This window comes from Erinaceus europaeus, chromosome 20 (assembly GCF_950295315.1).
Source record: "Erinaceus europaeus chromosome 20, mEriEur2.1, whole genome shotgun sequence".
Taxonomy (NCBI): Eukaryota; Metazoa; Chordata; class Mammalia; order Eulipotyphla; family Erinaceidae; genus Erinaceus; species Erinaceus europaeus.
Window position 1 is genome coordinate 24,781,086 of NC_080181.1, and position 1,153,433 is coordinate 25,934,518.

A 1,153,433-nucleotide genomic window follows, 5' to 3' on the forward strand; every position below is an offset into this window, starting at 1 on the left:
GACAGCAACAACAACAATAAAAACAACAAGGGCAACAAAAGGGAAAAAGAAATATTAAAAAAAAATTTTAAAACTAAATAAAAATATTTTTTAAAAGAAAACATGTGCAGGAGTTGGGCGGTTGTTGTGCGGGCCGCGGAGAAGAGAGAGAGGTGGTCTGGAGCGAAGAGGGAACACAAATCTTTATTCGCGCTGGCACCTCAGAGTTGGGTGCTAGAGAAGCAGGTTGGGCCACATGGAGGTAGCGAAAATGGCCGTTTCACGCAGTAACCTTTCCTGCCTCTGAACACCAAAGTGAAGCGCTGGCAAGAGAGCGAGGTGCGGAAGAAGAAGGGCTTTTATAGGAGTAGCTTTCCCGGGAAGGGGGAGGAGTAACCATAGCACTCCAGGATAGGATAATAACTCTCGTGAGAACGGGAGGGGGGAGGAGTAACCAAAGCACTCCAAATATTGCGGGGAAATAGACAATGCCCTGAGGGCACAACATGGCGGAACAGGCACTCCGAGTCTCGTGGGAACTAGCAGTAGCCTGAGGGGACAACATGGCAAATGTGACTGCATCTGCACAATTTCCCAGCAGGCAGTAGCACAGCGGGTTAAGCACACATGGTACAAAGCGCAAGGACCGGCTTAAGGATCTGGGTTCGAGCCCAGGCTTCACCCACCTGCAGGGAAATCACCTTCACAGGCCTGTCTCTCTTCCTCTGTATCTCCCCCGTCTCTCTCAATTTCTCTGTTTCTATCCAATAACAAACAAATAAGATTAAAAAAAAGTAAAAAAAAAAATCTTAAAAAAAACAAACATGTGCATGAGGACTTTAGTCAAAGGAATTAGAAATCTTCAACTAATTTTATGGCCTGATAAGAACTCATCTTTCCAATGGCCCTAACCAGGGCAGACATACCTTGTTTTATTGCACTTTGCTTTGCTGTCCTTGGTATATTACAACTTGTTGAAAGACCAGATGAGGGCTGACAAAATAGCTCACTTGGATAGTATTGAAGCCTAGCACGACCACATTGAAGGATGCTTTGGTGCTGGAAGGAAGGGAGGGAGGGAGGGAGGGAGGGAGGGGAGCTGGGGCTCATACCAGGATCCTTACGCCCATCCTTCCATTTTTTTTTTTTTTTGCCTCCAGGGTTATTGCTGGGGCTCCGTGCCTGCACCATGAATCCACTGCTCCTGGAAGCGACTCCCCTGAAGGTGGGGAGCCTGGGGCTCGAACGGAGATCCTTACTCCAGTTCCTGCACTTTGCACCACATGCGCTTAACCCGACTCCCCTGGAGACTATTTTTTTGCCCTTGTTGTTTTATCATTGTTGTGGTAATTATTATTGATGTCATTGTTGTTGGATAGGACAGAGAGAAATGGAGAGAGGAGGGGAAGACAGAGAGAGGGAGAGAAAGATAGACACCTGTAGACCTGCTTCACGCTCATGAAGCAACCCCCCTGCAGGTAGGGAGCCAGGAGCTCAAACCCGGATCTTTATGCAGGTCCTTGCGTTAACCCGCTGTGCTACTGCCTGACCCCTTAGATTATTTCCATTGGTTAACGATGGCTGCTCCACCTAGGACCAGGACACAGAAAGGAAGATAGAATGCCACTATCCCTCCCCCTGCACCCTGCCCAACCCTAGCAGCTCTGCATTAATGCAGCAGGCTTAGCCTCTTCCAACTCACTGCAATGTCAAGCAGCTGCTGGTCTTTGGGGTGGCTCCCTAGTTCTCTGGGGTTTCTCCAAACACAAGCCCAGGGCTCTTGTTCATTTGTCTCCCTAAAGTTATTTGTCACATGCTTATGCTTTTATCTTGAGAAGCTTAGCTCATGACAAATAGAAGCCGCTGTAAATATTGGGGTCTCTTTAGGTCTCACACAAGCAAATAAGAGTTCTCTCTTTTTTGCTTCTGAAGTGAAATCCATTAAGCTTGGTAGGAGGGAGGGAAAAAGGAAAGAGCGAAGTTGTGCCCTGGATGCAGAGAGCACACAAGGTGGTGTGTGGGGCTCCTCCCCACCTGTGGCATCACTCAGCCCAGCCCAGAACTCTATTTGCATGATTTTACTGTTTACAAGAAACAACAGGGGGCTGGGAAGAAGGCCAAGATAATCTCCATCCCTCCTGGTGTTTCAGCATGGCCACCTCCTTCCTGAGACCCAAAGCAGCTTGCTTCCAGTACAAAGGTTGAAGGAGCAGAGCCCCTTCCCAGACACACTCTGACACATTAACCCCAGGCAACCCCTCATCTGGAAAGGAGACACTGTGTGGTGCTACTACACCAACTAACAATCCAGAACTTTCAGGATAGTACCTGCCCTCATTCCATACCATCCCCTCAACACAGATGTGAACAGGTAGCCTGCAGACCCAGCCAACCTGCAAACGTGATATACTTGGCTGCCCAAGTGGTATTTTAAAAAAGTGATTTAATTGGCAATATATTAGGAGACTCTGTATAGATATCAGTTTCTTAATTCTGAAGGAAACAAACAAAGCATCGCCAGTAGCCCTCTGTAGGCGGCAGGTGTGCTTGCACCCTTCTGCTCACCCCTTTGCCATTCGCCTGCCTGGCTTCTCAAAGGTCCCCAAAGGGTCCAGTCACCTGTGCAGAAGGCACCCATGTGGTCTGGGGTGAGACGGTCTGAGTTCCGTGCTGTGTCTAACTGCTATGCTCTCTCCAATCACAAGAACCTTCCTGGGCAATCGGGAGCTTTGCTGTTAGATGCAAACAAGCGTGTGATCCAGAAACCAGTGCTTCAGTTCTCCTTTTCCAATGACTGGCCCCACCTGCCTAGGCTGGGCTCTCCTCCTTGGCATTTAAACCTTGAGACAAGGAGACTCCCCAGGGACTGTTCCAGAGACTGGCCCAGTATCGGTTAAGTCTCCAGTAAAAGCCCTAAAATGGCTGGGTCTTTGCATCTTATCACAGCTGGTACTTCTAGAGTTTCTCTCTGGAGAGAAGTGAGCAGTCTGTGAAAGAAAAACAAGAATCCAGGGGTCCAGCTGCCCAACAGTCTTCAGTGGGTTCCCGGAGGTCCATCTTCATCAGCCCCATTTTGGTCCCGGCTTGGCACCTTTAAGCCAAGGCGCTTCAGGGACTGTACAAAGAAGCGAGGAAGTTTGCAAGTCAGGAGGAGTTCCTCCTTGCGGTCCCCCAGGGCAGGCAGGGTCAGCTTGCAGGCGTGCAGGTGAAGGGGGATGTGGCGGGCCTTCGACTGTTGCAGTCCCAGCTTCTTCAGGGTACCCACAGGCAGCTTCTACACAAAGAAAGATACCAAGGCAATAGACCCTCCCCGAGCAGCATGCAGGGTCAGAAGACCTCTTCTTACAGGGGACCACACAGTCCGAGCACAGCTCATCTTATTGTAACTCCACTACTGCACTTCACAGATGGAAGGTTTGCAGCAACCCTGCGACAAGCTAATCTATTGGCCCCATTTTTCCAACAGCATGTGCTCGTTTTCTACCTTACTTTAGTAATTCTTGCACTGTTTCAAATGTCTTCATTATTTTGATTTCTAGCATGAGGATCTGACTTTGAGGTTACCATTGTCATTGTTTTGTGACACCATGAACCAAGCCCATGTATGATGACAGACTTAATGTGTGTTGGGGCTGGGTGGTGGCACGCCTGGTTGAGCGTACATGTTGCAATGTGCAAGGACCCGGGTTCGAGCTTCCAGTCCCCACCTGCAGAAGGAAAGTTTCACGTGTGTTGAAGCAGTGCTGCAGGTGTCCCTGTCTCTCTATAATGTCCCTCTTCTGTCTCTTTCTGTCTCTATCAAATGAATAAATATAATAATAAAAGCAGACTTCTTTAAAAAAAATAATAAGTTTGTTCTGATTGCTCCCCTTGCTAGCCTTTCTACTGTTATCCTTTTTATTTTTATGTTTTATTTATTTACATTGTATATAGACTGAGAAATTGAGAAGGGGAGGGGAGATAGACAGACAGATGGACAGACCTGAAGCACTATTTTACCATTTGTGAGGTTTCCCTTGTGCAAACAGGAGTCAGGGGGCTTGAACCCAAATCTTTGTGCGTGGTAATGTGTATGCTCAACTGGTGCACTGCCTCCCAGCCTCCTTCTCCCTTTATTTATACCTTCCTATTCTGACAATATTGAAATTAGATCAGTTAATAGTCCTGTGAGTACTCAAGTGACAAGAAGAATTAAACGGCTAGCACTGTGAATCACTAAAAACGATTTAAGTTTACTGAGGAAAACACGTGGGAGGGTTAGACAGGCTAAAAGCTAGGCCTTGTGGACCAAGTAGTTAAGCGATGAATGCAAAGGAAAAAGCTCATGAAGGAAAACAGAAGTGCAGCTCCAGTGAACACACAAATGACAAGAAAGCAAAATAGCCTTATGTTCATATGGAGAACATTTTAGCAGTCTAAGAATGTTTTAGCAGAATTCAGAGCAGCAACAACATTCCATGAAGCCAAAGCCTAATTCAGAGCAAGGACCTAAGTCGGTACAATCTTACAAAGGCTTAGAGGTGAGGAATCTATCAAAGAAAAATATAAAGTCAACAACAAAATATTAAAGCAAGTGAACAAAAAAGTATAAAACTAACAAAAGTTGGTTTGTGAGGTTGAAAGAAACAAGTTGGGGCCAGGTGGTGGTACACCTGGTTAAGTGCTCACACTACAGTGTACAAGGACCCGGGTTCAAACCCCTGGCTCCCACTTGCAGGGGGGAAGCTTCACAAGTGGTAGATTGCGGCTGCAGGTGTCTCTCTCCCTATCTCCTCTGCCCTTCTCATGTCTCTGTCTCTATACAATAATAAATAAAAATATATATATTAAAAAAAAAATCAGAAGTGGCCAGCCAGTGACACATCCAGTTGAGTCACACATCACCAAGTACCAAGGACCTAGGTTTAAGCTCCTGGTCCCCACCTACAGGGCAAGAAGTTTCACAAGCAGTGAAACAATGCTGCAGGTGTATGTGCTTCTCCCTCTCTCAGCCTCCCTCTCTACCTCTGCCTACCCTCTCACCCTCTCAATTTCTCTCTATCCTATCAAGTTAAAAAAAGAAAAAAAGGCCACTGGAAGTGGTGGATTCATCATATAGGCACTGAGCCACAAGGATAACCCAGGTGATAATAAAACAAACAAAATACAGCATCAAGTGCTGATGTACAAGCTGCAGCAGTTTTCCAGAAAACTAGGATCATGAATGAAGGTGGCTCCACTAAACAGAATGTCAAGGTAGATAAAACAGCCTTAGGTTGGAAGATGCTGCCTGGGGCTCCCAGAATGTAGCCATTGTTCTTCAGAAATCGCCACAACCACCAGCCTGCATTAGCCACCACCCTGGTCACTTCAGAAGACAGCAAAATCTATGCAAGAGCCTCCACCAACGAAATGATTCCTGAAGGCTGAGGTGAGGGGCAGCATTTTTAATCAGTAAAAAGAGAAAGACAAAAACCTGCAGACTTTCTTCCACTGTTCATGAAGCTTAAACCCTGCAGGTGGGGTACTAGGGCCTGAACCCGGGTCCTTGCATGTGTGCTTAAACAGATGTGCCACTGCCTGCCCCTCCCTTCTTTTCTTTTTTTTTTTTCCTTTCTTTTTTGGGTAGAGACAGAAAAACTGAGGAGGAAGGGGAAGAGAGTAAAAGAGTGAAATAGAAACACCTGCAGCACCACTTCACAGCTCAGTTTCCCCCGTGCTGGGCAGGGGAGACAGCATAATAGTTATGCAAACACTCTCATGCCTGAGGCTCTAAAGTCCCAGGTTCAATTTCCCGCCCTGCCAAAAACCAGAGCTGCAAAGTGCTCTGGTGTTTCTCTCTCTCTGCATCTCTCAAAAATAAAATAATAATAATAATAATAAAGTTTCTGGGCGCTGGTGTGAAGCGCAAGGACCAGTGTAAGGATCCCAGTTCGAGCCCCTGGCTCCTCACCTATAGGGGAGTCCCTTCACAGTTGGTGAAGCAGGTCTGCAGGTGTCTATCTTTCTCTCCCCCCTATCATCCCCATCTCTCTTGATTTCTCTTTGTCCTATCCAACAACAATAACAATACTACTAACAATAATGATAACAGCAACAAGGGCAACAAAAGGGAAAAAAATAGCCTCCAGGAGCAGTGAATTCGTGGTGCAGGCACCAAGCCACAGCAATAACCCTGGAGGCAAATAAAAATAAATAAATAAATTTAAAAGAAGTTTCCCCCCTGCAAATGGGGATGGAAGGCTTGAACCCAAATCTTTGCACAGGGTGTGTACTCTACCAAGTGTGTCACTGACAGGCTCCAACAATAAAGTTTTTTGTTTTTTTTAATTGGATAGAAACAGCCAGAAATCAAGAGGGAAGGAGGAGATAGACAGAGAGACACCTGCAGCCCTGCTTCACCATTCGAAAAGCTTTTCCCCTGCAGGTGGGGGCCAGGGGCTCGAACCCGGGTCCTTTCCCACTGTAACATGTTGCTCAACCAGGTGCACCACCACTTGGCCCCCAAAAATAAAGTTTTCTTAAATTATAGTATGTATGTGGTTTCTTGAGACATACTGTCACTGACACTTAACCAAATCTAGTGTGGGCATAGGTAGTATGCACTGGGAAAGCAGAAACTTCATCTGACTCCCTTACCAAAGTACTTGTTTTATAGCATAAAATCAAACTTGTAGAATCTTTGAAGTATGTTTAGTACAGCCTGCTTCAGGAAGGGTTCAAAACCCAGGTAAGAGAAAGACCACACCTTGGTTACACTTACTGGCTGTGTCTCTGGTCTTGCAAGAGAACGAGCTTTTGTCACATCAAAAGACAGAATAGTTTTCACTGTGGCTTATTAGCAGTAGTATGAAAGGCTGCTTTGAGCTTTTAGAAATGCCCCAGATACCTGTAAAACCTGAGACTATACAAATGAAGCAGAAAGTATTTGCTGATAGATTCTGTATCTCTATGAACTCAGCAACTATTTTCTCATTTGTATGCAGAGCCAGGACCTTGCACATGCACAAGTTCATTGTCCCAGGCACTTTACTTGTAGAGATTACATAGAGAGGCTGAGATAGGGAAAGGTACCACAGCATCTTCCATGTGATGCTAGAGCTTGAACCTGGGTTGCGTGCATGGCAAGTGATATAACCTACCCAGTGAGGTATCTCTCCAGCCCCTAACTTCTTAATATTTCTAGATGCTAAATAACTAGGATGGTACTGTCTCTGAAGGCAACCCAGGGCATCTTTGCTGTGGCTCACTTCAGGGCTTTTATGAAGGGAAAGCTTAAGTTTTCCGCCTTATTCTGGCTCAAGCCAGTATTACCTGGGGGGCCAGCTTATTCCAGTCTGAGTACTTATGATCACCGAGGATTGGGCAATCCAGTCCAAATGACAGGTGAACTCGAAGTTGATGTTTTATTCCTTTTGAGAAAGAGAGAATTTCTGAGTAGATACAGAGACAGTGTCACAGAAGGCACCTGTTTCTAATCACATATCAAAGCACAGTGAAACTGGAAGAGTCCCAACTACAGTAATGCAGGAACAATAACATAACAAACTCTAAGCTATGCCACAGTCAGTTTAGGATACAAACACAATAAATACTGCTAAGCCTCCAATTCCCCATTTTCCTCTTTCTACCATACTTAGCCATGAGCAAGAACATGGCACTTATGACTGGCACACTTAAAAAAAATAAATCTACTAAGCTGCAAAATAACTAACTCAGTGCTTTGGCTTGTGCACAACCCAGGTTCCAGTCTGGTCATTATCATGCTGGCTGAAGGAAGCTTCAGTGCTGTGGTCTCTTTCACTCTGTCTCTATCTAAAATCAATAAAGAAAGAAATGAATTCACTGAAGTCAGGAGATAGCTCAGCCAGTAGGGCATACATGCTATCATGTATGCAGCCTTGAGTTCAAGCCCTGGAAGAGTTCCACAGATGGTGAAGCAGTACTGTGGTGTCTCTCCCTCTCTTTTTACCTCTGTCTCCCTGTCTCCATCTCTCTAAAATTGGCCTGGGAGTGAAATTGTGTAAGTGCAAAGCCCTGGCACTGCAAATAAATAAGTAAAAGTAATCTTACTGTATAGCACTAAACAGTATTGCTTTGCATATTTTTCATTTACTATTTTAACCACTTTTCATGTGTGCAGTTCAGTGGCACTAAATACACTCAGGTTGTGCAGCCATCATCATTATCCACGTCCATGTATTTTTCATCTTCCCAAACTAAAATTCTGTACCCATTAAACACTAACTGTCTACTCCCTCCAGTCCCTGGCAGCCACTATTCTATTTTCAGTCTTTATGAATGTGACTGCTCTAATTATATCTCCTATAAATGCAACCGGGCAATATCAGCCTTTTGTGTTTGGCTTATTGCACTCAATGTAATGTCTTTAGGGTTCATTCTTATTACAGCACGTGCCAGAAATTCTTTCCAAGGCTGAATAGTACTCAGCTGTATGAGTAGAACACATTTTGTTTTTCCATCCATCTATCAATGAACATCTTAGGTTGCTTTTTCACCTGTTTTTGGCTGCTGTAAACATTGCTGTTCTAAACACTGGTGTATAAATGTCTTTTCGAATCCCTGTTCTCAACACCCAAAAGAACTTTCTGGGTTGCACAGTAATTCTATTTTTATTTATTTATTTAAACCAGATCACCACTCAGCTCTGATTTATGGTGGTGCGGGGGATTTAACCTGGTATTTTGGAGCCTCAGGCATGAAGTCTCTTTGCATAACCAATATGCTATCTACCCCTGCCCTCTATTTTGATTTTTTGAGAAACCACTTTGCAGATTTTAAAATAAATGTGATGAAACTACTTACATGCTTCTGTGACTTGCTGTTTCTCACAATTGTCCTGGCCCCACATTAGCACCTGAAGCAAACACAGCTGCAACCCCAGCCTCTCACCCCAACACTAGCTAAGCATAAGAGCAGAGCCCAGTCTGACACCCTGTGACTCAGTGGCACTGGGGTTTTACTATCCCACCGAGGAATGGGGGCACCCTCACCAGTTATGGGCTGGAGCTCCAGGAAGGCAGAAGACGCAGTGCTGCTGAGCACCTGGTACTGAGTTACGGCCAGGTGTGCACTCCTGTTGGTCCGCACTTTCACCATTTTCCCATTGTCCATGCGGTAGCTTGGGGACAGCGTCATCTGAAGCCAAGGAAATCCAGATATGATTCACAGGAAGAGCCAGAAGCCAATCCTGCAGAGAGGCAGCTCACCCACCTTGTGGTGTTGTTGGCCTTGCACCTCCTTCTCGATGATGGGGATATCCACAACTCCAGCGTGGGGCACCGGGACATGCACAGTGATGGCCCTGGGGGTGACACAGGCCTTGGCTTAAACCACAGAACTGAGTGATCTTGTTTTTTGTCCACTTGGAAGGTTTCACTTCTGAACTAGTGTGATTAGGCATTAAGATCAAGATATTCCAAATGATGTCTAGGTACTTAGCCAGGAGCTTGATACAATTTAAAGTGTTTTTTGTTACCAACATAATGCCTGCTACTTGTGGGATATCAGGGGTGGGGGTGGGGGGAGATGACCAGAAAATAATTATATTAAAGGCAGGGGAAATAGCATAATGGTTATACAAAAAGACTTTCATGTCTGAGGCTCTATCGTCCCAGGTTCAATGGCCTGCACCACCGTAAGCCAGAGTTGAGCAGTGCTCTGGTGTCTTTCTCTCATTAAAATAAAACAAGTGAAATATATTTTTAAAAAAATAATATGAATGCTAGACGATGGTGCATCTGGTTGAGCACACAGAGTATAAGCAAAGAAATGGGTTCAAGATCCTGGTCCCTAACTGTAGGGGGAAGCTTCACAAGCAGTGAAGCAGTGCCGCAGGTGTGTGTCTCTATCTCCCCTCCCCTCTCAATTTCTCTCTATCCTATAAAACAAATAAAAATTAAAAAAAAAAATGGGGGGTCGGGTGGTAGCACAGCAGGTTAAGCGCAGGTAGAGCAAAGCGCAAGGATCAGCTTAAGGATCACAGTTCAAGCCTCTGGCTCCCTACCTGCAGGGGGGTCACTTTATAAGCGATGAAGCAGGTCTGCAGGTGTCTGCAGATACTATCCTCCTCTCCCCCTCTCTGTCTCCCCATCTCTCTCGATTTCTCTCTGTCCTATACAACAGCATCACCATCAATGCCAACAATAAGAAGGGCAAGAAGGGCAACAAAATGGGGAAAAATGGCCTCCAGGAGCAGTGGATTCGTAGAGCAGACACTGAGTCCCAGCGATAACCCTGGAGACAAGGACAAAAAAGGTGCATTCTACCAGCACATTTAATCACTGAGTAAGTAAATGAATTGAATGAAAAGCTCAGACTGAAAGTACACTGGACAGACCTTCCCTTTTCCCGTCTGCTCCCTTCACTGCACCCCCCCATGGAGTTTGCTGCTGCCCCCCAGAGTCGCTCTCCATCTCCCCAAGTTTTTGTTGTATAAATGGAAGAATAAGTAGGATGCCATTATTTAGACCACTGCTGTAAGGATAGTGAACTTCATACCAGTACTTCTTTACCACTTGGCGGGTTTTAAACAACTCCTGGACTTGATGTGCCATTTCCTTTTCCCACGCCAACACCATTACACCAGTGGTGTCTTTGTCCAATCGGTGGCACAGGTGCAGGGGCTCTGCTTTGTGACCACGAAGCATCTTTGCCAGGATAGGTAGTACATCACTGATGCAGAGCTGGACTCCAGGGCCACCTAAGAAGGGAAAAGTCAGAGGTTTAAGTGCCAGGAAGAGATTCCACCAAGGAGTTCTCTTGAGGAAAAACCTCTTACTGAATTAGCTACCAACACTTTTTATGTCCAGGGAACTTGCTTGAAAAGAACCTCAAGGCCCAATCCTGAGTATTAAACCAAAATCTGCACTTTAACATGTTAAAGTGAACTGTACACATATTAAAGTTTGAGAAGCGCTCTCTTAGACCATGTGGCTTCTCAGACATTTTTAAAGCATATATTGGGGCTCTGGCAACAAGATGGCTAACCTGGAAGGGTGATTGCTTTGTCATATAAGCAAGTTTTAGGCCCCACTATACCACCTGGGGATGCTACAGCATATAGCACACAACACTCAGGGGGAAGCTTTGTGCTTTAATAGCTCTATTTGAAAAAGCTGGGGGGAGGGGAGGGTAGCACAGTGGGTTAAGCACACATGGCGCAAAGCATGAGGACTGGAATAAGGATCTTGGTTCAAGCCCCCGTCTCCACACCTGCAGGGGGTTTGCTTCACAAGCAGTGAAGCAGGTCTGCAGGTGTCTATCTTTCTCTCTCCCTCTCCTCTCAATTTCTCTCTGTCCTATCCAACAACAGCAATAATAACAATAACAAGGGCAAAAAAAAAAAAAAGGAAAAATGGCCTTCAGAAGCAGTAGATTCGTAGTGCAGACACTGAGCCCCAGCAATAACCCTGGAGAGAAAAAAAAAAATCTGACCCCCCCAGCAATGGGAAAAATGTATTTACACTAAAACTAGTAATAAAAATGAAAGAGATCTGATATTTCACTGTATAAGCAAAGACATGAAAATTTTCCAAACAAACACTATCCAGAAGTTGATCATGAGAACCTCCTGAGGCATTAAGGAAGAGTCAAGAGGATGCCAGAGCACTGATCAGCTCTAGTTTAGGATTGTGCAGGGGATTGAACCTGTGACTTTGGAGCTTCAGGCATAAAGTCTTTTGCATAACCATTAGACTATCTCTCCCACCTACTCCAAATATTTTTCAAAAAGTTATTTCACCTCAGGCAGTATTTACAGTATTTATTCTTTCTAACTTTCAATTTTTTTTCCACCCACTAAATGCAAATGCCTAAGTAACAATTATCTCATGTAAGATAGGAAGGCAAGAAATGACTGTGAAAGTCAAGAGAGAAAAGCCATGTGAAATATTTGGCAACACCTAATTTAAATTTTTTGTTGTTTGTATGCACAACTCCTCAGAACACTCTAGCTAAAATATGCCTCATCCCAGCAAAAACCCTTTTCATAAATTTTTTTTCTATCTTTCCTGAATCACTCCAGCTATTTCTGATAATTACTTTCAACATTTAAGAACATTTGCCCACTAAGTTCTAGGGATTCTGGGGGCTTTGTTAGGTATACTCCAAAACACACACACTCTACACACCCCTTATGTGTCGTGTTTTTTCTTTCCCAGTTTTGATGGCATATAACTTGGTAACAATAACCAAATATCCTTGTATTTCTCTATGACAATTCCGGTGGAAGTTTGCACACAGCTTCTTCCATGCACCACTATATAGTCAGATGTTTGGAAGGTGGAGACTATAATTAATATCTGCATTCGCACTGTCCTGAGTTGCAGCAGCAGGCCCCCTTCCTTTCCCACCTGGCCCTTACCGTGCACAGGGAGACCATAGGGCTTATCAATGACCACAAGGCTCTTGTCCTGGTAGACAATTCCTCGGCACAGTGCCTTCGCAAGCACGTTGGGGTGGACTCTTTGCAGCTGCTGTGTGCATCGCACTAGTTCGTGCACTCTTCGCTGAACGGGGCTCCTGGGCACCTAAGGGAGAGATGATCCTCGTTAAGTCTGGATGAGAATTTCGGCAAGGAATGACTGTCTTCGTATTAGACTGGCGCCTTCTCGGACTAACTTGAGAGCAGGTTTCTGCCACACCTATGTCTGTGAGGCACCTATGTCTTCAGACGGAGCTCGCAGGAACTAAACACCCAGCCTATGGGAAGAGAGGTTAACTTACTGAGCTCCCCCTCTCCTTTCCGAGTTCTCCGAGCTTAAGTTTAACACATTTACTTCATACCTGTCAGAGAAGCCTTCTACCTCACCCCCCACCCCCCAAATAGGAAAATCATAGAGCATATAGCTTTCTTGTGAGTCACCCAACTCACTGATTCCTTCTGTTTTTGCTCCTGTTTCTTAGCTCGGAGTTTCTCCACTAATCGCTGAGCATCCAGACGCCTGGAGGCTGTGGCGGCGGAACAAAATGGCTTTGAGGAATGTGTGAACAAACTCCCCAAACGCTGCTCTATACTCCAGACCCAGGTGCCCAGGGAACAACAGCAGGGCGCCGCCATATTGTTGAGAGGGGTGGGAGGAGCCAAGACCATGTGCAGATGAATGACCACAGGGAGGAGGGCGGGGCGGGACCTAGGTCACGTGGGCTAAGGGGTGGGACCATGGCCGGGTCACGTGGGGGCGGTGCGCGTTATGTGCGGCTGCGCCGGCCGGTACCTGCAGCTGGAGCGGTGGCGTTTGGAGGAGTCGCGGTGAGTGCGTTGGAAAGCCGGGTTGGGACTGGGAGTCGCGGCTTCCTCAAGGCGTTGACGTTTTCTCGTCCCCATGACTCCGTTCTCGGAGAGCACTGTACTGGGAAGCTGTTTCTCCCTTCAGGAGACCATCCTACTTCAAAACACCTCCCCGCCCCCGCGCCCCCTGAGGAGCGATGCCCGGGAACGTTCCCCCCACAGCCGCCTGTCCGTCCCGCCTGACAGCCTCCTCCAGGTGGGAGGCCCGAGTTCCGAGGGGCGCTCCGCCGCCGCTCTCATTCCTGTCCGCTCGACCTTTGGCGAATCCCGGATCTCTGTCGCCTTTCCACCCCTTACCTCCCGACTCCCAGCCTCTTTGTTTCCCATCGCAACCTGTCCGCCTCTCCCAGGGATGGTAATGGGGCGCCTTTCCGTTACCCGGGGGCGCCAGCCTGTGTCTCTTACTTAACCTGAGGGACACCTGCCTTGGCTTCTGTCCTTTCTCGAGAGTATTTCTTGGACTCTCCTCCCTCCCCCACCCCCGCCACCCCCCGTCCTTCGAGACTGAAAGTGCACTGGACTTCCCTTTTCCCGTCTGCTCCCTTCACCGTCCCCGCTCCGTGGAGTTTGCCGCCGCCCCCCAGAGTCGCTCTCCATCCCCCCCAAGAGGTGGGGGAGTCCCGGGACACCCTGCACAAACTGCAAGCGACTCCTTCTGCTTCCGCCAGGGCGTGGCTGGAAGATAAACATCTGGTAGAGACAGTCGAGTTACACACACCTTGCGGCATATCTGTCACCTGTTCAGTCAGACAGGTGTTAACGAAAATTAGCGGATCTGTACCGATGAGATAGATATATACATTATATATATATATGGCTGCTTAGAATGAAGACGTCCCGAGTTGGAGTAGGCACTAGAATTAGGTTTGCCTCCTGCCCCCTCCTGCCCCCCCAAAGGGACTAGCAGGAGGAAATCATATTGAGCGTGAAATAAAGTTGACAGGTAGCTAAGTGGAGCTAGCCTATGGAAAACTAAGTTAAAGGGGGAGTGTGGCATAATGGTTATGCAGAAAGACATGTCTCGGGCATCAAAGTCTCAGGTTCAGTCTCTAGCACCACCAGAAGCTGGAGTTTAACAGAACTCTGGTTAAAAGAAAGAGAGAGAGAGAAAGAACGGAAGGAAGGAAAAGTTAAAGAAGAGTTTGAACTAAACATGATAAAGTCATAAAGAGTTTTTGAAACTTCCCTAGCAGGAGAGAGATTTCCTTGAAAGTGGAGTTCTAGCCACTTAGGAGGTAGCACAGTGGCTCAACATTGGACTTGTAAGGGGGGGGTCCCAAGTTCAATCCCCAGAATCATGTGTGACAGAATGGTGCTGTGGTGCTAACTTGCACTTGCCCACTCTCGCGCACGCTGTCTCTCCTCTCTCTCTCTCTCTCTCTCTCTCTCTCTCGCCCCCCCCCTCTCTCTCAAATGAGTAAGTAAGACATTTTTTAAAGAAGAAAGCAACATTCTAGAAATGAGCCTGGCAAGTGAACACAGGGCAAATTGTAGAGAAGAGAGCTTGGAAGTTAGCTAGGTAGTTGTAGTAAGATGTACTCTTCTCCCTTGTCTTTTTCCTTAGACTGTGCTGTCATTTGAGTTTGGATTGATTTTGAGTTGTATAGATCAAGATGTACCATTGGTAGCAGCTCTTGAACTATGATCCCTTTAAAGACATCTTCCCCCTCCTCCCCCTCCCCCTCCCCCTCCTCCTCCTCCTCCTCCTCCTCTTCCTCCAGGGTTACTGCTGGGGCTCTGTGCCTGCACTACGAATCTACTACTCCTGGAGGCCATTCCACCCCCCATTTTGTTGCCCTTGTTATTGTTGTTGTTATTGCTGCTGCTGTTGTTGGGTAGGACAGAGAAATAGAGAGAGGAGGGAAAGAAAGATAGACACCTGCAGACCTGCTTCACTGCTTATGAAGCGACTCCCCTGCAGGTGGGGAACCCGGGGCTGAACTGGGATCCTTACACCGGTCCTTGCGTTTCACGCCATGTATGCTGCTACCTCACCCCCTATTCTTTTTATTAATTTTTTAAATTTTTTTAAATTTCTACATCTGGCACAGAGTGAGTGATCTTAGAAATAATCATTAGGGCATGTACAAACTATTGTACTTACTGTTGACTGTAAAACATTAATTCCCCAATTAAAAAAAATCAGAAAAGGAAAAAAAAATAATCATTAGGCACTTGAGGGGCATCATAGATGAGGTGTTCAGACAAAGTGTGTCTGAACATTTTGAACCATCTTTGTTAATTTTTTACCTTCAGACTGGAGGTGGGAATAGGTTTATTTATAAAGAGTGGGAAAGATGACTGGGAAAGATGACTGCAAAGAATTCCAAGGGAGAATGAAAAACAGCATCCTTTTATTCTTCTGTAACGCCCCCATCTGCAAATTCACAGGTAAGACATAGATCTATAGAAGTTAAAAGTTGTAGAAGTCGGGCAGCGGCGCAAAGCACAAGGACCGCCTTAAGGATTCCATTGGAGCCCCCGGCTCCCTACCTGCAGGTGAAGCAGGTCTGCAGGTGTCTGTCTTTCTCTCCCCCTCTCTGTTTTCCCTCCTCTCTCCATTTCTCTCTGTCCTATCAAACAACAACGACATCAATAACAACAACAATAACTACAACAATAAAAAGACAAGGGCAACAAAATGGAAAATAAATAAATAAAATTAAAAAAAAAAAAGAAGTTAAAAGTTCTGTCCAGACAAATAGCTTGATCAGTGGGACATTAGACTTGTATGACTGAGATTTCTGGTTTTAGTCTCTGTACCACACATACCACCATGGTGCTCTGGCAAGTCTGTGTCTCTCATATGATAAATAAAATAATGTTAAAAAAAATTCTACAGGATCTTGCAGTGGCACACCTGGTTGAGCGCACATGTTATAATGTGCAAGGTTCCTGGTTTAAGCTCCTAGTTCCCTACCTGCAGGATAGAATCTTCCTGAATGGTGAAGCAGTGCTGCAGATGTCTGTCAGTCTCTCTATCTCTCCCTTCCCTCTTACTTTCTCTATCCAATAAATAATATATATATTAAATATATTTAATTCTACCTTAAAAGAAGTATTATAGTGGCCCCAGGATAGAGTCATGAGGTCCTGAATTTGAACCCTGACATCAAGTGTTAGGCAATGCTCTGGGTTTAGTTCTCTTCTATTTTCTCATTAATAAGTAAATAAATCCTGGAAAACAGGACTTAAATTATTGTTGCTACATGAAACAATATAGCTCTGTTTTGGATATAGGGCTTTTATGCTTTGGTGTAAATGCTGAGAGAACCTGTTCTTTCTTACCATGGCCCTTAATCACAACCAAGAAATGATGCCTTTTCTTACCAGAATTCGCTTTCTATGGCAGGAAACAAAATGAAGAACCAACTCAGATGTTACTGCTAGTGCCGCCACGCTTGGGTTTCAGGTTAAGCTAAGGCACGCAAAAAAAAAAAAGTGGGTCTTTTTTTTTCTCCTGGAGAAGGAACTTTGGAGTTTTCTTCTTGCAGCTATGTAAGAAAAATCTGAAGAATTCAACATTTTGTTTGCTTAGTAGCACCATAAAGCCCAATGTAGGTACCAAAGTTATCACTTCCTTAATGTTTTTCCTATGAGTGTAGACACTTGATGAAGTAGAGTTGTTCTGAGTGTATAAGAGATTATGCAAATAGGGTGATGTTTTCATTGCAGATTTTTGTTTTTATGAGAGAGAGACCAGAGTATTGCTATTGACTCTAGCATGTGGTAGTACTGAAGATTGAACTTGGGGCGTTTGGGACCTCAGATATTTAAGTCCTGTGCTGCAATCCTGAGGTTAATGCCCTAACTCCCATTTATCAGTCAATTGGTCTCCTGTAGGTGGTTCATCTTTTTTTTTCCCCACAGTCCTTTCCTCTGGGCTGTTTTCTCAGTACAGGGAAGAGAAAATTCTGTTTAGGGAAAAAATATTTATTTATATATGTGTGTGTGTGTGTGTGTGTGTGTTGCTGGTGCTTCACTGCTCTGGGCTGACTTTTTAAAAATTTCTTTATTGGGAGATTAATGTTTTACAGATGATAGTAAATACAATAGTTTGTACGTGCATAACATTTCTCAGTTTTCCACATAATAATACAACCCCCACTAGGTCCTCTGTCATCCTTTTCTAGGACCTGTACTCTCCCCCCCACACACACACACCCCAGAGTCTTTTACTTTGGTGCAATACACCAACTCCAGTTCAGGTTCTACTTGTGTTTTCTCTTCTGATCTTGTTTTTCAACTTCTGCCTATCAGTGAGATCATACCATATTCATCCTTCTGTTTCTGACTTATTTCACTTAACATGATTTCTTTTTTTAAAATTTTTTAAAATATTTATTAATTTTCCCTTTTTGTTGCCCTTGTTTTTCATTGTTGTTGTAGTAGTTGTTGTTTATGTCATCATTGTTAGATAGGACAGAGAGAAATGGAGAGAGAAGGAAAAGACAAAGGGGGAGAGAAAGACACCTGCAGACCTGCTTCACTGCAGGTCGGGAGCCTGGGGCTTGAACCGGGATCCTTACACCGTCCTTGCGCTTTGCACCACGTGCACTTAACCCGCTGCGATACCACCCGACTCCCTTAACATTCAAGCTCCATCCAAGATGGGCTGAAAACGCTGAAGTCACCATTTTTAATAGTTGAGTAGTATTCCATTGTGTGTATATACCACAACTTGTTCGGGCCGACTTTTTTTTTTTTTTTTAGATGGTAGAAGAAGAGAAAACACCAAAGCTTCCCAGGTTAACTATCTCACTGTCCCTGTGTCTACATCCTTAAAGAGGATAAACATGGCTTATTGATGCATTTTGATATAAATGCCTCAAAAATGGCCTTACAAAAAAGGTGGGGGAGATAGCACAATAGTTATAAAAACAACTTTCATACCTGAGGCTCTGAAGTCCCAGATTCAATCCCTGTACTGCCATAAACCAGAGTTGTGCAGTGGTCTGGTAAAGAAATAGAAAAAGAAGAACAAGACAACTTTTTTATTTCACAAAGAAAGGTAAGAACTAACTAGTAAAGAGACTTGTGTTTAATGGCACAGAGTGGTGGTGCCTCTGATAGAGTGCACAAGCCCCTGGTCCTCTCCTGTAGAGGGCAAGCTTCCAGAGTGGTGAAGCAGTGCTACTGGTGTCTCACTCTCTTCTTTTTTCTCTCCCTCTTAAAAAGTAAGACACCTGCAGCACTGCTTCCTCTCTCATTAAAATAAATAAAACTGGGAGTCAGGCGGTAGCTTAGCCGGTTAAGTGCACATGGTGCCAAGCGCAAGGACCAGCGTGAGGACCCCCGGCTCCGCACCTGCAGGGGAATGCTTCACAGGTGGTGAAGCAGGTCTGCAGGTGTCTTATGTTCCCCTCCTCTCTCCATTTCTCTCTGACGACATCAATAACAACAATAACTACAACAACAATAAAAACAAGGGCAACTCCAAAAAAGGAAATAAATAAAACTAACAAAAAAATCTTAAGTAGCCATCTAATAAAGAGATGGAAAATGCTTTTATCATGTTTTGACATCATAAGATTTTGGGTAGTCTTGCGATTCCTACCTAGAGATGGTAATTTCTTTAGATAGTTCATTGTTCTTAAGACTTTAAAAAAAATACTTTTCTTGGGGGTCGGGCGGTGGCGCAGTGGGTTAAGCGCATGTGGCACAAAGCGCAGGGACCGGCGTAAGGATCCCAGTTCGAGCCCCCGGCTCCAAACCTGCAGGGGAGTCGCTTCACAGGCGGTGAAGCAGGTCTGCAGGTGTCTATGTTTCTCTCTCCCCTGTCTTCCCTTCCTCTCTCCATTTCTCTCTGCCCTATCTAACAACGAACAACATCAACAATGGCAATAATAACCACAACGAGGCTACAACAACAAGGGCAACAAAAAGGGGGGAAAAAATGGCCTCCAGGAGCGGTGGATTCATAGTGCAGGCCCCGAGCCCAGCAATAACCCTGGAGGGAAAAAAAATTTTTTTTTTCTTTTTCTTTTATTTTATTGGGGGAGGGTTAATGGTTAATATTTAGGAAATATTCAAATACTCCTTGGTCCCACTAGCCAGTATTTACAACCAAGCAGCACAGGGCCTATCTTTGCCTATAGCTCACCCTTACCTCGAATAAAGTTGTGTAGGCATCAGGAGAGACCTGTGGCCTTGGGGGTGCTTAGAGCACTCTGACTGTGTGCCTGCACTTTGGAATTAGACAGACTGGCTCTGCCTTTTGCTAGTTGTGTAAACGTATGCATATTACTCAGTGTCTCCATTACTCAGTTCCTTTATCCTGGAAGATGTGGGTAATACCTAGCTTGGGACTGCTGGGAGGATCCGATGAGTTATATAAGGTTGAAACATTCTATAGAGCCACACAAAAAGAAGCAGGTTTGTGCCCTCAGTGTGCAAAAGGAAGCTTCGGTGCTGTGGTGTCTTTCCTCCCCCCTCCTTTCCTCTTCTCTTCTCTCTCATTGCCACCAGGATTATTGCTGGAGCTCAGTGCCTGCATGAGGAATCCACCACTCCCTGTAGCCATTTTTATTTTCTCTCTTTATTTGATACAATAGAGAAAAATTGAGAGGGGAAGAGCAAGATAGGGAGAGAGAGAAAAAAAAAAAACTGCAGTACTTGCTTCACTACTTGTAAAACTTCCCCCTTTAAGGTGGAAAGTGGGTTATCTCTCTATCTCTGTCTCTGCCTTTCTAGCTAGAAATATCAAAGTTGTCCCGGGGCAGTGAAATCAGTGATGACCAAAAAAAGGGCACTCCTGGAGAGCCTAACACACAGTTATTTTTCAGTAGATATTAGCTATAGCCAGCAATTAGTACAAAACCAGGTGCATATATTTATTTAACAAATCTTCAGTGGAAAATTAACCAGGAGATATATAGGGTGGGGGCTGGGGATATAGCTCAGTAGTAGAGTGCATGCTTTAATGCATGTAACTTTGCTTTCAGTCCCAAACACCAAACCAGAGAAAGGGAGAGATGAAATGTATTCTAATGATGACACTTAAATGATCCACTTAATTTTGGAACTTAAATTTCTCATCCAAAAAAAGTGTTGGGGTGAACAACTATTATTTCTAAAATGCCAGTGTGTGCTAGAAGTGAGGCAGCTTGGAGTTTTAGAAAAGATAATGAGAGGGTCTGGGTGGTAGTGCACTAAATTAAGCACATACAGTACGAAGCACAAGAACCCGGATCACTTCATAAGTGGTGAAGCAGGTCTGCAGGTGTCTGTCTTTCCCTCTCCCTCTCTATCTTCCCCTCCCCTCTCAATTGCTCTCTGTCCTCTCCAAAAAAATCAGGGGAAAAAAAAAGGCTGCCAGGAGCAGTGGACTCTTAGTGCAGGCACCTCTGAGTCCCAGCAATAACTGTGAAGGCAAAGAAAGGAAGGAAGGATGGATGGATAAGATATGAGAAGCCTGGAGCTGTTGTAGTGGCCAGAGCATTAGACTTACGAGGTCCCAAGTTTGATCCTCAGTATTGTGTTTACTGAAATGAGACTTTGAGGTTGTCTGCACAGCCCTCCCACTCCCTACATCCACTCTTTCTCCTGTTAAAAAAAAAGAAAGGAAAATCATGAACTTTGAAAACAGGCTGGTGTTTACAACTGGCTTTATTTTACAGGCATTTATTCTCCTTGGCTTTGGTTTTTTTATATATGCAGCAGAAATACTGCCTTCCTAATAAGATTGTTCTGATGAACAATGAGTTAAATATGTGATGTGGAGCCCAAATGTAGTAAGCACTGAAGTTATTATCAGTAGCATTTCATGATTTTAAACTAAAATAGAGCATTCTCAAAAACTAAAGTTAAACTTTGCATTTTCTGGTATATATATATATATATATTAAGGGTCATCTTATGAGGAAAGGAATATATACTAGATGGGTGACCATGGAAACCATGTTTCCAGAACATGAACAATGAAAAATGAAGGGATGAACTATTCAACCACATGTTTGGATAAAAGCCAGGAGGGTATCAGGATCCCAAGGGAAATTCAAGAAGTTATTTGTAACAGAAGCTGTTTATATTTTTAAAAATCTACTTTCTGCCTTCTTCTGGAAATCTGAACAACAGTGAGTTAATAAATATAGATTGTTGTGTGTGCTGTGAATATTTCTTCTAATGATAGTTTAATGAAAATAATCTCTAAACCTCTTACTGGGAACACTAGACTATTGTCAGTTGATTTCACAAACCACATCCACACTGAGTTTTCCTATCACAGTGTATTAGTCATCCCTTCATCTGCCTAATGATGAGAATTACCTGAGGTACATTAAAACCTATAGATCACTTCTCTAGAAATTTTGATTCAGTAAATTCTGATGTAGAGTCCAGGAATCAGTTTTCCTCACTACTTCCTACCCAAAAAGCTTAAAAGGGGACCTGTGCTAAAAATCCTAGTTAGCAACAGCTAAACTTAAGGTTTATCTATACAGTTAAAAGGAATACCAAAGAGAGGGCCAGGCGGTAGTGCAGTGGGTTAAGCGCACATGATGCAAAGCGCAAGGGCTGGCATAAGCATCGGGGTTCGAGCCCCCCACTCCCCACCTGAAGCGGGGTCACTTCACAGGCGGTGAAGCAGGTCTTCAGGTGTCTGTCTTTCTTCCCGCCCCCTCAATTTCTCTCTGTCCTATTCAACAATAATGACAGCAGTGACAACAACAACAATAATAACAACGATAAACAACAAGGGGGAAAAAAAGGAATAAATAGCCTCCAGGAGCAGTGGATTTGTAGTGCAGGCACTGAGCCCCAGCAATAACCCTGGAGGCAAAAAAAAAAAAAAGAAAGAAAAGAATTACCAAAACATGTCCTGTGGAAATGGGCGGAGATAGCATAGTGGCTATGCAGAAATACCTTTATGACTGAGGCTCCAGAGTCCCAGGTTCAATTCCTCAAACTTCCATAAGCCAGAGCTGAGCAATGCTCTGTTCTCTGTATCTCTCACTTATTTTATCTTTAAAACAGGTGACATTTTAATGTTGCTACCTCCCTGTTTTATTTATTTTTGTCAAATCGATCCATATGTGTGGTTTTAAGTTAGTATTCAAAGACATGGGGAAAAAAAGAAGAAAAAAACAAAAACAATGCATTCTACTTTCTCTACCTTACAGTCTCATTCTCTTTTTTTTTTTTTTTTACCAGAGCACTACTCAACTCTGGCTTGTGGTGGGGGATTGAACCTGAGACTTTAGAGCCTCAGGCATGAGTGTTTCTTTGCATAACCATTATGCTATCTACCCCCACTACAGTCTCATTCTTTAGAGGCAACCACTTAATTGTCTTTCTTTGTTCTCAGGCATTATTTCTAAATCATTTGCTATGTTGTTACCTCTTCCCCCACCCTTGGTATTTGTTTGTTTCTTGTTGTCACAGACCTTAGTTCTCCACCCCTCAACTTCTCTGCTTTCTACATCCTTTAAACTCCCCCCCCCCATAAATCTGTAATACAGTGGGAGGGTAGAAAAGGCACCTTTCCTGTATTTATATCTGCATAGATATTGTTCACTATTGAGCCAGATAATCCATCAAAGCTCTTCTCTTCCTTAGGTTTACTTTCACATTTGCCTGTTTTTTCTTGTTATTCACTTTTTTAAAATATTTATTCATTCCCTTTTGTTGCCCTTGTTTTATTGTTGTAGTTATTGTTGTTATTGATGTCCTCGTTGTTGGATAGAACAGAGAGAAATGGAGAGAGGAGGAGAAGAGAAAGATACACCTGCAGACCTGCTTCACCACTTGTGAAGCGACTTCCCTGCAGGTGGGAAGCCGGAGGCTCGAACCGGGATCCTTATGCCGGTCCTTGCACTTTGCACCACTTGCGCTTAACCTGTTGAGTTACCACCTGACTCCCTGTTGTTCACTTTTTTACTCAGCATTCATTCTCTCTTTGAGCTCAGATTCTTCTGGGATCCTTACATCTTCTCTTCCCTTCCTTCCTTCCTTCCTTCCTTTCTCTTTCTCTTTCTCTTTTTTTAAATTTTTAAAAATTATCTTTATTTACTGGACAGAGACAGCCAGAAATTGAGAGGGCGGTGAGGGGGGGGAGAGCAAGACAGAGAGACACCTGCAGCCCTGCTTCACCGCCCACAAAGCTTTCCCCCTGCAGGTGGAGACTGGGGAGCTCAAACCCGGGTCCTTGCACATTGTAACATGTGTGCTCAACCAGGTGTACCACCACCCGGCCCCATCTTCCTCTTTCTGCCTCCATCAAAAACTACTGCAAAACAGGGCAGAGGAGCCAGCATAATAGTGCTGCAGAAGACTTTCAAACCTCAGACCCTGAGGTCCCAGATTCAGTCCCCAGCATCATCATAAACTGGAGCTGGGCTTTGCTCTGGCAGGTGTCTATCTCTTTCACTAATAACAATTAAAAAAAAAAAAAAAAAGAACTGCTATCCACACTTCATTCAAGAATTGCCCTGTCCTTTTCACAAGAAGTGAAGCAGGTCTGCAGGTGTCTTTCTCTCTCCCTATCTATCTTCCTCTCTTCTCTCAATTTCTCTCTGAGCTCTCCAATAAAATGGGCGGGGGGCGGGAATTGCCTCCAGGAGCAGTGGATTTGTAGTGCTGGCACCGAACCCCAGCAATAACTCTGGAGGCAAAAAAGAAAAGAAAAAAAAATTTTTTTCTGTCTGTCCTGGACTGGCCTCCATTCTACTCTTGCCTTATATCCTGTTTTCCAGAAATATGCACTCCAGTAGTTTCCCAAAAATTAAATGACCTAGTTTTGCCCACAACTTGCTTGGTAGTTTAGAAATGTTACAGAATTCCAGATTGGAAATAAATCTCCCTCAAAATTTTGAGTGTTACTTGATGTTAATTTGCTGTCTAGAATCCATAATTATTTTAGAGGCATAGTGATTAAGATTTTATTTATTTATTTTGCTGCATCCAGAGTTATCACTGGAGCTCAGATCAACTGCTTCTAGAGGCTATTTTTTCCCTTCTGTTGCCCTTGTTTATTGTTGTTGTTATTATTGATGTTGCTACTGTCATTGTTGGATAGGACAGAGAGAAATTGAGAGAGGAGAGGAAGACAGAGAGAGGGAAAGATAGACATCTGCAGACCTTCACCACCTGTGAAGTGATCCTGCTGCAGATGGGGAGCCCGGGAGCTGGAAACAGGATCTTTGCACCAGTCCTTGCACTTTGAGCCATGTGCACTTAACCCACTGCACTACCACCCGGCCCCCCAGATGCTTTTTTTTATATTTATTTATTTTCCCTTTTGTTGCCCTTGTTTTTTTATTGTTGTAGTTGTTGTTGTTGCTGTCGTTGTTGGATAGGACAGAGAGAAATGGAGAGAGGAGGGGAAGACAGAGAGGGGAAGAGAAAGACACCTGCAGACCTGCTTCACCGCCTGTGAAGCGACTCCCCTGCAGGTGGGGAGCTGGGGGCTGGAACCCAGATCCTTACGCAGGTCCTTGCGCTTCACACCATGTGCGCTTAACCCACTGCGCCACTGCCCAGCTCCCCCAGATGTTTTTTATATGACCTTGTTCTGTCTTGTTTTCTTCCTGTCTCACTGGAGACTTTGAGCATATTCTCTCTTCTGGCTGTTCTGTGATTTCTGTCTGGGTCTTTGTCTCTCTCCTCCTATCTTTCTCAATAAATAAGTAAAAAAAAGAAGAAAAAAAAAGTAGGGGCAATAAAGCTTTTTTTAATTGACAAGAACCTGAAGCCATAATGTACTCCCAAAAGTTCCTTTTCAAAACAGCTTTTCTCCAAAGATTCCCAACTAAGTAGTCATCTCCAGATGAGCTTATAGAGTAGTTTTAATTTGCCCTTAAAAAAAAAGAATTTCTTTTGTGAGGGACAGAATGAGAACACTTCTCTAACATTTTTGGTGCTGGGGATGGATCTCTGGACCTCATACTTAGAAGTCCAGTACTCTACTCTATATGACCAAATCCAGTGCTATACTCCTATACGACCAAGTCTAGTACTCTACCCCGTACTACCTCCCAGCCCTTCTGTTTGTCCTTTCTAAGTATTGTACTTTTCAATGTCCTGCACTACCTACTTGTAACCTATTCCTTCTCATCGCCCTGATGAAGTGTCTGCCTCCCTTGGGCAGGCTGCCCTGCCTTTGCAAGCTCCCTGTGATTCCTCCCCCAGCCTGGCACTGACCTCCTTTACTCTTTAAGAAAGTACATTTTTACCACAACAAGGCTACAACAAGGGCAACAAAAGGGGGGGGGATGGCCTCCAGGAGCAGTGGATTCATGGTGCAGGCACTGAGCCCCAGCAATAACCCTGGAGGTAATAATAATAATAATAAGAAGAAGAAAGTATATTTTTAGGTCTCTATAATCTGTCCTCCTCTCACCTATTTTTTTTCTCCTCAGTTATTTTCACTGCCCATTTCTGAAGACTGATAACTACCTGCTCAGCAAAGCAGTGCTTTTAAAGCTTTCTACTAAGTTGGCTTAGTCTTTCTGGCTAGTCTGTGCCTCCGTGGCAGATACAACTTTTTTTTTTTGGCAGAGGAAACGGGAAGGCTTACAGATTTTTACCTCAGCTCTAAAGAATGCTTTCATCTCTCATATCATTGACAGATCAAAGAGAATATTTTCACTTAATTTTTATTAGAACAAAATGAAATTTGGGAGAGGGGAAGTATTAGGCTAGTTTAAGGCTACAAATTATACGCTTATCCTAAATTCTTTTTTGTCTATCATACTCTTGTTCATAAAGATTATTGAAACAGATCCAATCACTGTACTTAAAAAAAAAGAAAGATTTATTGGGGCCGGGTGGTAGCAAATCAGGTGAAGCACAAACAGTGTGAAGCAGAAGAACTGGCCCAAGAATCTGGTTGAGCCCCGGGCTCCCCATATGCAGGGGAGGTCCAAGCAGTGAAGCAGGTCTGCAGGTGTCTTTCTCTTCCCTCCCCCTCAATTTCTCTGTCCTACCCAACATCAACAACAAGATGGGAGAAATGGCCTCTAGAAATAGAGGATTCATAGTGCAGGCACTGAGCCCCAGCAATAACCCAGGAGGAAAAAAAAAAAAAAGATTTGTTTATTAATGAGAGAGTCAGAGTGCAGGAGTTGGACTTGGAACTTCATGCTTCAGAATCTAATACCTTATCTACTGCATCACCTCTTACACCAAGTACATTCTCTTTTTTAAATTATTTATTTTAATGAAAGAGATAGAAAGAGAAAAATAGAGCAGAGCACTGATTGGTTCTGGTTTATGGTGTGGGTTAAACTTGGGACCTCAGGCATGAAAGACTTTTTCATAACCTTGTGCTATCTCCCCAACCCCAGCCAAGTACATTCTTAAAGTATATGCATTTTTAAAAAGCAGCAAATACTTAAGTTGATGCTTGAAACAGAAAGAAGGAAGTAATTAAGTATAACCCCATCACCTCATGATTATTTCCACCACTCAGAGACCAGGAACACACGATAAGGAACAGGTTATTGAACTGCTTTTTGACCTTATAAGTTTGAAATACTGTCTTAAAAGTACCATTGAGTGTTGAGGGACTGTGAAACTGATGTTTTTGAGTAAGTATCTCATGAGTCTGAAGCAAACAAGTTGTGAGCTGAAGATGTAAACTTGGGGGTTATCAACATTTACTTGGTTTTAAATCATTGATGGGGGAAGAGATTGGTAAATAGTAAATACACTGAGGGCCCAATACAGCAGCTTGAGGATCTTTTATCATTAGGTAATTGTCAAAGGAAAAAGAGTTTCCACAAGAGGAATAGGAGAAAAAGAAGACATCAAAATGGAATTATTACTAGAGTTCTAGGACAACTCATACTAACAATGTCATTGAATTTTGCTATAAAGGTGTCTTTTTTTCTTATGTTTCCTTGATCTTCCTCAAGCATGATTATCTGTTTCAGTAATTCGTACATGCATATTAGATTTAGTAGAGTTGTGCTACAAATATTTGTTTATGACATTCTATTTCCCCTAAAAGGTAGAACTTTTTAGGGTCTGGCTCCTAAGGGATTTGGGAGCTCTTGGGTGAGACAGTGTAACTTTGTGTCTTTACTACATGAACTCTGGAGTCAGCATCCTGTGACTTTCTGTGAGATATCCATGTGACCTTTAGCAGGTCATTTAATTTCTCTGTGCCTCAATTCCATTATCTTTGTATGTGTATGATATATGCTGATAGCGGTATCTACTCTGTAGCAGACTGAGTATTTATGAAGTGTAATGACTGACTTGTAAATGCCATATGTTGTTGGGTGGGAGTGGGGCAGAGCCAGATGCAGCAATAGTTCTTAACACCGTATCTGGCATTGTACATATATTAAATATGAAATCTCAATAATTTGTGTCTAATACAGGTCCTGTTAAATCTCCACAAGTAAGTGGTGGAGCTTTGTTTTATAGAACTGGTTTTTTTTGTTTGTTTTACACAGAAGTACTGTGATATTAGCAACTTCTCATGTTGTTGGGGAGGAGAGAAGAAGTAGAGAAGGCTTCCCCAAGGCATGTGAGGATATTTATATATTTTTATCTTATTTATTTATAAGTGGGATAGGAGGAGAGAGAAAGATAGAAAGAACAAGATATCACTTGGTATATTTGTTGCTGGGGATCAAACTCAGAATTTCATGCTTGAGAGTCCAAGGCTTTATCCATTGTGCCACCTCCCAGACCATCTGAGGATTATTATATGTAAGGAGAAACATTACTCTTAAAAAGAGTCACAACTGTGTTTACCATAAAAGGAACAGTATGATAACTTGAACCTTTCAACCTCCTTTTTAATACAACTTGTAAAAGTACCTGTTGATCTCTTAGACTTTATTTTATTTTAATATTTATTTATTCCCTTTTGTTGCCCTGGTTGTTTTTTTTATTGTTATAGTTATTACTGTTGTTGTTATTGATGTCATTGTTGTTGGATAAGACAGAGAAATGGAGAGAGATGGGAAAGACGGGGGGGGGGGGGGAGAAAGATAGACACCTGCAGACCTGCTTCACCGCCTGTGAAGCGACTCCCCTGCAGGTGGGGAGCCGGGGGCTTGAACCAAGATTCTTCCTCTGGTCCTTGCGCTTTGCGCCACGTGCGCTTAACCTGCTGTGCTACCGCCCGACTCCCTATTTTATTTTTTAAAACGTATTTATTTTATTAATGAGGGCAGGGCGTGGTGGTGGACAGACCAGAATACCACTCTGATGCTGGTGCATACTTGAGAGACCAATGCTTTATCTACTGTGCCACCTTCTGGGCTGCAAACTTAAATTAACTCATTGTAGGTACACACTTACTCAGTTAACAAATATGGAACATTACTATCTTGAAATACTATCTATAAATGCTTATGTAGTAGAAATTATGAGTTGGGAATAAGAAAATATATGACAGGTACTGTACTTGTCTTAAAAGGACCTTTAGTCTATGGTAAACTCTAAGAATTGCAAGTGTGAAGCATACAAATGAACTGGGGGCACTGGGTGGTGTAACACCCACGTAAGTGCACACATTATCCTGCACAAGGACCTAAATTCAAGCCCCGTCTCACTTGCTGGGCCAAAGTTTCATAAGTGGTAAAGTAGGTGTCTTTCTCTGTCCTTCTCTTTTCCCTCCCTGCCATTCAGTTTCTCTCTGTTCTATCAAAGAAAATAAATGCAAATAAGATGTCCCAAGAGCTGGCTTAGTGGGTGGAGCACAGGACTTGCAAACATGGAATGGACCCTGGGTTCATTCCCTGATACTACACATGCCTGCGTGATGGTCTGTTTTTTCTCTCTTTCATCTGTAAACCCTGAAGAAGAAGGAGAAAGCAAAGCAGAAGGGGAAGGGAGGAGGAGGAGGGAAGAGGAAGAAGGAGAAATGCAAATAAAGAACTGAGGGCTGAAGGGGACAGATATAAGCAGCCTGCATAAGGTAATATTTAAGCTGCGGGCAGTGGCAAAAGTGCATCACTGTAAGCAGAGTTTTTGTGTGAACCAGGAAAGTGTGTCTTTCTGTCTATCTGGAGTCCGTGAATGAGGGAGAAGGGTGGCTGGGATCTTGTAAACAGGACTTCCAAATGCCAGATCATGCCAGGTCTTGCTGCTATAGGGAGTTGTTTTATTAAATACAGTGAGGAACATTGATTTAACATTAAGCCATGACTTAATCCATTTGTTTCTTGAAATTCCTTTTGCTGTATAGGTTTTTCTTCTTCTTACGTAGTTTAGATACATTTAATATATAAAGTAGGAGAAACTGATTTCTTAGCCCTAAATATGCATATACTAAAGTCATTAGTCAAAATGAGTTCTTGTCCAAAGAATACATACTTAACATAATCAACTACTCAGAACTACTCAGCGACTAAAAAAAGATGATATTGTGCCCTTTGAGACAAAATAGGTGGAATATGTTTAGCAAAGTAAGGAAATGAAGGACAACTACAAGATGGGTTCACTCTTGGAATATAGAGAGCTGAAATGCATGAAGTTGAAGAAAGAAGAAGGGGGGGGGAGGGAGTCGGGCGGTAGCGCAGTGGGTTAAGTGCAGGTGGCGCAAAGTGCAAGGACCGGCCCGGGTTCCAGTCCCCGGCCCCCCACCTGCAGGGGAGTCGCTTCACAGGCAGTGAAGCAGGTCTGCAGGTGTCTATCTTTCTCTCCCCCCTCTGTCTTCCCCTCCTCTCTCCATTTCTCTCTGTTCTATCCAATAACAACCACATCAATAACAACAACAATAATAACTACAACAACAGTAAAAAAAGACAACAAGGGCAACAAAAGGGAAAATAAAAAAAAAGAAGAAGAAGGGGGGGAGGAGAAGGAAGAAGAAGAAAGCAGAAATCAACCAATCTCTAAAACCATGGAAGAAGTTTGATGGTGAGAGTGGTGTGGAACTATGCCCCTATTATCTTACAGTTCTGTAATTCACTATTAAATCACTAAGAATAGTAAGAAAAAAAAATGGGGAGTTTGGCAGTAGCGCAGCGGGTTAAGCGCAGATGGCGAAAAGGCAGGGGCCTGGCTTACGGATCCGCGCTCCCCACCTGCAAGGGAGTCGCTTCACAGAAGGTGAAGCAGGTCTGCAGGTATCTTTCTCTCCCCCTCTCTGTCTTCCCCTCCTCTTTCCATTTCTCTCTGTTCTATACAACAACAACAACATCAATAACAATAATAATAACTACATCAATAAAACAAGAGCAACCAAAGGGAATAAATAAATAAATATTTTTTAAAAGAAATAAAATTATCTGGGGAGTGGGAGATATCTTACTGGTAGAATACAGATGTTCAGTAAGTTGGGCAGTAGCGCAGCGGGTTAAGCTCGGTTGGCCCAAAGCAAGGACAGGCGTAAGGATCCTGGTTCGAGCCCCTGGTTCCCCACCTGCAGGGGAGTCACTTCACAGGAGGTGAAGCAGGTCTGCAGGTGTCTGTCTTGTCTCTCCCCCCTCAGTCTTCCCCGCCTCTCTCCATTTCTCTCTGTCCTATCCAACAAAACAACAACATCAATAATAACTACAACAATTTTTAAAAAAGGGCAACAAAAGGGAATAAATCAATATTTTTTTAAAAATGCAGATGTGTAAGAACCCAAGTTTAAGCCCTGGCCTCACACAGGAACACTATGCAAAAGGGAAGCATGAGTGGTGGAGTACTGTTGTAGTATCTGTCTTCTCTTTGTCTCTTCTTCTCTCTAACCCTTTATCAAACAAAGAATCTGCCAAGAACAGTGGAATTGTGAAGATGTGAAGCAAAGCTCCAAGGAAAACCATAATGGGAAAAATATAATTTTCTTTAAAAAATAAAATTATTTTGTACATGAAACCTTAAGTCTGAAATCCATGTGGTTTTCCCAGGAGTTTGTCTCTTCCTCTTAGATGTTCAATTTAAAAATTAAATGGCTGTTTCTATTTTTCACAACATTAAATACAGTAATGGGTGTTTCATTTTCATTGAAAGTACGTTCTCTGTTGGACAAAAATTTCTTCCCTTCTTTTCTCTTTTTCTTTGTTCTTTCTTCCTCCCTTTCTTTCATCACCATTCAGCTTCACTGATCCAGAATGAGTTTCTAGATAGAAAGGCAGAGGGAGTGAAAAGGATCACAGCACCAAAGCTTCCTCCAATGCATTGTGGGATAAGCTTGAACTTGGGTTGTACACATGGCAAAGCAACACATTATTCTAGTGGCCTATTTTGCCGATCCAAATTTCTTATAATTCTAATCCTGGGCAACATCTTGCATTTGACTTTATTCAGTAAATAACTCAGATGCCCACTGTGTGCTTCAAACACAAGTCTAGAGTCTAGGGATACATTGTGAATTAAAGATCCCTGCCTGGGAGTCATTTATTTATTTATTTGACCAGAGCAGTGCTCAGCTCTGGTTTATGGAGGTGCTGGGGATTGAGTTTGAGACTTCTGGTGTCTGAATCATGAAAGCTCATTTATGTAACTATTATACTATCTCCCCAAGCCCCAAACATTGCTAGTAAATAGAATTGGTGTGTGAGAAGATGATATGAGTTCCGAAATAAAAAGCAGAGCAGTCAGTGCTGTGAGATGAAGAGGTTACAGTTTTAAACAAGGTGGTCAAAGTGGAAGTTAGAGTTGGTACATGGCTTCAGAGACAGGCCTTTGAAGGTGCACAGGAAAGAACATGCCAGGCCAAAGGAACAGCTAGTGTGAAGAAAGAACCCAAGGCCAGAGTGTACCAGGCCTGTCTGAAGACCATTAAAGAGGCCAGTGTGTCTAGAGTGAGGCCTAGAGCTCCTCAGCTTTCTAGGAAAGGGTTTCTCCTCAAGTCAGTTGAAAAGGTTCATAAGCCAAGAGAAATGAATAATTAGGGAATTTCCAGCCAGTGGAATGTTCTGCAGAAACACCCAGACTTTGGTCTTAAATTGAATTAGGTAATTCCCAAGTAAAGCAGCTAAATGCACAAAAAGAGCGTGTGTGTGTGTGTGTGTGTGTGTGTGTGTGTGTGTGTGTGTGACTAAGAAACTGATGTTGGAGCTTATGCTTATAAGACTTAGCATTTAGTAAAAAGGGAAGTTTGCCATCTCAATTTCTAGGTTTCTTAAAGAACAAAAGGCTTGTATTTAATAGCAAAGGATGGCATAGGGGCTGGGCACTCCTGTCTCTGGGGGCTGTGAAGAACACTTTTTAGTTTCTTTCAAGCTTAGTAGCTCCTGATTTTTTTTTTCCTCCTGATTCTTTTTAACATTTTTGTTTGGTGATCTATATATTTCTTAATTCAGTGGACTTTTTCATATATTAAGTTTCTTTTTTTATTTTTATTTTTGAGAGAGATGCAGAGAGAGAAAGACACAGAGAGAAACACCAGAGCACTGCACAGCTCTTGCTTATTGTTGTGGGGGGGATTGAACCTGGGACTTGGAGTCCCAGGAATGACACTCTCTTTGCATAACCATTATGTTGTCTACCCACGCATGTGTTAAGTTTCTGATCTTAAATTAGGAATATTACTTATATATGTTCTAATCAGTGACTGAGGACCTGTCTTGAGGTTGCATTGTACACTTAATATATACTGGTAACATACATTGATACTGATATATTCAGTATCATCTTTATTTCAGATGCATGCTCTGTTTATAAGAAGCAGGTTCAATGTATCATAAAGTTGTTTCTCACTCTGGCTGTTGTTCTTTTAATTGCTATCAGGGACTCAGTGCCTTAACAGTGAAGCTACAATCTACTGCTCATTGTGCCCCTCCCCCTTTTTTATATAGACAGAAACTGAGGGAAGAGGGAGATAGAAATGGGGTGGGGGGAGTCGGGTGGTTGCGCAACAGGTTAAGCACATGTGGGGCAAAGCACAAGGACCTGAGTAAGGATCCCCACCTGCAGGGAGGGCACTTCACAACATCAATAACAACAACAAAGCTGCAAATTGGAAGGACCCATGAGAACCTGGTCAGGCCTTTTCTGTCATCCTTTTAGATAGGACTGCATATGAATCACCCCAAATTTAATGATCAACCCTTTAGAAAATGTCACCATTTTTCTGGGCCTCCAATTGCTTTCTAAGTGAGAATTGCAAGTCTGCATTTAGTAAACATTTTAACTGCTGTTGAATGCTGCTGCTGTTATTTTATCACTCTTTTTTTAAAAAAATTTATATTTATTTTCCCTTTTGTTGCCCTTGTTTTTTTATTATTGTTATAGTAGTTGTTGTTGTTGTTATTGAAGTTGTTGTTGTTAGATAGGACAGAGAGAAATGGAGAGAGGAGGGAAAGACAGAGATGGGGAGAGAAAGATAGATACCTTCAGACTTGCTTCACTACCTGTGAAGCGACTCCCCTGCAGGTGGGGATGGGGGCTCAAACTGGGATTCTTACTCGTTCCTTGCGCTTTGCGCCACGTGCACTTAACCTGCTGTGCTAGTGCCTGACTCCCTGGACATTCTTATAAATGAGTTGTTTTCCTTTTTTTTAATGTTTTGTTTACTTATTTACTGTATAGAGAAATAAAGAGGAAAGAGAAAAACAGAAAGACACCTGCAGCATTGCTTCATGGCTTGTGAAGCTTCCCCCTGCTGGTGAGAACTGGGGGCTTGAACCCTAGTGCATGTGTATCGTAATGTGTGCGCAAGTAGGTGTGCTACCACCCAACCCCTTATTTGTTTCTTCCAGAAAAAGATATATTTTTTTATGTAACTGCAAATAGAGAACCCGGGGCAAATAATGTTTACCTTCTCCCCAACAGAACAAGGGGAGAAAGTGACCCCTACACCATGATCAAGCAGGTACCCCCCTCCTCACTCTGCTGTAGTATCCTAGGGGCAGAACCCCACCTTCCCTGGAACTGGGGTGGTCAGTGACCCAACCCACTTTGCCTTTGCCCCTTCTGCCAAGAGGGTTTTGGAGGAGAGGGGTATGCTGCCCCCTCTTTTTTATGTTAATGTTGTAGAACATTGTATTTGCTTTCTTTTTTAGTTAACTCCAAGAAAGTTTGGGAGGCCAGGTGGTGAAGCAGTGATGCAGGTGTCTCTCTGTCTCTGTATAGCTGTCTCTGTAGCTATCTCCCTTTTACTTATTGATTTTTCTCTTTCTCTATCAAATAAGTAAACAAAATAGTTTTAAAAAGAAATATTATAAAGCTCCTCCTCCTTTGTATCTTATTTTTGCTGTTAATGTGGATGCATGGCCAATTGTGGGGTTCTTTGAGATGTTTCACCTGGTATTGATAGCAAATTTACTTAATCCTATTAACATCCAACTACACTTGGGTTTTTAATTGTAATGTTTGTCTGGTTTCATGTTTTCAAAGTAAAAGTTTAATTATATACCAAAACTCAACCTAAGGCCTCATACCTGCAGAGCATGTACTCTACCACTGACATTTTTTTTGTCAAGCTTAGTAGTGTTTAAATTAGAAATTCTCAAAAAAGTAAAAAAGAGTAGAAAATATAATATTCTTACTAAACATTAAAATACATTTATAAGGGGCTGGATGGTTGAGTGCATATGTCACAATGTGCAAGGACCTGCAGGGGGAAAGCTTTGTGAGTGGTGAAGCAGTGTGGCAGGTGTCTGTCTGTCTCCCTTCTCTGCCATCCTGTTCCCTCTTGATTTTTGACTGTCTCTATCCAATAAATAAATAAATATTATATACATATATATATATCAGAAAAGTCTTCTTTAAGACCAGATTTCAACTCATAGTGAAATACTCTATAATGATGTTATCTTCTCCACTCGTTCAGACTTGAATGGATTTTCACTTGTACACAGCATATTGTGGGTACTTAATTGGCATAAAAAGTAAGTAATTGAGGGCAGGGGTAGATAGCATAATGGTTATGTAAAAAGACTCTCATGCCTGAGGCTCCATAGTCCCAGGTTCATTCCCCTGTACCACCATAAGCCAGAGCTGAACAGTGCTCTAGTAAAAAAAAAAAAAAAATGAAGTAGTTGAGGGTATAGCCATATGTAACTCACTATAATAGGAATTTAGTTAGTGGTGGGAACTGTATGGAATGGTACCCCTGTTATCTTATAATCTTGTTAATCATTATTAAATCACTGATAAAACTTTTTTAAAAAAGAATTTGGTAAGGACTTGCTAAAACAAAAATTCTTGCTCTTGAAGGTTGATTTAATTGCTTGATAGTCTGTGTCATTTGTGATGAAACTGATGTGTGATCATACTACTTAAAACATGGAAAATATTTTCACTAAATATTTTTAAAGTCTCTTTCCTTAGCAACATATATCCCTGTTTTCAGGCAGTGCCTTCTCAGAAGACTGGCAAGAGGGGAAGCAGTGACAACGAAGTTACCATAGTTTGCACGGTAAAATCATCAACTTCCATCATCACCTGCTAGTTCAAATCAAATTTTAATGTGGATATTCCATTATACCTTCCTGAAACACATATGCAATGTGTTACTGTGGTTTTGTAATTGAAAATAACAGATATAAATAACATCTTTGCTCTTAATCCTCGGATACCAATGTGGTTTATTTCGGAGCTTGAGTTAAAAGACATTCTGGACTTGGGCTTGCACCTCTCAGTCCTTAAATTGTTTCAGAAAGTCTATCTCTGATGAAATCCTCACATTTTTCAGTTATATGTCATTTGTTACTGGTAAAATGCCAAGACTGAGTGGTATTGATCTGGTATTTTATCAGTGATTACATTAAAGCAGATTTTCAGGAAAAGAGTGTGATGCAGATTTTACCTGACAGAAGGTAGAGGGTATCAGGTGCATGAATTTAGAGGCTAAAGTATGAGTACACTAAGTTAACCAGTGTGCAGGGGTAGATAGCATAATTGTTATGCAAAGAGACTCTCATGTCTGAGGCTCCAAGATCCCAGGCTCAATCTTATGCACCACCATAAACCAGAGCTGAACAGTACTCTGCTAAAAAATAATAATAAATGGGAGTCGGGCTGTAGCGCAGCGGGTTAAGCGCAGGTGGCGCAAAGTACAAGGACCGGCATAAGGATCCCGGTTCGAACCCCGACTCCCCTGGTGGGGAGTCGCTTCACAGGCGGTGAAGCAGGTCTGCAAGTGTCTATCTTTCTCTCCCCCTCTCTGTCTTCCCCTCCTCTCTCCATTTCTCTCTGTCCTATCCAACAACAATGACAACAACAATAATAACTACAACAATAAAACAACAAGGGCAACAAAAGGGAATAAATAAATAAAATAAAATATTTTTTAAAAATTAAAAAAATAATAATAATAAATAAAAATAACATTACAAACAAAAACACGCTGAATTAATCAGTGATAGAGATAATCCTTTAATAATTGTGCATAAAGGAATCAGGCCCTGGCACATCTAGATATAATTCCTGCATACCACTTCCATTTCCATTTCTGAGTATGTTAGGAGAAAGAAAATATGGGGCCAGGCAGTGCCACACCTGGTTAAACACTCACATTACAGAATGCAAGGATCCAGATTCAAGTCCCTGGTCCCCACCTGTAGAGGGGAAAAGAAGAAAGAAAATGGAAAAGTGTTTTCTCACACTGGTAGAAAAGGCTGCATCCTACATGATGGAACTGAGTTTATCAACTACCTGAGCAAAGTACTTAATGTGTTTATCAGCAAGCTTTTTTAGTTCTTTTATGGTACCTTGTATATGATTTCTTTTCTCTCCCACTCTTCCCACCCCTCCTCACTAGTAGCCAGATGTGTTGGAATTAATCCAAAAACCACAATTAGAGGTATTTAGTTTCTTCCAAAGTGGAGAATGACTATTTTTTCCTTAAAAAATGAAGTTAACTTTTTCTGTTTATTTTAGAGAAACAAACGAGTCTTTTCTTCTAGTCACTTTTTTAAATGGGATGGGGGAGTTTGCTTTAAGTACAACTGCTCTTTTGGAACAAGAAATGTACCACTTTCTCAAACTAGTCATTTGTAGATCTTTTTGTTTCTAGGCAAAAAATGTCACTGAAAATTTTCTCCCCTGACTTATTTTACCCATCCATAAACCACATTGTGTTATTCTGAGTGTCTTCTGGTATGTCAGTTGTTCAAGCTGCAAACAACACACTGGAAGCTCAGGGAGAACCACATGTAACAGTGAGGAAAGCAGACTGGGAGACCTCACCCTGCACTTCAATGGAAAGAACCAGATTTTGCTCTCTTTGATAGCACCAAGATGCAAGATTTTTGGAGTTGGGGGGCGGAGGTGTGTGTGTCAAATTCGCAAGTCCTTCACTCAGATAAACATAAGTTTATCCAAATAGCATGCTGATTTTCTTTTGTTCATGTCCATGTTTCTTAATGGATTTTTCCTTATATCACTTGCCTTGATTTTTCCCTTCTTTCATTCACCAAATACCTGCATTTTATTTCCTACATAGATGGGTTTCAAAGTATAAGAGTTCTGTCTTACGTGAAAACTTAGGCCTTTAAACATTTTGTTAATGAGGTTGCTGTTATTGTTCTCAGCTTTTACCAAGTATCTGACTTTCATTTTGCTGAACTCTCTTGGCCTTGAAGGATTTCTCAGTGGCTTACAGTAATTGGAGTAATGAAGATACTGCCAAGGTAATAATAGCCTTTGTTTTCTTGTGGCAGAGAAGCACTTTCAACTTCTATTATACATAGCAAGCCTCACTGAAATGGAAACTCTAATACTAATCACATAAAGAAATTGGGTGAACTAGTTGATGCATGTTAGGAATTCTGTATCAGATTTTTCACATTTAACTTGAAAGAGCTATAACACTAACTATATTGTTTAGGATAAATGTTAATGCTGAATTTTTTTGCAAATAGTACTTTAAAAATATTAAATATGGTTTATGTTTAGATGTCATTGTGGTGTAGATGTGACATTATATCATATCAGCATTCTTTGGACTGGAGAAAAGATGTTACTCAGTTAGAAAACAGGATGAATATATGCTTAAATACAATATGTGCATATTGAATTACTTCTCATTTGTTTCCTAAATAAGAGGACCTGAAACATTCCGATTAGAACATGTCAAGGGCTGTTGGCCCATATTTAATTCTCTTAAGTTATGGTAGATAGAGTTGACCTTCAGAGCAGTTAATTCTCAGGAAATGTATCAGAAAGCTTACAATAGAAGTAGGCATCAAACATTGACAAGCTGGCAGAAGTAGAATCCAGAAAAAAATATCTTGCAAATTTTCCAGTAGAAAATGATTGCAGACTGGGGAGATGGCATAATGGTTATACAATGGTTATAAAAGCTTTAGGCTCTGAGGCTCAATCCCCAGCACCACCATAAGACATATCTGAGCAGTGGTGGGTAGAGGTGTGTGTGTGTGTGTGTGTGTGTGTGTGTGTGTGTGTGTGTGTGTGTGTGTGTTTTCCTGTATCTCTCTCATGAAAATAAAATATTTTTAAAAAGTGGTCAGATAGATGTAGGGTTCTGGTACTCTAGTGGGAATGAGAGGTATGCATCAAATAGTTCTTTTTACTAGAAGAGGTTTCGTTCAATTTACCAACTTGTTTCAAGTAAATCTTTGTAGGTTCTTCCTTTTTCTTTATTTCTTCCTTTCTTTCTTTCTTTTTTAATAGTTTTAGACTGAAAGTTAAAACAAACAAACAAAAAAAGGCTATGAAACTGATACTTGAATGTTTTTAGGTAGTGATTGTGTGGGTAAGAGGCTTAGCAGGCAGGCAGGCTGTCTTGGTTTGAACTCTAATGCCAGACCTTTCTGTACCTCAGTTTTCTCATCACACATAAAGTAACAATAGTGCTTCATAAAATAATGGGAATTACTGGAGTTAATATTTACAAATAATGCCTGATATGTGATAAGCATAATGCAAGTGTGTTAAATAAGATCTTAGTAGTTGAACTCTAAAGATATCTGCCATCAGAACCTACTTAATATTAAATTGCTTCCGTGTATACTTTTTTCATCATCCTTGATATACAAATATTTTCCTTCATGGGTGTAATATGTTTAGGTGATGTATTTATAGAACCATATTTCAGGAAAAAGAAATAACAAGTAGACCTTTCATTGTGTCCTTTTAAAACCAATACTTAGTTCTCTCGTGTGGTGGAAATAACCACTTTCTACCAATGCTTCTGCAGTCTAGAGCATAAAATTTTAAAGTTAGAAGTGACTTGACAAACTGAAACTTCTTGAAAATATTTGAGTGGTTTGCTGATATCTGACAACTGGTATCAGCAAAATGGGAAGTAGTTAAGGCTGCAATCAGTGTATGTAACTTGATGGGGCAGGCAGTGGTACATCTGGTTAATTGCCCCCACTATAGTGCACAAGGACCCAGGTTCAAGCTCCTGGTCCTCACCTGCAGGCGGAAAGCTTCACGAGTGGTGAAGCAGGGCTGCAGGTGTCTCTCTGTCTCTCTCCCTATCTTCCCTCCCTCTCAGTTTCTCTCTGTCTCTATTCAATAATAAATAAATAAACAAACAAAAACTACAGTGTATGTAAACTTAAGAGAGGATGGTATCTGGCATTCCTAACATCATTTCCTGCTTAGTAAAATAGTTGGGCTATAAAGGAATAATTTGTATTTTATTTAGGTGTTTCCTTTTTGATTTATCAAAACAATCTGCTAGAGATTAACTCTTTTCAGTTCAAACTTTACTTTTTAACATAATGTATATTATTAACATGGTGGGGTGGGGAGAGAAGGAAACGGAAGGGGAAGAGGAAGAAGAGACTAGAGCACCACTCTGGTTCATATATGATGTCAGGGATCAAACTCAAGACCTCATGCTCCATAGTCTAATACTGTTTATCCACTGTGCCATGTCCTGGTCTACCACTAGAATATATACTTTTACTTTGAACAAGTCTTTTTGCTAAGTATTTTACCTTTTTCTGAGTTTCAGCTTTTTCACAAAAAAAAATAATAAATATTTGACTAGAAAGGTCATATACCTTCTAGCTAGTACTTCTAAAAATTTATGAGCCTTTTATTTACCAGGAAAATTAAGCAAACTTTCTAGGGGCCACAACACCAAAGCTTCCTTCAATGTAGTGGGGGCTGGGCTTGAATCTGCATTGCCCAGATGGCAAAGCTATGCCTTATCCAAGTGAGCTGTTTGGCTATCCCAGAGCAATATTTAAAAAATGTTTTAATAAGGAAAAAAAATTTATTTACGACATTAAGCTGAAATCATTAGTAATTCAGTTTTTTTTCTAAAAATACTGTTGACATTTTAAAACTAACAGTCTTTAAGATTTAGCAGGTTCACTAAAAGTTTGGGCAATTAAAGCTTATTTTTTATCCTAGGAAGTGACTCAGTGGATAGATTGTTAGACTCTTAAGCATGGGGTCCTGAGTTCCGGTCCCTGGCATTGCATGTATTGGAACAGTGCTCCGATTCTCCCCCTCCCCCATTAATAAATGAATGGATAAATCTTTTTAAAAAAAAGTATTCATTTTTATTCTAACCCATGGTCATTCTCTTACTATTGCTAATTATCTTGTCACCTAGAAATACTTGTTTATTTTTCATACATCCTTGCTTGGTAATATCTTTCCCATTTTTCACAGTGTATCAAATTCTACTGTTTAGCTAGAGAGCCATACCTCTCTTGTCTGTGAGGACACATCAGGGGTGTGAAACAATCAGCAAATTAGTATTGACATATTGATCCCTTTAGTTGATAGTGAATGAATAATTGGGTGCTATTAGTATATTTATATACTTTCTTTTTCCTTTTATCCATCACTAGGGCTTCACCACTCTGGGCTAACTTTCTCAGATAGAGGGAGAAAGAGAGAGAATAAGAATGAGAGAGACTACAACACCAAAACTTCCTTCCGTGCAGTGGGGGGCTTGAACCTGAGTTGTACGCATGAAAAAGCAATGCACTATCCAAGTGAACCGTTTTGATGGTCCCAAGTATTGTTTTTATCTGCTAAGTGTTCCGTAAGTCTTTTCTGTGGTTAACAGATATTTTTTAGGTTCTATGTGATGGCCAATAACTGATGCCAGTTAACATTGGTTTTTATGGTTTTGGGTAGTGGGTTTGGTGGGAGTGGGAAGCCTTAGGAACAGAATCAAGATAGCAGTATGTAACCCATGATCTTGAAATAATTTTAGATGAATTTAAATTTTGAGGTTTGAAACATTCATTAATTAATGGGTTTCCCTCTCTCTTCTCTTTTTTAAAAATATTTTATTTGTTTATTTATGAGAGAGGAATAAGAGGAGAGAAAGAACCAGACATCACTCTGGCACATGTGCTGCCAGGGATTGAACTGCTTGATCTCATGCTTGAAAGTCCAACACTTTATCAACTGCACCACCTCCCAGACCACCTTAATGGATTTCCATTAAACAAGGGATGCTTTTAAAATACCTTGAGGGTTGGGCAGGGGTAGATAGCATAATGGTTATGCAAAGAGACTCTTAAGCCTGAGACTCCAAAGTCCCAGGTTCAATCCCCCATCCCACCATAAGCCAGAACTGAAGTGTCTGGTGAAAATAAATAAATAAAACATATAAAATACCTTGAGGGTATACTGCTTGTTCAGACTGTTTAATGCATGTGCTGTTTTTAATGGTATGCTTTACAGATCTAATCATAGTCAATGGTGTTTAATTTATTTTAGAAACTGAATGGCTTCTACAGGGAGCCAGGCCTCTGATATAGACTCGATATTTGGATTCATCAATGATGATGGTGCACCTCCCACCAAAAAACCCAGGTAAAGAAGGAAGGAAATCTAAGGATCATGGTAAATTTCTACTAATGGTAGATAATGAAAATACACTTACCAACTATCCCAGTTGTTTCCACTAAGTTTGATTATTAAGTTTCATTTTGGATTTCAACTTTTTTCCTCAAGGACATATATAAATTCAAGGTTCTTAATGCTTCACTCCTTTGATCTGAATAATCATTTCATTTCTTTTTTTGTTGCCTCCAGGGTTATTGCTGGGGCTCAGTGCCTGCACCATGAATCCACTGCTCCTGGAGGCCATTTTTTCCCTCTTTTGTTGCCCATGTTGTTGTAGCCTTGTTGTGGTTATTATTATTGCCATTGTTGATGTTGTTCATTGTTGGGTAGGACAGAGAGAAATGGAGAGAGGAGGGGAAGACAGGGAGAAAGATAGACACCTGCAGACCTGCTTCACCGCCTGTGAAGCGACTCCCCTGCAGGTGGGGAGCTGGGGGCTCGAACTGGGATCCTTACTCCGGTCCCTGCGCTTTGTGCCACATGCGCTTAACCCGCTGCGCTGCCACCCGACCCCCATCATTTCAATTTTCTATCTGTTTAATATTTTACATTTGCACTTTTAAGTACTGTATGTATATTGCTGTTTCCTTTTCTTTCTTTCTTTCTTTCTTTTTTAATATTGCTATTTCTTAGTGAGCAGGGGAGATAGCATAATGGTTTTGCAAAGAGACTGTCATGCCTGAGGCTCTGAGGTCCCAAATTCAATCCCCTGCACCACCATAAGCCAGAGTTGAGCAGTCCTCTGGGATAAAAAAAAAAAAAAATTAGGGGAATCAGGCAATAGCGCAGTGGTTTAAGCGCAGGTGGCACAAAGTGAAAGGACAGGCATAAGGATCCTGGTTTGAGCCCCCGGCTCCCCACCTGCAGGGGAGTTGCTTCACAAGTACTGAAGCAGGTCTGCAGGTGTCTATCTTTCTCTCCCCCTCTCTGTCTTCCCCTCCTCTCTCCATTTCTTTCTGTCCTATCCAACAATGATGACATCAGTAACAACAAAAATAATAACCACAACAATAAAACAACAAGGGCAACAAAAGGGAAGAAATAAATAAATATTTTTTAAATAATAAATATTTTTAAAAATCTTATTTTCTTGGTTGTATTATTATCATTTTTTAATGTGACACCAGGACCTTGCATGTACATCATATCTCCACTTCTAGACTAATTTTTTTTTTATTTAATAGAGACAGAGAGAAGTTGAGAATAGGGGGAAAAGAGAGAGGGAGAAAGACAAAGAGATACCTACAGCCCTGCTTTACCACTTGTGAAGCTTTTGCCCTGCAGGTGGGAACCAAGGGCTTGAACCCAGGTCCCTGAGCACTGTAATGTATGTGCTTAACCAGGTGCGCCACCACCTGGCCTCCTGGACCAGTGTTTTCATTTGCTTTTTTTTGATACGAGATGAGAGACAGAGACAACACAGCACTGCTTCATCATCCATGGGAACTTCCCTCAGTTTTCCCGTGAGGTACCTGGGGCTCCAACCCAAGAACTTGCCTGTCCTATGGCACACATTCTTTCAAGTGAGCTCCCCCCTGGCCCTTAGTTTCTTTGTTTTATTTATTTATTTATTTATTTATTTATTTATTTATTTATTTATTTATTTATTTCTGCCTCTGGGGCTTCATGCTGTCACAATTCTACTGATTTCAATGGAAGCTTTAGGGAGGAAGAGAGTGAGGAGAGGATCAGCGTCACCCTGGCAGATGTGATTCTGGGGATTCCAATTCTTTGGGCAGGGGTAAATAGCATAATGGTTATACAAAGAGACTCTCATGCCTGAGGTGCCATAGTCTCAGGTTCAATCTTTTGCTACTATGCCAGCTCTTAGACCATATATTTCATGTAGAGACTTTGACTTAGTCTCCTCCCTAGCATGTTTTCCTTCTTTCCTTCTCATTATTTTATTTATTTATTTATTTATTTATTTATTTATTTATTTTTACCAGAGTACTGGTCAGCTATCTCTGGCTTATGGTGGTGCAGTGGATTGAACCTGGAACTTCGAAGCCTCAGACATCAGAGTCTGCATAGCCATTATGCTTTCTACCCCAACTCTCTGTTTCTGAATATAGAACACTATGGCTCAGGGGCTGGGTGCTGTCACACTTTGTAGAGAACACATTGCTATGTGCAAGGACATGGGTTCAAGCCCCTGTCACCGCCTGCAGGGCGTTGGGGGTGGGTAGCTGCAGGAGCAGTGCTGTAGGTGTCTTTGACTTCCTTCCTTTTCCCCCCTCTTTATTTCTCTGTCTCAGCAGATAAACCAAAAGGGGAAATGGGAGTGGTGAAATCCTTGCGCAGACACTGAGCCCCAAGCAATGACCCTTGTGGCAAAAAAAAAAAAAAAAAAAAACTGCCTTTAGTCCAGCTACATAACAAAGTTGCCTGTTGGGCTCTACTTCTCTGGGTTATGACAAATGCTGATTCTGTTTCTACTCTTTTTTAAAAAATTATTTATTTAATAATGAGAGGAGAGAGAGAGAACCAGAAATCACTCATACATGTCCTGCTGGGGCTTGAACTCAGGACTCCCAGGACCACACTGTACTCTCTTTTTTTTTTTTTAAGGGTAATTTGCAGAAAAAAGGCATACTGGTAGCAGAAATTAAAATGAGTAACCAGGGCCAGCAAAAAAAGCTTACTTGAATAGTGTGTTACTTTGCCATGTATATGACCCAGTTTTGAGCCCAAAGAAGCTTCAGTGCTGTGGTTCCTCTTCCTTCTCTTCTGCTTCCTCCTCCTCCTCTCTGCCTCTTAAAAAAGAATAATAAGATGATTAAACATATTTCAAAGAGTCTTCAGAATGAAAAAAGGTAGTCTTTTTTTATAAACACTTATACCCATGCTATTTCACATAGAAACTTCTGGATAGAACTTTGTCTTTTCTTATCTTGGTATGGAAAGAATGTTTTGTACTCTCTGTTATCCCTTGAATAGTTTATTTAGGTATGTGAGGCTTCTGTGTTTTAATAATTCTAGTAGCTACTTTTTTATTTCTTTTTTTCTGAGACTATTTAGAACAAAACTGAAGGCGAATTGTTCCTTTATTTGACTCTGTTCAATTTTAGTCATACTTAATTTTGTCTTATGACTTTGTTGACAAAGTTGGGCTTAAATTTCTCATAGACTTTCAATGCTTTACATTTCTCAGCAACAAGGAATTTATTTTGTCTGAATTATTTCCTCTCTCACATTTAAATCAAATATGTTCTTTTAAAATTTAATGTTAGCTTAACGTGTAGTTTAGTTAGCAGAACTCAGCAGAATTATAATATAATTGGACCTTTTCCTGATATTAGAGGGTTTCTTAGGTTGAGAGGCCTATGAAGGAAAAATTGATTTTTTTTTTTTTTTGCCTCTAGGTTATCTCTGGGGTTCGGTACATGCACTACGAATCCACTGCTCCTGGAGGCCATTTTTTCCCATTTTGTTGCTCTTATTGTTATTATTGTTATTGTTGCCATTGCTGTTGTTGTTGGATAGGACAGAGAGAAATTGAGAGAGGAGGGGAAGACAGAGAGGGGGAGAAAGACACCTGAAGAACTGCTTAACCGCTTGTGAAGTGACCCTCTGCAGGTGAGGAGCCAAGGGTTCGAACCAGGATTCTTAAGCCAGTCCATTGCTCTTGCACCATGTGCGCTTAACCCGCTGCACTACCACCCGGCTCCTGGAAAAACTGATTTTAAAATTGCTTTTTAGGATTACAAGAACACATTTATTACATAGTTTTTCAGCAAGCACTGGCACAGCATTCTTTAAAAAAAAAGAAGACGCGGGGAGTCGGGCTGTAGCACAGCAGGTTAAGCGCAGGTGGGCACAAGGACCGGCATAAGGATCCCGGTTCGAACCCTGGCTCCCCACCTGCAGGGGAGTCGCTTCACAGGCGGTGAAGCAGGTCTGTAGGTGTCTATCTTTCTCTCCTCCTCTCTGTCTTCTCCTCCTCTATCCATTTCTCTCTGTCCTATCCAACAACAACAACAATAATAACTACAACAATAAAACAACAAGGGCAACAAAAGGGAATAAATAAATAAAATAAATAATAAAAAAAAAAGAAGACGAAGAAGAAAAAGAAGAACGGGGCTGGGTGGTGGTGCACCAGGTTAAGCACACACAACACGAAGCATAAGGACCCGTGGCAAGGATCCTTTTTTTGGGCCCCCAGCTCCCCACCTGCAGGGGGGTCGCTTCACAAGTAGTGAAGCGGGTCTCTCTGTCTTTATCTGTCTTCCTCTCCCCTCTTAATTTCTCTGTTCTATCCAATAGAAAAAATAAGAGAAGAAAAATGGCTGCCAAGAGCGGTGGATTCATAGTGCTGTCACCAAGCCCCAATGATAACCCTGAAGGAGAAAAAATAAATAAAGAAAAGAAAGGCTTTTTTTTTTTTTTCTTAAATTACTTTTGAAGAGGTACCTGTCACTTTTGCAGTGTGAAAGTCATAGCTGAAAAAAACATTCGTTTCAGAGAGTCTATCCTGGAGCCTCATACCTGTCGGATGTTTCACTTTTTCAGAAAGCTGCTTCCAAGTTTAAAAACAAAGAAGCCCCGGGAACTCGTGCTGGTGATTGGAACAGGCATCAGTGCTGCAGTTGCACCTCAGGTTCCAGCCCTAAAATCTTGGAAGGGCTTAATTCAGGCCTTACTGGATGCTGCCATTGACTTTGATCTTCTAGAAGATGAGGAGAGCAAGAAGTTTCAGAAATGTCTTCATGAAGACAAGAACCTTGTCCATGTTGCCCATGACCTCATCCAGAAACTCTCTCCTGTGAGTGTCCTTCTGTGTGCTTTGACACTGGTAGCCTAATAAAAAGCATGTATGTCATGAGCATATGCATTTCTCTTATGTAGATTATTCATGTGCCATTTATATATTTGCCTAAGATTTGATTCTTCTGCTGAATGCCTATTTATAGAACCTATTCATGCAGTTAATCTTGACTCATGTCAGTGTGTGTGGATGATGATGATGAATCCTCAGTGTATCCACTCCCCTATCCACTGTGCCACCTCCTGGGCCACTCAATTTAATATTTTCTTATTATTTATTTTACTTGCTTTTAGTAGAGCACTGCTCGGCTCTGACTTACGGTGGTATACGGGATTTAAACTGGGATTTTGGAGATTTGAGCATGAAAGTTTTTTTGCATAATCATTATGATATCTACCCGGCACTGTCTTAATATTATAAGAAGATAATTTTGGTAGCCGAGGAGGTACAGTGGATAAAAGCATTGGGCTCTCAAGCATGAGGTCCTGGGTTCAATCCCCAGCATCACATGTGCCAGAATATGATGCTGTTCTTATCTCTCTCTTAAACTTTTTTACTATTTATTCATTTATTATTGGATAGAGACAGAGAAACTGAAAGGGAAGGGGGAGATAGAAAGAGATAGAGAGACACCTGCAACCCTGCTTCACCATTTGTGAAGCTCTAACCCTGCAGGTATGGACCAGGGGCTTAAATCTGGATCCTTGAACACTGTAATGTGTGTTCTTTTTTTTTTTTTGAAATATTTACTTTCCCTTTTGTTGCTCTTATTTTTCATGGTTGTTGTAGTCATTGTTGTTATTGGTGGCGTCGTCGTCGTTGTTGGAAGGACAGAGAGAAATGGAGAGAGAAGGGAAAGACGGGGAGAGAAAAAGAGACACCTGCAGACCTGCTTCACCTTCTGTGATGCGACTCCCCTGCAGGTGGGGAACTGGGGGCTCGAACTGGGATCCTTATGGGGCTCCTTGCGCTTCGCACCATGTGCCCTTAACCCACTGCGCTAATGCCTGACTCCCGTAATGTGTATTCTTAACCAGGTGTGCCACTGTCTCTCCCACTAGAAAAGATTTTTAAAAAATAATTTTGAGGGGGCTGGGCGATAGCACAGTGGGTTAAGTTCATATGGTGCAAAGCACAAGCACCAGCATAAGGATCCCGGTTCAAGCCCCCCAGATCCCCACCTGCAGGGGGGTCGCTTCACAAGCAGTGAAGCAGGTCTGCAGGTGCCTTTCTCTCTCCTCTCTTCCCCATCTCTCTCTCCTATCCATCAAGAACGACAGCAATAACAATAATAACCACAACAATGATAAAACAATAAGGGCAGGGAGTCAGGCGGTAGCACAGTGGGTTAAGCTCACGTGGCGCGAAGCGCGAGGACCCGTGGAAAAAACCCGGTTGGATCCCCCAGCTCCCCACCTGCAGGGGAGTTGCTTCACAGGCGGTGAAGCAGGTCTGTAGGTGTTTGTCTTTCTATCCCCCTCTCTGTCTTCCCCTCCTCTCTCGATTTCTCTCTGTCCTATCCAGTGACAGCAACACCAACAGCAATAATAATAACCACAACAATGATGGAACAACAAGAGCAACAAAAGGGAAAAAATGGTCTCCAGGAGCAGTGGATTCGTGGTGCAGGCACCGAGCCCTGGCAATAACCCTGGGGGCAAAAAGAAAACAAAACCCAAGAATAAGGGCAACTAAAGAGAAAAGAAATAGCCTCCAGTAGCAGTGGATTCGTGGTGCTGGCACTGAGCCCCAGCAACAATCCTGGAGACAGAAAAAAAAAAATTATAATTTTGAAAATGTTCTTTAAAAAATGACAAGAGAGGGAGTCAGGCATTACCACAGTGGGTTAAGCGCACTTGGAGCAAAGCGCAAGGATCCGTGTAAGGATCTGGGTTCAAGCCCCTGACTCCCCACCTGCATTGGAGTCGCTTCACAGGTGGTGAAGCAGGTGTGCAGGTATCTATCTTTCTCTCCTCTCTGCCTTCCCCTCCTCTCTCCATTTTTCTCTGTCCTATCCAACAATGACATCAATAACAATAAGAATAACTACAACAGTAAAACAGCAAGGGCAACAAAAGAGAACAAATATTTTTTTAAATGACAAGAACAGGGCTGGGTGGTGGTGCACCTGGTTGAGCACACGTTACAGTGCACATAGGACCCAGGTTCGAGCCCTGGGTCCCCACTTGCAGGGGGGAATGCTTTGCAAGTGGAGAAGCAGTGTTGCAGGTGTCTATCTCTCCTTCTCTAGCAGCCCCTTCCCTCTCAATTTCTGGCTATCTCTATCCAGTAAATAAAATAAAAATAATAATAAAAATATAAAGACCAAGGGAAAAAAAGGACAAGAACCAGTGATATGGCAGGATTAATAGGCCTCTCTACTGAGCCAATTTTAGGGAAATGAAAATGTACATTAGAGTTCAGATTTCAGAATGAACACAAATCTGCCATTTAAATACATTGGGATCCTGGGAAAATTATTTTTTACTTCTCAGAATCTATGCTTGTTTTTTGCTCCTGCAAAATTGGAATAATGCTAATTACCTCAGTTTTTAGTGAAGATGAAATGAGAATACACACATCAGTGTGATGACTGGCTCAAAGTAAATGTGGCATAAATGTGAAGAGCCTTGGTGAAAAGGAGGCAGGACTTTTGTTCTTTTCTCTGTGTGTGGGATCAGACTGATGAGAGCTACAGGGTAGAAAAAAATGAAGTTGCAATTGATTCAGTTCATGCTTTAAATGAATGAGAGAATGTCCAAAAAATTGTGGGGGAGTTTGGCATTTCCTTTTGACTATGAAACCTCCTTGTTTATTTTCATTCCTTTGTGTTTACTTCAGGAGGCCTTTGGTGGGATATTTAGTTTTAGGGTCATCCATTTCAAGAGAGAAAAATGTTCATTTCATGTCTGAGAATATGAGTGCAGCTAAAAAGCTTCTTTCCTTCCTTTCTCTATTAATATGCAAGATGTAGTAACTTTAATAGATAGTTAGCAACTCATGATATTTATTTTCAGACTTTAACCTTTTGTTTTTCTTTTCTTTTCTTTTTTAACTCCATGGTTAGGGGCTCAGTGCCTGCACTACAGTCCACTGCTCCTGGAGGCCATTTTCCCCATTTTTGTTGCCCTTGTTGTTGTTGTTGTCGTTTTTATTGTTGTTACTGCTGTTGCTGTTGCCGGATAGGACAGAGAGAAATCAACAGAGACGAGGGAAGACAGAGGGGAGGAGAGAAAGATAAACATCTGTAGACCTGCTTCACCGCCTATGAAGCCTATGAAGCGATCCACCTGCAGGTGGGGAGCACGGGGCTCCAACCCGGATCCTTAAGCTGATTCGCTCCATGGGCATTTAACCCTCTACACTACCACCAGGCTCTGTGTTTTTTTTTTTTTTTTCTTTCTTTCTTTCTTTCTTTTTTTTTTTTTTTTTGCCTCCAGGGTTGTTTCTGGGGCTTGGTGCCTGCACCACAAATCCACTGCTCCTGGAGGCCATTTTCTTCCCCTTTTGTTTTATCGTTGTGGTTATTATTATTGTTGTTATTGATGTCATCGTTGTTGGATAGGACAGAGAGAAATGGAGAGAGGAGGGGAAGACAGAGGGGGGAGGGGACCTGCTTCATCACTTGTGGACCCCCTGCAGGAGGGGAGCCGGGGGCTCCAACCGGGATCCTTAGGTGGGTACTTGCGCTTAGCGCCATGTGCGCTTACCCCACTGCGCTACTGCCTGACCGCCCTAGTTTTCTTTTTTTAAGAAGCAAGAAAATGTATTTTTATCCATGATTACCTGTTTATATAGTCACGCATTATCTGTGTACATAATGATTAAACTAATTCTAGACTATTTACTAAAAATAAAATAAATAAGCAAGTTCTAAAAATTACCATATTCTTTCAAATGTGTGTGTGTGTATATATATATACATATATACACACATATATATACATATATATAATTATTTTATTGGGAGTTGGGCGGTAGCGCAGCGGGTTAAGTGCACATAGCTCAAAGCGCAAGGATCCCAGTTCGAGCCCCGGCTCCTCACCTGCAGGGGAGTCGCTTCACAGGTGGTAAGGCAGGTCTGCAGATGTCTTTCTCTCCCCCTCTCTGTCTTCCCCTCCTCTCTCCATTTTTCTCTGTCCTATCTAACAACAACAATAATACCTACAACAACAATAAAAAACAAGGGTAGGTGGGGGTAGATAGCATAATGGTTATGCAAACAGACTCTCAAGCCTGAGGCTCCATCAAGTCCCAGGTTCAGTTACCCGCACCACCATAAGCCAGAGCTGAGCAGTGCCCTGGTTAAAAAAAAAAAAAAGGGCAACAAAAGGGAAAATAAATAAATAAATACAAAAATTATTTTATTATTATTATTTTACTTTGCTGGGTTGAGACAGATAAAAATAGAGAAAGAAGGGGGCAAACAGTAGCTCAGCGGGTTAAGTACATATAGAGCAAAGAGCAAGGACCAGCATTAGGGTCCTGGTTTCAGCCTCCAGCTCCCCCCAACCTGCAGGAGGGTCACTTCACAAGCAGTGAAGCAGGTCTGCAGGTGTCTATCTTTCTCTTCCCTTCTCTGTCTTCACCTCTCTCGATTTCTCTCTTTCCTATCCAACAACAGCAATAGTAACAATCACAAGAAGGGCATCAAAAGGGAAAAAATGGCCTCCAGGAGCAGTGGATTCGTAGTGCAGGCACTGAGCCCCTCAAAAAAAAGGCAGGGGGAGAAAGAGAGAAACCAGTAGCACTGCTTCACTACTCTGAAAGCTTTCCCCTAGCAGATATGGACTTAGGGCTTGAATGCAGGGCCATGTACATGCAAATGTGTGCACTTAAGCAGGTGCACCACGGCCTGGCCTCTACCATATTACATATTACTTAATTTTACCTTTTTTTGTGAGTGTTTATATACAATATAGAAATCAAAGTGATACAATTTTACATACATGTAATACATCCCTTTCCCCCATGTCTTTGCCTCTTCTTTTTGAATTTATCTCCATACGATACCAATTTTTAAAACATTTTTATTATTATTTTTATTTTTGATTGAGACAGAGTAAAATTGAGAGGGAGGGGAGAGGAGGAGATAGGGAGAAAGAAATATCTGAAGCAATGACCTACTACAGGTGGGGGCCAGAAGCTTAAACCTGGGCTCTTAACACATTATAACACACACTCAACCAACTGCCCTACCACCTGTCCTCAAATCATCATTCTTACTAGGGTTTCTGTTGTTATTGGTTTCAGTAACTTCCAGAAGTATATTTCACAAGGTTCAACATTCAAATGTGAGATATACATATATATATATATTTTGTGTGTGTGTGTATTTGTAGATAAATTTATTTTTATTAATCTCAAGGTAATAGTTACCAGCTTTCACAGGTAGTTTTTTTTTTCCCCCTCCCTCTTGGTTCTGTTGGAATTGGAGTTCAGAGCCATCTGGTCATTTTCCTCTTAACAGTTATGGAGCATGGAACAAGATTCTTTATGGGGTCTGCTAGACATGGACATTGACAGGTCAATCCATACCCCCAGCCTGATTCTATCTTTCCCTAGTTTTACTAAGTTGTTTTTGTTTGTTTTTGTTTTTGTTTTTTTAGAGTTAGACAGTAAAAGAGACCATAGTACTGAAGCTTCCTTCAGTGCAGTGAGAGCCAGACTTGAACCAGTGTCTCATGCATGGCAAAGCAGCACACCATTCCAAGTGAGCTATTTTGCCAGCTGTTTATTTATTTGTTTATATTTATTGCCATCAGGATTATCAATAGGGCTCACAGCCAGCTCTACGAATCCACTTCTCCCAGGGGCCATTTTTTTCCTTTTTTTTTTCTCTTTTTTTTTAATTAGATAGGACAGTCAGAAATTCAGAGGGATGGAGAGAGAGGGAGAGACAGAGACAGCTGCAGACTCACTTCACTTGTGAAACATCCCCCTTGCAGGCTGGGAGTGGGGGACTTAAACTCAAATTCTTGCACATGGGAATGTGTGCACTTAACCAGGTGTACCACGGCCCAAACCCCCCCCCCCCTTTTTTAAAGAAATATTTATTGGGCCAGAAAATAGTGCTTCTTTGTCCAGTGCACAACCCAGGTTTGAGCCAGGCACCCACTGCATTCACTGCATTGAAGGAAGCCTCGTTGCTGTGGTCGTTTCACTGTCTAACTTTCTGCCACTCTGTCTCTAGCTCTTTCTGGAAAAATCATTATGGAGTGATGAAGCTCCAGTGATGACACAGATTTTTTAATTTTTTTATATTTATTTATTTTCCTTTTTTTTTTTTTTCCTCCAGGGTTATTGCTGGGCTCGGTGCCTGCACCATGAATCCACCGCTCCTGGAGGCCATTTTTCCCCCCTTTTTGTTGCCCTTGTTGTAGCCTCGTTGTGGTTATTATTATTGCCATTGTTGATGTTGTTCGTTGTTGGATAGGACAGTGAGAAATGGAGAGAGGAGGGGAAGACAGAGAGGGGGAGAGAAAGGTAAGATACCTGCAGACCTGCTTCAACGCCTGTGAAGCGACTCCCCTGCAGGTGGGGAGCCGGGGGCTCGAACTGGGATCCTTACGCCGGTCCCTGCGCTTTGCGCCACATGCGCTTATCCCACTGCGCCACTGCCCGACCCCCTATTTTCCCTTTTTTTAAAAAAATTTTTTATATTTACTTATTTTCCCTTTTGTTGCCCTTGTTTTATTGTTGTCGTCGTTGAATAGGACAGAGAGAAATAGAGGAAGGGAAGACAGTGAGAGAGAAAGACACCTGCAGACCTGCTTCACCGCTTGTGAAGCCTCCCCTGCAGGTGGGGAGCGGTTTCTTGCGCTTTGCACCACGTGCGCTTAACCTGCTGCGCTACTGCCTGACTCCCTTATTTTCCCTTTTGTTGCTCTTGTTTTTTATTGTTGTTGTAGTTATTATTATTAGTGATGTCATCATTGTTAGATAGGACAGAGAGAAATGGAGAGAGGAGGGGAAGACAGAGAAGGGGAGAGAAAGATAAGACACCCGCAGACCTGCTTCACCACCTGTGAACATAATGATTAAACTAATGCCCTGAGGTGGGGAGCTGGGGCTCAAACTGGGATCCTTGCACCATTCATTGTGCTTTGCACCACCTGCACTTAACCCAACTGTGCTACTGCCCGACTCCTTTCTTGTTTGTTTTCTTAAGGTGTGTCCTGGAGACCCTTCTGTGCCATTTTTTTTTTGTGGGTACTTGACTTGTGTTGTCTTCTTTTATTATTATATATAATAGAACACCTATAACACTGTATTATGTCATTTTATTTGTTCTTGGTTTTATCTGTGAGATAGGTTTCCAGAAATGGGACTGAACGATTGTAGAGTAAATGGTCATAATTTTAATAGACACTAAAGGAGCACCGTATTTCATATAACAAATACAGAAAAGTGCCTGGCATTCCAGTAGGAGTTAACTCTGGCATATAGTGAAATTCAGTTAAGTAGTGTTACAGATTCTTTGTTGTTCCTGATCATTTTTTTTTTCTGAGTAAATTTTTAATAGAGTCCTGGGAACAGTCAGTGGTGCACCTGGTTAAACATATTTATTACAGTGTGGGAGGATCTGGGTTCAAACTCCTAGTCCCCACCTTCGGGGGAAGCTTTGTAGGTGGTGAAACAGTGCTGCAGATCCCCTTCTTCCTCTCCCCCCCTCTATTTCTCCATCTCTTTTCAAAATAAAGAAATAAATATAATATTAATGAAATAAAATATATTAGAGTCCCAAGTTGGTTGTCTACAGCCTACTAATATATAATGGAATTATTTATTCTCTTATATTAAGAGAATGGACAATGGCTAAGGAGATAGCATAATGGCTATGCAAAGATTCATGTCTGAGGCTCATAAGCCCCAGGTTCAATCCCCCATACCACCATAACCCAGAGCTGAGCAGAGCTCTGGTAAAAGAAAATGAGACGGGAGTTGGGGAATGGACGGAAAGTACTAAACTTAATCCACTGATCTGGTGAAATATCTCACTTGAATAGTGCCCTGTTTGGCCATATGCCCAATGTAGGTTCAAGCTTAGTCTTCATCACATTGAAGGAAGCTGTGGCCTCAGTGTCTCTCTCTTTAATAAGTTATTGTTGTTTTTGTTACTATTATTTTGTTAGAGGCAGAGAGTAAAGTAAAGCCTCCTTTAGTGTAGTGGGGACTGAGCTCAAACATGGGTCATGCACATGGCCAAACAGCATACTATCTATCTAAGTGAGATACTACACTGGTCAGATTCACATTCTTAGCCACAGAAACTATATGAACTGTGCCAAATATTTGGCATTAAAAATAAAAAGTTGGGGGGTGTTGGGTGGTAGCGCAGCAGGTTAAGCACAGGTGGCGCAAAGCGCAAGGACTGGCATGAGGATCCCGGTTCAAACCCCCGGCTCCCCACCTGCAGGGGAGTTGCTTCTCAGGCAGTGAAGCAGGTCTGCAGGTTTCTATCTTTCTCTCCCCCTCTCTGTCTTTCCCTCCTCTCCCCATTTCTGTCTGTCCTATCCAACAACGACAGCATTAATAACAATAACAATAATAATAACAATAAGGGCAACAAAAATGGGGGGAAATAGCCTCCAGGAGCAGTGGATTTGCAGTGCCCACACTGAGTCCTAGCAATAACCCTGGAGCCAAAAAAAAAAAAAAATTTTTTTTTTAAATAAAAAGTTGGAACCACAGCCCAGTAGTGGCCTTAGTCATGAACTTAAGTGACTAGCAGAATCAGATAAACATCTGGGTGTGTCACCACTGTTTTACAGTATGGATATTTTTACTATTTATTTGGTAGGTGTAATTTAAGAATTGATTATATAAAATACCTTAAAAATTAAGAATGGTCAGCCTGAGAAATGGTTCTGTGGTAGCAACTTATGACTTGCATGTGTATGGCAGGCTCCCCCACCCCCAATTAATCACTAAATGAACCTTCTTAAAATTAGGAACAGACTGAGGAAAGTGGCTCAATGGTAGAGCACATGCCCCAAAACCACATGAAAACCAGAAAGACAAAAACAAGTAGGACATCATAAATGGTGGAATGGTGCTCTGGATTCCCATTCTTTCTCTCCCTCTCCCTCTGGTCTTCCCTTCACTCTCTTTCATACACACACTCACAAGAAACACTAAGTAAAAAACAAGAATTTGGTTTTGGAACCTGGTGGTGGTGCAACCAGTAAGGCACACACATTACCATGGGCAAAGACAGATTTCAACCCCTGGTTCCTACCTGTAGGAGGAAAGCTTCCAGGACTGTAGGGCAGTGCTGCAGGTGTCTGTTATTCTGTCTTTATGCCTCTCTTTCTCCTTGCCTCTCTATCACCCTCTATCAAAAAATAATAATTATTATAAAAGAATAATTTGGCAAATCAAAATGTTTTGTGAATACACTTATGGGATTCCTTGGAAAATAGATCTTTATCTTGCACTGTTTACAGGATACACAACAGAGAACAGAAAGTGAGAAAGTAGAGGAACTGCTTTGAGTGAAAACAGTAGGAGCTAAATAATTACTCTCAAGCACCCAAATGTAATTCCTTGAAGTTTAAATGGGAAATAATGGAGCCTTTAGTAACTAATTCTTACTCTGCTACTATCTGATGTAGTAGTATTGCAGCAATAGGACAGCAGCCACATAGTTATTATAGGGCATGACATAATTTCCTGTTCCCGATTCTTTTTCACCCAGGAGTAACGTTATCTTTTAAGTTATGAAGTCAGTTTTCCACCTGAGGTTGGTTTTAAGCTTCTCATTCATTTTCAGTATTTTTACACATGTTCAAGTGTATCTGGAAGAGCAGGTTAGCCACTTAGCCATATGTTAGGACATAGGGCATCTGTTTGCAATAGACTGGTGTTTTTTACTATTGACACTTGCAATGTACAAAAACATTTTTAAATTTATTTATATATTTTATAAATATTTTTCTTTTAATTTATTTTCCCTTTTGTTGCCCTTATTTTATTGTTGTTATTGTTGTTGTTGATGATGTCATCATTGTTGGATAGGACAGAGAGAAATGAAGAGAGGAGGGGAAGACAGATTGGGGGAGAGAAAGATAAACACCTACAGACCTGCTTCACCACTTGTGAAGTGACTCCCTTGCAGGTGAGGGGGCCGGAGGCTCGAACCAGGATCCTTACACTGGTCCTTGTGCTTCACGCCATATGCGCTTAACCCACTGCGCTACTGCCCGATCTCTACTTATTTATACTTATTGGATAATATAACCTGCCAATATACGCGGATATCTTCGCCCACCCTGTCCAACGCTTGATGTCTCGTCACCCAATCTGGTCCCCTACGCCTACACTGAACTTCTCTGTTCCAGTCTCTTGGAAACAGAGTTGGCAGTCAGCTGAGGTAAAGAACAAACACCTCATCGCAGACCCCTGCAAGCGTCAACCCAGCTTTGACCTAGCACGTTATGATTGGGCCCTCCTCAATCGCTATCGAACAGGCCATGGCCGGTGCGCCGCTATGTTCCATCGCTGGGGAGCCAGAGACGACCCGAACTGCCCCTGCGGCTCCAGACAGACTATGACCCACATAGTCAACGACTGCCACCTCTCCAGATTCAAAGGAGGTCTCGAAACTTTACATCAGGCTCAACCTGATGCTGTTGACTGGCTACGGAAGAAGGGCAAACGCTAGAAGAAGAATTGGATAGAGACAGAGAGAAATTAAGAGGGAAGAGAGAGATAGAGACACCTGCAGCACTATTTCACCACCTGTGAAGTTTTCTCCATGCAGGTGGGGACCAGAGGCTTGAACTCAGGTCCTTGTGCTCTGTAATGTGTGCATTCAACCAGGTGCACCACCACCTGGCCCCCAAAATTTTACAACCTTTATTATATACTAAGTATACTTCTTAGCAATCCTGTAGACATATTGCTGAATTATACCAGGGAAAAAACAGGCAAGGACTATACACAGCTCTTTATAGATCCATAAGCATTTGTTAAGAAGAAATACCTGACTTCCCAGGAGGCGGTTCATTGGTTAAAATGTTAGCATTTAAGCCTAAGGTCCAGAGTTCAAACTTTCATAATGCATATGTGAGAGTGGTGATGGTCTGGTTCTCTCTTTATTACTTACTATTAAAGGAAGAAAAAGCACCTGAGATTAGAAACAGCTGCTAAACTACATTTAATGGTTAGTTTGGATAAGGAAAGCTTATGTACCCAGAGGCCTAACTAGAGGGTAGTTGGTGTGTGCTTTCTGTCCATACATTATTTTAGCTCTGGTATTAGTTCACATGCCTTAGCCATTTTCTTCATTCTATGCAAATATTTAAGGCATTAGCTCTAGAGCTATGGCAGAGGAGCATGATGTTTTGGTAGAAGGTGTATTGACACCTAATTAGGAGAAATGTGGGAATGTACTCCCTTGCAACAGTCTGTAAATCAATGTCTCAGTAAAGTGACAGTGAAGTTGAAAAGAAAATTCTATTTAGCAGCCTGGGAGGTTCAATGGTGGCTAAAGACTGGACTTTGAAGCAGAAGGCTCTGAGTTTGATCACTGGCATTGGAGGTGCCAGAGTGATGCTCTGGTGATATACATAATCTGCCCTCCTTTCTCTCCTTTCCATTCTGTCTCCTTTATTTAAATTATAATTTTTTAAAAATATTTATTTATTCCCTTTGTTTCCCTTGTTGTTTTAGTGTTGTAGTTGTTGTTGATGTCATCATTATTGGATAGGACAGTGAGAAATGGAGTGAGGAGGGAAAGACCAGGGTGGGGGAGAGAAAGACACCTGCAGACCTGCTTCACAGCCTGTGAAGCGACTTCCCTGCAGGTGGGGAGCTGGGGGCTCGAACCGGGAATCTTACTCTGGTCTTTGCACTTTGCTGCCACCTGCGCTTAACCCGCTGTGCTACTGCCCAACTCCCAATAATTTTTAGAAAGATACCTTTTTAGAGAGCATATTCTTTGACTGGCAAGATAGCTTACCTGAACTGTGAGCCTGCTTTGTCATGTACACTGCTGAAGTTCAAGCCTAGCTTCCACAAAACTGGAGGAAGATTTGGTGTTGTGTTGTCCTTTGATTGCTTCTTCTGGCTCTGTTTCTGGCTCTTTTTATATGAAAAAGTTGGCCTGGTGCTCTGAAACCCTGGTGATGAATATTGGTGGATTGATTATGCTTGTTTGCATGTGATGTTGTAGTACTGACCCTTTACTACATGCTAGATAGGCATTGTGCTTAAGCACTTAGCATGCCTTTAACATACTGTTTCCCTTGTTATAATTGCAGGAGGCAGACAGTGTTTTAAAGTACAAGCTATTCATCAAAAAATTTGCAATCACTGTATCAATAGTTAAAACAAAAAGCTTGCCTAAACACCTACAATTAATTTTTCTCTTTAAATTCCTCCCCAGCGTACCAGTAATGTTCGATCCACATTTTTCAAGGACTGTTTGTATGAAGTATTTGATGATTTGGAGTCAAAGATGGAAGATTCTGGAAAACAGTTACTTCAGTCAGTTCTCCACCTAATGGAAAATGGAGCCCTGGTATTAACTACAAATTTTGACAATCTTCTAGAACTGTATGCAGCAGATCAGGGAAAACAGCTTGAATCCCTTGACCTTACTGATGAGAAAAAGGTAAAGAGTAAAAGATTAATCCTTTTCATCAGACTTGTAGATTATAGCTTTATCAGAAAAAACTTTAAATGTTTATTTTAATGAGAGAGAGACAGATACAGAGAGAAACCAGAGCACTGCTCAGCTCTGGGGATTGACTGTGGGACCTCAGAGCCTCAGGCATGAAAGTCATTTTGCATAACCATTATGCTCTCTTCTCAGCCTAGAACAAAATTTTAATTAGTATATTACATAGTGTTGATATATATGTAGAAGTAGAAAGCAAGATTCTTCTCTGTTTATACATATATTTTTATTTGTAAAGATAGAGACAGAAAGGCAGAGAACTAGTGAAAGAGCCCACAGCACTGAAGCTTTCTTCAGGACAGAGGGGTCCAGGTTTGAACCTCAGTACCTGACATGACAGAATGGTGTACTATCCAGGTGAGCTATTTTGCTAGGCCAAAAGGAAGATTCTTTTATCATTTGGATTTGGGGGGGGGGGGTTAAATTAATACGGTAAATTGCATGGTATTTCTGAGAATTTTGACAACTTCATGTTTATGATAATGAAAACACTTTCCCTTTTATAACTCTCCCCATCCCTTCAGGATTATAGCTGGAACTTTCACTTAAATATATATATATATTTATATAATTATATTTATATATAATTTATATATAATATATATTATCTATATATAAATGTATATATAAATTTGAATTTTAAATAATATATATTTCTATATGTATTTGTATAGTTATATATAAATATGTATAATTTTAAATATTGACAGAGAAATTTGGGCACAGGAGAGACCTGCAGTGCTGTTTCACTCCTTGTTAGGCTTCTTCTCTGCAGGTGGGGGGACCAGGAGCACTTGAACCTGGGTCCTTGTATACTGTGAAGTGTGTGCTCAACCAGGTGAGCCACCACCTGGTCCCCATCACCCATTTTCTCTCTCATTATTATTATCATCATCTTTATTTATTTATTGAATAAAGATAGCCAGAAATCGAGAGGGAGAGAGACATCTGCAGCCCTGCTTTACCACTTGCAAAACTTTCCCCCTGCAGGTGGGGACCAGGGGCTTGAACCTCGGTCCTTGCGCATTGTAACATGTGTGCTCAACCAGGTGTGCTGCCACATGACCCCCAACCCCAGTGGCTCTCTGTCTCTCTCCCTCTGTATCTCCCCTTCTCTCTCCATTTCTGGTTGTCTCTATCCAATAAATAAGTAAATAAAGATAATTTAAAAAAAATCAAGCAGTAATATTTTCTTTTTTTTATATTTATTTATTTTTCCCTTTTGTTGCCTTTGTTGTTTTTTATTGTTGTATAGTTATTGTTGTTGTTATTGATGTCATCGTTGTTGGACAGGACAGAGAGAAATGTAAAGAGGAAGGGAAGACAGAGGGGGGAGAGAAAGATAGACACCTGCAGACCTGCTTCACCACCCGTGAAGTGACTCCCCTGCAGGTGGGGAGGCGGGGGCTCGAACCAGGATCCTTTCGCAGGTCCTTGCGTTTTGGTGCTTAACCTGCTGCACTACCGCCCGACTCCCAAATAAAGATAATTTTAAAAAACAGAAAGTTGGGAGTCGGGTGGTAGCGCAGTGGGTTAAGTGCAGGTGGCGCAAAGTGCAAAGACTGGTGTAAGGATCCCGGTTCAAGCAGGGGAGTCACTTCACAGGCGGTGAAGCAGGTCTGCAGGTGTCTGTCTTTCTCTCCCCCTCTTTGTCTTCCCCTCCTCTCTCTACTTCTCTCTGTCCTATCCAACAACGATAGCATTAATAATAACTACAACAATAAAACAACAAGGGCAACAAAAAGGAAAAGTTCTTTGAGGGCCAGGGAGATAGCATTATGGTTATACAAAAAACTTTCATGCCTGAGACTTGATGTTCCAGGTTTAATTCCTGGGGCCATCATAAGCCAAAGCTGAGCAGTGCTAGAGAAAGAAAGAGGGAAGGTAAGTAAGTAAATAGCAAGCCATTCAAGGTATAAGAGCTCTTTCACACTTGACAAGTATAATATTGAAAGTTTTCTCATAGGATATATTCTTGGAGGTATTGAAAATGTATGAAAACTACTTTGTGATATCTAAGAGAACAGCATTCAGGTGATAACTGGGTTGAGACTAATATTAAATGGAAACCTCAGCAGACTTTTTTTTTAATGCGACCTGTATTTTCCTAAGCTCTCTACCTTACTAATGGATCATAGACGTTGATCTATATCAACTAATGAGAGAGACTTTTTTTTTTTTTTTTTTATCAGAGCACTGCTCAGCTCTGGTTTATGGTGGTGCAGGGGATTGAACCTGGGACTCTGGAGCCTCAGGCATGAGAATCTCTTTGCATAACTATTATGCTATCTACCCCCTGCCTATGAGAGAAACTTTATAATTTTTTTGAACAAGGACTTAAATTTTCTTTTTGCTTTATATTTGATAGGATAGGAAGAAATTGACAAAGGAGGGAGGGATAAAGAGAGAAAGAGAGACACCTACAGCACCGCTTCACTGCTCATAAAGCTTCCCTTCTGCAGGTGGAGACGGGGCTTGAAACAAGGTCCTTGTGCATGGTAATGTCTGCACTCAGCCAGGTTGCACCACCATCCAGCCCCGAGAGACTTGATGGGAATGGCACTTAAGTTTATAATTTGCAGTCTGGCACCAGTCAGAGATGCTATATACAACACCAACATGTATTTAGTTAATGAAATACAATGAAGTTATAAAAGGGGAAGTATTTTCATTGTCATAAAACATGTCAGAGGGGGCGAGTGGTAGCACGGTAGGTTAAGTGCACATGGTGCAAAGCGCAAGGGCCGGTATAAGGATATAATGATCCTTGTTCAAGCTCCTAGTTCCCCACGTGCAGGGGGTCACTTCACAGGTGGTGAAACACTTCTGCAGATACCGTCTTTCTCTCCCCCCCCCATCTTCCCTTCCTCTCTCAATTTTTTTCCTGTCCTATCCAGCAACAACAATAGCAATAACAACAACAAGGGCAACAAAATGGGGGAAATGGCCTTCTGGAGCAGTGGATTCCATAGTGCAGGCACTGAGCATCAGAGATAACTCTGGAGGCAAAAATAAATTAATTAAATAATAAATTTAAAAAACATGTCAAAGACATAATAAGAGGGAGTCTGGCAGGTAGCACAGCGAGCTAAGTGCAAGTGGTGCAAAGCGCAAGGACCGGAGTAAGGGTCCCGGTTTGAGCCCCCAGCTCCCCACCTACAGGGGAGTCGCTTCACAGGCGGTGAAGCAGGTCTGCAGGTGTCTATCTTTCTCTCCCCCTCTGTCTTCACCTCCTCTCTCCATTTCTCTCTGTCCTATCCAACAACGAGGACACCAATAACAACAACAATGAAAAGACAAGGGCAACAAAAGGGAAAATAAATAAATAAAATAAAGACATAAAAGAAGAAAGCAAAACAAGTTGTAAAATACCACCCAGTCTCATTTATGTTGCCCTGTAGTTTTTGTAATTTCCTTTAACACTTCATTTCCCTAGGAACCTGCCTTTGTGTCCAACTAAATAGAGTTTGAATAGACAAGTGATTCACCCACAGGCATCTGTTGTCATGGAGTACTTTTGCTGTAATGTAGTAGCTATGACACCACTCTTGTGATTTTGCTGACTTTGTAGCCAGGGTTTCAGCAGAAATCAAATTCAGATAATGCCAGAAAACAGGGCTGTTTGTTCTCTTGTTGGAATGTTTTCCACCTACTGTCCCCATGCTTTGTAAGACCAGCTTCTTTTTTTCTTTTTAATTTTTTTTTCCTTCAGGGTTATTGCTGGGGCTCAGTGTCTGCACCACGAATCCACTGCTCCTGGAGGCTATTTTTTTCCCTTTTGTTGCCTTTGTTGTTTTTTTTATGGGTGTTGTAGCGGTTGTTGTTATTAACGTCATTGTTGTTGGATAGGACAGAGAGAAATGGAGAGAGGAGAGGAAGACAAAGGGGGAGAGGAAGATAGACACCTGCAGACTTGGCTCACCACTTATGTAGCGACCCCTACAGGTGGGGGAGCTGGCGGCTTGAACCAGGATCCTTATGCAGGTCCTTGTGCTTCGTGCCATGTGCACTTAGCCCGCTGCGCTACTGCCCAACCCCCAGCTCCTTCTTTACCCGACATCCTTGCCTTCAGTTTACCTCCTTTGTAACATGTGCGCTTAACCACATGTGCCACCACTGGGCTAGTTTACCTCCTTTGAAAGGCCTTCTATATCCATCCTATTGAAGATAGTGTGATTAGTAAAAGTAGAAAGGAAGGGACCTACCCTTATTCTTGTTTATTATTATTTTATTAGTAATTTAATAATGATTCACACCAAAGTTCTATGCCCCCACCTCTCTAGTGCTCCATAGTTCTCCCGAGGTCATAAGAAGTTGTCTGTCTGTCTCTCTCTCTCTCTCTCTCTCTCTCTCTATATATATATATATATATATATATATATATTCTTTTTTCAAGTTCATGTTTCTTTCTTTCTTTTTTTTTTTGTTTTACCAGAGCACTGTTCAGCTCTGGCTTGTGGTGGTACAGGGGATTGAACCTGGGACTTTGGAAACTCAGGCTTGAGAGTCTGTTTGCATAACCATAATGCTATCTAGCCTCCGCCCTCAAGTTCATATGTTTCAAGTCTATAGATGAAGTCATCCTGTAGTTGTCCTTTATTTCCTTCCTTCCTTTACTTATTACAATCACTGTCACTCGCATCCAGTTAGTCCCAAAGGACACATTAAATTCTTTTTTTAACTGCAGAGTAGTACTCTACTGAATATAAGTCCCATGCCTTTTTTATTATTATGAGTTATTTATGAGACTTAAACTAAAAAAAAAAAAAAAAAGACTCAAAGTAGTGATTTTGTTCTATTGTTAAAGGCTCCCCACATCCCCATATACTCTATCTAAATAGTCCTCATAGGGTCCCCCCCCTCAATATTTTCAACCTGTAGTCAAGATAATAAGAAGGCATGTCCAGAGAAGTACACAGGCCATTTGGACAAAGATAGTTGACTCCATGTGGAAGATGATGCCCTTTTTTTTTTAAATTGGGGAATTAATGTTTGATGCCCATTTTTTTTCCAGTTTTTTTTAACTGGGAAAATATTTAGTTTTGTTTGTTTGTTTTACCAGAGCACTGCTCAGCTCTAGCTTATAGTAGTGTGAGGATTGAATCTGGGACCTCTGGTATCTCAGGCATGGAAATCTTTTTTATTAGTGATTTAATGTTAATTTACAAAATTATCAGATAATGGGTATAATTCTACACCATTCCAACCACCAGAGTTCTGTGTCCCCATTCCCTCCATTAGAAACTGCATTAAAGGGTTGGGCGGTAGTGCAGTGGGTTAAGTGCACATGGTGTGATGCGCAAGGACTGGCTTTGGGATCCCTGTTCAAGCCCCCAGCTCCTCACCTGCAGGGGGGTCACTTCACGGGTGGTGAAGCAGGTCTGCAGGTGTCTTTCTCTCCCTCTGTCTTCCCCGCCTCTCTCGATTTCTCTCTCCTATCAGACGGCAACAGTGACAACAATAAAAATGACAACAACAAGGGCAACAAAATGGGAAAAAAGTGCCCTCCAGGATCAGTGGATTCGTAATACAGGCACTGAGCCCCAGTGATAACCCTGGAGGCAAAAAAAAAAAAAAAAAAGAAAGGAACTGCATTAGTTCTCCCAAGATCACAGATATGGATTGACAATTATTTATATAACTACGTGTGTGTGTGTGTGTGATTTTTCCTGTGGTCCTGCCTTCTCTTACTTTATTATTCTTTTATTTATTGTTACTTTCTTCTTCCTTTCTAACTCATAGCTACCACTTCTGACTGTTTCCCCTCCCCACCCCCCTTTTTTTTTTCCTCTTATCTCTCTGGGTTTTGATGGAATTGGAGTACAGAGCCCTCTGGTCATTTACCTCTCTAGGAGTATGGACCAAAATTCTTCATTGGGGGGGCCAAGTGGTGGTGCACCTGGTTAAGCACACACATTACGGTGCACAAGGACCTGGGTTCAAGTCCCTGGTCCCCAACTGCAGGGTAAAGCTTCATAAGTGGAAAAGCACAATTGCAGATGTCTGTCTCCCTGTCTCCTCCTCCCCTCTCAATTTGTCTTTATCCAATAGTAAATAATAGTATTTAAAAAAAAATTGAGATGCAGAAGATGGAAGGTCTGGCTTCTATAATTTCTTCTCCACTAGACATGGGTGTTGGCAGGTTGATCTGTACCCCTAGCCTGTTTCTGTCTTTCCCTAATGGGGAAATCTTTTGTATAACCATTATGCTGTGGCCCCTGCCCATTTTTATTCAATTCTAAGGTTCTACCTTCACTTCCTTTATAAGCCATATATACACTTGTTAAATCTTCTCAGTGTCCTTTTTCCTCTTCCCTCTCAAATAAGAGAAACAGTGGCTGCCTTTCTCAAGTGTTCTCCAGATTCTCTTCCCTCTCAGTGATGGTATACAAACAAAAGTTTGTAAGGGCTAAAACTTCTTTTTGGGCTGCAGAAGGAAGAAGTTCTGGGTTCTATAATTGCTTCTTTGCTGGACATGGATGCTGACTGGTAAATCTATACCCCCAGCCTGTCTATCTTTCCCTTGTAGGGTAGGGCTCTGGAGAGGTCAGGTTCTGGGACATGTTGACAAGGTCATCTGCTCAGGGATGTCAGGATGGAATCATAATAGCATCTGCAGTTTGGTGGCTGAAAGGCAGTAAGATATAAATTAGGACAAAATGTTTAATAAACAGGGACCAAAGAATAGGAATAGAATGAATGAGAATTGGGATTCTAGGGTAGAAAAAGCTAGGACATCTATTTTAGGTATGTTCCTCAGAACCCATGACTTTAGTAGTCTTTGCTTGAGTTTGGTAGCTAACATGGAGGTGGACTAGAGATAATGTCTGGGAGGTGTCACAGTGGAGAATAGAAGTTGATAGCCAGCTTAGGGCAGAGAGTGGCTCCCAAACTTGAAAAAATATATAAATACAATTAAAATTATGAAGTGGAACTGATCGGGGATGTATTCATATTTAAAACAGGAGCTTGTATAACCTCTCTGTTAGTCTGAGCTCTAAGTCCATGGTCATAACTGGAAACGGAAACATTCTAGGCTACACACATTACAGGGCCAGTGGCTTAGAACATTTTACTTGCCAGTGATTATGTGAAATCCTGATTAAAACTGGGTCAGCAACTAAGTGGTGTAGTTCTGCTGGTTTTACGGGCTGCTTACATGGGTGCAATCATTTGGTAGCCCCACTAAGGCTGACTGGTGTGAGATGATGTCACTTCCATGTCTGTTGTTGCTGGTAGCTAGCTGGTTCATGGGTCTCTTAACAGGTTAGCCCTGGCTTCTTCACATGATATCTAGATTCCAAAAATGGTAAAAGAGCTAAGATAAGTACTAACATTTTCAAGCTTCAACTTGTGTCAGATTTGCTGATGCCCCATTGGCTAAAAGCAAACTATATGACAGATCCTGGAGTAAGTGTGAAAAGGGACTAAACAAAGCCATGACTACAAAGAGACCTGCTATTTGGGTGTCATCACTGAAACAGTCACCCACTAGCTGTCATATATGTCGCTAGTAGAACATGCCTGTTTTTTTTTTTTTTTAATTTTATTTTCCCTTTTGTTGCCCTTGTTGTCTTTTTATTGTAGTTGTAGTTATTATTGTTGTTGTTGATGATGTCGTTGTTGGATAGGACAGAGAGAAATGGAGATGGGGAAGACAGAGAGGGGGAGAGAAAGATAGACCTGCAGACCTGCTTCACCACCTGTGAAGGAACTCCCCTGCAAGTGGGAAGCCTGGGGCCCGAACCAGGATCCTTACACCTGTCCATGCACTTAACCCACTGCACTACGGTCTGACCTCCCCCCTGTTGTTTTTGAGAGTGTTAATAAGTGAATTCTAACTTTTTGATTGTTACTACCAAAGAGAAATCACCAGACTTGTTGCCATCCTAACAGCCTAACAGATGGTCCTAACAGCCATCCCTGAAATGGAAACATAATTTTTTTCTTTTTAATTCTAATTTGAGAGAGAGAGAGAGACATCAAGACCAAAGCACTGTTCAGCTCTGGCTTATGCTGGTGCTGAGGATTAAGTATGAGACCTCTGAGCGTGAGGTAATGAACCTGTTTTTCCATAACCACTATGCTGCCTCCCCAACCCAGATTTTCCATTTTTGCCCTCTGATATGGTGAAGCTGGAGCGTTCTATCAATAGCCTTATCCTTAAAACAGCCTCTTTCTGTTGGGACATGTAAGCAGTGCTTAGCCCTTCCCATTGGGTTGAGCTGTCTTTCTTTTGTGTAGGTCCTGGAGTGGGCTCAGGAGAAGCGGAAGCTGAGTGTGTTGCATATCCATGGGGTCTACACTAATCCAAGTGGCATTGTCCTTCATCCTGCTGGGTATCAGAATGTGCTCAGGAACACTGAAGTTATGGTGAGTTGTGCTGATCTTGCTGAACTTGGGAAAACCTTCATGGGAATCTAAATATACCACTAGCCTTCAAGGGATAACATTCCTTTTCCATTAATTTGAAATTGGAAGTAAATGCTTTCCGCTGATGCTTAGCTTGTAGGTAGGTATGCCATCTTAGCAAATGTAGAACATCTCTTCAGGTACCAAGCCAGAAGGCTTTCTTCATACTTGATTGACAATCCACAGATGGCACTCTGTTGTGGGCATCCCCTTCAAACGTAGAGAAAACATTATTATCTTTCATTTTGGCTTATTGTTGTGCTAATTAACTTTTATGCTTCCTTTATGTTACTGATCTATCATTACTAGAATGTATTTTCTTTTTTAAAAAATATTTTATTATTATCTTTATTTATTGGATAGACACAGCCAGAAATTGAGATGGTAGGGGAGATAGAGAGACACCTGCAGTACTGCTTCACCACTTGCAAAGCTTTCTCCCTGCAGGTAGGGACCGGGGGCTCAAACCTAGGTCCTTGAGCTCTGTAACATATTTGCTCAACCAGGTGCACCACCACCCAGTTCCGAGAATGTATTTTCTAAGGAAGTGTACTGTGAATGGTGATGGACTTAAACTGAATTGCCATTTATTCACATGTACTTCTCAGTGGAAAAAATTTTAATGAAGGTACTAATGTCTAGGTTTTCTTCATTTTGAAGAAAAGTATTGGTCTTTTAGGATACAAAAGTCTAAGGCTTTTTCACACATGCATGTTCAAACCAAGATCATTCCCTGGTTCAGTGGTACGTGAGGAACACATCTGATCCCCAACTCTGACGAGTATATTGGCTGTTTTCAGATCTGGAAACCTAGAATGGTAGTATGTGGCAAAGGAAGATAAGGGAATGGCTTATTTTCTTTCTTTTTTAAAATTTTTTTGTCACAATTTTAATTTTATTTATTTTCTCTTTTGTTGCCCTTTTTTATTGTTGTTGTGGGAATGTCTTAGTTTCTAATATGAGACTTTTTTCACTTCAATTCCTGACCGTTGCTATAACTACATTCATCACTGACATGGAGTAATCCTTCAGGGTGGGGATAGATAGCATAATAGTTTTACAGAGACTGTTATGCCTGAGTCTCCAAAGTCCCAGATTTAGTCCCCCACACCACTCACTATAAGCCAGAGCTGAGCAGTATTCTGGTGAAGGAGAAAAAAAACGTGATCCTTCATTCGAAATAAGTTCTAGTGTTTTTATATTATGCATATCTGTTTATATATGTACATACACAATACATATGATGTCAAACTTGGAACAAACATGGGGATGGAATGATTTTTCTCTGGAATGGATGGTTCAGTTTGTAAGGCAAAAAAGGCAAATGTGATTGAGAAAATAGAAAAAGTAAGGTATATTGAAGGCTTATTCACTGGTCCTCAAACACATAGGTTTAAAACAAACATCAAAAGAAAAAAAAAAAAAAAAGAAAGAAGAAACTACTAGACCAGTATGACAGTGCCAGCCCAGTGAAAGACTGGATAAAGAACCTACCAGAGTATTCTAAGTAGAGATTAAAATGCCAGACCAATCATCAATTTACAGTAAAATAGAGATCACACAGCTTCGTGGGACTTACCTGTTCACTTAAGTCTTGACTAATCAGTAGTCTGCTAAATACAGCACTTATGACCCCATTGACTTTTTTTTTAATTTTAGAAATGCTTTGTTTGTGTTCATGGTGTCATTAACATGCTGTTTCTTTTCCTGCAAGAGAGAGATTCAGAAACTCTATGAAAACAAGTCATTTCTGTTCCTGGGTTGTGGCTGGACAGTGGATGATACTACTTTCCAAGCCCTTTTTTTGGAGGCTGTCAAGCATAAATCTGACTTAGAACATTTCATGCTGGTTCGGAGAGGAGATGTGGATGAGTTCAAGAAACTTCGAGAAAATATGTTGGACAAAGGGATTAAGGTCATCTCTTATGGAAATGAATATGCTGATCTCCCCGAATATTTTAAGCGACTGACTTGTGAGATCTCTACAAGAGGTAGATCAGGTAAGATGCATTTTGTGTATATATGATGGCCCATCACAACCAAATGCTGTGGGAAGTCCCCATTAACCTTCATGTTTGTGTAGTGGAAAAATGAAGTTACATTCAGAATGAATTTTTTTTTTTTTTTTTTACCAGAGCACTGCTCAACTCTGGTTTATGGTAGTGTGGGGCATTGAATCTGGGACTTTGGAGCATAAGGCATGAGAGACTCTTTGCGTAACCATTATGCTCTCTACCCTCCGCCCTTGTCTTACCTTCTTATCAGTGAAATGCAAATAAAATTTAGATTTCAGGGTAGAAAAAGAAAATGACTCAGTTTTGGCAAAGACTGAAGGAAATATATTCATGTAGTGTTGATGGTAACGTTAGTAGGTTTTCTGAAGGAGAAATTTCTAGTATGCTCAGAATTTTCTTTTTCTTCCTAAACTTGGCTTTCTAGTTAGACAGCAGACACATTGTAAAATGTTTTGCTTATGGGTGGGGGATAAATAGCATAATGGTTATGCAAAGAGACTCTCATGCCTGAGGCTCTTTAGTCCCTGTTTCAACAACCCCCACCACCACCACAAGCAGCTTTGTTAAAAAAAATAAAATGTTTTGCTTATCAGAACTGCACTTAACTGCTTCCCCATTATTTAGTAGTCCACAGGTTGATCAAGTTAATTTCCTCCACAATCATATCTTCTCTATAATGTATTCATTACTGCTAAATAGTCCCATCCTTCTTAGAACATGGACTTTTACCTTTTATTGGTTTTCTTTTTTGCTATTTTATTAGTTGTTTTAGCTTTCCAGTCTAATATTTGACACTGATGTATTTTCTTTTTAGCAGGGGTAGTCAGAGATGGTCAGCTGAATGGCTCATCTACAACACACAGTGAAAGGAGAGGTATGCTATTTCTCATCCCATCTTTTGGGGGCAACAGATGCTTTCTTAGGACCTTGGAGATTAATGATTTACTTTTTCTGTCTCTTAAGGCTTCTACATGTTTCAACTGTAAGACTTAAATAAATGTATAAACCTGTTTTCTTTTTTCCTCTCCACAGACTGCAGTATATGAGAGCTAGAGAAATCACCACCATCAGGCCAAGCTGTGCGGCCCTACCAAAACCCAATACAGCTCCTAGGAAGTACCAAACCCCAGAGGTTGAAGGCTGGAGGTAGTGTGGGGAAGGGGCGGGAGACTTCCAGCGTTACCTTCATGCCATCTGGTTCTTGATATTCTTCGGCCTGTTCCAGTGCAAGAATACCCAAGAGACTCTGGGGACCACATGCTATCCCCCACTCTACCACCAGGGTGGACACACGTGTCCACACTGATCGATGTGGTACCTCCATTGACTCTGGCTGCAGCTCTGCATGAAGGACTGGAGATCTAGATGCCATGGAATCACCACAGCCCTGGTTGCAGTTTTGTACTCTACACTTGGTTTTTTTTTCAACTAAGCTTTATGGCTTTTTCTAAAACATGACTTGAAGCTCTAGTTTTCTAGATCTTTTACAGTGTACAGTATTTTACATAATTGAGTTGTATTAAAAGCTTGTCCATTTACTTCCCAGGACCCTGGTTCTACTATTTGAGTCACTAGTACAAAACTCAACCAACAAAAGCACTAACAGGTCTTATTTTGGAAATTCAACTTAAAATTGAACAGTTCTGTCCTTTTCATCTTGAGGGATCTTATTTTTAAAAAATATTTACTTATTGGAGCCAGGTGGCAGCGCACCTAGTTAAGCGCACACATTACAGTGCGCAAGGACCTGGGTTCAAAACCCTAGTCCCCACCTGCAAGGGGAAAGCTTCATGGGTGGTGAAGCAGGTCTGCAGGTGTCTCTCTCCCTCTCTATCTTCCCCTCCCAATTTCTCTGTCTGTCCAACAGTAAATAATAAATGAAAACTTACTTATTAATGAGAAACAGAGAACTAGAGCCTTGCTCTGGCTGGAGATGAAACTTGGACCTCATGCTTGAGTCGTAACACTTTATCCACTGTGCCGCCTCCTGGGCTGTGATGTCATTCTTGGGATAACCACTTATCTCAAATTATAGTCAACCAATTTCGCTCTGTTTCCATTCTTGACAAGTCTTAGAACTGTAGCATTAGGTGAGATTTCAGTTTTGAACCCTATATAAAATAACTCCAAGACCTAAAGGCAATTTACTTATGAAATTTATTTTCTTATATAAATTATGTATTTCTCTGGGCAGACAGCCTTCACCTTATTGCACTAATAGCACATCTGTAATAACAAGCTACAGGACAAGTCTTGACAAGAGGTTTGTATTCTTCAACGTAGCACATGTCTACCAGGCACTGTAGAGGATGAGGAAAAGCCAGGGTCCATTAAGGAAGTGAGGCTGGGCTGGGGCAACATGTGTACCCTTCTGACAGTTGGTTTTCTCCCAGCAAGGGGAACATGCAAAGCTCACTAGAATCTGGAAGTGGGGAAGAGATAGAAGGCTGAATAGCCCAATGCAACACTGCAGCTTGGCTCCCTTTATTTCAGAGGGAAGTGGGAACTTATCTTTTGCTCATCTGTAACAAATCACTCTGGCCTAGATGATGCTTTGGGGAAACAGGGATGGGGTCTTTAGAATTAGCAGCAATTAAGAACAGGCCACACACCAACATGTGTGATGAATGTTGTCCTGGCCCCAGGGACCTAAAAGCTATGCATCCTAGGGAATGGTGCCATTCAAGATCCAGAGTCTCTTTACCTAATGGAGTTGGGCCTTCAAACTGGTAACTATGCTCAGATGTCCACTGTGACCACACTAACAAAGCTCTAATGTTGGTTCTTCCTTGACCATTGGTCAAGACCGTAATGAGACCAAGTTTGTAGGCAGAGTGAAGGGAATGCCCAAGAAGGAAGGGAGAGGTCATGGGGAAAAGGGGCCAGTGGGCAGTGACTGTAACATGATTAGGCCCTCCTTACAGATGGAGGCTGGGGTGAGCAGGACATGGTGTTAGAGGAACCTCCCTCACTCTGCCTTTGCACTACACTGAAGACAAGTTGCTCACAGAACTCTAAAGCACATTATTGATAACAGGAATTGGGACTTTGGGGGGAAGCAGTGATTTGGTATCGGGCAAGAACCACATTAAGCCTTCATAAGGGCAGCCACCACAGCCTTGGCATTCAGACTGCGCAGGTCACAGTAGGTCTGTCCAGTGCCCACAAAGACAATGGGCTTGCTTGTGATGTAGGTCATAGAAATAGCAGCTCCCACCTAGAGTGAAGAAAGGGGATATCCAATCACCTCAAGGCCACTTTTTTTAAAAACTTTATTAGTTTAAATTTTTGTTGTTGTTTTTAAAAAATATTTATCTATTTCTGAGAAAGGAGAAGAGAGAGAAAGAACTAGACATCACTCTGGCACATGTGCTGCCAGGGATTGAACTCAGGACCTCATGCTTGAGAGTCCAATGCTTTAGCCACTGCACCACCTCCCGGACCACAACTTTATTATTTTTTAAAATTTAATAGAGACAGTGAGAAATCAAGACAGAAGGAGGTAAGGGAGAAGGGGAGACACCTGCAGCACTGCTTCACCACTTGTAAAGCTTTCTCCCTACAGGTGGGAACTAGGGGCTTGAACCTGGGTCCTTGTGCACTGTAATATGTGCACTGAACCACGTGTGCCACCACCCAGCCCCCTCAAGGCTACTTTTTATTTTTCCTCAGTAATATGAAGCTTTGGCATCAAAATATCTTTAAAGCATCAGACCTGTTGTTGCTTTTGTTTTGTTTAGTTAACCAGAGCACTGCTCAGCTCTGTTTTATAGTGGTGCAGGAGACTGAACCTGTGACTTTGGAGCCTCAGGCTTGATATTCTCTTTGCATACCAATTATGCTGTCTCCGCTGCCCTAGCCAATGCTCCTTTGTAAGGCTAGCCATCCCCCTCCCAGTTGCACTATATCCTGTGTCATCCATTTTTACCTTGTCATCAATGGTATCAAATTTGGTAAGGACAATTCCATCAATGAGCCGAGGTGTTTGGGCCAAAGAATGGTCAGCCAAGGCTCTGTTGAATTTGACCTAGAAAGGACAAACATAACGTAAGTTTTTAAGAAGCACCCAACTGGCCAAAACTGAGGCTGGAAGGGAAACCAGGTTCTAGCCTCACCAACTGATCCACGGCCTCATTGCCTACTAAGGCCTCCCCCACAAACAGCACCAAGTCGGGTGTGTTGACAGTAATGAGCTTGGCCAGGGCAGTCATCAGCGGGGCATTGTCTTGCATGCGGCCAGCCGTGTCCACCAACACCACGTCAAAGCCCTGGTTACGTGCTAGAGAGAAAAAAAGTGTCAACTCAAACCTCTCCAACACACAGGCTCATTTCCAGCTTCCTCTCTGGAGGTTTGTTTAGTTCCCTGGGCTTTAGACCTAGTTACAAGCTAGTGTAAGGAAAAAGGAGAAAAAAAAAAAGACACCATACTATATTAAACATATTCAGGGAAAAGGGAAAAAAAAAAGTAGGTTTTTTTGGTTAGGATGAATGTAGCATTTGGCTTGGCTGCAACTATGCCCATTAATTACTCTAGAGCAGTGCTTGCTAAACTACTAATCCTGATTTACCACTGAGCATAAGTTGACAGGAAGGTAACCATGAGCCTTTGCAAATCCTAGGGGATGCAAGAAGGGGACCAAGACAAACTCCCATACTTGTTATGCACTTTACCAAAGGCAATAGCTTCCATGGCAATGCCAGCAGCATCCTTGCCATAGCCCTTCTCAAACAACTGCACCATGGTGCGGCCACCATAATTTTCAGGGGGGTGGAGGGCAGTCAAACGCCGGGTATGTGTGCGAAGCTGCTCCACAGCCCCAGCACGAAAGGTATCACACGCTGCAATGAGGACCCGGAAGCCATTCTCTAACAGCCAGAAGGAAATCTACAACAGGCAAAGAAAACTCACTTAGCACCAGACCTGATAAGACATGCAGAATGAGGACATATCTGAGACACACTGGAGGACTATACTGACCTTGGCAAGATTAGTAGACTTCCCCACTCCATTAACACCACAAAAAGTGACCACATATGGACGCTGATGACGCTGGGCATCCATGATGTCCCGGAGCATGTCAACACGACGCTGAGGCTGCAAAATCTGCACCAGGGACTCCTGTAGAGCTTGCTTTACTGTAGAAGTCACCGCTGAAAGGGGAGGGAGTCAGTCATGAAGCACAAGGTATTCACTCCAAGAAATCCTAATACCTTTCTGAGTTGAGAGAACCAGCCAGGATCCAGATGATTCTAAGACCTTGCCTCAGGAAGTCACGCTGTGTCTACTACTGTTTTCTAAGCACTTTAAAGTATTAACTAACTTAATCTTCTTAGTTCTTTTTTCATTTTAAGACTTAAGTTTTATTTTTTTGTAGTTGCTGGAACTTCACCACTCTGGGATGAATTTCTCAAATAGAGAAACAGAGGAAAAGAGACCACAGCATCAAAGCTTCCCACAATACAGTGGGGGAACAGGCTTGAACCTGGGTCACATGCATGGCAAAGCAAGTGCACTATCCAAGTGTGCTATTTTTGTCAGCCCAAGATTTATTTTTCTTTGTCACTGGGCACAGTATCTGCACTATACCACTACCACCCCAAGCAGTCATTCTCTCCCCTTTTCTTTAACAGAGTGAGGGGGTGGGGGAGAGAAGGGAACACACCTGCAGCACTCCTCCACTCTCCTGAAGTTTCTCACCCCCTGCAGGTGGAGCCCTCCAAAAGTAGAAGTCTACGCACTTAACCTCTTGGTCACTACAACCCTAAGCACTGTCTGGCCTGGGGGGGTGGGAGGGGTGGGAGAGATACTTACTGCTGAATGTTCCCATCACCTTCCCTTCCAGTTTATTGGCCACAGATTCACAGAGCTGAACTGCAATGTCTGCTGCCACATTCTTTGCTGAGGACAGAAAGGGAGAAGTATGTGAGTGCTGTAACAAATGTATGGTACAGATAAGAAACTCTAGGCTCTTCTCATTGCCTTCCCTCCCCAGCACAGGAGTTCATGACCCTCAGGACTCACCAATGAGATGATCACGCATCTTGTCCAGCACAGATTCCATGTCTTCACGACTCAAGCTTTTGGAACCCACAAGGCCCTTAAGCATACCAAACATGCCACCTAGAGTCCCCTTGGTAGCACTGCAGTCAAAGGAGATCAGATACACAGCTGGCAGAAAGTCTCATCCACTCTGGTGCCACATACGGTACCCACCATAGGAAATCTCCCTACCTAGGTTTGGCAGAGCTTTGAGTGGCCCCTTCGTCATCATCTGAGCTGCTGCAATCCAGATCCTGAAGCTTCCTGCCAGGCCCTGTGCCCCGAATCTAGAGGGAAAAGAGAATGGGTAAGGAAAAATAAGGGCTTTTAGGGGCAAAGGGACCCCAGGATTCACCCTACCTTGTTCATCTCTGATTTGGGAAGCTACAAATGTAACTTGGCATTTCACTCAAAACAAAGGTTACTACCTTAAAAGAGATCTTTCATCTGATTAGATGACTCCTCACTTGGCACATGGTAGCATCTGGACTTGAACTTGGGGCCTCAGGCATTCATGTCCTGCGTTTGAACACTGAACCAACCTTTTTTTTTTTTTCCTCTTTGTTATCTGGGCTTTGCTGGGACCCTGTGCCTGTAAAGTTCTGCTATTCCCATAAGACTCCTCCCCACAGCTTTTCTTCCAGAGAATGAGAGAGAAGAAAAGACTACACCACTCAACTGCTCATGAAGCTTCCCCTTTGCGTGGTACTCCCATGTGGTGGCCAGGGGGCTCAAACGTTGGTCTTTGTGTGTGGTAGTCTGCACTATGCTGGTGAGCATTCCCAACCCCCCCCCCAAAAAAAAAAAAAAAAACAAAAGCACACACACACTTCCAGTTTCTCATAACAGTCTTCACTCTGTTCCCTGGCATCTCTTACCAAGTTGATATCCTCAGGCGGGGAAGCCTCCGGGGCTCCATTGGTGGTGGGAGCACTGTAATCCAGCACTTCATTATGACTGCCACCCAGTGACCATACCCGGGGTGCTTTTTTGCCCTTCTCCTTTGGAGCATCTGACTTTCCAGACTTGCTGCAAAGTTATCAAACAATGGGTTATGGTAGAGAAGTAGGAAAGGAAACAATCACTGGGCAAGGGATTCCTTGTGCCTCTCCCCACCCCCAATTAACTAGAAAAACAGTATGATAAGCATTAGAACGTTCACCTAGACTTATCCATGCCCCTCCCATGCTTCTGAATGAACTCTTCTCGCTTTTTGCGAATCAGCTCCTCTTTGGAAAGTTCTAGCCCATTCTCAGGCTCCACTGACTTTTCTGCAGGGACTGCTTTGCCAGTAGCCAAAGCACCATCAGAACCTGTTAGGAGAAAGACCAATGGAGAGAAAAAACCAAATTACAACAAAACTGACTAAGTTTCTCCTTAAAAGGGAACTGGAAGCAAACATCTTGGGAACTGCCGGGACAGGAAGCACTGACAAGGAAGGCCAGGGAGTCACTCAATCCTTAGACTATATACTTTCTATGTTCAGTATGTTCAAGGAGTCTAGACTTACCATCTTTCTTAGCCCCCTTGTTTTTTTTGCTGTTCTTTGTTTTTTCCTTGGGTTTTTCACCCCGTGTCTCAAGCATGGACCTTGCAGGTTTCTTGGCCTTTTCAGAGTCTTCAAATTTCTTCATGGTAGTGGGAGCACGGATCTTACTGCTCTCCTCTGCCTCACTAAAGAGAGAAGACGATCAAGAACTGGGCAACAGATCTAGGAGTGTCTTTCATTTATAGTAAAGATTTTATCTTATTTCATTTATATGGGTGGGGGAAAGAATGAGAACGAAAGCATTATTCTGGCATTAAAGCACCAGGGACCAAATCCTGTGCTCTACCACTGAACCACAGTGCTGGCCACAGGAGTCTTTCAATACACAATTTCCTGAGGTGCCGTCAGTGATGAAGGGCACTAATTGTCACAGAAATTGATTTTAGACATGGGGGAGAGCCTCTCACCGAAGAAGCCGCTGGAAGTCATTTTGGAAATCAAAAGTGCCATTCAGTAGACTTAAAGCACTTTGCTGCTGGATCTCAGTGCGGTACTTATCCCGAAACAGCCGGTGAACATCATCTATCAATTTATCTACGTATGTCAGTGTTAGGATCTTCTGAAAACCAACCTGTTTAAGAAGGGCAGAAATAAAGCCAAGAGATCTGTTTACAGGCAGGTCCACAGAGGGATGTCAACTTGAGCCAGGCCACCAGAGACTGGCTCAGCAGCTGGCAGGTCTCCCTGACTTGAGGGGCAGCCAAGCTTGTGACTGAGCCCAGAAGCTTCTTCCCTCCCTGCACCCCCCACCTTTCTTGTCTTCTCAGTTACATCATTATACACATGAGGGTTGATCAGGGCTTGCTTACTATTACTATTTTACCAGAACACTAATCTGGCTTATGGTGATACCAGGGATTGAGCCTGGGACCTTGGAATATGACAGTGCTACATAAACCCCCTGCTGTATCAGGGCTTTCTTAATAATCTGGACTACACTGAAGACTAACAAATGTCCCCCTAAGACACCTACTTACCACAAACACCAGTTCAAACTGGTTGTCCAGTTTATATTTGAGTGTGAGGGCCTCATGGGTGAAGGAGTTGTTACCGCCTCTTTCCTGAAAACAGAATGTCTCAGTTCAGACTACTGCCAGAAAACCTGGACTTGGGTCCCTCTAGGTGCTGCTAGAATGAATAGGAAATACTCTCAATTTTACCCAAGGCAGAGCCTTTTTGGGAATCCGCCCGACTCTGTTGGGGTGGGGGGATAAATCAGATATTCCTAGAAAGTCAAACCTATCCCCAGAACAAGATGATGTTGGGATGCTGCTCTCTAGAACTCCACCAGGGGGGAAAGGCGAGAACAAATTAGGTGGAAGGGTAAAAAGAGGGAAGGGAAGGGTTGCGGGGGAGACATATGGGACCAGATGGGAAGTAGTCGTCATGTAAACAACAGATCTACTACCAGCTGTATGCTAGTTAGTGTTTTTTTTTTTGTTTTTTTTTTAAGCATTTCTACATTCATTATCTCACTCAGCCTTCAAAACACCAGAAAAACCAAGCTGCAGGGAGGTGAATGGAGGAAACGAAGGAAGTCTCAACAGGTGCCAGAATCAGGTTAAAGTCCATACAGCCAAGGGGGAGGGGAACCTGAGGGTCCAATGGGGGCGAGAGTAAGAAGTGTATGGAGGTCAGTTACAGAGGGAAGAAAGGGTGTGAAGGAGGACCAGGATAAATCGACTGAGGACCGGGTCAGGGGATGAGCCCCGAGTCCCGATGCCGCGGGGACAGTACCTGCAGCAGCACGGAGCGAATCAAAGCATTAACGGGCCCGGTGCATGAGTCGCTCACGCCCTGGAAGCACCAGAGCACAAGCCCGCCCTTGGAGAAGATGGTGAAGAAGTCGAGCATGGCGGCAACGGGAAAGGATCCGGGGCCGGCGCCGGGAACTCAGGCCTCGATCGCCACCGTTTCCTGCTGCGCCAAGCTCCAGACACGTCACACCAGCGGCCCCGGAAACCGGCTCAGATGCACTTCCGCTCGGAGCCCCCAGGTTCCCTACCCCACCCCCTCCAGCGGGGGAGCGCACAAAACTGATGTAATGCCAAGTTGGCCAATGGTGGGTGGGGGTGGGCCTAGGCGGGGTTCGCTGGGAAGTTTGGGGGCGACAGTGACCAATAGCGCGAGGAGGCGGGGCCCAGAGGGCTTTCTGACCAATGAACGCCTTCCTTTGGACTGCTGGCGGCGCGGACCAGTGACGGCCGGATGGCGATGGCATGGGGCTAGTGTGCTGTTTTCCCAAAACCCGCAGTTGGAAAGGTCATGCTTCGGAGGGCGTTGCAGCTGGGCTTGGGCCGGGGGTTCTGGAGCCGAGGGCTAGGCACACGCAGAGGAGGCTCTACCTTAGGTAAGTTGAGGGCAGCGGAGGGTAACTTAGTCCTGGGGTGCACCCAGCCTCCAGCTACGTTGGGAAGACCTGGAGTCTGGGAGAAGGGACGTAAGCTTGCTCGTGGAGCTTGAAGAGCCTGGGAAGATGTACATATGCCTAGGCTGCCCACCTCAGGTGACAAATCCCAGATCTTTCTATGCCTCAGTTTACTATCAGAATAAGAGTCAGGCTGATTCACTGTTGCAGATGTGCATAAAGATTTGCTCGTGTTGGGGCCGGGTGGTGAAACACCTGGTTAAGTGCAAGCCCCCAGTCCCCACCTAAAGGGGAGAAGTTCCACAAGTGGTGAAGCAGGGCTGCAGATGTCTGTCTGTGTCTATTTCCCTTCCCTCTCAGTCTCTTTCTTTTTTTTTTTTTAATTTCTTTATTGGGGAATTAATGTTTTACATTCAACAGTAAATACAGTAGTTTCTTTTTTAAATTTTATTTATTTATTCATGAGAAAGATAGGAGGAGAGAAAGGAGAAAGAACCAGACATCACTCTGGTACATGTGCTGCCGGGGATTGAACTCGGGACCTCATGCTTGAGAGTCCGATGCTTTATCCACTGTGCCACCTCTCGGACCACAATACAATAGTTTCTGCATGCATAATATTCCCCAGTTTCCCATATAACAGTACAACCCTCAGTAGGTCCTAGAAGTAGGTCATCCTTCTTGGACCTGTATTTTCCACACCCACCCACCCCAGAGTCTTTTACTTTGTTGCGATACGCCAATTCCATTTCAGGTTCTACGTGTGTGTGTGTGTGTGTGTGTGTGTGTGTATGTGTTTTTTCAGCCTCTCTCTTTCTTATCAAATTAAGTAAATATAGTTAAAAAAAATTTTTTTGCTCGTGTTCAGGAAAAATGACCCCTGGGCTGGGGTGTAAAGGAAGCACAATTTTACTAGGCAAAGAAGCAGACATAGTTTCGAGTAGAGAGAACAGCTGTGTATATTCCTGTTACTGGAGCAAAGAGGGCAGTACCAAGCGAGAGGAGATGCTATACTAAGGAGGAAGAACAAGAGAAGCAGGAGCCAGACGGTGCAGTACCTCATGATCCCAGTTAAGATTTTGGACTTTGAGCCTTAAACTAATAGAAAGCCACTGTAGGAGATTGAAATAAGAGGCCAACAGATTGCCTGAATCTTATAAAAGTTCATTCTAGAGAGGACACAGAAAAGAAATTGAGGGCTAAGGGGGAATGAATAGGAACTTTTAGGAGAGTTTTGCATTGGTCTAGGCAAGTGGTTATAGTGGTTTTGGTGTGTGTGTGTGGGATTAACAGTAGAGATGTATATGAAGGGGACAGATGAAGATACTGTTTAGGAGGCAAAGTCATCAGAGCTTGATAATAGATAGGACATAAATGTGTAAGTTTGCTGGCGATGACAGATATCCAGGATAAGATGCCACTCAGCGGTACCATGTTTCAGAGAGTGTTATGGGTTCTTTTTGTCTAGAATCATCGAGGGACATCTAAGTAGACATGACAGTGGGCAGATGAACCTGAGGTTCTTGGGAGAGAGAGGTATATGCAGGTGATAAATTACAGGTGGGGGGGCCAGGTGGTGGCACACCTAGTTAAGTGCACAAGGACCCAGGTTCAAGTCCCTGGTCCCCACCTGCAGGGGGAAAGCTTCACAAGTGGTGAAGCAAGTCTGCAGGTGTCTGACTCTTTCACTCTTTATTTCCCCCACCCTTCTCAATTTCTTTCTGTCTCTATCCAGTAATAAATAAATAAATATTAAAAATATATAAATTGTGGTCCAGGAGGTGGCACAGTGGTAAAGCTTTGGACTCTTAAGCATGAGGTCCTGAGTTTGATCCCTGGCAGCACATGTGCCAGAGTGATGTCTGCTTCTTTCTCCTCCTATCTTTCTCATAAATAAATAAAATCTTTAAAATAAATAAATAAATTGAAGGTGGAAGTTACAGCTCAGGAGGTGGCACAATAGGTAAAAAGTTGGACTCTCAACTTTAGGTCTCAAGTTTGATTCCTGGCATCACATGTGCTTATGTGATGCTCTGGTTCTCATTGATAAAATATATGTAAGTCTTAGCATAGCTAGAGAGTATAGGGTGTTAATTTTAAGAAATTGCCTCTTGTGGTGCTGGGCATTATGTACAAAAAGGAAGATAAAAGAGATACTAGTGGCATATAGACTACACCGAAAAGCTCTGTTTGGGTCCCAGCCAACCCTGTGAAATGACAGTATGGTCTGCCAAGTCAATGTCAGTTTAGCCCACCTTTCCCTAGGCCACACCACAGTAACTGAGCTAGAAAGGAAGTAAATGACCACCTTTGACCATAACTGCATCTGTCCCACAGACTGGGATGGAAAGATGTTGGAGATTAAGAAGAAGATCCAGTCAGTCCTTCCTGGAAGTGCCTGGGAACCTCTGTATGACACCAGCCACCTGCCCCCAGAACACTCAGATGTGGTGATTGTTGGGGGCGGGGTGCTTGGCCTGTCAGTGGCCTTTTGGCTGAAGAAACTGGAGCAGCGTCAAGGTGCCATACGAGTGCTGGTGGTGGAGCGAGACCACACGGTGAGGTCTGGGTGAAGCTGGAACCCCAAGTGAGCTCATGTTCATGTTTTTGTTTGTTTTGTCTTGTTTTTGCCTACAGGGTTATTGCTGGAGCTTGGTGCCTGCACTATGAATCCACTGCTCCTGGAGGCCATTTTCCCAATTTTTGTTGCCCTTGTTGTTACTGCTGTTGTTGCCATTGCTGCTGTTGTTGGATGGGACAGAGAGAAATTGAGAGAGGAGGGGAAGACAGGGGTGAGGAGAGAAAGATACCTGCAAACCTGCTTCACTGCTTGCAAAGCGACCCTCCTGCAAGTGGGGAGTTAGGGGCTCGAACTCAGATCTTTATGCTCATCCTTGTGCATCATGCCATGTGAGCTTAACCCGCTGCTGCACTACCACCCAGCCCCCTCGTTCATGTTTTATTAAAGGCATCTGAACAAAAGAGAGGAGAGACCTGAAGCTTTGGAGGGCCTATGGGCAGAGCTGTGTATTGGACCTTGTTGAGAAATAGTCCAAGGATCTTTCTTAAACTTAGGCACTTGGCACAAGGTTTATGCTTTTGACAGCAAAGTTCATATATGCCACAGATCCAGCTAAGAGAACCAGCTCGAACTCATATAAACAGCTACCTCAAACCTTTTATAACTACTGTTCCTTATGAGTTTTTTGCACTTTAATTTTTTTTAATATTTATTTATTTTTATTGGATAGAGACATAAATTGAGAGGGCAAGGGGAGATATAGAGGGAGAAAGAGACAGAGAGAAACCTGCACCTCTGCTTCACCACTCATGAAGCTTTCCCCCTGAAGGTGGGGACCAGGGGCTTGAATCTGGGTCCTTGTGCACTGTAATGTGAACATTTAACCAGGAGTGCCACTGCCTGTCCCCACACTTTAATTTTTTAAATAAAGAAATATATAGCTTGAGTCTAGGAGGAGGTACATCCAGTTAAGCACACATAAACAGTGAAGCAGTTACAGGTGTCTATCTTTCTCTCTTCCTATCTTCCCCTCCCCTCTCAATTTCTCTCTGCCGTAGGGACCAGGTGGTGGCACACCTGGTTAAGCACACATTACAGAATCTGGTGTGCAAGAACCAGATTCGAGTCACCAGTCCCCACCTGCAGGGGAAAGCTTTGTGAGTGGTGAAGCAGTGCTGCAGGTGTCTCTCCATCTCTCTCTTGCTCTCTGTCCTATCGAATAAAAAGAAAAAAAAAAGTGCATGTCACCTGTTTTATTTTTTTATTGACATGTGATTATAATAAGCATGCCGGGAGTCGGGCTGTAGCGCAGTGGGTTAAGCACAGGTGGCGCAAAGCACAAGGACGGTAGAAGGATCCCGGTTCGAGCCCCGGCTCCCCACCTGCAGGGGAGTCACTTCACAGGCGGTGAAGCAGGTCTGCAGGTGTCTTTCTCTCCTCCTCTCTGTCTTCCCCTCCTCTCTCCATTTCTCTCTGTCCTATCCAACAATGACGACAACAACAATAATAATAACTACAACAATAAAACAACAAGGGCAACAAAAGGGAATAAATAAAATAAATAAAATTAAATTAAATTAAAAAAATAATAATAATAAGCATGCCTATATTTATAGTTCTAACTTTCTAGTCTTTTTAAAGTTAATTTTACTTTTATTTGATAGGACAGAGATAAATTGAAAGGGAAGGAGAATAGAGAGGGAGGACGAAAGAGATACCTGAAACACTGCTTCACCACTTGTGAAGCTTCCCCCGCTGCATGTGGGGGTTAAGGACTTGAACTTTGTACATGGGAATGTGTACACTCAGCCAGGTGTGTCACTGCCTAACCTCTGCACTTATTTATTTTTGAGGAACCAGGGCATTGTGCGTGTGTAATTTCACCACTCCCGGGTCATTGTTTTCATTAGATTATAGATAGAGGAAGAAACAGGATAGTACTGGAGCTTCCCCCAGTGCCATGGCATCTCCCATGTGGTGCCAGAGCTCAAACCCAGAGCACGAACATGGTAAAGCAGGTGCCCTACCCAGTGAACTCTCTCTCTGGCCCTGCTTTTTGTATGTTAGTTGTTTTGTTTGCCACTGCCTGATAACCCTGAATCTTGCCGTTTTTTCCACATCCCTTCTGTTGCACAGTGCACAGATGAAATGTCACCTCCTGCCCTGTGCTTTTTCTGCCTTTTTTGTCTGACTAGGCCCAGCTCTTTTTCCACACCTGGTCCTCTCTGCACATCTGAGAATGCGTATTTTTATATCTCTCTTCTTGTTTGAGCTGCTGGCTGAACATAAAGGTTTATCAGTCTCAGCTTCTCCTAGATTTGAAACGTACAAGTAGAGCATCCTGGTGTCTTGCACCAAAGTAAAAGACTCTGGGGTGGGTGGGAGGGGGGAGTTTAGGTCCTCGAACAGGATGGCAGAGGAGGACCTAGTGAGGGTTGTATTGTGTGGAAAAATGAGAAATGTTATGCACGTACAAACCATTGTATTTATCGTCGACTATGCAGCATTAATCCCCCAATAAAGGAAAAAATAAAACAAAAAACAAGTAGAGCCCCCCTTAATCTTGGCATGTGTCCCACGTACCTCACAATATATAGTGCCGCATGTGACGGAGCTGGCCTCGCCCCCTTCTCCTGTCTCCACAGTACTCCTGCGCCTCCACTGGGCTATCCTTGGGCGGAATCCGGCAGCAGTACTCATTGCCTGAGAACATCCAGCTCTCACTCTTTTCAGCTGACTTTCTCCGAAACATCAATGTATGTGCAGGGAGCTCTGGGGGTGGGGCGATCCCTCCTTTAACCCTGGGTGGTGAGAGGAAGTAAGGAGCAGGAGCAGTTTGGGCAACTAAAGGTTGGCACCGACAGCTACCTATTCCCCCAGTGCTGGTGCCTCCAGAGGAGTCCTCCCACCCTTAGAAGGCTCTGCTTTCAGTCATTGTTCTTTCCACACAGGAGTATTTGGCTGTGCTCGATGGCCCCCCTCTGGACCTCCAGTTCAACCCTTTAGGGTACCTCTTGCTGGCTTCAGAAAAGGGAGCTTCAATTATGGAGAAGAACGTGAAACTACAAAGGTGGGTGTGCTCAGGTCCTATACCCAGTGTAGAAGGCGGTGGGGCCATACATAAGGCAGGAGCTTAGTCTGTCGGGAAGGATGGATAAACACACAGCTTTTGTGGGCCTCATGTGAAGTGCAAATACAGAGAAAACCTTGCTGCAGAGCTTCCAACGTTTGCTAGATTCTAAGAACCACCTCAGGGCGTGGAGCTCCTGGAAGAGTATCAGGATCATAGGTTCAATCCTGCCACCACTTTATGATAGAACTGATCAGTCTCTCTCCTTGTGTCTGTCTTTCTCTCTCTCTCTCCCTCACCCTCTCCCTCCCTCTCTCTCTCTCCATATATATGGCTTTTGTTGTTTTTTACCAGAGTACTGCTCAGGTCTGGCTCATGGTGGTGTAGGGGATTAAACCTGGGACTTTGGGAGCTTCAGGCATGAGATTTTTTTTTTGCATGACCATTATGTTATCTACTCTAAAAGCATGAGGTTCTGAGTTTGACCTCTGGCATCACATGAGCCAGGGTGAGGCTCTGGTGTTTGTTTGTTTTTTTTCTCTCCCCTACTTTCTCATAAATAAGTAAATCTAACAACAGAGAAAGAATAAATGAACCACCTACTAGTACTCCCAGAACTAGTAAACCAGAGTCTGGGTCCTTGCACTTGGTGATATGTGTGTGCTCTATGGGATGTATGTGGCTCCTTAAAAAAAAAGTTTAGGGAGTTGGGTGGTAGCGCAGCGGGTTAAGCGCATGTGGCACAAAGCACAAGGACCCACATAAGGATCCCGGTTCCAGTCCCCCCTGGCTCCCCACCTGCAGGGGAGTCGCTTCACAGGCGGTGAAGCAGGTCTGTAGGTGTCTGTCTTTCTCTCCCCCTCTCTGTCTTCCCCTCCTCTATTTCTGTCTGTCCTAGCCAACAGCGACAACATCGATAACAACAACAATAATAAACAACAATAAAACAAGGGCAACAAATGTGAATAAATAATTTTTTAAAGTTTATTGTATTGGGTACTGAATCAGGCAGTTTGACATGTGAATTTGTGTGTTTAAATATTTACTCATACTTTATTTACTTACTTATTGCCACCAAGGTCATCTCTGGAACTCAGTCTCTGTGCAACTCTATCACTCTTGGAAGCCTTTTTTTCCCCTCCTTTTTCTTTCTTTCCTTTAGATAGAGGATGGAAGATAAGAAGATAAGGAGTGAGATGGAGAGAGGAGAAGGGCCAGGTGGTGATACACCTGGTTAAGCATACATACTATAGTACACAAGGACCCAGGTTCAAACCCCAGTTCCCACCTACAGGGGGAAAGCTTCAGGAGTGGTGAAGTGGTGCTGCAGGTGTCTATCTCTCTCTCTCTCTCTCCCTTTCTTCTCTCTCTCTTTTTAAAATATTTTATTTATTTATTCATGAGCAATGATAGAAGAGAAAGAAAGAACCAGATATCACTCTGGTACATATGCTACCAGGGATTGAACTCGGGACCTCAATGCAGAGAGTCTAAAGCCTTATCCACTGCGCCACCTCCAGACCACTTTTATTCTTTTTTTAAAGAATTTATTTATTGATTCATGAGAAAGATAAGAGGAGAGAAAGAGCCAGACATCACTCATTATTCTGGTTCATGTTCTGCAGGGGATTGAACTAGGGATCCAATGCTTTATCCACTGTGCCACCTCCTGGACCACTCTATCTCTCTCCCTTTCTATTTCCCCCCTTCTCTCCCAATTTCTCTTTGTCTCTATCCAATAAATAAACTGTTTTAAAAAAGAAAGAGATAGAAATAATGGCACCATTCATCAGTCATGCAGCTTCCCCCTTGTAAGCGCTCCCAGGTGGTGGCCCAGGGCTCAAGCCCAGGTCCTGGCTTATGGTAATGTGTGCTTGAACAAGTTAGCCCCCTGCCAACCCCCACAGCTCCCACTTACTTACTGTGATGAAAAGGAAAAAGATGGGAGCACTGCTTAGGTCTAGCCTTTGATAATGTTAGAAATGGAACCTGGGGCTTCAGTTACCAAGTCCTGTGTTCAAATGCTGAGCTATCTCTCAAGCTCATAGTGTTTTCTTTTTTTTTTTTTTTTAATATAAATGGAATTTATTTTTTATTTATTTATTTTTTTAACTATTACATTTTTTTTTTATTAAAGAAAGGATTAATTAACAAAACCATAGGGTAGGAGGGGTACAACTCCACACAATTCCCACCGCCCAATCTCCATATCCCACACCCTCCCCCGATAGCTTTCCCATTCTCTATCCCTCTGGGAGCATGGACCCAGGGTCATTGTGGGTTGCAGAAGGTAGAAGGTCTGGCTTCTGTAATTGCTTCCTCGCTGAACATGGGCGTTGACTGGTCGGTCCATACTCCCAGTCTGCCTCTCTCTTTCCCTAGTAGGATGGGTCTCTGGGGAAGCTGAGCTCCAGGACACATTGGTGGTGTCTTCAATCCAGGGAAGTCTGGCCGGCATCCTGATGACACCTGGAACCTGGTGACTGAAAAGAGAGTTAACATACAAAGCCAAACAAATTGTTGAGCAATCATGGACCCAAAGCTTGGAAAAGTGGAGAGGAAGTATTAGGGAGGTACTCACTGCAAACTCTAGTATACTTCTGCTTTCTTACTTTGGTGCCATACTCCAAACTCAGGCAATTTCTGCTTTGCGTTTCTACTTCTTTTTTTTTTTTTTTTACATGCATAACATTCCCCAGATTCCCATTTAGCAATACAATCCCCACTATTTCATTCATCATTTTTCATGGACCTGTATTCTCCCCACCCACCCACCCACCCCAGAGTCTTTTACTTTGGTGTAATACTCCAATTCCATTTCAGGTTCGACTTGTGTTTTCTTTTCTAATCTTGTTTTTCAACTTCGGCCTGAGAGTGAGATCATCCCATATTCATCCTTCTGTTTCTGACTTATTTCACTCATCATGATTTTTTCAAGGTCCATCCAAGATGGGCTGAAAACGGTGAAGTCACCATTTTTTACAGCTGAGTAGTATTCCATTGTGTATATATACCACAACTTGCTCAGCCACTCATCTGTTGTTGGACACCTGGGTTGTTTCCAGGTTTTGGCTATTACAAATTGTGCTGCCAAGAACATATGTGTACACAGATCTTTTTGGATGGATGTGTTGGGTTCCTTAGGATATATCCCCAGGAGGGGAATTGCAGGGTCATAGGGTAGGTCCATTTCTAGCCTTCTGAGAGTTCTCCAGACTGTTCTCCACAGAGGTTGGACCAATTGACATTCCCACCAGCAGTGCAGGAGGGTTCCTTTGACCCCACACCCTCTCCAGCATTTGCTGCTGTTACCTTTTCTGATGTGTGACATTCTCACAGGAGTGAAGTGATATCTCATTGTTGTCTTGATTTGCATTTCTCTGACAATCAGAGACTTGGAGCATTTTTTCATGTGTTTCTCGGCCTTTTGGATCTCTTCTGTGGTGAATATTCTGTCCAATTCCTCCCCCCACTTTTGGATGGGGTTATTTGTTGTCTTGTTGTTGAGTCTGGTAAGCTCTTTATATATGTTGGTTATTAAACTCTTATCTGATGTATGGCATGTAAAGATCTTCTCCCATTCTGTGAGGGGTCTCTTGATTTGGGTAGTGGTTTCTTTTGCTGTGAAGAAGCTTTTTAATTTGATGTAGTCCCATAGGTTTATACTTGCCTTAGTCTTCCTTGTAATTGGATTCGTTTCATTGAAAATGTCTTTAAAATTTATGCGGAAAAAAGTTCTTCCAATATTTTCCTCTAAGTATCTGATAGTTTCTGGTCTAACATCCAAATCCTTGATCCACTTGGAATTTACTTTTGTATTTGGTGAAATACAGTGATTCAGCTTCATTCTTCTGCATGTTTCAACCCATTGTTTCCAACACCATTTGTTGAAGAGACTCTGCTTCCCCCATATAATAGTCTGGGCCCCTTTGTCAAAGATTAGATGTCCATAGGTGTGGGGCCTCATTTCTGGGCTCTCAATTCTATTCCACTGGTCAGTGTGTCTGTTCATGTTCCAGTACCAAGCAGTTTTGATGACAATGGCCCTATAATATAGTTTGAGATCTGGCAGTGTGATGCCTCCGGTTCTGTTCTTTTTTCTCAAGATTGTTTTGGCAATTCTAGGTCTTTTCTGGTTCCAGATAAACATTTGTAGCATTTGTTCTATTCTCATAGTGTTTTCTTTTTGCATCTCCATACTGCTTCCAGCAGAAAGTGTGCCAGAAGAGACAGATGTACAGGTCAGGAGCATTGTACTAGTGGGCAGAAAGGCCATTCCAGGCAGGAAGCAAGAGGACAAAGTGACCTGGCCTTTTATAAAAGGACATTGGTTAGTTTAGGAGATGTAGCTTCAGGGATCTTGGGGTGGGTGCAGGAAAGCAAAGAGGGAAGAAGAAAGGGAAGGAAAAGAAAGGAAAAGGGGTCAGAAGCTGAAGGAGTTTCACTGGAGTTTTGGTCTGCACCCATTCAGGAAGGAGAGATTGGGGAGCTTGGGGCATAGAAGTGATCTGAATGGGGAGTCAGGCAGCGCAGCAGGTTAAGTGCAGATGGTGCAAAGTGCAAGGACCTGCATTAAGGATCCCAGTTCCAGCCCCTGGCTCCCCACCTGCAGGGGAGTCACTTCACAGGCAGTGAAGCAGGTATGAAGGTGTATCTTTCTCTCCCTCTCTCTGTCTTCCCATCCTCTCTCCATTTCTCTCTGTCCTATCCAACAACGATGACATCAATAACAACAATAACTACAACAACAATGAAAAACAAGGACAACAAAAAGAAAATAAATATTAAAAAAAAAAAAAAAAGAAGAAGTGATCTGAATGAAGTGAAATCACCACTTGTGGGAAGTCATGCTCCTTCCTCTGTCACACACAAACTCAGACCCAATCATTTCTCTCAGGCAGGAAGGAGCCAAAATTTGTCTGATGTCCCCTGAGCAGCTTCGGAACAAATTTCCCTGGATAAACACAGAAGGCGTGGCTTTGGCATCTTATGGTGAGGCTTCCTTGCAGTGGACATTGGATTGAGGGAATCAATACCTCACAACCACATCAAGAAGGAACTCTTCACTCCCGGCCTACAAGCTACCACCACCCCACCCCCCAACACACACGCACGCATGCCAGCTCTGTCAGCCCTCAGGACTTAACTCTGCTCAGATAACTTTGTCTGACTTACTGAGGAAAAGTTGGGCAGGGGTACAGGAAATATAGCATCAGAGGAGTATCCTGGTCTTTGTTCATGTGTCCTTTTTCTGTTCATAGGACTGGAGGGTGAGGGGTGGTTTGATCCCTGGTGCCTGCTCCAAGGACTTCGACGAAAGGTCCAATCCATGGGGGTCATTATCTGCCAAGGAGAGGTGACACGTGAGTCTGAATATATATATATATATATATATATATTCCCCCCACCCACCTCAGAGCGCTGCTTAGCTGGTGCTGGGCATTGAACCTAGAGCCTTTGGTGCCTTAGGCATGAGAGTCTCTTTGCATAACCATTATGCTATCTGCCCCTGCCCTTGCTTTCTTTTTGTTATGAGAGCACTGCTCTGGTTTTCTCTCTTTATTAGTTAATAAAATCTTTTATATTATTTATTGAATTTTTAATATTTATTATTTTTTAATTTGATAGGACAGAGAAATTGAGAGGGGACTGGGAGTTAGGGTGAGAAAGAGCTACCTGCAGCACCACTTTACTTTTTTTTTTTTTTTTAACCAGAGCACTGCTCAGCTCTGGCTTATGGTGATGCAGGGGATTGAACCTGGGTCTTTGGAACCTGAGGCACGAGAATCTCTGCATAACCATTATGCTTTTTTAAAAAATGTTTTTTATTATCATTATTTATTGGATAGAGGTAGCCAGAGATCGAGAGGGGTGGGGGAGATAGAAAGGGAGAGAGATACCTGCAGACCTGCTTTACGGCTTGTGAAGCTGTCCCCCTGCACATGGGGACCAGGGGCTCAAATCTGGGTCATTGCGCACTGTAATGTGTGCGCTCAACCAGGTGCGCCACCGCCTGGCCCCACCATTATGCTTTCTACCCCTGCTCTACTTTACCTTTCCTGAAGTTCCCCCACCCCCTTGCTGGTGGGAACGGGCAGCTTGAACCCTGGTCCTTGCACATGGCAATGTGTGTGCTCATCCAGGTGCATCACTGCCCAGTCCCATAAATCTTTTGAAAAATAAAAGAAGGGCCACATGCTTTGCCGTGTGCCACCCAGGTTCAGGCCTGGCCCCCAGCACACTGGAGGAAGCTCTGGTGCTTCGGTCACTTTCATATCTTACTCTCCTCTCTTCCTTTTTTCTCTCTGTCTTTCTTTATCTAAGAAAGTCATACTGGATAGTGAAGCCTTGGTTATGAAAGAAAGAAAGAAAGAAAGAGAGAGAGAGAGAGAGAGAGAGAGAAAAGACAGGCACTGGCGCAGCAGGTTAAGCACACGTGGTGCAAAGTGAAAGGACCGGCGTAAGGATCCTGGCTCCCCATCTTCAGGGGAGTCACTTAACAGGTGGTGAAGCAGGTCTGCAGGTGTCTTTCTCTCCCCCTCTCTGTCTTCCCCTCCTCTCTCCATTTCTCTCTGTCCTATCCAACAACAATGACATCAATAGCAACAACAATAATAACTACAACACTAAAACAGCAAGGGCAAGTAAAGGGAAAATAATAAAAAGGAGTCGGGCGGTAGCTCAGTGGGTTAAGCGCACATGGCACAAAGTGCAAGGACTGGCGTAAGGATCCTGGTTCGAGCCCCCGGCTCCACACCTGCAGGGGAGTTGCTTCACAAGTGGTAAAGCAGGTCTGCAGGTGTCGATATCTTTCTCTCCCCTTCTCTCTTCCCCTCCTAGCTCCATTTCTCTCTGTCCTATCCAACAATGACGACATCAACAACTACAACAATAAAAAAGGGCAACAAAAGGGAATAAATAAATAAATAAGAAAGAAAGAAAGAGGTGGGGGTAGGTAGCATAATGGTTATGCAAAGAGACTGGAGACTCTCATGCCTGAAGTTCCTAAGTCCCAGGTGCAATCCCCTGCACCACCATCAGTCAGAACTGAGCAGTGCTGTGGTAGAAAGAAAGGAAGGCAGGAAGGGAGTGGGAGTCGGGCAGTAGCACAGCAGGTTAATCTCAGGTGGTGCAAAGCGCAAGGACCGGCATAAGGATCCCGTTTCGAGCCCCCAGCTCCCCACCTGCAGGGGTGTCACTTCACAGGTAGTGAAGCAGGTCTACAGGTGTCTATCTTTTTCTCCCCCTCTGTCTTCCCCTCCTCTCTCTCTTTCTCCCTGTCCTATCCAACAATGACAACAATAATAATAACTACAACAATAAAGGAAGGAAGGAAGAAAAGGAAAGTGTTGGTGTGGGTTTGGGGAGATAGTGTAATACTTATCCAAAGAGAGTCTCATGCCTGAGGCACCAAAGGTCTCAGATTCAGTTCCCAGCACCACTGTAAGCCAGTACTCTGGCTTTAAAAAAAGGGGGGGGGGGGTAGGGGCTAGGCAGTAGCACACTGGGTTGAGTGCACATGTTAAAACGTGCAAGGACCCAGGTTTGAACCTCCAGTCTCCACCTGCAGGGTGAAAACTTCAGGAGTGGTGAAGCAGTGCTGCAGGTTTCTCTTTCTTTCCCTCCCTCCCTATTTCCCCCTTCCCTCTCCATTTGCATCAATCTCAGTTGGTGTGACAAGGGGTGCCAAGCATCCTGATGTCACCTTCTACTTACACTTCTTTGTGACATGTGGTCTGCTTGAGAGTTCAGCACTCTAGCTCCCGTCACCCCACTTCTGTTTGCTTCAGTGTCTGGGAAAGCCCCTTGCCTTCCCCCTTTCCTTCCCTTATGGAGCCAGCAGACTCCCCCATCACCTTCCTCAAGGCCTCATGGTCTTCTTCTTCTCTTTTTCTCACAGGTTTTGTCTCTTCATTAGACTGCATGAAGGATGTAGATGGGGAAGAGGTGACTTTGAAAAGAATCTATGAGGTCCATGTAAGTCCGTCGTTGAAATGTCTCTCGTACCAAAGTAGAGGAAGGGGTGAGGAAGGTAATGACTGTCACTTGATCTTCTTCTGCCCACTGCCAGCCTGGGTAAACTAAGGTTCAAGAAGAACAGTGCCTGTCGAGGTGCCCAGTGTGTGGACCAGGCCCTGCCTCCCCTCCCCCTCTGGTGCCTACAGGTAAAGATGAACCAGAGCCTGGAGTACCAGCCTGTGGAGTGTGCCGTTGTCATCAATGCAGCTGGGGCTTGGTCTGGGCAAGTTGCTGCACTGGCTGGTATTGGGCAGGGCCCACCTGGCACCCTGAAGGGCACCAAGCTACCTGTAGAGCCCAGGAAGAGGTACTGTCTTTTGGGGAGCTGGAGGGTAGTAAGAGAAGGAAGGAGTTGGTTACATTGTTGGGAGGGGTCATTACCATTCCCAACACCCCTAAGCCCAGTGATTGTGGCAGGTATGTGTACTCCTGGCACTGCCCGCAGGGACCAGGCCTGGAGGCTCCATTACTTGTAGACACCAGCGGGGCCTATTTCCGCCGAGATGGCCTAGGTCACAACTACCTGGGAGGCTGTAGCCCCAGTGAGGTAAGCTAAAGTGGGGTCGGCTGCTGGCTATGAGATAGAGACCCACTGAAGAATCATGGTTTGAGGGGCCAGAGCATAGCTCATCGGGTACAGCACACACCCTGCCTTGTGTGAGAGCCTGGATTTGAGCTCTGGCACCACATGGGGGACTGCAGGGCTGTTGGAGTGGTGCCATGATGTCTGTCTTCTTTCTCTGTTTCTTCCTCTCTGTCTTGGTAAGATAAAAGTGAAAAAAATGGGCCAGGCGAGGGCACTCAGTTGTGGGATCACAGATTCACTCCTTGATGCTGCATTAAAAATAAGAGTCATAAAAAAATAATAAGGGGAGTCGGACGGTAGCACAGTGGGTCAGTCATAAGCACACTTGGTGCCAAGCGCGAGGACCTGCATAAAGATCCCGGTTGGAGCCCCCAGCTCCACACCTGCAGGGGAGTCGCTTCACAAGTGGTGAAGCAGGTCTGCAGGAGTCTATCTTTCTCTCCCCCTGTCTGTCTTCCCCTCCTATCTCCATTTCTCTCTGTCCTATTCAACAATGACGACATCAGTAACAACAATAACTGCAACAATAAAACAACAAGGGCTACAAAAGGGAATAAATAAATATTAAAAAATAATAACAGTAAGAGTCATGTCTTTTTCTTTTTGTCATTACTGGGGCATTAGTGCTTCAGGTTGACTTTTTCAAATAGATGGGATGGAGGGTGGGAGGGAAGGAGAAAGAAACAGGAAGAAAAGGAAAAAAACCAGCACTGAAACTTCCTCCAGAGTGGTAGGGACTGAGCTTGAACTTGGGTCACACAAATGGCAAAGCAGTGCACTATCCAGGTGAGCTATTCTTCTGGCCCCAAACTCAAGACTTTTTTCATCTTTATTTAGATTTACTTACTTACTGATGAGCGAGAACCAGAACATCATTTTGTCAGCACGTGTCATGCTTGGAGTCCAATTCAGGACCTCATGCTTAACAGTCCAGTGTCCTGTTCACTGTCCCAACTCCTGGGTCACCAGGCTTTTACTTGGAGTAGGGAAGCAGCACTGTTGTTGGTTTAATATTGGAATTTTCTCTCTCTGTCCCCCCACTTACAAATTAGACCGAGTAAGGGGGGGGGGGTCACTTGATTTGGGTCTATGTGTGTCCCAGCTATTGGAAGCCATGCTTCCACTTGTTACCTAGGAAGAAGAACCTGACCCAGGAGACCTGGAAGTGGACCATGATTTTTTCCACCACAAAGTGTGGCCCCCTTTGGCCCAGAGGATCCCAGTATTTGAGGCTTTGAAGGTAATTTGGAGGAGACGTGATACTGAAGCTTTGTGTTCCCTTGGAAAGTCTGCCCTGTGCTATATACCCTCTACCTCACAACTGCTAAGGACTCTCTTGATCTGTGGACGTATCTCATTGTCCCCTGGGTAATGCCATGTGTGGGCCCTGACCAGGAGTGTGGGGTGAGTATCTTTACCCTCCCCCAGAACCCATCATCTTGTGTACTGGCAGGTTCAGCGCGCCTGGGCTGGCTATTACGACTACAACACCTTTGACCAGAATGGCGTGGTGGGCCCGCACCCATTGGTCACCAACATGTACTTTGCCACGGGCTTCAGTGGCCATGGGCTGCAGCAGGCCCCTGCCGTGGGGCGAGCTGTGGCCGAGTTGGTGCTGAACGGCCAGTTCCAGACCATCAACCTGAATGCCTTCACCTTTGACCGATTCTTCTTGGGAGTGAAGACTGAGGAGTTTAACATTATCTGAGCTGGTAAGGTCTTCTCCACCCCACTGGTCTGTCCCTGACCCTGCCGCTGGGTAGGCTCATGTCCTCCCTACTGTTCCACCCTCCTCCCATCTCATCCAGGTCACGCTATGCCATGACCCTGTGAACTTTCAGCTCTCACATTTGGTGCCTGAGGTCAATAGAGAATGGTGGGGCAGGACCCCCAATACTGATCCTCGGCCTGGACTGCTGTCAGCCCCCAGGGAGTCTTGAGGACAGTGTCCAAGACTAGTCGCTTCCTGGAAGGAGCCAGAAAGATTACCTCTGTCCTCCTGGCAGAGGCTGGGCAGGGAGCATCAAAGGGCAGCCTGGCCCAGATTTATTGACTTGTCTGTTTACCCTGCATATCAATCAATAAATGTGATTAACTCCCTCCATTTTCCTGCCTCGTAGACATTGCTTATTTAAAACACCCCACTAGTCTCGTAACCAGGTTAAGAGAAGCATAGCCTCTTCCTCCCATGGGGGAGGATGGAGAGAAGGGTCTGGCCCTTGCTTTGCAGAGTCCATCCAGCCTTCCTTGAATCTCCTCTGGGAGACAGTATGATGGTTATGTCTGATGTTATACACCTCATAAATATGTTGATGGGCAGATGGATGGACATATGGACAAAGCCTCACTAATTCTGGGCCATCAGTTGGGGGCACTGAACAAGTACTTTTGGGAGAAATAGCAACAAGGGCAACAAAATGGGGAAAATGGCCTCCACGAGTAGTGGATTCGCAGTGCAGGCACCAAGTCCCAGTGATAACTCTGGAGGCAAAAAAAAAAAAAAAAAAAAAGCTGCAAAAGTGAGTCTTGCTAGGAGAGTGCCTGTTCTGAAAAGCAGATCTGAGTGGCCCAGAAGATGACATAGTGGATAAAGTGCTGAATGCTCAACCATGAGGTCCTGAGTTTGATCCTCAGCGTCTTGTGTGCCAGAGTGATAGCCTGATTTCCACTCGCCCACCCCCCATAACAAATATATTAAAAGAAACAGAGAGGAGCCATGTGGTGATGCACAGGTTAAGCGCACGTTACAATGTGCAAGGACCCAGGTTCAAAACCCTGGTCCCCATCTGCAAGGGGAATACTTTGTGAGTGTTGAAGTAGTGCTGCAGGTGTCTCTGTGTCACCCCCTTCCCTCTCCGTTTCTGGCTGTCTATCCAGTAAATAAATAAAGATAACTTAAGGGTGGGGTATAGCATAATGGTTATGCAAAGAGACTTTCATGCCTGAGGCTCTTAAGACCCACACTGCTATAAGCCAGAGCTGAGCAGTGCTCTGGTTAAAAAAAAAAAAAAAAAAAAAAGGGCAGGCAGAGATAGCATAGTGGTTATGCAAAGAGACACTTGTACCTGAGGCTCCAAAGTCCCAAGTTCAATCCCCTGCACCACCGTAAGCCAGAGCTGAGCAGTGCTCTGGTAAGAAAAAAAAAAAAATTTTAAAAATGAATAGGAAAAGAAACAAGCAGAACTTCAAGGATGGTGGGGGTGATGGTCTCTCCTCTCACTTCTCTTTTTTCTCTCTTTGAAAATAAAATTAAAAACTGGGCCCAGGCAGTGGCTTATTGGTAGAACACATGTGTAAAGCCCCAGGTTTGACCCTTCGCACTGCATTAAAAATAAGAAACACTTTCTGCACTTCCCATATATCCTATCTCATCTACTCCTAACAAGATAGTAGGGAGCAGATAGAATTATATTGATGAAGAAAGTGAGCTCAGACAGGCCAAGTACTTCCCTGAAGTCACACAGCTAGCAAGAGATAAACTATGAATAGCTTATAGAAGCTGCCGTAAATACCTGTTCTACCTGCTCTGTATGGCTTAGTGGTGAGAGAGGGAGATGAGCCATGGGTCTGGATGGGCCTGCATTCCATGGGCAAAGCTTTAGCAGTTCTTCCCAAACTGACATGCCATGGAACACTGCTCAGGAAGATAGCAACCTGTCTTTATACAGAGAAACAAGTTTGGGGAGCACTTCCTGTTCACCGATGGTAAGAACCTGGGCACCACATGGGAGGTACTATAGTAGTAGGGGAAGCTCTGGTGTTGCCATGTCTCTGCCTCTCACTGCATCTGAATGAAAAAGCAGTCTGGCAGCCTGGAAGGTAGCATCGTGGATAAAACAATGGATTCTTGAATATGAAGTCTTGAGTTCAACCTCTGTTACCAGAGTGATGCTCTTGAGTCTTTCCTCAATAAATACATCAAGTTTAAGAGAAAGAAGAAAGAGAGAGAAAGCAGCCTGAGAGTGGTAAACTTGTATGGGAAGTAAGGTCCCAGCTCTGTAAAATGATGATGATGATGATGATAAGGCAGGGAAAATAGCTCTATTGGATAGTGTGCTGCTTTGCGATGTGTGTGCATAGCCCACATTCAAGCTGTACCTTCACAAAAGGAATCTGAGGTTGTGATAGCCTCTATCTATGGAAAGAGAAGAAAATAAATAAATAAAGCAAAATAGCCCAGCCCAGGACACAGCACAGTAAATAAAGCCTTTGGACTCTCAGACATGCCAAGTCCAGTCCTTGACATTACATGTGCCATAGTGATGTACTTTTTCTCTCTTCTCTCATTAAAAAAAAAAAAAAATTAAATTAAATAGTGGCCTGGGAGGTGGCGCAATGAATAAAGCGTTTCTCTCATCGTGTATTAATGACTATGTTTATGTGTATGTTTAAAGTTTGGTAAACAGTAGCTTTAAGGCTAAATTCTTACTAGTCAAAGATAAATGAAAAAGGTTTTCAACGTAATTCTCATAAAGATAAAAATTAACTTACATTTAAAGTCTGAGGTAAAAATTAGTTAACAATCAATATATTTCAACTAAGTTGGTCTAAACAAAAGGTTAAATAGACTTGTTGATATGTAAAACACTACCTTCTCTATTAGAAATGGTAGATCGCACAATGGCTATGCTAATTATTCTCATGCCTGAGGTTTCCTCTCCGGCCCACACCTAGGGTGTGTCTCCATCTTGAATGGGTGTAACAAAAGGTTAAAAGACGTTGTTGATATGTAAAAGTCTCAAATTCCTTCTCTATTAGAAATGTTAGATCGTGCAGTAGATATGCTAATAACAAGTTTTGTTTCATAGTAAGTAAGTTGCAGCCAGCTGCCTTTGGGACCCTAGGCCGTTCCCCGCCTCTCAAGCATGAGGTCCTGAGTTCGATTCCCAGCAGCACACGTACCAGTGATGTCTGATTCTTTCTCTCTTCCACCTTTCTAATAAATAAATAATCTTAAAAATTAAATAGATGACTGGAAAAAATGGTTTGTGGCTCGGGTAGTGGTACTGTGGATAAAGCACTGCACTCTCAAGCATGAGGTCCCAAGTTCAATCCCCAGCAGCACTTGTACCTGAGTGATGTTGACATTTGGTTCTTTCTCTTTCTCCTATCTTTCTCATTAATTAATAAATAAATGAAATATTAAAAGTAAGAAATAGCTTAACTAGTAGAGCATTGAACTCGGATGTCTGAGGTTCCCAGTTGAATCCCCAGCATTGCATGTTCCAGAGTATTCTCTTTCTGTCTCATGTGAAATTCTCTCATATGTAATCAATAAAGTAAATCTTTAAAGATAGTAAATCTGGGTGGTGGCTCACCTAATACAGTGCACGTTACCATGTGCAAGAACCTGGGTTCAAGCCCTGGCTCCCCACCTGGAGGAGGGAAGCTTCAGGAACAGGGAAGCAATGCTGCATTTATTCCTCTCTCCCTACCACCGCTTCCCGTCTCAATTTCTCTGTATCCAAAACGAAATATATACATAATAGATCTTCTAAAAAATAATACAGAAAATTAAATGACTGAAAAGTGAATAAAAAAGGATCAGGTGGAGGGGCCCGGCGGTAGCGAACACATTACAGTGTGCAAGGACGCGGTTTCAAGCACCTGGTCCTCACCTGCAGGGAAAGAAAGAGAGCTTCATGAGTGAAGCAGGGCTGCAGGTGTCTCTCCGCCTCTCTCTCTATCCAGTAATAAAACAAGCAAACAAGGATCAGGTGGATGCCCCACGTAGAGCACAGCGTCCACGTTCCCGGTGGGTCGCGAGGCCGCCAGCGTGAGGCTTAGTGCCCGGAGCTTCCCTCTCCCGGGCCGGGAGACTCCACCGACCGGCTGCCCACGGGGGAGCGTTCGGAGGAGGGGCCGCGGGCTTGGCGCCTCGCCGCTTCCGGGCGCCCGTCGGGCCGGGCCTGCGCGCAGCACTTCCGTCGGCCGGGCGGCTGGCAGCGCGTCGGAGCCCGCGCCTCAGACCAGCGCCCCCAGAAGGCGCCCAGGACGTACCGCGCGCGCCCACCAGGCGCAGGTGAGCGCTCGGGGTCGACCGACGGAAGGAGGGGCGGGGCGGGGCGGGGCTGGGCGGCTGCGGCCGGGGCGCCGCCACGTCTCTCCGCTCCCGTCCTGTCACCTGGCCGCCTCGGCCCCCGGGACGCGGAAGCGGGCAGAGCAGGCCGCCTCCCGGCAAGGCTGCCGCCTGGGCGTCTCCTTGACTTTGGGTGCAAGGCGCTTCCGTCTCGCACTGTAGAGACCGGCTGTTGCTCCAGCCCCTCGCTGTCACTCTCCCTCTCCGCCCTCCGACCGTGTTTCAGAGCGAGCGCGACTGTGTGCGGGGTCGCTGGCCCGTCGAGGCGCCCTGTGTCTCCGCGGCGCGTCTGGGCGGCGCGCGGCTGCCGAGTGCGGGGGCCGCCGGAGAGGCGGCGGCGCGGGGCGGGCGCGGCGGAGGGAAAAGGGGAGCGAGCGGAAGGCCGCTCATCCAGGCTCGGCTTGGACACAACACCCAGCCATCTAAAACGGGTTGATTTTGTTTGTTTGTTTAAGAAATTAAGCTTTCACTAAGACTTTTAAATTTTTATTTTACTTGCTTTAACGAGAGACCAGAGGTCTTCAAGCATGAGTCTTTGTGAATAACCATTATGCTCTCCTCCAGCCCTAAAAAGAGATTTTTAACTGAGATACAATTTGAACTTAGCAAGGTGCAAGAACTCTAGGTATACCTTCCCCAATACTGTCTGTCTCACCCACACACCCTTCCTTCCTGCCTTCCTTCCTCTATTGTAAATGTGGGTTCGAGTGAGTCCCTGATCCCAGAGGGGAAACTTTGTGAATGGTGAAGTAGGCCTGCAGGTGTCTCTGTCTCTCTTCCTCGCTATCTACCCCTGCCTTCCCGATATCTGTCTTAGCCAATAAAAATGAAAATGACCTCAAGAGCAGTGGATTCATAGTGTTGGCAACGAGCCCCAGCGATAACCCTGCAGGCAAAAAAAAAAAAAAAAGAGAGAGAGAGAGAGACTCTCATGCCTGAGGCTCCAAAATAACTAGGTTCACCCCCCACACACATACACACACATTAAACAGATAGAAACAGAAACAAAAAAGGAGAGAAAGAGACATCTGCAGCATTGCTACAATGCTTCCCCCCTTACAGGTGGGGACAGGGAGCTTGAATCCAGGTCCTGGTACCTGGTAATGTGTATGCTCTTCAGGTGCACCACCACTTGGTCCCTGCACGTGTGTGTGTGTGTGTGTGTGTGTGTGTGTGTGTGTGTCCCTCTCCTTTTTTTTTTTTTCTCCTACCAGAGCACTGTTCAGCTTTGTTTTATGGTGGTTCCTGGGACTTTGGAGACTCAGGCATGAAAGTCTCTTCCAATAACCATTATGCTATCTATCCCTACCCTCTTTTTTTCTGTTTTCATATATCTTATTTATTTACTTATTAGAGACATAGATAAGTCAAGAGGGAAGAGAGAGAGGAAAAGAGACAACTGCAGCACTACTGCTTCCCTTTTTAAAAAAATATTTTCCCTTTTGTTGCTCTTGTTTTATTGTTGTAGTTATTGTTGTTATTGATGTCGTTGTAGTTGGATAGGACAGAGAGAAATGGAGAGAGGAGGGGAAGACAGGGAGAGAGAAAGATAGACACCTGCAGACCTGCTTCACCACTTGTGAAGCGACTCTGCTGCAGGTGGGGAGCCGAGGGCTCACACTGGGATCCTTTCAGTGGTCCTTGTGCTTTGTGCCCTGCTGCGCTACTGCCCGGCTCCCCCCCTCTTTTTTTTTTTTTTTTATCAGAGTACTGCTCAGCTGTTTCTATCAAAATAAAAGAAAGAAAAAAGAGGGGGGGAGAAATGAAAGAAAAAGGAAATAGCTGAGCTGAGGACTGAGAGGGGAAAAGGGAGTCAGAGGGAGAGTGTGAGAGAGTGTGTGTGAGTGGATGGAGCTGTTCAGGGGAGGCAGAACTAGAGGAAAAGTCTCCCTGGCTTTCTGACATGTCTTCTCTCTTCACAGCATCTGGATATATGACCATTGGTCCAAACACCAACTGTCTTTCTCTCAGCACCAACACAGCAAGTTCCTCCGAGGAGCTGCCCATTGTCCACCCAGCTCCTAGATGCGCTCCCTGCCTGGTGCTGCTGAGAGCAGCCCCTCTGCTGGTCATGCTGAGCTCATCCTCTGTAAGTCCTGCCACCTGCACAGATCTGGGTTGACCCAGGAGTCAGTGTTCAGCACAGTGTGGGGTGTCCTGGACCCCAGAAGGGAGGGGTGCCCTACAGAAAGACCAGGCATCTGTCAGGCACTGGGAGAGAAAGGTCACCCAGGGCCCCCTCAGTTGTTGTCTTTCTGTCCCCTTCCCTGCAGGATGGCTGTTCCATGGCGTGGAGACTAGGTCCCCTCCCTTCTCCTGCATTTCCAATGCCTGGTTTCATGGGGTTAGTTTTGAGTCCAACACTATGGCATCATCAACCTCCTCTGGAGCTTGTGGCTCTGGGTCCAAGAAGCCTCTGGGCAAGGTGGCTGGTGAGTGGAAGCTAACTCTTGATCCCCTTGTTCCTGGGACCATGGTCCTCAGCATTGCTATTGGAGAGACAGGAGACCTGTGTGGCCCAGACAAGAGAGGAGAGCAAACAGGCTGACATGGTGGTGGTGGGGGGTACCTACCTTAACCTCAGTGCTCACATGCTTTGTGGTGAGTGAGTGAGGAGATAGGCATCAGTGGAACCTGTGTTTCTTACACTCACAGACTTGCCAGGTGTGCAAGCTCATTTTCCTGCCTGGATACCACCGTGCTGGATGCTTACCCTGTGTCTTGTCAGCTAAATTTCTCAGAACCATTCAGGGCAAAGAGTTGCAGAGAGAAAACAAACCAATTGGCTGGGGAGCTAGCACAGCTGTTCATTCAACAGACTTTGAAGCCTGAGACTCAGAGGTCTCAGCTTCAGTCACTGGCACCACCACAGACAGAGCTGAGCACTGTTCTGATTATAACAGCAGCAGCAACAGCAGGTGGAGCAGTGAATAAATTGGAGACTCTCAAGTATGAGGTCTTAAGTTTGATCCCTAGCATTGCACGTGCCAGAGTGATGTTTTGATTCGCTTTCTCTCACTACTTTCATAACAAAAATAAAGTGGTGGTGCACTTGGTTGAGCACACATGCTACCATGTGCAAGGACCCTAGTTCAAGCCCCTGCTCTCTACCTGCAGGAAGGAAGCTTCACAAGTGGTGGAACATTGCTGCAAGTGTCACTTCCCCGTAGTATCTTCTCTTAAAACAAAAAAGAAAGAATTTGCAAAAGAATTGTAAAAACTGGCTTAAAAAATCATTCTCCGTATGTCAGCTTCTACAGTCCTAGATTCAGTCTCTGTACTACCACAAGCCAGAGATGAGCAATGCTCCAGCAACAATAAGTAAATAAATAAATAAAATATTCCAAGAATGTGGTTGGGGGAGGGGTGTGTACCCTCAAGCATGAGATCCTGAGTTTAATCACAGAATGAATGAGGTTCTCCCTCTCTCATAAATCAGAGGACCACTCAACTCTGACGTAACAGCGCTGGGCCCTCAGGCATGACCGTCCTAAACTCTAAGACTATGCTATCTTCTTGGCCCCAAGTCTCCACTTCCTTGCCTGTATGACTTAATTTCACTTTTTGAAGATAAGAGTGTGCAGTATCTGACTCCAGACAGGTTTCCTCCTCCCCCCCCCCCCTTTTTTTAACCAAGGCACTGATCAACTCTGGCTTATGGTGCTGGTGATTGAACCTGGGACCTTGGAGCCTTAGGTATGAGAGTCTTTTGCATAACCATTATGCTATCTACTCCCACCCTTCAAGGCTGGTTTCAACTCAGCTTGTCCAGTTTTTTTTTCTTTTTTCTGCTTTTATTTATTTATTAATGAGAAAAGGAAGGAGAACCAGAACAGAGCATCACTTAGGTACATGTGCTGCCAGGGATTGAACTCAGGATTTCATGCCTGAGAGCTTCACATTAAAAAAAGAAAATGAGAGAGAGACAGGGTGGGAGGGATTGCTTAGTTCTGGTTTATGGTAGTGGCTGAGGACTGAACCTAGTAGGACTTCGACTTCGGAGCATAAAAGGCTTTTTTCATAATCATCATGCTTCTATCCTCCGCCCCCCGCACCCCCAATGGTAGTACAGGGGACTAAATCTAGGGCTGCAGAAGCTCAGACATGTGGAGAATGATTTTTAAAAGGTAATTTTTACAATTTTTAAAATTATTTTAAAGAGAAAATATTCTTTTTTATGTAATTATTATAAGGTGGTGCTGGGGATTGAACCTGAGACCTTGGAGCCTTGGGTATGAGTCTTTTGGGGGGTGGGGGTGGGCATCACTGGGGCTTCATTACTCTGGGATGACTTTTTCAGACAGAGGCAGAGAGACAGAGTGAAGGAGAGCACTGATGCTTCCTCCAATGCAGTGGAAACCAGGCTCTAAACTGGGTCTCACTCATGGCAAAGCAGCGCACTATCCAAGCAAGCTGTATTGCCACCCCTGAAAGTCTTTTTGCATAGCCTTTATGATATCTCCCCAGCCCTTCCTGAATCTTTTAAAGATAGTGGAGACTTAGGCCCTGAAGGATACACCTAAACAGCAGAGTGGTGGGTCTATAGACTAAGCAACAAGGGGTGCTTGCTGGTCAGGGGTCCTGGAAACAGGGCTGTAGCAGGCCCACCATTGGCCCCCTTGCAGGCAGAACTCTGGAGCTGAGCTGAGACTTCTTCCCTTACAGAGTGGTTCAGGCAAGCCCTGTCCAAGAAGCCCAAGATGCCCATCTCCTCTGACAGCCCCCCCAGTGCTGCACCCCAGCCCAGCTCCCAGGACAGCACCTCGTCCGCGGGGCTTAGCTCTGCCTCCATGTCCTCCACCTCACCACCTACCCCAGAAACCCCCAGCACCAGCAGTGGCCGCTGGAGCAAGGACTACGACGTGTGCGTGTGCCACAGTGAGGAGGACCTGGTGGCCGCACAGGAGCTGGTGGCCTACTTGGAGGGCAGCACTGCCAGCCTGCGCTGCTTCTTGCAGCTCCGTGATGCCACGCCAGGCGGTGCCATCGTGTCTGAGCTGTGCCAGGCACTGAGCAGCAGCCACTGCCGTGTGCTGCTCATCACCCCTGGCTTCTTGCGGGACCCCTGGTGCAAGTACCAGATGCTGCAGGCGCTGACCGAGGCCCCGGGTGCTGAGGGCTGCACCATCCCACTTCTGTCCGGGCTACCCAGAGCTGCCTGCCCTGCCGAGCTCCGGTTCATGTACTTCGTGGATGCCAGCCGGGGCCCCGACAGAGGCTTTCACCAAGTCAAGGAGGCCATCCTGCGCTGTAAGCTGGGGGGGTGGGGGGGGGAGATGGGACTCTGCCACTGCATCTGAGCTACTCTGGCTTTTAAAGTGCATTTTAAACATTTTATTTGTTTTTATTTATTTACTTAATTATTTTGAGCAGCAAACTGTATGTAGATATTCTTTTTTTTTTTAACCAGAGCTCTACTCAGCTCTGGTTTATAGTAGGGCGGGGGATTGAACCTGGGGCTTGGAGCCTCAGGCATGAGAGTCTCCTGGCATAACCATTATGCTATCTCCTCCTGAATTATTGCTTTCTTTTTTTTAACATATATTTTTTATTTTATTTGTTTTGGATAGAGATTTAAAAAAATGAGAAGGGAGAGATGAGAGGCAGAGAAAATGAGAGACACCTATAGCACTGCTTCACCACTTGTAGAGGTTCCCCCCTGCAAGTGGGGGCCAGAGGCTTGAACCAAGTTCCTTGTGCAGTGCTTTTTTTTTCCATTAATTTATTTACTTATGGGATAGAGACAGAGATAAATCAAGAGTAAAGGGGGAGATACAGAGGGAGAGAGACCTACAGCATTGCTTTACCTCTTATAAAGCTTCCCCCCTGCATGTGGGGACTGGGAGCTTGGACCGAAGTCCTTGCACATTGTAACATGCCTGGGTTTTCTTCTCTGTCTGGGTGAACTGAGGACAACAATGTACCCCTAAGTAAGTGCATGCACTCAAGTTTCCCAAACAAGGCCTGCTGTATGTAATGGCTTCCTGGCAGCAGAACCTAGTACAGAGTCAGCCTCTAACAGTTATCATTACTATCACTATCAGTATTAATAATATTAGGGTTCCTTCCATGCAGGCAAGGTGAGATGCTCATCCAAGTGTGGGACAATAGCAGGAGGGACACTTGGGTCATCAAGGCAAAATGGTGCACAGTCAAAGGAAAGAAATGTCTAGAAATTTATAGGGAGGGCATTTTATTACAGTGGATTTGGAAGTAGTAAAATAGGTAAAAAGAAGTGGGGGAGGGGAGTCAGGCGGTAGCGTAGCGGATTAAGCGCACGTGGTGCGAAGCACAAGAACCAGCACTAAGTATCCTGGTTTGAGCCCCCGGCTCCCCACCTGAGGGGAGGCGCTTCACAATCGTTGAAGCAGGTCTGCAGGTGTCTTGTCTTTCTCTCCCCTCTCTGTCTTCCCCTCCTCTCTCCATTTCTCTCTTTCCTATCTAACAATAAGGACATCAATAACTACAACAGTAAAACAAGGGCAACAAAAGGGAATAATGAAAAAAAAAATTGGGGGAGATAGCATAATTGTTATGCAAAAAGACTCTCATGCCTGAGGTTTGGAGATCCCAGGTTTAATTCCTATCATCATAATAAGCCAGAGCTGAGCAGTGGTTAAAAAAGTAAACCAAGAGGCCAGGCGGTGGTGCACCTGGTTAGCTCTCACATTACAGTGCACAAGGACTCAGGTTCAAGCCCCTGGTCCCCATCTGTGGGTGGGAAAGCTTTACAAGTGGTGAAGCAGGGCTGTAGGTGTCTCTCTGTCTCTTTCCCTCTTTATCTCTCTCTCCGCTCTCAATTTATTTGTCTTTATCCAATAATAAATAAATAATTAAAATGTTAAGAAAATATTAAAACAAATAAATAGGGGGCAGGCAGTGGTGCACCTGGTTGAGCACATGTTATAATACACAAAGACTCAGGTTTGAGCCTATGGTCCTGGCTTTTAGGAAGGAAGTTTCACAAGCGGTAGTGCTTCAGATGTCTCTGGGTCTCTCCCCCCACTTCTTTCTGTCTCTCTCTCTTTTAAATTTTAATTATTTATTATTGGATAGAGACAGAGAGAAATTGAGAGATTGAGAGGGGAAGGGGAGATAGAGAAGGAGAGACAGACACCTGCAACCCTGTTTCACCATTTGTGAATCTTTCCCCCTGCAGGTGGGGACTAGGGACTTGAACCTGGGTCCTTGCTCACTATAGTGTGTGCACTTAACCAGATGCACCACCACCTGGCTCCTCTCTGTCTCTGTCCAATAAATAAAGAAAGAAAAGAAAAAATCTCCTTAAAAAAAAAAAAGAGGGAGTCGGGCTGTAGCGCAGCGGGTTAAGCGCAGGTGGCGCAAAGCACAAGGACCGGCATAAGGATCCCGGTTCGAACCCTGGCTCCCCACCTGCAGGTGAGTTGCTTCACAGGTGGTGAAGCAGGTCTGCAGGTGTCTATCTTTCTCTCCTCTTCTCTGTCTTCCCCTCCTCTCTCCATTTCTCTCTGTCCTATCTAACAACGACGACATCAATAACTACAACAATAAAAACAAGGTCAACAAAAGGGAAAATAAATAAATAAATGTTAAAAAACAAACAAACAAAAAAAAGAGTAGGAGGTTGTTGGGGAAAACAGATGCCAGGATCTGGGGACGGTGACAAGCTTGTGACTCTTTGGTTTCTTTCAGATCTGCAGACACTCAGTTGACACCTCCTATACCACAAGAGGCAGAGATTTGGAGCTACTCTGGGGATGAAATCAGAGGGCCTGGGATCCCAGCACATGCGACAGGACCAGAGTTTGCAGCACTACGGATGTGACCTAGGGGTCAGATGGCCCATTGGGCTTCCACCACTTGGCTCTCCAGGAAAATGATGGGAAGTCAGGGACTACCCCCAGAAGGCCATGGGGAGTAAGGGAACTCCCCCAGGAAGGCATTGAGGAAGCTGGGGATGCCCCCAGAATGGCGGGGGTAGGGGAGTCAGAAATTTGGATGGGCTGGCACCAATAAGATCACCACTGCTGGGCGAAGGGTAGATATGCAAACAGATTCTCATGCCTGAGGCTCCAAAGTCCCAGGTTCAGTCCCCCGCACCACCATAAGCCAGAGTTGAACAGTGCTCTGGTTAAAAAAAAGAAGAAGAAAAGAAGATCACCACTGTTTTCCCTCCTGCGTAAGTGAAGATGCAGTTGGAGTGGCCACTGGTGAAGACATTTTCCCCCTGAAGTAGGGACTAACTGGATGAATGAACTAGAATTGTAGGCTGCCTGGAGAAAACCCTGGAACTAGAGGACAGGACAAAGCAACAGGTACTTCACACTCACACTACTGCCACTCACTTTCCGGTGACATGACTCCCTGCTAGCAGCTATATAAAAGACGTGTTCAGCACTATTTGATGTTTACTGCATGCAAGCCACAAATCACTAACGGCTCAAGCCTGGAAACCATTTGAACAGAGAGGAGCGAGTAGGAGCAGGTGTGGATGATGAGCTGCTCTGTTCAGCTCCTTTACTCAGGACCACAGGTGAGGACCTCAGGGGGGTTCTGACTGGAACTCATTTCTCCTACAGAAGTTTGAGAAAGTTCAGCATCTTTTTTCCTGTCAAATGACTGCCTGTGGGACAGGTAACGTTTCATTCATTTGTTCTCAAGTGTGAACCAAAATGAATTTCTTACTCTCCCCAACAAGTCCTTTTGTGCCTCTTTTCTTCTCTCACTTCCCCCTACTAAGTTGCCTCCTTTATTATAAAGACGAATTATTCCACTCATTTGCATCATCACCTAAACATATTGAAGCAAATTCCAGGCACAATTATTACTATGGTTCAGTTTTTATTTGGAGAAAGAGCAAGTTCCACTTAAACAAGGCTCCACCATCCATGCAGTTCATTTGGTGCTACCCACAGTGCTCCCATGTGGTATCAAGAATGAGTAGACTGCTTTTCTGTGGTCTTATTAAGGAAATCCTTCCCTACTATTATATTTTCCTCAAGAAGTATTTTTTAATATTTAGGTATTTAATCCACCTGGGTGTTTCATTTTGAATCTGTTGTTGCTCTTTATTTGTAAGTCAAAGATTCATTCCTCACCTCATCTTAACTATTTCATCCTTCCCAGCTACAGACTGTCAACACTAGTGATACCACCAGTTTTCTGGTGGTATTTAGGCTCTCCAGTTTTCTCATCTCTGTGTTTGTGTACCCCTGTCAGTGGTACACTGGCTTTATTACTTTAGTTTGTGATAAACCTTGAATTTATAGGTCAGTCCTCCCAACTCATCCTCTTTGTAAAATTATTTTAGATACAGAGAGAAATTTAGAGGGAAGAGGGCAGATAGAGAATGAGAGAGACCCACAGCAAACTTTCACCACTCATGAAGCTTCCCTTCCCTCTGCAGGTGGGGACTGGGGGCTTGAGCCTGGGTCCTTCACACTAAAATGTTTGCACTCAACCTTCTGTGCCACTACCCAGCCCTGTCTCCCCAAACCCTTTTTCTTTTTTTTTTCAAACCCCTTTCTTATTCATCAAAATAATTTTTTAAAAATATTTTATTTATTTATTAGCAAGAAAGATAGGAGAGAGAAAGAACCAGACATCACTCTGGTACATGTGCTGCCAGGGACTGAACTCAGGACTTCATGCTTGAGAGTCTAGTGCCTTAGCCACTGCACCACCTCCCAAACCACAATAATTATTGTTATTTTTTTATTTTTTACCAGAGCACTGTCCAGGTCTGGTTTATGGTGTTACAGAGGATTGAACCTGAGACTCTGGAGCCTCAGGCATGAGAGTTTCTTTGCATAACCATTATGCTATCTACCACCACCCATCAAAATCATTTTAACTTCTCTTGTTTCTTTACTTTTGTTTTCATTTCTTTTTCTTTTGTGTTGGGAACCAAACCTAGGACTTCATGCATGTGAAGCATGCATCTTACACTGAGCTACATCCTTTTCCCCTTTGTTCCTGCCCACTTTCACCTAAATTCTTTTCTCAGTTTGTCAAGTTTCAGGGAAATGCCTGATAAGTATTTTTTTTTTATTAAAGTATTGTTGGACTGGCATTGAGTGGAGGGGCCAAGCAGTAGTGCACCTTGTTGAGAGTTGAAAAATTAATTTAAGAAGAAAGTTATATTTCATATATTTGTCTTTAATTGTAATCCAATAAAACTTTATAAATCTCTCCATTGGACAGTCACAACTTTTTTTAATCTATGAAAGGAGAGGTGGAGAGAGAAAGAACCATATTAACAGAAAGAACCATATTATTACTATGGCACATGCAGTATTAGGTATCAAATTTGGGATGCTATGCTTGAAAATCCAACACTTAATTTGCTCACCATATCCTGGGCCTCACCAGTCACATCATTTATTAATTTATTCCTTAACACTTCATATTTTATGTTTGCTGTAAAAGGTATTTAAAAATCTCATTTTGTATCTACTGCTGATAGAAAGGATTGCAGTTTATTTTGCATATTGCTCTAATATAGGCACCCTACAGAATTTATTCTATAAGACTACATTTTGCTGGGTTCCCATAAAGACAGACATACTGCGCAGGTGGCGCAAAGCACAAGGACCGGCCTAAGGATCCCGGTTCGAACCCCGGCTCCCCATATGCAGGGGAGTCGCTTCACAAGTTGTGAAGCAGGTCTGCAGGTGTCTTTCTCTCCCCCTGTTTTCCCCTCCTTTCTCCATTTCTCTTTGTCCTACCCAACAACGACATCAATTACAACAACAAGAACAATAACCAACAGCAAGGGCAACAAAAGGGAAATTTAAAAAAAGAAAAGAGAGAGACTATCATGCCTGAGGCTATGAGCTGGTCCTTCAGCTTTGAGTCACATGCACGTAATTCACTGCGCTACCTCCCGACTCCCCAGAAACATTTCTTACAAACTGGCTGAGCAACATCTGTATAACTGATTTAAACGTCTGTTCTAGGGCCAGGGAGACAAGAGTAATGGTTATGCAAACAACTTCCATGCTTTAGGCTCTGAGGTTCCAAGCTCAATCCCCATCACTACCATAAAGTCTATTTTAAAAGTGCCAAATACTCAGACTTCACCTCTCCACTGCAGCATCTCTACCCTGCTTAGGGAAACGCTACCTTCCCTACATTCGGCACCAGCCTCTCCCAAGGACCCACAGTGTTACAGCAGAAAACTTGACTGAAGTTTCTTATTCTGGAATTTCCCAGGGGACATAGCATGTGCCGGCTTCCACGAGGGGCACGTTGGGAGTTGTAGTCCCCATCCCACAGCAGACAGCGGGTGGGGGCGGGGCCAGCGTTTGCGCATGCGCAGATATCCGGTCGAACAGCATGGCGGACGTCGTGCCTCAACCCAGCAAGAGAAAGCGCGAATTGGACGCTGAGGAGGCAGAAACCCTCAGAAAAGAGGAACAGGAAGCCAGCGTGGGGAACGGGACTTCTATCCCAGTCCGGTTACCCTTCTCCGGCTTTAGAGTGAAAAAAGTGCTGAGGGAATCCGCGCGGGACAAGACCATTTTCCTACACGGAAAGGTACCTTTAGCACCTCTGGGGCGGCTATGCGGCCGGGAGCGAGCCAATCAGCTCCTCGGGCGGGCGCTCCGCCGGGAGATACCAACCTGCTGTCCCGGGGCGGGGGGAAGAGCAAAGGAGGCCGGATTCCTCAGAGAATTATGGAAGTTTACACACACAGGGCTAATTTTCCTATCCTCTCCCCCGCCCTGACTAAGAATAGCTAACATTGTAGGATGCCTTGCAGATTAAAAGCAGCGTGTTAAACCCTCCCAGGCATTCTTTTACTCATTCAACCTCTAAAGGTGCTGGAAACCCATAAATGAACTGTCTTGCTCATTCGTGCCTCCAGGCTGTGACTTACAGACCAGAGGAGGCGTCACCCCCTAATCGAACTGGACTTAAACCCTAACAGAGTTTATGTAATAAATTGTAATTAAAGGGCTGGGGGGGCAGCATAATGATTATTCAAACAACTTTTATGCCTGAGGCTCCAAGGTCCCTGGTTCTGTCCCTAACATCAACATAAACCAGAGCTGTGCATTAAAAATGTTGATTCACTTTGCAGTTTATTAAATTGTAATTCAGTTCCACTGATAGGCCAACACTGAGCTCGGCACCCATCTTCAGGCATATCTTCTGGTATATTCAGTTAAAACTGTTTTAACTGCAACTTGCAACACCACACTCCCTAGCAGGGACCGAGAGACTGGAGACCATCCTAGGAGCTAGTGAGGAGGCCTAGCCTCTCGCAGGCATTAGGATTCCCTAGAACACCCCCCCAAAAAAAAAAAAAACTTGGGGAGAGTGGCCTGGAAAGTGACAAAGTGGATTAAGCAGTTGACCATTCAGTCTGAGGTTCTGAGTTCAGTATCTGGCATCACATGTGTCAGAGTGATGCTCGCTGGTTCTCCTTCCTCCTCTGTCTCTCATCAGTCAGTCAGTCAGTCAGTCAGTCTTCGAGAATCTGGGTGACTTAGACCTAAATGGCCATACCTGCATCTCTTCTTCTTTTTTTATTGCTAATAGGGTAATTGCCACTGACACAACAAATTCACAGCTCTCGGTGGCCACCATTTTCCTTTTTTTTTTTTTTTTTTCTGAGAGGGGAGAGAGACAGACAGACAGACAGACAGACCTGTTTCTGTTTGTGAAGTGTTGTCCCTGTAGGTGGGATGTAGGAGCTCAAGCCTGGGTCCTAGCACTCAGCCAGGTGCACCTATGCCTAGTGTGCCGCCCCCCCCATCCCTTGTTCTTTACAAGATTGTGTGTCTGGTTCTCCCAAGCTCTCCCTCCCCCCAGTCTTCAGTCTGCAGCACCTGCTAGAGATTGGTTATAGGAACTTCCAGACTAGGAGTTAGCTGGGATAACTAGATTCTTGTTCAGTTCTATTTCACCCTGTGACTTTGGGTAAGTCAGTTAAACTCTTTACAACTCAGTTTCTTGTATTTGCCTTTTTTTTTTTTTTTTTTTTAATCAGCACTGCTCAGCTCTGGCTTATGGTGGTGTGGGGGATTGAACCTGGGGCTTTGGAGGCTCAGGCATGAGAGTCTCTTTGCATACCCACTATGCTATCAATGCTGCCCCCCTCTTTTTTTTGTTTTTTTAAGACCAGAGCAGTGCTCAATTCTGGTTTATGATGGTGTAGGAGATTAAACCTGGAACTTTGGAGCCTCAGGCTTGAGAGCCTTTTTGCATAACCATTATATTGTTTTCACTGCACATCTGTAGAATGGGGAGAAATTGACAGGCTTTGTGAGCTTGAAACAAGATAGTTGAGAAGTTGAGAAGCTTTATATCTTTTAGGAGAAAATGTGAAGGGACTTGGACTAATGAGATACCATCTCTGGGAGAAAAAACCCAAGTCCTATTGGATAGATCTCCCCAGAGGAAGACTACAGAGGCCACAGGAGCTTCTGTCTTTGTTCTGCAGGTGTCTCCTGCTTTTCTGCCTCTAGACCCATTCATGGTGTCTCTCCCCACAGGTAAATGAGGCTTCTGGGGATGGGGATGGAGAGGATGCCATTGTGATCCTGGAGAAGACGCCATTTCAGGTGGAACAGGTGGCCCAGCTCCTGACAGGCAGCCCGGAACTCCAGTTGCAGTTCTCCAATGACATCTACAGCACCTATCACCTCTTCCCACCAAGGCAACTGAGTGGTGAGCAAGTAATGGCAGAGGTGGAAAGACAGGGATTATGGTGATCTTTCTCTGATTTGCATGCTCTGATGCAGTAATTTTCAGTGGGGTACGAAGGAGACTTTGCTACTCCAGAAGACATTTGGTAATCTCTGATGACATTCTTGCTTGCTAAATTGGGGAGGTAGGGCTACTGCTGGTAGTTAAAGAATAGAGGCTAAGGGTGCTAAGCATTGTGCAAAATATACTGTATCTCCCCACTCCCCAACAAAAAAATGCCAGGGATGCCAAGACTGATAAATCTTTTCCCCTTCCTTCCTTCCTTCCTTCCTTCCCTCCTTCCTTCCCTCCTTCCTTCCCTCCTTCCTTCCCTCCTTCTTTCCATTAAAGCACTGGTCACTGGGACTTTGGAGCCTAAGGAACGAGAGTCTTTTTGCATAACTATTATGCTACCTACCCTCTATCCCATTTCTTTTTTCTTTTCTTTTCTTTTCTTTTCTTCTTTTTTGTTTTTGTTTTTGTTTATTGCCACCAGGATTATCACTGGGGCTTGGTGCTTGCATGACAAATATACTTCTCCTGATGGACAGTTTTTCTTTTTTATTCTTAATTTTTTATTTTATTTCACAAGACAAAAATTGAGTGTGTTGAGTGAGAAGTGAAGATAGAGAGGGAAAGAGGTCGCGCGGTAGTGCAGTGGGTTAAGCACACGTGCCATGAAGCGCATAGGACTGGTGTAAGGATCCTGGTTTGAACCCCCTGCTCCCCACCTGCAATGGGGTCATTTCACAGGCAGTGAAGCAGGTCTGCAGGTGTCTTTCTCTCCCCCTCTCTACCTTCCCCATCTCTCTCCATTTCTCTGTCCTACCCAGCAATAACAACAACTATAACAACAATAACAACAACAAGGGCAACAAAAATGGAAAAAATTGGCCTGTAGGAGCAGTGGATTCATAGTACAGGCACTGAGCCCCAGTGATAACCCTGGAGGCAAAAAAGAAAAAAAAAAAAGGGAGGGGAAGAGAAAGAGAGACACCCACAGCACTGCTTCACTGCTCATGAAGCTTCTTCCCATACAAGTGGGGGTTGGGGGTCTTGACCCTAAGTCCTTGCATATGATAGATAACCTGTGCGCTCAACTAGGTGTGCCACTACCTGGCCCCAATACAGTGCTTTTTTTTTTTTTTTTAAATTTATTTATTTATTCCTTTTTGTTGTCCTTGTTGTTTTATTGTTGTATTTATTATTGTTGTTGTTATTGATGTCATCATTGTTGGATAGGACAGAGAGAAAGGGAGAGAGGACAGGAAGACAGAGAGGGGGAGAGAAAGACAGACACCTGCAGACTTGCTTCACTGCTTGTGAAGCGACTCCCCTGCAGGTGGGGAGCCGGGGGCTCGAACCGGGATTCTTACACTGGTCCTTGCGCTTTGTGCCACCTGCGCCTGACTCGCTGCGCTACTGCCCGTCTCCCAATACAGTGCTTTTCAAAGGAATATGATTCACAATCTAGAACAGTTTAATTTAACTAATTGAATAATAATAATTATCATACTTACTAATTCCATACTATTGTGCTGACCACCATACTAAATATCCTACATGTATGATCATAATTGATTTTCAGAATGGTCCAGTGGTGTTTGGAACTCGCTTATGAGGAAACTGAAGTTGCTGAGTGCCACAAACATCAATGACTTCCTGAGAGAACTCACATTCTAGTTGGGCTTCTTCTAGATGTGATTGATGGGGAGGAATTTAAGAAGGAGAGATGTGAGGGGGAATTTAAAGACAGAGCTTAATATATATATTAATTTATATATATATAAATTATATATTAATTTATATATATATATATTAATGAGAGCAAGGGAGAGAAGCAGAGAACTAGAGCATCATTTTGGAACTTGCAGTGTCTGGGATTGAACTCAGGACCTCATGCTTCCAAGTTGGGTGCTCTATCTACTATACTGCCTTCTGGGTCACTCAAGATTTGTTTTTTTTAATTTATTTTTTTTCCCTTTTGTTGCCCTTGTTTTATTGTTGTAGTTATTATTGTTATTGTTGTTGTTGGATAGGACAGAGAGAAATGGAGAGAGGAGGGGAAGACAGAGAGGGGGAGAGAAAGATAGACACCTGCAGACCTGCTTCACTGCCTGTGAAGTGACTCCCCTGCAGGTGGGGAGCCGGGGTTCGAATCGGGATCCTTATGCCGGTCTTTGTGCTTTGCGCCACCTGTGCTTAGCCCGCTGTACTCAAGATTTGTTTTTGATTGCAAGTATTTATGTTATGTTGAAAACTATGTCTAATGTGAATTTATTAGTAGGCGGTGTTGTTGGAAATATAAAGGAAACTGGTTCACCTTGAAGATTCCTCTTAGCCAGGAAACTCTGGGATTTGTTTTATAACCTATGACTCTTGTAATATCTTCCTGTCTTTTAACTTCTTTTCTGATGCTTAACAAGTTAGGCTCTATGGGTATCCTGGCATAATCCTTTGGATAGATTTAGTGTTTTCTGTACCGGAAGAAAGGGCACTATTGTTGTCATGAGCATTCGATGTGAGACAAAGAAACCTTTTGCAACCAAAAGCAACAGAGCCTGGTCTTCCATGGAAGGAAGACCAGATTGGCTGGTACAAGTTGATGCCAATGGATACTTGCATACTTTTTTAGGCATTGACTTTTTTTTTTTTTTTTTTTCCTCCAGGGTTATTGCTGGGCTCGGTGCCTGCACCATGAATCCACCGCTCCTGGAGGCCATTTTTCCCCCTTTTTTGTTGCCCTAGTTGTTGCAGCCTCATAGTGGTTATTATTGCCATTGTTGACGTTGCTTTGTTGTTGGATAGGACAGAGAGAAATGGAGAGAGGAGGGGAAGACAGAGAGGGGGAGAGAAAGATAGACACCTGCAGACCTGCTTCACCGCCTGTGAAGCGACTCCCCTGCAGGTGGGGAGCCGGGGGCTCGAACCGGGATCCTTACGCCGGTCCCTGCGCTTTGCGCCACGTGCGCTTAACCCACTGCGCCACCGCCCGACTCCCAGGCATTGACTTTTAAGCTAATACATCCCTCAACTTATAATGGCAGAAGCATGACAGGAGGCTCTGTAGCCAAGCACCACTTGATTCACCTCCAAACCACAAGCTTGGGGTCATTGTTCTGCTGCCATCTCTTACCCTCACCTTTCTCAGTCCTTCTATTTACCCTACCTACCTTCAGCAAAACTTCACAAGGTCCTAACTTGTAGCAGTGCATGCCTTTCCTTGCTGTTTGGGTTTTTTTTTTTTTTTTTTTTTAAATGAAATCCTGTACCTTTTCTAAAATTTAATTGAATTTTTAGAGAGAGAAAGAAAGACAAAGAGCAGAGCACTGCTCAGCTCTGGCTTATGGTCATGTTGGGGACTGAACCTGGAACCTTGGAGCCTCAGGCATGAAAGTCTTTTTTTTTTTTTTTAATTTTTTTTATCTTTATTTGCTGGATAGAGACAGTCAGAAATTGAGAGGGAAGGTGGTGATAGAGAGGGAGAGAGAGGCAGACACCTGCAGCACTGCTTCACCACTTGTGAAGCTTTCCCCCCTGCAGGTGGGGGCCAGGGGCTCAAACCTGGGTCCTTGCGCACTGTAACATGTGCGCTCAAACAGGTGCGCCACCCTGGCTCCTGAAAGTCTTTTGTATAATCATTATGCTATCTCCCCAGCCTGTCATTTGATTTTTTTCCCCTCCAATATTTCTGATACTGCACATAAGAGATAGTCATCATTCTCCTATTTTGATAAATTTTATTTTTATTTATTATTTATTATTTTATAGTACAGAGAGAAATTGAGAGGGAACGTGGGGGTAGAGAGGGAGAGAGAAAGAGAGACACCTGCAGCTTTGCTTCACCACTAGAGGCTCAAACCTTGGTCCTTGAGCATGGTAATGAGTGGTTAATTGAGTATGACACCACCTAGCCTGATTTAATTAATTAATTAATTAATTTATTTGTAGTCTTTTTATTACTAGATATTGACTGTGTGTGAATGGAGCATGATGTATGTGCTCCTGGAGCATTATGGTGGAGGAGGATCTTGGTGTGTGTGTGTGGGGGGGTGAGTGTCATGTAGAAAACTGAGAAATGTTACACATGTACCAATCATTTTATTTACTGTTTACTGTAAACCATTATTTCCCCCACTAAATTAAAAAAAAAAAGAGGGAGTCAGGTGGTAGCGCAGCGGGTTAAGTGCCGGTGGTGCAAAGTGCAAGGACTGTCAGAAGGATCCTGGTTCGAGCCCCTGGCTTCCCACCTGCAGGGGAGTCACTTAACAATCTGTGAAGCAGGTCTGTAGGTATCTATCTTTCTCTCCCCCTCTCTGTCTTTCCCTCCTCTCTCCATTTCTGTCTGTCCTATCCAACAGCGAAGACATCAGTAACAACAAGAATATTAACTACAACAATAAAACAACAAGGGCAACAAAAGGGAATAAATAAATATTAAAAAAAAAAAGCCACATTTTCTTTTCCCAGCAACCTTGACCCACATTGGGTTTATTTTTTTCCTGCGCCAAGAATTTCACTGCCACAAGGGGGTGCTATTGCCGAAGTATTCCTGCAGCAACTCCCTTTTGGCTCTTGGCCAGACTTTGATGCCCTGCCTCTCCAGACTCTACCACTTGAAGTCACCAACTCCTGTTTTGTTTTGTTTTGTTTTTTCTCCATCCAGCCAGCCATCCATCTATCCATCCTTTCTCCCTTCTTTCCTCCCTCCCTTCCTTCCTCTTTCTTTCTTACTTTTTGTATTTTAAGATTTATTTTCTTATTTATTGATTATTTCCTTTTTTGTTACCCTTGTTTATTGTTATAGTTATTATCATTGTTTTTATTGATGTCATTGTTGTTGGATAGGACAGAGAGAAATGGAGAGAGGAGGGGAAGACAGAGAGGGAGAGAAAGACACCTTCAGACTTACTTCACCGCTTTTGAAGCGACTCCCCTGCAGGTAGGGAACTGGGGCTCAAACCGGGATCCTTCTGACAGTTCTTGCACTTTGCACCACCTGCACTTAGCCCACTGTGCTACCACCTGACTCCAAGATTTCTTTTCTTTCTTTTTTTAAAAAAAGAATTTATTTATTTATTTATTTATTCATTCATGAGAAAAATAGGCAGAGAGAAAGAACCAGACATTACTCTGGTACATGTGCTGTCAGGGATTGAACTTGGAACCTGATGGTTGAGAATCCAGTACTTTATCCACTGCACCACCTCCCGGACCACAAGATTTATTATTATTATTTTTTAATATTTATTTATTCTTTTTTGTTGTCCTTGTTGTTTTATTGTTGTAGATATTATTGTTGTTGTTATTGTTGTCGTCATTGTTGGGTAGGACAGAGAAATGGAAAGAAGAGGGGAGGATAGAGAGGGGGAGAGAAAGAAAGACACCTGCAGACCTGCTTCACCACCTGTGAAGTGACTCCTCTGCAGGTGGGGAGCCGGGGGCTCGAACCGGGATCTTTACGCTGGTCTTTGCACTTTGTGCCACCTGTGCTTAACCTACTGTGCTACTGCCGGACTCCCCAAGATTTATTTTCTCATGACAGAGATGGAGAGAGAGAACCAGAGCATCACTCTGGTACATTGATGTCAGTGATCTAACTCAGGACCTAGTGCTTGAGCTCCCAACATTTGTTCACTGCACTTCCTGAGGGCCTTTGAGGTTTCCTGCTGCCTCTGTCTCACAGATCTCCTTACCCTGGACACTGTCTGCCTAGGGGAGGCCACTCTCCCCTTTTCTGAGTTGCTTGGCTACTCTTCTGATTTCTTTTTGCCATTTCTCCAGTCTTTGGCACATTTCTTCTTCCTTTTGAAAAAGATCATTGCTCATCTCTGGTTGCATTATTGCTGGGGATTGATCCTCTCACATGCAAGTCCTATGAGGTATCTCTCTCTCTCTCTTTTAGATTTACTTACTTGTTTGTTTATTTTAATGAAAGAAAAAGACCAGAGCACTTCTCAGTTCTGGCACGTGACAGTGCTGGGGATTGAACCTGGCACCTCTGAGGCCTCAGGCATGCCTGCTGTAGTGCTGAGCTCTCTCCCAGGCCCCTGCCTGAGTTTCTGTGTGGGGTGCCAGGGGCTAGCAGTAAGCCTGGCCCAGTCAGACATAACTAGAATGAAGTCCTGGCTTTACCATTTACCAATTGTGACAATGTGGGAAGTGCATGTGGCACTTAACAAAGAGGAAGTGTGTGCCAGCTGCAGGCCTCCATGCTAGATATGTAGCGATGGGCATATGAGATCTGGTCCCTGTCTCTGGGCTTGCAGTGAAGGAGGCTGACAGTAAATACCTGAACAGATAGCTAAGTGGCTGTGAATAAGGCAGGGGCTAACCATGCTGAGATCCTAGGATTCTCTGACCCCCAAGCTGCAACCGCAGCCTTCAGATGTGAAGGAATCACCTGTGCAAAGAGCTGGAGAAGGGGTGGGGAGAAATAGCATGTGTTGTAGGGGAGGAAAGAAGAACAGAGAGGAGGCTGTTGCATCGTGCTAGGAGCCAGGGAGAGCAGCTGGTGATCAAAGCGTGTGATGGAAATGGAGCTGGGGATGGAGCTTCAGATAGTTTTTGTTAGATTAGTAACGAAACACACACCTTTTTTTTTTTTTAATATATATATTTTTTCCTCCAGGGTTATTGCTGGGCTCGGTGCCTGCACCATGAATCCACCGCTCCTCGAGGCCATTTTTCCCCCTTTTGTTGCCCTTGTTGTAGCTTTGTTGTAGTTATTATTATTGCCCTTGTTGACGCAATTCGTTGTTGGATAGGACAGAGAGAAATGGAGAGAGGAGGGGAAGACAAAGAGGGGGAGAGAAAGATAGACACCTGTAGACCTGCTTCACCGCCTGTGAAGCGACTCCCCTGCAGGTGGGGAGCCGGGGGCTCGAACCGGGATCCTTACACCGGTCCCTGCGCTTTGCGCCACATGCACTTAACCCACTGCGCCACCACCCGACCCCCCCTTTTTAAAAAAAAATTGCCTATGACAGAGAGAAATTGAGAGAGGAGAGGAAGATAGGGGGAGAGAAAGATAGACACCTGCAGAGTGCTTCATTACTTATGAAGCAGTACCTCCACACACACACACACACAGGTAGGGAGCTGGGGTCTTGAGTTGGGATCCTTGTGTGGGTCCTTGTGCTTTGTACTATGTGCATTTAACCCAGTACGCTTCTGCCTGGCCCCCCTCTGTCCATCTCTATTGCCCTTGCTCCACTTTTTTTTTTTTTTTTTTTGCCATCAGGGTTATTGCTGGGGATCAATGCCAGCATAGTTAATTCACCACTCTCCCCACTCCCCCCTTTTTTCTTCTTTCCCTTTTATTTGATAGAACAAATAAAATTTATTTTTTGCATCTAGGGTTATCACTGGGGCTCAGTACTGGTACTACAAATCCACTGCTCCTGGAAGCTATTTTTTCCATTTTTACTGGATAGGACAGAGAGAAATTGAGAGAGGAGGGGTAGATAGAGAGGGAGAGAGAAAGAGAGACACCTGCAGACCTGCTTTACCAATTGTAAAGTATTCCCCATGAAGGTGGGGAGCCAGGGCCTTGATCCCAGATCCTTGCACTTATATATATTTTATTTACTTATTAATGAGAGGGATAAGAGGAGAGAGAGAAAAAAAAAACCAGACATCACTCTGGTACATGTGCTGTCAGGGATCAAACTCAGGACCTCACGCCTGACAGAGTTCAATACTTTGTGCTCTTTGTGCTACCTCTCAGACCATCAGAGAGAAACTGAGATTGGAAGGGGAGACAGAGGAGGGGGGAGGGAGGGAGAGAGAGAAGCCTGCAGCACTGTTTAACTGCTTGTGAAGCTTCTCCTTGCAGGTGGCGTCTGGGACTGGGGGCTTGAATCTGGGTCCTTGTGCCTGGTAATGTGTGTTCTCTACTGGATGTGCCACTGGCCGGGCCCTTCTGTCCCCCCCCCCTTCCTTCTCGGTTTCTCTCCATCAATAAGAGAAAGAAAAAACAAATAAATAAAAAGACTACCTGGAGTGGATGATTCATCACGAAGGCACCAAGTCCCAGCAATAACTCTGGTGACAATAAAAAAAGAACATGAGAGGGAGTTGGGCCGTAGCGCAGCAGGTTAAGTGCACGTGGCACAAAGCTCAAGGACCAGCGTAAGGATCCCGGTTCGAGCCCCCGGCTCCCCACTTGCAGGAGATTCGCTTCACACGTGGTGAAGCGGGTCTGCAGGTGTCTGTCTTTCTCTCCCTCTCTCTGTCTTCCCCTCCTCTCTCCATTCCTCTCTGTCCTATCCAACAACAACAACAACAATGAAACAACAAGGGCAACAAAAGGGAATAAATAAAGTAAATAAAATATTAAAAAAAAGAACATTGAGAGAGCAGAGCTGCAGGTGTCTCTCTGTCTCTCCCTCTCTCTATCTCCCCCTTCCTCTTAATTTTTTACTGTCTCTATCCAATGAATAAATAAACATAATAATATAATAATAATAATAAAAAGAAAGAATATGAGCCTTACTTGAGCAATATATGTACCATGTGGGGAAAATTCTTGACATGACTGGTCAGGTTCCCTATTTTTGCCAGTAGCCTGTGGTTACTGTGGAGGTAAGCAGGTCAGACTGCTGGCATTTTCACCCTGCTTCTCACTGTTCAGGATGCAAACTGGAACCCTGTCCCTCTGCCTGTCACTGGAGTCCTTTAGCTGAGTCCTCTGTTCTCTTGCCTGGGGGAAGGGAGAAGAAAGGAAGGAGGGGCTGTGACTCAGATCTAGACTGCCTCTAAAAAGGCCAATTGTTTCCTCTGGTGTGGAACCCGGGGGTGTGGAGTACAGAGGAGGAAAAGGTGTCCCTGTGTGAGCCAGGTCAGCCTAGGGAGCAGAATGACCCTGAATATCACTTCAGTTGGCTGCAGAGACCTCCCACAGCTCTAGAGCTTTGGCCAGGGCTTCCCCCTGGCCCCCCTTTTTTTGCCTCCACAGTTGTCGCTGGCGCTCGGTGCCTGCACTATAAATTTACTGTTCCTAGAGGCTATCTTTTTTCCATTGTTGTTGGATAGGACAGAGAGAAATGGAGAGAGGAGGGGAAGGCACAGCGGGGGGAGAGAGAGATAGACACCTGCAGACCTGCTTCACTGCTCGAGAATCGACCCTCCTTGCAGGTGGAGAGCTGAGGGCTCGAACCGGGATCCTTGTGCCGGTCCTTGCACTTTGTACTATGTGTGCTTAAACTGGTGCACTACCTCCTCCCCTCCTGGCTCTTTACAGAGTCCAAACCTAGGCCTCAGGAGTCCCCAGTGAGGACTTGTTTGGGAGTCATTTTATTTAACTTAAATCTTTATTGATTGGAGAGAGAACTGAAGCATCACTCCAGTATCTGTGGTGCCAGGAATTGAACTCAGGACCTCATGCTTTCAAGTTTGACATTTTACCCACTGTACCACCTCCCAGGCCACAGGGAGGAACATTTTAAAAGACAAGACATTCTCATAGCATTGCTTTGGCAGTTTTATTCATAATAGATGAATGTAGAAATCAGATACCAGCTAACTGTAGAATAGGTAAATCAGGGCATTTCCTTACACTGCATGACTTCTCTGTGGCAGTGGAAATACTGATTACAGCTATGCATGTCCAGAAGATTGAATCTCACTTTCATGCTGGAAGCATCAAAGGTCTCAGGTTCAGTTCCCAGCACCTCCATAAGCTAGAGCTGAGTGAAAAAGAAAAAAATCTCACTAGGTAGGCAGACAAACATAACACAGAATAACGTGTGATTCTGATTAGATAAAAGTTGAAGTAAGTAGAGCAATATACTGCTTATGAGAACTAGGAAGACCAAACAGAAACGGTTAACTTTAAAATTATCAGTGAATTTTCCTTAATAAGAGAGCCAGGGGGGATGTCAGAAGTTTTGGTAGGGACTGAAATGATAACACCAGGTAGGTGTGTCAGTATGAATAATAAAAAAAAAAAAAGCAGCTCAGGAGTGGTGGTCAAAGTGAGGGCCCAACTCCACAAAAATAAAAAATAAAAAAAGTTCTGTTCCATAGATTTAGTGCTACCATACATGATTTTATTTATTTTGCTGCCAGGGTGTTTGCTGGGGCTTTTTGTGCCTGCAACATTCCTCTGCTCTAGCAAACCGCCATCACCCTTCTCCTCCTGCTCCTCTTTTCCCCTAAGATAGGAAGAGACAAGGTTGGAAAGAGAGGAGAGACACCACAGCAGCGAATCTTCCCCTTTGCATGGTGCTCCTATTGTAGTGACTGTGTGGATGTTGTTTTGACTTTGGTCTTTATATATATTATGTATCTAATTTATATAGGAATAATATATAATGCTACACACACACCTATATATACATACATACATGTATTTGTAAAATTCGCACATAGATTTTGTTTCCCAGTTAAAAATCAACCAACCTTTAGAAGAGCTAAGTCTCGGGGAGTCGGGCAGTAGCGCAGTGGGATAAGCACAAGTGGCGCAAAGTACAAGGACTGGTGTAAGGATCCCGGTTCGAGCCCCCAGCTCCCCACCTGCAGGGGGGTTGCTTCACAGGTGGTGAAGCAGGTCTGCAGGTGTCTATCTTTCTCTCCCCCTCTCTGTCTTCCCCTCCTCTCTCCATTTCTCTCTGTCCTATCCAACAACGATGACATCAATAACAACAACAATAATAACCACAACAAGGCTACAACAACAAGGGCAAGAAAAGGGGGGAAAATGGCCTCCAGGAGCAGTGGATTCATGGTGCAGGCACTGAGCCCCAGCAATAACCCTGGAGGCAAAAATAAATAAATAAAGTTAAAAAAAAAAAAGAGCTAAGTCTGTTCCCCCGAACTGTTACAGGGCCCCATCCTCATTCTCATGTTTAGTTTCTAGTCACTGTTGCTAAAAGTGAAAGTGGTTGAGCCTCCTCCCTCTGGGTTTGATTGAGACTTTGGGTGACTTCCTTTTTCTATGTGCTGCCTCTTCTCTGGATATGCCTGGTTCTCCTCTTCAGTGGACAGTGAGCCCGTGAAGAGCTGGGTACACTCCAGGATGGTGCCAGGCCTGGCAGAGCCGGGAGGTAAGAGGGGATCCTCCAACAACTGCAAGAGAAGGCCTGGTACCACTCCAGGTCAGACTGGCAGGACCTCTCCCTATCCCAGGAGTGTCCCTGGCAGCCCTCCCAGTGCGGCTGAGCCACGGGACGAGAGCTCTGAACAGTGACCAGCAGGGAGGGCCTTCCCACATGGGTCTCAGCCAGGGCACCTCCGGAGTGAGGTGCTGAAGAGCTCTGGCATCATCTCACAGGGTGCTTCCCCCATCCCAGGTGTCCAGCCCAAACCACAGTTCAGTTGAATAGTAATACTTCTGTTTTTGTTTTGTTTTTGCCACGGGGTTTATCGCTGGGATTCACTCACTGCCTGCATGATGAATCCATTGCTTCCAGTGACTACATTTTTTTCTTTTTCTTTTCCTCTCTTTCTCTCTGCCTCTTTTGATAAAGATAGAGAAAAATTGGGGGCTGGGCAGTCGCACAGTGGGCTAAGTGCACATGGTGCGAAGCACAAGGATCAGGTAAGGATCCTGGTTTGAGCTCCTGGCTCCCCACCTGCAGGTGTCTGTCTTTCTCTCCCCGTCTTTCCCTCTTCTCCTGATTTCTCTCTGTCCTATTCAACAGCAGCAACAACAATAACAACAATGAAAAACAACAAGGGCAACAAAAGGGAAAAAATAGCCTCCAGGAGCAGTAGATTCTCGTAGTGCAGGCACCAAGCCAGTGATGATCCTGGAGGCAAAAAGAAAAAAAGAGAGAGAAAAATTGAGAGAGGAGGGGAATAGAGGAGGGAAGGCAGGGGTAGCTAGCATAATAATTATGCAGAAAGGCTGTAATGTCTGAGACTACAAAGTCCCAGGTTCAACCCCCCCCCCACAAGAGCAGTGCTCTTGTAAAAAAAAGGTGGGGGTAGATAGCATAATGGTTATGCAAAAAGATTCTCATTCCTGAGGCTCTGAAGTCCCAGGTTCAATCCTCCACATCACCATAATTAATTAGCAGATTATAATTAGCTGATTAGTGCTCTGGTTAAAAAAAAAGCATGAGAGAGAAAGGGAGAGCGAAATGGAGGGATAGGGATCAGGTGATGGTGCACCTGGTTGAGTACACATGTTACCATGTGCTGGGTCTAGGTTCAAGGCCCTGGTCCCCACCTGCAGGGGTAAAGTGTCACAAGTGGTGAAGCAGGCTTGGAAGTATCTCTCTTTCCCCCTGGGTATGTCCCCTTTTCATCTCAGTTTCTATCTCTGTCCAATAAATAAAATATTTAAATAATTAAATATTCAAAAGAGAGAGAGAGGGAGAGACACATGCAGCACTGTCTCGCCTCTCATAAAGCTTCTCCCTCTGCAGGTGGGGGCTGGGGGCTTGAACCCAGGTCTTTGTGCATGGTAACATGCACTCTACCAAGTGCACCACCACACAGCCCCCTACAATTTTTAAAAAATTGCTTTATTTTATTTCAGATAGAGACAGAGAAATTGAGGAGGAAGAGGAAATAGAGAGTGAGAAAGGCACCTGCGGCACCATCACCACTCATGAAGCTCCTCCCTCAGGTGGGGGTCAGGGGCTTGAACCTGGGTCCTTGTGATATGCGGGCTCTAGCAGATGTGTCACTGCCCAGCCCTGATTCTTTCTTGATTTATCAGAGCTTGACGTTATCTATTTCCTACCATGAAAGAAGAAAAGTTTAACTTCTCTATATTTCCCCTACTCTCTCCCCTCCCAATTCTGATGTTTCTGTTATTTTTCTAGTTATTTAATTAATTTGTTTTATTATCTTTATGTACTGGATAGTGACAGCCAGAAATTGAGAGGGGAGGGAGAGATAGAGAGGGAGAGAAACAGGGAGAGACATCTGCAGCCCTACTTCATCACTCAAAGCTTTTCCCCTGCAGGTGAGGGCTGGAGGCTTGGACCCAGGTCCTTGAACATTGTGACATGTGTGCTCAACCAGGTGTGCCACCACCCGGCCCCTTTTTATTTATTTATTTATTTATTTATTTTTAAATATTTATTTTATTTATTCCCTTTTGTTGCCCTTGTTGTTTTATTGTTGTAGTTATTATTGTTGTTGTCGTTGTTGTATACGACAGAGAGAAATGGAGAGAGGAGGGGAAGACAGAGAAGGGGAGAGAAAGATAGACACCTGCAGACCTGCTTCACCGCCTGTGAAGAGACTCCCCTGCAGGTGGGGAGCCGGGGTTCGAACCGGGATCCTTATATTTATTTATTTTTTAATTGCCATTGGAATCCTAAACATAGAGAAATCTTTAGCCCTTATCCCATCTGCTTGAGGTTTTATCTGTCTGGTGAGATTATCAGAGTCTCCAGCCTGGCCTTCCTACTACTGTGCCTGACCTTGTCCTGGGATGTTCTGCTGTTTGAGGGCTTGTGTGTTTTATAAGTTACTTATAAGTTGACAACCAGTAAACTGTGTTTACATTATTGTGGTCACACTAATATGTGCTCCTTACTCAAGTGGAGAGCTGGGATTAGCATTCCTCTGCCATCTGCCCACTATCTAATCCCCAGACCATTGAAGGAGAAGGCAGGCCAGGGTCAGGTGGATTCTCTTTGCTTCTGATTCCTCTTATTTGAACCATTATTCCACCAGCTTTTGCTTCCTCACAAAGTTTCTATTGCATGTGTGTATGTGTACATGTGTACGCATGTATGTGTATTTAATATTTATTTTCCCTTTTGTTGCCCTTGTTGTTTTATTGTTGTAGTTATTATTGTTGTTATTGATGTCGTCATTGTTGGATAGGACAGAGAGAAATGGAGAGAGGAGGGGAAGACAGAGAAGGGGAGAGAAAGATAGATACCTGCAGACCTGATTCACTGCTTGTGAAGCGACTCCCCTGCAGGTGGGGGGCTGGGGGCTCGAACCTGGGTCCTTGTGCGTTGTAGCATGTGCGTTCAACCAGGTTGCATCACCACCTGGTCCCCTGGTTATTTTGTTCTTTTTAAATTTTTTTTTATTACCTTTATTTATTGGAGAGAGACAGAAATCAAGAGGGAAGGGGGTGGGAGAGAGACACCACTCAAAAAGCTTTCCTCCTGCAAATGGGGACTGGGTACTTGAACCTGGGTCCTTGTGCGTTATAACATATGCCCTCAACCAGATACACCACCACCTGGTCCCCTGGTCAGTTTGTTCTTTAGGCCATGATAGCTCTACACAAATTTCTAGTTAGATCCACTATCTGCTGAATATTTTGTCTCACTTGTTTAGCATAAGGACCTTCTTAAGTGCTTCCTCAGAATACATGAGATTGAAGGTAAACCTGGAATCCATTATTGTGCCCTGACTTGATTAGTAGTTTTATTGAATAGAGAATTAAAATCTCTCTTCCCATCAAATGTTCAAGGCATCACTCTATTTTTTTAATTAATTTACTTATTTTCCCTTTTGTTGCCCTTGTTTTTTTATTGTTGTAGTTATTATTGTTGTTATTGATGTCCTCGTTGTTGAATAGGACAGAGTAATGGAGAGAGGAGAAGAGAGAGGTGGAGGGAAATATAGACACCTGCAGACCTGCTTCATCACTTGTGAAGTGACTCCCCTGTAGGTGGGGAGCCGGGGGCTCGAACCGGGATCCTTATGCTGGTCCTCGCGCATCGCGCCATGTGCGTTTAACTCACTGCGCTACTGCCCAACTCCTGCCATCACTCTGTTGATAATTCATACCTGTTTGATTCTTCTCTCTCTCTCTCTTTAAGATTTTATGTATTTATTTATATTTATTTATTTATTTATTTTTATTTAAGAAAGGAGACATTAACAAAACCGTAGGATAGGAGGGGTACAACTCCACACAATTCCTGCTGCTCAGTCTCCATATCCCATCTCCTTCCTAATAGCTTTCCCATTCTCTGTCCCTCTGGGAGCATGGACCCAGGGTTGTTGTGGGTTGCAGAAGGTAGAAGGTCTGGCTTCTGTAATTGCTTCCCCGCTGAAAATGGACGTTGACTGGTCGGCCCATACTCCCAGTCTGCCTCTCTCTTTCCCTAGTAGGGTGGGTCTCTGGGGAAGCGGAGCTCCAGGACACATTGGTGGGGTCTTCAGTCTAGGGAAGCCTGGCCGGCATCCTGATGACATCTGGAACCTGGTGGCTGAAAAGAGAGAGTTAACAAAGCCAAACAAATTGTTGAGCAATCATGGACCCAAAGGTTGGAATAGTGGAGAGGAAGTGTTAGGGGGTCACTCACTGCAAACTCTAGTGTACTTCTGCTTTCAGGTATATATTTTGCCCTAGTTTATGGATACATGTTAACATATGCTCTATCTCACGGAACCTGGTCTATATCTAGGTTTTGGGAGTTTTTTAGGAAGTGAACCACCTGGGATGGAATTAGAGAATACTATGAAAAGAAAGGTCTCACCCGAGTAATGAAGCTGAAGGGTGTCATTCCACACCTGAAGTCTCTGTACACAGTCTGAGCTGAAGCATGTTGAGGTGGCAATCATTGCGTTGATTAGGTTGCGATCGGCAGATGCACTATTATTTGATGTGAATTAGGAGAGGCATGCGGGAAAGTGGGCCCTACCCTAAGGTTCCAGGACTGGGGGAAATATAGGCTCTATAGTGGAAATGTGAAGTTCCTGCTGTCTTAGGGTTCAAAAAGACAATGGATAGTTATTGTTATCATCACATTATTTGGTTATTAGGTTAACTTTGAAAAGTCCCTTTGTTAGGGTTTGCTGTATAAATAACCCAGTATCTTGTATATAGTTGTGCCACCGGTTACTTCTGATCTACTTGGTCTAGGCTTTTTTTTTTTTTTAATTTATTTCTTTATTGGGGAATTAATGTTTTACATTCAACAGTAAATACAATAGTTTGTACATGCATAACATTCCCCAGATTCCCATTTAAGGTCTAGGCTTTTGAGAGAGTCTGCATATCAAAGACACAGCCTATATATTAAAAAGACTCAGTCTGTGTTTTAAAAACTTCGAGACATACAATCAATTTTCCCCCTCTCATATTAATTAACTAGTGATTTATATGACTACACTTTAATAGGAGTGTACATAAACACCATTCCCACCACCAAAGGACTGTGCCCCATCCCACCCACCCTCCCCACCCCCACCCCCTGGCCCAGGAAGCCGCATGTCCACCCTCCCCCTCACCACAGGGTTTTTACTTTGGTGCTCTACTTTCAATTTAGTCAGATCCTGCTTTTAGTTTCCCTTTCTGATCTTCTTTCTCAACTTCTGTTGATGAGTGGGATCATCCCATACTCATCTTTATCTTTCTGACTTAGCTCACTTAACATAATTCCTTCTAGCTCTGTCCAAGATGGGTCAGAGAAGGTGGGTTCATTGTTCTTAATAGCTGCATAGTTTTTATTTTATTTTATTTTATTTTATTTTATTTTATTTTATTTTATTTTATTTTATTTTATTTTATTTTTACCAGAGCACTGCTCAGCTCTGGTTTATGGTGGTGTGGGAGATTGAACCTGGGACATTGGAGCCTCAGGCATGAGTCTCTTTGCATAACCACTATGCTATCTACCCCTGCCTGATTCTTATTTCTTTGTAGCTAACTTTTTGTTGTTAGTTTCCTTCTCTGGAAGTGTATAATTTATTCTCTCTTTTTTCTGGCAACAAGTTTATTCAACACACACACACACACTCTCTCTCTCTCCTCCAACTTTTTTTTAAAAATTTTTTATTTAAGAAAGGATTAGTGAACAAAAACATAAGGTAGGAGGGGTACAACTCCACACAATTCCCACCACCCAATCCCCATAACCCACCCCCTCCCATGGTAACTTTCCCATTCTCTAGCCCTCTGGGAGCATGGACCCAGGGTCGTTGAGGGTTGCAGAAGGTAGAAGGTCTGGCTTCTGTAATTGCTTCCCCGCTGAACATGGGCGTTGACTGGTCGGTCCATACTCCCAGTCTGCATCTCTCTTTCCCTAGTAAGGTGTGTCTCTGGGGAAGCTGAGCTCCAGGACACATTGGTGGGGTCTTCAATCCAGGGAAGCCTAGCCAGCATCCTGGTGGCATCTGGAACCTGGTGATTGAAAAGAGAGTTAACATATGAAGCCAAACAATTTGTTGAGCAATCATGGATCCCAAGCTTGGAATAGTGGAGAGGAAGTGTTAGGGAGGTACTCACTGCAAACTCTAGTGTACTTCTGCTTTCAGGTATATATTTTGCAGTAGTTTATGGATACGTGTGCACATAAGCTCTCTCTCACAGAAACTGGTGTATATCTAGGTTATGGGACTTTGTTAGAAAGTGAACGACCTGAGATGAAATTAGAGTGTACTATAAAAGGAAAGGTCTCACCCGAGTAATGAAGCTGAAGGGTTGTCATTCCACACGTGAAGTCTCTGGATACAGTCTGAGGTGAAGCATGTTGAGGTGGCAATCGTTGTTTTTGGTCTCCTCCAACTTTATTGAGGTGGTTGAAAACATCCAGGACCAAATCCATGTCGGTTGCTGACCTAGCCCTGGCCTTCGCTTTCTTGTCAGCACCAGGGGCACAGCACTTCTTCTATAAGTATCTCTGTCAGCTTCCCCTCTTGTGAATCTTGCAGGTCGTTCACCCTCCAGATCTTTGGGCCACGGCCTGCCAGTCTCAGGTTGGCTGTGATGCAGGGTGACAGGCATAATCTCAGGGGGCAAGTAGAGGTAATCTCGGGGATACTGGATACCCTCATTGGTAAGATACCAGTAAAAGTGCCTCCAGGCAAATTGTTCCTTCACATAGCCTTGTGACTGCATGGCCTTCATGACGTGAAGGTCGGGGACATTCTTGTCTGCGACGGGGTGTCTGGGCATGTGGACGTCCTTCTTAGCCACCATCACTCCCTCCTTAAAAAGTTCGTAAATGGCAATCTGGTTCTTGGGCATCAACATCCTGGTGGCCGCTGAGTCTGGAACCAAGGCTGGAAAGCTATAATTTATTCTCTTTCTCTTCTATGTTCTGAAATTTTGTAAGGCTCTATTTACGTTGGAATTTTTTTCCCCACACATGGCTCTGGGGATTTTAGGACACTTTTGTTTTAAAGTTTTACATCAATCTTCCACTCTGCAGATCCTCTATTATTTTTGTGTAATTTCCTCCCCTCCACTTCCCTCGTTTCCTCTTAATTGAAATTGTATTGGTTGTTAGACTTCCTAGATTGATCCTGAGCTCCGCTTATATTTTCTCACTTTCCCCATCCAGTTTGTAGATTTGTCTTAACTTTTCCTTCCAGACCTTCTAAAGAAGGTTTCAAATTGGCAATCATATTTACATTTTCTTCCTTCCAATTCTCAGATTATTTTATTTTCATAGCATCTTGTTCTTGCTTTATTTACAGAGGCCAAATTGAGTTGACTCTCTTTGACATGCTAATTAGTACGGTTTTAAAAATTATCTCCTGACCATTAAATGATCTCATTTTCCCAGGGATCTGTGTCTGGTTGTTTATTTTGGTCATTCTTCTTCAGGCTGTTGGCTTTCCCTGACTGTCTGGTGAATGTTAGCTAAACGTTTGTATCTGCAAATGAAGAACCAGGCTGGTAATCTATTGAGTTTGCTATGGGTTTCACCTGCTGGCTTTTGGAGGCCTGTTTCTACCAGGAGCCCCTCCTGAATGGGTGGCCCTAGTACTGAGTGTGAGTGGAGTTGATATAGGCTGCTTCTTCCTTCCAAACTTTGCCTCAAAGGGATTCTTTGGTGCTTCTCTACCCTGAGTGGGCTGCACATTAGATACAGGGTTACACAGCTGGTAGTTACCATCACAAAGACTTAGGTTCAAATCCCCAGTCTCCAACTGCAGGGAGGGAAGCTTCATAAGTGGTGAAACAATGCTGCAGGTGTCTCTCCTTGTATCTCCTTTAAAAAATTTTTTATTTATTATTGTCCCTTTTGTTGCCCTTGCTTTTTTAAATTGTTGTTGTAGTTATTGTTGTTGTTATTGATACCATTGTTGATAGGACAGAGAGAAATGGAGAGAGGAGGAGAAGACAGAGGGGGAGAGAAAGACAGACATCTACAGACCTGCTTCACTGCTTGTGAAGTGACTCCCCTGTAGGTGGAGAGCTGGTGGCTCGAACCGGGATCCTTACTCCAGTCCTTGTGCTTTGCGCCACCTGTGCTTAACCCGCTGTGCTACCGCCCGACTCCCTCTTTTGTTTTTTTTCCTGCAGGGTTATTGCTGGGGCTCAGTGCCTGCACTACCAATCTACTGCTCATGGAGGCCATTCCCCCCCTTTTTTTTTTGCCCTTGTTATTGTTATTATTGCTGTTGTTGAATAGGACAGAGAGAAATCAAGAGATATGGGGAAGATAGAGGGAGAGAGAAAGGTAGACACCTGCAGACCTGTTTTACCACTTGTTAAGTGATTCCTCCCTGCATGTGGGGAGCCTGTGGCTCGAACGGGATCCTTGCGCTGGTCCTTGCACTGGTCCATGTGTGCTTAACCCGCTGTGCAGGGACCCAGGTTCAAGCCTCTGGTCTCAGCCTTCAGGGGAAAGCTTCATCATTGGTGAAGTAGGGATTCAGGGGTCTCTCTTTCCCTCCCTATATCCCTCTCTCTGTCTCTATCCAGTAATAAATAAACAATGTATTAATTTATAAAAGTAAATTTTAAAAAAAGCACAAACATACTTGGGAAAAAAAAAAAAAGGCAGAGACAGTTGAATGAACCCACAGGGCTCTCTCCTCAATTTTGAGGCCGCCCATAGATGGCACTTTTCTGTTTCTTTTTCTCTCATTCCTTTCAAGCTCCCAAGACTACTGAGCCAGATCCCCCTGGCTTGGAAGGAAAGTGGAGTCATATCCAGAAATTTCAGGAAGGAGAAGTCTGTACCACCTGAGTGAAAATCTGGACCCAGAATTTGAGCTCTCTCTTTCTTTTGACCATCTGATGCCTGTATTAACCCTTAAGCACCAGCCCCTACATGCCCTCCATCTCCCCATCCAGGGACAGGGACCTTTGACCCAGAGACACATGCATTTGGCAAATTAAAGCTTTTTTTTTTTTTTTTTTTTAAAGACTGAAAGAGACAATAGCACCAAAACTTTCTTCAAGGCAGTGGGGGCTGGACTTGAACCTTGGACATACACATGGAAAAACAGTGCACTATCCAAGTGAACTATCTTGTTGGCCCACCACTCCCTTCTGAACCCGTTTAGAAATGAGTAGATTATTGTACCAAAGCAAAGGAGGAGGAGGGAGGAAGAGGAGGAGGGAGTGGAAGGAACCTTGGGGTGGGTCCTATTGCATGCTGCACAGGGAGATGAAAAATTGTACCCCTGTGTCAACAACCATTGTAAACCATTAGCCCCATTAACCCCCTTGATAAAAACAATTAAAAGAAGAAAAATAAAAGAAATGAGTAGTTCCTGAGCTACTGAGATGTAGCCACCCCCTCAAGACTGGCACTGTCTCTCTTTCCCTGTAAGATCTCAAGACTGTGGTAGATCTTAAGGCTGGAGTCAGCAGAAAAGTGAGCTTACTCAGGACCAATGGCCAAGGGTGGGTAACCTACTGGGTAGATGGTTCCACATTGTCACTTGACTCCCATTTTGGTGCCTACCAGCCCACAGCAGCCTGGTTCTGCTGTCCTCCCAGCCCATGCTTCCCAGTGAGCGATGCTGCTTCTCTGCCTGCAGGGGTGTACCCTGTGCTTTCCCCTGCCTTCCCACCATGCACAGCATGACAGCGCCCATTGCTACTGCACTGGGACTTGGTACTTCTGCTCCTTGCAGAGGGAAACAGGAAAATACCTTTAGAATTATTTACTTACTTATAATGAGTGAGAGAATGAGAGGTGAGAGGGAGAGAGGACCAGACCACAGCTCAGCTCTGGCATAAAGTGATGCTGGGGATTGAAACTGAAGCCTTGGAAAGCTTAGGCATGCGAGTTGCTCTCGCAGTCGGAGCTATTTCCTAGGGCCAGGAAGAGCCTTTAGACAGGACTTTGAGTGAGAGGCCTTATTTTGGAACTCTCCGGGGTTCAGCCTCACTGTGTCTGTTGTATTCTGGTCTGTTCAACCCCCAAGGAGTTTCTTCCTGTGTGGGGAAGTGGTGGGCTTACAGTTCTCAGGCCAGGGTGCAGCTTCATTTTTCTCTCTAGATTTCAGCCCTTAGCCTCAGGTTGGATGAACTTTGTGGAGTGCCGTAGCCCCCACAGCCATCCAGCGGTCCTATTTCGGCTCCTTAAAAGGCTGCCTGTCACACTTTGTAACCGAGGACCAACCCAGCCACGTCTGGGGCTGCATTTGGAGTTACTGAGTTTCTTGTGGGCTGTCAGCCTGCGCAGCCCCTCCTCTCTCTCTCAGAACCTCAGATACTGAGAGGAGAGAGGGAAGGCGCCCTTCAGATCCAGGGTCCCACTCATGTCAGCATCTGCCTCCTCTGTCTCCAACTGCAGTTCTGTGCTTTTGTGGAGACAGGTAATTAGCGGTCTGGAGGTTTGCTGCGGAGTGGTTGAAGTTTCCGGTAGGGTCCCAGCCCCACCCTCAGCCCTGCTTGTGCTTCCTTTTGAGGAGGTCACCCCAGCCTCCACCACAGAGCACTTCCAGACCCCTCGCAGAGCAGGCCAGTGAATCCCACTCTTCTCGGACCCGGGGCCAGAGCAGAGAAGCCTCTGACCTGAGCTTTTTTCCCCTGTCGGTCCTTCTCGGAGAATGTCTAGATGGTGGGCCTTCTGGCCCGGCAGCCTGTCCCATCCTTCTGCTTGGCTCTGGGGGAGGGAAGGTGGGCTTCACCCCCAGATCGTGCTGGTCCCCAGGGCCTGCACATCTGGGTCACATAAGTTGAAACTGACTCCTCATAATGAAGGGAGAGCAAAAGCCACAGACCGAGCCATCGGAATGATCTCATCCTGTGGAAGTCATCAGCCATGGCTGGAAAGCAGTCTTGTTTGAACATGTGTATGGGAAGGAGAGCAGACTGTCTGTGGTTTGCATTTTCATGTTTCATGTGCAACAGCATTTTCCTGGGGATTTGGCTAAGCTAGCTTTGGCAGAGAGCAAGTGAGGCAGCTGCAGCTCTTTCCTCTCCATGGCCCTGCCTCCCACCTCCGAAAGTACTCACGCCTGTGTGTCTGGGTCGGGGGGCAGGGAACGGCTTTTTATATATTGGGGAAGGCCTTCCAGGAGACCCTGAGGGTCTTGAGAGACAGGACAGAGCTGTCCGGGTCCAGCACACACCATCTGCTGAGAGAGTGCAGAGAGAAGGAAGGAACCTAGACAGTGTGATGTTCAGCTGGGACACATCAGTGTGACCATTCCTGCTGCCAGACATCCTAGTGGATGAAGAGCTGCTGCCCCTAGTCCTCACGGGGCCTCGCTCCCCTTCTTGCCCTCACCAGATCCAGCTCTGGGCCCCTGGCCCCAGACCTCTCTGCCCATGATCCAGCACAGGCTGGGGGTGGGGGGAGGCTGGCACCGTCCATTAGGTCCCCTGTTGTGTGATTTGGTCTGCAGTTTGTCTATGGCCCCCGCTGGAGCCTGTTCTAGCCCAACACCCCAGTGATGCTGTTCTGACAGCCCTCCAGAGATGGGGGAGACTGGGGTGGGGAGGGTGGCGTGCAGGATTGTTGACTTCCAGCATTTCCAAGAGACCTTGCAGCAGCAACTTCACTGGTGTTAGTCTCTGTGCCTTCCTGTGTCCCCCGCCACCCCACCCCCGTCTGTAGCCCCAATTGCCCTGACACCTCATTACACTCTGGTTTTGCTGACAGCTGTTTATGTGTCTTTCAGGAGGGTTGGCACCGATCACATTTCTCCTGATTTCTGGAGAGAGTGGCTATAACCTTGGCTCTTAAGACTTGAGTGGGGAAGGCAACATCACATAGAAAACCAAGCTGGTACACAGCCCCACCACTAGCTGTGTGACCTTGGGAAATTACTTAACTTCTCTGGGCTTCATTTATTCCATTTTACTTCCCCCCCCTTTCCTTCAGGTAGTTATTGAGCTTCAGGGGCTCAGTGCCTGCACTACGAATCCACTGCTCCTGGAGGCCATTTTTTCCATTTGTTGCCCTTGTTATTGTTATTGGATAGGACAGAGGGAAATTGAGAGAGAGAGAGAGAGGACAGAAAGATAGAGAGAGAAAGATAGACAACCTGCAGACATGCTTCTCCACTTGTGAAGTGACTCCCCTGCAAGTGGGGATACTTATGCTGCTCCTTGCGGTTGGCACTATGTGCACTTAACCTGCTGCACTACCTCCTAGCCTCCTCTATTTTACTTTTTTTTTTTAAATATTTATTCATTTATTCCCTTTTGTTGCCCTTGTTGTAGTTATTGTTGTTGTTCTTATTGATGTCTTTGTTGTTGGATAGGACAGAGAGAAATGGAGAGAGATGGAGAAGACAGAAATGGGAAGAGAAAGATAGACACCTGCAGACCTGCTTCGCAACTTGTGAAGTGACTCCCCCTGCAGGTGGGGAGCCGGGGGCTCGAACCCGTATACATACACTGGTCCTTGTGCTTTGCGCCACCTGCGCTTAGTCCGCTGTGGTACCGCCCGACTCCCTGTTTTACTTTTTTTAAACATTTTCTTTTTTAAAAAAAAATAAATTTATTTATTTATTTTCCCTTTTGTTGCCCTTGTCTTTTTTTTTTACTGTTGTTTTTACTGTTGATGTCGTCGTTGTGAGGACAGAGAGAAATGGAGAGAGGAGGGGAAAACAGAAAGGGGGAGAGAAAGACACCTGCAGACCTGCTTCATCACCTGTGAATCGACCCCGCTGCAGGTGGGGAGCCGGGGGCTTGAACCGGGATCCTTACACCTGTCCTTGCGCTCCGCGGTGCTTAACTCACTGCCCTATTGCCCGACTCCCTCCCCCCCATTTTACTTTTTAATAGAGAGTCAGAGAGAGAATGAAAGTACCAAAAGCTCCTATTCAATAAGGTGGGGGCTGAGCTAGAACGTAGGTCATGCACATGACAAAGCAGTGCACTATCCAAGTGATATTTTGCCAGCCCTGGGCTCAGTTTTTTTGTTTTTTAATATTTTAAAAAATATTTATTTTCCTTTTTGTTGCCCATGTTTTTTTTTTTTTCCATTTGTTATTGTAGTTATTACTGATGTTGTCGTTGTTAAATAGTACGGAGAGAAATGGAGAGAGGAGGGGAAGACAGGAGGAGAGAAAGATAGACACCTGTAGACCTGCTTCACCACCTGTGAAGCGACTCCCCTGCAGGTGGGGAGCTGGGGGCTCGAACCAGGAAAGAAAGAGAGACACCTGCAGGCATGTTTCACCATTTGTGAAGAGACTCCCCTACAGGTGGGGAGTCGGGGACACAAACTGGGATGCTTGCGCTTAGTACCATGGGCACTTAATCTGTGCACTACCTCTCGGCTCCCAAACTGAGGGAATCTTCATGAATGCTGGAGCAGTATTGTGTCTTTCCCCTTTCTCTCTCTTCCTCTTTAACTAAAATTGAAAAGAAAAATCCACTGGGAGCAGTGCAGTCATGGTGGCCCCAGTTGGCCAAGAACAACAACAAAAAACATGGGTTGCTGGTTCCTTTTTTTTAGCCTCCAGGGTTGTTGCTGGGGTTCAGTGCCAGCACTGTGAATTCACTGCTCTGGGAGGTCTTTTTTTTTTTTTTTTTTTTTAATTCCCTTCATTTTACTGGATAGGACAGAGAAATTGATGGGTAGAGGGCAAGACAGAGAGGAAGAGAAACAGAGAGACACCTGCACATCTGCTTCACGACTTCTGAAGCGACTCCTCTGCAGGTGAGGAACCAGGGGCTCAAACTGGGATCCTTGAGCGGGTCCTTGTGCTTTGCGCTATGTGCGCTTAACCAATGTGCCACCACCAGCAACCTTTCCTATGTTCTTCTTTTCTATTTTTTTATAGTCTTTTTAAAAAATTTTTAACATCTTTATTATTATTATTTTTTTATTGGATAGAGACAGCCAGAAATTGAGAGGAGGAGGGGAGACAAAGAGGGAGACAGATACCTGCAGACTTGCTTCATCATTCACAAAGCTTTCCCCCTGCAGATGGGGACCAGGGGCTGGAACCTGGGTCCTTGTGCACTGTAACATGTGCGCTCAACTAGGTGCACCACCACCCAGCCCCCCTTTCCTATGTTTTTCTATGCAAAAATGTGTTATGACTTTTTTTACCCCTTCTTTATCAGAACACTTAATCAGTTCTGGCTTAACGATGGTGCTTGGGACTGAACTTGGGACTTTGGAACATCAGGCAAGAGAGTCTCTCTGCATAACTATTATGCTGTCTACCCCCTCCCTCATGACTTTTCTTGATAACCATATATATATAACTTCATGTGTCTATTGATCATGTGGTATCTTTGATGAATATTTTGTCCATGTCCTCCCCCCTCCTTTTTTTTTTTTTTTGCTTCCAGTGTTATTGCTGAGGTAGGTGCCAGGTACAGCTCACCCAGGGCAGGTGACCTCAGAAGTCAACCTGCTTTATCGGAGGCAGGCAGGAGGCAGCTTCCACTGCATGCCGGCGTGCTGTGTCCACTGTCCGGCTCAGAACCAGACAGAGCTGTAGGACCGTGGGGCCCCCAGTTTCTTGGAGACAAACATGGAGATAATCCTCCCACAGTGGCTATGAAATGTGATTAAGGGGTGAATGAGTGCGTATACATATGAGGTCAGAGCTCTGCCTCCTGTAACTGTTAGCTGAGGGCCGGGCACATCATGCCTTCCTTTTTTTTTTTTTTTAAAGGAAATTCAATCCTACAGAAACATCATGAGAATAATACAAATGATTATTTTATAAAAACCCTTCACACCTGGTTGGGCCACATGTTACAGTGTGAAAGGACCCAGGTTTGAGACCCTGGCCCCCACCTGCAGGGGGAAAGCTTTGCGAGTGGTGAAGCAGGGCTGCAGGTGTCTCTGTCTATCTCCTCCTTCCCTCTCTATTTCTGGCTGTTTCTATCCAGTAAATAAAGATAATTAAAAAAAAAAAAAGAAGAAGAAAAAAAAACCCTTCACAAACATGAGGTCTTGAGTTTGGTCCTCAGCATTGCATATACCAGAGTGATGCTCTGCTTCTCTCTCTCCCCCCCTGCCCTCCTCTCTCATAAATAAATCTTTTAAAGCTCTTCATCTATTGTTAACATCTTGCCACATTTGCTTAATCGATCTACATGCATATGCTAGTAGCATTTTAAAAAATATTTATTCCCTTTTGTTGCCCTTGTTGTTTTATTGTTGTTGTTAATTGATGTTGTTGTTGTTGTTGGATAGTACCGAGAGAAATGGAGAGAGGAGGGGAAGACAGAGGGGGAGAGAAAGATAGATACATACAGACATGTTTCACCACCTGTGAAGCAGCCCTCCTGCAGGTGGGGAGCTGGGGGCTCGAACTGGGATCCTTAGGCCGGTCCTTGAGCTTTGCGCCACTTGCACTTTACCTGCTGTGCTACCACCTGCTCCCTACTAGTAGCATTTTGTTACAGTTACTACTATACATCAGAAAGTAAGTTTTTGATGTCCTAACTTTGCACCAAGGTGAAATAATCAATTTTAGGGAATTTTGCACTCATACAAAACCCTCATGTAACATAGAGCCCATTATTCAAGTTCACTGACTGTTTTGATACCTTTTATAAACAGGACTCTGGTACCTTGTTCTGGATCCAATCCATCCTAGCCTTTTCTGTCCTTGGCCTCCTTACGTCTGTCCTAACTTTAACATTTTTGAAGCACTAGAAAGTTGCTTGTTGGGAGTCAGGCGGTAGCACAGCAGGTTAAGCACAGGTGGCACTAAGCACAAGGACCAGCATAAGGATCCCAGTTCAAGCCCCCCAGCTCCCCACCTGCAGGGGAGTCGCTTCACAGATGGTGAAGCAGGTCTGCAGGTGTCTGTCTTTCTCTCTCCCTCTCTGTCTCCCCTCCTCTCTCCATTTCTCTCTGTCCTATTTAACAAAGATGACATCAATAACAACAATAATAACTACAACAATTTAAAAAAAGGCAAGAAAAGGGGAAAAAAAGATATATATATATATATATATATATATGAAAGTTGTTTTGTAGAATGGATTGGGCTTGCTTGTTACTATATCTTTACTGTTAGGTTCAGGCTGTGTATTTTTGCCAGAATACCACAGCACCTCCCTGACGATCATGTCAGTTTGTTCTCTTTGGGGTGATACTAGTTCCCGTCACTTAGTGTTTTCTCTTTGTGTTAATAAGTAAACTGTGAGGGAGATATTGGGGGCGGGGACCACAGAGAATCCTGTTTTACAACATATTTTCACTTGATGGGCTGAGCATTTATCAGAATTATCTGACTAGACTCCTCATGAAGTTCGAATACAAGTTAGCAGCTTAATTGGTACTTAGCTAGACACTAGAATTTACTTTTAGCTGCCTGTGAAAAAAGTAGCATAGAGAAATATATTGATTTGGGGCCAGGCAGTGGCACACCTGGTTAAGCTCACACACTACAGTGAACAAGGACCCAGTTTTTATCCCCTGGACCCCACCTATAAGGGCAAAGCATCGTGAGTGTTGAAGCAGGGTTGCAGGTGTCTCTCTGTCTTTTTTCCTCTGTCATCTCCCCTCCCCCTCTCAATTTCTCTCTATCTCTATCCCATAATAAATAAATAAAAATATAAAAAAGAAAAGTAAAAAAACAAATTAAAAAAGAGAAATATATTGATTTTTACCAGGGAAATTTGTTGTTGTTGTTCTTTTAGTGGGACAAAAATGTTCTTCCAGGATTTAAAGTCTGAAAAGGCTAGATTCATGTATTCAGTTGTTTTGAAAGCATTCGTTGAATGCTCACTATATGCCAGGTGCTGAGGGTAAAATTATTATTATTTTAAAAATATTTTATTTCTTTTAATGAGAGAGATACAGAGGGAAAAATACACATACACACAAACACCAGAGGACTACTCAGCTCTGGCTAGTGGTGGTGCTGAGGATTGAACCTGGACTTCAGAGCTTCAGGCATGAAAGCCTTTTGTATAACCACTGTGCTGCCTCTCCAACCCTATTATTATTACTATTATTTTAATTATTGGGCCTGGAAGATAGCATAATGGCTGTGAAAAAAAGCCTTTTTTATGTCTGAGATGACAAGGTCCCAGGCTCAATCTCAGATACCATAAGCCAGAGCTGAGCAGTATTCTGGTTAAAATAAATAATTAACATATATTTATTTTCATGAGAGAGAGAAAGAGAGACCAGAACACTGCTCATCTGTGGCACATGGTGGTACCTTGGATTGAACCTGGGGCCTCTGGAACCTCAAGCGTGAAATTCTTGTGCACTGTCTCCCCAGTCCTAATAGGTTTTTTAACAATAGTAGAAAAAAAAATAAACCCTGTGCTCTGAAAGACATATTATTCTTTGTTTTATGTATATAATTTATTGTTAAAAATTGATTTAAAGGCTAGCAAATGTGGTCCAGGAGTTGGTACAGTGGATAAGGCATTGGACTCTCAAGCATAAGGTCCCGAGTTCAATCCCCAGCTGCACATGTACCACCGGAGTGATGTCTGGTTCTTTCTCTCTCTTCTCCTATCTCTCTCATAATAAATAAATAAAATCTTAAAAAAAAAAAAAAAAAAGAAGAAAAGGCTAGCAAAGTAACTCACTTGGAGAGTGTATTGCTTTGCCTTGTGCCTGACCCAGGTTCAAGCCCAGCCCCCACTGTATTAGAAGAAGCTGCAGTGCTGTGCTCTCTTGTACTCTGTTTTTCTCTCTCTGCCTCTGTGTATCTTTTTCTCTGTCTAGAAGAAAATCATCCCAGATTGGTGAAGCCCTGGTGATGATTAAAAGAAATTGGTTTAACATTGGTTCACCATGCTCCAAGGTTTTAGGAGTATAGTTTCACACCTGTAGGGGTGTGTGTGTTTGTGTGTTTGTGTGTGTGTGTACACACACACTGTACCCACTGTTTGTTTTTAAAGCATTTTGTTTTATTTTTTGTTTGTTTTTAATTGCCATCAGGCTTATCATTGGAGCTCACTGCCAGTACCACAAAACCACTACTCCCAGCAACTGTTTTTTCCTTTTTGTTGATAGAGACACAGATAAATTGAGAAGGAAGGAGAAAGAAAGACACCTGCAGCACTGCTTCACCACACTTCAGGTGGGGACCATGGACTTGAACCCAGGTCCTTGTGCATAGTAATGGGTGTACTCTAGCCAGCCCCTATTTTTATATATGTTTGAAAATATTTTTATTTATTAGGAGAGAGAGAGAGATCACCAGAGCATCACTCTGATGCAAATAATGCTGGGAATCAAATTCAGGACCTCATGCTTTTAAGTCCAGTGCTCTAGGCCCTGCACTACCGCCTGGGCCACATTTGTTTTATTTTCTGTGAGTGAGAAAGAAATCAGAGCCTCATCATATATGGTGTTGGGGCTGGACTCCTACATGCCAGCCATGGATTCTGCTGCAGAACCACCTCCCTAGTCCTTGCAAGCTACCTCCTAAGGGGGTGAGGGCTGATAAGCATGTTTGTACTGTCTGATAGTGACTAGCGAAGCGAAAAGCAGGGCCAGTCAGTGAAGGAGACAGACATGGGAGTGAGTGAAGGGTTAGGGGTGCTATTCTCACCAGGGCTGAGCGCTGGGCCAGGAAGGAGGCCTGGAGACAGGCACAGGCTTTGAGGGGAGGTAGGGTGTGTGTGTGTGTGTGTGTTTGCGTGTGTTTGCTTTGAGGGGAGGTAGGGTGTGTGTGTGTGTGTGTGTGTGTGTGTGTGTGTGTGTGTGTGTGTGTGTGTGTGTGAAGGCCATGCAGCACAGGGTGGGGTGCCGGTGTGGCAATGCAGGTTTGAGTGTCAGACGCTCTGGAGACACAGAAACCAGCACTGATGACAGCCTTGAGGGCTGACTCGCCCCTGACCAGGACTTCTGGTGTTGGCCCCTGCAGAGTGACTGGTCCTGACTGCCTCTGAGTGTAGCAGTGGGGTTCCTGCAACCAGACAGGAGTTTCTCAGGAAGAGAGGAAGGACGGCAGGATGTGAGCAGTTGGAAATGACTTTTCATTTTCTCCCTCTGCTGAGCGGAAGGCCTGAGGGGGCTGATCCCACGAGGTACCTGTTTCCCAGGCACCCTTGGTGGCTGGGGCAGCCAGGGAGCCCTAGGCAGTGAGCCCAGGGCAGTGTGTCTGTGCCAGCAGGGCGGGCTGCTCTCCAGCACCAGCTCTGACTTTGTCCCCAGCCATCTCCCCTGTGCCCAGCGAGCTGCCACACTCACCACCTCTCTCCCCACCGCCCAGCCCAGCAGCAAAGTGATGGGCCACCAGAATGTGTGCCTGCTTGTGAGGAACTCGGCCCTCTCGCTCTGCTCTGTTCTCTCACGCTTTCTACACACTCCCCATCTACTACTCATGCCCTTGTCCTGACAGCCTGGTGATGTGGTCACTTGCCCACGTTACACAGCTACTAAGTACGGAGCCAGGATTCAAACCCAGGCTGTTTGATGCCAGAACCTGTTGTAGAGATTTCCAGGAAGTGGGATGACATTTATTTGCACCTCCAGTGGCCCAGCCAATGTCAGCAACTCTGCAGAGCAGGCTTTATGATGCCCTTTAACAGTGAGAAAGCCCTAAGAGGTGGCACAGGGGCAGGGTGCATGCCTTGTATGCACGCAGCCCTGGGTTTGACCCCTAGTACCTCATGGAAGCACCATGGGCAATACTGAGCATAAGGACAGGTAGAATTTCATGGATAGTGGGTCAGTGCTTTGGTCTCTCTCTTCCCCCCGCCCTCTTAAAAATATTTATTAATGAGAGAGATAAGAGAAGAGAGAGAACCAGACAGCACTCTGGTACATGTGCTCCTGGGGACTGAACTCAGGACCATAGGTTTGAGAGTGTAACACTTTATCCACTGTGCCACTTCCTAGTGCTATTATATCTATCCCTCTTTTGTTCTCTCTTTCTTTGTATCTATCTCTCTCTCTCTGAAAATATAAAATAAAAACTGGTCTAGGGATGCCACTCAAGCAATACCATGCATTTGCAAAGCCCTGGGTTTATTTCCTGGTGCCATGTTTAGAAAAAAAAGAAAAAAAAAATACAAAGCTAAGCAGATGAGGAGACAAGACTGAGAGATTGACCCTTACACACCCAGGCAGGGGCGTGTCTCAAGTCTGACTCCAGTGCTGATGGACCGGACTTGTCATCCTCCCCAGAAATCATGTGGTACCTTTGTACCAATCCTCTCATTCCCTCCTCACCCTTTTTTGAGACAGTATGAGACTTTTAGGCAGGTGTCAAAATAGCTTTAGGTAACACCACCATTCCTGCCCAAGTCTTAAGTCCTTAGGAGTTTTGTTTTTGTTTTGGATAGAAACGAAAATTGGGAGGGAAGGGAGAGATAGAGAGGGAGGGGGAAACACCTGCAGCACTGCTTCCCTACTTGGAAAGCTCCCCCAACAGGTGGGGACCAGGGATGTGAACCCAGGTCTTTGCACATAGTAATGTGTGCATGCACTCTACCCGATGCACCACCACCCAACCTCTTCTTCTTTTTAAAAATATTTATTTATTTATTCCCTTTTGTTGCTCTTGTTTTATTGTTGTAGATATTATTGTTGCTGTTATTGATGTCGTCATTGTTAGATAGGACAGAGAGAAATGGAGAGGGGGAGAGAAAGATAGACACCTGCAGACCTGCTTCACCGCTTGTGAAGTGACTCCCCTGCGGATGGGGAGTCGGGGGCTGAAACCGGGATCCTTACTCTGGTCCTTGTGCTTTGTGCCATCTGTGCTTAACGCCTGACTCCCCACCCAACCTCTTCTAAGAACTCTTTTCACTTACCTGTAAAATAAAGGTTAAAGTCTATTTTAAATAGAAAATGTGCTTCTGAGACAACATCAATTTTGTCACACATTTCCTAAAGAAAGATCAATTTAAAAAATTAATATGAGACCTTCCACCTTCTGCATCTCACAGTGACCTTGGGTCCATACTCCCAGAAGATTAAAGAATAGGAAAACTATCAGGGGAGGGGATGGGATACGGAGTTCTGGTGGTCGGAATTGTGTGGAGTTGCACCCCTCTTATCCTATGGTTTTGTCAATGTTTCCTTTTTATAAAATAATAATAATAGTAGTAATAATAATAATAATAATGTGGCTCCAGCCCAGCCCCGACTGCAGTAGAGAAAGTGGCGCTCTCCTTTCTTTCTCTGCTTGTCTCTATCTGGAAAATAAATAAATAAATAAATTGTCCCAGAGCGGGGAAGGCTTGGTAACAACAAAAATAAACAAATAAGTGGGACCAAATAAACAAATAAGTGGGACTCACTGAGTAGAGCACACACCTTATCATGCACAAGGGCCTGGATTTGAGTCTCTTGTCACTTCTTAGCAGCACCTGTAGGAGGGAAGCTTCACAAGCCTGTGCTGTGGCATATTCTTCTCTCTTTCCTGCTCTCTATCTCCCTTTTTGTTTTTCACCCTCTAAAACAGAGAAGAAGGAGAAATAGGTGGGGGGTAGATAGCATAATGGTAGATAGCATAAGAGAATCTTGCCTCGGGCTTCAAAGCTCCAGATCCAACCCCACCACCACCACCACAAGCCAGAGCTGATCAGTGTTCTGGTAAAAAAAATTAAAAAGATCCATCCAGGAATGAAGGATTCCTGTAGGCATAGAACCCCAGCAACAACTCTGGTGGCAAAATAACAAATTTAAACAAACAAACAAAAAAAAAAGGTCAACTATGTGACCCAAGGCATGACTTAGTGGCCGGAGTGTTGAATTTAAGAGCATAAGGTTCCTAGTTTAACCCGCAGCACCACGTGTACCAGAGTGATACTCTGGTACACTCTTGCTCATGTTTATAAATGACTCTTCGAAATAATAAATAAAGTTACCAATGTTCTCAGTTGTTAGCTGGGTCTTGAGGAATATGAGCCAATAGGATAATTTCTTGGAGTGTGCCTCTGAGGGGCTGGGGAGGATGGGGGTCTCTGACTTGAAAATATCCTTTTCTTCTCCTCCCTTGTACATCCACATTGAAGTGCTCTATATGAATGTTAGGGTAGTATTAACCAAAACCAGGTGGTGTTGGATCAGCTTTCTAGCCAAAGTCACTTTAGGAAAAGTACAAGATTGTCTAGTGGTGGTGTTAAAGGGACAGCTTTACCCCTCAAGAGTCCTTTGGCAATGTCTGGAGACAGTCTGGGGTATCACACTTAGAGAGCTTATTTCTGGCATCCCGATAAAAGCCTGCAAAGACAGCCCCCACCAAGATCAAACACTGATCTGGGCCACAGTGTTGATGATGCCAAATTTTAGAAGCTCTGCATTAAAAATTACCAGTGCTGGGCCTGCGAAATAGCTCACCTGGGAAGGTGTTTACTGTGTCATGTGTGCAGCTCACATTCTAACCCCCAGCCCCTACAGCACTGGGGGAATCTTCACTACGGTGATCTCTCTCTGCATCTCTCTCTTCCTTTCTTTCTGCAAAAAAGTCATCCTAGAATGGAGAAGTCCCAGCTTCAAGCTACCTCCAACTGGGGAGGTAGCTCAGTGGGTAGAACATGCATCTGTGAGGTCTTGGGTTTGATGTTTGCTATTCTGTCCTCTCTCTCCCCCCCCATTCTGTCTCTTTCTCCACCCTTTCTCCCCCTCCCTCCTCTTTTTCACTCCTCCCTTATAAAAATAAATCTTGAAATAAGTAACTAATATTTACATAATATTTATGTGTGTCAGACATTATTCTGCCTCACAAGTATGAATTTGATTCATTTCCCATGTCATAATGGCCTCGGAGCTATTATTAACCACAGTTGACAGCTGGGGAAGTATGGTCACGGGGAGGTTAAATAACTGGGCTGCGGTCAACGTCCCACCTGGAGTGAAGAGGAAGCAGACAGAGCCAGGACTTGAACTTGGGCGATCCAGGCTCCAGCAACTGTGCCTTCACCCCATGCTGTTCTTTGTCATTTTGCATTAAGGGAGGCTTCTTGACTTTACATCAGGTTTTTCAGCTTCAAGTCCAGAAAGCCACAGACCTCGACATTTGGTATGTGAGGAGTCAGAAACCTTTCCTTTCTGAGCTGAAAAAGCAGAAAGGGCAGAACCAGGGTTAAGGTGGTGAGGCAAACTGTGAAAGCCTCGTACTTTCCAGAATCTGGGTGTGGCTGCACACATGAATTTAATGACCAGAGGTGCCTGGGGGAGCAGTTCATGGGTGCAAATGTAACCTCTTAGCCTCTGGCTCCTTTTATTAGTGAAGTAAAAAGCGGAAGGGATGGGGCGGTGTCTCTTTTGGGTGCCTGTGGAGACCAGGATGTGTGAAGTGGGTCCAACTTTGCCATTGAGGCCATCCTGTGTCATTACAGATGTCAAGACCACTGTGGTTTACCCTGCCACTGAGAAGCACCTGCAGAAGTACATGCGGCAGGACCTCCACCTGGTCCGGGAGACGGGAAGTGATTACAAGAATGTCACCTTGCCACACCTGGAGTCCCAGAGCCTCAGCATCCAGGTGACTGGCTGCCTCGGGTAGCTTTCAGGGCTTAGACCTGGAGTGCTGTCCCTGTGGCCAGCATGTCTGCCTCAAGCTCTTACCGGGGTTGGCTCTGTTCCCCAGGCCCTGGAGACAGAACAACTGGGAGCCCGTGGTCTTCCTGCCTTGACATTGCTTATTTCCTTCCTGGTGCAGGACTCAGGAAGCACATAGATAAGGAAGTGAGACAGTGAGTGCGTGGAGGAAGGAAGTCTTGGGGTGAGCAGGCCACTGATGCAGAGCATGGTCAGGGAAGGCGTTACTGATATAGGAGTTGACCCTAGCCTTGGCCATGCCATGGAGGCTTCTTGGGGAATCTCAGGGGGGCCAGCCCATTGGGAGACTTTGTATCCATTCTCCAGGAGTGCTGAAGCACTGTGGGAATTGTGTGAAGACTTGCGGGGCTAGGATCACCCCAGGCCAGACTCCTATGTCTCTTTCCAATCTGCCTCTGGGAGCTCCAGAGTGAAACCTCCCTTTCACTCTCTTGCTTTTGCTCATTCCACAGAGGTCAGAACCCCTTTCTTCCCAGGGGCGTGTGCAGACCTCTTGTCCCAGGGCCACTACTTATGGGTTGGCAGCCTTTTCTGAGTATCTGCAACCACTGGACCAGATGCAAAGCCATGTAGCTGAGAGATCCTGACTTCTTGGGCCTAGGCCCAGCGCCAAGCAGAGCCTCTGCCTGGAATTGGTCCCATGTGAATGCTCAGGGCTTAAGTATGATAGATGAGTTATTTCCTTGCTAGCTCAGTGACTCTCATTGTCTTTGTCTCTTCATCACTCAGTCTTGTTCTCTGAAAGCATTTCTTCCTCAAGATTCAGGCAGATGTAGTGAGGGGTGTTCAGCTATGGGAGACTCATAGCCATTTCTGCCAGATCCAGGAGGAGAATGTCCTGATTTGTGAGGCACTGCAGGGTAAACTGCCCTGGAAAGAAATAAGGAAAAGGAGGGTGTATGTTGCCGAGGGGGTGGGGGGAGGCAGTGAGGGCACACCCTGTTCTCCATAGAAATGATCCAACCCAGCTGTTAAGCATGGTTGACCTATATAGTATTTGTACAAGATGGCTCCCTGGCTTAAACTAGTTTGGTCCCCCGCCCCTTCTTCTTTTCTCGCTCCTAAGTTCCAGCACTTACTGTCCTCTGAGTACAGAGGAAATAGTCTCCATCTTCCTTTCTGGCTTCTGCTCTTCTGGGTCTGAGAAGAATCTCTTGGTTTACCTGTTCTACTGTGGTAGTTGCACATAGGTGGGATTCAAGAGCAGAAGCCCTTACTGTGGGTGGTGTGAGCTACATCTACCTTCTTGCACTTCATTTTATAGTTACCCTTGGAAAGTAATGTGACAGGAGCTCCATGGGCTGGCAAAATAGCTTATTTGCATAATGGCCTGCTTTGCTATGCAGGTAGTCCAGGATTAAGTCACACTGAAGGAAGCTTTGGTGCTATAGTCTCATTCACTCTCTATCTCTTCCTCTTTGTCTCTTGCTCTCTCTCGCTCTCTCTCTCTGCCTCCCTGTATCTACACACACACACACACACACACACACACACACACACACCCTCTGGTACACTATCGATAAGTATTCATGTGCTCTTTTTTGGCCATTTTAATGAGATCTCAGCTTAACTGGAAACAGTAGTTGTATTTCCTAAGCATCTGCAATGCACTGGGCCCTGTGCTAGTCCTGATAAGTTACTAATATGTATACTAACACCACCCAACTAGTCTTGTCGGGAAGCTAGATGTACAGTCTGACAACTGTAGTATATAATAAGATTAGTGATCATCTGACAGGGAGGGGACTTCACAGAGGAGGGGAACCTTCCTTTGGGTCATAAAGGACATGACATATTGCTGTTTAGCAAGTGGATGAGCAGAATAGAGAAGAGTACCGAGATCCAGAGGGTGGAATTCTAAAGAGTTTGAGGTTCAGAAGCCTAAAAGGAGTGAGCAGAGCCCCAAGGGAGTCACTGGTATCACCAGGTGCTGAGACACCCTGCCAGGAGTGTTGTAGAAGCTGGCAGTGCCACCCACATTGTTCTTGGGTCCTGTCTAGGCTCCTGGGCTTGCTTTCAGGTGTCCCTTCCCACTTCCCCATAACAAGCCCCCCCACCTGCCATGTGTGGAATGAGCTCCCGCTCTTCCCTACCTTCCTCATCTAGGTTTCTGACCTGAGCCTTCCTGGGTATTGCCACCCCTCCACTCTCTCAGAGGTCTTCTGGGGTTTAAGACCAAAGACCAGACTTGGCTCAAAACAGAGTAAACTTGAGAGAGCTTCTTTTAAAAAAATATTTATTGGGAGTCGGGCGGTAGCACAGCAGGTTAAGTGCACATGGCGTGAAACGCAAGCACTGGCGTAAGGACCCCGGTTCAAGCCCCTGGCTCCCCACCTGTAGGGGAGTCGCTTCACAGACAGTAAAGCAGGTCTGTAGGTGTCTATCTTTCTCTCCCCCTCTCTGTCTTCTCCTCCTCTCTCCATTTCTCTCTGTCCTATCTAACAATGACGACATAAATAACAACAACAATAATAACTACAACAAATGAAAAACAACAAGGGCAACAAAAGGGAATAAGTAAATAAATAAATATTTTTTAAAAAAATTTAAAGAAATTTTTTATTTACCAGAGCACCTCTCAGCTCTGGCTTATGGTGGTAAGAGGGATTAAACCTGGGAGCTTGGAGCTTCAGGCATAGAAGTCTTTCGTCTTCTCTCTCATATGAAATCAAACAAATTAAAAAAAATAATAAGATTGATGTGGGCCGGAGAGATAGCTCACTGGGTAGGGTGCCTGTATGGTCATGAACATAGACCAGGTTAAAAACCCTGTCACCACAGACAAGTGCTATATAACAGTGGAGGAAACTCTGGTTCGGTGACATTATGCTGTCTCCCCAGCTAGAAAGAACTTCTTTAACTTCTGCAAAGTGGGAATCCTGAGGGCTTAGTGGTGGTGTGTGTATGTATGTGGGGGAAAAGGGCTAATCCCTGGAAGTTACTCAGAGCTGTACCTGCTGTGGGAAGACTGGGAGTCAGGGCCCCCACCGTCACCTCTCCTCTCCCCAGTAGCTCTTCTTTGTCTTTTCATCAAAGCCTCACAATTCTTTTCCCGTCAATCTCTCGCAGATGTTCTTGAGACCCAGCCCTGCCTTGCGAGGGTACTTTCCACGTGTCCCCTCTGTGTTTTCGGTACCTTCTCCTTACTGGACTATCACCTTATTTTTAAAGTTTTAAAAAACTGTATTTATTTATTTATTTGATAAAACTCGAGAAGGGAGATAAAAGAGATGAAGGGGAAAAAAAAATGAGCAAAGAGACTCTCTTGACTGAGGCTCCAAAGTTCCAGGTTCAATTCCCCATACCACCATAAGCCAGAGCTGAGCAGTGCTCTGGTTAAAAAAAAAAAGAAAGAAAAAAGTGAGTTATCTTTTTTTTTTTTTAAGGTTTTATTTATTTCTGAGAAAAGTAGGAGGAGAGAGAAAGAACTAGACATCACTCTGACACATGTGCTGCCGGGGATCGAACTCAGGACAACATGCTTTAAAATCCAAACCTTTATCACTGCTTCACCACCTGTGAAGCTTTCCCCCTGTGGATGGGGACTGTGGCTTGAACCCGGGTACTTGAACGTTTTAACACTTATGCTTTACCAGTGCACCACTGCCCAGCCCGTGTATAGATCCCTTGAGTCCCAATCTATAAACGTGGGAACTGAGGCTGACCTAAGGACTTCGACTTCCTAGACTTTGCAGGTGGGAAGTGGCTATTTCTGGCCTGTGGGCAAGGTCAGGACCTCAGGGAGTGGCTGCTCCCCTCCCTCCTTTAGTTAGGGTGCTTTGGCTCAGGTTCTGGCTGATTTTTGTCTCCAGTAGTATATCCTCAAAGAACTCTGGAATTCTTAAAGAAAAAATGCCTCTGAAAATGGGCTGTGTGAGGAAACCACCACAAGGTGTGCCCAGAGCCCTCCCAGGAAGTGCCCAGACCAAGCTCTTCTGGAAATGCTCTTTTGTAGTAGGTGGAGCTCATTGTGAGACCTTGTAGGCCTTAGGGGGACCTGGGAAGAGGCCCAGAGATTCCCAGCAGAGGCTCTCTCTTTTTTCTTCCTAGAAGATAGTTTGCACTTGACCTTAACTGTGTTGGCTGGAAGCTGAGCAGTCAGTTGCCCTAAGTCTGCAGCCAGATTCTCAAATTTGGAGCTGCGAGTTCACTGACCTGAAAGGAAGTTGCCTTTGCAAAGGTCACTCTGAGCTGGAGAAGAGCCAGCAGTCTGTGGTTGGGAGAACAGGGCCTTCTTATCAAAACCTCCCTTCAGGCAGGTTTCTTCAGAAAGGCCACCAAGACCTTTATTGAAAGCGGTATCTTTGGGATCTTCATAGGCTTTGAGGGAACATCTTGTGAAGACTTCAGATGGCAGCTGATCGATCACATGGTGGGGAAGAGGGCAGAAGTCCAGAGTAGCAGAAAAAGTCTCTCTGTCATGCGACCTCCAGGGGCATTTCTGGTTTATCTTGTCATCCCAGACTTGTATCAGCTGAGACTGCTGTGGCTTCAGCCGGCCAAAAGTTCCTTTTTTTTTTTTTAATATTTATTTATTCCCTTTTGTTACCTTTGTTGGTTTTTTTATCATTGTAGTTATTGTTGTTGTTATTGATGTCGTCATTGTTGGCTAGGACAGAGAGAAATGGAGAGAGGAGAGGAAGACAGAGGGGGAGAGAAAGACAAACACCTGCAGACCTGCTTCACCGCTTATGAAGCAACTCCCCTGCAGGTGGGGAGCCGGGGCCTCCTACCGGGATCCTTACACCGGTGGACACAGGTTCTAATCTCACTACTCACAGGGACCCCCAGCAGGGTGGGAACCCTACATATTAACTTCTAGAACCTGAGCCTTCCCCTACCCTCTGTGGAGCTGGCTTCCTCTGCAGAAGGAGCTCCCCACCTGACTGTCTAATATCCCAAATAAAAGGGCTTCTCCCTGGCCCTGTGAGGCCATGCCAGAGTGTGCACACGGTGCTGCCCAGGAGGGATGCAGATTGCTGACCCCATCCCAGCTGCAGTGACCCCTATGGGAGTGGGGGTAGTGCCAGCTGTGAGGGAGACCCCAAGAAGCACATTCTTGGGGAGGGGACAGCCTGCATGTAGATCTGCTGAACTTAGTGGCTTTTTATGAAAGCCTTTATGTCTGCTTTTCCTCAAGGGGTCATCATCTGGGGCCATGAGTGGATGTGTGAACCTCTCTCTCCCTCTTTACAGTGGGTGTATAACATTCTGGACAAGAAAGCAGAAGCTGACCGGATTGTTTTTGAGAACCCCGATCCCTCGGATGGCTTTGTCCTCATCCCTGACCTCAAGTGGAACCAACAACAGGTACAAAATTTCTGGCTAGGGTGCTCCCTGCTCCTTGCTCCCTGTGGGCCTGCTGCTCTCTGCCCGTCATGCCAGTTTGCCTCTTTAAGCAGATTGAAATCAGCGAGCTGGGGAGCCTGGGACTGTCTGCAGTGAGCATGCTTCTCTGTCACACACAGATGTGTATGCTTAGCCCTCATTGGTTCTCCTCCCACCCAAGGGTGACAGGTGGGCTAATGCTTGTGTCCACAACCACATGTCTGTTCCTTATTATTATATGTTTTTAAATGTTTTAAAAGATATTTTTTAATTTTTATGTTTCTCATAAAAATAAAGCTTGGGAGAGTTGGGCGGTAGCACAACGGGTTAAGCACACATGGTGCAAAGCACAAGGACCGGCGTAAGGATCCCAGTTCCAGTCCCCGGCTCCCCACCCGCAGGGGGGAATCACTTCACAGGCGGTGAAGCAGGTCTGCAGGTGTCTATCTTTCTCTCCCCCTCCTGTCTCCATTTCTCTCTGTCCTATCCAAGAATGCTGACATCAATAACAACAATAATAACTACAACAATAAAACAAGGGCAACAAAAGGGAATATAAATAAATAAATATTTTTAAAAATAAATAAATAAATAAATAAAGCTCAGGCATGTACCTGTAGGAGTGTCAAGGGTCAAGCCTGTGGCCTGTCGGGCCGTGGGCATGCAGGTTTTGTGCTGTAACAGGTTGAGCTATCTCCCTGACCCTAGTTTTAAAATATTTATTTATTTACTTATTGTTACCAAGGTTATTGCTGGGGCTCAGTGCTGGCACTATGAATCCACTGCTCCTGGGGGCCTTCCTTTTCTTTTTTAAAAATTATCTTTGTTTATTGGATAGTGACAACCAGAAATAAAGAGGGAAGGGCGAGATACGGGGGAGGGGGGAGGCTAGAGAGAGAGGAGAGGCGCGCCTGCAGCCCTGCTTCACCACTCATGAAGCTTTCTCCCTGCAGTGGGGACTGGGGGCTTGAACTCTGGTCCTTACACACTGTAATGTGTGTAGTCAACCATGTGCACCACCACCCAGTCCCCAGGCCTTTCTTTCTTTTTTTTTCTTTCTGTTTTATTTGACATGACCGAGAGAAATTGAGAGGTGAGGGAGATAGAGAGGAAGAGAGACAAAGGGACACTGCAGTACTTGCTTCAAGGCTCATGAAGCATCCCCTCTGCAGATAGGGAGTAGGAGCTCAAACTCGGGTCCTTGAGCATGGTGATGTGCCAAGTGTGCCGCTGCCTGACCCCCCAAGTTTATTTTTAATTAATTATTGTTATTTTCTTTTTTTTGCTTCCAGAGTTATCACTGAGACTTAAGGCCTGCATCCATTGGTCCTGGTGGACTTTTTTTTTTTCTTCTTTATTTCTTTCTTTCTCTGTTTTTTTTTTAATATGGACTAAAGTATAGAGGGAGGAAGAGGGAAAGAGAGAGACAAAGACTCCTGCAGCACTGCCTTACTGCTTGTGAAGCTTCCCCTTACCTCCCTTTGCAGGTGAGGACCCAGGGGTTGAACTTGGGTCCATGAGCATGGTAATATGTGCATTCTCAACTGGGTATACCACCTCTTGACCCTTTACCACCACCACCACCACTACCACCACCACCACCATCATCATCATCACTATTATTATTGTTATTACTATTATTATTTTTAAAGAGCTCATTTATTAATGAGAAAGATAGGAGGAGAGAGAGAAAAAGAAGATATCACTCTGGTACATGTTCTGCCGGGGATTGAACTTGGGACCTCATGCTTGAGAATCCAATGCTTTATCCATTGCACCACCTCCTGGACCACTTATTATTTTTTTTATTTTTTAATTATCTTTATTTATTTATTGGATTGAGACAGCCAGAAATCAAGAGGGAAAAGAGTGATAAGGGAGAGAGACAGATAGCACTGCTCACCACTCACAGTTTTCCCCCCCTGCAGGTAGGGGCCGGGGGCTTGAACTCAGGTACTTGCACATTGTAACATGTGCACTCAACCAGGTTCGCCACCACCCAGTCCCTAATCATCACTATTATTTATCATCATCAGGACTTCATAGCTCTGCACTGCCTTTTTCAGGTAGATAGAGGCAGAGGGAGATACAGCATTGAAACTTCCCCCAGAAAGGTGGAGGCCTGGCTTGAACCTGGGTTGAGTACATGGCAAAGCCAGAACTCTCCAGGAAAGCTATTGTCCTGGCCCTCAGTATTTTTTTTTTCTTTCTTCCAACCAGAGCACTGCTTAGTTCTAGATAATGGTATAATCAGGTACCAACCTGATGTGGGATCTCTCACATGTAAGTCTTGTGTGTGTCCTACTGCTGAGCTATCTCCCTGCTCCCCATGTCCATTTCTTAGCCCATCATGTCAAGTCTGGAATGCTTGGAGCCTTGGGGTGGGCTGTTGACATTCTCTTCATCCCCTGGATTCCTGCAGGTCCAGGCAGGCCCAGGCTCTGGAGCACTGACTGGCAGCTACCAGGGGTGCAAACTGAGGAGTTCTCGGACCCATCTGAATTACTCAGGAAGTCCTCAGCAGCCTGGGTAGGGTGCTGGGTTTGATCAAGTGGAACCCCATGGATGATAGAGTGGTATTCCTGTCTTTTCATAAATTTAATAATAAAGAAAAAAAAAACTGGTCTAGGGAAGTGTCTCAGTGGCCGAAGGTGTGGCACACATAGTGATGCCCTGGGCTTTGGGCAGCTGCTTGAGGGTGGGCTCTCTAAGTTTCTTTGTCCTCACATGTTCACACAGTTCTCATGGATGGTTGTTCTGGAGCCTGGTGTCCCTGTGGTCTCGCCGCAGATACCTTCCCTCTTGCCTTCTCAGTTGTGACCTGCCCTTTAGGTCATTGGGGTCCTAAGCTGAGCTTACCTGAAGTCTGCTGGGTTTGGGTTCATTTCTAGGCCTGTCATTACCATTCCAGCATCCCCCCCCCCCCAAAAAAAAAAGGAGTTGCTGAGTGGCTGTGTGGTTGGGGTAGAAGGAGAGCATTTCTGTGCAGACTAGTGAACTGCCCCTAGTAAACTGCCCCTTCAAGAGGCTCCTGGGAGATAAACATGACACAGGGGTGAAAGGGTCTTAAAGGGATCTTCTAGAAGTTGCAGCCCTGGGTCATGTGACTGAGCCAGGTAAGATCAAAGATAGCAGTGCTCTCTCTCTCTTAATTTATTACCTTTATTTATTTTTTTGAATAGCCAGAAATCAGAAGGAAGGGGGTTGATAGGGGCTTGAACCCAGGTCCTTGCACATTGTAACGTGTGCTCAACCAGGTGCACCACCACTCAGCCACCAAGATAGCAGCTCTCTCTTTTTTATTTTATTTATTTATTTATTTTATTTTAAGAGAGAGAGAGAGATGCAGAGAGAGAAAGACACAAAGAGAAATACCAGAGCACTGCTCCACTCTGGTTTATGGTGGTACGGGAGATTGAACCTGGGACTTCAGAGCCTCAAGCATAAGAATCTCTTTGCATAACCATTATGCTATCTACCCTCACCCGATAGTAGCTCTCTTGGTGTGGGGGTGCTATAGTGGAGAGAAGCTAATGGCAACCTGCTTTCACTCTCCCCTCCTTGCCCTCCTACCACTGGCTCTGGAGCTGTTTGGGGAGCAGAGAGGAGATCATTGCAATAGGAATGCTGGTGACAGTGTCATCACCCAGCTCTGTGCCAGACTCCAGCTCCTCCCCTTTCTATCCCCTTGGGCTGTCCTGGGCCTAAGGTACTGGGTCACAGGAGGTGGGGTGCAGGGAGAAGGAACTTCTGACTCACGAGGCTCTTGAAGACTGAGGAGCTTGTGATCTGCAGGGGGTGGTGGTAAGGGGACTGGGCAGGGAGGACAAAAGAGTGACTTGTACCTTGCCCTCCAAGAAGCCCTTGAGAGCACTGAAGCCCCCAGTACTGAGGATGGAAATCAGCCATTGCTTCTGACCTGGTGCTGGCAGGCATCCCATTTGGCTGCCAGAGGAGCTGCCCTTTCTGTTCCTGGTCAGCTGCACTGGGCACCCAGCCACAGGACAAGCGACTCACCCACAGGGGGTATGTGAATGGGCCATCCGAAATGTTTGACTTTCCATCATAGCATAAAGATGTGATTGTTCTCACCCTTGGCCGAACTTGCACCTCCCTCAAGCATTCCATATTTCAGTGTCTCAGATCCTGGACTTGTCACTGCACAATGATGCTCACAGTTCCCTTTGGATTAGGTGGATTAGCTGTGTTTCCAGCTGGAGATAGTCCATACTACCTGCTGCGCCCCTCAAACTTGCGTGGGGGAGGATAGAGGAGAGAAGGGTCTGGCCCTTGCTTTACAGAGTCCCTCTAGCCTTCCTTGAATCTCCTCTGCTTGCTATTTCTCCCAAAAGTACTTCTTCAGTGTCCCCAACTGATGGCCCAGAATTAGTGAGGCTTTGTCCATATGTCTATCCCTCCTTCCATCTGCCCATCAACATATTTATGAGGTGTATAACTTCAGACGTGAACGTCTTTTTGCATAACCATCATACTGTCCCCAGCCCAGCATTGAAGCTTCCTTCATCTTTGCATAGGGAGTTGGGCTCCATTTGTTTTATTTCTATATAGTTTTACTTGGTACATGGTAAAAATGCAAATCGTACAAAGACTGCAATGTTCATCCTAAATTCCTCCACTTCATTTCCCCTGAAGAGACTATCTCTTCTTCCTGAGATATGCTTTGAATATATAACCACATTTATATTTATAGGGACACATCTGCACTTCTGGGTTCTTTGATGTAAAGTTCTCACACCAGGAAACTTCCTTTATGTCACTCTGCAGGTGGAATTGGCTTTCCGAAGCTCCAGCATTCATATCCCTCCATATCTCTCTCTCTCTCTCTCTCTCTATTTAACGTTTATTTATTTACATATATATATATATTTGCCTCCAGGGTTATCACTGGGGCTTGGTGCCTGCATCATGAATCTACTGCTTCTGGAGGCCATTTTTTCCATCTTACTGCCCTCATTGTCATTATTGTTATTGTTGCCATTGATGCTGTTGTTGGATAGGACAGAGAGAAATTAAGAGAGGAGGAGAAAAAGATAGACACTGCAGACCTGCTTTACTGCTTGTGAAGCGACCCCCCTGCAGGGGGGGGAGCTGAGGGCTTGAACCAGGATCCTTACGCCTGTCCTTACGCTTGGCACCACGTCCTCTTAACCCGCTGCACTACTGCCCTACCCCCTGATTTATATTTAAGGTGGGGAGATAGCATAATGGTTATGCACACAACTTTCATGCCTATAGTTCCAAGATCCCAGGTTCAGTCCTCAGCTTCACTATAATCCAAAACTTAGTGTCTCTCATTAAAATAAATAAATTATTTATTTGATAGAGAGAGGGAGAGAGACTGAAATAGAGAAAACCAGAGCATCACTCTTGGCACATGTGATGCTGGGGATTGAAGTTGAGACCTCATGCTCTAGACTGACGTTCACTGTGCCACCTCCTGGACTGCAAGTCATTTATCTCTATCCCAGGAAGCTATTTCATTTCATTTCTCTTCTTTTCCTTTCTTTTTTAATTTTATGAATGAGACTAGAGTACAGCTTATTCATAGGAAGTGCCAGGGATTGAACTCAGTGCCTCATGCACACAGAAATGTTCTCTATCTACCAGGCCACCTTCCACAAAGCTTTTAGCTTGGTTTCTCTGTCCTGCCTGGTAAAAGGAAAGATTGATCAGCCACCTTCTGGGCTACCTGCCCATGACTCTCACTTGTCCCTTACTTGACTCTTTTCAGATCACTTTTCTGGGCCAGGGCCCCTTTGGCTGCCTGCAGAAAACCTGGGGTCATACCTGCAACCAAAGAATGAGTCGCCTCCTTACCCAGTCTCACACTTGCCATCTGGCTTCATGCCTCATTCCACGCCAGTGATGCGGAGAGGTGTGATTTAATGGCATGCTTGGGATTCATCAGCAGACATCACCTAAAACAAATGCTACTGTTAGCTGGGAGTCTTGTGACACTGACACAGAGAACAGCTGGAGACACACACAGACACATCCTACCCCTCAAATTCAAGCGATGATGCTTCCTGGTTTTGCCTACCTAGTCATGAAAAGGGAGAGTTCAGAAGTGACTTGTGGGCAGAACCGAGACTGAGTGTCTGCAGCTCAGCTGTTTGCTGGGAGCTTCATGTCCCGTCCCCGTTCCCCCCCCCACCCCCTGCCGCCCCCCAGCTCATCTGAAGCAGGTCTGGGGCAGTGAGCCCATATCCTAGAACTTTTGGCAGAGAAGAGTGCCCATGGCATGAAGAGACTGGTGCTGCCAGACATCCTGTGACCATATGGGAGATTTGCTGGGGTTTTAAAACAGGGCTCTTGGAGATTTGTTTGCGTGACTCATGGTTCCCAAATGATCTGGAGGAATGCAGAAGCTGGGAGTGCGGGCAAGAGCTTCTGGATTCTCTGAGCCTTGATGTCTGTGGCTTCCCTTGCATGTAGGTGGAACCAGCTGGGCCAGGGTTGGAGTGAGGTTTCTGCTCTTTGACACAGGCCTTGTTGACTCTGCTTCTTTGTGGTCAGGTGCAGGTTTGGGCCAGGGCTATTTTCAGGAAAGATAGTAGGAAGGGCCGCCAGGCTCCCCGTGCTGAGTCAACTCCCCTCCTCCCTTACTCTGCCTTTGCCTCCAAGCAAATTGAGTTGCTTACTTTCCTCCTATGTGCCCAGTAATTTCTTGCTCAGAACCTTGGCCTTTACTGATCTCTTTCCCTAAGTGCCCTTTCTCTAAACTCTCATTTCTTTTTCAAGACATGGAGCCCTGTCTTGTCTTCTAGGAGGCCCTCCTGGATCACCCTGGCTAGGTAGTCTTTTCTTTTCCTTGCTTTATGTCTTCTTTAAAACAATTAAAACTTCTTATTCATCTATTATTTTGAGAAATTGAGAGGAAAGAAAAGATTGAGAGGGACAGAGAGAGACACCTGCCACATTGCCTCACCACTTGTGAAGCTTTCCCCTTGCAGATGGGGCCAGGGGCTCGAACCTCAATCCTTGAGCATAGTAATGTGCATTCTACTGAGTGTGTCACCTCCCCATGGCCCACCTTTCTTTATGTCTTGTTATAAAGTTGACTTTTGAACAACATGAGGGCTGGGGTACCAGTTCAACTTTTTAAAAATATATATATAGTGGTACGGGAGATGGCGCAGTGGATAAAGCACTGGACTCTCAAGCATGAGGTCCTGAGTTCAGTCCCCGGCAGCGCATGTACCAGAGTGATGTCTGGTTCTTTCTCTCTCTCTTATTATCTTTCTCATTAATAAATAAATAAAATATTTAATATATATATTTTAATATTTATCCCCTTTTGTTGCCCTTGTTTTTTTATTGTTGTAGTTATTATTGTTGTTATTGATGTTGTTGTCGTTGGATAGGACAGAGAGAAATGGAGACAGGACGGGAAAACAGAGAGGGGAAGAGAAAGATAGACACCTGCATACCTGCTTCACCGCTTGTGAAGCGACTCCCCTGCAGGTGGGGAGCTGGGGGTTCAAACCGGGATCCTTATGCCAGTCCTTGTGCTTTGCGCCACCTGCGCTTAACCTGCTGCGCTACCACCCGACTCCCCAACAGTTCAACTTTTTTTTTTTTTACTAATTTTAATTTTTTTTTTTTTTTTTTTTTTTTTTTTTTTTTTTTTTTTTTTTACCAGAGCACTGCTCAGCTCTGGTTTATGGAGGGTTGAGGATTGAATCTGGGACTTTGGAGCCTAAGGCACAATAGTCTCTTTGCATAACCTTTATGCTACTCACCCTCTTCCCAGGGCACCAGATCTTCATCAAAGTGCATATATTACTTTTGACTCACCCCAAACTTAATACTAATAGCCTATTGCTGGCATTACTGATAACACCAACAGTTGATTAACACTTAAAAAAAAAAAAAAAGCAGCCCTGCTCAGCTCTGGCTTATGGTGGTGTTAGGAATTGAATTTGGGACCTCAAGAGCCTCAGGCATTTTTTAATTATTTTTTTTAATATTTTATTTTTTATCAACGAGAGGGACAGGAAGAGAGAAGGAAAGAACCAGACATCACTCATATGCTGCCAGGGATTGAACTCAGGACCTCTTGCTTGAGATGCCAGTGCTTTATCCACTGCGCCACCTCCCGGACCACACATTTAAAAATTTTTTTAAGTCTTTTGTAATAACCATTACACTGCTGCTTGGCAAGACTGACACATACTTTGTATGCTATGTATTGTATACTATATTATAATAATCTGGAGAAAAGAAAATAAGAAATCATAAGTGATGGTCTAAGAGGTGGCATATGAATAACACATTGGACTTTCAAGCTTGAGGTTGGCCCTTGTCATATGTGCCAGAGATGTTTTGGTTCTCTTCCTCTCATGAATAAATAAATCTTTTAATAAAAAAGAAATCATGGGGTCCAGTGGTGGTGCACCCAGTTGAGCACACACATTATCATATGCAAGGACCTGGTTTCAAATCCTCGCTCCTCTCTCTTTCTCTTTCCCTCCCTCTTTATTTCCCTTCCCTCTATCAATTTCTCTCTGTCCTATCAAATAAAAAATAAGGAAAAAAATGGCCACTGGAAGCTGTGGATTTTTTGCAATACAAAATAAATATATAGGGGGTCGGGCAGTAGCACAGCAGGTTAAGCTCACACGGTGTGAAGTGCAAGGACCAGCGTAAGGATCCGTGTACAAGCCCCCAACTCCTCACCAGCAGGGGGGTTGCTTCACAGGTGGTGAAGCAGGTCTGCAGGTGTCTATCTTTCTCCCCCCCCCACTCCCCCTCCTCTCTCCATTTCTGTCTTATTCAAGAACAATGACATCAATGACAATAATAATAATAACCACAACGATAAAACAACAAGGGCAACAAAAAGGGGGAAAAAAATAGCCTCCAGGAGCAGTTGATTCATGCACCAAGCCCCAGCAGTAACCCTGGAGACAAAAGAAAAAAAAGAAAAGAAAAATCATAAGACAAAATGCATTTGCAGGATTGTATTGATTGAGACTAGAAATGTACATCATTTTCCACATGTAAGTTCATATGGAAGTGATCTGGAGGGTCACCTGTACTTTTATTTTAATGGGGGGCTAATAGATGACAGTACATTTGCTGACACGTGGGAACGATTTCTCATCTCCCTGTGATAAGTGTCTGCAAAATACTCTCATTTCCCACAAGTCAAACCTGAAATGGAATTGGAGTATTACACCAAAGTAAAAGACTCTGGGGTGAGTGGGTGGGTGGGTGGGGAGAATACAGGTCCATGAAAAATGATGAATGAAATAGTGGGGGTTGTATTGTTAAATGGGAATCTGGGGAATGTTATGCATGTTCAAACTATTGTATTTACTGTTGAATGTAAAGCATTAATTCCCCCCCCCAAAAAAAAAAAAAAAAGAAGTGCTCAGTATAAGGGCAAAAAAAAAAAAAAAAGAATGTTCAAGGACCCAGGTTCAAGCCCCCAGTCCCCATCTTTATGGGGAAAAGCTTCACTAGTGGTGAAGCAGGGCTGCAAGTGTCTCAATCTCTCACCCTTTCTGTCTCCCAGTTCCCTAACGATTTCTGACTGTCTCTATCCAATAAATAAATAAAGATAATAATAAAATTTTAAAAGAAAAAAAAATACTCTCATTTCCAAACATAGTAGTGAGAATGCATCTCATTATCATCAAGCACCAGGGCTCCAGAGCACCCTCAGCTGCTCAACTGTACTTTCCTCCCCTCCTTTATATTTTATTTGTTAGGACAGAGAGAAATTGAGGGGTGGGGGGTGATAGGGAGAGAGAAAAATAGACACCTGTGGGCCTGCTTCACCACTCGTGAAGCTGCCGGCTGCAGGCGAGGAACACAGGCTTGAACCCAGGTCCTTATGCATGGCTGAACCACACTGCCTGGCTCCCTCAGCTGTACTTTTGTTGTTGTTGTTTGTTTTTGTTTTCAACATTTTCTTTATTTTAATGAGAGAGAGAAAGATACACACAGAGACACCAGAGCACTACTTAGCTTTGGTTTATGGTGGTGCTGGAGATTGAAGCTGGGATCTCAGAGCCTTAGGCATGAGTCTTTTTCAGCTGTACTTCTTATTTATTTATTTATTTATTTAATTTTTTCCCTCCAGGGTTATTGCTGGGCTCGGTGCCTGCACCATGAATCCACCGCTCCTGGAGGCCATTTTTCCCCCTTTTTGTTGCCCTTGTTGTTATAGCCTCGTTGTGGTTATTATTATTGCCATTGTTGATGTCATTCGTTGTTGGATAGGACAGAGAGAAATGGATAGAGGAGGGGAAGAGAGAGAAGGGGAGAGAAAGATAGACACCTGCAGACCTGCTTCACTGCCTGTGAAGCGACTCCCCTGCAGGTGGGGAGCTGGGGGCTCGAACCGGGATCCTTACGCCAGTCCCTATGCTTTGTGCCACATGCGCTTAACCCGCTGTGCCACCGCCTGACCCCCTTCAGCTGTACTTCTTATCTGCATTAGATATGAACTCTTGGAAGGAAAGGATTGTCCTTGACAACACCTCTTGAATAACTCCACAGCTACTCCATCTGCTCTGAGCGTGTAGATTCTCCCACATAACTTTTTTTTAAAAATTTTTTTGTGTGTTTTTAATATTTATTTATTCCCTTTTATCGCCCTTGTTTAATTGTTGTAGTTATCATTGTTATTATTGATGTAGTTGTTGTTGGATAGGACAGAGAGAAATGGAGAGAGGGGGAGAGAAAGATAGACACCTGCAGACCTGCTTCACCGCTTGTGAAGCGACTCCCTTGCAGGTGGAGAGCCAGGGGCTCCAACTGGGGTCTTTACGCCGGTCCTTGTGCTTTGCACCACGTGCACTTAACTATTTTTTTTAAAAGAATTTCTTTCTTTTTTTTGTAAGTAATTTTTAAAAAATATTACATTTATTTTATTAATGAGAAAGATAGGAGGAGAAAGAGCCAGACATCACTCTGGCACATGTGCTGCTGGGGATTAAACTCAGGACCTCCTGCTTGAGAGTCTAGTTCCTTAACCACTGTGCCACCTCCCGGACCACCCACATGACTTTTTTTGTTTGTTTGTTTTGAGAGAGGGCATGAGAGAGAAGGAGACCACAGCACTGAAGTTTCCTTCAGTACAGTGGGGGCCAGGCTTGAACCTGGCTTCTCACACATGGCAAAGCAGTGCACTACCCAAGTGAGCCATTTCGCCGGTCCTCTTCACAGGATGTTTTTCAGCAGAAATAGTTCACAGAAGCCTTGCTTCTCATCTGCTTCGCTCCCTGGCACACAGACGCCTGCCATCCCTGAGGAAGGTCCTGCCTGGGATCTCTGGGGCTGGCAGGGGGTGTGACAGGGGGATCACTTCCTTGGGATTCCAGCTTTGGTGGCCTCCCTGGCTCTGGCCTCTGCTGAGTCCACAATTTACCTCTGGGTCTCCACACAGCTTGATGACCTGTACCTGATTGCCATTTGCCATCGCCGGGCCATCAAGTCGTTGCGGGACCTCACTCCAGAACACCTGCCACTGCTCAGGAACATTTTGCAAGAGGGGCAGGTGAGTTACCATGGCCAAACCCCCAGGCATCCAGAAAGACTTCGCTCCCTGTCCAGTGTTTTCTACCTGCATCACCCTTCCCCAAAGTCTGTCTGTGACTCAGCTTCTTTGGATGTTGACTCTGCTCACACTCATCTCTTCATCCACATGGTCCTCCCAGGGCCAAGGGTACAAAGACAGGGCACCTGCATCCTGGAAGACTTAGTACCTGGGAATGAAGGGAAATGGGGAGAGTCTGGAACCTCAGGTTGCAATTCTAGTTGTGACATTATGACCTGAACTGGCTGAGTAGCCTTGGACATATCACTGCACCACACTGCTCTCTGGAGGGGATCCTTCTAGACCCCCTCGAATCAACATATTGTAGATTCTTTCAGTAGATCACTCAGTGATCTAGGGGTCGTTCTGTGGGTGGGCTTTTTGCCCTACTCAGAAACAGTCAAAGGTACCACAACAAGGGCAACAAAATGGGAAAAATAGCCTCCAGGAGCAGTGGATTCATAGTGCTGGCACCGAGCCCCAGCAATACCCCTGGAGGCAAAAAAAAAAAAAAAAGTCAAAGGCAGGTGGGGAAATTGCTCTGTTGGTAGAGCACAGACTTTGCATACTTGAAGCTCCTGGTTCAATCCATGGCGCTCTGAGCTTTGCTCTTTCTTTCTCATGTGAAACTATATATCTCATATGACATAAATCTCTTAAGAAAAAACTAACACAGGCCACAGTGTAGAATTGTACTTCTGTTGACATGTAGTTTTGTGAATTAATATTTAATCAATAATAATAATAACAATAAAAGAAAAAACTAAAACATTCAAAGGTGCCACAAAACTTCCTAGGGACCAGCAGGAGAAAGGCTCACCCCCATTGGATGAGAGCTGCTGTGGGCTCTGAGGCAGACGTGGAGGCTGGACTGGCTGGGTCCCCTCTCTGCTAACCTGGATGCAAGTCCCTATCACTGAGCTTGTCTTCTCCTGGTGGCCTGCCCCTGTTATAATCTGCTGTTGCTTGTTTCTGTCCATCTAGCCCCTGGTGGTCAGAGAGGTGTTTTTTTTCTCAAGGAAATGCTCACCTGACCATCTGTTCCAGCAGCCTCACCCTGTGGCCAGCCCTGCTTAGTCCAAGCTGCCCAACTTGGATCTCACCTTAATGCAGAGATCTCTGAGATTGGCTCCAAATGCAGAATACAGTCCAGGGTGTGCTCTGAGCCCATTAAGTCCTGGTTCACTCCAGCTTTCTCAGGGGTCAGCTACTTCAGTGAAAATCAGAGGCCCTTCTTAATTCTAAGCCTTAGACCTGGGTTGGGGAACATTTGGCCCAAGAAAGCATTTGGTCTGGCCCTGCCAAGGCAACCATGAGTAGGATTCAAAATACAATAAATCTAGGAGTTTTTGGTTTTTTTTTTATAGCAACAGTAGGTGCTATTTTTAAAAAATATTTACTCTCTTTTGTTGCCCTTGTTGTAGTTGTTATTGTTGTCGTTGTTGTTGGATAGGACAGAGAAATGGAGAGAGGAGGGGAGGACAGAGAGGGGGAGAGAAAGATAGACTTCTGCAGACCTGCTTCACCGCCTGTGAAGTGACTCCCCTGCAGTTGGGGTGCTGGGGGCTTGAACTGGGATCCTTACACCTTGCGCTTTGTGCCACGTGTGCTAACCCTTGTGCTACTGCCCGACTCCCATAGGTGCTAATTTTTAAGATGATTTTTCTCTCTGCTTCCTTTTTCTTCTTTTCCTTTTTTCCCCCTCCTCCCCCACCAAGGTTATGGCTGGGACTTGCTGCTTGCATAGTGAGTTCATAGTTCCTGGTGGTCATTTTTTCCTTTTTTTTTTTTTTTTTTTCTTTTTTTGAGAGGGTAGAGAAAAGTTGAGAGGGGAAGGGAAGCTAGAGACAGAGAGACACCTGCAACACTGCTTTCCCATTTGTGAAGTTTTCCCCCTCTAGGTGGGGACCAGAGGCTTGAACTTGGGTCCTTGCACGTGTGTGCCTTCAACTGGGTGCACCACTACCTGGTTCTTAAGTTGATATTTCTATATCAAATGATGTTATGTATCTAAATGGCCCATTGCCAGGAAAAAAAAAAAGTTTCCTACTCCTGCCTGCCTTAAAGGCTCCTGAAACAGGTGGGGGACAAGGGATTGGTAGAAAAATGTCCATCCTGGGGCCAGGTGGTGTCACGCTTGATAAAGTGCACATATTACAATGCTCAAGGACTTGGGTTCAAACCCATGGTCCCCACCTGCAGGAGAAAAGCTTCATGAATGGTGAAGCAGGTATCTCTGTCTTTTTGCCTCTCTACCTACCTCTCCTCTCTCAGTTTGTCTGTATCCAATAATAAATATATATATATATATTCTTTAATTTTTAATTATCTTTATTTATTTATTGGATAGAGATAGAAATCAAGAGGGAAAGAGGGTATAGAGAGGAAGAGAGATAAAGAGAGACACCTGCAGCACTGCTTCACCACTCATGAAGCTTTCCCCTGCAGGTGGGGACCGGCGACTCGAACCTGTGTCCTTACACATTATAACATGTGTACTCAACCAGGTGCGCCACCACCTGGCCCCCTATAAATAAGTATATATTTTATTTTTTTAAAAAATATTTATTTTATTTATTTATTCCCTTTTGTTGCCCTTGTTTTATTGTTGTAGTTCTTGATGTCGTCATTGTTGGATAGGACAGAGAGAAATGGAGAGAGGAGGGGAAGACAGAGGGGGAGAGAAAGATACCTGCAGACCTGCTTCGCTGCTTGTTAAGCGACTCCCCTGCAGGTGGGGAGCTGGGGACTGGAACCGGGATCCTTATACCAGTCCTTGTGCCGGTCCTTGCTCTTTGGACCACATGCACTTAATCTGATGCGCTACTGCCCGACTCCCAAATAAATATATTTTTTAAAAAGAAGAAAATAAGATAAATACCTATCCCTTCCATCCCTTGAGCAAGGTGAGGTGGGCAAAGAGAGTTGGGGCCAAGCATACCCTTTCCTCTTGACCAGAAAGCCAGGGGAGACTTCACAGTCTGTCTAGGGAATGGCCCTCCCCAGCCTCCACACCCTCTTAGCTTTTCTTGGTCACCTGTTGCATAGCTCTGCCCTGGCTCCACCACTTCCTATTGATCCAGTGCTTACTGAAGTCTTTGGGAGGGGGTTGGTGGTCCCCATAGTCTTAGAACTCTCATGCCTGTCCCTTGGAGTCTCAGCAAGGACTGCTTGAAGAAACAGACATCTTCAGCCAGGTCAGAGTAGGGAAGCTGGATCCCCTCTCTTTGGGAGAAAGTACCTGGGCTTTGTTGCATGTGCTGATTCCAAGCCAGCAGAGCTGTGTGGAGATGGTGGGTAGGGTGTGTTAGGGTCCATGGTGGGGGTAGGGGGACCAGGACAGGTGGGGACTTTGGCTGGCAGGCATCTGGTGACCCTTGTCTCACCCTTCCCCTTCCTTATCAGGAAGCCATCATGAAGCGCTACCAGGTGCCTGCAGACCGGCTGCGCGTGTACTTGCACTATCTGCCCTCCTACTACCACCTGCACGTGCACTTCACCGCCCTGGGCTTCGAGGCCCCTGGCACTGGGGTGGAGCGGGCACACCTGCTGGCTGAGGTGATCGAGAACCTGGAGTGCCAGCCCGACTACTACCAGCAGCGCACCCTCACCTTTGCCCTCAGGGCTGATGACCCCCTGCTCAGGCTCCTGCAGGAGGCCCAGAGAAGTTGAGGCTCCCTGGGGCAGTGTGGCTCAAGAACAGAGATGTGTATGGTAGGGGATAAGAGGTGGGCAGGATTTTTGGCCTCAACTGGAGGCTTTTTTTTTTTTTTTTAACGTATTTTTGTATTGGCTTGTTCTTAGTATGTGAATAAAATGCTGGTCTCTTCTACTTTGGACTGACAGGTGACATGGAGAGGCAGGTGGGAGATATTAAAGAGGAGAGAAGTCTGGAGGTGGCTTCAGCTCCCTTGGAGGGTGCCAGGGGTTTCCTCTAGAACCTTGTGTATACTACACCATCCTCAAGATATCTGAGTCAACTGTCACTGGCACCCCTTCTGGTTTTCTCTTCCTACTTCATTCCCAGGACACTCTTCCTTTTTTTTTTTTTCCCTATCTCTTTCCAGTGATAGTCAAAATCTGCATGCCTAGGAACCTACCACCCCCCCCACACACACACCCAAATAGGAAATAATCTGTAGAGGTTTTTGAGGGCACTTCCTCTTTCCCTCCCCCACTCTGCAAGGAGGTCACACCCCCCCCTTGTGAGTGACCCCCGCTGATAAACTGAGGAGGGAAGGCTGCCACTTCCAAATAGGAGGGCTCTTCACAAGAATCAGATGACTCAAGTCAAATAGTTGGGCCTCCGCCTCCTCAGTCATGGTCAGTGTGTCTCAGGCCTTGAGTTTATTATCTAGGCAGGAAGACAAAACATACTCCCATGGAGCAGCCAGAAGATCAAATATACAGCAGTATGTGAACAAAGGCACCAGGGCATTAGGTGGAGTTCCAAAGCTGGGAGCAGCTCTGGTTCAAGGTATGACACTGTCACAGGTCTCTATTCTGGAAAAGACAGAAGAGTGGCCTGCATGAAGTCATCAGGCACTTAATCAGCGAAGGCTGACACTGGCCAGAGCTCTGGCAAACTGGGACACACTTCGAGGGCATGAAAAGTAGCCAGGCCTCCCTTTCCAGCAGAGGACAGTGAGTCACGCTGGAAAGGCTATCCCTTGCTAGTCAAGGTGGGGCTGGGCTAGGGGCCACGGGGTCCACCAAGAAGCTTTTGGGAGGCTGGTTAGGTTCTACTAAGTGACAAGAGGAAGCACAAGGCAGAGGACAGGTGGTTTGGATTCTGCATCTTCTGGATCAAGAACCACGAGACAAGCTCCACTCATGCAGCAGATGTTTATCGAGCCTTTGCAGGTGAGGCACTGTTTGGCTGGCTTTGAAGAGGAGCCCTGGCTTGGGGGTTTTTCCACATGAAAAAAATCAAATAGTGGCCAGAGAGATAGCTCACAAAGTAGGGTATGTCTTGCCATACAGGTGGCCCAGGTTCAAGCTCTGGCATCACATGGACTAGAAGAAGCTCTCCTCAGTCTCTCCTCTCTGTCTCTCTATCTGAATTAAAGAGCTGCCCTAGAGCAGTGAAATTGCATTGTTTGAGGCCCAGCTTTGCAAAACAAAGCTTTAGGGCTCAGGAGATGGCCAGGGAGGTGCCTCAGAGGTACAGAAAATGCACAAGACCCTGTATTAAGCAAGGGAGAGGGACAGAGTAGACATGTTACAATGCACAAGAACTCAAGTTCAAGCCCCTTGTTCCCAACTGCAGGAAGAAAACTATTGAGTGCTGCAGGTGTCTCCCTCCCTTCCCTATTTATTTCTCTCTGTCTCTATCTAATAAATACAGTGTTTCTTTAAAAAAAAGTCTTTTTTAGTACTAGGGAAATAGCCCTATTAGTAGTGCAGACTTATGCCTAAGACCCCAAAGTCTCAAGTTCAATTCCTGACACCACCATAAACCAGAATGGAGCAGTGCTCTGATAAAAATAAAACAAGTATTTATTTATTGCCACCAGGGTTACCACTGGCATTCTTTGCCTGCACTATGAAGCCACCACTTCTGGTGGTCATCTTTTCAATTTTTTCTTTTTTATTGGCTAGGACAGAGAAATTGAGAGGGGACCCTTATGCACGGTAATGTGTGCGCTTATCTGGATGTGCCACTGCCAGGCCCCCCTCACAATTTTATTTTATTTTATCTTATTTTTAAGAAAAAGGAGTGGGGTGGCTTGATGAGCAGACCCCTTCCACAGGCAGCCTCCTCCACTGTGGGCAGCATGGACCTGGAACATGTGGCAGCCACTGGGCCACCACCTGATTTTCAGCGACAGGTAAGATGCTCAGTTCCAAAGCTTGATTCCTGGTTCTCAGTCCAAGGTATGCAAGACCCACACTGCCAATCTCCCCTGCCTTCTGTATCCTGTTAATTAATTAGCTTCCCATTAGTTAATTAATTATCCAGAGTTCCTCTCACCTCTAATATACAGTGACACCAGAGATTGAACCTAGGACCTTGGAGCCTCAAGCATGAAAGTTTTATGCTTAACCACTATGCTACCTCTTTGACCCTGTGCTTCTCTTGTAACTAGGCAGAACCTGTCTTCCCTGAGAGCTTTCTGGTGGGTCCCACAGCCCCAGCTCCACTGTGACTAGTCAGTGGCAGTGACTCACCTGTCCTCTGTGTAGGAAAGGGAGGCCTGTGTGTTTTAACTGTGCCATTGATGTGCATCCCTGTGTCCCAGCTGTCAGAGCAGTGGTTGGTGTCACCCTCCCCAGATAAACCCCACATGGTGCCACTGCTGGTCACCAGCCCCCATCTTGACCTACTTTCTTCCTCACTTGCTTGCATAAAGAAAGAAGCAGTTGGAGGCATGACTGTTATCCCTTGACTCCTTTTGGTCTGCCCAAAAGTTTCCTCATAGATCAAAATTGCCAAGTGCTCTAAAATTGTCGACATTCCTTTTTGAAACTGAGAAAAATAACATGAGAATGAGTTGGACACGAGCTTCATTTTGCAACTCCCTGCTGAATACAGTTCCCCAAACTGAGAATCTTATACAAAGTATTTCTTCAGAATGTTTCTCTTGTAATACTTCCCCATCCAAAATATTTTAATGTATCTATTTTATTTCTGAATAGATGTGTGCTGATGTATGTCTGCTAACTCTCAGAAAGGATTAAGTCTTTTTGAAACATACACACAGGGTTAAAATACCCCCTTTTTAAGAAGGTGATGATAACTAATAGTAATATAATATCCTCACTTAGTGACCAGGAAATTGGCTCAGTGGTAGAGTGTAGAACTTGTACACAAGAGGTTCTGAGTTCAATCTCTGGCACATGCAAGCTGGGGGTCGAATCTCATGCATTTTAGCCTTGGCCATGAGACTCCACCGGTGATGTCCTCTGCTACTGAGAACCCTGGGAACAGCTCCATTCCATGGTCCAGCCTTATAAATCTGATAAAAATAGGAGCTGAAATACCATCCTGCTATTTTTAAAAGCGTCTGAGATGCTGGCTTGGGTTTATTTCTTCCTCAACCGACATCTTGCTGTTCCCTCCTCCCGGTGGGTAGGATGCTAATGCGGCACATGCAAGAAGCCAGAAGCCTGTGAGGCACATTTGTCAAGTTGCTCCAGGGCTTCCCAGCTCCAGATACACCTGCCCTCTTTCATCCCCCAGATGCCCCAGCAGAGAAATGTCCACTCTTCCTCTTCAGTAGAGCCAAAGCCACATAGGAACCTAAACCTTCAAGAGAAACAGCACCCAGGAGCCCAAGTCCTACTTAACCATGACATTGCTTCTTGCTGGGCAACTTACAGTGCCCTGTGCATTGACCCAAGGGGTATAATGAAGCCTACAGGGCCTCCAGCATGGTTCCAGAAGCCAGTGCTGGGGATCAAGAACCACTAGAAAGGCTTCCTTCCTGCCCACCAGATGATAGGACTTCTAATCAGCTAGTAAGCAGCTGGCTGTGCCGTTAAGCAGCTGCACTGGAAAGACCGCAAGTAAGTACACCGGCCTCAGGGAGGAGTCAGAATTACAGTCACCTCCTGGTAACCAAGTCCCAGGGTAAACCGGGGACAGGGGAAAGGAAGCTCTGAATACAGCTTAGAGGTTAGAGAGTCCACCTGCATAATAACAGCACGTACTTCTATTGCACAGTATATTTACAGAGCAAGCTCATACTCATGGCCCAATTTAAAGTTATTTCCCATTTTTCCCCTAGTAAGAAAACTGGAATAACTTAATGACAGAGGCAGAGTGGGAACTCAGGTCTCAGGGTGCAAAAAGCAGACTGACCCTTCAGCTTCCATTTTCTGACAAAGTGAAGTTTACACTGTTCACAGCAAGAATGGCAAACTTTTAGTTTTCTACACACACACACACACACACACACACACACACACAGTGAGAAACAAAAATACAGCAACAAAACTACCTTCAATGTGGTGTGGGCCAGGATTGGATCTGATATGTGTGAGTGTGTCTGTTATGTTTGTCTGGTGTGTGTGTGTGTGTGTGTGTGTGTGTGTGTGTCTGCACGCACGTGCACACTATTTTTTAATTTATGGTGATACTGGGGGCTGAGCCTGAGACCTTTGTTGCCTCAGGCATGAAAGTCTTTTTGCATAACCATTATGCTATCTCCCCTGCCTGAACCTGCTGAATTTATGTATTTACCAGAGCACTGAATTTGCTGGGGATAAAAGAAAAAAGGTGGGTGGCCGGGGTAGCATAGTGGTTATGCAAGGAGATTCTCATGCTTGAGGCTTCGAAGTCCCAGGTTCAGTCCCTTGCACCACTATAAGCCAGGGCTGATGAATACTCTGGTAAAAAAAAAAGTGTGAAGGGGACTTCCATGCAATTCCTGTGTACTTGCAAAACTGGGGAGGATATCCCCTCTTCCTCTTGCTCTTCCCAGTGCAGAGACTTTAGTCACCATAATCCTTTCTACCCAGTTCAGTGCCAGGACAGAGATTATGTGCGATTACTATTTGTTGAATGGATGCTTAACTGACAAAGTCAAAGTCCCCATTCAAGCCCAAGCCAGATGCCGTTGATGTACGATGTACGAAAAGGTGTGATGAAGGCTGAAAAGCCTCCATGGAAGAACTTGGAGGTCAGTTCTCGTGACCTGTGACTTCACTTTGCTCTTGAAGAGTGGAGCTTCCTGAGTTAAGTGCTGTCAGCAGATAAGCCCTCCCCCATTTCAGCTGCAGTGAACTCAAGCTGACACCTCTCTGAACCTCCTTTGTACTTACTGTCAGTTATTCACACCTTAAGTCAGTCACATCCTGTCCTGCCTCAGTTCTTGAACAGGAGGCCATTGTTAATCTTCCTCCTGAAATTAGAAGGTGAAGTTCCTGGAGATCAAGACAGGGTCTGACATTTCCCTTAGAACCTCTGGGGCCTTGGTACTGGCGCCTCAGCACTGCACCACAGTGTCTGTCAGGGCTGTGGATTGTCCTGTGGGGGTGTCTTCTGCCTGGGGAAGCTCCTGGGATTATTGGGATGACTGAACCCAAGGAACTGGTTCAGGGGCCTGATGGTGAAACTGTGTTCCTAAAGGTCAGAGCTCTGTGTCTTCAGAGCAGCTGGGCTCTTATTCTCTTTTATAGGGTGTCTTAGTCGTCACCCCTCCCCCCCCCCCCCAAGCAGGATGCTTGGCGCCATTAGTAAGGAACCGAAACAGAACTTTCCTTGGAGGTCAAGTGTGCAAAAGAGGGGTGCAGAGGACCAGTGGGGGTGGGGGGATGGCAGGTCCGGGCTAACATTCAGGAAATGCCCAGGTCCCTATCCATGCACTTGCACTGCATTGGAGGGTGGGTTCCCTGAACAAGTCTCGCTTCTTCCGTGCCTCAGTTTACCAAGTCAGGTTACGGCCCAGTTCAGCGTGCAGGAGCACGAAGAACCCTTTGTTGGTGCATTGTTCCCAGACAGGCTCCCCGCATGCTCCTCCAGTGCTGCGCCCCTACCCCGTCCGGCAGGGCCTCCCAGGCGCCCCCAGCCCCCAGCGCCCCTCGCCCCTCGTCCGGGCCGCGCTCCGCACACCCCGCGGGGTCTGCCCCGCCCGTGGCCTCGCCCAGCCCTTCCTCCTCCGCCTCCGCCCTTCCTCCGCGCCCTCCCGCCGGCTCCCCGGAGCGGGCGCCCGGCCGTGTGCGCAAGCGTGCCCGGCCCCTTCCCCGCCCCGCGCCGGCGGGCCCCCGCCTCCCGCAGGCGGACTCGCCCGCTCGCAGGCCGGCCCGCACCCGGACAGGGCCCGGCCGAGCGCACCGACCCGGCGCCGCCCGCCCAGCGCCTAGCGGATCGGAGCCGCGCACATCGGCCGCCCTGCCCCGCCCCACCCGCCCGGGTGAGTACGCGGCGCCGGTCCGCGGGACTGGAGGGCGGGAAGCGGGCCCTGCGCCCCCGGGTGGTCGGGCCGGGCACGTGGGCGCCGCGCGGGTCCGGGTCCGGGTCTGGGTGCGGGTGGGGCGGCCGCAACCCGGGCTGCGCTGCGCTGCGCTGCGCTGGCCCTGCTTTTTCGCGGGAAGTCGGTGCTCTGGGCGCCGGGGAGTGAGCAGACGGGACGGTGCTCTTGGCAGGAAAGTTTCTAGCCTCCATCCCTGCGCCCCCGCCGGCAGCATCCTCGGAGCCCCAAGACCCCACCACCGCCCCATCCCGTCCAGAGGACCCGCCGCTGTTCTTGGAGCCGCCGGGTTTCTCGGGCTGCACTTGGGTGCTGGGGTGGCAAGGTCGCCAAGCAAGAGCCCCAGGGTGGGGGCGTCTGTCTGCAGGCTGGTCACGCCCTGGGCACCAGCTCCACGTCGCATGCAAGGGGTTTTGGGGCCTAGCCCACCGCGCCTCAGAGCTGCCTGGCTGGTGGGTGGTAGGAAGGGCTGGGGTAGGGGTGAACACGGGGTACCTACGGCGGCGGGGCGGCAGACCCCGCACCCAGCTGTCTGCTCGGGGAACTGGCCTCCCAGCAGGGACCTCCCAGCCCGCTGGAGTTGCCGGCATGTCTGCCAGCACTGTCCCCCTGCACTCCCGGGCTGGGGTCCCACTCTCTGAAGCCTGATCTGTGTGGCTACTGCTTTCTCTTCTCCATAGACTGGGTCTCCTAGGGACCAGCTGAGGGGGCTCCTGGTGGGGCAAGACAGCGGGGACGGGGGGGGGGGGGGCTCAGCTGGGCCTGTCTGACCTCATGGCCACCCACAGGCTGGCACCCCCAACAGGCTTCTCGGGGGGCTGCCTCTGCTTTCCGCCGCTGGAGGGAGGCACAGGGTGCCTGCCAAGTTCAGGAGAACTTGTTCTTCAGTGAGCCCTGGGAACCAGCTCAGTGTGGGCTGAGCTGTCACAAGCCATAGCCACCCCTCCGGAGCTGCCCAATTTACCCCCAGCCTTCAGGCCCTTCCTCCCGCCTCCCTTGATCTTCAGTGAGCTGATAAGCAGGCAGTAAGTGCTAAGTTAGGAAAGCGGCCACTCAGAGGACCAGGTATATGAGTGTTTGCTGTTCCTGCTGCGTCCATGTCACAGGCTCTCTGGAGCTACCCCCAGGTATCAGGGGAGTCTGGGCAGTGCTAGCCAGCCACTGGGGGTCTTTTTACTAAGAGTTGGCCTGTGGACACCTGTCCCGCCAAGTGTTCTCTGTGTCTAACCCAGCATTAGGGTGCAGGGTTCCAGGCTGTCCCGGTGGTCCCGGCTTCATGGGCTAGTTGAGGGCCAGCTGGAATTGGAACCCCAGGCCCCAGCCCAAGCAGACAGAGCTTAAGAGGGTATAGCTGGACAAAGGAGCTAGATGGGGAAGGGAAAGTTGCCTTCTTGGATTTGGGGAGGCCAAAGCATCTGGAGCTTGGGAGTGAATTTCTGCTCCCCCCCACCACCACCACTACCCTGGAGAGGCCTGGGTTGAGAAAGCCCAGACCCTGAGCTGTTGTTTTTCTCTTCCTTTGCCTGTCCAGACTCAAGGCCATGACTTAACTCCCTGTTCCTCAGAAATGTAGTTCCCTGCCTCCTGCACCACATGTCTGGGATCCAGATTTCTGGGGCTAATCAAGAGTTGCTCCTTTCCAGAATTGTAACAAATCCTGCAAGTTTCTGTGTGTGCAAGTTTCTGTGTGCACCCTAATGCTGGGTTAGACACAGAGAACACTTGGCGGGACAGGTGTCCACAGGCCAACTCTTAGTAAAAAGACCCCCAGTGGCTGGCTAGCACTGCCCAGACTCCCCTGATACCTGGGGGTAGCTCCATCTTCTCTCTCTCTCTTCACCAGCCGAAGTAGCCAGACTAGACCCTCTTTTTGTCCCCCTCTGCCTGGGTCTGTTCTGTAGTTAACCCACACTGAGTTGGCACTTGCCCTGAATTGGGTGCCCAGCCAGGCCCTATCTGGGCACATTCACTAGGTCTTTGCTCAATGAGGCTACTCCCCAGGAGCTGAGAATTTCTTTTCTCTGAGGTTTGCACCCTCAACCATACAGCATCGAACTTGGGTGCTTAAAATTCTTGGTTAGATCCCCAATACCTCATGCACAAGAGTGTGCTCTGGAATCTATCTCTGTCTCATGAAATCCTTTAACATGTAATATATAAATACTTTAAAAATTATTATTACTATTATTAGAGCACTGCCCAGCTCTGGTGTATGGTGGTGCAGGGAACTGAACCTGGGATTTGGGAGCCTCAGGCATGTGAATCTCTTTGCATAACCTTTATGCTATCCCCCTGCCCTACTTTTTGTTTAAAAAATTTTTTTTGCCTCCAGGGTTATTGCTGGGGCTCAGTGCCTGCACTGTAAATCCATTGCTCCTGGAGGCTATTTCTTTTGTTGCCCTTGTTGTTTATTGTTGTTGTTATTGCTGTCATTTTTGTTGGATAGGACAGAGAGAAATCAAGAGGAGGGAAGACAGAGAGGAGGAGAGACACCTGAGGACCTGCTTCATCGCTTGTGAGGCGACTCCCCCTCCCTCCCACAGGTGGGGAGCTAGGGCCTCAAACTGGGAACCTTAGGCTGGTAAGATCCTTGTACTTCACACCTTGTGCACTTGACCCGATGCACTACTGCCTGCCCCCCTCCCTTTAAAAAAAAAAAAAAAAAAGAATGCAGAACAATTCAGCCTTCTGAAGGGGACCCTCCAGATCCTTGTCCCTGGTTTTCCCCAGAGCCCTAGGACAATGTGTGCATGTTGTGCTCCCAGCAGCCAGCACCCAGTGAGTCCCTGGCCCAGACGACTGACTGGGTGGTGGATGTGGGGCCCCCTGCAGGCTGGACCTACCTGCTGCTCCTCCTGCTCCTCAGCAGCCTGTGATTGGAGGTTTCCTGCTGCCTTAGCTGTTGGTCCTCCTTCCCCCTGCCCTGCAGGTCTTGACCTGCCGGCCTGGTAGCCAGGAGGAAATGGCCAGGCCAGCAGCTGCAGTCATGGCATCCCTGCTTTCCTTCTTCAGCCCCTCTCTCCTGTGAGTGTTCTGGACTTCTGTGGAAGGGACACCTGTATTTGTGTGTGTATGTGTCCATCTGAGTTCTACAGAACAAGTGTCAAGTGGGAGCGGAATCTGTTATGTGTCCACTGGGTGCTGTTGGCTTCAGTTGAGGGCTGGAAATGGGAGCTGCACCCTTCCTGGGGAGGGAACAGCTGTCTGTCCTTTTAGCCTTGACCCCTTGTGTGGGCCCAGGGACCCTCCAGCCAGGTCACTCACTACCCTGCACCTGCCACACCACTACCCTGCAGAGAGATAATGAGATACCTCTAGAATCTGAAGCCCTGGCTGCTGCTCCCAGCCCTTGCTGTCACTGAGCGTTGGGTGCTTCTCTTGGTGGTGAGGGGGACACAGGAAAGGTTGGCTGGGCTAGGCTGGGCCAGCCCCCCTCCTGTTTCTCCCTCCAGTGCAAGACCTCCTCCAGAGTGTGACTTCAGAGGTTGCTGGAAACTCCTCCTGCCCCATTTTCTTCTTCTTTTTTTAAAATTAATTTTATTTATTTATTTATTTATTTATTGGATAGAGATAGCCAGAAATCGAGAAGCAAGGAGGAAATAGGGAGAGAGACAGACACTTTCAGCACTGCTTTGCTTCTTGCAAAGCTTTCCCCCTACAGGTGGATACCGGGTCTCTATCCCGGCTCCTTGCACATTGCAACATGTGCACTCAACCAGGTACGCCACTGCCTGGCCCCTTAGTTTTTACTTTTCTTAAAAGACTTATTTATTTATGAGATGGAGAGGGAACCAGAGTGGGGGGGGGCGGTAAACAGCATAATGGTTATGCAGAGGGACTCTTACATCTGAGGCTCTGGAGTCCCTGGTTCATCCCCCCAACACCACCATAAGCCACAGCTAAGCAGTGCTCTAGTTACAAAAAAAAAAAAAAAGAAGAAGTAAAGAAAAGAAAGGAACCAGAGCATCACTCTGGCACATGTAAGGAGCATATGCTTGAGAATCCAATACTTTATCCTCTGTGCCACCTCCTAGGCTCTGCGGGGTGCCCTTGTACCCATTATCTATGTTCCCTGCCCCTGCAGCCTCAGTAAGAATGGATCATGATAATAAAAAGAACTTAGATGGGGGAGGGGAAGATACTTTAGCTAGTAGAGCACAGGACTTGCATACCTGAGGATCCTGGGTCCTGGTTTGTTCCCTGGTACTACATGTGCTTGAGTGGTGCTCTGACTTCTCTCATATGAAATAATTAAATAGATCTTGAAAAAAATTAAAAGGGAGGCTGAGTGGTGGCACACCTGTTTGACCACAGACATTACCATACACAAGCCCCTGGTCCCCACCAGAAGGGAGGAAGCTTCATCAGTGTTGAAGCAGAGCTGTAGGTGTCTCTCCCTCTAATACTCCCTGCCCCTCAAATTCTCTCTGCTGCTATGCAAAGTCAATATATAAAATTAAAATAAGTAAAGAAATCTAAAAAAAAAAAATGCAGAGCACTAAGCAAGGAGCAAAAGTGTTGCCATTTATTAAGCAAGCACTTATTAAAAGCCTGGCCCAGTATGTTTAGGGAGAAAATAAAAGCAACCAGGAGTGTGAGCTGTGATTATTCTTGCTGCCCTTCATCAAGCCCATTTGCACATAAATCAGTGGAGGCTCAGAGAGATTAAACTGCCTGGCTGAGCCTTGACAGAGCCTAAGCTGCTAAGGGGGTCCCTCCCCACTGCTTCCCAGCTCCCTGTCCTGTGCCTCCTTCAGAGAAGGGGAGAAGGGCTGTACTCCACTACACCGTGTATGGGGACAAAAATGTAGACATGCCTCCCTGCTACCTGCTTGGGCTCCAGGTGCTGCCCTGTGGTTCCTGGCACCTGTCTCTGTCCCCTGGACCTGGGTCCAGGCAGTGGGCTCACCAGCCCAGCCCCAGGCAGCTCCCTCCTCCCTGCCCCCATCTCTGGACTCTTCTGATTCCCGCCTGTAATTGCTTCCATCTGGTCCCGCCGCCAGGCTCCTATTCCTTTGGAAAAGCGGCTTCCCGCTGCCGCCCACAGGACTGCGAGGCCTTGCTACAGCCAAGGCCCACACATGAGGAAGGGGAAGGGGAGGGGGCCCGAGCTCAGGAACCAGCAAAGGGGGTGGCACTAGAGTCTGGCATCTTGGGTCCGAGAGCATCCTGCTTGTTGCCTGGCAGGGTCTCCCCAGTGTGCTTCCCTCTGTCTAACCCAGGCACTGCACCTCTGCCTGGCTACTCAGGGCTGAAGGGGGTAGGCAAGAGAAGTGGGGACCCTGGGGAGACCCTGGGGCCTTCTGCTTGTGGGTCACTGCTGGGAAGCAAAACTGGACACTGATGGTGGCAGAGGCGGATGGACCCTGGACAGAAAACATTTGATCTGTGCCCTCCGGGGGCCACTTGGGAGTCCACTTGTGCCTGTGGATCCCCCCCCCCCCCCAGAGTACTGCTTAGCTCTGGCTTATTATGGTGGTGCTGAGGACTGAACCTGGGAGGTCAGAGCCTTGGCATAACTATTATGCTGTCCTCCCAGCCCTATTTGTTCATTTTCCCCCCCATATTTTCAAGGCTGAAAAGACAGCTCATGGGTGAGGTAGTATTATGGTTATGCAAAGAGACTCATGCCTAAGGCTCCCAAGTCCCAGGTTCAGTCCCCCACACCACTGTAAGCTGGAGCTGATCAGTGTTCCTGTTAAAAAAGAGAGCGGCCTGGTGGTGGTGCATCTGGTTGAGTGCACGTGTTACAGAGCTCAAGGACTCAGGTTTGAGCCCCCAGTCCCCACCTGTAGGGGGAAAGTTTATGATTAGTGAAGCAGTGCTGCAGGTGTCTCTCTGTCTCCCTCCTTCCCTATCACCCCCTTTCCTCTCAATTTCTGGCTATCTCTATCCAATAAATTAATAAAGATAATTAAAGAGAGAGAGAATGGGAGTCGCTTCATAGGTGGTGAAGCAGGTCTACAGGTGTCTATCTTTCTCTGTCTTCCCCTCCTCTCTACATTTCTCTCTGTCTTATCCAACAACGATGGCAACAATAATAACCACAATAAAACAACAAGGGCAACAAAAGATAATAAGTAAATATTTAAAAAAGAGAGAGAGAGGGACAGCTCACTGGTTTGGGAGTGAGATGGCTAGTTGAAGGTGCCCAAACATAGACCAGTGACCTTGGGAGATGCTGTTCTCAGACAAGTGTTGGTAGCATGTTGTGACATGGAATGGGTTTGAGAACTTTTCCTGGGGCTGGCAAAATAGCTCACTTGGATATCGCTCTGCTCTACCATGTGCATGACCCAGGTTTGAGTCTGGTCACCACCGAGTTAAAGGAAGTTTCAGGGCTGTGCTATCTTCCACTCTCTCTAAAAACAAACCAATAAAATAAACTTTTTTTTTTAGAGTGAGAGAGGCTGTAGCACTACAGCTTCCTCTAGTGTGGTGTACTTCCATGTGGTACTAGGCTGGAACCTGGGCCATGCACATAGCAAACCACAAGTCTCACCAGCTTTGAAAATATAAAAGAAAAAAACAGGCAGGGGTGGGGGACAGTATAATAGTTGTGCAAAAGAACCTTTCACACCTGAGGCAGCGAAGGTCCTAGGTTCAGTCTCCAGCACCATAAGCCAAAGCTGAGTAGTGCTTTAGTAAATAAGTAAACAAATAAACAAATAATTATTTTATGGGGACTGTCAGAATAGCTCACCTGCTTTGCCGTTTGCTTGAGACCCAGGTTTGGGTCTGGCTCCTACCACACTGGAGGAAGCTATGATCTCTTTCCCTCTTTGCCTTTATCTCTGTTTCTGTCTAAAAAATTCCATCCAGAGCTGTGAAGCCTTGGTGATGACCCAGAAAAAAGAAATCATCTACTTATTATTTTTTTAATTTCATGAGAGAGGCCAGAATACCTCTCTGGCATATGTAGTGCCAGAGTTTGAACCAGGGGCCTCACATGTGCAAGTCCTGTGCTTTACCACTGAGCCATCTTGCAGTCTACTTAAGGTGTTTTTCTCTCTGAGAATGTGGGATTTTCTCTCTAGCTCCAAGAACCTGTCTGACTTGTTCGCGGTCAGGTCTTTAATTCCGGAAACGATGTCTAAAAAATACTAAGTGCTCAGCTTGTAGCTCTGTGAGAACAGGGCAGGCTCACTACCCACGTGCTGGCTGGGTCCCTGCTTGCCTTCCCACCTCTTAGGGGAAAGGGAGGGGAAGTGTCTTTTGGGCAGGTGCCCTACTTGTCAGAGAAGGGCCTGGCCTAGAAACGCACACTTAGCATGGATGGAGGCACTCCAGAGGGGCAGGTGGGAGTGATCTTGCTAGTAACCCCTCCACAGCCTGTTCCAGCCCCCAGCTGCCACATAGGAGCATCATGCGAAGGCGGTGTGTCAATAGCACTGGAGCGGTGCTGTGATGTCTCTTTCTCCGTCATCCCCTCTACCTGGGACAAAAAAGGGGAGGGGTTAAATTGACCAGGCATGAATAAACTTCATTAGGTTCCAGTGAGTTTGTTTTTTTTTAATTTATTTGAAAGACAGAGAAATTGAGAGGAGAGGGGGAGATAGAGAGGGAGAGAGACAGAGAGACACCTGCAGCCCTGCTTCACCACTCGTGAAGCTTTCCCCCTGGAAGTGGGGACCAGGGGCTTGAACCTGGGACCTTGCACACTGTATTGTGTGCGATTAACCAGGTGCGCCACTGCCTGGCCCCCATGAGATTTTTTTCAATTCTTTTTTATTTACCTTTTCTTTAATAAAGAAATTGAGGTGAAAGGGGAAAATAGAGATGGAGAGATAAAGTGAAACACCTGCAGCACTGTCTCATTGCTCCTGAAACTTCCTGCCTGCAGGGCTTGAACCTGGGACCTTATGCATGGTAACATGTGTGCTCAACTAGGTGTGCCACCACCTGGCCCCTCAGTGAGACTGGTACATTGTCCCAAAGGCCTGCCCCCTCTGAACCCATCCCATTCCCTTCTGAAATTTCAAGTGTCTTCCCTGTCAGCCCTGTCACTTCCTCTTTGGCTCCCCACAGGTCCTACTGTGACATGGGGGACACAGGGCCTGATGAGCCCTGAGTGGATGCAGATGGGGTACAAGCTGAAGCACCGCAGGTGTGTGGCCAGGCCTATCAGGCATGAGATCTGTGCCATTAGGTGGGCCAGGGACAGAAGCCCCTTCTTCTGGCTACCTTCAGCCCAGCACAGGAGCTGGTATCCTCCTCTTGAGAAGCCAGCACTTTTTTTAAAAAAGTTTTTTTAAAATATTTATTTATTCCCTTTTGTTGCCCTTGTTTTATTGTTGTGGTTATTATTATTGTTGTTATTGATGTCATCATTGTTGGATAGGACAGAGAGAAATGGAGAGAGGAGGGGAAGACAGAGAGGGGGAGAGAAAGACAGACACCTGCAGACCTGCTTCACCGCTTGTGAAGTGACTCCCCTGCAGCTGGGGAGCCAGGGGCTCAAACCAGGATCCTTATGCCAGTCCTTGCACTTTGTACCACCTGCGCTTAACCCACTGCACTACCACCCGACTCTCAGCACTTTTTTTTTTATGGTTTTATTTACTTATTTATTTATGAGGAAGATAAGGGGAGGGAGAGAGAGAGATAGAGAACACAAGACATCCCTCTGGTACTTGTGCTACCAGGGACTGAACTCAGGACCTTATGCTTGAGAGTCCAATGCTTTATCCACTGCACCACCTACCAGACCACAAAGCGAGCACTTCTGAACAAGAGCATTTCAGATCCTGTCCCAGGCCCATAGCCCAGTGCTCTCCAGGTGCTGGCTGGGGCCTTTGCTCTTGGTGCAAGCCCTATGCACTACTGCTGCACTCCCTCTCTCTCTCTCTCTCTTTTAATATTTATTTATTCTCTTTTGTTGCCCTTGTTATTTTATTGTTGTTGTCATTGTTGGATAGGACACAGAGAAATGGAGAGAGGAGGGGAAGACAGAGAAGGGAAGAAAAAGATAGACACCTGCAGACCTGCTTCACTGCCTGTGAAGCGACTTCCCTGCAGGTGGGGAGCCAGGGGCTCAAGCCGGGATCCTTACGTCAATCCTTGCACTTTGCACCACCTGCGCTTAACCCGCTGCACTACTGCCTGACTCCCACTCCCACTCCCACTTTTAATTAAAAAAAATATATATATTTTTTTCCCAGAGCACTGCACAGCTTTGGCTTATGGTGGTGCAGGGGATTGATTCTGGGACTTCAGAGCCTCAGGCATGAGTGTCCTGCAGAACCATTAAACTGTCTTTCCAGTCCTTCCTGCTCTCCTTTAGAATTTTATTTATTGATTTTTAGATAGATAGAAAAAGACCACATCACTTACATAGTGGATATTGGGCTAGAACCTGGGTCACTACCCAAGTGAGCTATTTAGTCTCCCCATTCCTCCGCCCCCCCCCCCCCCCCAGTTTGGTTCCAGGGTTATTGCTGGGGCTTGGTGCCTGCACTACGAATCCACTGCTCCTGGTGGCCACTCTTTCCTTTTTATTGGATAGGACAGAAATTAAGAGAGGAGTGGGGAGATGGAGAGGGAGAGAGAAAGAGAGACACCTGCAGACCTGCTTGACTGCTTGTGAAGCGACTCCTCTACAGGTGGGGAGCCAGGGGCTTGAACCTGGATCCTTGCAATGGTCCTTGTATTTTTATACTATGTGCACTTAACCTAGTGTGCTACTGTCTGGTACTCCCCCCCCCCCTTTTTTTAAAGATTGATTTATACGACCAGAGTACTCAGCTATGGCACATGGCAGTCCTGGGGATGGAACCTAGGTCCTCATGCATTAAGACCTGACTTGCTTATCTGATGTCCTGTCCTGGCTGAACAGGACCTAGGGTCCCCCCCATTCCCCAATGCAGTGTTTATTTCTGGCACAGCTACAAGAAGTAGGTGAGCAGGCTGGAGTTACTCCTGGTGACATCCTTTGTCTGCTCTGTTTGCTTCCAGCAGTGTGACCTTAGGCAGGTCAGGTGGGGCCCCTCTCCTCACACCATCAGTTGGGAGCATAGCTTCTCCCAGGTCAGCAAACATTTGCCAGCTGGGAGAGGTAGCACCACAGCCTCACACCTGGTTCCACCTTAGCACACAATAGCAGATCAATAAATACTTCCTTTTACAAAGGAAGCTGAAAGACAGAAAAGGAGCCTGCTGGTCAAGGTCAAAGTGTCTGTGCCACTGGGGAACTTCCTACCCCAACTCATTCCATTTATTTATTTATTTATTTGCAGGATTATCACTGAGGCTCAGTACCAGCTTGTATCTGCTGTTCTGGTGGCTTTTTGTTTGTTTGTGTTAGAGATAGAAATTGAGGGAGTCGGGCAGTAGAGCAGTGGGTTAAGCACAGGTGGTGCAAAGTGCAAGGAGTGGCATAAGGATCCTGGTTTGAGCCCCCGGCTCCCCACCTGCAGGGGAGTCGCTTCACAAGCGGTGAAGCAGGTCTGCAGGTGTCTATCTTTCTCTCCCCCTTTCTGTCTTCCCCTCCAATCTCCATTTATCTCTGTCCTATCCAACAACGATGACATCAATAACAACAACAATAATAATAACTACAACAATTAAAAAAAACAAGGGCAACAAAAGGAAATAAATATTTTTAAAAATTAAAAAAAGAGAAATTGAGAGGGAGAAACTTTTTTTAATTTATAAAATGGAAGTATTGACAAGACCATAGGATAAGAAGGGTACAGTTCCACACAATTCTCACCACCAGAACTCTGTATCCCATCCCCTCCCTTAAAGGTCCTATAGGGGCCCACAAAGGGGTCCATTATGTTATTCCTGATAGAGGTGACCAGTGACAGTTCTGAGAAGGATCCGCTAGAGGTCTAGTCCCACCATGTCTGTGTGGGAATCCCAGGACTCCCTGACCAGGGCCCCAGGTGATGGGTTGGCCTGGTAGTGACTAAAGAGTCACCATTAAAGCATGCCAGTCTCTTGCCCTTATTCAGCTTTTGTAGTCCTTACTTTGTCTGACAAGGTTAGCTTTGGAGTGATTGAGGCAGGTGCAATAGGTGAGGAGGGTATTTAGATCTAAGTAGATACTTTATGGTGTCTTTTTAGGTCTTTCTGCTTGTTTGCTACATTCATTGGCACTGCAAGCTGTTGTGCACTTTTGCTTAAAGGTCTATGTTTTCCCCTAACTTATGGATACATGTGCATATGCCCTATCTTATGGGCCTTGGTCTATATCTAGGTTTTGAGGTTGGTTAAGAAGTGCACCACCCGAAATGGAATTGAGCTAGGAAAGATCTCACCAGAGTAATGAAGCTAAAGAGGTGACATTCCCTGTCTGATGTCTCTGGATGCAGTCCGAAGTGAACATGCCAAGGTGGTACTGGTTGCATTATTGGGTTGGGATCGGCAGGTATCAGTTGGTATGCATTGGGAGAAGCATGCAGGAAGAGAGACATTTTTGGCAGTGCTTCACTGTTCATGAAGCTTCCCCTTGCAGGTGGAGAGGGCCGGTCTAGGCCAGGAAGCCCTCTCCACAGGTTGTGCCGGCATCTCTGCTCTCTTCTCTTTCCTCCAGATCTTTCCACATGCCTTCCTTTCCCCTCTTGGCTTATCTTACCTTTTTCTCATTCCTTCTCTTCTGTCCCTACAGGGGGTGTGGGTGGGGCACCCTATGAGACCTCAGGTCCTTCTTTTCTGTCCCTGCAGGTTCTGTTGGTCAGGCCAGTGCAGGTGTTTTTTGTTGTTTTTGTTCAATTCTGATTTATGGTGGTGCTGGAGATTACTAAACCTTTGGTGCCTCAGGCATTAGAGTGTATGTAACCATTGTGCTATCTCCCCCACCCTTCTGGTTGGTGTCTTTTTTTAAAAAAAAAATTCTGTTTACTTAGTAGATACAAGTATGAGAGTTTTTCACATGAGACAGAGAGTAAGAGACAAGTTAGAGAGCTGGGAACTGAATCAGGATCCTCAGGCAAGTCTTGGGCTCTGGCACCGGAGCTACCTCCCCGGCTGTAGTGCCCGTGTTTCAGAGCAGAATGGCTTCCTGGCAGTTGGGCTTGGTGAAGAGGCAGTGCCCACCCGAGTATAAACCACCTCCCCAGTCCCCACCCTGCTCTGTGGGAGGGACCTGGCCCTGGAGCCTGAGGGTGTCCAGGGAGGAGCTGGGGCAGGACTGTTTCTGCTCTCCTCTCCCCAGAGCCTGCTCTTTCCCTGGGGTCCCCTGCTGGCATGGAGGAGCCCGCCCAGGGGGGACCAGGTTTCTGCTCAAATGCCTACCAGGTGAGCACACGCGTGTGTTGTTTGTGTGTGTGCGCATGCTGCAGCTATGCACATGCTTGTGCACGCACAGATCATGAGCACACATCTGTGTGTCGACAAGAACAGGGAGCATACTCGTGCAGCCCTGTGCCCCCTTTCAGCTGCTGGCTGCAGCCCTGCTCCTGGCCCAGAGCTTTCCTTCTCTGTGACCCTGGCTTTGTTCTGGCCTCTGAGCCAGCTGGTCCCCTGCTGCGGTCCCACACAGTGGTGACTGATCCCTGGCCACCCATTCAGCTGCCCCAGGGCCCTGGAGCCAGTGTGTGCCCCCCATCTCCAAGAGTGGAGACCTGGGGGCGGGCTTCCTGCCTGGTGCTTTGGCCCTGTCCTGTCAAGGCCCAGGGAATGGGGAACAGCTGTGCTGGCCGGTTCCAGCTCCGTATGGATTTGGTTTGACAACAAAGCTCCCTCTGTGTGTTACATAATGGGGGGGGGGGCAATGAACAAGGGGTGGGTCTAAACAGACACCATGATGGAATGGCTAGAAAGGGATGGGGCAGGGAGAGAGAAAGTGATCTTGACTCCAGGGTCCTACTTTCTGGACCGGGTTGGAAAGGTGGTAGGCTCCCAGATCTTCTGCCCTCTGCCTTACTGAAGTTGTCCACTCTTGTGCCCTTGCTGCTAGCCTAGACATGCTGGCCAGGGGCTGCAGACCCTGTGAGAGAGGCAAGATGATGTCCACTGGACAGAGGCTGTGCTGAGCCCCAGTCAGAACCTGACTCCTTCCATCTGAAGTGCTCCTGGGCTCCTTGCCCTGGGCCTTCTGTCTCCTCCCCTCAGGCCCTAGGCTGGCCTGGAAGCCCCTTCATCTTGTCCCCACCCACTGGGCTGACCCTAGACCCCTTCCCTTTGAGAGGCCCTGTTCCCTATACACACACCCTCCTTCTAACGATCAACATTCTCTCCTCACCTTCACTGTCCCCACAGCTGTCCAAATAGAGGGAGCAGAAAAATGTTCTCTTTCTGGAACAGCTAGATGGACAGGCCAGGAAGGCCAGGTGAGCTGTCCGGGTTGGTGTGTGCTCTCCTAGGAACCCAGTTCTGTCAGCGCTCAGCCCAGAGAAAGCAGTCACTCAGGAGAGGCTGTGAGTGTGATTGGCTGGGGGTGGGGGGGTGGTTTCTGGTGGGCCCTAATTTAAGGTGGGGGCTGGGTGTACTTGGTATTGTGAGTCTCCCCTTGCTTAAAAAAAAAAAAGGAGGGGAGGGCTGGGTGGTTATACAGTATGGTGGTTATACAAAAGCCTTTCAAACCTGAGGCTCTGAAGTCTCAGGTTCAATCCCCAGCACCACCATATACCAGAACTAAGCAGTTCTGGTCTCAGAAAAAAAAGGGGGGGCCATGGGGGGAGATTTGTGATTATTTAAATCACCCGAGAGAGTAGAGTGCAGGGGCGAGGTCCTGGCTGTGCAGCACTGCCGCTGGAGATGAAACTTGGAGCCTCTAGCAGGCATTTTCCCAGCCGAAAGATCTCCCCAGCACCTGCCTCCATGCTCTGTGAGTCTCTGGGGCACCAGGAAGGAGCCCCCAGATCTGACTGGTCCATGTGGGTTCTGGGTTAACAGGGCCGTGTTCTTCCAGTGGTAGAGCTGGACTGGCTCTGGGAGCTGCTGGCAAGGCCTGGGCAGACTTCTGGGGACACGAATGGCTGAGAGCCCTGGCTTCTGGCACTGATCTTGACCCCTGGCACTGCCCTTGCCTGGTTTTCAGGTGTGTGACCCTGGACCTACAGCCTGATGGAGAGGTGGGTAAGGCCCAGACCTGCTGAGCAGGTGCTGCCTTGCCCTTTTATCTTTATCCCCAGGTTGGGGTACTGGGGTAACTCTAAAGCTTCAGGACTTGGGCTCAGAGAGTCTGAGCTGGCAAGTGGGCCTCGGGGACAGTCCAGGCCAATTGGCTGGGGGGTGGGGTGGGGCTCTGGCCTAGTGAGGAAGGGACAGCTGTCTTTTTAAAGAAATTTCTTTCATTGTTGTTATTATCATTATTATGTTTCTTTTGGTTTATGGTAGTGTTGGGGATTGAATTTGCCTTAGAAGCTCAGGCATTAAAGTTTTTGCCTAACTACTCTATCTCCTCAGCCCACCCAAGTGTTGATGCCCTTCTGAGTGTGACCAGAGCAGTCTGTCTTCCTAGAGGAGCTGGGTTTAGCCAGGGGAGGGCTGGAGCCCAGGATTTCCCTTCCCCTAACTTCAGCGACACAGGTCCCCAGAGGCTGGCTCAGTCACTCCCTGAGCCTCAAGAAGCTCCTGGCTCTCTGGCTGATAACTCCAGGGACCTGTGAGCTGACAAACAAACTCTGACTGTAGCCAGAGCTGAAGTTAGAAGCCTGGAGGTGGTGATTGGGCAGGGAGCAGCAGAGAGCATCAGGGAGCAGCCCTGCACCCCCAGACATGGAGGAGGAGAGCCCCCTGACTGAGGGCACCCTGCAGGCCCCAGAAACTGTATGTTGGTATGGGGTAGGGTAGGGTGGTCAGGGAAGGGGAGAGGAGGCACAGGCACAGTGCGGAAGGGGCACTATAGATTTTGGGTCTCCTCCATCTGGTGTTTGAGGCTGCCCCTATGTTTGAGCTGGGATCACTGTGTTTGGTCTCTGCTGCTCCTTCGTGGGGCTGGTATTTGATGTGGTGGGATCTGTGTAGAGCAGCGTCTGAACTGGGGCTTTGGGGACAGATGTGCTGCACCCCCCATAGGGCTGGCACTCACTTCTCTGCCTAAGCAGCCTGTACCCAGGACCCAGCTCAGTTAGCAGCTCCTAGAGGAGGGGACCCCCCTGCCCTCCCTGCTCGAGAGCCTGTTGGTGTGAAAGTCTCAGATCGGCCTCTCCTATGGCTGCTCCTTTCTCGGGACCAGAAGAGATAGAAAGTGGGAGTCTTTGTTTTTTTGCCTCCAGGGTTATTGCTGGAGCTCAGTGCCAGCACTAGAATCCACTGCTTCTGGAGGCTATTTTTCCCATTTTGTTGCCCTTGTTGTTACTGTTGTTATAGCTGTTGTTGTTGGATTGGACAGAGAGAACTTGAGAGAAGAGGAAAGATAGATACGTGCAGACCTGCTTCACCGCTTGTGAAGCGACCCCCCTGCAAGTAGGGAGCTGGGGGTTCGAACCGGGATCCTATGACACCAATCCTTGCGCTTTGTGCCATGTGTGCTTAACCCGCTGCACCACTGCCCAGCCCCCCGAAAGTGGGAGTCTCCACTGTCTTTCTTCCGTAGAGACCCATCCCTGGCCATCCCCCCAAGCCCTCCCCAGCCTACATAGCACCCCTGGCCCCCCCAGTCCTACTTCAGCTCTTCTGAGTCTCCCTGTGGATGCCCTGTGGTCCACCTCTGTGCTCACAGATGTTTGGGGAGGTGAGTGGACCTAAGTCCTTCCCAAGTGGGAGTGCCTGCTGGAGCCAGGGGTCAAGGGAAAGGGGGATTGCCTGAACCCCTTGCTACTCAGAGGGTCTTCCATGCCTAGCCATGCTGACGGGTACCTTTGCTCAGCTGAACTGGGGCACCACCCACATGTGTCAATCTTAGGACATTACTCTGAGCTGGGAGGGGCATCACCTGGCAGAGGACTTTCAGCAAAGGACTTCCTGCTAGACCTGCCGGGAGGGGGTGTTGCCTCTCAGAGGGGGCTCAGGTCTGTCCTGAAGGGGCTCCAGCCAATCGCCAATCTTATTGGCCTGGATGGCAGGTGGGACAGATGGGATGCTGGGCGCCCAGCAAGGGTGACAGTGACTTCTCTGTGGAGGCCTCTCCCTCTCCCCAACCCCAGGCTCCTCCCCACCCCAGCTGTGCATCCTGAGTCTGGCCAGTATGTAGATCCACGTTGGTACAGGGTGGGGCGTCTGCACTGGGCACTGCCCGTCCCGGTGTCTGTGTACATGGCTCGGCTGGCGGCAGGAGAGGTGAGTGCAGCTTCCAGGGGCTGCAGTCTCCTCCCTTTGTGGGGGTGGGGTGGGGACTGGAACCGGAGTCCCCTTCCTTCCAGGCCTGTGCGCTTTCTGTGGACTAAGACTATGGACTTCCATTCCTACAGGTTTGTTTCCAGGCTCGCACCTTCCAGCACTTGCTCTCACCACCCCCACTTCACAGATGAGGCATCTGAGACTCTGAGAGCTGAGGGACCTTGTCAGGGTCACCTTGTCTGTGACCAGACTGCAGAGCGACCCCTATAGCTAACCCCAAACCCAGGGTGCTCAGAGGCTGGTGCCCACTGCTTGGGTTCATCCTTCCTGCCTGCAGCACTTGTAGCTTCATCACCTTGGAGCCCTTAACTCTGCCATAGTTTCCTTACCTGTCACTTTGCAAACAGTCCTGGGGGTCTTTCAAAATTGATCCATCTGGGTGAGTGAAATAGCTTAACTTGGATAGTTGCCTTGCTATGTGTGTAATTCAGTTTTGGTTTGGCCTGTCCCCCCCCCGTATTGAAGAAAGCTTTGGTGCATTGTGTGTGTATGTCTCTCTCTCTCCCCCATCTCTTCCCGCCACTCAAGTTTAAGCCAGGCATCTACTACACTGAAGGAAACAAACATTGGCACTGTGATCTCTCTGCCCCCCTCCCTTTTTTTAACCAGAGCACTGCTCAGCTCTGGCATATGGTACTGCAGGGGATTGAACCTGGGAGTTTGGAGCCTCAGGCATGAGAGTCTCTTTGCATAACCATTATGCTATCTACCCCTGCCCCCCTCTTTAAAAAAAAAAAAACCACACACACAAATTATATATATATATCCAGCTGGCTCCTCTCCAGTTGGTCCTCATGTGCCATCCTAGCAACTTGATAAAGCCCCATCCTCCAGTGGCCTGTGACTCTCACCAGCTCTTGCTTATGTGGTCAGGTGGCCTTTTAGCACGTCTGTCAGCCTTGCCTTGCTCTGTCTCCAACTAGGAGGGACTTATTCTTGTTCCTTACACTCTTCAGACCTCAGGTGCTGCTCTCTGTTCAGTCTGGAACCATCCACATGTTCCCTTTCCCCCCATCTTTGCTGCCTTTCCCTTGGGTCTGAGATGGTAGCCCTCAGCTCTCTGAAGGGAGCAGGCTGCTCTTCTGGGGGAACAGACAGGGAACAGAAGAGGTGTCCCCAGGCCTCCCTGGACCCACATAGGGGTATCTCTGGGGCAGTGTTACAAGTGAGTTGAAAGAATCAGGGAGCAGTTTCTTCTTTTTACCAGAACACTGTTCAGCTCTGCCTTGTGGTGGTGGTGGTGGTGGGGGGCTTGAACCTGGGACTTTGGAGCCTCAAGTATAAGATTCTGTTTGCATAACCATTATGCTCTATCCTCTGCTGGAGGCAGTTTCACAGAAGCCACACCTGCTTGTAAAAAAGGTGATTTTTGTGTGTCCAGGGGGCAAGATACACAGAACATATTTAACTGACAGGCTGGCTGTGCCAATTTCCCCAATGCTGCTTCCTGGGAGCTAGGCTGGGCACACCCCTCCCAGCATCTGTACACACCTAGATCTTTGCTCTGGACAATGGAGAGGTGCCTGGAGGTGAGGAGAGGATCAAGTGGCTTTGTTGTGAAAGACAGCTTTATTCTGCGGTCAGCGAATTGGCTCAGAAGGTAGAACACAGGACTTGTCTATGTGAGGTCCTTGGTTGGGTTTGATCCCTGGCACTGCATATGCCAGAGTGGTGCTCTTGGTCTCTCACTCATAAAGCAGACAGTTAGAACTTTGGTTCTGGGGAGACAGTGTAATGGCTTTGTAAAAGACTTGCGTGTCTGGGGTACTGAGGTCCCAGGTTCAATCCATAAGCCAGAGTAGAGCAGTGCTCTGACAGCTTCTTTCATCTGTTGGGTCCGGTTATCCAAGGAAGACACCAAGAGACGAGAATGATGCAAAAGCACAGTCTTTATTGCTAGTCAGGCTAGGGCCGAGACACTGAGACACTGACAAAGCAGCCCTCAAGTGTTCAACCTCGAACCCCAGCACAGAAGGAAATATATAGGGTATGGGTTACATAGCATACATGACAAGCTTAGCCTTATAGTTATCTTCTTTACACATCTTGGGGGGAAATGTGGGAAAATGTTTAACGGTCTCTATCTCTCCGGAGATGCCTTGGAAATGCTTAATGGTCTCTATCTCTCCGGAGATGCCTTTCTTAATGCTCAGCTTATCTTTGCTCCTGTTGACTCAGGGCCATGGGTTCAATCTCCAGTAACCGTCCTGAATTCCAGGACCTGTTTTTCTCAAAACTGGGGCCTATCTTATTTCTGCAGTTTTTGGAGCCTGTCTTGGAGTCACTGCAGTCTGCATCCTTCACATCCACTCTTTAAAAACAAAGAAAAAAGAAAAAAAAATCCCAGATCTTTGAAATTAAAGGAAGCTATTTCCTTGAGGAGTGAGCATTCATCTACAGCAAGAAGAAGGAAAAAAAAAACAAAAACAAAAACCCTGTAAATTTGGCACAGCCTTGCACCAGTGTGAATGGCTGGATGCACAGAGGGTAGATGTCTGCAGCCCCCACTTAGCTGTGCACCTGCTATGGCTGGTGGTCCATCCCTGTCCATGAAGGACACAGGGGCGACAAGCAGGGCCCTGGTCTGTGGGAGGCAGGTGATGTGTATCTGGGGAGCTTGAGACCAGCTGTGTCCACTTCTCTGGCTGACGCCCCACACAGCTCCTCTTCCTGGCATGGGTGACCCGGGTCTCATTGCTGTGACCCAACAGGAAGCACACGACCTGGAGATGTGACTCGTGCCAACACACGCACAGCCGCTGAGCTTCAGGGTTCAGAGATCAGGTCCAGGGGTGTGGTGAAGCTCCACAATTCATGTTCCTCTTTTGTTTGTTTGTTTGTTTTGCTTCCTCTGAGCAAGATCTTATTGGAATGTGTGTTCAACCCAGAATTTTTTTTTAAGATTTAAAAAAACTTTTAAAATATTTATTTATTCCCTTTTGTTGCCCTTGTTTTGTTGTTGTAGTTATTATTATTGTTGTTATTGATGTCGTTGTTGGATAGGATAGAGAGAAATGGAGAGATGAGGGGAAGACAGAAACGGGGAGAGAAAGATAGACACCTGCAGACCTGCTTCACTGCTTGTGACGTGACTCCCCTACAGGTGGGGAGCCGGGGGCTTGAACCGAGATCCTTACGCTGGTCCTTGTGCTTTGTGCCACCTGTGCTTAACCCGCTGTGCTACCACTTGAGGTTTTTTTTAAATATTTATTTATTCCCTTTTGTTGCCTTTGTTGTTTTATTGCTGTTATTGCTGTCGTTATTGTTGGATAGGAGAGAGAGAAATGAAGAGAGGAGGGGAAGACACAGAGGGGGAGAGAAAGATAGACACCTGCAGACCTGCTTCACCGCCTGTGAATCAACTCCCCTGCAGGTGGGGAACCAGGGGCTTGAACTGGGATCCTTAGGATGGTCCTTACACTTTGCGCTAATTTTTCATTCTTACTGTTGTTGTTTGTTTCCTAAAAATTGAGGTAATGTTGACTTATAAGATTTTGTATACTATGTGTGTGTGTTTTGGACTAAAGCACTACTCGGCCTTGGCTGTTGGTGATGCCAGAGATCCAACCTGGGGCCTCTTGCATGCAAGTCCTGTGCCTCAGTGCTGCACTGCCTCCCTGCCCCCAAGATTAGTGTGGCTGGGACTGCAGGGGCTGGGTGACACCCTACCTCTTTTCCTCTGCCTCCAGGAGGACTGGGGCTGTGTTGTCCTCTGGGGCCTGGGGTTTTAGCTTTGATGTCAGGTTGAAGGAAGATGTTCTAGGGGTAAAAGGTGTCTTTAGGCCAGTAGTTCCCCCAGGTCCTCGGGGTCATTAACTGATGTCAGCTGAGGTGGTAAAAGTGAGTCAACAGATGTATGGAAACCACAGCTGCCTGTGATAAGAACATCTTTATGAGCACAGTGATAAGCTGGCCAGCAGTGCCCCAGCTGCCTTTGTAGGGCTGAGTCCTGTCCTCCCCTCCCCTCCCCTCCCGTTTCCCACACTCAGCTCTGACTTATGGTGGTGTTGGGGATTAAACCTGAGGCCTCAGAGGCTCAGGCATGCAAGTCTTTTTGCATATTCATATGCTATCTCTCCCTAGCTCCTGCTTTCTAATGGGGCACACGATCTCATGAGCACAGACAGAACAGTACATGTGTTAACTACAAAGGAAATGCAATGAGGCAACAGGCCAGACTAAGTGTGAGGGTGCAGAAATTTCCATATTGAGCAACTTGGACACGGAGTAGGTCCAGGGGGATGGAGCCCACCCTCCAGTGCAGGCAGCTCTGACCTGACCAGGACTCTCTGGGAAACTGGGTGCTAACTCTTGCCTCTGGCGGCCTCCTTCCTCAGGTGAAGTCTGGGTGCAGGATGGAATAATGCAAGCTAAAATTCTCACCTTTGCAGAGTGAAGGATCTGCTTAGGATGCTCTAGTGAGGGCTGGGGTGGGGGTTTTCCAGAGCCTTTTCTCTGTTCATCTATGCATAGTGAAAGTTTTAATCTTTACTCTGTGCTTTCAGTTTCAGGATAGACTGACTGATTTTTAAAAAATTTTATTTATTTATTTGTGTATATATAGAGAGATATTGAAAGGGGAGGGGGTGATAGAGAGAGATTGAGAGATACCTGCAGCCCTGCTTCACCACTCCTTAAGCTTCCCCCCTGCAAGTGGGGACCAGGGGCTTGAACCTATGTCCTTGTGCACTGTAATGTATGCGATTAACCAAGGACTGACTTATTTTTGATAAGAGACCATCACAGAGAAAGATAAAGACCAGAACTCAACTTAGCTCAGGTTTCTGGTGGTGCTGGGGATTGAATTTGGAGTCTCTGGAGCCTCAGGCATGAAATACTATTCTCTAACATGTTGAACTATCTCCCTGACCCCCAAATCGGGCTTTTTAATAGTTTTCTATTGTTATTAATTTATTTATAAAATAAAAATATTGACAAGACCATAGGATAAGAGGGGTACAACTCCATACAGTTTCCACCACCAGAGTTTCATATCCTATCCCTTCCCTTGAAAGCTTTCCTATTCTTTATCTCTCTGGGAGCACGGACCCAGGATCATTATGCGGTACAGAAGGTGGGGGGTCTGGCTTCTGTATTTGCTTCTTTGCTAGCCCTGGGCATTGGCAGGTCGATCCATACTCTCTGCCTGTTTCTGTCTTTCCCTAGTGGGGCAGGGCTCTGGAGAGGTGTGGGTCTAGGGTACATTGGTGAGGTCCTCTGTCCAGGGAAGTCAGGATGGTGTTATGGTAGCATCTGAAACTTGGTGGCTAAAAAAGCATTAAGATATAAAGCAGAACAAATTGTTTTATAGTCAGGAACCTAAAGGCAAGAATATAGCAGAAGAGTTTTGGGGTCTCCATTTTAGAAAAAACTAGTAGATCTATTTTAAGTATATTCCAAGGGTCTCGTGACTGTACTAATTTTTGCCTGAGCACAACAGCTAACATGCAGGTGGACCAAAGGTATTGAGTTGGAAATAGGACTAGAAAGCTGGATCAGGGCAGAGAGTAGTTCCCAAATATGGGAATGGTATATAAATATCATTTTATGGTGTCTTGCTGTTTTGGATCACTGCAAACTATTGCGCTCTTTGGCTTTAAGGTGTATATTCCGCCCTAACATATGGGTACGTGTGTTCTGTCTCATGTGCCCTGATCTTCATCTAGGTTTTGTGGCTTTGTTAGGAGGTGTACCACCCAGGATGGAATTGAGGAGTCCTGTGAGCTAGGAACTGTCTCACCAGAGTCTTGGACTGAAGGGTTGACATTCCACACCTGGTGTTTCTGGACACAATACTGGTTGCATTGATTTGGTTGAGCTCAACTCCACATCCCACAGTTGCAGCTATTGGATTCTATGTTGTCCACGAAGATAGCTGCTGAGAGTTAATATTCACAGAGCATTTGTCAGAAGGGGCGAGAGGAGAACAAGAGTTATGGGCACTGAAGAGTTTCCCCAAAGATAAGTAGCAGTGACAGTAGTCCCAGTGTCTGGCCATGGGACACAGCTCTTGGCTCAAAGAGAAGGGTCTCTGGGAGGCATTTTACTATGATCTGCTTGCCAATCAGACTTGGTCACGTATGTGGATGCTGGGCTGGTGTGGTGTGAGAGGTGGAAGAAGTAGGGTGGGTGGTAGCGCAGCGGGTTAAGCACACATGACACAAAACACAAGGACTGGTGTAAGGATCCCGGTTGGAGCCCCTGGCTCCCCACCTGTAGGGGAGTCGCTTCACAAGCGGTGAAGCAAGTCTGCAGGTGTCTTTCTCTCCCCCTCTTTGTCTTCCCCTCCTCTCTCCATTTCTCTCTGTCCTATCCAACAATGACGACAATAACAACAACAACAACAAAAAAAGGGCAACAAAAGGGAATAAATAAATATTAAAAAAAAAAAAAGAGGTGATGCCTTGGGAATAGTACAGACTCTTGGGGAAGAAGCTGACTGCGAATAGATTGACAGATGGGCGAGTAGCAATGTTATCTTGAACTCAGTCTTTCTCCTTGCCTTAAAGGGCCTCAGAGCAGGGCACAGGGAGGGGAAAGACAGTACTTTCTGGGCTTACAGTGAACCTCAGTGACCAGGGTCCTGCTCATGCCTCTCAGACCTCCTTCCTCGGCCTTCCTGAAGCAGAGCCCAGTCACTCTACAGCTGCTTCTAGTGGGTAGAGACAGGGATACTGAGAAGGGAGGAGGAGATAGAAAAGGAGAGAGAGAAGGGGCCAGGTGGTGTCGCACCCAGTTGAGCACATGTTACAGTGTGCAAGGACCCCGGTTCAAGCCTCTGGTCTCCACCTGCAGGGGAAAGCTTTGCAAGTGGTAAAGCAGGTCTGCAGATCTCTCTCTCTCTCTCCCCTTCTCTCCCTCTCCCTCTCCCTTCCCCTCTCCCTCTCCCTCTCCCCCCTCTCTCCTCCATGCCTCTCAATTTCTGACTGTCTCTATCCAATAAGTAAAGGTAGTAAAAAAATTTTTAAAAAGAAAAGGAGAGAGAGGGAGAGTTGCAGCACTGTTTCACCATTTGTCACCCTGCAGGTGGGGGTAGGGGGTTTGAACCCAGGCCTCTGAGCATGCTCTCTACCAGGTGCACCACTGCCTGGTTCACATAAATATATATTTTTTAAATTTTCCCTATTTATTAATGAGAGGGATAGGAGAGAGAGAAAGAACCAGACATCACTCTGGTACATGTGCTGCCAGGGATCAAACTCAGGACCTCATGCTTGAGAGTTCAGTGTTTTATCCACTGCATTACCTCCTGGGCCACCCATAAATAATTTTTAAGGTGACAGCTTGCATTCTCTCTTTTTTAATTGCCACCAGGGTTATCGCTAGGGCTTGGTGCCAGCAGTATGAATCCACTGCTCTGAGTGGCCATTTTTTCCTTTTTATTTCTATTTTATTTGCTAGGACAGAGAGAAATTGAGAGGGGAGGAGAAAAGGAGAGAGAAATATACCTTCAGCACTGCTACACATGAAGCATTCCCCCTGCAGATGGGGAGCTGGAGCTTGAACTCCTGCTTATGGTAATGACGTTTAACCAGGTGTGCCACCACCTGCCCCACCCCCACCCCGATTCATTATATTGTCTTTGATGTTCAGTATATGGCTCCCATTTACCACACACCTGTGTGGACCTGCCATATTGCAGGTCCTCCACAGTCAAACCTGTATGGCACAGGACAGGGTTGGTGTCACCACCATTTCCTTCCTTCCTTCCTTTTGTTCTTTCTCTTTCTTTTAAAATATTTTTATTTACTTATTATTGGATGGAGACAGAGAAATTGAGATGGGAGGGGGTGATAGAGAGGGAGAGAGACACCTGCAGCCTTGATTCACCACTCATGAAGCTTTCCCCTTGCAGGTGGGGGGACTAGGGGCTTGAACCTGGGTCCTTGCATACTATAATGTGTGTGCTTAACCAGGTGCACCACTGCCTGGCACCTAGTCACCGACATTTTCAGAGGCTTTGTCTGGAGGCCCAAGAAAGGAGGGCAGCTCCCTGGTGGTGTCTTCAGTTTTGCCTCTGAGCTCATGGCAGGAGTAAAGATGGAACCCGGGGCAGGTCCTTGGCCCACAAGGGATTTCTCCTGTTTGTCCCTGGCACAATTGATTCCTCACCCTGCCTCTGTTCCACTCAGAATGGAATTCCAAGCCTCTGCCTCTCCCAGGCAGACTAGTTTTCAAGTGATTCTCTGAGGTCTTGTGACTGGCAGCCAGTAAAATGGGTGATGTTTCTGGGATGAGAGTGGGGGAAGAAGCCTGCCTACTTTCAGGGGGAGCTAGCCAGCCCCTCTGTTCTCAGCTTTCACAGGTAGATAGACAGCCGGACAGCCCTATGCCTGGAGTCGTGCCTTGGTCATGCTGTGCTGTTCAGTGAAGGGGCAGGTCACAGTCTGCAGGCTGTGTTCAGCTTGGGTTGGGCCCTGAGGCTCAGGACAGTATCTGTCCTTGCCTCACTGCCTCGCTCTTCTTTTCTCCTCCACCTGCACTGTGGCAGCAGTGACCCCAGCAGACCCATCTGTGTGTTGGTGCAGCCCAGTGAGGTCATTGGGCTCCAGGATGGTTCTAGACACTGGTGTTACCGTAGCTGACAGAATAGCAGAAACCTCTGTGAGCAGGGGAGGGAGGCTGAAATGTTGGGTGTGTGTGGATTTTTGACTGGGGGTGTGTGTATGCATAAGCTGGGTAAAGAGAGAGTTGTGAGGGGCTGGGCGGTAGCACAGTGGGTTAAGCGCTGGTGGCGCAAAGCTTAAGGACCAGCGTAAGGATCCCGGTTCGAGCCCCTGGCTCCCCACCTGCGGGGGGGGGGGGGGGCTTCACAAGCGATGAAGCAAGTCTGCAGGTGTCTTATCTTTTTCTCCCTCTCTCTGCCTTCCCCTCTTCTCTCAATTTCTCTCTGTCCTCTCCAATAACAACAGCAGCAATGGCAACAATAATAACAACAACAAGGGTAACAAAATGGGAAAAAATGGTCCAGGTGGTGGATTTGTAGCGCAGGCACTGAACCCAGTGATAACCCTAGAGGAAGAGAGAGAGAGAGAGAGGGAGAGAGAGTTGTGGTCTGGTGAAATAGCTTACTTGGGTAGTGCTCTGCTTTGCCATGTGCATGGCCCAGCTTCAAGCCTGACCCCCACTGAATTGAAGAAAGTTTTGGTGCTGTTTTTCCTCTCTGCCTTTCTCTCTTTTTATATTTTATTTATTGGATAGAGACAGAGAGAAATTGAGAGAGGATGGTGAGAAGCTTGCCCCTTGTAGCTGGGAGTCAGGGGCTTGCACCTAGGTCTTTGCATATTGTAACAGGTGCTCTTAATTAGGTGTGCCACTCCCCAGATGCTTCTCTCTCTCTTTTAATATCTTTTTATTTATTTTCCTTTTTTTTCCCCAGAGCACTGATCAGCTCTGGTTTAAGGTGGTGCTGGGGATTGAGCCTGGGACCTTTGGTCCCTTAGGTATAAAAGTAATTTACATGTCTGTTATGCTATCTTCCCAGCCCTGTCCTTCTTCTCTTTTTTTTTTTTAAAGTTTTTATTTATAAAAAGGAAACATTGGGGGTCGGGCAGTAGCGCAGCAAGTTAGGCGCATATGGCGCAAAGTGCAAGGACCAGTGTAAGGATCCCGGTTCGAGCCCCTGGCTCCCCATCTGCAGGGGAGTAACTTCACCTGTGGTGAAGCAGGTCTGCAGGTATCTGTCTTTCTCTCCCCCTTTCTGTCTTCCCCATCTCTTTCCATTTCTCTCTGTCCTATCCAACAACGAACGACATCAATAATAACAATAATAACCACAACAAGGCTGCAACAACAAGGGCAACAATGGGGGGGGAATGGCCTCCAGGAGCAGTGGATTCATGGTGCAGGCACTGAGCCCAGCAATAACCCTGGAGGCAAGGGAAAAAAAAAAAAAAGGCAACATTGACTAAACCATAGGATAAGAAGGGTACTACTCCACACAATTCCCACCACCAGAACTCTGTATCCCATCCCCTCCCCTGATAGCTTTCCTATTCTTTAGGAAAGAATGTTCTTTTTCCTATTCATTAACCCTCTTGGAATATGGACCCAGGATCATTGTGGGATGCAGAAAGTTGAAGGTCTGGCTTCTGTAATTGCTTCCCCGCTGAACATGGGCATTGACAGGTTGATCCATACTCCCAGCCTGTCTCTCTCTTTCCCTAGTGGAATCTGGTAGTTGAAAAGAGAGTTAACATACAAAGCCAAACAAGCTGTTGACCAATCATGGACCTAAGGGCTGGAATAGTGCAGATAAAGAGTTTGGGGGGGGGTCCTCCATTTTGTAGATAGCTAGTAGACATATTTTAGTTATGTTCCTAAGGGCCTGTGGCTATACTAGTTTTTTTTTTCTTTATTTCCTTTTGTTGCCCTTGTTGTTTTATTGTTGTATTGATGTTATTGTTGTTGTTGGATAGGACAGAGAGAAATGGAGAGAGGAAGGGAAGACAGAGAGGAGGAGAGAAAGACAGACACCTGCAGACCTGCTTCACTGCCTGTGAAGCAACTCCCCTGCAGATGGGGAGCCGGGGGCTCGAACTGGGATCCTTATGCCGGTCCTTGTGCTTTGCGTCTCGTGCGCTCACCACTGCCACCGCAGAAGAGGACTGAGGGCTTAAACCTGGGTCTTTGTGCCACATGATACATGTGCCCTCATCCAGGTGTGCCACTGCCCAACCCCTCTCTTTATCTAAAAATAACAACAACAAGAACAACAAAAACCAATCTAGTTGAACAAATAGAGGAAACACATTCAAGCCAAGTGAACAGTAAATGCAGGCGCCCAGAGGAAGCAGGCCTCATTAATCAAGAAGTGTGTGAATGGAGCGGAATCCAGCGGGAGGTGGTACAGGGTGGGGCTGTCTGGTAAGTGACCTGCACTCTGTGGGACCGACTGAGGTGAGGGCTTTCTCTGAGTCAATGAGGGGCTTCGTAGAGTGTTAGTGAGCTGAGAAGCGATCCCAGCTTCTTTCTGGAGAACTGCAGTCAGTTGAGCATCTGCATCTGGAGTGCCTGGTTAACTTGGGTTGCCAGCCCCCTGAGAACCCCCACAGCTATGGGCTCCTTTATGCTTGCCGGGTAGTTAGCTCTGGGTCCAGTCTGCTTCCCCTCTGGAGGACAGGCAGAGGGCTTTGAGCTGAGAGGTGCCCTGAGGGTGAGCTGATACTTCCAGGAATCACATGTCTCTAGGGACAGGAAGTGCTGCCCTAGATTCTTGGGTACAGGGCACACAGCAGAGGTGAGAGTCTGGGAAAAGAGGGTCTGGGAAAGCAGGTGGTCACACAGGGTCACGGCTTGGGGGACCTGGCTCCCCACAGAGAGATCTGAGTCCTGAGTCTGAGGACACCACCTGTGTGCACAGGGCCACCCCGTCTCCCAAGGAGGCGTTTTATAGTGGGTCCGTGGCTGTGGTGGCATTGCTTGGGCTTTGGTGGGCTTGGGGCTGCTTCCTCTAGTTGCCCCAAAGCACAGAGAGTCCAGAGGGCTGTTCCTTCGGCAGGTGGTGTGGGAGGCCTGCTTTGCTTCCAGCTGCCCCCTTCCCCCTGCCAAGTTGCTGACCCTTCTTGCATGCCAGTACCCTATCACCACAGCAGAGGTAATAACAGTGTCTAACCCCAGGGGTGAGGTCATCCTTGGGCCGCCCTTAGAACGTCTAGCAGAGTCGACACAAGGTAGCTCACAACACTTGGTAATGTCTGGGGACATTTTGGGTATCACAGCCAGTTTTGGGGGGGAAGGGGATGTTGGTTTTGCTGGCATCTAGAGGTCAGAGATGCTGGTAAAGAACCTTAGGTGCAGGGCAGACAGTCCCCCAAATGTGACATCTCTGGCCCCCAAAGCAAGCAGTGAGCCTGGAAATTCTCGATATATGTGTAGGTTGTTCTTCAGCTGTTAACAAGGACTGAAGACACTGCAAAGCTGACCTTTTAAAAATATATATTTTCCCCCCTCGCTTCAGTTTCCTTTCCTTCCTTATCCTTCCCCTTCCCTCCTCTTCCTTTTCTCTTTCTTTCTTTTTAAAAATATTTTTATTAATGTATTAATGAGAGAGATAGGAGGAGAGAGAGAAAGAAGCAGACATCACACAGGAGCTGCCTGGGGTCAAACTAGGGAACTCATGCTTGAGAGTCTGACACTTTATCCACTGTGCCGTTTCCTGGACTGAGTTTCATAATTTCATATGAGATGGAGTGAGAAGCCAGAGCATCACTCTAATACATTCGGTGCTGGGGATTGAACTGGAATCCTCTGGTGTGCAGGTCTTGGATTCTGTCAGTTTAGCTATCTTCCCAGCTGCTTGATCTCATCTCATTATTGTATGCCAATCATTTATAAAGCATCTGCTACCCCTGAGACTCTCTAATCATAGGGTCTGGAGGTAGAAGTCCCAGAGCACAGAGGTCAGGTCATTTGTTGTCTCATGGGCAAAACACCAAAGCACGTAATTATATATCATAGGGCTAAATTCTGTGATGGAGCATCCTCTGTATTCAGGTACTCTGATAAGACTCTATATGAACAAACAAGTCTCTGATTTCCAAGGTCAAAGGCTACTGGGCAAGACTGAGAGCCAACAATTATATATCAGGAATAGGATTGTTATGATTGTTAATAATTACCTGTATTGTTATGATTGTTAATAATTACCTGTAATGCACATGTTATAATGAGCAAGGACCTGGGTTCAAGCTCTTAACTTTCCACCTGTGTGTGTGTGTGTGGGGGGCTTCATGAGTGGTGAAGCAGGTCTGCTGGTGCCTCTCTTTAGAAACCCTCTTCTGGGAGTCGGGCTGTAGCGCAGCAGGTTAAGCGCAGGTGGCGCAAAGCACAAGGACCGGCATAAGGATCCCGGTTCGAACCCCGGCTCCCCACCTGCCGGGGAGTTGCTTCACAGGCGGTGAAGTAGGTCTGCAGGTGTCTATCGCTCCTCCTCTCTGTCTTCCCCTCCTCTCTCCATTTCTCTCTGTCCTATCCAACAACGACAACAATAATAATAACTACAACAATAAAACAACAAGGGCAACAAAAGGGAATAAATAAATAAATAAAAGAAACCCTCTTCTGGGAGTCGGGCGGTAGCACAGCAGGTTAAGCGCAGGCGGCGCAAAGTGCAAGGACCGCTGGAAGGATCCCAGTTAGAGCCCTTGGCTCCCCACCTGCAGGGGAGTTGCTTCACAAGCGGTGAAGCAGGTCTGCAGGTGTCTATCTTTCTCTCTCCCTCTGTGTCTTCTCTTTCCATTTCTCTCTGTTCTATCCAACAATGACATCAATAACAACAATAATAACTACAACAATAAAACAACAAAATGGAATAAATAAATATAAAAAATTTAAAAAAGAAACCCGCTTCTAGTCCTCCCCTCACAATTTCTGTCTGTCTTATTGAATAAAAAGAATAATAAATAGGGGTCTGAGCAGTAGCACAGTAGGTTAAGCGCACATGGCGCAAAGTGCAAGGACTGGTGTCGTAAGGATCCTGGTTGGAGCCCCTGGCTCCCCACCTGCAGGAGTGTCACTTTGCAAGCAGTGAAGCAGGTCTGCAGGTGTCTGTCTTTCTCTCCCCTTCTCTGTCTTCCCTTCCTCTCTCGATTTCTCTCTGTCCTATCCAACAACAATAATAATAATAATAAAAAAGCAACAACAAGGGCAACAAAAATGGGAAAAATGGCCTCCAGGAGCAAAGGATTCATGGTGCAGGCATCAAGCCGCAGCAGTAACCCTGTAGGCAAAAAAAAAAAAAAAAAAGAAGAAGAAGAAATAAATGGCCACTAGGAGCTGAGGATTCATTGTGCAGGCACTGAGCCCCAGAAATAACCCTGGTGGCAATAATGATATTTAAAAAATTGCCTATTAAGTGCTAAACTCAAAACTATAAACATTATATTGTAGAAACCAACACTAGCTGTTTAAAAAAAAGTTGGGGGGGGGGCGGGGGAAAGCCGGGTAGAGAGCATAGTAGTCCTGCAAAAGGTTCTGCAAAAGAGGTGCTGAGATCCCAGGTTCAAACCCTGGTAGTAATTATCATGAGCCAGAGCTGAGCAATGCTCTGATTTGTAATATATATATATATTGGTCTGGGAGGTAGTGCAGTGGATAAAGCATTGGACTTTCAAGCATGAGGTCTGGAGTTTGATCCCCAGCAGCACATGTACCAGGCTAATATCTGGTTCTTTCTCCCTCTCTCCTAAATAAATGAATGAATAAATAAATATTTTTTTAAAAAGTTGAAAAAGACTTCACAGAGGAGGTATTTGGAGTGAATAGGGTGGATACATTTCCTGATGAAAATGAAACTGCTTAGGGGTGGAGTACAGAGGAGGGGGTGCAGAAATGAGGCGTGTAAGGACAAAGCGGCTCTTGCCATGTGCTTGGAGGGGTAGATGCCACCAGGAGAGGCAGATTCATCATGCTGGCACTGAGCCCCAGCAGTAACCAATAAAGAAGTAAAATAGAATAAATGCTGGCATCCTCCAGGGATCTGTCCTTGACTTCCTGCTCTTCTATGCCACATACTTTCACAGGACAAGTTCATTTATTTCCAGAGGCTCCACTACAAATCATATGTGGATCATTCAAACTGCTGATTCTCTATTTCAGTCTCTCTCCCAGATCCAGTCCTAATGTTTCTTTGGTTTGCTTAAGATGTGTTTGTTTTTTTGTTTTTCTACCAGAGCACTTTTCGGTTCTGGTTTATGGTGGTGAGCGGACTTTGGAGTCTAAGGCATGAGCGTCTCTTTGTATAACAACCATTATACTATCTACCCCCTCCATTCTTAATATTTCTTTCTTTATTTTTTTCTTTTTTTTGTCTCCAGGGTTATCACTGGGGCTCGGTGCCTATACTATCATCTATCATTCCTAATATTTCTAGTCCATCGCCTTAACCACTTGGCCACGACTACATAGCTCATTCCTAATATTTCTAATCCCCTGCTGCACATTCTACCTGGATCAGCATATCCAAAACTGATCTGTCCCACTCCCCATATCATCATCATCTTTGTCAGCCAGCTTCTTCCTCTCCACACCATCTCTACTGAACAGGCACTACACACATGGCATTGATTCTACTAGGCCAGAGAGATGGCTCAGCAGTAGAGTACAGGCCTTGCATGCACGAGGCCCTAATTTCCTTCCCTAGCACTATGTAACAGCAAAGAAAGACAAAAAGAAAGTAGAGCATTATATCTGGTTAGACAGTGCACTGTTCTTTATCTCTCATTTAAAAAAAGTCAACAACTGTACTATGAACCATTAACCCCAAATAAAATGATAATTAAAATATGTATTTTAGTGGCTAGGAGGTAGCTTAGTGTTAGAGCTTTGGACATCCAAGCATGAGGTCCCAGGCACTGCACATGCCAGGGTGCTGCTCTGGCCTCTCTCTTTCTATATCTTTACCTCAGGAAATTAAATAAATCTTAAAACAAAAAGACCCTAATTTTTCTCTTTACTATAAGCCTCTCTTCAGTCAAGCTCCCTTTCTTCAGAACTGCCAACAGCATATTTAAGAGACACTTCTAGGGGGTCGGGCGGTGGCGCAGTGGGTTAAGCGCATGTGGCGCAAAGCGCAGGGACCGGCGTAGGGATCCCGGTTCGAGCCCCCGGCTCCCCACCTGCAGGGGAGTCGCTTCACAGGCGGTGAAGCAGATCTGCAGGTGTCTATCTTTCTCTCCCCTTCTCTGTTTTCCCCTCCTCTCTCCATTTCTCTCTGTCCTATCAAACAACGAATTGCATCAACAAGGGCAATAATAATAACCACAACGAAGCTACAACAAGGGCAACAAAAAGGGGGGGGAAATGGCCTCCAGGAGCAGTGGATTCATGGTGCAGGTACCGAGCCCAGCAACAACCCTGAAGGAGGAAAAAAAAAAGAGAGAGACACTTCTAAAGTTTTTATTTGTTATTTTGGACAGAGAAATTGAGAGGGAAGAGGGAGATACAGAGAGGAGGAGAGTGAGAACTGTAGCACTGCTTCACCACTCATGAACCTTCCCCCTACAGGTGGGGGCCTGGGGCTTGAACCCACATCTTTCCACACTGTAACATGTACACTCTACTGTATGTGCTACTGCCTGGCCCTTGAGACCATCTATATTCAGATAAAACCACATTATTGCTAATTAGCCTCCTTCCAGCCTCCCATTCCTTAAGAAGAAACCAAAGCTCCTAAGAGGCAACAGGGACCCCTCAAACTCTGACAGCAAGGCCCGTAATGTGTGTAATGCATGCTCTCTTATGGGTGCACCACTGCCCTGTCTCAAGGCTGCCAGCACTTTACAGAAGTGGAGCCAGCAGCAGACTGTCATGAGGAAGAAGGGTATCCTGCAGATTCTTACCCAAGGCTTCCCAAGGTGAGGAAGCTTTGACAGTTAGGAGGCCACTAAAGGGCTCAGCAGGAGTGCCTGCGCATGAAAATAGGGGCCTGGGAGATGGCTCCCTGGGTAAAGCTCCTCACTGAGTGAGCCCCTGGGCTTGGTCCCCACCTCACATGGAAGTACCATGGACAGCACTGGGGTATGTGTGTCCTGAACTCCATAGATGGTGAAGTGGAACTTTGGTGTCTCTTCCTCTCTTTCTTCCTTTCTATTTCTTGCCCCAATCTCTCCCTCTTTTAAGATTTTATTTATTAATGAGAAAGATAGGAGGAGAGAGACAAAGAACCAGCCATCAGGGTGGTACATGTGCTGCCGGGGACAGAACTTGGGATATCTGTCAGGCTTGAGAATCCCGCGCTTAATCCATTACACCACCTCCTGGACTACCCTTTCTCTCACTCTAAAAAAAAAAAAAAATGCTGAGTAAAAAATTGGACTGGAGTAGTCTGAGAGGTAGTACAGTGATAAAACTTTGGATTCTTAAGCATGAGGTCCTGAGTTCAATCCCCGGCAGCACATGTGCCAGAGTGATGTCTGGTTCTTTCTGTCCTCCTACTTTTCTCATAAATAAATAAACAATATCGTTTAAAAAATTGGACTGGATAGGTGATATCACACACGTATGAAGCTCTGGGTTCATTCCTCAATGTTGGCACTGCATAAAAAGCAAAAACGGCAACCCTAGGAGGTGGTACAGTGACTAGAGGCAGGAATCGCAAGCATGAGGTCCCACATCGGATCTTAGCTTCACATGTGTCAGGGGATGCTCTGGCTCTCTTTCCCTTTTTCTAACTAATAAATCAGTCTTTATTGTATTTACTGTTGAATGTGAAACATTAATTCACCAATAAAGAAATAAATTTAAAAAAAAAGAAAAGAAAAGAAAAGAAATCAGTCTTTAGGACTGGGGAGACAGCATAGTGGTTCTGCAAAAGACTTTCCTGCTCGAGGCTCCAAGGTCCCACATTCAATCCCTGGCACTACCGTATGTGCTGTGCTGTGGTAAAGTAACTGTAAATAAATAAATAAATCTTTGATAAAAATTAAAATACAAGGGGAGAGCCAGGAGGCATGAGGGGTGGAGGATGGGGTAGGGAAAGGGAAGCAGCACAGATAGGAACCCTGAACCTCAGAGAGGCAGGGGAAGGTGCAAGCAGAGAGTGAGGGAAGGTCAGACTTGAGTCCAAGTCCAAGGTGTGGGGAAGGAGGAAGGGACAGAAGAAACCAAACAAAGGGAATCACTGGAAGGGAACATTCCTGAAAGGTGAGCAGGCTGGTGTCTGGGTGGAAAGGTTAGAAGCAGCCAGAGCCATAGGTGAGGCTGGAGGCGGCAGGTCTGAGTGCTAGTCTTTGCCTGCAGACCTGTGGGAGGTGACGGGCCTGGACCGGGCTCAGGATCCTTGGACCAGGAGGAGCACAGCCTGGGCTCCTGTCCCCTCTCCTTCCCGAGACTGGTAAGCCACGACCCTTTGATGGCCAGGGCTGTGTGGGGCCTGGCATCTTGCCTTGCCCTCTTGGCACAGTGGCTTCTGCCTAGAACTTCACTTGTTGTGTTTGGCTGTGAGTGCAGTGCGCCCACAGCCTTAGTGCTCTGCATAAACCCGGGTGAGTCTTCCCTGGCCTTCCCTCAGCCAGGGTCACTGTGGTTCTTAGCAGAGTACCCAGAGAGCACACAGGCTTTCTGCCCCAGGAGCAGCCTTTCCCAGCTGGTCATGGGGAGCTGGTCTCCCTGCCTTGGAGGCCAGTGGAGGCTGGGAGTGAGGGCTGCCTGCTCTACCACCTGCTGCGACTTCTCTCCTGTCCATTCTTGGGTGGCTGGTACATTAGCACAGGAACTACTGGAGAAGTCTGCTAGGCATTCAGACTGGGCATCTGGAGGCTGTGGCCAGCCCTGGAACAACACCCCCCCTACCCCCGCAGTCCTCTTGCCTTGCCCCGCACAGTGTGCTATTGGTGGGACTAAGCAAGCTGAGACTCTCGGGTCTGCTTAGCACAGTACCAGACAATGCAAACTTTGGCTGGGGAAGAGGTCAGAGGACAACAAGCTGTCCTGGCTTCCACTTTGGCTGTGAGCAGGAGCCACCAGAGAGTAGCTTTGTGGTTTGCATGTGCCTTACCTATGCCTTGTTCCACTGCCAGCTCTCTAGACTTATAGGGCTTGGACTCAGGCAGTGGTCTTTGCAGCCAAGGCTGTGACCTGCTGGCAGAAAAGGGCAGGGGGTGAGTCCTGGTCAGGAAGGGGGATTGATCAATTGATAGAGCAGGTGGTAGTAGGTGGATGTATGGCTTATTAAGCAATGAGATGTTGGAGGTGAGAGGATCCTGGTGTCAAGCTTTGTCACCCTTTTTTTTTTTTTTTTTTTTTTTTTGGTCACTGGGGTTATTGCTTGGACTCCAACACTTCTGGTGGTTTGTTTGCTTGTTTATTTGTTTATGACAGAGAAAAACAAAGAAAAAGAAACACCTGTCATCCTGCCTAACCACTCTTGAAGCTTTCCCTCTACAAGTAGGGACCAGGCTTTTGAACTTGGGTCCTCAAGCATGGTTGTGTACATGCTTTACCAAGTGCACCACTGCCTAGCCTACATTAAAAAATATATTTATTGGGAGTCGGGCGGTGGCGCACTTGGACCGGGCAAAGCGCAAGGACCAGTGGAGGATCCCGGTTCGAGTCCCCGGCTCCCCACCTGCAGGGGAGTCGCTTCACAGGCGGTGAAGCAGGTCTGCAGGTGTCTGTCTTTCTCTCCCCCTCTCCGTCTTCCCCTCCTCTCTCCATTTCTCTCTGTCCTATCCAACAGCAATAACATCAATAACTATAACAATGTTAAACAACAAGGGCAGCAGAAGGGAAAATAAATAAATACAAAATAAAAATAAATAAAAAATTAAAATATATATATATTTATTAATAAGAGAGGGAGGGGAGGAGAGACAGAGAGAAATGAGAACCAGAGCATCACTCTGGCACATGTAATGCTGAGGATTGAACTTGGGGATTCATACTTGATAGCCCCAGCATTATCTACTGCACCACCTCTGAGGCCTCGAGCTTTGCCATTCAAAAATGGTCCCAGCCCAGCAGTCAGGCCAGCCTGAAGCTGGTTCGTATGTGGATCCATGAATACCCATGAGTCAGAGTGTTCGCCCCCAAGCCTACTATTTGCCATCATCTGCTCCAGTGGTCTACCTGGGATCTGAGAACAAAATCTACTGGTGGGCTGGGCTGGTCAGATCAGAAAGCCCAGGTACAGGACCTCGATGCCATCTCTTAAAATATTTTCATTACACAAGAGAGGGAAGAGAGCATGACCCCAGGACATGTGGCACCAGGGCTGGAACTGGGAAACTCAGACCCTCAAGCTCAATGCTTGACCACTTGAGCTATTTCCCCAGCACATCAGTCACTGCCTTAAAAAAAAAAATTATTGGGAGTTGGGTGGTAGCACAGTGGGTTAAGCGCAGATGGCGCAAAGCGCAAGGACCGGCATAAGAATCCTGGTTTGAGTCCCTGGCTCCCCACCTGCAGGGAAGTTGCTTCATAGGCGGTGAAGTGGGTCTGCAGGTGTCTATCTCTCTCTCCCCTTCTCTGTCTTCCCCTCCTCTCTCTATTTCTCTCTGTCCTATCTGACAACAGCATCATCAGTGACAACAATAACAGTAATGACAACAACAAGGGCAACAAAATGGGAAAAAATAGCCTCCAGGAGCAGTGGATTCGTGATGCAGGCACTGAGCCCCAGCGATGACCCTAGAGACAAACAAACAAACAAACAAATAAATAAAATATTGTTAGCTGTAAACCCCATCGATTTGTTCTGGGTGGGGCCCATATTCATTGCAGGAGCCTGTATAACCTCTGCATCCCTGTAGGTCTGAACTTACATTCTGTAATCATGGCTAGGAACATTCTAATTTCAGGACCCATCTTCCTCCAGTGGTAGAATATGTTGGTCCAACCTCCATTCAAAGAACGGGGTTCTCCCTACCATTGCTGATCCACTTTGAGACACAGTCTTTTTAACGTGAGCATCCCAGGCAACTCTTCTACTGGGTATTTGAGCTTAATGGGCATGCAGTTCATCATGGTCAGATGATTTGCTTATTAACACAAGAGAGAGAGCGAACCAGAACATGGCCCTGGCGCATGTGGTACTGGGGATCACACTTGGGACTTCGTGTGTGTGTGTGTGTGTGTGTGTGTGTGTGTGTGTGTGTGTGTGTGTGTGTGTGTGTGGTGTGTCAGGGCATCAGTGAATTTACTGGAGCTTTCACAGACAATCTGCTAGGTTGCTTATAAAAATGCTGGGTCTCTGTCCCACCGCACACTGGCTAAAGTATTTCCAGGAAAAAGTCCTGGAATCTGTACTTGTAGTAAGTGACCCCACTAATTTTATTTTCTTTTTATTGCCACCAAGGTTGTCACTGGGGCTCAGTGCTTGCACAACAAATCCATGGATTCCAGTGACAAAATTTCCCCATTTCTTCTTTTTGATAGGAGAGGGGAGGGGAAGGTATAGGAGAGAGAATCACACACCTGCAGCACTACTTCACTGCTTATGAAGTTTCCCACCCTGCAGGTGGGGACTTCAGCCTTGATCCTGGATCCTTGCATATGGTAACATGTTCACTTAACTGGGTGCACCACTGCCACCCCCTGCCTTTTTAAAAATTTTATTTTAACTGGAGCACTGGGTTATGATGGTGTTAGGGATTGAACTGGGGACCTTGGAACCTCATGCATGAAAGTCATTTTGCATAACCATTATGCTATCTCTCTGACTCTCCCTGGAGATTCTTACGACCCAGATCACTGGGGAGCACAGTGTGGATGGCGCTGTGTCTCAGAAATGTTTCCGTGGCTGAGTCTGTGATGACCAGGGCTGCATCTACTTGTGTGTTTGCAGCAGCTCTCCCGTCTACCTGGCCATTCCCCCAGTGTCTTCGCTCTGACCTTCAGACCCCGCACTCCTCAGTCCAGCCTCTTGCCTTCTCCCCCACAAGCTTGGGTGGGGAGGGCTTGGCCACTGTTTGCATTAGTCGGGGTCAAAGAGAGGGAGGCTTCACTGAGCAGACCTGTTTGGCTGGAACCATGGGAGATCGGTGATCCAAGAGGTAAGCAGGGGCCAGCGCCTCAGGGTGCCTTCCCGGGTGTGTGTGTGTGTGTGTGTGTGTGTGTGTGTGTGTGTGTGTATAGGTGTATAGAGATCCACATCAGCTGCCTGAAGTCGGAATCACCCTGTTGTGCAGTGAGCTTGATTTTGGTGTCAAAAGTGGAACTCTTCTGCTTCCCGGAGCTGACCCTTCCTTGTGCAAAACAAGGACTGGGTTGGCGAGAAGAACTGGAGCAGCCAGTGCTTGGTGTCTCCTTTCTGGGGCCTGGACAGGGCTCACTGTGGGGGTGTCCCTTCTGCTCAGTCTGGGTGTGAGTGAATGACACCTGGACCCTTGTCTTCTAGGTGGCCCGAGGCAGCCGGGATGACAGCTCTCCCCAGGAGCCCTGCTACCTGCTGAGAAACATGATCAGCAAGTCCCGTGAGTGTGGTCCAGGAGCCCCCCACTGTGAGGCATGGGCCCCCAAGTCCATCCTCAGCAGCGGCCAGGGACCCTTTGTGGGCTGTAGAGGGACAGACTGGGAGCCAGGGCCCCTCTCTTCATCCCGAAGGACAGCTGAAACGCTCGGGGCCCAGCCCAGGGCTGGAAAGCTCTCGGGCCAGGTGAGGGCCAGGCCCTGGGAGGTGGCACTCTCAGTGGGGTGGGCAGGGGAGAAGAAGGTGGACAGGGCCAGACCCGCCTGTTTCTGCCTCCAGCTCCTCTGTGCATGTATCCTGCAGGCTGGAAGCTCCTGGCCATGCTGGCGCTGGTGCTGGTTGTCATGGTGTGGTACTCCATCTCTCGAGAAGACAGGTACATTGAGCTGTGAGTCCACCTTCCATGACCTCCCATTGTGTTTCTTAGAACAGGGCTCAGGGATGCAGCATCATGGTGGGGGTGGGGGTGGAAAGACCTGAAGAGCTGAGTCCTCGGTGATTTAGTTCCAAAGAGGAAGTTGGATGGAAGGGTGGGTAGCATCGTGGTTATGTGAACAGGCTCTCAGACATGAGGCTTCAAAGACCCAGGTTTAATCCCCACATCTCCATAAGCCAGAGCTGAGCAGTGCTCTGGAAACAGGCAGTTGAGTTGGGGTGTGTGTACCCTGCAAAGCCTCAGGACTTGGGTGTTGTGGGAGAGGGTTGGTCTGCCCAGGGTGCAGGACGGGCTCTAAGGGGAACTTCTGCCCTCTCCCTTCTATCTGCAGTTTGTATTTTTCCATCCCTGAGAAGAAGGAGCCGTGCTACCAGGGGGAAGCCGAGAGGAAGGCCTCCAAGCTCTTTGGCAAGTAAGAACGTAGCTGGGGAGCTCAGGCAGGGCGTGGGCAGGGTGAGGGGTGAGCTGGAGCCTGGAGGCTCACAGCCAACAGGGGTGGATGTCAGGAGGTGAAGCTAGAGGTAGGAGAGGTGCTTGGGCATCATTTTTATTAGTCAGGACCCTGACTCAGAGTCTGGCACTGGATTCACCCGTCTCACCCCCACCTGCCATTCACCCCTGCAGCTCCTCCCGTGATCAGCCCATCTTCCTGCAGCTGAAGGATTATTTCTGGGTGAAGACGCCCTCAGCCTATGAGTTGCCCTTTGGGACCAAGGGGAGTGGTATGTACCCACCACCCAGTGCCCAAGGTGGTCCTGGTGCAGTGCCCAGGTTCTGGACCAGGCACAGGTCCCGGGAGGAAGGGAGAGGCCAGCAGGTGCTCGGAAGCAGATGGAAGGTGGAGGCTGGCAGCCTGTGGAATTTGGCCTGTGGCCTTCAGCCCCTTTAACTCAATTCTTTCCATAGAGGACCTTCTCCTCCGAGTGTTGGCCCTCACCAGCTACTCCATCCCTGAGAGCATCCAGAGGTAAGGCCTCCAGTGCCAGCTGCCCTGCACTGGCATCTCCCAGGGGGTCTTCATGTCTCTGGTCCCCTGTGGCCAACTTGACCCTCTTCCAACCCTGCCAGTCTCTGGGGGACTCAAGGATGCCAGTGCCCACAGCAACTGAGCCTGGGCATCTGGATGTGGAAGCAGGGTGTTGCTGTGGCAACGGGCAGGGGGCTCTGAGATGGGGCTTTTTTAAAAAAAGGATCTACCTAGGTCCATACTCCTAAAGGGATAAAGAATAGGGAAGCTATCAAGGGAGGGGATTGGATATGGAGTTCTGGGGGTGGGCATTGTGTAGAAATGTACCCTTCTTATTTTATAGACTTGTCAATATTCCTACTTTATAAGTAAAAATTAAGAAAGGAAGAGAAGGTGGGACCATTAAAAATGGGCAAATATATACAAATATAGACAGTTATAGAAATAATAGTCAACCCATATCTGAAACCTTGGGAGAACTATTATAGCTTCCAGTGGAGGGAACAGGGGTATAGAACTTTGGTGGTGGGAGTTGGGAGGTAGCGCAGTGGGTTAAGCGCAGGTGGCACAAAGTGCAAGGACCGGCGTAAGGATCCCTGTTCAAGCCCCCGGCTCCCCACCTGCAGGGGAGTCGCTTCACAAGCGGTGAAGCAGGTCTGCAGGTGTCTATCTTTCTCTCCCCCTCTGTCTTCCCCCTCCTCTCTCCATTTCTCTTGGTCCTAGCCAACAACAATAATAACTACAACAATAAAAACAACAAGGGCAACAAAAGGGAATAAATAAATAAATAAGAACTTTGGTTGTGGGAATAGTGCAGAATTATACCCCAGTTATCTTATAATTTTATGAATCTATATTGCCACTAATAAAATTTAATAAATTTAAAAAAAAGAATCTAAAGGACTTGAGATAGCATAGTGGTTATGCAAAGAAAGCTTCCTGCCTGAGGCATCAAAGATCCCAGCTTCTTTCCCCCCCTGCAGGTGGGGAGCAGGGGCTTGAACCTGGGTCCTTGCACAGTGTAACATGTGTGCTCTATTGGGTGCACCACTGCCAGACCCCAAGAGTTTATTTATTAAAGAGAGCTTGAGGAGAGAGAGAGAAAGAGAGAGCCTGAGCATCACTGTGGAACATGCAGTGCCAGGGATCAAGTTCAGGACCTCATGCTTGAAAGGTCAGTGCCACTGTATACCTCTCAGGCTGCTGTAATAAAGTAATTAATTAATTTTACCAGAGCACTGCTCAGCTCTGGTGTATGGTGGTGCTGGGGGTTGAACCTAGGGTATTAGAGCCTTAGGCACTAAAGTCTTTGCATAATCATTATGCTATCTACCTAGCCCAAGAAGGGATTATTATTTTTATTAGTGATTCATAAAATTTACAAAATAACAGAAGTATTATTTCACAACGTTCCCACCACCAGAGTTCTGTGCTCCCATTCCCATCCATTGGCAACTGTAGTGATTCTCCCAATATCATAGATATGGATTGATTACTATTTTTATAACTACATTTATTTTCCCCCCATTTATTTCTTTTTAGAGATTTTATTTATTTATTAATGAGAAAGATAGGAGAGAGAGAGAGAAAGAACCAGACATCACTCTGGTACATGTGCTGCCGGGGATCGAACTCAGGACCTCATGCTTGAGACTCCAACGCTTCATCCACTGAGCCACCTCCCGGACCACCCTCATTTTTTTCTATGGTCCTACCTTCTCTTCCATTTTAAGTCACAGCTATACCTATTACTATTTCCAAATGTCCTTCCTTTTCTCCTCTTCTCTCTCTAGGTTCTGATAGAATTGGTTTCAGAGCCCTCTAGTCGTCTTCCCCTAACATTTCTTCCCTCTCTGGGAGTATGGACCTGTTGTTAAAGTTCGGAAGGCTCCAGCCGGCCGGGCTAGCATCATGGCGGTAGGCAGAGACAGACTCGGGGACACACGGCTGGGCTGAGAAGCTGCAGTTTAATCTTTATTCACGAACAGGCAAATCACCACACCATGTGCTTCCCCCATCATTCTCCCTCTCCTGCTGCTGCTGGGACTCTGGACATCCTTAGCATACAGGGCGGGGAGAAAGAGGGGGGCGAAACTAGCAAGGTCCAAACCATTTCTCTCAGAGGTAGGGGGAAGGGGGCCAAACCAACACGAAGAATGCCAACATATTCCCCCTTTTTAACTAAATGACCACAGACAGTATCAGGGGTGTGGGGTGAACAGAAACCTGTATCGTACAGGCATTTTCAAAAAAGAAACTGGCACAAACATGGAGAAACATGTAAGCAAGTAACAAGAACCAGTGTGCTGCCAAGGGAAGGCCTGAGGGGGCCATTTTTTGCCTCTGGGCAAAACTTTATCAGCTTAAAAAAAAACATTTCCTGCCTCTGGGGGGCGTACTTGCCTCGACGGGCATTTGCTAGCATGGGGGAAGGATGAGGCCTAGAGTCCCAAGGCATGGCTGCAGTCAGTCTTTGAGAAACCCAGCAGCATAAAGGGAAGCCACTAGTTTTGTGTAAAGTGTCCGAGGTGTACCAGTGAGCCCGATAGAAGTCCAAAGCAGATGTCCACCGAAGAATCGCCAGGGGGTGAATTGTTGTACGTCTGTCTCGATGGGGAATGTCAGCCATCAGAATTCTGCTTTTCTGATTTTCCTGGGCGGAAACCAGCTTGGGCAGGTGATAGGAAATTCTCTGTAAGAGGAGAAATACGTGACAGAAGCAGCCTCTCAAGGAGTTTGTAACACACGGAGAGGAGAGAAATTGGTCTATAGCTGGCGGCCAGTGTTGGGTCTTTCTTTGGTTTCAAAACTGATATTATCTTCGCGCCACGCCAAATTTTGGGCATAGATTCAGATTCCAAGATGTGGGACAGGAATGAAGTGAGCCACTTCAGTAAAGAAAAAAAAATAAAAATAAAAATAAAAATAAAAAAAAGAATTCTGCTTTTCTGTAGAGAACTTGACAGCTGTAATTCACTTACTATGAAACAAACTTGTAGCAGGTTAGAAGTTTATCACAATTGATAACTCTATTACAATTATAAGTCTTTTTTAGAATGATTTTAAGGTTGTTTAAAGTTTAAACAGTAGAATGTGAAAAGGTAGACATAAGAATCAAGGAAAGAAAACCTCAGGCATGAGAATCATTAGCATAGCCATTGTGTAATCTACCATTTCTAATAGAGAAGGTAATCGAGAGTTTTACATATCAACAAGTCTATTTAACCTTTTCAAGATGGAGACACACCCTAGGTGTGCGCAGGTTTTGTTTAGACCAACTTGGTTAAAATATATTGATATTTAAACTAATTTTTACCTCAGACTTTAAATGTAAGTTAATTTTATCCACTTGGCCACCTCCCAGACCACTCTTTGTAAGTTAATTTTATCTTTATGAGAATTACGTTGAAAACCTTTTTCCTTTAACTCTGTCTGGTAAGAATATAGCCTTAAAGTTATATTTTTAACCTTAACGTTAATGTTACCAAACTTTAAACACACACGTAAACATGGTCTTTAATACACAAGGAGAGAAACCTTTGTTGCAAAGACATGTCATTTTAAACATGAATTTAGATCTGTACTGTCTTAGTTGTTGGGGGGGGTCACCATCCAGAGGTGGCTTCCCACGCAGCTCCATTCCCTCGCAGCTCCACTTCTAGGAATTGTAGGTTGCGATCTCTGGATGAATCTCTGCATGTTCTAGCTTGTCTGCCTTCAGACCCAAGCTGGAGATCTCGGCCAGGGGGCCCAGTTTCGGTAGGGAGTCCACGGTCTCCGGGTGGTCTTGGATCTGTCCAGACTTCATAGCAGGAGGGCGGGCGGGCCAGCAGTGCAGAAGGCGCGGGCTGAGGTGCCCTGGGTTGGTGGCCAGGATAGGCTGCCGCAGCCCTGCCCCATGGCCCTGCTCCCAGCAGCCGAGCAGTGTGGAGGGAGCCGGCGCCCAATGCCCCGCACCACATGGCGGAAAGCCGGCTCATGCGGGCTAGCGTTGGGTGGAAACCACAGAGTAGTCCAGAGATAAATGTTCCAGAAACAGCGAAACAGTCTCGTGAAGATAGGGCAGAGGCCTTTGGAGATCTCTTCACAAGCAGAAGAGAAGGCCATAGTACATAAGTAGCCAAATTGTCTTCACTTATCTGAGAGATGCGCAGGTCAGGTCCACGTGGGCGCCATTTGTTGTTTAAGTTTTGGGGGTGCCAGCAGGCCAGGCTAGCTAGCTTCGCGGTGGTAGACAGAGACAGACTCGGGGACACACGGCTGGGCTGAGAAGCTGCAGTTTAATCTTTATTCACGAACAGGCAAATCACCACACCATGTGCTTCCCCCATCATTCTCCCTCTCCTGCTGCTGCTGGGACTCTGGACGTCCTTAGCATACAGGGCGGGGAGAAAGAGGGGGGCGAAACTAGCAAGGGCCAAACCATTTCTCTCAGAGGTAGGGGGAAGGGGGCCAAACCAACACGAAGAATACCAACATGGACCAAAATTCTTTATGGGGTGCAGAAGGTAGTTCTGGCTTCTGTAATTGCTTCTCTGCTGGACATAGACGTTCACATGTCAATTCATACCCTCATCCTGATTCTATCTTTCCCTAGTGTAAGAAGGAATTTCTTTTTCTTTTTCTTTTTTTAAATTTTTTTTTTTTTTTTTTTTGCTGTAGTTATTATTGTTGTTATTTATGTGGTTGTTGGATAGGACAGAGAGAAATGGAGAGAGGAGGGGAAGACGAGGAGAGAAAGATACCTACAGACCTGCTTCATTGCTTGTGAACGACTCCCCTGCAGGTGGGGAGCCAGGGGCCCGAACTGGGATCCTTTAGCCAGTCCTTGCACTTCACGTCATGTGCGCTTAACCCGTCACGCTACTGCCCGACTCCCAAGGAATTTCTTATGTGAACCTGCCTGCCTGTCTCCTCCTGTCTCTTATGTACTTTACTCAGTTTTCTCTGGCTTGAAAAGCCAGGGCTGCGAGTTAGCACACCCACGTGCAGGTCATTTTATGGAGACCAGGTTCATTCAGACTTGGGGACTCACAGGCATTGGCTAGACCCCAGGCCCGAGCATTAAATGCAGAGAGGCTGCAGCTGGGAGGTAGCTCACCTGGTAAAGCACTCACCTTCCTGTGTGGAAGGCCTTGGATTTGAGCCCTGGGACCCCATGGGAGCTTCACAGCATTGGAGGAAGCTCTGTAGATAGTGGAGCAGTGCTACCTTGTCTCTGACTACCCATCTCTATCTGAATTGAATAAATGAAACAGTGAACCTGGGACTGATGGACCTTGCCCCATGAAATAAAGGAGCGAGGGGATGACTTCTGGGCCTGACCAATCTCTTCCCATCGCAGCCTCAAGTGCCGCCGCTGTGTGGTGGTGGGGAATGGACACCGGCTGCGAAACAGTTCGCTGGGAGAGGCCATCAACAAGTACGACGTGGTTATCAGGTCTGTCTGGCTGTCCCTGCTCTCTTCTCTTGGGGGGCAACTGCCAATGGCCCCTTGGGGCTCTGGGTGATGGGCATCCCTCTCCTCTGCTCCCGTAGACTGAACAATGCTCCGGTGTCCGGCTATGAGGGCGACGTAGGCACCAAGACCACCATGCGGCTCTTCTACCCCGAGTCGGCCCATTTCAACCCCAAAGTGGAAAACAACCCAGACACGCTTCTCGTCTTGGTCGCTTTCAAGGCCATGGACTTCCACTGGATCGAGACCATCCTGAGCGACAAGAAGCGGGTAAGGAGCATGCCTGCCCTGCTGTGTGTGAGGCCTAGGGTCTGAGCCTGAGTGCAGGATGGAAGCACTGTGGGAGCTGCCTGGATGGTGCGGGGCTGTGCTTGGTGTCTCTTCTCTTTCTAAGGATCGTAAAATAAAATAAGTGGACTGGGGAGCCTACTCAGAGGTATTGCATGAGGCCTTTGGTCATTCCATGGCACCACAAAAAAATGATGTGTAGAAGCTAGTTCAGGGTGGGGGTAGAAAGCATAATGGTTATGTAAAGAAATTCTCATGCTTGAGGCTCCAGAGTCCCAGGTTCAATCTCCCGCACTCCCATAAGCCAGAGCTGACCAGTGCTCTGGTAAATTAAAAAGAAAAAAGAAAAAAAAAAAAAGAAAGAAAGAAAAGCTAGTTCACCCAGTGAAGTGCTTGTTTTAACAGATGCAGCACCCTGGGTTTGAGCCCCAGCGTCACATGGGAATACCAAGAGTGGTGTCAGGGGAGCTCGATGGGATGGTAGAGCAGTGCAGTTGTGTCTCTCCCTCTTCAAAATTAAGTGAGAAAAGATCATCTTGCCAGGCTGCTCAGTGATATGGAGACCCTGGGTTTGATCCCACAGTGGGTAACTGGGAATATTGTCAAGAGGTGTGGAGGCCTGGGGGTAGGGACAGTACCCTACAGAGCTGAAGGGCAGGTGGGAGGAGGCCTGGACTTGGGGCTCGGGGAGGGTCCGGCAGCCTTGTAGGAGTCTGGTGGTTGCAGCCAGGGCCACTCTGAGCTCGAGGGTTGTACACACAGGGATCAGGGGAGTCGGTTGATAGTTGTTTCCAGGAAGAGTATCAGTGAGAGGAGCCACAGCCTGTGTCCTTCCAGGCTGTCCCTAGAACCTCCACTCTGACCCTTTGTCACCACAGAATGCTGGGCTGACATATCCAGTCTGCAGCTTTCCCCAGTGTTTGGTCAACCCCAGCTCAAGCCCCTTCTGCCTGCCTGGAAGCCCCTTAAAGTGGGCAGTGGGGGGCTCCCCTGGCCCTCTGCCCCCTGTTCTTCTCCCTTCCTGCTACACTGTAGGCCTATCTGAAAAAGTTAGTATGGAGCAGTGAAGCCCCAGCAATGACAGAAAAGTTAAAACTAAAAATCAGTCAATGAAAGAATAGAAAATTGGTCCAGGGAAGCTACTCAGCCCATAGTGTCTCAAATATGGAAGGTCCTGAGTTATTCATTCCCTGGTATCAGATAAAAAAGTTTTTTTGTTGTTGTTGTTTTGTTTTCTCCTGAGCACTGAGCATCTCTAGTTCATGGTGGTGCAGGGGATTGACTGGGACTTCATAGCCTCAAGCATGAAAATCTCTTTGCATAACCATTATTCCATCTACCCCAGCCCATGAAAGTGGTCTTCAAACATTTCCCTCTCTCTCTTTTACTCCTACCCCCTAGGTGCGAAAGGGCTTCTGGAAACAACCACCTCTCATCTGGGACGCCAACCCCAAACAGATTCGGATTCTCAACCCCTTCTTCATGGAGATTGCAGCTGACAAACTGCTAAGCCTGCCCATGCAGCAGTCACGCAAGGTTAAGCAGGTGATGGGCTATGGACAGGAAGGCCAGAGGGCAGGTGTCCTGTGTGGACAGCAAGGGGACATTTTTGGGCTGTAGGAAGCTTTGGAGGACATGAAGGAGACAAGTATAGGAGATGGCAGCTGGCATTAACAACAGCAACAAAAAAGATGAACTTTCTTACTTTGTTCATTTTATATGGGATAGTTTCACATAAGAGAGATAAAGAGAAAGAAGCAGGAGTACCATTCTGGTACATTTGGTTCTAGGAACCAAACTGAGAGCCTCAGGTATGGGATGCTCAGGCTTTACCAGCTGAGCTATTTGCCTGGCTGTGCCACGTGCATTTGAATCACAGCTGCAGGAGCTGGTCAGAAATCAGACACAGACTACAGGGTTGTTTGGGCAATCTTAGCTTTGGAACCACTCCAAGTCTGAAGATTTATGCCAGCTCACTTTAACCTGTGATGTCGGCCGCCTTGGAATGTGCTGGTGTGGCTGAGTTAAGTTGCTGGAGCTGACGGCTTGTTGGCTTGTCACACATGCCACAGTTTGGCACTGTGATTGGAGCTGGACCCTTGGTGCAGGTCTGCAGGCTAGTAGACTTAGCCTGTGTTCTAGCTTCCAACCCCGGTCTCTAGGGTCCCCATTGAACTGGGAAACATAATAGAGAAAGAACAGACTTTTATAAATCTTAAGTGGTGGTAATATTAGTTCCAACACCCAGGGTGTTGCATATGTTAAAACAAGCACTCCTGGGGGCCAGGCAGTAGCACAGTAGGTTAAGTGCACATGGTGTAAAGCTCAAGGACTGGTGCAAGGATCTGGGTTCAAGCCTCAGCTCCCCACCTGCAGGCGGGTTGCTTCACAGGCGGTGAAGCAGGTCTGCAGGTGTCTGTCTTTCTCTCCCCCTCTGTCTTCCCCTCCTCTCTCCATTTTTCTCTGTCCTATTCAACAACAACAGCAATGGCAACAATGATAATAACAGCAACAACAATGATAAACAACAAGGGCAGCAAAAGGGAAAAAATAGTCTCTGAGAGCAGTGGATTCATAGTGCAGGCACAGAACCCCAGTGATAACCCTGGAGGGGAAAAAAAAAACAAAAAAACAAGCACTTCATTGGGTGAACTAGTTTGAAAAGATAATTGTGCAACATCAGCTTATTGTGGAGATCAGTCCACATGGGCTGCTTAGTAAACACTTGCCATAAAAAAAAGTCTTATTCTGAATGAAGCTTCTTCACTGCATAGCTGCTGTGACTCGAAAGGTTGAAAGGCTGCTTCAGGCTGTGCTCAGCACGGGTCTCCGCTTTGCACTCTTGGGCCCAGGAGGAAGCCTGGCCTGGTGGGATAACATCCAGTTTGCACAGGGGGTGGCAGGTCTTCCCTGAAGACATACAGGCCTGTGTTTGAGGCTGTCTGTTCCCTAACCCACCCCACCCCTGGTGACACCAGATCTGGGGACTCACTGAGCAGGCTGAGAACTGGGGATAGGTACTTCATTCTGCAGCTACCAGCAGCTCCCCCTGGGCACTGAGTTTTAGTGCAAGGGGCACTGAGGGGGATGCAAGGAGATAATTAGTACCCCTGGTGTGGTGGGGCACCAGGTATAGGGCGGGGCACGGGAAGTAGGGCCAGACCCCATGGCATGAAAGGACAGACATGCTGTCTGTGTTGGTTTCCTATGGAGAGAGACAGCTCATCATCGGTTAGGGTACGTTCCTTGTGGTTAGGGAGGTCCATGTGTGACCCAGGTTCGAGCCCCAGTTCCATGTGCTGGGATGTTTCTTCCTTTTTTCCCCCTCTCTCGCTCTCTTTCTATTTGAATGAAAAAGTTGACCTAGGATAGATGAAATTATACATATGGGAGCTGCAGGCCTCACACAAAAAATAAACCAAACATTTCTGGGGTCTTCAAGAGGGGAATCAGATGGCCGCCCGACTGTTTTCCTCTGGGGGCTTAGGGGAACTCGTCCAGTTGTTTCTTTCTTTCCTTTGTTTTTTCTTTTTTTAATTTGTTTTCCCTTTTGTTGCCCTTATTATTATTGTTGTTGTAGTTATTATTGTTGTCGTTAGATAGGACAGAGAGAAATGGAGAGAGGAGGAGAAGACAGAAGGGGAGAGAAAGACAGACACCTGGGAGTCGGGCTGTAGCGTAGCGGGTTAAGCGCAGGTGGCGCAAAGCACAAGGACCGGCATAAGGATCCCGGTTCGAACCCCGGCTCCCCACCTGCCGGGGAGTCGCTTCACAGGTGGTGAAGCAGGTCTGCAGGTGTCTATCTTTCTCTCCCCCTCTCTGTCTTCTCCTCCTCTCTCCATTTCTCTCTGTCCTATCCAACAACAACAACAACAATAATAACTACAACAATAAAAAAAAAAACAACAAGGACAACAAAAGGGAATAAATAAATAAAATAAATATTAAAAAAAAAAAAGACAGACACCTGAAGACCTGCTTCACTGCCTGTGAAGCGACTCCCCTGCAGGTGGGGAGCTGGGGGCTCGAACCGGGATCCTTATGCCGGTCCTTGCACTTTGCGCCACGTGTGCTTAACCCGTTGCGCTACCACCCAACTCTCTGTCCAATTGTTTCATGATGGATGTATTCCATTCTTGGTGATTGCAGGACTGAGGTCCTGGGTCCTTGCTGGCTGCAGCCTGGGGGACCCTCGGTTGCCCACATCCCTTGCCATCCATAGGCCCCTCCAGCTTCAGGCTGATACAGGGCACAGCTGATCCCCATGGGACACACCTGACTTCCTCCTGGCTGCTCTCTGGGCCCACGTGTGAAATTCCTGTAATCAAATCCAGCTTGAGTGACAGGTTCATTCTGTTCCCAGGCTCCACACACTGATGGGGTGAGGTGGGGGGGACTTGGGGGAGGAGGCTTCCTGGACTTTTGCTGTAACATTTATTTTATTTTTATTTATTTTTTAAAATTTCTTTATTGGGGAATTAATGTTTCACATTTGACAGTAAATACAATAGCTTGTACATGATAACATTTCTCAGTTTTCCATATAACAATACAACCCCCTTTAGGTCCTCTGTCATCTTTCTTGGACGTGTATTCTCCCCTCCTCCCACCCACCCAGAGTCTTTTACTTTGGTGCAGTACACCAATTCCAGTTCTGGTTCTACTTGTGTTTTGTCTTCTGATCTTGTTTTTTAACTTTGTAGCATTGATTTTATGAGTGCAATAGAGAGATCTCTGACAACTCTGGGTTTCCAGCTATCCACCTGGCTGATTGATAAGAGAAATGCAGGGCCGGTGAAATCGCTCACTTAGATAGTGTGCTGCTTTGCCGTGTGCCTGACACAGGTTCAAGACTGGCCTTCACTACACTGGAGGAAGCTTCAGAGTACTTGGTCCATGTTCAAGGACCCAGGTTCAAGCCTTTAGTACCCACCTGCAGGGGAGAAGCTTCACTAGCAATGAAGTAGTGCTGCAGGTCTCCCCCTCTCCTTCTCTTTCTTCATTTCTGTCTCCCCTTTCTCTCTTGATTTCTTCTTGTCTCTATCCAATAAAAAAAAAAAAAAGAAGAAGAAGAAGAAGAAAAGAAATGCAGGACTGAGAGTTCTTGAGATGGAGAGTCAGGCAGGCCTGGCCAGAGGTGAGGGAATGGGGCCAGTGAGTCAGGGCTGGGTGAGGTAACCCCTTGAAGGTGAGAGCAGCAGGGGTACAGTGTGGGCCCTGACAGGAAGTGGCAGGTGACATGGCAGGAGGGCTCCAGATGGCTGCTGGGAAAAGCCGGACGGTGGCTCCTGAATGGGGTGGCTACAGGGTGGACTGGGTGGCTGAAGGGGTCTGGAAGGCCAGAGTGTGAGGGTGCTCACCCTGGGGGTGAATCAGGGCTGGAACCAGCTCACAGGGTGATCAGTGGGAAAAATACAGACCTGCCTCACCACCTGTGAAGTGACCACCCTCCCCTGCAGGTGGGGAGCTGGGGTTTTTGAACCGGGATCCTTACTCTGGTCCTTGCACTTTGCACCATGTGTGCTTAACCTACTGTGCTACCGCTCAACCCCCCTTTTTTTCTTTTACCAGAGCACTGCTCAATTCTGGCTTATGGTGGTGCTGGGGATTAAACCTGGAACTTTGGAACCTGGACATGAAAGTCTTTTTGCATAACCACTATGTTGTCTCCTTTCCACCTCACATGTAGCTCTTTAAATTTAATTTTGGGAAGGTTAGGTGATAGCATCTTTCCCCACTGTGCTTCATCCTTTAACCTGTCCCCCCTTGTCCCCCAGAAGCCCACCACAGGCCTACTGGCCATCACTCTGGCCCTCCACCTCTGTGACTTGGTACACATTGCTGGATTTGGCTACCCGGATGCCTTCAATAAGAAGCAGACCATTCACTACTATGAGCAGATCACGCTCAAGTCCATGGCGGTAAGTGGCCCCTGTGTGGGGCAGGCCTGGGCACACTGGGTGCTGAGGTGCGAAGGGGTGTTGAGCTCCTGGCAGAAGTCCTCACATACCTGCATCATCCACACAGATTCTGTCTTTATTTTGTTTTTATTCATTTATTTGATATATATATATATATATATGGAGAGAGAGAGAGGCCTGCTTCACTGCTAATTAAGCTTCTCCCTTGCAAGTGGGGGTTGGAGGCTTGAACCCGGGTCCTTCCTTGCATGTTGCAGCATGTGTACTTAACCACGTGTCCACCGCCTGTGCAGTCTTCCTTCTGAGAACCAGTGGAGGGGCTGAGTGGAGGGTCCCCCAGAGGTGGTGAAGGCAGCTCCTTGGATTTGTGACCTGCCTGTCTCCACAGGGCTCAGGCCACAATGTCTCCCAGGAGGCCCTGGCCATCAAGCGGATGCTGGAGATAGGAGCCGTGAAGAACCTCACGTACTTCTGATATGGGCAGGAGCTGTGCTAGCGGTCTGCCCACTGTGGCCGTGTGTTGCCTGATGCCAGCCTGACCCGCTTGGACCCCCCTCCCTGTCCCCACTGTGGGGAGGGTGTACCAGGACTGGCCAGATCTACAAGGAGAGCAGACCTAGTCAGGGAGGAGGCTCTGGGGCCGAGAGAGACTGTGGCCACAGCACTGGGCTTGTGGCCAAGGAGCTGCTTTCTGCCAGTGTGGGAGACTATTTAACAGGCTATTTAATTCAGGGGCGGGCAAGTGCCCGGGCTGGTCCCGGGACATCTAGGAAGGGGCATACGACGGTTTTCTGCCCACTTTTTATAAAAAAAAAAAAAAACAAAAAAAACAGGCGTACTGAGCCCATGGGGGCCCATACCCAGCGGGCTTCCCTGGAGGGTGGGGGTACCTGGACTGGCGGGTGCCCCCAGAGGGGCTGCTCCTTCCCAGCGGGCATGGGGAGAGCACTGGTTGCAGGTTCCACGTGGAGGAGGAGGAGCTCATCTAGAAGAGATGGCAAACATAACATTAAACTATTTTTTCCTAAAATGGAAGCATCTGTGATCCCCCCCCCAGGTTCTTGAAGTTTGGGGGGAGGGGGTGCTGTGGGACCCCACAGTGGGTCCCCTCTGCCTTTACTGGGCAGGCTAGTTATGGACCATCGGTGGGCTGTGGTCACTAGATTCATCGTTGGTGTTTGGTGCCAAGTCACACCAAGTGGTGCCCTGATCGGCTGTGTCTGCTGGACACCCAAGTTGGCATCCTGCATCCTGCCTTCCAGCTCAGAGTGAGGAGGGACAGACAGATGCCAGAAACCCCACCCAGCCTTCCCGGTCCAAAACCTCACACTGGGAGGTGCGTGAGGATGGGTGGAGTCAAACAAAGGAAGCCAAGTTTCCCTTCTCAGAGTAAGTGGGAATCATAAAATGGAGTTTATCCAGAGTCTTGCCAGTGGCCTGGGCTGCCAGGATTGGGCTGGGCAGGGCTCAGGTAGCGGCTGAGACACTTGGCAGGCGCTGTCTGTCTGTCCACAGGCCAGGGGATGGATGCTTTCCCCCACCCCTAGACTTGTGGTAGTCCTGCCGCTTGCCTGTCTCTCCCCTCTTTATTCTTCATTTTCCTGGGCCCCTGCTCAGCTGCCAACTGGGCTTCCTGCCACCCCCACAGCTGTTTCTTTGCATCTGGGGCCAGGAGGGAGAGCTGGAACTTCCCATAGGGGACAGACACGCAGCTGTGTTCCTGGCTTTCTGGGAAAGAGCTGCAGCTTTGAACTTCTGAGATGACCAGGCTGGACAGAACAGATAAAAAGGAACCAGACTTTGGGTGGGACATGCTAGACCACAGCGGCCTTGAGGACACACACACACACACACACACACACACACACCTTATCTGGTTGAATATGGAAATTGCCTTCCCTCAGAATGAATGTTGCTAGTTGCTCCCAGAGTGGAGAGGCTCTAAAAGCAAATAGGACCCCATCATCTGCAGCATGAAGCCCCTTCCCTCCACCAGGCCGAGCTGTCTCCTAGGATTCATGGAGGTTGGAGGTTGGGGTGGCCTCTTGTAGACTCTGGCCGGAGGGGGGGGGGGGAGGGATCTTGGCGCCACTTATCCTGGATGTTGTCCTTGCTGCTTCTTCTGAGGGTGTGCAAGGGAGTGGCCATTTCCCATCCAGGGCCATCAAAAGTGGCTGTCAGCACCTAGGCTCCAGCTGTCCTGGACGGGGGCCACTGCCTGTTACTGAATGTGCCTGATCTGGAGCCAGAATCCAACGACACACACCCCAACACACACGCACACACACACGCCCAACGAAGCAACTGTATTCTCCTTGGAGCCTATCTGGACCAGGAGCGCCCATGGAAAGGGGTGTGCATCGTGTGCCTCCAGTGCTTGCACAGCGCGAGCCCCTTCGTCCAGAGCAGCCCCCTCACCCCCATGCAGATGGCAGCTGTGCGACCAAGGGTCAGAGCTGGCAGTGGAGCCCTGACACGGAGTCACTGGCAGCAGCAGGCCAGGTGTTGAACTCTCAAGGATAAGGATCCCAGCATCGTGTGTCAGAGTGATGCTCGTGTCCTCGCTCTCAGATTAATAAATAAGATCGCAGTGGAGTCGCCTGCTGGCGTTTGTGCTGAGAAGGGGCGCTGCGCTTGGATCAGCCCAGCCCAGGACGAGGCGCGGCGGGAGGGGCAGCGGAGCCCTGGCCGGCGAGTCAGCTGCCGGGTGCAGCCCCGGACGCCAATCATTTCTCCACGACCCCGCCCCGGCTCCCACCATCCAGCCAGCTCGGGCCCCCACAGCCTGCAGTCGGGCCGGCCCGCGAGCACTGGGAGGCGAGTCCCGGCTGTGGGGGGCGGGGGCGGGAACGCCCACGAGCCCGGAGCCGCAGCGCGGGTCTGGACTCCGCAATGACCTCACGGGCTATGCGCGCGCCGCTGGCGCTGATCGCCGCGCTCATTGGGCGCGGCCGCGGCTCACGGGCCGCACGTGGGCCCCGCCCCCGGCGGCGTCGCGCATGCGTGTTTCTCGCGGCGGCGGTGGCGGTCTCGCGGCTCCCCCCCTCCTCTCACGCCCCGCAAGCCGGCGGGGCGGCTTTTCGGGGCGCTCACACCCGCGTCCCGCCTCGTGGCAGCGGGCCGGAGCCTCCCAGGCAACCGGCTGCGGCGTCCGCGCCCTTCAGCCTGGGTTGACCCGCCGGGCCGCCGCCTCCGGACCAACGTGACGCCTCCGCACCAACGTGACGCCTCCGCGACGGGGCTGAACCAGGTCTGCTCCCTCAGCGCCACGCGCGGGGCCTCGGCGACGCCGCCACGCTCGGGCGGCAGGCGCGGGTGGCGCCGGGGACCTGCGGGTCCGGGGTTCCGGAGGGGGTCTGCGGGGCCCGCGGCTGAGTGTTGGGGGGCGGCCGGGGTCGAGTGAAGACAGACGCGGGTGTCTCGTCGGGAAAGTGGCTCGTTGCGGGGGGGTGTCCCGTCTCGATGGCGGACGTGGCACCGCAGCGCCTCCACGAAGTTAAGAAGCAGCCTCAGAGCTGATGGACTTCCCTCCACCCTCCGACTTTTGGTGGTTTTCTTGTTTGTTTTCTTTCCACCAAGGTTATTGTTGGGGCTTGGCGCCAGCAGGACGCCACCAGGGACACACATATGATTTTACTTATTTTTTTTGATAGGAGGGACACCGGCTGCCCTCCCTGCTCCACCACTCAGGAAGCGTCTCCCCTGCACGTGGGGACCGGGGGCTTGAACCCGGGTCCTGCCCCAGGGTCGTGTGCGCGCTCCACCAAGCCCGCCTCCCCCTGGACCCTGTGTGTGGTTTTTTGTTTTGTTTTAGTTTTTTCTCTTCACTAGACCACTGCTCAACTCCGGCTTATGGTGGTGCTGGGGATTGAACCTGGGACCACTGCTGTTTCAAGGATAAAAGGTTTTTTGCATAACCATTATGTTATCTCCCCAGCCCCAATTTTAATTTACTATTTTTAATCAAGATTTTTTTTTTAATTTTCTGCATTTATTACATAGAGACAGCTAGAAATTGAGAGGGAGGGAGAGACAGACACCTGGAGATCTGCTTCTCCACTGTTGAGTTTCCCCCCGCAGGTGGGGATGGGGGCTTGAACCTGGGTCCTTGTCACAGTAACATGTGCAGTCAACCAGGTGCCCCCCCCCCCAGCCCCGTTTTATTTATTTGTCACCAGAATTGTTGCTGGTGTTTGGTGCTGCAAGAAGAATCCATACATACCTCCTAGTGGCTTTTTTTTTTTTCTTCAGACAAATGGAGAGGGAAGGGGCATTGAGCTTCCCCCCTGCAGGTGGGACTGGGGTGAGCCCTCATCCTCAAGCACTACCACCTGGCCCCAGAGGTTTATTAACACGCTGGGGAAGGAAGGAGCGAACTGGGGCATCACCGGCGCATAGACGCCTGGGCTTGAACTCAGTTCGTGATGCTTCAAATCCAGTGTCTCACTCACTGCGCCACCTGCTGCCCTGCAGAGCATCTCAACTGGTTTCAGAAAAGTGTTTTTCAGTCCTGAGCATTCGCACGTGTACCAGAATGGTCCCCATGTCAAAGTTTGTGAGAGATGTGTGTGTGTGGAGCTAAAGGCAGTTTTCACCCCAGTTCCGTTTCAGCGGGATTTCCTCCTGTTAGAGATCTGAGACCCCAAGCCAAGAAATAGGCGGGGAACTGGGTTTTGTGCCTTCCGGGATGTCAGGTGTGGGCGGGGGCGGTGCTTTCAGGGGCCACTTGAAAAGAGGCTGCAGGGGCCGGGTGGTGGCACACCTGGTTGAGTGCACACGTTACAATGCGCAAGGACCCAGGTTCAAGCCCCCAGTCCCTATCTGCAGGGTGGAAGCTTTGCAAGTGGTGAAGCAGTGTTGTAAGTATCTCTCTGTCTCTTTCCTTCTCTATCCCCTCTCCCTTCTTGATTTCTAGCTGTCTCTATCCAATAAATAAAGATAATAAAAATTTTTTAAAAAAGAGGTTGCAGAGAGCTGGGGGCAGGTACGAAGGAGGGTGAGCACAGAGGATTTGAGCATTCGTTTTGTTTTTAAAAGATGTATTTAGGGGGCCAGGTGGTGGCGCACCTGGTTAAGCGCACACATTACAGTGAGCAAGGACGCAGGTTCAAGCCCCTGGTCCCCACCTGCAGGGGAAAAGCTTCATGAGTGGTGAAGCAGGGCTGCAGGTCTCTCTCTTTCTCTTTCTCTTTCTCTTTCTCTTTCTCTCTTCCTGTCTTCCCACCTCCATACCCCCTGCCCTCTCAATTTCTCTATCAAAAAAAAAAAAAATTTATTAGAGAGAGAGAACCACAGTATTGCTCAAGCCCCTGTGATGGGATCTCACTTGAGACCTCATGTCTGAAGGTCCAAGGCCTTATCCGCTGTGCTACTTTCTGGGCTGCCAAAGAGAGAGTGTGTGTCTTCCCCCCCCCCCCCATATATATTTGTCAGCATGGTTTTTGCTGGGTCTCAGTACCTGCACGACACATCCACCATTTCTGGTGGCCATTAAAATTTTTTTCTTTGACGGAAGCCGAGAGGGACTCAGTGCTGCCACACTGCTCGTGAGGTCTGCACCCTGCAGGTGGGGACCAAGAACTTGAACCTGGGTCGGTCTATTTTATATATATATATATATATATTTTTTTTTTTTTGCTTCCAGGGTTATTGCTAAGGCTAGTTGCGGGTTATTGCTGAGGCTAGGTGCCTGCACCATGGATCTACTGCTCCTGGAGGCCATTTTTTCCATTTTGTTGCCCTTGTTGTGATTGATATTGCTGTCATTGCTGTCACTTATGTTGGTTAGGACAGAGAGATATTGAGAGAGGAGGGGAGACGGGGAGAGGATAGACACCTGCAGACCTGCTTCACCACCTGTGAAGAGACTCCCCTGCAGGCGGGGGGGGGGGGGGGTCAATGCGCTTCATGCCACATGCACTTAACCCGCTGTGCTACTGCCGGCCCCCTATAGTACTTTTTTTTCTTTTTTTGCCTCCAGGGTTATTGCTGGGGCTCGGTGCCTGTACTACAAATCCACTGCACCTGGAGGCCATTCTTTCCCTTTTGTTGCCCTTCCTTACTGTTTATCGGTGTTGTTGTTACTATTATTGTTGTCATTGTTGGATAGGACAGAGAGAAATGGAGAGAGATGGGGAAGACGGGGAGAGAAAGACAGACACCTGCAGACCTGCTTCACTGCCGGTGAAACGACTCCCCTGCAGGTGGGGACCCGGGGGCTTGAACAGGGATCCATACGCTGGTCCTTGCCCTTTGCGCCATGTGCGCTTAACCCGCTGGGCTACCGCCTGACCCCCAATGTAATACGTTTTTTTACTGGTGAGCCACCACTCAGCTATCACTGTATCTCCACCCCTGTAAGATCCTTGTTTTCGATACTTTCCCCCCTTTCTTAGTAGAGCACCACTCTTGTGAAGCTTCCCCTGTATTGGCCCTCCCATCTGGTAGCAAAGGGCTTGAACCCAGGTTCTCAAGGCATGGCAGTGTGTACTCTACCAGGATGAGCTATCTCCTGGCCCCCTGATGAATTTTTTTTTTTTTTGAGACAGAAGGCAAAGAGGCAAAAAGGGGGGGGTCGGGCGGTGGCGCAGTGGGTTGAGCACATGTGGTGCAAAGCGCAAGGACCCGTGTAAGGATCCCGGTTCGAGCCCCCGGTTCCCCACCTGCAGGGGAGTTGCTTCACGGGCGGTGAAGCAGGTCTGCAGGTGTGTGTCTTTCTCTCCCCCTCTCTGTCTTCCCCTCCTCTCTCCATTTCTCTCTGTCCTGTCCAACAACGAACAACATCAACAATGGCAATAATAATAACCACAACGAGGCTACAACAACAAGGGTAACAAAAGGGGGAAAAATGGCCTCCAGGAGCGGTGGATTCATGGTGCAGGCAATAACCCTGGAGGAAAAAAAAAGGCAAAAAGAATGAAAGAGACCACAGTACCAAAGCTTCCTCCACTGTGAAATGATGGCAAAGCAGCACACTGTTCAGGTGAGCTGACTTGCTGGCCCTCCCCATAGGTATTCTTGCTGTGTCTCTTTCTCTTGAGGGGGGTTAATGCATATAGCACTGATGGAAGTTTTTAAGGCAAGGTTAGCACTGGAAGGCAGAGTTGAGTTTCCCAGAGAGAAGACCAGAAATCTCAAGTACCTCACCCACTGAGTTGAGGCAGATTCTTGCCAGAATCTTGGGAGACTGGGAGGGTGGAGTTGGGTGGAGGGAGTGAGAGAGCACTTCAGATGTTGAAATCACCCAAGGGGTGGGGCTGGAATTTTCTGAACTAAGCCATCCCAGAATCCTCTATTATTCTGAGACTTCCTAAGGCGCTATTTACATACATCACCAAATGCCACACTTAAATGTGAGAGTGCCTACCCTTGCTTTAAAAGGTTTTTTTGTCCCCCCCCCCCCTCCTGGAGCACTGCTCAGCTGTGGCTTCTGGTGGTGCTGAGGATTAAACCTGAGATCATTGGAGCCTCAGGCATGGAAGTCTTTTTGCATGCCATTATGCTGTCTCCTCAGCCTTAAAAAAATGTTTCGCCCTTGTTCAGGGAGGTGGTACAATAGATAAAGCATTGGACTCTCAAGTGTAAGTTCGATCCCTGGCAGCACATGTACTAAATACCTGGTTCTTTCTTCTCTTATCTTTCTCATGAGTAAATAAATCTTTAAGAAAAAAAGAAAAATCTCCTTGGCAAAATAGCTCCCCTGGATAGTGAAACTTCTTTGCCATTCACACAACCAGGGTTTGAGGCTTTGGTGTTTTGATGTCTTTCCCACTAACTCCCACCCTAATCTCCTGCCCCATCTGGGGAGGAAAAAAAAAAAAAAAGTCAGCCCTGGGTGGTGAAAACTCATAGTCACGAGAAAAATTTTTCTCTCCCAAGAGGGGAAAAAGAAATCATGACTGAGAGTCTTTCCAACTCTTTTCTTTTCCTCTGTTATTTTCTGTTCCACTGATGAAGCCCCCTGCAAGAGAGAGCTAGAGGAGGAAAATCTTTAAGACTTATTTATTTACTAATTAAAGAAAGGAGAAAACCAGAGCATTCTTCTAGCACGTGCTAGCACGTGTGATGCTGGAGATTAAAACCAGGGCCTCAAGCTTAAGAATCAAACACTATCTGTTACACCAACACCTGGGTCACTAGATTGGGTTTTAAATTGAAGGATAGGTGTTTTTTTTTTTTTTCCTCCAGGGTCATCACTGGGGCTCAAATCCACTGCTCCTGGAGGCTATTTTTCCCTTTTTTCTTACCCTTATCGTTATTATTGCTGGACAGGACAGAGAGAAATGGAGAGAGGAGGGGAAGACAGAGGGGGAGAGAAAGATAGACACCTGCAGACCTGCTTCACCGCCTGTGAAGTGACTCCTCTGCAGGTGGTTTTTTTTTTTTTTAAGCTTTTTAAAAAGAGTGTATGGGTATGTGTCTGTCTTTTGGATAGAGACAAATTTAAAAGGGAAGGTAGAGCAAGGGAAAGGAAGAAACCCCTGTAAGCCCTGCTTTACTGCTTGTGAAGCTTCCAGGTGTGTGCACCCAACAGAGCCACCTGTTGGTATTTTTAACCTGATTTATGGTAGTTTGGGGGATGGAACCTGGGACTTCAGAGCCTCAGACATGAGTCTTGTATAACCATTTTGCTGTCTCCCACATCCGGATAGGAGATTCTTATCTGTAAGTTTCTGCTTTGGAATTCTTGAATCCAAATTTGTTATCTTCTCTTTTTTTAGTATCTGACAGATGGAGAGAGAGGAGAGACACCAGAGTACCACTCTACCCATGAAAATTCCCTTGTGTGTGGTGTTTCCATGTGGTGCCGGGGCTTGAACCAGGATCCTCAAGTGTGATGAAATGTGCTTTCCACCAGGTGAGCTATCTGCTTCGTTGTTATTGTTACTGTCATCATCGTCGTCTTTCAGTATTTCTTCCAAGTGCCCCGTTGCTATCACAAATATACTTGCTAGGTCTTGAACTGTTATTTTCTTTACAAAGATAGTGGATTCCCAAAGAATGGTATCTGTCTATTTTTTCTCCTCACTGGATCTTCACTGCTCCGGAATGACTTTTCCAGATAGTGATAGAGAGAGGCAGAGACAGAATAGAAGAGACGATAGCACCAACACCCCTTCCAGTGTGGGGTAGGCTGAGCTGGAGGGAAGTACTATCTTTAATTTAGTCCATCGGAACTTACTCTTGTCTAATTGGGAGTTGACTTTTAAGTGAAGGAATCCCTGTACCCAACTTCATTCTGTGTAATACTTCTTTCATAATTGGGGATAGATTTCAGACTGTGTATAGTACTTCCATTCTTCCAAAAGCTTATTTCCTGAGACTTTTCATTTAAATTCTGTTTTAACACTGATAGTGTAAATTCACCACAAATGAAAAGAGCATGAATTGAATGTGACAGCCTCCTACAGTTTTTCCAAGGGCCACAGGTTAAACATCAAAGGAGAGAGAGGTCTTTGCAGGTGACAGGGCTCCAGGGAAGCTTTCAGCTGGGAGTTGAGGAGCCTTAGTTGTGGGTGGGTTGAGTGGGCTGGCTCAGAGCATCTGGTACATAGTCACAGGCAGGTAGGATTTGTTTTGTTTTTCTCCAGAGCACTATTCAACTCTGGCATAATTATGGTGTTTTTTGTTTTTTTTAATTTATTTTCCCTTTTGTTGCCCTTGTTTTTATTTTTTATTGTTGTTATAGTTGTTGTTGATGTTGTTGTTGATGTTGTTGTTGTTAGATAGGACAGAGAGAAATGGAGAGAGGAGGGGAGAGAAAGATACCTGCAGACTGGCTTCACCACCTGGAAGCGACTCCCTGCAGGTGGGGAGCCAATGGCTCGAACTAGGATCCTTATGCTGATCCTTGTGCTACACTCCACGTGTGCTTAACCCGCAACACTACCGCTCGATTCCCCCAGTGGTTGAGGGTTTGAACCTGGGACTTCAGAGCCTCAGGCAAGAGAGTCTCCTATTATGCTGTTTCCCCTGACCCCAAAAGCTTTTTTTTTAATATTTATTTTATTTATTCCCTTTTGTTGCCTTTGTTTTATTGTTGTAGTTATTGTTGTTATTGATGTCATCGTTGTTGGGTTGTTGGATAGTTGGATCGGACAGAGAAATGGAGAGAGGAGGGGAAGACGGGGAGAGAAAGACAGACACCTGCAGACCTGCTTCATTTGTGAAGTGACTCCCTTGCAGGTGGGGAGCCAGGGGCTCGAACCGGGATCCTTACGCTGGTCCATTAACGCTTTGCGCCATATACACTTAACCTGCTGCGCTACCGCCCGACTCCCCTTTTTTTTTTTAAGTTTCCTTTTTAATATTTATTTATTCCCTTTTGTTATCCTTGTTGTTTTTATTGATATCATCGTTGTTGGATAGGACAGGGAGAAATAGAGAGAGGAGGGGAGACAAAGACAGACACCTGCAGACCTGCTTCACTGCTTGTGAAGCTACTCCCCTGCAGGTGGGGAGCTCGGTGCTGGAACCGGGATCCTTATGCCGGTTCTTGCACTTTGCGCCACATATGCTTAACCCACTGCACTACCACCCGACTCCCCCAAAAGGCTTTAAAGATGAAGATTTTGACTCGAGGTGGCACAGAGGCTAAAGCTTTGGACTTAAAAGCCTGAGTTTGATCCCTGACATCTCCTGTGATGCCAGAGTAATCCTCTGATTCTTTATCTCTGTCTCATGTTAGTAAATTGTAATGAGTCAAGATTAGGGCTGTGGTAGGAATGACATTTCAGGACCTGCGCTAAGGACCCAGTTAGGGAGGGAGCCAGACCTGGGAGGAACACCAGTCAGGGAAAGGGTAGATGGTCCTCCTCTCCCTACAACAAGTGTTTTCATCCAGGAAAACAGCTTCTTACTTTTAGAAAGAAGAATAGTTTGACATTTTCTCATTTTCCCCCCAGTTTATGGCTTGGTTAGGGAGATCAAAGCGGGGCACTGGGGAAAAGCTGACGAGCTTTACTGGAAATGAGAATTCTTTATCAGTGATCCTCCAAGGTTGTGGTTGCTTGAGCCCGAGCTACAAATGACTGGCATATGGTTACATCTCTGATAAAACAACCCAGATAAGAGGCTTTTTTTTGGCCACCTGCTTTACCTTTCCTGCTGGCCTTTTCCAGAAAGAGACAGCAATGGAGAGGCTGAGGGAAGTAAGATAGCATAGCAGGGGAGCTTACAGGAGACCAGGTTTGAACATAGGTCATGCATGTGACAAACTTACTATCATACTTTTTTTTTTTTTAAGGGAAATAAAATTCAGGATTGGGTTATGCTTCTTTCAGTAGGCACACCAAGTAGTAGTTTAAATAAATATTTATATGCAAGTGAAGACTTTATTTAAATATTTTCACTTTTATTTTAATAAAGAGTTGGCTTTATAGGGGGACTTCCTAAAGAAGAAACATGTTGCCGGCTGCCCCCCCCTTTTTTTGGAGCCATGATAAGCTGCACATGATGCCTGGGAAGGGCTAAGAGAGCTTGTCCCCACACTCGCTGTGCCCCAGACAGAGCGCACATGCCTTCCATCCAGGAAGTGGGATTCAGGGAATTCTTCTGGTACTGCTGCTGCTTCTAGTTCTGAGAAACCTCCCCAGGACAGGGAGGGGGTGAGTGGGGGTGGGGGGGTCTCGAAGGCAGTTCCCCACCTCTTACTTCACAGCACTTGTTACAATAGGCTCCTGCTTTTCCCGTGAGCGTACTTCTCAGTCTGTGAAAGTTGAAGAGGTGGTGGAAATAGCCGATACTGAGCCTGAGAATTAGCAACTGGGCTCTCATCCAGTGACTAGTAATGAATGGTAAAGCGCTCAGAAAACTGGGTCCTGGCCTGGGTGGGGGTGGGGGTGTGTGATTTGATACACAGAACAGCTTTGTTTCCCAGGGAGCTGTGGTCTTTCCAGGTCTTCCAGGGCCTGGCCATGCCTACCTAATGGGGCTTGTCCTTGTGCAGCCTGCCTGGGCGGGTGCCAGCAGACAGCCTTGATGGTGGCAGCTGTCATCTGAGTCTAGGATGAAAGCAGCCTTGAGTTTGCACTTTGAGACTGAAAACATTTCATAGTGGGAATTGCCTGTCTCATGTTTACTGTTAGCTGTGACCTTGGGCAGCTCTTGTGGCTTCTGTAGACCTTCCCCAGGCCTGTAAAATGGTGAGACTGTATAAAAGTGACAAGAAGGAAGTAAGGTCAGCCACGTAAAGCACACACTTCAGTTCATTTGGAATCACCAAAGGGAGTCGGGGCTTCCCACTGCCTTGCGCTTTCATACCTTCCTTTGCCAGGTCTTCTGTACCTTCGCTCTTTCCGGACAAGTATTTATTCTGGAGAAATATTTAAATAGGGCTGAAGGTGACTGAGCGATGATACAACACAGCTGGGCTCCTTCCTAAAATACCTCCATGAGGTTCCAGAAGCCTCAGTGTTACGAATCTCCCGTGTTCCTCTCAGTAAGGTCTTACCTGTGACTTTCCCTTTGACAAGCTTTTGCTTTTTGTGCAGTGAGAGCACCCAGGGTTGGGCTGTGTGGCTCCCTAGGAGTTCTGGGAGGGGGGAGCAGCTTTGCTCCTATTCTGCTGCTTATTCTGTCATAGCCCTAGTTCCCGGGAAAGAAAGGGTACCTGGGGCTTAACTCCAAGCAGTGCGTTCGCCAGGTTGGGCTGCGATGAGGAATGGGGGCAGCCTGCCCGCCGTCACTTTCTGTATTCTGGTACATGACGACATTTTCCATCTGGTCTTGATTCTTGCTTCCCGTTGACCAAGGGGAAGCATATATGGGCAAGGCAGTTTGTCAAGAGCAACAGAGAGAGCGAGAGACTGATACCCTAGTACCTGTGTATGGCTAGAACAGTACTGGGGTTGTGATTGTGGCCTCTTGCATGGTATTTCTTACCATTTTTGATTTGCTTGTCCCGGAAGCTGCAAAGGAAGGTAAGGAATGTGGGGAAACTGAGAGCTGATGTGGGTGCTGTGGGCACAGGTCCCCATGCTGCACGGTCACTAGCAGGAAAGGTTAGAAAAGGGTCTAATGCTTAGAAAGTCCTGGGCTTGGGGGCAGTTGGGATTCTTCAAAGTTCCATCTGAACCATCTCCCCTGCTTGGCCCAGTTTATCCACCCCACCCAAACCGGGTCCCGCTCAGCACATTACCTGAGTCTCACATTCAAGTGTTAGGGGGACAGGGAGAAGGCCCTTTTCGGGATGCCTATGCCAGCCACCCCAACAGAGGGACCGTCCCTTCAAAGTATGGGTGACCTGTCCAGTGAGACCTCTTAGCCTCAAGCTACAGCAGGCAAGGCTGGGCATGAGTCGCAGGGCGTGAGTTCTCTGGGACCTAGTGCCACCACGCCCAGAGCCCCGGGGCCCCTAGCATACTCTAACTCTCAGGTTCTTCTTGTAGCCCTGCTGGAGCAAAAGAACAGAATGGAGTTGTGGGAGGAGTAAGCACCCCGGCGTTTATTCTCCACGGTGAGGAGGAGGGTGGGCCTCCTGGTGCCCATGACCTCCTAAAGACAGGCCCCTGGAGCTGCCCGAGGTGAGTCCCCTCAACCCCTCCACCTCCCAGGAGACACTTTCTCCAGCAGACTGTTAAGAGATCCCCGGACAGAAGCCTCACACTCCTCTGAGCTGCTGTGTGCTGGAGGGGCCAGTCCGGTGGCATCCAGTCAGGGGCAGAGCAAGAGCTCAACACACAACACTAAAAGGGGAGCGGGTAGGGCCCTCGACCAGGGTCCTCAGCTCCTCAGCCTCTGGGGGACAAATGGTCACCTCCTCTCCAGGGTGACATAGGAACACAGGGAAAAGGCAGCAGAAGGAGACAGTACCATTAAAGCAAAGTCCTGGCTGCTGCTGGGGGTGGGGGGTTGTGTCCAGGGAAGGGCTGGGGACCCGAATGTCCAGCACAGTCACTTGAACTTGGCTGCCTCCTCTGACCCCTTCCCCACACACCCAGATTTGTGCTTGATGGGGCTTCGGAAGAGGGGCTGGCAGAGGCACTGTCTTGGAGCAGTTGTTTCCAGGGGGGCTCTGCCAAGAAGCCCGAGTCCCCAGAGAGCTGGGAGTCCCGGCCTCTCCCCTTTACGGGCTCCTCAGACGTGAGTCTGCATCCGCCGCTGCAGGGGCCGGCTGGGGTCGGAGTTCTGGGAGGAGGACTGGGAGTGGTGAGAGGAGGAGGCCGAGGCCTTGCTGGCCTTGTCGAACTGCACGTAGCCATCCTGCTTGCCGCTGCTGCTGACGCTGCTGTCGCACTGTGTGTCCAGGAAGGAGCTGCTATCGCTGAGCGAGCCTCGCTGGAACTCGCGCTCACACAGCTCGATGGACGAGCTGCCCATGCCCAGCACGAACCTCTGCCCGTAGTCGTAGAGGCGGCCCTGGCCGCTCAGAGTGCTGTAGATGTTGGTGAAGGACATGCCTGTGGGTACCCGCTGCTTGCCTGACGGGCGCAGGTCCGGCTGGCAGCTGGAGAGTGAGATGGTGGGGGTGGAGTGGTGCTCCTTGAAGGTGTTGACGCTGTAGTAGCCGTTGGTGGGGTCCTGGGGGCCAGGGAGAGCGAGAGCAGCGTCACCGGGCGGGGGAGCCTGCGCTGGCCCCAGTGGCTGCAGGCTCTCCAGGCTGGGCCCGTCCTGCCTTACACAGGAGGGGGGCAGCTGGGGAGAGAGGGGGACTGCTGGAAGGATTAGCCTGCTGGGGACGGGAGGGGGATAGCAGGGGCCACACTACTGCCTCATCTGAGAGCTTGAACCTGGGACTTGGGAGGCTCAGGCATGAATCTCTTTACACAACTATTATGCTATCTCCTCTGCTTCCCAGGCCTTTTAATGGCTAGCAGAGCGTGACTCTAAGACTGAACTTGGGGCCTCATGCAGTGCACCTAAGTCTAGTGTTCTACTCACGTGCCACTTTCTGGCTGATCTGATTTTGTAATTTAAAAAAATATATATTAGAACAGGGCCAGGGGGCACTTGGGGAAAGAACTCAACTGCAAAGCACCAGATGCTCCCAGTTTGATCCTCACTGCCTCATGTGTATCTGTAATAAATCTTAGGGGGCCAGGCGGTGATGCCCCTAGCCCCCACCTGTAGGGGGGAAGCTTCACAAATGGTGAAGCAGTGCTGCAGGTCTCTCTCCTGCTCTGTCCCAAAATATGTGTCTTGGGCAGGGAGGCAGCAGAGTCTTCATGCACATGAGCAGTCCCAGGTTGGGGCCCTGTGTTCTCAATAGCCAGAGCTGACAGGTGCTCTTCTCAAAGGTTATTTGGAAGGGAGCTTGGGGGGAGCACATGCACCTATCTCAGGTCTCTCTCTCTCTGGGGCTTAGGCCTTGACCCCCCACTTTGCTCACCTTTAGGTTCTGAAACTCCTTCTCCTCCTCTTTAAGGACCTCTAGCTGCTTCAGAACCGAGTCTTGTTGGAATTCACCCCGGTCCATCTGCAAGCCCCAAAATGACATCTCAGTGGATAGGAGGTGAGCCACACCCCACTCCACCCCCACAGATAAGACGTCCAGAGCAACTCAAAGCAGTTTGTCCTCCCTGTCTGTCACATCCGGGTCTCTTTAAGAAGGCACTGTCAGGAGTCCCCTCTAAAGCTCTCAGCTGATTTTCATTCATTGAACACTTACTGAATTTTGGACCAGGCACTGTATCAGGACAGGCTGTCACAGATCAAGATAATCCATCTACTTCCCAGCTAGCAGTCTGCTGAGTAAGGGCCATAAGAAGCAAGCACAGGTGGGGACACAACATAATGGTTACGCAATAAGACACTTATGCCTGAGGCTCATACGCCCCAGGTTCAGTCCCCTGCATCACAAGCCAGAGCTGAGCAGTGCTCTGGTAAAAAATAATAAACACTAATAATTATAAAGGAACAGTCATGGTGGATAATACCTGTGAGGTGCTGAGTGGGGGGACACTATTATTCATAGCAGAGACTCAGACCGGCTTATGAGGGGGTGGAGGGAGAACCTGGGCCTTTGGAGCCTCAATTATGGTAGTCCTTTGGCCAATATGCCGTCTCCCCACCAGGAGCACCTCATCCGGTAGAGCACTTTGCATACACAAGGCCATGGACCACATTGGTCACATTAGTTCTTGGGTTTGCTGGTGCTACAATGTACAGGAGAGTTGTCATGTTTATGTGGGTGAATGAAGTAGTTTAGCTCTAAATTGCTGACAATTAGAGTTTAAGGAGGAAAATGAAGCCTGCTGGGCACACAGTGTGTGCTAATGAGCAACCAACTCCAGTTTCCCTTATTATGTGGCACGCTGGGTGTTCCCGGGTCTTCCCCCCCCACCCCACCCCCCCCCGCTCTTTTTGAAGAGTCCCACTGAACTAGCCAAAGTGTTCCTTCCTGTTGCTGCCTCTCTCTCTTCCAGTGAATACTCTGGTCTCATATGTATCGGAGTTCCTTTTCCACAAGATCAAACCTAAGCCTTCTCCACTGATGTTGAGGGTCATTTAGGGGAGTGGAAGCCTCCCCAAGGGGGGGTGGTTTAGCTATGAAACCCTCAGGTTAACTCCTGCTCTGAATAGAGTGATCCCACTCTTTCCTAACTTTTTTTTTTTTGGTGGTGGCTGTAGACAGTGACTTGAGTAAAATCAAGGTCCCATTTGGGATGAAGGACTGGCCTGGGTATGTCACACCAGCCTTGACAAAACTCATCTTTCTACAGAGAGCTGTTTCTCCTGAGGTAAGCTTTAATTCTGTACCGGGACCCCTATATTCAGGTCACAGAACATGGACTTGGCTCCTTGGGGAGGAGCGAACCACTATGCAGATTCACAGGAGAACATGGAACTCAGCACAGAGTCGGCAGGCATAGGGTGCAGCCCAGACCAGAAGCTGTAATTGCACAGTATTTGGGGGGCTGGCAGCTGCTGTGCTGCGAAGGACCCTGACCCAGCAGACGGGGAGCTACTGAGGGATCTGAAGTGATAGGATCAGAAAAGGCACCGGTGTAGGTACTGCATCATGCCTGCATGCTGAAGCCCGGGTACCAACACCACCATATGGTAGAGCTGGTTTCTTTCTCATGAAAATAAACCTTTCGTTAAAAAAAAAGAAAGACTCCTTCTATAGGACTGTGGAGGGTGGAGTGAATGAAATGCTGACGGGGCAAAGGCCGTGGCATTTAGGGGAGACGGAGCTGCCACTGCTGTGATGTCTGGAGGCCTTTTGGCACAAGAGGGGTAGGTGTGGAGTTGCTGGGAAGTCAGGGTGCTTCTGGGAAGCATGCCAGTTCCTAAAAAGAACCTATGCTTCTGTCAGATATTTTCTGGGAGGAGTCTAGGTAGGACAAGGGCTTAGCTGTAACAGGGATTGAGTGTGTAGGTGACAGTTTACACATGCTTTCTCTAGTGTACAGACAGATATAGACACGTATCTAAGATGCAGCCTGAGCTTTCAAAAACCTACCTGTTGGTGTGGTGGACTGAACCTGGGCTGTGGGAGTCTTGGGCAATTTTATTTATTTTCCCTTTTGTTGCCCTTTTTCTATCATTGTAGATTACTGCTGTTGTTATTGATGTCGTCTGCAGGTGTCTTTCTCTCCCCCTGTCCTATCCAACAATTTTATTTTTACGAGAGCACTGCTCAGCTCCAGCTCATGATGATGTGGGGGACTGAACTTGGGACTGGAACCTCAGGCATAAGTCCCTCTCTCTCTATATATATATATATATATATATTTATATTTATATACAGAACATGGGATGGGCACAACAGAGTAATACTAGACTTGTGTATGAGAGGCTCAGGTTCGATCCCCAGCACCAACAGTAACCAAAGCTGAGTGATTCTCGTCCTGGGGCTGGAGGGCAGGGTAGGAGGAGGGAGACTGCTCCTACCATGAGCTGCTTGATACTGGGGTGCTCCTCAGCCTCACGTGCTGAGGCAGGGTCCTTGTGGACGATCTCCACGCGGATGTCATTCTTGGCTGACACAACCCCTTTGAGGTCTGGACATGAAATAGGAAAGAAAGTACAGACCACTGGTTCAGTTCTTGGCCTCAGGGCCCGAGCTGTCAAGCTCCCACAGCCCCAAGAACTGCCCCCTTCCCCCCCCACCCCACTGTAGACCATCTGGGTGCTGTGGGCTGCTGGGGTGCAGAGCTCTCTCCACTGTGCTTATACCGGGCACCCCAGCCTGAGAGGGCCTGTCCATCCTGCTCCGTCTCATTTCCTCCTAAAAGTCAGCTGGCTGCTCCCACAGACTCATCTCTCCACTGAGAGAATCACTTATCTCTGTTAAAACCCTGGATCACTGGGTGGGGCTCAAAGGCATTGAGTAGAGTGCATGTGTTACCATCCTCAAGACAAGCAGTGAAGCAGTACTGCAAGTGTCCCCTTTCTCAATTTGTTTATTAAAAAAAAAAGCAGCAGCCCGGAGTTGTGAAATCACAAAGAATGAACCCACAGTGAACTGCGGTGGCCAACCTCCCTTTCCACAGCAGACACATCTAGAGGTGGTGCCTAATCTGGAGCCGGAGAGTTCTGGGTGACTTGCTGCTAGAGTGCACTCCCCAATTCCCACCCTGAGGGCCGAGCAGAAACCTGTCTCCCATCCCCATCGTCTCCCGGTCTCCCATCCCTGAAGGCTGCCAGGTGGTGGGAGGAGGGGCTGACCCTGGTCCTCCACTTGTGCCTTACCCTCTAGAATGTTCCAGTGGGCGGAGTCAGAGATCCTACCCCTCCAGCTCCTCATTGAGGAAACTAAGGCCCCGGCCCCGGGTCAGCAGGCCCCATGCCCCCACCTCCTGCCCCTCTCTCACATGTGGGTGTGTCTGAGCCTCATCCCCACGTGGCAGGGGAGCCGGCTCACAGTGGCCACCGGGACTTCTGAAAGTCCACAGAGCAATTCCTTGAGCCTGCCCTGTCCCCCGCCCCCAGTGTGTGGTGACCTGCTTTTCCCTAGAGGCCACCCCCTCCCCTGCCCAGCAGCCTGCAGTACCAGGCCCCTGCTCAGTGAGCTCCTGCTTACTTGCTCGCCGGGGCAGCCTAAGCCTGGCCTTTTTCTCTGTCCCCCTCCCTGAGATCCCGGGTCTCCCTCCCGTACTTCTCTGGGAGCGGGCACAGCAGAAGGCCACGATGGTTGCCATGAGGACGAGGAAGGCCACGCCGGCTCCCACGGCCACCCCGATGATGACGGCCATCGGCACAGACTCTGGGGGAGAGAAGCAGGCATAGCGGGTGACCTCTCTGGAACCTTCTATGAACCCCTATGCCCCCCTCCTTCCTCAGGTGCTGTTGGGGGCTGGGTCTAATGGGGGTCAGCAGACAGAGGCTGTGGTGCTGGGTGGAGGAAGTGGGGGAGCCTTAGAGCAGTGATGGAGGCTGGGCCCAGCCGAGCCCCCTGCCCTGTCGGCACAAGGCTCAGTTCAGACTTTGTTCTGCAGAGTGACCGAGGCCACTCCCTGGCTCCTGTGCGCTCTCCTCCCGCCCTGCCTCCCACAGCTGCAAGTGTCTCCAGACATTTCACACTGGAGGCAGCAGTGGGCTGGAGCCCTGGGTCCCAGGGCCTCAGAGCTGCACCGTACTAGGCAGGCCCTGATCTCTGGGCACCCCGCCCTGCCAAGTCCGGTCTGTCCCCTCCCTCAGTGGAGCAGAAATAGGAACAAGGAGGGTGGCACTTGGGGAGGGGGTGCTCTTCCAGGTACCCCCGAGTCCTGTGTCTGCTTCTGAGGGTTCCTTGGGGGCCAGAAGTGGAGAATGCAGGAGTGGGGAGATCACAGGGCCCTGAGGCCCAGAGAAGGCAAGTGACTTGGTCAGAATACAGGCCGGCAGATCTACTTGTCCACCCACACGCATCCTGCCCGCCAGATACTGGGGTACTAACTGGGGGGGGTTAGCTTCTCATTGCATCTTTTGTTAAAAAGAAGCCAGGAGGAAAATCTCAAGCACTGCCCCCTGGAGGTACAGCTGGGGGAGAGCCAAGTGTCCCCTCCTAGAAGGAGCAGGTGGCCTAAGGAGATAGGTGGCAGTGGCCTGCAGAGGGGAGTCAGGAGTGAGAGGAGCGGCTGTAACTATGAGGCGAGGATGGAGATGACGTGGCTGACGGGTGCGGGTGGTTGGCAGGTGGGCAGGCCACAGCTTCCGGGGAGAGATGCCAGACTGGTGGTGATGTGCGGGGATGGGAGAGAGGGAGGGGGAGCTAGACAGAGACCAGAGGCGCTGACCCCAGGGTGGGGAGAAGGGGAGTTGGGCAAGAGCAGGGTGTTGGGTGCAAGGAGCCTGGCGCTCTGGCGGCAGTCACACAGGAGACAGGCCTCTGGGGTCCTGGACCCGCTGTCTGGGAGCCCCTCCCACTGCTCTGACTGCACTAACCCTCCAGGAGAGGGATAGTGGGGGCTAGTGGCCTGCACAGGCCTCCCCTTCCCCTGGGGTCCCCTTCTGAACCAGGTGTTCTCCCAACCACTGGACCCCAGGGAAGTGCTCTTGTCTCCTTCGTACCTGCTTCCAGCCCGGCTCCCGACTTCATTTCCGAACCTGTGTGGAAATAAAGCAAGCGTCCAGGGCCTGCCGGCCAGGGTGAAGAAATGGGGGACACCCAGAGGGCCTGGTGGAAGGAGCCCCCAGCACGTCCAGGCTGTCAGAGCTGAACGAGGAGTTGGCTCAGGCTTAGAGACGCCAGAGGGGGGAGGGGCCAGAGAGAAGTTAGGGTGAGGGCAGCTGGAGGTTGGGGTGAGGACACTCAGGAGAAGGGGTGGGGGGATACCAAGCAGACCGGGAGGGTTTAGCATGAAGGGTGGATGACATTGTGCAAATTGTGCCATGTGCAAAGTGTTATGCAAAGCAGTGCCTACTGAGGAGGGGGTGTTGCAGCCAGTGTGATCCCAGGTGCCCCGCCTGGCTCATTCTCTTGCTGGGGCTGACGGTTTGTGGTTGGGCCTTGCTCTAGGAGGGGAGAGACCACCGGGACCCCAGCTCCCTGGACCACCTGGGATCACCCCATGGCCACAGGTAGGCAGGGGCTCAACTCGCCCCCAAAGGGCCCCAGACAGCACAGCCTTCAGACACCATGGGTGACCCCTGTGGCCACCTGTGCTTGACCCATGACCCTTGGGGGCATGCCCAAGCCATTTCTAGTTTGATTCCAGGGGCAGGCTAGTGTCCAGGAGTGGGGTACAGAGGTCACTTCTGCTGACTCCTCCCCACCAAGGTGCCTGCAAGTGAGCCAGAGGCCTGTCCCCTCTCCTCCCAGACCCAGAGGGTAGATTCTGCAACCCCCAGGCCCCACCTTGCTCCTTGAGCCGGATGATCTCGGTGTCAGAGCCGAAGCTGTTCCAGGCGGTACAATTGTAGATGGTCTGGAAGTCGGCGCGCACGATGTTGCTGATGGTTAGCGTGGAGATGACACCCTCCTCTGTGCTGACTGTCTCCACAGTATAGCGCCCCGACGTGCCCGACTCCAGCACATTCTCCTTCCAGGACCAGGCCTACCAGGGTGCAGAGTCAGGAGGATCCCCTGGCACGCCCCAAATGCACGCGCACACACAGCTGCACACACACCATGGCCTAAATGTGTGCACGAATTGTCCCCAGAGAGCAGACTCCCCCCTCTCCCCAACACGCACACGCCCACTGGGGTGTGAGCTGGAGTTCTGTGCGGGGGCTTCTTGCTGGTTCCCTGTGACTCGGTGAATGTGCATGCAGCATAAAGCCCCGGCTTAGAGAGAGCCCAGCACGTCCTCAGCAGGACTGCTCATACCTAGGCTGCCACCTACCCCAAATGGATTTGGGGGGACCCCGGTTTTTATAAGTGCACAGCCCAGGACACCTCTGCTGCCTTTGGGGGAGAAGGGCTTTGTAGGGAGCAGGGAGATGGGATGATACTTTGTCCTGCCACAACCCTCACCCTTCTGAACCGCCTTCCTGCCCTGCCCCCCCACTACACAGCCATGGCAGCAGCAAAATGGCTTCCTCCAGCATGCTGGGGGCTCTTGAACCTGGGTCAAGCACAAAGTCAATGCAGTATTCAGGGGAGCTATTTTGCAGCCTCCCTTCAAAAAAGAAAAACTTTCAAGTTTTCAAGGCTGGAAAGAGCCCACTGGGTAAGGGGCCTGGCTTGACATGTGCACAGCCCCTGCAGGATGAGCCCGGCAGTACACAGGCAGGCTCCTGGAGAGCTAACCCTAACCCCAGTGGGCACAGTGCAGGGTTTACATGCCATACTTGGCACAGGACCCGCTGGAGACCAACCGTGAGCCCAGGACGGGAGAAACCCAGTGTCCTTCAGTGACCCTGACCAGCCTGCAGACAGTGGATGAATCTAGGTGTACTTTTATACATTTCACTTAGTGTATTTCGGTGCATTAAAGCGTGTTTAAAAACTGATGTAAAAAAAAATAGTATGATGTGGTAGGGGAGACACACAGAAAGAGAATCAGCATCACTCAGCCATTTGCAATGCCAGGGATTTAACTTGGAACCTGATGCTTGCAAGCTGAGCATTCTAGTCACTGCACCACAACCTGGGCTGCAGGAAAGGGTGTGTGTGTGTGTGTGTGTGTGTGTGTGTGTGTGTCAGCTTTTTCACAGAGACAGACTGCAGCACCAGGGCCAGGTGGTGATGCAGCTGGTTGAGTGCACATGTCACAGTGCCCAAGGACCTGGATTCATGTCCCTGATCCTCACCTGCAGGGGGAAAGCTTTGCAAGTGGTGAGGCAGTGTTGTGTCTCGCTGTCTCTCGATTACTGGCTGTCTCGTGCTCGCTTCGGCAGCACATATACTAAAATTGATTACTGGCTGTCTCTAGCCAATAATAAAGATAATAAAAAAAATTTTAAGACACTACAGCACCTACACTACTTCGAGTGTGGTGAGGGCTTGGCTCGAATCTGGGCCACATGTAGGACAAGGCAAGTGCACTGTCCAAGTGAGCTCTCTTGCTAGTCATTATTTTTATGTATTTTTTAATGAGGGAGAGGCCAGAGAACCACCGGCTCTGGACTTTGGGTATTGAACCTGAACACCCCCCCCCAAGCATAGCAGGAGGCGGCCACCTGGGTGTGTCTTAACATACTGAGCTGGGGAGGTCCCCTAGGGCCAGTGATCTCGGATGTGGACAGAGGTGACCCTCTTGGTCACTGGCCTCCTGGCCCTGCTGGCCCTGCCCGGCACACTCACGATTCGGTCTGGTGGCGGTGTGCTCCTGATGAAACACTTGATCTGGCCCTTCTCCCCATGGAGGGCATGTTGGGTCTGGGTGCTGGAGATGATGGGGGGCCCTGTGGGGGAGACAGCATCACAGCAGGGGTCAGGAAGAGGCAGGTCTATTTGATCGTTGAAGGTAGGGGAGGGAGACGGTGTGGGGGTCCTGTGCGAATGCTAAGTCTCAGTGCCCGGGACACATAATGAACCATAACAAGTGGTGGTGTTGCTGTCACAGCTCTGAGCTGATGGACTGCTGACCCACCTCACAAGAGAATGTGATTCTACCTGGCCAGTAGGGGAGGCTGTGTGAAGGGACTGCCTGGAGGTGGTGTCTGCCACCTGCCTTAACCAGCTGTTCCATTTCAAGCCATTTCCCCAAATTGCCAGCAGAGGGTGCACTTGCCCAACAAATTTGGCACCACTGCACAGTGAAGCGGAAAGGGAGAGGGAGGACTAGGGGAGTCAAAACCCTGCCCCCCCACTGGTAGGAGGGACACAGTCCTCATCTTGATTATATGGTGGGAAGGGCCACCTTCTTCACTCACACACCCAGCTGGCCCAGGAGGCCTGGGACTCTGAGGCTGATCCCAAAAACCCCATCCAGTTTCTGTGTGTGGGCAGGTGTGTGAGCATGTGGCACTTTGTGGCAGTTGGGCCCACAGGCACGTGTGTGGACACTTGTGCAGCACCTGTCTCCCTCCCTGCACCTAAACCCCATCTGGCCAGCCCGCTGTCACCCAGCCCGGACCTTTCTGTTTGAAGACCCCTGGCAGTGAGGGGTGCGGGGTACACGCCTCTGTCCCCCTTCCTGTCCCGGGAAGCAGAACACAGGATCGGGAGGACAGGCAAAGTTGGGCTGGGAACAAGGCAAAAATTGCCGCCGACATCACCGCTGTTTATGAGCCACCTCCATTAAAACAGATTTGCATTTCCACGAGTTGCTCTCAGCCCAGGGGCCAGAGGTGTTGGAAGACACTGGTGACTTGTGGCTGGAGCTGTGTGAGGCGGTCACAGGGACCCTCAGGTGCAGGGCACCCACTCTCAGGAGACTGGGTATGGACAGCACCCAGTCTGAACACCTACCAGGCTCTAGTGTCCCTCCAGGCCTTCCCCCAGAAACTACTGGATTTTTGTTTTTCTTTTATTGCTGGGGGTGCACCACTCCAGGTGGATTTTTTCAGATAGAGATAGAAAGCAGCAGGAGGAAGGAAAGACACTACAGCACAGGCTTCCCTGAGGGCTTGAACCTGGGTTGCACCTGTGACAAAGGCACGCTATCAAGGTGAGCTATCATGCTGGCTCAACACTTTTTTTTTTTTTTTTCATTTTTACAAACTTTACTTCACATGAGAGAGAAAGAGAAGGAGACCACAGCACCACTGTGGGACATGTGGTCACAGGCATGCACGCCCTCTACCAACAGAGCTCCAAGCGCCTTAAGTTCCAGTTGGGGGGCACTTAATGTCTCCAGTGACAAAGAAATGGCAGCCCCCCCCCCCCATCCACCCGACTTCCCCAGAAATGAAGAAGCACCTTTAATGGTTCAGGGGCTGCCTGGAGGCAGCTCTGTGGCTCCGTGCCCCGCCCCTCAGCAGGCAGCCTGGTGGAGGCGGCCAATTTCAGCAGGGCCAGTGCTGAAAACTCCTGGAGACTAGAGGCAGGAAAAGGCTGCAGCCCTGTTGCCATGGATATTCGGAGGCGCTATTGGATGCTGTTATTTTTAGCCCTGCGGTGCCAGTTTATTGGTGGCATCCTGGGGACACACAGGCAAGGCAGGAAGGCTCCCCAGTCTTGGTTCTGCCCAGGACACGGGGCTTGGGGGTATAAGTAGAGTCCCCCCTCTGCAGAAGGGGATAGCTGGTGGGGTCGGCAGAGAGCCTGGCTTTGTTGTTCTGGGGGGGGGGTGTCAGCTGGCAGGGCCACAGGAAGCCCCCACCCCCCAGCTTTGCTTGGGCCTGGCTTTGATCTCTGGGATCCTGGGGAAATAAAGGGGGGTTATGGGGGGTGTATGAAGACAACAGAGGGTACAGCAGGTGAGGCTCCTAGCACTTAGAGAGAGAGAGAGAGAATGCCACACAGAGAAGCAGGGAGAGGCGCCATAGCAGCAAAGCTTCCCGGTGCCTTAGTAATAGCCCCACATGTGCTGGGGCTCCAGCCTGAGCTGCAAGGATGCAGAGGGGCTACACTGCCTGCTCTGGCCTAAGTTTGACGCAGTGGGAAGAGACCCATCAGGGGCTGCCTGGAGCTCCTTTCAGTTCCCACCAGGGTCCAAATCACAAGGGGAGGAGGGGGAGAAAGGAAAATGGGGATCTTTGTGGTGGCCTTGTGCCCTCTCACCTTTTCTTCCTGGCCAGGATTAAATGTGTCCATTGCTACTCTTACAATACCACGAGGGGACTGGGGAGACAGCATCACAATGATGCAAAAAGACTTTTCTGCCTGAAGCTTTGAGGTCCCAGGTTCAATCCCCAGCACCACCAGAAGCCAGAGCTGAGCAGTGTTGTGGGGAGGAAAAAAGAAAAAAAAGACAAGGAAGAAGAGGAAGAATGTGACGATGATGATAGCAACAAGGAAGGAAGTGGTTAGAAAACTCTCCAGCGGCCCAGAAGGTGGAGCAGTGGATAAAGCATTGGACTCTCAAGCATGAGGTCCTGAGTTCAATCCCCGGCATCATATGTACTCGAGTGATGCTCTGGTTTTCTGTCTCTCCTCCATTAATCAAATGAAATCTTTGTGACTAAGGAACTAGCTCAATTTGTGGAGTGTCAGATTTTCATGCTTGAGGTTCCTTGTTTGATCCTCAGAACCTCATGTACCAGAAAACTACCCAGAACCAGTGGCCAGAGATGGTAGAAAGGCCCAGGACCAGTGACAGTCCTTTTGGGTGTCCCCAGCTCCCCCTGGCCCAGGATGAGGGGTCCTTACCATTGACGGTCAGTGTCACCTCTCGCTCCCCAGCACCCACCCGGGGCACCACTGCTCGACACACATACTTCCCGGCATCCTCCTGGCGGACAGTTTTGAGAGTCAGGGTCTTCTTGTTGCTTAAGACCTGGGAAGGCAGAAGGGGGCATGGGAGGGTGGGCGGGGCAAGGGCTCCCCAGCTGGGCCTGGGGCTTCCTCGGACAGGGTAGTCTTCTCAGTCTCCCTTGGGGATACACTTGGGGTGCAGAAATGAAAACAAACATTGGCCTTAGCAGGCTCTGACCTCAGACCCTGGCTTCAGTGGCAGCTGTGTGGCTTGGGGCAGCTACCTAGCCTGTCTGATGCAGCCTCCCTCCCCACCTTGCACAAGGCGGGTGAGCTCAGAGCACAGAGCTCCTCCCACTTCCCCCTGCCCTGCCCGGCTGAAGGTTGAGAGGAACAACACCTGACAAATGTCCTCTAGCTGTTGATATTTGCAGCACCAGGGTATGATTCCACTGTACATTTTTTCTCTTTTATGTTTAACAAGTTTTAGATGGGGGTGAGGGAGAGGGAGAGGGACCCCAGCACTGCTCCTCCGTCTGTGGAGCTTCCCCAGGTGCTGCCCACAGTGCTCCTGTGTGGAGCCAGGACTCTGGCCACGGTCTCCAGCACAGGACTGCATACACGCTCACGCATGAGCTGTCTTCCAGCGCTGCAAAAACCTTTCAAAGGGGAAACAGGGAAAAGAAGGGAAGCTTGACCCCAAAGCCAGAGGGTGACATTGTTTGGGGCAAGTGACAGCCTTCCTGTGACACTGTGCTTGTCAGTGACCAGGCAAGTGACAGGCACAACCTCAGAGCCCAGGGTCCCTCTCCTTCCTTCAGCTCACACTGCAGGCTGGCGGAAAGAAAGAAAATATCCCTGATCTAAGGGTGAGGGGACCCCAGGAGGCAGCCCCTGCCCTTGGGACTCACCACGCCAGATCCCCGCTTCATCCAGACGATGGTTAGGGATGGGTTGCCGGTCCAGGCGCAGCTGAAGACGGCATCAGAGCCCAGGTCCACCAGCAGGGACTGGGGTTCCGAGATCATCCTGGGCCCAACTGGGGTGGGGAGGAGGAGAAGGGCCTGGTGAGTGGAGAGGTCCGCAGCGCCCACTGGGGTGCCAGCCTTTGGGGGGACTGCTCTGTCTCCTCTAGCCTGTTCCCTTGCATTCCGTCCTCTGCCAGGACTGGGCCTGGATTCTAGAGGGGGAGAATCCTAGCACCCCATATCTGCTGAGCTCAGCCCAGCTTCTACCCAGATCTGCTCCAGGGCTCAATCTTCCCCTCCCCTCCACCTGGTCCCAGGAAGCCCCCCTGGGGTCTTGGGGTACTGTCTCCTGCCCTGAGACACTGAAGCTTGGGGTCTGTCTTCCAATCACCTACCCCCATCTCTGGGCAGTCCCTGGAGCCCTCAGACTCAAGGTAAGGAGTGGAGGCCAATGTTCTCCCTAGCTCTCAGGTCCTCCTGCACCCCAGCCCTGCACAGCCTCTCACCCCTCAGTCCTCACCCTTCTCCCCTCCCCAATGCTGCTGAGCACCACAGATACCCCCAAAGCCACTCTGCTCCCCATGTTCCCAACACTGCCTGCAACAGAGCATCCTGCACACGCAGCCTGGGACCCCAGAGGGGAGGATAGAGTATGTGTGGAGCTGCCTGTGGGGTGTGAGTCCCATCATCTGCACAGGGAGATGGCGCCACTGGCAACAACAGACTCTCATACTGAGGCTCTGAGGTCACAGGTTCAATCCCCATGCTGAGCAGTGCTCTGGCATCTCCCTTTCTCTTTCTGTCTCTCTCATTAAAATAAACTAAAATAAAAATTATATTTAAAAAAATAGAGTGACAGCACTGTCTGTAGTGGCAGCTGAGGTGAGGGGAGGGGTCGACTGTAAAGACGTCTTGTCCAAGTGCTTTTAAGACCACCCAGGCAGCAGCGTTGAAGGTGCTGACATGCTGTGGACAGGAACACATCTGTCTAGGGGTGCGGGACTCACAGTAGACGTCCACCGTGCGGCTGATGTTGGTGCTGCCCAGGGCGTTGGTCACCTCGCAGGACACAGGCTCTGAGAAGTAGGTGTAGTCCACGGTGGTGCGGTACACTTCTCCCGAAGCTTCTTTGATGATCTGGCCCCGCTTGGCCCACCTGCCACAGAGGCCCCGAGGGCTGATTGGACCCTGAACTGCTAGGGGCTCCCCCCTTCCTTGGGGGAGCCCCACCCACAGGCGGAGGTTTCAGTGGTGCAGGGCTACCTGGGGCAGGGAAATCCACAGAGGGGTTATGTCCTGGGTTTTGTTGTGGGCTTTTCTTTCTCATTTTTTGAGTGAGAGAGCAGAGGAGAGACGTGATAGCATCACTCCACCATCCACGGTGCTCCCATGTGGCACTGGGGTTCAGACAGGCAGCAAGGAGTGTGTTCTCCCTGGTGAGCTATCTCCCTGCCCAGCAGGGCTTTGGGCTGTTGGTCACCAGGTAGTCAGCAGCCCAGGACAAGCTGGTAACTTTGAAGGGGGGCTGGCTGGGGGCTGTCCCCTCAGTCAGCGCATCTGACCAGGCAGGCAGGTGAACGCTCACCCCATGGGGAGCCCTGTGCTAGGTTGTGCTGGAAAAGAAGAAGGGCTTGGGGCACAGCAGCAGAGCACAGGACTTGCACCCGTGTCAGTGCTGAGGGTGGTTCTGGTCTCATCAAAAGGAAAAAGTAGCTGAAGGGGAAGTAGCTCAGCTGGTAGAGCACAGGACTTGCAGGCTCCTTCCAGCAGCACATGTACCAGAGTGTTGCTCTGGCTTCTCTCTTGTGTGAAATCTTTATTTTTTTCTTTAAATTTATATTTTTACTTTAAACTGAAATTTTTATTCAGTTTCTATCCTGTCAAATAAAATTATAGGAAAAAATACATCAAAAAATAAAAACAAAACAAAAAGAGACCGTGTCTGTGACTTCAAATGCCAAGGTCTAATAAGTGGCACGTGCCCGCATGTGTGTCCCGCACACCCACACACACTTGCACTTGTGTTCAGCCACACACACGAGGCGTCTGGCTTGTGACTTCCCCAGGCCAGAGGTGTGGGCAGTGTCCAGACTGCAGCCCCTGCTCTCTGTTCCCCTCCCAGGCTCAAGGCGGGGCCCCTCAAGACCCCCCTCTTCTGGGGTGGGGGGCAGGAGCTGACTGCCCCATCCATGGCATAGGGCCTGTCTAGCCCCAGCCCCTCAGTTCCCCACGTTGCATGGAGCACCAGGCCACTGCCGTGTGTCATCACCTCGAATTAACATGGGGTCATTATTAAGAACATGATTAATAATAACAATCATAGTCTAACAGCAGAACAGACCAGGACTCCCTGAGAGCTGAAGGTGTTTCCCTATGAGCCATGAGTTATTCATGAAGCACTCTAGAGTCTGGTTTTAACTGCATGACCTACTTCCCCGTCAGGCATGGGCCCTGCTCGAGTCAGACAGACCAAGTTCGAGCCACTTCTGCCCTGTAGTAGGGGGCAGGGGAGAGGGTGGCTGGGTGGGAGGAGGGTGGAGGACCTCCCACTGGCACAGGTGAGCCCGTTTTGATGGGCAGGTGCCCTCTGCCATTGAAGGGGTTCCTGGAGAAGGGGCTGCCCCCCACTCCAGCCTAAGACTCAGAAGGCCCCACCTCTTGGCCCAGGATGGAGCTCAGGAACCACAGGCTTCAGCAGGCCAGGCACCCAGAACACTGGCTGTGGGGCCACTTTCTGTCCCCAGCAGAGCAGTGCTGTCCTTTGAGTCCTGCTCCTCAGGGCTTGGGCCTCCCTCAGACAGGGAGGGGGGAGCAGGAGCCGGGGTGGGTCTGGGCACTCAGATGCCAAGGCCTTTGGGGACCGACCCCCTGATCTCCATCACTCAGTCTTCCCCTCCATACAATCCAGAAATCTCCTGTGGGGGCACTTGCAGGACCTGAACCCACTTATTCAAAAGCAGCTAGCTGTAGGGTGGGGGGGAGGGGTCAGTCAGAGAGCAAGGCCTGCCTCTTCCTGCCATCCTCCCCCCATCCTCCCTCTCCCTCCCTGCTCCCTGCTTCCTGTCATTTGGCTTGGCTTCCTCCTCCTCCTCTTTCCTCTAGTTCCCTCCACCCTCATGAACTTCACCTCTCTGTTGCTGGTGCCCCCTCTCCCAGCCCCTCAGAAAGGGTGCCCCATTAAGCCTTCCCCCAATTGCTGTCTAGTGTGGCCCAGGCAAACGCAAAAGGGCAAGTTATTTGTATCACAGAGCCAGGAGGCTGAGTGTCACAGGCTGTCCCCAAGAAGCTCTGCACTGTCCCCTCCCCATTCACCTGCAGGCACTGAGACTCTTGGAAGAAGCGGGTGGGAGACTGGCCTGTTGCCCTTGCCCCCTGCAGCTGAAAGGAGGGCTGAAGTCTGCAGATCTGCCTCCCTAGCCCCCTATAACCCCTTGTGGGTGCTGGTGTGGGGGGAGAATGCTGGCTTTTGCCCAGGAACAAGGCTGAGAAGCCGTCACGATGGGCGAAACAGAGAAAGAGATCCAGGAAGGCCAGCGAGCCAGCAGCAGTCATGTGAGGAGGGCAGCTCAAGGCTTTAGCCCCTGGACTCAGCACCAAGCCCAGAACCACCTGCCCAGGTGAGACCTCACCCCGGTCTCCTGTAGGCCTCTGGAGACCAGCAGAAGCTCGGGAGCCCTGGGGTGACCTCAGGGCCTTTGGCAACCCTGGAAACCTTAAGGGAAAGTGATCAGAAAACTCAGCAGAACTTGGGCTCCTAAGATGTCTCACCTAGTAGGGTACATGCCTTGCTCTGTGTGTGGCCTATGTTTGAGCCCTGGCACTGTATGGGAATGCCACAGCACTGGGGGAAACTCATTCTGTGGGGTCTGTTTCTCTCTGACAAAAAAAAAAAGTCAGAGCTGGCAAGACAGCTCAACTGGAAGGGTGCCTGCTTTACCACTTGACCTGGGTTCAAACCTAGGTCCCACCACCTGTGGGGAAGCTTCGGTACAGTGGTATCTTCCTCTCTCTATTTGAAAAAGACATCCCAGAAGACTAGGGACAGCATAATGGTTCTGCCAAAGACTTTCATGCCTGAAGCTTTGAGGTCTCAGGTTCAATCCCCAGCACTACCATAAGCCAGTGGTGAGCAGTGACCTGGATTTCTATCAGTCTTTCTTTCTCTCCAGAGCTCTCTCATTAAATCAAACCACTAAATAAAATAAAATAAAGGTAGTCCAGAGCAGCAAAGCCCCTACTCAACAACACCCCCTGCCTCAAGAAAAAAACATACTAAGAACAGTGACATCATGCTTGTGAGAGGCCCTGAGGTTGCCAAGCAACATTAGACATTGGGGACCATCACTGGGTCCTGCCTTCCAGGCCTCCAGGCCTCCAGGCTGCTCCTCCTCCTCCTCCTCTCTGAGGGGCTGGCCCAGGAGGCTGCGCTGCAGGGCTGGGTGGAGACAAAGGGGCAGTCACAAGAAGCCCCGCCCACTTGTTCACTAGTCTGATCAACTTTATAGTCTGCAGAAAGAATCACATTTGCAGAGATGCTCACGTTCTCCAGTCTGTGTTCCCTTCTCAGGGCCCAGGTGGTGGTGCAGTGGCCAGCGCACTGGACTCTCAGGCCTGAGCTTCTGAGCATCCTATGTGGCGAGGTTCTGGATACCTCCCTCACTGTTCCCCCATGAAAAGATACCACTCCCTCTCCAGCTCCTTGCCATGTTTGCTGTAGGGAGGCCACAATTTACAGTCTCCTTCCTCCTTCCCTTCCTTTTACAGAGACAGAGAAAAAAAGACCACAGCACCAATGTTTCCTTCAGTGCGCTTCACCTGCCCTAGTGCTATGTTTTTACTGTTGTCACCCTGTGTGGGGTACGATGGTGACCCCGGGATTCAGGCCTGGCCGTGTGTACATGGCCCTTACTAGGATCTCCAGGAACCTGGGGGGAGTCCACATGGCATGTGTGGTCCCCGGAGGTGCAGAGATACTCCCTGGATGCCCGTGAGGGTGACTGGTGCCAGTCCTAGGAGGCTGTGTCTGGTGGCTGGTGGCTGGTAGGGAAGGTGGGGGCACAGCCGGGGAGGTGACAGGGAGCTGGCCTAGGGAGAGGGGCCTGGCCTCTGGGATGTGCAGGAACTCAGAGAAAGGGAGACTCTGGGGACTTCTTCCTGCCTCTTTCCTCATGTTATAGCCAGAGCCCAGCACCCAGAGCCCAGAAACTAGCACCCAGAGCCTAGCTAGCACCCAGCACCCAATGCCCAGCACCCACTGCATAGGCAGCGAGTGGTCAGCTGGGACGGGACAGCTGGGCTGTCATCCTGTTTAAAACCACCCTGTAGGACACAGGCTCCCGCTGCCCTGGGCTCCGGCTCTACCGTTTAATCATCCACACTGCAGGCAGCCTTCTTGGCGTCCACTCGAATCCCAGTCCATTTCCTGCCCTTTCACCCACCGGCTGCCTGCTTGCTGGCCTGGGTCCATTAGAGTCCCCGGCACCTGCAGCTGGGGCTTAATAACCCATCTCCACACAGTGGCTGTGCTGGCTCTACCTCCCCCTTGGGGCCAATGGGGAAGCTCCAGGTAGGGCTGGGGTCATGGGGAGCCCCAGCTGGCATCTCAAGGGCTGGATGCCCTGATTATGCCCTCCAGCACCTGTGAGGTCACTGTGACTCCTGAAACCATGTGTGGGGACAGTGCCCAGCAGATCCTGCATCATAGCGGAGAGCTGCACAGGACTGAGGGCAGCTTGAGGGAAAGAGCAGCCAACAAAGCTGGCAATAGTCACTGGATCAAAGAAGACTGTAAACACCAGAGAAATGCTCACTTGATAGTGCACTGCTCTGCTATGTATGTGACGCAGGTTCAAGACAGGCCCCTAGTGCACTGAAGGGCGCTTTGGTGCTGTGGTCTCATTCTGTGTCTCTGAAAATAATAGTAATAATAATACATCAAAACCTGGGCTGGGGAGGTGGTATAATGGTTACACAGAGACTTTCATGCCTGAGGCTCTGAAGCTCCAGGTTCAATACCCAGCACTGCTGTAAGCCAGAGCTGAGCAGTGCTCTGGTCTCCGTTTCTATATATCTTTCTCTCTGTATCTGTTTCACAAAAAATCAGTCAGTAATATATATATTCATATAAATATAAAGAAAACCTACTGGGGGGACATCTAACAGTTTCCAGTTTGCAGAGCTGGGGAGAATGACAGCCCAGAGAGGAGGCGGAAGCTCCTTACCTGTACTGGGTGACGGCTGGGTTGGCCTTCGCGGAGCAGAAGAAGGTGACCACGTTGTCCTCCAGCACCGGTTGGGGCTCCACTGACAGGTTGACGAGCGGGGCATCTGCGGGGAGAAGGGACCCTGTAGATCTGGGAGCTGTGCCTGTGGGCCAGAGTGCGCCCGGGCAGGAAGACCCGGGGGGTGACATGGAGGGTAAAGACTCAGGGGCCCTCAGAGCAGCCACTGCCCTGGGGCAACCTCATCAGGGGCCTGCACTGGCAGTCCTCACTGGGGCTCCTCAAGAGGCTTCAGGCCCAAGTTTATTTATTAAGTGACATTATATTATTATTATCGTCACCGGGGTTATTGCTGGGGCTTGGTGCCCACACAAGGAATCCACCTTTCTTTTCTTCTCTTTTCTTCTCTTTTCTTTTCTCTTTTTTATTGGATAAGACAGAGAAATTGAGAGGGGAGGGGGAGGTAGAGAGGGAGAGAAATAAGACACCTGCAGACCTGCTTCATTGCTGAAACATCCCCCCTGAAGGTGGGGAGTGAGGATTTGAACTCGGGTCCTTGGTCATGGTAATATGTGTGCTCAACCAGCTGTGCCACTGCCCAGCCCCCTACATTATTTTCTATTTTCTTTTAAATAATCTTTGTATTTATTTATTTGGATAGAGACAGAAGTCAAGAGGGAAAGAGGTGATAGAGAAAGAGAGAGACAGAGAGACACCTGCAGCCCTACTTTACTTGTGAAGCTTTCCCCTGCAGGTGGGGGCTGGGGGCTCGAACCCAGGTTCTTGTGCATTGTAACACGTGTGCTCAACCAGGTGTTCCACCACCCAGCCCCCCCACACACATTATTTTCTTTTTTTTTTTTCCTCCTCCAGGGTTATTGCTGGGCTTGGTGCCTGCACCATGAATCCACCGCTCCTGGAGGCCATTTTTTCCCCCCTTTTGTTGCCCTTGTTGTAGCTTCGTTGTGGTTATTATTATTGCCCTTGTTGATGCAATTCGTTGTTGAATAGGACAGAGAGAAATGGAGAGAGGAGGGGAAGACAGAGAAGGGGAGAGAAAGATAGACACCTGCAGACCTGCTTCACCGCCTGTGAAGCGACTCCCCTGCAGGTGGGGAGCCGGGGGCTCGAACCGGGATCCTTACGCTGGTCCCTGCGCTTTGCGCCACATGCGCTTAACCCACCGTGCCACCGCCCGACCCCCACATTATTTTCTTAATGTGACACTTTGGGGAACATACCTAAGGCCTCACAATTGCATAACACCTCTGAGTCCTGGCCCAGATTCATTCATTCATATTCTCTCCCTCTCCCTCTCCTCTCTCTCGCCACCAGGTCTTCACCAGGGGCTTCATGGTTCCACTGCTTCTGCCAGACTTTTTTTCCCTTTTCAGATGGGGTAAAACAGAGGGAGGGATGAGAGCCCCCCAACTTCATCACTGCTTGTGAAGCTCCCTCTGTGCTGGCTGGGAGCTGGGAGCCAGGTCCTTGGACAGGTAAAATGTGTGGTCTACCAGCAGGGCTATTTCCCAGCCCCTTTCTAGCCTTTTTATTTTTGAGATTTATTTTTATTAATTGGATAGAGGCAGACAGAAACTGATGAGGGGGGAGATAGAGAGGGGGAGAGAAAGTAATCCCAAACGCTGCTTCACCACTCTCAAAAGTTTTCCTCCTACAAGTGGGGACCAGGGGCTTGAACCCTGGTCCTTGCACATTGTAACATGTGCACATTGTAATATGTGCACTCTACCTGGCCCCCCTTTTTATCTGAGAGAGATATACAGAGAGATGAGAGCTATCACAGCACTGCTCCACCATCCATGGGGCACCCCCTGTGCTGTCCATGGGGCTCCCATGTGGTACTGAGGCTCAAATCCAGGACCTCGTGTCCAGCAAGGCATGCACCTTTGTGGGGAGCTATCTCAGGGACCTGGGGTTGAAATGCACAGCCAGCTGGGAGAATGCTGCCTGTCTTCCAGCTTTTTTAAAAAAATATTTTTTATTTTCCCTTTTGTTGCCCTGGTTTTTTATTGTTATTTATGTCGTCGTTTTTGGACAGGACAGAGAGAAATGGAGAGAGGAGGGGAAGACAGAGATGGGGAGACAAAGATAGACACCTGCAGACCTGCTTCACCACCTATGAAGTGACTCCCTTGCAGGTGGGGAGCCGGGGGCTTGAACCAGGATCCTTACGCTGGTCCTTGCGCTTCACATCACGTATGCGTAACCCACTGTACTATCGTCCAACTCCCGGTCTTCCAGCTTTTAGGGCAAACAAAACACTCCAGAAAGACGAAGTGGCACTGAGGTATGGGGTAGGGTGGGGGCACTGAGGTGTGGGGTAGGGTGGGGGTGGAGTGTGGCCAGGAAGCTCCAGGTAACCTATGAACTCTGTCTCTGAAATGTCTGCTTACTCTCGCCTTATTCTGGCTCTGGTGTATCTGATCCCTGAAAGTGGTGTTTACACCCTTTCATCGGCCCAGTCATCTCTGTATCTGGCTGGTGTCACCAACCCCCTACCCCCCAGGTCCCAGGCAGGTTGGGCTCAACTCCGCATTCCTGTGGGGAGTGACTCTGGGGGACGAGACCGGAAGCCAGGGAGAGGAGGAGACAGAGACACTGAGACTCACAGAGACTGCATGGAGGGCTGGGGGCAGTCAGAGGAAGAGATGTGGAGATGAGAGGCAGAGGCAGAGACACAGAGATGAAGTTATAAAAAGACAGATATAGAGAGACAAAGTGGAAGAGACAGAGATAGACTAAGATGGAGAAGAAAACTGACACTCAAGGAGAGAGAGAGATTAAGAGTGGGGGGGGGGCTGGGCACACTGGGTTAAACACACTTAGTATGAAGCAGAAGCATCTGGGTTCAAGCCCCCACTCCCCACCTGCTGGGGTTATGCTTCAGGAGTGGTGAAACAGGTCTGCAGTTGTCTATCTTTCTCTCTTCCTATCTATCTTCCCTCTTCTATCAATTTCTCTCTGTCCCATCCAATAAAAAAAAAAAAAAAAGAAAAAAATGGCCGCCAGGAGCAGTGGATTTAGTGTTAGCACTGAGCCCAGTGATAACTCTAAAGAAAAAAAGGAACCTCAGAGGAAGCATTAAGAAAAAAGATAAACAGAAGGAGAGAGAGAGAGAGAGAGAGAGGTCTAAAAAAGAGAAAGGCAGGTAGACACATAGAAAGAAGAAACAGAAATAAAGACACACAGAGATATAGAGACAGAGAATCAAAGAAAATCAGAGAGGGGGAGATGAAGGGAGAAAACAGAGAGGCAAGGTACACCTGGCTGAGGGCATGTATCACCATGCGCAAGGACCCAGGTTCAAGCCCCTCTTCCCCACCTGCAGGAAGGAGCTTCACGAGTGGTGAAGGAGGGCTGCAGGTGTCTCTGTCTCTCTATCTCCCCTCCCCTCTCAATTTCTCTCTGTCCTATCCAAAAGAAATATTTTTGAGGGGTCTGGGCAGTAGTGCAGCAGATTAAGCGCAGATGGTACAAAGCACAAGGACCAGGTGTAAGGATCCCAGTTTGAGCCCCCAGCTCCCCATCTGCAGGGCGGTCACCTCACAAGTGGAGAAGCAGGTCTGCAGGTGTCTGTCTTTCTCTCCCCCTCTCTGTCTTCCCCTCCTCTATTTTTCTCTGTCCTATCCAACAACAACAGCTACAATAACTACAAGGGCAACAAAATGGGAAAAATGGCCTCCAGGAGCAGTGGAGTCGTGGTACAGGCACTGAGCCACAGCGATAACCCTGTAGGCAAAAAAAAAAAAAAAAAAAATTGAAAAAGAGACAATGAATAAAAAGGAGCCAGGAATTAAGCTAAAGACTTAGGGAGCTGGGAGGTATCCCTCACACCTGTTTTGGGGGGGCTTCTTGCTGACCTCCTTACTTCCTCTCCATCACACACCCAGGGGGCCTCTCCTGCAGCCTCCCTGCCTGAACAACCCTGGGGTCCCAAGGGGCCTGCAGTCATGTGCTCTACCTTTACCAGAGAGCACCTGGCCCAGCCTTCCCTGGAGTCTCTGGAAGTCTCCGCACTTGCTGGCCCCATCTGCACCTCCTCCTAGGCTCAGAGGTACCTGCTTCTTTCCAACCCTCTCCGCTGGGCGCCCAGGACATGAATTTTCTGGAGTTCACCAGGCTCCAAAGGTATAAATAGTTGATGTCACATTCAGCTATTAAACACGGTTTTAGTCCCACTTGTGATGTTGGCTGCACAGTGCGCAAGAGGGCAGCTTTGATGTAGCTAGTGGAACCGAGATCATTTTGAGCAGATGCTACGATGCTACAACTGAGTCTGTTAGTGTTTCCATCAACAACCTGGTTGTGTGTGCATGCAAGTGGGTGGGGGGAGAAGGAGAGAGTGTGTGCATTAAGGGGAAGTATCACACCAAGGAGTGGCTGGGCACAGAGTGAAACTCCATGACTCAGTGGTTTTACAGAACATTCATTTGCAACTTGGCAGCTGGATGCAGTGTCCAGATGTAGTGAGAGTTTGGGGGTGTTCAGCTTTCTCTCCCATTACTCAATCTGGGGGCTTTGTCTTCCGTTGGGTAACATAGAACGACCACAGGAAACAAACAACAAATGTGCTTTTGCTGAGTTGGGATGCTTGTGGTTGATGCAGAAGCCGGGCAGGGTGGCCTGGCTCTGCCTGGGGCCATGTCCACAGCCTACAGTTGGACGATTAGTGAATGGGTACACGGGATGGGAAGGCGGGAGAAGTGGGGGCGGGTGGAGGCAGGCACAGAGACAGGGACAGAGAGACCTGCCTGCTTAGGGTTTTGGGGGCCAGGGAGACCCCAGCCAGGACTAAGTGGTGATGCCAGGCATCCTGGCAGAAACATCACAAGGACTGAATGTAATTGTCACAGCCACTGGGTGACATAAACCTGTCTCCCCCTCATCTCACTCTGAGCGCAGAGAAGGAAACTGAGGCACAGGGAGGTTGACAGATGGACTGAGCAGCAGCCCCAAGAGCTGACATCTAGTGCCTCCCTCGTCTAATGAGAGGTGAGGCAGCTCACACCTGGCTGAGGGGCCTTTGTTTTCTGGGGTGCCAAGCACCTTGGGGGGACTCTTAGAAAGCCTCTTGGTGACTTCTGGAGCTTTAAGGAGTCATTGCTTGTTGTGACAAGTGGCCCACACTAGGGGCTGGCTCTGTGGAAAAGGGGCCAGGTGGTGGCACATCTGGTTAAGTACACACATTACAGGGCACAAGGACCCAGTTCAAGCCTCTGATCCCCACCTGCAGGGGTAAAGCTTTACAAGTGGTGAAGCAGGGATACAGGTCTTTCTGTCTCTTCCTCTTTCTCCTTCTTCCCTCTCAATTTCTGGCTGTCTCTATCCAATAAATATAGTAAAAAAATTAAAAAAGAAAGAAAAAAGAAAAGAGGTTACCAGAGCTAGGCCACCCACACAGGAAATATGTAGCTTTGGGACTAGACAGAGAGACTGTGGTGGTGGCGGTGGTGTGTGTGTGGGGGTAAATAGCATAATGGTTATGCAAAGAGATTCTCGGGCCTAAGGCTCCAAAGTCTTAGATTCAACCCCCCTGCCCCCACACACACACACCACCATAAGCCAGAGCTGAGCAGTGCTCTGGTAAAAAAAAAAAAAAAGAGAGAGAGAGACACTGGGTGCCTCAGTTTCCCCAGATAGGGACCAGTCATGTCTCATCCACACTGTTATAAGGATTGAGGGAGGTGGCACAGTGACAGAGCGCAGGACTTGCAAACCCAAGCTCCCCAGCACTGCGTGTATCTGAGTGACGCTCTCTCTGCTCAGTCATTCTCATTAGAGGCCCGGCGGTGGGTCTCCAGTAGAGTACAAGAATTACCATGAGCAAGAACCTGGGTTCAAACCCCTAGTTCTCATTTGCAGGGAGGGTGGGGAGGGAGCTCACAACTGGAGAAGCTATGCTTTCTCTTTCCCTCTCTCCCTCTCAAGTTTTGTCTCTATCAAAAATACGGGGTTATTGGAAAAGTCACGACCTATTTTTGTATGCTTTCTCTGCAAAAACGTGCTGTTACTTTTCTGATAATCCGATAAACAAAAGCTTAAGAAAAAAAAATTTCAGTGAGGCAATATGTGCAAAGCATGAGTCAACTGAAACTAAGTCAATCTTAACCTTTTGCTGCCCCCTTCCCCCAAGGTCGCTCCGCATCCTTCCATTCTGGAGCCCAGGTGGCCTGCCAGCCTCTAGCCACCTGCTGGACTGCTCAGCAGGTGCAGAATGGGACCCTCACATGCCTGCAAAGCCCCTTCATCTGTGGTGCTTGTCCTCCACATGGCAGGAAGGGTGAGGTGGTCCTCTGGGCACCCACAGATGCAGACCCAGACAGGCTGGGGTGCCTGTGCTTCTAGCTCCAGTGCAGCCAGGTCTGCACTTAGGAAGGGGTGTGGAGCGTGCGAGTTCCCGCCAGCCCCTGGGCTCTGTACTCACGCTGGATGTCAATGGTGACTGAGGTCTCCTTGCCCCCGGGGATGGCTTTGTTGGTGGCCCGGCACACGATCCTCTGTCCGTTCTCCACGTCGCCCGGGGAGATGAAGAGGGTGCTGATGATGCTCTCCCGCTTGCCGTCACGCAGCAGGGTCTAGGTGGGGAGAGAGGACCGTCACTCTGATGAGCCAACCTGGGGTGTGGGTATGGGGGGGAAATAGGCTCTGGCCTCAGAGAACAGGAGGGGGGTAGTGGGAGGATGCCAGGCAGCTGAGGGCACCCAAGGGTGCCAGAGTCCATGTAGAGCAAGGGGCTGCCCTGGGCTGCTTGGCTGGTTTGAGAGCTGAGCTGCAGGAGGAGGAAGCAGGAGAAAGTTTTCCAGCCTGCGGTGTATGAAAATCTGGGTGACCTGTGCGTGCAGGGAACAGGCACCGGAACTGGAGGGCTGGCGGAACAGCTCACCGGGCTAGTGTGCTGCTTTGCCGTGTGTGTGGCCTGAAGGAAGCTTTGGTGTTGTGGTCTCTTTCACACATGTTCTCTCTGCCTATCTCTCTGTATTTGAAGAAGTCAGGGGGCAGTGAAGTCCTGGATACACACACACACACACACACACACACACACACGTAGAAAGAGAGAGGGAGGGGGGCACAGGGACGGGGGCACAGGGAAGGAGGAAGCAGAGGTGGAGTGAGGTAGCCACAAGCCAAGGACTGCCAGGAGCTACTAAGAGCTGGAACAGACAGGGAGGAGCCTCCCAAGAGTATGTGGAGGGAGCTTGGCCCTGCTGAGCCCCGGTCTCAGAGTTACGGCCTCCGTAACCAGGAGATACTATTTTTGTGCCTTAGGCTGGTGGCATTTTGTGATAACAACCCTGAGAAACTGACACAAGTCCTAAAGCCTTTGGTCGCCTTTTCACAAGGACCATGAAGTCACTCTGCAGCTTGTCCCCATCTGGGCAGTCACCCCTACGCTTCCCTGCACCTCCTTCCTGCATGTCACTTTGGGGCTCTGCATGTGAGCTCACAGGAGAAACAGGGACTGGGGAGGTGTACTGTGCAGAAAGGCCATTTCCAGAGGGATCAGACCTGTCTAGTACTCAGGACTGAACTGAGTACTTGTTGCTCAGATTTCTGATCGCAAGAATGAAGCTGACCCCCTTTCACATGAGGGGTACTGGGCTCAGTTTTTCTTTGCCCTGGAAGGGAATAGGGACTAGGTGGGCATGCTGTCCCTCCTGCAAAGGCTCTCTGAAGGACTGGAGCCCTGAGCTGACCTCCCTCCTGCCATGGCTCCCGGAGAGCCCAGGGGTGATTGGTATGGCCTCCATGCAAAGGTGGAAATAGTTAAGAGTTAGTTAGTAGCTCCCCAGGGCTCTGAGCTTGCTGGCAGAAGGCAAGTGCTGGAACCTTTTCTGTGGGCTTCTCCATTCAGTGTGGCCTTTCTCTACTTGGGCAGCCCTTGCATTCTCCAGCTCTAGGAGAGCAGGACTCAGGGGAGCCTCTGTCTAGAACAACACACCCAGAGCCGGGAGATAGCTCAGCTGGTAGGGTGCAGGTCTTGCTATGCCCGAGGCCCTTGGTTTGAGTGCCAGCACCACATGGAGGCACCATGATGCCACTCTAGATGGTGGTGGTGCTGTGTTGGTGCTATGGTGTCTCTTCTATGTCTGTCTCTCCCCCTCTCAAAAATAAATGCATAGATGAATGAGAAAAAAATGCATAGATGAATGAGAATTTGGGCTGGAGGGGGGGTTGGGTGTTAGAAGGAGCTTGCAGTGGTCCGGGAGGTGGCACAGTGGATAAAGCATTGGATTCTCAAGCATGAGGTCCAGAGTTCAATCCCTGGCAGCACATGTATCAGAGTGAATCAGAGTGATGTCTGGTTCTTTCTCTCTCTCTCCTTCTACCTTCATGAATAAATAAATAAAATCTTAAAAAAAAAAAAGGAGATTGCAGCCCAGGTTCATTCCCCAGAGCAGCCCTGAAAGACAGGGCATCCTGCTGGAGGCAGGACCTCCTGGAAGTCAAAGAGCCACAGGGCAGAGCCCACACCCCTGCTCTTCTCCTGGGTACTCCCACCTACCAGGGCCTAGCAGGCTCCCTGAGGGAAGGGCTTGAGGCCCCCTTCCTGGGAAGTGTGGTGCCACTTGGGCCAGTCCCTGGAGCCAGTGGGCTGAGGTCTCAGAGCAGCCTCAGAGCAAGGTGCTCAGTCAGAGGCCTGGGGAGGGGTGAGGAGAGTGTGGCTACCACCACCCCGTCAGCCTGGGCTCCCCCCCCCCTCAGCCTGCCTCCCCCCCCCACGCAGCAGGGGCACTACAGCAGCAGCCACTTGCAGGCTCCTCTTGGGAGACCTCAGGCAGCTATAAATAGCCCAGTGATAATCAGAACAATTTCCAGCATGAAAATAAGCCATTGGGGTAGGGTGGAAGCCCTGGGATTTTTTTTTTTTCCTTTCTTCCTTTTCCTCCAGCAAACAAGGGGCATTTATATAAATTTGAGTTAGCCTAGAGCCCCTAGACTGATCTGCATTGGGATGGAGGGGAGCTGAGCTGGACTGGGGGTGTCCTGGGAGGGGTGCCAGCAGGCTTGGGATCTAATTAGGCTTTCTGGCTGCACCCCCCTCCTCCCAGCACCCAGGGTGCTCCTCGGCCTCACAATGATGATTAATGACATATTTACTGTGTCTAGGCGTGTGCTTTTCTGGGAAATAAAAATTGTGGCTCAAGTTGTTTGTTCCACCTAATTAGAGCAAAGGGAGATGTATTCATTAACCAAGGGGAGACAGGAGGGAAGGCTGACACTCTGCTGGCTCCATATGGGGGCCACTCTCCCTGGCCCCCAGGTCCTAGGTGGACTCTCCAGGTCCTCAGGGTAGTCATGGGAAGGAAACTGAGTCAGTGAGGCCAGGTGGAATCTGTTGGGCCTGGGCTGGTCTGTCATTTCCTTTGCCTGCCTCCTTCCTTCCTTCCTTCCTTCCTTCCTTCCTTCCTTCCTTCCTTCATTCTTTCTTCCCTCAACTCCACCTCTCCATCCAGCTCTTTCCCTCTTCCATAAGACACTTCTTTCCCTCTTTCCACAAGATACTTCATTTGCAAATGAAACCATAGCACTTCCTGGCCCTCGAGGTCCCAGCAGACCAAACTTTGCATCCTTTATCTGTTCCCCTCAACCACCACTCCTCATTCTGCCCTGACCTGAATTTGGCTCTAAGGGTGCACCCATGGATCCTGAGGCTGCACCCCCCAAAACAAACAACCCCATTAGCATGCAAACTGGCTCAGGGAGTTAAGTGCCTTATTAATGAGGAGCCACTTGGCTTGGGCACCACCAGTTTCAAGCTCCCCTGAATCCTAAGAGCAGGACCCCAGGTGAGGGAGGATGGAAGCTGAGTTTGGGTGGCTCATTGATATGCACATAGCCTGCAGCCTGAGAGCCTGATTGCCTGGCAACAGCCTCATCTCTCCACCCTCACTCACCTCCCCACCTGCTGTGTCCCTTTTTATTTTTTTAAAACCTTCTCTCTGCTTCCCCTCTTTCACACCTATCTGGGGGACCCACTAATGCTTATTGTCACCAGGATGGAGTGCAGGCATAAGGAGTGGGGAAATCACACCGGTCTTGCCCCTGCAGGGAGCCCTAATACTGGTGGGGGGGCCACCCTCCAATTCTGAAGGGATGCCTGCCACCAAGACTGTGTTTGACAGCTGACACTGGGCCAATTCCAGATCCTAAAGGTGGACAGATGGGGGCTACCGGGGGTGCTGGGCTGACTGGGGGAGAGGGGCCTTTGGCAGGAGCTGGGCCCTGGGGGTTGCTGTTCAGACCTCTTTACAGGAAGGGCCTGCAGGAAGCTAGGGTGGCTGTGGGGGTGGGCACCCTCATAACAGGTAGCCTTCAAAGTGGAAGGGAGAGGGAAGTGGGGCTGGAGGTGGTGAGTCCTTGCACTTGGGATGAAGCAGCAGGAAGCAGCCGGTGGAGCAGGAAGCTGTTCTCTCACTCCCCAGGATTCCTCTCTGGGTTCAGCTCACACCATCCTCCCTGGTCTTCAGAAGCCGCACTGCCCACCCAGCCTGTGCATTTGCTGGCTTTCCACACGACTGCACATGGCTCCATGCCCCTCACCCACTGAAGGTGGGTAAGGGGCTGGGTGTCCAGGAAGCAGGACTTGGAGGGGGCCACCTGCCACCTGCTCTGTGCTTCTTCAGCCAGGCACCCGCTGGGAGCTTGGGGCACCCACTTAAGCACCCACATCATGAGGGCTTTGGCAGCACTGTGTTTCAGAGAAGCACTACCAGCCTGTGCTGGGTGAGGGCCAGGCTCAACATCATCCTCCCCTGCTGACCAAAGGATGGAACAGCAGAAAGACGGTTTTCAGAAAGCCCAGGCTGTGAGACCCCTAAGAAGGAGAGTTGGGATGGGGGATGCTGAACTCTGGGGGGAACCCCATAGGACCAGCTGACATTTCTGGGACCCTACCTCCTGGCCAGGCTCTTTACAGAGTGTTAGAAATGAGAGCTTCCTTCTATGTCTCAAAATGGTCATACTCCCCTTTGGCAACCAGGAAAATTGAGGCAGAGTGAATTATTAAGGAAGTAGTTAAGGTTATATGACAGCATAAGAGTGGGTTCTAGAGTCCAGTACTACTGGTGTCCTTATGTGAAGAGAACGGGACAAGGAGAACCTCTTTCTCAATATTTAGTTACTCACTTTTGAGGGAGAGAAAGAGAAACCAGATCACTGCTTGACTCTGGCTACCTGAGACCTCATTGTGCAAGTCCACTGTGCTACTGCCTCACTATCTCCCTGACCCCAAAAGCTCTCTTTTCACACATGTGGACATGGAAGAAGTGACTTACAACTGAAAGTCAGAAAGAGAATACTTCTTTGTCTCCATGTATCTTTTTTCTTTTAAGATTTATGGAGGGGGGGTTAGATAGCATAGTGGTTATGCAAAGAGACTCTCTGGACCTTAGGCTCCAAAGTCCCAGGTTCAATCCCCCACACCACCATAAGCCAGAGCAGAGGAGTGCGCTGGTGTTTCTCTCTGTGTCTTTCTCTACATCTCTCTCAAAAATAAAATAAATAAAACACTTAAAAAAATTTTTTTTTGGGGGGGAAGAACCAGAACATTATTCTGGCACATGTGATGCTGGAGAATGAATCAGGACCTCATGATTGAGAGCCTAAGACTTTGACCCCCTCCTGGGTCACCCCCTTCTCTCTCTCTCTCTGAATCTGCACTATTCCTGTGTCTTTGCTCTATTTGATCCACTGTTGGCACCCGGATCTTGCACTTCTAGCTCCCAGAAGTGCTCAGAGTAGGTCACAGTTTGCTGTGGAAGCTGCACACTTAGGGAGGGCAGCTGGAGCTAACCAGTGCAGAACATCTAGCCCAGACCCTCTGCCCTACAAACAGGAAATGGAGGCCCAGGGTGTGACTTTATTAAGGTTCCATGCAGAGTCCAGGCCCACTGGAATGCATGCTGTGACTTTGGCCCCTCTCTTCACCAGATGGGGCAAGTGTCTGGTGGGACACAGATCCTGGCTGGGGCCAGCTGGCTCAGCCTCAGGGAGGGCCTGGATCGATGCCCAGCCTCGAATGAACACTCCCTTCCTTTCATCCTCTGATGATACATTCTCTGGGCAGTATTTCTGTGTTTCATAACAGTGAGTGGCCTCAGCCCAGGACGTGTGTGAGGGGTTATCTCTCTAGGCAGCTTGCCCTGGGATGGGCCCGGGCCACAGAAGGCGTCTGTCCTGCACTCTGGCGCCAGGCTTTGGTTGGGGTCAGGCCTGGCTCCAAAGCCCTGGGAATGGTTCCTCTATGGGGAAGGCACACCCTCCCAGAAGTGACTGTCCTCATATCCCCCACTGGTGACAAAGACCTCACTCAGCTTCCCAGGAACCAGGAAGAGGAGCCAGTAGTGGGGTTGGAGGGGGCATAAGGAGGGAGGTCTGGACCTCCAGCTTCCTGGGGCACTGGCCCATGTGTTGGAGGCTGTCTTGTGCATGTTGTGGGACTGTGGCTCCTACCTCTATCAGCTGAGAAGGGGCCTCTCCTCCCCTGCCTTTCCTGTTCCTTTGTTTTGTGGTGTTGGGGATGCAGCCCAGGGCCTCAGACATGCAAAGTGTATGCCCCACCACTGGGCCTTGTACCACCTTCTGTGCTTCCTTTCTGCACATTCAACTCCAAGGCTCTGTGTGCAAAACAACTCTATTCAGTTTTATTTTGCGTGGACTCTGGTGGGGGCTGACTGGTTCATTCCTTTGTTTCTTTATTATTTGATAGGACAGAGAGACATAGAGAGGGAAGTGGAACAGAGAGGTAGAGAGAGAGACAGACAGACTAGAAGCTTGAACCCACCCAGGTCCTTGTGCCCAGACCTGTTTCTTGTTTTTAATTTGGCCAACTAGTCTTACTGCTGATACAGAGGCCAATTCACCACATGCTGTGACCTTGTGACTTTCCAGCTCATGGTGCTTCTGTGAATAAGAGAATAGTGCCCCTGCTAGTAGGCACAGTAGAATGCAGGCCTTGGTGGGAAATTCTGGACTATATTTCATCTCCCTGGCTCCTGAGCCAGGCAGCTTGGACAGGGCAGAACCTATCTGAGAGCGGTGGCTGTGTGGCCAGATTATCAAATGAAAGTGAAATATAGGACACTCAGTTAAATTTGAATTTCAGATCATCAAATTTTGGGGGACTGGGAGGATGGCTCAGTAGATAAAACACATGCCTTAGCATGTACTAGGCCCGCGTTTGATCCTTGGCACCACATAAGAACACCAAAGAAACCCCACAAATGGTAGAGTACTCTCTCCTTCCCTTCTTTTTTTTTTTTTCTCTCTCTCTCTCAAAAATATGAAATGAAAATTGGGCTGGGGAGGTGGTTCAGCTATATAGCTGGAGATGAGTGAAACATTAGATTAATTTACTGGAACAGCATAGTCAAAAAAATGTAAGCCCGGGGGCTGGGTGATAGTGCAGTGGGTTAAGCGCACATGGCACTAAGCTCAAGGATTGGCTTAAGGATCCCGGTTTGAGCCCCCAGCTCCCCACCTGCAGGAGGGGGTCGCTTCACAGGCGGGGAAGCAGGTCTGCAGGTGTCTGTCTGTCTCTCCTCCTCTGTCTTCTCCTCCTCTCTCGATTTCTCTCTGTCATATCCAACAACAATGAAAGCAAGAATAACAATAATTATGACAACAACGATAAACAACAACGGCAACAAAAGGGGAAAAATAGCCTCCAGGAGCAGTGGACTCATAGCGTGGGCACCGAGCCCTAGCGATAACCCCGGAGGCAACAACAACAACAAAAAAGTAAGCCCATAGTGCATGGCATACAATACTTAAGACATATTTAATACTAAAAAGTTGTTTAAGACTTATCCTGTGTTGTATCTGGCAAGCCAAGACTCTGGCTATTTCTATCCCCAAGGCCCCTTTTGCGGCCATTCTGTATATTTTGGGTCTTGACCAAGTTCAGCGATCACTTCAGGAAGAGAAAGAGAAGAAGAGAGACAAGAAAAGTCACATGAAAGAGACAGAGTTCAGAGGACCTAGTGGGGGTTGTATTGTTATATGGGAAACCGGGGAATGTTATGCATGTACAAACTATTGTACTTACTGTTGAATGTAAAACATTAATTCCCCAATAAAAAAAAGAAAAAAAAAAAAGAAAGAGACAGAGTACTGTGACCCGGGAGGTGTTACAGCAGGTAGGGAGCTGGGTTTATAAGCCTAAGGCCCTGAGGTCATTCCCTAGCATCGAATATGCCAGACTGATCTGGCTCTCTCTTTAAATTAAAAAAAAAAAACTTTTTAAAAGAGAGCATACAAAGAGGAGATGCATATAGAGTGAGGGAGAGAGTTACAGAGATAGTGAAAAAACCCACAGAAGAACATAGAGAAAGCAAAGGTGACCAGAGGTGGGTGTGTGGGGTAGGGGCAGCACAGCTGTCGAGCACAGGACTTGCAAGTACTATGTTCCTAGCATCACTACGGCAGAGTGATACCCTCTCTGTCTGAATCTCTTTCATACAAATAAAGACCATTGGGGGAAAAAAAAGAAGGAAAAAAGAAGAAAAAATTGCAAAGAGAAGATAAGAAAAAAGGGAGCAGGGAGCCAGCACAGCATGAGCAAAAAGGACTTGTATGTCTGAGGTCCCAGTGGTCTCAGGCTCAATCCCTGGTCCTGCTGTGTGTGGAGATGAGCACTGCTCTGGTTTCTTGTGAAGATCAATAGGAAAAATAGGGCCTCTTGGAATACACCTCAGAGAGACCTACTAGCCTTTCCCCAAATGGAGACCCCAAATCTCATCTGCTATAGTCTTACCTTTAGATTCCTGATTCTTAAACAATTTGTTCTGCTTTTTTTCTTTTTTAAAGACTTATTTATTTATTCATGAGAGAGATAGGAGAGGAGAAAGAACCAGACATCACTCTGGTACATGTGCTGCTGGGGATCAAACTCAGGACCTCATGGTTGAGAATCCACTGCTTTATCCACTGCGACATCTCATGGACCACAATTTATTCTGCTTTCTATCTTAATGCTTTTTTAGCCACCAAGTTGCAGGTGCTACCATGATGCCATCTTGACTTCACTGGACAGATGACTTCAATGTACTCTGGAACTTCACCTCTCCAGAAAGATAGAAACAGGCTGGGAGTATGGATTGACCTTCCAACGCCTGTGTCCAGTAGAGAAGCAATTACAGAAGCCAGACCTCCCACCTTCTGCACCTCATAATGATCCTGGGTCCATACTACCAGAGGGATAAAGAACAGGAAACCTTCCAGTGGAGGGGATGGGATATGGAACTCTGGTGGTGGGAATTGTGGGGAAATTGTACCCCTCTTATCCTATAGTCTTGTTGATCATTATTAAGTCAACAACAACAACAACAAAATACACACGGGAGTCAGGTGGTAGTGCAGTGGGTTAAGTGCAGGTGGCACAAAGCCAAGGACCGGTGTAAGGATCCTGGTTGGAGCCCCCGGCTTCCCACCTGCAGGGAAGTCACTTCACAAGTGGTGAAGCAGGTCTGCAGGTGTCTATCTTTCTTTCCCCCTGTCTTCCCCATCTCTCTCCATTTCTCTCTGTTCTATACAACAACAATGACATCAATAACAATTATAATAATAACTACAACAACAACAAAAAAACAAGGGCAACAAAAGAGAAAATAAATAAAAAATATTTTAAAATGTTAAAAAATACACAAATAGGATCACAAAACGTAAAACAGCTTTTAACTTTAAACTATGCTAAATATCATGTACTGTATTCTGAATTTATCCTTCCATTAAAGTTTAGATTGCCTAAGTAAAAAATAAAATAGCAAAAGCTGCTGAGAATGGGGTGCACCCCCCCACCCCCAAACCTCACCTTAGAGTAGGTGGCCCCATTGATGACCTCTCCCTTCCTCAGCCAGATGATGGAGGCGGCGGGCTTGGCGTTGTCTGCATGGCAGGTGAGGTTGAGAGGGTCTCCGGCCCGCAGGCTGATCACAGGCCCCCCAAGGATGACAGGGTCGTCGGGTGGCACTATGGGGAGAGGAGGAGTGAGGTCAGGCATCTGGCTCTAAACTGACTGGGCAGAGGGAGCTCTAAAGGATGATGGCAGGGACCATCACACTTGAACACACACCTGAGCCTGGGCATGACTGTGGGGAGACCCTGGCAGCAGTGCCTCAGACAAGTGCCTCACATGTTTATTTAAGAGGCTGCACAGCCGAGATGGCCAGGGCTGCCCTCATCAGCCTGCCACCCAGACCTGATTGCTGTCTTATCTTCCTCTCTCTCTCTCCTCCAGGGTTATTGCTGGGGCTTGGTGCCTGCACTATGAATCCACTGTTCCTGGTGGCCATTTTTTCCCATTTTGTTGTTGTTAGATAGGACAAAGAGAAATTGAGAGAAGAGGGGAAGAAAGAGAAGGGGACAGAAAGACAGACACCTGCAGACCTGCTTCACTGCTTGTGAAGCGACCTCTCTGCAGGTGGGGAGCCAGGGATTTGAACAGGAATCCTTGCACTGGTCCTTGCGCTTCACCGCACTATGTGCGCTTAAGCTAGTAGTTACCACCAGACTGACTCCCTTCTCTCTCTCTCTCTCTCTCCTTTCCTTCCTTGATATTTAAATAAGTATAAATTTAATAGGAGAGAATTTAAGTGGGAAATGGAGATAGAAATATGCAGCCCTGCTTCACCACTTGTGATGCTTCCCCCCTGCAGCTGGGGACCTGGAGCTTGAATCTGGGCTCTTGAGCACTGTATTGTGTGCTCTCAATCAGGTGCACCACTCCCAGCCCCTTATTTCCTTTCTTTTGAAACAAATCACTATGATATCTATTGTCTGATTTAATCCACACACTGTTCTCATCCCCACTACAAGACTGGACACTCAGCCTCTACAGCATTATGACTTGCCCAAGGTGACACAGTGAGTGGGGAGCCTGGTGTCCTGACACTGGGGCAAGAGGCAGGTCCCTTCCCTGAGGGTGTGGGTGACAGGTACTGCCAAGGCTGGCAGCCTGCTGAAGGCTGCCCCTCTTGATGAAATGTTTCTCTCCTTGCAGAGCAGCTCTGGCCTCTCATTCCTTGAGTCAGATTGACTCTCCCACTAATTTCTGTTTCCCGGGAGCAGGTCTGAGACACGGAGAGGGACGCACATGAACCCATGAATCTGAGCTAGGCCTGATGAGCATGCTGCCAACATTTGCTGGCTCCAATGGAGTCCCTTCTGACCCCCAGGGGACACAGCATGGTCAGTTATGATAGATGGCAGAAGAAGCACAGAGAAGTCAAGGCCTGGTCCAAGGTCACACAGCCTCTTCGCCCTCCCCCAGATCTTCATCCCAGGCAGGGGCTGGGTCAGTCTCACTGGAGGCCTGGGAGGGGCTGAACAGCCCATTTGCTCAGGGCAGGCAAGAGGGGAAAACAATAAATATGGCAATGCAATAGCACAAAGAGCCTCTGCCCATCTGGGCTTGGGAAGCCCAGCAAATATTTCTGCTCCTAGCCCTGGCCCAGTGGAAAGAGGGCGAGACTGAGACCCAAGCACTGCTCTGCTCTGACAAATGATAATTGCATCCAGGGCCTCAAACAAGCAAGCTGGTGCTCAGACAGGCTGGGCTCTCTCTTTGGCCTTGGCTCCCCTCCTTGCCTAGGACCTTCTCCTCCCATGGCTCTCATGTCTACTCAGGCCCCAGGAAATGCCAGGAGCTGGGGTGGGGTGGGGTGGAAACCTTGGGGTCTAGGGAAGCACCCCAAAGCAGCATCCTCTTGCTAGTTTCTCTGCCTCCTTCCTTCCTGGTTCCAGGAAAAGATGATTTCACCTTCCAGCCTGGCCAGGAGCTCTCAGGCCTCCTCCAACCCCCCAACCCTGCCCAATCTCCACTCTGGAACCAAGGCAGGGTGGGGGGCAGTACAGATGGTGGGTGAGAGCTGGACGTTGGGGACGCCCCCTCATACACCCTCATCAGAGCTCCAGGGTGAGGGTGTGGCCAGAGAACCCTGGGAAGCTAATGAGGGTTTTCTGCAGATGGTGTGGGTGTGACAGCTGCCAGGGAGGGAGCATTCCCTCCAGGCAGGGTGGTGAGTGGGGAGGGGTGGGCACGGTAGGGGTGCCAGCCTTCTTTATGGGGTGTCTGCTTTCTGCCCACTGGGTGTCCTGGATGGAGGCGTTTCCCAGAGCTTGGTGAGGGCCAGGAGTAATGGACTTAACCTTGTAACAGACGCTCCATGGCTGGCTCTGTGGAAAGTGCCCTGAATCAAGAGTCACAGGCCCCTCTCCGGGCTTTATTTCCTCAGACAGGACCAGGAGAGGCCAGCAGTGCCTCTGCTAAGCTCTCTCCTACATTAGTTCATGTTTGCCTGCTGTGTGCTAGAAGCTTCTGGGGGAGACAGAATAATGGTGATGCAAAAAGACTTTCATGCCTGAATCTCTGAGGCCCCAGGTTCAATCCCTAGCACCACCATAAGCCAGAGCTGAACAGTGCTCTGGTCTCTTTTACTCTCATGAAAATAAAATATTTATATATATTTTAAGAAGGTCCTTTTGTCAGGCCATGGAGTGAATCCCAACCTCTGGAGGTTGGAACCCCAAGAGCCCTTCACTGTTTCCAGAGTTTCAGAGGGCCACTAAGTTTGAGAATCACTTATCTCTGAGGCAGTGCTTTGGGCTGTGGTAGAGAGGTGGAGCACAGAAAGGGGCGGAGCACAGAGAGGGGCGGGGGCTGTTCCCAAAACAGATTCAGTGAGGGGCCCTCCTGGGTGCCTCCTGAAAGGCCTGAGGGTTCATCTTTTTTTCCCCTCAGGAAGTAGAAAGTTGAGGGGTTGTCAGTCCTGAACCGGACTGGGAAGTGAAGTGCCAGAGCAGCTAGCTGGGGTGCTTCTTTGGCCCCAACAGGAGATGCCTCACCCTGTGAACGCCTGGGGTTTCTGGAGTGGACTGGAGAGGGGCAGGTGGGGGATCCTCTCTAGGGCTTCAGCTTGGAATGTGGGACCTAGAGCCTCGAGGGAGTGGGTAGTATTCCGTGAGCACCCAGCTTTCCTACTCTCTCTCAGAATGGGTCCTGATTACATCTTCCCAAATAAGTGGTTATCATGCCGGCTATTCATGTAGCTATGCATTATTGATTGGCCTTCGCCTGGCTGCACACCAGATGGGGTAGGAGGGGGTACAGATGGGCTGGGGGGTGGGGCTGGGTGGGTGAGGAGAGAGGATGTTTGGGGGGTCATTGGGCTGAGTAAAAATCAACAGTCACTCTTGGCAGCTGGGCCCCTGATGGAAGGGGAGATGCTCATTATCTCCCTATTCAGATGGGGGTGGCTGGGGCCAGGAGGGGGGAGTCTGGCATTATTCATGCCCCCCCCAACTATTATCCTGAACCACTATAGAGCTTGGTCTCCTAATTTTTAATCACAGGGAAGGTGGAAGCTTTCGCCTTTTGTGATTAATCCAGCGATAAAAATAGTTGAGTGTTTTGGTGTTGTGCTTGTTGTCAGTCAGGAGGAAGAACACATTAACTGTTGGGTGACTGAGGCCCGGGAGACACCTATGGGAGATTCTGAGGGGAGAGAGCCTGAGTAGGTCCCGGTTGGAGTTGGGGGGTCTCTGGTGCCAGGAGCCGGTCTGGGGGAGACCACGGCCTGACCTTGGACAGGGGCTGGATGTGTGAGAACATAGTCCCTCTTGAGAAACTGGCTTCTCAAAAACTGCTTCTGAAAGTGGGCAGACCCTGTCAGTTAAGGAGTGGTTGGCTCCGGGCTGCTTTTTCTCCTGTCGTTCATAATTTAGAGAGGCAACTCCTTGCTCTCAAAAAGGTGCTCCCAGGACCTGAAGGCTCTGAATGTCTGGACTGGAGCCTCTGCTAGGGGTGACTGTCATCACACTGGATGTCACTGGGTGTAGTCAAAGGGGTCTTGCCCAGGCCAGGACTGATGGTCACTGTGCCGAGACTGGGGGACCCCCGGCTCACTTGACTCACTACTTTTGGCTTGCCAGGTGGGCCCACCATTCCTGGCCCTTCGAGGAAGCTTCTCTTGGCATCAGGCCCTGGGATAGCCCTGTGGGAGCTTCCTCCATGGTCCATTTGCTTGTGAGGAGTTCTCTGGCTGGGCTGCCAGGATTCCTTAGCTGCTCTGTCAGCCCAGACGGCTGGTCAATGCACATGTGCTGACAGAGGTCAATAGTGCAGGGGCTGGGAAGTGGACTGGGCCAGCCTCTGCCCTGGGTCAACATGGTGGGGAGCCTCGCAGACCCTGTGCTCTTTAGGGGGCAGGGCTCAGTTTACACAGTGTATGTATCACACAGGATTGGAGTGGGCCTAAAACAAAAAACAAAACAAAACGGGATGTGTGGGGCCGGATGGTGGCACGAACAGTTGAGAGCACACATTACCATGCACAAAGACCTGGATACAAGCCTTCCGGCCCCACCTGCAGGGGAGGAGCTTCATGAGTGGTGAAACAGTGCTACATGTATCTCTCTCTCTCTCTCCCCCCAACTCCCTCCTCATAACAAAATATAAGTAAATAAAACAAAAACTAAAGATGAAATCTGTATTGGGAAGATAGCACAAAGGCAGCACACTAGACTCACAGGCCTGAGGCTCTGAGGTCCCAGGTTTAGTCCCCAGCACTGCCATAAGGAACAGTGCTCTGCCTCTGTCTGGTCTCTGCCTCCAATTAAAGTAAATCTTGGGCCAGGTGGACATTATAGTGCATAAGGACCCAACTTCAAGCCCCTGGTTCCAACCTGCAGGGGGGAAGCTTCAGGAGGTGTGAAGCAGTGCTGTAGATCTCTCTCTCTCTCTCTCTCTCCTCTCACACTATCTCCTCATTCCCTCTCAGTTTCTATTGCCATCAAAAATAAATAAACAGATAAGTAAATAAAATATAAAAAAAAATGAACAAATCTTAAAAAACCCAAAACAAGGAGGGACAGACAATGTAACAGTTATGCAAAAGACTTCTATGTCTGAGGCTTCATAGTCCCAGGTTCAATCCCCAGCACCATTATAAACCAAAGCTGTGTAATACTCTGGTAAAAAACAAACAAAACAAAACACCTAACCTAACTTGGTTTTGTGTGCTTGATTTCAAACTTTCTGATTTCCCATACAGAGCAGAGTCTGTACTCTCTCCACAGTCCAGACCTGCCCTGGGGACGACGCTTCTCCCACCGGCTCACACCCCCTGTGGCCTGGAGGCCCTTACAGCCGCCACCAGAGCCAAGTTCCCTTTTTTTTTTTTTTTTCCCTCTGGAATGTTATTTTCTGTGTTTTTGCCCTGCTGAAGTCTTCCCATCACTGAGATGAAGCCTAAATGTCACATCTTCAGTGAGCCTGATCCCCCTAGTGTTCTAGCCTCTCAATTCCTTGCTATTTTTCCAGCCTGTCTATTTTTTTCCCTTCAGTTTCCCTAGAGACTGTCAAAAATTGCCAGTGTGGACTATATTTCTTTTTTATTTTCCTTTCTTTTTTTCCTTTTTCCTTTTTTTTTTTTACCAGAGCACTGCTCAACTCTGGCTGATGGTGGTGCAGGGGATTGAGCCTGGGACTTTGGAGCCTCAGGCATGAGAGTCTCTTTGCATAACCATTATGCTATCTACCCCTCCCCTGGACTGTATTTCAAGTCATCATGGTGCAGTATTGGGAAAAGTTTTCAATGAGCAATAATCACACCTTGGATAAAGCTCATTGGCTATGGTACTGCCTCTGTGCAAAGCTACCCCAGCCTGTCTTATTCTTCCTCACTGGACTCATTCACTGTCTCCCCTCATGGAAAAGAGGTTCCCTGACATCAAAGATAGATTTTCAGTTGTCTCTATTCTGTCTGTCACTATTGCTGCATCCAGATCAGTGCTTGACACGTAGCAGGCGCTTGGTAAGTACATAGTGAGTAAATAAGTTAAAGGAGGGGATTTATGGCCATTTGCTTCTGAGGTCAACACTTTCTAGGTTTTCTTTTCTTATCTTTTTAAAGATTTTATTTATGTGCTGCTAGGGATCGAACTCATGCTTGAGAGTCCAAAGCTTTATCATTATGCCTCCTCCCGGACCACATTTTTTTTTTAAAAAGATTTTATTTATTAATGAGAAAGAGAAAGAACCAGACATCACTCTGGTACATGTGCTGCCGAGGATTGAACTCAGGACCTCATGCTGGAGAGTCTAGTGCCTTAGCCACTGCACCACCTCCTGGACCACTCTAGGTTTTCTACGAATCCACTGCTCCCGGAGGCCATTTTATCTCTTTTGTTGCCCTTGTTTACCGGTGTTGTTGATACTACTATTGTTGTTGTTGGATAGGACAAAGAGAAATGGAGAGAGGAGAGGAGGGGAAGGCAGAGGGGGAGAGAAAGATAGACACCTACAGACCTGCTTCACCGCCTGTGAAGCGACTCCCCTGCAGGTGGGGAGGCGGAGGCTCGAACCGGGATCCTTCCGCCGGTCCTTGAGCTTTGAGCCACCTGTGCTTAACTTGCTGCGTTATCACCCGGCCCCCTCTAGGTTTTCTTAAACTGTCCTTGACTGGTGCCCTGCTCCACTGTGACTTCTGGGTTAAGTTAGAGAAATGAGTAAGCTCACTCCATGCTGGGCTGGAAGCAAGCAGTTCTGTTTCATAACAGGTTCTTTGTCATTGCCATTTCCCCCTTTCCTTAAAAACAAACAAACAAACAAACAAAAAAACATGGTGCTGTGGAATCAGCTTAAGGTCTCATGAGGCTCAATGCTTTCCAGCCTAGTATTTACTTTCTATATTTTTGGAGAGAGAGAAAGAGACGAGAGGAGAGATGCCAAAGCCCCACTCCAGCACCCATGGAGTCCCCTTGGTGTTGTCCACAGTGCTCCCCTGGATTGGACAGGGCCTGTGCTTGACAAGGCTTGTACCTGACCTGTTGCACCATCCTCTGGCTCTGGCACTTACTTAATTTGGGATTCAGGAGCTCTGTTGTCCTACTCTTGTCCCTGCTGGGTCCTCTTAACCAGCCTTCAAGGCTTAGCTAAGAGGGTGTCCTCTCTGGCTCTTTCAGTTGGCTCCAGTGACTCTTGCCTTTGACCCCACAGAATCCCAAGTGCCTTTCCATATCATGTCTAACTGGTTCCATGGAGGTGTGCTGCACATTCTCTCCACCCTCCACCCGTCATGTGATTCAGCCATGGCCGCTTAGGGCATCTCCTATGTGCTGGCTGAGCCTAATCTGGCTCCAGTCCACTGCTTCATGGACTGTGATAACAGGCAGGTGAGTTATATAACCTGACCACCTTAGCCCTCTTATCTGGGAAGCAGGATAATAAAGATAGCGCCAGGCTTAGGGTTATTGCCTTTATGATATGAAGACTGTGAAGAGAGCTTTGTAAAGGACTGTATATAATATTGATCAGTAGGACTGACTGACTTTAAGAATATTATTTAATTCTGTTGTTGTGCAAGAGGCTCTGAGCCAAGGGTCTTTAGTTTTTCCCTCAATATCCTAGAAGCAGGGATATCAGGATCTCCATTTTATAGATTAGGAAGTGGAGGCTCAGGGAAGGCATGTTATTGTTAAGGTAACACAGCTGCTGAGTGGTAGAGCTGGAATTCAGCTTCAGGTTTGTTTGATCCTCTGTTTTGCAGCTGAGTCACAGTTCTTACAAACCTGGGAGAGAATATGAATATTATTCATTCATATGAATGAAGGGAAGAAAGAATCTAAGCACGACTCTGGTATATGCAGCACTGGAGATTGAACTGGGAGTCGCAGGCATGCAAGTCCCATTCTGTACCAGCTGAGATATCTCCCCCACAACAGAGGCTCTTCTAGTGGGCATCAAACCCCAAACTTCCCATCCCCAACCTGAATTTCACACAGTTCAAGGAAGCATGGGGCTGGTTCAAATGGCAGCTTGAGAGATGTCTTCTTAGGGGCTGGATGAAGGATTCTGCTGTTCAGACTCACATCTACTTGTTAGCACTACCCTGCTCTCAGGTTCAGGGCCACTTGTTTTGCCAGTTTCCAGGGATCTCACGCATGCCGACATGCCACCTACTGGCCAAAGTATAGAACTGCAGCACACAAAACCAATCAGGCTTGCAAATAATGTAGGTTTTTAAGAATCTGCTTTTTAATTTTTTAAATTTTAACTTTATTATTTTATTTGACAGGAATGATAAATCAAGAGTGGAAGTGGAAATAGAGAGAGAGAGAAAAAAAGAGAGATGCCTGCAGCACTGCTTCACCACTTATGAAATTTCCCCCTGCAGATGAAGACTGAGTGTTTGGACCCCAGTCCCTGTGCATAGTAATGTGGGCTCTCAACCAAGTGTGCCACCACCCAGCCCAAAGGATCTGCTTCTTAGTGTATCTATTAAAAACCTGAAGCCATAAAAACTCCTAGAAGAAAATATAGGCACTTGAGCTCCTGGACATCAGTCTTAGGGATGATTTTTTTGATTCTTACACTACAAGCAAAGACAGCAAAACAAAAAAATAAACAAGTGGGCCAACATCTAACTAAAGTACTTAATTTCCAACTGTTCAGCAAAGGAAACGACCAGTAAAACGAAAACTCAACCCACACTATGGGAGAAAATATTTGCAAATCAAATATTGTGTCTGGTAAAGGGTTACTATCCAAAGGATATAAAGAAATCATAGGGCTGCATAGAAAAAACAATGTGATTTTTAAAAGGAACAGTTTTTTTTTTTTTGAGCAGATATTTTTCTATACACGAGACCAAAAGGTACATGGAGGCTCGACATCATTAGTCATCAGGGAAATACAAATCAAAACTACAAAACTACATTTTCCATCCCTTTTCAACTCAAATTCTACTTGTGGGTAACAATCAAAGAGGACTCTCATACTGCTGGTCGAGATGCAAGTCGGCACAGCCACTAAGGACAACAGCCTGGAGGCTCCTCAAAGAATTAGTGGAACTACCTTTCAAATACCGAATGAGAAACTTGTGAGTCTTTCTGGAATCTTCTCTCCTTCATCCTGCATTGCTACCCACATCTTGGCTGATTCTCTGAAACCTCTCTCAAAGTCCTCTTTCTTTCCATTGCCAGTAGCATCCCTGGCTCAGGCCCTCATCATTTCTTGCTTGGATTCTAAAACTAACAGCTATTGTCCCCTATCTTCCTTACAACAGTTTGATCTTTCCTCCATCCATTCAATTGTTCACTTAGTGTTGACTGAGTACCTAGTACTCTTTTGTTTACAATCTTCCTGAGGTCCTTGTTGCCACCTGGACAATGTTTTGAACTTCTTGGTTCCTGTCAACCTCTCTAGCCTCATTTTCCATCACCTTTTTTTTTTTTTCTTTCAGTGATGGGGCCTTGTTTATGCTTGATTTCATTTCTCATTGGATGACCTTTTAATTCATACACACACAAACACATATGATCACAGATAGACACCACAGCACTACTCCACCATTCACAAAGATTCCCTGCTGCTGCGGTGCCTCCATGGGGTGACAGGGCTCAAACATGGGGCTTTGTGCACAGCAAGGTGTGCCTTCTACCAGGAGAACTACCTCTCAGGTCTTTCATCACTTATTTTTTGCTGTTGGCAAAACCCATTAATTTAATTTTTTAAATATTTTCCCCTTTTGTTGCCTTAGTTGTTTTATTGTTATAGTTATTGTTGTCGTCATTGTTGGAAAAACCCATTTTAGGGGGCGAGAAGGAGGGAGGGAGAGAGGGAGAGAGAGAGGAGAGAGAGAGAAAACACAAACTAGATCATCACTCTGTCATGTTTGGTGCCAGGAATCGAACCTGGGGTCTCATGCTCAAGTTTTCCTCTCTACCTGCTGACCCCTGTCCCTCCCTGTCACATACACCTCCAGGCTCCCATATTTTTTCAGTTAAAATTCTTCATATGGATAAGAATCACCTGTAGCCCCTGGAATACGTCCCTCTGGGTCAGCAAGTGCCCCCACCTTTTTGCCAGGCCAACTTGAAAGCTGGTTGGTTTGAGCTGAAATCTTGGATTCTCCCTTCACTAGCTTGTGGCCATGGGCACGTTGCTTTGCCTCTCTGTGCCTCATTTTCCTCATATGGAAACAGGAAATCTAACAGAAACCCAGCCTCACTGCGCAGATGCCAGGGTCAGTGTGATGCACTGTGGGACCACATTCTGTATGCTGTCTGTGCTGCCAAGAGAACTCTGTCCCCTCACGGGTGGGGAGAGGAGAACACCTGAGGCTTGGGGTGTGAGGCTCTGTCTCCTTGGGGAGGTGGAGACCTCCCTTCCTTCCCTGCCCTGTGCTCACTAGGCACAGGGCAAAAGCCCTGGTGCTCCCTAAGGGTGATTCCATGCTATGGCCTGGCTTGGCACCCCTCACTCGAGTCTCCCCACATTCTCACACCTCAGGGTGAGGCCCTCGCTGATGAGAGGATGCACGGGTCCAAGTGAGCCAGCGGAACCAGTGAACCCTCTCATAAGCACTCAGCTGAACTGCCGACTGCAGACCTGAGTCTGAGACGGCTTATTCAGCTTGAGAGCCAATGGGCCCCCAGCTCAGGAGTAACAACTGTCTTCTTTGCTTCTGAGCCACTGCCCACATCTCGGCCCAGTTAACCTTGAATTTCAACATCAACAGCACATAATTTTTAGCTTCAGTGGCTTGATCCGAAACCTAAATGTAACTAGGCAGCCTGTCTTTTGTCCATCCTATATGTAACTTAGTCAATAGAGGGGTCTCTCTCATTTTTGGAAGCTCTGTACCTGCCCCTTTGGGTCTGTGTAAGGATGATGTGAGTGGGTGGGGGTGGGTACAGACATCGTTAATGGGCTAGGGCTCGTGTCTTACACTGTATGGGAGGTGCTACGGCGCCAATGTTGGGCTGGGTATCTCTCCCTTTCTCTCTTTTTCTTTTTTAATATTTTGCTTTTTATTTTTTATACTTATTTATTTGATAAGACAAATAGAGAGGGAAGGGGGAGATAGATAAAGAGAGACACCTGTAGCCCTACTCCACCATTTGTGAAGCTCCCTTTCTGCAGGTGGGGAGTGTAGGCTTGAACCCAGGTCCTTGTGCATGGTGACAGGTGCACTCAATCAGGTGCTCCACCACCCAGCTTCTCTCTCCTCTTCTCTATCTGAATGAAAAAGTAGTAATAAAATGGCACATGTATGAGTCCCTAACTTGAAAGAGAAAAAGAAGAAAGGAAAACAGAGAAAGGAGAGAGATTGTGGGCAAGATGCAAAGGGGGTCATTTAAGGCCAGGGCATTCCACTATTCTTCCCAGGACACTGCAGGCAGGGGAGGAGGGCAGAACTTGAGCAAGTTCCAGGCTCAGGGTGGTGAGTCCAGCCAGTCTCAAAGGCCCCTGACTCAGGTGACTTCCAAAGGCTAAGGTCCTGGACAGCTGCTTCTCACCTGGAGCCCTGGATGTGAGGATCAGAGGTGGGAGGGTGCCTGGCTCAGCTCAGGACTGGGTGACGTGGGCAGGTCACTTTGTGCAAGAGTCCATCTCTGCCACGATACCTTGGTCCTTACTTCACAGGGCTCCTGTGCGGATTAAGTGAATTAATATGTGCCTGGTCTCAGCCTGGCACCAGAGTAAGATTCAGCTCACATTCTCTGGATATTATTATCACTGTTCAAACCAGAACTCTGGCAGCTGGCAAGGTGGTTCAGTGGGCAGTGTGCATGCTGGGGGCCAAGGGGTGCAGGCTGGGGGCTGTGAAGCAGAGGCCAGGGCAGCAGTGAAGAGGGGGTGTTGGCTGGGGCAGGTACAGGAGAGATGCTGGCCAGAGGAGTGGCACAGTCATTTGCCTTCCCCTTGTATCTGCAAGAGTGAATGTCTATTTCTGATTAGCCCCTGTAAGAGGCTGGGAGCCAGCTCATCAGTGAGAAGATGGATGTTTCATTAATCCTGAGCAGATAAATCACAGGAGGCATGCAGAGCGGGAAGGAGGGGGCACGGGGCGTGTAGGTGTGTGCACATGGGGGGTGCTTGAGTGAGTGTATGCACACGTGTGCATGTCTGCGTGGTGAGTGTGTGAGCATGTGTGCATGCCCATGTGGTATCTCTCTGCATCCACATGGTCCCAGTCATGGCTGATGGTGTACAAGGTGTGGTCTGTGCACTGTGTGGAGGTCTAGAGGAAGCCCTCTTGGTGGCTTTGTTGTGACGAAAGGATTTTGGGAACAAAGGTGTGGGGGAGCAGGTGGGAGGAAGGGAGAAGCTAAGACTCCGGGGGCCTTCTTGGGTGCCCCTGAGGATGGGACTTGCTCCTCTCTCTGTTCCTGTGTGGATGGCTGTGGGACAGTGGCTGCCTTTCTTCGGTGGCTGTGCTTAGGGGAACTGAGGACTTGTCCATCTCACAAGATTCTCCAGCTCCTTCTCACCTTGACCTGATCTGGGGGTTCTCCTGCTCAGTGTGGCGAGTCTGAGGGAAGAGCCTGCCAAGGTGGCACGAGCTGACATTTATTTGTATTATTATTATGTGGCAGAGCACAGCTCAGCTCTGGCTTATGGTGGTGCAGGGGATTGAACCCTGGACTTTGGAGCCTCAGGCATGATAGTCTTTTGCATGACCATCATGCGGACTCTCCAGCCCCAATGACTTATTTAAATCCCACTAGAACAATAAAACAATAAAAAAATTCACTTAATCAGCACAGGAGCCCTGTGAAGTAAGGACCAAGGTATCGTGGCAGAGATGGACTCTTGCACAAAGTGACCTGCCCACGTCACCCATCCCTGAGCTGAGTCAGGCACCCTCCCACCTCTGATCCTCACATCCAGAATGGGGAAGACTCAAACACAGAACTTGCATGCCTGAGGACTCGGTTTTTCTTTTGTTTTGTTAAAGATTTGATTTTATTAAAAATTTTAAAATATTTATTTATTCCCTTTTGTTGTCCTTGTTGTTTTATTGTTGTAGTTATTATTGATGTCATTGTTTTTGGATAGGACAGAGAGAAATGGAGATAGGAGGGAAGACAGAGAAGGGGAGAGAAAGACAGACACCTGCAGACCTGCTTTACTGCCTGTGAAGCGACTCCCCTACAGGTGGGGAGCCGGGGGCTCAAACTGGGATCCTTATGCTGGTCCTTGTGTTTTGCGCCACGTGTGCTTAACCCGCTGCTCTACCACGCAACCCCGTTAAAGATTTTATGTGTTAGTGGGAGATATAGGAGGAGAGTGGGAAAGAGAACCAGACCATCATTCTGGTACATGTGCTGCCTAAGGCTGCATTTGGGACCTCACACTTCCACAGGATCTAGGCTTGATGTGTGGCGCCATCATATGGCAGAGCTGAGCAGAGCCCTGGTCTCTTTTGTCTCAGGTAAATAAACAAATTTTGAATAAATCCACAGTTGGGGAAATCATTCAGTGATAAAGTTCAGGACTTGCATGACTTAGGGTCCTGGTCCAATCCACCAGCACTGCAAAAAAAAAGTAAATCTCCACTGGGGAGATAGCATAGTGGTTTTATGCAGTAGACTTTCATGTCTGAGGCTTGGAGGTTCCATGTTCAATCCCTGGTACCACCATAAGCCAGAGCTGAACAGTGCTCTGGCAGTAAGAATTTAAAACAATAACAAAAACCTTCACCCCCCCACCTCACTCTTTCTCTCTCTCTCTCTTTCCCTCTCTCTCTCTCTCACTGTAATCTCATGCTGTGGATAATATTTTTTAAAAAGTATTTTATTTTATTTTAGTTTTGAGAGAGATGCAGAGAGAGAAAGACAGAGAGAAATACCAGAGCACTGCTCAGCTCTGGCATATGGTGGTGTGGGGGATTGAACCTGGGACTTCGAAGCCTCAGGCATGAAAGTCTCTTTGCATAACCATTGTGCTATCTACCCCTGCCCATAATATTCTAACTTTACAGACATGGAAACCCAAGTATGAAATGGCAAATTCCCTTGGGACAGGTCACACTAATTAGGACAATCTGGGAACCTGATATAGATGTCACGGGCCAGCAGCTCCCCCCAATCAGCTAATGGGGCTGCTGGGAAGGAGAATCCAGGCCTGAGCTGAGCTGTGGAGGTGGGAATGAGTGTGTGCAGGTGTGCCAGAAATAGAAAGCAGAACTGATAGGGTTGGTTTTGCTCCAGGCTCCCATCTGGCCAGCCAACTTCCTGGAGGAGTTCTGTGGCTTTTGCTCAGGAGGGAAATGGAAATGGGGTGAGGGTGGGTGTAGAGAGCCTCAGGAGTAGGCACAGAAATTGAGGGGCTCAGGCAAAAGGGTCACCTATTAGGAGGCTTAAACAATAAACATGAGAAATGCTGATAATTGGTTGTGGAAGGGAGAGACTAGGGAGGTTGCTCTTTGCATCATGAAAACGTGCATGTGTTCCATTTCTCCCTTGGTTGAAGCAGGGACAGGAGATGGGTGAGGAGGGAGAAGTGACAGAGAGGGGGATAAATTGGGACAGACAGGTGAAGCGGAGGAGAGACAGGGCCAATTGATCAAGGTGTGTCTCTCTGCTCAGGAGAAAGGCAAAGAGAGAGCGTCGTCCCTTGTCCCTGGGAACCCAGAATCCAAGACCAGCTGGTAGCACAGAGCGAGGAGGGCAGGACAGCTTCTCTAGGCTCCAGTCACAAAGATTCATTCTAGGGAGTCCCAGGCAGCATCGATGTACCTTTCTGTGGTATGCAAATGGACCAAACCAGCCACATACAGGTCTGCTCCAGAATCATAAGAGGACAAGGTCAAAGCTAGTTTGTGATCTGAGCCTGCTTTTGAAAAAGCACTTTCCTCTAAATTTGAAAAAGGGCAGCATTTAGAATCCATTACCGACAGGGAGTTGAATATTCATCTTGAGTTTAGTAAGATGGAGAGTTCTGAGGTCTCCTCCCATCCTCATCCTTCATGGGCACAGAACACTGCTCTCTGCCATGGAAAAGCCCTGCTCAGCATTTCTGGGGTGTGTGTGGTGATGCATATTTTCTGGTGGCTATGAGAGATGTGAAAGGCCCCTTGCAACTGTCAGTATCGCTGGGGGGACATCAAGTCAGGTCTGACCCATGAAGGGCTCAGGTAGGGTTGCAGCAGGTTGGGGGCCCTGGCTCTGAGGCAGAGAGGAGGAAGTGTGACGGTGGTGGTGGGGGCCACTCTTAGACTATTCCCTAATGGAAGCAGGCTGGGAGAGAATGGGGCCTCAGTAGGTTCCTTCCCTGGCAGGAGCCTGGCATTCATCCCTCCTCCTTTCACATCTGTAGGATTCACCCCTGCTAGCTGCTTCCTCCCTTTGGCTAGAGGGAGCTGACTGCCTGTGGAAGGGTGTGGAGACCCCCATGGGGCACTCCTAGGAAGTGAGAGGGCAGGACTGCTCCAGGGATGGGCATTCAAAGGTGTTCAAGGCTTGGAGCTTTCCAGTAGAAGAATGGCGGTTTTCATCTTACTTTTAAAAAAATTGCAACTAAAGAGAATTGTTTAATAGACATTTTCACTAGGGTTATGTGCCAGATAGTATTCTAAGCAACAATAACAGTTGCCACGTTTAGCTCGTGCCATGACCTTGTGAAAAAGTTCTTATTATTGCTCCCATTAAAAAATATCTTATTAAAAAATTTTGTTTTTATTGGATGAACACAGCCAGAAATTGAGAGGGGAGGAGGAGGGAGGGAGGGAGAGGGAGAGGCCTGCAGTACTATTTCACCACTTGTAAACATTCCCCCCTGTAGGTGGGGACCTGTTTCAAATTGTAGCTTGTGCGCTCAACCAGGTACACCACCACCCAGACCCATAAATTTTTTAGAAAATATTTATTTGGGGTAGATAGAAGGTGAGAAGGTAGGGGAGATAGAGAGGAAGAGGAAGAGGGAGAGAGACACCTGCAGCACAGCTCCACCACTTGTTAAGTTCCCCCCACTATAGGTGGGGACCAGGGACTAGAACCCCATGTGTACGCTTAACCAGGAGTGTCACCACTCAGCCCCTGTTGCTTCCACTTGAGACGGATCTGTACTGTGGTCAGCAGAGCACGGAACCCAGAATGCAGAACGGCGCTGGATGCTGTGGCTGAGCAGCAAGGGCTGCCCCATTGTTGACTCTGAGCATCACAATGACCCCACAGGCCAGACAGATTGTGGCTGGACTTGGGGGGAGGTGGGGTCAGGATGGGAGAAGCCCATCACTCAGTGAGAATGTGAGCTGGATCTGATCCCAGGTCCTCGCTTAAGCCATCCTGCACTGTCCCAGCTGGAACTGCTTGGGCAAACATGTGGTGACTAGTCACTGACCCAGAATGGGCTTATTCCTAGAGCACCCCCTTTCTCCAGCCTGACAACCATTCCTGGGCCACAACTTAGGGCTGGCACCAAATTCAAGGGCCCTCTTGAACCTCAGTAATGGAAATAAATAATATTTTAATGAGAACAGCAACATGAAGGGGCTGGATGTGGTGCTGAACCTGGAAAAGTGCATACACATTACCATGCAGAAGGACCCAGATTCAAGCCACCAGTCTCCACCTGAAGGGGGAAGTTTATGATTGGTGAAGCAGTGCTGCAGGTCGGTCTCTCTCTGTCTCTCTCTCTCTCTCTCTCCATTCACTCAGTTTTTGTCTCTATCAAGCAAACAAACCCTACTCCTTTTCTTGCCCACAAGTCTCTCAGAGTATGGGTGCTTTCGTTTTTCCTGGGTAAAAGCTCAAATGCCTGAAATCATGCTCTTCTCCCCAATTCTTTGTTGAGTTTAGTACAACGAACAGATTCCATAGGGGAGGGACTCCTCAGCCTCTTTCCCCTCCACACTATGCCCACTGCTTCCAGCAGCTGAATCCAACCCTAACTCTGCTGGGTGCAGCAGGGGTCAGCCTCCAAAGCACTAAGACCGGTGCGAAAACTGGACATATGGTGACTGATAATCAGAAAGCAGCACATATTCACCATGACAATCTAGCTCAATGGAACTGGCAAAGCAAGTCCAAGCGTGTACAGGTTCACCTTCAACTGGGAAAACTCAACAGAAGCATCTCACACCAGTAAGAAAAGCGGTTTTCCAGAAGCGCCCTTGGCTGTCCAGAGCCCTCCTCTGCTTATAGCTCCTTAGGCGCCCTAATCTTCCAGGAGCTGAAATATTAGACTCTTCACTTGAGTGAATGACCACTTCAGTCCCAGGCCTGCACCGTGACCCCTGACCTCTGCCCTGTCACCATGGATGGCCTACTGGTCCTCCCTCAGCCCCCCAGCTCTGCTCTCTCCCTCCCTTCCCTCACATCTCTGCTAACATGCCATCTTTCCATGAGGTTCCCCCACTTTACTGTGCAAAGGGAGAACCCACCTCTTGGGGGAAGCACCCTTCTGACTGGGAAAGTCTTTAAATCAGCATGTTCTCAAATAAGGTGATACTGGAATTTTTTTCTTGATTTTTGTTTCTCTTTAAATTTTAATTTATTATTGGACAGAGGCAGAGAGAAATTGAGGGGGAGGGGGTGATAGAGAGGAAGAGAGACAGAGACTTGCATGCCTGTTTCACCACCTGTAGGTGGATACCAGGGGCTTGAACCTGTGTTCTTGCACACTGTAGTGCATGTACTTAACCAGGTGCACCACCACCTGGTGCACCACCACTTTCTTTTTTCTTTTTTTTTTTTTTAAAGGAGTTCTTTTTTTAAAAAATATTTTATTTTATTTATTTATTCCCTTTTGTTGCCCTTGTTGTTTTATTGTTGTAGTTATTATTGTCGTTGTCGTCGTTGTTAGATAGGACAGAGAGAAATGGAGAGAGGAGGGGAAGACAGAGAGGGGGAGAGAAAGACACCCGCAGACCTGCTTCACCGCCTGTGAAGCGACTCCCCTGCAGGTGGGGAGCCGGGGTTCGAACCGGGATCCTTATGCCAGTCCTTGTGCTTTGCGCCACCTGCGCTTAACCCTCTGCGCTACAGCCTGACTCCGTTGTTTTTTCTTAACGTTTTATTTTTAAAAAAATTGTTTTTACCAGAGCACTGCTCAGCTCTGACTTATGGTGGTGTGGAGGATTGAACCTGAGACTTCAGAGTCTTAGGCATGAGAGTCTGTTTGCATAACCATTATGCTATTTACCCCCACCCTTTCTCAATTTCTCTCTGTCCTATCCAGAAAAATGTCCTCCAGGAGCAGTGGATTCATAGTGCCGACAATGAGCCACAGTGATAACCCTGGACACAAGAGGAAAAAAAAAAAAAAGGAAAAGTAAAGTGGCTATTTTTGTTTTGCTCATTGTCATAATTTTTAAAGATTTATTTTATTGCAGATGAGAGAGAAAGAGAGAGAGAGAGAGAGAGAGAGAGAGAGAGAGAGAGAAGCAAGAGCACCACTCCAGTACATTCAGTGCTGGGTATCAAACCAGGAACCTAGGGATGTAAGTTCAATTCTCTAGTAGTTGAGTTATTCCCCCAGCCACCTCACTGCTCTGCTTCTAATGCCTAAAATACCAATGGCACAGAGTGAGACTTTCTTCCCCTTGGAGGAATACACTAAAATTATTTTTTAAAAATATTTTTACTTATTATTGGATAGAAACAGAGAAATTGAAAGGGGAGGGGGAGACGGGGAGAAAGAGAGACAACTGCAGCCCTGCTTCACTACTCATAAATCTTTCCCCCTGCGGGAGGGGACCAGGGGCTTGAACCTGGGTCCTTGAACACTGTAATATAAGCATTTAACCAGGTGTGCCACTGCCTGGCCCCCACTAAAAATTATTTACTGAATAGAGAAAGAAAGGAATTGAGAGGGAAGGGGGAGATAGGAAGATAGAGAAAAGGATACCTATAGCCCTGCTTCACCACCACCACTCACGAAGCTTCCCCCTGAAGGTGGGGACTAGGGGTTTGAACCCAGGTTCATGCACATGGTATGTGTGGTTTACCAGCTGCCCCACCACATGGCCCCTGAAGTGGGTCTTATGAATGGCTCATCCTACTACCTGCATGACGGGGGACAGGTCCCTTCCCCTAATTTGGCCTAGACTCTGTTCTCTGCCAGTGGTCCTGCATCCCCTCTGGCAGGCCTACTTCTCGTGCCCGAGCCCCTCTGTGCCCAAATCCACACACCAGCTCACACCTTAGTCTTGTTCTCAGCACTCACACAATATGCTGGCAAACCCTGAGCTTCACAGAGGCACACGGGATGCCTGAGTCACCGGTGAGTCAGGGGCTGAGCCTGGGCAAAAACTCAGGGCCCCATGGGCCCAGCCTCATGGTTCCAGCTCTCCAGGGTGGCCCCGCAGCTCGATGCGTCTGTGCTTTGGGGGGCTGTGCCCAGGCCAGCCCTCAGGGAGGCTATTCAGCACATCCCCAGCTTCCCCAGTCTGGGCTGGGTTCCAGCCGTGAGTCACTGCTCAGTCACTGCGCTTGCTTATTTTATGATGACGGGTGGTTATAATACAGGCTATTGCTCATGGGAATGATGGCCCACACTTGGAGGCTCTCCATCCTGGTTGTGCTAAAGAGTCCAGGTACCTCCATTCATCCCACACAGCCCCTGAATAGGCGGGAACAAACAGAAGACTTGCTGTTGTTTTACACTGGGATGAGCTTACTAACCTCAGTAACGGAGTGAGCTAATGAATGATGGCTCTTGCTTTAAGCTCTTGAGTTTGGGGGTGATTTGTTACACAGCAATAGATAACCAAGGCAGGTTCTACAGAAATGGTCCATGTGAAAGGACACAGTAAGGCATGGTGCTGTGTGTGACACATTTCACTCAGCACACGTTTTTCCATAATGATGAAGACATTGCAGTGTGTGTGTGGGGGTGTCTAAGATCTCATTCTACACATGAAGAAACTGAGGGTCTGAGAGGCTAAGGGATTTGAACAAAGGTTCATGGTGCTGGAGCCTAGGAATCTGAGTCTATGCCTTTTCCATCAGGCCAGGCCTCCTTCCCACTCACTGTGCAAAAACACAAGAGCCAAGTCCTTGCCAAGTGCAGGGGTAGGGTGGGCGTGGAGGCCATAGGAAGAAGTGCTTGGGAGGCAAAGTGTATCAGGGATTTCTGGAAAAGGTTAAGGTCAGCGTGAATTTATCAGGGGACAGAGAGTTGTTCAAAACACTGAACTGAAGCCCTCAGAGGGGTTGGGAAGATAGCATAGTGGTTGTTGTTAAAGTTGTTGTTAAAGTTCCAGCAGGCCGGGCTAGCGTCGAGGTGGTAGACAGAGACAGAGACTTGAGGACACACGGCTGGGCTGAGAAGCTGCAGTTTAATCTTTATTCATGAGCGGGCAAATCACCACACCATGTGCTTCCCTATCATTCTCCCTCAGCTGCTGCTGCTGGGACTCTGCACGTCCTTAGCATACGGGGCGGGGATAATGAGGGGCGCGAAACTAGCAAGGGCCAAACCAATTCTCTCAGAGTTGGGGGGAAGGGGGCCAAACCAATATGAAACATAGCAACAATAGTGGTTATGCAAAAGACTCATCCTTGGGCTGGGGTATGGCTCACCTTCTTGAACACACTTGGCACCATATGCAATGACCCAGGTTTAAGCCCCCACCTGCAGGGGGAATGCTTCATGAGTGGCGAAACAGTGCTGCAGACATTTATTTTTCTCATTCTAGTTCTCCCTCTCTCAATTTTTCTTGGTCCTGTCAAATTAAAATCTAAAAAGCTGGAGAAAAAACAAAACAAAACAACAACTCATGCCTGATGCTCTGAGGTTCTAGGTCTAACTCCAGAACCACCATAAACCAGGGTTGAGCAGTGAGTGCCCCGGTAAAAACCAAAAATCCAACCATATAAGCAAACAAAAAATGAACACAAGAACCCTCAGAAAAGGTGGGGGGGGAGAGACTGGGGTCCAAGGTTAGGTGCAGCAGGCAGGGAGTCAGAGCTGGAAGTGAGCTGACTGCCCAGGCTCTCCCATGTCTGTGGACCAGACAGCTACCAGAGTTGGGGTGACTAGGAGACCTCAAGAGTCCCAGGTAGGGTAGGAGGGGAGAGTATCAGCTTCTTCCCTCCCCAGTGGTGTCATCCACTGAGAGACAAAAAAAAAAAAGTGCTGAGGGAGGAAAAGTGCATTTCTGTACCCCAAGTCTCCCCCTCATTAATTCTCATCTAATTTGATCACAACATTCCTGAATAAACAGCAGCCTCCCTTTAATAAGCCGAGCTCTTCCCCCGACCCCGCAATTGTGTTCCTAATCAGCCCGTATCAGGGAAGACTCTGCTAATTGTTGCGAGGCCCGTGCTAGTCAGTGTCAGGTGAGGGATGGCTGCGAGAGATAATTATAATCAGGTCTAATTAGTAATTAGAACCGATCCCAACTACAAATTGTTTTCAGTTAAATATTCCCGGAGAGGTGCTAATAATCTCCGGGGCATGCCAAGAACCACAGACCTGGGGAAGGGGTATTTGGGGAGAGGAGACTTCTCACCTCACGATGTTCAGTTTGGGACTTTGCTTAGAGAGGAGGGGGAGGAAACTGGGCTGACCATCAGGAAGAGGTGGGCCTATGGGGATAGAGCTAGACTGGAGCCTGGAGTGCTTGGATGCCCTGGGCTGGTTTTGGCCACACACATGGAAGGCCAAGGCCTCTTCACCCGCAGTGGCACTTCAACAAGTTAAATAACTCATGAGCTCGAGCCTGGAAACTTCTGAACTGGCATCAGAATTGTTGAACATTCAGGCACCATGGGGGCATTTTCTGCTAGATTTATTGTTGAACTGAATGAGGCTAAAGGCATTACACAGGGCCAGGAGTGTAGCTCAGTGTTCAGCACAGGACTTCCATGCCTGAGGTTTTAGAGGTCCCAGGTTTGATCCCCAGCTCCACCTTATGCCCGAGCTGACCAGTGCTCTGGTCTCTCTCTCTCTCTCTCTATATATATATATATTTATTTGTAATTAAAATATTTTATTTATTGGATAGAGGCAGGGAGAAATTGAGGGAGGAGGGGGGAGATAAGAGGGAGAGAAACAGAGCTATCTGCAGCACAGCTCCACTGCTTATAATCTTCCCTTCTACAAGGGATCGGGTCCCCTTCACATGGTAACATGTGCACCACTGCTTGCTCCCCTGGCCTCTCTCACACATAAAAAATAAACAAGTTGGGGAATGTTATGCATGTACAAACTATTGTATTTACTGTTGAATGTAAAACATTAATTCCCCAATAAAGAAATAAATTAAAAAAAAACAAAAACAAGTTATTTATTTATTTATTTATTTATTTATTTATTACCAGAGCACTGCTCAGCTCTGGCTTATGGTGGTATTGGGGACTGAACCTGGGACTGCACAGCTTAAGGTAGGAAAGCTGTTTTGCATAACCATTAGGCTGTCTCCCCACCCCCAAAATAAATCTCAAAAACAAGTAAGTACATACACACATACATAAAGACATTACATAATAGTCCACTGGCTCAGACCTCCCACCTTCTGCACCTCATATGACCCTGGGTCTATGCTCCTAGAGATAAAGAATATAAAGCTTTCAAAGGATGGGATGGAATACGGAACTCTGGTGGTGGGAACTGTGTGGAATTGCACCCCTCTTATCCTATGGTCTTGTCAATATTTTTTATTTTATAAATAAAATTTAAAAAACTAGTCCACTGGCTCATGAAAACTGGGGGCTCTAGGGCTACCTACTCTTGCTCAACCACATCCTCTCTCCTTCTCTCTAGCAAGTGCTTCCATGACAAAGTCTCCATTGTCCTACTTTCTGCGGACCACAGGGTGCTCCTGCTGGGGCCATCAGACCAGGGGAGGGACTGCTGCAGACACCTGTAACAGTTCACCTCTGCTCACAACTAAGTTCAGGGTCCCCAGGCCCTTCCCACTGAGCCCCCTCAGTGCTGGTCCCCTCCCACCCCACTCTGCATGCACCCTAAACACCAGAGCACTTTCTCTGCCCTTTCTCCTCTCTGGGCCTTTGCTCTTGCTAGTATGACCATGGTTTTACTTCTCCCTACCCAACTCCCATGCAGAGAGCCTTACAAGCCCCCTCCCCAGGTGTGCCATCTCCCCAGGTTTTCTCTGCTAGGATGAACATATTTTGTTTGCCTGTTTAAACATCGTTCTCACCCTACCTCCTGTGATGGTTACCTAGTACATCAGTCTTCTCTTTCTAGTGGCTAGAAATTCTTGGAGGGTGCAGGCAATGTATTACCATCTCTACCTCTCTCCTTTGTGACAGACAGTGCTCTAGCACACAGTAAGTGCTTAACAAAGATCCAGTAAATAAAAGAGTGAAGTTTCTAGTCAGTTGTCCTGTTTGCCTCCAGGTGTGAGCACTGGGCTGCCCGGCTGCTGGGCCCAGAATTCCTGAATCTGCTCCCCAGGCCTTCCCCTCATGGGCGGCTATTGAGCTCAAGGCTAGCTCACCCTGGGAACTGGGTATTCAGCTGCATTTGATTGTAATCATTTTTAAATCAGAACGAAATCGCCACATGTGATTAGTGGGGACCACACCAGACAGCGTGGCTCTAGCAGCTTTGCTGAGGAGCCCTCAAGGTCCCCAACACCGCAGGCAGCACAGACAGTTGCCTGTCTGGTGTCAGATGGAGCAGCTCCCAGGCAACTCTCAGGAGAACAGAGAGAGGCCTCAGCGCCTTCTGCTTAGGTGCAGTGCCTGCTGTTGGCTGTCAGTCAGACTCACCAGTAGAGTGCTTCTTCCCATCCCCGTCACTGCACCAAGCTTGACCTAGGTCCTGGTTAAGGCCCAGGCCCATGTGGGGCTTGCACACCAGGCCCTGCAAGGCAGGGAGAGCTGGGCTCTAAATTCTGGGTGGCTGTCAGGGTGAGCATGCTGCCTGTCACCTGTGACAGACTCCGGTGCTTGTCCACACCCTTCTCATGCTTCCTGCATCAACTTAACCCTCTCCAGCCTCGCTGGAGACATCCTGGCACGACAGGGTACTGCCTGTCTGCCCTGCCCACCTGCTTTGCCCGTTTATACTTTTTTTTCCAGAAGTAGAGCAGGGGCTCAGCCAGGGCAGGAGCTTCAAGCTTCAGCTGGGCTGTGAGGAGTGGGCAGGGGTGCTTCTCATGTAGGCAAATAGGCTGCTTCATCTGAGAAGCTCAAACTGAATTTTAAATGCAAAGATCTTTAGAATCTCACATATTGGCAGTGGATTATAAACAACACAGGGTGGGAGAGGGAGATAGCATAATTAATGCCTGAGGCTTCAAAGTCCAAGGTCCAATATCCTGCCCCAACAAAAGCCAGGGCTGAGCAATGCTCTGGGTAAAAACAAACAACCTCTAAAAAACAACACAAAACCAGCCAAACAACAACAGTAAAGAGATTCTGGGGTCCGACCAGGCATGACTGTGTGTCCAATCTGGCTTGCTGCTTCTAGTTGCCACTTGGGGTCTTGGGTTTAGTGACCTTCAGCTGAGTCTGCTGTCTGCCCAGTCTGGCAGAAGTGGGACCCCAATCCCCAAGCCTGTGAGCTCCCGGCTGCACTAGCTCACCTGTCAGGGAAGGGCTGAGACCTTCTTGGGAGAGCAGCCCTCAGCCCCTTTTCAGCCCCTTTCCTGCCTTCAGCCCCTTTCCTAAGGGTTGGGGCACTCTGACAACCCCTGTGGGTGGGCACACCTTGGAGGGAGCGAAGGGGATCCAATCAAGGACAACACTGAACCCTCCATCCAGGAACTATTTTCTGCTCTTTTTTTAGGATCAGCAGAGGGAGACCCCCCCCCCCCGCCCTTTTTACCTCCTTCTTGGTGCTGTGTCTCTAGTCAATAAATAAGTAGGAAATAAAGGACTTGTGAGAACACAGAACACAGTCAAAAGGTAAATTCTGAGCTTAAAAGGCCCTGGGAGACAGCACAGCCCCCCATCCCTGCTCTTAACCCGGCTTTTTGGCTCTTCCACCGCGCAGCCAAAGGTAATCTTCAGGACTGATTTCCCTGGACAAGTCTTAAAGGCTTGGAGCAGCTACACAGGTGCTTGCACGGCGGTAATAACACCAACATTTCACCTACCTTTGCCTGCATTATATCTTCTGTCTTGTCAGTGGGACTTGCTGGCTAAGATTTGTAGGTGATGGGACAGTGGGACAGGCTGATGCCGGCACTACCACCCCACCACCCTGGAGCCGCTTTTGACTGGTGTAAAAGCATGAAATCCACCTTTGCAGCACTTAAGTAGTAATGATTCCACCTGCCTCTACCCTTTAATTGGTTTCCTGCCTACTCTCACCACCTGAACCTGTTTAGATAAGATCCCGTGCAGATAAATACCAAGGGCTTGCATTCGTGTGTGTGTGTGTGTGCGTGTGCGTGCGCGTGCGCGTGTATGTCCCTGTCCATGACTACTGTCTCACTGCTGCCTGCCTGGTCTGAGTGCCCTCTCTTTTCACCTGTGTATTTACCCAGGAGCCTCCCTGTAGGTCTCATTCTCTTGCCCTTTCATAGTCTGTTCTCAATCCAGATGCCACGTGATCCATTTCCAATGGAAGCTGGATCATGTAGCTCCTCTGTTTGGAACCTTTCAGTGACTCTGCTTTTCTGTTCCAAAGAGGGATTTTGCTTCAACACCCTAACTCATTCACCTTTTCAAGTCTTTGTTTCAAAGTTACACTCTACAGAGACAGTCTGAATAGAGATATATCCAGTACAGAAATTGAATTACTACTGACATCTTCTTTTTTTTTTTTTTTTTTTTTTTAAACCCGCCAACTACTGACATCTTCTGAATAAAGACAATCCAAGACTCACGAGATGACTTCACTGATGAACTTTACTTTTTCTTTTCTCTTATTAAATTTAATTTTAACCAGAGCATGGCTCAGCTCTGGCTTATGGTAGTGCTGGGGACTGAACTTGGAACATTCAGGGAGCCTCAGGCACCAAAGTCTTTTTGCATAATCATGATGCTATCTCCCCAGTTCTGAATCCTATCAACTTTTAAAAGAAGGAATAGTATTCACTCTTCAAAAAATCTTTAAGAAAGTAGAATGGAGCACTTCACAATGCATTCTACAAGACCACTGTAATACTCATACTAAAGTCAGACAAAGAATCCATAAGATAAAAGAACTACAGACCATTATTCATTACATAGACTATATAAAGTAAATGAAAAGCTCTCAACAAAAAATTAGCAAGCTGAATCCAGCAACAAATTAAAAAGATTATACCCCATGACTAATTGGGATTTATCCTAAAAATTCAAGGTTGGTTTGACATTTGAAATTAATTAATGCAATATATCAAACTAATAGAATAAAGAACAAAAACTCACATGATCATCTCAATAGATGCAGTAAAAGCATTTCATAAAATCCAGTGCCATTCATGATAAAAGCTCTCAACAAAGAAGGAACAGATGGAAACTTCTCAACCTGATATAGCATGTCTATGAAAAAGTTACATCTAATGTCATACTTTATGGTGAAAGACTGAGTGCTTTCCCCCAAGACTGGGAATAAACCCAAGATGTACTCTTACTGCTTTTATTCAACTTTGTACTGTAAGCTATCGATCAGTACATTAAGGGGACAAAGGCATCAGACTGGAAAAGAAGGAGATCTGTCTGTACTCTCAGACAAAACGATCCTGTGTACAGAAGATACTATGGCATACACAAAACATTGATTACAGTGTAAAAAAAAAAAGAGTTCAGCAAGATCTAAAATCAATAGATAAAAACAATTGTATTGTGATAGCAGTGAACAATCTGAAAATGAAAGTCAGAAAATAGCTCTACTCATAGTAGAATAGAGTATTTTTATTCATCAAAAAGAATAAAGCACTTGGAATAAATTTAACAACAACAGAATAGCACAGCACAGAGAGACCAGGGATTGGCTAACTCAGTGGAAAAGTGCATGTGTCATATAGTAAGACCCTGAGTTCAATTCTAACATCAGACAACATACTCCAAAAACAACTACAAGATGCTGCTGGGGAAAATTAACTATCTAAATAAATCGGAGCATTCAGTGTTCATGGAGTAGAGGATTCAATAGCGTTTAGATGACAACTCTTGTCAAATTGGCCTAGTGCTTTAAAACACCTTTTAAAAAAGGGCTTATTTGTTAACATGAGAGAGATTAATGGAGAGACCAGAACATCATTCAAGAATGTGAGGCACTTAATAGGAATAAACATAGGTCAATATCATAATAGAGTAATCCAGAAATAAATCTTTATACTTTTGGTCAGTTGATTTTTTACAAAAACTTGAAGGTGATCAGTATGGAATGGGATGGGGTATCTATTCTGAACAAACTATGCTACAACAGCTGTATGCAAAAAATGGTGACTATAGGGAGTTGGGTGGTAGCACATGTGACACAAAGCGTAAGGACCAGCACAAGGATCCCAGTTCAAGCCCCTGGCTCCCCACCTGCAGGGGAGTCGCTTCACAAGCAGTGAAGCATCAACAACAATAACAACAACAATAATAACTACAACAACAATAAAAAAATTGACTAGATGTAAGAGCTCAAACTGTAAAATTTATAGAAGTTAAAGAATTTCATCTGCATGACCTTGAGTTAGACCGCTTAGTTACACTTTAACAAACACCCTCTCTAAAAGAAAAATGCCCCTAAATTGAATATGATAAAATAAAAGGTATTTATGTCAAAAAAAGAAAGAAAAAAACATGAAGAAAATGAAGAGGCCAGTCACAAACTGAGAGAGGTTCTTTGTAGATCACAGATCTGATAAAAGACAGGCCACAATTATATATAGAAACCTCACAGCAAAATGAAATAAAACAAATGATATGATGCAGAAATGGGCAAAAGACTTTTTTTAAAGGGAAAAATTATCAATAGGTTCAAAACCATTTGGCCTCGTCAGTGTCTAAGATATGGTGATTAAAGGGCACAAAAAACATAATGAAGTCAAGTATATTACGGTAGATCCTAAACATTGGATCTAAAAAAATTGGGGGGCCAGGTGGTGGCCTGGTTGAGCGCACGTTACAATGTGCAAGGACCTGGGACTGAACCCCTGTCCCCACCTGCAGGTGTATTGATTTGCAAGTGTTGAAGCAATGCTGCAGGTGTCTCTCTCTCTCTCTCCCTCTCTACCTCCCTCTTCCCTCTTGATTTCAAGCTTTCTCTTTCCAATAAATAAAGATAATAAAAAAAATTTTTAAATTAATTATCTTTACTTATTTATTGGATAGAGACAGAGAGAAACTGAGAGGGGAAGGGGGAGATAAAGAGGAAGAGAGACAGAGAGACACCTACAGCCCTGCTTCACCACTTGTGAAGCTTTTTAAAAAAATTCATTTATTTATTTATTCCCTTTTGTTGCTTTTATTGTTTTATTGTGTTGTTGTTATTGATATTGTTGTTGTTGTTGGATAGGACAGAGAGAAATGGAGGAGGGGAAGACAGAGAGGAAGAGAGAAAGACACCTGCAGACCAGCTTCACTGCTTATGAAGTGATTCCCCCCGCAAGTGGGGAGCTGGGGGCTCAAACCGGATCCTACGCCAGTCCTTGTGCTTTGCGCCATGTACGCTTAACCCGCTGCACTACTGCCCAACTCCCACTTGTGAAGCTTTTTCCCTGCAGGTGGGGACAGGGGGCTTGAACCAGGGTCCTTGTGCACTGTAGTATGTGCGCTCAACCACTGTCAGGCCCCATCATTGGATTTTCATAAAAAAACAACTCCCAGGTAACTTGGTTATAATAATTAACTATTGCTATTTTAAACTCTAAGACTACAAGGAACCCTCCCTTCCGCATTCTCTTTAAGATCTTTATTTCTCCTAGTTCTGGAAACTCTAGGACTAGGCCTATATTTCTTAATGTTTCTTCTCTCTGATCCCTTACTGGCATACTACCTCTGTTGACCTCAACTAAATCAGCGCTACCAGTGCTGCCATCCCACCTTATGCTGCTACAGACTTTTTACTGTGGATTGTTGCCAGAGACACCAAGTCTGAGATGTCAACCTCCCGACTTCTCTAATCTGATAATATCTTTCCTAACACATGGGACTAATTCCATTTCAGATGGCACATTATCTAACAAAGTTACAAATATGGGGCCAGGTGGTGGTATACCTGGTTGAGCACACATGTTACAATGAGCAAGGACCTGGGTTTGAGCCCCTGGTCCCCTCCTAGAAGAGGAAATCGTGAGTGGTGAAGCAGTGTTGCAGGTCTCTCCCATTCTCTCTCTCTCTCTCTCAACCCCCTTCCCTCTCTATTTCTGGCTGTCTTTATCCAATAAATAAAAATAATTTAAAAAACCAAAGTTATAGACACTAGACACAGGCTAGGGTACTGGGTACAGGTGTACATGTATCCATAAGCAAGGGGGCAACTATAGAACTCAAAGTGAAAGTGCCTAATAGCCCTCCATGATTAGATTTAGACCTAATAAGCCTGGGATCCTAGTAGAATGGCCTGAAGAAGGCATCATAAATTCTCTAACTGATTAGACTTAGACCTAATAAGCTTGGCAATCTATTAGAAAGGAACAAGAAGGGAGACCTAATAAACCTAATACCGGTTTCAGTACAACAAATGACACTCAACACTTTAACAACTGGAGAAAGTCTAAACTGGACTACAAAAGATAAGGGCAAAAGACTGGTTCACTTAATGATAGTTATTTTGGTCAATACTAGACCACCCCATTATATGGGGCCCTAGTTAGAGAACCCTTGCATTCTCACACAGATGTGATGGACCTAGACCTCTAATAGATCCCTCCACCATCACTGGTCACTTCCATCAGGAACATCATCATCGTAAACCCTCTGTGGGCCACTCCAGGAACTAGTCCTCCCTATAAAGTAGTAATGATTGTGACTGCCCAACTCTCTGAAGGGAGGCTGGGTCATCCTACTCTGCTACTCCTGCAATAAGTGCAGCCTAGAACGTTCCCAGTTGTGACAATAAACTGTGAGCTCAGATTGGCGGGGACTCAAAGGTTATATAGATGGGCCCTGGGTCAGGTGGATGGGGTAAACAGTTAATTTTATTCATAGATTTTCTTTAAGTTTGGAAACTCCTCTCTGCCCTAATCCAACTTTCTAGCCCTATTCTCAACTCTGACACCATCTTTCCAGATAATATGTTTGTCGATGTCCATATCAGATATTAAACTCTAGCAAAACTACGAAAGTCATGGGTTCCTAGGAACATACCTAAAATAGATTTCTTTGCTTCTTTCCACCCTAAGATCCCCATTCTTATCTTCTCTACTCTTGCTTTTTGGTTCTTGTTCATTAATCATTATCTCCTGCTTTAAATATTACTGGCTTTCAGCCACCAAGTTGCAGATGCTATCATAATTCCATTCTGACTTCCCTGGGCAGATGACCTCACCAATGTGTCCCAGAACCTCACCTGTCCAGAGCCTTGCCCTACTAGGGAAAGATAGAAACAGTCTGGGAGTATGGATTGGCCTGTCAATGCCCATGTCCAACAGAGAAACAATTACAGAAGCCAGAACTCCCATGTTTTGCACCCCAAAAAGAATTTTGGTCCATATGCCCAGAGATGGAGAAAAGATAGGGGAAGATGACCAGAGGGCTCTGAATTCCAACTCCATCAGGTCCCAGAGAGAGAAGAAGAAAAAAACAAAGAACATTCAAAAGTAATAATAGGTGTGACACAGAAAGGCAGAGAAGGCAGGACCACAGTGGGGAAAAAAAAAAGGGAATATATATATACAAATAGTTATAGAAATAATAGTTAACCCATATCTGCAACCTTGGGAGAACTACTGTAGCTCCCAATGGAGGGAATGGGGATACAGAACTCTGGAGGTAGGAATGATTCAGATTATACCTGTTATCTTATAAATTTGCAAATCAATATTAAGTCACTAATAAAATTTAAAAGATAATAAACATAAACATAAAATTTGTCAATAGATGGCACAACTGCTAGAACTTTGGACTTAAAGGTGTAAGGTCTTGAGTTCTATCAGAAATGAACAAAAGATCTGAGTAGACATTTTTCCAAAGAAGGTGAAAATTGGACAACTATCTCTCCAAAACATGCTTAGCACCATTAGTTTCTAGGGGAATGCAAATTAAACCAGGAAGGATACTGCTTCAAACCCATTACAATGGCTATTCTAGAAAAGCCAAACACTAGCTAGCATGGTGAAGACACAGTGAAAGCGAAGCATTCCTAGTCTACCTCCAGACTTTACTTGGGGGTGGGGGTGGGGTGGGGGGTGGGGAGAGGGATTTCAGTTTTTCTCCATTGAGTATGATATTGGACATGGGTTTGTCACATCTGACCTTTATTATGTTGAGGAATAATCTTTTCTAATTTCTTAATTAGGGACTTTTATTATGTTTATTATGTTGAGGAATAATCTTTTCTAATTTCTTAATTAGGGAGTTGGGCAGTAGTGCAGCGGGTTAAAGCGCAGGTGGCGCAAAGTACAAGGACTGGCATAAGGATCCCGGTTTGAACCCCCCGCTCCCCACCTGCAGGGGAATCACTTCACAGGCGGTGAAGCAGGTCTGTAGGTGTCTATCTTTCTCTCCCCCCTCTGTCTTCCCCTCCTCTCTCCATTTCTCTCTGTACTATCCAACAACAACGATATCAACAATAACTACAACAAGGGCAAAAAAGGGAATAAATATTAAAAAGTTGTTTAAAAAAAGAGTATCATAAATGGGTGTAGGACCTTGCTGCATTATTCACAATAGCCAAAGTACAGAAGTAACCTTAAATACCCAACAGCAGATGACTGGATAAAGAGGTTGTGGGATACAGATACACAATGGAACATTACTGTGCAATCAAAAAGAAGAAAATGGAGGGGTGCAGAAAGTAGCACAGCGGGTTAAGTGCACCTGGTGTGAAGTGCAAGGACTGGCATAAGGATCCCAGTACGAGCCCCTGGCTCCCCACCTGCAGGGGGTCACTTCACAAGTAGTGAAGCAGGTCTGCAGGTGTCTTTCTCTCCCCTTCTCTGTCTTCCCCTCCTCTCTCCATTTCTCTGTCCTATTCAACAACAATGACAGCAACAACAATAATAATAATGATAAACAACAAGGTCAACAAAAGGTAAAAATAGCCTCCAGTAGCAGTGGATTCGTGGTGCAGGCACTGAGCCCCAGCAATAACTCTGGAGGCAAAAAAGGGGGGGGGGTGTCAGGCAGTAGCACAGCAGGTTAAGTGCACAGAGCTCGAAGCACAAGGACTGGAATAAGGATCCCGGTTTGAGCCCTGGTTCTCCACCTGCAGGGGAGTCACTTCACAGGCAGGTCTTTCTCTCTCCCTCTCTGTCTTCCCCTCCTCTCTCCATTTTTCTCTGTCTTATTCAACGACAACATCATCATCAACAATAATAATTACAACAATAAAAAAAACAAGGGCAACAAAAGGGAAAATAAAAAAATGGATGGTTATTGAGGTGACTATGCTAAGTGAAATAAGTAAAGAGGTCAAAGACAACCATTAGATGGTTTTGTTCATATACAGAGTACAGATGACTATAGTGAAAGAACTTGGAAAAAAAAAGAGGATAACCAGACTGTCTTGTAAAATATGAGAATGAAGTTAATTATGGAGGGTTGGTTAGGGGGACACAGGTGGGGGCGGTAGTGACTTGCATTCACGGTGTGTGGGTATGAAAATACTCCTGAAATGGGGTATTTCTGTAAAATAATGTCAAACCACTGGTGCTACCACTACCGCAACCATTACCATTACCACTACCACTACCACCACTACCACTACCACTACTACTATTAATGGAATCTGAAGCACTCATACATTGTCAGTGGGGATAGAATACAATGATCCAGCCACCTTGGGAAAAAAATCATTTTTTAAAAGTACATATGAATGTTCTATATGACCCAGCTATTTCACTTCTAGGAATCCTCCCATGAGAAGTGAAAACATTTATCCACACAGAATGTCTGCTCCTCGCAGCTTCATTCACAACAGCCCCACACTGCACACAATCTCCATATCCATTTAGCGGAACATGCGGTCTGTCAGTGAAGGAATCCCACTCAGCACACACAAAAACGAGCTACTGATACCTAGTACGCAGAGGAAGCGTGAAAGCATTGTGAAAGGAGTCAGGCACAGAAAGCCACCTACTGTGGAATTCTATTTTTATGACACATCCAGAATAGACAAAGAGACAGAAAGCATATCAGTGGTTGCTTGAGACTGGGGGATGGGGGGTAGGTGGGAGCCGAGATACAAAAGGGCTCTTTATAGGGTGACAAAATGATCTGCTCTGTTGGAATGCAGTGGTGGTGGAATAATAATAAATGTTACTAACATCATTAAGTCATGCACTTAAAACGGGTGAAGTTGTTTATCTCAATAAAGCTGCTAAAAATGTAAAGGAGGCTAGGAAGATAGCATAATGGCTATGCAAAAGAGTCTCATGCCTGAGGCACCAAAGTTTCCATGTTTGATCCCCAGCACCACCATATGCTAGAGTTGAGCAGTTGTGCTGATAAAAAAAAAAAAAAAAAAGTAAAGGGGAGGAAAGAGGCCATTAAGTTACTTGGTGAGTCAGCTGCCCTTTCCCCAGGAAACCCAACCCCTTTGTGTTTTGACAGCACTTATCAAATTTTAACAAATAATGTTTGCTTCTGTTTATTGTACACCCTGCTCTGCTAGAATGTAAGGTCCACAAAAGTAGGAGATGTTAGCTTTGTGTAACCTGTGTTTAGGTCAGTGCCTGGCACATGGAGAGAGAGAGATAAAATGAGGACCCTTGGTTGGAAAATTCCTGGTTAGACTATGGCCGTTGTTCAAGGACATTCAATGAGTGGTTACTCAGGCAAAGCTGGGTCTCGAACTAGAGGGAGGCAGAGCAGAGCTGACGACCTTTTTCTCAGATCCTAACTTCTCACATCTTGAAAAGTGAGAGGCCACACTCTCTCCTTTTCCCATCTAGTTTGGGCTCCTAATAGTCCCTTCCCTTTTTTTTTGGTTGGTCTGGGCTTCATGCATATGTGATTTCACTGCTCCTGGGCCAACTTTCTCTTTCAGATATATACAGAGAGAGAAGCAGAGACAGCATAACACCAGAGCTTCCTTTGCAGCCATGGCACTTGCATGTGGTGTCAGGACTTGAACCTGGGCAGTACCTGGTGAGATCTCTCTGGCCCCAGTTCCCTTCCTTTGTGGCCTCAATTGTCTTCTCTTTGAAGTGAGTTCTCTCTAGCATCCTACTGGATGTGAGCTGACAGAGTAGAAGAGTGAAGGCCGGAGGTAGTGGGGGTTAGGTGTAGAGGCAGTACTAGCTCCTCTGAGGTGGGGGAATGGCTGTGAGGTCATCCTGTCAGTCTGCTCCCCACTTTCTTGCCTTCTAAGGCGAGTCCAATGGTGTTCCTGAGGCTCTGGGTGATTTCTCAGGGGCTCACACCCCTTCTGACATATTTACATATGGAAAGTTCTTTCTTGCTATAAACATTTACAAACACCTTGATGGGCTTGTGAAAATGTGACACTCTTTTGGAAGTCAGCCTTCTTAGGTATGGGGTTCTTTTCATGTTTGTGAGATAGAGGAGCTGTGTGGGCATCTGGGTGCCTGGAGCCCCCCTCTGTGTGGACAGAACAGTTTTGAGGTGTGGCTCTCTGGGTGCTGGAAGAAGTGGGTCCCAACAGTGAGATGTGATGAGAGGAAAAGTGGGTGCTATGGGTCTAGGGACTCTGGTTTTCAAGGTGCAGCTGGGGACAGGGGCTGCCAGGAGGCCAGGCCACCTCTCTTACCTGCAGGAAACCCTGGGACAGCATGGGCTCAGGCAGGGCTCCTGGAGACAGATCCCTGCGAGTATAGAGAGACCTGTATCATCTGAGCAGACTTGCAGGAAAAGGGAGAGGTCTGACTTAACAGGAAGGGGCGGGATTACAGGAGTTCAGAGTCAAGTGACCTTGGTCAAATTGATGTTGTGTGGCTTGCTTTTACCACTGTTTTTTTTCCTTCTTCAGGGCAGAGGTCTTTTTCAGGTGCAATGTCACTGCTTCATTTTTTTTTTGTTTGTTTGTAAATATCTAGGTTCTTTTTAAAATTATTTGATTTGATTTAACTTGATAGGACAGAGAGAAAGTGAGAGGGAAGAGGAGACAGAGTGAGTGAAAGAAGAGACCTCTGCAGACCTACTGTATTGTTCTTGAAGCTTCCTCACTGCTGGTGGGCACTGGGGGCTTGAACCTGAGTCCTTGCACATGGTAATGTGAGGGCTCAATCACGGTGTGCCACTGCCCAGCCCCACTCCTAGGCCTCTTTTTTGTTCAGACACAGAGAAGGAAAGATACCACAGCACCAAAGTTTATCCTCCCGCTCTCCCAGCTATGTCAGGGTACCTATGTGGGGCAGGGGCTTGAGCCCAGGTCACAGTCATGGTCAATGTAAGGAGCAAGGCCTCCCCACAGGTGGGCTGTCTCTACAGCATAGTTTGCTCATCTGTGAAAGGAGACATCAGGCATGCCTGGCATGACTACCCCTGAAATGCCTCCCTGGAGCTGGACCTGACAAAGCCCCCTTCCAACCCAGCCCTGAAGTGGCAAAGCTCAGGTGTTCCCTTCTGGAAGCCACTGAGCATTTCCCCTCTGCAACGAGCTGCCCTTTGCTAAGATACTCAGTCTCTCTTCCTGTGGTGACTTCCATGTCCTCCCGTGTCTGAAGCGTATGCTATGCTGGCCTGGTGGTCCCCCTGGGGCTGCCCCTGGAATCCAGCCCTGCATGCCTTCCCAAGACGTGACTGTGACTTCGGTCCTGCCTGCTGGCCTTGGGACAGCTCCTGTCAGCACATTTCCCTCCTCATTTCATGCCGTGACGGAGACTCACTGCTGCTTCTAAATCCATAACTGCTGTGAAATTCTCCTCTTGGCCTGGCTGAGGTTAGAGTGGAAGTGCTGGGCTATTTTTAACTCAGAGAGTTATCCCTGCCCAACTCAGGGTACCCCTCCCATCTCCACTGGCCGTGCCCCAGACTGGTGGCAGGAAAGGGGCAGCTGGTTCCTAAGCAGCTACCCTGCTGCTCCCTCCCTCTCCTTCTGTGACTCTGCCCCCCCCCTTCCCATTTCATTAGGTGGTTCAACACAGAAGCCTCTAGGCAGGCCTATGTTCCAGCCCCTCCTTGTTTGTGGCCTTATGGGTAGGGAGGAGTAGCCCATTTGTGGCATCACCAAAGATCTGACCAGTCCCTACAGTGGTTGGCCCTTTTCACTGAGTGTTCTTATGTCTTTCTACCATGGGGGCACTGAGGTTTCGGCTGTTCTCTGAAGTGTGTGTGTGTTCACTAGTGCACTGGTCTGGTTCTGGAGCAAAGGTGTCCTGTGTATTAATAAAAAGAATGTATGAGGGTGCAGGAGACAGCTCACCTGGTAGGAAGTACATGGTAGCCTGGGTTCAAACCCTGATACCACGTGGGGGCACCATGGCACTGGAGGAAGCTCCATGGATGGTGGAGCTATTTTGTGGTTGCTCTATATCTGAAAAGAAAAATATTTTTCTATTTTCTTTCTTTTTTCTTCCTTTTCCATAGAGAGGGGGAGAGAGATGTAGATAGAGAAGGAGAGAAAGCATGTTGTTTTCGAAGGGTTATGTTGTTTTCGCCGGGCTGGCTTCACGGGCGGGTAACAGACAACCAGGGACTCATGGTTGAGCTGTAGGCAGTATCTCTTTATTCATGCAGGACGCAGCCGAGCTAAGCTAAACTCTAGGTACTCTACCCTAAAACTCACAATGCTGTCTTTATATATACTTGCCAAGTAGGGTGGAAACAGGATGTGACATAGAGAGGGTAGAGAGAAAAGTGACTGGTGAAAATCAGAGTGTGACAAGGAGGGGGCAGAGCAGGCGAGAATCCTATCACTGAACCACCAATGCCCTGGAGGGAGGGTGGAACTTCTTGACAGTGGTTATGTAAATAGAATGAAGAGGTTATATAAATAGAATAGTGTTAAGCAGGGGGGATTTAAACCAAATGAAACAGAAGGGGTCTCATGCATACCAACAAGAGCACAGCACCATTCCTGGCACTTGTGAAGCTTCCCCTTTGCGTGGTGCTCCATGTGGTGAATGGAGGCTCTACCAGGTGAGTTATTTCCTTGTCCCCTTTATTTGAAGTCTAAAAACAAATGGAAAAATGATTGATGCAGAAATGGTAAGCCTAGTCAGTGGCCAGTGGTAAGTGGCCAGTGAAGCTTCCTGAGGCCTTCTGCAACCAGGACACAGGTGGCTTTAGAGTAGGCAGGTGGGCAGCCACAGCAGGGAGGGGGTGAGGTCCTGGGATGGGGTGCTGAGGGCCTCCAAGGAGCCCTGCACCCAGTAGGTTACAGTAGGCTTCTCTGGGGTCTTCGGGCTTGAGCTCAGTGTCCTGTCCTGGGTCACGCCTGTTACAGCAGAGCAGGACACATTCTCAGTGCTCTCTGGAGCAAGGGAAGGAGGCCCCCTAGACCATGACCAAAGAGGGCGACTCACAAGCCCTGAAATAGATCTTCCTCCTAATTAGATCTGCCAGGGAGGAAGCAGAGCACACCCCACTCAGGCCTGCTCCAGGATGGACAAGTCGGGCCTCCCCACTTGTAGGTCTGAGTGCTGGGCCTTGGGTACGGTGGGATTGGGGTCAACAGATTCAAGAAGGGGGCTGGGGGGGGGCAGAGCATATGCAGAAAGCTCTGCATTAAGTATGCACCCCCTTCCTGGAGAGGACACTGCCTGCCCTCTGCTGCTAACATCCAGGCCAGAAGAGGAGACTCTGAGTTTGCTTCTATCCCTAGAACGCCACCCCACCCCCCAAGCTTTGGAAGTCCTTTAGCATCTGGGAGTCTCCTTTCCCACCTCATTTCCCACATGATGGATGGGCCCTAGGCTAGGAGGGAGCTGGAGAGAGAAAGAGCAGGAAGGTGGTGGCAGGGGGGGGGAGGGGGAGGAAGAGAGGCCACTGTTATGGGAGGGGGTTGGGCTCTGTATGTGCCTGTGCTTGTGCCTGTGCCTCTGCCTCTGCCTTTGTCTGTGCCTGTTCCTGTGCCTGTGCCTCTGTGCCTGTGCCTGTGCCTGTGCCTCTGGCTCTGTCTGTGCCTGTGCCTGTGTCTCTGCCTGTGCCTCTGCCTGTGCCTGTGCCTCTGCCTCTGTCTGTGCCTGTGCCTCTGCCTGTACCTGTGCCTGTGCCTCTGCCTGTACCTGTGCCTCTGCCTATACCTGTGCCTCTACCTTTGCCTCTGCCTGTGCCTGTGCCTCTGCCTGTACCTGTGCCTCTGCCTGTGCCTCTGCCTGTACCTGTGCCTCTGCCTGTACCTGTGCCTCTGCCTGTGCCTGTACCTCTGCCTGTACCTGTGCCTGTACCTGTGCCTCTGCCTGTGCCTCTGCCTGTACCTGTGCCTATGCCTCTGCCTCTGTCTCTGTCTGTGCCTGTGCCTCTGCCTGTACCTGTGCCTGTGCCTGTGCCTCTGCCTGTACCTGTGCCTCTGCCTCTGCCTGTGCCTCTGCCTGTGCCTCTGCCTGTGACTGTACCTGTGCCTGTGCCTGTGCCTCTGTCTGTGCCTGTGCCTCTGTCTGTACCTGGGGTATGTGTGCCTGTACATGGGGTGTGTACTGTGTGTGTGAGGAGTGGCAACTGCAGAGAGCAGCTCAGGGTGGCTCATAGGGTCAACATACTTTAATCCATTGTCTACAGAGCCCTCCAGGGAGACACCCAGTCCACCCCCACCCCCACCCCCAACCCCCTACCCCAAGGGTGGCTACTCAGGGACTTCTGACATGGAGCCCAGGCCCTGAACCTGGGAGGCCAGGTCCAGGGAGCCAAGAGTGGAATCCAGGAGACAGAGACCATTAGTCACTGGAAGCAGCTCTGTCACCCTTCTACCTGCTCATTCTAATGACCTGTCCCCAGGCAGCACAGCTCAACAGGGATGTGAGGACAGGAATTCAGTGGGTATGGAAGGGGAGGAGGAACGCTGCTTCTGAAGGGGGGCTCTGGGGTGGCCCCAGAGGACAACAGAAGGGTGGGGCCAAGGGGAGTGAAGCTCAGACACTGGCTCCCTCTGCAGCAGCAGATGAGGGTACCTGCTGGTTCCCTTCTCCCACCTTCAGCTTGTTTGCACCCTATCTGGGGTGACTGCAGGGTAATGAATGTGGCACAAATGAGATGTGTCACCTCAGACTAGACTGGGGCTCAGGCAAAACACACTTAATAAGGAGATAAGGAAATCAATTCCGCTTGTCACTCTGGGACCTGAGACACCAGCCTTCCATCCAGTCTGTGGGATGGGCTGGAGGAGCTTCTCCAGGACAGGAGCCTGACCCCCCTGAGGGAGGGGCTGCTTAATGGGGTCTCTTAGCACAGCAGGGACCACAGCAACAACAGTAACAGCACAATAATAAAACACCCATGCTTGACTGTCTGACCACAACCAGGCTTCACCTAAGAGCCACTGTATACCTGCAGACCCTTTACATTCTCTCTTTGACCCAGGAGGAGAACATGCTTAGTCCCCCAACGTTATACGCGAGGAAACTGAGGTGCAGATTAAGACACAAATGCTTTGCCCAGGGTCAAAGTGACATGGTCAGGTTTCAGATGTAGACAGTCTGGTTTCCAGAGTATGTCCTTAATTATACACAACACAACACAACACAACTCTCACAAGCATTTAGGGCTTACACCTTAATGGGTCCTGCCCTCCCACTTGTCACTATGGCTATGTGGCATTTACTGAGCACCTAGTGCCAGGCAAGAGAGATGCTAGATGCTCTCGGGAGACCCCATGAGGAGACACTGCAGTTACTTCCAATTGGGGTGCGGGATGCCAGAGGTGTGTGTGGAAAGCCAAGTGAGCACAGAGGGGGACAGTCATGCTGTGTGGAGTGCAGGGAAGGCTTCCTGAAGGAGGTGATGTCTAAGGGAAATTCTGACAGGCGAGCAAAAGTCATCTAAGGGGAGGCACATGGGGAGGATGTTCCAGGCAGAAACATTCCTGAGCAAAGAACAGCAGTGTGGTGAGTGGAGGGAGTTACAAGCTGGCTGTCAGTTGGAGCAAGGGGTGGTGGTGGTGGTGGGGTGGTGGTGGTGACAGACTTGGATAGAAGAAAAAGGCTTCACATGCATGCAGGGAGCCTGGGCTCTGGTCTCTGAAGCTGCTTTCTCATCTCTGAAGGACACTCCTGATGAGCCCCACAGTACTGGGGCAGTGTGCAGTGCTCTTGTCACCAGCTTCTGGAAGGATGGGCTTAGCATCCAGCACTCTTGGGCTCTCTGCCTTCTCTTGGTATAAGACCTGAGTTATTCGCTGGCTCTCTGGGGACCCACCAACCCTGAAGATTAAGGGATGGGGAATGGGGAGGGTGTTGTTGCCTAAGCCATGGACTTGGGAAGCCCCTACTCTGTGGCTTCCTGCTTCAAAAAATGCATAAGCTCAAAATGCCTTTGGGCTTTCTGTGCTTGCCCCTTCTCAAGTATTTGGGGCTTGACATAATTTAAAAAGGCACCCAAGACTATATTTTCAGGGATCATTTCTATAGTATGTTACTAAAAAGACGCCCTCTTTATCAGAATTGAATTAGCCTCCACATTAAATAATTCATGTTGATTTAGGAAGCTTTCTTTCTTTTTTTAAAGAATATATTTATTTATGAGAAAGACAGGTACAGAGAGAAAGAACCAGACATCACTCTGGCACATGTGCTGCCGGGGATTGAACTCAGGACCTCATGCTTGAGAATCCAGTGCTTTATCCACTGCGCCACCTCCCGGACCACAGAAGCTTTGTTTCTAACGGGAGCCACAGACAGCAGAGTTAATATTAGAAGAAGAGAGAGGTGGGGAGGAAGACTAGGAAAATACCCTTTTTAATAATTAATGTGACATCTACCACCCTCCCCACCTACTTTCAATCCCCTTTACCCTGCTATGTTTTCTCCTTTCCATAGCATCTGTTACCACCTGACATCTGACACAACTACACGATGTACTTGTTTAATCTGTTTATTACTTATCGACTGTCTCTCCTCCTGGCTAAAACACCGGGCCAGAGGGGGAGCTTTTGCTCTGGTTATAGAAGGAGTCCCAAGTGCCTAGACAAGTGCTTAACCCATAACAGGTGCTCAGTGAATAGTTGCTTATTGAATCCTTGGCACTCCTTTCATCCCTGCTGTGGGTTCCCCACCTCCTTGCTTCCCAAGTTTCCAAGCAGTGAGAATCAAATAAAGTGCAATAGCACCTTCACAGCTGTGGCCCTGTGGGTAGTTTAGGTGTTTTTCAATCCTGGGGTTCCTGCAGATGGCAGACATGCAGTCTGTATACATGTATGTGTGTGTGTTAGCTGGATGGATGTGTGTAACAATTCCAGATTAGTGCTTTTCTTGTCCCTATTTAATAGACAAAGAACTCCATTCATTCACCAATCCAAAAAACAAAACCACACACACCATACATGTTACTGAGTGCTATACTACCCTGTACTAAGGACAGACTATAGATCTGAGCCAGAGACCCTGTGCCAACCTGGGGGACCTTGCTCAAGGTCACGGGGGTGTCAGCCACTCATAGTAATTTATATTTCCCGGCCCAGGCTCTTCCTTCTGCTTCTGTGCCCAAGGAGCCCCCCCTGCTCCCCCCAGGCTTCAAAGTCGTTTAGCATCTGTGAGTCTCCAAGTCTTCTTTCCCCACCTCATTTCCCACCATGATGGATGGGCCCCAGGCGAGGGAGAACCCTGACTTCCCTCTGAGGCTGAGAAGAAGAGTACGGAGATGGGGGTAGAGCTCAGCACGTGTGCTGGGGGTGGGGAAGGTAGGTAAGGTTTCCAAATTAGTTTTCTTTGCAGAGACAGCTTGATATAGATGGAAGCTGGATTCCAAAAGACTAGAGCTGAACAGAATTGTGAGAGGTCCCCTATCTCTCTCTTCCGAGTGGGATGCGACCTATAGCACCCTGGTTAGTTATCTCCTTGGTCTCAGACATCACCTCAGTCCTGTTTCTGGGGAGGGATGGGTCATTTTTGTGAATTTGAGGCCTTCAGGGAGCTGGACACCTATTTATTTATTTATTCCCTTTTGTTGTCCTTGCTTTTTATTCTTGTAGTTATCTATTGTTGTTATTGATGTCGTCATTGTTGGATAGGACAGAGAGAAATGGAGAGAGGAGGGGAAGACGGGGGAAGAGAAAGATACCTGCAGACCTGCTTCACTGCTTGTGAAGCGACTCCCCTGCAGGTGGGGAGCCGGGGGCTTGAACCGGGATCCTAACGCCAGTCCTTGTGCTTTGTGCTATGTGTGCTTAACCCGCTGTGCTACTGCCCGACTCCTTGGACACCTACTTAGAGGACATTTTATGTTTCACCTTTATTTGACATCTGGGGAGCTAAGACCCAGAGAGGTAGAGCAGAAGAGCTAGGCTGACAACACTGGTGAGGCCAGGCTTGCAGCCTCCAAGTCTGCTGTGGAGCAGGATCCCTGGGACATTCCGGGGCATGGAAAGACACCAGTCTTGGCCTGGCCTGAGTCGAGTCCTCATTCTCCACAGCCGGCTGACTCACACAGAGAATCCAGCCTCACCTTAGCCTGACATGGGGACCCTAATCTTCACCTGGCTCAGTATCACAAGTTCAGCCCTTCTCCTACTCCTCTGGATCCCCTTCCTGTACCCCAGGGGTTGCAACCACTCAGCTGCTCCTGCCCTGTTTGTGTCTGGGCCTAGAAACACAATGCTAATGAACATGTCTGGACTGCTGGCATGGCTGCTGGGCCTTCCTGTGCCCTCCCCAACACAGGGAGTGGGTATTGGGGTTCCTCTGAGCCAGCAACATGTGGCACATGTGTACTTCCACACTGCACATCTGCTGGCTGTGTAAGTGCCCACTTTCACCCTCCTTGCTTGGCACTTTGCTGGAAGACCCTCAGGAGTCTCCCTCAGTTCCAACTGAAGTGTTTGCTTTGCACTTTTTGCCGGAATACCATCCGATTTTGCTCTTGCCTTTTCTGCAGGTTCTAATCAGGCTCTCACTTTATTTAATTAAAAAATCTATCTCAGGCAAATACAGCTTAAATTAGGAAGCTCTCTCAATTCCTGGAACACAGGGCAGGCGGCCTTCCCTCAGGGAACTGGCTGGGACATCTTCCCAGGCTGAGATGTCACAGCAGATGGGGCCTTGACTGGGCTGGCTGGGGTACAGACACCCTTCTCTCCTCGGCTGGAACAGCCCTTCTGTTCTCTGTCTGCCTGCTGCCATTCCAGCTGGCTGGCCTGGCATCTGGAGCAGGGCTTTCCTTCAGGGCAGCAGGGGGGGCTGTACACCCAGAGAAACCCAGGTAGGCTGCTGCCCATGGATTGACCAACCCTGCGACCAACCTGGCTGGACCAGGCAAGGAGCTGGGGAGTCTGGGGATTTAGACACCGAGGAGGGGGTAGTGTTCTAGGAGTTTGCATGGAAGCTGATCTGCTCTGGGGCCTTCCTGGGACCTGGCACAACCCCAGCTCTGTGCCTGCAGTTAGTGCCAGGCCAGGCCCCTGAGAGCCTGAAAGGGGAGTAAATGCCTTCAGAGCTGACCCCAGACAAGATCCAGTCTGTTCTGACCAGGCCCTGGGGCCCTGCCCTCAGAAGCCTGGCTTTGAACCAGACAGACAAAGGACATCCTGCTGACATCCTCGCATTTGGAGAGCAGATGAAGGCTTTGGCTTGGAGCTGGAAAAATCTGCCCGCTACTTTGAGTATTCATTAAGCTTTGTGACCCCCTGAGAGTACATCTGCCTCTCTGGGCCTCTGTTTCCTTCTCTGTAAAACATGTGGGACCACCTGGACTTTGCCATCTGACTGAAGTGGCTGAGAGGAAAAAGGCTGTAAGTGGTTCCTTTCCTGTGACTGGGTGGGCTCTGGGCTGAGGACAAGGACTCAGGGGTGTCTGTGCCTTCACTTGCCTCATGTGAAGTCAGGCGTGGGCACCCTTGCTCCCTCTAGCCAGGTGTAAGGAGATGAAGGGAGATCTTTCAAGGGTGGGAGGCTCAATCACCTCTCATGATATGAGCCACAACTTCCAGCAACTCTGTCCTGGAAGCTGGCAATCCCTCAGATCAAAAGATTTACTTTATTTTACCTGTCGTTGTTGGATAGGACAGAGAGAAATTGAGAGAGGAGGTGAAGACAAAGAAGGAGGAGAAAGATAGACAGCTGCATAACTGCTTCACCGCTTATGAAGCGACCCCTGCAGGTGGGGAGCTGGGGGCCTGAATCGGGATCCTTACACCAATCCACGCACTTTGTGCCATGTGCGCTTAACCTGCTGCGCTACTACCCGGCTCCCTTATTTATTTATTTATTTATTTATTAGTATTTTATTCAATTTGATATAACAGAGAGAGATTTAGAGAAGAGGGGGAAACAGAGAGGGAGAAAGACACCTGTAGCACTGCTTCACTGTGAAGCTTTCCCCTGAAGATAGGCTGTAATTATTATTATTATTATTATTATTACTGCCACCAGAGCACTGCTCAGCTCAGGCTTATGGTGGTGCAGGGGACTGAACCTGGGACCTCAGAGTCTCAGGCATGAGTGTCTGTTTGCATAACCATTATGTTATCTTCCCCAACCCCCTGCAGATAGGTATTGGGGGATTTGAACCCAGGTCTTTATGCACAGTAATGTGTGCATTCAACCAAGTGTGCCATCACTTGGCCCCATTTCATTATTTTTTATACTTTGTTTTTATCTTATTGGATAGAAACAGAGAAGTTGAGAGGAGAGGGGCAGATAGATAGGGAAAGAAAAAGACACACTGCAGCACTGCTTCACTGCACATGAAGCTTTCCCACTGGGGATGGGGAGCAGGGGCTTGAACCTAAGTCCTTGAGTATGGTAACTTGTACACTCAACTGGGTGTGCCACCACCTGATCCCCTGCATGTCCTTTTAATGTCTTCCAATTACTTTTCTGAAAGCCACTTCCTGATTAGATGATCCCCAAGTTTGTACCCTGCTGGGTCTGGTATATTTTCTCACCCCCTTGAGGAAGCTCAAGGGCTGGGAAGGTTCCTGGGGTTGGCCCTGAGTGCCCCCTCCTGGCCTGTAGCAGCCAGCACGAAGCCTGGTAAGTGACCCTCAGGGGCCTTGCTTGAGTGGTTTGCCCTGTGTGTTTGGCCATGTAGATCTCAAGCTGACCTGACATGTCGTGAATATTTCATTTTTAAGCAGCTTGTCTCCACACCCCAGCTGCTGTCCTTCATGCCAGCTGCTATGAGGCGAGCTTCCCTCACTTCCCTGCCTGTCCCATCCCACATGTACACATCTGGCATGGAAGGAAGTGGTGGGAGGAGCTGAACAAACCAAGATAGAAGACCCCACCAGAACTGTGACCTCAAACTGAAACTGAAGTTGTTTTCTAGGATGTGAAGCCTGACGTGTGGGTATGGCTAGGAGCTGAGCCTCAGATGCCCTTGGGCAGCAGGGGAACCTGACATCACTGGTCTGCAGAGCCTGGGATGAGAAAGCCTGGAGATGATTCTGAAGGGAAGAGTCACACAGCAAGGACAACCCTGCACTCACAGTGCATACACCAGCTCACCCGCACCACCCTCCCCAGCCCCATACCACCCTCCATTCCCACAGTGGGCAAGGGAGGGTGATTTGAGCTCTGCCTCCTGTCTCCTCGTCTGACTGCCAGCCTTGCAATAAAGTCTTTGCTTTTTCCCTGAAGCTGATGCCACAGTATTGGTTTTTCTGTATGTCAGGCCATGAAACCCTGTTTTTTAGTAGCAGGAGGGATGGAAGGACCTCCTTATGGAGATGCTAGACCTGGCCCTTGGCTTCTTGGAGCTTCAGTTTCTCATCTAGGGCCACAATCCCTGTCTCCTAGACTTTCATCAGAACAGCTGAGGTGGCAGGAGTGAGACTGGATGGCCAGATGGTGGTGTAAGTGCTCCCCCCAGGTGAACCCTCACTGCTCAGGTGCATAGCTCAGCTCCTAGGGCTGCTGCATTAAGTCACAGGAGGAGGGGGCTGAGCAGGGCTGGCCTCTTGCCCAGAAGAAGGTGCTAAAGGGCCAGCCCAGACATTCATCTGGGTGCCCCAGGGACAGCCCAATTTTCACCCACGATCTTCCACTCTCAAGGGTGGAGGAAGAACAGGGTCTCCTTGGGCGCCAGAATCACCAAGAATCAAATGCCAGGCTTGCATCACAGAGGGGAGTCCAACATATGTGAGTGCCTGCGGAGGTGAGTTCAGAGAGCTAGGACTCCAGGAGGTACTGCAGCCTCCCCTGCCTGGGATAGGGCTGACAGGCTGGCTGATGGAGTCAGAAGTACCCACTAGCTCCCCAAGCTGGAGCTAAACACACCGGGGTGGGATGGGCTACAGCTCAGTAAGTGACAGCAGTGAGTGGGCCCTCAGGACAGGTGACAGCAGTGAGTGGGCCCTCAGTACAATACCTGGGGGCTGGGCCCAGACATGCTAGAAGTTCTTACCCAGGACTGTGAGGCGTGCTGGGCGGGAGCGGATGGCGGCCTGGATGGCCTGGCACTCATACACTGCGTCGTCCTGCAGCTCCGCCCGCAGAATCTTCAGGTGGTGCTCCCCTGACAGGTGGTTCCCCACCACCAGGTACTGTGGGTAACCTGTGGGGACAGAGACTTGTCAAGGGGACTGGGTGGGGGGTCTGGGCAGATCAGATGCCCATGACAAACAGGCATGGGGTGGGGGGGCAGTGGTCACCAGGCAGGGCTCAGTGCTCACTCAGAGCCCCATGTCAGTGTCAGGAGCACAGAAAAAAGTGTCTTCCTAGGGGCTGGGAAGTGTTTGTGGCTTTTAGGTAAGGAGCCACACAAAGACAGAGAGACCTGAGTTGGATACACATGCAAGAAGGAAGAGAGAGAGAGAGAGAGAGAGAGATTAAGATTGAAAGGGAGAAGGAGAGGGAGACAGTAATAGAGAGAAAGCATGAAGGAAACAGGAATATTTGGCTAAACTGCTCAAGAATTGAGCTGGGCAGTGCTGCACCTGGCTGAGTACATGCTTTACCATGTGCAAGGATCTGGGTTCAAGTCCCTGTTCCCCACCTGCAGGGGGAAAACTTCATGAGTGGTGAAGGAGTGCTGAGGGTGTCTCTATCTCTCTTTATCTACCCCTCCCCTGTCAAATTCTCTCCGTTCTACCAAATGAAATAAATGAATATTTTAAAAATTGATCAAGAATGACTTTCGGGCACAAGTTTTATTTCAGGATAGACAAGAAGTAGAATTTTATTTTATTCTATCTATTTATTTTTTTGCTACCTAGGTTATTGTTGGGGCTCAGAGCCAACACGACTCCAGTGTTCCTAATAGCTGTTTTTTGACTGAGGGTGTTAGACACCGGGAAAGAGACAGAGAGAAGGGGAAACACCTGCAGCACTGTTCCACTGCTTATAAACCTTCTCCCCCTGCAGGTGGGGACCAGGGACTTGAACCCAGGTCTCTTTGTATGGTAGTGTGTGCTCTGCATGGTCCGCCAGCACCCAGTCCCAAAAGTAGGAATCTAGACCTGTCCCAGCATTACCCAGTTTCAACTGTGACTCTTTTCTAGTCATTCTGCCTACCCACTCCCAAGCCCCAGGGCCTAATTAAGCACTTAGGAGGTGGTCAGGACACTTAGGAATTTGGGGCTCCTTATACTAGGGGTTTTGAATAATAGATAAATAAGAGCTTGAGAATGATAAATTATTCACCAGCTTCCACACTGCTGTAGCAGGCTGAATCTGAACACGACCAGAGCCTTGGCTGGCCGGATGGGCACACCCTCTTTCTTGGGTCTTGGCTCCTAAAGCTCCAGGTTGCTCTCATGAGGATCCAATTTCCATCCATCACCTGATCTAAACTCTGTGCCTACCCCAGTCCCTGTCCTGGGCCCCTTCTCTTCTGGGAGGTTACACCACTTTCTGGCAGTCCCAGACTGCTCCTCTGTCCAGAAGATCTTACCCAGGACACTGAACCACCCAAACTGTGTCACATGAGAGGGGAATGGACCTTTCAAGGAGAAGACCAAGGCTTACAGCAAGTGAGTGAGAGAGAGAGACAGACAGAAAACAGACGAGGAACATAAATGATATTCTTTTTTAAAAAATATTTTTACTATTTTATTTTAATGAGAGACATAGAGAAAAATAGATAGATAGATAGATAGATAGATAGATAGATAGATAGATAGATAGACAGATACGGAAGCACTGCTCAACTCTGGTTTATGGTGGTGCTGGGAGGCATAAAAGTCTTGCATAATCATCATGCTGTCTCCCAGCCTCTAAATAGCATTTACAGCTCTTAGTGTGACTTAGATGTGTTTACGGGGCTCCCAAAGACTGCACTGCCACAGAAGGGCAGAATTAACCTGTGGAAGTACTTTGGAATGTTCTTATAGATTGGCAGCTCTAGAGAGGTAGTTCTGGGCAGGTTAGACAGCATAATGGTTATGCAAACAGATTTTCATGAGTTCAATACCCAGCACCACCATAAGCCAAAGTTGAACAGTGCTGTGGTAAAAATAATAAATAAAGAAAAGAAAAAGGAGGAGAGGTGGTATTAGGGCCCCCATCACTGTTGGTATTCAAGTAGAGTTTAAATGGTTGCCTGTCAGAACTCTGCAGAGATTTCTACCCTGGACAAAATACTGCAGGCGTCTCCCACTTCCCTAAGCTAAGGGTCTCCCAGAAGTAGAACAGAGATCTTGGGAGGGAAGGGGGTAGTCATTGCAGATGGGGGTAACCCCCGCCCCAGGGTGCTTTTCTAGGCCCTTCCAGTTGTAGCTAAGCCTTTTAGGTTCATATCTTTCTGGCTGGCACTGTCCCCACCAAGCAAGCAGCACATCTGAGCCACAGGGCCAGAGATGCCCTAAGGCAATCAGACACACCCTGGACTCTGCCTCCCTTCCTGCCCTCTGCTGGTCTTTGGGCAGGAGCCCAGGTGAGTTAAGCTGGCTTAGTCCAGGCCTGAGGCGAGGTACCTAAATGGAGACTCTGTGCAGCTGGCTCCTATCCTCTCTCCTCCAGCCTAGCCTCTGGATCCCGCTGGCCTATGATTAGTCCCTGGTCTCCTGCAGGCATCTTGGCTGGGGCTTGTGTTTTGTTGTCTTGCAAGCTACCAGCAGCAGGATCTTGCTCTCATGAGCTGCTGAAAACATCAGTGATGGGTTTGTTTGTATTTGCCTAATTAGGCGGCAGGCTGTGATGATCTTATCCGGAGGTCTGGCAGCATCTTTGGAAAAGACAGTCCCGGGAGCACAGATTCAGAGGAAGTCCTAGATCCTTCCACTAGTCTCTCTTGCCGCTTTCAGGGGAGGCAAAAATTACTGGGAGGGTACCTGCTTTGCCATGTGCCAGGTTCCAGCCTGGCCCCCACCTCACTGGGGGAAGCTTTGGTGCTGTGATATACCTTCCTCTGTCCTCTGTTCATCTGTCTCTCTGTATATGAAAAATTTGACCCAGAGTGGTGAAGTCCTGGTGATGACAAAAGAGGAATTGCTGGAAGCCTGGGTTCTGTGGTCAGATTGTCTGGATTCAGGGGCTGGGTGATGGGGTGCAAGAAGTTGAGTGCACATTGTAGTGCACAAGGCCCTGGGTTCAAGCTCCTGGTCCCCACTTGTGGGGGGGGGAGGGGAGAGAGCTTCACAAGGCCTGAAGCAGTGATGCATGTGTCTTTTCCCCTTCTCTCTCCCTCCCCTCTAAATTTCTCTCTATCTAAAATCAGCAAATAAATAAAAAAATTATCTGGGTTCAAATGCCACCCCTCTTGCGTCTTTATTTTGCTTTTCCCAGTACTCTATTAAAGTAAGTTACTTTAATGTCTTCAGGCTTCTGTTTCCTTATCAGTAAACAGGGACACAACTAGCAGCCCGGAGAGCTATGGCAAAGATTAGATAGGACAGTCTTTATAAAATGCCCGGCACGTAATATGCACTCTAGATATACGATTTAGATAAAAATGGCAGCAAGGGTAGAGAACATTTATAAGGCAGGGCAGACAGGGGATCTGATCTGCTCTATTGGGGTTTAATAACCAGGGTCTTATGTATTGAGACCGAATATATGGTTCTGTTTTATTTTTAGTGCTGTACCGAGGAATGAACTCAGAGCCTTATATATGTGCAATATTGCTGAATGGCTGCTTCAGCCCAATCTTTAAAAATTTTAAATACTTGAAAGAGAGAGGAGAGAAGAAGAGGCAGACAAAGAGAAGAGAGACATCACAGCACCATTCCACCAGCCATAGAGCTCTCCCTGGTGCTGTCCAAGATGCTCCCCTGTGGCACCTGACCTCAAACCTTGGTCTCACTCACAGGAAGGTGTACGCTCCCCCTCCTGAGCCATCTCTGGTCCCTGGGTAGGACTGAATCAATGTCTTTTTTAACTGTGACTTTGTTTACCTATTAAAGGGGGGGATCCTTTCCTCCCTCTGGATCACTATCAATTTATGAGATACTGTCGGAGTACTTGAATTTCGCAGGAGAAAAATGTTCTATCAATACAAGGAGTGTGTTTATAAATCATCTCCTCTGACTGTGTTTGCCTGCCTTGGTGACCAGACAGCATCATTCCTGGCAGCCTGAAAGGAGCCACATAGCTAAAACAAAAGGGGCCTAAGCTGCAGCAAACTAGAGTCCTGCACACCTGGACTCAGTTTCCCCCAAAGGAAGGCTTATACAGTATTGATTGTTCTCCAAGCAGAGATATAGATTGACAGAGATCTTTCTCTACCTTAATACAGTCAAGAGAACAATACAGATTGAGCAGGTAAGTATTTGTCAATATTGTCATGCTGCTATTTGGTGGGGGGAGGGAGGTACGTCCTTTACCAGGCATTTGAGTTTATTGGTCCTGCCAGGAGAAAGCCTGGTTTCTTTTTATAAATTGAGTCAAGCAGATCCCAGATTGCCAGAGCCTGCTGTCTTTCAGTTTGTAGCAAGACCCCATATTGAATGCCAAGAAACCTATCATAATGACTTTTCTCGGTGTGGGCAGAGATTGAACCCAGAGCCTCACACACACATAGCATGCACACTAGTACCAGGCTGCAGCTAGATGCCAGCTGGTCAGAGCATGGTGACCTGGGTTCTCCTCTTTGACCACCTGCCCAATAAGACCCCATCCCTGACCGAGGCTGAAAACTGATGAGCAGGAGCCCAGAGAATCTCCTTGCATGGCACCAGCATCAGGCCAAGTTCAGTGCTGTGGGGAGGATGATCTGGTCTAGAATGGAAAGGTTGGATCAAGGGAACAGGCAGTGGTGCACCTAGCTGAGTGCATATGCCACCATGTACAAGGGCCTGAGTTCAAGCCCTCAGACCCCAAATGGGGAGGGGGGAGCTTCACAAAAAGTGAAGCAGTGCCACAGGTGTCTCTTTTCCCTCTCGATTTCTCTCTGTCCTATATAATAAATTAGTAAGTGAAATATTAAAAGATAGAAATCATTAAAGAAAGTAAGGTTGGATTGCTCCTCTATCCCTCTAGGGTACAGGAGTTCAGAGTCACTGAGACAAGCTGGTTCTTATAATACTTAACTTTTACAGCAGAGCAGCACATTTTAGAGATATTATTGTGTGCTTTATCCATTCTTGGCTGGGCGACAGCACTCAAACCTTGTGCAACTGTTGACCATTGCTCTAATGTCTCAATATACATTTTTAGGAGTCGGGCGGTAGCGTAGAGGGTTAAGCGCAGGTGGCGTAAAGTGCAAGGACCGTCCTAAGGATCCTGATTTGAGCCTGGCTCCCCATCTGCAGGGGAGTCGCTTCACAGGCGGTGAAGCAGGTCTGCAGGTGTCTATCTTTCTCTCCTCCTCTCTGTTTTCCTCTCTCCTCTCTCCATTTCTCTCTGTCCTATCCAACAATGATGAAAACCATAATAACTACAACAATAAAACAAGGGTAACAAAAGGGAATAAATATTTTAAAAAATTCACATTTTTGGAAAGACATAACTCACATTTTGAAATATTAATCCCCCCACCATCATGTTCCTGAGTACACTTCCACTTTTATTCTCCTGCAGCTGTATACCAGGAGAGAGGCAAAACTACTTTTCTGTTGAAAACTATTTTTTCCTATTTTTCTTACCTCCTTACCCTCAGCCATATCTCAACCACAGGGATATTCCCTCCTTTGGAATTTTATTTTTTTATAATTAAAATGCTTACTGTTTGATAAAAGAGAGAAACACACACACACACACACACACACACACACACACACACACACACACACACACACACACGAGAGCACTGCTCAGCTCTGGCATATGGTGATGCTGGGGATTGAACCTGGGACCTCAGAGCCTTAGGCATGAAAGCCTTTTACAGAACCATTTTTCTGTCTCCCTGGTCGTCCTTTGGAATTTTAGTTTGTGCAGAGTTAAACAAATATTACAGGGTTATCCTCCCAGGGGAGAATGACAATGACTGATGGGTGAGTGACCAGGAGCAAGATTCTGTTCTTTTTCCTCCTGGGGGTGAGCATAGATGGGAAAGACTCCTATAAGTCTAAAGGCCTGGTAATAGTCAGTAGATGACAAGAGGGGATAGCCCCATCAGTGAGCTCATCTGTGTGCTCACCAGCCACCAGCAGCCACAGGAACCCATCAATTCATCCTTGCTCAGAACCAGCTTGGGTGTCCTGAATAAGGTTTGGACTTTTTTTTCTTTTTAAGAAACAGCATGTTTGTTTCTTTTGCATTGTTTTTCTTTTCTTTTTTTTTCTTTAGCACATGGTGATTCCCTAAAACCAATCAGTTGAAAAAAAAAAGTTCCAAAGGTAATTTCAACTTACTTGGTTCTCTTTAATGGGTAAGAGTCAAGAAGAATCAGGTTGTGGTCTTTTATTTATTCTTATTGCCACCAGGGTTTTCCCTGGGCCTCAGTGACTACAAGATGAACCTACCAATCTCAGTGGTTTCCTCCCTCCCTCCCTTCCTTCCTTCCTTCCTTCCTTCCTTCCTTCCTTCTTCCCTCCCTCCCCTCCTTTCCTTTTATTTTCAACACTTTGATTAATTCATTTATTTTCGTTAGAGACAGAGAAATTGATAGGGAAGGAGGATATTGAGAGGGAGAAAGACAGAGAGACACTTGCAGCATTGTTTCACCACCTGTGAAGCTTCCTAGTTGCAAGTTGTGACCTGGGGCTTGAACTGGAGTCCGTGCACACTGTAATATGTCAGCTCATCTTTCTTTCTCCCTCCCTTCCTCTTCCTTTCTTTCCTTTTTCTTTTTTCTTTTTCATAGGGACAGAGAAAAATGGATAAGGGAGAGGGAGACAGAGAGGGAGAGAAGGAGAGAGAGAGAGAAAAAAAAATATCTGCAGCACTGCTTCACCACTTGTGAGTTTTCTGCCCTGCAGGTGGGAACCAAGGGCTTGAACCTGGGGTCTTGTGCATAGTAATATGTGTCCTCTACCAAGTGCACTGCTACCTGACCTTTGAACCAGGCTATGACTTTAGGAGAGGATTGCAACTTGCACCAAGAAATAAGGACCTTTCTTCCACTCAGGGAAATCTCACTTTTCTATACTGCGTCTGACATTAGAATAAATGCTCCAGGACAACACTGGGGGTGGTGGTGGTGGGGATGGGGCATGTTCCTGGGGGGTGAGTGGGTGTGTTTCAGCCTTCCCAGGGAGGAGAGGTACTCACTTGATAGGTCTCTGCCCACACCCAGGGCCAAGCCGTCCTTGATCCAGAGCACAAAGCCATCGTATTCGGGAATGGCACACAGCAGCGTCGCTGGCTGCCCCGACACCACAGCCTGGTCCTGTGGCTGCTGGCTGAAGGAGTACACTTGGCCTGAGGAGAAAGCAGACACACAGGTCAGTCACGTGCAGGGGTCAGAGTCTGGGGGGCTTCCCCAAGTTATGGAAGCAGACCTGAAATCCCACATCTCTCAGAGCCCCTCACTTCCTGCCTGGGCTTCCTGCCTACCACCAGAAAAATCTGAGCTGTTGCTCAGGCCAGCTTCCCTACTCATGGAATCCTGACACATTCTAGCTATCCTCCAGCCCACATAGTCTACACCTGCCACCCTTCCCAGCAGGCTCAGTCCTGCTCAATACCACTCCTTACCACTCAATACCACCTGGGGGAAACATTCTGAATCTGGGAATAATACTGTCTTTAAATTTATTTTTATCTATTCATTTATTTTAATTAGAGAAGTAAAGAGAGACGGATACTAGAGCACTGCTCAGCTCTGGCTTATGGTGGTGCTGGGGATTGAATCTGGGATCCCTACACTTCAGGCATGAAAGCCTTTTGTAGAACCATTATACCGTCTCCCCAGCCTGGGACAATACTGTCTATGTGGCCCTAAGGATGGAGTGCAGGTGGAGGGAGAGAGAAGAGGGCGTGGCTGAGGGAGCAGGGGTTCTCTCAGTCCCTCCTGCCTGTGCCCTTCTTTTCTGCAGCATGTCCTGCTCCAGCCTCACTGTCACTGGGAGAAGATTACTCAGTGTGGCCTCAGGCCCTCTCCAAATGTGCCCGAAAGCAAGACACACTGAGCCACCTCGGCTACTCAGTGAAACACAGGCACCCTGTGTACAGGATGCCAGGTGTTGTTCTAAACCTCTAAGATCTTAGCTCATCAGTGTTTTCATTCTCCTTACAACCCAGGAGGTGGGGACTATTTTCATCCATTCCTGTGTTCCAGATGGAGCAATAAGGTACAGGGAGGTGCTGTGGGGTAGCAGGTGCTGTGGCTGTCAGTTGCCTATGAAATTAGCTGAGCACCATGTGTGTTTCACATGGCGAGTTGTTGCAGCACCCACAAACTCACTTATGGGGCCTTCTCAATCCCAGCCCACCCCACCCCACCCCACCCCACCTCTCGGGGGTGGGGGCCTAGGCTGTCCAAGGAGGTCTTACAAGGGCTATGAACCCAAGATGTCCTAGTTCTTTTTCTTTTCCTCCCTCCCTTTTTTCCTCTCTATCACTGTTTCTCTCTCTCTCTCTCTCTCTTTTTATTGCCACCATGGTTATCACTGGGGCATAGCACCTGCATGAAGAAACCACCATTCCCGTGCAGCCATTATTATTATTTTTTTGTAATTATTATTTGATAGGACAGAGAGAAATTGAGAAGGGAAGGAAAATAGAGGAAAGAGAAAGAGAGACACCTGTAGCACTACTTCACCACTCATGAAGCTTGTGAAGTTTGAACCCAGGTCCTCAAGCGTGTTAACACATGTGCTCAACCACATACACCACTATTCGGTCCCTTGATCTAACCTTTCCATTCTAGACCACCTGGCCACCAACTTCCTGGTTCTAAAGCCTGTGTTCTCAGGGATGGAGCTGTGCTGTGATCCCTCAGGCTGGTCTTGGAGGGGGTGCTGAGACAGGGGTATATGTGACATGGTCCACATTCTAGAGAGGCAGAGAATGAATGGATAAAAGTGTCTGCCTGCTTACTTGCCTTCTGTAATCTGTTCAATTACATTTAAGGGCAGAGAGAGCCTGACTTTGCAGCAAAGACACCAATAGCAGAGAAGCGGATGGAGCTGCCCCAGGAGGCATGGCTCATACGTGAGTGTGTGTGTGTGTGTGTGTTCAAGGCTGTGCCCTACTATTTCCCACACCCTGCTCTGTAGACAGAGACACAGCTCATACGTGAGTGTGTGTGTGTGTGTGTGGTCAAGGCTGTGCCCTACTATTTCCCACACCCTGCTCTGTAGAGACACAGCTCATACGTGAGAGTGTGTGTGTGTGTGTGTGTGTGTGTGGTCAAGGCTGTGCCCTACTATTTCCCACACCCTGCTCTGTAGACAGAGACACACAGCGGGAATAAAGTGGACCTGGTGCTCTCTCCCCTCACCTGGGAGAGGCAAGGGTGGCCACAGAAAGCCTGTGACTCCCCATCTTGGAGACACAAAACCCCAGGCTCTGCTCACGGGGCCTAACTCTTAGCTTGGAAAACTTTTATTCTCTAAACAGGGAGGTGCAGGGGTGAAAAGAAGGAAACCTGGGGGTGAAGGGCTGAGGGTAGTGGTGACCAGGGTGGAGCCCCAGCCCATCTCACCAAGAGGAGCTAGGGAGGTCCCCTACAGAGGTCTGGCAGGTGTGAAGGTAGTCAAATTACAACCTGATGAGATCTTGGCTAGGTCTCTAAGGAGTCTCATTAAAAATCAAGTTGGCCTTCAATTGTGGGAGTAACACTTTTTATCCTGATTTGAGCTCTACAAATTGGATTTCACAAGACATTTTAATCAGCCGTGTGTGGCCCCTCCCCCACCAGTCACTTCAAGTTCTGTGTTGTAATTAGACTGGTTTTAGTACCACCACAAGAGAGAGGAGAGAAGGCATGAGAGAAGAGAAAGGGAAGTGGGGAGATCGGGGAACAGAGAGAGCAAGAGGAAAAGGAGAAAGGAGAAAGGAGGGGGGACAGGAGCAGATGAGGATCTGGGAGAAGAGGGAGCACAGAGAGCAGGTGGGGAGCAAACATTCTCTTCTGGGTCCCTTCTCCTGCCTCTAATGATGATTTCATGGCTCTCCCTTTTATCTCACAATCTTGCTTGCAAGAAGGACAGTGTCAAGACAGTGCGATAGCTGCCAAAGTGGGTGTTATCAGAATTATCAGGTTGTCAGCTGAATGCCAAGGGGTTATAATGAGGAGGACCTGCCTCACCACCAACCTGGCTGGGAGGAGAGTCCCACAGAGCCAAGAGCTGGGATAAGCATAAGGTCCTCAAAATCAGACTTGGGGTTTAATGTAAGGAACCCCAATGTAAGGGGCAGGGTTGGGATGTGAGGGTGATCTGGCTGTGACATGTCACCCCACTGATCGCCAGGGTTGATTCGGCTGATCTGGCTGGCTAGGTGGGTGTCCCCTTCCTCTCTCACTGCTCCATGTGCATCCCTCCCAAAGCTGCGTGCTCGGTCGAAGAGCGAGGCCTTCCCCTTATAGAGACAGACTGGTCTTCAGTAGAGGGTATTACGAGTAGCTGCATTCCCCTGCTAGAACCTCTAAACAAGCTCTCAAGGTCCAAGGGGCAGGGTTGAGTGGAACAGGGTTTTTGTGGCGGACTTTTGAGCTGGGATCTGAGCAAGCTTCCTAGGCGGATTCAGCTCGCACCTTTTCCCTGTCTGAACTCCCTTCCTTTTCTCTCTCTCTCTCTCTAGGTATATTTATTAGCAAGCATTAATCTGGCATGTGCAGTGCTGGGGATTGAACTCAGGGTCTAGTACAGGCAAGTCCCGTGCTCTACTACTGCATCCCTCCAGGTGTCTCTATGGAGTGAACACATCTGGAGGGAGACAGATACATGGGATAGTCACAGAAACCACCCAAAGAACAGCATTTACAGGGAGTACAGCGGGTTAAGCGCAGATGGTGCAAAGCGCAAAGGCCGGTATAAGGATCCCGGTTCAAGCCCCCAGATCCCCACCTGCAGGGAAATTGCTTCACAAGCAGTGAGGCAGGTCTGCAGGTGTCTGTCTTTCTCTCCCCCTCTGTTTTCCCCTCCTCTTTCCATTTCTCTCTGTCCTATGCAACAACGACAACATCAATCATAACTACAACAATAAAAAAAAAACAAGGGCAACAAAAGGGAATAAATAATAGACAAATATTTTTAAAAAAAGAACAGCATTTAAAAATTATTTTGGTCCAGAGAAGTGAAATGAACATGAGCCTAGAATGGTTTTTTAGAACCTTCTGACTCTGACACTAAATAGAATGGAAGCCCCTTGGGAATATTCTCTTACTCCTCACACACTGATGGTGACCTGTTCTGAGGTAAGAATTGTACTGTGTTGTGAGAAACACGTGAGTGTGACCAGGCTACTTCCTGCTACACTGTATAGCTCAGACCCGAGCACAGATTAGGAGCTATACCCACTGCTGGTCTGTTGTTTGATGATGCAGTTTGCAGCACACACTCCAGGTTTTCTGCCTCAGTTTCCCTTTAACCCAATGACATTCTCCTGACATGAAGCCCAGCAGTCAGTATGTGTTGGGCTAGCTTTGTGGGAGAGAGAAACAGCCAGGAATTTGTGGTGGAGTGGGAACACAATGCAGTGCCTTTACTGATCAGAGACAATGCCTTTATATCTTTTGAAATGGAAGTGGCAGATTGGAAAAGGAAATGGCTAGGAGAGGGGGTGGAGAAAAAAAAGAGTGTGAAGGTATAAAGCTTCCATAGCAGCTGTTGTGAAGGTTCTAACCAATGGGATTAAACCAATACCCTGCAGGCAGGGCGGGTCTCAGGCAAAACAGTGATTATGTAAATAGACCACAGCATCAAGCAATGCAGGGGACCTGGCATAATGACCAACAAGTATGTCCTCATTTTTGTGCTTTAAATATATTTATTTATTTACCACCAGGATTATCACTGGGGCTCAGTGCTTGTGTGATTCCATCATTCTTTGTGGCTGTTATCTGGGTAGAAGAGAGAGAGACAGAACAAGAGAGCACTATTCTACTGCTCATGAAGTTTCCCCCTGAGGCTGAACCTGCACAGCAAACACCACACAAGGGAGGGATGAAGGGGAATGACTGGAGTTTCAATGAGTCAGAGCAGCAGAACCCAGTGGCTCACAGAAGCCCAGGTCTTTGATTGAAGGGTGCTCTCATTTGCCTCAGCACCCACCAATCTTTCCTGTACCCAGGACTGTTAATACTGGGCCCACCACAGCACCTCTCAAGAGGGTCCTAGGTGAAAGGCAGCTTTGCAAATCGGAAGTGGGACCTATGGGGATTTGTTTCTTCAGGTGATGGGAGTGACTAAGCTTGAAGGTGGCTCTGTAGCCATTACTTGGGACCCCCAGAGTTGTCTGGTTAGTCATGTGGAAAAGGCTCAAATGTCACCATCTGCTGTTATTACTGACCAGTGGGGGAGGGCTTAACAAGAAAACTTGCTCCTTGCTTGCAGAATGCAAATTGCCATTCAGGAGATTAAGGGAAACTGTCCTGGTAGGGGGCAGGAGCAGTTTAGTGCCCCCCCCCCCCAGCTGATCTCATGGTGGGGGTGATGAGGGACAGGATGGACAAGATGACTCAGCTTTGTGAAGCATCCAGAAAGGGGCAGAATTAGGGGTAGTGGGGCTATATCCTGACTAACTAGACTGAATGCTACATGTGTGAGTGGGGCTGTAATGGTGTTCAGGGAGCAGATTCTGCCCCATACTTCTAAGACCCCTGGGTAGGTTGGTGAAGCAGAGGAGGGAAAGATGCATTCTTGTGACAAGGAACTATGGGTCTGAAAGAGACATTTGTGTACAAGGAACTGGGCTAAAAGATACCACACAGTCAGTGAAGAAGAAACTCCCAGAAAAGAGGGTAGTTGGGGGGGGGGGGGGGGAGGACACATAAAGGGGGTGGATCTCTTCTGAAATGACCTAGGGGAGTTAAGAGGAGGGAAAGAGGAAATGCTGCCTGGAATGGGAATTGCAAGTATAGGACTTGTACAGGTGCCATGTTGGGTCAGGGAGGCAGTGATAGTACACAGGACTTATATAGGACAGGGCCCAGGTTTGCTCTGATCAAAACAAAACAAAAAACAAAACAAAACAAAGCCAATCAGAAGGCCTGACATGGTGTAGGTTTGATCTCTGTCACTGAGCACATGTCTTTGTCCCTGAGAGCCCATCTCTCTGAAGGGTTTAGTCATTGGCCTTTGTTGGGTCATTCATGCAAGTGACATAGGACAGTTATGTGAAGTGCATACGGGCCTGCATGCTCCTCTAAAATGCAGCATGGCTGTCACATGGGGCTGTGTGTGTGTGTGCAAGCATGTGTGCATGTGTGCGCAGGCATGTGTGTTCCTCAGGAGGCAAGCTCGGAGGACAGCAATGGACCTGACTGGGGAGGCCTCCAGCACACTACGAAGCCTGCACTGAACAAGATGCCAGCAAGTGTTCCCTACACACTCAGATCTGGGTTTAGAAGGACCACAGTGACAACAGTAAGGAGTGTGGGTGCGGCAGGATAATCTGGAGATGGGGAGATCAAGCAGGAGATTTTGCCGTCACCAGGGCTTGGGCTAAAGTGGTATCAGCAGAAAAAGAAAAATGGATTTAGGAGCCATTTAAGGTGGGATTGATAGCACTTGATGGAGGACGAGGGAGATGAATGCACCCCTGACCTGCAGGGCTGGACAGATGGGGGTTGGGGAAACCACCGCTGTCCCAAGAGGAGAAGCATGCATAGTGGGCAGTGGTGCATTTGTCAACTGCAAATATGCCGATGAGATCCCTGAACTGCACAGGAGAAGACAGCCTGGTGGGAGCTGGAGAGAAGCTGTGAGTGGATCAGGCTCAGTGTGCTCATCAGTCAGGAAGAAGCAAATCCAGTGCTTATCAGAGAGCCAGACTCTCCCTATGGGAGTTTAGGGCATAGATATGCTGTTCTAAAAGGAAAACAGGGGCTGGGTGGTGGTTCACATGGCTGAACACACATGTTATAAAGTGCAAGGACCCAGGTTTGAGCCCCTGGTTCCCACCTGCAGGCAGGGGTAAAGCAGTGTTGCAGGTGTCTCTCTCTCCCCCTATTCCACCCCATTCTTCTTAATTTCTGGCTGTCTCTATCAAATAAATAAAGATAATAAAATATAAAAATGAACCTACCCTGCACATAAGGTTAGGGTGCAGCTAGCCTGGTCTGGGGTGTTCTAACTCTTGCCTGAGGCCCCTGGGGATGGCAGGAAGTCATCTAACCAGCCTTCTTCCTCTGAACAGAACTGGAAATACAGAAAAGCCAGAGGAGAGAGAAAGAGGCGGGGGAGAGATAGTCCCTCTATTGTCAGTTTCAAGACCTCTGCTGGGAGAGAGGTTTGGAAACACTCTGTACCCCGACATTGCCGTGTGCAGTTACTGGTAATCTGATTTGGTCGCAGAGGTAAGAAGAAAGTCACCCAACTCATGAAATCTTCAGAAGCGGCACTGGCTTTTGTTTGGGGTAATGCTAAAGAGCCTGGCTGCTCTTCCCTGAGTGAAAATTCTTTTTAAGATTTATTTATTAATGAAAGGGACAGAGAAGGAACCAGAGCATCACTCTGGCGTATGTGGTGCCAGGGGTCCAACACAGGGCCTCATGCCTGCAAGCCTAGTGCTCTACCTGCTGTGATACCTCCTGTCATTCTGAGGACATGTTCTTTTAAAAATATTTTAATTTATTTTTTGGATACTGACAGAAACTGAGAGGGAAGGGGGACACAGGGAGAAAGAAGAGACACCTGCAGCAATGCTTCACTGCCTATAAAGCTTTCCTCTTACAGCTGGGGACTGGGGGATTGAACCCAGTCTTACACCTGGTAACATATGCAGTATATACTTAGTGTGCCACTGCTGGCTCTCTGAGGACACATTCTCCCACCCTCACTCTGTCCTGTGCTGGGGCGGCTTGGGTAGCCATGGTTCTCCAGCATCTCTCTCCAGGACATGCACTCAAGGTTGTCCTGGACAAGCTGGGCCTTTAATGAAGAACAATCAGGCTGGCTGGGGCAGGGTGACTCCAAAGTCACTATAAATCCTTTTCCTCATGACTATCAGCCTGTGGTCCTGGCCAGAGCCAGCACTGTGCTCATTAGTGGCAGCGAGAGGGAGGCCTCCATCCATTCAGCCCAGGCCTGGATGCCACTGCAACACTGATAAATGCTGCTGGAAATACTGACACCTCGGTGTTTGTGAAGGGCCCATCCATCCCCAGTGGGGTCATCCCTGAGTTTGACCAAAAAGGGAAGGACAGACCATGTGGGCTCTGCTGGTGACAGTGGGACACACTCAGATGGGCCTGTGAAGGCAAGGAACTGGGAGGGTGTTGCAGGGCTGCTGCTGGCTGGTTGGGACCCAGGCTCTGTCCCTCTCCTGACTCTCAGGCTCTGTGCCTGCAGGTTGGGAAGGAGTTCAGGGTGTTGAGAGGAGAAAAGAAGCAGTGCTAAAGATCAGTGATGTGGTCCAGGAGGTGGCTCAAGGGGTAGAGAGTATGCCTGTATGCAGGAGAGCCCAGCTTCAACCCCTGGCACTGCATAAGAACAAGAGATAGAGTCTGGGGAGACAGCATAATGGTTCTGCAAAAGACTTTCATTCTTGAGGCTGAGGTCCCAGGTTCAATCTCCAACACCATAAGCCATAGCTGAGCAGTGCTTTGGTCTGTCTCTCTTATTTCTCATTAAATATAAATAAATGCCAGAGATCCAGACAGAACACGACATATCACCAGTCTGAGAAGGAGCTGTAGCCTTCGGCTGTGGGGTGGACAGTTCCACAGTGCCCTCTGAGGACAGCCCTTGGGACCATGGTACAAGCTGGTCCTGTACCTGAACCCATGATGCCCAGCATGACCTGCTCTCTTTTCACAAGTGAGGCTGTTGTAGGGAAATGGAAGGCCGATGCTTGCTTCCCCCCATTCTCAAAGTTTGTCACAAATTTTTCTTAACAAAGAACTGAAAAGAAGAGCATGATTATTTAGGTAAATTAAACTTTATTGGACACAAAAACATGTTAGGAAAGAGGGAGAGAGAGATAAAAGGAGAGAGACAGAAGGGGGCCTGACCCACTTATAGACTTGATGGTCACATGGTGATCCCAAGAGAGAGAGCACGAGAAGAGGGAGACTTACATAGCTGCTGTCTGGGCCAGAGACGGTCTGTCTCTGAGTTATAAACTTAAAACTCTGCCTATACTTTCTAAGCTACACCTGTAACCACGCCCATCTCTGGGTAGTACTTCCCCTTTCAGTATTCAGCCACACCTGTAACCATTCCTATCTCTGGGTGGTCTTTCCTCCCTCAGCATTCTAGCCACACCTATAACTGCTCCCACTTCTGGGTGGTAACTTCTCCCTCAACAAGGCTGCACACAGACTGGAGGCTGTGTTCTCTTTGTGATCACCAGGCCCTAGAGGTACCGCCTGGAGCTGCCTCTGTCACCTCATAGCCGGGTGCCCTTGGACCTGACCCTTTCCTTCTCTGAGACTCTGATCCCCATGGGAAAGGTGTGAGTGGTTCACTAGGAGTCAGTCTGTCAGCCCTAGTGTCTCAAGTTTTAATGTGTGGAGTTAGTGTGTATGTTAGCTATAACGCACGCACATTATCTAAGGCTTAGAACAGTAAAACAAGTCAAAGTAAATCCCCCAAAGCTACTTGGGGGGAAGATCAAGGTCCTAAACATATTTATGAAACAAACTTCTTAAAGTAATCATTTTGTGCTGGTGTAGGCCTTGCCCATTGGAAATTATCGTAAGCTTTGCCTGTGCATAAATGAATCACCTGAGAAACTTTCTAAGACTACAGCTTCCTGGGTTCCTATCAAATTCTGACATAGCAAGTCTGAGCTGGGCCAGGGAAACTTTTTTTAAAAATTAATTATGGGGGAGGGGAAACCAGGACCTCATGCTTGTGCAACTTCACCACTCCTGTCCAACTTTTGCATTCAGATAGATAGATAGATAGATAGATAGACAGACAGACAGACACCACAGCATTGTAGCTTTTTCTGGTGCTGTTGTGCCTCCCATGTGATGCTGGGGTTTGAATCTCCCTCTTGGGCATGACAAAGCACTCACCCCACTAGGTGAGCAGTCTCTCTAGCCCAGAAGCTGCATTTTATTACTTATTTTTACTAAACACTGACTGCTCTGCCTTAAGGTGGTGCTGCAGATTGAATTTGGGACATCATAGCCTTGGGCATGATGTTTTTTTTTTTTTTTGCATAACCATTATGCTAAGTCCCCAACCCTCAGAAACTGCATTTTAAACAGCTCCCCAGGCACTCCTGCTGCAGGCAGTTTTGGTGTTCTTCTGAAAAGCACTGTGGTATTCAAACAGAATTTGCTCCTAAGGATGGGATCTTTCTAGTTCAGGCTGTCACTGTGGTCTTGGTCAGTGTCCTATCTTTCTTTGGGTTGACGTGGGTTTTCGAAATAGCCCAGTGAAGGCATTGGATGAGGCCTGTAGTTGTCACACATTTTAAAATAGTGTCTGTGAATCCTGCCAATGAAACCTCAAGAGAAGCCCCATTATATAACATGAGGGCAGAACTGGGGTGGAGCTAGTCCATAAAGGACTTAGTCCAGTCCCCCTGGCCTCCCTCTGCAATGAGATACTCAAGGAACTCCAAGAGCTGGTGTAATATCGATGGGCTCTAGGTACCTGGGGTACCTAGAGCCCATTAGGGTAGTAATGTTAAGGTAGTAATGTTGGAATAATGGGAGAGGTGACATGAACCTAAGGTGACACTTGAAGACAGAAGCAGAGATAGCCTGCATCTGGCTGACTTTAGATCACCTGGAAGGTTGTGACAAGACACCAGAGAGCTAAGACCCAACCCACTTAGAGGTCCCTGAAGGTCAGCCAATTACAAGCACCGAGACAACCCACACAGGCATGAAATGGCCAATTACAAACAGTGGGTAGGTGGCTAAGGAGAAACCAGGAAGCCCCTGACCTAGAGGCCACTTCCTGCCTCCTCTCCTGCCCCCCCTGCTTTTCTTGAGTGTGTGCTGTCCTTTTCTAATGACCTTTCTCTTAAAGACTGATGGGGGGGGGGCGTGGGGGGGGGCTGGGTGGTGGCAACACCCTGTTGAGTGCACGTTACAATGCGCAAGGCTGCAGGTTCGAGCCCTGGTCCCCAACTGCAGGGGAAAAGCTTCACAAGTGGTGAAGTTGGGCTGCAGGTGTCTCTCTGTCTCTCAACCTTTCTATCACCCCTCCCCTCAATTTCTGGCTGTCTCTATCCAATTAATAAATAAAGATAATAATAAAAAACTTAAAAAGATAACAAGATTATTTAAAAAAAAGACTGATAGGGAGTCAGGCCGTAGCACAGTGGGTTAAGTGCATGTGGTGTGAAGCACAAGGACCTGCATAAGGATCCCGGTTTGAGCCCCCGGTTCCCCACCTGCAGGGGAGTTGCTTCACAGGTGGTGAAGCAGGTCTGCAGGTGTCTATCATTCTCTCCCCCTCTCCGTCTCCCCTCTCTCAATTTCTCTCTGTCCTATCTAGTGACAGCAGCAACAACAACAATAATAATAACCACAACAATGATAAAAAAAATAAGGGCAACAAAAGGGGAAAAAATGGTCTCCAGGAACAGTGGATTCGTGGTACAGGCACTGAGCTCCGGCAATAACCCTGGAGGCAAAAAAAAAAAAAAAAAAAGACGATGGTGCTGGTGCTTAGTATTTCTTTCCATAGCATGGATGTCCAGAGGGGCTGCTATGGCCCCCAAAACACCATAATATCAAGAGTAGCCAGTGTGTGGCCAAGACAGGCTGTCCTCTTAGCACGAGGTCCTTTTATGCCACCCATCACTACACCAGGAACCACATTCCCCCCCCCCCCTTAATGTGATAAGACAGAGAAATTGAGAGGGGCAGGAGAGATAGGGAATGAGAAAGACACCTGCAATACTGCTTCATGGCTACTGAAGCTTTCCCCCTGCAGGTGTGAACTGGGGACTTGAACCTGGATCCTTTCACACTGTAATGTGTGCACTCAACTTGGTGTGCCACTTCTGGCCCCCACTGGGAACCATATTCCACTTGCTGTTCACACAGGGATCTTTTCTTGGATGCTGGAATCTTTTTAGTTGGAAATACTTCATCCCACTATAACATCCTGAAATCCTTCCCTCTTGGAGTCCAAATACAATCAGCTCTTAATTATCTTTGTTAATGGAGAGGAGCTAGGGTGTGAATAATCCAAGATGATGGACATTCCACAAGAATGAATAATCCTAAGTAGCATTTATTTTCCACTCTGGAATGCATTTTCTGTGTTCATGTTTGAATATGGATGTGTCTGATGCTCTGGGAATTTTAATACTTAGTAATAATAATGATAAAACCTCATGGCAGTGTCTCTCGCTGAGCTCAGTGGGTGGCGAATGTCCCCTCTGGTACTGTCCTGAAGTTACAGAGCTGGGTTCCTCTCTACCCTCCCAGCTCCCTGTCTTTGTGGCTCACACCTTCCCTGGGAGGGGATGGAGATACTGATTCTGCCTCTAAAGGACTTTCATTCCCGTTGGGCCTCATGCAAATAAGAACAAAATAAGAAGCTGTGAAATGTTAACAGAGGACTTCATTAAGCAATGTTGGTGAAAGCACTTGCCAGGAGTGGGGACAATTTGCCAACAGATAATTGAGAGCTGACTATATAGGTGTTCTAATTAAAAAGAAATGATGCTGCTTCTCACTGCCCTGGGACTCTGGGGCCTGCCTTCTGGTTGTTTGGGGGATATGAACCACAACTAACTCTTGTCTATACTTTATATTTTCACAAAACAGTGCACATTCTATTTTCCTCATTCCACTCTTACAGCACCCTGAGGAGAAGGTTCTAGTATCAGTCCCAAAGTTCTAGTATCAGGCCAAAGTTCACAGCCGTGCTTGGCCCAAAGCCAGTATCCCACTGAAGTGTGGCCACTAAGTCCTTGGTTCTCATGCCTCATTCTGCTTCTCCTCTCACCAGACAGTTGCATCTTCAAGGGCTCAGATTGTGCAGCAGCTCTGGCAATGCAGCGGCAGAGAACACTGGACAGCACTCACTTGAAATCACAGACCTGCCTTTTGTTCTGATTATTTGAAGTGGAAGAATTAGTAGAGGAGAGATTTTGTGCTGGAGGCACCTGAGGGGAAGGACAGTACTGTGTCTGCATGGACTGAGGGCTTCCTACTTTCTAGGACGCTTAGGTTGGGTCACTGAGCCCAGATACCAGATATCAGAGGGTAAGCTTAAGTTGGGAAGGAAGGAAAGATAGAACGAATTGACAGGAGGAATAGAACACCTTGGAAGAGTGGTAGCCTAAGTCAAGACTAGCATCTTCTTTTCTTCTTTCTTTCTTTAGATGGAGAGATGGAAAGAGAGAGAGAGAGAGAGAGAGAGAGAGAGACAATAGTACCAATGCTTTCTTCAATGTGATGGGGGCCAGGCTCAAACCTGGGTCATACACATCACAAAGCAGCACACTATTTTTTTAAAATCTTTATTTATTGGATAGACACAGCTAGAAGTTGAGAGGGTAGGGTGAGATAGAGAGGGAGAAAGACAGAGAGACAACTGCAGCATTGCTTCACCACTTGAGCAGCACACTATTCAAGGGAGCTATATTGTTGGTCCAAGACTAGCCTTTTGTACCTCCCCTATTCTGAGAGATCAAGAGAATCCCTCTCATTACCTGGATTAGGAAATGCAAGCTCAGAGAGGTCAGGTAACTAGTTCTATCACAGCATGGCACCAGACACATCTGACTGCAGCTCTGGGTCTTTGTTTCCTTGAGAGTGTTTGGTGACACTTTGGGTATCTGAACTATAGAGGTCCCCTTTCTAAAAGCAGAGACTGATGACTATATCTTCCAGCTGCTCCTAGTTGTGCCCCACAAATAGTTAGGAAGCGGCTTGGGTACCTGTAACTTGCCCTGCCCTTCCCCACCTGCAGACCACAGCTAGCCAGAGGGTAGGGTGAGAGAGAGAGGTCAGCCTCAGGAACAGCTCAGGGCAAAAGCCATCCACACTCAAGTAGAGGCATGGTCACTAAATTAAAAACGTATCACAAGGAAATGAGACCCCAGAGCACTATCAGTTCTGGCACATGGTAGTGTCAAGAACTGAACCTAGAACCTCTGGAACCTCAAGCATGCAAGGTGACATATAAATGCTATGCTCTCTCCCTATGGCACTGGGGGACAAATTCAGAGGCTCACAGCCTCACATGCTTGGCCTGCCACTGATCACACTCTCTTCCTCCTCCCCCCCCCCCACCCCATCACCAGGGTTTTGCTAGGGTTTGTGCTTAGATAACAAATCCACGGCTCCTGTTGGCCATTTCCCAACCCCCCACCTTTATTTTTTATTTTCCCTTTTGTTGCCTTTCTTGTTTTTCATTGTTGTTGTAGTTATTATTGTTGTTGTTATTGATGCCGTCGTTGTTACATAGGACAGAGAGAAATGGAGAGAGGAGGGGAAGACAGAAAGGGGGAGAGAAAGACAGATACTTGCAGACCTGCTTTACCGCCTGTGAAGCGACTCCCCTGCAGGTGGGGAGGTGGGGGCTCGAACTGGGATCCTGATGCCGGTCCTTGTGCTTTGCGCCACCTGCGCTTAACCTGCTGCGCTACTGCCTAACTCCTTTTTTTTTTTTTTTTTTTTAAATTACTTGATAGGACAGAGAGAAATTGCGAAGGAGAGGGAAACAGAGAGGGAGAAAAAAGATAGACACTTGCAGACCTGCTTCACCATTCAAGAAGCTTCCCTGCTCAAACCCAGGTCCTTGTGCATGGTAAGGTAGGCTATGTCCCAGTACTGTTCCTTCTTCTCTTTCTCTTTTTACTTACCCTCCCTCCCCTTTTTTCTTTCTTTCTCTCTTTTTCTCTCTCTCTCTCTTTCTTTCTTTCTTTCTTTGTCAGACAACTTCTAAGCTCCAGTTTATGGTGGTGCTAGGAATTGAACCTGAGACTTCGGTGCTTCAGGCATGAAAGACATTTTATTTCATTATTATTTTTTATTTTTTTATTATTTTATTTTTTGAGCAGAGCACTGCTCAGCTCTGGCTTATAGTGGTGCGGGGATTGAACCTGGGAATTTGGATCCTCAGGCATGAGAGCCTCTTTGCATAACCATTATGCTATCTACCCCCGCACCTGAAAGCATTTTACATAAACATTATACTTTTTCTCCCCAGTCTCAATCTTCTCATTCTTTGAAAAAGTGCGAGAGAGAAAGACAGCACACAATAAAGAGAGAAGAGACACCACAGCATTGCTCCACCATCCAGGAGGCCCCCTCAATGGCATCCATAGTGCCCCCTTGGGTGCTGGGATTTGAACCCAGGACCTCATCCAAGGTGAGGCTCCCACTCTGCCAGGTGAGCTACCTCCAGGCTGGCAGCAGGGGCATTCTGAAACCCACCTTTTTACATTTCTGTTCAGGAGTTCTTGGAAAAGGCTAACCTGGTAATAGTTTGCCTGCTCCATCTGGGTGAATAAGGGCCTGAAGTTTCTAGGGGCTGAGACCCTGCTCCTCCCCGTTCCCTCCGAAGACAGCTCTATTTTCCAGCTTAGGTGTCTCTGGATGTGCCTGTGGCAACTGCCCGAACAGGAGAGTTACTCATGGCTCCACTGGAGGGAACAGAGCTTTCATGCCTCCTCCCCTAAACGCAACAATATTTGGTAACGCTTGGCGTCTTGGGGAGAGAATTCATGTCCGTAATTAGTTACTGTATATCACCGTTAGTACTCTGCTCAGGATTTACTGGGCAAATAGCATTTAACTGCACAATAACTACAGGTCCTTGCTGCTTATTGGGTAATTTACTAAGGCTGGGAGAATGGGGCAGGAGGGACTCTGAATAGGAGGCATTGTAACCCCTTGAATCAAACTTTATGAGTTTGAGTTTGGCAGGGAGGTGGCTGCTGGTAGCCAGATCTCATCCTTTGTGTTGTGGAGTTGGCTGGCTGACTACTTCCTTCCCTTTATTTATTGTGGGAGAGGGCTGGGACCCGGGTCTGTGGCTTCCTGGGGCTACCTGGGCCTGCTGCAGAGGGCCTTGTGGTCCAAGAGGGTGTTTGGCAGAGCAGCTCAGGCAGGAACGAGGGTGGGCATCCTGGGACTCCATCCAGCGCTTCCATTCACTCTCTGAGGGAGGCCTCATCTTGCTTCAGGCTGGGAACTGGGGAGGACGGGAACTGTGCTAGGCATCTTGGCTGGAAGCATTGGATAGTATGAAACCCTTTCTTACCTCTCGAGTACCATGGTGACTGGGACATAGCCATTCCTGGACACTTGGCAGACATTCCCAGCCTTAATGTGCCTGAGCAAAGTCTGTCTTTGTTTGGCCATGCACTGTCTAAACTCCTTTAACCTATTTAGACCACGGCAAGGGGAAGAGACAGAATAATGAAAAACTCAACGTGCAACATTGCCTTACGCAATCTAATAAATTACTCGGCGCCTGGCTGCCAGCTCAGACTAAGCCCAATATTGCCTGCAGTAATTATTTGGATCAAATGCAGTTTATCTGCTTCATATTTGTGCTTCTGTGCTCCGTGGTAACTTATAAATGTCATTGTGGTGTTTATTTGTTATAATGAAACTTAATGGCATTGGAAGCCAGGAGCAGGGCTGGTGGGGCGGCAGGTTTAAAACAATCTCTTCATCTCTGGAGAAGAAATGAGCCAAGAGGACATGAAACTGCCCTGTAGGAAAGAGATTTACGGACATGGCTGCATCCACGAGCCATGTGGTGGCCGGAGAGGCAGGAGTGTCCCCCAGGCATTCATCAGCAAGTGGGTCTTGGCGGTCTCTCTCCTGCACTGCCCCATCTGTCCTTGCACCATCTTTGAAGGGCATTGAGGGCTGGTGAGATTTCAGTCTTCCCAATGGCTGGCTAGACAAGAGATACAGGCTGCCCAGAGTCTTATGAGGCCAAGCCCCTGATGGATGGGGACAGAAATTAGAACCGGGGGTCGGGCGGTGGCGCAGTGGGTTAAGCGCACGTGGCGCAAAGCGCAGGGACTGGCGTAAGGATCCCGGTTCGAGCCCCCGGCTCCCCACCTGCAGGGGAGTTGCTTCACAGGCAGTGAAGCAGGTCTGCAGGTGTCTATCTTTCTCTCCCCCCCTCTCTCTGTCTTCCCCTCCTCTCTCCATTTCTCTCTGTCCTATCCAACAACAAAGCAACGTCAACAATGGCAATAATAACCGCAACGAGGCTGCAACAACTAGGGCAACAAAAAGGGGGAAAAATGGCCTCCAGGAGCAGTGGATTCATGGTGCAGGCACCGAGCCCAGCAATAACCCTGGAGGAAAAAAAAAAAAAAGAAATCAGAACCTCAGGGTTGCTGTGCTGTGGATGACAGAGCATGAGAGAGAAAGAGAGAGGGAGGGACCCGAGAGAAGACTGAGGGAGAATAACTTGAAAGGCCAAGAGTGGAGGGCATGGCTTTCTCCTAGTGAGAAATGGGCACTGGTGCTACGAGGCGTGGGCAGAGCAGAAAAGGTATCCCACTGGCTCTGCAGAAGTACCTCAGACAGGGGTGGGTCACTGAGTATAGAATGAAGGATTCTGGTTTCATACAGCCCAGAATCCTGACATTCACTACCTGTAGGGCTTTGGGCAAGTGGTTCTTTCCTCTTTTCCGAGTTTCATTTCCTTAGGTGGGAAGTAGGAGGAATAACAGATAACTCTCAGGACTGTAGTGATGGCTCAATGAGGCAACGGCCATGAAGTGATGAACTGGAGTTTGGCACAGGGTAAGTGATAAGTAATTGTCTGTGGCAGTGATTGGCACACAGTAGATGCTCAGTAAATGTCTGGTAAATGAATAAATGAGTAGAAACACTGCCTATCTGTGCGTATTATAAAGCCCTCTTCCAAACAGCTGAATCTAAAGCAAGACCTTATAATCATGCAGCGCTGATCTTACTGTCCCTGCTTTACAGGGTGGAAATGGAGGCCAGAGGGATTCTAGAAACTCAACCAACGCTACCCAGCTGGCATGTGGAATGGGCACTAGCTTTCTTGACACCCAGGGAGAAAAACCACGTTGGACAGGGGCCCCATCTGAGCCAGGAGGTGGAGGTCCTCCCTGCCCTGCTCCCTGGGGCTCAGTCACTGAAACTGTTCTGGCTTTGCGGGCTGAACCTGGAGGCGAGGCAGTCTGGGGTCTTTCTGTCCATTTCATCTTAATACTACCTTTCGTGTTCACTCATGAAATATTCATTTTCTCCCCCTCAGCGACAGGCTTATACAAGGCAACTCACATCATAAATATGGATGGAAATTACTAGTCATTGTTAGTTCTTCCTCTGGCTGGGCCCTTCCCCCAACATGTCTCCTGTTTTAATCACAGCACAAACGGGAGTGGATTGCGGGTGTTCACCTGGAGCCCCTACCGAGGGCTTTGCGTTTTGTGGCACTTTATCTGTCCATGAAGCACCTGTGCAGCCATTATGCATATTTTTTCTCAGTACCATATGCTGCAGGTAAGACAGTCTGCACCATGTACTTGAATGTACTTTTTTTCACAGATGAGAAAACAGGTTAAGTGAGAGCAAGGTCAAGGTCACAGACCGAGTCAGGAACTGAATGGGTTATTTTTATATTATTATTATCATTATTTTATTATTATTATTTGTGATTCTGACTCTACATGAAATGCTCTGGAAAGCTTCGTGTGTTGGTTTCACATGAATCAACAATAGCACCATCTTCTGTGCACAGCAGTTCTCATTTTACAGAGTTGTTGTTTGTCTATTTTATTTATTGTTTAGAGGTTTTTTTTTTTTAAATATTTCATTTATTTATTCATGAGAAATGATAGGAGAGAAAGAACCAGACATCACTCTGTTACATGTGCTGCCGGGAATTGAACTTGGGACCTCATGCTTGAGAGTCTGAAGCCCTATCCACTGCGCCACCTCCTGTACCACTGTTTAGAGGGTTTTTATCTATGCTATTTTACTGGTCCTTACAAATCAGGCTTGATTTTCTTTTTCCTTTCTTTTCTTCCTTCCTTCCTTTCTTTCTTTCTTTCTTTCTTTCTTTCTTTCTTTCTTTCTTTCTTTCTTTCTTTCTTTCTTTCTTTCGTCATGTGATACAAGGCCCACAGTGAATTAGTGGCAGATCTGAGATCTGGGCCTCCCAGTTATTTCTCAAAATTAAATCCAAGGAACACTGTGCCAGTACATACTCTATGAAACATATCATGTGGTCAAAGAAGTTTGCCTAATTGTGATAGCTTAGGCCTCCTTTTGGTGGCTCACCATGCCCACGGCATATTCAAGTCTACGAGAAGCCATGCCAGAGAGACCTGTTTAATTAGGGTTAACCCGGCTTCTCCGCACCTTATTTAACCACGGAGCCAGTATTTCACAGAAAACCTATTAACATGCTACAGAAATGCCGCTCCAGGGAAATGTGTATAAGCGATTCCCCCTCCTCCCAGATTTTCAGAGGCAATGGGCATGCATGGGAGGGTTGGAGACAAGAGCTTGGAGGGTGGGGATAAGGTAGCAAGCCTGCTTGTGGGGCTCAATAGAGCAGTACTCCCTCCCATTCTCCTTCCTGAGCCCGTGGGACAGTGAATGCTGGAGACATGACTCAGTATTTAGCACAGTCCATCCAGCCCATCTCTAGGGCAGGATGGGGTGGGGGCTGTTTGACTGGCTGAGTTGGGGGTCTATGTGGGGAGATAAAAGAGAAAGTACCTTTAGACCCAGGGAGACATCTCCATGGGAACATGACAGACATGGATGATTATGGGGGTGGGGGTAGGGGTGAGGGGTTTGTTGAGCCCACCCTCATCTCTCTCTCATCAGACAAAGCCCGTTCAAGCAGAGTGAATGGATGGAGCTGGGGCTGAATCTCAGTGCTGCTAGGTGATGCCTGCAAGCAGTTAGGGAGAGGGCTGGATCTCTCTGAGCCTGTTTCTTCAGTCTCAGAAAAGAGGTACTTTGAGCCTCTCCCTGAGCAGGCTGGAGCCCCCTTCTCCTGCCTTCCCCAGCTTCCTCAGTGCTACACCAGCCAGGGCTATGGTTCTCTTGGCTCTCTGCTCCAGCAGCGGCAAAACACCTGCTCCCTCTCTCAGCTCTCTTCTCCTTGTGCCTCTGCTCCTCTAGTGTGTGCCTGTCTCCCTGCTAGACTCAACACTCTCTGAGGACTATACCCTCTCTTGTCAGTGCCCACCTCCACCTCTCAGGCCTGACCACTCCAGTGGCCAATGACCAGCTCCTAATACCAGTAATACCCTCTCTTTAAGTCTCTCTGCCTTTACATTGAACTGGATCTGAGGGAGGGAGTTGGGCAGTAGCACAGCGGGTTAAGCACAGGTGGTACAAAGCACAAGGAATGGCATAAGGATCCTGGTTCCAGCCCCCGGCTCCCCACCTGCAGGGGAGTTGCTTCACAAGCGGTGAAGCAGGTCTGCAGGTGTCTATCTTTCTCTCCCCCTCTCTGTCTTCCCCTCCTCTCTCCATTTCTCTCTATCTTATCCAACAACTACGATATCAGTAACAACAACAATAATAACTACAACAATAAAAAACAAGGGCAACAAAAGGGAATAAATAAATAAATATTTTAAAAATGAACTGGATCTGAGGGGCGGAGCTTGATGACCAAGGGGTGGGCTTATGCAAATATGAGCTGTGACCAGGCAGGGTTGAGGCAGGGCCAGGCGGAGAGGAACAAGTCTGAGGAATCCCAGAGCCAATAGCAGCTCTTTTCCAGGCACTCTCTCTTCTTCTGTTACCCCCACCCACTGCCTCCCAGGTCCAACCTTGTTGGATGTAATGGCGCTGTGGTCCAGGCAATGTCCTGCCTCAATGAGAGGACAGTGGCTTGGTGCAGTGTCTTGTAATCCTTTCATGAATAGTGGTTGAGAAGTGCAGCTCTTTACTACTAAGAATAGTGGTTATTCCTGGCACATTTGACTTGGAGGTGGGGAGTATTACATTGCTCTATTTATCCCACACTCTGTACGCAGTTACTGAAACTGTCACTGTGTCCTATATTCCATAGGCCATTATGTGTATTTCAAACCATTATATAAATGGACTTGATTTGGTACTTCTGAATGTCATTAAACTCCTCCCATACCCGTAACAACTCAGTTTCCATAGAAACTAGTATATTCGAGCAGGGAAAGCAGAGGGAAGAAAGAGCAGAGGGGAACCATGTCCTCCTGGACTGCTTCCAGCATGTGGGGTCCAGTAGTGTGATATGGCTCCATGGAGATGAGGTGACATCCTTCCGGTTTTTATTGACTCTCCTTTGATAAGAGGTCTGGGTGGTTCATGGGGCCTGAAAGTGCTCTTTCACCAGGCCATCAAATGTCCTGATTTATTCAGATCCTTTTCCCCCATGGGAGGGAGGCTGGTGGGAAGGACAGAGAACTCAGTGATGAAGCCTTTGAGGCTCTTCGAGAATGGAGGGAAAGGGACAGAGAGCAGAAAGAAGGCCTCTTTAGGATACAGTTGGGGTAGAGTGAGACTCCCAGATTTTGCCCATGGTTGCTATCTAAGTCACTTAATCCCACTGTCATCAGTGCAAGCAGAAGGATGAAACGGCTCTCTTGGGACTGAAGAGGTGCTGTGCCTGAGACCCCCCGTTTAACAAAGGCCTGACTGAGGAGCTGTGCATGGCCTTGGTGAATGGTGAGTTGCCTCTCTTTGGAAGAAATTGAGTGCAGGAAACAGTGGCCTCATACTACAATTTGTCTCTAATGGTCAGTTCAGTAATCACTTTCTCCAGGAAGCTGTCCTGGACACTGTTCACCTATACAAACTGAATTTCCCTTCTCTGTTTCCACACCTGGTGACAGCAAGTAGGGCTTTTGTTATAATAGCAGTGATATCCTTGGGGACAGGGAGTGTGCCCTTATATACAAAGGCACTGTGCTAGGCACAGGGTTGATGAATGAATGAGCATGTGATCCGTCAGTATTCAGAAGTCTTGGGGGCCAGGTGGTGGTGCACTTGGTAGAGTGCACATGTTACAATGCCAAGGACCTTAGTTCAAGCCCCTAGTCTCCATCTGCAATGGAAAGCTTCAAGTGAAGCAGTGCTGCAAGTGTCTCTCTTTCTCTGTCCCACTGTATCTCCCCTTCCTTCTTGATTTTCGTCTCTACCCAATAAACACACAAACAAAAGTCTTGATGTACACTGGTACTTGGCAGGGATACTGAGCCATCAAAAGACGGTGTGGCCTCTTCTGAGTCCCTTTTGGTGACTGAACTCTTTGGTGACATAGTTTTAACTCTGCTCTAACTATGCCTGAGATTTGAATCTGGATCCCTCTGCTCTATGGCCATGGTACTCCACCATTCAGCATACTAGTAATAGTGCTAAGGTCGGGGACATAGTGACCCACTAGCTATACTGCCCTATCCTCAGGCATGAGGTCCTGAGTGAGATCCCTTGCAACACATATACCAAAGTGGTTCTCTTTCCTAAACAAACAAACCTAACTACAGTGCTAAAAAGAAAAGCCAAGATCCAGCCAGCCATGAAATCAACTTGGTGGGGCCAGGCGGTGGCGCATTTGGTTAAGTGCACACACTACAGTGCACAAGGACCTGTGTTCAAGCCCCTGGTCCCCACCTGCAGGGGGAAAGCTTCACAAGTGGTGGGCAGGGTTGCAGGTATCTCTCTGTCTCTCTTCATCTCTATCTCCTCTTCCCCTCAATTTCTCTCTGTCTCTATCCAATAATAAATAAATAAGTAAAGTTTAGAAAAAAAAATCAACTTGGTGTGACACTGCCTCAGGGCTCCCTGCCTTGGTGGTGGTGGTGGGAGAGCAGAGTGTCCAGCCTCCAGATGTACCTGTCCCCCGCATGGAGCTAGACTCTTTGGGTTTCATGTCTATAATCCAAGAACTCATTTTCCAGGGTTGTGGAGATAACATAATGGTGATGAAAACAACTTTCATGCCTGAAGCTCTGAAGTCCCAGGGCCAAGCCCCTGTACCACCATAAGCCAGAGCTAAGCAGTGCTCTGGTAAAAAACAAAAAATATATGGACAAAGTAGTCCAGGAAGTGGTGCAGTAGATAAAGTGCTGGGCTCTCAAGCATGAAGTCTTGAGTGGGATCCTCAGTTATTGCATGTGCCAGAGTGAGTGATGCTCAAATATTCTCTCTCTCTCATAAATAAATAACTTATTTTTATTTTTTTATAAGAGCAACGGGCTAGGTAAGCATAGTAAAAAAATGAAAAAAATAAGATAGGCTGATTTGCCCTTGAGTATATATAAGTATATATAAATTAAAAAGTCTTTAAAAATATATGAGGCCAAACCCACTTTTAGCTGACAGACTTCCCTCGCTGTTGCCAAGGACTTAGCACAGTGAAAGAGAAAGAAAGAAAACAAGGTCAGAGGCCTAAGTTCAAGCCTTGTTTCTTTCTTTTTTTTTAAATTAAAAAAATTTAAAAATATTTATTTTATTTATTCCCTTTTGTTGCCCGTGTTATTTTATTGTTGTAGTTATTATTGTTGTTGTCATTGTTGGATAGGACAGAGAGAAATGGAGAGAGGAGGGGAAGACAGAGAGGAGGAGAGAAAGATAGACACCTGCAGACCTGCTTCACCGCCTGTGAAGCGACTCCCCTGCAGGTGGGGAGCCGGGGTTCGAACCGGGATCCTTATGCCGGTCCTTGTGCTTTGCGCCACCTGCGCTTAACCCGCTGTGCTACAGCCCGACTCCCCAAGCCTTGTTTCTATCTCTCACCAGTGTGTTACTCAGGCAAGTTGCCACTGCCTTCCTGATTCTTATTTCTTCTCCTGCAGGTGATATTTTAACACTCCTTTCAGGTATCTTGAATCAACTAGTCCCAACAGCATCGTTTGAGCTGTGACCAGGCTCAGAGAAGGTCACTGTGCTTGCTCGTCTTTCAATGTCTGCTCAGTGTAATCACTATAGTAGGCTCTGGGGATCTAGTAGTGATCAAACGGAACATACTGATTTGCATTTGGAAATACTACTGGACTGAAGTGTGGAAAGTGGGGAAGGCAGGGGGGAGGGGTGAAGAGGATGGAAGGAAGGAACCAGGCAGGAGAGCAGGTAGAAGAGGGTAGAGGGTAGAGTGAGGAGGTGGCCAGGAGAGGGACAGCAGGGGCTGGAGGAGCAGGCCTGGGCATGAGCTCTGGGATCCTCCATCAGACTGCAGCTAGAGAATGGTAGGACCCTTGTTCTGAGATGCCGAGTGAATTAAATAACAATCATACAGTGCCCTGGAAGTCAGAGTCTTGGCATAAATAATAAACAGGGACATTATACAAATAACCAGCTTTGGCACCCCAGTGGAAGGAAACACATCAGTAAGAAAAATGAAATATGGAGAAAAAAATGCACCCTAAAGCCCCAACTAACAAAATGACGATATTAGCCAACATCCTGGGGGCTCTCACAGGCAGGGGAAAAACGGTCTTAGGAATATAACGGCAGGTCCTTAGCTTGAGCCAGACTGTGGGGGAGTAGTCCCCTGTCATGAGGTTGGGTGTCCCTGGGCTCAGTCCTGGGGCTTAGTCCAGATCCCTGCAAATGTTTCCCCTTTGCTCTGTGGAGGTGATTCAGCTGCAGCTTTGAACACAAGAGCCCCAGATTTGATCCCTGGGATCATATATGCTTTCATCTCTCTCTCATAAAAAAGATCAAAAGCATTTTAAAAAAGATTTTATTTATTAATTATAAAGATAGGAGGAGAGAGAGAAAGAACCAGACATTAGTCTGGTACATCTGCTGCCAGAGACTGAACTTAGGATCTCATGCTGGAGAGTTTACTGCTTTATTCACTGTGCCACCTCTCAGACCAGTCTTTTTTTTTTTTTAAAGTATAGCTCTTAAACGAGGGAGACAGCACAGTGGTTATGCAAATGATGGGCCCTTATGCTTTGTACTGTGTGCATTTAACCTGGTGCCCCTCCGCCCGGCCTCCCTTTATTTCTTTACTTATTATTATTATTAATATATATTTTTTATTACCACAAGGGTTGTTACTGGCTGTGCCTGAACAAAGAAACCACTGCTTCCCATTGCTGGCCTCCCTTCCATCCCCTTCCCTTTTCTTACTTTTCTTCCTTTTCTTTTCTCCCCTATTTGATAGGATAGAGAGAAAATGAGAGGAAAGGGGGAGATAGAGAAGGAGAGGGAAAGAGACACCAGCAGCACTGCTTTTTCATGAATCTTTCCCTCTGCAGGTAGGAATCAGGGACTTGAACCTAGGTCCTTGCTCATGGTAATGTGTGAGCTCAACTGTGTGTACCAGCATCCAGCTCCACTGTGGTTGGTCTCTCTCTCTCTGCCTCTGTATATAACAAAACAAAATAAAACAACACAAAACACAAAACAAAACAAAAGTCTTGCAGATGCTACCAGACATGAGAAGGTTGAAATCTTGGGGCTTAGGGGTCGACTCCTAACTTGTAGGAGCTCCAGCTGCTACATGTAAAAGGGTGTCACCTCCAGGAAAGGCAGGGAATTCCTTTTTATGGCACAGGGGTTGGGGGGGGTGTACAGAAAGGAAAGCGAGGCTTCTGGGCCATCACAGGTCTCTCAGTTGCTGAGGACCCTCAACTTCCACCCTGGACTCTGCCTCCTCCAACCCCCATGATGGGGAGGAAAGTGCAGGTGCAGGGGCGCAGATGACAGATGGTGTAGCTCAGGGCCAGTGAGGACCCCTCCCCCAACCTGTGGAGCCAGTCTCTCTTTCCTGGGTGCCTCTGCCCCCCCCCCCCCCCAAGAGCTACAGGCTTCCAATGAGCAGAAGGTTGCTGCTGCTAATCATTTACATTTGTTTCCTGCTGGGAAGATGAGAGTGACAGCACTGTGAGGCAGCACTGCTCTCCCTTTGCAGAGGGGCATCTGGTCACTGGGATTCCTAGGGCCACCCACTGCTGCGTAAAGCAGGGTGCAGGCCACCACCGTGTCGTGTCCCAGGGCTGCTGGAGGTCGGGCCTGGTGGCTGTCCCTACCTCCCTCCCCTTGGGCCTGGTGGAAATTTCTGATTCCTTAAGAGACTGTCTTCCCTGCCCCATGGCCCTGGCTCCAGGTCTTTCTCCCATGTCCGTCCTGTGTGCTGCCCTCATCTTCCTGCCTTTCTCACTATCCTGAGAAACACAAAACAAGCTGAAGTGTTAGGGCCTCCTATTTGGGAATGTCCAAGAGCGCTGGATGGCTGTCAGGGTCCTCAGATCACGGCCCTGGGGCTTCTAGCAATTTCCCACGGACCGCAGGCAAACTGGGGACTCTTTGCCATGGGGTGGGCTGCATCATGACAGTCACTAGAGTTTGTCCCCAGCTCTAATACAGAGGAACACTGAGCTTTGTGAGGGGTACATTGGGCCCCTCACCCCAGACTACATGGGGTTTCTATTCTGCTTATGGGCAGGGTAAGCCCTGGCAGTATGTGACCGAGAAAGCCATGTCTGGGGTCTCCAGGAGAAATGGGGTATCAGTTCAGAGACAGGAAAGGGAAGGGAATGGGACGTGTGTGCGTGTACCTGAGCTGGGGTGTGGCGTGAAAAAATAGTGAGAGCAATTCCCCTTGCAGATTTGGAATATCAACCCATAGATGCCCCAAGATTATGGCCTCAAAGTGCATGAGGGAAGAGAGGGAACCTCCGGAGGCTCCCCTCCCAGTTACCTACTCTGCTTATGTGCCCAGGTTCTTCCCCACCCATAAAGGGGCACTGGAATTGGAGATAAGACTGACAGGAAAGGTAGGAGATGGGAAGACCCTCATTTCATGGAATGCTCTACAGAAGTTTGCTCTTTCCCATGAGCTCAAGATTCAGTTAATCTCAGGACACGAATTAAGTGCATTGCACTCTGCAGATACTGGGTTTTTACAACTCCCTTCACCAGCAAAAAGAGTGTAGCTGAAAAAAGAATCAGAAGATGGCTAGAATTTTTTAAGAAATAATTTTTAAAAAAGATTTTATTTATTTATTAGTGAGAAACATAGGAGGAGAGAGAAAGAGCCAGACATGTGCATGTGCTGCTAGGGATTGAACTCAGGACCTCATGCTTGTGAGTCCGATGCTTTATCCACTGCGCCACCTCCTGGACCACAAGAAATAAAATGTGTTAAAAAACGAACATATAAGGGGCCGGGTGGTAGCACACCTGGTTGAGCGCACATATTACAATGCATAAGGACCCAGGTTCGAGCCCACCTGCACGGGGAAAGCTTTTCGAGTGGTGAAACAATGCTGCAGGTGTCTCTCTGTCTCTCTCCTCTATCACCCCTGTCTCTCTTGATTTCTAGCTGTCTCTATCCAATAAATAAAGATTAAAAAATAAATAAAAGGGAGTCAGGTGGTAGCACAGTGGGTTAAGCGCATGTGGCACAAAGCGCAAGAACCGGTGGAAGGATTCCGGTTCGAGCCCCCAGCTCCCCACCTGCAGGGGTGACGCTTCACAGGCAGTGAAGTAGGTCTGCAGCTTTCTCTCCCCTTCTCTGTCTTCCCCTCCCCTCTCCATTTCTCTCTGTCCTATACAACAACAATGACATCAGTAACAACAACAATAATAACTACAACAATAAAACAACAAAGGCAACAAAAGGAAATAAATACAAAAAATTTAAAAAACTAAAAAACAGACATATATATATATATTAGATTTTTAAAAACATAATGTTGCATACTTACTAAGTATAATGTAAACATAACTTTTATATGCACTGGGGAAGCAGAGCATTCATGTGACTTGCTTGATTGCAATGCTTGCTTGATTGCAATGGTCTAGAACCAAACTCACAACACCCAGGTGTATCTGCATCTAAATTAAAGGGAATGGATACCTCCCTGTGTGTGAGATGCTGGATGAAGGCCCAGGAACAGACAGACAGACAGATAGGAGAGGAGCAAGCATGGTCTTTGCCTTTCTAAAATTGACAATTCTCTAACCTGAATTGGAATTGGTGTATTGCACCAAGTAAAAGACTCTGGGGTGGGTGGGTGGGGGCAGAGTACAGGTCCAAAAAAGGATGACAGAGGACCTAGTGGGGGTTGTATTGTTATATGGAAAACTGGGAAATGTACAAACTATTGTATTTACTGTCAAATGTAAAACATTACTTTCCCAATAAAGAAAAAAAAACTGACAATTCTCTAGGTAGGGCAGACACCAATTCAGTAAGTGCCACAACATAAATGGGCTTGTTGCCTCCATGGAGCACAATGATAGAGGAGGAGAGGAGTCTAATTTAGGTAAGGTGGTCAGACAGGATCTCTCTATGGAGTGTCTTAACAGCTCTGGTACATTTCCTGTGTGTTAATTGGGAGTTATTTGAGGATAGGGAATTCTTTAGTTTAGAAAATACCTGACACAAGAAAATGCTACTATTATTTTTGTAGTAGGTTTATATGGCTGTTTGCAGAGTGAATAAATGATCTCCTTCTAGCAGCTCCTATTTAAAGCACCCTGTATTCAATCACAGGAAGACAGTCATGTCAAGCAAATGTGATATTCTCATGCCTGTCCTGTCTTTATTCCTCCTTTGCTGTCTGCTCTTTATGATTTCTGTTCATCTCTCTAGTTGATGTCTCCAGTGTGTGGATGGATGGAGACAGACAGACAGACAGACAGACACACACACACACACACACACACACACACCCTACCTCTGTTTCTGCAAATATAGCAGATTCTATCCGAGAAACCATTAAGTGCTCCCAAATGGAGCAAACTTCTCATTGACTATCACAGACTTCTTTAAACGATCTTTGAATAGTGTTTTCTTTTTATTGCTTTGTGTAGTTTAACTGCACCGATTGCCATTACTCTGGCTTAATATAAACCCCAGATCTATAAGACTTCAGTTCATTCATTATTTTTCTCTTGCTCCTTCTCAAGCTGTTTTAGTTATGATTATTTCTGGCATGTAGTGAGGAGGGGGGAAATAAGAGGAGGGGAAAAATAAAAACACACTAAATTAACAAAGAGACAAATGAAACAGGGGACCACCTCTCCCCGGGTGACAGGCACCTTATTAGATACCACTGAACAGAACAAATATGCTTTAATACAGCACAAGCAGGTCTTTCATATTTATTCTGAATTAGTAGTTTAGAGATCACTATCTTCTTTTTAGTGGAAGAAGTAGATAATTGTTCCAATAGCTCACTCATTCCAACTGAGAGAAAAATAACTTTTAAAAAAATACATAGTTTTTATTTATTTTTTAAAAAGATTTCTTTATTTATTTGTTTATGAGAAAAATAGGAGGAGAGAGAGAAAGAACCAGACATCACTCTGGTACATGCGCTGCTGGGGACTGAACTCAGGACCTCCTGCTTGTGAGTCCAATGCTTTACCCACTGTGCCATCTCCCAGACCTCAATATACATTTTTTACATTGTTCGATTTATACCAAGGTGTAGGGTGCACTGTGGACAAAGATGTCTGTTCTTTGATCTCTGTCCTGACTGCCATTCCAGTTCAATTATTAATGTGTGGAAGTTATAACTACTTTGAGTATTGGTACAAGATTATTATAAATAGTAAAGCAGCCCCCCCATACTTGTTGATGCCTTTTCTTATCTGCAGACATGCTGAAGTTGGGGCATGTGGGCTTTAGAAGGAGAAATATATAGACTTGGCATTTGGGGGTCAAACTTGGGAGCAGAGGCATCCCCATCCCTTCCTCTTCTGCCTGCCTCCCTTCCAGAAACAAAGCTGACCCACCTCCTGTAGCTCTCCTGCCCTGCTGTCTCACCTGCCTCCTCATTAGCTGAGGTTTGTGATTCATCACACATGGTGGCTGAGCTTCCTTCTACTCCCTCGTCTCCTTGGTGCTGGTCACCCAGCAGCAGCTACTGTGTGTGAGTGTGCATGCTGGACATCTGGGAAGGGTGAGAATAGAGAGGTGGAGTGGGGAGGCAGCAGCTCTGATATCCCTCAAACTCTGCTGATGCCTTCGCTGTCTCCTCTTTGCTGACTGTCCTTTTTTGATAGATAGATAGATAGATAGATAGATAGATAAATACATAAATAAATATTTATTGGGAAGATAAAGAGAGACACTGAGAGGGGAGGGGGAGATAAAGAAAGTCAGAGAAAGAGAGACACTTGCAGAACTGCTTTATCACTTGTGAAGTTTCCCCCCGTAGGCTGGGACCAGAAGCTTGAACCAGGTCACTGCATATGAAAATATGCACTCAACTAGGTGTGTCACCACCCAGCCTCCTATTTCTGACTTTCTTGACTGTTTTTCCACTAGTTTCCCTAGGGAGGAGGGTTTAGGTTGGGGTGAAGCACCTGGGATCTCCTATTCTCAACTACATCAGTCATAATTGAAAAGAACGTTTTTGTGTGTATGTGTGTTACATGTGTTTGCAGAGGGGACTAAGAGAAAATAGGTATTATTTTGACATCTTCCCATTGTAGTAAGAAAAAAAAAACCTTTAAAATGCTGTCTTAAGTAAACAGGCTGTCTCTAAGACTGTGAGAATGATGATGGTTATTACTGGGAGGGTGGGGATTCAGAACTTTGGTGGTGGGTGTGTTGAGATTACTCTATAATCTCACAGTTTTGTGAACCACTATAAATCACAAATAAAAATGGCTTGATTAAAAAATGTTTTCTTAGTTCAGTTAATATACAAAATAAGGCTAACTATCCTCAGAGGTTCTGGTCTTGTTCCCCAAGTTGTCTCTGAAATCTTTCCTGCCTCTTTACTTAAACAACAGGCTTCTATTCCTGAGACCCCAGAGTTCCCAGGTTTAGTCCCTGGAATCACCATATGCTAAAAGTGTTTTGCTATGGTCAGTCTCTCTCCACCTCTCTGAAATAAACCTTTTAAAATTATATAATTCTTCTTTTTTAAAATTATCTTTATTTGTTTATTGGATAGAGACAACCAGAAATTGAGAGGAAGGGGGAGACAGAGAGACAGAGAGGCACCTGAAGCCCTACTTCACCACACACAAAGCTTTCCCCCTGCACATAGGGGCCAGGGGCTTGAACCTAGGTCCTTGCACACTGTAATGTGTGCACCACCACCTGGCCCCTTAAAGAGTGCCTTCTATAATGCTATGACAAAATAAATAAATAAGTAAATAAATCAATAAATAAATCAGCGATTTCACTACAAATTGAACTGTCCCCTTTATTTTTTAAAAAATTACTTATTTATATTTATGGAGATCCAAAAGGCCAACAAACACATGGAAAAATGCTCCGAGTCACTGACTGTCAGAGAACTGCAAATAAAGACAACAATGAGATACCACTTCACTCCAGTGAGAATGTCATACATGAGAAAAAATATCAGCAACAAATGCTGGAGAGGTTGTGGGGACAAAGGAACCCTCCTGCACTGCTGGTGGGAATGTAAATTGGTCCCACCCTGTGGAGTGCAGTCTAGAGAATCTCAGAAGGCTAGAAATGGACCTACCTTATGACCCTGCAATTCCTCTCCTGGGGGTATATCCTAAGAAACCAAACATACCCATCCAAAAAGAGTTGTGTATATCTATGTTCACAGCAGCACAATTTGTAATAGCCAAAATCTGGAAGCAACCCAGGTGTCCAACAACAGATGAGTGGCTGAGTAAGCTGTGGTATATATACATAGTGAAATACTACTCAGCTATTAAAAATGGTGAATTCACCTTTTTCACCCCATCCTGGATAGAACTTGAAGGAATCATGTTAAGTGAGATTAGTCAGAAACAAAAGGATGAATATAGGATGATCTCACTAACAGACAGAAGTTGAAAGACAAGCTCAGAAGGGAAAACACTAAGCAGGACTTGGATTGGAGTTACTTTATTGCACCAAAGTAAAAGATTCTGGGATGGGAGGGAGGGTTTGGGTCCTGAATCATGATGGCAGAGGAGGACCTAGTGGGGTTTGTATTGTTATGTGGAAAACTGGGAAATGTTACGCATGTACAAACTATTGTATTTTACTGTCAACTATAAGCCATTAATCCTGCAATAAAGAAATTTAAAAAATTTGCTTAATTATATTTATGAAAGAGAGTATGAGAGAGAAACCAAAGCAACACTCAGCTGGGTATATGGTGGTCCTGGAGATTGAGCTTGGTGCTTCTAGGCTCTCAGGCCTGCAAATCCTTTCTAGTACTGAGCTACCTCCTCCCCCCATTTATATTAAAGACCTAAACACCTAATATGATTGTATTTGGAATAGGTTATTATTATTATTATTTTAGATAGACAGATACAGAGAGACCCCAGCATAAAAGTTTCCTTTAATGCAGTGGTGACCAGACTTGAACCTGAGTCATGTGCATGGTATAGCAGCACATTATTCAAGTGAGCTATTTTTCTGACTCAGGAATAGTGTCTTTACATAAGTAATTATCAACAATATTAAATAAAGTCATACGCATAGGGCCCCAATTCAATAGGACTCGTGTCTATATAAAAAGAGATACAAAGAAGAAGGAGAAGATGAGGAGGAGGAGAACGAGGAGGAGGAGATACCAGAGATCTTGCCTCTCTTTCCCATCAGAACTAGATCATTTTGGTATCCTGAATTAGAACCTACAGCTTCCAGAACTGTGAGTCAATAAATTTCTGTTAAATCACTCAGCCTGTGGTATTTTGTTATGATAGGCCAAGCTGACTAGCAGAACTCTCTTAGCTACTTGTGAAAGTTGGGAGTGGGGGGAGTCAAATCATGCTCATTGGCCCCATCACAGGTTCTTAAGACCCCAGAATACTGGGGTCAGTCATCTGGAATCTGAGGTTTCACATTCATCTAGCCCTTGACTTTTCAGCTTCCCGAAACCCCATGAACCTTGTTTCAACCTCTCTAATGAGCAATGCCAGCAAGAGAACATGTCTATTCAGCACCATGGACAGAGGGGCCCTGTCAGTTCCCACAAATTAGAAGTTACTGCCTAGCATGCTCATGAAGGTGGTGCTGGAAGGGAGAGGGTGGGTGGGAAAAGAAAGAAGCCAGGGAGGGCGATTGACTGGTAGGGTGCAGAAGATGCAGTACAGTCAGGGGCTTCTGCAAACGGGGAGCCGCTTCTCTGTGCTGCTGCATTCTTCCAAAGACAGGCTGCAGACTGGGCGACGTGATCACTCCTTGTGTATAATCACGCTGATCTGGCTCTTGTCAGATTGTCACTGTGATGGGTTCTGGTGACATGCCTATAGCTGTGTGATACTAGTTCTAGGGAGCACAGAGGGGTATGGGTGCCAGCACCCACTCTGGGTTGGGGGAAGTGCCGAGAGAGAGCCCTGGAACAATGGTGGGGTCTAACTCTAGGGATGAACATGATGCAGGTGAGCTGCCTCATTCATGCCTGGAATGGGGATAAGGCTACAGGGGCCCTGGGTCTGGGGAGAAGAGGGACCCAGCTCATGGCAAGCTGCACTGGTGGGAAGCCAGGCTTCATTTGTCTGACTTTAATGAATAAATGACATCCCTAGCCATTGTTTGCCTACTTTTGAATCCTGACAAACAGTTGTGGCATCTGATGGAGAGGGTTATTAGTTGCATGGAGACAGATGGCTGGGGATGAGGGGATTGGCTCTTTATTATAGCAGGCCTATAAGTGACAGCACTCTTTTCATACCCCAGCCTCTGTGTCAATGCCAATACTTTCCCAAGCCTTCTGTGGTGCAGTTAGGCCTCAGAGGGAAGGAAGACCCAGTGCACAGGAAAGCAGGATGACCCTTGAGTAAGGGGGAGAGGTAGGGACAATGGAATTGGAAAAGAAGGTGGGTTTTCAAGTACAAGATTTTAGAGAATCAAAGCTGTCTCGTTCTTCTTTTGTATTCTCTTAAGCACCCTGCAAGGTGCTGTTTATTCAATACACATTCAAGAAATGTGAATGATGAAAGAGAAAGGTGGGTCTGGATTAGAAATCTAATTGAAAGAATTTAATTGCACTGGATGGGCGGGGAACAAAAGGTAGGAAGGAAAAAGGAAGAGAAGTAGGGGCTACCAAGAGAGGAAGGAAGGGAGCATAAGGGGGATGCTTGTGAGCCAGCATAGTATGTATCAGGCATGAGCCACTCTCCCCACATTGCTACATAAATGGCTTCATGGAAGTCAAACTGATCTCTCACTGTCCTATTGGACACGTTCCAGGTTCTTTTCCTGGTTGTAGAACAGAGCTCCTTCTCCCCACTCCCCTGCTATCCCAGAGAGGGTGGGAAGGTTCTCACTGACCTTCATTCATCCTCCGAAACTTGTCCTTGGCCATGTAGCCCAGCACCAGACAGCATCCTCTCTTCTGGAGTCCCAGCTCTGGAAGAAAGACACAAATGGGTGAGCTGGGAATAGGTGCATGACAGTGAAAACCCCTCTGCAGGGGACACACAGCTTGTTGTGCTCACAAACAAGGCTAATTCCTTCTTTAACCAACATTTACATGGAGCTTACTATATCTAGATATTACTTTTTTTTTTTTTTGTCATCACTGGGGTTTTGCTCACTCCAGGCCAACTTTCTCAGACAGAGGCAGAGACCAAGATGGAGAGACAGAGAGAAAGACACCACAGAACAAAAGCTTCCTTCAGTGTGGTGGGAGCTGGCCTTGAACCTGGGTTGTGCGTGTGACAAAGCAAGAATATTACCTAGGTGAGCTGTCTTGGTGCTCCCACCACCCCCACACCCCCAGCATAGTTTGAAGCCAGCAATTCTTCATGATTTCCACAACAATCCTCTGAGGTATATCTTATTGTTACTTGCTACCCATATCCTCTCCATTTGCAGGTGCATTAAGCAATCAGCCTTAGAAAAATGGAACTAGTAGATGGTGGAGCCAGAGTTTGAACACGGGCAGTCTGGGTTTAGAAACCATTATTTCATAGCTAAGTGAGTCAACTCTGTAAATTAACCCTATAGATTACACTCCCACCTTAGAGGGCTATCCCAGATTAGGTCTGTGAGAGAGAGCTCAGAGTTCAACTGGTGGTGTCCAGGAGTGGAGCTATCCAACCACACTGTGGGTGACCCAGAAGGATGAAGAAGTTGGTTGAGTAATTTGGAAGTTAGACTCAGGGGTTGAGGTATAGACAGTCTGTTCCCAGAAGAGGGTGAGTTTCTGGGGCTGGAGACTCCTATTCAGTCTCCTAGTCAGGCACACCAGCACCATCATCAAGTCCTTATGAGGTGTGGACTCAGTGTCTGCACCTGAGCATAGGGGCTGGGATAGCTAGGAGACACAAGACAGAGACTCTGCTTCCACAAGCCTCAGACCAATCAGGAAACAAAAGGGGGAACAGCAATGCTAGACAGTCAGTGCAAGGGACCATTTGGACTGAGTTTTTGTTTGTTTGTTTCTGCACCGTAGTCTGTAAGCCAGTGGTCATCATGTCATTGTGAATGAGGCAAACCTTCCTCTTGGTTTGCAGACTTTCAGCCCACTTTGTCTTAAGTGCTCTATGAATTCTGAAGTGACCCCACACCTAGTTTCTCATCTAATTTCTACAACGCATGAGGCAGGTTATTTCTATTCAAATCACACAGACAAAGAGAGAGAGAGAGAGAGACATAGAGACATAGAGACAGAGACAGAGAGACAGAGAGACAGAGAGAGACAGAGAGAGAGATTTAAAAGAGGTGAATGGCTTTCTATTTATTTTTGACTCTCTGGATACCTCTCTCCAGACTTTGTCTAGAAGCCACACACATGATAGCTGCCATCACTTGGCACACACACTATGTGTGTGTCAAGGCTGTCAGTGTAGACAGCCACCCTCCCTTCCTCTCTATCCACCTATTGTTCCCCAGGTCCACCTTCCAAGGCAGCAGGATGAAAGGGCCCCTGAGAAAGAGAGTCAGGCTGGGGGGCTTTTGCCTAGAGAAAAACAAAGCAGTGGCTGGCTGTGGCAGAATGCCAAGGCCCAGGGAGGTTGCTAGCTTTGATCTCCCCCCATTTTAAAGGGGCTTATTGACTATCAGTAAAGAGCAGAGAAGCAGATCTGAGCTCCCCTGTTCCAAAGACACTCACTTCTCTCCCTTCCCCTCCACGCTTGCTCGTCTGAAGGCACGGCCAAACCGCCCTCACTTCAAACAGCCTTACATCTCAAGCGCCCAAATTGATGATGTTAAGTTCCCTCATCCAAGGCCTTGGCCCTTTCTTCAGGGGCTCTAGCTCTGTCGAGGGCCGCTGTGGATCAAAGTCCCTTTGATGTTTACTTACTATATTTGTGGATTCTTTCTAACAACCACCTTCAAGAGGCAGGGATGCAGCCTGCCAGGAGGGGGCTGGCAGAAGAGCTGGCTGTGAGCAGACGTGGAGCCGCAGCTCACAATAGCCTCTTGCTGGAGACGGTATTGAAACCCCAACATGTGGATGACAGGCAGTTAACCAGCCTGTTCTAATTGTATTCGTATTGTTCATTGTCAGAACAACCCCATTGCTGGCAACTCTTTTTTTTTATTTCTTTTTTGGGGAATTAATGTTTTACATTCAACAGTAAATACAATAGTTTGTACATGCATAACATTCTCCAGCTTCCCATTTAACAATACAACCCCCACTATGTCATTTATCATCCTTCATGGACCTGTATTCTCCCCACCCACCCACCCCAGTGTCTTTTACTTTGGTGCGATATGGCAATTACATTTCAGGTTCTACTTGTGTTTTCTTTTCTGATCTTGTTTTTCAACTTCTGCCTGAGAGTGAGATCATCCCACATTCATCCTTCTGTTTCTGACTTATTTCACTCAACATGATTTTTTCAAGGTCCATCCAAGATCGGCTGAGTAGTATTTTTACAGCTGAGTAGTATTCCATTGTGTATATATACCACAACTTGCTCAGCCACTCATCTGTTGTTGGACACCTGGGTTGCTTCCAGGTTTTGGCTATTACAAATTGTGCTGCCAAGAACATATGTGTACACAGATCTTTTTGGATGGATGTGTTGGGTTCCTTAGGATATATCCCCAGGAGAGGAATTGCAGGGTCATAGGGTAGGTCCATTTCTAGCCTTCTGAGAGTTCTGCTGGCAACTCTTATTATCTTTTCCATTGACTTTTTATCCTGATGAAAGCCAATCATCCCTGGCTTCTAGGGAGAAAGGGGATTGGGGCTCCAGGAAGAGCCCAAGAGGGCTTGGGGTGGGGTGGGGGGGAGCACAGTGTTGTGGAAGCAGAAGAAGCTGGATGGACTTAAGTCAATCTTCCTGTTGATTTTCCTGGGCATGCCTCTCCTGTCCCCCCAACTCTTGGGGCATAATTCTCCTACAGATTTAGAAAGTGGGGACACCTGTTGAGTCCAGATTGCATATGGTAGCTATTTCTGTCACCCCAACTTAAGCTCCCTGCAATCACCCTCCAGGGTGACCTCCTCAGGGAAGTGGCTTCATGGTCAAAATGTTATTATAAGTTAGAGCCTCACTGGACATGTTTGATTTTTGCAAATGAAGAGGAAAAGATTTTTTTCTAAATTCTAATTAATAAAAGAAATAGAGGCCGAGGTAATTTCTCAATGTATTTGGCTCATTTAATTTGACACGTGTGGGTTAGTCTTAATTATTTAGGCAGCTACATTACAAGGCACTAATAAGCACACCGCTGAAATTTATTAAGTGAGAGGGCTCTCTGACGGAGTCTACAGAGAAGTGGGGCGGGGGAAGTCACTAGGATCTTTGCAAGAACCAGAGGGTTGGAGGACTAGGGAAGTGAGAATTTGCTGGCTATCTAGCCATGAAAATTTGGGATATTCTTGGGAGAGATTTGCAGAGCTAAATTTGAGGGCATTGAGTCTACATGAAGAATCATGAGGTGGGGAAGGGAAGAGAGTCTGGACATAGAGGCCAGCAGGCAGATGTGGTCAGAGATCCTGGACAAGGGAGAGGACCAGAGGAAGCAGGCACTAACCACTTTGGCTGGGGATAATACTGTCAAGGCAGATGGACCAGGTGGTAAAGGGAGAGAGGGTGGAATGTGACAGAAAGAACAGGAACCTTTTATTTTGTGAGCCAGACTGGCCACCAGACTGCTGCCTCCCTTGTCACCTGGCACTGGGAAGGGTGGCAGAGTCAGATCAAAGGTGTCCGTTTTATAATAGCAGAAACAGTATTTTATATGTAGACTTTGAATGTTTATTAATAGCAGAACTACCCAGATGCACCAAAGTGTTGGTGGAAAATGATCAACACAAGTATAGCTTGTCCTAACATAAAAAAGGAGAGCTCATCACAGAAAAGCCCAGAGCCAGCGGACTTATGGGGAAATAGCACCATTGGCAGATGATGGAGCTCTCATGTCTGAAGCTCCCAGTTCAATCCCTGGTGCAGTCTGTACTGGAGTCATGCTGGCTTCTCTTCCTCTCATATGAAATGGTCTTTATCATTATCTCATGAAAAAATAAAACAAATATTAAAATGATAAAATGAAGTTCAGGGTCACCTGCATATGAGAGTGTGGAAAGAACTACTTTTTTTTTTTTTGCCTCCAGGGTTATCGATGGGGCTCAGTGCCTGCATCATGAACCCACTACTCCTGGAGGCTATTTTTCTCTCTTTTGTTGCCCTTGTTGTTTTATCATTGTTGCATTGTTGTGGTTATTATTGTTGTTATTGCTGTCATTGTTGGATAGGGAGAGGGAAACAGATAAAGGAGGGGAAGACAGAGAGGGGGAGAGAAAGATAGACACCTGCAGACCCGATTCACCACCTGTGAAGCGACCCCCATGCAGGTGGGGAGCCGGGGGCTTGAACCGGGATCCTTAGGCAGGTCCTTGCACTTTGGACCATGTGTGCTTAACCTGTCTGCACTACTGCTGAACCCTGGAAAGAACTACTTTTTAAAAATATTTATTTTTATTAATCTGTTTCATTTTTTTAGTGAGAAAGAGAAACAGAGAGGAAGAGAGAAAGATATATATATATATATGGAGGGAGAGAGAGAGAGAGAGAGACACCCCTGAAACACTACTCAACTTTGGTTTATAGTGGAACAGGGAGTTGAACCTGAAATTAGGGAGCTTCAGGCATGAAAGTCTTTTTGCATAACCATTATGCTATCTCCCTTGCAATGGAAAAACCTACCTTTAAGGGAACAGTCGCTTTGGAAATGAGGCTGCGCAAGCCAGCAGTTATCAGGACAAACTAAGCTTCAGAAGGAGAGAGAAGATCACATCTCAGGCATCCCTGGTCTCTATGCTAGACAATAGAATGGCTAGCACTGTACCTTTTCCAGCTCTGAGCCCCTAGTTGTATCCTTAGTTCACGATAGTGTCTTGCATATGACAGGTGTTCAGGAAGTCAGCTGACTTCATCACAGAGCAGAGATTGTTTCCCCTACTCAGGCCAGACTGCCCCTGGTGGGCTTAGATGCAGCACAACGGATTAGGTTGGGGAGGATGGGTGCACAGTGAATGTAAGTTGTAATTCACCAGAACAGGAATTGAGGAAATGCACGATTTCCTCTTGAAAGGAATGAAAAGGGATGGTTTTATAAATGGAATAGCTCTCCTTCAGTTTCAGTGGGTGAGGAAGGGACTTTTTCTAGCCTTAGGGTTCCTTTATTATTATTATTATTACTATTATTATTATTAGTAGTAGTAGTAGTAGTAATGACACAATGATACTACTTCACATTTGTGAGTACTTATTTTTTTTCATGATGCTATCACATTTACAATCTTATTTGATACTCACAGTAGCTCTCTGAAAGCTGGTAAGGAAGATATGATTTCCTCCATTTTGGTTAAAATGGAGACTCCAAAAAAAGAAATGAAAACTCAAGGCCAAAGCCCTATCTGGTAACAGAGCTCAGACTAGAATTCAAATCTTATTTCTGGCTTTGTTTTTAGGACAAGGGATGAAGCTTCAGAGACTGAATCAGACAAACCAAGGAATAGAGAACAGAGAACAGCAGCTCTGGCTGGGACAGTGCTATGGGTTAAAAGGTGCCATTACTTTCAATTCATATGTTCATGTCCTGACTAGTACCTCAGAATGTGACTTTATTTGGAGATAGGGATCTGACAAAGATGATCAAACTAAAATGATCTGGGGTGGGAGTGGGGGTGGCTCACTTGGTTGAGTGTACAAGTTACCAAACACAAGGACCTGAGTTCAAGCTCCTGATCCCCATCTTCAGAGGGAAAGCTTCCTGAGTGGTGACACAGTGCTACAGGTCTCTCTCTATCTCTCCCTTCTCTCTCGACTTTTCTCTGTCTCTATCCAATAAATAAACAAAATATAAAAAAATAAAATGTCCATGAGGGTTGGGGACTAGATATAGATCAACTTGCTATGTAATGAAATACATCAAATGATGGAGAATATGGGTCAGCATGCCATAATCAAACATGACATGTATAAAATCCAGTCCTCAGATACTCACTGAGAGGCTATGAGGTATTAAGCACTACTGACAATACAAAACTGGGTAAGGCCAACTTCCTTTTCAATGAGATTACAATCTGGTTGGTGGTGCAAATCACATATTCAGTGAAATAGAAAGTCAAAGTTCAATAAAAAGAATGCCATGAAGAAAAGTCCAAACTCTTTGCACACGAAGGGCAGTCACTGCTGCAGGAGCCCGGGGAGGGAGAGTGAGCTCAGCCCTGGAGTGTGGATCTACCCTCACACAAGGCCTGAAGGCTGGGGATTTGTTGGGGTCTGCCTTGCCTGGTCTCTCTCGTAGATTATTGTCTATCAGCAGTCCTTTTGCCCAGCGATATCCTATGGAGTGAAGATGCTAGACTGCCATGCTTGGAAAGGTCTTGCCTTGATTCTGCTAAACTGCCTTCTGCCCAGCCCTGCTCTTAGCATAATTTTTCAACATCCCAGGCAGTAATGACCATCAATCAGGCAGCGATCAATTTTCTGATCAACCTCTACAGTAAAGAAGTCTGAAGAGAGGAATAGTCAAGGTTTATTAGTCCTGACTAGTGTGTGGCTCTGGTCCTCTAGGATAAGTAATAAATGTTTAATAGCTCAATAATACCTGTTTCATAATTTCAGAATCTCATTGCTGGCTAATTCAAAGTTTATTAAAGAATCATAAACTTTACATTGTTGTAAAGACATAATTGCTATTTCATTGCTTATTTAATATGAGTTAATTATAACAGAACTAAGTTTTTCCCCATTCATATTAAGTATCAATTAGCTGCTTTAAGCTATTGATTTGTATTTAATTAACTATGCTATTACATACCAATCAAATTCTTATACTAGAAACCTGAAACAGCTGTGGGCTTACATTAAGTTTTGAAAATAGTGATGGACACAAAAAACTCATGTGGAGGTATCCTTTTGTAGGGAGAACTGATTAACATTGTGACAATTCCAATAATTCTCTGTGACCACTGGGGCATCCTCAGTAGATCTCATTAGGGGTTGGGGGTTATGCCCCACAGATGTCTGATGAAAGCACCAGGCAGCTTCATATAGAAAGAGTGGTCAAGGCAGGAAGAGTATCAGTAATCGCTTAGTGCCAGTCATGGGGTTTGTGATTGTCTGGGTGGCTACTGGCCCCTGATCCCAATGTGCCTGCAGGAAATCTGGTTCCCTGTGGTCACTAATCCTCTGATGTCTCTAAATCTCTGCCTTGTTGGCCTTATTCTCTGCATTATGGGCAGGAAAAAAGACAGTAGGCATTTAGCATGCTGGCAGGGTGTTTTACTTTCTTTGTCTCACCCTCATACTGACCTTATGAAAAGAGGTATTATTTCTGATTTTATTTATAAAGTAATGGGCTTTTTGGGGGGAGAGTTAGGAATTTTGGGGGGGTCCTTTGACTCTGAGGGATAAGGCTGGAAAGCAGAGCTATTGCTTAGCCCCAGGCCTACTACAATTGTCAGCGCACTGGGTTGGCTCTCTGAGACTGCCTGGCTCCTGTCAACTAGCCCTTTCTTGAGGACTGGGGTTGCCATCTACCTTCTGTGTTGCCTAGAGTCATTTCTTTGAAGAAGTTGTGCCCTGGAATTCCAATATGGCCACTAGAAGACTCAGGGCATGGCCACCCACAGGGGGCATCAGTGTAGGCTGTGAGGTTGCCGGGCTTAAGAGATCCTTTCACATTCTGGAATTGTGGCACTGACTGCCTGGGTACGGTTGCATCCCAGTTTTGTCCCCTCCATTGACTGGTGTCACCAACAGCCCTTCCCCACCAGCCCCTGGGGCCACACAACACTTAATTCATCACTGCAATTAAAGTTGCTATTTACTGATTGCTTATGATTTATCATTCTCTAGGCTAAGCATTTTGCATGCATTAGCTTCTTCAATCCTCATAAAAATTCAATAAGGTAAGTACTATTATTATTCCTATTTGACAGAAGAGGAAACTGAGAATCCAAAAGATTAAATAACTCAGGGCCCAAGCTCAAAGGCACGGAGGCCAGTAGGATGGATTATAGATGGGGTTATTTGGACGACTAGTAGACCTTGTGTGAAATGCAGAGAGTAATACCATAGTTTTACCAGCTCTACAAGCTTCCCGCCACCCTCTCTGATTTAAACTGTCTAATCCCAGTGGGCTACTTTCTCTGTGTGGGAATCGAATAGAGAAAAGAGACCATGAAGGCCACTGTTGCCCCTGACCCAGACTGTCATCAATCTACTTATTTTGTGAGGCATAGGGACCCTGAAGGCTGGATGCCTGGGAAGCCTTTAGCCTTTTCCTAAGAGGAAGTTGGAAGTTGATGACTGAGGTCTGCATGGGGCCAGATGTTCAGCAGCTGTGTGCCAGGCCCCTGGGGATGCTCAGCTGGTGCAGCCAGCCAGTTGCAGTGGGGAGGCCAGGCAGGGAGAGGGTCTCTTATCTGTTTCCTAGTAGAACCTGCTGGGTTCCCAAAAAATATGAGTGAGAGAAGCAGGAAGTTGGTAGAGTCCTCCCACCCCTGCTTGCTGTCACCTACCCCTTGTACTTTTCTTGATGTTTAGCCTCCGCCTGGGCCCCTACCATCCCTGCTGTTTGGGATGGTAGGGGCCCAGGCGGAGGCTAAACATCTGCTTAATCAATCTCATGTGTCTCTTTGTGTAGATCTGTGAAGATATTGTACCAGTGTACCCTGCACAGGCCGGGCTCACGAAGTGGTAGTCTTTCAGAAGTCACACACTGGAAAGTAGAAGAGGAAGGGTTAAAATCCATTTGAAGATTCAGGGGACAACTCAGCAGGTGGACAGCACACCTTCCATGTGCAAGGCTCTGCGTTCAAACCCAGGTACCACATGGAAGTACCATGGACTGTACCAGGGGAAGCTCCGGGGATGGTAGAGCAATGCCTCTGTGTGTGCCTCTTTCTAAGAGAAATGAATTAAAAAATTGGGCTGGGGAGGAGGGTCACTCAGGCATGGTACTACACATGTGAGAGGCTCTAGTTTCATTCCTTGGAGCTGTATGGTAAATATTGGGCTTTTGGATAAGTCACAACATATTTTTTTCTATGCTTTTCTATGCAAAAAGGTGTTGTGACTTTTCTGACAATTCAGTAAGTAAATCAATGGCGCATTTGATGCCAGGTCCCAGCTGAGCCCTTCTGCCAGAATTGGTCTGAAAGGAACACAAGGCCAGGAGGCCAGCAGAGGCCCTATGGGAAGGAAGGTATATATGTGTCCAGAGGGCACTTGGTAGTGGAGCTGGGAGAACCAAGGGGCCCCGGGAAGTCCCTGCCTAGAAAGCTGTGAAACAGCTCACTTGGATAGAGCGCTGTTTTGTCACATCCACGACCCAGTTTTGAGCCCGGCCTCCAGTACATTGAAAGATGCTTCAGTGCTGTGGTCTCTTACTCTCTCTGCCTTTCAATCTCTATATCCCTATCAAAAAAAAAAAAAAACATGTCTGGAGGGGGACGGTGGTGGGGCATAAGGTCAGGTTCTATGAGAGTGAGAGTGGTTACTATTTGGTTGTGTGTCTTCAAACCCTGTCCTACAAGCTGAGATTGGACCAAGAGGACTCCCTAAGGGCCAATGTAATGGGATCGAATTCTCCACACAGAAATCACAATACTCCACACCAAGTCAGGTGGTTGAGTATGAATTTTATTTAAGCCTACTCAGCTGAGGGTCCAGCCCAAGGAAGACTCACACAGGAGCTACCCAAGGACTGAACGCCTAAGCACAGTCACAAGCATCTTTTTATCTTTGTTGCAGCATATGCCAGCATTGGTTACATACAATAGTTTTGCACAGGTTCTGGGACTTGGCTTGTTTACCTGAAATCTAATGACTGGGGGGGCTTTTAGGTTTGCACCACATCTTGGTACAAAAACATCTTGTTTTCTCACAAACATCCTACTTTACTGAAAGCAGCAGGGTTTACAGGAGTGGAAAGTTAGCATTATTCCTACTCTAGGCCTGGTTAATTGTAAACTTTTCTATTGTTCTGGTACCTAACCACCATCCGGGTTTGTCTCTGAACTATGCTAGCAATTTCTTGATTATACCTGTACCCGTTTTTCCCTTGATTATACCTGTATCCATTTTCAATCCTCACACCATGAGCTGACCTCACAGAATGTACCTTTGGAGTGGGCAGGAAGGCCACACAGGGTGGAGGCATCTGCTGTCTCTTAGCTGTCTCTTAGAGGTGGTGGTGGGGGTGAGGTGGGTGGCAGGAAGGAGGACAGAGACCAAGGAGTGGGGGGTCTTCTAGGGTCCCTGGATGGTAGGGTGTTGGCTTAAGTTGGTGGGCTGGAACCCTATGGGCAGGGAAGCTGTCCAGGATGGAGGCTGGGCGCTGGCAAGCTCTGGTCCTGGGTCAGAGACAGTCACAGCTGTCTTCTCACTGTCTGGCAGTCTGCCTGCCTATCCAGTAACAGGGACATCTTTGCAGGGCTCAAGAGGGAGGGGGTGAGTGAGCAGGGTGCTACCTAGCTCTGCCTCTCCTCCTGGCCTCCCTGACTTGGTACTGCCACAGCCATGAACTTGGGCAGTCTGGGGTGGGGGTGTGTCAGAGACCCCAGGAGGCCCTGAAATCCCCAGGACTGGCCAGATCTTGTCTCCTCTGGGCAGAGCAAATCTGCAGGTGAGGCAGTGGGGTGGGGAGCAGATCCAGCAGAGCCGGCAGGAACCCCTGCCAGCCTCCCATTACCCAAACCCTCCTTGAGGCTCACACACCCCATTACAACTCTGTATCTTATAATTAAATTGAGTCTGCCAGTTACCTCTCAGCACGGCAGCAATTCAAACTCATTGGAGGCCTTCTTTGTTTACTGGTATTTATTTATTTATCTAGTAATTATTTATCTAGCTATCCATGTAGCTGCATGAAGTCTTTTCCCAGTGCTTCCCTTGCCTGAAAAACCAAGGAAGGGCAGATAGAGCCCTTCCCCTGTGGTGCAGGGACAGCAGGGGACAGCAGGGGAGGATGAGAGGACTCAGCCTCCCATTAGTGCTGAGCTCCAGAAGAGGGTTGGGGTGAATGCCATGGGCTGTTTTTCAAGATAACTGGTGAACTTAAGCACTCATTCTAGAAAGTTCCATGGAAGCCTCATTCTGAGGTCTAGGACAGACCCCTGAGATGGCCTGGGGGAGGTGGCTAGGGATGGGGGGGTCATAGAGATTCCATCACTCACCCCACCCCACCCCACCGGTAATGGCAGTGCTGGGATTTGAACACAAGGCCAGGGGGTACAACCAAGGTTTGCACCCCTCCCCACTTCCTTTAGAATCCAGGTCCAAGCTGGCCAGCAACAAAAATCAAAGCGTCTTCCTCCTCTTTAATGATAACCTTTCAGTGGTGAGGGGGTGAAGGAGCGCCTGAGATCTTTGATTAAGGACTCAACCTCAAACAGATCCAGGGGAGTGAATCTGAAGCACCAGCCAGTCATTTAATAAGAACATGAAAGTTTGCTTACCAGGCCCAAGCCCAGCCCAGCAGGAGGCTGATTGCTGACAGGCCTGCACATCAATGCTGCGCCTCAGGGTGTGACCCTCCCTCAGGGGCCATTCAACCAAACAGCTTCTGAGCAGAGGACTAAGGTGGCTGGGAGACAGGGGTGGGGTGGTGGTGGGGTTGCCCAGGCAGCATAAGAGACAGGGAAAGAGGGGTGTAAACAAAGAGAGAACATGCAGGCTCACCTATTATAGGGGGAGAAAAGCAAAGAATCCCAGATTCTAGCAGACACCTTAGAAAAATTTATTTTAGGGAGTCGGGTGGTAGTGCAGGGGGTTAAGCGTATGCGGTGCAAAGCGCAAGGGCTGGCATATGGATCCTGGTTTGAGCCCCCGGTTCCCCACCTGCAGGGGAGTCGCTTCACAGGTGGTGAAGCATGTCTGCAGGTGTCTTTCTCTCCCTCTCTGTCTTCCCCTCCTCTCTCCATTTCTCTCTGTCTTATCCAACAACGACGACATCAATAACAACAACAATAATAACTACAACAATAAAACAACAAGGGCAACAAAAGGGAATAAATATTAAAAAAAAGAAAATGATATTATTTCACAGCCTCCCAGCTCCCCCCCCCAATATACATGCAAGTCCTGGGCTCCACCACTGCAACCTGCCCCACCAACCTGCTGCTGGATTGCTTGTGAGTTGTTTGCTCACTCTCCCCCACCCCACCCCACCCCAACACACACACTGACCCCTTGGGCCAGTGCCAGAAAAGCAATGCTCCCCTGGCCTGCGTGTACGGGGGCATGCCTCCGTGGCTGAGCTGCCTATGAACGGCGGCTGGGGACCTGGCCTTGGGCTCTGGCCAGTTCCCAGGGGATGGTCCCAGCAGTCTGCAGGAGGCCTGAACTGCAGGATGAGCTGAGTTGTGTTTTTGGCCAATCTAGGGAAAGCTCCCTGGTGGGAGGATAGGGCAAGTCTAAGATGAGGAAGAGCATGTGGTGTGGTGGTGGAGCACAGGACTTGCATGCATGTGGTTACAGGTTTGGGTCAACCAGACTGTGTATGCTAAAATGGTACTCTGGTTCTTTCTCTATTATAGAGGGAGAGAGAGGAAGGAGGAGGAGGATGAGGTAGATGAGGAGGATTGAAGAGTAGTGGATAGTGCTTCTAAGCTGAGTAGCTCTGTGGGGCAGGCATTGCCTCTGCTAGCTGGGCAGCTTCCTGCTCTGGGTCAAGGCTGCCCTGAGGTCTGGGACATCCAGCGGTGTCCTCACTTACTCTTGCTAGTGGATGGAGAACCTCTCACTCTGTTTTGGGCCTCAGTTCCCTTATTTGAGAGAGTTTAAATGAGGGTAGGAGACTTCCATTGGAGGTGCTTCCTCTCTCTTTCTTTCTTTCTTTCTTTCTTTCTTTCTTTCTTTCTTTCTTTCTCCTTGATACTCCATCCCTCCCTCCATTCTTTCCTTTTTCTTTTTTAAAAAATATTTATTTATGGGGCAGGGTCGTGGTGCACCTGGTTGAGCGCACGTGTTACAGTGCCCAAGGACCCTGGTTCGAGCCCCCGGTCCCCACCTGCAGGGGGAAAGCTTCATGAGTGGTGAAGCAGTTCTGCAGGTGTCTCTCTATCTCTCTCCCCTCTCCATTTCTGACTATCTCTATCCAATAAATAAATAAAGATAATATAAAATTTAAAAAATATATTTATTTATTCCCTTTTGTTACCCTTGTAGTTTTTTATTGTAGTTATTGATGTTGTCATTGTTGGATAGGACAGAGAGAAATGGAAAGAGGAGGGGAAGACAGAGAGGGGGAGAGAAAGACAGACACCTGTAGACAGACCTGCTTCACTGTTTGTGAAGTGACCCCCCTGCAGGTGGGGAGCTGAGGCTTGAACCAGGATCCTTACGTCGGTCCTTGTGCTTTGCGCCACCTGGGCTTAACCCGCTGTGCTACCACCCGACTACCAACTTCTTTCCTTTTTCTTTTTGTCACCAGGGCTATCTCTGGAGCTTGGTGCCTGCAGGACAACTCCATTGCTCCTGGCTGCCATTTTTTTCCTTTCCTTCTTCTTTTTCTTTTTACTTGATAGGACAGAGAAGTTGAGAGGTAAGGGAGAAACAGAAATGGAGAGAGATAGGGAGATACCTGCAGCACTGCTTCACTGTTCGGGAGCTTCCCCCTGCAGGAGGGGAGTGGAGGCTTGAACCTAGGTCCTTGCAAATGGTAACATGTGTGCTTAACTGGGTGTGCCACTGGCTGGCTCAGCCTTCCGAATTTACACACAGGCTGAGTGCGTATGCAGGCGGCAACCCAGACTCAAAAGGGGTTGGTGCTCCCCCAACACTGACAAAGAAGAAGCTGACTAAAGGAGCCAAGGCCCAAGGAGGGAGTCCCAATGCCTTTCCCTAAAGCAGCTCTCCTCTCTTCTTTTCTCTCCCTTTTTTTTTGCCTCCTGGGTTAGGGGAATGATGCCTGCACTACGAACCCACTGCTCCTGGAGGCTATTTTTTCCCCTTTTGTTGCCCTTGTTGTTTATCACTGTTGCTGTTCTTGCTGTCGTTGTTGGATAGGACAGAGAAATGAAGAGAGGAGGGGAAGACAGAGAGGGGAGAGAAAGACAGACACCTGCAGATCTGCTTCACCCCTTGTGAAGTGACCCCTCTGCAGGTGGGGAGCCAGGGGCTCAAACTGGGATCCTTATGCTGGTCCTTGCGCTTTGCACTGTCTGTGTTTAACCTGCTGAGCTACCGCCCGGCCCCCTCCTCTCTGTTTCTTTCCCTACTGCCAACTGGGTGCTCCTACACAGAGGGTGAAACTTCCCAGAGGCACTGCTGGCGGGAGAAGGAACTGTGTGCAGAGGTCTGGAAGCTGGATGTGCCCCCTGCCTGGGGGATGACTCTCCAGGTCTGGCAGTCGCTCAGCCACCACTCCACTTGCGTTTGTGTTGCATTAACCCACGCTTCTCTGTGTACTTTTCTACTCCTCTGGCCTTGTGTACATATTTGATCTTGTGAATTAGTCAGAAATGCTATAGACTGAGAGGACCAGGAGGGAGCTGAGAAGTCACCACCCCCAACCTTGTTGAGGAAGAAGCTTTCGGCTCAGAGACATGAGTAGGGATAGCACACTCCTCCCAGGTTGCTTCCTGACCTGAACTCTGGCCCCTGCACCCCAAGCCCCCAAACACTAGCCATGTGGAGACTGAGAACATTTTGAAACTCCATGCTCCTTCTTCCAGGGTTTCACACCCCTCAAATGCATCATCCCACCTCAGATCAAGACTCCTTTGGCAAATCTCTGCTGTGGCCTTCTCCCACCTGCCTGTGCAATCAGACACTGGCTCCTTTGGGTTCCCCTTGCCCCCTGCAGGCCCCTTCTATGTCACTTCCTAGGGATGCAGCTACTTTAGTGGTAGTTTACTTTTGTGTCCCCCTTGCAACCAGGCCAGTAAAACTATCTCTACAGCTCTTGCTTCCTAGCACACAGCGCAGTGTACAGCAAGTACTCAGTAAAGATTTTCATGTGATGTGTGACTTATCCTGGGACATTCCTTCTCTATGTCTGACACTGTCCATTGCTGTGCACTGTGGGGCCCTTTCAGATCTCAGGGATCAGTGGGAGAATACAGGGCTAAGGGTCAAATGGTGATCAGAGAACAGGATTCTGTAGGGCTCCCACTCGGCACCTTCTCTCTGCCTGCACCTGCTCTCCCTTCTGGAGAAATGTGTCCTGAGTGTCCTCAGATGCTTATCAATCCTGGGTGAGGAAGCTTCAAGCCATTCAGATTTTCCTCTCTGTTTTTTTTTTTTTTTTTTGTTAGTCATCTTTCATCCACTCGCCCATTCATTCACTCATTCATTCTGTATTTTCTGAGGGTTCATCACAAGTCAGTTCTGGTTGCTTTAGATACTGTGGACAAGACAAATGATAGTTCCCCCATCCCCTTCCTGAGCTTCCATTTTAGAGGACATCCCTGTAGTTCCTTCTCATTACATATCACTTGGCAGCAGGAAGTGTCACTCAGGCCTGGGCAAGCCATTCCCACACCCCTGGAGTCAGCGTCTGCATTGGCACAGCACTGTGATGAGAGCTGACCCAGAGCTATGGTGTGCTGGCACTGTGCTTATGGCCAGGCTGGCATGGGGGCTGGTCTGAGGAGGGCTTTGGATGTGGAGGGTGGTGTCTGGGGTTCCCTCTTCTCACGCCAGCCACGCCCCTGGGATTCTGGTGAGTCCTGCACTGCCCTTCTGGTGCATCTCCCTCAGGGACAGGGTATGTGTGTGTGTGGAGAGAGGCACCATTTCTGTGCACCCTGGATAAGAGGGGACACCTGCGGTCTGAGATTGCTCTACCTGTTTTCCTTGTGAGTATACAAAGGAAGAGCCTGCCCTGGATTCTTTGGGTGGGAGGTTTGGAATCTCCACCCTCCCTGGCCTGGCCTAGCCTGGGAGTCTCCCCCAAGTCAGGATGAAGACAGTGATGAAGATGGAGACAGGATTAAGAAAGAAGGGAGACAGCATGGACATGGGGAGCCTCAGGGGTCCTGCTGAGGCTGGAGAGGAAGAACAGAGGGGACATGGGGGAGCCAGGAAGGGGAGGCCAGCCCCTGAGAACCTGTACCTCACCTGGCCTCATGGCTCTGGACCCACAGGCTGCCCAAGAGCCCCAAGTCTGTGTGATTCCAAAGCCAGCCCTCTACCCCTTTCTTGGCCCCATCTGCCTGTGTGGTTCCTCTGACCATACTGGAAGATGGTGACCCAATCATTACACCTCTGGGCTTCAGTGTCCTAGCCTCTCCAATGAGGGGGTGCACTCTGAGTTGTGCCCCTGCTCAGGTCCATGAGGACCCTCTCCTATTGTGTTTCAAAGCTGAGCCATGAGTTCGGCCACCCAAGCTCTGCCAGCAGCCTCAGCTGCCTGGCTAAACCCCAGCCTGTGTTTCTGCCTCCAGTGTTTTTCCTGCCTCAGTTGGTATCAGGACGTGCTCCCTAGATGCCGCCGGAAGCAATAATCCAGACACGGTTGGAGGGTTTAGTGGAAATCCTTGCTGTAGCAGAAGAAAGGAATCCCAGCAAGGCGAGGATTTGGGCACATGCAAAAGCTGCCCATTTACCTTCCAAATCCAGCTGCCTGGCAGGGACGCTGACTGCCTGTGGACAGACACCCTGAGCCCCAGGGGAAGGGCTGAGGGAGGTGCAAAGTTCTGGGGTCCTCTTGGGCACAACAGCCCTTGGGCCAGCGCTTCCTGCAGCCACACTGATTTTCCCATTTAACTGTCCTAACATAGCTAAGCAACAGGCTTGCCGTTATTTGGGGTGCACAGCTTAGACAGTTTTATGTGACTTGTCTAGAGTCATACAGTCAGGTGGTGATAGCAGAGGGAGGACAGGTGCTCAATACCTGGGTGTCACTGCTGTCTGTCCTTGGTAGGAAGATCTGCTATCTCCCTCTCCTCATCTTGGAAAAGCTAGCTTGCTCTTCAGCCTCATAGGCATGTAGGCTCACTCAGCCACTTCCCTCAGACACAGAGCTGGGGCTTGGCCCCTCTACTGGTCCCCCGCTGTCTTCGGACACACACACACACACACACACACACACACACACACACACTAAAACAAGCTCTTATATGTTTAAGACTCTGAACCTACTTGATTATCAAACTGCAGGACCCTTTCCCAGCACGGGACAGCTGGGATCACAGCCAAGGTTGTTTTGTTCATAGACACCCCCAGCCACAGACCACCGAACCAGCAATAGGCACAGGGCCCAGGCAGCTCTGCCTCCCACCCTCCATTTCTGTATTTACATGCAAAGATAGTAAATCAATGCACACATGCATGAGACCAGCCTGTGCTATGGAGTCAGCTGGGCCTGCCTTCCACTCCCAGCCCCAATACTTACTAACCATGCAGCCTCCAACAGGAGAGCTAATGCTTCACCTTGCCTGCTTCCTCCTTTTTAATTTTTTATATTTTACTTATTGGATAGAGGCAGAGAGAAATCAAGTGGGAAGGGGGAGATGCTGTGCAGATGTCCCCTCAGGCCAGTGCCATGCCCTCCTGCCTACAGGTCCTGCCCTTTGAGGCAGGACACGCCCCCTCATTACGAAGCCTTGCCCCCCCCCCCCAGGCAGGGGATGCCCCCAGAGACAGGGAACGTCCCTTTGTGCACCAGGCCTTCCCTTGACATCACACTGGCTCTTACTGCTCCCTTACTTGTTCCTTCCTGTTTTGTTATAGCATTCAGGTTTATGCCCAAAAGGTTTCTGCTCACCCCTACACTAATATTCCTCTGTCACAGATAGAGTCTTTTACAGATATTGAACCATCTTAATGCAATGACTAGATAGAAAGATAAGTAAAAATGTAGAAATACTGTGAGTAGATGGTTGAGCCTGGCAGAGCTTAACCAATGAGATGAGTCCCTCCAGGTAAGTCTCTCTAAAGAGGGGTTGAGCATAGGGGGACACATGAATCTCACAAGGCTGGCGGCCATTTAAGTCTTCCCTCCCCCACAAAAACGTCCCACATCTTCCCACCTGAGCACAGCATTCCTTAAAAACATTTAAGCCTGCTCCACTCTATATTTCCTTACTGTGTCCATTAGATATAAAGGAAAAGGGGGAGATGCTGTGCAGATGTCCTCTCAGGCCAGTGTCACTTTCTACCAGTTAATACGGTATCCCCAAGTGCTTTTCCCAACCAATCCTGTCCCGACACGTCACTCCTGGCTATTGCCCTATAAATAGCCCTCCTACTTCCTCTCTCTCCCTCACCCGGTTGGTTTTTTACCTTGGTGACAGAAGGGTGGTGCGTGTAGTGGGGACGGCCATTTTTGGCTAGCTCCACATGGCCCGAACTGCTGCATTCTCACCCAACCCTGAGGTGCCAGTGTGAATAAAGGATTGTGTTCCCTCTGTGCTTGGATTCTTTCTCTTCCGCGTCCCGCTGCCACAAAGCGACAGGGAGATATAAAGGAGAGAGAGAGAGAGAGAGAGAGAGAGAGAGAGGGAGAGATAGGGAGAGAGAGACTTCTGCAGCACTGCTTTATTGCTTGTGAAATGTTTCCTTTTCAAGTGGGGACCAATCGAGGACTTGAACTTGGGTCCTTTAGCATTGGAATATGTTTGTTCAACCAGGTGTGCCTGGCCCCCTTCCTTCTGTAAAACAGAAGTAACAGGGGCCAAGGAGCTAGCTCAGCCACCAACTTGCATGCCTGAAGCCCCAGGGCTTTGGTTTTACTCTGTGGCACCACCTTATGCCAGAGCTGAGCAGTATTTTGGTACTGCCCCTTCTCATTCTCATGTCCTCTCTCTCATAATAAAATAAGTAAATCCTTGTAAAAATGGTCTGCCGAGCAGTGGCACACCTGGTAGAGTGCACACATTACCAAGTGCAAAGACACAAGTTCAAATCCCCACTCCCCACCGGCAGGGGTGTGTATGGGGTGTGGGGGGGAACTTCACAAGTGGTGAAGCAGCGCTGCAGGTGTCTCTCTCTCCCTTTTTATCTCTCCTTTCCCCTCAATTTCTTTGTCCTATTAAATAAATATTAAAAAGAAAAAGAAAACAGAAGTAGTAACAACATCTGTTTTAAGGAGATCAAGCACTTAGCACAGAACCTGGTGCACAGTTGGGGCCCATGAAGAGAGGTTCCTTTGGGTGAGAGAGAACCTCCACCCTCCCTGGCCTGGCCTACCCTGGGAGTCTCCCCTGAGTTAGAATGAAGATAGCGAAGATGAAGACAGGATTAGGAGAGAAGGGAAACATGGAAGAGAATGTATGGACATGGGGAGCCTTAGGAGAGGCTGGAGAGGAGAGAGGAAAAGGGAGGAGGAGGAGGAGGAGGGAGAGCGCTTTTGCCCTTGGCCATGGAAATAATCATCTTCCTTATCTGCAGGATGACCCCTCATCCCCCATCCCTGGCAGGGATGCTGCCATGGGCTGGCCCACAGTGGAGGTTTTGGGCACTCGCCACCTTTCAGAAGGCATTATAGGCCATTGTTTTAATCAATACTATATTATTTCCTCCGTGGCATCTATCCTCATGTTTATTATGTGTAAATAGGGTTTTTCAATGATGTGAATGTGTTAGTTTAATGTAGCTGACATTCAGTGTGTGCAATCTGGTGGCAGCCCCTCAGGACTTGCAGGAAAATGAGATGATGTATCTGCCACAAAGCCATCCCCGGGAGTGAAATTCCAGAAATACAACTTGAGGGGGGAAGGTGGTGAGTGGGGCGCCAATCCAGGCTCGCAGTCATGGGCTGTGTACTTAAGTGAGGCAAAACCGTCATCCACACCATCCCTGGGAGGGGGATACATGGCCTGGGACAGGGCGCTAGCAGCTGGCCACCCGGAGGTGGAGGTGCTCTGTCCCTCATGACCCTGGAAAGCATTAACACTCACCTCCTCTGACAGCTGCCCTTTGTGCCCCTTGAATCTGGGGTGAGCCCCTTCCTCCCTTTCTGAAATAGGGTCCCCAATGGTCTGAACACTCATTTTGTACATTTCTCTGGCTCGGCCCCTGTCCAGTGGGCTGGCTCCAGGCTGGCAGAGCAAGCCAAGGTGGCTTTTTTGAGTGATTCCAGTGAGCATCCCTTTCCTACTCCAGCCCCAGGCTCAGGGTGAACAGATGCTGGTGTGAACAGCTATTCCCTCCACCTGAAGACCTGATGCTGCCTCACAGCCAAAGGGCCAGTATCCTAATAATGGCCATTTTTAGCCCAACAGTATCAGCTATTAGCCATTGTTGGGTGTGTTGGCAGAGCCCTGGAGTGTACTATAAGGAGGCAATGTGTTACCAAGGCAGCTAAGGAATTTCCTCTTACCCTTTATTCATATATATTGATGTTCACACTGGGGTTTCATGCTCTGGGCTGACTTTCAGATACACACACACACACACACACACACACACTGCACCACAGCAAGTGAAGCTTCTCCTAATTTGGTGGAGACCATGTTCAAATATGAGTCACATGCATGAAAAAGCAAGCACCCACCTAGGTGTGCTATCATGTTGGTCCTTTATGTATTTAAGTGAGAAAGGAGAGGGTCAGAGCATCACTCTGGTAGAGGCAGTGCCAGGGATCCAACTCAGGACCTTATAATGCAAGTCCTATACTCTACTTGTTGAGCCACTTCTTTGTCCCTATCTATCACCACCCCCTATTTCTTTTCTCTTCTTTTTTTTTTGGGGGGGGGGTTCTGAGTCTCACACATGCACAATTTCATCACCCCAGTCTGCTTTGTTTCCAATTAGAGAGGAGAGACATCAAAGCACTAGAACTTCTCCCAGTGCCAGTGGCATCTCCCATTAAGTGCCAGGACTCAAACTCGGGTCATGTACACAGCATGCCATGAGCCCTCCTGGATGAATTATTCACCCAGCCTGATCCCATTTTTCTTAACAGTGTTTGGGAGCAGAGGACTGGATAAGAAACTGCTGTTCTGGGAGTCGGGCGGTAGCGCAGTGGGTTAAGCAAAGGTGGCGCAAAGCACAAGGACGGGCATAAGGATCCCAGTTTGAGCCCCCAGCTCCCCACCTGCAGGGGAGTCGCTTCACAAGTGGTGAAGCAGGTCTGCAGGTGTCTCTCTTTCTCTCCCCCCTCTGTCTTCCCCTCCTCTCTCCATTTCTCTCTGTCCTATCCAGCAACGATGACATCAATAATAACTACAACAATATAACAACAAGGGCAACAAAAGGGAATAAATAAATATTTTTAAAAAAAGAAACTGCTGTTTTATTTACCTCTTGCCAAATGGCAGTGAGGGCTTGAGGGAGCCTGACTGTACGTAAGTGGGCAGGGAGGGATGTGTTTACTTCACACTTGTCTGTTCATCTGTCCATGACACTTGTCACCCTCCAGGGGGCCATCATGCTAAGAGGTACCCCATAAATGTAAACGGCCTTCCTTACTGTTAAGCTCCGTCTGTGTGTCTTAAACCCACTGCACAGAGCACGATTGGAGCTGGGCTTTTGCTTCCTTTCATGGCCTGAGAGATAGGAGGGAGGTGTTTTTCTTGGCAAATAAATATGATATCATAAGCCCTGGCAGGATTCCAGCCTGAGTAATGGCCGTCTGCCTTCTTATTTCCCTCAGTAGCTTGGAAAAGGAACATTATTCTTTACTTCCTCTCTCTCAAAACAAACTCTCTATTGGAGCACATTACTCAGCCGTAGGAGCCCTCCTGGATGGATGGGGCTGTGTTTGGGGGTGAGGTGGGGTGGGTGGGAGGTGAGGGGTGAATTCAGATGATGGAGCACTTTAGGGAAAACTGAGCAGGACGCTGGACCCTGGGTCTTGAATTAGAGCAGCTGCTCTTCCCATGTCCTTGTTCATGAGGAACACGCTGCCCAAATCAATAAGAATTCATTGCTGAGAGCAACCATTTCCCCGGTCGAATCATTATAGAGTAAGCAGGTAAGTAGGTAATTCAATCGGAGCTGCAGAGTCAGGACCAGGCACAGAGTGGTCTTGCTGGGTCTCTCTTGTGGTACACAAGGGTGTGTGTGTGTGTGTGTGTGTGTGTTTGTGTGTATGTGTGTACACACACGAGAGTTCTGGGGCTTTTCTATGTCTATGAGCCTTTTCGGAAATACACTAGTTAAGGAAATCAGGAGTTGTGAGTCCACAGAACCATCCATGGTCCTTCCCTCACCCTCACCCTCACCTTCACCCAAACTGGAATCCTGATGTCCCTCATTTTGTCCTGCATGCCCTCTGCCTTTCATTGTATATGCAGGAGGGAATGCACCACAGCTGTAAGAGTCTGTAAGCCCCCTCGCACTGTGCTTGTCATTCAGCCTTCACAGCAGCGCACTGAGGCAGGTAACAGGTTCCATAACTCTCCATTTCATGAACCTGAAACTGAGGCGCAAGAAGATTAGATGCCTTGTTCAGGCTCACACAATATGTGTAGCGGAGATGGGAGCTGAACTGAGGCCTTCAGGTTTCAAATTCAATTTTGACGGTGCCACACCAAACCTTGGCATCTTTTCTGGACCCTGAAGTGCCCAGGATAAAGGGGCTGTTGTGGGGGGTGGGGTGGGGATGCAGGGGGAAGAGCTGGGTTTAGGTGAGGGTTATACAACATTTGGTGACTGATCAGGGGCTCATTACGGTCACTTGGTCAGAAAGGGAGATGCCTGGCTGAGCGCAAAGAGGAGCCTCAGGACAGGTGTGTGGCCAGGACAGTGAAAGTGTTGGGGGAAGAACAAACCAGTGGATAGAGGCTCATGCTTATTGTTTCATCCAGTAAACAGCGCTGAGCATCTACCGTGGCTGGGCTTGAAGGAACATGACTGTGAAGAAGACAAACGCCCCTGACTCTCAGGAGCTTGGGGTAGGACAGAAGTCAGTAGGCCATTCTGACTCAGTGTGATGAGTGCTCTAATGTGGGGAGTCCAGGATCCCCTGATAGTGTATATAGGGAGTGACTGACAACACAGGCAGTGTTTGGAGTGGGGTCATCAGGGGTTGTTGTAAAACTGAAAACGATGGACAGCAAGAGACAGGTGTCCATGGAGCCGCAGGGCATTCCAGAATGAGGAGATGGCAGGTGCCAAGGCTGTGAGGTCAGAAAGCACATGCTTACTACAATGCACAAGGACCTGTGTTCAAGTCCCCAGTCCCCAGCTGCAGGGAGAAAGCTTCCCAAATGCTGAAGCAGTTTTTTATTCTCTCTCTCTGTCTCGCCCCCCTTCTTTCTCAATTTCTCTCTGCATCTATCCAGGAAATAATAAATAAATAAAATGAAAAGAAATAAAGAAAGTGCATGCTATACTCAGGAGGACAGGAGCAGAGCTGCGTGGAGAGAGGCAGGGTGCGAGACGCAGAGGGAAGCGGGAATCCACTCAGCAGACCCCATGGGGATCTTCCTTCTCTTCCATAGCAGTGAGTCCATGGAGCCGCCATGGCTCCCCCAGCCCACAACCCAAGCCTGCACCCCCGGGGTCTTCATTTTGTTCTGGACTCCCCCTGCCTTTCATCACAGGAAAAGGAAAGGCACCCAGACCCAAGCAGACACCACTGACCCCTGAATCAAAAGCCCGCTGTGCTTTGTCTGACGGAAGGCCTTAATCTGGGAGATGTTCACTTAACATATTTCTGCCTTCTGAATGGCTTTTACTTTTCACTAAATTGAAACTGCAGTACAATATATGTGAATGATTAGAGTGTGTAATACATTCCTGTAAATTTAGATTAGGGTGATTATGACTTAAGTAAAATAGTTGAACACAATTCTCATTGCCATTTATCTTTCCCCCTTATTTTTAGTGTGTATGTGGGGGTGACTGAATGCAAGGAATGAATGACTTGTGGGGAGGGTTGCTGTAGGAAGGTGGGGTCCTGGGGGCCAGGGGTGAGTGCTAGCTCAGGAATGGATGGGGCAAAGTCCTACATTTGCTATTTGCTAGCTGTCTGGCTACAGGCAAGTTCCTTAAGTTCTTTGAGTTCTTGTTTTCCCATCAGCAAAGTGGGCTGTTTTGGGTGGAATGGAACCAGAGATGCCAGAGCAATGCTGCAGTGTCCGAGGGTTCAGACGGTGGTGGGGCTCAAGTTCCAGACAAGTTCTGACTTGAGTGTCTACTACAGCTGTGCGACCTTGGACTTCTTTACTCAGCTTCTCTTGAGTCCCAGTTCCCTAGTCCATAAAATAGGGGTAAGTGCATTTCACTCTGGTCATCCTTCAGCAGAGGAACACAGGCGATTTTTCATATTTAAGTGTTTGCAACATGTCAGCCACACAGGAGGCTGTGCTGCTAAGTTAGGGCAGGACTGGGGCAGGATTCTAGGGGTACGGAGGTCTGAATTCTCCTTCCCTGAATTAATAACCTGTTGTGGCTTTGTGGAACCCCGGCTAAGCGTGGGTCCTGGGATGTAGAAGGGAGTGGGAGCATCCTCGGCACCAAGCCCTGCCGATGTACCCCATCCCGCTCACCCTGGCCTGCAGCACTCAGCACCTGCTAGCATGCTTTGCAATTTACTACTTGTTATGCTTTTGTTCAGAATCAGTGCCCCAATTTCAGGGATCTGCTTTGTTGCCCTCTCTAATTCAGCTTGGCAATTAGTACGTACTCAGGAAGTATATGACTAAAACCTTTATTTATTTATTTGTTTGTTCATTGCCACCAGGGTTATCGATGGGGCTCGGTGACAGCACTATGAATCCATCACTCCTGATGGCCTTCCCCCCCTTACTTTTTCTTGAGAGGGGAGGAGGAGATAGAGAGGGAGAGAAAAAGACACCTATAGATCTGCTTCCCTGCTTATGAAGCATCCCCCTTGCAGGTTAGGGAATGGGGGTTTGAACCTAAATTCTTGAGCATGGTAACATGTTTGCTCAACCAGGTATGCCACTGCCCTCCTCCTCCCCCAAGGCACTTGTTTTTTTATATGTGAAGCTAGAACTCTGACTGGGATCACTGGGGTTCTGAGGGTGGTGGTAGGAATTGGGATAAAGCCAGGCATCAGTCTCTCCAGCAGGGAGTGTACTATGTGGTGAAAGGAATAGCAGCAATTTGGTGTGAGGAGGTTGGTCCTCACTCTTCATGGGAGTCACGAGCTCCCAGGATGCCCCCAAGATCCCCGGGCTTCAGCAATTCCCTGTACCTTCCAGCAGTCTGCAGGATGTCTTCTAATCAGAGCGATTACAGCCACCCCAGATGCTGCCTCTCGGTGCCTGCCTCCTGCGGCTCTGGCTGGAGACAATATTTCTCTTCTGTTCCTCATGACAACAGGGACAACAAATAACCCGGCAGCAGATGAAGGGCCCTCCAAACCCTTCAGAGCTGAAGGAGTCTGGGCTGTTGGCAGAGGCTGCATGGTGGGGGACAAAACTGACAATGAGCGTGGGGTATGCAGCAGCTATCTTGGGACCCTTCCTGAATGTGAATTCCCAAGGGAGTTAGGGCTGTGCAGCGGAGGGCTCAGGATCCAATGAGCTTGGAACACTAGTACTGGGCTTCTCTTCCTCCTCTGAAGTGTCCTCTTGCTTTCAGTTGAGGACGTGGGAACTCAGGGAGGCTGAGTAAACGCACTTGGTGATACAGCTTGTTAAGCAGCAATGCTGAGACAGAACTTCTGTGTTCCTGGACCTCAAACTCGGGGGCCTGTGGGATTTGGACACTTTCTATAGGGTGAGAATGCACCTTTTTACCTCCTAGCCTCAGTGTCTCAACTAGTTAGTGCAAGGATACTGATGCCTGGGAGAAGTACCCTGCACTGTGGCCCTGCCACCTTGCCTATGCTGGCCAGTGCCTTTACCTGACTGTCCTGCTGCTCACTGAGATCCTGCTTCACTTACTACCTGGAAGCCCTGCTTCACTCTTAGGGGTGGAAGCACCCTTAGACACCACCAGAGTCCAGAATACACTGAAGTCCATAGGGCACCAAATTAACACCAACACTAACACTCATATGGTGTTGGTACTAATGGCAGCTTGTATTTGTTTGTTGGGCCTTAAAGCCAGCCTCCCTGCTCTGCTCCATGCTCTATTGCTGACACTATGATATATTTACATAATCATTGTTTTGCCTGAAAGATCCCCACCACGTTATCCCCTCAGGGCACTGCTAATTCAGTTAAAACTACTGCAACAGTTGCTAAGGACACTTCTCCCTTCCCAGCATGCCTTTGCCTCTCTCCCCCCCTTTCCTAGCCATTTCTGTTTCCAACTTGCCACTTCCAGTTTTTACCCTATAAAACCCGCTGCTGTTCCGGTTTTGTTTTCATTCTCTTCCACGTCCCGACCTGGAGAAGGGCTGGCGTAGTGGGAGGCGGCCATTTTGCTAGCTCCATGTGGCATAAGCCCGCTGTGCTCACACCCGACTCTGGAGCGTTCGCATCAATAAAGAATTGTATTACCACGCCACCACAAGTCCCTGGATCCTCTCTCCCTCCTGCGATGCAACCCTGACATTTGTTGAGCATTTATTGGCCTCAAATGTGAGCCCAGGAAACAGATTCCAAGGTCTGTGCTTTCCTTCCTTCCTTCCTTGCTTCCTTCCCTTTCTTTCCTTCCATCTATGTGTCTGTGTATCTATCTATGCTCCTTCCTTCCTTCCTTCCCTTCCTCCCTCCCTCCCTCCCTCCCTCCCTCCCTCTCTTCCTTCCTTCCTTCCTTCCTTCCTTCCTTCCTTCCTTCCTTCCTTTCCATCTATGTGTCTATGTATCTATCTATGCTTGCTCCTCCCTCCCTCCCTTCCTCCCTTCCTCCCTTCCTTCCTTTCCTGACATCAATGTTTCTCTGCTCCACATTGACTGTTTCAGATAGAAAGAGAAACACAGAGACAGGGAAATGGGGGAGAGAGGGACAGACACCACAGCACCAAAGTTCCCCCTGCCCTCCGTGCATGGGGGGCTGGGCTCAGACCTGGGTAGTGTGCATGGCAAGGCAGGCACCTTTCCAGGTGAGCTATCTTGCCATCCCTAAGGTCTCCATTCTTTTTAGAAATTTTTTTAAAATTTATGATTAATGATGGCTTACAAGATTATAAGATTAAAAGGGTATAAACCAAAGTTCTGTATCCCCACACACTCACTCACCCACCCACCTAAAGATATCTCTATTCTTAACCATCACATGTCCTTCCTTTCCTTAGGTGACAATGGTCTTTTGACCTAAACTATTGTTATTTCCTGCTTTATTAATACCCCTACACACACACACACACACACACACACACACTTTGAGAACTGAACCAAGATTTCCGACCTGGCCCGATTACACAAAGCTTGGAGGGCTACTGCTGTCCTGAGCATTGGGTCATGTGGTCTAAGATGACACTCCCTTTCTTGGACCCCCACATCCTAGGGCTGACTCCTTAATTGGCTTTGCAGTCAGTCCTAAGTCCCTAGGACTGTGCCCTAAATCTCCAGATCTTCCTGAGACGAGGCACCATGGGGAAGCCTCTCCTGTGACACTGGTGCGGCTATGGATGCAGCACCAGAACGCACACACCCCACCCCTGACTATGCCTCCCATGCCTGTACTTATCTCTGCTGTGGTGCGTAGTGAGTTCTCCAGATGATCGAGAGCTCGTCTCCAGCAAGCAGGGTGCTGGATGGTGGTGAAATGGCCTGTGAAGGTCACTGCCACTGCTTGGTGAGCGATCTGTCCCCATTTCAGCCTTAGTGGGGAAGTGATGAAGGGTGTAATTAGGGCCTGAGCTCCGCCTGTGGGGGCTGGTGGCCTGGCCTCAAGGAGGCTGGGGACACAGACAGGAGTCTCCCTCTCCCCAGGAGGCTTTGGAGGGGGATGTCTACCCCTTCAGTATGAGGAGTAGCACAGGGCTTTGGGCCCATAATTTTGAGCATGCTTGTTCCTGTGTTATGTGGGGTGTGCTCAGGGTCAGGGGAGGGAGAATAGAAGTGTAGCAAAGTAGGAAGTGCCCCCTCTCTTCTTTCCTGCTCTGCTCCCTACTGCTTTCCTCATCCTACATCAGGCTGGAGAGCTCAGGCTGCAGGGGACCTCTCACTTCTTGGGTACCCCTCCTAAGCTGTCTGTTCCTATTCTCTGCCTTTTTTTTGCCTCATCACAAATAACTTGTCTTACGTGTCTCAACTGGCTTCAAGCTTGTTACTGGCCATCATCCAAGGGCTCAAGGCAAAAACCCTAGCAGGAAGTTCCCAGTGTTCAGGCAGGAAGATGGCTTGGGAGACAGTAAATCCTAATGGTTATAATACCCAGGGCACTCCCTCTCACATGACAGCACTGCTCAATGCTCACAGCACTTTCTTCGCTCCTCATGATAATACTTGCTCTTGACTGGATGGGGCTGTCCTCATGATGAAGTTCAGAGAGGTTCTGTGACTAACCCAAGTTCACACAGCTCACCTGCCATTTTTGGAGCCCATGCAAAAACCCAGCCTCTTGTTGAGTTAATGGTCTCCATGACAATCTATCCCTGTAGGGCACTGGCAGATTTGGGGGCTTTTCACTGCCAAGACTGGGGGCTCCTTGCTATTGAATTCACCAGAGGTGGGTTCTTGAGACAGTTAAGGAATCTTCCATCTAGCTCCACAGATGGGGACTTCAGTGTACCAGGCACCCTTGTGTCAGACCCTATTCAAGCTCTTTTCTACTTAGCTATTGTTTGAGTCTTCATTCCCTTTACAGGGATAAGAATGACATTGAGCAAAGTCTGGAGTCACACAGCTAGAAAGTAGGGGAAGCAAGACCTGAGCCCCAAAGTCAACGTCTCATGCTCCATGAGACCTCCAGGGAAGACTGGGGGCTAGAGGAGGCAGTCTCCTCTTAAGAGTCTGATCCAGCAAGGAAGACAGAACACAATGGATGGGAAGAACAGCAAATGGCAAACAAGCAGAAACCTAGTGCCCCCTGAGTAGCCTGCTATGAGTGGAAATAACGCTTTTGCTTGGCCAGAGCCAAGAGAGCCAGGGAAGTGGACCTAGCTGGGGGGTGAAGAGGCCCAGGGGAAAAAATGCATTTGGAACTAATCCTAATATATGACTGTGGTGGGCAGTGAAAGGTGATATGCCAACTCGGAGATCTAGGGGTAAATGGGTCCTGGAGGCCAGGAGCCTCAGCTCAGCTGGTAGATGCCTATTCAGAGCACCAGGCAGCTGCCTGGGCAGAGGGTGACTGGGCAGAGGCTGCCTGGGCAGAGGGTGACTGGTGTAGGGGCCTAGAGGTAGCAGGAGCCCTGGCTGGTCTGAGTCCAACCACACCTACACCCACACTCTCCACCCACACCAAGAGGCTTGCACAAAGGGCTTCTGGGCCAGCAGCCTTGGAGCTGCTAGAAACATCTCGCCTGAACGAGGGTCCGACAGGAAGTAGTGTTGGCCAGGGCTTTGGCAAAGCAAGTACAGCACTGTGGGCTTTACTTCTCATGGGGCCTAGACACTGTTTTCTGTGGGTCAGCCTTGTGTGGACACAGAACCTGGGCCAAGTGGCTCTTCCAGGCAGTCCCCAACAGCTCTCCCAGTAAACGACTGACTCATCAGTCACAGCCCCAGTGCTCAGCCATTGTTAACCGGTGACTTGAAAATTACCTTTATTTAGCACCCTTATCAGGAGGCTGCAGGGCACTGGCATTTTTACTCTGCTGGCTCTCTCTGGCTGTCAGTAGTGAACTGCCTGGTCTGGTGGCCCCCAGTCACAGCCCCTCCCTGCTCACTGTGGGCACCTGGGTACAGAGCTGGGTGGGCACAAGCAGATCACCAGCATCAGCCACCTGCTGCATCTCCTCTGGGCACAGGGTGGGCACTGGACCCACCAGCTCTTTCACTTGCTTGCCTGCTGGTTCTTTCCAGATTTGGGTCCTCATGCTGGGCATGCAGACCAGGGTGATTTGCAGGACCTATACAATTGCTCACATGTGCATATGAGCTGTGGGGAGTGAGAAGACTCACAGTGTTCACGGCTCACAGTGGACATACAAGAGCACTAGTGACCCCCAGGAAGAAAGGAGGCCATTGTCCTCAGGTGTGCTTCCCTGGAGTTGTACAGGCTGACCCCAGGGCTGCGGTATGATTATAGTGGACCTTCCTGGCTTCTCTTCCCTGCTCCTCCTCTTCTTTCCTTCTTTATTTATTCGTTTATTTATTTATTTTGCCAGAGCACTGCTCAGCTTTGACTTACGTTTGTACCAGGATTAAACTTGGGACACTGGAGCTTCAGGCATGAGAGTCTATTTGCGTAACCATTAGGCTATTTCCCCCAGCCTGCAGCCTGTAGTGGACCTTGAAGCAGCAGCAGCTCTCTAAGGCTCCTGGAGATTTTGAAATTCTCTACGTTCTCTCTCTCTCTTGCCCTCTCCCTCTCCCTCTCTCCCTCTCCTCACCTGAGTACCTTCGATTCTCCAGAGAACCAGGACAGAGCAGAAAAAGTCCTCTCAATGATCTTACATAGGAACTTGCCCTTAGCAATGGCTTTGTGTTGGCTGTGGCTCTCCCTCCATACACGTCTCTACACTCTGTGCCAGTGGGGCCTGCCCTGGGGAGAGGGGCTGGTGTTTCCTTGCAGTCAGCTACTGGAGTCTTGGGCCCAGGGGAACCTTCCTGGGTGGGGAGCTCCCTTTGGCTGTATTGCCATTGTGGGCTGGCAGCTGTGAGATGGCCGGTCTGGCCTGTCTGCTGGCCAAGCGTACTCAAAGCCACTTTGCCAACCTCCTCTTCTTTTTTCCAGGGCCCTCGGCACTTGAGCAGGGAGGAGGGCTACTGTGGGGGGTGATGCCCTCTGTGCCCAGACAAAAGTCAACCTCATCCACAGTCTGGTTCTGGGAGTCCTGTACGTGGTTGGGGGCAGAGCCCTCCCTACAGTCCCATCTGGGGTGGGAGGAGCAGGAGACAACCACCCACAGGCTCTGTGACTTGGGTCTCATCCTGTTTCTCCCTGGTAAGGGTCTTTGGCTGGAGATCCTTCAGTTTGCCAAGCATTTGCATCAGTGATCTCATTCTCACCACGACTACAAGGGATGGGTGGTGAGCTCCAGCTTGCAGATGCTGCTGCTATGACTCAGAGTGGGTGAGTGTTCTGTTCAAGGTCACGCAGTCAGGAAGCAGCCAAGGAAAGACTAGAATTTCCCCAGGAAGATCTAGTTGACTGTCAGTCCTCTGGTTCCTTCAGCCAGGCCATACTGACCCTCCCTCCTCTAAGAGTGATAGAAGATGGCAAGAAATGACAAGTTTTGATGCCACATAAAGCCTTGAGTGAGCAGCCATGAGGGACTTGACTTGCTCTGTAGGTACAGGTATCACCTGCTTTTCAAAGGCTTTCCGTGTGTGTGCGCGCACACACACATTCACAGAGGATTGTAAAACCGAGGATTTCAGAACAAGAGGCTGACGCTATGTTCCTCCTTTTAGGAGCCTAGAGGTGGCTGAGATCTTCAAAGGGAGTCTTGGGGAAGACACCCCAGATGAATAGCTCTGTCCCAGGTTCTAGTGGACCACATGGAAAGCCATACAGGCCAAAGTGGGGGAGCCTGGCTGATGGCTGAGCTGCCTTCTCTCAAGGTCAATGCCAATTTCAAGGATCACCTATTGGAAAGTTCTAGAAACTCGGATGTTCAGGTTCATGCCCATGATGCTGTGTGGCAAGAGATCCCAGTTCAGTGCTTCTGATCACATGGAGAGTAGTCCTTGGTCCATGGCAGATGCTCAGCAGATTTTCAAAAGAATGAATAAAATGCAAGGAAATCTAGATGATGGTCACCACCTTCAGAGCAACCCACAACTTATTTTACAGTGGTGGCATCTGAGGCCCAGAGAGGTTAAACCACATGTCCTAGGTTACTCAGTCCCTTTATGGTGGAAGAAAAGCCAGAGTTTCAGCATCCTTTTCTTCTGAATGGGGGGAAGGCAGGGATGGGGCTGACTGGACTTTTGAAGAGGGATTCTTAGCTGCTTTAGCTCTATGACTGACTGTTGGATGTGGCTGGTGAAAGCAGAAATGACTTTCATCTGGGAAATAATTGGCTTTCTATCTTCTGCAGCCATGCTGGCAGTGGGGTGCAGGCCTCTCTCCTCAGTGTCTTTAGGAGTTTGTGAGTCTTCGTGGTTCAACTCTGTACTCTGAGCCACTTTCCTTTTTGTGGAAAAGGTGGGGGAAATAAAAGCTGCTACAAAGAAATTAAGAGAAACACCAGAGACAGCCACCAATCTGATCTTTCTAGCTCTGGTTCCAAGGTGATGATGGGCTCTGGGAGAGACTGAGTCGAGGCTGCAGTTCCCAGTGCCCAGAGGACACAATCCTTCCACCTTCTGAGGACCAGAACCTTGACAGCAGTAGGAAGAAGCAGGATGTTGTTGGGCATTATGCCCTGCTCCATGTTTAATACTGTGATCTATTTACAGAATCACTGTTTTGCCTGAGACCCGCCCTGCCTGCAGGGTATTGGTTTATCCCATTGGTTAGAACCTTCCCAACAGCTGCTATGGAAGCTTTCTACTTTCGAGCTCTTTTCTTTTCTCCACCCCCTCTCCTAGCCATTTCCTTTTTCCACTTGCCACTTCTGGTTAAAGAAATATATAAAAAGTGTTGTCTCTGATCAATAAAGGCATTGCATTGCATTCCCACTCAGCCACGAGTTCCTGGTCTCTTCCCTCTCCGGCGACGCTAGCCTGGCAGGATGTGTTGGTTCTATGGATCCAGTCCCCCTCCTGAGCCACTCAGAAGGAAGGTAGGACACAGAAGACCCCCTTGCCCTAGACTCACCACCACCATAAGCACAATCCTGCACCAATGTCTCGCCCTCCCTGAGGAGCTCCTCCTCCTCTCTTGTGTCCCGGGCCCCCTCTCATGGTTCCTGCCTGGTGCTGCACAGCTCCTCAGTGTGGGCACACCAAAGGACAGTGTTTGACACCTGCCGTAGGCTGACAAGGCTGGGATCACTTCCGTGCTGAGGAGTAGACAGGATCATCTGAATTAAGTGGCCAAGTTTAGTTTTTAATTAAGCCCCCGTGGTCTTTTCAAAAGGTCGCTGATGACACCATCTTCTTTAAGGCCAATATGAAAAGACATTCAAAGTCAAAGTTCTGAGATGGGAGCCTTGTAACTCGAAATGTCACAGGAAGAAATTTAGAAACGAGGGGAAGAGGAAGCGGGTGGCAGGCATGACCCTGTCACACTGTTCTCACAGTTTCTATTCAGAGCTCCAGACTATTTTGGTCACAAAGGGCAAGAGACCCTACTCTGCTCTTTTGAGTACTGCCTCACCCTCTACCCCTAGGTTATGGGGCCCTTTGTCTGCTGCACCAGTGAAAAGTGAGGTTCTTGTGCCCCCTGATATGGAAATAGACGTTGGCATCAGATGGGGCAGAATATGGCAGCCTACCTCCAACCACTGCTACTTGGTCCTATTGTTACATAACTTGACCAGTACTGCGTCACTGGAAATATAGTTATGTCTAGGGTACAACCTTCACTTAGTTCTCCTTCTAACCATGATTTAACAACTGAAGCAAAGACCTGCATCTAATTTCACACAATTCCTGAGAGGAGAGACTTAGTTACTAGAGCAGGAGAGACAGTGAGTCTTAGAGGTGATAAGGGCTGACACATGGCTGACACGAGCCACGATTCCTTTCCTGGGACCCTTGTTCAGGTAGTATCTGGATGCTAGTGACTCTGTGTTAGAGTGAGGGGAAATGGTTGTCTGGGCCATGTGGTAGAGTGCTATTAGCTGACCTAACACATACCCTTCCCATGTATTTATCACCTGAATCTTCACATCGTAGGGTTCTAAGATAACACAATATGAATTTTCCAGCTTCCCTTGAAAAACTAGAGGTAAAAAAAAAAGAAAAAAAAAGAAAAGAAAAGAAAAACTAGAGGTAACTAATGCCCACTTGGTCAGAAACAATTGGGCAGACTTTAAAGATAATGGATTCACCTGGGGGTAGACCTTGTTTGCTCTTTCCTCATCTTCTGGCCTGAAATGTAGAGCTGATGGTCAGCACTTCAGCAGACTCGAGCAAGGGAACCACTAGCTTTCACGTCATGTGAGAGAAAAATTACTCCTTAGCTTCTTAATTCTACTGGCTATTCATCCCAGTGGATGTCAAACTAACAAGACAGAAAAATCCACTTGGTTATTTATTGCTGAGACTTTGGGTAAATCATTAGGTGCTTTTTATTTTCAGTTTCGTTCTTTCTTTTTTAAAATTTTGTTTATTGGGGCTGGGTGGTAGTGCTCCTAGTTGAGCACACATTTTACAGTGCTCACGGACATGGGTCCCCACATGTAGGGAGAAAGCTTTGCAAACGGTAGAGCAGTGCTGCAGGTATTTTTGTCTTCCCTTTCCCTTTAAACTTCTCTCTGTGTCTAGCAAACTAATAAATATTTAAATTTTATTTATTTATTTTGGATAGACATTAAGAGAAATTGAAATAGAAGAAGGGAGGGAGTGAAGGAAGAAGGGAAGGAAGGAGAGAGCTCTGCAGCATTGTTTCACCACTCATGACGCTTTCCCCCTGCAGGTGGGGCCAGGTGGCTTAAACCTGAGTCCTTGTGCATTATAATGTGTGCACTCTATCATATGCATCACCACCTGACTCCCCCTCCAAGTTTTTTAATTTCTTTACTTCTACAGTGGATGGGAAGAATGCCTGTCTTACCTTGTAAACATTATCTGTCTAACTTGTAAACATCTCTGACTTCCAGGGTCCCAAGAATGCCTCCCCACTCCATCTGAAACTACGTGGCCTGGTGTCTGTGCCAAGGCTGCCTCCCTCCCATTGTGGGTCCAGCCCACTGTTCTGAGCATTGGCTTGAGCCTACCTTCCCACTTCAATGGCTCGCTCAGGATGCTACGAAGTCCCCTTGTGGGCTCCCATTTTCTAGACACACAATGGCTCTCCTTGACTGGCCTGGCTCTGGCCCCTCCTTGTTGGGCACAGAGACGGGCTGCTGTTTCAAGCTGCTGAAAAGGAGGCTTCAAAGAATCCCACTTTGGCCCCTCTTAGGCTGTGACTCACTGGTATGTTTCTGGAAATCCTCAAAAGCCTTATTAATCTATGAAGACATCCCAGAGGCGAGAGCCTGTGTGCCCCGTTTGCAGGGCTTTCAGCGGCAGCCATTGTCTGGGCTGCATTGTTCCCGTGCAGTGTCTTGGCCCCCAGTGGACTCCTGAGGCAGGCACAGTCTCATACCCCCACTCTTTTCTTTTTCCTTCTCTGCTGCCTTTACCTCTTAAAATGGAAAGGTGACCAACTCTTCTCGGGCTGCTGTTTATTCCCCTCCGTTACCTGGGAGGCTCCTTCCTTCTCCCCTTTGTCTCTGGGTGTTTGACAGGATCTAGGTCGGTCACAGAGGGCTAGGAGGTGGGGAGGGGGCTGCACAGAAATTCAGATCTGCTTGGCTGCTCTTTCACAGATTAATTTTTCTGTTAAAACAATTTACTGTTCTCATGAGAAAGATCAGATCTCCCACCTCCCCAGGTCCAACTCAGCCACTGACCACCCTTCTGATGTGTGACCTTCCCTGTGGCTGAGGGGGGAGTCTGGGAAGACACTCCAGGGCTCTACTCCTAGATTCAACCTCTGTTGGGGTTGCTGACAGAGTCTCCACTCTGGGGATCTGACTTAACAGCCAAGGTCCTGTGGCTAGCAGATTGCCAACAGTTCCTATCTCCTGGTTTCCAAACCATGCTTCCAACCCCTGAGAGTAGTGGGCCGGTCCCCGGTGCCTTGTTTCTAGTGAACAGAAGGTGGCAAGAGTGAAGAGGTGTCACGTCGGCAATTAAATCATAAAAGAAGGGGCTTCTGGGCTCTGTCTTGCTGGTATGTACACTCTTTGTCCTGGTTTCTGGGCGTTTGCTTTGGAGAGAGCTGCTGTGTTGGGAGGACGGTGCAGCAAGAACTGAGTGGAGCCTTTGGCCCAAGTCCAGTGAGGGAGCGAGGCCTCCTGCACAACTGTCTGCCTGGCGAGCCCTGAGATGTGCAGCCCTGGCCGCCAGCTTGCCCATAGCTTTGGGAGAGACCCTAAAGCAGAGGTCCAGCTAGGCTGAGCCACCATGCCTGACAACAGAGGTTTTGAGATGCTAAATGTGCCTAATCTTAGTTGCTAATTTTTGTACATGGCAGTGGACAATACAGCCACAGACAACCAGGACTTTATTAGCCAAAAAGAAAAAAAAAGTTTCATTGCTTTGTTCCTCTGTATTTAGATTTTAGATTCAATGTCCTTAAATATTTCATGGCCATGAGTCACTTTAGAGGAACATTTGCACTTGTGGGAACACACACACACACACACACACACACACACACACACACACACACACACACACACACCCCTATGGGCTTCCCAGGTCCCTTTGCTTCTATTTCCCACATGTACCAGTATTGTCAGAATAAACAGAAAAGCCAGATAGCTGAGATGAAGTGCTAGTGGGGTGACTGTGAGTAATTTTTGTAGGGAGAATTTGAATTTCTGCTGAAAACCAGCTGTTGGGAAGAGCTTGAGTAAAGGAAGGTCTTTGTGTGGTCCGGGAGGTGGCGCAGTGGATAAGGTTTTGGACTCTTAAGCATGAGGTCCCAAGTTCAATCCCCAGCAGCACATGTACCAGAGTGATGTCTGGTTCTTTCTCTCTCTCCTATCATTTCTCATATATTTTCAAATAAATAAAACTTAAAAAAAAAAAACCAACCTTAAAAAAAGGAAGGTTTTTGTGCACCTTCCTTGACTCTTTTAAACTGTTCTTCCCTGCCTCCTGCCTTTTTGGGTCATCCCTGGGCCTTCACAGCTCCAGCCTGACTTTAATTGGATAGAGGCAGAGAGACAGAGGGAGATGGAAAGATACCACAGCACCAAAGCTTTCTTCAGTGTGGTGGGGGCTGGGATGCTAAAGCAGCACCCTAGCCAGGTGAGCTATTTTGCCAGCCCTTTGGTTGGTAGTTCACTTTCCTGTCTCACTTTTCAATCAGACTCAAACATTTGCTCCTCTGAAAGAACCACATGACTTTTGCAGCGAGAGTTACTGCTCCTTCCCCACGTCCCTCACCACTTAACTCACCTACCCGAGCACACACATCATGCAATTTTTATTTGCATGTTCCCTCTCTTCTCCTCCCTCCCCCCAGGAAACACAGAAGGCAGTGCTGTTTACAAGAACTCATCTGGGATTTCACAACCTGAATCGAATAGGAAGCAAAATCTAAAACCCTTTGCACCCCGCCATGTTCCAGGAAGCCAAGGCACAGAGCAATTTTCCCCATCCAGGAAGCAATAAAGAAATGTATTTATGAACCAGCCTCTATCTAAGGGAGAGAATTTATGTCTCTTCATGCTCTTGTTGACAATAATAACTGATTGCTGCATCGATGTGATGCAACAGAATTTAAAACTCCTCCAAAACAAGAATCAGAGAACAAGTGGCAGAGACGGAGCCGTGGATCCTTGGTCTGTGGTGGCGCCTGGGCCTGCTAATGTCCTGAGGCAATGGGAACACAGCTCTGGTAGCACCTGCAATCTCATCTTGTTTCTTCCCAAGCGCCTGGGAAGAAAAGCAATTTGTTTGCTCTCATACTCTAAAGATGAACTTCCCGTGCTCAATCAAACGTTATTATCCCAATGTAAGTCAATTTACCTTTGAATCTGAAGGCTATTTTCTTCCTAAATGGCTAATTATGGGAGATAGATGGCGGTAAACAGAAGCTTTCTTCTTCTCTACTTGGCCGGTCCTTCTCTCACCCTCCTCTCCTCTGGCACCTATGGGAATCTGCAAAGTAGGCCTCACATTTCCCTGCCTTCTGCTTGGTTGGGGAGCCTGCCCGTCATCTGCACAGCTGCTCCTTCTTCCTACCTGCTCTCCATGCACCTGAACACTACCTCCTGCTGACTCCTCAAACCACAACTTTCCTTGCTATGCTCAGATTTCAGAGTTACCTCCCCAAGGTCAGCTCTCTGACAAAAGGTGACTGGGAGGTGGCTTAGCAGTAGAGCACAGGACTTGCATGCATGAGCTCCTGGGATTCATCCCAGCATTATATATACCAGAGATGAACAGTGCTTTGATCTCTAAGTCGACAAGTCTTCAAAACATGAGACATCTGCTAAAATGGTGACCAGCAAGGTTTTCAGAAAAGACATGGTAGAACCAGGTAGAAAGACAAAGTTGTGGTCTGCTGTGTCCTCCCTCAGCCCCACAACCTTCTTCCCCATTCACCCAGGTATATGGCAGGCAAAGTCTTTCTCTTTATTGCAGGGTCTCACTGCTTTAGGTTAACTTTTTCAGATAGACACAGAAAGAGGGAAGGAGGGAAAGGGGGAGATGGGAGGAGAAGAGGGAGAGGAACCACAGTGCTGAAATTTCCTCTAATGTAGTAGGGGCCAGACCTAAACCTGAGTCCCCTGCATGGCCAAGCAGGTGCACTATGCAGGTGAGTTATTTTGCCAGCCCTAAAGGCTAATTATTTCCTCCCTGCTTCCCCTCCCGATCCTGGGCATCTGGCCCCTCCTTCCAGATGGAGCAATAAAGTGGACATTTCAGGGGCCAGGTGGTGGTGCACCTGGTTGAGCACATGTTACCATGTGCTAGTTCCTGGGTTCAAGCCCCCACTCTCCACTTTGCAGGGGGGGATGCTTCACAAGTGGGAAGGCAGGTCTGCAGGTGTCTCTTGTTCTCCCTCTGTTTTCCCCTCCCCTTTCAGTTTCTCTCTGTCATGTCAATAAAATAGAGGGGTGGGGGAGAGAAAAAGAAAAGGGAAAAAAATGTCTGCCAGGAATAATGGATTCACAGTGCCTGTACCGAGCCTCAGCGATAACCCTGGTGGCAATAACACACACACACACACACACACACACACACACACACACACACACACACACACACGTCTGACAACCTATCTCAGGACAACATGGGTTTCAAACCTCAGGGAGCCTGGGAATACTGGAGATGAAACACGGTTACCAGAAGCTGCCTCTTTGATTCTCCTGGCAAAGTCACAGTGGTGATGGTGGCTGACCGATGTACAGGGGTGGCAGCCCTTTCAGCACTCTGATCAACATGGAGCAGGAGCTAATTGAATTGCTGAGTTTGTTTACTGAGATGAGGAGTGGCCCCTCCCTCCTGACAAAGCAAAAGTCTTTCCCTGCCAGTAGCAGGGCATGAGGTCAGCCCAGCAGCTCTTCTGTCCACCTCCTGATGCCACTTCTGGCTGCTCTGAAGCCCGGAGCTCATTGTGTGTGCTTTGATGCCAGCGGGGAGCCCTTCACCCAGGGAGCTCTTTTAGGTCTGGGGGTGATGGAGCCTGTGGCGTGTGGGGGGTTACTGGGGAGGAAACACCCCTTCTAACTCCTCTCCCCAGGCCTGACCCCTCACCCTCTGTACTTTTGCCTGGGTGAGAGGTGCTGTAATAATAGCAACTGCCTTTTGTCCAGTGCCACCCTGATTATGCGAGGCTTCATACATGATCTCATTTGATCCTCGCAACCAGCCTGCGGAGCCAAGCTCACCAACCGATAATGGGAAAGCTCAGAGAGGTCAAATCCTTTGCCTGGGGCCACACAGCTAGAAAGTGGCTGGTGTGGGAGCTGCTAGCAGGCATCTTGTCACCACAGCTCCACTGCAGAAAGGAGGGAGTGTGGTGTGGGGAGGGGCTGAACCCTCACCTGAGCACTGAACCTGACCCATCTGGGCTGTGCTCCTATTAAGGACCCTCAGTTATTCCTGAGAACCAAGGTCTTGATAAACCCACTTAGCCTGAGCTTGCTGTTCAGTCAGGGATGCTTTGGGGTGTGTGCATGGTGGCTGGAAGGACTCGTAAGAGGGGGTGAGCTCTTCAGGAACTTCTGGCGGAAAGTTTAAGGCCATGGTGAGAGTCAACCTTGCTCATTTCTCCATGTCTACAGGAGTCTCAATAATATTATCAGGGGTCTGCCTGGTTGAGGCATAAAGAACTGCGTGAGACACTTATAGCCCACCTCCTCACTCCACGCCAAGTCACCTAGCAGGGAGGAAGATAGGCTAGAACCGGGGCCTGAACTCCTGCATCAAGATACAGGAACCCCTGACTACTTAGTCAAGCCACACTCGGGATCTCCTGCAGGGAGCCTGTGCACAGGCACCATGGTGGGGGGGGGGTGATAAAGAGACCCCCCCCCACAACTGCCACAATGGTCACTGTGAAAAGTAGCGAGAGTGCTTGCAAGCTGCTAAGTGCCTACCCACCTAGGCCAAATGCAAAGGAGAGTCCCTGACTGGTGGGCTCAATGGAATCAATGCCTCCAACTGTCCCTCACTGATGGGCTTAGTCTGCCCACCTACCTCCGAATGCATAACCCCATTTGCCTATGAACTGGCTTCTACCCATGAGTACCCTGCCATGGGCATCTCTTGGAGCTGTTGTCAGAACTGGCTCCCTTGTTCCCGGACACAAGCCCCAGTGAAGCCCTGTCTGGGAATTGTCTGGTCTCTCTCTTGTCAGTTTTTGTTGCATGAAAACAGTAAGACCTGGGTCTGAGATCAAGGGGGCTAGGCTGCACGCTGAGCAGGAGGTCTGCTTTGCATCGGCTGGATTGTGATTCTGAGAATCCTCTGCAGAGTCTCAGAGCTGCTCAAACCCACTCTAGGCTGGGGATACAGGGACCCCTGTTCAGTCAGTGCTTTGATTCACATCAAATACCAATGAGCAAGCAGGTAGGAGCTCACACCAACCTGGCTCCCTCGGGCATCAGCTCAGAACTACTGGCTGGGAGAGAAATATCTCCAGACCCTGGGAAATAGCCTGATTTTTGAAGACTAAGTAAGGGGGCAGCAGCTGTCCAGGAGCTCCAGGACGGAGAGGTCAGGGAGAGGACATGGAGTCTTCCACAGAGCACAGGGAAATGGATATGGAGAGAGGGATCCTCAGAAATCTCAGTGAGTAGCCCCAATCTGAGCCCCACCTCTGTTACCTGCCATCCACAGATGGTTGGAGGGAAAAGGCATGTGTGGGTCACGGGCATCTGGGTGGCTGTGCATCAGAGCACTGACACCATGGCCACAGGGCTCTCTGCTCAGCAGGCCTGACTGGACAGGTGAGCAGAGCTGCCTACCTTTTCTGACCCCAGAGGGTTGCTGACTTGAAAAGCGACATAGGTAAGGACAGTTCCACAACTCACAGCTTTTCCTCTCCCCAGATAATGTGCCCTTCTCTCACTGACCCCATAGAGTGAGGGAAGCTGTAGGATCATCTGCAGGAACCTGCATCTGCTGAGATAACTGACTGGCCAAAGAAAACCGTGGCTCTTAGCATCTGCACATGTTTTCCTCTTTGATGGACACAGGAGCTACTTATTTCTTAGTGAAAATGGAAACAGACACAATTTATATATATAAAAAGAACATAGGCGAGAGATAAGAGCACCATACCAAGAAGATATACAGATGGAAAACACATTAAGAAATGTTGAATGTCCTGGGTCCTTAGGGAAATTTCATCCACTCACTTCTTATTTTCCTTTCCCTCTCTCGCCCTTCCCTCCCTTCTCTCCTCCCTCCCTCCCTTCCTTCCTCTTTCTTCTTGCCCATTCCCTTCGCCTTGTCTATCCATCTACTAACACTTATTGATAACCTGCCACATCAGGCAAGAGTCCAAGCAGTAGGAATCAAAGGTCAACAGTCCCCAGGCCCTGTCCTTGTGCTGTCTCCTCAAGGTGCCCAATGTTATGATAATTGTGTCTCTGAACCAAAAAAATGAGGCCATAGAGGTGACACAGTACCTGTCACGGAGAACATCACTGAAAAATCAGAGACATTGTCCCTAAATCAGAGTATTCAATCAATCATTCAATCATGGTGGCTTTGTTCGATTCTTTCTTTCTAAGGAACATTGAGAGCCACTGCTTGGTGACTGCCTGCCTAGAACTCTAAGCACTTTATTTTACTGAGTCTTCTGGGGAAGGATGAACAACACGCTGTCTGCACCAAGGTGCCCCAGAGGTGGGCCTGAGCTTGTACAGAACAGCACCCTCTAAACGAGTGTCTTGACTTCACCAGGCACCAGGACTCTGAGAGCCATGCAGTAAGGGGAAGCTGGAAAAACGAGGTGCTGCAGGGTCAGAGACTCAGGCACACGTCCCACAGATGCCACTTACCATCTTCTGAGTCACTTAACCTCTGGGAGCCTCCTCTCATCACCGGTATGAGAGGAAAACCAGGCTGAGGCCATCTCCCGCACAGCGGGGCTTAGGAGTAGCAAATGAGATGGTCTCAGGGAACTGCATTGCAAATTGCAAAGTGGCAGATTCAGTGGCTTTTGCTGCTTCCTGCGCCTCAGCAAAGACCTGTGATCACCAGCAGCCCACAAGGCAGGGTATTCGGAGGGACTCACCCCATCCTCCTGGCTCCTTCCTTCTTCTGGGTTCCTCCCATCAGCCTGCCTCTGTTCCTGCCCCCCACAGTGTGGCCCCCTTGTGGTGGCCTGGAGGCTGGGACACCACCAAGCTCCACATCTAATGGGGTCATGTCAGCCCCTGGCAGCTCAGTCAGGCCCACAGCTGGCAGCCCTGTCTTCAGTGCAGGAGTTGGAGCAGAGGTCTCTGGGATGCCTGCCTCCAAGGGAGGGGTCCTGTGGTCGTGGCTGCTGTTGTCAGGGTAGGACTGGGGGACTTGGGCTCAGGAAGGGGCTGCTTCTGAGGCAGTGATGGATTAATGGCAGGATGCCAGGAGGAAGGCCCAGCTGACTCAGCAGCTCAGGGCATTCGAGTCTGGGCTCAGCGCACAGCCTGCGCACAGCCGGGCACTTCATTTCCCAGAGACTACCAGCACCTTTTAATAATGTCTACTTGGGTTAATGAAAGTTGTCGGTTTCACTTAATAAATACATTGCCATTCCAGGCCATGCATATCTGTCACATCACACTGGGCCTGGAGCTATGTATTCAGGCCAGGCTGGGACAGGTCCCCAGCAAACCCTACAGAGTTCCTAAAACTTCCTCAGACTAGTAGGCCTGCTTTTCCCTGCACACTTCTTTATCTTTATCTATCTCTTTCTAAAAATTTAGACTGATGAAGGCAGGGAGGGATGTGTATGGTGAGGCGGCCCCTGAAGGGAGTAGTGGGGAGGCTCAGTCTCTGTGGGGGAGCTGGCAGGTAGTGTTCAGCTGGAATAAGCAGCCTGAGAATCCACCTGGCCACCTGCAGGCTGCATATTTACCTCACTAAGCAGCTAGTAGCTTTCCCTTGAGCCAATGGATTTTGCAGGCTTAGGGGTGGCTAGCACCTCCCTCCCCCTCCACCTCCCAGAGGCCACCGAAGTGGGAGGGACCTGGCCCTGAGGGCTAGGAGAGGGGTGTAGGGAACCCGGTTCGAGCCCCTGGCTCCCCACCTGCAGGGGGGTTGCTTCACAGGCGGTGAAGCAGGTCTGCAGGTGTCTATCTTTCTCTCCCCCTCTCTGTCTTCCCCTCCTCTATCTCCATTTCTCTCTGTCCTATCCAACAACGATGACATCAATAACAACAACAATAATAACTATAACAATAAAACAACAAGGGCAACAAAAGGGAAAATAAGTAAGTATAAAAAACATTTTTTGTGGGTCAGACGGTAGCACAGTGGGTTAAGTGCAATGGCACGAAGTTCAAGGGCTGGCACAAGGATCCCAGTTTGAGCCCCTGGCTCCCCACCTGCAGGGGGGTTGCTTCATGGATGGTTTATCATTGTTGTGGTTATTATTGTTGTTATTGATGTCGTTGTTGTTGGATAAGACAGAAATGGAGACAGAGAGAAATGGAGAGAGGAGAGGAAGACAGAGAGGGGGGAGAGAAAGAAGATACCTGCAGACCTGCTTCACTACTTGTGAAGCAATTCCCCTACAGGTGGGGAGCCAAGGGCTCGAACCGGGATCCTTTTGTGGGTCCTTGCGCTTTATGCCACCTGCGCTAAACCCACTGCACTACCGCTCAACTCCCTATTATCTTTTGTAAATGCATGCTGTTATTATCAGGTAGGCTGGAAGTGGTTTCTTTAGTCCTTAGACTAGTTAACACTAGAGCAGGAAGAACAAGAGACTTTGAGGCTTATTCACTACTTTTTAGGTGGGAAAACTGAGTCCTCTGCTACTTGCTAACTCTAAGGATGGGACACACCACCATTGTCATCAGGGTCTCTTCCTGGGAGTCTAGCCCTGCAGAAGGCATCTTTGAGGGCTTTGCAGCCAATAGGGGCCACAAGACAGATTGTGTCGCTCACTGCAGCACAGGAGCTACCACTTGGCAAAATTCTGGAGTTGGAGGCTAGGAAAAGGGAGTCATGTCATAGCAAATGCACTACTTGAGCTGCCTAGCTCTGAGCTCTCCTCACCCTCTCCTTGAAGGGGAGTGGTTTCCTTCACACCTCTGGGAGGAGGTGGGTGAGGTGTGTGTGAGAGATAGAGATAGAGATTTTGAGAGAGAGACTGAGAAAGAGAGAGATGGGGTGGGGGGGAGGGAGAGGAGGAGGAGGAGGCAGGTGAGTGGGCATCCCAGGAGCTCCCCACCCCCAGGCTGAATGCAAAAGGCATTTGTGAAATCTAATTAGTGCAGCCTTAACTTTTGACTTCCTGTGCTGGCTCCTCCCCCAGCCCCAGGCTGTCTTGCTGAATTAAACCGCCTTGGACCACCTCATTGAATTCACTAGCCTTGCTTCTCCACTCCGTTTAGCCCCTGGTGCCCTTCCTCTGTCTGTGGGAGGTGTTGCTGGCCTTTCTGGAGTGCACTCCCAGGCAGGTGTTTTAGCAACTGCCTCCTCTTACCGCCCACAATCTTCTTCTTCTAGCGTTTGCCCTTCTTCCGTAGCCAGTCAACAGCATCGCCCACAATGGCTCCTTTAATCACAAAGCTCTTTTCCTCCTCTGTCTCCCCCTATTGATGGTGCACAATGCCCCAAGGCTGCAAGAAACCTGCCCTTTCTTATTCCATCCTGCCCCAGGGCACTGTGATCCTGGGAGTGGAGGGAACCCAGAAAGGCAGGTGGGGGCTTGCTGTGAGCTGCCATTTGCAATGGGTCATGGAGTGTGCTTCCGGTTCAGGGCTGGATGCCGGGCACACAGCAAGGAGACCTGTACCTAGGGTGGCCAGGTGGAGACTGGTCTGAGCCCCTGATAAGCAAATGAATCACTGACAGGGTAGGTAACTAGAGGGGGCAATGATGGAGCGAAATGCCAAGTAGTGTTAGAGGAGAACCAGTAAAATCATCCTAGGAGACAGACAGGGTGAGAGTTACTGCCAATTTTTTTGAAGTTATTTTCACATTTATTTATTTTGGATAGAGCTGGAGAAATTGAAAGGGGGAGGGGGAGATACAAAGGGACACCTGTAGGAGTTCAGTCCCCAGCAGCACATGTACCAGAGTGATGTCTGGTTCTTTCTCTCTCCTCCTACTTTTCTAATCAGTAAATAATAAATAAAAAAAAAAAGAAAAAGAAAGAAAGAGACATCTGTAGCACCCTTTCACATTTCCCCCAGCAGGTCAGGACCAAGGGCTTGAACCTGCTGTTATCTGGAGACCTCCTGGATGTGTTTCTGGGAACAGTTTGTGAGTTTTAGTACATTCCTCTAAAAAGTGAGATAGAATTTATAGTAATACAAACTTCACCCCTTTAAAATGTATGGTTCTGTGGTCTGGGAGGTGGTGTAGTGAATAAAGCACAGGACTCTCAACCATGAGGTCCTGAGTTCAGTCCCCAGCAGCACATGTACCAGAGTAATGTCTGGTTCTTTCTTCTACTTTTCTCATAAGTAAATAAAATATTTTAAAAATAAATAAAATGTAGGGTTCATGAGTTCTTAATCCTATCTATAATAGTTTTGAAACTATCTGGCCATTAGCCAATTCTGTAAAGTTGTAGCAACCTAAAAATAAATTATTTGTCCACCAGCAGTCCCTACAGAGTCCTCGCCCCACTCCTGGTGGCTGCTCATCTACCTTGTCTCTATGAATCTCCTTATTCTGAACATTCCATATCACTGGAGTCACACAATATGTGGCCTCTTGTGAGTACCTTCTACCACTTAGCATAATGGTTCCAAGAGCCACCTCACTTGCAGTATGTGTCACTATTTCATTCTTTTTCACGGCTGAACAGTATCTCTGTTGGTATGCATGAGACCCCTTCTGTTTCATTTGGTTTAAATCCCCCCTGCTTAACACTATTCTATTTACATAACCACTTCATTCTATTTACATAACCACTGTTAACAAGTTCCACCCTCCCTCCAGGGCATTTGTGGTTCAGTGATAGGATTCTCGCCTAATCTGCCCCCTCTTTGTCACACTCTGATTTTCACCAGTCACTTTTCTCTCCACCCTCTCTATGTCACATCCTGTTTCCACCTTAGTTGGCAAGTATATATAAAGATAGCATTGTGAGTTGTACTTTACCTTGAGTTTAGCTTAGCTCGTCTTAGATTGTGCTGCGTCCTGCATGAATAAAGAGATACTGCCTACAGCTCAACCATGAGTCCCTGGTCATGTTACCCGCCGGTGAAGCTAGCCCGGCGAAAACAACATAACCCGTCGAAAACAACATATCTCCTTCAGAAAAAATTTTTTATTAGCTGCATTTATTTATTTGATAGAGACAAAGAGAAATTGAGAGAAAGGGGGAGATAGAGAGGGAGAGCGACACCTGCAGCACTGCTTCACCACTTGTGAGGCTTTCCCCCTGCAGGTGTGGGCTGGAGGCTCGAGCCAGGGTCTTTGTGCACTGTAGCATGTGCGCTCAACCAGGTGTGCCACCACCTGGCTCCCAACAGTGTCTCCTTATATAGGTATACTGTTGTTTTCTCCGGGCTGGCTTCACGGGCGGGTAACAGATGACCAGAGACACACAGCTGAGTAGAGAAGTAGTATTTCTTTATTCACGAGCCAACGGTACAAAAAACTAATCTAATCTAATCACCACACAGTTCTGTCCTGCATCTTTCTCCTCTGGCCACAGCGTCAGGAACTCAGGAAGTATCCAGGATGGGGGTGGGGAGAAGCAAGAAGCGTGAAAAGGCCAGGGCTAAACCAAATCTCCCGGAGGGAGGGGGAGTGAGACCAAACCAATGTAACAGAATGATCATGTAAATAGACCACAACATCAAGCAATATAACAGAAGGGATCCCAGAAGCAGAACTAGAAGCACACCAATAGGTATACCACCTTTTGTTTATCTACTCACCCTTGGAGGAACAATTAGGCTTCGACTTTTTGCCTATTATCAATAAATCTGCTGGACATTTACCCAGAAGACATGAAAACATGAATTCAAAGGGACAGATATGCACCCCTATGTTCATAGTTGCATTATTCACAGCAGCCAAGAAATGGAAGTGACCTAAATGCCTATAGACAAATAATTGGATAAAGAAGTTATGGGGTGCATACTCAATGGACTACTACTTGGCAATTAAAAAAAGATGGTATTGTGTCCTTTGGGACTGAATGGATTGAACTGGAGGTGATTATACTTAGTAAAGTAAGTAAGAAGGTGAATAACAACCATCAATGGTTTCACTCATATGTGGGATATAGAGAATGGGGGCTTGGTGGTGGCACACCCAGTTAAGTGGAATAATACTATGGTGCAAAGACCTGTATAAGAACCTGGGTTCTAGCCCTGCTCCCCACCTGAGGGGGGGGGGAGACTCTTCATGAGTGGTGTAGCAGGTCTGCAGATATCTATCTTTCTCTTTTCCTCTCTATATCCCCCTCTCCTCTCAATTTCTCTCTGTCCTATTGAATAAAATAGGAAAAAAAAAAAGTAGAAATATGGCCACCAGGAACAGTGAATTCACAGTGCTGGTACTGAGCCCCAGCAATAACCCTGGAGGCAACAAACAAACAAACAAAGAATTGAAACACATGAACTTGCAAAAAAAAAGAGGAGGGGCCAGCAGTGATGCAGTTGGTTGAGTGCACATGTTACAGTGCGCCAGGATCCAGGTTCAAGTCCCCAGTTCCCACCTGCAGGGGGAAAGCTTCTCTCCCTCTCTATCTCCCCTTACCCTCTCAATTCCTGGCTATCTCTATCCAATAAATAAAGATAATAAAAATTAAACAACAACAACAAAAAAGGAACCGTCCCCATCCCCAAGACTTTGAGACAATTATGGGGTACAGGACTTTGGTGATGAAAGTGGTGTGGAACTATTCTCTTATTACCTTATAATCCTGTAAATGACCATGAAATCACTAATAAAAATTACAAAATGAATAAGGCTGATATACACATTTGTGCAAAAAATATATTTCCATGAACATATGTTTTTTACTCTTGTGATAGAATTATGGAGGAGTGGGAAACGTTTAGGAGTAAAATTGCTGGGTCATATGGTAACTCTGTTTCACTTTCTGTGGAACTGCCAAACTGTTTTCTAGGGACAGCTTTGTTTATTTCATTTTTAAGTAAAGGGGATGGGCCAGATTATAGTGTTCTTTAATTTCTAATTTCTGTTTACTTCTGATATAGTGTTCCTCTAGAAACAGATTTTAAACCATGGCATCTCCTTTCAGAGAAATGCATATGTGCAAATACTTATCGTTTTGGGGGTTCAAGAACCCTCAGAAACTGGCTCTGAATTTCAGCCTTATGTAGTTGCAGGCTGACACATGGTAGCACTTTAAGGTTAGATTACTGTCTCAAATTTAGTGCTCTATCTACATTTTTGGCTTTTCCACATGGATATAGGAAATGGATAATTTGACTAATGAGTTCCGATCCATGTTCTGATTTCCATCTGGGATCCTAACATTCAGCAGCCAATCAGTTGCCTTAATTTTTTCCACCCACTCTGTAATCATCTGATTGATGTGCAATTATCTCCCCCCTGCTTCCACACATGCTTTCCCTTCTCATGTTTGCAATCCAATGCCAGATAACCTTCATTTTTCCCATTTATTTTTTGTGTGCTGGCCACTGTTTGATATAATTATTTTTGCAATCATCTTCTATTAGGTGAAAGAATATTGCAGTAGAGGAAGAAAGAAAAAAGAAAATAAATGCCTTCCTGACAAGTTCTAATATTTTATGTTCACAAATAATCTCACAATATCTGAGCAATAATATTATTTTCTCAATGTGCATTTATTAAAATGTAAAGTAGCTCTATCACATTGGGAGTGAAAACCCTTGTATTACCTTGGCCAGAAAATATCCCTTATTTATTTCAGATTACATTTCTGGGATTTTAATACTGTTCCCTTTTCTTACCTCTTATAGCCTTTATCTACTAGGGGGAGTGAACTGAAGGGCTGATTTCTAAAGAGGCATCGCTGAATACTTAGGACCTTAATTTAGTTTTAAGAATTGCTTTTGGCTCTCAATTTAGGGTAAGGTTTTCTCCTGTGTAATTCTTTTTGTTGAAAACTGCACAGAGCTCTCCCTTTGTGGCTGGCATTTTGACATCACAGTTTAAAACCTGGGTATGGAGGTCCTGGAGGAATAGAGCAGACTTAGGGTAGAGGAACAAGATGAATGTGATTGATTTTATGAGTTGGGAGAATTAGATCCATTAGCTATTTCTCAATAGCATTTAGTGGATCCCACTACCCTGGGTCCCATTTTGAAGTCGGGGCTGACCTTTAGGTAGATATTCTGTTTCTCCCCCTTAACTAGCTTTGTGATATTGGACAGACTACATCTACACTTTGGATTGTTTTCTCAAGTGCAAAAGGAGATGGTGAGACAAACAGGTGAACTTTTGTAATCCTGGCTATGTATTAACCCTCCTTGGGGAGCTTTGAAAGGGATGTTGATATCCTGGCCTTAGACCAATTAAGTCAGATTTTCTTGCGGGTGGGTAGGTGAATGAGCATGAACATTGGTATATTTTACCAAACCTTCCCAGGTGATTGATTGTACATGAGAACTCCTGGTCCAGATGATCTCAAAGGCCCCTTTGGATTTCTGGCAGCCTGATGCAATGAACTGAGCAGTGGTCTCATGAGCCAAAGTTAGTGAAATGTGCTTGCAGATGAGTGGAGCACAATCACTGGATCATGATGGTGGGCTGGGGTTTGAGGTGTCTCAGCAGAGGGACCCAGAATGGTAATGAGTTTCTCTGGGCATCAGACCTGAGTTGGGACAGGTAAGTCTTCCCCTTTTCGTGGGTCCATGATGCTGAGAAGATGGATGAGCTGGGGCTGGGAAATAGCTTTTGTTCCTTGGAGGAAGGCATGCCGAGAGATAAGGCAGGCTTATTATTTTTAGAGTGGAACTGGGACTGTTTAGCCTAGAAAAGAGGGGATTTAGTGGGAAATATGATTTTCAATCTTCAAGAGGCTGAAAGGCTGTCATGTGGAAGAGGGATTGGAGTGCTTTCAGATGCTCCAGGGGGGCTGAACTTGAGCCAGTAGGCAGAGTTGCAGGACCGATTTTGTTGCATTGTAAGGAACTGTAATGGAGAGCCATGTTCCCATGTTCTCTGTGCAAACCCTTGTTTTACCACCTGCTTTTATAACTATCTTCTCTAACTTGAGATAATATCTTTTTTCATTTATGCATTCCTAATATCTAATCCAGTTCCTGATACAACCCTCAATTAATGTTTATAATCATTTTTCTTCTTTTTCTTTCTTTTCTTTTTCTTTCTTTTTTCTTCTTCTCTCTTTTTTTTTTTTTTTTTTTTACCAGAGCACTACTCAGCTCTGGCTGATGGTGGTGCTGGGGACTGAACCTGGGACCCTAGAGCCTCAGGCAGGGGAGTTGGTTTGCAATCATTTATATGGCTGTTAATTACTATCATTATGCTTGATGTCCTTTAACCCTCCTCAAGCTGTGAGAGGCGGGCTTACCCACTACCCCAATGGAGAACGACTCTCCATCGCTCAGGGAGGTGAAGGAATGTGCACAGTCATAGCCAGAATGTAGCAGAGGCTGGCTCTGAGTGCCAATCCTGTTGGACTCAGAAACTGTTGTGTTACCCTGCCTCATAGGACCCTGTGTGGGCTTTGGAGAGTGAAAGAGGGTTCCTCAACCCTGGAGGTATTCAGGTGAAAGCAGACACTAGCTGGATGCAAATAACTGAGTGACTTGGCTGTGCCACAAAGACGGAATTATGACACTCCCAAGTGATGATGGGGCCAGGTGCTGTGCAGAGTCCCAGTCCTTGGTCACCAGGTTATAGCGCCCAGAGGCCTTCTAGCCCAGGCTCCCCAAGCCAGAGGCTGGCCTTGTTCAGAGGCCAAGCTCTACTCTCTGTGGTCACACAGGCTCTGAGGTGGAACTACTCTCTTAGCAGTTATGGTCATCCCAAGGTGATGGGAATTGTGGTCTATCACCACTGGTGTTTCTCAGTAAGTTCAAAGTCACCTGTTTGGGAAGCAGCCTTCTTTGCAAACCTCAAGCAACAGTACGGAATGGAGAGAAGAGTCCTGGTGTGTAGGGAAAAATGCATGGCTGCTCTGTCCAGGAAGCACTGGGCTGGCTTCTCCCTTCATTTCACATCGACACAGTGATTGCATTACCCCATGGCTCAGGGCACCAGGCGGAGGGGTGGTAGCAGCTGATGAAGGAGGGAATGCTCGAAGGAAGTCTTTCATCAAAGTGATGGCGTGGCCAAAGGCACAGAAATAATATTCCTGACATGGCAATGCTGAGGAGTCTGAAGCTCCAAGGAGAACGGTGAAAGGTGGCTTGGGAGAATCAATGGGCAAGGGGCTGGTGTGGAATAAGGGGAGACAGGAAAATGGAGAGAGGGGCAGGCTGGTGGAATTGAGGGTTCCTTTAAGTCTTTCTGTCCTTCCTTCTTTCTTTCCTTCCTTCTTTCCCTTCTTCATTTTTTCATTCCTCCTTTCCTTCTTTTTTAAAACCATTTTAAAATTTGTGATTAATAGTGGGTTGCAAGATTGTAAGATTAGGGTATATAGTTCCATTCTGCACCCACCACCAAAGTTCTTTGTCCTCACTTTTCCAAAGATAACCACCATAGATCTCACCAAGTCTTAGGGACAATTTGTTTGCTTCTGGTTTTTTTTTTTTTTTTCACTTCATGTGTATCAGCTCTAAATTGTCCCTCCCTTCCCTTTCTCTCTCTTTGGGAGAGAGAGAGAGATAAAGAGAGAGAGAGAGAGAGAGAGAAAGAGAGGGAGACAATCAGATTGAGAGAGGTGCCAGATCACTGATTATCTCTGGTTTACATTAGTATCGGGAGTTGAGCCTACGATCTCTGGGGCCTCAGGTGGGCAAGCTGTGTAGTATGAAACGCTGAGCTAGCTCCCTTTGATTTCTTTTAAAATGTTGTACACTGATATAAAGGCTGTGGCATTCTCCTAAGCATGGCCAAATCAAGCTTCAAGTAGGAAGAAGTAACTTAGTTGGATATAATGATGACTCTTGTGGGACTGGCTAGGCACTGAAGTCTCAGGAAACTCTGTGGGGTGGAGGCTGTGGTGGGAATGATGAGATGATAAGGGCAAAGAATGGAGTAGATGTTTGAGAAGCAGGCATGCACAATACATGATTCTATTTGATACTGGTAATAAACATGGAAAAGGAGATAGAATTTGCATTTTACTGATGAGGAAGCTGAGACTCTGATTTTGAAAATTAAGTTAGAAACTAGTGTGAAAGTCCTAGTAAACATGTCTCAAACCTTGTGCTCATTTTCTCTACATCAGACTATCTACCAGAGGAGAGACAACAGGTAATGTAGATGGGAGTTGGGACTTAAGGTTGCTATTAGGTGGAGACTTCCACAGCAAACAGTGCTGTGCATTTAATTTACTAGATGAAATCTGGCAGATGGCACTCTTCACCTGAGCCAGTGTCAGCCCACAGAACAGGAGCAATGGAGGTCACTTGCAGGTCTGATCATCAGTCAACAGACATTGGCTTAGTGAGTGATGTGACATGATATTAACAAAGAAACGTGCCTACCCCTTCTCTCATTTATTCCTGGGTGCAAATTACTTGCAGAGAACTTCAGAACCATGTCGATGGATACACATCCTGATTTCTGCATTTGGAAATCATTTACCACATCCAGTTTACATTTACCTACTTTCAAAGAGACCTGGAGATCATATTTTTTTTTCTCAGAACACCATGGTGCTGTCTTAAGTTTTTTGTAGCTTGAATAATGCCAATCAGCCTCCTTATCCAATGGTGAGTGGCAGTGGAGTAAGTTATGATGCTTCCTGTGAAGTTCCTTCTAGGTGTTGACATTGTACTGACTAGATCACATGTGCTATCTTCTTATGACCCACAACCCAGCAGGACAGGTGCTTTCATTCTCATTTTTCAGATGAGAAGTAATTAAGTCCAGGGAGGTTAACTACTGACTTGACTAGATCCACCCCTCCCCCATACGTAATGTAACTAAAATTTAATACTAGACTTGTCTGACTTAGTAGTGTCTGCTCTTGGGCAGGAAGAGTGGTTCACCTGGATGGTGATATTGCTTGTCATGATCTAAATATGAGCTTGGTCCCTACCACACCTGGGGGAAGCTTCTATACTATGGTAGTGTTCTCTCTCTCTCTCCCTCTCAAAAACTCAACTTGGGACAGTGGAACCTAGGCAGTAAACAACAACAACAACCTCTTGTGAAATATGCAGCCATCAGATCTGAAAATTAGATTTTACCTCAACTTTCCTATCCAATGCCAGAAAGTTTTCTGGAGCAGTCCTGGTAAGGCCTAGGAACTTGACTCAGCCTTCTACAGCTAGGAGATGCTTACAAGGCAGAAGTTCCATGTTGGCTATCCAAAGATGATTTCATAAATGCCTACTATGTGTCCAGAACTCTTCTAGAAACTGGAAGCCAGAAAAAGTCCTGGCCCTTGAGGACCTTGGTTTTTATTAGGGGGAACAAAACCTAGAAACATTTAAAAAAGAGCTAATTTTTCAGGTGGGAATAAATTCACTGGGGGCTTTAAAACAGAGTGGCAGAGAATGCCTGGACATGGGGACCACTGTAGACAGAACCATTAGGAAAGATTTTGCTAAGGAGATGATGGCTGAGCTGACACTTAAATGACAAGAAGTATACATCTTCCAAAGATCCAAAGGAGAGATCTGGAAGTAAAGGAAATTGGAATTGGCAAGGCTTTGAGGCAAGACTGAGTTTGGCACATTAAACAAAGCCAATGGCCTGGAGAAGACTCAAGCAGGAGTGGAAAAGATACACTTAGAGAGGAAGACAGAAGAGAGGTGCTGGACACTAGTACCATAGATAGGATTTTGGTTTTATTCTGCACTGTGAAGCCATAGGGTGAGTTTGAATGGGCAACTGACATATGTGACTCTGATTCATATTGTTAAAAAAAAAACAAACTCTCATGGATCCTGGATTATAAAGAGACATTTCAATTGCTAGGTAGATTTTATCCTCGGCTACTGATCAAACTTGGTTCTTGTAGTAATGACTCCTGAACCAAATATCAAAATGAAATGCCCCCACCACCAGGATGACTACTTCAAAAACTTCTTACCTACTATAATATATCTATCCCCTTTGCTGTTTTTACACATCCTCTGCTCTCTCAATTGGTCCTTAGATTCTTAGACTTCGCACTATGAGTCTCACTGGCTTCTTTCTCTCTCTCTCTATCTCTTTTTTTAAAATTGACTTAATAATGATTGACAAGACCACAGGATAAGAGGGGTACAATTCCACACAATTCCCAACACCAGGGTTCCCTATCACATCCTTCCCACTGGAAGCTTTCCTTTTTTTTTTTTTTTTTTTTTTGCCTCCAGGGTTATCTCTGGGGCTTGGTGCCTGTACTACGGATTCACTGCTCCTGGAGGCTATTTTTTCCTTTTTGTTGCCCTTTTTTGTTATTATTGTTGTTGTTGTTGTCATTGCTGTCATTGTTGGATAGGACAGAGAGAAATCAAGAGAGGAGGGAAGACAGGGGAAGAGAAAGATAAGACACCTGCAGACAGACCTGCTTCACTATTTGTGAAGTGACCCTCCTGCAGGTGGGGAGCTGGGGACTCAAACCGGGATCCTTACACCAGTCCTTGCTCTTTGTGCCATGTGCACTTAACCCGCTGTGCTACCACCTGGCTCCCGGAAGCTTTCCTATTTATCCCTCTGGGAGCATAGACTGAGGATCATTATGGGGTGCAGAAGGTGGGAGGTCTGGCTTCTGCAGTAGCTTCTCCACTGGACATGGATGACTGGCTCATTTCTTATTTAGCCATGCCCATATAAAATATGTTACCCAGTGCCAAATACACTTCAGTCAGCCCAGGATGCAGAGAAATTGTTATTCCCATGGATATATGTTAATGAAGATTATGACTGTATAGGACAAAAGAGCTTTTTTTTTTTTTTTTTTTTTTTTTTAAGCCAGAGCACTGTTCAGCTCTGGTTTATGGTGGTGCGGGGGATTGAACCTCAGGCATGAGAGTCTGTTTGCATAACCATTATGCTATCTACCCTCTGCCCAACAAAAGATCTTATTGTGGGTTCCTGTGTCCTAGGATGGGCCTATGCACTCACATGCAATGGCACATGCTTGTGTGTGCATATGTGTGTTGTGCATGCAATTTTGGGTGTTGTTAAAATCCAGCTGGAGCCTCCAAATTTTAACAACATTTGGGGAGAGAATCCATAGCTTCCATTTAAGTCCCACACAGACCACCACCCAACAATGATAAGCCAGTACCTTAGAATTTTAAAGCAAGGGATTTCTGCACTAAGAGGTAAATCACTTCATTCTCTGGTTCCGTATTCACCCTCTTTCTGCCTGCTTCAAAAGCCTTTATAGGTATCTTGAGCTCTTATTCCAGACTCAACACCTGTTTATATTCTTTCTCTAGATTTTCATAAATTGTCCAAACTCAGAGAATACAACTTTTCTTTTCCTTAGGGAGGACATTAAAGAAAAAGGCTGCATCCAACATGTAGAAGTGAGAACTTACAGAGAGATGGGCATAAGGCCTGGGGGTATTTTTTTCCTGGATTCATAGATTTTAGGAACTGATCTGTAAACCTGACTTATAGACTTCTCAGGAGCAAAGCACTGAGTCTGGTAAGGGACTTGGATGTCAACGAATGCAAAGGGTAAAGTCATCTTAAAAGAATTATTATTCATTTCCCATTGCAGTTAATTTTGGCACCTTCATCATGGTTTAAATTCTAGTACCATATAATATCAAAGGGAAAAAAGTATTTGATGTACATGTTAATTACTGCTAAGATGTAGCTACTTAAATCAAGAGTTTAATCTTCATTTGACTATTCAGAACAACTCCAAGAGAGGGTGGGGACAGCCCCCTTTTGATTTGGGTTATTTAAATAGGTGATGAGAACTTTAAGTAAAATGTCTTCCTATTTTCTAAACTAACACTTGAAATTGATACTCAACTAAAGGAAAAATAAGAAATGCGAATGCCTATAGGAATTCCTTGGTCTGTTCTACGAAGTGGGAGAGGGTGGTGGATAATATAATTTTGTGTACTTAAAGATTGAGAATCAGCAGAGTGATAGCTTAATGGTAAGAGAAATCTTAAAACCTAATGGTAAGTGAAATCTTAAAAGCATGCGAGAAGTTTACAAAGTAGATCCATGTAGAAAATGCTATACTATTATTTAAAAGCATAAATTGCCCAAATGATACTACTCTTGGATACACTGTAAGAACCATCTTGGACAAATCCCTAATGTGCCTTTTTTTAATACCACAAAACTATAAAACCATCGAAATACCAAGTTATTTACTCAGTGATTAAACCATAGTCGTTTATTATAGTTTTACTAGAACATTGTTTTCTAGGATTTCCAAGGCTTTATTGCTTCAGATAGAACACTTTGCTCCTAATAATCTCTATTGATTTTTACTATATTACCTTATATTTTTAGGTTTGTTTTACTGCATTGTGCAAAATCCTAACCTTAATGTGCTATATAAAATGAGACATATCATCATGCTTCTCAAACCTTATGAAGATAATTATCTTGTCCAACTTGGACAAAAGAAATGCTCATTGGGGGTTTGCTGGCAGAGGTGGGGGCCTGAGGGTGAGAGAAGTGCATCACAGGCCCTGGAAATGGATAGCTCTAAGGCACTGCCCTGTCACCATTTTCTATAGTTGCTAATATCTCTTGGGACTTGGGGCTCATCCAGCACCTTCAAGGTATTTTGCATACAATACTATTGATGTGTTCAACCAGCTAATGGAGAACTTGGTGCTCTCAGAGGACATTATTGCACCTTTGGGTGCTTCTTAAAGGTATCTCCTAAATGTTGCTAAAAATGGTGATTTTTTTTTTTAATCATCTCAAGTTGAACCTTGAGTCTCCAGGACATGAACAAAGATCTTGGGGTCTGGAGCACAGGGTGAAAGGGGTTCTGGCATGTGAGAGCTGCAGTAGATCCCTCTAGAGGAAGAGCTGTTATGATAACCACCTGGACAATGGGTAAAGACTCCCGACTATCTCTGCATGCTACATACCCTTCTCAGGTCACAGTGCAGTTAACTGGACACCTTCATTACATTTCAGGGAAGACTAGATTCTTAATTCCCAAAGTTTCAACTTCCTTTTTTTTTTCCTTTAGGGATGTTGCTGGGACTCAATGCCAGCACTATGAACCCACTGCTCCTGGTGGCCATTTTTCCCCTTTTATTGGGTAGGACTGAAAAATTGAGGGGGGGATAGAAAGGGAGAGAGAAAGATAGACACCTGCAGACCTGCTCCACCACTTGTGAAGTGACCCCCACCTCCTGCAAGTGGGGAACAAGGCGGCTTGAACCAGGATCCTTATGTAGTCCTTGTGCTTCGTACTATGTGTGCTTAAGTGGGTATGTATGTCACTGCCTCACTCCCAATATCTCAATTTCTAAACTGGAAAACAGTCACACCAGTTACAATCTTTATAGTGCTAACTATATGTCAGGCACTCTTCTTAGTGCTTTAGGTCATATTCTTCAAGTTCTTCTGGTAGATCCCATACATAGACACAGACTTTTATAGGCTCTGTTTTACAACAAGGAAACTGAAGCCCTGAGAGATTAACTATTCTGCAGAAGGACACAGAGTTAGGAAGTGATGGATCCAAACTCAAACCAAGGCAACCCAGTTCCCAGAGCTGAGACTCTTAATGAATCTCATGTTTGCCATATTTATTATTTACAAAGCATTAACCACTAATGACTTAATTTGATCTTCTCAACAACCTTTGGTTCCCACTTAGAGATTAGAACACCAATTGCTAGTGATTCATCTATGGGAGTGTAGTCAAAACCAATGAGAAAGACAACCTCCTTTCTTCCTTTCTTTCTCTTTCTTTCAAACACACTTGCACAGATGGAAGCTCTGTCAGCATGTCACATGAAAGGGAACCCAAGGGCCTCTATATCTGCCTTGTCAGAAATGTGTCCTTCCCCTAGTGGCACTGGGATAAGCCCCCAGGGGAATGGTGTCACAGCAGCAAATGGTGGCACTCTGATCTGTGTGCCAATGGCTGACCTAGTTCTCTCAAGTTTTTATGGGAGGCCCTTTCAGTGTGTCCTTCTTGGCTTACTGTTCCTTCACTATAGTTCCATGTCTTTGCAAGAACTATGCTGATCACTGCTTAGTGTGCAGATGAGGTTTTGCAGTTACAAGAATGGACAGGAAACATGTGTAACTCTTGAAGGCTGAAGAATGGAGAGAAGCCTAGATAAGATCAAGCAGAAAGGTAAAAGGGGCATCAGTTGACAGGCCAGCAAGAAAAGCAAAGGTGCCCACAGTCAGGGCTGGGTCATGTGCAGGGTGTTCCCTCTTGCTTTCTTAAAAAAATAGACCAACTGGTATGAGGGGAAGAGGAAGTCACTGAAGAAAAATCAAGCTAGAGACAGAAACATATGATGGAATTCGAGGTCATCAAGAAAATGAAGGGAGCCTGGCGGTGGGGCACCCAGTTAAGTGCACAAGGACCTGGGTTTGAGCCCCGCACCCCCAGCTGCAGTGGGGACATTTCACGTGTGGTGAAGCAGGTCAGTAAGTGTCTATCTTTCTCTCTCCCTCTGTCTCCCCCTCACCCTCTCAATTTCTCTCTATCCAATAAATAATAAAACAATAAAAAAATTTAAGAAAACAAAAGTCATGTGGTCTGAGAGGTGGCACAATGGATAAAGCACTGACTCTCGAGCATAAAGTCTCAAGTTCAATCCCCACAGCACATGTACAAGAGTGATGTCTGGTTCTTTCTCTCTTCCTATCTTTCTCATTAATAAATAAATAAAATCTTTTTTTTTTTTTTTTAAAAAGAAAGAGTACACTTCAGTTTGGAAGGGATTGGAAGAAAGCTACTTTAAGTGGGTTGAGAGAGCAATGGTGAGTCTGGATTCAATAAATGATACTCAGACTGGCTTGGATCAAAGAGACAGAGGAGGGGTGAGTGAGAGCTGGGCTTTTCTTCACCCACAGCGGCTGCTTTCCCACTTGTAGCCTGGGAGGGGCTGTCCTTGCTGCGATGGATGCTGATTTAGTGCGTCAAAGTCCCCAGAAGCCAGGCCAGGCTAACAAGGCAAATGGCATGGGGGTCAGATCAATAGGAATGAAGGACAAAGACATCTAGCGGGAGAAAGCAGAATGAAAGATGGGAGGGTCAGAGAACGGTGATAAGATTCTGTAGCTGGTGTCATCTGTTATTCTCACTAAGCAGATTATTCTTCTCCCCATCTCCACAAGGGAAGAAAAAACACAAACAAACCCTAAACCCTAGGTATTTCTTAAAACATGAGGCATAAGTCACATACCAGAAAGACAAGGGAGACGCCATCAGACACTAAAAAACAATTATAACAGAACAGACCCCAAATCAGTGGCCCTGCCCTTTCCTTCCCTTCCCATCCTCCTCTCTCTTCTTTCCCATCATGATTATAGCTGGAACTCACTATATATAGTGCCTGCCCCACTCCCACTCCACTGCTCTTGGCAGCATTTAAAAAAAAATTTCTTTAGATAGCTAGGTAGACAGATAGGGGAGGCAGGGGGGGAGAGACACTTGCAGCACTATTCCACTGGTCAAGATGCTTCTCTCCTGTAGGTGGGGGTTGGGGGTTTGAACACAGGCCATAGCTTATAGTAATGTGTGCACTTTCCCAGGTGAGCCACCACCCAGCCCCCCGCCTCTTTTCTTTGTTTTCTTTCTCCCTCCCTTCCTTTCTCCTTCTTCTTCTCTTCCTCCTCCTCCTCCTCTTTCTTCATGTGGTGGAATGCCAGGTTGAGCACATATGTTATCATGTGCAAGGACCCAGGTTCAAGCCCTCAGTCTTCACCTTCAGAGGGGGAGCTTCACAAGTAGTGAAGCAGTGCTACATTTGTCTCTCTCTCCCTCTCTATCTCACTCTTCCCTCTTAGTTTCTCTCTGTCTCTATCCAAAATTAATAAATAAAAAATACTAAAAAACAGACATCGAAAGGGAGAGAGAGACCTGTAGTACTGCTCCACCACTTGTGAAGACACCGCCCCCCCCAACCACAGATGGGGATCAGGGTCTTGAACCCAGCCCTTGCACAAGATAACTAGGTGTTCCACCAGATGTGCCACAGCCTAGGCCCCCCCCCCCAGTGGTTCATTTCTAACAGGTAATCAAAAGCATTTTTACACTGGTGAAGACGCCAGGGTCTCCCCTTTCAGGTTCCAGGAGGCTCCCCAGTGGCCTCAGACACTCACCATGTGATTCACCTGACAGACCAAACTCCACAGATGAAGGCTGTCTGGGCATGCCATGTAATTCAGCTTTAAGTATCTTATTGATTCACTGAAGTGCTGCCATGGATGTTAATGGAGACAAATATTGTGGCTGTGATTTTTCAAAGGGCTGAGTAATTCCCAGGCATCAATAACATCTGTCATGATGTAATGCGGGCACACTTGGAGATACTTGACTCTAGGGCAACCGGGCAGGTGGGGCTGCCTGAAGGGATCCTTGGAAGCTGACCCAGTGCTTGGGGAGGCAGCCTGTACTTTTGGGAGACCTACCAAGAGAAAGATGGTGGGACTTGGGGTTGGGGCAAGGCAGAGGCAGAAGCTGAGCTGACAACTTCTCCTAGTGGCTCATCACCAAGGCCTCTGGTTATTAGAAAGTACAGGCTTCCTACACTCTCGGCTTGAGAGCTTGAGGGTCAGGGAGTCAGATCCCACCATGTTGCAGAGAATAAAACAGGTGGATTTCCTTCCCTCTCTGCCCAGTTAATATTGGACTAGAACCTCTAATCCTGCAGTGTAGGCCAGAGATAACTGTTTATACCCTATGCCCTGTGCATGTGACCACCTCAGAGCATGGTTCCAGCTCCAGCTTTCAGAGAGGCTAGATTTCTGGCTCAAGGTCACACAGTGAGCCCATCACGGGCTGGCCTGGAACACAGGCCAATTACCAGTCCCCTTTTGGTAGAAACTCTGCAAACTATTTTTGATTACATGACCTGAAAGAAGTGATATTTCCTTCCCTGAGGTCTCTGTAAAAATCTCAGGGTCGGTAATTGTAAGAAATCAATTACTCCCAAACAAATCCCATTTCAGTCAAATTCCGCGGGCTGTCCGATCTTTCCTGCATTCCAATTCAGGCTCCGTACCACTGCTCACATTATCTCACTACAAGACAAATCCCATCGTGTCACTTCCTGGCATAAAAAGCTCTGTCAGCCTCTCTGCTGACAGGATACACTCCTCGTCATGCTCCTCACAATCTCACCCCTCCCACGCCCCCACCCCTGTCAGTCTGAAGCCCGGCCCCTCCTGCTCCCAGCCTGGGCAACACTGCTGAGCACCCTGAGCCCTTCTGTTCTGTGTTTCCCCTCATCCTTCCTCCACCTGCCTGGGACACTCCCACAGATCTTTCAAGAGCCAGTTCTTCTAGCCTGCCCTGAGACCAGCTGCACTGCTCTGTGCAGGATTGGTTGGTAGCTCCTCCCCATAGGACATGGCCCACCCTATATCATGTATACTGAATTTATTATTATTATTATTATCATCACTATTACTATTATTGAAATACAGAGAAGTGGGCAGGAAGAAAGACAGAAACCACAGTACTGACACTTCCTTCAATGTGGTGAGGGCCAGGCTTGAACCTAGCACACTATCCAAGTGCATGCGGTCTGCATTTATTTGCTTTCTTGCCTGTTTCCATTGCAATTTGGGTTCCTGTAGTCTGGGGATGTGTCTTTTTCAGTCAAGTATCCTATGCCCTGCTACTGGTATTTGTTTGAAGAATGTTGGGGTGGGAGCTCTTTCATTGGGCTTAGGGCTATGCGATAACATGTTCCTAGAGTGCTGGGGTCAGGAACTCAAAGATGGGACTGAGAGCTGAAGGTAGAAAAGTAGTGCTTTCTGCTGGGGCTTGGTGTCTGCACTACAAATCCACTGCTCCTGGAGGAGGCTTTCCCCCCTTTTTGTTGCCCTTGTTGTTTATCATTGTTGTTGTTATTATTGCTGTCATTGCTGTCATTGTTGGATAGGACAGAGAAAAATTGAGAGAGGAGGGGGAGAAAGACAGACACCTGCAGACCTGCTTCACCGCTTGTGAAGTGACCCCCCCTGCAGGTGGGGAGCCGGGGATTTGAACTGGGATCCTTACACCAGTCCTTGTGCTTTGCTCCATGTGCACTTAACCTGCTGCGCCACCACCCGCACCTCCCCCCCAGCCTACTTCTTCTTGTTAGAGAAGCACAGAGTGCTTTAAAACAGTGATTCTAAGCATCTCTGCAGCTGTGAAGCACTCTGTGGGGGGAACAGCACTCTCTACTGGTAGATACCAGAGCAAGAATGAGCAGAGTTGGCATGCAAGTATATAATTGGAATGACCAGTCAGAATGGACACAGGCCAAAGAACTAACGTAGAATTCTTTGTGTCTATCACTAACTCTTTAGATGATGGACACTAGTGAGTAGCTTGGAGGGCCTGGGAATAGTATGAGACACATGCTGGTTGAGGGACTGAGAAAAGTGCCTAAGTGTTTTAATAGCTACCCAGGTCCTGCTGGTGCATACCAGTCTATTGATAAAGAGTCACAAAATAATTGACCCTCCTATCAAAGAAAGGGATCATGCATACATGTGTGTGAAAGGCTGAGTGAACCTTTTATAAGAAGGCAATCCTGTAGATGAACTTTTAGCTATCAGATATATTTTAACTTCCAAAGAAGGAGGTGGAGATGAGGGAATTCCAGGCCTCAGGAAATGAGTGGGTTCACAGAAGTGTGAATAGCCCATTTGAGAAAGGTGATTATAAAACATTCGGAATCCCGGGGACAAGGGGTCGATCCAGCTGAGTGAACATTACCATGTCTACAGACCCAGATTCACCCACCTGCAGGAGGGAAGCTTCACAAGTAGTGAAGCAGGTCTGTAGGTGTCTCCTCCTCTCTCTCTCTCTCTCTCTCTTTCTCTCTATCTCTCCTCCCCTCTCAATTTCTCTCTGTCTCTATCCAGTAAAGGAATAAATAAAAAAATAAATACTTGAATCTTGGGACAATAAGGATGTAGTTGGCTGAAACCTGATAGTGAAGCATCTTGGAAGCCATGAGGAAGACTGTCACTGTTTCTGTCCCCAAAGGCAGCTGTCTAGCCAAACCTTACCACTGGGTAGCTTAGGGCGGCCTTGGCTGGCACAACCAGCGGTGTTATCTTCCCAAGTGTGGGACTGTCATCTGTGAGGGGATGTGCTTGTCCTTAATTAGCCATGTCATGGCAGCCTCCCTGGTTCCATGGTGACTGAGGCTGCCCATCCGGCTGCCACATGGCCAGTGTCCTACCCCACCCACTACATCATATCCTAATTAACATGTCTTGTCAGGTCCAGCAGTTGGCTTCAGTAAACATGCTCTGAGCAGCTGTCACCGGGACCCTGCATGGGGCCTGCTGCCTCATTAGCTTGAGAGAAGGGAGCAGAACCAGCAATGGGGTACAGGGAGAAGGATGCTCTGTGTGGGGGTGTTGGCAGGTCTAGAGAGATGATAGATGCTCTGAGATAACCTGTGAAGTGCGGTGGAAGCCTGTTCTCAGGGCGCCGTGGGCTTCTCTTTTTGGTGTAGTGACAAGATAGGGTGGGCAGAAGTGTGGTCTGAACAGTGATGATGTAATCATGATTAATCCTGAGGCCTGGATCCTAAGCTGTCTCTCCCACCACCTAGCAAGGGTGGATGTCCTCCCACATACCCCCGATATGTTGAAGTCTTGATCCTCCATGTGATGGTATCGAGAGGTGGACATTTGAGAGGTAGTTAGGTTTAAACTAGATCTGAGGGTAGAAACTCCCGTGTTGGAATGGATGTCCTTATACAAAATGGAAGGGACACAATCTCTTTCTGTGCATGTACCAACGAAGGAAAAGCCGTGATGATGCACAACCATAACCAGGAAGAGGATGCTGGTGAAGAATCCAACCTCCCTGGCACCCTAGCTTCGGGAGTCCAGCCTGCAGACCACAGCTGCTCCATGAGTTACTCTGTCCATGCTAAGTAGTCAGGTGGCCTGGATGGACTAAAAGGAAGGCTCACTCTCCCTATCAGAAAAATGGTGACCCACCCAGTGTGGTCTATTTGGTTGCTGGAAAAGTCATGACACTTTTTTTTTTTCACAGGAAAAACAGAAAAATACGTCATGACTTTGCTGACAACCCAGTGCCTCATGGGCTTGTTGAATAGGTCTATGGAACATCTGAGGGACAAAAGCCTAGAAGCCAAGAAAAGATAAGATCAGGGCACGGTGGAAGCTACTTTGGGGGATACCAGGGAACATTCTTTTTTATCTAAAAAAAGATTTATTTTATCACAGCACACACACACACACACACACACACACACACACACACACACACACGCACGCACGCACGCACGCACTTTAACCCCATGAAGTGGGGTTAAACTCAGGCCCTCCTGATTCAAAGACCAGAACTTGACCTCTACATCACCTCCTGGGATGCACCAGGGAGCATCCTTTGCTTAGGCAGACTTAGTCTTGTGGTTTCTTCTGAACACACCTTGCCTCTCTCTCAGGGCCTCCTGCCTGTCCTTGGTCTACTTGCTTTATCAAGCCCCAGCTTGTCACTCTCTAGTCCTGCTCCAGCACTCTCGCTCTGTGGAGGCCTGGCAGCCTCTCTGTGAGCAGCAGAACAAGAAAAGCCCAGAAAAAACACTGGAACATGGTTCAGGGGGCAGGTAGCTAGTGCTCCAATGCCTATGCCTACCCCCTTCTCTCCTGGCCCTGGATCCAAGCACATGTCTATACTCTATTCTCAGGAGAACAAAGGAGGCAGCTGATACACGCCTGTTCAGCAGGAAAAGTGCTGTATCTCCTGACCAGCAGGTCTCACAACAGTGGGTGGTCTTGAGATTGATTGAGATTTCCCTAGACAAATCTCTTTATTGTCATCCTCCCCACAGACTTCCCTTGAGGGCTAGCCCTTATGTATTGCTCTATACTTAGCCCTCAGTAGAAAACAGAGCTGAGACTGCTGGCCTCCATGCCATTTCTGAAAGAGAGATGGCAACACCTTCACTTTGCCCTCATCTTCATATTTCCCTGGGTTCAGCAGCTCCCCCACACCCGCCCTGTTGCCTGCTTTGAATCCCTTGCTCCTGTGCCAAAGTGTGGGCAAGAGGGATGACGGAAGAGTTCACTGAGATAGTGTCCTGCTTTGCCATATCTGTGACCCAGGTTTGAGTCTGCCCCCACTGCACTGAAGGAAGCTTCTGTGCTGTAGTCTCTTTCACTCTCTGTGTCTTTTAAGGAAACAAAACAAAACAAAACAAAACTCTGAGCAAAGGCAGATGTTGTGGAAGTGTCTGACTGTCCCAGGAAGGCAGACTTTTCTGACCCAGCAGAGGCCTCAAATCTACACAACTGGGAGTCGGGCTGTAGCACAGTGGGTTAAGCGTAGGTGGCGCAAAGCACAAGGACCAGCATAAGGATCCTGGTTCGAACCCCGGCTCCCCACCTGCAGGGGAGTCGCTTCACAGGCGGTGAAGCAGGTCTGCAGGTGTCTATCTTTCTCTCCCCCTCTCTGTCTTCCCCTTCTCTCTCCATTTCTCTCTGTCCTATCCAACAACAACAACAATAATAACTACAACAATAAAACAACAAGGGCAACAAAAGTGAATAAATAAATAAAATAAATATTTAAAAAAATCTTTAAAAAAAAATCTACACAACTTGTGGATCTTTGATAATGAGCACCTAAAGGGTACATCCTAATGAAAGGAGCCAGGAATGTCTGGCCATGGAGTGCAGGCTGAAGGCTTTAATTAAAAATGTTTCTGCCCTTTTTTTCTTCCCCTCTTTCCTCCTTGGTCCCTTTCCATCACACCCCACTCCCGATACTGCATTTTTCCTGCCTCTGGACTTAGCCTGTGCAAAAGCCACGCGTCTCCTCTTTCCTTTGATGAAGCTGCTCTGGTCCTCAGCGTGCAGATGTGGCCTCAGAGAGGACATGCACTTGTGGGTGGAAGAAGACCAGATGTCCGCACCCCAGAAGGCACTGCAGGGAGCCGCACAGCCTCAGGCCTGAGTGGCAGCTGCCAGCCTCCTAAGCTTCTTGGGGCAGAGCTCGGGGGTGAGGGCTCGGGCAGCTGAGGGGCCTCTGGGCCAAAGGGGTGTTTCTTGGGCTTCTCATGATTGCTTTCTTTCCAAATGGTTAAGTGGAGTGTGGCACTAAAGCAGCTGTGAGATTTGCATCATGGTCTCAGGGGGTAGAGGGATAATTATGCAGGAAAATATCTGCCTGAAGTTTCTCCATATCCATCTCTACCCTGTGCCCGGGATTCTGCACTGCAGTCTCTCAGCAACTTCCTAGCCACAGGCTTCAGGTTTGGTCAGACCAGTGGATCAATGATCCAAATGAGGAGGCCTTGGTATGACATCAGAGAGGGCAGCAGAAGAACTCATGGTTGGACTATTAATTTGTTCCTCGGCTCTCTCTATGGGATCATCTTAGGGCCAGCCTGCCTCTAGACTGAAGCCTCCAGTATTTCACTAATGGGGCTTCTTGGCTCATCTGGTTGAGCATATGCCCTGCTGTGTACAAGGCCCTGGGTTTGAGTTGTGGGAGGCCCATGTGCAATACTGAGCCAATGCCATGGATGTTAGAGTGGTGCTATGGCATCTCTCTGTCTTTTACTCTGTTTCTCTTCTCTCTAAAATACAGAATCAAAAAGTTGGCTTGGAGAAGTTGCTCAGTAGCAGTCTTATGTATGTGAGAGTCCCTGGGGCCACAATGAAATAGCAGACTTGAGCTACGGAGATAGCTCCATGTATCAGAGCACAGACTTTGACACCTGAGACCCTTGAGGTCTCATGTTCAATCTCTGCTACTGCCACAAAAAGAATTATCTCTCTGTGTATGTCTTTCATATAAATAATTAAATCTTAAAAGTGATTTTTTTAAGCTTTAAAGAATAGAAAAAACCCTACTGGCACTAAGGGGGGCTGCTCTGCAAGTGGCTCTACTCCCTGGTTCTCCCAGTCCCCCCAACCACGCCCTCCTGTTAGCTGGTCCTGGTTCCACATGCTCCCTCCAATTGCTCTTAAGGGAAGAGATGGTGGTAAGGGATGACTCTTTTGACGCCAGCACACTTGTGTTACTTTCTGAGCACAACCTTGGAAACAGTTCCATCATCAGAACTCTCTGGATACCCAATGGAGTATGTCATCTTTTTCTTGCCAGGCCCCTCACAGAATCACTTGCTACCTCTCTAAGGGCACTCCTTTCCACAAGGCACATTGCTATGGATTCTGTTGGCTTCAAGTTATTCCTGAGATGTCGATTTTGATGGAGAATGGACAGTAACATTTTTGGGGAATGATGTAAGAGCCCCATTTTCAGGTAGATGAGTTGGGGTTTGGAAAAGTGTCTAGTGAGCTGGCTCCCAAGGACTCAGTGATGGTCCTTGAACTTGTCCAAAAGTCTGCATAAGGTGAAATGGAAGTCCCCCTCTCTTTGTGTGTGTGAGAGAGAGAGGGAGAGGGAGAGGGGGAGAGGGGGAAAGGGGCAGAGAGGGAGAAAGGGAGAGAAGGAGAGAGGGAGAGAGGGAGAGAGGGAGAGAGGGAGAGAGGGAGAGAGGGAGAGAGGGAGAGAGAGAGAGAGAGAGAGAGAGAGAGAGAGAGAGAGAGGGGTCTGTTCTCTGAAGGCAATGCCGCACTCTTATTTACAGATAAAGCCACTGCAGTTGAGCAGTTTGACATGAAGGGGCATGCTTTCTCTAACATTCAGCAAAGAATTAAAGCAAGGATTGCAGCAATTGATGTGATTGTAGCTATCTCTTCTTTCATTCTTTCCCTCTCTTATTTGCTTCCTGTTGGTTATCAAGATTGATTGAAAGAATATTGTGGGGGAAGTAGGGCACTGACCTCGGGCTGAGAAAGATTTCACCAAAATTAAGCCTCTCTGCCAGATTCCCAAGTTCTTTCTCCCTAAAGACTGATTCCCAAGTATGCTGTTTTGTTTATTTTGCATTGTTTTAATCTTGGTTTACCTGACTGATTTGTTTCCTACAAGTGTTTCAGCCCAGGACTCTGAACCTGTCATGAGCATGCTCTTTCATGAGCCAAAGTGCTCACCTTTCAGTCCTTTTTTAATATAATAAATCTTTTAAAGTTACTATTTATTGGATAGAGACAAAGAGAAATTGAGCAAGAAGAGAAAGAGAAACACCTGCAGTATTGCTTCACTGCCTGTGAAACTTCTCTCTTGCAGGTGGGGACTGGGACTTGTACCTAAGTTCTTGCACATGGTGACATGGACACTCAGCCAGGTCCAGCCCTGCTCATGATCACCCAGACCAAAACGTGAAGTGGACCTTCCTTGCTTGTATAAAAATGACACAGTACCTCCTTTTCACTCCTCATTCAGTCTTCTGTGCATCCAGTCAGTTCGTTCATCAATTAATTAATTCTGTTCTTTATTGAACAACCTCCCAAAGTACAGATTTTTACAACATGCCTCAACTAATGCTTACATGTATCAATCAGTTATGTTCTATTTTATTGCTATTTTTACAGGTGGAAACTGAGTCAAACAGTGGTAAGTGGCTGACAGAGGGCCACAGAGCTGGACCACATTGGCGTCAGAATTTGAAGCAGGTCAAAGGACATCAGAACTTGATTTATCAGATCTCAGCACAATGCTTGTCTCAAGTGGCCTCCCCCAGGGCTCTGTTCTGGCTCCTACGCTATTTAATATTTACATCAATGACCTCCCAGAAACTTCTTCAAGGAAGTTCATCTACGCCGATGACATCTGTTGTGCAACTCAGGCATCAAAGTTTGACATCCTCGAGGAAACACTCACGAAAGACATGTCTCTGATATCTGATTACTGTAAAAAATGGCGACTAATCCCTAGCACTGCAAAAACGATATCATCTGTTTTCCATCTACACTATGCCTCGGCCTCGCGTGAGCTTAATGTGCAGCTTGGCGATACGAGAATCCGGCATGAAGCCCAGCCAGTCTATCTTGGCGTTACTCTCGATCGCACCCTGTCATTTCACGAACATCTCATAAAAACTGCAGCAAAGGTGGGCGTGAGGAATAACATCATTGCAAGACTGGCCAGCTCCTCATGGGGCGCGAGCGCTTCCACACTACGATCATCATCTCTGGCATTATGCTATTCCACTGCAGAATACTGTGCCCCAGTATGGTTCCATAGCCCCCATGTCCACTTGGTCAATTCCAAATTATATTCCTCCATGAGGATAATTTCTGGAACCATCTGTTCCACCCCGGTTCCATGGCTGCCAGTTCTTAGCAACATCGCCCCGCCAGATATTCGTCGGGATGCGGCATCATCTAAGTTCATTTCCCACGTCTACGCTCGACCGGACCTGCCAATATACGCGGATATCTTTGCCCACCCTGTCCAACGCTTGACGTCTTGTCACCCAATCTGGTCCCCTATGCCTACACTGAACTTCTCTGTTCCAGACTCTTGGAAACAGAGTTGGCAGTCAGATGAGGTAAAGAACAAACACCTCATCACAGACCCCTGCAAGCGTCAACCCGGCTTTGACCTAGCACGTTATGATTGGGCCCTCCTCAATCGCTATCGAACAGGCCATGGCCGGTGCGCCGCTATGTTCCATCGCTGGGGAGCCCGAGACGACCCAAACTGCCCCTGCGGCTACAGACAGACTATGACCCACATAGTCAACGACTGCCACCTCTCCAGATTCAAAAGAGGTCTCGAAACTTTACATCAGGCTCAACCTGACGCTGTTGACTGGCTACGGAAGAAGGGCAAACGCTAGAAGAAGAAGAAAGCACAATGCTGCTATTCAGACAGGATACTTTGAAATTGCAATCAGTGGATACCCAGAAGTAGACAGCTTAGCAGGTTCTATCTCTTCTTCTCCAAGTCACACTGTGTCATGGGCTTTGCTCCCAGCAGGTTTAAGTGTATACAACAAGAGGTAGAGAGAGACAAAGAGAACACTTCCTGGGAAAGTGTGGGGCTGAGGCAGGCAGAGCCAGCTCTCCCTGAAGTGATTTGCATCTGCAGCCTGAGGGAGCATACATAGGCCACCCTGTCACAGCTGCCTCTCCCCCGTTGACAGACTAACAATTCCTTCCTTTGTGCAGCACTTTGTAGTTTTCAAAGCACTTTCAAATCCATTAGCTCATTTCATCTCCACAACAATCTTGCCCAGAGGCAGGAACTGTTATCCTTGTTTTGCAAATGAGCAGGTTGGTGAGGTTCTATAATGTCTCAAGTGGAGAAGGCTGGGTGAAAACCTGGGTCCCCAACTCAGCTCCTTATGTTCTGTCTACCACGCTGCATTTTCTTTTCTACCATGTTCTAATTTTGAGTCATTTGGGGGGAAGGGTTATATTCCCAGAGTTCTGGAATTACTCCCTCCTGGAGTTTGGGCTACCTAGACTAGATAGATCATGACATCCCAAGTTTTACTGGGCACTAGAAGCAGCTGGAAACCAGCCTCACAGACTCGTGGGTCCCACCCACTATCTGATTCAGTAAGTCTAAGTGGCCTAGTAACCTACATTAAAATTATTTCACTTTATTTATCTGTTTTGGATAGAGATAGAGAGAAATTGAGTGGGAAGGGGGAGGGAGAGGGAGAAAGAAGCAAACACCTGTAGCACTGCTTCACCACTTGCAAACCATTGCCCTGGTCCTTGTAGGAAGGGACTGGGAACTTGAACCCAGTCCTTGCACATTGTAGCATGTGTGCTTGACCAGGAGTGCTACTGTCTGGCCTTTAGAACTTGTGTTTCTAATAGATTATTGCTGATGTTAGTGATGGTCCCACACACTTTGAGAAAATTAGATATCAAACAATGTCTTATGACTGTTTAGCTGGATTTCTCTCATCTGGGCTCCTATTCAGGAATAAAAAAAATCCCACATAAAGAAAGAGGGGAGGGGAGAAACCTGTGTGTGCCTTGCTTCACTGAATGACTGCTGTGTGGCCTAAAGAATGGGAAGAAAACCCCAGGCTTTTTGGTGCATGCATACAAAAGGAAAATGTCCACACATGAGATTATTAATTCACTGTTCAATTAAGTTATGATCTCTGAAATTATCACAATATTTGGCTTGGAGGAAGCCAGCACTGAATAGCTTGTTCCACATAATGTGTGAATAATGTAACTTTATTACTTTTCTTGCTAGTGAGTAATTGTGACTGACACATTGGCAATAACACAGATTACCTTCTTACCCTCCCTGCTCCCTATGCTCAGCACTGAATGGTTACTGTCTTGTCTGTACTCCTTTCTTGCTCATTCCTCTCACTGCAGTCATCCCCCTTCCCCTGTGCAGCTTCTTCTTCTTTTTTGTTATTGTTCTGCCTACAAAGCAGATCTGGGAGGGGCCATTGGGGTAAGGGGTTGTAGAACCCAGGAAATACGGGGGAGTAGCATGATGAGGTCCCTTGGCTAACCTGGTATAAACTGTTGTAAGCTCTGCTGGAACTCCTGTTCAATTTCTTTAAAGATTTTATTTATTAATGAGAAAGATAGGAGGAGAAAGAAACAATCAGACATCAATCTGGTACATGTGCTGTTGGGGATTGAACTCAGGACCTCATGCTTGAGAGTCCAATGCTTTATCCACTGTGCCACCTCCTGTTCATTTTTTTCATGCACGTCTCCTTCATCTTCCAGTGTCTACTCTGAGACAACACACCATAGCTGAGGCCCACATGAACCTACTTGGGAATGTACTGTACTGCTATATTGGGAAGTAATTGCAGTTGTACTGTTGTGTCAAGATTGAATTATCAGCAAAAGGTAGGAGTCACCCTGTTTCCTATGCTGCATCCCTCTGCAACCCTTCTGAATCTACCTCCTGTCTCCAGATGGCCAGTTCTGGGAATCATATCACTCAAATCATTCTGTCCCTAGGCTCTCTGCACATTCAGGCTACAGAGGATGGTTGTCAGCACCTTGGACAGCTCTCTCTATTCCTAAAAGCCTCCTCAACTTCATAAGCTTCTGACTCCCCATTACTTTTCCTATGCTAACTGGGGTCTGAACATTTTTTAAAAAATCACTCTTTAGCTGTTTCAACACTGTCATATCTTTATTTTGAATGATTCTTTTGTGCATATTTATGTGCCAGCAAATATATTTATTTAGGCAGAAGTTGGATGCTGACAACTTATTTACAGTGTAGATTTGGAAAGGTCAAGGAGACTGTGATCTACAGGATGTTGTTTCACAAGGCTCAGTCAAGTTTCTGCTACAATGTACCTGGTTAATACTGTATCCAGCATTCTTCCATTTTTTTTTCAAGATGCAACCCTCTCCACAGCATGAGTTGGATCTGAGTACCAAGTAGTCCATCCCTTTTACTATGGAGGTTTCTGTTGGTGAGCTGACTTAGCTTCTTTCAAATCACCAAGTTACAGAAATAGAGTCTCTTTTTCTACTAGAATGATCCAATGTAGATCCAGCTTACATGTCAACTGTGTGATGTCTACACTGCTCTATCTGTAGTAGTGTGGAATAATATCCTACTTTACTAAGCTTCCCCTTGAGCACTTGCATTGGAACAGTGCAGGAAGTGTACTTTCAGAAGATATGATTGTCCCTGAGTCCAAGTCTGCTTTCAAAAGCTCCCCCACCCACTGTGATAGATGTGGGGATGCAGCTCAGTTCTGCCATTTACTTTTTTATGGCCTTAAGAAAATCACACACAATTTCAGCTTCCTCATTTATAAAAATAGAACAGAATCAGCATTACCCTTATATATCCATATGATTATGAGATAATAAACATCAGATTATACATAGAACATGGCATGTGCTAGACACTCAATGTGGATCATTATTGATATTTTGGAGCTTTCTTTTCTTAATATGGAGACAATGTCACTACAAAAAGTTAGGATAATAAAACGAGAAAGCACATCAGCAGCACCTGGCAGGCAATAGAGGTCCTATAGGTGAACTGTCTTTCTTTTCTCCTTCTGAATTTGTTCTCTTGAGGGTTCAGCAATGCTCAAGCACTGGAATAACTCTGACAGGACAGACATAAATCCATGGACTACATAGAAAGTCTGCCTTAATATTGGTCTCACATTACAGAAGGCTAAGCCTCTACACTCATCCTGTCTACCAGAGCTCTCTGTCCTTTGGTTCTTATACTACTTCCTTTGTGTTGCCCTCTTGGGCCTGGAATCATCACCTAACCTATTCTGTGCCCTCTACCAGTGCTCTCTTGATGTTAGTATCTGCCTAGGCACTAGTTTTTCAGTTTGTGGTCTCGGGGTGTTGGTGTGAGTTCTTTATGCCTCTTCAGAGTGGGAGGCATGGGGGCTATAATCAGACTGGGAGCCCAGATGATCTGAGCTGTAATTTGAATCTTGCTTTAACAACTTACCCCAGGGAAGTGGCTTAATCTCACTGAGTATGTGTCCTCATCAGGGCAAGTCATGCCACACCTTTTTCATCTCATTACTGAGAATTAAAAATGGGTGACACATGGCAGCATCTTGGAGGGGGGCAGGCACTTAGTGAACATGCGGCTCCTTTCCTCCTCCCCCATCCCCTTTCTAGTCCTCCTTGTCTCTGTGTTGGCTCTGGGGAGGCAAAGAAAGGGTAGGTTGTGAACTCCTCTCCCCTCCAAGATGACTTAGTCCCTACTCCCATCCATCACTCCACCACCCTCATCTCCTCATTATATTCTGGAGATCCTAGAGCCTGACTAAGGGAGGATTTTTAGCTGGACCTATTTATAGGGGCGGAGAACAGAGCTTCCTCACTGTTGTGCTGAATTTTGATTTCCATATGGGCTGATTTCAGAGTAATTGGGAAATTTCAGTAATTAACAGTAGCAGAATTAGTGAATCATGTTGCAACCACCCTCTTCTCATTTCTTCTCTCTTCTGCAAGTTCCCACTGCCTTTGCTAACACTGTCTTGCCTCCACTTGCCCTTGATCTCACGTTCCCACCACAGATGTCATGCTTCTTGCTTAGCTCTATTGGACTAGTCTCTGGGTACCCTTCTCACTTCTCTTTTCTGTCATTCTACCCAAGTTTGTGACTATGTCTTTGCTTAGAAACTTGTAAGTAAACTTAGCTAGAATTTCTTCTTGCAAATTCCACTTATAGGTTTATTTCAATTCCCAAGTCTAGAAGAAAAGAGAAAATGAATCATGTCTAATCTGATAAAATTTGGCCTAATGTTATCTGGACTGATAAACATACTTGGAGATGGGGGACCCATTTTTTCTTTTCTAAGGCTGACTACTCTTGTAAGTTTGCAGTTAAACTTAAAAAAAAAAGACAGGAGTGTAGAGAAAGATTTTCTTTAGCAGAAATTAATCTGTGTTCTAACATTGAACCACCTATCCATTATCTATCTATTTGTCCATCCATTCATATGTCCATTGTATGCTCATTTATCTAATCAATACATATATTTGCAGAGTAAACATTTATAGGGAAAGTAACTATGATACTTCAATCATCAGAAGTCATTGGAGGGCAACTGAATGATGGCTGGGAAGGCTGGCAAGTGAAATGATGGTCTGGGAGAGTGTGGTATGTGCTCAGAGTGCTGTAAGAACCTGAGGACAGGCACCTGAAGCAGTAGGCAGAAAAGGAGGACTGCTCTGAGGAACAGTCACAAGTTAAAGGTTAAGGAATAAGGGGTGTGAAGAGTTTGTTCTCATTGTCATAAGGACCCATAAACTTCAGAATCTTTCTAAAAGCCTCTACCTACCTACTTTAATGTATGGAGAGAACTATTAATGTCCTGGGAATAGGGAGCTCAGAATAGGAGCAACAACTGACTTTGCTTTGGAGTTTAGCACTAACATGCCAACAACAGAGAACTCAGAACATTTAGGTAACATTGTTTTACTCTTAACAGGACCATCCTAAGGCTTGTCAGCGAGACTGGAATAGAAACACTCTGCTTGTTCTATGTTCCTCTTTCATCTCATCACCTCCTATTGAAAAATATACTTGTCAACGATTTGTTTGGCTTTGTATGTTAACTCTCTTGTCAACCACCAGGTTCCAGATGCTAGCATGATGCTGACCAGACTTCCCTGGACAGACAACACCACCAATATGTCCTGGAGCTTCGGTTCCCCAGAGCCCTTCCCCACTAGGGAAAAAGAGAGACAGGCTGGGAGTATGGATCGGCCTGTCAACGCCCATGTTCAGCGGGGAAGCAATTACAGAAGCCAGACCTTCCACCTTCTGCATCCCAATGACTGTGGGTCCATACTCCCAGAGGGATAAAAAGGAAAGCTATCAGGGGAGGGGATGGGATACAGAGTTCTGGTGGTGGGAATTGTGCGAAGCTGTACCCCTCTTATCCTATGGTTTTGTCAGTGTTTCCTTTTTATAAATAAAAAATTTTAAAAACGAAAAATGTTCTTGTCTTTCTTCTTCTGGCAACTAAAGTCAATCTTTTCCATAGGAGGCCCAGAAAAATCTCCATGTCTTACCACTTCCCTTTGCAATCACAGTTAAAACTTCAAGAAGTATACTGTATATTCACTTCTATACTGCATCTGACCTGATCACAGAATTAATATAAGATAGAGAAATAATACTAATAGTAATAATGATAATAACAGTAATTTTTCCTAGAGAGACAGAGATGGAGAGAATGAGATCAATAGATAGATAGACCAACTGACCAAAACACCAAAGCTTCCTTCATTTTATGGTTGGGGCTGGGCTTGAACCCAGGTTGTACATACTGGAAAATAGCACACTATCTAAGCAAGACATTTCAGTGAGTGAGTGAGTGAGTGAGTGAGTGAGTGAGTCAGTCAGTCAGTCAGTCAGTCAGTCAGTCAGTCTGTGGTGTGGTGATTTAGTCAATCTGGCAGTGTCCTACCCCAGAACTCCCATGACTCCACGGCCCACTTTCTCCTCTGTGTGGTCCAAGAAAATCTCCGCTCCACAAACTACAGGCACTCTTAGGGACCACTTGGCAGCTGAGGCAAAATGATGGTCTCAGATAATCAGAGCTGAATATATGGAGTAATATGAGCAAAAGGTGAACAATGAAGGAGCCGACATTTTGTTTTAGATAGATGGGGGAAGATAACCAAAGAGTCTATGGATAATTCCTTTCTCCTTGCTCTTTTCTCACTTATACTTCCTCATCCCTGTGGTGGTGGGTGGCCAGTTAGGTTGTTGGAGCAGCCTTGGTGAGCAGAAGTGTGGCTGAGGGTTAGAATTCACTGGGTGTCAGAACCTTGGTGAGAAGGGAAGGCCACTGCTCTGTGTGTAATCACTAAGCTGAAGGACTTCAGTGTTGAAGAGCTAGGTGGTAAATGAAGCATCACTCAATCTCCCACAGTCCCATGACAGAAGGTACAGTATTTGGAGATTGATGACTCATTAAAAAAATTTTTTTTATTATCTTTATTTATTGGATTAGAGACAGCCAGAAATCAAGAGGGAAGGGGGTGACAGAGAGGGAAAGTCAAGAGACCCCTGCAACAGTGCTTCACTAGTGAAGCTTCCTCCTCTCCCCCCTCATCTTCAGACTTACTTGAGAGCAGGGACATTCAACTAAAGGGATTCGATCACAGGTCTCTATCTTCACATCCAGCGACTTAACCACTCAACCACAGCCATCAGCCATGCTAGGGGAAGGTTTCTAGTAACCTTAGCTTCTATCCCTAATCATCCCCTTCTTCCCCCTCTTCCTTGTGAGCTCAACCAAGCACACCACCACCTGGTTCCTGGGACCTAATTTTTAAGTGATTAAGGATATGTTTTAAATTGTGATTATTACTATTAGTTGCTGATAACTCCAGGGCCCCAAGACTGTATCCTTGGAAACATCTTCCTTGGGTAAGCTGTTTGTTTCTGCAGGTTGAATTTCAAAGTTCAGATACAGTTGAAGCATTGGGGGCACAGGGAGAAATGATGATGAGATTTGGAAATTTATCATTTTGTGATTTTTATAAATGAATTCAAAACAGTGTTTATTATTATTACCAGGGTTTCACTTCAGTAAAAGCTGGGTTATTCAGATAGAGAGAGAGAATAGTATCAAATCTTCCATGAATGTTCTAGTGGGGTGGGTACCACATAGTACTCACAGCAAAGCAGGCCCGCTATCCAGGTAAGCAGTCATATTATGCCAAACCATTCAATATTTCTGAAACTCTGCCTTGAGTATCAGATGAAATACTTTCAGCTCAGGCCTGTGTTCTGCTTTGCCAAGTGCACAACAGAGAGGCTACCACCCCCCACTGCCCCACCCCTCACAGGCACTTGTCTGCGAGAGGCTGTGTGTGATGCCGGGTAACTTTCATTGTGTCAGACACCAGGACTCCTCCATGTGTCGCCCCTTTCGAAGACAATTCCTTGGCTCCTTCTCTGGGCGGCTCACACAACTATTCCCCAAGGGCCACTAAGTCAACCTTAAGTCCTCCTGCATTTTCCTTGTTTGGCGATTATAATAGAGGCTACCATAGGGACAATAGCTGTCTTTTGAGTTCCTCTCTCTCTCTCTCTCTCTCTCTCTCTCTATATATATATATATATATATATATATATGTATATATATATGCATGCTTCTTCCAGTTTCACCTGGCCATTTGTATGGAGTATTTCTTCTTAAGATTACGAAGGGGGTGCCATTAATGTTGTTGGTATCAGAAGATACTAGGGTTCTCTTTTCCTTTCTTTTATTTAGTTGATTGAGATGTGTGTATGGGATGCGTGTGTGTAGTTGATAGGAGAGAAGAAAAGTAAAAGGGGAATCGCTGTGTTATATCCTTCGTGGTAGAAAGGGATGTTGAGGATTGGTGTTGGAAGAAGACTGTGGAGTTAGTTTGGTGTCAAGGTGTGGAGTGTGTGCGTCTTGAGGTGTAGGGAGAGCACAGGGAAAATTTAGGGGCTTCGTGGGTGAAAGGGATGGGGGATTTCTACCTGTCTTGTTCTATCCTGTGGGCACGCAGGTCAAGTGAAAGTGGGGTGTGTAGATATGGTTTGGTCCTTGTGGCGATAAGTCATAGAAAGGTAGGAAAGAGGGCAAGAGTGAGATGGCTAAGCGCAAACACATGAAAGGCATTTTACGGGAGCCAGGAAGTGGGTGGTTGCAAGTTTTCTTTATTATCAATAGGAGCTAAGGTTACTAAGAACCTTCCCCTGGCATGCCTGAAGGGCCTGCCTGGGTGAGTGGTTGAATCACTGGATGTGAAGCCAGAGGTTCGTGTTCAAATCCTATAAGTGGGGTGCCATTATGTTCCAGTACCTGAACCCTACACTTTAACTTGAGAGTCTTTTACTTTGGTGCAAAACACCAAACCCAGTCCAAGTTTTGCTTTGTGTTTTCTTATTTTCCAATATTTTTTCAATATTTCTCTTTCTAACATCTACATATGAAGAAGTTGGTGTGGAGTGATGAAATTGTGCTTGCCACAATTTCATTACAAGGTCCTGACAATGCCAAAAATAAGTGTTTTAGAAAACATACCATTTTGTTTTAAACACCAATATTTGGCACCTACCATCAGGGATTCCTTAATTGTTGACTTGACCAAGGCAATCTATAAAAAAACCCCCTCTTGCCTATAGAAATAATGCAAATCTCATATAACAAATCACCAAAGACTTTTTTCAGTAAACTTTGAACTTCTTGTGTTGGGTACATAGTCTCTATTTTAGGTGTGACTGGTGGATTTATAGAAGTATTTCAGTAAACCAAGGAACCCAGGATAAATATCCCCCAATACTACCCAGTTCTTCCAACCCCCTACCAGTCCCCTCCTTAGTTCTTGAAGACTCTGATCCTTGTCACTTCTCAGCAGCAGTCTGCAATCTATAAAATCAGTAGAACTCCTACTGAATTCCCAGTGACATAATTGGGAGAAATTGAACAGCTTATTCAAGAATTTATATGGAACTTTAAAAAAGCAAAAATGGGGGGGTGGTGGCACACCTGGTTGAGTACACATATTACAATGCGTAAGGACCCAGGTTTGAGCCCCCGGTCCCCACCTGCAGGGAAAGCTTTGCAAGTGGTGAAGCAGTGCTGCAGGTGTCTCTCTGTCTCTCCTCCTCTCGATTTCTGGCTGTCTCTATCCAATAAATAAAGATGATTAAAAAATGTAAAAAAAAAAAAAGCAAAAGTAGCAAAAGCATTACTAAGGAAAAAGAGGAAAAATGATGGGGTATATAGGGATGGTTTGAAAAAGTGGGGTCCATAGGGATGGTTTGGTCTTTGTCGAGATATGGCGTGGAAAGGGAAGAAAGAGGGCAAGAGTGAGATGGAGACGGGAAAACATCTGAAAGGTGTGATTGGAAGCAGGAAGTGGGTCCTTGCAGGTTTTCGTGGTTATGGATGGATAGAAGCTAAGGTTACTAGAAACCTTCCCCAGGCATGGCTGACGGCTGTGATTGAGGGCCTTTGAAGCAGGCCCTCTTCCCCCTCGTCCCCCACTTCCCCCTCTTCCTCACTGTATGTTCATTAAGAAATTTTCTGGAGCTCGAATCTGAGTCCTTGCACACTGTAACATGTGCTCAACTGGATGCGCCACCTCTTTTTTTTCAATATGCGATCTCTGTTTTGCTCACCCCTGGTTTCCCAGAGCTAGGACAGTGATAGCTTAATAAATTTTTTGTTGGGTAAATTAAGATTTTAAAAGCAACATGAGTGGAATCACCATTTATCCCACTGGCGTCTCTCAGTCCCTGGACTATTTCGTCCTTTCTTTGTGAGTTGGCCAGTCCCCAGTCATCCCTAAGCCCAGTCAAAAGAAACACTTCAGTGCTAATGGGTCTGGAAACTTAAGTTCTGGAGGGCCACCTCTGTCAGATGAGATTTGCCTTCAAAGGCCACTGGCTCTGACCTTTTGATAACATTTAAAAGAGAGAAACAGTATGTATTGACTGAATCAATCCTATCTGCAATGAAAGTCTAGACAGCTATTTGTATTTCTTTTTGAATTTTCTTTTCTCCTTAGTTCTTTATGAGCATAAAGGAGAAAAATGTCCCTTTACTTGACCAAACCTCATTTAAAAGTTGTTGGCGCAGCGGGTTAAGCGCACGTGGCACAAAGTGCAAGGATTGGCTTAAGGATCCCGGTTTAAGCCCTCCGTCTCCCCACCTGCAGGGGAGTTGCTTCACAGGTGGTGAAGCAGGTCTGCAGGTGTCTTTCTTTCTCTCCCCCTCTCTGTCTTCCCCTCCCCTCTCCATTTCTCTCTGTCCTATCCAACAACAATGGCATCAATAAGCACAACAATGTTAAACAACAAGGGCAACAAAAGGGAAAAAAAATTTTTTTTTTAAATGGAAGCCCAATCCCTTAAGCCTTGAAAAGGAACCTTCACTGAGCTCAATAAACCATTTCCAATGTGGCAGCTCCTCATGCAGGAGAGTTCAGAAGGCAGATGCTAAACAACCACCAATTGCATCCCAGGACAGTTGGTGGAGAGTCTCCAGGCTCTGCAGGATGAGATGTGATCAGCTAATCTTGACTCTATTCTTGTGTCCGCTCTGCTGGCTGGCCTGACTCGTGCAATTAGTATTCTCCCCAGTGTTGAGTTTGTTCAAATATATTGGGCCTATCAATCACCCACTTTCCAACTCATCTGTCTGGATCAGTGAATTACAAAGTTATTTTTGAGCCCCTAAGATTCCTGTGAAATAGACACAAAAAGGAGTTAAACTCATTTCAGGTTTGACCTCAGAGGCTGGGATCTGAGGGGGCTTAGTTTGCTTACACTTCCTGGCCATCCAATTAAATCTGGCCTGCAGAATAGAAAGGCCACTTACTTAATTGGGAACACTTTAATATAGATATCCATTAACTTATACTAAATTACAGTAAAACATCTATGAAGGAACTTGATGTGACATCTGCATGACATCTGCATGAATACTAAATAACTTCATTACAATCAGTACTGTGACAATGGATATGAAATGAACGTGCCCAGAGAAGACAATTAATCTCCCCCACCTCCCCCAGCCATTATGGTTTTATTTTCCCCTGCACTGTAATAAGAAAAATAAGGCACAGGTGCTCTGTGATTTTTCTGAGACCATCACTTTGCCTCAGCTGCTGAGTGGTCCCTGAGAGTGCCTGCGGTTTGTGGAGCAGAGACTGACTTGGACCACACTGAGGAGAAAGTGTGGGTGGTGGAGACATGGGGGTTCTGGGGTCCCCACCTAGATCTGGGGTAAGACACTGCCAGATTGACTAACACACACACACACACACACACACACACACACACACACACACACACAGAGAGAGAGAGAGAGAGAGAGAGAGAGAGAGAGGGAGAATTGAAAAGTGTCCTCATCTGGAACTAGCAAACAGACTGTCAGTTCAGATTAGCAACATCAAAAGCATTCCAATCCGCTCCCTGCATACATTACATGCATAGATCTGAGGGAAGAATTTGGCCTCTGAATTAAGTCAGCTTTTCCTTCTGGTTTGTCCACACCAAGATGAGAAGTGTGGCTAAGAGGGCCCAGCGGCCAGATTAACAACACCTTGCTCTGACTCTGAACCACACAGCTTGCTCTTAATAACATTTCACATTTTCCCCAGTACAATCTCTCATAGTTCTTTTCAAATCACAGGGTGGGCCAGGGGGACCTTGGTCTTTAAGATGATGCCCATCCTGTGTGAGAGGGGCACAAGCATGAAAGAAAATCCCAGATGGGGATATGGGGGCATTTGGACAGAATGATGACACTGGCGGTGGGTGTGGTGAGACACATAGAGATGTGAAACTGTACCATAAGCCAAGAAGATGTGATTTAAATAAAAAAGGACGAATATTCTGGGGCTGTCCACTTTGGTCATCTTCCCCTAGTCATATCTCCTTCTAGCTAGCTGCTCCTCTTCTAATTGACCTTTACATGAGAGCCCCCAAGCTCAGTCCTTAGACCCTTTTCCTTGACTTACAATCAATTATATAGCTTTAAACATCTCTCCCTGCTGTCTCTCAAATTATGTCTACAGTCTGGATCACTCCATTTAACTTCAGACTCATGTTTCCAACCACCTACTCCTCACCTCCACTTGGATGTCCGGGGGCATCTCACATGTACTATATCCCAAAGAACTCCTGGCCTTCCCTCAGACCTGCTCACAATCATCCTCATCTTCATGCAGGGCAGTTTCATCCTTTTGATTACTTAGGGCAGTGAACCTTGGCTTTTTCTTTCACCCCTACACCCATACTTTCAACACATCCTGTGGAAAATGGTGGTTGTGCACAGACTTTCCTGCCTGATGCCCAGAGGTCCCAGGTTCAACCCCCAATACCACCATGTACCAGAGCTGAGCTTTGCAGGTCTCTCTTTCTCCACTTCTCTCTCATGAAAGCAAATAAAATAAACGAAAAATGAGTCAAAATATAACCAAAGGCTCTCGCTCATTACCTCTTACAATATGACTTTGGCCCAAACCATCAGCTTAGCTAAAGTAGTTGTTCTAAACTCTTCACGGTTCTGGTTTAGCAGAGTCTCTGCTCTAGACCTTGACTCAGGGGCTACTCAGTGTCAGAAAGTCATTCTCTGTCACTCTCATGAGATCAGAAGCTGGAGTCCCATGTGGAGGTTAATAGGTTTTGACCAGAAAGATTTGAGTGAAGGAATACCTTTGATATTTATGACCACAGGTGAGGAGGAAATTGCTATTTTTACCTTGACAGCAACTAAAGACAAGTCCAGCCAGGGGAAGCTAGCTCATAAAGGCATTGACCCACTATACTCTACATGGGTCTCTTAGCATCTTCTGGGGAGACTGGGCAGCTAACTCTACAGCCCTATCATATAAGAGAGTGTCCCTCTCTCTTTCCCCTCCCTCTTTCTACTCAGCAGAATCCCTACAATATTTAAATGGCAAAAATCATTACATATCAATTTAAAGAATCTTTGAGGGGCCAGATGGTAGCGCAGCAGGTTAAGTGCATATGATGTAAAGCACAAGGACTGGCATAAAGATCTGGGTTGGAACCCCCCCCCCCCCCCCGCATCCCCACCTGCAGGGGGGTCGCCTCATAAACAGTGAAGCAGGTCTTCTTTCTCTCCCCCTCTCTGTCTCCCCTCCTCTCTCAATTCCTCTTTGTCCTATCCAACAACAACATCAATAGCAACAGTAACAACAATGACAACAAGGGCAACAAAAGGGAAAAAAATGGCCTCCAGGAGCAGTGAATTCATAGTGTAGGTACCAAGCCCCAGCGATAACCCTGGAGGCAAAAAAAAAAAAAACTTTGATAAAGAAGAGTAAATCCAGTTCTACTTAGAGCCATATGGTGCTCACTGAATTACTGGCCACAAGTCACCTTTCTTGGTGGTCTGGGGGTGGCTCAGTGGTAGAGCATAGGACTGGGTTTGATCCCTAGCACTGCATATGTCAGAGTAATGTTCTGGTTCTCTTTCTCCCCTTGCTAAGGAAAATAAATAAGTGCTAAGATGAATAAATGAGTATGTAAATAAACCTTTAAAAGATGTTCCATTACTAGGATGTGTGTATCCCTAACTTCCACTCTTGCTAGGGTAAGGTTGTCAATTCTGTAGTCTCAGTTGGTTAGAAAATAGACTTTCCCTGAGCCTGAAACATGATATGCAGGTGGATCCAAGTTATTGTCTAGGGAGATGATGTCATGGCTGGAAAAAGGACCAGAAAGCTGAATCAGGGAAGAGAGTAGCTCCCAAATATGGGAATGGTGTATAAATATTGTTGACTGTAAACCCCATTGATTTGATGTGATCTGGGGCCCATATTCAGTTTAGGAGCCTATGTGACCTCTGTATCCCTGTAGATCTGAACTCAGATTTCAGGCTCAGGGGGGAAAAAATAAAACAGGAAAAAAAAAAAACACAACTAGTATAGCCACAGTCCCTTTGTATATAACTAAAATATGCCTACTAGCTATCTACAAAACGGAGACACCCCACTCCCACCCCCCGGCTCTTCATCTGAACCATTCCAGCCTTTAGGTTCATGATTAGTCAACAATTTGTTTGGCTTTGTATGTTAACTCTCTTTTCAGCCACCAGGTTCTAGATGCTAGCATGATGCCAACCAGACTTCCCTGGACAGACAACCCCACCAATGTGTCCTGGAGCTCCGATTCCTCAGAACCCTGCCCCACTAGAGAAAGAGAGAGGCAGACCGGAAGTATGGATCAACCTGTCAACGGCCATGTTCGGTGGGGAAGCAATTACAGAAGCCACATCTTCCACCTTCTGCATCCCACAATGACCCCTGTGGGTCCAGTATACTCCCAGAGGGTTAAAGAATAGGAAAGCTACCAGGGGAGGGGGGAAGGGATATGGAGTTCTGGTGGTGGGAACTATGTGGAGTTGTACCCCTCTTGTCCTATGGTTTTGTCAGTGTTTCTTTTTTATAAAAGAAAAGAAAAGAAAATGGACTTTCCATCATACAGAGGCAGGTGTCCAGACAGGTAGCCACCACCCTGTGCAATGTGCTGATGTCCCTGGATGCTTCCAATGGAGCCTGGGTCCTCTGGGCAGCTGCTGGGCTATTTTTGGAAAGTATATGGCCCCTTTGGAGAAGGTAACTCTCCATAGCCCAGTGGAGGAGGGGGTAGGGGGACAATCCTGTTAACATGTCAAATAAGGGATTTTGACAGATGCTTCCCTGCTTTCGTGTCCCAACTTTAAATCCTCCCTTCACTGGTCTCACTGGGGCTGGTGATTAGTTCTCACTGTTCTTTCCTCTGAAACCAGCATGAGATTCTGTTTATGCCAAGTTTCCTGTAAACTCTGTGGTGATGCCCACACCAGGCACAGCTTTCCTGGGGGATAACACTGAGCTTGCTTTAGGACTCCAACAGGGTACAGTAGGGAGATGAAATTGTTAAGCAGATTACCATGTGGCCCCGCACAAGTCCTCCGCTCCCTACTCTCTCCTCCTTTGCTTCTCCCAAGCAAACCCTTGGTGGACAGATTTGATTCCCATGGGTGACTCTAGAAGCACATTTGGAGCAAACCAACAGCCTCAGAAAAGTTGAAAGCATCTGGCCATACCACTCTGAACATGCCTGGTCTCCTCTGATCTCAGAAGCTAAGCTGGGTTGGGCCTGGGTAGTACTTGGGTGGAAGGAAAGTGTGTGGATACTTAAAGGCTGTAGGAACTAGTGCCACATAAGAGGGTAGAGCTGAGCCAGAAAGCAGCACAGGTACAGTGGACAAAACAACACCTTTACATCCCTTCCAGGTATGTGATTCTGTACTTGAAAAGCTTCAGGCTGCACATCTAGCTCAACAACTGCATCTACCAAGAATCTCTGTGCTAGGTCCTCAGTGAAGAGTTCAAAGCTGGATCAAGAATAATAGTTCTTAAGCTCAAGGATCCTTCAATTTAACAGGGTAAATAGAGCATATGGTCTTCTGTCCTCTGTTCTCCCTCCTTCCTTCCTTCCCTCTCTCCGTCATTCTCTCCTGCAGCCAATGCAAAAATTCTACTACTGCAAATTGTATGTAAGGGTAGATGACATTGGCCTGACGTGATGATCACTGGAATTGGGCTTGCAAGCTGACCCTGCTACTCTCTGATAACAAGAAATTTCAACTCAGCCTCAATTTTCAGAATCTGAAGTATCCCTGTCTTATGGGATTAATATAAAGATTAAATAAACTAACGTAAATTCTTTTGCACACAGGAAATGTTTAATAAATATTAGTTGAACAAATATTTTTTTTCTTTTGGATAGGACAGAGAGAAATGGAGAGAGGAGGGGAAGACAGAGAGGGGGAGAGAAAGATAGACACCTGCAGACCTGCTTCACCACTTGTGAAGAGACTCCCCTGCAGGTGGGGAGCTGGGGGCTCAAACCAGGATCCTTATGCCGGTCCTTGCGCTTTGTGCCATGTGTGCTTAACCCGCTGTGCTACCGCCTGACTCCCAAACAAATGGATTTTAATTGAAGACTTAATTTTGACATGGACCCCCAATGTCTTCATCTAGGATCTGACTACTGAAATCTTCTCTCCTTCATGACATTCACCCCTTTGTGCAGTGGGCTGGGTTGCTGATGGTTCTCCCTCTCCTGTGAATCACTTTAGGGTAGAGCTCAACCCATCTCCACATTCCCCATAAGGTCCCCCAAACTTCCTGCAGAGTGAAAACTCTGATGATATTTGTGGTATAAAAGAGCCAATAAATGAGCAATTGTTGGGTATGTATCAGAAAACATGCATTTAACTGGGATATAGTATTTGGCCAGAGGCCTCTGGTATCTGAGCAGAAAGCATCATGGCACAAGGTGAAAGTTGAGATTTCAAGAGAAAAGAAGTGTAGGAAGGACTCTCAAAGCCTTTGTTAATTAAAAATGGGAACGGCTCTTATGGGAGCACTCCCTGCCTCCCAGCCTCTCTCCTTGCACTGAATGGCAGATAAGGTGGTATCTTTTCTGGACCGCATTTAATTAAATGCCTGCACTGACTGCTTCCTCATATACTTTGTTTTATTTCCTTTCCTTCCTTCCATGCTAAAGAGGGCCAGGGCTAATACTAATGCATATGCTGTTAAACCTTTTTAATTAACTTCAACTTCTTCCAGAGATTTATGTTTAAACAGTAAATTTTTTTGTTGATACTCAAATACATAGGCGGCACTCAGAATGATGTACGAGTACTCTTGTCCTCAAAATGATTCCTCATGAGTTACCACCAGAGACGCTTTCATGAGCCTCTTTTATTAAAATAATAATACTCAGCAAAGCAATAATGCTTTACAACTGGCAGCTAATTAACCTACCCCACCCCCCACGGGTCAGCATGAGCATCTGCAGGTTAGCGTGAGAGGATTGCCCAGTGAGTCTCAGGTACCTCAGAGTCAGCACTCAGCTGGGCTGGGTTTGAGCTCCGGCATCTGTGAGTAATGATTTTCATTTAAAAACACATCTTTGTTCTTGGACGGTAGCTCAATCTGCTATTATCATTATTTATTTCATTCTTGCTTAGTACCTTCCCTGCACTGAGCCTGAATAGCACTACATTTGATCTGCAGCTGACCTCCTGAAACAGAATTTTGCACCATGCCTCGGAAAAATCCAGCGGATCGAAAACTCTTGTCTAATTGCAAAATCCATTTATTTCCCTACAACTCTAAATTTGGGCTCCTAGTATTTTTAATTGTGATCCACGCTGTCAATTGTAATTGCAACACACGCAGTACTCTGCCAACACAACCAATCTACCTACCCAAGTCCTTGTGCTATTCTTCATGTTGAACAACACTTTTTCCCATAAGCTGGCCTCGTTATAGTCCATGTTGTACCATCGATGAGCCAATTATTTCAATTTTGGCATCGGATTCAGAAGAGGGTTTAATGATCCTCAAAAGTATAAACTGAATTTTTATTCCTACAGCAATTTAGTAATGATGATGACATTTAAGCACTTAGTATCTCAGTCTTCCCAGTACTGGCAAACAGGAGGCTAGGTGAGGGTTTCAGGCACTTTTCTGGGCTGGCCCAGTGTGGACCCAGACCTGGCACCATTCCACACTATTCTGGAAGGCTGAACTTATCCCCACAACTCAGTCAGGGGTGTAGGGAGTATCCCCCAGATTCAGCGCTTATCGTCTGGGGCTTCAGCACAAGTCAAGAAAAGGACCCAGGTCTCACACACCTGTTTAATCAACCCGTTTATTCACTTAGTCAACAAGTATTTAATGCATTTCTATTAGGTAAGGAAACTCAGATCCAGGAGAGAGAAAGGGTTGTAGGAAGTTTGCTCTCTCTCTTTTTTTAATCCATTAATCAAGGTCCCAGTGATTTGAACACTTCATTTATGCTTCTTTCTGTTTATTCCGTTCATTCAGCAAATATCCATCTGGTTCCCTCTAGACACTGGGTACTCTTTTGGGAGCTGGGAAGTTTGCAAAGGGGATCTTATCTGTCAGCAAGTCCCAGAGGCAGTTTCCTTCAAAATGGATTGTTTCTCACTCCCACCATCACCCCCAGTCCCACCACCCCAATTCTCTGGGCCAAGCTACCCAACTCTGCCTGGTGATTGTTAGGGCCTTCCTAACCGGCATGTCTGCCTCTGCTCTCCTGCCCAGTGTCTCCTCCAAGGAGCTGATGTTCTCAAGGCTGAAGTCAGCCTTTCTCCATTAGAACCACCCCACACAGAGTAAAAGTCAGGCTCCTTGTCCTGATTCACAGCATTAGTACCCAACATAGCCTTACCTCCTAGTTTCTCAATAATCCTACTCTACTGTTTTTTTTTTTTTTTTTCCACCAGGGTTATTGCTGTGACTTGGTGTCAATTTTACTTTTATTTATTTCTATTGTTTTTGATAAGACAGAGAGAAATTGAGAGGGGAGGGACAGATAGAGAGGGAGAAAGAGAGACACCTACAGACCTGCTTCACCGTTCACGAAGTGTTTCCCTGCAGGTGGGGACCAGGAGTGTGACCCTGGGTCTTTGTACATGTAATGGTACACCAGGTGCACCACCACCTGCCCCCCACTCTTCCTTTTGCTCACTCTCTCTGGTCACCCTGACCTCTGTGCTGTGTGTCCCCCCCCCCCCATCAGGCACTCCTGCCCCAGGGTCTTTGCACTTGTGGATTCCTCTGCTACAGATCCCTTTCATTCTCCATATGGTTCTAGCTTCACAAGGACTGAAAACTTGAGCAAAATTCTGCACCCCACTCCCCTACCATAACCCTTTATTCATATCCTTTCCCTGCTTTATTTTTCTCTGGAGTACCCAACCCTCTGCCATATTATTTATCTTATCTGTTTATTTTCATCTCTCCCAGTAAGATGTCAGTTCTATGGAGGCTTCTTAGATATTCATGTATTTTTATATGTTGATGTATCAAGACCTTGTACAAAGCTCATAAATACTAGTTTTGCATACATAGTATATAGTATATGGATAATGAATTAACCGAATGAATAGCACTGTCATTTTTAAGAAACTTACAATCAAATAAGAGTTATTATCTTTTGTTGTTGTTGTGGGGGCTTCTTCCCTGCTCTGGGTTAACTTTTTCAGGCAAAAAGTAAGGGATAGAGAGAAGGCACAGGAAAGGCCCTACAGCACCAGAGCTTCTTGCAGGGACACAGCACTGCCACGCAGTGTATGTGTGACTCAAACCTGCGTTACACTCAAGGGAAAGCAGACGGCCTCCCAGGTGAGCTATCTTACTACCGGCCTAGGAACTATACATAAAAATAAACAATGAGCTATATTTTTGAGGTAGCTAGAAGTAAAAAACATAAAGTAAAGTGAAACAAAATAAAGCCATGTCAGTTCAAGGGGTGGAGAATTTCTGACTTGTTGAACAAGTCAGAAATCAGGGTCCCGGTTTTCCTCAAAGTATGTTATGCTGAGAAAGAATTGCAGACCACACCGAAGAGAAAAACAGTTATTTGCTGCAGACTCCCTTAGTTAGACCAAGAATGGCTCCTGGGACTTGGTGACCACCTATCTTTTCCTGTCTGAAAATGCAGTGCTTCATAGGGCTTTGGTGGCCATTCCAACGGGAGACATTTCTCTAAGCACCCCAAATCTCACAAACAAATCCCAGTGGAACTCAACTTCCTGTCTCAAGCCGGGAACATTTTTTGAGATTTGTGGCTGCTGCTTGCAGATGTTGGTGGCGATACCAGGGGATGCAAAGCTGCTGTAATTTCTAGTGGCTGATTTTGACAGGCCATGTCAGGCTGGTGCTAGTTATCTCCGTATCTAACTGGATCTTGAGGATAAAACTCTTATTTTGGGAGCACGCTAAAATAAGTGGCAGCAGTTCATGCATAATTACGTCTGAATCATCGAAGGGATTCATCAGGGTTGATTATTGGTGCATAATGAATTTACCAAATTTTTGGGTATTAAGGAGATATTAATTCTATATGAAACCTCACAATTCATTCATGTGCCATTTGTTTTCATTACTTTTTTATAATAAGCTAATTAGTTTAAATTATTTGTACTTGTACAAGGTTTTGAAACACATATAAGGAATGATTATACCAGAGAACCCAATAAGTAGGAAGCTTTGGAGACAGCATTAATTGTAATAAAGGGTTCATAAAGCAGTGGATGTTCAATTTTCCCATTTGGGTTGGTAATAATAGGTCTAATCATGACACCTCCATAAAGTCATGGGAAGTCCCTAATTAACATTTCTGAATTCAGATATTTAAAAGAAGGTGGAGGGAGTCATTGTGCTAACTGGCAAAGAGAGGAAGAGGAGGAGTTCGACCTTGTGCTGAAGAAGGAAAGCTGGTGAGGGGCTAGGGCTTGTTGCTTGCACACGTGGACCCTGCTCTGTTCCTTTAAGCAAGAACTGAGTGTCTGGGGGGTGCTGGCCATCTGGAATCACAGTTCTTCCAGAATGAGAGAATGGGCCTCTCTGGCTGATGGTCCCAGTAACTTTCACCCACTTTTTTTTGGTTCTATATGTGGAACTACTCCCTCTGGTGTCCCAACAGGTTCTGGACTGTGAGTTGGTTTCTCTCTAATGAGCTCGGGCATGTTCAGATTGTTATGGCCATAGACAGCTGTTTTCTGTTTCTCCTCTGTGGTCAGAGGACGTGTCTGCACTAAGCTGGGCAGGAGCCCACAGTGGTACCCACTAGTGTTTCCACAGCCTGGTGTGCTGCAGATGCTGACACCCTGCCAGGAACTTCACGTAGGCAACCTCCTTGCCTCATCACAGCCCAGTGAAGCAGATACCATTGTCACCTCCATTCTGTGGAGGTGGCTGTGGACTTTGAAGGTCACATAACTTGCCCAAAGTCACCCATTCATCAGTTCACAGCAGGACTGAGACTCTGGGCATGCCTGGCTCTGAAGCCCTGCATCACTTCCAGTGCAGTCCAGACTCCTATCTGCCAGACAGTGACACAGTGCTTATAACCCCACCATTACTGCTCCTGTGTTGCCATCCCACACTGTGTACTTTAAAGATCACTGTTTTTGCAATCTTAACCCTAAATGCTCAGGCCACAGGCAACCCTGGAGGTCACAGATCTTCATATTTTCTTCCCTGGGGTCCACAATCAAAGGTCAACAATGCAAGGACAGCTACCTCACTGGTTTCCAGCTCTATTAGAAAAACCTCTACAAGGGCTAATGCAAAAATAAATCCTGTTTTGGATGAGATGCCAGTTTAATTTATATTTGATTTAAAAAGTCATTCATTCATGCATTCAGCAGCCAGTGTTTGTTAAATGTCTCCTACACTCTTAATTGGGTTTTATTTGGGGGGGGAAGGAGTAGGTATAATAAAACTTCTACCAGACACCTTGTTTATGATTTCTTGGGAAGAATATATGTACACACCTGAAAAGTTAAGTAAACAAGGGAATGACTAAATAATCAGGCAACTGAGAATGAGCTTTTTACAGTCCAATGAAAGAAATAACTGAGACCTGGTGTGGTCCAGGAAGGCTTCATGGAGGAAGAGGGATATGTATTGCTTGTTGAAGGATAGGCAGGGACACAGTAGTGACAGGGAACCCAGATGGGTATGGTCAGGAAATCCAGCTCATGGCCTCAGTTGGCTAGTAGGTGTTTGACTTTGGGAGGGTTCATCCTCTAGTGCTCATAAGGTAAGGATACTCCACAAGCTGTCAAGGAATTCAAACAGGGACTTGGTGTGGGGATGGATGGTGGTGCACATATTACCATGAGCAAGAACTGCATGAGCAGCAAGCAAATCTACAAGTATCTCTCTACCTCTCCTCAATTTCTATCTGTTCTATCCAATAAAAAAAGAAGAGAGAGAGAGAAAAAAAAAAGACAAAACAAAAACAGCACAACAAATGAAGACTTGGGTATGAAATCTCTCTGAAAGTGCAAGGTCAATGCCATGTATTTCATGAGAAAAAGGAACCCCAGAAGCCACATTTTATAAACACAAATCTCCAAGTGCCACATATGAGCAGTTCTTTTTAAGACAGATTACCGGTTCAACCTTGGCGACACTCAGGGGCACACTGCTGGCCATGGGAGGAAGCACAAGCCATCTGACAGGTGAGATAGCTGGACAGGATGAAGTCAGTCAAAGTCCTGGGGATTGGGGCAGTGGCACAAATGGTAAAGTGCACAAGTCCCCAGTCCCCATCTGCAGGGGGAAGCTTCACGAGGGCTGGAGGAATGCTGCAGGTGCTTCTCTCTCATTCCTTATTTTATCACTAACATAATTAAAATGAATAAATTAGTTTAAAAAGGTCCCATCTTAATCCTACTCTGCAACCAAAAGGATGCTATTTAATCCTTCAGGGCAAAAGGGATGATCTAGAGCTGATAATGCTCAGTGAAGCAAGCAAGGAAATGAAAGACAACTACCAGATAGTTTCACTCATATGTGGAGCATAGAGAGCTTAAACATACAAATTTGCAAAAAAAAAAAATAGCCAAATGACAAACTGTCTTTAAGATTTTTGTGAGAACTATGGTGGCCATCATTGAGGGAGGTACAGAACTTTGATGATGGGTGTGGTGTGGAGCTATATGTAATCTTCTTTATTTAACTGGACAAGGAAGTTGAGAAGGGAGATAGAGAGGGAGGAAAAAAAAAAGAGATACCTATAGCAGCACTCCACCATTGCTCTTGAAGCTTTCCCCCACAGGTAGGGGCAGGGAGTTTGAACACAGGTCTTTGTGCATAGTAATGTGTGCATTCAACTGTGTGCACTACCACCTGACCCCAGTAATCTTATAATCTTGCAAACCATTATTAAATCACTAAAAAAGAAGAAAAAAGAAAACAAAGACCCTCCAACCTGAAGATTCACTGGCATTACTTGGGTGCAGTGGGTGGGGTGGATACCCACAGAGAATCCTGAAGATGGAAACAGGATTGGCCTTTCTCTGAAGATGGTGTTTCTGCTGAGAACAGACTCTGATAATTTGTACAGATGAAGAGGAGCTTGTGCAATCCAGGAAGCTCTTTAGCTTCAGACAGATGCCCTCACCAAGAACGTGATGGCCCTAACCCCCCTTCCACATCTTGTGTGGAGGGGTAATCTAGCTTGGCCCATATCCCTCAGACCACTCCAGCCCAAGTGGGGTGTGTGTGTGTGTGTGTGTGTGTGTGTCTGTGTGTGTGTGTGTGTGTCTCCTAGATGCAAAGGCTGCCAACCATTAGTGGACTTTCTACTCTTTCCTTCTATGTTGCGTCAATGCTTTTCAATTTAATTGAAACTATGATTATTGTAAGGATTTGTTTCCTTAAGGCTTTTGCCTCCTTGACCTAAATTTTACTCCTCACCTAGGTGGTAACAGGCCAGAGGTCTACAGGGGGCCATCCATTTACTCTAGAGGCTCTCTTCTGCTCTCTCCTGATCTCAAAGAGGCAGCTTGAAAAGCCAGGTCTGAATTGGGATGGAAGAAAACACAGCAAACTGTTCTGACTGAGCCCTGGCACAGGCTGTACCAAACCTGGGACAGACCCACACAGGCAGGTGGCGGTGAGCATGCCTGTCTGTCTCTTTGTATTGGCGGCTGATGGTTTGGCAGCCCTGTCAAAGATGTGTGAAAGGGAGAGGGGAGGGTGGAGGGCTGGGATACAGAGCAAAGGGGGAGTAAGGGGGTGAGACGCTTGAGTCAGGATAATTTTTCCTGATGTCAAAGCCTCACCCAGGCGAGCTCTTTCTGTTGCTTGCTTTTATCTGGAAAACAATATGAGCAGTATCTCTCTGAATTAGGTCACGATTTGCAAAGGCAGGGGCTTGCCAAGGTGTTCACTGCCCGCATTCTCGCTGGGTTTGTGCAGCTCTCTGCACTGACAAATGCCTCCTTTGTCTCGCTGCAAAGTCTGACTTGCTGAAGCATCCCTGCTCCTCTTTTCCTCTTCTCCCTTTCACCCCCCACCCCCAAACAATTGAATCTGCAAGGTTAGAAATCACTTTACTTCACCCCTCAGGCTGTCTCACTTCCTGCCAGGGTGGCAGCCACTACACCATCACTTCGGGGGGACTGGAAACCACTACACTTTGGTTTTTTATTTTTTACTCCATAAAGACAGAGAGAATTTGAGAGGGGAGGGAGAGATAGAGAGGAAGAGAGACAGAGGTCACCTGTAGCCCTGCTTCATCACTTGTGAAGCTTTCCCTCTGCAAGTGGGGACCAGGAGCTTGAAAACATGGCTCTTTGGCGCACTGTCATGTGAGTGCTTAACAAGGTATGCCACTGCTGGGTCTGGCCTATGGCCTATGGCCTATGGCCTACGGCGGTGTCAGGGATTGAACATAGGGACTCTGTGTTCTTCAAATGCTGAACTAACTCCTCAGCCATGGAAGCCCCTGTGATGGGAAGGGGGCCTGCCATTTCTACCATTTCTACCATATAAGTGTCATCTCCCTAGTAGGTATGTGGACTGCCTGGGATGCTTTGTTCCCTTTTCTCATTCAGAGTCAGGACTGGAATTGTGTAAATCCAGGGCCTGTTGAAGGACTGGGGATGAGGTGGATTTGTTGACTGTAAAACAATAATCTTCCAATAAAGAAGTATTTTAAAAAAAAAGTTCAAAAAAAAAGGTGCCAATACAGGGATAGCCTTCTCCATTCCAGTGAGAACTACAGTGGGCTCTGGGAAGAGCTTTCTGCAGATGGGGCCAGGGAACTGCACAACTCCAAATAGACAAATATCCAGCCCTGTGAGAGGCTTAGTCATGGTAATACTTGGTAGTTCTGCTGCTCACTCCCTTGTTCCCTCTGAGTTTTTAATACATTTCCAATCCGACTTTATTTCTATTGGAAAAGACAAGGAAATGCTTTGACTTGATCAAGGCAGGCAAAGTCAGCAGAGCACAATTAAAGATCAATCTACAAAACTGTCCCCCCTGAGGCCCATGAGTTTAACAAGAGAAGCTTGATGTTGCCAAAGCCCAGGGATCACTTGGTCTCTCTGTGGCTTGGGGACAGCTCTTCTGCCTCTGGAGGAGTCTAGAGGGGGCCGAGGGTGGGGGCTATCCCTGTGGGACTCCTTCTTAGGGAAAGATTTCTTCAGATCCATAGTTTTCATACCCTGACACTGACGTGCCTGTCCTGATAATGCACAGAATCAGAAGGCACTGGCTTGTAATCTTCCTCAGGCCCTGACAATATAGAGACCCCTCTCTTTCCTGCACAGCAGCAGGCATCCAAGTTCAAGGACATTGCTATCTCTGCACATTCCAGCACTTGGTACCTGTGCTTCTCTGGAAAAACTCAAAGCCCCACACCTTATGTATCTCTGAAAGCAAAAGCACAGCTGCCATACTGGTCCATGCAAGCTCTCTGGCCTCCTCCCACATCACCTTGCAGCTGGAGGTGACTTGGCATACACATACCTCACTATTTTGTGATCACTGGCATCTCAGTAATGAATGCTCACCACCACCATGCCCTCATTTAGCCTAATAACCTCAATAAGGTAATATTTGATTTGTGCTAAGTATCTGATTAAACAACATGAAGTATTTAACCTATTGATCTTTTCTACCTCTCCAGGCCTGTATTTCTGGCTATACTTTAATTACTGATTTGGAGAGCTTCTCCAAGTGGATTGTGCCTTTTCCTGAAGATATCTGCCTTGTCTTGAGGGATACATAGCCTTTTTTTTTTTTTTTTTTGAGTAATGAATCCACTGCTCCAGGCAGCCGTTTCTTCCTCCAGTCTCCTTTGTGCACAAGCTCTTTCTCTCCCTGCTCCCCCCCTCTCTACAATAAGACAGAGAGAACTTGGAAGGGAAACATAGTTAGAGAGGGAGAGAGAAAGAGAGACATGTGCATCTCTGCTTCACTGTTTATGAAGCTTCCCTCCTGCAGGTGGGGAGAGGAGTCTTGAGTCCTGGTCCTTGCACATGGTAATGTGTGTGCTCTGGAATGCCACTGCATGGTTCCATTGCCTCTAGGTCTGATTCCATTTCCTGCTTCTTTGTCAGATCCTGCCCCAAGCTCTCCTGCTTCTACAAAAACAATATTTGGTTAGTTTATCAGGAGCAGGAGACTTTATGTGACCATGAATCTGCCTGCTTATTTTAGCAAGCCAGTGATCACATAATCAATTGAGCTTGTTACTCTGTCTAGCCTGATCTTTGGAGCATAAGAAACTGTCTAGATTTATCCACAGATTTTTTTTTTCAAGAATGGGAGCTACTCAATGCCCTAATCCAATTTTCTAGCCCTTTTCTCTATGCTGACATCATTTTCTCAGACAATATTTTTATCCAAATTCATGCTAACTATAAAACTCAAGTAAAACAACCATAGTTGTGGTCCCCTAGAAACATTCCTAAAATGGACTTCCTAGCTTTCTTCCATCCTAAGATCCCTAATCTCATCTGCTCTATTCCTACTTTTTGGTTCTTATTCATTAACCACTGTGTTACTACCATGATTCCATCCTGACTTCTCCGGGTAGATGACTTCACCAGTGTGTCCTAGAACCTAGCCTCTCTAGAGCTCTAGCCCACTATGGAAAGATAGAAACAGTCTAGGGGTATGGATTGAACTGCCAACACCCATGTCCAGCAGAGAAGCAATTACAGAAGCCAGAGCTCCTACCTTCTGCACCCCCAAAATAATTTTGATCCATAGTCCCAGTGGGGGAGAAGTGATAGGAAGAAGAGGATAAAAGGGCTCTGAACTTCAGCTCCATCAGCATCCAGAGAGAGAGAGAGAGAGGAGGAGAAGGGAGAGACATTTGGATACAGTAATGGTGTCATGAGTAGCTTGGAGGGGAAGAGAGGATGGACTTTGAAGAAAGGGGGAAATTATGTACAAATGTAGACAGATAGTTGTAGAGATGATGGTTGGCCCATGTTGGCAACCTTAGAACTGCTCTGGCTTGCAGTGGGGAGATTGGGGATTCAGAATTCTGGTGATGAAAACTGTGTTGAATTATACCCCTGTTGATATGTAATTTTGTAAATCAATATTAAATCACTAATAAAATTAAAAAAGAAACTGTCTAGAGTGACAAACCTATCTTTAGTTGTTGGCTACAGCTTGTGGATTGGCCTCCCTCTTCTATTTCACAAGGGAGACAGGCTTGTGGGCATCCTGTAAGAGCACAGAGAACCATTCCCACTTACTAATTAACTAACTCACTGCTCTACTCTGAACACCACCTAGAAAACTCCAGAAAAATCATTCTTTCCCCTCCTGCCTGCAAGGATAAAGTCATGAATGTTAATAACAATTAGTTGATTTCCATGCTGTCTTTCCTTCAAGAATCTCAAACATGCTGGGTCTGTTTATTTTTTTCTCTTGTTTTAAAATTGACTCTACTAAGACTGAGATAGCTTCTCCACGGGCCCTCCTCAAATGAGTATAACACCTCACAGGACTGAGAGAATTCAATGAAAGAATGCAAGCAGAACACTTACAATCATGCTCACCAGCTACTAAGTGCTCAGTAAACAGCATCCATTTGGATTGTGTCATTTGGGATGGCATTGTGGATTGTGGCTGGGTTGGTTATGCATTTCTGGACCTGGCTGGTCTGGGAAAATGTGTACTGGACACTTTCTCTAGCTTACCTGCTGAGGGCTATCTAGTACCAAATCTTCCATCCTTAATGGCCCATCACAAATCAAATTTGGATCCAAAAATAGTGGTGTGGAGAGGAAAAGACTCCATGGAAGCTAATGTTCATTTCCTTTGTATCTGTCTTTTCTTGCCTTAGTGTCTGTGCCTTGAACATGTGTGATTTCACTGCTTTATGGTCACTTTTCCATCTAGATAGAAAAACACACACACAACACACAGAGAGACAGAGGCAGAGACCACAATCCAGAACTTCTTTCAGTGTTAGTGACACTCCTGTGTGGTACTGGGACTTGACTCTATATCTTGTGTGCAGTAAGGCAGGCACCCTACTCAGTGAACTATCTTTCATGTTCTGACAAATATCCATTTTCATTCAATTCACTGACCTAAGTGGGATCAGAAGCAAAGTCAGGATGGTTATTTAGGACTGGGTGGTAGATTGCACGTGCCACCATGTAATTAAAATCCCCAGATGATTATTAGGTCTAATAGAATTTGAAAACTCCTTTCCAGTACTTCCTTTCAAGGTGAATGTCAAGAAGTTGCAACTGTCTATAAACAGTTGGTGATAGGGCCTGGGAGATAGCATGATGGTTAGGCAATGAGACTATCATGTTTGAGGCTCCAACGCCCCAGGTTCAATCCCCTATACCACAATAAGCCAGAACTGAGCAGTGCTCTATTAAAAAAAATACAAACAAAAAGAAAACCAAAACAAAAAATGGCTGGTGGTTGTGTGGGGCCTGTTCTGCAAGGACATCTGCACAGCATATTCCAGTTGGCACTCTGGAGCCGAAGGGGGTGATGATGATTTAGGGGGACCACTGAGCAGAGGGAATTGTGCAGCCTACAAGGAGCGTGACTTGGGGGTAACTCCTGACTATCCTGCCTGGATCAGGGGCAGGTAATGGGCACCAGACACCCCAAAGGGCAAAGTGAAGGCCTTGGTAGGAAAGGAGAGGCTTAGCAACCTGGGCTGCTCACATTCACCTCCAAACAGTGTTACCTACTTTACTGTTCAATGCACATGACACACAGGCAACCCACGAAAAACTCGGCACAGCAGGGACACGCGCTCACGCACACACACTTACATGCACCACAGCCTTGCATCTGTCCCAAAGCCAGCAAAAGTGATTTTCAGATAATCTGCTATTTTGGATTATCTGCACCACTGCTTGCCTCCATTAGCATGGCTAATGGAGAACTGACTGTGTGTCTTGGAACCTTTCCAAGAAGGGAGCCCATTGTCTGGATGATAAGGGCTCCCAGGGAGAGCCATACACATGGCTGGTGCATCGGGTTGATGTCCATGGTGAGGGGAGGGGGACAGCAGCCTCTTAAGGATGACCTGGTCAGTCTCAGGCCAGAGAAAGCAATCTTGTTCAGCATGTCTCACTGATTGCCAAGGCAGTAAGGCATAAAACTGTCCCACAGTTAGAACATGCACTGGCTCAGAGAAAGATGAGGCTTGGTTAGCAAAGGATGAAGCCATTCCAAACACCAATAAAAGATGCAATATGGTTGTCCCTTGGCTGTATATTAACATCATCCAGGAAGCTACAGGGGATGGAGGCTTGGCAAATGGTTCTATTTCTGCTTTGACTTCTGCCTGGCACAGAGGAGAGCAAAGCCAGTGGGGAGAGTGTCTGAGATCACATAAAAAGGTTTGGAAGAAACAAGCGTCTGTGGAGAGCCAGGCTCTAAAGAAACCACAGCAACCATGTGTATCACTCTTGTCATTTAACATCTTGCTGACATCCTCCAAATAGAGGGAGAGAGGGAGGGAGGGAGGGAGGGAGGGAGAAAAGGAGAGAGGGAGGGAGGGAGAGGGAGAGGGAGAGGGAGAGGGAGAGAGAAGAAAACACAAAGTTGTAACTGCCTTCTGGGTAACTGTTCTGGATGGTGTTATTTTTCTTATGACATAAGCTCCCAAACGGTGCAGACACTGTCTCTTAGAATAAATAGCAACTAGCAGTGGGGCATGCCTCCTGTGGGTTTCTGATAAGTATTGTTGGGTTGTGTGCTGTTTATCACAGAGGGAGCAGATACTATTGTTGGACAGGCTCACAAGTTGCCTTCTGCAAGATGAATGAGAGAAACCCTTTACCACTCTCACAATTCTGTCTTCTGACCCAGAGAATAGCGAGAAGGGAATCACCTAGGCTTGGAGGTAATTGAAGGAGATGGTTTATTACTCTGGGTATCAGAGAGCCAATGTTTAGGGTTAATCTGTACTCATGGGGTCTTTTCTGTGGGGGCCTATGTGCTGACTCTATTCCTGCCAGGTCACCACCTGGGACTGCTTCTGTGAGGAGTGGAGGACATGAGCTGTGGAGGTGAAGCTGCTGGACGAGGAGCTGCAGGTAGCTGTCTGTGGCCATGGCTGTGGGCAGGCGTAGTGGCTGGCAATGTTGGCCACATAACAGAACCCCCTGAGGGAGCAAGCACATACAGATACCAAGGCTCCACTTCCAAAGACTCTGATTTAATTGATCTCTTCAGTGTGGGGAGTTTTATTTACTTTACTGCATATGTTATTCTACTGATCTCTGGCCAGATCTTTATTCTTCTCCATTTCAGACAGAGAGATAGAGGGAGGGAGAGGAGGGGAAGGTAGAGGAGAGGAGGGGAGGGGAAGGGAGAGAGTGAGCGAGAGGTGGGGGAGGCAGACAGGCAGACCAGACCAGGAGAGACACCACAGTACCATTCCACCATCCTGTGCAACCTCCTCCAGTGCAGTCCATAATTCTCCTATGGTGCCAGGGTTCTAATCTGGGGCCATCTGTATGTCAAGGCAGGCACTTTACTAGATGAGATGAGCTATCTCCCAGCCTCTATTTTGGGTAGTTTTAGAAAGCATCTGGGATATTCCATGTGCAACTGGGGTTGAAAGCATAAATCTCAGGGTTGGAAAGATTGCTTAGTGCATTAGAGTATAAAACTTGCATGCCCAAAGGCTCGGGTTTGATTCCTACCATGTCAAATGCCAGAACTGAGCAGTGGTCTGGTCTCTTGTCAATCTTCCCTCTAAAGCAATGCATCTTAAAAAAGAAAAGAAATTACAAATCAATCCTCTGCTGGAATACAGGTGTAAAAGAAGTTCCCTGGTTCAGTTCGCAAGCAGAGGGTCAGCCCTAGACTTTGCAACAGTAACCTCCTTTCTGAGGAGAGCAGGAAATATATAGTGGTGGTGAGGGAGGCAGGGAGGCAGTGAGGTAGGAAGGGGGAGAGAATGATGGTGAAGGAGAGACAGAGAGCCAGTATTGCCCATGGAGAGGTGAGAGGACAGATTTCCTCTGAGGAGTTTGGGTATTTTTTTCACCCAGGCTCTGAAAGGTGAAAGTACATCTTGAAAAGTGCTACCAGCTGGGGGGAATGGAGTGTTTCCACCCACAATCACAGAGGAGTGAGCAGCTGGTGGGCACATGTCCTTAGGGACTCGGAAAATGCAACTCTATGCATGCAGGTCCATTACCATCCCAACTGGGATGAGACTCTTTGGAGACCGCTCATTGCCACTGAAGCTGCCAGAACTCAGGGAAGGCCACGTGAAGAACAGGTGATGGTGATGAAGCAGCTGCTCTGAGATTGTGAAACACCCAGGAAGGGACTTCTGGGCAAAGGAATAAGTGATCATGAGGGACACATCAACTTTAGGGTCTTCAGGCATCTGGAGTGTGACATTGCATTTTATCTGAAATCCCACCTTCTCTTTTTTCATTTCTCTTCTTTTTCTTTTTTTAAATTTCCACCAGGGTTTTTGCTGAGACTCGGTGCTGGCACTACAAATCTATCAATCCTGGCAGCCATCCCTCCTCCTTTTCTATTATACTTGATAAGACAGAGAAATTAAGAGGGAGGGGAGACAAAGAGGAGAGAGAAAGAGATACACCTGCAGACTTGCTTCACTTCTCATGAAGCCCCCCCCCCCCCCCCCGCAGGTGGAGAGGGGTGGCTTGAACACGAATCCTTAAACATGATAATGCATGTGCTTAACCGGGTGAACCACCGCCCCGCCCCCATTTCTTTTCCTTTTCCTTACTTCTTTCTACTCAGAAGGAGCCAGAGATGTGGGTTCTCTGATTTCTGACTGCTCCTAAGCAGAGGAAGTACAGGTGGCAGCTCTCTGCTTCAGCGGCCCTGGGAAGCAGCAAGGTGGGGTCCACCTGCAGGTTGGGTGAGGACATGAAGGCCAGGAACATGGCAGGGCCATGGAACATGTCTCCATACCACATTTGCTTTACCAAGACAAAGCCACTGGCTTTTCTGCTACACAGGAATGGATGGATCTGCTTGTCATAATTAAATCATCTCATGGGAGCTTATGATTCTGTTTCTCAGGAAGCTGCACAAAGAACTGGTTCCCAGGGAAGTGGGGAGTGACAGGCCAGAGCCCATTAAGTGAGGGGCTCAGCCTGTAGCTCCATGGATTTCCAACTATGAACCTGCAGCCCCTGAAGCCTATACTCAGATTCCATTTGAACAGCTAACAGGTGGTGGATGTTCCCTGGCAATTCCTTACCCTATCCTATTCAATAATAAGCCTGGGGGAGCCCCGACAATCCCATTTAGAACTGTAAGGCCAGGCAAGCATAAGAGCCATCGGCCTGGAGACTGAACAGAATTTGCTTGAGAGTGAGTGTGTGCGTGCGTCTGAGCCCATGCCCCGGACACAAGGGAAATTACCCAGACTATGTCTGGCATGGGGATTCTGTATGGCAACCTAATCAAGGCTTAGTTTTTCATTAAAATTTCCATTAATACTAGAGATGTTTAGAGCAGGTTGAATGGGAATATCCAAAATTCACTTTCCATCTTTGATTGCCATCCTAGGATTGGAGGGAGGGTGTGCACTCTTGCTCGGGCATTTGCATTTCCATCCATTCACCACCATCATCCCTAGCACCTATTGTCCATTGAAGGCAGGGTACAGCACTGTCCATTGCCCACTGAGGGCTGGCACAGAATTGGTCTTTGCCTGATGTGGTGGGCAGAAGATGAATACAGGAGAAGGCTCCAGAGGTATGACTGAGGTTTGGGGAGACTTCAAGGGACAGACTTCACTCACTAGGAGAAGCTTCTCTGTCCTCCATCTATCTTCTCTAAAGCAGACTGGACTGGAAGGACCGCAGAATGAGGGAAGGTAGCAGGTCCACCGTTGGGGCTGAGATGCTGAAAGGCATGATGGAACTCAGGTCTTACTCTCCTGTGGTCCTTCCTATAGCAGTGATCTCCATCCCGACTGGCTCCCCTGTGTCACTGGCAGTGTGCTTTTAGCTGGTGAACAGTGGAGATACCCATTGTTTCCTGGACTTAGAAGGTGATGCATTTGGGGTCAGGTGAGGGAACACATGCTACTATGTGCAAAGACTCCAGTTTAATGCTCCCACTCCCTACCTGCAGGGGGAAGCTTCAGGAGTGGTGAAACAGTGCTGCAGGTGTCTCTCTCTCTCCTTCTCTATCTCCGCCTCCATTTCTCTCATCTCTATCCAATAAATGTATAAATAAAATATTTTTAAAAATTAAAGAAAGATGATGCATTTATTTCAGACCTTTCTGAGGATGGTTCAGCAACACCTTGCTGAATTGTGTCCCTTTCCATTCTCAGCTGCAGCCACACCAATCTGTTTCCTTGCCCAGGAACACTGTGCTCTCTGAGCAGTATCCTCTCTGCAGGGCCCTTATGTCCCCTGGTGTCCAGCCTGAATGAGGCTGACACAAGTCAGTTTATAGGAAGAGTTTAGCACAGATTTTATGCTATGTAAGGATAAGCTCCTACAGTTGTTGTCATTCTGAATCAGAGGTCCTATAGGCATGACCTGGATGTTTTTAATCAAAGAAAGGAGATTCTAATTTGCACTTCTACTTCAAAATAACCTGTCTAGGGGCTGAGGAGATAGCATAATAGTTCTGGGAAAGTCTTTCATAACTGTGGCTCTGAGGTCCCATGTTCACTCCTCAGTACCACCAAAAGCCATAGCTAAGCAGTGCACTGGTGTGTGTGTGTGTGTGTGTGTGTGTGTGTGTGTGTGTGTGTGTGTGTATTTCACTGCAAATAAATAAATCTATATGATCCTTCTTATAGAAACTAAGGAAACAGTCATTAACAAGATCTGCATGTGGTTGAACCCTGCTTCATGGACAGGAGCCTGGATTTCTAAAATTCAGTTCTCACTGGCCAATTATTTTAAGCTCTCTTACTCACTGTTGGGACAGCTGTGAGTCTCCTCTCCTGCCCAGGTGCCAGTAGAAAGGGAGGTGCTTGAGAGCCAGGGAGGGGAAGGTGGGAAGCATGTGTGTAATCTAGTGGCTGAATAACCAGTTCCTGAAAAATTGAGGCCTCACACCATTAGAGCTCTTTGGGGGCTGTGAGTCTTCCAAGGGTTTACCTAGATGGGACAAATCTAATGAGAAGAAAGTTACAGCAAAGCTTATTGAACAATAATCCATTCCCTTCACTTAGACACAATGAAGAAACATTTTTCTCACTTCCGTGGCACAAAGAAAAACAATCTCAGTGATTTGTGCTGCCTGGTTATCCAGTCTCTTTGCCAACCTGGCGTATTTTCTTGCTGCACGATATTAACACTCACGGCTGAACATGGCTTTCTTCTCTCTGGTGAGGTTTTTGTTTTTCCCATTTTATTTGTATTGACTATGAGGTATTTCATCAGAAGAATAAAACATACCATGCTCTCAAGCAGTCAGCCATTCACTGAACTTATGTATTGACTGATGAGCAAACCTGGAGTGGGTATGTGTATGTAGGGTCCAGAATGGGTAAATATTTGTGGAAAGACTCCTGTGGGAAGGGGTGAAAGGTCCTGGCTGACACCTTCAGATGATACTCTTAGGGTCAGTGTCCCCCTACAATTCCTATAAGGTTCAGGTTGCTGATGTCCATCTGAGGAAATACTTAAGGAACTAGGAGACTTGTTGGACAAGATATTGTGATTTGTCAATAACTGCATCATTTCTCTAATTTATTTCAGGGGAAACAAATCATCACGTTGGGTTACAAAAAAACAGCAAAGGAAAAAAAAACCTCCAGATGATTCTACAATGTGGGACAAAGTGCCTTAAAAAATAACTCTGAAAGTTGAGAGTTACAAGAAACAATAATAGTAAAAAAAAAAAAAGGCGAATATACCTCTAATGAATTCAATCACAGAAAAAGTCCATTTCCATCCCCTGGAAGTCTAGACAAACAATTTCTAGTTTCAAATGTCTTTCAGAAGCACTGTGTGCACAAGGTTAAGTATTACGTTGCTTGACAAACATTTCAGATCACAATGGCCTGTCTGGAAGTGGTTGCTGGGAAGACAGCAAAAAAAAAAAAAAAAAAAAAAAGAGTGGGCCTGTTATATATGCAGGTATGGCACCCTGTGCTTAACAGAGTTCTGCAGAAAGGAATTGCCTGAGAAGCAGTGGCTTCTTAAAGGTGAACTTTCGACTTGTGATGTGCGGTGGGGGGAAGAGGCGGAGAGGAGAGAGAAATGCAGCCTCTTCATAACCTACTTTCCCCAGAGGCCTAGGGCTCTAACAACTTCTGTTTTCCACTGTGATGGATTCAGCCAACAATTCAGTCTGTGTCTCACAGGCAAAGTCTCAGCTCAGACTGGCCCTGCTGAGTGGCCTTCCTACCAGGGTCCCCAGAGCCCACTTGGGGTTTGATCTGGGATCATCTCCACTAACATTTTTGAAAGAGTAGGGGATAGGCTTACTGTGAGCAGACAATATTTAGGGAACCCTCTTGTAGGGGAGGAGTGGGGTGACTCTGTGAATACCCCCCAAAAGGCTTAAGGTCCTGGAGGTTGGTGTTTCCTCATCTTGGGGCAGGTGGTGATGCACCTGGTTGAGCCCACATACGTTACTGTGTGCAAGTACCTGGTTCAAGCCACTGGTCCCCACCTGCAGAGGGAGGCAGTGCTACAAATGTCTTTCTCTCTCCTTCTCTCTTTCTTCTCCTTCCTTCTCATTTTCTTTGTCTTTATCCAACATAAATAATAAATCAAACCTGAAAAGATTTTTAGTATTATTTTTAACAGTAACTTAATACTGATTTACAAAGTTATAAGATAATAAGGGTATAATTCCATACAGCCTCCACCACCAGAGTTCTGTGTCTCCATTCCACTCAACTGGGATCTGCAGTAGTTCTCCCAATGTAATCGATACAGAGTGATTCTATAACTGTCTATCTATAGCTATGAAAGAGACAATTATTAAAAAAAAAGAAAGCAGGCAAAATTCTGGGGAAAAATCCTACAAAGTGTGGTTGTAGACGGGGGTGAGTCTGGCTTCTGCAACACCTCTGCTCCTCTTGAAGGGCTGGTAGTAGACCTTCAACTTCAGGAAGGGGTTACCTTTCCTCTCCCCACCCACTTCCCTCTACCCAGTCTGCCTGCTCCCTAGGATGGGGGAACTCTGATGGGGGTGGGGGACAAGAGCACTGTCCACAGCCTGTGGGGTGGGGTAGTGTTTTGACTTGGTCTCTGCTCCTAGTTAGTTTCTTATAGATGCCCAGATAATAGGAGGCCCCTTCTATGCTCTCACTGGGGCTGTGAGTCAACAGACAACACACTGAAACCTACGGAGAGCTCTTGGGAGGCCACTCCATTCATTTTTTTTCTCTGGTAGGACCCTTTATTACCCATTTTATTAAAAAATAAAGGAGAAGGAAAAGAATAAAGAGAAAGAGGAGAAGAAGAAGAAGAACAGGAGGAGGAGGAGCAAAGGGAAAAAGGAGAGAAGGAAAGAAGGAAGGAAGGAAGGAAGGAAGGGAGGAAGGGAGGGAGGGGACCACTCTATTCATTTAAAAAAAATATAATTCCCCCAGGTGGCTCTCCTGGGATTTAAAAAATATATATTTTTAATTTTTTATATTTATTTATTTTCCCTTTTGTTGCCCTTGTTTTTCACTGTTGTAGTTGTTATTGATGTCATCATTGTTGGATTGGACATAGAGAAATGGAAATAGGAGGGAAAGATAGAGAGGGGGAGAGAAATACAGATACCTGCAGACCTGTTTCACTGCCTGTGAAGTGACTCCATTACAGGTGGGGAGCCGGGGGCTCGACCCAGGATCCTTACTCCAGTCCTTGCGCTTTATGCCACCTGTGCTTAACCCGCTGAGCTAACGCCTGACTCCCTAAAAACTATTTTTATTGACTGCAAAAAATTATTTATTTATTTATTTATTGTTGGATAGAGACAGAAAGAAATTGAGAGGGGAGGGGGAGATAAAAAGGGAGAGGGGCAGAGAAACATCTGCATCCCTGCTTCACCACTTGTGATGCTTTCCTCCTGCAGGTGGGGACTAAGGGTTTGAACCTGGGTCCTTGTGCACTGTAATGTGTGTGCTTAACCAGGTGTGCCACCGCTTGACTCCCACCTGGGCTTTTAATAACTTTCAGCTTCACTTTAAACTCCGAGTCCTAAGTGTGCAGCTAAGACTCTGTGGGTACCCGGTTAAACTAGAGTTAACAGAAATGTCTGTCTTGTCCATTCTTCCCAGTGTGTGCTGAGAGAGAGAAAGTCCTGGATTAGGCAGGACCTTCCAGGGATCTTCTGAAGCTCTACCCTCCTGTTAGGATTTTCTACTCCAACTCCGGGCATAAAGTTTTGCAGTGTGGAGTTTACTAAACGTGTTATCTACCACACAGCATACCTACTCTAAGAATTATGGTCAGCTGTCTACTTTGTCTTATAGTTGAAGACAACATGCTAGTTTTTATGGGATATATCCAACCATAGTGGAAGGAAATGAAATTCGTCTCTTTAGCAAAAAATCAGACTTAGGTGTTTTTTTACTTTCTAGGAAAAATTAGAATTTGAAATTTAAAAATACCACTTATGACAGCATCAAAAAATAAAAGACATAATTGGGTATAAAGCTAACAAGATAGGTACAGTATCTCCATATGTGGAAAAATACAAAACTCCAATAAAATAAAAAAATAAAGATATAAATAAACAGGTTCATGGATCAGGAAATTCATATTGTTAAGATATCAATTATTCCCAACTCAATCTATGGACTCAACACCAACCAATATCAAAATAATAATAATAATAATAATAATAACCCTAGAAAATTATTTTGTAAATAGAGGTAAGTGAATCTAAAATTTATAAGGAATGGCAAATCATTTAGAATAGTCATCAAAATAATAAAAAAGGAGAGAATATAGTTGGAAGACTCAACTGCTTGATTGTAAGTTTTACTATAAAGCTATAGTAATCATGGCAGCAGACGGACCAACTGTGGGCATGAATACTCCTGAAATTTTATGATTGTTTTTTTTCCCTCCAGGGTTATTGCTGGGGCTTGGTGCCTGCACTAAAAATCCATGGCTCTTGAAGGCCATCTTTCCCATTTTCTTGCCCTTGTTATTGTTGTTATTGTCACTGCTGTTGTTGTTGCTGAACAAGACTGAGAGAAATCAAGAAAGGAAGGGAAGGCAGAGAGGGGGAGAGAGAAAGACACCTGCAGACCTGTCTCACTGCCTGTGAGGCAACCCCCCTGCAGTTGGGGAGCTGGGGTTCGAACCAGGATCCTTATGCTAACCCTTGCACTTCACACCATATACGCTTAACCTGCTGTGCTACTGCCCGCCTCCTTGAAATTTTATGATTTTATAAGAACAATATTAACTCATTAACATAAACATAAAAAGACAGCATAGTGTTGTTGAAAGAATAGGCAAATAGATCATTGGCATAAAATAGAGAGAGCCCAGAAGCAGACCCACACAAACACTATATATACGCAAGTTAGTAGAGAAAGGGCAGTGTTCTGAGCAAATTATACTGGAACTGTTCTCTATATTTATGTAAAATAGGTCATAGACACATCTCATGCCATGCATCTTGAGTTAACAAGAATTAACTCAAAACAGACCTTAGACATAAAGGTAAAATATAAAACTAATACTTCTAGAAGAAAATATAAGAGAAAAATCTATGTGGACTTGGTGATGAGCTTTTATATACAACACCAAAACCTGGATTCATGAAACTAGAAATATGACAATTTAGACTTTATTTAGATTAAAAATGTTTCACTGTTAAAGAAACTGTTAAACAGTGAAAAAGACAGAGCTGCAAGGTGACATGCCTGGTAGCACATACATATTATAGTGTTCAAGGATGCAGGTTCAAGCCCCTGGACCCCACCTGCAGGGAGAAAGTTTCATGAAGCCACGAGGCAGGGCTGCAGGTATCTCTCTTCCCCCTCCCAACCAGCCTTCATCAATCCCTCTCTATATTCCCCTTCTCTCTCAATTTCTTTCTGTCTCTATCCTAAATAAATCAAATATTTTTTAAATATTTATTTATTCCATTTTATTGCCCTTGCTGTAGTTATTGTCGTTGTTGGAGAGGACAGAGGGAAATGGAGAGAGGAGGGGAAGACAGAGACGGGGTAAGAAAGATAGACACCCGAAGACCTGCTTCATCATTTGTGAAGCGACTCCTCTGTAGTTGGGGAACTGGGGGGCTCGAACCGGGATCCTTACATCAGTCCTGCGCTTCACACCACATGCGCCTAACCCGCTGCACTACCACCCAACTCCCATATATCAAATATTTTTAAAAGGTTGACAAAACAACCCACTGACTGAAAAAATATATTTATATGTCTCTCAGGCAGAAGCTGAAAAACAAGATCGGAAGAGAAAACACAAGCATGTTGCACCAAAGTCAAAAACTTAGGGTGGGGGAGGGGAACACAGGTCCAAGAAGGATGGCAGGGGACTAGTGGGGGTTGTGCTGTTATATGGGAAACTGAGGAATGTTATGCATGTACAAACTAGTGTATTTACTGTTGAACATAAAACATTAATTCCCCAATAAAGAAATTAAAAAAAGAACTTGCATCAAAAATATACAAAAAACTCAACAATAAGTAGACAAACTGTCCAACAGAAGATCTGAACAGAAACTTAACCAAAGGATATATATGATAAATAAGTACACAAAAAGATACCCTATATCTTTGCATTTATACTTGCCATTAGATAAATGAAAAATAAAAATGTGGATACTTCTACATGCCTGAAAGAATGGCTAAAATGTGGTTATGCAAAAGCCCTTCATGCCTAAGGTTCTTGAATAGTTAAAGTTTTATAAACAGCACTGTGCAGAGATGCAGAGCAACAGGAACTCTCATACATTTCTGGCAGGGATAGAAAGTGACAGCCACTTTGCAAAATAATTTGGGAGTTTCTTACAAAACTAAACATACTCTAATTAAATAGTCAAATAATTGTACTTCCTGGTGTTTACTCAACTGAATTGAAATCTTGTGTGCATGTAAGAATATGTGAATGCTTACAGCAACTTTATTCATAACCATTGAAAATTGGAAGCAACCACAATGCTCTCCAAGAGATAAACAGGTAGAGCAAACTTTGATAAATCTGTGTGATGGAATACTGTTTGGCAGTGCAAAGAATTGATATATTTATCTACTACACTGTTGAATCTTATAAGTAGTACTGCAGGTCTCTCTCTCTTTCTCCTTATCTCCCCCTTCCCTCTCAATTTCTCTCTCTATCCAAAATAAATAAATACATTTTATATTAAAATCTATTTAGGGAAAGAGAGTAAGAGTGAGATCAAAAGAGAACAACTCTCAGTTGGTGTCTGTTAGATCTTCCTCCACTGGGAGAACTATTAATTAATGTGAAAAAACCAGATGCAGTATTATTGCATTTACATAACAATGGAAAACAAAAGTATAGAGAAGATAATAGATAAATGGTTACTAGGGGACTGGGTAGAGGAGGTAGAACGAATAGATGATTCACAGTGTATCTTTTTAGTCAGCAAAATCACTGGTGGTGTGTTCTATCATACATGTTCATGCACATATATGTTTGTCCATCCATCCATCCATCCATCCATCCATCTCCCCATCCACCCATCAACTTTTTGTTCTCAGATCTTGGCACATAGCTAGGGGAACACAAAGAATAAAAATAAGACTACCCAGGAAATTTACTATCTAGTTAGATACCTGATTGAGTATTTCCTTACTTCTCCCTGTAGTAATGAGTTCTTCCCTTGTCACTTAACTTAAACTAATAAACCAGATGACTAGCACTTTCTCACTCCTATTTGAATAATTGTCTTGTGCCTTTGTGTTAACCTTTGTGTTAACCTTTTCTTCTCTAGCCAACTTTTAATAATTAGCCCTGCCTCCAAATTATAATAAGCAATATAATAGTTTTGGGTTCTTCCTCTCCTGGTCCACCTCACCCCCTGGGGATGTTACTAGAGATAGAAATGACCCTCAGGGCTGAGGCTGGAAGCAGGAAGAGGAATTCAGTCATGGGCTCTGACGGTCAGAGGAGAAGCAGAGCAGTGGACCCTTAGTTGTATTCTGCTAACTTGGAACAGGTGTACTGCGACAGCATGCAAGAAAGCAGACGACCCAGGCAAATGAAGTTCAAGGCAACCCAGGCAGATTTGGCTTGAAAGGGCAGAGTTGAGGAGCTGGTCTGCAAGAGAGCTGTGCTGAGTGTGCAGAATCCTAGCTGGTCCCATCTGTTATCTGGCTAGGAAATGTGAGTTGCAGAGTTTGGACTCAAGCAGGTGGCACCAAGAGGAAAATTTATGAATAGACCTTTAACTCTGGTCACTTTGTAGCTTTGCAGCTCTGGAAATTAGATCCAGATGGATAGCATTTTGATAGCTTCTCCTGACCAAGGAGTTTATGTTAATTCTGAGGACCCAAGGGGAAGGGGGAGGCATCTAAAAGCAAGAGATCGATAATTGCTTCTTAATATGTTTCCAAAATTCATCTGTTTTTTTGCTCATTGCTCAGTCAGGGCTGGCACAGGGACTGGAGAAGGAAGCATGAATGGGAGCCCAGGGCCTCACTCATTAGACATGTGCCTTATGTGAGATTTCCTGCAACAGAAAATGAGATTTTGCAGTAGTCCTCTTCCTTTTTCTGTTTTTCTTTTTCTTTTTCTTTATTTCTCTTTCTTTCTTTCTTTCTTTCTTTCTTTCTTTCTTTCTTTCTTTCTTTCTTTCTTTCTTTCTCTATTGGGGTTAAGTGGTGGTACATTCAGTAGAGCATACATATTACTATGCTCAAGCACCTAGGTTCAGGCCCCCAATCCCCGCCGGTAGGGGAAAGCTTCACAAACGGTGAAACAGTGCTGCAGGTGTTTCTCTCACTTATTCTCTCTCTCTTCCAATCTCCCCCATTCCCTCTCAATTTCTGTCTCTATCCAAAAGAAATAAATACATTTTATATTAAAATCTATTTATGGAAAGAGAGTGAGAGTGAGATCAAAAGAGAGACCAACTCTGAGTTGGTGTCTGTTAGATCTTCCTCCACTGGGAGAACTATTAACTACAGTGGAGGGGTTGATTAACAGAAACTCTCAACCCCAAGACAATGCTTTCTGGGCCACCATGCCCTCACTTGTTCAGAAAAAGGTACAGCAGACTCACATGAGCTCCAGTCCTCAATACTTGCAGGGTCTGTGTAGGAAATAGTCTGGCATTGCTGGAATCTAATGAAAAGAAGGAAATTTCTTTTCTAACCACTGTTTTGGGGCTGGGTGCTGGTGCACTGGTTGAGCACACGTTACCATGCACAAGGATATGAATTCAAGCCTCCAGTCCTCACTTGTGTAGAGGGGAAAGTTTATGAGCAGTGAAGCAGTGCTGAAGGTGTCTCTCTCACTCTCTAGCTCCCAATTCCCTTGCAATTGCTCTCTGACAAGTCAGTCAATTAATTACAGTAAAATTAAAAATTAAACTATTAAAAAAAAGAAAGGACTCAACAGACTAAAATCTTCTATTTTTATGTGTGGTCAATCTCCATGTCACATCTCCAAGGGCTGGAACTTGCCAGGAAGACTCTGAAATCTCTGTCCAGGCTTTTGCAGTTTCCATAAGTATTTACTGAGCATCTACAATGTTCCAGACCCCTTGCTCATAATCCCTGAGCCCACAATGAGGTGTGTGGGTAAAGCTGTGGTGCTGAGGGAGGGCTTGAGCAAGCTCAGGGGTGGGCAGGATGATGAGGGTTGTAGTGCAGTCTTTGTGGTGAGGTGAAGCTTCCAATGTCTGCTTGGCCACTATGGCCCAGGGCCCCACCTCCTACCTGACTCCCAGCAAGAGGCCATCCCCAAAGACTGGCATTCACTCCTCCAGACACTAGACTATTTAGATACCGCAAAAGGAAACTACTCTTCTCATTTCTCTTTTAAATTTCCCAGCAAAGCTAAGTGGAGAAGTTAGGGGGAAGAAGATGGCACGGGTTTTGCTTGGGGGTTGAGAATTTTAACTCCTAGTTAGAAAACAGGTTTTAACAATGGATTCTGAGAAGCTGAATTGCCCCCTCTGAACATTCCTTGCAGTCCTCTCACTGGGCCCATGAGGTGAACATGCTACTCCTGTCTGAACTGTTGGGTGTCTTGAGGTGGCTGAGTGAGAGTTCTGCTACCGGAAAAAATGAAGGTGACAATTTTATTTGTAAAAATATCAGAAGCAACCAATAGCACAGCTGTATACAAGATACTGGGTACTGTATAGCAAACCCTAACAAAAGGACTTTTCAAAGTTAACCCAATTACCAAATAATGTGATGATAACAATAACTATCCATTGTCTTTTTGAACCCTAAGACAGCAGGAACCTCACATCTCCACTATAGAGCCCCTACTTCCCCCAGTCCTGGAACCCTTGGATAGGGCCCACTTTCCCGTATGCCTCTCCCAATCCATATCAAATAATATTGCATCCGCCGATCACAACCTAACCAACGCAACGACTGCCACCTCAACATGCTTCACCTCAGACTGTGTCCAGAGACTTCACGTGTGGAATGACAACCCTTCAGCTTCAATACTCGGGTGAGACCTTTAATTCCATCCCAGGTGGTTCACTTTCTAACAAAGTCCCAAAACCTAGATATACACCAGTTTCTGTGAGAGAGAGCATATGTTCACACGTATCCATAAACTACTGAAAAATATATACCTGAAAGCAGAAGTACACTAGAGTTTGCAGTGAGTACCCCCCCAACACTTCCTATCCACTATTCCAAGCTTTGGGTCCATGATTGCTCAACAATTTGTTTGGCTTTGTATGTTAACTCTCTTTTCAGTCACCAGGTTCCAGATGCCATCAGGATGCCGGCCAGGCTTCCCTGGACTGAAGACCCCACCAATATGTCCTGGAGCTCAGCTTCCGCAGAGACCCACCCTACTAGGGAAAGAGAGAGGCAGACTGGGAGTATGGACCGACCAGTCAACGCCCATGTTCAGCGGGGAAGCAATTACAGAAGCCAGACCTTCCACCTTCTGCAACCCACAACGACCCTGGGTCCATGCTCCCAGAGGGATAGAGAATGGGAAAGCTATCAGAGGAGGGGGTAGGATATGGAGATTGGGTGGTGGGAACTGTGTGGAGTTGTACCCCTCCTACCCTATGGATTTGTTAATTTATCCTTTCTTAAATAAAAATAAATAAATAAAAATAATACTTTATTTATTTGGCTTTAGAAAGGCAGAGAGAACTGAGAGGGTGGGGGATACAAAGAGGGAGAAAGATACTTGCAGCATTGCTCCACCAATCATGAAGCTCCCCCTGCAGGTGGGGGCTAGGGGCTTAAGTTTTGGTCCCCTTGTGCATTGTAACATATACGCTTTACCAAGTGTACCACTTCCTGGCCACTGGAACCAGTTCATTTTATGCAGCAACCAGAAATGAACCCAGGGCTGCAAACTTGCATGATACTACAGCTGAGCAGTCTCTCCAACTCAGCTTTCTATTGTTTTTATGAAAGAAAGAGAAGGAAGACAGAGAAGAAGGGAGGAGAGGAGAGAGATTGTGTTTTCAAATTGACTTTGTCTTTAGAAAAGTTTAAAACACAAGAAAGCTTATTAGAATGTAATGATGATCAGAATATCCCCCAGTACCCACCCCCCACCACACACACACACACACACACACACACACACACACACACACACACACACACACACACACACACACACACACACATTCTCAATATCTGAATGGTACCTTCTCAGCCTCTTACTCACAGAATGGCTGTCAGTTTCAGATATCACATCCACATTCAGTATACGAAGAAAATGGAAGAGGAAGCATCAGAACACTCTCATAACATGTTTTTATACTCTTGTTTTTCCCTAGAAAGAATTACATCTTTCTCCAAAGTTTATTATAAAATTTGTCCTAAAAAAAAATTTGTCCTGGGGGTCAGGTGGTAGTACATAAGGTTAAGCGCACATGGCACCAAGCGCAAGGGTCGGTGTAAGGATCTCACTTCGAGTCCCAGCAACCCATCTGCGGGGGGGGAGGGTGTCACTTCCCAAGCAGTGAAGTGTATCTGCAGGTGTCTATCTTTCTCTCTCCCCTCTATCTTCTGCTTCTCTCCTGATTTTTCTCTGTCCTATCCAAAAGCAACGACAGCAGTGAAAAGAACAATAATAACAACAACAATGATAAAAAAACAATAAGGACAACAAAAAAAAATAAAAGGGAAAATATAGCCTCCAGGATCAGTGAATTCGAAGTGCAGGCACCGAGCCCCCAATGATAACCCTGGAGGCAAAAAAAAAAAATGTCCTTACACTGCTGGTCAGGCCTTGACTATCTGCTCATCACTCATAGGGGGGCAAGGAGGCAGGAAGTTGGGAGTGGCTTTTGATTAATCATATGGTTATTGCCATTGGTTTATTAGATCTTTCTGAACTGTGTTTATTTTTGTGAGAGAGTGAGAAAGGCCAGAGACCCCCTCAGCTTTGACATGGTCATTTAGGCTTAGGCATGCAAGTCCTATGCTCTATCTCTCCAGCACAGCTGCTGCCATCTACTCCACCCTTTCTTGTCTTGGTAAGTGAGGTCAAAGGGTGGTGAGACAGCATAAAGCTTTCCTCTTGTAGGTGGGGACTGGAGGCTTGAACCTGAGTCCTTGTGCATTGTAATATGTGCATTCAACCAGGTGTACTACCACCTGGTCCCATCTCTCCTTTTCTGTCTTCCCCTTTCCTCTTAATTTCTTTCTGTTCTAGCAAATAAAATAAAATAAAATAAAATAAAATAAAATAAAATAAAATAAAAGTGAGTGAGGTTGCACCCAGTCATCTTTCTGCTGATCAAAGGGTATATGAGCACCTCTCCTGATGCACTCTCTGTGCAGGTCTTAGCACTCTTACTCTCTTACTCACCTGAAAGCACAGAATGGCAGGACCAGGCAAAGGACAGCAGACAGGGCTCGTTCCCCTCACGTCCACTGACCTCTGAGCAGTCCCCATTTATGCCATAAGGGTTATGATGCTGCCACCTGGCCCATACTCATCTGTGGGGAGTCCACCTGTGCAGTCACATTTACTTTTTACTTTTAATTGTATAGCAAGGGGATGGTGGGAGATATTAATCAGGGGCTGTAAGCTCAGAGAGTGAGTGTAATAAATAGACTATTAAGTTAACCACGTTTTCGGCTTCACTAGTGAAAGCTGCCATCTATCTTGTGTGGTTTTCTGCATGCTTCATTACCACATATAACCAGACTGAAAAAATATGCCTTATCCTTTATAATGAGATGGTAAGTTCCCTGTGGTGGATGTAGCAGAGCCTTGAGCCTAAGGTGCCAGGAAGCTGGGTCTTGGGGGTCGGGGTGAGTGTCTCTCTCTGACCCAGGGTCTGGCACCTAAGCTAATGACAGGGCAAGGTTTGATGGTGACAAGAGCGTGAACTGTCTGTCCAGAACATTCTGTGGTGCCTTGGGGCTCCGACCAATGTTACTCCTGCTCTGTCAGTAAGAAGCAGTGAGAGTGGGGCGTGTGCTCCAGCATGTCACCCTACCTGCCCTAAGGACCGAGGACTCCCACACCCCCATGCTGGGAGAGCCCCTCATGCAAGATGGGGGGATTATTGGCCTTCTTTCACTCATCGTATTCCTCCTTCAGCACATAGCACAGTGGAAACTCAGGGACTAGATGCCCCAGCACTGCCACTCACTGCCTTGAGGACCTTTAACCGGTCTCTAATCACTCTAATCACTCTCTCATCTATAAAATAGAGTGGGCAAGGCCGGCTATCCAGAGAATTAGATGAAATAATAGACAGAAAAGCACCCAGATACAGTGAGTCTTGTACACATAGATAGGTGTGAAACTGTCCTCTTAAAGCTGTTTAGTTTTGTGAGCCAATGTCAAATCAATTTAAAAAAGTAAGAAAGCAAAGTATATAGCACTGTGCTGATGCCAGTGTCTTCTTTCCAGGGTAAGATTAAATTATCAAACAGGATGATGAAACCTTCAAAAGTTATAGTAATCCATAGTGTACAGATCTGGTTATAGGAAATGTCCAAACCAGGGACATCTGTAGAGATATGAAGGAGATTCACAGTAGAGAGGAGCTGAAAGAAAGTGGAGGAGGCTAAATCTAAGGAGGTGGGTGATGGTAAAAGGGCAGAAAGGTGAACATCTACTTTCACCCTCCACCCAGAGATTTTTACTTTGGTGCCTTACTCCAAACTCAGTCAGATCCTGCTTTGAGTTTCCCTTTCTCTTCTTCTTTCTCATGGGACACAGTCCTTTGGTGGTGGGAATGGTGTTGATATACACTCCTATTAACTTGTAGTCTCATAAATCACTATTTAATTAATATGAGAGGGGAAAATTGATGGAATGTCTGAAACTTTTTAATGCACAGACCATAGGCTGAGCATATGTTCTTTCAATCTAAGCTCTTAAGACTTCAAATTGCTAATCAGACTGAATTTTAACAGGGGGCTCAAATTGTTCATACATTTCTAATAATAACTGGCTCTTTGAAATGTTGACTCTCCTAAGAGCTTAGATCTGGGAGATCAGAAGCAGCCGGTGGCGTTTACTTTATAAGATACAGCTATATATAAATAACACCAAAGGACATAAATTATGGTGAGGTCCTGTATGATATAGAAAATCCAAACAATGGGATTTACAAAGTTAACCCAATTGCCAAATAATGTGATTATAGCAATAACTATCTATTGTCTTCTTAAACCCTAAGACAGCAAGAACCTCCTGTTTCCTCTATAGAGCCCATATTTCCCCCAGTCCTAGAACCTCTAGGGTGGGGCTCACTTGCCTGCATGATTCTCTCAATTCATACCAACTGATACTGCATCTGCTGATCCCAACCTATTCAATGCAACCAGTACCACATCGGCATGCTTCATTTCGGACTGTATCCAGAGACGTCAGGTGTGGAATGTCAACCCTTCAGCCTCATTATTCAGGTGAGACCTTTCCTTTCTCATAGGACTCCTTACTTCCATTTTGGGTGGTCCACTTCCTAACAAAGCCCCACAAACCTAGATATAGACCTGGTCCCATGAGATAGGGCAGATGTACACATGTATCCACCAATTAGGGTAAAATATATACCTGAAAGCAAAGTGCACAGTAGTTTGTAGTGAATCAATAAATGAAGCAAGTAGAAAGACGTAAAAAGACACCATAAAGTACATAATGAAATAGTTTCTATTTAGAACTATACACCCTCCTCACCTACTTCCCATTATACTTCCCTCAGTCACTCCAAAGCTAAGCTTGTCAAAGTATGGACTACAAAAGTTGAATAAGGGCAAGAGACTGGCATACTTTAACGACGGCTCTTTAGTCACTATCAGGCCACCCCATCAGCTGAGGCCCTAATCGGGGTCTCCCACACAGACATAATGGGCCTAGACCTCAAATAGATCCCTTTCTCCATTATCACTGGTCATCTCCATCAGGAACAACATAATGGACCCCTTTGTGGGCCCCCATAGGACCTTGTCCTCAGTGTGGATCAACAATGGTAGAAACTGTTCCATCCTCCAAAGGAGGTTGGATAACATACTTTACCTATCACCTAAGGAAGATGGGTCCTGAAATTGGTGCAACTTGGGATGTTCCTACTCATGACCACAGAATGTGAGCTCGGACCTACTGGGATGCAGAGGTTGCATAGGCTCCTATGCTGAATATGGACCCCAGATCAAATTGATGGGGTTTACAATCAACAATATTTATACACTTTTCCCATATTTGGGAGCTACTTTCTTCCCTGATCCAGCCTTCTAGCCCCCTTTTCAGCCATGATAACATCTCCCCAGACAGTAACTTGGGTCCACCAGCATATCAGATGTCAGGCTCAGGCAAAAACTAGTAAAGTCATGGGCCCTTTGGAATATACCTAAAATAGACTTACTAGCTATTTCCAAAATGGAGACCCCAAATCTTCATTTGCAGTATTCTTGCCTTTAGGTTCATGATTACTCAATAATTTGTTCTGACTTATATCTTAACTCTTTTTCAGCCACCAGGTTCCAGATGCTACCATGATGCCAACCTGACTTCCCTGGGCAGATGACCTTCCCCAGAGCTCTGCCCCACTAGGGAAAGAGAGACAGGCTAGGAGTATGGATCGATCTGTCAATGCCCATGCTCAGCAGGGAAGCAATTACAGAAGCCAAACCTTCCACCTCCTGCATCCCATAATGACTCTGAGTTCATACTCACAGAGGGTTCAAGAATAGGAAAACTATCAGGGGATGGGATGGGATACAGAGTTCTGATGGTGGGAATTATGTGGAGTTGTATCCCTCTTATCCTATGGTTCTGTCAGTGCTTCCTTTTTATAAATAAAATAAAATTAAAAAAATTAAAAGAAAATAATGTTATGTGAAAAAATGTTACATATGTACTAACTACTGTATTTTACTGTTGACTACAAACCATTAATCTCCCCCATAAAGAAAAAAATTAATTTAAAAGTAATTTTAAAATGCCTGAAAAAAAATGTAAAAGGGTAACAGCTTCTTTGGGGGGCTGATGAAAACTTTTCACAACTGACAGTGAGTATGCACACACACACACACTTATGACTATACTGAAAACCACGGGACTGTGCCCATTAGATGGGTGCATGGTGGGCACATGAGCTATTTTTCAACATGGCTCTTTAAAAACAAAGTCAAGGGGCAGGGTGGTGGATCACCAGGTTGAGCACATGTGCAAGGACCTAGGTTCAAGATCCCAGTCCCCACCTGCAGGGGAAAAGCTTCATGAGTGGTGGAGCAAACTGCAGACTTTCTCTCTCTCTCTGTCTCCCCAGCCCCACCCCTCTCTCTCTCTCACCCTCTCTCTCTCTCCCCTATTTTTCTCTGTCTCTATCATAACAAAAAGGAAAAAAATGGCCTCTAGAGCAGTGGATTCATCATGCAGGCACTAAGCCCCAGTGATAAGCCTGATGGCAAAAAATATATAATAATAATAAAAACAGTCGTAGCTGTCATAAAAATAAAATACTACTAGAAACACTAGTGCCCCATGAAAGCATAGGTGACAGGGCAGTGTGTGGGTGGAGACATTTCTCTGGTCTGCACAGCTGGGAAGCTCACTCAGTATGTTAGAGCACAGGACTTGCAGGCCTGAGGACCAGGGTTTCATCACCAGCACTGCCACATGCCTGAGCTGAGCTTATCCTGGAATAAATAAATAAATAAATACATACATACATACATAAATAAATAAATACTTCTCTCTTAAGAAATAAGTACATAAAAATTATAGGCAGGCTGGGGCAGGCACCCTAAGTGCAGGTGAGCAGAGCGTAGGGTAACATCAGAGTATCTTGAACGGGACCTTGAAAGTCCCCCCCTACATATGCACCCCCAGACTGTTGAGAGTACTTGTTCAGAAAGCGCAGCACTTCCATCACTCTCTCCCCAACAAAACAAAGCACAAGGCCTACAGCTGCAAGTTTGAGAAACACAGGTTCCACAACAGCCTTGGGGAGACCTTCCCCCAGAGCCAGCCCCATGTGCTCAGTCTCCTCCCTCCTGGGGCTCCTCTCCCTCCCTCTGCCTGCCCTTAGATGCTCCTGGTGGGGTCTCATGCTTCTTTTCCTGGGGAGTCCTCTTTGCTCACAACAGTCACTGTCACTGATGACATTCCCTCTTCGCCTCTTTATTGAGTGCTAGCCCTGTACAATCACAGAGTGTCCCACACACCTCTCCCTGGTTGTCCCCACCCATCCAAAGTCCGCTGTGTCCCAGTCCTACACAGTTCCACATGGATATCTCCCAGTAACTCAAATCCACTATGTCCCAAACTTACCAATTCTACCTTCATATCCTGGGGGTCCTCTGAAATCCAGTGTGTCTCATATCTACACAATTCTCTCCTCATAGCCCCCTAAGCATTTCAAATCCAGCATATCCCAAGCCAAACCTGTCATCCTGTCCTTTTCTTAAATATTTTTTTCTTTATTTTAATTTTTTTGTTGCTTGATTCTTTTCTTTCTGTGCTACCAGGGTTATCACTGGGGCTCAGTGCCTGCACAATGAATCTACCACTATAGGCAGCCACCTGCCCCCTTTTACAGGATAGAGAGAAATTGAGAGGGAAAGGGAGATAGAGAGGAAGAGAGAGATACTTACAGCACTGTGTGAAGTATCTCCTCTACAGGTGGGGACTAGGGACTTACTTGAACTGGAATCCTTGTGCATGGCAATGTTTATGCTCAGTGGTTCTCAGCTGAATGTACCACCACTCTGTCCCTTCTCAAACCTCTTTCTCATATTGGATTTCTTATTTTGGGTGTTAATATGATCATCCACCCAGTTTCACAAACTCCAAGTATAGAGTCATCATCAGAGCCTCCCTCAGACAACAAGTTCATCCAGTTCTACCTACTACACTAATAACTTCCTCCCCTCTGCTCAGATTACTGCTGTGACCTCCTAAGTGGTCCGCAGGCTTCCAGTCTTTCCTCATTAATCCATTACACATACAGCCACTGACATAATCGTCTCCCCACTTTAAATGGATTCCTATTGCCTACAGAATAAAGTCCAAACTCCCATGCATGGTTTTCCAGCCCTTTCATGAACTGACCCTGTGAGCTCATCCCTTTCTACTCCCTACCTTTGCCATGGCTGGCTCCTAGCCAGCCAGGAAGCAGGCTCTTTGTTCTTGGGAGTGACAAAGACAAGAATGTCCCCACATGACATGCTGGTGATTGACCCCTTTGTCCCCAGGTCCCCAAGCATAGAAAAACCTTCTGACACCACTGCCTCCAGGCTCCAGTCCTGTGATGTCAAACTTCTCTCCTCACTCCCCTGTCTCATCCCTCACCACATGTGAGAGCAGATGTAGGCCAATGCTAAATGTTTCTCCTGGTAGCCTCAGTCCAAAATTGTGGGCTTTAGAAAATATGTAATCAAGCCATAATTAATAACAGGTCCAGTGCATAATCACAGAGCAAAGTGAGGAAGGCCCAGCCCATTGGGGTGAGCATGCTGGGAGCCACGAAAAAGCAGAAATCTGTTTCTAAGGACATAAAGAGTAGCTAGGAACATGAAAGGTCAGCTCATTGGCTCAGCTGGAGTTGATTATATGAAGCTAGTGTATAGATAAAGGCCCCTGGAGTGGGGTAGTGTGTGCACAAGATAACTGAAACCAGCAGGAGAGGGATGCTGATGTCATCCCCTCAGAGGCTCTGGGGCCACTGGGAGTAATATCCTGAGGACGGTAGAAGAGTAAAATAGAGGAAGTCTGACATCACTCAGTTGGCAGACCAACTCTGAGTACTTCAACCCATGGACTTTCAGTTACACAAACATATGATTTAAGCCACATGCAGAAAAGCACTGTACTGTTCATTTCGAAGCTTCCTAATATCTCTTTGATGCAGGTGGTATTACCACTTCCCTTTCGTTGATGAGAACAAATGGTTCAAGTGGAGTAAGGTTGCACAGCTAGGAAATAGCCGAGTGAGAATACGAACACAAGTCCTAGTCACTTTGGAGAATGAGTACTATTAACCATTACATTCTGTGACTTTGTGGATAGTGGTTCACCTAAGCACTGATGGGTGGGAGAAAGAGCTGCCTAGAGTCTGGTTGACTTTTATAGTAACAGTCAGCATCAATCATGAGTTTTTTTTTTCCACAAGACCACTGAAGTAAGGTCTAGTTGGTGATTTGACATAGCATACTACCCTTGCCCCAGTCTACCATGGGTATGTATTCCAAGCAGACCACATTATTCACAGGTTGAAACGAATCAAACTAGCCTAATCCATTTCAGTCCATGGTGTGGCTCAAAGAGGTATGAGTGTGAAGAGAGAGCATTCGTCTTAGATCCTAGCTGAGCTCATGGGGAACATGTCCGAGTACACCTCCCAGCTTTTGAGCACAGAACTCAAATAGACTGAGATGGCTTTGGAAGTTGGTCATCCCCCCCCCCCCCCCCGCTCAGAATATGTCTATTACCTCCTCAACTGGAAGAAACATTCCAGTTTTGCAATTGTCTTTTGGTAAGAGTTTGTGTAATTCACATGGCTTCCTTGAGACTATCCCTAGGTGTCTACTCAGTGCCAGCAAGTCCACAGCAGGTGTTTCGTAAATAACTGTCATTTGGGGACCACTTAGGATCACCAAGTGGTCTCTTAATGAGTATGATTTATTCTTGTAGCTCCAAATGAAAAGGCCAAAAACCAGGCTATTTTTGTGACTTGTCAACTAGTCAATGACACTTAGAAAGTTAAGGACAATATATTAATCCTTTCCTGTGATACCAGCCCAATATGCACCAATTCCTCTGTTATCTATCTACCCATCTTTCTATCTAACCAGTCACCATATACCCATGTGCTGTCCATCCATCTATCTATCCATCCACTATTCATCTATCCACCCACCTACCTATCCATTCAGTAACCAGTGAAGAGGACTGAGCACACAACTGGTATCTTCTTTCCTCCTGGTTCATCAAAGCATGATTGAGCAGGAGGCGGAGTTCACCCTCCCTCCTATTATCTCCAGGGCAGAAACTATCAAGAGAGGGGGAAAAAATTCAGAATAAACATATTCAAGAACTGGGGTTTAAGCATCCCATGAAGATTAACTTATCTGCAGTAATTGCCTTAACTAGGGAATTTTTTAATGCTTTTAAAAGTTTCTTAGAGGAAGAAAAATATGCAGAATGAGTCTTAAAGCAGAGGAGATCCTCACAGCAAAAAAAATAAGGTATCAACCATAAGAAGCCCATAGCTAGAAAATTTTAAGGCACTGATTCTAGGGGATTTAATAAGAATGTAATTTGTATAATTAACCATTCATCAATGTCAATTTCATTAAATGAATGCCAGAAATATTACCTTCAGCATCACGACCTAACAGGATTGGAATATATTATATGAAAAATGAACACTTAGTGGTTCCCCTCCCTGCTCTGTCTGTCACAGCAAGATTTGCAGGCTGAGAAATAATTTAAAGGGTAGTAAATGAAACTGGCTAAGGCAAATGTGTGCATTTTGGTAACTAACCTTCGTCATGATGTATGAGAGTTCATGTCAAAACGTTTTTCTACTGCAATGACTAAAGGGACTTGTAAGCTCCCTTGTAGGTGGTAAAATGTGAGGGATAATGTCAGGAGCTTAGCAAATGTCCCCTTTGTCCCCTACCTGGATAAAGCCCCAGCAGGCTACCTAGGGTCCCAGCCCTGGAGTCTTGGGTTTCTAGAGCTAGAATTTGCATACCTTCCCTAACATGTGCAAAGTAGCCTGGCACTGAATCACTTGCGAATCTTTCCCAGGAAAGTGATGATTAATGCCCAGTAGAAGAAAATCATTCTAAGCTTTATTCATGTTATTGCTGACGGTGATCAGGGGAACATGGGGCTTGAGGTTGGTGGGGATGAAATATTTGTAAATAGGACTTATTTTCAAGGTTGCTCATGAGAGAGGCAGTTTATGGCGATTTATTCATTAGTTCACTGTGGGGACAGTAGAGAATGGAGGGGGCATTATTACATGCTCATGGGAATGTTTAGACAGCACACACACACACACACACACACACACACACACACACACAGGGGACAGCAGGAGAGAGAGATGCATGAGTTTTGCAAATTGTCACCAGAGTTAGCATAATGCCTCGCACATGTAGGTATTCAATCAATATTTGCTTAATTGAATTTACTTTGTGTTAATTCAACCCTTGCTCTTTTCTGTTTCAAAGCACTGTAAGACTAATAATATTGGATCAGTATTCCTGAAGAATCTGCCTTTCAGAATCCCAGGCCCTGGGAGACAAAAATACATTGCCAGCAAGTCAAATGTACCTTTTAAAAAATGTAATCATACAACAGAAAGATTTTTCAGAATGTTTTTTTATGCATTAGATTTCAAAAGTCATACAATCTAGGAGGAAGAAAGAAAATATTAGTTGGGGAATTTGGAGACCAGATGTCAAGATTGGACTAAATCTTCACTGTCATTTCTAGATTTAAGGGTCTCTGTTATCTATTGTTTGATATAAAGCAACAAAAACTTCCTCCCTCTCTGAATGCTGAAAAGGTTATTTTCAGGGCCTGTACAAAGGAAGGATGGGTGTCACAGAACTAGTGTGAAGGGTGTGCCCAAATCTGTGTGCTGGACCCTCGGACTCAGAAGACTTCAAAACCATGTGCTTCTGTGTCTGCTATATTTCTGGAACCTGCTCCGTCCTTATCCACCCGACAGTTACTCTCTGTTCTTTCTAGCTGCATCTAAGTGACACAGGGCAGGTAACATCCTTCTCTGAATCACATCTTCTCATCTGTCAAATGGGGATGCAAATACCACATTCCCAGGGTGAAATGAAATGGGCTTAAAGCACCAGGCCAGGTCCTGGTGAGAACAGGTGTTCAGTCAACATTTGCTGTTTTTGCTCTCATCCCTTCATCCCTTTGCAGGCCCCTCTCCCACCCACACATCCCGGAACCCTGAGCCTCTTTCTCAGCCTTCCCAGAAAACCTCTGAGAACCTCTGCATTCACCTCAAGATGTTTCCCGTTAGGAATTGTAACAGTTTCAGAAAATACAGCAGGAAGGGTTAATACATATAGCAGGATTCCCACCTACAAAAAATAGGATATTTTTTGTGGGTGAACCCACAAAACCCCCCTGAAAAATAGGATATCAGGAACCTTTCCAAAAGATATTTTTAGAGATGAAAATCAGTGTCAAGCCCTTTGATCTGTATTGTGTGGGTACCATGACCCAGATTTTCTGTCCCCTAAACTGAGACAGGGGCTCTTGGAGCTACTTCCCAGGGCCTGGATGGAATCAGGGAGATAGCACCTCTGAAAAGCTGTCACACTTGGTCAGTTGTTGGGGTTGGTAAGCAAGACAGTCTGTGGTATCAGGAGAATTTCCCCCAAATGGCTGGGGTCCACAAGGGACTCCACTCAGTCTACACTTCTGGACTCCATGCAGGCCCAGGTTCAGGGGCACACACTGCTTTTTACATGCAAGGTCTCTATGTGGCCTTGGGCAGGTCACCACGTGTCTCTAAGTCTCTGTTTTTTCTCTGCAAAAATGAGCACAGTGGGCCCTGCCTGATGGAGGTATTGGGGGCATCACAGGAGGTTTGATATATAGAAACTTCAAGCAACACTAGTGATTTGCTAGGATGTTAGCCATAGAACACAGGGACCACAGAGACCTTGGAAATGTGAATCTCAAGCCTAGGAGCTGAAAATAAGTGTGCTGACATCAGCCCCTTTTCCATTTGTTTATGAGACTGAACACCTCCAATTAGGCCCCACTCAGCAGGACCTGGCAGCCTCCTCTCTCTCAGGAGCAGACTTGCTTATGGGGCAGAAACAAGACAGTCCCGAAACACTATCCAGGCCACAGGTAAGTGTGGGTCCAGTGCGTTGCATTTGGGGGCCTGAGGTAAGTCCTACTTGGCCTCTTTGAAGGGCTGTGGTGGTGGGCTGTGGCCTCCTGGGATATTCCAGGGATAGAGGGAGTGGGAATTCCAGGTCTTTGGGACTCACTGGCATCCTTCTGAAGGGATTTCAGCCTTGCCTACTGACAACCCAGGACCCCAGGGCTGAGCTACATCTAATGCCTATAGTCAGTGGGCCACCTCAAGCAGGGCTGCTCTGAGTTCTGGAACAGGACATGCAGGGCACAGGGCCTGAAGGAGAACACGTGTGAGCTGTAGGGTGAGTCAGGCCCAGTCTTTAAACACGGTGTCTATGTTAAGCAATGTGGCCACCTGCAGTGGCACTGTGGATAGGGACACCAACTGGACCTCTGCTCTGAGAGAGGGAGTTAGACTAAGATAGGGCATTCATGGTTGCTTGTTATCTTTTAAATTTTTTTTTTGGTACTGTGTGTGACACATTGAAAGAGAAAGAGAAAGAGAAAGAGAAAGAGAAAGAGAAAGAGAAAGAGAAAGAGAAAGAGAAAGGCAAGAGTGATGTTCCACCATTGATGACATTCTACTTGCTTATGTTTTTCCTGTTTTGCTAGTGTCAGGGGGTCAAATCTAGCTCTTCACAGTGTGTGCTCTACTGCTGACTCACCTTTCCACAAATGAGGTCTAAACAAGCAACTGATCCATATTAACACAGGGAAAGAAGTAGTCCCTTCACCCCACTGTACCCTATAAAAGTGGCCTAGGTGCCTCCATAGAGCCTCAAACTTCTGTTGATTACTGGGGGAAATCAGAGTCAATTTGGTCCCTATTTCTTTTCCTTTTTTATCATTATGATAGAGACACACAAAAAGAAATAGGGTGAGAGAAGAGGAGAAGATTGCAAAAGAAAGACATCTGTAGCTTGCTCCATCACGCACGAAGCTTCCTTCCTGCAGGGGGATGTGTGCTCAGGGGCTCAAATCCGGGTCCTCATGCATGGTTCTCCTCACGCACTTTATAGACTATGCTACACCAAACCCCCAGGTGCCTATTTCTATAACTTCATTTGACCAGTCGGGTGGTTTCATCATTCTGATGAATGACCCCTCCCCAGCAAATCCCACTGTCCTTACTGATGATCAAGAAAGAGAAACCACGGTTGAGCTAAATCTATTTCTTCAGGTAGGTCTCCCCCTTTGTTTTGTTTTCCAAGAAGGCATTTATGATGTCAGAGTGACTTATAGTCTTCTTGGTAGGTACTGAAGCTTGTAAAGGCCACCTAATCACTTTGCTTTGCTATTCATTAGTCATTTACAACTATGAAGAATGAAAAGACATAGAAGGGTCATTAGTGTGTTTGTGTGTGTGTGTGTGTGTGTGTGTGTGTGTGTGTGTGTGTGTGGTGTTTACAGGGGAGTGAAGGGTGGGGGGAGATGGAGAAGCTTCTGTTCTTGGCTGCTACTGATGCTCAGCAGGTCAGAATTCTTTGCCTTCATCTTGCCCCTTTCCTTCCTTCTCTTTCTCCTTCCTCCCTTTCTCCTATATAGAAGCATAGATATCATTCTTATACATGGAAAGATAAAGACAGAGGAAATTCTAAGATGGAGAACATGACAGGTCTCTCCTAGGAGCTCAGGACCTAGGGGGAGGGCAGCTGCCTCCAAAAGCCCAATGCAGTAAGGACTGGCGAGAGGTCCCTCTGGGGTTCCTGAGAGCAGAGGAAGGAGCTAGAGTGGTGAACACACACAACCCTGGGGCTTCTTTCTTGAACCCAACAGAATGTGGGTTGTGTGCAAGAGAATTTCTGGAAGGAGAACGAGGGTGGAGGATCTCCTAGGCTGCACAACTGCTTTCTCCACCCCCGCACAAGCTGGAGAGTCATCTGCCCCTAGTGCCTAACAGTAGCAGCAATAATTAATAATCTATGCAGAATGAAACTCACTAATTATTTTAATTATGACGTGTTTCCCTCTTCCCCTCTCCCCCTACCAGGGCAGACTTGGCACATCTCAGGATCACAGTCATAGTGGTAACAGATAAACCTTAATTAAAACATCTGAAACACAATGGCTGAATTAAAGTGCTGTGACATGTTGTCTCCATCTCCTTTGGATTTCTTGCTGGCGATGTTGAATGTTTCCCCACTGTGGGAACCATCTTGTCCACACCTTATCTGTGATAGCTTCCAGAGCCACTTCCACTCCCAAGGCAGGATGGTAAACTCCCTGGAGTCTGGGACCACCCCAGCCTCTCCCTTCCTCTGGTCTCATGTAGCTTTGAAACCTCAGCTGTGAAGTTCAACCCTTGTGAGGTCCCCTCCACCCAGTTCCACTGGAGACCATCCTGGGCCCCTGTAATTACTACCCTGAAGCCTTCAAGAGACCTGAAGTCCCTGCTCTGGCTCCTTGGACACTATGTCTTGGGGTTTGAGCAAAGCCCCCAATTCCATGAGCTACTCCTACTCCCTGGCTTTACTGGTTGGTAGGCATCTTAGCCTCTCTCTCTTACTCTGAGCTTCTCTTCCACAGTCCCTCTATCTGCTAATTTCTTTGAATCATGTCTAGAGGCAAATTTCCATGTGCTCTGCAACTTCCCCAATGCCTTTTCCTGTGCTGGACAGCCTTTCATGAATTCACTCATGTACCTGCTTATTGGCCAGCACTTATGGATCATTCCACCATTATGTCACTGTGGTGACAAAGGATATCATCTTATTCCCATAGAATTTACCAGCTCACAGCAAGGAAGTTGCACAAAGGTGTGTTTGTGCTGTGTGTTTACAGGGATGATGGTGGCTGCTGTGGAGGTGCCGGTGGAGGGGCATAAGTGGGAGAGTAGGAGTGAGGGATAGTGGTGGGGGCAAGGGAGGAGCGCTTATACAGAGGTAGAGCAAGGGCAGCTTCCTGGCTTGTGATCCCAAGCTCAAAATTGAAAGATAAGTAGGAATTATCCAGAAAGAAAGGCATAGTCCTGTTTCAAAAACACCAGGGCTTGACAGGGCATCCCCTCCCGGAGAATTGCAAGTAATAGGTGTGGCTGGAGGGAGGTTAGTGGGGAAGAGAGACAAGAGGGAGGCTGTAGATATAGCTAGGGACAGTGACATAAGGCACCACCAGGACATGCTAACAGCATTTGAGTTCATAAATGGGTGCATGAAAGAGCCAAGACACAGAAAGAAGCTGATTAATTCATCAATTTAGATAATGCTTTCTCAAGCATGCCATCCAAGGGGAGACCCCTGGATGCCTGGGAGGTAAAGGCCTTCTGTCAGTCACCCCAGGGGTTTTTTGCCTGTATGGTTGAGCAAGAAGGAACCTGCCGAATGGGTCCCAGCCCCACTATGAGTCTCCTTCATGCAGGGGTTCATATCCCCTGTGCTAGCTGGCGGTTTTGCCTTCCTCATTCTCCAAACTAGCTTGACCACTTACCCAATAGTTACTGGGACGACCCTCACCATTTCTCTGTCTCCTGCTGTCTTGACCATATCAGGTATCCCTTAACATTCCTGACCATATAAGGCTAGGCCGTAGCTGCCCTGTTCTTCCCCCCTACCCCAACCTATAAAAACTCTTGCTTGCCATACAATAAAGGCACTATTCATAGGCAAATAGTGTTCTGGGATGATCCTTGGATTCTTCTCTTGCCCCGATCTGCAGGGAAAGACCCCCAGTGTACTGACCCCTGCTGCCCTTGATTTAACCTCTTCGGCCCTGTCCTCTGGTGTGCAATAGAGTGGGTCAACCAGCTTGGTCGGATTGAGAAGCAGGGTCCTCGTCAGGACCCCAACACAGAAGAAGGACACTTCAAAGTAGTAATAGGTGTGATTGTCATTTTGAAGGGAAAAGAGTGCAGGACCATAGAGAAAAAAATGGGCAATATATTTAAGTACAGACAGTTTCAGAAATAGTAGTTAACTCATATGCAACCTTGGGAGAATTACTGTAACTTTCAATGGAGGGGCTGGGGATACAGAACTCACTCTGATGGTAGGAATGATGCTAAACTATAGCCCCGTTATGTTACAATTTTGTAAATCTATATTAAGTCACACACCCAAACACAACAATCCTGAAATTTACTCATTTTTTTTTTCAGTAAAGATACTGAAAAAAAAAAAAAGACTTCCATTTTTGAACTATTAAACTTTGGATATAGGACAAACTCATGCAGTTGGGAGGCCTCCTGTGGGGAAACCTAAGCTCCTTGGAGCTGCCAATTGTGGAGACCATACAGGAGTGGGGGAAGATCACAGAGCTGCCTTTAGGTCCAAGAGGTTTTATAATGTCTTGGGACATTCTCCTGCTATGATCTCTTTCAGGCTCAGTTTATGTATTTATTGGGTTATTCATACACACACACACACACACACACAATATTTTTTTATTGGGGGATTAATGTTTTACATTCTATAGTAAATACAACAGTTTGGGGGAGTCGGGTGGTACCGCAGCAGGTTAAGCGCATGTGGTGCAAAGTGCAAGGAACAGCATAAGGATCCTGGTTCGAGCCCTCAGCTCCCCACTTGCAGGGGAGTCGCTTCACAGGTGGTGAAGCAGGTCTGCAGGTGTCTGTCTTTCTCTTCCCCTGTCTTCCCCTCCTCTTTCCATTTCTCTCTATCCTACCCAACAATGATGACATCAAGAACAACAATAATAACTACATCAATAAAACAAGGGCAACAAAAAAGGAAAATAAATATTAAAAAAATACAATAGTTTGTACATGCATAACATTTCTCAGTTTTCCACATAACAATACAACCTCCACTAGGTCCTCTGTCATCCTTTTTGGACCTGTATTCTCCCCCCTACCCACCCCAGAGTATTTTACTTTGATGAAATACACCAACTCCAGTTCAGGTTCTAGTTGTCTTTTCTCTTCTGATCTTGTTTCTCAACTTCTGCCTGAGAGTGAGATCATCCCATATTAATCTTTCTGTTTCTTTTAAAAAATTTTTTTAAAAATATACTTTTTTAAATTTTAAAAAATATTTATTTATTAACTTTTGTTGCCCTTGTTGTTTTATTGTTGTAGTTATTTTTGTTGTTGTTGGATAGGACAGAGAGGAATGGAGAGAGACAGGGAAGACAGAGAGGGGGAGAGAAAGAGAGACACCTGCAGACCTTTTCACTGCTTGTGAAGCGACTCCCCTGCAGGTGAGGAACCAGGAGCTCGAACTGGGATCCTTAAGCCGGGTCCTTGTGCTTTGCATCATGTGTGCTTAACCTGCTGCGCTACTGCCTGACTCCCCATCCTTCTGTTTCTGACTTATTTCACTAACATGATTTCTTCAAGCTCCGTTCAAGATGGGCTGAAAATGGTGAAGTCACCTTTTTTAATAGCTGAGTAGTATTCATACATATATATATATATACCACAACATGCTCAGCCACTCATCTGTTGTTGGACACTTGTGTTGCTTCCAGGTTTGGGCTATTACAAATTGTGCTGCTACAGGTATACACAAATCTTTTTGGATAGGTGTGTTGGGTTCCTTAGGATATATCCCCAGGAGAGAAATCACAGGATCAAAGGGTAGGTTTATTTCTAGCCTTTTGAGAGTTCTCTAGACTGCTCTCCACAGAGGTTTGACCAATTGACATTCCCACTAGCAATGCAAGAGGGTTCCTTTGACCCCACAACCTCTCCAGCATTTGTTGCTGCTACCTTTTCTGATGTATGGCATTCTCACAGGAGTGAAGTGGTATCTCATTGTTGTCTTTATTTGCATTTCTCTGACAATCAAAGGCTTGGAGCATTTTTCATGTGTTTCTTGGCCTTTTGGAGCTTTTCTGTGGTGAATATTCTGTCCATGTTCTCTCCCCATTTTTGGATGGGGTTGTCTTCTTGTTGTTGAGTTTGGCAAGCTCTTTATATATTTTGGCTATTAAACTCTTGTCTGATGTATGGCATGTAAAGATCTTCTCCCATTCTGTGAGGGATCTCTTTGTTTGGGTATTGGTTTCTTTTGCTGTGCAGAAGCTTTTTAATTTGATCTAGTCCCTTAGGTTTATGCTTGCCTTAGTCTTCATTATAATTGGATTCATTTCATTGAAGATGTCCTTAAAATTTATTCAGAAAAGAGTTCTGCCAATATTTTCCTCTAACTATCTGATAGTTTCTGGTCTAACATCCAAGTCCTTGATCCACTTAGAATTTACTTTTGTATTTGGTGAAATGTAGTGGCGCAGTTTCATTCTTCTGCATGTTTCAACCGAATTTTTCCAACACCATTTGTTGAAGAGACTCCCCTTTCTCCATTTAATAGTCTGGGCACCTTTGTCAAAGATTAGATGTCCATAGGTGTGGGGGCTTACTTCTGGGCTCTCAATTCTATTCCACTGGTCAGTGTGTCTATTCATGTGCCAGTACTAAGCAGTTTTGATTACAATGGCCCTATAATACAATTTGAGATCTGGGAGTGTGATTTCTCCAGTTCTGTTCTTTCTTCTCAAGATTCTTTTGGCAATTCTAGGTATTCCCCCCGCCACCCCCGAGTCTTTTACTTTGGTGCAACATGCCAATTCCAGTTCAGGTTCTACTTGTGTTTTCTCTTCTGATCTTGTTTTTCAAATTCTGCCTGAGAATGAACAATCTTTTTAATATACCGTTGTATCCAGTTGGCTAGAATTTTGTTCAATATTTTAGCAGCTAGTTCATCAGAGATATTGGTCTGTAGTTTTCTTTTTTGGTTGTGTTCCTGTCTACTTTTGGTATTAGAGTGATGTTGGCTTCATAGACGCTGGAAGGGAGTAGTCCTGTGTCTTTAATCTTCTGGAAGACTTTTAAAAGTAGAGGTATTAATTCTTCCTTGAAGGTTTTGTAGAATTCATTTGTAAAACCATCTGGTCCAGGGCTTTTATTCTTGGGAAGGTTTTTGATAACTGTTTTAATTTCATTAGCTGTGATGGGCCTGTTCATATTATCTAGTTCCTCTTTAATTTTGGAAGTTCATAGGTATCTAGGAAATCATCCATTTCTTCCAGGTTCTCTAGCATGGTGGCATATAGTTGTTCATAGAAGTCTCACATGATATGTTGAATTTTTGCAGTGTCTATTGTTATATCTCCTCTTTCATTTACAATCTGATTTATTTGGGTCTTATCCCTTTTTTTGTTTTGTGAGTCTGGCTAAAGGTTTGTCAATTTTGTTCACTCTTTCGAAGAACCAATATTTACTTTCGTTCATTTTTGTATGGTTTTCTTATTTTCAATGTTATTTATTTCTGCCCTAACTTTAGTGATTTCTGTCCTTCTGGTTGCTTTAGGGTTCCTTTGTTCTTATACTTCTAGGTCTTTAAGGTGTGCAATCAGTTTTTTTTTTTTTCCCAATTGGTAAATCAAGAAACTTGAACTGTTTCAATGTGTCAGGATGTTCAGGATACAGAATGCTAGAGAACTCTGTTCCCCAAAGGGCTTACAATCTAGTGAGAGACTTGAGAAAGCAATGAAAAATGGGCTACAGAGATAGCGGTGGGGTGAGCAGATCTTGGGGAGCTCGGACCTGAGTCACAAACCCCCTGGTGTTGGAGAGAAACCAATCCCAGCCCAGCAAACAAAAAGAAAGAAAGAAAGAAAGAAAGAAAGCCTCTAGAAAAATAAAATAAAGGCTTTAATGCCTATAAAAGGCATCCTGGGCACTAGTTAAATTTGAGAGACAAATAATTTTATTTATGAAAATGTCAAGGGGAAGAAGATGCATAACTTCTTAACTTCTTAACTCCTGCCTCTGCTAGTCTGTCAATACCGAGGAGCCTCAAATAATTTGGGCTCTAAGATGGATGTTTCTGGAGAGCAAGGCATTATTGCTGACACCATAAATCAGAAACACTAGAACATCCCTCTCCCACCCGGCCAGGTCTGCTGTCTGGATCCCCCTCACCCAGCTCTGGCCATCATCAGACTATCTCCACGAGCACATTCAATAACCTTCCCTTTCCATTTAGAACATGATTGCGTGCATGCCGTACATAAGAGATATTGATTGCAAATAAGTTGTTGAGTGGGAGACAGGCTTCTGTGGAAATGTTAGGAGTGGGGGAAGGGAGACAAAATTAAAAAGAAAATGAGAAGACACTCCTAGCCTCCAGTTGGAAATGGCTCAAATATTTGAAGCTAACAATATTTGGTCTTCCTTTTTCTCCCACCCCCTGCTTCTTCTATTTTCCCTTTCCCCCGAAGGTTCTAAATGTCAATATTGCATTTACTGCTGAACAAACTAAAATCATAACAAATATAATAAAGGGAGAGAGTAAGCCTCAGCTTTCTTCGAAACATGATTGGCGTTCCTGAGCCCTAGATTGGTTGGGCCTTTATCTTGGCGTTAACTCATAATTAAACAATAAAGGAAGGAATCATTGGTACTTGCTTTGAATATATACTGTCATTTTTTTGTAAGGAGGACAGTGTGTGTTTTCTCAGCTCTGTTGCTGTCCCAGTTTCCACTGAAGAAGGAATGTGTGTATTTTCTAAGCTCTGTGCTTGTCTCTGTCAATGCTGAAAGACTCAGAGATGACATGGTAGCTGCCACAAGAAAATGTTACTTAATGACATCGAATCCCAACCACACAAACTCTCTAGTGCCTGAATAGGAGTGGGGAGATGATTGGAAAGGAGATAAAAGCAAGAAAATGGTTGAGAGGGAGATTTTTTCCCCTGCTCTCAATTTGCTTTTTGTTTGGCAGGCTGTTCAGAAGCTATAAAGAATGCAGTGGTGTGTGTGTGTGTGTGTGTGTACGTACGTACATACATGTACGTGAGCTCATGAGAAAGAGACTGTGAGAGAGAAAGAATGAGAGAGAGAATGAAAATGAGAGAGGATGAGAGAGAAAGACAAAATGGGAAAGAGAGATTGGGGGGAGGAGAGAAGTGGGTTGCATGATATATGGGGCATAAGCTACCCCATCTTCTCCAGGCAATAAACTGACCCTCTGAGATCCTGTTGGCAATGCCAGTAATCTGTGATTTGCTGTTTTAGCAACTGGAAGGAATCCTGGAAATAGTTGAGAAAGATGATTTTCCAACCAGCTGGTATGTTCTGCCAGTGGCCCTTGAGATTAATACAGGGTGTAGGAATTTGCTCCATCTAAACCTGGGGGAGAATGAATCACCATGGAGATGAGGCTAGTCAGGCCACAGGGTGGTACACATGACTTCAGGGGCCCTGGCTTGGCATCTCTTGACCTATCATTTATCATCTTCCTCCCAGGTGTATATAGAAGATCACAAGCTCCTTCATGCTCCAGAGAGGATGTACTGTGTGTTCTGAAGTAGGGGGTATCTCAGATTCTCAGCTGCCTATCTTTTCACCAAGCTCTGTTTTACCTCGACATGCCCCAGTGTAGACAAGCCTAATTATTCTATCCAAGCCAACCTTGGAGATGAGAAAAGATGTCTTGTTAGTTCCCTGGTAGCTTCCATTGTGAGTGTCCAGCTTTAAGTTAGTTTTCACTCGCAGTTGGTACAACTAGCTCCCTGTCTGTTGTCACTTTTCTGTGACTGCCTGGGTCTTGGCAGAGGATATCCTAGGACTGACAGGTTAGCACCAAAGGCATAATCTGCTAGTCAGATTTCACACCGCTGTTGAGGAAATAGGTACCCTTGACAGGTCAGTGAATAAATACGGGGAAACACTTGCTATTAACAGCAAACGGCAAGCAACACCTTGAAATGCTGGCTTGTGCACCAGGAGCAGGAGTGTGAGTCATCTCTTTTACTTCCCATTTGTCTCTGCCTCATAGCTCTTCACTAACTCTGACCTTCCCTCTCCAAGTCTCTACCAAGCCACTGGGGACAATGCATGAGAAAAGCTGAAACTATACTCCAAAAAACAATGTCTATTTTTAGCTTTACCTGCAATGTAGACAGTTTAAGAGTTAGTGTCAATTCTTAGTTCACCTATTTGCTGACATCTTATGCTTCACTCAGTTCTTCACCAGAAACAGTTACCAAAGCTGGGCAGAACTTTGTAGCTTAAATGCTTAGCTATCTTGAGCTAAGGTCACTTACTCAGGAGAGCACACATTTCCTTGTTCAAGTACCCAGGTTTGAGTCCTGGGCCACCATACAAGACTGCCTACAGTGGAGGAGGTGGAGGAGGTGGATTCACAAGGTGTAGTGGTGCTGTATGTCTTCTCTTTCCCTTTCTATCTTGTTCTGTATCTCACCAAATACATTACAGGAAAAGACCTGGCCACTGGGAATGGTGGAAGTGTTCCAGCCACTGATTCCCCCCAGTGATAACCCTGGTGGCAAAACAAAAACATAACCATCTTTTTGACTCCATGAAGCACTTGAGAAAAAAAAGATCTGTTCCTGGTAATATATCTATCTATCTACCTATCTATCTATCTATCTATAGTGGATATATATTTAGTGATATATATATATATATATATATATGTATATATATATATGTATATATAGTGAATTTTCCCTTTTCCTTTCTCTTTCAGTTGATATGACAGAGAGAAATTGAGAGGGGGAAGGGAAGATAGAGAGGGACCAAGTAAGAGAGACACCTGCATACCTGCTTAACTGTTTGTGAAGCTTATGACCTGAAGGTGGGAATGGGGCTTCAAATCCAGGTCCTTAGACCTGGAAATGTGTGCACTCAACTGGGTGTACAACCACCCAGACCATAAGACCTTTTTTTTCTCATTAATCTCAGAGTAGTTTTAGGGCAAGAGAAATAGGGATCCTCTTTCATCAGAGCACGAACTATGATGGGAAGATTACCTGTCTCTTCTGGGATTGCCCTACAGGTGCTCTATTTGAGAAAATGCTGCCGAGTTCTATTTGGGAAAGGTGGTTAATTCATACCTGAGTGTCCCTAGGCAACTATCTCTGAAAATAGTTTGATTGTGATTTTTGTCCCTGTACACACCTTTTCTGAACTCAGATGATTTTTCTAGTTAGCAAGGAAGTAAGTAATAGACTTTTCTGATTAATCCTTGAAATAGCTAAGGAAAAAGACTTAGACATTTATGTCTCTATTCAAACATCCATTTGATGTTAAGAGAGCTTCACTGGGGGCCAGGCGGTGGTGCAACAGGTTGAGTGTACATGGTGAAGTGCAAGTACTGGCGTAAGGATCCTGGTTCGAGACCCTGGCTCCCCACCTGTGGGGGAGGGTCACTTCACAAGCAGTGAAGCAGGTCTGCAGGTGTCTATCTTTCTCTCCCCCTCTGTCTTCCTCTCCTTTCTCAATTTCTCTCTGTCCTATCCAACAACAATGGCAGCAATGATATCAATAACAATCACAGCAATAACAAGGGCAACAAAAATGGGGAAAAAAAATGGTCTCTAGGAGTAGTGGATTTGTAGTGTAGGCACCAATCCCCAGTGATAACCCCGGAGACAAAAAAAGTAATAAATAAATAAATAAATAAATAAAAATAAGAACTTCACTGGAACACTTGTGCATTGTTGAAGGTAGTATAAACTGGTCCAGACTCTTTGGAAATCAGTAGAGGGGTTTCTCAAGATGTTAAAAATAGCAATTATACTACTACTTATATTTTCAAAAAATATAAAAATCATCAAGTCAAAAGGGCACTGCATTCCTACATTCACTTCAACATTATTTATAGTAGCCACAACATAAGAACAACCCAAATGGCCAATGATGAATGAGTGAATGGAGATTTGATATAGCTACACAGTGGAATACTGCTCAGCTCAAAGAAAAGATGGAATCTTACCATTTTCAACAACATGGGTGGGGGTGGAGGTTATTATGATAAGTGAAATATGTTAGAAAGACAAACGCCAGGTGAATTCACTTTTATGTAGGACATAGTGATATAAGGCATGGGAACAGATAAAACCAAGAGAAAACCAACCCCTGGATTTGGACTATGGAGGGGAGGTTGCCAGAGGGGGAGGTTGAAGATATGCAAAGGATTGAGGGGTCTAGTACACAGGAGCATAGTGTGACAACTTACTTTCTGAAAACATGCAAAAATGTATCTGCAACTTATACAGTGATGGAAACCAATGTTACTCTTTCCATATATACATATACACACATGTATAATTAATGTAGATATGTGAAAAAGAAAATATTTCACTCTATGACCAACTGGTGCTAGGAATATAGAACACATCTTCCTGTTTAACATTAATAACTTGGAGGATTATCTGTGACGTGCTTGCTGCTTCTTTTGCCCATTTTCTAGTAAGTAAACTGTCCTTCTCTTGCATATATTCTTCATAATAGTTCTTTCTCAGATTTTTGCGTGACAAACTCAGCTTGGTTTGTAATTTGTTTTTCACTTTCTTTGCAGTGACTTGATGAACAGAAGTTCTTAATTTTTTAATTTGAACAGAGAAACAGACATGGCCAATAAGCATATGAATCAACCTTATTCATGATGGGAGAGAAGCATATCAAGGACAAATGAGATGCCACCCTCCCTGATTTGACTGCTGCACATTAAGAAGTCCAGCACTATCAAGTCTTAGAGGGACTCAGGATCCACAGGACATTCTGAACATTGTTTGTGGAAGTGTGAAATGGTGCAGCCATTGTGGGCACAGTTTGAAATCATCCTGTGAAGATGAATACTCCCACTTATAGGATATCCACAAGGACACCTGTGCATACAGACTCAGTAGGCATCCATGGGGATGTTTGTACCTGCACTATTTATAAATAGCAAAAACCTGGAAATGATACAAATGTACCTTGACAGTAGAATGGATAACATTTTGTGGTATGGGAAAACGATGAAATAATAAACCACAATCGAATGAATGAACAACAGCCACATGCAAAAATATGGATTAGTCCTAGTAATTGAATTTGAGTAAAGAAAGCAGGTTCCCAAATAATAAATATTACAGGATACCCTTTGTATAAAGTTAAAATCAATACAACTCAAAAATATTGTTTAAGAAAATGGGGTGGTGGTGATGGGGAGATGGCTCACCCAGTACAGTACACTCTCCCTTGTGTCAGGCATGGCCTGGGTTTAAGCCCCTGACTACCATGTGGAAGCACCACACAAGGGGAAGCTACATGAGAGGAGAAGTAGTCTGATGGTGTCTCTCCTCTTTCGTTCTCTCTTTCTTCCCCTCCATTCTCTCTACATATCTGCCTTTCACACTTTATCTGAAAAAATCTGCCTGGAGTGGTGGTATCATAAGGGCATGAAGACTCACTGAAATCCTGGTGGGAAGGAAAAAATTAAAATAATAAAAAAGAAAATGTGTAGCTATGTAAAATTTTACTTGGAAATAAAAAAGAGAAGCAGGGTAATGACAAAAATAAGATTCAAGATTGCTTAACTATTATAAGGCAAAGAAAGGGAATATAATATAGATTTACATAAGTGTTCTAGCTTTCTTGGTGATTTAGTAGCCATTTGTCATTATAATATTAAGAAATGTAACAACAAAATCAAAATATCAATTTAAAAAATACCAATTAAAATAAAAAAATCAAATAAACGGTGGGTAAAGGACTTGAATATGTTTCTAAAGAAGATATACAAATAGTAAAAACAAATAAACAAAAAGCCAACACATGAAGAGATGGTATCACTAATTATCAAAGAAATGCAAATCAAAGTCACAAGCGATCACCTTATATTCATTAGCGTGCTATAAAAATAAATAACAGAGATTACAAGTGTTGACAAGGATGTGGAAACATGGGAACCCTGTGCACTGTTAAAGAGAATGTGAAATGGTGCAATTTCTACGAAAAATAATGTGGAAGACACTTAAAATTTTTTTTGGGGTGTCGGGCGGTAGCACAGCAGGTTAAGTACAGGTAGCACAAAGCACAAGGATCGGCAGAAGGATCCCGGTTTGAGCCCCTGGCTTCCCACTTGCAGGGGAGTCGCTTCACAAGCAGTGAAGCAGGTCTGCAGGTGTCATTCTCTCCTAATCTCTGCCTCCCCTTCCTCTCTCCATTTTTCTCTGTCCTATCCAACAATGACGACAACAATAATAACTATAACAATAAAAAAACAAGAGCAACAAAAGGGGATAAATAAATATTTAAATTTTTTTTTTCCCTCCAGGGTTATTGCTGGGCTCGGTGCCTGCACCATGAATCCACCGCTCCTGGAGGCCATTTTTCCCCCTTTTGTTGCCCTTGTTGTTGTAGCCTCGTTGTGGTTATTATTATTGCCATTGTTGATGTTTTTCGTTGTTGGATAGGACAGAGAGAAATGGAGAGAGGAGGGGAAGGCAGAGAGGGGGAGAGAAAGATAGACTCCTGCAGACCTGCTTCACCGCCTGTGAAGCAACTCCCCTGCAGGTGGGGAGCCGGGGGCTCGAACCGGGATCCTTACGCCGATCCCTGTGCTTTGCGCCACATGCGCTTAACCCACTGCGCCACCGCCCGACCCCCTATTTAAAACATTTTTTAAAAATAACATCATGGGACTGGGTGGTGGTGCACTGGGGTGAGCGCATGTGTTACAACGCACAAGAACCTGGGTTTGAGCCCCTGGTCCCCACCTGCAGGGGAAAAGCTTTGCAAATGGTGAAGCTGTGTTGCAGGTGTCTCTCTGTCTCTCTCCCTCTCTATCAACCCTTCTCTCTCAATTTTTTACTGTCTCTATCCAATAAATAAATAATGATAGTTAAAAATAAATAGCATCACCACATGGTTTACCAATTCTATTTTGCATATATACAAGAGATTTGAATGAAGTGCCTCAAAGAGATTTTTTTTTTGCTTTTTTCTCATTCTTTTAAAAAATTTTATCTATAAAATGGAAACACTAACAAGATCATAGGATAAAAGGGGTACAATTCCACACAATTCCCACTACCAGAACTCCGTATCCTGATAGCTTCCCTGTTCTTTACACCTCTGGGAGTATGGACCCAAGTTCATTATGAGGTGCAGAAGGTGGAAGGTCTGGCTTCTGTAATTGCTTCCCTGCTGAACATAGCCATTGACAGGTCGATCCATACTCCCAGCCTCTTCATAGAGATATTTGGACATGTATGTTTATAGTAGCAAGATTCATAATATCCAAGAGACGGAAGCACCTTAAGTGACCTTCAGTGGGTGAGCAGATAAACAAAATGTCATGCATATATACAGACAATGGGATCACATTCATTCTGAAGAGGTCACATTCATTCTGAAGAGGAAGAAATTTGGACATATCATACACCATGGATGGACCTGGAACATATTACGCCAGTCACAAAAAGACAAACACTGCATGCTTTTACTTCCACAAGGGATTTAGAATTATGAAATTCATAGAAACAGAAAACAGATGAGTCACTTGGGGAGGGCTGGGGCAACAAAGCAAAGGAAAATTATTTTATTTTGATTATAATTTTTAAATTGTTATTATCTTTATTTATTGGAAAGAGACAGCCACCAGAAATCAAAAGGGTAAGGGGAAATTGAGAGGGAGAGAGACAGAGAGACACCTGCAGCACTATTTAACCACTCTCAAAGCTTTCCCTGTACAGGTGGGGACTGGGGGCTTGAACCTGGGTCCTTTTGCATTGTAGCATGTGCATTCAACCAGGTGCACCACCACCTGGTCCCTAGGAAGTTGTTATTAAATGGGTACAGACCTTCAGGTTTGCAAGACAAAAGACATTGTGGAGATGTTTCACAACAATGTGAATATACCTGACAATACTGAACTGTGCGCTTACATATTACAACTACAATAATTTTCAAAAGGCAAGAACCACATTATAAGCACTCACTAAAATCACTGCCAAACTCTCAAGAGAAAAATCTCAGGTTCATTTTTGCGTTAGGTAAAAATCACACTCAACTCCCCCAAACTTCAAAATAGCAACATAAGTGAAAAAACACATAGACTAAGAAGTAAATAAAAAGAGCCTCATGTGGATTAAAGATGAGAGGGTGTGAATAGTGGTTACATTGAGTTCAGCTGTCTCTCAACTTGCATAGCTGGTACTTGTGAAATGGAGTAAGGTCACAAATAGAAATCTCTAGGATGACCCCAATCTGGACTGAAAAAAGAAAAAGAAAAACCTTGGAGTCACTTGATTATGAGTCTTAGCATGGAGAAGAGTGGACACAGAGAAGCAGCTACAGGCCCTTTTTAGTCCTCCTTGACTCGGGTTTGCTGTCTGAGAAGATATTTGGTGAGTCTTTTTTGAATGGAGATTTGCTTGATGATTGCTCGCTAAAGGAAATAATGCAATGTAGTGCATTCATACTTCATTTACTACCATACTATGAATTCACAAGCTGGTTCATCTAACAATAGATGAAATTCATCCTTGATCATAATCAATTGGATTATCTATTTGTAACAAAAATCTTTTCTTCTCGAACTGTAGCTAGACCCTGAGATGTCCATACACAGTCCCACTGTGTATGAAGGAGGCAGATCTAGGTATATGGTATGATACAGTATCTGACCACATTAGTGGGTATGACTGCAAAAGATGGCGCTGATCCTCCAGTCTGTCTTGGATTCATACCCTCTATGTATGAAAAAGACTGGGTGGATCATGACAAATCATAACATGGAGAACTTCACAGTGAGAGATAAAACATGCTTTCATTTTTTCTGCTTTGAACGTTTATTTATTTATTATTTATTTAGAGTGAGAGATCAGAGCACTGCTCCAACATACATGGTGCTGGGGATTGAACCCAGGGCCTCATGCATTAAAGTCCTGTGCTCTTCCTACAGAGTCACCTCCCCAGCCACTAAAGATTGACCTTTGAAAGTCAATAAGGAGAGATTGTGCTGAAATATTATAGCAGAGTGCAACTTATGACATAGAAGATGACTCCAGACAGACCAAAATGTGTGCGTACTTTAGAGTCCTGCACACACATGCATGTATACACACACACGCACACACACACACACACAGAGAGACAGACAGAGAGAAAGAGAGAAAGAGAGAGAGAGAGAAAGAGAGAGAGAAAGAGAGAGAGATGCAACACCAGAGTAGTAGCATTCCAGCCAAGTGAGCCTTCAAAGGGGAAATCTTATTTGTTTAGCCATGACAGCTTCTGTAGCTTTCTCCATTTCTCAAGTAATAGGGTGACCACTTAGTGATAAAGTTATGTCAGACATCAGAGAAAACAAAATGAAATTGACACAGTTCTGACCATATCCCTGGCCTGAGCTTGAATTTTCCATGGACAATCTAGATACCCCTTTATCACATACAGTCTTCTCTCCAGCTTCTCTTTTCTGGATACCTCCTCTATCTGTTCACTTCATCTCCCCCAGACACTTGGAACTTAAAGATGGAAGCCAAGGACAGGAAGGGGGAGGGAGGAGGCAGGCAAGACAGCCACAGGTCAAGGAGGTATAAGGGCAGAGCACAGCTCACAAAGCACCACTTGGACTACTGGGAAGTGGAATTTAGCAGGTGTAGCAGGAGATGGAAACACGGGCTCCCTCCCTAAGGAGCCACATTTGCTTTCCCCCTTTCAAAGTCGTCAGGCAGTAAAAGAAAATTGCAGGGATGGGGAAATAATGAAAAAGCCTCTTTGTTTTTCCCCCAGTCCGAACTCCTAGCTCATCAAACCTTGGAAATGCTCACTGCAAATGGCTGTTCCTGTTTTATTGCTTATTTATGGGAATCTATTTAAAGTGAATTGCACTTTTCCATTGTATCCCAGTGAGCATGTGCCCGAGTTGTGTCTCCCCTGGCTGCGGCTGGGGATTCTGTCTGATTGTGTCAGCATCACGCTCCATGACATTTAAAAGTGGGGAAGGAAAATACTGCAGAGGAAGCAAGGAAAGTGTGGAGAATGATTGCTCAGGCCCTTGTCACTATGGAGTATGGGTGTGTGTATGCACAGAGAACTAAGCTGAGAGCAGGTTTGGGGCTGGCGAGCAATCTTTGAACAAAGAAAAGTCAGCCTTTCTGAATTCCTCAACAACTGTATGCCATCCCAAGTCTCTGAAGTTTGATCGTGGGTCTACTCAAAGAAATGTGACTCCATGACTGTGACCTAATCTCTAGAAATTACATTAAAAAATATTTGAAAGAGGCCTGGGGAGACAGTATAATGGTGATGCAAAAGACTTTCATGCCTGCGGTTGTCAGGTCCCGCTCTCTTTCTCTGTATTCTCTCTCTCAATGAAATTAATAAATAAATTAATTAATTAATTAGACAGGTCCTGGAAAAGGATGACAGAGGACCTAGTGGGGGTTGTACTGTTATGCGGAAAACTGAGAAATGTTATGCATGTACAAACTATTGTATTTACTGTCAAATGTAAAACATTAATCCCCCAATAAAGGAAAAAAGATAATTAAAAAATCTGAACGTAAAATCTTAAAAAAATAAAATGTTTAAAAGAGATTATTAATATAGGGCTGTATTTTTAAAATGTATTTTAATTCTATTTATTTTGAGAGACAGAAAACCAGAGAGGGGTCAGGCGGTGGCACACTGGGTTAAGTGCACATACTATTTAGTGCAAGGACCCACACAAGGATCCCACTTTGAGCCCCTGGCTCCCCACCTGTAGGAGGGGTCGCTTTACAAGTGGTGAAGCAGGTCTACAGGTGTCTATCTTTCTCTCTCCCTCTCTGTCTCCCCTCCCCTCTCAATTTCTTCCTGTCCTATCAAAAGAAATTTTCTTTTATTTTCTTTCTTTCTTCTTTTTTTTTTAAATGGCCACAGGAGCAGTGGATTCATAGTGCAGGTACCAAGAGCCCCAGCAATAATTCTGGAGGCAGAGAGAGAGAGAGAGAGAGAGAGAGAGAACGAACACCAGAGTGTCACTCCAGAGACTGAACCTGGGATCCTGCTGTGCTTGGGAGTCTAGAATTCTATCACTACATTACCTACTTCTCAGGCCATTATACAGGCCTGTTGTTAGTAATAAAAATGAAAGAGACTTCTTACTTCTGTCTAAGTGATTACTTAGCACATATAGGTGTTCACTAAGTATAAAATCCCCATTCTAAGGACACCATAGGGGAGATGTGGGTACCTAGCACACCCTCCCCTTCGGCACCTATGTAGGCTCTTTACTCCTTTGCTGTGGCTGAAAGATGAGATGTATTGCTTTCTGTGCTCAGAAGGCTCTGTGCAAAGGGCCCGTTAACACAGGCTAAATCTGGCCTCAGGCTGCTTTTGTAAATAAAGCCGCCTTGCCTGAGCATGGTCTGCCTGTTTGTTTGTGTTCTATGTGTGGCTGCTTTCATTCGACAATGACAGAGTTGAGTTGTGAAAGAACTGAAAATATTTACTATGTGGTCCTTTACAGAAAGTCTGCCAACCCTTGCTATAGTGCTTTGGAGGGTCGTTCTGGGATTCCCTGGCTGCCAGCAGGACCAGAGATCCAAGGACGAGTGGGTCTTCACAGCCTTAGTACTGGGAGGTCTAAGGAAGGGAGAGACTAGACCGCACGAGGAGGGTAGTCAGGGCTTGTGATTGCTGCCCCAGCTTATCCTTTATTTGACCAACAGATCTAGCAGAGCTGAAAGTATTAGATATGTGGGCCCCTCCACTCCACAGTCTCTAAGACCTGTTGCAGCCCAAATTCCATTTGGCTGGTGGAGCTGGTGTTGGTTCCTCTCACATTTCCCAAGGTTCTACACCCCTTACCACTGCACCCCATCTTCACAAACTCTTCCAGAAACATTTATATTCAGGCAAACCTGGTTCTTTGACAACCAACTGTGTTGGCCACTGTGCTCCTACAGGTTGCAGATCAGGGAACACTGAGGAGGGCAGAGCTAATTCCAGTCTGTGTCTCCACATGGCTACTGTCAGGGGACTTTTGCATCCTGGGGTTCTGTAATAGGGGAGGTAGGCCAGAAACTCAAGAGTGGAGGAAATCAGAAGGGGGAGCTCTGACTTCTAGAGAACCCCACTATTCTAGAGGACTGGTAGAGAGCTGCATCCATTAAAAGCTTTATTTTAAAAAATACTTTTGGTGGGGAGAGTGAGATTATCTGATTCCTGGCAACATTCCCAATTCCCAGTACTGTCATCCCCTTAGATGTCTTGATCTAGAAAGTCTTAGTGGCCTAAAGCATGCTTATTTCTTTAGAGAGATGGAGAGGCTAGGGCACCACTCTGACACATGTATCACGCCCAGATCTCACACATGCCAGTCCTGTGTTCTATGTGCTGAACCACCTTTCTGGCTGCTGAAGTTTCCTGCTTATTCATTCACCCCCCCCTTTATTTCTCAGTCTTCCCCCTCCCTGACTCCCTAGCTTGGTGCACAGTAACATCCATTTCACTGCTCAGGAGGAAACGCTGGAGTTGTCCTCAAGTATGGCTGCTTCCTCACCTCAGCTCCTATCAGATAGCCAGCATGGCCTCAGGTCCAGCAAAGCATTTCTTACCATGAGCTCCAGACCATCCTTCTCCCCTCCCTGCTTCCTGTCTCTCCTAGATCCCCCTCCACCGAGCCTTCAGACTCTGAGGATCACCACATGGTGACATCAGTCTTCCATCACCACTGGCTATTCAAAGCCTGCTATACTATATACATGGTTACAATATACATGGTTACAACAGCCTTGGCTAGTGGACTTCAGGCTCCTTTCCTGCCCCAGGAGGATATGCTTCTGGTGACAAATGACAAGTAAGGAGTGAGAAGTGAGAGTGCATTCTGCTTCTAAACATCCTGCTGCACTCTTGGGGGCAGGCGTTGAACTCGGGGGCAGAGCTCTCTCGGCTCAGCTCCTGCCTCTTACTCACCCTTCCTGAACCCTAGTTTCATCATCTATGTTAATGGAGACAGGAATGACTTACCGAGGGCTTACATGGTGAAGTTAATGACATAATGCACGCAAAAGGGCTGCACCAAAAGACCTGCAGGGAAGCAGCTCTGGCTTCCCCTTCCCACATGCCCTCTGCTGAGACCAGCTACTGGTTCACAGGCAGCTGTCCGGCCACATCTCCTTGGGCTCCTTGCTGGTGCTCAGACACACTCCCTCCTCCAGGCTTCCAGACCAGTGTTTCCTAGCTCAGGACCTACTTCACGTTTCCGTAGCTATCTATGTATTTATTTCAGATGACAACAGGACTAACAGAGAACAGGGACTTCCCTTATTTTCCTAGGACCAGGGGTGTAGTGTGGGAGCTTGAGCTCAGTGACTCAGAGATCTGGACAGGATGCTCTGAGCTCCTCCTTTTGACTCCACATTAGATTACATCCTACTCAACCTATAAGAAGGCAGTGGAGCTTGGTGCTCCTGATAAGACACCTCAGGATTTCTGTTGGCGGCTGGAGTGAAGAGGAAGCAGGGAGAGTGAAGGAAGAGGAGATTGAAGTGACAGGAAGTGAGAGAGCACAAGTCATCTCAGAGAGAGACAAAGTGCCAAAAGGAGAAGCCAGGGATACTGGCGAAGTCTGAACAAACACAAAGTCAAGCACAATAATAATTTGGGCAAAATGGCAAATGGCACAGCTGAGGAGGAAATAGCATTGTGAATGTAAAAACTCCTAAATGGAGCGCAGATGGGAGGGAAAAGTGTAATCTTCTGGAAAAGCCTCTAATTGTCTGCCCACACTAATAATTTCAGCAAACGCTCCCTCTCTCCCTCCTGCGTATAATTACACCATTCCATCTGTCTATCAGCAGGTTTTTCACTGTGCCTTACTGCTACCACGTTCTCACGTTCATGGAGAGATGAGGGTTTTCTGAAGATTTAAGAATCCTTCTGACACATATCCTGAAGAAAAGACACTCAGGAGAGACAAATCCCTCTCCCAGGCCTGCTAAGACTCTATTTTAAAAAGTCATAAAATCTCTTCAAACACTATCATGGAGTCAAAAGATGGAAGGGCCACCCAGTCTCCCCATCCCCCTTGGGGCGTTCTCCTCTGCAGGCTTGTCTGGTGGGGCTGCCCTGGTGGGTGGCAGGTCATCCTCTGTGGCTCATGGGGGCTAGTAGAGGTACGGTCTGTGAACACCAGACCCTGTGTCCAAGAGGTGGCAGGCCAGGGTGGCATCTGCTCCAGTCTCTCTTTGGTGGCCCAGGGAATCAGAGTTGGGGTTCTGCATCATGAGGAGGCAGAGAGAGCCAAATGGAAGGAGTGGAGAGAGTAAAGAGGAACTGGGGTGTCAGTGGGCCTAGAATTAGCTCAGCTCTGTCAACCTCAGGGCACCTGCCCAATGCTCTGAGTGACTCCAACCCTTTGGCTTCTGTCCCTGCTCTGGCAGCAAGTCCCAGAGAAGACAGGTGGCCTTGTGCATGCAGCCCAGTAGGAAAGGCTCCAGCTGGCAGGCCCAGGTCACTGCCTCTTTGTACGGAAGAGGCACGGTATGTCTCACCCTCCAGCTCCAGAGAGAGGGGTCTGGGGGTGCTGTAGTCTTAGCAGACTGTGCTGGAAGGGCTCTGCTGGTGATTTCTATCAATAATCCACCTCTTCTTCCCTCCCATTCAATGGGTCCTTACAGTCACAAGAAAGGCAGAGCAGGTAAACTGGGAGTGAGACCCGGATCCCTGAGCTTCTCCTTGTGGTTGGTCTTGTGGTGGTGGCAGTGAAGGAGAAGGAGACAGGGTGGAGGTAGGCACCATCAGAGCTGGCTGGCGACAGACAAAAATGTCCACTCAGATCATCTGTACGCAGTCTGTTATCACAGTCAGGCCACCCCCCAAAACTGGTGAGTGAATGAAGAGTTTACTCACATCACAATTCACTTGATGACTACAAAGTGCTATAATAGATGAACACAGCACATTCCCAGTTTTTTAGGGTAGCAACGGCTAATAAGAATATACATGTTGGGACCGGGTGGTGGCGCACCTGGTTGAGTGTACATGTTACAGTGCTCAAGAACCCAGGTTCGAGCCCCCAGTCCCCACCTGCAAGGGGAAAGTTTCACAAGCGGTAAAGCAGGTCTGCAGGTGTCCCTCTTTCTCTCTCCCTCTCTATCTCCTCTACCTTCTTGATTCCTGGCTGCCTCTATCCAATAAATAAAGATAATAAAAAAAATTTAAAAAAAAGAATATACATGTTACACATGCCATTTGAAATGTCCTAGTAGCCACATTAAATACTGAGTAAAGAGAAACATATGAAGTGCATTTTAATCATTTCTTTTACTTAATCTAACATACCCAAAGGATTAATTTATCATGGAATCCTTATAAGAGTAATTGAATAGGGGGCCTATAAATAGCTTACTCAGTAAAGCACACAGTTTACTATGCACAAGGACCTGGGTTCAAGCCCTGGAGCACCATGCAAAGGGGTACCATATAAAAGGGGACATTTACAAATAGTGGAGTGATGCTGTGGTATCTCTCCTCTCTTTCTCCCTCTGTCTCTCATTCTCTATCTAGAAAAAGGAACAAAGAAAAACAAAAAGGAAGAAAGGATTCTTCCAGAAGCACTGGAATCATATAGATGCAAAATCCCAACGGGGGGGGGGGGTGCTGCAGCAAAAATAAAAGCAAATAAAAATAAAGAGAATAACTGAATATATATTATTTTTTGATATTATGTCTTTATGATCTAACAAATATATTTATGCTTATAGCTCTTCTCAATTTGGGCTAGATATTTCACTGGCCACATGTAGCTAACAGCTATTGTATTACGTAGTAAAGATCTAGAGCATATCAGGAAAGAAAAAAACAAATGTATAATAATTATAGCATGTGGATAATAACTATTAAAGTTCAACTTCAAATAATCACTTGGTAAATACTTTCATCCACAGGACATCATTTGATTTTCTCCATAATTTTGTGAGACAGGGAGTTACCCATTATTAAAACATATTTTAAAATATGAGACACAATGAGCTGAAGTGACATATGACCTCAGAGAAGCAACTTAGCATCCTAGTTCCCTCCCTGATGCACACAGAGACACACATAGCTCCTAGGCATGACTTGAGTCATGACAGGCAGGAGACAATTTGTCCCAGAGAGGTGGGTGGAGGTAGTGGGGAGGAGAATTCTCTTCTGAGGCACTGCCATGATCAAAGTAGAATAGAAATATACAAACTCCATATGGTGAAGACTTATGACCAGCGACCTGTTTGGAGGGTGTCAAGTGTCACTGGGTAGTTGAAAATAAGGCTCACATGGTGACTTGGAATCCAGTTAGAGAAGGTTCAGAATTCATATGGAGGGCTCTGCACTTGATTGAGATGCCAGTGTAGACTCATCTCAATTGACTTCATTCACAAAACATTTGTTGAGGATGTGCTAACAGGGTTTTAAATGGGGAGTGAAGTGGCCAAAGCTTGGCCTTGGAGCCTATGAACTCCTGGGGTCACTTGATGTGGCTTGCAATGGGAGAAAAGGGACACAAGTGGCCTTATAGAAAATTGATCATGAATTGGGTCTAAAGCAGCACAGTGATGGTAGAAAAGGAATGGATGGATGAAAGAGGTGTTGAAGATTCACTGTTGTGATGCCAGAAGAAAGGAACAGTCAGATATGACTTCTAAGACTTACAGCACTGAGAACAGGAATAGGGTGATCAGACAGGGACACTTGCTGCATTGACAGTAAATATGTCTTGGAGGTCCAAGGACAATCTAAGATGGTTAGAGAAAAGAAGGTGGGTGCAGAATAGTTCCCAACCCACCATTAAGTTTCTTGAGTTGAGGAGAAAATAGCTTGTAAATTCTACTTGATACACTAGAGCCACTGACCTTGAATGAGGTGGAGGTCATTTTAGGATCAATAAAAAGAACAGCTTGGCTAACACCTTCTTCCTTCATTCTTCCCTTTGCCCTCAAACTCCTGCCAGGTCCTGAGGGAGAAGACTCTATGGGCTCTTGGCATCTCCCTCTCCTCCTTGCTTCTTATTAGCTCTGAAGCTAATGAGTTGTGTATTACCCCAAGCTCATTACTCAACTGGAGAATGGGGCTAATGCCCACAAGGCCATTTTGAGACTCAAATGAAATCCTGCATGTGAAAGTCTTTGCAGAGTGAGAAGCATTATTCAAGAGCTGCTGTTGGCTGCTGCTTTTTCTTCTTGTAGGAAGAGAAGTGCCAAGAAAATACACTACTGCCATCATGCCCCTTTATCTTCCTAGTGACTCACTCTTCCTTGCCTCTGAAATTCTGTTCTCTGTTAAGGATGGTTTCTCTTTCCTGGTTCCTTGATCACTCACTTGATCACACCTATTTATCTCTAAATACCAGCTCAGAAGTCTCTTTTATTAAAATTTCTTAGATCTGCCACCCTCCAACAACCAGTTGCTGTTATAGGACCTTCTTCTTGTGTACATTATTATAATATATATATAATGTATGGTTCTATCACTTAAGTGTCCTTATATGTTTCTAGACTAGGAACTCCTCAAAGACAGGGAGCATTCCTTATTTGCTTATCATTGCATTACCCAGGCTTGATCACAGTGCTTGATACACACTAGCTATGGGCGTATTTCTAAAGTCAATGAAGAACAGCAGGAAGAATCATATGCCAGAACACTGAGCTCCAGGTTGACATCTTGATTCTAATGGCCTACCACTTCCCCTCTCAAAGATCCCAACCCAGCTTTAGTGGTCATAATTAAGGAGCATGGGCTACCAACACAATCCTATAAAATTTTTCTCTCCCAGATCCAGGGGTTTGCAGGACTTCTCACAAGAATTTGAAGGGGAAATCACTTTTGCCACTTGTCCTGAACTAGTCTAAAGTCTCCTATCAAAACAACTGTTTCCTTAAGCACTTGAACTTCTCCAGTGGGTTTCCTTTCAGCCCTTTTCTTCTTAAGAACCCTGCACAGGTCCTCTGAGCAGTAGGTCTAGAAAGCTATTTGAAGCCACCACATTGTGCTGGGCATACTTTGACAATCCTTTAAACAAAACAGGAGAAATTTCATTTTTAATTACATATATATATATATTTATATTCCTAGGGCATTACTGCTCTGAGGTGACTTTTTATAGTTTTAATTTTTATTTCATATATTTCCAAAGGAATCAGGACATTTGGTCATTCAGTACCCTTGGTCATACTTAAATTTCTACTGCTGGACCACTATCTCCATGATAACATAATAAAAGCATAGGTTGCTTTATTGATTACAGATAAGCTTATATGGCCTTCCTGTTTCATTTCAACAAAAGAAAATGCCAGTATATAACTTTCATAATTTTCCCACCAAACTCCATGGTGTCTGGTTGCATAGGGAAAGGCAGGGAGGGTATTTCTGTTTCCTCATAGTGGCAAGGCTGGGCTGGGGAGATAGTACAATGGTTGTGCAAAAGACTTTACTGAAATCCCAGGTTCAATACCCAGTACCACTATTTTGGTACCCAGTACTTCCATAACCATAAACTAGAGCTGAGCAGTACTCTGGTAAAAAATACATACATACACACATACATACACACATATATTGGCAAGATATCTGAATATATTTAATCCTATTAGATTTCCCCCTATTAGAACTTTTTAATTTTTATTTTATTAGTGATTTAATATTAATTTACAAAGTTAAGAGATAACAGAAGTATAATTCCACGCGTTTCCTACCACCAGAGATCTATGCCCCCATTCCCTCTATTGAAAACACCAGTAGTTCTCCCAAGGTCACAGATATGGGCTATTATTTCTATATCTATATTTATATATATATTTGCCCTTTTTTATGGCCCTGCTTCTCTTTCTTTCCAAGTCACAGCTACACCCATCACTACTTTCAAATGTCCTTCCTTTTCCCCTCTTCTCTGAGATGACTTTTTCAAATAGAAAGAAAGAGACAGAACAGAGGGCGCTTAAAGGGAAGGCTACCGCAACATGGAAAATTGCTCAAATGTGGTGGGGGCCCAGATTTAACCTGGGTCATGTGCATGACAAATCAGCTGTCCAGTGAACTACCTTCTCAACCCATCTTAATTTTTAAAAATTATTTTATTTCTTTTTTTAATTGGGGGTATTAGTGGTTAACAGTAAATATAGTTGTCAGTACATATGTTAAATTTCTCAGTTTTCTGCAAAACATTCTCACCCCCAGTCTAAGTCTTCCTTCACAATCATGCACCAGGAGCTGGAAGTTCCCCCAACCCCCAGAATCCTTTACTTTGGTGCAACATACCACTCATTTTTAATTTTAACTTAGCTGCTATGTACTAGCCATAGCCTTCACATTGTACTTCGCCATGCTGTCTTTACTTTGCTGTAAATGCAAAAAAGGAATGTTTGCACTGTGTGTGTATAGTAAACTAGGGATCAGACACAGGTACAAAGGAGACACTAGGCAAAAACTACCCTCCAGAGAGGTCTCTGATGCCTACTACAAAATCCTCCAGCAGCCTTGCCTGGTAATGTTGTTTTAAAGTGATCTATAACAAATTAGCGATCCAAAAGGCCGAGAAACACATGAAAAAATGCTCCAAGTCTCTGATTGTCAGAGAAATGCAAATAAAGACAACAATGAGATATCACTTCACTCCTGTGAGAATGTCATACATCAGAAAAGGTAACAGCAGCAAATGCTGGAGAGGGTGTGGGGTCAAAGGAACCCTCCTACACTGCTGGTGGGAATGTCAATTGGTCCAATCTCTGTGGAGAACAGTCTGGAGAACTCTCAGAAGGTTAGAAATGGACCTACCCTATGACCCTGCAATTCCCCTCCTGGGGATATATCCTAAGGAACCCAACACATCCATCCAAAAAGATCTGTGTACACATATGTTCTTGGCAGCACAATTTGTAATAGCCAAAACCTGGAAGCAACCCAGGTGTCCAACAACAGATGAGTGGCTGAGCAAGTTGTGGTATATATACACAATGGAATACTACTCAGCTGTAAAAAATGGTGACTTCACCGTTTTCAGCCGATCTTGGATGGACCTTGAAAAAATCATGTTGAGTGAAATAAGTCAGAAACAGAAGGATGAATATGGGATGATCTCACTCTCAGGCCGAAGTTGAAAAACAAGATTAGAAAAGAAAACACAAGTCGAACCTGAAATGGAATTGGAGTATTACACCAAAGTAAAAGACTCTGGGGTGGGTGGGTGGGTGGGGAGAATACAGGTCCATGAAAAATGATGAATGAAATAGTGGGAGTTGTATTGTTAAATGGGAATCTGGGGAATGTTATGCATGTACAAACTATTGTATTTACTGTTGAATGTAAAGCATTAATTCCCCAATAAAGAAATAAATTATTAAAAAAAAAACAAATTAGCAGGCTGGATTAAACACTCTGATGTCAAGTGTCAGAGAGATGTGGAGAGGCTGGACTTTTCACCCTTACCACATACTATTTTCTTCAAAGTCTACCTTCTATCTATCCCTATAAAGCTCTAAAAACCCCATCTTGAGGCAAGATGGGTTTTAGAGACATGAGTCTGTCATCTTGCCAGGTTGACAGTATCTGAATATGCCCATTTCCAATCACTAATCCTTATCTCTTGAATACTGGCTTTCAAATAGCAAATGCCTAAACCTTGGCAATAAGTAATACTGTTGGTAACTTCTCCCACTCCCACTGTCCTTGTACCAAGCTGGGGTGTGTAGCTGTTCCTTTCTCCTGACTGGTCTCTGCCCCTAAGTGTACCTGGTAGGTGCGATATTCCTAGTTGGCTTCAAGAAGCATCCAGAGATGCTAGGGGCAAAACACTGTCTTTTTTGTGAGATTCAACACACACCACTCACATATTAAATATCTCCTCCTGCAGGACCATCCCTTCTCTACAATTTCCAACAGGCCTGAATTTGTGATGGACAAATGTCTCCCTGAGATATTTCTCAGAGGTGCAGCATTCACCCCCACACAAGCGAGGGACTAATGAGCTATTTCTTTAAACTCAGCCCTCAGCCCCTACCTCAACCCTTCCATGTAGAAAAAGCCCAGAATTTAGGCCTCTAGATTCATTTCATTTAAAGAAACTCCACAAAAGCTAGCCCAGCAGCCCATTCACCCCAAAATAGTGTCCAAAAGCCTGGGCATGAATCACTGTCTCTTTGCAGAAACCACATTGCATTGTCACGAGAGGTTCTATTTGAACAAGGAGCTGCAGAGAAATTATCTCAATGAATTTCAGTTGCTTTCTAACATCAAGGTTCAATCCTCAGCAACATGGCTGTTTGACAATGGACAGATTGCATGGTGTGTGTGTGTGTGTGTGTGTGTGTGTGTGTGTGTGTGTGTGTGTGTGTGTGTGTGTGCGCGCGTGTGTGTGTTTACACCCCTGGGGCAAATTCCTAGATGATCTGACATCTCAAGTGACTGATGGACTAGTCCACACACTCGCCTCTCAATACAAATCCTGAACATCAGTTTTCCCACGTTCTCTGTTAAGGTGGGAGAGGCAGTGGGGATTGTGTTCCTGCTGTGACAAAAGGAACAGCAGGGAGGCAGCCAGGCAGAAACACTTGAAGTCAATGGCTCTTTTTCCTTGGTGGCTTCAAGCTTGCAACCTGTCATCCTACAACCCATCATCTTGAAAGGGAAGACTCCTCAGAAAGTTTTTGGGGGGGTGTTTTTAAAAGGAGCTTCTCTCCTATTGGGCTTTGGAACTGTTGCAGCATGTTAAAGAGGAAAGGGAAACAGAGGCTCAGGGAACTCCTGCTAAGGAGGGAGCCAGGAGATGAGAGTAGGAGGTGGGGGAGACAGGCTGGCTTCCAAGGAGTAGCTCCCAGGAGGAACCTTTGACCTCCCTCCAACCCCAGACATATTTTTCAACATTTGCTATGCTTCTGTTTCTTTCCTTCTAACAGGTCACATCACACCTCCCTGTTAATTTACAGATAAAGCAGAATGGAATGGTTTTAAGTTTAGAACTGGAAACACCTGAAATTTTAAAAACTATTATATATATATATATATCTCCATAGATACAGAGAGACCAAAGCACTGCTCAGCTCTGGTTTATGGTGGTGCTGGGGATTGAACCTGGGACTTCAGAGCCCAGGAACGAGAGTCTTTTACATAATCACTATGCTGTCTCTCTAACCCCAACACCTGACTTTTGAATCTGGGCTCTGGACCTGTCCAGCTGTATAATCTTGAGGAAGGCTTCTAAGGTTACCCATCTCAATATCCCCTGTGAGGTACAGAGAAAGAATACCAGTCTCAGAGGTTTGTTGTGAGGAATAAATGATAGTGCATGTAAAAAGCTTCACATGGGGCTGTCATAGAATACAGCCTATTGATGATAGCTGCAGATACATATGTGGGCTTTACAGAAAAACAAATTAGAGAAAGCAGCATCTCCTTGGGAAGTGCACAAGAATCCACAAAGTGTATGACATTATGATTACTATGATCATTATTGCAGGTGGCACACCTTCCTGGGAAGCCTGGCTTGGTGGGCGTTCCATATCACTCCATGCCCAGATGTACCCCCACAGGAGCTGCTCTGACAGGATGTGGTTAGGGAACCTAGGAGAGGGAGGCAGACTGAGCTTTATGCTTTGATTGGCCTTTCTCCTAGCAGTGCCCTCAAGCCTCAGCAGACACGCTGACTTCTTTTCAGAACAGACAGAGCAAAACAGAACACCTGGTGACTGCCAGATGAGAAACACTTAAATTCTAGATATGGCTGATTCCCTGCTTTGTGTTGCCCAGGCATGGGGACCCCCTGGCCCTGCATTATTCCATAGGGGCAGTGTTCCCTAAGAGGGCTGATAGGACCAGGTGGCACCTATGCCCAGTCTGGCCCAGGAGGCATCACATGAGAAAAGAACAAGGGGTTCACTGAAGGGTCCTACATGCTGCAATCTTTCCTCCTGGATGGAACCCCAAAGGACAATGATCACTTTTCCTTTTGAGAAGTCTCTATTTTTCAGGTTGAAAGACAGGATTGTTTATGGTGGGTTGGGACCCAAGTGAAGAAGGGGGTTGGAAGGCAATTTCTCCCAGCTGTGAATGCTGGTTTGGCTATTGGTGCCCAGGGAATAGTGAAACACTAGGAGGGAAAAGAAGACCTGATTTCGCTCTGTTGTTCCACTTCTGGCCTACTTTAAAGGTAGGCCCCACCGTGGCTGGTTGTGCAGTCTGTGGAGTGGACAAGGTGAAGGGTTGCCAGCTACACAAGCTTTGAAATAAGTGGCACCCCTCAAAGAGTTGTTCTATTCAAGAACCTTGCTTATAGGGTTCTTGTGAGAGGTAAACAAAATCATCATCACCATCATTATCATCCTCATCATCATCTTGATCTGTTGATCACTTATGTGTCAAGCTTTGTGCTAAGCATTTTATATTTTATCCTACCCTGACTCTCTAAAGTAGCTTCTGTTATTATCTCAACCCCACATTACAGATAAGGAAAGTGAGGCCAGAGATAAGAGAGGAGAGGTGAGTTAGGGTGAGTCAGAGAGGCAGGAGTGGAGCTGAAATCTGCACACAGGGCTGGCTGATTCCAAGTCTGTTCTTGGTCTTAATCCACTATGCAAAGATCCTTATGGGAAGGTAGTCCTCCTGGGATTTGGTCTTTTAATGGGCTAATGCTCATGGGCAAGATCTCAGTCTCTCTGAAGGAGTGAATGCACTGGAAGCCCCTGCTAAATGTGGCAGAATCCTTGCCCCCTTGGCTTGGTCATCCTTGCCTTGGGATTCCTCCATAACACGATCATGAATCTCACTCAGGGCCAGTGTTGGCAGCAGCTTTTCTGGGGGTTCATACATCCTTTGCTATCCTTTCACAGGAAGGGCAGAGAAATAGATTGTCCATAAAATCATTTGGACCAATTTTCCAGAACTGCCACACCCATCTTTCCAGAGATTGTCAGTAGAGTCAGTACTCTCTCTCTTATACATACATGACCCTATATTCACATATTTATACACCTTAACACATGCATCATATTTTATCATTTGCTTCTTGATACGTAGGATCAGAAAACTATTATACCGTCTTCTATCTGCACTCAACATATGCATACATTAAGTCACATGACATCTCAATGGTCAGTTCTGATCACAGGAGTGAGCCATCCATGGCCTTCCAGTCCAGTAGAGCTTTCAGATGACAGCAGCCTCAGGTGCCTTCATGCAGAGCAACCAAATCTCTGGCCTGAATCTAGCCAAGCCACAGAACCATAAATAGTAGTAATTGGGGGCATTTGGTTTAGGCTACTATGTTTTGTAGTGGCTTGTTATGTGGAAAGGGAGAATTGGAACATGTAGATTGATTTTTATTCATTTCAATAACTACATAGTAACTCTATGATTGGCTCTACTATAATTCTTTAAAACTAATATATGTTAAAGGACATTTAGTTACTTGTTGGGATGTAGCAATGGAGTTTAGTGGACATGTTTTTATGTACAAGTATAACTATTTAGCTCAAAGTAAAGACTCAAAAAGGAAAGTTCAGCTGGTGTATTGCACCAAAATAATGGACTCTGGGGTGGAGGGGAGAGTTCAGTTCCTGGAACATGATGGCAGAGGAGGACCTAGTGGAGGTTGAATTGTTACATGGAAAACTGAGAAATGTTACACATGTACAAACTACTATATATTACTGTCAACTGTAAACTATTAATCCTACAATGAATAAAGGTATAACAAGTTCTATTAAATAATATTTGAACTAATTTTTTGCATTCTCACCAAAAGTATATGAATTTGCATGGGAATACCATTTAGACTTTTCATATTTTCTTATTTAGTAGATTAAAAAACCTTATTTTAGTTTGCCTTTCTTCAAAGATGACTGAAGTGCCTTATCTTTGACATGCTTATTAGTTATTTTTTTCTTTCTGTGAATGTCCTTTGCCTATTTTTTTTCTGGCTCACAAGTGCTTTTTTTATTTTCTTTCTCTTTTTTTTTGAATATTAAGAACTTTTTTTTTCCTTAATGAAGAACTTGTATGTATTTATTTATTTATTGCCTCAAGGGTTATTGCTGGAGCTTGGTGTCTGCACTATGAATTCACTGCTCCTGGAGGCTATTTTTTCCCTTTTGTTACCCTTGTTGTTTATCATTGTTGTTGTTATTATTGTTGTTATTGCTGTCGTTGTTGGATAGGACAGAGAGAAATTGAGAGAGGAGAGACAAAGAGAGGGGGAGAGAAAGACACCTGCAGATCTGCTTCACCACTTGTGAAGTGACCCCCCTGCAGGTGGGGAGCTGGGGGTTCGAACTGGGATCCTTATGCTGGTCCTTGTGCTTTGTGCATGTGCACTTAACCCACTGCACTACCGCCTGGCCCCCTGAAGAACTTTTAGATGGTGAATGAAAGAAATTAGCTCTGTCATTTTGATACTAGGATTTTTTTCACAAATTAATTTCTAGTCTTTGTGGATATAAACACCTACTTACACGTGTATGTATGTATTGTATTTTCATTATCATCTTGCTCTATGGCTGTATTTGTCTATGTTTCATCAGGATGGAGTTTATTTTGCTGCAGGAAGTAAGGAAATCATCCTGTTTAATTGTGTTCTTCCCAAATGTCTAGCCAGTTGCCCAATAGCATTTATTGAATAATTGATCTTTTCCATACTCTTTGAAAAACCTTCCCCACATACTCTCCCTATATAAGTATTTTTTCTCACCTTATTTCTGTTCTATTTTGTTCCCTTGATGACTGTATTTGCAGCCAGTACCCAGCTGTTTCTCAGCTGTTTTCAGCTATACTTATTGAACTCAGAGTCTAAGGCACTCAACCTTTCTTGTCAAATCCAGATGAAATGCCTCCATTTCATTCTAATCTTATTATTTTTCTTCTGTAGTCTCTGCACAGCATTTCCTTAGAAAAGTCCCTTTCCTTGTATCAGTTTTTCCATAACTACAAAATTATTGTCAACAATTGCTCTTTTTTTGGTTGCCACAGCTCTAGGCCAACTCCTTCAGGCAGAAAAACAGAGACGGAGACAGAGAAAGGCATCACAGCACCAAAGCTTTCAGTAGTTGGAGGCAGGCTTAAACCTGGATCATGCTCATGACAGAACAACTCCAGCTCTTTCTCAAAGTCATCGTGACTAGCTCTTCTGGCTTTCCCAGCAAGTCTTTCACTTGGACCCAAGCCTGCCTCTTTTTCTTCTCTGGCTAGTTCCCTTTCTTTGGACTAATCATGCTCACTCACTCTCTTGCCCACTCAATCACCTGCAATATTACATGGAATGAAGAAGAGAGCAAAACAGGAGACACTGTGTGTGTGTGTGTGTGTGTGTGTGTGTGTGTGTGTGTGTGTGTGTATAAGTATGCGTGCACATGTATTTGGAGGTCCCTAAATAATGGGGTGATTTCCACAATGCTTGCAGAATTCATGTACCATTTGATGATCAAGTTCAGGCTGTCTCCTTCTACCTACTTTTCATTCCCTGACCAGGGAAATGGTCCTGGCACCTGAAATCTCATCTGTTTGTACTTTTTCCCTTGTCTCCCTGACAGTTTGCAATGCTGTCTATTTGCCACTAATGTTGGCAAAGAGTCTCTGAAGTCAAGCATCTGAGCAGACCCTGGGTCTAACATATACAAAACTGGAACAACAGCATTCTACTCACCAGGCACATTTAGCCAGAAATGCACTCCTACTTAGGAATTCTATTTGTTTTCTTCTTGGAAAATATCAAAGTGGGTCTGTAATTCAGCGGTGGACACCCTGTTTTCTTTTTAAAGGAAAGGGTTGGAGGCAAGAGCTGGGAATAGAGTCCTTTATCTCAGGTCTCAAATCCTGGCCCACGGCACACAAGACCAGGAGTCATCACCATCAGTAACAACAGTTTAATTAACAAGTTCAGTTCCCAGCCGGGCTCCCTGTGGTCAGGAAGGCTCATGGCTCAATTTCCAAGGGATGCACTGGGGACCTGAAGAGCCAGGAGCAGCAATCTCAGCTATGCACTCCCTGGCTGATGGATCCAGGCATCCTTTACATTTCTCCAGAGCCTCTAGGGCCCTCTCCTCATGGTCAACACAATCTCTACAAAGTCCCCCACCTTATCCCTCCATACCCAGGCTGCCTGCCCATTTCTAATGAGAGGCACCATTCTCTACAAAGCCAGGATTAACCCCACAGGATCAACTATGATCACTCCCTTTTTCTGCTTTCCTTTCCTCCTCATATCCTAGCTGTCCTAAGTTTCTTCCCTCCAGTGTTCATTGACTATTTCTTCTTCTCTGTCCCACTGTGATTGCCCTGCTCCATGTTAATCCAACTGTTCCTGCCCCCACTCCAGTACAGCCTTTGCCACAATGGCCAGAGGCATCTTTCTGTAGCACTGTGTTCAACATAGCCTTTCTCATCAAGAAAGAACAATATTTGAATGCCTACATCTCTCTGGAAATCGTTATGCTCTCTGCGTATTTCATTTAATACTGTCAAACAACCTTGTGGAGTGTTTTATTGTCTCTAAACAAAAAGATCAAGAAATTATTAGAGCAATGCCAAGCCCTTTTCCTGTCATCTCAAACTTTTGGATATGAATTGACTAACTGGCATTCTTATATGCTTTGTCCCAAGATGAATTCTGTTTCAGTCAGGTCAAGGAAGGTGGGATGGTGCAGTCAAATAGGACAGAGTTCATGCCTAAAATGGGTAAAGTTCAGACAGATAGCCACTAATTAGTGGTTGTATGGGTGCTAGAGAGCTGTTATAAATTTAACTGTGTTCCCCTGACCCCACACCCCCCACATTCATGTGTTGAAGTTCTAAAACTAGAACCTCAGAACGTGACTGTGCTTAGAGATAGGCCTTTAAAGAGGTAACTGAGTTAAAGTGAGGTCATTAGGGAAGGTTATAATTCAATGTGTTTGACTTCTTTTTAAGAAGAGGACACAGAAATACACAGGGGAGGTGATGTGACAATACAGTTGAAAGATGGCTGACTTCCAGAGGCAGGGCTACAGAGTAGCACTAGCTGCATCTCTCTCCTCTCCCTGGTCAACTAATAATAACAAAGATGATTACCTGAGAACATAACAAGACAAGACTCAGATTACTGTGAAACCCACCAAGTCACGAGGGAGTGCAAACACGTGTGGCTTGTGGACAGAGAGGGGCCTAAGGGAAGATTCCTGGGGCTGAAAGCCTGTATCTACTTGGGAGTGAGTGGTAACAGTCCCATAGTTTTCCAGCTGAGGCACCACCTCCAGTCTGAGTTTTGTCAACAAATAAACTGCTGATGGGAGGAGAGGATCCTCTAAGGCTTACCAAATGCAACTGTGAGTCTCCATTGCTACTGTCCCTGGAGGCTGGAGCAGCAGCAGGGAGACCCTGTGCTAACTAACATCAGGGGCAGAGACCTCATCGGGCAACTCAGGAGAAGATATACACTCCTGGTGGTCTGGAAGTGGGGCTGTATAGTGGCAGCCTTTCCACATTGTTCTCCTAAGGAATTCAGAGACACATTGAATAATTACCTCAGAACTCACAAAGTACAAACAGGATTTGTTCAGAAACTCACAGGGCCAAGGACTGTTGTCTATCTTGGCTTCTGTGAGAGAAGCCAAATTGGGACTCAGGCTTTGGATGCTTGGGATGTGGGAGTCTCTTTGCATAACCACTGTGCTATCTATCCCCCACTCCGTGTTATCTCTAGGTTAGGAGTGAGTAATTAAGCTAAAAAAAAAAACCTACTTATAATTAAAAAGCAGATAGGATCCCATAACCTATAGGGAAGATAAAGAACAAAAGAGGGTTTAACAGCCACCATCCTTCTCCTCAAGGATTCAGACAACATTGAAACAACTGTTAAATCCAATAACTTTAAGTACCTTACTTAGACACAAGTCAATCCAGACAAGTGTGATTAGTGGACTGAATAGTACTGAGAGAGGGACCTCATAACATACCATATGCAATGGCTAAACCAAGAAGAAAGATTGGAGAAATGAACCAAGACAAAAACTCAAATGTAGAAGTGTATGAAAAAGAGGACGACATCAAAACACTAATTGAGATATTAGTCATAGCAGTGAGGAAAGAGTTTGAAAGCAATATCATCAGAAATGAAGAAACAGAAATGAAACTCTGAAAGAAAACACTATCTCGAGGTAATTCGAGATCTGAAAGCTGAAATAGTTGAACTAAGAGCACAACTAGCTGAACAAGCTAATACAGTATCAGAACAGGGTAACAAAATAGCTGAGATACAGAAAACAACAGAGGGGAGAGAGAATAGAATACATGAGGCAGAAAACAGAATTAGCAAGATTGAGGATGAACTAGAGAAAACTAAGAAAGAAGTAAGAGATCTCAATGAGATTAAGAGATACTGAAAACAACAGAGACATATGGGATGACTTCAAAAGAAGCAATATACACATTATTGGCTTGCTAGAGGAAGAAAGAGAGGGAGGGGTAGAAAGCCTTCTACAGGACATAATAGCTGAGAACTTCCCTACTCTCAACAAGATAAAAGACATAAAGGTTCAAGAGGCTCAGAGGGTCCCAAACTTGAAGATACCAAGACATATAATATTTAGAATTAAAAAGAATAAGGATAGGGAAAGGATCTTGAATGCTGCAAGAGAAAAACAGAGTCACCTGCAGAGGAAAACCCATAAGATTAGCAGCAGCTTTCTCTACATAAACACTAAAGGCCATAAGAGAATGGCAAGGTATATATCAAGCTCTCAATGAGAAAGGCTTTCAACCAAGACTACTGTATCCTGCTAGACTGTCCTTCAAATTAGATGGAGACATAAAAACCTTCTCAGACAAGTAACAGTTGAAGGAATCAACTGTCACCAAGCTTGCCCTGCAAGAAGTTCTGAAAGGTCTCATAAATAATAACATCTCATAAATAATCACATAAACATGCCATACATCAGAACACTCTAAAATTTTAGGATAATGGCATTAAAATATCTTCATTTTATTGTATCAATAAATATCAATGGCCTGAATTCACCTATTAAAAGGCACAGTAAGAAGATGGATCAGGAAACACAACCCAGCCATATGTTTTCTGCAAGAATCCCACCTAACTCAACAAGACAAACATGGACTTGAAGTGAAAGAATGGAAAACCACCATACAATCCCAAAAGGGCAAGAACAGCTATTCTCAGTATGACACTATAGATTCTAAAATAAATAAAATTTAAAATAGGGATGGACATTACTCAGTGCTCAGAAGATCAACCAACAGGTCTTAACAATTGTTAACATCTATGCATCCAATGAGAGGCCATCTAAATATATCAAACATATATTGAAAGGGCTACAGCACTATATTAACAGCAACACTGTAATAGTAGGGGATTTCAACACCCCTTGGACTTTAGACCAGAAACTATCAAATACTTAGAGGAAAATATTGGCAGAACTCTTTTCCATCTAAATTTTAAAGGCATCTTCAATGAAATGAATCCAATTACAAAAAAAAAGTTGAATAATAAACACACAGCAGAACTTGGACTGGGTCTGTTGTATTGCACCAAAGTAAAGGATGGGGTAGGGGGAAGGGTTCAGATCCTGGAACATGATGGCAAAGGAGGACCTAGTGGGGGTTGTATTGTTATGTGGAAATGTTAGGCATGTTCAAACTATTGTATCTTACTGTTGACTGTAAACCATAAATCTCCTAGTAAAGAAATTTAAATCTTATCTGCTATATTCCTGCCTTTAGATTCCAGATTATTAAACAATCTGTTCTTTATATTTTAATGCTTTTAAAGATACCAAGTTGCAGATGCTACCATGATGGAAACCTGACTCCCCTGGGCAGAAGACCTCACCAATGGATCCTGGAACCCCACCTCTCCTGAGTCTTGCCCCACTAGGGAAAGACAGAAACAGGCTGGGAGTATGGATTGACTTGCCAACGCCCATGTCCAGTGGAGAAGCAATTACAGAAGCCAGACCTTCCACCTTCTGCACCCCATAATAATCCTGGGTCCATACTCCCAGAGATATAAAAAATAGGAAAGTTTCCAGTGGAAGAGAATGAGATATGGAACTCTGGTGGTGGGTACTGTGTGGAATTTTACCCCTCTTATCCTATGGTTTTGCCAATATTTTCTATTTTTATTATATAAATAAATTAAATTAATAAATAAAAAGAAGAGGATGGCTGCCTTCAAACAAGAGAGAGACCTCAGAAGAAACCAAATCCACTGACACCCTGACCTTGGATTTTGAGACCTGGACCTGTGAGGATAAGCATGGCTCAGCATTAGTATGCAGGGCCTGCATACTTGAGACTTCAGAGGTCCCAAGTTCAATCCCCAGCACCAGCATATGGCAGAGTTGAGTGGTGCTCTGGCCTCTTGCATTCTCAAGTGTTTATAAAAATAAATAAACAAATCTTAAGAGAGGAACAGAAAACACATTTCTGTTTATGCTACACTGTCCAGGGAGCTTTGCTATGGCAGTCCTGGCTAACCACTGTAGAACCAAAGCAGGTAGGGGCTGAAGAAGAGGGCAGAGGAAGGTGACTCTAGTGAGCTTCCTTTCCAGAGAGCCTACTCTGTGCCAGCACCAGGCCACAATGCAGCACCCCACACTCCTCATCTCCAACTCTCAGAAACACCAACACAGTCGATATTGTAAAAGCCATTTCAGACCGTCTGATGGCAAGCTCTAGGAAGGAGTAAATGACCCTAGGAGACTCAGATAATGAGCAGGTGCTCTGGGACTAGAACTGCAAGTTCATCCATGGAAACCGGTGCTCATTCAACTGTTGCAATGCTGTGTCAAGCAAGCAGACCGGCTGGACTCCAGCTTTGTCTGCAGGGTCCTGACCACTAGAGGCACTATAGGAACAGTGTCTTGTTGGGGAGGGCTTGCTGACCTAGCTCATGGAGGTGAGCAATAAGAGACTTAACAGGGCTGGGGAGATAGCATAATGGTTATACAAACAACTTTCATGCCTGAGGCTCTGAGCTCCAAAGTTCAATCCTCAGCACCACCATAAATATGCCAGAGCTGAATGTTCTGGTAGATTTCTTTTCTTTTTTCTTTTTTTTTTTTTTTAAAGAGAGAGACTTCACAGAGGGACTTGGAGCTTTGGTGTATGATAATGGAAAAGGATCTAAGTTGGGGGTGAGTTTGTTCTGTATTGCAGACACCTACCATATGCACATGAGAAACTGTACAACTGACTGTAAACCATTAACCCTCCAATGTAAGGGGGAGGGGGAAGAAAAGAAAGAGATTTCAATAACCTGATAAAAGGCAGATGGTGGTGGGGGTGTGTGTCAGCTCAGTGTTCTTTCCATAGAACCATGGTCTCACCTACCTTGTTCTTTTTAAAAAAATATTTTATTTATTTGATAGAGATAGAAAAAGAGAAATCCAGAGGGGCAGGGGAAGCTAGAGAGGAAGCAAGAGAGACACCTGCAGCACTACATCATCCGTGAAGCTTTCCTCTGCAGGTGGGGGCTGGGGACTTGAACCTGAGTCCTTGCACACTGTAACATGTGCTCTCAACTGGGTATGCCACTGCCCAGCCTATACACTGCTCTTATATGCAGCAGGGACCTGGGAGTACCCATATGGGGAGCCAGCTTTAACTTCACAAGATGTGCAATCTACTCCAGCCACCATGGGGCAGGCTGACTTCCCCAGTGAGAGGAGAGCCTCTCCAACAGTTAACTTGGGTACATGAAAGCTGGGGGTATTTCCCTAAGCACAGCTTTCTCCACACATCACTGTCGCCCTTCACAGCTGCCAGGGAGGGCACCCCACCTCTGTCCTCAGATGTGGAATTCCTTTCTCCCACTGTGGACTTTGAGTTGCTGGTGCCCCGAGGGGAAGTAAATTAGTCTCACTTATAATTAAGTGTCTTGAATCAAGGTTTGGTTTAGGTTTAATAAGAAAAGGGATTCCAAGTCAAACAGATCACCATCGATTATTAAGAACGGAATTACTGAAGTTCAACAACTGCCATAAACACGCAATCTTATTGCAGAGTTGTTAGACCTCAGTAAATACCATTTTAATAATTAATGGGGCTTTAATTAATGCCTGGAAACAATCTCCACCTCCTGTCTCCTTGCAGTGAGCAGAGAGTGATGGGGAAGTAGGTGCAAAGAGGAGCTGTGGGGAGCCTTCGGCCCAATTTCCTTCCATGAGCAGTGAGCTGCCCTCTCTGCCCTGCTCAGCTGATGGTGGGAGAAACTCAGTAAGCTCATCTTCCCCAAGAAACAAATTTATGGTCTACACTAACTAAACCAACCACTTAATTGTGCCACAAGCTTGAGAACTGGGGTTTCAAATGTCACCCACAAGAGATTGTATAGTGCTCTTAGCTCCTGAGAGAAGAGACATTGCTCCATCCTTTCATGGGTGGAGTGGGAAGTAGATGGAGTTATACAAAAGTAAATTATCTCCACCTTGCTGATTAATGACAAGGAACTTAAGAATTCTAGATGTTGGGGTTGGGTGCCGGTTCACTCAATAGAGTGCACATATTCTCATACACAAGGTTTGAGGCTTAGTCTCTGGTCACCACCTGCAAGAAGGAAAGGGAGGAATCTTCATGAGTGGTGGAGCAGATCTACAGGTATTTTTCCTCTGGTCGGTAGGCCTCTCTCCTCTGTTTTCATTTTTATCTCTCACTCTCTATAAAAAAAAAAAAAAGGCCGAAGAGAGAAGTAGAGTTGTAGTGTCAGAACTGAGCCTTAGCAATAACCCTGGCAACAAACAAACAAATAAATAAATAACAGGTGTAATTTATAATATCAGTGGCAGAACTATTACCTTTTAAAAAGTAATCAAAGAAGTGAGGAAGACAACATCACAGTGTCCTTGTCTCATAGAAAGTTGGGTTTAGGGGAAGATTCTAAGAAGTCTTATTTATTTGAAAATGTTTTGAGGTCAGATAGTGGCAAACCCAGTTGAACACACATGTTACAATGCACAAGGACCCAGGTTCAAGTCCTGTTCCCCACCTGTGTGGAGTAAAGCACAATCTGTGAAACAGTGCTAGAGGTGGCTCTCTCATTCTCCATATCCTCCTTCCTTCTTGATTTCTCTGACTCCATGCAATAAATAAACACATAAACAAACATTAAGGGGTCCTGGCCATTATACACACAGTAGAGTGCACATATTAAAGTGAGCAAGGACCCAGGTTCAAGCCCCCTAGTCCCCATCTGTATGGGGGAGGCTTTACAAGTGGTGAAGCAGTGCTGCAGGTCTCTCTCACTTTCTTTCCTCTTAATTTCTGTTTCTACCCAAAAGTAAGTTAATAAATAAAAAAAAAACTAAGAAAAGGAAATGTTGTTGAAGATTTATTTTATCTCATATGAGACAGAGTGAGATGAGAGAGAGAGATAGAGAGAGATAGAGAGAGATAGAGAGAGAGAGAGATGGAAATCAGAGCATCTTTTTGGTACATGAGGCACCAGTAATAGAATCAGGAGCCTTGGGCAGGCAAGCTGTGTACTCTACTGGCTGTATAGCCTCCCCAAGCACAGGAGGTCTGGGTTAGTAAGAAGGTTAAATCTGGTCCTCATGGCCTATTACACTTTGCCCACCAAAGTCAGGGTTTCTTTAAGTCACGGGCTACTTTCCTACCTACCCACCTCACCTGGTGGTTTCTTGACTCACAGAGAAAGCAGGAACACATCGAAAGAACAGGATAAAGTTAAAACCCCACTGGAAGCACCTCCTCTGGGGCCCAGGAGATCCCTAATGACAGGGCCCTACTGTTCTTGGTGCAGTGGTACTTGGCCCTCTGCAGCCACCAGCCCAGCCCCTCTCCCAGCACTTGCTCTACTTGGACTGGAGATGCCAGGAAAGGGAGAAGCAAGCCAGAGAGCTGGGCCCTCCCACTCCAGCAGCAGTTTTCTCTTGGTGCCCCTGGTGAGTCAGAGTTTGTTTGAATGTGAATTATCTACAATCACAAAATGACAGTACAGCTGGCTGCTGGGAACCAGGAGGAGGAAATTTGTGCTGTAGATAAGGGGAGGGTGAATGTGTGTACCTTGTGGGAGAGGATGCATTAGAGTGAAGGTGTGTGTTTATGTGTGCTTGCATGAAAGTTTGTGTGTGTGCATGCATGTGTGTGTTTGTGTGTGCGTGCGCACACACACACACAAGGGGGTCCAGGCTGCCCTCACATTTCAAAGCAATTCCCAAGGGGGACTTTCTGAGAGAAGCAAGAGCTGGGAGGGGCGGGGTCTTCAGAGTCCCTTCTGTCTGAATGATGCTATGACAGCAAAATGGCAGTATATCTTCAAGCCAGGGAGCCCTCCTGTCACCTGTGCCACCTCACTAGTTCTTAGATTGTAGCCCAGGCCCAGCACAGCCTCTCTGTCTGCTGGGGGAACAGGAGGAGGTGAGATGGGGAGCCTGTGCTTGCTCCCTTGCTGCTGATGCTAATGTCTCCCCTCAGGAGCCAGGGTACAGGTGTGGACCAGGCTTCAGGCTGGGGCCTGATGGCAGGAGCCCTGGTTTCTCTCTGTCTATGGTGGGGGGACTGTGAAGAGGATGGGTCAGTGGGGAGGAGAGCTGTGAACTGGGGGCCGTGGTTTTGAGATGGGTCACAACAAAACGCTTGCCAGTGGAGAGAGAGAAAGAGAAAAAAAAAAGCAGAGGGGGACAATGCTATTTTTTGGCTAAGATCCTCTTTTCCCATTTTCTTCCTCCCACAGAGCAACTGGGGGTCACTTAGGCCTCCCTGCCAGCCATCTGGAAAGAAGCCACAGCTTAGCTTTCTCAGGTTTGTAGTCCTGCTGAGTGCCTCATAATACATACTGAGTGCCTCCTAAGTCTAGATGCTAGATGCTAGATGCTAGGCACTGGGTGCTAGATGCTAGGTGACAAGCACTGAGTGTTACTTCCTGGATATTTGTTAGGTGTCAGGTACTTGGTGCTGAATCCTAAGTGCTAGGTATTAAGAAGTACTGCAGTATAAGGTTATTGTGGGGTGTTGGTACAAATAGTATGGGATAATCTTCCCAAAAAACTGAGTGCCTGGGCTGATGTAAAGTACTGCAAGCAGAGAGTTTTCCCAGGAGAACAGAGAAAAGGGAGGTGGGGGGAGGAAGGTGTGACTGGTACAAAGGTGGGTGGCTGAGGCGTGGGGGAACCAGGGGGTAGGAGGGTTCTTAAAGTCTAGGCGTCCTCTGGGGTGAAGGGGCATACCCAGGAGGCTCAGACAAAAGTTACTGCCAGGGTCTGTGGGAAACCTAACAAGGGAGGATGGAAGAGGATGGAAAGTCCCCCAAAGTATGAAGAAGTGGACTTGATAGGCCCGGGTAACTAATGGGAACTTAGATTCTGAGGAGGGAGACAGACATGAAACAACTAATTTATAATTAAGTGTGCCATTATCACTGTGATGTGTCTGAAAGAGAGTGGAGAAGAAGGGCTGTTGAAGGAAGCATCTGTTCTGTCCAGGGGCCTAGGGAGGAGTGGGGTGGGGGGGGGTCCTGGTCTGCCCTGTAGGATCTGCTCAGATGAGCTTGGGTGGGGACAGGCCACAGCAGGAGGAGAAGGAACAGGGAACTAGGTACCTGGAGGACAGAATAGGCCAGTATGGCTGGGGTCAGAGGTGGGGTGGGGGTGCCCAATACAGCTGTCTGGTTGTCCTTGTTAACGAAGCTTTACTGTCTGTTCTATGAGGCCACTTTACATGGCCAGGAGAAGTTGGTGTCTGTCACAAACCAGTGTTACCTCAATAGCATTTTAAAAATTATTTTTGAAAGTGCTTTACTTACTTAAATGTGAGAGAGAAATAAGAGAGAAGAACACTGCTCAGCTCTGACAGTGTCAGGGACCACACCTGGGATTGTGGGCATGCAAGTCCTATGCTCTGCCACTGAGCATGCTCCTTTGTTCAAATAACTATCAATGAAAGTACATAAAGATAAAATTTAAAAAATGTCACTAAAGACACATGTGTTTATACAGGGTTTGGAATATATGGGCCACTGTCATGAATGCTTCTATGGTTTTATACATGTATTATTTCAGAAAAAATGTCTGTCAGGAGTGGTGGATTTGATGTGTCGGCACCAAGCCCCAGTACTAAGTCTGGTGAAAATAAAAGATTTTTCAAAAAGTAATGTTTCATTTATGTGCACAAGGACAAATTTTCTTTCACAGGCAAAGGTACACACACACACACACACACACACACACATTTTCTTTTTCTAGAGTTGGGGTTTTACACGTGCACGATTTCACTGTTTCAGGTCACTTTTTCTTTCATATAGAGAGACGCAGAGACAAAGATAGACACCACAGCACTAGAACCTTTTCTGGTGCTGAGATACCACAGCATCGACTTCCTGTGGTGCAGGGGTCTGAATCTGGACCAAGCATATGGCAGTTCCATTTGGTGAGTGATCTTTGTAGCCAATAAAGTTAAAGGAGATGAGTGAAAGGGCTCGGGGTGGGGAGTCCTCCCTCACAGCATGGTGCATACCCACCCCCCAGACTGCCATACTCTGCACTCATCCACCTTGCCATACTTGTGTGCTTCAGTGCCCCCTGGCACTATAGTGGCAGAGCCCAGTCTCTGACTGTGGAGCTTGAGGTGTCTGACACATATTGCACCATCGCAGCCCATGTGCTTTAATGTCATGCTGAGACTGGACCTATGTCTCATGTACATGCTGTGCCACTGACTCTTGCTGACCCTTGGGCTGGCGAAGCAAGAACCATGGTGGTGGAGGTGGGGGCTGGGGTACCAGCCAGGCAGAGAGGCTACTGGAGAACTGCCTGGCTCCCTCAAATGCGACAGTTGGGGGTTTGTGGGGATGAGTATTTCTATTTCTAAGTGAGGGAAGACCATGATCCCCACTTCCTGGTGGGACAGTGGGGCCTGTGTGATGTCTGGCTGCTAATGCTCCCTTCACTGCCTCCTTTCTTCCCTCTCTTCCTGGCCACCCCAACACCCTGCTAGTGTTTCCTGGCATCACCTCCCAGACCAAACACAGGGATTCAAATCTGTGTCTTCAAATGTGTTTTGAGGGGAGCCCAAATAAGACAATAGGATGTCCCCAAGTGACCACAAGACAGGAGGTCCATGAACCAAGTCTCACTGCAGAGAAGCGTGGCTTTCTTCCAGTTGGTTAGAAGTTTCATTTATATGATTTTTCCCCCTATAGGTTTCTTTTTCAATTTATTTTCCCTTTTGTTGCCTTTGTTGCTTTTTTATTGTTGTTATAGTTATTATTGTTATTATTGATGTTGTCATTGTTAGATAGGACAGAGAGAAATGGAGAAAGAAAGGGAAGAAGGGGGGGTAGAAAGATAGACTGTGAATCGACTCCCCTGCAGGTGCCCCCTATAGGTTTCAATCCACAAGGTGAAGAATTAAGATCACTATTATTTTTTTAATTCTAAATTCACTTTCCACCTTTCAGTTTGCCTAGCTGGGGCTTCTGTACTCTCATTCATGGGTCCTTGTGCAAAGCCTACTGCCCTTCCCCTGAGAATGGATGCCAGGACAACTGGTGCTGCTTCCCTTTTCTCACCTGACAATTCAGATCCTTCTTCCTCAAGGAAGACTGCAGCAAAAGGTTCACTGGAGAACACTCTTGGGCTGCTTAATCCCACCTGATCATTTCATGGGGGAAGGAAGCAGTGTCCCGTGCTTTTCAGTTTCCTCCCCAATGATCAGTGTTTCCTTGGCAAGTTTGGACCAGTTGGTGGGTTTCCACCCTGTACTGGTGGGGTCCCTGGTGGGTCCCCTAATTAAAATATGAGTTTTAAGTAAGTGTTCGCTCTTCCTGGGGATTGCAGACAGCTTAAGGCCACACGGGCTCATCAGTGTGATTTTTAAAGAGAGAAATGATCAGGGCAAATAGCTGCAAATGGAGATGAAAAAGCTTTTATAGTGACAGGAAAGAGAGATTGCTGGCTGCTTGAGAAGATGCAGTTTAGGAATGTAGGGGGATCACAGGCCACTCTGCAAATCAAAAACAAGAGGAAAGGACAGAATGTGTGTGTATTCACACACACACACACACAAAACACACACACACACAATGATAGAGAAAGAGAAGCAAGCGGAGATAAGAAGAAGGGAGAAGGCAGGCAGGTAAAAGGAGAGAGGATAGGTGAGCCAGAGCACACATACATCAGAGCAGAGGGAAAGATAAAGCTTATTTAAGCATCTCTGGAGATGGAGGCAGTGGTGCAGGGCCTGGTCCTCCAGTGTGAAGTGTACATAAAAGCTCTTTGCAGAGCACAAGGGCTTTCTGCAGTGCCATTGACACAAAAATGGCCCCTTTCTGACTTAGCAGAGGAGGCAGTTTATCATTAGAGAGTATCAATATGATCAAGGCTCATTCTTGGACATCTTGGCAAGAGGTTGGCTGTGAGAAGGGTGGAGAGTAAAAAGGTGAGTGGAAATGTGGGAGGTGACAGGAAGGAAGAAAAAGATGAAGGGTGAGGAGGATAGAAAGAAGAGAAGCAGAGCCAGAAGGGATGGAGTTAAGAAATGAAAAGAAAGGATGAGAAGATAATTCAGGGACGGAGTGGACAAGGAAACAGAGGGGAAGGAGTGAGCTGGGAAGAAAGAGTGCTAAGAAGAGCACAGCTGCTAGATTTCCAGAGGACATGCTAGGTGATACACACTGAGTGAGGTGTCATTCTGACATCATATCTAATCCTTATGCCAATAACTGGTTGGTGCTATCACCTTCATTTTCACAGAAGAATTTAAATAACTTTTCCCCAAATCACAACACAGAGGAAGCTGAAAGAGTGAGATCCAAATACAGCAGTAAAAGAATATTAGGATGATTCAAAATCATTCCCATTTGAGGGGAACTGGCAACAACTGCTTTTTATAGATTTCTGGACTCATCTATAAATGACACCAATTTAGCACTGAAGATTCCCATACTGTAGTACAGCATGTAAAAATGTAGGCCTCCAGCCAGCAGAGGGAGCTAGCTCCCCAGCAGAAATAGCAACCCAACTGATCTAAGAACTAGCTATGTGGAGGCTAAGAAGTTATGTGCTGGCTTTATTTAGTGGGAGATTAGTTGGCCATCAGGGAAGGCAACAGCTGAGAAAACTGATTCCTATCAGTTGATTTGTACTTTATCCTGGACCCCATCTAAATGGAATCTGCCTGTTATTGCCAATCAGCATCCATTTTGCTTCCCTTTACTTAGCTTGCAACCATGGACTTGTTTCGTACTTAGTTAGCAATCGGTTTCCCTTGAAAGGAAAGGGCATGTTTGTTTCACTTACTTCTGTTTGGTCTAGGGTCAGGCACATTGCAGGGGTGTGGCAGAACCTTTGTTTATTTGATAGAACAGAGAGACATTGAGAGGGGAAGGGGTAACAGAGAAGGAGAGAGACACCTGCAGCATTGCTTCATGACTCTTCAAACTTCCCCCCTGCAAGTGGGGACTGGGGGCTTGAACCTGGGTCTGTGCAGATGGCAACATGTGTGTTCCACTAGGTGTGCCACCGGCCAGCCCCCTGTGGTAGATTTTTAATAAATAAGCAAATTAGAGGATGATGATGTGCTTGAGCAGGAGGTGTATGTGTGTGTGTGCGCATGTTTGGAAGGGGTCTTAAAGGAGGATTTAATTCTTCCAAACTGAGGTTGAGATCAAAATCTCAAATGCTACTTTTGAGCAAAATCCCACAAAGAGAGTTTTCTTTGCTTAGTCATTTCTGTTGGTCCTCACCTTAAAAACTATCCTTACTATTTAGACTTAACTCATGCATGTCTTTGAGGGGGCAGTTGTAGGAACTTAGGAGCTTTACATATCTTGTTTAAACATTATCTGGTAATGACAATAACACATCCATTCAAAGGCTGTTATGATGCAGTCAGATAGTGGTCACTGCTCTTAGACTACTCACCCTTCATCTTTGTGTAGACCCTTTACAGGGACTATAGCAGTTGTGTGAACTAGTAGTGATAGAATGTCTTTGGAGAGTGTCTGGCTGGTGGTGCACCCAGTTGAGCACACATGTTGCTATGTGCAAGGAACCAGGTTCAAACCCCCATTCCTCCACCTCAAGAGGAAGAGCTTCACGGGCAGTGAAGCAGGGCTGCAGGTCTCTTATCTTTCTTTATCTCTCTCTCTATACCACCTCTCTCCATTCCTCTCTGTGTTATAAATTAAAAAAAAAGAAAACTATGGTGGCTAGGAACAGTGGCCTTGTCATGCAGGCACTGAACCCCAGTGATAACCCAGGTGTCACTAAAAGAAAAAGAATGCTCTAAAAGTTGGGGGTCTGTCACCCTGGACCAACTAAATCAGAATCTCTGAGAGTTTATTTTCTGGAAATATAATCTCTGCGAACTTCCCTGGTAGATCTTTGGTCACAAATTTTCCACCTCAGTACTGCACAAACACCCCAGCCTACTGGTTCTTGTCTTTCTTGGTGACTTTAAGGTCAGTGCACAAGGAAGAAATCAGTTTCCATCAATGTTGTTCTTCATCTTGAACCACAATACAAAATACTTTATTGCGATTACAAATAGCAAAGTTATTTTCTGTCGAGCCACAGCATCTGAACTTAATAGCATGCTGTAATGCCACCCTGTGCTGATGTGTGGCATATTTAATATCCATCTTTCTTAGAAATAACGGTGTTCAGAAATTAGGAGGGACTTTAGCAGCAAAATAATTAATGTTGATAACCGTCATAAATGCCACAAATGGAACAAATACAGATGGTAGAGTGCCATGATTGCTAATATGCTAACCTGTTTTGACAGAACTTTAAATTTCTTCCTTGGGAGGTTTGTGGACAGAAGTTAAAACATCCTTTTCCTCTTGATAACAGCCCAGCTCTTCTGGTCAGGGGCTCCCCAATCTACCTGGGCAGAGGAGCATCACAGAGCTTGGCTGGGAGGAGGGCTTATGGCCCATCTTTCCTACCTGGGTCTGTCTGCCTCCCGTAGTTGCTTTCTGTTGCCTGAGACTGAGAAAGGCAGCAGTCACTTCTGCACCATGGCTCTGGGAGGATGACAGGGACCTGGCGATGTGTCACACTGTGGGAAGCAGCACCTTGAACATTCTAGCAGCAAGCATGTGTGGGCTATAGAACCCAGGACCCAAAGCTGTGCAGAAGTGAAGAATCACCAGAGGAAAATGACTCATCAGCCCCACAGGCAAAAAATCAACTGAGACAGATGGAGGGTAAGAAGGCTTGGGAATCTCAGCTCAAGGCTGCTCCTGTTGTTTCCAGTCCCACTGGTCTCTGTGCCATGCTGGAAGCAGAAGGATCACTCAAGGGAGTCAGAGGTCCCCAGAGCAATCTTGGGGTGGGGAGGGGAACTGGAGAGGGTCAAAGGAACCAGCGTTTATAGAACAGTTTCTCTGGAGTACACATTGTGACACTTGCTCTACACATCTCACTGCTGCTATTTTAACATTTCCTTTTTAAAAAATCAACAGTACTGATTTATCATTGATTTATAGTACCATAAGATATCATGAGATAGGGTCAGGAGATAGTTCATCCAGTAGAACCCAGGAGCTCCTGGGTCTGAACCTGGCCAAGTGGGCACAAGGGAGGGTACTGGGGGAGTGCCATGGACAGGGAAGCTGTGAGGAGGCACCTGTCCTTTCTCTGTCTACCTCCCCCCTCTTCTCTTTTCCTGTACTAATTAATAAAGAAGAGGTCAGTCTGGGGAGGCTGCTTGGCAGTGTTATTGAAGCCCCAGTGCCATGTAAACTGTTTTTTTTTAAATTTCTTTACTGGGGGTTTAATGGTTTACAGTTGACAGTAGAATACAATACTTTGCACATGCATAATCTTTCACAGTTTTCCATATAACAGTTCAACCCCCACTAGGTCCACCCCTCACCCCAGAGTCTTTACTTTGGTTCAATACACCAACTCCAGTCTAAGTTCTGCTTAGTGTTTTCCCTTCTGATCTTTTTTTTTTTTTTTCAACTTCTGTCTATGAGTGAGATCACCTGTACTCATCCTTCTGGTAACTAGTTTTTAATTGGGAATATAGCTTCATATTTTTTTTGTCTATTTAAGACTCATCACCCAAATCCCAGCACCACCCAACTATCACAATGACCCCTTTTATTCATTCCCTGAAACCTCTTCCCACATATTATTTTTTAAGTCTTCACAACCATTACTAAAAATTGGCAAGGTATATGCCTAAAGACCCAGGTTCAAGACTCCAGTCCCCATGTGCAGGGAAGAAGCTTCAAGAGCAGTGGAACAATATTATAGTTGTCTCTCTTCTCCACCCCATTTCTCTCTGTCACTATCAGGAAAAGAAAATGAAATAAAAAGAGCACTAGAAGTGGTAGAATTTACAAAGGAACCATCTTGCACTGCTGGTGGGAATGTAAATTGGTCCAACCCCTGTGGAGATCAGTTTGGAGAACTCTCAGAAGGCTAGAAATGGACCTACCCTATTACCTTGCAATTCTTCTCCTAAGGATATATTCTAAGGAACCCAACACACCCATCTAAAAAGATTTGTGTATACCCATGTTCATAGCAGCACAATTTGTAATAGCCATACCTGGAAGCAACACAGATGTACAACAACAGATGAGTAGCTGAGCAAGTTGTGATCTATATACACAATGGAATACTACTCAGCTATTAAAAATGGTGATTTTACCATTTTCAGCCCATCTTGGATGGAGCTTGAAGAAATCATTTTAAGTGAGATAAGCCAGAAACATAAGGATGAATACGGGATGATCTCACTCTCAGGCAGAAGTTGAAAAACAAGATCAGAAGAGAAAACACTAAGCAGAATCTGGACTGGAGTTGGTATATTGAATCAAAAGAAAAGGCTCTGGAGTGGGTGGGGTGGAGGGAGTACAGGTCCTGGAACATGATGGCAAAGCACCTAGTGGGGGTCGTATTGCTATGTGGAAAACTGGGAAATATTGTGCATGTACAGACTATTATATTTTCTGCCAACTGTAAAACATTAATTCCCCAATAAAGGAAAAAAAAGAGGTGGTAGAACTGTTGTGCAGGTATAGAACTCCAGTTATAAACACGATGGTAAAAAAATAATAATAAAATAGGTAAGGTAAACTAGTATTTGAGACACTACTTAGGTACTTGCCAAATGTACCAGGGCCTCTTTCAGAGCTTCCTGGGCTCTGGGCCAAATCTCCTCTTTGATACCTATTCCCAGTCCCTCTCTCCTACCCAAGGACTATGATCCATATTCCTGCTCCCCTTCCTTCCAGCCATCATTTATTTCCCCTTTCTCTTTTTAACCATCTTCTCTTTAGCCACCTTGTAATATCTTTAACTTTTTTTTAGAAACAGAAACCTCCCGTGACCCTTGTTTCCCTCCTGCTACAGCTCCTTCTCTGTGTTCTTTTATGTAACCTGAAAGAGCTGTCTCTCACCGTCTCTATTTCCCCTTTATCCATGTGCTCTTGAACCCACTTTCAGCTTTTGCTCCCAGCACTCCACTGAGACAGTTTATTCAAGGGTGCTGCTAAATCCAGTGGCCAGCTCTAAGTTGACATGATTGACCACTTCTTCCGGTTGGAAAGCTTTCTTCTCTTAGTGTTTGGGAGAACAATCTCTTTTGTGTCCAACTGTCCCTCCTGATTTCTCTGCCTCTAACTCCTTTGTTGCCCCCCTCCCAGTTCTATTGTTCCCAGATGGTGGAGGGCCTTAGGGCTTCTCTAGGCTGTTTACATTCACCCTTAGCTTATCTCATTTACTCCTGTGATGCCAAGACCATCCACATCCTGAAATCTATAACCTTGCCTGACATCTCCATTTGGATGTCTTGTGGACTTCTAAAATGTCACCCATCCAAAGTCAAGTCCTGACTCCCAGCCTGTTCTTCCTGCTCCTCTGGAAAATCATTTCATCCCAGTAAAGGTCAATTTTGTTCTTCTTCCTGCTCAGGCTACAGCCTTAGAAGTTATCCCTGACATCTCTCTTTTGCTGGCACTTCACTCCAGTCAGTCTTTTATCTCACCATCTTTGGGACTGCCATGCTGATCCTAGACAGCATTATCTTGCACTGGGTAAAAGCATCGACTCCTAAGTGGTGTCCCTGCTTCTGCTCTTGCCCCTAAAGTCCCTTCCCAGCCTAGCAGCCAGATGATTCACATGTCCTGCTGTTTCTGTGTTCAAACCCTCCAAAGTAGCAAGTCAGGGCTTGACCCATTTACCTCTCTGAACTTAGTCCTCCCCTTCTCCTTCATGAACTCTGTTTCAGCACAAATTACCTCAAGGACAACACACAGGCTCAAAATGTTGGTCTTTACTATCCTCTCCTCCCCACCCCCATTATTTCTTTTGCATCATCTTATCTTTTTCATTGCATCTGTCATCAATGCTTGCCATCATATGGTTATTTGTGAGTTGTCTGTCTTACCAGAAGGTGAGCTTCTGAGGCAGGGATTCTCCCTATATTGTCTGCTACTGTGTCCCCAATACCACACAGACAGCAGGTATCCAATAAAGAGCCAAGGGTGTGGCTTTAAACACTGTGAGACTCTGGAATATTTGTCTCAGCCCCCTATTGGCACAGGCCTGTCTGCTAGTAGAAGAGGCCCAGGGTGTGCTAGCACAGAGGACCTGGGCTCGGGCTGGATCTGCCTGGCTCTCCATGAGGAGACCCTAGATCCTCTCAGAAGATGTTACTATAGCAGTTAAAATTCACCCAGATAGAACAGTCTGGAGAACTCTCAGAAGGCTAGAAATGGACCTACCCTATGATCCTGCAATTCCTCTCCTGGGGATATATCCTAAGGAACTCAACATACCCATCCAAAAATATCTGTGTACACATATGTTCTTAGCATTACAATTTATAAAAGCCAAAACCTGTAAGCAACCCAGATATCCAGCAACAGATGAGTGGCTGAGCAAATTGTGGTATATATACACAATGGAACACTACTCAGCTATTAAAAATGGTGACTTCACCACTTACAACTGATCTTGGATGGACCTTGAAAAATTCATGTTAAGTAAAATAAGTCAGAAACAGAAGGATGAATATGGGATGATCTCCCTCTCAGGCAGAAGTTGAAAAACAAGATCAGAAGAGAAAATACAAGTAGAACCTGAACTGGAATTGGTGTATTGCACCAAAGTAAAAGACTCGGGGGTGGGGGGGGAATACAGGTCCAAGAATACAGGACTTAGTGGGGGTTGTATTGTTAAATGGAAAACTGAGAAATGTTATGCATGTACAAACTATTGTATTTACCATTGAATGTAAAACATTAAATGCTCAATAAAGAAAATTAAAAAATAAATAAATAAAATTCACCCAGAGGAAACAGGCACATCTGCAGGATACATATAAAGAAACACAAACTTTAGATGGGCAGGAAGTTGTGACAAACAGTGATTTTGTAAAAAAAATATGGTGCCATGGCCTGCAGCATGCATCATGCTGCTAAGCCACTGCCCCAGCCCAGTATTTATGAGAGAAGAGAGAAGGAGAGAGAGGGAGAGAGAGGGAGAGAGAGGGAGAGAGAGGGAGACAGAGAGACAGAGAGCTAAAGCACTGCTCCTCCATCCGTGGAGTTGCTCTTCTCTCAGTGCTCTCATGTGGCATTGAGCCACCTCCTAGACCCTGAAAGTGATTTTTAACTTAGATTCATGTGGTTGAGACTAGGATTAACTCCTATGTTTAGTCCAAGTGAAGACATTCCTCATCCAGGCAAAAACACTTTGAGGAATAAATGGGCATTATTACTAATGACCTCAGGTCTGTCTCAGGTAAACCAGGTGTGACTACCCTCACTGAAGAGGAAGAGGCAAGCTTGTGGCTGGGCCTTGTAGGCAGAGGGATGGTGCTGGAGGGATGGGGTTGAAGAAGATGCCTGGGAGAAGGAAGAGGAGATAGAGAGCAGGTCAGGAGAGATGGAACAGCAAGGGAAGACAGAAGTGCTGAGGACCAGGTGTGACACATTTAGAGAGTGAAGGTTGGAAGTCAGGGAGGAAGGGTCTACTTCAGAGGAAGAGAGAGGAACTGAGATTCCTCAGGAAAGAAGCTAATTGGGTCCCAGCTGAGCTAGTAAGGAAGGGAGCCATGGAACAAGAAGAGTTTTGGCTGGGATTCAGAAGGCTTCCTGTGCCTGACTGAATGAGAAACGTCACAGGGATTTGGGAAGAACATCAAGTCCAGACTGATGACACTTCACCTCCTGGTACCCATGGGCTCAGACTGTAGGAAAGTCACTAACTGTCCTCTGCTCCAGTTTCTTTAGCTATGGAATGCACCTCTCTTAAAGAATTTTGAGTGATAAATATGATAGCAAATGTGAGAATCCAGAACAACCTTGGCACACAGCAGGTACTCCTCTGGAGACAGAGAAGAGCCTGCTCAAGATAACAAAGACAGGGGCCTCCTGTTGGGTTTGCAGAGAAGTTGGGGGTGCTTTCTTGGGTCTAATGGGGATAGCTGTGTGATGAAGGATGGGCGGTTGCAGCTTCATGCCTGTACAGCCATTTAGGCCTCTGACCCAGTCCAGGAGGTAGGAACGCGACACAGATATAAGGATGAGAGGATGGTGCCTTACAGCAGAAAGCTGGGTCTAGGAGAAAACTTCTAGAGTGCACACCTTAGAGTAAACTCCAAGAATAGAGTGCCTGAGGTCCTCAGCTCAATCTTTGGTCTTGCATATCCTGCCTAACCCCCCTTTTTTTAGTGCTAGCACTAAGTCCAAGTGATAATGGTGGTGGCAATAAAAATAAATAAATAAATAAGAATAAAATAAAGGCCCTGGGAGAGCAATTAAAGCAAACATGTATTTTCTACACTGAGTTTTTTTGAGAGCAGTGACAGTGCATTATGTGCTTACATTCATAGTACCCAAACCAGAGCTTGATTACATAGTGATGTTCAATTAATATTTGTGAACTTCTAAGACAACATAATACAATATTAAAAAGGAAAGGAGGAAGGAAAAAGGAAGGGAGGGAACGGCACAAATGCTAGCTGAACTAAAACACTTGGAAGCAAGTCCTGCAGCCAGCACCACCATCAGAACACTTGAAGACAAGGGCAAGTGTCATGCTGTGCCTCATTCTAGGGTTCCTGGGAATGCCTTCCATTTACAAACACAGATGCTAAAAACTAGACCACTCATCTGCTGGCTTCCACAGACCTCCATGATTGGAGAGTTTTGGGCAAACTTACAGTGATGCATGATTGAGGAACATGCTGAGGCTCTCTTGTGAGTCACTGTGCCTTGCTGAGCCCTTTGTCAGAGCCCGGCCTGCTGCTGAGGACAGAGAGGAAAACCACATGCTGCCTGAATTGGCCCCAATGAAGACAGAAGAGACCACTGTGAAGGGGCCAGTGATGGTGCTCCTAGTAGAGCACACATGTTATAGTGTGCAAGGAGCTGGGTTCAAGCTCACAGTCCTCACCTGCAGGATGGAGGCTTCACAAGTGGTGAAGTTGTGCTTCAGTCACCTGTACCCCCTTCACCTACCTCTCTTCCTCTTCTCTCTCAGATTTTCTCCATCCAAAAATAAATAAATAAAAATATTAAGAAAATAAAGAGACCAGTGAGGGAAGAACATCATCTTTAAAAAAAAAAGCCCTTTACATCACCTCTGGGACTGTGAACACCAGAATGTTTATCAGAGGGAGTGGAAGAGGCAGTAAGGAGGAATAAAGGGAGGGTTGCAGTCAGTGTGATGGCACAAGAATTTTGGTGGGAGGTGAGGTGAGTTATATACACGTGTGTATCTACACGTGTAAAACTCTACTCCTTAATAAAACAAACATGGTAAGGGGAAGATTGCTTCTGATGTAAGAGTTCTTGCTTCTGTCTCTTTGAGGTTGGCTCACTTTCTGTACACTTTAAAATACCTGAGCAGTGGTGCATTCAAACTTCACAGGACAGGAACACACACACACACACACACACACACACACACACACACACACACACACTGTCATAGCTCATTCCTCTTATGAACAAGATGCAGAGTGAAGGAGCTAGCAGCTGGGCACCCTGGAGGTTCTGAGCCCGTCAGTCCTTATCAGCTCTCTGCAAAGATCAGGAGGAACAGGAGGGGCTTCCCAGGAGCTGGGTGGGCTCTGTGGGTCTCCAGCTGGAGTGGAGCCTTTCTCTCCCCGAGGGACAGAGCAGTCTTCTCTGCTGTTCAGTCGATGTGTCACCCCAAGTCTGAGCCCAGGTGGATGCCTTAGCTGCCTTTCTTCTCAAGTCCTTTCTTGCTTTTTCAAATCCCACTGAAGCATCCATGAGACTGAGTCAAGGGGGTGATACTAACACCAGCCCATGTACCAAGAGCTCTTACTAGACATTTTTTTTATTTGACTGGGCAAAGAGAAATTGAGAGGGGGAGGGAGAGACAGGGAAAGAGAAACCTGAAGACCTGCTTCACTGCTCATGAAGCTCCCCCCCCCCCAGGGCTTGAACCTGGATCCTTGTCTTAACTAGACCTTAAATAACCATGGCAACAGCTGTCCTGTTGACTGCTTTATCATGAATCAACCAGTCAGTTAATTTCACTCACTGGTAAGTATTTATGATGCCTTGGCTTTGTACCAGGTAGGGTGTCAGGTGCAGAATAAATATTTTTATTCCAATTTGAAGATGAAGAGACAAAAGTTCAGTGTGGTGAGGGATGTACTTAATGTCACTTGTCTGGTCAGTCCAGGAATCCAAGGCCTGTCTGCTGCTGTCTGCCTGATGGGCTTTCACTTCACCAAGGCTTTAACCCATGTGGGTATCGATGAGGGGAGGTCAGCAGGGGAGGCCTACGGGAGTGATCTCTAAGTCTGCGGGTAACCACTGAGGCAGCAGGCCAGAGGGCCGGGGACAGGGTGATGTATGGGAGAGGACAGTGTGGTGCCAGAATGCCACCAGGAATTAATCTCAAGGAGATGCTATGAGCTCCAGAAACTCAACCTCAGTGACAAGAGATCAAAGATACGGTATTTCTGGCAGAGCGCACTATGAGGAGTGATCAAAGCCAAATAGAAGGGTACCTTGTCTGTACATCATGCCCTGCACTCCCCACCCCAGGGCCCAGGCCCCAAGCATGCTTCCCTGGGTGGGGAACAGGGATCACACTTGCCTGCACCCCCTTCTTCCTTCTGACATCTCCTCTCACCCCCATCCCCAGTGCCTACTGACAGATGCAATCCTGCCTCTCAGTTTGCCCTGCTCACCCACCAGCCTGCCAGCCCCTCCATTTCTTTCACTGCCCCTCATGCCTCCCTGGGATGCTAGTCTTATCGAGGATGCCCAGGGTCTGCTATCCCCAGGGGTATGCCCTAAGGCAGGCCCAGGGATTAAGCAGAATTTGGGTGAAGAGTCAGGATCTGACCATCTGTCTGCTCAGGCTGGTTAAGTAGCTTCATCCTGCTGAGACTCGGTTTCCTCAGCTGCAAAATCAGGTGAAGCACTGATGCTACTCACTCTCACCCTCACCCCCTTCTGTGGCAAACATTTCCAAGTAAAAGCAAAATAACCCCTATCTCATGGGTTCCCAACAAGCATTTGTTGAATCAATCATAGAGAACAGCTGCAAAAATGGAGTTGCTCTGACTGCATCTGTTGTAGATGCCTCTGGGGCTGCCCCGTGGGAATCAGCTTCCCTTGAATGCAGGCTGATAACCACAGATAGAGACGATCTTAGTTTCCATTTCTCTTTCTTTTCTTCCTTCATTCTCTCCCTTCCTCTCCTCTCCGTCTTCCTTTCCTCCTTCCCACATTTCTTCCTCTTTTTCTTTCTTTCTTGTTTTCTTTTAAAAATATTCATTTATTGGATAGAGAAAAAAAAAACTCAGAAGGAGAGAGAGACAGTGAGTGTGAGAGAGATAACTGCAGCACTGCTTTACTACCCAGAAAGCTTCCCCCCTGTAGGTGGGGACCAGGGGCTTGAACCTAGGTCTTTGCTTATGGTAACATATATGCCCCTTCTTTCTCCCTCTCTTCCTTGATTTCTGATTATTCACTTCCCTCCGTGGCCTGTGGAAGCTTCAGGCTGAGTGGCTGTGCCCTGTGTGTGCCTGGCCCCTCTCAGTCTGCCAGCCCACCTTGGGGAAGCTGTGTTTTTTTGGCCTCCCTCTTCTAATCTGTCTTACAAAATGAAGAATTTGATTTTCTCCCCAAAGAAAATCAGATTGACTTAGCTCAATTCATTTCCACAATTGCTACTGAAATGTGCACTGTCAATTGAGGACAAAGGGGCCAAAGAAGTGGTTTCCAGTGTGTACGTATGTGTGGGGGTGTGTGGAGGAGCACTATGTCTGAGGGACTGATGGGGTGCAGACCCAGGTGGGGACATCTACAACAGCTGGACACGGTTTTGAATCCCTTGCCCCCCAATCCAATGTTGGGGAACACAGAGGGAACGGCAGGAACACCTGAACCCAGAAACTCCAAGAGAAGCAGAGGATGCTGGAAGGCCCTAACACCTCTCACACAATTGAGACCCAAGTCATCTCCTGCAGGAAGGGACATGGCAGAGTCCCAGAAGTGGGGGACAACCAGCAGGTGGGAGTGATGGGGTAAGGACACAATAGGAGTGTGTCAATGTGGTCAAAAGGTGACTATTGTCACAGGAAGGCCCCAGTGGCATAGACAGGGCTCCAGAGGTACAGGAGAAAGGGGAAATCTAAAAGAGCAGGGGATCCAAAGGGTCTCAATCCTGCCCTCTGTAGAATGGGGGTGGTGTGTGGATTTATCCTCCCATTGTACCCTACGGGCCTCTGTTGTGCCTGTCACTCACCAGTGTACATGCCTTCCCCGTGAAAGGCAGGGCGAGTCCTTGCCACTCATATCCAGCATTAAGCACCCTGCCTGACCTGTTTGAAGCCAGCAGTGTCTGCTCACCTGAGCTGTGTCTGCTCAGCTGCTGGCCACCTACTACACAGGGGCCTTAGTTTCCAGAATGAGTGATTCCCTCACAGGACTCCAAACCTGGACAACCTACAACTTGGGCTTTGCATGAGGTGGGCAGAGAAGCAAGGAGAATCCCACCAGGGAAGGTGACTCTGCCCCCTTGGGGGTGTTCAGCAACCTCTAGAAAGATGTTTGATTTTTTTTTTCCCCTCCAGGGTTATAGCTTGGGCTCAGTGCCTGCACCATGAATCCACTGTTCTTGGAGGCCATTCCCCCCCCCCATTTTATTATGTTGTTGTTGTCGTCATTACTGATGCTGTTGTTGTTGGATAGGACAGAGAAATCGAGGGAGGAGGGGAAACAGAGAGGTGGAGAGAAAGATAGACACCTGCAGACCTGCCTCACTGCTTGTGAAGTGACCCCCCTGCAGATGGGGAGCCAGGGACTCAAAAAGGAATCCTTATACCAGTCCTATGCGCTTCGTGCCATGTGCGCTTAACCCGCTGTACTACCTATTGCCCACCCCCTGAGATGTTTGATTCTTAAGATGAAGGGACTGCTGGGGCTCCTGGTGGTGGATACCTGGAAGGCTGTGGAACCTTTTGCAATGCATAGGACAGCCCTCTTCACCACCCCCAGAAATCCTGGCTTAGGTGACACTACATAGCTGACATTGAGTGACACGGGGTGAGGAGTGCTGAACCCTGCACAGCTGAAAAGTTGGACATATTTTATAGTCACTCTTGGGTATCCCTGGGTTGTACAGCCATAAGTTTAACCAACGGACATTAGCAGTTTTGGCTGAATGTGGATGCAGAACCCCAGGCTAGGAAAAATCTTGACCCAGGTTCAAAGAGATTGACTATACTTTCCTACCTAGCTGTCCTACTTGTCATGAGGTTCTCCCTGTAAGCTGCTCTCCTCCCAAGAGGATTCTGAATTGATAAATGGATGGTTCTGTTTGCATGTTTCTGTTTCCCAACTCCTTAGCACCAGTGGAAAGTTCTCCATGGTGGTTCACAACCACCGTAGACTCAATTCGTTGCTCCCTCCCAGCTCTGCTCCAGCAGTTCTGGGTCACCTGCAGTTCTCTGGACAGACCATACTCTTTCTCACCTTTAGTATTGGCTCAGGCCTTGAATGGCCCACTCTGGGGCCCACCCCACCACATCCATGGTTGATAATCTGGCCAGTACCTGTGCAATTCTTCAATAACAAGTCTGAATGTTACTTCCACTACAAGCCTTTGTGCTCTCATGCCTACTTCTCGTGTTTCAGTGATTTTTTTTGAGGCTATGGGTGTCAGGCCCAGGGAATGAGTGGATCAAGGAAGTGACTTCTGGAAGGACCAGCATTAGTTGCACACAGGTCTTGGATTTGTGAGCTGTGGGTCACCTGTAGGCTCAGAGCCATCTGACCACTCCAGCACCCAGCCAGAGAAGAACCAGAAAAGGAACTGGGCTTGGCAGCTGCTGTCTCCCTAAGTGCTGCCGTTTATTCACAAGCTGAATGACAAAAGCCTGGCCCCCCAGCATATGCCAGATCAAAAGCAAAGAACAAAAAGGACTGTGAAAGGAAGATGCTGGAAACAGTAGATACTTTGATGCAGGCAGCTCTTTGAGGCAGCGACTGAGGATGGAGCCCCCAGCAGGGAGAGATGGAGAAGTGGTGAATAGAAGGTGAACAGAATCATGGAGGGAGGGGCCTTGTAGCTGCTCTGCTGGCTTCCTGGGAGCCCAGAGATGGGGATTCTCATTAATCTCACCTCCTAGATGCTCCGCTTTGCCTCAGGCCTTTCCAATCAGCTCCATTAGGAGCCAGAGGAGTCCTACAGGAAAGGCAAGCAGAGGCCAAGATGTGGAAAGGAAGATTATAAGTTACAGCTAGAATACTATGGTAAGTACTATGGAACTCTTATTTAAAAAAGTGGCTTCATAGTTAATTATTATTTATTATCTTCATGAGTATTATTATAGCTAGGGATGCAGGAATGTCCAAACCCTGCCCTTGAAGTAGCCCTCACAAGGTCATCCTGAGAAATATAAACAGAGGGAAAGGGACGTGTTACTATTTGCCAGGTGAGGGCTCCAAGCTCTGGCTAACTGTGGGCAGCTGCATGAGACTGTTTCCTACTAAGCAAGTGAGATCTAAACAGCTTCATGTCAAAGCCAGTCTAATACCTGCCAGTCTTGGGACACAGTGAAGAGTGAGCATTTCCCTCTCATTCCCATCTGCAGTGAGTCTGAGAAGTCTGGCTTGGTACCAGGACACCATCTGTGATTTGGCTGCCATCTGGGGGTGGGGGAGGGGATACAGAAGAGGAGAGAGGAGACACTTGTGGGAAGGAAAGTGTCTTTTTGCTACAGGGACACTGCCCCCTGTCCCCTACCCAGTGGAGATTTCACCTAAGGAGAAACTCAAGATGAGTCTTGGGATCCAACTCCAGAGCACTGCAGAGGGGAAAGAGACCCTAAGGTAGAAAACTGTCTAAGTGTTTCATTTCCAGACCCCCTCCCTAAGCCCTGAGATCACTGTGGTTTAATCCAATGTCATAGGTGGAAGGTGACCACTCTCCCTTGTGAAGACTGAAGACAGAAACCCTTAACTTTGAGGTCACAGAATATTTAGAGGATTTCACCCCAGAGTAAGAGTATATAACCTCCCAGTTCTGGTGCATCTGTGGAACAGTCAAGTTATCTTACTCTAAAGTCTCACTGTGGTTTGGGGCTGCTGAGCCTCTCAGAAGTTGAAAGCAAGGTAGAAAAACATTTTCAGACATGGCAAGGCCTCCCCTGGGGTCAAACACACAGCTGGAATTCAGCAGGTATCTGAGACCAGAAAGGGGGAGGATCATAGTCATGGTTAATGGTCTTGCTCAGACTATATATCCCACCACCCCCACCCCTCCTACTCACAGGAAAGAGCTTCACAGACACCAGACACCTTAATCATCTTCTCAGGCCCCCTTCTCCCTCTCTGTCCCCTAGAGGGATGCTATGTGCCAGAAAGATCAAACCAGTTTGCATCTTCCAAGGATTGGGATTCTTTTCTTTTCTCTCTGAGCTGTCACTTTCTGTAAAAGCAATCATTGATATTCAGCCATTATACTTCCATAATCATTAATACTCCTAAAAGGCTCTTGGAAACACATTTATACAAGGCTACATGATCAGCTCCTACATTTACTTTCAATTTAAATAACTGTTTTAGCCAGGGTTTTGATGTGCTGTTTACTTTAATTACTGTTCTGCCCCTATCTGTGTCTTGACACAATGTCATTTAATATTTTATGAATTTCCTTTAGCCCATTTTTCCCTTGATATGTGTGATTTTAAGGAGCTGTTGAAGTGATTAAAAAAAAAACTTGCACTTTTGACTTTTCTGAGGCTGGCTGTAAACAAGATACAGCATATCTGCAGCTTCTCTTCCTGGTGCTTCTTCTTCTAGCGTTTGCCCTTCTTCCGTAGCCAGTCAACAGCATCAGGTTGAGCCTGATGTAAAGTTTCGAGACCTCCTTTAAATCTGGAGAGGTGGCAGTCGTTGACCATGTGGGTCATAGTCTGTCTGTAGCCGCAGGGGCAGTTTGGGTCGTCTCTGGCTCCCCAGCGATGGAACATAGCGGCGCACCGGCCATGGCCTGTTCGATAGCGATTGAGGAGGGCCCAATCATAACGTGCTAGGTCAAAGCCGGGTTGACGCTTGCAGGGGTCTGTGATGAGGTGTTTGTTCTTTACTTCAGCTGACTGCCAACTCTGTTTCCAAGAGTTTGGAACAGAGAAGTTCAGTGTAGGTGTAGGGGACCAGATTGGGTGACGAGACGTCAAGCGTTGGACAGGGTGGGCGAAGACATCCGCATATATTGGCAGGTCCGGTCGAGCGTAGACGTGGGAAATGAACTTAGATGATGCCGCATCCCGACAAATATCTGGCGGGGCGATGTTGCTAAGAACTGGCAGCCATGGAACCGGGGTGGAACGGATGGTTCCAGAAATTATCCTCATGGAGGAATATAATTTGGAATCGACCAAGTGGACATGGGGGTTACGGAACCATACTGGGGCACAGTATTCTGCAGTGGAATAGCATAATGCCAGAGATGATGATCGTAGTGTGGAAGCGCTCGCGCCCCATGAGGAGCTGGCCAGTCTTGCAATGATGTTATTCCTCGCGCCCACCTTTGCTGCAGTTTTTATGAGATGTTCGTGAAATGACAGGGTGCGATCGAGAGTAACGCCAAGATAGACTGGCTGGGCTTCATGCCGGATTCTCGTATCGCCAAGCTGCACATTAAGCTCACGCGAGGCCGAGGCATGGTGTAGATGGAAAACAGATGATACCGTTTTTGCAGTGCTAGGGATTAGTCGCCATTTTTTACAGTAATCAGATATCAGAGACATGTCTTTCATGAGTGTTTCCTCGAGGATGTCGAACTTTGATGCCTGAGTTGCACAGCAGATGTCATTGGCGTAGATGAACTTCCTTGAAGAAGTTTCTGGGAGGTCATTGATGTAAATATTAAATAGTGTAGGAGCCAGAACAGAGCCCTGGGCGAGGCCACTTGAGACAAGTCTCCATCTGCTAGACTTGTCACCCAGATCCTGGTGCTGATGCCTGCACACACAACAGGCAGCTGCTTTCCCCAGCAGGCACAAGGTGTTCCCACTCCACTCTGAGCTCAGGGCAACAGGTCAGTGGCTTCAGACATTGGGGGACAAAGCTAGGTGGCCAGATCTAGAACCTGCTGCTTTAACACAGCCCCCAGGTGATTTGTGTGCACAGGAAAGTTTGAGGAGCTAGACAAGAAAGGAAATCAATCAGGTGGTGGGAAGGAAAGGGCTTCATGGGGTGAAGTTCTACTTTCAGGATCTATGACAGATTCCTGGGAGCATTTCTACATAACTATAGAGCATCTTTGGCGTACAATGGGTTATTTCCCAATAAATCCACCATAAGTTGGAAGTACTGTGGGTCAAAGATGAAGGCAGGGCCCCAGAGATAGCTCAACTTGTCAGGGGATAGGACTTGGCAGCCTGAGGCCCCAGAAGTTCCAAGTTCAATCCCGGGTACCATAATAAGCCAGAACTCTGTTCTCCCTCTCACTCATGTAATAAATACATCTTTAAACAAGATAGAAAAATGAATTGAATATACCTGTGCTACCAACCACCACTGCTTGGACTAAATTATCTTAGCTGTGCTCAGAACACTTCTGCACCACCATATAATCAAGAAATCTTAAGTTGAATCATTATAAGTCAGGGAACATCTATATTTCAAATCTGTTTTTAGGCCTAAGCTTTTCCCTTCCTCCACACTCACCCATTTGTTCCCTTTAGAAGTCTTAGTCTACTGTTGCTATGTGCTAGGAATTACAGAAATTGGCTGGTAAGACATGGGTGGTGCCATTATTAACAGAACAGAGATATGTACAGAATACTAAAGACACACAGAAGTGGAGGGTGGCAGAGAGTTCAGAAAAGTTCTAATGGAAGAAGTGATTTTTTGAACTGATTCTTGAAGGATGAATTGGAGTCCATGAGTTGAAATAGCAGGGGCAGTTGGAGGATCATATGACTTGAGATCAAGGGAGTGATGTGTGGATGCCTAGGATGGAGTCAGGCTGGAATGGCAGTGCCTCCTGGCCCTCCTGTTTGTGGCTCTGTTAGAGGGTGTTGCTGCTGTGCCCAGCCTGGAGCAAATACTGCCTCTACAGGAGAGGGACTCAGCAGGGGGTGTTTCCACACTTAGGCAGCAAAAGTTCATTTCTCTCAGGACTCTCTTTTCTGCTACACTGAAGCATAAGAACTTGTATTTGGGGAGGGTGTGTTTGATGGTGTCCTCTAGTTCTCTGTAAAGTCTGTAGAATGGGTTTCTGTGAAGATAAGAACAACAATACATGAAAGGAACTGGCACTTAGTAGGCCTGCCATATCATTTGCTAACCTGAGCATGAGTCTGAGGTGGATGAGTATAGCAGGGAAGAAACAAGACAAGGGGTGAGACAAGCCTGGGTGAATATCACTGGCCCTGGAGTGATGAAGAGCATGGGGTAAGCAACCACTAGGAAGAAAGGAAGGGAGACTTTCTATCATCTCCATTTCCAGTCTCTTCCACCTCCTCTGTTGAAAGGAGATCTATAACCTAATGATAGATCAATACCTTCACTGAAGAGCAAGTCATCTTAGGGGGTGAGGAGGCAGGAGGGGAGGCCAAACTAGAATGTGACCCAGTACTGTGGCTCTGGGAGTTGGGGCTTCCTGGAGAAGCTAGCTTTGGAGGTAACAGACAGCTGTCAGGTCTCAGAACTCAGGTAACAAGAGAAGAGAAATGGAAATCTGTGACTCAAATTTAAGGACAGATATTATTTCCTTGTCTCTTTCTATATGAACTGAAGTAAATTGCCCTTTGGGCAGAACCAAACCAAAGAGCAGACATGAACTCATTGCAAAGTGAACAAATCCAGCTAAAAATTACTTTTCCATTTCTTGTCTTCTCCTAGCTGACATTTATCACGGGTAACAGATGAGGAGATAATCTTAATTTAATGGCAAAAAAGAAGGGAAATCATTCCTGATTCTGAAGGTACAAAACAAATACCTTCATATCTTCAGACCCTGACTTTCCAGGCATCAGCCATCTGAAGGGGCCTGGTCCTTCAGTTACTATTACTTTTTTTTTCCTTCAGGGTTATTGCTGGGCTCGGTGCCTGCACCATAAATCCACCGCTCCTGGAGGCCATTTCACCTCCCTTTTTGTTGCCCTTGTTGTTGTAGCCTCCTTGTGGTTGTTATTATTGCCATTGTTGATGTCGTTCGTTGTTGGACAGGACAGAGAGAAATGGAGAGAGGAGGGGAAGACAGAGAGGGGGAAAGAAAGATAGACAAGACACCTGCAGACCTGCTTCACCGCCTGTGAAGCGACTCCCCTTTAGGTGGGGAGCTGGGGGGGCTCGAACCAGGATCCTTACGCCGGTCCCTGCGCTTACTTTTATTGATCCTCAATACTGTTCAAGTTCCTAACTTTGCTTGAAAGTGTTTGTGAAACTGCCTTCATAGAGCCTCACACACAGCAGATGTTCAATACATGTATTAGTTTCTTTCTTTGCACATCTATTGCAGCTGGCTCTTGTGTGAAGCCTGTGAGAGGGACTCTCTAGAAAAAGCAGATGGTCTGCTTTACTTACCCAGGTAATAAGAACACCATTTATAGTGCAGTATACAATGTGCAGTAAGTTTTATATATGTTTCCTTGTTTAATCCTCCAATTCAGCTTATGCAATCTGTCCTGCCATTTCCATTGTGTTGTTTTTGACGGGTTATGTTGTTTTCAATGGGCTGGCTTCACGGGCGGGTAACAGACGACGAGGGACTCATGGCTGGGTTGTACGCAGTATCTCTTTATTCATGCAGGACGCAGCACAATCTAAGACGAGCTAAGCTAAACTCAAGGTACAGTACTGTAAAACTCACAATGCTGTCTTTATATATACTTGCCAAGTAAGGTGGAAACAGGATGTGACATAGAGAGAGTGGAGAGAAAAGTGACTGGTGAAAATCAGAGTGTGACAAAGAGGGGGCAGATTAGGCGAGAATCCTATCACTGAACCACAAATGCCCTGGAGGGAGGGTGGAACTTGTTAACAGTGGTTATGTAAATAGAATGAAGTGGTTATGTAAATAGAATAGTGTTAAGCAGGGGGGATTTAAACCAAGTGAAACAGAAGGGGTCTCATGCATACCAACACCATTGTGCAGAGAAGCAAACTAAGGCTCAGAGGAGTGAAGTCATTTAACCAGCTATGAAAAGCAAGAATGTCACTGTTAAGAGGCCAGGGAGCTAGCTCAGCCCGTGAGAACACCAACTTGTATGCCTGTGAACCCACACTGTTAGTTCAATCCCTGATACCACCTTATAATAGAGCTGATCAGTGCCCTAGTATCTTTATCCCTCATCTCTCCTCTTTCATTACCTATCTTTCTATCTATAAAAAAAATGCCAGTTTGGAGTTGGGATTTGGTTCTAGGTATACTTCCAGTCAGCCAGACCAACCCAAACTCTTCTTAGAGTTCACATCACCTTCTAGACAAGAGAACTTAAACATTGAAAGAGAATCACCTAGTCCAGTAATCCTGAACCAGGGGGCACATTTTCTCCCTAGGGGACATAAGACAATGTCTGAAGGTGACTGTCACCACCAGGCCAAGAGGGTATCTGTTACTACCTAGTGGATAGAGGGGAGGGAGGCTGCTAAACATTTCTCAAGTCAAGCCCCAGACTCCTGTTACAGTGGGTTGTCCCTCCTCAGAGGCCCACAGTGCTGAGGTGAGGACTCCTGTGATATATAGAGATCACTGTGGTGGGACCACGTCGGAGTAAAGGTCTTTCTCACTGAGACAGATCCCTGAGGTGGCTTCTCACACTCACATCACACTCTTCTTCCACATTCTGTGCTACACAGGAAGGAGAACTTGAAGGGTGTGTGAAAAGGCACAATCTAGTTATCTAGGGAGTCAGCAATTCTTTACATCAGGAAACATTATCCTCAGGAACAATGCCCCGTGTAGATTTAGGGATTAAAAAAAAAAGACTGAAGTTTTCTCAAGTAGTAAATTTCCCACTTGGCTCTGTTTGGCAGCTCTCTAACGTAGATCTGGTGCAATATAAATGGAGCTGTGCCTATCAACAGGACAGTGCCAGGCTCCCTTTCGGGAGACATCTGTAGAGATGAGGGAGGCCATCAGTGCACTGAGCTGGTGGCCAGGGACAGGAAAAAGCAGGACACCCTTAGTGCTCACAGTGAGCTGGCTTCTCTGCTCCAAGGCTCTGAGGGTGCTGGCCACAGTGGGCAGGGTGCAGGCAGAGTGTGTGTGAGCTAGGCCTGCACTCCATGACAACACTATCCCCCATGTGCCACTCACTGCCCAGGGAATGTGCCATCCTGAGGCCCTGGGGAAATGGCTGACATTTGGAGGGGAAAGGACAGCAACTCTGAGTCACATGTGGATCCTGGCCAAGGGTCTGGGCAGATTCTTAGTATCTCAAAGATTCTGTCTTCCACATACTACATAATGGTAGCCACCACTAAGTACTGGGTGGGTTCAGATGGCTTCTGTTAACACTGCACCCAGAGACATGTGTAGGACACATAGTAGCCTCCTCCCACCAGAACCTGCCAGTGTGGGGGAGCCTTTAGGGACTTCGTGAGCTGGAGGAAACTTCTTCATGCAAAATCCTGATTGGGGCAGGTGTTTTAAATACATTCATAAGCCTAAGGTGTCCTGTGTGATAGTTATCAAGTTCAGGGGGCCAATAACTAAGCCCAAAAACAAAGCCTGGAGGTTTGTTTTTGTTGTTGTTGTTTGGTTTTTTTCCCACTGGGTCCTCTTGCCTATAAGACTCCATTGCTACTGGTGAACTTTTTTTTTCTTTAAATTTCATTTAGAGGAGCTAGATGGTGGTACACCTGGCTAAGTGATGTGCTACAATGTGCAAGGGCCCTGGGTCAAACCCCCTGGTCTCCACCTGCAGGAGAGGAAGCTTCATGATTGGTAAAGCAGTGATGCAGGTGTCTCTCCCTCTCTCCCTCCCCTTCCCTATCAATTTCTCTCTGTCTCTATCCAGCGAATAATAAACTATAAAAAATTCATTCATAAAAAACAGAGAGGGAGAGAGAGAAGGTGAGACTTCATGGACATTGCTCTACCATTCATCGAGCTTCTACTTGCTGTGCATGGTGCCCCCAACATGGTACTGAGGACCTGAACCCAGGTCCTTGCATATGGCAAGGTGTGTACACCACTGAGTAAGCTCTCTTTCAGACCCCTGAAGTATCTGTGGCTCTGAGGCAAGCAGCCTCCAGCAGCCCCCTGTGGCCCAGCCACCCCACCATGTCCAGTCCTCGGTTCTTTCAGGTAGGGGATTTCCTCTCACCCTGTTCATGCAGCAGGTAGAAGTGGGATCAAAGGACAGGTAGACAGAGCTCTCTAGACTGCTGGTCCCCACACCACTCTCTGCACAGAGTCATGCAGTGTGCTAATGGAGCCCGTTAGTATTCTAGCCGGGCTTCTGGGCTCTCCTAGGCGTGCCACTCTGTGGTTCAATATTTGCTGGGTGGTAATTAATAGCACTTAATCTGTAAATCTTGAGCTTGTTTCTCATTTGTTAAGAAATGAAGTCACTGTAACCACCCCAGTTTTGGCTCCTTCCTTCCTCTTCCCTTCCCAGAAATGTCCTTCCCATTTTCAGCTCATGCAAGTCTCAGGAGCAGAAGGCTAAACAAAACAGAACCCCAAACCATGCAAAACACACAAACCTCAAGATGAGGTTTAGTGCTGCACCAGTGAAGCACTACCTGATTTTTTTTTTTTTTTTTTTTTTTAATAACTGAAAGTCCTAAAGAGCCTCATATAGTAGAGGATGCTAGCAGGGAGGAAACTAACAGGTCCTGATGTGACCTATGTGTTGCCACTTGCTAAGTGCTCACAGAAGCCATCTCATCCCACCCACTGCTGGCGGGCAGCCATGATGATACAGTGGTGGGAAAACAGTCTTAAAGATGCAGAAATAAACGGCCCTCCCCACCCTGATCAGACAACACACCCCTCAAAGACAGAGCACAGCCTCTCGATGTCTTACTCTTCCAGACATTGTTTAGTAAACAAAACACCCTCAGGGCCAAAAACTACCATTTACTGAGCACCTACTGTGTTCCAGGTGCTTAAGCACACATTTCTGTGAATTCTTGTAATGCCTCAGCAATACTGAAAGGCAGATCTGCAAGCTCTCCATTGTACAAAGGAGCCATGTTTCAAAAACATCAAGAAACTTGCTCAAGGTCGAATAGGGAGAAAGTGGTAGAATGGTAACCCAAATCCCAACTGGTCTATCCCAGAGCTGAACTCTCCCCCCAGTCCATGTTCCTGACTAAGTAGATTCCGACTATGAGAGCTGCCTTCTTTCTGCACATGACTTGCTCACACAGTACTGGCTGATATCCATCATGACAACAATCTGACCTTCTGTTGGCATGGATATGGGCTTCTCCACAAATCCCTTTATCTTCATCTGCATCATAGCTTGTGCCATAGGCTGAGTGGGCATTATTGAATCACTGTCATTTTACAGATGGAGGAAGTGAGGTTCCCAGACATTGAAGGATGTGGGCAAGGTCAAGTAGCTCCAGGCTAACAGTAATATATCTGTCTTGTCAGTCAGCATGCCAGGTGCCAGCATCACCTGGAATCTTACCTGTCTCTTCTGAGCAAGCACACCTGACTCAGCTGGTTTGTATGCTAATGTGCTAATGATGTTATTGTATTTCAGGCTGGAGCAAGAAGGAGAAGAAAACACAGGACAGGGAAACAGCTGGAGTGCGATAGAGCACAGGACTTGCAAGTGCATCAGGCTTGATGTCAGAACTGAGCACTGCATTGGTCTCTCATTAAAAAATATTAATTAATTCATTAATTTTTTATTGCTATTGGGGTTATCACCAGTGGGCAGAGCCTACACAGTTAATTCACTCCTGGAAAGCTTTCCCCCCTTCCTCCCTCCCAGTCCTTCCTTCCTTCTTTACTTCTTCCCTTCCTTTCTTTCTTCCTTGATAGAGAGAAACTGACAGGAAGGGGTGGTAGGGAGGGAGAGACAGAAAGAGAGACATCTGCAACACTTCTTCACCACTAATGAGGCTCTTCATCCAGCCTTCTCACCACAGGTGGAAATCAAGAACTTGAATCCAGGTCCCTGCACATGGTAACATGTACACTCTACTGGGTGTGCCACCGCCCCACCCCCATCAATGTATCTTTAAAATACACTGAGTTGGAGGTGTGTGGGTTACTTGGTAGGCCAGGTAGCCCAGGACAAACACTTCTGACTCAGGTTTGAACAGCAGTAGATATCTCCAGTAGCAGTATAACAAATACTTTAAATAGGGACTCATGCATTGGATTTGAAAAACCTAAGGGAGTTTAAGGCCAGCAAATAAAATGTGCTCAATTTTGCCAAAGCTGAGGGGACTGGGCAAGAAGGAGCACTTAGAATTTTGACACTGCACTTTGATCAGTTTGACGGGTTTAATATTATAGAAATATTTCATTGTTTCAGCAGTGATGAGGAAATCTAATCATCCATCCAGCTGAATTCTCGATTTGTCATGATTCACTGGAGGGGTGGGGCAGAGGAAGGAAAGAAAGAAAAAGCTGCTTTAGAGTCCAGCTTCACCCAAAGTAATTTGGCTCATTAGTTCAAATTGTGTTTTCCCACTCCCTCCTTTTTATTTAAGTCATCACTCTATTTTTAAGATATTATTTTTAAAAAGTGGCATCTAATTATGTTTTCTTTCCACATTCATTCAGAGCAGGTAATGAAAGCTAAGGCGGAGAGTTCTACTGTGATTAATGGAAGAAAATGCAGATGGGGCTGAATTGAAGCAGCGGTATAAAATATGGCTTTTTAAATAGGCTCGAAAGAACCTAAAGTGCTCCATTGCTAAATTCAATGGAAACAGCATTTGTTCTACTTTGGGTGCTGCAGTAGTCGGGAAGGTATCTGGAGAAAAGTCAGCCTGGATGTCCCAGAGCATTCCCCAGAGGTCACAGTGGACTCTGGCTTGGTGGTGCCATGAACACACCTCATTCACATCTCCCCTATTCAGGAACCATGCTGTCTATATATGTGATTTATCCTTTTGGGCAAAACATTGCTTTCTCCCAGTACCCTCTTTTATCTTAGGAGAGAAGACTAATGAGATAATAATCGTATAGTTCAACAGAGACTTCAAGATGGAGGGCCTGGGGAGGGGGTAGTGTCACATGGTTCCTTAATGGAGCAGGGAGGCCTGAAGGGTCCATGGGCATGGGGTACAAAAATAGACTGAAAGACAAATTTAGATAAATTTTCAGTTCTGTCTCGCCAGGCTCAGCTATAGCCTCCTCTTGTAGAGAGCAGAGAAGTTAGCCCTGGCAGGATTTACATTAAAATGAGGTCACACTCCTTGGAAAAAGCCAGACTTGCTGAGCAGAAGAGGTACAGTGTTCCATGAGAGTCCCCCATGATATAAGAAGTGACAGAGCTCTGGAAACATTGCCAGCCAGAGCAGACTTGGAAGCTGTGAGAGACAAAAGAAAGAGGCAGACTAGGGAGAAGGTTTCCCAGGAGGATATCATGTCTGCAGGCAATGAACAGAAAACCATCCTCAAACATTAAGGTACTCAGGCCAACTCTCTTCTCAACAGCAGGAAGAGGCAATTCAGGTCAAAGACAAGGTATCCTTTTCTCTTCTCTCTTCCCTAGTTTCCTTGTCTCCATTTTCACCAGCCCTTTGAAGATGGGTCTAAATTCTAATCCAGATCTCTATGATGCTATTCACCTCCATCTCCATATGTATATGGATATTAATATCCATGTGGCTTCACATCAGTACAACAGTATCAACAGTGTTTTGCAGCAGTGAGCCTGCTGGCTTCTGAAGGGCAAGCAGCTGAATGGACTCTACAATGTGGTTGCCCCATGGGAGCATGCTGAGTTAGCAAGGGATGGCTTCTTGCATATTACCAGACTTTGATAAGTGCATCAAGATTGTTCAAGGAAAACACCCAAGATCCACATTAGGGACATATGATGAGTAGGGACATACGATGAACTTGCAGCACATGCAAGAGATTAGGAGGCAGGCAGAGAGATATTACTTGAAAAGGAATACTCAGTGGGCCAGTGAAATAGCTCACATGGATAGGTCATTGTTTTGCTATGTACATGACTCAGGTTTGAGCCTGGATACCACTGGCTCTGCTATGGTGCCTGCCCCTGGCCCCCTCAGCCTTTCTACCTCTCTGTCTCTATAAAGAAAGAAAGAAAGAAAGGGAGAAAGAAAGAAAGAAAGAAAGAAAGAAAGAAAGAAAGAAAGAAAGAAAGAAAGAAAATACTTAACAACAAATACTCAACAGTCTTGGAGGTGGAAAGGAGATTACCTTGCAGATTACCTCCTAGTCTAATAGTGGTTCTTGTGTCTGAGCACACATCATATGAGAAACTCAGAATCTGGCTTTGCTTGTGCTGTAAGACTATAACTCAGCAGGTGAGAGTTACATGTCTACACTTGAGGAGGTCATAGAGGTCCTGAAGAAACAAGCCCTAGGAAAATCAAGCAACTGTGGTCCAGGCGGTAGCACAGTGGGTTAAGCGCATATGGTGCAAAGTGCAAGGACCAGTGTAATGATAAGGGTTCAAGCCCCTGGCTCCCCACCTGCAGGGGGGTTGCTGCACAAGTGGTGAAGCATGTCTGCAGGTGTCTATCTTTCTCTCCCCCTCTGTCTTCCCCTCCTCTCACGATTTCTCTCTGTCCTATCCAACGATGACAGCAACAACAACAACGATAAACAACAAGGGCAGCAAAGGGGGAAAAATAGCCTCCAGGAGCAGTGGATTCATAATGCAGACACCAATCCCCTAACCCTGGAGGCAAAAAAAAAAAAAAAAAAAGAAAAGAAAAGAAAAGAAAATCGAGCAACTCATTGATGCCAATGCTATAAGGCTACTTAAGAGTTAGACTATCATTCAGTTGCTCCTTCCATTACAATAACTGCCATCAATTAGCATTTCACTTAGAATCTCTGTGGGTCTGAGTGGGATCTAGGAGAGGGGGGGTTGAAGGGAGGACACTTGGGCTAAGAAAGGAGAGCAATTTAGAACACATGTGCAATGCTATTTACATCAAGCTTTAAAATGAACTTCCCATTTTCCAGCTTTGGTTTCCAGAATGCAACCTTAATCTAGTTCATTTGCATAAACTTTAAAATAAGCCTTTAGAACAAATGTAAATGGATCTTCCAAGAACAATATTATGATGGGTTCAGTGTAAATGACTCAGAAACATATGGACAATGGTTTTTGAGGATTTCCCAGAGTCTTTCTGTCTGTCTGCATGCAATGGGGAGGGGCATTTTTTTCAAGGTAAAAGGGGGTTATGAGAAGGGTGGCGTTTATGGAAGGGTAAAGTATCCTCTTTCTCAGTAGTTCTTATCTATGTTCACCCTCAGTGGGCTAGATTGATAACACACAAAGGCCAACCTGAAAGAGAACAGATCTCCTCATCAGGTTGACCTTGAACCACAGGTGCAGCTTACATCTTAGATTGTGTCAGAACCGGAAGGACACAGAGATTTTTTCATTCAACCTCTTTCATACTGGGGAAGGGGGAACAGAGGTACAGAAAGGACAAATGACTTGTCAAAAATTACATAGCCAGTCTGTGGTTGAATTGGGACATTAACCCAGGCACATGTAACTACAAACTGTTTCTTATGGATACAATACCCAGTGCATAAGAAATCAGCAGAATGGGGCCCTAGTCAGGAAGTCCTGAGATTCTCAAATAGACATGATGGGCCTAGACCTTGAATAAATCCCCTTCTGCAATGTTAACAGTCATCTCTATCAGGAACAACACAATAGACCCCTTCGTGGGCCCCCATAGGACCTTGCCCTCAACTTGGATCAACAATGGTAGAGAATGTTCCATCCCTGAAGGGAGGATGGACAACATACTCTATGCTTCACCTGAGGAAGGGTCCTGATATTGGGGCAGCTTGGAATGTTCCTACTAATGACCACAGAATGTGAGGTTGGATCTACAGGGATGCAGAGGTCACATAGGCTCCTAAGCTGAATATGGGCCCCAGATCAAATCAAATCAATGGGGCAATTACAGTCAATATTTACAAAACAATATTTATACACATTTCCCATATTTGGGAGCTAGTCTCTTCCCTGATCCAGCTTTCTGATCCTTTTTCCAGCCATGACATCATCTCTCCAGACAATAACTTGGACCCACTTGCATATCAGATTTCAGGCTCAGGGAAAAACAGACAAACAAACAAGTATAGTCATGGGACCTTTGGAATATAACTAAAATATGCCTACTAGCTACCTACAAAATGGAGACCCCCCCCCACACACACACAGCTGTTCATCTGCACTATTGCACTATTCCAGCCTTTAGGTTCATGATTAGTCAACAACTTGTTTGGCTTTATATGTTAACTCTCTTTTCAGCCACCAGATTCCAGATGCTAGCATGATGCCAAGCAGACTTTCCTGGACAGACAACCCCACCAATGTGTCCTGGAACCCTGCTTCCCCACAGCCCTGCTTCTCCAGAGCCCAGCCCCAATAGGGAAAGAGAGAAATACGCTGCGAGTATGGCTTGACCTGTCAATGCCCATGTTCAGTGGGGAAGCAATTACAGAAGCCAGACCTTCCACCTTCCACACTCCACAATGACCTTGGGTCCATACTCCCAAAGGGATAAAGAATAGGAAAGCTGGGAGTTGGGCAACAGCGCAGTGGGTTAAGTGCAGGTGGCGCAAGGCACAAGGACCGGCCTAAGGCTCCCCACCTGCAGGGGAGTCGCTTCACAGGCGGTGAAGCAGGTCTGCAGGTATCTATCTTTCTCTCCCCCTCTCTGTCTTCCTCTCCTCTCTCCATTTCACTCTGTCCTACCCAACAACAACAATATCAATAGTAACTACAACAATAAAACAAAAAGGGCAACAAAAGGGAATAAATAATCTTTTAAAAAAAGAATAGGAAAGCTATCAGGGAGGGGATGAGATATGGAGTTCTGATGGTGGGACTTGTGTGGAGTTGTACTCCTCTTATCCTATGGTTTTGTCAATGTTTCATTTTTATAAATAAAAATAAAAAAGAATGAAATCAATAGAAGATGGCTTTTAGAACCAGAGACGTCAAGCACAGCTTCAGGGAAAGGTCAGGAAGCCAGAACTTCAACAGCTTGGCTACGTCACTGACATACTGGTTGCTGGGCAATGTGGCACTTCTCTGAAGGGGCAAGGAGATCCCTAAGATTATGGATGTGCACTCAGTAAATCCACTAACAGGTCAAAGACCTAGATTGCTATGGTCCAGACTTTCTAGGTCAGATGCTCAGAGGCTGTCCCCTTCTCAGTGTATCTGAGATGAGGCCCTCAGTTAAGACCTCCTCAAAAGGAAGAGTCAGGAAAACCAATGTAAGATTCCTTTAGCTAGGACAGATGGAGATGGGGGCTTGTTTTCTCCCAGTGTTAGTAGCTTCTTTTATAGCTGGGCTAACACTAGGAGTAGTTGGCTATAGAAACCCCAACCAGGGTCCTAGGAAAAAGTTGAGCAGGTAGTACATGCCTTGCATAAAGCCCTAGGCTTCATTGATCACCAGCACTACATAGGAGCACCAACAACAGCAAAGGTGAAGGGGAGGGCTCCACGGACTCTAAAAATACATTAATAAAATAAAAATCGGGCAAAAAGGTCAGAGGTGGTATCACTCATTCTGGAGGCAGTGAGTTTATGCCCCTGCACCACATTAAAAAATAAGCCTTGAGGCCCAGGAGGTGGTGCAGTGAATGGGGTGTCGGATTCTTCAAGCACAAGGACCTGAGTTTAAACCCTGGCATCGCATGTGCCAGATTGATGCACTGGTTCTCTTTCTCTTCTCTCTTACACATCAATCAGTCAATCAATCAATCAATAATAAAAATTATATCCAGCCAGAAGAGATGACTGGCTTGGGGGCAAGAGGTAGTTTACTAACCTTGGGCAAGTTTTTTAACTACTTAACCACTGTGACCCTCAGTTGTCCTAAATTTCAAACATTGGGGAGTTATGGTTTCATAAGCTGGTTAGTTTTCTAGTGTCAGTCTGTGGACAGGTGCTTGCTGTTTTCCTGGAATCACTAGGACTGTGACAGACAGAGACCCTCAGGCTCCAACCTTGGGCATTCTAATCTAGGTTTGTTGTGGAGCCCAGAGGAAAAACCTTTCATTTTTTATTTTTATTTTTTGCCACCAGGGTTATTCCTGGGGAGTTTAGTGCCAACACTATGAATCCACCATCCACCGCTCAGAGTGGCCATTTGTTCATTTTTTTTTAAAGATAAGACAGAGAAATTGAGAAAGGACAGGGAGATAGAATAAGATAAAGAGAGATACCTGCAGACCTGCTTCACTGCTTGTGAAGTGGATTCCTTGCAGGTGGGGAGCAATGGTTCAAACCCAGTACTTGCTCTTGGTAATATGTGTGCTTAACAGGGTGTGCCACCACCCAGACTCCCTTCATTAATTCACAGGTGTTTACTAGATGTGCTGGAGATACTCTGGACTCCTTGTTAAGTATGGGTAACACAACTATGAATGCTTATTGCATGCAAAGCACTATGCAAAAAAACTAGGAAACATTTATCGTTTAAAGAAGAGTCCCTATCTGATGAAGGGCAATGTGGTATTATGTACAAGGGGTTTACTAAAATTGGACTTGGATCTTTGCTTTGCTCCTCTCTAGCTTTGTGGCCTCATTTGTGCAACTCACTCAACTTCTTCGTCCTCCTCTGAGATACAGGGTAGGATGAGAGTGTCTACTTTACAAGATAGTTCTGATGATTACAAGAGTTAATCTGCTTAGTTGCTCAGCGCAGTAGTTGGAGCAGAGCTAAGGTTTATGAAAGGCAGGTGCACACAGAAATTTGGGGAGTGGGGTTTGGTACACTCTCAAGTATGCAGTGCACACACTTGCATGCATGGGCCATTGTGCATACCTGAGAACCCACTCAGCAAGGGGAGGGTCTTCTGCATTTCCACTTGGCTTCCTTGGGGAAGACATCATGGGAGAGGTAGTGTTGATGTGGACCTTAGTGATGAGTGGACATTAATTTTTGATAAGTATATATATTTTTTTATTTGCCTCCAGGGTTATCACTGGGGCTCGGTGCCTGCACTATGAATCCACTGCTCCTGGAGACCATTTTTCCCATTCTGTTGCCCTTGCTGTTGTTGTTGGATAGGACAGAGAGAATCGAGAGAGGAGGGTAAGATAGAAAGAGCAATGAGCTTCACTGCTTGTGAAGCAACCCCCTGCAGGTGGGGAGCCGGGAGCTCGAACTGGGGTCCTTCCTAACACCAGTCCTTGTGCTTCACGCCATGTGCACTTAATCCGATGCGCTACCGCCAGGCCTCCCAGAATTTTTTCAAAGGCTTATTTATTTCGTTTTTATGAGAGGAAGTAAGAAAAGGCCAGTCAGTCTCACAAACGGGGTAATGGGGATTAAACAGTGGGTGCTTCCAAATTATTTCTGTGTTCTAATGCTGAGATGTCTCCCTGACCCTGGGTAGAATTTTGTAAGTAGACATGTAGAGAACAGAGGGACTAGGAAGATCACAGTTGCACTTGGGGGAATGGTGAGCAGGCCATATGGACACATGAACCTGGAAAGTTGACCTCTGGAGAGAGGGCCTTGAGTGTTAGGTTATGGCAGGTAGAAATTATCATTAGTCCAGGGGCAGAGTTGGCATCAGTTTTTCTTTTGAAACACACCACCTGACTGCTGGAGTAAGGCAAAATGACCAGTATCTGCTGAATATGTAGTTAAGCTACTGAGCAGGAAGTAGTCTTTCTTGAATGTTCATTTGGAGTAGATTGCAGACCAGGGAAGATGGCAAGGAGACCCTGACTCTTGTGCTATACTTGTTCCCAGATGTGGGTGATAAGCTAGTGGACTAAAGAGGGACCAGGAGGAAGGGTGAGAAAGGGCAGGTGATGCAAGTAATGTCAAGCTTTGTTGACTCATTAGAAAGGAAGGTGTGAAAGAAGGGGTGGGGGAGTCGGGGTGTAGCGCAGCAGGTTAAGTGCAGGTGGCGCAAAGCACAAGGACCGGCATAAGGATCCCGGTTCGAACCCCGGCTCCCCACCTGCAGGGGAGTCGCTTCACAAGCGGTGAAGCAGGTCTGCAGGTGTCTAACTTTCTCTCCTCCTCTCTGTCTTCCCCTCCTCTCTCCATTTCTCTCTGTCCTATCCAACAACGACAACAACAATAAAAACTACAACAATAAAACAACAAGGACAACAAAAGGGAATAAGTAAATAAAATAAATATTTAAAAAAAAAAAGAAGGGGTGGAAGTTTCAGTTTTAGAAATGTGTATCTGGACATAGGTACTGGGGCCAGTGTGACCACTAATGGGGTTAGAAGAAGAGGACTTAGTCTTTCCTGACCCTCTGATTGAAATCAAAGCGTCTAGGCCCTTGTCCCATGCTTCTGGCAATAGTGCCTAGTAAACAAGACCCCACGGAGACACTTAACACTATTATTTATGTCACCAGGAAAATGTCAAGGATACAGAAAATGGCATTTTCTTTGCTAGAATGGAGGCCTCATGAAGTCAGCATTATGTCTCTCTTGATGCCTGCTCTGACTCAAAGATCTTAATCGTGACTGTCACTCTATAGATACTAAATAAAAGTTGAAAAAATGAGAACTGGCTTACTGAATAAAGCAGGTAACTTGAGATGATGGACTCTGTTCTGGTGGAATTTTATCTACCAGTAATTGAATATTCTGGGATAGAGTTTAAAGAGGGAGGTCCCTGACCACCAGTGGGGCACTTCATGACACTCTGAGCTTCACTGGGCCTCTGAACAGCCTCTTGAGGGGATCCAGGACACCGCCCCCAACATCACCCTCCTGCTCCTCAAGCCTGTACACTGGCTTCCTCCCCAGAGACTCTTTGAATGTGAGCTGTATCCTATCTTTGTGACACAGGATAGCCTCACTTGCCTAAAGAAAACGACTCTGAAATTGCAGGCTTTCAGTGGAAGCCTTTGAGGTACACCCTATAGCAATTCAAAAGGAAAAAAAAGGATAGAGAAGCTTGAACAATTTCCAAGCTCATTAAAAACAGCATTTGGCTCACATTTGAACATCTGAAAAAAAAGGACAAAATGGAATTTTACAGTGTGGTCACATGAACTGAAACCAGTGGAACAAGACCAAGACAGAAAGAAAGAGGAAAGAAAGAAACTAAAAGAAAAAGAAAACAAAACTCAAACAAAGCCCCAGATAACTGGTTATGTCATGGTAAATACTTGATGTAGTGATTATGGCCATCCCCAGTGGTTCTTTGTTTCACCAAAATCCCCAACTAGCTGCATGAAAACAAATTCACAAGGACCAAAACTGAAGCTGAGGAGTGACTGAGGACTATCTACATAGTCTCATTGCCCATCACCCCCAGGGAGTCTGGATACTTTAAACATATTTTATTTATTTTAATGAGAGAGAAGAGAAAGACTAAAACACTGCTCAGCTCTGGCTTATGATGGTATGGGGAGGGACCTTGGGACCTTTAGTGCCTTTGGCATTAAAGTCTTTTTGCATAAACATTATTCTATTTCCCCAGATTTTCAAAACTCAGCTCCAACCTTCAATTACTGCCATTACCAGACTCCTAGTCACCCAATCTTGAAAGCTCTAAGCCAACCTGAACTTCTCTTTCTTCCTCACCCAGACACATCCTGATGACCTTATCTACAACTCGCCTCCTTCTGTTGATATATTAGAAGGATTGCTGCCCATGTTCAGGCCCTTGTTCTCTCAATTTTGGAATATTGCAGCTATTGCAATCACTTCCCAACTCATTGATCTACACCCTCACTGAACTAATGGATTTTCTAGGTGTGGTGCAGTAGGTCTTAGGAAAGGACCTCAGGTGAGAAACTTATGGAACACATGGATGTAAGTGTTGCTTCTCAGCTTTTGGTATCTGGCCTGCTCCAATTAACCCTCACTGCCTCTAGGGTATATGCTGACACATAGACATACATTCAGTCTTGATTCAAAAATCTCCAGTAGTTCTGAATTTCTTAATGTGTTACTGAAGGTCTCTCCTCAGTTGACTGACATTGTTTCTGATGTGTAATTCACATATTCTCTGTCTCCATTAATTAAGCAGGCATGTCTCAGTGACTTCTAAGACACTTCATAGCTGTGGTACACAGGACAGAAATGTCTAATCTGCTGGCTCTTCCTTAAGTAAACTTGATTTAGTGCATAGAACATGATTTGCGGCTTCAAACAAAGCACGCAAACCTTACATCCTTGCTCTGTCCTGACAAGCCATCACCCTGAACAAGCTACACAGTCATCCAGTCATCCACATTTCAGAGGGCTATCCTGAGGACTAAATAAAATCATGGAAGCAGAGCCCAGCATCTAACATGTACTAAATCCTCACATTTTGCCCCCCTGGGCACGGTACACCCTAGTCATGCCAGGAACATTTACTATTCCTTGACTATGTCATGAAATCTCACTACCACCAGGTATTAACAGATTGTCCTTCTCTAGATGGGGAACTCCTATTTATCCTTCAAAGTCTTGCTCACACGTTCCTTCTCTGTGCTCTCTGCAGTTGCCACTATGCTCAAAGTGAAGGTTTTGCATACATTCCTACCAAGAAATTAAAGGCCTGGTGTGATAGTGTGTACCTTTCTCAAATTCCTTGAGATTGTGTTATTTATTTGGGAATCTCTAAACCTAGTTATCTTTCTGGCATAGACTAGCACTCAATGCACATAGGGAATAAACACACTAAGGGGACAGCTCTGTGTAGAATAGAGAAAAAAAAAACCCAGAGTCAGATGGTCTAGGTGGCCCTTGCCTGCTGGTTAGCCTGAAGTCTTCACTACAGAGGAGTGTTAATATTTTTTTCCTGTTCTTCAGGACCTGGTTATGACCCTTCAGATGGATTTTCTGTTCAACTATTTCTGTCTCTATCTGAACCATGCTGAACCAACCTTCATGGCCCATGAAGGTATATTCTACTAATAACAGCCTCTCAAGTGACTGATTTATCTACTTCTTGAATCTGGCAAGGTTGAGCTTTTAAGGTAAAAAAATAGCAACTCATTGCAAACCCGACCTGTTTTCTGCTATTTCCTTTCTGGTGACACCAGCACTTCCCAGGACTCTCTCATCTGGATGAGATGTTTGATTACGTGCTTTGGGGCCAGTTAGGCTGCAAACAGCCTCATTTTGTCACCATCTATAGACTTTCTTCCCTTCCCCAATCAGCTACCAGGCAGAAGACAGTGTTAGCCCCAGGAAGCTGTGAAAGCAATAAAAGAACTAAATGTTTTCTAGGTCACTGCCTGATCAAGTCCCCACTTAAACAATAATCTTGCCATTGCATCTGCAAAACCTCAGACTCAGGCCCCAAAAGGTTATTTCATCAATAATTCTTGTGCTTGCCTACGGCTAGAATTATTCCCAGCAGGCAGCTTGGGCTATCTCTAAACAGGCTCCGTGGAGGAGAGGCCAGCTCTGCTCAAGCACCAGGGCAGCTACTATTCTTCATACTGTCTAAGGGGGAGGGTGGGTCAGGCAGGGTGTGTAGGGGGACAGTACGGGACAGGGACTGGCCAGGGGGATGTAGGCCCTGGTTCAGGCACCTGCCAACTCTCAGTGGAAGCAGTATTGCATGTTAATAAATGTGGTTGAAGCTGGGGCCAGCATGCCATCGACTTTATGACAGGGAGTCTTTCCTACAAATCCAACTCTACATGGAACCTGTAGCCTTGAGTCTGTCTGCTCCTTGCTAGCTCCTCAGCTGCTAAAAAGGGCTTCCTTGATTTCAGAGGCATATTTACCAGGTAATTTGTGAGATCAAGTAATTATGTCTCAGTTCACTGAATCATAGGTTAGGTGGGAGGGCCACTTAGGTCGCCTCATCTAGCCTTCCTTGGCGGGGGTGGGGTGGGGTTCTTATCAGGATCTTGTCCCGATTAGCATCCTTGCATCTTGGGTTTGCAGCTAGCAGTGGAGCACCCTCCTACCACCCCACTCCCAACACACACACTTTCCCGGGGAACCTGTTCTTTGGCCCACTTGCTTCTCTCAGCTCTGAATGCTCTGCTATGTTTTCCACCTCCCTCTCCTTGCTGAGGGCTATTGCACCTTGTCCTGCTGGCTTTGGAGCCAGTGATTAATTCCCTTCCTTCATTTATACTGTTTTCTAGGAGGTATTTGTAGACCGTGATTGTGTTCCCTTGGAGCTGGGTCCTTTCTCAACTGTAAAAATTTGGCCCTCTTGCTCATTCCTGATACGACTTATCTTCTAATCCCAAGAACATTTGTTAGTATTTAGTTTGGCTTGGGTTTTCTGTACCTTTGCTAAACTGTCCTGACTAGTGATACTCAAGTTGCCCCATTCCCCGACACTCAAGGAGAAAGGCTCATGCTTTCCTACTCCCCCCATTTCTGAAGACTTTCCTTGGGGGACATCTAAGGTTGAGACCCAGAAAGATCAGGCAAGGGAAGAGGAGGTTAACAGATGGCTCATAGTTATATTACAAGAGCATCTCCAAAGAAAATAGGATTATTTCTCAAGTGACTTCTTTATCAAAGTACTGTTTCATTTCTTCCCCACCATATGTGAACACACACACACACACACACACACACACACACACACACAGACACACACACATCAAAAAGTCCTGACTTTGTTTTTAAAAAGTCAATAATTATTTCTCCAGGAAGGTGGTAAGAAGGTTATCTCCATGTAGTCTATATAGTAGAAGTGGAGACAAGGGAGAGGATGGGGAGGACAGAGGGAAATGGACTATAGTGATCATTTCCACAACTTCCCCCTTCCTGTGCTCTGCCAGCTGCCAGGCTGGGAAGGAGTCCAGATGTATATTCATCAGCTCTCAGGACCACAGATGAAAGGCGCCAGAGACTTCAGCCTAACTTTGTTGTTCCACGAGGAAACCTAGTCTGGCTGTGTAACAGAGCAAGCACACATCCTGATGCCATGCACCATTAGTTCTAAGGCCTGCTTCCCTGTTGACTAGCAACTTTGGGGCCTTGGGTACATCCCCAGCTTTTCTGAATCTTAATCTCCTCATCTGCAAAATGAAATCTTTACTCTTCTACCTTGATGCTTGTTGAAAGCAATGAAGGTGGGTAATGGGTCTCTGGCACACAGTAGGTGCAGCATAAATGGCTTTGCCTGAGAGGAACAAAGAAGTGAGGTCACTGGCAACGCTATAACCAGGACTCTAGGTATTTACCTGCCTAGTGATTCTATACTGATGCCATCTCCTCCATATCTACCCCAATGAATACACTTCTGCTACTTGAACGTGCCATGAATATGTTCTCAATTGTGACACATTGGCCATAAAAATGTTAGGGCTCCATGTCTACAGTGATTCTTCAAGCAAGGTAAGTTCAGAGAGAAACTTTTATCCTCTTTGAAAACAAAGGCCTGGACTGGAGGTATCAGGTGGAGGGAGGCTTGGGATTGTGGTGTGGGCTTACCAGCACATGTAGCAGTTAGATCTCTTAGAGGACCACTGAATTGGATGGGGTCACCTATCTGTGTGTGAATGGGAGAAGTTCCATGAAACAATGTATTGGGAAAGAATCAACACTATTTCCAGGCCCTTTGCTAGGTGCTTTTCAAGTTCCACCTCCCTCTGCTCATATCAGCAGGTGTAATACTTTTTATTTTATATATAAGAATGCTGAGACTCAGATACATCACAGGAACTGTACAAGGTTGGCAGTGCAAGGATTTGAACACTGGTTCTTAGTGAGGGCTGCACATATCTTTCCATTCTCAGAAGCCTGCTAATCAAACACAGAGAGGCCATCTCCCAATAGATGGCTTTCATTTACATGGCACCTGTCTCAAAGGGGCAAAAAAAATTTAATGATTTTTATAAATCCAATTAAGTCTGTTATTTTAATATGAACTCATTGAGTTTTACCATATGGAATGTGTACACATGTAATTTAGACTGAAAAAATCAACTTGGATCATTTGGACCAAATACATTTTGTCTTAAGCCTGTGCTATATGTAGGATTTGCCAGAAAATGGATAAAACTTCTACTCTGCATGTTGGCTGTGTGGACAGACTAAATTTATTCTATAGAATCATGGGACTCAGGCTGGGTGACCCTTCTACTCAGCTCATTCAATTCACTCCCCTTCAGTCTAAAATGCCCCAGGAATCAAACCATTCTATTCAGAAAGGTCTTCAAGGACAACCTGTCTCAGTAAACCATCTCCTTGTCTAACAATTCTTCACAGCCAGAAAGTTCTTATACATAATCAGAATGTCTACTGCTTTGAGTGAACCACTTTTCCTTCTGTTCCATTCTTGATAGCAATGGAGAACAGCTGGGGAAGTTTCAATATCTCTGCTCTGAACTTGAAAGCTGTTTTAGAAACACTGTTCAAGTTTTTCTTCCGTTGGCTAAATAAACTTGATTCGTTTAGTATTTGTCACAGAGAGGGATCATTTTCTACACATAGAGCCTTTTGATAAGAGAGCTATGATAATTTTGGAATGTGAGGGCTTGGGAGGGGCAGCAAGGGCAACCTGTAGTTAAGAAGCTGTGCAAAGTAGTTATTACAATACCTGCTACAGGGGGATTCTCACTAAATACTTTGTTGAGTGAAAAAAAGAAAAGAAAGAGTGAGGGCTCTTAGTGCTTAATCCCAGTGTAAAAAGAAGAAAGTCAGAGAGTGAAAAGATTCAAAGGGTAATGTGAAAGGTAATGAATGGAAAATGGGACAGAAGTTCACATTCCTCAGTATTTATCCAGAAGTCAGAATATTAGACACAGTTAGTAAAAACATGGGCTTGGGAACCAGCAAAACTAATTTCTAATCCCAACTCATCCCTAGCATGTGGCCTCCATTAAGCTACTTCATCTCCTTGTGACTCAGTTTTTCCTTTTGCAGAATAAGGACAGTAATAGGTGTCACTGCGTTGGGAAGACAGAACATTCTAGGTATTCATAACATCACAATTCTTACTAGTCTCTTAAACTGAGTAACTGGTTATAAATCTTGGCTTTTGAACATATCTTTAGAAACTTCCTCACTTTTGGGACTTTGTATGCAGAGAATGGAAAAGATGACTCTAAAATGTTAGGATAGGTTTGGCATTTATGAATACAAGAGATCATAGGTGCTAACTGGCTGGTGAGTTAATTATGCAGCTGCAGAATTAACAGTTTCATTATGGTGCTAATACTAATGATCACACACTAGCATTATCCTTAGCAGAATAAGCCCACTAGATGTTAAAGCTGAAAACTGACACAGAATTAGAGAACACTGAACCATTTCAAGTTTGGGTACAATTTACAAGCATTGTGTATAAGATATCATGACTGGTCTAATGATTATTATCTCTCAACCCCAAAGGTTGTCACATTCTGACAATGGAATCTGAATTCATGGATTATCCTAGTTGTGCCTCTGGAGGAGAATATTCCTAAAGGGAAGTGGAAGAACAAGAAGAATTGATTCTCAGTGGGGTCTCCTTGTGTATTTCAGGAGGAAATAGGGTTAGGGTGGGTGGCAGTGAAGAAGGTACAGATAATCCCTATTCTTTCTCTAAAACATGTGTTCTTTATTGAAGGAAGTAGAAATGAACTTCAGTGGGTCTAGTTTTCTTTGCCCCTGGAGAAGAGGTGGAGGAGGAGGAGGAGGAGGAGGAGGAGGAGGAGGAGGGGAAGGAGAAGGAGGAGAAGGAGAAGGAGAAGGAGGAGGAGAAGTAGTAGTAGTAGCAGTAATAGCAGCAGCAGTAGTAGTAGTAATAGTAATAATAATAATCTGTTTCAGCAGAAAAGTCAGAAACTTTGTATATAGGCAATGGCTAGGAAGGTGACAGCAGAGATGGAAGCCCTTCACAACTAGTTCTCTCCACCCCTCCCTCTCCTCCCTGCTTTGGGATCTTGAGATTAGTAAACCCTAGGAACAGTGTGTTTTCTGCTCTGGAGAAGAAAGTAGAAAAGCAGGCAGAGCCTGGGGAACAGCATAATGGTTATGAAAACAACTTTCATGCCCTAGGTTCTGAAGTCTCAGAATCAATTCCTCACACCACCATAAGGCAGAGGTTGGGAACAGGGCAGACAATATAGGGTTCCTGGCGCCTGATGGTAGAAAAGGATCTAAGTTGGAGGTTATAGTGTTTTGCTGATACCTATCACAAGAAGATGAGAAACTGAAATCATGTGTTGGTATGCTTCTAAATCCTGCTTATAAGACTTTCTGTTTTGATCATCACATTGGGTTCGCTTTGTATTGCTTGCGATGTGTTCTATTTGCATATCCACTGTTGGTCCTCACTCCCCCTGCCTCCGGGGCATTGGTTTGGTCCTCACTCCCCCTGCCTCCGGAACATTGGTTTAATCCTCCTCACTGGTTTGCACTTTTCCCTTCTCCCCGCCCCCTATCCTACGTATTTCCTTGTTCCTGACTCTTCCGCCTCAGGAGAGAGGCAGGACAGAATTGTGTTGTGATTAGGTTGTTGGACTGCATCCCTGCTCGTGAATAAAGATTGAACTGCATTCTCAGCTCAGCCATGAGTCCCTGGTTGTCTCTGTCTCCTGCCCGTGAAGCTAATCTGGCACTCATGTGTCAGCAACTATACTGCAATCCATTTTCTCTCCCCCACCAAAGTTTTTAAAAAAGTAAATAAGGCAAAAAAGTCCCACTAGACCATCACATGTCTGCTTGTCCCATGAGTCATATCTTCCCTCTATCGCCTAGCCAGCCTGCTTCCCAGAACCAGGCAAGAGGGTGTTGCATTCAAGAAAGGGCCCAGACCTCCACACATGTGAAAGAAAGCAAGTGATCTAGGTTGTTTAGGGAAAAGAGTAAACCAAAAAGACAATGGGAAAAAAAGGTAATTTGACTGTATGTTAATTAAAAAAATAAGATGAAATCAAAGACAACTGCAGGGCAGGAGTCTTCTCTCCACCTCCCTAGATGCACCGCCAATACTGATTCATCTGCATATTAATTGCTTCATCTTCTAATTCCTGGCCAGTGTAGAACTAGTTAAGATTATATTAAGACCTGGTGAGTGGTTTCAAACTGGGAGCATAACCTTATGTAACAGAGGGGTGGGCAGCTGGGCAGTGGATCTGAGTTCCTGCCTCTTGTCCCAGCTCCCTGTGTGAGGCCAGGTAAATCCCATCATCACCTGCCTCCTGGTCTGAAAAATGGGAATCATCCCATCTGCTCCTCTTATGAGGCTCCATGCATCTTCATTACATGCTTGGGAATGATTACATAGAGGGGCCCACAGACAGGATTAGTCTAAACTATAATAGTCTTGATAAATAGTTGTGCTCCCCAGTAAGTGAGCGTATGGTGTTGGGGAATTTGCTTGTGCCCTATCTAGGACTAGGCATGGGCAATGAGGGCAAGAGTCTACCTTGTCAGTATTTATCTTTCTTAGTTAACAATGGAAGATATATGATGGCTGCTAAACAATTTGGTGGCAGAACATCATAAATGAAGTCTGTTTTCCCTAGAAACTGCATAACCATTTGAATTAATTTAATTTGAAATACCAAATTAAATTAAACTGTAGAATAATCCCCAAGGGAGTACATATTTCATTTGCAATGTCTTTTGATAGAGTATTCCCTGCCAAAAGTTTTGCTTTGCATCTGGCTACAGATCTAAATTTATTGCATTAGCTTTGAGAAGACTTTTAATAGAAAGCAAGATTAAAAGAAAACTTGATGGAAAATAAAGATCTTCAGTGCTGGAAACAGTCTCTTCAGATGCTGTATCTCTAACTTTTTGTTCTCTGGCTGTCTGTATCTGGTCTTTAACCGAGCCCCTATAGCTCAGCAGGGTGTTTAGTTGGAGAACACTATTCTTGATGGTGCTAATGAACATGGACAGATGGGCAAAGAGCTATAAGCTGGAGAACGTCCTAAGCAGGCACTAATGAAAGAGATCCAGATTATCTGAGAAACAGAAAATGGGGAAAGTGACCTGTGAAGAAGGTCACCTGGAAAGTCACAGGGAGTCTGTACATTTAGGGTTATCAGGGGACTGGGCTGTGTTCTCTATCAGGAAGTTCTCTATCAGGGCTTCTGGTCTATAGGCTTGAAGAAGAGGAACCTATGGCAAATCCAACTTTAGCTTCCTAAAATATAGGTCATCCCAAATCACCACTTAGGAAATGACTGGTCTCGTATTCCATGGCAAGGTATTGAAGGAAATTGCACTGAGCAGCTGCCTGGGAGTTTATGCACTGGGGAATAATCTATTTTTTTCCCAGTGAGAAAATATACAGCAGGAGAGGCAGATGTGAAGGAAGGTGTTTGCTTGACTCAAGCAAGGTTGGCCCATTAAGGAGGTTTGTGTCAAGTTTCAGGTTTGTGTCAAGTTGGGTCCAAAGAACACAGATAAGCAGATCTTATTAACCAAATTAAAAAAAAATTAGACTTTAGTTTCCAGCACTTTGTAACCTCTGAGGTTGTTTTAAATCTTGAATGGAAGAACTAGCCTGACAAGAAAATTAGTAGCAAGTCAATATGCCTATGGTCTACAGACAGGGCATGAAGTAACTAGGGGCACATGTATTCCAGCCCAGAGCTGTCCTGTCCTCCTCAGGCGCCAACATTGGCCTGCAGGCAGCTCAGGCCCCATTCCATGCACTGCAGTGGGCAGGCAAGTTCATTAGGATTTTTTGCCAGGAAATCCCAAAGTGCAAATAATCATATCTAAAAAGATAAGGGACATGACAAGAAAAGAACCCTGCCTCATGAAGAAATTCCAATTTTCAACAGTCATGGGTAGAAAATCAATACTGGTCTTGATGCAAAATGAGATCTAGGCTTGATAAAGCTACCTTCTCCCCCTGCTCTCTTTCAAAGAGAAACATTTCATAAAGTTTTAAAAAGAAAGAAAAGAAACAAAAAGAAAACTAACAAAGATGTGGGAGAGAAAGGCCTGTGCTAGGGAAGGGAAGGTTTGCACACTGACAGGCTCCTCTTCCCCACCCCACCTGAACCTCATGTGTGCTCACCATCTGCCATTCATTCAGGAGACAGGAAAGAGACAGAGAGAAAGGATGGAGAGGAAAGGGGGAAGGAAAAAAGGAGAGGAGGGAGGGGTGAAGGGAGAGAAGAAGGGAGACCAGAGAGAGATAGAGAGAGTGAGGACAGATGGAGAGAGAGTTCTGTATAAGCTTTGATGACTCAGTACCCAATTTTGGATCCTCACTCAGGAATAATAAATCACCAGTTATTGATATAAGCAAAAGTTTTGCTAATTGACTAGCCATGGAATTGGGGCTTTTTTTATCCTCTCTTATTAACTGAGGATGGCAGTTTTAGACATATCGGGAGATTTCGGTTTTAATCACCGATTACATCTTTGGCCAATAAGGCTCATATTGTTAACATTAATATATACATATTTATAACTCGATTGAGCTAGACATAATTAAGCAGAAACCTTCATAATAACAATGATGATAATCATTCAAAATAAGACTCTCTTGATGTCTTCCTGTGGACTACTCCACTCTCCAACACTGCCATGTAAATTGCATGCTGCCGAGGTGTCATTCTGCCCACCCCATATTTAAATGTAAATGTAAACCCTTTAAATGGTCTGTCTAGTATAATAAATGATCAAGAGAATGACAGTGAATGCCTTAATTGGGTAGCATTGAATGTCAACTGTGCTCTAGAAACTCCAGTGTGGGAGGTGCTTGGAAGAGGAATTAGCAAAGAGAGTGAGTGTGTGTGTGTGTCCAGAAAGCATGGCAGGTCCCCTGGAAGGGGTGGCCCCCTAGATGATCTGGCCAACATCTGAATGAGACCAGGACAGCTGCAGCATCAGTTCAAGCCCATAGAATGTCAGTGGCATTATCTCACATGCCTGGAAAAGAGGGGAACCATCTGTTATCTTGGCTTCAGCAGTTAAATGCAACAGGCCCCAAGGATGAGAGGGCTGCAGTTTTGGAGGTGGCAGGGAAGACAAGGCAAAAATAGCCTTTCTTTTGGGTCAGTCTGTCCTCCGCTCTCCATTCCCAGCATGACTTTGTAGCCTCCTCCTTCCCTTGCTTTGAGTGGAATTATCCGAGTTCAGTTCAGATGCCATTCACATGTATCTGCCAGCTTCACTGGTGGCATCCTGTATTTGTTTGCTCTAAATAATTAGATTTTAAGAATCTCAAGGTGCATTTTTCTCCTTCCTTCCCCTCCTACATCGACAAAATAGTTCTGGGCAGGTGCTCAGGAAAAGTTTGCTGAAAGAAGAACACAAATGAGTTCAACTCCTAGAGTCTGCTGGCAGCAAGAGTTGGTGGCTGGGCTGACGTGGACTGAAGTTTATTTCTCAAAAGTGTCACCTGCACTCAAGACAATGGCTTCTTTGGGTGTCTGGCCAGATACAGATACAGAGACCCAGAGGTCTGTTTCCCAACAGACACAGCTCTGATTCTCACATTTCTATATGCCATGTTACACACATAATTTCTGAACCTCTCAGAAGCCCATGCATTTCTGAACATTGGCAATCAAGCATAAAGTTCTGGGGCAAGCTGTGAAATCTCTGAAATGAAAATCAATTCCATCTCCATTTCATGGAGACTAATGTGGCATTTACAACATAAACAATCACTTCTGTTAGGGAGGAAAATTAAAAGCTGTGCTACATAAAGGCACAATGTTTAAAGTTCTGGTGGAAATGAGCACTTGGCTTTGAGATGATTACAAAGGGAATTGGAAAAAGGGGAGGGGAGAAGGGAAGGAAAGGAAAAAAGTAAAAGTTCTAATAATTCAGGAGGGCATGGTTTCATAACACAAATTTGCTGTGACTGATACCACTGGCTTCAGTTCCAACCTTAAGAATCTCCTGCACACGATGGGGAAGGTGCCCCAAGGGCTCATGAAAGTAGTGTCAATGTTCTATCCCTAGTGGTGTTAGAAGATTCAGACATTTTCCACGGGGAGAGGTTCAAAACACCCATGATGGATAGAGAAGCCATTCATTTTAGGATCTGCTCAAATTTAAGATCTTTCAAGTCCTTGGTCATTTGATAACTTTATTTTCTTTTTAAGATCTGTTATTTTTTATTTTTGATAGAGACAGAAATTGAGAGGGAATGGGGAAGGCAGAGAGTAGAGGGGGCAGGTGATAGCACACCTGGTGCATAACAGTGCACAAGGACCCAGGTTCAAGCCCCAGCTTCCCACCTGTAAGGGTAAATCTTCACAAGTGGTGAAGTAGGGCTGCAGGTATCCCTCTGTCTCTTTCCCTTTCTATCTATCCCTACCTTCTCAATGTCTTTATCCAATAATAAATAAATAAATATTTATTATTTACTTCTGTACTGGGGGACTAATGTTTTATAGTCAACAGTAAATACAATATAAATAAATATTTAAAGAGAGAGAGTACCACAGCACTGCTTCACTAATCATGAAATTTCCTCCCTGCAGGTAGGAACTGGGGGCTTGAACCTAGCTAGACCTTTGTGCATTATAATGTATGTGTTCTACCAGATGTGCCATCACTTGACCCCCAAGTGATACTTTATTGTATTGACCAGTTTGTTTGTTGTTTTAATAGAGTCCCATGAATTTCTGTGTACAGAATCCCAAAGTTTAAAGATTGAAATAAAAATGAAAGTTAGGTAAAAAAAAAAAATCTATCATAAGTTAAAATGCTTGGATTTTGCCACTAGCTAACTAAGAAATTCTAGGCAAGGATCCTGATCTCTAAAGACCTGGTTTCCTTGTCTATAAATGGAGAAACCCAAGTGATCTCTATAGGAACCTGACTCAAGAATGTTATCTTTTAGTTCTGCACTGGACTGCACAACCACTGGATTGGCTTCACTGGCTTCGGTGGTGGGGAAAGATAAGATTTTGTTGCCAGTCAGGAGGTGCTCATTTGCATAATGGCTGTGATTCTCTAATTAGCCAGAAAGACTTCCAGCACAACCACATAGGAAGGCACCAGCTTTCCAGCTCAGACATTATTTTACTGGGCTCCTGGTTTTGGCTATTAAGACTCTCCAAGTACTAGTCAGTTAGTTAGACTTTTCTATAAAGCTGCCCAGGCAACTGAAAGCATTTGCATAAAGCAATCTCTCTCAATTAGCTATTATTAGAGTGGGTTGGAAGTGTTGTTTTGCAATCTCTTAAAGATTTTTATAAGAGTACTATGTTTGTTGTCACATGTATATTTTTATTCTTGCTCTGTATCAAACTGTTTATAGTAATACTATTTTGAGGCATAGTTATTTTCATACCATTTGAAGAAAAGTCAGATGAATTTCTGATAAAGGTAGCCTGCTTTAATTATAATGTGAACATGAGACAGCCCAGGGTAAGGCATATATATATCTCAACCAATCATGCTGTCAGACAGCTTGATTTGCCTTGATCAGAGAAGCAATCTGTTAGACATACCCCCTGCCTCCCCCGAAGGGCTAATCACCTTTTCAAGGCAGAAGATAGATGGAAACACTATACAAATTGCTTACAATCGTCACCAAATGACAATTACTTACCAACATTTAAATTATGACTTGAGATCTTGCATGATAAGGTAAGAAAACAGTGGCTGTGCTTACAGAACTATTATTTACCACTGTCAAAAATAACTATTACATTTACATAACTGTGGGGCTAGATGACAATTTCTTCCTCAAAACTGCTTCTATGGCAGAAAAAGCTTTGACCGATATAAAGTGTGGCATGTTGTTACTTTTTTATCCCTTACAAAATGAAATGGGGACCTTTTAGAATTAGATGTTTGAGCGCTGATTTGAAGATCAGGAACAATTTAAAATGCTTCTTTGGTTATATTTATGTTGGGTGCATTGTCTTGTGCAAGTCAGTGCCCTCCTTGTTAGAAACCCCCCACCCCCGCCAGGAAGTCATTTGACCCTCTGAGGTGTAGAAAGTACTTTATCACTTAATTCTATTTTATCTGGTTTGAAGAAGATATGGCTTTTAATGTACAATCTATTAGAGTCTGAGTACATGTATCTAATTTACATATATATGCATATATTCTGGCTATATGTTAATTTTAATTTTTTTTTTTTTTTTTACTGATAAGAGTCAGTGATAAAAAAATATCTAGCAATCACTAGTAGAAAAATACATGTTGTGATGCTGGCCAGGAGAGTGGTCTACTTTTAAAAAGAATTTTCTAGAAGGAAAAGCCAATTAGTTGTATCTGCAGGCATGCTAGAAAAGGTTACTTCTCCCCACCTCCTTAACCTTCTGCTCTTACCCTTATTCATTCAGTCACTAATATTTACTGGATGTTTAAGATATGTCAGAAATGTTTCTGACAACCCAGAGATTCTCTCTTCCTCCTACAGTCTGCATCACATGTGGGTCTTTCTCCATGCTAGAATTCTGAGAGGCTGTCTATTCACAACTATAAATAATTTATTTCTCTTCTTTTTCAAAAATATTTTTATTTATTAATTTATTAATGAGAAAGATAGGAGGAGAGAGAAAGAACCAGACATAACTCTGGCACATGTGCTGCTGGGGATCGAACTCAGGACCTCATGCTTGAGAGTCCAAAGCTTTATCACTGTACCACCTCCCGGATCACATCATTTTTTTCTCTTCTACTGGGAAATCTAGACTATCAAGTATATTCAACTAGTGCTCTCAGAGTAGCATGAGTGAGTACCGGCTTAGAGAGTGAGGGCCCTATGCCCAGCTGCTCACACTGTTCTTCCTTCTCCCTGGTAGCTGACTTCTTCAAAGGGGCTCATTCTAGAATGTTCTTAGAGTTAGCCTTTCTACAGAGCACCTACAACTGGTGCTCTATGCCAGTATGGTCTGAAGAAGCACTTAGAAGCCAGACCTTCCACTTTCTGCACCCCATAATGTCCCTTGGTCCAGGCTCCCTGAGGGATAAAGAATAGGAAAGCTATCAGGGGAGAGGATGGGATATGGAGTTCTGGTGGTGGGAATTGTGTGGAGTTGTACCCCTCTTATCCTATGGGTTTTTTTAGTGTTTTCTTTTTATAAATAAAAAATATATAAAAAGAGTATCTATACTCATTATGTTTATACTAGAATTGAGGGAATTAAACTCACACCCAAGGCACATTGTCACACAGAAGGAATGAACTTCAAATCCAAGACTACACAAGTATATCAATCACCAGGTCCTTGTCTGTTCTGGATGTGCTAGGAGTCAGGAGACTGAAGTAACATAGGAAAGAAAGTCTAGGTCTCTAGGCTGGGAGTATGGATCAACCTGTCAATGCCCATGTTCAGTGGGGAGCAACTACAGAAGCCAGACCTTTCACCTTCTGCATCCCACAATGTCCCTGGGTCCACATTTCCAGAGGGTTAAAGAATAGGAAAGCTATCAGGGGAGGGAATGGGATATGGAGTTCTGGTGGTGGGCATTGTGTGGAATTATACCCCTCTTATCCTATGGTCTTGTCAGTGTTAAAAGAAAAAAAAAGTCTAGGTATTTCTAACCAGTAGACAAGTCATTTTCTTCCAATCTTAGCTTCATACTTATGTGTAAATATCTGCATTATTATGTATGTATTATACATATTATACATTATTATGTATGTATATATCCTTGGGCAAATGACTTTTACCTCTGAATGTCAGTTCCCTTATCAACAGAACAGGGATGTCAAAAATCTATTAATAGGGTTGTCTTGAGGACTGAATGAAATAATTGGTATGGAAATGCTCTGTATACTACAGGTATACATTTTAGGAAATACTATTAATGGAGGGCAATCATTCTGGTTTGGGGTGGTTAGGGAAGGTTTTATTCTGTTGTTGACGTATAGCCTCTGGGACATATACTGCTAAACATAAATGGAGTGGGAAACTGAAATTCAGTTCCTCTACAAGTTCTTTGCTGCTGGACCATGGAGAACAGGTGAGATAGGCATGGAGGTGGCCCACTTTTTCTAACTCATCCTTTCTTCTGATTAATCTGCTAGGGTTTTGGGATCTTTGTCAGGGCCAGTCTGAGAATGGAAACTATGGGCAGAAATGGGGTTGACAGGAGCTTGAGGCCATGCAAAGCCTTTGGAAAAGGGATGCAATCAGCTTGTCAGGCCCTAGGCTGCCCAGGCAAAGTCTAGTGACAGACTTCCCTAGAGACTCAGTGGGAGGGTAAAGTAGGGGGTGGGGTAGGGGTGGGGGGGTGGCAGGCTGCTAAGAAAGTTTCTTACCCTTCTGGGCTTTCATTACATGTGGCTTGCCTGCCCACAATCAGTAGAGGGCAGTGTCCAGAGTCCATTTCTCTTTCCCCTTGCTGGGCAAGACAGGCCCAGTCCCACCACCTGTTCCTTTCTCCTTCAGTGCCAGATTAGCAGTCAACATGTCAATGCAAATGCCCTGAGGTATCAAGATTAGCAAACAGGAAGAGGATTTAGGAAGTAAATGCAAGTCACAAAGTAGATTATATGATTATACTGTTATTACTCTGGGACATAGTTGCTCATAAAGTTAACTAATCTTAGAGAAATGTGATTACGGTGTAGCTCCGAAATATCCCCAGGTTTTATAGGTAGACCACTGGGCACGCCACTCAGCCCTTGGTGGCCACAGCAGAGTTATGATCTGTACTATTTCCTCTTGACTTTATCTTCTTTCTTCTAAAATCTCCTGGGGAGCCTTCCCAGGAGGTTGCTTCCTGCTATCAATCTAATCATCTGATATCTAGTTCTGAATGTCTCATAATTGAATCTTGTCGGGGCCTCCTGGTTGTTCACCTGGCTCTTCGCCTTTCATTTCCATGAATGCCTCATGAGTGCTCTGTACTGCAACAAGACCATCAGGCTGAGAAACTGGGTAGTGATGGGTTGTCACAAATCAGATGCATAGCCTTCATTAGAGATAATGTCCATGGAACTAAATCATCCAACGTCCTTCAGCAGACATTCTTCTATTTTTCTCTAGTTACTACCGGTGGACACCCTGAATATTATTAGTAGGAAGTATGGCTGCTCAGAAACTCACCATATCCCCCTTTTCTCTCTCTCTCTCTCTCTCTCTGTTACATGATTACATCTTGGCCCACAGGATATGATTAGAAAGGATGTGTCCAACATCTGGATTGTGACTTATGATTTTTCTTCTTCCTATGGATTAAGATTTGGGCATGATGGTGAAAGCTGAAACAGCCATTGTTGACAAGAGATGGCAATCATAGTCTACTGCCCACTTCCTGACTGTTCTTGACAAGGAAATTAAATCTCTTTTGGTTCACAACTTTTTTCTTCTTGGGCTTAGTGCCTGCCTACACAATAAATCTATGGCTCCTCATGGCCATCTTTCTTTCTTTCTTTCTCTCTCTCTCTCTCTCTCTCTCTCTCTAGAGACAGAGAAATTTAGAGGGTAGGAGAATAAAGAGGGAGAGATAAAGAGAGATACTTCCAGCATGCTTCACTGCTCTTGAAACTTCCCCCATGCAGGCGGAGACCTGGGGTTTGAGTCTGGGTCTTTGTGCGTGGTAACGTGTGTTTTATCAGGTGCACCACCACCCAGCCCCAAGTTTACAACATTTTAAAGTTGGGTATATGAATATCACTTCATCATCTGGCCCCAAATGAAGACTTAATGGAGCTCTTCACTGGAGGACCCAAGATATAATGCCATCTCATCTTTTCCTTTTCCATCTGCTTTGTGAGTTCTCTGGGGCTGAAGACTAAGTGTTAGCATAGAACTCTATTAACTTTGGGGATATTCTTTGCCCAAAGTCCCAAATTCTCCTTTGGTTTGGAGATATTCTCAAAGATCAATAATGCTCAGAGCTTCAGCTTCAAGTTTGAGATAAGGCAGGAGAAGAGGGGCAGGAGCCCATCGCATTGTCCTGAGTGTAAGTAAGGTACACTCCCTCTCAGTCTGGCTGTGCTGCGGTAGATTTGGAACTGATTCTGGCTTTGCCACTAACTAGCATTAATGAATGATTCTACTCCTCTTCAAGCCATCAATGGATGGGGTGATGCTATCTGATTTCTAGATTCTTTCCAACTTCAGCATTCCACAATGTGACAATTGCATGGTCAGCCTTGTGGCAATGGTGTCATCTCCAATACATGAAGCAAATGACCTCAGGACATCTTTGGCTACATTTGGACTGAACAAAAAGTGTCCACTCACTTCTCATCACTTGCACAGCCCTGAATGTTGTTCTTGTGTAGGGGAGTGGGCAAGGGGGCACAGTGTAAAGGTGAAGGGGAGAGAGGCACTGCAAAGGTGAAAGATGATAGGGGTCCTTCTCTTGAAGAGTCTAGTCTCTCTGGAGCCACACAAGACACACTCACACCCACATGAAAACCATTAAAACAGCCTATCAAGTTACTACTAAGTTCTCTATTAAGAACTATGCTCATTTGGGGAGGCTGAAGCTGAAGTGGGATTCAGGACAGAAGAGTCGGTGTGCAAGCAGCACAGGTTTGAAGCCTGAATTTCTCCAGTCTTATAGCATGTCCTTGAATGAGTTGCTAAGAGACTGAGCCTCAGTTTGCTCACTTGCATGTAGAAATGCCCTCTGTGAAGTGTGCAGATGTAAATGGGGATGTTTGCAAACCCCCTGATGTGCAGCAGGTGTGAGTACCTTCTAGGTCCATCTCCCTCTCAATCCTTTTCTCTTCTGCATCATCAGCCTGAAATAGCATGAAATATGCTCTTGGCATTCCAACTCTCTTGTCTTTTGCTCCCTGAACCTTTCCTTTCCTTTTCTGTATATGCACTCCTCCTCTTTCCAGCAAACGAGCTTTCTCCCATCATCCTCTGCAGAGGGCAAAGAGAGGTGGGGTTATATGGATGCCCACTGATATTTCTGAATCTTTAATTAAGGGGAAGATTATGCATGCCATTTTAGTTTTAAAAGGGTTTCAGATCAGAATGAGTAAAATGCTGACTTCTCCCTTGTCTAACCCACTCACCCACATACCCTGGGGCAAAATGAAACAACTCAGTTTCTCCATCAGACAGCGGGTCATTCTGGTCACTGGGCAGACAGGCTTGGCAAATATCAGTTCTGTTATGCATTCTAGTCCTCACCATCAATTTCTCTACCAGACAGGATGGGGTAGGGGCAGTGTGTGTGTGGGAGGTGGTCGTGGCTATGTCTGTTGCATTCTGCCTAGAAAAGAAGCTAAGCCTTGTGTTCTTCCCAATCTCTTACTACCATTTCTCCTTCCCAAGGCAGCTCCCAACTGTAGATAAGGCAGAGCAAAGTGTGTGTACATTATTGTGGTTTCCAGAGGCCCATAAACTAAACCATGGAGCCCATTGCTCACCCAGACTCACAAAAGCACCTGTGTGACATCCCCATCAATGGCATTCCTAGTGCTTTGTGATACCAGGATTTAGGTTCCATCTTGAAATGTAGGATAAATATGTGCTGATGATTAATGGGTCACCATTATGTATCCATCCATCTATCCATCCATCCATCCATCCATCCATCCATCCATCCATCCATCCATGTATTTACTCATACCTAACCTAACTCTCCATTTATTTATATCTGTTATCTTTTGAGAGAGAGAGAGAGAGAGAGAGAGAGAGGAACTAGAATATAGTTCAATCACACATAGTGTAGGAGATTAAAACCAGGGTTTCACATATGCAAGGCAGGTGCTGTAGCTGCTGGCCCACCCAGTAAGTAACTAATAAAGGTAACTATTTTGATCTTTAAAAGAATTTTTCTTGGGACTCGGGCTGTAGCGCAGCGGGTTAAGCGCAGGTGGCGCTAAGCTCAAGGACTGGCATCAGGATCCCGGTTTGAGCCCCCGGCTCCCCACCTGCAGGCAGGTCCCTTCACAGGTGGTGAAGCAGGTCTGCAGGTGTCTATCTTTCTCTCCCCCTCTCTGTCTTCCCCTCCTCTTTCCATTTCTCTCTGTCCTATCCAACAACAATGACATCAATAATAACTACAACAATAAAACAACAAGGCAACAAAAGGGAATAAATAAATAAAAAATAAAAATAAATTAAGAAAAAACTTTAAAAAAATTTTTAAAAAAAGAATTTTTCTTTTGGATTCCTATATTATAAATTCTATAATATGTCTTTTTTTTTAACTGTCTTCCTTTAATGAGTTCTAAAGTCAGACGGTTTTAGAAGGAGCAATAGAGCAGGAGATGACCTCAGGCAGGAGAGTTAAACATAACTCACTCCTGGAGTGAATTCATTGTTCCCAGCTCCCATAGCCTAGGTGGAAGGTGAGAGAGTGACTGTGCTCAGCGTTTCCAGTCAGGTTCAAGCTTACCGTATCCCTTCCTGATTACACTTTTCCTTTTAATTCACTTCTCATACACAGAAGCATTTCCTCCACCAAGCCCCCTAACTCTGTCCTCTCTAATTCCCATTGTGGCCTGACTTTAAAGAATCCATCCCCAGCAGCCTGAGCTTGGCTATGCTCAGCAGAGGTAATTCACTGCCTTGTTTTGCTGTTTACTTCCATAGCTAGAGCCCACTGTGGCTGCCAGGCTCAGTGGGGGCATCCAGTATCATTTCATCTCTAATGTTCTGAGTGGGTTACAATGATCATCTCTTAGGATGCCTAAAGTAACTGGAGTCTCTCCCCCTCTCCCTGCTTCCTCCTCTGTCTTCCTGGCCCTCGGTTGGCTGGAAACAGTAGGAGCCCATAACAGACAGCATGTCATCCATTCCTGACAGCCTCCGTGCTGTAATATGGGCCTGCCAAAGCCATTACTGTAATGACAGCACTGCAGAACGCTCACTCCTACATGGAGAAGCGAGAAAAACGGAGAGAGGGGGCAGGGCGAGAATCTTGTGTTTCCTTTTTTGCTTCTCTCTTCCTAAGATGTTGCACAATTCTCTCATTTTCTTTTATCTCATTGAAGAGATGAACAAACACACATCATAGATACCTAACTTGCAAGTTTTCAGGCCAGGGAAGGCATCACTTAGGTCTTGAGGAACTATCCAAAAAGATTTCCGTGTCTCATAGAGAAGCAAGCTATGTCACTCCATTATCCTTTCCCAAGTGGAACAACTGTGTGGACACCCTTTGCTGGTGATTTCTTGATTTCTTTTTCTTTCCTGCTTTCTTTCTTTCTTTCTTCCTTTCTTTCTTTCTCCCTTCCTTCCTTTCTTTCTTTCTTTCTTTCTTTCTTTCTTTTTTTTTTTTTTTTTTACCAGAGCATTGTTCAGCTCTGGCTTATGGTGGTATTGGGGATTGAACCTGGGACCTGAGAGCCTCAGGTATGAAAGTCTATTTGCATAACCATTATGCTATACCCTCACCCTGCCGGTGCTTTCATCATCTCAGCAAACACTAGGAATTAGCTTTGTGCCTTGGGCTGGGGGGAGAGGTTGCTATAGAACTAAATCATAATACTGACTGGGAATCATAAAGTGCAATTGATAGTGATACTTCAGGTGACTTGCTTATAGTAATTAGACCTTAGGACATCCTTGTGGAGGTAAAAGAAACAGACTTCTCCATCTGGCACATGGGTAAACTGAGGCACAGAGAACTGGGGACAAGGACAAAGTACGAGGGGCTTTGCAGAGACAGCAGGGTGCAGAGAGGGCTGCTTTGGGGAGAAAGGGAACATTCAATTTAATATGCAAGACTGAGGGCTGGCATATGGTTCACCCAATAGATTGTACACCTTATCATGTGCAAGGGCCCAGGTTTGAACCAAGGGGAACCACATGAAAGTGCCTGTGGGGGGCAGGGAGCTTCATGAATAGTGAAGCAGTGCTAGAGTTAGGCAGTCTCTCTCACTCTCACACTCTCTCTCTCTCTCTCACTCTCACTCTCACTCTCACTCTCACTCTCACTCTCACTCTCTCTCTCCCTAGTATGCCTCCAGGGTTATTGCTGGGGCTTGGTGCCTACACTATGAATCCACTGCTCCTGGAGGCCATTTTCTCCATTTTTGTTGCCCTAGTTGCCCTTGTTGTTGTTATTGCTGTTGTTGTTGGATAGGACAGAGAGAAATTGAGAGAGGAAGGGAAGACAGAGAGGGGGAAAGAAAGTTAAACACCTACAGACCTGCTTCACCACTTGTGAAGTGAAGCGACCCACCTGCAGGTGGGGAGCTGGGGGCTCAAACCAGGATCCTTGTGCTGATCCTTGTGCTTTGCGACATGTTTGCTTAACCGGCTGTGCTATTGCCCGCCCCTCTCTTTTTAAAAAATACTTTTATTTAACTATAATTTTAAAAATTATCTATATTGATTCACTGGCTAGAGACAGCCAGAAATTGAGAGGGAAGGGGATGATAGAGAAGGAGAGAGACAGGGAGACCCCTGAAGCCCTGCTTCGCCACTTGTGAAGTTTCCCCACTGCAGGTGGGAACCCGGGTCCATGCACACTATGACATGTGTGACATGCCCCCCTCTCCTTTTCCCTCATCCAAATACTAACCAGGCCTGACTCTGCTCAGCTGACATCAGATGTCCTTTTCTCTTTCTCTTCCTCTCTATCTTCATCTATTGCCTTCTTATCTAAAGGAAGGGGGGAGTGGCTGCTGGAAGCTATGGAGTCATGCATGCACTGATCTCTAGTGATAACCTTGGTGGCAAGACAAAAATAAGATATTCAAGATTGGTTTAATGCAACAAAGAGATGTGGCTGCCAAGTTCAGAGGCTCTTATATCCCCTACAGAGTGTGAAAGTTCAGGAGTAATTCTGGAAGCAAACAGATGGAAGTATTGGGTTTCAAGATTCAAATGTGGAAACATCAGAGGGACTGATGATGTACATTATGATACAAAAAGAGACTGAAAGCCCAGGAAGCCAGGTCTTTCTATGCTTTCTCTGCCAGATACCCAGCCTAAAGGTCAAAGGACCTCTTGGAAAGGTCAAGGATCTTTCCTATTATGTCTTAGGGGGGAGGCAGGTGGATCCTTGGGGCAAGAGGCAGAGCTTGCGTCATTAGTGATCAGGTTCCAGAGACCTGTGGGAGTCTGTCAAGTTCCTGACACAACTGCCACTATTGAATCTGCCTGGGACCCAGATTACCAGGGATGACTAAGACTAGGAATGTGATGAACAGCAGGGTAGTGGGGAATAACTAGAATCCTGAACCTTTGGTTTGATCATTGGCATCACTTTTTTTTTTTTTTTTTTTTTTTTTTAGCTGTAAGACCTCTTTAAGTTCTAACATGCTTATGAAAAGAGATAACAATGTACACTGCAGAGGGCTGCTGTGGGGACTTAATACATGAAAAATTACCTATTCTGTGCCCAGATACTGTAGTGCTGGGTGCCAGTTGATTTCCTTCTTTTTATCTTTTAAATGGATGCCTCAGACGTTCAGTTAGTCAACAGATACTCAAGAAACTATACGTTCAACCCAGGTCAAGAGAGACTTGAGAAAGAAAACTCATCCATAACAATTCAATAAAATAATGGATGTTAGCGCTCTATGTAGAATTCTCTGCAAAAATTGACTAATGCTATGTGACTTAACAATTTGATTGGAGAGATAAGGGTCAAGCATAAGAAATTCTCAGAAGTCAATTCAAAGCAAGTCATAATGCTCAACTGGTAAGAGTGATAATTTCCCAGTGTTCAGCTGGGACGTCAGTTACAGGATGAAGTTCAAGTAACCTGTATAACATCCCAAACCCAGGTGCTTGGTTCCCTGAAGGTCTCTTCCTTCTTAAAATTTAAAGATTCCCCTATATTAGACTTGCTCAGCAACTATTTATTCCACCCATCCATCCACCAACCCACCTATCCATCCATCTGCCTGCCCATACACCCATACATCTTTTACCCTTAAATAACAAATGCCCATTATGTGCAGCCATGAAGACCTATTATGCATGCAAATTAGGTAGGCAGATTGAGAATCTTATTTCTTTAGAGAGAGACAGAGAGGCAGCAAGAGTGAAAAAAAAAAAAAAAGCCACAGCACTGAAACTTCCTTCAGTGCAAGGGGTGGCAGTGCTGGGCTAGAACCTAGGTCACACAGATGGCACAGCAGTGCACTATCCAAGTGAGCTATTTCACTGACCCATGTTGAGAATCTTATAAAGTTATGTGCATAGAAGAGACAGACAATATATACATATATATATTATATTATATTTATACTAAATAGCTAAGTAAGATAGGCTCAACTAGCAAGAAGATCAAAAGTGAAACGGTGAATGAAGAAAACTACATTGGATTGGAGTGAAACCCTTGGAAGATGTAACATTTGAGCTGAAACTAAACTTGAATACAGAGGGTGTGTGAGTGTGGACTCAAGAATAATTCCAGGCAAGTTTCAAGGTCCTGAGGTGGGAACCAGGTGGGTATGCTCTCATCAGGAATAAAGGGAAAGATGTCATGACTGTGGCTTGATGAGCCTGGGAGAAAGGAGACCTGACTGTCTGGACAGAAGGTTGGACCAGATAGGCCACACTCATCATGGCATGGTGCAGAGGGTGCAGTTTACATACCCTGGGAGCCACAGGAATGGTTTAAGCAGAGAAGCAATGTGATATGCTCTGTTTCAGAGTCTTTGAGAGCGATCAGTACTTGCAGTTTCTAAAATACACATTTCTGTGGCACATTTTCATGCCTCTGCACAGGCTGTCCCTTGGGATAGTCTTCTGCATCATGTTTACCTATTAGTCTCTTCTGCAGCTTTTGAGATCTAACTCAACTATCTCTTCCTCAGCAAAGCTTTCCCTACCCTTCCTGCAAACCCTGTCTCCTGTCAATCACTCCTTTTTAAAATTTTTGCACCTATGCTACATAAACACCTCTAGTGCTACATAAACACCTCTAGTGCCGAACACCTGTTAGCACACATCTCCCCTAGCACAGAGTCCAGAACATGGTAGGGACGTCATAGATTTGAAAAGGGTCAGTAGTCAGGATACACTCTACAAAAACACATCTTTGAAGGATGGAGAGAATTTTGATATATGATAAAGAGAGGCCAGGGTCACATAATATCCATTCAAGTCAACATAAGACATAATTGAAAAGATACTGTTACCAAGAAGGGAGCCCACACCAGTGAAAACCTTGTGACTTCCTCCTCTTTCAGGTGTCACACCAACACAAGCAGTTAATGAGAGTGATAGATGCTGATTTGCATATGATATTCATGCACCTTGCATATTTCCATTTAACATTGAAATGCACGGATGCCCTTCTCCTTGATCCCTGAGTTCCTTCTTCATTTAGCAACTTTTAATTAAATGTCTTCTGAATATCCTACACTGTTCTAGGCTCTGTGAAGGATAAGGAAGTAGAAATTTGTCCTTGGTGAGTTCATATGCTACTGGTCCAAAGAGAGAAGCAAAAATAAAATAACATGATTTCTGATACTGATTCAATATTGAGCCTAAATTTGGTCAATATAGATACAAAATATTTAGTCTCATCATTGACTCTGATAAACTATTTGGAGTGTGAGGCATCCGATTTCATCTCCCTGAGCCATCATCCCTCATTTACACAATGAGGTTGATGATGCAACCTTGAACGGTTGAGTTGGCCAAGTGTTGGGCACAGAACTAGGGTTATGTGAATACTAGCTGTTAATGATGGTTGTTCTCCCAATTCTAAAGAAGGATTTGCTGATTTCACTGAAATATGGTTAGATTTGATATAGTCATGTTCACTGTCCTTTCTGAAGTCTTTGGAGTATGGATCACTACTCAACTTGATGCAGTGATTAAGTCACTAGGGAGTTTGGGTTGAGTGAGGGCATTCTGAACCTCCCTATTGCATGCCACCAGGGGCCCACCTCTCACAGTGAGCAGAATACTCTCACTGACTTCCTTTTCCTTCTCTTGCCTTAAATATGCCCTGGAGAGCTCATAAATTGATTTTTCTCTTTGACCTACAGACACCCAGAAAAGTCTTCTGGTTGACTCCCAAGACATTTTCCCCTTCTCTGCCAGTCAGTCACTCTCTTCCTGTCACTAGTTGCAGCAACAGCATGTGGGGTCAGTGTATGGGTTGAGAGAGATCAGATGAGATGTGTGGTGTGATTCATTTGTGCCAGGGGATTCTGAATAGATAATAATCATCTGCAAATGGCAATTAACAGAATCTTTAAAAAAAACGGCTTGATGGTTACAAAATGGAAGGTGAAGCACATCATGTCTCTTATGCAAATAATTGCAGAGGTTTTGAATGACCTGATATTTTCATTCAGTCATGCAGAATGGGAGAAGTCCCCTCAACTTTCACCTGTTTCCTTGGATCCCTTTTCCAAAACCAGCATTTGAGGAAGACTCATGTTACCTTCTTCCTGAAGCCTTATTATGTTTCAACAGTTAATTTCAGAAAGAAAAGGGAATTGACAAGACACACCCTTTGCAGATGTGGGAAGAGCAGAAGGAGGAACTAACATTTACTATAAAATGTTATCTATGGGGCTGGGTGGTGGGACATCTGGTTGAGCATGTTACAATGCTCAAGGACTCAGGCTCAAGCTCCCAGTTCCTACCTACAGGGGGAAAGCTTTGCAAGTAGTGAAGCAGTGTTGCAAGTGTCTCTCTTTCTCTCTTCCTCTCGGTCACCCCCTCCCCTCTTGATTTCTGGCTGTCTCTATACAGTAAACAAAGGTAATTAAAAAAACTGTTATCTACCATGCCTCCTCTGAGTTGCATTCATTTTCCTTATCTTGGCCATCCTTAATCAATATAGCAAGTAAAAGTTGCATTCCCTTGCTTTATTTATTTTTTAACATGTGAGCACACTAAGGTTTAGAGAGGTTAAATGCCTTGTTAGAGGCCACTTAGCAGAAATGAGAGCTGAACTTCTAAGTGAACCCACACTCCTTTCCATTAAACATTACTCCTTGCACTTCTCTGCTATAAGCCCAGCATTCATCATCCAGTTGTCTTTTTATTCATTTGCTCTGTTCTGGCTCTGTTGTAGACTGTTACTGGGCATGTGTCTCTGTCTTTCCTGGCCAGCTCTTCAGTTCCTTGATTGATGTTGATGAGCAGTTAGAAAAATTTAGAGAATGAATGAATAACTTCTTCTGTTATGATGAATCACAGGGCATCTGCTAGACAGGGAATGTGTCCTGCAAGAATCTAACATGAAACAAAGATCTGAGGTCCGTCACCTCTACAATTCCTTTGTTGACATGCTGAATGTGTAGGAGAAAAAAAGTGTCCTCTTCTCATAATGCATTCTACTGTAATATTCTCAAATGTAGTCCCACCTCAATGAACTCCTTCCTTGCTCCCTGTTTTTGGTCTTAGGAGGCTGGGGAGGTCTTAAGGAACCACAAATTTTATCTGTCTGCAGAGTGGAGGAACTCTGCCTGACATCCTGGGCAGGGAAGGTCCCATCTTTGACTTCAGTGGAATTTTTCCTCTGGTTTTCAAAGCTCTGAGCAACTGCCTGTGCTTTACCCCAGCCCAGCATGGTGTGCATACTCATTGTGTGAATATGGAGAGGCACTACTGCACCCCTCTCTGCACCTATATGGTGGCCTCTGCCTTCTCCAGGGCTGAGGCAAAATGGGACTCCCATCAAGCCCTTTCAGCTCCAGTAGGAGAAACTCTTCTTGAACAGCTGGAGCCTGGGGCTGGCTAGTCCCTCCAGGGCAGGGCTTTCTTGGGAGCCACTGACACATCTGAGCCAACTGGCTCTGTTCCTCCATGGAAATGAGGCTGATGGATTTGTGCCTACACAATGTCACTCCCAGCTGCTCTGTAACATGTCTTGCACATCACCTGTGTAATCAACTAATCAGAACTTTTCCCATCTTTGTGCCTCTTCTTTTCTTCAATATAACACAGATAGACTCTCTGGGGCTGAGAAAAGCAGAGACTGGCTTGAGGCTTGTCACTTGGAAGTTATGCCAACCACTCCCTGGAACAGCCACACTATACACTCCTTTGGCTTGGAGTGGCACAAGACAGAACCTTACTGGTAAGGACCCAGGCCCAGGGCTCAGCAGACCAAGCCAATGAAGGTTGCATGAGGTCATTTGTTCCAAACTGTAGTGCACAGGAGTTTCTCCACTGCTTTCCGATAAGTGCTGTGTGATCTTTGTATCCTCTGCTACAGAGCATACCCACCTTTCCTCTTATAAACTTGTACACTCCCCCCTCCCCGGAAAATTCTAAACATTTCTAGACTATTCTGTCACACTAATGATATCTGGTATGAAACTCCCACTTCTTTTTTTCTTTCTTTTTTTGTAAGTTTGCAGGTTTCCCAACTTTTAAGTTGCCCTTCTGACAATAACCCTAATTCTTTCCTATTCTTATGCCATTCCAAAATCTGCTTCACCTCTTGTACCCCAGGACAGACCCACATCAATGCCCAGCATCTCTACATGTGGCTTATCATAATAAGAAGAGTTTCCCAATATGCTCTTCACAATCAGTTGTCCAAGGAGCCTTTCTAAGCAGTTGGGACAGACAACAAATAATTACCCCCCAGGCCCCAGAAAGCTTCTTATTCTTGGAAACCATAGCATTCCCCACCCACCTGCCCGGCTCTACAAAGGAATGTGCAATCCATGGGAGGTAGACAGTAGAGCTGTTTGCCAGATGTGCTCACTTAAGGAGTCCATCAATTTAAAATTTCAGGTGGATGCTGTGGAAGTTGGTTCCTGACAACAAAATGGAATTCTCCCCAGTCTCACTAAGTTAAGCACCAAGTTACATCTCCTTCCCACCAGCACAGAGCTTCCATTCAAGTCAACTTTGTGTTGGGGATCTAGGTGGTGACTCCTTGTCCTAGGGGCTATCCTGACTTTCCAGGAGATAAACATAAGTCCTGGGGCAGTGTCACTCCCCCTCCCTTCCTTCATCCATCCTTTTGCATGGGGCTGAGCAGCTCAGTGAGGGCTCCTGCTGCCAGACCTGCCTCTATCTAATCCCTGGTGCAAAGAAAGCACTCCAGAAACATCCCTTCTGGAAGACCGCCTTCCTTAGATCAGGTAGCAGCAAATATTTTCTGCATGTGATTTTCAATTTTTTTTAAAAAGCCTGTTAAAGAACTTGCCAGGGGGAAATGCTATTATTTGCATAATAGAGATGAGGGATCAGATTGGGCTTTAAATTCACGTCTTCTTCAACCATGTTTGGACCTCTCACACACTGTGCTGGCAATGTCCCTGCACTTTTTGTCTGAAGAATTTGGAGAAAGTGGTAGCCAAATGACGTAAAGGAGCAAGCTGGATGAGGGGGGCTCCTAAAGAACCTCCCCCCAAGAGCAGTCTAACCTTACTCAGGGAGTCTTCTTCCCCTTGGGACAACTGATTGTGGACAGCATAGTGGGAAGTTCCTCTTATTATGACAAGCCTCGTGTAGTGGTGCTGGGGGTTGCTATCAGTGTGGGTCTGTCCTGGGTTGCATGTCTGTGGAATCAGTCCACCCTGTCTCAAGGGTTTCCCACCCACACCCACTGTGGGATCAGCTTTCTCTGAGGATCCAGTCACACAGGGAGGAGAGAAGAGTGCTGGAAAGGGTACACATACTCTGGATGGCATTTCTGGAGATGCCAGGCAGCCAGCCTGGGGAGAGTCAGAACACCTGGTGAGGAAACCTGGCCCTGTGCCATCTCAGTCTCTGATGAAACCTCATGAAGCCCATTTCCCATTGCTGACACATTCTCAGTGTGGCTGTAAGAATCAAATGACAGGGATGATAACAAGTATTATAAAATATATTTCCTGGTGTGAGACACAGTGTTATAGAGCTCGAGATACAAAACCAGGCTAACCCTGGGGTTGGGGTGGAGGGGAGACCTGCTCTAGCAATAGGCCCTTCTCAGCTCCATGTGGGGTGTCTTACTGGGGGGATGTGCTTGCTTTAGTGGAGAAGGTATCTGGACAAACCAAGGATCTGGAGGTGACAGGATTCACCATTTTATGGTAATCTTAAGAGAGAAGAGGGAGTGCTTGGTGCTTGGTGGAACACCCTTTTTCCTCTCATGAAGTCTTATGTCAGCTGCTCTTCCCTGGTGCGTAGAATTTTCAGACAAGCCTGGCTGATGTGGGTTCACTTCCAGCACTTCCAGCCAGTACAATCCCAGCTTTCATGGCACTGCATAAAACTGTGGTTCCAAAGCCCAGGAGAGTAATGTACCTGTGGGACCCTTCAGAGATCTTGGGAATTTGACCTCTGGTGGTTTATGGAGACTGTCAGCAATGCTGTCTATGAGCAGAGGTCTTGCTTCCTGCACAACTTCCTGGACACAAAACCAGTAGATGGTGGGTGTACTAAAGCCCGGTGTACTAGAACCTGACTCAAGTCACATGCTGCCCTCTGCTTCTGTTGTTTGTTAAGTCCAGGTTTTACTTCCTGAGACACTGAAGAGAGTAGGAATGGTGCTTCCTTCAGTGTCCCCTTAATGGTGAGCCCAGTCTGAGCACAAGTCTGAATCCCAGGGACACTGACTTGTATCCATTCCCACATCCTGACTTTCTGGATGTGTGCTCAGTTCCAGAGAAGTTAAGCGATCTCATAGGACTGGTGACTACAGAGGTTTTTCAATCTGGGGCAATTGTGCTCTCTAAGGGACAACAGACTAGGTCTGGAGAAATTTCTTATGAGCTTGATGGCATTGCTTCTAGAGGGTGGCAGAGATGCTACAGACATCCTTTCATGTCTAACACCCCCAAACTGAATTGTTCTTAATATGTATTGTATAATTATTATGTTGTTCAATGGTCTGAAAGTTCTAAGAGACAGTGAAAGTTTAGGTGGGAAGCAGGAATATGCGGTTAATGAAGACAATGATGAGGAGGTGAAATTAGAATAGTAGGATAAAATTGAGAAAGATTTTACACACTAGATAGCAAAGTTCTATTTACACACAGTGAAGTTTTTCTGGATGAGCTCACAAAGCAGAGTGGAGCTGACTCCTTACATAGGGCTGTCCCCACCCTGCCAGGCTGCCTCAGTCATGCCTAGTGGATTAGACTGAACAAGCACAGATGCAGGGAGAGCAGAACTATAGTATAGTTCATAGTAACACGGTGAAAGTTCCTTTTGCCAGAAGGAAAGCACACAAAGCAGAACTTAGACTGGATTTGGTGTACTGCACCAAAGGAAAGAACTCTAGGGTGGTAGAGTGTTCAGGCCATGGAACGTGATGGTGAAGGAGGACCTAGGTAGGGGGTTAGAGTGTGTCATGTGGAAAACAGAGAAATGTTACACATGTACTAACTACTGTGTTTTACTGTTGACTGTAAAGAAAAAGAAATAAATAAAGGAAGTTTCTTTTACCACCCACAGGATAAAACCAGACTCATCTGTAGGCTCAGAGGCCATGTAAAATATCCCCACCACCAATTTACCCAACACATCACATTACAAATTACCTATTAAATAGATTTCCTATTAGACTGTGAGCTCCTTGAGGGTAAGAACACTACTTAATCATCCTTGAATTCCTGGTGCCCACCATGATGTCTAGAAATAGTGGATAAATCAAGATGATTGAATAAATAAAGCAATAGGAGAGGTTAGACCCACCCACTGCATAGCTTGATAGCTATAATGGACTTCCTTCTATGGAGAGGGGAGTGGGAGTGGGGGTGGGAGTGGGGAGGCACACAGGCAAAATGCTTTCTCACTATAATGGGAAAAAAAGAGGCCAAAAGAATAAAGTAAGCATCATTCAGCTCCTATGATTTCCCCCACCAGGTGACAAATATTTTATTTAAGTAGATATTTTGCCACTCTTAATAGGGCTGTATATTCATGAGATTCACATGTGCATATTTTCCTTTTAAATTAAAATAGGACCATACTATGTGTGCTGTTCTGTATCTAGCTTCTTCACTTCAAAATATACTGGAAACTAGTACAAGGGGAGATGCTTTGTCATGAAACTGTGTTTGCATAGCAATCACCCATTATAATTTAATCTGTGTCTTTGAAGAGTTGTGAATATCCCTTCATGTACATAAATGTACTTCCACACCATGGCATCTAATGGCTACAGTGAGACTATACAGTTGTGTTATAATGTATTAAATCTCTCTTCAATTGTTGCAATTTGTATAACATATTTTTATATTTTCCTTATGACAACAATGCTGCAATAAATATTCTTTTAGCTCAATCCTTAATCACATTCCTAATTTCCCCCCTCTGTTTGAATTCCTGGAATAGAAATAGCTGGAATAAAAATTGCAAATTTTATTGTCTTTGAAAAGTATGACCAAGCTGTTCTCCAGTTAGGTTGTAGCAACATGCATTTCCACTAGCTGTGTATGGAGAATGAATAGCATGGTAGCTCTCTTTGAGCATGTAAATATCCAGACAAGATATTTCAGCTTTATACAAGGATATATCTATATCATTTCAGCATGGAAAAACAGCATCTCACTTCTTTTTTTTGCCTCCAGGGTTATTGCTGGGGCTTGTGCCAGTAGTAAGAATCCACTGCTCCTGGCAGCCATCTTTTTTCATTCTATTGAATTGGACAAAAAGAAATTGAGGGTGGATGGGAAAATAGAGAGGGAGACCTGCAGACCTGCTTCACTGCTTGTGAAGAGATCTCCCCTCTCTGCAGGTGGGGAGGTGGAGGCTCAAACAAGGATCCTTGCACAGGTCCTTGCATTTAGTACATGTGTGCTTAACCCGGTGTGCAACTGCCTGGTCCCATCATCTCATTTTCCTTTTGTCTACTGGAGGTATGTACATACTCAGCTTTGAAATGATGAGCTACGCATTTGTAGACACATCTCTACACATACACACAAAGTAATTATTTAAAAGTGCCCAGCACAGTGCCTCGTAAACAGCAGAAACTCAACGAATGCCTCTGACACCTGTGTCCATCACCGGTGATGTGGTTACAGTTATCTGTCTTTTTCTTTCAGGATAGCTATCTCCAGTCACCTGGAGTGGATATATACAAGTTAATCTATACAGCAACTAGAGTGATAGGTCACAAATGCAAAATGGCTGAATATTCCCCCTGCTGAATGCTGTCATTTTTTCTTTATGACCATACATTTATGGCTGGATTCCTTGATGAGGCTTCTAAAGCTCTATGACCTTCTCATGAGCCCCTGCAGCTTTATCTTTTATGCAACTCCCACATCCACTCATGTTCCACTAGTAAGTCTCTTAGCAGGATTTACCCCTTCATTCTCCAGTGACTTATATGGTCAGGATATCCACTCTACCTGGAACACATTTGTTTTCCTTTTTAGTTGGTTTGTCTGTGGGAGAATTATGTTCATATCCTTTTCTACCTATTCCCCCAAGCAGTGCTCCTTCTATATTTCCAGAAAACCTTGATCAATCACTACTTATAACATGTCTCCCATTGTAATATAATTATTATTTTTATATGTATCTAACCAACTATGGCTGTTTAGTCAGAGCCATTTTTTTTTAAACTTTATATCAACACCTGGCACAAGCTTAGCACACAGAGGGCGCCTCAAAGATGCTTCCTGAAGGAATGGATGAATGAAAAGATAACACTCTTTCTTTCTGTCAGTCTTCAGACACAACAGTCACCATACAGCAAGGTGAAATCATTCTTCTAATTCAGATGATTCCAGGTTTCATGAACTAGTGATATGCCATCCTACTCCTTCCTCAGGTCCAAGCAGAATTGACTGAACCAAGTGTTTTCCCACCATCTGCACCTTCAGAAGGAGACAGAACTGGTAGGGATGGAGAGGACATCCCTAGGTCAGCCCTCAGAGGTAGAGCTGGAGTGGAGTCAGGGCTCAATTTGACTTCGCAGCCCTAACCAGAAGTTGCATGTTGTGAATGGAAGGGGTGGGGATCTCTACTTCAGAGACCAGAGACAGGAGCTAAACAAAAGAAAAATGAGAAGGGCTGATGAGCAGGAAGATAGCCAGAACACACAGAGGTTACAGGTGGAACGGATTCAGAATCAAAGGAAGACAAACAACGACTTAGGTAAGATGGAATAAAATAAGGAAGCAACACAAAACCAAGCTAGCGTGAATGTGTGTGCTGTGGTTATTGGAAGGTCATCATTTCTTTTTTCTGAGAAGTTTGTGCAGGAAAGAGTCTTAGCTTTTTACTTGATGTAATTAATTACTTTGTGGCTTTAAATAAAAACCAGCTATTCATGGGGAAGCCTGACAGGATTTCTTTTAACTTAATGTTTGCTGAACCATCCCTTCTATCTCACTTACCTGATGTGGAACATATGCTGGGATCAGAATGACAGAGAATAAATCACCAGATTTGCTTGGCTTCTTTGAAAAATGGATCTGGGGGCTGAAATTTCTCATCAGTATATATCTTCCCTGAGCAGTCTCCAGACGGAACATCAAGCTTTGGGGGGTGTCCCATGCAAAGGTTAACAGATGACCTAGAAGTGCCCAGATACACACATCTGGTAACATATTCATCACCTCTGGATGTCACCAAACCATCTGTGATAGACTGCTTGGTGTTTCCAGGGTGAGATTTGAGAGTCTGTTGAAATTTCAGGCAGGAGAGACAACTGGGGTCTTCACATGAATTCAGCAAACATATATGGAACTTTTAACATGCATCTAAAATGTGGGACAACTGGGAGGCTTAGTGACAATGATGTAGATGTTGATGTAGGGATTTGGGGCCAGGGTATAAGCCTGCATCCTGGCCCTGCCACCGGTGAGAATGTGTATGCATCTCAGTCTCTATCTAGTTTGTTCTGAGTTCAAATACCAATCATCCTCTCTCCTACTCTACCTTTTCCATTTTCACTGTTAAGTGTTAGTGGGGGCTATTGTTCTATGTCTGGCCCAAATCAGTTGTTGTATACAAGTTCCCTTTCCATCCCTGGTGTCTGCAGAGCTAACATGCCTCTGGGCTGAGACAGAGGGAGGGTATGGAAACCACTTGGAACTCTCAATATTTTGGGCCAGAGTATAAAAGAGGTGCAGGGGCATATGTGCTGCATAGGGGTGAGGGTTTACAGGACTTTGCCTGTGTTTGCTGAACTCTCCAGCTATGGCTGTGAAGGAGGGAAAGCTCTAGCATTTTGGCTCCTGACCTTCCAGATTGATATCTGTGTGCTGTTGAAGAGATCATATTATCTCTCTGCGAGTTGATAACCTTGTGTCTATGATGGGAAAGTGAGTCAAACTGAAGAGTTTCAAGAAGTTATCTTAGCATTCTCTTTTAGATGACAAAAAAAAATCATATGTGTTCCTTCCAGAAAACTTGGAAAACATTAAAAGCACAAGCAAGATAATTAAAAACACTCATTATTCTACTGTGCAGGGGAAACTATTGTTAGCATTTTGGTCTATTCTGCTATCTCTGAGCAGGGTGTATTGTAGAGTGAAATTCTTCTGTGTATTCAATTTTATATCATGCTTTTCCTCCTCCTTAATGTTAAATTATCATAAGTATTCTCTCTGTGCCATTAAAAATTATTTGGGCCTAATTTTTTAAGGTTTCTTCTGACAACAAAATTAAATAGTGGGGCTCATCTCCTTTCCTATTAGAAACTTTTGTTCTCCCACAGCAGCAGAAATCAGATGAGAGAAGGTGCCCTTGAAGGGGGCTTCTCAGTTCCCCCTGACTCAGGCATTATGCAAGGACACCTATGGGCTACCTGGAGCACTTGGACCATCTACTTTCATTTGATACCTTAGCTCTGGAGAAAAGTGTAGAACTACTTTTGACGAATCATTCATAAATGATGACATTTAAAAATTACAAAACAAAAAATCTAACTTTAGTTAGTGGAATGGGTAGAAAAGGGGGTTGTCTTACAAGTTTCTCAGAGAGAAGATCACACACCCCCAAACCTCCTTTTTCTTTATCCCCTGGTTACAAATCTTCAAAATTCCCTGAACATAAAGCAAAACATTTTGTTTCCAGGTTAAAAAATTGAAGGCAGGTTGATTTGGAGAGAGTGAACCTACTGACCAAATTTCCTCTAGGGATGAAAGCAGACACAAAGATCTATGCTTGGTGCATAGTTTTCTTTTCCTGGGCTTGTAAGAACAGCTGTCCAGTCTTTCTAGAAATTAACTCCCAGTCGTGACACAGTTCTGACCATTATCATGTGGGTATAGGATGTAAGTTGACTGTCATTTGTGGACTCATGATATTTCAGCTCTTTCTCCTCATCCTGTAGCTCCTTGGAAGCCACAAATTCAAAACTACAAAGTTAAAACTTAGAGGTGAATTGCCCAAGCTTCAACAGAATCACCTGTGTATAAGAAATACTTGGATGTAACTTTAAAGAATCATGTTAAGTGAGATAAGCCAGAAAGAGAAAAATGAGTATGAAACAATCTCACTCACAGGTAGAACTAAACCAGAATAGAAAGAGAAAACATAAAGTGAAACATGGACTGGTTTTGTGTATTGCACCAAAGAGAAGGACTCTGGGGAAGGAGGATGGCGGGGGTAGTTAAGGGGAAGGCAGGCTTTCCGGTTCTGATACAGAATGATGGACCTGACCTGGGGGTGAGTCTTTTGCAGACACCTATCTTAGTGAAATAAAAAATTATACCCATGTGTCAACAACTGTACTATAAACCTCCCACTAAAAAAATTAAGAAAAGACAGAGAGGGAGAGAAAGAAAAAAAAAAGGAAAAAACATAGTTTTGTTGGGCTAAGTATGCTGAAATTTTGATGTTTATTTTTTCTTCAGCTTAGCTTATTTTATTCTGATTAAAACAATGATGTAAATAACATGAAAACAGATTCTTTGGGCTTAGATGCTTTTTAGATTGAGCATTAGAAAAAGTAGGAAGAAAGTATAGAACTTGTAGGCTCTTCAACTTGGTTGGGAGAAAACTCAGCTTATATAGCACCTTTTATTTAACTAGAAATGTACTCCTTGCCATGTGCACAATCCAGATTTAAGCCTGGCTCCCACTAAAAGAATTTCTATGTTGTGGTCTCTTTCTCATTCTCTGTCTCTCTGCCTCTGCTTCTCTGTTTCTATCTAAAAAATAAATAAACCCCTATGTTATTTCATATAAACAGGAGTTTAATAAGAAGACAACTTTTTCAGTGTTGGATAGGAGGTTTCAAATGAGTATAGGAGACAATTAGAATGTGAAAATTCACCCTTGTATAAAGGATGAGAGCTGGAAGTATTAGTACAAACTCAGATTTATTTACTTGATATAGGTATAATGACCAAATATGAAAATAATTATAGATAGGTGAGGGTTAACATACATATACACACACATTTATTTACATATATCATATGCATCCTTGCTCTGCCTTCTGAGAGGGCCTAGAAGTAACATGCTGTGGTATAAAAACACACACCTAACACTTGGATTTTTGGTTTCTAATTTCATTCCCAAATAAGAAGGGTCAGGACTCCCTGAAGAAATGGCTGAGTCAAAGACTGAGGCAGGTTGTATGCAGGCTGAGTCTGGAACATCTTATATTGCCAGAAAATTAGAAAATGTCCTTTGTTTCATTCCTAGGGCTGTCATAAAAATACTACAAATTGGATGACTTAAAGCAATAGGAACTTATCTTCTCATAGTTATGGAGGGTAGAAGTCTAACATTAAAGTGTCTATAGATTCATATTTGCTCTTATGTCTGTATTGAGAATCCAGTCCTACCTCTTCCTGCATCTGGTGTTTATATGGCTTGTAGAACATCACTCCAGCTCTGCTTATGTTGTAACTTGGCCATCTTCTCCCTATACGTTCTCATGAATGGACAGCACTAGGTACCCTGCATGAATGGACTACCTGAATCCTGTGTGATGTCATCTAAATACTTGCATCTGTAATAATCTTATTTCAAATAAGATAATATTCTCAGATATTGGAGGTTAAAATTTTAACATATTTTGCTTGGGAGGCACAACTGCAATTCAACATAGTTAAAAAAAAATACACAATGCTGAGGATACATCAAAGTGAGAGAAGTCAAATAAAAGAGCTCTGTGTCCAAAGAGGGAACAATCTGAGCACCAAAATAGTGTTGAATCAGAATAAAAGTACGAATACAAAAGTTCATATTGCTATGTGGCTACAGTTCCTATTGATAGGTAGCTACAGTTCCTTCAGTTTAATCTAGTATGGACTAGCATTGCAAAGAAATGATTGATTGAATAAATAAATAGTGAGAGAAGACACACATCTTCAGTGCAAAACAATTTCAAGTCATTTGTATATATCGTCTATCCTTAAGAAGGAAGAATGTATCTCCTCACTCTTTGTGGGTTGCATGTTATGATGCCCTTCTAAAGAAAGAAGAGAGAGAGAGAGAAAGAGAGAGAGAGAGAGAGAGAGAGAGCAAGCATGTGTACATGTGATTTGCAGTAGAGAAACCTGACAAATGTGTCCTTATCTGGGTGATCAAGGTTCACCAGAATAATGACAAGCTATCTTGAGAGGATGCATCCTTGATATGATGAGTTGAAGATGTCACTTTATCTTTCTAACCCTAGCCTCATAATGAGAAAACATCAGACAAATCTCAATTGAGGGGCATTCTACAAGACACTTGACCAGCACTCCTTAAACTGTCAAGGTCATAAAAAAACAAACAAAACCTGAGAAGCTGTCACAGTTAAGAGAAGTCTAAGAAGACAAATCACTAAACGAAATAAGTGATACTCTGGATGGGAAATAGGGACAGAAGAAGGCCAGTAGGTGAAATCAAATGAAACTCAAGTGAAGTATGGACTTTAGTTAGTAATAATGAATCAACCAATGAGACATTGATTGTAACAAATGCTACAATCACTACTGTAAGATATGGACAAGAGAGAAAACTGTAATGAGGTATATGGATATTCTCTGGACTATTTTGCATCTTTCCTATAAAATTTAAATTGCATTCAAATGTGGAATTGTTTTTTTTTTTTAAGTGGTTCTCCTAGTTAATGGTATTAAGTAAACTTAGCCTTATGCTAAGGTACATTATTGGATAGCTGAGGGCTAGATTTCAAGCCCTTCCCAGAGCCAGGCACTTTGTTCAATAAACAAACTGCACAGCTGTTTATGGTTTTCCTGGAATCCTATTGCCTCTACTACCATTTTACTTAGAATTTGTCCTGCTTCTGGACATAAAACTAATTTGTGCTAGAAATAAAAAGATCTGAATTACAGGGAAAAAAATCTGTATAACAAGTGGGTATGCTTCAGAGGATCACTAGGAGTATCCAGAAGAAAGCTCTTGAAGCAGTGGTAAATGGCTTCATCTTCAAGAAGCACTGTCTTTCAAGCCAGGACAGTCCAAGCTACTGTGTCAGGGGAGATGATGCTCTCTTATGTAGACTTTATTATTTTTTTAATTTATAAAAAGGAAACACTGACAAAACCATAGGATAAAAGGGCTTACAAAGACTTCAAATGGCATGTTACCTACAAAGTAAAGGTGGTAATCTTACACTACCTCTACTGAACCCCCATGGGAAGGGAGAGAGGTAGTGTAAAGTATGAGGGATCGATCCAAAGCTTTGTTCTAGAAAGGTCTTTTTCACTATGTACATGTGGCTTGGTGACAGTGAGCCAGGTGTCTCTCTGTTAAGAAAACCTATTAGTGCAGCAGAAACAAGCACTGTGAGTTATGCATGAAATATCTGTCATTATTTTTATGCCTTTCACCCTAACAAAGCAATGCACTGATATACTTCTTCCCAAGGCTATCTTCATTTTCAGCAATGTCAGAGTTCTCATTTGTTTCTTCCTTGCACACCATGTGCTATGACATTACCCAGGGTAGGTGGAGGGGATGGAGAGAGGGTAGAGAACTCTTGAGGGATCTTTTTTCTAGGGGGCACAATAGTCCAGAATGTTATCATACTGATGCAATGAAGCACATTTATATTCTCCCTCCACTAAAAAAAGAATTACAGCAACACTTCTAATTTAAAAGGATACATCTAGGCTAAAACATGGGTCAGAAAGTAATTTGGCAGTGTGCACCTGACAACAACAAAAAATGCCCATACCTTTTGACTCAGTAATCCCACTTTTGCATATCTATTGTAAGAAAAGGACTCAGAAAACAAAATCAGAGAAAAACAAACAAACCCTATAGGTATAGTAGAAAAACATTCTAAATATTCAACAGTTACCAAGTGGTTAAATAAATTATGCTTCATAGACTTGATAGAATATTATGGGATCCTTAAAATGACTGTTTATGAGAGTTACATAATCTGGAAATTGCACATGATAACTATGCAAGTGAAAAAAGGGAAGGTAAAAAATATAAGTAAAGATAATTGCTACTATGTTAAAATATGCATAAGGAAAAGACTCAAAGGAAATTCACCAAAATGCTAACCGTGTTTGTATTAGACTTGTGGGACTTGACTTGATTCTTTTTTTCTTTTCTCTAGTTTCCAGATTTTCTGTGGTGTGGTAATATCACATCCTAATGGAAGAAATTATTTTAAAAAGATGTCAAATCCTGTCCCCCAATGCACATGAACAATAGAAAAGGGTTCTGCTGCATGTGTAGCAAAACATAAAAAGGTCATCAGTAAGAAAATAGCTTTAATAAAACTCAATAACAAAAAAAACATAAACATGTCTGATAATTGAGAGGGGTGGGGAAGATAGAGAGGAAGAGAGATAGACACCTGCAGACCTCCTTCACCACTTGTGAAGCCTCCCTGCTGTAGGTGGGAAGCAATGGGGTTGTGGGGGTGGGGGCTTGAACCCAGATCCTTGTGTCAGTCCCAGCACTTAGAACTATGTGTGCTTAACCAGGTGCACCACTGCCCAGCCCCCCGTGTAATGATTTCCTAACCCAGGCACACCAAACTTCCTCAAGGATCAGACTTGGGGGCTTTTTTTTTTTTTTTTCTTCCTTATAGAGGGATTGGAGTTCTTCAACTTCAGCTGAGTGGGGGAGGCTAGCCCAAACTGGTCTGTGTGGTGTTCATGGTGTGCAGCTGAGGAGTAAATGCCCTGCAGAAGGGACCCTGTGCTGATGCTCCCTGCCCTGAGGCATCACATGTTCAGCTGGTCTGGCTTGCAGGATTCCTCAGATGAAGCTCTCACTTGACTCTTTAACTGGGTGGGAGCTCCTAGACACGCCTCCAGTTGTGATGGAAAGCCAAGACAGTAGGAGGATGGACTGTGAAGCTGGCCCTTCACTGGTAAGCAACCAGTAGCTGCAGGTTGAAGGGAGAGGCAAAAAAGTGCCCTCTGTACTTAGAGGGAAGCTGAGCTGATCAGACACAGTGGGCTTTGGGCTCTGCTGCATCAAACAGACCAAGGGAAGGGCCAGCACAGAGGGGTCAGTTGTGTTGTGAGTGGGAGGATGGACTGAATGTAGCTGACAGATTAAATGACAGGATGATGAAATGATGGAGCCAATCATGCTGTAACTGGATGGATTTTGCCCTCTTCTGCTGTGTATGTCCTCTGGATTGTCTACGATTCGTAATGCATAAACCACAAAGAAGGAACCTTCTCTATGTGCAGGGAGTTTGTACAGTTAATAACATCACACAGCCCAGTGTCCTGGTGGTGTCTATTATTCATGCAATTTAAATCTTTACCAAACTCTAAGGACAATAAACTAGAACCATCTGTATCATCAATACAAACACAGAGCAGAGCTGTCTCCACATTGTTTTTCAGAACTAAAGAAGAGAGATCCAACATTTCATGTTGATTTCTGGCATCTTCTTTTCATGTTTTTCACTTCAGGGAAAAAAGACTGGTCTTTTTTCCCCCTGGAAAGATGAATGTAAATGTTTTTTCATTCTTTAGCTTGGTGGACGGGATGATACAGGTTGGACAGCCCATCTCAGGAATACAATTGACTTGCTTCTTGTAATTTCTTTTCCTTTTTAGCTCATTGAAGCTCTCTGCCTGGGTCTTTGTCCCCAAGCCTGTTCTGGTCCTGGCCAGCAAGGACAGCTTGCCTTAGAAGGCAGGGGACACTCCTGATGAACTGGCCTCACTAGATTGTCTGCTTACACTGGAAATGGGTCTCCTTAGACACTTCAATTCTTCACCTGACTCTTTCTGCTTTTATTTAATAAAATTCTACTATTTGTGGGTGGAACAGCAGCATACCAAGTTAAGCACAAGTGTTACCATATGCAACAATTGGGATTTAAGCTGGTTCTCACCTGCAGGGAGAAGCTTTAGAAGTAGTGAAGCAGTGCTGCAGTTGTCTCTCTTTTGCATTCTCTCTCGCCTCTCAATTTCTCTGTCCTATCAAGTAACAAGGGTGAGAGAGAGAAAGAGAGAGAGAGAGAAAGAGAGAGAAATGGCCACGGGAGTGGTGTGCTTATTCGGTAGGCACCAAGTCCCAGTATTAACCCTGGTAAACAGTCCACTATGTGCCAGTAACCATTCTAACAATAGCAAAACACTGGTATGGCCATCATCATCATTTTATTGATGGAAACTAAGGCACTGAGAGGTCAAGATGCTGTAGCTGATGCTTGACAAATGCCCAGACTGTAGGTTATGGTGATATTATGTGTGCTCTAGCCCTGAGTTGACATTTGGTAGGGTGTGGGGGGATGGGTAGAGTTGAGGTTGGGATGAAAGCGGGAAATGAACTGCATGGTTCCTGCACGCACATTCTGGAAAGAAAGTCATGATCCATTTCTATGGATGCTTCTCCCTCCCCGGCCCACCCCCAGTCCACTTTGCAGGGCTGTTCTGTTGGCCCCCATTCTGCCTTCACAGCAGCCTTACTGGGGCTTCTGCTTTTACCACCTGAACTGGGATTCTTCTCACTGTGCTGAGTCACTGCTGAAAGGCAGTCTGTACTCTGTGTTTCTGTAGGGTCTGCAGCCCTTCACTTGGTTCCCCCCCCCCCTTGTCCATCTCCTAATGGAAGTTTTCTAGTTTAAGCATGTATGTGTGTGGGGGTGGGGTGGTGGTGGTGGTGGTGGCTATGGCCAGCTGTGCTGCAATTTCCATCATACTTAGGTTAAAGGGGGAGTTTAACCTCAACTGATTCACCTTGACCAATTCTCCACATTACTGACCACAAAAGCCTGGCGACTACTATCAGAGGAACAGACTGCTTTGATCTGGAGGCAGAGTTCAACCTGGAGTCAGCCTGGCAGTTGCAAATATCATTATATCATCAATATCACGAGAGAAAGAGGGAGAATTAATAGGCTGTTTTGTATATTCCAGTTCCCAAATCATGACCTTCATGTGCAGAAAATCAGAGCTCTAAAGAACTGCCATCACTAAAATGCAGCATCTATGAAGTGCTCATTAGTGTGTGTGGGGGTGGCACCCAGTCCAGAGAATCCAAGCAGATTCCTTTGATCCAATGAGCAGCTCTGTATTCATGTCATGAACAATAGTGTCATGCAGCAGGTCATGGCTTGAGCCATGGGGACAAACAACATTTACCAGCCCCTTGTGTCTCCAGCACCTAGAAGCCTTCACACCCAGTAGGCACTTAATACATCTGTGTTAAATGCTGTTGATCTACTTTATGGAGAAACTAGGCATTTCCACAACCAAATCTGCAAACTTACAGCATCCTCATTCATCTCCCAGCATCCTTTTACATTCAGTCTCTAAGCATAGGAAAACCAATCCTTCCCTATGTGGTCTGTGTCCTTCGCCTGCTTTCTCAAGGACTCCTTCAGTACCTCCTCTCTGTCTTCATCCTGAAGCACTTTACAGCTTCCCTGGATCATTCCTACTGAGCAAAGAACAAATGTCCTCAATTGTTTCCTACTCCCGAGCCTGCCCTAGAAACCACATCTTATTCTGCTACCACCCCTGTTCTCGGATTCCTTCTCAGGCCAAGTTCTGGGAAAAGCTGTCTGTGTACATCATTAGCTCCACCTCATCTCCTTCTGTCTACTCTTGAGATTACTTTTTCTGGCTTGTACCCCGAAGTTACAAAAATGTAGCCTTGTCAAGATTATGGTCAATCTTTCAGTGGCCACATTTTGGCATTCCTTTGTCTTCTATCTACATTTTACCTGAGCTTCAGGAAGCATTTCACATGGAGGCTACTACCAACTTCTCTACATGCATTTGTTTCTCTTTTGCATCAATGACCATGCTGTGGTGTGCTCACCTTTATCTGATTTTTAGCTTCTCCTCAGTGTCTCTGGTAGGTTTCTCTTCCATACAGGTCTCTGGCTTTTCTTTTCTCTTCCTTGCTTCACCTTTTTAAATTATCTCATTGTTACCACTCCCAAATGTTCATATCTAGTCAGCTACCCAAGTGGTACCTCAAATCAACCCTACTCCATACCACACTCTTTAATCTCATTGCTGTCTTCAAGTCACATCTCTCACTTAATGACTAAAATCTCTGCTCACCTAGCTGTTCAAGATGGAATGTTGAACATCCTCTCATCCTCCTATCTACTGAGAGTAGTTCTCTCACAGGAGCTCTGGCACCTCATGGGACCACCATGAATGAAGTGGCACTGTGGTGTTTCTCCTCTCTTTCATTCTTTCCTTTCTCTTAAATAAAGTAAATGGGGGGAGGGGCACATGAGTTCTGTGAACATTATCTCACATGTGTAAGGTCCTGAGTTCATTTCCTGGTACCAAATCCACCCCCCAAAAAAGTGGGTAATAAAAGGAAAGGGTCAGAGTCTTAGATTTACATGTAAGAGTTGTAGCTCAGTTTTCACTAGAAAGAGGACTGGCCAGTGTCGTCCTAAGTCTTCAAACTTATTCTTGCTAAGACTCAAGTTACTCGATCTATGAAATGAGAGACACCTAACTTCTAGGGTTCTTATAAGACATCTGTAGCATAATACTTAGCATATAGTGAGTGTTCCATTCATGCTTTTATAAAAATAATATTTAATCTATTTACTAACATCAGATACAAACAGAGAGACCCAGAGTATCACTCAGGCATATATGATTTGGGGATGGAGTGTAGGACCTCATGCTTTCAAGTCTATCACCCTTCCTGCTGTACCATCTCCTGGGCCACCCATTTATGCTTAACTAAAAAGCACCCTGTAATACAAACAAGCTACTACTATTTGATCAATTATTTTTTTCCTCTTCTTTTGGTATGTGTTACACCCAGCCTGAGGTAAGCCTAAACAGCATATGAACGAATGAATAAATAATGATCACACATCATCACTAATGAGTCAGAGAACAGAGTGATTTCAGCCCAAATCCAAGGTGTGTGTAGTGAGGCCCTGGCCAGTTCAGGGACAGGTGGGGGTGGGGTGGGGCTCTTCTGCCATCTTTTCCAGTCTCTGTTCCCACCAGTGGCCTAGGGCTCACCACTGTCTTCTGTTTCTATTCCCAGAGGAACGAATGATGGATGGAAACATCATAAACAAGAACAATGCCTATTGTGCTCTGTTTAGAAATGGCCTGTCTTCTTTCTAAAATTATGAATAAAGTAATACACCTAAATTGGTTGGTGCTGAGGATTTGCAAATGAGAATGCAAATGAACATGATGTCACTGGCTAGGTTGGGGAGGATGGAAAAAGTGGTCCTGGAATGGCCTTTTTCTCTTGTGAGAATGGTAAGAGAAGACCATCTCTGGGAACAAAAGACCAGAAATTGCCTCCGAAGCTCTGTAGCTTCAGAAGAAAGGTTTGTGTTTAGGAAGTCTCTTGTGGAGAAAAAAAAAACACACTTCTGGAGGACTGTACTGACAATTTGGTTGTTATTCATTGATCCAATAAGGTGAGAAATAGTTAGGTACTAAGTCTGAGAGGTACTAAATCTGAAAAGGAAGGCAGAAAGTGCTATAACAAAACAAACCAATTTCTGGTCCTGAGCCCTGCTGAATGCAGCTAACTATCTAGTCACTGGACTCCAGCAAGCAGGCTTTCATGTGGGCCTCAGGCTTGGGGACTGGAGGCTTCATCCCCCAACATTTAGGAGATTTGTAGAAAATTGTATGCATCACACAGATCTGTTGCCTTTTCTTTCCCTTTATTCAGAAGAAACAAATCCATTTTTAAGAAATAATTAATTAATTTAGTTATTGGATAGACAGAGAAATCGAGAGGGAGGAGGGAGAGAGAGAGAGAAAGAGAGAGAGAGAGAGAGAGTATTGCTTCACTACTCCTAATGCTTTCTCCCTATCGGTGGGGACCAGGGACTTGATCTTAGTCCTTGCACATTGTACTATGTGCTCTCAACCGAGTGTGCCACTGCCTGGCCCCAGAGAAACAAATTCTTAGGGAATTTGATGAAAATAAATGACCTGGGTGAGATGGCTGGAGACAAGCCCTTTGAGAGAGGTTTCCCAGCCAAGTGGTTAAAGCTGTGGTTCTGGCCCAGTCCTTCCTCCTCTCTTCTGACTGCCACATGCTACCCAATTCCTGGTCAGGACCAGGGAGGTGGGGTTTTGTTCCTCAAAACTTTCCTTACTTCCTTTGGATATGAGGACTGAGTCAAGGGTCTGATGGGTTAACCAAAGAATGAGAGAGAGATAGAGGCAGATGACAGGAAGTGGACCAATCCCAGGTGCCACCGGGAGCTCAGCAGAAGGCTCAGGGTCAGGCCAGGTGGACACCATAGATCCTGACACTGACCTCCCTAGAGGAATTGATAAGTCCTTTCTAAGGGGCTATGACATGAAGTAACTGCAGAAAGGTGGCACAATTTAAGAGACTAAACAACTTTACCTGAAGAGACTGAAAATTACTTGGGGGTGGGTAGAGATGTGTACATTATTACATTGGACCCAGTGTACTGGAGTGGACTGAAAGCCTGCTCAGGAGAAGCCCAGATAAGGAACAGGCAGACATGAATAACCCAGGTTTTCTATGGATATCTGAACCCTACTGTGAATAAATTTGTAATCCAAATACAAGTGTAGCTTCTCCTCACACGCAACCAGTAACTGGATTTTAATAGATGCTTATTGAAAATCCAAAGAGTGATATAAAGGTCTAAATTCATGCATTTCTAATAGTTGAATTCCTCATGCTCATGGCAGGCTGAGAAATGTTGTCAATAGGGAGAGATCAGAGCTGAACTGAAACTTTAAAAGGTGCCAAACACTGAAAACACTATAGGAAACTTTCCCCTACTATTTGAAAATCAGTTTTAGGATCAGAGAGATGTTTCATCTGTGAAGATTCCTGCTTTGTCATCCATATGGCCAATGGTTTGAGGCTGGTCCCTACCATACTGGGTGAAGACTCAATGCTTTCCTCTCTCTCCCATTCTTTTTTTATACTATAATTTATTATTGTTATTATTACTATTATTATTTCCAGAACACTGCTCAGCTCTGGCTTATGGTGGTGAGGGTGGATGGATTGAATCTGGGACTTTGGAGCCTCAAGCAAGAGAATCTCTTTTCATACTAATTATGCTATCTACCCTCACCTCCCCCACCTCTCTCATCTAAAAAGTCAGCCTAGAGCAGTGAAGCCCTACTGATAACAAATAATGATGATAAATAAATAAAAAGCAATCCTAAGACATACCGGAGTAGGAAGGAAGTTCAACAAAATTCTGTTGTTTCTCATGATGACTAGGATTAAAAAAAAAACAACATTAAGTATCAAATCACATCCAAAAGATGTTTTAGGGTGTCCTTACAACACTCTATCTCCTGAGTAACTGAGTCCAGTAGAATTTGCCTGTTGACTCCACAGTTCCCTCCTGGGTACCATCTCCTTACTGGTTCATGGGATGGATGTAGTACATGAACTTTGTCCTCAGACAATTGTATCCAGATTCTGCTCTTGTCACCTCATGTGTGACCTTGGGCTTTTCACATATCTTCCTGAGCCTCTGGGCCCTCATCTATAAAATGGGAGTGATAAAAGCTTCCCCACAGGGTGGTAACAACAGTTAAATGAGAGAATGTGTGTGAAGATGCCACATAACTTTGGTTTGAATGATTACAAACATATTCTAACCTGGATGTTTTCTAAAAGTAAATCACAACAAATGCGTGCCAGGATGTGGAGTGACAAGAACTCTCAAAATGGTAGTCACTCTGGATGACACTTTAATAGTTCCTTACAAAGCTAAATATACTCGTTCTAAATGATCCTGCAGTTGTTCTCCTATGTATTCATTGAAATGAGTTGAAAAATTACATTTTCACAAAAACTTGCATTAAAAATGTCTGTAGCAGGGCCCAGGCAGTGGAGCATTTAGTTGAGTGCACACATTACCATATGCAAGGAGCTGGGTTTGAGCCTCCACTTCCAGTTCCCCACCATAGGGGGGACACTTCAGAAGCTGGTGCCTATCTTTCTCTCTCCCTTCCTATCTCCTCTTTTCCCCTCAATTTCTGTCCAGTCAAATAAAATAGGAAAGAAAAAAGAGGGGCTGGTTGGGGGTGGTAATGAATTCCTAGTGCAGGTACTCAGCCCAAGAAACAACCTTAGTGGCAATAAAAAATGTGTATAGTAGCCTTTCTCATAATTTCCCCAAATTAGAGGCATGCAAAATGTCCTTCAGAAAGATGAATGAATATACAAGTTGTGGCACATCCCAACAATGGAGTATTAGCAAGCAATAGAATGAAAGGAGCTATCGTGTCATACAAAGGCAGGAAGGAGCTTCTAATGTATATTGCTAAGTGAAAGAAGTCAATCTGAGGAGTCAGGCTGTGGTACACCTGGTTAGGCACACACATTGTAGTGCACAGGGACCCAGGTTCAAGCTCCTGATCCCCCACCTGCAGGGGGAAAGCTTTGTGAGTGGTGAAGTAGGGCTGCAGATGTCTCTCTGTCTCTCTCCTTCTCTATCTCCCCTTCCCCTCTCAATTTCTCTCTGTCTCTATCCAATAATAAATAAAGGATTTAAATAAACTTAAAAAAATTCAATCTGAATTATATGATCTCAACAATTGATAGTCAAGTAAAAGCAAAACCATAGCAACAATAAAAAGATCAGTGGTTGCTAGGGATTGGGGGCTTGAAGGGTGGATGAATGGATGCAGCACAGAGGATTTTCAAGGCAGTGAAATTGTTCTGTGTGATCTTGTGGAGGTAGGTTCGTCATAACCATTCTGCAAAGCCATGGAATCAACAACACAGAAGGTGAACAATAATGTAAAATATGGACTTAATTAATAATAGCATATCAATACTGGGTTACCAAAGGCAACAAACAAGGATAGCACACTAATGCAATATGTTAACAATAGTGGAGACTTTGCACATGGGCATAATGCACTCTGCTTGAATTTCCTGTAAACCTCAGACTGTTTTCATTAATAAAGTCTATTCATTCAAAAAATATTTATAGATCTGTCTGAACTACCAGTAATTCTTACCCTCTCTGTACCTTGAGAGAATCAACTCTTAGGAGGAGCATGTCAGCTATCCCACTGCCGTCCAGCCTCGGTAATACCAGGCTCACTCCCACTCTGAGTAATGCACACGCAGGCACTGGGAAAAGCATGAATCAAAAGTGACAGCATATTTTTCATGCTGAACTATTACCTTGTCTGGTTACTTTTCTATTCATACAGCCAATAATAAGCAGCCCCACTGTCATGTCTTCATTTAATTTGTTATTTCGACTAACCTCTCACTGGGACACTTTTGTGCCCACAGAGAGACATAGCTTTTACTTTGTTTTTGCTAAAGCAATAAAGTTGGAACACTGAGCTTACTCTTCAGTCTCTAGAGGTGACCAGGGCAGCGGTTGGGAGGGGGAAGGAAAAAAGGTGAGACTCAAAACAAGACCTGACCGATGATAAATTAAAATGATGAGCAGAACTCCATAGATGTGGCAGTAGAATACAAAGAGAGGGCATTAGTCTCTATTCCTGCCTGGACCCCAGCCCAGCTGGCCCTGGCATGAGGTTAAAGATTTCCTTGGAGGTAGGAGTCACTCTTTTGGTCCAGTCCTGCTGTACTGGGGGGCACAGATATTGCTGAAACTTAGAAGGATGAGAAAGAACATGGAGAAGAGAAGTTAATTTAGGCTGGTTGGAGGATGGAGTGATATGATCCTGGTGACAGATCTGTCCTTTACCTTAAGTGGATCATGTAGCAGAGACGATGTGATTTAAAAGGTGCCTAATGTCTCCACTGTTCAAAGCTGAACTCCTACTTCCTCCTGTGTGAAGCACCACACAGCCAAACACTGGGCTACAGAGATAAGAAATGTGGGTGCAGGCTCCCTCTATGGTAAGCACTGCCCTCTCCCTGGCTCTTTTATAAAACTGGAACTAGGGAAAATAGCTCACTGAATAGGGTGCCTACTCTGCCACACACAGCTCAGGTTCAAGTCCTGGCACTGCAGGAAAGGTGTGTGTGTGTGTGGGGGGGGGTTGCTACAGCATGGGCTGGAGGTAGGGGGAAGCTCCAGCACTGCGGGGGGGGGGGGGCCTCCTTTACTGTAGCTCTCTGCCTAGGAGCAGTGAATTTGTGAATTTGCACATGCATGTTGCTTACACTATGAAAATAAATAAAAGCCAATGCTTCCAGGCAAAGATACAGCTTGGAATGGGTACATGAGTCCCTATTGCCCAAGAGTGGGTGACATGGCCAAGATAACAAGCATGTTTCTGGAGTGGGGAATTGAAGCCAGAAAGGCTGCTTCTGTATAGCATTCCTGTGGGGTAAATGGAGAGAACCCATTATTCAGGACCACCCAGAGCTAGCAAATCAGAACTCCAGGGTTGGGGGAGATTGGCTTCAGCTTTCTGAACCTGGTGTCACTAAATCTGGGGGATGTGACATGGGACAGGGAATACATGGAGACTGATTCAAAGGAAGCCTGTCTCTGACTCTCATGTTACTTCTCTGAGGCCAGCCCAATCATCAGCCATGATACTATCACCTCATTTACTTGCTCAGCCATAAACTAGCCAAGCAATAACTTTATCTTACAGAGCTGTTGTGAGTCTAAAGCAGATCAAGGTCAAGCTCTTAGCACAATGTCTGGTAAGAGGAGCACTGGGTACTGGTGTCTGATGGGCCTGGCTGGTGTGTGGCTGGGTGGGAGAATCAGGCACAGGTCAGTGTAAAAGCCTGTCAACATCTGTGTGCAGAGCTGTCTCAGTACAGTTACCTGAGCAGCTGGACCAGTCTTCTGGTCTAAGATCCAGAATCAAGCTCTAACAGGTATCCAATTTTATTAGGGGCTTACTGGGGAGCTAAATCCTAATCTACTCCGTGGCCTGTAGCAGCTGGGCCAGTGAGCTGGGGCCACTGATGGGGTTACTGCAGCAGAGTCTCAGCCTCCGGGTGCATTTGGCAGGGGTCTGAGGTCTATGAGGAAAGCATGGAATCATATGGTTGAAAAGAACTGTAATTGTAATGGAAATTCAAATCACTCCACTGAACCTGTTTTTCTGCATTCGCATTTTGTCCTTGTAAATCAGAAGCACCGGGAGCAATTTATTTCTAAACATCAACAGTTCGGAATGGGAAGGAAAATGAAATAATTGCATTCTGACTGGCTTGAAACAATTCATCTGCATGTACATGCTCATCCTGAGGGCGTGTGGCCACTGCAAACTAGTGCCTGGGTTTGTGTGGTTGTGCTTCCCTCCTGTGTGTGCCTGGAAAGGGGTAGGAAGGTGGGTCCTGGAGCCAGGTGGATTACGACTCCCCACAGTGCAAATGTGATGACTGAGGAAGCCATGGCTCATTGCACCCACCACAGCCAGGTGGAGGGGGGAGATTTCCCCAGACTCCTGCCCCTGAGTTAGCATCTCTGTGGAGCTCCTTCTGCTTCCTTAATTCATGAACCCCCCAGGGTACCCTGAATTCCCACTGAGTTCTCAGGCACAGAACAACATGCCAATTCTTTCTTTCTTTTTTTTTTTTGTTCTACTTCAACCTTCTCTTTTGCCAGTGTAAGCGAGCAAGCAATACAGACTCCAAGTATAACGGTAGGAGCCAGTCACATTGCCCTTCAGTCACACAATGGCCTCCAGGGAGAAGCATTACCTGAAGCTATCACGTAGACCCCCAAGTAAAGATGACACTGTGAAGCAGATCTCAGGGACAAGGTACTGCCAAGGCTTCTAACTATTCACATCTTGTGAGAAAGAACACCTTCCATATGGAAGGACAGTCATGTAAGTGGACTCCTTCTCCCCCACTGACTTTCTGCCTTTCATAAATCCTGAACCCCAGCCTGTGAGAAGATGGTTGTCTGAAACAGAAATCTGCCATCTTCTCAGATTTGGCTAGCACCTAAGTAAATGTTTTTCTTGCACCAACTAATGTCTCTCTGCTAATTGACTTTCTGAACAGTGACGAACAAACCTTTGATTTGGAAACATCAGCATCCCTAGCTTACTACTTGCTGAGATTTCTGACCTGCTGGCTGACATTCAGGGAATGTCCTATGAGACCTGCTCAGGGTTTTTGTTAGTTGGGTAGCAGTAGCAGATGGCTTGGTTCCCAGAATAGCAGAGGTTAACTAAAGAATTAGGAAAATATACTTTTGGGAAGCAGTTGTCCTTTAATATTTCATTTTAAAAAACTGAGGAAATTACCATTAGGTAAAAGAAACCATTGCAGAGTTTCCTTGCACTGATTTTATGGATCAGTATTAAAATACAGTTCTTGTTGGCTGGGGGTTCAAAGTGAAGGGAGGCCTGGGAATCTCCTCTATGAAGCTCACTCAGGTCCTGTCCTTTCAGTTTTGAGCTTTATTTTGGTTCTAGCAGGTTCTTTTGTTTTCTGTGCTTCTAACTGGATGGATGAATGGACATGTCTTTGGGGTTAGCCTGGAGAAGCTCTTTAGAGAAATGGTGTGGATTAATCTACAAAACACCTTGTGACTGATGGGAGGACAATGATCTTAGAGGAAAGAGTGTGCATATGAAATCTAAAACTGGGATCAAATCCTCAGTGACTCTTAAATTTATTCTTGCTGTGCCTCAATTTCCCCACTTGTAACATTAAGATTACCATAGGACCTACTACACAGAGCACCTGCAAGGACTTTGAAGTAGAGTGTGTGTGCGTGCCACATGTTGGACAGAAAGAAAGGTTATTACATTCACAGTTGTTATTAAATTCACAGGATTTTTCTAGGCTATGTATGGCTTTGTTGGAAGAACAATATAAGGGGATGGACAAGACAAGACTCCTAGATGAGCAAGCCTAGGTGGAATTAATCATTCTTCAGAAAACTATGGAAGAATTCACACAACTCAAGGGGCTGGTGGGGGAAGAAAAGCATTAGGTAAAGGGGGTGAGCAGTGTTAGGGAAGTAACTCAGCTGACAGAGTACAGGACTTGTATGCCTCAGCTTCCAATCTGAACCCTGGCGCAGTATGTATGGGAGTGATGCCCTGGCTTCTCCTCACTCTCCCGATATGCAACTCTTTCTCAGTGTGACAGAGTGGTAACATAAAGCTTTTCCTTGTCCCTGTGATTCCTCACTCTCTATTCTGATAAACTTTCATCAGCAATGGGACTTTCTGTGCATTTTTTTTAAACACCAACAGTTTCTATAGCTACCTTTCCAAAGAGTTCCAGGACAAACAGAAACTAGCAAGGCAGGATACAACATGAGAAAGTGGGTTCTGGGTCTTGGGGGAGGCTGTAGACAGTGGTCTCCTATCTGTGTTCTTTAGAATCACAGAAGGAATTAAAGCAAGTGATTATCCCCAGACCCATCTCCAAACTGATTAAGTATTACCGATTAAGAGATTAAGAATCTCTGGGGGTGGGGCCCCAAGCACTGGGCTACTTTGACTCTCCCCTGCCTTGCTGCATGCATGCAGCGTCTGTTTTGCTCATGGGTTTGAAATCATTAAGAATTTCCTGGAAGATCTCAGGGAAGTGGTCTAGACCAAATGAAAACTAATTAAGTCGGGCCATTTAGAATTTGACCCCAGTGGGACCAGAAGCCCATCCCTGTGTCCTCATTAGAACATGTGGCCAGTGTGGTGTCTGCTTCCCTTCCTAGTCTGGGAAAAGACAGGCTTTCACCTTAGAGCAGGGGTTTGTGCTAGGATTACCCAGGAGAATGGAGCTAAGGGGCCTATTGATAAAACCCCACTAGGGTGTTAGTATAAATGGCACAAATGGCAGGTACAGAGGTCTCCAGGGGGGGATTTCTCCCTTTATTAAGATTCAAATGCAGTGGCAGATCAGAAACCTTATACTGCTTGTATGTGAGGGGGAAAAAAGGTGCTAGGATTTAGGACTCTCAGATATCTCAGCTCTGCTCTCTCCATCCTTTTCTGTCTGCAAATAGCATTTGTGGGACTGTGACCTTCAGGATTACCTCCAGAATAATGAGCCCCAGGCACCTTTCAGCTCCATTAGTGACTAAGATGCAACTCTCTGTCCCCTGCATACAAACAGGCCACCTCTGAGGGAGGGCCAGGAGTGAACTGCAGGCTTTCTGACTGAACAGAACTATTCAACCTCTGGACAATGAGGGAGCAAACTGGAAGCCCAGAAATCATTATACAGGGGATGCAGCTGCAATAGGGATAATAGGGCACAGAGTTGAGTGGCTGGGTTTTGAGTAGAGATTTTAGGAAGCCTCCGTTAATAAGGTGTCTGCTGGCTACTGGGTGTTGGTGAGGGGAAGGGAGACTTAGGGGTGAGGATACTGGACACACTACTTTAGCAGCTGGTATCTGTGGTGCATGCATGCTTACAGACCTGACATTTGCAAAACATCAATTTCATCAGGCTTTTTGATTTGTAGTGCAACTTTGATTAAGCTGGGTGCTTGAAAAGGATGTGGATTTATGATTAAATTTATTCTGCATCATTGAGGATTAACTAAAACTCACCCCTTTTAAAGTCAATTCTTACAGAAAAACTTCTTGTTGTTTTTAGTGTGTTAGCTTTCTTTTCTATGCCAAGAATTATTGTTTAGTCAACTTAACTGAGAACTTCAAAGTCTTCTGGGGTCAACACGCAGATACATTTCAGATTAATTCTGTGCACAATTTTTTCTTTTGACTTTCCTCTTTTAAAATGAATACCACATGAGGTGCTGGAATACTGTTGCTATAAGTACCAAGTGTTGACACGGATGATGTATTGTTTACACATACAGTCTAAGAAAAGCCACATGACACATAGGATTTTTCTGTGTAGGGTATTCATCTCAAGTCTCTGATGAGTGGGAGATAGATGATACAATACTCTCAAAGGAGCTCACACTGTGCCAGATTAACTGTAATCAGAGCAAAGAGAACAAGGCTCTGAGCCATAGATCCTGTGTTCAAATCCTTGATGCCACTCACTGGTAGGGATGTTGGCTAGGCACTTTATCTCTTGGCCTGTTTCTCATCTGCAAGATGGAATTATAACACCTACCCTACAATGTGGAATAGTATTGAGCATCTCATATGTGCCTAGGTTAATGCTTGTCATGGGATACATTCCTAGTTCAGATTTGTTTAAAATAAAAAAAGGACCATTCTAAATTTTAAAAGAAGTAAAGTAATAAGACTCCACATTACTGACTCAGCACAACCCAGACCCCCAGTCAGTTGGTTACAACCCAATTGATTGTTATTGTACAGGCAAATGACACCACTAGACAGTGGCTTGTGACCATTATGTTTTGAGAAGACACCAAAGGCAAAAAACATTAATTGTTATGCCATCATCATCACTGCCTTTTAATGCTGTCTTAATCATCTGCTTGTGGCTCCACTTCCTTTGATTTGGTCCTGAGTGAAGAAATTAACCCACAAGGGGTCAACTACCTTCCATGTGGAGTGGGCATGGTGAGGACAGGCAACATAGGAATGATGAGCCCAAAGAGAAGACTAGGACTGAGGATGCCGGGCTGGAATGTAGGGGTGAGGGTCGGGGGAGCTGTTTTCCCTGGGAGGTTCCTAAGTGTGCATCACAGAGCTACCTGATGCCTTTATTCATCAACTCAGAAACACTGAGGATGTGAAAGCCAAGTGTCAGCCCAGACAGGATGCCAGGCACTGTGAGAAGCAGAGGAGAGTCTGAGGGACAGAGGTGTTCTCTGGAGTACCCAGGCCAAGAAGCCCAGGTTTAACTTACTGCTGTCTTAATCATCTGCTTATGGCTCCACTTCCTTTGATTTGGTCCTACCTGAGTGAAGAAATTAGCCCACAAGGGGTCAACTACCTTCCATGTGGAGTGGGCATGGTGAGGACAGGCAACATAGGAATGATGAGCCCAAAGAGAAGAACAGATGATGAGACAGAACATATGCTTCTGAAGAGTGTGCTGAGAGTGCATTGGAGGCCACACAACAAAGAGAAATAATGCATCCATTCAATTTAGAGGGCTACATAAAGATTTCACAGAGAGGAACGGAATTCAGCAAGGACCTGAATATGAGAAATCAATCACCAACTGCAGAATTGAAGGAACAGCATGACTAATAAAGGGAATAGCTTGTGCAAAGCAGGGGCTGGGTGATGCTGCACCTGGCTGAGTGCACATGTTACAGTGTGCAAGAACCTGAGTTCAAGTTCCTGGTCCCCACATACAAGGGGAAAACATTACGAGTGGTGAAGCAGTGCTGCAGGTGTTTCTCTGTCTCCCCTTTCCTCTCAATTTCTGGCTATTTTTATCAAATAAAGGTAATTTTTTTTAAAAAAGCTTCTGCAAAGCACAGTAGTATAAACACCACCCTCCTCATTTTCTCTCACAGAGACACATAGTCAGTCCCATAAGCATCAAGAGAGGATTGAGATTAGGGAACTCTTTCTCAAAGGAATGACATAAAATAAAAGATAAATTCCACTGGTAGAATTCGTAATATACATTAAGTTATAATTGTAGCAGCTGGGGAAATAGCTCAATTGGAAGAATATGGGACTTGCATGCCTGAGGTTTCTTGCTCACTCCTCAGCACCTTGTGTACCAGAGTGGTGCTGTGTTCTGCCACTTTCTTTCATTCTCACTCTCTAACATAAGGTGACACAGTGGTTAAGCATACATGGTGTGAAGCAGGAGGACCAGCATAACAATCCCATTTCGAGCCCCTGGCACCCCACCTGCAAAAGAATCGCTTCACAGGAGGTGAAAAAGATTTGCAGGGGTCTATCTTTCTCTCCCTCTCTCTATCTTCCCCATCTCTCTTGATTTATCTCTGCCCTAGCCAACAACAATGACAGCAATAACAACAACAACAACAATAATAACAACAACGATAAACAACAAGGGCAACAAAAGGGAAAACATAGCCTCTAGGAGCAGTGGATTCGTAGTGCAGGCACAGAGTCCCATCGATAATCCTGAAGGCAAAACATTAAAAAAAAAAATTACCTATGGCTATTGTGAAATCCTTCTGTAATTGACTAAGTCCCAACCAGGCTAAGATAAACTGGAGCAGATTATCTCTTAGTTTGAGAAGACCTTCCACCCTAGTATGTCTGCAGCTTTTTTTTTTTTTTGTATTTTAATAGTTTTTATTTTTTATTATTTCTTTATTGGGGGATTAATGGTTTACAGTTGACAGTATAATACAATAGTTTGTACATTCATAACATTTCCCAGTTTTCCACATAAAAATTCAACCCCACTAGGCCTTCCTCTGCCATCATGTTCCAGGACCTGAACCCTCCCTCCACTCCAGAGTCTTTTACTTTGGTGCAATCCACCAACAGCAGCTAACTTTCCAGATATACCCACAGGATAGTCAGTAACTGTCAACTGTGTTATCCCCTTGGACAGAAAGTGGGGCTTTTTACTGCTTTTCCTACCTGCCTGTTTTCATGTTCACTTTGTCTCAGCTATCAACTAGATACACTCAAGGATAAGAGCTCCCCAGGGACCTGGAATCATCCAGCTACACATACAATATCTATTTCTGTTGCCAAGGTAATGGCTAATGACATCAAATCAGAACAGGAATCTTTGAAATAGGGTATATCTGAGTGGGACTGAAGAGTTATCCAAACTGAAAAGAGCAAAGACATGGGGCATGTGTGCTTGTGCATGTCTGTGCACTATGGTACACACAGACATGTTTATCAGCATATACATATGGTTTCTTGGGTGCATGTATGTAAGCTTGCATGAGCATATATGCCTCTTAAACTCTAGATATATTTCAGTAAGGGTACACAGGGGTAAAGTTTTAATTTGTTTATTTCTAAATATTTATTTGATGTACTTCATCATGGTGGGCGGGGAGCACACTGCCCCTGCATATATGGTGGAAGGGAATTGAACCAGGGCCTTGGGCATGCAAGTCCTGATGAGTCATTTCCTGGCCACACATTCCAATGGATAGTCAGAAATATGCTAGAAAAATAAACCTGCTGATGCTGAAAAGCTGAAAACCTGTGACGACTGAGGTCTTAATCCGTGAAGGAAATTACAGTTTAGGAGCGTGTGATTTCTCTACTTGCTGTCAAGAATCTTTGAGTTCTGTGGAATGTGAAAGTCAGAAGATGACCTTTTCCTAGCAGAGGCGAGAGTGGAGAAGCCTATTATGGCACATAAGCCAATTTACTTTGTACAAATAAGTGGCAATTTTCTTCCTTAAATACATAAGGGTAGAAGGGAAACGTCTATAAACCGAAAGATGCTCTCCTATGGCAAATCTCCTCTTGTTTGTGGACAGCAGAGGAGGGCAATCCATTTAGTGGCTTTTGGAAGGATATCAGAGTCCACTCATACACCTCACCTGGAGCAATAGATCTGAAATGGGTTTTTGGTTGGGGAGGAGGCCAAATATTTTAACAGAAACATTTTAGTGCAGGAGAGAAATTCTGAAATATACATCCCTGCAATGACCCACCATTTCTGGTTTTTAAAATTTTGTTTTATTTGCCTCCAGGGTTATAGCTGGAGCTTGGTGCTGTCACTACGAATTCATTGCTCAGAGAGAAACTGAGAGGGGAGAGGGAGAGAGAAAAATAGACATCTGAATATCTGCTTTACCGATTGTATCCTTGCTGCAGGTGGGGAGCGGGGTCTCAAACCCAGCTCCTTATGCAGCCATATATATGTATATATATTAGTTAAAAATGTATGAACATTTGTGGACTGAACAAGACTAAAAGTCATCAGATCATGTTTAAAACATTTACTAACAGAAATTGGAAGTTCATTGGTATGAAACAACCTTCTCCAGGCTGAGGTTCCCATGAGGGGCAACTCAGCTGTCAAAGAGAAGCTCATCTACCTGAAGCTACAAAGTTTAGGTACATCTTCCCAGAGAGCAGGTATCAGGGTTAATAAGGCTTTCCTCTGATGTGAAAAAAAAAAGGTGAAAGATTACATTCTTCTCTCTCTCTCTCTCTCTTTTCATTCTTCTGCATGTTTCAGCCCAATTTTTCCAACACCATTTGTTGAAGACATTACCCTTTCCCCATTTAATAGTCTGGGCACCTTTGAAGGATTACATTCTAAAGATTGGTGGGGCATTTCTTGACTAGAGGTTGTGATATTAGAGAGTAGATGAGGTTGAGAAAACAAATGTTCAGTTGTGAGAGGAGTTACAAAAGAGTTGAGAGGAAAAAGGATTGTTATTGAAGGAACAGAGTTCAATGTGTGAAGTATATTAGAAAATAGATTTCAACCCATAGTGAGCTAAATATATGTTTAGATGTTAATGTACTAACACATCTTTAATTCATTTTGTCATAATGAATACATAAAGTTAATCAATAATAACAGCTTAAAAACCATAAAAGTTTTTTTTTTAAAAAAATCAGTAACTCTCTTATTGCCTTCTTAAACCCTAAGACAGCAGGAAAGTTCTTCATTCTCTATAAAGCCCATATTTCTCCCAGTTCTGGAACCTTTGGGGTGGGGCTCGCTTTCCTGTATGCTTCTCTTAATTCATACCAATTGATACTGCATCTGCTGACCTCAGCCTAATCACTGCAACTAGTACCACTTAAGCATATTTCATTACAGACTGTATCCAGAGATGTCAGGTGTGGGATGTCAACACTTCAGCTTCATTACTCTGGTGAGACCTTTCCTAGCTCCAGGACTCCTTAACTCCATTTCAGGTGGTGCACTTCCTAACAAAGCCTTAAAACCTAGATATAGACCAGGACCCATGAGATAGGGCATATGTACAAATGTATCCATCCATAAGTTAGAAGAAAGTATATATCTTAAAGCAAAGGACACAATAGTTTATAGTGAGTCAATAAATGCAGCAATCAAGTAGAAAGACCTAAAAAAGACACCATAAAGTACCTAATAGTTTCTACTTAGACCTAGATACCCTCCTCACCTACCTCACTTTGCTCAATCATTCCAAGGCTAATCTTGTCAGACAAAGTAAGGACTATAAAAGCTGGATAAGGGAAGAGACTGGCATACTTTAATGATGGTTCTTTGGTCACTACCAGACCACCCCATCACCCAGGGCTCTAGTCAGAGAGTCCTAGGATTCCCACACAGACATGATGGGCCTAGACCTCTAACATATCCCTCTTTCCACTGTCACTAGTCATCTCCATCAGGAAAAACTTAATGGACCTCTTTGAGGCCCCCTATAGGACCTTGCCCTCAATACAGATCAACAATGGTAGGGCAGCCCCATTCTCCAAAGGGAGGTTGGGCAACATACTCTACCACTTGAAGAAGATGGGTCCTGAAGTTAGTGCAGCCTAGAATGTTCCTACCTATAACCACAGAATGCTATTTCAAACCTACAGGGATGCAAAGGTTACACAGGCTCCTGTGCTCAAATCAGTGGTGCTTACATTTAACAATATTTATATACTTTTCCATATTTGGGAGCTGATCCAGCTTTCTGGTCTTTTTTCCAACTCTGACACCATCTCCCCAGACAATACCTTTGGCTCACCTGTATGTTAACTGTCAGGCTCAGGCAAAAACTAGTAAAGTTATGGGCCCCTTGGAATATACCTTTTTCCCAAATGGACACCCCAAATATCATATGCTACATTCTTGCCTTTACCTCCCTGATTATTTAACAATTTGTTTTGCTTTATATCTTAATATTTTTTCAACCACCAAGTTGCAGATACCATGATGCCAACCTGACACCTGGCCACACCCAAGAAAGACTTAAATAATTAAAGTTAGGGCAGAAATAAATAATACTGAAAATAAGAAAACCATAGAAAAGATCAATGAAGCTAAATGTTGGTTCTTTGAAACAGTCAACAAAATTGACAAACCTTTAGCCATACTCACAAAGCCAAAAAAGGAAAAGACTGAAATAAATTAGATTGTTAATGAAAGAGGAGATATCACAACAGACACCATAGAAATTCAATGTATCATACGAGGCTTCTATGAACAACTATATGTCAACAAGCTAGAGAACCTGGAAGAAATGGATGAGTTCTATGAACTTCCAAAATTAAATCAAGAGGAAATAGATAATATGAACAGATCAATTCCAGCTAAAGAAATTGAGACAGTTATTAAAAACCTTCCCAAGAATAAAAGTCTTGGACCAGATGGTTTTACAAGTGAATTCTACAAAACCTTCAAGAAAGAGTTAATAACTCTACTTTTAAAAGTCTTCCAAAAGATTGAAGACACAGGAATACTCTCTTCCAGCTTCTATGAAGCCAACATTACTCTGATAACAAAAGCAGACAGGAACACAACCAAAAAAGAAAACTACAGACCAGTATCTCTGATGAATATAGCTGTTAAAATATTGAACAAAATTCTAGCCAACTGGATACAACAGTATATTAAAAAGATTGCTCATGATGACCAAGTGGGGTATACCCCAGGGATGCAAGGATGGATTAATATATGTAAATCAATCAACATGATCCATCACATCAATAAATGCAAGACCAATAATCACATGGCTATATCAATAGATACAGAGAAAGCCTTTGACAAAATCCAACATATCTTCATGATAAGAACACCACAAAAAATGGGAATTGATGGAAAATTCCTCAAGATACTGGAGTCCATATATTAAAAACCTACAGCCAACATCATACTCAATGGTGAAAAACTGGAAGCATTTCCCCTCAGATCAGGTACTAGACAGGGCTTCTCATTATCACCATTACTATTCAACATAGTGTTGGAAGTTCTTGCCATATCAATCAGGCAGGAGCAAGGAATTAAAGAGATACAGGAGAAAAAGTCAAACTATTCCTATTTGCAGATGATATGATAGTATACATAGAAAAACCTAAAGAATGCAGCAGGAAGCTTTTGGAAATTATCAGGCAATATAGTAAGGTGTCAAGGATACAAAATTACCATACAAAAGTCAGTAGCATTTCCTTATGCAAAGACTAAGTTAGAAGAAGAAGAAATCCAGAAATCAATTCATTTTACTATTGCAACAAAAAGAATAAAGTATCTAGGAATAAACCTAACCAAAGAAGTGAAAGACTTGTATACTGAAAATTATGAGTCTCTATTCAAGGAAACAGAAAAAGACACAAAGAAGTGGAAAGATACTCCATGTTCACAGGTTGGGAGAATTAACATCATTAAAATGAATATACTACCCAGAGCTATAAACAAATTTAATGCTATCCCCATCAAGATTTGTATTTTTTAGGAGAATAGAACAAAAGCTACAAATATTTACCTGGAACCAGAAAAGACCTAGAATTGCCAAAACAATCTTGAGGAGAAAGAACAGAACTAGAGGCATCACACACCCAGATCTTACATTGTATTATAGGGTCATTGTATTATTGTAACCAAAACTGCTTTGTACTGGAACATGAATAGACACACTGACCAGCAGAACAGAATTGAAAGCCCAAAAGTAAGCCCCCACACCTATGGACATATAATCTTTGACAAAGGTGTCCAGACTATTAAATGGGGGAAAGGAGAGTCTATCCAACAAACGGTGCTGGAAAAAATGGGTTGAAACATGCTGAAGAATGAAACTGCACCACTACATTTCACCAAACACAAAAGTAAATTCCAAGTGGATCAAGGACTTGCATGTTAGACCAGAAACTATCAGATACTTAGAGGAAAATATTGGCAGAACTCTTCTCTGCATAAATTTTAAAGACATCTTCAATGAAATGAATCAAATTACAGAGAAGACTAAGGCAAGAATAAACCACTACATCAAATTAAAAATTTGGACTACATCAAATTAAAAAGCTTTTGCACAGCAAAAGAAACCACTACCCAAACCAAGAGACCCTTCACAGAATGGGAGAAGATCTTTACATGCCATACATCAGACAAGAGTTTAATAACCAAAATATAGAAAGAGCTTGCTAAACCAATAATAAGAAAACAAATGGCCCCATCAAAAAATGGGGAGCAGGCATAGACAGAATATTCACCACAGATGAGATCTGAAAGGCCGACAAGTATATGAAAAAAAATGCTCCAACTCATTGATTGTCAGAGAAATACAAATAAAGACAACAATGAGATACTACTTCACTCCTGTGAAAATGTTATACATCAGAAAAGGTAGCAGCAACAAATGCTGAAGAGGTTTTGGAGACAAAGGAACTCTCCTCTACTGCTAGTGGGAATGTAAATTAGTCCAGCCCCTGTGGAGAACAGTCTAGAGAACTCTCAGAAGGCTAGAAATGGACCTACCTATGACCCTGCAATTCCTCTCCTGGGACATATCCTAAGGAATCAAGCACAACCACCCAAAAAGATTTGTATACCTATGTTCATAGCAGCACAATTTGTAATAGCCAAAACCTGGAAGCAACCCTGGTGTCCAACAACAGATGAGTGGCTGAGCAAGTTGTGGTCTATATACACAATGGAATGCTACTCAGCTATTAAAAATGGTGATTTCACTGTTTTCAGCCCATCTTGGATGGAGCTTGAAGAAATCATGTTAAGTGAGATAAGCCAGAAACAGAAGGATGAATATGGGATGAACTCACTCTCAGTCAAAAGTTGAAAAACAAGATCATAAGAGAAAACACTAAGCAGAACTTGGAATGAAGCTGGTGTATTGTACTAAAGTAAAAGACTCTGGGGTAGGTTGGGGTGGGGGATTCAGGTCCTGGAACATGATGGCAGGGGACCTAGTGGGGGTTGTATTGTTATGTGGAAAACTGAGAAATGTTATATATGTAGAAAAAATTAAAATAATAGTGTCCTTCAAGACAGAGTGGATGGCATAGAAATGTTTAGAGAGGCAAATAAGGAGGTAAATCAATGGGGTTTACAGTCAACACTATTTATATACCTTTCCCATATTTGGGAGCTACTCTCTTCCCTGATCCAGCTTTTTGGTCCTTCTGCCAGCCACGACATCACCTCCACAGACAATAATTAGGATCCACCTGCATCAGATTTCAGGCTCAGGCCAAAAACAAACAAACAAACAACAACAACAAAAAAAAACACTAGTATGGTCACAGGCCCTTTGGAATATAACTAAAATATGCCTACTAGCTATCTACAAAATGGAGGACCCCTCAACTCTTCATCTGCACTATTCCAGCCTTTAGGTTCATGAAATTAAATTAAAAAAAAAACAACAAGAAAAAAAGGAAGAGTGGAAGAGAGGAGGAAAGGAAAAGAAGAAGAAAAAGGTAGGAAGAAAGAAGGAAAAGGACAGAAAGAAGAGTTGCTGTACTCTTGATCTGTCATGGTCTTTGAGCTCAGCTTCTCCATCCAAGTCCCAACCCCACCTGAGGTTCAAAGCCACCTCACTGGGCAGTGGAGGAGTGAGAGGCCTCTGCTCCTTCTCTTAAAGTTCATGTGCCCAAACTCCCCTTTTTTTCAATTATTTAAACATTTTTTTAAAATCCACATTAAACTTGCCACATGTTGAATTAAATGCTTGAATGGTTGAACAGCCCAACAGTTGTACAAACATCCAGACCTTGAACCCCAATTTGAGTTCAAACTGCAAAAAAAGACAAAAAGAGAGGCTGGGGAATGAATAAAATGAAAGCCACTCTAAGATCTTCAGGGAAAGCCATTGTCTTGATTCCTCAAACTTGATGAGCCTCATGGAGGTAATAAAAACATGAATAATATCCTCCCTCATGTACTCACAACAATATGTTTACTAATAGTGATGGTGATAAAAAAGAATATATCATCTTCAAATACAACCCTTTGTCTGGCATTGACCCCAAGTATCCCTGGGATCCTGGGCAGTCACTTAGGTCTACAGACTCAACCTGGAAACTGGGGTGCTGGCGTTCGTGGAAGGTGATGGAGCTCACTGTATTTTATTGATGCATTTGGCTCCACGGCTAAGCAGCCACATGGGTGCAGGCACTGGCGAGAGGAGCAAACACAAGCAGTTTAGAAAGGAGACTGGCTCCCTTCTGAGGCTGGGAGGGCAAAGGAATAGAGTGCCCATGTAGTAAGAGGACCCTGGGGGATAGTCATTAGTGAAGGAGACTACTTATTGAAAAAGGAAATGTCTTAAGTTCTTTTTCATGATCTGCTTCTGGCAATCTCTGATCAGGGACAGTTTGCAAAAGGTCATTCCAGCAATTTTTGAGGTTGCTGACTGGTGCCTCTCTCAGGCAGGAAGAAAAAGGGGATGCTAAGTTGTGACAGAGTTATTGAGGTCTTAAAACAAAGGTAGTTTTTCCTGGGGTTTATTTTGTACCCAGTGACCTCCTGAGGAAACTGGCTCCCCAGGTTTAGTGTTGAGCTACTCAAAGAGGTGTTTTCTGTCCTTAGCATTATAAACCAATTTTAATTGTAACAACAGAAACATCAGCAGCAAAAAAAAAAAAAAAAAGGGGGGGGGGAGCCAAATGGGCTGGGGCCCCTTTTTTTTTTGCTCTCTCTCTCTAACTCAAAGTAAATGCTGAATTGTATTTTTGGAGTCTGAGTTTTGTCATGCAAACGAAGAAAAACAACTTGCTTTCCAATTTCCACATGTAAATACAGAATGGATTGTGAAGACAAGAGAATATATTTTGCCATCTCAGTGGTTCTAGAAAAGATAAGGGGCTCTTGTGAAAAAGTTCCACAATTTGTCAGCTGGCAGCTTATTAAATACCCCAAACAAATGTTTAGCTAGCATTAAGGGGATACTGTCAAGGCCGAGAAGTTCTGAAATGGACCAATTCTTCTTTCTTTACAACATTTTGCAAAATCTCTTGTTCTTCCTGCTTGCCACCTCCCCCGCCCCCACCTCAAAACAAATGCAATGAATCTGTTTTCAGTTGCCTTAGGAAAAAAAAACAGACAAGGAGCCAGCCTTTGTGTACAGGCCTCTCATAATAAACCCAAATGCATGGCTAGTTGCTCAGCGGTCAGGAGCAGCCAACAATAAGTTTCACAACTCGGAGCCTTTGGCTTTGGCAGAACCTTCATTAAGTGTTAGCAAAGAAGAAATGGTTCATCCAGTCCTGAAAACAAGCCCTAACTCACATGCCCTGGAAGCAAATGAAATTAGGCAGGAGATTGCACAGAAAACAATGTCCTCATGCTCCAGGGAAAGGCCTCATGTCCCAGGCTTTGTTACCAGGTGAGGCCTAACTCAATCCAATAACAATTTATGTAGGTGCACACCAAATGCAATGGATATTGTCGGGTGATACAAAAGGTCACACGTAGGAAGTCATTTATTGTCCCCAAAAGATTCCATAGCTCAGTGGACAGAGAGACATTTACTAATTGTCGTGCTCAGCAGAGTGAGGGTTCTAAGTGCTTTGCAGATGCAAAGGAAGGAAGAGGCAGAGAGTGAAGATTAAGTGGTTCCATCCCCTGTTTTTAGACTCAGAATCTATTGGCAACTCCATTAGAGAGATTGATTGACTAATTAATTAGGCCAATGCCTCCAGGCTAGGTGGCAAGAAGAGGGGGCACCCTGTTCACAGAGGTGACCAGCTGTGTAGTGATCAAGCACAAAATGCCTGGGTTCCTGCCTGGCAAGAACCTCCATTTTCTCATCTGTTTCCAAGGCATAGCTGCATTCACTCAGAAATTAAGTGGCCAGCTAAGGCAGGAAGGAGACAGAGCACTCCTGCACTGCCTCCATCTTACCAGACATCCTGACCAGCCTCAGAATCCTTCCTCACATACAGTTAACTTGACATGGTCTTATTTGCCAAAAAGGGTCTTCTGGGAGAGTGGGGGGGAGGTGGTTCTTTGGTATGAGAAGGTTCTCTTTCTGTGAGGACATGTCAAGCTGCCTCAGCTTGCTGCCTGGCTAGAAACAGACTTCTATCATTCTTAGTAATGGTCCAATGGGCTTGGGAAGAGCAGCATGTGGAGTCACTGCTCACACAGACCACTGAGTGGTGAAGTAAAGGGTGATGGGGAGGGGAAGAGCTGTCAGCCCCTTGCTTGAGCTGGACTAAAAGCCTGTAATTCACAACTTCTGTAAACTGGGGAAGTTATCATTTGAAAGTTGTTCTAGAGTGCCTTGACAGTCTAACAATACAAATAAACCTGCTATTCATGCCTCTCCAGCAATATGCAACAACAGCGGAAAACAGAGATAAGTTCCTGTTATGTTGTTGAGACTTATAGCAGTTCCACACTGCCTTAATTTCCATATGTTAACCTGCTGAGACAGAGAGGACTTTCTGTGAGGCCTTTCGAAGTACTTTGTGTAGAACTCCCTCGTCCCGTGGGATTGCTCCAGAATCTCTGATTTCTGCATGTGTTCAAGCTGTGACACTGTTCTCTCTCCTTAGGCTGAGCAGCTTGCTAACATCCCATAGATGGGATTATGGAAGCACAAGCCATAACCATAAGCCTAGGGTCTTCCCAGTGCCCTGCACCTGGCCATCATTAACCTTTTGGAAGCAGTTTGAAGCCACCAATCCAGAGGAGGGGAAACTGGCTCCCTAGAAAGGCTTGGGGTTGGCTCATAAAACGGACATCACACAGAGGAGGACCTAGAAGCAGTTAGGCTGTTACACGGAAAATTGAGAAATGTTACACATGTATAAACTACCATATTTTACTGTTGACTGTAAACCATTAACCCCAGTAAAGGAAAAAAAAAGACACTGCAAATCAGACTCCCCAGATATTCCCAAATTTTATTTAAACTTTCAAATTCTACTTTTACCAAGAGATGGGGTGAGTAAAATAAGGTTTCTGAAACTTGTAAATTGCATGGCCCTAATATTGATAGAAGTAGTTAAAAAATTGATGTACCAATTGATAATTAGGCATTGATTATCAATTGCTATATAACAAGCTACTTTGAAACAGATGGCTTAAAACAAGAACCCTTCCCTCTCCTCCTTTATTTTTATTATCCACCAGGGTTATTGCTGGAGCTCATTGCTTGCGTAACTCTACCATTCCTGGTGGCCATTTTTCTTTCTTTCTGTTTTTTTTTTTCTGTAGTGAAAGACAGAAGCAGAGAGAAGAAGGAGAGAGAGAGAGGGAGAGAGACTTAGAGAGAAGGAGAGACAAAAAAGGACATTGTCTTGGAGAATTCATTAACAGAGATGAGGACCTCATAGACTACTAAGTCTGAAACATCAAATTAATCACCAAGGCTGAGCAAGAGACAGCACTTTCCAAATTTTATTGTGTCCTGACTGCACCCCTGAGAGTAAAAGAAGTCTCTGGAGGTTGTCTTAAGTCCCCCAACCCTGGCTATTAAACACCCCACAGAGGTGGGGGTGTTTGCTGGAGCTTATGGGAAAGAGGGGGTCAGCTAATAAGCTCTGCAACCTCAACCTGTCTGACAAACTCCATCTGTTCCAGTCTATCAGCCACCTAAGCTCGTTTGCCTAGGCTGCACCTCCAGGTCCCTGCTGGTGCAGGACAGGAGTGGTCCAATCCAAGACTGTAATCTCCTGCTGTGACCAGGTTCTGAGAAACCAGCAGGCAGCTTCACACCTGGTGTACCACCCCAGCTCACTGGGTACCTGGGAGCTTATAGTGAGTGGCTTCATTTTCTGCTCTGAGAAGCTTGTTCTTTCCCTTCTCTCCCTTCTTTTCCTTTCCTTCCATCTTCCTCTGTTTCTGAGGAGAGCTTTCACACAGAAATCAAATGACCTTAGGGATCCATGTGGTCCTCTGAATTTTCCATGTGGTTACAGGCTTGTAGACTCCAAGACAGAGGGGGACTATGTTGTCTGTTGCTAGGTTCCTACACTTTGCAAAGTGTTATCCATAGAGAATGAACTTTCAATAAATAGTTGTAAATTAACGAGGTGTATGGAAAAATGAGTGAATGAATAAGGCCCCAGTGTGTATTGGGCCGTAATGGTGCCAGTCATAGCTAAGCCTTGCTTGATGGCACTCACTGCTGGCAATGAACTTCTTGAAGCTTAAAAGAAATAAGACCCAGTTCTTTTGGTCTTTCAAACTGATGAAACATTAATTTACAGTCTAAAGCCTAGTTTTGAACTCAGCTCTAACAATACAGTATAGAGATCCACACACACTGACCACTACTGTCACTGGGAACTAGTAGCTTAGACACTTAAAGGATTGGAGAATTTTTGAACTTGATTTACATGAGAATAATTTAATCTGAGAACCAGATAAAATTGATTTTACTTATTAAGAAAATACTCTGCACACTGGAGAATGGTTTACGAGGTGGGGTGTGTGTCTTCTCATGTGCATGGACAGGTTCAAGTTCTAACATCATGGTATCATGGTAGCACTGGGGTGTATGGGGAACTCCAGTGTAGTTCTTTCTCTCTCCTCCTTCTCCTCCCCTTCTCTCTTTTCCCTCCAGTTTCTTAGTTATTTCTCCCTTTAGCTCTCTTGACTGGAAGGCCAAGTTCTCTTCCTTGAGAGGTTCATCTATGTCCCTGTTTCTCTGGGACCTAGGATTAAGCAATGAGCTGATATATTTCACACAACTTCAACTGTAATTCAGGTTCTGGGCTGGACAGCACCTTGTCGGTCCTGTGTGAACATTCTCCACTCACCCTACAACCTTGGCTCCATCCTGAAGATGGGGCTCTCTTAGAGCCCACAGCAAGGTGGGAACTCCCACATCGCAGATCAAGACAACACTGCCCATTTCTCCATCTCATTAGGCCTGGCTCATTGTGTGCTGAGTCCTATCCTTCCCAAAGCATACCCACAAATGGATTTCCATCACTGAAATAACAGTGGGCTGTCCTTATAATAAAAGCATGACTTGAGGGAGGTGGCAGAATTTTAGTGAAAATAATTCAGCAACAAGATCAAGCTGAAAATAACTTGAGTCAAAGACTGTGTCTTCAGAGCCCCAGGACTTGAGGAGATGAAGGCATTTGCAGTTTTCTATCCCTTTGTGACTAGAGCTTGAAGAAGGCTTTGGGATTCACATCAAAATCATTAAAAACATGTTCATTAGTCCAAAGCACCTCTCACCACCTGTGTATGAAGCAAATAAATTGGTGAAAACTCTGATCCCTGTTGCTTGCCACTCCTTGGGAGTCCCTCATTTATCTCCTCATCATACATTCACACTGCCAAAATGATAGTTTTGGTTAAAAGATTATAAATATTCTGAACCAAAGCATTACCTTGAGATTTTGCCCACATGACTTTCCATTTTTTTGAGTGGGAATTCTGCCCAAAGAATGAATTCCCTTATTCATTTGGGCTTTAATATCTTTATAATCATCTTGAGCAATATTAACCCTTCTGCTATTAGGACCCATGAACATAGAAAATGGTGATGGGGTTTATATGAGTAAAGAATTATAAGCAAAGAAGTCTCTGTGAAGAGCCTGTGAGGATGTTCCTTGGATCAAAGCTCATTTTTCAGAATCTAAAAAGTAATCCTTCTAAGGGAGGATGGACAGCATACTCTATGCTACACCTGAGGAAGATGGGTCGATATTGGGGCAGCTTGGAATGTTCCTACTCATGAGCACAGAATGTGAGCTCACATCTATAGGGATGCAGAGGTCACATAGGCTCCTAAGCTGAATATGGGCCCCAGATCACATCAAATCAATGGGGTTCACAGCCAACAATATTTATACCCCTTCCCCATATTAGGGAGCTTTCTCCCTAATATAATCCAGCATTCTGGTCCTAATGTGGTCCCTATTATGATCCAGCTTTCTGGTCCTTTTTCCAGCCTTGACATCATCTCCCCAGGCAATAACTTGGATCCACCTGCATATCAGATTTCTGGCTCAGGGAAAAACAAAAACAACAAAAAACTAGTATAGCCACAGGCCCTTTGGAATATAACTAAAATATGCTTACTAGCTATCTACAAAACAGAGGACCCCTCAACTCTTCATCTACACTATTCCAGCCTTTAGGTTCATGATTGGTCAACAATTTTTTTTTTTTGGCTCTGCATGTTAACTCTCTTTACAGCCACCAGGTTCCAGATGGTAGCATGATGCCGACCAGACTTCCCTGGACAGATAATCCCACCAATGTGTCCCAGAGCACCGCTTCCCTAAAGCCCCACCCCACTAGGGCAAGAGAGAGGCAGGCTGGGAGTATGAATCAACCTGTCAATACCCATGTTCAGTGGGGAAGCAGTTACAGAAGCCAGACCTTGCACCTTCTGTATCCCATAATGACCTTGGATCCATACTCCCAGAGGGATAAAGAATAGGAAAGCTATCAGGGGATGGGATGGGATACAGACTTTTTGTGGTGAGAATTGTGTAGAGTTATACCCCTCTTATCCTATGGTTTTGTCAATGTTTCCTTTTTATAAATTTAAAAAAATCTAAAAAGTAATAAAGATCAAATAAAAAAGGGCCTTTTTTAAAGGAACACCCCTGCAGTTGTGCCCCTTAGAAGATCCATTGTTGAGCCAGAAGTACCTAAATTACTTGGCCCATTGTTTAGGCTTCAAACCAAAAGATAAAGTATGTATGTCTACTTTTAGGCTGTTGGCTTACTTGAAACAAACAATGAAAACCCCCAGTTTATACTGTAGTTATTCTTCTCCAAGGCCTTAGAAAGCAGGTGGATCTTGTGAGTTCATTTCCATTCTTCTTCTAGCGTTTGCCCTTCTTCCGTAGCCAGTTAACAGCGTCAGGTTGAGCCTGATGTAAAGTTTCGAGACCTCCTTTGAATCTGGAGAGGTGGCAGTCGTTGACTATGTGGGTCATAGTCTGTCTGTAGCCGCAGGGGCAGTTCGGGTCCTCTCTGGCTCCCCAGCGATGGAACATAGCGGCGCACCGGCCATGGCCTGTTCGATAGCGATTGAGGAGGGCCCAATCATAACGTGCTAGGTCAAAGCGGGGTTGACGCTTGCAGGGGTCTGTGATGAGGTGTTTGTTCTTTACCTCAGCTGACTGCCAGCTCTGTTTCCAAGAGTCTGGAACAGAGAAGTTCAGTGTAGGCGTAGGGGACCAGATTGGGTGACGAGACGTCAAGCATTGGACAGGGCGGGCGAAGATATCTGCGTATATTAGCAGGTCCGGTCGAGTGTAGACGTGGGAAATGAACTTAGATGATGCCGCATCCCGACGAATATCTGGCGGGGCGATGTTGCTAAGAACTGGCAGCCATGGAACCGGGGTGGAACGGATGGTTCCAGAAATTATCCTCATGGAGGAATATAATTTGGAATCGACCAAGTGGACATGGGGGCTACGGAACCATACTGGGGCACAGTATTCTGCAGTGGAATAGCATAATGCCAGAGATGATGATCGTAGTGTGGAAGCGCTCGCGCCCCATGAGGAGCTGGCCAGTCTTGCAATGATGTTATTCCTCGCGCCCACCTTTGCTGCAGTTTTTATGAGATGTTCGTGAAATGACAGAGTGCGATCAAGAGTAACGCCAAGATAGACTGGCTGGGCTTCATGCCGGATTCTCGTATTGCCAAGCTGCACATTAAGCTCACGCGAGGCCGAGGCATGGTGTAGATGGAAAACAGATGATACCGTTTTTGCAGTGCTAGGAATTAGTCGCCATTTTTTACAGTAATCAGATATCAGAGACATGTCTTTCGTGAGTGTTTCCTCGAGGATGTCGAACTTGGATGCCTGAGTTGCACAGCAGGTGTCATCGGCGTAGATGAACTTCCTTGAAGAAGTTTCTGGGAGGTCATTGATGTAAATATTAAATAGCATAGGAGCCAGAACGGAACAAACTGTAGCAGACTCTTTCTCCTGATTAAGTTCAAGTCTGGAGATCTCAGGTCTGCCCTGAATCCCTATGTGGAAGAGACCAGGTTACAGGGGCCTGGTGGTGGCACACTGGGTTAAACTCACATTGTATGAAGTGCAAGGACCCCTGCAAGGATCCTGGTTTGAGCCGCTGGCTACCCATCTACACAGGGGGTCACTTCACAAGTGGTGAAGCAGGTCTGCAGGTATCTATCTTTCTTTCTCCCTATCTTTCCTCCCCTCTTCCTCTCTCAATTCCTCTCTGTCCTATCAAAAAAATAAAGATAAAAAAAATGGGCACAGGAGCAGTGGATTCATAGTATAAGAACCGAGCTCCAGCAATAAACCTGAAGAAAAAAAAACAAACAAACAAAACCCAGTTAGAGAATCACACAGATACTGCTGCTGCTCTTGGCTTTCACTCCTCTCACTGTGACCTCAGGCATGTCACTAACATCTTTGAAGCCTCAGTTTACTTTTGCATAACATGAGGTAAGGACAGGATCCATTTTTTCTTTTCTTTTTAAAATTTTTTTTATATTTATTTTCCCTTTTGTTGCCCTTGTTGTTTTTCATTGTTGTTGTAGTTACTGTTGTCGTTATTGACGTCATCACTGTTAGACAGGACAGAGAGAAATGGAAAGAGAAGGGGAAGACAGAGAGGGGGAGAGAAAGATAGACACCTGCAGACCTGCTTCACTGCTGGTGAAGCAACTCCCCTGCAGGTGGGGAGCCGGGGGCTGGAACAGGGATCTTTTCGCTAGTCCTTGCGCTTTGCGCCATGTGTGCTACCGCCCGACTCCCAGGATCCATTTTTTAAATGTGTTGAGGGAATGGAGAGAATCTTGAAGTCACATAATAGCTAACACACCATAAGTATTCAGTAACCGTGAGCAATTATTTTTTTATTATAAGCTACAGCTCTTGTTCTATTTTCCATTTGATATAGTTCTTATCCACTCTTAATAAATAAAAGCCACTAGATGACAGAGTTTTTCTTAACTGTCTCATGTAAAGTTCTTACTATCCCAAAACTGAATTCATCTACCACAAAAAGGGAAGAATTAGTGTGTTTTGAATATTAATGAATAAATGACCTCTTTCCTTATTATGCATCTGTATTCAAAATGCCACAGCCAGTTCTAGTGATAATTATTGAGTTTTCAACATTTACAGAAAAACAGCACATACAGTATAGAGATAATTGCTCCATTTGATTCTTAAGAAAGACTTAGCTTCCTATAAATAAAGACTTTGTTAATTATCACTAGTGCTACGTGTTAAAATTAGAAAGTAGGTAAATAACCAATGAGAACAGCATTTATTCATTATCATTCAAATGTATGTTAGCTCAATTATCCAAAAACTACACTGACAATAGACAAATTGTCTTTCTCTTTTTAGGGGAAGATTTTTTTTTTTTAATTTTTTTTTTTTTTGGTTTCTGTCTCCTGAGGTTCACTGAGGAGTCCATTGTTTGATAAAGCAAGTGGACTATACTGGCACTGGGTTGGGGAAAGGAATGAGGCAGTTTTTCTGTCTCTGAGCCCTGGATTCATTCATTGCCTTGGTTCTGAATTAAAAGTGTTCGAACTGCTTCAAATTGTAAATTTAGGGACCCAAGGTGAAAGAAGAAGGTCTTGCCTATGTTTTCATTTAGAATTCCATAAATGGTGAACTTTGAGGTGCAGCTGAATAAGGTCCTGCAAACCAAGAATGTCCTCAGTGCTCACAGCCTCAGGGCTGCCTCTCCATGCCCACCCAGGCTGGCTGAGAGGTCAGCAACCCCATGAAAACAGCATTTAAGGACCTTTTTATTGTTCCAAGTCCTGATTCCCATGTTGTAACAGACTATACTCACTGCAGCAACTGTGGGAGGCTCACCCCAATCAATAATTGTCCAGGAAACAAACTAGGAGACTTGAAATAAGTGATTGATTGTAAAGGCCCTCAGAAATGGCAGGATTACAACAGTCTTCCTTAAAATCAAGAGGCTCAGCACCTCAGGGGAGCAGCTGAACAGAGCCCCCTTAAACAAATGTGTATAAGCATAACCCAAGCATTTGAAAGGGACCTGCTACATGATGAAAGGGAAGCCCTGCTACATTAAAAATAGGGTTATGATGTCAACCTTCCAGCTCCATTACTCTGGTGAGACTTTTCCTAGATCATAGGACTCCTTAGTTGCATTTTGGGTGCCACCCCTCCTAACAAAGTTACAGAACCTACATATAGACCAGGGCCCATGTGATAGGGCACATGTACACATATAAATATATACCTTAAAATAAAAGTGCATAAAAGTCTGCAGTGACTCAGTAAATGCAGGAAGTAAGTAGAAAGACTTTAAAAAGACACCATAAAGTACTTAATCAAATAGTTTCTACTTAGACCTAGATGCCCCCTCACCCACTCCCTATTTCGCTCCCTTCAGTCACTCTAAGTCCACTCTGTAGTCTAAGGACTACAAAATCTGGATAAGACCAAGATACTGGCATACTTTTAATGATGGTCCTTTTGATCACTATTTAGGCCACCCCCTAATCTGGGGCCCTTGTCAGGGACTCCTGGGATTCCTACATAGGTATGATGGGCCTAGACCCTTCTCTCCACCATCACTGGCCATCTCCATCAGGAACAATATTATAAAACCTTTTGTGGGCCTCTACAGGACCTTGCCCTCAATGTGTAACAACAGTGGTAGAAACTGCCTCACTGTCCAAAGGGAGGCAGGGTTAACATATTCTGCCACTTGAAGAAGACAAGCCCTGAAATGAGTGCAGTCTAGAACAGAATGGAAGCTCACAGTGATAGGGATACAGAGGCTACACAGGCTCCTGTACTAAATATGAACAGACATGGGCCCTAGGTCAGATCTATGAGGTTTACACTTTTCCCATATTTGGAAGCTGCTTTCTGCCCTTATACAGCTTTCTAGTTTTATTCCCAACTCTGGCACCAGCTTCCCAGACAATACTTTTAGCCCATCTGCATGTTAGCTATCAGACTCAGGCAAAATTTAGTGAAGTCATGGCGCCTGGGAATATACCTAAAACAGATTTCCTAGCTTCTTCCAATATGAAGAGCCACCAAAGCTCACCTGATATATTCTCACTTTTAGGTTCCTGATTATTGAACAATTTGTTTTGCTTTATATTTGAAAGCTTTTCAGTCGCCAAGTTGCAGGTGCTACCATGATGCCAACCTGACTTCCCTGGGCAGACCTCACCAATGTGTCCTGGAGCCCCACTTTCCCAGAGCTCTAACTCCACTAGGGAAACAGGCTAGGGGTATGAATTGACCTGTCAATGTCTGTGTCCAGTGGAGAGGCAGTTACAGAAGCCAGACCTCCCACCTTCTGCACCCCATAAAGATCGTTGGTCCATACTCTCAGAAGGAAAAAGAATAGAAAAACTTCCAATGGAGGGGATATAATACAGAACTCTGGTGGTGGGAATTGTATGGAATTGTACTCCTCTTATTCCACAATCTTGTTGATCATTACGAAATCACTAATAAAAAAAAAACCAGGGCTATGAGAATGAAGGTGTGATTGTAGGAATGCAAAGGAAAGAGATGCATCAGAAAAAAGTCAACTCTACTGAAATTAACGGGGCATGGAGGCAGTGTACTGACTCGACTTGCCATACTTAGGAAAAATGCTAAGTGTTTAACCACCCAACATCTAAGACTACTGGAGGCAGAAAGGATTTGAACAGCTTGAGCTCTAATAAAAAATATTTATTGCTGCATCTGTCAGTATAAAAGGAAGAGATTGAAGGTTTCCAAGTAGGGGGAGCATGACACGCTGAGAATGGTGGTAATGGCAGAGCCAGTTAACAAAAGTGGCTTACAGGGCCTTGTTGGTCAAGAGTTTCAAGTGATTAAGAGCTGATGTCTCAGACTCCAAAAACAGAAGAGGAGGTGGTAGCAACGGTGTTTACTATCCACTCAATGCAAAGATTGTTTCTGTCTCTGCCTCACACACAGCAGGTGCCTGAATCAGTCCTATCACTGGAACCCTTGCATCAGCCATCCTCTTCCCAATCCCTGCCCAAACCCAGGAAATATGCTTTGCTTTCTCATGCTTCTAGTCAGAGACATCAAAATGACACCTATGAAATGAAGTGACGTATATAGAGCAATCAGACTCTATGTCAGATCTGGAAGGGACTAGGAAGCTCCCCTAAGTTTCAAGTTTAGAGCTGCCCAGGCTTGCTCATGTTCTCACACAGGTAGAAAATGACAATGTTGTTAAGGAGCATGGAGTGAAAAGGCAGTGGACCTGGACAGCCCCCCTACCCTGATCTGGGAGCAGAGGGGTTCATTATGTTTGACCTACTGGTGACCCACTGGGGAGAAGCTCTGGCTTGCTGATACCAGATCTGGGCACTCTTTCTGCTTGGCTCTAGGGTGGCTCTCTTCACAAAGGCCTCCAGAGAGCAGTCAGCTTTCTAATCAGCAGCTTCAGCAGGAGCAGAGCCTCAGAGAGCCCAGGCTGATTAAGGACAGTGACCATACTCTGCAGAAGTGCCGATCAATCTTGATGAGAGCATTAGGAACCTTTCGAGGATGCTGAGACTCAGCAGACAACTGGCACAGCTACTCCCAGGTGGGCAAGTGCATCTGTCAAAGATCAGCCTGTGAAGAGAGTCTAAATGTCCATGGCCAGGGACACTGCACAGCTAGGGGAGCAGTTACTGAGAGCCAGATGGAGTGTTTTCTTGGGGTGTGGGACTCAGTAGGAAGGAAAAGCACAGGTTACAGGGCAACTCTGCAGTGATTTGTGGCTCATCAAAAAGGCAAATAATAATTTAGGAAGGGTTAACAGAGAAGGGAATGTTTTTAAAGAACTAGAATGGCAAAGTATGAACTTAACTAGTTCCATACAGAGAAACTTGAACCCAGCCTCTGCTGCTTACTACTTATGTGACTTTGGGACAGATCCCTAACCTCTCTAAATCTCAGTTTCTGCACCTAATTACGGTGGTGGCATCTCATCTTAATATAGGCATCCCGTTGCCTATATTAAGAGAAAGTGTGTATACAAAGCATATAGAATCTAAGGAGTTTTAGTGAAACCATTCCACTTTACTAAGTTTATTGTTCAAAGTAAAATTTGGTTTGAAGTCTATGGTGTACTCTGTGTGTGTTGGGGGGGAGGGAAATATATGCTGGCTGATTATATATATTATTTTTTGCCTCCAGGGTTATCACTGGGGCTTGGTACCTGCACTATGAATCCACTGATCCTGGAGGCCATTTTTTTTCATTTTGTTGCCGTTGTTGCTTACTGTTATTGTTGTTGTTGTTATTTTTGTCATTGCTGTCATTGTTGCATAGGACAGAGAGAAATTGAGAGAGGAGGGGAAGACAGAGAAGAGAAAGATAGACACCTGCAGAACTGCTTCACCGCTTATGAAGCAACTCCCCTGCAGGTGGGGAACTGGGGGCTCAAACTGGGATCCTTACGCCAGTCCTTGTGCTTTGTGCCATGTGTGCTCAACATGCTGCGCTACCATCTGGCCCCTGGTTGTTTATATTGTGGCATATGTGGTATGTGTTACTATTATGTGTGGTATATAGTGTGTATACTGTGTATTATGCATGCTTGTGTGTATACTATGTGTGTTGCATGTTTTTATGTATATATTGTGTGTTGCACATTCGTGGTGACTATCATGTGTGGTATACGTTGTGTGTGGCACACGGTGTGTATTGTGTGTGCTATGTGTGTTGTATATGCAGCTTACTTAGAAATAAATCCTTATCAATAACAGGATCCTCCCACGGTATGAATTCTACAATGTTATTATTATTTGAAATATTTTGTTCATTGTATTTTAATGTGAGAGACAGAGAGAGAGAGAGAGAGAGAGAGAGATAACTAGCTACTGAGAGAGACTCCAGAGAATTGCTCAACTCTGGCTTTGGAAGTGCTGGATTGAATTTGGGAGCTCAGAGCCTCAGGCAGGAAACTCTTTTGCATAACCTTTATGCAGTCTCCCCAGCCCTCTACAAAGTCATTGTAATTGTTGATATCTGGTTTGCCTCAATCTAGAATCCTTCACTTGGCATCTAGTTTTCAACATTGTAGGGATTTTCATAGCCATTTGCTTTTCTTGGATATGAAACATTTATTAGACTGTGAGCCCTCCAATGACAGAGAATATGGCCCTCTATCCCCACTAGGCCCTGGCCCTGGTCTATCACAAACATTCAATACATTTTGTTAAGCTGAATTGAAAGTTCGTAGTGAGCTAAGTCTTAAGTCGGAGAGAGAGAGAGGTGGTGGAGTGCCTGGTATGGATATATGAGCAGTTTTAGGTATCTACACCCCACCAGTTTGGAAGGAAGAGGAGAAAGAACAAGAGACAGGGGGTCTCAAGCATATGGCTTCAATAAGAGGGTGAAGAGGAAATTTGAGGCTCAGCATGCTGGGATGCCAAAGGTGATGGGCAGTTGGCAGGTCAGGTCTGTCCACAAGGGTTGCTCTCCTTTGTGTGCAGGTACCTCCACAGCTGAGAGGTGTCCTGAGTACAAGTTCAGCCCTATGTGCTGCTCAGGGAAACATACCGAAAGAGGACAAAGATGCAGGCAGCAAGGACCTGACATCACTCTGCCCAGCTTGTCAAGAAAAACAACATGAATATTAATTTTTCAGGCATAATGAGGTGTGGACAGACAGAAGTGGGCAGGCTGCTCCTTCCTGCCATTTGTCACTGGCAGAGTGATAGATGACTCTCCCAGGCAGCCTCCTAGTCAGACATATGCAGCTGCCCCAGTTAGGAGCATGTCAGCAGATATCTTCCCAGGCCCAGGGATTCCTGGGTGAGGAAGGTTAGGCTTTGGAAGAGGGTGGGGTAAGGGGTACTGGGATCTTCACATGTGCCTCTCTGAGAATAAAGGTGAAAGAGTCATTTGGCCTGCCCATGGGCATGTGAAAAAGGTTTTATTTGCAGACACTCTATCAATGTAATTTAAAGCCTTGCCAGATTCAGAGTCAACAACTAACAATTCTATACAACAGTGATTCTGCAGCAATGGGGTACCCCAGAATTACCCATGAAGTATCATAATAATTTTACTATCTAGAGGGGGAAAGAGACTTACATAATGCTATGCAAAAGACAGCATGATGGTTATACCTGAGGCTCTATGGTCCAATTCTTTGAGCCACCATAAACCAGAGCTGAATAGTGCTCTGGTTAAAGAAAGGAATACTATTATTTACACCCTACTCTAAACATTTAAAGCTGGACTCTGCATTTGATCTGGGCTCTAGAAAACCTGGATTCTATTTGCCTAAGGTCAATTTAGTCCTCTGATGTATAGCTAATTAAGGTATGCCTGTGACATTTATATTCAGAGTATTATCAGTGTGTTGTATTCTCTCATTCCTTCAGATGACATTTTTAGAGTGTCTACCAAGTGCCAGGCACTGTGCTAGGTACGGATTGGTATGACAATGAACAGAACATACAAACAGCTCTGTCCCATTCCAGTCATATGGTCATTTTCTGTCAGAAATAATTACATGTCCCTTTGGGGGAAAAAGAATGTTGTAGTAGGAGCTAAGGTGCCTGGATTTTAGGTCTAACCCAGTTATGAACTGGTCTGATTTCCTGAATGAAACTTTATATATGCCTTAAAGACTAACCAATTAGTTCTAAAGAGAAAGTAAGCTGGTTTCCTAATCATAATGAACCACATCAAGCCCTCCAAATGAAATACTGTGTGAGGTATGAATTCTGACCCATATGAGTTCACACTCTATTCTGGGAAAATGAGTAAAACCCAGAAATAGAGATGACTAAAGACACCTAGCTGTGGGTAAGCACATAAGAAACAGTCTAGGATTTTGGTCAAAGGAGGGAGCAAAGTTGGAGCAATGGGGACCCTGACAGATGAGAGATGCAGTCTGAACCATCTGGTGGATGAGTACTTGGAAGAGACCAGGCAACAGAGCACGAAGGTTAGACACAGAATGCAAAGTGACTTGGGCATGGGGTTGGGACAAAACAAATCTGGCTAGGAAGTCTATTCTGCCTCATAACTAGGTGTTATATTTGTGTACGGATTGCTTGTTCTCATCTTTCAGAGGTGAAAACCAAGGGCCAGATAAATGAACATCTACCTTGAGAAGTTTTTTGTTTTTTTTTTGAGGGTTAAAGGTTATATGTCTCAAGTGCAGGTCTCGGTCAAAGTGGCCCTTTTGTGGCTGTTGTTCTGTGGCCTGTGCCAGAGCAGGTTGAGCAGTTTGGCTTGGGAGAGACCATTCAGTGGGGCAGGGCTAGCTAAGTCTCCCTAGGGACATGTTTGAGCTTTCTAGGTCTGAGATACCATAGGCACACAAACTGTTTTTAAAGAGCTCCAAAACATTTCTTCTTTATCTCTCTGGGGACTGAAAGGGTTGATGCACTGGAACGATTTGTGGCTTCACTATGAATGGAGTCCCCTTATCACAGAGTTCATTATCAGAAGGCTTTGCTGGATATGAGAAATGTTCAGGGACAGATAAGCAAGCAATCTCAGAGGGTTTTCCTGGACAAGGTTTCTCTCTCTCTTTTGTTAGGGCTGGCGATATTGGTGGGAAGAACCCCCCACCCCCGTGCTATGAAGTTGATAGAAAATGATATTTCCACAGGTTGGTAGTAATACATACTAATTTATTTTAAGTTCACTTCCAAACACCAACTCTCTCCTTTGCAAAAGCCTTTTTCCAGTATACTTCCATCTGCCCCTCAATTGAGGCCCCTAAAATTTTCAGGGAAGCTGGCATTTGGAATGTAGGCCTTCTAGCTTCATCATTTAAATGAGGATGCATAGTTATGTCCATTTTATAGGGTGTGGCAGGCACCCTATAAAGCTCTTACCCTCAAGATTTTCCTGTCTTAAATCCTGGACTGTCAATTTGTTATGTCCCACATCAATAGATACTTATGGCTGCAGATGGGAATAAGCTGGCCAGCCAGTTGACCTCGAGATTGGGGGCATTATGCTGGCGTATCTGGGTCACCCAATGTAACCACAGGGTCCTTATAAGTGAAAAAGGCAAGATAATCCATGCAAGAATGATGCAATACGAAAAATACTCGATTGGTTAATGTTGGCCTTGAAGATAGAGATAAGAGTGGCAATAAGCTAAGGAGTAGGAGAATCTCCTAGCAGCTGGGAATGGCAAACAACCCAATTCTCTTCTCTGAGAGTTTCTGGAAGGAACATTTCCTTGCTGACACCTTGATTTTAACTCAGTGAAATTGGCCTCAGCCTTCTGATACTCTAAGATAATAGTTTGGGTTGTTATAAGTTACCAGACTTTCTTGCAATTTCTTATAGCAACAGCAGGACAATAATCCATAGAGTTAATGAGGGAAATGACATAATGGACTTTTAAATTTGCAGCCTTGGACAAGACTCTTGATTTCTTGTCCTCTTGTCTTTCCCAGGGTAAAACTGAGGATGACAACAGGAAACTCATGGTATTGTTATGAGGATTAAATGGTTAATGGGTGTGAAGTATCAGGATGCTGTGAGGGTCACAGAATGTTGGCCAGTGATGTCACTATTTTATAAAGCACATAGCCTGGCCACATAGTAAGTCCCCAAACACGGCTGCTACCATTACTTTTGCTACATGGAATGGAGATGGCAGAGGTGCCCATGGCCCCTGCTCTAGGCATTTCCATTTCTATCACTGAAGTAGTTGCAGTTATAATCCATGCACATATCACACATTCCAAGAGGTCTTGTACTTATGCTCTTGGTCTGATTTTTTTTTTTTTTTTTTTGCCTCCAGGGTTATTGCTGGGGCTTGGTGCCTGCACTATGAATCCACTGCTCCTGGAGGTCATTTTTCCCATTTTGTTGCCCTTATTGTTACCCTTGTCATTATTATTGTTGTCATTGCTTCTGTTGTTGTTGGATAGGACACAGAGAAATCGAGAGAGGAGGGGAAGACAGAGATGGCGAGAGAAAGACAAACACTTGCAGACCTGCTTCACTGCCCATGAGGCGATGCCTCTACAGGTGAGAAGCCGGGGGCTCGAACTGGGATCCTTATGATAGTACTTGTGCTTTGCACCACGTGCACTTAACCTGCTGCACTACTGCCCGAACCCTACTGATTCCTTTTTAAAGTTAATTTTAATACATATGTCTTTTAAAAAAGGGGTACCTGCTCTGGATGACTTTTATAACTCAAGTAATACTGAGGTTTTCTATTGTTGACAATAAACTATCCCCAAACACAATGACTTAAAATAACCTTCATTTTTTTATAGCTCATGATTTATGGGTCAAGAATTCAGACAGGGCTTGGTTGAGTGGTTTTGTTCCACATGGTATCAACTGAAGCTGCTTAGAGTTATTTAGCTGGTCAAGAATGGGGGGTGCAAGGCACCTTCAACTGTGTGCCTTTAACCAGGTTGGGGTAGCAGGAAGACCTGGGGGATTGCCCAACATTCCTCTTTCTCTGTGACCTCTCTAAATGACTAAGTTGAACTTCTTCAAAACAAGAGCTTTCATAGAGAGCAGTTGCAGAGATCGTCTCTTCAGTGCTAGGCCTGGAAACAAATAATATTTTCTCTATCGTATCTTCTAGGTCAAAGCAGTTGGAGATCCTGCCCAGATTTAAGGGTATGACCTCAACACTCACATGGAGGAATGTCAAGGAATTTGATATCTCTACTATTCATTAGAGATAACTCAGAAAAAAAAAACAACAAGGATTGGATATAAGGGACTGTCTCTCCAAGGCAGTACAATAAGCACTGAACCCATTGGCCTGTATCACTCTAACCATTCTAGGTTCAACTAACATTTACTGAGAATCTCCTAGAGTGTATGTTTGTAACATTTGCTGAGAATCTATTAACAAGGCACTGTGCTAGGTACTTTTGTATTTGTGAATTCTTCTGGTCCTTTGAAAAGAAGGCATTATGGTTTAGCTAAGGCACAAACCAAAGCTTGGAGGACATAGGGAGGAGGGCAATTGAAAGTCTCATCTAACCTCTAAAGCATTTGCTTTTCATTACAAACTCATCTAACTGGGGCTTTATGCCTCCATTTTTTCTGACTCTGGGCAGACAGAATGGCTGCAGCAGGAATACAGGCTGTCTTAGACATCTGTGTCCTGGGAGGGTTCCTGGGCATTCTGAATCCAGGTCAGAATAGACCCAAAATGAGCTCATGTTTCCAGAGTGCTTTGAGCCCCTCAGAGGACAGAAGCTATTTAACTCTAGAGCCTGGCTGGTCTTACTGGTGTGTCCCAGTGATGGGGAAATGCTTTCTCACTGCTAGCACCAGGCCGGTGCCTGGGATAAATAGTGAGAAATCAGTCTCCTGGGTTCTCTGTTTGCTGCCTTTTCAGCCACAAAAAAAATAGTTTTTAGAAAAATGTAGCTTAAGAAAAGAAACGGGAGAGGAAAAAAAATAACCAATCTGATAAGTCTGGAAGAGAAACAGAATCCTTGCTGTCCCAGTGTCCCCAGAAGAAGAGTGGGAGCACATGCTGACCATGGCAACCAGAACACTCACTCGGGCACCCTGGTGCCAAGCAGTCTTCAGCATGGCAGGGGAGGAGGTGGTGGAGCAGGGGCCAGGTGGAGAGTCAAGCAAGAGCTACCTGTAAATATTCCTGATTCTTCAGCATCTCTCAAAATAAGATGAACTTGATTCTGATTAAAGCTGGAAACTCCCACAAGCCCAGAATGCTGAGTGTCTGACTCCGGGGCCCCTGAACAAATTGTTTTCCCTTTCTGTGCTGATCCTTGTGAACTTCTTGCTTAGCAAGGCTTGCCCTTGGGGACAGGGCTAGAAACTGAAGCACAGGTTTTCTCTTGGCACCTAGCTGTCAAAGCCATCCCCAAGCACCCCAGCAACTCCCAAGACCCAGTAGGAGGGTGACAGAAAAGTATTCTCCTTCTCCAAGGAAGAATCTTCCGAATCTTATCTCTTAATCAATTGGTTTTGTAAGTAAGCAATACGATCCTTTGACTGCGTAGCATTCCTAGACCATGAGTATCAATTATCCTGAAGCAGTGAGTGTGAGATTAAACTAAATTCATCAGCCCTGCTAGTCTTAATCCCTGGCAGCTCTGTGACCTAGAGAATGAGAGAAAAACTCAAGCTAAAGTACACTGTGTATAGATGCACCTGCTCTTGATAAAAACTGCCACCTGCATCCAGATGGGACCAGTGAAGTCTGCATATGCAAATGGACTCCAGAGTCCATAGCCTTGAATCAGATTCAAAGTTCTTTCAGAGAATGCCAACCTATGCCAGGTGCTCTGACACAGATGATATCACTTGGTGCTCAGGACAACCTTGTGAGGCAGGGCTTCACTACACAAGATATGTTACATGAGGATGTATGTACAAAGAGGATAAATCACCTCTCCAAAGTTATACCTCTATCCAGGGCCAGTTTCAGGTGTGACTACGGCTTTCCAGACTCTAGTGTGCTTTCTGCCACCCAACAGCTACATGCACATATACTGCGGCTCGAGGTAGGACAAGAAATATGGGGCACTTGGGCACAAAATACCCTAAAATTGCACCTAAAGTCTGAACATTTGACCCAGAATAGGCAATCTTAATTTCAGTAATTTGGTGATGTTACAGGATTCATTTTCAGAATAATGTTTTAAAATAACAACTGAAGTAGATAGGATTGCCAAAAGGAAACAGAAATTAAAAAAGAAAGAAAAAAGCAATCACAGTAGAATACAATGCAAAAGAAAAGCAAATCTGTAGTGTAGTTAAGTATGTGCTTCTTTATTAACATAATGACTAAAGCAACCCAGAAAATGTCTAGTAAATAATGTAATTTAAAGTAGCAATGAGAATAAATAATATTTTGAGGTTTCTGTAAAAGCAGTAATGTGATATGAAAATATCTGAGGTTTTAATTGCTTATAAAGTCACAGGTACTACTGCTACCACTGTGTCTGCTATCTGTATTTATAATTAAAATGAATGCTAACCCCCTGCTAGTGTAATTCCTGAGTCAGTGAAAAAATGTCATTTTCCCCCAAATTCATTGGACCCTCTTTTGGTCACAGAGAGATAAAACGATTTGTCCAAGGGAATTGAGCTCTTAAGGGTTTTAATCACTTTCTTTTCCTCTCTCCAAGTAGGGATTCAGCAGCCCCAGTGAGAAACCCCACTTAAAAGAGGTGCCTCCTTTTTGGTTTTTCCCAGTTGGGTTGTCTGACAGGTATGTCTCAGACTGGGCACTGGCCAGTCTTCTGCTACCCAGCTCCCCAAGTCAGAAGAATGACTCCTTCTTATTCTGGGGAAAGCTGCCTCCTGCCCTTTCTCCCATGTCATTCTGATCTTTTTTTTTTAATATTTATATTTATTTATTTATTCCTTTTTGTTGCCCTTGTTGTTTTATTGTTGTAGTTATTATTGTTGTTGTCGTTGTTGGATAGGACAGAGAGAAATGGAGAGAGGAGGGGAAGACAGACAGGAGGAGAGAAAGATAGACACCTGCAGACCTGCTTCACTGCCTGTGAAGCGACTCCCCTGCAGGTGGGGAGCCGGGGTTCGAACCGGGATCCTTATGCTGGTCCTTGTGCTTTGCGCCACCTGCGCTTAACCCGCTGTGCTACAGCCCGACTCCCTGTCATTCTGATCTTCATCTTTGCTAAATTGTTCTTGCTCCTGCAGACTTTTCAGGCTATCATTACCTCCCCTAGACCTAATTAACCTCTATTCATCTCTCAGTGCTTCCATCTTCAGAGAAGCCTTCTTTCAATAGACAAACTATTACAGTCACCAACAGATCTGAATGGCATTCTTTCAGTACGACTGACCCTTGAACGAAAGAAGTTAATGACAGAAGACCTTGACCCTTGCAATAAAAAATTCATATATGACTCTTAGCTCTCTAAAAAGACAACTGGAGTCACCCTTAGTATTTGTGGGAGAGTAATCAGGACCTCTGTGAGCCCCCAAAATGTGAGTTCCTTAGAGTTGGTCCAGGTTCTCCATATTCACAGAGTCCCCATCTATGGAGTCAACCAAAAGACAGTCTGCACTAGTTGAATCTGTGAATGCTTAAATGCTGAGACAGGGAGTCAACTGTATAATCAGAATAAAAATCCAATTGTATATGCTTTTGCAGTTCAAATCGATGCTGTTCAAGGTCAAGTATACTAGGCAAGAGAACATCCACATGTGTGCACACTAAATTAGTATCTGTTTCTTACTAGACAGCTACCAGAAGAAGATCTGTTGCCCGCCCCCTTTTCACATTTATATCCACAAGAAATAATCCATGTGAAATAAAAACTAAAATAAACTAAAATAAAAAATAATCTTAAAATAAGTATTAGGCATAGGTGTCACTTAGAAAGGAAGACAAATCAGGACCATAGGAAAAAAATAAGGACATCTATATTTATATCTGTATCTATATCTATGTATCTATGTATCTAATCTATATATTCTATATATCTATATATCTATATATCTATATATCTATATATCTATATATCTATATATCTACATATATACATATATACATATCTATATATCTATATATCTATCTAATCTGTGACCTTGGGAGAACTACTACAGTTTCCAATGAAGGGAATAGGGACACAGAGCTCTGGTGGTGGGAAAAGTGTGAAATTGTTCTTCTGTTATCTTAATGGTCTTGTAAATCAATATTAAACCATAAATAAATAAATAATAATTCGAAGGGACTTTAATGTGTGTAAGACATTTCTGATTCTTTAAAAAAACATTTATCTTCATGCTAGAGAGACGAAGAGCGAGAGAGGTAAACCAGAACACCATTCAGCATATGGATGAGCCAGGGATCTAAGCTGAGGTCTCTGGGGCTTTAGGCAGGCAAGTTTTGTGCTATAATGCTTAACTTTCTTCTAAACCCTGTTTCTTTTACTTATTTCTGTTCAGACTAATCTCTCAGGCCCAAAAAGGAAAACCAAGACTGTGGCCATACTGGTCATGTTATGATGTGAAGCCCCTGGCTGCTTTGCAAAAAGAAAAAAAAAAAAAGCCCTGCTACTGGTAGACATGGAATTGCTGGTTTGCTTGCCAGTTGCTCATGAATTAACAACTTTTGCTAATCACTCCTAGTTGATATTTATCATAGGTACATTTTGCAAGATGAATTCTGTCACCAGTGTTGGCTGCTACTCACCAAGTCCCACTAGCAGCTGCAAATATTCATCAATAATATTTTGTTTGGGTTCCTGTGTGCCAGTTCTCATCCTCCTGCTTCGTAACGATGAACAGCATCATTACCAAGTAGTGCCCATAGAATGGAACAGAAAGGCAACTTGGTATTTTTTAAAAAAAAACAGATGTTGAGAAATACCATTATCCTATGCATGCTACAATAAATAGCATTAACATTTCTAAGTGAAGGCCCTCTGAATCAGACTGCAAGGAGTTCGCATTTACAATTAAATGAGCGACTTAGCCTTATGAGTCCCTGGATTCTACAGGTGGCTTGGTGACAGTCATTTCTTTAGTGTTTCAATTTTAGTGTGGCTGTTAAGAACCATCTAAGCATGGATTGGACAGGCAGGCATTTAGAAAGGTGTTGATGCCAGATGCATTCATTGTCTAATTTCCTGGATGCAAAACTAACTTAGCATAGCAGCTGAAATGATTTCTTCCCTAACAGCACAGTTCCTTGTGCTGAGGAGTGGCTTTATGTTTTGTCACTGATGACTGGATAGATCCTGGGACCTCCCTGAATTTTGACATCCTTGGCCATTCCTTAGTGTAAGTTAAAGAAATACTGCATTTTAATTAGTGGCGTGTCTCTTCACAGCCAAAAATACGATTATATATGTCATCACATATGTGAATAATAATAGCATCTTGGGAATTATTATCACCCAGAAGGTACAGACCAATGCATAGTAGTTAAGAGCATGGATCATGGACCATACAAAACCGGGATTAAATTCCATTTTTACTTACTAGCTCTCTAGTCTTAATTATTTATTCTGTGAGGGTCTCACTGTTTGGATCTACAAAACAAGAATATTTACTTTTAACTGGGTATTGTTGAGTATGTATCAGACACTTGTCATGTTACTTATCGATAGCTTTTGGTAGCAGCTCTATTTTGAGATCATCACGATCTGATCTACTCACTGGTGCAAGATTACCTTCATTAAGATAGCATTTTTTATGGAAAATGATGGACAAAGAAACATTTTTTTGTGTGTTTGTTTTTTGTTGTTGTTGCCTCCAGGGTAATTGCGGGGGCTCAGTGCCTGCACCATGAATCCACTGCTCCTGAAGGCCATTTTTTCCCCCTTTTGTTGCCCTTGTTGTTGTAGCCTTGTTGTGGTTATTATTGTTATTGTGGATGTCGTTCATTGTTGGATAGGACAGAGAGAAATGGAGAGAGGAGGGGAAGACAGAGAGGGGGAGAGCAAAACAGACACCTGCAGACCTGCTTCACCACTTGTGAATTTACTCCCTTTCAGGTGGGGAGCCGGGGGCTTGAACCATGATCCTTACGCCGGTCCCTGCGCTTTGCGCCACGTGCGCTTAACCCACTGCGCCACCACCCGACCCCCCAAAGAAACATTTTAACCTGTCAATTAAGTCAAGGACTAGTTTTCCTGTTTCCCCCCACCCCTCACCACCAGCATTATCACTGGGGATCTGTGCCTGCATGATGACTCCACTGTCTATATGACATCTCCTCACTTCTCCCCTGCTCCCCTCCTAACCCTTACCTTCACTTTATCTCCCATCTCCACTCCTCTCCTTTCCTGTATGATAGACATAGAGGGAGAGGGAGAGGGAGGGAGAGAGGGAGAGAGAGACATACATCTACAGCACTGCTCCACTGCTCCTAAAGCTTCCCTCCCATCGAAGGCGTAGACTGGAGGCTTGAACCCAGTCTTTGTACATAGTAATGTGTGTACTCTACTAGGTACAGCACTGGCTGGCCCCATAGCTTTGATTTTTTATTTCTTAAATCTCTCTTTTTTTCTCTCTCTTCATTAACCCTCTTTTACTCTAGGTAGCCATCTAGATCATCGGAATGATTTTTGTACAACCTGAAAACACTTTCCAGAACCATGCCTTTAAAAAAAATACATACCTATAACTTTGGAGATCCCAAGATATCTTAGAAGCAATAAACATAGCCCACAAGAATTGAATCAACATTTGCTAAAAGTGTCCATGAATTATTTTTATCCCTAACTAAACTTTAAATTGAGATTACATATGATAGTTATAGATAATGTAATTTATGTAATTTATTTTTTTATAGTGTCCTGAGCCTATGAAAGCAAAACCTTCAAGTCACAAGTTTAAAGAAATAATTCAAAGCTCTGGTTAGACACAGTAGATAGTCAAAGGACTAATGACAATTTCATACCACTGACTGAACATTTGAAAAACATACAGCTGTAAAATAGCATTTGGAAAGAATATCTATATCATGTTATTGGCTGATGTTCAGGTATTAGTGCATCTATCTACCTGTTTAGATATAAATAATTTACCTCTTGATTTCATACTATAATATTTAAACATTTAAAACTCTAAAAAATTATGGTAAATTCCCATTTAAACATTTCTTAATTTTCTAGTAAAATGAAGAAAATGATCCATATGTTCCAGATACCACAGCAAATAGGATCCAAAACAGAATAAGAGGGTTGTCATTCTCCCTATGTTTGATGATATGTTCAGAATCACCAAAGGCATGTGCACTGTATGCTTTGAGTCTGCTCCCTGGGCTCAGCATTGTGTTAAATGAGAACAAACAGCATCTATTAATGTAAGGTCTAAGGGTCAATACATGTTTGTTTTGAAAGTGAAGCTCTTGTAAAGATTATATGCTTGGGAGATTACTGTGATAGGAAAATAAATAAATGAGCATACAAACATAATAATTCTTTGAAAATAAGCCCACTTCTAAAGAAAACCCCTGGAAGAGCATGTGCACAAAGTCAACTGCCCACCCCCTCCCAAGTAGCTGATATTATCCTAAGGAATTCTTGAGGAAGAAATATATGTCAACATAACAGATTCACTGCACATTGAAAATCATTCTATTTAGAGCTGTGTATCTCCTTAGAGTGCAACCAGTCCAAGAGAGAAACCAATGGTCCCATGATAATACTCTCAAGGGGTTAAGCTCCTAAGTGCCTTTGTTTTTAGGGGTCCTGCCCTTTGAGGTGGCACTGGGCTTGCAAGTGGGGGATATCTTAATGAGCATCTGTGATTCCCAGAAGGGTCAGTATGGCCCAAGATTCAGCCCCCAGAGAAACAGAAAACCTCTTCCTTTTTGGCTTGGAATTTCCCCCCTGCATGCACACTCTTCAACAGTGCTTGTTTGTGTATTTCTGTTCAGCACACAGGTGGTACATTCCTTTTAACATGGATTTGTTCAAGTAGCCTTTACTTGGGTGCACAGATCAAGCTATGTTAAAAAATGTTTAAGGTCTCCACAGAAGCCACCCACAGCAGAGAATTCAGACGTTCAGGCTGCCATGCCACCTTTAAATCAATTGAATGTGCCAATATACGGCTGCCCATAGACTCTTCTCACTGCTGTTATCCTCATAATAGGATCATTCAAGTTCTCTTATCTGAACTCCTAGGTGCTCAGCTCCAACTACTTCAAACAGAAGTGATTTGTCACTTAGCACCACCCTCCTTCCTATAAACAGCCCAAGGATGAAGCAAGCTTGCTCTAATGTGAGGCCCAATCTTCCCTTTTCTGCTAAGTGTTTTACTTACAGGGGTAATGAGCCTTTACAAGTACAAAACAGGCACACCCACATATTACAAGAAAGACACAGAAACACAAGCTAAAATATGTTATAGCAAAGGGAGTCACTGATGGTCCCAAAACCAGTTTGCCCACTGCAGGTCGTCAGGGCCAAATCCTATTGGCACCAACATGTGCTCTGTTACCTCTCTATGCACAGTTGCTGCACTAGCTAATGGCTGTCTCATTTTCCACTCAGCTGTGGCTCCCACTTAATAAGTACCCTTTTGAGTATCATCAGCATTCTTTTTGGAGAGCCATGTAGTGAGTCATAAAGATATCCCTTATACTGAAACATGTAAATTGGAATTCTTTTGTGAAGACAGTCGGTGACAGGCCACTGTGTATGAAGAATGTTAGCCTCCCACACCTTTAGCCCTCAGAGCCCAATGTGTCTCCAGGTGGCTGAACAGGCTGCTAACATGCACAACTCTCTGTCATGTTCAACAAACCCTGATCTGAGACCACATCCTGATCGCTCCACCACCTTGAGTGCCATATTTCTCTCTGCTCATTGTCTTGACAGGTCTGATTGGGTCTGAGACTCTTGAAAATGATGTTCAACTTCCATCTGACTCTGGACTTGTGAGGAAAAATTACTACCCTGCCACTTCCTGGGCTTCTATTCCTTGTAAGTCTACATTTTGTTTCAGCCTCCAGTTTCTGCTACAGCTTTTCTCTCAATGTCTATTGCCTTCAGTGTCTGTTTCCTCCAGAGCATCCACCTAGAGGTATACATGACAGAATGTGCTTTGTCTACTGAAAATTTTCTCCTATGCTATAATTTGGTAACACAACCATTAAGCGCAGAAAAACATACATGGAATTTCCAGTTGTGACTTGAGGCTGGACCACCTGTAATCCTTGGGGACACTGTGTAGGGCCTATAAACCCATCATGTGACCCTTATTGTGACTCTTCATGTGAAGGCTGGGTGCAAAGACTGCCATGATTCACATGACCTGGAACTTGGAAGGGGACAGAACTTCTTAAAGAGTTCCCCTTTTATAGCAATACCTATCTGTTGCCTTCTTAAACTGTAAGACAGCAGGAACCTATCGCTTCCTCTATAAAGCCCGTATTTTCCCCAGTCCTAGAACCTCTAGGGTGGGGCTCAGTTTCCCATATGCTTCTCTCAATTCATACAAAATGCTACTGCATCTGCTGATCCCAACCTAATCAATACAACATGTACCACTTCAGCATGCTTCACTTCAGACTGTGTGCAAAGACATCATGTGTGCAATGTCAACCCTTCAGCCTCATTACTCGGGTGAGACCTTTCCTTTCTCATAGGATTCTCTAATTCCATTTCTGGTGGTTCACTTTCTAACAAAGCCCCAAAACCTAGAAATAGACCAGGTCCCATGAGATAGGGCATATGTTCACATGTATCCACAAATTAGGGTAAAATATATACCTGAAAGCAAAAGTACACGATAATATGCAGTGAATCAATAAATGAAGCAAGCAAGTAGGAAGACCTAAAAAGACACCATAAAGTACCTAATGAAATAGTTTCTACTTAGACCTAGATACCCTCCTCATCTACTTCCTATTATACTTCCCTCAGTCACTCAAAAGCTAGCCTTATCAAAGTAAGAACTACAAAAGCTGAATAAGGGCATACTTTAATGATGATTTTTTAGTTAATATCAGATCACCCCATCATCTGGGGCCCTAGTCAGGGAATCCTGAGACATGATGAGCCTAGACCTCAAATAGATCCCTCTCTCCATTATCACTGGTCATCTCCATCAGGAACAATACAATAGACCCCTTTGTGGGCCCTCATAGGACCTTGCCCTAAATGTAGATCAACAACGGCAGAGAACGTTCCATCCTCCAAAGGGAGGCTGAACAACATAATCTATCTACCACCTGAAGAAGATGAGTCCTGAAACTGGGACAAGCTGGAATGTTCCTACTCATGACCACAGAATTTGAGCTCAGACCTACAGGGATACAGAGGTTACATAGGCTCCTAAGCTGAATATGGGCCGAATTTATGGGGCTTATAGTCAACAATATTTATACACCTTTCCCATATTAGGGAGCTACTCTCTTCCCTGATCCAGTCATCTAGCTCTTTTTCAGCCATGACATCATCTCCCCAGACAATAACTTGGGTCCACCAGAATATCAGATGTCAGGCTCAGGAAAAAAACTAGTATAGTCATAGGCCCTATGTAATATAACTAAAATAGGCCTACTAACTATCTACAAAATGGAGACCCCCACCTCTTCATCTGCACTATTCCAGCCTTTAGGTTCATGATTAGTCAACAATTTGTCTGGCTTTATATCTTAACTCTTTTTTTCAGCCACCAGGTTCCAGATGCCAACTGGTCTTTCCTGGGCAGATGACCCCACCAGTGTGTCCTGGAGCCCCACTTCCCTAGAGCCCTGCCCCAGTAGAGAAAGAAAGAGACAGACTGGGAGTATGGTTTGACCTGTCAACACCCATGTTCAGTGGGGAAGCAATTACAGAAGCCAGACCTTCCACCTTCTACACCCCATAATGACCCTGGATCCATATTCCCAGAGGGATAAAGAATAGGAAAGCTATCAGGAGAGGGGATGGGATATGGAGTTCTGGTGGTGGGAATTGTGTGGAGTTGTACCCCTCTTATCCTATGGCTTTTGTCAGTGTTTCTTTTTTATAAGTAAAAATTAAGAAAAAAAAGTTTCCCTTCCATATGACTGTTTCCTCCACAGCAGGACAAACAAAGGTGGGGGAAATCTACTCAATGGTATAACAAATAATACCTTATCCAATTCAGAGTTAAGTGAAAATCCAGAGTCCCAGACACAAAGCAGAAGTTACTTCCCTTTATGAAGCCCCGCGAATCACCTCTATTAGGCCTGGCTCTTGGCAGGAAAGAGAACAAATTTATGACACTGTGGATCATCTCAGCAGCTCACGATGGAGAGAAAATTAGAAATCAGATCACTCAGAGGCCCTCTGAATGCATCACTGAATACTATTTTGAGATGTTGTGGGTTTGAAACCCTGCCATTTATGAGTCTTGCTCCATCCCAGTTTGTAGAGAAGAGAGGTCTGGTGACAGAGTCCAAGCTGCTGCTGACTGTAGCCCTTCCTCACTAATGCAGAGCATGGCAGGCCTCAGGCGCCTTATTGCCAATAGCTCTCTCACATGCACAGCTGGCAGAGCGGCCCCTACTCTGTGCCACCATTCCAGACATATTAGGAACACTCCACAGCTGGCACATAATTAGGAGCTCAGTGCAAAAAAATCATTGCTGTTTTTTTTTAAGAGTTCCTCCTATTGATCATGCTCAGAGCATAGCAGCTCCTCCACCCACATGACAACAAACATATGACAACAGAGAGGGGGAGTAGAACCAGGTGCATCCAGTTGTGCATAGTTCTCTGTGGTTTCCCTGACACTTCTTTACACTGTATTTTTTTTGTCTGTAATGTTCTGTTTCTTTATTTTTTATCTTTATTTACTTATTGCATAGACACAGCCAAAAAATTGAGGGGGGGTGACAGAGAGGGAAAGAGAGACACCTGCAGCACTACTTCACCACTTGTCAAGCTTTCCCCCTGCAGGTGGGGACTGGGGGCTCGAACCTGCATCCTTGTGCATTGTAACGTGCAATCAACTAGACGCACTACCACCTGACCCCCTGTAATGTTCTGTTTCTACCAGAGTAAAATGTTTGAACCAAAGATTGATTCTCAGTGGGCTGAACTCTCCAGCAGCCTCGTCTCTAATAATGTCACCACATGGGGAGATGGCAGAAAGCAAAGAACGGCTGCTTTGCATATTTTACCTGTGAAGGTTTAGAACTATTTTTAAAAAATTATCTCTATTACCTTTATTTATTGGATACAGACAGCCAGAAATCGAGAGGGAAGGGTGAGATAGAGATGGAGAGAGACAGAAAGGCACTTGCAGAACTGCTGCACCACTTGCAAAGCTTTCTCCCTGCAGGGGGGGCTGACTGATGGAACCTAGGCCCTTGTGCATTGTAACATGTGCTCAACCAGGTGCACCACCATCTGAGTCCCTAGAACTAATTTTCTTCCTTATGTATCCCCTGCATGCTCAGGAAGGTAGATGGTACTTGTTCAGGCATAAGGAGTTTTCTATTGTCATGAGGGATTCAGTATTATTGAATGACTTTTTGAGATGAAACAGAGGGATGGTGGTAGTGAGGGAGGGAAAAAGAGGAGAGAGAAGAAGAATGAAGATGAGAGGAAAGATGAGAGAAGAGAGGAGAAAGACACATCAGCACCACTGCTTCCTCCAGTGCAGTGGGGGCTTGGCCCAAACCTGGGTCACATGAGACAATGCAGAGTTGCTACCAAAATGAGCTATTTTGCCGGGCCCCAAAAAGTTTTCTGACCACTAGTCAGAAGCAAAAATGTAGCCAGGGATTTTTCACATTGAAAGAAACCTCAAAAATGTGTGACACATTATACATGGATATAAGGGGGAAATGTCATTAAAAAAATAAACATATTCCAGGAAGCAAAAAAAAAAAAAAAGCAGCCAGTAAGAGCCAGACTTCTTACAATTCCAAACAAAGATGGATTTTTCTCCACAGAGTAGAAAAATATAACCCAGCTAAAATTTATTAACTAATTTCTATAAGCTTGACCCTGTAAGTACTGAATGTTGGAGGCAGAGGGAGTATTCAGACAGTCTGCAGCCCCAAAAGAGTTTACAATATTGTCAGTACAAATGGACTAAGTGCTGAGGGCCCAGAACAGGAAGCAGGTTTTGCATGACACAGTGACTCTACAAGCAGGGTACTGACAATGGTGTAAAGAATTTATTCTTGGATGATGATGCATCCGGCTGAGCACACATGTGTTCATGCTCAAGAACCTATATTCAAATCTCTGGTCCTGCAAGAAGATTCAGAAATGGTGAAGCAGTACTTCAAGCCTGCCTCTCTCTCTCTCTCTCTCTCTCTCTCTCTCTCTCTCTCTCCCTCTCTCTCCCCCCCCCTCTCATTTTTTCTCTGTCTCAATCAATCAATAAAAAGAACCTATCCTTGCCCCCAAATAGGTTTGGATTTTGTCAGTGTCTCTAGAGTATGTTATCCTGAGGACTTTGGTTCATACTGGATTTGGTGTGGATTCCTGGATTTCCTGGCATCAGTGGATCTAGAGTCAGAGATCAGCAAGAGGAGCAACAGATCAATCAATTATGCCTATGTAATGGAGTTCCAGTGAAAACTTTGAATTCTGGGCCTCAGGACAGTTTTGTTGGCAACACTCTGGGTGGATCATTATACACAAACATGAAGAATAACTCATTCTGACTCCACTGGAAAAGGACAATAGAAGCTTTCCCAGATTTTGCAATTGGTCTTTTCCTTTTTACTGGCTTTAATCCTTTCCCTGGAATAAACCTTAATCATAACTATAATAGCATTTAGTAAGTTCTGTAAGTTACTCTGCAACATGGTCAGCCCCCATCACTTGGCTTTGGGACTCCTGCCAATGTAAGAAGTGAGCTGGTGTCTTGTGGACATTGTTCTCTCTAATTGTACAGTTGGTTGGACTCACACAAGGATGAATGGGAGATAGGTAGGCAGAGAATAAAGGTGTCACAGAGTCAGATATCTTTAAGGTTCTTGCCTGGTATAAATCCTGACTCCAACAAAGCCTTGATAAATAGCTTTTATTCTCCCTACCAGGATTCTATGGTAGTTGATAAGGATCAGAGTCAAGAAGCTATAAGGAAGATGAACAGGCTACCTGAACTTAAGTTAAACCGAACAGTGTAAAAAGTCTTCACTGTATTGACAATCTGGTTGAAGATGCCAGCCTGAGACTCCCAGAGGATGGAGTTGTTTTCTTTTCTTCTTCTCCTTCTCCTTCCCCTCCTTCTCCTCCTTCTTCCTCTCTCTCTCTCTCTCTCTCCCCTCTTCTCCCTCTCTCTCTCTTTATTTCAAACGGAATAGAAATAATTTTACATGAGGCAGAGAGAAACTAGAAGACCACTCTGGTGGAATTGAACCAGGGCTCTCAAGCATGAAGGTCCCTTGCTCTACCTATTAAGTTATTTCACCAATAACTTAACTTTTTTTTTAACCATATGAAAAAAATATGGCCACCCTCCTTTTTGTGAATTTGAGAATACCGAAATACATGACTTGAGAGGGAATAAGGAAACATTTAGAGATTTCCCCTCAACTTTTTCACTAGAAAATTACCATAGACCTCTTAGTTATAAATTAAGATCACCAAATGAACAAGAGGAACATGGTTCAAGAGGATGGAACTTGAAAATATTTCATGAGGACATTTGACACAAGGCCCCTGATCCAGGAAGCTCTCCCTGAAATCTAGTGAAAATGGAGACAGTGAACATGTTCTCATGACATGGTGTTCACACATCTCAGCTATAGTTCTAACAACAAAACTAACTTACACCACCACCACCACCCCAGAACCTATAATTCTTAATAACAGTATTTGTGGGGGCATTTTGATGAATTCTACACCTTGGACACTGATCAGCTTGACATATAGAATGCTTTCAGTAAGTGTCTTTTTGGTTAAATGAACGAATGAAATAACTATTTTAGAGTAGTGTGGTAGTGAGGAACGAATAGAAGTTCAGGGATAAAAGACCTCTAGGGCTTAAATATCGTCTCAATTTTCATCACGTGTTATTTTGCATGAATGATAACGATGTTTAGAACATCAGTTCTTCAGCTGCAAAATGGGTTTAATCTAAGCAGCCTCAAGAGACTGAAGAAGACAATAAATATGAAAATTCTTGCTCATTTGAAAAAAGAACCTTCCAAATAGCTCACGTGGCATTTGAAATGGTGAGCGGCAAGCTCTTATTTCCATAAATAAAGGCTGCTTCAAGGCTCAGAGAGGGAAGAAAGGCCTAGAAAATGTTCAGGTGAGACACTCTTATCATTGAGTTATTTCCATAACAACCACAAGGGAACCAGACTTTATTTAGGACATAAGTTCTCATTTTCCAGAGTTTTCTCTTCCTACACTATCCAATCCAATTATCAAGGAAATCACTTGCTATAAAAATATCAATGCAACATGGGAAATAGTGCTCATATGCTCTAAACTGAAGTACAGGTAGGCTAACTAAAAAGTAATTGTATGATAGATGCTAGCATTCTGGCAATTGTATCTCAGTAACAAATCATTCAAATGAAAGGTGATTTTGCCAAAAGACAACACAACCTCTTATACTGAAGCTTTGCTTATTTCTTTGGAAAGGCAATTTGCTACCCACTTCCTACAACTTGTAGTCAATGTCCAGGATTATCTTCTATTTCTCCACACTCCTCAAGCCTGAACAGACATTTACAGAGCTATATCCAGGATATTATCTATAGTTAGATGCTCAGTTGATTTATCATTATCTTGGGTTATTTAGAATTCACATTATTTATGTCATTGCTGTTCCCAAGCCTCAGAGTCTGTCATTCCTTTAACAAATACTACTACTACTAAAAAATCACACTCAGCACTACATTTAGACACCATCTGTCTGAATGGTAATAAGATACAACAACTACAATGATTGAAATGAAGGGAAAAGATTGTTAATATAATAGAGGTTTCTACTGGGCATGCATTAAATCAACGGGAAGAAGCAATTTAAATAACCAGTCCTGTCAAAATGCTTAAAACACATTGATTTCTCTTTTTCCCCCTTGTGGCTTTTATTTCTTAGGTCTCCTTTATTATTCCGGTAGATTTGGGTACTAAGTCACAGGAAAAGAAACTTCAACAAGAGGACTGGCTGAAATAACTTGAGTGACAGACTGCCCCTTTTAGAACACTTATAGTAAATCAAGGTGAAAAATAAATCTCTGCTGTAGTGAGCACCATGTTTGACAAATTGAAATCAAATTCCACCAGCTCTGGGGAAACCAGGACGGCCTGTTCTGATACTTCTTCCCCATGTCAACAGTTAACAGGTAAGAGGATATCTGAGGGTTATGTTTTTAAAAGAATCCTCCCTGAACTCTGATCAAAATGTGATTCTAAAACCCAAATCCATATTTAGTGTGAAATATGAACCCAGGGCAGAAAATAAATATGAGTATTTTTGCATATAGATGTATATGTTTTTCTTTAATTCTAAAATTATTATCTGGAGAGAGTGGTAAATGGAATTCTTTGCGAGTAGCGAATTTTCAGTGTTATCAGCTGTCAGGTTGGAAAAATGTATGGTAGTAATAAAAGGGGGAAATATATGATCCATAAATAAAGAAAAACGGGCCTTGTTTGGCATTATAAAGTTTTAATGCCTTTAGGTAGCAAAGACTCCAAACAAATCCCCTTCCTTTAAATCTTCTTATGCTCTCTTCAGACTGAGTCTCTCCAACTCCTCCTCAATAGCCTATAAACTACTCTGGCTGGGGAGACCCTGCATACCAAGAAGGATAGGAACAGGCACAGCCTGGGCCAGCTCTGTGGGAGAATCTGGCTTTCTGCCTCTTATGAAGGTCAGAGTGAAGAAAGACCATGTCAGGTTGTTCAGAGACAACTATAAGTTCTGGTGAAAAAAACAAACAAACAAAAACTAGCTTTGATGGGAAGTTACAATTAGCCCTCTTGACAAAACTCTTCTGTATACTGCGAAAAATAATGATCAAACTCATTAGCAACATTTAGGGATTATCTCAATATGCAGTGCTGAGGCTGAGCAAAGCAAAGTAAAGGGGGCTCAGCCTCTGCCTCCAGGAGCTAGCTCTTTCTTGAGTGAGACACTTCACAGGGCTGGGGAAATAGTCCAGGAAAGTCTTTACATACAACAGATTATGATGAGTATGAGTGGGATGAATGAATTAATGCACGTGAATGTAAAGTTGCCATTAATTAACCAAACATACAGGGACTTTGACAATTGTTTTGTTTTGTTTTCTTTTGATTGGGGAAGAGAACAGGAGAGGAGAAGAGAGGAGAAGGGGGAGGGCTAGTTGTATGACAATGAATGAAGAGACTCCTCAGGAGGGAAGCAGAGAAAGCACAAGCTTGGTTCCAGATAGTTGTTCTCCATCACCATTTTTTATTACATACATTTTGTTTTTAATATGAATATGCCTTTGGTTAAAGGTAATGGTGAGTCAGCACACTGCAGGCAAACAATCCCAGTCCATTGTACTAAGGCCTCGGCTCTGGAGGAAATGTGTTATCTCCCTGAAACATCCAGGCGGTTCCACTGCTGCCACTGTACAATTTGCATGCTTCGGTAATGTTTTATGTATTATGCTACTTACACGCTAAAATGTACATGCAGACTCCTGCAAATTTAGGTAAATTATGAATAAATTAAATCTTATCTAAATAAACAAGTGTCTTTTTGAACCCAATGCATGCTGTCATGAATATTTAAGTGGACAAGGATGAATCCTCTTCCTGCTGTGTCTTACAGAATGCTTTCTGTAGTCTTGATTTCAGGAAGGAAAGAGCACAAAGCTAGAGCAACAAAAATCGACTTCTCACTGGGGACATGATCATGGAGCATTCTGGCCTGGAAGAATTATACATTAAAAAAATAACATTCACTCTGGGAATTAAATTATATGGAGGTCTACTGACACCAATTATCGTTGCCTTTTCACACCATTTTGGAGACACTAGAGTTTGAGGAGGGAGTCATTATTTTTTATCCTTCCTATTAGCAGAAAGAGGCAACTCATGCAAATCGCAGCTCTAGAATTTACTGAAATCCAGACCAATTTCTTCTCAGTTTACAAGATTTTTGAAGGAGTCTCAAGGATATGAAGACCGGCTCATCCTAATCAAAATGATCAAGAATGATTAGTGTCCATGATGACATCTCAGAATCTCATTTAAAATTGTCAAGGTGCATCTGTGTAATACAGCCTTTCTCCCACTACTTGGTACATGTAAGAGGCTGAGTTGAAAGGGCTGATAGGGTTGGGGTTATAAAATAATAAGCAGGGCAATTATCCAAAACTTTCCCCAATAGGCCATACATTTACACCTCTATACACTTCATTTTCTCTATCTAGAGAGCCCCAACCCCTTTGTCTATAGAACAATAAGAACTCTCTTATTTTATTCGTTTTTAATTGCTACCAGTGTTGTTTCTGGGGCTCAGTGTCTGCACGACAAGTCCACTGCAATTTTTTTCCTTCATTTTTTTTTTCTTTTTGATAGAGACAAATCTCATGAGAAAAAAAAATTAGGAGATGGGGAGAGAGAAAGAATGACAACTATAGCACTGCTTCACTGATCATGAAACCTCACCCATGCAAGTGAGGACCAGGTGTTGGAACCAGGTCCTTGCACATGGTAATATATGCACTCTACTGAGTACACAACTTTCTAGCTCCTAAAAGCTCCTTTTCTTTAAGACTGACTCCTTTTTAACTGGGAGCCTTGTCTGAGTTTCTAAGGAAGCATGAAGTATGTCTGCCTTGAAAGCCCCATAAGGACACAGTCTGTAGCAGCTTCTTTAATTTGTTTCCACAGCATCTAGGCATTATAAAAATGAATTCCACCTGCAATACCTACATTTCCCTAAGAATGAAGCAGATCACGCTCTTCTTAGACTTAGTTTGGCCCTTTAGACTGGGTCCTCAAAGGCAGTAGTCCTAAAAAAACAGAAGCATCATGTTTCCTGATTTCCAAGTATACTACAAAGCAATTATAATTAAAATAGTGTGGTAATGGAACAAAAACAGACACTCAGTCCAATAGAACAGAATAGAGAGCCCAGATAAACTCACACATATAAGGAACATATATGATAAAGGAGACAAAAAGTGTGTGTGGAAGGGGGTGGGGGGGTGAAATCTTCAACAAGTAGTTTGGGAAAACTGGAAAGCCACAAAGAGAAGAATGAAACTAAACCATCACTTAATGCCATGCACCAAAATCAACTCAAAATACATAAAAGGCCTGGATATTAGACCAGAGACTATAAAATACATAAAAGTTGAAACACTTCAGGGCCTTAACATCAAAAATGTTTTTGAAGACTCAAGCCTATGGACAAAGTAAACTGAAGAAAGAATAAGAAAAGTTTGATTGAAAAGTTTCTACACATTGAAAAGATACTTCCACAAGACAAAAAAATCAACCAAAAAACTGGGAGAAGTTATTTGCATATCACACAACTGCCAAGAAATTGATATTGAAATCTTATAGATAAATAATATAGCTCAAAAACAACTATAACAGCAACTGACTACAAAAAATGGGCAAGAGATCTGAACACAGAGTTCTCTAAAGAAGACATTCAGATGGTCCACAGAAACAAGACAAAAATGCATGTTTTATGTTACCATTAGGAAATTGCAAATTAAGGCAACAGTGAGATGCCATTGCATACTTGTGAAAATGTACCTAGATCAAAAAAACAAGTCGTGACAAGTGCTGGCATGAACGTGGAGAAAAAGGATCGAACTGGTGCAGCCCCTGTGGAAAACAGTTAAGAGAAACTGAAATTAGAAAGGCAAGTGAACTGTCTCCTGGATTTTATGAGAATGATGTTGGTTATGGGGGGAGGCACATAATTTTGGCAGAAGGTGTGATGACTTACATACTCCAGGTGCAGATTTGAAATTACACTACTGAAATCTTATAGTTCTTAAAACATTATTCAATTACTAAGAAAAAGAAAAGAAATTTTAAAAGACTGGAGTCCTATCTTGTTATCTGTCTTCCTAGGGCCAAGTACCAACAACATATAAAAGTACCAATAATAAACATGAGTGTTTATTGAAACAAACTTAAACCCATTATACTTTAGCCAATTGCAGCAATAATTCTTAAACCTATTAGGGACATACGTACCCTGTAATATTATCTTTGTAAGAGATATACTCAGTGTCTAGGCACCTTTCAAATTATTTATGATAGTGGTCTATCTTGAAAGGTCTTACTCTTGAGTACCTATCCATCATCTGTCTTCTTCTTCTTAAAATTAAATTAAATTTATTACTATTATTTTTAGAAATTAAAAAAATATTATCTTTATTTTTATTTATTGGACACAGTCAGCCAGAAATCAAGAGGGTAGGGTTGTGACAGAGAAGGAGAGAGAAGGGCCGGGTGTTGGTGCAGCTGGTTGAGTGCACAAGGACCAGGGTTCAAGAACCCACTCCCTACCTGCAGGGGGGAAGCTTTATGAGTGGTCAAACAGGGTTGCAGGTGTCTATCTGTCTCTCTACCTCTCTATCTCTCTACTCCCTCTCTTGATTTCTCTCTGTCTCTATCCAAATAAATAAATAAACTATTTTTAAAAAGAGAGAGAAAGAGACAGAGATACCTGCAACACTGCTTCACCACTTGCAAAGCTTTCCCCTTGCAGGTGGTGACTGGGAGCTTGAACCTGGGTCCTTATGCATTGTAACATGTGCACTCAACCAGGTACATCACCACTTTGCCCCAAATTAAATTAATTAATTAATTAATTAATTAGATAGAGACAGAGAGAAACTGAGATGGAAGCAGGCGATAGAGAAAGAGAGACATCTGCAGTACTGCTTCACTACTTGTGAAGCTTCCCACTTGCAGGTGGGGACGAGGGCCTTGAACCTCAGTCCTTGTGCATGGAAACATGTCCATGCAAGCAACTGCACAACCACTGAGCCCTCACCTGTCTTTTTCCTACCTAGGACCTGCAGGCAAAGAAGACTATGGTGATGGTGAGCCTCAGGGTTGAAACAAAGAAGAGTTAAGAAGTAGTAGGGAAGCACAGCTATATACAAGATACTGGGTACTGTCCAGCAAACCATAACAAAGGGACTTTTCAAAGTTAACCCAATTAACAAATAATGTGATGATAATATTAACTATTGATTGTCTTTTTGAACCCTAAGACAGCAGGAACCTCACATCTTCACTATAGAGCCCCTACTTCCCCCAGTCCTGGCACCCATGGATAGGGCTCACTTTCCCGTATGCTTCTCCCAATCCATACCAAATAATATTGCATCCGCCGATCACAACCTAACCAAAGCAACGATTGCCATCACAACATGCTTCACCTCAGAGTGTATCCAGAGACTTCACGTGTGGAATGACAACCCTTCAGCTTCATTACTCGGGTGAGACCTTTCCTTTTTATAGTACACTCTAATTTCATCTCAGGTAGTTCACTTTCTAACAAAGTCCCATAACCTAGACATACACCAGTTTCTGTGAGAGAGAGCGTATGCGCACACGTATCCATAAACTACTGCAAAATATATACCTGAAAGCAGGATTACACTAGAGTTTGCAGTGAGTACCTCCCCAACACTTCCTCTCCACTATTCCAATCTTGGGATCCATGTTTGCTCAACAAATTGTTTGGCTTTGTATGTTAACTCTCTTTTCAATCACCAGGTTCCAGATGCCACCAGGATGCTGGCTAGGCTTCCCTGGATTGAAGACCCCACCAATGTGTCCTGGAGCTCAGCTTCCCCAGAGACACACCTTACTAGGGAAAGAGAGAGGCAGACTGGGAGTATGGACCGACCAGTCAACACCCATGTTCAGCGGGGAAGCAATTACAGAAGCCAGACCCTCTACCTTCTGCAACCCTCAACGACCCTGGGTCCATGCTCCCAGAGGGCTAGAGAATGGGAAGGCTATCATGGGAGAGGGTGGGTTATGGGGATTGGGTGGTGGGAATTGTGTGGAGTTGTACCCCTCCTACCTTATGCTTTTGTTCACTAATCCTTTCTTAAATTAAAATTTTAAATAAAAAAAAAAAAAAGAAGTAGTAGGGAGTAGATAGCATAATGTTTATGCAAAGAAACTCTCATGCCTGAGGCTCTGAAATCCCAGGTTCAATACCCCACCACCACCACCACAAGCCAGGGTTGAGCATTGCTGTGCTCTGGTTAAAAAAAAAAATAGTAGCAACCCTCCTCTCTTTCTGGGCCTTGTAAGGAGCAGGCAGGTGAGAAAAGGCTGGGCGTGTTGAAGGTTCACTGAACTCTGCAGCAGGGACTATGTGGGACAGAAGGGAGTCAGAATACTCTCAGGTGGAGGGAATGGAAGGGAGATGATTTGCTGAAATTGTCTCAATGGGCAGTTTACACAGTTTACACAGTTCAGAAACTGTCTCCAGATTTGACATCCAGGACAAGAACTGAGACAGCACATCCAATCCCTGACACAAAGATTAGTCTGGCCTCTTGCCACATGACCACTTCAGCATGATTGTCTATATATAAACTTGTAGGAATTATTTTTTCAGCATTTCTCTCTCTTAATCATGTGAATGACGCCCCTTGTATCAAGCTGAAGTCTCTCTGGCTTTTATGATGGAAATTTTTCCTTCCTATAAAATGAAGAGGATCAACACCTGGTCATCTTTCCTGCTGAATAAATACCTACACTTTGAAAGATCCTGCTTATCTAGGGCTCATCCTTCTCTTTTTCAGACTTCCCTAATCTCCTTCGGCCACTTTCTTGTGGAGTCCAGCAGTGCTAATAAGCTTCATGCCAATTCTAGTCATGAATTGCATGTGGTAGTTTATGAATCACACTAAAGAACTCATTTCTACAAGAAGTGGCAGAGAGGACCAGAGAGATATCACAGTGGGTAAAACAGACATTCATGCCTGAGGCTCTGAGGTCCTTGGTTTCATTCCGTGTAGCACCACTATAAGCCAGAGCTGAGAATGTCCTGGCAGAATAAATAAATAAATAAGTAAGTAAATAAATAAATAAATGCTGGCACAGGGATGATAGGGCCACAATTAAAGAATTAAAATTGCTGGTGAGGACACATATTTAACATTTAGTTTTAGAGAGGCCAATGGAGGTCAGAGACTAAGAGAGACCAGAGTCCTTTCAGTCTCTGTCCCAGAAAGACATAGGACTGCGCCTGAGTCTGACTCAGTGGGACATCCTCTCAGTCACATTGAGAGCCAGTCGCTCATCAGGAGAGAGAATATGGGTCAAGTTCAGAAGGACCAAGCATCACAGATTTTTTTTCTTTCTTTCTGCAAAAGCAAGGCTTTTCCCTGGTGCTATGAAGAATGTGAGAGTTCTGTGTTCATCTGATCCCCAGACTCCCTACCTAACTGCACACAATCCAAAGTCAAACTGAGGGGCTGGCCCCCATTTCTGTATAGTAATGTCCCTGTTCTCTCCTGCCCTGAGGGACAATATCCTGCATGATCACAGTTAAAAGAGAAGACACAGGATATAACTCTAGGAGGAAGACACAGTCTCTTAGTAAGATTTACAAAAAAGAAAGAAAGAAGGAAGGAAGGAAAGAGAGAAAGAAAAGAAGGAAGGAAGGAAAGAAGGAAGGAAGGAAGGAAGAAAAGGAAGAAAAGGAAGAAAAGAAAAAGCACTAATGGAAAACATGCATGTATCCACATGCGGCCAGTGTGTAGGCCATGAGCTAGGGTTAGATCTTGCCTGGAATTCGCAGAGGATTTGGGATATATTCATGTATAAAGTAATTTGTGAGATGCTTACAGTAAGAGATCTCCTGGTAGGCGTTGGAGTAAGGAATTCATTTGCTCTATCATGAATCACTATTGTATTACTAAGAAAAAAAAAAAAAAAGAAAAGCAACTCCAACCCTCAGCTCCTGCATTCTATGTGGATCTGCCTCAGGAACTATCTCAAACATAGATGTACTCTGAACCAAAAGTGAGTCATACCCTTAACTGGGCCACCAACTGCTTATGTCGGAGTCTGTGAAGCCTTGTAAAGAAATGAGGTGACTTATTTTCCCAGCCACTCCCTCCTCAGTGATGGGACACTTCAATCGAAACCCCAGAGATGTTCTCCAGTGACAAACACTTGACTAAAGGGGCATCTGATGAAGAAGATGTGGTATGTGGAGGGTGCTGGGGGCACTGCAGAGAAGGGAAGAGACCAAAAGGTGTCATGAAGTGGGTGGCACCCATTATGGGAGCCAGTGAGGCTATCCAAGGGGTGTGCTGCTCTTTCAATGGCTGCCTCCATGGCGGAAAGAAGGTAAGATAGTGAGTCTGTGTCACACAGTCACAGCACAGTCAGCTGTGAGGCCCATCCATTATCAAAAGGGTGACAGCACCAGCAGCCTGTCTCAGAACTTTACATGATAAATCAGAACTGACAACTCCTCCCAAATTGATAAATTGAAAAGGCTCCTTAGTGTCCATGACCTGCTTATGCTTTATTCATTCCACTTTTCTCAAAGATGAGGTGAAAACTGATCATGCACAATCCCTGTCAGGTAGCAACAGATAAGGCTGGCCTCAGCCACCAGTAAAAGGTGAGGAGCCTTTGTCTGCCACCAGGCCTGGGTTGTAGGGCTCAGAGTCAAGCAGCCAAAGACACTATCACCACAGCTCCTGTCTTGCGGGGCACTTTGGCATTTTCAGAGCTGTCACCTGCTTTATCTCATTAGAGCTGCACAACCATCCTGTTGGGTGTTTTTATTATTTCTGCTCTCAGAAGAGGCGGGGATGGGGTGGTGGTGGTGGTGGAGGTGGAGAGAGATATGATAGATGTTCTGCCTCTTTGATAGCTATTGTCTAGAGGGAGGGGGTGGCAGGAAGGGACTGGGCAGCAGAAGCCCATGGCAGTCTGCCCTCCTCACCAGATGAACCCCCATGGGAGGCTGCTTCGGGCAGGGCTGGATGCCAACCTAAATTCATGGCTGTGCTCATGGCTGCGCCTACTCCCACTTCTACCTAACCTACTGCCTCTCCTTTTATCTCATTGCTTGGGGGTTCAGGTTCGTTGTACTTCCAAGGTGACATGACCTAACCATATAAACTGATAGGGGTCAAAGAGTGAGAATGTGGGAGGTCTACCTTGATTGCCCTCTCTGCTGCCAACTAAGGAACATTCTAGAAAGGAACATCATAGAACAGTAATTGAGCCAATATCTACTACCAACATTAGAGAAAAGACTCAACTGGTTGAAAGAGGATTGGCACCCTAGCTATGCAGGGGAGCATAGACTACAGACTAGAACATGGGTTCTGAAAAGACTTCTGGGAGAAATTTTCATCTGGTCCACTAGTGGACCCCATATTCAAAGCCAGGCCACACGGCAGTGTCAGACCAGAAGACAAGGGGTACAGTGGGTCCTGCAGGCCATGGCAAGTACAGATATCCCTAGCTGTGGAAGTTCAGAGGATTAATATGGCTAGCCCACATGGGGTCTCTGGATGTCCTATCCTGAAAGTGATGAAACCTTGGGCTGTCTCTGGGAGGAGTTCTGCTGATGAAGAAGGATTCTTTTTAAAAAAATTTTTTCTTTAAGATTTATTTATTTATTCATGAGGAAGGAGAGAAAGAAAATCAGAGTATCACTCTGGCACATGCAATACTGGGGGTCCTCATACTTGGGGGGTTCCAACTTCATCCACTGCAGCACCTCTGAGGTTGCTAAGGAGAAGGATTCTATACAGAGAAAATTCTGATGTCAAATCAGTGTCCATACTGAGTTACAAGGAGGACCAGAATGCTAATGTGTGATGAGTGTACAAATGTGTCATATATTAAAATCACCTATTGAAGGAACAGGCTGTGTTTAGTGTGTTTGTGGTGCCCTAGAAAACATGCTGGTGATGCACTGGACAAGATTCTGGGGCCAGGGTTGGGATATCATTTGTAAACCACTGAAGCTGCTGAAGGCATTTGGTGCACATGTAGTGGGTCCACTAGAGAGACACATGCACTCTCTCAATAAATGATGACATGGAAGTTTTCTCAGCAATGTCACTGTGGTGTTGCACATCCAAATACCTCAGCGCAATTGGAACAAGTAAACAGGGAGATAGTTCAGCAGTGGAGCATAGGGTTTGTATGCCTAATGCTGAGTTCTACCCCTGCTACCACATATGCCCAAGCTGAGCCATATTCTAATACAATATTGATTAGGGGCCAGCAGGCATAATGCATATGCATTACGATACTCAAGGATCAGAGTTCAAGCTTCTGGTCACCATATGCAGGGGGAAAGCTTCATGAGGAGTGAAGCAGTGTGTGTGGGGGGAGGTCTCTCTTTCTCCCTCTCTAACTCCTCCTCCTTTCTTGATTTATTTCTGTCTCTATCCAATAAGTAAATGAATAATTTAAATGTATTAATTAATTTTTAAAAAATAAGTCAAAAGAAGTGATGAACTATTGTTGGAACTCCTGAGGGAGTGACAAAGGAGTCACTTGGTAATGTTTACTCTTCTCCAATCCTCATTACAGGGCTTGACTCAGTCACAGAGACTGCTCAGTGTCCTCCCCAACCCCAGCCCCCTCCTGGGCCAATATTCTATGCATCTCTGAGTTCAAGGTGCCTTTACTCAGATCTTCTGCTCTGCTCCCTAGTGCCATTCTCTTTTCTGACCTGCAGCACAGGAACTGTGAACTTAGTTCTCTGGTGAGAGCAATCTTAAGACATCCTCTCAGGAAGGCTAGCTCTTTATTTGCTCAGTTTTTGATGGGGCAGCATAAAGCTGGATCATTCCTCTGGGCTCCTTTGGGGCCATCAAAGTCCACGTGGGCAGGTAGTTCCAATAAACCAGCTGGGAAGCTCCCAGCAGCTATAAAGCTGGTCATGGCCTCTCCCTCATCGGGAGGGTAAACAGGGGAGGCCTGGGTACTGACTTCCTAGTTGCTATTCTACCTGGAAGCATAGCTTTTCAGGAATTTGGAGGGTGGGGTGCTGAAGAGGGCTGTGGTAAGAAATGAATGGAATAACCACTGGACTTGGCTGGACTTGGTCCTAGTCTCAGCTCTGCAATTTATTAGCTTCCAAGCCTGATATCAATCATCTCTCTCCTTGAGTTCGTCTATAAAATAACATGTTACTCAATTTGCATGTTAGAAAAGGAGCAAATTGACTATTGCTGAGCACTTGCTTTGTGCCAGATGCCATAAATATTTTGTTCACTTCTTCCTACAACCAGGAAAATCATGTTTTGAGGTAATAAATCAATTGCATAAGGTTACCTAGCTTCTGGACTCCAAAGCCTGAAGTCTCTCCACCATGATGAGTTGAGAACATCAATGACTCAGGGGTGGCACAGAAAGCAGCCAGGAATTTTATTTATTAACAAAGGAAAGATTTATCCTATGTATTATATATGAGGCAGAGCTGAGAGAGGGAGGAAGAGGGAGAGAAGAGAGAGATAAGAACATGTCTCTGGTACACGCAGTGACCAGAACAAACTGGGAATCTTAGGTACAAATATTCAGTGCTCTACCAGTTGAGCCATTTCTCCAGATGAAAAACTCAAGTTTTTGTTTGTTTTCCCTCCAGGATTATTGCTGGGGCTCAGTGCCTGCACTATGAATCCACTGCTCCTGGAGAGTATTTTTTCTATTTTGCTGCCCTTATTGTTGCCCTCGTTGTTGTTATTGTTACTGTTACCATTGTTGCTGCTGGATAAGAGAGAGAAATTGAGAGAGGAGGATAGAACAACTGTTTAGTACAAAAATTCATTTTATAAATTGTTATCTATGACCACCTGTGGCCAGTAGTTTTGTATTCTTTAAGTATTCTTTAGTTCCTTGCAGTGCTTGCAAATCCTCCAGCAGAAATCCTCAGACTCTCTTCCTTTTCTTATTTAGACAACAGGGAGATTGTGAGCTTTGAAGGCCAGCCCAGCCCAGGGGTGGAGGAGATAGTTCAGCATCAGATATAAAAGATGGGGGGGGGGGGGAGAGGCGCTGCTGCCTGATTGCCACTGTGGTGGCACGCCCTTTTGCAAAAGAATAAATTCCTTGCTTCAACTCCTTATTTTTTGCCTTGACAAGTACTTTTAATTGGACGTCATTTACAACAAGGGGAAGACAGAGAGGGGGAAAGACAGACGCCTGCAGACCTGCTTCACTGTCTGTGAAGTGACTCCTGTGCAGGTGGGGAGTGGGAGGCTAGAACCAGGAACTTCAGCAGAAGTTAACATCCTCAGAGGATGTCCAGGGGACAGAAACTCTTTCCAGATGCTTTGCCTCTGACCAAAGGAGTCACTTCTGCATGGGTGCTACTCCTCCTGCACAAGAACTAGAGTACGTAAAATCTCACCGACAACAGAGACTTCATGTAACTCTGGCAAGTTTTTTGTGTTGTTTCTGTGTTTTTCTTTTAATGGAAAAAAAATCCTTTCCTTTTTTAAATGCTATCAATTTCAATCAAATTATGTATATTGCAGAACCAAAAAAAAAAAAGGATACTCAAATTGCTGTGTGTGGCTTTTTTCCACTGCTTTACCTCAATCCTTCCACTCAGCTTCTTTAAGAATTAAGGTTTGGTCCTTTCAAATGTAAATTAGGCAATTTGCAAAATATGTATTTTGGCATATAGGCAACTTGGCTTCCCAAACAAAGTGGAGTTTTTATTGACTGTGTGAACAGCCATCTCATGAAGTTATCTTGTGGTCCTAATTTGAGTCTTTAATATGAGAAAACTGTTTTCATTCACAGCAAGCAGTACATTCTGATTTCTCTCAGCCCACTCCCCATTTATAGGTTTTTGAATGGGTGAAAAAAGTGTTGTCAGTCTTAATATGCTTTTCATGAGCTTAGTTTCTCAAATATTATTTTTACTGCTTTATTGATTTTTTTTATTAAAACAATCTTTGATTCCAAAAAAGAAATGAAAACATGAAAGACATCCACCCACAGTGGCACCAGGCTGAGACAGCACTTCCCATCCACCCATGTTCCTTCCACATGTCACCATGCATATGTTTCTCATGACATTGAAGCAATACTGTAAAAACAATTTTCAAAGTCCTTTTGCCTAAGCTTAAACAAACAACCTTGACCTTGCTTTCAAGACATCTAGACCAATTTTGCAGGAAAATATATTCTACTTTTTACTCCACATAAAGTATAAAGTTTACATTTCAGAGACTACCAACGTATTTCTGACTTAATGATATTCATAGTAGGTTAAAAAATAAGTACATGGTGATTGATTTCCAAGGTCAATTATCTCTATCTACTGCACCAACAAATAGAGCCAAGCCTTGTCAGACATAAATGGGCTCAGAAAGTACTTAAGGAGAGCAGATTCCAAGTCTCAATGTGAAGACTTTCCATTGGGAAGAATCCTTAACATTCTTTTTCTATTCTTGTGAACATATATAAAATTAATCTTACTATCTAGCCATTTTTAAAATTCAAATTAAGTATTTTATTTATGTATTAATTTATTGGATAGAGACAAGGAGAAACTTAAATACAACAGGCAGGGCAAGGTGTGGGGGAGAGGTAGAGCTTAACTGAGTATGCTACCACCCTGCCCCTCTATCAGTTTTAAAATGGACAGTTCAGTGATAATAAGTTTTTTTTTCTACTTTGTGCTGACATCATTCATATCCAGAACTCAATCATCTTCACAAACTAACACACTAGCCCCATTAAGTACAAACTTTCCCTACCCTTTCTGTTTCTATGCATTTGTTCCAGGTATCTCATATAGATGGACTGTTGTAATATTTCTCTCTCTCTCTCTCTCTCTCTGGTATGGCTTTTTACTTATCACAGTGTCTTCAAGATTCAGATTCATTCACAGTAGCATGTAACAGACATTCCTCTATTTTTAAGACTGAGTAATATTCCACTGTATGGCTACTTCATACTTGACTGCACCTACTTATTGACTATTGGGAATAATACTGCTATATATAGGTGTGCAAATATCTGCTTGAGTACCTGCTTTCAATTATTTTGAATGTATACCCAAACGTGGAATTACTGGGTCATATGGCAATCATATGTTTGATTTTTTTGAGAAACCTCTCCTTTCTCATAGCTGGCCCATTTTAGATCCTCACCAGCAATGTGCTAAGGTTTAATTTGTTCTCTGCGGTCATTCCACTCTTTCTCCACATGGAATAACTAGCCACAGTCCTCATTAAAATAATCATTCACCCATGCAGATTTATCTTTAAGCAATGCCCTTGTGAAAGATGAGGAACCTGGAGCAAGGTTCAGCCTTAGCCTGAGGGCCAGGAGCATTAAGAAACAGGATTCTGCCCAGGGTTGCCTGGTTGAGGAGCTTGAGCATCATCCTGCTAAATGGGCACAGCGACACTGATCTCAGGGCAGCCCGTGTGACCCAATACCTCAGATTTGTTAATTAACATCCTAAAAATACTGCAAAAGCAACATCATGTGGGGTCTAGGGTGTAGCTCAGTGGTAGGGCCCATGCTGTTGCTGTTATTGCCACAAGGGTTATTGCTGGGACTCTCGGTACCGGCACTACAAATCCAGTGCTCCTGGTGGCCATTTTTTTCTTTTTTCTTTCTTTTCTTTTTTTCATTCGATTATATTTGATAAAACAGAGAGAAATTGAGGGGGGAGGGAAAGACAAGAGAGGAAGAAAGACACTTGAAGACCTGCTTCACCACTGGTGATATGTTCCCTCTATAGGTGGGGAGTGGGTACTCTAACCTGGGTCCTTACACATGGTTATATGTGCACTTAACTGGTTGTACCACCTCCCAGACCCTATGGATCATGGTTTTATGTGATAATATCCTGGGTTTGAGCCCCACAATATGTCCCTGCCCCCCACCTAAGACACACACAGTAGCATTAAGTCATAGACTATGGTTGACCTTGAGAAGAACTTTGACTCTGGCCACAGTCCATCTCTCCCAAAAATGACCTCTTACCTTTCACCTGAAAGGATGGCTGTGCTTTCTCCCCTCCCATTACCTTGCAGATATATCATCTCTGTGCTTACAAGGCGAATCCCCTGGAACTCCCCAGGGCTTAGGTGATAGAAAATGTAGGGGCCTTATGGCGCCAGCAGATGCCAAGTTGAGAATATTCAGAAGTACCAAAGAATGTCCCTGACCCCAGACATTTACCCTCCCTTTGTCTTAAGCCTGGTGTTTCTCTAAGTTGGGCCCAGAGATAAATGTTCCTCAACTCTTCTTTGATAAGAGGGCTCCAGGAGGCCGAGTAAGTTTGGGGAACATTTTGTAGGACATCATCTACAGAATGATGAAACACTTTATTGAATCTGTTGAAAGTTCTATGAAATTCCATAATAAAGAAACCTCTCTAGTTATAGTATCCACCAAGATCTCTGCTAAGATGTAATACAGAACTTGGCTTGGAATTAAGAACCAAAGATAAGAGCTAGTTACCTCACAGATTTGCCTCTGCATCTAAATGTGGCTATGGGAATAAGTGAAGACAAGATGGCCTTTAAGCATTTTCTCACAGTTTTTAATTAAATGACTTGATCTTTTAAAATATCTGTGTTTTAAAAGCATTTTAAAATAAAAATAACATTTGCTCATGATAGAAAAATCAAGGAAGTAATATAAGTAAAATACCAACTAAGTCTTAATACTAAATAGAGAAATTATTAGCATGCTGAGTTTTCCCTTCTATTTTCTAAGCGTACATATTTGTGTTCAATGCTAAGCGTGCCAGGGATACAGTTTTGTATCCACAACTTCCCCCCTTCTTAGAGTGACTCATGAGCACTCACCTTCTTAACTAGGTAGAACTGTCACTGGGAAGTGGGAAACCTGACAGCTGTATGGGAAAGAAAGGAGCTGGCATTTATACTTGTCTACAGGTGTGGGTTCATTTGCAAGTGACTGCTTTTCCCCATTAACTTTAAGCATACTGTGGGTCTCTTCCATTTACACAGAAGACACGAAGCTGTGCAGGTTTGGGGGTGGGGCGGACATGACTGGGTTTCTCCCCGTCTCCCAAGCCTTTACCAGGTCTCCAGTGTCCATCCCCACCACCTGTGTGCCTCATCCCTAGTGTCCCAGCCTGAAATCCTTCCCAGGACACCGTCACTGACCCAGTGGAGAGGCTTTGCACTACTATTTACCCCAACTTGCAGAAAACAAGAGATGTCTGTAAGTATTTTTGGCCCTTGGGAATCTTAGCCAACAACTGATGCAGGAAGGTATTTGCTTAGAGTCAATCCACTCTAAAAAAGTAATTCTCATTCCAAAAATTTCTTCCTCTGCAGGGTCTTCAAGGCTTGGGTTCTGCCTAAAATAACACCCTCGCATGGTCTCTCCTCATCTCTATCCTGCTGCCTTTTCTCCTTCCTAGTCTTTCTGGGAACACTTCTTTGGATTACTTACTCAGGGATCGCATCAGGGAATCTGGTCTAAGGTTCCTCTTCCTCTGGCAGCACACCTCTGAGAAGCAACATGTCTAAGACCTGGGCTGAGGTCTTGCAGACACAAGCGTGCACACTGGCTCTGTCACTACATTCCTCATGCTTGACTCTGAAGAAGGCAGCAAATGGTGTGAGCAGAGTGTCTCAAGGCAGCAGCCCTGGGTGGCCTGAGCCCTCTAGTTCTGCCTGGGATGTGAGGTGCCTGATGGTGTAGGAGGAGGCGGTTGAAATCAGCACAGACAAGCAAACTCTCCCCCTACCTCCACCTCAGAGGAATTAACAGGACTGGTGCCCCAGACAGTCAAAGGGTGAGAAGCTGGTGCAGAAGATGAAATAAGCAATAGACGTGCAAGTCTGACATGCTGGCGCCTGGCCAGGGCCCCACTTACTGCACAAACCACCCCAGCCAAACAGGCCAGGAGCTCATGCACGGGAGTCTGAGAAATACTACTGTCGGCTCATGCTGGGAAGCAATTTGGTCCATTTCAGTTATCATGTCATGGCAGCGAAATACACAAATATAGACCAGACTCGTCTGAAGGATCTATTCTCTCATTAACCTTGAAGGTCTATGCACATCCCATCGACACTGCTCAAGAGCCGGCCATTACGAGAGGCTGCTGGGCCAGATCCGATGAAGTAATAGGACTTAAACAGAAGACATTAGCCCTGCCAAATGCATTTCCCCTCTTAATACACTAGAGATCCATCAGAAATGCTGAGCAGCACTGTGTGGGAGGGGAGAATGGCTGGGATGGTGGGGTGAGGTCCATGCTGCTTGCCACTGGGGGCAGCTTGTCATCAGCAAAAGAGATTCATCTTTCTGATTCTCAGCCCTGACCTCCTAACATGCACATGCCAACACACACAGGCACATACTTGGACACACACACCCAGGGTCAGTGAGTCTTTATCATCTACAAGGAACACTGGCTTTGATATCCTAGGTCCGGTTAGTGGCTTGAAAAAGAGAGGGTGGGAGGGGATTTACTATGTGGGATCTGAGAAAGATGTGAGGCAGGACTGGTTGTGCTGGAAGACGTGCAGTGGGCCGTGTGCAGCATCTTCTGCAAAGACATGGGGGGGACACACTATTTTGTCAAAGTCCTGTTTATGGCTAGAGAGGCAGGACAAGCTTCAGCTAAGTGGCAGACAGCTAGAAAGGACTGGGGGTTTCCCAGGGGAAGGATTTCGGGGAAGCATGGTTTCAACACACTGCTGCCACATTGCTTCTGGCAGGGCTCCTGAAGCTGGTTGATGGAACACAGTCTCTGAAGATGGAGGTCTCAGCCACTGAGGATGCAAACTATGGGCAAGGATTCTGGTCTCTTTCAAGTTCACTTGTTGAGCTGCTGGGTTCAGGCACCCTTATAAAGAAGTTATGTAAGGACTCTGGTTTATTTTTGCTGAGCAACCCTTATAGGCAGAACCCTGTAGAGGAAGACTTATAAAATATTAAAGAAAAACAAGTTCTTGTCCCTGGTTCTCAGACAGGAAGAAGACAGGAACACAGGCTGTCTGCAACTGAGAAAAATAAGCCACTATTTGCCCTCTGCTCATTCTAGGTGAGGTGCCATTCCCAATATTTTGCACATATTAGCTCTTTTAATCCTCATAGTGAGCCCAGGAAGGAACTATTATCATTATCTCCACTTTTTCTCCTGAAGGAACAGCCATGGAAATTCACAAAAGACCATAAAGTTCTATTCACCAGAACTGGGATAGGAATGTAAGCAATATGGTCCTAGAGTTTATGTTCTAACTATGGTGCTAAATAGACTTCCTGTCAACCAAGGGGCAACTAGACTGGACAGTAGGGAGAAAGAAGGAAAGGCCTGTCCCCAAAGGCATCTCTCAGTTGGAGGACAATGAATATCCTACAGGTACAAACCACACACAGAAACATGCATGGACAAGACTTAAGATTTTGACCAACCCACATAGAGATTGAACTGTCATTAGGTAGAAGTCCTGAGAAGAAATATCGTTGTAAAAGGAAGTTTTTTCCTCAGGCTTTTCCCACCTCCCTGGAAAAGAAAGTGACTTCTCAATGGACCAGGGTGTAGGGGAGCAAGGAGAATGGGATGACCGGCCCTTGGTGATGGACATCTGTAAAGTACCAATGTCAGCCTGAGTTTGCCACTTTTATTTTCTGCAGCATGTCACCTTTTCCCAGCTTATCTGTCTTACCCTCTGTTTAATCTCTGAATAATTTCAGCTGAAAGAAAAATTGTTTTCTTTGGAGGGTTCTTTTAATTCCATTAATAATTAGAATTAGTATTCTATTAACTCTAGTCTTAATTCTATTTTCCCCTGCCATTATCAAATGTGAAATAATGAAATATATAATCATATAAAAATTAATTAAAATATAATCAACTCTATCAATGTACTGTGGTTTAAAAAAAAAAAAAAGCACAATCCAACAAGAAGCTGTGTTTGCACCACCAGTGGCTCAGCACTGTTACCTCCAGTCCACAGACACCCACAGCCCAGCACAGTGTGAAAGAGTTCGTCCTCCAGCTTAAGTAGGGGGTATTTAGTAAAGGAGTAAAAAGTGTAGAGAGATGAGGCGGAAGGATGGTGAAGGAACTGAATCTAGTGCAACAAATACTTCACGAGCATTTATATGCACCAGATGCTTTATCTCAGATTTACGAAAGCAGTGGGCACATTCTCACCATGAGCATCAGAGTCATTAACTGACAGGTGAACATACAATACGTGATAAACTGATTTTAAAAATTTACGGAAAATGTGGGGAACAGGTTCTGAGAGCACAGAGAAAGATCACTTTATGTTTCAGACAGAGGTTCTGGAAAGGTCAGAGAAGTGATGTTGTGTGAGAACATTAAATGATATGAAGTCATTTGCTGGATGAAGAAGGGGAGAAGGACATTCCAGGCAAAGGATGAGTGGACATGGGATCTACCAAACAGGTGGTGATTGGTCTAGGTGTGGTCAGTTAGCGGGTGGAGACAGGAGAGGCAGAGTAATAAGGACATTGGATCCAGGGTTAGGAAGCTGGAACAAATTCTATGAGCAACACAGAGTTGTCAAGGGTTTCTAGATGAGGGGCAGGCTTGGTGGGATGTGTGTCTGAGAAAGATTGAGAATGGACAGGTGAGACCAGTGAGGAGACTTATACCTTTATACAAGTGAGACAGGAAGAGCCTTGAAAGTCACATGAAAGGAAGTAATTGTATAAATTTAGAGCAGTGAGGAGGCAGCATAATGGTGATGCAAAAATCTTTTATACCTGAGGCTCTGAGGTCCCAAATTCAATCCCCAGCACCACCATAAGCCAGAGTTGAGCAGTGCTCTGATCTCAACTACACCTTTCCATTAAAAACAGATAAAATATTTTTTTAAAAATCCAGGGTAATGCTTAAGTAATCCTTCTCTTGCTTCCCCTCTGTAGATGGAGAAGCAGTGGCTCCTTGACACAAACACTAGAATAATCACATCCTATCCACTTCAAATGTCTCCTCTTCCACAAAGCTTTGATTGATACTCCCAGCTATAAACTCTGCCTTTTCCTCTTGCTTCTCTGTTCTCTTTCTGAATTCCCTAAACTCCCTAGAACACTACTAATCTGCACACTGCTTTTCTTTGTCCTCCTGTGGGCTGGGAAAGGGTAGGGTTCTCAAAGTGTTAGGACTTGGGAAATGTATTGTCCTGGGACAGGCTTCACCATTTTTGGGAATACATCAGCCAGATTGTAGCCAGGTAAGCAGAGTCCACTCCAGATAATATAATAAGGGAGGCTCATGACATCAGCAGACTTGCAGCAATGACAGAGCAGGGCACAAGGGAAATATTTCCTGCACTTAGGAGCTAGTGTCACCCAGTGGGAACTGGGACCACTGCCACCCCCAAAGCTATCCAAAGTCAAGTCAGAAGGGTAGAATACACTGGCTTTTCCCTTCCTCCATCCTCTGACATCTAGTATTTCAATTGACTGAACCCATACAGAAGCCAGGTAGAAGAATATCTGGGAGTACCATTTGCAGGAGATGGTAAGGAATGGATCTGAGTATGTAAAGAAATGACCAAAAAAAGGACATTCACAAACAAATAAACAAACAACTACTAACCTTAAATACTCCATGGGACACAGTGGCAATTAAAAATAATGATAATGTGGAAATCCTCCCCAAAGTAGCTCTGGATGTATTCATGTTTGTTTTGTTTATCAGTCTTATGATTAAAAGAAAACAAAAACACTACACTAAACTATTTAGTCAGCAATTCTCTCCTGGTCTGGTTCTGAGTAGAGAGGGACTGATGGTTTGCCTCTGGAGTTATTATGATCATTTAAAGGATGCCCATTTCATAGGCTGGCACCATTGTCTGCAAACACTGGGATGGGACCAGGAGCAGAACATGCAGCTCTGGTCACCTGTTTCTACACGTTTAGCATTCAAACAAATTTTATATACACAGGTGGGTTAGACTTGGAGAAGAGGTTCCCCTGCCTCTGCCCTTCTGGGATGAAGGGAGCCACAGTCAAGTGAAGAGGTTTGATGCTGACCAGGTAATGGAGGCAGAGAAAATGACGCCTGAGAACTTCCTAAGCTCCAGCCCTGCCCTGAGGGTTGCTCTGAGCTGTAGGCTATGTTGGTTTGCTCCTGGTGGTAGACAGATGCCTGGGTAATGGGGCTGATGGAGCTGAACCCTCTGGTCTCTTCAGCCCCCATTAACCCACATCCACCCAAATGGATTCTCAGCCAGCCCCATTAAGACATCCTGTCAGAACAATCTCACGTCATTTGCAGAGTGAAGTGAATATCAATAAAATCATAATGATTAATTTTCCCAGCTTCACTGACTCTTACTGGAAACTAAGCCAGCCCTCTGTGGTGGGTATTGACAAAACTTTTACTCCTCTCAGGAGACACTTTCTTCCACTGGGTAAATCCAAACCCATCAAAGCAAGATACCAAGTGTGCCAATTTAACAGATGTGGGCATCCTGGCTCAGAAATGGCACCCCCAGCTAGCTCCTGTCCCTTGTGCACAGAGGGGCAGCTCTGATGCACAGAGAAGTCCCATGCCTTACATGAAGGGGCCAACAGCACCAGGTTTCTGACTTCTGATCCCCAGCTCCTGTCAACTACCTCCACTTTCACCCCTAGCTTCTTTGACCTTGCCACTTTATCAGTAACAGAAACCCCCTTCCAATTCTGCCTGCTCTGATTCTGAGAGACAGAGAAGGCACAGGTAAATCAATCTGGCAGGAAGGGATGCATTTGACTACGTAGACATTTGAGGCTGAGTTTACACTGCAGGGACTTGAGAAATAGATTAGATAGGAGCTTTGCTGGCAGCTCCTCACTGTGACTTTCTGAGAGTCGGGGCCTCACACCTGCTCTGGGGCCATGACAGCCAGTGGGAAAACCAGAGCTGTGAGTGACAAGGTGTTAATTCAAGGCTGAGAAGTGTGATGGTTAGGGTTTGGCTTCACTCCTTCCATTTTGTTCTCTTCTACCTAAAAGGCTGTCAGCAACTCTTGCTGATGGTAGGCTGCCCTGGTCTGCCTGCTTCCTCCTGCTCCCCCACATGTGCAGGTATGGACAAATGCAGAGGTGTTTCTGTGGTACCTGGGCTGAAGGAATGCTATATCTGGGGATAGATCTAGGTATGCTCAACTGCTCTTCTGTGCTGGGATTCACCTCCATTTCCCTTCAGTTCAGAAAAAGGCAAGGTTCCAGAAGAGTGAATATAGATTGTGGTGGGAGTGGGGGCAGAAAAAAAAAAGAGAGAGCTAGAGAGTTGGAGTGGGGGAGAAGAGGAGGAATAGTGAAGTTCAGATCACTTCAAACTGGACTTTTGGGAGAGATTGTATTTGATTAAGAACCACCCAGCAGGGGCCTGGCAGTGGCACATTTGGTTGAGTGGACACATTATCATTTACAAGGACCCGAGTTTAAGCCCCCACTTCCCACCTGCTGGGGGTAAGCTTCACAAGTGGCAGAGCAGTGCTGCAGGTGTACTTTCTTTCTCTAGCCTCCCTGCAATTTCTCTCTGTCCTGTCAAATACAAGAAAGAAGGGTGGGGGGAGTGGAGGAAGAAAAGGTGGCTGGTGCCAAGCATAGAGCCCCAGGGATAACTCCGCTGGTAATTTAAAAACGAAAGAAGAGGGCAGGCAGGCAGTGTTGTGCCAGGTTAAGCACACATATTAGCAAGCACAAGAACCTGGGTTCAAGCCTGTGCTCCCAGGAGATCTGCTTCATGAGCAGTGAAGCAAGTCTACAGATGTCTGTCTTTCCCTCCCTCTATCTCCCTGTCCTCTTTCAATTTCTCTCTATCCTATCTAATAAAAAGGGGGGGGGTTAAATGGTTGCTTGGAGTGGTGGATTTGTAGTGCTGGCGCTGAGCCCTAGTGATAACTCTGGTGGCAACAAACAAAAAACAAAGGAAGGAGGGAGGGGAAAAAAAGGAGGCAGGCAGGAAGGAAGGAAGCACACCCCAGCCAGCAGGGTCCAAGTGGTTGAGTGCAAATGTCACCATTTGTTCAATCTCCTGCTTCCTACCTGTAGGAGGAGAAGTTTTATGAATAAAGCAGTACTGCAGGACTCTCTCTCCCTCTTCCCTCCTTTCCTCTCAATTTATCTCTTTTTTAAAAATATTCATTTATTATTGGATAGAGACAGAGAAATTGAGAGGGGAGGGGAAGATAGAGAGGTAAAGAGACAGAGAGGCATCTACAGCCCTGCTTCACCACTCGTGAAGCTTTCCCCCAGCAGGTGGGGACCAGAGGCTTGAACCTGGGTCCTTGTGCACACTAATGCGTGTGCTTAGCCAGGTGTGCTGCCTGGCCCCAATTTATCTCTTTCTCTATCCAAAATAAACAAAATAAAATATTTTTTAAGAAAGCAATTCCCAGCAGTGTTCTTCCTGTCCTATGCCCCTCCTTTGCTGAAGTGGGCCAGGAACACATTCTGAAGAAGGGTGAGGGACATAGTATAATGATTAAGCAAACAATTTTTGATGCCTGAGACTCTGAGCTCCCAGTTTAATCCATGCCTCCACCACAAGCCAGAGTTGAGCAGTGCTCTGAAAATAATAATAATAATAATAGTAATAATAATAATAATGATAATAATAATAATAATTCTGCAGGAACTCCTGTTATCCAGCTGGATGGTTGGGGTGCAGGGAGTGAAGCAGGTACTGACTTTCTCCTCCACCCCCTGTGCATCCTGCCTGAAGCTGAAGAAAGGTCTGACTAGATGGTGCCTATCAGACAGCATACACTGCACTTTGTCGGGGCCTCTTCCTTATCTATTTCTCTTGAAGAGAGGATGGAGTTATTAATATCATGTTTTAGAATACTTATTTTTTATTTATTGTTGGATAGAGACAGAAATTGAGAAGCAAGGGAGGGGAAGAGAGAGAAAGAGGAAGAGAGAGACACACCTGCAGCACAGCTTTCACTACTTGTAGAGGTAGGGTCCACAGGCTTGAACTCAGGTTCTTCTGAACTGTAAGGTGAAATCTACTGGGTGCGCCACCACGCAGCCCCTTATTAGTACCATCCTATGACTCCAAAGCTGAAGTTCAGAGAGGAATGATTAGTGTCTTAGTTCAAACCCCTGCTCCATCTCAGGGTCCCTCTCTGGCACTAGGAGGCAGTGGCTTCCAAAATAACTCCAAGGGAACATGTGTGCCCCCTTCCATTCTTTTTATTGGGAAACTAATTTAGGAAATAATGTGGAAGGAGGGAGTAGAGGGGGGAGGGGCAGGAGAGTCACAATGTTTTATGACATCTGCCTTGTCTCGTGATATGTGAGAGTCACGAGATTACAATAGCTCTTCTAGAAATTATTATTTCTTGGGAAAGTTTGGAGTGCCTCTCCTTTTAGAAACAAATATAAGACTGGAACTAAGTCTGAGGGAACTGGTTTGGGGTGGATTTCACTTCCACTCTGAACTTAACAGCCCCACAAAAAGTAATACCTCACAGGCATGCTAGCAGTTGTCCTTCAATAAGCCTGGGGTTGGGGGTGGGGTGGGAAGGAGACACCATAATGGTTATGCAAAGACACTCTCCTGCCTGAGGCTTCAAAGTCCCAGATCAAACTCAGGAGCCACTATAAGTCAGACCTGGCAAATAAGACATAAAACAAAATAACAGGAAAGGCCCCGTGAGTCAGACATAGAGCTATCCTTCACCTTATGGATAGGAAAACTGAAGGGCAGGAGAGAAAGGAGGAAAGTAAACCTCCCTAGTGCACGCAGGTGGCTGAAGTAGGTGGAGTCAGGACTCTGTTGCAGGCAGTGTGGTTCAGCTAGTGCCTATGGGTACTACTCACCCACATTTTTCTATTTTCCTGCTAGTTTTTCTGCTAGCTTGCAGACAAGGTCAGAGTGTGTTCTGCACACTGGCCTTCTCCGTTGTCTCCCTTGCCTGATCAGGTGCACGGATCCAGGGTACAAGCCCCATGCAGTTGGGCAGGCAAAGGGAGTTCCAAGACTTGCCTGCAGGCATAAGCTACAGGAGCTCCCACAAGTTTCCTGCCTCCCAAGGCCTTTGCTGCCCTCAGGCCATGTTGTTAAATATATTCCAGGATGAACCCATTTACCATCTCCAGCTCAAATGTCTCTTGACTCTTCTGAGCCAAGATTAGAAGCCCGCCAAAAAGCCAATGATTATTTCATGGGCTAAAAGCAAATTGATCAGGCCTGCCCTCCCTGCATACTGGAAGGCTCTCTATTTGTAGTTCACTTTGAGAAGCAAGAGGCATCTGCTCTGAGTGAGGCTGCCTGTTGCCTTTGGGACTGCTGGCAGTGCCCAGTGGGTCTTCAATGCAAGAAGCCAGGAGTGGGAGTACGGTGGGGGATCTGCAGACATGTTTATAGGTCAGGTGGCAATTCCCTCCCAGGTTTCTTCACAGTGACCCCAGTTTCCATAACAACCATGTGACCTACACCCCTGTAGGACCACACTACAGGAATCTGTGGGCTGGAAGCCCAACAAGGCAAAGCTATCCTGGAGGTCCCTGTCACTTTGAGCAACTTCAATCACTCAGGAGGAGGTCAGACTCAAACTGCTCTTGAGACATATAACTATCTATCAATTGTGCTGGACTCTGAAGTGAGACAAAAAAAATCCTTGTTTCCATTTTTTGGGGGGAAGCTTTTAAGGAATGAGAGCTAGGGCTTAAATGGGAGAAATATAATGCACAGGAAAAGAGAGAAAGTGCAGCTTTTCAAATTTACTTTTATTTTTAACCAGCTCTACTACTCAGCTCTGGTTTGTGGTGGTGCCTGGAATTGAACTTGGGATGTCAGAGCATCAGGCATGCAAATATTTTGCATAACCACTATGCTGATTTCCCAGCACTAGTTCACATTTTCCAAAAAAAAAACAAAAAACAAAACCTTCAGTGCAAAGTCATTAATAATAATAAAAATAATAATAACAGTAATTAAAATAATGCAGTGATTGCCAGGGAGAATCACAAATGCTTTAGTAGATTTTTTTCTTTCCCCCTTTTATTTTTTGTTTTTTAATTTTTAACTTTGTTTTTCTTTGTGATCCCAAGTGTCTCACCTCCACTGAGTTTCTGGCTGCCTCCATGCTGAATAATACAGTAGCCAGCCCAGTCAAGACAACCGAGCGCTAGACTTGCAAAACACAGGGAAAGGATTTTTCATTTCATACATCATTTAAAGGCTGCTGTAGTGATTTACCAATGTCAGGCTGTCTTTGGAACTCAAAAGGAGAAGAAAGAAAAATATGTATGTTTCTGTGGTATATCTGGACCCAGATACTGCTAGGAAGATTTGGGGAGGGCAGCAGACTGGTCATTTTTCTTTGGCCACGATGGAGAAGCCATAACTGCCAAACATTTAGGAAGAGAGAGTGAATGGGAGGAGAGTGGTTTCTGTCTTGTAGGGAGATTCTGCTTCCCATTCCACCTGAGCTGAGCTGGCAGGGCAGGGCTCTTTACCAACTACTTGTATGATCTCCTGCTCCCAGTTTCTTGCCAATGAGAATATTCTTACAACCCCACATTTACGTTTTCAAAGGCCAGGCAGTGGCACACCTGGTTAAGCATACATATTACCATGTGCAAGGACCAGGATTCAAGCCCCTGCTCCCTACCTGAAGGGGGCAGAGGTGGGGGGGATGCTTCACAAGCATTGAAGCAGGTCTTCAGGTGTCTCTCTTTCTCTGTCCTTCTCTACCTCCTCCCTCCCCTCTCAATTTCTGTCCTACTTAAAAAAAAAATAGAAAGAAAGAAAAAAAAGGAAAAAGTGACTGCCAGGAGCAGTGGATTTGTAGTGTAGGCACTGAGCCCCAACAATAACCTTGGTGGCAATAAAATAAAATTTTAAAAAGAATAAATAAAAAGGAAATATGTTCTCAAAACCCCACTGCTAAATTGCCTGCCCCCAACTTCCCACTTAGGTAGCAGTGGGTAAGTGCAGGTATCCAGACTATGGGGCTTCCCATTCAGCTGTTCTCCCTACCTGCAGTGCTCGTTCTTCTCCTCCCTACCTCTAAAACCAATCCAACAGCTACCGCATCCACTATTCTTTCCATAAGTCCATTCTGCTTGCTTACTTCAGAGTAACTCCAGTGAGATTGCAGGTAAGAACAGGGGAGAGAGTATAATGGTTATTCCAAAAGACTTTCATACCTAAGGCTCCAGAATCCCAGGTTTAATCCTCCTGCATCACTACAAGCCAGAGATGAGCAGTGCTCGGGTTAAATAAAGTAAAAAACAAAACAACTCACAGGTTAACAGTAATGTTAAATAATAACATTATTCCACTTCACTGAGTGATGGATGGGCACAGCGTAGTTTCTGTGCACTGTTTCCAGCCACTCTCACACCAACCCCATCCTAGTGTGCTCAATATTTCCAGGCGACAGAAATGGAGGCTAAGCCTCTGTTAGGTAATGCTTTTAGGCTCCATTTAGCTAGGATGGAAGTAAGTCAGCCAGAATCTGAACCTAGACTCTGCCTTTATTTTTATGAGCCTTTAACCACTACCTTTACTGCCTCTCAGTCCGGTATTACTTCTGAGATAATTGATTTTTAGGTTTTCGTTTAGTTCCGCAATAAAACTGTGGACTCCCAAAGGAGGCCATGCATGGCTTCTGTATCTGTATGTATCCCCTACAGCACCTAACCTCAGTGCTAGACACGCAGAAGGCACTCGATATAAACTTGATCATCCACTGATTGATTGGCCAGTCAGCTCTCAGGCCTGGGCACCTCTCTCTCACTCTCCTCATTATGGAAAAAACTAAACAACCTAGAGCTCAAGGAAGGCGACTGCAATGTAGGTGGGTCATCACCACCTGCTCTTCTGTAGGAGAGTCTAAGATGGGATGGCTTCAGAGGCATCAGTCAGAAGTCTATCACACAGTGTCTTGTGACACACCCATCACATGGGCGACAGGAGGGAATGAAACCTACCTGTCTGCAGGGAAGCAAAGCTCAGAAGTGTGTGTGTGTGTATGTGTGTGTGTGTGTGTGTGTGTGTGTGTGTGTGAGGGGGGAGTTGAAAGCAGAAGGGGGAGTGGGAGGGGGGAGTTGCAAGCAGAAGGGAAATGAGGTAGCCTTCACAGAGGACCCAGTTGTGAAGTGGGGAAGTCCAGAGAGTGAGGATGAGGTGCTAAAAAGCCCATAAGGCATTTGTGTGGCTGGAGGGATCTTTAAGGAAAGGTGGACCAGAGGGCAACGAGGGTGGGCAAAACCACTTCAGGCGGAGAGAAAGGAACAGGGCAGTCATGAGAAAGACTATGATCTTACTTGCCACCTGCACTCTTCAGTGGTTATGTGGTGGTGGGACTTTACCACTATTCATGACAGCCCTACAGCCTAGTGGACAGAGGAGAGCATGGCAAGGCACAGGCACTAGGTGTGTAAGTGGGAGCTCTCTGCCTATTACTGTCTCTCACAGTGCCCATACCCCACTCTAGCTCCTTTGCTACATTCAGTGCCACACGTGCAAGCTGCCTGTGGGGGATGTTTTTCCAGCCTAACAAGGCACGAACAGACCTTGACCTACTACTTCCTTGGCCCCGACTGGGAGGGAGGGTGCTGAGGTCTGTTCTGTTCATGTTTAAGCTCTGGCTGCCCTGGGGGGTGGGGGGCTTCTGGGTGGATGACTCCTCTCTGGCTGCTTCCCAGGAGATGCCTTGTAAATGAACTGCTTGCACTTGAGTCACAGGTTTGTTTCTGGGAGAACCCAAAATAGGGCACTAGTCTTTACTGATAATCAAGATCTGCATATTTTCTAACAAGTTTACTATTCACAAGTTTAGCAAACCAGGTTGACCCATTTATAATGTCTGGCACCTTAGATCCCAATGTGATATAGTCATAAGAGGCTGGAGGAAGCCCTCACCTGGCCCACTCATCCAGGTGTTTGACGTATCTGTTTCTCGCCTCATCCCCTCTCTCCCAAGTAGGATTGTAAAGCCTCTGAAAACAGAGAGCTATGCCACAGTGAATCTTTGCTGTAAGTTCCTCACATAGAATGAGAGTTTAATAAGTAGTCTTTAAACTGGATCACATTAAGCAGAGAAAAAAAAAATCTCCCTTTCCATAGGCTAGCTAATCCCTATGCCTTTCTTTGGTTTCCAAGGCAATAAAAGTCCACTTTGCAAAGCCACAGCAGTTCATAAGTGCCTTGTAATGGGATCCTTATTTTATTTATCTCATTGTTTCTAGGTGGTCTCCCACATTGTATCATGAGTCCTGTCCTAGGCAGTTTCAAATGTCCCCATGCAGTCTTCTCACCTGGAATAGAGTCCATTTATTCAACATGCTGATAGGAACCTCTTTTGAAACTTGGGCTAAGCACCAAAATTGTTGCGCAAGACTTGCTGTGCAGGGCTCCAGCCCACAGTCCAAGGCCAAGGCCACATTCTCTCTGCCCCAGCCTCACCCTCTGCCAAGGCAGTGGGCTGTATCCTCCTGTGCTCCCTGGTAGCACAGCTCACAGTGCATCCCCTCCATGAATAGCCAGGCCTCCTTGTGCCACACACTCAACAGCTGATCCATTAGATGCCTGGCTAGAGCCAAAGATAGAATGATCCAAGTGATAGAGCCAGGCTGGCTTCTGGTAGCCTGGCAGCTGGTGGCCCTGTCCAGTCAAATGGCTCATCAGAGATGACCTGCCACTCAGAGATGACCTGCCACCACTAGAACAGAGCCAGATAGCTAAGCCCAAGCATGGAGATGTAGGGAGAGAGGTGGAGGTCTCCTGGAAGATAGGTCCTTCATGACCAATCAGATACTAGCCTACTCAGGCAGACAGCTCTCTAGGAGGCAACCTCCTGGCATGGTCCACCTTGAGGCAGGCCCTTCTGCCTCTACCACATTCCCACTGTGCCAGGCTGGCAGGGATCAAATTAAATAGACAGATGCTCCCCCAGTCTCTCTTCCAGTTCTACTCACTGCAGAGGCAGCAGCAATAATGGTGACATGAGTTAGTGACATGAGATGTTTCAGGTACATACCCACCCCCTGCTGCCACTGTGGAGGGAAGTGATGGTTACACAAGTTGGTGCACACACACCAAAGACAGTGCACAGTGGAGAGGCCCAGGGCTCTGCCCACTAAACACCCAGCTTTGTGCAGAGAAGGAGGGGAATGGTACACCTCTGGAGAGTGTGCTTTCTGCACAGGCAGCAGGGTCTTTTCCAGCCTCACAGAGAGGCTGGACCCAACCCCTGCTACTTGGCCTCAAAGGCCAAAGCACACTGCTCCAGTCAAGCAGGCCTCCCTGTGGCCAGGAGGCCATCCAGGGGTGGGGTCTGCAGCCAGAGGCCAGTATCAAGAGCATCCATGGAGCCAATTCTGGTCAAGGAATAAATGATACTTCAGACAGTCCAAAGAGACTCCTCTGAAGTAACTGCCATCCCTCAAACAGCTGTGCTGATTGGCCAGGGCTACTGAGCACACCATGGTCTGTCTAATGCCAGATTCACAAGGTGGATTCTTGGTAAGGAGAGCAAGGAAGCACCAGTGATATCTATGAAGGGTGTCAGTAGGAAAGGTAAGGGAATGAGCTAAGTCACCTTTGATCTTAGAGAGTAAAGGGGTAGGAGTCCTGTGCACAAGTGGCAGGCAAGCTGGGCTGTTTCTATGCTGCACTATATGGTAAAATTCTTGGCAAGTCACTTCCCTTCTTTGTATCTTCCAACTGTGCCAGAGGCAGATATGCCTGCTACAACTTGGAAGACCGTGAAAAAAGAGGGGAATGACAACAATAAGATACCTCTTTACACCTGTGAGGGTGCCATACGTTAGAAAAGACAGAAATGCCAGCTGTTGAGAGAGGCTGTGCAAAAAAAGGAACTCTCCTACATTACTTATTGGGAATGTAAATTGGCACTGTGGAAAACAGCCTGGAGACTCATCAGAATACTACAAATGGATTTGCCCTATTATTAGTCTTCTCCTGGAAATGTATCTAAAGGGAAAACATTTATCTGAAGAGACCTATGTATATCTATGTTTATTGCAGCACAATTTGTGATAGCCCAAATTTGTAAGCAACCCAGATGCCCAATGACAGTAAGTGGCTAAGAAAGTTGTGATACACACACACACACACACACACACACACACACACACACACACACACACACACACACACACACACCGGCTGTTAAAAATGGAGCCATCTCTTTTGCCTTATCTTGGACAAAACTAGAAGGTATCATGCATATTGTGTGAGATAAGACACAATAAAAAGGATGAATAGCAGATTATCTCACTCATATGCAGAGCTTAAAAAGCAAGGACATTAAGGGAAAATATAAATTGAAACCTGGATTGGGTGTGCTATACTGCACCAAAGAAGAGGAAGGAGAGAATAGGGTAGGATGGAGGGGCTCTGGGGTCTTGGAGCATGATGGTGGAAAAGGACCCAGGTAGGGGCAGAGAGAGAATGTCTTGCAGAAACCTATATGGTGAAATAAGAGGTTGTATCTATGTGTCAGCATCTGTATAGTAACCACTAAAATCCCCCCCACACACACACACAATAAAGGGAAAGGAAGGAAAAATAAAGGAGTGAAAACTTTTCTCCAAAGAAAAACATGAGGGGTATGAATAAGGCTTAAAGGAGTAATGCTATCCTTTCATCAAGATGTCTGTTACTTCATAGACTTTCTATGAGAAAAATGTATTATTTATTTGATGGTACAAGGGCCTCTTGCATGCTTGATTTCACAGTTCCCACCTGATTTTCCATTTTCTTCATTTAGAACAGAGATGTATAGAGTAACAGACAAATGGAGAGATACTTTAGCACAGGAGCTTCCTCTAGTGCTGTGGTACACCCACATGGTTTGGGGGTTTAAAAGCTAGGGCAGCATGCATAGCAAGGCCTATTCCCAGCCAGGTGAACCAACTTTCAGCCCTGCATTTAGCTTGCTTGATTAATCTACTTCCCTCTCCCCCCCTCCCCTTCCCCCTCCCCCTCCCTCTCCCTCTCCCCACCAGGTCAACAGGGTAATTAATGGGGTTCAATGCTTATAGGATGACTCTGCATCTCCCAGCAAGCTTCCCCCCCCCTTTTAGTTGAAAGGACAGAGAGAAATCAAGAAATCAAGAAAGGACAGAGAGAAATCAAGGACAGAGGAGAAAGAGAGACACCTGCAATACTACTTTGCTATTCTTGAAACTTCCCCTCTGCAGAGGAGGACCAGAGGCTTAAACCCAGCCCCTAGGACATGGTAACATGTTCACTTTTACCCAGTGTGCCACCTTCTGCCTGCTTTTCTTTCTCTGTCTCCACCCCTTAACCCATCCTGGTTTCTATCTTCTCTGAGCATGTGGGCACTTACTTACCTGATGTTGAAGGGGAAGGAGAAAGCAAATTGGAGACTGGTCAGCCAACTCCTCCCACCCACTGCAGTCCTCATCTACTGAACAATGCTCCCCCCCAACTGCAGTTATTGGAAAGGCAGCAAGCTTTAGGAGCAAGCCTTCAGGGCATTGAAGTGCTGGCCAATGCCCCCGATACTGAGTTATTAGCAGCTACACAGAAGCTCCATCTCTGTCCACTGCTCTGGAGGCCAAGGGTGATGTGTCTCCCCCAGGAATCACCTGGATGGAAAATTAAAGCTGCCTGATTGGTCAGTGGCTACCCACACCAGCAAGTAAATTAACAAATTCCTCTAGAATCCATAACAGATACATCTTTGTTCAGCTGAAAAACTTTGATATAAATTGTAGCTTTCTAGGATGGCTCTGACAAAAGTGCAATATATCATAGAATAGTGGATACAAGTTCAAAAGTACATATAATAATATAATTAAGATAGCTTGACAAGAATATATTTTAAAAGTATAAAATACCTGCAGGTATAATAGCTTCATAAAGTCTGTCAGATTTACTTCTGCTGTGAAGAAATTTAAAATGTTTTACTTTAATGCGATGCAAATGAAGGCTGAGGTATGCATATAACACAGTCCTTAAAAAATAGGTAGAAGGAAAAAGAATAAAAGTCAGATTCAGGCCAAACAAGACATTCAACTTTGCAGGTGACTGGATAATAGATCAAGCAAACAAATTGGGAGCGGCACTGGGCTGTTTGTAGAAAACACCAATTTCACATTTCCCTCCCTTGTTGGCTACAGGAAAGTAAGTGTTTTTATTCAAAATTAATGATTCCCTCTGCACATTTTTCTTCCTGTTCAAAAGGTGCAAGCATAATTCTTGTTTAAAGCAAAAGCAATTTTTATATAATTACCAGCCCATGGAAAATTATTTTCAACATACTAAAAACTAAGGAGATCAGTGACTCAGAACAAAAACCTTTGGGACATACACCTTCCAGAAAGGGGAACTTCTTTTTTAAAAAATTTTTAAAAATATTTATTTATTTTCCCTTTTGTTGCCCTTGTTGTTTTATTATTGTAGTTATTATTGTTGTCGTTGTTGTTGGGTAGGGCAGAGAGAAATGGAGAGAAGAGGGGCAGACAGAGAGGGGGAAAGAGATCGACACCTGCAGACCTGCTTCACCGCTTGTGAAGTGACTCCCCTGTAGGTGGGGTGCCGGGGGCTCAAACTGGGATCCTTATGCCCGTCCTTGTGCTTTGCGCCACATGTGCTTAACCTGCTGTGCTACACTGACTCCCGAAAGGGGAACTTCTAACACCTGTCCAGCCAGACTCAGCCACACACCTGATTGGACAGGAGAGGAGTTAACAAGCTAAGAAGCTATCAGTGTTGGCTGTCATTAAAGCAGGTCAAAATAGGACATTGCAAGGTTAACCCAGCAGTGTAGTCACAGACTGGTGTGTGTGTGTGTGTGTGTGTGTGTGTGTGTGTGTGTGTGTGTGTGTGTGTACACGAACCATCTTCTCAGCCCTACCCCTCAAAATACTTCCCATGTGGAATCTCATATGTCTAGTCTGATGTTTTACAACATCAAGATTAACACAGAGAGGCCCATTGCTTCTCAGTTGTCTGTGCAATGCATATCTGATCTAGCAAAATGACGCAAGGGTACTTAGCTTCAACTTCAGTGATTTCCTCTGGACTAACAACAGCATTTGCTAAGCAAGTTTCATTCTCATGCTCTTATCCCCAAGAGGCATCAGGTAGAGGGGACTCTGAGTTTAAGTAGCTACATGATCATCAGGAACTTTGCTAATCTTCCCAGATATGGGTCTTATTTTTAAGAGGCATCAGTCGTGTGTGTGTGTGTGTGTGTGTGTGTGTGTGTGTGTGTGTGTGTGTGTGTGTGTTGCTGTGTAGTGTTGTGTAGTGTAGTGTATGCACACACATATGCAGTGTCGGTTAAACCCTGGATTCACACATGCAAAGCATGCACTCTTGCTGAGCTACATCTTTAGCAAAGTCCTTTTCCTTTGAGAAACAACAGAAAATCCTCCATTTCAGAACTTTACTTGAGAGCAAGGGGAGGTACATGCCAGAACCTTTTTTTTTTTTTTTAATGGAGTAGGGAAAGGCTTTCAGTGAAAGGCACCTCTTATCCATGGAAGAAATTTTATGCTCAAATCACGAAGCTGCATAGTTTAAAAATCAACATTGCTGGAGTCTCTGCTGCTGATGACTCTACCCAGAAGAATTTTCAAAGTAAATGTACTTTTCACTATTATCTCACTCATTTGCATTCTGCTCCATTTAGATTCTGAAACTTGACTAGACAATTTATTTTCAGGGTAGGTTTGCATGATGGCAAACAAACAGTTTGGAAAAGAATTAGCCATATGGTCTTGGGCATTATTTTCTTAATGTGGGAATTGGGTCAACCCTATAAAATGTTTCCTCAAATACTTCAACTGGCACATTCTCCCTTTGAGAGGGAAGATTTTCAGAATTAAGCCTCCCAGTTGGCTGTGCTTAGAATCAGAGCTGCATAGTTCCAGCCCCTGGAGACTCATGTGAATATGAAGGACAAAACAACCTCAGAACACCCAGTCCAGATACCTCTCTTAAGGGAGTGAGACAAAGAGGTCTAGATGTGACTAGCGCAAGCAAGGCCAACTCATGCTCTCTTGTATCTTACTGCCCAAAATGGCAGAGATCTGTATCTGCTCCTTTGCTTTTTCTCTATGTCTAGGGACACGCATTGTCCTCTAGGGGACCCCATTTTTACTCCTGGCCCTTTCTTACATTCTCCCAACTCTGCACATTCAGAGGCTGTGAATTTAGATCAACCCACCCACCAGCATGTTACTCAGTGCATCTTCATGGATGACTAGTGTCTGCACACAGGATTAGCAGCCTGCTGCCTTATTTGCTCTCTATCCTTCAGACTCAGTGGCAAAGTATAAGACACAGCAGAGACTCCTAGAAATCACTATTCTCATAACTAAAATATGCCTACTAGCTAACTACAGAATGGAGGGCACCCCCAACTCTTCATCTGCACTGTTCCAGCCCTTAGGTCCATGACTGATCAACAATTTGTTTGGCTTTGTATGTTAACTCTCTTTACAGCCACCAGGTTCTAGATGCTAGCATGATGCCGACCAGACTTCCCTGGACAGACAACCCCACCAATGTGTCCTGGAGCTCCGCTTCCCCAGAGCCCTTCCCCACTGGGGAAAGAGAGAGACAGGCTGGGAGTATGGATCGACCTGTCAATGCCCATGTTCATCGGGGAAGCCAGACCTTCCACCTTCCGCATTCCACAATGACCTTGGGTCCATACTCCCAGAGGGTTAAAGAATAGGAAATGTATCAGGGGAGGGGATTGATACAGAGTTCTGGTGGTGGGAACTGTGTGAAGTCGTACCCCTCTTATCCTATGGTCTAGTCAATGTTTCCTTTTTATAAATAAAAAATTAAATAATAAAAAAAGAAACCACTATTCTCCCAAGCAACTCATGGGAGGCAAGATGTTGGGAATCATACTGTCAGAGGTGTCAAAAGTGAAGGATAACAATATATGAAGCAGACTTTTTAAGGGCAACCTATTATTTTTCTAATTTGTTTAAACAAAACCAAGTGACTTTTAAAAAAATTTTTCTTTATTGGGGAGTTAATGTTTTACATTCAACAGTAAATACAATAGTTTGTAAATGCATAACATTTCTCAGTTTTCCATATAACAAAACAATCCCCACTAAGTCCTATGTCATCCATTCTTCTTGGACCTGTATCCACCCCCCTCCCCAGTCTTTTACATTGGTGCAATACGCCAATTCCAGTTCAGGTTCTACTTGTGTTTTCTCTTCTGATCTTGTTTTTCAACTTCTGCCTGAGAGTGAGATCATCCCATATTCATCCTTCTGTTTCTGACTTATTTCATCAAGTGACTTTTTAAACCTTAATTCATATCTCAGAAACCCAATGCTCCTATCTTCTGTTTCTCTATCTAGAACCATGGCAATAATTTTAACACCAGCAGAAGATAGGACATTCAACATTAGAGCTGAGCAAGGCAAAGGGTTCTGGATTTTATCGGATAATTAAGATGCTACCAAAGCCAAGTCATTATCAACATTAGACCAAAAATAAGCTACTTCTATTCAAGGGCCTATCTACAGACTGTTCAAAGTGACAGAGCTTGGGATGAGGGTTTGATTTTAAAAATGGTTCATTGTTTTTCAACTTTTATTGGCAATCCATTCTCATTACGCCCAATGCATTTGTCTTCATAATATGTACTTCTCAATTACAATATCAAAGAGTTTGCATCTACATAATAAAAATGATCTATAGAATAGTACAGGGAAAACACATTAACACAAGTGTAATCATTAATGAAATGAATACATTGAGAGAAAACATGGCATCTCATGGGAGAATTAGTTCCCATATCATAAGTGCTGAGAAACAGGTAAAGACTTGGAGGTCAAACTGAAATGAAATTTCTGATTCCCTTGAGGTCTGAGACAGCATGGTACTGTCTGACTTTGATGCTGGGAAGGGATCCTGGAGGGAGAGGGTGGGTGGAAAGAAACCTCACATTGGAAATAAGTACTTTAAAGTATCTCTTCTAGCTACCTTTCAAAATATTCTGGCTTAAATACTAGTTCAATGGACAACTGAGATAAGTACATGGTCTTATTTTTCCTTTTTTCTAAGAATGTGTCAAGGGATCAGGTGGTGGTGTACCTGGAAGAGTGAACATACTACAATGTGCAAGGACCCAAATTTAAGCCCCCAGTCCCCACCTTCAGGGAAAAAGCTTCACGAGTGGTGAAGCCGTGCTGCATGTATCTCTCTTTTGCTCCCCCTTTCTATCCCCGTCTTCTCTATCAATATCTCTCTGTCTCTACCCAAAAAGTAAATAAAATCTTTAAAAGAAAGACTAAATGTAAGCAAGTTTTCTCCATTGACAAAGTTTGCCGGAACTTGCTTATTGAGGTACTTTCAAGGAAGAAATGGGTCTACTGAACATGGAATGACTGAATCCACATCCCAGGCATTGATTAGAGTAAAGAAAACTGTGGGGAAGGTGTGTTAATGTGGTAAAAAAAAAATCCAGCTTCATGTCCGTCCAGATAGTTGTATCTTTTCTCCAACCCAGGGAAAGATAAGCAGAGAACTGGTTAGTTTGTATGGCTTCTATCATTCTGTTTGCTGTTGTATGTAGAGAATATATCATAGGTTCACAGGTGCCACTTAGTAAATATTTTTAAGTCATTAAAAAAGACTTTGTCATTAGTCAAGATTTTTCATCATGGAGAACCCCTACAGCAGATGACAGACATTTTTTTTGGCATATTAACATTGAGATGATAACAACAAAAGGTCTGAGTTAATAAGGATGAAGGAAAAGCAGTGAATATAAAAGGGGCAGGAGGCTGCTTGAGTTTGCATAAATGTGAAAGTTGATAGTGGCTCTTGGCCAAGACAGACTGGGGACATCTTGCTGCATAGATAGGAAGTTTGACAGATGTTCCAAACTGGAAATGAGAAGCCAAGCAGATGTCCAGCTCTGTTCAGAGACCATGGACTGAGAAGTAGCACTGCTATGCTTGTTAGCTGACAGCAAGCAGCCTGCATCTACTGGAGGGAAGTGCTCCCTTCACTGGGACAGCCATCCAAGAGCAGGAACTGAGCTTCCAGATTTTATAAATATAATCTTCCCAGAGCTTTTTGTATGCTCAAGTCAAATATAAATCTGCATGCATAGGATTTGGCAGGTAAAGGCACAGAGAAAGAAGATCATCAGATCTACAAAGCCCAGCAACCTATTCTCAAGGTCTTCAGTCCTGCAATGGAAATTATCTCCTTCCCTCATCTCCCTCCTCAGCCTCCCAGATATACCTACAAACACACAAGGTCAACTCCAGAAAAATGAAGTAGGTTATGCTGAGAGCTAAAATACAGCATTGAATGGTTTAGATGAAAACAATTTTGACTCAGGTTATTTGGAAAATTATCATACTACTTACTTCAGTTGACAGGTCTAACTCATATATGTGCAAATATACCTTTGAGTAGAGAGAGAGCTTAGCCTGAGCTGTTAAAATAACTCTGGGCACAGGATGCGGTACAGAAACAAGATGAGAAAGACAATATAGCACAGAGGAAGTAACATACAGCATTACATAATAACAATGAGATCTTGATTTCACTATCCACATTTTCTTTTGCATGAGAAAGCAGAATTTTAATATATTAGGTGTTAAGCAGTTGCAGTACTAAGGATGGATTTTTCCTTAGAGATCAGAGTCCAAGTTTCTTATTTCATAGATGATAAGACTTTGATTCAAAGAGGTGGAGATGACTTGTCCAAGGTCTCAGAGCTGGGATTAAATATGAATACCTCTCACTCCTAACTCAATGTCTATCCACTGCACATGTGACCTTTAATTCATAGAGAAGTATGTGTGTGGGAAATGATGAATAAACATATATTCTCTAGGTAGAGTTAGCTTTCAGACACAGTTACTCTGTTTTCAGATTGAGCCTCCCTTAGGTACATCAAAAACTCCCTGTAGAACATTTAAACTTTACTGCAGAGTTAAAAACTGTGGAGAGTTAAAAGCCCCTGCAGCTATTAAAATAGTGTGTGTTACAGGTGACTAATAGGATTTCACCACCTCCCTCCTTGATGATATTATAAATACTGATATGCCTGCACGTAGACTGTTGTATTTCTAAGCAAGGTGTCCACTCTTTTTACTCCAGGAAGAAGGAGCAACTGCTGACTACATTGTTTACCCCCCAAAAAAACTGCATCAAAACTTTCTTTCATAAGAAAAACGATGAGAAAAAAATCAATAGAGCATGAAAGGACATGAAAAATGCATTTTAACCCATATATATTTTTTTCTAGCCGAGCAATTCTTATAAGACACTAAAGAAAGAGTCAATGTGATTCTCAAGGAAAAAAATACAACACAACCCTGAATTCAGTATTAAAGGCAAAAAATCCCATAAAAAAGAATAATGAAGATATAAAGATATGACCGAGTAACTAACTTTAAGCACAGATGAAAAATGGTGCATGCTTTGGCCACCTCTGGGATTGACAGGTCAGAGAGTACATTAAATGTGATGGGGAACACATTCTGTTTTTGGATAGCATAGCATGTATCCATATTAAAGCTTGGAAGACTCCTTCTGAGTGTTCCCTTGTGGACCTCATTCAGATTCTTTTTCCTCCCTCTGTGACACATGACATGGTGAAGAACATAAGACCTTCCTAGCAAGGCTCAGGTGAAAAGCAAAGGAGCAAAATGATAGGAGGTTAAATGCAATATTAAAGATGATCTCTTCTAATCATTGTATCTTTCTTCCTTGCTGCTAAGCAATCTTTGTCAATTATAGGGCATTACTCTGCAGGCCAACTTGCAATTACAATGGCATCTTCCTTTCATGACTGACAGCAAAAAGGAGGGAAATGGAAATCTTCTGAGTTCAGCTAAATGTAAAGAAGGAAAGTGAAGCTCATTTTAGAGATACTGTGGAGGAAACCTATAACCAGGATGCAGATGCTATATGCAGCTGTTATGCAAAGAAGATCCTGTTCTAAGAGCTGATGTGTTTATTTAGACTAGCGTTAAAGCCGAGTTAATGCCAATTTCCAGAGAGGATTAATACACACTAACGTGGAATTATTGAAGCACTGCACACATCTGGAAATGCATATTTTAACTGTTTCCTTTTTTGTGGCTGCAGCTGTACTGGAGAATCAGCTGATAAAGTTTAGGCCCCACTGAATCAAAGTTATGCTGTTGGAAAAACTAGTGGCCCTTCTGATCAAGGCCATGTCCTAATCCTTTCATGACTCTCCTGTATCTATATCTGAACCTTCATTTCCCACTTTTATTTCCTCCAGCTGGAGTCTCCATCATCCCCAATTCTCTCACTGTCAAGTATATGAGCATGCAAGCACAAGTTCAGAGAATGGGGAAGTAGCCAGAGAATCAAAAGGCTTTGGATGCCATCTAAATCATGTAGGTGAGTCATTTACCTGGGCATGGCACTGAACAGATCATCTGAGAGGCAGACTCTGGCAAAGAGATCACTCAGATTAATGGCAAAGGTCATTTGAAAGACTCAGTTTATCTCATAATCCAGGGACTTGGAGTACCATGTCCCTTACTGAGAGGCAAGCTCACTTCTGAACGTCCCTCTCAAAAAGATCATTTGTTCCTTGTTACTCAGGAATGACACTAGAGTATTTGGTGTGTGTGTGGGGGGGTGTTGTGCCCAAGAAAAATCCTTGCAGACCTGAGGACATAGCATAATGGCTATGCAAAAGACTTTCATGCCTGAGGCTCTGAGATCCCAGGTTCAATCCTGGGATCACAACATGAGCCAGAGCTGAGGAGTGCTCTGATATCAATCAATCTCTCTGTCTCTCTTTCTCTGTGTATCTCTCTTTCATTAAAAATAAATAAGAATATTTTTTTAAAAAGAAAGAAAAATCCTGCAACAGAAATGATAAAGCACTGAGTAACCTTCCTCATCTTCTCCCCTTAGTTCTCTGTGCCCATTTCCCCCTAAATGGAGAAGACAGAGGCACAAATGACCAGTAGGCATCCTAGAAAGGTTTTGCCTGTTTGACTTTGGCTGCAACTCTAAGACTTTGTTCATCAATAATTCCAAAGCGCAGCATGGCAACTGAAGAGTAGCCTCCGGATATCAGCCATAACAGCTGCTGATATTTTGAGATCCTGTTAGGGGCTTTTAACAACTGTTGGCTTCGATCCTTCCAGCCCCACCTTTTGCTCCCAAGATATCCAGCTGTTCAGACAGCTCCCACTGAGTGAACATCAGTCAAACTATCCCTTGGTCTCTAGTTCCGAAGTACCCTGCAATCATTTGTGCTTTCCTTCAGAAAACCTCTTTCAGTGCCACATCAGAAGAGTTCTTTAAACACTAACAAGAACCAATATTTTAGATTCTATTGCTAGACGCATCAGCTCAAGTCACTTTATTGTAAAATTAGATGTCATTGTGAAGAGCATGGATATAAATATAAGAGCAAAAGGCCCTTTTCTTAATGCGGAAACCAAGGTAACACTATCCTATTTTTTCTGGTCGTCAAAAAAGTTTTTCTTTTTTCTTTTTGATAGCTCAACCAATATAATGCATTGCATATTTATGCTTGGCATTAAACAACTATTATGCAAAAGTACTCACAGTAATATCTAAGTATATTTATGGAAAGCTAAATTATATTGCCAAGTTTATTTTAGACCAAGGAAGCCCCTGGGAAGGGATATTGTGTATTTTAAAGAGTAAATGTAAACTATTAAATAGAAAGAGCCTTTGTAGAGTGTAACACATTCTACCTAGGTAAATCACAGAGAAATTACACAGTAAACTTTTCTTTGATGAAGCACTGAAGTGATGACATGTAATTACTTTTCCAATGCTGCACCGTGTGTTTATCAAAATGTTAATGCAAGCATAATAACAGACTGTATGTTTGTGCCGAGAATGTCAGAGCCATCCAGCTGTCAATCACATCTGAAAATAAAATCGCAAATAAGCAGGCAGCTTGATAACAGGACTGACAGCCAATACTCACTCAGCTGACGAGTGCTTTGCTCCCTCCACCAATCACAGCATAAGTGTAATGTATCTAATAGGAGGAGTATATTTTTTATTAGCAGGGATGGAATCAAGTGGCATAAATGGGCTGAACGCTGTGTGGTTCACCTCCCCACAAACCCCACATTCTGCTAGTGAGACTTCTTTCTAGTGCCAACCCGTCCTATTTCCTGTTCCATGCTCCTCCCTTTGCCCTTGTTAAAGGCTGCAGAGCACACACAGATGGGCTGGCATTATAAAAATCTCAATTCAGGCCAGGATTCCCAGTCAGGGGGTCTGACTAAGAGCAAGGCTGTGGGACTTTCTTCTTTCATGGTCACTGAGACAGAAAGACCTATGCTAACAGTTGTCTCAGTAATTGACTGAACTGATTTTACTTCAAGCTCTTGCTGCTACCAAAAAAAAATATCAACAAATTGAAAGTTGCCTAGACTCTTAAGAGGGAGTAGGATGGGCTAAGCTGTGCCTGGAGAACAAAAAGAGCCACTCAGGAGCTTTCCTAGGGTGTGAGGGTGGAGTCAGATCCTAAAGAGGCTCCTGATAAGGTCATTTTGCCTGTCATTTCCTTGTACTTTAGAACATCTGGGAAATGAGCACTTTCCTTCTGGAAACTGTGTTCACCCTGACTCATAACCTCTTGACATTCTCTGAGAACACTTTTCACTGAAGGATCCTTTCAAATGGATCTAAAAATTGCCAGCCACTCGTTAAAGTATGAGCAGGTGTGTATATCACCTCCTCATTTAGATTAGTAATTGCAGGTACTCTTTTCAGTATGAGGCACATTCAAGAATTTCATCTGGCTGGTACGCAGTAGGGCAGTCTGGTGGAAATAGCTCTAAGCCTATGGTTAGAATAACATTAGCTTCCCTGAGTTGCTGAACTTACAATGCAAATCATACCCACATATTTGCATTTTACTGTTATAAAATGCCAGGAAGCTGTGTGCACTCTGTCCTTTGTGTAAGTGTGTGGTTGTAACTTGAGGAAGTGCTCTGGGCTCTCAGTATAAAGAGAAACTGGAGAGACATCTCAGCAGAAAGCAGAATACAAGAAGGAACTAGGTCCCTAAACCCTCTGTTCTTCAGCAATCTCTTCTTCTCCTCCCTCTCCTTCTCCTTCATTATATTCCATGCTTTCTGTTGATGCCAACAAATACAATGACAACAGCCAGTCTCTGACATTCCTGGATACCCAAAATGCACTGAGAGTTGGTTTTATTCCCCTGTATGACTATAATGATTACAGGGACATTTTCTGTCACTTGTGTACAAGTGACTAATGGATGAATTTCTAGTGGTAGCTTTTTGATCATGCAGAAAGTTTAAAAATCACCCAAGTGAAAATCTTTTGGAGTTTCTAGGTTCCACAAATTCACTGGCCCTTATCTCCCTGGATGCTACCTGTTGGCCACTCAATGACTGGGCAGCAGAGACAAAATAAGAGATGAGAGTATAGATGAATCCCCAAGGTCCATCAGTTGAACTCACTCATTAATAACCCAACTTAATGGGTAAGCATGTCTCCCCATTACAGATAACATCATTTTAGTTGAAAGTAATGCATTATTTCTTGTTTCAATAAAAGTAGGCTGGGGTTGCTGCTTTAACATATTTTGATGGTCTCTTCTGCAAAAAGGCTGGTTTAGATATTGAGTCTAGGCCCTCTTTGTCAGTTGAGCAGGAGATATGAATCACCACATTCAAGTCCCCAATCCTCACCTACAGAAGGAAAGTGTGGTGAAGCAGTGCTGCAGTTGTCTCTCTTTCTCTCTCCCTCTCTATAACCCCCTTCCTCTTGATTTCTGGCTGTCTCTATCCAATAAATAAATAAATAAATAAATAAAGTAATTAAAAAGTTAAAGAAAGAACGTGATGATACAGGTTTTGAATCAGTACAAAGAATCACCACATTCTATCCAGAGTCCTTGGGAAACAAGAGTAAAGACGAAAATTGGGTATCTTAGAAAGGCAAAGAAGGTCACCTGAAGTGGTCTGAGAGATATTTTTCAAACATCATTTAAAATCTTGGCAACCTGTTCCCAACAAAAGCCTTTCTCACTTCTGCCATCTCTCTCCAGACTCTGTGCACAGACTCTGTGCACAGAGAATCTGTACTGGTCTCAAAGTACATGATCATTATAATGATTGCCATGACTGTATTCATGCTGGCACCTCTGCTAAGAATGTCTTTCACTCATTCCTTCACCTGGAAAAAATCCAACACATTTTAAGTTTCATGAAAGGTCTGGTTTCTATGGTGAAGAAGCCACACTTCTCACCTTGGCATCTATAAAAAACCTGTAATTTAAAATTTACTCCTTACACATATAGTTTTTACACATATAGTTCTTTCTTCTCTACCATCATGCTCTGCAAATCTCAAGGACAACCATTTGGCCTAAAACTTATAATTCCAGGGTCTAATACAGGTTAGTTTATGAATTCATAGAAGGTACTGTAATACTTGATGATTTGAATTTATGACTTATTGTTATAATAAAAAAACACATTGCAACCAAGAAGGACTGACACCTATTTATTCCAAGTCAAATCTGGAACTAGAAAGTGATTATGAGGCCAGGTGGTGGCGCACCTGGTTGAGTGCATATGTTACAATGCCCAAGGACCCAGGTTCAATGCCCCAGTCCTCACCTGCAGAGGAAAATGTGGTGAAGTAGTGCTGCAGTTGTCTCTCTCCCACTCTATAAACCCCCTCCTCTTTAATATATATTTATTTATAAATAAATAAATAAAGATAATAAAAATTAAAGAAAGGTATCATCAAATCAGTACAAAGAATTTTCTGATCATTAGAGCAGCTCAGTGCAGGAAGTCTCTTTGTGGGTATTAAAGTGGAGGCCTGGCCCCACTGGAATTACACAAATGACCTAAATGAACCTTAAGATATTTTTTCAACTTTAGGATTCCACAGAATATTGGGTCTATTAAAGTGAAATAACAATTATTCAGTTCTATTAGTTAGAAAAAAAGGCCCCATGACATCTAGCGTTTCATTTGTGAAGTTTGCAAAAAACAATGTTTGGGTCTTCTACCAGACATTCTTCAATAAAGCTCAGCAATATATAGGTTTTCACTGGGAATCAGAATTTTAGGCTATCACACCAAACTATAAAGGTGAAAGCAGGTCAGGAGTAACCCCACTGGAGAAAACATTGCTCTAGAGTATGCCAATCAATGGACCCTAAATTCTGTCATTTTGTCAATCTTTCTTTATGTTGACATGAAGTCTACATAACATACAGATCATTTCCAATGCACGTGTGTGAGAAGTTTACAGTTTGGCCTCAAAGTCTAAGTACCAAGAGAAAGACAAGTCTACAAAGCCAGGTTTTTGGTGTGATAGATTAGCCTAGAGAAAATATGCTTAGAGAGTACTGAGGGAGGCTCAGCAGGTGATAACAGACATGTGCAGGGGTGGTACAAACCTCGTGTCTCTATATCAAAGACAGCATAGCACTCTGGGGTTCTTCTTCTAGCATTTGCCCTTCTTCCGTAGCCAGTCAACAGCGTCAGGTTGAGCCTGATGTAAAGTTTCGAGACCTCCTTTGAATCTGGAGAGGTGGCAGTCGTTGACTATGTGGGTCATAGTCTGTCTGTAGCCGCAGGGGCAGTTCGGGTCCTCTCTGGCTCCCCAGCGATGGAACATAGCGGCGCACTGGCCATGGCCTGTTTGATAGCGATTGAGGAGGGCCCAATCATAACGTGCTAGGTCAAAGCCGGGTTGACGCTTGCAGGGGTCTGTGATGAGGTGTTTGTTCTTTACCTCAGCTGACTGCCAGCTCTGTTTCCAAGAGTCTGGAACAGAGAAGTTCAGTGTAGGCGTAGGGGACCAGATTGGGTGACGAGACGTCAAGCGTTGGACAGGGTGGGCGAAGATATCCGCGTATATTGGCAGATCCGGTCGAGCATAGACCTGGGAAATGAACTTAGATGATGCCGCATCCCGACAAATATCTGGCGGGGCGATGTTGCTAAGAACTGGCAGCCATGGAACCAGGGTGGAACGGATGGTTCCAGAAACTATCCTCATGGAGGAATATAATTTGGAATCGACCAAGTGGACATGGGGGCTACAGAACCATACTGGGGCACAGTATTCTGCAGTGGAATAGCATAATGCCAGAGATGATGATCGCAGTGTGGAAGTGCTCGCGCCCCATGAGGAGCTGGCCAGTCTTGCAATGATGTTATTCCTCGCGCCCACCTTTGCTGCAGTTTTTATGAGATGTTCGTGAAATGACAGAGTGCGATCGAGAGTAACGCCAAGATAGACTGGCTGGGCTTCATGCCGGATTCTCTTATCGCCAAGCTGCACATTAAGCTTACACGAGGCCGAGGCATGGTGTAGATGGAAAACAGATGATACCGTTTTTGCAGTGCTAGGAATTAGTTGCCATTTTTTACAGTAATCAGATATCAGAGACATGTCTTTCGTGAGTGTTTCCTTGAGGATGTCGAACTTGGATGCCTGAATTGCACAGCAGATGTCATCGGCGTAGATGAACTTCCTTGAAGAAGTTTCTGGGAGGTCATTGATGTAAATATTAAATAGCATAGGAGCCAGAACAGAGCCCTGGGGGAGGCCACTTGAGACAAGTCACCATCTGCTAGACTTGTCACCGCACTATGGAGTTAAGAACAACTGAGTGCGCTAGAAAGGGTCATGACTCAGAAAATGAATAACTAATCAACAATCAACGAGATGACAGATTCCGAGACCTATTTCTAGAGAAATGAGACAAGGAAATTTGCCCAGGTTGTATAAAAGCTCAAAAGCAATGATGACTTTTTGATTTTTAATGTGATTCTAGGGTGTCAAAATCCGGGCTTCATGAAAGCATTCTGTTGCTAAACAACTTGGTACAATTTTTATTTTATCTTCTTTTATGAGTGAGGGAGTGTGTGCCACTTGTTTTTGTCTTTGTTGCTCTCTTATGTGATGCTAGGAACTGAACCCAGGCCCACATACATGCCAGACATGCACTGTACTGCTGAGCTATCTCTTGAGCTGACCAATTTTAGCACAGAGATGGGGTGGTCTATAAATATCTGAGAAGTACATGGCAGTATTTTCAAAGTATGGTACCATTTGGAGTTGTTTATTATAACAGTTGTGAACCCCAACTGTTAGGTAAGTGGAAAACACACATATACAACACATTATACTGTTTTTAAATATAAAATTTCTCCAAGGGTGCTGGCAAAATAGTCCACTTAGATAGTGCACTGTTTTACCATGTAAGCACCCTAGGTTTGAGCTCAGTCTCCAATGCACTGGAGGTAGCTTTGTTGCCGTGGTCTCTTTCACTATCTCTCTCCATGTCTTTATCTCTGCCTCTCTTTGAGAAAGTCATCCCAGGTAGTGAAGCCTTAATGATGGAAAAAAAAAAATCTAGTGCAAAGAAATTGAAGACATAGTTGAATGTCAAAGAGGTTAAGAGAGAAGAGAGGGAAAGCAACAGACAGAAGGAGAGACAGCTGCAGTAAAGCTTTACCACTTGTGAAACTTTTCCAGTGCAGGAAGGGACTGGGAGCTTTACCCCTGGTCCTCAAGCACGGCAACATGTACTCTCTACCAGTGTGGCACCACCTGGTCCCTATTTATAATTATTTCCTATCAAATAAAACACAGTCCTACTTCACCTCATTGTGAACACAACTAACTTTTTCATTCTATTTCTAGTTCACGAGTGCTTCCAATAAATAAAATGACCCACTGAAAATATCCTCCCATAGATTCAACGTTAATGAATAGGCTCCATGTTCAACTTGGACAAAAACAGGACACTGAGTTGTTTCAAAGATAGCAGCAGCCTAGAATATGGGAGAGGAGCCTGATGCCAATAAATTATTATGGATACTATATTTTAAAGTTCTGGACACAATCGTATCTTCATTTTTCAGCAGAGAGAAAGCCCACTCATGTGTATCAAGTCTGACAAGGTGTACTTTCATGTGTGTCTCTATCTGTTTCAGACTAGGGACATGGTGGATAGTCTCAGATGATGACAGCTTCCACAGGGTCTATGTAGGCTTTATAATTAGCACATCCTTTCCAGAGAAAGGACATGCTCTGAAAATGTAGAGAGTGCTCTTGAAATGAACAGTGTAAGACACTTCCAGACATATTTTTAAATCAGGTATATTGAAGTTTTCAGGAAAGACAGCTTACACATTAGCCCAGAATCCTGGTACTCCTTTGCTCTATTTGGGTTTTGTCTGCATTGTTCGTGAATGCTGATGATCATATTAATCATTATCATCACTACTACCAACATCATTATCATCAAACATTCTTCCCCCAACTGAAAAAAGGAAAAAAAAAAACCAAAACAACATAGGCCAGCAATTTGCCTTCCTCTTTGCTTATGAGTAATTCTTTCTGGATAATGAGAAATGCGTTTTTTTTTTTTTTTCTGAAAAAGACCAAACTGGATCCCTGAGACATGGAACAGATAGAGAGCTGGCTGGTTTCACAGCTATGTCAGGTTGGACACCTCACTAGGCTAATTCTGGAAATCTGGGGCTCTGAAAAGAAGTTTCATTTTTCTATTTGGCAACAAATATTTCATCTCAAAAACTGTAAGGCCCACAGCACAAGAATGATCCACCACTGTCTAACTTATTATGGGCTGCTGAAGCTAATCAGTTCAAAATGGGCAATAGGGCTATGGAAGAGTTTCTTTCCCGCCCCCCCCCCCCCACATTCAATCTGCTTCTCATCAGAATGCTGTGTTCTCTGACCTCTCAGTCCTCATTCTTCTTTAGGGATCTCTCTTTGGTGCCCTATTCTCCGCACTGTCCTTAATGTTCCTGCCCCATCTCACCCCATTAGTCTTTTAGTCTTGATGCAGACACTGAGTCAGTAGCTTTGATACATCAGCAGTAATTAGATAATGGTGTAGACCCAGTTCTCAGGGATGCAGCCAGGTACAATGGAAAAGGTACAGAGATGTGAGACAATGCATGAACATATACTTAAAATACACAAATCCTAAGTACTGCTCCCTCCCTTAAAGCATATACTCATTAATATCTATGTTAAAGAGCTCTTTCTTCCTCTTCAATCTCTCTCTTGAGGTCTCAGTGTTTTCAGTGAATGAGTATTTCATTTACTAGCTTCATTTGCATTGTCTCAACCCCTCCCCCTCAGCACACACACACCCTTTCTCACTGGCCAGTGCCAATAAAATGGTATGTTCATCAGACCAAAAAAAAAAAGGTGGGGGGAGTTACAGAGGGGTGTTTCACTTTTCTTCCTCAAGACAAACTTTTGTCTTGAACTGAAGGTCTTCTGCTTGAAAACACAGCCATGTTTCAGTGCCACATTCTGAAACAGGTGTTGGATAATTCAGTAATTAGTATGCACATCTAACTCCATACAGCCTCTGTTGATCTCTCAATTATAGTAAGCTAGGTCCTATGAAGTTTGCAGCAGTTAATTAGAGCATTATTGAACAGTTGGGTTGGAGAGCCAAGACCTGCAAACGGTTGACAGCTTGGTCCCATGCACTGAGAGTTGGGGTGGTGCTTGACTGAAAATACCACTCTGCAGGGTGACCCAGTGCCAGGAGGGTTTATGATGTCTTTTGAATAACAGCTGGAGGGAGGCCTCTTTTATGAGCAGAGAATAATGGTCACATTCTTTATTCTGTCCCACCCTTGACAGGAAAATTCACATTCCAATGGTGATCAGTTTCATAAATGTCTCCACTGGGGAAAAGAGGAATCTTCAACATTCAGAAAAGAGGATAATGGTTTCAAGTAGGTTCACGAAAGTCAAAGTCTAAGGTTAACAGAGATCAGTCTCCCTGCCCCATGTTGCTTCACCTTAACTGGTCTGACAGAAGAATCTTGGAAAGGCAGAGGGCCATGGTGAAAGGAGGGAGAATGGAGACAGCCACAGAAGGCGAAATGAACACAGAATCAAAGAGGGAAATCTGGAGATGGTAGCTTCTGAATAATTGAGGTATCATGTCATTGGCAATGTCTGATTCTGACTTTCTGGAACTCCTGGTAATTGCCCAGTTTCGTTTCTGAATGTAGCCCATGAATATTAGAGCAAGTATGCATTCATCACTCTAAGACTAAAAGACAAGCATATCTTGTCAGTGGAGCAGTGGGGACCTGCTTTGGGGATTGGAGCCTAAGGAGCAAGGAGCATTACTGATTATGGTCACGGTCAACATGCTTTCCAAGGAAGATTCTCCTAGCTGCCCAAATGTAGCTCCTGTTCTGTTCTTCTTTGAAATTCATGAAGTCAAAAGAGTCACTGCCTTCTCAGCAAGCGGTGAGGCATATTATTCTGCAACCCATCCTTCACCCCAGGGAAGGAAAGGGAGTTCAGTTCAGGAGTCTGAACTGGTACACTGGGTAGGTTTTTCATTGCCTAAACCCTCTCCCAACCCCAGGCTTTTCCAGCTCTGTTCAGTAATATAAAAGCAATAGAATGGCATACACCTGAAATAATGTCTTAAGTAAAGCAGATATTGGAGATGAAATTGGGAAGTGGAAAGAAGACTGAATTTGGCAGAATCTAATGTCTATCCAGCCACTAATGCAAGTCATTTTACTTCTGCGACACCTGAAAATGAGAATAGGTATAATGTCATCTTCAGAATGGATTAACTAGAAATAATAGCTTCCTATCTTCCTGAGGATGACACGAGGAGGAGGAGAAAGAGGAGAGGAAGGAAGAGGAGGAGGTGGAGAAGAAGTAGGTGGTGGAGAACAAGGAAGAGGAATATATATTAAAAGGCAGAATCTTGGATCCTCATTCCACTCTGGTAAGAGGGGGGTTCTTTGGTAAACCCTGTATTGACATGGCCATTAATTTCTTTCACCATTAACAGGAACTAACCTATAGACCCCACAGAGTTAAGGTAAGGTCGAAATGTGATAACTATGTGAAAGTACTTGGAATATGCAAAAGAAGGCATAAAAAGCACTACAGTGAATGCTGGAGTGAAGCAGGTGTGTGATCAAGTGGGCTGAATTGATTGCCAGGGAATCCAGGGAGAAAATTCTGGGAGTGTGGGACACTCATCTAGACAATAATCACAAAGACCGGTATCAGGCAATTTACAATTCAAGTCTCTCTGGGGCCTACAAGAGTCTCTGATGTGTTCTGCCGTCCTCAGTCACACTATGCTATGCTGCGACTTTTAAGGACTCTTACTAGATTCTTAGCAGATTCTCCGATTAATTCCTGGAGTGGAAAGAGCATAAGAGAGCATGACATAAGGCCTAGGACTTTCATCCTGCTTATTCTGCCCATCACACTGTTCTTCCTTAAGCACCTTTTCTAAAGACTGGGCTGGAGGTACCCAGTCAGATACTAGAGTTCATTATGGCTCGTCTATCTGAAGCTCAGTTGTGGTGCCAAGACTTTTGATGCCTTCCATCCTGAGAGGTAACATTCCAGAGGTTCAATGGAGAAATTATGCTCAGGGTTTATAAAATGTTTAGTCTCAGTATCCTCCTTCAGTGAAATTAGCCAAAGACTGTATTGAACATGGTAAGGTAACAGTCTGGATGCTGGGACAAGAGGATGGCTCTTCCTCTACTTCTACAGATAGTAAATTTGCTGAAGTCCACTCCTGCATTCACTAGATGTACACCTGGGTTATTGTTTTCACATGCTAGTGTTTATAAAGCTTCTAGTGTGAAATCAAAAGAGGCTTCAACATTCCCATTTTACATATAAGTTAATTACTGCCCAAAAGGGTAAAGGTCACATACCTGGTTAAGTAGTAGATCCAAGAATAATCTAAATGGTGTGTTCTCTGTTTAACATGTTTAATAAAAGGTATGGTCAAAATACCATAAACCACACAGATTTAAAGTGTGGAATTTGGTGTTTCAACATGGCTTCATCCATGAAGCCATCACTGCAATCAAGATAATGAAGATATGATAATAAAATTTGCTCCTTTGCGACCCCCTTGCCCTCCCCTATGAAAGCAACCACGTGATCTGCTTTCTGTTTCTGACAATGAATTGGCTTTTTCTAGTGCCTAACAGCAGTGGATTCTCACAGTTTGAACTCCCTTTTGCCTGGCTTTTTTCAGTTAGCCTCACAATCTTGAGACTCATTTAGAGTGCTGAGTGTATCAGTACTTCATTCCTTTCTGCTGCTCAGGAGTCTTCCATTGAGTGAATGCACCATAGATGGTTTTGATTTGATGCCCAGTGATCTTTTCTAAACTGCTCTTCTTAGAAAAAAGAAAAAGAAAAAGAAAGGTCAATTTCCTCTCTCTCTCTATCTCTCTCTCTCTCTCTCTCCCTCTTACAGCTGAAGATGATGACAACTCCAGTCTTGTTCCTGGAATGCTTCCTGATAAATGAGCAATCATATGTGGCTGCATCAAGTCTGCTGAGCACAGAATCAGAAGGAACATCCTAAGTAGGCTTTAACAGGACCTGTGCCTCTTTGCTTCTAGACAAGGAGAACTCACAAAGGCACAGACAATAGAGAACTTTGGAAAAATTATGAGAGCAATTTAGGAGTGGATAATTAGATATCTTTTGCAGGGTGTTTGGGAAATTAAATTAGCTCTTTTTTTAATGAAGGTTTAAGGGGATCACTTCATAAAAAATATCACTATGACTAATTATTTTTCTAATATTCTTCGCCTTTCTTCCTTGCATATCCAAGAAAGTGGCACTTTTAGCCCTTTGCTGTGGCAGCCAATCATAGCCTATAATTGCATTCACTGCATAAATCGTCAGTGTCATGAATAATAAAATTAGTTTAAATAAACCCCTAGCCACAATCACAAATAACAATCTGGTGGAGGATCCCGTGTCCTTTCATTCTAGGCGAAAGGGTCAGTGTAATCTCTGTAGTTAAATTCTTAAATTAAAACAAAGATGTAATTATTAGTGGGGGCAGGGTAGTGGAGAAAACTGAGAGGTGGCAGTGGGAGGGAAATGATTTGTAGTGCTCATTGGAAAGTTGAGACTTTCAAAGGATGTCTTGTAACTTGAAAGGACGACTCTTATCAGCAATGATGGCCAAAGGGGCTGACAATCCAAAGGTGACAGCCCAATATCTCTGCCTTCCTTAAGTCAAGTCTAGAAGGGGAAGCTTGGGCTCAAAGACTGAGACATCCTCCCCAAAGCTCCTGCTGTGTCCTCCTGTCACTTCTGCTTGCATTACCCAGTGACCTTAATCTACTGAAAACTCCATGCACTGGTTTGGGCCTCCTATTACCTAATATGCTGGTTAGTCATCAGCTGAATCTCATGAAGAACATGACCATTAAAAATAAATAAGCACATTTTTATTTTTGAACTATGTTTAGATTATAGAAGATTTGGGAGGGAAAACAAGTATAGCAAGCTTCTATCACTCATCCACCTTCCTTTAATGTTAACATCCTACATAATCAAAGTATAATTATCAAAATTTGTACACTAACACTGACACAATACTATTAATTAAAATATACATCTCATTTAAGTTTTACACACATTGTTTCCCCCCCACTAATCAATCAATCTCTCTCTCTCTCTCTCTCTCTCTCTCTCTCTCTCTCTCTCCAGGATCCCATTCAGTATCTCACAGTGAAATTTTTACTTAATTTTACTTGGGTTAGAACTTTTCAATGTCATAGTGATTATGGATATCCCCGGCTTCCTATACCCTGGTTGCAAACATAGACACCTCAAAGAGTATTCTAAAAGCCCTTGCTCAGCTTCTATTTGACAGAATGAATGTGTTGCCTGGCAAAGGGCTACAGGGGGTTCTTTGTGGTGTCAAAGCAGTTTCTCACAGCTTCTGTCTTCCTTTATAGGCCCTGCTCAAAAACTCTGCCTTCTTGACAGGTATACATGTCCACAGCTACATTGTTCACAATAGCCAAGAAGTGGAAGAAGCCAAAATGCCCACCAACAGACGACAGGATAAAGAAGTGTTGGAGGGCTGATGAAATAGCTCACTTGGATAATACACTGCTTTACCATGTGCATGACCAAGTTCAAATCTGGGCCCTACTGCACTAGAAAAAGCTTCAATGCTATGTTCTCATTCATTCAATCACTCTCTCTAAAATGAAAAAGGAAAATTTATGTGATATATAGGGAATCCTACTCTGAATTTTTTAAAGATGTCTCCAGGACAAAATGGATGGGACTGGAGGTGATTATGTTTGGTAAAATAAGAAGGTGAACAACAATTACTAGATGCTTTCACTTACACATGAACCTACAAAGAATCCTAACATGTGGACTTGCAAAGTAAAAACAGGGAAAGGGAGAGGGAGAGGGAGAGGGAGAGGGAGAGGGAGAGGGAGAGGGAGAGGGAGAGGGAGAGGGAGACGGATAGGGAGAGGGCGGGCTGGAAAGAGAAGAGAGGAAAGAAAGGAAAGAAGAAAATGAAAAATGAACCAAACTGTCTCTAAGACTGTAAGAACTCTGGTGGTTATCATTGGTGGTGGAGGTGAGGGAGGTGGCACAGCACTTTGGTTGTGGGTATAGTATAGAACCATAGCTTTGTAATCTCCTAATTCCATCAACCATTATCAAGTAAATAATAATAATAATAATAGTCTTCTTTAGGTGATACTGAAACTACTGGGTGAGATTAAGAGGAACTTGGACTCTGGGACACTGGGACCCTGATTGTTAAATTCAGGGTGTCCCTTAATCCCCAGGTCACCTCCTGGTTGGAGGTCAGCCCTGTCACACAGTGGCCTGCTGGCCTGCATGCTCTCCTGAGTCCTCTGGCCACTCTCCTTATGTAGCTTCTATTTGGGTCACACAGCTTCCCTAAGCACATTTTTTACTCTAATCCCAGCTCTCACTCTCAGACTGACGCTGGTCCTATCAGTCCCCCACTTAACTTACTAGATTGCTGAGCTCGCTCTGCTGACTTTATTTAATGAGGTTTATTGTTTGTGTTTAGTAATTTTCAAAGGGCCATCATCCTCTTTGAGCTCGCCCTTAGATCTTCAGCCTGCCAAAGAGGTGGGCTTTTGAAGCTACCTTCATTAATTCAGTACCTAGCTTCTGCATTTAACAGCACATGGGTTTGAAGTGTACAGAAGCCACAGTGGAAACATCTAAGAAGCATCCCAAGATACTGCAAATTATAAAGGGTGATTAGGAAATAGCATGACGCTCTATCTTCTCAAGCCTCACAACTTTATTCTTTATATCAAAAAGATTCCGGGATATCAAAATATCACTGCCTGACTCTGATAATGACTTCCCAGAGTTTCAGACACTGGTGGAACAAAGATTTAATTTTAATTATCAGCAGTTCCATTTTTTTAAAATCAGCTATTATTAAGGACAGGAGAACTGGGAGGAAGGACAAGGGAGGGGGTGGACAGCTGTGGAACAGCAGAGCTAATTCAAGTCCTGCATGGTGGTTGCTGCCTTGATAAGTCCTGCCATTCCCAGAGTAGGGATGGCTGGGCTGCAGATGTGGGGCTCATTCGAGCTGTTAGCTTGTCTCACTGTCACTAATACCACCAGGCAGCAACTGGCAGGTGTCTGTAGGAGAAGCCAAGTGGCCTAACAACCAAAGCCATTGCTGATTGCAGATATCACACTGAAGCAATTTTGTTTCTCTGATGCATTTCTGACAGGCTGAGTCAAAAAAGAACGGCTACCAGGACCTGCTAGAGTGGGAGTCAGGGTGGGGGTACAGGACATCCCACCCCAGGCATACCAAATAATTCCTCTTTTATTCAAAGATATTTTTATTTGTTGAGAGAAATGGGAGGGGAAAGAGGGAAAGAGAGAGCAGTGTTCTGTTCATTTCACGCAGACAGTGCTATGGATCAAACTTGTGGTCTCTGGGACCTCAGGCATGCCAGTTGGTGCTCTAACAGGCTGAGCTATCTTCCCACTCCCAGAGAATCTGTGTTATCTTTAAAAAGCACAGAAGTTTGTGGTCTAATATCCAGGTCCTTGATCCATTTGGGGTTGACTACTGTTTCTGGTGAGATAAAGCGGTTCAGTCTGCATGTTTCAACCCAGTTTCCCCAGCACCATTTGTTGAAGAGACCCTCCTTTGTCCATTTAATATTTTGGGCTACCTTATCAAAGATTAGATGACCATACATGTGGGGGTTTAATTATGGGCTTTCAATTCTGTTCCACTGGTCTGTGTGCCTATTTTTGTTCCAATACCAGGCTGTTTTGATGATGATGGCCTTATAATATAGTTTGAGATCTGGGAGTGTGATGTCTCCCATTCATGTTTCTTTTCCTCAAGATCTTGTTTTGGCAATACTAGATGTTTTCTGGTTCCAGATAAATTATTGTAATTTTTGTTCTATTTTCTTTTTTAAGTAATATTATTTATTATTTTTATTTTTATTGATTGAATTATGATTTACAAGTCCACTGGATAAGAGGGGTACAATTCCACATAGTTCCCATCACCAGGGTTCCATACACCATCCCCTCCATTGAAAACTTTTCTATTTTTTTATCCCTCTGGGCGTATGGACCCAGGATCATTATGAGGTGCAGAAGGTGGAAAGTGGCTTCTGTAGTTGCTTCTCCACTGGACATGGGTGTTGGCAGGTGGACCCATACCCCCAGCCTGTTTCTATTTTTCCCTAGTAAACTCTGTAGAGCTCTGTAGAGCTGTAGAGCTCTGTAGAGGTGGGGTTCCAGGGCCCACTGCTGAGGTCATCTGCCCAGGGAAGTCAGGTTGGCGTCATGGTAGCATCTGCAACTTGGTGACTGCAGGGGGTCACTTCACAAGCAGCGAAGCAGGTCTGCAGGTGTCTCTTTCTCTCTCGGTCTCTGCCTTTGCTCTATTTTCTTAAAGAAGCTTGGTGGAACTTTGATAGATATCGCATTAAATTTGTATATGGCTCTGGGGAGAATATTCATTTGATGATATTAATTCTTCCAATCCATGAGCATGGGATGTCTTTCCATTTCTTGGTATCATTTTCTATTTCCTTGAATAGTGACTCATAGTTTTCAGTATACAAGTCTTTCACTTCTTTGATCAGGTTTATTCCTAGGTATTTTAATGATTTTGCTGCAACAGTGAATGGAAGTGATTTCTGGATATCCTCTTCTTCAAATTTAGTGTTTGTATAAAGGAATCCCACTGATTTTTGTACATTGATTTTGTAGCCTGACACCTTTCTATTTTGCTTAATAACTTCCAGTAGCTTTCTGCTGGATTCTTTAGTTTTTTTCTATGTAACTATCATAGTATCTGCAAATAGTGAGAGCTTGACTTCTTCCCTTCCAATATGTATTCCTTTCTCTTGCCTGATTGCTATGGCAAGAACTTCCAGTACAACACTGAAGAGTAATGGTGATAGTGGACAGCCCTATCTAGTCTCCGATCTGAGGTGGAATGCTTTCAGTTTCTGTCCATTGAGTATGATGTTGGCTGTAGGTTGCTATATATGGACTCCACTATCAGGAACAACACAATAGACCCCTTTGTGGACCCTCATAGGACCTTGCACTCAATGTAGATCAACAATGGTAGAGAATGTTCCTTCCTCTGAAGGGAGGCTGGACAACATAATCTATCTACCACCTGAAGAAGATGAGTCCTGAAATTGGGACAGGTTGGAATATTCCTACTCATGACCACAAAATGTGAGATCAGTTCTACAGGGTTACAGAGGTTACATAGGCTCCTAAGCTGAATATGGGCCCCAGATCAGATCAAATTGATGAGGTTTGCAGTCAACAATATTTATACACCTTTCCCATATTTGGGAACTACTCTCTTCCTTGATCCAGATTTCTAGTCCTTTTTCCAGCCATGACATCATCTCCCTAGACAATAACTTGGGTCCACTTTCATATCAGATTTCAGGCTCAGGGGACAAAAAAAAAAACTAGTATAGTCACGGGCCCTTTGGAATATAACTAAAATAGGCCTACTATCTACAAAACGGAGACCCCCAACTCTTCATCTGCACTATTCCAGTCTTTAGGTTCATGATTAGTAAACAAATTTTTTAGCTTTATATCTTAACAGTTTTTCAGCCATCAGGTTCCAGATGCTAACATGATGCCAACTGGATTTCCCTGAGCAGATGACCCCACCAATGTGTCCTGGAGCCCCACTTCCCCAGAGGTCTGCACCACTAGGGAAAGAGAGAAACAGGCTGTGAGTATGGATCAACCTGCCAATGCCCATGTTCAGCGGGGAAGCAATTACAGAAGCCAAACCTTCCACCTTCTGCACCCAATAATGACCATGGGTCCATTCTCCCAAAGGGATAAAGAACAGGAAAGCTATCAGGGGAGGGGATGGGATACAGAGTTTTGGTGGTGGAATTGTATGGAGTTGTACCCCTCTTATCCTATGTTTTTGTCAGTGTTTCCTTTTTTTTTAAAAAAAGATTTTATTTATTAATTAATGAAAAAGATAGGAGGAGAGAAAGAACCAGACATCACTCTGGTACATGTGCTGCCGGGAATTGAACTCAGGACCTCAAGTTTGAGAGTCCAGTGCCTTAGCCACAGTGCTACCTCCTGGACTACAGTGTTTCCTTTTTATAAATAAAAATTTTTAAAAAGGCACAGCAGAGAGTGGCCCTTGAGAAATTTAGCCTAGGAAAAGAAACTCCATATCCAAATAACTAAGAATATCTGCAAAGAGAAAGCTAGGGGTCAATATCCTTAAGGAAGTCACCCACTGATTATGGATTCTAAACTGTTTTCAACTTTAGGACTGACTTGTATTCTTCCCTTTCTCCACTCTCTCAGACATGGAACATTGAGCCTACAGACCTACATTCTGCTTCTGACCCTACATACCTTGTACCTGGGAGTATGCCAGGGGCCAGTTACCTAACCTCCAGGTCCTCAGTGCTTTTTTGGGGAATGTTGCAATTATTTTTAACAGTGATTTCTTTCCAAAAAATTTGCATTCAAAATCAACAGTTTGAAATAGTTCACAGAAGCTTTCCTGCCACAAGGAGGTTCCTGCCTGCTCTGTTTTGCTTTGTCCTTTCCCATTGTGCCAAATCCCTGTAGAGGCCGAGGAACCTCAGAGTCCCCCCAACCCCATAGCATACACATCCACACCTGCTTCAGAAGTCAATATGGAAATCAAGATCTAAACTACTACTGCAAGCCCCCCAGGTTCCCATCTGTGGCATGGGCTATGGTGGAAATCTACTAGTGGTGAAGCAGTGCTACAGGTGCATCCATCCATCTATCTATCTATCTATCTACTCTCTATCATCTCCCTTTCCCACTCATTTTATATCAAGTTAAATATATATATATATTAAAGTTCATGATGACTTTAATCTGTACCCTTTAGGATCTACTTTGAAGGAGCCCTGGGAGAGACACTTGTGACCGACTTTTTTCTTTAAAAATCTGCTATTGTTAGATGCAGAGAAAGCCTTTGACAAAATCCAACACCCATTCATGCTCAAAACTCTACAGAAAATGGGAATAGATGGGAAATTCCTCAAGATAGTGGAGTCTATATATAGCAAACCTACAGCCAACATCAGACTCAATGGAGAGAAGCTGAAAGCATTCCCCCTCAGATCAGGGACTAGACAGGGCTGCCCACTGTCACCGTTACTCTTCAACATAGTATTGGAAGTTCTTGCCATAGCAATCAGGCAAGAGAAAGAAATCAAAGGGATACAGATTGGAAGGGAAGAAGTCAAGCTCTCACTATTTGCAGATGATATGATAGTATACATAGAAAGACCTAAAGAATCCAGTAGAAAATTACTGGAAGTTGTTAGGCAATATAGCAAGGTATCAGGCTACAAAATCAATGTACAAAAATCAGTGGCATTTCTTTATGCAAACACTAAATCTGAAGAAGAAGACATCCAGAAATCACTCCCATTCACTGTTTCAGCAAAATCAATCAAATACCTAGGAATAAAGTTGACCAAAGAAGTGAAAGACTTGTATGCTGAAAACTATGAGTCGCTACTCAAGGAGATAGAAACTGATACCAAGAAATGGAAAGATATCCCATGCTCATGGATTGGAAGAATAAATATCATCAAAATGAACATTCTCCCCAGAGTCATATACAAATTTAATGCAATACCCATCAAAGTTCCACCAAGCTTCTTTAAGAGAATAGAACAAACACTACAATCATTTATCTGGAACCTGAAAACACCTAGAATTGCCAAAACCATCTTGAGGAAAAGAAACAGAAATGGAGGCATCACACTCCCAGACCTTAAACTATATTATAAAGCCATCATCATCAAAACAGCATGGTACTGGAACAAAAATAGGCACACAGACCAGTGGAACAGAATTGAAAGCCCAGAAGTAAATCCCAACACCTATGGGCATCTAATCTTTGATAAGGGGGCCCAAAGGATTAAATGGAAGAAGGAGGCTCTCTTCAATAAATGGTGCTGGGAAAACTGGGTTGAAACATGCAGGAGAATGAAATTGAACCACTTTATCTCACCAGAAACAAAAATCAACTCCAAATGGATCAAAGACCTAGATGTCAGACCAGAAACAATCAAATACTTAGAGGAAAACATTGGTAAAACACTTTCCCATCTACACCTCAAGGATATCTTTGATGAATCAAACCCAATTGCAAGGAAGACCAAAGTAGAAACAAACCAATGGGACTACATCAAATTGAAAAGCTTCTGCACATCCAAAGAAACAATTAAACAAACAGAGAGACCCCTCACAGAATGGGAGAAGATCTTCACATGCCAGACATCAGACAAGAAACTAATCACCAAAATATATAAAGAGCTCAGCAAACTTAGCACCAAAAAAGCAAATGACCCCATCCAAAAATGGGCAGAGGAAATGAACAAAACACTCACCACAGAGGAGATCCAAAAGGCTAACAAACATATGAAAAACTGCTCTAGGTCACTGATTGTCAGAGAAATGCAAATTAAGACAACACTAAGATACCACCTCACTCCTGTAAGAATGGCATACATCAAAAAGGACAGCAGCAACAAATGCTGGAGAGGCTGTGGGGACAGAGGAACCCTTTTACATTGCTGGTGGGAATGTAAATTGGTACAGCCTCTGTGGAGAGCAGTCTGGAAAACCCTCAGAAGGCTAGACATGGACCTTCCATATGACCCAATAATTCCTCTCCTGGGGTTATACCCCAAGGACTCCATAACACCCAACCAAAAAGAGGTGTGTACTCCTATGTTCATAGCAGCACAATTCATAATAGCTAAAACCTGGAAGCAACCCAGGTGCCCAACAACAGATGAATGGCTGAGAAAGCTGTGGTATATATACACAATGGAATACTATGCAGCTATCAAGAACAATGAACCCACCTTCTCTGACCCATCTTGGACAGAGCTAGAAGGAATTATGTTAAGTGAACTGAGTCAGAAAGTTAAAGATGAGTATGGGATGATCCCACTCATCAACAGAAGCTGACTTAGAAGATCTGAAAGGGAAACTAAAAGCAGGACCTGATCAAATTGTAAGTAGGGCACCAAAGAAAAAACCCAGTGGTGAGGGGTAGACATGTAGCTTTCTGGGCCAGTGGGGGGTGGGAATGGGCGGGAGGGATGGGTCACGGTCCTTTGGTGATGGGAATGGTGTTTATGTACACTCCTAGCAAAATGTAGACATATAAATCAGTAGTTAATTAATATGAGAGGGGGAAATCAATTGTATGTCTCAAAGGTTCTCAGGAGACAAACTGAATCTTTTTAATAGATAGGCTACGTATTTGATATGCGGACTCTCTCAAAAGCCTAGACCAAGTAGATTGGAGGCTTCCAATAGCACAGCTATATACAAGATACTGGGTACTGTACAGCAAACCATAACAAAGGGACTTTTCAAAGTTAACCCAATTAACAAATAATGTGATGATAATATTAACTATTGATTGTCTTTTTGAACCCTAAGACAGCAGGAACCTCACATCTTCACTATAGAGCCCCTACTTCCCCCAGTCCTGGCACCCATGGATAGGGCTCACTTTCCCGTATGCTTCTCCCAATCCATACCAAATAATATTGCATCCGCCGATCACAACCTAACCAAAGCAACGATTGCCATCTCAACATGCTTCACCTCAGAGTGTATCCAGAGACTTCACGTGTGGAATGACAACCCTTCAGCTTCATTACTCGGGTGAGACCTTTCCTTTTATAGTACACTCTAATTTCATCTCAGGTAGTTCACTTTCTAACAAAGTCCCATAACCTAGACATACACCAGTTTCTGTGAGAGAGAGCGTATGCGCACACGTATCCATAAACTACTGCAAAATATATACCTGAAAGCAGGATTACACTAGAGTTTGCAGTGAGTACCTCCCCAACACTTCCTCTCCACTATTCCAATCTTGGGATCCATGTTTGCTCAACAAATTGTTTGGCTTTGTATGTTAACTCTCTTTTCAATCACCAGGTTCCAGATGCCACCAGGATGCTGGCTAGGCTTCCCTGGATTGAAGACCCCACCAATGTGTCCTGGAGCTCAGCTTCCCCAGAGACACACCTTACTAGGGAAAGAGAGAGGCAGACTGGGAGTATGGACCGACCAGTCAACGCCCATGTTCAGCGGGGAAGCAATTACAGAAGCCAGACCCTCTACCTTCTGCAACCCTCAACGACCCTGGGTCCATGCTCCCAGAGGGCTAGAGAATGGGAAGGCTATCATGGGAGAGGGTGGGTTATGGGGATTGAGTGGTGGGAATTGTGTGGAGTTGTACCCCTCCTACCTTATGCTTTTGTTCACTAATCCTTTCTTAAATTAAAAATTTAAATTAAAAAAATAAAAAAATAAAAAAAAAAAAAAAAAAAAAAAAAAAAAAAAATCTGCTATTGTTTATTCTTAAGGAGAGAGGGGAAATGACAGCCCTGAGAAAATGATTTCCCTTTCACAGTCTTCTTACAAATGCTGAGCACAGCTGGAAGCCAGACAGGCAGGCTGTGTGTGTGTGTGTGTGTGTGTGTGTGTGTGTGTGTGTGTGTGTGTGTGTTTATATGTGTGATTTCTAGTGGGTGTGTGTGCTTGGCAATCAAGCCCTTTTTGGTTATGTTTGTTTCCACAAGCAGTAGCAGGACAAAGAGGGATTTCCACCTAGCCTGAGTGTTGTGCTCTGGCACCATGAGATGATAAAGGGACTAAGAGTCCTTCCTTCCCCATATGGGTGCTCACAGCACCTTAACTTCATTTCTCCAGACTGATGGAGATGTCCATGGAGCTCAGCCATGCAGGCACCTGCTTCTAGACATGGTGCTGTGCCACCCTTATTGCACGTCAGACTGGGAGGGTGCTGATGATTCCAGTTGTGATGTCGATAGGTCTCTGCACAGCTATTTTCATGAAGGGGCTGGATTCAGGTGGCCACATAATCTTCCCCTATTGTTGGGCATCCTCACATTCGCATTGGAAAAGTACAGAAGAACAGGGCTCTCAGGAGAAAAATTCAGCACTTAAGATTCATACAAATAAATACACTGACAGCCCATGCTTTCTCCACTTACCTCAAACCCTCACAATTCAGATAAACAACTTTTTGAATGGCTCTTCTATAATTTCACTTCCTTTAAAAATGGTGATAGGGTTACATCTGCTGCCCCAGAATGTCCATCATGCATTTATTTTATCCAGCTCAGTGCTAGGCAGCAATTAGCAAAGGTAACACTAATTAGGTTTTACAATGTAATATGTGTCCCTCTCAGCTTAAGTCATAGCATTTTAAGCTTCTAATGACTGCAAGGGCATTTTGCTATTCTTCATAATAGCAGGGTTGCTAATGAGAGAATTTGTTATGCATGGGGATGCCTCTGTTTCCTCCTGGGGCTTATTAGCATTTATTGGGGACACATTGCTTAATTTGTTACTGAGCTTATGCCCTAAACAGGACCAGTGAATCAGCTACCCAAAGGGCTAGCAAGTTTTAGACTCTAGTGGAATCAACTTTTACTTAAGGTCTATCTAGGTTGTGGTGGTGAATAACCCTTTGTTTGGCCCTTTGATGTACAAACTTCACATTCCCTCTGCCCAGTCATCTTAGTGGACTAGTCTTCATACCCCACTTCCAAATGCACTGCTACCTGCTCCTTCCTGCTAAGAAATACGTTATTAAACTATGTAGGTGACAAACACCTCAACTGATTCATAGATCTGTGTTGTGTTTCAGCCCTAATGCCAGCATAGTCTGGCTGTATTCACTGCATTATGCTTCTATTTCTTAGGCTGTAAGTTTTCAAGAGGCAGAAAACAAACCTATGAAGTAGTCTCAGTGAATGTCTATCTCAGAGCTACATGTAGCTCAGCATTGTATGTGTGTGTGTGTGTGTGTGTGTGTGTGTGTGTGTGTGCATATATGCACACGTGTACACACCTTTGGATGTTGCTGTACACAACGAGATGGTGGGAATGATAATGGTGAGATTCAAGTAGCTGAAGCAGATCTCTCTCTCTGGTGTAGCTGGAAGACTTGACAAGGTATATTTCTATGGCTGACACATCTAAATTGTCATGTCTGAGGTAACCTCATACAGTGACATACACTTGACAGGCTTTGTTGGGAATCAGGGTTCCTACCTTTCTTCTAATAGAGTGAAGGGAAGTGTTAGACTGAGGACTACTACATATGAAAACTAGAGAAAGCCAGGATTGCTTTAATATATTTATTTATTTGGTGAGCATTTAATTCATTTAATTCAGTACAGTCACTTAATAATTGTCAATAGGTAGACCCTAGACTCTCCAGTTTACATTCCTGGGTGGGAAGACCACAGCAAACATAGCTAATTCTCTACTGATGATTTTTCAGTCACAAGAAGTGAAGTCCAGAGATAGGGGTGCAATGAGAGAATCATCACCCTAATATACTCAGTGGCCCAAGAAGTTTCTTGATAAAAAGAGATCACTTTAGACAAGTTCTGAGTAATGAGTGGGAATTATTAGAAAAACACGGGGGGAAGGGTACTCTTGGAAGACAGGGTGCTTGGTGGCCTTAGGGAAGGGAACAACAGAGAGCTAAAATAACTAGATGAGAGTGGTATTAGATGAGGCTGACCTTTCAGGGTGTGGTTGGCACATGGGGCCCTCTCAGCCAGGCCTTAGGACTCCATCTTTACCCATGACCACATGAAGCCACTGCAGCAGCCCCAGTGGTGAGAGGCACTCTAGAGCTACTTGGCACTAATGTGGGAGTCATTTGGCCCAAGACTCAGAGGTATAAGGGTCATTCATAATGTGCATCTGCAGGATCCCAGAACCTTCTACAGAAATCAACAGGAGAAAAGTTGAGTTCCAAAGGAGGTCCCTTCCAGGGACAGAGATTTAGATGATGCAGCCTGTGACCATTCCTCGCATCCATGACATCTGCTTCTCAATAAGGCACTTCCTTCTTGTGGAAGAAGAAAACTGAATGGAAATCAGGATGGGGGTGCAGTAGTAGGGTAGTCAAGGGAGAAGCTGGAGTAAGAAAGGAACCTAGAAAGCAATGTCCTCAGAAAAGTCCTTGGAATTTCCCTGCACTTCCTTCAAGAGAACTGACTGTCAGACCCTGAAAGAGAGGGGCCAACCCCTAAAGGAAAATCTATGTGAATCAGCACTGAGACCTCTAGTCTCTATAGCAGGGGGGTTGGGCAACCACACAACACTTCCCTAAGCCTCCTGGTAACATCTATCCTGAGCCTGCTGCAGAACCTGTTCTGCCCAGAGCCAGAGTTACCATATGACCCTGCTGCCCTCACTGGGCAGGCTGCCTGAAACCGCAGCCAATAAACTAGACTTGCAGCACAATATAGGATAGAGAGAAGAAATTGCAGTGGCTTTGTCACTAGAGCAAATGGCATACTCTCATAGCCAGATAATACAGAAATAAAGTGCATTTGTAATAGACAACAAAAGGATTATCCCCCATTCATTTCAAAGCACCCTTCATTCCACTCAGGGATTACATTTCTCTGTACTTATCTTGCAAATAGTTTTTTTTTATTCCTGTTTTCTCTGAAGAGCACATGTACAGCTTATGGCAAATATAAAATATAGAGGGGCCTCTTAAAGACTAGGCTGCCATTAATCACAAAGAAGTCATTTCTCCAGGACACTGTGCTCTAATCCACTGCTAGGAATCTGGATAGTTAAGAGGCTCATCCCACTCTATCAATGCATAACTGCTTCCTTCTTCATCAGCAAGAAGGAAAATAATCCCTAGAGATAGTGGCAGCTCAGAGCACACCTGAGCTGGTCAGGGGTGGAGGGCTTCTGGAGTCCTCCTACCTTTAGTCTTTGGTCTTGGAAGCATGCTTCCTGACTCTCCTTTACACCTCCCAGCTACCTGTGTACTACACAGAACCACTGAGATGCCTGTTCTTACCTCTTACTTCCTTTCTTTCTCTCAATCTTTTTACTTATTTACTATTGGATAGAGACAGAGAGAAATTGAGAGAGGAGAGAGGATGTAGATAAGGAAAGAGACAGAGACACCTGCAGCCATGCTTCACCATTCATGAAGCTTTCCCCCTGTAGGTGTGGACTAGGGTCTTCAACCTGGGTCCTTGCACAATGTAAGTATGCACATAAACAGGTGTGCCACTGCCTGGCCCCTTTTGTTCTTTCTGTGAGAAAATCTCTCTCATATACACACCTTATTTTTTCTTTTAACATTTTATTGGGGGAAGGGTTAATGGTTTACAGTACAGTTGTTGACACTGTATGATAGGTGTCTGCAAAACTCCCTCACCTCTAACTTAGGTCCCTTTCCACCATCATGCACCAGGAACCCAAAGTCTCCACCCCTCCCCCTCCCTTTCCTCTTTGCCCAGACTTCTTTGCTTTGGTGCAATATACCAAACACAGTCCAAGTTTTACTTTGAATTTTTTTCTTTCTGTCTATCCAAAAAGATGTGTCCAATGGATGCATGTGTTGTTGTGCGGGCTGTGGAGAAGAGAGAGAGGAGGTCTGGTCTGGAGCGAAGAGGGAACACAGATCTTTATTTGCGCTGGCACCTCAGAGTTGGGTGCTAGAGAAGCAGGTTGGGCCACGTGGAGGTAGCAAAAATGGCCGCCTCACGCAGTAACCTTTCCTGCGTCTGAACACCAAAGTGAAGCGCTGGCAAGAGAGTGAGGTGCGGAAGAAGAAGGGCTTTTATAGGAGTAGCTTTCGCGAGAATGGGAAGGGGGAGGAGTAGCCATAGCACTCCAGGATAGGATAATAACTCTCTGAGAATGGGAGGGGGGAGGAGTAACCAAAGCACTCCAAATATCCCGGGGAAATAGACAATGCCCTGAGGACACAATATGGCAGCAACAGGCACTCCGAGAATGTCCCAACTCTCCCGGGAACTAGCAGTAGCCTGAGGGGACAACATGGCAGATGTGACTGCATCTGCACAATTTCCCAGCATGCATGATTAAGAAAGTTGTGGAATATATACCCAAAGGAATATAACTCAGCTATTTAAAGTGATCAAGTCTCATTTGCCTCATTTTGGATGGAGCTTGAAGGAATCATGTTAAGGTAAGCCAAAAAGAGAAAAATGAATACTGGGTGACCTCACACATAGGCAGAATAAAAAACAGACTTTGTATATATCTCTCTTTATGTTAATTTATTTATCTTAACGGATAGGACAGAGAGAATCTGAGAGAGGAAGAAGATACAGAGAGGGAGAGAGAAAGAGAGACACCTGCAGCACTGCTTCAACACTCAAGAAACTTCCACCCTGCAGGTGGGGGCTGAAAGCTTGAACCCAGGTCCTTAATGCATTGTAACCTGTGCACTCAACCATTTGCACCACTGCTTGGGCCCAAGACATGCTTTTTAATGACTCATAATCTTGATCTGGGAAGTAACTTACCTTGCAGATCCTACACTTTATGTAGCATGAGCCCCTGGTTCACATTCCTGCACCACATGCAGGTATGGGGGAGCTCCAAGTGCTGTGGTGTCTCTCTTTAACTGTGTCAAAAAATAAGGAACAGAAACTTGGGTCAGGGAGGTTTCTCAGAGGCTTCATGTATGGGAGAAGCTCAGAGTGCATCCCCCCAGCACCACATGAAAAGAATAACTGGGGAGTTGGGTGGTAGCGCAGTGGGTTAAGCGCACGTGGCTTGAAGTGCAGGGACTGGCAAAAGGATCCCGGTTCAAGCCCCCAGCTCCCCACTTGCAGGGGAGTTGCTTTACAAGCAGTGAAGCAGGTCTGTAGGTGTCTGTCTTTCTCTCCCCCTTCTGTCTTCCCCTCCTCTCTCCATTTATCTCTGTCCTATCTAACAATGACAAGAACAATAACAACAACAATAACAATGAAAAAAACAAGGGCAACAAAAGGGAAAATAAATTGAAAAAAAGAAAGAAAAAGAATAGAATAGCTGACAGATAAAGACTTCTGACCTGTACTTGACCTAGAGAGAAACTCTAGTCAAACTCTGGGAAGCGGGCAGGATGAGGATCCACTCCTATGGGTCAAAAAATGACACAGCTGCCCTGGCAACTCTGTGCAGGACAGTCCAGGAGCTCCAGTGGCCGCCCTTCGAATTCCAGGAGAATGAGAGAAATGCTAGTGAAACTTTGCTCAGACCCTTAGGTAGGGGAACGTGACCACAGCATTCTCCCTGGCACTGTCAGACACTGGGGTTCATTCTCACCATATGTTCTGTCTCTATAACAATTTATTTAGCTTTTAGCTAAGCATATTTTCTCCTTCTGTTTTTATTGTTTACACCCCAGCCCCAATCACATATGATAGTGCACTCCACATAAATGGATGATTTAGTAAGCACTGCTGTGGCTTTTCATTGCTGCTTCTGACTCCCTTCACTTATGATCTGAGACTCTGCAGTTATAGGACCTTCTTCCCTGCACTTGAACCATTCACATTATCAATCTTAAGAAAAGAAACTCGGGGTCAGGTGGTAGCGCAGCAGGTTAAGCGCACATGGTGCAAAGTACAACGACCAGTGTAAGGATCCCAGTTCGAACCCCCAGCTCCCCACCTGCAGGGGATTTGCTTCACAAGTGGTGAAGCAGGTCTGCAGGTGTCTGTCTTTCTCTCTCCCTCTCTGTCTGCCCTCTCGATTTATTTCTGTCCTGTCCACAACAACAGCAATGACAACAATAATAACGACAACAACAAGGGCAACAAAATGGGAAAAATGGTCTCAAGGAGCAGTGGATTCATGGTGCAGGCACTGAGACCCAGAAATAACCTTGGAGGCAAAAAATAAAAAAAATAAAATTAAAGTAACTCAGAGGGGCTGGGTGGTGGTACTCCAGTAGAGCACACATGTTCCTGTGCCTGAGGGCCCTGGTTCAAACCCTTGGTTCCCACCTTCCCTCTCAACTTCTGTCTTTATCAACAAAAACAAACAAACACAGAAATAAAAGAAGGTCTCATGAGCAGTGGATTCATATGCCAGCACTGGACCTCAGTGATAGCCCTGGCAGTGGTGGTAATAACAATGATAATAATAATAAACAGAAATGTAACTCACAAATATGGGGTGCAAAGAAACCCACCATGACGACAAACCCTCTGGCTACATTGGAGTATATGTGTCTCTCTGTTGGGAAGAACAGCCAGTTGGTTCCAGACCCACCAGGGAAAGTGTGGTTTGCTGAGCATGATTTTCAGACAGGTGGGGGAAACTTATGATGACAGTTAGTATTAGAAGGCAATTATATTTATTTGTCTGCTTTTATTTGTTTGCTTATTGGATAGAGACAGAAAGAAACTGAGAGGGAACGGTGAGAGAGAGAAAGATGTAGAGGGAAAGGGAGAGTGAGAAGGAGAGGAGAGAGGGAAAGAGGGGAAGAGAGAGAGAGGGAGGGAGGGGGGAGAAAGAGAGAGAGAGAGAGATCCCCCAGCACTGTTTCACCATTCATGAAGCTTCCCCTGTGGGTGGGGCCAGGGACTTGGAAACCTGATCTTTTGCACTGTAATGTGTGTGCTTAACTAGGTGTACCACTGTCTGGGCTCAAGGCCAATTTTAGACCCAATAGGTATATGTATGATTTAGAAAGGAAAAGAAGGCAAGGCCATAGAATAATGTTTTTTTGTTTGTTTGTTTACAAAATAATAGTCAACCCACATCTGTGATCCTGAAAGAACTACAGTAGTTTTTCAATGGAGGGAATGGGCACACAGTGAACTATGGTGGTGGAAACAGTGTGGAATTATACCCATTACCCCATAATTTTGTAAATCAATATTAAATCACTAATACAATTAAAAGCCCTCACCAAATGTTTTCTTCCTTTGGAAAAAAAAATGAGGGGATTGTAAGACAGCTGACCCAGTAGAGGGCCTATCTTACCATGTGCATGGCTTATGTTTGACCCTCACCCTCTAGTATACCACAGGGGAGTACATGGCATTGGGATGTTACAGTGCTGCAGTTTCTCTCTCTCTTTCTCTCACTCTCCCCCTCCCACCCCCTCTCTCCACCTCTCTCACTCTGCCTGAAAAAAATTGGCCTGAACAAGTTAAAACACCTGTGAGAAGATCTAGGGAAGCAAAATAAAAGAATGCAATTTAACTGGACATCAGAACTGCCTATCAAGACTTTACACCTTTTTCATTCACCTATCAATGCCCTAAGCAACCCCATTTCCCTAACAATGGGAAGCAGGGAGAACCTCTGTTCCACAGGGGGTTAAATTCCAAGCCTCCTGTTTGTGTTTAACAGGACCATTAGGGTATTTTTACTTCTTCTCTCTCTGTGTTGCACAATACCACATCAAAAATACATTTACAGTGGAGCTTATTTTCTGAAGATAGATAATTTGGTTAAATCTCTTCCACTTTGATTTCGTCTCTAGTTTCAGACGAGTAGCAGTACAACATGCAGCAGCAAAAGCCCATTTTATTCTCATGAAAAAGAATTTAATGACCCTCTGATATAAAATTGATCCTCTGATAAGATGGCACTTGTGGGCTACTTTGACAGAAGCATTAAACTGAGTGAGTCTGTACAGATCCACTGATGGATGACACTTCTAGCAGTTGAGGGGTAGAAGAGCACAGCTGACTGTGTCCTGCTAGAAATAAGATGTCGGTGCTTGGTTGTCCATGCTGATAACATACCACTGACCGGCTGAGCTTCTTCCAGGTCTGAGTAGTCATTGGGAGGCTACAATTAATACTGGCTAGAAAGTTTGAACAGTTACAGTACAGAGACAGCATTGCTTTGCAGGCATCCCAGACTGTTCACCTGCCTTCAATTCTCTGATACTCCTGCTTCCTATCTCAGGCATGGTGAAGAGGGAAGACTTAGTGACCAGATTACTAGTTATGAGGAGAATTAAAAATAATGATGAAATACCACTTTTCCAACTAACCAATTAGGCTAATAAGAACTTAAAAAGTGGAGAAGACTGAGGGTTGTTGAATGTGGGAAACCCAGAGCCCCCATGAACTGGTGGTGAGAATGTAAATTGGACAATTATTTTTAAAATACCTGGCATTATTTAATGAAAGTGTGTATGTGGGTGTGTGTGTCCTAGAGCATAATGATGGAAAACGACCTAGGCTAGAGTTAGAGTTTTATGCAAAAAAACCCCAAAAAACAGAAATTATACACATGTATCACATGTAAATTATACAGAAATTATACACATGTATTTACTGCCAAATGCAAACCATTAATTCCCCAATTAAAAAAAAAAAGAGAGAATCAGGCAGTAATGCAGCAAGTTAAGCACACGTGGCTTAAAGTGCAAGGAAGGGCGTAAGCATCCCGGTTCGAGCCCCTGGCTTCCCAGATGCAGGGGAGTCACTTCACAAGTGGAGAAGCAGGTCTGCAGGTGTCTGTCTTTCTCTCCCTCTCTCTGTCTTCCCCTCCTCTCTCCATTTCTCTCTGTCCTATCGAACAACAACAACATCATTAACCACAACAATGTTAAACAACAAAGGCAACAAAAGGAAAATAAATAAATAAATAAATAAAAAGAAAACTGACTTTAAAAAGAAAAAAGAAGCAATGGATAAATAAAACCTGGTGACTGCATACATTAGAAATAATAATTGGATAAAAATTAAAATAAATAAAAAAGAAATAATAATTGGATAAATATATAACAATATAGACAACTCCTAAAAGTAGTGCTGGGTGAAAGAAGAAACAGAATTATATATGTACTATAATGTCATTTAGGTGAATTAGAATTACATAGAAAATGCTATACTATTTACATATATATTCAAAGACAAGTATCAAACTTAGAATGTTTCCTAGGGGGTAGAAGGGAAAATGAGAGTAAGGTTCAGTGATAAAGTTGGAGTAAAACAGACTTGTTCTTATACTGGTGGTAATATATCCTAAACTGAGAAATATGATTAATCAATCACTGTAAAACATTTAAATTTTTAGGAACAACAAAATAGACCCCTTTGTGGGCCCCCATAGGACCTTGCCCACAACATGGATCAACAATGGTAGAGAATGTTCCATCCTTTGAAGGGAGGCTGGACAACATACTCTATGCTACATCTGAGGAAGATGGGTCAATACTGGTGCAGCTTGGAATGTTCCTACTCATGACCACAGAATGTGAGCTCAGATCTAGAGGGATGCAGAGGTCACACAGGCTCCTAAGCTAATTATGGGCCCCAGATCACATCAAATCCATGGGGTTTACAGTCAACAATATTTATACCCCTTTCCCATATTAGGGAGCTACTCTCTTCCCTTATCCAGCTTTCTGGTCCTTTTCCCAGCCATGGCATCATCTCCCCAGACAATAACTTGGATCCATCTGCATATCAGATTTCAGGCTCAGGCAAAACAAACAAACAAACAAACAAAAAAACTAGCTACAGGCCCTTTGAAATATAACTAAAATATGCCTACTAGCTATTTGCAAAATGGAGGACCCCCCAACACTTCATCTGCACTATCCCAGCCTTAGCTCCATGATTGTTCAACAATTTGTTTGGCTTTGTATGTTAACTCTCATTTCAGCCACCAGGTTCCAGATGCTAGTAGGATGCGACCAGACTTCCCCACCATTGTGCCTTGGAGCTCTGCTTCCACAGAGCCCTTACCCACTAGGGAAAAAGAGAGACAGGCTGGGAGTATGGATCGACCTGTCAACTCCCATGTTCAGCATGTTCAGTGGGAAAGCAATTACAGAAGCCAGACCTTCAACCTTTTGCATCCCACAATGATCTTGGGTCCATAGTCCTAGAGGGATAAAGAATAGGAAAGCTATCAGGGGAGGGGATGGGATATGGAGGTCTGGTGGTGGGAAATGTGCAAAGTTGTACCCCTCTTATCCTATGGTTTTGTCAATGTTCCCTTTTTATAAATAAAAAAATTTAAAAAAAAGAAATTAAAAAAAGATCACCTCACAACATTGCTCATACAGAATTATAACATTTTTGAGCCACCAAAATAACTTTTTTTGCAGGAAAATAAAAGAGAGAAAAGAGAAAAGCAGAGTCCTTTCCTGCTTAAATTCCACATATTCACAAAAATTACCTTAAAAAATATCCTAATCACCACCACATCTAGTTAGGGAATTCTTGGATTCCCATACAGATATGATGGGCCTAGAACTCTAATAGATCCCTCCATCATCACTGGTCATTTCCATCATGTACACCAGCATAACCCCTCTTGTGGCTCTATCCAGAAACTTGCTCTCACTATAAAGTAGCAATAGTAGGGACTGCCCCACTCTCTGAATAGAAGCTGAGTCTGCCTACTCTGCCATTCAAGGAGAACTGTTCCCAGCTTTGACTATGAACTGAACAGGTATTCAGAGGTTACACTGGCTCCTGAGTTAAATATAAATATATATGGGCTCTAGGTCAGATTGGTAGGGTAAATAGTTAATTTTTGTCAAAGATTTTCTTCAATTTTGGGAGTTACTTTCTGCCCTTATCCAACTTTCTACCCCTATTCTCAACTCTGACACCAATTTCACTGACAATATTTTTATCCAACTCTATATTAGCTATCAAACTCAAGCAAAAACTACAAAAATCATGGGTCCTTAGGAATATACCTAAAATAGACTTCCTAGCTTCTTTCCACCCTAATATCCTTATTCTCATCTGTTCTATTCCTGTGTTTTGATTCCTGTTCATTTATCATTTTATCCTGCTTTCTATCTTGCCGCCTTTCAGCCACCAACTTCCAGATGCTACTTTGACTCCATCCTGACATCTCTGGGCAGATGACCTCACCAATGCTTCCCAGAACCTCACCTCTCCAGAGCTCTATTCTGGGAAAGATATCTTTCCCTACTAGAGAAAGAAACAGACTGAGGTATGGTTTGACCTGTCAATACCCATGCCCAGCAGAGAAGCAATTACAGAAGCTAGAACTCCCACTTTCTGCACTCCAGGAAAAATTTTGGTCCATACTCCCAGAGAGGGGAAAATGTTAGAGGAAGATGTCCAGATAGCTTTGAATTCCAATTCCATCAAGAACGAGTGAGAGAGAGAGAGAGAGAGAAAGGGAGAGAAAGAAGGGCATTTGGAAGTAGGAATTGGTGTATGTGTGTATTAGAAAGGAAGAGAAGGCAGGATAATAGAAAAAATATGAATGCATATTAACATAGTTAGTTATAGAAATAATAGTCAACCCCTATCTGTGACCTTGGAAGAATTACTGCAATTTCCAATAAAGGGAATGAGGACACAGAACTCTGCTGGTGGGGACAGTGTGGAATTATACCTATCTCATTATTTTGTTAATCAATATTAAACCACCAATAAAAAACAAAAAAAAACTAAAAAAATTTCAATTTTTAAAGTAATACTGGGGCTGGGTGGTGTTGGACCTGATTGAGCACACAAATTACTATGCACAGAGACCCAGATTCAAGCCCCAGGTCTCCACCTGCAGGAGGGAAGCTTTGTGAGCAGTGGAGCAGTACTGCAATCTCTCTCTCTTTCTATCTCTCCCTCTAAATTTCTCTCTGTCTTATCAAATAATAACAAAAGAAATAATAATAGCATATAACCTATAAGATGGACTAAATACCAACATAAGTGATGAATGTGATGATTACAACCTAGGCTCTCTTATCCATCTGTCTATGAATCTACTCACTTTGTACAAATAGTAGGGATACCACAAGTTGAGAGGATGATTCCAAAGCAGGAAGAAATACTCCTGAGTTCCCTGCAGTGAAGGCATTGAAGGCTTGCAGAAAGTGGAAGGCCAACTAAAATCTATCACAAATTAACTGACCCACGAGGATGAAAAAAAAAGCGAAAGAGATGCACTCCAATATTGTAATATGGAGATTTCATATATATATATATATATATATATATATATATATATATATATATATATATATATATATATATATATATACATACACACAGTGCTCTAGTTTGGGAAGTGTATTGACTTTTTGACTTGAGTATAATGATTATCCGAGGATGCTGAACAAAATACAACCTGTTTGAATTCTTAATAGCCTTTCACTTTTGGTAGACATGAAGCTAACTAAGAAGTAGATGGAGGTCATCAAAGTCACTTGCACTTGTAAAATGTGACCTAGTGACCATCAAACACAAAAATCTCTGATAATAGCAGGAATATATATATATATATATATATATATATATATATATATATATATCACTTAGCCTAACTGACAAAGGAAAGGGAGGAGTTGAAAGTCAGATGTGGAACAGTAAGTTTCTGTTCCTGGAGTTATAATGGTGACTCGGCAAACGCTAGAAGAAGAAGAAGAATGGTGACTCCTTTTCCCTCCTCTAAGTAACCTGAAAGAATGGAGAGGAAGCAAAAACTTACTAAAAGCTGAATCATCTCTCCCTTTCTGGAAAGTCATGCAGTTCTTACCAACTGGCATATCCAACCAGATGAATCCTAGGACTGAAGCTCTCTGGGAGCAGCTGCAGTGAAAGGTGCTCCAAGAAATAGCGCTGACTAGGGAGGTTGCTTAAGACTGTGGCTAGTTGAAATTCTACAATACAGGCATACTTCATTTATTTCACAAGTGATCTAGGTTAGAGGAAGGCTAGCCCCCAAAATTTACAGAGGCCTACTGGTTGTGTTTTACATGTAAGAATAGAAAAGGCAAGCAAGTAAAGATCCTAGATGAGGGCCTAGACATAGTGTCTATCAGAGTTCAAGGGAACAACAGTCACATTAGTTGTGTAGTTAGTGGCTGGTGTTTTGTAAATGAAACAGTCCTTTTATCACTTTATTGACTTTTCAAACCATTTGGTTAGTACAGAAGAGACTCCAAATGAGAGTTAGGAAGCTAAATGTGAGTGTCAGTTCCTATATGAATAAGAACATGCCTAAAATCTGCCTAAATGATAGCAGATTTCCCAGTGCCAAATAATACAGATCAACTGTATTCTTTAAAGCAAAAACCCCTTTATCATTGAAAGTAGATTTTGTTGGGGTTCAGAGCTCCCCAAAGTCTTACCTAACATCTAGGATCCCATGTATGAGTAATGCAAAGAAACACAGGAGCAGAAATGGTGGGAACATACATTTTCATGTCTGTTACTGGCAACCCAGTAAGAATGTATGTCCAGTTTCTAATAATGTGGTCTAATTACCTCTCCCCTTGTAAAGGGTTAAACAAAAAGAGTAATTAAACAACGATTTCTTTATAAGTGCTGGACTTCTGAGGCCTGTTTTCTCTGTTGGAAAAAAATAGATTTAAGATAATGGCTCTATTCTCCTCAGAATAAATTAAGCTCAGAGATAAAGAATTCCATTACTAATGCCTTTCAGCAAAGCCCAGGCATCCTTTAAAGTCAAACTTTAAAGTATAATGTGCCCTGATCTAGTTGAAATCTTTCCTGTAATGATATTTAAGTGATGGGCAAGGGTATCAATGGTTCAGGCAAAGTATTGATTGTATATCTTCAGGGCTGGTGTGCTCTTTCAGAGTATTCAGTTTGAGGAAATATATGGCATTTATTTAAAGACACTTTCAAAAACAGCTGCAAATTTAGTCAAGTAACTGCTTTTTATCTGAGAAGCTCTAAGAAAAGTGGACAGGTTAGGAGAGGAGAAGAGAGGAAAAAGAAACCTGGAGAAGACTCAAAATAGAAATCAATGGTAAAGGTGGTAATATGGACCAGATTATGAGATACTGGCTTGAACCAGAGCAAGATAGCTGCTTCAAGTTATAGATTCTTTCTAGTAGTCAGTTCTTATTATTTTTCTTTTCTGCAGGAAGAGCTGACAAAGATGTCTTCAACCCTGTGTCAAGAAGTTGCCTCCTTTCCCTTGGGGAGTAGGGGGTTTCTTGAAGACAAGACAGCTAGTTATTAATCAGAAAAATGCACAGCCTCAGCAGATCCAGCCCCATTCTCTTGAGAAGGTTGGAGCCCAGGGACAATTACATTAACAATGGCATAGGATATTGACTGCAGGAAGAATGAGTGATGTCATGTAGGGTAACTTCTTGGTGGTGTTAAAAGCCCATGATACCCCACAATTGTGGCTCTGTTTTAAGTTACAATTTGAGTATCTAGAGCTATCACAGATGATGTGGACAAGCAGATAACTAGTCCCAACCATGAACCATTAATTCTAATGCATCGTTTCTACACGATTGCCAACTTTTGAGGATAGGTTTAAAAGTATTTCTTTTCTTTTCTTTTTTTTTTTAAGTACTATGGGGTTAATGGTTATAGTATAGTCTTTAACACATAGGCACAGTCTCTCATCACCTCTTTTATTAGTGTCTAGAAGACCCAACAGGATCCCAATGTCCCTTCATCCTATTCCTTTCCTTCCCTGCCCAAAGGCCTTCATTTTGGTGTAACACACTAACTTGACCATCTAAAATAAAATGCACACGATTGAAGAGTGCCCAGACTGAGTTCCTTCAATGCCAGGTTATCCACTTTGAAATAAAAAAAAAAACTACTGGGGTATCAACATGCCATCCTAGAGTTCTAGACCATGACGGCACCACCTGGTTGTCAGGTGGCATCAGGTGCACTTCCCTGCAGTGTGAAACATCTCAAAAGCAGTGGAGGCTCTGAAATTTCATTCTCCTCCTCCATAGGGCAATGACTAACACCCTCAGTATCCAATATTCTGTAGTCTATAAAGCACATGCTGGCTTCTCAAAGTCACCTTTCAGTCAAAGGCTCTCAGAGAACCTTGCTTTGGTGACGTCATCATCATGGCATGTGCACAGGGTGTTGAGGTCATTTGACCAAGCACATGGAACACTATGGGTTGACATTGACAAGGAAACACCCACTATTTAGATGGGTCTAGAAAACTGACACAAGATGCAGTCTTTGAATGAACAGAACATTAAATTTTAACTTTCTATGACAGAGGAAGAATTTTCTCTATATTTATTGACTTTTTAAAAATTTTATTACTGATTTAATATTGATGAATAAAATTACATGTCAACAGGGGTATAATTTCACACCGTTCCCACCACCAGAATTCTGAATCCTCAATCTTCCCACTGCAAGCCACCGAAACTCCCCTAAGGTTGTAGACGTGACACAACCATCATCTCTACAACTGTCTACATTTGTACATAATTGTCCCCTTTCTTCCAGGTCCAGTCCTCTCTTCCCCTCCAAGCCACTCATGACACCATTACTACATCCAAATGTCCTTCTCCTTTTCCTCCTCCTTTCTCTCTCTTTGGATGCTGATGGAGCTGGAGTTCAGAATCTTTTTATCCTCTTCCTTCTGGTCACTTTTCCCCCACTGTGAGTATGGATCAAAATTGTTTTGGGGGTCAGAAGGTAGGAGTTCTGACTTCTGTAGCTGCTTCTCTGCTGGGCATGGGTGTTGGCAGGTCGATCCATACCCCCAGCCTATTTCAATCTTTCCCTAGTAAGTAAAAGCTCTGGAGAGGCAAGGTTGCAGGACACACTGGTGAGGTCGTCTGCCCAGAGAAGTCTGACTTGATTTTTTTACTTTGATCCTTTAGATCACATACGTTTATCTGAAATATGTGTACACATTCACATACCTACATATTTACATTACATATGTGGGATCACAATTAAAAAAAAATTTTTTTTCTCTTAGCACCACAGGGAAGCACCATGACAGATCCAGGAGGAGCTACATGAGTGGTAGAGTAGTGAATTGAAGTTTCTCTCTTCTCTATCTCTCCCTCTCTTCTAGGGACATAGAATACAAAAATAAAGGGAGTCAGGAGGTAGCATAGCAGGTTAAGCGCATGTGGTGCGAAGCACAAGGACCAGCATAGGATCCTGGTTCGAGCCCCTGGCTCCCCACTTGCAGGGGAGTCGCTTCACAGGCGGTGAAACAGGTTTGCAGGTGTCTTATCTTTCTCTCCCCCTCTCTGTCATCCCCTCCTCTCTCCATTTCTCTCTGTCCTATCTAATAACGATGACATCAATAACAACAACAATAACTACAACAACAATAAAAATAAAAGGGACAACAAAAGGGAAAATAAATAAATAAATAATTTGGAAAAAAGAATACAAAAATAAAAATTGAGGCAAGGGTGGATAGCATAATGGTTATGCAAAGAGACTCTCGTGCCTGAATCTTGCACCACCATAAACCAAAGCTGAGCAGTACTCTGATTAATAAAAAGATCTACCAAAAATTAAAATTAAAGTGTATATTTCATGGGGCTAGGTGGTGGCACACCTGGATAAGAACACATATTACAGTGTACAAAGACACAGGTTCAAGTCCCTGGTCCCCACCTGCAGGGGGAAAGCTTCACAAGTGTTGAACAGAGCTACAGGTGTCTCTCTGTCTCTCTCCCTCTCTAACCCTCTCCCCTCGGTTTCTCTGTTTCTATCCAATAACAAACAAATAAATACATATTAAAGTGAATATTTCTTAGGAAATTATTTGAAATCTTTAAACAAAGGAATTTAAGAGAATGTATTCAAAACTATGCCACCCTAGTGCAGCCAATCTTTAAAAAATATATATTTGTGTAGCCCTTCTATGTGTCAGTAAGGTGCTAAGTCCTGTGGACATAGGTGTAAAAGTCACCTTCTTCCCTTACAAGTTCACACTCTCTTGGGGCAGATGATGAGAATATTTACAACTATAAAGCGGTGAACAGAATGTCAGACAAGTCCTAGGACATGACTTCTTTCCATATCTATTCAGAGAAACCTAGTCCTTACATGGCAGTAAGCATGGACAAGATGCAGTTCGGTATTCTAACGTCCTCCTACCTGTGTCTTAATCATATTTCCATCTGAAGCTCTGTGCCAGGCCTTTTCTCTCTTTCAGGAAGGCTTTTCTTTAAATAAACAGAAATCTGCTTACCAAATGCTACCATCCAGTGTCTTTGCCTGTATTTGTTTCATTGCTTTATCTGAACAATAATATTTTAAAAGGAAGTCCAGAATTCTCCAGCCTTATGAAATAAGCAAAAAAAAAATCATCATTTCCCCAGGAACATATTGTGCCTTTGCCTATTTTCTTGTTGGTCTAATTATTTCCAAAAAAAGAATAGCTATGATAAAGCATTCTCTTATCAACAAATATGCTTTAATTTAAAAAATATTATAGGAAAATGATGAAAATATTTAAGTTATCTTTGCAATATAGAGAGACAAAATGACATCCTTTACAATTAGCATTCAGTATGAAGTTTAGGCACTCAGATTTTTCTATTTTTAAACTTTTTTTCTTCCTCTCTCGGTTAATAATGCTGGGATCATAGTTGCACAATTATTAGGAAGAGGCCACTTAAATTCCTCCCTCCACAGATACAGTATTTGTGGAAGTATTTAATTAGAGATTAAAATTACGGAATTGAATAATTGAGGTTGTTAATGAATTTGAAAACTCAGCAAAGCAAGGAAAGCTGAACATTTTTTGGGCTCTGTTTTCCCTTCTGTAACCCTTTTCTCATTTCTCCCTATTATCACATTTCTAGCCTTGACTGCTGAGTTTATTACTACTCATAACCCAGACCTAAGTGGAAACAAAAAAGCTGTAGCCTCTTTGCTGAGTTCCCGGAGCCATTCAGTCTATTGGATTTATGACATGTTCAGAAGGCTGCAATTGCAGGAGGCTGGCCACAATGAAATGAGATATGTTGGGCCACCAAAGTTTTCTGTAATCACCTTAATAGGTCAACATAACAATGGATGTTGCTGAGTGGAAAAATAAGAAGACGGTCCTAAATCAAAGAGAATTCAATATATCAAAAGCCTACTGCCACTGGCTTCAGGGAGGCTAGGTCATTTGAGTCCCTTTTTTAGGGAGGCTTACCTTAGCTTCAAGAGCTCAACAATGAATGCACTCCCCTGGTTCTCCCTTAACTGCACCAACTCTGCACAAAGTGGTCCTATAATAGGTCTGGTAGGTACCACACTTCCAGCCTGGCTTGGAGGTAACCCTCATGTATCTTTCTGCAATGGGAGAACTCTGGATTATAGGAGCCTGGATGTCCTTCCCATCTGTAAAATGCCATGATTTTATGATGATGGCAAAGAGCAAACTGCTTGGCTCTCAGAGGACCATCCCCTTGGAGACCTCCTTTTTTATATAAAGGCAATGCTTTTAGGACTATTTTTATCGGTTGGACACTGTACTTCAGAAGATACATTTCAAGCTTCATTTGGCACAAAATCTATGTGGTTTACATCCACATTCAAGGTAAACGTCTGCATCTTTATGGCCAAAGGCCCCCACACTTGTGATTATTTGCTACTTTACTGTTGCTGGTTAAATCATGCCTTGATATTTATTGCATCTCTAGCTCCAATCGGAGTGAGTCCTCATAGGAATATTACTGCTGATACCAATGTAAAAGAGATGTGGTCTGAAACAACACAGCTGACTTTCTGTTATAAAATCTATGAATAAGAGGTCATTGCTAGTAACATTTCCTTAAAACTTCTTAGCCACACTTCTTAGCTCAGTGGCTGGTAGTTTTCTATTAATGGCTTGAAATCTATGTTTTTGACAGCAGGGAAAGAAATCATCTGTCTTATTAGACCAAGAAAATATGTTTTTTCTATTGCTTAGCACATTATAGCTGGGGTTGGGGGGGTCAAGGGAGAGAGTCTGCATATGTACATATTTAATCTTGCCTCATCTATTTAGTATTTGTAACATTCTGTGTCTGTAAACATCAATGCTATCCCTCTGAGACACTAGGACCCTGGAGAATAAACTCTGTGAAAGTATTCTTTGAAGGTATCTAGGACAACTTCAAGTATAGCTAAATACATGATAAATAATTGATTCTAGGTGATAAAGATGATGCAGAAATCATAGGCAACACAAAAACACATATTCAGAGGGGTATCTGATGGCCATGTAATCTGAGGACAAAATATTTAATGGGGGGGTGTGGGGCATTCCCCAGTTTGACAAAAAGGCCAGTGCTATGCTTGGTGCCTTTGAGGTATTGTGAAGATAACTTCAGATCACTAGTGAAAAGCTCTTATTCTGAATAGCCTAGTGTTGGAAGCCAGGGTAGATTCAGAGATCTCTCCTTCAAGGCAGAGCTTGGCAGACTCTCAGCAGACTGCCACTCACAGGTGGACCTGGGTGGGAAGTAGGAGGAGGGTAGTGAATGCTTTTTTTTTAAAGAATTTATTTATTTATTCATGAGAAAGATAGGAGAAGAGAAAGAACCAGACATCACTCTGGTACATATGCTGCTGGGGATCAAACTCATGACCTCATGGTTGAAGTCCAATGCTTTATCCACTGCGCCACCCCTCGGACCACAGTAAATGTTCTTTAGTGATGTGAAGAAGATGCTTCCATAGGGGCTGCAGCTGAGGGTCTGAGCCATGCAAACAGTCTTTCTGTGAAATTAATGGAACCCTCCAACCTGTCACTGTCTTCTTTTTCACTTGCAAAATGGTACCACAGGAGCAAACAACCCTAAATAATTGTTCATCAACCTGGCTTAGGTGCATACTCTAGGTAGGTGTGTCCATTTATCATAAGGATTGGTTACCCAGGAGACAATGCATGGCATTTTATATTCATTGCTTAGGGGTCACAGGCTGGGGCAGAGGAGCTTTCTCTTTAGCCTTATCAGACCTGTCGCACTTGTGATCTGTAAGCGTGTTGGCAGCCTCATCCTGTGTACCGTGCTGGAATGCTGCACAGCATACTGAGCGCATCTCACCACTGTCTAAGCTGTCTGACTGTGAACCCTTAACAAAACACAAGAGACGTAGTGATATGGAGTTACTGGCCACCTCCACAGCCTGACAATTCAGAGCCCTAGCTGCCGTGTGTCAGTCTATATCCAAAGACTAAGGAGTCCATGGGGAGCAGCTGCAGCTGGGATGTGATTCCTCAAATGGTCTAGAGGTTCCCCTGTGCATACCCAGCAATCCAAAATTCCTGGGGCCACAGAGCAAAGTCTAAATGGACTGGCAGCCGTGGTGAGCCATCCTGTCCTGAGTTGTACACAACATTGTCAGTTCAGGTCTCCAGGTCACAATCGTTTTATCTGCTCAACCAGATGCTTGGTAGAACAAAATGCTCAGCCAACATGGTGACTGTAAAGAGTGCAGAGCCCCAGGTTCTGATCACGCTGAAGTCACACCAGCCTGTACTGCCCCTGTAAATCCTCTTGTTGCTGCAGACACCCGGATCTCTCTCTCCCCATGCTCTCCATTTTCTTTGAAGACACTCTGATGGCCTCTCTTCCTGCCCTTTGACCACTCAAGAGGCAGGACGTTCACAGACATGGCTCCCAATCTCTAAAATCAAAGTCAGGTTGCCTGGGTTGGCTGCAGAGGCTTTTTTTTTTCTTTTTTTTTTGTCAGTGCTGCCGGTTTTGTTAGGAGCATGAAAAGGTAAGAATAATGGGGAAAGAATTGGACTCTCAAGTATTTATTAACAGGAAGAAACTAAAGTTCAAAAACAGTATGTATTATCACCATAGGAAATTGTGTTTACAAACAAAATGGAATAGCATTTAAAAACAGAAGTTGTGAGTTGCACATGTTATCAACGAATTAGGCCTGAAAATTGATAATCCTATCAGACCCCAAATCCTTCCAAAGCTATCCTAAGGGTAGGTTGCATTTGGCTTCCTTTTGGGGTTGTTCTGCATTTCTGAGGTCTATGTGGTATGGGAGCCAGAATGGTCTGGCTGGACCCCAAATTTGCTACTTCTGAGTTATTCTGTTCCAGATTAGAAAACACGAAGAATGATTTGTTCTTTGGATGTTCAAAGAGAATATAATAAACCTATGAAGGAGTCCTCAGCAATTCTAAATTTTTGAATGAATGTGCCCATCTTTAACAGGCCAAAGCACCCCACCTGGAACCTGACAGTCACCCAGCCAATCTGTCAGTCAATGGTGCTGCTATGATTATTGCTGAAGGATTTGAGTCTCAAGTTTAGAATTGGCAAAGTAAAATTTCCTCTTCTTTAATTAATGTAACTGGAACTTTGACCCTAGATACCCCATTTCTTAGACCTGGTAAATAACCTTGCGCTCCACATGCCTCCTCCTCCCTTACCTGCCATGAAGATACCCCGAACACTGCCACCATAATTGGGGGAGTCAACATTTTCTCATGTTCTCTGTGAGAAATAGTTAGGATTTTTATTTTTACTTTTCTTTCTTTCTTTCTTTCTTTCTCTCTTTCTTTCTTTCTTTCCTTTTTACTAAAGAACATTGTCAAGACTGTAATAGAAAGGAAATTGAAATGGGAGGTCACTTCCCATGGCAGATAATGTAAGAAAAGTGTTTTCTCCTTGGCATCTGTCCAAAGAACACAAAAAACACTTATCAAAAGAAATCTATATCTGACTATGTTTATGGCAGCACTATTTGTAATAGCCAAAATTTGAAAATGACCTGTGTCCAATAAAAGATAAGTTGTGGCCTATATGTGTGTATACACACAATGGAAAACTATATAGCTATAGGAAATTATCGAGTATGGCACCAAAGTCAAATCTCTGGGGGTAAGGTGAGGGGAGACGTTCAGCTTACCCGGGGTGGGGGGAGGACAGACCTCTGGTGGTGGGAATGGTGTTAATATACACTCCTATTAACTTATAGTCTCAAAAATCACTATTTAATTAATATGAGAGGGGAAAAATGGATAAAATGTCTCAAACTTTTTGATGCACAGACCATAGCTCTGAGTATATGTTCCTTCCATCTAAGCACTTAAAACTTCAAATTGGTCATCAGATTGAATTTTAACAGTGGGCTCAAATTGTTAATAAATTTCTAATAATGACTTGTTCTTTGAAATATTAAATCTTCTAAAAGCTTAGACCAGGGAGAACGGAAGCAACTGGTGGTGTTACTTTATAAGATATATATGCTATATATATATATATATATATGTAAATAGCATAAATGGACATAAATTATGCTAAGGTCTTGTATGATACAGCAAATCTTAGCAATGGGATTTTCAAAGTTAACCCAATTGCCAAATAATTTGGTTATAGCAATAACCATCTATTGCCTTCTAAACCCTAAGACAGTAGGAACCTTCCCCTTTCTCCATAAAGCCTATATTTCTCTCAGTCCTGGAACCTCTAGAGCGGGGCTCACTTTCCTGCATACTTCTCTCAGTTCATACCAACTGATACTGCATCTGCTGATCTCAGCCTAGTCAATACAACCAGTACCACCTGGGCATGTTTCACTTTGGACTGTGTCCAGAGACATCAGGTGTGGACTGTCAACCCTTCAACTTCATTACTCTGGTGAGACTTTGCTCATAGGACTCCTTAATTCCATTTCGGGCGGTGCAATTCTTAACAAAACCTCAAAACCTAGATATAGACCAGGGCCCATGAGGTAGGGCATATGTACAAATGTATCCATAAGTTAGGAGAAAATATATACCTTAAAGCAAAAGTACACAATAACTTGCAGTGAGTCAATAAATGAAGCAAGAAAGTAGAAAGACCTAAAAAGACCCCATGAAGTACCTAATGAAATAGTTTCTACTTAAGACCTAGATACCCTCCTCACTTACCTCTTATTACAGGTCTGTCAATCACTCCAAAGCTAACCTTGTCAGACAAACTAAGGATTACAAAAGCTCATAAGGACAAGAGACTGGCATACTTTAGTGGTGACTCTTTAGTCACTACCAGGCCACCTCATCACCTGGGGCCCTAGTAAGGGAATCCTGGGATTCCCACAAAGACATGATGGGCCAAGACCTCTAACAGATCCCGCTTGCCACTGTCACTAGTCATCTCCATCAGGAACAACATAATGGACCTCTTTGTGAGCCCCTACAGAACCTTGCCCTCAGTGTGGATCAACAATGGCAGGGACTCTTACATTCTCTGAAGGGAGGTTGGATAACATACTCTACCTACCACCTGAGGAAGATGGGTCCTGAAATTAGTGCAGCCAGGAATGTTCCTAGCTGTGACCACAAAGTGAGAGCTCAGACCTACAGAGATGCAGAGGTTACACAGGCTAGTGTGACAAATATGGGCCCCAGATCAAATCAGTGGGGTTTACAGTTAATAGTATTTCTATACTTTTTCCTATATTTGGGAGCTACTCTCTTCCCTGATCCAGCTTTCTAGTCCTTTTTCCAACTATGACACCATCTCCCTAGACAATATCTTGGGTTCACCTGCATATTAGATGTCAGGCGCAGGCAAAAAATAGTCAAGTTATGGGCCCCTTATAAGGTACTTAAAATAGACCTAAACTTTTTCCAACATAGAGACCCCAAATCTTCATCTGCAATATTCTTGCCTTTAGGTTCATGATTAGCCAACAATTTGTTCTGCTTCATAACTTAACTCTTTTTCAACCACTAGGTTCCAGATGCTACCAAGATGCCAACCTGACTTTGCTGGGCAGACAACCCCACCAATGTGTCCTGGAGCCCTGCCTCCCCAGAGCCCTGCCCCACTAGGGAAAGAGAGAGACAGGCTGGGAATATGAATCGATCGACCTGCCAGTGCCCATGTACAGCGGGGAAGCAATTACAGAAGCCAGACCTTTACCTTCTGTATCCCGTAATGATCCTGGGTCCATACTCCCAGAGGGATAAAGAATAGGATAGTTATCAAGGGATGTAATTGGATACAGAGTTCTGGTGGTGGGAACTGTGTGGAACTGTACCCCTCTTATCCTATTGTCTTGTCAATATTTCCATTTTATAAATAAAAATTTAAAAAAAAGAAATTATGGGATTTCCTCTTTGCTACAACATGGATGGAACTGAAGCAAGGGGAGTCATTTTGAGTGAAATAAGCCAGAAAGAGAAGGGCAATTATCACATGATGTTACTCACAGATTAGATCTAATAAACAAAGCAAGGGACAGCACAGGGTAAAAATTCAGTGAACTGTAGAAGACTGCAGCAGGGGAGCTGGTAGCACAGTGGGTTAAAGGCAGGTGGCGCAAAGTGCAAGGACCGGCCTAAGGATGCCTGTTCGAGCCCCCGGCTCCCCACCTGCAGGGGAGTCACTTCAGGTCTGCAGGTGTCTATGTTTCTCTCCCAATGTCTTCCCCTGCTCTCTCCATTTCTCTCTGTCCTATCCATCAACAACAGTATCAATAACAACAATAATAACTACAATAATAAAAACAACAGCAAGGGCAACAAAAGGGAATAAATAAATAAATATAGAAAAATATTAAAAAGAAGAAGACTGCAGTAGATCAAGGGACTCAGAAAAGGGATTGGAGAAGCACTAAGGGGAGCTTGGGAATTTAAGGTCCTATAGTGAAGCAGAATGATATGTTAAGAGGGTAAGATATAGTGACTCCTATCTTGGGGAAGTGTGGAAATGCACCCTTATGACAACCCTGTCAATCAGCACTCCCTCACTGAAGATACCAAGCCAGGCAACAAACCTCTGGCAGGAAGGGCAGACTGAAAATCAAGGAAGTTCAGGAAAAAAAATTAAAAATGCATAATACTAAAGTTCATTTTAAAAACAGATGTTTTAAATTTATCATTTTATGTTTATTTATTTTTAAGTATGATAGGGGCAGGAGGAGAAACAAAGAGAAATGGGGAGAGGAAAAGAGAAACACCTGCCATCTGTTTCACTGCTTGTAAAATGCCCACAGTCCCACCCTCCCCCCGCCCCCCACACTCAGTGCTGGTGGTGATCTGAGGTTTGAACCCAGTCCATTACACATGGTAATTTGTGCACTTTACTGATTGTGCCACCGTCCAGCCTCTATTTATTTATCTTTATGACAGAGAGAGAGAAAAATAAAAGAGATCAGAGTATCACTCTGGCATAAGCAAGGATGGTACGCTTTAACCACTGAACCACCACCCCATCACATAGGACTTAAACACTTCTAAAATTTATTTTTATTATTTTATTGTATTATTTTTATTTATTTATAGGATAGAGACCATCAGAAAAGAGGAAAGAGGGAGATAGAGAGGATGAGAGACAGACAGATACCTGCAATACTGCTTCATCACTCACAAAGCTTTCTCCCTACAGGTAGGTACTGGGGGCTCAAACCTGGGTCCTTGTGCACTGTTACATGTATGCTCAACTAGGTGTGCAACCACCAGGCCCCTTTATTTTTTAATCTTTAACATCTATTATTTATTCTAATTATAAGTGCCACTGGAGACAATGCTCAGGCCAAAAACTCTGGCACTACAAAGATAAACATACTTTTTCCTTTATCTAATGGAAAAAGTAAACAAGACTTGTAAACAGAAATTTGTAATGAAGTGACAGAGATGAACACTAACACAGACCCAGCCTTCTGCTCCTCCCCTCTTGCTTATTTTGGGCAGCCCTTCCATCACTGTCCCCTGCATGCCTCTCCCCTGTGCCTGGAACCTTGCTCTCTTCAGGTCTTCACTCATACATCACACCTGCAATAAGGTCTTCCCTACTATCTTGAGTGAAATTATACTACCACCCATAAGACACATTCACTGACTTTCTCCTTGGCTCCTCACCATAGCACTTAATACTTTCTAACAAATTTGCTATTTATCTGGATTATCCTGCACCACAGTGTAAGTTTCATGAGGAGGATGGATATCTGATCTTTGTTTTGTTTATAGTTACATCAGTATTTCCAGTTCCTAGACATAGAGTAATCCTATAATAAATATTAAATGGAAGAAGTAGGTGAACAGTCCTACTAAATGCATTAAATGGAAGAAGTAGGTGAACAGTCCTACTAAATGCATTAAATGGAAGAAGTAGGTGAACAGTCCTACTAAATGCATGAAAACCAGGAGCTAAAGAGACCTTTGTGGCCATTTTGTTCAGCTAAAGCAGAAACTTGGACCAAACTGACTGGATTTATACCTGGGCTCCATCAATTACTAGTTATGTAAACAAGTACAAATCACCTAATCTCTCTGACTCTGTTTCCCCATATTCAATATAGGGAAAGTAATAGTAAGCATCACAAAGCATTGATATGCAGTTTAATTATATTATCATTGATATGCAGTTTAATTATATTATCATAAGTTACTTAGAATTGCTATGACATAGATAAGCCTTATAAAACATCGACTCTTATTACTCATATTTTTAAAAGGCCATAAGAGATAAGTTATTTGCTAATAATCATTATTTAATTCATTCATCCAACCATGCATTCAACAAAACATATAGTTCCTATACATAAGAAACTGAGGATTCTGAGGAAAACAAAAGATAGATGAAATAGTTCCTTATTTTGTATAAACTACAATGTAGTCAGGGAGAATATTCAGCAGAGTCAAATAAATATATTATTAAAAGTTAGTGATTGTCATTCAGATATAGGGCACCATGACCTTGAGGATGGGAGGCAAAATTTTGTATCCTTAAGGACAAAGGGGAGATAGGAAGATGTCCTGAGAGAAATGTCCTGCACACTGAGACCTAGAGGCTAAATAGGTGTTGAGATTCGTGGTACTTATGGGTGGGGAAGGTACACAGGACTTTAGTGACTTACACACCATGAGTGAGTATGAAATTACCCCTGAAATTATTTAATTTTGCAAACCTCTATTAAGTCACTAATAACAAAAGCAAGGAAGCCAGCAAGGAGTGAGGCTGGAAAGGAAGGAGTTAATGAAAAAGAATCTTGGAATTAAAAGTCAGACTCCAGTGGAGGGCTCTTTACATAAGAGCTACATGGCCATGGGACAGAGGGCACTTCTGTACTAGCCTGATCTTTCCTCAGCACCAGAGGACAAGGACCCTTTGTAGTCAGTAACTCAAGACCCTCTGTAGTTGTAGGCAATGCTTGGTGTAGTGCATGGACTCCAGGGTGCTCAAAGGGTGGGAGCAGAGTGAAAATGGTACTTGTTCCTTCTCAGAGTGTGGTTATGATGAAAAGATGGTGTCCTAAGTTCTGATATGGAATCTTCCCCCCCCTCTCTCGCTCTTCCTCTCCCTCTCCCTCTCTCTCTAGCACTTACACTCTTCTGAGCAATTTACAACTGAGAACAGGCACTGCTGACTAGGATCACCACAGCACCTGTCTCCATGTTGCCCACTCCTCTTGTAGTCAGTCAGGAGTCCCCTGGGAAGCTGGCCAGAGGACAGGGAAATGCTCTTTGTGCTCCATAAACCCAGACGAGGCAGCAGTCCAACATCAGAGATGACCTTTTGCTATGATTGTCTCTGCATTCGATGGCTGTGCATGGGGCTGAAGCATCACCATCCTGGAACACTTGGTTAAAATATGAATTAATCCCTGGGAGGGTATTCTGCAAGATTCAGATATATGGACTGTGATATGGATATCACAGGATGTATTTTTATTGCAATAATAGGTTTTTCAACTCCTAATGAACTCTGTATTAACTGAAGTTGACAGGAAGCGGGAAATGGGAATCCAGCAATTTGTTAAGGTTTCAGAGCCACAGTTCTAGTGGTTGTAAAAGATAAAACATTTCAAAGTTATTAAAATCATCCTAAATTGCAACCCAGACCTTCTACCTTCTGCAACCCACAACGACCCTGGGTCCATGCTCCCAGAGGGATAGAGAATGGGAAAGCTAGTGGCGAGGGGATGGGATATAGAGATTGGGTGGCAGGAATTGTGGAGTTGTACCCCCCATCCTATGATTTTGTTAATGTCTCCTTTCTTAAATTAAAAAAAAATCATCCTAAATTGTCTATCTGAACTCAAAGCAACAAGGCTAACTCAGTTGTATCATCAGATATCCTTTTCTTAACAGGGTTCCAAACTCCTCTACATCTGACATACACAATTCAATCTTCTGTTCCCACAGATGCTCATCTGGAGGAGGGGGACTTTGCACACATACAGGAAAGGAGACAGCTGCTGACAAATACACAGACCTTGGTACAAATAATTTCACTTTAAATAAGAGCTGCTGGTCAGCCAAGGAGTCTGCCTGCAGAGAAGGTGCCATTTGGGGGGGGGGGGGGAGTCACAGCTCTTTCTTTTTGAAACTGATGGTTAAATTTTTTTTTTTAAAAGTCTGATGCCACCAGGATGCTGGCCAGTCTTCCCTGGATAGAAGACCCCACCAATGTGTCCTGGAGCTCAGCTTCCCCAGAGACACACCCTACTAGGGAAAGAGAGAGGCAGACTGGGAGTATGGACCGACCAATCAATGCCCATGTTCAGCGGGGAAGCAATTACAGAAGCCAGACCTTCTACCTTCTGCAACCCTCAACGACCCTGGGTCCATGCTCTCAGAGGGATAGAGAATGGGAAAGCTATCAGGGGAGGGGGTGGGATATGGAGATTGGGTGGTGGGAATTGTGTGGAATTGTACCCCTCCTACCTTATGTTTTTGTTCATTAATCCTTTCTTAAATAAAAAATTTTAAAAAACTCAAAAAAAGTCTTCAAGCCTTTATGTGGGACTTTGTATTTATTTGTCTAAATAGATGATAAGGGGAATATTAAGGATTTGAAGACTGTAGTCAAACTCATGAGCTGTTGGATAGTTTTAATGATAAATCTTGATACTATTTTCAAAGAGCTTACTAAGGTACAGATTTCATGTGGAGGGATTTTCACCAATTTCACTAATTCATTTGATTGTTATAACAGTCATTTGAAACCAATAATAGTATATCCAAGAGGGAGAGAGAGGGGAGGGGGAGGGAATAACACTAAAGCTTCCTTCAGTGTGGATGGTGAAGCAGTACACTATCCAAGAGAGCTATATTGACAACCCATAGTATCCCACTTTTACGGAGGAAGAAGTTGGGCAAATTTCTCAGCCTCACCAACATACCAAATCACATGGCTAATAAAGTATCTGGGATAGGGTCCAAACCCCAACAAATCAGTTTACATGAACGTGTTAAGCATAATGTGCCCTTATTCCCAGGAAACAAGCTATTTGCTCTGCGAATCTGCAACACTTCACACCCCACTCACCTGAGGAGCATCTCTGATGGAACAGAATTCTGGGCACCATCAATATCAGGTGACGCCCATGGCTGAAGAAGCCTAGCAGATTTACTGTTTTGTACCCCAGGGTTTAGCAGTAACAGGTAGAAAGAGACATGTTCCAATGACCAAGAGGAAGCATGGTGGTCTTTATGACACCCCTCTACAACTGCCCTGGGTCACAGTCACGCTGTATTTTATTTTATAGAAAGCAGCAAGTCCTGTAATAATAATAATTTTTTTAAAAAGCTGGAAGGGGAAGGGAGGCAGAAGCAACAAGAAGCATGGAGCTCCAAGATCTGGTGGAGAAGGTGTGGAATCGGTGATGGCAACACTGATTTTACACTCTCTAGTCCACACTTCTCCTCCAAGTAGGATATGTGAAGAGGAAAGGAGGCAACCAAAGAAGAGACAGTCACCATGCTGTGATTTTTCTCTGAAAATAGCACTGTTGTCATACCCGAGCACAACACTGACATTTGCCTAATTAAAAACTTAATGGATATTTTTGCAGACAGAGGGAAGTGGCCAATGCATCTGCTGATGGAGTTTCCATATGTGTCTTCTGATGCAGAGACAGAGCAGGGTACTCTAGTATTAAAGCTTCCCAGCCATTAAATTACCTCCATAGTCGGAGAGGGGAAGGCTCAGCTCATATTTCTGTTTTCCTCTCTCTTCCCCTAAGAGTGATCATTTGACATGTGGACATCTCCAAGGAGGTGGTAGGATAGAAAGTGGGAACAGAGGGCAGATGGGCTCCTATAACATGAAAGAAGTTCTCTTTTTGAATCCTAAAGGGTAGGGGGATACTTTAATATGAACATCATGTAGTATGACTAAGCAGAGATTAGAAGAGAAGCCCTGTGGAACCTCTCCCTGCCCCAGGACCCTATGAAGAGCTACTTGACAAGAGGTAGGCTAGGTCTGAAGGCCCAGATGAAGGCAACAAAGCTGCTAGAGCCAAAGTATCTCTTCAGAAATCCAAGAAAGACAAGATCAGTTGATATTATGTAGTATGGGCACCTCTGGCAAATGGATAATCCGAAACTCTAAGCTAGCTAACCTAACCTAGAGAACCTAAGTGCACTACCCACCCATGACTTAAGTTTGTCTTCCTACCCCTTCACCTATCCTGACCATGTCTGCCATCTTCTTGGCTATTTCTGCATATCTCTCCATACTAATTGCCCCTTTGCATCTCACACTCCTCCAGGCTTGAGCCTTAAGAATCTCTCACTTAATTAACTACTGATTTATATGTCTACATTTTGCTAGGAGTGTACATAAACACCATTCCCACCACCAAAAGACTGTTAATTAATATGAGAGGGGGAAAATCAATTGTATGTCTCAAAGTTTTTCAAAACACAAACTGAATCTTTTTAATATATAGGCTGTGTATTTGATATGCGGACTCTCTCAAAAGCCTAGACCAAGTAGATTAGAAGCATCCAATAGCACAGCTATATACAAGATACTGGGTACTGTACAGCAAACCATAACAAAAGGACTTTTCAAAGTTAACCCAATTACCAAATAATGTGATGATAACATTAACTATCGATTGTCTTTTTGAACCCTAAGACAGCAGGAACCTCACATCTCCACTATAGAGCCCCTACTTCCCCCAGTCCTGGAACCCTTGGATAGGGCCCACTTTCCCATATGCCTCTCCCAATCCATATCAAATAATATTGCATCCGCCGACCACAACCTAACCAACGCAACGATTGCCACCTCAACATGCTTCACCTCAGACTGTGTCCAGAGACTTCACGTGTGGAATGACAACCCTTCAGCTTCAATACTCGGGTGAGACCTTTCCTTTTATAGTACACTCTAATTTCATCTCAGGTGGTTCACTTTCTAACAAAGTCCCAAAACCTAGATATACACCAGTTTCTGTGAGAGAGAGCTTATGTTCACACGTATCCATAAACTACTGCAAAATATATACCTGAAAGCAGAAGTACACTAGAGTTTGCAGTGAGTACCTCCCTAACACTTCCTCTCCACTATTCCAAGCTTTGGATCCATGATCACTCAACAATTTGTTTGGCTTTGTATGTTAACTCTCTTTTCAATCACCAGGTTCCAGATGCCATCAGGATGCTAACCAGGCTTCCCTGGATAGAAGACCCCACCAATGTGTCCTGGAGTTCAGCTTCCCCAGAGACACACCCTACTAGGGAAAGAGAGAGGCAGACTGGGAGCATGGACCGACCAGTCAACGCCCATGTTCAGCGGGGAAGCAATTATAGAAGCCAGACCTTCTACCTTCTGCAACCCTCAATGACCCTGTGTCCATACTCCCAGAGGGATAGAGAATGGGAAAGCTATCGGGTGAGGGGGTGGGATATGGAGATTGGGTGGTGGGAATTGTATGGAGTTGTACCCCTCCTACTCTATGGTTTTGTTAATTAATCCTTTCTTAAATAAAAAAAAATTAATAAAAAAAAAGAATCACTTGAGGCATTAATCCAGAAGACATTGCATGCACAAGCAAAACAAGCAGCCCAACTCTGGCTGCAGGACAGAAATAACTCAACTTGTCTATTAGTTTGGAGTAAGATCCTGGTGAGCAGAGGAAGGGAGAAGAACTTTGCCTTCCTCTGTGAGGCCATGCTGTGTAACCACAGGGTTTCTGCCCCTGTCATTCATTATGTTTACAGGGTTTTCATTTTGAATTGGAGGCACCACAAAGCATCTTGTTGCATCAACCTAATTACCAGCCTCTCTCTTCGTTCCCACTAGCATAGAAGGTGAAGGATATCCAGGAGGGACTTCATGTGATAACAGAACTTAGTGATGAACTTCATCATTATCATAATTACCAATACCATTTTTTATTTTGATGACACATGAGTCGTGACATCTGGGGCATGCCAATCAGAGCAAGCAAGAGAAGCTGGGAACCATCCGCTCCCAGGAGTGGCTCTCAGCCAAACAGATGCAGTTAGCAGAAGTGACTGGTAAGCAGGTGAAATTTTACCATGCACCTTTATAACTAACTACCCAATGAGACTGAAAGGCAGCTGCTCTCCAACACCTGGAATAGGAGCTAGAAAGACTGGGCTCATCTCTCTCATCTTCCTGCATTTTTTCTCCAAGAGATTCTGGGGTCAGTGGTGACTGCAAGTATTACCAGATTTTCCAAACGTATTTCATTCCTTCCACTCCCACTCTATTTAATATCTCCTCCACTGAATAGCAATACTGTTTAGGGACAGATCAGCTTACTTGGTCTGTGGGTTACCCAGCCCAGTTGGGCAGAAATCAATGCTAAGGTAGGCAAGTGACCCTGTTTTCACTCATATTAGATGACTAAAACAAATGAATTTGTAAAAACAGTGGTAACCAAGCTGTCTCTTGGACTCTGTCTCTAAGAACTATAGCACTTATGGGGGTTGGAGAGGTCAGGGATGGGTACAGAGTTTTGGAGGAGTGGAAAACTTACACTGGCCATATATAATTGTGAAATTATGCCCCTGAAACTTCTAATTTTGTAATACTCTTCCTATGTCACTATCAAAAAAGAAGCATAGATAAACAAAGTATTATAAAGAAAAAACATGATAAGTGGGAGTCGGGCTGTAGCGCAGCAGGTTAAGCGCAGGTGGCGCAAAGCACAAGGACCGGCATAAGGATCCCGGTTCGAACCCCGGCTCCCCACCTGCAGGGGAGTCGCTTCACAAGCGGTGAAGCAGGTCTGCAGGTGTCTATCTTTCTCTCCTCCTCTCTGTCTTCCCCTCCTCTCCCCATTTCTCTCTGTCCTATCCAACAACGACAACAACAATAATAACTACAACAATAAAACAACAAGGGCAACAAAAGGGAATAAATAAATAAAATAAATATTAAAAAAAAAACCATGATAAGTACCAGAAAGAATTAGAGAAAGCATGACATCATCTCCCCAGACAATAACTTGGATCTACCTGCATATCAGATTTCAGGCTCAGGGGGAAAAGGAAAAAAAAAAAAACGAGTCTAGCCACAGGCCCTGTAGAATAGAACTAAACTAGGCCTACTAGCTGTCTACAAAATGGAGAGGCCCCCCCCAACTCTTCATCTGCACTATTCCAGCCTTTAGGTTCATGATTCTTCAACAATTTGTTTGGCTTTATATGCTAACTCTCTTTTCAGCCACCAGTTCCAGATGCTACCATGATGCCAACCAGACTTCGCTGGACAGACAACCCCACCATGTCCTGGAGCTCCGATTCCCCAGAACCCCACCATACTTTAAAAGGGAAAAGATTTAAAAAGGGAAAGAGAGAGGCAGGCTGGGAGTATGGATCAACCTGTCAACACCCATGTTCAGCGGGGAAGCAGTTACAGAAGCCAGACCTTCCACCTTCTGCATCCCACAGTGACCTTGAGTCCATACTCCCAGAAGGTTAAAGAATAGGAAAGCTATCAGGGGAGGGAATTGGATACGAAGTTCTGGTGGTGGGAATTGTGTGGAGTTGTTCTCCTCTTATCCTATGTTTTTATCAGTGTTTCCTTTTTACAAATAAAATAAAAACATAAAAAACAAACAAACAGAAACTCTTAAAAAAAAGAATTAAGAGAAAGCATGGAATTCGGGGATACTCTGTATATAGAGACTGTGTGGCCCTTGTAATTGAGAGGGAAGAACAGAGACTAGAGAGGACTGTGCTAGTTGTCACAGCCTTCAGGAAGGACCCGACTTGGAAATAAGTGGGTAGGATTCAGACCTGAACAGCCTAAGACACTCCACTTACCTTGCCAGCTGGATCTAGTGAAGAGAAAGGTGTCACAAAAGTCTGGGTGGCATACACCGTATCACTTTTTTCCCCACTGTCTGCTGGAGGCAAAGATGTTGAGACTTCCACTTCCATGTTTGAATGAAAATATCTTAGTGTACAAATTATCACTTTACAATTAATTATGCAGAGCAAGCAATACACATGATACATCAATATTATGACAGCATAGAAATTTACTGTTTTCGAACTTAACATGCAATAGTCTTGCCAAATGTATGTTGAAAAGCAGCACAAGATTAGACAATTAACATTTTAATTTTGTATATTCACTGCACATCTGTGGGTCAGTGTAAACATCACAAACAGCTCAACATATGATAATGTGACAGTCCCCTAAGACTCTGACCTTAAAAATCAGTGATCTTTAATTAGGCCTTTGCTTTCCCTCTTGCCTTTGGGGGGAAAAGGATTGTTATGAAAAAGTTATGACTGCACCATATTGGAGTTCACCAGGCATCTCAAATGGTTTAGTTTTGATAAAAACTAGCAGATTTCATTGCTAGAATCTTCCCTCCAGAATCTCTAAGCACCATGTGGATATCAAGGGGAATTTCATCAGTATGTTTCTGATTCCTTTACACTTAAATCATTAAAAGATTTTTGAGGGCTTTGAAGTCCAAAAACTCTCCTGAGCCACTCTTTTATCCCCCAGCATATTTTCCATTTCTTTTTATAAAATTTAGGAAATTGAATTTTAGCTCTAGATTTAAAAGGAAAAAAGATAGCAGCTGCTTGTCAATGATAATGGCTAAAGATTAAAATCCTAATTCTAAAAATGTGTCCTGTGGTTCATCTATGTGATGACGATTTTTCAGTTCTCACTGGGCCTAGGTATCAAATGGAATGATTCTGGAAAAGAACTTGAGTATTACACGCTTTACTTTATTTACTGTTGTGTACCATTCTGTCCAAGACATGTCAGAGCAGTTGGCTTGGATGGAAGAGGTAGACTTGTAGGGTTAGAAACTGGGTGAGAACTGGAGGAGCATTCTTCCAATGCTCCTGCCTCCTCAAAAAAGGTCCTGCTTGGCAAGTTTACAATCTCTTCCTGTGCTCTGCCCTGGTGGCTGACCTTGCTTTAGCTACACTATGGTCAATTCATTCTCTGTTATGCTTGGTGTAACTTGATCTTATTCTGAGGTGAGAGCTTTTCACATGTTCTCATTTTCATCTGAAAGTTATCTTTAAATGAACAAATAATTACTAGAAAATACTATAATGTTTTATAAAGGGTCCAGTCTAGACTAGAAGATCCATGACAACAAGGTCCTCAACTGTCTCCTTTAGGAAGAATCCTCCTGACCTAGAAAATATTTCTGGCACATAGAGTTGATGAATAATATCCACTGAATAGGAGCAAATAACCATATGTAAAATTTACTCAACCTTTCCCAGCACTTCCACACCTACTGATGGTACTCTAACAGTAAATACTCTGAGTGGGTGACAAAGATATAGTCATTCTTTTTTGTATTTGTTGTTACCAGAACACTGTTTAGCTCTGGTTCATGGTGCTGCAGGACACTGAACCTGGGACTTCAGAGCCTCAGGCCTGAGAGGCCGTTTGCATAACCATTATGCTATCTACCCTATCTGCCCAGATATAGTCATTATTAGTTTATCTATCTAGTAATTGAGGTCCAGATATTTAGTAACTACCTTAAAATCCTATGACTCATCAACAGAAAAACAGGAGTAGATGTCATGTCTTTGATTTTTTCAGCATGTGCTAGTTTTTGTGTTTATGTAGGGTTAGCATGCCTCAGAATCACCTGGAGGATTAAAGCACAAATTACTAAGTCCCAGATGTCTGTTCAGCAGGATGGGTGGGGGCACCAATCTCTGGGTGACACTTGTATTATACTTTGAGAACTAGTCATTAGGATCACATCTTGTGAAGAGAAACAAAAAAGCATACAAGAAAGAGACTTCCAAACATTCTCTTGAGACTATGGCTTAACTATCAAACTCAGCTGATAAGTACACAAGCAAGGCCACCTGCAAGACCTTTCCCTCAATGTGGAACAACAATGGTAGGGACTGCCCCACTCTCAAAAGGAAGGCTGGGTCAACATACTCTGCCACTCAAGGAAAACTGATCCTGAAATGAGTGCAGCCTAGAATGTTCCTATCTATGACTTCAGAATGCAAGCTCAGACTGACAGGGATGCAGAGGTTACACAGGCTCCTATTCTGAATATGGGCCCCAAATCAAATCTATGGGGTTTATAGTTAATAGTATTTACAAACTTTTCCCATATTTGGGAGCTACTCTCTTCCCTGATCCAGTTTTCTAGTCCTATTTCTAATCCTGACACCATCTCCCCAGACAATACTTTTAGCCCACCAGCATGTTAGCTGTCAGGCTCAGGCACATTTGTAAAGTCATGGGCCCCTTGGAATATACCTAAAATAGACTTCCTAGATTTTTCCCAAATGGAGACCCCAAATCTCATTTACTATATTCTTACCTTTAGGTTCCTGATTATTAAACAATTTGTTCTGCTTTATATCTTAGTGCTTTTCAGAGAAGTTGCATATGCTACCATGATACCAATGTGAATTCCCTGGGCAGACTACATCAACAATATGTCCTGGAACCCTACCTCTCCAGAGCCCTGCCCCAATAGGGATAGACAAAAACAGGCTGGGAGTATGGATTGACCTACCAATACTAATGTCCAGTGGAGAAGCAGTACAGAAGCCAGACCTTCCACCTTCTGCACCCCATAATGATCCTGGGTCCATGATCTCAGAGGGATAAAGAAAAGGAAAGCCTCCAATGGAGTGGATGGGATAACTCTGGTGGTGGGAAATGTCTAGAATTGTACTCCTCTTACCCAACAGACTTGTTGATCATAATTAAATCAATAAAAACAAACAATTAAAATTAAAAAGCCAGGCCACATGGTTAAATTGAAGATTTTCTTCTTCCTTAAAAAGCAAAACAAGCTTACTAAACTACACTAGGGAATTGAAGATTCCAACTTTGGGATATCCATCTTGGAGTGAATGTTACATGGGGTTTTGGTGAGTATGGACTTATGAGTTGGTGATAAAAATAACACTGACAATTATCTGGGTCAAACTCTCTTATATTTACATCTGTAAATAGTAAGGGTTTAGAGAGGTGACTGTGTCTGGTCCAGTGGGCCAGGTCCTCCAGCTGTAGATATAACCAAAGGGAGGCAGGTCTCCCAGCCCACTTTACCCATAGCTGCTCCTGCAGGAATAGCTGATCAGCTGCAGATCTAAGTTTTTTGGGTAATGTGCAATGATGAACTGAAGCAATCAACTTTCAGTATGCCTTTGTCTAATTTCAGGTAGCATGGACACTTGCTATTGTGTCCTCCACTAATTTCTTGAGTTTAGAGATGAACTTCAGAGTCAAAGTGAAGTTTATGAAGAATGGGTTGATAGAAGCAGTGTGGGGGGGTGTTACACCCCCTTCCACCCCAGCTGTCCCCTCCACCAGAACATGTTCCTGGGTTGGGTTCCTGGTAATTGCTGAACTCTATTTCACTTGGTGTGTGATTATACAGATTGTGGAGACAGAGCAAAATTTAGAGTTTGTGACTCATCTTCCCAAGCTGGGCATCTATGAGTTTTCACAGTGATCTCTGGCATGTTTATGGCTGCCTGGGAAACCAGTTCTGTGCATTCTCAGAAATATGAGGTTAGTTCATAATGATATACAAGCCTCTCAGAGAAAAGGTAGGAGCCTACGATACAGCATGGAAGGACACATGACATGAGTGAGATGGATGTTTCTGAGATGAAAAGAAATGTTTGACATTTATTTCCTCATGATGCTGTTCCCTCTTCCCTGCCAAAGTCCAGTTATGTCTCACAAACAACGCTAGATGGAGGAGACATCCAGAGAACTGCAAGTGAGCAAATAAACATGATGTAATAGCAGAAGAGAAAAAATTGCCACACCACAAAACTTCCCCCTTCATTTATTCTGACAATTCTGTTTATGACAGTTCTTAGACTTTCCAAGTAGTCTTAATATAAGGAGTAAAGTCTTTGTAAACTGAGTTTCTTCTTTTCTGACTAAGTGATGACTGAGCTCATGAGGTAAAGGGCAATCACTGGATTTTAGCTAAATATTCCTACAAGATTATTCTTGAGAATTGGGCTGGTGGCCCAGTTATAGAATGCATATGCTGCATGACTGAAACCCTAGATTTGATCTCTGATACCACATAAAAACAAGACAAAAGCAAATAAAACAATGTAAATGGCAGAGTAATACTTTCATCTGTCTCATAAAAAATATTCACTTACTATTGTCAATAACTCATGACATATACATTGGATACATTTACAAAGAACACTAAAATGATACATTTTAGTCTAGTTTGAAACTCAGAGATTAAAAATACATAAAAAATAGACTTCCATTCTTCATTATTGTGCCCATGGTAGACATCACTAATCCAGTACAGGGTCCCTTTCCAGCATCTTTTCCTACTCTGGGTGTTAGGGAACCACTATCAATTGACTGCAGTAAGCCAGCCTTAGGCTTTTCTGCTAGCAAGTGGGAGTCAAGACATTCGTATGACATTGAGGGGGAAGGGTGCATTATTACAAACCAAAGAAAACACAATTTTAAGCATTGACCTTTCAAATAATAAATGTGTATCTCAAAAAAAATAAATAAATGTGTAGTTCAGAGAACTGAGGCACAGGAGCTCTGGGAGTGTTTTATAGTCTGAACCTCAGTGTGGATACTAATGAGTTATGGTGGGAGAGAGCTCTCTCTGTGGTAGGCAGAGTCACCATTAATGTCTTTGTCCCAAGATAAGGGAATTCTGGGATACCTTTGGTTAAATTCTGATCAGAGCCAAACACTATCCTCAATTCCTCCTTTCTGTAGTTCCAGTTGAGTAATTAAAATTGCCTCTGTTAAACTAATGTGGTTGGCTCAATAAGCCAAGGGTAAGTTTATGAATCTGGAGGATAGAAACTACTTTAAACCTTGGCAGCTCTGGCCATGGTGAGGAATAACAATTACAATAATTGATAACTAGGTCCTTGATGTTTGCCACCACCCAAGGCCTCAACACATCAGCAATGAGCCTGATTCTCTGACTGGGGCAGATAATGGAGCTGAGATTGGGCTATTGTGGTTGCTCAAGCTGCAGAGGCCAAGGACAGGCTTTAATCTCACAAGACCAATTGTACAGAACCTTTTTTTTTTTTTTTTTCAACTTGTAGTTTTATGTGGTCTGGAAGAGAAACACTTTCTCTGGTAAAAGCTAAATTAAGAATGCTTGACTGGGGCTAGGTGGTGGTACACCTGGTTGAGCACACATGTCATAGTGTACAAGGACCTGGGTTCAAGCCCCTGGTCCCCACCACAAGCAGTGTAGCAAAACTGCAGGTGTTTCTCTATCTCCCCATTACCTCTTTATTTCTCTATCAATATATAAATCAATGCCTAAAAAGTCAGTGTTTCCATTTTATAAATAAACTTTTAAAAAGAAGTAAATAATAAATAGTATTTTCTATATAAAAAAGAATATGTGGCTTTCAGATGTTTATAAACATTTTAGAGACTGACTGATCTATCATATAGCTATGAGAGAGAAACACTCAGCTCTGGCTTATGATGGTGTTGGGCACTGAACTTGGAACTTCTGGGACCTCAGCCATGCAAGTCTTGTGCTCTAACACTTTGCACTATATCTTTGGCCCTTGACCTTAAGATTTGGTGAGGAGTCATTTTAGAGTTTAAAGTTATCAAAATAACAATTAGGAGTTGCTGGAGCAGACTGGTAATAATGTCAGGAATATGTGGGGTGACTGATTGTGATGACAGATGCAGACATAACACTGATATCAACAGATGTACCTGGAGTTGAACTTGTCCTTCTGCCTTAGGCAGTAACAATATAATACTATCACTGACCATCATTTACTGAACAATTAATACCTTCCACAAATAATGCTAAATGTTTCTGCAATTCTATCATTGAATTCCATCCTTTGATTGTAGTACTTAATCTTCATATAATCATATAATGCCATGAAGTGCTTCTCATTCTCCTTACTTTATAGAGCAAAGCTCTGAAAGATTAAATAACTTCCTTAAAGTCAAACAGACCATCCATGGCTAGGTTGAAATGTTGACCCCCAAATTCATGCTCCTATCTACAAATGCTTTATTGCCTTTACACAGTCTGATAAGCTCTCTTACTGCTGGCTCTACCTATAAAATGTTCCTTTTTTTATCGTTCTAAGATGCATCTGTAGATCCCAAGGGACTGATAGATTAGACAGAGATAAATGCACACCATTGTAAAAATGCTATCAAACCAAGGCACTGATGAAAAAAAAGTAGAACTTAGTCTCTCCAAATGCAAAGATTCCTCTCCTCACAGTGGAATTTAATCCATTTGATCTGGATTTGAGGGTCCAGTTAAAGGAGTCTTCATGTGAAAGGATACAACTGATGTTCAATTTTTTTTTCTTGTGGGGCAATACCATGTTCCTTTTTCCTGAAAGGATACATTTGGGCTCTATTTCATGCCTATAGCATCCTAATTTTCCCAATTTACTATTGTTTTTAAATTGCCGACAAGATTTTCACTGGGGTTCAGTGTCTATACCATAAACCCCCTTTTTTATACTTTTTATTTGATAGAACAGAGAGAAATTGAGATGGAAGGGAAGATAGTGAGAAGGAAAGTGAAATACCTACAGAGCCACTTCACCACTCATGAAGCTTCCTCCATGCAGGTAAAGTCCAAGATCTTGAACCCTAGTCCTTGTACATGGTGATTTGTATACTCTACAGGGTGTGTCACAGTGCAACCCCAATTTTCTCAATCTTACTTGGCTATTTTCTAGACTATGTTTCAAGACAGGTATATTCTTAGACATTACTGATGCCTCTCCTCTTTGAACTCATTAGTTCCCCCATTCTACAGACCCCTGTATATTCTCTCTTGATCCAACTCAAACTCCATGACCCAACACAGCATCTACATAGTATTAAGTACTTCTCAAGGGCTCCAGAAATGGCTTCAGTGAAATAAAAAATTGTGAGCTAAACACAATGGGAATTTACAGGCCTGCAGAAGATCTAAGATTCATTCATATTTATCATTACTATATTGGCCAATTTTCAGTAAAGAATATTAGGCTCTATCCAGCAAGTCTGTAGTTCACTCAGCTTCTATTTACTCCCTCCTAGGAACTGGCTCCAGAGCGACATTTATTTAAAGGAAGGGTAACTGGGTATTGGAAAGAAATGCTACAGAAAAGTCAGCAGTGGTCAGGGCTGTGGCTCAGTGGGTAGAGTACAGATTGGCATATGTCGGGTTCCAAAGAGACTCTGCGTTTGAGCCCAGCCACTGCATACACAAGAGTAGTGCTCTATCCTTCTCTGAATATAAATAAATACATAAATAAATAAATAAATCTCTTTTGAAAAGAAAATGAAAAGAGGAAAATGAAAGAGGGGTATCTCTGCTTTAACATCCTGTGGGTCCAGGCAAATTAGATTCCTGTGCTCATCTTCATTCCTGCCACACCTGGCATGCCTGGGGAAGAAGAGATGGAGCAGAGAGCAGAAAAACTCAGGGCTGCCCCAGGACATAGGCGCTGAGTCACAGAGGCCTCCTGAGGCAAGCAGGGGGGGCATTTGGAGATTAAATGGAAGAAGCTGGTAGGCCAGGTGAGGCAGGCAGGATGGCAGAGTGGAGAGCAGGTGTCAGGGCCTGCAAGCCTGCCCAGGCTGCCGGCATCTCCTTAGCATCATGGTTTCTAGCTGTGACCACCAGCCCCCAATTTCACTGTCCATGGGGTGCCTGACCACCAGCTTCCCACTGTTACCACCCACCAAGGACTAAGGTAAGAGTGAAAACTGCCTGGGCTTCCTCCTCCCTTTCTGCCCTCTGACTGAGCCCTGAGAGTACAGAGCCTGTCTTCTCACCCTCCCCACCTTCTACCTGGATGTGCTCCCAATGCCCCAGATCTGCAGTAGTCAGAAAACAGGGTCTCTGCTAGGGTGAGGCAGATAGAAAACAGGCATGGATCTGGGACAGCCACACCAAGAGTTTCTCTTATCCTTTCCAGACAGCAGTGTAGGACAGAGACATACTGGCTCTCTCACCTCTGTCCCCAAGCCACCTAGTCATATGTACATGTCACATCAGACATACCTCTCCAGCATACCTCTCCAGGAGCAGAAAAGTTTCTGGCACATGGAACCTTAGAGGCCATTTTGGCCTCCAGGAATGAAGGTCGAGAGCCCCCCACACCTGGCTTTGAAAGCTAGACTGACCACGTGCTACCTGTGTGAGTTTAGCTAAGTAATTCAGCTCTCCCATCAAAACAAGCCAGTGGATTGTGGGGTGAAAGTCAGCATTAGACATTCCTAACACAACACCCACCAAGCCTGGCTGTGCATAGCTTCATGGTGGTCATTTGGTGAGCTCTGATATTCTGTTGCACACACACCCTCATTCCCATGTGGGCCACCTCCTGTATTCTGCCAGAGTAGATCCGTGACTCTGGGTGGAGGGGCTGTTGGAAGAATCACCTAAGTGGCTTTATACAGTCAGAGGCTACTCCCCACTTAATTCCTGTCTACACACCCCCTCTGCCACCGCAGAAGGTCTTCAACAGTCCCCATTTGGGCCCCAGTGACTTGTTGCCAGCACCGTGCCTGGCAGTGTGACAGAAGCTGCCAGGCACTGGCCTGAGCATAGCTGCAAACTCTCCAGTGAGAAGCGCCTTCCTGGCCGGTGCTTGGGATGCTATGCACAGCCAAGCATCGCGGAAACCTCTCATGCCAGGGTGACTGCTGAATACTAAAGAGAGTGGGAAAATGAAAGCAAAAGCAGAGAGATGTCTTGGTCAGAAGTTTTTCTAATCGCCATGGATTTTCCCCCATTTTAGTGGATTTGCGAGAGGGTGTAGGAAAAGGAAGGGAGAAAAATCAAAAGCAGATTATTACCCTTAGCTGCTCTTCCTTTTCATCCTGAGCTGTGACAGCAGCTTCCTGACTGCCCTATCTGCATCTTAAAGGCAGAGGGATGATGCAGGCATAATATTGACAATTGAGCTCAGATTATAGGTTACTTGGATCTTAAAAGATAGATTCAATTAAAATGGAGCTTTCCACTCAGCAGGTAAATTAGCTTCTGAAAAAAAAAACTGCATCCACCCCCAATGTTTAGAGCACAGAAATACAGGTAAGATGGCATCACACAAACCACTGAAATGAAAAGCTTTCTATGGCAATGCATATGTGGAGCCCCCCCCCACACAGAGATGAGCACACATTGACAAGCACACACACAAATGCAAATAAATATACACATCACAAACACAAAAAAACATACATATATGCAGCAGATACACTGCATACTTGGTTACTCAATCATGCAGGTTGGAAGTATGTATGTCCACACACTAGCATTGCTATACTCTCCAATCATGCACACCGTTCTCTACTGCTCAGCAATGCCCAACCTAAGGTCTGCCAGGCGTCTGGGAGATTCTATTAGGTTTACACTTCTTCTCTTCCTTTTAGCATAAAGATAATCCATTACTTTGAGATTTGGGAGGTGACTCACCAAGCATCAACCTTAACATGTGTGAACTCCCAGCTCTGAACCCAGATAAACCATGGAAATACTGTGCCACTGGGGAGGCCCCATGGATGGCAGTAGTGTATCTGATTCTCTCTGTGTCTATCCCTTCCTCTGTTTCTCTGTCTCTATTTCTCTATCTAAATTTTAAAAATGAAGAAAAAGCAAAAATAAAGGAGCATTATTTTAACACATTAAGCTGAAAGTGTTTCTTTGACCTTTATTAATTCTCTTTTAAAAATCTATTTTTTAATTATCTTTATTTATTGGATAGAGACATCCAGAAATCAAGAGGATAGGTAGACAGACAGAGAGACCATCTGCAGCACTCCTTTACCACTCACAAACCTTTCCCCCTGCAGGAAGGAACTGGGGGCTCGAACCTGAATTCTTGCTCACTGTTACATGCATGCTCAACCAGGTGCACCACCTCCAGGCCCCTTGTTTCTTTGACCTTTACTCCAGCCCCCTAGCAGTAGTAGAGGAGAATGCAGAATCCGTGTGTTTCCCCATCCTTCCCCTGCCCTCTAGTCTGGGAATACCCAGCAGCATTTGCAGAGAGCAGCTCAAGGAAGCTCAGTCATCCACCTGGAGTCTCATCTCTCAGAGCCAACCCCTGAGGACACTGTCCTGGCGGTATCTCCAGTGCTGCTGTTCATCTACTCACACAGGCTGTCCCATCTTGGGATGTGTAAGGAGAAAACCTTGGTCTTCTCCATGTGTAAGTGGAAATTTTAGTTAGTGAAAGAATAAACCATGAATAAAGAAAAAGCATAAAAAGAAAGATAAATCTGACCCCACACTAGGTCAGATTTCAAAGATGATGACTCACAAGGAGCTCAGAATCTAACTGCACAATTAAACACAAGACTTGCACTTCAGTAAGGCTATTTTTTTCCTTTAAAAGTTCAGAGGAGAGTAAAAATCCCTTTTCTAGGGAGTCAGTGGCCTTGAGGGTGAGGAGGGCTTTGCTGATAGAGGAGAGGTGGGATGGATTCAAACAGCAGAAAGATTCAGAACAAAGGCTCAGACATAGGGACATGCAGAGAGCGTCAAGGGAAGAGCAGATGTGGAGCCAGTCCATGGCAGGAAAGGTAAATCAAAATGAAAAACACTCTGGGAAGGTGGAGCACAATCTGATTTGAATGGATCTTGAAGGGCTTCCTCCTTGGTCCTGTGAGAAGCAACGCCCAGTCTACAGGCAGGAGATGCCCTAGTCAGGTCCTGGTTTGGAATGATAACTCTGAAGTCAGTACAGAAAATGCAGTCTGATACTTACTGTCTTTCAGAGAGGATGAAGGCTGGTCCATAGCACTGACACTGGGAGCAGGATTGTGGTGTAGTGTTCATGCTCAGGGAGAGGGGCCCAGGTCCTTGCCATTTACCTGCAGGAGTCACTGGAAGTTGTTCTATATTAATGGTGCTAAAGAATGGAGGGAAAGTGGAGTTCTTGTGGGTTTTAAAAATGCTTTGCTTTTCATCCTATTTTATCTGTGTAGGAAGGGTGCAAGCAGGAGAGGCCTCTGGGGAAAGGGGAAATTGACTTTCATTTTAAAAAGATAGTTTTCGTGGTTGAGTCTGAGTTTTGCACGCATGAAGCCCAGGTTTGATCCCAGCCATTGGATATGCTGAGTGGTGCTGCTCTAGGCTGGATCTTCTGAACTTAGGCAAAAGATCACGGTCAAGGTCAAATTATGAACTCAGAAGTCAAGAGTGGGCTTCTTCTAAGATTATGAGAGTGGATAATGAAGTCACCCAGAGAACTCATGGGGTGGGAAAGGAGAAAGAGAGGGGAAGAAAAGGAGAAGCAAGGTCAAGTTTCCAGCGTTAAGTGTCTTAGTTGGGGGAGCAGGCTTCAGAGACTGGGGAGGACCCACTGTCAGCTGTGTCTGAGTGGGGCCAAAGAAGTAAAAATTGTGGAGTAGAGATTACCTCATTAGGTGACAAAGAAAGAGAGGTCAGAGCCAGGTGGTGACACACATGGTTAAACGCACATATTACAATGTGCAAGGGGGAAACCTGCAGGGGAAAAGCTTCGCAAGTGGTGAAGCAGGGCTGCAGGTGTCTCTCTGTCTCTCTCTATTTCTATCTCCCCTTCTCTCAATTTCTCTCTGTTTCTATCCAATAATAAAGAAGGAAGGAAAAAAGAAAGGAAGGAAGGAAGGAAGGAAGGAAGGAAGGAAGGAGAAAGGGAGGAAGGGAGGGAGAGAGAGAGAGGAGGAGAGAGAGAGAAAGAAAGAAAGAATGAATGAATGAAAGAATGCCAGGTGTCAGGAGTGGGCCCACTGTCTGGGAAGTACAGGTCACTGTTTCCATGAGAGTCTGAGTGGGTAGACTCCAGATTCTCCCCACTCCCAGGTAGAGATAATGGCAGGTCCCCCCTGACCTCGTGAACTAATGACAGAACACTTCTCTGTAAGGGGGCTACCTTTCTGCACATGCCCCTCCTCTCCCTTTAAAACAAAGGCCATGAATTACTGTGCATTGTGTATGGCTGACTTGAAAACTGCCGCAAATATACTGGTTTTGCTCAACTGCTCCTTTCTCTCCTGCCCTAAAGTGCCTGTAGTTTACCCCCAGAGAAAAATGCATTGTGAACTCATGATCAAGCCTTGTATGGTAATTTGTCAGTGTGATCAAATAGTTTGTAGGTCAAGATGCAATTATGTATTGTGTTTGGGTTAATGATTACCTCAATCTTCCCTTTGGACAATGGGTATATCTACTTGCTTTCTCTCTCAATAAACAAGTTGCCCCCTTTTCTGAGGCTTCTCCCGGAGCTGGATGAGTCTGGCGTGATTCTCTCCTCTCCACGCACATCACCCCGACATGCAGAGCCACCCCAGAACTCCCAGGGGGCCCCTTTGACCTCCCCTGACCAATGATTGGGGAGACGGGGGGCCTGGAGTGAGCCCGCAGACAGAAGAAAAAAGAAAGGAAGGAAGGAATGAAAAGAAAAGAAATGGGCAAAAAACAGAGAGGCCCAAGGAGGACAGGGTAGTGTGTCCCCCAAGGATGCAGGGTGTAGAGCTGAGTCCTAACTTGTCCTTCCAAGTTTGAGACAAAAGTATCTAATGACAAGAAATCTAAGTATCTAACAACAAAAATTACACCCAGGGAGTCAGGCGGTAATGCAGTGGATTAAGTGCACGTGGCGTGAAGCTCAAGGACAGGCGTAATGATACCGGTTCAAGCCACTGGCTCCCCACCTGCAGAGGAGTCGCTTCACAGGCAGTGAGGCAGGTCTGCAGGTGTCTATCTTTCTCTCCCCCTCTATGTCTTCCTCTCCTCTCTCCATTTCTCTCTGTCCTATCTAACAATGACTGCTACAACAATAATAAAAAACAATGGTAACAAAAGGGAAAATGAATAAATATAAAAACTATTTTTAAAAATTACACCCAGAGTGACTAGGGAGATGACTCAGTGGACAGAGTAAAAAACTTCCATGTGGGAGGCCCTTGCTTTTATCCCCAGCTGGCATTAAACAATGTGAGAGTGTTGTCCTCCTGATCTCACCTATAAAATAAATACCTCTCTTTTTGTGACAGAGGAAGAGAAGGTAGAACACCAGAGAGACCACAGTACCAAAGTTTCCTCTAATGCAGTATGGACCAAGCTCAAACCTGGGTTTCATTCATGAAAAGCAGTGCACTGTCCAAGTGAGCTATTTCAATACCCTTCCACTTTTTTAAAAAAATAAAAATTCCATCTAGACAGGAAGTAAAGGGGTAGGTGTGGACACCTGGGTGAGGAGGATGTGTACTAGAAGAAGATCAGGTGAGAGGGAGAAAGCATTTGTGCACAAAGTAAGGGAGATTAGCTGCACACATGTCTCCATGTGAACACAGAATTGTCTGACTGACATTTAAAAGGTGTGAAGCAAAACCAAACAGATAGCAAAGGTACAAAAACACAACAGCAACAAGGGAAAATCAGATAAGATGGAGCCAAGCCATGACACAAAGTGTCTTCAAGCTGGAGAGGCAATGACCCAGTTTTGCAGTCTGGGACCTAGTGTTCCATCAGAGAAGTAGGCTAACAGAATGAATCAGCCAGACCCAGGCCCAGAAACCAAAAAAAAGAAAAGAAAAAGAAAAAATGGAGCTTGCCTGGAGTCCCCTTGGGTATGAAAGTTCCTGGAGAATCTATTCATGGCTTCCAATATCTCCTCATCAGGCTGCACATTTGCCTAAGAGCAATTCCACAGTAAACATAACTCAGCCCAGAAAAATGCCCCTTTGTGCTTTCTTTTCAGCACTGAATTTCAGCTTGGCTTAAGTCACACCATGTGATACACACAAAGGAGAGAAATGAGAGCTCATAATTGCATCAGAAGGCTGTGGGAGACACCCCACCCCCAGCTCACAGATTTCTAACTACACTTGAGGGAGGAGGGAGGAGGGTCCATGTAATTTGTTCATTTCTTACATTTTATGGAACACTTCACTTTGCTTTCAGCATAATTATTGTTGTACTTTTTGCTGTTTCCCATTTGCTGTGTTATAAAAAAAAACCCACTCCCCCTGCACACTTTTCTTAATGCATTAAAATTAATAACTTGTAACAGTGACCTAATTTGCTTTGAGTACTGTAACTCAGGGGTTTTTGTTGTTTTACTTTTTCCTTCCCCTTCTTCTCCCAGATCTATAAAAACTCTTGACATGTTACTGTGGAAACAGGAGCAACTGGCAAAGTTCATGAATGATCCCACTGTGCTCCCCAAAGCCCTCTCACTCCCCCTTTCTGTGCAATATTTGGATCTCACACATGTTGTTGAACACATGCTCCATGAGTTGGAATTGGGTTGTGCCCAACTACTATCTCCAAACCCATACCTGATAGCCTCAATTTATTTATTGATTTTTTTTCTTTTTCTTTTTTTCCACGGTTATCGCTGGGGCTCAGTGCCTGCTTTATGAATCCACTGCTCCTGGTGGTCCTTTTCCCCATCTTTTTGGACAGGACAGAAAGAAATTGAAAGTGGAGTACCGGGAAGATAGAAAGGGAGAGAGAAAGACACCTGCAGATAAGCTTCACTGCTTGTGAAGCAAGCTGGGGGACTCAAACTAGGATCCTTGCATGGGTCCTTGTGCTTTGTAACTGTGTGTGCTTAACCTGGTGCACCACTAACTGGACCTTATCAATCTATACTTCACAGTTCAGTACAATCTTTCCTTCCTTTTCCTAAATTCTCCAGAGATCCATGACAGGAACTGTTCCTGCCTTCTCCAAGTTTCTCCAAATTTAAAAGCTTCCTCTGTTAGACAAAATGTTGCTTTCAGTCTTCTGCCCTACCCTTCTATGATGGTCTGAGGAAGCCTGCTGAGGAAAGGTGTGGGTCCAGGATTCACCTCATCCCAGGCTACCACTCGCTCTGTTCACAACAGCCTCCTAGTTAGCTCCCAGCATTGAACCCTGCTCCCCTCCTTTCACTCTCTAGTCCTCTATGCAGTCAAGAAGTCTCAACAAATTGGTTAATTGATCATGCTAATTCTCAGGCCCTTCAAGATCCAGGCTGGGTATGAGTCCTGCCTCCTACAAACTCTTTCCCAGTGGCACAGAACAACTCAGAATTGCCAGACAATGGCAGTCATTTTCAGTAGGTTTTGTACATCCTATTCCTTCTACCTCACTTTCCCTACCCATCTCCCTCAATTTGCACATGATAATTATTGGTGTCCCCACGAACACCCTACCTGTGAGTCCCCTTGGCCCTCTGTACTTTGGGCCAGCACAGAGCATTTGCATACCACCTATCTGCTCATATAAGCAGTCTGCCTATCTCACCCTCTTTTTTCTTTCTCCTTCCCTTCTTCCCTTTCCCATACCTGCCAATCATCCCTGCCAATCAAGTATTCACTCCTGGCTATGTAGAAAAAAAAGCAGACACAAAGAACCTCCCTATCTTCTAGGAGCCCACGTGTTCAAGGATCCAGACTGAGGGTGGCAGGTGGAGGGGGCATCAGATGCTAAGCTCCTTCTAAATGTTATCCTGACTGGCCATACTTGAGAATGAGCCTGTTTTGTACTCAAATCTACCTTCTGGAGTTTAGTAAATGAGTGAGGATCCTGAGCTGCACTAATTATCTAAGTAATTCAAATGCAGGATGGAAATGGTCCTGTACTTGTACTAATTCTTCTTTAAAGCATCCTAGGAAAGGTGCCCACCAGTTTCCAGATGGTAGCAGAAAAATAAGAAAGGAGAAAAATAAAGGGGACACTGCAGAGAACTGAGGCATGTGGACCTCTGACAGCATGGTGAACACACTGAGGTTTCACCTGGAGCGTGTAGACAAAACCCACTTGTGTCAAGAGGAAGGGGTTTTATTTCCACATCAAACTGGAGAAGGAAATTCATCATCACTTTCAGCAGACAGCAAGTAGAGAAGGAAAGAAATAAGAATATATCCAGGAGACTTGGTATTGATTTTCAAATCCTGGCTGACAAGAAAATGATTTGAGTCCATTTCCATTTTGCAGCTGAAGCCTGGTGCTTTCTCTGCCTCTGTCTGACCTTACAGAACAGAGTTCATCAAGAATCTCCCAAGCTGACACTGTAATCCTGGTTTTCAAATGGTCTCTTGTCAGGAACAAGCAAGGACGTATGTGTGAAGAGTATGCAGTGTCTTCCTGGTCTCATCTGGGTAGCGGTCAAGCAGGCCAATTTAGGAGCCTCTATTTCAAAGCTGACTTAGAATACTACATTTCAAAAGCCCTGTTTGTCCTCACACAGATATCACCATGACCATCAACATTCCTCTCCTGATGGGGGTTTTCAGCCCCCACAAAAGGGCAAAGCTTGATGCATGCAGACTAACAAGCATCAGACTCAAGTTTTGGGCAGTCCCTGCCTCTGCCTGCTCCCTGCAGGCTTCCCCACCAGGAATTGTGAATCCGCCATGAGTTCCTTCAGTTTGCATGGCCAGAATCCCAAGTGCATTTAATTTACATGGACGTGAACAGCTTCTTTGTGATAGAAAAAAATTAACTCAACCTACGAATTAGTAATTGCTTCAGATTTCACCTCCTTGCCACGCTTCTCTTCCTATGGAGTTATTAAAACCCACACAAGATGGTCTAATAATTTATTAATAGTCAACATAAATAGATAACAGCTCACATAGTTATAATAGCCACTGCATATTAAGTAATGAGGGTTTATTTAAAAGGTACTTCGCTCAAGAGGAGGAGGGATGACTGCTCAAGTTTGGAATTACTGTTATAGTGGAGTATGCACACATGGTCTTGTTAACTGTTTAGTGGCTACTTTTGTGTCACTGTTTTTCTGTCTTCGTATGAGAAGGCTGGGGTGCCAGGCTAGCCCCTACTTAACAGGAATGGGCATTCAAATTAAAAGGAATGGGCCAAACCAACTTCTCTCTCTCTCTCTCTCCCTCTCTCTCTCCTTCCAGGGTTATTGTTGGGGCTTGGTGCCTGCACACAAATCTGCTGCTCCTGAATGCCATTTTTCTCAATTTGTTGCCCTTGCTGTTACCCTTATTGTCGTTATTATTCTTGTTATTGCTGTTGTTGTTGTTGGATAGCACAGAGAGAAATCGAGAGAGGAAGGGAGACAGAGAGGGGGAGAGAAAGAAAGACACCTGTAGTCCTGCTTCACCACCCATGAAGCAACCCCCCTGCAGGTGGGAAGCCAGGGCTCGAACTGGGATACTAATGCTGGTCCTTGAACTTTGCACCATGTGCACTTAACCCACTGTGCGACCTACCACCTGACCCCCCCCCACCAAACCAATTTCTTATAGACTAAGGTGCAAATACTGCAGTAGATTAAATTCTCTGAAAGGGGCTCAATAATAAAGTCTTTTGTCTCAATACCAAAATTCCATCACCAAACTTGGGTAGACTTTTATCATGTCAATTCCATAGCTCTAGCACTTTGGAAAATGAAAAGCAACTCTAAACTCACTGCAGTAAAAAAAAAAAAGAGTATCCTTAGGGACTGAAGGACCATCTCAGCCTAAATTTGTAAGCCCTGCCTCCCCTGCCTCCCATTATCTCTGCTTTAGGGTTTCATAAAATTCAAGTTCAAAAGCACTTAGCTATCAGATGTTCCTTGAAAGATGGAAAAAAATGCCTCATTTATAGATGATCCTAGATATAAAAAATTCCTAAGGAATGCACAAAAAATTACTAGGACTAATGAGCAAAGGGAGGTCACAAGAACATCCTATACAAATTAGTTTTGTTTCTATTAGCTAACAATAATTCAAATACAAAAATATGGGAAAATTCCAGTTACAGTAACAGTAGTAATAAAGTACTTAGGAAAAAAATATCAGAAGTGAAAATGTGTACATTTTCAAGTAAAAAATGTTAAGAGAAACTAAAATTCTAAGTAAGTAGAGAAACCGTCTATATTCATGGATAGGAAGAGCTGAAATGTTAAATGGTTATTCTTTCCAATTGATAGATTCAACAAAATTATCAAAATCTCAGCAGGCTTATTTTTTGCAGAAAATAACAATACAATCCCAAGGTTTATACAGGGATTCAAGGGACCCAGAACAGCCCAAACAATTTTTTAAAAGAATGAAGTTGAAGTCCTTATATTTCTTCATTTAAAAACACGCTATAAAGTAACAGTAATACCCACTCGGTGTCATATTAGTGTCATATCACTGGGGCTCTCAGTGTCTGCACTACGAATCCACTGCTCCTGGAGGCTATTTTTCCCCTTTTGCTACCCTTGTTGTTTATCATTGTTGTTATTGCTGTCATTGTTGGATAGGACAGAAAGAAATTGAGAGAAGAGGGGAAGACAGAGAGGAGGAGAGAAAGACACCTGAAGACATGCTTCACCACTTGTGAAGCGACCCCCTGCAGGTGGGGAACTGGAGGCTTGCACTGGGATCCTTAAAGTCCATCCTTGCACAGTGCCATGTGCACTTAACCCACTGCACTACACTGCACTACCACCCAGCCCCCTGTTGTTGAGTTTTTAAAAAAGTTCCAGGGGGGCTGTCCGGTAGTGCACCAGGTTAAGTGCCTATATTATGATGGGTAAGGACCTGTGCAAGGATCCTGGTTTGAGCTCCCAGCTCCCCACCTGCAAGGGAGGTTGCTCCACAAGCAGAGAAGCAGGTCTGCAGGTGTCTTATCTTTCTCTCTCCCTCTCTGTCTTCCCCTCCTCTCTCAATTTATCTCTGTCCTATCTAACAACAATAATAGTAGCAACAACTACAATAACAGCAACAATAATAGCAATGGAAAAAAATGGCCACCAGGAGCAGTGGATTCGTAGTGCAGGCACTGAGCCCCAGCAATAGCCCTGGAGGGAGAAAAAAAAAAGAGTTCTATATATGCTTTCATATATAGTAGTACATGATTTACAAAATTTTATTTCTATGTGTGACTTATCTTCATTATTTTTTTTTAAATTTATTTGCTTTTAGCCTCCAGGGCTATTGCTGAGGCTTGGTGCCTGTATTACAAATCCACTGCTTCCTAGAGGCTATTTTTGTTGCCCTTATCGTTGTTGTTGTTGTTATTGTTATTGCTTTCATTGTTGTTGGATAGGACAGAGAGAAATCAAGAGAGGAGGGGAAGACAGAGAGGGGGAGAGAAGGATAGACACCTGCAGATCTGCTTCATTGTTTGTCAAGAAACCCACTGCAGGTGGGGAGCCGGGGGCTCAAACTGGGATCCTTATGTCAGTCCTTGTACTTCGCACCATGTGTGTTTAGCCTGCTGCACTACTGCCGACCCCCTTATCTTCATCTTTAATGGCATCTCTCAATGTGCCTTTTTTTTTTTAATTTGATGCAGTTTAAATTCTTAGTATGTTCCTTTGTGATTCAAAGATATTTTGCTGTGAATCAGAATACTTTTTTTTAATTTTTATTTTTTATTTTTTTATATTTATTTTATTTATTTATTCCCTTTTGTTGCCTTTGTTGTTTTATTGTTGTAGTTATTATTGTTGTTGTCGTTGTTGGATAGGACAGAGAGAAATGGAGAGAGGGAGGGGAAGACAGAGAGGAGGAGAGAAAGATAGACGCCTGCAGACCTGCTTCACCGCCTGTGAAGTGACTCCCCTGCAGGTGGGGAGCCGGGGTTCGAACCGGGATCCTTATGCCGGTCCTTGTGCTTTGCGCCACCTGCGCTTAGCCCGCTGCGCTACAGCCCGACTCCCAGAATACTTTTTTAAAACACACTTGCTTTGCTACTATATTTTATTCTAAAAGTTTTATATTTATTTTATAGTTAGGTCTGTTGGTTTGATTTAATTGATGTGTGTGGTATGAGAGCTGAATCACATTTTTTGTTTGAATATCCAACTGTTCCAGCACCATTTGTTGAAAAGACTATTCTTATAATTTGTCTTGGCATCTTTTTAAAACACCACTTGATTCTGAGTTTAAGGATTTAGTTCTGAACTCTGCATTCTTTTGCCATTGACCTATCTGCCTCTCCTCATGGAAAAAATCCCTGGATGGAAAAAAAAAAAAAAAACCTCAACAATAAAATAGTCAACAATCTAATTTTTTTAATGAACTAAAGTCAAGAGAATGAAAAGAATTCATTGAATTGTGTCAACAAGGGCAATAATAATAACCACAACGAAGCTACAACAAGGGCAACAAAAGGGGGGAAAAAATGGCCTCCAGGAGCGGTGGATTCATGGTGCAGGCACCGAGCCCAGCAATAACCCTGGAGAAGGAAAAAAAAAAAATCAGCTTGTTCATTTACTTAATGTTACATTTTAAGAGTTCTTTGTGGGGGAGTCGGGCTCTAGCGCAGCAGGTTAAATACACGTGGTCTGAAGCACAAGGGCTGGCATAAGGATCCCGGTTCGAGCCCCTGGCTCCCCACCTGCAGGGGAGTCTCTTTGCAAGTGATAAAGCAGGTTTGCAGGTGTCTATCTCTCTCCATTTCTCTCTGTCCTATCCAACTCCTCTCTCCATTTCTCTCTGTCCTATCCAACAACAACGACATCAATAACAGCAACAATAATAACTATAACAAGGGCAACAAAAGGGAAAAATAAATATAAAAAAGAGTTCTTTGTGTATTTTATAATCCATTATTGGGGTAAGAGATGTTATCATTTGGGCTTCACAACTCGGGCCTGTATTTTTAAATTAAAAGAGAGAATGAAGGTGGGGTGGGGGAGACACCACAACACTGTAGTATACCCCAATGCCATGATGGCTGGGGCTTGAACATGGGTGAATTCATGGCAATGCAGGTATTTTACCAAGTGAGCTATCTTGCTAGCCCCATATAATTGTCCTTTATCAAATACTCCTTTTACAAATATTTTCTCCCCTACTGTAATTGGTCTTTTCATTCTTGTTGTTGGATAGGACAGAGAGAAATGGAGAGAGGAGGGGAAGACAGAGAAGGGGAGAGAAAGATAGACACCTGCAGACCTGCTTCACCGCCTGTGAAGCGACTCCCCTGCAGGTGGGGAGCCGGGGGCTCGAACCGGGATCCTTCGCCGGTCCCTGCGCTTTGCGCCACATGCGCTTAACCCACTGTGCCACCGCCCGATCCCTGAACAACCTGATTTTTAAAATGGACCAAAAAACTGAACAAGTATCTTATCTAAAAAAGTATACAGATGGTAAATAAACATGAAAAGATGTTCAACATCACTTATCATTAGAAAATTTTATATTGAAACTGTAATGAGATAGCATAGCAGGCATACTAGACGGGCTATAACCCACAATGCTGATGAGGATATAAAGTGACAGGAACTTTCATTCATTTATGGGGGGCATACAAAAGGGAACAACCAGTCTGGAAGACAATTCGTCAGTTTCTTTGAGGACTAAGCATATCCTTACCATGTGATTCAAAAATCACAAATTGGTATTTGCCTAAAGCAGCTGAAAACATATCCACAAAGCAAAAACAAAATAAAACAGGAAAAACCTGCACATGGATGTGTATAGCAGCAAATCTAGTCATAATTGTCAAGACTTGGTAGCCACCAAGATGTTCAGTAGTGAATAAACTGTGGTGCCTATAAACCTTGCTAAAATGAGATGAGCTATTAAGCTATGAAAATACATGAAGATATACAAATACAGATTATTAAATAAAAGAAGTCAATCTGAAAGGTCTACCTACATTAGGACCAACTGTATGACATTCTGGAAAAGGCAAAAGTATGGAGACAGTGAAAAAAAATCAGTGGTAGGAATGAATATGTGAAACACAGAGAAAATTCTAGAGTAGTGAAACTATTTTATATGACACTATATTGGTGAACACATGTCATTATAGATTTGTCAAAGTCCATACACAGCATGTATAAAACGGAGAGTGAACCCTAATATACACTATGTGCACTGAGTGACGATGATGTATCACCTTCGGTTTATCAATTGTCCCAAAGGGACCATTCTGGTGGGAAACACTATACTGAGAGCAGGGAGAGGCTATGCATGTGTGGGGGCAGAGAGAAAGTGAAAAATTTCTGTACTGTATGCTCAGTTTTTCTGTAAACATAAATTGCTCTGAAATAGTCTTATTTAAAAATTGAAAAAGTCTGGGAGTCGGGCTGTAGTGCAGCGGGTTAAGCGCAGGTGGCGCAAAGCACAAGGACTGGCATAAGGATCCCGGTTCGAACCCCGGCTCCCCACCTGCAGGGGAGTCGCTTCACAGGCGGTGAAGCAGGTCTGCAGGTGTCTATCTTTCTCTCCTCCTCTCTGTCTTCCCCTCCTCTCTCCATTTCTCTCTGTCCTATCCAACAAGACGACAACAACAATAATAACTACAACAATAAAACAACAAGGGCAACAAAAGGGAATAAATAAATAAAATAAAATATTAAAAAAAACATTAAAAAAAAAATTGAAAAAGTCTCTAAAAGACATTCTCCTGAAGAAGATATACAAATAGCTAATAATTACATGAAAAGATGCTTAACATCACTAGTCACTAGGGAACAGTAAATTAAAACCACAAGGAGATACTGCTGTATACCCATTAGAATAACTACAGTTACATAAAAAAAGATGATAACAGGTCCACAAAAAAGGCAATAGCAGATATTGGAAAAGATGTGGAGAAATGTAGCCCTCATACATTTCTACCAGGAATGTAGAATGTTGCAGCACCATTTTTAGAAATGTGGACATTTTTCAGTTTTTTAAAAATATTAAACTTAAATCTATCATAGGCTCCACAAGCTTTGCTCCTAGATATTAGCCCAAGAAAAATAAAATCTTATGTGCACAAAATGATCCTTCACAAATGTTCATAGAAGCAAAAATTGGAAGGAATCATGCTGGTAATGGAGCCCACCTGGGTAGTGTGCATTTGGCACACATGCAATTGCAGGTTTGAGCTTGGACTCCACTGCACTGGAGGAAGCTGGTGGTGTGGCATCTCCTCCACCTTCTCTGATTCTTTTACTCTCTTTCTATATAAAAGAGTTGGCTGGGGTTTGGAAGCCTCCATGAGAACAGCAAAACAAATAAAAAAGAAAAGGAATCTAAATGCTCATCATTACCTATACATTCATACAGAACTGACTACCAGTTCCTGCTACAATCAGGATAAACTTGTCATGTATCCTAAGTGAAAAAGGTCAGTTGTAAAGGTCCATATATAGAATTATACTGAAATGAAAGACCCCCAAAAGGCAAATCTAGAGATAGAAAGTAACTTAAGTAACTCAGCAATTGCCAGCAGCAGGGGGTGGGTGAAAGGACTATCCACAAATGGATATGAAGGAACTTTCAAGGAATGAAATTATTCTAAAGTAAGATTATAGTGATGATTGCAAAATGGCATAAGCTTACCAAGAATTGTTCAATTGTACACCCAGTAAATTTTACAGTATGTAAATTATACCTCAATAAAGCTGTTAAAAAACAGAAGACGCTTATTCAGGATGTCTGAGGGTGCATGAATGGGAGGGCACACATTAAGAAGACTACCTATGATTAATTTCACATCACACAATTACTATGAATGAGTCTTTCAGGAATACCTCCCGCTGGGGCTGAAAATTAGCTATATTTATCTAGGACATAGCCTCATATTTACATCAAGCAGAGACAATTCAATCCACCAAGCTCAATTCAAACATCATCTCACCAAAGATTGAAACAGCTAACCTCCAGCTTGGTCAGAGAGAGGCTGTGACCTGCTGCCTAGTACTAAAACAGCCCATGCCTTCCATTTATCTCAGTGTGGCTTAAAAGACCTAAACATTGAAAAGTCCCTTTGTTATGGTTTGCTGTACAGTACCCAGTATCTTGTATATAGCTGTGCTATTGGAAGCTTCTAATCTACTTGGTCTAGGCTTTTGAGAGAGTCCGCATATCAAATACGTAGCCTATCTATTAAAAAGATTCAGTTTGTCTTTTGAGAACCTTTGAGACATACAATTGATTTCCCCCTCTCATATTAATTAACTACTGATTTATATGTCTACATTTTGCTAGGAGTGTACATAAACACCATTCCCATCACCAAAGGACCGTGACCCATCCCTCCCACCCATTCCCACCCCCCACTGGCCCAGGAAGCTACATGTCTACCCCTCACCACTGGGTTTTTACTTTGGTGCCCTACTTACAATTTGATCAGGTCCTGCTTTTAGTTTCCCTTTCAGATCAAAATATATACCTGAAAGCAGGATTACACTAGAGTTTGCAGTGAGTACCTCCCTAACACTTCCTCTCCACTATTCCAAACTTGGGATCCATGATTGCTCAACAAATTGTTTGGCTTTGTATGTTAACTCTCTTTTCAATCACCAGGTTCCAGATGCCACCAGGATGCTGGCTAGGCTTCCCTGGATTGAAGACCCCACCAATGTGTCCTGGAGCTCAGCTTCCCCAGAGACACACCTTACTAGGGAAAGAGAGAGGCAGACTGGGAGTATGGACCGACCAGTCAACGCCCATGTTCAGCGGGGAAGCAATTACAGAAGCCAGACCCTCTACCTTCTGCAACCCTCAACGACCCTGGGTCCATGCTCCCAGAGGGCTAGAGAATGGGAAGGCTATCATGGGAGAGGGTGGGTTATGGGGATTGGGTGGTGGGAATTGTGTGGAGCTGTACCCCTCCTACCTTATGCTTTTGTTCACTAATCCTTTCTTAAATAAAAAATTAAAAAAAAAAAGACCTAAACAATATAGTTACCAGTTGACTGGGCTCTCCTTTATACAGTGCTAGAGTAAAGATAGGAAGGTACTTTGGTAAATCACTTACAAAGTGCTTCACACACACACACACACACACACACACACACACACACACACAATGAGAGGGAGGGGAAAGGGGAGGGAGAAGGAGAGGGAGAGAAAGAGAGGGAGAGGGAGAGGGAGAGGGAGAGGGAGAGGGAGAGGGAGAGGGAGAGGGAGAGGGAGAGGGAGAGGGAGAGGGGGCAACATTGTCAGTCAGTCTGGCTCTCATCTCAGTGGTGGTCTGCACCATGTAAGCACAAATTTGCTGGTGAGCTTTGGAGAATACTTCTACTCTTCTGCTATCAAAGGGCAGACTTTCTGCTCATTCTTCTTTCCCCTATGTTCACAGAACAAAAATGTCTTCAGAGCAGTAAGACTGGGAGTCTGAGTCGGGGGTTAAGAAGGGTTGACAAGGTAAAGAGAACCCCAAAGACTCACAGAAATATTAGTTCCAATGCTGCTAGACCAGCTCTAGTAGTGCCCTCTTGAAAGCTCAAATGAGGTAAAAGAACCTTCACTTGTTTGCAGCATCATTATAGCTGGGTTTTCTGTTTCCTATTGCCAAAGCTACTTCTACTTCACAACGTAGAAATGATTAGTTACACCCAAAGACACTAATAATAAAACTTTGAAAATTATGCAAATCATCCAGGGTCAAACCAGCAGCAAGCAGAAGAGCAGCAATTTGTAACCCAGCAGCGTGGGGTTTCAGGCATGCAAGTTAGTGCTCCAACAGACTGAGCTATCTCCCAGGCCCTAGCACAACTTTGTAAATCTAGTAAGTGTAACCACAGTGACAAGATGAAGGCTCTGATGTTCATACTTTAAACTGAAATGTAAAGAAACTTTCTAGGTTGGATTGTTTTTTCATTGTCTGCTACAAGTTTTGAATCTCCAAGACCATTTCACAGGGAACTTACAATAATTACCATTTGCAGAGTACATTAAGGAAGTTCTTGACGAGGCATGTGGTGGCACACCTGGTTGAGCACACCTGTTACAGTGTACAAGGACCCGGGTTTGAGCCCCCAGTCCCCTCCTGCACGGGGAAAGTTTGCAAGTGGTGAAGCAGTGTTGCATGTATCTCTCTGTCTCTCTCCCTCTTATCACCCCCTTCCTTCTCAATTTCTGTCTCTAGCCAATAAATAAAAATAAAAGATAGTAGAAAATATTTTTAAAAGGAAGTTCTTGGGGCCAGGAGACAGATACCAGGCAGGTCATGTCTTATCATGCCTGAGGTCTTTTTTTAATTTAAGTTTTTATTTATAAAAAGCAAACATTGACAAAACCATAGGATAAGAGGGGTACAGCTTTGCACAGTTCCCACCACCAGAACTCTGTATCCCATCCCCTCCCCTGATAGCTTTCCTATTCTTTAACCCTCTGGGAATATGGACCCAAGGTCATTGTGGGATGCAGAAGGTGGAAGGTCTGGCTTCTGTAATTGCTTCCCTGCTGAACATAGGCATTACAGGTCAATCCATACTCCCAGCTTGTCTCTCTTTCCCTAGTAGGGAAGGGCTCTGGGGAAATGGAGCTCCAGGACACATTGGTGGGGTTTTCTGTCCAGGGAAGTCTGGTCAGCATCATGCTAGCATCTGGAACCTGGTGGTTGACAATTTATTTGACAAAGCCAAATAAATTGTTGACCAATCATGGACCTAAGGACTGGAATAGTGCAGATGAAGAGTTGTGGGGTCCTCCATTTTGTAGATAGCTACTAATGCCTGAGGTCTTGAGAGCAAGCTCAAGCACCACATTTGAGCACACAGAAGGTTCTGCGTAACTCCAACATATGGTGGATGAATGCTGTGGCATCTTTCTGTTCTTTCTATCTCTCTTCTCCAAAATAACGAATCAAAAATTAACCTGAGGTGGCTTCTAAGCAGTGTCATCACATATGCATAAGGTTCTGGGTTCTCAGTGACACACTTTCTAAAAAAATTAAAAATAAAAATAAAGGAGTTCTCTATAGGAAATAATGGAATTCTGCTTCCTATATGGGAAATATGAAATTTTCTGTTGCATCCATCACTAGGGCAGTAGTCTGAGGTCTAGCAGAGGCAAGAAGAATGTAAAGAGCAGTTTGGAAGCTTGCCTGACAGAGGCTCTCTAGAGAAGGAAGGCCCCTGCCAGCTCCCTGCCAGCACAGCACATGCTACACACACTGTCTGTGAGAAGCTTTACAGTGTTCCTAAGTATAATACAGATAGGAGAAAGCACACTTAAGCTATCATGGGAGTCTGTACTTGTTAGATAGGAATGGGAGGTGGGTGGTAAAAAATATAGCTGGTAAGGATTTAGTGGTGTTAATTGCTAACTTCTGCTCTTCACAGGAAGTGATCTCCCCTTCTGAGATGGGTTGTGGCTTCAGCCATCTTCACCCAGCCCACATGTGCTGCTTAGACTTTTTAATAGTTTAAGTAGTTTTTGTGATTGTTGTTGAGGGAGGGGTGTCTGTCTTCCCCAGCAATGACTGAATAATCTGCTCATTTAAACAAAGAGCATCCAGAATTGAAGCCTTTTCAAGGGATAAGAAGATCCTGGGCCAGGAGAAGACAGACCCTCAGAACTGTTCAGTGAGGGCTCAGCTGTCAATGGCCAGTGGACAAACATTTGTGCAAACTGACTTAATTGTTAGGAGGTGGCAATCTTATGTCAAATAATCACCCCTGAGTGATCTTGAAGAAGGAACAAGTGAAAGGATAAAAGAAGGACTAGAATTCAACAAAGTTAATGTTGCCAGGGCTTTGCTAACCACCCAGTGGCTACCTCCTGTATACAGAACCCTCTGAAGTACTGTGGCTACTTGTGCTTCCTGAGTTGAGAGCCAGTTTTGGGGCTGGGCTTGGAGCAGTGGCTGTGCCTGTGGGTGCCTGTGAATGGAGTGTCTCTCCTTTCCTCAGAGAGCTTGGGCCCAGGCTTGCGCTCACCCTCCTAGATGGTGTGATTTCTCTAGATATGATTGATCCAGCATTTCCCCTTTACAAGAAACTGAGACGACAGTACATCTTATCTCCACAAAAACAATGAATCTTCCCGGTCAAGTTATAATCCATGTCCTTCAGAAGCACATCTTCCTTTCCAGGGTCACTCTGAGTGAGCTTCAGGGTCACACCAGGGCCCTGGGAAAATCATTAGATGAAGCCCAGTAGAAAGAAAAATCTGATTATGCTTCTGGGAGCTTTACCTGCTTTGGCATTCCCCCCCCACCCTCCTCAGCCTTCTGCCTCTTCAAGCTTGACGCTGTCCCCAGAGTCACCTTGAAGGCCAGATGTGAGTTGTATTGACTTACTGAACAGACCTTCAAATTCCCACTCCCCCAGGACAAGCAACAGTCTGGAACACAATCAAGTCAGAATGTCCCAGGACTTCTACAAACGCCTCCCAATGAGTACCAACAAGAAACACCCCAGTGTTCTCCCATCAAAAGCATCATAACTTATTTAACATTGAGTGTATTTTTTAATTCTTTTTTCTAGATTAAGAAAACAATTGTTGTTCCTTTTCCCCTTTTATTTTAGCAGGGTTCCATATAGTAAAAAGATTTATAATTAAGCCGGTAGATTTACTTTTTGCTATGCTGCCCTAGATTATGAAAAAGTATAATTATATGCAATTAAAAAATGAACAGTATTTCTTACCCGACTGAAGCTTTAAAAGTCATTATGAATCCATTAGAGTTCAGCAGACCTTACAAATGGCCTTCACTGCTCTGGACTTCATTTAAATTTACAACAGAGAGAAGTAACTTTTTCCTGCTTCATGATGTGTGTATGCGAGTGCATGTGTGTTTGTGCGTGTGCACATGTGCATGTATATGTGTTTATCTGTACATGAGCTCTTTCTGTGCTATACCAGAGCAGACATTCGTCTGCTATTCTGAGACCACACTCCTGACATGGAAACTGCCATATTCTTCTAGTCACATGACTCATAATGTTTCACTTTGGGAGTCAGTCACTTACTTGGAAAGCTGTGGGATGACCTCAGAATCCTTCTAAATACCTCTTTGCTTTTATGGTAGCTTAGTCTGTTAGTGCCAAAAGCCTGAGCTGGTCATGACTGCTGTGAAGCTATCTGGACTGTGTTCTGTATCCTCCTCCACTCCAGCTACATCTGCCTGAGTTGTCACTGTAAGCTCACCATGGCTTGGTCACTGTAAGATTCGTTTTGTTATTAGTTAATTCACTTATCCAGATAATTACCTAGCATGATATAAGTTTTATCTGCTGATTACTAGGGAAACACATCCAGAGTGTATGAATTCATAATTCATACATCATTCATGATTTAATTTCAATTTAGCCTTTGTGTCTGACAAGAAATAATTATTGACATTTTCATATGTAGTAAAATAATGTTTTTTACCTATAGGTTCAGCTTTTCTTTATTTCTCAGTGTAGAAGCACCCTCACTGTTATTTTTGGTATTCGCCAAGGAGTTATGGGGGGGGGGGGACTCTTCCAAAATAACCCTACACCATTTTCTTTCATTTAACTGGTTCCCATGGTTACTTGATCTTCCAGCCCTTACTGATCTGCCTGCTAACAACTTCAACAGCAACTTCCAATCTATCCAATCAGCAGAATCTCCTGGAAAGCAATCGAAACACACAGATGAATCATCACACAGACGTACTAGGACATAGGAAAATCCTTTAAATTACACTCTGGGTGTTTCCTAGATAGCCAGCCCAGCAAGATGCATAAACTGATACCTACAGCATCATCTCCCCACCCTAGAAAATGGGATGGGCACAAAGAAAGGATAAGAGAGAAGGCCTGGCTTTGGGTCATTTTCCCACTGTTTCATTTTCACCCCTTTCTTGGGGCTCAGGTACAAGTCCTGATGAACAGGAATCTCAGGATTAGAAGCAGACACTCCAGCTCTCAACTTTTCCCTATATCAAATGATCATTCCTGGGAACTCAACCCAAACCTTTCTCCCTTGGTGGTTTTCCACTTTTTGGGTCTTCTAGCTCCCTCCTGCACTTAATTCATCATAAGTTATAAATGAGTTACTTAAATATTAAAACACTGTAACACTCTAAAGTAAAGAAAAAAAACAATACATATGCAAAAATAAGAAAATAAAAAATAAATAAATGTCAGTCAGCAGAAATTCTCTTTAATAATAGCTTTGCCATTTCCAAGTGGTTTGCTTTTTGCCAAAGTCACTTCAGCCTTTTTTCACTTGAATATTAAGAAAGGTTAGGCCAGATGAATTTCTTTCAGTTAAAGCATTCTGCAGTTCAACATACTCCTAGGGAGTTCTGTACACGTCTTTCCACTTATTAATATTTTTGTGCTCAGTATGACTAAGGAGGTTTATAATTGTGATCAAGTTACTAATCTCTCTGAGCCTTAGTTTACTCATTAGTAATAATGGTGTCATCAAGCACAAAGATGAAAAGGATTAAATGACACACATATTTAATTCTCCTTGTGGAGCCCATTATAATCATTGAGTGCATGTTACATGATGTTAATATCATCACTGTTGTCAACAACACAATAAATCTCCAGTATTCCAAAGGACCAGTTAACATGGGCTGCCCTATCATCACACCAAGGCACAGTGAACTGCATTCATCCTGGGAGTTGTGTGGCATGTGCTGGCAGGTGTTTTGTGTGTTCTTTCAGTGAAAGGAGTCTTCAGTAGAATGGAATCTCAGAGATTCCCCCCTGATTCTCTTTGTGTGGCCGCTGCAAGAGCTGAGATTGTTCCTGGGCTCCTCCTTGAGTCAGGGGCTCCAACAGAGGCTGCCTCCCAGTCCAGATTTGTGGCTCTCTGTGCAACCTCATCTTTCTCTTGCCCTCAGTATCTCAAAGCCAAGTTGCAAACTGGCCCCCACCAAATGGCTCTGTTACCCAGGCTCAGCTCATTAGCATGCAGGCAGTAAAGTACTACAGGAACTCCGATTTGTCATATTAAGGAGGCTATATTGCTATAGAGAGCAACAGAAAAGATTTTATTATAAGATATTCCCTCCACTCCCCCTCCACCCACCCACTGCAGGCAAAATCTCTTGGGACAAGTCTCTGCTCCCTGATTTCATTTGCAGATTTCTGACAAATGGTCCCACCAGTGCTTGGCCCTGTGCTTCTCTGCTGCGCCTTTCCCTTGGGTGGTCTTAGATACTGGCTTTTGAGATGCCTCTGGACCTTGAGCATTCCCACAGTAGAACATTCATCTTCATCGGTTCTCTCCTCTCACTGCTCACTTAGGGTAAAATAAAAACTTTCTCCTAGGGAGGGGCAATAGAGGGAGATTCCATTTCTGCTACTGAACGCCTCACTCCTGGAACTAATCACAGCTCTTTTCTGCCCTTTTCTGAACTGAGAAGTTCAATCTGATACCATTATCACCAACATCATCAAGAGAAGGCTCCTTTTCAGATTGCTTTGTACAAACAGAACTGCCTAGACATGACCAACTCTGCCTATTAGGATCAGAGAAGTGTATTTACACAATGCCATGGAGCATGGGTGAAGGACAAGCCCAGGACAAGATTAAATCAGCAGACCAAGAGATAAATGAACTACACATTAATATCAAATACACTTCTGAGCATAACTGTCATGTGGGGAGGAAGGTGGGTAAAGGGCATGACTGCAGTGTCAGCAGAGGGGCAGAATGATGTGGGAGACAAGGGTAGATGTATCCTCTAAGGAAAGCTTTAGTGAACAATATATATGGAAGTAAGGCTAGACTTGGTCCTCTGTGCTCTCTCTGTAGAGTCCCTACACGCATTCGCATCTTGTCAGCATGAATACAAACATAGTGGGAAAAGGGAATGACACAAAGTCTGAGTGCTGGTGGGGATACAGTTATTGGATTTAGGTTGGGTGAGATGATTTGACTGAGATATCAAGTGCCAGAGGCCAGCAGGTGGTGTGGTAGTCTGATGTGAGAGATCCAAAGTTCTTGTCCTTGCACTGACTGTGCCATCAGTGATGCTCGAATTCTCTTGTTCTCTCTTCTTAAGAAATTAATCTTAATAAAGTAAGACATCAGGTACTAGATCCTGGCCTTTTGTCTAGGGTTCATTGTAAAGAGAGCCATACTCCAGGTTAACAGACATAATGTGAACGAATGAAACCAAATTCTTTGGGAGGGGATGAGACTCCTTTGCCACTGAAACATTCCAGAGTAGGTAAGGTACAGCATGGACTTTGTTGGAGCTGCCCAAATGAAGATAGAACACAACTGTATTCTATTCTGTGACTTCAGTGAGGAAGTCCAAGTGGGGCTCCCACCATCCTCCCCTCTCACCTGCGGGCCCTGAGAGAATGACACCAACCTCTAGTGTTTTCTCTCTAAGTCTGTGCTGGAGTGGAGACGGAGAGAATTGAATTCCCTTCTCCATTGCTCCTGGGGCTGCTAATTCATACTTGCATTAGCTTTCATTTGGATAACAGCATGGGGGATTGTCAGATATTGGCTCTGACCAAATTTAATCTACAGACTCTGCTCTGCCCTTCTTCTAGTTGCCTTTTATTCAAAATCCTAATGAAGAGATTTAGCTGATTGGTTTACCGGAGTCCTATCTGGAAATAAATGCTCAGCCCTCCTCACTTCCACCTCTCTGCTGTCCACTCCAATCAAGAACGCGGGCCTCGCAACTCTCTCAGTTCTGAAACAAATTAAATCTCACTGACACACTCTATCTGCCTCGAGTTCTCCATTATGCTTCGCTTTGGGTTTGCTTTCACAATGACAAAACTGCTTTGACACATTCACAGCTTCTCAGGGCCACTCTGCCTTCTTTGTCTCCCCTAACCCCCACCTTGCTGCTGTCCAATGTTATTCCTGTAATGAAAAAAACCACTGCCATCTTTTGCAGGTGCCACCATATCTATAGCAACAGGCAGTCACAATTGACAACAGGAGGCTTAGTCCAGGCAGTAGACACAGGCACTTATTCCACAGAAGGACCAGGGCATGATTTCAGTACCTTCTTTCTACACCAACCTCCTCCCAGACAACACATTACATTTCCCCACACTTGCACCCCAGCCCATTTTCAGGAGATCCCTAGAACATGGCCTAAGGGCATTCAGCACCATTTTAATCTATACTTGCAATTTGGACCAATCTTTAGATATGTTCCCCCAGGCTGTGTTAGAAGTGATCTCAGATTTTTCCCATGCCTTCAAGGGAAGACATGAACCTACCTCCACACTAAGATTTCCACTAGGGGGCTGGGAGGTAGTGCACCTGGTCGAGCACACATGTTATAATGAACAGGGACTCATGCTCAAGACTTCAGTCCCCACATGCAAGGGAGAAAGCATCATGAGTAGTAACAAAGCAGGTCTGCAGGTGTCTTTTTCTCTCCCTCTATAAGTCCCCCTTTCTTCTCAGTTTCTCTCTGTCTCTATCCAATAAATAATAAATGAATTTAAAAATTTGGGGAGGGATAGTCAGGGAAAAAAGATAGCGAGACAGCTGCAGCACTGACTTACCACTTGTGAAGCTTTACTCCTGCAGGCGGATACCAGGGGATTGAATTTGGGCCCTTGCCCACTGTAATGTGTGTGCTTAACCAAGTAAGCCATCACCTGACCCATGAATTAAAATTTTTAAAAAGAGTCTTATTAGATTCACAGCCAATGCTCCCCTCCTCCATTTTTTTCCTCCAGGGTTATTGCTGGTGCTAGGTGTCAGCACTATGAATCCAGTGTTGTTGGCAGCCATCTTTTTTTATAGTTGTGTTACTGTTATTGTTACTGTTGTTGGATAGAACAGAGAGAAATCAAGACAGGAAGGGAAGTCAGAGAGGGTACAGAAAGATAGACACCTGCAGACCAGCTTCACAGCTTGCAAGGTGACCCCCCTGCAGGTGGGGAGCCATAGGCTCAAACCATGATCCTTGAGCAGGTCCTTGCACTTTGCAATATGTGTGCTTAACCCAGTGCACTACTGCCCTGCCCCTCCTCCATTTGTTTTTATGCTTTGGCTTTCCCATGTCCTTAGGGCTGCTGGGGTATAGAGGGACAGAAACCCCACACAAGCCACCACCAGAAGATGACAACACAAAGCATGTAGATAATTATAAATTCTGCACTTTCAAGTGCTATGTGCTTTAAGAGTTGCCTTACTGGAATTAAAAATTGCAAGGATATTGGTTAAATTCATTACCTGAGGTCCATTAAGGTACTTTTTAGCTCTACCACTCTATTCATTCATGGGTCCCTTCATTCATTCATTCATCAAACACATATTGAGTACTTGTCAGGTGTCAGGTCTTTTGCTAAGACTTCCCTGCACTGAAGTCCTGAGGAACTAGGCTGCAGTAAACCAACAGAAAAGGAGAAATGAAACCAAATGCCTTCCTGGATGCAGGTGTCACACACTCTTCTCACTACTCCTGTCTTTCCCCAAAAATTGTATGTCTTCTCTCTTTTCATGACTGTTTCACTGCAAGTTATTTGTTTTTATTTATTTATTTAATAATGATCAACAAGACCATAGGATAAGAGAGGTACAATTCCACACAATTCTCAACTCTAGAGTTCTGTATTCCATTCCCTCCAATGGCATATGTCCTATTCTTTATCCCTCTGGGAGTATGGACCCAGGATCATTATGGGATGCAGAAGGGGGGAGTCTGGCTTCTGTAATTCCGAAGCAACTGGTCATGTCACTATCTAAGATACAGCTATATGTAAATAGCATTAAATGACATAAATCATGATGAGGTCTTGTATGATACAGCAAATTCTAACCATGAGATTTTGAAAGTAAACCAAATTACCAAATAACTTGGTTACAATAACAACTATCTATTGCTGTCTTAAACTCTAAGACAGCAGGAAACTTCCCCATTCTCTACAAAGCCCTATTTCTCCCAGTCCTGGAACCTCTGGGGCATGGCTTGTTTTCCTGAATGCCTTTCTAGATCCATACCATTTGATACTGCATCTGCTGATCTTAACCAAATCAATGCAACCAGTGCCACCTTGACATGTTTCACTCCAGATTGTGTCCAGAGATGCCAGGCATGGCACATCAATCATTCAACTCCATTACTCTGCCACCAAGTTGCAGATGCTACCATGATGCAAACTTATTTTGATCAGCTGTAAAAAGTCCAGGTGTACTATCCAGAAAGAACTACCACCTCTTTCTTCCATTTTGTTCCTGGATCTCTCTGTAGGTCCTTCCCACAAACTATGGTGACTGCTGCTAGACCAAGACCTCTCCAAATCTTAGATGTTGAGTTGATTGTTCTAGAAATCCAGAGAGTCATACTTCAGTGTTTTAGGACAAGGGATTACACCTGCTTATGAGAGCCAGAACCCTGCCTTCAGATGCCAGAGCTCACGTTTTACTTCTTCCCCCTCAAGTGATGATGGTAAAGCCTCTGCAACTATGGGGTGTGCCTCAGTTAGTGGCTTCTGGGTTCTGAAACTGACCACACCAGTCTTGTTCCCTGGAAGAGATGCTCTGGATGGCTATGGCATGTCTATGTTGGGAGCTGCAAGGTCCTTGTGCCCTGAGTCACCTGGCATATACCACTTTAGCTTCTTTGGGCCTCAGATTCCTCACTACTGAAATGCTACTTTGCTTTTATCTATTTATCCATGGTGAGACAAGGATCTACAGGCTATATATAAATAAAACCTCCTAACTAGACTAGATTTTTGGTAAGGTGACTTTCCACTTCAAATTTATAACAAACTGTTTTATTTAGTATATCTTAAGAACATAATTTGTGTCAATCACCATAATAAGACATTATAAAATATATCCCAATGTCCATCATAGGAAGGATACTATTTAGAAAATAAGACTCAGGGAGTTAAGCGCAGGTGGTACAAAGCGCAAGGACCGATGTAAAGATCCCGGTTCGAGCCCCCGCTCCCCACTTGCAGGGGAGTCGTTTCACAAGAGGTGAAGCAGGTCTGCAAGTGTCTGTCTTTCTCCCCTCATCTCTCCATTTCTCTCTGTCCTATCCAACAACAAAGACATCAATAACAATAACTATAGCAATAAAAGAGGGCAACAAAAGGGAATAAATAAATATTTAAAAAAAGAAAATAAGACTCAATGACCAGAGAAAATCAAATGTTTGGTTTTCTTAATAGATATAAGAACAATGACTATGGGGCCTGGTGGTGGCACACCCAGTTAAGCACACACAGTACTATGTGCAAGGATCCTCACAAGGACCTGTGTTCAAGCCCTCACTTTCCACCTGCTGTGGGGATGCTTCACGGGCAGCGAAGTAGGGCTGCAGATGTCTATGTTCCTCTCTCCCTACCTGTCTCCACCTCCCCATTCAAGTTCTCTTTGTACCACAGAATAAAATGGGGGTGTGGTAGGAAAAAATGGTGGCCGGGAGCATTGGATTCATAGTCTTGGCACTGAGCCCCAGCAATAACCCTGGAGGCAAAAGAAACAAAAACAATGATTGCTATCGGTGTCTTCTTATGTATCAGATATTAATTAAATGATCTGCATTGGTTTTTATGATTTTTTCTGCACCAAACAATGATAAGAGATGCTGGAGTCATTCTATTCACATTATATAGTCAACATTTACTGTGGAACTAGGTACTTGGTATAACCAGACGATTACTGCCTATTCAAGAATAGATGGGGTAAATATACTTCCCAGTCACATAGCTAACAAAGGGCAGAAAGAACCAGAAAAATTACTTGCAAAGCCCAAACTCCTGCTAACTATCCTACCTCTGCTTGGTTTTATGGTTTTCATAAAGTTACTTAAAGTTAGCATTACTTGTGTCAATAGCTAGTTCAATCCCCTTGTCCTTTTCCCACTAAGCTTCTCCCACTAGCAGAGAAGCTACTATTCCCCATTGCAGCTGGGTCTCTACCTTTGAAACAGCCATTTTATATTCTCCCTGCTTCACTGCTTCTCATTTTCAGTTGCCACCTGAACATTGCTATTTTCTTCCCATGTTCTACTCTCTGCTCTCTCCTTCACCTCTCATATAACTCTGCAAAATATCTGTGAATTGGCCAAACTAGAGGACTCTACTGTGGTCTGATTCAAGAGACACAAACTGTGAATTCCTCTGAAAATATGTGCTGTACATCATAGAACCCAGAGTAGAACAGAAATGGAATTCTAGAACAACTTTTAGTTCTAGTTCTAGAATTAGTTCTAATCTACAAGTGTGGGTGTCTTGGCATATTTTGAAACTGGACAGTCTCTTCCTAATTTTAAACAACACTGGGGTGTGTGTGTGTGTGTGTGTGTGTGTGTGTGTGTGTGTGTGTGTGTTTTAGAAAGATACCAGAATACTGCTTAGCCTTGGCATATGATGATGCCAGGAAAGAACCCAAGACTTCTGTGACTTAAGAAACAGCATTTTTTATTTGACAGTAGAGTAAAAAGTATGAGTACTCACAGAGCTGAATTATCCATGCACACAGTAGACACACACGCTGTTTACCAGGGAACGTCTGAGTTAGGTTCTCCCATAACCTCTGGGAGAGGACATGGTGGACACTGGAAATCTGGTCTCTATAGATTGGCATGCAACCAAAAGAGGATTCCCCTGGTTCTTTACAAACAGAAATCTGAAAAAGTTAGGTTCCATAATGAAGAGCATCACCTTAGTAAGCTCTTCAAAATAATGCTTTGCTTTTTCAGACTAATATGAAGTCAAGGTGGTCTTTGATCTCAGTCTACAATGGTGATGCTTAGAAGCTGTGAGGCTACTAATCTTCCAGGAAGCATAATGCAAAAATGGAAAGTGGAAATGGGTAGATAACCTTGGTGATACAAAATACTTTCATGGATGAGGTCCCAGGTTAAATCCTCAGCACCACCGTAGCTCCAACTGAGCAGTGTTCTGGTTTAAAATAAATAAATACATAAATACATAAATGGAAGTGAACTGGCACTCACATACCATGAAGGTATGATTCACTGTTTGCTAAAACAGCACTAGGCAACTCACTAGTTAACTTGGCTACCCCAACTATTGCTTGGCTACCCAAAATTCCAACACAACTCATTAATTCATAAGGTGTTAAATATGAATTGTTCATTAAAACACATTATTATTGGAAGTTTAACTACCGTGTAATTGATTTTCTATCCATTGCCTAGTGGTTAACCCTCAATAAATGCTTTTTGTAATCAACTTAAAGTACAATACCTACCACGCTCGATATACTCCTCCTTTGATTTAATGAGAAACTAATTCTTAATATAATCTTGAAATCATATTTGATCATTAAAAAAAACTGGTCATGTTTCAAGAATAACATAAGGAAAATTCTCTGGCATGAACCCATCCTATTTTTTAGAATTATTTCAGCATAACTGAGGGCTCAGGAAACCTAGATCCTGTTCTAACTTTTGTGATCTTTACTAAGGTCTAAGGCCATCTGATGCTAAACTCATAGCTAGCAAGACAGTGGAGGAGAGCTAGAAGCACCAGGCAGGAGCCCAGTTCTGTGTCTTGATGCTCTGAATGTCTTTCCAGGGACTGAGAGATAATAAAATGAGGAGTGGGTTCAGGCTTCCCAAAGAACATAATATCCATTTAAAAGACTCAGTGAGACTTGAAGAAGTTTCTTCTCTAACCAGTGCTGCTTCCCCATTCAAACCACTCTGACAAACCCCAGCTTCCTTCGAAAAGAGGCTTGCTTTGACTGAATGGGCAGAAGGTGAGTGACTATTAGTATAAGCAAATTGGGGAAAGGATTTCTGATTCAACTGCAACATGTCTGAAAGTGGCCATAGCCATTCAGAGGTTACAGATGAGAAGCAGAAACACCATAGCTTATCCTCAACAGCCCTCAATCATAGAATCCTCACTCTGCACAGCCTCCAAACCTCAAGCACAGGAGTTGGGTGAGTGATAAATGAGATAATGCATGTCAAACTCTCACCGAAGAAACAAAGCAAGGGCTTGAAATAATAGCCATTACTAGGTGTCTATATTAATAATCATTATTCAACAACATGGTTCTTTGTTGAACCATATCTTCAGGGTTTGCACTCCATGATTACTTTTTTTCCCAGATAGAAAGACAAACAGAGAAGGAAAGAAACCACAGTACTGAAGCTTCCCTCAGTGATGGAGACCAGGCTCTAACTTGGGTTGAGCACATAGCAAAGCAGCACACTATCTAAATGAGATATTTTGCTGGCCCAACAATAATTTTAACTTACTCTTCTTAGTACTGGATATTGAGAGGAATATTTTTTTAAAAATATTTATTTATTCCTTTTTGTTGCCCTTGTTGTAGTTATTAGTGTTGTCGTCATTGTTGAACAGGACAGAGAGGAATGGAGAGAGGAGGGGAAGACAGAGAGGGGGAGAGAAAGACAGACACCTGCAGACATGCTTCACCACTTGTGAAGCAACTCCCCTGCAGGTGGGGAGTCAGGGACTCAAACTGGGATCCTTAAGCCGGTCCTTGCACTTTGCACCACCTGCACTTAACCCACTGCACTATCGCCCAACTCCCAAGAGGAATATTATACCTCTGTTGATCAACTGATTAATTTCCTGAGAGTTTCCTAAATTCACATTTGTTAAGTCTACATGTATGACTTTGGTGATCTTTGAGGACATATGAGCCAATGTTTCTCTAGACATTCTTGTTGTCTGGAAGCAGTGTCTGATTTTCCTAGGCACCATGAATTAGAAATCTTTGTGAGGTACTAAAGAGGCTAGCAAGAAGCAGAGCAGCTAGGAAGGGAGTCTGTGTTCTTTGTAAGCATCTGGGATATCAGGGCCCTTCCAGCTCTTAAATTTTCTGATTCTGATTCTTCTGCAATGTTGTAATGGTGATGCACATACATCTTCATATAGAGTGACAAAAAAGGCATATTTCATATTTAAACTGTAACAGGCCACTTAGTTTCTTCCCTTGACACTGTCACCCATGGAGATCAAAGGCTGAGTATCTCCCCATTCAGGAAAGGGATGGATCTCACAGTGCGCTGTTGTTAGACAAACAGGAATCCTCCTCTCAGAGGGTATTCTCCTCTGCATAGTGAGTGGGAAGCCCACAGTATTTAGGACACAGTCCTAAAATAAAAATCAGTGGCCAGCAAATGACTCACTGTAGGGGCCTTCATTCTCTAAGTGAGAAGGAGGACTGCTAAGAATGGCAGGAACCACCCACAGATGGTCTGGGTACCAGTTGCATCAACAGATGCATTCACAACACAGTCCTGTTCTCTGAAGCATCCAGCCAAGCTCACATCGAGTTCTGCACTGTGTACATTAAAACCAAAATAAATAATCCAAGAAAGTCTGCACATGTCTGTGTTTGGAGGACAAAATAAATCAGGCAGTAGTCCCTAGAGGAATGGAAGACATTTGGTTACTCTTTTCCTCTTCTTTTCGGTTTATGATATATGTAAACATAAGCATTAGCTCACTGTCTAGATTCATAACATATAAGAATACTGAGTACCCCCTAAATGCCATGCTAATCTCTGTTGCTTATAGTTAAGATAATTAAGAACCTTATTACTTAAATAATTCCATGTTTCATAAGTGTGTCAGCTCAATCAGGCTACTCTCCTCAGGTGGTGATAGGCAGATCTGAAAATCACTGCCAAGACTATTTTGAAATCAATTTAGCTATAGATGGTCGAATAAAGAGATAAAAGATAAAGGAACAATAAAGACTTAAACACAAGTACAGTTTTATTTGTTTATGAACTAAACATTTTGACAGTTCATTGCCTGAAAGCAAATGGAGGTCAGACGACCAAGGATTGCACAATTGGTGTATTAGTTTCCCATTGTTGCTATAACAAATGACCATAAATTGAGTAGCTATCAGCAGTACCAATTTATTATGTTAAAGTTCTGGGGGTCAGAAGTGAAAAATGGGTTGGAATCACAGTGTGTTTTTTTTTCTTTCTGGAAACTCTAAGGAAGAAGATTCCTTTTGAGGTTGCCCACATTCCTTGGTTCATGTTGCTATGTGATTCCATTTCTTCTGTTTATATTCCCAGAATCTTCCCTTTTTAAATAGGGGGACAATATGATAGACATCCTCTCTCATATAATGACTCCTAAGTCTCTCTCATATAATATGATAGACATCCTCTCTCATATAATGACTCCTAAGTCATTATATATGTATGCCTATCTTTGTGCACATATGTGTATGTGTATCATATTTGATCTACTCACATAACCCAAGATAATCTCACAATTTTAATGCCCTTAACCTAAACTCATGTACAAAGTCATTTTTATTTTAATTGCCATCATGGTTATTGCTGGGGCTTGGTGCAAATACTTTGAATCCATAGCTCCTGGAAACCATCTTTTCCTTTCATTTTTAAAAAAATTCTTTCCATTTTAAAGGACAGAAAGAAATTGAGAGGGCAGGAAAGCGAAGAGAGGAAGAAAAACACTTGCAGACCTGGCTTCACCATTCATGAAGCTTTCCCTTTTCAGGTAGAGAACAGAGGCTTGAACCTGGGTCTTTGTTCATGGTAAGATGTACATTCAACCATGTACCACCAGCCAGCTCCCCCTGCAATGTCATTTTTTAACAGGCAAGGTAACACATGAGCAGGTCCACCACAAGAGGTAAACACAAATACTTAGGATAGCTTTGGAATAGTAGAGCCACATACACCATCTACGTTAAGAGGAAATTAAAAGTAACATACAATATCTAAGAATCTAGAGATCAAAAGGGGGGGCGTGCAATGACATACCAGGTTAAGCACACCTAGTATGAAGTGCAAGGACCACTGCAAGGATCCTGGTTCAAGTCCCCAGCTCCCCACCTACAGAGGAGTCACTTCACAAGTGGTGAAGCAAGCCTGCAGGTGTTTATCTTTCTCTCTTCTTCTCTATCTTCCCCTCCTCTCTCAATATCTTTCTGTCCTATTTATAAAAAAAAAAAAAAAATGGCCACAGAAGCAGTGTATTTGTAGTGCAGGCACCAAGCCCCAGTGATAACCCTGGAGTATTTGATAGTAGACTCATTTTTGGATTTTCTCTAATAGGAAATGAGCATCAAAGGGGCAGAAAACATGTCTTACGTTTTCCAGTTTATAGCCTATAACATCTGGCTAACTGCCGAGCATGCGGTAGATGCTCAATAATGCCTTGCTGACTAAGGTGAGTCTTGGATAACTGGTACTGGTAGATGGCTGCATTTTATTTAGGAGAAAGTGACTTGAAGAATAGTACCCAATCCTGAGCAGTAAAATTTGTCAGGGGATTATAATCTGAAGTTGATATCTCAATAAGGAACATACACATATCTCCCAACCATCAAGAAAGGACTAAGTGCACCTGACATATCAAGACAGTTGTGCCCATCACTATGCTGCAATATAAGACACTGCATCCAAAGCAGTCAGAAACAAAAACAAGTCTCAGAATGATGGCAGAAAAGGCAGGAACCACAAGTGGACTGGTCCAGTCAATCTGCAAAGAGGAAGAAGAACTGAGCACAAGTTGCCTAGACATGCTTTTCGCTTTACTGAAGTCACCTTGAGGAAAGGAGCGACTGACCAAAGGAAAAGAAATTTAAAAATTACAATTTTTAAAGTACTCATCATGAATCAGAGGTTCAAAATTAGTTATGACACACACATATGCATATTTCCTGTGTAATTATCCTATAAAAGACTGAAAGCTGGAGACCAACCAAGGAATAGTGGCAGTTTAAGAAAAAATGGCCTGGGAGGTAGTGCTGTGGATAAAGTACTGGACTCACAAGCATGAGACCCTGAGCTTGATCTCTAGCACCACATATGCTCTGGGCCCTCTCTCTCTCTCTCTCTCTCTCTCTCTCTCTCTCACTCACACACACACACACACATTAATAAATAAACAAATACATTTTTAAAGAACAGGTAGAGTTTTACTTATGACTTAAACATGTTGATAGTCCAAGTAACCTGTAAAGTAGATAAAAGTGAAAATGTGATCTAAATTTACCTGTGCTTGTGTACACATACATAAGCACATGCAGACATACAACAGCATGTATGTATATTCATACACACAACTAAAAGACAGTTACAAGTGACTAAGTGTGATGACAAGATAAAAAGTCTGATTACTGACAGAAAATAAACAGATTGGTCAGTAATTATTCACAGAACAGTAATTCTTACACATTTAAACCATTGGCTAGCAGGCAAGTGTTTTGTGATTTCTGCCTCTCAAATAGCTTTTCTGATATACTGTTTTTATATAAATTCTGCAGTGACTTCTCCCTCATATTATTAGTTGTCTGGGTTTTTCACTGACTATCATTTATGTCATCCTGATTTAGATTTTTTCTTTTCCCATTTCTGTGCTGAGACTGGGTTTCGCAGGACAATCTGCTGAATGGCATAAAGACAAGACACAAGCCTGTCAGGGTAAGTGTGTGTGTAAACACTCGTGTGTTCATATACGGTGCATGTATATATGCATATCTCTCTATACACATGTATATGTGTGCGTGTTTGTGTGTAGAACTTAAATTCTCACCAAGTGCTATGAGCATCTCTTTTATCTTATGCAATTCTTTGAGGGTGCACAGTCAGCCACACCAAGTAAGGACTGGAGAGTAATTAGGAGAATTGCTATCAAGACTCTAAATAAATCTGCCGCAGATCTGATACATTATCTTATGGTTATATTATGGTTATATTAGAGTTGAGTTCAGACACATTTTATGCTATTATAGCTGATTATTTATTACTTCAATAGAGAATTCATTGATTTGATTAATATTCATTGCTGATAATATAAAGATCTGAAAATTACAAATTGTCAAGGGGCTCAGAAATACCTACTTGCAAGCTGCTTTTCTTGATCTCTCCTATCTGTCTCCCACTATGATTCCCATGCCCACTGTACCCTTCATATAGGCCACACAGAGCAGATGGTCCAGAAGGGGCATAGACTTACCTTTCCTTTGGGGGAGGAAGAAAGCTTTCTCAACTAAGATCAAATTTCATATGACAGCTTTATTTCTAGGGAGATCCCTAGTTAGTTTTCGTTGGATTTCGTGGGTCATTCAACAGTTCTACTTTGAGAGCCTATCTCTGTGGGTGGCCTTCCTTATCCTTGAACAGTTCCATCATAAAGTTTTCTCTCCTATGAGCAAAAATGCCTCCCTCGTGTGCTCACTGTCATAGATTCCCAACTCTTATGTAATGGATACAAAGAAGATTTCAACAAGACACTTCTTGGGGGTAGGAAGTACCCGGTCTTTTGCCTTCCCCTCAACAAAACACCTGGACATTGTTGGTGGAAATCTGCTATATGTGCCTAAACTCAGCCAAAGCTCAGAGTCTACTTTGGTCACTACTTTGGTCTTGGCACTAGAGAGTCTTGTCTTTCCATGGGGGTATGGTATAGGCAGGTGGCATTCTATTTGGGTGTTCCTGTTGCAACTGGTTTGAAGCATGAATTAGGGGAGGGGGCCAGAAGGGTAATGAGGCAACAACAGAGGAGATGGAGAAGTGAAATGCAAGATGCTTTAACCCCTAAAGAAAGCATCTCTGCAGCAAATAGCAATTGCTTTGAAAGCAATTGACAGAAAAGCTGGCTTAATCCTTGTTCTGGAGATACTTAGAGCTACCCGCAGTTTTTAATTAATACACTGGGCTCCCTAACAAAGGGGAGGAGGTTGGAGAGCATTAACAGATTCACTTACCCAGACTGAGGAAAGTGCTTTGGAGGAAATTCTCTGGATGTCTGTGGGCCTGGATCTGCCCCCGCCGCCCTCCCTTCCCTGCCTGTCAAATGGGCCCAAAGGAACAGCAATATGTCCTAGAGTTTGGGTAGAACAGGGAAACTTTCTGGCTACACCTCCTCCCACTCTGCCCTATTGCATCTCTTCTTTATACATTGTGCTTACTCATTCCACAAATATTTCTTGGGTTTCTATATATGGAGCAGAGACAGTGTCTAAACTGAGGAACTAAAGCTATATATTAAAGCCATCATAAGGTGCTGAGGCTTTAGTGAGGCATAAAATCAAACATGATATTCATCATCTGTAAATTTCAGTCTAGGGAGAGAGAAATCTGCAGGGCTGATGTTCTGAATGGTTCAGCTGGGTTTTTAGCATGTGTCCATTCTGATCATACCTGTTCTGGTTTGAAGTACTACCCAGAAAACATGAGTTGAATGACTACATGAAAAAAAACGCAAAATGGGAGAAGTTCCATGAAGCAGGGGGCATAGATTTATGGGTCCACATAGTCACCAGGAATACATGCCAAAGTTGCCTTGCTCTGTTGTTCATCGTCCTCTGTTGCCAAATGCCACATACATCCATCTGCTCCTGTTGACAGACTCAAGTTTGCCTCTTTGCTTCTATAGCTTATTTATTTTGTTCACTGGTTTGTTTGTTGCTTCATTCATTTGTTCATTAGTCCATTCATTCACTCACTCACAGCTGATGAGCATTTGCTAGAAGTCTGCACTGAGCTGTCCACTGGGAACTCCACAGGGCCTGGATCCTTCCAGAATCTGGGCCCCGCTCTCTTCCTCACCCTCCCATGGTGGGATCTTTCTCTTTTGGTTAGTGAATCTGATGTCAGAGTCATTCCATCTGACAAAGTCTCTCCTCATCTGAAACTCCCTGTCTCCTCATATCTTCATCAATGCATTTCCACATGTCTAAGCACTTTAATGGCATATGGTTCCAGGGGGGACTCTCCAAATGAGAGAAAATTAGCAACTGTGCTTATTGGGCTAAAGAAAACGACTGGAGGGGAAGTTCCCTTTAAAAATACCCTCAAGAAGCAGCAGCCCAAGGAGATGTGACTGTAATAAAAATGATTTTTGTTAGGGGTGGGGGCAGAGTGGATTATCAACTGCATTTCCTTTCTGTGGGAATGCGCCACAGTCATTAATCCGTTTAATTTATTTTTTTGCCTCTTCCTTAGTGAAGGAGCCCAATTCACTGTCGGACTACCCACCAGAACAAATTACACTTTGGAAATATCCGAGTGCTTTAATTTTCCATTAAATATAATAAGAAATCACAATGCACTGTTCTGGCCTGATGACTTCTTGCCAAAGATCTACAAGCACTTTTTACAATTGATGCCAGGCAATTCTAGTTGTCATCCTTGGTGAAACAGAAGCAGGAAAACAGGCCTGTGACCACAGGCCCTGGATTAATTTGTACCCGTTTACATACCTCCTGGGAGCTGTTCTTAACCTACTTCCTGTGTCTTTGATTTGATTCTGCAACATAATTTCCAAAGTCTTCAAGAAGGGGTGGTATTTCCTACTTCTTTGGTATCTCCCCACTGTGTATCACTTAACTCTGTAGTGGCTGAGCCAAGGCCACTATGGACTGATGAAGTCACAGAGCTAAACTGAGAAGGGACAGTCTTCAGCCACAGGTTTACAGAAGCTTGCTTTCTATTGTCCAGCCAGGGCTCAGATGTTCATCTTTCTTCTTTCTCCCACTCTGCTGCTTCTTCCTCAGAATCAGCCATTACTCAGATGGCAAAAACTGCTCACTCCTACAGATCAGCCTGTCCTAACTGATCATTACATTTCATTTGCAGATGGTATCTTGCTTGCACAGATTAGAAACTGCAATGTCGGGAGTCGGGCTGTAGCGCAGCAGGTTAAGCGCAGGTGGCACAAAGCACAAGGACCGGCATAAGGATCCCTGTTCGAACCCCGGCTCCCCACCTGCAGGGGAGTCGCTTCACAGGCAGTGAAGCAGGTCTGCAGGTGTCTATCTTTCTCTCCTCCTCTCTGTCTTCCCCTCCTCTCTCCATTTCTCTCTGTCCTATCCAACAACGACAACAACAATAATAACTACAACAATAAAACAACAAAGGCAACAAAAGGGAATAAATAAATAAAATAAATATTAAAAAAAAAAGAAACTGCAATGTCCGGGGGTTACATACATGGTATATATAGCTCATTCAAGTGAGAGATTGTCAAATATTAATATTTGACTATTTTATTGCAAAATTTTGTCAAAGGTTGCCAGGGAACGTGAGAACACAGACCCATCACATCTGATGTTCAGCATACCTGTGAATGGAGCCTTGAGCACTGCCAGCTTTGCTGAAAATGAGCCAGGCTGCAAAGAGAGCCTGGATTGTGGAAGTCTAGTGCATTCCTGGATGGGAGAAATTTCTAAGAAGCTGAAAACAGACTCTCCCTGTTGCAGGTTGCAGGCTGCTTGCCGAGTCAATGCTTACATATGCCTGGGTAGAAGAGATATGAGGGTAATCCCTAATCTACACAAGCAGCTAGTGGTAACCTGGAGGGCCTGGTTGGTGTCTGAAGACCTGTGTTTGGTGCCAGATTTATCACACCTGAACAAACCAATCTCAAAGGACTTTTGCTTCCTGCTCTATAAAATGGGCAGGGTGATATCTCTCTCCAGAACTGGCTCATTTCTCAGTAATGGTATTGCATTGCTCACTTGTATAGTATTTTGCAGTTTACAATAAAGAATAAAGGACATCAGGGTCAGGTGGTGATGCACCTGGTTGAGCACATATGTTATTTACAATGTGCAAGGACCCAGGTTCAAGCCCTTGGTCCCCATCTGTAGGGGGAAAGCTTCTCAAGCGGTGAAGCAGGACTACAGGTGTCTTTCTGTCTCTCTCTCTCTATCTCCCCCTTCCCTCTTGATTTCTGACTGTCTTTATCCAACAAAAAACAAATAAATAAGACTTAAAAAAAGAATAAAGAACCGCTTTTGTCTCCAAATTCTTACAACTTTTTAAAATAATATTTATTTAAAATTTATTTTACTCATCTATAATATATATAAGATTTAATATTTGGAAGAGAGGGGGTGTGTGCCAGAGCACCACTTGAGTAAACATGGCACCAGGCACTGAACCAAGAACCTCAGGCATACAAGTCTTGCATTCTACCAGGTGAGCTATTTCCCTAACCAAAGTGGCAACTTCTTAATTATGATCTCAATGGATTGAACTTTAAGGACTGTTGGATGTTCTCATAATAAGTGACAACTGGGAGAGTGGTAGTGAAAGAATAATTATGTGATCATGACCATTCAAATTCAAAGAGAGAATACTGGAAATGTGGGGATGTCCTCAGAGGATCCCAGATCCTAAATAAAGTTTGCACAGACCTTTGCTGCACAGAAATAACCTCCAACTGACACCAGCCAATATCTGTGAGTAGCTCCTCCTTGTAAGCCCTCCTATCCCCCCACACCCCATTCTCTAGCTCAGGTGACCTCTCCCACAGAGGTCACACTGAGGGATGATATGCAACAGGGGTCTGTATTCAGAACCAGAGACTGGAAAGTCTAAGGTTGACACTAGTTCAGTTTTCATCTGCCCTCTTCCTATCTCCTGGCCTCTTCATCTGTTCTTCCTCCTACTCCACTAAATCTTATGGTGTGAAATAAGCTTCATCTCTGAATTATCTTAAAGTACCTATACCTAGTACTATATGCCTTCCACTCATGGCTTTTTGGCTCTGTTATGCTGATGTATGCCCACACTTGTAAACTGTCATGCAAAACTTAGCAAAAGGTGGCCAAGTAGATTAATTATACAGATGAGGGCATTTCTCTGGTCCCTGTCATATTCTATCTCTTGCATCCTTTCCTTCTCCTCTACATGCCCCGTAATGTGGTTAATTTTATTCAGCAGTTTCACTGCTCTAGAAGCATTCTAGATATTTGGTCAAGCAGTACTCCAGGACAGTTTCCCTGTGTTTGGAAGGGTGCTTCTGGACCAGATCCACCTTTGAAGCTCAAACTGAGTAAAACAGGTAGTCCTCTCTTACACATGTGCATGCAAGATCTCTCCCCCCTCCCTCTATCTCCCTAACATTTAATTTATTTATTGTATAGGGACACAGATATAAATTGATATGGGAGAGGGAGATAGAGAAGGCAAGAGAAAGAGAGGCTCCTGCAGCACTGCTTAACTGCTTATGAAGCTCCCCCCTCCTGAAAATAGGGATAGGGGTCTTGAACCGGAGGCCTTGTGCATTGTAGTATGTCTGCACTATCAGGTGCATCACTGCTCAGCAGAACAAAAGACCCTTCTTAATGTGGGTGGCCTGATCCAGTCCATGGAAGGCTTGACTAGAAGGCTGGTCCTACCATGAATTTTTTAAGTGTAGACTCCTCCTCTCTGCCTGCCTAACTGAACAGAATATTAATTTTTTTCTTGAACTTGGACAGAAATATTGGCTCTTGCTGGGTCTCATCCTGCCAGAGACTGGAACACAAGATCTTTGACTCTTCTGGTTCTCCAGTACATGAATGGAAGAGTGTGTGACTTCTCATTCTCTACAATCTACCAACTAGTGGCTTATGGTAAATCTCTCCAGACATATCAGATTAGTTATGTTGTTTCCCCACTAATAAACCCCAATTATTGAGTTTGACTAGGACTTTTTCTCTTCCCTGTACACACTGTATTTGAAGGATCTCACCCCTTCCTGTGACTTTAATCACCTCTCATAAACTGAAAAATCCCAAACCTTTCTCTTCATTTGGAGCACTGAGCTCCAACCTTCATCTATTCAGCTGCTGCTTGATACACCTCCTTGGACACCTCCCACATTCACCTTATCCAAAGGGATACAGCACTTTCTACACAAATCTGCTCACCTCCACTGGGCCTCACATAAGAGAATGTCCCACTTTCCATTCTGTTACCTAACCTTGGACCATTCATCTGAAACTCCCTGATCTTGATGGTACTCAAGGACAGCAGACTCTATCTCATACCTACTCTAAAATCAAAGCATTCCCCTCTGTGTTCACTGGCATTGCTTTAGATCATTTGTCACCATCTCTTCCAAGTGCTTAATTAACACGTTTTTAGAGGCCTGTCTTGTGATAAAATTGTCTTCTTTCTGGGAAAGAACCCTGACTAATCCACTTTGCTTACCCCTTAGCTAGTGACAAATACCTTTCACATATAATGTATTAATTGGCTATTGCCTGAATAAATGATTGAATTAATTAATGAACAATTTCCTTTGGAAGTCTATGGGGATTAAGAAAGGAGGCGGAATATCTGATAAAGCCTTAGCATCACTCAGGACACAAGAAATAGAAAAGGAAGTCAATTTATTTACCAGAAGTAAAGGTAGATTCTCCTTGATTCATTTGAAATGAGGAAAAGAAGCAAGCAGTTATCTTAATAGCAGGGTAGCTAATATACTAACTACCCTTGTGGGGTAAGATAGGTTTTGCTTGTTTTTGGTTTTTTGTTTGCCGTTTTCAGAAATGAGCCTAGGGCATATACTTTAATGCCCTGCAGACAAACCCAACCATTACAAAGAACCCCTAGGGTATATTTAAAGTTCTCTTAGCACAGACTCTCTGGGATGTTAAGGCTTTGATTCAAAGGACCAACACAGTGCAAGACTCCTGAGCTCAATCAATCAAATTCATCAAGACAGATTTTATTTGAATTGTGGTTTCAGGCAGCTGCTAATAGCTCAGAGATCAGACTGCTGAGCTGGCTAGAGACACTGCCACCCAGAACACCTAGCAAAAAGTGGGACAGCAAAAAGCTAGCAATGAAGCTGGAAATTCAGAGACTCTACTTTTGAATAGCTCCAAAGCTTTCTTTCCTTTTACTTTCTTGTTAATGTATCTTCCTCAAGTCATGAAAATATCTACACAAATAGTTGTGGTTTTTTTGGGTTTTTTTTTTTTGCCTCCAGGGTTATTTCCAGGGCTCAGTGCCTGCACCACAAATCCACTGCTCCTGGAGGCCATTTTTTCCCTTTTGTTACCCTGGTTGTTTTACCATTGTTGTGGTTATTATCATCGTTGTTACTAATGTCATCGTTGTTAGATAGGACAGAGAGAAATGGAGAGAGAAGGGGAAGACAGAGAGGGGGAGAGAAAGATAGACACCTGCAGACCTGCTTCACCGCCTGTGAAGCGCCTCCCCTGCAGGTGGGGAGCCTCGAACTGGGATCCTTAAACCGGTCCTTGTGTTTTGCTCCATGTGCGCTTAACCAATACTTTTTTTGTTTTTTGCCACCAGCTGTATAACTGGGATTTGGTGCCTATGTGATGCATCCACTACTCCCAGTAACTTTTTTTTTCAGCTTAAACAGAGAAAGATTGGGGGGGGGGGAGAGAAAGAGAAAACTGCAGCAGGAATCTGCCACTCATGAAGCTTTTGCCCTGCAGTTGGGGGTCAGGGACTTGAACCCCAGGTTCTAGAACATGATAATGTGTGTGTTTACTAGATGCATCACTGCCCGACATCCAAACATAGACTTTTAAAGCCAGAATTACTGATAAGACAAAGAAAATAATGTAAATAAGAGGAATGGCTGTCAGAAGAATCTAGCCTTCCAACACTAAGATTTCCTAAATGAATGAACTGCTAGCCTTAGCATCCTTCACCAAACAGAAACATACATACACACACCATCCTTGAAAGTCCGGAAGCACTGCTGCTTGCAAACAGGCCCATTAAAAGCAGATAAATCAATGGGAAATGCATAAAAAAGTCTCATTTATTATAAGACATATTGGACAGCTTTCTAAGTTTCACATACATTTATTCTAGAAATCTGTTTGTCTGTGCAACATTTCAGAACAAAATACTTTGTGATGAACCATTCTTTCTACTTGAATCTATATGGAAAGCAATTAAATTCAAAGCCCAAAGACAAAACGTGATGAACCCAGCAGCCACACTATTGATCTGGCATTTCTCAGCCTCCTTCTTCTTCTTGTACATTATTTTCTCCATGGGACCTAAAAGCAGACATTTCTTCCTCTTTGGGCTTGAGATTCTTGTGTTTTCACCCCCAGGAAAATTCCCTGAAGACCACAGATAATAATATCATGTTGAAGAAATGTCTGATGGCTGTCAGAAGTACTGCCCCAGAGTCAGTGATGTTCCCCACCCTGTCAGCATAATACTCCAGCATTAATTTCCACACCCACCATCTCCCTCGAAAGCACCTGCTCACTGCACATAGGTGTGAAACAGCATTTGAGTGAGACATGGGTAAAAAGAGGAAGTCATTCAACTGAGTCCACAATATACTGGAAAGTCCTGCAGTGTAAGCACTGTGGTCTGAGCCCTCCAGCTGGGTGACAATGAAAGGGAGGAGAGGAGGGAGGGCAAGAGAGAGTGAGTTAGAGACAGAGAACATTTCATGTATGCAGTCTAGCAAAGCAGCTTCTTTAAAAATATCTTCTAGGGAGTCAGGCGGTAGCGCAATGGGTTAAGTGCAGGTGGAGCAAAGCACAAGGACTGGTGTAAGGATCCTGGTTAGAGCCCCTGGTTCCCCACCTGCAGGGGAGTCATTTCACAACAAAAGGGAATAAATATATTTTTTGAGAAAATATTTTATTGATTTATTCCCTTTTGTTGCCCTTGTTGTTTTATTGTTGTAGTAATTATTGTTGTTGTTGTCGTCATTGTTGTTAGATAGGACAGAGAGAAATGGAGCAAGGAGGGGAAGACAGAGAGAGGGAGAGAAAGATAGACACCTGCAGACCTGCTTCACCGCTTGTGAAGCGACTCCCCTGCAGGTAGGGAGCCAGGGGCTCGAACCGGGATCCTTATACCAGTCCTTGCACCTTGCGTCACATGAGCTTAACCAAATAAATATATTTTAAAAATATATCTACTAAAGGGCAAGAGAGAGAACTCATTGTCAGCATGCAGGACTTGCCTGAGGCCTCAGGTTCAATCCCCAGCACTGCATAGGCCAGCTGAGCACTACTCTGTTCACACTCTTTATAAAATTTCTCTTACACTTACAGTTTCAAAAATAATAATAATAAAATGACACATCTTTTTAAAAAAGACCAGATAAGTGGTTAAGTTGTGAGATATATATATGTATATATATATATATATATATATATATATATATATATATATATATATATTATTCAGCTATTAAAAATGATGGATTCATTTTTTTCACCCCCATCTTGGATGGAGCATGAATGAATCATGTTAAGTGAGATCAGCCAAAAAGAAGGAAGAATATAGAATGACCTCACTCATAAAGAGAAATTGAAAAATAAGAACAGAAGGGGGAAACACAAAGCAGAACTTGGACTGGAGTTGGTGTACTGCACCAAAGTAAGACTCCAGGGTAGAAGGGTGGGTTCAGGTCCTGAAGACAGAGGAGGACCTAGTGGGGGTTTGAACTATTATGTGGAAAACTGAGAAATGTTACACATATACAAACTATTGTATTTTATGTTATGTTGTTATTTTATTTTATTGCCTTGTATTTTATTTTTATTTTATTAAGTCCCCAATAAATAAATTTTAAAAAATACTCAGAGAATACAAGGGATACTGCACAGTGTTAGTGCTCCAGACTTGCATGCCTGAGGGCAAGGGGTCCCAGGTTCAATCCTTAATACTGCCACATACCAGAACTTAGTAGTGCCCTGTTCTCTCTCTCCCTCCTCTGCCCCTCTCAATTTAAAATAAATAAATCTTGGAAAAATGTTAGTCAATGAATGTGACTACTGACTGACTAAATCTTCACATGCAAGACAACAGACTTTCCCGTATGCTTCTCCCAATTCTTATCAAATAACGTTGCATCCGCTGATTGCAACCTAATCAACGCAACAAGTGCCATCCCAGCATGCTTCACTTCAGACTGTGTCCAGAGACTTCAGGTGTAGAACAACAACCCTTCAGCTTCATCACTCGGGTGAGACCTTTCCTTTCATAGTATTCTCTAATTCCATCCCAGGTGGTTCACTTCCTAACACAGTCCCAAAACCTAGATATAGACCAGGTTCCAGGAGATAGAGCATATGTTCACACGTATCCATAAATTAGGGCAAATATATACCTGAAAGCAGAAGTACACTAGAGTTTGCAGTGAGCACCCCCCAACACTTCATCTCCACGATTCCAACCTTTGGGTCCATGATTCTTCAACAATCTGTTTGGCTTTGTATGTTAACTCTCTTTTCAGCCACCAGGTTCCAGATGCCATCAGGATGCCGGCCAGGCTTCCCTGGATTGAAGACCCCACCAATGTGCCCCCGAGCTCCGCTTCCCCAGAGACTCACCCTACTAGGGAAAGAGAGAGGCAGACTGGGAGTATGGACCGACCAGTCAACGCCCATGTTCAGTGGGGAAGCAATTACAGAAGCCAGACCTCCCACCTTCTGCAATCCACAACAAACCTGGGTCCATACTCCCAGAGGGATAGAGAATGGGAAAGCTATTGGGGAGGGGATGGGATATGGAGATTGGGTGGCGGGAGTTGTGTGGAGTTGTACCCCCCATCCTATGATTTTGTTAAAGTCTCCTTTCTTAAATAAAAATAAATAAAATTAAAAAACAGACTTCTGAACCCAATGATACAGCTTGTTATGTTCATGGTCTGGAGTGAAAGCTGCATGACCTCTTGCTTCATGGAGAGCTTTATAGTTGTGAAGCGCTATCATAGTTGCCATGTTCAGCTTAGCTACAGACACAAGGCCGGGCTGCATGTAAAAGGCATCCCATTCTCCCAAATTGCTATCTTTCAAATATTCAGTGAATATAATTGTCTGCTTTGAACAACTCTGTTGGGAACTCGTCTATCCTGCACTTCATTTCATGTTGGGTGCCTCCTGATCCCCCCACCCCCAACCCCTCCTGAGAGCATCTCCCTGTAAAAAGAGATTTAAGAACCTAGGATCAGGAATTCTCTCATAAGTATCTAGAGTACATTCTCAGCGTTACCACACAAGTACCCAGGGATACACCTAGCAACTCTACCCCTGAAGGCATGTCAACAGCTTGTGTTACGGACTCCTGCAAATAAGGATTTATTAGAACCGAATCAAGTGACAGACTTTTGAAACTAAGGCAGCACAGATGAAGACGACCCTGCAGTTCTGCAGAGATGTTGACTTTTATCAAGGTCAACACTGAGATTTATTGACTCAAGAGGTAAATATTGACGGAGGCTCAGGAGGTCAATATTTGCCCCAAGGTAAAATAAACCTTCCCAGTGACGCCCAAACTAAAATCTGTATTCAGTGGACTCAGTTCCAAAATAAATTATCTGGGACATAGATTAAGACATCAAATTCATTAGCTTGTCTAGGGCACTGGAAAGCAATATTAATACTAAGCAATTCATGTTCAAAGTACTTTCCAAGCCTTCATTAAAGTATACCATCTTCTGCCAGATGCCTAAATGTGCTGTTCTCCTAATCCAACAGATGGGTTAAGAGCCAAGAGAGGTTAAGTCATGTTACCCAGAGCTACAAGAAAAGTAGCAAAAGAGATGGAAGACAGATTCAGAACAAGGGCAGGCTGAGAGTTCTGGAGGGAATAGCAAAGGCCTATAGCACAGTGCCTTAATTAAAATCCCTGGTAAATTCACAAGTTTACTTGATTTAATTTAATTTAGTTAATTTATTTCCCACTGTTGACAAATTTACTTGGACTGGTTAGTTGGAATGCTCACTTACTGGATGATCAAACATCATAAAGTCTGTCTTTTGGTGTTTGTTTGTTTTGTTTTTGCCTCCAGGGTTATCACTACGGCTTGGTGCCTGCACCATGAATCCTCTGTTCCTAAAGGCCACCTCTTCCCCCCTTGTTGTCCCTGTTGTTCATCACTGCCGTTATCATCATCGTTAGTAGTACTGCTGTTATTTAAACTCTGTCTTTTGAACATTTGTACTCACCTCTTAAAAAGTAAAAAAGCACATTGGTAGTCACGAAGAAGAAACAGGGACCTGGTCTAGTGTCTACTTGAGCAATAATTAATATCAGATTCCAGGTGTCAGGAGGTCCTTGGCTTTTACAATGAGGACCAAGGATGCTAGTAGTAAAAAAGATCATTCCACAGGAACTTACAGGTAACTGGCATTTGAATGCAAAGATCCAATTCTTCTTTTATCAAGTTTTGGTTATGTTTTATTAATGGAGAGGACAGAAACATGGAGAATCCAAAGCACCAGGCAACTGAACAATCTTACTTGAATTTTTAAGGTTATTGCTATCAGCTTTACATCTGTCAGATGGGAGAAGTAGAGTCTTATCAGTACACCCACTCTCTTCACTTGTAAAAGAATCACAAAGACACTGACTTGAATAGCTGTAAATGATTAACAATGATGCCAGGGCCTGAACAAAAAGTGAATTTTGCAGTCATGACCCCAAGCCACTGAAATATAACCTTGTTTTATCCTCCAATAAGATTATACATGTTGCCCAGGGAAGTAAGTGATACCAATATGATTTGATACTTACAAAAGGGTAATTTGACTGACAATATGGTACAGATGAATGAATGTGTTTACAGAGTTTAATATTTAATACTGTAAAAATGAAAACCTTGACAGGAGTAGTCTGGAGATGAAAAGATCTAGAGAAAGTCAGAATTTCTGCCAACTGTCAGAGTAGCATGGGTCTCCTGGGGGTCTGGATAAGCAAGGTGTTGTTCTGCAGAAATTGTTATCTTGGGTGTATTGATTATATATACTCCAGTCAGGCTGCCAGCAGCTCTTCCTTGCCTTTATTGTTTTTGCTTTTTTCTACTCCTGTTTCTTCCTAAATCCTCACAGATGACTTGGCCTTCCCCCTTTAGGTTACAATATTGGGGAACAGTCTGTGGCAGAGACAAGGTGTGACGGGTCAGCTCAGTTCTGCCTGTGGCAACTGTATCTGGGCCTGGTTCCAGGATGGGCTCCTCCCCAGAAGCCTGTGTGCCCAGAATGCAGGCACGGGCCCTTCTCTTCATGTGCTCCCTAGACACACAGACAAACTTGCTCTTACACAGCATTTACTTGTTCTGTGGCAGTTACTTCCCCTGGAAACACCCCAGCTGAAGAATGATACTTCTTTTACAAAAGAACCCTCAGGGAGATTAAGTGAGGTGGTAAACTTAGAAGGCCCAGCACACCTTCTGCCCCAGATTCCTCCTCTACAGGAGGCAGATGCTTTCCACAGACATCTGTGAAATCAGAGAGTGTCTGGTTTCCAGAATATCTGGTCCTAAAGTCAGAATCCTAAAATTCTTCAGCCCGAAGGGTCTTTGAGAGCTTATCTCATCCATCTACCTGCCTTCTGAGTAGCCCAATGGCTGATAATCTCTGTACTTTCATTTTTATTATTTTAAACCACTAACACTTTTTACAACAAAATATTTACTTTTCTGAAAGGGAAACCAGAGCACCACTCAACTGTGATATAAATGATTCTGGGGATTGAACTTGGGGGTCCTAGGAACACAAGTCCTATACTCTACTGCTAAGATAACTCCTGAGCCCCTCTTTACTTTTTACTAACAGTTTATTTACTTATTGAATAAAGACAACAAAAAATCAATATAGAAGGGGAAAAGAGTGGGAGGGAGAAGGAGAGACACCTACAGCACTGCTTCACTATTCATGAAGCTTGCCCCCTGCAGGTGGGGACCAGGCATTGCACCATGTGTGTCCTATCAGGCATGCCATTGGCCAGTCCCCACCTCCTTATTTTTTTAATTTTTAAAATATCGTTAGAATAGATTCATAATATTCTCTGACCTGTATTCTGGTGTTCACATAACCCTGCAGCAGTGTGAGCAGCACTGGGGAGACAAAAGGGCATGGAGAAAGAGACAGCATCATGTCCCACAGTCCTTCCTCTTGTCTGTGTACAATGATTTCACCTTCTTTATCCTTTCCACAGCAATGTGGCTTCCTCCTCTGGCCTCTGAAACTCAGTCTGTCATTTCAGAAGCCATATTGCAATGAAGATGCTGGTGATGATGACAATGACAATAAAAGTTATTTCCAGTAGACCATCAGGTGATGCACCTGGTAGAGTACACACTTCACCATGAAAAGTACCTGTGTTTGAGGCCTGAGCCAACATATGGAGTGTACATAGAACCTTTATGAGTCTGTGTGGGAGCTTCATGAGCAGTGGGGTGGTACTGCAGTGTCCACCCTTCTCTTTTTCTCCTATATCTCTTTGTCTCTCACACTCTGTCTAGAGGAGGAAAGAAACATGGCTGCCAGAAGTAGTAGAGCCATGAAAGCATGTGATAGCCAAACAACAACAAAAGGACCTCATCTCCACACTGCTCTTTTCTTCTATTTCTGAGAATCATTCACATCTCATTTGGTCTTCACATTAAACCATCTCAGAGATAAAGAAGCAACGTTAGAGAAAAGCCAGGTGATTTGACCAGGGTCATATAATCCAAATGAGGAAATGTCCACCTAAACCCAAGTCTTCTGAGGCTAAGCCCCATACAATTTTCTCCATAGTACACGGAAAATAGCTGCTGGTGATTTCCCTTCCTCAAAAACATTTGATAATGTCTGGAGACATCCCTATTTATCACAAGTAGGAACAGGTGGGCACTAGTGGAATTTAGCTAGCTAAGGCCAGAAATGCCACTCAGTATCCTACAGTGCTCAAATCTGCCCCTTACAATAAAGAATTGTGCCCAGACTGTCCCTAGGTTAAGCTTGAAAACCCCATCCTAGACTTACCATAAAGGACAAATAACAGAACCCAGAGGACTGTCATCCCAGACCTGTTTCCCTGCCCATCCCATTGAGCTCACCTGTTCCCTACAAGAAAATCCAAAGATGTCTGTAGAAGATTTGGGGATAATCAAAAGAAAGTTAATAGCTAAACCCAGGGTGGTTGGATTTTGTAAACCGGAAAAGTTATTTTCATTTTGCTTTTTTGAAATTAGTTTGGGAGTTGGTATTCTTCTTTACATAATTACAAGCTGACAAACATGCTTCTGTATTTTTTTAATTAACAGATATTTGTATTCAAGCTCTTCAAATTACATACTGCAGCTTGCACATTACAGGACAGCTGCCATGCTCCAGATGTGGGCAATAACCAGAACATGGTAATGGCAAAATGCTAAAGGAAGAGTGGAAAGGAGAAGAACAAGTTGATGTATTGGGATGGGGGAAAGCAATTTTCATCTATGTGTTTAGGTGTTTTTTGTTTGTTTGTTTGTTTGTTTTGTTTTTTGTTTTTTACGGAGATGAATACCTAAAATTCTTCCCAATTTTTGGTTTAGTTTGAACATTTGGGATGAAACTGTCTGGGTCATTCATTGCTGTGATCAAAGGCTCACCAGTGCCTTGTAAAAGCAGATTACAGATGAAATGGGGCACATATAAATGTTAACAGTGTGCCAAAGAAACTATTCAAACTGTTCCTGTTTACAAGCACCCTTTTAAATGTGCTAAGTTCGTCCCAAAGAAGATGCTTGAAGATGCATAAACTGCCATATTTATTTGTTTATCCCATTTATAAGACTGTACCCACTTGCTATTTTATCCCAGGAGACCTCATGGAAGCCCACAAATCAGGAACTATGCACAATAGGGCATTGACTAGAAAAGGGACAGGGGTAGATGATGAAAATTCCAGTCCTGGGCCTCCAACAAACTTGTGTGACTCTAGGAAAGAGTCTTTACTTCTCTGAGACTTGGTTCCCTCCTCTGTAAAAAGGACAAACTTTTTAGGGTTCTTTAAAGCTATAACATGCTACCATGTTTTGGGTTTTTGTTTGTTTTACAAGCTTACAGATACATGAAAACTCTGCTTCATTCTGGGATATTATGATGGAGGAGTGTTACTTCCAGATAGGCAGATATAGCACCAGCTGTGAAGTAGAATATGGCAAGAAGGAAAGCATTGTACTTTGTGAGAACTCAAAGTTAGAATAAAAGGGAGCTACCAAGAGGGTGATCCCCACATAGAACCTGGAGGGTACAAAGAAGTGCAGAGGGAGTAAGGATCCTGTGGGTGGTTGTAAGGTTGTAAGTTCAGTCATGATATTTGGGGATTTGTAAACAATCCCATATTAAAATATGAGAAAAGCCCACATAGGTAAAATCTACACAAGCTGATAAAGAGGAGAAAGAATGAAGGAGCCTCACTGAACTGTGTTGATGATTTTGATATTATTTCATCATTCAGGGGCCCAGGTCATGTTGAGTGTTCTAGTAATAGGTGTGGCTTGCTTTTATGGATCAAGACTGAAGATTAGATTTTTTTTCTAAGATTATCTTGTTGGGTATTTGGGTAGGATATAGGAGAGACTTTCTATGTTTTCTAACCTTCTTTCTACTATTAGCTCTCTTGGACCTGCAAAATGCCAAGGTCCAAATACATAAACAAAAATCATCTATAAGGACTGGTATTTAGTTCTAGTAAAACTAAGAAGGAAAAGGGGGGAAAAAGCATTTTTTGTGTTAATGTAATTAAGATCTACCTGCATCAAGACAGTAAAAGTAGAAACCTGGCTGCAACCCTTGCTCATCACAGAAGAACCAAACTGCCCTAGGTTGACAGTGCCACCTAGAGATAAGGAAAGGAAATGCACCTTCTTTTCCATCACCCTGGAAGGTTATTACACATTTGAGACATTCTTGTTTCAATTTTTCACTATTTGGTCAATTATATTTCAAACACTCTGAGTGAGTGAGTGAGTGAGTGAGTGAGTGAGTGCATGCATGAGTGAGTGAGTTTCTCTCCTTGGTTTCCTCTTTTGCTTTTCTTAATGTAATTAAGATTTGCAGGATACTACCCCTTTTTCTTCTTTCCCTTCTCTTCTAGTCTCTCATATTCTTTTTAAATTATTGTTGTTATAGTTGTTATTGTTGTTGTTATTGATATCATTGTTAGATAGGACAGAGAGAAGTGGAGAGAGGAGGGGAAGACAGAGAGGGGGAGAGAAAGAGAGACACCTGCAGACCTGCTTCACCGCCTGTGGAGCGACTCCCCTGCAGGTGGGGAGACAAGGGCTCAAACTGGCATCCTTACACCGGTCCTTGTGCTTCGTGCCACGTTCACTTAACCTGCTGTGCTACCCCCACTCCCCGTCTCTCATATTCTTTACAACAGTATTTGTATTGTTAATTATTACTAATAAGTCTAGACCTAATAAGTATAAATGTATCAATTAAATAAGACACAAACCAGTTCCATCAACCTTTAAAACTATTAAAGGTGTCCTATCAACATTTCAGAAGGTCCAAAAAGTAACAAATTGCACCACTGTATCCTTGTGCATTGCACTGGCATTATACCATCAAAGAAATCTATTTTCTTTTTTGCCCCCTCCATTTTATTTTTTAAATGTATTTATTTATCTGTATTTCATAGCTTGGATTTTACTGCTCTGGGGTTACTTTTCAGATATAAATAGAGAAGAAGAAAGACAGGAGAAAAAGACAATACCAAAGCTTCCCCAGTACAGTAGGAGTCAGGCTTGAACTTTGGTCACATACATAGCAAAGCAGGAACCCTCCCAGGTGAGCTGTCTTGCTGGTCCAGAAACCTCATTTCCATTAGAGATGAAATGCACAAAAGTTTTAATTTAACTTTGGTATAGTCAAATAATTAATTGCTAATGAGTTTATTGATATTGTGATGAGTGTTTTCTACTATACGCAATAGCACAGAGAACATTTCAGTTATGTTCCAAGTTAAGCAAAATATTTTAATGCACTAAGTTTGCTGAGATCCAAATAAGTGACCGAAGGACAATAGACACACATGAGTTAGACTCTGATAAGGCCCACTCACTGGAAGGTGTCTACATAGCATTAGAGGGACAGGAATCATGATAGTCCTCTGGCCTCTACCATGCATACTAGTCTATCTTACTCCCCTCTCTTACAAGTAGCTGCAAGGAACCAGGGAGTTTCAGGACTTGAAATATTAAACACCGTTTCCCAAATTTCCATTCTACCCCCCCCCCCCAGAACAACAGCTCTTGCTTGTTTTTAATCTTTTTTCTCATATCCTTGTAAGAAGGAGATTCTTATTTAGGGGGTTTTGGCTGTTTATGAGTAGGATGTATTATCTTCATTTCTGGTGACATAAATCCCGGAGAGGAAACTGAGTAAACATCATGAAAAGTGCATTGTTTCTGAGACTAAATAATTAGTGAAAAATCACCAAGGTATATTCCTGCTTCTTAATGGAGCAGGGATTATATAGGCAACTCACTCAGAGTCCTAGCTTTCCCAAATATAACTTAAGAATAATGATCTCTAGCTGAAAGATTATAATCATTAAAAATTGCTTAGAAAGTGTAGTTAACAGACTTTTTATGCTCTACTCTACTACTCTGAATGTAATCTTCCTACATAGGTATCTATCCTTTGGCTTATCATGTTTTCTGTTGTTGTTCACCCATAAAAATAGGGTCATGTTACCTTAACTCAACAATTCTAGGGGAGGAAGTTACTGTAGTAAGAACTCTGAAAGGAATGGCAGACAGAAAAAAAAAAGTCAGTATGATTATCTGCTTTGAGCTCAATCTAAGTGTTATAAAGGAAGGTACTGGCCATAAATCAAAATCTCTAACTCAAATTAGCAAAGAGCACTGAGGCAGATCTGCATCTTTCCTGTAGTCTCATCCTGTAAGGTTTTCAAGGAAGAGGCAAAAAAAAAAACCCTCTTACTTATATTAAAAGATTATAATAATTCACTTGTGATTTTCCAAATATGTTTATTCTGTGTGACTTGAGCTCAGTACATGCATGGAACAGACAAGGCAACCAGCAACTGAACCTAAGAAGTGAGAGCAACTAATGAAAATTCTATCAGTCTAGGAAGGACAGATTCATGGGAGAGGATTTACAAGGCCCTTCCTTCCCCCAGTTTATGACTATAAACTCACTGTTGGAAGTGATACAGAAGCTCATCTAATTTCTCTTGTTTGACAGTTGAGAGCTCTAGATGAGTTTGAAGAGAATATGACACATTAGTGTCTTTCTCCCTGAAAATATACTGCAGTGTATAATCAATGTATATACAGTTGCTAGGCCTAGATAATTGTGTTGTAAAGGTCTGTCTCCTTAGCATGCTGTGTTCTCCCCCAAGGGTTAGAAAGAATCTCTATCATGAATCTCTATCAAGAATCTCTATCATGATTGGATATTTGTTTTTCTCTTTAGCTGCATCACTGGAGTATTCCTTCCTACATGGAGGTGAGTTGGTGGAGGACTCATCACTCTATTAGTCTTAGTGAGAAACAAGGGTCTCCACCGAGACTCTTTCTTATTCTAGGAAGAAGCTGCAAAAGTCCAGTTCTTGCCTAGAAGGCAGGTTCAGGTCCCAGTCACTGTTAGCCTGACCCACTTCCCAGAATCACTCTGGAGAACTTGGGATGCTAAGAAAACGTTGAGCAGAGCACCTCCCCAATCCCCTCCAGCAGGAATGAGTGGTGTTAACTGGCAGGATCGAGAAATCTGACCATGGTTTGGGTTAATTTATTATTCAGAGCACCTCAGGAAATTCTGTGACCTTCCCACTATTTTTTCCCCATTTATAACAGCCAGGTGGCTCCTGTGGCAGGCCCCCTGAGGGTCACAGTGTCACACACATGCACATTTACACATGCCACATATGAGCAAACACCACACCACATACACCTTCTCTTTTTTTCCTACATATACTTCAAGAATAGCTTGGAAAATGTTTTTGTATGAGTAACTAAAAACAACAGCAGAGGAGTGAAAAAAAAAGTTATTTACCCTTCATACTCCCATTATTCACATAAAAAGTGATGGAGAAGAAGGAACAATGTGCTGCTCTGATTGAACTGATAGCCTTAAATCTACACGCCCTTCCACTCAAGCAGGACACTGGCCAAAATCAGTGGAATTATATTTGTATAACTATGGGCAGAGCTGAACCCCTAGAGACTGGAGAACAATTTAGCAGACAACTTATTCCACTGCCAATTCTGTTTGGGGAAAAAAGTAGAAATTGAGTCTTAAGGGTAATCTGCATGAGCATGTTGGTCACAGGCTTCTGAATAACAGGCTGAATGTCCCCTGGCATAAAAAAAAACTCATTTTTTATATGGTGGACAAGTCTTCTCAGTACTTCTGTGTCACCACAATACTGGCCCCAAATTGCCAAGTTCAAACTGACTTAGCTGGGAGTCGGGTGGTAGTGCAGTGGGTTAAGCGCAGGTGGCGCAAAGTGCAAGGACCGGCATAAGGATACTGATTTGAACCCCCAGCTCCCCACCTGCAGGGAGGTCGCTCCACAGGTGGTGAAGCAGGTCTGCAGGTATCTATCTTTCTCTCCCCCTCTCTGCCTTCCCCTCTTCTTCCTATTTCTCTCTGTCCTATCCAGCAACAATGACATCAATAATGACAACAATAATAACTACACCAAGGGCAATAAAAGGGAATAAATAAAATAAATATTAAATTTTTTAATAAATAAATAAATAAATAAACCAAACTGACTCAGCCAATGTTCAGGTAGCCTGAAGGGCCCCACTCAGTTGCAAAATGAACCTGGATTGAAGCACACAGATCTGGTGAAAGTCAAGGGCCTGCCACAGCCAATGTGGAAAAGTTAATGGACAGGGTAAGCCAGGAACTGCCATGAGATGAATAGCTCTGGATGCTGCTAAAATCACTGATGGGAGCTGGGGTCTGGATCCAGCTCCCTTACAAAGTATCACAGTGACCCTGATCAAGTCTTTCCACCTCTCTGCATCTCAGTTTGTCTGAAAACTGAGGTATTGACTGGCATGGTGTTGCAGAAAGGACATGCCTTTAGGAGATAGATAACTCAAGCTCAGGAACACCCAGCTCTGTCTTTTATGAGCTATATGACCTTGGGCAAGGGACTCAATGGCACTTCTATTCTGCTATCTCAGAATGAGGGATAATAATACCTTTTACAGAATTGAGAGAATTAAGAATAATGATCTATAAAAAGCATGAAAAAAATATCTGGCAAGGAAAAATTCTATAAAAGCTAGTTTCATTCATTCATTCATCAAACAGATATTTACAGATGCTTCCACTGTGCCAGGTACAATTTGAAGTGCTAGGTATATAGTGATAAGGGGATCTGTTCTTCCATATGTAACTCATTTTCTTTTCCTGCTATAAGACTTGGGTTCATGTGTTCTGTGAATCTGGGGTACAGCTGGGACTTGTAGCGTTCTTAGCTATTCTGTGAGTTCCTTGAGGGAAGGTACTAACTTTGACTCTACTTTCTCTATGCATAGTAGGTTCCTGGTGACTGAATGAAGTAGAACACAATGTGGAGTACTGCAGGTACCATATAAATGCTAATAAAACATTTAGTGTTTTTATAGTAATAACTTTTAAAAAATTATGTTACCTTTATTTATTTGATAGAGACAGCCAGGTATCAAGAGGGAAAGAGGAAAGAGAGAGGAAAAGAGACAGAGAGACATCTGCAGACCTGTTTTGCCACTTGTGAATCTTTTCCCCTGTAGGTAGTAGGGACTGGAGGTTTGAACCTGGGTCCTTGTACACTGTGAAGTGTGCACTTAACCAGATGTGCCACCACCCAGCACCACATTTAGTGCTTTTATGGTAAGTGCTTCTACAGACTTAATCAGCTTTTCATATTTCAAATGCTTTCTTTTTATTCCTTTCTGCAGTGCTTGTCAACATCTCTCCCTACCATCTATACCTCTCGTATTCCATTATCTCTATACCGCAGTCAACTGTTTCTTTTCAATTCATTGTATTTCTTCAACTGACTTTTTTAATTTCTCTTTTTATATTTATTTATTCCCTTTTGTTGCCCTTGTTTTATTGTTGTAGTTATTATTATTGTTGTTTTTGCATAGGACAGAGAGAAATGAAGAGAGGAGGGGAAGACAGAGGGAGAGAAACACAGATACCTGCAGACCTGCTTCACCACCTGTGAAGCGACCCCCCTGCAGGTGGGGAGCCAGGGGCTTAAACCCGGGTCCTCACGCTGGTCCTTGTGCTTTGCACCACATGCACTTAACCTGCTGCACTACCACCTGACTCCCCTCAGTCAGCATTTCTTAAAATATGGTCTCTGGATCACTAGGCTGATAATCACTTGAGATGTTGGTTCAATTGTAAATTCCCTGTCTCTTCCTGGGGTTAATGTATCCTTATGTATCTAGGGATTGGAGCCTCTGAAACTCCCAATTTAAACAAGCACTTCAGGTAGTTATCATGTGTAATAAAGATGGAGACTGCCTAAGTCGTACCTTCTGCTTCTACTTCCCAAGTTGTATGCTATTCTGGCTTGCCAAGCCTTCTGTATATGCTTTAGTTTGTCACTGACTCTATAACAAGTTTCTCTCTGGGTGGAACAAGCTCATCCCAGATACAGTCACATCAGCACAGGTTGCCATGGGTCTACTTTCCCTAGTAGGAACACAGAGCTCTCTAGTAAGAAAGCCAGAGTCCATTAGATATAATCATGTCACATTGTTAGCTCATATTGAGATTTCAATAAATAAAATTCCTTTAATCAACACTCCCAAATACACCCAAAAGATTTATAAAATTTGTAAGTTATATAACATCACAAAGGATAGAGACTATGAAGATTAATTTTTTTGGTGTTTATATGCCACCAAGTTAATCATTAGCATTTTTCTTCTGGAGGTCTATATGAATTCCACCATCCTACTGTTCCAGAATCTATTATCATCCACTTTCTCCATTTTCTATAAATCATGATAGTTTCAAGACTCTCCTATTTTCCATTATTTCTTGACTGCTATTCACTCTGAATGATTCCAAAGTCACATTTTCAAATTGTTTCCAGCAGTTTAATTTAATTTTGTTGTACCTAGTCATCTGATTTGTTCTAAATAACTCATCATCACCATCAAGATAGCTTACATTTACTGAGTATGTGTTTGTCAGACATTTAATGTTTTACTTACATCATACCTTTTAATCTACAAGACATATTTGTGGCATGTTATTCTTGTTTCCTCTATTCTATAGAATGGCCAACTAACAGACTGGGAGTATGGATCGACCAGTCAATGCCCATGTTCAGTGGGGAAGCAATTACAGAAGCCAGACCTTCCACCTTCTGCAACCCACAATGACCCTGGGTCCATGCTCCCAGAGGGATAGAGAATGGGAAAGCTATCAGGGGAGGGGATGGGATATGGAGATCGGGTGGTGGGAATTGTGTGGAGTTGTAAGTCTCCTATCCTAAGGTTTTGTTAATGTCTCCTTTCTTAAATAATTTTAAAAAAAAAGAATGGCCAACTAAGCCTAAAGAAGTTAGAAGCTAAACGGTCACAAATTAATCAAGTGATGGAGCTAGCACTTATTCCTTGACCTGGTTAGTTTAAACCTCTTGCCATTTTCTCTTGCCATCACACCCTCACCAAAAGTCTCACTTCTTAATTAGCCAAGTTTATTCCTGCTCTAACACAAAAGACATTGTGGGAAAAATAATACTAAAATAGAGACTGAGGAGTTTTTGTAACTCAAAGAAGCCTAAAAATCTCTATTTTGTCATTTTCTGTGTTTCTCTTTTTTCCCCCAGTAAGTTTAGCTCATTCTGGGTCTTTCTGTCACCTGGAAGCTTGGCTACAGAACCCTCTTCTCTTGCATCCTCAACTTTGTTAGATACACTGTCTTCAATTCTTCCTATGTGTCTTTAAAATAGGAGATCCTTGAAGGGCTGCCCTTTGCTTCCTCATCAGCATCCTTTGTACAGTGCTGACAGTAAGGTTTGTTCTTTCAAGATGCCTTCTTTCTTGAGTCACCTTTTCTTTTGATATCTTCCTTTTTTTATGGACTTTAGCGAACATCCCCCAAATCTAAGGGCAGGTGTCTTCCCATATGGGTATAACTCCCAAGACAAGCATTCATTTGCCTTCAAGGTTCTCATGACATGCATTCATTCACTTCTGCATTCTTTCAATAAACATTTATTGAATGCCTATTATATGCTTGTTTCCTTCATTCTGCCTTGTTGGCACAATGCCTGGCACATATTGGGTGTTCAATAAATATTTGTTGAAAAAGTGAAAATTAGTTAGACTTTAACCCAGAGTGGCAGCAGAGTCCCTCATTGATTTTTTCCCCCAACTTTTTGTGCAATCAAGCAGTCTATAAGGCAATTTAAAAATATCAAGGACTGGCAGGACTAGCTCTCCAGCCATTGTCCAAGGAGTTGAAATTCTCTACCATGATTGTAACTTCCTATTGTCCCTGATTTATACTTTGCTCCCAGAGCCCACACATTATGAACCAGAGAGTAACATCTTAGTTTTTTTTGCTTTGTATGCTGACTTGAATTCCACTCGTCATGCTTCCTGCCTACTGGAGTATAAACTCCTACATTACTGCACTGTGTCCTTGATGCTCAGTCTATTGAAAGCTATAAACCTCTCAATGTGACCCAGTCCAAACCACCTATCAGTCAACACTCAACCCAAACGATTATCATTAACACACTGGTGTTGGTGAGGGGGTTTAGGTTTTTTACATACTTTCTTCATTTCTTGTTATACATTGTGTAATGGTAATAAGTCATAAATCTCTTTCAGTAGTGTTGGCCCTCTCCAATATTCTTTTAATTCTTTGTATTATCTTTATTTATTTATTGGATATAGACAGCCAGAAATCTAGAGAGATTGGGGTAATAGAGAGGGACAGAGACAGAGAGGCACCTGCAACACTGCTTCACCACTCAAAGCTTTCCCTCTACAGGTGGGAACCAGGAGCTTGAACCTCGATCCTTGTGCACTGTAACGTGTGCTCAGCCAGGTGTGCCACCACCCGGCCCTGCTCTTCAATATTCTAAGGAAAGGTCTGTGTGATGCATTGTTCACTAACACTCTTTGTGTGATTACATTCCTCATCTTCCCCCTCAAACTTCACTTTAAGTTAGTATTAGTTAGGCCTCCTCCACCCCTATGAATAGAATCTATATAACGAACCTGTCTGTATTCTTCCTTTACCTTGGCCCTGGCAGCAATCATATCATAAAGGAAAGTGACATGGTACCAGCTCTTGCTTCTCCTACCCAACAACATCTACAATCCTTGGCTCTGTGTGCAATGCATAAAACCATTAATGTCAGAACCATGACCCTTGGTTCTGACCACACTAAGCTCCTTTCAGTACTCAGCCAAGCTGCATTCTCTCCTGTTTACAGGTGTTAACATATGCTACCCTTCCATCGGGAATGCCCTTTTCATCCCCTTAGCTCACCCCTGACCCTGTTCTCCTTCCTAGTTAACTTCAATACCTCCTTCGAGCTTTACTTCAAGGAGGATGCTTTCTGGAGTGCTCTCCCCACCAGCTGGGTCAGCATCCTTACTGTCTCCTACCATGGAGAATGGCTCTGTGCACACATCCTTCTGACTCTCAGTGGCTTGTTTTCTCATCTGTCTGCCCTGCTTTGTCCTTTGTTCCTGGACACATCAGAATACATGAGGGGGTGCACCTGCCTTTCTGAAAAATTGGCACAATTTCCTGTGTGTACTAAGAAAACAACAGGGACCTACCTGGGGTGGAAACACAATTTCAAGGGAGAGAAATGCAAATTCACTGCTCTCAAACAAAACTGTACTCCCAAGCACAGCCAAAAGCACTAACTCTCAGACAAGAAGCTATTAAGGACCCATAGTCCAAATTCACCCGGAACAAAAGACATGTCTATAACCATTATTTATCACCCAGAAAACACTCTCTTTTTGTTCCATTGTCAGTGCTCCACAGACCACATCTGCTTTTGGACAGAGGAGGGAAACGGGGAGAGAGAAATGAACAGAAATAAGAGTATGAGTTTTCTTTCTTTATTTATTTTACATTTAAATCAGCTAATCTGTTTAACATTCATATTAAAGTTGTAATCACCTTTGCACACATTAAAATACAAACTAGCAAAAGTAATAGGCCTTAAGAACAACATTACAATAGCTATTAACATATAACAGCTACCTTATCAACTTACAACATCCCTATAAAATAATAACTGCTTCCAGGATTGATTTGAGGGAAGCTCATTCTCCCAGAGCACTGAAGCCTGACCTAGAGTCTGGGGAAGCTGGGAGCCTTCAGATTCTAGCTGACTGGAGAGGCAGCTTCTGTGTGGTGGAAAGCACACCCACAGGGAGTTACAAGGCCAGAGATATTGTTGTACCTCTATTACCAGCCCAAGGTAAGACCTGGAACAAATTTAACTTCACTGAGACTTAGTTTCCTCACATGCAAAATGAGGAAAAAAGAAAGGTCCTTTCATCTAGTAGAGAGTTAAATGAGATCCTAAACATTTGGTCCTGGCAGCAAGTGCTTAGTAAATGTTACTGGCTTTTCAAGACAGAATCCAGAGAAGGAAAGAAATGACTAGGACAAGCTCTAAATAATATTGTGCCTTTTCCACTCATTTATTTTATCTACTCTTTAAACATTTGTTCAGCAGTGCTATAGAGGATCAGATGATATAAAGAAAATGAAATAATTAATTCTTGTTTGTTTTTGTGTTTCCAGGCCCAGTTTCTCAAATAGGTAAATACAGATAAACAGATAAAGACAGAGAGGGGGCAGACATCATAGCTCCTTCCATGTGGTGTTGGGACTCAAACCTTGGCCATGAACATGGCAAGGCAAGGCAGTTGTCCCACCCTATGAGATATTCTCCCCAGGCCCTAGAAATTCTAGTTAAGTTGGCAAAATATCAAATTGGAGAGGATGGACCACCATGTGGAGGGAAGTCAAAGAAAGAGGAGACTCTGAACTGGATACAGGAAATCCACTCCTGGAAAAGGCAGTGTTTGAGCTGACTCTTGGAATTTAAAGAGTGTTTCTTTAACTTATGAAGAGATTTTTTTTAGGTTGAGGAAATTGCCTAGGGAAAACATGGAAGCATGGTCTTCAAGGTTTCATCCAGGGAGCATCAATTACTATTTTTAGTTGAAGCTTGGGGAGTAAGAAGGAATGGAGAGATGGTGAAGTTAGAAAGGCAGACAGTGTCAGGCTACCATAAATTAGACTAGACTACTGAGGAACATGCAGGTAAGGGGACTGACCCCCTCACAGTTAAAATCCACATATAACTTTCAACTTCTTCAAAATTTATCAACTAGTAACCTGTTACTTATTTGAAGTCATAACTATAGCATAGATAGCTGATTACACATAGTTTGTATTCTATTCTTATCATACATATACAGTTGACCTTTGAACAGCATGGATTTGAATTGTAGGCCCACCTAGATGCAAATTTTCTTGCAAATGGATGATGGAAACATTGTATTGAGGGAGTCGGCAGTAGCACAGAGGGTTAAGCACATGTCGTGCAAAGCACAAGGACCAGTATAAGGATCCTGGTTCGAGCCCCTGGCTCCCCACCTGCAAAAGAGTCTCTTCACAGGCGATGAAGTAGGTCTGTAGGTGTCTTTCTTTCTCTCCCTCTCTCTGTCTTCCCCTCCTTTCTTCATTTATCTCTGTCCTATCTAACAATGACATCGACAACAATAGATAGCTATGACAACAATAGGAAACAACAAGGGCAACAAAAAAGAAAAAATAAATAAAAATAAATAAATATAAAAAATTTTAAAAACATTGTATTGAAACATACAATACTATGAAAGTATTTTTTCTTATGATTTTTCACAACTAATACTTTTTCGAACTTACTTTATTGCAAGACCATAAGAATATGACACACATAATTCTGTATGTGTTTATTAATTGTTTATGTATCAGTAAGGCTCTGGGTCAACAGTATACCACTATTAGTTAGGTTTAGATGGTATCAAAAGTTGCATGCAAATTTTCAACTCTTTAAGGATGGGTAGCCCTCGGCCTCTACAATATTGAAACGTCAACCATGTTTTTACAATAATGTAAGTTAAAGAAATGAAAACATAGGAGGTCGGGCGGTGGTGCAGTGGGTTAAGCGCACGTGGCGCAAAGAGCAGGGACCGGCGTAAGGATCCCGGTTCGAGCCCCCTGCTCCCCACCTGCAGGGGAGTCACTTCACAGGCGGTGAAGCAGGTCTGCAGGTGTCTGTCTTTCTCTCTGTCTTCCTCTCCTCTCTCCATTTCTCTCTGTCCTATCCAACAACAAAGCAACGTCAACAATGGCAATAATAACCGCAACGAGGCTGCAACAACTAGGGCAACAAAAAGGGAGAAAAATGGCCTCCAGGAGCAGTGGATTCATGGTGCAGGCACCGAGCCCAGCAATAACCCTGGAGGAAAAATAAATAAATAAATAAATAAATAAATAAATGAAAAAGAAATGAAAACATGATTCAAAAAAATCAAAGGAAGAGACCTAGGTTCAGCAAGCAGAGACCATGACTTGCAAATGTGAGGTCCCAAGCTCTATCCCAAACATTACTTATACCAGAGTGATCTGTTTCTCTCACTCTCATTAATAAATACATTTTTTAAATAAATACATTTTTTAAAAAACTTTCAGGGGAGTCGGGCATAGCGCAGCAGGTTAAGTGCAGGTGGCGCAAAGCACCAGGACCAGAATAAGGATCCTGGTTCAAGCCCCCAGCTCCCCACCTGCAGGAAAGTCGCTTCACAGGCAGTGAATCAGGTCTGCAGGTGTCTCCCCTTCTCACCCCCTCTCTGTCTTCCCCTCTTCCCTCCATTTCTCTCTGTCCTATCCAACAACAATGACAGCAATAACAACAACAACGATAAACAAGGGCAACAAAAGGGAAAATAAATAAATATTAATAATTAATTAATTAATTAATTAAAACTTTTAGGAAATCATTACAAAATCCGGGGAACTTGTTAAGCAATAGAGAATAGGACTTGGCCTCTAAAATAAGTTTGACCCATACTCCCAGTGGGGAAAACATAATAGGGGCAAGATGACCAGAGGGCTCTGAACTCCATCAGGAACCAGAGAGGAGGAAAAGGGGAAAGACATTGGGATGTAGTAATAGGTGTATATGTATGTGACTTGGAAAGGAAGAGAAGATGGGACCTTTAAAAAAAGGGATAGTATATACAAATTTGGACAGTTATAGAAATTTGGGGGGGCTGGACAATAATGCAGTGGGTTAAGTGCACATGGCACAAAGTGCCATAAGGATCCCAGTTCCAGCCCCAAGCTCCCCACCTGCAGTGGAGTCACTTCAAAGGCAGTGAAGCAGGTCTGCAGGTGTCTATCTTTCTCTCCCCCGTCTTCCCCTCCTCTCTCGATTTCTCTCTGTCCTGTCCAGCAACAATGACAGCAATAACAACAACAACAATAATGATAAATAACAATGGCAACAAAAGGGAAAAATAGCCTCCAGGAGCAGTGGATTCATAGTGTAGGCACCAAGCCCCAGCAATAACCCTGGAGACAGAAAGAAAGGAAGGGGGGGAGGGAGTAAGGAAGGAAGGAAGAAGAGAGGGAGAGAGAGAGAAAGAGAAAGAGAAAGAAAGGAAAGTTAACCCATATCTGCAACTTTGGAAGAACTGCTATAGCTAACAGTGGGGTTCCAGAACTCTCTGGTGGTGGGAACAGTGCAGAGTTGTACTCCTGTTATCTTGTAATATTTTTTAAATCACTAATAACAAAAATAAAAAAGATAATAGCACTTGCACGCTTAGGGCCTCAAGTTTGAACTCCAAAGTCACATATGCCAAAGCTGAGATATACTTATTTCTCTCTGTGTGTCTCTAGCTAGCACTCTCATAAATTAAATATATATGTATATATAATAAAATTATAAGATAAAATACATTTATAGCACTGCCCTCTATTTATTAATATAAATAAACCATCTGTTTTTTATTTTTATTTATAAAAAGGAAACACTGACAAAAACCATAGGATAAGAGGGGTACAACTCCACACAATTCCCACCACCAGAACTCTGTATCCCATCCCCTATCCTGATAGCTTTCCTATTCTTTAATCCTCTGGGAGTATGGACCCAAGGTCATTGTGGGATATAGAAGGTGGAAGGTCTGGCTTCTGTAATTGCTTCCCCGCTGAACATGGGCTTTGACAGGTTGATCCATGCTCCCAGTCTGTCTCTCTCTTTCCCTAGTGGGATGGGTTTCTGGAGAAGCGGAGCTCCATGACACATTGGTGGAGTCATCTGCCCAGGGAAGTCCAGCTGGCATCATGTTAGCATCTGGAACCGGGTGGCTGAGAGAAAAGGTAACATATAGAGCCAAACAAACTGTTGACTAATTTTTAAAACAATCTGTATAAATGGGCCCATGTAGCTCAAACACATATTGTTCAAGGGTCAACTCTACTTTAGAGATGATATTACCATACAGACCTTTGATATAAGATGTAGGTGCCAGGCTCTGTGAACTTATTGAGAAATATAATTCTGACTTGTATCCTAGAAAGGTACAAAAAATGGATAATGAGGATGGTAAAGGGTGACTGGGAAAAGTGTGAGAAACTTGGTATTAGGTTCTAGGAGTATGGGAGAAAATGATGAAGATCAGCAGAGTAAGAGAAGAGAAAACAGAGTGCAGGTTAAGATGCACCACAGCAAGAAGACTGACTGGCTAGATACCGAATAGGGGAGACTGTTGGCGATACAGGTTTTAGATCTGGGTGCTGGAAATACGGGATATGCTTTACTGAGATCAGGACCACAGTGGGAGATAAGATGACTGTAGTTTTCAGGTCGTTGAATCAGAAGTGACAATTGTTGAATTAGAAGTGATAATTAGGGGAATCCTCATGGAATAAGAAACTAAATGAGTCACAGAAAGTTTGTATTGTCACTTGCTCTCATAATTAGTCACCAGAATGGCTGCTAGAGGTGTAAAAGTAGAACTAACCCAGACTCAGAACAAAATCAAATAACTTGGGGGTCACTTGGAAATGCTGATCTTTAGTGCATTAGCAATGAATAATGGTTTTGAGGTCTATATCAAAGGACTACTGTTAACCCAATTTAAACTGCTACAAAATGCTATTATGAAATGGGCCTCAAAATCTGGATACTGTTTAAAGTACTGAAAAACTTATTAACAAAGGCTAGGTGAGCCTTTGTTAATAAGTTTTTCAGTACTTTAAACAGTATCCAGCAGATTTTGAGGTAACCCATGTGTCCTGACAAAGAGAGGCAAAGTTGACTGGTTGTAGCCCAGTGAGGGCTTTTTTATATGTCCAAGCCTTTCTCCTATGTGTAGTTGGTATACTGGGGCCTACCTAGGCTACAGGTGTTCATGCTGCACTACAGTGACCAGTATCAAATGATTTCTCACTAGAACCCTGAAGAACATCGGACCCACTAAGAAATGTTACCCTGTAGGATAAAGGCAGCATATTCAATCAATGGTACCTCAGACAGAAGAGAATCACAGTCTTAGCCCACTGAGGAAGAACCACACACATCTAAACAGCCAGGTTGAAATGAGAGTTTGTTCTATAATTTCCAGCTCTAAGAAGGAAAGGCAACTAGGATTGTTTTAATGAGAGAAAAATCTCACCCTTTATGGCATTGTTAATACTATTATGCATTAGGATATCAGCAGAGACCTCAAGTCACACATTGAGAGGTCTGCTTTCAATACACCTCCTCAGGGGAGCAGTCTCTGGGTTTGGTGTTTAGGTTCAAGAGGAGGTCCCTGCTTTCACCCCCAGAGAACCTCCCTCCTCCTGGCTGGGCCTCTGGTAGCAGTGCTGATGGCGCCGGTGTCCAAGGAGAATTCTGCACTTCTGCAGCACATACTCCCTTGCCAGGGGGCTCTGCCAGCATGGCAGCCTTTAAACGCCTTATTAATATTCAAATCTATTCAAGTCATTTCAATTTGAATTCTATGCATATTATCAGATAGAAACAAATGCAAATATATACAAATTCATCCATATGAAGAAATAAATAGGGGGAGCTCTGTCTGCATAATGGGATTATAATCATTGGAAGGGTTTGTCGCTCTCCTTTAGTTCCCCAGGGCCCTGAGACCCAGCACTGTTTGGGAGGCTCCCTTGGGACTGTTTAGCAGAAACATAACCTTTCCTGGACACAGGCTGAGATATTTTATCAACCTATTTAAAGATGCTATCACTGTGCACTGATTGCTTGTCTCCCTACACTTCCAAGTAGAGTTACAGTAAGTGCTGGTTGGGACAAACTTAAAGGGCAGAGAGCTGCCCTCTCCCTCCCCATCACCAAGATCAAGGACCCAACAACCAAATATTCTATTAAATCTTGATGCTCAGGAATGTGGGGAGGGAAGAAAGGAGCTAAGCTCCCAAATGTCTTCAATCTCTATCCAGAGAGAGATTAAAAAACAATCATTTACAGAATGTCAATTGAATCACAAGACCCAAGTGATGCAAAGGGGTGCTTCCTGGCATCAGAAGCTATACTTTCCTTTGCTTTGACCCCATGTGACATAGAAGCCCATCCTTGAGCCTGGAACCCCACTCTCATTTCCACACTCAGCCTATATCCACACAGCCCTGCCCCCACTCCTCCCCCTCCGTGTCTCCTTCCTTGCCAGAAGACCCCCAGTCAACAGGTAGAAGCAAGGAGAGAAAAAGCACAGAAGCAAGGAGAGAAAAATCCACATGCAGGCAGCAAACTTCTGGCCCTCCAGAGAAGAGCATGTAGAGAGGCACAGAGCTCATTGTCCTTTGTTCTTCACCATTGTTATGGTTGTTGATTTCTGTTTCATTTCAATTACTCCAAAGACAGGAGGAGGCCCAGTTATATGGCACTTTAAAGGAGAGTTCCCATACTCCATGCTAATGAAGTCAAAGTAAATCTCTATTAAGAATCATTTAGTGAGGTTTAACTACAGAATCTAATAGATGCACCTCCCTAATCTCTTTCCCATGGGACCCAATGATAGTTGCATCTAATAGTAGTTCCACTGATTAATTTAAGCATAATTTATACGAAGACATAGTATAATATTATAATTACCATTTCACACCAAGTACCTTTTCCTTGATAGTCCCCAAATACTACATAAATAGAAGTATGGAAGACCATTCTGTTTGATGTGCAGTTAGGGAGACTGAGGCACAGAACTCTCACAGTGGGACAGGATGGGAATCTTTGTTTTCCTGGGAAGGCAGTCACCCTGCCCCAAGTTGTCTAAGCTCCCTGTGTTAGAATAAAGAACGCCTTTAAAATGTGCATTCCTAACCGTTGAATAAGTTACTTGATACAGAAAAATGGATTGTGCAGTTGTACTTAAGTTAAATAGATCCTGAGATGGGATGGAGGGAGTTATCTGAATTGTCTGCAGGGCTGATGTAATGGGAGTATTGGATTCTGTAGTAGCAGAGGGAGTGACAGAAGCAAAGGTGGAACAACAAAGGTTCCACAGACCTGAGCTATACAGGCACCTACCTCTGGAAGCTGGGAAGGTAAGGACATGGAATTTCTCCTAGACTCTCCAGACAGAAACAGCCCACCAGCACTTCGACTACAACCCAGTGGGGTCCATCCATTTTAGATGCTAGACTTCCAGAACATAATACATTTATGTAGTTTTAAATACAGAAGTCTATGTGGAACTGTACCCCTGTGACAACAGCAATCTTGTATATCATTTTCTTTGGAGCATTTGGGTTTAGTTCCCCTGCTCACCCTGCTAAGAAAGGGCTTACTCACCTGCTATCCCAGAAAGCCAAACAGTATCTCAACTTGAAAACAGACTTGGAGGGAAGCAAGCAGAGTGACTGTCTTACTATGAGCAAGACCCTGGGTTTGAGCCCCGGCAACACATAGGAGCACCATGGGTGGCACCAGAGGAAGCTCTACAGATGGTGGATAGTGCTAAAGTATCTCTCCTTTTTTCCCCCTCTCTAAAATCACTAATAAAATTAGGAGAGGTCAGGGGACCAGGTGTTGGTGCACATGGTAGAGCATACATATCACTATATGCAAGGAACCAGGATCAAGGCCCTGATCTCTACCTGCATAAAGGAAGCTTCACAAGCACTGGAAAAGTGCTGCAGATATCTTATCTTCTCCCATCCCCCCTCTTTTTCCAACCAGGATGACAGCACTATGAATCCCCCACTCCTGGAAAACATTTTCTTTTCTTTTCTTTTTTCGCTTTCTATTTTATTGGATAGGACAGAGAAACATTGAGAGGAGAAGGGGAGATAGAGAGGAAAAGAGAAAGGCAGACACCCGCAGACCTGCTTCACCACTCATGTAGGATCCCTCCTACAGGTGGGGAACAGGAACTTGAACCCAGATCCTTGTTCATGGTAATGTGTGCACTTAACCAGGTACACTATGTACAGCCCCCTCTCCCTCTCATTTTATGTATTTCAACCTCTATCAAAGAAAACATGGTTGCTGGAAACAATGGAGTCATTATGTAGGCATTGAAACCCCAGTGTTAACCCAGATAGCAAAAATAAAATAACATTACAATTAAAATATAGAGCAGGCCATTCAGTTGTGATATAGTTTATGTGGCCCTGGTGCCACATACTAATTGGCTAATTAGTAATTAATTTAAAAGAACCTGGGTATGCGGAATGGATGTGTTCTGACTCTGAACATTGGCTCAACACATCTATACACAGCAAAATATATGATGGCAAGGCCCCTGGCTTTGCATAGCACCTGTTACAATGTTTTTAAATCATTCCCCAGTAAGTGTTCTCTTCCTTGATGCAGGGCAATATTGTTAGCTGGTGGAAGGAAAAGGAAAAGGCAGATTCCTTTCATACCTCAGGGTCATGCTCAGAACCACTGACAGGTGTAAGTGGTAGAGCTTGAACCCCCTGGCCTCTCGTCCAGGGCCTGAGCCATGTGTGGGATGAGGATCTGTGGTGGGTGTTCTGGACCCTAATCCAGTCGTCTGACCTGTACATTCAAGTAGCACTTTATGGTCTCTAGAAATTTTTGCATTCATTAAGGTCAACACTTACCATTAAAAAAAAAATTTAAAGGAGAGCAAGTTATGTTAATGCCAGGGGACGCAGGGTAGACAGAGATCCCAATTAACAGTGACAGCTGGTTCCAACTAAGGCCCAAGGGTCTCCTCAGAAGTTGGGAAATAACATAATGGTTTTGCAAGACAGTTTTCATGCCTGAGACTGTAAGGCCCCAGGTTCAGTTGCTGGCACCACTATAAACCAAAAATGAGCACTACTCTGGTTGGAAAAGATATATAAACCACTGCTTTGACTGAGACTCTCGCCAATGAGACATAACGAAGAGCACATAGTAGTTCCATTATAGTAAGGACTTGGCAGTGCCTAGTAGTGGCCTAGAAGCTCCTCCCAGAGCAGTCTTCCATTATTCAACTTGGCCATGACCCTTCCCATGAGGTATTTGTCATGGTGCACCTGAGAGCTGTGGAACTCAGCCCTTAATGTCCAAAAGTTCACATTAGGAAGGAAGGCAGGGTGGGAAAAGCCACTATTAGTAAGCTATGACAAGCACCACAAAGGGTCTTGCACAGAGGGATAAAGAAGAGGGGAGGCAGGGCACTGTGCTTGGGTTAGTTTGTGCTTGGGTTAGTTTGTTAGCATCCTCTATGTGGCCAAGTGAGCTGGTTAGAAATTAGCTGAATCACCATATGGGATACAGAGTACTTTGAGAGGGATAGAAAACTCAGAGGCAGAAGGGAGCAGAGACACTAAAAGATGGAGGCAGTTTGGTTGATTGGTTGGTGAAATGAGTCTGTGTGCAATTGTTGGGGAGAAAAAGGGTGTCTGGCCTTCATTTGGAAGGTGTTGGGATGTCATCAAAGCATCCAACCATCCAAAGACAGACAGGCCTCAGTGCCTTTGAGTCTGGCACATCTGGCTGTCTTCTGTATTTGCTACTAAATTATTTCACTGGAGAACAGAATTGTCAAGCTCTTCTTATGTATAAGTAATGGGTTTTTTGTGGTCCCTATAAGGATTGGGGAGAAGGACAGCTATGGTTTAAACCTAAGGTCTCAGGATTTCCAGGAGACTAAAATGTGTCTTCCATGCTCACCTCAGCTTGGTTGGTCCTTCTGTCTACCCACTTGTCTCTCTTGCTTGCCTGGCCACCACACACACCTTTGCTCACTGTCTCTACCTCTCCCTCACCTATCATTACCTTACTCAGTGGGAGTATGCACACACCATGTGTGCACAGTCTCCAAAGGCCCTGGTTCTGCATCTGTCTCTGTCTCTCCCTCCCTTCTTCCCTCCATTCCTCTCTCTCTCTCCCTCTCTCCCTCCCTCCCTCCCTCCTCTTCATAACTATATTGATCAGTTCCTGCATTACCTTTCCCATTGGTGACTTGGGCTGAAATAAAAGGCCTAGAGACCTAGTGATGAGAATATCTTTTCTCATGACTTGGAAAAGAAAAATGACAGTAAGCAGCTGGCAGATCCCTTCTCACAATGAAGTGAATACCAATATCTGTGGTGGTACTGACCTTGAAGACATTTTTTTTAAACAGAGCACATATTCTCAGGGCTCATTATTAGAAAGTCCGAATCTCTTCACTGTACAAAGCAGGAAATCCATCCTTTATGGACATGAGCCTCCCTGGTGGACAGCATTGACTTTAAAATAAACACTCTGCCATGCAGGAGGAGGGAAATCTATGGCCATTCCGAACACACTTTTCCCTGTCTGCACTGATGGTCATGTGCTTTCCTGGACTTTCTCCAGTGGAGACAGGGCTGGAAGCCAAACCGAAAGGGCTGCCCCTCAGTGGTACCAGGTGTGAAGGAGGTAGTGAGTTCAGTGGCAGGTTGGCAAAGACACCAGGTTCTAAATCACATGTCCTTGGGTCTGTCCCTCATTTGTTTCCCAGGCCCAGGACCAATGGTGACTTCCAAGTCATCCTATCATTGTCAAAGAGACAGCCCTCCCCAAGTCCCACCTCCCCAAGTCCTCCCTCTGGCTTAAAACCACTCCCAGCCTCCTTTCACAGTCAGCTCAAATAAGCAGTGTTTCCAGGAAGGTGGAGGTGGGGACTGGGTGTACTAAAGAAGAGCCCTGTGGGATAGGTGTTCTCAGTTAAAATGTGCCTCAAAATCAGCCAGAAGGGTTTTCCAAACACAGGTTGCTGAGACCAGTCCCAGAATATCTGACTCAGAAAGCCTGAGATTCTGCATGTCTAACAATTTCCCAGGAGAGGCTCATGTTGGTGGTATCACAGGCCAGACCATGAGGGAGAAGCCACAATTCAGACAACCTGGGGATCCTATTTAAGGTCATGATGCTCCCCTGATAAGGGAGTCAGCTGTCTGGCACTCACAGACATAGCCCACACTTAGAGGTAGGGGTATATATTAACCTGCTATGGTAACTTTCCCTTTGTAATTGGGTAAGCATTGTGGTAGATTCTACATTGCATCTAATATATAATTACATCTAGTGTAAAATTGCATATATCTTTACAATTACAATTATATCTTACATATAGTCTAATACATAATCATTTATTTAGTTATTATATGCAATATTGAGGGATTAACTGAGGGGCTGGTAAGAGTATGATAAGAATGAGTGGTCACTAATCACCCAATTTTTAAAATTCTATACATTTAGAGAAGGAGAAGGGGAAGAGTGAGAGTGAGAGACAAGCAAAAAGAGGAAAAAGAGAAAGAGACACTAAAACACCACTTCACCATCCATGGAGTTCTCTTTGGTGCTATCCATGAAGCTCCTACATCATGCTAGGGACTAAACCCAGGTTCTCACTCCCAGGAAGGTAAGTATTCTACCCACTGAGTCTTCTCCTGATCCTAGGACATATATTGGGTTGTCAGAAAAGTTGTGATGCATTTTCACATAAAAAAAAAAAAACATCATGACTTGTCTGAATAGAGATTGAGACAGACCACAATACCAAAGTTTCCTTCAGTGCTTTTTTATTTTATTTAGCTCACCCTCCCACCCTATCTACATATATATATATATATATATATATATATATATATATATATATATATATATATATATATGTAGAAATGGGTGGGTGGAACCAGAGCACTGCCAGCTCTAGCCGATGATGGTGTTGGGAATTGAACCTGGAACCTTGGAGCCTCAGGCATGAAAGTCTTTTGCATAACCATTATTCTGTTTCCCTAGCCCACATAATTTTAATTGAACAAATATTTATTAAATTTGTGCTAGGCAATCTCACAGTGCTATTCCCACATCACAGTAATATGCTCAGAAATCAAACTTGAAAACATTAGAAATTGGGGTTGGGGAGAGTCAGGAAGAGTGAATGCAAGTGGTTCTCATGCCAGACAATGCACCCACCAGAATCTTATTCTCTTTCTCTGCATGATATGCCACAGAGTGATCTTTTGCAAGCTTCTTGATATTCACAGAGAAGGAAAGTAGTGACTGTTATGCCTATACGCCATGTCTGGTAGATATTCAAATACTTGGAACAGTATTCATAAAAGGAGAAAAAGGATCTGGTTAAAAGATAGTCATATTTAGATTTAAAAAATGACTGTTTTCAGTTTCTTTAGCTGCAATGGCCTTTTTTTTGAAAGTTAGAAAGGCAGGAGGTCAGGTGGTGGCACAGTGGGTTAAGCACATGTGGTACAAAGCGCAGGGACAGGCATAAGGATTCCCGGTTCGAGCCCCCGGCTCTCCACCTGCAGGGGAGTAGCTTCACAAGTGGTGAAGCAGGTCTGCAGGTGTCTATCTTTCTCTCCCCCTCTCTGTCTTTCCCTCCTCTCTCCATTTCTCTCTGTCCTATCCAACAAGGACAACATCAACAATGGCAATAATAATAACCACAACGAGGCTACAACAACAAGGGCAACAAAAAGGGGGGAAAATGGCCTCCAGTAGCGGTGAATTCATGGTGCAGGCACCGAGCCCAGCAATAACCCTGGAGGAAAAAAAAAGAAAAAGAAACAGAAAGGCAGAGAGCCAAAGAGAGAGTGAAAGTGAAAGTGACCACAGCGCCAAAGCTTCTTCTAATGTGTGGAGCCAGGTCCAAAGCTGAGTTGCACACACGGAAAAGCAGCACCCTATCCAATAAGCTAGTTCACCAACCCTAGTTACAATAAAAAGTGACCGTCTCTGTTCTGCCTGGATAAAGGTTTACGTTTAACAACATAGCATAGCATCAAGTAGCATATCCCAACATAAGACTCCACAATCCAGAAAGTTCAAGATAATTCCAGTTGGAAAATACAGTAACGCATATATTTTTAGTTTCCCTAGCAAGAACTAAATTCAGTGGTAATGAATCTTAGAAAATAAATATCTGTTGGTAAAGAGATGAAAATGTAGATTTCTTATTATTCCTAGCAGGCAACAGGAAAAAGAAAGGATAGATTTTCCTCCCTGGTTACTTCTTGAATCTGATCATCTCAGCATCATTTGTTTTCACCTATAAACTAAGGATTTCCATCTGTGAATACCTCTGTCCTACTTTGACAGTGGGGAAAAAAATCCCCAAGCAAAGCTTTTACTGAGAGGGGGGAGGGAGAGAGAGAGAGAGAGAGAGAGAGAGAGAGAGAGAGAGGGAGAGGGAGAGGGAGAGGGACAGACTGAGGCTCCACGTGGATACGTGGATTGGGAGCCCTGGCAACAGCTGACAGTGTGCAGCTGACATGAGCCTTGTGTTCCATCCAGGAGTGCAGGCTGTGGAGTAAAGGGGGATTCTGGGTCTCCAGAGCACAGATCTATCTGCCTTGCTTCCTCACTTCATCTTCCTCCCATTCCAACTAAAGGAGCTTTAAAAACACCCAGGAGTCTTTATGTTTTGCTAGCTTATAGTTAAGTGTTCATCCTCAAACCATGCTGTAATTATAGGTATGACCCATGCATAGGTTGGACCATGCCACCTTCAGAAATGGCTTCTGACACAATGAAATCTAGCTGCCAGCACCAGAGTGAGAAAAAGGCCAGGCTGGAGGGCACTCCAGCTCTCAGACCTTTCAGCAGATTTTTCTTCTCTCCTGGATGGCAAGGATTAATCATTTCAGAGCCATGTGGCCTCCTGACACTTTACCATCTCAAACTTGACAAAAAGGAGGTTTTTGATGTTTCAGAATGCCATCGTATGTAGAGTTCCTCTGTTATTACAGTACACAGCTGACACCAGGCTAACCTTTCCCCAAGTGGAAGGTGTTTCAATTTCTTTCTTTTTTTTAACCCACTGAAGAAAAGTTAAGTGAAGGGTCCTTGCATTATAAAAGTTAACATATGGCTTTTCAAATGTTAAGCAAAGCTGGAGCTGACTTGAGTGGGTTAAAAAGTAGTTGCTAGGGGGCCAGGCAGTAGTGCAGTGGGTTAAGTGCACATGGTTATGCGTACGAACAGGCAGAAGGATCCCAGTTAGAGCCTCTGGTTCCCCACCTGCAGGGGAGTCACTTCAAAGGCAATGAAGCAGGTCTGCAGGTGTCTATCTTTCTCTCCCCCTCTGTCTTCCCCTCCTCTCTCCATTTCTCTCTGTCCTATCCAACAACAACGACATCAATAACAACAACAATAATAACTATAACAATAAAACAACAAGGGCAACAAAAAGGGGGAAAAATGGCCTCCAGGAGCAGTGGATTCGTAGTGTAGGCACAGAGTCCCTGGAGACAAAAACAAACAAACAAAAAAAACCAAGTAGTTGCTAGTGAAGCTTTTTTCAAAATTATGCTTTAGTATTAGAGAACTGTTCTTTTTTCATTCTCCCCAAGTCCTACAACTTATAAGGTGGAAGGATTACATGCCAATCCATGACTTTCTGTGGCTTCACTTTCTGGTAGATGCACAGCCACAAGGTACCAATGTCACCAACATTCCTTCTGAATGGACAGTCAGCAGGGGTTTTGATGTATACAGGGGAGGTTTTGAACGATGGGTCTATCGTTTAGCCTCAACAGTTTTCATCTACAAATGGTTACTACAACCCTTGCTTTACTTTATCAGGATACTGTGAGGATTAAATAGGGCATGCACCAAAGGCCAGCAAAGGATCTGAGGCCTCTACACCACCTGTTGTTGAATATCATCCAGCAGTCCTAATCAGCAGTGGTAGTAGTAGAGAAACAATATGAGGCCATTATATGGCTTCATTCTTTTATATTCTCAACACTTCCATGTGCAGCTGTCTACTGAGGGATCCAAACACACTAATGAAGCTTGTTGTGTAAGGAGAAAGGGGGTCAGGCGGCCCAGGAAGGATACTGGGACCCACAGTACATCTCAAGTTGTTGTGTCATCTTTTCTATATTGGGAATAGAGCAGATTCTTTATTTTATTTTATTTTATTTTATTTTATTTTATTTTATTTTATTTTACTACCTTACTGCCACCAGGGTTATAGCTAGGATTCAGTGCCTACATGATGAGTCCACTACTCCTAGCAGCCATTTTTTATTCTATTTTATTTGATAAGACTGAGAGACATTGGGAGTTGGGCGATGGCGCAGCGGGTTGGGCACACATGGTGCAGAGCACAGGGACCGGCATGAGGATCCTGGTTAGAGCCCCTGGCTCCCCACCTGCTGGGGAGTTGCTTCATGGACTGTGAAGTGGGTCTGCGGGTGTCTATCTTTTGCTCCTCCTCTCTGTCTTCCCCTCCTCTCTCCGTTTCTCTCTGTCCTATCTAAAAATGATGGCATCAATAACAACAACAATAACTACAACAATAAAAATGGCATGGGCAACAAAAAGGGAAAATAAATAAATATTTAAAAAATACTGAGAGACACTGAAAAGGGAGGGAGGGAGTGACAGAGAGAGATCAGCAGCACTGCTTCACTGCTCATAAAGCTTCCCTCCTGCAAATAGAGTCTGGGGGCTTAAACTGGGGTCTTTACACATGGTAACGTGTGAGCTCAACCAGGTGCATCACCTCCTTGCCCCAGTCTATTATTTTTTAGCCACTTCTCAGATGATGAAGCTCTTTTCCTTCTCTGGTCTGTGTAGCATCAAACTGAGGAGTCTGATCTCAGGTTTTGCAAACCTTATATACGAAGCTTTTTCTCTGATATGAAATGGTCAAGATATCATGGGAACTGTCATGGGAACTAACAGCAAATGAGCTGCACAAGCCTACCTTTTCCCCAGTCCCATGGTGCCCCCGCCCACCAGGGAAGCAGACAGTGTGAGGATGAATGCATCAGGCAGAAGGCAGCCCAATTCACTTCCAAGAGAGCAGCCAGAGACTCGAAGGAGGGGAGTCAGGTATGAGGGGCTGCTAAAATCCCACAGGCAACCCAAACCTAGTGAATGAAGGGTCAAAGGCAACAGGGCTAACTTTATCAGCTACTAGCTGCACAGAGAAGAGTGAGGGTGACAGCTCCCATAATGGTTGGCTCCAGCCATCAGATGCTGCTGCCATTCTTCTTCCTTCTCCTTCTCTGCTCCTCCTCCCCCTTCTTTTCCTAATTTTCATTACATAGGGCAGAGAGAGAAATTGAGAGAGGATGGGGAGATAGAGAGAGGGAGAGAAAGACACCTGCAGACCTGCTTTACTGCTCATGAAGCAGACTCCTTGTAGGTGGGAGTAGGGGCTTGAACCTGGGTCCTTGTGCATAGTACTATGTGTGGTTAACCAGGTATATCAACACACACACACACATCCATCAGCTGCTTTTCTATCAAGTTTTTTTTATTTTAATTTATAAAAAAGAAACACTGACAAAACCATAGGGTAAGAGGGGTACAACTCCATATTTTCTATCAAGATTATGTTGCACAGGGTGACCCCGGGGTCTTAAACCCATCTCATCTGTAATTCTCAAAAGATATAAAAAGTAAGCTGCCACCCCCTAGAAGAAAAAGGTGAGGCCAATACACCTCCAACTTCCTCCAACAGAGCACAGGTTAGTGGCACCTAGTGTCTGAGTGGAGGATCTGGTTACCTTGCTTGGAAAGATGTTCTTCCCAGCAAATAACCAGTGCTCATGGCGATAGGGGTCTTTTCTTTTCTTTTCTTTTCTTTTCTTTTCTTTTCTTTTCTTTTCTTTTCTGTTTTCCTCCAGGGTTATTGCTGGGGCTCAGTGCCTGCATCATGAATCCACTGCTCCTGGAGGCCATTTTTTACCCCTTTTGTTGCCCTTGTTGTTGTAGCCTTGCTGTGGTTATTATTGTTATTGATGTCATTAGTTGTTGGATAGGACAGAGAGAAATGGAGAGAGGAGGGGAAGACAGAGAGGGGGAGAGAAAGACAGACACCTGCAGACCTGCTTCACCGCCTGCGAAGCAACTCCCCTACAGGTATGGAGCCAGGGGCTCGAACTGGGATCCTTATGCTGGTCCGTGCACTTTGCGCCATATGCGCTTAACCAGCTGCGCTACTGCCCAACCCCTGGGATTTTTTCTAATGGTGCCTGTTTATGTCCAGAGGTGAAAGCTGAGTAGCACCTCTTCAGCCTGCCTAGGAGATATGGGGCAATGAGGACTAATTAGCGTCTGTTTGTTTTGCTTTTTCAGCATGAGAAAGGAGTGGCCATGGAAATATTGACTCCAAGATCATGAGAAGGGCCAGAACCTGGGAGGGGGCTGTGAGTTCAGGTCTAGCAGCTGGCTTGTTGGGCAGAAACAAAGCTCAGGGCTGCCAGGCACCCTCCTGGTGATAGGTATCTATCACCTTTATCACCCACAGGAGAGATATTATTGCAGGGAAGCCAAGGACACACTGCTCACTGAGATCTCTGGCTGTTTCCTGCTCCTGTTCTCTGTGTTACTCCCAAGTCTGTGGTCATAATACATTGCACTCAACCCTCTTGCCACTCTCACAGGCAGGAATCCTCATAACATCACCTCATGCACCAGAAAGGAAAGGGAGCCGAGTCTGCTGGGATAGCTGCTGCCATCTTAATGGACTGCTCTTCTCTCCCAAGCTTTCTGCCTTAGGACAGAGAAGGGCCCAGGCAACCAGCACACCCAGCTCACTTCCCAGTTCCTGGGCCTCCTTGGGATTCCATCTCCCAGTTTATTCCTGGGCTTTGCAAGTGCTGCTGCTGCCACCATCAGGCAAATGGAGGAACTGCAGGGCTCAATGGGTTTCTGATCACAAAACATTTTGCCTGCTCCTTCCTACCTGATGAGATCTCAAGGACAGAACATGTCCCTCATCCTCAGAAGTACCCCAATACAGGTGCAATACACTTTTTAGTAAACATTTTCTGGTAACATTCCAGTATGAAATGGGAATTTCTGTGGACATGGGGCAGACTGCATCACACTTATCAAAGAGCAGAAATATGTGGGTCCCAGCATTCTGAGCACAAAGCCACTGGGAGCTTAGTTGGAGGTTTTTCTCTCTTTGTCATAAGGGTAATGAGGCAGGGAAGGGTGTCAGTTGCTTCTGCGCTGGGTTCTTCAGGAGAGAGCTTATAGTTTCTGTCCCCTGGATGCCAGCATGATGAGCCAACAAGACCCCAGTGTCACTCTGAAGCTGTCATAGCTCCCAGCATTGCCAAGGGTGACAGGTGGACTGTCACACTGCACCCAGAGCCGAGTCACCTGTGACATTTGCAGGTAACTGATAGAAATAGGAGCTGGCACACAATGAAGAGCAGAAGGGCAAGACTGGTTTTTGCTACAACAAGGGGTGGGTGACTTGCTGGAGGGTGTTCCCTTTTGACACTGTCCCCAGTGACCAAAGGTCACTCGAGGCCCTAATCGTAGAGGAACAACTTCCTATGGGGCAAGACCACACCTGCCTGCAGTAGGTGGGCCCTTTCCTCCGTCTGCCCTCTTGTGAGCACTTCTCAGCTTCTGCATGTGGTGGTGTCAGAAGCCCTGGTTTCTTCTCCCTCTTTCAGTATTTCCCAGGTTTCATATGACTTTTCAGCATTTGTTCTTAGACTTCCATCTGCCTGTAGTGTACTAGGCCCAGGGGGTGAAATGAATGGAGACTTTTTTTTTTTTTCCTCCTCCAGGGTTATTGCTGGGCTCAGTGCCTGCACCATGAATCCACCGCTCCTGGAGGCCATTTTTTCCCCCTTTTGTTGCCCTTGTTGTAGCTTCGTTGTGGTTATTATTATTGCCCTTGTTGACGCAATTCGTTGTTGGATAGGACAGAGAGAAATGGAGAGAGGAGGGGAAGACAGAGAAGGGGAGAGAAAGATAGACACCTGCAGACCTGCTTCACCGCCTGTGAAGCGACTCCCCTGCAGGTGGGGAGCCGGGGACTCGAACCGGGATCCTTACGCCGTTCCCTGTGCTTTGCACCACATGCGCTTAACCCACTGCGCCACCGCCCGACCCCCGATGAATGGAGACTTTAATCAACTGATTATGAGAAGGAAAAACATTGCCTGTTTTTGTTTGTTTACTGTGCTATTTTGTTTTGTTTTGTTTGTCTTGTTATGGTCCCACCACACTTCCATTGCATCATTCTGCTAATTTTGTTTTGTTATAACAGTCACAGAGGCAGCACCCAAGTAGCATCCAGGCACCTCAATTGCAATCCAGTTTTCAAAGGGTGGTATTTCCCAGGCCACAGTAGTGTGAAAACCCTGCATTTAGTAAAGCTGAATGCAGGAAGATGAAGGCACCCACTCAGAAAGAGTCTGAGATCAAAACAGAGATAGAACACAATGCAGACTGATATTGAAAAGTCATCCCCCTGGGTGGTAGAAATAGCATAATGGTTATCAAAAGAGCTTCTGATGCCTGGGATTCCAAAATCCCAAGTTCAATCCCCCACATCACCAAAGGCCAGAACTAATAAGCAGTGTTTTGCTAAATAAATAAATAAAAATAAAAACACCCCAACTTTCGCATAGAATCCTAAAACCCCTTTTTATGGTCAAGACACTGAAGCTTCCTACAAATTACAAGAGCATGGTCATTTGCTAGAGCTCAGGATATTCTCATGTAATTTTCAGGGTGAATTTGTAACAACTGGATTACTCAGAAACTTGAGAATTATCAAGGCTCATAAAAAAGTGAATAGGGAGAGTGAGGCGGTAGCACAGTGGGTTAAGCACACATGGCATAAAGCGCAAGACCAGAGTAAGGATCACAGTTCGAACCCCCCAGCTCCTCACCTGCAGGGGAGTTGCTTCACAGGTGGTGAACCAGGTCTGAAGATGTCTTTCTCTCCCCGTCTCTGTCTTCCCCTCCTCTCTCCATTTCTCTCTGTCCTATCTAACAACGATGACATCAATAACAACAATAATAACTACAACAACAATAAATAACAAGAGCAACAAAAGGGAAAATAAATAAATAAATAAATATTAAAAAATGTGAATAGGACTGGAAATTACTCTGGCTAAGTAAAGTCACCTTTCTGTGGGTGTGGCTGTGACAGCCCTGCCCCTCATTGTTGTAGTGAATAGAGGCAGCACTTGTGAAAGACCCAGTGCAACAGTGACATTGGCTATGGATGCTAGTAACCATTGTGGTAAGAATGTAGCTATTGCCACCAGCCCCTCCACCAACAACCACCAAAAAATCTACCAGTACCTACAAGGAAATATACCAAAGAGCTCTATAGACTATCACTTACTTTCTAGGAAAATACATGTCATCTGTTTTACTCTCTGATCCATTTCTTAGAAACTGACTCTTACAGTAACTCTTAGTGGCCCTTATCCATCCTTAGGATGCCTTCAACAATGGAAACTGTTCAGTGGGCTTGCCTTAGACACTAGGGTTAGATCACAATGGCTCGAGAAAGTCTATTTCTTGCAGAAACACAAAGGGTTTTTTTGTTTTGTTTTGTTTTGTTTTGTTCACAGTTAGCTTGTCCTACCAGCTCCCTTAAGAGGCCAACATATAGAGTGCATAGTAGACCAGTGATGTTCTTCACCCATGAGTGAAAAATTACTTGGCGCTGGAGACTTGTAAAAAATTCTAGTATTCTGAGTCGTATCACTTAGCCTGTAATCTTGTTTTCCCCAAAGCACCAGTATAGCTCAGCTTCCTCTGGAGACCAGGAAAGAAATCATCAACAAGATGTCCCTAGGCATCTCTTGCCTACCTCATCTCTATCCTTCACTTCCTTTCTGGTACACTATCCACCTTCAGTATTAGGCTGCCTCATCTCTGGCCAGTTGTCCAGGACCCTAGAAACAGGTGAATCTCACTCCTCAGCACTCTGTCTAACTCCCAATCCAGTGCTCCGTATGCCCCTTGATCCCTTGCATGCCTGCCATCCTGCACACCACTCTTAGGCTGTATCTACCCACCATGCTCCTTTACCTGCCCTTGGGAGTGGGAATGCAAAGTAGGGGTCAGGTCACTTCTTCCATATTCATCCCCTTGCTCACTTTTCCATTTCTTTACAAACTAGTTGTGGATGAAGATAGCTGGAAAGAACAAGCATTTTTCCATTCAAGTCTACATTACATGTGGAAACCAGGAGAGCTCAAAAGCATGAAAGGTCAATAGGTTGACTCCTCCTTCTGTTTTTGTCCATGGAATGAGTGATACAGAGAGGATTGCAGGCCCATAAGATTCAGCCAGTGTCATAATATGTAGATTTAATTTGGAAAATTCATCCTTGAAACATTTTACTCAGTATGTACAACCTTTCCCAAGCTGACCCTTGCCTTCCACACTTTCTCTCCAGTCCTGTAGACACCCACCCAGTCCACTGCTTCTGAACATACTGCATCCTGTCCTGCCTTTTTGCCTTTACACACAGGCTCAAACACAGACTGGAACATTCCTTTTATGCTTCATCTGGGAAACTCTTAGACACCCATTAAAATCATGTCACCTTGCGGTCAGGAGATGGCTCAACTGTTAAAAGTGCACAATTTACCATGTGTGAGGACCCAGGGTGAGCCCTCGGCCATCACTTGGGAGTGCCTGCACTGGGGAAACTGCAAGAAGTGAAGCAGTACAGTGCTATCTGCCCTTTTCCCCTCTCACCTCATCCTCTCCATGCCATCCCCATATATCATTATTAAAAAAAAAAAGAAAAAGAAAAGTTTCCCAATAGTAGAGGGATCATGCAGGCATAGAAGTAATGATCCTGATGGAAAATACAAGCAAAAACTATCAAGTCACCGCCTCTGCGCAGCCTTTCCTGAAGTCTTAGGCCATTTCTGCTGCTCCCAAAGCATGCTTGAAAGCTCCAAGTCCATCATATTGCAATCATTTTGTCCACCAGACAGAGAACCCCCTCTGGATAGAAATCCAGTCTTCATCACCTCTGCATCACAGCACCTGCCACACAGTAGGCTTGCAATGCCCACTGCCTGAGTGATCAAGGGCTGATCTTTGGTGTCACAAGTCCTATATGACCAGTAAGGAGGGGGTAGAAAGTGTGTTCCTCTGTGGCATCAGAGCATACGCAGCCCCTGGAAAAAAGCATGGAATGGCAGAAGTGCATCTGCTCATCCTTCCTGTCACTCTTAGTTTCAGATTTCAAATTCCCAGCTTCCAGGCATTAGAAATGGAACCTCTAACACCATCTAATAAACATAGGCCAGGTAAGCAGATCTTCCAGAAAACTGAGCTTGGGGCACCATGCACACCTTATTTTAGTTGTGACAACTGTAGACAAAGGCTTTAATTTCAATTATTTTTTTTTTAAATGTCTTCAGGTAGATCTATTTACTTTGCCTCATATGAAAACATGAATTGTAGGTGAGAGATTAGAACGAGAATTCAACTCTCCTTTGAGGAAAATGGCTGAGTTGTTCTAGGCTCTGGGCATTGTTATATTTTAGAAATATAAAGAAAGAGATAAATAGCTCACCTGGGTAGTGTACTGCTTTGCTATATTAGGTGTGTGTGTGTGTGTGTGTGTGTGTGTGTGTGTGTGTGTGTGTATTCCTCCTAGGAATACTAGGAGGACATGGTGACTATCTAGCTAAACATCCTCCTGGCCTGTGGGAGATGCCTACCTTTACCTTTGGCTACTTCCTCTGTCTTTATTTCCAAAAAGGAGACTGATGAACATCCAGCTCCCACCCCCTCATGGCCCAGCTGTAACAGAACAACTGCAGGGAGCAATGCTCCTCCATGCTAGCCACTGCTCCCATCACTGTCTCTACCCTTGAAGTTGTTACCATTGTAACATTGCAAAGCTGACATTTATTTAATCCTCATAGTGGTGTTGACTGTGTACTCACAGAAACATTGTATGCTTACAGAAGACATTTGTTTCCAAGCAGCTTATGCTAAATTGCAGTGATATAAAGGAAACACTTATCCAATATTGACATTTACTGACTTCTAGAAATGTACAGGCAGAATACTCATTTTTACCACTGGGAGAGGAAGAAAAGAAAAAGTACAATGTTTGGTCCCTAGCTCCTTTAGCAGGTTGAAGGCAGAAAGTTAATGAACATCCATGTGAAACGTAGTACTCTTAGTCTATGGCAGCAATGTGGGCCCTAGGAGAATGCAAAAGGATAAGGCCCTTGCCCAGTCAATACTCAGTGTTTGGTGGAAAGCAGGACACAGCATTCTCTGCAGGAATTCAAGGAAAGTATTCCAGCGGTTTATGAGGCATCTATATTCTCATCTTACATGCACACCTAACTGGGTGGATTCTGGCTTTCCCCTAGGGGAAAAATGCCACATGAAGATAGATGGAACAGTATCGTGTCTTAATGCAGTTGACTTTCTGTATCACTCCCCTAACTGGAAATAAAATCCTACTCTGCTGGAAAGTCAGGTGAAGCTATTATATCCTGGGCACAAGACTGCTGGCTATTCCTGGTTCCTTTGTGGATGGTGGATCTGTAATGTAAAACCCAAAGCAACACCACACCCCCAGAGCAGTGGGACCCTGATCTGTCAATACGGGGGTATCTACTCGCCTTGAATGAAGATCGAGTCCTCCACAGCTCTGCTACCAGAAACAACAATAAAATTAGAATCCATGCTGTATTAGAATCCAAATATGGATTCCTGTCTACTCTCGATGCCACTTACCCCTTCCACCTCCCACCTCTTGGGATAGAGTGTCCCAAGCCCCTAGTTTCTCTGTTTAGGGTCACCCTAAATGAAAATGCCTGCATTGTTTCTTCACCTAAAAACAATCTTCAAGGATAACTTAGGACTGGAGCTGTGATATGATGTCTGCACCCAGCTAGCCCCTTCACCACCCCCCACCCCATTTACATTGAGACTCCAGTCCTCTATCATAGGCAATTTTCTTTTCCTCCTTCATGTTTCCAAAACAGTTTATCTTTTTATCTCCTTGGAAGAAAAGTACTCTGCAAATCAAAGGTATCATTAGTATTGTTATTATTTTGCTATTGAAATCTCTTGAATTCACTCTAGATTATTCATGTGCTTTTTTGGGTCTGCAATATAATACCGCCTAAGTCACCCCCACTGGGCTGAACAAAAAAGAAAAATTGCATCTTCAGGCCTAATCCCCTGCTCCACCCCATCTCCTGCTAGCGCTGGCTCCTACCAGCATGGGCATACAACCAGGCAGGGCTGCTCCTTGGTACCATGCCTAGCTGCTGCTGCCAGGTTCCAAGCAAGTACCTCCTTTGTCACCGAGAGGGAGGCCCCCTTGGTCTTTTCCAAGTGTCTCTGAAGGCATGGACCCCATCCCACATCCCTCGCCCCTGGGTCTTCTCTGCCAGGCTCAATAGGGCTGCCTGGCAGCTGAGGATTCCCTGCTGAGTTGGAGGCTCTCTGACCACCCCCTCCCACCCCCCCACAAGCCCTTCCTCTTCCCCAGACTCATCCTAGTTTCCCTCACTGGAAAGATTTGGGAAAGAAGTGGTCCCACACCCTTGGCAACTCTGCAGTGACCTTCCAGGACAAAAGACAATTCTTTCGCCTCTTAGACAAGACGTCATACCACTTGGGGTGCAGCGGGAAGAGAGTCACACTTATTACTGGCCTTATATTTTGTTTTATGACATTTCTGGGTGATGATAAATGTTTCCAAAGTTGCTATTCACTCCCAATTTTCTTTTCCAATGTCTTCTCAGTCTGTACCCCCCATGAGCTCTGCATTTTGGGGCTGCCTCTAATGCCTCCATGCTATCTCCTGGTACCTTTGCCCCTCCCCTCCTCAAGAGAGTCTTTTAGGAGTTCAAGTATCTTGCAGTTGCCTCTAACCCCAGTTGTGCTTCCTGTCATCCCCTTGGCACCTTCACCCTCATCAGCTCTTCCCACCCACTTCTATTTCACTCTTAAAAAAAAAAAAACACCTTCATTGGGGGAATAATGGTTTATAGCTGACAGTAAAATACAATAGTTTGTACATGGATAACACTTCCTAGTTTTCGACATAACAATTCAACCTCCACCAGGTCCTCCTCTGCCATCATATTCCAGGACCTGAACCCTCCCCTCCAACCCCAGAATCTTTTACTTTGGTGCAATACAGTAACTCCAGTCCAAGTTCTGCTTTCCCTTCTGATCTTGTTTTTCAACTTCTGTCTATGAGTGAGATCATCTATTTTGCCTTTCTATCTGCTCAGGGCTCTTATAGGTCCTTAGAGTCTCATGTCACAGTTAACCTCTGCTCCTCTGATGGTCACCTGGCAGCCCCTTTTGGTAACTCCTGGCAGCAACTCAGGAGGATAAGTTGCTCTGAATCTTTCTGTAGGGGAGGTGACACCCAACCTTATCTCTCAACCTAGGTATATCAGTGACAAGTAAACACAAGTTCTTTTTTTTTTTTTTTTTTTTTTTTTTAAACACAAGTTCTTACCCCCCTATCCCAATACATATGATCAGAGTAGAAGGTGCACATGTGAAGTCAACCAGAGGTCTGCCCACTCCCAGTAAAACTCTCAGACCTACAGAGTGACTGCACAAAATGGCATAGAGGGGGAAAAGACAGCACCTTTCCTAAGAGCATCTGAAGTGGAAGGCACCTTACTGTACCACCACATAATACCTCTAACCTCTCCCATCCATATCCAAGGGGAAATCAAGGGGCCTGCTGTCCTGCTCTAAAGTTACCTAGAAGTGATCATGCCAGTTTATTAGGATGGGTCTTGAGGATAAAGGGCACAGAGAAAACAGTTTTGGGTGAACTGAGATGATAAAGGAAAAAAAAAAACCAGAGCAAGTTCTAAGTTTATGGATGACAAGAGAGTCGATTCTTTTCCACCTAGGGGCTCAACATGCCTCTTCTCTGCAGGAGGCAAATTGTGCTGTGACATTATCCCTCTCTGTACAAAGCACAGCGTCCTGACAGCTGAAGGAAGAGGCATCCCCAGCAAGAGAGAAATCCACAAGCGGCACACACTGGCAGCATGCCATTTCCCTGTTGGGAGCCAGGCCCAGGGAGGTGGCAGGGGTGGCAGTGGGGAACAGTATTTTGCCTTTCTGCTGTCACCCTATGAGAGATAAATAGATATCTGACCTCAGTCTATTCAAAATCCCCAAACTAAAAGAATAGTGACACAGTGTATCACTATCATTAATTATAGCTCTGTTTCACTCTCTAAATGGCTATGGGAAAATGTTAAGGTAAATAAGTGTTGGGTAAATTAGTAAAGAAAGAATGATTGCTAAGGACTTTATGGGTTTACCTAAATGTTTTTGCGGTTAAAGTCTTTAGAGTGCTCTTCAGTGTTCCCTCTGCAGGAGAACTGTATGTGCCAGGAGCAGGTAGCATGAGAATTGTGCTTCCAGAAACTCCAGAACGACACACAGGTTCCCACTGTGAGAGGAGCTGGGCAGCAGATGGAGGTGTCACTGGAGTGCCAGATATGGTCCTAAAAAGAACCCTGGGCATTTGTTTTCTAAGCAAAGGGCCACCCTTGAGACTTGGTACATTTCCTTGGAAAGCATCCCAGGAGGAAGACCATGTAGGGGCGGGGGCCAGACAGAGGGAGACAGGGGAGTCTGTGTAAGAGGCAGACAGCAGTGAGTCCCATCCAGAGCCCCTGGGCCATCCTCCTATGACTTACTGACAGTGGGGATACTCTCTGCAATAACTTGATAAATGTGTGGCACTAGGTCGCAATGGGCATAGAATAACAAGTAAGCATATATGTGCAGAGGGCTAGACAGAATCTTCTGGGGAATTCACAATACTCCAAAGAATTTCCACATTCAAATAAATGCACCTGGGTCAAGTCAAAAGACTTCCTTCTCAATGAAGTCCATACAATGTCATCCTGAATAAGACTTAATTCCTGCCACAAGATGCTGCTTACTCAAGTGACTCATAGATCCCAGTGATACATAATATTCTGACCAGTTACACCCACTTGGATCTCATCCTCTTCCTTTCAACCTACCCTGGGGTCTGTGGACTACACATCTTCCATTTGATAAAGTGCGAGCTGCTAGCCAAGCCAAGCCCGGAACACTTAGGGATAACAAGCAACTATGAATGACATGATGCTGTGGTTCCTTCACTGGGCCCTTAGGGATGAGGGCAGCTGAAACAGCATTTAACCTCCATAGGTAAATATTTAAAGATTCATATGAGGCAGTCAAGAAATAGCTCCATACTGACAAAGTAGAAGATGCAAGCTGTGGTGATTCAGATAGTCGGAGAGGCACTAAGACACCAATAGCTTTCCTATGGCAGTCTGGAGGAGACTCATCTCATGGTTCAAGGTTCTAGCTTCTAAGGACATACCTTAGAAGGAACACACTGGTCCCACAGGCAGAAGAGGGATGCAGAGGGGGAAGTTGTATACTCCTCTTACAGATTTACATGCAACTTTCTGAGTGAACCGGTAGGATGCAAAGGAGAACTGGGGGTGGAAAATGTGAGTGCCCCCAAGCAACTGTACACACACCCCAGAGGGCCTGCTCACAAAATGGTAATATAACTCAAACCTTTTCTCTACCAGTGTTCTGAGATAGTTCTTATTCATTCAGCCTGAAAACTCTGGGGAAGGCAATTTATCTTCTTGCTGCTGTAGGGAGCCCTGGTGAGATGCACACAGCCTTATGAATACATGAGTGTGTGTGTACACATTAGAGTGGCACACCGGAATGGCTGTACCCTTGCTCATGTGGGGGAGGCACATCCTCAGGTTTAATCAGGATGGTCCTAACCAAACTTCCTTCAGGGGAAAGCCTGCAGTGTCCAGGAGCAACAGTGGAAGAGCCAAGAGAGGAAACTCTTTTTCTGCTGCTTACATTTGGCTTCTCCCTTACAAGGGAGACATGCTGTTTGCTTGCAAAGCCAGCCACCCATGGTGGTGCTCTGCTTTCTCAAAAACTTTTACCCCTCATTTAATCAACAGATGGGACTGCTCTGTTGTGGATTTTTCTGAGAGAGCCCTGTTCCTCTAAGAGCGGGGCTGACTTGCACAAATGCTGCCTTGGATGGCAGAGGCAGTCTTGGCATTCCAAAAGGGGGAAGAAACCCATTTATTTCTCTCCTTCAATCTCAATTCCACAGGTGACTTTAGATACCTTGGGCTAAACAGGTATTCACAATCCCTCTCCCCCCGTATTCCCTCTACCTCCTTCTACTACCACCAGCCCTAAGGTTCCTCGTGGCAGGGAATCCAGAGGTGGTGACAAAGTTCTTTTAGAAATGTCCATCAGTCCCTCAGTCCCTGCTAGGCTACAGAAAGAAACAGTAAGCAGCAGGCACGAGGTTTCATTCTCTACCAGGAATCCAGAGCTGTGTGGGACTCCTGATACAGCCGTATTCAGAGAACTCCATTGAATTCAATGGGACTCTTTACAAGCCTTTCTGAACCACTGCAGATCACCCCCACATTTGCTTGCTAATTGCATCCCCTTCTGCAACTGTGCAGCCATGCACAGTGGCGTTCACACACACCCTGCAAGTCAGCCCTGCCTGGGGCTGAAACATCCACCCAGCCACTGCTCTCCTTCCCTTTCCTCTCCTTCTCCAAGCAGGGTCTGAAGCAGAGGAGGTAGCCAGAAGTTCCAGGAGCAGACACAGGCCTGCCTAATTAACACACTGGGAGCATAAGGGGCTCATTTGCATGGGGAGTTTGAGCTGGAAGCTGACAAGTAACATGAGAAAAGTCATCCCTCTCTCCTATACCTCTGCCTTCTGAAGGATAATAAATAAATAAACAGTACCATTTTGTTGCATTCTCAAAAGCAAAGAAGCAATACCAGGGCATCTCAGTACATCCGAGTTTCCGAAGCCTGCCCACATTCCTGCCCTTAGCCTCCCGCGCCCAGACAACCCAGCTGACTTTCTTTCCAACTCCGGCGGCCGTGCATGGTCCTACCTTGACTGAAGAGGAAGAAGCAGATGAAGAGCAGATCGAGCTGGAAAGGTCTCATTCCTCAACACAGGGAGGCAAAGCCAGCGGGGTAACTTGGGTTTGCAGTTAGTTTCTCTTCCTCTGTGGTTCACGGTGTTCAGCCTCCGCTGTGGTCCTCTCCAGCTGGCACCAACCATCTGTTTGTCCGTGGGTCCCTTAGGGTGGGCTCGACCTTTCTGCGCCTCTGGCTATCGAATGCCCACTCTGGAGACAAGTTGCAGGTTCTTAGCTGCCTCAGGAAGCTGGGATCCTCAGCAGCGTCTGCTCTCGGAGCAGATCCATTCTCTGGCTCTCGGCATCCCAGGCACACAGCTTCCTCTGGCGGGCTCCTCCCACAGCCAGCGAGCGAGCGAGCAAGCAAGGGAGCGAGTGACGAGTGACAGAAGGGCTCCTTTCAGCTAAGCTGGGGGGGGGGGGGAAAGGGAGGGGAAACAGGTCATAATTAAAGAAGAAATACTTGGAGGGGGGAGATCTATGCAACACGGAGGGTGTATGTATGCGGGGTGGGAAGCTGGGGGGGGGGGGGGAGGCTGGGCTCTTTCTTTCCTGCCCCTGCTCTCAATAAGGGAAAATTCAGCCTTTGTCACCATTACGGGCCAAAAGGCATGTTGAAGAAGGAGCAGAGTGGTGACTTGCTGCTGCAGAATATAATGTTGTTTAAGCAGTGTGAACTTAAGGATGACTACATGCCACATATGTATTCAAAATATGCATGCCTTTCCTTTGCACAGGAGACTGGAAACTGGGCTCAAAGGGGAAAAAAAAAAAAAAAAAAGGAAGATGGGGAGGAAAGGATCTTTCCTTAAGGAAGGGCATGGCAAATGTGCCATGGGAGTCTCTCTCAGAGTTGGGGAACAGATAAACATGCCTTGCAGTTTTTGAGACTTTCTTGGGAAGGGCAGGTAAGAGAACCTGGAAGTGTTTGAACCTTAGTTTGTTTGCTTTGTGCTACTCCTATAAAAACAAAATGAAGAAACTAGAGAGGAAACAAGTAGATTTGTGGCACATACCCATTTGTTATTGTTATTCTGGCTCCAGTACTTCTTAGCAAAGCCTGGGGAGCAGCCTGTCTTTGCATTTGAAAACTCTCCCCTAAGGAGTACTCTAACATTCTGAGCAGATCCTTTCTCCAAGAGGTGCTGTGAATCCTATTGCGAAGGAGAGGCCAAGGTCACAGGCAACTGCCTCCTAAGAGCCTGTGGGTTTGGGTGTTTGTTTGTTTTTTTGTTTGTTTGTTTTTTACCTGTTAAGAAACCCACACTCAAATCAAACTCTGTTTCCTCCAGGATACCAAAGTGAATTTATCTAGGTCTATTTACTTGATAGACATTAAGTATGCCTGGTACAAGCAGGACATTGGAGGGAATAAAATCGCAGGCATAGTAGCCCTTGCCTTCAGGAGATCATAATTCAGTGTGGAAGCAGAGGATTCACATAAGACACAAAGTATGAGGAGAGTGACAACACAGGCACAAAATATGCAGCCCTATAAAGAAGAGGGAGGTAATGAGAAAAGAGGAAAATGAAAAGGTGCTCTCTGCATCTGTGCATTCAATTATAACATCCATCATTACTTTCTTTAGTCACTGGACCCGGGGGAAGTCTTTTGGGAAACTCTCTAGCCTTTCTTCTATCTGTGTTACTTATTTTGTGCTACTTATTTATTTAATTAGTTAGTTGGCTGAAAGGCATGTCCCAGTTCTAAGTTTCCATGTGGATGTTAATTTTAACAACTTAGCCTTTGGCTTTTGTCAACAAAAAAGAGTAGGGGCACATGTGAAAATATGCCTGGTCAGAGCTGGCATCTGGTAGCTAACATCAAAGACCTATAAATTAGTAGGTGTCTGCTTTGTTGACTTTCCTATTCTTAATAGTTTATTTAACTGTCTCCTTTGGAGACTGTTTAAACACATCGAAGAGAAACTTGTAAGCAGGTTTGGGGACAGATAAAAAAAAATTGAACAACCTAAACTAAGAGAGCCCCTGAGGTGCCCCATGGGCCAAATTAACAAACAGGACACAGAAGGAAGGTGTCCTCACAGCTTCATTGCAGTGACTTGCTGTAACAGACAATGCAGCCAAACAGAAGAGGCAAACCAGAAACAACAAGCAAAAGATGAATAATAATTCTAAACAACATATGCCCAGTAATATGTGAAGTGAGAAAATACATCATGGATAGTGTGTAATTTCAGCAGTAGTTTTCTATTATGTCTACTGGGTGGGAATAGAAATTTAAGGTCTGGGTACCACCTTAAAGCCAAGCCTTGCAGTGCGTAAGACAGTAATGCTAGAAGTTACCTTACAAAGCTGCAGTTCATACTTGAACTAAATATATATCTTTTAACTCTTGTTTAAATTTGACTGCTAATTCCTGAGTGGCCCAGGGCATAGATTTGCTCAGTTCTGTCCCTGAGGGAAATATTATAAAAGCAGGGTCGTGAAGTGAGTCATGCAGGAGAATCAGGCCACACAGGGGTGTATACACCCCCAACTCCCACTCCCCGCCCACACACAGGCACTTGAGGAAATGGTGATGGGGATTCCAGGTTGGAAGGCCCTTGTGCTCCTGTCCCACTGATCCTGGAGACTAGCTTCAAAGCTCTGATCTCCCCCAGATTGTTGGTTCAGTTTCCCTCTCCACCTCCTCCCAACCCCATGTCCCAGCAGGAAGGAGGGAAAATACATAAAATAAAAGGTTTGGATTAAGTGATAAACAGCTCGCCTCTAAAAGGACGAAGCATTTCAACCCTGGGTGCTGGAAAAACCACGGCAACCTTCAGCAGCCACCCAGTGGGGCAGCGAAGACAGCGGAACCTGCAGGACCCACAGCCGGCCAGGCTCTGGCGCCAGCTCAGACGGCGGCCCCGCAATCTCCGCCGGCGGGTCCCTAGCGGCACCTTCTCCCGGGCTCGGTTAACCTCCTGGCGCTGCAAGGTGCCTGCGCGCGGTGGCTGGCGGTGGGGGAGGGGGCTGGTGACGGCGTGGAGAGCGGGGCTCCGTGCCATGGAGAAGCTTGGAGCGACCTAGACCTTGGAGCGCACAGTGCGTGGGGAGAGGGCCACGGAGAAATTAAGACCGCAAACCCCCCCCCACACACACACACACACACCTCACCCTTTGGGCACTTTCTGACGCTCGCACCCCTGCAGGTGGCAGCCCTATTGAGAGCAGAAAACCAGCACTCTGGGAGACTTCCTGAATTCCTGTTTTCCGCACATCCGGCGCCAGGTCTCCATCGCGTCTAGCCCACCTTGCCAGCCTGGGTCCCTCACCAGCAGGTGGCATCCTCTCCAGCGTTTCTTCTTCTGGTCTGAAGCCCAGAGGCTTAATTCTGCCGCCCCCAGCTACCTGCTGTGGGCTTTAGTGCCAAGTAGTGTGTCTCTGAAGAGTGTCTCTAAACCATCCCACCCCAGGAAGGGGTGGAAGGGAGCTGGAGGGGATCACCCATAGCTGGGTGGAGGCGGAAGCTGGAGCACACAGGAAAGGAGGCTGACTCCAGATGCGCTGCTCCTCCAAGCCAGAGCCAAGAAGTTGCAGGACAAGTCTCTACCAGAGACTTCTGATGACCAGAGTATCCCCGGGGGTTTTCTGGGTTCTGGGACAGAGAGGGGCAGGAAGTTCTGGGTCCAGATCCAGGTGTGTAGGTACTGCTGCTCAGTGCCCTGGGTTCGGACAGATCACACACACTAGGGGCTCATCATTATTTTCCAAGTGTCCCAGGTCTGTAGTGTTTCCTATTAACTCCATCTGGCAAAGACCTGCTTGGGGTTCTTAAAGACATGTGCAGTGAGTTCACAGATCCCTGGAGAGAAGCATAAATAGAAATGTATGGAGAAGGGAGTTGGGCGGTAGCACAGCACATTAAGCGCAGGTGGTGAAAAGCACAAGGGCCTGTGTAAGGATCCCAGTTCCAGCCCCCAGCTCCCCACTTACAGGGGAGTCGCTTCACAGGCAGTGAGGCAGGTCTGCAGGTGTCTATCTTTCTCTCCCCTCTCTGTCTTCCCCTCCTCTCTCCATTTCTCTCTGTCCTATCCAACAATTACAACATCAAGAACAACAATAATAACTACAACAATAAAACAAGGGCAACAAAAGGGAATAATAAATATTAAAAAAAAAGAAATATATGGAGAAAGTTATGACACATCTCACTGTTTTTTTGTAATACAGCACTGGAGAATGAACCCAGTTTCATGCATGTAGGATGCATGAGTGGCCTCCATAATGCAATTTATCTTTATTCTTATTTTGAGTGAGAGGAGAGACACCACAGCACTGCTCCATCATTCATAGAGCTTCCTGTGCTGTCTCTGGTATTCATATGTGGTACAAGGGTTCAAACTCAAGGTCATGCTTTTCAAGGTGTAATAGTGTGATTTCTACCTAGTGAGGTATCTTGATTTTTGTCACTAGGGGTATCACTGGGACTCAGTGCTTGCACATTGATCCCTACATCCCCAGCAGCTATTAATTTACTTGTCTTTTCTTTTTTTCTTTTCTTTTTCTTTCTTTTTTTTTTTTTTGTCTCCAAGGTTAATGCTTGGGCTTGGCACCTGCACTACAAATCCACTGCTCTTGGAGTCCTTTTTTTTCTCTCCTTGTTTTTATTGCTGTTGTTGTTAGATAGGACAGAGAGAAATCAAGAGAGAAGGGGAGATTGGTCAGGTGTCTTCTTTTATAAAGAGTTCTTCCAGGCCCACTTGCCTAAGACCCCACAGGAAACTGCAGAGCTGGGACACAGAAGGGACCCCAAATTTCAGAGCTTCAGCTGCCCTATCCTCCCCTCCCCTCCCTCTTTGCTCATGATTGCAGGCCCTTCTCCCTGCTTTCCTGTGTTCACAAAATACTATTATGACAAATAATGGAGGGAGGGGGATTTCTGAGATGGGCAGTCATCAACAGTGGAGAACTTCCTGTTTAATGCCTTTTCACAATTATTTGTTGCACAGATACATTAGAAACCACATTTCCTTTTATTTTTCATGTATCCTTGCCAGTACTTTTTAAAACCTCCTTGTCCAGGGATTTAAACACATTTCCACCACTCCCCTCCTGGGAGTTCTGGGTAACAGAACTCTTCTGTCCCAGAGAAGTTAATAAGGGCTTCCAGCTCTGTGGATCCCAGAGACTGTGGTCTTCAGAGGTCCTTGGTGACCTGCCTGACCTTAGCAGTCACAATCTCCTAGCCTATTACTTTTTCATTTATCTGAACAAATTCCTTGTTCACACCCACAGAGGTGGATTATAAGACTTTAACCCCTGTTCACTGTGATCAGTACCTCCATAGTTCATAGCCATAAAAAGTGCAGGGAACTAGGAACTCTGTTTTCAGGAGCACAACCCCCACCCCCACACACACAAACATGACAGGGGAGGTTGCCCCACTATCCCCATCCAAGGTCAGGTATGACTGAGTCTTTGAGCACTGCTAGCTTTTGTAGCCCCTTAATAAATGGGGTCATATGTAGCTTTTTGTTTCCCTCAAAAGCAAATCTTATTTATTTTTATTTATTTATTGCCTCCAGGGTTATCACTGCGGGTAGGTGCCTACACTACAAATCCACTGTTCCTGGAGGCCATTTTTTTCCCCTTTTAGGACAATGAAACTGAGAAAGGAGGGGAAGACAGAGAGGGGGAAAGACAGGTAGACACCTGCAGACCTGCTTTACTGCTTGTGAAGCCAACCCCCAGCAGGTAGGGAGCCAGGGACTGGAACCGGAGCCAGTCCCTGTGCTATTGCCCACCTGTTTCTTTTCTTTTTTTTATTTAAAAAAAATTTTATTTATTATTGGATAGGACAGAGAGAAATTGAGAGGGGGAGATAGAGAAGGAGACAGAAAAACACCTGCAGCCCTGCTTGTTTATTTTCATTTTTACCAGAGCACTGCTCAACTCTGGCTTATGGTGGTGTGGGAGCTTGAACCTGAGACTTTGGAGCCTCATACAAAGTCTCTTTGCATAACTATTATGGTATTTCCACTACCCAGGTCATATGTTGCTTCATCTAAAAATGAGGAGCAGGCAACCATGATTCTTTGGGATTCCCACTCCCATTATATACCCCTGATGGCTTGTGTTGCAGAGGTTACACTTTTCAGCCTGGAAATATCTAGGTGCATTTAGCTAGTGCCCCAGTTTCAGGGAAAATTATTACTAGTGTCTCACAGAACTCTAAAGTAAACAAGGGAGGAGGGCTGGAATCTGCATGGACCCCACTTGTGATCACCAGTCAGGTCTGTCCTCCAAATGATTGCATGGCCATTCTCCACTGAGTGCCCTCTGCTCCCCTTGATTTGCTCAAGGATTCAGAAAGCAAGAAAATGCTATCATCCTCCCTCCTCTGGCAGCTCAGTACTGTGTCCCAACTTTTCTCTTGGTAGGTAGTGGTACTCAGCACATATGGCCGAATGTTTCAATGGCAAAGTTTTACCTAGTGCCCCACATCTTTTCTTGCTTTCTGAATCCAATTTAAGTTATTCTTCACTCTGTTATTAAACCATTGTCAAACATCTGGCATGTGCCTGCCACTGCTCTGGCTGTATTTCAGGGGGATGGGTAATGAATCAAGCCTATATATAGTTTGCAAAATGTGGAACACACTTTAAGATGCATAGCACTATAGAAATGAAAGATATTTTTATCTCTTCAGCATCATTCTGCACAAGGAGACAATTCTCTGGCAGCACAGTTTAAGAACAATAGACCTGTTTAGCCTTGACACACTCAGGCATGCAGGGCACTGGGTATTCAATTCACATGGGAGCAGCATTCTCTCTCCGCAAAGGCCTGAAGAGTGTGTAATTTACAGAGATGAAAAGATATGAAGGATGTTATGAAAGGAGGTGGCAGCACCCCCATACCATGTCTCACTGCTGACTGAGTGAACAGGCCAGGACCTTATGCTGGCCCCAGGGAGGGCACTGAAGGCAAACCTCAGCATCCTTCCTCACTGCATGGAGGAGGCCTTTGTCATTTTGAAATATGCCATGTACTCCTTTTGTATATATGAATAGACTAATTATGTGGAGAATATTGGAAGACAAAGTGAAATTCCAGTTTATGACTCATTTGTGGTATTCAAAGTCTTAGAAATTACACCACATTTATCCTTTCTGTTCATTATTCCTTTTTATACCCTCCCCCCCCCACACACACACACATACACACACTCTAGGCTGATGTTATGTACTAGGAAACCTTTCTAGCAGCCAAGGCAGCAGCCGCATCTCTTGAAGTCTCTTTAAGCCTCCTTCCTAGATGACAAAGTTTGCTTCTATTGTTTGTTTATTACACACAATTTTCCTTCCTCCCTCCTTCCTTCTCTTTTCCTCCCTCCCTCTCTTCCTTTCTTCTTCCCACATAATAAACCTCTTACATACAGGTTCCTTCTGCTATCTGAAAGTAGAGTGTTTTATTTATTTACGTTTGGTCACCAGGGATATTGCTGGAACATGGAAGCCTGCAATTCCTGGCAGTCATTTTAGCTTTCATTGTTAGTATTATTATCATTTATTATTATTTTGCCTCCAGGGTTACTGCAGGGGCTTGGTGCCTGCACGACAAATCCACTGCTCTATTGTGGCCATTTTTTCTTTCTTTTTTTTCTTTTTTTTTTTTTTGATAAGACAGAAAGAAATTGAAAGGGAAGGTGGGGGGGGGAGAGAATGACAGACACATATAGACCTGCTTCAATGCTTGTGAAGCGATCCCCCCACCCCCCGCAGGTGGGGAGCCGAGGGCTTGAACTGGGATCCTTGCTTGGGTCCTTCCGTTTCATATTATGTGCACTTAAACTGGTACGCTACCACCCAGCCCCCCTCTTTTATATATTTATTTATTTATTTATTTTGGATAGAAACAGAGAGCAATTGAGAGAGGAGGGGGAGGATAAGAGGAAGAGAGACAGAGAGATACCTGCAGCACTGTTTCACCACTTGTGAAGTTTCTCCCCTGCAGATGGAGTCCAGGGGCTTGAACCCAGGTCCTTCCACATTGTAATATGTGCACTCAATCAGATGTGTCACCACCAGGCCCATGCAGTCATTCTGTCTTTCTTTTGAGAAAGGTTAAGAGACAGAAAGAGGCATAGGGAAGAGAGAAGGAAAAGGAGAGATATGCATAGCACTACACTGCTTGTGAATCTTCCTCCCTGTAGGTGGGAACCCTGGGGCTTAAATCTGGGTCTTTGTGCGTCTATTGGTTATGCCACCACACAGGCACTTTTTATTTTATTTTATTTATTTATTTTTTGCCTCCAGGTTTATCGCTGGGGCTCGGTGCCTGCACTACAAATCTACTGTTCCTGGAGGCCATTTTTCCCATTTTGTGGCCCTTGTTGTTGTTATAATTGTTATTGTTGCCATTGCTACTGTTGTTGGGTAGGACAGAAAGAAATCAAGAGAAGAGGGGACGACAGAGAGAGGAGAGAAAGACAGACACCTGCAGACCTGCTTCACCACCTGTGAAGCGAACCCCCACCACCACAGGTGGGGAGCTGGGGGCTTAAACCAGGATCCTTACATCTGTTCTTGTGCTCTGGGCCACGTGCACTTAACCTGCTGTGCGCTACTGCTCGGCCCCTTTTTTTTTAATTTTTATCATTATTTTTGCCACCAAGGTTATCAATAGGACTCAATGCCTGCACAATTCCACTACTCCCTGTGGCATTTTTGTCCTTTTAAAAATTTATTATTTTTTACATTATGATAGAGACAGATAGAAATTGGGGAAAGAAAAGAAAAATATCTGCAGCACTGCTTTACCTTTTATAAGTGGGGACTGGAGACTTGAACCCAGGTCCTTATCCATGGTAATTTGCGCATTTAACCATTTGCACCACTGCATGGGCCCCTCCTTTTTTATTTTGTAAAGATTTATTTTATGGGGGGCCAAGCAGTGGTGCACGGGGTTAAACATAGTACGAAGTGCAAGGACCCGTGCAAGGATCCCAGTTCGAGCCCCTGGCTCCCTACCTGCAGAGGGGTCACATTAGCCTGCAGGTGTCTTTCCCTCCCCCTCTCTGTCTTCCCTCCTCTCTCAATTTCTGTCCTATCCTATTTTTTTAAATGGGGGAAATAAAATGGCCTACAGGAGCAGTGGATTCATGGTGCAGTCACCGAGCCCGAGCAATAACCCTGGAGGCAAAAAAGAAAAGAAAAAAAGCCCTGCACGCTACCAATTGAGTTATTTCTCTGGCTCCTTCTCCTTCTCCTTCTCCTTCTCCTTCTCCTTCTCCTTCTCCTTCTCCTTCTTTCTCCTTCTAGCGTTTGCCCTTCTTCCGTAGCTCTGGCTTCTAAAACTTCCCTTTAATTTTATCTATTTTATAAGAGAGAATGTGTGTGTGTGTGTGAGAATGTGTGTGTGAGACAGAGACAGAGACAGAGAATGTGTGTGTTTGGGGGGTGAGACTGGCTAACCCAAAGGGGACTGGCCGGACTATGCACTGCCAGGAATCCAAAGCAGAGTCTCACACATGCAAGTCCTGCCTCTGCTGCTGAGTCACCTTCCTGGCCACTGAGACATCTCATAAACTATTTACTTATTTGTGTGTTTATGTATTTATTTACATACTTACTTATAGTACTAGTGCGTTGCTCAGCGCGGGCGGTCTCCTGCCGCTGCAGGTGTGGGGGGCGGGGGCACAGACAAGATGGCGCGGAGCGGGCCCCACCGCCCATCTTCTCGGCAAGCTTTACGCGTTCCCGGCCCCCAAAGTCACATGGTCACAGCAAGAGTCACACACAGACCCCCCGGAAGATGCTCACACACTGAGGCCCGGAACGAAAATGATGCAGCAGGAGCGGAAGTCCGCTGTGGACAATGCCGGGCCACTCACCCGGCCGGGTAGAGGCTGAGGTGGCGGCCGCTGAGGCGCTGGCGGCTGTCCGAGCGGTGGTCAGCAGGGAGGAGCAGGACGAGGCCGAGGACGAGGCCGAGGGCCAGTCATCCCCACAGCAGGTGGCAGGCAGGCAGCTGTGCAGACCCCTGCGGGGCGCTGGGTGTGGAGGCTCCATAGAGGTCACGCAGCTGCCCCGAGAATGACGGCTGCGAGCCCAAAGCCAAGTGCCCAGAGCCACGTGCCCAGAGTCACGTACCCAGAGCCACGTGCCCAGAGTCACGTGCCCAGAGCCACGTGCCCATGTTGGACGCGAGTTTCTCTTTCTGCCTTTGCCTTAAAGTGAACTCGTCCTTGGACTGCTTCCGATGGGCGAACACAGACCTAGTTTAGCTCTTTCATGAAAGTCAGATAGCGTAATGCAAACTTTTAAGAAGTTGAGGATACCTATAAAAATGAAAAAAATGTATATGTATGGTCTAGGCAATGGCACACCCCTTTTTAAATATTTATTTATTCCCTTTTGTTGTCCTTGTTGTTTTATTGTTGTAGTTATTATTGTTGTTGTTATTGATGTTAGATAGGACAGAGGGAAATGGAGAGAGGAGGGGAAGACAGAGAGGGGGAGAGAAAGACACCTGCAGACCTGCTTCACCACTTGTGAAGCGACTCCCCTGCAAGTGGGGAGCCGGGGGCTCGAACTGGGATCCTTATGCAAGTCCTTGAGCTTTGCATCACGTGCAATTAACCCTCTGTACCCCCGCCCGACTCCCAGTGGCACACCCCTTTATCACCATGCACAAGGACCTGGGTTCAAGCCCCGACCCCCACCTACAGGGGGAGGCTTCATGAGCCGTGAAGCAGGCATGCAGGTGTCTGTCTTTTTCTCTCCTTATCACCCCCTCCCCTCTCAGTCCTATCTAAATATATATACATACATATATATATATATATATATATATATATGATAAAAAAGGAAAAATGACCACTGGGAGCAGTAGATTCATAGTTCTGGCATCCAGCCCCAGTGATAACCCTGGTGCCAACAAAAAAGAAAAGAAAAAGAAAGGAAAAGAAAAGAAATATTTAACTTATATTTGATCCATCTTTGTAAAGTTTATAGATATGCTTTTTTCCCCATTTCTCAGAACACTACTCAGCTCTGGCATATGGTAGTGCTGGGTATTGAACCTAGGACCTTTGTGCCTCAGGCATGAAAATCTTTTACATAACTATTGTGCTGTCTCCCCAGTCCATAAAGTAATTTTATGTCTGTATAAAACTTTATACACGGGAGTCGGGCTGTAGCGCAGCGGGTTAAGCGCAGGTGGCGCAAAGCACAAGGACCAGCATAAGGATCCCGGTTCGAACCCCGGCTCCCCACCTGCAGGGGGGTCGCTTCACAGGCGGTGAAGCAGGTCTGCAGGTGTCTATCTTTCTCTCCTCCTCTCTGTCTTCCCCTCCTCTCTCCATTTCTCTCTGTCCTATCCAACAAAAACAACAATAAAACAACAAGGGCAACAAAAGGGAATAAATAAATAAAATAAATATTTTTTAAAAAAATTAAAAAAAAAAAACAAAAAACTTTATACACATGCATTGCTTTTCTATTAACATGGTAGTGACTGTTCTCCTATTCAAGTCTTCCTGACATCCTGAACACCTGACCAGATTTTCACTATCTTTAACAGAACTTAGTTGCAGCAACTCAATGCCTTGTCTACACACTCACAATTTCCCTCTTCACCCCCCTGCTCCATCATTTGTCTGTGTGGAATTTAGTTCTGTACTTTATTCCTCATGAGTGAAAATACGGCTGCTCCCCCAAGACAGAGTTTACATTTTGATCATGACAGGCATGTTGCATGACAAACATGCTTGCCTGCGACATCACCAGCGCCTCCCTCCACAGTCCACAACTCTTGGTCCTGTCAAATTACTTTTAATGGTGAGAGGAAGTAGTCACCCCTCCTCCCTCCTCTCTGCCACCAAGGTTATGGCTGGGGTTCATGCCTGCATACACTTTCATTTTTCTTTTTAGTTAGAAATTGAGAGGGAAGCAGGAGACAAAAAGGGAGAGAGAGTGCAACTAAAGCTAACTCTCTCCAGATAGAGACCAAGGACTTGAACCCTGGTCCTTGAGCACTGCAATGTATGCACTCTACCAGGTGTGCCACCTTACAGACTCTATTTCTCTGGAACTTCACTCAGCTTTGGCTATTGGTGGTGGAAGGATGGAACATGGGACTTCACATATGCAAGTCCTGTGCATTCCCCAGCAGTCTTCTTTACTTTTCTTAGACTATTTTCTTTCTGACAGCTTTCTTAGACTATTTTTTCTCCTGACACCTTTTCTCCTCACTCATACCTTTGCCTAATATGCAGGTGCTCCCTGCTCAATAATCAGTTGGACAGCCATTCTATAAGAACTTTGTTTCACTAATTTCTCCCTTCAGTCAAATAGGTCTTATTATAAAACTTCTGATATAATTAATAGTTTTGTAAAAAATATTTTTAAAATATTTTATGTATATAATATACTTTTTTAAGAGATACAGAAAGATACACAGAGAGACCAGAACAATGCTTAGATCTTGCTTATAGTGGTGCAGGGGACTGAACCTGGGATTTCTGTGCCTAGGGCATGAAAGTCTTTTTACATAACTATTATACAATCTTCTCTGCCCTGAAATTATTTATTTACATATCCATTTGTCAACTACAGGTGAGATCATCAAGGTCAAGAATCTTTTTTTTCCAAAACTGATGTTTGAATATCCTAGAGACTACTGCCTGATGCCTAGTATATAGTTACTGTTTGCTAAATGGTGTTTAAAAGAAATAAAATTAGTGCAAATCCTAGTGTCTTCCCTGTGTTTTAGCTAATGTCAAGCTTTATATTTTCTTGAAATCATCATCTCACATCTTTAGATTCAGAAAAAAAAAAATCCCCCTATTTTTTTTTTTTTTTAACCAGAGCAATGATCAGCTCTGGTTTACTGTGGTGCAGGGGATTGAACCTGGAACTTTGGAGCCACAGGCATGAAAACTTCTTTGCATAACCATTATGTTATCTAACCCCCACTGCCATTTTCTTCTTCTAGAACTAGATACTTTCAGACTAGAGGAAAAGATTTCTATGTATTTTGAACACAACATTAGTCTCAAGAGAATATGGGACATGTAGTCATCAAACTGTATAAATCACAACCTAATTATAGCTCTTGCATTAAGAGGACAGTCAGAAGACCTGGATTATCCACCTTATTTAATAACATGGTCCCAAATCAATTGAAAAGCCTGCATACTTCAGGGCAAGGGGTAGCTGTGGTGTGGATAGCTTAATGGTTATGTAAAGAAAGGCTCATGCCTGAGGCTCTAAAATCTCCAGGTTCAGTTCCCTGCACCACCATAAACTAGAGCTGAGCAGTGCTCTGGTAAAAAAAAAAAAAAAAAAGAAAAAAGAAAGAAAGAAAGAAAGAAAGAAAGAAAGAAAAGAGAGAAAAGAAACCTTTTGCATACTCCAATATAATAATATGAATATAGGCTCAAAGTAACTGAGGAAAAAAAAAGGGGGAAAGAACACTAACTTCTCATCAGAATTACCCTAAATTCAATACAATTTGAATTGGTTAATGGATTTTTTGTTGTTGTTATTACCTGTGTCTCCTGTTTCTTTTTCTTTCCAACCTTTCTTCATTTTTTTTCCTGCTCTTTGTCTGAATTGTGCACAGAAACTCCTTTGCTTGCTTTCTTGTGCCAGCCCAGTTTGACCCATTTTTCTTAAATTAATCATATAAAAACAGAGTATGGCATAGTAAAGTGGTTCCCTATATGAAGTTCCTAGGCCAGCATCCTTGAATCCTTGATAAATTGCTAGAAATGTAAATGCTCAGGCTCTATTCCAGGCTATCTGATATAGAATCACTGGTTGGGATCCCAATAGTTATGTTCAAAGAAGCCTTAATTCTTGTGTGTGCTAATGTTTGTGAACTCTTTAATAAAAGTACTTCCATATACCCTAACCCACCATTAATAATAATCAAGTCATAGTATGTTTTATGTCATCTCCTCTCCTTAATTCTTCTCATGTGGCTGAAGTCAATTCAGATATCATATCCTTTTATCCATAAGTATTTCAGTGTAGGGGGCCAGGCAGTGGTGCACCAGGTTTAACACACATAGTATGAAGTACAGGGACCAGCACAAGGATGGTGGTTCCAGTCACTGGCTCCCCAACTGCAGCGGGGGAGAGGGGTCACTTCAACTTCACAGGCGGTAGAGCAGGTCTCCAGGTGTCTATATTTCTCTCCTCCTCTCTGTCTTCCCTTCCTCTCTCAATTTATCTCTATCCTATACAACAACAAAAATGGAAAGAAAAAAAAAATGACTGCCAGGAGCAGTGAATTTTCAGTACAAGCACCGAGCCTCAACTATAACCCTAGAGGCAAAAAACAAACCAAAAAAAGTACTTAAGTATGAAATAAAGGGCTGTAATGTGGGTGAAAATAATAATACTTTATAATATATATTTGTTAGCTACCATTAGAGAACACACTCACCAACCTTATTATGGTAGTTTCCAGTCAGAAAAGACAGTTCAACTACATAAGACAGAGGACAAATGTATATATTCTGCCTCCAGGGTGCCAGTACTACAAATCCACTGCTCCTGGAGGCCAGTTCTCCAAGCCAACCAGTCAGTTTCGCCAAGAGGCCATACTCTTTGTTCTCCTCATATCCCAACATGCTGCCCAAATACTTATACCAGTGAGAAACCCAAGAGAATATTTGATCCCCTCTTTAGATATCTGTGGCAAAAAACTGACACTTGCATGGAACATGATTTGATAGCAATATCTGCAAAGTGTCAGAAAGGGGAGAGGATCGATACACTTAATTTACTTGGAATAATTCATTGCCTAACTGGAGTTTTCAGTGAGGGCAGACAAATTCCACACTCAACTTACTCACCCACCTAGATCGCAAAGAATACAGGAGAATCCATCTTTTCAATGAGATGTAAAACTGAGTTTCTTGCTTTCATTGATGACTCCCTTGGCCCTTTCCTAAGACAGGGTGCTCATTCAGTCAGCCATTTTTCAAAGTGGGTGATGTATGTTATTGACTGAAAGGCCCCTTGCCATTCCCACCTGAGCTGATTGTTTTCACTCTCTGCCTTTATATTGGGTGTTTTGCTTGCTCCAAGGCTGTCAGTTTGGAACTATATTCCACCTCAAGTTAAAGTGTCCCTTTTTTTTTTTTTTTTTTTGGTAGATGATAGTGGTGGTGATTTTTCTTTTCTTTCAAAACTAATGTAGTAGGAAATCAGCTTTTTGTGAGACTGGAAGTTAGAAATAAGGAAGAATTGCATATGATCATGAGGGAGATGTCCAGTCTGGTACACTGAAGTCACAGAGTCCCTGTGAGCTTGGTATTGAAAAGGCATATAGATTTAATGGCTTCACAGTGATCTCTCCACTTCCTGTCTCATTTATCTGGCAACATTTGCAAAAAAAAAAAAATGATTTGAAGCAGAGTTTTCCATGTCAGGGTAGTGTTAGTCCATAGTTCTATGCTTTTGAGAAAATCTACTCAAGGGAGAGGATTCCTCTTTTATTAAGATATATCTTCCATGATAAATAGATCAAACACTGACCCAGTGGCATTGTACTGACACAGGACAGGAAGGGAACAGAAACTAGAGATCCCAGTTGAAGCAGCTAAAGGAGCTTGGGAGGAGGTAAGTAATTATAAGGTGCCTCCAAATAATTTATGTTGTTATTATCTAATTAATGTAGTGCCAGTTTCTACTTTAACTACCTGAAAGTGATCCAGAGATCACTTAGCAATGGGCACTCTACCAAAATTTGGAGTGCTCGCCAAAGGGGAACAAAAAGAAAACAGAAAGACAGCACTGGACTCTTGAGGAGATCAAAAGGGTCCAGAGAGACCAGAATGAAAAGGTGAAGAGGTGAATTTCCATGATCTTCATTTGTCAAATATTTTCAAGTTTGGGGGCTTCATTTGAATTATTCACAAAAGGAGGGAGCTAACATGCCCCCCCATTACCCTCTCTCTCCCCCCTTCACTTGTCAATTGGTTGGCAAACAAACAAAATCAAGTTTACAAATTTCTGTGGATAATTGTATCATCTTTTAAAATAGAAGTCAATCAATAAGCATCTGTTGGATGGGGGAGACAGAAGGTTTAAGACCTATAGGCCTCTATTTCAAAGTAACTTCTAATACACATGAAGATACAAAATAGACACATCTGTTGATTCAACCAGACCAAGCATTTGTTCAAAGAAAGGCCCATGTTACTGAGCATCTATCTACTTTGCACTTGATGCAAACGGTAACAACATAAAGGTGAAAGAAATAATTACATTCTGTTCTCAAGGAGCTTATTACAGTTAAGTGGACATAAAGGAAAAAAGAATAAGCACTTAGTATAAACTGAAAGGGGATACAGGTAGTTTGAGGATCATTTGCAATGGACAAGGAAGTTTCACAAAGGACCTAAGTTGAGTGTATTGAACAGGAAGGTTCAGGACTCAGAGTTCTATGAATCCCAGTGAAATCAGAGGATCTGACATCTACTGACCCTCATTCTCTACCTTACATTCTGTCTACCAGAACATGAGAACTAAGACTACAGAGAAGAAGCATAATTGTGGAAATAGAAGAGGAGATTAATTCTTAATTTTGATTTCATTTGAACCACTTATACTTGACTGAATCAAACTTGCTGTGGAAGATGATTCACTACACTCTATTTTAAATCATGATCAGGAAGCACACTGACACCCCAAAATGATAGAGAAAGTATTTCAAGTGACAAAGTCTCAATTCTTTAAACTTAATTTTTTGTTTTGTTCTTTTTTATAGAACAAAAGAGAAATAAAAAGCATAAAAAAGAGTTAAATAATTCAATACTGATAATTGAATCTATATATTACTTATGTAATCAAAAAGTAAAAAAGATAATCTCATTTTAAAAATCAGATACTATAAAAGTATATAGAGTGAAATGTGAACACCTTATTTTTTTTCTCAACTAAAACTACACTCCCATGGTAACCATTACTAGCAGTTTTCTGTGGACCCATCTATTCTTTATCAATATGTATATGTGTGTATGTGTACATACATATATTTTAACAAGTATCTGATATGCATAAATGGAATCATGCAAAATACATATTATTCTGCAATTATATTATCTTTGAATTCACAATATATCTCACAGATTTTTCCCAATGATAGTCTGTTTTAATAGGAGGCAAGGATTGAAGCATTCATTTCCTTTTGTCCTCAGCTTTCCAAAGACAGATTTGTTCTATTTCTCCATATCTGATCCAGGCTACCAGGAAAGCAGTGATTACTGTCTTGGTCAGAAACAGGGGTCAGAAAGGGAAACAAGGTGGCAACACAGGAGAAAACATGAGCCACATTCAGTCTCTAGGTTTTAAAATCTGACCCAAATATAGTGGATGGAAGCAGGACCAAAAGTGACCTCCTGAAATATTTAGGCAAACAGTGATCAGCCTCAGGGTAAGGCAGTGCTGACCTCAAGCTCATCACCTGTAAACACAGTCTTGCCCATTACCTCCCATATGCAAAATATATCAAAAATATAAAGACATTTTAGTGGTATTCTCCCCACTATTGTCTCTTTTAGTAAGGGAAGGAGCAAGGAAGGAAAGAAAGCAAGAAGGAGGGAGAGAGATGGAAAGGGAAAGATCAGATGTGTCTGTCCTCCATAGTCTTGAGACTGAGTTTCTTTGGTGCCTCTCTTGGAGGGGGGCAGGTAGCTTGAAGGATTTATTCTGGGTTCAAAATGTGACCATTTGGTGTATATTAGGTGGACTTTCCTTATTAAACCTATCAACTCCGGAAAGAGATGAATTATTTGGGAACACATTCTATAGTTTGGGGGAGTTTTAGGCACAATTTAAACTGGAGACTTCAATATCCATGGGACCTTAATCTCCTACCCCTCACTCTCACCCCACACTCTTACCCCATAACCCTACCCCCTGCCAGCTTCTCAAACATTACAAACAGGACAAGTATTATTTTTTATGATATAGAGTGAATCCATTCTCAAATGTGCAAGTTGTAGAAACAAAAAAACTCCTGTTTTCTCTGGTGAAGATGCAGTCAGTCTGCAGAGATCAAAGAAAATACTCCCCAGGGCTTCTCTGCAGACTGTCATAGGTAGAGAGCAGGTTTGTGAAGACAGTTCAAAAGTCTGAGAAACCTTACCATGTTGAGGGAGTTTAATACAAGCCCCAAAGCAAGAATCTTGGATAAGCAGGCCAATTTGATTCCTTGGCATAAAATAAGGCACACTCAGAGAGGGTTCTGAAGGATGCTTCACAGAATGTACCCAGAGGTGTGGGTGGATTATGGGAGCCAATAAGAGATGAGGTCCTGAGATACTCTGGGAGAGGGAGGGGAAATTCTCCTGAAGTTGTGAAGGGGCAGGACCTAGTTTAAGAGGAACCTATAGGAAGGCAACCCTCACGGGAGAGGGATGTAGGGTTGCAATCCTCCAGGATACCCAACCAAGGAACAGAAAGGGGGAGCAGATGGGGGAGGGAACAAATTCTCCTCTCTCCTCCTGCACTTCCATTTATTTTTATGATTTCTGATGATTGATCCAATCAGAAATCAAAAGGAAAAGAAATCCTGTGGAAAGGACTTAAATTGAGGGTGAAAGTGTTTTGCAGACACCTATCATAGGGAGATGAGAAATTACTATATTGTCCAAACTGTACTATATTATACAAATTGTACCCAACAACTGTAGTATAGTCATTCAATTAACAACCCCTAATAAAGTAAAAGGGGTGCTGGGAAGATAGCATAATTGTTATGCAAAAGTCTTTCATGGAGCTCTGAAGCCCCAGGTTCAATTTCCAGCACCACCATAAGCCAGAGCTGAGCAGTGCTCTGGTATCTCTATCTCCCTCATTAAAAACAAATAAATAAAATGTTTTTCAAAGTTTTTTAAAAATCTAGAATTGAATCCAGAACCATTATCACAAGGCACAGAGCAAAGAGGAGAAAGTTGGAGGATGTATGTTGGTGGTAAGAGGAGAGAGATATGTCATCCCTGCACCTTAAAGAAGGTTCAGAATGGAAGCCTAGGATTAAATAAAAAGGACAGCCTAACTTAATCAGTGCTTGAAGGATGTGCAGTAAAGGACCAATTATTGAATCTGTAGCATTCTAAGCCTTTGGGTGCTAACAGCAAACACAAACTCTCAAGTTTGAAGAGAATCATGATTTATCCTTCTGCCCCCAGGAGGGCAGCACTAGGCTACTTCAGAAAGGAAGGTGGCAATCTTTTATTTATAGTTTTACGATATATTCATTCTCACTCATTATTATCTACCAAGCAAAAAGAAAATAAAACTCAAATCTAAACACGTTGGGAGGAGGTGTGATCTGCAAATAGCTCACTCAGTAACTGCACAGTGGTGCAGCAGTGCTGTGGTCTCTCTTTTTAAAAAAAATTCTTTATTGAGAGACTAATGGTTTACAATTGAAAGTAAAATACAATAGTTTGTACATTCATAACATTTTCACATAGCAATATAACCCCTACTATGTCCTCCTCTGCCATTATGTTCCAGGACCTGAACCCTCCTCACCCCCCACCCCAGAGTCTTTTATTTTGGTGCACTACACCATCTCCAGTCTAAGTTTTACTTAGTGTTTTCTCTTCTGATCTTGTTTTTCAACTTCTGTCTATGAGTGAGATCATCCCATATTCTTCCTTCTGTTTCTGACTTAACTCATTTAACATGATTCCTTCAGGCTCCATTCAAAATGAGGCAAAGAAGGTGAAATCACCATTTTTAATAGCTGATTAGTATTCCATTGTGTAATAGACCACAACTTACTCAGTCACTCATCTGTTGTTGAACACCTGGATTGCTTCCAAGTTTTGGCTATTACAAATTGTGCTGCTGTGAACATAGGTATATACAAATCCTTTTGGATGGGTATGTTTAGTTCCTTAGGAAAGGCTTGTTCTATTTTTCTATATCTGATACAGGCTCCTAGGGAAGCAGTAATTGCTGTCTTGATCAGGAACAGGGGTTAGAAAGAGAAAATAGGTAAAGATACAGGAGAAAACCCAGCCCCTTCCCTGTTCCCTTTCCCCACAGTCCTTTGCTTGCAGCAAGGTACCACATCCAGCCCAAGTTTCACTTTGTGTTTTCCCTTTCTGTTCTTGTAGCTTAAGTTGTGCCTATGAGTGAGATCATGCAGTATTTATCTTCTTCCTCTTCCACCTTTTCCTCTTCTTCTTCTGCTTCCTCTTCACTTATCTCACTTAATGTGATTCCTTCAAGCTCCATCCAAGATGAAACAAAGGGGATGACTTCATCATTCTTAATAGCTGAGTAGTATTCCATTGTGTATATATACCACAAATTTCTTTTTTTTTTTATTTTTCCCTTTTGTTGCCCTTGTTGTTCTTCATTGTTGTTGTAGCTTTTGTTGCTACTGATGTCATCATTGTTGGATAGGACAGAGAGAAACTGAGAGAGAATGGAAAGACAGAGAGGGGGAGAGAAAGACAGATACCTACAGACCTGCTTCACCATCTGTGAAGCGACTCCCCTGCAGCTGGGGAGCCAGGGGCTCAAACTGGGATCCTTAAGCTAGTCCTAGTGCTTTGCACCATGTGCGCTTAACCTGCTGCGCTATCGCCTGACTCCCATACCACAAATTTCTTAGCCACTCATCTGTTGTTGGACATCTGGATTGCTTCCATCTTTGGGCTATTATAAATTGTGCTGTTATGAGATAGGTGCACATAGAACTCTCTCTTTATGGGTGTAATTACATCCTTTGAATCTATTCCCAGGAAAGGGATTGTTGGTCCACTTCTAGCAGTCTGAGAATACTCTAGACAGTTTTCCATGGGATTTGGACCAATTTTCATTCCCACTAGCAGTGTAGAAGGTGGAATCCCGACTATAATCATATTTATGTTATATGAAGTTGAATGTGCTGATCTAACACTTGAGTGCATGAGTTTCCATCATAGGATCTGGGGCATTCCTAGAGCTGACAAGTGATGGCATAAACCTGGTGTCCCTGGATTTCACTTTTGGCTCAGCTCTGTCCCTGAATTGGCAAGTGCTGGCACAGACCTGGTGTTGGGTGGGTGATCTGGCTGCTTTTGGTCTAACTCTCCCCTGAGCTAGTGAGGTGATTCAGGCTGATTCACTTAGCTTTTCTGAGAATTGCATCCTCGTGTATAAACTAGAGGCTTTCATAGAACATCCTTGATGGGCCATTAAGCTCCATGGTTCCCCGATTAGAGCAGGACATTAGTAGAATGATGGGGGTAGTGTGGAGGCTGGCTGCTGAGTTAAGTGTTCAAAGCTGGCTCTTGGGGCTTGAGGCCTTGGACCAGGGAATGGGGGCACAGAACAGGAGATGGCTGTGCAATCAATCTGTCTCCCTGGAGATAGCTTGTACAGATGTAGGGGAAGACATTGTAGCAAATTCTTTTTTTTTTTTCCTCCTCCAGGGTTATTGCTGGGCTCAGTGCCCGCACCATGAATCCACCGCTCCTGGAGGCCATCCCCCCCCCCCCTTTTGTTGCCCTTGTTGTAGCTTCGTTTTTTTTTTGGTTATTATTATTGCCCTTGTTGACGCAATTCGTTGTTGGATAGGACAGAGAGAAATGGAGAGAGGAGGGGAAGACAGAAAAGGGGAGAGAAAGATAGACACCTGCAGACCTGCTTCACCGCCTGTGAAGCGACTCCCCTGCAGGTGGGGAGCCGGGGGCTTGAACCGGGATCCTTACACCGGTCCCTGCGCTTTGCGCCGCATGCACTTAACCCACTGCGCCACCGCCCGACCCCCCATTGTAGCAAATTCTCCAAAAGGTAAATAAAGCACAGAACATGTAACAAAGCTGAGTTTTCTTCAATTACAAAGATTTTCATTAGATTTTTTTTAGATGCTGAAATAGTATGGCCTCATCCAACACTCTTAGGAAGTTACATGCAGAAGCCAACAATAATAAAAATAACTTTGATTCATGTCACACTCTCCCCCTCACGCACCCAAAGCTCGTTTGTGAAGTGGTTATAAACTTATCATTGCAATGCCCTTGCACGGGGAAAGGGAAGAAAGAGTGAGCACAAACATGTCATCTCTCCCCCTCAAACTGACCTGAGAGGCTGCTGGCTGCCAGGGAAGGGGCTGTTTCAAGACGAAGCCAATCAGGGGCAAGATAGCAGTTCTGAGGAAGTCAGCCTCATCCCTCCCTGTCCTGCACACTTCAGTCCTGTGAGAAAATCTAGGATTCCAGAGCTCCCTCACCCAACACACTACTACTCCAGCGTTCCTGCTCTGACACGAGAGCTCTCTGCCTCTTTCTCACAACTCTCATTTCTCTCAGGAAACAGCTCTGGAGCCACTAGAGCACATATGTCAGAATCAAAGATTGCAAGTGCTACATGTAAAATGAAAAATCAAGGAGCACAGGGCTCAGTTTCCCCATATGTGAGGAGCTGGGGAAGCTCAGGGATCTTTGGATGTGTGTTTCTTCTTAACTGCCTCTTCCAACCCATCTACCTGATGGCTTTGCCTCCTCTGAAAGCTGAGGTCTCCATTGCAGCTCCTGTTTTGTTTAAACCTACATTTGATTTCCATCCAATCTCAGGCATAGTTCCTATCCCAGATCTTGTTTACAAACAATAGGGGCAGAACTGGTGTATTTTAATCCCCAAAATGGCACCCAGACACATTTTGCAATGCTGCCAAGCCAGCACTTTTAGGAGCATCTGATGATATTAATTTCAGTCTATTTCCTGAGGTTTGCAGGAAACTAAAATGTAGAAAGTGCTGTGGCAAAAAAAAAAAAAAAAAAAAAAGTAAAGCTTTGTAGAGAAAAAAAAAGATTGACAGGAAGTGAGGTTTCAATAGGACAGCTTGCAGGAGTACTGCTGTCCTCTTTTCTGCATATGCGTAGGGAAAAATAACTCTCTCCCACTGGCAGCTTGCAACTGGGAAGGGCCTTGCCTATACCCCATAGGTACTGGTAACCAGGGACATAGATGCAGACAGCCATGCACAGGGTCTATGGGTTGGGCTGCCCATCTTTGCAGGTTACCAGAGTTCCACGAAAGCAAAGTTGCATCCAATTTTTTATCCAATTAAAAAAGCAATCTAAGAAGACAATACAATCTTTGTTTTTTCCTGAAATCCATGATTATTCTGTGCTACTTGATTTTCTGCATTTAGTCCTTTTCAAACCTTCCCATCTGATATTTTAATTTCAAGCCTTTTAGAAAGAAATTCCTCCTAAGCCTCCCATGTGCAATGCTAATTTGAAGCAAAATTTACTCCAAAACACATCATCTTTCCTGTGAAAAGCATCTTTCTTTGTCTGGTTTTCTGTCTCCTGACAGTCCCAGCTCTGGTTTTCATGGCTATTTCTCAAGAATAGGGCCTTAGCCTTGTCTTGCTGGGCTCCTTCAGAGGGCCTCTTCCTGTTTCTCACCAGTAGGTGGACACAGTCCTGCTCAGCACAGGCAGGATTTTCTATCATGTTCACAAGCAGGCCCTGCTCAGCCACTGGAATCTCTGGGAAGAATGACTAAGTAAGCCATCAGACTGGAGGCTGGGGAATCAATTGCCAGGTTTCCCCAAGAAAAATCAAAGCTACAACTCATGTCCACTGGGACATGTTTTTTTTTTTTTTAAATGTGGCACTGAGGAATGTACCAAGGGCCTTGTGAAGATGTGATATAGCTGGGGGGGGGGGTGTGTCTTCATGGTATAAATTTACAATTAAAATAATTCTCTTATCTTATATAAGGACTTATATATTTGTTTTATGAGAGAGAGACACTAGAACAGCATTTAGCTCTGGTTTGTAATGATGCTGGGGATTACTTTTGGGAACTTCAGGGCCCCATGCATGCAAATACTATGCTCTAACATGTTGAGCTATCTTTCCAGGATAGCTATCTACCCTGATTCATTTTTTCAATTTCTAAATCCTTTGGGAAGGAGACACAGAAAGATAAAGAGATGGAGAGATACCAAGACATTGTTCTATCATCCAGAGAACTACCCCTGATGCTGTGCACTGTGCTCCTATGAACTACTGGGTTATAACTTAGGTCTTGGAGCTAGGTGTTGTCATGTTTGTTAGAGTACACATGCTACCAAGGATCCAGGTTCAAGCCCCTAGTTGCTACCTGCAGGAGAGGGAAGCTTTACAAGCAGCAAAGCAGTGCTACAAGTGTCTCTCTTTTCCCCTTCTCTCTCAATTTATCTAGATAAGTGAATGCATAGTCTTAAAGGAACCAGGCAGTGGCACACCTGATTAAGTGCTTATGTTATGTGCTCAAGGACCTAGGTTAAAGCCCCTGATCCCTACCTGCAGGGGGAAAGCTTCACAAATGGTGAAGCAGGGTTGCAGGTGTCTCTCTGTTTTTTTTTTCTCTCTCTCTCTCTATTTCCCCCTCCCCTCTCAATTTCTCTGTCTCTATTTAATAATTAAATAATTTTTAAAAGGCATTAAAAAAGAACTAGGCTTTGAGTATGATAAAATATGCCCCCTACCTACTAGGCCATCTTCCAGTCTTGGGGAATAATTTTTTTCAAAGACCCCATCATTCCTCTCCTCCTCAGCTGTTTCTATTTGCTGCCATGAAATCATCAGGGACCAAAAGATAAAATTCAACTTGGGATGAGACTGGGGCACTTTTGTATTTAGAGAATGGCTAGGGAGTTCCTAAGAACCATGGAGTTGGTGTTGGGAATCTTCAAGGCTGGGTGACCTGAGGGGCCCCATTATCATGCAGGTGAGTTTGGAAAGCAAGTTAGTATAAGGGAATCTGGGAGGAAGAAATGGACAAGGAGCCCAGATGGGGCTCCACTGAGAGCTGACACCCCTGAGCTCTTCTCTACTCTCTGTCTGTTACAGCCCAGGGAAGGTTGTGTTTTTGTTTTTTCTTTTCCTTTCTTTTCTCTTCTTTTCTTTTTTCAAATGTACAGGTGCAAGACATGCCCAAATGCCACCAGGGATAGTGTTAAATCCATTATGATTTGTTGTTATTGAGACTAGGTGAGATGAGAAGGTGAGACAACAGTGTTACCTCACTTGTACTTGGGTTTAATATAGACAGAGAATAAGAAGCAGTAAGCACACATGCTATGTAGAGGGGCATTGTAATGGGGGCTTCTCTTTTTTATTTTCCTCCTCCAGGGTTATTGCTGGGCTCAGTGCCTGCACCATGAATCCACCGCTCCTGGAGGCCATTTTTTTCCCCCTTTTGTTGCCCTTGTAGCTTCGTTTTTTTTGGTTATTATTATTGCCCTTGTTGATGCAATTCGTTGTTGGATAGGACAGAGAGAAATGGAGAGAGGAGGGGAAGACAGAGAAGGGGAGAGAAAGATAGACACCTGCAGACCTACTTCACCGCCTGTGAAGCGACTCCCCTGCAGGTGGGGAGCCGGGGGCTCGAACCGGGATCCTTACACCGGTCCCTGTGCTTTGCGCCACATGCGCTTAACCCACTGCACCACCGCCCGACCCCCTGGGGGGGGCTTCTCTTTCAAACATCCTAATCACCATTGAAATCTGCTGTTAGGAAGTACAGGCTGAGAGAAGTTAAACTTCATTTCCAAGGCCAATGGGGTGGGGGGTAAGGGGGCAGGTTCACTTCCTATCAGAAACCACTGTCAAGGGTAGGGGTAGATAGCTTAATGGTTAGGCGGAGAGACTGTCAAGTCTGAGGCTCCAAAGTCCCAGGTTCAATTCCCCACACCAGCCCCCTAGAAGGCTTCTGAACAGTCAGTGGGATTTCTCTGGTGCTGTTTCTCTCTGAGTGAGCCCAGACTGTGTCACCATGGAATCTTAATCCTGGCAGCACCTAGGAGAGTCCCAATGACTCTTGTGACACCAGCACAAGCACAGAATGACCCTCGGAAGTGTCTACAGAAGGAAGGAGTGGGCAGGTGGCTTCCTGGAGTGGGGACTTCAAGGGATATGGTTTCCATGAGGACCTCCGACCCTTGAAGATTCTGCTCAGGATTTTATGGAGGTGTATTCAGTTCCTATCAAGTACAATAGGAAGGGGGGGGGGAAATGGCCACATGGAGCAGTGGATTTTTAGTACTGGCACCAAGCCACAGTGAGAACCCTGGTGGCAGAAAAAAAAAGAAAGAACAGTTAAGAGTGGATTTAGTCTATTGATCTGAGCACAGTATGTAATTCTCATCACTCAATTTTCAAGTTTTAGACACATAAAGACATCTACTAAATCACAGGATCACAGCCACAGTAAGGATAACTGACAGTGTGCGAGCAGTAAGGGTGACCTGAAGAATTGAGATCCCAAACAAGAGTTCAAGTTCAGAGTTTGGAGATGAAACTTTCAAGGGTCTATTTTTGGAGGGGGGGTGGTTTGAAGATGGAGACAGAGAGAAATTGAAAGGGGAGGGGGGAGATAGAGTGGGAGAAACAGACACCTGCAGCTCTGCTTCACCACTTGTGAGACTTTCCCCCTGCAGATGGAGACCAGGGGCTTGTACCTGGGTCCGTGCACACTGTAATGTGTTCGCTTAACCAAATGTGCCACTGCCTGGTTCCCTGAAAGCCTTTTTCAGAGCAGATTTGAACCATGCTACCATCTGCTTTTCTACCATTTCAGATTTGCAATTCCAATCTGTTGTTAAACCTCCTTGTTAAGAAGCCTGGGGGGGGGGGTTGCTCTTTGAACTAGTTGCTCTTAGTCTAGACACCCAGGAACTCACATATGTTAGTCTTCCTTGGGGTGTGCTGGTGAGAGCTGGGTGCAGAAGAGCAGAGGCTGAAATAGATGGGCCTGCAAAGGCGGGGCTCACAGTCTAGCTGGTGCTTGAATTGTCTTGAGCTCCCTGACCTGCCTCCAGTGAACTACTCCTATCTGAGGCCTTGAGAAAATCATTTTAAAAGCTGAAACATTTTGAAGGGACAAGTGGCTGCTTTTAATTTTTCCCCTCTTTTCTCATCTTGGGCATGCTGAATTTTATTCCAGAATGGCTGCAATGGGACCTCTCTATTATAAATCGGGAAACCCTCTCTCATTAAGGATTATGTCACAGATTTCCTGAAAGTAAAAGAGAAATTGGGAAGGTAAAAAAACTCGATGTTTTCCAAATGCTTGATGTTGGAAGCATATGGCAGTGCTGCAGTTTCTGTCGGCACGTTTCCTTGGGCTTTTTGCCTTTCTTATTTTGTGCCACTCCTTGACTTATGCCAGTCTGACTTTCTGGGCCCCAGTCCATGCACACCTATATACCTCTTTGGAACTCTGATATGAGCTCCAAATGTCCATTCTCTTTCAGATTTTTCTATGAAATAATAGGGGGCCCTAGGCACCATCTTACACAAAGCCTGTGTTCCACGACTACGCAGTAAAAGGGGAGAAATCAGCTGTGGTTATAACCACTTTATGAGTTGGAGTATATGCTCTTAGACCTGGGCAGCCTAATGCCATAGAAATGCACTTCTTCATTTATACTAGTCACATATCACGTGCTCAGTAGCCATGACAGTGTAGATTTTATAGACCATTTCTAACATGACAGAAAGTTCTGTTGGACAGTTCTAAGCTAGTCTCTTTATTCCATCAGTTCTATGATGGTAGTAGAGAAAGGAAAGCCAGGGCTTATCTCTTATGAAGGACAGCCATAGCACTGGTTAACTCCTGCTTTGATAATCATACTTTTGAATAGAACAAGCTAATGCCACAAAGATGAGTGGTGTAGATCTCCAAACCTTGATTCATTCGATTCCTTTAGAAGAAAGTGAGTGTACACTGGTTGACCAGGACTGTTGTGTTCCCCTACTCTTAATGTACCTGTATTTGGAGACAGGGTCTATACCAGATGATCTAGGTGAAATAAAGTCATAGTCTAATAGGTTGTCCGTAAGAGAAGAGGTTGAGATACCAGAGCCCACACATTACACCATGTTAAAAGGACACACTAAGGGGGGCCAAGCAGTAGTACAACAGGTTAAGTGCATATGGCCTGAAACACACAGGATCCTGGTTCGAGCCCCTGGGAGGGGTGTCACTTCACAAGCGGTGAAGCAGGTCTGCAGGTCTTCTTTCTCTCCCCCTTTCTGTCTTCCCCTCCTCTCTCAATTTCTCTCTGTCCTATCCAACAACAACAGCAATAACAATAATAAAAACAACAACAAGGGCAACAAAAATGGCCTCCAGGAGCAGTGGATTTGTAGTGCAGGCACTAAGCTCCAGCGATAATCCTGGAAGAAAAAAAAAAGACACACTAAGAAGCTGACTGGCCGTAAGGCAAGAAGAGTGTTTTCACCAGAAACCACTGCCATGCTGCCAGCCTAATTTTGGACTTCTAGCCCCAAGCCTATGGAAAAACACATTTCTGTTGTTTAAGCCATCCATTCTAAGGTATTCTGTAAGGCCACTCCAGAAGACTAGTACAGTGATCTTGTATTTGACTTGCTGCAACTAATAATGGCTAGCATTTGTATAGCATTTTCAAAGGTGATTTTAAGTATCTTATTTGCTTTTCATAAAAGCCCGTGAGGGTTTATATTAATATTGTGATTTTACAGATGAAGGAAAAGAGGTCTAAAGACTGAGATAATCAAAGGTCACACTGAATCTAGCAACTAGGGCTTCTGAATCCCAGCCCAGTGCTTGGCTACTCTGTCATATCCCTTTAGCGACCTCGTATGCTTGTCTGACACAAACTGCATCTGAGCATCTCAGAGCAAGAGGGCTTATATCCATGGCTGCTCTTGCATTTGATTCTACCCAGTGGAAATAACTGAGAGTTCCGAAACATGGAAATCAATATTGTACAGTCAACAAAGGCTTTAGTTTCTAGAATATTAAGAATATTTTTCTACAAACTTTTTTTATAAAAGAGGAATCGGCAAAAGACATGAATAAGAAATCTACAGAAGAGAACATTCAAAGAAGCAATAAATATTTTAAAATATTTAAAGTTGGTAGTAAAATAAAAATGCATACTAAAACAAAAAGAAACCATTTTTATACCCATGCAACTGAGAAAAACACTGGAAATCCTTATATTATCAAAGTTGGAAGAGGAAAGAGGGACTGTCATAAACTGTAGATCAGAGTACAAATTAAGTGTTGCTTCTTTGGAGGATAATTTGTCAACACTGAGTACAGTTGAAGATATACGTGTCTTGTGATCTAGATGAACTTCTGACTGAATCTTGGAGAAAATCTTGCACACATACAGGTATGATCAAAGGCATCCATTACAGCCTTATTAGTAATCACACAGTGTTGGAGATGGGCTGATAACCCTCCAATACTGCCATAGACAAAGATGTAACCCATTAATGAAAGGAATGTTTTCTAGCAGTTAAAATAAAATGAACTAGATTTAAATGTATCAACATTTATAAATTCCCAACAATATAATGGTATGTGGAAAGGGCAAGTTACAAGTATGTATGTGCAGATTATATCATTTACATAAACTTCAAGGACAGAGCAATACTGTGTATTGTGAATATGCAAATTAAAGAGATAAACACCAGAGATAAAATAAACTAAACCCTACTTCAAGATCATGAGAGGAAGAGGAATGGAATAGAAGGGTTCGATTTTATCTATAAGCTTTTGCTTACCCCCCCCCATACACACACACATACCATGCCACCCTCAGGCAGACAAGACAAAAATACTTGTTAAACCCAAGAGGTAGAGGGATAGGTATTAAATGATTTTCTCTACTTTTGTGCATATTTAGATTCTTTATATCTAAAAACTCAAAGCATTTTTGCAACATTGAAGTTATCCTGATCATTTAATCCCAACATTCCCAACCCCACAATAAGTATCCTGATCTCCAGAGCAAACTGTAAAGAATAGTGAGATTCTCTCAGAGAAACTGCCTTCCAAGAACCTCTAGGCTAGAGCTGGGGTGATGTCATATATAGCGTTGGGACCAGGCAATGACTGGCTGTGTGCAAAGCAGCTTCTGCTTATACTAAAATGACCAGCAAGGAGATAGGGCTGGGAGCTTCCCACCCTGTGAAGGGGTCAGGCACTATTTCCTCCAGCTGTGCTTCTCTTCCTCCTGCATTCAAAGCCTCATCACCTGACTTTGGATTTGGCTTTAACACTCACTTAACATCCTGAACACTTAAAAGAGCCAAAACTAAAACCTGAAACTACTTTTAAAAGCAATTAATGTTAGACTCCAGTAATTATTTTCCTGAGACCCCAGAAAGCTTGGCATTACTAAAAGTGGCTTGTTTGTTTTACTGGGATAAAAAACATACAAAAATTTAATTAGTGCTTCATGACTCACCCAGCTGACACACACCTTTTCCTTAAAAAAAAAAAAAAAAAAAGAAAAGAAAAAAAAGAAAGAAGGCAAAAAAAAAAAACCTGAGAAACTTTCACCATGAAATATCTCCCCCTCCATTTCTGCTGCCTCCCTTCTCTCCACTCTGACTTCCAAGCTTTCTCAGATTTTCAGAAACATTGTATGACAAGATGTTCAATGTTTTGTCATCTTCCTAAGATATGTCTTTTCAAGATTCTTTTTGGATGTCAGCTGACTTAGCCATTTGAGCAAATAAATAAACATCTATTGAAAAAAAAACTTAGATGCTTTTCGCCTTCTTTTTTGACTTTATTCGATTTTTATAATAACAGTCATTCTAAATAGGAGTAACCACTGAAATTAACCTCAATGCAGATTTTAGAAAACTGACTCCCAGAAAGAGTACTTGACTTGTTTGTGTTGACAAGGCTCTAGCCCTATTAAGTAGAGCTGGATTTAAGCTGCAGTAGTACACAGCCTTGGTTTCCAGTCCTCCATCTGTCATTAGTTTTGTGACCCTATGTAGCTCACTTTACATATCAGAACCTCAGCTTTGTCATATCTGCAATGAAGAAGTGGAACTACATGGTACCTGTTTTTTTCTAGATCTAAAGACTTTTCCCTTGGCTTTTTATTATGCAAAAAGAACTAAAACAGAGATCTTTATCATCTGGTTTTTTTGTGTGTGTGCTTCTCTGTAGACAATGACACAAGAAATATGTAAACTAAGACAAGAGCAGTGAGCAAAAAATAATTCTGGTGAAGCTTAGTGAACCCATGATTTTCCTGGGCAAACCTCATCTCAGATGCTCTGCTTTCTGAAACACTGATACATTTGGGAATCAGCCTACATGACTATAATTACAGGGAGCCTATACAACACAAAATTGTGGGGGGGGGGGGCTGAAAATGCACTGCTACACACACAAAGAATTAAAAAGCAATATCTTGACCTGAATCCATTTGTATTAAACTGAAACCTTTTGGTTCAGAGAGAAGAGGGACTCCTCCTATAGATAGGATGGAGTGTCAAATATTCTCTTCCTTCTAGACACTTTACCACAGCATCAGATGTATATTGAAACTGAAATTGGACAACTTGGGGCTTGAGAACCAAATTTTAGACTTGGGAGGACAGCCATCATTTTAGTTCAGTGGTAATTCTCTCTGCTTCCTCTAACATGTTGAACCACAGCTGAGTCCTATAGGGGAAGTACAATCTGGATGTTCTACTAGGAGGTTGTGTGTATACTTGTGGGAGAGGTAGGATTTTAAGGTGTAGGGTCTTTACCAAAGACCCCATATATGCAAGAATGAGACTAAGATAAAGGAGGAATAAAGACAATAAAGCATACACAAGTGACATGTAATAAAAAAATCATGGTGAATCTTTCAATAGTTGGTATAACATGGCATTAGGATGAAAGATAATGGCACTAAACTACTTGGGATGAGACTCTGGCTCTGTCACTAAGTAGCTCCTGGCAAGTCATTTTCATTTCTAAACTTGAGTTTCCTCATCTAGAGTAACTGCCTCTTAGGGCTGCCATGAGAATATTAAATGAGAAAATTTCTGTAGGACTTTTAGCACTGGAAACTCAATAAATGTCGGTTATTGTTAATGCAGGGTTAGGGTTAGAGGACTTGCACATTGCCTTTGCAAGAAGCTACCTGAAGGTTTTAAACATGGGAATGGCTATTTCATGGCATTGCCAGAATGCAATTGAATTTATATAAAGATGGGAGAATAGTTTAGATGTCATTATAATGATCTGGGCATGAGGTAATTGGGTCATAGCTTGGGATGATACTAATGAAAATAAAAAGGGAAGAGCAAAAGTGACAGTCATTTTGGAGTTTTAAAATTTAGTGCATAAAGTGGACAAAAGAGAATGAATAAAAGATGAGGTCTAGTTGTTGGACTTGGCCAACTAGAATAGTGGTATTGTTGGATAAGGAAGAAACTGGTTTTAGGGGGAAAATCCATCTGAGATTTACTGATTCCAAATGGAGCCATCCAAATGGAGCTCCCCAGGTAGCATTCAGAAGTTTTCACTTGTGTATTACCTACTTTTTTTTTCTCTATCTCTTAACTCCTGTAGTATTGTTTGTTTAACATTTTACTTTAATTTGACTTAAACTGATTTATCTGGCTTCATCTGAGCATTGAATCGACCTTCTCGTGGTGCATCCCGTGAGTACCCATTCATTGGGGAAACTGACGATCCTTCCTAGCCGACTGAATCCACATGGATCCCAGTCACTTTCAAAGCCAGCAACAAGCAGCTCCTGACAGCTTTCAACCTGATGCTGTTGACTGGCTACGGAAGAAGGGCAAACGCTAAAGAAGAATCTGAGCAGTCTTCTTCTAGCGTTTGCCCTTCTTCCGTAGCCAGTCAACAGCATCAGGTTGAGCCTGATGTAAAGTTTCGAGACCTCCTTTGAATCTGGAGAGGTGGCAGTCGTTGACTATGTGGGTCATAGTCTGTCTGTAGCCGCAGGGGCAGTTCAGGTTGTCTCTGGCTCCCCAGCGATGGAACATAGCGGCGCACTGGCCATGGCCTGTTCGATAGGGATTGAGGAGGGCCCAATCATAACGTGCTAGGTCAAAGCCGGGTTGACGCTTGCAGGGGTCTGTGATGAGGTGTTTGTTCTTTACCTCAGCTGACTGCCAGCTCTGTTTCCAAGAGACTGGAACAGAGAAGTTCAGTGTAGGCCTAGGGGACCAGATTGGGTGACGAGACGTCAAGCGTTGAACAGGGTGGGCGAAGATATCTGCGTATATTGGCAGGTCCGGTTGAGCGTAGACGTGGGAAATGAACTTAGATGATGCCGCATCCCGACGAATATCTGGCGGGGTGATGTTGCTAAGAACTGGCAGCCATGGAACCGGGGTGGAACGGATGGTTCCAGAAATTATCCTCATGGAGGAATATAATCTGAGCAGTAATATCTGTGAAATCTCGGGTTTTCTGTACTAGTCGCATTTTTGTCTAGTATACATTAAAATGAAGTGACTACTCAAATAGAACTATTCATCCATGTACCTCTTACTACCTTTCTTGGCATCACCATAATTATACATGTATTTTGTGAAATATGAATAAAAATGAAAATCCAAAGAAGTACCAATTTTCTTATGGGAATAGAATAGTAAGAAGATTAGGAAGCTACAGTGAGGAAGAGACTATGGCCCAAAGATTACATATGAAGAAAGATGTGTAGGAAGGCCAGGATAACACAATGGTGTGAAAAAAAGTCTGGGGCCAGAGTGAGAGGGACTGTTATGAAATCATTTAGAGAACTTGTAAGCTTAGCACTCAAGCCCCTGTGCCATGGGATATATATTTGAAAATAAAGTTAGTTTACAAGATTTACCATTGGATTCATAGAGAGAGAAGAGACAAGCATATTCCCAGAGTCTCTGGTATATACTGGGAGAACATTATAGCTGCTACAGATATAATACTGAGACATAGAAAACTTGAACATAACAAGTTCAAGGGACAGGAGACAATAATTCCATTTTGGTGTTTACCAGTTTGAGATCTACTTTACTTTTCTGAGAAGTGATTTAGAGAAAACAACTGGGGGGAGGGGGTGGCAGTGGTGCACTGGGTTAAGCACACATAGTATGAAGTGCAAGGACTCATGCAAGGATCCCAGCTGGAGCTCCTGGATTCCCACCTGTGTGTGTGTGTGTGTGTGTGGGGGGGGGTGTCCCTGCTTCACAAGCAGTGAAGCAGGTCTGTAAGTGTCTATCTTTCTCTATCCTTCTCTATCTTCCCCTCCTTGCTCAATTTCTCTATGTCTTATGCAAAAAAAAAGAAAGAAAAAATGGCCACAGGAACAGTGAATTTGTAGTGCAGGCACTGAACCCATGATAACCCTGGAGGTGAGAGAGAGAGAGAGAGAGAGAGAGAGGACAACTAGTAAATGGGTCAGAAGTTCAGGATTTAGAAACCAAAGGATAAACTCCTGGAACAGTTAAAACATAGTTTATAGATAAATTCATAAATACGTACTTTTTCCATTCTGTCAGAGTGGGCTTGGTTATGCTAGGTAACAAATATCACCATTGCTGCTATCTTTCTAGCTTATAACTTCAGATTTCTTCTTTGCCTGCTCTATGGTTCCTCATTCCAGGACTCAGAATGGCAAAGTAGGCAGAGGGGAAGAGAACTGTAGAGAGATATTTGTCAGCAGGAAGGGTCCTTGATTGCAGAAGAGACATGTATTAGCTCTGATCACACTCTCTGGCCAGAACCAGCCAAGCAGCCTTGCCCAGTTTAAGGAATTTCAGGAAGCATAGTAGTACTACCAGAAGCCTGAAAATCCATGAGGCCTAAACATCTACAACACTGATGGTCAGAATCTCTAGTAATGCAGGGAGAAGGAAAGACAGATGACCAGAATTTGAATCTTGGGAAATTTAGACATTGAGAGTGTAAGAGACAAAAAGTAAAAAGACTTAAGGGGAAGATGAGGTGAATGCATTTCTGCAGTTGGGGGTTGAGGGGGTGGGGGGTAGTCAAGGGCTGCTTTTGTCATTTAGATATAGAAGCTTCCAACAAAGAAACAACTTGGGTAAATAAAGCTTCACAATTCAAGAAAATGGGGAACTGAGTTTTAATGGGAGTTTCTTTAAGAATTAGATATATCTGCAACTGAGGAGATAGTTCAACTGGTAGCCACAGGACTTGCATGCCTGTGGCTCCTGGTTCGATCTCTGGGGCTATGTGTGCTGGCATGGTGTCCTGGTCTCTCACTCTCATGCTCTCACTCCTCTCTCATGCTCTCCCTGTCTCTTTCTTGGGATTTAAATAAATCTCTACTGAAAGAACTATCAAATGCATTTGGTAGTTACATCAAATGAGAACACCAGGAAGGCTGGAACACAGAGGAGAAGAGCTGTAGCTTCCCTGGTTGGGTCCCCAGCCCTTACATCCTAGCAAGTCACTTCACCTCAGTTTCCTTCTCTGAAAAGGGGCCTGCTGTGAAAATTATATTACATATGGTTTAATCCAGATCCCATGAGAAGCATCCACGGGGCAGTTAGTGTCACATGTTGAGGCGCTCTTGAGTTGCTGCAAACATTTTAGAAAACTGGAAACATCTAAGGAAACTGGTCATATGCATAAACTACAACCCTACCTCCATTCCTAGTAGGCCTGAGAACACATTCCACCAAAAGGCACATGCCAGCATGTTAGTGGCTGTTTTACTTGTAACAGCCCCAAATAAGAAACTACTCAAATGCCAGCAGTAGAATGGAGCAACAATTATGGCACAGTCAGATATGAGCCAGTCACAAGAATGAACTGTGTAAAACACATTCTGTGAGCAAATTTCACAGCATCATGGTGAAGAAGGGGACAGACATTTAAAGGGTACATTCTGTCTGGATCCATTTATACAAAGGACAAAAAAACAAGCGAAATTAAGCTCTGCCAATAGAAGATAGAATGGAGGGAGTCAGGCAGTAGCGCAGCAGGTTATGCACAGATGGCACAAAGCATAAGGACCAGCACAAGGATCCCGGTTTGAGCCCCCGACTCCCCACCTGCAGGGGAGTTGCTTCATAAGTGGTGAAGCAGGTCTACAGATGTCTATCTTTCTCTCGCCCTCTCTGTCTTCCCCTCCTCTCTCCATTTCTCTCTGTCCTATCCAACAACAATGACAGCAATAAGAACAACAATAATAAACAAGGGCAACAAGATCATTTTGAGAACTGATGTCTGTACTGTGTTGTCTTCTATTTAAAAAAAAAATTTATGTTTATTTTCCCTTTTGTTACCCTTGTTGTTTTTTATTGTTATAATTATTATTGTTATTGTTATCATTGTTGGATAGGACATCAATAACTACAACAATAAAACAACAAGGGCAACAAAAGGGAATAAATACTAAAAAAATCTTTTAAAAAAAAAGAAGATAGAATGGTGGTTACTCTTGAGAAGAAAAGGCTGTGAAAAAAATGCATACAACTCTAGGATCTTCAAGTCTGGATGAATAATCAAGAAAAAATAAAAAAAACAGTAAGAGGAAAAGTAAAAGGAAACATACTAATAGTAGGTGTGATCCTGGCGCACATGGGAAAGAGTGTGTCTGAGTAACTCTCGTCACGTGATCTTAAACATTAACCTGCAAAACCTTTGAACACAGAGACCCTTGGGAAGAAGGGAAGAAAGATCATTTAAAGTGGTCCAAGTCCCTGCTTCTTCAGGATGAAGAAGGGGAGGGCCAGTAAGATGTAAATTAGTACCAGGACGCAGGTCAGCTTTGGGATGTCTCATGAGATCTGGAGCTGGTGGCTGATGGTCCATCCCCTCCACTGACCTAATGTTCTCTAGAAAAGTCTTTATCTCAGTGACACCCTCCAGTTTGCCTCTAGGCCTACTCCTATGAAATTAACTCCATTGCCACAGAAATTTGCAATGGTGGAGGTGACAAATTTTGGTTCCTTCAGGGGCCAGGGACTTTGAATGTGTGATTTCACAAATGCAGGTCACTTTTTCATTCAGATGGATACGAAACAGAGAGAGAAGAAGGAGACGTTGTAATAAAAAAAAAAAATCTGTAATATAACTCAAAGTAACCAAAGAATGAGACCTGAGGCCACATGGAGGGTGGGAAGTTACCTTTTTTTTTTTTTTTTTGCCTCCAGGGTTATCGCTGGGGTTCATTGCCTGCACTGCATATCTACTACTTCTGGAGGCCATTTTCCCCATTTAGTTGCCCTTGTTGTGGTTGTTATTGTAGTTGGATAGGACAGAGAGAAATTGAGAGAGGAGGCAAAGAAAGATAGACACCTGCAGATCTGCTTCACCACTTGTGAAGTGAACCCCCTGCTGGTGGGAAGCTGGGGGCTCCAACTAGGACTCTTACACCGGTTCTTGCACTTTGCACCATGTGCACTTAACCTGCTGCGCTACTGCCCAGCCCCCAGGAGTTACATTTATTTTACATTAATGAGTCACAGGCAGATTCCTACCAGACCCGCACAAAATTGTCCCTCAGCACTCAACTTTTATCAGTTTCAAACTGGGCGTGACACAAGCTAATTGGTTAGAAACAAAGTCCATCAAGGTGCTGACAATAAAGGTGAGAGCAGGTTGGTTACCATCAGAGCCCGCCACTCAGAGCCCACCACTGGGATGCTGGAATGTAGAAGTGGGCATCTACTAGGAGCCTATAGATTATTCATTTCAAGACTACAGAACCAAGTGCTTCCTCCATTGCCACAGTACCTCCTGTGTGGTACTGAGGCTGTAACCTAAACCACATGCATGGCAGTGCAGATACCCTACTGGTAAGCTACCTCTCTGTCCCTAAAATAAGATTTAAAAAAAAAACAAAAAAAAACCAGGAAAAATGAAAGAATCAGATGTTTTTGAACCCACAAGTGAAGCTACATGACTTTAGATTTTGGTGGTGACTTCAGTCTTCAGCTACTTTTTAATCACCAGTTTTTTGCTTCCTCTGCCAAAGGGCTGGTTCAAACCATGGAAGTAAACATTTATATAAATAGGATGTGTATCATTTTTGGTTTGATGGGCAGTTTAATTATGCATTTGTCCTTTCACTGCCATTGTAATTAGATTAGTGGCTAATCCAAAAATTCCAGGTTGTTTCATTTGTCTCTTGATTGCTTTTTTTTTTTTTAAATTTAGGATTATTATTTCTTTAATGAATATGATGGTGGTCTGGTTTGGGTCAACCCATACTCACTATACTTACAGACTAATTTATATTAACAAGGTCATCTTGATGCAAAATATAGAGGTAGAATGGGAAAAATCATCTGCTAGCCCCCTCCCCCCTCCCTGTTCAGTGTCAGTCAGCTATAAAACAAATTTCCTGAATAAGAGAACCAGCCTTGAATTTAAGAGCTGCAGCAAACAGCAAGTGAAGTCCTTGCCAATTTTACAAGGCAATCGCAGCTCCTTCTCACTTTTTCCCCCCTTCTTTTACTGCAAGTAGTTTAAAGTGATGCTATAACTCTAATGGTTACTAGGAATAAACACAATCTGGACCCATCAGGGCTTATCCAATGAGGGTGAACGTTGACTCAGAAGAAAAAATTGAGGGGCCATCTGGTTTGTGCCCCCTGTCTCTGGACCAGATTGTTTGGAACTTATTGTTCAGGAATGGGGTCACCTGAGTAGGGATGGCAGAATGAAGCTTGTTCTCTCTCTGTATGCTCTGACCCTCCTGGGTTCAGCCTAGATTTGTCTCAACTATTTAATTTTAATTTTGCATAATTAGGAATTAGAGAATGTCTTCTTATTTTTTAAATAAAAGAAATCCATTTCCTCTTAGATATTTTTACTTAATTTAGGGTAGATAATTAGAATCCCATTTTCTCCCAGACTGAACTAGAAGGTATTTGAGTATGCTGTTGTGTTTGAGATTTCTATGGAGATTTCAACTTAAACCTACACACTTTATAAATATGTTCATCCCCCCCCACCAATATGTTTCTACTGTAAATGGTGAACATAGTAAGTCTAACATTTTAAGTTAGCTTTTCAATATGACATCAATACCTGGGTGAGTTTTTAATCACTAATTCTTAGTTACTGTCCATCCCATCATAACCTAATTCTGATTTTTATCCCTGGGATGATTCTTTTTAAATCATCCTTACCATTGAGTTGCAAAGGCAATTGTTTTAATTTACTAAACATTTACAAAATACAGACTCTATGCTTGGTATTCATTATAGGGAAATAAGTAAGAAACTCACCCTATATTGAAAGGACCCAAATTTAGACATAACGGTCATGGCAAATAGAATTTTAGGAGTAAGTGGAAATTATAAATACAGCTTAGAGCAGGAAGAATTTGACTTTAATGTTGGGAGTTTAGGAAAAGCTTCCCAAATAGGGGAGATCAGAGTTTGGTTCTGAAAAATAAAGAGGATATTTTTCCTAGTAGACTTTAAGCCCAAAAGGAGACAATGAGCACAGACACAAATACCTAGACTATCTTAGCACATCCACCTGGGAACAAGATGAAGAGGCAAAACATCCCTTGGCAAAGATCTTGGATCTTGTTCTGTAGATGGAGTGGCAAGTATGAAGGCTTCTAAGTAGGTTTTTTGAACTACTCAGCACCATAGAGGATGAACTTGAGGCTCTGCCCAGAGGTGGAAATGCTAGTGGTGGTAAGAAGAATAATTGGGAGGTTGTCACATTCTCTGGGGCTAGAAATGCTGAGAATTGGGACAAAAATGTTGGGATGTTTGGGAATGAGAGGGCAAATATATGTGTGTGTGTGTGTGTGTGTGTGTGTGTGTGTGTATGTGTGGAGAGAGAGAGAGAGAGAACATCCTGACTTAACAGTTTATCCTGAAGGTAACCTGACAACCTTTGCTAAATTCATTTTCTTTCTCTATTATTTTTATTTTATTTTATTTTATTTTGCCTCCAGGGTTATTGCTGGGGCTCAGTGCCTGCACCATGAATCCACTGCTCCTGGAGGCCATTTTTCCTCCCTTTTGTTGCCCTTGCTGTTGTAGTCTTGTTGTGGTTATTATTGTTGTTGATGTCATTCGCTGTTGGATAGGACAGAGAGAAATGGAGAGAGGAGGGGAAGACAGAGAGAGGCAGAGAAAGACAAACACCTGCAGACCTGCTTCACCACCTGTGAAGCGACTCCCCTGAAGGTGGGGAGCTGGGGGCTCGAACTGGGATCCTTATGCTGGTCCTTGTGCTTTGTGCTACGTGTGCTTAACCTGCAGCACTGCCACCTGACCCCTTATTTTTATTTTATTTTACCAGAGCATTGCTCAGCTCTGGCTTATAGTGGTGTAGGGACTGAGCCTAGGACTGCAAAGCCTCAGGCATAACTATTGTTATTTACTCCCAAACTTTGCTAAATTCATGGACTCTTTCCTCATTTGAGATCTCTAATCATATAAGATCACCCATAGTAGTGAAATTTCTCATTCCCTTTTCTTCAGACCTAGAAGGCTTGTTGGGCCCATGTTAGAAGATGAGTAAAACAACCTGGACCATTTCTCTCCATCTGCTATTTGAGCCTTTAGCTGGCAGCTGCTAACTAGGTGTAGCATGAAACACTTTTCTAAACAACATTTTGAGTGCATGAGCTGACTTATGTCACCGAATCCCACTTATATTCCTAAAGAAATATTAAAACAGAATTTTTCAAAAATACACTTTCACAAAACAGGAAACTGAACAATTCATGAACAGAGATTAATGGGTTTATTTATCTATTTACTTTGTTGTCACTGGGGTTACACCACTCCAGGCTGGCTTTTTCAGACAGAAAAAGACAGAGACAGAGATAGAGAAAGAAGAAAAGATACCACATTGCCAAATCTTCCCCCTATATAGTAGGGGCCAGACTAGAATCTGGGTTGCATGCATAGCAAAGTAGACACCCTACCACGTGAGCTAGCTTACTGACCTTGCTTATTAATTTTTATTTTAAAATAAAATAATAATAAAAAAACACCTGAAAAAAATCCTGAAAACAAAACCACTTTCAGTGTTGCAGTGAGGACACTTTGAGTTGCAAATAGCAGAAAGGTGAACTCAAAGTAGATTAGTTCACAAAGGGATTTATGAGCACACATAGTAGGAATAAAGGCATGACCACTTCCAGGCAAGCTACATCAGTAGACCTCTAGAGCCTCTAGTTGCTGACTCTCTTTTTCAAGTTGGCTTCATCTTCAGTCTCCACCCACTAGTTACAAGATGGCAGCCAACAGCTCCATGACAAGTACATACCTGCCTTCAGTTCAAGGCTAAGAACCAGAGCCAGGTAGATTTGGTGTTCCCAGAAAATTAGAGGAGTTCCCTCAGATACTGAAGGCTATCTCAGTATCCCTCAGATAGCACTGGTTGAGAATGGTACTAAATGTTGAGTTAGTGAATTAATAAATGGATAAATACAGTATGCACTTCCTGTCAGAGCTGCTCTCTGGCTTCTTGAGTCTGAGAGAGGTAACTGCACAGGAGACTGTGGTGTCATACATCAAGTGTTTCACAGGACTATTATAAAAAGATCACCCATTGCTTTAGTTGTCTGCTTCTCAGCTCTATATCCTTCTTAAACTGTAAGTCCTCTGAGGGCAGAGGCTATATCTCACCTCTTTGAATCAGCCAATCCCAGTGTAGCAGTGGTTCAAAGTCTAAGCTTAGTAATTATTTTTTGCATATCAGCATATATGTTTACTCATTTATTGACGTGAATAAACAACAAACAATTCACTGAGAGGCAACTCTGAGTTCATCAGAATAATATAGTTTCTCTACTACTTCCATTCCTGCTTTCAGCCAGCAATTATCAATCTTGTTTGCACACAAGAATCACTTTGGGGTAGGAATGAGTCTTTAATTTACAAAGGGAACCAGGGAAGACAGCATAATGGCTATGCAAACAGACTCTCATGCATGAGGCTCTGAGGTCCCAGGTTTGATCTCCCAACCACCATAAGCCAGAGCTGAATAGTGCTCAAGTAAATAAAATAAAATTAAATTAAATTAAATTAAATTAAATTAAAATAATGATTTATAAAGCACAGGACATACCTCAGTCCAATTTGGTTTAAGGGTGGGCTACACCAGGCATCTGTAATCTTTAAAGTTCTCTAGTTGACTCAAATGTACAGAAAGTTTGTAAAGAATAATCAGTAGGTTTATAGAAACTGGGTCAATTTAGAAAGGGTTTCTATAACCGTCTTTTCTGGAGAGTACCATAGGTTATGGTGTATAGTCTCTGTGTCTTTACAGTCAAGAAAGAAATCTTCTGAGGCTTTATAACCATTCCTGGAGTATGTCTCTATGAATGAAGGGAGGTAGAAAAAGAATTTTTACTAAGCTCTAAAGTTTAAACTCCTATCAGCCTCAATTGTCTGCTTCCCTTCTTTCACATCAGTGTGGATGAGTGAGCTGTGACAGACCACTTATTATGACAGCCATCAAGCCAGATGCTTCCTTGCTCTCACTGGCCTCTTCCAAGCTCAAGTAATGTCAACAACCCAAGTGAACAGAGTCACAGTCTTACGTTTCAAACAACCACTTCTGCAAAATGAAGGTGACCTACATCCATCCAAAGCAAACCTTAGGATTGAAACCTCAACATTGAGGAAATATGCAGAAATCAAAGACCCACTTAAGTCTTGATATGAAAGTGTACTCACTCCAGCATCCATTAGGACATCTTTGGAAATGTAGACACTCAGGCCCTGCCCCAGACCAATTGCCTTGCCTCAGGATCTGAACTGTAACAAGACCCTCAGGTGACAGACATACACATTTACATCTGAGAAACATGGCTTTGGCCTATCTTGATGAGAAGGAAACAAAAAAAAATGAAAAGGTAAGTTTTGATAGTTCCTTATCACCTCATCACTCATGAAAATCTAAGAAGCTTTTGTTTTTGTAGGACCTTAACTACCTTGTCTCTGTACTGAAAAATACCCAAGATATCTATTTCTTTTTTTTTTTTTTCAAGACAGGAGCATCTAACAATCTCTTTGCCTTTCACTAGAGGGATTCTAGAATCCTTACCTCTGGCTGAATTACACAAGTAACTCTGTGAAGTGTGCAAACAGGCTGAAAGTGCCTATAATGGAAAGAGGTCAAGTCCTCACATGTTGTTCCTTTAACAGTACAAGAGTCCTCTAGTTTAGCAGAAAGAAAAGAAATGCTCTGAATGGAAATGCAACCAGTAGAAATCTGTTGTTGAGGGGCCTGGAGGTGGCACACCTGGTTAAGCGCACACACTGCAGTGCACAAGGACCCAGGTTCAAGCCCTTGGTCCCCATCTGCAGAGGGAAGGCTTCATGAGTGGTAAAGCAGGGCTGCAGATGTCTCTTTGTCTCTCTCCCTCTCTATGTCCTCCTCCCCTCTCAATTTCTGTCTATTTTTGTCCAATAATAAATTAATTTAAAAAAAAAGAAATTTGTTGTTGACCAGAGACCTTAGGAAGAAACCAGACCAGATACCAGACTATAAAAGTGTAACTTCTTGATGTGTAAAAAAAAAGAGTGGAGGAGACGATGAGAGTTTTAGAGATCAAAATTCAAAACCCTAGGAGGAGTAGAAGTCTTGGGAGTGGACTGTGGTCCTGATAATTAGAGAGAGGGAAAGAGAGGGAGATAGATAGATAGATAGAGAGAGAGAGAGAGAGAGAGAGAGAGAGAGAGAGATTTCAGTGGCAAAGAGGGAGGAACTCCATACCTCTTAAATGTGAAATCAAGGAAAATGAAGTCTACACCACATTGGGCATTGCCTAGAAAAACTGGGGTATGGCAGTGTGGAAAGCCCAGCTTATCATGTGTCTATTGGTTTGCTAGGGTTGCCATAACAATGAACCTCAAGTTGGGTAGCTTCAACAACAGAACTTCATTCCCTTATGGTTCTGGAGATTAGATGTCCAAAATCAATCAGGGAAATAACTCACTTGGACTGTGTGCTACTTAAAGGAAGCTCCTTGTTGTGGTTTTATTCTCTCTCTCTCTCTCTCTCTCTCCCCCCCTATAAATAATAAAAAAGAAGTTGAAGACCAAGGTGAGGTATCCATAGGAATAGTTTTTTTTTTTCTGTGTCCTCTCTGCTCAGCTCGCAGATGAGAAAATCTCCACGAATCTTCTCTTATCTGTGTCTGTCTCTGTTCTAATCTCCTTTTTGTTGTTGTTAATTATTCATTTATTTTATGTTTTATGGTGGTATGGGGGATTGAACTTGGGACTTTTGAGCCTCAGTCCTGAAAGTTTTTGCATTACTATCTTATTAACAGTAATCCCTCCTAGCCACCCCCACCTCCTCTCCTTGTAAGGACACTAGCCATATTTGATTAAGGTCCACCCAAATGACCTCATATAACCTTATCAAAGTCCTTACTCTGGAAGATCACATTCTGAGGTATTAGGGATTAGGATTTCAACATAATGTATTTTGAACTAGGGTGGGGGGAGGACTCAATTCAGTTCACAGCAATGTGCAAAAAAAGTCATGGACCCTTGATATATACCTAAAATAGGCTTCCTGGCTCCTCCCAACATGAATACTCCAAATCTTATCTGCTATACTTTTACCTTTAGGTTTCTAATTATTAAACAAATTGTTTTCATTTATATTTTAGTGCTTTTCAGTTACCAAGTTGTAGATGCTACCATGATGCCAACATGACTTTCCTGGACAAATAACCTCACCAATGTGTCCTGGAACCCTACCTCTCCAGAGCCCTATCCCACTAGAGAAAGAGAAGAGCAGGCAGAGGTGGGGAGTATGGATTGACCTGCGATTATAGAAGCCAGACCTTCTATCTTCTACTCCCTATAAAGATCTTTAGTCCATACTCCAAGAGCGATAAAGAATAGGGAAACTTCCAGAGGAGGGGCTAGGATATGGAACTCTGGTGGTGGGAACTGTACCCCTCTTATACCACAATTTTAAAAAAATCATTATTAAATCACTAATATATAACAGAGGAAGAAATCTAAGAAATCATTCAACCCTGCAGCTCTTAGTTATAAGGATCTAGAAGTCCCTGGAGATGAAGTGTTTACTGTATCCCAAAGCAGTGAAATGGGGACAAGGAAAATCTGGGTTTGCCCTATAGGTTTCCTCAGCACCCCAACCCCAGTTGTTTGAGAGTAATAGAGACAAACTAACCAGGCAACATTTCTCAAACAATGACAATGCCTGAGGGAACTTCTAAGATGCAGATTCAGACTCCTCAAGTCTAAGGAGGAGTTTACTTGCTGCTGGAGCTTTGGCAGTGGCCCTGGTCAATATTAGCAGGGGGAGCCTCAGAAATGCTTATTCTCGAGATTCAACTTCCGGAGGCAGAGCTATAAGCAGCAGATCGCTTTCTCTCCTCTCCTCTCCTCTCCTCTCCTCTCCTCTCCTCTCCTCTCCTCTCCTCTCCGCTCCGCTCCGCTCCGCTCCTCGCCTCGCCTCGCCTCGCCTCTCCTCTCCTCTCCCGGATCAACTAGGAATACCAAAGGAGACCACCCGGGACCAAAACAAGACAGGACTAGAATGACCACAGGAACCCAGTAAATCACCGCTGAGTACAAACACACATGGCTGGTGACAGAGAGGAGAGGGGAGCCTAAGGAGAAATTAAGTGACTGCTAACAGTTCAGCAGTTTATCAGTTGAGACACCACCTCTAGTCTGCTCCACCAACAAGGGGACAGCTGAAGGGAGGAGAGGACTCCCCAGAGACTCACCAAGTGCAACTCTGAGTCTCCATTGCTACTAACCTCAGAATCTGGAGCAGCGACAAGGAGGGACACCAGGGGACAGAGATCTAACCAGGAAACTCAGGAGAAGACCTATACCTCGGTGGCATAGCTGAGGGGCTGTGAAAGTCTCTTTGCATAACCACTGGATTATCTCTGCCACACCCTGCTTTATCTCTTGGTCAGAACTCAGTGATTAAGCTGAAGCCTACTGATAGTTTAAAAGCCCTCAGGCTCCCATAGCCTACAGGGAAAGAAAAAAAAAAGAGGCTTTTAAACCACTGAGCTCCAACTCAGAGATTTAAATCTATTGAAACAACTGTTAACTTCCGCCACTGCGAACCCTTTAATTAACCTACTTAGACACAAGTCAATCCAGGCAATAGTGATCAATAATTTTAAAAGTACTGATAAAGGGAACTCATAACATAATATATAAAATGGTTAAAACAACAAGAAGAAATATTGGAGAATCGAACCAGGACAAGAGCCCAGCAAAAAGTCCTCCAGAGGGTGAAGCACAAAATAACAAGTTCAACATCCAAGCATTAGCTAAGGAAATAATAAGACGAGTGAGTAAAGAATTTGAAAAAATTATAATCAGAAATACAGGAACAACAAATGAGAATATGGAAGAAAATACTAATTACCTCATGGTTATTAGAGAGCTGAAAGCTCAAATCGCTGAGCTAAGAATGCAACTAACTGAACAAGCTAAAACAGTATCAGAGCAGGGCAACAAAATAGATGAACTCCAGAAAACAGTAGAGGGCAGAGAGAATAGAATCTATGAGGCTGAAAACAGAATTAGCAAGACTGAGGATGAATTAGAGACAACTAAAAAAGAAGTAAGAGATCTCAAAAAGAGATTAAGAGATGCTGAAAACAACAACAGAGTCCTATGGGATGACTTCAAAAGAAACAATATATGCATTATTGGCATACCAGAGGAAGAAAGAGAAGGAGAGGAAGAAAGCATTTTCCAGTCATAATAGCTGAAAATTTCTCTAGTCTAGACAACATCAAAGACATAAAGATTCAAGAAGCCCAGAGGGTCCCAAACAGAATTAACCCAGACCTAAAGACACCAAGACATGTCATACTTAGAATGGAAAGGAATAAGGATAAAGAAAGGATCCTGAAGGCTGCAAGAGAAAAACAAAGAGTCACCTACAAAGGAAAACCCATAAGATTAGCAGCAGACTTCTCCATACAAACACTACAGGCCAGAAGAGAATGGCAAGATATCTATCGAGTGCTCAATGAGAAAGGCTTTCAGCCAAGAATACTATATCCTGCTAGACTGTCATTCAGACTAGATGGAGGCATCAAAACCTTCTCAGACAAGCAACAGTTGAAGGAATCAACTATCACCAAGCATGCCCTGAAAGAAGTTCTGAAAGGTCTCCTATAAACAATCAGATCACCACAAATAGGACATATATCAAAACACTCTAAAACTCTACAAGAATGGTGTTAAAATATCTTCAATCTTTGATATCAATAAATGTCAATGGCCTGAATTCACCTATTAAAAGACAGAGTAGGAAGATGGATCAGAAAACACAACCCAACAATATGCTGTCTACAGGAAACCCACCTAACTCAACAAGACAAACACAGACTTAAAGTGAAAGGATGGAAAACTATCATACAAGCCAATGGCCCACAAAAAAGGGCAGGAACAGCTATTCTCATATCTGACATGATAGACTTTAAAATAGATAAGATTAAAAAAGATAGGAATGGACACTACTTAATGCTCAGAGGATCAGTCAATCAAGAGCACTTAACAATTATTAACATCTATGCACCCAATGAGAAGCCATCTAAATATATCAAACTTCTACTGAAAGAGCTACAGCAATATATTAACAGTAACACAATCATAGTAGGGGACTTCAACACCCCACTCTCTCAACTTGACAGATCATCCAGGCAGAAAATCAATAAAGACATAAGGGAGCTAAATGAAGAGATAGATAAACTAGAACTATTGGACATTTTCAGAGTCATTCATCCCAAGACACTGGAATACACATTTTACTCAAATCCACATGGGTCATTCTCAAGGTTAGACCATATGTTAGGCCACAAAGACAGCATGAGCCAATTCAAGAGCATTGAAATCATCCCAAGCATCTACTCAGACCACAGTGGAATTAAACTAACACTTAACAAAAGATTAGTAACAGTCCCAAAATGTGGAAGCTCAACAGTACACTTCTTAACAAGTTCTGGGTCAAAGAAGAAATCAAGGAAGAAATCAAAATGTTTCGAGAGTTCAATGAAAATGAAGACACAAGCTATCAAAATATTTGGGACACAGCTAAAGCAGTCCTAAGAGGGAAGTTCATAGCTATAGAAGCACACATTAGGAAACAAGAAAAAGCACAAATAAACAGCCTGTGATTGCACATCTTAAAGACCTAGAAGAAGAACAACAAAGGAACCCTAAAGCAACGAGAAGGTCAGAAATCACTAAAGTTAGGGCAGAAATAAATAACATTGAGAATAGGAAAACCATACAAAAGATCAAAGAAAGTAAATGTTGATTCTTTGTAAGAGTAAACAAAATTGACAAACCTTTAGCCAGACTCACAAAACAAAAAAGGGAGAAGACCCAAATAAATTGGATAGTAAATGAAAGAGGAGATATCACAACAGACAATGCAGAAATTCAACATATCATGTGAGGCTTCTATGAACAACTATATGCCACCAAGCTAGAGAACCTGGAAGAAATGGACGATTTCCTAGCTACCTACCAACTTCCAAAACTAAGTAAAGAGGAAGTGGATAACATGAACAGGCCCATCACAGCTAATGAAATTGAAACAGTTATCAAAAATCTCCCCCAAAATAAAAGTCCTGGACCAGATGGTTTTACAAATGAATTCTACAAAACCTTCAAAGAAGAACTAATACCTCTACTTTTAAAAATCTTCCAGAAGATTGAAGACACTGGAATACTCCCTGCCAGCTTCTCTGAAGCCAACATCACCCTGATACCAAAAGCAGACAGGGACACAACCAAAAAAGAAAACTAAAGACCAATATCTCTGATGAACATAGATGCGAAAATATTAAACAAAATTCTAGCCAACCGGATACATCAGTATATCAAAAAGATTATTCATCATGACCAAGTGGGGTTTATCCCAGGCATGCAAGGTTGGTTTAATATATGTAAATTAATCAATGTGATCCACCATATCAACAAAAGCAAGACCAAAAACCACACGGTCATATCAATAGATGCAGAGAAAGCCTTTGACAAAATACAACATCCCTTTATGATCAAAACACTACAAAAAATGGGAATAGATGGAAAATTCCTGAAATAGTGGAGTCTATATATAGCAAACCTATAGCCAACATCATACTCAATGGTGAAAAACTGGAAGCATTTCCACTCAGATCAGGTACTAGACAGGGCTGCCCACTATCACCATTACTATTCAACATAGTGTTGGAAGTTCTTGCCATAGCAATCAGGCAGGACCAAGGAATTAAAGGGATACAGATTGGAAGAGAAGAAGTCAAACTCTCCTTATTTGCAGATGACATGATAGTATACATAGAAAAACCTAAAGAATCCAGCAAGAAGCTTTTGGAAATCATCAGGCAATACAGTAAGGTGTCAGGCTATAAAATTAATATTCAAAGGTCAGTGGCATTCCTCTATGCAAACACTAAGAAGAAATTGAAATCCAGAAATCAATTCCTTTTACTATAGCAACAAAAACAATAAAATATCTAGGAGTAAATCTAACCAAGGAAGTGAAAGACTTGTAAACTGAAAATTATGAGTCACTACTCAAAGAAATTGAAAAAGACACAAAGAAGTGGAAAGATATTCCATGTTCATGGGTTGGAAGAATTAACATCATCAAAATGAATATATTACCCTGAGCCATCTACAAATTTAATGCTATCCCCATCAAGATCCAAAGCACATTTTTTAGGAGAATAGAAAAAATGCTACAAATGTTTATCTGGAACCAGAAAAGACCTAGAATTGCCAAAACAATCTTGAGAAAAAAGAACAGAACCGGAGGCATCACACTCCCAGATCTCAAACTATATTATAGGGCCGCTGTCATTAAAACTGCTTGGTACTGGAACATGAATAGACACACTGACCAGTGGAATAGAATTGAGCACCCAGAAATGAGGCCCCATACCTAATCTTTGACAAAGGGGCCCAAACTATTACATGGGGAAAGCAGAGTCTCTTCAACAAATGGTGTTGGAAACAATGGGTTGAAACATGCAGAAGAATGAAACTCAATCACTGTATTTCACCAAATACAAAAGTAAATTCCAAGTGGATCAAGGACTTGGATGGTAGACCAGAAACCATCAGATACTTAGAGAAAATATTGGCAGAACTCTTTTCCACATAAATTTTAAAGACATTTTCAATGAAACGAATCCAATTACAAAGAAGACTAAGGCAAGTATAAACCTATGGGACTATATCAAATTAAAAAGCTTCTTCACAGCAAAAGAAACCACTACCCAAACCAAGAGACCCCTCACAGAATGGGAGAAGATCTTTACATGCCATACATCAGATAAGAGTTTAATAACCAACATATATAAAGAGCTTGCCAGACTCAACAACAAGACAACAAATAACCCCATCCAAAAATGGGGGGAGGACATGGACAGAATATTCACCACAGAAGAGATCCAAAAGTCTGAGAAACACATGAAAAAATGCTGCAAGTCTCTTATTGTCAGAGAAATGCAAATAAAGACAACAATGAGATATCACTTCACTCCTGTGAGAATGCCATACATCAGAAAAGGTAACAGCAGCAAATGCTGGAGAGGGTGTGGGGTCAAAGGAACCCTCCTACACTGCTGGTGGGAATGCAAATTGGTCCAACCTCTGTGGAGAACAGTCTGGAGAACTCTCAGAAGGCTAGAAATGGACCTACCCTATGACCCTGCAATTCCTCTCCTGGGGATATATCCTAAGGAACCCAACACATCCATCCAAAAAGATCTGTGTACACATATGTTCTTGGCAGCACAATATGTAATAGCCAAAACCTGGAAACAACCCAGGTGTCCAACAACAGATGAGTGGCTGAGCAAGTTGTGGTATATATACACAATGGAATACTACTCAGCTGTAAAAAATGGTGACTTCACCATTTTCAGCCAATCTTGGATGGACCTTGAAAAAATCATGTTGAGTGAAATAAGTCAGAAACAGAAGGATGAATATGGGATGATCTCACTCTCAGGCAGAAGTTGAAAAACAAGATCAAAAAAGAAAACACAAGTAGAACCTGAAATGGAATTGGCATATTGCACCAAAGTAAAAGACTCTGGGGTGGGTGGGTGGGGAGAATACAGGTCCATGAAGGATGATAAATGACATAGTGGGGGTTGTATTGTTAAATGGGAAACTGGTGAATGTTATGCATGTACAAACTATTGTATTTACTGTTGAATGTAAAACATTAATTCCCCAATAAAGAAATAAATTTAAAAAAATAGGAGCCAACAAAAATAAAGAGAAAATGTATATATAAAAAAAAGAAATGCTTATTCTCAGGTCTGCCCAGCCTGACTGAATCAGAAGGTTGCTAGTGGGGTCTGACAATCTGTGTTTTATGACCTCCCCAGGGTGAATCTGATCTCCATTCAAGTTTGGGAATTTCTGCTCCTAACAGATTTTAATTTTGCTCTGCCTCAGTCTCCTGATGGGTAGGGGAAAGGAAAAACAAACTGAATCAGAATGCATTCTGTGTGTGTGTGTGTGTGTGTGTGTGTGTGTGTGTGTGTGTGTGTGTGTGTGTGTGCTGGGGTGGGAAATGGGTGGTGACGAGGAAATATCCACAGGGAATTCCAGGTGATATTACTAGTAGGTAAGTTTGGGAACCATTATTCTTGACTGAACACTGGTGTCATCCAGGTAGAAATCCATCATTTCTTATAACGTTCTATTTATAGCCAGCTGTCCAGATAGCATTCTGATGAGCTGAGGGAGTTCCTTTTTCCTTCTTCTTCTTCCTTCCAATAGGCCCTCAATCCTCTTCTTTCAATTGGGTCATTCTAGACTTCAGATTACACCTGCCATTAGCAGAATGTCATTGAGTTGAATGTCATTACGCTCTGACACATTTTCTCTGTGAGTCTGTCATGGCTCCATGGCTCACCTTTATGTTAAATTAGTTCTCAGCCACCTGAGTTATTCTTAGTTTGCTCTTCTGCATTATCTTTGTGTTTCACCACCCAAATACCCACCCCTATTTCCACACACAACCAACTCAATGGGACAAAGCTGACTTGAGACAGCTGAGGCTTGTATTAATGTAGGAGGGGACCAACAGAAGAAAAGCTGAAAAAGTCTGATACCACTCAGTAAAGGTGAGGCTACAGGGAAAGTAGCACTCTTGGGTATGAATCAGGTGAAGTGGAAATTGACATGGCCAAGGTAGAAGAACTGTCAAATCTTTTAAAAATCAGGTACTCTTTTTAGTATTGTTATTTTTAGGAATATATTCTTTAGAATCATATGCAGAATGGGATAAGAATGTTCATTAGCGGTTAAGCACATGTGGCGCAAAGCTCAAGGACTGGCATAAAGATCCCGGTTCGAGTCCCTGGCTCCCCACCTGCCAGAGAGTCGCTTCACTGGCGGTGAAGAAGGTCTGCAGGTGTCTATCTTTCTCTTCCTCTCTCTGTGTCCCCCCCTCCATTTCTCTCTGTCCTATCCAACAATAACAACAACAATAATAACTACAACAACAATGCAAAACAACAAGGGCAACAAAAGGGAAAATAAATAAATATTTAAAAAAGAATGTTCATTAGTGTGTGTGTGTTACAAAGGAAATGGAACCAGTAAATAGTTATCATCAGAAGAGTAGTTAACTGGTAATGAAATCTCACATGGTCACAAGGAGGTCCCAGTTATGTCAAAAACTCAGGTAAAGAGTGTTTACATGGATTTTGGTGGTTTCGTCTACTGTATTCTACTATATGTATTCTAACAGGGGAACTGAAGACCAGGTCCAGCTGGGACAAGTGCCTGGGGCTCTGGAAATGTACCATCTCCATCAAGACTGTCACAGTTTCCAATATGGCAGTTCAGGGTTCTCACAGAAGGCATTCAGTAAATCAGAGGCTACATAATGATGCATACTTTATCCTCAGAAAGCACACATCCTTTATGTAGTGGAGAAAGATTTGGCTTTTCGTGTTATGCCCTTTTATATTATTTTATTTATTTCAAAACTGTTTGTTTTAGGGTCTGAGTAGAGTGTATACATGACTCTGCCTGAACACCTATGTTCAATCCCCCAGCCCCCACTAGGAGGTGGGAAGCTTCACCAGTGGCAGAGCAATGCCACAGTTGTCTCTCGCTCTCCCTCTATCTTTCTCCTTATACCTTTCCCATTTCTATTTGTTTCTGTCAGAAATAATAAAGAAAAAGGAAAAAGAATGAAAACAATGGCAGTTAGAAATGATGAAGGTCATGATTCATGAACTGAGCTCAGGCGATAAACCTGGTAGCACAAAACAAGTTTGATTTCCAGGCTGGGAGTTGGTTGACCTGGTAGAGCACACACTTTACCATGCATGATTGTTCCAGTCACCACATGAGAGTACCTGCATGAAGTGGGTGGGAGTGGGAGTAGTGCAAGTTTCACAAATATTAGAGCAGTGCTGTGATGTGTTTCCTCTCTGTCTTCCTCTCCTTCTCTGTCTCTTACTTCCTATTGGGGGAAAAAAGATTCAGCCATAGGTTGGGAAGTAGCACAATAGTTATGCAAAAATATTTTCTTGCCTGAGGCTCCCAGGTCACAGGTTCAATCCTCAGTACTACCATATGTCAGAGCTAAGCAGTGCTCTGGCTAAAGTAAGGAAGAATCCAGTGGAATTGTATAGACAAAAAACTCCAGTGAAAACCATAATGGCAAAAATCAATAGTTTTATTTTTTCCCCCTCACTTTGCTTTAGAGTTTATATGAGAGATAAATCTGCAAGTTTGGGAAGGTTGAGAAAAGAGGAAGAAAACTGGACCCTACAGATGAGATCATTGATCATAGTAAATAGTACTGTGATTTTATGCTTATGCTGGGTGCATAAGAGAAGAGCCTATGCTAACTGCCCTGTACTGTCTACCTTTTAGAAAGACTAAGCATTCTTTGTGGCACCTGGAGATGACTCACAGGTGAGTGTAAGACTTATATGCTGAATATGGGCCCCAGATCACATACCACTTTCCCATATTAGGGAGCTACTCTCTTCCCTGATCCAAGTTTCTAGCCCTTTTTCCAGCCATGATATCATCTCCCTAGACAATAACTTGGATCAAACTGCATATCATATTTCAGGCTCAGGGGAAAAAGAAAGAAAAAAAAACTAGTATAGCCACAGGCCCTTTGGAATATAACTAAAATATGCCTACTAGCTATCTATAAAATGGAGGACCCCCCCAACTCTTCATTTGCACCATTCCAGCATTTAGGTCCATGGATTGGTCAACAATTTGTTTGGCTTTGTATGTTAACTCTCTTTTCAGTCACCAGGTTCCAGATGCTAGCATGATGCTAACCAGACTTCCCTGGACAAACAACCCCACCAATGTGTCCTGGAGTTCTGCTTCCCCAGAGTCCTAACCCACTAGGGAATGAGAGAGACAGGCTGGGAGTATAGATCGATCTGTCAATGCCCATGTTCAGCCAGGAAGCAATTACAAAACCCAGACCTTCAACCATCTGCATTCCACAATGACCTTGGGTCCATACTCCCAGAAGGTTAAAGAATAGGAAAGCTATCAGGGGAGGAGATGGTATATAGAGTTTTGGTGGTGGGAATTGTGTGGAGTCATACCCCTCTTATCCTATGGTTTAGTCAATGTTTCCTTTTATAAATAAAACATTTAAGAAAAATAAAAAGACTTACATGCATGAGGTCAGAGGTTCAGTCCCTGACACAGTATAAGAGGGACCAGGCCTCTCTCTCAGAAAGTTAATTAATTAATTAACAGAGAGAGGAGAGAAAGAGAAAGGGAGAATGAAAAAAAGAAAGCTAATAGGCTTGCTACTCATTTTTTAAGGAACAACTCAAATCTCATCTCTGTATAATCTTCTTGGTCCCTTCCCACCCAGAGTGGCCCCTCCCTGCCTGTAGGTCCCATCTCAGTTGTACAGGTAGACTTGCTTCTAGCAGATACCAGTCCTGCTTTCTGAGGCATGTGAGTACATACTTCTACCATCTTCCAGAGATGGTCCTTAGAGGCTGACATATTTTGCTAATTTTCTGTATCACCACATTGCTTGCCACTACATCTCACAGTGAGCCATGGGTATTAAATGAGTATTTCTTTAATTAAAAGTCTCTTATTTAACAGACACTTACACAGTGTTTAGGAGGCACTAGGCAAAACCCTCAAATAGCTCATTTTCTCCCATATGGCAGCCCTGAGAGAGATACCACCATGACCCCATTTCCTAGAAGAGAAAACTGATGCACAGAGATGTTAAGAACAAGGTCACAGTCTTAATAAATGGTAGAACTTGGGGGTCAATTCAATACTGTGCTGACTCCTGACTCCACAGTATGGAGGAATGCAGTGCATTTCTAGTTTGACCTATGTGAGAATCAAGAAGAGTGTTTTGTAAGATAGATCAGCAACCTGGCAGAAAATGAAAGTCCACATCCAAAACACTCCCTGCATGACCATGCTGAAAAAAAGTAGAATGACATTCCGGGTGGTTGATAAGAGCTATAGTCATTTAGCCTCCTCAGTGTTTTTATTGACTTCAACCTACACTAAGTAAGACCTCCTAGGAAGCACGCAAAGCTCCCAGAACGGTGATCAATGACCCAGAAGAGTCTACAGAGCGAACACTCCAGAAACCTCTGAAGAAGTCACTTAAAAGAAGGGTACAGGAACTCAGAGGAATGCTCAGATATGTGTAGGAAACTACTAGAAAGAAATATTCACGGATAGTGTGAAATAATCCTCTGACTGAAAACTCTGAAAAAGGATGAGGTCACAAGATTGTTTTCACAAATAGATCTTCCCAATTGTTGCAGAGCTACTAGTACATGAAGACACACACACACACACACACACACACACACACAAACACACACACACACACACACACACACATACGCAGGGGAGGAGGGAGAGAGAAGAAAGAGCGAGAGAGATAAAATAAAGAGAGCGCAAGACAGTGATCAATCTCAGGATTTGTAATCATGGCCTGAATTAAAATAGAGCAAGGGATTTGGGCAAGATACTAGAGTACAAGTGTTACAAAGTTGGAAGGGAATAATAGGGTGGTGAGACAGTTTCACTGAGCCTAGATTATTTCCTTTGGAAGGAGTTTAATTTAAAGTTAGGGATTACTACAAAGGTGAAGTCACACACTGAGGTGCTTTGCATAAAATCTTAGTTCTACTTTGCCAAGAGGTTCCACAGACAGGCAATAAAAATATGAGTGTTGCATATTAGCCCTCTTGCTTGCTTATTGCTTTTTATCATCTAAACAACTCAGTGCTAATTTCTAACATTCAACATTTATGGACTTCCAGGAACTCATAAATGTCACATCAGGCTGCCTCTTGGTGAATTTTTAATCAAGAGGAGAAATTCAGCTACAAATAGACCAAGAATCAAGAGGCCCAATATTGATCGGTCAAAGTGGCACTTATGAACCTGAGGTTGAAACAGCTTGGATAAAAGGATGCTGAGCTTTCCATGGCCCCAGAGCCATCTTTTTCCATCAAGTCTAGGTGAGTATCAGATATCCCCTCAGGGTTATTGAATAGCAGCAAATCTGAGGTCCACTGAATGTCCATACATATAGCTGCAAATGGGAGAAGGCAAAGCTGAAACTGTCCAACATCATCATCTCAGTTAGAAATCCTATAGGTGACACATTCTGTTCTCTAAGCAGATTGGACCCTTCTCCCTCAAGTTGAGAGGAGCATCTACTTGGGCAGAGGGGTCAAGGTCGAAGCTCACTGCTTAATTCTGCTCTGTCCAGAGTCTGGCCTCTGAGCCTGAGGCCTTGAATCGTCCCTGCAGAGATGCCAAGTAGTACTTGTTCTGCCGGGATCACTCAGCCCAGTGAATGATGTCTCTTGCTAACGCCAAGCCATGAATCATTGGTCTGTGGTCCTGTAAAATTAACATGCACCGCTATAAATAACCCATCTGTAATGGACTGTCATTGATGGCTTTTTGGAAAGGCTTAACTCAGGAGTAAAGGTTTTAATGACTGTAATTGAAATTAGATGAAAAGCATCAGTATTGTTTTGTTTTTTTTCCCTGACCCATGTGAGGACAAATTCCATCATGTGTCAAAACAATTATGCTGTGTCAAACCTGAGGGACAGGATGCCTGTCCCTACCCGCACCTTCTGACTGTGGTCCCCTGAGATGTCTCATATTGAGTGACAGGCCACAGGTTTGTTGCACCACCATGCTGTTCCCTCAAAAAGGTCCTCACCAGAGAGAGCCCAGCAATGCAGGAAAAGCATCCTCCTCTGACTCCCAGGTTAGATCTATTACCAGCAGGAAGAGTCATCAGTATTAATCACAAGGACTCCTCTTTGTATAGCAGATTACAGTTTACAAAGTTCTTTCACAGCCATTATTCCATTTGGTCCTTACTCAGGCTAGAGGTAGGTCAGATGGTTACTATGCTCATCCTCAGATGCTGAACAGATAGAGACTCAAAGTGCTGGTGACTGGTCCAGGGTCACTCTGCTAATAACTGATGCAGTAAGGAACTTCTACTCCAAAGCATGCACACACGCCAGGGCCTCCTAGCCACAGCCTGGTGTCACAGGTCTTTTTCTCCTGTGTGACTGGCAGACTTCTTGCTTTATGAGACAGCTTCTTCTTCTAGCGTTTGCCCTTCTTCCGTAGCCAGTCAACAGCGTCAGGTTGAGCCTGATGTAAAGTTTCGAGACCTCCTTTGAATCTGGAGAGGTGGCAGTCGTTGACTATGTGGGTCATAGTCTGTCTGTAGCCACAGGGGCAGTTCGGGTCATCTCTGGCTCCCCAGCGATGGAACATAGCGGCGCACCAGCCATGGCCTGTTCGATAGCGATTGAGGAGGGCCCAATCATAACGTGCTAGGTCAAAGCCGGGTTGACGCTTGCAGGGGTCTGTGATGAGGTGGATTCTAAGTCATCCCATGAGACACTTTTCCTCCAGCATCAACAGGAAGTAGAGAAAGCTGAGAGAAAAATGTCAGGGTAGGATGTTCACTGTAGACTGATTTGAATTTCTTAAGATTAAAAAGATAGTGGTCTGGGAGGTAGCGCAGTGATAAGGCTTTGGACTCTCAAGCATGAGGTCCTGAGCTCAATTCCTGGCAGCACAAGTGCTAGAGTGATGTCTGATTCTTTCTCTCTCCTCCTATCTTTTTCATAAATAAATAAAAATCTTTTAAAAAACACATTAAAAAAAACTTTTGTTTTTCTTTTTGCAGTGCATGCATGATGACACATGCATGAAGGCACTGTACTCAGGGCCAACTTTTAAACATACATATATATGCTTAACAAATACACCTGATTTTTAAATATTTATTTCTTTATTCCCTTTTTATTGCCCTTGTTGTGGTTATTGTTGTTGTTGTTATTGATGTCATTGTTGTTGGATAAGATAGAGAGAAATGGAGAGAGGATGGGAAGACAAAGAGGGGAGAGAAAGACAGTCACCTGCAGACCTGCTTCACTGCTTGTGAAGTGACTCCCCTGCAAGTGGGGAGCTGGGGGTTTGAACTGGGATCCTTATGCCTGTCCTTGTGCTTTGTACCACGTGTGCTTAACCCGCTGCGCTACTGCCCTATTCCCTTATACCTGCTTTGATTTTGATGACGGATAGACATACATAGAAACCAGAGCATTGCTTAGCTCTGGCTTCTGGTGGTGCTGGGGATTGAACCTGGGATCTTGGAGTCTCAGGTATGAAAGTTTTTGCATAACCATTATACTGTTTCCCCACTTTTTTTTTTTTTTTTTAAAGATAGGAAGAGAGGCAGAAGGAGAAACTATAGTACTGTTCCATCATTTATCATTTGTAGAGCTTCTTCTCTTGGTGCCCATGCACAGTGCTACCATGTGGTGCAGGGAATTGAATCTGGGTCCTCAAGCATGAGCTATCTTCTAGTACTATTATTAAAAAAAATACTTTACTTGTTGATTAGACAGAGGCAGAGAGAAAGGGAGAAAGACAGACACCTGCAGTGCTGTTTCACCACTCCTGAAGTTTCATCCAGGATGAGAACCTGGGCCTTGATCCTGGGTCTTTGCATGCTGTAATGTGTGAACACTATGGGATGTGTCACTGCCTGGCCTCTCTCAGACCTAATATATATATAGGACAGAGAAAGAATAATCCTACTCGATTCTAACATAGAATCTGAGACATGAAAATCCTGTGCACTACCACTGGGATATCTCCCCAGCTCTGACATGAATTCTAGACTTTTCTGGGGGGTGGGGCTGGGGGTAAAATTTGAGTCATGAGTGGAGGTTCTAAATAAGTTAGTAGAAAGCTTTTGTAATTGGCTGGAAGGTGTTTTAGTGCTCTTTTCATGTTGCTTCTGGTGTAACAGAGATACAAGGGTTTCATTTCTGGTGAGTTGAGGAACAGGAAGCTCAGACCTTCACAAAGAAAAGTCCCCAGGCTAGAGTCGAAGGCCTTCAGGGAGACTCATTTTCTAAAGCCTAGCCACCTTGTCCTCCCCAATAGCAGCTGCAGCTCTGTAGAGAGATTCCTTGCCCTCTGTGTGTGTCCTTGGAAGGAGGGGCTCTGCTGTCAATGGCTGGCCAGGTTCTTGAGTCCCTTGGCACTGCAGCTGGACTTTGTCCCAGGAGACCTAAAACCTTAGAAGCAGTAGTGACCATATGTTTCAGCCATTATCTCCTGAACCTCAAGGCCCCAGACAATTAAAGAAGCTGAGCCCACATGTGCCTTCAGCCCTAACATCTCCCCAACTGAGGCTGCGCCAAGCCGGCAGAGGTTTGCAAATGAACACGCAGCATACCTTTGTTCATACAGCTTGTCGCCATTCCCCACCTGGAGACGGCTCCGTAATCCTCCTGTGCAAAAATAACAAGTCCCACATAGGATTGCGTACATGGTCTAATTACACGTAACAAAACAGCTCCTCTCAGGAGAGAAGGAGTGTTTGGTAGTAAATTAAGAGATGCAAAAACCACTGTGTGCCATGCTGATTAATCCAGTTCTTTAGCAATGGGGAAGAATCCTTGAGAAATGGGTCTGCAGTTTGAAGATAATTATGTGCTCACCATGGGGGCTTTGCATGTGCATTGGCTTTTATGTGGAGGCGGAGGGAACATGGTTGGGATGGAGGCTCAGGAGCTGATTCATTCAGGGTTGTGTTGACAGAATGGAAATTGCTCCCCTAAACACTAATACTTTAATAAATGGGTAAGTACCAGGAAGCCCACCCACAGGGGCTCTCAATACCTCTCCTTGCAGTTTCAGGTGGGGTAGCTACCAGTGCCTGAAGCAACCTTAAGAGTTTGCCCTTTAGAATTGTGGGTTAAGGATGGGGGTGGGGTGGATTAGCATAATGGTTATGCAAAAAGACTCTCCTGCCTGAGGCTCTGAAGTTCTAGGTTTAGTCTGACCCTCTCACCATAAAACCAAAGCTGAACAGTGCTTTGGCAAAAAAAATGTAGGTTTATCTGATTTTGTTTGTTCCATTCTGCACAAAGCTCAGGAAGCAACTTAGAACTCCAGTCTGTGGGGACCTTATTGACAAAAGGGAGGAGAGAGCAATCACACTTGAAAAAACACAATTACAACTAATTATAACTATATAGACGTGTGTGTGTGTGTGTGTGTGTGTGTGTGTGTGTGTGTGTGTTGGGGTAGACACAAATGCATCCATAAAGCTTTATGGATAATGCAAAGGGCCTAAAAAGTTCTCTCTCTCTCTCTCTCTCTCTCTCTCTCTCTCTCCCTCTCCCTCTCTCTCTCTCTGCCTCCAAGTTATTTTGTTGGGGCTCTGTGCCTGGACCAAAAATCCACTGTTCCCAGAGGCTATTTTTTTCCCATTTTGTTGCCCTTGTCATTATTGTTGCCATTTCTGTTGTTGGATAGGACAGAGCAAAATCAAGAGGGGAAGACAGAGAAGGGGAGAGAAAGACAGACACCTGCAGACATGCTAACCCTAACCTTAACCCTAACCCTTAAGCCAGTCTTTGTGTTTTGTGCCATGTGCACTTAACCCACTGCACTACAGCCTGCCCCTCGGGCCTATGCTTTCAAACAAGAGCTGCCCTTGAATTTTTTGTGATGTCACTTCCTAGCTGCTACTTAACCTCAGTTTCTTAATCTGCAAGAGAAGATTAGAAGTAGTTTTTGTCCTTACCTCAGGTTACTGTGGAGCTCATATAGGAAACAGATGTGAAAAATGCCTAGCAAACTGTAAGGGAATACACAAACGTCATTTTCCTCATATAAGCACAGTGTCTAGCACATAGCAAGCTGCTAATAAAATGCTAGTTGATGGATGGGCAGACAGATGCTAAAGGGTGAGAATGGAGTTATTTGAAATAGAAAACTCAAAGGGGGGGTTTGCTATAAATCATGAACTTTAAATAGAATTTTTAAAAAGGAAAGTGTGTAGAGTCCTTATAGGAAGAACAGAGGATTATTCCTGACTGAAGAGAGTCTAAGTGTGTCTAACATATCTCCTTGACTGGACCCTTGGTAGTGCAGACTTTGAAGGCTCATTCATAAAGAGAGAAGGTGAATGATGGCAAGATGGAAGGTGAACCTACTAGGAGCTTGTTCTTTTTCTTTCCTCCAGGATTATTGCTGGTGCTCGGTGCCTACACTATGAATCCACTGCTCCTGGAGGCCATTTTTTTTCCATTTTGTTGCCCTTGTTGTTGTTGTTATTGTTAGTGTTGCCATTGATGTTGTTGGATAGGACAGAGAAATAGAGGAGGGAGAGACAGAGAGGGGAGAGAAAGATAGACACCTGCAGACCTGCTTCACCACTTGTGAAGTGACCCCCCTGCAGGTGGGGAGCTGGGGGCTCGAACTGGGGTCCTTATGCCTGTCCTTACGCTTTGCACTATGTGCGCTTAACAGCTGCGCTACTGCCCGACTACCTGAAAGCTTGTTATTTACTTATTTATCTACTTACTATTATTTAATTATTATTTTTTTATTTTCCCTTTTGTTGCCCTTGTTTTTCATTGTCATTGTAGCTATTATTGTTGTTGTTATTGATGTTGTTGTTAGGACAGAGAAAAATGGAGAGAGGAGGGGAAGACAGAGAGGGGGAGAGAAAGACAGACACCTGCAGACCTGCTTCACCACCTGTGAAATGAATCCCCTGCAGGTGTGGAGGCGGGGGCTCAAACCTCGATCCTTATGCTGGTCCTTGTACTTTGTGCCAAGTGCGCTTAACCCGCTATGCTACTATCTGACTCCCGGGAGTTTGTTTTTAAGCAAAGAGCTCACAGCCTGATCATCTCTGCAAATATGGGTACCCATAGTGATTAGGACATTTATGCAAGGAAGTGCTCTGTACAAGAAGGGTATGTGTGCAAGAATGGGCAGCCCTGTAGACACAGGCACTGGTGCAAAATCTACAGCATGCCTGCAGGGTTAGCACTGATAATAAGGGGACAAATATATACATGCTTAACTCAGGTAGAATCTAGAATTCTAGTGCCTCCAAAATATTTAGTGTTGATGACTGGAGATAACAGAAAGGTTGGAAATAAGTGGGACTGAGCATAAACTGAAACTCTTGTCATGTTGGAGAATTCCATCCCAATCAGACATACCAGTATGTCAATGAACAGAAAAATTCAAAGATCTAGTTCAAAAACAGCAAAATCTCAAAGAGGCCAACAACATCCTTTGAACTCTGGGGCATGGGGATTGTCATAACCAACCCCACCCCCTCATCTTCTTGTAGCATATGTACTTCTACAGAGTTGTAATCTCCAAAGATGAGAAAAAACACATTTCCACTACAATAGAGGGAACTTTTGTGAGAACAGAGCTGTGTTTTGAATATTGTAATATACAGAAATTGACACCCATATACTTCGGTATTCAAAAGCCCTCTCTCTGGGACAGAATAACAATGCTTTCTCCTCTATATTTTCCTTGCATGCTGCTATGAACTGCTGTTGTGAAGCAAATCCTTCTGTTGCCATCCTTTATTTTTAATTCCCCCCACACACTTTGTAAATCACTCTTTCTTTCTCCAAGAGACTAAAGTGTGGTAAAAGCTGCTAAGTGACTAAGAAACAGACCCTTCTGAGTCAACAGATCTGGCCCCCCTGTATCTTTGAGTCATCCTGCTGACATTTCTTGACACAATCCAGTTTTTCTTTTGTTATTTTCATTCTCTCCTGGTGGCTAGGCTTTACAGGAAAATTTTCAGGTGTTTGGGGTCGGAAGATTTGCTCCAATGCATGAACCATTCTCACCATCTTGGGGAGCTTCCTGCCAAGTGGCACATGGATAGGACAAGGCAGGTCCATTTCATGGCACAGCCTGGATACTTCTTTAACTGCCAAGTGATTTCAGGGAGCTTAGTGCACCTCCAACAGTTTTGCACAGCCATTTACATGTGATGACAACTCATTCCCTACATGTGCACATTTTGGCACAGAAAGTGTGAATCAAAATCCTGATCCTCCCCTCGCTGTTAAAGTCTCTGTGCAAGTTGCTTTACCTCTGTGAACCCTAATTTGACATCTTTAAAGTGAAATGAAATTATAGCTCCCAGAGGAATGTGGAAGATCAAGTGATAAGCAAGCAAGACCTCAGAGTCTTCTAATTCATTTTTCTTTTTCTTTTTTTTTTTTCCTCCTCCAGGGTTATTGCTGGGCTCGGTGCCTGCACCATGAATCCACCACTCCTGGAGGCCATTCCCCCCCCCCCCCTTTTGTTGCCCTTGTTGTAGCTTCCTTGTGGTTATTATTATTGCCCTTGTTGACACAATTCGTTGTTGGATAGGACAGAGAGAAATGGAGAGAGGAGGGGAAGACAGAGAAGGGGAGAGAAAGATAGACACCTGCAGACCTGCTTCACTGCCTGTGAAGCGACTCCCCTGTAGGTGGGGAGCCGGGGGCTCGAACCGGGATCCTTATGCCGGTCCCTGCGCTTTGCGCCACATGCGTTTTACCCACTGCGCCACCGCCCGACCCCCCTAATTCATTTTTCTTCCTCTTTCAAATATCTAACTATCTGGACTGGAGAGACAACATAATGATTATGCAAAAGACTTTCATTCTTGAGGCTCTAAGGGTCCAGGTTCAATCCCTAATAACACCATAAATCAGAGATGAGCAGTTCTCTGGCCCTCTCTGTCTCTCTCTCTCTCTCTCTCTAAAAAGTAAATTTAAATAAATAAACAAAAATTTTAAAAAATCTGTTTATCTATCTATATAAATATTTATCTATATGGACAGTACATAATAGACTGGCTACAGTAGTTGTTTCTAGAGAGACTTTACTCTTCTATAGATCTTACTTTTAATTAATTAATTAATTATTTAATTAACTTTTTTTGTGTGTGAAAGAGAGAAAAATAAACAGAGAGGTAGAGAGGCCAGAATGTTGCTCAGGTCTGGTTTATGGTGGTAGGGGATAGCCTGGCACTTCAGAGTCTCAGACATGAAAGTCTTTTGCAGAACCATTATATTATTTCCCCACTCCAGATTTTACTTTTCACTGTAAAACTTTTCTTGTGATAGTAAAAAAATTTTTCATTAGCATTTTAAAAATTAAGCAAAATATACATATACTTAGAAAATCTGAGCTCCTAATACCTTGTCCTTTCTTTACAGTGTCTTACCTCCCCTTCAAAATTTGGCAGTATTGCACTGACTGAACAGGCATAGAAAGAAAATCGTTTATGTATTGGTTTTTGTTTTGACATGTCTGATAATTACTGTGGGACTTGTTTAGTGAAGAAGGCCTCAGATTCAGGAAGCTTTGGGAAATAGATGGACTTTTAATAAAAGGTTGGACAACTGGATAGCCATTTGGGAAAAGATAAAAATGTATCCATATCTCACACTAGCTTCCAAAATAAACTCCAAATGGATCTGAGATTTAAATGGAAAAAAAATACTGAAGAAAACATGGGTGGAACTTATTCATAATCTTGTTAAAGGGAAAACTTTTCCACCATGATTCAAATCCAGGTTTAGTAAGAGAAAATATTGGTAAATTTCACTTTATATAAAAAGTTTCTTTTCATGGCAAAAATATCTACAAAGTTAAAAAGATAAAGTTGGAGAAATAAAAATAGTATATATTATAGATTTTTTTAAAAAAAGGTCAGTATCTTAATATCTTGGTGAGATGAGAAATTGTATCCACATGACAACAAGAAAAAAATTGAAAATTTAAAAAAAATCGGGGGGAGGCAAGAACAAAAGAAATATAATTAGCCAAAAGTATATGCAAATGTTTTTAAATATATAAAATATTGTTCAAATTTCTTATCTTATGGAATGTCCCAGGAATTTAGTATAGGAGAAGTAAATTTTATATTTAATAGCAGAAGTTAAAGATAAAAGTGTCCCTTTTCTACTATTTTATTTGCAGGTTGATAGAACTCAAAAGGTTGACAATACACAATCTTGAGGAGGCTATGGGGACACAGGTATTCTTATAAATTGCTCGTGACAGCAAAATGGTCAGTCTCAGTTGAGAAGAGTCTGAAATACTGAGCAAAACTATACATGTAACTTTGGAGTTAGAGGTTATCCTGAGATGCATTTCCACAATTATGAACCATTATGATAAGGTTAGTTGTTGTGATGTCATGTTTTGTAAGAAAACACTGGAATCAATTGAAGCACCTTTCTATGGTAGATATGTTGAATAGCGTAGGGGATATCTCTACAAAAGAACATACAAGATGGGAGTCGGGCGGTAGTGCAGCGGCACACGTGGCACAAAGCGCAAGGGCTGGCTTAAGGATCCCGATTTGAGCCCCCCCGGCTCCCCACTTGCAGGGGAGTCACTTCACAGTCATTGAAGCAGGTCTGCAGGTGTCTGTCTTTCTCTCCCCCTCTCTGTCTTCCCTTCCTCTCTCCATTTCTCTTTGTCCTATCTAACAACAACGACATCAGTAACAACAACAATAACTACAACAATAATGAAAAACAATAAGGGCAAAAAAAGGGAAAATAAAAAAACTATACAAGATGCAGATAAGAGTGAAGCAGATCTCTTTGAACCAGAATATGTTGTTAAGAGAAAAAAAAAAGGTGTTAAAGAGTTCATGTAAAATATTGTCTTTTACATAAGCAAGAAACAATACATCATACTTGTTTTCTTATTTTAACAGAAAGAAATGCAGAAAGCACAGAACTGAAACTAGTGAAAATAGTTGCCTTTTTGGAGGGATGTATGAATAGGGAAGCAGTGATCTTAGGGATCAGACTTCTTCAAATATCTCTTCTTTCATCATTTTGATATATAAGATATCTAAATGTTTCATATATTTTGAAACTGAAGTTGTAACTGAATAAAAATGAAACAAAGGAAGTCAGCTGCTTATCAAATTGATAGCATAGCCAGTCAGAAAATAATTCATTCAAAAACTCTGGAACATTCCTAATATTTCCATAATATATCTTGAATGCGTATTTCCCCTCAAAGAACTATAAAGGAACCTTGAACGTACTCAGTAAGCTTATGTCAATAGTGATGCTGGCATAGCAGTTCCAATTATTCTGAGAATTTTAGAGGACTGAGCAAATGAATTAAATATATTTATGAGAAAAGAACCAGAGAGAAAAGGTATACAAATATAGGAAAGGAAAAGATGAAAGGGTTCCTGGGATTCTGTATTTGAATTAGAGAAGTCAGTCTGAATTTAGGATTGTTCATTCAAAAGACCTGGAAACAATGAACTCCATCTTAGTTTCTAAATACCATTCATTCTACAATAAAAGAAATCAGGCTTCTTGAAGAAATGGTTAACTACAGGTGTGAAACCTAGGGCATCTTGTTCCACAAAGCAAAGAAGCAAGGAGCAGTTCAAAGAGTGGTGATGGTTTATCAACAAGACTTGAAGGTCTTCTCACTTAAGACAATTTTTGAATAGTAAATGATAATGATGATGACAGATTATAATAAAAAAAACTAAATGAGTCCCAATTAATGGTAAAACATTAAAATTAAAAAATAGAAATTAAGAAGCCTATATTCTATTTAATTGTACTGTATCAGTGGAAACATAGTTTGGGCAGTCTATTGCATTTGTGTTATTATTGGGGTGGGGAGGGAAGTGATGATTGAGATACACTGAGTCAAATATTTTTGCAATTATTCTGTAATAATTTGCAATCTTGTAGGTAGATAAATATTTCAAGATAAAAAAATTAACCTTAATGTGCACCTAAGTCTGTGTGTGTGGTGAGGTGGTACTTTTTATTGAAGAATGCTAAGCTGCTGATTAAAAAAAGTCAGCACTTGCCGTTCGTTATCAATGCAATAATTCATTTAGACAAAGATTACCAATAGATGTCAACTTCACTGAAGAAATGTCATTAGAGAAAGGGTTATCCACAGGGTCTCATCCCATAGGCTATTAGTATCTATAGAGGATAGGGGAGATTTTATGGTCAAGAAACCTGGTAGACACCATCTTAACTAAGTGACAGTACAATGTCCTGCCTGACTGCCTCACTGGTTCTTAACACCTGAACCTTCCAAGTTCTGTGGGATCATCATCCATATTGAAATAAACTAACACTATTAGCTTGCCAATATGCTGGGGTGAGAAAGATATATAACTTCTGTAGTATTTACACTCAAATGTCCAACCTAAACTTCTTAGTAGAAACACAAACATAAGCTATCCAGTATTTATACCCAATTATATAATCTGAACATGATTGTGGAGATACAAACATCAAATTTAGGTTATAGGATATTATATGGCACTGGACCTCAAAACTGTCAAATATGAAAGGCAAAAAAAAAAAAAGGGTAGGAATAGGAGATTGTCCTACATTGAGGAGACAAATGAGACTCAAGAGATTATTTTACATGAAATAGATGATTTTTTGATTGGATCCTACATCAGGGAAAAATGTCATAAAGGAGACACCTAAGATAATTGGGGAAATTTATTTATGGGCAGTAGATTAGATAATGCTACTGCTGTCTCAGTGTCTTGAGAGGCAAATGTCTTAGGAGTAAAGTAAGCATTGTGCCAATGCCTACTTCTTAGGTGATACATACAACCATTCTATAACTTATTTTCACAATGATTTAGCAAAATAAAATTAAGGGATACCTCAAGGAAATAAGGAAACTGTTCTGAACATTAAAAAAATAAAAACACAGGGAAAACAATTAGTAGTGATTGGTTTATGTATAAATAGAAATCAAATTTAAATTTCTCCCCTTGCAACTCATTCAATCCCTTAATTCACAGCATGGTGTAGCAAGAGTTGTCTGGGGCCTTGTGGCCCAGTGAGCTGCTAAGGAGGCTACCATCACTGGCACCACTATCATCTGTGTGCTCTGTGGCACACCAGCAGAGGCTGTTAGTAAAACTGCCTGGCTCCTCATGAAACCTAAGAGAAAGTCTCAGGAGACTTGGGGCCTCAGTGGTTTAAGGTTTGCTGAGTCTTCCAGCCTTAGGGAGCTAGGCCTGAAAACTGGTGTACCACACACAAAAGGAAAAAGCTGCCTAAGTCTTCCTTATTAAAAAGAGGGACTGCAGTCTGGGAGGTTGCCTGGTGCTAGAGCTTTAAGCTTGCAATCTGAGGTCTTGAGTTTGATCCTTGGCACTGCATATGCCAGAGTATTGCTCTGGTCTCTCTCTCCTCCGTCTCTCACTCCGTAGCTCATGAAACAGATTCAGTTAATCTTATAAAACAAAACAAAATAGTTTTATTTAAAGCAGTCTGAGGGGGCCTGGTAGTGGTGCACCCAGTTAAGCATACTTGTTACCAGTGCACAAGGACCCATGTTAGAGGTCCTGCTCTCCACCTACAGGGGATGCTTCTCTCTCTCTCTCTCTCTCCTTCCCTCCTCCCCTCCCTCCCTCAACCTGCCCTCTCAGTTTCTTCCTATCCTAATAAATAAAAAATTGAAAAGAAAAAAAAAAGGAAAAAATGGCCACCAGGAGTGGTGGATTCATATTCTGGCACAGAGCCCCAGTAATAATACTGATGGCAATTTAAAAAAATGTTGAAAAATAAAAGCAGTCTGAGAGGTGGCGTAGTGGATAAATTGTTAGACCCTCAAAAGCATGTGGTCCTGAGTTTGATGCTCAGCATTGCATGTGCAAGAGAGATGCTCTGCTTCTCTCTTTCTTTAATAAATGAATAGAAGAAATCTGCTGGGGAGACAGCACAATAGTGGTGCAAATTGCTTTCATGCCCGAGGCCCTGAGCTTCCAGCTTCAAACCCCAGGACCACTATAAGCCAGAGCTGAGCAGTCCTCTGATTTTCTCTTCTCTCTCTCTGCTCCCCTCTCTATGTTTCCTTCCCTCTCAATTTCTCTCAGTCTCATGAAATTAAAAATGAAAACACTTGCTGCAATAGACTACAAGGCACCTAAATGAAAAAAACAAAACAAAACACTGGCATCCTGAAACCCACTGAAGTGGATGACGAACTCAAACTTCAGTACCTTTCCTGAGAAGCATGTGGTGCCAGATATTGTTGCTGATGTCCTGGGTGAAAATGGAAGGGTTGTGTGTCCAGGATCAATAGTGTGAACTGCAAACAAGGATTCCCAGTGAGGCAGTGTCCTGTCTTGTCCTGACCTACAGGGGTATCTTCTGCTGTTGCCCATGGAACAGCCTTGCTACAAACCAGGGAGGGTGGGAAAGAAAGTGCAAGCCTGTTCAAGGGTGCCCTGTGATGCTAAAACCAGGGCAGAGGGTATTCCTGGACTCACTGATTACTGTGCCTCATTTTCAGGATCCCAAAAGAGCCCCAAACCCTTATTTTTCAATTTCTCTCTCTCTTGACACCAGGGTTATCACTGGGGCTCAGTGCTGCTCAGCTCCATGGGGCCATTTTTTCCTTTAAATTTTTTTGTTTGTTTGATAGGATAGAGGGAAATTGAGAAGAGAGGGGAGGGGAAGAGGGGGAAAGAAACAGAGACACCTGCAGACCAGTTTCACCACTCATGAAGCATTCCCCCAGCAGGTGGGGCATGGGGGCTTGAACCCCGATCCTTGCACTTGCTGATATGTATGCTTAACCGGGTGCATCAATCTCTCTAAAGATGGCAGTGGTGCATGCAATACAGAGAACACATTACCACGAGCAAGACCTGGGTTCAAAGCCCCCAGTCCCCACCGGCAATGGGAGTAGTTTCACTAGCAGTGAAGTAGTGCTGCAAGTGTCTGTATCTCTCACTTTTATTTTCCCTCCAGGGTTATTGCTGGGCTCGGTGCCTGCACCATGAATCCACCGCTCCTGGAGGCCATTTTTCCCACTTTTTGTTGCCCTAGTTGTTGCAGCCTTGTTGCGGTTATTATTGCCATTGTTGACGTTGCTTTGTTGTTGGATAGGACAGAGAGAAATGGAGAGAGGAGGGGAAGACAGAGAGAGAGGGGGAGAGAAAGATAGACACCTGCAGACCTGCTTCACCGCCTGTGAAGCGACTCCCCTGCAGGTGGGGAGCCGGGGGCTCGAACCGGGATCCTTATGCCGGTCCCTGCGCTTTGCGCCATGTGCGCTTAACCCACTGCGCCACCGCCCGACCCCCATGTATCCCTCACTTTTATCTCTCTCTTCCTTTTCAATTTTTCTCTATCTCTATGCAAAACAGATATATAAAATATTAAAAAATAAAAGGTATATAAAGATGATGCCCTCCAATCTGTTGAGAAAAAACATTAGATAAAGAACGTAAACATGGGAGCCAGCGGTGCTGTACCCAGTTGAGAATATATGTTACCACGCTCAAGGGCCTGGGTTCAAACCCTTGCTCCCCACTTGCAGTGGGTAATGTTATGATGCTTCAAGAGCAATGAAGCAGGTCTGCAGGTGGATATCTCTGTCCCTTTATATCTCCCCTTCTTCTCTCAATTTCTCTTTGTTTTAACAATCAAAACAGACAGAAAAAAGGGAAAAAATGGTTGCTGGGAGTGATGGATTCATACTGCTGGCACCAAACCCCAGAGATAAACTTTGTGGCAATTCAAAAAATAAAAAAGAAGGCCAACAGCCCAAGGCCAAGAATTCTTCTAGATGCTATGCCTGTTGCTCCCCATCCTCTTTGACACAAACATGGGCTCATAGGTCTAGAGAAGTAGAACACTGAGAAAAATCAGAAAGAGGCTGCAGACATGCTAAATATTTGGTCAAGAACATGAAAGAGGTCAAGTAAAACACCGGGAATAGATGCTAAGAGACACAGACTGCCTTCTTTGAGAGCCTCTAAGTCTGAATCTACTAAAAATGTGATAAAAAGTTACAAATAAAACCAGATATCAAAACTCAAATAAATTAAAAAAATTAAATAAATAAGTAAATTGGGAGCCGGTTGTAGCCTGGGAAGTAGTTCAGCTGGTAGAACCTGAGATCTGCATGTCTGAAGCCCTGGGTGTTGCATAGCCCTGGGTGAAGCCCTGGGTGTTGCTCTGGTGTTGCATATGTCAGAGCAGTGGCCTGGCCCCTCTGGTGAAATAAATAAAAGAAGTTTTTGAAATGGGTAACTGCAAATACAGCAGCTGTTTCTAGAAGGAGGCTCTAAACTAGTCACATTTAGTTGGATTCATTAGTTTCTGTGGGATATTAAAATGAGTTGCAGCCATCTAGCCATCAGATAAAACTGCAAATAAATCCATCCAGTCACTTTGTATGCATGAGGTCACAGGCCCCCTAGCACCATCACACACCAGAGCTGAGTTGGTGTGAGCACTGGTCTCTCTCTTGAAAAAGGAATCCACACACTCAGCAAATATATACTGGTTTGTTCATTTGTTCTCTAAATTTATTTATATGGTACCAAAGATCAGATTCAACATCTTACCCATGTATTCTACTGCTGTCTCTCCTCACCAGTCAATTCTTCTTTTTTAAAAAAATATTTTTTAATATTTTATTTATTTATCAATGAGAGGGCTAGGAGGAGAAAGAAAAAAAACAGACATCACTCTGGTACATGTGCTACCGAGGGAGGACTGAACTTGTGACCTCATGCTTGAGAGTCCAATACCTTATCCATTGCGCCACCTCCGGGACCACATCCATTCTTTTCTTAATTAATTAATACTTTTTAGAACTATCACCCAGGTTATTGCTGGGGCTCTGAGTCTGCCTAATGAATCCACCACTCTAGGCAGTCAGTTTTCCTTTAATTCTCTTAAATTTGCTAGGATAAGGAGAATATGAGAAGGAATAGAGAGTTAGAGATGGAGAGAGACACCTGCAGCCCTGCTTCACCCCTTGTGAAGCTTCTTCACTGTAAGTGGGGAGTGAGGGCTTCAACCTCAGTCCTCATGCATGGTAACATGTGCAAGGGGATGTGCTACCCTCTTGCCCTACCCTTGTCCTTCCCTTTCTCCCTCCTTCCTTCCCTCTCTCCCTTCCTCTCTCCCTCCCTTCCTTCCTTGTTTGCTTCCTTCCTTATTATTTCTTGCCTCCAAGTTTATTGCTGGGGCTCAATATCAGCACCATGAATTTACTGCTCCTGGAGGCCTTTTTAAATTTTTTGATAAGACAGAGAAAAAATGACATGGGAGTGGGAGATAGAGAGGGGGAGAGAAAGACAGACACGTACAGACCTCTTTCTCCACTCATGAAGCACCTCCGTGGCAGGTGGGGAGCGGGGGATTGAATCTGCTACCAATGAGCCACTTCCATGTCCCCATGCTGCGCTTTGTATTGAGACTGGCAGGATAAATAAGGCATGGTTAGTGCTGGCTAGCTATTTACTGAGTATTTGGGAAACACAGACTGCAGATCACAGTTGGCAAATACATGATTGCAGTCTTCATATATAGTTTTTATATTTATTCCTTTTTTGCCCCTTTTGTAGTTATCGTTGTTGTTATTGTAGTTGTTGTTGGATAGGATAGAGAGAAATGGAGAGAGGAGGGGAAGACAGAGAGGGGGAGAGAAAGATAGACACCTGCAGACCTGCTTCACTGCTTGTGAAGCGACTCCCCTGCACGTGGGGAGCTGAGGGCTCGAACTGGGATCCTTACACCGGTCCTTGGGTCCTCGCACTTTGTGCCACCTGCATTTAACCCACTGCACTACTGCCTGACTCCCGCTGCAGTTTTCATCTTGCAGCACTGAGCTCACTTGAGTTAGATGGGAAAGCTATCAGGGGAGGGGCTGGGATATGGAGTTCTGGTGGTGGGAATTGTGTGGAGTTGTACCCTTTTTATCCTATGGTTTTGTCAGTGTTTCCCTTTTATAAATAAAATTAAATAAAATAAAAAAAAGAAAGGGAAGTCAGGAGAGGAAGCTGCTTGGGAAGAGGCTGACCATGCTCTGGTTGTAAAAACAATTTCCCTTTGGCCTCAAAAAAGAGAAATAGATCAGGTATGAGTATGTACAGTTGGAAGGCACTGGAGAGTGGGGTCTAGAAGTTCCTTTCAGCTACTCTCTTGTTTTCTCCTTCTCTTTGCTGTCCCCAGTGTGAGAACCTCAATCTTATCCCCTTAGGCCTGCCCTAGTTTTGGCATTGCAAGACCTGGTTGGAGGAAGCACTGCACCAAGGCAAACTGGGTCAGTGGGCCACCCTATGACCCTCCTACCCTTTTTTAAAATTTTTAATTACAAAAGCTCATGTGTGAAGAAGTCAGATAGCATACTAGTCCTGAGAATTCAAAGAGGAAACAGATGGACAAAGAGACAAAGATCTGAACCCACTTCTCCACCTTCCATATAATATAGCTCAGCCATGGGGAACAAAGCAGGCTACTAAAGGAATTGCTTTTTCTCATCTCTGCAGCCTGCTCCTGCTCCTTCTTCATCCTTCTCCAATCAAGTACCCACATGGTCTATATGTCCAGTCCCAGCTGAAATCATGTTTTCCTGTTAAAACCTTCCCCAGTCATTCTAGCTGAAAGCGATCTTTCCCTCCTGAGAAATGCAGTACTGCTTATTGTCTGTTTACTCATGTGGCACACATCAACTCTTATTTTAGAATTAGAGAGAGCCTCAGAGAAATCACAGGGAATTCAGACATGTATTCATTCATGTGTGTGATTCACTCCTCTTTTCATTTGTTCACAACTAGCTAGCACAGTCTATGTTAGGCGCTGGGGATTCCGGGATGATCAGAACCTGCAGTCTGCAAGGCGGTTAGATACAGAACTAGCTATAGCACTCACAGAATGTGTTCCATGGAGGCTGGGCACTGCTAAGTAAGTGGCATTGGCTTGTCCAGAGTACAGATGCTGTGTTATCTGCTAAAGGGTTACAAAGCCCTTTAAAAGGATATAATCAGTTTAGTGTCAGCAGCAGATCCCAAAGCAAGTTATTTTTATACCAGATGGCAAGTGTTCCCCAAAATGTAAGCTCAGAGTCTCTGAGGACACAGCTGAGGAACACTGTGCAAAGCTAGGGCTTAGGTCAAGGGAGCCTTCTAGAAGAATCTGGCACCTGAGGGATTTGGGGGGTCTAGGGAGAAGCTGACAAGGACAGTAGGGACAGTCAGTAAGGACTGGCAGATCAGAGGTAAATTTAGCAGTCAATCTTTAGTGCTTTGTGATTGATTGTAGTTGCAGATAAAATATTTTCAGGCTGCCTTCTTGTAGTTTCTGGAAAGTCCCGTGCAGTGTACTACATGTAGTGAATATTTAACATCTCTCAGCTGATTGATTTAGGCAAGACATTAGACAAGATCTGAGAAGACATCTGACTCAGTTATCCTATAGGAGCTTCTAAAAGGGAATCCTGAAGTTCATTTCTATAATGAGTTATGATAAAAAGTTGGACAAACAATGCCTCACTTCCAAACTGAGCAATGTTACTTAAACTCTCTCTCTCTCTCTCTCTCTGTGTGTGTGTATGTAAACATTATAAAATGGAACAATTTTAGGAGGCACAGCTGTAACTCTTCTGTGGAAGGTATTTATGGCATGAGGAAAAGTGAGAGGGACTACTAGGAAACACCCAACCCCCCCTTTTTTAAAGAGAGAATTAAGAGTAACATAAAATTCAAAGTCTATGCATCCTTATTCTCAACCTCTTTCTCAACATGAGTACACGCATGCGCGCACGCACACACACACAGATTTACTATATGTTTGTTTTGTCATCTGTATAGAACTAGCTATGCTTACTATAGTTAGATTATAAAATCCCTTATTTGTGGGTGGTGTGGACACCCACATGGGTTATATCAGACTTGCCTTGAGGCCAACACCATTTCAGGTCACAACTGAATTGCTGGCATCTGAAGTAGGAGGTATCACACTGAGGTGAATTCAAATGAACAAATGTAATCTTAAACTCCTCATCTTTCTTGCTTTGCTGGGAGGGCTGGAAGATGGAGTGCAGGGAAGAGTTTCCCTTCTGCCTTAGCATCTGTGCCAGAGACTTCTCAAAGCTCCTCTCAATCTGTTCTTCCCTATGAATGCTTTCCTCTGGCACACCTGCCTGCTGGGCACTGCTGCAGCATCAGCAGACCTGGAGGTTGGTCTTCTGGGAAAAGCAGCTTCTGGCCCCTTGGAGGCCTGGACAGGGTGGAGACAGAGGATCAGATCTGGTGCTCCAGCAGAGTTATACACTTCCCATGATCGTTCAATGTTTTTCCTTTCCTTTCCTTTCCTTTCCTTTCCTTTCCTTTCCTTTCCTTTCCTTTCCTTTCCTTTCCTTTCCTTTCCTTTTCTTTTTCCTTCCTTCCTCCCTTCCTTCCTTCCTTCCTTCCTTCCTTCCTTCCTTCCTTCCCTCCGTCTCCTTCTCCTTCTCCTTCTCCTTCTCCTTCTCCTTCTCCTTCTCCTTCTCCTTCTCCTTCTCCTTCACCTTCTTATTCTTCTTTGCCTCCAAGATTATTGCTGGGACTCAGTGCCTGCTCTATGAATTCACTGCTCCTGGAGGCTTCCCACCCTTTTGTTGCCCTTGTTGTTTATTGCTGTTGTTGTTATTGTTGTTGCTATTGCTGTTGTTGTTGGATAGGACAGAGAGAAATTGAGAGAAGAGGGAAGACATAGAGGGGAAGAGAAAGATAGATACCCGCAGACCTGCATCACTGCTTGTGAAGTGACACCCCCCCCCCACTGCAGATGGGGAGCTGGGGCCTCAAACCAGGATTCTTATGCGGGTCTTTGTGCTTTGCACCATGTGTGCTTAACCTGCTGCACTACCACCCAGCCCCTGATCATTCAATTTCATAGCATCAACATTCCAGGTGAGGGTTGGAGAAATAGCTCACTTGCATAGTGAACTCTTTTTGCCATGCACATGACCCAGGTTTGAGCCTGGCTACTACCCATATTGAAGGAAGCTTCAATGCTATAGTCTCTGTTTGCTTATCTATCTATCTATCTATCTATCTATCTATCTATCTATCTATCATTTTTTATAACAAACAAACATTCCAGGCAAGGCATGGCTATCCTGAGGCATCAGGGCAGGCAAGTTGCCATATCAAAGACATGGAAGTCAGTATGCAGAGGGGTCAGGATGTTTGGCTTCCTGGCTCAGAAGCCTACTCTCCTGTTTCTCCTCGCATACAGAACTCTGTTTCAACACTGGGCCATAGAAGGTGGTTATTGTCATGATGTAACTGTTTTATGCACCCAATTAGACTGTCCACCAACTGAAAGTAGAGGCCATGTCTTTTGATTGCTTTTGGATAGTCTCATTAGTGCCTGCGAAGTGGGGATCATTATTCTACTTCTCAAATGAGTCTATTAAAATAAAGCCTTTGTGAGCCTTTGGTATTTGGGAGGGAGAATGTGGAACCAGGACCTCTGGAATGAAGTTTTCTGTGGACTCCCCAAAGCACCCCTTCTGTTGCCTGAATGCCCTGCTAGAAGTCATTCAGTTTTCCTGCAAATTCCTCCTGGAGCTCACTGCCAGATAAACATACTCTTGAATTTCTTACATGTTATGAGGCATTGCAGATGACTCTGTATAATCAAATATGCCATTCCACATCTCATTTGTAATTTCACAATTTAGCTCTCTGCGCCGTTTAAGCACATCTACAGCCTCTAGAGAAATCCTGATTTTTTTGCTAAAGCTTTTATATGTGAGTTTTGTGCTGATTTTGGTCTTTACTATGTCTAATAAGATCCACACAAAGTTTTCTCACTAGGAAAGGAATTATAAAATTTAAGGAACCATGGAAATAAGCCCTGGCCTAATAGAAGTCAAGGCAGGCCTGGGACTAGCAGAAAGGAGGTACTGTGAGGTGTCACTATTCTTTTCCTCATCTGTCCATACCTTTGTGTTTGTTTGTCCAGGTCACCATAGTGTCATGACTTCTGGGGAGTTGTACAGACTGTGACAATGTTCAATGAACATCTCAGGTGCCATTTGATGATGATCTCACCATGACAACAACCCAGTAGTGATGAGAATGATCATTCTCATGTGATAGCTGAGGAAACTGAGGCTTGAAGAAGTATGATGGCTTAGGGGGGCAGGTGGTAGTGCAGCAGGTTAAGCGCATATGGCGTGAAGTGCAAGGACCAGCGTAAGGTTCCTGGTTTGAGGTCCCAGATCCCCACCTGCAGGGGACTCGATTCTCAAGCAGTGAAGCAGGTCTGCTGGTGTCTATCTTTCTCTCCCCCTCTCTGTCTTCCCCTCCTCTCTCCATTTCTCTCTGTCCTGTCCAACAACAACGACAGCAATAACAAAACAATAGTACTAACAACAACGATAAACAACAAGGGCAACAAAAGGGAAGAAAATAGCCTACAGGAACAGTGGATTCATAGAGCAGGTACTGAGTCCCAGCAATAACCCTGGAGAAAAAAAAGAGAGAAGTATGGTGACTTGCCCCGATTCTGTGAAACTGATTTTCATTATCAGTTAATAATTACTTGATTAGTTGTAAGGTTAGGCATCAGACACTTCTTTTGCTCTGTGGCCTAGTGTCTTTCTGCTTATACATTTCTGCCCGAGACTATGCTTTGTAGCTGCTAAGCTGTTGTTGGGGAGATGAGGCTGACATATCGAATCTACTGTCTACTTCTTCAGTCTTCCCCACTGTCTGGCCTCTGGCATATCTGGCATATCGCACAGGAGTCACAGCCACATCATACCAGTCTTAGCCCACAATACAGCATAAACAGCTTTTTTTTTTTTTCCTCCAGGGTTATTGCTGGGGCTCAGTGCCTACACTACAAATCCACTGCTCCTGGAGTTTTGTTTCCCTTGCTGTTTACCATTGTTAATGTCATTATTATTGTTGTTACTGCTGTCGTTGTTGCTGGATAGGGCAGAGAGAAATCGAGAGAGGAGGGGAAGACAGAGAGGGAGAGAAAGATAGACACCTGCAGACCTGCTTCACCGCTTGTGAAGTGACCCCCCTGCAGGTAGGGAACCAGGACCCTTAGCCTAGTCCTTGCACCTCACGCCATGCGCACTTAACACGCTGTGCTACTTCCTGCCCCCCATAAACAGCTCTTTTATGTTTAATTGTCCAGATTCTTTTTTCACACAAGAGAATGAGAGTGATAGAAAAGCTAGAGATTGAGAGAGAACGGAGCTCCAGTAAATTAAGTGCTGGGAATCCAACTTAGATATCACATGCAAGTCCTGTGCTCTGCCCACTGAAATACCTCACTGGTTACATAGAAATCTTAAAAAAATTTTAATTATGTACACAGACATCTATTATCTGGGGGCTAGGTGTTGGGTGCAGGAAGTGTCCTTTTCTTTCAACAACCCAAGACAAAACCTCATGAGTCACTCTCTTGGCGATTAAAATCACCACCTACCAATCTGGATTGCTTAGCCTTTTTCTTCTGTCTCTCCTCACCTTCTGTGCACAGGGGCTGGTGTCAGGTAAGGTGAGGTGTGTTCAGGATGGCGCAGCCTTAGACTAGGAATTGTCTTCAGATGACATCTGTGCAGCTCCTGAAGTTGTAACCCAACAGCTTAAAATGCTCTTGTCATCTCCTGGGTCTTCAGCAATCATGTACACTAGTGTGATTTGGAAGGATCTGCATGGGCTGAAGCTACTTGCTGTTCCTCAAAACCCATATCCTGACACTCCAACTCTAGAACCTAAATGCTGCTCCCTGTCCACCAAACTGTCATGCCTTGAACCACTATTCTCTTATTTTATGAGTCACTGTCACCTCCACTCTGTTTCATCTTATTTCTTGATGGTGTTTAAATTTGGAGTGGTTTGTAACCAGCTCCCTGCAAAATAGGATCATTTAAATAATTTTTTATCATAAGCAGTGACCTTTACATTTTTATTTTATTTTATTTATTTGACAGAGACAGAGAGAAACTTAGAGTAAAGGGAGAGAAAGGGTGGGAGAAAGACAGATATCTGCAACACTGCTTTACCAGTTGCAAAGCTTTTTCCCTTGCAGGTGGGGACAGAGGGCTTGAACCCCAGTCCTTGCACATGGCTATATAACCTTTATTATGGGGCATAATCTATAGTTTATAAGTTGTGGGTATGACTACCTATCATTAGTATAAATGTTGAGGTAGGCAGGGATGTAGTTTATAAATTAAGATATTGGTAAGTCACTTGTTTACCTTTATGTTATGGGCAAAGTACAGACAGACCAAACACATAGAAAACCCATCTTGAGATTTTAGCTAACACAAAGTTATGCAATCTACCTGCCTCATGTCCCAAGTCCTAAAAAGGATTATGGGACAAAGTATAGTGTCAGGAGGTGCAATTGAGAACGGAGCTGCATTTCCCAGTTTCAAACGGCTCACATACAAAGTCACCCTAAACAGGAGGAGGAGGAGAGGCAAAAAAAAAGGGAACAAAATGAAGTTGTAGCGCAGCAGCACATGGGCTCATTAACCTTCCAAACAATCTCTAATCTCTCCTGCGTCCCTGTTGACCAGAAACAAGTCAGAGGGGAGCTTATACGGTAAACTTACACCTGCAGGGACATGATCTCTGGAGGGAAGAAAACATCACGGTGGATAGAGCTGGCTGCTCTGTGCTGAGTCATAGAGGTAGTGCTTTCTGGGAATAATTGATGATCCCTCTCCTGGGGAAAATAGCAGTGTCTACTTCAGTGATCAGTGTTGCTAGGATAACATGAATGTCAAGGGCTACCATACTCCCATTAACCCCCCCCCCCCAACTTACCAACAGTCTTTTCTCACCCAATCATATATCACTTTCATTCTTTTCTCTTTGCCTCTAGCGTTATCACTGGGGCTCAGTGCCTGCACTACAAACCCACTACTCCTGTGGCTTTTTTTTTTTTTTTTTTTAGATAGGTCAGAGAGAAACTGAGAGGGGAGGAGAGATAGAGAGGGAGAGAGAGAAACATGGACACCTGCAGACTTGCTTCACTAATTGTGAAGTGATCCCCCCTGTAGGTGGGTAGCGGGAGGCTCAAACCAGGATCCTTGTATGACTCGACTCCTTATACCTCATACTATGTGCTCTTAACCCAGTGTGCCACTGCCTGGAACCCTTCATGTATCACTTTCTCACACCACTCCTTCAGCAACAGATAGTAATGCACTTCAAGAGAGAGTCACCAAGGAAGGGATACAGATTTGTGGTGTCAGCCGTAAACCCTTTGAGAAAAGCAGGAAAAGCACCCATGCAGAGGGCCCACACTTGGCAAAGATACTGAGAAAGTAAAAAACAAAACAAAACTAAAAACATGGCGGGTTCCATAATAGTTTGGGCATGAGCATGAGTTTTGAGGAAGGACGACCGAGCTGTGGGACAACGGGTGGCAGAATATTGTGTGTGTGTGTGTGTGTGTGTGTGTGTGTGGGGGGGGGGGGGGGTGGTTCAGCAATCTGGTTCTAACAACTCAGCAGGTAACTGGTAATTCTTAAGAAAGGGGAGTGCCCCTGGGAGGAGGGTAGCTCATATGCTGGAATGATGGAGTGATCCTCTAGTTCTCTTTCTTTTTATTTATTTATTTAATTTATTTACTCCCTTTTGTTGCCCTTGTTGTTTTATTGTTGTAGTTATTATTGTTGTTGTCGTTGTTGGATAGGACAGAGAGAAATGGAGAGAGGAGGGGAAGACAGAGAGGAGGAGAGAAAGATAGACACCTGCAGACCTGCTTCACCGCCTGTGAAGTGACTCCCCTGCAGGTGGGGAGCCGGGGTTTGAACCGGGATCCTTATGCCGGTCCTTGTGCTTTGCGCCACCTGCGCTTAACCTGCTGTGCTACCGCCCGACTCCCTCTAGTTCTCTTTCTTGTTAAACAGATGAACAAATGCTTTCAAAGAAAAACATAGAGATTAAAATAACAAGATCTCTCCTTATTTCAGATCAGAGGATCGAGTACAGTCCTGAATACCTTGACTTACATGTGCCTGTGGACAGATGAATCTGAGACACCTGTGGTGGAGAGAGGTGGTTTTGGGACACTTCAGCACACAGATGGAGATCATCTGGGAGAGCTTAGTGTGGGAAGAGCCTTCTTGTGGTGACCAAAGTACATGTTTCTCATTCCAAATCCAGGAAAAAAAAAGAAAAAATTCAAGTTACATGGTTTTAATGGGAAAGAGGATAGACAGTATTATATCCAAAGGGCATAGCAAGGACAAAATAAAGAACAACTGGGAAAATCTAGGAGCCTTGTAGCCAAGTATGTGGTAAAAGAAGTAGAAGGTTAAAGAACTGAGTGGATTAAGTAGTCTGGTCTATCATGGCTGATTTTGCTCTGGATTCAGTTCCATTTGGGCCCAGTTGGGGAGGGAAGTATAACTGAAGAACAGTGCTGGACCTAGTGCCATTATTCCTGACACAGTTGGCGATCATTGTAAGAGCAGTTTAAGGGGAAAGGGCCTTCATATTTGTGCTTGAACATTTCTGCTTAGGCTTAGCTACTACAAGGTCATAATTCTTTGGGATACTGTTGACAGAGATTTGTTGATATCAAAGTGGGAAGGAAGTCTAAGGTCCTTTGGTCCCCTCTGCTTGGGAGATCCTTTGCAAGCAAAACTCACCTCACATCTACCACCAATGAAGCGCCAGCTTCTCCATGTCCATGAGAGGTTGAGGATGGCTCCTGGAAATAGTCAATCCAGTTCCAAGCACCTGGATGTTGTGCGGGTGGCTCATTTGTCAGAGCTCTCTGACTTCAAATAAGGTTCAGTCTTAGCCTCATGACCTTTTCAGGTGCAGGTATCAGCATTTCTAAAAGTCACGGGCTCTTCTACCCAAGGTTCTGTTTGCATGCTATATCCTGTTCTAACAAACATGCCTTCAAGTCTCAGTTGTTTAATCCAGCCTATTTGTCTTTGCTACCAAGGAAAAGGCATGATCCATGGAACAGTAGGACTGATATCACCTGGGAGCTTGTGAGAATGCTTAATCCCAGGCTTCTCCCAGACCCACTGTCTCAGGATCTACATTTTTATTATTTTATTTTTTATTGCTACCAGTGTTGTGACTGGGGCTCAGTTGTCAGTCAAAGTTCAGGGCACCAGTATGCCGGGCTAGCTTTGTGGGCAGGAGACAGACGACTCATGGCTGAGCTGGAGAGCACTATCTCTTTATTAATGTGGAACACAGTGCAATTTAAGCTATCTCTAATCACAATCTTGTCCTTCTCTCTCCTCCGGCCAAAGAGTCAGGAACCCAGGAAGTATGTAGGATAGGGGGCGGGGAGAAGGAGGAAGCACGAACTAGCAAGGACTAAACCAAAATCTCCCGGAGGCAGGGGGAGTGAGACCAAACCAATGTAACAGAATGACCATGTAAATAGACCACAACATCAAGCAATGTAACAGAAGGGATCCCAGAAGCAGAACTAGAAGCATACCAACACTCAGTGACTACATAAGGAACCCACTGCTCCAGGTGGTAATTTAAAAATAATTCTTTTCTTTAAATTTTGATAGACACAGAATAAATTGAGAGAGAAATGGGAGATAGGGAGAGAAAGAGAAAGAGTGACACCTGCAGCACTGCTTCACTGTTTGTGAACTCCCCCATCTTCAGGTGGGGACAGGAATTTGAACCTGGGATCTTGTGCATGGTAATGGGTGAACTCTACTATGAGCACCCCAACTCCTGGTCCATGATCTACATTTTAGCAAGTTCCCCCAGTGATGTTTATGAACATTTCCATGAGAAAAACTGCACTGAATCTCCAATGTCCCCTTGATGGATGAGCAAATTATTTCTCTTCTAAGAGGAAGAAGAGGGAAGCAGATTAACAAAATGGTTACAGGAAAACAAACAAACAAACAAAATACAGTTAGACCTGCTGGGGGAATCAGCAAACTATACCAAACAATATAATGTTAAAGTGCCAGGAGATAGCTTACCCAGTAGAGCACATGCCTTGTCCTGCATGAGGCTCTGAGTTCCGTCCTGATACAGTGTGGGAGTGCCAGACCATAGTAGGAAGCCACAGGGTGCTGTGTGACTCTCCTTCTCTCTGTACCTCTTTTCCTGAAATAAAGAGGAGGAAAAGAGTCAGTTTGGGAATAGCGGAATCGTGCATGTTTGAGACCCTGGCATAGAAAAAAAATCAGTCAATTCATAAGACCCCAGCACACACTAGTTTTGCATTGTGGGGCTAGAGGACCCCTCTCCCAGTTCACTTCCTTGAGACAGACACAAGACCGACTGATTTTTATCTTCGGTTCCCCTCTTGGCCTGGCTACCTGGACACAGAAGCAGAAAAAGGGGCCAATCAGTCACCCTAAGTCCTACTATCAAATTGGAAAATTGAGCACACTTTCTTCCCACGTGGTGCCCCCAAGTACTACTATCAAGGGGGTGATTATTGGTCCTTTATTATTCTTATTTTGGCAAAGTTAGTTTTCACCCCCCCACACACACACCTAGCTGCAGGTTCAATCTGCTATTTTCTCCCTACAGACCTGTGTGGAGTGCCACAGGGAACAGTGTTTAGCAACCCCCAGCAGAAGAGAGGCAGAGGGAGTGCCGTCAACTCTAGAGAGGGCTTGGAAACCAGCTTCACCTGATGGCAGGAGGATGTGTTTTTATGGTGTGAACTCTGAATGGTGCAAAGCAGCCAGTGCTAGTGCCAGCACAGCTCCCTCCAGGGGGCCCTGGCACAGGAGGCTGCTGTGGGGGCTCCTGGCTGCTTCCATGGAAGGAGAGCCTGCTGGAGGGAGCATGAAGCAGCAGGAGGATGGCGCTCTTGGGAAATGAGCTGAGAATGACAGGGCAGTGGGTGTGGGCGTAGTGCAAGTAATGAACAGGGAGCACACACACACATCGTGTTGTGGAGGAATCAAGAGAGGGATGTCGGGCTGCCAGGTACTCCAGCCAGAGCCGGGACCATTTTGGACCCTTGTACCTTTCTACGTGGATGGCGGAGGTCAGAAACAGCACCCTCCCCTTCCTGCAAGAAAGGGGAACCAGTTATTATATGTGACTAGTAAGTAGTATATTCAGATTAAAAAATTCAAAACTACTCTTCACCATCCTTTTTTTTTTTTTTTTTTTTTTTTTGGCTTCAGGGAATTAACATAGAGCATCTATGACACCATTGACTGGCCTTTTGGACCTACTTTTTTTTTTTTGTGATATGTGTACTTAACTGGGTGTGCAACCTCCTGGCTCCCCTAATTTTTCTGTAACAGATAGAGACAGACAGAAGAGAGACATTTCAGACCCATACCACCATCCACATTGATTCCTTAGTGCCATGCATGGGGCTCCCAGGTGGTGCTGGGCCTCCAGCCCACAGCCTAGCTCATGGTAAGGTACACCACTGCGTGAGCTACCTCTCAGACCCCCTCTTAACCATTTATTTATTTATTTTTTTCAAGATTCTTAATTTTCCATCCCCAATCATCCTCACTTCCTTAGAGTCCTGATCCTTTATTATTTCCTTTCTTTTTCTTTTCTCTTTCTTTCTTTCTTTCTTTCTTCTTCTTTTTTTTTTTTTTTGCTTTTAAAATACTTATTTAAAAGAGAAAGAGATAGATAAATGATAGAACACCAGAGCATGACTCTGGTTCATGCAATGCCAGTGATTGAACTCTGGATGGTAAGATATAGTTCTTTTAAATTTGTTTATATTTTATTTATGTACTTATTGGAGAAAGAGAGAAATTGAGAGTGAAGGGGGGATAAAGAGGAGTGATGGAGGGAGGGAGGGAGAGAGAGAGAGAGAGAGAGAGAGAGAGAGAGACCAACTCTCCTCACTGCCTCACCACTCATGAAGCTTTCCCCCTTCAAGTGAGAATAGGAGACTCAAGTCCTTATAAATTATAGCATGTGCACTCAACCAAGTGCACCACCACTGGGCCCCTAAGACACAGTTCTTAAAATATAAGTCAATAGATTAGGAAAAAAAAAGGAATATTAGTAAACTGGAAAAAATAGTGCTAAGGAGGCGAGCATGATAGCTCACTTGGATAGTGCACTTGCTTTGTCATGGACTTGTCTCACTTTCTCCCCACTGAACTGAAGGAAGCCTCAAAGCTGCAGAAGCCGGATTCTATCACAGAAGGCCAGATGTCAAGGAAAAATAGCAGTACAGTGGTCAACCTCCCCTGCAGATGAGCATAGCTCACAGACGCTAACACAAGTTAGTAGTTGTAGTTACAGCAGTTAGGCAAGCCCGTCACTGGGACTGCTTCAGTGAGGTGGCACTTCTGCTTTGCCCTTTCTCCAAGTTTCTGCCTGAAACATGGAAGCTCACTTAGACCTTGGGGAGGGGAGATTCACTGACAAAATCTCATAGTGGAGAGTATGAAGCAGACATATAGGAGAAGGCCAGTTTTCATAGGTCCACTGTCCCCGTCTAATTTCTCCCTAAGAAGGCACTTGTTGGCATTTTCTTTTTTTGCCTCCAGGGTTACCACTGGGGCTCGGTGCCTGCACTATGAATCTACTGCTCCTGGAGGCCATTTTTTCCATTTTGCTGCCCTTGTTATTGTTGTTGTTGTTGGATAGAACAGAGAGAAATTGAGAGAGAAGGGGAAGACAGACAGAGGGAGAGAATGATAACCTGTGAAGTGACCCTCCTGCAGGTGGGGAGCTGGGGGCTTGAACCAGGATCCTTGTGCTGGTCCTTGTGCTTTGCACCATGTGCGCTTAACCCGCTGCACTACCACCCAGCCCCTTCACTGGCATTTTCTACGTGTAAAGTTTTAAATGGGCAGTACCCATATTCTGAGTGCTGTGGTTACAAACCAGGGGCAGGTATGGCTCTGTGGAGGCTGGGGGGCCTCACAATCAAATCAGAACTGGTGGAGATTGCTTCACCCAGTGAGTTAAGGGCTTAGGAGTTAGATGGGTCTGACTTCAGTCTGGTCTATGGTAATATAACCAGTCCTGTGACCGTCCTTCCACAAGCAGTTTTCCTTTTCTGAGTGCTGATTTCCCTGATTCCTAATCTGCAAAGGAGAAATAGCCACTGCCCCCTGGGCCTCTGAATCTGTCTCTGTCTCCTTGGAGAGTTAGAGGTGACAGATAAAGGCACACAGCCTGAGTAAAGGCTTAGTTACCGACAGCTGCTGTTTGGTTTGCTTCCTCTCTTTTTCTTTCTAATTTAATAAGACATACAGAAATTGAAAGGGAAGGGGTGATAAAGAGAAAGAGTGAAACCTGCAGACTTGCTTCATCACTTTTGAAACTCCCCCCTGCAGGTGGGGAGCAGGGGCTTGAACCCAGATCTTTGTGATGGTAATGTGTGCTCAACTGAATATGCCACCTCTTGCCCCTTGCTTCTTTCTTTTTCATTGACTCCTTGTCTGTGGAACACAGCTATACTGTTCTGTGCAGACTGTGTCCTCTCTGGCTCCTGTAACACCTCCAGTTAGTCTGTATTTCTGTTTGCACTTGAAGTCTTACTGTTCTGTAGATCTGTCTGGCCCTTGAACAGTCTGGTGTATTTACTTCTAATGTGGGGACCGGACCCTCAATATAACACCTTTAGTGTTGACAGTTGTTTGGAATCTTACTGAATAAACTGGTGGGTGTTGATAACACCCCTTAACTGCACCTAGTAGAGACTACTATAAATACCCTTCCAGCCACAACAATCCAAAATGTCCCCAGACATCACCAGATGGCCAATGGAGATAAAACATGCACTCACTCCTCATGGGCACTTCCTGTTCTTAAGTCTTTCTTTTCCTCCTCTGGGAAACTCCTACTCATCCTTTTATTCCTTTCTAAAGTGTTGCTCCCTGCTGTAAAATCTCCCCTGCTTTGTCCAGAAAGAATTTATAACATTACTCTTTGAAATATTTTATTTATTTATTTTGGATAGAGAGAGAAAAATTAAAAGGGAGGGGAACCTGCAGCACTGCTTCACAGCTCACAAAGCTTCCCTACTGTAAAGCTTGAATCCCAGTCCGTGTGCAAGGCAACCTATGTGCTCTACCAGCTGTGCCACTACCAGATCTCTCCAGACAGAATTTAAAAACAATAGTCTTGAGGGCTAGGTGGTAGCACACGGGGTTAAGCACACACGGCATGAAGTTCAAGGACCAGCCTAAGAATCCGGTTCGAGGCCCCAGCTCCTCACCTGCAGGGGGTTCGCTTTACAGGCGGTGAAACAAGTTTGCAGGTGTCTTTCTCTCCCCCTCTCTGTCTTCCCCTCCTCTCTTGATTTCTCTCTGTCCTATCCAACAACAACAACAGCAATAGCAACAATAACAATAACAATGGCAACAAAGAAAATTGGGGAAAATCCAGGAGCAGTGGGTTTGTAGTATAGGCATTGAGCCCCAGCAATAACCCTGGAGGCAAAGCATCATCATTATCATCATCATCATCTTATTCTTTGTGCTCTCATGGCCTTTTATTTGCATTTTTGTGTTTGGATTTGTTTCTTTTTTATAACTTTTTTCTTTCTTTTTTTAAATATTTATTTTATTTATTTATTCCCTTTTGTTGCCCTTATTGTTTTTATTGTTGTAGTTATTATTGTTGTTGTCGTTGTTGGATAGGACAGAGAGAAATGGAGAGAGGAGGGGAAGACAGAGAGGGGGAGAGAAAGATAGACACCTGCAGACCTGCTTCACCGCCTGTGAAGTGACTCCCCTGCAGGTGGGGAGCCGGGGTTCGAACCGGGATCCTTATGCCGGTCCTTGTGCTTTGTGCCACCTGCGCTTAACCCGCTGCGCTACAGCCCGACTCCCTTTTTTTCTTTCTTTTTAAAAATATTTATTTATTCCCTTTTTTTGCCCTTGTTGTTTTATCGTTGTTGTTATTATTGCGGTTGTTATTGATGTTGTTGTTGGATAGGACAGAGAGAAATGGAGAGAGGAGGGGAAGATAGAAAGGCAAATAGAAAGACAGACACCTGCAGACCTGCTTCACTGCTTGTGAAGCGACTCCCTTGCAGGTGGGGAGCCAGGGGCTCGAACCAGGATCCTTACACCAGTCCTTGTGCTTCGTGCTACCTGCGCTTAACTCACTGCACTACCACCAGACTCCCTTTTTTTTATAACTTATCTGCCCACTAGACCTGATACTTATGGAGGGAACCTATCTTCTCATCTTTAATTCCCCAGCACCTAGCACAGTACCTTAGCATATCAAAGGTGGTCAAGTGAATACATACCCTCTAAAAAACCAGTTTAACTGGCAAAATCACTCACCTGGCTACATGTCAGTTTCGCCAGGTGCACTGCCCAGGTATGACCCAGCCTCCCTCCCCCCCACTGCATTGGGAGAAGATTTGGTGCTGCGGTTTCTTTTCCTCCCTTGTCCTATTTCTCTCTTTCTACCTGCAAAAAGCCTGGAGTGGTGAAGCCCCCATGATGACAAAAAAATGGCTTAGTGCTCAAGATTAATTAAAGCAGTGATATAAATTGTTTAACATTAAAACAAACAAGAATGTAAGAAAGACTCAGTATTCCACTGGGTTCACGGAATTAGTTAACTCTTAGGTGTCTTTTTTCACAGTACTTAGCTTCCAGGAGGCAGTGGCAAGGCACCTGGATGCTGGGAAGGAGGATGGGATATTGGAATGGTCAAGTGAAACACAGGTTCAAATGAGTCACTTCACTTCAAGCCATGCTGGAGAAGAGGATTAGCTTCCTCTGGATCATCTGTGTCTCTATGAAAATATACAATCTACACAACTGGCCTCCTGGCTCTTTCTCAACACTCTGTGTGTGAGTGCCCACCTCAGGGCTTTTGCACTTGCAACTCCCTCTGACTATGGTAATAAGGTTGTTCCCTAATTTCATTCAGAGTTCTGCTCTGATGTCAGTCTACAGCCCATCAGAGCTATAATAATACCTCAGTGGTACTATTTATTTATTTATTTTTTACTAGAGCACTGCTTTGGGTTATGGTGGTGGAAGCAAGAATTGCATCTGGAATTTATGAGATTCAGTATGAAAGTTTATTGGGTAAACCATAGTGCTATTTCCCTGGTCCTCAGGTAATTTCTGTTACTTTTAATGTTAAACAATAATATCACTATCTTAATGTTTGTTCTAAGTACTAACTATTTATCTATGGGGGCTGAGAGTTAGTTTACCCAATAGTTTTCATACCTTAGCATGTATATGAGGTGCTGGGGTTGAGCTTAGCACCACAAAGGAACATCAGGCACAACACTCAGAGACTCCATGGATGGTGGCACAGGGCTGTGGTGTCTCTTCCCTCTTTGACTCTAAAATAAAAGAAATGGAGGGTACTGGGGAGGTGATACTGAGCATATGTGATGCCCCAGCACCACACTAAAAAAAGAATATTGCTGATCTGCCTCCTTTTTGAATATAAGTTACATAAAACAGGGTCTATTTATTTTTTTTGTGGTGGTGGTGCTGTTCACTGCTGTATTACCAGTGCCTTATACAGTACCCAGCACACAGCAGGTGGTCGGCAGACATGCATGGAGGGAATCAGTGCCTAACTGAATAGATGACTGAACTTGTGGACATAGCTTTGCAAGAAGTGAGTGTGAAACCAGTGAACAGGTATAGACCAGAGAGGGAGCAAACTTGGTGGCTCAATAGTCCTCATTAATCTCTGGAGGTGTCCTCAGGAGCCCAGCCCTCTTCCTGGGAGGCTGGCGGGCATCGGGAGGGCAGAAGGCTTTGCATTTGGCCTGCTCCTTCTGCTGAGGCAGATAGATATGTTAGCAAAGATAATTGTGAAATATCAAGTGCCATGGAAACACTTATTAATACCGGGGGCTGGTGCTCTGGTGGCGCCTGAGGCCCGCTCTGGCTCTGATTAACAGCCAGCAGTTCTGACACGTGACCAAAGCATTTGGTTTCTTGGATTCAAAATCACAGCCCTCAGTACACAATGACTTAGGGCCTTCTGTCAGCGCATCTCAAAGCATGTCACCAACAGTCACCCTGCCCACGTCCTTGGGAGGAGGGGCTCTGAGCAGCAGGTGCTCAGGGCTGGTTTATTTCTGACAAACATGCTTTTGGAAGCCTGTGCACTTCTCCTCTGCCTCAGAACCGCTTTCCTTTCCTTTCTGCCTGTCTCTGAGCCTCGCTTTTCATAGCAAGGAGATAGGACCTCCCAGGCCCCCAACATCCAAGGCTGCACCCCACCCAGCTGGTCTAGAGCCTCATGGCCCCTCACTGTGAGGAAAGAGGTGCTGGGGGCAGTGGTTGGTGACACCTGGGTAATGGTATTGCCAGCTTGAGAGGGTGGGAAACAGTCAACCTTCAGGGCTCAGGAACAGGTGCAGGAAGGAGGAGGGACCAGGGAGACACACACTGGGGTCCTTTACTCCTGGGTGGCGCTTTGTAGGATGACACATTTTTTTTTATTCCATCTCCATAGGACTGCTATTCTCTCATCAGAGTGATGAGAGAGCTGGTTGGTGAAACAGGGTAGGTGATGCCTGGGAATGCCAGCAATAGGAGCGACTCAGGACAGAGGTGAGTCATGTTTGTCTCTCAGACCTTTCCTGGGGAAGAGAAAGGAAGGAGGAATGATAGAAGGAGGAAAGGAAGGGAAAAGTCAAAAAGGGAGAAGGACAGAAATGAAAGAAGAAAGGAAAAGAGGGAGAAAAAAGAGGGAGAAAGGAAAGCATGAAGGAAGGAGGGAGAAAAGAAGAAGTAGAAAAGGAGAAAGAAGGATTAAGGAAGGGAGATGGAGAGGAAAAAAGAAAGGAAGGAAGCAAAGAAGGAAGGATGGAAGGAAGAGGAAGCCTAAAAGAAGGGAGGAGAGAGAGAGGACTGAATAAAGATATCCAGAGTCTACATTCAGAAATGAGGAATCTCCATTTTAACCTCTCCTTGTAAATGCAGGTTTCAGTCAAGACACCTCTCTCTTCTTTTCTTTGGTGGTTCAAGAGCAAGCAGATCTATTACTTCTCGTGAGACTATTTTAGACTCCCAGAAGAGCTAAGCCCTAACCTCTCCTACCTGTTCTCAGATGAGCTTGTTTTTTTCTGACCTGCATGGGGCTGGAGATCCCTTTGACTACTGGGGCTTGACAGAGATGCTCAAAATCACTTCCTGATTTGGTTTGCTTTTGGAATTAGGGGCATTAGCAAGAGGGGAGGGTCTAGCTTCTGCTCCTCTTGTGTCTCCTCTGTGTTTGACTCAAAGCTGAGAAGTTGCCATCAGCCCAGTGGGAACAGGCATGGGGAGGCTGACTTAGGTGATCAGGCCCCTATGCTAGGGGCCTCTGGCTCTGAGGGGGACCTTTGATTCATTCGTCTCTCTCTCTCTCTCTCTCTCTCTGTGTATGTGTATGTATGTCTTATTATGCACAATACCATTGCTGAGTGGTCTCCCTAGGCTCCTTTTTTCACGATTACAGAGAATGAGTGAGATACTTTAAAGAGGTGGGAGAGATGAGATGAGAGACATCACAGCACCTTTCCATTATCCATGGAGTGATCTCAGTGCTGTCCACAGTGTTCCTCAGTCATGGTAAGGGGCATGTTCCACCAGGGGAGCTATCTCCCCCCACCCCTTCAATCTGAGCTTTAATTTTCAAGACCAAAGCTGGGAGGCAAAGAGAAGAGATAGTGAGTGTCCTGGAAAATCATGCAGGAATGGATATGTGGGTGGCTTATCTGAGCTGCCCAGAGCACTCCTATTCTGAGTTACCCTCTGCCTCCTTTATACTCAGGCCTGTCCCATTCATCTGGAGAGGTCCCCATGCTGACCCCCTTCCTCTTTACCTATCCTGCTCTTGTTACTCCCTTTGATGACTTCTCCTTAGTTGCCATGAAGAAGTGCTCATATCAGCAAACAGATGGCGGCTGAAGCATGTAGCATAAAATATATTTATCAAGGCAAACAGCTGTAGCCCATTTCATTTCGCAGATTTCTATTAAAAGTTCTCCAGAGCTACAAGCCGCTCTAAGGCTCTGAGGCTTCAGCCTTCTGAATGTAGCCCTGGGAGCAGGGCTATGTGCCCCTCCCCCCCGGCCCTTTCTTCCAGGGGCCAAAGAGACAGCAGCCATTCCCAGAATCCTCTGCCACAATCACCATGGTGCCTTCACCTCTTCTTTCTCTGCCTCTAGCTCATGGGTGTGGAGACTTTCTGAAGTCCTTCCACCTGCCAGTCACTGATGAGCAAAGGGGGTCTGGAGGCTGCGTGATTACCCAGAGTTTCAAAGGCAGACAGCTGCTCTAGGCTCTGTGGTGACCTTGGCAGGGGCAGAGGACACATCCACTCAGAGCAGAGAGCAGAGCCCTGCAGCCTGTGAGCCACTAAGTGCTCCCTGCCCTCCCCCCATCATCGCCAGCCCTCCTCTTCTCTCTCTCTCTCTCTCTCTCTGTCTGTCTCTCTGTCTTTTTGCCGTGCTTCCTGTTTGCTTTCTGATGGTTGTGGCTCTCCCTTCACTGTGGTTTGGAAGAGCTCAGGTCTGGGAGCTGGAGAGCTTGGATTTATTCCAGATCCTGACACTCATTTCCTTTGAACTTGGACAATCTATTTCATTTGTCTGGGCTCTCTGTTTCCCCTTGGAAGGGTGGGATGGGAGTATAGGAGCAAAGTCAAGTGCCCTCAGGTTCTGGTTGGGTAACCTCGATGAGAAATGGCCTGGTGTGACAATACTGAGGTGTGTGATGTGTGTCTTTCCTAAAATACATCAAGGTCACTGGACACATATGTCACATGGGCCTCTGGTCTGAGATACTCCACCTGCACCCCACACCCAATACAGCAGAAAACTCTTTCGGTTAAGGTTGAACTCTGTAGAGGGCCAGAGGACATCTGTGGGGTGGTTTATAGGAAAACCATTTTTATTTTAATACTTATTTTTGACTCCAGAGTTATTACCGGGGCTCAGTGCCTACACTACAAATCCACTGCTCCTGGTAGCCAACTTTCTTCCTTCCTTCTTCCTTCCTTCTTCCTTCCTTCCTTCCTTCCTTCCTTCCTTCCTTCCTTCCTTCCTTCCTTCCTTCCTTCCTTCCTTTTTCTCTCTCTCTCTCTCTTTCTCTCTCTTTCTTTCTTTCTTTCTTTCTTTTGGATAGGACTGAGAGAAACTGAGAGGGGAGAGGAAGATAGAGAGGGGGAAAGAAAGACAGACACCTGCAGACCTGCTTCACCACTTATGAAGTGACTCCCTGCAGGTGGGCAGCCGGTTTTCGAACCAGGATCCTTGAGCAGGTCCTTGCACTTTATACTGTGTGCACTTAACCCAGTGTGCCATTGCCCGACACCCTATTTTAATACTCTTTACCAGAGCAGTTTTTAGGTTCATAGCCAACTTTGGAAGGTAGACAGCTGTCACCTACCTCTTGACATCCTACACCTGTATAGCTTCGCTCACTACACACATGTCCACCAGCGTGGTACTGTTGTCACAACTCATGGACCACCCCACTGACACAGTACCCTCACACATCATGCAGACTGAATCTTGGTCACATCCTGGGTAATGGAAATTCTAGGGCTCTGGACAAGTATAGAATGGCACAAGCCTTCTATGGTACCTCAGGAATAGTGAACATACTCCTCCCTCTCAGTTGACTTTTTCATATTTTTAAATAGAGCCCAAATGGAATGGATCACTGGAGACCCTGAGTATTCTGTTGAGTCATGGGGACAGTACACCAACTGGAGAAATCATGTGGCTTTATTGGGCAAAAATAGAAGCGCTGGAGTCAGACCACTTGGGCTAAAGCCTGTTTCTGCTCTTTTATAGCTATGTAGCCCATAGACCTCACTTTACCTTAGGTGGCCTATTCAGATACACCTCAGTCATAGCTTAGCTTCTTCAACTATAAAACGACAACAAAAGTAGTATTCATTTCATGAACTACTGTGATGACTAAATTGACCAGTTTGAATAATTCATCTAGAATTATACCAGACTACCTATCTGAAGGGGGTGAAAAACAGAAATTCAGAATGAAAAATACAACTTTAGCTTTACAGCTAGGCTGTGCATAATAGCCAAAACATGGAATTGACTTAGTTCCCTATTGCCAGATGATAGATAATGATGTATGAGAGGCTGGGTGGTGGTGTACCTAGTTAAACACACACATTACAGTGTACAAAGACCCAGGTTCAAGTCTCTGCTCCTCACCTACAGGAGAAAGCTTCATTGTACAGTAATGCTGCAGGTGTCTGTCTCTCTCTCCCTCTCGATCTCTCCTTTACCTCTCAATTTCTGTCTGTCCTGTTAAAAAAAATAAAATAAACTTTAAAAAGTAAAAAAAAAAAGGAATCTGTGTGATATATACTTAATGGAGTAGCATTTTAAAAAGAGGTATATAGTGTGTCTTTTGGGACAAAATGGATAGACTTGGAGGTGGTTATGCTATGTGAAATGAGTAGTGAAAGACAATTGCCAGATGGTTTTGTTCATTTGTGAAATGCAGATAACTATAGCAAATGAGTTTGTAAAAAAATAATAATCAAAAATGACACTTAGACACTGAAAACTATAGTATTTTAGAGAGGGCAGGGGTTAGGGTTGTGGGAGTCAACTACAGGGGTGCAACAGCAGTGGAGCTTTGGTGGTGGGTATGGTCATGTATATATTTATAACTTTACTTCTAAAATTTTATAATATTATAAACTTATGTTAAATCAATGAAATTATTTTAAAATAGAATCATTGCAGGTTTAGTCTAAGTGCTCAATAAGCACTAAGATAGCCTTCCAGCTTTAGTGTGTTGGCACAAAATTGGACAAGTGTGAAGTGAATGTTTGTGGAGCTAATATTTACAAATAACTGAAGACTGTAATTTATCTTTTCCACCAAACAGATCATCTGTGACTTTTGCTTCCAGTCAAGATACCAATCTGAATATTCCTCTCATATATGATACACTTTAATATGTACCTCCTAATGAGATTCCTTGGAGGGAAAGAGGTAAGTAGTATGTTTCTTATTTATTTATTTATTTATTTATTTATTTATTTATTTATTTATTTATTATGTCTCCAGGGTTATTTCTGGGGCTTAGTGCCTGCACAATGAATCCACTGCTCCTGGTGACATTTTATTTCCACTGGATAGGACAGGGAGAAATCGAGAGGGGAGAGGAAGATACAAAGGGGGAGAGAAAGACACCTGCAGACCTATTTCACTGCAGGTGGAGAGCTGGGTGCTCTAACCAGTATGCTCCTTACTTTAAAAAAGGCAGAAGCACAATTTCAAAGAAATAATAAAATCTGTTTATAGCTATCCAGATAACAGTTGTGAGCCAGGATCTGGGTCTGGAATAACAAATGTCCTTGACAATGATGTATTTATTTATTTTTTCTTGCCATCAGGACTATCGTTAGGGCTCCATGCCTTCATAATTCCTCAGTTCTGGGCATTTATTTTTTTTTCTTTAAGAGGGAAAGAAGCTTAGAGAAGATAGGAGAGACACAGATAGAAAGAACGATAGTACAGCACTGCTCTGCTGATCCTAAAGTTTGCACTGTGCAGTTGCTCCCATGTGTTGACTGGGGGCTGGAACCTGGTTTCTCACACACAGGAAAGAGTGTGCTCTACTATGTGAGCTATCTCCTGTCCCCATGGTGTCTGTATTTCTACATGTTAACTGGTGATCCATGCATGTGGTTAATTAACATGTGGTAGCCAGACTATTAGTTAATTTGTAGTTTCTCACATTTGCCCCAAATATCGTTATGTATGTTTGATTAGCCTGATTTCTGAACCCCAATCCAAACCCAGAGGAGAGATCCACTGGTCTGTGCTTTTAGCTTGCATGCCATGCCGTTCTTGTCCTCAGAATAGTCTGGGAAATTAATCTTGAATCAAAATTATGCAAAGAAGCCCCCTCCCTCAGTCAGTCTTAGGACTCTGTAATAGGGTTGTGAAGGGGTAGGCAGAGAGTGTGACTAAGGGGCCAGAAGAAAACAAAAATCCCAAGTTTATTCATTCAATCTGCCAAATAGGTTTTAGTTCTTATTAATGGACAAGATGCAGATGCCTTGTTAGGTCCTAAGTGTTGGATCAGGAATGCCATTATGGAAAAGGAAAGAGCCAGGTGTCAGAGCTTATAGCATTTAATGGTTTAAAACAACAAATGTGCTCATTTCCTTGAACTACTTCCAAGGAAATGTACTGATACCAGATGAGTGTGTGCTCTCTCAGTGTATACTAGATTATGTTCAACCAAACACTGCAATTAGCTTTAAGCTATTTTTTTTTTGTCAATGATTCTTTGGGGAATAGCCACCAAATAGAGGGCAATATGCCAAGAGCTTAGAGAAAAGAGAAAGGTTGTGGCCAGCCTCAAAGAGCCTTCAGTTCAGTGGGGTGAGAAAACAATCGGAATATGTCATTGTAAGATGTAATCCTGGTCAATTATAATTCCATAATTATAGCACTACAGGTAATAGCTAGCTGTCTCTTCAGTTAATAGTTTGTTAATACTGTGGGAAGCATGGAAGTGGTTCTATACTAGCCACTAGCTGGTAGCTAGTGCTCTCCTGCTCCTGCATTTTGGCTCATGCTGATTTTGTTTATCAAGCTCTTCCTCATTCACAGGTCTGTCAATGAAATTTCTACCAATGTTTCAAGGCACAAGTTAAAGCATCTTTTTTTTTTTTTTTTTATAAAGAGACAGTGAAGTTTTTATTAGATGCGAATCACTAAGTTAAAGCATCTTGAAACCAAACAATATGACTCTCTTTTAAGAAAGCATGAACTGCCCCTTCTCTGAAACATGCTTCCCCCCACTCCACCCCACCCGGTTCTGGGTCCTGGTCTTATGTCTTGCCTATTATTTTTTTTTCTGTGTGCTTAAGTTTCCAGAAGCCTGGAATAGGTAATACTGAAGTTCCAGCAGTAATGAGCACAGCACTCCACTCATAGCAGGTGACAGACACTCATACAGCCTCTTGGTTAGCTTATTTTTTGAACACACATATGGTATGCTCAAGGCTCTGAGTCTGATTCCTGAAGGTGGTCTGTGTCAGATGGCCATTTACATTGTACCTGATGGAAATTGGATTCAGGTCTTAAGTCATAAAGGCATTTCATGACTCAAGCAGCTGAGGTTAAGTTGTGTTAGCTTCAGGCACTGGTAGATCAGAGTTTATAAGCACTGTCAGGAATCTGCCCATCTTCATCTCTCAGATCTGCCTTTCCGCCTCTCAGTTTGATACTTAGATAAATTCTTCTCCTGCTGGGGAAGGGATGAACCCTAGTATTTCCAGGCCTTTGTTCTACCAAGTCAGCAATCTCAGACTATCCTAATATAAGCCCAGCACTAGCTCTACATAGTGAACCTCTTTGATTTCTCCTGAATCTACAGGTGACTGACTGACCATTAGTTCCACTATACTACAAAAGTGGAGGCCAGAGGCAAGTACACATTTCTTATACTCTTCTGCCTATCCCTTTATGATCTGTTTACATAGTTCCACAACTGATCGGGAGGAGGGTAGAAAAACAGCTCACTGGGGAGTGTGTCTGCTGTATCACACAAGTAACTCAGGTTTAAGATTAGCCTTCAATACATTGGCGGAATCCTTGGTGTTGTGTTTTTCCCTCAAAATAAGAAGAGCACAAAAGAACAAGGAGGGAGGGAGGGAAGGAAGGAAAGAGAGAAATAAGCAACAATTTAAAAAGGAAAAATGCAGCCCTTGTTCAGCAGAGAAGCAATTACAGAAGCCAGACCTTCTACCTTCTGCACCCCATAAAGTTCTTTGGCCCATATTCCCAGTGGGATAAATAATAGGGAAACTTCCAATGGAAGAGAGGGGATATGGACTCTGGTGATGGGAAGTGTATGAAATTGTACTGCTTTTATACCACAATCTTGTCAATCATTATTAAATCACTAATAAATAAAAAAAAAAAAAAGGAAAATGCAGTGTAGGAGGTGGTGGTGCAGTAGCTGGAGCAATGGAGTTACAAGTATGAGGCCCTGAATTCAGTCCCCACCATTGCATGTACCAGAGTGATGCTTTGCTTTCTGTCTCTGTGTCTCTGCCTTTCTCATTCTCATGTTAAAAATAAGTTTAAGATAATATTGTATTTTGGGGGGACAAAATAGATAGAACTGGAAGTGATTATCTTAGTGAAATATGTAAAGACATGGAAGAAACTACTGGATAGTTATTAGTCATATGTGGAATCTAGGGAAGTGATGCACGTGAACTAGCAAAGAAGCATACTATTTTTAAGACTTGTGAGAACTATACTGGTTATCTTTGGGAGGTGGGAGGGTGGGGGATACAGAACTTTGGTGGTGTGTGTGGTGTGAAACTATATACTGTAATATCACAGTTTTATAGCCCACTATTAATTATGAGTAAAAAAGAAAAATAATTCTTTAAAACCTTTAAAGTCTTGATTGCTTCTCTGACCCCAGGTTTGCTGCCCACACTATCCTGATCATGAGAATCACCTGGGTGCTTGTTAAAAACACAGCTGATGCTGAGCAGACAAAAACAACAGATGTCCAATCCTGGGTTATTTAGCTTCCATAGGAGAACGCTGAACAAATGACTGTCTTAAACACTGATTTCATTTCTGATGCTAAACAGGCATTGTAAGAAAATGCATGCGTTCATCAGATGAGGCACTGGTCCCAAAGAAAGTGAGACTTGCTTTCACTATCAAAGATGTACCTCAAACCACAATCCCTGCACATTTATCTCAAGGAAGTAATCAGAGGCACATGCAAAGCTGAGGCTGTTAATTTAGGCAATATTTTACATAGGGATAACAACAAAAACTGAAATTAACACAAATATCCAAAGTAGAGAAATAGTTCAATACACCATTACACATACATTAGAGGAAACACCCTTGAAATAAACATGCTACAGAAAAATGCACAGGGAAATATAATAGGACACGATACATGATACAAAGGATGCCAAGATACAAAAGTATTTATGTGTTCAGTTCCTAAATTTGTGTGAATACACACAGTTGCAGTCAAGGCTGCACTATACTGAGTTGTTAACCAAGTATATCTTTCAACGGTAAGATTACCAGTAGAGTTTGCTCTGCTTTGTATTTTCTTGCTTCTCAATTTTCACTCAAAACCCAGTATTATTTCATGATGGGGGAAAAAAGCATGTGTTATATTTCTAAATTCAGGTCTTAGTGTCAGTGCAACTGAAAACATATCTCACTGAATTATGGTGACTGTAAAGTGGGACAAACCATTCTCTCTGGGATGGAGCCCAGAATACACACCGAGCTTGCCCTGCCCCAGGCTAAGCAGGAGGGCAGCACTAGCTTGCATGGGTCAGGTCCCCTGTTATTTCCATATGGGTTTCTTTCTTATCTGCTGTTCACTCAGCCTTTGGGGCAGATAACCCCAAATCACCCTAATACTTATTAAAGGATTGAGGAAGAGATATAGAGATATAGGGACAAAGAGAGACAGTGGGAGAGAGAGATAAAGAGAGAGGACTCTTTCCTCCTATAGGACTGCAATAAAGGAGCATATGTATCAACTAAAAAAAATTCCTTGGCAACAAAAGCTTTTTAATTGAACACAGTCTCTTCAGCCAACTTATGTAAATTCTATCCCAATTTTGGGCATCTATTTTGAGCACGGGGAGAAGCGGTATGAATCTTGCCCTAAAATTGTGCTCAACAGAACGGGTGACGCCATATGGATACCATGTTATGGGAAGCTGTCACCTACTAAGAACGATGAAGAATTACAGGTTACAGTTGCCTTTCTTCCTGAAGTCTGAGCAGCCCTCGCTGGTGGGGAGCTGAGCGTTCAGGGTTTAAAGGTAGCATATGGCAGCCTAAGGCTTGCTGGAGCCCACTTGCCACAGGTGGCCAAAAGTCACTGTGGGCAATGGGGTAAGAAGACCAGCAGGGGGGCAAAGCCCTTACTCCCCCCCCCCCCTCCCCGCCAGGAATTGGTGGGAATTGGCCTCATCCTGAAAAACTGTTCCCAGCTGAGAGTCAATGGTGGCAGCCTTTGATGGCTAGACTGACCTTGAGCTTGGTCTTAGTGGATCCTGGGAAGTGGAGAATGAGATCCAGAGAACAGTGGACCCCTGAGTTCCCTCATTTGTGCAGACCTCTAAGCACAAACAATGGCTCTCTATGTTTTCAGGGAAGGATGAGTCTTGCCAAGGGGCCATGGGCTCCACAGGGGTAACAATCTGCAAGTCAGTTAACAGTACCAATGGGAGGAAGGACTGTGACTTGACTGGCTTTAGTTGGTAGAGGAAGTGTCTAATAAATCTGGAGATTTCTCTCCAGGAAGACATTTATCACAGATATAATCATTGTTAAATATGAGGTAGGAAAAATAAAGTAGGTACATTTTACATTTTCTTCTTTTTAAAAATATTTACTTATTTTAATGAGGGAGAGAGAGAGAGAGAGAGAGAGAGAGAGAGAGAGAGAGAGAGAGAGGGAGGGAGAGGGAGAGGGAGAGGGAGAGAAGAGAGAGAGCGAGAGAGAGAGACTAGAGCACTGCCCAGCTCTGGCTAATGCTAGTGCTAGGGGCTGAACCCAGGACCTCAGAGCCTCAGGCATAAAAGTTGTTTTTATTGTGTTGTATCCCCAGGCCTATATTTTCTTTCTCTCTTTCTTTCTTCCTTCCTTCCTTCCTTCCTTCCTTCCTTCCTTCCTTCCTTTCTTTCTTTCTTTCTTCCTCTCTCTCCCTTCCTTTCTCTTTCTTCTGTTCTTTATCTTTCTTTAGTTTCTTCCTTCCTTCCTTTTTTCCTTTCTTTCTTCTATTCTTTCTTTAGTTCCTTCCTCCCTCCCTCCCTTCCTTCCTTTCTTCCTTCCTTCCTCTTTCTTCTGTTCTTTCTCTCTCTCTTTCTTTAGTTTTCTTCCTTCCTTCCTTTCTTTCTAGGACTATAGCTGGGTTAATGCCTGCTGATAAATTCACCACTCCCAGTCACCATATATTCCTTTTCCCCCTATTCTTTCTTTTTTTTAAATTTTTACTTATTTATTTATTCCCTTTTGTTGCCCTTGTTGTTTTATTGCTGTAGTTATTGTTGTTATTGATGTCCTCATTGTTGGATAGGACAGAAAGAAATAGAGAGAGGAGGGGAAGACAGAGAGGATAGAAAGATAGACACATGCAGACCTGCTTCACTGCATGTGAATCGACCCTTTCCCCCCTGCAGGTGGGGAGCCGGGGGTTTGAACCGGGATCCTTACGCTGGTCCTTGTGCTTTGCGCCACCTGCACTTAACCTGCTGCGCTGCCACTTGACTCCCCCTTTTCTTTCTTTTTATTTGATAGGACAGAAAGAAACTGAGAGAGAAAGGAAGCCAAAGAGACAACTGTTGCACATCTTCACTGATCATAAGGCTGCTCCTTGCAGCTGGGGCCAGAGGACTAGAAGGCAGGCTCTTGAACATGGTAATGTGTGTGCTCCACCAGGTGTGACACTGCCCAGCCCTTACATTTATTCTCTTTCATTTTTAAAACTAATTTATTTATTTATTTATCAGAGGATGAAAAATAGAGGTGTGGGGAAACCAGAGCACTGCTTAGCTCTGGCACAGAATATCACCAGGGACTGTGGCTGCAGACATGCAGTTGGTGATCTAACAGGCTGGATTATCTCCCCAGGATTACTAATAGTCTTTAGATTTTAACTCCAGTTTCCCAAATTTAATCTTTTATGTTGTACCAAAATACATTTTTGCTCCTATATATCCTGACTCCCCAGGGCAGACAACCTCACTAATGTGCCTTGGAACCTCACCTCTCCAGAGCCCTGCCCAATTAGGGAAAAACAGAAACAGGCTGGGGGTATGGATCGACTTGCCAATGCCCATATCCAGAGGAGAAGGAATTACAGAAGGATTCTGTAGCTTTTCTAATCACTGTTATCAATATTTCTATTGCACTGACTACTTTTTCACTATGATTAATTTTACCTAAATTCTAAAATTTGTTTTATTTCTTCAAAGAGTGTAAGAAATACAGAGGGAAAGATAGGCAGAGATAGACAGATAAAGAGTAGGGGTATATAGCATAATGGTTATGCAAAGAGACTCTCTAGCCTAAGGCTCTGAAGTCCTAGGTTCAGTTCCCCTCACCACCAAAAGTTGGAGCTGATCAATGCTCAGTTAAAGAGAGAGAGAGAGAGAGAGAGAGAGAGAAATAGATAGATAGATAGATAGATAGATATAGATAGATATAGAGAGATAGACTGATATAGATACCAGAGTACTGCTCAGCACTGACTGTGGTGGTACAAAAGACTGAACCAGGGACTTTAGTAACTCAGCCAGGAAAACCTTTTTGCATAAGCATTATCCTGTCTCCCCTATCCTGTTTTTTAATCACTATTTTTTAAATTAGTGACAATATTGATTTACAAAATTATAAGATAATTAAAATAATGGGTATAATTCTGCTCCATTGCCACAACCAGAGTTTTGTATACCCATTCCCTCCACTGGAAACAATAGTTCTTCTAAGGTTGCAAATACCGGTTGACTATTATTTCTATAACTGTTTATATTTATACATATTTGCCCAGTTTTTATATGGTCCTGCTTTCTCTTCCTTTCTGTGTCACACCTATACCTATTACTACTTCCAAATGTCCTTCCTTTTTTCCTCTTCTCTCTCTGAGTACTGATGGAATTGAAGTTCAGAGACCTCTAGTCATCTTCCCCTAACACTTCTCCCCCTCTGGGAATACGGACCAAAATTCTTTATGGGGTGCAGAAGGTGGGAGTTATGGCTTCTGAAATTACTTCTCCACTGGATATGGGGGTTAGCAGGTCCATACACACCCTTAGCCTGTTTCTGTCTTTCCCTAGTAGGGTAGGACTCTGGAGAGGTAAGATTCCAGGATACATTGGTGAGATCTTCTGCCCAGGGGAGTCACGATGGAATCACGATAGTATCTGCAACTTGGTGGCTGAAAGGTGGTAGGATATAAAGCAAGACAAAATGATTAATGAACAGGAATCAAAAAGGAGGAATAGAGAAGATGAGAATAGGGATCTTAGGATGGAAAATAGTTAGGAAGTCTATTTTAGGTATCCTACTTTTATTTTCTATGCACAATTTCCTTGCCATTTTCCCAAAGTCACTCCTGTTCATAGAATGTAGTTGTAAATGTTTATTATTGTAGTTATGGGATGCATTGGATCGACCTTCTCGTGGTGCATCCCGTGAGTACCCATTTATTGGGGAAACTGACGATCCTTCCTAGCCGACTGAATCCACATGGATCCCAGTCACTTTCAAAGCCAGCAACAAGCAGACATCAGGCTCAACCTGACGCTGTTGACTGGCTACGGAAGAAGGGCAAACGCTAGAAGAAGAAGATTGTAGTTATTATTGATATCATAGTTGTTGGATAGGACAGAGAGAAATGGATAGAGGAGGGGAAGACAGAGAGGGGGAGAGAAAGATAGACACCTGCAGACCTGCTACACCACTTATGAAGCGACTCCCTGCAGGTGGGGAGCCGGGGGCTTGAAAAGGAACCCTTAAGCTGGTCCTTGCAGTTTGCGCCACCTGCACTTAACCCACTGAGCTACCACCAGCCTCCCTACCAAGATATTTTTAAGTACTATTTAAACAATGTAAAGCAATGCATATGTGGATGGATAAATATATGATAGGGATGTAGACAGTATATATAATATACAAAGTATTATATGTTCTATTACAAGTGTTACATTAGTTGCTATTGAGATGATGATGATGATTGCCTCCAGGGTTATTACTGGGGCTCAGTGCCTGCACTACGAATCCACTGCTCCTGGAGGCCATTTTTCCCATTTTGCTGCTTTTGTTGTCATTATTTTTATTGTTGTCATTGCTGCTGTTATTGTTGGATAGGACAGAGAGAAATTGAGAGAGGAGAGGAGACAGAGAGAGGGAGAGAAAGACACCTGCAGACCTGCTTCACCGCTCATGAAGCGACCCCCCTGCAGGTGGGGAGCTGGGGGCTCAAACAGGGACCCTTATGCTGTTCCTTGCGTTTTGCGCCATCTATGCTTAACCCACTATGCGATGCTACCGCGCGACTCCCCAGTTTATTATTTTTAAAGCATCATATGAATCTAAGTATGCTCTCTCCCTTCTGGTGTCAATCACCCCTCCAAATACTCAGGATTTTATGGAAAGACCTAGGTCAACAACAGGAACTTCTAGAAATATGAGGACATATGCCTTTTGATCCTTTTTCCATTAAAAATGATGCCACTTAATTTTGTTTCTATTGTGGTATAATTGACATACAACACTAGGTATACAAGCTTTAGGTATACAACATAATTATTTGCTATTTGCATGCACTGCAAAATGATGACCATGATAAGTCTAGTTAGCACCATCACCTGAAACAGTTTTTTTTTTTTAAACACTGTCTTGAAATGGGAACTTTAGGGATCTATTAGCAACTTTTAGTTATACAACTAGCATCATTAACTATTACTTGGGAGAAGATCTTTACATGTCATGCATCAAATAAGAAGCTAATAACCAACATATACAAAGAGCTCACCAAACTCAGCAACAAAAAAACAAATGACCTCATCCAAAAATGAGGAGCAGACATGGACAGAATATTCAGAGATCCAGAAGGCCAACAAACATGAAAAAATGGTCCAAGTCACTGATTGTCAGAGAAATGCAAATAAAGACAACAATGAGATACCACTTTACACCTTTGAGAATGTCATACATCAGAAAAGGTAGCAGCAACAAATGCTGGAAAGGTTATGGGGACAAAGGAACCTTCCTGCACTGCTGATGGGAATGTCAACTGGGTCCAACACCCGTGGAGAGCAAACTGGAGAACTCTCAGAAGGCTAAAAGTGGACCTACCCTATGATCCTGCAATTCCTCTCCTGGAGACATAGCCTAAGGAACCAAATATACCCATCTGAAAAGATCTGTGTATACCTATTTCATAACAGTACAATTTTTAATAGCCAAAACCTGGAAGCAACCCAGGTGTCCAACAACAGATGAGTGGCTGAGTAAGTGGTAGTATATTTATATGATGGTATATATATATGATGTATATATTATATATATATATATATATGATGGAATACTACTCAGCTATTAAAAATGGTGAATTCACCTTCTTTATCCCATCCTGGATGGAGCTTGAAAGAATCATGTGAAGTGAGATAAGCCAGAAAGAGAAGGGAGAATATGGGATGACCTCACTCATAGATAGAAGTTGAGAAATAAGAACAGAAAGGAAAACACAAAGCAGAACTTGGACTGGAATTGGTGTACAGCACCAATGTAAATAACTGGGGTGGTGGTGAGGAGTGTTCAGGTCCTGGAACATGATGGCAGAGGAGGACTTGGTGGGGGGGTTAGATTGTTACGTGGAAAACTGAGAAGTGTTACATATGTACAGACAACTGTATTTTACTTCAATTATAAATCATAATACACCCCCCCAAAAAACTATTACATGTGCATCATATTTCCTGGGGCAATATTCAATCTTAGGGGAAGAGAATACACAAGGAGCCATTGTACTGTCATTGAGAAGTGTTGGGTCTAATAACTAAAGCAAGTGGCTAGGCCCAAGGGAGATATCTCAGCAGAAGAGTACAGGACTTGCATGCATAAAGCCCCAGGCTCAATCACTATTACCAAATGTACTAGAGCATAGCAGTGTTCCGGCTTCATTCTCGCTTTAATACATATTTTAAATAATTGAGCCAGAAGTAATTTTTTTTTTTTTGCCTCAAATCAACTAAGAAGACAAATTGTTAGGTCTTCTCTTTATAAAATGGGGCTGCTATATCAAGTGGCATCTATCAACTGAATGGTTAATCACTAATTCTGGACTTCAATGTACTAACTTATTTCATATTCCCTTTGCCTAGATTAAGAGATTTATTATTATTATTATTATTGCTTTATGTGGAATAATGTTCGTTACTAAATGGTTTACCTGCTCCATGGCAGATACTGCCCGTCTTGTTCCTTCCTTCTTACCTCCTTCCTTCCCTCCTCCCATACTCTCTTCCTTTCTCCTTTCTTCCTTGTACTCTTTACCTTGTGCTTTAGTCACCAGGCTATTCATTTGTGGTAAAAATAATGAGCGAATAGACTGGGAAGTGGCACAGTAGATAAAGCACTGGGCTTCAAAGTATGAGGTCTCAAGATCAATCCCTGGAATCACATATACCAACGTGATGTTCTGGTTCTTTTTTTCCCTCTCTTACAAACAAACAAACAAACAAATAAATATTTTTAAAAATAATAAATGAAGCATGTTGATTTTAAGGAATTAACAGCTTAATAGTGGAAACACACAACCAAGTCAAGTTATGCTAGATTGATATGTTTATGTGGGTATATGTGGGATATTATGGGAACACAGAAATGATATGTGAGATAATCAACTTCAAAAAAGATTTTTAAAAGTTTGAAGATGCCTTATAAAAGTCTGCATGAGGGGCTGGGTGGTGGTGCACCTGGTTGCGCACACATGTTACAATGCAAAAGGACCAAGGTTTGGGCCTTTGGCCCCCACCTGCAGGGGGAAAGCTTTGCAAGTGGTGAAGCATCGCTGCAGGTGTCTCTCTGTCACTCTCCCTCACTATTTCCCCCTTCCTTCTAGATTTCTGGCAGTCTCTATCCAATAAATAAATGAAGATAATAAAATTTTTTTTAAAAGTCTGCATGACATCATGACATGTGTGCATATGTGTGTATGGGAGACACAGAGCTGGAGAATGGAAGAAGTAAACCAGAGCATTCATTATTCAAGTCACCAGAGAAGCTACCTTGGATACTTCCTGGTTTCCAGGTTGTTATGGGGAAAACTGAAGAAATGCATGTGAAGCACTTTTTAACACCTAGCTAATGAAAATTATCAAAAATAGTGATGGTGGTGGCAGCAATAGTAATAATATCTTTATATCTTATACATAGTTCAGATCAAAGAACCCTTAAAATATCTAGGCACTATATTAAACCCTAATGAAACATATGGCCTAGTAGAAAATATTGACATGCAAATAATTCATCTGGCTGTAGAGTAACATGAATTAAAAAAAATAAACATGGAAAAAGTAGGGGAAACAGTATAGGGAATGGAATGCTCAAATGGTTTTGGCAGTTTGAAATGGGTTCTACCAGATGAATAGGAGTCTGTCCTATGCTCAAAAAGCAGGAGCAAAGGGCACAGCAGGTGAGGAATGAATTCACTTGGCATATCCAAAGCATTTCCAGAGAATTGATGAGAACAATTGTTGAGGATGGAAAGCCTATCTGCAATGGAATAACATTTTTAACAAATTACTCTGCACTGAGGAGCCACTAGATGCAGATTTTCATTACCAAACTCATCCATCTGTATTGCCAGTTATCTCTGTCTTCCCTGAAGGATTGCGAGCTTCTTGAGTGAAGGAATGTTTCTTATTCTATTTACCTCTAGTGCTTAGCATATGCTCCATACTCTGTAATCATTGAATGATGGATCAATTTAAATTGCTTCTAAGAGGGGCCCCAGGCTTCCCCCTGCTTGGCATTTCAGATAGTTGGGTGTCCTTTCTTGGTGTGATTACTGAAGATGCTGGGTGGCTGTTCTCCTCTTGAGAGTGAGGCCAGGGTGTGACTATTCAACTGTAGAAGGGAGATCTACCATTTAACAGGTTCAATAGCATAGTGTTATAGAATAGGCACTCAAGATGGGTTAAGTGAATTATTATTATCTTCTCAGTATATTGTTCTTATTGTTATCATGTGATTCTTTTTTCAGTGTATTATTTTTCTTCTTACTAAGGATACTTTTTCCTGAAAGGCTGGAGTTGGAGATTTACTCTATCTCAGATAACTAGAAAACGGGTCTTAAGTTCTTGGCATCAGGAAGTAGACACAGTAGGACAGACCTTCAGTCTAAAAAGCCAGCCCTGACAACTAACTGATGCTTTATAGGGGGAGTTTAGGAATTGGATCCCCTCCTAAGCCTCTCAGGCTAAGGTCATATTGAGAATGTATTTTTACATACCACCCTGGACAATGGGAATTAGTGACTGCACTCCTCATTTCAGAGGGCAGTTTCTAAGCTCTGGAGAAGGTGCCCAAGAACATTTGTGACTTTTAACCCTAGAGTCTAAGCACCCTAGGGCAGGAAGAAAATAGGTCTTCAGTACCCTGGTTACAGCTCCAGTGCCTGGCCCAGCACCACAGAAGGAGCTCCCCAAGTTTTACTGGAGTGAATGGATACACATAACAATTAGGGCAGAGACAAAGCTCACTGGGTAGGGGAACTGCCTTGCCATGTACACGGCCAAAGTTCAGACTTGAGTACTACATGGGAGGGCCACAACATTGGGGGCAGCTCTGGTATCATGGTGTCTCTCCCTCTTTCTCTCAATGAAAACAGTAAGCCTCAAAGTGGTGTAGTGTATAGTGTGGGACTCTCAAGCATGCGGTCTTGAATTCAACTAGACACTACATGTGCCTGAGTGATATTCTGGTTCTCTCACTTACTGACTACTAAATCTCTGAAGAAAAAGCATCCTGAAAGTAATAAAACTGAGTGTGGTGCAGGTGAACATGCTCAAGGATCCAGCTCATCAAAAAACAAAAACACAGTTAGGGCCAGAAATATAGCTCATTAGTTAGGGCACCTACTTCGCCAGTGTGCACTGCCCAGGCTCAAATTTCTGCTTTCACTGAGAGTGTCATAGCACCAGGGGCAGTGTGTGTTGGTGCTGTGGCATCTCTCCCTCTCTCTTTCTTTTTCAATCTGAATGAAAATAAATTACCCTGGAGTACTGAAATCAGCTTTGAAAATGATACCAGGACTAGGGCTCAGGCTGTAGTGCACCTGCTTAAGTGCACATGCTACAGTGCACAAGGACCCAGGTCCCCACCTGTAGGGGGAAAGCTTCACAAGTGGTGAAGCAGGGCTGTAGGTGTCTCTCTGCATCTCTCCCTCTTGGTTCTCCCCTTTCCTCTCAATTTCTCTCTGTTTCTATCCAATAATAAATGAAAAAATAAGATAGGAAATAATAACAGGATTGCCCACATCCTGGCTCTGAGAAAGAAAAAAAAAAGGATACTTGTAGATGGCTTACTATATGCAGGACACTTATACAAAGCTTTCAGTGCATTCCTTCATTTTCACTCTCAACAGCCCTATTGGATGGGTCCTCCTGTGAATAAGCATCAAGGAGAGGATGGTTGCTGTGGCAAGCTGAGCCCTGTTAGCACACCCAATCTGGGGAGGCCTGTGGTGCAGCTGGGGGAGGTGACTGCTCCCTGGTGAGTAGGGAGGTTAGCAAATGGCTCCTGGGGAACTGAGCCAAGGAGAGAAAGTTTATGGCAGCCATTTACGCAGCTGCCATGGGAGCCAGATGAGTCTCAGGCTCCCAGTTGCATGATCACATGGTGGTAAACACGCTCCTTTCCTTGAAAGCAGTGCCTTCTCTGAGCTAAGCCATGGGGCTGAGTGTACAAGGGCCTCTGGGGAGGGCAGGCCACCAGAGACACTTCAACAAGCACAGCTGTGAGCCCCAGCAGAGCCTGGCCTCTCAGTCGTGATGGCTGGGCCAGAGGCCACCCAGCCTCCTGCAATGTCGCTGACAGGAGCGTGCCAGTTCTCCTAAGTGTCTCCTCCTGCTGGAGAAGTCCCTCGCTGGACCTGGCAGAGATGTGCTCTTGGCTTCTGATCAGGAACTAGCTCTGGCTCTCACACCTGCTTCCCTCTCCCAGGAGACAGATGGAGCTCAGGGAGAGGGGAGCCAATTTCACTTGGTCACAAATGTTTACTCCCCATGTCTATCCTCACTTCTCTGGTCCACCTTGGGGGGCTGCAGAGATGTACTGATAGCTGGTGGTGGTGCAAAATCAGGGTAGGGAGCAGAATTCACCCCAGAGTGGGCCAAGCAAGGCTGAATTTGGCTTTGGGATATATTAGCTGCTTCATTTCATATATATGACACAAATTTAGATGAGTGGGGCCTACAGAGAGTTGACCTATCTGATTGGTAAATCATCGATTACTTAGAGAAGGAAAGGCTGGAAAGGAACTGATATGCAGCACTGCTTTGTTGGGGGTGAGTAGCTGACTACCAGTTCATTGCTTATTCTGCTAAACCATTTTGATTTCAGAAATAAGTGAATATGTCCATAGCATACTTATCTGGACCACTGCCCCAGATGATTAGGGTGAAGAAGGTTCCCTGAACACTTCAGCTGGAAGAACACAAAAGACTTTTCCCTGCTAGAGGGAGTCTCTCTCTCTTTCTCTCTCTCTCTCTCCCTCCCTCTATTTCTGCCTCCAGGGTTATCACTGGAGCTCAGTGCCAGCACTAGGAATCTACTGTTCCTAGAGGCCATTATTTCCATATCATTGGGTAGAACAGAAAGAAATTAAGAGAGGAGGGGGAGATAGAGAGGGAGAGAGAAAGAGAGATAAATGCAGACCTGTTTTGCTGCTTGTAAAACACCCCTCCTGCATGTGGGAAGCCAGGGCCTCAAACCTAGATCCCAGTGGGGTCCTTGCACTTAGTACTATGTGTGCTAAACGGGGTGTGCCACCACCTGGCCCCTGAGGGAGGCTCTTGGCCTCAGATGAGTTTGTTTTCTGGGCAGACTTGCTGAGGAGTGATGCCTCCTGTCTGCAGACTTCTGCATAGCATAGAAGTCCAGTTGACTCTTTGGAGTTGGCTAAACCCAGGTTTGTATTCTAGTTCTACCATTTCCTTAAGTTCCTTGTGACTTGGGAAAAGTGAGTCCACTTTTCTGAGCATCAACCTTTTGAAAAAATCAAAAGGGTCTCTTTGTTGGCATCTTCAGGCAGGACTAGGGGCACTGAGCTAGGTTCTTCTTCTCCTGTATTGTTTTTTAAATAGAGTGATTACAGTCTCCATTTTACAGAAGAGGGGATATATTTACCTGAGATCTAAGACTTTGAGTTCATCAGATCAGTTTTATTAATTTGTCATTATTAATTTGTCATTATTATTATTTTGCCACCATGGTCATTGTCGGGGTTTAGTGCCTCCACTATGAATCCACCATTACCACTGGCCATTTTCCCTTTCTTTTATTCCATAGTAAGAGGGGAGGAAAGACAAGAGAGGGAGAGAGGAAGAGAGACCTACCTTTAGCACTATTTCACTGTTTGTGAAGCTTCTCCCCTGCAAGTGGGGACTGGGGGTTTGAATCTGGGTCTGTAGGCATGGTAACATGTGCTCAACTGAGTGCATCACTGTCCAGTCCCCAGAACAGTTCGAAGAGATAAATATATATTCTACCTTGACTGCTCTACTTTGAAATTGCAGGCCTTAAGAATCCTGAGAATAATGATGTCTGTCTGTCAGCCTCACACTCAGGGCAGAGAGACAAACAGTAAACCAAGCCCAGTATAATAAAACCCTCTAGGGGGCTGGTACACTCAGTTAAGTACACATATCTCCATAAGCAAGGACCCAGGTTTGAGCCCCTGCTCCCAACCTGCAAGGGGAACACTTCATGAATGGTAAAGCAGGTCTGCAGGTGTCTTTCTCTCCCCCTCTCTATCTCCCCTCTTCTCTAAAGTTCTCTCTGTTCTGTTAAATAAAAATAGAAAGAAAATAAAATGACTGCCAGGAGCCATGGATTTGTAGTGCAGGGACTGAGCACCAGCAATAATTTTTGTGGCAAACAAGCAAACAAACAAACAAAAAAAAACCCCTCTGGTTGGTGGGGGGGCAGGTGGTGGCACACCTGGTTGAGCACATATATTATAGTGCGTAAAGGCCTAGGTTCAAAACCCTGGTCCCCACCTGCAGTGGGAAAGCTTTGTGAGTGGTGAAGCAATGCTGCAGGTGTCTTTCTGTCTGTCTCCCTCTTTACCACCCCCTTCCTTCTCAATTTCTGACTGTCTCTATTAAATAAATAAATAAAGATAATAATAAAAAAAATAAAAAAAAAACCTCTGGTTTTGGAAAGGATGGTTTTCCTCGAATGGAAGGTCAGGGAGGGCTTCTAGGAGTCTATGTTACTTCTGATGACATCAAGAACAGATGTAAATGGTCTGACTGCAGAAGAAATCAAGGCTGATAATTCATATATTCCAAAGAAAAAGAGTTTCAGGGACCTGTGGTACATACAGTCTAGTTAGGCAGGGCTTGAGGACCTGCAAATAGCTGCTAAGTGGCTGAAATGGGGCTGGGGGTGAGGGTGGGGGTAGTTTGTTAGCAGTCTGATCATCATAAAGTGCTACATGTTGGCTATGGAGAGTGAAGCAAGTAAAGAAGTGAAAGTGGGAGTCGGGCGGTAGTGCAGCAGGTTAAGCGTACATGGCACGAAGCACAAGGACAGGCGTAAGGATCCCAGTTCCAGCTCCAAGCTCCCCACCTGCAGGGGAGTCACTTCACAGGCAGTGAAGCAGGTCTGCAGGTGTCTATCTTTCTCTCTCCCTCTGTCTTCCCCTCCTCTCTCCATTTCTCTCTGTCCTATCCAACAATAATGACATCAATAACAACAACAACAACAATAATAATTACAACAACAACAACAAAACAAGGACAACAAAAGGGGAAAAATAAAAGCAAATTAAAAAAAAAAGAAGTGAAAGACAACTACTGGATGTTTTCCCAAACACACACTTGGGAAAACAAACTGACTGAAAACTATGGTGATTATCCTAGGGGATGGGAGTGTGTGGGAAGAGGAAAGAGTGGTGCAGGCTTCCATTTGTTGTGGTTTTGTGTTGAAGTGTGTGTGTGTGTGTGTGTGTGTGTGTGTGTGTGTGTGTGTGTGTGAGAGAGAGAGAGAGAGAGAGAGAGAGAGAGAGAATCTACTACCAAAATCTTATACTATTTAAACTGAGGTTAAGCTAATGAAAACAAACTTGTCAACTGAGAATAAAATAAATATTTGTCAGGAAAATTGAATCAAGTGCCTCATGTACTACATTCAGGAAGGATTCTAAACCCTAAAGCATTGTGGGATCAAGGGCATTCTCAGTAGGAATGTCATCAGATTCAAGTCTTAGAAGGATCACTACCTACCTTACATGACTTCTGTAGTCACAGCTTCACCATAGACCCATTTAAGATCACACCTGAGCAAAAGCCACACAACAGGCAGCTGACTTAACACTGATTTCCAAGCCTCCCTCTTAGCATTTTCTGTCTTAGCTTCCTAAGACCTCCCACCTACTCCCACTTCACCTCAGATACCTAGCACACTGAGAGAAGCACTGTGGAAGCCCTAAGCAAGAAATGGAAGGTGCAGGAAGCTGGGAAGTCATACAGTAGAATTTCCATCCCCAGGATGCATCCCTCCTGGCTGAGGGGAACCTTAGTGCACCATGCACAGTCCAGAATGTCCCTCACACCACTCCAAAGGGACCAGTCTCACTGGCTTACTTGCTGGCACTGTAGCTACATTTCTGCTTAACTGGAGTCTTAAATATATATATATATATATCTGTGCTGTTGCCTGGAGGTATTCAGATCTTCAGTGCATTTTTAATAAGCCAGATAAATAAATACCTTTTCCCTCTCCCCTAGGAAATCCAGAGAGATTGCATCTTTGAAAACAGTGACAGCAGAAGTGGACTAGGGGACATTCACATGCTGAGTCTCATTGTCATCCTCAGATCAGAAGGACAAGCACAGGTGAGGCCAGCCTGAGACTCAGCAGGGTAGGGATAACCCTTCCACACACCCGTGGGCTCACATGCTGCCAGCTAACCCCCTCTAGTGTTGATGGAAAGAGACCATGTTTGCTGCTGTGAGAAGGAGTTGGTAAGCTGGGTGGTCAGTTTTCCAGTGGATCTGCCATCCTACTCTCCACTACCTGTACTGCAGGTTAGAGCATGTGTCCTGTGTTTATCCCATTATTCTTCTGCTAAACTGTTCCTGATACTCTATTCTACTGTGTCCACAGACTGCACTACTATCACTGCTGCCCTGGCCTGCCAAGCTCATTTTCACTGATGCACTTTTGTTCATGGCACTCTTTCTGCCAGAAATGCCTTCCTCCACTTCCTCTCTGATTCCTCTGGTTCCAGATCCACCTCTTCCACCACACTCTAATACCTTCTTCCTTTAAAGCCCCACAACACTCAAAGCCTCTCCATTTTGGATATGCTATCTTGTTCTTTTGTTTATTTTTAATGTGACTCCAAGAGAATGAACACAGTGCCTTGCACATATGCATTATCAATGAGTGCAATTCTGGGTCCATTTAAAAATAAAGTAGTAGAAGGAAGGGAACAGTTGAGGGAGGGGGATACTGACAAAGAGGAAAGGCTGGGGGTGGGGGGAGAGTGGCAAAACCATAGTACAGCTCCATCATTCATGGAGTTCTCCCAGCACCCTCTGTGGTGTGCCCACGTGGTGCTGAGGATTGGATGCAGGACTTTAAATATGATAAGGTGCATGCTTTACCAGATACAATGTCTCCTAACTCCCTTTTAATTGGCTACACAAATTCTTTGAGAGCAGCATGTTGCAGGTGAACTTTTTGATCTGAGTGTGTTTGCTCTTAAGTAGCCTCTCTAACCAAGTTACTGCCTTAGCTTTGACGCCAAGCCCAAATTTCTCTGCAACTTTCCAGAAAAGTCCATTTACCAGTACTGATAAACCCAGTATGGACTCTGACTTGGCTTAAAAAATCCTAGCCTAGGGAGTCAGGTGGTAGCACAGCAGGTTAAGTGCACATGGCGCAAGGACTGGTGTAAGGATCCTTGGTTTGAGCCCCCAGCTCCCCACCTGCAGGGGAGTCACTTCACAAGCTGTGAAGCAGGTCTGTAGGTGTCTATCTTTTTCTCCCCCTCTGCCTTCCCCTTCTCTCTTCATTTCTCTCTGTCCTATACAACAATGACAACATCATCAACAACAACAACAATAACTACAACAATAAAAATAAGGGCAACAAAAGGGAATAAATAAACGAATATTAAAAAAAAAAATCCTAGCCTCTTCTCCTCAGGGTGCAAGGTTAAGGTTAACAGAAATGTTCTTTCCTTGCTGCAGCAGGCCTGGTTGGTTTTCTGTCAAATTGGATGAGTTGATGATACTTGGGAAGGTGGTACTGGCTTTGACCAGATGCCAGACTGGATGAAAAGTCATCATGAAGAATGTTGATGAGGGTATCTCACACTTCTTATAGAGCCATGTTCTAGTGACTGGAGTTGACAACTATCCTTACAAAGTGACAGTTGACATAGGCAAGAAGAAGATTTTTAGAAAGTCAAAGATAAAGTTTTTAGGAAAGTTTGTAACTACAATCACCTTATGCCCACAAGGTATTCTTAGAAGATCCCCCAGGACAAAACTGTCATCAACAAGGATAACTTCCAAGAGCCTGTTCATGAATGCAAGGCCCATCGAGAAGGAAAGGCCAAGTTTGAGGACAGGTACAGAACCGGCAGGAACAAATGGTCCTTCTAGAAGCTGTGATTCTATATGCTTTATTTCAGTCATTAAGAATTAAAAAAAAATTAGAAGGGCTGTTCAGTGGTGCACCCCATAGAACATACCTGTTACAATGCTCAAGTTCAAGCCCCTGTACCCCACCTACAGGGGGAAAGTTGTGAAGCAAAGCTGCAGCTCTCTCTATCTTCTCTCTCACTCTCTTTCTCTTTCTCTCTCTCTCCCCCCTCTCTCTCACCCTGTCTCTATCTGCCTCTTCCCTCTTGATTGTCTCTCTGTTTTTATCCAACAAACAAATAAATAAATCATGCTTAAAAATATATAGAATCCTAACTGCATTTCAAGCCTGCTTTCTTCTGTGACAGAGATGTAGCTGGAGTGAAGTAGAAGGCAGTGGATAATCTTATTCTCTGCCTCAAGGCCCTTTGTTGCTTGATGCTGCTCCCATCCACACTGTCTCTGAGACTGACAGGAGGTGAGTGTAGCCCTTAAAGATGTCAGAGATCTTGCTAGAGAGAAACTCAGCAGGCTAAGCATCTCAGTCCATGGTTCCATTTTATAGGTGTGCCAACAGAGGCAGTCATACCCTTGCTGCTTCTCTGGAGATATTCCAAGGTTGGGGTTGGAGAAGACCAGAAATTCAGCTTTGGAACCAATCAAGGAGTCACCATTGCTTAGACTTCTCCTGGCTTGCTAAGAGAAGTAGGTATATTCAAAGTCACACTGGTGATATGGAGGGTTACATTGTGAGGATTACAGAGATAGTATTTTAGGAACCCTAGTAAGACCCTTTTCTCAGCATGATGTACAGCATCCCTTCCAGGACTCTCCAAACATTTGTGAAAGCTGTGGGTCAGTTATAGAAACAGGACTAAGCAAGATTCTTTTTTTTTTTTTTTTTTTTTGCTTAATCAATGCCCTCTCCCTCTTTCTGCATACAGCCTCTGCTCCACTTTAACCTCCTCTAGATGCTTCTTGACTGGGTTAACAATGCCTCTTTGTATATTGCTCTCTGAGAAGTGAGATGAGGGACTACTTTAGGGTCCCACTGCAGCTCCTCCACTGAATCTCAAAGCAAGCTCTGGGCTGATGGGGAAGTGATTTATAATCCCAAACACAGTTTCTTTCACTGCTGGTTCCGGTTTCCTGAATCACAAATCACTTTGCATATTAGCATTACATTGATGACATTCAAAACAGGTGCAACTGCCTATAGAACAGCTGCCACAGCCACAGAAAGCTGCAAGCTGAGACCCAGGGCACCTGAACCCTCCTTCTGATAAGCTTCAGAGCAGGTAAAATCATCATTAAAGGAAAATTGACTTGTAAGTACGTACAAGATTCTAGTCATTGCTCCTAACCACAAAGAAAAGCGAGGCGGCGGCGGCCAAGGGAATCTTCTTTAAAAATGTGTTCAACAGAACAGCAGCAAAGAAATTGCCATCTCAGGAGAATGGCCTCGCACAGCTTTAAGATACCAAGAAATCAGACTGTTTGTATTCTCCAGGAATTAGGGGTCACAGCATAGGGCTAGTGTCCTGGAAGCAACATAGTGTGAAAGGCCCTGGATAGGTAGGGCATATAGTTCTATTTTAGAGAAAATGGGGTAAGAACTTGTATTGGAGAAGAAAAAAATGAATACAAAGAAGACCTGGGACATACAATTTGGTGTCAGTCTAGTTGCTGTGGGACCCCAGCATCCTTTTCACGTTGGAGCCTGGAGAGCCATTTCAGTGGTGTCTTCCATGGACAACAAAACGACCTGAGTCTTCAGAAGCAGGTTAAAAATATAAGTGGTCTTGGCTGTAACTTCCACTTGTAATTCAAACTCCAAATGACTGTTTCCCAAGTGTCTGAAGCATGCCAGAACTCTGGGCATGACATAACACTCACCACTATCAACACAATCATATTTGACAGATAACCATCCTTATATCTTATGAATGTGTAAACTGAGGCACTGGGAAATTATCACTTGGCACAAATCAAAGAATTCCCCTCAAAGAAGCTGGATACATTTATTTTTATAAGAGATAGAGAATGAGAGACATCAGAGCATTACCTCTGGCATATGGATTAAATATGCATCCTTGGGGCCTTAGGTATGTAAGTTCTGTGCTCTAATGTTGAGCTATCTCCCTGATTCCCAATCATAAAAAAGGCAAAGCCAAGGTTTCAATAGGATTTCAAAGTTGCCAACTCTAAAGACAAAGGGTTTGACCCTCTTTTCTTTTATTTTTTTCCTTTTTCTTTTTGCCAGAATAACACATAAGATGGATGTACTTCATGGCCACAACAAAAGAAGAAGACAGGAAATAGATAAAGCCTTTTGCACAATCCCTAACATACTACGTCTAGCATGTGAACAGCCAAATGATACTGCAAAAATTGTGGGTGAAGAGCAGATGTTTTCTTATCAAGCACATTCTTTCCTCAAATTTGAACAGCTCTATTTTGAAATATAAGTGACAGACAGTAAAGGGAAAAATGCCTTTACATGTGAAATATCAGCTGGGTTGACCCATCTCCAGACTAGAGCACCATCACTTTGTGAGGCCATGTCCTGTTGCTCACTAGTTTCACTGCCTGATCTAGCCCATGCTTAGGAAAAGGGTTGGGATGGAACAGATGGCAGAACCACATCCTGGACATGTCAGAAGGATCTTCAGGCTCACCCACTCCTTCAAGTGCTGCCTGGATGCCCTGTTATCTTGCCTTCTTCCAGAACTAGAATCTCAGATGTGGAAAGGCTCCAGGCTCACTAGGTCCAGACCTTTTATATTGCAGATGAGAATGCTAACACCTCCAAGAGATAACTATATTGCTTGCTAGTGATAAAGACAGTGATGACCAGCTTTGATGATTTGAAATTTCATCTTTTAGCCTGGCAAGACAGCACAATGGTTATGCAAACTGACTTTCATGCCTGAGGTAACAGAGGTCCCAGGTTCAATCCCTAGGATGACCACAAGCAGTACTCTGTTGAAAAAAATGCATCTTTTAAAAGATAATTAGTGATTTATGAGGCTGACATGATACTTGCTATACTAATGAGGCACCTATTATTAGTGATTTAATATTGGTTTACAAAATTATGAGACAACAGGGGTATAATTCCACACTGTTCCTACCACCAGAGCTCTATGTCCCCATTCCCTCTATTGGAAACTGCAGTAGATCTCCCAAGGTCATACATATGGGTTGACTATTATGTCTATAACTATCTATATCTAAATACATATTTGCCCTGCCTTCTCTTCATACCTCTGCCTATTGCTACTTCTGAATATCCTTCCATTTTTCCTCTTCTCTCTCCAGGTCTCAATAGAATTCGAGTTCGGAGCCCTCCAGTTATATCCCCCTAACTTTTCTCCCCTTCTAGGGGTACGGACTAAAATTGCAGAAGGTGGTAGCATCCATCACATGTCTACACTGCAAATCTTTGTCCTGGTTCTTTCTGTGGAGGATGAGGACAACTGGGGGGGGGATGTGATGTTTTCTCTTTAAGAGACAAGGACCTGTGAGTAGCCCTTGGACTCTCAGCCTGGCGCTGGGATAGAGTACAGACAACCAGGTAGGGACTGGAGTTATGACCTCAGCAAGGTTCCTGCAGGCAGAGCCATGGGGAAGCAGGTCTTAGAGAGTAAAGAAGCCATGCTGTGCCAGGCAGTGAAGTAACTGGGGGTGGGGGGGAGCAGTTAAATGGAGATGACACTCAGTCGGTGGGTAAGATGTGCTAAGATATTTTGAGGAGATGTGAAATTGTACCTTTGAGAGAACCACAGTCTTGTAAAGCAGTGTTTCCTCAATAATACATACTTGCTTTACTTGCTTCTGAGTTCATCATCTGCAGCAGGTACAGAATGTGGGCACATTCAGTCTCAAAGGTATGTATAGCAGAGTCTCACAGATCTTACTGTGCATGTCAGAAGGCAAGAAAACTGTGCCTATAGAAGGAAGGGGGCATGGAGACTGCATAGCAGCAATACATGGCACTTCCATGCAAGAGGTTCCAGGTTCAATCCCTAGGACTAACCATAGCCAGAGACTTAGTTCTGGAAAAAAATTAAATATAAGTAAAAACAAATAAATAATAAACAAATAACTAAACAAGACCAAACCTAAATGAAGGGGAGGAAGAAAAGGAAAAAAAAGAGGGACAAAGGGTGGCCAGGTGGTGGCACACCTGGCTGAGCATATATGTTACAATGTGAAAGGACCCGGTTCAAGGACCCTTGGTTCCTATCTGCAGGGGGAAAGCTTTGCAAGTGGTGAAGCAGTGTTGTCTCTCTCCCTATCATCTCCTTCACTCTCAATTTCTGGCTGTATTTATCCAATAAATAAATAAATAAAGATAATAAAAAATTAAGTATTTTAAAAATAAATAAAGAGGGACAAAGGTACAGTGCATAGCTGACTAGAGCATGACTTTAAGAAGGAATGCTGTGGCCATTGAAACTGGGTCTGAGCTCCCTCTGGGAAGGGGTCCTCAGGACAGCACCATGTCTCCATGGGGACAGCATCTTTGACCAAGGGAAGGGCCCTGGTCTAGTGCTAATACTATACCTGTACTGATGTTGGTATGAGCTGACCTACCCTCTACTTTACGATTTATTTTTAAAAATAAGACTTTTTGGGGTTGCAACAAAATGGTAAAAATGGGGAGTCAGGTGGTAGCACAGCAGCTTAAGTGCATGTGGTGCAAAGCACAAGGACCAGAGAACCAGATCCTGGTTCAAGCCCCGGGCTCCCCACCTGCAGGGGAGTCACTTCACAAGTGGTGAAGCAGGTCTGCAGGTGTCTATCTTTCTCTCCCCCTCTCTGTCTTCCCCTCCTCTCTCCATTTCTCTCTGTCCTATCCAACAATGATGACAACAATAATAACTACAACAATAAACAACAAGGGTAACAAAAGGGAATAAATAAATAAATATTTTTAAAAATCCCACACAAAATGGGAAAAATGGCCTCCAGGTGCAGTGGATTGGTAGTGTAGGCACCAAACCCCAGAAATAACCCTAGAAGAAAAAAAATTAATAATAATAATAAAAATAAGACTTTTTATTTTAATGAGAGATAGAGAGAAAGACACACACACACACACACACACACACAGAGAGAGAGAGACAGCAAGGCCAGAGTATTACTCATCTCTGACTATGGTGGTGTTGGGGATTCAACCCCTTGAAGCCTCAGGTAGGAAAGTCTTTTTGCATAACCATTATGTTGTCTCTTCCATCCCAGCTGTCCACTTCAGACAGGGACTCTACATGTCCTACCACTCCCAAAACCCACGGTATCCTGCTTGGATCTGGTATCTCTGAGAACCTTCCTGGTCAACATTATGCAAGGTTTTGTGGCTTGGAAGGCTCCTGAGACTCCATTATCTGACTCCTTCCTGGCATTCTCTTGAGTACTGGGATAGCTGAGGGCATTATGAGTGGTGGCTGGACCAGTAATGGACAGTGGTAGATTTCATCTCATGTTGTCCTGGACCATTCCTGTGTGCTTGCTTCCCCTGCCTCCATCTCCCATGAAGGTCACACTTCTTTGTTGCGAGACTAGGTCAAACCTGAGCCAAACCCATGGGTGACAGTCTAGCCCGGACAGTCCTGCAGTACAGAGAGGGGTCACACAATGTACCTCTTTCTTCAAATAGATGTCCCACACAAGTACCTGTCAACAACCATTGGACAGTGTATGTAGTGTGTGGTGATGGGGCAGTTCTGGCATACATGAGGGTTTTAATCAAGGAGTTGAAGTAGATTCGCCTTTCCAATAATCCCCCTATTAATTAGTGTTGTTTGCAGAATGGCCCAGTGCACACTGGCTTCCAGGGGAGCCCCACTTGGCAGCAAAGAGGCAATGATGCAGCCTGAGTCTGTCTTGGTACAGACAGAAGTCTCATTTTGTTCCCAAAAACTTGGGGAGGGCTCACCATCTCTCTGATGGCAAGGAAAACAAAGGAATGATGGCCTGCAAGGCTTCATCTTTCTTGGGTAATTGGCCCAGTGACAGTAATTACAAAGTTTAGAAATTATGTTTTAAAGAAATCACCTTTAAAAAATGTTATATTTATTTTATTTTAAAGAGAACACAGCTCAACTCTGACTTTTGGTGGTGGTAGCAACAGAACATGGAATCTCAGAGCCCAAGGCATGAAAATCATCTTGCATAACCATTGTGCTGGCTCCTAACTCCTCACTCCCAAGTCATCTTTCTTGGGAGCCTCTTCCTCATATTCTTGTACCTCCAGGCCTCTCAGGCTTCCATTTATCTTGCCAAACAATCCTGGGCAGGGAGGCCCTCCTTGGATGACCCCATCCACTCCTCACCAGGACATCTCAGCACTCAACCCATTCAGCTGCCAGACCTTCCTTGGCTTACTTTCCTTTACAAAAGGGCTGAATTTTGAGGCCATCAAATACAAAAGAGCAAGATCACAGAAACTTGGGGCTAAGTAGACTAAGTTTAAGAACAATAACCACATGAAAATAATGACCCAAGGGAGTTGAGTAGTGATTCACCTGGTTGAGAGCACTTTGTTACCATCTGCACAGATCTGGGTCCGAGAAGCCCCAGGTTCCCACTGGTGTGTGTGTGTGTGGGAAGCTTCAGATGTGGTGAAGCAGTGCTGCAGGTGTCTCTCTTTCTCTCTCCCTATCTCCCCCTCTCCTCTCAATTTCTTTCTGTCATATCAAATAAAAGAAATGAAAGGGAGAGAGGAAGAAAAAAGTGGCTGCCGAGAGCAGTTGATTTGTCATGCAAGCACCAAATCCCAGCCATAACTCTGGTGACAATAAAAACATAAAGAATAGAAAGGAATGACACCCATGTGGAGAGCTAGCTCAGCATTAAGTCTCAGGACTTGGATGTCTGAGGGCCCAGGTTTGATTCCCAGCACTATCAGAAGTGACAGGTGCTCTGATCTTTTCCTCTCATACTCATAGAAACAAATAAATCTAAATAATAACAACAATAATAATGATAATAGTGTTTGCTTTTTAAAGGCAAGTTATGTACTACACTCTGTTCTAAACATGGTTTGCTAACATATTTAGCGCTTGATTAAAGAGTTAGGTTTTGCTGTTGTTCCCATTTTCAAAATGAGGAAACAAGCTGTAGGGAAGTTATCTACCCAAGGTTACACAGGTAATTAAACTGGAGCCATGTCTGCTCCAAGGCCAAATGCCACATGCACTCAGGTGTCAACCCTTTGGTGTGAAGAGCTCCTTCGACGATGTGCTTATCTCAGCCCTTATCCTATCCTCCTCCTCTGGCCCTACCTTGTTCCCCTGACCTGGGCCAGAGGCTTCATCACCCTGGCTTGTGGCCTAGACTTTATCCTTTGAGATCTGTCTTTGGCAGTAATAAGTATTTAAACCTTTCTCCTCTGCTGTCTCTGGATCTCAGCTCCCTAGGTGCCTGCTAGAAGCTGAGCCAGAGGAATGGCTGTCAAACAAGACTCCCCTCGCCCATCCTCTTGGGCTGGGGCACGGCTGAGGGCTGAGCAGACAGAGCTCTATTCACAGCTACTGTTCCCACTGCTTTTCATGATACAATTCACATAAGAACATGCTTACCTCACTGCTAAAAGCAAATTTAAAAAAAATGCAGTAGAGCACTACTGAATTAACCTAACTTGTATTATTAATGTTAATAATAGGGCCTCTCCAAAATAATGTTTCACTTTTAGTGGAGACCTTTGGCTTAATGAATCAGGCCAAAAGGAAGCTTCTTTTGTGAATTTCAGATACTGCAGTGAATTTTGGAGGGTGTGATATTTCTGATTATGGGGAGAGGTGTGTCCTATGGATTGTGCCACCCTTCAGGAGGCTGATGCTGCAGGCTTCTGTTTCCACCTTGGATGGGCAGAGGGAAGATGATAAATAGCTCTCCCTGATCTCAAATCACAAGCTGAAGCCTTTGTTTCCCATCCTCACATGTTCTGGCAGGCTTGGGGCACATATCTGTTTATCTCTCTCTCTCTCTCCTCTACCCCAAGCAACTCCCCATGGGCAACCTGAGCTCCATCTCTCCACCTTGTCAAAAAAGAAAGCTTCAACCATGTAATTATGACATCCTGGGGGTAATTTTAACTATAAGTCATTATTCTAAAACAACCAATGCAATCTCCATTTGCCAGCACAAAGAGATGATTCTCACTAGCCTGAACTCACTGTCAAACATGCCAGGAGAAATAAAAAGGTGCTAATGCAATATAGCCCAGAAATAGAAAATAAGATTAGAGGCGATGCTTGAGATTTCAGGCTGCAGGGGGGAAAATAGCACAGGGTTTAGTTACCAGCAGAACTGTCAGACAGAAAGCCTCCGAGGTCATTAATACCGGAACCTTCATTAAGCCAAGTGGATAAAATTAAAGGGTGTTTGGTGAGGATTTAATTTTTCCTGGAGGTTTGCTGTCTCTCAAGGGCATTTGGGGCTGGCAAGGAGGCCAAGACAGCTGTGGGCCACAGAGCAGGGAAACCAAGATATTGGAGTTCTCCTTCTCTGTCATCTTCTCAGTGAGCCCAGTGTGAACGGCTGTGTGGGGAGAGTCTGCTCAGCTCTGAGCTGCTGCAGAATCAGTGAACTGAGTCCTCCTGACCCTAAGCCATATGCTTTGAGACAGAAGGCTCCAGAGCCCTACCACACTCAGCCAATCAGAGCTCAGCTGGAGCATGGGTGGGACTGGGGAGGGAAAGGCTGACAGCACCTGGCCCAGTAGTCTTAGGGATTGGAAGGGTCAAGGTCAGCCCAGTGGGGCCCCTGGAGGTACATATCTGAACAAGCAAAGGCAGGCCTGGCTTTTGGCAAAGCCTGAAGCAAGCACTGTGATGTTTGGTGGCTTCTCGCCATTGCTTTTAGGGGAAATCCCTTACCTCTCTTCCCCTCCCCCAACTCATTCATTCTATTGGTGCCTTCATACCTTTGTATAAGCTTTCTATCACAGGAAATTTAATATTACTTGGATGTTGTTAACTGATTAGAGTATATATATATATATATATATATATATATATATATAAATAATTTATTTATTCCCTTTTGTTGCCTTTGTTTTTTATTGTAGTTATTATTGTTGTTATTGATGTCGTCGCTGTTGGATAGGACAGAGAGAAATGGAGAGAGGAGGGGAAGACAGAGAGGGGGAGAGATAGGCACCTGCAGACCTGCCTCACTGCCTGTGAAATAACTCCCTTGCAGGAGGGGAACTGGGGGCTCGAACTGGGATCCTTACACTGGTCCTTGCGCTTTGCACCACCTGTGCTTAACCCGCTGCCCTACTGCCAGACTCCTGAGTTTAGATATATTTAACAAATTCTCTCGGATTGTTTATTGTTGGAGAAAAATATTTTCCCCTACTTTTTACTGTGATAAAATACATGTAACATAGGTTTCACTGTATTTATTTAATGTGTTTATTTATGAAATGATTTATTTCATAAGCTAAAGACATGGAAAGAAGTCAGACAACACTCTGGCACATGCGGTGGCAGGGATCAAATCTGGAAACACATATTGGAAACCCAGAGCTCTGCTTTCAATTCAATTCAATTCAGAGGCCTGGAAAGTGGCCACCAAGGTAATCGTTGGGGCTCTGTGCCTTAATGATGAATCCACTACTCCCAGTGATCACTTTTTATTTTTCCTTTTTTTTTCTTCTGATAGATCCAAGAGAAACTGAGAGGGGAAGGTGATATAAAGAGGCAGAGAGAAAGACAGACACCTGCAGACTGCTTTTATAAAATCTTCTCTCTGCAGGTGAGGAGTGGGGCTTGAACCTTGGTCCTTGCTCATGGTATTGTGTGTATTTAACTGGGTGTATTACTGCCTGGCCCCCTTAACACACTATATTTTAATACCTAGAACTGTACCTTTTTTAAGTTTACAAATCAGTGGTGTTAAGCACATTTACACTATTGAGCAACTACCACCACCACCACTACCATTCAACATTTTTTTTTCATCTTGCAAAACAGAACCGCTGTAACCATCAGATACTTGTCCATTCCTCCCTTCCCAGTCCCCACATCCAGACATCTACCATCCTACTTTCAAGTTGTTTTATTGTTTGCTTTGTTTTGCTGCTAGGGAATCAAACCCAGGGCCTCAAACAGGAGAGGCATATGTTTTCCCTTTGAGGGACAGCACTGGCCCTGCTTTCTTGATGAACTTGAGTTACTCTAGTACTGCATACATTGTGTCTTTCTGTGACTGACATGTTTTGCTTAGCATGTCTTCAAGGTCCATCTGTATTGCAACATGTGTCAGAATATTCTTTTTTTTATATCTGAAAATTATTCCATTGTACATACAACATTTTGAAACTCAAAGACTTGAAAGAATCCTAGAGGATCATGATTTGAATCATAAAACACATGCACTGATGATGCCTCTGAGAACTGGGGCCACACTGTCTTCACCTGGATCTGTTTGTGACTTCTGCATTCCAGAACTTCAGTGGTGAACATTAAACACTCCTGTTGACTGAAGAGTCAATAGTCTGGCTTTGACTGAGATGTATCTTCTAAACCCAACATGTACAGATGGGGCATCTAAGGCTGAGCTACTTACAGCAGATACAGACTGTAGCAGGAGCCTCACCCAGGAGGCTGATAAAGTATAGGAATCTCAGGCTCCACTTCTGCCCTACAGAGGTAGGGTATGAGTTTCAGTACACTCTCCAGGTGGTGTTTACATTAATGCCATAGAAACACCAGTGTAAGAGGTTGGGTGCCAGTCTGGGGATCTTGTGGGTCTCAGTGAACTTCTTCCATGGAGCGGGGATAATAGCACTTGCACTGCTTTGCTGTGGTGCTTGGAAGATGAAATGACACAGTAACTGGGGAAAGGCTTTGCTTTGTACCCTGTGCTTGGGAAAGACATTGCAATTCTATGCTTCTTGGCTGCTGGTCTGTCCCCACCCCTTTAGCTAGGGACTCCTCAACCAGCCAGCCAAACTCATCTATTTTTCTTGCTCTTATTCCTAAACCATCTTTGAAACAGCATCAAATTTTGTTGCTTTCATCCAAACTGCAAAGAGCCTTTGAATTCACTTTATTGCCTTTAGTGAGATTCTCTTCTCTGTTTCTGTGTGTGTGTGACAGACACACATTTGCTGTGGTCCCTGGGACCCGGTGCAGAGGAGATTAGCATGGTGCTCAGCCACTGGCCATGCCTCTGAGGAGCAGAGCTTTCTGTTTATCTTTTAGAAGCAGATGCTTGGATTTTATCCCAGGGGGAATTTATCAGGGTGCCCTGAATTCATTCATTCATTCATTCATTCATTCATTCATTTATTCATTCATCCCTCCCCACCTTCTTCTCTCTCTCAGCTGTATGTCAGCCATGTCTCTGCTGTTTGCTGGATATTTGTTGGGGGTGGGTGGAGGGGTGGCATAGAAGCATTTTGGGATTGTCTGCAGTTTACTTTCCTTCCCTCTAAGCACAATGCTGGACTGGGCTTCTTCCCCCCCGCCCAGTAGCAGCAGGGCTGGCCCCTGTCCTTGCTCGCATATCTATCCAGTGCACATGATTTCTTCCAGCCCCAGCAGCCCTTTCATCTGGTTTGGCATTTTCAGAGCAATGTCGGCATTTCCACTTTCCTTCACACAGGTGCACATGCTAAGCTGACTCGCGGGACTCAGAGAGAGAGTCACTGCCCATTTGTTCAGAGAGTGAGCATTTCTGTCTTTCTAAGCTTGAGTGCACATGGGCTCACACAGATCTCCCTGTGGGAACAGCATGAATGGGCAGTTCAGTGAATGATTTATATAATGATTGATTCATATTTTTGTCAACTTGAAGGGCCACATGTTTGATGAGCAGGTTGGGACTTTCTTACACCTGTATCTATACATATGTGTGTTTATTAATTCAGTGCAATTATTGTATGAGATGCCTCTCATATAGTGCTGTTTATAAACAACTGCTGTGTGTGTGTGTGTGTGTGTGTGTGTGTGTGTGTGTGTGTGTGTGTATGTGTAGATGCTGTTTTTGTTTTCAAGGACTTTCAGTGTTCTAAGAGAGATGAAATACTATTATGCAACTTTAATACAAAGTTGAAAGTGATGAGGGTCATGGGGAGAAATAGCTAAATAAGGACAAATAAACATAGCATTGCATCCAGCTGGAGAACAGACTTGACTTCTAGGAGGAGATGGCGTTTGAATGAGAGATTATCACCAGAGGAAATGGGCAGGGTTTTCCAGGCCGAGAGCCCCAGAAGCCAGGCACAGAACTAGAAATGCTGGCTTGCACAGAGAAGTAGGAGGCTCATCCTGGATGGAGCAGCCAGGGTGGATGAATCCATGGAGGTGTGGTCAGTGTGTGTGAGACCATAGGAACAGCCGACACAGGTTACAGAGTTTATTTTTGGACAGAGTGAATCAGGAGACTTGGAAATTCTGTAGATAGATAAGATGATCACGGCTATGCTTTAGGAGGATCACTCTTGTAGAGATTTGTAAGATGAATTAGAGACATAGAAGACCAGAGGCATCAAACACAGCTAAGAGGCTATTGCAGTGACCCTGAAGATTGATAAGGAGTGCCTGAGCAGTGTGGGGGCAAAGGAAAATTGGACCTAAAGCTGACAAAGCTCAGAAATGAATCTGTTGCAGAGTGGAAGGGAAGGAGAGTGATGAGGGCTTAGGGCTAGGCTGATAAGGAGGCATCATAATGGACATACAGGATATGCCTAGAAACTCATTTTAAATGGATGTAGAAGGAATGGTGAGCTTAGACTGTAATATACTGATCTCAAAATGCTGGTAGGAATATTATTTATTATTATTAATTATTATTATTATTATTTTACCAGAACACTGCTCAGCTCTAGTTTGTGGTGGTGCAAGGAACTGAACCTGGGGCTTTGTAGCCTCAGTCATGAGAGCCTTTTTACATAACCATTATGCAATCTACCCCTCTGGATAGAGAAGTTGAGTAAGCCACTGGATTTTTGCAAATGGTTCCTGGGGTCACTTTCAGAATGGAACTTAAATTTGGTGATGATGTATTTTTTAAATTTTTTACCATGATAATTATCATTGGGATTCAATGTCTGTAAAAGTATTGTGCTGCTCCCAGAGGCCTTTATCTTTCTTTTCCTACAGAGACAGAGAGAAATGAGAGGGTGTAGAATGAAAGACACATAGTGCTGCTTCACCTCTCATGAAGCCCCCCCCCACCCAGGTAGAGACTGGGAGCTTGAACCTGTGTCCTTGAACATGGTAAGCTCTGTCAGGTGTGCCATCCCAGGCCCCAATAACCATCTTTATACATGTAATCATTTACTCTTGTAAATGAATGCAGCTCTAAGGAAAGAATACAGAAAAGGATTTAAGGGCTAGTAAAGGTTGATATCCATTTTCAAAAAGAGGGAAGAGAGGAGAACAGGAGGCAGGATGACATCTGTTTGTACCTAACTAGCACAAACATACATACAGTCTAGACTATAATGTTCACACATCGAGGTAGTGGTGCACTCAATTACACACAGGTGGAAGGAAACAGAAGAGGAAGCATTCCAGTAACTCAGGGTGGAGAGATGGTCACCAATGGAAATTACAGAAGAGCTATGCACGAAGATGGATAAACAGCTGGTTTATGTATGTGGATATACATCCAAATGTTAAGAGGGGAAAATAATTCTGTAAGAACGAGATAAGAAGGATATAGGGAGATATTGCTAATGGTGAGACAGCAGTAAATGGAATCATCATGTATCAGAACAGATGTGTATCCAACTGAAAATTTTCTTGATTGTTATATTGATTCCTCAAACCCTTAACTTGAGTTCTAAACCTTGATTAGATTCTGTCTGGTGTACTCAGATAATTTTGTTTCATTTTAGGCTTCTAGTCTTTTATTAGGTATGGAATTGTCAGGTCACATGCTTTGTCCCAGTTCTCATCTCATGTCATTGAGATCCTTTCAGTAATTATGCTCTTGATTGTGAAAATCTCTTTGAATAGAAAATTGGTCAGAATATCTAACTTGTTATAGTTGATGTAGTGAATGGTGGGGATTCTGCTCTATTGCCAATTTAAATGATCTTTTATGGGAGGAGGGATTTGGCTGTGTTCCACTTCTTTTTCTGGGTAAGGAATCTCCTTGCCTAAATTTAGTCAAATACACAGCTCGCATTAACTGTGGAGAGTATCTATTCGGGGGGCAGGAAACCAAGACAAAGGCTCATTATATACATAGATTAATGAACTTAATTCCAAATAATGAATCATCATCATTATTCTTTCCTTATATTTCACTAAATTGAATTTCTCTTTCATAATCTCACTTTCTTTCTTTTTTCTTTTTTAACTAGAGCACTGCTCAGCTCTGGCTTATGGTGGGACAGGGGACTGGGGGGGTTGAACCTGGGACTTTGAAGCCTCAGGTATGAGAGTCTCTTTGCATAACATTATACTATCTTTCCCTGCCCCCATAGTCTCACTTTATTTTTTTCTTTTAAGATTTTATTTATTTATTTATTTATTTATTTATTTATTTATTTACTACTTCCATGGTTATGGCTGGGGGCTCGTACCTACACTATGAATCCACTGCTCCTGGAGACCTTTTTTTTTTTTTTTTCCATTTTGTTATCCTTGTTGCTGTTATTGTTGTTGCTCTGCTGCTATTGTTAGATAGGACAGAGAGAAATCGAGAGAGTAGGGGAAGACAGAAGGGGTAGAGAAAGAAAGACACCTGCAGACCCGATTCATTGCATGTGAAGCAACACTTTTGTAGATGGGGAGCTGGGAGCTTGAACTGCGATCCTTATACAGGTTCTTCCACTTCGCACAATGCGCACTTAACCAGCTTTGCTACCGCCCAGCCCCACATAGTCTCACTTTGTAATGTTTAGTTAACACTATACTCTTAGAGTCAAATCCCAGTGAGGAATAACTCCTGGAATGTAACTCTAGCAATTGAATGTTGCTACAGAGATGACAAGAGGTGAGACAATGTGACCCATGCATTTGTTCCTGTTATGATTAATCACTATTATTAATTTACCACCTTTTTTATTGAGCTCACACACATCTATGTCTGTAAAAGTCTTTTCTTTTTGTTCTTCACTCCCTCCCTACTGCTGTTTCCTCCTTCCTTAATTATGAGCCAGTATGTTAAAGATTCTGGTCTTGAAATCTCAGTCCAGTTCATGGAAGAATAAAATTCAAAGAATTTTGAGGTTTTCTTTCTTTTCTTATTTCAGGGACTTTTTTCATGAATTCTTAACTGGTTTACTCTGTGGTGTGCCAGGGTCATGTGGTGTGTGTTTGTGTGTGTGTGTGTGTGTGTGTGTGTGTAGGAGATAAAAGCAGACCTTTATTTATAAGGGATGGAACAGGTACAGTATTTCACAGCTGGCTGAGTAGTAATGGGATTCTTCTATCAGAAGCTACTTTTCTGGATCCTTCAGATTATGAGATGGAACTGAAGCCCACAATGCCAGGAAGGCGTTTCTGGATCCTGCACTGATTAGCTTATATAAACCCAACACTGCATGCTGATGAAACGAAACTTCTCCCACCTGTGCAGACTCACACAAACCTACACTCTTTTCTCTCTCACTATTTTTATTAAAATACACAGACAAGTATGTTACTGATTGAGTATCTTCCCCTTTACGGTTTAAAAAAATGACCAGGTAGGAGTTATTTGATGGGATGGAAGTTGTTTGGGGGACTAAAAGAGAATGGGTAGTGGGTACCCAGCCCATATATATATGTATCCATTTTTTCCTATGGTCCTGCCTTCTCTTCATTTCTAAATCACACTTACACCTATTACTGCTTCCTAATAACCTTTTTTCCCCACTTATCTCTCTGGTTCCTGATGGAATTGGAGTTCAGAGCCCTCACGTCATCTTCCCTTGACATTTATTCTCCTCTGCCCTCCCTGGGAGTATGAATCAAAGGTCTTTCTAGGTTGCAGAAGGTGGGAATTTTGGCTGAGGAAAGCAAATATTCTCATGATCTGCTTTTAAGTGCTATTTGATTAAAATATATTAATAGGTTTTATTAACATGATGAAATGTTGCACTATTTTTAATTTCTTTATACTTTCATATATAAAATACAAACTCAAACCAGTGTTGTTTTTAATATATCCATACTGTTATGCTTTTTACTAAAGATACTATTTTAAAATTTATATAAATTATTTCAATTCATTCATTAACAAATTGAGACCTGCATCAAAGAAAGAGAGAGAAGAGAGAGAGAGAGAGAAGAGAGAGATAGAGGAGAGAGAGAGAGAGAGAGAGAGAGAGAGAGGGAAATGGGTGGTGAGTGTAGGTCTATCCCTCCTGAAGGAGAAGCTCTATCAACTATAGGTGGGAGTAAGAGTCCTTTCTGTCACCCCCTTTTGAGTATCTAGTTGTCCACTATCAAGTGCATGTATTTATTTATCCCATAACCTCAACCCCTTTCCAACACGATTCTTTTAACAATTCAAATTACATTGATTACTGTATTGCTTGGCTGTATGGCTGAAAAAGTGAGTTGCCAGAAGTCAGAGTCTGGCAGCAGCATCCTTAGACCTGCTATGTTCAGAGGTGAGGGCTGACTCAGCATCTTCCCTGCTGGACAGCTCAGGGATGAAACATCTGACCCAGCCTTCCCCTGGCCTTGTGCTCCCTTTTCTGGTTCAGCTCCTGCCTGCCTCCAGGGCCCCCAACCCTACCCAGGTCAGTGAATGAGCAATGAAGCAGCTGTTCAGCTTTAGCTTCTCATTTTGTCTTCGTCCAGACTAATTATTGAAGAAAATGACACATCCAATTTTGGTCTTACAGGCAAGGCACCCTCCACGCAGGAGTTAAATATATATAGACTATCACCTTTAATCAGTGTCATGTCCCTTGCACAGGCAGTCAACACAGGACTAACCAGAAGACAGACCCATGCCTAACTCCTGTGAGCCTCCTGTTCATTTCTACTTTAACTGCTGTCCCATGACCTCTTTTTCCTTAGATTTCTAGGATGGAAGTTTAGAGTCTGGGGTGGTGGGATCTTAAAGGACAACTTTGTTACCAAAAATATAATTTACCATGACAGAAGATCTGCTTATCTTCTTCATTCTACATATTGTGTTTCTCTTATTGATCTCTTACAAAATTTATTCCTGGTCAGTCTGGGGTAAAACATGATTTATGGAGAAGAAAGATACAATGCACCAAACTTCTACATAGCTGATATCAGACAGGGATTTCCAAATTTTACCTTGAATGAGTGTCTCTTTCATCCATTTATCCTATCCATTTTCCGAAATGGACATCATAAATGCATAGCATATAACAGTCTTCTGCAAGCAAGTCCAGAATCAAATGAGTCATTATTGTTATTTAGTCTATCCAGGCAAAGGCACTCATTGATAGAAGTGTAGAATCTTGACTAAGAGAGGTTGTTTCTATTTCTTCATTGTGATAGTCAGACAAAGCAATTAACTTATTTCAGGGGAGGTAAAAATGGGCAGGATTCCCTCTGATAACAGGTGCTAACGGGGGGGTCACAAATGCATTGTTCATGAGACTTGCTATTTGGATCTCAGTGTCTGGTGCCACCATATTAATCGTTAAGCATCACAAGAGCTGTCCTGTGGAGACTATCCTTGCTCCCTATGGCCTTATGAACAGAGCATCTAGGAATGGGAAGTGGCCAGGAAGGAAGATGCTTTTAAAGAAATAGACTTAGGGGGCCGGCCAGGTTAAGCACACATAATATGAAGTGCAAGGACACATTCAAGGATCCTGGTTTGAGGCCCTGGCTCTACACCTGCAGGGTGGCCACTTTACAAGTGGTGAAGCAGGTCTATAGGTATATATCTTTCTCTTCCCCTCCTCTCTCATTTTCTCTCTGTCCTGTCATTTGAAAAACAGGGAAAATGGCCTCCAGGAGCAGCACCAAGCCCCAGCAATCACCCTGGAGGCAAAAATAAATTAACAAACAAACAAACAAATAAATAAATAGATTTAGACTTATTGTGAAGAACATTTCCAATAGTTGGAGCTCTTCAGAGATGGAATACTGGGGAGAATGACCTTTTTGGGGAGGTATTTGAACACAGACTATGTAACCCATCAGTACAGACATAAGGATATTGTTTGAGTGGCTGGTTCTGGGGAACTTTTGACAGTGCTTCCAGTCCTGGGAGTCTATCTAAAGTACCTAAGTCATTGGGGGCTGGGCTGTGGCGCACCTGGTTGAGCACAGAAGTTACCATGCGCACAGACCTGGGTTCAAGTCTTTGTTCCCACCTGGAGAGGGACTTCATGAGTTGTGAAACATAGCTGCAATTGTTTCTCATTCTCTTTCCCCTTATCCTCTTAAGTTCTCTAAGTCCTGTTAAATAAAATTAATTAATTGATTGATTAAAATAAAGTTCCTAACAACCATCCAATCCAGAGAACAGACACAGACCTGCTATATCTCTCTATGTTCCCCATCACATACCAGAATGAGGCCCACAGATGGGCGTTAGAGTTTCCTGACTTCTGGTGCACATGGAACTTACTCCCATAACCACAATTCTGATCTTTTCTCAGAAGAACTCATGGAAAGTGTTTGCTTGGTAACTGGACCAAGAATTTGGGGAGTGAAATGAAGACTACTCCAGCAGGCAACAAAGTCTCACCTCCCATTAAGTACATGTTCCAAAGTGAGAGATCAATGTGCTTAGCAGCAATTCAAAGCAATTAGTCTTTGCTCCCTCACATTCCCAAAGAATGATTTAAAAATAAGCTAGAATAAATATTTTCAGAAAAGAGAGAAAATTTGTATTACTTAACCCAAGCAATATAAACAAGTGTAATTAAAGTGAATACCCATAAATACAGAAAATACATTAGTTAGGAAATGAATTAATTAGGGTCTAATTACTATCAATTACTAAAATCACTACAGAATTACTTGTAGAATGGATTGAATCTGTTGCTCCTATTAATAATTTCCATTGCTAATTGTATGCAATTGTATTTTCTTTTCTTTGGGTGCATCTTAGCAGAGCTAATAGGAGGAAGGAACAGCCCAGTGAACAATGACAGCCACATATTTTTTTTTCTTTGTTTGAGGGAAAAAACAAAAGTGGTTTGAAAAATATCCTTCCTGGTTGTCAAAAGCCAACCTGGGTGACAAAGGTGCATTGGACAAAGGCTGCCACTGTGATGCAAGGTAGGTGTGTGTGTGTGTGTGTACTACATGTGCAGAGAGGGGAGAAGTGGGGTGTTGGGACCTCCTGCATGAGCTCACTTCCACCATGCTTTGAAGAACCCACAGACTTACATACCAAGCTCACCAGCTAAAGGAATGTGTGACAGATAACTGGAAGACAGAGGACTTTCACTACTGGTTGCTTTCTAGATGGAGAGAACAGGTCTAATGTCATGCTTCCTGGTAAGTAAGTGCCACTAACACAGGGCTGCTTTTGAGTATGTTTCTCACACTTTTTGAGTATGTTTCTCACACTTTTGAGTGTGAGAAACATACTCATTTATGAGAGGCTGTAAGTACCTTTTCAAGGGTCCTAGCTGATGTGAACATTCTATTTTTTATCATTTTACTGGGGGGGAGAGGGTAATGGTTTATAGTATAGTTGTTGACACTGAGGCTTGGTGCCTACACTACAAATCCACTCCTCATGGAGGCCTTTTTCCCCCTCCCATGGATAGGACAGAGAGAAATTAAAAGGGGAGGGGAAGATAGAGAGGGGGAGAGACAGACAACTGTAGACCTGCTTCGCTGCTTGTGAACTGACCTCCCTGCAGGTGGGGAGCCAAGCCAGCGGCTCGACTGGGATCCCTGAGCAGATCCTTGTGTTAAGTACTATGTGTACTTAACCTGGTGCACCACCACCTGCCTCCCCCCCTTCTCTTTCTGTCTTATCTCACTTAACACAATTCTTTTAAACTCCATCCAAGATGAAGAAGGTGACTTCAATTTTAACAGCTGAGTAGTAGTACAAATCTATCACTCCCAGAATGACTGATTATTATTCTTTTACTTTTTAATTTCAGCAAGAGAGTAAGGGTGCCATAGCACATCTCCTGGTGCTGTACCACCCATGTGGTGTGAGGGCAAGGTGTGTGCCCTACCTGGTTAGTTACCCAGCCCACCTTCCACAAGCATTCTAGCTCTCTTATTTACAGGGCATTGCCATCTGTTTCCTGGGAACACAGACTATGAGTAAGATATGCATTTATAAGTCAAATGGCCTGGGTTTCAGTTTCTGTGGCCTTGGCAAAGCTACTTCACCTCTCTATGCCTCCATTTTCTCATTAGAGAATCAGTTTTCCTTTTCCGGGGCTCAGCTCAGGACCTATTACAATGCACTCTCTGTCCATCTGGATTAGCTATTGGCTTTTATTGTGATTTCTGCCACTTATTTCCTTATGAACCCATCAAAGATCCTCAAAGGGCTGCACAGAATTTGGAGCTGGTAGAGGGGGCAGCTGGAGCTGTGATTCCTGATGGAAAGGAGGTGGGGAGGGGAATTGTTAGGTGCATGGGTTGTCACAAAATGGGCAGTGATGACCAAGCCCATTCTTCCCTGATCTTTCCCCTTCCACCCTTACCCTCCACCCACAGATAGCTGAGTTCTATGCTTAGCCCTGCTGCCATGGCCTCTGCAATGCATCAGAATGAGGCAAGAGTTCCCGTTAGCACATCTACCCAGCGAGGAACACCACTTCAGCAGGGAACTAGCAAAATTAAAGCCACTTTTTCTTAGATGGGTGTTATACTATCTTACCTTACAGAAGAAGCCCAACACAGTCTGAGTTTTATCTTTAAAGCTGATCCGGGGCCGGGGCAGTAGCGCACTGGCTTAAGAGCACATAGTTCAAATTGCAAAGATCCGCACAAGGATCCTGGTTCCAGACCCTGGTTCCCCACATGCAGGGGGTGGATCATTTCACAAATGGTGAAGTAGGTCTATAGCTGTCTTTCTCTACCCTCTCTGTTTTCCCTTCTTCTCTTCATTTCTCTCTGTTTTATCCAACAACAACAATGGAAAAAGGATGGCTTCCAGGAGCAGTAGATTCATAGTGTAGGCACTCAGCCCCAGCGATAACCCTGGAGGCAAAATAAAAATAAAAATAAAAATTTCTGATGCTAGGCAGAAATGACAAAAGGTGGGGTGCACGAGTGGAGTTAATCTCTAGAATGTCTTTTACATTACATGTGTTCTTAGTCCTCATCATTCCTCTCCATTCATTCTATTTTTATGAGGTCTTAAGGACCTAACAGTGGCTAGAACACCTTCCCAGCCTATAGAGTATACCTGAGTGGTGCTAAGAGTACTATGACTACTTGGTGTGTATTGTATGTTCTGAAGAGCTATGCATTGTATGAACCAGACAACCAGGTTGGGGAATGACTCCAAGAGAAAGAATACTTGGAGCAGATACCTGAGAATAGGTAGGGGTTGAGGGAGTCTTTATCCTCACTTACTAGAGAAGGAAACCAACCATCAGCAATATGAATTGCCTAAGAGGGGCCAGGCAGTGGCACACCTTTTTGAGAACACACCCTTACCATACACAAGGACTTGGGTTCATGACCCCCATTCCCCACCTGCAGGGAAGAAATTTCATGAGAGGTGAAGCAGTGCTGTCTCTGTTACCACTTCTCTGTCTCTGTAAATATAAATAAAATATTTAAAAAGCAGATCAAAAGATACTGTTTTTTATGTTGTTTTTTTCAGAATTGCCCCAAATCACATAAAGCAGAAAGATAATGCCAAGACTGAAAATCAAATTGGTGCCTATGCTTTTTTTTTTTTTTTTTTTGCCTCCAGGGTTATTGCTGGCACTTGGTGCCTGTACCATGATCCACTGCTCCTGGTGACCATCTTTTACTATTTTTCTTGTTGGATAGGAGAGAGAGAGAAGGGGAAGACAGAGAGGGGGAGAGAAAGAGAGACACCTGCAAACCTGATTAACCGATTGTGAAGCAACCCCCCTGCAGGGGGGGAGGCAGGGGCTCAAACCCAGATCTTTACAGAGGTCCTTGTGCTTCAGACTCTGTGCACTTAACCTGATGCACTACTGTCTGGTCCCCAGTGTCTATGCTATTTTATGGACATTAATTATTCAATCACATTTTATTCTCTTTTGTTCTTTTTCTGTCACCAGCAAAGCTTCCCCACACCTCGTATTCCTTTCCCCCAACTTTCAAGGCAACTGGACACACCTGGAACAAAGAAGATAAATGGTGCTACAATCTGGGTCTGGCTCCTGACCCTAACTCCTTACTATGCAATGCTAGAATACTCTCTCCACTGAGCCTTTCTGGATATAAAATATAATTCCTACCTCAGAGTTTTAATGAAGATTAAAAAAAAACAAGAGAAGTAAGAAAGAAATATATTGTTTGTGGAGAGTTTAGCGTAGCGCCTGGAACATAGCAATTATTCAACAGATGATAGATAATATCATTATTGTGGATGCTAAGCCTCATTTTTAGTCTCAGTTGATTGTTATTGAGCCAAGCTAATGTATTGCCTGATGAGGCACTGGCCTAAGTTGCATTTGCATTTTAGATGTAGATACTTGAAGAAGAAAAGGTGAGGCCAGCCATTTTCCTTCCTTCCCAAGGAAGAAATAAACAAAGACTAGACAGTTTCTTGATAGTTCCAGTGGGTAAGGTCGAGATGTTTGCAAGAAAGAAAACCCAGAAGGGCTGGAGGTGTAAGCAGGGGTGAGGTTGAGCTTACTTAGTAGAGTACAGGACTTGTATGTACCAAAGTGGTGTTCTGGCTATTTTCTGTCAAAATTTCTTTTAAAAAAGAATTTGTAATTTTTTTCAAAAAACCTTTATATTTAATTTTGATATAGGGTGAAACAGAAGAGAAGCAGAGAGAAGAAGAGGCACCTGCTGCAGTGCTCCACCACTCATGAAGATTCTCCCCTGCAGACAGGGACTGGGGACTTGAACCTGGGTCCTTGTGCATGGTCATCTGTGCACTCTATCAAGTTCATCACCACTAGGCCCCTTTCATTCTTTCTTTCACTGTTTTTAAAAATAATTTTATTGTATATCTTTTTTATTATTTAAGTATTTATTTGTTGGATAAAGAGAGATAAATCAAAAGGGGAGGGGAAAATAGAGAGGAGGAACGGAAGAGAGACACCTGCAGCCCTGCTTCACTGCTCGTGAAGCTTTTCTCCTGTATTGGGGACCAGGGAAAGGAATCCAGGCCCTTGCACATGATAACATGTGCACTTAGCTGCGTGTGCCACTACCCAGTTCCTCTTTCACTCTTTATCATGTGAAATGTACCCTATGTATCATATAAAATAAATACAACAAATTAACAAAAGAGAAAAATCTAGAAAATTAATAGCAAAGCATAAGTTTGAGCTTAACTGATTGTGTCTGGTGCTGAAGTCTGCTAGCCACCCTTAGAGTAATAGATCCCAAGGAACTTGGGCTCACATTTCCAGCATGTCTTCCCTCTGTACCCATTCAGAAAGAACCTAAGTCCTAGCAAGAAACTTGTTCTCTGAAATATCAGCCTGCAAGAGAGAAGGAGGCTGAGATGCCCTAAAGCACGGTATTCCCCAAATGTTCATCTGAACCCTCACCCTGTTCCAGCCCCCCTTCACTGGGGAGACTGAATTACCTCCCTGTGTGCCCCCCTGCACAGGAGAGACCAGCCATGACCAGTAGTTCTCATTTGCTGAAATCAGCAATTTAATTCTAATTTACCAAGAGCCTGAATCTCCCCCTTCCTGGGCAAAGGTCCTCCCCGGGAATGATTAAATTTCACACAGAGCAATAAAACAAAAGGCTTCTGCTGAATCAGGCGCTAGTCTCCCATGTCTGTAAATCAGCCCCCTTGTGCTTCAGGTGGGAGGCATTATCTCTTCCACCCTGCCATTCCTCTCTTATCCTCTGCTATTTCTGCAACCCCGTTTGCTAAGAAAGTGAGTGACCCGAGGTGACACACCTCCAAACTCCAACTCCTGCATGACCCTGGGTCTTCATTCATAAAACCTGTGGCAGCAGGGAGCTCAACTTACACACAGACTTGGTTGCACACAGTTGCCAAACTTGGTTACTGTCAAAATATCCCCAGCTGCTCATGCCTGCATACCCAGGACTGGAGCTGAGAATGGGGGTATGGGAACCTGATTGTAGGGAGGAACTCCAGTAGTCCTGGGAGGGGGGAGAGGAAGAGGGAGAGAGAAAGAAAGACAGAGAGAGAGAGAGAGAGAGAGAGAGAGAGAGAGAGAGAGAGAGAGAAGAGGAAAAGAAAAGGGTAGATGAGGGGAAGGGAGGGGAGAGAAGGGGAGGGGAAAGGAGGGGAGGGGAGAGGAGAGTAGAGGAGGGAAGGGAAGGGAAGGGGAGAGGAGGGGAGGGAAGGGGAGGGGAAGGGAGGGGAGGGGAGAGGAGAGGAGAGGAGAGGAGGGGAGGGAAGGGAAGGGGAGAGGAGGGGAGGGAAGGGAAGGGGAGGGGAAGGGAGGGGAGAGGAGAGGAGAGGAGGGGAGGGGAGTGAAGGGGAGAGGAGGGGAGGGAAGGGTAGGGGAAGGGAGGGGAGGGAAAAGGAGAGGAGAGGAGGGGAGGGGAGGGAAGGGGAGAGGAGGGGAGGGAAGGGGAGAGGAGGGGAGGAGAGAGGAGAGGAGGGGAGGGGAGGGGAGGGGAGGGGAGGGGAAAGGAGAGAAAGAGCCTGAGACTCTTGACTAGGGGAGCCAGGTTTACACAATCAATCCCCCAGAAACCTTTGGCTTCACAGGGTATGTTCAATAAGGCTATTGCTTAGGGTAAAGCAGAGAGCTAGCTAATCATCTGAGAGATTGCCTTTAAATGGGAGTTTTCAGAATCTTGTATTCTGCAAATGTCAGCTTTCTCTGGGCAGAAAACTTCACTAATGTGTCCTGGAACCCCTCCTCTGCAGACCCTACCCCACTAGGGAAAGAGAGAAATGGGTTGGGGTATGGATTAACCTGTCAACATCCATGTCCAGTGGAGAAATAATTACAGAAGTAAGATCTCAAATCTTCTATACCTCATAAAGATCTTTGGTCCATATTCCCAGAGGGATAAAGAATAGAGAAACTTCTAAGGGAGGGGGTAGGGAACTCTGGTGGTAGGAACAGAATTGTATGGAATTGTACCCGTCTTATCCCACAATCTTGTCAATCATTATTATATCACTAATAATGAAGGAAAGAAAGAAAGAAAGAAAGGGAGAAAGAAGGAAAGAAAGAAAGAAAAAGAAAGAAAGAAAGAAAAAGAAAGAAAGGAAAACTCAGGTTTTTGGAGCATCTAAAAGCAGTGCTCAAAAGCCACTGGGTAGAGGCTGGTGGGAGAAGAGATGGTCCCCTTCACAGCTCCAGTGAAGCAAAGAACCATGGCCCATCAAACATCCATCTCATGAAAAGCATGAAGGACAGAAACTGGAATTGGCTCTGAAAGATGAACTCCAGGAGAGAAAAGGTAACATCACTACTTGGGAGGGGGATAAGCAACTGGTGGGCAAAGGCTTCTCAAATTTCTCTGCATGCCCCTCACTGGGACATAGTCAGATCAGCTGTGTTCTGGATCCAGCTGTATAAATGTCTAGATTCATCAATACACTTTTATTTTTTATTTATTTATTTATTTATTTATTTATTTATTTATTTATTATTTTACCAGAACATTGTTCAGCTCTAGCTTATGGTTGTGTGGAGAAATGAATCTGAGACTTCAGAGCCTCAATCATGAGGATCTTTTGCTTAACCATCAAGTTATCTCCCCACCCTCATTAATAGACCTCTTTGTGGTCTATTTTGTTCACTTAACCCATCTACCATCTACTTGTTGGCTTGATCATTATGAGTTCTCAGCACTCTGTCTCAAGCTGGAGACAACTTAGAAGCAAAGATAAAACTCTGAAATGTATCATTTAGGAAGGAAAAATATTGTAGAAGCTTTTTTATTTTTTTAAAATTTATTTATTTATTAATTTCCTTTTTGTTGCCCTTGTTTTTATTGTTGTTGTAGTTATTATTCTTGTTGTTGTTGATGTCGTTGTTGGATAGGACAGAGAGAAATGGAGAGAGGAGGGGAAGACAGAGGGGGAGAGAAAGATAGACACCTGCAGACCTGCTTCACAGCCTGTGAAGCGACTCCCCTGCAGGTGGGGAGCCAGGGGCTCGAACTGGGATCCTCATGCCAGTCCTTGCGCTTTGCACCACATACACTTAACCCACTGTGCTACTGCCCGACTCCCAGCTTTTTTGTTTCTTTTCCCTGAGGTCAACTCTTTCCCTAGTGACCAGTGTGAACCATTTTGAATCCTGACCAGTTACAACTCACACAAATGAAGTGGAAGTGAGAGCCCAAGAGAGCAGAGTTGGTCTCTACTTTCTTCTCCCTAGCAATGGAGTAAAGCTTCTCAGAAGACAATGGACCTCTGTCCCAGACTCTCTTATGCATCTAGCTCTCAATAGAGAGGACTTAGCAGAACTTAGCAGAACTCTCTTCTAGGGCCAGGAAGACCAGGACTCTAGCTCCCTCTTCTATCTTGGATGGGCTTGGAATATTCCTTATCTCTGCTGTAAAGTGAAAATGATGATGAGACCCTTTCCTTTATACAAGCATGCCCAAATAATGTGGCTTGGCTACAATGCTTTAGCTCAACTCCCTAATCCATGTATCCATCAAACTCCATCCCAGAAATTCTGCTAATCTTCTGGCAAGACCTAGATTCTGGCAGTGGTTCCAACAGACGGTGAAAGCCAAGAAGGGAAACTTCATTGGAGTGCAGGATGGAGTTCTGTTGCCAGCACTCCAGTGTCATCTGATAGTGAGCCTTTTTCCATTAAGCTACACCATACAGCTAAAGGATTCTAAGTCCTCTCTAGCAATGACAGGACTCAAGAGTTCATTTCTCAGAAGGAAGAAGAAAAGAATGGACTGGAGAGCTTCCTCCTGAGGCAAGTGCAGAGGTAGAAGTCTCTCCTGTTGAGAAGGAAATGTCTTTGTGGAACATTTTGTAGGTTATTAGAGAAATGCCACCATCTTCCTGCCTTACCACACACAGCCAAGAACAAGCACCAAATGATCTCTGCTGAACAAGCACCAAGATGCTTACTGTGGATCCTACCCACAAGCCCTCCATCACCTAGCCCTCCCCACATCCCACTCATCCCCTGTCCCTTGCTTCCTCCTGCCCTCTTCTTCTCCTTGAAGCCCAGTCCATATGTGAAGGGGCTGGCTGCTGGGCCTCCATGGCCCCCAAGACATGCAGGTGTGTGAAGTATCAGCTCCCAAAGCAATTACCAGGATGAACGGTGGTGGCGGGAGGCCATCATTCAGCGTTTGTCCCTGTGACCCACCCCAGGGCCTGTCAGAAATAGAAATAATCTTAATGAAAAGGCATATTCCTTGGTCCATGTGCTGACCAAGCAAACTAAAGGAGAGACTTTAATAAGAAGAAGGGACTCTTGTTTGGGCAGTATAACAACCCAGGATGAGGCTGAGAACATAATGATTCTGATGTGTGTCAACTGTCCTTTCCCTCCCTCACTCTCAGTGATGGCAGAATCCACACAGGCTTCATGTCTCTGATGCCCAGCAAGGGGACCTGCTCCCCAGTGCCATAGAAAGCCAGAGCTCTGCACCTGCATCTGTACACAGAAGACCTGCTCATTGGCTCCAAGTTGCAAGGAAAATGGAGCTTAGCTCAGACCCACCTTCTAGCCTTTGCTTTCAAGAATATTTATACAGGTTTGTTGACAGGCCAAAGACATAGATTTTGGGATACCAAGACTTGGGCCTTGAGTGAGGCTCAAGTTATCATTTGCCCTAAAGCTAAAGACAAATAGGGATGAGGGTGAGTGTGAGTCTTCAGGCCAGCCAGCAATCTGGTCTTCTGGATTCATCAGTGTCAGAACCCCCAGGTTATATAGTCTAGAGCTTTTGGGGCCATAGTTCATCTCCTGAAGTCCAACAGTGCTCATTTAGAGAAAGGGCCAAGCCATGAAACAATGGAAGATCATAAAAATGTTATCAAGCATGTCATCAAAGCCATGTCTTCAGTGCTCCTCAGCTTCCATTTACTTTTTGCTCTCCCTGCCCTTCCATGGACTCTAAATTCTGTCCCACCTGGCACTCTCTCACCTGCCCCTACCCACCAAGCCCACCCACCAGCCCACTGTGGATCCTTTAGCCAGAACCTGCCTTGCTTGCTGTGAGTCCCCCCCACAATCCAGCAAAGGGCCTTGCGGGGGTACAACTGCATTTCAAATATTGGCTAAAGGAATAAAAACTTCTCCTTGGAGCCCCTAGTCATGTCTGCATGTGAACCACGGGAGAACAGGTTAGAGCTTTACCTCTTGGGGGACATCCATTTAAAAACAGATCAAAGTAACATAGGAAGAAGTCCAATTAAATTGAATGGTGACATTCCAGACAGCATTTGATACTTTCCTTTGAGCAGAGAAACCTTGACTGCCCACACCAAATCAGAGGCCTATGATCATCTGTCGGGGCCACTGGAAATGGGTGAGGTTGCCCTCTGCATTTGCCAAGAGCAGCTGTCAGTTTTAATGCATCTAAGGCCTCCTCCTGCAGGGGAGGGGTGAGATGCCTGTGCTCTATGCTGTGCTTCCAGAAATCATTCCATTTAAATGCAGATTGGGAGTCCTCCTGCCTCTAAATGGTCACAGAGAAGACTGAGCAAAGTTGAAATGACAATTTCCTTAAGAAGGGAGCAGCTTGGTTCTCTCCCACATAGCCTGACTGTCATTTCTCTTTACGGCATCACTCTGCCTGCCTGCTGTCCCCCTTCACCCTTAGATAGCCTTTTCATCCCTGAGTCACCGAAGCTTTTGCATCAATAGACTCCTTTAATTATGCAAAAGCCCAAGCTGCCTGTATCTTCCTGGTTTAAAAGCACAGAACCAGCCCATGTCCTGTGGTTACCAGCCTGGCCCTGCTCCCATCTATATTTCTCTGCTCCTGCACTTGAGAGCCTCTAGCCCTTTTGTACTGAACCCAAGATAAGAAAAAAGGCCACATGACTGGGAAACTAATAGGAAGGGGGCTGAGATCATTACAAAGAAGACCTTGTCCAACTTTTGATTTTCAAGAGACAGGTATTAAAAAAAAATCTCTCTGTTCTGACAGACTGACCAAGGCAAAGAAAACCTTTCCAGCTGCCAGTGAGTTGGGACCCTGGGGTTTTTTTCCTGATTCTCCCGTGATCACACACACACTGGGAAAGGAGCCAGCTGGTTTCCACTGGCTTTTTCATAACACACAGATGGTCTTTGGGTAGACTGACCCCCTATCTGTCTGCTAGGGTCTAATCATGATTGTGATGCAGGCTGAGACCAGGCTGAGGCATCTGCTGAGAGGACTCCTGCTCTAAGCTCCCTGGTGGTTATGAAGGAAGAGAGGACAGGTGTGCCACAGCAGTGCTTTTTGCTGTCAATCTCCACCTGGGCCTGGAAGCATAACTCCTTTCCTGGGAAACTCTTCTAGCTCTCCATGAGGCCTCTCTCATATCAAATCTTCACCACTAGCTCTCCCTCCTAAGTTCAAGGCCTCTGACTCTCCAGAAGGAATGAGAGAAAGTGAATCAGGGAGAGTACAAAAATAAAACCCCTCATATTCCCATCTCCCTCTGTCACTGTGGCTTCAAGCTCTTACTAGGGAGCATGACATTGGAAACAGAAATAGCTTCAAGAAGACCTCAGACAAGTTTGTGGATAATAGAGTCCCAGATGACTAGTAGAAGGGAAGACAGATTCATAGCTCCAGTGTTGGAGGAGGGGGTGTCAGTAAGAAGAACTCTGAAAAATGGAAGTCAGAATGCTTGGATTGCACTTCCAGTCAAAGTGTGAGCTGGATTTATAAGCTTCATCCAGCCACTGGGCTTCTCTGGGTTTGTTTCTGCATCTCTAACATGAATAGGCCATTGAATTTTTATTTCTTAATTTGTTTTATTTTTTTTTTTAATGTATTTGTTGTTTGTTTGATAGACATTGAGAGGGGTAAGGAGAAAGAGAGACACTTGCAGCACTGCTTCACCACTTATGAAAGTTCCCCCTCTGCAGTGGGGGACAGGGAGCTTGAACCCAAGTCCTTGCACATGATAACATGTGCACTCAACCAGATGCACCACTATATCCAACCCCCTATCTCTTAGTTTTCTATTTCATTAATTATCTACAAGATTTCAGAACTTCCAAACTCTGGTGTTTACAGGATCTAGAAAGTATGTGTGTGCGTGTGTACATGTGTGGTTGTATTCAAAATTCTCAATTGTTGCTGTAGAGGAGGAGAAAAGAAATTTTTCTCTACCCCTTTAATTCTGTGACCTTGGTTATATGAATAGAACCAATGAAAGACAGATTATAGATGAAAGACTTACACATTTTATTTAATATTTTTATATGAATAAGAGAGACTTCATAGGAAGAAATGAAGGCTCAAAGGAGCTGTAAGGATGGAGAATTCATGCACTTTCTTTTTGCAAAGAAAGATGAATTTGTGAAGTGATAAGACAAAAGGAAGGGGGATTAAGCTTCTAGGGGTGGGGCCTTGTAATAAAATAACTAGAACTCTATGTGGGGAGGGGATCTAGTGGAAGGTTATTGTGACAGGTCTGCTTGAACTCATTCATTTCCTGTCTCTGGTGATAAGGTTATTCTTCTCTTTCAGCTTCAGGAAAGGCACATTTCTTTTGACTTCTTCTGGGAAGGAGAGGGAAGGGCAGAAAGTCCTTTATGCATCTCCTATATCTTTCTATGGTTTTGGTTTTTGGTCTTTTTCTTTCTTTCTTTTGGAGGGCTCATGAAGAATTCACATATGTGAAATTTCACTGCTCCCCAGCCTACTTTTTTTTTTTTTTTGCCATTAAGAGTTATAGCTGGAGTTGCATGATGACTCCACTGTTCCTGACAGTCACTTTTTCCTTTTATTTAAAAATTTTTTTTATAAAGACAGAGAAAATTAGAGAAGGAGAAAAAGAAAGACACCTACAGCATTGCTCCACCACTCATGAAGCCCCTTCCAGTAGTTGGAGACTGGGGGGTTGGTGGTGCATGTGATGTAACAAGTGTACCACTGCCCAGACCTGCTGACTTGACTTTTTTCTTTCAGATTTATAGTGAGAGACAGAGACAAAGAGAGAGGGGGAAGACAGCACTAGAGCTTCCCCCTAGTGTCATAGTGTTGCCATATGGTGCTGGGGCTTGAACCCAGGGTCTGCAAAGGGCAAAACATATAGAACACTGGATGAACTAGCTCCCAGTCTCAGTACCTGCTATTTCTTAATTGCCTTCAACTCAAAATAGTCAGTATGTCAAAACTGGCACATTTGGGGGTGGCACTTTCTGAGCTTCTTTCCTCTCCCAATGGAATACAAAGGTCTGAATAGTGAAGATAATAGATAAGAGCCATCTTTCTGTGATTCTTTTCTTTCTTTCTTTTCCCCTTTATCCAGAAACCCAACCATCAGCCTTGTGAAATAGAGAAAGGGGAATGAAGATGCTCTGAAATGCTTATTTAGACAGTGCCAACTTATCAAAAGAGCATTTGACACAAATAGGGTATCTAGTTACCATAGATCTTATGAATCTCATTTAAAGAATGTAGCAGAAAAAAAGTCAAATAATGAATCATTCAGGGAGATGCAAAGGATCTCTCCCATTCTCATCCTTTTGTTTCCTTGCTATCTTAGGAGAGAAAAATAGATGAGAAATGAGAGCAAAAAGTAAAAGAATTTTGCAATAAAGGAGCAATGGTGAGAAGAATAGAAAAAAAAGACCCAAGTTTAAGGGAGGATCATAAGCAAAAACCATATAACTCTAGCATAATAAAGTGTTGATGAAAATAACATAGGTGAGGATTTTCCTAGGAGTGTCTCTTTTATTTATTTACTTGCATATTATGAGAGAGAGAAGCACTGATCTAGTATATTAGTCCTGAGAATTAAACCAGGAGTCTCAAAATTTCAAAATATATGCTCCACCAATTAAGCCACCACCCTGCCGACCACAAGAATGCATCTTTAAAACATAGCTGGCAGGGAGCATCTTTGCCAATTACAGAGTAGTGGGGTAGGTGGATAGGCACACTGAAGCAAAACTTCCTGGTTCCTTATTTTGTTGAAGACCACTGCCATGATAGACTGCTTCCCAGAACTCGGCATTCTGGTCACCTGTGTTTCAGTGGCTCCCTGCAGGATTTGAATCCACCATCTCTAATTACCTCTGAGTCAATCTGTGTGATAAAAGAAAATTAAAGGAACTTTTCCTCAAAGTCATGGGAGGAATCCTGACAAAAGCTGAAAAGTCTGAGAACCTCCGGGCTATACTTGCAGATTATAAAACCCAGTTACCTTTGGAAAATGAGAAGAACTGTCCCAAAGTTGCAGTTCCAGACCCTTGTAGGGGACCAAGCCTCAGGGACTCACCCTGCTGCTCATGGAAGGCAGAACCAACAAGACACCTTCTGCTCATAGGAAAGGCCCCAGCTGTCTGTCCCCAGTGCTTGCCTCATAGTGACCACTTTAAGAAAGGGCAGGCAGAGGGCTATCTTTGAGGATCACCTCATTTACTCCTTTTTAACCAGGACATGGTTCATGTATAACTTCCAAAGTAGCTTAGGTCACTGCCAGGTGGTGGTGCACCTGGTAGAGTACATGTTACCTTATACAAGGACTTGGGTTCAAGACTTTGGTCCCTACTTTTAGGGGGGAAGCTTCATGATCAGTTAAGCAATACTGCAGATGACTCTCCTCCTTCCCTCTTGATTTCTCTCTGTTTCTATCAAATAATTACTAGTAATAATAATTCTTTTTTTTTTTAAAGACTGGCTGCTTTTTAAATTTTTTTCTTTTTTTTTTTCTTTTTTTGATAGGACAGAGAAAAATTGAAAGGGGAGGAGAGATAGGGAGACAGAAAGACAGACCCCTGCAGATCTACTTCACCGCTTGTGAAGCAACCCCCCTGAAGGTGGGGAGCTAGGGTCTCAAACCGGGATTCTTGTACTATGTGCAAGGTACTATGTGCACTTAACCCACTGCACCACCACCTAACCCCCCATAATAATTCTTTAAAAAGAGAAATGCATAGTTTATTTTTATCTAGGCAAACATTTAATTGTGTTATATTCTATCTGTCTTCATCCAAAAGAGAAAGAAAGGAAGGAAGGAAGGAAGGAAGGAAGGAAGGAAGGAAGGGAGGGAGGGAGGGAGGAAGGGAGAAAGGAAGAAAGGAAGAGAGAAAGGAAGAAAGAAAGAAAGAAAGAAAAAGAAAGAAAGAAAGAAAGAAGAGAGCCTCTGGAAGATGCGGATTTGGTTTTGCTAGGTAGGCACAGATTACCAGAAATAACCCTGGTGCTAAACATACAAAAGTAGCTTGGGTCAGAAACAAGTGCTTTGTACTGAGGATAAGTTGTCTGAGCAGCAATATGCATGCCTGAGTTCCTGGAGGCTTTGGGTTCAATTCCTGCCATCACCATATGCTTTGGTTCTCCACTCCTTTCTCATGATAAATGAGTTAAAAGAGAAAGGAGAGAGAGAGATAGAGAGATGGAGAGAGAGAGAGAGAGAGAGAGAGAGAGAGAGAGAGAGAGAGAGAGAGAGAGAAATAAAGAAAGGTAGAAATGGGGAGGAAAGAGGAGGCCAGGACAGTAAGCCAGGCTTTTGCCCTGAACCTTTCCTTTCCTCCTCAGAGTAGAACTGCTCCTGGGAGGTGGTCAGGAGAAGGGCATGTAGAAAGAATGAAAGCTACCTTAAGCATTTACACTGTTTGCTTTTTCTTTCATTAATGCAGATTATTATTTTCATATTCAGTGCAGTTGTAAACTCATGTGCTACATTCTGCCCAATTCACTATTACTTGTTGGCTACTTTTAGTGGGAATGTCCATTTTCTCTTCCATCTTTCTCCCTTTCAAAATCTGCTCATAGCTCATTTTCCTTCCATAAGTGAGATTTCTTTTTTTAAATTAATTTATTTATGTATTCTCTTTTGTTGCCCTTTTTTTTAATTGTTGTAGTTATTATTGTTGTTATTGATGTCCTCGTTGTTGGATTGGACAGAGAGAAATGGAGAGAGGAGGGGAAGACAGAGAGGAGGAGAGAAAGATAGACACATGCAGACCCGCTTCACCACCTGTGTAGTGACTCCCCTGTAGGTAGGGAGCTGGGGGTTCGAACCGGGATCCTTACACCTGTCCTTGAGCTTTGCGCCACCTGCGCTTAACCTGCTGCGCTACTGCCCGACTCCCAAGGGAGACTTCTTTAAGGAGCTTCATATGGCAGTCAGACTAGGGAGACAGTATAATGGTCATGCAAGATACTTTCATGTCTGAAGCTCTAAAGTTCCAGATTCGCTCTCCAGCACCACCATAAACCAGAGATGAGCAATGCTTTGGTCTTTCTCTCTGTATATCTCTCATAAAAATAAAAAAAATTAAATTTTAAAAAAATATTCATATGGCTACCATTTCTCCACTGCACAAATCTGTATATTTAATGTACTGCAGTGGGAGCACTGGTAATAGACATCACACATCCACATATACCTTGTGTGGACTGATATGATATTGTATGGTTTGTATGTTATTGTGTATTTGCCCTGCCCATCAAACTATATACAGAGCCATTCCTAGCAGATTGTGAGGGTCCTGGGAAATTATCACAGATTGTCTTGGAGGTGAAAACTGATTAAACCACAGTGGCTGCCTTAATCAAAGGAGGGCCTGGAGAGCAGATTGCAGGGAAGCAGCCACCTAGCAGCTGTGTTGGAGGAAGAAAACGTTACAAAAGGAAGGTAAGAAGCTGGAGGGGATGCCAGGAGGGATAGAGGTTGCTACCTACTTGGGAGGTGACCCCTGCCCCTGTTCTGTAGGGCAGTGCTCTGGGAGTGTGAGTGTGTGTAAAGCTTTGCCCTTCACTCAACGCTTGCTTTTCCTGGAATAGTTTTGATAGTAAGTTCTTAGCAATGAGGGGTGACAGCCTCTGGGGCTGTAGAGAGATTGCTGGGGTGGGGTGGGGGGGTGAGCAGAAGTGCAAACCAAGTATTGCCTGCAGACCACATACATGAAAGGACAAGTGCTTTTCTGTAAAACTGCTAGAATCTCTTTTATGTGGCTATAGAAAGATGTCTACGTGTTAGAAAAGAGTTGAGAAGTATTCAAAGAGAGAAAGAGCAAGGCCTCTATAATTATGCTGACCTGAGAATGATTTCGGGTCCTGCTTCTGTTTGTCCACAGCAACTGCTCAAAAGTAACTGCCTCTAGTGTTAAGATTTTCTCAAAATACATAATTCCCCCCCCCCCAGTTTATACTAGAGTTTTCAGTCAAGGTGGTCATGTGGATATATATATCTCCACAGGTGTACATATTGCTGTGTTAATATCTAGACCTATCCCAGTCCTCAGTCTTGCCCCATGGTGTTTTGTCTATCTGTTTCTCTTCAGCCTTCCCCCCACTCTGTGAAGTTGATCTTGACCAGGTTCTAAGAGTGAAATATAAGGGCTGGGGAGATAACTCAGCACAGGAGCATATCACTTGTATGCCTGAGGCCCCAGAGGTTCCAGGTTCCATGCCCAGAACCACTTTATGCTAGAGCTGAGCAGTTCTCTGACCTCTTAAAATCTAAATCTAAATTTGTATCTATATCTACCATCCCCCCTACACACACTTGTCTAGGGCTAACAAAAGATTCCTAAATCCTTCACAGACTTTGTTTATGTTAACCATTAGTACCTGTTCATTCACATCTTGTGCAATGTCTCTATTATCTCTTAATCTTTTAAAAGTCACTGGTAGAATAAGTCAAATGAAGAAAAAAGGGATAGTCAATACCAAACCAGGAGAGCAAGAACCTGGCGAGAGCATTCCCATCCTCCAGGCTGCCTGATGGGCCATGCTATTTAAGTCTTATCTTGTACTCACTGTAGTGAGTAAATTGGATTGCTGAGCAAGAAAGAAAAATGACATATTTCCCTTGTCGTAGAAGAACCTAAAAGGCTCTTTTCTGATTTTCTGATTCTGGTCATGCAGCCAAAACCTCTTCTTATCTGCTTTTGTAGATATATTTTTCTTAACGTCTTGTGATTAGGTTTGATCTTCTTAAAGCCTTTGATTAAACTGTTTTTGCACATCCCGATGTGCAAGTCCGCTTTGGTCTATGGAAGACGTCTTATGTAGACTTTAGAATGGAAATGCTATTTTAACCCTCAAGCCCTAATGGGCATTTCACCGTCAACATTATTATTATTATTATTATTTTATTTTTTGACAGCGAGACAGGGGGGAACGCCTCTCCCCGCCCAGGCGGGCCCTCCAGGCTCCCCTTCACACCCCAAAGGCGGGAGGCCAGGGTGGTGCAGAGCCACACGCCACCTTTGCCTCCCAGTTTGACCCACCCTCTCGTTAATGGAAGAACCGCGGCACACAAGTTCACGGGTAACAGTGTGCCCTCCCCGGCAAAGGCCATTGGCTGCCCACCCAGGACACTGAGGGGCTCCAACTGCCTCTCTAAGGGGCCATCAGTAGTTTCCAGGAAACATGTTTGTCCTTGTGGTACTTGGACTGGAGGACTCCAAAGACAAGCAAGTCTGGAGAACCATTCCAGAGTCTCAAACAAAAACCACTGAAGTCTCCCTCTAGTTGACGTCATGACAGCGGTTGTGTAGAGGAGCCTACACATCTTAGATGGTTTATTTGTGGCATGAAAAATGACCACAACCAGCTCCTATGCAGGCCAGGCCTTGAAGCAGGAGTGGAAGGGTTTTAGAGGCATTTATGGTTTGTGCCCCTGTATTCCCATATGGGGAAACATTGCCCTCTTTCTTCTCTAATTGCATTACACTTTCTTTCCTGCCCTGAAAGTGTTAGATCTTCACAAAGCAGGGATCTCTCCCATTTTCCCAGAATGTCTACTTCATTCAGGACAATTTGAGGCACTTGAAAGGGATTAAATCTATATTTGTTAGTCAAATCTTAGTGTATCAAGGGAAACAACGCACTCAGCACTGGTTTTATTTGAGGTTGTGCACAGGCCCTCCTTAGCTGTTGATGTTCAATGCATGTGAAATAGACATCCAAGCTTTTCACCTGACTCACCAGGGAACTGTGAGGCTGCATGAGCTAATGTCTAAGAAGCACTTAGCTCATTTAAGACACATACACACTCACTCACATACACACAGAAGCAGCAAACTATTATTATCCTTATCTCTTGAGCTCACTGAAACAGAAGTTTCATGAGCTCTCTCAGACACTTCCTCCTGAAAATATTCTGAAGATATACTTCATGCCCCTGAGATAGTTTTCAGGTTCATATTTCATTGTCCAAAGTCAGAAAGTAGGGGGCAGAAATAATGAAGGGAAGGTCAACCAGGATACCTTGAACTTCAGATAATTAAGAGACCCAAGTATGAGGAATTATTCATCAGGTCTCCATCCATGTCAGCCTCTGTATTTTTTTCTGTAGGATTGTCACTCTAATTGGATAAATAAGGCACATGGTTCTCTTCTCAGCTTGTAATAATTGCCCCCAGATAGAGGCAGATTCTGTTGTGGTTATGGGAGAAAGCTAATGACGACTCTATTCTTCTGTTAGCCAGGAGTTCCTTGGGCATCCAACCTCATCTCATAGCCATTCACAGACTCATACTGGGGTGATTCATCAGAGTCTAGCAGTTCAATCAAGGATATACTCAAGCCATCAGTGATACAACTGCTAGGATCATGCATCTGAGTGGCCAGGATGTTTGTTCTTCTAGCTTTTATTCTGAGGGGGTCTGACTTGATTTGAGATTCAGAGAAGGTCAGAGCATAGGTTCTCCAACAATTATAAAGCATGTCCATTCAGCATAATGATAGACTGAGATAGTTCAACACCCTGTGTACGTGTGTGTGTGTGTGTGTGTGTGTATGAGAGAGAGAGACAGAGAGAGACAGAGAGAGACAGAGAGAGACATTAGGATTGACTGATTGTTGGGTTTGAAGCCAAACAATTCCATGGCCTTTTATTCTGGCTCATGTCTCATAGCACATTCCAGCTGTTCAGAGTTACAACATGAAAAGATGGGCTGATTGAAATGCTGACTATATACCAGACAGGCAGTCAGTCCTATAAAATTAACAAAGAAAAGGGCCCTCCCTGCTTTTCCTACTGTTCTTATTTTTTTCTCCCAAACTATGTCTTTCCTTTCAGGGAGAAAGGAAATATGCAGAGAAGCAATTAATTATAATTATATATGTGCTGGAGTATGGGAGAACTAGTCACAAAGAATTTTCAAGTTCCAAAATTGTCTAATAAAAACTATCCAACAACGTCATATTTTTTTGAGGAAGTTAAATTTTTATAGAGTTTGGTGATAAGAAAAATTTGCTAAAAGCGTGCATTCTTAATCACTACACTGTCACTTTGCAAAGTAATTGTGGAATTAGGAATAATTACACACTAAAGAAGGAAAATGAAACAATCTGCCTTATGATATTTTAAAATAGAATTATGATTCTGGTTTGTCCCATAAATCACAAAGAAGAAAAGCAGGAACTTGTGGGTGAGGTAATAACCTGGGATGTTAGAAACTCAGGCTTAATGCTTAAAGTGCCGGATGCCGAAAGTTGACTTACTAAGCAATGGCACCCAAGAGGATAGAGGGAACTTGGTGTGCAGAAATGTAGAGGACACGGAGCCTCCAGAATGTGGAGCCTGTTCTTGCAGGGAGTGTTGTGGTATCCACTAAGAATCTGGAGCATGAGCTGCACAATACATTGCCCTATCTGCACACCATTCTAGTATAAGTTGCATATCATTACCAACTAGATTACACAATGAGAATCCCAGCCTATTCCAAGATGTTGAGAGTATTCTTCAGGGTTCTCTAGTGGAACAGAAGCAATAGGATTGGTAGATGAAAGATAGATGATAGCTGATGGATAGATTAATGGATAAATGATTGATGGGTAGATGAATGATAAGGAGATAGGTGACAGGTGTAGAGATAGATAGATAGATGTGGAAAATTATTTCACACACTTATGAAAGCTGAGAAGTCCCATAATCTACTGGATATAAGCTGAACATTCAAGAAAATGTGCTATCACTCAATCTGAGTACAAAGGCGTAAGTATTGGGAGCTTTCAAACCTGAAGGTAGGAGAGGATGGCTATTCTGGTAAAAAAAAAAACTCTTCCTCCACCTGTTTGCTCTATTCAAGCCCTTAATGGAGTGAAGATACTGACAAGATAATCATTTCACTAAATATATTAGTTCAAATGCCATCTCTTCCAGATAAACACACTTTTACACATACATGCACACACACACACACACACACACACACACACACACACACACACACACACACACACACACACTTCAAGAGCTAGCTACCTGGGCACCATGATGATAAGGAAAATGAACCATCTTAATGACTTCCAATTGTAATGATGATGCAATTTTTTCTCAGATCCCTGTGTAGAGACATATATTTCTAATTCATCCTTATAATGTGAGAATAGCATAGAAAAGATTGTGGCTATTATACCTGAAAAATACTGGCCCTGTCCCATCTCTAGTAATTCCCGCCCACGTGGAGTATAAATCAGGGAAAGTTATTAATAGATACCTGGATTGTTTCTGATTATATTAGCATATTGGTTCAAGAAATCTCCTTAGAGTATGGTGCTGACTTTTGATATAAGCTGAGGGACCTGGAACTATTGCAGGTCAGTAAAAGATTAAGGGTTAAACATGGACAGTTGACCTATTGAATGAAGGCCTGGCAGGAAATAAAGAGAGAAAAACATAGGTATTAAGGGAATAATAGCCCAATAGTAATAATAATACATTATGTCAACAGCAGTGACAAAAGAAGCACTCAATGTATTTATAGAGCTAAATAAAAGACACATCCAGGTCCCACATTTTGACTCTGAACAACCTTCTCAGTTGGATTTTTGCTTCTGCCTAAGGATTATTTTGGAAAGAGCTATTATTATCTGTGATTTATCACACTGCAGTAGGGGGAACTCGTACTTTTCACAGAGACAATTACTGAATTCTCACTGAAGGCTCTTAAAGGAGCCTAGAGCTGTTCAAGGGTTCAAGTGAAAGAGATGCTCCAGTAGGTGTTGGGTGTAGCCCTGTGGGTTCCAGTAGCAGATGCACTATGGGCCCCTTACTCTAGTGTGATGTCTGGGGTTTTGTCATTAACCATATTCCCCAATCTTTCATTATGAAAAAAAGGGCAGAAGGGGAGTTCTCTTTTATGGTAAATCCCCTAATAGGTGCCTATTGCCCCACAGAGTCACAGATTTCATGAGTTGAAACATCCTTGAAATGGACACCAAGTCAGAAACGTGACATAGATAAACATGAGGCTGGCAGTTTTCAGGAAGATTCTTCACTGGAGTAAACAAATATTTGAACAATAGTGGGGGAGCAACTGTGTTTGGGTGGAGGTCATCAGAGGTTCAGAAAAAAGAGAGATGTGGTTGCTAATGTTAGAAAAGTACTTTGAGATTCCCATGGAATGAAAATGCATTATCAGTTCTTAGCAATAATTGAGAAAATAAACAACAATAAATACCATTTTAAATCTAAAGTACTATGTTAGTTGATAATAACAACAGAGCTAATAGCCAGCTTTTAATACAGGACAATTCATTATTTAATACATTTATTAAGATTTAACAATAGCCAAATATTTTTTGACTAAACAGGTATTAAATGGAAACCTGGTGTACATTAATCAGCTGATATTTGTCATTCAGATTATATCTCATTATATTTAAAAGGGGCCTATATACTTCCAAAACAAACTTGGAAATTGAAAGGCACTGTAGTTCGTTTTCTGCCAAATGTAGTTGTACAAAGATTATTGTGTCTGCCAGCTGGGTCTCCAGACAGTGGAGTGGACTTGTCTCATTAGGAACAATTGCTGATAAATCAATTCTTTCCTTTTGTAAATTAATCCTTTCCCTTTATAGTGCAATTAGAATTTGTGTGTGTGTTTTAAATTCTAATTTGATTTTGTACATTGTTCTGCAACCAAGTTAATTCTCTAAAGCCCTTTTAGATCTTGCATATTTTCCATAAGATACAAAAAGTCTTTTTCCTGTTTTACCAGTCATGCAAATAAGCCAAGATCTTTCTATTGATCTTTTCATATAATTCAGGCATAAACAACATCTAATTGCTCATATGACACCTTCAGTCTAGTTTGCCATGCTGGACCCCAGACATGACATTTTACTTATTTGCCTAATATTTTCTTTCTTACACTATTTATCTTCCAAGGGGTGTCTTCTTTTTCATCTTTGCCTATTAAAATCTTCTCTTGTCTTTAAGCACAGCTCACAGATCACTGCCCTGATTTCTCTTATTTAGCTGTGATCTCCCTACTACATGAATCTCTGCTTTTATCTCTTATAGTGTCTCATAAGTACTTTGAACAGAAGTGGAGCCAATATGGGCACTAAAGGAAAAAAAAATCCACAACCTACTTCTCCATGTGAACTCAGGGAACTGAAATACACTCTTGTGTATATTAGGAATGTAATTAATATCTTTCTTGCCTAACCTTGTGATTTTATTGGTCACAACTGCCTGGGAAAATTGCTTTTAGTTTTTAGCTTCTGAATCACCAGTTCAGGGAGAAAACATCCACCTCCTGCAGTAGGGGGCGGCCTTGTCTCCCTCTGATGGATGAAGCTCAGGGCCTCTCTGTTCATCAAAGATGGCAGTGGGTGGATCCAGGTTAGGAGACCTAGGGAGCCTGCTGTCCCCTGGGCAATTAGCCTCACAACATCACAGGCCACATGCTGTCCAATTAGTCTACTCTCAAGCAGAGGCCTGGAACTTTAATGGCTCCAAGGTCCTGCTTGTGTATGATGCACAGAGAAGTTTAAAATATAGTTGTGGTTCTCAGAACCCCTGATTCTAAACGGAGTTTTGAGAACCTTCAGAGACACTGACAACCAGAAGTACCCAGGAAGAGAAATGATCAATAGCTTGGTCAATTTCAACATGTAGTCAACTTTTGAGAAATCAGAAGAGTCTTATTATCTGGTCATGTACTGTGTCACTGATTTCTGCTACTGAAACCATCTTTTGTGAGCTTGCACAGCTCTGTAATTACCAAGTTGATCATGTTGTTTTACTTCATATCACACTGAGAATAACATAGGCTTGGGGGTGGTCTTTTACATTCAGTATAGACAACTTGATAATTTATGAATATCAAAAGATGTCACTTGATATCATGAAACTTACAAGAGCAGTCAAATCACCTCAATGCTATCTCTGATACATTTTGCCCTCCCCACCCCCAGCTTTTCAGCTGATGTGCCTTAGTTCAGGACATAATACCTCTTGCTGAGATTAATGAGATAACTTCTTTTTTTGGTTTATACTTTTTTTTTTATTATTTAAGAAAGGAGACATTAACAAAACTGTAGGATAGGAGGGGTACAACTCCACACAATTCCCGCCATCCGATATGAGATAATTTTTGTATCTTCTCCCAATCTCTTAATTATCCCTCCTCCCAGCTGGTATTTATATATTGTCAAAAAAATTTTTTTTAGGGAAGTGTAGATCTCCTCTTCTCAGTCACTATCTTTGTAGATCTCCTCTGCTCAGTCATTATCTTTTTTTTTTTTAATAAAAAGGAAACGCTGACAAAACTATAGGATAAGAGGGGTACAGCTCCACACAATTCCCACTACCAGAACTCTGTATCCCATCCCCTCCCTTGATAACTTCCCTATTCTTTAACCCTCTGGAAGTATGGACCCAAGGTCATTGTGGGATGCAGAAAGTGGAAGGTCTGGCTTCTGTAATTGCTTCCCCGATGAACCTGGGCTTTGACAGATCAATTCATACTCCCAGCCTGCCTCTCTCTTTCCCTAGTGAGGCGGGGTTCTGGGGAATCAGAGTCTATCTAGGGAAGTCTGGTTGGCATCATGCTAGCATCTGGAACCTGGTGGCTGAAAAGAGAGTTAACGTATAAAGCCAAACAAATTGTTGACTAAGCATAAACCTAAGGGCTGGAATAGTACAGATGAAGTGCTGGGGATGGGGGGAGGCCCTCTGTTTTGTAGACAGCTAGTAGGCATATTTTAGTTATATTCCAAAGGGCCTGTGGCTATACTAGTTTTTTCTTTTTTCTTCCTGAGCCCCCCAGCCTGGAATCTGATATGCAGGTGAATCCAAGTTATCTTTTACTAGTCTCTGTGGTTTGACTGCTTCTCCATAGTATGTCTTACCTGGTCTTCCAATCTCCCTGACTTGCTTCCTTGGAATCAACTACAGACATTTTATGAGCTAATTCGGTGGAGCCAAACCATTGATTGATTCACTCCTTTGACCTTATTCTTTTCCTGATTTGTGCCTAGTCTTTCCTCCTGGGATTTTCTTCTCTGTGTCAATCACTGTTGACCCATCCCTTAGGGATGATCTTAAACCACAACTTCCTATGAAAGCTTTCCAGACTCTCACTCATTCTCGCTATTCATCTTTTTTAACATGCTAAACTTCTCTCATTTTGTGTATTTGTTATATCTCTCATCCAATATTTCCCACAATATTATCCCAAGACATCAGACAGGTTAGAGCTTATGCTAGTGAAAAATTTTATGATTAAATATGTTTATAAAGTGCTCCTGCTACTTTTTGCTCTTAGTTTTGTAAACTGAGTCAACATTATAAACTTTCTGAGAAGTCACAGTTACAAAATTAGCTTATTTTTGTTTAACCTTAGACTTCTGAAAATTGTCCATAGCACACTTTTTTCTTGTAACTGCCATTAACTATCTTCCCATGGGAGCACTACAACACTTACTACTAACCCAGAAAAAAGCTAATTGTCAGCTTCATCATCATCATCTCACCTTAGTAAAATTTGGTGTGTGATGTGATTCTGTACCTATTGAACTGTACTGTTCCTTTGTCCTAATCAATTCATGGCTTTTATCAATACAGCATTATAACTACTGTAGGTCTCCAAGATTTGTATAAATGGAATAGATGCTACAGAATAGAAAATAGAAACCAAAAAACTTAGCTCAAACTAACCCAGACAAATTATAAAACCAGAATTGTGAATTATATTACTAGGTACTGAAGAAGTTCATGGTACCAATAAAAAGTATTTAATTTTATATTTATTCATTTGGCTGGCTATTTATTTATTTATTTATTTATTTATTTAAATAATAAATACTGGGGCTCCATTGCTACAGGCCAACTTTTTCAGATAGAAAGACAGAGACAGAGAGAACAACTCTTCAGTACTGAAGCATCCTTTAGCATAGTGGGGGCCAGGCTCAAACCTGGGTCACGGCCATGACAAAGGAATCACACTAGCCATGTGAGCTAACTTTCCAGAACCTAAACTCATATATGTTAAGCATGTACTGTATATAAGCATGTTGCTTGATACTGTGGGACAGTCAATGATATCAGAGAGAGATACTTTACTTTCCGAGAAATTTTAATGTACCAAACAAAGTAGATATCCCAATATGCAGAAAATGTGATTTGTAGTCTTTGAGACTTAAGAGTAACAGGTTTAATAAAAGTAAAGACATTTGACACAGAGACACAGCTTCTAAACCACCATACAGGACTCAGTGCCTTTGCTAAACTGGGTACTGGTGGACACTTCTACTCTGTCCTCATGCTTCCCAGGAACTATCTATCACTCAACTTAATTACAAAGGTACATTGTGAAGGTATGGGTGCCCTTTGGTTCAAAACTATTCAAATACCAACATTTTTCTTCTCACTTTGGCTATTGTATATTGTGTGGTGGTGGAGAGGGGTACAGGAAATACATACATACATACATACATATATATATATATGTATATATATTTGATAATAAACTGAGTTACAAACCTCATAATGGTTTTAAATCCTTATATTTATATACATGGTGGTTTTTAGGTGTCTAACATGTGTAAATTGTGGGTGTGTTTTAGAAAAAAAGAACTCAGAGCCCTCAAAATAGCTTACTTGGATAGTAAGTCTGTGTTGTCATGGACTTAACCCATGCAGGTTTCAGCCTGCATCCCAATCATCGGAGGAAGCTTTTGTGCTGTAATGTCCTCCTTTTCCTTTTCCTTCTCCTCCTCCTCTTCCTCCTTCTCCTCCTCTCTCTCTCTCTCCCCCCCCTTACACACACACACACACACACACACACACACATACACTTTCTGTCAATCTTAAAAGTCCAGCTTCGAGTAGCAGTAAATGAATAAACCAACAGTATAAGATCTAGAAATGGGTTCTTACAAGTAAGAGGCACTGAAGTTTAAAATTTATTAGCTTCTTGAGCTATTCACTTCTGTCTGCCCCAAATAAAGTCCTATACTGAATATAAAAATTAAAAAAAGGAAGCACTTCCTTTGTCTAATGGAAGTGAATTTACTGTTCTTATGTAAACATGGTTTGAGAAGAAGAAACAAAAGGTCAAAGGTCATTAAGTGATGAATCTGCATTATTACCTTAGTTCCCTAAAAATGCTAAGTTAAAAAAAAAAGCTACATAATTTGCCAAATAAGAAAATTTGAATTTGCCAAGGGCTAAAATATGGATAGTAGACAAACAATAACATATTAAAAAGAAAGTCACAACTGTATTAAGAATTGTTAGTCTTACGTTGCACCAAAGTAAAAGACTCTGGGGTGGGTGAGGGGGAGAATACAAGTCCAAAAAGGATGGCAGAGGACCTAGTGGGGGTTGTTTTATTATATGGAAAACTGAGAAATGTTATGCATGTACAAACTATTGTATTTACTGTTGAATGTAAAACATTAATTCTCTAATAAAGAAATTAAAAAAAAAATAATTGTTAGTCTTGCAACCTGGTGAGACATAGGTAAAATGTTAGATTATCAAGCATGAAGTCTTGAGTTTGAACCCCAGTACTGCATGTGCCAGAGTGATACTCTGGTCCTTTTCCGTTCTTTCTCCTTCTTTCTCATAAATAAATAGATTAATCTTAACAAAGAATTAATTGGATTGGGGAGACAGCATAATGGTTATGGAAATGACTTTCATGCCTGAGGTTCCAAGGTCTCAAGTTCAAGCTCTAGCACCTTCAGCCAGAGCTGAGCAGTGCACAGGTCTCTCTCTGTGTTTCTTTCTCTCTTGTTGAATAAAGTAAATAAAATATTTTTTTTTAAGAATTGATAGTCTTAGGTTGGCCTTCCATATTTGGGACTCTGAAACTTGACATTGCAATCAGAAAAGCAGAAAAACTTCAAAAGCAAAAAAAAGCAAAAAAACTTCACCTTCTATATAGTCTTTATGGAGCAATGTTCTGTTTCAGGGGAGAAGCAAAGGGATTGCCTTTAACTGTAGCCTGGCACCTATGGAAACTGATCTAATGTCCATAGGATATTGATGGCTTCTGTGGGGGCATGCCCGAGACATCAAGTCTTGACCTCATAGGAGTTTTCCTGCCATCAATACCCTCACACCTGCAAGGTCACTCTAACTCAGACTTGAAGAACTAAGGCTCCAGTGACATTTTGTACCACAGATGCCTCTGAAGCCCATATGTTTTGCCCAGCCCTATTCTAAATCTCTGTGAGCTTTATGAAGGTCATGGAAATGTTGCAGGAGATAGATCAGATGCAGCCAGAGGTTAAACACAGCTGTTTCTGCTCTGGAGGGCCCCCTCGCAGTTTTGCCATACTTTGATTCCACTTCACCCCCTCTGCTTTCTTTCTGAAAGCATGAGTGCTGCAGGCTGGAGGGGCACTCTGTGGATCTTTATTCATATTTGCAGGATTGCTTTAATATTAAAAGTAGAGAGAGAGATTGACATCAGGATTGTAGACTCATAAAACATTGAAGGGAAATTGTAGAGTGTCTAGCTCACACTTCATTTTACTTTATTTTTTAAAATTTTATTTGATTGCTTTTCTGCTAAGACGATGTAAATTCAATCTTGCCATATTAAAGAAATTCAGAAAATGGAGAAAATAAAAAGAAAGTTGTTCATCATTCTAATGTCCTATTATAGCCAGCATTATCAATTACCATATGCATATTTTACTAACTTGTAATTGCAATGTACAGATATGGTTATTTCCTCTTATTTTCCATTTTAACTTAACAAGACCAATGAGAACATTGAGGCTCTAGCTCCCACAAAAATATAATATTCACCATTTATAGCATTTATTTTCATATTAGCCAAGAACACATATCTCAATTTCTTTTATTTCTCTCCTGAGAACTCCTCTGCTGTAAATAGAGAGTGGACAGAATGAAACTCCCTGGATTTAAATACCCAGTCCCAATAATGTGACACTGAGCACATTATTGTCACATTATTTATCCACACTGGTTGGACTCTGTTTCCACATCTGTGAAATGGGAGTAATGTCCTGCTGGTGTGGTATCTAATGACTCAATGCTCTTCTACATGATGACAGTCCTCCCTTGCTCCTCATCCGCATGTCCCCATAGTTTCTGTCTCTATTGGACTTAACTGTTTACCTTTAGTTGGGAGCTCTGGCAGGTAATGGAGAGAAGGAAAAGGAGGAGGTCAGAATATTTATTCTCTAGTCTCTCTTCCTGCTGGGGAGCATATAGCAGTTTGTGTTCCTTGATCAAAGGTTACTGCTTTCAAGGCAAGCTGACTCTAGACTCTAAACAATTTCTTCTCACCAGGTTCCAATAACTGTGTCTTCCCTCTTGGTTTCTCCTGGCTGAAGAATGCTATCAGCTTAACTGCTATTAAGCCCCAGGTCCCTGTATTCTCCCTTGTGGTTCCCCAACACCCACACATTACAAACAGTCCCTTTGTAAATAAACCCTTCGAGAACTTTCCTATTTTGAGTGCGCCATCTGTTTCCTGTTGGGACCCTGACTGATACAACATGTTAATATTATTTTATCCCCTTTTCAATGAAAAATGGAACTGAATATTTTTAAAAACATAGAATGAAGAAGGCCTATTTAACACTTGCAGGACTTGATGGTAAAGCTCATATATATATATTACTTTTTTATCTTTTATTTATTTGTTGGATAGAGACAGGCAGAAATTGAGAGGGAAGGGGGTGATAGGGAGAGAGACAGAGAGACACCTGCAACACTGCTTCACCACTTGTGAAGCTATCCCCCTGCAAGTGAGGACCAGGGGCTCGAACCTGGGTCCTTGCACACTGTAACATGTGCGCTCAAAAAGGTGCGCCACCACCTGGCCCCAGTGAGTCTCTTTAAAAGACATCAACTGGATGTGTAGAGAACAGAAATTCACATCCCTTAATGCCAGTGAGGAACTGCAATTGTAGTCTACTATTTAAACCCTTGTAGAAAGTCTAGGGTGGGCAGACTCTAGTTGTGATCACATTTTGTAGATGAGAAGATTGGGACACAGGAAAGCTGCTATGTCAGCAAGGGCAATAGGTCTCTCAATTCCAAGACTACTATGATTTTAACCACAGAGGCGCTCACAATATGATCCTGACCACCAGTGTAAGTATCACCTGGGAACATGTGAGAAATACAGATTCTTGGGTGGGCCCCACTCCAGACCTGCTGAAGCAGCAGCTTTGGCTTAGGCTCCAGATTTCTGTGTTTATGAATGTGAATCTGAAGCAAGCTAATGAATGAGAACCACTACACTGCACTAAATCCCCTGCCACAGACCTAAGGCTCCTCCTCTTCTGAAGTTCTTTTAAAGTCACTGGAAGAACCTGGAATTACATGCCACATATTGATAAGGTCAAAACAAATTTTGTTGCAGCCTTTTAGAATTTACTTAATATCCTTACACCTACTCACAAGGAGACTATGAGTGAAAATTGCATTGCATGAGCTGGCATACAAAATCTGTTCTCTTGGGCAAACAGTTCCACAGTAAGCCAGTGTCTTCAGTTAGAACATAAGAATACTAACAGTGTCTAAGTGTTCTGGAATTGCTGGGAGGATCACATAAGAAACCATAAAGTATAGAGGCTGCATTGAATAACCACTCTGGCTATTTTTATGAAATCTCAAGAAGTGGTGGGGCTTACTCTCCACAGTTAAGGAGTAGAAGACACCAGCTCAGAAACAGACTTTTCTGCCCTCCAGCCAGGGTTCAAAATCAAGTCTCCAGATTTCAAATCCCCACTCCTTTTTTAAACTCTTCTCATTGTTGCCTGGGAAAAATCCAGTTTGGCTATATCCTAAGTTTCAAGAATATGAATTTAGAAAGCAACTTTCTCAAGGACATTTGAGGCCTTTATTATGCTTTCCAGTCTACATGAAAAACATTCACCTGGGCCAGTGAAGTAGCTCACTTGAATAGTGCACTGATTTGCCATGTGTGAGACTCAAGTTGAGCACAGCCCCCACTGCACTGAAGGAAACTTCTGGCTATGTCTTCTTTTCCTCTTTTCCTCTGTTTCTGCCTCTTTGCCTCAACTAGAAAGGAAGGGAGGGAGGATGGAAAAGAGGGAGGAAAAAAGAAAAGAAAGAAAAAGGAATACCGAACGTTCTAGGGGCCAGGATAGTAGGACATCCTGTAGAATTCACACAATACTATTCTCAAGCCCCCAGACCCCAGATGAAGGGTGAAATGCTTCAGGTATCTTTCTCTCTCCCACTCTATCTTTTTATACCCTCTCAATTTTCCTCAGTTTTTATCAAAAAGAAAGAGAGAAAAAGGCTGCTGGAAGCAGTGATTTTATGAAGGTACTTAGGCCTACGAATAATTCTAGTGGTAATTACAAAACAAAACAAACAAAAAAAACATTTTCTAGTGAACTGGAGCTGGAACTCAGAACTAGAGACTTCCCCATCAGGGTCTAGGCTGCTACTACCTTCCAAGGATATTGGCCAATCCATGATCATTCTTTCTGACAAAATGGGCACACTCAGGGTGGAAGGACCACAGAAGAATTACAGGTAATCCTCTGAGTTACTAGGTTCCATTCCTGAAACTTAGTGGATAAAATAATTTGTCAACAGAGGAGATGCCCCTTACTGGTATTTCAGGCATAATGGATAGTACTGGTGTTGGGTTTGCCAACCATCTTTAGCTAAATTAATGCCCCTTTTGAATGACTTATAACATGTAAAATATTTTTAAGAGTCTGGGAAGTTGTGCAGTAGATAAAGCATAAGCCTCTCAAACATGAGGTCTCAAGTTCAGTTTCTGACACCACACACCAGAGTGTTGCTCCAGTGTTCTCTCTCTCTCCAACTTTCATCAATAAGTAAATAAATAATTAAATATCTATTTGTATTTGTATAGTATTTATACTGTATAGTGCATTGAAATGAGCAGATAAATTGTATTATGAAGTACATATCAAATTAAAAATATGCAGATCAAAAGTGCTGGGTGGTGGCATGTTTTGTAGAGTTCACATGTTATAATGTGGAAGGACACAGGTTCAAGCTCCTGGTCCACACTTGCAAGCGAGGAATTTTCATGAGTGATAAAGCAGTGCAGTAGTTTTTTCTCTCTCTTCCTATCTGTCTCCCCCATCTCTCTTAATTTCTCTGTCTCTATCAAATATAAACAAATCAATGAAAATATTTTTTAAAAAGAAAAGAAAAATTCTATTATAGTGTACACGAACTAGCTGCAAGAAACTAACAGAGGTGCTGAGAGATGAGACCCTTGGAGCTGAGCCTCTGCACTTGTGTTTTCCATGACCAGAGTTCTACTTTATCATAGTACTGACTCAGAGAGCTGAAGCTAAGTCTTAGAGGTCCACAGACAAATGAGTCATTAAGTGAAAGCTACCTATATTCTGGCAGAAGTGTATCTTTTTCTCCATCCTGCCCTGATTCTATGTGGTGACTGCCCCACAAGCAGGGTGAAGTCAAGGGTCACAAAGGAAAAGCTACCTGAATGCAGGAGCTTCTATCAAGTTCAGTCCCCAAGAAACTTCTAGAACTATTGAGAAGGTGGCCAAAAAGGAATGTAAATGTTAATAACTTCATTATTTGAAAGCTAAACCTTTCTAAACTCATCTCAGGCACTTTTCCTCATGGAGGATTAACAGCCTGACAAGGTTGAACTTTGAAAGAAAAAGCTATTTGTGACTTGTGGGAAGCTGGGGAAAAAAGGTCTTGACTTTTTAAAAACAAAATAAAACAAGCAAACCCAAACATGTTAATTTTTCTCTGGCTTGAAATTCAGAAAGGGCACCTTTGCTTTGGCTGAAACTTTTCCAAAATAACTCCTCTGAGTCTAAGGGGGGTGGGAGCAAGTGGAATCACCACATAATTTATTTGGGTAATATTTATGAGTTTTGAAAAGAAAGGTCCATGGGGAATTGTTTTTTAAAGCCTATAATGGACCTGTTTCTAGTAATTTGTTGCTTTCTCTCCAATACCCCTAGTAGTGATGGTAATACTTCTCCAGCTCTAACTACTCTCTGTCCATGTTCCTAATGATTTAGATCAGGGCTTGGAATTAAGTTAATTTTCAGAGGGTTTTCAAATCAGTTTAATGAAGTAAAGTTTTGAAAAGCAACGGGCAGAGAGCTACCTCTCTGGGTAACTTGTGTGCTTTGTCATGTGTGTAGCCCAGATTTGAGCATGGGCACCACATGGGAGGTGCTATGGCATTGAAGGAAGCTCCAGAGCTGTAATATATTCCCTTCTCTCTATCTAAATGAAAATGTGATTCAGAATAGGGAAATCATATATGCAAGACCTTGGGCTCTATAATGTATAAAAAAGTACACAAAATAAAAATGACAGGTGATATAAGGTTAGGGCCCTGGAATTAGCTTTGTGTACCAGCACTTATTTTGTTTTCTGTTGCCACCAGGATTATGACTGGAGCTCAGTACTTGCATGGCAAATCTGTATTTTCTCCTTTTATTCTCCTTTCTTTTGTTCACAGGGACAGAGGTAACTTGAGAGGGAAAAGGGACATAGAGATGGAGAGAGAGACACCTGCAGAACTGCTTGACCACTTATGAAACTTGGTCCTTACAGATAGGGGCCAGGGGCTTGAACTCAGTTTATTGTGCAATTAATTTGTACATTCTACCAAGTTAAGTGCTCACATTACAGTGCACAAGGACCCAGGTTCAAGCCTCTGGTCCCTACCTGCAGGGGGAAAGCTTCATGAGTGGTGAAGTAGGGCTACAGGTATCTCCCTGTCTCTTTCCCTATATCTATCTCCCCCTCGATTTCTCTCTTTTTCGATCCAATTGTAAATAAATAAAAAGATTTTTTAAAAAATGAAATAGGACATTCCTATGAAGCTTCTTAAGTCTACATGGCATAAACCACAGAAATCTGCTCATAGGGAATTTTTTTTTAACATTCCCAGATCCCAGAGAACCTACCAAATTGTACCAAGTGTCACTTAAAACCAAAAACAACACTGCATATAGCAAAGGCAGGAATAACATGATAAAATACACAGTCTGTGAAAAGCAGTTTTCAAAAAGTTTGGTGGGTTCACTTTCTATGCTTAGGGAGCTGGTGCCTCTAGATCAGCTGCTGCAAATGTAATGCTGCATGGCCCTTTGTGATTTGCAGCTCTTGTCATAAAAGAGAAAATATTTTTCAGATTTATTTCAGCTAGTGAAAATAGGCACTGATGTAGGCCTTTGAAGTGGTGGTGAGACAAACATACTAACTAAATAGTACTTATCAGGGTCAGTTCCTGATGTCAGGAACTTTACAATTTAAAGAGAAGATAGAAGAATCAAAGGTTCAAGGGTGGAGGAGCACAGCTATTAGCAGGTGTAAGTTGAAGAAGTAGGCAGTGACAAGAGATGTTGGAGAGTTTATGGGGCAAAATGGACACTTTTGCACTGCTAGTGGGATTGTGAATTGGTTAAACTCTTGTGAAAATTTCTCAGAACACTAGAAAAGGACCTGCCCTCTGATATAACAATTTCTCTTGAGGATTTACACAAAGAAAACAAAAATTCCTGTCAGTAGATAGCTATCTACACCTACAGTTGTACCAACACAATTTATAATAGCCAAAACTTGCAAGCAATCCAAATATTTCCAAAAGATATGAATGGCTTAAAGTATGGTATTTGTATATGATGGAATATCATTCAATGGTTAAAAATGATGAAGTTGCCTCCTTTGCCTCATCTTGGATAGGACTTGAAAACATATCATGTTAAGTGAGATAAGCTAAAAAGAGAAGGACAAATAGCAAATGATCTCACTTATAGGTGGGATCATTAGTAAATAGATATATGGAAGAAGAACACAAAGTGAAAGTTGGACTGGACCTGGTATATATTGCTTCAAAGCAAAGGATTTTAGGGAAGGCTTTGAAGAGGTTGAAGAAATCTTGAGGTTATGGTGCGTAATGGTGTAAAAAGACCAAGTTATGGGGGGTCCGACAGTAGCGCACTGGGTTAAAGGCTGGTTTAGGGACTGGTACAAGAATCCAGTTTCAGCCCCCCTGCTCCCCACCTGCAGGGGGTCACTTCACAAGCAGTGGAGCAGGTCTGCAGGTGTCTATCTTTCTCTCCCTCTCTCTGTCTTACCCAATCCTCTCAATTTCTCTCTGTCCTATCCAACAAAAACAACAACCAAATGGAAAAAATGGCCTCCAGGAGGAGTGGATCCATAGTGCAGGCACCGAGCCTCAGCAATAACCCTGGAGGCAAAACAAACAAACAAACAAAAACACAAAGTTATGGGTGAAAATGTTCTGCAGAGAACTTTCATAGAAAGATGAGAAATTATAAACTCATATACCAATGACTGCACTGTAAACCATTAACCACCACCCCTATAAAAATGATTTTAAAAAATAGTGAAGAAAAACATTGCCTGAATAGTTGATTCAGCACATTTGGTTGGTTAAAACTGTGCACAATAGGGCCAGTGAGGCAGTTCAAGGGGTGGTTCAAGCCCCTGTCTCCCCACCTGCAGGGGGGTCGTTTCACGGGCTGTGAAGCAGGTCTGCAGGTGTTTGTTTTTCTTTTCCCTTCTCTGTCTCCCCTCCTCTTTCGATTTCTCTTTGTCTCATCCAACAGCAACAATGGAAATGACAACAACAATAATAATGACAACAACAAGGGAAACAAAAAAATGGGAAAAAATGGCCTCCAGGAGCATTGGATTTGTGATGCAAGCCCCAGCGATAACCCTGGATGAAACAAACAACAAACAAAAAGGAAGAGAGAAAGAAAAAGAAAAGAAAAGAAAAAGATGTATACCTTGCCACGTGTGTGGCCCAGAGTTTGAACCTTGGTAACAAACAGGGGTGTCATGTCACCAAGAGAAGCTGTAGTGTCTCTTCCTTTCTCTGTCTCTCTAAATGAAAAATCAGTCTGGACTGGTGAAATTACACACAAGTGAGGCCCCTGCTCTACAAACAATAACAAAAACCAAACAACTTTTCAGAGTAGGTAGGAACTTATTAGGATTCTAAGGGGGAAGTGACATCAAAGAACTTATTGCTGCCTCTGTTATAGAAAAAGGATCCACAAATGAGGAAAGACACCATGTAAAATATTGAGAGAGAACACTATTCATTATGATGTTTACCATCAACATGTGGTCACAGTTAGCTCTACTCTAGTATTTACATTCACTCATTCCTGAAAACCTCAAGTCCAAGCTGAGAGAGAAAAATAGTAACAATGAAACTTCGGTTTGAAATTCTAAATGAGGTTTTAAAGTGGACAGATTAATGGTATTCTCAGAAGTCTCTCTCTCTCTCTCTCTCTCTCTCTCTCTCTCTCTGTGTGTGTGTGTGTTTGTGTGTGTGTGCTTGAAGCAGTTTCATAAATAAATTGCACCTCATAATTTCAGCCCAATTTCTAAATTTTGGATTTTCTTAAGATGCAGTTTTGCTACCATTAAGTACTCGCTATACCTGAGCTCTTTGTGTAGTGACCGGTCTATTGATTTTCATCTCTTTGCATAAAATGTCCTTGTGTGGTGCCCAGAAGAGAGTGAGCTGGCAATCCTGCCATCAAAGGAACAGAAAGCCCTCTTTGGCAGATACTGGAAGCGAGACATGAATGGTTTGCTAAGACATCATACTCAGGAACCTAGAGGAGGCTGAAAGACTAGGAGCCTTCAAATGAAGTTCAGAGTTGAACAAGTAAATAAATGGATTTTAGATAATAGAGAAATATCAGAAAAATCAGTTTACATTAAGTAAGGAAAAGAGGAAGGGCAGACTAAATTCTGAGGCACTGAGTTCTTGCCAGAGATACTTGTATCAATATTTACATAAATTCCTATATTGTATGTTTTATATGTATATATACTTCCATAGATGTAGACATGCATGTGCACATACTATGTTTTATAAAGATAAATTTATATACATTCATAGATTTAGCTATGTATATTACATGGACTAGTATATATGCAATTACTTCCTAGCTTCTTTCACTGCCACGGTGTAAAAGCAATGCCATCCCAGGAGCTAGAAGCATACTCAGTACAAGATTTGGTTTCTATATTCCATTCCCCAATAAAAGATAGTTGGAGTCCTTGGAGAAATGCCTGCTGACAAGGATGGGGTGAGGGAAATGACTTGAAGTATATTTTAATGCCAGAAAATAAAGAACCATTAAAATTTTTAAGAGAGAGAAGCATATTAAAAAGCAGATAGGAGTTAACTTGAAAAAGTTCCCAATAGCCAAAGTTGGGAACAGTGTGCAAGAAAACAAATAATGTGGTACTGAATTATACATCCATCCATACTAATGTAGATAAATAGTGGTAAAGGGACACCTTTCCTGACAAAATAATTTAAAGTAATAGATGCAAGAAACTTTCACCAGCAATTGGAGCTCAATTCCCTCCTACTTGACTTTGGACTGGCCCCCTAAAGAATAGAGTGTGGAAATAGAAAGCTTGTAACTTACAGAGCAATGTGGAGACATCAAAGAACCCAGTAATCAATGTCCTATCACTGAAAGGTCATAGTGATGATATGGGTCCCCTTATGAATGATGAGGAAGAACATCACCTCTTGTATTCATTCCCCAAGCCTAGAACTCCAGTCTAGTCACAAGACACACATCAGATAACTTCAAATCCAGGGACATTTCATACAATGCCTGACTTTTACTTTTTAAAACTGCCAAAGTAGGGGGCTGGGTGGTAGTGCAGCAGATTAAGTGCACATGGTGCAAAGCACAAGGACCAGTGTAAGGATCCTGGTTTGAGCCCCTGACTCCTCACCTGCAGGGGGGTCGCTTCACAGGTGGTGAAGTCTGCAGATGTCTGTCTTTCTCTCCCCCTCTCTGTCTCCCCTCCTCTCTTGATTTTTCTGTCTTATCCAACAACAAGGACAGCAGCAATAACAACAACAATTACAACAACAATGATAAACAACAAGGGCAACAAAAGGGAAAAAAATAGCCTCCAGGAGCAGTGGATTTGTAGTGCAGGCACTGAGCCCCAGCAATAACCCTGGAGGCAAAAATAAATAAATAAATAAATAAATAAATAAATAAATAAATCTGCCAAAGTGATTTAAAAAAAAAACATGGAAAACCTAAGAAACAATTCAGGGTTGGAAGAGATCAAGGGAAACTGATGGCCACAACTGTGTTGTCTTTGGACAGAAAAGCTCATGAAGAGGAAAACTGGTGGAAGTAAACGAACAGAAGATAAAGCAGTATCCCAGGAAGGAGATTTTATTTCTATGCTTCCTTTCAAAGAGAAACTAACCTCCAAAAGATATTTTGCTCCTTTACTCTCAACTACCCTGATGTCTGCCCATGGAAAGTGCCAGCCTTAGGGGTGGGGAGGATAGTGGTGGCATAACCCATTAAACACACATAGTACTAAGTAAAAGGACCAACACAAGGCTCTGGATTAAAGTCCCTGCTCCCCACCTGTGGCAGGGACTCTTCATGAGCAGTGAAGCAGGTCTGTAGGTGTCTATCCTTTTCCTCTATCTCCCCCTCCTATCTCAATTTATGTCTGTCTTATCCAATAAAATGGAAACAAAAATGGCCACCAGGATCCCTGGATTCATAGTGCCAGCACTGAGCCCCAGAGATTACCCTGAAGGAAAAAAATTCCAACCCTGGAACAGACTGCTGTGCAGAATGCCCAAACACACTGAGCAAGGTAAGGCAGTCCTTAAGCAGTTTGAGGTTGTTCCCATGTTATGAAGAGAAGGCTGGAAAGCAGTTAATGTATCTGAGTGGCAGTGAGATTTTGTATCTGGAAATGAGGAGTTACAGGCTGATAAGCTACAGAAGCCAGTTCTGCTGCTTCTTTCTGACCCAGTATCTTTCTTCATAGAAAGTCACTACAGGATTAGTCATATTTGTAAATAAATGGTCTAATTATATTTAGTTATTCCTGTGTGTCTATCCATTTCTCTCCATCCAAATAAACAGTTTCTCTAAGGCAAGAAAATATAATCATAGCCCAGATCTTACCCTGCTTGAGAGAAGCTGACAGAGGTGAAGTTGCTGACCACACCTGGTAGCTTAACTTTGGAAAGTTGACTGTTGTGTTGATTTTTTTCTAAGGTCAGTATTTTCTCAAACGGCTGATTAAAATACAGGAAGGAATTGAATACATATGATGGTTATATTTAGCAGTAAATCCAAGAAAGTGGAATCCTAAAAAAGAGAAGAGCCTCACAAAGGGGAGCTCATAAATGAGTAAGGAAGGTGCTTCCTGAATGCTTCACCCACCCTTCTCCACACCCCTTCTCCGCCTTTCTCTGCATTTGTAGGTGAGAGTTCGTTATCTTTCCTGGGGCTCCTATGACTTGATTATCCCAGTGGTTTTTTAAAGATGTATGTTCAGTGGGAAGAAATTATATGTTTCTGGTCCCCAGCCCAATGGTAGGGCTCAGTAAATGTTAAGTGTTATTAGAGGCAACAATAACAATACCTCTGCTGCTGGTCGTGGTGGTGGTGATAATGATGATGGTGTTAATGGAGCCCACAAAACTCTCTTTCAAAACCATCACCACTATTATTATCACATTTCCGTCAGCATAAAAAATGATTTAAGTGCTATAGCTGAGGCAACAACTCCATTCTCTCCCCACTTTGGGGAACAAATGAGAATCATCTGAACAAAAGGTGTCAACAGGAACAGCTCCATGTGGCCCCTCTCACCAAGTAAAGTCATAGAGTTCTAAAAGGCACATGGCTCACGTGGCCAGAGCAACACTTGATCATTTCAGGGGTTCTTAAGCCTGCAGGGCAGGAGAAAGGGAAGGACCAAAACAAGTGGCCATATTGAGGGAAAGCTGAGATTCCTGACTTTAGCCTGGAGACTAAAAATGGCTGGGGTACATATGGCAAGCCCATCAGTTTCAGCCTGGAAACTCTACGTCTATAGGTTATACCATGGTATCTAGAAACCTCTTAGGTCACACAAAAGCTACATGTCTCTGAGGCCAGCAGGGGACTCTGCCCCATTGTATCTTTCCCTCTGAACTTCTCTGGGCTGATGGAACCCTTATCACTTGGAGTGCCTTTGGATGAAGGGAGATCAGAAGACACAAACAATTGTACACTGGGGTTGGAGAGACTGCACAGTGGCCGAGTAAAGGACTGGCATGCTTGAGTTCTGAGGTTCCATTCCCAGTACTGATGACGTCAGAGCTAAGTGGTGCTTTAGCCACCCCCATCTCTGTGTCTTGTAAAAATAAGTACATTTTTAGGGAGTCGGGCGGTAGCACAGCGGGATAAGCACATGTGACGCGAAGCGCAAGGCACAGCGTAAGGATCCCAGTTCGAGCCCCCCAGCTCTCCACCTGCAGGGGAGTCACTTCCCAAGTGGTGAAGCAGGTCCGTAGGTGTCTATCTTTCTCTCCCTCTCTCTGTCTTCTCCTCCTCTCTCCATTTCTCTCTGTCCTATCCAACAACGACATCATCAACAACAACAATAAAAAAACAAGGGCAACAAAAGGGAAAATAAATAAATATAAAAAATTTAAAAGAAGTAAATTTTTAGAAAGACAAGTACATATCGATTCATAGGTGCTTTCATCTGGAATGAACATTTACCACAGTTGCATGCAGGTTATCATTCTGCTGTATGGCAGAGAAATAGTGTCTTGTCCTGTGGTACAAGGAGAGAACTGGAGATATTTATGAGCAGTCACACTGCCTCCCCACTCCTCTACTCAGTGTTTCTGAGACAAGAAGAGAGAGAGAGGAGAGATGAGGTGTGGCACCAGCCTTCTCAGCAGACACTGCAGGCTGGCTCTGCACACACTGCTCTACAACATCGCCTCCTTTTCTGAAAAGGTTGGGAAGTGGAATTCTTCACTCCCCAGCTTTTCTCCTGCCCTATTTGGGTCAGAGCAGTTGCTGGGGGAAGTCAGATGTAAGTGGAAATCTGCTGGGGAGTGTGTCTTTCCTAAAACCGACAACACCTCAGGTAGTAGAGCTACCTTGCCTGTTCCCTTGTTCTTGTTCAGAACATGGAGGTCACACATGAAAGGCAGCAGCCATCTGGTGGACCATCAGGTGACAAGATGTACAAACTCCCCAAAGGCTCACAGAGATGCTGATCTTGGTAACGGCATGCTGCTGAATCACTGTCAATAGCCACTTATCTCTACTTATCTCATGATGTGACAGAGATCACATTGTACTCTTACTTGCAGCAAAAAAGAAAAAAAAATCCCATTGGTGAAGTCAGCAGAACTTATGACACCATGATGACCTCACTTAACAGATAAGAAAAGAGATGAGAGACTCAGAAAGTTAACTGACATACCCAAGTGGAATTAGCTGGGATATTGGCCAAAGGATTAGAAATTGTATGTTCCTTTGATGACATTTACTCTCAATCTGTTCTTTGGGTCACTACCAGTTCAATCAAAACACAACACAAATATGTGCTCACATCTCATGTACTTTTCACATAAGTAGTCTTTTTAGGCCATCATCACCCTCTCATCCATCCCTTCCCAACGCCTTACAGAAGAAACACTGTTTTCCCAGTCAGAAGCGAAGCCAGGATTGGCTCTATTCCCACCTGAGAGATGTAACTACTCTTGAGAAGGAAGCTTTCTGATGCTCTGAGAAGTTTTCCACTTTCAAATTACTCCTTGAATGTCAAGGGCAAGAAGAAAAGGCAACTGGAGTCAGTATGCTGTGTTGCAGCTCATGCCACAACAGCATGTGCAATATAGCAGTCATAATTGATTTCTAATGGCAGAGAACATTTAACCTGGCTGTGTGCAGACAGAGAAACGGAGCAAGGAGAAGAATAGAAGCTGAGCTCCAGCTCCCACTTAAAAACTTCTTGAAGTCTATATTAATTTGGGCCTATCTCACTTACAAGGAAAGTATCTATTTCCCTTGCAGCCAAAGTGAGCATTTGTTTAACCTCTTGGGGGATAGGCCAAAGCTGCACGTAGACCTTTGCAAGAAGTGGCACGGTTATCCAATTTCCCTCTAATTGCTCTAACAAGGATGAATTAGGACTTTCATCAGCAGGCCTGAGTGATCAGTTTGGAGTCAGCCATGGGCGGTGAAGCTGGTTATTAAACAAAACTACAGTGTTAACTCCTAATAATACACAGTGAGGGCAAATTAAGCAGAAGACAAATATGCCACACTGGTGATTCTGGAGAATATGTTCTCTCGACTTTATGTTTTAAACTGATGCTATTATTAGTGCTCTCTAAGTTCATTTCTAAGGCATAATAGGGAAGTGACTGTTCTCTTGGGCTTTCTCTGTATAGTTAAAAAGAAACCATCTGACAAGGGGATGTGGTACACTGTTTAAATATCCACCTAGACTGGGCTCTACATTGAGTTACATTAATTATTCTAATAACATCACATCAAGAAAACTTACAGAAAGGCTTACTCCCCAGATAACTGCTCCTGGCTGAGCAGGACTGGGGCTAAAACTGACAATGCTGTCTTTGCCCAAAATCACTGTGCTTTTGCAACATACCATCCAAGAGAATATGCCTGTTTCTACCCTTTTTGTTTATCACTGGCCAAATTACCTCACCACATTCTCTTTAAGTATAAAGTACATCAGGTATGCTGACTCTGGGAAGAGAGGGGGAAATTGTAATTGTAATCATCATTATAAAGCCAGTCAGGCATCATGAAAATGGAGAGAGGGGAGAGAGGACCATTCTTGTGTCTTTGTGAAACCTCAGATGCCCATCTTGGTAGAATGCTGTTAACTTGCACTAAGAGCTGGGATCAACCTTAATAATCACTGAGCAGTGAGCATTTTGGTAGATTAGAGTATATGGGAGCAAACACAATTTAGAGAGCTGGTATTGTGGATCAAACAAATGGACTTTCTTGTACAATTAAAAACCTACTTGAACAGTGACTGGAGTGAAATCCAATATCAGACTAAGTGCTTTTAGAATACCACTTTCCAGAGTGGGGCTGGTAACATGCACAGTGCTTTTGGGAAACAGCATCTTGGCTTAGTAGAGACATCCCAAGCACAGGACACAAAATAACTTCCCTCTTCTGGGGTTTACTTTTCTATCCATTGAGGAAGAGCAGGTGCCTCCTTTCCATTCTATTTACCCTTCAGTAAATCACAAATTAATGTAGGAGAGCACTTTGAACTTGATTACATCTAGTACAAGCAAGAGGCTCTTATTTGTGTGTGCCGGGGGGGGGGGATCTGCTCTTCTTCCCCTCCCTCTTCTTATATTGTATAGTCCTCAAGAAGTCAGGATTAGAGTTGTTTGTCTGTTTCAGATATGCCTGCTGGTCATTCGCCACCTGAATACACCATTGGGTATTTGGAGTCTTACCACAGAAGCAGTTATGATGTGGCCAGCAGAGGATTAGCACTTCAGGTGGGGAAAGCAGCAGGAACTGATGAAAATATTAAGTAGCAAAGATCTTGTATTCATCTCTAGAACACCTGTAATGAAGGCCAATGGCAATATGTGCTAGTAGTGAAGTCTGGGGATGAATTACATTCCCTGCAAACTTTTCAGTCATAATTTAGTCTTATTTTTTTAATATATTTTTTTAAATCTTTATTTATTGGATAAAGACAGCCAGAAATTGAGAGTGAAGGTGTGATAGAGAGGGAGAGAGACAGAGAGACACCTGCAGCCCTGCTTCACCACTTGCAAAGCTTTCTCCCTTCAGGTGGGGACTGGGGGGGCTCCAACCTGGTTCTTTGTGCTTTGTAACATGTGCACTCAACCAGGTGTGCCACCACCTGGTCCGTCTCTTTCCACAAATATATACACAGGGCCAAGAGCTCAACAAGGTTAGCTGTGCTAAACACACAAACTCACTTTTTAAAAACAAGATCAGTTTATTTAACTGTGTCTGTATGTGTTTATGAGCAAGCGAGAGAGAGAGAGAGAGAGAGAGAGAGAGAGATATCAGATTATTGTGTTGTGCCAGGTATAGAAATAGAGTCTCATGGATGTCATATTGTAAACCCCATGTTCTAGATTTTACCATTGAGCCAACTCACTGGTTGCCAGTCACTTTTTTGCTTGTGTTTCGAAATCCTAATTAAACACCTTCTAGAATTCTGATGGGATGATGCCAGGCAATGGACAGTATGCCTAAACTTCTAGGGAACAGATGTAAAATTCATGGGACTTGTAGGATGCTAAGTCAAGCATCATGGGAATCTGCCATGTTGTGAGGTAGGGTAAATGGGATAGAATGAGGGGCCCTTGTGATTTTTGCATTGCAGAGTATATAGACATTTCCTAATGACCTAGTTTAGACCATGGGAGAGGGAGCAGAAGTAATGTGGAAAGTATAGAGTTATATGGAGTTAACCAGTTATATGGGAGCTAGCAGCATTTGCCTAGTTGAAAATCTGAGTATAACTTACTGTATCCTAGTGTTCTGCATCTATGGATTCAAAAAACTGACATAGTTTTTTGGTTGAATCTGTGAATGCTGAGCAGTTCAAACCTGCATTGCTCATGATCAACTACCCTTGCCCCTCTTAACTTGACCTCTTGCTCCCCTGCCTCTCACCAAAGGAAGAAATGAGCACAGGCTGAGCGTATGCCAAGCAACTGCTGCATCTTTAGCCTGGATGCCAAGTTAAGAGATCTGTGAGCAAGCCTGAACCCAGCCCCACAACAGTTGCCCACTTATACATAAGGAAAACCAATGTTTGTTGTAGTAAGTCAATGAAACTGGTCATATTTATTAAACATCTTCAGCCTAGCAAAACAATAACCGAAAATATGATAATTGCATGGAAATACTAAAAATCAATCAGATAGACTAATTTTTATTCAAGGAGCTTGTAGATGACCCAGGAAAATGAAACAAGTGCACATAGATGCAAAAACATGAGACAAAACATTCCAAGTGCCCAAGAGAGGCAATGTTCATGGGAGGTTGCTCTTAGTGTGGAAGTGGGGTTCAGAAAGAGGGATGAAGAGGAGAAAAAAGAAATATTCATGGGGGGTGTGGCATATGATTTGCATCCTGAAGTATGAAAGGGTAGGAACAGATGAAAAGACATCTTTGACAAAGGAAATAATATTAATGCAGAGGAGGACACAAAACAGACTATCCAAAAAAAGACTATATACTCCGTTTTGGCAAACTCAAAAGAAAGTGATCTGTCTAAATCAATCTATATCTATAAAGACATTTCCTTCCTATTTCTTAAATAATATCCCAAGTTGGAGACTGAGTCTTGTTGAGTGGGAGAAGTGGGACAAACATGGAATACTTAAGAAACCCAAGATGTTATATCTGTAAAGAGAACCACATTCTCCCCTTCCACTTTGTTCTGCATATGGAATATGAAATTCATCATAGTAAAACCCAGAGATGACTCTATTGACTGTCCTTTAAATAGAATTAAAATTGATTGAAGACATATCTGTGAATCTATTGAATTACAGAGTCCACAACTGAGCTGCAGCTGGTCTTGCAGGAGGAAATTAAACAGACAAGGGGAGCAAGAGAGTGGACAGGCTACCACCAGATACTGAAGTCTCTTGTATACGAGATGGAGGAAGAAAGTTGAGTCAAACATGAAACTTGCAACATCCTGGGAGACTTTAGCTGGTTTGCAGAAATGCTGGAGTCAGGCAATTTTTCTCAAGGAAACAACATTTACACAACTTAGGATTCTTTCCCTTAGGCTTTGGGAAGGTGTTGTTGAATTTAGAATGGAAGTTTCTTTCAATTTGCTCCTTTGTACCACTGCACAGGATTCATGTTCTATCTTCTGGGCAGACTATAAACACTAAGTCAGCATGTGGCAGTGGGCTGAACACAGAGGGTTTGTGCTTTTCATATATATATGAAGTTAGAGGAAACCACCTGCACTAATGCAACAGCTTGAACATTCATCAGGTGTTCTTTATTATTTCTGATTTCTTCCCTTAATCATGATTTTTTAACCCCCTTCCACTCTCCACCAACAAATATTTCTGAAACTCCTACACCATTCTGAATACTTTTCTAGGCATTGGGGATGCTGACTGTGTGATAAATGCTGTATTCCAGGAGAGTCCAGTCTTCCTAGTCAGGTGAAAGCTTGGTCTTACAAATGACAAATTTTACAATAGAGCACAATACATTAACAAATGTTGAAGAGGCTGTGGGGACAGAGGAACCCTTCTACACTGCTGGTGGGAATGTAAACTGGTCCAGCCTCTCTGGAGAGCTGTCTGGAGAACTCTCACAAGGCTAGACATAGACCTTCCATATGACCCAGTAATTCCTCTCCTGGGGATATACCCCAAGGATTCCATAATGCCTAACAAAAAAGATGTGTGTACATCTATGTTCATAGCAGCACTATTCATAATAGCTAAAACCTGGAAGGAACCCAGGTGCCCAACAACAGATGAGTGGCTGAGAAAGCTGTGGTATATATACACAATGGAATACTATGCAGCTACTAAGAACAATGAACCCACCTTCTCTGACCCATCTTGGACAGAGCTAGAAGGAATTATGTTAAATCAGCTAAGTCAGAAAGATAAAGATGAGTATGGGATGTCTCCACTCATCAACAGAAGTTGAGAAAGAAGAACAGAAAGGGAAACTAAAAGCAGGATCTGATTAAATCGAGAGCAGGGCACCAATGTAAAAACCCTGTGGTGAAGGGAAGGGTGGCTATTGGGCTTCCCGGCATGGCAGGCATGGCAGGGGGGTAGGGGGGTGGGGGTGGGGGGTGGGGCGTGGGGATGGGACACAGTCTTTTGGTGGTGGGTGTGGTGTTTATGTACAATCCTATTAAAGTGTAAACATATAAACCACTATTTAATTAATATGAGAGGCAAAAAACTGATGATATGTCTAGAACTTCTTAAAACACACTGAGTCTTTTTAATACATAGGCTGTCTTTGATATGTTGTCTCTCCCAAAAGCCTAGACCAGGGAGAACAGGAGCACAATACATTAAATGACACCAGCCTGTCTCTTTCAGCTCATGGCACAGTGTAGAGGGGATAAGATCTCCTCAAATATATTTTACTATGAAATCGAAGGATTTTTCCCTGAGATTGGATGAAACTGAACACTCTATATTATACTTTACTGACTTGTAGAAAACACTCAACGTTCTTCTTCTTATTATTATTAGATTCAACAGTGCTAGTCGAAGATTGAATAGTAGTCAAAGATTGAAATAGGGCTGAAGTATGCGTTGGGTAGATACTTTTAAAGATTTATTTATTTTAAATAAATTAAAAAAAGAAAAGGATTCATTTATTTTGTGTGTGAGTGTGTGTGTGTGTGTGTATGTGTGTGTGTGTGTGTGTGTGTGTGTGTGTGTGTGTGAAAGAGAGAGAGAGAGAGAGAGAGAGAGAGATGTCCAGAATACCACTTAATTTAGGCATATGGCAGTGCTGGGTATTGAACCCAGAGCCCCTTGGGCCTCAAGCAAGCAAGCCCTATGCTCAAGCACTGAGATATCTGTACACCCTGGGTGGCAATTTCTGTCTAGAGCAGAATAGCTATATATTTCCTGGGCATTCTATTTGTAAAGAAGGATAGTTTTGTGAGGGTAGTTCAGTTTAAGCACTCCCAACAACATAACTTGACATCCATAGATTTTTCTTATTAATTTGCTCATTAATTCAACGCTTATTTATAGAACATCTATACTTATTGTGGATTACATGGTGGTTTAGATATTGAGTCAAAACAGTTAACAACTCTGAGATCATACTTTGTCATTATGTAGTTTACAGCAGCAAGTCACAAGCATTCAACTAGCAGTCATGCAGTCATCACTACAATCCAACTCTGATAAGTACTGTGACACCCTGACTTGTGTGACAAAGGTAGGAATTCAGATAGTTGTGATACTAACTGCTTTGGGCTCTAAAAGAAGCCCAACTTGGGTAGTTGGATTAGGTTTCCCGTTAAGGAAATTTGGTTGGCATGACAGGCTTTGGAAGCAATTCTAATAGTACTCACCTCTGCCCTTCTGAATCAATTTTAGATGACACAGGCCTTATTGAAGGGATGAAAGTCAGGGTGATTAAGTGTTCTGCTTTGTCTAACTCTGAAATGTTTCCCAGGACATGCAAATTTCATTGCAAAAACTAGGATCAATCTAGGCCAACTGACAGTTGCGTGTGTGTGTTCATGTTCATAAACACTTCCATGCACATATGTACATATGAATGTGATCAGAAGTAAGTTTGGAAGTCTCAAATGAGACCTGGGCAAAGTATACTTGCTTTCAACTCTAATGACTATGATTCCTTCTGGTATCTGAATGTGAGGTTTAGGAGTTTGTATTCCAAAAGCTGGTTAGGAGAGCATCTATGTCACTTTTGGTGCATGCAGGTTGGGGTTGAGAATGGCAGAGTGTGGTTTCTGGAGAGTGCAACATAAAACAAAACCCCTCCTCACAGTTTCCTGTGAATTATGATTGAATGCAGTGTCTATGGGTGCTTTGAATCCAATGCTAAACAGTTTAGCTCTCTTTGTGCCACACTAATCTACTGTACTTGGTTGCAAATGGGCTGCCATTAGCCTTGTTGTTAGAACTGGAAAATTTGTTTAATTGCTGAGTAATTTCTTTAAACTTTTGAATGGCGTGTGTGCATGTGTGGTGGTACAGAGCACTTCTATCTATAGGCCATCTAATGGGTTCCAATGGGAGTGTGCACAACGTACCTCCAGCCTGGCAACTTGCAGATTCATCAGTGCTTCAGGCATGAGTGGCATTTTAAAGGATCTTTACCATGAGTGGAATTAGCATGAACTGCCCCTCTGGAGCCTGTTAGCTTTTCAATTCTGACCCCCATGTTGAAAAATAAATGCATGTAATTTAGTTGGGAAAAAAAGTCTTCAGGGCATTTATGCTTCTCTAGGCTCTACTCTATAGGGCTCACACTATTTTTTTTAAATGTTTTTTTTTTTTTTTTAAATCAAGTCTCCAGATGGCAGTGGCCAAAACTGATATAGGTCATTATCTAGGAGAAGTGGAATTTATGGCAGTGCAGAAATGCCAAATTGCCATGGCATTCACAGTGGCATTTGGTTTCTGTCACTCAGATCCCACAGGCAGGAGACCTCTGCTGGTAGCTTATGTGTGGTCATGAATATGTTACTGGACCTAACTGGTAGGTAATTAATACAACTAGTCAGGGTTTACCAGTACAGAAGGATGCTTTATTTTTTTAAATTTTATTTAAAGAAAGCAAATTTTATTTATTTATTTATTTATTTATTTATTTATTGTTAGATAGAGACAAAGAGAGATTGAGAGGGGAGCGGGGTAAAGAGGGAAAGAGACAGAGAGACACCTGCAGCCCTGCTTTACCACTCAGAAAGCTTTCCCCCTACAAGTGGGGACCAGGGACTTGAACCTGGGTCCTTGTGCAGTGTAATATGAGCGCTCAACCAGGTGCGCCACCACCTAGCCCCATTTCTTTCTTTTTTTAATGGCAGAGAGACACACAGAGAAAGATACCAGCTCTGGCTGATGATGGTGCTAGGGATTGAACTTGGGACTTTGGAGGTTCAGGCATGGAAGTGTTTTGCAGAACCATGCCATCTCCCCAAACTATTCATTCTTTGATTAACATGAGAGAGAAAGGGAGGGAGAAGCAGAGCATCCCTCTGGCACATGTTATGCCAGATAATGTAACTCAGGAGGAAACTCAGCCTGAGAGTCAAGCACTTTATCCACTGCACCTGCTCCTAGGAACCTGGAATTCTGGAGAGAGAGAGAGAGAGAGAGAGAGAGAGAGAAGAGCAATGTTCTGTACATATGCTAGGGATGGAATCCAGAGCCTCCAGGATGCTCTATTTTTAAAAGCAAGTTCTTTCCAAGAATGCCCAGGCCTAGAGTAAGAACAAGGCTTCATGGGCCTGGGAGTTTCTAGTGCCATTTAGTACAAAGTGTTATCCTCCTTCCTTTCAATCTCTAAAGTGACTGTGCTGCTTACTGAGTACATTTACACAGATTGTCTTGTGTCAGTTCTTTTAAAGAGCACACATGATATTTAATTGTTAGAATATAGATCCATCTCAGAAGCAGAGTGATTTTTTTAAGACTATTTACCAGGACCCAGGAGGTGGTTCAGTGGGTGGAAAGTGTGCTTTCTGTGGGGCCCTAGGTTAGATCCTGGGCACATGAGAACATCATGGACAACACCAAGGGAACTCTATGGATATTGAAGCAGTGCTTTGGTTACTTTCTCAAATTATAGGAAAAACTGGGTCATGTAGTAACTCAGTAGTATTGTGTATGTGTAAGAGCCTGGGTTCATTACTTGGCACTGCATGTTAAAAAGAAAGGTGAGGGGGGGTTGATCACACACACTGCCATGCAGGAGGATCCAGGTTCAAGCCACCATTGCCCACCTGTAGGGAGAAAGCTTCATGAGTGGTGAAGGATGTCTAAAGGTGTCTATTTTTATTTCTTTCTCTATGTTCTACTTAAAAATAAGGAAACAAATGGCCACTGGGAGCAGTGGATTTGTAGTGTTGGCACTGAGACCCAGCAATAATCCTAGTAGCAAGAAAAAAAGAAATGACTATTTACCGTCTGCCTCAGCCCAGTTTTCTTGAGACCTAGGGTCATCTTATCTATTCAAGACTTGGATATTAAGTATACTCACTCTATTCAAAACTTTTAATTCTCTTTTTAACACTGTATTAAGAGATGAAATAATAGAAGTGAGAGGACATATCAGATGGTAGATATAGAACATTTTTAGAATATTGCCCTTACTCTAGGACAAATCTTTTATTGAAGATATTTTCCTTACGACTTTCTATGATATCAAAGAGAAAGATATATGCCTTACCACTGTGGTTGTATAGTACCCTTGTTATTCCAGAATTCTTAGCATAGTTGCCAGGATAATACTTACAACATGGTATCTCTGAAAAATTTGCACAGGTTACATGGAATGAGCTTCTCTGACGTATTACTATATTTTATGCATTTTATCCATAATCTTATTACATTTTCCCTCCATAACCCCTTTGCCCCATCTAGCCTTTAATGGAGAGAAGCAGGGCTAAGATTACAATGCCTCCAGATTTATATCCAAATACAATCTAGTTGCATTTGGAGCCCTAGAGAGTCAGTCAAGGCTATTATTGGCTGCCAGGAATTTTAGAAAATACATAAATCTCCCTTCGTGCCATAAATACATTTCAGCATTCAGAGCTCAGAGAGAGACCTCATTATATCACCTCCTGAGAGAGGAAGACACACATCTCATTCCGAGTGACAGGTGACATGTTCTCTAGAAACATGTAAAAAGACTGCAAGCTAATTTAATTCCCTTCTTGGTTTTAACCATGGTTGAAATAATTGTAGCTGTGCAAATGACACTTGGTAGCTAGAAATACAGGGGATATGAGCTAGGTATGTGCACAGTCAGGTTGACTTTGTGACCATACCTCTTTAACAACATCCCACTGTCTTCAATAGCTTGCTGATTCTTGGGTAAAACTTTACTTGGAAGTTTCTGAGAACTAGGCCTAAAGAACTATAAAAGTATCCAGCATCACAGGTGTCAGCAATTGACTGAACACTGGAATCACCTAGGGGGCTTTAAAAGCTACTGAGTAAGCTTTGATTCCACCTCTATAAATTCCTGTAAGGTAGGCCTTGCATTCAGGGCTGAGGACTAATTTGTTATTATATAGATGAAACAGCATAATGATTATGTAAAAGACTTTCATGACTGAGGTTTCAAAGCCCTAGTTGAGTCCCCAGCACCACTATAAGCCAGAGCTGAGAAGTCTTCTGGTAAAAAATCAAAAAACAAACAAACAAACAAAAACCTATTTTATGAGAGGAGAGGGAGGGAGAGAAGGAGACAGGGAGAGATGGAGAAAGATGGAGAAAGGGAGAGGGAGGGAGGGGAAGAGTGAGAGAGAGAAGGAAGGGGGGGAGGACACAGTTTGGCCAGGATAGAGTCTGACATCCCATGAATTGCAAAGCATGCACTCTCTCTGCTGAGCCACCTCCCTGGCTACTAGAAATCATCTTATTGTACATCAGAATTCTCTTGTTAAAACAAATATTGTTGGATTCTATTCTCTTAGCATCTGAGTAAGAAGCTGAGGGTTTGTGTTCCCAACAAGTTTTCAATGGTTGTTGGGGCTGCTAATCTGGGTCTTATCCTTTGAGAACATCTGATAAGATGGACTGGGATTTGAAGAAAATCATTCTGGTGCACATTTGAACTTAGTTATAGATTATCTTGATAATTCCCTTCTTTTCACTTTGAGTTGTGTCACCCTGTTCTATTAGTAATGACTCTAATCAAATGATTAGTCTTTTTCCTAAAAATGGACTCTCTGGAACACATCTTCCCACTCTAAATATCAAAACAAAAATCTAATCTTCCAAATGCCTCTATTTGATTATGAATTAGAAATTTCAGATGACATATCCTACACTTTGGGGGAACAAGTATAAATAAAGTTTTTGTAAGGATAAAAAGGCTCAAATGTAAAAAAAAAAAAAAAGAAAGAAAGAAAAAGAGCCTTTCTGTTCTTCCTAGATCAGAGAAGGCATCTCTGGCAGGAGAAGATCATTTTCTAAGACCCAAGGTCAATTCCTTTTGACCCTTCTGAAAACTTCAGCATCGAATATTCAATTGATTGGAAGAAACCCTTTAAAATGTGGAATCTTGTGAGTCAGTATCTTCATTTTCTTAAAGGGTGTTTGCCCCTCTCTATGTTCCCTCATTCAGGGATCGGTCTATTGGAGTCACGATAGTCAGGGGAACCATTTCATATCTTAGAGCCTCTTAATATCATTCTGAAGTCCCTATAGCACTCTTAATGTTGCCTAGCAGCAGGGTCTTTCAATAACAGACACCCTTTAGCTCAGAATCATAGCCCTGATCAATGTGGTAATGTTTTCAGTAACTGGAGTCCAGGGGCTATGACTCAAGGATATTTTGGAATAAAGGAAGCCTCTTTTGACCTGTACCTATAGAAAGGAATTAAACAGAAGAGATAAGACTGCATTTGCAGGGTGTTATGGGGTATGTGGGAGTTGATTCCCAATTTAAAACACTTTGATTATCTTTGAGTTTCTCAATCTACTTTACATTGGGGTCACAAAGGAAAGCACAGCTCTTTGGTATAGAAGTTGTGTTTTTTGTGATAAACTCTAGGACTCTCCCATATACAGTTAAGGGTCAAGGATATGAACCTGAGAGCTGCAGAATCTCATTTGCTTTAGAACATAGTTGAAATCAGATTTGCCATTAGCTACCAACCAATATCAGGGGTTAGTCAGGCAACAAAGGAAGGTTCTAGGCTACTGATTTTGTTTTCCAGGTGTTTCTTTAGGATAGAGGAAGAAGTGCTATGGAACCTCTACTGACCTTAGACTCAGGCAAGACTGGCTAGACCCCTGACTTGAGGGAGTTTCTTCTTAAATAGGATCTTATGCTTAGGTCAGTTTGGAGCCTATGAAGTAGACTCTAGACTTCCTGGGAGACATGAATGAGGTTACGCTATGGAGCATTTTCTGAGGTAGAGAGCCCTAGCATTGCTTGTGGGATAAGAAGTGTTTGGGACCTAGGAACTCCGTACACTCCTAGTCTTGATCCATGTTCTAGATCATGATCTTGCTACCTAGAACCCCACATTTAGGAGGCACCCAAATTGCTCTCAGATCATTTACTGAAAGATGAAAAGCCTTACTTCATTCCTGGTCTGTCCTTTTGAGGAGGTTTTGCATCACCAATGTGCACACCACTAGGGACTTAGGGGTGTTGGTGACAGTAGATAGGGATGATTCTTGGGTGTGCAGACTGGGGAAGAGCTCCCAGACTTGTGTAGAAAAGTCTTCTGTTTATTGGAAGGAGACAGAGGTGGGATGGGGAGGGGTAAAGATTAGGTTATTTTTTCTTCCAGATAACACCATAGAAATCAGAAGAGTTCCACAATTCTAAATTCAAATTTGATTTTAACTCATTATAGTTTATTAAGATAGGAGAAAGGACATATTTCAATATTACAATGGTTTAGAACTGATTTTGAGTATTTAAATATTTAAACATTTATGAGAGCCACTTCTAACTCTAGCCAATAGTTTATTTTACCACCAGGGTTATTGGCAAAGTTTGGAACCTGAAAGATTGATTCTACCCCTTTAAGCAGCTTTTTATTTTCCTTTTAAAAAATAGTTTTAGAAAGTGAAAGACACATATAGGGAGGGAGAGATACCTACAGGCAGCAAGCTTCACAAGTGGTAGAGTAGTGCTGTAGGTGGGAAACGGGATTGAACATGGTAACATGTATAATTTACTGGGTACATCACCACTCAGTTTTCTTGGGTGATAAATGTGTGTGTGTGTGTGTGTGTGTGTGTGTGTGTGTGTGTGTGTGTGTGTGTGTTGAGCATGCATCTAACTAACCAGTGGCTTTTGATTCAAAAAAACAACTAGTTTTTCTGAGCTATGGAGACATTTTATATTTATTGGAAGACAGTAAGCTGTCATTTTTTCCCTCTTCTAAATCATCCTTCTTAATTGGTCTGTAAGCCTCTTCTCCAAGTTGCTGCTCCACATGACAGGTCTCTTTGTTCCACTGAACCACATTTTCTTCTGTTAGCTTTATTTATTGGGAAATTTTATTCATGTGTAGGCACAACACAAACCAAAGTTAAAGGGAGTGCTAAGGAAACAAGAAAATCTAGATTTTTCTGTTCTTTCTAAGACAAATAAGAGAGTGAGAATAAAATAGAGAGAACCCAGTGATGTCTTATGGAGAGCAGTAGATTGTAAAGGGGCCACTGTGCTATGCTTCTCTGGATTTGTCAATTATATGCAAGTGTGTAAAATAGACAAGGGTGGGGGGGGTCACACTTTTATAAACAGATTAGAGGGAATCTAGCATCAGAGAACGGCTATAAAATAGCTGTTGGTGTCTGGGTGTTGGCACAACAAGTAAAGTGTGCAAGTTACCATGCATGAGGCACCTGGTCACCACTTGCATGGGTGAAGCTTCACAAACAATGGAACAGTATTGTAGGTGTCACTCTCTTTCCCTGTCTATCTCCCCCACCCAACTAAATTTCTCTTTGTCCTATCAAGTAAGAAATAAAAAGAAGAAAGGGAAAATGGCCACCAGGAGCAGTGGATTCTTTGAGCAGTGGATTATTCCAGTGATAAACTTGGTGGCAAAAAACAAAATAACAAGTAAATGAATAAATAAACAAAAAACTTAAGTGCTATGTATGCATATCTTCTAAACACTTTTTTTTTTTTTTTTTGCCTGCATGGATAGAGACTAAGAGAACATAGAGTCAGCAGAGGAAATGGGAATCAGCAGTGTGTGTTGCAAGAAACGGAAGCACAAAATATAGGGACAGGATCAAAGAGGTGAGTTCCTTGCCCAGATAACAGCCTTCTCACCCAATGATGGCAAACTCCTGTGGACATGGACTCTATTCTACTTTCAAATTTAGGGGATTGTGTTAGACTCAATGTTAATATTTGCTGGAATGAATTGATTGAGAGTGGAATTTGTCTTTACTTTTTCCCTCTGGGCTTACTGACAGAGCTAATGCATCTTCTAAATTCCTCTGAGATCATTCTTTCTAAAGGCAGTTCCCAGGAGGGAATCAATAACTCCAGTCCCTGTGGGAAATTGATGATTTCCTAAGGATTTCTAGGACTAGGAGCTAGCCATGCTTCATTGGCATTCTGCTGTGTATTATACACAACTATGCTAGGAGAGAGGGCTTGTCAAAAAGCAAATAAAACCTAAATGGAAGATAAGCAGATTATATTTTTAAAAATTCACTCACAATGGTTATACAATAGATTATAATTGCCTCTAGTGTGAAATTCTTACTGCCACACCCCTCTATCTAAATATAGCAGACTACTGCTCTCCCTCCCTACTGTGTGTGCATGAATTATAGAATATTATCATCACAGGCTTCCTTCTTTATTTTTCTTTCTTTCCTTCTTTCTTTTTTTATCTCTTTCTTTCTTCCTTTCTTTTTTACAATTCCTTTAAATATACCATGTCCAAAATAATTTAAAAGGAAGGAGGAGGATGAGGAGGATGAGGAGGAGGAGGAGGAAGAGAAGGAGGAGAAGAAGACACAACTTAGGCTGATCTATCTGTATTGCAAAGTCGTGTTGGTAAAGGCTCCATAGGCTAAAGCAATAGAAATTTCCTAGGTTAGAGTCAGGCTTGCAGAAAGTAGTTAATATCTAGTTGCAGGTGCTCATTAATGAGAAAGGATGCTAGTCATTAACAGCTGGCTTAGTTGTACTAATGCAGACCCATGATTATCAGCCCTGCTTATTAACCAAGTCTTAGATCATTGCTAGTTTATTCACAGTGCATGGTTTTCAGGGTGAGGCAGTCAAGACTAGTTAGCAATTTGATCCAAGTCTTTTATTGATGTGGTTTAGCTTAACATCAAGGGATGTAAAAAGGTCACTATTAATCTGAAATATCTGTAATGAACACACTGTAGTTATGGATAATTTAGGTTCCTTTTAGCTTCATCATTACTCTCTCCACACAGTTTGATATAAAACCATCTGAAAATTTCAGGCCAAAACAGCTTAGGATAAATTCCAATATATTAAAATAAAATCTGACTTCAAGATCTTTTTCACTATGTTCTTAGTCGAGCAATTTTGGTTGAGTTTGATCTTTAGTTCTCTGAATATAAAATGAGATCAAACTCACAGAATGGCCTAAGGAGGATATAACTAAAATATTTGTGAGAAAGGACTGCATAAACAAGGAGGGTGCTAAAGAAAATGGCAGGCTAATACTGTGAATGGCATGCATCAGAAACTATCCTAAAACAATTATATGTCTTGAGAAGACCGTGGCATGATATTATTGGAAAATTTCCCATATAAACACAAAATCTTAATATCATTTCTTTATTTTGCGTCAGAAACTCATGATACAAAGTTTATATCAGCGGTTTGAATACCCAGCCAGCTTCTGTCACTAATTGGTTGGTGTCACAGTGCTACAAAGCTTCACACTTTCCCAGCGTTCCTGGCAGGGTGAATTCCCCTACTCTGATCAGATTCATTTAGTAAATGCACACACAAAAATGTAAATTCCTTCCAGTATTTTTTTAAAAAAAAAACCCTCACATTTATCCAAACCTTTGAAGTGACTATTTCTAATAAAAGATGATTCCCCTGGGAAAGCGTGAAGTTTGAAAGTTTAGTTCTGTTTGAATTATTTGTATGCAGAGATCCCTATGGGCGAAACAGAAAATAGTTATTTTTCTGATTGTTATTAAAGGAGAAGAAATTATACTTTTCATAAATCAAAATAACTGATTATACATGAGAACTTTTTTTTCAGGTTTGGTCAGCTCTATAGCTTCTAAACAACTTTTTGTCATTAATTAGTTACTCTCCTTAACACCTAACTCTTGCAGTTTCTAGACACCAGGAATTGTACATCCTCTGGATTATAAACTCCATAAGGATTTTGCTTCATACAAGATACTGAGTGGTTGATCCATAAATACCTATTGATGACTTCTTCTTCTAGCGTTTGCCCTTCTTCCGTAGCCAGTCAACAGCGTCAGGTTGAAAGCTGTCAGGAGCTGCTTGTTGCTGGCTTTGAAAGTGACTGGGATCCATGTGGATTCAGTCGGCTAGGAAGGATTGTCAGTTTCCCCAATGAATGGGTACTCACGGGATGCACCACGAGAAGGTCGATCCAATGCATCTATACTACTATGACAGAATCAATGGTAGCACCAATACAAAAGACTTCATAGGAAAGCCATCAAGGGAGGGGATGGGATATAGAGTTCTGGTGGTATGAATTGTGTGGAGTTGTACCCCTCTTATCCTATGGTTTTGTCAGTGTTTCCTTTTTACAAATAAAAATTAAAAATTAAAAAATAAAAGAATAAGTAGCCTGGGGACCAGGTGGTGGTACAAATGGAAGATCACACATGCACAATGCCCAAGGACCTGGGTTCAAACCTGCAGTCCTTACCTGTGGGGGGAAGCTTCAGGACTAGTGAAGCAGTGCTGCAGGTTTCTCTCTTTCTTTGTCCCTATCTCCCCCTTCCCAATTAATTTATCTCTGTCTTTATACAATAAATAAAAAATAAAATACTTTGAAAACAAATAAGAAGTATAAAGGGCAAGAAGGTAACTTGTCTACAAGAGAGAACATGTTAGCAGTACCAGGACTTGCATTAGAGACCCTAGCTGTCATATGGGACCAGCTTCATAGAGAAAGCTACACAAGTGTTGGAGCAGTGCTATGGTGTTTCTCCATTTCTCTCCCCATTTCTGTCTATCACCCTCTATCTATAAATAAATAAATAAGTAAATAAATAAACCTCATCAGGAGCTGAGGAACCATGCAAATGAGGAGCCCAGGAAAGCCCTGGTAGCAAATATAAAAAAAAAACAAATAAATAAAATCTGAAATTAAACAAAGTTTATGATCTAGACTTCAGATCAAAAATCAAGATGTTCAAGTGATAAGAGAGTACAGGGTTGGCTTAGATTGTCAATTGACAAGGTTCAAATTCATTAGATAGTTGTTTCTGCTGAGCACTTTGTAGTATCAACTTTGTTGTCTATGGCCATACCACCCTGAACATGCCCAATCTCGTCTGATCTCGGAAGAATCAACTTTGTTGACAAACCAGATTGTATACGTGAATATTTTGAGTTTACAAACTCAATATATTTTAATTGAACAAATGAATTAGTGAAAAAATGTTAATATCGTTCCATGTGCATTTTTTTTTCATTTATGAAGAGAGGGAGAGGGGAAGAAAGAAAGAAAAGAAAGACTGAAAGGAGAGATACCTCAGCACCAACCCACTACCCATAAAAATCCATGGTTCTTTTATATTGTGCCAGACACAAACCCAGAACCTTGAGCATGATAAGAGACTCTCTACGGGTGAGTGATCCCCTGGCACCTCACATGTGTTTTCTCTCTACTCCTGTCACCTTCAGAATAATCCAACAAGAAGCCAATTTTTGAAAGGCACTAATGTCAAATGTATAGTCTCTGTATGTGCATATTTCTCCCAACTGAACCAAGCAGGTGACTTTTAGGAATTCCATTGACACATCTCTTGGCAGCATACAGGGGTAAATGAGCATAAATGCTATAGTCTCATATGTACTTTACTTTTAGAGATACAGATAGAATCTAACTGGCAGAGACAAAGTCACAAGACTCAAGTTGAAAAGAAATGTTTTGGTCAAGGGTGGCAGCATAAAGGGGCAGTCTTGGTGAAAAGCAGCAAAAGATAACATGGATAAATCTGACAACCTGAACTAGGTGGGAGAAAAATTATTCCAGAACTGGAAAACTGATGATGGCCTTTTCAAGAGGTGAGTGTTACCTGAGACCTCCTCTCTGACTTCTAGGTCATTGTTTCACACCAGCAAGTCTACGCCCACACTGTAGACAGATAGAAGTGAAAATGGCCAATAACTAACAAGTTACTCTCTTTTTTTCTGGGGGAGAAGGAGTCATGTCTCCTGCAGTTTAAATTGGGCCCAGGATGAAGACAGTTTTGGGGAACCACATGCCACTTACAGGGCACCCAAGGTTGCATGAATATAGCCAGCTGGGTTTCGTACAATTTCTACCAGCTCTTTGCATCCTCCCCACTTTACATCTTACTAATCAATCCCTCCCCTCCTGGCATTGGTATTCTTGGCATGTCTCAGATATTCATCACTTAGCAAGCTGCCACACATACATCCCTTCCCTTACTCTCCTCCTGGAAGCCAGCTTCTCAATCCTTGATGAGAGCAGAGAACAGGGTATATACTCTGAGGATTGGTAGAATGATCTTGAGCCACATCATAGTTTGTATCTCAGTTTGCCCCAACTGGGTAGAAGTATTATTGATTTTTCTGCCTTTTTAAAGCACTTGGTGATCTCTGAGTGAAAGAAAGCAAAAAAGGCCAAGCAAACAACAACAATCACCAGACCTCCAAATAGGTGCATTGCTGCAACCTATAGGAACAATGATGACAAGATCAAATGATTTGTCCACATGTATGGAATTGTGCTCAGCATGACTGTAGATTTGCACCCCCACCCCCTGGCAAACAAGTATCTTTAGCATATTCTCTTTCCTTTTGAAGCAGTAACAAGCCATTGTGAGTCTCAGGTATTGTATTCAACTTCTGGGAAAGAGTATACCTTCAACCAGAGGACTTTAATTCTTTCACTCTTTTAGATCAGTGTCTGTGTTAGCAGTATACTATTACAAGAGACTTTATTATATCTTATCCAACTGTTGGCAAGTTCTGAATCTTAAAGAGAACTGTTTTGTAGTACAAAGATTTGCATGCCCCATAGAATACCAAAGAAAGAAAGGGGGGGGGGACCAAGTCATCAAGAAAATTTTTTAAAAACCCTCTCTGCATATGCTTATTTGAAAAGCTTGTATTATGCACTTGGAATTTATTTTCATTATTAACATTGAAAGAAAGTGTTCCTTCTAAGCATAGAAACTTCAAAGGGTAAATAGTCATCAGGTTTTAGGTACCTTTTTCTTAAAGTGCCTGTCTTCTTTTTGTAGTGAAACCATTTTAAAACACAACATTAAGACATAACTCAATGTTTTCAAAATGGAGAACGGTTCAGTCTAGGGGACTTCAAGGAGATTGGCTAGGGGACAATTCAGAATATTTACAGTTTGGTAACTGTTGCCTTAAAGTTACTTGTAGACCCAGTCACCTACATGATCAACATGAGAACCATTGTGTAGCAGAAGTCATCAGACTCTTTATAAAGGGACAGGTAGTAAATCTCTTAGACTTTTCAGACCACATACCAATATCATCTGTTGCTCTAGCATTTATTAGTGGTTTTATTATTACTACTTACATCTGCCTAGAAATGTAATGATCTGTTATTAGTTCATGATTTATGCAAAAGTAGTCTATATCTTGTCATCCCCCAGGAGAGATAAACTTAAACTTCTTAAAGCACAAGGGCCTTCCACAGTCAGTCTCTGAGCTCCCACTACAGAAGAAGGCAATAAGTGAGGCTCTTCCATGCAGAGGTTCTGGACTCAGATTGCCTTTTCTTCATTTATCACTTGTTCGATTTTGGGGAAATCAGGCAGGTATTTTGTGCCTCGGTGTTCTCATCCATAAAACAGCCAGGAGTGCCAAAGAAGTTAAGCAAATTAATGTGCAATGTCTACAAATAAATATTTGATAAAAGTCAACAATCAAGGCCATAATGTGTTACCATTTTAAAAAATTTCTTTATTGGGGTTTAGGGTCAACAGTAGAATATAATAGTTTGTACATGCATAACATTCTCCAATTTTCCACATAATAACGCAACCCCCACTAGGTCCTCCTCTGCCATCATGTTCCAGGACCTGAAACCTCCTCCTTAACCCAGAGTCTTTTACTTTGGTGCAATATGCCAACTCCAGTTCAAGTTCTCTTAGTGTTTCCCTTCTATCTTGTTTTACAACTTCTGCCTGTGAGTGACATCATCCCATATTCATTATTCTGTTTCTGACTTATCTCACTTAACATGATTCCTTGAAGCTCCATCCAAGATGAGGTGAGAAAGGTGAAATCACCATTTTTTTAATAGCTGAGTAGTATTCCATTGTGGTATATACACCACAACTTGCTCAGCCACTCATCTGTTGTTGGACACCTGGGTTGCTTCCAGGTTTTGGCTATTACAAATTGTGCAGCTATGAACATAGGTGTATACAAATCTTTTTGGATAGGTGTGTTGGGTTCCTTAGAATATAAGGAGGGAAGGAGAGGAATTGTAGGGTCATACGGTAAATCCACTTCTAGCCTTCTGAGAGTTCTCATGTATCCACATTTTTCCTGAAAACCTTCATTTATCCAAATAAAATGATTTGAATAAAAAACTGGACCAGGTTAGTGATAGAGGCACACCTACTGATACATTATTAGAATTTTTGAACTTGTGGGTTGGGAGATCTCAGAGATAATGACAGGATAATAGAATTTGGTTCTGGGGGTCGGGCGGTGGCGCAGTGGGTTAAGCGCATGTGGCGCAAAGCGCAGGGACCGGCTTAAGGATCCCGGTTCGAGCCCCCGGCTTCCCACCTGCAGGGGAGTCGCTTCACAGGCGGTGAAGCAGGTCTGCAGGTGTCTTTCTCTCCCCTTCTCTGTCTTCCCCTCCTCTCTCCATTTCTCTCTGTCCTATCCAACAACGAATTACGTCAACAAGGGCAATAATAATAACCACAACGAAGCTACAAGGGCAACAAAAGGGGGAAAAAAAATGGCCTCCAGGAGCGGTGGATTCATGGTGCAGGCACCGAGCCCAGCAATAACCCTGGATGAGGAAGAAAAAAAAAAAAAAAAAAAAAGAATTTGGTTCTTTTTAGCTCAATTTTCTTTGAGATCTGAAAGGCTAAGAAAGTACAAAAACATCTGGATTCCAGAATGGTGAACTAAACCACCCATGCAGACCCCACTAAGAGCATTCTGAATCTGTTGCTACCTAAGTAGGGATCACCTTAATTCAGCCCAGAAGATCAGTTAAGGTCCCAAAGTTTGGGAGGGAGCTTTTGAAAGCTTGAGGTATCACCTGCTCTCTTTTTAACTCAAAGAATTTGAAAATAGTTTCGGGGCAGGGGGTTACTTAGAGAAACTGAGAAACCTGCAGGAGCCCTAGGGACTGGTATTTAATTTATGCTGCAGAAGAGTGAAGTTAAGGCTGAACCTGGTCAATTGGACAACTCTTCAGAGTTACCTCTCTTGTAACAGAAAAGATGCTGCTTCCCAGGGCCCTGGCACAGACCCCATAGGGAAAGCTGAACTGAAGGATTTAAGGGGGCTTTGCTAAAGAGAGGGAGAAGCCTCAGAGTGAGAATCAGATGGCTGGACTAGATGGAGAGTCCTAGATGGTCTTCGGAGGAGAAAATTTGCTCGTATCAATGAAGGTGCAGTGAGAAATCTCAGCAGGAGGCTTTAAAAAAAAGGAAAAAAAAAGGCTAACAACACAAACAAACAAAAGTACCAAGTAGGCAGGAAGTTATACATCTGCTACCCAGAAGGTATCTATCTCCAGATTATGACTGCAGGTTCCCTATAAAATGTACTCTTTCCTTTTAATTCTCTCTCACCTGGGGCACGGTGGGCACAGGGAGATGCCTGCACACTCACCTCCTCACTCCAGGCTGTAGCCTGCAGGGCTTAAGGAGAATTCTAAAATTGAATGAAGTTTGGCATTTTGATGACTAGCGGATGTTTTCAGACTCAATTACTGAATTGAGACTGCTTTTGTGATTAAAAGAAGTTTGGGCAGCTTTAAGACTTTCCTGAAAGTTTATCCCAGGGATAGAGAAGACTAATCCGAAGTGATTTTTGTAGGGACTTTGGAAGAAAGAATAAATTAGCTTTTTGGGTTGTATTTTATAAAGTTCAACTTGTTCAATAAAAGAGCTTCACATGTGAGACGATTACTCTTTTTAAACATTTTATTTCACAAGGTCAATATAGAGAAGGAGGCTGCAGAACAGTAGTCAGACATACCTGATGCCAGGGATTGAACTTGAGATTTTTGTGTTTTGCAAGTCCAGAAATTGACTCAATCCACCAACTCCAAGGCTGTATGCTAGAATGTTTTTCAAGTGATAAATAGAAGTTACACACACACACACACACACACACACACACACATTCAGCCCTGAGTGTGAGTGTGTGTGTGTAAGGGAGGGGGGAGAGAGAGAATCTCTAGATTCTGAGAATGGGTTGGTTTTTTTCTTTCTGTAAACTGGTCATAATGATAATGTTTGTTTCATGGAAGTCTGCAAAGGATTGAAATGATGCTTGTAAGGCATTTAGCAAGGTTCTTGTTACACAGCAAGTACTTAATAAGCATGAGCTGTCATCGTGATTATCTACTTCGTGTTTACTTCTACCCACTTCCCACACCTTTCAATCTGCTTAGGAGTCCTCTCCCACTTCCAGTCAGCATCTAAGCTTGAGAAAATAGCATAGTTCTAATTTATCTCTTTATTCTCTAAAACCTTAGAACATTTAGTATTCTAAAACCCTTAGAACATTTAGTATTCAATAAACAGGCATAGAATGAGTAATCTAAAGATGAAGCAAACAGATTCTATTTTAAAGAACTCATTACTAAGTTAAAAATTACAAACTTTAATAAATCAGAATGGCAACTGCCATATAAAAACATAGACATAGTGGGGGCTCAGTGGGGCTGACCCAATCTTGAGATGGTACATAGAGGTTTACAGTGTAATACCATTCTATTCATTTATTCATTCTCTCACTCCCTCATCACTCACTCAAGAAATATTTGAGTGTCTAGTCTTTGCTTACACTCTGATAGCCACTCTGATAACTAAACAAGTCACATGCAGTCAGCTGCTTATGAACTTGGTTTACTTGCACAGGGAAGAGGACTAGAGCTACAGATACTCATGGTTAAGTTAATGTTTCTGAGACATGCCCAGGTATGCTAACAAAGAAGGCAAAGAGAGGTCAAGTTCCAGCTGCCTATGGGATGATGATTTGCAAAAGTACTCTATACCAGTTTGCAGACTATAAAATAGCTCTAGGCCAAAGTCTCTGGAGCCCTGATATTAAAAAGGAAGAAACAAGCAGGACTCAAACCAAAGCTAGCCATATGATGTCTTCTTTTTAAAAAATATTTATTCATTTCTATTTCTACAAGGTATTGCTAGAGCAAAGTTTCTACACTACAAATTCACCATCCCTGGAAACAATTTTATTTCATTTCTTGTTTTGTTTTGTTTTTGCCTCCAGGGTTATTGCTGGAGCTCAGTGCCTACCCTACAAATCCACTGCCATGGAGGCCATCTCTTTCCCCATTTTTTTGCCCTTGTTGTTATTGCTATTATTGTTTTTCAGTAGGACAGAGAGAAACCGAGAGAGGAGGGGAAGACAAAAAGGAGAAGAGAAAGACAGACACCTGCAACCATGCTTCACCGCTTGTGAAGCGATACCCCTGCATGTGGGGAGCCGCGGTTTGAACCAGGATCCTCAAGACGGTCCTTGGGCTTCGCACTATGTGAGCTAAACACCCTGTGCTCCTGCTCAGCCCCCTTATTTCATTTTTCAATTTTATTTATTTATTTATTTATTTTCTATTTTGTTGCCCTTGTCTTTTTTTTTGTTGCTGTAGTTGTTGTTGCTGTTATTGATGTCATTGTTGTTGGATAGGACAGAGAGAAATGGAGAGAGGAGGGGAAGACAGAGAGAGAGGGGGAGAGAAAGATAGACACCTGCAGACCTGCTTCACCGCCTGTGAAGTGACTCCCCTGGAGGTCTGCAGCCAGGGGCTCGAACTCAGATCCTTACACTGGTCCTTGCACTTTGTGCCATGTGCGCTTAACCCTCATTTTTTAAATAGAAAGTGAGACACATGCAGAAAAAGAAACAGAGACGGGGTAAGGGAGAGAGAGATAAAAAAGAGAGAGAGATCTGTTCCACTGCTTCACTGCTTATGAAATTTCCTACTGCAGATGGGGACCAGGGACTTGAACTGGAGTTCTTACGTATGGCAACCAGGTGCACCATTGACTTTTAAAAATATTTAAGATAATATATATTTTAAAGATTATTTAATAAGAGAGACAGTGAGAGACAGCAGAGAACATGTCATCTCTGGCTTATGGTGATGCTGATTGAACCAGGGATCTCAGAATTTCAGGTATAAAAGTATTTTGCATAACCATTATGTTAACTCCCCAGCTGACATTTTTTTTTCCATTTTAAGGAAGGAGTGTGCTCACCAGTGTTCTTCCCTTGGTTTTTCTCTCTCTCTTTAGATTTTTAATATATATTTATTTATTATTAGACTCGGACAGAGAAGAATTGAAAGAAGAGGAGAAGACAGAGAGGGAAAGGGGGCGGAGCCAAGATGGCGGACTGAGAAGTAGCTTCTGGTCTGAGTTCCACAACAACTGCTGGAAATGGTAGGATTTTTTGCCTTCAGCAGGACAGTGAATTCGGGATCCTAGCTGTGACACCAAGGGGGTGAATACAGCCCAGTTTGGGTTAGAATATAGAGGAAAAAAGAAAGGAAAAATTTTTTTTTATTATTTCCGAAGCACACCCCTGCCCCCCCCCCCCCCCATAACCAGAACCTGGGTGCTAGAGAGCTGCTCCTAGCAGGCCTCCCTGCTGAGCTTCTTTCTTTACCAAGATTCCTGGCCCAACAGGGGTTCCATTCCAAGTCTATTCCTTTCTGAAAGCCTTGGCCCTCTTTCTTTCTAAGTGGCCAATTGAATCTACATAAGGGGAAGACTGCCCTGAGGTGTTTTTTTTGTTTTTTGGGGTTGTTTGTTTGTTTGTTTTACTTTCTTAACAATCAGCTGCCTCTGCTCAGGCGGCTTGAGGCAATCTGGGACAGGTTTTTTACCCTGCTCTATTTTATTATTAATACTATATAAAGGGATAGCTCTTTCCCCCCCTCCTTTAGGTTGACCAGAATTAACTCTTAGTGTATTTTCCATTGGTAGGGGACTGGACATTATCCATTGTGAGAGGAACTTGTTTCACTACTCCTACCTTCCCTACCTACTCTCCTCTCCTCCCTCCTCCTAGCTAATTAAAAAATAAAATAAAATAAAATAATTAATTAATTAAAAACTTTCCTTTCACTGCTCCCTTATTACAGTTCTTTTTCTTATCTTTTTTTCTTTTCTCTCTTTTGTTTTTCTTCCTTTTTTATCCCTTGTCTTTATTCCTTTCTCCTTCTTCGGCTTTCTGAATTCACTGATACTCATTTGTGAATTATTTTGGGGAAGAAATCTGACTCAGAGTGGACTCTCTATGTGTGTATCTCTGCTCTACTTCCCTTTCTCCTCTTGCATAATTATCTATTCTTGCTATCCCTTTTTTCCTTTCTCTTTCTTCTTCACTTGGACTTTGTTGCTATTTTTTCACTGACTGGAGACATTGAAAACTAAGAAAGAGGTAAAAGAGCTCAAAAAGAGATTGAGAGACACTGAAAACAACAACAGAGACATATGGGATGATCTCAAAAGAAGTAACATTCGTATAATTGGCCTGCCAGAGGAAGAAAGAGAGGAAAGGGAAGGAAACATTCTAGAGGAAATTATAGTAGAAAACACCCCAGACCTGAACAACAGAAAGGACATTAAGATTCAAGAGGCCCAGAGAGTTCCAAACAGAATCAACCCAGACCTGAAGACACCAAGACACATCATAGTCACAATGAGAAGAAGTGAGGATAAAGGATCCTAAAGGCTGCAAGAGAAAAACAAAAAGTCACATACAGGGGAAAACCCATAAGTCTATCAGCAGACTTCTCCACTCAAACTCTAAAAGCCAGAGGAGAATGGCAAGATATCTATCGAGCCCTGAATGAAAAAGGGTTTCAACCAAGGATAATATATCCTGCTAGACTTTCATTCAAACTAGATGGAGGGATCAAAACCTTCTTAGACAAACAACAGTTAAAGGAAGCAATCATCACCAAATCAGCCCTGAAAGAAGTTCTAAAAGACCTCTTATAAACAACTTCACTATAATACTTGCCATATAACAGAGCAAATAAAAACTTGTTGAACAACAGCACTACAATACATTAAATCCATAATATCAATAAATGTCAATGCCTTAAACTCATCCATCAAATGGCACAGAGTGGGAGGATGGATCAGAAACCATAACCCAACCATATGCTGCTTGCAAGAATCCCATCTGACACAACAAGATAAACACAGACTTAAAGTAAAAGGATAGGAAACTATCATACAGTACTGAGAGGGAAACTCATAGCCATACAATCACATATTAAACAACAAGAAAAAGCTCAAATAAAGGATCTTACTGCACACCTCAAGGACGTAGAGGAAGAGGAACAAAGGAACCCTAAAGCAACCAGAAAGACAGAAATCACTAAAATTAGAGCAGAAATAAACAATAATGAAAATAAGAGAACCATACAGAAGATCAATGAAGCCAAATGTTGGTTCTTTGAAAGATTAAACAAAATTGACAAACCCCTAGCCAGACTCACTAAACTAAAAAGGGAGAAGGCTCAAATTGATAGAATTGTAAACGATAGAGGAGATATCACAACTGACACCACAGAAATCCAGAAAATCATGCGAAACTTCTATGAAGAACTATACGCCACCAAGCTAGAAAATCTGGAAGAAATAGAAGAATTCATAGAAGCATATGGTCTTCCAAAACTGAACCAAGAAGAACTACAAAATCTAAATGCACCAATCACAGACAAAGAAATCAAAACCGTTATTAAGAATCACCCCAACAACAAAAGTCCTGGATCAGATGGCTTCAGAAACGAATTCTACAAAACCTTCAGGAAAAAGTTAACACCCATACTTCTAAAGATTTTCCACAAGATCAAAGAAACAGGAACACTCCCTTCCACCTTCTATGAAGCCAACATTACCCTGATACCAAAAGCAGATAGGGACACAACAAAAAGAAAACTACAGACCAATATCTCTGATGAAAATAGATGCCAAAATATTAAACAAGATCTTGGCCAACCAGATACAGCAGCATATCAAAAAGATTGTTCATCATGACCAAGTAGGATTTATCCCAGGAATGCAAGATTGGTTTAACATACATAAGTCAAACAATGTCATTCACCACATCAAAAAAAGCAAAGCCAAAAACCACATAATTATCTCAATAGATGCAGAGAAAGCCTATGACAAAATCCAACACCCATTCATGCTCAAAACCCTAAAAAAAATGGGAATAGATGGGAAATTCCTCAAGATAATGAGGAATCCATATATAGCAAACCTACAGCCAACATCATACTCAATGGACAGAAGCTGAAAGCATTCTGCCTCAGATCGGGGACTAGACATGGCTGTCCACTGTCACAATTACTCTTCAACATAGTGTTGGAAGTTTTTGCCATAGCAATCAGGCAAGAGAAAGGAATCAAAGGAATACAGATTGGAAGGGAAGAAGTCAAGCTCTCACTATTTGCAGATGATATGATAGTATACATAGAAAAACCTAAAGAATTCAGCAGAAAACTACTGGAAGTTATTAGGCAATATAGCAAAGTGTCAGGCTATAAAATCAATGTACAAAAATCAGTGGCATTTCTTTATGCAAACACTAAATCTGAAGAAGAAGACATCCAGAAATCACTCCCATTCACGGTTGCAGCAAAATCAATAAAATACCTAGGAGTAAAGCCGACCAAAGAAGTGAAAGACTTGTATACTGAAAACTATGAGTCACTATGCAAGGAAATAGAAACTGATACCAAGAAATGGAAAGACATCCCATGCTCATGGATCAGAAGAATAAATATCATCAAAATGAATATTCTCCCCAGAGCCATATACAAATTTAATGCGATACCCATCAAAGTTCCACCAATTTTTTTTAAGACAATAGAACAAACACTACAATCATTTATCTGGAACATGAAAACACCTAGAGTTGCCAAAACCATCTTGAGGAAAAGAAACAGAAATGGAGGCATCACACTCCCAGATCTCAAACTATATTATAAAGCCATCATCATCATCAAAACAGCATGGTACTGGAACAAAAATAGGCACACAGACCAGTGGAACAGAATTGAAAGCCCAGAACTAAACCCCCTATGGACATCTAATCTTTGATAAGGGAGCCCAAAGTATTAAATGGAAGAAGGGGGCTCTCTTCAATAAATGGTGCTGGGAAAACTGTGTTGTAACATGCAGAAGAATGAAACTGAACCACTTTATCTCACCAGAAGCAAAAATCAATGCCAAATTGATTAAAGACCTGGATGTTAGGCCAGAAACAATCAAATACTTAGAGGAAAACATTGATAAAACACTTTCCTACCTAAACCTCAAGGACATCTTTGATGAATCAAACCCAATTGCAAGGAAGACTAAAGCAGAAACAAACCAATGGGACTATATCAAATTGAAAAGCTTCTGCACATCCAAAGAAACAGACAAAGACACCCCTCACAGAATGGGAGAAGATCTCCACATGCCATACATCAGACAAGAGACTAATCACCAAAATATACAAAGAGCTCAGCAAACTTAGCACCAAAAAAGCAAATGACCTCATCCATAAATGGGCAGAGGATATGAACAGAACATTCACTCCAGAGGAGATCCAAAAGACTAACAAACATGAAAAACTGCTCCAGGTCGCTGATTTTCAGAGAAACGCAAATACAGACAACATTGAGATACCACCTCACTTCTGTAAGAATGGCATACATCAAAAAGGACAGCAGCAACAAATGCTGGAGAGGCTGTGGGGACAGAGGAAGCCTTTTGCACTGCTGGTGGGAATGTAAATTGGTACAGCCTCTATGGAGAGCAGTCTGGAGAACTCTCACAAGGCTAGACATGGACCTTCCATATGACCCAGTAATTCCTCTCCTGGGGTTATACCCCAAGGACTCCATAACACCCAACCAAAAAGAGGTGTGTACTCCTATGTTCATAGCAGCACAATTCATAATAGCTAAAATCTGGAAGGAACCCAGGTGCCCAACAACAGATGAGTGGCTGAGAAAGCTGTGGTATATATACACAATGGAATACTGTGCAGCTACTAAGAACAATGAACTTAACTTCTCTGACACATCTTGGTCAGAGCTAGAAGGAATTATGTTAAGTGAGCTAAGTCAGAAAGATAAAGATGAGTATGGGATGTCTCTACTCATCAACAGAAGTTGAGAAAGAAGAACAGAAAGGGAAACTAAAAGCAGGATCTGACTAAATCTAGAGTAGGGCACCAAAGTAAAAACCCTGTGGTGAGGGGAAGGGTGGACATACAGCTTCCTGGGCTTGTGGGGAGTGGGGGTGGGGGTGTGTGGGTGGGATGGGACACAATCTTTTGGTGATGGGAATGGTGTTTATATACACACCTATTAAATTTGAGTCATATAAATCACTATTTAATTAATATGAGAGAGGGGAAATTGTATGTCTAACAAAGGGACTTTTCAAAGTTAACCCAATTACCAAGTAATGTGATGATAACAGTAACTATCCATTGTCTTCTTGAACCCTAAGACAGCAGAAACCTCATATTTCCACTATAGAGCCTAAACCTTCCCCTGTCCTGGGACCCTAGGGTAGGTCCCACTTTCCCGTATGCTTCTCCCAATTCTTATCAAATAATGTTGCATCCGCTGATTGCAACCTAATCAATGCAACAAGTGCCACCCCAGCATGCTTCACTTCAGACTGTGTCCAGAGACTTCAGGTGTGGAATGACAACCCTTCAGCTTCATTACTCGGGTGAGACCTTTCCTTTCATAGTATTCTCTAATTCCATCCCAGGTGGTTCACTTCCTAACAAAGTCCCAAAACCTAGATACAGACCAGGTTCCAGGAGATAGAGCATATGTTCACACGTATCCATAAACTAGGGCAAATATATACCTGAAAGCAGTAGTACACTAGAGTTTGCAGTGAGCACCCCCCAACACTTCATCTCCATGATTCCAACCTTTGGGTCCATGATTCTTCAACAATTTGTTTGGCTTTGTATGTTAACTCTCTTTTCAGCCACCGGGTTCCAGATGCCATTAGGATGCCGGCCAGGTGTCCCTGGACTGAAGACCCCACCAATGCATCCTGGAGCTCCGCTTCCCCAGAGACTCACCCTACTAGGGAAAGTGAGAGGCAGACTGGGAGTATGGATGGACCAGTCAACACCCATGTTCAGCGGGGAAGCAATTACAGAAGCCAGATCTCCCACCTTCTGCATCCCACAGGGACCCTGGGTCCACGCTCCTAGAGGGATAGAGAATGGGAAAGCTATTGAGGAGGGGATGGGATATGGAGATTGGGTGGCTGGAATTGTGTAGAGTTGTTCCCCCCATCCTATTATTTTGTTAATGTCTCCCTTCTTAAATAAATAAGTAAACAAATAAAAGATAGAGAGGGAAAGAGACAGTGAGACATCTGCAGCACTACTTCACTACTTGTGAAGCTTTCCTGGGGACTGAGAGCTTGTATCTGGGTTCTTGTGCACTATAATGTGTACACTTAACCAGGTGTGCCACCGCCCACATCCCCTTGGTTTCCTCTGAAGCATTTTGCATCTTTTCTAAAAATGCTGAGCTATGACCAGTGAGGCAACAGCATTGGGTGTCTGCACTTAAAATCTGTCTGTCTTGACATGATGGGGCTAGATCTCTAACAGATCCATCTTATCACTGTCACTGGTCATCTCCCATCAGGAACAACATAATGGACCTTTTGGGGCCACTATAGGACCTTGCCCTGAATGTGGATCAACAAAGGTAGGCAATGGGCCATTCTCCGAAGGGAAATTGGACAACAACTCCCCAGAAGATAACCTGGGTCTATCTGCATATTAGGCATCAGGCATAGGCAAAACCTAGGCCCCTTGGAATATAACTAAAATAGACCTACGAGTTTTTTTCCAAAATGGAGACCCCCCCAAATCTTTATCTGCAATATTCTTGCCTTTAGGTTCATGATTAGTCAACAATCTGTTCTGATTTATATCTTAATGCTTTTTCATTAGCCAGGTTCCAGATGCTACCAAGATGCCAGCCTGATTTCTCTGAACAGACAATCCCACCTATGTGTCCTGGAGCCCACTTCCATAGAACCCTACCCCTCTAGGGAAAGAAAGAGACATGCTGGGAGTATGGATCGACCTGCCAATACCCATGTTCACTGGGGAAGCTATAACAGAAGCCAGACCTCCCACCTTCTGCATCCCATAATGATTCTGGGTCCATACTTCCAGAGGGATAAAGAATAAGAAAGCTATCAAGGGAGGGATTGGATACAGAGTTCTGGTGGTGGGAATTGTGTGGAAATGTATCCCTCTTATCCTATAGTCTTGTCATTATTTCCATTTTATAAATAATGATTATAGAAGTAAAAAAAATCTGTCTGTTCTCTTTCTGTCAAGCTGTCAGTCTTGCTAGAAGACCTGGGAGTTCACCTATGTCAGACCCAGGCCCCTGAATGCACAGGTGTCTTCCTGGAGCTGGCAAAGAGTGGGTCAGATTCGCCCACAACAGTCAGTGGATAAGATAACCTCTAAGACTTTAATGTCCCTTTCTGAAATGGGCCATAATTTCCCCCATTGAACTTCATATCTCAGTCCCAGAGACATGTGTAGCCCAAACCATAACAGTTTTCTTTGAACTTTAACATCAGTTCTTTAATTTAAATACCTTTATTGCTTGAAGAACAACAAAATTTTTATATTATAGTTTCAGATTTAGGAAAGGCTACTGACCATTAAGCATAATGCAAACCTTCTTCTTGGTGCCAAACCAGGTGACAAGATGATACTTTTCCTGCCATTTATGTGTGTTTTAGAGAAATGTATATTTATTGACTGGTCTCGGAGAACATAACATCAGGAACAAAATAGTTTAAAAGATGCATTATCCCTTGATTGGCATAGCATTCAGAGGCAAAAAGAAGTAAGTACCTTAAAAGCAGAACTGTAGGGCGGCAATTGAAACACCTGTACTGCCAGATTCAAAAAATGCCTGATAACTTTCTAGCTGGGGAGAGGACTAGAAGTTGGGGGAGACAGGGCACCCACCAGCCTTTGAATCAGAGATTTGGCTTCTTTCCATGTCTCTGGTCTCAATTACTTCAGTTTAAAGCACATAAAAGTGGCAAATGACATCATGGTACAAAGAAGATAATGAATTGAATCCAAAGTTTTCCTATGGCAACAAAACCCTAATCTAGGCTCAACAGCTTTCTTCCTCAAAATCTAGAAGTATAGAAGGGACAGTCTAGGGGGGCCGGGTGATGGTGCACCTGGTTGAGGGCACATGTTTCAGTGCACAAGGACCAAGTTTGAGCCTCCAGTCCCCACCTGTAGAGGGAAAGCTTTGCAAGTGGTAAAGCAGTGCTGCAGGTGTCTCTCTGTCTCTCTCCCTCTCTACCACCCCTTTCCCTCTCAATTTCTAGCTGTCTCTATCCAATAAATAAAGATAATAAAAAAAGAAGTGACTGTCTGAACAGTTCAACGGATGCATTATAGTTGATTCCGTTTTGTTCACTATTTTGTTTTCTCATTTATGAGTTCATTTATATGTGTATTCTTCTACTCCTTTAATTATTCATTCATTTGTGCAGTGAAATATAATTTGAATCCAGTTTTTTAAATCAAATAATGGAAATTATGCATTATAGTGAAATTATGAGATCAGAAATGTAAAAGCAGTTTAAAACCTACCTCTGAAAAATGTCTGAAGAGTATATCTGATGGATATATTATAAGATTTTGAAAGAAGCCTACCCTCCCCCCTTTCTTCTCTCTCCCTCCCTTTCATTTTTTGGAAGTAAACTCTTCCTGATTGTCCAAACACATGTCAATTTTGAGTAGTAAATATTCTGAAGGTAAAGACAGTCTAATTAATCCCAAACCAGAGCTTTCAGCAAATTGGAAGCAACTTTGTTGCTGAGATGGGCATGCCATGGGTGAGACTAGAGAGGAGACAAGTTATGTCTTAGGCAGATGTTTGAATAAGACTATTTGCTTCAACTGAAATTTGACAAAAGGGCAATAATTTTTCATGATACTTTCAAAGCTAATGAGCTCAAATTGAAGATCAGGTGATGAATTATGAGAACAAAGAATAAAAAGCACTGTTACCTTTCTCACAACCTACTGGAAGTTAATGAATGAGGGAAAGAAAGGTCAGCAGGACCCAGCTAGAAAAGTTCATTCAGACATGAACATTTATGAGGGGCTTGGTCTGCAAAGGAACAATGCCATCCACCCCAATGGCAGTGTGAGGGAGTGAACTGTACTGCCAGAATTTCCAGGCAGCAAATGATAATTCTTAGTGCAGGATTAAAAACTTTGGGGGACTGGATGGAATTGCACAGGTATTTGTTTACCTAAAAGGGAAGACTATTTCATGAAGAAAGACATTCTTTTTTTAAAAAAAATACCTTTATTTACTTATTGGATAGAGATAGTCAGAAATCGAGAGAGGAAGGGGGAGGTAGAGAGGGAGAAAGACACAGACACCTGCGGCCCTGCGCCACCATTTACAAAGCTTCCCTCTGCAGGTGGGGGCTGGGGGCTTGAACCCAGATCCTTGTGCATTATAACATATGCGCTTAACAAGATGCACCACCATTTGGCCCCATGAAGAAAGGCATTCTGAAGAAATAGAATTGAACTTTGAAATAGTTCACTTCTGTAGTGTACTGCTTTGCTATGCACCCAACAGTTTCAAAACCAGCTCCCAGTGTATTGAAGGAAGCTTTGTTAGTTGTGATTTCTTGAACTCTATATTTTCTCTATCTCTAATTTAAAAGAATAAAAGAGATTCCTGGGGGGCCTGGTGGTGGTGCACACACACACATGCCACCACCACCACCATCATCATCATAGTCAAGAACTCAGATTCAAGCCCTTGGTCTGCACCTATATTGGGTAAGCCTCATGAATGGTGGAGCAGTGCTGCAAGTGTATCTATCACTCTCTCTTTCTTTCTCTCTTTGCCTCCATATGGTTATTAAAAAAAACTTCTCATGCCTGAGGCTAAAAAGTCCCAGGTTTAATTCCTAGCACCACCATAAACTAGAGCTGAGCTGTGCTCTGGTCTCTCTGCATCTTTATCTCTCTCCCATAAAAAAATAAATAAATAAAACGGAATCCGGCAGTAGCCCAGCAGGTTAAGCGCACGTGGCACAAAGCACAAGGACCAGCATAAGGATCCCAGTTTGAGCCCCTGGCTCCCCCACCTGCAGGGAGTTGCTTCACAGGCAGTGAAACAGGTCTGCAGGTGTCTGTCTTTCTCTCCCCCTTTCTGTCTTCCCCTCCCCTCTCCATTTCTCTCTGTTCTATCCAACAACAATGACATTAATAACAACAATAATAATAACTACACCAATAAAGCAACAAGGGCAACAAAAGGGAATACATAAATAAATAATTTAAAAATAAAATTAAAAAATAAAATATATTAGAAAATATAAAGAAAAGTAAAAGGATCCCTGTCCTCAAGTGTCTGGGTCTCAGTGACATCAACAAGTAAACACAACGAAATGAAAGTAAATCCACAACTTCTCCCAGGCTCACCTCCCTACAGTACTCTGCAGGTGAGTTGAGTAATGCATCTTACAGTGAAGGAAGGCTGAGACTGTGGAATTGTCTGGTAGGTTAGTGCAAACCATAAATACAGAAAGAAATATTTTGGGTTTCAGTTTCACTTTTAACCCTGTTCCATTAATTCACAACTCTTGGATTAAATGCATTTATCTTGTAAATGTTTATAGATTTCCTATTTTCTCTATTTTTTTTCATCAGCAGGAATCTATCAGATTCCTCTACATTTAGCAAAGTGTAGTAAGGTGCTCTGTTTCTGAAAGCAGACTACTGACCAGGGGAAGATTTTTATGAGCTTTAAGTAACTTTCTGTAGCACCCTTCCCCAGAAAAGTCATTCTACAACCCCAGTATTTACCTGTCCTTTACAGAATAACTTAGATGTCAGGTAGAAAGTTAGCAGGTGACCAAACCCTCACTAAGGGAGTACGTGATTGCCAAAATATCACGCCAGAGCATTGTTTAAGGTCTCTGCAATGTCTGCTCCCATGTCTTTCTGTAGCTGTCCCACTCCAGGAATGGGGTCCTCCTCTCCTCATCTTTTCTTCTTCCCTGATGGTTTAGTTTCCACCACCAGTGTCACCCCCTCTCCAGCTAAGATGTCTTACCACCTGGGCTCTATGCATCTTTCTGAAAACTGTAGCCACAAGGTCCCTCTCACAAACCAGCCTAACTACAGTGAACCCCTTTCTGTGTGGACTCACTTGGGATGAAAGCTAGGTCTCTGCCACTTATCCAAGGCCAGCAAGCAGACAGGCAGCTCTTGAAAGGCAGCTTGTGGGAGACTGTTCACATACTCTACAATAGGGGCCCCAGACTCCATGGTTTCAGCACTAAGGTGCTATCTGTCCTTTTGACTTTTATTTATATTTATTGGGGAGGGCCAGGTGGTAGCACACCTAGTTAAGAGCACACATTACTATGTACAAGGACCCAAGTTCCAGCTCCCTGTTCCCCACCTGAAGGGGGACTGTTCATGAGTGGTGAAGCAGATACTACAGGTGTCTCTCTCTTATCTATTCCCCCCCCCCAATTTATCTTTGTCCTATAAAATAAAAATAGTTGTTGGGAGCAGTGAATTTATAGCGCAGGCACTGAGCCCCAGAGATAACACTGTAGGCAAAAGAAAAGGAGTGTTTATTTATTGGGTAGAGACAGAAAGAAATATATAAGGAAGAGGGAGAGGGAGAGGGAGAGGGAGAGGGAGAGGGAGAGGGAGAGGGAGAGGGAGAGGGAGAGGGAGAGGGAGAGGGAGAGGGAGAGGGAGAGGGAGAGAGAGCGCTGTAGCACTAGCTGACTACTTCTGAAGCTTACCCCTGAAGATGAAGACCAGAACCTTGAACCTGGGTCCTTACACACGGTGATGTGTGCTCAACCAGATTCACCACCTCTTGGCCCTAGTGCTATCATCTGTCTTTCTGCCATTCATCACACAGAGACCAGAGGGCACATGCAGGGAGTAGTTGGTTCCTGCTTGTAGCCCTTCCCTGTTGAGTCCCCCTATGTTTCCCAGAACAGATTAGTGGAGGGCTATGAACCAGTTTCTCCCACCAATGAACTCCAGAGCCTTGGGCAGCTTCTCAGCAAATAAATATTTTCCTCAGATGTTGTTAGCAAGCAGAAATTCCTCTTTATATTCACCTCTGGATGTAAGAGGCTCTTTTCTTTATTCTGTCTAGCAGAGCTTCAGATCTTTCTTTCCCTGACTTGGAGATCAGCCAAAACACCTCACCTTTCCTTTTACTTTCTATTTGAAAAGCTGAGAGAGATGGGAGGAAAATGTTGATGCTTTAACCTTCTCCCCCCCTCCCCCAATTATTTTTCTCAAGTTTGGAGGTGAGGAGGCTGACTAATTGAAAATTCGCCCTGGACATCTTCATCTTCCCAGTGGTTAGAACAAAATCTGAGGGCACAGCAGTGCTGCTGGTCCCCCCAAGGCTGGGCAGGGTGAGTGAGAACCCAGGATCTAGGGTTCATCAGTGAAGTCAGGCAAGATGATATATGTATGGGGTCTCAGTTACATCTTTACATGCAATTCCAAGGCTTTTATTCTAATCATCCCCATTTGTAGGGTTTCTGGCTCTCCCCCCCCCCCCGAATTATTTTCTGGAGAATGTGAAGTAGTGTTTTATAGTTGAAGAAGGGCTTTCACTGGAGATGAGATAAATGCAAATATAGGAACTGATTAGTTATATGTTGGTCCTAGAAAATATGTCATCTCCTTCTCCTCCTCCTTATAATTATTATTTTGCTGTCGCCAGGGTCTTACACATTTGTCATTTTGCCACTCCTGGGCAAGCTTTTTATTCTTTTTATTTTAGAGACAGACACCACAGCACTAGAGCATCCCCTGTGCTGTAACACTTCCATGTGGTACTGGGACTTGGAACAGGCTACACGCATGTCAAGATATATACCCTGTGAGATGAGCTACCTTCTGCCCCTGACATTTTGTTCTTAATATAAGTGTGTCTTGTAAGACCTGTCCATATATATGTAACCAGGAGACAGACTTCTCAGGACTGAAGTACTGAAGTGGTGCTCTGACTTCTCACCCCCCCATATAAAATACATATGATAAATCTTTGGCAATAAAAAAGGAAACAGTAAAACAAAGAGCTACACAAATTTTCCAAACTGTTAAGAGACTTAAGGTGTCTTTTACTCCGAAGTTTTATACTCAAAAAGCTTACTAAGTAAAGAAGAAAATGTTTTACAAAAGATAATAAGGCTTTAAGTAGAATTTTTATTTCAATGAAGAAATATGTTAAAATATGGTCACTTTAAGTGTTCTTTAAAATACAAAACCAGAGGCCAGGCGGTGGCACACCTGATTAGGCACATACATTACAGTGTGCAAAGATGCAGGTTCAAGCCCCTGTCCCTATCTACAGGGTGAAAGCTTCATGAGTGGTGAAGCAGGGCTGCAGGTATCTCACTCATTCAGTGTCTCCTCCCCCCTCAATTTGTCTCTATCCAATAAATAAATAAATGAACAAATAAATACAAGCTAAAAAAAGAAGAGGAAAAAGCTGTTTCAAAATATGAAATCATGGGGACTGGATGGTGGTGCTCCTGGTTAAGTGTACACATTACCATGTGCAATTACCCATGTTCAAGCCTCTGCTCCACTTCCTACCTGCAGTGGGGACATTTCAGGAGCGGTGAAGCAGGTCTGCAGGTACCTGTCTTTCACTCTCTCCGCCCTTTTCCCCTTTTTATCTCCCTCTCCCTTCTCAATTTCACTCTGTCCTATTAAAAAAAATAGACAGGAAGAAAAAACAGAAAGAAAATGGCCACTGGGAGTGATGAACTCATAATGCTGACACCAATCCCCAGGGATAACTCTGGTGACATTAACAAATAACAAAGAGAATAAAACATATAAAACCACATGCCATGATTCAGTTAGTATTGTAAGCAATGAATGACACTTAGTGGGAGTTTACATTGACTTGGTATCAATTTAATGCCTTAAATGTTTAAACCCATTTATTATATCATAGCAATGAGCTCTTGTGAGAAAAAATATTTCAGTGATCCCTATTTACATATAAGGAAACCAAAGCATAACACGAGTAAGAAATATGGATTTTGTGTTGAGTATGTGCCAGTTCTGTGTCAAATCACACAAACTAGATGTGATGACCATAGGGATGACTTAGGTGGACTCTCTGTCCTCACTGACCTCATAGCTCAACCCAGGAGTGAGACCAGGAAACAAAGCATGGGTCTCTGTAGAGCTGACACCACCCAAGATCATGGAAGCTTCAGAGACCCTAACAGAAGAAGGATGCTCTTCCTGCAGGGTCATTTAATGGACACCAAATTCACTGGCTGAAATCCAGAGAAGCCTGTGAAGGGCACACTTGGTGACACTGCCACCCCCATATGCAGGAGAGCTGCCTTGTAGGGCAGAGTGGTGGTGAAGGAGGTGTGGGATTAATCTAATCTAGAATTAATTAATTCTATTCCTATTCTTGTGCCACCTTGGTTCATAAATTCTGTCCTGCATTCACAGAAGTTTCTAAAAAAAGTCATTTGCCAACACAGATATTATGAAGAGATGAAATAAAGAAGGTTGGAGACAGCTTTGCCTTTTAAGACTTGTCTCTTTCTGTTCATTGGAGAGGAGATGACTACTACTGTAGCTTTGAAACAGGTTCCATCACACTGCCAGCTAGTCAGGAGCTTTTTCATAGAGAACTCCAGCTGCTCTCTCCACTGGCCTTGCTGGGAACTCTGCAGGGCTCTGTGAAACAAGACACCTTGGCTTTCTTTTCTGTTACCCTTGCTTTGGGGGGTTTTGTGCTGTTTCAATTCGCAGTCTATTGGGAACCTTCCAGAACTGCAAAGCCTCCATTTATTATAATTTTGCAGTTTGTTATTGATACTAAGAAGCCTTTGGGCATGAGCAGCTGCATATTAACATTTATTATGTCTATGCTCTAGTGCAGCAGCATTTTTTAAGTTGTGCTGAAGTTACTTTGCACTCATATCAACAAGTTTTGTCAAGAGAGGGACAGAGACAGAGACAGAGAGAGACAGTCCATAGCTCCAGTCAATATTTCTTAAACCTATTTCTTTTATTTATTTTTATATTTGTTTATTTTCCCTTATGTTGCCCTTGTTGTTTTTCATTGTTGTTGTAGTTATTATTGCTGTTGTTATTGATGTCGTTGTTGTTAGGACAGAGAGAAATCGAGAGAGAAGGGGAAGACAGAGAGGGGGAGAGAAAGATAGACACCTGCAGACCTGCTTCACCGCCTGTGAAGCGACTCCCCTGCAGGTGGGGAGCCAGGGGGTCGAACTGGGATCCTGACACCAGTCCTTGAGCTTTGCGCTTAAACCTATTTCTTCTTCTTCATTGAAGACAGGTATAAGGTTGCAAGAACCACTCTGTAGGGACAAATTTGCCAGTCAAGTATATTTTGTAAGGCCTTTAGCTATTCAGAAGGAATAGTTTTCCCCTCCCCAAATAATGTTTCTTCTGCCTCTTTAAAATGAGTAACTTAGACAAAACCTGATACTATAAACTGAATGCAAACTTGATAGCGATTCCTTCTGAAAGGAGGTTCAGCATGCATTAAGAAAGCATGGTGAGGATTAGAGATGCTTAGGTGCTACTTCTCTGTTATCAGAGACACTTTGAGGTAAGATTAGTGGAGAAATCAATTAATTAGAAAACAGTTATGGAAAAGTAACTCTGTGATAGGACCTATGACTATCCAAACATTCAGAAATCATGACTTTAATTTCAAAGAGAAGTGATTATGACATGACCTATTACTATCCAAACATGCAGAAAGCATGATTTTAATTTCAAAGAGCTTGAAATTCAATTGGATATTGCAAAACACACACTTCACAAAACTCCTTTGTAACCCAAGACACTACGTGATTGAAGTTTTGTGGGGATGAAAATGGTGGCCTGGGCAAGGAGACATGAATATGCTGGAAGTATGCTTTTGTTATTGAGATGTGCAGAAAGAGAGGGATAGATTTCAGGGGAAGAAACACCATGTATGTGTCTTTGATTTCTCTCTTACCCCCTTAATTTGCATCAGTTAATAAGCTTGTTGGTATATTTTCTGCATTTTTATTCAAAATATTCTCAAATAATTGGTATTATATGTTTGCTGAGCACAGACCTCAGTATATACTATGTAAGATGTGGAAAGCTACAATCATACTATCTTGAGTAATGAGAAGGCAGAGTTCATAACAGGTGGAAAGTGAGAAAGGGGTAACCTTTAAATAAGTGTTGGAACTTAAAGATTAGCTTATTCAGTAGAGCATAGGTTCCTAGGTTATATACCATATGTTCCAGGTTTGATCCCTGGTGTATACATGCAGAGATGAGTCTCTTTCTTTTTCATACAAATATTGGGTTGCTGAAACATGATGTCTTTTCCTTTTTTTTCTTTTTTGTTTCTTTTCCTGCCTCCAGGGTTCGTGCTGAGGACCTATGGCTACTGGCGGCTTTTTTTTTTTTTTTGTCATTTTATGGGATATGACAGAGAGAAATTGAGAGTGTGGGGGGGAATAGAGAGGGGGAGAGACAGAGAGACACCTGCAGATCCCCTTTACTTCTTGTGAAGTGACTCCCCCCTACCCCCACAGGTGGGGAGCTGGGGGCTCAAACTGGAATACTTGCCTAGGTCCTTGCACTTTGTACTATGTGTGCTTAACCAGGTGTGTCACCACCTGGACCCTCATGATGTATTTTTTTATGAAAAAATGCATCATGACTTTTCTGACAACCCAATAAATTAATAAATCTATTTTGAAGGATGTTATCCATGATACACATATAAATATATATGCATTATATCTATATCTACATCTATACACCTCCCACCCCCGACACACATATATGTATACATAGGGGGAGAGAGAATGATAGGGAGTGTGAGTTTTGCATTTAGAATGATAATCTATGACTGGACTCTGAAATAAATATGTATTGGCAGACTACACAGTTAAAGCATTAAATAGAAACTTTACTCTTTCCCCATCAAAAAAAAATAGATTGAGCTTTGTGTTTGTTTTGTGGTTTCTATTTTTAAAAAATATCTTTATTTATTTATTATTGGATAGAGACAGAGATTGAGAGGGGAAGAGGAGATATAGAGGGAAAGAGACAGATACCTGCAGCACCACTTATGAAGCTTTCCCCCTGCAAGTGGGGACCAGGGGCTTGAACCTGGGCCCTTATACACTGTAATGTGAGTGCTTAGCCAGGTGCACCACCAACTGGCCCCCTTTTGTGGTTTCTAAAGCAATCAATCAAACCCATTAAGACCCTTTGGATGTATACAACTGGGCCCAGAGTTTCGTAATGTATCACATAAGTGTTTAGAAGTTGATTCATAAGATTATAGACTAAAATGGAGGCACAGGTGCCCCAGATCTCTGTTCCCCCACAGAGGTCAGAAATTAGAGAGCTACCCATAAACAACAATAAATTCTTGGAGAGCTCTGGGGTCCACTTATGAAACTTTAGCTACTGTGGAACAAATACTCTGAGGATAACCACATATAAGCGAAGGGTGACAACTTCATTTTGTCTGTACTATCACATTCTCAAGCAGAGATTATAGGCACCAAGAGAAAACCGCCCAGTTGCAGAGGGCCCTCTTTACCAAAAAAGAAAGCTACAGTGAACTGCTTCCCCTGCCTGCCAGGCCAGAGCATGACGGTATCTATATTTAGTTCACCTAGCCCAGGCTGGCTACGCTGAGATCTAGAGAGACAGCTGGGCACAAGGAAGAAAAGCAGCAGCTACTTGTAGGAACCAGGGGGCAGAGATGATTACAGTTCATAGTGACTAAGCCAGCTGATTCCATCACCATCAAACCTAGCGCTGGCACAGTGGTTGTGAGAAGTCACTCTGTTCTTTCTCCACTCCCAACACACAGCACCAACTCTGATCCCTCACATTTACTGGCAGCAGCCATCTGAATTCCTCCCTCACTCTGACACTACTCTTTGGAGCCCTAGGAGGTGTAGGCTGAAGCCACAGTGGTAATCAGCATATATATTTAGCAATTCTACCTGTTGTATGTTTTAACTGTATACCATGTTATATGTCAATTACATCTGAGTAAGGATCGGGAAATAAAAACTAGAAACAGAAAACAAAATTTACTTATCATAGGATAAAACAGGAAGATGAAGCCTATAGTCAAGAGATAGCCATCAACAGAGACTGATCTGGATGTATGATTTAGTAGATAAGGACTTTAAAGTAAGTCTTGTGATGATCAAAAATTGTATATGAAAGAAACTATCAATGAATGAACAAGTAGAAAATGGCAACATGTAAATTGAAAGAATTGAATAACAATTCTATAATTGAAAATAATTTTTTATGTTGACAATATTCACCCAATGAGCTTAAATACATTTGAAATAAGAACAATAGCAACAACAAAAGACAGAAGAGCAGCTATACTTAAAGTTGAATAGAGAAAATATCTCCCCCCTCCTTTTTTTTGTCATTGCTGGTGCTTCACTGCTCTAGGGGATGACTTTAATTTTTTTTTTTCTTCAGATAGAAAGATACAGAGAGAGATGTTATAAGAACCAAAGCACCTCCAATGTAGTGGAGGCTGGGTTTGAACCTGGGTTGATCACATGGGAAAGAAGCACACTATACAAGTGAGTTATTTTGCAAAGAAATATATCTTTTTTTCTCAGAGGCATTTTCAGAAATCTCAGAAGCACCAGTAATGCAGTGGGTTAAGCACACATGGCACAAAGTGCAAGGGTCGGTAAGGATCCCGGTTCGAGCCCCCGGCTCCCTACTTGCAGGGGAGTTGCTTCATAAGTGGTGAAGCAGGTCTGTAGGTGTCCATCTTTCTCTCCTCCTCTCTGTCTTCCCCTCCTCTCTCAATTTCTCTCTGTCCTATCCAACAACAATAACGGCTATGACAACAATAACAACAATAACTACAAGCACAACAAGGCCAACAAAATGGGAGAAATGGCCTCCAGGAGCAGTAGATTCGTAGTACAGGCACTGAGCACCAGCAGTAACCCTGGAGGAAAAATAAAATAAAAGAAAAAAAAAGAAAAGAAAAAGAAAAAAAATTCTTGTATATATGGAATCTCAGATGCCAAGAGAGAGTACATGTGGAAGAGAAACTATTTGAATAAGCTAAAATTGATTTTTTTAAATCTAGTAACACAGATAAATTATATAATAAAGAAATTCTGGGATTGGGGAGACAGCACAATGACTATGCAAAATACTTTCATCCCTGAGGCCCAGAGGTCCCAGGTTCAATCCGCACCACTGCTATAAGTCAGAGCTGAGCAGTACTCCAGTCTTTCTCTCTGTAGCCCTTTTTCTCATTAAAATAAAGTAAGTAAACAAACAAACAAACAAACAAATACTAGGGAAATTAATTTTAAAAGACCCTGAAAACTCTGAAAGATAAAAGTTAAGAAAACCACTCCTGCACACAAGTGAAAATCAAAGAAAAAAAATTGAAAGCCAGCAGGATAAAAGTGATACTTATTGGGAACAGTTATAAAGTGATTATAAATTAGCATTAGAACTAATAGATGCAGCAAAGAAAGAAATGACTTCCCTAGTGTACTAGCAGTAAAATCTGTCCATCTAGAATCCTATCCTCAGAAAAAAATAACTTTTTGAGGGGATGACAAAATAAAGAGCATCTTCAGGCAAACAGAAAATAATGAGTATTTACTTCCAGTCACCATGTATAATGAGAAATACTATATGTAGTTCTTTAGGCTAAAAGGAATTTGTATCAGATGGAAAGTTGTATTTTCAAGAAGAATTGAAGGCCCCAGGTAATGGTAAACTTGTGAGCAAATGTAAAAGTTTGCATGTTGATCTAAATTAAAATAAAATACTTGTCACTGTGTAACCAAAGACTATAATGTTATATGGTGGGATTTATCCCGCATGTAGGTAACCTATGTGACAGAGAAAGCATAAAGGATCAATGGGGCATAAATATATCTACAAAACTCTTACATTTTGTATGATGTGGTCGAATAACAATGCTGTGAGAAATAAATGCATCTATTTCAATCCCTAGCAATTACTAAAAATAGAAAAACAGTATAATTTAAAGAACCAAAAGATGCATTAAAATAAAATCTAAGACAATAATAGCTAAAATGAGAGAGGGATAAGGGGTGAGAAAGAGGACAAATCAAGCCATCACTCTGACACATGTGATGCTTGGCATTAGACTTGGACCCTCATACTTGAGAGTCCAGCACTAGCCATTGTGCTACCTCCTGGGTTGCTGAAAACTCAAGTAATATTTAGAGTTTTGCTAAATACAACTATATTGGTGCCATGTGTTAACAGCAAATGCTCTCACTTAAAACTTATCTTTGTTACATAAGGCTAAAAGATGATCAAACAGTTCTTGATCAATTTAGTAAATATAAAGTTAGAAAATGCCATTTGTAAGAATGAGATATTTTTACATTATTGGTTAAATTCTCCCTTTCTGGGAACTTCATTCTCCTCCTGTGGACTTTATAAATGGCAACAACAACTCGTTTACTCTGTGTTTATATTACAGCAATAGAGGTGCCAAGTGTCAGTGAAAGAAGAGCTGAAAAAAGTTGATGAGCTAAGCATGATGCCACTGGCAATAGGAAAAAAAAAACCCTGTAGTTTCTGGCTAAAGAAAAAAAAATAAATCAATTTAGTTACTTAAAAATAGAAAGAGTCCATTTCCCAAAATAGACATTACTTGAGAGTGTTTTTCAAAAGTGCTTTCACTGTTTTGGAGTGGGGATGGAAGTAGAAGAAAGGCAGTTTATTGTGCTTTTTGTGCTTTATAATTTTAAAAAATTTTATTGACGAATAATTTAGATATCGTTAAATTTACCCATTTTAAGTGTATGATTTAATGATTTTGCCAAGTTGACTGAGTTGAGTTCTGCAACCATCAACATAAATAAAAAATAAATTAAACCAGTTTCCACACAGTTTTATTACTGCAATAAGATTCCTCAGATCCATGTCAAGTTTGTTTCCATTCTGTATTCTTCTATCCCCAGCTCCCAACCTCAGGCAACCACTAATGTGCTTTCTGTCTCTATGGAGTAGCCTTTTCCGGACATTTACCATAAAAGGAATTATAAAGTATGTGGTCTACCTTTATTATTATTTTATTATTATTTTGTTGCCACCAGGCACTATGAATCCACTACTCCCAGCAGCCGGCCTTGCTTCCTTCCTTCCTTTCTATTTTATTGGGTAGGATAAAGAGAAATTGAGAGGGTGGGGGGGAGAGAAAGGTAGACACCCACTTCACCACTTGTGAAGTACCCCCTGAGCAGGTGGAGAGCTGGGGCTGGAACCTGGGTCCTTAGGCATGATAAGACATGTGCTAACTGGGTATGCCACTACTTGGCCCTCTGTGGTCTCATTTTTAAAAATATTTATTTATTTATTCATTCCCTTTTGTTGTCCTTGCTGTTGTTTTTATTATTGTAGTTATTATTGTTGTTATCGTTGTTGAATAGGACAGAGAGAAATGGAGAGAGCAGGGGAAGACAGAGAGGGGAAGAGAAAGATAGACATCTGCAGACCTGCTTCACTGCTTGTGAGTGACTCCCCTGCAGGTGGGGAGCTGGGGGACTCGAATCGGAATCCTAATGTCGGTTCTTGCACTTTGCGCAACATGCGCTTAACCCACTGCGCTACCGCCTAACTTCCCTGTGGTCTTGTTTTATGTGTTAAAATTAGCATTAATGCTTTTGAAGTTCCTGCATATTGTTGCAATGCATTAATATTTTCCCTTTCTTTTGCTGAATAATATTCCATTCTATGGATACACATTTTCTTTATCCATATGTCAGTTGGCGAATGGTTTCTGCATTTGGCTATTATAATAATATCTTACACTAGTGTTTGATTTGGTTTTGGTTCTCAGGTTAGAAGGTCAGTGAAACTCAAACATAGCTTGAAACATAAGTGAATACAAATTCCACTTGGTCAGGTGGTTTACTAGAAAATGAAAATCACTTCAATGAGCAGCACTCAACACACACATACTGAGAGCTTAGTATGTATGAAACCTTAATGGAAATAAAAAAAAGGAACCAGAGAGAAAGCATGGAAGAGAAAGAGAGAGAATCAGAGCTTATCTTATTTGAAGAGTAATCAGAAGACCAGCCAGGCTGCAGTATAGTAGGGAAAGTAGAGAAGTGTGAGATAAAGATCAGGTCCAAATTGCGGAAGTCCTATAAAAGGGTACCAGGAAATTTTATTATTTTCTAAGATAAAATAGAGACCACTGAAAGATTCTAGGCAGAAGAATTTCATGATATTGTCTGAGCTTAAAATCTACGTATGGCTTCTATGTGTAAAAAAGTGTTCAAAAGTCATATTTGTCAGAATGTCTTACTTTTTTGTTTCCGTTATTGAAAACTGCATATTATCATGGCTAAACGTATATAACTTGGAGCCAAACACTGAATTTGAAGACTGCTCTGTTATTTACAAGCTCTGTGACCTGAATAAGTTACTTGAACCTCAATTCTCCTTATGTAGAACAGACATCCGGATAACAGTGACTTTTAAAGTTTATTGAGATATTGAATAAATAATTATATACTTGAGGCACTGAGCAGTACCTGGAACATTGATACCATAAAATGAAAGGTGGGTGCTAATGAACTCATATGTTATATTCTTACTTTTAGCTTCCTGATTATTAAGCAGTTTGTTCTGCTTTATATCTTACTGCTTTTCAGCCACCAAGTTGCAGATACTACCATGACACCAACCTGACTTCCCTGGGCAGAAACCTCACCAATGTCTCCTGGAACCCAACTTCCCCAGAGCCCTGCTCCACTAGAGAAAGACAGAAACAGGTGTGTGTGTGTGTGTGTGTGTGTGTGTGTGTGTGTGTGTGTGTGTGTGTGTGTGTGTGACGGCTATGACTTGACTGGACAACACCCATGTCCAAAAGAGAAGCAATTACAGAAGCCAGACCTCCCACCTTCTGTACCCCATAAAAATCTTTGGTCCATACTCCCAGAAGGATAAAGAATATGGAAACTTCCAATGGAGGGGAGGGTATATGGAATGCTGGTAGTGGGAATTGTATGGAATTGTACCCCTCGTATTCCATAATCTTGTCAATTATTATTAAATCACTAATAGAAAAATAGCTTGAGGGGCCAAGGAGTGGCACACCTGGTTAAGTGTACACATTACAGTGAACAAGGACCCAGGTTCAAGTCCCTGGTCCCCACCTGCAGGGGGAAATCTTCACTAGTGGTGATGCAGGGCTGCAGGTATCTCTCCCTGCCCCGTCTCCTCTCAATTTCTTTCTGTATCTATCCAATAATAATAAATAAATAAAATACTTATATAAAAAAGAAAAATAGCTTGACAAGACAAATTAAGGTTGAAAAGAAGAATTAGACATGAATGCTGCCTTCTAGAAACTTATAGATGGAGAAAGAAGATACAACATATTTAGAAATAGTAACAGTACAAAGGAGAGATTGCTAAGAAACATGAACAAGGCGGGACCAGGTGGTGGTGCACCAGGTTAAGCACATATAGTACAAAGTGTAAGGACCCACACAAGGATCCCAGTTTGAGCCTCTAGCTCCCCACCTGCAGGGAGGTCGCCTCAGAAGCAGTGAAGCAGGTCTGCAGGTGTCTCTCTATCTTGTTCTCTATCTCCCCCCTTCTCAATTTCTCTCTGTCCTATCCAAAAAAAGAAAAGAAAAAGAAACATGAACAATGTGTACAAGGGCAGTATAACCCAGGGAAGGAAAAATCAGTACCATCTTTAGGAACAAAAGGTTTTTACTTGAAAAATGATTTTTTAAGTTGGACTCTTGTTTGCAAAGTGTGTTCAGATGTTAAGGCAGCTGCCAAGGATTGTTCTAGTATTTTGGGTCATGAGTAAGAAAGCAAGGAGAGAGAACAGTTACTGGAGAGAGCTATATAGAGAAGACTTCCTGACAGCACCTCTGATTTCTAGCAGAGGGACCCTGGAGTGAATTTCCTCCAGACCTTTGATCCTCTTGTTTGTGCTTTCCAGTGGCAAATACAGCAAGATAACAGAAAGCAACCCCCCACCTTTTACACCACCCCCAAGACTTCCTGTGTAGAGCAGGCTGAAATGTGTACAGTGTGCATTTAGAAATATTGCACAGATATGCAAACTGAAAATAATCAGCATATATTAAAATGCTTTGCTTGGCTAGCAAAGAAAATAAGTGGAGAAAATTGTAGAAGATGGGAAAAAATAATTTAGGGTCAGCACATAGTGTGGTTATAAAACCAAGAAAGAGCCTGCAACCTTTGCTTCCATAGCTAATAATGTACTATGGCAGACCTTTGAACAGGCAAATGATATAATCAGAGATCTGCCTTTGGTAGCTAAACGTGGCAACAATTTGTAGAATGGATCAGAGTGTTAACAAACCAGGTAAGGGCCACTATTACAGTTATGATAATTGTTTAGACAGGCATTAGTGAGGGCCTTTGCAATCGCTCAGAGAACAGAGGATAGAAAACTGATATGAAAGCAGAATTGACAAGCATTGGAAGTTAATTGGTTGTAAATGGTAACAAAGGGAAAAGAGTCTGAGATGACCGTTCACTCTCCAGAAAAGCAGGTTTGGGAGCTTGTCTGATCCTTGCAATGTGCAGACTAAGCTGGCTGTTAGCATTTTCATTAGGAAGAAAACGAAGTCTTTACTAGACAGTCTTAATACAGTTTGATGGGAAATTTCTACCAGCTTAATTTGATTTTCCCATCACATTATTAAGATATTAAAGAAAATGATTAATACAGAGAATCCTATGAAAGAAATCTCTGCTTAGAGGAAACATTCACACAATGATTTTAATCCCTTGATATGGAGATGACATCTTTTCTAGAACTGAATGAACATATTCAAACATGGTCTGTTAATATTTGACATGCCAATTGAAATATTTGCAACCCATGCTATGAATAAGCTAGGTTCTAGACATATTTCTAGTTTAGGAGGATCATGTGCTCATTGACATCTACTAAGTCCCTAAGCAGGTCCTTTAGTTAAACACAAACACACACACACACACACACACACACACACACACACACACACACACACACACACAGCCTTTGAGAGTAAAACCTCCTTCTCCTTTACTGTGCTATTATTGATGAAAAATAAAAATAGTGATAATAATATATTAAAATTAGATAATGTTTATCAAATTTTTACTATATGCCAGGTATTATGCTGAGGGCTTTCTTATTTAATTCTCACGTATCCATCTGCAATAGATACCACTATTTTGCCCTGTTTTACATGGAAAGAAGCAGACGCACAGAGAAGTTGATTAATTACCCAAAGTTACACAGCTAGAAAGCAGTGAAAACTAATTAGGAACTCAAGAGAAAGCACTTTACCTGGCCCTGATAGCAATGGTCTTTCCCTGAATTAAGGCATGAAACTAGAGAGAGTAGGTGGTAAGAGAAGAACTTAGCTACAGGAACACAGTCAACTGGTGGAAGGAGGTAGGAAAGTTAATATTCTCGCTATGGTTTATTTCCTGCCCTCTGAATATTTTCTTAGTTCTTTCCATTGACTGAAGTCAATTAGAAGCTGAAAGGGAAAACAATTAAATGATACTTTTTTAACTTTTAAAAATGGAGGTGTATTTTATTATTTAAATAATATGATAGAAAAGAAAGAGATCAGCATACTATGTTGGCACATATGATACTAGAAATTAATCAAGAGCTTCAGATATGCAAATTCCTTTTTCCCCCCTTTTTCTGCCTCCAGGGTTATCACCGGGGGTAGGTGCCTATGCTAAAAATCCACTGTTCCTATAGGCCATTTTTTCCCCTTTGTTGTTGTTAATTGAAAGAGGATAGGCAGACAGAGAAGGGGAGAGAAAGAGACACCTGCAAACCTGCTCTACCTCTTGTGAGGCCAACTTCCTGCAGGTGGGGAGCTGGGGGCTAAAACCAGGATCCCTGTGCTGGTCCCTGTGCTTCATACTATGTGCTTAACCCGGTGCACCACTGCCCAGCCCCCAGGGTGCAAGTTCTTTATGCTACTAGCTGATTCATTTCTCCTGCCTCAAGTCAAGTTTTTGTATTATAAAGCAACTCTGCAAACATCCTAGTTCTTCTTAAGATTTTGTTGGGCTTCTGGGGAGATGTAAAGATGTGATCATTTGGTTTCTTCTCAGAATCCTTGCTTGCCTATAGATGAAGAAGAAACTCAATATTTTCACAGTTCTTCTCAAAGACTCAACTACCAAATCACTAGGGTGCAACATAAAATAAATAGACTGTTAGATCTGGATTTACTAAGTATTTGCCCTTCAACTCCAGGCTCCACAGGTGTTCTTTCTGCCTTTCTTAGTCCCACTCCTTGAAATTCAGTATCTACTGACTCAGTTAAAAAAAAAAAAAAACTTTATTTTAATGAGATACAGAGACACAGATGAGGGAGAAGGGGAGGAAGACCAGAACACTGCTCAGATCTGGCTTATGGTGTTGTAAATTTGAGACATGAGATCCTCAGGCCTGAAAGAATTTTTGCTTAACCTTTATGTTATCTCCCCAGCCCCTCTACTGCCTTCAATTCGGCACAATCTATTAATAGTATTCATTGGCTGCAAATCATGAGTTCCCACTTCTGACAAATGGGTCATTAGGTGAAAAAGTCCATCTGTTTCCATGTTTACTCCCATTGAAGTAATGTGGAATTTTCTTGTTGCTATATATGCATGGTGATGGATGCATGTGTGGGAATTTGATATCTGTTATTTCTACAACATCAGGACTGAAGGAGTGATGGTCAGAGGAATTATTTCATGGAAGTATATACTCATTGTCCCCAAATACTTACTCAGTATGGGGAAAACCATATAGATTCATAGAATATGGAATGCAGGGAGTCAGGCAGTAGTGCAGCGGGTTAAGCGCATGTGGCGCAAAGTGCAAGGACCATCGTAAGGATCCCATTTCAAGTCCCTGGTTCCCCACCTGCAAGGGAGTCGCTTCATAAGCGATGAAGCAGGTCTGCAGGTGTCTATCTTTCTCCCTCTTTCTCTGTCTTCCCCTCCTCTCTCCATTTCTCTTTGTCCTATCCAACAACAACATTAATAACAACAACAATAATAACTACAACAATAAAACAACAAGGGCAACAGAAGGGAAAATAAATAAATAAATATTTTTAAAAGACTATGAAAAGTGAAAAGATAGGCTGCTGGGTAGTGGCACACTGGGTTAAGCACAGATAGTGCAGGGATCCCAGCTCAAGCCTCTGGCTCCCCACCTGCAGGGGGCTGCCTCACAAGTGGGTCTGCAGGTATTTTTCTCTATCCCTCTCTGCCTTCCCCTCCTCTCTCAATTTCTCTCTGTCCTATCCAACAACAACAACAACAAGAGAGGGAAAAAAAATGCCCACCAGGAGCAGTGGATTTGTAGTGTAGGCACCATGCCCCAGCAATAACCCTGGAAACAAACAAACAAACAAACAAAAAAGGTGAAAAGATATGGTTTCACACCCCTACTCACCCACTAACTAGTTCTTGTCACATGAAATAGTTTATTTAAATTTGAGCAAATCCTAATTCTCATACAAGTTAGTAGTGAGAAATAATTCTCTGTTTTTCTTCAAATTTTATTAGTGATTTAATATTGATTTACAAAATTACAAGATAACTGGGGTACAACTCTGCACCATTCCTATCATCACAGTTCTGTATCTGCAATACCTCCATTGTAAACTATAGCAGTTCTCCTAAGGTTGCAAATATGGGTTAATTACCGTTCCTAACTATTTGTCTATATCTGCTCATTTCCCCCCATCTTCTCTTCCTTTCAGAGTCACACATACACCTATTACTACGTCCAAATGTCCTTCCCTTTTTCCTCTTCTCTCTTCAGGTCCTGATGGAGTTGGAGTTCAGAGGTCATCCTCCCCCTATCACTCTGAAAGATAATTCTCTGTCAGTCTTTTGTATTTCTGCCTGTCTTTTCAGAGTTACTGAATACCCTTATTATAGGTATTTTAAAGGTTGCATATATAGGGCTTGAAAGATAGTTCAACATTAGAACACGGGGCTTCCATATCTAAGCCCCTAAAGACTCCAGGTCAGTCCTCAACACTGCTACAAGCCAGAACTGAGAGGTACTGTGGTGTTTCTCTCTCTCCCCTTCTCATGTTTTCTCTTATAATTAATAAATGTTTTATAACCATAAGGATGTATGTCTAACAAACATTCCTTTGGAAAGGAGTTGTTAACTCTTGCTAAACAGTATCATAAAGATCAAGCAAAGAACAGACCCAGTTCATACACAATAAAGATCTTGAGTTTCTTATAATTTGGTTTATACTTCTATAATAGATCGGGGGTCACTTGACCCACCCAGTTCACTAATGCAATTAAACTATAGGAACTTGGGGTAAAATACTGCTGCTCTGGCTATGATGAGTGTTATTCACAATAATCCTTTGTCTCTGAATCAGAAGTTTCTTGACGTCTGCCAATTGTAGCAAATTAACTTGTCAGCTTGTAAAAAAAAAAAAGGTAAAATCTGCACCATTTAATGTGCTGGTTTGTGGTATCTGGCAACAAGGAATGTGACAGACTAGAGATGGCGCTGGACTGGGAGTCAGAGTAACTGACTAGCTATGATATTAGTGGTGTGACTTTGTACTAGTCACATAAGTATAGTAGACCTGTGGATTTCTTTTTCTTTTCAGAAATGTGGAAATAATAAAAATGCCTTTTCTGCCTCTCTGAAAATCAGATATGATAGTATATATACAAGTACTTTGAATAGCAATGGACATCTTTTATTATATTAAAAATAGGGAACTTTCTAACATACTCTATAAAGAAGCAAGCTTTTCCTAGTGTAATTTTGGGAAGGACCATAATAGATGCATAGTGGACATTAATGAGTACAGACATTTCTCAATACGGCATTTGATTTGCCTTCTATTAGATGTAATAATGAGTGGAAAGAGTTTTTTATGATTTAATTGCTTATAGTTCCTATTAAGAAATGCACACAACTCAAAAGGTTCTCAAAAGAGTAATTAGATGAAATAATGTGTTTGGACAATATAAGGGTTCCTGATCAATGATTTATTGTATTACAGACAGAAGGTTCTCCAGATCTAGGTTTGTAGCTTGGTTATATAAAATTGTGATTTACCAAGCCATTGTTTTGGTATTTTAAAGCCCATTTTGGTGACAGCAATAGATAGCATAATAGTTATTCAAAAAGACTCTTGATGCCTGAGGTTCAAAAGTCCCAGGTTCAACGCCCCCACACCACCATCAGCCAGAGCGAAGCAGTGTTCTGGTAAAAAATAAGCAAATAAATAAACATTTTTAAAATTGTCTCTGTCTCTCTCCTCTATTTCCCCTTATTGATTTCTAACCAGCCCTATCCAAAAGATAAATAAATAAAGATAACAAAGAAATTAAAAAAGAAAAAAAAATGCACACAACTCTATATCCAAGGCCATCACAGTAGCTTATGTGGATAGTGTGCTGCTTTGCCATCTGTATAACCTAGGTTCATGGCTGGTTCACACTACATTGAAGGAAACTTCAGTGCTGTGGTGTCTCTGTCCCCAGCCCCCCAAAATGTACATAACAATTGATAACAATGAAATGCTATCATGCTAAGAGACTCAAACCTATCCATTTTTTTGCATGGAGAAAACCAACATAGAGTCTCATGGTGATCAAGTCATTTATTAAAAGTAACTATTCTAGAAAAATATGATAAAGAATGAGGAGAAAGATCATATCTACATACTGAATTAATTTTAATTGTATAGATGATCAACCCATATCTATAATACTACTTTCTGGTTTTTTAACTGAAGAATATGAACCCATCTTGAAAAGCTCTATGCATGAAATGTTTTTTAAATATATTTTTATATTACAGAATTACAGGTCAACAGAGGTTTGAATCCACACCATTTCCACTATCAGAGTTCTGAATCTTCAGCCTCCCCACTGCAATTCACCACAGTTCCCCTAAGGTGGTAAACATGGGCCAGCCATCATCTCTACAACTATCTGGCCACATTTATACATAATTGTCCCCTTTCTTTCTAATTCAACCCTCTCTTCCCCTCCAAACCACTCATGACAACATAAATACCTCCATATATCCCTCTCCTTTTCTTCCTCTCTCTGGGTGCTGATGGAGCTGGAGTTCAGAGCCCTCTTATCTTCATCCTATCATTTCTCCCCCGCTGGGAGGATGGATCAACCAAACTACTTTCTCTATGCATAGATATGGCTGTTAAGACATTACTTAGTTTAAAGATCTAGATTAAGGATAGAGCTTTGGTACTATGATTTCTTACATTTTTGTCTTTGCCTCTCTGTATGCAAAAAATAATTTAAAAATTTTATTTATAAAATGGAAATATTGAAAAGTCTATAGGATAAGAGGGGTACATTTCCACACAATACCCCCGCTCCCAAACTCCATATCCACAATTTTGCCCCCTCTGACCAAACAGAACATGTTTATTTTCCTTTCCTGTTAGGGAATGGCAGTAACATTAGCTTGTGGGCCACTGTTCTGGTATGTACTCATGCTCTATTATTAACTGCTTTTTAAAAAATGTTGTATTTATCTCATAGGAGGCACAGGGAGAGGGTTTCACATGAGAGAGGGAGGAGCCAAAGAATCTCTCTGATAAATGTGGCACTGGGTATCAAACAGAGAGTGAGCTTTAGGCATGCAAGTACTGTATTCTACCTTCAGAGATATTTCTCCAGTTGCATAATTGCTTCTTTAGTCTACAGTGATTTCACAAACAGATCCAATTTCTTGATAATATAGATGATATTGTATATTTTGTTCGGGGATCTCACTGGCTCTGTGCTGTTTAGTAACAGTGAATTGTTTAAAAGAAAAATTTCTGGGGGAGCACTGAGTATCTTCATAAGCTCAGAAGGATGAGCAGCAGTGAGCTATGATAGAGAAGGTGCTAGAGAAACACAAAAGAATCAGAGCCATCACAAGAGTATGGGCTCTGGCTGCAATCCTGTCTATCGAAAGACCCCTGCAGTTCCAATCAGATCTGGTACTCAGCTTCATTTCTTTTCCAAAGTCTGTGCTCTGACAAATAGAGGCTGCAGACTAGGAAAGGGTGAAAGGCCCCAGAAGCTGTATGAGTGTGAGGAAGGCTAGGAACCCCTACAGCCTCTTCCATGCCCACATTTGAATGACAACTCTTCACTTCCTCATTGTTATCTTCAGAGGGGTCATCTTGCACCATCTCCTGAAGAAAGGTGCAAAACCCTGTGGTGAGGGGTAGACATGCAGCTTCCTGGCTGGTGGGGGTTGGGGGTGGGTGGGTGGGATGGGACATAGTCTTTTGGTGGTGGGAATGGTGTTTATGTACACTCCTAGTAAAGTGTAGTCATATAAATAACTAGTTAATTAATATGAGAGGGGAAAAATTAATTGTATGTCTCGAAGTTTTTAAAACACAGACTGAGTCTTTTTAATATATAGGCTGTGTATTTGATATGCGGACTCTCTCAAAAGCCTAGACTAAGTAGATCAGAAGCAACCAATGGCATAGCTACATACAAGATACTGGGTACTATACAGCAAACCCTAACAAAAGGACTATTCAAAGTTAACCCAATTACCAAATAATGTGATGATAACAGTAACTATCCATTGTCTTTTTGAACCTTAAGACAGCAGGAACCTCACATCTCCACTATAGAGCCTATATTTCCCCCAGTCCTGGAACCTTAGGATACGGCCCACTTTCCCGTATGCCTCTCCCAATCCATACCAAATAATATTGCATCTGCTGATAGCAACCTAATCAACGCAACAATTCCCATCTCAACATACTTCAGCTCAGACTGTGTCCAGAGACTTCACGTGTGGAATGACAACCCTTCAGCTTCATTACTCAGGTGAGACCTTCCCTTTCATAGTATTCTCTAATTCCGTCCCAGGTGGTTCACTTTCTGGCAAAGTCCCAAAACCTAAATATGGACCAGGTTCTGTGAGAGAGAGCATATGTTCACACGTATCCATAGATTAGTGCAAAATATATACCTGAAAGCAAAAGTACACTAGAGTTTGCAGTGAGTACCCCCCAACACTTCCTATCCACTATTCCAACCTTTGGGTCCATGATTGTTCAACTATTTGTTTGGCTCTGTATATTAACTCTCTTTTCAGCCACCAGGTTCCAGATGCCATCAGGATGCTGGCCAGGCTCCCCTGGACTGAAGACCCCACCAATGTGTCCTGGAGCTCCGCTTCCCCAGAGACTCACCCTACTAGGGAAAGAGAGAGGCAGACTGCGAGTATGGACTGACCAGTCAACGTCCATGTTCAGCGGGGAAGCAATTACAGAAGCCAGACCTTCCACCTTCTGCAACCCACAATGACCCTGGGTCCATGCTCCCAGAGGGATAGAGAATGGGAAAGCTATCAGGGGAGGGGATGGGATATGGAGATTGGGTGGTGGGAATTGTGTGGAGTTGTACCCCTCCTACCCTATGGTTTTGTTAATTTATCCTTTCTTAAATAAAAAATAAATTAAAAAAATAATAAAAATAAAATTTAAAAAAAGTAACAATTTTCGAAGGAACCTGATATTGGTTAATCAATTTCCCTCCTTGCAAAAGGGGATAGAATAGTTACCTAATGAACCTTGAGCCATACAGATTGTTTGTTTGGTTTTAGGAATTAGGACCTCCCACCTTTGATTTAGGCCTAAATAATTTAGATACTATATCTGATTCTGGTCACAATGTTGCTCTCAAGGAGATGGAACAGAAGACATGGGGAGATGGACTCTCCCACCCCCAGGATAATCCCCCACTATACTTATGTCCATTAAGAACAAGCTCCTCAATGATTTCCTCTTCTTGGCCCATAATGAAGTCAAATTGACTCTGATTGTCATCAATAATTAATAAGCCCAATGGTTCTCTGCATCTCCAGGCCATTTGGCAGATGGCACTGTCTATTTACTATTGTGCTTGCCATTCTGGAAGTTTCTCAAAGTGGCTTATATTGTGAAATCTAGTTATAAAAGGCTTTCCACTTCAGTCATTCTCCAGGTTTTGACATTCTCTGCTACTTTTTCTTCCCATGTCTGTGGCAGAAGAAGAATAACCAAGTTATATTGTCAGAGTGTATTTTCCCCATATACTGCAAGGTGAATGAAATAAGAAAACGTATGTGTATTTATACAGCCAATGGAAAATACAGTGGTTAAGATAAATGGCATTGTAGAATTTATGAAGCACCCAGTGACCTAATATCAAAAAGAAAGATTTGTTTTGAAGGTTGAAGTGTGTTGAAGAAGCAGTATTTAACACAAACTTGAAAAAATATAAGCTTAAAAAAAGAGTTTTGGATTCCATGCTAAAATAAATGGCTTAGGTACTGATGTGATCTGAGGAAACCAAGAGGAAAGTTTGGAATATAAATAACTAATATAAGTGTGTGTGTGTGTGTGTGTGGGGGCGGGGTAGTTGGAGTTTTCTAATCTAAGGGAAAATGATCACCATTCCTTTTATTAGCATCAGGGCAGGGGTGCTGGAGTAGGATTTTTGTTTGGCTTCTCATGCATTAGTTTAGTTTTAGAAAACTATTAAATAATATGAGATGCTCAATAAATTGAATTTAAAATGGTGTCATTTTTTCCAAAATGTGCCCTGTGACTGTGAAGGACACCTAGGATAACTTTTCAGTTCATACTGCAAATCTACATTCACTTCACAAGGTTATTCTGGGAGATGAAACTTCATGTAATGTCCACACTTACCAGGAAAATTTACCCCAGATTGCCTAGTTTCAAGCTGCTATTTTGACTAAATAATGAATCTGTGGGGCTAATATGTTTTCTTTAAAAATAGGCACATTTTAGTTATCCTTAACAAACTTTTCCAGGGTCAGAGTTTCAGAAAAGGCAGATCCAAGAAAGGAATTTTCTCTGTACAGATTCTATCTCTGAAGTAGGTAAGTCCCAGAATTCAGATATTTCCCTTTAACATTAGAATACTTGGTTTTCTTTGTAGTTCCTGCCTTCAAGGAGACCTATTCTCTGACTATCACTGTACATTGCAGCTCCTTTTGATTCATCCTACAATGCCTGGAAATGCCAAACTACTTAACCTCTCTCTTTAGAAGGATACCTTACTATTTTTCTCCTAGGCGAAATCTTCGGTTTAACTTACCCAACAAGTTTTTACTTTCAAAAAAGCATATAAACTGCACCACCAGACTAGTAAAATAACATAGCTCATTTCTATAGTGTCCATGACCCAGGCTAAAGTCTGGCCCCTGCTGCACAAGGGGAAGTTTCAGCACTGTGGTCTCCTCCTCCCTTCCTCTTCCCCTCCTCCTCCCTCCCTCCTCCCTCCTCTCCTCCCTTCCTCCTCCTCCTCTCTTCCCTTCCTCCTCCTCTCCTCCCCCCTCCTCCCCTCCTCCTCCTCTTTTCTTTCTACCCTCCTCCTCCCTTCCTATTCCTCCTCTTCTTTTTCTTCTCCTCTCTCTCTCTCTCTCTCTCTCTCCCCCTAAAAAGTCATCCCAAAGCAGTGAAGCCCTAGCAACAACACAACAATAAATAAAAACAAAACAAAAAAACACTTTACCACTCCCCAACACATAATGAATGAAGTGAAGATGGATGACTTGAAGCTATTAGTGTATTCAAATACTAAGCAGATATGAGGGAGTTTTTCCAGTTGTTTTGAAGCTGCTTGGGGACTTGGTTTTAAATAGATTAGAACATAAAAAGGAATATCTTTTAGAAGAGCCTGGAGGTTGGCCTGGGGAGACAGCATAATGGTTATGCAAAAGACCTTCATGCCTAAGGCTCTAAGATCCCAGATTCCAGCACAACCATAAGCCACAGTTGAACAGTGCTCTGGTTAAAAAGAAAGAAGGGAAAAAGGAAGGAAGGAAGGAAGGAAGGAAGGAAGGAAGGAAGGAAGGAAGGAAGGGGGATAAAGAATAAGAGAATTTTCAAAGGGGGGCACAGGTGGGAAAGGAAGTTCTGGTGGTGGGAATTGTGTGGAATTATACCCCTCTTATCCTATGGTCTTGTCAATATCTCCACTTTATAAATAAATAAAAACATACAGCTATTTTGCATAGTTTTACATAGGTTTTCCACAAACCTTTCCTATCCTTGCTCACTACTAGGTGCCATATGCTATCCAAGCCTTAATGCTTTCAGAAAATTTTACCAGAGGCCTCGATGTGTCAGCATTGTCAATTGCACACTGGCCAGACCACCCTCAGTGATCAATAAGGCAATCTTCAGGGAAAAGTAGACATGAGTTACCTCTGAGACCTTTGCTCTCAGATGATTGAGAGGAGACATTAGAAAGTTGATGTGAGGTATGAGTGTGACATTTCCTAGCTCCACTGCCTCCCATTATGTGGTAACCTGACTTTGTGTTCAGTGACACAAAACCCCAGTCCTAATTTTGTATGAAGAGATGAACTTACGGGTACTTGAGACAGTGGAGACCTTAAGATTTTAGGCATGGAAGTGATTTCAATGGAATACTAGTCAGTTACTAAGAATGATGAATTCACCTTTTCCACCACATCTTGGATACAGCTTGAATGAGTCATGTTAAGTAAGATAAGCCAGAAAGAGAAGGATGGATATAAGATGATCTTACACAAGGATGGAAGTTGAGAAATAAAAACAGAAAGGGTAAACACAAAGTAGAACTTGGACTGAGTTTGGTGTACTGCAAAGCAAAGGACTCTGGGGATGGGGAGGAGGGATTCAAGTCCTGGTGCATAAATGGTGGAGGGGGACCTAGACTGGGGGTGAGAGTGTTTTTTTTTTTTTTTTTTTTTCAGAAAACTGAGAAATTTTACACATGTATCAATAACTGTATTTACTGTAAACCACGAATCCCCTGAATAAAATTTTAAAAAAGAAATAAAGTGACTCATATTCTCTTTGGTATTTTAGTGTTTTTTGGCCCCTACAGTTTCTCATCTTGTTAGATAAACATCTTACTGTCAGTGAGAACAGGGGAGGAAACATGTAGTTGTTCTTGACCATTGTAATGTGTGTTTAAAATAGCATTAATGTATTCTTTGAAGAATGAACATTTTACTAAAACTTAATAACTACTAAAAGGCAAAAAAGGGGGGGTCAAAATCAACTATTACTTCACAAACTAGAAATAGCTGCTATGAATATATCAAAACAATACTACTTTAGGGTATTAGTGGCTTAGATATTAACATTATTATGAGTATATTTATCTACAACACACATAACTGTATGCAAGCCATATTGGAAATTTTACCTCTTGTTTTTTAAACCTAACAAGAGCATTCTGCCAGCCTATTCAAACTCATTACATTAGTGATTTTTGAGGGCTGCCTAGGAGGCATTTTATTATAGGGAAGTAACACGTTTTATTTAGCCCTGGTAGTTTTGAGAGGTAGAAGAAGTGGCAATTGTTGAAATAAAACTTTAAGGGGAGGTTTTAGAGTATGTGAAAGTAGTGGGAACTCAACTCAATAATTTCCCATAGCAGCTTGTTGCTGCCTATATGTACAAACTCATCTTTATTCTGGCACCAAATGAGTGAATAAGCATTTACCTTGTCCTAAAAAGAGAGTTCAGGAGTAATAATAATAACAACAAATATGTTAATTTGTTTTTTGGTTATTTATATATATTTTATTTATTTATTTATTTCCTTTGTTGCCCTTGTGTAGTTATCATTGTTGTTATTGATGTCATTGTTGTTGGATAGGATAAAGAAATGGAGGGAGGAGGGGAAGACAGAGAGGGGGAGAGAAATATAGACACCTGCAGACCTGCTTCACCGCCTGTGAAGTGACTTCCCTACAGGTGGGGAGCCGAGGGCTCGAACTGGGATTCTTATGCCAGTCCTTGCGCTTTGCACCATGTGCACTTAACCCGCTGTACTACCGCCCAACTCCCCTATTTATATATTTTTATGACACAGAGAGAAAGAGAGAGAGAGAGAAAGTTGCAAGAGAACTACTCAGTTCTGGCTTATGGTAGCACTGGAGATTGAATCTGGGACTTCAGAAACTTAGACATGAAAAAGGTCTTTTGCAAAACCATTTTGCTATCTCACCAGAAAAAGTCATACTATTTTGTATAGAAATTTGTAGTTACAGGGCCTGGTGCTAGCACACAGATTGATCACACACAACTGCCATGTCAAGGACCCAGGGTCAAGCCATTGGTCTTCACCTATAGAAAAGGAAGCTTCTTAAGAGGTGAAGTAGTGCTACAGGTGTCTTTCTCTCCTTCTCTATCTGCCCATTCCTTTTCAATTTTTCTCTCCTTTTATTCATAAATAAAAGAGTTTTTTTTTTAAAAAAAAGCTGCTAGGAGAAGAATGGATTTCTTACATAGGCACTGAGTCCAGCAATAACTCTGTTGGCAATAAAAATAAAGGGGGGGGGATGGCCAATACACTAACTGTCACATTTAAGCCTCACAAAGATAAGAAATAGGTGGAGCTTATGACTCCTGTTTTACAGATGAGGCTCACAGAGTTTAATGAGGCCTATACAGGTGCACCTATCCTTTCTGCTGGTTCATATATTTTTTTTCTACTCCTTGCCAACTCAGAGCCCTGAGCTCTTGCTCTTCCCAGAAGGTTCTCTGTGCCCATTCCTGCTCTCTTGTCATTATCTGTTGCCTCTGGCTAATGGCTCCTGTGAAAAGGAAGATAGTTCTTAGTTTCATTCATCACAATCCTCACTGTGTTTCAGGATGTCGCTTTTTTTTTTTTTAATTTTTTATTTAAGAAAGGATTAATGAACAAAACCATAAGGTAGGAGGGGTACAACTCCACACAATTCCCACCACCCAATCTCCATAACCCACCCCCTCCCATGATAGCTTTCCCATTCTCTAGCCCTCTGGGAGCATGGACCCAGGGTCGTTGTGGGTTGCAGAAGGTAGAAGGTCTGGCTTCTGTAATTGCTTCCCCACTGAACATGGGCGTTGACTGGTCGGTCCATACTCCCAGTCTGCCTCTCTCTTTCCCTAGTAAGGTGTGTCTCTGGGGAAGCTGAGCTCCAGGACACATTGGTGGGGTCTTCAATCCAGGGAAGCCTGGCCAGCATCCTGGTGGCATCTGGAAACTGGTTATTGAAAAGAGAGTTAACATACGAAGCCAAACAATTTGTTGAGCAATCATGGATCCCAAGCTTGGAATAGTGGAGAGGAAGTGTTAGGGAGGTACTCACTGCAAACTCTAGTGTACTTCTGCTTTCAGGTATATATTTTGCAGTAGTTTATGGATACGTGTGAACATAAGCTCTCTCTCACAGAAACTGGTGTATATCTAGGTTATGGGACTTTGTTAGAAAGTGAACCACCTGAGATGAAATTAGAGTGTACTATAAAAGGAAAGGTCTCACCCGAGTAATGAAGCTGAAGGGTTGTCATTCCACACGTGAAGTCTCTGGACACAGTCTGAGGTGAAGCATGTTGAGGTGGCAATCGTTGCGTTGGTTAGGTTGTGATCGGTGGATGCAATATTATTTGGTATGGATTGGGAGACGCATACGGGAAAGTGGGCCCTATCCAAGTGTTCCAGGACTGGGGGAAGTAGGGGCTCTATAGTGGAGATGTGAGGTTTCTGCTGTCTTAGGGTTCAAAAAGACAATCGATAGTTAATGTTATCATCACATTATTTGGTAATTGGGTTAACTTTGAAAAGTCCTTTTGTTATGGTTTGCTGTACAGTACCCAGTATCTTGTATATAGCTGTGCTATTAGATGCTTCTAATAGCTTCTAATTGCTTTTTTTCCTGAGGATTAACAGAGTGCAGTCTCTCCTTGTGGCCAATGGAATGGCTGGAAGAAAAGGAGTTTGTAAAGAGAAATCTTCCAGGGAAGGAGGGAGACCAGAAGCAGGATGGGACAAAAGAAGAAAAGAAAAGAGAAGGAGAAAAACCTAGGCAGCCAAGTGAGGAAAATAAAAACATTGAGAAGGCAGAAATGGAGGGGTGTGATTTTGGGGAGAAGGTGGCTGAATAAAAGCGATAATGAGAAAGAGAAGGAAGGCTCCTTCAAGCCACTTCAGCATTCTAAGCCATGGGTTATTTTGTTGTTATATTTTAATGGGCTTTGGCTCTTTTTCTTTTTCTCTCTCACTGCATTAGTGGTGCCATTCAGATGGGAAAGAAAAAAAGCAGGGAAATGGTAATAGTCAGTTTAGAGGGGAAAAAAGAAACCACACACACAGGGAAAAAAATCACCAGACGCCAGCACAAAGATGCTCTCACCTTTCCATACGGGTCTCTCTGCCAGCTGGTGCAGAGCTGACACAGCTCTCCTGCAAAAGTGGTATTGCAAACAGCAAGACAGGGTCCTGGGGACTGAGGAAGGCAGAAGAACTGGGGGTATCAGAGGACATGGTGGAGGATAAGCCAGTAGGAGTCACCTGACTGGTCTAGTTTCAGACAATGGAGAAGGTCCGACTGCCTTCTACTCAAGAAGGAGATATGCCAGTTGGCATAAGAGGAACAAGAACTACAGAAAGTTATGGACATACCCAGGATGAAATTCCCATCTGAATTCTTCCTCACTGACTTTGCTGTAATTATTTTTATAACTACTTTGTTTCCAGTGCCAGATAATTTAATTTCCAGCAGAACAATCTTATTTATCTTTCCTGATGCCCCATGTCCAAGAGGGCTTGTGCAACTGATGTTATATCATGACTCCTTAGAAATAAATGGAGGTCCAGGTAAATGGTATTAATAGTTTACATATCAGAATTTCATGCCTGAGGCACCAGAGGTCCACAGTTGAAACTCCAGACCAACTATGAACCGGAGCTGAGCAGTGCTCTGGTGAGAAAGAACAGAGAAAGAACAAGAGAAAGAAAGAAAGAAAAGAAGGAGAAAGGAGGGTTCCTAGTTTTATTTTTATATTTTATTATAATTTGGAGACATACAATATTATTTATTCTACTAATTAAACAAACCTGTGTGTACATGATAACAGTTATATTTTTTTAGGAACTCTCCTAAGCAAACAGAAAGCACAATTACATTTACTTTTTTTTTTTCCCAACTAAACTGTGGTAGAGACAACTGAAGAAAGTACCTAGTCATTTCTCATAAGTGTATAGTGTTCTCAAAATAGATTTCCTCAGCTACTGGGCAAGATTGTAATTTATGAGGTTTTGAACAGAATAGGTCATTTTGTCAATCATTGATAAATCTTGGACACCTGATCTCCTTAGCTCTTCCTATTCAACAATATCACTATAGACATACTTTCCTCTTTTTTCATATAATAAGGCTATTTCTTTTTTCCTTTATTACATCATTGTGACATAATTATGACATCATGACATAATGACATGACATATTTAAAAAGGGTCTTTGGCTACTCTTCAGAAATTAGATAATAGGGAAAAAAAACAGAGGTGATAAATGGTGATGATTTTGACCAAGCTGAGAATAGTGCAGTTGAAGAGAAATGTCATATTTCTTATTGCTTGATCATAAACAAAACACAAATTCTGATGGATTGACTTTGAGTTGTGAGAGAAGAAAGAAGTTATGATTCAAATTATGGCTTTGGCCCAAGCAGATAAAGTATGGATAGCCTTCAAGTGAAATGGAAATAATTGTTGGAGGAGTAGCTTTGAAGGAAGACCAGGATGTCCATTTTAGGCATATTAAGCTTGAGATGTCTGCTAGATATATGAGATTTGACAACCAGGGAAATGGCTTAGTGGACAGGATATAGAATTTGTATACATGCAGCCCTGTGCATAATTTAGGACACTGAATGCAGAGTGGTACTTTGGTATTTCTCTTTCATAAAAACAGATTGATATCCAGGATTTAGAGTCAAAGATGAATGCCAGAGCTGGTTAGATAAAATTGCAAGTCATCCACATGATCATAACATTTCAAGCTTTCTTGCTGGATGATACACAAGGGATACTCAAATATTTAAGGACCAGAAAACTATAGAAGAGCCAAAAAAGGAACTGAAAATGATCTACCAGTGTAGTTAAAAGACAGCCATAAATATTCTTTTGAGTCCAGAAAGCCAAGTGAGAGAGGGCTTATAGATGTGATTAATGCTATTAAATGCTGCTGAGAGAAAATAAAATAATAATAAAAGCAGAAATTGTATCTACCTGTATGTTGGTTACTCTGATTTTGATGAGAGACTAATTGTAGATATGCAGAGTGTCTCAAAGTTAAGATAGGAAAATGTCTAAGAAGGAACAGAAGAGGAGATACTGGAAATAGTGAATGTTGATAACACAGGGGGTTTTATTTTAAACAACTATACAAAAAGTCAGTAAGTTAAGGAAGACATAGGAGTAATGTAGATAGAGTGCTTTCTTAAAAATACTTTTTTGGGGGAATTAATGGTTTACAGTCAATAAAGTTGTTTACAATAGAGTTCTTGATACATGTGTAAAATTTGAGTTTTCTGTAAAACATTCTAACCTCCACCTAGGTCTTCCTCCCTGATCATGCACCAGAACCTGAAAGTCCCTCCACAACCACTACCTCAGCCCCAGAGTATTTTACCCTGATGTAATACACCAAACCCACTCCAAGTTCAGCTTTGTGTTTCCTCTTCTGTTCTTATTTCTCAACTTCTGTCTATAAGTGAAATCATTCCATATTCATCCTTCTCTTTTTGGCTTATCTCACTTTACATGATTCCTTCAAACTCCATCCAAGATGAAGTGAATCCATCATGTTTAATAGCTGACTAGTATTCCATTGTGTATATATGCCACAACTTTCTCAGCTGCTGTAGGACACCTGGGCTGCTTCCAGATTTTGGGTACTACAAATTGTGCTGCTGTGAAATATATACAGATCATTGTGGATGGGTATGTTTGATTCCTTAGGATATATCTCCAGGAGAGTAATTGTAGTATTACAGGGTAGATCCATTTCTAGCCTTCTGTGAGTTCTTCAGATTGCCCTCCACGGTGTTAGACCAATTTATATTCCTACCAGCAGTGCAGGGCTTCTTTGCCCCCACAACCTTTCTAGCATTTGTTACTGTCCTTTCTGATGACATTCTCACAAAAGTAAAGTGGTAATTCATTGTTGTCTTTATTTGCATTTTTTTTTTGCCTCCAGGGTTATTACTGGGGCTCTGTGCCTGCACTACAAATCCACTGCTCCTGGAGGCCATTTCCCCATTTTGTTGTCCTTATTTTTTATTGTTGTTGTTATTGTTATTGTCACCATTGCTGTTGTTGTTGGATAGGAGAGAGAGAAACTGAGAGAGGAGGGGGAGACAGAGACGGGGAGAGAAAGATAGACACCTGCAGACCTGCTTCACCGCCTGTGAAATGGACCCCCTGCAGGTGGGGAGCCAGGGGCTCAAACTGGGATCCTTGTGCCAGCCCTTGTGCTTTGCACCATGTATGCTTTACCTGCCATGTTACCACCTGGTCCCACATTTTTTTTTTTTTGACAATGACTTGGAGCATTTTTTCATGTTTTCTGGCCTTTGGATCTCTTCTTTGGTAAATATTCTGTTCACATCCTCTCCCCATTTTTTGGATGGGATCACTTTTTTGTTGTTGTTGTTGCTGAGTTTGGTGAGCTCGCTATATTTTGATTATTAGCCTCTTGTCTGATGTATGGCATATAAAGATCTTCTCCCATTCTGTGAGGGGTTCCTTTGGGTAGTGGTTTCTTTTGCTGTGCAGCAGCTTTTCAACTTGATGTAGTTTTATTGGTTTATTTTTAATTTTGTCTTCCTTCCAATTGGATCTGAATAACTGAAAATGTCTCTAAAATTTAGATGAAAAAGAGTGCTGTTAATATTTTCCTGTAAGTACTTAATTGTTTCTGGTCTAACATCCAAGTCTTTGATCCATCTGAAGTTTACTTTTTGTATGTAGTAAAATATAGTGGTTTAGGAGTATGATGCTTCCAATTCTGTTTTTTTTTTTTTTTCTCAAGATTGGTTTGACAATTCTAGGTATTTTCCAGTTTACAAGTCTTTCACTTCTTTTGTTAGGTTTATTCCTAGATATTTTATTGTTTTTACTGCTATAGTGAGTGGGACTGATTTCTAGATTTTTTTCTTTTCTGACATAGTATTTGTATAAAGGAATTCCACTGACATTTGTATGTTAATTGTGTAGCCTGATACCTTACTATTGCCTGATAATTTCCAGGAGCTTCCAGCTGGATTATTTAGGTTTTTCTTTGTATAGTATCTTGTCATCTGCAAATAGGGACAGTTTGACTTCTCTTCCAATCTGCATTCCTTTAATTCCTTTCTCCTGCCTGATTTCCATGGCAAGAACTTTCAACAAGATGTAAATAGTAATGGTGATAGTGGGCAGCCCTGTCTAGTACCTGATCTACCTGGGACTACTTCCAATTTCTCACTATTGAGCATGATATATGGCATAGATAAACTGAGAAAGATAAAGAGAGGGGGAGAAAGATAGATACCTGCAGACCTTCTGCTTCATGCTAGTGAAGCAGACCTCTTGCAGGTGGGGAGGTCCTTGAACATAGTAATATGTTCCCTGGCACCTATGGTGATATTCTTGAGTAAAGAGAGATAATGAAATCTGAAGTCCAAGCTTAGGAGCTAATTTTGACTAGTGGTGATCTCTGTCCATCAACAACTGATGTCAGGGAGGACAGAATATAGCCTCAGGCACATTATATACAATAAAGGGCCACAAGTGTCCAGTGGGGGAAAGAAACAAACAGTGAATTGGACAGCCACATGAAGGAAAATGAAACTAGACCACCACCTAACACCATGCACCAAAACTAAGTCTAAATGGATCAAAGATATGGATATTAGACCTGAAACTATAAAATACATAGAATAATACATTGGTGAAACAATTCAGGATGTTAATATTAAAAATGTATTTGTACATTCTACCTCATGGGTAAGGGAAACAAAACAAAAATGAATAAATGGGACTATATCAAATTAAAAAGGGTTTACACATCAAAAGAAAATTACAAAAGGATAAACAGGAAACCCAGGAAATGGGAAAAAATATTTGCACACAACACTTCATACAAATGGTTAATAGAAAACATATATAAAGAACTAATACAGCTCAACAAAAAGAAAATGGGCAGAAGATATGAATAGATAGTTCTCTAATGAAGAGATACCCATGAACCACAGACATATAGAAATGTTCTAACTCATTATCAAAGAAATGCAAATCAAAACCACATTGAAATTCCACCTCACACATGTGAGAATGGGCTCCATCAATAAAACAAGAGAAGTTAAGTGTTGGAGAGGATGTGGAGAGAGAGGAACTATAGTACATTGTTGGTGGGGATGTGAACTACATCCACTATTCTCCATAGTACAACCACTATGGAGAATAGTATGGAGAATCCTTAAACAAATAGAAATGAATATGTCTCATCAATTCCACAACTAGTTATATACCAAAAAAGATATAATCACACTGATGTGAAGGGATATGTGGACACCCATGCTTATAGCCGCTTTACTCACAATAGCAAAAACCTGGAAACAACCAAAATGTCCTTTGACAGATGACTGGATAAAAAAAAAGTTATGGGGCAAAATGCCCCCAGAGGTGAGAGATACCCACAGAGGCAGTAAATGCCCTTTGAGGCATGAAGCGCCCCCAGAGGCAAGAAATGCCCCCAGAGGCAGGAAACGCCCTTTCTCCTGATAGGCCCTGCCCTTTGAGGCAGGAAACGTCCCCTCAGGCCTCCCCTTGACATCACACTAGTTCTTGCTACTCTCCTATTTGTTCCTCCATGTCTTGTGCCAGTTCTTTTGAAAACACCTGCACGATATAGTTTCTGTTCACCCTACACTCCTAATACTATGGCCATTAGTTAAAAAGAAAGGGGGAGATGTTGGTCTATTTACATAATCATTATTTTGTCTGAGACCCGCCCTGTCTGCAGGGCACTGGTTTAATACCCATTGGTTTGCACTCTCTTTTCGCTCCACCCCCTCTCCTAGTCACACCCTGTTTTTACACCCTACCACTTCCTTCCTGGAGAGTATAAATGCAGATGAATAAAGCCAGCATTGCATTGCTTCCCAGCTCAGCCATGAGTCCCTGGTCGTCTGTCTCCCACCTGTGAAGCTAGCCTGGCATCACATGAAACAGAATACCATGTATCAATAAAATGGGATGATATTGTGACTTATGGCATAAAGTAGATGGAACTGGAGACGATTATGCTCACTGAAGCATGTAAGGAAGTGAAGGACAACTACAGAATGGTTTCACTCACATATGAATTACAGGTAATTGAGTATGCAAATGTGAAAAAATGTCAACCTATTTTTAAAACTGTGGGAGAACTATAGTGGTTATCTGTGGGGGTGGGGATGGGGAAACAGACAGAAGTGGTGAAAAAAACAAAAATAAATAAATTGGGGGTCATGTGGTAGCACAGCGGTTAAGTGCACATGGTGTAAAGCACAAGGACCGGCGTAAGGATTCCAGTTCAAGCCCCTGGCTTCCCATCTGTGGGGGTGGTGGTGGTGGTGGTGGTGGTGGTGTTGATTCACAATCAGTGAAGCAGGTCTACAGGTGTCTGTCTTTCTCTCCCCGTCTCTGTCTTCCCTTCCTCTCTCAATTTCTCTCTGTCCTATCCAGCAACAATGACATCCATAACAATAATAATGACCACAACAAAGATAAAACAACAAAGGCAACACAAGGGGGGGAAAATCCTCCAGGTGCAGTGGATTCGTGGTGCAGGCACCGAGCCCCAGCAATAACCCTAAAGGCAAATAAATAAATGAATAAATAAATAATAACTTTCACAGCCCTATATTCAGTCTGATTTATTACCAACAAAATAGTCAACTCACAGTGACAATATCACCACAAGGAAAGATATATATATACATATATAGAATACATATGAGCAAATAGAGCCTAGTAGAAGTTCTCGTGACTTTTTTAAAAACAAGAAGAAAATTATTAATAATTACCCAAAGTAAGAAGCTATTCAAAGTCTGAGAAAAAGAAACAGAAGGTATAAAGGCCAATTCAGTCTAGTTGTTTTTCCTTATATTTAATACTAATCATTTACTGGCATGAAAAAGAGCATAGAAAATAAGTATGAAGGCCCTTCATTCGAGTCAGATGTATTTGGATTTTTTCCCATGATAAGTATATGTAGTTGATATTACCTACTACTGCATGCCACTGATTTCCTATAGAATTCAAGTGTGAAGCCTGCAGGTATGATTGTATCATGAAATTATCGTCCCCCCCCAACACACACACATACACACACACACTAAAGCTACTGATACAAAATTCTCCTTATGGTAGAGAGCCTTAAGGGGTTACATATAAGAGTTTTATAGCATTCTCTTGGTATTTAAGTTCTTTTAATTTTAAGGGCTTAATTGGACATTTCATATTTGGAATTCCTGTAAATTTGACAACAGTGAGTATGAAGCACAGCTTAAACAAAGATGTAAAAGGCTGTAAGGAGAAACAAATACAGAGAACAAATGCATTGCAAGGAGACACTGCTGGGAATAGCTGTTGCTGCATTTAAAAGTGCCACTTATTTTAATTGAGGGGCAATAGGATAATAATATTGTTCAATAATGGTGCATCTTTGTGTGGGACCCTAGGAGACCTCCCATGCATGATGTAATATGGCCCCACAACTCAAGGGAAAGAGTCAGGTATAGCTGCTGCACTTTTATAAAACAAATGAAACTGGGTCAGAGACTGAGCATGAGCATGTCTCTCCTAAGAATACTCTGAGAGAGTTGTTCCTCTGGACTCTAGAAGTTCAAATAAGAGCAGCCATGTGGAGACAACTGTTATTATGTGACTCTTCAAATCATGAGGTCAGAAGCAGTCAGGAGATTAGTCTGCTACATAAGTAAATTTATTCCTGGATAAATATCTAACAAATAGGGAGTGTCAGAGATCAGAACAAGCAAAATTTGTGAGAGCCACATTGAACAGGGACTCAAGCCAATAATGCAATAGGACCATGGGATTTGAGGATGCATGAGACCTTGAAGATGATCTATGTTAGGTCTAGCTCACCCTCTTTTCAATTCCATGAAATCTATTTCTGAAGGCAACATTTCTCTAATGTTGCCTTTGCTTGTGTTCTCTCAAGGCAAGAACCAAGTGGAACTGCAGATGACAAAATAATAAAGGAGACTGGATGAGTATGTTCAAAGAAGCTGTGAGGGTAGACGACTTGGTAAGTATATCCTAAATTTTGGGCTTACAGTATCATTGCCTAAAATAAAGAATCAAATGGACATCTTGGTCCAGTAGTATACGTCAAAGCTCTTTCCTGCCAAGAGGACTTTAGGACTCTACCAATGGCAGAATGATTTCCAGTCTGAATTATTCCGGAGTAGTGCTTCTCAGATACTAATGTGCACATGAATCACCTGGGAATCTTATTTAAATGTAGATTCCAGTTCAGTGGGTCTGACATGGACCTCAAGATTCTGCATTTCTTGTGAGTGCACACAGGTCACAGGGTGCTACTGCTAGTTTTGAGGACCATTCTGTGAGTAAGAAGGGGAATGGCAATTTCCTGATCTCTATTTTCCCATTAACAGCATTTACTCCCCCACTGATTATTTGGTTGGTATGTTGTTCCCTCAAGGAGAATTCATTTCTATAAAGTATTTTTAGCTATCAGGGTCTTTTGGATGCAGCACAAGTAGCAACATTTCTCTTCCCAGAGGAATGACATGCATGGGAGTGATCTGCTGGGGATCTGGAGCCACTGCTTAGCTGTCACCTACTGACAGCATGTCCTTGTGTGACCTTGCATAGGTCATAGCCACTCTGGACCTCAGGCTTCTTGTGTATGAGAACTGGGTGGACAGTCTCTGCTCCATTTACATTATGATGTGTAAGTGATCATGCTCCATAATAAATGGGAAACTACTTTTGCGAAGTAGAAATGTACTCTATAAAGGGAGTAAGTAGTCTTATTATCCTGTCATTTATGCCCAATATCCAAAGTCAGAACCTCTTCTTGAGTGAAAGCAGCTTGATAAATTAGTAATGTGTGCTACAGATGTTCAGCATTATGGCTGTCACAGTGTTCTGCATGCTGCATATTTCAACTACATCTTGCCTTCAGACATGGGGCACTGGAACTCTCCTACCTCATTTGCTACCTTTCTGATCTCTTATGTGGTGACCAATCAGGACCCAGACTCCACATTCAGATGAGGATTATGATTGTGATGAATCATAATCATTTTACAACTACCCTTTTTGAACCATAATAGCAGCTGGTATTTTATGTAAAATGTTGAGGTCTAATTGTCTCAGTAATAAGTGTGAGCCCCATTTCTTCCATGAGATTATCAGGGACATCAGAAAGTACAATTACCTAGATCAGCTTCACACAGTTAATCTGCACAGTCATAGAATGTCAACTCTTAGAATTGTAGACTTCAATTGAAATGCAGCTATTCCATCAATAAAATGGTTTTGTTGAAAAATAAAAACTAGGTCGGCGGTGGTACACCCAGTTGAGCACGTGTTAGTTATAATGTGCAAGTACTGGGGTTCAAGCCTCAAGTCCTGACCTACAGGGGGAAAGTTTCATGAGCAGTAAAACAGGAGTGCCAATGTCTCTCTGTTTCTCTCCCTCTCCATCTCTCCTTTCCCTCTGGATGTCTCTCTGTTTTTATACAGTAAATAAGTAAAGTAAATAACAAAAATAAGATAAACCTTTAAAGAAAGAAAGAAAAATAATAACCTGAATGCAGTTTGAAAGCTGTCTTGGAGTAAAATTCAGTTGCGCTCCCTTTGGTCCAAGTCTAGCATCCCCTCACGTATTACAGCATAAAGGCACCTTCCTCTTTCTTCCACTGGGGTGGGGAGGATGACAATACCATTTCTTGTCCAAGTCTGCTGATTCTACATGCATGACAACTGTTGCTTTACCTGCAGACCTCAATTACATGAAGTTTATGTGGATTAATTTTCACAGTATGTCTGACTGCAAAGGTTGCCCTTGTTGCATTATAAGAAACTACAGTCCCTTCCTGTGGTCCAAGGATTTTTCACAGTGGAGTCTGATGATGAAGCTCAACACTAAATTGATTTCTAAAGCATTTGTAAGATGGGCAAGTTGTATGGGGTCCCATGCCATTTGAAGTCATTTACCTTTTACTGACAGGTATAGGAATAAGAGAGCAGTGTCCCTTTTGTTTTCCAGGGAGAAGTTATCAGTGACAAAAGGAGAACTATGTCTCTCGAAAGGGGGCCAACCAAGTCTACCTGTCACTTATGAAATCAGAACTACTATCAGGTAAGGGAGAGGTGACCTCTGATCAAGTACTGAATAACAAGAGTCAGAAGAAGAAGCCACAGGAAGAGCTTTGGCAAGTGCATGTAAATTGTAGTCTCTGTGGAAGGCTAGGCTGGTCAGTGTAACTCTGGGTGCTTATCTTCCAGGCAGTGACTTCCATCCTTGTCATCATATCTGCATTTGTTAGTCACATTGCATTTGTCTTCCTCTTAAAGACTTACTTCATGGCATGCATTTTATTCACAATAATTCTCAGACATATTCTTTCTTTCTTTATTTTATTTTAATGAGAGAAATATACAGAGCAAGACACAAAGGGAAATACCAGTGCACTGCTCAGCTCTGGCTTACGGTGGTGCTGGGGATTGAACCTGGGAGCTTGGAGCCTCGGGTATGTAAGTCTTTTTGCATAAGCTTTATGCTGTTTCCCCCGCCCAGAAGTATTATGTCTATGAGTTATTTTCCTTTGGCATTTATTTTACTCTCCCAGGTTTACCTTTTCTTCCACCATTCTCAAACATTCTCAGGTTTTACTTTCTGATAGGCCCAACTGTCTTCTCTCTCTATTGATTTCAGTGTTTCTCTTGTTGTCCCAACATGTTTCATTCTTGGAATTTACCTCTTTTATTTTGAAAACGTATCTTAAAATATTGATCCTTTTGTTTTCCCTATTTGGTCTTTATTTAATGTTTTGCAACTTCTTTTCCTCTGCTCTGAGTTAAAGGCTGGCTTTCTGCACATCTGTTCTGTCAGGTGGGGAAGGGCCTCTGTTTCCAGCAGACGTGGATTTGCTGTGAGCTGCTTTACATTTCCAGGCACCTTCATTTTTCAATCCATACAAATGTGGAATATTAAAAGCCCAGCAGATAAACTGTGATCTCTGCTTTGTCTCAGATAGCTTTGAGAGAAGGCAAAAATGAATATTTAGGTAGGAGACAGCAAAAGGGACGTTCCTGAGAAGGATATGGTCTGTTTTTCATTTTTCTTATCAGCATTAGCGGAGGGCAGATCTACTTCACTCAAACTTCTATAATTTTCTTTCTGACAGATCAAGACTGCTTTGGGTTCCTAAGGACTAACTGTAGTTATAACATCAGCATTTTCATAGTTTTTAATGAATATGCAAATTTATGTGCCAGAATCACCTTTTTATCAAACATGATGATAATACCAATTATGGACATAACCATTTGAATAGCTACATTTATAGCTTACTAGGCACATTCACAGGCTTCTCTTCCTGATATTCACAATAATCAGGTGACTTGGGATTGTTATCCCATTTACTAGTAGGAAACTGAGACACAAAGAATTCAAGTAACAGGCATATCCAAAATTTGAACCAACTCTTCTAATTTCAAGTTTTGTGCTTTTCCTCCAAATCATGGCATATTCACACTTATTTTGATCTGCAGCAGTGAGTATAATATTTAAAAAATATATACTTTTTGCTCTTTGTACTTCCTTTCATAGATGCACTTTTCTGATTTCATTAGTTTCAAGACTTTTGTTAAGACTTATTTTATTTACTTCATACGAGTTAGAGAGATAAATAGAAAAACTAGAGTATATAAAAACTCTAGTATATGTGGCACCATATATTGAACTAGGATCCTTAGGCATAGAAGACTTTTGATCTGCTTACCTACAGAATTATTTCCTGGACCACCCAAGGTTTTTACATTTTTCCCTCCTTCTATTTATTTTTTGTTCTGTTTTGTTTTTAGCAGATCCTCTCCCTCTTAGCAATTTTCTCTAACTGGTAAAGTTGACCAAAATACTGGAGTGAAAGCATTATGACTGTAATTACCTTCTTTTTTTTAATTACCTTTATTTATTTATTGGGTAGAGACAGAGATTGAGAAGGAAGGGGGAGATGGAGAGGGAGAGAGACAGAGAAACAACTGCAGTCCAATGTCACCACTAGCAAAGCTTTCCCCCTGCAGGTGGGAGCCGGGGGCTCGAACTTGGGTCCTTGCATATTGTAATATATGTACTTAAACAGGTGTGCCACCACCTGGCCCCTGTGATTACTCTCTACCATTATTCATGTACAAACTCTTTATGTTCTTTGCTCTAGAAAAATATGTCATCCTTTCACAGTAACCTAAGGTTTTCAATAATTACTGAATGGAGAAACATTTCCACAAGGGAGAAATTTTAGGGGTCAGAGAGATAATATAGCAGGCAAGCCACATGCAGAGCCTAGCTTCAAATGCTGGCACCATATGGGGGTGCCACGACACTGAGGGAAGTTCTCTCAGTGTCTCTCAAAACAAAAAGTGGACATGGGATAGGTGAAATAGCAGATGTGTAGACCTTCACTTTGCAAAAAACAAGAGAGGGAGAGAATTTTTTTTTTTTTAAATCTCATCCTTAAAGTCGACCTCTACCCAGTTCATAGTGACTTGATTGTGTTACCCAAATCAGACTGCCCTTTTGCTCTATCCCTTTAAATTTCTTCTGAGCTGGGACCTGAACTTTCCTAGAGCCTAGTATTCTATGAGAGACCCTGCTGATCTTTAATAAATATCAAACTGTTGCCTTGCTATCCCCTAGAAGTTGAAAGGGCCTGCGTGCTGTGATCAAATCCTTCAATTCTGGGTATGCTTTTAACAGCTGACCTTACTCCAGGGACAGGGGCTGGGGGAGTGCTGTCATCATGCTGACCAGGGCTGGTGGAGAGGCTTAAACTCTTAGCACATTTGCCTGCATCTCCTATCCTTGCAGAGTGACCCATGGCTGTGAATAGCTCAGGGCTGCTTCTGTTTTCCTAGTCATGCCAAAGCAAACTCACAGGCTCCTCTCTGGGAGAGTGCTAGCCTTCTGACTCACATCCCTCTCACTCATTCCACATCCCCACTCCACCCCCCATACACAAAGGACTTGGAACAGTTTCTGGAGAAGCTCTTGTCTTTTCCTTCTCTCCCTCCTGCTCCCTTTCTTTCCCTTCTCACTACTCTTTTTCTCCCCACAAAAAGAGGAGAATCCAAAAGAAATGTTCTTTCAAACAAATAAAAACACATCCACATTTAATATACTTTTGCTTACACCTAGAAAAGCTTTCTTCCCTGAATTTATCTTCCAAAGACATTGTTTTGCTCTCTTGCTCCAGGAGCTGGTGCCATATCTCCCTGCCAATGCCATCCATCATCTTCATTTACCCACTATCCATCTCCGAATCTAATTCAGAGTTGTCCCCTAGGTTCCTAGAACCCTCCATAGAAATACTCTTCCTGGCATTTGTCTTTAGACAGAAATGTTTCTAAGCCTCAACTCCCTTCTTTCTTCTGTCCTTCCTCCCACCCCCCTGTTTTTTTTTTCTTTTCTTTAATGCTGTTTACCTCTTTGTCATTTCCCTGGCCTCATGAATCAAAACTGAAAAATGAATGTGAAAGTACGCTGCAAAAGGTTGAGTGCTGTATGTCTATAGAACTATAAAGTTGGGCTAGGCGGTGGTGTAACTGATAAGAGTATATATTAAAATGTGCAGGGGCCAAGGTTTAAACCCCTATTCCCCATTCAGGGGAGATGGGGAACCTACATGAGTGGTGAAGCAATGCTGCAAGTGTCTCATTTTCTCTCCCCCTTCCTGTCTCTTTCTCTCTTCACTTTCCCTCTAGGTTTTTCTCTGATATATATTAGATTACTATACTGGTTAATATAAGTGGTACCAATTACAGTATATATTCCTATATTCAGGGTACTCTGATCTGACAGCATTTACTTCTTTTAATAGCTTGGCTTCATGGGCAAATGTTATTTATGAAAGATTCACAAGACAGTTGCATGGCCCCAGTCAATAGGCAGGAGTTAGTTGATATCAAATTAAGTTGTTGATCATAACTTCATTAGAGTTAACACTTTCCAGATCTGTTTTCCAAGAGTGTTAGACTAACTGCATGAATTAGCCTAGTGAATGGTTTCCCCAGATCCACACTTTTTGTAGTTGTCTCTGCCACACTTTTAATCAAAGATTCAAATATTTTTTTCTACCTTTTGATTATGAATTGTTCTTATTGTTGTTACTACTATTGGCCAAAGAATGCGGTAGAAGTGAGAATGTGCTAGTGCTGAGTGTAAACTTCAAGAGGTCCTCCAAGTCTTTCTGTGCTTCACTATTGTAATACCTTTGTACTACCCAGAGAAAATGCATCTGGGAAGAGAAACTGGTGGAACAAGAAATTAGCCTATAAGTATGTATCACACACAGTGAGAGCCCAGTGTAACCAACACCAAGAATTGTCTACCTATTCAATTATGTGTATTCTGATTCCACAGAGAAATAGAATTTCTCTCTCTCTCTCTTAAATCAATAACTACTATATCTATCTATTTAAAGAAGGAAGGAGTGTTAGGGGATAGCATAGCATTTATGTAAAAGACTTTCATTTTTGAGGTTATAAGGCCCCTGGTACAATGTCCAGCAACACCATACACCAGATCTAAGCAGTGTTCTGGTTAAAAAAAAATAGAGAGAGAGGGAAGGAGAGATTTTATGGGATTGGTTCATATAATTGTGGCAGCTGGAAAATCTGAAGTCTATAGGATAAGACTGGGCTGAAAATTCAGCTAAAAGCCAAAACTGGTTCTTAGTCAAAAAATAATTAGGGTGAGCGAGCAGATGTGTAACTCAAGTAGGGTTTTTTAAAAATTATTTTTATTTACTTATTTTGGATAGACATCCAGAAATCGAGAGGGAAGAGGGTGATAGAGAGGGAGAAAGAGAGACATCTGCAGCCCTGCTCCACCACTTGTGAAGCTTTCCCTGGCAGGTGGGGGCCGGGGGCTTGAACCTAGGTCCTTGTGCACTTTACCATGTGTGCTCAACCAGGTACACCACTGCCCAGCCCTGTTCAAGTAGGGTTTCTATGTTACAGTCTTGAGGCAGAATTTTCTCTGCCTTAGAGGTCCTCACTGTTTCATCTTGAGGCCTTCAAATGATTGGATTAGAACCACCCACATTACTGGGGCTAATCCACTTTACTTATAGTCCAACACTTGTAACTGTCAATGACATCTGTTAAAACCTTCACAGCAACGTCTAGGTATTGTTTGATCAAGCAAAACAAACACCATTGCTTAGCCAAGCTGACACAAATTTAATAACAAGAGCATGCACCTGTGAGTAAAGATAAAGTTTAAGTTTCTGAGTATTTTATATAGCACTTATGTGACAAATGGTAACTGATATTCTAAGTCAAACTCCTTCTATGTTTGCCATGAGCTAATTTGCTTCTCATTTAAAAAAAGTGGGAATCCCCACTAACAACAGTGGAGCATAGAGTGTCAAGAGATGCTCCAATTCAAACATGCTAAACTAGGCTCAACTGCCAGTCTTACTCTGTATTAGAAGGACCTGGCAGCTGGAGGAATGTTCAATGTGCAATATAGGAACTGCTAATTGGAATTTCCAAATGTGTACTTCCGGTCCAATATACAATTTAGTAATGATCATATGGAACTGGTTCTTTCTCTCTCTCTCTCTCTCGCTCTCTCTCTCTCTCCCTCTCTCTCTTTTGGTCTTTCTCAGCATGAGTCATCTACTCTGTCTTTTTGATCTGCAGAACATAATTCTTTCATTTTGACTTTTATTTAGTTTAAATATTTTATCTGTATTTTTATTGAATAGAAACAGAAAGAAACTTAGATGAAAAGGGGAGATAGAGAGGGAAAGAGAGACAACTGCAGTACTGCTTTACCACGTGTGAGGCTTTATCCTTGCAGGTGGGGATCAAAGGCTACAATGTGGGTCCTTGCACATAGCAATGTGTATTCAAGCAAGTGCACCACCACTCAGCCCCAGTGTCTCTATTTTTAAAGTTCCTCTTTCCTTCTACCACCATCAGCTTCTAAGAAAAAGCTGTATTTTCAGTCATTTACTTCCTATTGCTATGTATCTATTTAAAGGAATATTTGCATTTTAGAGCTTTACTTATGGAGTGAAAAGCTTGGTTCCTTACAAATAATTCTCAGGTAAATGGGTTATGAAGGGCAAGAGAAGGTTCCTTGGATCTCTGATACTCCACTATTCTATATATTTCCAGGAAGAATAACTGCCCATTAGCAACTGAAAGCTGTGGTGACTACTATCACTCACTATGCATGATCTGAGTATTATCTCCTCTTCTGGGATTCTGAACCTTTAGTTTCTATGAGGATGTTTCAAAATCAGTTTAGCCATGAAGCCTTATCTGATTTTCACCAGCAGAATAAATAACTTATTCTGAATTTCTGAGGAATACTTTTATGATTCTTCTTAGTGCTAACTATTCTGTCTTGATTTGTATCATGTCTGGTTTTCCACAGGATGTCAGACAACTTAAGCAGAAGATCTCTCCTCCCCCTTCTCTTTTTTCCTTTGCTTCTCTTATATGTGCAAAAAAATTCTCCACCCTATGCCAGTTTTGGTTTTGGCCTCTGAAGTAGAGCTATACTGGTTTTCTTATCCTAAGAAGTCTATATGATGGGGGTTCTAGTACATACTGATACTTGCTATCGCACAGAACTTTATCTCTGCATTGGGGTTCACTATAGAAAAAAACTTCACCATTGAAAAGCCTTTTATTAATCTGTCATCCTAGCTACAACATCTGTGAATTAAAATAATGACAGAAAACTTTTCTCCTAGTATGCATTAGAAAACGTGTTATCTGTGCAGGTTTTTAAAATTTTTTTTCTTTTTTCCTAGATAGTTCACCTATTCTTTCTTGTTAAACTAATTTGAAATTCCATCTCTGAGCAACTATTCTATTGAATCACATTGGTCCTGGACATAGTCACAGACCCAAGTCAGACCAATCAAAATGTCTCTCTGGGATCTTTTAAAGTGAATCAGAAAGAGTGAAAGAAAGAGAGAGTTAGAGAGACTATTTCACACCATGACAGTAAAGATGAGAAGACAGAAGTCCTGGAGCTGCCAGTAGTGACAGGTCTAGCTTCATGAGGAAGGTCTTGTGAAAAGCTGAAGGCACTAATCATAAGGAAATATAGTGAGGGAGGGCCAGCCAGTAGTGCAGTGGGTTAGGTGCACATGGTTAGGAAGTGCAAGGACTGGTGTAAGGATTCTGATTTGGACCCTTGGCTCCCCACCTGCTGGGGGGTTGCTTCCCCACCAGTGAAGCAAGTCTGCAGGTGTCTATCTTTCTCTTCCCCTGTCTGTCTTCCTCTCTTCTCTCAATTTCTCTCTGTCCTTTCCAACAACAACAACAGCAATGGCAACAATCATAGTGATGGCAACAATGATAAACAGCAATGGCAAAAAGGGGGATATCCTGCAGGAGCAGTGGATTCACAGTGCAGGCACTGAGCCCCAAAACAAAATAAAACAAAACATAGTGAGAGCTAGAAAGCTCAGTCAGGATCCAGTATTTAGATGAATTTACATAGATCAGCTGCCAAATATGATCTAGCCGTGGTCTTACAATGGATCAATGACTTTTCCATTCTGCCTATGTTTGTTTCAATTGAGTTCCCTGGAAAAATAAAGATAGAAAGAAAAACAGAAAAAAGAAATTGACTCACTCAAGTTATGACCCAACAGTATCAGTTTTCCTCCCAAACTGCCAATACCTCACTTTCCAGTTGTGTGCTTCACAATTCAAGGGTCAGAGGACATGTCTACTTTTTAAACTGAATATTTTGTAGAGATGAGTATTTTATCGCATCTTTCTTGTAGGCTTTAGTTATAGAAGGCTTAGATTAAATGGTAATATGGGGTCAGTGGTAGAGCATCATTTGTCTTTTGGTCCGTGCAATAATTAAATGTGAGCAAGAAAATTCTTGGGTTAGGTTTGTGTATCTCAAAAGAAGTAAGTTTCCTCAGGATAGAAGACAAGTTCACAAAAGCAGAAAAGCAGACATATCAATATATTTGATTACTAGTCACAGAGAAGAAAGCATTCAGTACATTCTCAGTTGACATTGAAAGGCATAGAGAGGAGTACAAATAAAAAATAGCAAAACTATATTTTAGACAGTGACACAGCAGCATTGATAGTAAATTTTTCATGGTTAACTGATATCTCTTTTTTAGAACTATGGGGGTTATCTTCAATAATTTAGGCATCTTAATTTTATAATAGCATAAATGTAGTTTTATTATTACCAACTCTAATCTCACAAATTACTGAATTCTTATTGTCTGTTTAATTCTACTTTTTGTACAGCCATGTATTAAGAAATACGACAAGGTCTTTGCTACCATGTTTCTTCTTGAAGCATAGATGACCAGAAATGCACTGAAAAGCTAAAAGAATTTGGAAGGAGGTTTACAGTAAGTGATAAAGGGATCTTAGCTGCATATGTGTTGAAAAGAGTGGGCCTACAGAACTGACTTGAGGTATAAGACTTTGCTGGGCAAAGAGAAATGACCTTTTAGCTTAAGACATAAAGCATGAAAATGCATAGGGTGAAACTGTCTATGGTAGAATTGGCAACTAATGAGAAGACTAATTTGACTGGAGTGAAGTGCAATATTTGGGTAACAGGTTAATGAGATATTACATTAATGAGGCTGGATTGTGTCAGATTGTTATGCCAGATTGAATCTTTAGGGGATTACCATGTAAAACATACACTCTTCGTGTCACATTATAGCTCTTCTGGCTCCAGGGTCTAGGAGAAGCCTCTTAGGACGACTTGTTTATTAAGAGATACAAGCAAGTAGATACCCAAGGCTCAGAAAGAAGGTTGAGGTAATCATTAAACCAACACAATGCATAGTTTCATCTTGACCTACAAAGTATTTGATCACAACTGGAAAGTTACCATATAAGGTCCAGTCATGTGTTCACAATGTATTTTTTCCTAAGGTATTTTTTCCTAAGGGTAAATTACAAGCACCTCCAGGTGGTGGTGGGGGGAGCAGTTTGAGCAAAGCCAGGATATTTGCGGTGGGTTTCAAGTTGGCTGTACACAGTAATTTATGGCATTTGTTCAAAAGCAATGCCGTAGCATGTACAAGAAAGTTCCCAGTTTGAAAAAGACCATCCATCATAAGTTCATGAGGTCAGGAGGGACCAGCCTAATGTCTCTTTCCCTTATAAGGGAGAAAACTCGGGGTCAACCTGCTCAGACTCTCATGGAAATAATGGCCTGGACTTCCCAGACAATGGGCCCTTTCCCCACACCAGGGAAATAACCAAAACAGGACATGGTCCCTCACCTCATGAGCCTTATAGGCTGGTGGAACAAATAAGACAATGAAAAAAACAACATAATTAGATGATCAAAATGTATTTATTAATCCTTCCATTCACTTGGTAATTATTATTACCTGGGTGCATATGTTTGGTGAACATGCTCTGTCTGTGCTCTCACTCTAGCAGACAGTAGAAACACTGAGGGACCCACACATTTCAGACTAGAATAAGTGTGGCTCCAAGTACTAGCATACATTATTATTCATAAAGACCCAGGTTCAAGACCCCTGTACAGGCAAGCTTCACCAGTGGTGAAGAAGTGTTGCAGCAGGTATCTTTTCTCTGTTTCTCTTGCTCTCTCGCACTCTCTATCAAGAATGAGGCCCAAAAATTAAAAAGAAAAGAAAAGAAAAAAAGGCCACTGGGAGCACTGGAATTATCACACAGGCAGTAAACCTGGTGGCAAAATAAAAATGTACAATTTATAATCTTCAGTTATTTTTAATTAAAAAGGAATATCTAAATCATTGTGACAGTACAATATTTGAAAATTTTTCTTGCTGAGTGAGGTTAAGAAGCTAATCCCTGATTTGCTTCTTTTTCATTATCTTTATGTAGAGTGATCAGAAACTAATGTGGGTTCTTTTTTTTTTTACTCCTGGGTTATTGCTGGGTGCCTGCATTATGAATCTACTGCTCCTGGAGGCCATTTTCCCCATTTTTGTTGCCTTTGTTGTTACCCTTGTCATTGTAGTTATTATTGCCATTGTTGTTGGATAGAGAGAAATCGAGAGAGGAGGGGAGACAGAGAGGGAGAAAGACAGACACCTGCAGACCTGCTTCACCTCTTATGAAGCGACCCCCCATGCAGGTGGGGAGCTGGGGGCTCAAACCAGGATCCTTACACTGGTTCTTGCATTTTGCGCCATTAAACTGCTGCACTATGGCCTGACCACCTTAGCTTCTTTTTAACCCAGTTCTACTCTGGACACTTCCACATTACCATTACCCAGTAAAGTAGACCAGGTCTCCCTAAGTCCTTCTTTCTTTCTCTTCGCTTCTGTGCATATCTTTCCTTTGCTTAGTATTTATTTATTTATTTATTTTTTTATATAGAGACAGAGAGGCAGAAAGGTAGAGAAAGAAAGAGCTGGGGGCGGGGCAAGTTTCCTTCAATGTGACGGGGGTCAGGTTGAAACCTGTGTTGTGCACACAGCAAAGCAATGCACTATTCAAGCGAGCTGTTTCCTTTTTTTTTTCATTAGTGGTGCCAATTCTGACAACATCAGAATAACCACATGCTCTTAACCCAATAACATAAAAATGTAAGATCTCAGTACTTCAATAGAGATTTTTCTGTGTGAGTTACTTGACATGACTATTTTCATTCTGTCAGGAAACAGAGTTTCACCTATATATTAAATTCATGCTACATATCAATGATCCTTGCTTTTACAGTGAAACATCTGGACTTAGGGTTGGGGAGATAGCATAATGGTTATGCAAGTAGATTTTTAATCCCTGAGGCACCAAAGGTCCCAGGTTCAATATCCAGGATCACTCTAAGCCAGAACTGAGAAAGCAGTATGCTCTAGCAGAAAAAAATAATAAATTAAAAAATTTTAAATAAAAAAAGTATTTATAGACATCTGAAGTTTTTGGTTCTTTTCTAGACCAGGTACATCTGACTTTCTCAGTTGGTTCTCTTGGGACCCTGGGCTGGCTGAAGAAGCTAGGTGCTGGGTGAAGGTGGGCTTTGAGTTAGGAAAACAGATTGAAGTAATACATGTATAAGAGGCCAGCAGACAGGTCTCAAGTGAAGATCCTGTCAGAAGGCTATAAACCAGCAAAGGAAGGAGATTCAGGGCTAAGGAGATAGAGATGCTAGAAGAGATGACTTATGTCCTTTGCAAATCAAAAGACATATTTTTAAAGGGCTACTCTGGCCTCCCTCACATTGGGGTTGACGTCTCTGAAGTCTGTGTGATCTTGTACAGACCACTGTTATCTCTCTCTGTCACTATACTTAACAAAACAAAGGTGAAGCTGCCTATTTCCCAGACTCAGGTTAACATATATAGTGCATGATAGGGCTTAAAAGATATAGACTCTCTTAGACAATTTTCTGTTGTTCTTCTTTGCATGTGTTGAAAATCCCTGGAGAGACCCAGAAACTCCCAATGGCTCGAATCTGTTTGCTGCCATTGCCGATACATTTCAACTAGCTGGACACAGATTTCTGCTCCAAGTCTCCTCTGTCCCTTCAGGATGTTTCCTTTTATATTTCTTTCTTCAACTTTTAACCCTCATTAAATTTTTTTTTGGCAAAATCCTGTTACTGTGAGGAGTGGGGGATTCTTAGGAAGTTCCACATTGTGTTAAAATAAAAGATTCCTCTTACAAGTACTGAGATAGCAGATCTTGTCTATATTGAAAGACCCGGGGTCCATCTAGCTTTCAACACAGCCTTGGATGTTTCAGTTTGATAGCCAAAATTATCCTTTCACTGAAAACCTCGGGGAGGCTGGATTGTAACTAGTAAGTCCTTTTAAATTTGCTATATTTCTTGGCTAGAAGAAGCTCATTATAAATCCTTTCCTTATCATGCATTTGAAGGCAGTGGGGAAGGTAATGTCTCCCCAACTATAGCCTCTTCTGTCCTTTCAGTCATTTGAGCTTTCTGATGCACTGTCCTGTATCTCTGCCTGCACCTGCCAGAGCAGAGAGAAAGGACTGTTTCTAACAGGCCCAGATCCATTAGGATAACACCATCACATGCTTTCAAACAAGCCTGTCCTAATGCCTGTCTTTCTGGCCTCTCTTCTTTTTCCCCCTAGTAACCATGATTAAATCATTGTATTGCCTAAGCTTATCTTTTGTTATTTATTGTATTTTCCTAACACTCACACACCTCATGGCAAGTGGACTGGGCCAATGAATTATTACTATAACAGTACTTTACTGGGTCATACAGCTGTGGCAATTTATACAACTACTAAGAACTGTGGAGGAAGCTTGAAACTAGCTATCTTTGCAGTACACCAGAGCAATGTTGGACAAGAGACTGGAGATCTACATGTTGAGACTTTGCTTCCTACCAACCCTGTTGTTCCCTGCTTGTGAGCAATCTCAGTGTTTGCTATAGCCTAGATTAAGTTCTGGCCCTTCTGAGATTCTTAGTCTATTCCTGAAGCCCTAACAGAGCCTAGGATATGGCCATACAGAGTTGAATTTATTCAACGGTAGCCGACCCCCTCCCGTCTCCCATCCTCCCGTATCTCCAAACTCAGTGGCCAGTCACCTAACTCAAGTTGGACATGCTAAGATCGACCCAGTCTGGAAAAGAGAAATTTCCCATGAGTGGTCATCCCACTTCCGTTTATCTTGTCCATCTCCAAAACTCTCTCCCTTTACACTGTCTGAACTGGAAGAAGCTTTGAAGAGGGTTAAACCAGGAACAGCTGCTGGCTATGATAACATCACCCCAGAACTCATTCTTAACCTGGATCCCGCGGCAAAGAAGTGGCTCGCTTCATTCCTGTCCCACATCTAGGAATCTGAGTCTATGCCCAAAGTTTGGCATCGTGCGAAGGTTATAGCAGTTTTGAAACCAAAGAAAGACCCTACACTGGCCGCCAGCTATAGACCAATTTCTCTCCTCTCCGTGTGTTACAAACTCCTTGAGAGGCTGCTTCTGTCACGTATTTCTCATCTTACAGAGAAATTCCTATCACCCGCCCCAAGCTGGTTTCCGCCCAGGAAGATCTACCTGCGAACAAGCCCTGGCCCTCTCAACTAACATCGAAAATGGATTCCAGAAGAATTTAAAGACGGGTGCTGTCTTTGTTGATCTCACAGCAGCCTATGACACGGTCTGGCACCGTGGTCTCCTAGTCAAGATCTCAAGATGCCTGCCTCCATGGGTGGCCAACACTATATCGTTTCTTCTCCAAAACAGAAGATTCCGGGTGCATCTGGGTGACAAGTCTAGCAGATGGAGACCTGTCTCAAGTGGCCTCCCCCAGGGCTCTGTTCTGGCTCCTACGCTATTTAATATTTACATCAGTGACCTCCCAGAAACTTCTTCAAGGAAGTTCATCTACGCCGATGACATCTGCTGTGCAACTCAGGCATCCAAGTTCGACATCCTCGAGGAAACACTCACGAAAGACATGTCTCTGATATCTGATTACTGTAAAAAATGGCGACTAATCCCTAGCACTGCAAAAACGGTATCATCTGTTTTCCATCTACACCATGCCTCGCCCTCACGTGAGCTTAATGTGCAGCTTGGCGATACGAGAATCTGGCATGAAGCCCAGCCAGTCTATCTTAGCGTTACTCTCGATTGCACGCTGTCATTTCACAAACATCTCATAAAAACTGCAGCAAAGGTGGGCGCGAGGAATAACATCATTGCAAGACTGGCCAGCTCCTCATGGGGCGCGAGTGCTTCCACACTACGATCATCATCTCTGGCATTATGCTATTCCACTGCAGAATACTGTGCCCCAGTATGGTTCCGTAGCCCCCATGTCCACTTGGTCGATTCCAAATTATATTCCTCCATGAGGATAATTTCTGGAACCATCCGTTCCACCCTGGTTCCATGGCTGCCAGTTCTTAGCAACATCGCCCCACCAGATATTCGTTGGGATGCGGCATCATCTAAGTTCATTTCTCACGTCTACGCTCGACCGGACCTGCCAATCTACGCGGATATCTTCGCCCACCCTGTCCAACGCTTGACGTCTCGTCACCCAATCTGGTCCCCTATGCCTACACTGAACTTCTCTGTTCCAGTCTCTTGGAAACAGAGTTGGCAGTCAGCTGAGGTAAAGAACAAACACCTCATCACAGACCCCTGCAAGCGTCAACCCGGCTTTGACCTAGCACGTTATGATTGGGCCCTCCTCAATCGCTATCGAACAGGCCATGGCAGGTGCGCCACTATGTTCCATCTCTGGGGAGCCAGAGACGACCCGAACTGCCCCTGCGGCTACAGACAGACTATGACCCACATAGTCAATGACTGCCACCTCTCCAGATTCAAAGGAGGTCTCAAAACTTTACATCAGGCTCAACCTGACGCTGTTGACTGGCTACGGAAGAAGGGCAAACGCTAGAAGAAGAAGAACTGCATAGAATATTTGCTCTGTCATGTGTGTGAGGATGTTCAAGTTCTGGCACTACATGGAAAGTATTATGGGGCCAGAGGAAGCTCTAGCGCTGTGTCTATGTACCTATGTCACTCTTTTGATCTGAATAAAAATGTGACTTGGTCCACCCCATCACCTGGGGCCCTAGTCAGGGAGTCCTGGGATTCCCACACAGACATGTTGGGCCTAGACCTCTAAAAGATCCCTCTCTCCACTGTCACTGGTCATCTCCATCAGGAACAACATAATAGACCCCTTTGTGGGCCCCTATAGGACCTTGCTCTCAATGTGGATCAACAATGATAGGGACTGCCCCACTCTCAGAAGGGAGGTTGGGAAACATACTCACCACTCCAGGAAGTTGGGTCCTGAAATTAGTGCAGCCTGGAATGTTCCTAGCCATGGCCACAGAATGTGAGCTCAGACCTACAGGGATGGAGAGGTAACATAGGCTTCTGCAATGAATTTGGGCACTGGATCAAATCAATGTGTTTTATAGTTAACAATATTTATAAACTTTTTCCATGTTTGGGAGCTACTCTCTGCCTTGATCCAGCTTTCTTGCCCTTTTTCCAACTCTGACACCATCTCCCCAGACAATACCTTGGATCCACCTGCATGTTAGCTTTCATACTCAGGCAAAAAACTAGTAATGTCATGGGTTACTTGGAATATACCTAAAATAGATTTACTAGCTTCCTCCAAAATGGAGACCCCAAATCTTCATCTGCAATATTCTTGCCCGTAGGTTCATGATTAGTCAACAATATATTCTGCTTTATATCTTGATGCTTTTTCAGCCACCATGTTCCAGATGCTACTAAGATGTCAGCCTGACTTCCCTGGGCAGATGACCCTACCAGTGTGTCATAGAGCCCTTCCTCCCCAGAGTCCTGCCCCACTAGGGAAAGAGAGAGACAGGCTGGGAGTATGGATCGACCTGCCAACACCCATGTCCAGTGGGGAAGCAATTATAGAAGTCAGACCTTCCACCTTTGGCACCCCCATAATGATCCTGGGTCCATACTTCCAGAGGGATAAAGAATAGGAAAGCTTTTAAGGGAAGGGATGGTATATGGAGCTCTGGTATTGGAAATTTTGTGGAATTGTACCCCTCTTACCCTATGGTCTTGTCAATATTTCCACTTCATAAGTAAAAATTTAAAAAGGTGTGATCAGTGAACTGAAAATATGTGACAGGGGGACCCTTCAAGACTTAAGGAACTGTACTTAGCATATGAGGACACCATCTTGCTGTCCCAGTCCTCTACATCTCTCCTCAGTTTGAACACAAGAGACCATAGCTCTCATTTTCCAAATGTAATGGTGCAACTCACTCCTGAGACACACCAAAGGTGACAAACTTCATGGTTCCAGGAACCAAAAACCAGAGCTTACCTCACACAGTACCTGGACAGCATCCCCCAGGACATAAATTTCAAAAGTCACTAAATACAATGGTCAAACCAATAAGATTAGGTACTAGACAGGTCTGCCCACTATCATCATTATTATTCAACATACTATTGAAGTTCTTGCTATAGCAATCAAGCAAGAGAAATGAATTAAAGGGATAAAGAAAGGAAGAGAAGGGGTCAAATTGTCACTATTTGTAGATGACATAATTGTATACATAGAAAAACCTAAAGAACCAACAGGAGACTTCTGAGAATTTTCAGGGCAATATATTAAGGTGAAAGGCTACAAAATTAACATACAAAAGTCAGTGGTATTCCTTTATGTAAACACTATGTCAGAAGAAGAAGAAATTCAGAAATCAGTCCAATTTACTATTGCAGCAAAAACAATAAAATATCTAGGAATAAAAAAGAAGTGAAAAACTTGTATATTGAACACTATTTTTTACTATTCAAGGAAAAAGAAAAAGATACCAATAAGTGGAAAGATAGTCCACATTTATGGATTGAGAGAATTAACATCATCTATATGTATATTCTACCCAGAGCCATATATAAATTTAATGAATCATCATCAAAGTCCCACCCATTTTTTTAAGAGAATAGACCAAAAGTTACAAATATTTATTTGAAACCAGAAAACACCTAGAATCCCCAAAATAATCTTCAGAAAAAAGAACAGAACTGAGTCATCACACTTCCAGAACTCAAACTATATTATAGTTATTGTAATCAAAACTTCCTGGTACTGCAATAAAAATAGACACACTGACCAGTGGAATAGAATCGAGAGCCCAAATAAGCCCCCATACTTCTGATCATTAATTTTTGACAAGGGAGCCCAAACTATTAAATGGAGAGAGGCTCTTCAACAAATGGTGTTGGAAAAATTGGGTTGAAACATGCGAATGAATGAAACTGAACCATTACATTTTACCACACACAAAAGTAAACTAAAAAAAAAAAAAAAAAACATCTTTAATGTGGCCTGGTGACAAAGCAGCTATGTACCCCACAGAGTGCACAACATGTGCAAGGACTCAGGTTCAAGCCCTTTGACCTTACCGGCATGGGGGAAGTTCACCAGTGGTAGAGCAGTGTTGCAGGTGTCTTTCTCCTTCTCTATCTTCCCCTTCTCTCTCAATTTCTTCTTGTCCCTGTCAACAAAAGAAGTGGAGGGATGGATTTTAGGAGCAATGGTTTCATCTTGAAGGCCCATTTTTTTTTTACTGGGGGGTAATAAAAATGTTAAATATTCAAACAAGGTGGTCTGGAGTAGTAAAATTACACCTGTGCAAGGTCTTAGCTCTAAGAAAGGGGGTGGTCTGGTGGTGGGAATTGTGTGGAATTGTACTCCTCTTATCCTATGGCCTTGTCAGTGTTTCCATTTTATAAATAAAATTTTTTTTAAAAGGAAAGGGGGAGTGAAACAAGCATCAAACACAACATTTTATTAGAAAGCACTGAATAAAGAGCAATATTTTAGAAAAGAAATGTAGCAAGAGGTAAATGTCTTGAGAAGGAAGATTTCTTTGGAGAGGGGAGAATAGGAGTTTGGAGATTAGGTGGGAGGTGGTTTGGGATGACGTGGCTAGAGGGAGAACAAGATATCCAGTTCTGGATATGAGAGAGCAGAGATACCCTAACCCTTTGTGTTAATTAAATAACATGGGGATTTTGTTAAAAAGTAGATTGTGGTTCTGTGGGGGTGGTATGGGGCCTGAGAGTTTGCCTTTCAAACTTTTCTATTCATTTATTTATTTAAATTCATTTAATAATTATTGACAAGACTATAGGATAAGAAGGTTACAATTCTACACAGTCCCTACTACCAGAGTTCCACATCCCATCTTATCCACTGGAAGCTTTCCTATTCTTTATCCCTCTAGGAGTATTGACCCAGAACCACTATGGTACAGAAGGTGGAAGGTATGGCTTCTGTAATTACTTCTTTGTTGGACATGGGCATTGGCAGGTCAATCTATACTCCCAGACTGTCTCTATCTTTCCCTAGTAGGGCAGTGCTCTGGAGAGATGGGGTTCCAGGATGCACTGGTGAGGTTGTCTAACTTTTCTAATAAATTGCTGATTAATTTTTTATTTAAGTCATTTATTTTTTTGTAACCTTAAAACTTTGATATTACTTTCAAACTTACAGAAAAATTGCAGGCATAACAAAAATACAATATAATTTTAGCAAAATTCAATGGCATTCACATTTTGTTGTTAGTGAGTTTAATGCTCTAGGCTAACATTTTCAAGTAGAAAGAAAAGAGAGAGACAGACAGAGAAAGAGAGAGAGAGAGAGAAAGAGAGAGAAAGAGAGAGAGTTCAGAAACCATGGCACTAAAGTTTTCTTCAGTGCTCTGGGGGCCAGACATGAACGTGGGATGTATGCAAGGCAAAACAGGCACATAATCCAAGTGAGCTATTTTTCTGACCCTATATATATATTTCATTATTTTATAGTATTTGATATTAAAATGCTATATTTAATTAGGTAATACATAGTCTTACATACCTATATTTTTTACATGTCTTACATACCTATATTTGTATGACATATTTATATACACACATATTAATTCAACATGTTATTTTACTTATTTTTAATTTTAATTTTTTAACATTTAAAAAAATTTTTTATTATCTTTATATATTGGATAGAGACAGCCAGAAATTGAGATGGAAGGGGAGAGAGAGAGAGAGAGAGACCTGCAGCCCTGCTTTACCACTGTGAAGGTCTGGGTTCTGTAATTGCTTCTTCACTGAATGCGGGCGTTGACAGGTCGACTCATAGTCTAAGTCTGTCTCTCTTTTTCCCTAGTAGGGCAGAGCTCTGGGGAAGCAGGGCTCCAGGACACATTAGTGGGGTCGTCTGCCCAGAGAAGTCTGGCTGACATCATGATAGCATCTGGAATCTGGTGGATGAAAAAGCAACAAGATATAATGCAGAACATATTGTTGCCTAATCACGAACCTAAAGGCAAGAATATTGCAGATGAAGATTTGGGATCTCTGTTTTGGAAGAAGCTAGTAGGTCTATTTTAGGTATATTCCAAAGGGCCCATGACTTTATTAGTTTTTGCCTCAGCCTGACATCTGATATGCAGGTGGACCCTAGTTAGTGTCTGGGGAGATGATGTCATTGCTGTAAAGAGGGCTATAAAGCTGGATCAGGGAAGAGAGTAGCTCCCAAATATGGGAAAAGTGTATAAATATTGTTGAGTGTAAACCCCATCTATTTGGTCTAGGTCCCATATTCAGCATAGAAACCTGTGTAACCTCTGCATCCCTGTAGGTCTGAACTCACATTCTGTGGTCATGACTAGGAACATTCCAAGTTGCACCTATTTCAGGACCCATCTTCCTCAAGTGGGAGATATGTTATCCAACCCTCCTTTAGAGGATAGAACATTCTCTTCCATCATTGATCCACATTGAGGGCAAGGTCCTATAGGGTCCCCAAAAGAGGTTCACCCTGATGGAGATGACCCTATATATTTTTTATCTGATTTGCCTTATCATCCTTTCTCTGAATAGCTACAGTTGGTATTATTTTATTTCCAAACTAGTTGGAAGTAAATTATGACATTAAATTCCTCTACCACTAAATTGTGGTATTTTGGGCTAGAAATGCAGGGGCAACTGAAGGAACATTTCAGCATGATTTTTATGAGATCCACTGATAACTGTGTCAATCTGTTTTGAGAGTAAACTTCCTGCAGAGCCTAAACAGAAGTGCAAAGGAAAACAATTCTGATCAAAGCCTAGATTCCTTTGTCACAGGCATTTTTCCCCTCTGCAACACACCCAAAGGCATTTTGTAAAATAGCAACTGCTTTCTAGAGGAAGACGTGCTAATAGGATACAGTATGGGTGTCATCAGCTCATTCCCAGAATGGCTTCAGCGTCAAGACAGACATCAAAATGGAGAGGACAGATGAATCTGCTCACATGTTGTCACTTAACAGAGGAAGGGAGAAAACCAAATGTTTTAGTGGCCTGGATACTACAACTCTTGACGTGAACATTTTGAGCTCCATTTAGCTCTCTCAGACTAATGGGGTTGTAAAAATCATTCTGCAAGAATGATACCATTAGTGGGTACAGTTCTGTTCTGCTTTGAAATTTGAAAGTGTATCAATTAGCAAATATTTACTAAGTGTCTACTATATGCCAACACTAGTAGGCATGACAGAGAGTGGGACATTTATTTAAAATAAGTTCCTCAGTGGAAATTAGTAACAATAGCAGAAATGACTATTTACATAACACCTGTGATAAGCTAGTGCAAATTGGTATTTCACGTGGCCCAAATAAGAAATCCCTGAATCTCATTTCATAAATATGAAAGCAGGGGCCAGATGGTAGTGCACCAAGTTAAATAAGCACACAAGGACTGGCTTAAAGATCCCGGTTCAAGCCCCTGGTTCCCCACCTACCTGGGGGGGGGGTCACTTTGCAAGCAGTGAAGCAGGTCTGCAAGTGTCTATCTTTCTCTATCCCTCTCTATATTCCCTTCCCCTCTCAATTTCTCTGTCTTATCCAACAACAACAATGGGGAAAAAGAAGATGGCCACCAGTAGCAGTGGATTTGTATTGTTGACACCAAGCCTTAGCTTTAACCCTGGAAGCAAAACTAACTAATTAACTAACTAATTAACTAAATAAATAAATAAATAAAATTGAAAGCTGAGATGTAGAAAGGCAAAATGACTTGTTGAAGTTCACACAGCAAAGAGCAGAGGTGATGTCCTCTCAGAACATTACTGTCTTTTCACTAAACCATGTTTAATTAGAAGAGAAGATAGTACACATACGGAAAGAAGTCAAAGAAGGGCTAGAGAGCCAGTTCATTGGGTAGGGTGCCTGTCTTTCCACATGCATTGCCCAGGCTGCAGCTCTGGCACCATGCAGGAGGTAATATGGCCACAGAGGAGTTGCAGTGCTGTGGCCTCTCTACCCCCAACCTTTGTCTGTCTGAACCAAAAAGTGACCAAAGCACTGAAGTGTGCATGTGCATGTTCCAAAAAGAAAAGAAGGAACTAAAAGAAAAAAAAGGAGGGGGGTCAAGGATCCAAAATATCACTTGAGAAATGTGGGGAAAGTTATTGTTTCAATTAGAAGTCATTCATTTAATACATCTGTATTGAGCTAACACTGGTTTATAGTGTGTGTGCATGTGTGTTTTAATGTTTGTTCATTTTGCTATCAGTTTTGTGTCTGTGTAATTCTATTCCTTTCTGGAGGAGTCTTTTTTTCCTTTTTTTTTAAAAAGATTTTATTTATTTATTTATTTATTTATGAGAAAGATAGGAGGGGAGAAAGAGGCAGATGTCACTCTGGTACATGTGTTGCCAGGGATTGAACTCAGTACCTCATGCCTGAGAGTCCAGTTCCTTAGCCACTGCACCACCTCCCAGACCACAGGAGGAGGTTTTTTTCTTTTTCTCCATGGTAAAAAATGATAATCAGAGTGAGGGAGAGAGAGAGAGAAAGAGATAGAGATAGAGAAGGAGAGGGGGAGGGGGAGGGAGAGGGGGAGGGAGAGGGGGAGGGAGAGGGAGAGGGAGAGGGAGAGGGAGAGGGAGAGGGAGAGGGAGAGAGAGAGAGAGAGAGAGAGAGAGAGAGACATCACAGTGTCTTACCACTCATGAAGAATCTCTTGTACAGGTGCTCACATGTGGTGGTTGGGGGCTGGGACCTGGTCAGATACAGGAACCCTCTCCCATTTAATAGGTGGGGAAAGGATGACTGAAGAATGAGCTCAGTGACTCAAGAGAGTGCCTTTCTGAAAGAGGGGCACTCAGGTGCTTTCATGTCTGGCTCTGCTGCATTCAAATTAACCCTTGGCACCTCTGAGGCTGATTTATAGGCTGAGCTGTCAACTTATCTGGAAGTCTGTGTCCCACACAGATGGAGTCTGGAGTAGTTGGTGTGACTTGACTCAGCTGCAGCTTAGAGGAGGCCAATGCCATCACTCACTCCAGGTGGCCAACCTCCTGCCAGGGTTCCTGGAGGTGCTGGAAGCAGTGTAGCTAAATCCTGCCAGAGAGATATGGACTGCATCACTGTAATGGGGCTGGAAGCCTCAGAGGATGGGACACAGACTGCTGGGAGATTGATGTGTGTCAGCCATCCCTGCAAAGGGAGGGACAGCCACCCACTGTGCTCCCTCCTCTCTGCCCCCTGATCAGTGTAGTCTGAATGTTCTGGTGGCAGTGAGGGAGTGTGTCTGGCTTGCTTCAGGGAGGAATATGGCTCTGAGATGGAGCATTTCTGTCTGAAAGGGATGAGAGAGGCATGTCAAGTTCTTGTGGTGGAGGAATACTGCTGCCCAGAGAATCTATCACAGTGCATCTTGTTTCCATTCTTTAGATGATAAAAGGAGGGGGGGGGAGGGGAAGGGGGGAGGAGAGGATGGAAGGAAACTGAACACTAGGCAAATAGAGTTAATTGGTGTCCAGAGCATTTTGAAATAATAAAAGCCGAGCAGGCTGGATACCATCCATTTCTATTTCACGCTTCCAGAGCCTGAAGACAGACCAATGCGTTTGGCTGATAGAGTTCTCTCATTGGTGAACTGTCTCACTTAGTTTTTCCTCCTGGAATAGTGGGAAGAAGGTTGAGGATCTAGGAGATTTGACTTAGGAAAAGTGCAGGCTGCTATGTGTAGTGTCCCAGGCAACAGGAGGATGCTTTTAGGAAATTTCAGCTTCTCTCTTTTTCTGCTGTCTTTACTTCACCCATTCAGGTGGGACAGATCCCCAAGGCCATAGATACACTGAACCCCTTGTGCTGACAACTCTATGGAGTTAGGACAGTGGGGGGCTTTGATAGTCAGGAGCTCATGCCCATCTCAGGTTCAACACACTTGGTGCACAGACCGATCTGACTTCCAGCATGTGCACTCAAGGTCTCTGATCTTCTGCGATCAAAGAAAAAGGAAGGTCTGTGAGAGCTGTATTGTTCTCAGGATCCAGAGGGCTTTGGCTCTACTCCCTCCCTACACCACTGCCCCCTGAAATGGAATAATAAGGGGGGGACGATCTCCAAATCCTCCTTAATCAAAGCATTTGAAAGGACCTGCCATGCAGTCATTGTGCTCCAAATTTATTACTACAACTGAACTTGGGTAATACAAATGGAATAGCAATTCACTGGAATACAATGTGCTATTTATGGAAATACAGCTCTGCGCTATGTGTGAGGGGAATACAATAGGGCCAAAGGAATACAATAGTGGCAAAGGACTATGATGCTTTAGGGTTTGCTGCTGTCCCATCAGCATTGTTTCTGCTGGCAACAGCAGAGCTCTGAGCAACAGTAATAACAGTAGTCTTGGGGGAGAGCCCCTCCTTCCAGACATGATGTATGTCAGACCTTCCACAGATGCTGCTGTCAGTGGTTCCTATCTCTGCTTTTCAAAGACATAGTACACCTATGGAAGTATGAAAGGTGGGCTGATAATTTTTTAATTATTATCTTTATTTATTTATTGGATAAAGACAGCCAGAAATCAAGGGAAGGAGGTGTTAGAGAAAGAGAGAGGCAGAGAGACACCTACAGCACTGCTTCACCGCTCGCAAAGATTTTCCCCTATAGGTGGGGACCCAGAGCTCGAACATGGGTCCTTGTGCACTGTAACGTGTGAGCTCAACCAGGTGCGCCACCACCTGGCCCCAGGCTGATGATCTCTGTTCATTCTTTTTCATTCAATACTCATGCTATTTCCATAAACTCAATACAGCAATTTATGGCATTTCAGCTCATGTGTGTTATATAGTTTTTTACCCAAATTCTCACACCAGCCAGCCAGATGGAAATTTGAATGTGGTACTGTTAAACGTCAAGACCGATGAATTTATCTTTCTGACATATATCCTGCATCAACTCCAGATCTAGATTTTGGGGACCTCATTCACTAGGAGAATATAAGATTTCTTTTTAAATTCTCCCATTTTTGACTTGTGTTATAGGCCTAGAATGAAATCCCTGACCTTCAAAACTCCCTATATGACATGCTACAGGAATGACAGGGATAAATTGTTAAGTAATTAAAGAACTAAATGAATCATTGTTGAACACTTAGAATAGCTGTACACTATGCTAAGTGCTGGCACTATGGTGTAAAAGAAGACAAATAAAGTTTTATTGTAATAAAGGAAATAACAGATTTTAAATGATATAGAGAATAAAAGAAAAGTAATTACAGATTATAAGCAGTGATAATTGCAAAAAATGAGACAGGAAGTATGACTAATAGTGGGAATAGCAAAATAGCTTTAAGTTATTTGGAATACTTAGTTAAGGCCTGTAGGATGAGAAACCACCACGTGGCTGCAAAATATAAGAGAGACTGCAGAAGAAACAGCAAATGCAAAGGCTCAGAAGCTGAAAAAAGTTATTACGCTTTCAAGATTTACTTAGAGTGGGGGAAACAGCATAATGGTTATGCAAAAGCCGTTCATGTCTGGGGCTTCAAAGTCCAAGATTTAATCCTTTTTCCCATTTTAAGTCAAAGCTCCCCCCCTCTCTCTTTCATAAAGCAAAACAAATTATATATTAAAGGTTTATTTTTTTTATTTGTAAGAGAAGGGGGAATAAAAGGAGAGGAGAGGAGAGCAGAAAAGTGGTGAAGAGAGGAGGGCAGAGAGGAGAGGAGAAGAGAGGAGAGGAGAGGAAAGGAGAGGAGAGGAGAGGAGAGGAGAGGAGAGGAGAGGAGAGGAGAGGCGAGGCGAGGCGAGGCGAGGCGAGGCGAGGAGAGGAGAGGCGAGGAGAGGAGAGGAGAGGAACAACTGTTCAGCTATGTATACGGATGTATATTTAATACCAGGAATCAAACTTGAACCTAAGACCTCATGTCTCAGGTCAGCCACTGAGCAATCTCCCTAACCCAGGGATTGTTGTGTTTAAACTTTGAAAGAAGTTCCAAGAAGCTGCCAGTAAAAACCCTACAGAAAGGTGCAAACACCAGAGAAAAACAGTATGGGTCAGGTGGGATATTGTTCTGTGGAGTCTAGAATTGACTGTTCTAAGTGAAATAGAAGGCAATAAAAGGATTTTCAGTGGAATAATAATATGAGTTGATTTAGTTTTTATAATTTTTTGATAGAAAATTTGTCTATAGTTGAAAATTCAAACAATGAGAGTCTTTATGGTGAAAGAATGTTTTTATCCCTGTCTTTGTTTCCTTTCCAAATTACAGATTCTAGATATTTCTGAATGTATTTTATAGGTTATCTACACAGCTTGCCTGGCTAATGCACCTGCTTTGTCATGCAAATGACTCAAGTTTAAATCTGGCATTCACCACACTGGAAGAAACTTTTGTGCTATGGTATCATTACCTCTCTGTGTCTTTGTCTCTATCTATAAAAGTCAATTCAAAGTGGTGAAGTCCTCACAACAACAAAAGCCAAAATACTTAATGTAGTTTATGCATATTCAAGATATATATCTGTATACATATATGTATATATTTATATAAGTATATAATTGTGAAATTAAAACTTTACAATTTTAATTATTGTGAAATGTATGTATCTATAGATGTATAAAATATAAACACATGTAAATAATGTTCTTTTTAGTTTGTACTGTTTTAAGGTTTTTTTCTAACTTTATACGTCAGTGAACCTTATATGTTGCTATACATAGAATCACATTATCTCTAACAATTACAGCACAGTGTCATGGTTAAGAACAGGCTCTGCAACCAGACTTCCTGAGCCTAGGTCCTGTCTGTAAATCATAGAGCATACTTATGACTTAATCTCTCTGTACTTCTGTGTCTTCACTTATCCCATGAAGTGAGGTGAATAGAGTCCTCACCTCACAGGACTGGACCCAGAGTGAAATAAGTTAATACATGTCAGGCATCCATAACAGCAAGTGACATATGTGGTATAAATGTACTTGTATTGAATCAACAGTCCTTGTCCTCAGTTGAGAGTTACTTAAGTCATTCATAGAGTTTGTTCTTATTAATGTGACAATAAATATTCTCACATATATGTCATCTCACTTACATGTTTATATCTGTATAGGAAATCTGTTGACAATAAAATCCTTGGGTCAAGGAGAGGTATCTTTGTATTTCTGATAGGTATCACCAAGCTTCTTTTCACAGAAGATTTTTCAATTTACAAGTTCACCCACACTGTATATCATCAAACTTTTTGATATTTTTCAACCAAATTGCAAATGATAATGGTATCTGAGTGTAATTTATTTTCTATTTCCTTTAATTTGGCTGATTCTTTGCATCTTTTTTTTTAAGTAGGAAAAGTTACTGTATGTTTCTTCTTTTGTAAACTCTCTGCTTGAGTTCTTCTCCTACTCCTCTATGTCAGTGTAGTGGGTATGTATAGTTCTAAAGAAATCTCTGGTTAGAATCATAGCTCTGTCTGTGACTAACCATATAATTCTAGGCAGGCTAATTAACCTCTCTGAACCTCAGCTACCTCTTTCAAACACTTAAAAAAATTCTCTAATGGGGAATTAATGTTTTAAATTCAACAGTAAATACAATAGTTTGTACATGCATAACATTTCCCAGGTTTCCATATTAACAATCCACCCCCCAACACTAGGTCCTCTGTCATCCTTTTTGGACCTGTATTCTCCCCCACTCCAAACCACCCCAGAGTCTTTTACTTTGGTGCAATACACCAATTCCAGTTCAAGTTCTACTTGTGTTATCTCTTCTGATCTTATTTTTCAACTTCTGCCTGAGAGTGAGATCATCCCATATTCATGCTTCTGTTTCTGACTTAATTCACTTAACATGAATTTTTCAAGGTCCATCCAAGATTGGCTGAAAACGATGAACTCACCATTTTTTTTTATAGCTGAGTAGTATTCCATTGTGTATATATACCTATATACCACAACTTGCTCAGCCACTCATCTGTTGTTGACACCTGGCTTGCTTCCAGGTTTTGGCTATTACAAATTGTGCTGCTACGAACATATGTGTACACAGATCTTTTTGGATGGGTGTGTTGGGTTCCTTAGGATATATCCCCAGGAGAGGAATTGCAGGATCATAGGGTAGGTCCATTTCTAGCCTTCTGAGAGTTCTCCAGACTGTTCTCCACAGAGGTTGGACCAATTGACATTCCCACTAGCAGTGCAGGAGGGTTCCTTTGACCCCACAACCTCTCCAGCATTTGCTGCTGTTACCTTTCCTGATGTATGACATTCTCACAGGAGTGAAGTGGTATCTCATTGTTGTCTTTATTTGCATTTCTCTGACAATCAAAGACTTGGAGCATTTTTTCATGTGTTTCTCGGCCTTTTGGATCTCTTCTATGGTGAATATTCTGTCCATGTCCTCTCCCCATTTTTGGATGGGGTTATTTGTTTTCTTGTTGTTGAGTTTGGCAAGCTCTTTATATGGTTTGGTATTAAACTCTTTTCTGCTGTAAAGATCTTCTCCCATTCTGTGAGGTGTCTCTTGGTTTGGGTAGTGGTTTCTTTGCTGTGCAGAAGCTTTTCAATTTGATGTAGTCCCATAGGCTTATGCTTGCCTTAGTCTTCTTTGTAATTGTATTCCTTTCATTGAAAATGTCTTTAAAATTTATGTGGAAAAGAGTTCTGCCAATATTTTCTCTAAGTATCTGATAGTTTCTGGTCTAACATCCAAGTCCTTGAACCACTTGGAATTTACTTATGCATTTGGTGAAATATGGTGGTTCAATTTCATCCTTCTGCATGTTTCAAACCTTTTTTTCCAACACCATTTGTTGAAGAGACTCTGCTTTCCACATTTAATAGCCTGGGCACCTTTATCCAATATTAGATGTCCATAGGTGTGGGGGCTTACTTCTAGGCTCTCAATTATATTCCACTGGTCAGTATGTCTATTCATGTCCTAGTACCAAGCAGTTTTGATGACAATGGTCCTATAATACAATTTGAGATCTGGGAATGTGATGCCTCCATTTCTGTTCTTTCTTCTCAGGACTGTTTTGGCAATTCTAGGTCTTTTCTGGTTCCAGATAAACATTTGTAGCATTTGTTCTATTCTCCTTAAAAATGTGGTTGGGATCTTGATTAAATTTGTATATGGCTCTGGGTAGTATATTCATTTTGATGATGTCTTTCCACTTCTTTGTGTCCTTTTCAATTTCCTGGAGTAGTGACTCATAATTTTCAGTATACAAGTCTTTCACCTCTTTTGTTAGGTTTATTACTAGATATTTTATTGTTTTTGTTGCTATAGTAAAAGGAATTGATTTCTGGATTTCGTCTTCTTCTAACTTAATGTTTGCATAGAGGAATGCAACTGACTTTTGAATGTTACTTTTGTAGCCTGACACCTTACTGTATTGCCTGATGATTTCCACAAGTTTTTTGCTGTATTCCTTAGGTTTTTCTATGTATAGTATTATGTCACCTGCAAATAGGGAGAGTTTGACTTCTTCTCTTCCAATCTGTATCCCTTTAATTCTTTGCTGCTGCCTGATTACTATGGCAAGAACTTCCAACACTATGTTGAATAGCAATGGTGATAGTAAGCAACCTTGTCTAGTACCTGATATGAGGGGAAATGCTTCCAGTTTTTCACAATTGAGTATGATGTTGGCTGTAGGTCTGCTATATATAGACTCCATTATCTTGAGGAATTTTCCATCGATTCCCATTTTTGTAGTGTTTTTTATCATAAAGGGATGTTGTATTTTGTCAAAGGCTTTCTCTGCATCTATTGATATGACCATGTGGTTCTTGGTCTTGCTTTTTATTGATGTGGTGGATCACATTGATTGATTTATGTATATTAAACTAACCCTGAATCCCTGAGATAAACCCCACTTGGTCATGATGAACAATCTTTTTAATATACTGCTGTATCTGGTTGGATAGAACTTTGTTCAATATTTTAGCATCTATGTTCATAAGAGATATTGGTCTGTAGTTTTCTTTTTTGGTTGTGTCCCTGTCTACTTTTGGTATCAGAATAATGTTGGCTTCATAGAAGCTGGAAGTGAGTATTCCGATGTCTTCAATCTTCTGGAAGACTTCTAAAAGTAGAGTTATTAGTTCTTCTTTGAAGGTTTTGTAGAATTCATTTGTAAAAACCATCTGGTCCAGGACTTTTATTCTTGGGAAGGTTTTTGATAACTGTTTCAATTTCATTAGCTGTTATGGGCCTGTTAATGTTATCTAGTTCCTCTTTGCTTAATTTTGTAAGTTTGTAGGTATCCAGGAAATAATCCATTTCTTCCAGGTTCTCTAGCTTGGAGACATATAGTTGTTTATAGTAGTCTCGCATGATATGCTGAATATCTGTGGTGTCTGTTGTGATATTTCTTCTTTCATTTATGATCTGATTTATTTGAGTCTTCTCCTTTTTTTGTTTTGTGAGTCTGGCTAAAGGTTTGTTGATTTTGCTCACTCTTTTGAAGAACCAACATTTACTTTTGTTGATCTTTTGTATGGTTTTCTTATTTTCAATGTTATTTATTTCTGCCCTAACTTTAGTGATTTCTGTCCTTCTGGTTGCTTTAGGGTTACTTTAGTCTTCTTCTTCTAGGTATTTAAGATGTGCAATCAGGTTGTTTATTTGTGCTTTTTCTTGTTTCCTATTGTGTGCTTGTACGGATATGAACTTCCCTCTCAGTACTGCCTTAGCTGTGTCCCAAATATTTTGATAGCTTGTGTCTTCATTTTCACTGAACTCTTGAAACATTTTGATTTCTTTATTTCCTCTTTGACCCAGTGGTTATTACGTAGTGTACTGCTGAGCTTCCACATTTTGGGATTATTACTAATGTTTTTTTGATTGTTAAGTGCTAGTTTAATTCCACTGCGGTCTGAGAAGATGCTTGGGATGATTTCAGTGCTCTTTAATTTGCTGATGCTGTCTTTGTGTCCTAACATATGGTCTATACTTGAGAATTACCCATGTGGACTTGAGTAGAATGTGTATTCCAGTTTCTTGGGATGAATGACTCTGAAAATGCCCAATAGTTCTAGTTTATCTATCTCCTCAATTAGCTCCCTCATATCTTTATTGATTTTCTGCCTTGATGATTTGTCAAGTTGAGACAGTGGGGTGTTGAAGTCCCCTACTATGACTGTGTTGCTGTTAATATATTTCTGTAGCTCTTTCAATAGATGTTTGATGTATTTAGATGGCTTCTCATTGGGTGCACAGATGTTAATAATTGTTAAGTCTTCTTGATTGACTGATCCACTGAGCATTAAGTAGTGTCCATCCCTAACTTTAAAAATTTTATTTATTTTAAAGTCTATCATGTCAGATATGAGAATAGCTGTCCCTGTCCTTTTTTGTGGGCCATTGGCTTGTATGATCATTTTTCCATCCTTTCACTTTGTGACTGAATGATAGTCTAGCAGGACACAGTAGTCTTGGTTAAAAGCCTTTCTCATTGACTAATCAATATATATCTTGCCATTTTCTTCTGGTGTTTAGTGTTTGTGTGGAGAAGTGTGTTGCAAATATTATGGGTTTTCCTCTGTAGGTGACTCTGTTTTTCTCGTGCAGCCTTCCGGATCCTTTCTTTATCCTTACTCCTTTCCATTCTCAATATTATATGTCTTTGTGTCTTTAAATCTGGGTTAATTTTGTTTTGGACCCTCTGGGATTCTTGAACCTTTATGTGTTTGATGTTTTCTAGACTAGAGAAGTTCTCAACTATTATGTTCTGAAGAATGCTTTCTTCCCCTTCCTCTCTTTCTTTCTCTAGTAATCCAATAATGCATATATTATTTCTTTTGAAGTCATCCCATAGGTCTCTGTTGTTTTCAGTATCTCTTAATCTCTTTTTGAGATCTCTTACTTCTTTTTTAGTTGTCTCTAATTCTGTCGTAAGCCTCATTTATTCTGTTCTCTCTCCCCTCTACTGTTTTCTGGAGTTCATCTATTTTGTTACCCTGTTCTGATACTGTTTTAGCTTGTTCAGCTAGCTGTGTTATTAGCTCAGCTATTTCAGCTTTCAGCTCTCTAATAACCTTGAGATAATTAGTGTTTTCTTCCAGAGTTTCATTTGTTGTTTCTGCATTTCTGATGACAGTTTCTTTCAAACTCTTTACTCACTGCTGTGATTATTTCCTTAGCTACTGTTTGGATGTTGACTTCATTATTTTGTGCTTCAACTTTTGGGGGGGGGTTTAGCTGGATTCTTCTCCTGCTTCATTTCTCCAATATTTCTTGTTGGTTTAATCATTCTATATAGTATGCTATAGGTCCCTTTCTAAATACTTTTCAAATTACTGATAACTATTGCCTGGATTGACTTGTATCTAAGTAAGGTACTTAAAGAATTCACAGTTGTGGAAATTGACAGTTGTTTCAATATTATTTTTATCGCTGAGTTGGAGCACAGTGGCTTTAATAGCCTCTTTTGTTCTTTTTCTTCCCTGTAGGATAGGGGAGCCTGAGGGCTTTCAAACTATAAGTAGGCTTCTTAGCATAATCCCTCACTCCTGACCAAGAGATAAAGCAGAATGAAGGAGAGATAAGACAGTGGTTATGCAAAGAGAAGTCCACACTCCAAATATTCAAAGCTCCAGGCTCAGTTCAGCTTCTCTGCCAAGCGGGGCAGCACTGCTGGGCCCTGTGAGTTTCCAAACAAGTCCCATTTATAGTCTGTTGATGCTGAGGCAACTATTCACTACGTTCTCATCAGGAGATGGAAAGGCTCCCACCACACAGCCCCATCGCTAGGCCACTGAGGTATAGATCTTCTCCTGAGTTTCCTCTTTAGTTCTCTGTCCTATGGTGTCAGCACAGGGCCTCCATGCCACTGCTCCAGATTCTGAGACTCAATAGAGACTCAAAGTTGCATATGGTGAGTCTCAGGGGAGTCCTCTCCTCCCTTCAGCTATCCCCTTGTTGGTGAAACAGACAGGAGGTAGTGTCTCAACTGCTAAACTGCCAGACTGTTACCAGCCACTTAATCTCTCCCTAGGCTCCTCTCTGTCCACAGGCCACATGTGTTTGCACTCAACGATGATTTGGTGGGTTCCTGAAGTTCTAGTTCTGTCTTGTTGCGGTCCCAGGTGATCTCCTTAGGTATTCCTTGCATACAGGGTTTCTATATCATCTCATTGTTGTGAGGTTCAAGTGAATGTGAGTAACTGACAATACAAACTTACAATGACCAGACTGAATATCAAGTGACAGCTCAAACTCACAACCTGCAGACAGCAGTGTTGGTAGAAAACTACAACCTCTGAATCAACCAACCCTAAATTAAATGGAAACTTAAACAATTGCCAGATTTTCTGATTTTTACCCCCACTTCCAACATAGGATCGTTTGGAGAAAGCCAAATATACTCCTGTAGGCAGTTCCGTGGAAGGCCCCATCTCTGCAGGCAGCCCCAAATAATTACTCCAATCAGAACCAAACTAAATCCTCACTTTTCTCCTCTATCAAGATTTCTCCCATCACAGTCTGCATTGAACTGTCTACCAATTCTAAATGATATTGAATAATTCCCCTTGCCCTGGAAAACTCCACAGATCCCTTTTGGTATTCTTCATACTTCTTCCACAACTAGTATATTTGAGGTGCCTAGAAGAGAGATTGGTAGATACAAAATACAGTGGTTGCTGTCATCTGCTTATGATCTATGACATTTGAATGCCCCTCCCCCAGTTTCATCCTAGAATGCAAACTCCACGAAGAAAGAGACCACAACTAAATCTTCTTGAATCTTCCACAGAACCTAAAATAATATCTTGCACATAGTATGAGTTTGTGGATAGGATGGGTGAGTAAATTGTATTGGGGCCTGTTAGTTGAGAGGATATTGGAGTTTAAAGCTTTAAGGCCAGGGACAATTAGAATCAGGAGTAATAACTCCATGTAAACTGCAGAAGAGATGAAAAATAGATGAATAAAGTTTAAGCTAAAAGGTGATATAAGTTCAGATGTGTGAGCTATGACAAGCATAAGAGCTATATTTTATGTTGTGTCACGCAACTTGAAGGTGGTTCAACTATACAGTGGTATTTCGAGAAGTTGAGAAGCACATATAAATGAATAAATAAATAAATAAAGTTGCAAAAAATTTAGTAGGGCATGCTTTCTATTTGGCTATGAAGGTCTTGACTTCTTGATGAATACAATTTAATGGTGAATGATTATTTAATCTATATTTCTATGAGATTTTATCCTTTATCAAAACCAGGCAATATTCTGTTGAGGTGGGCAGGATCCAGTTGTCAGCACCAGTTAACAGGTTAGAATACCAAGACCCTAAATTACTAAGAGAATTCTTAAGGGCAGGAGGCTATGCTTGCAGATGGAGTCAGGTGACAAGCTCAGTCTTTTGATTTCAAATTTCATGTTTAGTTCACTAAACTCTGATGCTTTATAGTTTCTCTTGGCATGCTTGGAACTCACTCAGAGTATGAAAAGTGATGAAATATTATAGGGCTCCCAAGACCATCCTGGAGAAAAATCCAAAAGTCAGTATGCCAGGAGCTATGTGTCCCTGTGTCTCTGATGTCATTTCCCTGGAATCAGAATCAGGTGAGTAGGAAGAGGGCTGCAGAGCCCATCTGTGCCCACCATTGTTAACTCCCTACCCATTTGATTCATCTGCATTTATCATGGCTATTCTCCCTCAGGCCCTTGGCCACTGCAATACACAGCAGCTGTGGCCATCTAGTTCATGCCACTAATTAAATGAAATTTATGTTTCAGATTTGGAAATGGATACATTCTTGCCAAGGCATGACAGTTATTTGAAATTAAGCAACTAAGTTCACTAAACTTCAAAAGTACCCTCTCTGGTCATACCCGCCTCATTGCATCCTGATCTGCATTTACTCATCATGTGCTACATACCAAAGGCACAAAGGCTTGATATCTTTGCCAAACCAATCTTTTTCAATGTTTCTTGAGTGGTCCCAAGATCTAGGCTCATGTTCTGTGTTCATGTATGCAGAATGTAAGGGGAGGGGATGGCTCAGGACATTTGGAATACAGGGGAAAAAATGTCCTGAATTAGAAGTGAGCCAACTTGAAGCAAGACACTGAGGTATGATGGGCCATGAAAATCAAGGAACGATTGACCTCCTTATTTATAATCTCTGTGTTAAGAACTTTATCATTTGGGGCTTTGCAATAACAAACTCACTATAGCACACACACACACACACACACACACACACACACACACACACACACACACACTACCATGTTCAAAGACCCACTATCAAGACTCTGGTCCACACCTACAGGGGAAATCTACACAAGTGGTGAAGCAATGCTGTATCTCTCTCTCTCTCTCTCTTCTCCATCTCCCTCCCTTCCTCCCCTCTCAATTCCTCTCTAACTCTCCAATACATACATACATACATACATAATTTTTAAGCAAGAACTTTAACAGTAATATAGTTCCTAACATTCTGATAAGTTTCCAAATTGTACTGCTTTCACTGGCTCTTACCAACCCCCCCCCCCCACTATTCCAGATGTAGAAACTATGTTGGAGAGTTCTCAGAGATTCTTGAATCTTATCACTGACCTCTAACATTACAACCTTTTGTTTGTTTGTTTTCTTTTTCCTTTCCCTGTTTTCCTTCTTGAAATGTTAGAACCTCCCAATTTAGCCCTTGACTATATGTAACCATGCCTCTCTTCATAACCATGCTAACTGAAGATAGATTCATTCTACTGGGTTCCACATTCTGCAACAAGATTGGATGCATTAATATGACCTGTGGGATGATGGAGGAAGTTGGGGATACCCAGCTCTCCTGCCAACCTCAGTGAATATAGTGCTGTTCTATGGTGTCTGCTTTTGTGAATATCTGAAGGTTTTAAATAGTATCTGGTAGGGGAAAAATACTCTTTTAAAAGCAAAGTTGAAAGTACTTGACTCACCACGGACTCAGTATGCATCAAAGGTTTGTGTCTGCCCAGCAGGGGAATACCCTTTTAGTTCTGCTCTGGTCAGAATTAAGCACAAATGTCCTTTTTCTAAGTGGTTGTTAAAAGCTTCGTTTTTGAAATAGAAGGGGAAAGAGAATACAAAGAAGGAATGAGTCTGAAAGTTTTCTTTAGAGATTATGTAATTTTTAAATTATGGGTGAGCTTTACAAAAAATACCGCACTATAATACAAGGGAGAAGATAAATTAGGTAATGGCATTTCAAGAATCTCCTGTCAATATATATGGCAATATCATTATTATGTTGCAAATATATATTATTACTACATTCATTATGAGAAACTGACAAGGGTTAAGTTCCATGATCTGTCATCTCAAGTTAGACATCTAGGGAAACTTGTGGTAGAATTCTAGTCCAAGTCTGAAGACTTGAGAACCAGGGAAGTTATTAGTGTAAATCTCATCCCAAGGACAGAAGGTAAGGTGACAAGTTTCAGCTGAAACAGTAGGACAGGGAGAAATATGTTACTTCCTCCCTCCTCAGTTGTTTGCTCCATTCAGGTCCTAAGTGGATTGCATGATGCCCACCCACAATGGGGAAAGCCATTCACATCATGGAGTCCACAAATTCGAAGAAAACACATCCAGACACATATCACAGACATACAGAAAAATACTGTTTTGTCTGGACACATCATAACTCAGTCAAGGTGGGACACTATTATATCTTTGAAGATAAAGAACTTGGTTAAAATTCTTGTTCTTGCTATTCTTTCATGACTTTATATAGGGAACTTGATATCTCTGAGTCCTGATTCTGAAATCTACTAAAGACAGTAACTGTGGCTACTGCATAGGTCTACTGAATGAATTCAATAAGGTAAGTTACTTAAAGAGCCCCAAAATAACACATGACAAAGTAACATTTCATTACTGTTAGTTGTGCATTATTCTCTTTCTCATAATCATCACCATTGATGCTGACATTTTATTGATTTCATGAACATGTGCTTAGCCTTCATTATCTATTAGTCACTGTGTTGGTTCCACTGGGATATAAAAATGAATTTAAAGTGGTTCCTACACTCAGGTAAATCCAGGTTTAAAATGGAATATGAGATACATACAAAATATCATTAATAACAGAGAGAAGAGAGGGCAAGAAACAGATATAAAGTGCAGTGAGAAAGCAGGATGGGAAGTTTAATTTCAGCTGACAGTAGGAAAGGCAACAGGTATTTAAATGAAAGATATAAAAATAATGGTTTGGTATGGGTCTTGATAGAGAGGGTTTGAAGTAGCAAAGGGAAAATATCATTCCCTAGGGGGAGAAGACAGCATAATCCAAGTGGTGGAAATTCAGAACAAAGTGAAGGAAAATGACTAAGTTTGGATTGAGTATAGTATGATTAAGGAGGAAAGAAGAGAGACAAATTGGGGGAGGGAACATAAATGCACCACAATAAATGTACTATCAATTTTTTTAATCAAAACCCTCAGCATTCTAGCAGTGTTAGCTGAAATGTAGAGTCATATCCCAATTAGGCATTCAATCACATTGGTTCACCTTCCTATTCCTCTTTTGTGTGCTTTTCATAGGAGTTATGTCCCTGTTGAAAATTAAGCACTTGTCATTGGCTTTGAAGATGGGAACAAAAAATAGTACAAAAAGGTACAAAAATAGTTATGTGACAGACTCTACTTTGTTCTTGTATTAGAATTCATTCACTCTTATGATTCCTCAAAAATTATATTGCATCCTAACTTCTGCAGCTTTGGAAACTGTTGCCCGGAAAGCTAAGCTTTCTGATATTACCTAAGTCTTGTGGTCAGCAAGTGGCACAGAGCAGATTTTCAGGGAAATTACCCTGGTTATAAAAATCACCCCCTCAGAAAGGGAAGATTGGCATAATTGTTATACTAAGAGACTCTGATATGTAAAGTGCCAAAGTCTCAGGTTCAATCCTTCATACCACCGTACCCCAGAGCTCTAGAAGAACAAACAAACAAAACAAAACATCCCCCCTTCAGTTGAAAGTCTATTACTGTGTCCCTGATAGAGTTTGGATTTTTCAACATATTATATTTATTAATATATTTAGTTAGTTTTATGTTATAGTGAAAGGGAGAAGTAGACCAGAATAATGTTCAGCTCTGACACATAGCAGAGGCAGGGATTGAACCTGGGATCTCAGATACACAGGTTCATGCTCAAATGCTGAGCTACTGTCCTAATCCCTCAATATATATACATATTTTTCATTTCTTTATTGGGGAATTAATGTTTTACATTCAACAGTAAATACAACAGTTTGTATATGCATAACATTTCCCAGTTTTCCATATAACAATCCACCCCCCAACCAGGTCCTCTGTCATCCTTTTTGGACCTGTATTCTCCCCCACCCCAAACCACCCCAGAGTCTTTTCACTTTGGTGCAATACATCAATTCCAGTTCAGATAACAGTTGTGTTATCTCTTCTGATCTTATTTTTCAACTTCTGCCTGAGAGTGAGATCATCCCATATTCATGCTTCTGTTTCTGACTTATTTCACTTAACATGAATTTTTCAAGGTCCATCCAAGATTGGCTGAAAACGATGAACTCACCATTTTTTTTTTATAGCTGAGTAGTATTCCATTGTGTATATATACCTATATACCACAACTTGCTCAGCCACTCATCTGTTGTTGACACCTGGCTTGCTTCCAGGTTTTGGCTATTACAAATTGTGCTGCTACGAACATATGTGTACACAGATCTTTTTGGATGGGTGTGTTGGGTTCCTTAGGATATATCCCCAGGAGAGGAATTGCAGGATCATAGGGTAGGTCCATTTCTAGCCTTCTGAGAGTTCTCCAGACTGTTCTCCACAGAGGTTGGACCAATTGACATTCCCACTAGCAGTGCAGGAGGGTTCCTTTGACCCCACAACCTCTCCAGCATTTGCTGCTGTTACCTTTCCTGATGTATGACATTCTCACAGGAGTGAAGTGGTATCTCATTGTTGTCTTTATTTGCATTTCTCTGACAATCAAAGACTTGGAGCATTTTTTCATGTGTTTCTCGGCCTTTTGGATCTCTTCTATGGTGAATATTCTGTCCATGTCCTCTCCCCATTTTTGGATGGGGTTATTTGTTTTCTTGTTGTTGAGTTTGGCAAGCTCTTTATATATTTTGGTTATTAAACTCTTGTCTCATGTAGTCCTGTCTTGTTGAGGTCCCTGGTGCTCTCCTTTGGTATTCCTAGTTGACCTGGGAGAGGAGAGGAGAGAAACACAGCTGCTGCTGCTCCATAGCTCCACTTCCGGAAGTCCTCAGAATATTTTTTGATCATCTGATTGCTCCAGGATTGCCCTGGTGGGAGGTGGGCAATATTTCTTTGGCCTTTTCCAACTCATTGACCTTTAACAACTTTACCTGGGGCTATAATTATGTTTGATTTATTTATCATTATATATTTAGTGTCCAGCAGGTGCCCCAAAACATGAACTGAATGGATGAGCCTGGCCTCAATGCAACTTCTGCAGCCACAGAGAGTAGTATGATCTGCTGGTAAGTGCACTGACTTTGGGACAATGGGCAGCACTTCAAGACCTTAATTTATTATTTACCATGTACACTCGAGCAAGTTTTAACCTTTCAGAGCCTTGGCAATGTGTTCCATAAAGTGAAAATATCTCAGCCTTTTGTATTCATCAACCCAAACTGCAATTGTGAGGGTTAAATCAGGTAAGTTTATTCAAGAAATAGTTTCAAAGCTCCTTGTCTGTATAGGAAAAGGTTCCAAGTATGGGCAATGATTACAAATGATTGAACCTGTGCAGAAAACTATTTTTATACAAATAAAAGTCAAGGGGCTGTTATTATACACAGGGCATCATCAACTTAATATCAAGAAAATCTCACCTGCAAGACCTGACAGGGTTCCCTACTGGAATTTTTTTCCCCTCCCTGTTGAAAAATTGAACACATTCTTTTTCTCATGACATTTCATCTAAATCAAGTTGTCAGGAAGGTGTAATTTCTTCTAGGTATGTGTATGAAAATAGATAGGCTGCTTTTTCCTTGGGGTCATTAGCACTTACCTATTTTCTGGATCCCTGGTTTGCTAAAAGCAATAATGAATGGCATTCACAACCAGACCAACTGGCTGAATGTGTTCCCTGGGATAATACACTTTGTCCCTTGGTGTCACCCTCCTATATCTTTATCCTTGGCTCACAGCACACTTTCGTCTCCTGGTTCTGTCCACTTTTTTTTTTTCTAAGCTTGGGACATATCTAGAAATCAGTAATAAACACAAATTTGGTGGTATAATAAAAATCAAAATTAGATGATAACTTGGCAATCATTTAGTTCAACTCTCTTATTTTACAGAGCTAGGAAACTCAGATCCATTGATCCACATATCCATCTATCTATCCATCTATCCCCCTCCTTTGAAGTATTTATTAAATTTAATCATTAATTATACACATCATTAGTGAGCCTTGATATATAATAGGCACTGGGGAAAATACTACATAAATTGGAGTGGGATTTAAGTCCAAATCCTCAGAAACCTTGATAATATTGATCATATCATATCGTGAAATAACAAGAACTTTTTTATTTATTGAGTACTTTGTATGGTCCTTTCTAAAGCAGTATTTAGTTGGTTCTTATATGTATATATCATGTAGGTACTACTATTATTTCTTTTTAAAAGTATTGATTAATGGCAAAGACACATTGAGAATCAAGAATACCACTCTGAAATATCTGGTGCTGGGGCTAGAACTCATGGACCTCATGTTTGCAAATTGCTTTACTTCTATACCACCTCCCATGTCACCAGTTATTATTTCTATTTTATAGATGACAAATCCTAAAAAGGGATTGGGTAACATGTCAAAGATCATATCTTTAGTAATGGCCTCAATGTAGAACAACAGTGGTAGAAATTGCCCTACTCTCTGAAGGGAGGCTGGGTCACCATACTCTGCCACTCAAGGAAGATAGGTCCTGAAATAAGTTGCAGCCTAGAATGTTCCTAGCTTTGACCATGGAATGTGAGCTCAGACTGACAAGGATGCAGAGGTTACATAGGAGTGCCAGATCCACATTTTCTATACCACACAGTGAAGTTTGGTCCCGCAAAGTACCGTGATTACTCCTGATGTTATAGAACAGTTTGTTATTAATGCCAGTAGCTTCTGAGTCATTTTACTATGTGTGTGAATGTGAATATGAAAATGAATGTGTGAGCCTGTGCTTATAGTGCCCTTAAACGTCACACTTCTCAATGAGTAAAAAATATGCTAAGGAAGTGAATAATCATATTTTCCCATTATATAGCTTGTTAAAGTATTCAAAGTTTTCCTTTGAGTGTGAAGAGAGGAGACAATTTTGAAGTATTCAAAATTCTTAAAGCCAGAAAGACAAAATACAAAGTTTCTAAATATTTCTACAAAGAAATCATGTAGGAGTAGAAGATCCTTTGAGGACTGGTAGAGGGCATATGTGATGCCACTCTTGAAGAATTATTACCCTGAACATTGCAGCCCCATCAATATCTGGGCAATCACAAGGCAAATCATCAGTCTATCAATTTACAATCATCTAGGAAAGCATGGGATACTTGAGCAAAAAATAAATCATCTAGAGTACTGGTTCTCAACTTGAATGTGCATATGAATCACTAGGATTTTGTTAAATGAGGAGTTTCATTCAGGAGATTAGAGGCGGAGCTTGCAATTCTGCATTTCTGAGAAATTCCCAGCTGGTGCTGATGCTGGTTGACCATGGACCTCCTTTTGAAAGTGAAACTTCCAGAAGAAAATGAATTCCTGGTACTTAGTTCTAGATGAAGGAAATAATGATATTTTGTAAACCCATTAAGGCTTTTTAAAAAATTTGTATTGAGATGACATTTTCACCTATAGGCTTAAAAGGTGTGATCTTGAGTATTAGTTAAATGAGTGATATGCTTCAAGGTTTCCTAAAAGATAATGTCAGCTTGTAAGCAGACAAAAGTTTATTTTACATTTGATTCCAGAAAGAAGTCATAACTGGTAGTGTATTCACTTCAAGTGCTAAATACAGACTGAAAACAGGTGGAAATAATCATGCTATCATTACAAAGAGAAAGAAAATTCAG

At 44.1% G+C, this 1,153,433-nt stretch overlaps 8 protein-coding genes, 2 long non-coding RNA genes and 2 pseudogenes across 31 annotated transcripts; 6 read left to right on the forward strand and 6 right to left on the reverse strand.

Annotated features, from left to right (window-relative positions):
* Positions 1 to 2,405: 2,405 nt before the first annotated feature.
* On the reverse strand, positions 2,406 to 13,077 carry RPUSD4 (RNA pseudouridine synthase D4). Its single transcript, XM_007539900.3, has 7 exons — positions 12,854 to 13,077; positions 12,344 to 12,509; positions 10,480 to 10,681; positions 9,193 to 9,283; positions 8,973 to 9,117; positions 7,273 to 7,370; positions 2,406 to 3,253 (listed from the first exon to the last, which is right to left on the reverse strand). The coding sequence occupies exons 1-7, from the start codon at positions 13,070 to 13,072 to the stop codon at positions 3,014 to 3,016; spliced, it is 1,161 nt and encodes a 386-aa protein (XP_007539962.2). The 5' UTR covers positions 13,073 to 13,077; the 3' UTR covers positions 2,406 to 3,013.
* Positions 13,078 to 13,153: 76 nt separating this feature from the next.
* On the forward strand, positions 13,154 to 71,324 carry FAM118B (family with sequence similarity 118 member B). Of its 7 annotated transcripts, none has more exons than XM_060180166.1 (11): positions 29,684 to 29,731; positions 30,033 to 30,088; positions 35,457 to 35,522; positions 37,639 to 37,737; positions 41,768 to 41,863; positions 46,412 to 46,664; positions 59,059 to 59,286; positions 67,597 to 67,725; positions 69,479 to 69,764; positions 70,597 to 70,653; positions 70,812 to 71,324. In XM_060180166.1, the coding sequence occupies exons 5-11, from the start codon at positions 41,775 to 41,777 to the stop codon at positions 70,823 to 70,825; spliced, it is 1,056 nt and encodes a 351-aa protein (XP_060036149.1). In that variant the 5' UTR covers positions 29,684 to 29,731; positions 30,033 to 30,088; positions 35,457 to 35,522; positions 37,639 to 37,737; positions 41,768 to 41,774; the 3' UTR covers positions 70,826 to 71,324. The 7 variants fall into 7 exon arrangements, with proteins under 7 accessions (XP_007539434.1, XP_060036148.1, XP_016050772.1 ...); XM_060180163.1 differs by having other exon boundaries at positions 37,690 to 37,737; positions 70,594 to 70,653; XM_060180161.1 differs by having other exon boundaries at positions 29,685 to 29,731; positions 70,594 to 70,653.
* Positions 71,325 to 71,917: 593 nt separating this feature from the next.
* On the reverse strand, positions 71,918 to 79,339 carry SRPRA (SRP receptor subunit alpha). The gene is made up of 14 exons (XM_007539388.2): positions 79,106 to 79,339; positions 78,346 to 78,429; positions 77,776 to 77,939; positions 77,330 to 77,493; positions 76,982 to 77,132; positions 76,698 to 76,848; positions 76,012 to 76,106; positions 75,802 to 75,920; positions 75,592 to 75,678; positions 74,758 to 74,930; positions 74,451 to 74,664; positions 73,895 to 74,058; positions 73,708 to 73,806; positions 71,918 to 72,996 (listed from the first exon to the last, which is right to left on the reverse strand). The coding sequence occupies exons 1-14, from the start codon at positions 79,220 to 79,222 to the stop codon at positions 72,868 to 72,870; spliced, it is 1,911 nt and encodes a 636-aa protein (XP_007539450.1). The 5' UTR covers positions 79,223 to 79,339; the 3' UTR covers positions 71,918 to 72,867.
* Positions 79,340 to 79,557: 218 nt separating this feature from the next.
* Positions 79,558 to 96,036, forward strand: FOXRED1 (FAD dependent oxidoreductase domain containing 1). The gene is made up of 12 exons (XM_060180156.1): positions 79,558 to 79,718; positions 82,074 to 82,294; positions 84,903 to 85,013; positions 85,209 to 85,327; positions 90,225 to 90,319; positions 90,589 to 90,690; positions 93,228 to 93,304; positions 93,493 to 93,653; positions 93,764 to 93,893; positions 95,068 to 95,172; positions 95,386 to 95,644; positions 95,741 to 96,036. Exons 1-11 carry the CDS (start codon positions 79,634 to 79,636, stop codon positions 95,638 to 95,640), a joined length of 1,461 nt encoding a protein of 486 aa, XP_060036139.1. The 5' UTR covers positions 79,558 to 79,633; the 3' UTR covers positions 95,641 to 95,644; positions 95,741 to 96,036.
* LOC132535012 (uncharacterized) lies at positions 84,729 to 90,626 on the reverse strand. The gene is made up of 2 exons (XR_009546795.1): positions 90,503 to 90,626; positions 84,729 to 85,058 (listed from the first exon to the last, which is right to left on the reverse strand). It is a non-coding gene; the product is annotated as an uncharacterized LOC132535012 (long non-coding RNA).
* Positions 96,037 to 99,685: 3,649 nt separating the features above from the next.
* Positions 99,686 to 110,185, forward strand: TIRAP (TIR domain containing adaptor protein). Of its 2 annotated transcripts, XM_007539409.3 has the most exons (5): positions 99,689 to 99,954; positions 101,934 to 102,100; positions 102,285 to 102,443; positions 104,677 to 105,261; positions 107,683 to 110,185. In XM_007539409.3, exons 3-5 carry the CDS (start codon positions 102,377 to 102,379, stop codon positions 107,700 to 107,702), a joined length of 672 nt encoding a protein of 223 aa, XP_007539471.2. In that variant the 5' UTR covers positions 99,689 to 99,954; positions 101,934 to 102,100; positions 102,285 to 102,376; the 3' UTR covers positions 107,703 to 110,185. The 2 variants fall into 2 exon arrangements, with proteins under 2 accessions (XP_060036150.1, XP_007539471.2); XM_060180167.1 differs by lacking the exon at positions 102,285 to 102,443 and having other exon boundaries at positions 99,686 to 99,954.
* A 1,116-nt stretch (positions 110,186 to 111,301) lies between these two features.
* DCPS (decapping enzyme, scavenger) lies at positions 111,302 to 168,949 on the forward strand. The gene is made up of 6 exons (XM_007539421.3): positions 111,302 to 111,528; positions 113,493 to 113,667; positions 147,998 to 148,143; positions 153,417 to 153,530; positions 164,968 to 165,078; positions 168,523 to 168,949. Exons 1-6 carry the CDS (start codon positions 111,328 to 111,330, stop codon positions 168,787 to 168,789), a joined length of 1,014 nt encoding a protein of 337 aa, XP_007539483.1. The 5' UTR covers positions 111,302 to 111,327; the 3' UTR covers positions 168,790 to 168,949.
* On the reverse strand, positions 122,261 to 131,593 carry LOC103128741 (small ribosomal subunit protein eS10-like; annotated as a pseudogene).
* Positions 168,950 to 174,848: 5,899 nt separating the features above from the next.
* Positions 174,849 to 227,265, forward strand: ST3GAL4 (ST3 beta-galactoside alpha-2,3-sialyltransferase 4). 5 transcript variants are annotated; one of them, XM_060180159.1, is made up of 11 exons: positions 174,849 to 174,974; positions 213,094 to 213,169; positions 213,445 to 213,541; positions 213,933 to 214,013; positions 214,226 to 214,323; positions 214,508 to 214,568; positions 219,913 to 220,008; positions 220,107 to 220,296; positions 221,716 to 221,859; positions 226,092 to 226,235; positions 226,624 to 227,265. In XM_060180159.1, exons 2-11 carry the CDS (start codon positions 213,154 to 213,156, stop codon positions 226,708 to 226,710), a joined length of 1,014 nt encoding a protein of 337 aa, XP_060036142.1. In that variant the 5' UTR covers positions 174,849 to 174,974; positions 213,094 to 213,153; the 3' UTR covers positions 226,711 to 227,265. The 5 variants fall into 5 exon arrangements, with proteins under 5 accessions (XP_060036142.1, XP_060036143.1, XP_060036140.1 ...); XM_060180160.1 differs by having other exon boundaries at positions 213,469 to 213,541; XM_060180157.1 differs by lacking the exon at positions 174,849 to 174,974 and adding an exon at positions 187,253 to 187,271.
* Positions 227,266 to 239,652: 12,387 nt separating this feature from the next.
* Positions 239,653 to 864,536, reverse strand: KIRREL3 (kirre like nephrin family adhesion molecule 3). Of its 11 annotated transcripts, none has more exons than XM_060180152.1 (18): positions 864,104 to 864,173; positions 573,784 to 573,859; positions 362,871 to 362,948; positions 328,927 to 329,076; positions 321,743 to 321,892; positions 275,367 to 275,524; positions 265,980 to 266,130; positions 259,535 to 259,640; positions 254,321 to 254,469; positions 253,257 to 253,384; positions 252,301 to 252,427; positions 249,349 to 249,449; positions 247,459 to 247,657; positions 246,672 to 246,707; positions 245,278 to 245,385; positions 244,071 to 244,180; positions 241,564 to 241,650; positions 239,653 to 240,755 (listed from the first exon to the last, which is right to left on the reverse strand). In XM_060180152.1, exons 2-18 carry the CDS (start codon positions 573,845 to 573,847, stop codon positions 240,312 to 240,314), a joined length of 2,346 nt encoding a protein of 781 aa, XP_060036135.1. In that variant the 5' UTR covers positions 573,848 to 573,859; positions 864,104 to 864,173; the 3' UTR covers positions 239,653 to 240,311. The 11 variants fall into 11 exon arrangements, with proteins under 11 accessions (XP_060036135.1, XP_060036132.1, XP_060036134.1 ...); XM_060180149.1 differs by having other exon boundaries at positions 239,653 to 240,869; XM_060180151.1 differs by having other exon boundaries at positions 245,203 to 245,385.
* On the reverse strand, positions 280,900 to 281,210 carry LOC132535199 (U4 spliceosomal RNA; annotated as a pseudogene).
* On the forward strand, positions 400,378 to 438,625 carry LOC132535011 (uncharacterized). Its single transcript, XR_009546794.1, has 3 exons — positions 400,378 to 400,507; positions 434,947 to 435,072; positions 438,308 to 438,625. It is a non-coding gene; the product is annotated as an uncharacterized LOC132535011 (long non-coding RNA).
* Positions 864,537 to 1,153,433: the final 288,897 nt, after the last annotated feature.

Excerpts from the sequence above, each read along its gene's own strand:
- DCPS (XM_007539421.3), top strand. The coding sequence starts at position 111,328 with ATGGCGGACGTCGTGCCTCAACCCAGCAAGAGAAAGCGCGAATTGGAC. Across the intron at positions 148,144-153,416 it reads CCCAGAGCCTCAGCATCCAG|TGGGTGTATAACATTCTGGA; the intron begins GTGACTGGCTGC and ends CCCTCTTTACAG. Across the intron at positions 153,531-164,967 it reads TCAAGTGGAACCAACAACAG|CTTGATGACCTGTACCTGAT; the intron begins GTACAAAATTTC and ends GTCTCCACACAG.
- FOXRED1 (XM_060180156.1), top strand. The coding sequence starts at position 79,634 with ATGCTTCGGAGGGCGTTGCAGCTGGGCTTGGGCCGGGGGTTCTGGAGC. Across the intron at positions 93,654-93,763 it reads CCTGTAGAGCCCAGGAAGAG|GTATGTGTACTCCTGGCACT; the intron begins GTACTGTCTTTT and ends TGATTGTGGCAG. Across the intron at positions 95,173-95,385 it reads CAGTATTTGAGGCTTTGAAG|GTTCAGCGCGCCTGGGCTGG; the intron begins GTAATTTGGAGG and ends GTGTACTGGCAG.
- RPUSD4 (XM_007539900.3), bottom strand. The coding sequence starts at position 13,072 with ATGGTCTTGGCTCCTCCCACCCCTCTCAACAATATGGCGGCGCCCTGC. Across the intron at positions 12,510-12,853 it reads AGCAAAAACAGAAGGAATCA|GTGCCCAGGAGCCCCGTTCA; the intron begins GTGAGTTGGGTG and ends TCTCTCCCTTAG. Across the intron at positions 10,682-12,343 it reads CTATGGTCTCCCTGTGCACG|GTGGCCCTGGAGTCCAGCTC; the intron begins GTAAGGGCCAGG and ends TTCCCTTCTTAG.
- SRPRA (XM_007539388.2), bottom strand. The coding sequence starts at position 79,222 with ATGCTCGACTTCTTCACCATCTTCTCCAAGGGCGGGCTTGTGCTCTGG. Across the intron at positions 77,133-77,329 it reads CAAGGGGGCTAAGAAAGATG|GTTCTGATGGTGCTTTGGCT; the intron begins GTAAGTCTAGAC and ends TTCTCCTAACAG. Across the intron at positions 74,059-74,450 it reads CATGGAAGCTATTGCCTTTG|CACGTAACCAGGGCTTTGAC; the intron begins GTAAAGTGCATA and ends TTTTCTCTCTAG.
- TIRAP (XM_007539409.3), top strand. The coding sequence starts at position 102,377 with ATGGCATCATCAACCTCCTCTGGAGCTTGTGGCTCTGGGTCCAAGAAG. Across the intron at positions 102,444-104,676 it reads GCCTCTGGGCAAGGTGGCTG|AGTGGTTCAGGCAAGCCCTG; the intron begins GTGAGTGGAAGC and ends CTTCCCTTACAG. Across the intron at positions 105,262-107,682 it reads CAAGGAGGCCATCCTGCGCT|ATCTGCAGACACTCAGTTGA; the intron begins GTAAGCTGGGGG and ends GGTTTCTTTCAG.
- ST3GAL4 (XM_060180159.1), top strand. Across the intron at positions 213,542-213,932 it reads TCCATCTCTCGAGAAGACAG|TTTGTATTTTTCCATCCCTG; the intron begins GTACATTGAGCT and ends TTCTATCTGCAG. Across the intron at positions 214,324-214,507 it reads CTTTGGGACCAAGGGGAGTG|AGGACCTTCTCCTCCGAGTG; the intron begins GTATGTACCCAC and ends TTCTTTCCATAG.
- KIRREL3 (XM_060180146.1), bottom strand. The coding sequence starts at position 573,847 with ATGCTGCACCTACTGTGTGCCAGAGACCCATTACCCACCTTCATTGCT. Across the intron at positions 252,428-253,256 it reads TGAAGCGGGGATCTGGCGTG|GTCTTAAGCAACAAGAAGAC; the intron begins GTGAGTCCCAAG and ends CTGCCTTCCCAG. Across the intron at positions 247,658-249,348 it reads CACCGCCACCAGACCGAATC|GCCTGGTCCTGGAAGGAGAA; the intron begins GTGAGTGTGCCG and ends GCACCCTGGTAG.
- FAM118B (XM_007539372.3), top strand. The coding sequence starts at position 41,775 with ATGGCTTCTACAGGGAGCCAGGCCTCTGATATAGACTCGATATTTGGA. Across the intron at positions 46,665-59,058 it reads TCATCCAGAAACTCTCTCCT|CGTACCAGTAATGTTCGATC; the intron begins GTGAGTGTCCTT and ends ATTCCTCCCCAG. Across the intron at positions 59,287-67,596 it reads ACCTTACTGATGAGAAAAAG|GTCCTGGAGTGGGCTCAGGA; the intron begins GTAAAGAGTAAA and ends TCTTTTGTGTAG.